The 1,066,053-nt window shown below is 36.9% G+C and overlaps 35 protein-coding genes, 12 long non-coding RNA genes and 1 pseudogene across 69 annotated transcripts; 21 read left to right on the top strand and 27 right to left on the bottom strand.

Moving 5' to 3' along the window:
* Positions 1-8,393: 8,393 nt before the first annotated feature.
* LOC135087232 (uncharacterized) lies at positions 8,394-10,062 on the top strand. The gene is made up of 3 exons (XR_010260719.1): positions 8,394-8,717; positions 9,176-9,345; positions 9,661-10,062. It is a non-coding gene; the product is annotated as an uncharacterized LOC135087232 (long non-coding RNA).
* Positions 10,063-39,482: 29,420 nt separating this feature from the next.
* On the bottom strand, positions 39,483-60,386 carry LOC135087226 (uncharacterized). The gene is made up of 7 exons (XM_063982064.1): positions 55,992-60,386; positions 55,757-55,916; positions 55,369-55,547; positions 54,866-55,057; positions 50,746-50,867; positions 41,947-42,088; positions 39,483-39,965 (listed from the first exon to the last, which is right to left on the bottom strand). Exons 1-7 carry the CDS (start codon positions 60,347-60,349, stop codon positions 39,782-39,784), a joined length of 5,337 nt encoding a protein of 1,778 aa, XP_063838134.1. The 5' UTR covers positions 60,350-60,386; the 3' UTR covers positions 39,483-39,781.
* Positions 60,387-64,830: 4,444 nt separating this feature from the next.
* Positions 64,831-67,635, bottom strand: LOC135086904 (lysophospholipase-like protein 1). Of its 2 annotated transcripts, XM_063981724.1 has the most exons (5): positions 67,315-67,635; positions 67,001-67,029; positions 66,763-66,931; positions 66,529-66,672; positions 64,831-66,399 (listed from the first exon to the last, which is right to left on the bottom strand). In XM_063981724.1, exons 1-5 carry the CDS (start codon positions 67,394-67,396, stop codon positions 66,203-66,205), a joined length of 621 nt encoding a protein of 206 aa, XP_063837794.1. In that variant the 5' UTR covers positions 67,397-67,635; the 3' UTR covers positions 64,831-66,202. The 2 variants fall into 2 exon arrangements, with proteins under 2 accessions (XP_063837794.1, XP_063837793.1); XM_063981723.1 differs by having other exon boundaries at positions 66,763-67,029; positions 67,315-67,634.
* Positions 67,636-72,566: 4,931 nt separating this feature from the next.
* Positions 72,567-73,742, top strand: LOC135087244 (uncharacterized). Its single transcript, XR_010260724.1, has 4 exons — positions 72,567-72,628; positions 72,993-73,095; positions 73,196-73,259; positions 73,413-73,742. It is a non-coding gene; the product is annotated as an uncharacterized LOC135087244 (long non-coding RNA).
* Positions 73,743-85,520: 11,778 nt separating this feature from the next.
* Positions 85,521-137,922, top strand: LOC135086944 (membrane-bound transcription factor site-1 protease). Its single transcript, XM_063981769.1, has 20 exons — positions 85,521-85,994; positions 88,489-88,668; positions 97,980-98,066; positions 100,711-100,804; positions 101,648-101,868; positions 102,484-102,624; positions 109,956-110,114; positions 111,127-111,214; positions 111,911-112,092; positions 112,965-113,129; positions 128,669-128,818; positions 130,994-131,076; positions 131,540-131,745; positions 132,345-132,543; positions 132,737-132,800; positions 132,923-133,063; positions 133,681-133,821; positions 134,464-134,644; positions 136,952-137,140; positions 137,885-137,922. The coding sequence occupies exons 1-20, from the start codon at positions 85,758-85,760 to the stop codon at positions 137,920-137,922; spliced, it is 2,946 nt and encodes a 981-aa protein (XP_063837839.1). The 5' UTR covers positions 85,521-85,757.
* Positions 137,923-138,255: 333 nt separating this feature from the next.
* Positions 138,256-149,694, top strand: LOC135086699 (uncharacterized). Its single transcript, XR_010260570.1, has 2 exons — positions 138,256-138,383; positions 141,221-149,694. It is a non-coding gene; the product is annotated as an uncharacterized LOC135086699 (long non-coding RNA).
* Positions 149,695-155,285: 5,591 nt separating this feature from the next.
* On the top strand, positions 155,286-185,405 carry LOC135086810 (acetyl-coenzyme A synthetase). The gene is made up of 10 exons (XM_063981602.1): positions 155,286-155,668; positions 162,325-162,520; positions 163,848-164,087; positions 164,413-164,528; positions 165,710-165,902; positions 171,889-172,022; positions 177,323-177,512; positions 179,684-179,873; positions 180,387-183,629; positions 184,725-185,405. The coding sequence occupies exons 1-9, from the start codon at positions 155,367-155,369 to the stop codon at positions 180,821-180,823; spliced, it is 1,998 nt and encodes a 665-aa protein (XP_063837672.1). The 5' UTR covers positions 155,286-155,366; the 3' UTR covers positions 180,824-183,629; positions 184,725-185,405.
* A 6,086-nt stretch (positions 185,406-191,491) lies between these two features.
* On the bottom strand, positions 191,492-217,832 carry LOC135087229 (chymotrypsin-1-like). Of its 3 annotated transcripts, XM_063982071.1 has the most exons (5): positions 217,722-217,832; positions 199,612-199,846; positions 196,190-196,424; positions 193,709-193,882; positions 191,492-191,656 (listed from the first exon to the last, which is right to left on the bottom strand). In XM_063982071.1, exons 1-5 carry the CDS (start codon positions 217,771-217,773, stop codon positions 191,507-191,509), a joined length of 846 nt encoding a protein of 281 aa, XP_063838141.1. In that variant the 5' UTR covers positions 217,774-217,832; the 3' UTR covers positions 191,492-191,506. The 3 variants fall into 3 exon arrangements, with proteins under 3 accessions (XP_063838141.1, XP_063838142.1, XP_063838143.1); XM_063982072.1 differs by lacking the exons at positions 199,612-199,846; positions 217,722-217,832 and adding an exon at positions 199,297-199,440; XM_063982073.1 differs by lacking the exons at positions 199,612-199,846; positions 217,722-217,832 and adding an exon at positions 199,112-199,256.
* A 25,964-nt stretch (positions 217,833-243,796) lies between these two features.
* On the bottom strand, positions 243,797-247,390 carry LOC135086541 (uncharacterized). Its single transcript, XR_010260519.1, has 3 exons — positions 246,599-247,390; positions 245,396-245,469; positions 243,797-244,050 (listed from the first exon to the last, which is right to left on the bottom strand). It is a non-coding gene; the product is annotated as an uncharacterized LOC135086541 (long non-coding RNA).
* A 3,611-nt stretch (positions 247,391-251,001) lies between these two features.
* Positions 251,002-255,867, bottom strand: LOC135087216 (uncharacterized). Its single transcript, XM_063982058.1, has 8 exons — positions 255,810-255,867; positions 255,232-255,346; positions 254,446-254,616; positions 253,465-253,762; positions 252,893-253,093; positions 251,839-252,004; positions 251,554-251,681; positions 251,002-251,345 (listed from the first exon to the last, which is right to left on the bottom strand). Exons 1-8 carry the CDS (start codon positions 255,828-255,830, stop codon positions 251,219-251,221), a joined length of 1,227 nt encoding a protein of 408 aa, XP_063838128.1. The 5' UTR covers positions 255,831-255,867; the 3' UTR covers positions 251,002-251,218.
* A 3,329-nt stretch (positions 255,868-259,196) lies between these two features.
* On the bottom strand, positions 259,197-264,437 carry LOC135086585 (uncharacterized). The gene is made up of 8 exons (XM_063981337.1): positions 264,363-264,437; positions 263,840-263,954; positions 263,154-263,324; positions 262,548-262,845; positions 261,899-262,099; positions 260,875-261,040; positions 260,508-260,632; positions 259,197-259,464 (listed from the first exon to the last, which is right to left on the bottom strand). The coding sequence occupies exons 1-8, from the start codon at positions 264,387-264,389 to the stop codon at positions 259,344-259,346; spliced, it is 1,224 nt and encodes a 407-aa protein (XP_063837407.1). The 5' UTR covers positions 264,390-264,437; the 3' UTR covers positions 259,197-259,343.
* A 1,780-nt stretch (positions 264,438-266,217) lies between these two features.
* LOC135086869 (surfeit locus protein 1) lies at positions 266,218-268,623 on the top strand. Of its 2 annotated transcripts, XM_063981696.1 has the most exons (6): positions 266,218-266,267; positions 266,375-266,588; positions 266,659-266,780; positions 266,872-267,069; positions 267,139-267,312; positions 267,538-268,623. In XM_063981696.1, exons 2-6 carry the CDS (start codon positions 266,415-266,417, stop codon positions 267,752-267,754), a joined length of 885 nt encoding a protein of 294 aa, XP_063837766.1. In that variant the 5' UTR covers positions 266,218-266,267; positions 266,375-266,414; the 3' UTR covers positions 267,755-268,623. The 2 variants fall into 2 exon arrangements, with proteins under 2 accessions (XP_063837766.1, XP_063837765.1); XM_063981695.1 differs by lacking the exon at positions 266,218-266,267 and having other exon boundaries at positions 266,278-266,588.
* On the bottom strand, positions 268,035-284,399 carry LOC135086844 (ankyrin repeat domain-containing protein 11). Of its 8 annotated transcripts, none has more exons than XM_063981652.1 (15): positions 284,308-284,399; positions 281,077-281,209; positions 280,845-280,985; positions 275,937-276,131; positions 275,381-275,579; positions 275,046-275,211; positions 274,703-274,913; positions 274,439-274,587; positions 273,629-273,775; positions 272,778-272,823; positions 272,524-272,684; positions 272,010-272,194; positions 271,587-271,695; positions 270,798-270,959; positions 268,035-270,504 (listed from the first exon to the last, which is right to left on the bottom strand). In XM_063981652.1, the coding sequence occupies exons 1-15, from the start codon at positions 284,347-284,349 to the stop codon at positions 270,331-270,333; spliced, it is 2,220 nt and encodes a 739-aa protein (XP_063837722.1). In that variant the 5' UTR covers positions 284,350-284,399; the 3' UTR covers positions 268,035-270,330. The 8 variants fall into 8 exon arrangements, with proteins under 8 accessions (XP_063837722.1, XP_063837724.1, XP_063837723.1 ...); XM_063981654.1 differs by having other exon boundaries at positions 272,524-272,672; XM_063981653.1 differs by having other exon boundaries at positions 274,709-274,913.
* LOC135086860 (prostaglandin E synthase 2) lies at positions 281,781-287,010 on the top strand. Its single transcript, XM_063981680.1, has 5 exons — positions 281,781-282,156; positions 284,069-284,278; positions 284,409-284,611; positions 285,140-285,352; positions 285,801-287,010. The coding sequence occupies exons 1-5, from the start codon at positions 281,881-281,883 to the stop codon at positions 286,057-286,059; spliced, it is 1,161 nt and encodes a 386-aa protein (XP_063837750.1). The 5' UTR covers positions 281,781-281,880; the 3' UTR covers positions 286,060-287,010.
* A 75-nt stretch (positions 287,011-287,085) lies between these two features.
* Positions 287,086-298,200, bottom strand: LOC135087083 (uncharacterized). The gene is made up of 6 exons (XM_063981926.1): positions 298,107-298,200; positions 297,109-297,239; positions 296,524-296,779; positions 289,052-289,236; positions 288,403-288,601; positions 287,086-287,811 (listed from the first exon to the last, which is right to left on the bottom strand). Exons 1-6 carry the CDS (start codon positions 298,198-298,200, stop codon positions 287,690-287,692), a joined length of 987 nt encoding a protein of 328 aa, XP_063837996.1. The 3' UTR covers positions 287,086-287,689.
* Positions 298,201-298,483: 283 nt separating this feature from the next.
* LOC135087081 (uncharacterized) lies at positions 298,484-302,281 on the bottom strand. The gene is made up of 2 exons (XM_063981925.1): positions 302,062-302,281; positions 298,484-298,662 (listed from the first exon to the last, which is right to left on the bottom strand). The coding sequence occupies exons 1-2, from the start codon at positions 302,195-302,197 to the stop codon at positions 298,484-298,486; spliced, it is 315 nt and encodes a 104-aa protein (XP_063837995.1). The 5' UTR covers positions 302,198-302,281.
* A 39,198-nt stretch (positions 302,282-341,479) lies between these two features.
* On the top strand, positions 341,480-373,041 carry LOC135086859 (putative odorant receptor 69a; annotated as a pseudogene).
* On the top strand, positions 353,623-776,544 carry LOC135086941 (uncharacterized). The gene is made up of 2 exons (XM_063981766.1): positions 353,623-355,966; positions 776,122-776,544. The coding sequence occupies exon 1, from the start codon at positions 353,623-353,625 to the stop codon at positions 355,699-355,701; it is 2,079 nt and encodes a 692-aa protein (XP_063837836.1). The 3' UTR covers positions 355,702-355,966; positions 776,122-776,544.
* On the bottom strand, positions 375,926-384,020 carry LOC135086909 (uncharacterized). Its single transcript, XR_010260641.1, has 2 exons — positions 383,945-384,020; positions 375,926-383,090 (listed from the first exon to the last, which is right to left on the bottom strand). It is a non-coding gene; the product is annotated as an uncharacterized LOC135086909 (long non-coding RNA).
* Positions 385,320-470,617, bottom strand: LOC135087079 (dendritic arbor reduction protein 1-like). The gene is made up of 7 exons (XM_063981923.1): positions 470,312-470,617; positions 465,802-465,873; positions 389,903-390,334; positions 388,592-388,705; positions 388,019-388,187; positions 386,566-386,625; positions 385,320-385,553 (listed from the first exon to the last, which is right to left on the bottom strand). Exons 1-7 carry the CDS (start codon positions 470,615-470,617, stop codon positions 385,363-385,365), a joined length of 1,344 nt encoding a protein of 447 aa, XP_063837993.1. The 3' UTR covers positions 385,320-385,362.
* LOC135086774 (multidrug resistance protein homolog 49-like) lies at positions 487,652-520,662 on the top strand. Its single transcript, XM_063981563.1, has 26 exons — positions 487,652-487,813; positions 489,583-489,622; positions 491,995-492,191; positions 493,002-493,146; positions 494,030-494,130; positions 494,692-494,863; positions 495,933-496,057; positions 497,051-497,246; positions 497,684-497,908; positions 498,049-498,235; positions 498,317-498,459; positions 499,418-499,626; positions 499,771-499,865; positions 499,946-500,122; positions 500,385-500,500; positions 500,587-500,727; positions 501,154-501,336; positions 502,167-502,370; positions 503,291-503,420; positions 507,605-507,800; positions 512,031-512,193; positions 512,686-512,880; positions 515,100-515,309; positions 517,540-517,686; positions 519,675-519,783; positions 520,033-520,662. The coding sequence occupies exons 1-26, from the start codon at positions 487,785-487,787 to the stop codon at positions 520,119-520,121; spliced, it is 3,924 nt and encodes a 1,307-aa protein (XP_063837633.1). The 5' UTR covers positions 487,652-487,784; the 3' UTR covers positions 520,122-520,662.
* LOC135087077 (uncharacterized) lies at positions 531,099-538,287 on the bottom strand. The gene is made up of 3 exons (XM_063981921.1): positions 538,282-538,287; positions 538,047-538,160; positions 531,099-533,021 (listed from the first exon to the last, which is right to left on the bottom strand). The coding sequence occupies exons 1-3, from the start codon at positions 538,285-538,287 to the stop codon at positions 531,099-531,101; spliced, it is 2,043 nt and encodes a 680-aa protein (XP_063837991.1).
* LOC135087076 (uncharacterized) lies at positions 552,947-564,829 on the bottom strand. The gene is made up of 6 exons (XM_063981920.1): positions 564,625-564,829; positions 558,214-558,272; positions 558,033-558,097; positions 554,497-554,605; positions 553,596-553,794; positions 552,947-553,141 (listed from the first exon to the last, which is right to left on the bottom strand). The coding sequence occupies exons 1-6, from the start codon at positions 564,811-564,813 to the stop codon at positions 552,947-552,949; spliced, it is 816 nt and encodes a 271-aa protein (XP_063837990.1). The 5' UTR covers positions 564,814-564,829.
* LOC135086749 (circadian locomoter output cycles protein kaput) lies at positions 579,803-609,174 on the bottom strand. Its single transcript, XM_063981532.1, has 14 exons — positions 608,538-609,174; positions 608,126-608,283; positions 607,623-607,771; positions 605,171-605,352; positions 604,909-605,026; positions 600,835-600,927; positions 600,027-600,087; positions 595,913-596,151; positions 595,289-595,436; positions 594,449-594,641; positions 592,611-592,790; positions 591,034-591,231; positions 587,978-588,094; positions 579,803-584,701 (listed from the first exon to the last, which is right to left on the bottom strand). The coding sequence occupies exons 2-14, from the start codon at positions 608,161-608,163 to the stop codon at positions 584,405-584,407; spliced, it is 2,013 nt and encodes a 670-aa protein (XP_063837602.1). The 5' UTR covers positions 608,164-608,283; positions 608,538-609,174; the 3' UTR covers positions 579,803-584,404.
* LOC135087075 (uncharacterized) lies at positions 623,948-687,491 on the top strand. The gene is made up of 17 exons (XM_063981919.1): positions 623,948-624,098; positions 634,984-635,061; positions 646,018-647,114; positions 647,202-647,318; positions 647,406-647,470; positions 659,801-659,919; positions 662,396-662,527; positions 671,325-671,582; positions 671,616-671,783; positions 671,817-671,984; positions 672,018-672,185; positions 672,219-672,386; positions 674,111-674,226; positions 676,553-676,682; positions 677,429-677,532; positions 678,177-678,447; positions 680,792-687,491. Exons 1-17 carry the CDS (start codon positions 624,045-624,047, stop codon positions 680,951-680,953), a joined length of 3,375 nt encoding a protein of 1,124 aa, XP_063837989.1. The 5' UTR covers positions 623,948-624,044; the 3' UTR covers positions 680,954-687,491.
* LOC135087237 (uncharacterized) lies at positions 687,727-700,418 on the bottom strand. Its single transcript, XM_063982080.1, has 8 exons — positions 700,371-700,418; positions 699,910-700,165; positions 690,531-690,638; positions 689,881-690,371; positions 689,524-689,626; positions 689,009-689,098; positions 688,429-688,584; positions 687,727-688,039 (listed from the first exon to the last, which is right to left on the bottom strand). Exons 1-8 carry the CDS (start codon positions 700,379-700,381, stop codon positions 687,986-687,988), a joined length of 1,269 nt encoding a protein of 422 aa, XP_063838150.1. The 5' UTR covers positions 700,382-700,418; the 3' UTR covers positions 687,727-687,985.
* On the bottom strand, positions 709,514-714,772 carry LOC135087121 (uncharacterized). Its single transcript, XM_063981959.1, has 8 exons — positions 714,759-714,772; positions 714,420-714,672; positions 713,841-713,948; positions 712,946-713,436; positions 711,881-711,981; positions 711,472-711,569; positions 711,225-711,380; positions 709,514-709,582 (listed from the first exon to the last, which is right to left on the bottom strand). Exons 1-8 carry the CDS (start codon positions 714,770-714,772, stop codon positions 709,529-709,531), a joined length of 1,275 nt encoding a protein of 424 aa, XP_063838029.1. The 3' UTR covers positions 709,514-709,528.
* LOC135087143 (uncharacterized) lies at positions 730,804-737,983 on the bottom strand. The gene is made up of 8 exons (XM_063981982.1): positions 737,970-737,983; positions 737,460-737,712; positions 736,792-736,899; positions 735,068-735,558; positions 732,375-732,477; positions 732,206-732,295; positions 731,921-732,076; positions 730,804-730,857 (listed from the first exon to the last, which is right to left on the bottom strand). Exons 1-8 carry the CDS (start codon positions 737,981-737,983, stop codon positions 730,804-730,806), a joined length of 1,269 nt encoding a protein of 422 aa, XP_063838052.1.
* Positions 750,051-755,921, bottom strand: LOC135087223 (uncharacterized). The gene is made up of 8 exons (XM_063982062.1): positions 755,908-755,921; positions 755,303-755,555; positions 754,205-754,312; positions 752,689-753,179; positions 751,595-751,695; positions 751,417-751,514; positions 750,486-750,641; positions 750,051-750,104 (listed from the first exon to the last, which is right to left on the bottom strand). The coding sequence occupies exons 1-8, from the start codon at positions 755,919-755,921 to the stop codon at positions 750,051-750,053; spliced, it is 1,275 nt and encodes a 424-aa protein (XP_063838132.1).
* On the top strand, positions 769,773-770,814 carry LOC135086545 (uncharacterized). The gene is made up of 2 exons (XR_010260521.1): positions 769,773-770,296; positions 770,387-770,814. It is a non-coding gene; the product is annotated as an uncharacterized LOC135086545 (long non-coding RNA).
* LOC135086544 (uncharacterized) lies at positions 771,316-772,474 on the bottom strand. Its single transcript, XR_010260520.1, has 2 exons — positions 772,034-772,474; positions 771,316-771,897 (listed from the first exon to the last, which is right to left on the bottom strand). It is a non-coding gene; the product is annotated as an uncharacterized LOC135086544 (long non-coding RNA).
* LOC135086597 (uncharacterized) lies at positions 772,754-773,673 on the top strand. The gene is made up of 2 exons (XR_010260537.1): positions 772,754-772,992; positions 773,511-773,673. It is a non-coding gene; the product is annotated as an uncharacterized LOC135086597 (long non-coding RNA).
* Positions 776,545-781,847: 5,303 nt separating the features above from the next.
* Positions 781,848-783,582, top strand: LOC135086798 (putative nuclease HARBI1). Of its 2 annotated transcripts, XM_063981591.1 has the most exons (5): positions 781,848-782,371; positions 782,442-782,723; positions 782,878-783,265; positions 783,346-783,479; positions 783,569-783,582. In XM_063981591.1, the coding sequence occupies exons 1-4, from the start codon at positions 782,117-782,119 to the stop codon at positions 783,474-783,476; spliced, it is 1,056 nt and encodes a 351-aa protein (XP_063837661.1). In that variant the 5' UTR covers positions 781,848-782,116; the 3' UTR covers positions 783,477-783,479; positions 783,569-783,582. The 2 variants fall into 2 exon arrangements, with proteins under 2 accessions (XP_063837661.1, XP_063837660.1); XM_063981590.1 differs by having other exon boundaries at positions 783,346-783,576.
* A 4,565-nt stretch (positions 783,583-788,147) lies between these two features.
* On the bottom strand, positions 788,148-789,923 carry LOC135086752 (putative nuclease HARBI1). 2 transcript variants are annotated; one of them, XR_010260592.1, is made up of 5 exons: positions 789,396-789,923; positions 789,044-789,325; positions 788,587-788,889; positions 788,288-788,421; positions 788,148-788,198 (listed from the first exon to the last, which is right to left on the bottom strand). XR_010260592.1 is itself a non-coding variant. In XM_063981535.1 (5 exons), exons 1-4 carry the CDS (start codon positions 789,648-789,650, stop codon positions 788,291-788,293), a joined length of 1,056 nt encoding a protein of 351 aa, XP_063837605.1. In that variant the 5' UTR covers positions 789,651-789,923; the 3' UTR covers positions 788,148-788,198; positions 788,288-788,290. The 2 variants fall into 2 exon arrangements, 1 of the variants encoding a protein (XP_063837605.1); XM_063981535.1 differs by having other exon boundaries at positions 788,502-788,889.
* Positions 789,924-794,588: 4,665 nt separating this feature from the next.
* Positions 794,589-798,315, bottom strand: LOC135086476 (uncharacterized). Its single transcript, XM_063981200.1, has 7 exons — positions 798,064-798,315; positions 797,860-797,967; positions 797,135-797,625; positions 795,574-795,674; positions 795,389-795,486; positions 795,043-795,198; positions 794,589-794,842 (listed from the first exon to the last, which is right to left on the bottom strand). Exons 1-7 carry the CDS (start codon positions 798,265-798,267, stop codon positions 794,789-794,791), a joined length of 1,212 nt encoding a protein of 403 aa, XP_063837270.1. The 5' UTR covers positions 798,268-798,315; the 3' UTR covers positions 794,589-794,788.
* Positions 798,316-802,494: 4,179 nt separating this feature from the next.
* On the bottom strand, positions 802,495-808,620 carry LOC135086475 (uncharacterized). Its single transcript, XM_063981199.1, has 8 exons — positions 808,543-808,620; positions 807,800-808,055; positions 806,740-806,847; positions 805,973-806,451; positions 805,799-805,901; positions 805,557-805,652; positions 803,583-803,738; positions 802,495-803,237 (listed from the first exon to the last, which is right to left on the bottom strand). Exons 1-8 carry the CDS (start codon positions 808,572-808,574, stop codon positions 803,178-803,180), a joined length of 1,290 nt encoding a protein of 429 aa, XP_063837269.1. The 5' UTR covers positions 808,575-808,620; the 3' UTR covers positions 802,495-803,177.
* Positions 808,621-810,708: 2,088 nt separating this feature from the next.
* LOC135087013 (uncharacterized) lies at positions 810,709-812,808 on the top strand. The gene is made up of 3 exons (XR_010260657.1): positions 810,709-810,867; positions 811,906-811,950; positions 812,571-812,808. It is a non-coding gene; the product is annotated as an uncharacterized LOC135087013 (long non-coding RNA).
* Positions 812,809-815,006: 2,198 nt separating this feature from the next.
* On the top strand, positions 815,007-894,250 carry LOC135086846 (peptide transporter family 1-like). Of its 2 annotated transcripts, none has more exons than XM_063981660.1 (13): positions 815,007-815,202; positions 875,702-875,780; positions 877,745-877,886; positions 878,031-878,117; positions 878,465-878,739; positions 879,028-879,110; positions 884,279-884,443; positions 886,874-886,999; positions 887,872-887,994; positions 888,095-888,429; positions 890,276-890,495; positions 892,307-892,543; positions 894,058-894,250. In XM_063981660.1, the coding sequence occupies exons 1-13, from the start codon at positions 815,137-815,139 to the stop codon at positions 894,214-894,216; spliced, it is 2,097 nt and encodes a 698-aa protein (XP_063837730.1). In that variant the 5' UTR covers positions 815,007-815,136; the 3' UTR covers positions 894,217-894,250. The 2 variants fall into 2 exon arrangements, with proteins under 2 accessions (XP_063837730.1, XP_063837731.1); XM_063981661.1 differs by lacking the exon at positions 815,007-815,202 and adding an exon at positions 834,505-834,657.
* On the bottom strand, positions 888,934-890,208 carry LOC135086851 (esterase SG1-like). The gene is made up of 2 exons (XM_063981671.1): positions 889,136-890,208; positions 888,934-889,059 (listed from the first exon to the last, which is right to left on the bottom strand). Exons 1-2 carry the CDS (start codon positions 890,156-890,158, stop codon positions 889,006-889,008), a joined length of 1,077 nt encoding a protein of 358 aa, XP_063837741.1. The 5' UTR covers positions 890,159-890,208; the 3' UTR covers positions 888,934-889,005.
* Positions 894,251-915,054: 20,804 nt separating the features above from the next.
* On the top strand, positions 915,055-925,099 carry LOC135087072 (pancreas transcription factor 1 subunit alpha). The gene is made up of 5 exons (XM_063981916.1): positions 915,055-915,238; positions 915,597-915,717; positions 923,256-923,376; positions 923,924-924,014; positions 924,424-925,099. The coding sequence occupies exons 1-5, from the start codon at positions 915,055-915,057 to the stop codon at positions 924,540-924,542; spliced, it is 636 nt and encodes a 211-aa protein (XP_063837986.1). The 3' UTR covers positions 924,543-925,099.
* Positions 925,100-930,457: 5,358 nt separating this feature from the next.
* On the bottom strand, positions 930,458-934,923 carry LOC135087116 (palmitoyltransferase ZDHHC16). Of its 2 annotated transcripts, none has more exons than XM_063981954.1 (6): positions 934,766-934,923; positions 934,132-934,203; positions 933,860-934,007; positions 933,074-933,265; positions 932,510-932,765; positions 930,458-932,267 (listed from the first exon to the last, which is right to left on the bottom strand). In XM_063981954.1, the coding sequence occupies exons 2-6, from the start codon at positions 934,182-934,184 to the stop codon at positions 931,768-931,770; spliced, it is 1,149 nt and encodes a 382-aa protein (XP_063838024.1). In that variant the 5' UTR covers positions 934,185-934,203; positions 934,766-934,923; the 3' UTR covers positions 930,458-931,767. The 2 variants fall into 2 exon arrangements, with proteins under 2 accessions (XP_063838024.1, XP_063838025.1); XM_063981955.1 differs by having other exon boundaries at positions 934,786-934,923.
* Positions 934,924-935,267: 344 nt separating this feature from the next.
* On the bottom strand, positions 935,268-935,980 carry LOC135087117 (uncharacterized). The gene is made up of 2 exons (XR_010260683.1): positions 935,788-935,980; positions 935,268-935,510 (listed from the first exon to the last, which is right to left on the bottom strand). It is a non-coding gene; the product is annotated as an uncharacterized LOC135087117 (long non-coding RNA).
* Positions 935,981-936,198: 218 nt separating this feature from the next.
* LOC135086886 (uncharacterized) lies at positions 936,199-938,906 on the top strand. Its single transcript, XR_010260624.1, has 4 exons — positions 936,199-936,512; positions 936,605-936,743; positions 937,618-937,676; positions 938,054-938,906. It is a non-coding gene; the product is annotated as an uncharacterized LOC135086886 (long non-coding RNA).
* A 7,007-nt stretch (positions 938,907-945,913) lies between these two features.
* LOC135087197 (uncharacterized) lies at positions 945,914-948,652 on the top strand. 5 transcript variants are annotated; one of them, XR_010260709.1, is made up of 4 exons: positions 945,914-946,885; positions 947,223-947,518; positions 947,615-947,732; positions 948,228-948,652. It is a non-coding gene; the product is annotated as an uncharacterized LOC135087197 (long non-coding RNA). The 5 variants fall into 5 exon arrangements; XR_010260707.1 differs by having other exon boundaries at positions 945,914-946,505; positions 947,223-947,732; XR_010260706.1 differs by having other exon boundaries at positions 945,914-946,556; positions 947,223-947,732.
* A 3,463-nt stretch (positions 948,653-952,115) lies between these two features.
* LOC135086608 (SPARC-related modular calcium-binding protein 1) lies at positions 952,116-979,389 on the top strand. 3 transcript variants are annotated; one of them, XM_063981359.1, is made up of 12 exons: positions 952,116-952,492; positions 959,566-959,746; positions 961,696-961,914; positions 969,428-969,481; positions 970,120-970,319; positions 971,231-971,357; positions 972,527-972,595; positions 973,621-973,736; positions 974,559-974,751; positions 977,605-977,692; positions 978,373-978,629; positions 979,015-979,389. In XM_063981359.1, the coding sequence occupies exons 1-12, from the start codon at positions 952,412-952,414 to the stop codon at positions 979,092-979,094; spliced, it is 1,665 nt and encodes a 554-aa protein (XP_063837429.1). In that variant the 5' UTR covers positions 952,116-952,411; the 3' UTR covers positions 979,095-979,389. The 3 variants fall into 3 exon arrangements, with proteins under 3 accessions (XP_063837429.1, XP_063837427.1, XP_063837430.1); XM_063981357.1 differs by having other exon boundaries at positions 972,494-972,595; XM_063981360.1 differs by lacking the exon at positions 972,527-972,595.
* A 792-nt stretch (positions 979,390-980,181) lies between these two features.
* LOC135086607 (uncharacterized) lies at positions 980,182-997,881 on the bottom strand. Of its 2 annotated transcripts, XM_063981355.1 has the most exons (9): positions 997,584-997,881; positions 997,099-997,293; positions 996,883-996,996; positions 994,722-994,871; positions 989,179-990,437; positions 987,813-988,989; positions 987,498-987,616; positions 981,742-982,132; positions 980,182-981,577 (listed from the first exon to the last, which is right to left on the bottom strand). In XM_063981355.1, the coding sequence occupies exons 1-9, from the start codon at positions 997,738-997,740 to the stop codon at positions 981,387-981,389; spliced, it is 3,753 nt and encodes a 1,250-aa protein (XP_063837425.1). In that variant the 5' UTR covers positions 997,741-997,881; the 3' UTR covers positions 980,182-981,386. The 2 variants fall into 2 exon arrangements, with proteins under 2 accessions (XP_063837425.1, XP_063837426.1); XM_063981356.1 differs by lacking the exon at positions 996,883-996,996.
* Positions 997,882-998,300: 419 nt separating this feature from the next.
* LOC135087070 (ubiquitin carboxyl-terminal hydrolase 38) lies at positions 998,301-1,043,972 on the top strand. The gene is made up of 14 exons (XM_063981914.1): positions 998,301-998,729; positions 1,007,590-1,007,744; positions 1,020,058-1,020,210; positions 1,025,635-1,025,858; positions 1,026,988-1,027,146; positions 1,027,651-1,027,821; positions 1,029,048-1,029,235; positions 1,029,354-1,029,372; positions 1,029,548-1,029,645; positions 1,034,245-1,034,424; positions 1,037,829-1,037,960; positions 1,038,479-1,038,546; positions 1,039,052-1,039,451; positions 1,040,393-1,043,972. Exons 2-14 carry the CDS (start codon positions 1,007,597-1,007,599, stop codon positions 1,040,802-1,040,804), a joined length of 2,352 nt encoding a protein of 783 aa, XP_063837984.1. The 5' UTR covers positions 998,301-998,729; positions 1,007,590-1,007,596; the 3' UTR covers positions 1,040,805-1,043,972.
* Positions 1,043,960-1,065,673, bottom strand: LOC135086874 (uncharacterized). The gene is made up of 5 exons (XM_063981700.1): positions 1,065,571-1,065,673; positions 1,060,887-1,061,121; positions 1,058,501-1,058,650; positions 1,053,190-1,053,321; positions 1,043,960-1,044,154 (listed from the first exon to the last, which is right to left on the bottom strand). Exons 2-5 carry the CDS (start codon positions 1,061,118-1,061,120, stop codon positions 1,044,071-1,044,073), a joined length of 600 nt encoding a protein of 199 aa, XP_063837770.1. The 5' UTR covers position 1,061,121; positions 1,065,571-1,065,673; the 3' UTR covers positions 1,043,960-1,044,070.
* Between the last annotated feature and the right edge of the window lie 380 nt (positions 1,065,674-1,066,053).

The raw sequence follows: 1,066,053 nt of genomic DNA, 5'->3' as shown, positions 1-1,066,053 counted from the left end.
GGCCATTGCATCTCCTCCAGATCCATTAACAGACAGAGCTAAGAAATAAATAAATAAATATTATTATAAGTAAACAAATAACTAAAATAATTCATCTTACTATCTTACTTCTTACTAGTCTTACTAATATTATAAATACGAAAGTTTGTGTGGATGTCTGGGTGTTTGTTACACTTTCACGCAAAAACTACTGAACAAATTTTGATGAAACTTTACAGTACAGTACAGCAGTACTAGGCAGTCTGTGTTCAACTATCACTCGGGTCGGACGTTCCTATCGCAAGACCTTTGGTTCACTCAGTTCCGATACGACTCTAGTGCTGTGTGTAATCATTTTCGTGAATACACTGAGTTTATTAATTTCTAAGAGTGGATTTCATTTTGACTGAGACCTACGCCATGAACCCTGAACCAGAAGACCCTGTCGCCAGCGACAGCGACGCTCATCCATCCCTGGCGTCGACCAGAATAACAATGTATGTATAGGCTATAATTTATGACGATCTGTGACAAACTAAATTTCAAGCGGGTGAAGCCGCGGGCAATACTACATATTTCATACTAGCTTTTTGCCCGCGACTTCTTCTGCGATGAAGTGGAAAATGGTTCTAATAGAATTAAAATATTCTAAGAAAATTAATTTTGTTAAATGATTATATTTTTGATATAAAATCTACAAATTATTATGTTTAAATATTTGAATACTTACAAAATTATGAGATCTTTCTAAAACAAAATTAAAACACTACACCTGCCGCAGATTTCTTTGTAAACAATGTTTTTTTGTTTTTCCTTCAGGTGCTAAAATCACCAGGCTATTGTGTGCGCATACTCTGGAGTATTCCACATACAACTGGTCGTCGGAGAAGCATAGATTTCCATTAAGTCTACTCCCGCTACCATAATATAGAACTCCGCTAAAACTCGTGAGGGCGCCAACACTTACCTACTTTTGTATCGAAAATTAGTATGAGCAGCTGTGCACGCGGTTGCCCGTTGCAGGCTCTATGCAACCACACTATTTTAAACCGTGGTCCATAAGCATGAGATGGGAAACTGCACTCTCTTGAATTCTCTTGAATTTGATGGTGTTAGGGGAATCCTAGGAATGAATACAGACTTTCCAATGGAATCTCCTCATCAATATTGCGAAATTGCGAGTTGCAATGCAATGTTACGTTTTCACTTGTTATTTTATTGTTATCTGACCTTGATTTTTCAAACACGTGTCAAAATTAAAAAAAAATTAAATCAAAAGTACTAAGGAATATTTCATTGATATCAACTTAGAAACAAGCACAGATTACAGAAACTAAAGGGAAATGTGACATGGGACAAATTGGAACATATTGCTTGTGAAAGCAATGATGACAGTAGCGACGTCATTATGTAAACAGTTTATATTGCTTGCATAGTATTAAAGATTATTCGAACGTTGAATACTGATACCGCAGTGGATAATGAGCACATAATTTGATTTCTTTGTGTGTGTGAATTTCTAATAATACACTGAGTTTCGAACTCAGCGCATTACCTACTTAGCATCTCTCTATATTTCTATGGAACCAAGTTATCTCCAAAATAACATTCCACACCTTTTTAACCTAGTCAGGTAATAATTTTAATAAAATACGAAGCACGTCATCTATCAATAGGATATATGTATATTTTAGAAGTTAATAAATTATGCATAAAATATAAACACTTAATAAGTTTAGTTAAATCGTAGAATTTCTGAAAAACAAGTACTAAAATCGTACTGAAAAAAAAAGTATTACTAATATGTTATCTAATTTATTTATTAAACGTCGAATTTTATCAAAGATTTTGGACTAAAGTTTTTGAAAATATTTTATAGCCTACATAGAAAAAAATTAGGATTCTAAATCGTGAAAGAATTTTTTTTCGGAGCCTATTGCCTCCAAACAAAAAAACAAACAATTAAATATTTCCTCTTTTATTAGTATAGATTTAACAACAAAGCTTCCCTCTCGAAACAAAACGCTTCTTTTTCTTCTTCACGAAACAAAACTCAAAGCGGATAAATAAATAAACAAATCTTTGGACAATTTCACAGCGCCATCTAGTCCAAAAGTAGGCAACCAATATGCTTGTGTTAAGGGTGCTAGCATAATGAATATACTTTTTTATAATTTATTTATTAAATTAAATACCATGGTACCTACATATTATACATAGTTACACCCAGATCCGTCAAAGAAATTAAAATTCATCATTTCAATTTCTGCTCGGCCGGCCGACTCGAAACAGCCTCTCGGCATAGTATCAAATGCATTTGGTCGCCGTACAAATCACCGCTTCACGACACGAACGCACGTAAACGTCACGGCGGGAAAAATGACACAGGTCCTACCTTGACGGGCGCTCGCGCCATACTAATCGATGTCGGCTTGCGTATTGTAATTTATACTGATATTCACATCAATATTTTGACAAAGTGGTTACTAATATTTAAACAATAACTGTAGAAATCAATTCTACAATGAATATTCTTTATTTTGGGATACTTTTATTGCAGTTATTGCTGTGTTTTTAAACCAAAAACCACGATCAAAATGTGACGTTAATCTTCAAATTTGCCAAATTATTTTTAGATTTTACTCAATAATGGTAATGAAATTCAAGAATCTATTTCATTAATGGACTACAAGAATATATGCCCGATGATTACTATATATTTTTAAGCTTATTATATGAGCATAAATAATAGATACAGGACTTTGAAAATGAGTCTGCGGCAATTTTTCCGTAAAATGGTTGTGGGAGATGGGGCACTGTGAATTAAGCAAAAGAGTTTTAGTAAATCCGTTTCATTAATGGTCAACACCAAGGATTGACCTATCTTTCGCAGTTATTAAATAATCTCTGGGTGTTGCTTAAGATAGTAATTCATGCTTCCAAAATCTTAGAAATTCGCACGAAAATGTAAAATGGCTCTTAATAATACGTTCTAGAATTTCATTAGAGAGGTAATAAACTAAACTTTAAATTAAGTTATGAAGCTTATAGAATACGTTAATAATTATTTTCACTTTTTGCCCCAGTCTCGAAATAATAGCGTTATTAAACAACTTAGGCAAGTATGCGTTAATACATTAAGTTGAATTTAAATCAATATACCTGGTAGTCAACTAATAACATACTTTATTACTTAACATAAATAAAATCTTAAGCGAGATTTTGAAAATCACGGCATGTCTGTTCACTAATACACTTTAGTAATCGTTCTACTCATTACTTGAGTCCTAAAAACTTAGTTGGTTTGGTAAAAAATGTAGTTTCTTAAACCTACAATGCATGGGAGAAGTTATGAAACATACAGCGCCATCTAGTCCGAAACTTAGAGACAAAACAAGAGTTGGGGCTTAAAAAAAATATAAGTCCCTGGGTACGTACGTAATATACAAAATAAAAAAAATGTGTAATGTGCAAAATAATGATGAACCCGCGACTTCTATTTTAGTGCATCTCAACCACTGCGTTAAACCGGTCAAAGTGAACGAGTCCAAAACTGTGTTAGGTATTCTGCTATGTTTGGGGTGTAAGTATTTTATTTACAACTAGCTTTTGCCCGCGGCTTCACCCACGTGAAATGTCGTTTGTCACAGATCGTCATAAATTATGTTATTCTGGGTTAGGTATAGGACAATAATAGGTACTGTAAAGTTTCATCAAAATCGTTTCAGTAGTTTTTGCGTGAAAGAGTAACAAACATCCAGACATCCAGACATCCAAACTTTCGCATTTATAATATTAGTAGGATAGTAGGATTAACGATGCACTAAACCGAGTGATTATTTTAATGGGATTTTTTTAAGTTATCCTTAAGTTTAGTTAGGTAGGTATTTTTATGTTTGGAGAAACATGATCAAAATTACTTAGATAGGTTTAAGAAATCAACACTCGACGTACTTGAAATACCTGCCTTGTTATGCATAAAAAAAGTGACACTAGCTATATCAAAATAGGAAAAAATCGAAATGGCGGATTTAAAAGGCGCCATAATATTGTCTTAATATTTTTTTCCCCAAACCTATCGAGTGGGGTATCAAAATAAAGGGCTTTTTAAGCAGTTTACAGAAATGTACGTCGTTTATTTATTTTGGATATTTGTATAAATAGATAATAGCTACAATAATTTACCTGATTGTCACTACCCCACCTTTTTAGGGTTCCGTAGTCCTGACAAGGAACTCTTATAGTTTCGATATGTCTGTCTGTCTGTCCGAGGATATGCCGAAAAAAAATTTTTTAAGGTAGCTCCCCTCCATGTAAAGTGGGGATGTTTATTTTTTTTCATCTTCTACCCCATTGAGTGGGGTATCGTTAGATAGGTATTTTAGGCTATTTTTCCATTTAGAGATCTGTTTGCAAATTAAAGTTTAAAGTGCCAATTTTTGTTCGAGTAGGGCGTCCCCCCCGCTCTAAAAACTAATCTGTTGGCTTGAAAAATCTGGAAAAATTCGTAATAATACTGCTTTTCATGAACTTGCAAGGAAAACTATAACGGTTAAGATACATCAGTTAGTTTAAGAGTAATAGTCATTTAACTCACATATTATATTTCTTAACTAGTAAAAATTCCTTAGAAGAAAATATTAAAAGTGACTTTAGATAAAGTAATTACTTGATTCTTGATATTATTGTGTTAACGAAGGACAACTACGGAATCCTACACTGCGCGTGGCACGACACGCACTTGGCCAATTTTTTTTAGATAAATTAGAACAGACAGCGTTTACACTGTAAACGACTGTAAACTTTACAGTATCAGTTCGTCAAATCACAAAGCTATGTATTAAACCATTCTACAGTCGAACTTTTAATAGTGTAAACTTAATGAAGCTCAGAAAGCCAAACCAGTTATGTTATGGCTATGGTGAGATCAATGGAAAATTTTACAAATAAGCTTGTTTACAAATAAGGCCGTCAGCGCAAAAGTGGCCTAAGCTTAAAATATTAAGTTTATTTTTATTTGTATAGAGAACAATGAAGAATGTTCACTAATTTTGTTTTTTAGCTTTCTGTATTCTCTGTTAAAAATAAAAAATACACGTGAAAGAATTATTTCGGTACGTCCATTAGTTTCCAAGATATTGAATTTTAAAGGTGCGGGCGGCGGCCCGGCCCACCATTTTATGCGCGTGACGTCATATTACAGTGACTGGCTCAAATTTGTATGGGTGGAATCTTGCAAGCTGAATTAAGACCCACTTCCGGACAACCGATTAAGCTGAAATTTCGCATACACATGTAATTTGGATGACCATGCAATATTATGATGACATGGAGCTGATCTGATGATGGAGCTGGAAGGTGGCCATAGGAACTCCATAATAAAACGACTTAAAACTTCATGAGTTTGAGCTCGTTCGTTTTGTATTGACGAGTACTAGTAATCAGGGTCTGATGATGGAGCTAGAAGGTACTTCGCAATAAAACGACACAATCGCATCAAGTTTGGGTTTGGTTCAATTTTAATTTCTGTGATGGGTCTGGGTGTTAATATGTATAATATGTATGTACATATTTACAAAAAAATGTATTTAAGTATGTTTAAATCCGTTGTCTAGTGAGCGGACACTGTGAATGTACGTCACGCGGGGTCACGTGACCGTCGGCGGGACTCGATATTTTAGCGAACTTTGAATGCCTATAAAATCATAACTTCTTGGTATTTTTGAATGAAATAAAAACAAATGTATTTGTGTATGTAAAAGCTTAACTGTAACAAAGGTTTCAAGTGATTTTGCATACCTGGTAACATTCTCAACAGTGTCTAGACAAACCTCAAGAGGATTTAAATCAAAGATGTAATCTACACTAATATTATAAAGAGGAAAACTTTGCTTGTTTGTTTGTTTGGTTGTAATGAATAGGCTCAAAAACTACTGGACCGTTTTTAAAAATTCTTTCACCATTATAAAGCTACATTATCCACGAGTAACATAGGCTAAATTTTATTTTGGAAAAAATAGGGTTCCGTAAAATATGTAGATAATGTAAAATATGTAGTCCACGCGCGCGAAGCCGCGGGCGGAAAGCTAGTGGCTAAATAATGTAATAATAAATAAAATAAAATTTAAAAAAAAATTGTATGGAGCCTAAACTCGGTTAGGCCACTTTTACACTGCTTCGTAGGCAAAAAAAAATGCGCGCAAAAGGAATGTTTACAACGCCATCTCTTAACTAAGGGTGAAACTAGGGATAGGCCGCTTTAGCATCAAAATTTATTAGGTTTTGAATAAATTGCAATAGATAACGAATATGAAAAATTGTGGGTTAGGCCACTTTGCGCTGACGGCCTCAAATATACGTAGATACTTAATTACAAATATGTTTTGGTCCTCTTAAATAAATGCAACGTAACTTAGTAGGTAGGTCCTATTAGTAATAATAACGTATTAACTAACGTATTTAAAATAGCTAGAAATGAAAATCACTTGCGACTCCATTAAATCATAACAGCCGATAGATACAAGTAAAATAACTTCTCTTGTTAAAGTAACTCCCAAAAAATAAAGGAATAAAAGCGTCTAAAAAGTCTAAAAAGTAAACCAGCTGGGCTGAGCATCTAATAGGGTGCGTGTAGATTCAACTAAACAATAGAATATCAGACTTTGTTGCCCAGTATAATTAACTTTCAATAGTCAAGTGTCACGATAATCTATTAAAACGACGGCGATTTTAAAACGTGACGTCCACAGAAATGTTGAATCATCTTGCAAAAGCTATAATGACGATAATGACGTAATAAACGTGGGAACAGCAAAACAACTTTGAATTGGGTAAAACGAACCCGTTACTTAATAGAGAAATTAAGGAATATCAGCCCTTCTTGGTGGTATAATGTTATACAACTTTGACTTTGGAAGAAACTTCGAAAGATCTCGTGAAAAGGCAATAAAGCCATCTAGCAACTGCCAAACGTTATAAACAGGTGGTTCAAGACAATGAGGATCATTTCGATTTTTAGCTGTGAATGCAGATTTATAGGGCTAAGAAATCCTTAATATACAGTCCACAAATTTTTGTTCTACGACAAAAATTGACGAAGTTATGGCCAAATTACTAAAAAAGTTCACTGATCGCCCGGCGCGGGAACGATGACGTCACTATATCCGATCCGAACGCTGCCGGCGTACTGCGTGGATAGAAAATATTTTTTTCTAGCCAAACTATCAGTTTTAGAGAAAAACTTGTAATGACATTTATTCATCAGAATAAAGTAAGCTATCATACTCTCATCATATCAGCTCATACGATTAAATGGAACGCGGAGACGCGATTGGGGTCTCCGCGGTGGTATATTTGGCGATTTATTAAAATAAAGTGTTCATAAGTGTTGTTAGAGTCATATCTTCTTCCAAGTAAAATATAAAAATGTATAAGAATTAATTTATTTAGCTCTAACAATAAGGTATAGTAGATAGCTGAGGCAGATACACTCTGCCTAGGCTACAAGACATTGCTATGAAGATCATTTCGATGTACCTACACGCAATACCTACCTGTTATTTAGTTTTTCTGAGTTAAACCTACGTACCTACCTATCTATGACACCACCCCCATGCCAGAAACTGGGTATGATTTGTATGAAAATATTTTCCATCCCAATAGTACGCCGGCTGCGCTCGATTCCGATATAGTGACGTCACGCAGCCCTGCGTAGGTACGTTGACTTTTAGCGGCAAAAACGGCCTGTGTTTATTACTTAATATCTTCGTAAGTAATGGTCCGATTTGGATAACTCAAAAAGATATATCTTTCTTATGTCTTAAAGATTAACGTAGATAGGTACTAGTTTTATTGAATTTTCTACAACAGTACTGATCCTCATTGGGGCCGTCCATAAATTACGTCATCGATTTTTTCAGATTTTAGACCCCCCCCCCCCCCCCTACAATCATCCTATCGTCATTTCTTAATGACCCCCCCCCCTTCTCCCAAAATTGACGTCATTACCAGTTTGACAAAATTTAATTTAATTTTCATACAAATCTGATTTTATAACATTTAAAAAATTAAAATGATGATATCAAATTTCTGACTTCACCATACCATTTATATGCATATGTTAACATGGGCTATAGTCGGCTCATATTCCCATTTACCTAACACCCTGTAGACAGGAGTTAGTTTGCCTGCGCCGACTGCTCATTAGAGGGCATTGGACACTGGTATGCTTATGGTATGTTTAGGAATTAGCACTGTCAGAGGGGTGGCTAAGCCTCAAATTGTATGGTAGGGCGACACCGCAGCCCCCGCGTGGCTTGCAATATTGATCCTGACGGTACCTGCGTACTGTGCACAAGGCTTCCTGTCTGGTGCGTATGAAGTATGAACGCTGCGTTTCGCCAGCGTACAGTCTGTCTATAAAGTCGTGACATGAATGTTCGAGGAACTAACATTATTCATGTGTCTGGCAACACCAAAGTTCACCAAACATATGTACATCAGCTGTCATCGAGAACAAGTTGTGGAACGATTTTCATTTTGTGGTTTTTATTGTTTGACTAATCTCCAGTAAATTATTACTCAGCTACGAAGAAAAGTATAAACAATGAGTAAAGTAAATTGGAGTGCCACGCGGAAAGTGATTTTTAAAGTTTTCCAGCAATGTTCCGCGGAGTACCAAGCTGGTCAAATTTTGTGGGATTTGGATGATGTTTAAGGGCGAACAGCATCTTTGACGGGTACGTAATCGTGTTACTGCTTGTTTATAATCTACCTAAAGTAACAAATTTACTGCATTTTGCGATTTGGTGACCAAAACAGGCATTGTTTACATAGGACATTTTTAGGTTAAATTTTCATTGTAAGTAGGATATATTGTAGTACGACCATTTCATTTGATACATCAATTCAGTCAAGTTTTCTACGAGTTTTGAATTTGAATTAATTGCTTCATATCTATATTACCCGTTCGCTTTGGCCATTGATAACTGTATGACATCACTTTCACATCAAGTTGTCTGTCTACAAAAACAATAATTTGTTGCAATATTTTTTTATGATTATGATTTAGCTCTAGATTATAATGTGAGTGCATGTGAAATGATATCTTGTTGGTAAATATTTAACAATAAATAATATTAGTTAGGTTTTGTAGTTATTCTTTCCATCCCTTTAAAATTTGAACTTTTTTTTTCAGGAAAATCAGAGAGTACGGTTAGGCGCATAGTTAATGAAGGTTTTCAGAATAATGGAAAATTTAGAATTCCTGGGAAACACAGGCAAGGCCAACCAAAGAAAGAAATGGATAATTTTAATATTTGTGCTCTGCGCCAAAAAATAAAATTTTTTTACACGGTACAAAAAGAGGTAGGTAAATAAATTTTTTCATCTTTTGCATGTTTTTTGTTTGATGTGAGCTATATTCATTCTTCATATATGGTAACCTATATAATATTAATATAGCCTATGTTAAGCAGTTTTTTTTAGATTGTAATGATGAAATATTTTTTCAAATCGGTCCAGTAGTTTCAAAGCCAATTACACCCTCCCCCTCCCTCTTATACCCCCTTAAACCCCCATCCAAACAAACCAACAATGAAATCTTTCTTCTTAATAATATTAGTATGGATGTATAATTTTATAAAATTTTCACTAACAAGAATCTATTTATTTTTCCACCAGGTCACAAAATGTTCGCAATCTCTAAACATCAAACAAAAGACATTTTCAAAGGAAAGCGTTACATCATAGTCCATGCTGGAAGCGAAAAGGGGTTTGTTTCAAACTGCCTCCTCATATTCACTGACAGAAATAATTTGGAAGACTACCATTCAGAAATGAATGCGCATAACTTTACGAAGTGGATTAAAGAAAAACTAATACCAAATCTTCATGAGCCTTCCATTATAGTTATGGACCTGTACCAAGACAATTGGTTATTTGCTTAGGCGATAATAGCAACAGTGAAGATGATGTGAGTGATGTCAGCGTTACTTATGAAGGTGGCAACGAAACTTTTCTTAACATCGAATATTTGGAATCCGATGATGAAAGTGATTAATAAATGTCCTTATTAAATATGTATGATGCGTTTTTTATTATGCTGATGCAATAAAAATGCTTGGTAAAACCTTTCATAAGCATAGGTACCTATTGTATTAAAACAGAAAAAAAAATCGTCGTCTAAATTGGTTAAGGGCTGATTTTTCAATCGTCGGATAACTTTTAACTGAAGAATAAGATTGGCACATTGACAGTTTTAGTATGGAAAATATGTCAAAATGACAAGTTTATTTATCAGTCAAAAGATATCTAAGGATAGAAAAATCTACTCTTAACTAAATTGCCCTAGTATCAAACTCATTTGGTCAAATTGTATAGGGTTGCTACATGAAGAAAAAAAGCGCCCTCATTTTATGTCACGACTTTATAGACAAACTGTATTTTAGGCGGTCAATCAAAATTAAAATCAAATCAAAATCAAAAATATCTTATTCAATATAGACCACTAGTGGCACTTACGTCAAAAACAGTAAAATAAAACGGGCCAAGTGCGTGTCGGACTTACGCACAAAGGGTTCCGTACCATTGATTTATGAAATTAAAATTATTATTTTTTAATTTAAGTTATTTGTAAGAAATATTACGCGGTAATAAGCGGTTTACGATTTACGAGGTATTAAAAAAAACTACTTACTAGATCTCGTTCAAAACAATTTTCGTTGGTAGTTTTTATAGTAATGTAGTCATCATATGTTTTTTTTAGATTTTTCATTTTCTTATTTTAGAAGTTAGAGGGGGGGGGGACCAACTTTTTTCCACTTTGGAAGCGTCTGTCACGCAAACTATTCGGTTTAGAAAAAAATAATATTAGAAACCTCGATATCATTTTTGAAGACCTATCCATAGACACCCCACACGTATGTGTTTGATGAAAAAAAATATTTTTGAGTTTCAGTTCTAAGTATGGGGAGCCCCCAATATTTATTATTATTTTTTTATTTTTGCATCAAAATCTTAATGCGGTTCACAGAATACATCTACTTACCAAGTTTCAACAGTATAGCTCTTATAGTTTCGGAAAAAAATGGCTGTGACATACGGACGGACAGACGGACGGACAGACAGACATGACGAATCTATGTATAAGGGTTCCGTTTTTTGCCATTTGGCTACGGAACCCTAAAAAGGAAAAGGTAGGTAGTAGGGCATGCAAACCGGTTAACCGGATAACCGAAAAACCGGATAACCGACACAATTTGGAACTCGGTTTTTGTCAGTTATAAATCCGGGTTTTTCGGTTTTTTCGGTTTTTCTTCTACGATTTTAGATAATTTAATAACTCATACAATAACACGCCTCTTTAGTCATATCAATAAAAACAATTATTGTAATGCAATGTGAATGAGTAGAGTATAGTCTATGGCTATGGTATTGAACTAAAGTACCATGTATCTTCTAGCTAAAGCTATAAGCGCGCGGGCGCAAAATGGAACGCGCTTTGTATTTGACCATTGCCGCCATTATTTTTGCTTTGCTAGTCTCTGTCAGTGTCAACTTACATATTATTTAAATAAGCATAACTATGACCAAATTTTCTTCTTCTTTTTTGATGATGTTGGCAATACACGTCGAGGTCGACTTGATTTGTGCCATTTTCCAGTATATAAGTGATACGAGTTACAAAATGAGATCAAGTAATGATATAATGAAGGATGATAGATGATACCCTTTCCCACCCTTTGAGTCTCAGTAAAGTTGTGGTGCTTTACTGAGACCTCATATGGACAACTTGAGAGAACCAGAAGAATCACGATGCACTGTTTTGCTTCACTTGCCCACACCCATGGACGTTCACGAACACTCAATGGTTAATAATCCACCATTATTACACATTAATAGTCGCCCACACACGAATTTGAGGAAATAAAACAAAACCGCTAACATGACGCTTCAGATTCCCGCCAAGAAGTCCTGAGCCTGACCAAAGGTTTTGCTTTGCTAATGAGCGAAGTATCCTATTGTTGATCTCTCAAATATAAAGTATTTGATTTTTAATTAAACTATTCAATTGATCTCACATGTTCACATGTTCATTATGTTCAGAACATGTAACTTCATCTTGTCAAACTAGAATATAAAAGAAATAAAATGATTTTTATTATAATTTGCAGCATTTTTATTTACTTACAAACAGTCGACCCGAAAAACCCGAAAAAACCGGTTTAGTTCGGTTTTTAAAAATAAAAACCGAAAAAACCGGTTTTTCCAAACCGCTCGGTTTTTGCATGCCCTAGAGGTAGCCCTTTACATGTCTCCTTATCTTTTGGGCCCTACCAACGCTTCGAGACAAACATACGGAAACGCCGGAACAAACTCAGTCACCACTATCTAGTTGCCAGTAAGTTTTGTATCAATGTCTGATTGAAGATTAATATGAGGTGCCACTTCCTACCTAGCCTACTCAACTCACCCCTGAAAGAACAAGAACGTACAGAAATCTTGCGACTATCCTACCTAAATATGTCCTAACATCTTCCTACCAAATTGTTTTAGTACGCGTAGTAGTGGAATTAATTACACCTAATTGAAACCAAATTTTGAAAAAGCGAACATATTATATTTTTTATGGCTTTAAGAACAAAACTTCAGGCTGACCTTTGCACAAAAATTAAGAAAATAATGTTGTTTGGAAACATGCTTTCGTTTCGTACTTACACTTTATTGCGAAAGCTTTAGTCACGGTGCAGTGCCCACGTGCTACGTCCTACGAAAACAAAAATTATGAAAGAAAATTACATTATTTTCCTTCTAAGTTTGGTAAAAGTTTCCATTCTCGATGTTTTCCAAGGTTTCCCTCCACGCGTTGTTTAACAGATGGCATTGAGAAATTTTATTTATAACATCTTTCACTATCCCACTCGTACCTCCATTTATTATTTAAGTCAGAAAATATTTCCAAAGGTAATTAATATCTGGGGGCACGGCAGTGCCCCCACCAAGTCGAGCAAAAAAGCGGCACGGCCGTACCATCCTTTTCTCGAAGCAATTCAGGCCATTTTCGACTGCCTGTAACTTCGTTGTGGATAAAACTAGAAGGCTGAATTTTCATTAGCTATGCAGGCATTGTAAAGACACGGTATATTTAAAATTTCATTCAATTTGAACCAGTAGTTTAAGAATTATAACGGGTCAAAGTTACTTAATTTTGTCACTCACTGACTCACTGACTGACTCACCGATCATCAAAACTCTAAGGCACTTCTAGCAGACCTAGAAGCTTCAAATTTGGAATATAAGTAGTGTTTGGTGTATGAATCAAGGAAAAACTAAAATATTTGGGGGCACGGTAGTGCAACCGCCAAGTCGAGTAAAATTTTTCAATTTCGGTCCAGTTTTCTAGATACATAACTGCTGTCTACAAAATACAAAAAGAAATGAGATTTGGGGGCACGGTAGTGCAACCGCCAAGTCGAGTAAAATTTTTCAATTTCGGTCCAGTTTTCTAGATACATAACTGCTGTCTACAAAATACAAAAAGAAATGAGATCCCATCAAAAACAATACTTGTCAAAAAAACCAAGTCTCGCAACTCAGTTGTTCTACGGTAAAAAGTTGTGAGATCCATGTAATACCAAGTCCAGGCCAGGAAATCTTTAACGTTTTACATAAATATATTGACTTGGCCATCGCATGAAAACACGTGTAAATTAAATTATTTAGTGCGATGGCCAAGTCAATAATTTATGTAAAACGTTAAAGATTTCCTGGCCTGGACTTGGTATTACATGGATCTCACAACTTTTTACCGTAGAACAACTGAGTTGCGAGACTTGGTTTTTTTGACAAGTATTGTTTTTGATGGGATTTTATTTACCAATCCTATTTTCGCCTGATAATGTAGGTATCTGGAGATGATGTTCTAAGAAAAAGTTAGTAAGGTAAAGCTAAAAATACGTTCATTAGTAAATACTTATTTGCTACTCTATTTTCGCTCAAATAGAGGATAATTTCCATTTTGTGTGATGTTTTCGTCGGAATTAGGAAAATCCTTAAAATGGTGATTACTCGTACCTACTTGTAATCATATTTAAGTTTACGAGACGATGGAAATGTTAAATGTTCCTCGAGTGTGATTCAAGTAAGTATATTACGAGCAGCGAGTTAGGCAGGCAGTTAAATAATGTGATGTGGAATTGACGTACAGCAACTTTGTAAACAAAGAACCTCCTCCTTTTTTGAAGTCGGTTAAAATAGCAGGTCTCGTCCCGGATATTTACAATCCACTTGCTCTACCCGTCATTAGCATAGGACACGTAATATTACCTTCGTGTGCCTTGCATTCACTGCAGTATGCAATTTCTTTTGTATCCCAAGGTAGAATTTACTTTCAGGGAAGATGTTGGTTCTTTTTAAAAGCACGTCATGAAGGCAGGTCATTGTAACCATTGTTAAACATAAAAGCTGCAATAAGTAGGTAGGGGGGCAACGCTGTGACCTTGTGGTTAGAAAGTATTCCAGATATGAAAGATATTAATTTTTAAACTGTAATTAAGCTACAACACAAAAGCATCGACGGTCGCTATCCAGCTGGTATGACAATCTGTGCTGTGTAAGTGGCAAAAACATTTTTTAAACAAAATTACTTATGAAGTTAATTCTCTCTTATGGTGAAATCAATATTCAATCAAAGGTAAGTTTCAAGTTCTCAATAAAAGTTTATTGAGGTAGGTCTTGTAAGTCTGCTCATGCACATGCCAAAACAAGTTTAACGACAATTAAAAGGGAATGACACAGCTTGCCACCTGTCGTTTTGGAACTGAGAAGATACAAAACATTAATTTAATGATAAAGAAATTACACCATTACCAGTTTAAGGAGAGAGAGAAATCTTTCATCTAGCTAGAGGTCATTATAGTACTTAATTAAAGTAAAATTATCACTCGATGTTTCTATTACACAAAATGCTTAGTTGATTGTAAGAGCATCAATTTAATATACTTAGGCGATTTATTCCTATCAGGGTGCATTTAAGTACCTGAATGGCGATTTCTTTTCCAACTAATCTCACGAGCTAGGTATGATCATTTAAATCCTGATTTTGGATTTTATATGGTCAAGATTTAGAAGATATTGAAGTTTGAATGAAGTTAACTAGTTCTGTTGAGTAATAAGATGATATAATAATTTATTTAAATCTTCATAAATAATGATTTCAGAACCACATTAAGAAACGAAAGCTCAAGCCTAGATTTATGTTTTTGGTTGGTTTTTCATTTTTTTTTTCATTTGAACCTCAAAAATAAATGGCCTGCCAGTCAGGTCTACTACGCCACAAAGTTCACATTAATAAAGAAATTATAAAATTCTTTTGTAAAATAGCATCTACGTCACAATCTAAGTATTACAACAACATCTTATGATGTTACATTACTGACCTGTGCCATCATTCTAACTGTGCTATTACATTCTTACTTACATCGGCACAAGTGCTTATTTATTAATTCCTAAGAAGGCAACAAACAAACTGATTACGAGACTATAAGAAATAATTATATAGGATTCACAGTCGACGGCACTAAGTTATTCCGTAGGATACGCGTTGACAGCTAAATAAGTAGTTACTTTTCACTCGTCTTCGGTGGAAATGCTACCATGACAAATTATAAAAGAAACAGAATCGTGTATTAACCATCATTAGCTGAAATGGCACTGGGACAGCTTGAAACTTGATTTGTTTCGAAATCTCATGGTTAAAATGGGTCAATCTGTAGATCTCGTAGCTAAGACTATAGTTGAAAGTTTTTTTTTATGAATGAATCAAAATTTTTAGAGTTAAGACAAGAATCTAAGAAATGACCCTAATGATCGATGCAATAAACGTACAGGGTAGGTACTCATTCCCGGGTGTGGCAAGCGAAATTGAGGAAATGTTTGAATGCAGTTTTCTTTCTTTTCAAAAATAAAAGAAAATTGTTTTGAGTAAAAATTTCTAAAGCTATAATTTATGTATTTTTATTTTCCTTTCAGGTGGCATTACAAAATTCCACCCTCTAGATTTATGTAGAGACACGTCAAGTTGCTAAACATTACCTACATTGAACATGTAAATGATATAGGTAAGTTAAAAGATGTTCCAAGTGTTATTAAAGATAAGTAAGTAAGGCAGAAAACAACTTTTATGGAAAAAATCTTATGTGGAGTTAATATGATTTACCGCAATGTCACTCAGTTTGCGTAGGTGATTCCAATATTTCCAATCCCAATGGAAAGACTCCATAATTAAAACGAAGTGAGTAAATAAATATAAGAAGCTTAACTACGAAATTAAGATTTTTTTCTTTTCTATGGATTCCAACTTTTCCATCTCGATGGAAAAACTCCTTAATTTAATGCAGGTAGGTTGAGAATATAAGGAGCTTAACTATGATATTGAAAAGAAATCTTCTACGGATTCATGATTCATTTTTTCTGTTATTGAATAGCTATTTCCATTAAATGCTTTTCACTTCGAACTAGAATCGACCTCCGAACATCAAAGAAAATTATCTTTTTATTTTCAATTTCATAAATAAATTAAATTTTGTTATGAGATCTATATTAGTGGAAATGTTTGTGTCATCAACTACGTGGGGAGAAAAAAAATTCCACATTACAAAATATCTCGTTCGAGCGATCTATTTTCTTACTTGAAAATTAACTTTAATTTAGGTAACCTAGTTATTTTTGATAAGAAGAATTTCTCGGTGGCCTGCTTTATCGGGACCGTAACCTAGGTAACGCGCTTCGTAGATATTCCTGTAGGGCAGCAAGGACTCTGGAGCGGGCTGGATCGATCGGGAACATCGGGCGCCCGCACCCCGCGCCCCTCCCCTCCTCCCTCATCCAGGGCTGCTGCTTCAGAGTACAGACAACGGCACGATAAACTAAACACTTGCATCTTGTGCATTTGCAATAGGTGCGATATTGCATTAAAGTGCAGCCTGATCTAAAGTCGACTGTACATCGAACCATTACAGTTACCTGGGTATTTCTTATGAAATCTCAAAATTTGAGATTTTATTTAAATTTCTTTTTTTTTACATAAACTTAGATATTTTTTGCAGAGATCAGAAAAGTTACTTTTAGAGATCTGTCCAGGGGTATTGGTCTTCCATATTTTTTTATATTACCTATAAAAAATGAGGTTTTAAAAAATTAATAAATGAGGGAATGATTAACGGAGTGAGGGAATGATTTATTATTATATTATAGTAAAAAACAACATGTACAAATGGCATATTGGCATGCTTTAAGCATTGACAAGTATTTCGGGTATTCACTAGTCTAAGTTTTTACTTGAACTTTCGCTTTTTTCTTTAAATATTTTAATCTTTCTTTTTCCCGCAGTTTTTTCAAAGATTCAGTATTATTTTTCATTTTTCTCGCCCCTTTCTATCGTACTCTTTCTTTTTTATTTATTTTTTTGCATCACTCAACTTCTTTTGTCGTGCTATTTTGCTTCCACATACATGCACCTCTTTTAAATTAAATACCATGAAATACAAGTTACATGAAATAAATAAGCCTAGGCGCAGACCATCGATTTTTCGTCGGCCGATAGTTTAGTCGGGCAGTTAATCAGTATGGGCATGTATGGAAGTTCGCACATTACGCCGATTTGATTTGGCCGACTAAATAGTTGAATACGATTCCCAACTGCCTTCCAACTAAAGTATCGTCCAACTATCGGTCGATAGCTTGATCAGACGGCGCTCCTCTACGCGCGCGCAGACTGGCCGATTTTTCGTCGTCCAACTCGGCCGATAGCTTCAGTTTGCTCCTCGTTTTTGGCGGGAAAGGTTATTATTACTAATTAATTGATTTAACTAGTTATTACTCTCGATTTCACTTTTTCATGATCATTTCCCTTTCATCATCATCATTTAAGCCACAGGACGTCCACTGCTGAACATAATCCAATGACTTCCACATCGCACGGTTGGTCCCGGCCTGCATCCAGTGCCTTCCTGCTACCTTTATCAGGTCGTCGGTCCACCTTATGGGTGGACGTCCCACGCTGCGTTTTCCGGTACGCGGCCTCCATTCCAGAACCTTGTTGCCTCATGCCGTCAGTTCTGCGTACTATGTGCCCTGCCCACTGCCACTTCAGCTTGCTAATCCGTCGGGCTATGTCAGCGACTTTAGTTCGTTTACGGATCTCCTCATTTCTGATTCGATCTCGTAAAGAAACACCGAGCATAGCCCTCTCCATAGTACGCTGTGCAACTTTGAGCTTCTGTATAGGGTCTACAGTGAGAGGCCACGTTTCCGAGTCATCACAGGATGAACACGGACAAAACGAAGCTTATGTCGAACGTCCATGTTGCGCTCGATTCTTGAGATTGTTGACAAGTATGTCTACCTCGGACAAACGATTCAGCTAGGTAGGTCCAATTTCGAGAAGAAGGAGGTCAATTTCATTTCATGATGTATAAATTTGAGATGATTTTTATTAAACTTTTATCTTTTATGTAACAATCTGAATTTCGAGCAGTTGAAGCCGCAGGCATGAGTTAATTTGGTATAGAAAAAATTATAATATTTCTGGGAAACATTCTACGCGACTGATCTCTTCAACAGCTCTCTATCGAATGAAGCAATCGGCCCGATTTTAAATCGGCGGTCTGCGCACCCACGCCCGATTCAACTGTTTAGTTGAATCAGTGTGAGCACTGAGAGCCCAACCCGACTAAACTATCGGCCGACTAAAAATCAACGGTGTCTAAACAATCTAAAAAACCGCAGATTACTGGATAAATCATTCCCTCACACGACCGTCATTCCCTCACTGCACTTAGAAGTGAGGGAATGACTGTGAGGGAATGACGAATTTTAACTTAAGCTACAAAAACACCGACACATAACCTCAATTTGCTTGTTACATTTTTAATATGTATTTTACTCCCAAAAACGCATAAAACCAACAAATTTTAATGATAAATATTAAAATGCTTAATACATTAATGTAACGTGAGGTAATGATCGTCATAAATTTAACTTTTAACAATTTTACGCAAAATATTTTTTTACACGAACTAACCTACTGTTGAGAAGAAATTGCCATCTTGAATCATTTGAGAGTGCATCCAGGTACTAAAAACTTAAAGTTGCGTTCCTAAATATCGTTTGACACATTCAGAAATCGAATATTCGTAATAGGATGAGGGAATGATTTTATTTGGCGGGACACATTTAAAATCGAATCATTGTTTTTATAAATTTGTTGTTGTAAGATGAAAGCTTTTATGGACAATAACAAACATCTTTCTTACATATTTGCATAATTTTATTATTAAAAATATTGATATATTTCAAGTTAATAGGCATTTTAGTAATAATTTTGGACTAAGGGACAAGGTGAGGGAATGATTTTCACGGTAATAAAGTAGCCATATCTTTTTTTTCTTTAGAGGTAATACGTTTTCTTTTTATGCAATAGTGGTATAGACAGCGTACATTCAAATAAAAAAAAGACTTATGTAATTTAATGCATGTGACTCGGCACTAATGGCTCGGGAATCAAATTTCGCAATTTGATGAGAAATACCCACCTACGTTAGTAATATTCTAATGGATTCAATCAATTCCCTGACATCCGAAGTGCTTTAGGTACTGTATCATCCAATTATGCTCGTAAAGTGCTAGTGATTTATGCGATGAAAGGTCCTTGTGAACATTTTACACATGTATTTACTAAACGACGTGTAGCCTACTTTTAAACTTGCGACTTGTAATGAGGATATACGAGTAAAACTATTAATCTTAAACGTTTTTTACGTCAATAGCGCTTACTGGAGAAGGAATAAAAATCTTCCTTGCAAAGCATCAGGTGGTGCTCTACAAAAGCATCAACCCTAAACTCGCCAGCGCGCCCCCCGAATTACGTAATGAGTTATGTCGTAAAATGACGTAAAGGACGTTGACCGAGGTTATCAGACAACTTTGAAAGTTTAGTCAACAGTCTGGATGTCAGACAGCGAAAGTTCGGTCACACTCGCTGCCACTAGGTTAGCGAATGCGAGGATTAGCGAATTGATATTTTCAGCTTTCAGAGTTTTTTGATGACTACTGAATATATGCATAGTGGAACATTTTAATGGCCTATTTGTCTACTCTACACCAATATTACGAGTATCAAGAGGAAAGATTTGATTATTAGTTTGTTTGCATTGAATAGGCTTTTAAACGACTGGACCGGTTTGAAAAATACTTTCACCATTAGAATCCTACATTATTTCTGATGAACATAGGGTTGATACGAAGTTCGCCGGGTCAGCTAGTATTACTCGTAGGTCAAGTAAAAAAACTGTTTGACTGGAAAGTCAACAACTTTAGTCACGTGTGATTTTGATACACTTTTTTGTCTCACAGCTGTGCGTAGCACTATTTTATACCAGACGTTCTATGAAGTATTAGAGAACGTGTCTATGCCTGCCTATGTTCAAACGTTTAAATAAAGATAGCACCTTATGTCTGGGTGATGAACATGAAGTTTGTAGGTACGTTATTTTGGTCACTCACGACTTGATTGACCAAAAGTTGTCTCGAAATCCAAGAAAATTAAATTTGTTTTATCTACTTCTTGTCACTAAGCCGATAAAGCCGTCCATCACTTGGTTTAAAGGATTTATCTTTAATTGCTTCACCACAAACACAAATTATTTATGTAATTGGAGGTTTATTTGTTAAAGCTTGCGACTTTACATTTGCAGATAATGACGAAACTTTTCCGAGATAATTAAAAGATTGCCTGTTGAAATGTTAAAATAAATTATTAATAAGTTACCTTAGTAAGTATTTAGATTTTTTTCGTTTATCTTTTACATTTTTGGGGGAAACCCCAATATTTGATGTAACACAAAAATAAAATGGAAGAGGTATAATGTATAATAGTTCCAAATATAGGGTAGAAGTGCCGGTTTTGGACATACATATTTGCATCGTTTTTGCCACTGTATTTTTTTACTAATAATAGTCATTGGTTCTGACGCAGAATTTGCACTATAATCTTTTCATACTAATATTATATTACAATCAAACTCTTCAGCCTTTACATTTGTATAGAAAATTGCGTGTTTTGCGAAGTGCACACTGCGTCAGATCCCATCGTTGGAGCGTCTGCCCATTCTTGTGTTTAAAATAACAACTTTCAGGACGAACAAAAACTGATTATCTTTAACGCAGCTATGTAGGTAGTCGTCCACTGACCAAACTAGCTAGACGGAGTGAACTTCCTAGAATCGGCGGGAGACAAACAACACTGCATAGCAAACTAACTAAACAGGAACGTTTTGTGACCAAACTGACAATAGATACTGTCCATAATGTTCTACGAAACACTAATACTAATGCAGCGGAACAAAGGATGGACTGACGCTGGCGAAGGACCTTTGTGTAAAAACATTAAGATCAAACTTTATGACGAAACACAACAAAATTTAGTTTAGTCTATAAACAACACATAAGTATTTATCGTTTTCGTTGCAGTCCGTAAATAGCCTCACGTTAATTTTATATCTCAATCAGATACCACTTAATTAAAGGTTAAGTAATTTTATAAATTATTTGATTCGATAAAATATAACTAGTAAAATTATGTGTGTTACCCGTGTGTTATCTAGAAAAGAAAATTACTTAGTTACCGACTTATTAGTCTTTAAACCATTAAATCATTAGTTTGTTGCAGCCAATAACGTGATATTATACAATCTTCTAGGTATACTTCCAAGTGTGCAAAACTGAAAAGTCTAACGATTTTTTCAGAGTCGGTTCCAATAGCGCTATGTAATAAAGCGTTCCGGGGAAGCCTTTTAATTAGCTTTGAAGCAGGAGGTCTCAATTAACGTAAAAAGAGACGCTTTTCTAAGGTATGGTAGAGTCGCGCAAAGGAATATTCTTTATAAGGTTGAAATAAATAATGGGCACAAAAAAAAGCTCACCAAAATAACGCAGAAATAAAATTACTACCTACCCTTTTTACGATTAATTTTTTCGATTGTTTTGTTATGAGAATGAACTTTGTACGACGCGCGACGTCCTGCTAGAAAGTATGACAAAAAACAGTAAAAAATATAACGTCGGACTCGATCACAAAATTCACAAATCAGCTTCCTAAACCGGTATCGCGGTATCCCAAAAAAATGCATGTTCCAAAGTTAATAATAGTTCAGCAGGTAAAAAGGGGACGCGGGAGATCACTGGTCTAGCTACTCACATTTCGTTTGGTTGTTGGCAACGTCGCTAATACCGGGCCAGGGGTGAGAAGTGGCAACGTCGCGTGCACCCCGGATTAGTAAAAAAAACCTTTTGTTGTTCATCAACCCATAGATGATTCTGCACGCTTAGATGCCAGTATTGCCAATGGTTGGTTTGCCGTCAGTCTAGAAGTAACGTTGTCTCGATATCTTGATTCTTTGTGTAGAGAGAGGTTACATGTTACATGAATTGTTTGTTGTCGTGAATCAAAAGCTATTGCAATAGATTTTAATGATTCTGTGTGCTAAACGTGTCAAAAACAGCTGTGAATAAAACACAAAGTGATATAATGAATTAATTCGTATACCACCTACAGGTCTTATAAGAAATTCTTTGGTCAGGAATTGTCTTATCGCTCTATAAAGTGCAAGATTTGCGCTGCTAAACTGCAGTATTTGCTTTGTTGAACATAGTATACCTAACATACCTAACTAAATTAGATTACCGCCCAGGCTCTCAGGAGTCAGGACAGGACACACAGATACAAGGTGCCAATTTAAATAAAATCAACCTGATTCAAACCTGGCATCCTTTGTGTTCAAGGCTGCATTTACGAGTATCATGCTACTGTGCATAGGGACAGTGGAATCTTGTGTTTCTCTGGAAATCAGAAAATCATTAAATATGTAGGCCAGAAATATGAAATACGTAATCAAACAGTTAATGCATTAATTATTGTGAATGCTACGGTATCTTGAAGATAATATCGAGGCGTGCGAGGAGAATGCGAAAACTTTCCGATAAGAAACAAACATTTTGATCAATGAAACTAATCAGAATCGAGACTTTGACTTTAAAAATTTCCCTAACCATCGATGTCCCCAAAGGACAATGTTCGTTCTCCATACATTGTTCGCCTAAAGAACCAACAATTTTGACATATTACTACCCGAAAGCGAAATAATACGATTCTGTGTGTAAGAACAACGATTCCTGATGGACACTTGCCATAAAATTAATGATTAAGAATATTAAATCACAGCGATTTTATAATATGTCGTTTATGACAACATGGCGTCTAATGTATTGTGTGAATGTATGAACACCGATTCGCGAAAAATGTTTTGTATTGTCGTCACGCCGAGTCGCAGCCAAATAGTATAAAATAATAGAACAAGTTTTACGGCATTCCACTTTTACAATATGCCCACATATTGCACGTAAATAAACATGAATCGTAGGTTGTTTCCACCCTTGTCATCTGACACATGAAATAAACTCCTATTGTATTATAGATATCGAAGCCGAATCGTATATAATAATAGAATGGGTTTTGGAGATCACTCGGGGTTCCACTTTTATAAAATACCTACATATTACATAAAAATACCACGAATCATGAGTTTTCTTTTCACCATTTACATCTGACACGAGATAACAAACTCCTATCTCCATGACTACCATCGTAGTCTATGCCAAAGACTACAATATTTTAAGCAAGAAGTTTCAAACCTTAGCGGCTACGGTAACCCCTGGGCCACATACATCATGATAACATTCGGTCGACACCGGAACGTAGTCTTGCGATTATGCAAAAAAGCATCGTATTCTAGTGCGGCTATATCACGTTCAACCGGGGTTTTAATTCGACTAAAGTCCTGACTAAAGACTGGAAGAAAATACGCCGCATTGTATGAGCACTTCGTGTTCGTTAAAGCGGCTTCAGATCTAGAGCCCACATAGTTTTCTTTCCAATAATATCCGCAAGTAGCGCTGCATGATCTTTACAACAAAAACGGCAATAGTTATTAAGGTGCCAAAATTATATGATTACTTTGGCACGGTATTATACACGTTCGAAGATTTGTCATTTTCATTCATTTCTTCATCATCATCATCATTTCAGCCACAGGACGTCCACTACTGAACATAGGCCTCCCCCAATGACTTCCACATCGCACGGTTGGTAGCGGCCTGCATCCAGCGCCTTCCCGCTACCTTTATCAGGTCGTCGGTCCACCTTGTGGTGGGTTGACATTGCAGAATATGACTTTTGATAGGTTCATCATAGAATTCGGCGGGGATATCCTCACGGAGGAAGTTCGTAAAAGGGCGGAACAAGATCTTATAATAATGCAAGGCCGAAGCTGTTACGCGCGTGCTCCTACGTGTAATCCGGCGAGTATGCAATAAATAGTAATGTCTGGTAAATAGTGGTAATACGTATCGTTCGTTCGTTCGTTTCAGCCGAAAAGACGTCCACTGCTGGACAAAGGCCTCCCCCAAGGATTTCCACGAAGACCGATCCTGCACCGCTCGCATACAGGCACCTCCCGCGACCTTCACCAGATCGTCGGTCCACCTAGTGGGAGGCCTGCCCACGCTACGTCTTTCGGCTCGTGGTCGCCACTCAAGAACTTTCCTGCCCCAGCGGCCATCAGCTCTACGAGCTATGTGCCCCGCCCCGTCTATGTCTGTATGCGCTACGATTACAGGGTATCATTTTGCATAGTCGCAAGACTTCACTCCGCTGCTGTCAAATCAATGTCGCATAATGTTATCGCAATGTGTGTGGCCCTTGGCCAAATCACAGAAGCCTATGCGAAGAAAGAGCACTTGAATGACAATAAAAATCAGGGTTACCATTTTATAAGATTTCCTCACTATTGAGGGTAACAAAGTAACATTAATAATCTAGCCATTAATTACATTTATTACCTATACGAGAAAGTAAAGCAACATGCGGTTTTATTTTAATTTGTAAAATATTAAACCCCTCATATTTGTAACAGTTTGTTCCAAGTTTAGTTTTACTGTTTTGTTAACAGTATTGCTGTTTCAGCTGTCACTGTGAAGCTTTGGGAAAATAAATAAATAGAAAAAATATTAACATAAATATTTATTTAAGTTTTTATGTTCATTATCATAATATGCCAATTTAAGTTACACTGTGTGACAGTCTTTGACACTAAACAATCTCTTCAGCTTAATAATACCTACCTACAGGGCGTTTTTATAGTTACTCTTGCTGATGAAACAAGAAGGGTTGATTCTACTACTGAAATACAACTACTTTTCTTACAGGACCAATATCAAATTCTCAAAAAAATTCACATCCTCGTGATGGTGATAATTTCTATGGAGAGGTTTTTTTTATATTCGGTCTCTTGGGATAAGTTATTCCATTTGAGCAGTAGAATTAATCCTTTTTATTCGATCACATATAAAAACAACACAAGTGTTTAGGAAAACTTCTTCTTTGGTATGGTATCACTACGGAGTTATAATGTCGGCAACTCTGTATCACTGACTTGTAACTTTCAAACAGCATGAATAATAAGGGCACCACATTGGTTTTCTTTCTGAAAAAAGGCTTTCAGTTTTAGTACTAACCCTTTAGCACTATTTCATTGAAATAAAAATACAATAAACGCACAGAAGACTGAAATTGAGTCAACTGACGTGACATTTATAATTTGTTGACATTATGACAGTTTGACAAGACTAGGGATTGAAAAAGTTTTAATTGAAAAAGTAAAATGACAATTTATTAAAACGATTCACATGGATATAATCGATTAAAAATATTTATAAAATGTTCTGATACTTGCCTGTAGCGATTATCCAATCCTGGTTTCTACTGAAAAACTACCTCGTGGCAAGATTTTAATAAAATAATAAAATCTTTATCTTCTCTTTCACAATCTATAAAAGTTCATTTGGTCTATTATTATACATGTGCTATGAATGAGGGTTTTCGCGATTGAAAAATCCGCGAGATGGCAATACGTAGACGCGAGGTCCAAATGCTGCATGATTGGTGGATATCTGTCAATGTCATGTCAAAAATAACCAATCATGCAGCATTTGGACCTCACGTCTACGTATTGCCATCTGGCGGATTTTTCAATCGCGAAAACCCTCATTGGCATAGATTATGAGAGACTGGCAACTATACTAGGTTGATATCAGGTGATCCGTCTGCTCATTTGCCTCCTGTCACATAAAAAAAAAATATATATGTTTCTCACACTTCAACTGGCATTGGATTCAACATCGGATTCTGACACTTTTACAGTTATGATACCATGAATATCAGTTTACGGTCCTAATTATTTTTATTTTATTTACGACCTTCGACCAGTTGGACACTTTAGATATCTTCTTGTAATAGTGTCAAACTGTCAATATCTTTTTAGCTTTTAACGCAAATCTAGTCTTCAAAGCAGTTTAATCGATTTATTTTATTTTCAAAATCGATATTTTATTGTCTATGATGGCCGCAGGAACATCACTATACATGGACTCCCAGCAATAAAGTACGGTAATGCCTCGTACAGATTTTATCGGCAAAAATTATGGAACTTGATAGGTTTTAGACCATGCCACGCACCAAAACGTCCGGAAGTTGTAATAGTATTATAGAATAAACGTTAAAAGACTTATTTATTTAATTTTTCAATGCTTAAGTGTCCATTAGAATGAAAGGGTGCTTAATGTATTAAAAAAAATAGAAAATAATTATGATGGGTTAATGTTTTTGGGCGGTTTTTTAGGCGGTTTCTGACAATGTCCTTTTCCGACAGGAGTTCTGACTAAAAAACTCTGTAACTCATATAAAATGGGTAGCAGAAAGTGCACCATTTGTACAATAAAACTGTAAATTTGAAAATTAAATAAGACAATACGTATTCCAACAAGAATCTAATCAATTGACCTGATGTTAACTGGGGCTTGTTCGGTTAGCTCATAAATGCCATTTGAATTGCATCATTCGATATGTAGGGTTAATATTGAGACTAACTATACCTACAGAACTTCTGGCTATCTACAGGGTGTCCCAAAATTAGAACGTCGCACAGACACCGGAGGTAGACGGGTCTTAGACGCATCGACCAAGCCTAATTATGTCCTCAAAAAGTTTCATGAGTTTGGGAAATTGGGATATGACCAATTTCAGTTATTTTTTAAAATGGGCATCATTACACTTGTTCGGTGCTTCTTAGGCCCATCTACCTCCGGTGTCAGTGTGACGTTCTAATATTGACCAGCAAAAGATTCCATTTTTTTTTTTCATTCCACCACATACGTTGGTAGGGATATGTGGAATAGGGGCTAATTCTTGAGACACTCTGTACACAAACAAACAAATACGAATGTAGCTTGACTGGGCTATTGTAATATTGATAAGGGCTGCCCTTAGCAAACTGCGGCGTAGCGTAGGTCGAGGGGCGAGACGACGATCGATAAACGCTGTCAACGTGAAATTGTGAACTCTGTCAGTTTATAATATAACGCGTTAGATTGTAAACTAACAGTGGGTTAGGTTAGGTTAGATTGTAATTTAACTACGCCAGATTATAATCTGACGGAATTCACAATTTTACGGTGACAACGCCTCTGCTCCGAGTCTGGGACTTGGTTCAGGGATTAATTTTGATAACGTATTTCGTGATGAAAAACTAGGAACATGTCAGGTGGCGGTTACCGAGAGGGAATTCGTGTCATTCGAGTGACATGACATGAGATGACACCTGAAAAATATTTTCAGGAGAATATCGTTGGGTTCTTGATATCTTTACACGTATAAATTGTAGTATTTTTAAAGAGTAGAGCTTTAGTAACATCTGAGATTATTTAATTACTTTCCAATTACCTAACCAAGACCTCGATTTTAAATACCGCTGAACGACTCATCTCAGGACCAGCGAAACCACCAAGTTTAAAATATTAATCAAGTAACTATTGAATTGTTTAACCCATAAAGGTGATTTGTTACCGTTTTAGTTAAAACTTTCTGTCAAAATTATTAAATGATGATTTTGGTGTTATGAAAGAACGCTTTAAATGTTTTCTTCTTTTGAGAATGGTCATCTTCTTTGCACATATTATTATCCAGATTAAATTCGTACACAATAGATATCGAACGCGTTTCCATAGTGACAGACAGTGCGGAGGCGTGAGGTGCAAAGAGTGCTCCTCACATGCTTTTAGACGAGTACAATAGGATCAGATATCACATTATCGGCACTATCGACAACACAAGACAAAGGTATACTTTGTTACCTTTCTTAGCTTCGGCTGAACTAAGTACAGTCTCAAAATTGAGGTCAACTTTATAAAAGAAAACAGAAAAAATTACGCACTGGTCTTAGAAAAAAGCTGGTATAATATTTTAAAATACCCACATAATCAAGCTTTCCTTTACAATAAGTTATCTCCCCATATTTCCTTTTTATAAATGGGTGGATGCAAATTGAAAGTTTTGGACTTGAACTGGAGAAACTAAATGGACGCTAACTGGCATATCGCTCCTACCAATAATACAGAAAGCCCTAAATAGTTTCAGGTATGTAATGCAATGAATCACATACGAATATGCACATAGTTTGCTACGTATGGTAAGCATGACATGTCAAGATCATAAAACAAAAGAAAGGGTCAACAAAATTGCCATGGTGGACTTTGAAGCGAAACGGACGTGCGACGCTGCGCGCGCAAGCGGGGTCAGCAAAATGCACGGCAAAAAATATTAATGATGTCACACAGTTACCTTTAAAGTATTTAAAACTAGCTTTTGCCCGCGGCTTCACCCCCGTGGAATTTAGTTTGTCACAGATCGACAAAAATTATAGCCTATAATATGTTATTCTGGGTTATAAAGAATAATACTGTAAAGTTTCATCAAAATCCGTTCAGTAGTTTTTGTGTGAAAGAGTAACAAACATCCATCCAGACATCCAGACATTCAAACTTTCGCATTTAGGTAAGTATAATATTAGTAGGAAGTAGGATAAAATTATCAGTAAAACAATTAAAGTTGAAAACCCGAATTATGTAGCTGTAGACATAGTAAAGACATTGATAGGTAAAGTCAGAGCGTGTAATATTACGCGAATCAGCTATGGGGTATTATCGTTGTATTAACGTAGGGTTTCTTGCGGTCCCCCTCTCGGACTAATAGTTCTAATAATGACATACCTAGCTAGAAAGAAACGTAATAAAATGAACTTTAAAAATACAACCTAACTACAAAAACATTTATTGAAAAAGTATTCTCATTTTAAATAAGCCCTAGTTACTTTCGATAAATCTCAATATTAGAAATAGCAGACTGCGTTGCATATTTTTAATTAGACAGCATCTATTTTGTCAATATATCGATTAATAGAAAAATCAATACACGGCATGATATTTTTATCTTCACCTTTATACAGGGTGTCCCAGAATGGGTGAATCACACTGCTAGGGTAGGTAGCTCTACTAATGTACTATCCCTAAAAAATATGGAAAAAAATTTTTGAGTTCGGAATTTTTTATTAAATAAAGTGCTCTAAACTCAAAACCTAGTCATTATTTTCAAAAGTTTGTTTACAGATAAACGTAGCCATCATGTACAATCAATATTAGTAAGAAAAAAAGTACAAATAAACGCCATACGCATCAATTATAGCCATACTTAGGCAAAGCCGATTTATTTTTAGTTTTTCAAAAAATTTTTTTTGTTTCCTTGTGTGCTTTATTTTTGTTTTCATATTTTTTAGGGATAGTACCTACATTAGTAGAGCTACATTCCCTAGCAGTTTGATTCACCCATTCTGGGACACCCTGTATAACTCAACAGGTTAAGGGGAAGCCCTCGTGTATTTTAACGAACGAATAATTGCCGATGGTATCTCTACAGAATCGGACCCATTGTCTACGTCATTTTCACGGCTATGGTTTGTGAGGTTTACGCATATTGATTGGTTAGTGTTCACGGTATATTTTTGGAAGAGAATATTCACCTGATCAGACTTCTGTTTGCAAATTTTTTGCTTAACTTTTAATACTTTGGTCAGTAACAAAATTTTATAAGAGAAGCTTAATGAACAAGACGGTTTGGTAACATGTACCTATCTCAAAATGGACAACTGCTTTTATTGAAATCAGTTTAACATAATTAAACCAAAGTTATATTTCAAGAAGTTCTGATATTACTTGATAAAAGCAAGCAGTTCTAGTTCTTATCGGCAAAAGCTTCTTATCAGAATCGACCTCCAGTCTTAGTTCCTTTAAAATTAAAGATTCGGTGAACGGAACTGCAATTTTGGGAAAGTAAAGGTTTTGATATTATGTTGTCCCTTTTTATGACTTCTAAGAAAGGTCTCTTTAAGATGCAAATAAAAATACCGTTATAAGTGTTGCATTCTCCTCAAAAACTATTAAAGTATTTGTATCTCTTTTTATTGCTGTATGAATTCGAAATAAATAAACTATAAAAAGATAATAATATTTAATTACTTATTATTAATTATAAATACGTGTAAATTTCAAAGTAGGTAGGTACTAGAATACCTTAGAATATCTACTACGAGTATCTCACGTATAAGACGTCAAGTAGGTACCTAAATGTTAAGTCTAAAAATACTTTAGAAAGTAATTAAAGCGCAGCTATGTGAGGTGACGTATTACCAAACTCTACAGTGGTCGTGTGAATGAATATGTAGCACAAAATGCTCTTTGTCTGCTACTCACGGGCCATGACGAGTTGAGACACAGTAAAGTTTTGATAGTAAGGTATCTTTTTTCCGCGCACTATAAATTAATGACCCATATAGTAGAAGCAGCATGCACAAGTGCAAACATTTCTTGCCATTGTCTGTCCCTATGTAAGTAACTAAGCATTTTTTTTTTAAATAAATATCTTTGGACAATCTCACACAGCGCCATCTAGCCCCAAAGTAAGCAATTAATATGCTTGTGTTATGGGTGCTAGATTAACGGATATACTACTTATATACTTTTTTTTTTAAATACATACATATTATACATAGTAACACCCAGACCCGTCATTCATCATTTCAATTTCTGCCCGGCCGGGAATCGAACCCGGGACCTCTCGGCATAGTAGTCCGTTCTGAACCACTACACCAAACGGCCGACAATTTTTAATAGATAGAATGATTCAAGGGAAGGTTTAATGTATACTTAGCACCCATGCCAAGCCGGGGCGGATTGCTAGTCAAGTATAAATAGTACAAAACTATATGAACTTTTGTTTGTAAATGCACGGTCGTTTTGTTGTTTAGAAAAGCTAAACGGTAAGATGTTGTATTGATGCTACTAATTATTTTTACTATGGCTGCGGTCGAACGTGGTCGACGACACAGCGACCGTGTGGCATCGTGACGTAATTTAACATAACGATAACGAACTTATACGACGAATTCCCACCGAAATCAGTAGAGCAAAACAATGCTTAAATTTTGTCAATGGCACAGGGCAGTACATTGGACTAGTTACAAAGTTGATTTCATTCTAATTAGATTTGTTTTTGACTCTCTAATAGGTCCGTCTCTAAATAATAGTTCTATGAATACTTCCACCGTATTTACGGATTCGGATCGTACATACCTAAATAAGTATGATCGGACGCAGTGCTAAACTCATTTAGTAACAAATGGTTAAAAATATTTATGTGGTTTAAGTAGGAAAAGGCAATTAAATAACATTTGTCGAAATAACTATTCTGTGGGTTAACAGTTTTTTTTAATGATATTAGCCTGTTATTATTTCGTTTAATCATTGTTAAAATATTATGTGTGGTTTACAAGAAGATATTGTTTATTTACAAAAACTACTGAAAAAGCGAACTATAATTCATTTGCATTGTGGCGAATACCATTCAGTCAAAAGAACCGCCATAAATAGTATTTTTTATTCTATGAATAAAATAAAGAGGTGATAACTTTAATTCACTCCATAATAATATTAGGGTTCTTTAATTATGTATGGACATAAAAGGTGTAATTTGACAAACATAATAACTCCCTCAAAGAGTAAGTTTAGTAAGAGTAAAAAACTATACAAATGTAGAGTACCTACCCAGCATAATATACGAGTACAATTTTTGGGTTTTGTACCAATATGATATGAGTATTATTGCATAGATTTTTTTCCGAGAAATTCAAGGAAACAAAAACTGTTCATTTTTGTAGGACTTTAACTATTGCAATTTAATGCAATTTATTTTTAAATTTACTTTCTTTTGTTTTGATCGTAACATGTCGGCCGTTTGGTGTAGTGGTTCAGAACGGACTACTATGGCCGAGAGGTCCCGAGTTCGATTCCCGGCCGGGCAGAAATTGAAATGACGAATTTTAATTTCTGTGACGGGTCTGGGTGTTACTATGCATATTATGTATGTATTTAAAAAGTATATAAGTAGTATATCCGTTAAGCTGGCACCCATAACACAAGCATTAAGTTGCTTACTTTGGGGCTAGCTGGCGCTGTATGAAATTGTCCAAAGATTTAATACTGTGATTCCCTTGACGTTTACAACATCGGTCAACATACATAAAATTAAAAATTTTGAAATACTTTCTTTAGAGTTACCTCGAAATGGATTCAGGATGGATGAATGCTGCAGAGTTTTTGGATTATTAGAGTATACTCTACTCATAAGGTAACCCCACAAAAATAAGTCTGCTGCTGGAATGAGATTACGGCTTCATGATGGCAATGAAATTTCATCCTTGCTTATTTGGTTTGTTGAGTTGAAAGGATGATTAATTTTTGAGAGCGCTGTACTGACATGCTGAAAAGCTTTTTGATTTCAAAGCTGCAAGATTCGCAAGGCTATGACAGGAGCACTTGGTTTCATCAAGATGGGGCTACGTGTCACACTTCAAATGAGAGCATTTAGATGGTAAGAGTCATGATGTTCCCACAAAAAATAATTTCAGGCAGGGGTGACAACTCCTGGCCACCAGGAAGTCCTGATCTCACTCCAGAAAACTCATTTTTGTGGTGTTACATTAAGAATAGAGTATACTCTAACTAATAATCTAACAACCATGCAGCAACTGAAGCTGAAACTCAGCAAAAAATTGAAAATAGGTTTCGAGGTAATTCTTACGAACGCATTTCAAAATTTTGATGTATGTTGATCAAATATTGAACAAGCGTCAAGGAAATCTCCTGGACGATGTAATTTAATAAAGGTAAATTAAAAAAAAAATCTTTGAATTGTAATAAATGAAGTTCTTTTTTTCCATGAATTTCAAAAGTGCATTACTTTCTGGGCCACCCTGTACATAAAAATGTGTATTTAGCTGTAAAGTGCACATTTTGGTAGAGCTATCGTCTACCTGCGAATTTGGAAGAAAAACAAGATAATAACATTACAAATTTATTTAAAGGGATGAATTTCTTAGCTATGTCAGCTTAGCTTTACAGGTTAACAAGTAATTTAATTTTCGACAGATAGGTAAAAAGTTTAGATTTCACTGAAAATTACTTATAGTGAACGTGATTATTGAATTTAATATTAAACATAAACTCAATGGAACCACACTGCGAGTGGCACGACTAGTGATGTACAAGACTCGAGGCTACTGAGTCCTTTTGTCGAGAGCTCAGAGTCGTTTGTCAGGGCTCGCCTCGTTTGTATGAAGCTCGACGACTCGGAAGTCTTTTTTAGAGTTCGAGCCTTTTTCGGGGCTCGCCTTATTTGTATTTTGTATGAAGCTTGGAGTCTCTCGCAGAGCTCGAGCCTTTTGAGAGCTCGAGCCTTTTTGTAGCTCGAGCCATTTCGAAAGCTAGAGCCTTTTTAAAAGCTCAAGCCTTTTTGAAAGCGTTATAAAGCGTTTTCTTTCTTTAAGTATTAAAATGAAAACACAATTATACAATAAACATAGGAATCAGCTTTATTTACAAACTAGCTGTGCCCGCGACTTCGTCCGCGTGGAATAATGACTTTGGGTAGGCACTTTTAATAATTTAGTCTAATTATTTTACAAATAGCTTTTGCCCGCGACTTTGTCCGCGGAGAAGTCGAAAACGTTCTCATTCGATTTTTAAATGTTTTTAACGTTATTATCTAAATGTTTGAATACTTATAAAATATAAAAATCTTAAAGGTTAAATTAATAAACATAAAAATAAAATTTTCTTATATTTTATGAATATGCAGCTCGGCCTTTGATCGGTGGTATTATCTTTTTACAACGAAATCGAAAACTACACCTACCGCAGTATTATTGGTAAACTTTTTTTTTATTTTCCTACAGGTGCTAGAATCACCAAGCTTCTAGCATGCCACTGGCCGTGGGAGAAGGAGCTTTTCCTCAAGACTACTCCCACTACCTCAAGGGCCTCCGCCAAAACTCTCGCGCGAAAATGAGTTTATGTATACAGCGCAAGCAGGTGCCCGCGGCTTGACCGTCATGCATTACTATGCATTGTTAGGCGAGCGCACGCAGCGGGCACCAACTCCGAGGTTAAGTGGAGGCCCCTAGAGTATGATAGTCTTTAACATGACATGATTGTAAAAAAAATGCACTAATGAGTAATTAATATCAACTTTGAAGCAAATCACCACTAAAATAACTTTCTACCCCTTTTTAACATAGTTAGGGGGTGCATTTCACTAAAATACGAAACACATCTTCCATTAATTCTGTTATAGAATGCTTATGCGAAATTTGAAGTAGATTGAATGAAGGAATCTCGTTATCCCATACAAACTTTGCCCCCCCTTTTTACCTCCTTAGGGGTAGAATTTTGGAAAATCCTTTCTTATCAGATGCTTACGTCTTACAAAGAATACACCGTCCAAGTTTCAGGTCTCTACGATCAGCGGTTTAGGCTGTGCATTGATCCATCAGTGGCGCGCGCAGTACTTGATCATTATTTTGCTGCGATGATATTTTAAAACTGCGATATCTTCTAAGATATTTATTGAAATCGAATGGTGTAAAGGCCAAGTATGTTTAAAATTAAATACTTGTGATGAATAACTTATTTATTTGGATAAGGATTAATATCATGTTTATGAAAAAACCTGCGCAAATAATGCATTAATTTAAAACAGATTTCTTTTGGCATAAAAAGGGTTACTATGAGCCAACCTTAAAAGATAGACATATGCTATCGCGGACTTTTTTTTAGAACTTTTAAAGGGGAACAATTCTGTCATACATGATTTTTGCGAAACTTTAACCGTTTACGCAGCGTCAGCTCTCAAAAGGAAAAAAATCACTGATTTGAAACATTCTTCATTGGTGCTCCGCTCCTATTGGTCTTAGCGTGATGATATATAGCCTAAAGCCTTCAGGAACTAACGGGCTATCCAACACAAAAAGAATTTTTCAAATCGGTCCAGTAGTTCCTGAGATTAGCGCGTTCAACCAAACAAACAAACAAACAAACAAACAAACTCTTCAGCTTTATAATATTAGTATAGATACAAGTCTTTTTTATTTAAATTATTTCTTGTAATTTTACTGTCTTTAAATTTAAATTATTAATTGTCATTTTTATGAATAAAGATATGAAGAAAAATTGGGTGCATTTTTTATATCATTTTTTCGGAAACTTATCGATACATCTATGTGAACCGTACGAAACATACCCAGCACTAGTCACATTCGTTTGACAGCTGTCATTATAATCAAGCTATATTGGATAGACATAGGTACAAGACTTCACTGTCTGTATGGCACTAGGCGTATCTCATGAACCGTGATAGCTACAGAGTTCTTCTTTTTGTCGTGTCAACACGACAACAAACCTACAGTGTCAGCCCAAAACTCTGCTACTGGCAAAACCAGTGTGCTGTAAATTCGCACCATTGAAGTCATTAGACAGAATAATAATAAGAGTGGCGTTGTCAGTAGCATTCATCAATTCTTCCAGTGTGCAGTTGCTAACATAAATTGAAATATGTATTGAAATATTTCTATTTTCTATTGCCTATAAAATATTAAAAACCGAATAAAATAGTTATTTAAGTGGGGCTCCCAATACAAAAAAAAAGTGCTATTTTTTGCAATTTTTTGCTCGAATCTCTAATTTCAGGAACAAACCATTTACAAGTTTGTATGGAACCCTCGTTGCGCGAGTTTCTAGCACTTAGCCTATGACTGTCATTAGTAGCTTTACTTTCAAAAATCTTATTGGCTTCTAATATGAACCTACTATCGGTCATGTAGAGCATAGTTTGGGACTTTCTTCCTTTTTAAGAATCCGTACTAAAAAGCAAATGATAAAAAAATCCTTTGAAGATCACTTTGTTCTCCGTCTGTTTGTCCGTCAATCAAGACCCTTTACCTCGAGAACGCGTGGAGAGCAACGAGTAACGTCAAAAATATACGGCCGTTTTATGCAGCAAAAAATTTAAGGTAATTTTGTAACACTCAAGGGAATCAAATTCATTCTTCCCATACTTAGACTTAAAATCATGACTGTCATTCGGCAAGAAGGAAGATCTAACAGCACAAATAAGGGAAAAATCGTTAATTTGTTGTTCCATCACAATAAAAAAAAAGTTTCTGCGATTACTATCTTACTCCGACAGACTCGCATTTAGCCGGTTTTTCTTATTGGATTGAGTGGTAATTTTTTTCTAGTTATTTTCTATACCTTTGCAATGTCTATTTTTAAAAGGGATGTCTATAATTTAAAGTTGAAAACTTTAACGCTCTAATCTACTGCAAAAAAGTGACAACGACATAGTATTAGTTGGGTCTTATGAGAGTCTGTTGCTCATATGATACTCGTGAAATAGGGATGATGACTGGGAATGAAATAGAAATTCTATTTAGTCCGTCAGACAGATAATAAAAAAATTTTGGACACATTTTTTATTTTTTTTCATAATCGAATTACAGTATTATATTGAGTTGTAATGTCGCGTAACGTCACTTTTGAGTAAAAAAATCTACTCAAGCGTGACGTAACGCGACATTTGAACTCGATGTAGCACTGTTATTATTTAATCATGAAAGAAAATAAAAAATAAGTCTAATATTTTCTAATTATCTGTCTAACGGACAACTAATTGAAATTTTGTCATCCAGCCTATTGACACAACTATAAAAACATCTCTCAGATGTATGAAAGACCTAACAATGTATGAGTATTGTGTAGTGCTTAGGTATGTAGGTGTGCATACCTAAAAGATAACAATAGTAGTGCTGTTACCAACATTTAGCCCACACACCAGAGATGTAGAGACACTATTAATTGTCTCATGTCTTTTTAAAATTTTTAGATTTTTACAGTATATACTTATTTATTAATTACGTTACGGGGGTAGGTACTTTTTTCTTATTAGAATCTAACTGGACTGTTTTAAATATTAGGTAGGTAGGATTTAAAAAAAACTACTAAAATTGTACCTACATGGGGCATTGGTAAAATAATTGGTAACACTTCTTATATCGTGTTAAGCTAACCTACGTTATTACGGGTTTATGGGGTAGGGTCATGTCGTAAAAATAATAAAATTTGTTAGTTAGGTTTAACAATGGCATTCCTGTTATTAGTTAGGTACGGTTTCGGTTATTATTACATTGTTCAGTTGCAATTAATACACATAAAATGCCTTTTAGCCGTAATTCTAAGCCGAGCCAATACAATGCTGTGCTTCCGTGGCGTAAGTGGTAAGTAACCCGAGAATGTTTTGTCGTGCTCTTGCAACGCGAGTCCTTGCACCGACTCACCATTTTACCATTTCCAATACGACATACAACATTTCTCGCTTTCCAATGCAGAGTATCATTTAACACATTCAAATAAGACTCGAACAAGACCGTCAATGGACGACTAGTTGAAAAAAGTGCGGTATCGATTAGCGGTTTTGGTGAGGGCGACCAAATTCCGTTCCACCGGTTAGCGTCCTCGTCTATAATTATAATTTGTGATGGTTTTTTACACCGTTCAAACTGGACGGTTCGCTGTCGACACTACGGTACAGTTAACACAGAAATTCGACGCAACGTAGGTATAAAACAACTGCGTAACACTTCGGTGCATTTTAGTTAGGTATTATGCTAATGTTTGGATAACAGAGGTCAACGAATACCGCATTGGGACGAAGACCTATCGTTATTGGTGAATAAAACATACGTTTCAACTGATCAGCTGCATGTTTAAATTTATTATATGCCTATTTATTTTAAATTATAAACCTCATTTGAAATTCAGATCAGGTAAAATTCTTCTGATTAAATCACATTTCCATAGGAGCTCACTATTTAATAAAACGTTACGTGTATGTGATAAGACAGGTTGTAGAGTTCAATGATTTAACATTGTTGACTCTACCAAGAATAGTAGGCAGGAATAACAACTACTTATCTACTAGGTACAATCAAAATATCATTGGTAACGAGTCGTTGACATAGGTCAGTTGTTCATATTAGCGGAATTGAACATCTGGTTCGTGTAATAAGAGTTATTTTGGTCATAATAAGGATATCGTGTGTTGCTACGTGTCTACGTGACTTGTAGAGGCATTGTGTGGATGGGAAGTCGCCGCGGTTAAGTGGGTGATAGCGCCGTTATCACCGCTCCGGCGACCCAGTCAGCTGTGCGACCGGCCACAATTGATACGAGCTTCGGTACACATTCATACAATGTCCCTTCGCATAAAAACAAAATAGCATACTCCTTTCGTTTGATAAAGGTCGACGCACACCACCGCATTATCACAATACACCAGTTCAATGACACGGCCCACGACGATACAGCTAGCGCCATCTATTATCTCATACAAGAACTAATAATTGTGTTAGCGACAACTACTCACGTGAAAAGTCCCTGTTGGCTTTACGTGACACGTTTCCCGTCCGTTCGAGTTGCACATGCACGCACAAATAACCACATTTGTTGACAAACAATCTGCGAACATGCAAATCGCGTCAACAACGCGGTTCTTGCAAGGGCCCGGGACGGACTGTCCGGGCGTCGGAGCGGTCCCTTTCGTTCTAGGGCCGCCGCCGCGCCCGCGCGCACATTGGCTGCGGCGCCGGCCAATCGCAGGCCCCGCCGCGCGCCATCGCCACTGGCTGAAAGCGTCACAGCGGAAAAAGCAGTGGGGAAAATACTGACGAATTCGCCCACGCTGCTAACACTTCTCCCGCCATTCGTTTCACACACAAATTGACGTGCGAGGCCACACCGCTCTATGTTAAGACACCAATCGGCTCCAACGATTAGTCAGCAGAAGATGAGATTGCAGACGTAAAACTGATGTGATTAGTCGAACGCACGACAGATACCCTTACAGCGCACGCAGCACTATTGTTGAAACATTTTTAAAAGTTTGTTAAGTCAATTATTCCTTCGGTAGCACTTTAGGAACCCACGACACTTGCGTAAATTAGTGTTTTTAAGCAACGTCTATCTATACCTCACCATAATTATCCACCATATTTCATCACACACCAGCTTATACTGAATAAAGAACCAGAAATATAACAAAACTGTGTATTTCCTCATTTAAAAATAAAAGTTGTACTAATTACTACACCAAAGGCCGCGTTATCATTTCGCTCCGAGTGACCACTGAATTGAAATAAATGTAAAAGGAAAACAGAACTCTATTACAACACAATATTAATTCTATTTTATAAATAAACCGTTCCATTGACGACGTGGAATGAATAATAAACGTGACGAACGCTATCCGATAGTTTTATACTAATTAAAGAGCGATCGCAGTAAAAAACCTTAATGTTTTTACTACGACGATTATTCAACACGTGCAAGATATGCATTAATTTACCTAATGACTCTACATATAAGGCAGAGTGTCGTCGGTGCGTGACGTGCCCTCTTCAGCTGCGCAAACGCATTTCATTTTCTTCCTCTCGGCCTTAGTGGCAGCCTCGCCGGCCGCGTAGTTCATTTCCCACCAGATGGCGCCGCCGAGCACGTTGCGGAAGTATGGGGGTACACTGCCTTCCCGGAGAAGATACCTTTGAGAAAGAGGGAACATCATTGACTGATCTAAAACACTTATAAATCCCTCACTTTAAGGTTTTGACAAGAGACTCTACTATTGTCACTGAGACACTGAAGCTTCATTCTACTTTTACGTCTATGGGTTTCTTTAGAAAAGAGATTAGGGATGTTTTTACAAGAACGCATTATCTCAAAGTATTTCATATTATGCATGTCTTGGTTCGAAACGAAAAGTTGTTGCATTCTCGACATTTGACCATGACTAAGTATTCACAAGTTATCGCGTCTAGCGGAGCTTTATCAATATTGATTTAGTAACACACAAAAAATCTATGAACACTCTATTCTGATACCACTGATAGATACGTCCAGAGTTCGAACTTCGAAGTAGTCCGGTACGTCTACGATTATTTAGATTTAGACTATTCTGCAGTAAGTATCAGTAACATTAAAAAGCCCGATTCGATCAAACTTTTATCCGAGAATAACTCCTGGTATAACTGGCACGTTGACAGTTTTAGTACTACCTTTGGGAAATATGTTAAAACTGACGATTTATTCTGAGATTAATATTTACTCTTGTTTGGTCGTATCCACCCTAAGTCGTCGTGGTAGATATCTTTGTAGTAGGTATGTGATTAGAGGAGGGATGCCGTCATTCGATCCGGAGGTCCTGGATTCGATTCCATATTGGGATTCCGGACGCACATGTTGAAAAATAACTTAGCAAGAAAAGTTAGGTAAGATTGAAAGAATAGTTATGTTCTTCGGAGAGAGGAGATATTTTTTTTACATTTACGATTACGCCTCTATGGCAGTTCATAACATTTTGATACTGAAGAAATCAATGAATGAAATTGAAAAGTGGAAAAACGAACGAATGTCACTATAAACTTATTAAAATATTATGGTCTGAGAATTTACATTATAGTTTACTTAAAGTGTATGACCCCCCTTACTTTAAATCTAATGCGCATGGCGCATGCGTTTAAAGCATGGCGTCCCGGTACATACAGATAGGTACCATGTTGCATCGGTCATTGTCCCCAGCTGCATCGATGTTTCCTATAAATACGTTGAGAGGACCCAGCATAACTACTACATACATAAATGTTTAAGGTATATTACATAGGTAGTAGTTTAAAAGCAGATTGTAGATCAAAGTATCACACCATTATGATGTTAGCCCTGACTCCTGAACTACGTTAGGTTTTCCATCGGATGTCAGATGGGATGTCGACGAAATAGAATTATCTCACACTGTTATCAGGTTTAGCAATTTGCGTCCATGCCAAAGACACATTTTGTAGAGTAACATGGTTTATTGTAACTTTGTTATTCACTATACCGACCACTTGTTGCTGTCACATCTACACGAATAAAAATATTAAAGAAAGTAATGCCCGTTTTCACCATCAATCCCTAATTTTTAAGTGACCCATATGAAAACAAAATTCCTGTTATTATGTGTTACCATAGGAGACACTTAAAAATCAGGAATTAATGGTGAAAACGGGCATAAGTCTCTTAAAAACAGAGTACTTAACTATCAGTTTTTTTAGCAATATTTTCATGTTACCAAAAAAAATGAAAGTGCATGTTGTCGTCGGCAAAGAGTCTTATGTTTGGTAGAGTCATCGAAGAGGACGGAACATCAAGCTAAGAACTGTGTGCGACAATTACTTAAAATACATAAATTGTTAAAGGTGCGAATTTTCAACAATCAAGGCTGAAGCACAGTAATATTGTATGTTATCTGTGCCTGAAGTGCTAGGGTTTACTAGAGAGTAAGTATGATGATCCTTAACTTCGAACTCCGCTTAGGTTCTTCTAATTAATTTCGTTGCGGCTCCAATGACAGTTTAACTTTCCGGGACAAACTTGGCCTTCATTGGTTGGCTTCATTTCTTGGGTCAAGAGCCGTCAAGCTGCAGATCCTGGCTTCACAGGAGTTGCAGCGGTGGGAATAGTCTGGACCACTAGGGTAGTACTCACTTGTAAAATTGTTCCTCCTTGAACTCCTCGGCCCGCCGACGCCAGTACCTCTTCAGGTTGGGGCTCATGTCTTCGGCGGCCTCCACTTCCTTGACCAAGCTCTCGCGTTCCTCTTCAAGAGCTCTTGTCTCGCCAGACGCTTCTAGAACAATTTACGTTATCGTGAAAAATTATCCAGTCAAAACTAAGGCCCGGTTTCCAATAAAGCGTAGCAGAGTGGAGAAGTGACTGGCGTCAAATTTTTCTATAGAATTTGACAGCGGCGGCGGCGCGGGTGCTTAACGGAGTTGTGCGGAGCGGAGAAGAGAAATGAAAATAATGATATTATTCAAAATATATGATTAGTTATTCAAAAACTTCTCCGCTCCCCTCTGCTCCGACTTGGTGGAAACCGGGCCTATGAAACAAACACCAAGCTGCGAAACCATGACAGAAAAAAAGATTATAATACATCTCTGCATTCTCTTCGCTACATCGTGTTATTGCTTAAATTCGGTATATTCAAATTGTGACGTTCTTCGACTTCTAAGCTGCTACATAAATCTTTAAATACTTAATTTTCGTGAAAATCAGTAAAAATTATGACATTGCAAAGTTCAGCCTTAAGTTCCCAAGTAGGTATTGTTCCGGGCAAAATAAATTGATGAAAAAGCAGCTTGTGGATTAAAGATTAAGACTGTATCTACAAAAAAAAAGTCAACAACAGGTAAGTACTTAAGGACAACTTCCGAAGATGCTCGCTCTACCAAATATCGCACATGCACGCACCGTCTTGTGAGTTTGCTAATAAAGTGAACTTCACACATATCAAACAAAACATCAAATTAAAATCATTATGTGATTAGAGAGAAGGGAACTAACTTTTTACTATTTAACTATACTTACGAGCAAAAGTATGGAATCAACCTCTTGTGTTTTGTTCCCAGCGATCTTAAAAACTCGATGATGTTCTATGTATCTATGGTATCAAGTTAAAGTTGATATAACCTTTAACCAGTACCTACCATTTTTATTTTAATCTTCATAGTCATTTAGTTCCAAAGATCACTCGAAACCTCAGATCATGGAATATGATCTGAGCTCGAAACTAATGGGGTGATTCCATACTTTTGCTCGCGAGTGTAGTAGGTATTTTTTTATTACGCTACGAACTTCATTGCATCGACTACGAGGTGCTACGAAGGTCAGGCAGGATGTCATTAAAAGATTAAGAGCCATTTCACAAAAATATTCCGCGCGAATTTAGGTAAAAGCTGTCAACGCAACGTCAAAAGAGTAAAAAGAACGCTGAAATGGACAAAAAAATCTTGAGCCGTGACCGTATTAAGACTTGATTTAAGTTATTAATTTTAAGGTAGAATGAGGTATTCAAACTTGATAAATTAATTTAAATTTTTAATAGAGTTTAATAAGTCTTTTATATTTCGATTCATAATGAAACACGAATAGGTATAATATGTAAAATATATATTAAGTACAAAATAAAGACAGTCACATAGTGAAAAAAAATCTGCCCCTTTACAGCTCCATCATCGGGCCCTGGATACGAAATATTCGTCAAGGCGAATCACACAAGCCCAAACTCCATAGGGTTCTATTGTTTTGTTACGGAGGTGGCCATTGCATCTCCTCCAGATCCATTATCAGACAGAGCTAAGAAATAAATAAATAAATATTATTATAAGTAAACAAATAACTAAAATAATTCATCTTACTATCTTACTTCTTACTAGTCTTACTAATATTATAAATACGAAAGTTTGTGTGGATGTCTGGATGTTTGTTACACTTTCACGCAAAAACTACTGAACAGATTTTGATGAAACTTTACAGTACAGTACAGCAGTACTAGGCAGTCTGTGTTCAACTATCAATCGGGTCGGAAGTTCCTATCGCAAGACCTTTGGTTCACTCAGTTCCGATACGACTCTAGTGCTGTGTGTAATTATTTTCGTGAATACACTGAATTTATTAATTTCTACGAGTGGATTTCATTTTGCCTGAGACCTACGCCATGAACCCTGAACCAGAAGACCCTGTCGCCAGCGACAGCGACGCTCATCCATCCCTGGCGTCGACCAGAATAACAATGTTAAGCTATAATTTATGACGATCTGTGACAAACTAAATTTCAAGCGGGTGAAGCCGCGGGCAATACTACATATTTCATACTAGCTTTTTGCCCGCGACTTCTTCTGCGATGAAGTGGAAAATGGTTCTAATAGATTTAAAATATTCTAAGAAAATTAATTTTGTTAAAATAAATGATTATATTTTTTGATATAAAATCTACAAATTATTATGTTTAAATATTTGAATACTTACAAAATTATGAGATCTTTCTAAAACAAAATTAAAACACTACACCTGCCGCAGATTTCTTTGTAAACAATGTTTTTTTGTTTTTCCTTCAGGTGCTAAAATCACCAGGCTATTGTGTGCGCATACTCTGGAGTATGCCACATACAACTGGTCGTCGGAGAAGCATAGATTTCCATTAAGTCTACTCCCGCTACCATGTGGAACTCCGCTTAAACTCGTGAGGGCGCCAACACTTGCTTTTTATCGAAAATTAGTATGAGCAGCTGCGCACGCGGTTGCCCCTTGCAGGCTCTATGCAACCACACTATTTTAAACCGTGGTCCCTAAGCATGAGATGGGAAACTGCACTCTCTTGAATTCTCTTGAATTTGATGGTGTTAGGGGAATCCTAGGAATGAATACAGACTTTCCAATGGGATCTCCTCATCAATATTGCGAAATTGCGAGTTGCAATGCAATGTTACGTTTTCACTTGTTATTTTATTGTAATCTGACCTTGATTTTTCAAACACGTGTCAAAATAAAAAAAAAAATTTAAATCAAAAGTACTAAGGAATATTTCATTGATATCAACTTAGAAACAAGCACAGATCACAGAAACTAAAGGGAAATGTGACAAGGGACAAATTGGAACATATTGCTTGTGAAAGCAATGATGACAGTAGCGACGTCATTATGTAAACAGTTTATATTGCTTGCATAGTACTAAAGATTATTCGAACGTTGAATACTGATACCGCAATGGATAATGAGCACATAATTTGATTTCTTTGTGTGTGTGAATTTCTAATACGACACTGAGTTTCGAACTCAGCGCATTACTTAGCATCTCTCTATATTTCTATGGAACCAAGTTATCTCCAAAATAACATTCCACACCTTTTTAACCTAATCAGGTAATAATTTTAATAAAATACGAAGCACGTCATCTATCAATAGGATATATGTATAATTGTATATTTTAGAAGTTAATAAATTATGCATAAAATATAAACACTATAGTCTATCCAATATAGCTTGATTAGAATGACGGCTGTCAAACGAATGTGACTAGTGATGGGTATGTTTCGTACGGTTCACATAGATGTATCGATAAGTTTTCGAAAAAATGATATAAAAAAATGCACCCAATTTTTCTTCATATCTTTATTCATAAAAATGACAATTATGATTTAAATTTAAAGACAGTAAAATTTAAAATTCATGTCAAGGGTGTACAACCTAAGTCGTAGTCATTATCATCAGTGTTCTTCAGTGGTTTTTTCCTCTCGCTAGAGGGCGGTGGGCATCTCTTCTAGAGCAACGGTGCTATGAATACCCAAAAAAATTACCGGTGATTGATTTCCGATGTTTGATTATTTAAGAATGAAATGTTTTTTGGTTTTTAATAGTGAACATTTAGAAAAACGTATAACTTGACTTAAATATGTTAAAAAATTAGTTAGAAAAAAAATTTGTTAAATATGTTAAAAAAATAGTTTTAATTTAATATGACATTTGTCGATATGTCCCAACACTAACATTTTTGTAACTCGAGATAACCTTGTAGAGACGTCGTTAATACTCTAGCTTGATTTTTATAACTTCGAATTACTACTTATTGGTGTAATTTAACGCTGCATTTACACGAAATTATCATTTTTATTGGAAGCACTGTCGTCGAAAATATTGTTTGTAGGTCAGACGTGAATTATTTCTTGTCCGCCAATATTTAGCTCTCATTGATCGCTACTACAAAGTTATGTCGTTACTTTTGATGGCAGCTGTCATTCTAATCAAGCTATATTGGATAGACTATAGAAGTTTAGTTAAATCGTAGAATTTCTGAAAAACAAGTACTAAAATCGTACTGAAAAAAAGTATTAATATGTTATCTAATTTATTTATTAAACGTCGAATTTTATCAAAGATTTTGTACCATAATATCGCACGTTCATAATCAAACCGTCACTATACAAAAAAGTCGATTTTTCAGGAAAAGCATTTGAAATACTCAAATTTTAAAACCTTTGCAAAGTGTGCAAAATGTTCTTAAATGTTTTGTTTTTTGTTGAATACCAGTAGTGGCTTGTTTGGCTTTTACGGGAATATAATTATCTTTCAAATTATCATAATGGTTTATTTAATATTTAATTTTTTCCCTAAAAATAGTGTCACTTTTCTACTAAAATTGAGACAGTGACAGTTTTCAATTAAAAACATGTTAATGTTGTATTATTAATTCCGGTAGAAATGTCACTATTTTCATATAAATTTGACGATGAAAGATTAAAAAATGATTATTATTAAATAAAACTAAGATAGAAAAATCAGTAATTTTAATGAACTTAAAACTTTATAATTTGGATTAAGTGGTACCTATGGTAACAGTAATAAATGTAAATTCTCGATCAGAAATAAATACGTTACACACATGAAATTACTATAAAATTACATAACATAAATCAACTTCTTAGAAAATAAGGTACTCTTTTGTTCAGGCAGCCTTTAAACAACAAGAACTTGATGACCTCGATGAACTTGACGAACTAGATAGTGATTTTTCATGGGAAAAGGGCTCAGAGAAGTAGGTTTAAATTCTGGATCATTATCCAGCGGCCATAACCTCTGCGAGCTATGTGCCCCGCCCACTGCCACTTGATTTTAGCGATTCTGCGGGCTATGTCGGTCACTTTGGTTCTCCTGTGGATCTCCTCATTTCTGATTCAATCACGTAGGGAAACTAACTGAGCATCGCACGCTCCATCACCTTTTGGGTGACCTCTCAGATCCATAAAATATCACTGGCAACACACACTGAGCCCCAATTACGGTAACTTTTAACGTCTACAATCCAGACGCGTTTCTGATTCTGCGATACGATTGGTCAAAACAGCTGACGTACGCTGTTGAACGACCAATCGTATCGCAGAATCGAGAAGCGTGTCTGGATTGTTGACGTTAAAAATTACCGTAATCGGGGCTCTGATCAAAGACTTTTGTCTTGAGGCACTACGATATTTCGGACGTAAGAATATCACTAAGCTTCCCGAACGCTGCCCAGCCGAGTTGGATTGACGATTGACCTTTTTCTCGAAGTTGGACCTACGTAACTGGACTGTTTGTCCCAGGTATACATAAATTGTCAACAAACTTTCGAATGTAGAGTCTCCAGATGAGTGGATACTACATGGACATTTGACATGTTTTTTGTCTTGTCCATATTCATTTTCAGGCCCACTTGTTAAAGAGGCTCTACTTAGGCCATCGAGCATTATGCCTAGATCTTACACAGTCTCAGCCATGATTACGACATCGTCAGCAAATCGAAGGTGGATGATGTACTCGTTGATATTTATGCTGAATCCACTCCAGTCCAGAAGCTTGAAAACATCTTCCAGTGCGGTGTTGAACAGTATCGGAGATATTATGACGTCTTCCTGTCTCACCCCTTGCTGCAACTGGATGAGTTTCGAGTCCTGATCCTGGAGACGAACCGACATTGTGGCGTTTTCGTACAAGCCTTTCAACACTTCGATGTATCTATAGTCAATTTGGCACCGTTGGAGAGACTGTAGCACTGCTCAGATCTCGATCGAATCCAAGGCATTTTCATTCCTTTATAGTTACTTTTGTGAAGCCTCAATGTAACCTTGTTGGTGATCGAATAAATAAATAAATAATCCACAAACGCTAGATAAAGTTGTAATTGATAATTTATTTGATTTTACTAGTGTTTGGATTGACTGGTGGCATTTTTGTTAGCTGTTAAAAAAATTATAACTACCTACTTAATCATTTAAAAATCTTTCTTGTTGTTTTACTATTACACAATTTGGATAAACACAATATTGTACGAAGTGATGGAACAATCTTCTTAAAAATGTAAGAGAAATATTGTCACTTTTTGTTTTAAGGCGTTTTTCGTATTACTTTATTGTGACTTATCTTAATGATTTGGAGTAAAAGCGTCTTTATGCTAAAATGACGTTTTTCAACACAGAGTCCACATAACTATCACGGCGTACCCGTCCAGTTCCCGTCACTACTAAAAACGTGTCACTGTTACTCACAACATATGCCGGTTTCCCCATTAAACTCCATAACGACACTAGTCATATCTGCCGAACTATTTGAGTTTTAAGCGTGGGATTTTTACAGCATGCACTTTTCGCGGAGCTCTGATAGATGGCGTTGTTAACTCAATTTCTCCCAATTTCGTATAGTGACGGTTTGATTATGAACGTGCGATATAGTTTTTGAAAATATTTTATAGCCTACATAGAAAAAAAATTAGGATTCTAAATCGTGAAAGAATTTTTTTTCGGAGCTATTGCCTCCAAACAAACAAACAAACAATCAAATCTTTCCTCTTTTATTACTATAGATTTAACAACAAAGCTTCCCTCTCGAAACAAAACGCTTCTTTTTTTCTTCATGAAACAAAACTCAAAGCGGATAAATAAATAAACAAATCTTTGAACAATTTCACAGCGCCATCTAGTCCAAAAGTAGGCAACCAATATGCTTGTGTTAAGGGTGCTAGCATAATGGATATACTTTTTTATAATTTATTTATTAAATTAAATACATGGTACCTACATATTATACATAGTTACACCCAGATCCGTCAAAGAAATTAAAATTCATCATTTCAATTTCTGCTCGGCCGGCCGACTCGAAACAGCCTCTCGGCATAGTATCAAATGTATTTGGTCGCCGTACAAATCACCGCTTTACGACACGAACGCACGTAAACGTCACGGCGGGAAAAATGACACAGGTCCTGCCTTGACGGGCGCTCGCGCCATACTAATCGATGTCGGCTTGCGCATTGTAATTTATACTGATATTCACATCAATATTTTGACAAAGTGGTTACTAATATTTAAACAATAACTGTAGAAATCAATTCTACAATGAATATTCTTTATTTTGGGATACTTTTATTGCAGTTATTGCTGTGTTTTTAAACCAAAAACCACGATCAAAATGTGACGTTAATCTTCAAATTTGCCAAATTATTTTTAGATTTTACTCAATAATGGTAATGAAATTTAAGAATCTATTTCATTAATGGACTACAAGAATATATGTCCGATGATTACTATATATTTTTAAGCTTATTATATGAGCATAAATAATAGATACAGGACTTTGAAAATGAGTCTGCGGCAATTTTTCCGTAAAATGGTTGTGGGAGATGGGGCACTGTGAATTAAGCAAAAGAATTTTAGTAAATCCGTTTCATTAATGGTCAACACCAAGGATTGACCTATCTTTCGCAGTTATTAAATAATCTCTGGGTGTTGCTTAAGATAGTAATTCATGCTTCCAAAATCTTAGAATTTCGCACGAAAATGTAAAATGGCTCTTAAAGCTATTTTAAACTCCAGCAAAAATACATTATTCTGTTTCCATTACGAACTTGGACTAGACTGACAAATCGAATCAGTCTCAAAATTGAATTCGCGGATTCACGTTAATAAATAATAGGACTCAGTATACGTGAGGTTAAACGTGACAGACGTGTGGATAAGCTGGTTAAAAGCTTTTTCATTCGTTTTTATATTAATCAAGTCAGATTCAGAGCAAAATAACAGAATAAGCATACCTATTATAATAATTGTTTTCTTTTTTTTAACGCACACGAAACAAGTAATAACGTTATGTAACTAGCCTATGTTTGCGCTTTAGAATAGAGCTCTCTTTTTGCTTTACCAATCTTATCCTTGACTATAACCGTGGCCTGATAATGTGATTCTCTTACTTGAAAACAGCATAAAGGCACTTGCCTGCTCGGCGACCGGACTTTAGTTATGGTTGTAGAGTTTAAAACACTTTTCTTTCAAATATTAACTAAATAATTTATTATGGTTTACGCAAAATACTTATTTTTCAAACTCTGTATTGATTTATTTTTGTTTTGTTGCAGTAGATTTCGTCTTATTTAATTTTCTCCTTCATTACAAACATATTATTATCGTTCAAAATCTCCTGGACCATATTAGGTATAGGTATTTTTCTGTACACTAGCAGTAGCATATAGGACAGTGTCGTGTTACTTACACTCATACATCATCATTTGTGCCACATGGCGTCCACTGCTGAACATACCTCCCCCAATGATTTCCATATCTCCCGGTTGGTAGCGGCCTGCATCCATCATTAATACCTACTCATTAACGGAGGGAATATCAAATCAAACCAAATAGTTTATTCAGTACATAGGCCCTTTCCAGGGCACATAGTAGATAACACACACAAATATAGCTTGCCCTACCACCACTTCGGGACAACATAAGTGGCGGTCACCTCAGTCACCAGTCACCTTTGTCAGCCTCTTTTTCGATCAAATACAGCAGTTCATAACTTACCTACATGAGAAAGTGGAGCGAGGCAGGTAGAGTCCACGCACTTTTGTCATTTAAAATCGTTTACTTTATTCGTATCTTTTTCATAAGGATTTTCTTAACCTGTCTGTAGTTTGAATGTTACCTTCTTCCAATTCGCCTTCCACCGACATCTCTGTAGAGACGGGCGAGGGCTTGGTGGTGATGTTGGCTTTGGCCCGACTCTGCACATCTTCGGCCAAACGCATTTTCAAATCTTCGTAGATCCTGTACCAATAAAGTTGCAGATTTGTTGAAGGTTTTCTTTTCAGAGGTTTTACGAAGAAACGCAAAGTTTATTAAACAACGCCATTCTCGTTAAGAGCGTTGTCACATTTTTCATGCAGAAATCGAGAATTTGGCAGATTTCGAAATGATTTTAGTCATATAATTTATTGTTATAGCTTCTTTTGGTTTATATCATCGTAATTATCATACGTTTTTACGGAATGTCTATTGACAAAATCTCGTTCAAATTGGATTTTTGCCTACGAAAACAGCGAATTTCGAAAGCCCGATTTCCAGGTAACTCGCGAAGGCACAACTTTGAACTAATATTACAACAAATTTATTTCTAAGTAAGAAGATAGAATGCATTCATTAGAATAAGCATACCCTGAAGAAGAAAGTGTATTGAGAAAATTTTGATGTTTAATTCATTAAAATGCATTTTTATCATGTCTAAGATAGTCAAAATTCGAGAAAATTACAGCAAGAAAACAGGTCACTTCTCATAATCTAAAAGTCATTTGGCAACATAAACTACTTTAAACTTAAGAAGAAACATAGTACTATTATTGTGTGAAAAAGAAAAAATATCTATCTTCAATCTTCAAATGAAAAATTAATTTGAAAATACTATAAAATAGGGTGCATCAAATGGCATAAATCAGTCGTGCTTTGGCACTCGTAGACGCCGGGTCTATGCCAGTTGACTGCCCACTGACGTATATGCGTCACGCGTGATTTTTTCGTAAATTGTAGTATGATTGAGTACTTTTGATCCGCAAGTATTTTTAATTTATTTGTTTAGGTAAATCGGACTTGTAATTTCTTTCTTTTCAAACTTTTTATTATTTTACTTACAGAATATGGGTAGAATAGACAAAAGATATTATTATGGTATCTGTTTGGTCAGGAAAAAATAAATGACTAATAAAAATTTTAACAGGGTGTCAAAACATTAGTCTATGCTATTGTGTTTCTACCAACATAAAATATACTCTTCCTTATTATTAAAGGTTGAATAGCGTCTGTATGGTCACACAATGCTTCGTCATGTTTTTCCGAAAGTTCAATTACTGACGACTGAATGAAAGAAATTGGTGCGTAACTATAATCATCTGATATTAAATATTTAGTAATAAAGGGGTAGGTCAGGTAAATGGCAAATCCACCAGCGGTCGCTCGATGACACTTAGACAAATAGTTTTATAAAACGTCAACTAAGTTGGTTAGGTATTTGTATTGTAGATACTTATACAAATGAACGTATAAAATGAGTTTATTTATAAAAGTATAGGTACAGGGTGGAAATGATAAGTGATTTCACTTGATTTTTAATTATACAAGATATCGAGAAACTGTTTACTGTTCCTGTAAGTGCTTCATGAGCTCTTTAAAACAATAACAATAAATAGGTCAAAGAATAAACTGGATCTATGCGAAAATTCAATGTTTCCGAATTTCATACTAAATGTATGCCGCCAGCCATACCTACCATAATTAGAAGTGTTAATTTTTTAAATTTAAATTTTTAATTGAGTAATATATAATAATCAAACAACAAACTCGTAAATTGCATTCTTATCTAAATTATTTACGGTAAACATGATTTTAGGTTTAACTTGCTACAATATCATCAAGAGATACTAATTAATAAATACCAAATAAACAGATAAAGGGGACGGCATTAAGGCACTCAGAATTCTCAGAAACCATTGATTTCGTGTTTGTTTGTAACTGTATTAAATGTATGAAAGCTGGAAATATAGGTTTTTTGAATAGATTCAGTTCGTTCTTAAACATAAGCCGTTTGCTAGGTCTCATGAAGCACTTTTTCAATAAGTAACCATTTGTTCGACATCTTGTATACCTATACCTACTATAAGAAATATTCGAGTGGGATCACTTATCGATTATTTTCGTCATCCTTATTTGTATTAAATTTAATTAAAATACACTAAGGCTGAGATGCACCACCTAACTTTGACCCTAACTGACAATAACCGGTGTTTTATGTTAGACAGATTTTTGACATTCAAAATTTTGATGTCAATGTTAAAGTAAGACGGTGCAACACGGCCTAACAAATGTATCGTAGACAGTACTTTTTATTTTCTTTATAAATCTTTCTTTTCTTTGTAAAGCTATCTACAAGCTTTTATTTTCTTTGACATCTAGAGTTGTAAAATCTTGCAACTTAAAATTTACTTACTTCCCGTTTTCCCATTGAGCTGAAATTTTGCATGCAAAATTTCGTTTCATTTCGCACTAAATAATTTAATTTACATGTGTTTTCATGCGATGGCCAAGTCAATATATTTATGTAAAACGTTAATGATTTCCTGGACTGGACTTGGTATTACATGGATCTCACAACTTTTTACCGTAGAACAACTGAGTAGTGAGACTTGGTTTTTTGACAAGTATTGTTTTTGATGGGTTTGTATTACAGAACGCATGTGTATCTAATGGGATAACTGTTTAAAAACACGATTAGATAAATTTTGCTCTATAGATAAAAATCTTAAAGTTACCTCTGATTTTTTAGCATTATACGACCGTGGTTTATAATAATAAATTCTATAAAATCACAATGATATCAGTATTTACCTCTTTGATTTCCTGACGGTTTACGGTTTAAGAACTTTATTTCTCAATAAGAATTAACAATAATTCACTTCCTGAGAAACATTTCAATTTAAATTATTTAAACATAATGAGTGTTTAAACTTGTTCCTGACTTGTTTAGATTTACAAAAACTAAATATTTATTATTAACTTTTAGATAATAATGTGAATGGCGCTTACGATGTTTAGTTACGAGCTCTTTGATTGACACAGATATTATAGATAACGTTTAAAAAATGGCACGCTCGTTTTCATACATTTCATTCTATTTATTTAATCTATCCATATTTATGTGCGGAAACGTCACAAAATTAGAATAAATTTTAATTTTTCCATCCCGCATCATAAAAACTAAAAAGTCAAAAGTAAAATTTAAATAGTAAATATTTTTTATAAACAAGCTTTTGATGCTGTAAAAAGAATAAAATAAAACATAAATTCTTTCTAACCCATCAACTTATTACTTTACTCAATTTAAAGATTAAAAACTTGTCGCGGGATTTACTAGTGTAAAAAATACATTAATTACGTAACTTGATTTTGCTAAAAGTCTGATCTGAGAAAAAATCAAATAGGTAAATTATACATTATTTCTTTATTATTATGTATGATACAACTACGGATTAAGATCGTTTAGTCGACGCAGCGTTGAAATTGTACAGATAAATGCAGTTTGCGCACTCACTACGCGACGTCAAGCAATAAAAACCTAAAAGTCGAACGCCAACTTTTTGCTACAACGCTCTTAATAAGTACCTACTATTAGTATTTAGAAGTTTTAAATTATAGTTTTAGTCTCTTTTTAGCTGTCTTCACTTGAGTGATTGAAAGTATTTATGTACCTAATTAAATACCTCGTATTACCATGTATTACTTCAGATTAAGTTCTTTATGACAAAGGCAATAATTGGCCAATGAAAATATTTATTCGAACGTAATTAACGAGGGGATGTCGAGCTGTTATTAGTGAGGGCGTTGCTATAGTACCACCCTTGAATTGGCCCGTAAGTCCGCACCAATAGGCTTTAACAATTTGTAAAAAAAGGCCTACATGTTTAAAATCCTAGTGGGAATAGGCAATTATTAACTTAATAACGCCAATCAGTCAATTAGCACTTATAAATGTACCTTTACCAATTTGGGAACACCTGTTGAAACCTGCAAGGCCTAAATGCTGTAGCTGTTGTGTAGGTACAGTCAGCGTCAAATAGTTCGTGATACCCAGTGGCCAAAAAGTTGACAACACAAAAGACGTGTTGGCTACTTTCGTTCGGTGTCAAGAACTATTTGATACTGACTGTATGCAGAATAGCAGGCTGTATTTTTTACTATGGAAAATCTCAACCTTATTAACTTTGAGCAAAAACCATCACCTGTGTCCTAAAGCTTGAATGATGTCGTCTGTGCACCTCTCCTCGTCCGATCTCGTATCCCTGATAGGCACGTGCAGTATTGTCTCGCTGTCGGACTCCATGACCCGGCGGTACCGCAATATGGCCGACAGCAGCTCTTTCGCGCCCTTCAACTTGGCCCTTTCACTTTCCTTCCACTGCTGCTCTAAAGTTCTGCTCGCGTAAATAAAGAAAATAAACATCTACCAGCAGGTGTCTCACATTGAGTACTTAGATAAGGTTTTGTTTAGCAATTCAAAATTGAATAAGTTATTAAAATTTAAATGGGTAAGACAACACGCAGTTAAAATTTTACTTTACCGTCAGATAATATGCAATAATTAAACTTTAGATTGAAAACAAAGTTCTAAAGCGTAATATTTTTCGATTAAGGGGGACATCAGGGTTTTCATTAACTTCTACTCTAAGCTTCTACTAATTTCTTAGCTAAGATGTGATTAATTAGCGAAGATTTGATACAAGACCTTAATAAAAACGCCTTTGGTAATCTAGGAGGCAAAACATTGCTCGGTTTCATTGGTTTCGGCTGAAACCTCTCATAGGGCCTCATCCAATGGTAGAAGCCTTTACCAGAGTCTTTCTTCAGGTCCTTGTAGGTGAGATACTTCGGTTTATCTGCCAGCTTCGAATCCATCAGCCATTTCTAGTCAGCGATAGAAGTGTGTTTTTAAATTAACGGTTTAATTAGTTTTTATACATTTTTTGAACCTATCTGCATAACCTCACTAGTGCAAAAATCACTACTTATGATTATAATAGTGGAAGAATGCAACCATCAGGCTGAGCTACATCAAATATCTACATAACATGCAATAACCTGCATCTACAAATACAATAGTAAATTATATCAACCTCAATCTCCGTCAGGTGGATAGGAGTAAGAATGGACAAAAGGTTGCGATGATCCCCAAATGTGTCGTACTGATTGATAGAGCACCAGGGCTGCCAGCGACAAGCTTTCTTGTGCTGCTCAAGTAACGCTCGATGTACGAGCTCTGAACATGATAACTCACTGAAACAACATCTTAGCGTAAGCCTAAATACTAAACTGCATCTTAAAAAATTTACTCTCTGTAGGCATACGTACCGTCGAAGAACAAAAAATCTAATTGTCTTTGCCAAGTACATCTCTCTACATTTACCATGGGCGACAAAAGAATTATCTGACTTGGCATCTAATGGCTTCTGCTCACTATCGTGACATTCTTCTGTATTTGTAACTTCTTCGCTGGTGTACACTTCAGTAGAACACGGTTCATCCATGATGGAAATGTGGCCCTCTTCATTTACAATAACTTTTTTACAAAACGAATCTTTCATTCTCAACCAATGCTGGTGCATTTTTGTTACACTGCTCATATCATCAGTTTTTACTTTAATGGTAGATGTGGTATTAGACCGGCATTCCGAACAAGCTTCGAAATTAACATGTAATGACTGGCCATCGAACTTAGCTGATGTTGCACTGTCAAGGTATATATCATAGTGATTTTCACTATCCATTACTACTTTACTTTTGTTTGGAGAATCTACAGATATTTTGTTATCCGCTTTATTTAATGTAATTGTAGTAAAATTGGCATGTTCTATAGTTAAAATTATTTGTACAGAGACGTAACCGTCAGTTCTTTCTTTTTCTTTGGTTTCTTCCTCTTCTTCTCCAATTTTTTTGGAAGCTGAACTAGCTACGCTGCTGTATGTGTAAGTTCCAATGTAACTTTTTTGAGACATTGACGCTTTAGATTTAAGAGTATCCGTCTCTACTGTATCAGAATCGAACAAATCAAAATATTCTTTTTCTTCGTCTGTCCATTCAGGGAAAACTTCCTCTTCTTCAATAAAATAGGTAGTAATAATTCTAGTATTGTTTGGAAAAGTCACTACATGAACACCATCTTTATTAAGCAAAGAATTTGTACCATCCATTCGTCTAGAAAAAACTTCTCCTAAACAATAGTCCGTGGCTGTTCTTATCAATAGCTTCTCAATTGGTGTTGGGATTTCATCTACCCATTTTTGCCTCAATCCATTTGTTTCAATAGTTTCAAATTCTTCTATGACTAATTCATATTCAGGCGGTTTTATTTCCGAACCGTCGTCGGCGATAGCATTTTTTGATGATTTAGAAGAAGCTTTGCTGGGCTTTTCCTTTTTATCTTTTTCTTTACCTTTTCCTTTTTTGCTTTTGTCAGAACTGGTTTCACTGTGCATATCTTCAGGTGGCTCTGTTTGGACAATCCTTTTTTCGCATTTGGTTATTTTAATAAAAGATCCATCTGGACGCAACACTTCTATAATACCAGATGGCCGAAACACTATTACCTCACCATTTAAACTTATACAACGCATTTCTTCGTCAAGGTGTGGCATTGGATCTATAAAATACTGTTTGATGTGTGATATATCGGGTGAATTGTCCAGATGAACACTTTCAGTTATTAATCCATTAGGCCAAGTAATGAAAAGAGAATGAAAATATTTTGACTCAAATATTTGAGGAATTCCATCACCATATCTTTCAGTAGATGGCTTATACATGCTTTCTTTTGGTTTTGAGTCTATGAAAGACATTGACATCATAGGTATTGGTACTTGGTATGTCTGCTTTTTAACATTAATCATAACTTGATCTTTGCTAGTTATTCTGAATGATTCGCAGATATCTAATATTTCGGGAGTAACATATTCACCCAAAGCTCTATGCAACCAAAACTCATTTATACCATTTCCAGGGACAACATTCAAAATGATGTATTCCAAATTCATTGGTATCGTTAACGAATATTTACTTATCACTTGTGTTCCATCTTTGGAGAAGAACGTCGAGTTTTGTCCAAAAACTTCAACTCTTCTATCGCCCAAATCATACCCAGAAAAAGGTTTAGCAGGTATTTCAATTGAAGCATTTGAATCAGTTCCCATTGCCATAAATGATTGCCTCAAATTCTTTGGTGTGGATGCCGCAGAGGATTTTGGTTTTCTACTGCTCTTAGAATCTACTTCGGTTGAGCTCGGTGACATTGTAGTTTTTTTAGAAGTAATTTTGGTTTCCGACGCTTCAACACTAGCTTCTTCCATAACTGCAAGTTCTTGAAATTTTAGAGAACCTTCCATCAGAAGTTCTAATTCCACTTCTGTATTTTCTACACACGATTTAATTGCAAAAGGATCAATAATTTCTTTGCATTCAGATTGTGATTTCAAGACAACATTTTCGTCATAAATTTTTTCTTCATTTTGAATCCAGTCATAATGCTCTTCAAGGACAAAGTCGAAAAAATCTTGCAAACACAATGGAGTAGGAATATGACACCTCCACTCTTCTCGGGCAATGCCGTCTTTGTCGTGACTATTAAAAAACATTAATATGAAACTGTCAGTAACTTCACAGTACTTGTAATCAACACAATTAAAGCTGTTAAATGCATCTCGCATAATTTGAAAGGCACTAACTCCAGAGAAATCTTCAAAATGTTCAAAATCATCAATCATGTGATTGATTGGCTGCTCATTTGAGATTTCGGCGGCAGATACCAGTTCGCTTATGTCAGGACAGTCAAAAAGAAATCTTATTCGACAAACTTCGGGGTCATCGCTGTAGGAAGCGCCTGATACATTTTCACTTTTTGTCATTGAGGGAAATGAAGGAGATGTTGAACTAGAACTCTTCATAAATGAGGGACATTTAGGTAGTGGTTCAGCTAAAACACTGCGTTTTAAATATACTTTTTTAAATTCTGATATTGTTGAAGATGGCAAGTGCTTTTTTTTAAGAGAACTTCTATTATTGTATAATTTTCGACAGGCTAATATGTGGATTAGTCTATTTAGCTCCGCTGTTTCCACGTCTTCTCGATCAAAACATGTAAGAAGTACATTAATGTGAAAATTTATTTTGGCCTCTATCTCGCCTTGGGGTCTGTTTTGATTCTGCCACAATTGGTTGATAGGCATTCCAAATAATGTTGTCCAAACTATATTATCTAAATTGATATTTCCCAGGTGAAAGGTGTTATACTTCGCTATATCTCCGTAATGTATTATTATAGGATCTTTATGATTTTCATATTCATCGCCATATGTGAGACGGTAAGCTTTTTTCTGAGATTCAGTTTTACATAATGTACTGAAAACATCTCTAACAAGGGTTTCCGCCTTTGCTATTTTACCATCCTCGTCACCACTTTTTCGAGGTTGGTTTATAGTCAAAGCAGTGGACAGTGACGTCCTGCTACTTTTTTCATCAATTTCATGACTTTTTTCAACGGTGTGAAGTACACTATCCAAAAGCGAATATATGGTAACGCATTCCAGAGGCAGATCTTGTATTTGTTGATAATAATACTTGATATATCGCTCGTCATTAAAGTCCATGGGGATATTGATAATTTCCATGTTTTCTAAATAATGCGTATGTTGTCGCGTTAAATCTTGAATATCGTACATTAGGTAACACAATTCGTCATAAATTTTATCCGGACTGCCAGATAAGCTCTCGGAATCCCAGTACGGTGGCGCGAAAACAACAAAAGCAGTGTTCTTAAAATCATCAGCTGAATCTCTGTGAATTCTCAGCTGCTGTAAATCATCCCAAAACTTTAAAGATTTCTCAGTTAAAATTTCTGTTTGGCTTTGTCCTCTTTTGCTGGGTCTCAGTAAGCTTGAAGGCACTCGAGTTGTAGATGAATCGATCCGTATTTGAACCACTGCCGTGAGCGGAATTCCAATTTTGACAAGTGCTCCAGGTAAGTAAGGTTCCACAAAGCCAGTTATAGCAACATAAAGATTAGGACCATCTGTAGGGAAATCATCAACGTAAACTTTGTCTCTCCATTCTTCTCCTCTAACGCGTAACTGCGTATTATATTTCTTTCCCTCGGATGGCTCTGGAGTTTGAGGTAATGGCTCTGGTTCGCCCTTTTTACCCTTAGCTTTTGGGGGCGGTTCGGGTTCTGGTGGATCTGGAGGCTTGACGCTGACAGTTCCTCTAACTTCTGCTCTATTAACCATGGTTGTAGATTCTCTTCGCATTCCTTCCTTAACTTCCAATCTTTGGCGTTTTATAAAAAGATATTCATCTTTCATTTTTAAAATGAGATGTTTAATTATCAGTGCTAGTATATCCGGGGGTATATCCTTTTTGTCTTTAAGAAATGCCTGGCCTTCTTCGAAGACGCGAAGATTGTCATCTTTTACTTTCTTCTCTCCACCCAACTGGTTAATCATGAAGGTCGTTTCAGTCTTGCAGATATTTTTTATTACAAATCTCTTCTCTTCAGCGGCAAAAGTTTCAAACTTGTTCAAATAAATGCGATCTTGGTCACTTCCAGCTGCTTCTATAAGAACCACCTTGACTTTCCAAGTCTCTTCATCTAGTGGAGCTTCTTCTATACAGGTACGCCAATAGTTTTCATCTACGACATCTTTACCCTTCTTGGGACCCATTTCCTTATTTTTAATAACTTTCTACAGTAAATTATTAATTCACTGTCACACACAATAAAAAAACAATGACGTGAATGTAAATGTGACAATCGTTTCGTTCACGACATTTGCAGTGTCATGAAATATAAAAAAAAAAAACATTTAAAGAGGTGAGAATCTACTGTTGTTTCCATTGTGTATCCAGAGCAAGAGCCTCAGCTAAGGCCCGGTTTCTACCACGGCGGAGCGGAGAAGTGTTTTAAATAACCAATCAGATTTTATTATTCAGGACACCAGGAAATATGATTGATTATTCAACACTACTCCGCTGCTCTCCGCCTTGGTGGAAACAGGGCCAAAAACTCACGAGGGCGCGCGACCGCACGCAGTTCTTTCGGGCACCCGCCCGAGTTTAGGTGGAGGCCCTCAAGTAATATTTCCTCATTTAAGAGGCATTATGATATTTAACAATATCACATATTTTCAAGCCAGTACTAGTCCAGTCAATGAATGCCTTAACGACGGTGTAGAGAGAAATCGGTGGAACACAATTTCTGACCTCGGGACTTTATTTAGCCTAGTTAGGTGGTGAACATAGCAAAAGTCCCCGCCCTTAGCCCTTGAGCCGGCGGGGAGAGGGGGGTTTAAAGGTACCACTTTTCGGTTTTTCGCTTAATCCTCGGAAACTATGCGTCCTAGTGACATGACTACTATGAACCAAAAAAAGCTTATTCAATTTGCTACAGGTGAGACCGTCAAGTTTTTCTATACATATCTTGTATAGTTTTTGCGGCATCTGTTCTAGAAGGTCTGTAAAATTGGAAATTTTATTTTTGTCTTACATGTTCTTTTCAGGAGAAAATCGACTAAATCAACATTGAGCAAACACTATAGACATGCGGGAGCATGTTAAGCCTAGTTCCAGGGAGGGGACTGCACCGTGCGTATATTTAGACGAACCAATTAGAGCCACTTTTGACTCCTCATCATTCAAAAACTACTGTGCATTAACACTTCAAATTTGGCTCATGTGTTGAGACTTGTAAGATAAACATCAGCTTGAAATTTCATAAATATACCTCAAACGGTTATTTAGGTATTGACGTTCAAAAATCGACATTTAGAACACTAACATCTATCTATAACATGTGAAATGTTAAAAGAAGAACGGTCACGCCCCATACAAAAAAAACCCAGACCCGACAGAAACGAGACATACCTCAGTTTTTTTGTCATGTCTTAATTAGTTAAATTATATATTTTTTATATTCGAAATCTATGTATAACACCAAAATATTACCCTTTGTTTTTGTTCAGGCGTTATACAAAAACTAATACAAAATGCCTATTTATCACCAAAATTGATAAATGTATGTACCTAAATGTCTATTACAGCTGCTATGGAATGTATCTAGGTGAGCTGGAGATGCAGCCGGATTATACAGGGTGGTTATACATTAGGGTGGAGCGAAAAAATTTTTTTCAGATATCTGTAATGTAATAGTCAAAATTTTGTGCCTTTAGGGCTTAAATGAAGTCATGCAAAATATTAATCAATTCGGTATAGAGTAACTGCCTCCGCATCGACACTGAATTTATAAAAAAAAGTTGGTTTTAGACCTCACTTAGGCGCCACATATCTGTGCAATATTTAAATAAAAACACTATTTTTTTATCACAAATCGTTTACTGATATGCTATATTTTCAATGTAAAATACACAAAAAAGCCAGGCTTTGGGTTTATAATTTTAATAAGGGCGTGAGAGAGCGCGAGAAGAGAATTTTTCTGGCCCTTTTCGCGACTCGCGTCTTTGTCAGATAGTCTACTGGAAAAGCTCTGGAAACATGTGAGAAACTGCCTATCTATAAATTTGAACAAATTGAAGGACAAATGTAATCAGAAATGGCCAATTATCTGAGTACTGATCAGCAGAACTTGCATAAAATTGCTTCGGCGGTAATTAGGCGTATTCTCACAAAATCTCGCAATAATTTCTCCTGGTGAATTGTAACATGCCCGTTAGATCACACGAGCGTACCGAATACTACGTTTGTATTGTAGAAACTTAAAATCCAATAGAAATGTTGATACCTCTGGCTACTATTGTGGTTAAAGTCTATGCTTCTTCCTGGTTTTTGATTAAGACAAAACCATCATGCAAAGATGGCACCCGTCATCTGTTTACAATTATTATGGCCTCGAGAGGCCTGCCAGATACCCTATGAAAGATTAAAGAACTAGTTACCCGGAGAAAAAGCTATTACGAGTATCCTGATAGCAGTCTTCTTACGCTGTCAGAGAGCTGGCAGCTCGTCGCATACTAAAGTCACACAGTACGAGTCACCCTTCAATACCTAGAATTTTTTAAGTACTAGTGATACACTTTAATGCTGTTTTATATATTTATTTAATTTACTTAACCAAACAGCCGCTTTTGAGATATTTATTTGACTAAGAAATTCAGCACATTGTCAAATCTGGTGGTGAGAGCAAACCTTTGTTTTAAGGCTTCTCTACCTCACTCAAGCTGTTGAGAGACCTGTGAAGATTACGATCAAAGATTCTATTTCTCACTGCATCCAGAAAGTCACTAATAAGGTGCAATAAAAGTCAAGTTGGAATCGCGAAACGTGATGCCTAAATTTTGATCAAAAAAGGATTTTCAAGCATAATAATTAAAGTAATTTATCTAATTCTTGTATACTGTATTTCTTGTTATATTACCTTAGTAAATATCTAATCTATAAATTATCTGTCATTTAATACCTTCTTACTAATAAATAGTGCGCAATATTTCACCTTAGAAGACTTTCAACTTTAAATAAAATTAAGTCACTGCGGAGGCAGAAGATATTCATTAAATGGGATAAAAAATTACAGTTATTTATACTTTCATATAAGGCACAAATCCCCCCCTATTAGAACTTCGAAACTAAAAAAAAATTTTTTCCCATACAACCGTGCTCCACCCTATTATACATATGGAACGATAAGTGATCTCACTCGATTATTTGTAAACTATACAAGATATCGAAAAACTAGTTACTGATTCTGAAAGTGCTTCACGAGCTCTTTCAAATGGTACCAATAATAGGTTACAGATTATGGAAGCTGGTAACATTGAATTTTTGGATTTTGTAACTTCTCGTTTCCACCCTGTATAATCCGGCTGTATCTCCAGGTCACCTAGATACATTCCATAGCAGCTGTAATAGACATTTAGGTACATACATTTACCAATTTTGGTGACAAATAGGCATTTTGTATTAGTTTTTGTATCACGCCTGAACAAAAAACAAAGGGTAATATTTTGGTGTTATACATAGATTTCGAATATAAAAAATATATAATTTAACTAATTAAGACATGACAAAAAATCTGAGGTATGTCTCGTTTCTGTCGGGTCTGGGTCACAGATGACCGTTCTTCTTTACTGGTTTTTTATTTGTTCCTTTGTATTTACATAACTACCTTTCTGGATACCAAATTTGAACCTTCGATGTCATCTGGAAGTGGTTAGAATTTGGTCTATAGGTCAAACATGTAGATTTTTGGACGCCAATACCTAAAGAACCGTTTGAGGGATATTTGTGAAATTTGAAAATGATGTATATCTTGCAAGTCTCAACACATGAGCCAAATTTGAAGTGTTAATGCACAGTAGTTTTTGAGTGATGAGGAGTTAAAAGTGGCTCAAAGTGGTTCATCTAAATATACGCACGGTGCAGTCCCCTCCCTGGAACTAGGCTTAACATGCTCCCGCATGTCTAGAATGATTGCTCAATGTTTATTTAGTCGATTTTCTCCTGATGGGAACATGTAAGACATAAATAAAATTTCCAATATTACAATTTATTGAAAAACTTGACTATCTCACCTGTAGCAAATTGAATATGATTTTTTTGGTTCAAAGTAGTCATGTCACTAGGACGCATAGTTTCCGAGGATTAAGCGAAAAACCGAAAAGTGGCACCTTTAAACCCCCCTCTCCCCGCCGGCTCAAGGGCTAAGGGTGGGGACTTTTACTATGTTCACCTCCTAACTAGTCTAAATAAAGTCCTGAAGTCAGAAATTGTGTTCTACGGTTTTCCATCTATAATGCTTTATTGACTGGACTAACCAATTATGGAAACTTGAGGTATATACCTAGTTTATCACAAGTCTATATATATAAAAATGAAACCCGTTTTCCGTTGTCACGACATAACATGAAAACGGCTTGACCGATTTGGCTGATTTTTTTTTGTAGTTTTCTAATACTCTGTACAAGGTTTTTACGGAAAAAAATATAAAGAAAATCTCTACGCTAAGGCGGTACGAAGTTCGCCGGGTCAGCTAGTTATTAATAAAACATCAAAATGCTCTCTGCATTTCGCTCATCGTAAGTCGGGCAAAACATGTCAACACCCATATAAAACACGTGGGTACAATGGCCAATATAATAATATCTAGTTAGTATTATTATTTTAAGTATTTTTACAATAAATGAAATTATACATATGTACAGAAATTGTTTATTCTTCAACATGCAATAAAATCAATCAATAACAAATACACAATTCAATATAATGTATATGTATAAAATAAATACATAAGTAGTTACAAACATTATTAGAATGAGAACAGTTTTTGATCATGATGAGTTTTTAAATTTAAAAATGACCTCACCAAGTTTTATTACATACAACTTAGACATCTAGCACAGCCAATGTCTGTAAAGATGACCCACGCTGAACTGTCCCACCAAACTCAATTGTTCAACTAGGTATATGGTTTCCAACATGGCAAAAATCGGAACCAGCGATCCGGTATTGACGGTGGCGCCCCGCTGTCAATGTCATGGATAGGACAGTTCAGTATTTTGGAACTACACTCGTCGTCAAATAAATCGCACCTCGCGCGACAAGCACTTTCAAACGTATGCATCCCCACTTCCCACCAATATTGGCACTATTTAAAAGCCTAGTTCTAAACTTGATTTCACTATGGGAAAGGTTTTTACCATAAAAATGTGTCTTTAGAAGGATCCAGAGTCACTTCTTGAAAAAATAGGTAGTTACGCTTGAGCCAACTTTTATGGGTATAAAACTGTTAAGTTGAGATTAATCGCTATCCATCTGTTAAAGAGGACACGTGAGATCATTATTTGGTTTTATAACCATAAAAAATGGTCTAATTGATCCCAGAGGTGAGCCCAAAGTGAGGTATTTTTTCAAGTCACATTTATGGTATATGTTAATCATTGATTAATAAATTGAATGTGTTTTTCTTTAACGATATTTATTGGGCTTTCAAATAACACCAATATTGTTGGGGCACCATGATTATGTCAGAAGAAAATCTTTAAAGTCCGCGTCGCGGAAGGTGCGATTTATTTGATGTTGAGTATATATTCATCAAATTATTAGACACAAGCACACACTAATAAAACACTTCAAATACAAGAACATAATATACATAAATATAAATGCACTCGCATAGCATTGCCAGAATCTTAATATGATAATCACAATAATAAAATCGTTTTTTTGTGTTGTACTTTCGCAAAAACGCTATTTCTCAGTTCTTTTATCATAAGATTCAGTTATCACTATACCATCTTATACCCACCCCTTTATAAACATTAAATTATTCATACTCCTTGAATTGTCATCAAATAATAAAAATAAGTAATACAAAAGTTGTATAAATAAATTTTTGACCTCAGAACATTTCCGACTGAAAAATAACAGTACTTATTTTAGGAACTATCAACACTACAAATTAATAACAATTAGGGTGGCACTTGGGAATCTGCTTTTTTTCTATTAACTAAGTACTCAGTACTCCTAGAGATAGCCCCTAAAGAAACATTTTATTTATAATTAGTTTATCATTGCTCAGGTAAATGTTTCTCAATAAATGATTTTATCAAATTCATGCCTCGCTTGTTGAGTGAATGTCCGAGTTTCTCCATAATGTGAAACTCTCCACTGACACCAAGTTCCTTAATATTATCGAAAGTTGCTTGGCCCCATTCTAAGTACACTAGATCATCACTATTTCCATGTATTTGTAGTAGAGGTGGCACTGAAATTATAAAAAAAAAACAAATTATTACTATCTTTGAAAGATTATTAAATAGAGCAAAAGAGAATAAATAAATTATTATTTCACATTAATTCGTCTAATGCTTTAATTTATTAAAATTTTACTTACAATTACCACCAGGAGATTTCTTCAGGTCTTCATAGACAATCGAGTTTTTATTAAGAAATGAGCTAAATACAAATACTCCTGCTAAATTACGATCCCATCGGTATCCAGTGTGGAATGATAATGTACCTCCCATTGAAAAGCCACCTAAAAAAATAAATGTTAAATATACAAATCAAGTAAAAAATGGTTGCTTTGATTCTAGTTATTGTTTTAATTTATTCAAATATTACTCACCAACTATAATTCTATTGCTAGGTATACCAGCTTCATTTTCTTTACGGATTAAATTTTTAACCTCCGTTTCTATACTTGCTATTGAGTTTAATTTTTCTGGTACATCTGGTGTTATGTACGCACGGTCAAACCAAACGTTGCTCATCTGGCCTCCCGCAGGCGTGTAGGGCTGCAAGGGAGCCGTAGGGTACAGCACATTTATATGAGGGAAGGAAAAATTCTTCACCATCAGTCTTACCCACTCCATTATATCACCACCTGATGAACCTGTAAGTTATTAATATTTATGTTAGGATACTATGGCCTAAATATGGTCAGCATGCATAGTTTATACCTTTATTCTACTTTAAGCCAAGTTTCAATAATTTTTTTTTTTTTCATCTTTACAAACATGCATAACATCCCATCTCTTTTTAAAACCTAGCCCATTAGATAAGGACAAGGCCCCTGATAAGACAAGGTCAGGACATCTTGCCTCTTTCTTAAGTAGTTTACATAACAGTTACTTTGTCTAAAAATAATAACCTTAAAAAATTATGATTAACAGCTTACCTGATCCATGGAAGAATATAACGGTTGCAGTATGTTTTACGCCGGTATGTTTAGTTAAATGTAAAGCTCCCAGTTTCGACATTGTAACTCACAACTGCTGCTCACAATACTTCTTGTCTTGATGGTAACCGGTTAGGTATGCTCGTATGCAGAAAGTATTGTACTCTCTTAGCCTGTTCTGTGATTTTAAGCTGACCAATACATCTAAAATTCTCGCCAAATAACTAAAAATCTCAGTTTCAATTTTTATTGAAACACACCACCCGTAATCACCACGAATCACGTTTCAAAGATTTGTTTTGCATTTTTTTTCTTTAATTTTAACGTCAAAAACAGACAATTTAATCTGTCACGTTTATAGGGCGGGCGTTTGGCGGATAATACCGCTAGCTAGCGCTATTAAGAACGCCGTCTTTTTAGCGGTAAATGCAGTCAAAAAAATGTATTTTATGGGAGAACTACGCGTTAAAGAACCGTTTTGAAAGTTTAGCAAAGGTGTCCTCACCGAAAACCTGCTAAAGTTTCGGCGGTTGGCATGGCGATCGCCATTTTGCTAACAATTTCTAACAAGCGCTATTTTAGGCCAAACGCAGCCAAAGACATCAATCTTTTTTTTTTAAATGGCAACCAAACCACTCTCGGAGGTTTATTTCTGCCAATGTCGAGTGAAAATTGACATTATAGTTCCAAAATACTGAACTTGCCTGACGAGCCCCCCTAGACAAAACGCACTTTTTGATCGAATCGAAAATCGAATCCGTCAAAACTCCATACAAAAAAGGGACTTTTCGACCACTTTTCGACTGGTTTGCGATTATAATTTGCACTTTGTCTAGACCCACAGGAACATAAAAACCCTGGCATAGAGGCGCGTCAATTGCATTTGATAGTGCAACACTGAGTACAGTCGTACCTGTGTTAAATTAATAGGCTAACTTTAGATTCAGGATTACGGGCTAATTTGATATTTTCATAAATTAACGAAAAAATATTATTATAGGTAACCTGATTTAAATAAATTAAATGAAACCATCAATCAATCGAGCTAGTAGAATTTATTTTATTCTTCATCAATAATCAAATTCAGAAATTGAATATTCAACTGCAATGTCTGCTCATGAACGCTTCAAACTCGGTACTTCTTTCCCAATCCCATAAAATTCAACACTTAGAAAGTGCCAAAAAAATTTAAAATAGGTAGTTGAAACAAACCACAGCTAATTTTCATAGTGGACTGTACTATACGATAAACATGTCAGTCCATAGAGAAAAGTAATACATAGGAAATAGAGAACCCTCTCTGTCAAATTTTTGAGCCTACTAATTGACAGCCTGGTGTTAAATTCCCTGTACTTAACCTACGTACGTAACGCTCACATACATACATAGTACACGCACACATACATACATAAAGTCCACGCACACATACACACAGTTCACGCACACATAGGCCCTCATAACCTTCAAAGAATTATTGTTTTTATGATGTACAATGTAGAATTTTTTCAAATCCATTATTTTGAAAATATTTATCTTTATGGTGTACGTATTGTATTATTTTCAAAACAATGGATTTGGAAAAATTCTACATTGCACATGGAAATGCAAATAAGTAAACAAAAACTTTTGAATTTAATAATTTTACTTTATTTATGAACACACATAATATTATACACCAAAAGCGTCTTTTCGCAAAGTTTTCAACAACACTAAAAAAGCATTTGCACATTGAGAAAACTCAGACAGATCACGTCTTGTGAACATAACAGAAAGTTTCTTCGCGATTCACGAAGGAACGAACAAAACTCCGATGAACCAGAACAGCAGCAGGTACGAAGGAATGAACTTGAATTTGACTCGACGACTCTTCAATACTTTAATAGGGCCACAGAAAACTTAAATGATGGCTAAGAAAACAAGAATGCATTTAACATAACAAAAACAACACCCAGGGTGTGGAAACTTCCATACAACGGTCATCGAAGTGAAACTTGCTTCCAAACAGCGACATCGGTGAATAAATTCAAATACTTTTTAACTACCCTAAAACGCTCTAGATGTCGCTGCTCCTGTTTCCTTCATATTTTCATTTTTTTCTTAATTAAAATATATTTGAGAATATTGTTAATTACAATGTGAAAACTTTTTTTAAATGAAATTAATTTGTTTTAATTTAAAACTGAACATTGACATTTTTGTTATAATTTACATAATAGAGTAGTAGAAATTACTATTTAACATATGGCAACTTTGTTTTTCCTCCAAAATGGCCGGTGTTGTTTTTGTTATGTTAAATGCATTCTTGTTTTCTTAGCCATCATTTAAGTTTTCTGTGGCCCTATTAAAGTATTGAAGAGTCGTCGAGTCAAATTCAAGTTCATTCCTTCGTACCTGCTGCTGTTCTGGTTCATCGGAGTTTTGTTCGTTCCTTCGTGAATCGCGAAGAAACTTTCTGTTATGTTCACAAGTGATCTGAGTTTTCTCAATGTGCAAATGCTTTTTAGTGTTGTTGAAAACTTTGCGAAAAGACGCTTTTGGTGTATAATATTATGTGTGTTCATAAATAAAGTAAAATTATTAAATTCAAAAGTTTTTGTTTACTTATTTTCATTTCCATGTGCAATGTAGAATTTTTCCAAATCCATTGTTTTGAAAATAATACAATACGTACACCATAAAGATAAATATTTTCAAAATAATGGATTTGAAAAAATTCTACATTGTACATCATAAAAACAATAATTCTTTGAAGGTTATGAGGGCCTATGTGTGCGTGAACGGTGTGTATGTGTGCGTGGACTTTATGTATGTATGTGTGCGTGTACTATGTATGTATGTGAGCGTTACGTACGTAGGTTAAGTACAGGGAATTTAACACCAGGCTGTCAATTAGTAGGCTCAAAAATTTGACAGAGAGGGTTCTCTATTTCCTATGTATTACTTTTCTCTATGACAACACCGGCCATTTTGGAGGAAAAACAAAGTTGCCATATGTTAAATAGTAATTTCTACTACTCTATTATGTAAATTATAACAAAAATGTCAATGTTCAGTTTTAAATTAAAACAAATTATAGCCCGACCAGGAACATAAAAACCCTCGCCATGTTGCGGAAAACTAATGGTACTAATTTCTTTTAATGGCAACAGTAACTGAAAACTTCATTGACATGTCACCTTGCATGTCAGTCTATTGCTGTCAAAGTGTAAACAAACTTTATTTTAAATGTGCGCAATTGATTTTGTGAATTAAATTGCTAAAATCTTTTTATAGTCGTGAAAGAAAAGTGGTTTGCATTGTGTCAAAGTATTTGTCGAAGAGAAATACTAAGGGTTCGGACAATATTTTCATTGAATAATGTTTCCGACAAAGGTTGTCAAATTGACTGACATGTTTATCGTATAGTACAGTCCACTATGAAAATTAGCTGCGGTTTGTTTCAACTACCTATTTTAAAAAAATTTGTCACTTTCTAAGTGTTGAATTTTATGGAATTGGGAAAGAAGTACCGAGTTTGAAGCGTTCATGAGCAGACATTGCAGTTGAATATTTAAGTTCTGAATTTGATTATTGATGAATAATAAAATAAATCCTACTAGCTCGATTGATGGTTTCATTTAATTTATTTAAACCAGGTTACCTATAATAATATTTTTTTCGTTAATTTATGAAAATATCAAATTAGCCCGTAATCCTGAATCCTGATACATAAAGTTAGCCTATTATTTAACACAGGTACGACTGTACTCAGTGTTGCACTATCAAATGCAATTGACGCGCCTTTATGCCAGGGTTTTTATGTTCCTGGTCAGGCTATAATTTCATTTAAAAAAAGTTTTCACATTGTAATTAACAATTGTTTAACCCTCCCGTAGTGAGAGGGTGGAATTCCCTCACCCTGAGCACTCCTAGCCGTTATCACTCCTACACTGACTAGGGGTACTACTAACTAGTGAATCAAACACCGTCTTGAGGTCAACTGAATTCAAATTTATTCTTTCCTCGGTTATAATAAAGGGCGGGCAAAAAATCTGGACACCGCGCGCTAATATTTTGCCTTAATCTAACAGGTGCCATCTATTGGCCAAATTACGTGAAATACCTGTAATCTAGCGCGCGGTGACATCTATCGGTAAACCACTAAACCTTAAACCGACGTCAACATAATCGCCCACCAAGGACAAATATGCAATTTGTCCTTCCTTATCTAACAAAACAAACAATGTAACTACCCGATAACTGCTAACTTAAAATCAAACTATTCAACTACCTTAGAGTACTTATTCTATCTTATTCCTATTTACATATCAGTCTCTATTGGAAGCAGACACAACTTAGATATTGGGCGCTTAATTGTCCCATTTTTTGTTTTAAGCGTTATTACCCTTACTAAATTGTCCTGTCCCGGATGGACAGCAAGAACTCTACCATATAGCCAGCGGCAGGGAGGTAATCCGTCCTCCTTCACCAACACGACATCGCCCACCTGTGGTTGAGGCTGCTGTGATGACCACCTGTACCGATTATAGAACTTTGTTAAGTACTCACGAGACCATACTTTCCAAAATCTTGCAGCATTCTCTGAGTTTACTGCCAACGCCTTAAAGAACTAACATTATGAGAGTTATAATTTTTATCAGGAGCCGTAACAATAGGCTCTCCCACAAGGAAATGACCAGGAGTCAACACAGAAACACCTTCAGCATCGCTTGAAATAACTGACAGCGGTCTTGAATTAATACAGGCATCTACTTGACCGTTGAACCATCTGCTATTCCCTACTAATTCTGCAGGTGATACTCCTCGCGATGCTGCATCCGCTGCATTTTCTTTCGAGCTGACGTTCACTACTCCACATAGTTCTAATCTCGGGATTGATACCTGCTTAACTAGTGCGACTCTTGTTTTAGCAGTTAACAGTGACACACGAATGTTACCCTCGGAGTCAATCACACGGACATAAACCACCGCCGCGTATGCCTCTTTGGAGGCATCACAGAAGTCATGCCATTCGACTACGCCATTAACCTCAGTGTGGACCCATCTTGGTATGTTATTTGACTCGAACAGTTTCAGCTCCTCCCGGTAAGTAAACCACTCATCCAATATATTTGTCGGTACAGCTTCATCCCATTCAATTCCTGCTAACCATAGCTTCTGAATTAGCAATTTTGACTTCATGATGCTGGGTCCTACCCAGCCCAATGGATCATAAAATCGTGAAATATCACTATTCATTTTCCTTTTAGTTACAGGTTGTTCCAGCGTCGGGAGTTTGACAGCGTAACGGAATGAATCTTCACTGCGGTCCCAGGTAAGTCCAACTATCTTCATTGTTTCATCTGACTTAATCTTTAATCCCTCTTGAACATCTTTCATCCGTGTTTCTCTTTTCATCTCTTCTATTAACTCATCACAGTTACTCGTCCATTTCATTAACTCGAATCCTCCTTTTTCTAGCAATTCATTCATTTCTTTAAATATTTGGAATCCTTCTTCTTTAGTTTGACATCCCGTCAATAGGTCATCCATGTAAAAATCTCTTAAGACTCTCTCCGCTGCCATAGGATAACTCCCACCCTCATCAATAGCCACTTGTTGCAATGTCTTGACAGCCAAATATGGCGCAGATGCAGTTCCAAACGTCACTCTTAGCATTCTATAGTGCTTTATCTCAGTTTCAGGGTCATCTCTCCAGAGTACCCGTTGATAATCCACATCTGATTCCGAGATCTTCACTTGCCGATACATTTTGGCTATGTCAGACGTGAGACAAACGGGGTACGTACGCCATCGCATCACCAAGTGCCGTAGCTCTGACTGTAAGGTAGGTCCCACTAGCAGGTTATCATTTAGAGATATATTATTCTTACCTTTACAGGAGGCATCGTACACTACCCGTACCTTCGTCGTTTCCCTGTCTTCTCGTATGACTGCGTGATGGGGTAAGTATATCGCCAATGGATTGTCAACTTGATCATCAGGTACAAGTTCCATGTGATTCAGTTCTATGTATTCTTGCATCACTTCAGAGTACTTCTCTCTCAAGGCTTCATTCTTCATGAATTTCCGTTCCAACGAAAGAAATCTCCTTTCAGATATCTCCCTGGAGTTGTCTACACAAGGAGGATCATTCTTCAAGGGAAGTCGAACTACATATCTCCCTTCCTCGTCTCTTGAAGTTGTCTTTGTGAATATCTCCTCACATCTTTTTTCTTCCTCTGTAAACATTTTCTCTCTTTTTATTTCAGGTTCCGCTTCCTGTTCCCAGAACTTCTTAAGGAGATCATTTTCATCGATCAGTGAATGCATTACTACTATACTCTTTGGCTTCTGCTGTGAATCCATAACCGTGCCCGAAATGATCCAGCCTAAAGCTGTAGATTGTGCAATCACTCCACCCTGGATACCTTTCCTTAATCCTTCTTGCAGAATCTGCCCGTACACATCTACACCTAATAAAATATCCACTTTGTTGGGCGTGTGGTACTTAGGGTCAGCCAAGGTAAGTCCCGTTAGATTCAAACCTTCCAGGTCACCAACCTTTTTCTCTGGAAGAAAAGCTGTGATCTTTCTTAACACGTACGCCTTGACCTTGAACTTGATTTCAGGATTGACCCGTGACTGCAAGTTGATGTTAACCGTCGAGTTGATGATGACCTTTTTATCTCCTCCCAGACCTAATACAACGTTTTTCGTCTTTGTCTTCTTTAAACCCAAACCTTGTATCGTCTCTTCGGTCACAAATGACGCCTGCGATCCTTGATCGAGCAAAGCGCGTACCGTTCTCCGTGTTCCGTTATTAGCCTCGATATTTACCACAGCTGTAGCTAATAGTACTTGTTTTCCCGTTTTATTCGCCGAAAAACACGAAGTAATATTTCCTTCTGCACCTCCTGCTTCTTCAGTAAACGTACAACTGACTACTGCCGAAGACCCTTGCTCCTTATCCTCACTGGCTTCTGAAATAAATTTCCCATTAGAATGAAGCAGTGAGTGGTGCTTCCTTTTGCAGATCTGACACCTTGTTTTGATACGACAATACTTAGCTGGGTGACTTCTACCTAAGCAATTGAAACAAATATTATTGTCCTGCACGAAATCTCTACGTCTGTCAACTGTTTCTTTCGCAAAACCCGGGCAAAATGCAAGTGTGTGTGCTTCCTTACATAAAACACAACTATGGTTATTTACATGGAGGGCTTTCAACTTATTTGAATTTTGAGTCACGTTTTTCCTAGGTGTGTTGGATCCAGAAACCAAAAATTCGATTGCGCGGTATCTATTTGTCAAAAACTCCTGAAACATTGAATATGTTGGTAGCTGATCCGCCGAACTATGACTATTCACGTAAAACTCCCAACTACGTTTGGTTTCTGTGTCCAATTTCTGACTCAAAATATGTACAACCATCACATCCCAGCTCCCCACGTTGACACCAATGTTCAGTAAAGTGGACATACAATCATTCGTGGTGTCAATCAGTTCTTTCAGTATGGGTGCGGACTCATTAACCATGGTTTTCTGATTGAAAAATCTAATCAACGTTTGTTGGCATATGTACTTCTTATTATTGTATCGCTCCTCCAGTAATTCCCAACATCTGTCATAGTTACATTCTGCGATCGAAATGTGCTTCACAAGCTGTTCCGCTTCGCCTTTGAGATAACTTTTTAAGTAATGGAACTTTTGAACCTTTGTTAAGTCATCATTATGATGCACCAATGAAGTAAACAAATCAAAAAATGTTGGCCATTCCGAATATTTGCCAGTAAATAATGGTATTACAATTTTGGGCAAATTAAGATGACTCGGTTTCGAAACAACTTGAGAAGCACCATCTTGGGAACAGCAGGGATTCAAGTGCGAAGTAAATTTCAGTAAACTGGTTTTTAACTCACATTTATACCAGGTATACATTTCTTCCATTTTATCATATAAATCATCTTTCACATAAGAGGAATCAGTTAATTCATCAGACCCTGCACCACGCATTAATTCCCGGTGGCCTGATGAGAATTCAGCCCATAACTGTTCCACCAACTCTATTATATTTTCTATGTATTCCTTTGAAATTTGATTTGCTGATAATTTATTGAAATTTACTTTATTTTTCTCAAGACGTTTATAAATGTCATACTGAAAGCGCATTACGTTTTCTATTTCAGTTTTGAATTCCCTGCGTTTCGCCATTTTACGAAATTTAAAAAACAATAAGCGATAAACAAAATAAATCTAAATTTAAAAATAAAGTCTTTAAAAAAGTAAATCGCTTGTCAAAATAAATTCGAAACGCACTGACACTTGACACTTGACACACACTGACAATCGGACGCTAGTACTTCCTCACTAGCATCCGGCTCGAAGGACCATGTTTAACCCTCCCGTAGTGAGAGGGTGGAATTCCCTCACCCTGAGCACTCCTAGCCGTTATCACTCCTACACTGACTAGGGGTACTACTAACTAGTGAATCAAACACCGTCTTGAGGTCAACTGAATTCAAATTTATTCTTTCCTCGGTTATAATAAAGGGCGGGCAAAAAATCTGGACACCGCGCGCTAATATTTTGCCTTAATCTAACAGGTGCCATCTATTAGATTGGCCAAATTACGTGAACTACCTGTCATCTAGCGCGCGGTGACATCTATCGGTAAACCACTAAACCTTAAACCGACGTCAACATAAATATTCTCAAATATATTTTAATTAAGAAAAAAATGAAAATATGAAGGAAACAGGAGCAGCGACATCTAGAGCGTTTTAGGGTAATTAAAAAGTATTTGAATTTATTCACCGATGTCGCTGTTTGGAAGCAAGTTTCACTTCGATGACCGTTGTATGGAAGTTTCCACACCCTGTGTCAGTCAATTTGACAACCTTTGTCGGAAACATTATTCAATGAAAATATTGTCCGAACCCTTTGTATTTCTCTTCGACAAATACTTTAACACATTGTGAACCACTTTTCTTTCACGACTATAAAAATATTTTAGCAATTTAATTCTTAAAACCAATTGCGCACATTTAAAATAAAGTTTTTTTACACTTTGACAGCAATAGACTGACATGCAAGGTGACATGTCAATGAAGTTTTCAGTTACTGTTGCCATTAAAAGAAATTAGTACCATTAGTTTTCCGCAACATGGCGAGGGTTTTTATGTTCCTGCGGGTCTAGTCAAAACGCACTTTAAAATCGCAAACCCATCGCAAACCAGTCGCAAACAAATAAACAAATCGCAAAAGAGGTCGATAACAAAAAAGGCTTAGTCAAACGGCAAAAAATCGAATCGCAAAGCCCTACCTATCGATAATCGAAAGACTGGATTGAAATTTCCCATACAAAGGCTTAGCCAACATGCATTTAAGACTCAATCAAAATCGAATCGAATCGCAACACCCGCCATTTTCATTGCGATTACTAAAACCCCGGTGATAAGCTTGGATTCGATCGAAAACCAATAGGGTGAGTTGCACCACCTAACTTTAAACGTAACTATGACGTTAACCGGTGTTTTTTGTATGGAGTTTGACAGATTTTAGACGTTTGTCAAAGTTAAACTAAGATGGTGCAACCCACCCTAAGGCTGTTTTGACAAGTCCGTATCGCGATCATGAAGCTACAGATAAAAATGGAGGCCACACTCCGAATACCTACTTGAAGCACAAACTAAGTATCACTATCTCGCTCTCTGTGGGCAGACTCGCTCTTTCTAAATAAACAAAAAATATAAAATTGCTCAAATTCAATGAAACCAATGTAAAATCTTTATTTCTTGACATAGTTATCATTAAAACTGATAAGTGTAATTACTGGTAAAACGTTTTAGGAAGAAATTACTGTAAAAAATGTGAAAAATGTTTACAATGATCCAATGTCGGAAATCACGAAATAAACACTTACGCGTGGAATCTTATGTCACTTCCAGGACACCACGTACTACCGCAACCACGCACTACAAAATTTTGCACCAATTCTTGTGATAAAACAATGATTATTTCCTGTAAACAATCTCAAACGAAATTAACTGCTTAATAAACAAAATAGTAAACAGCCGCCATGATGGGCCGGATTGGGCCGATGTTGCCACATGGTACCGATTACCCAGGAATTGGGATTGTAATTCCCTGATTCGCCAACACATTAAGCCTAAATGGCCGACAATTTTGTGATTTTTTATTTAACTAGGAAATCTTAGTTTCAAATATTAATTATTTATTTGTTTAACTTCTGATTTGGTTAGTGAATTGGCTATTTCGAAGAATTTACAAGGAGATTTAAATCAGAAGATAGAAATACTACAGTTCACACTAAAAAGAGAGGTAGGGCCGCAGAGAGCGAGATAGATATAAGTAGGTATTTGACTCAAGTTTTTGTTCCAACTCTGCCCTCCATTTTTATCTTTAGCTTCATGATCGCGATGTCGTTTTGACAGCTAGTTTGACAGCGAAGCATAGACGTAAACAGAGAGCAGAAAGAAGGAAGAAACTAATTTAAAAAAAAAAGCTAGAAAAAGTAAAAACAATCGCAAAGTCATAGACATTTTTTAACTTTTATTCGATTTTGAATGAACTTTTATATCGCCGCGTCGTTGGTGGTTCAATGTGCATTTTGGCTGCCATTTTCCGATCGAATCGAATTACTGCGGGTCTAGTCAAAATGCCATCGCAAACCAATAGGAAGTTTTCACTAATGTCAGTCGCCGCGTCACCAGTAATTCGATTCGATCGGAAAATGGCAGCCAAAATGCACATTGAACCACCAACGACGCGGCGACATAAAAGTTCATTCAAAATCGAATAAAAGTTAAAAAATGTCTATGACTTTGCGATTGTTTTTACTTTTTTTAGCTTTTTTTTTTTTAAATTAGTTTCTTCCTTTTTTCTGCTCTCTGTTTACGTCTATGCTTCGCTGTCAAATTAGCTGTCAAAACGACATCGCGATACGGATTTGTCAAAACAGCCTTAGGGTGGGTTGCACCATCTTAGTTTAACTTTGACAAACGTCTAAAATCTGTCAAACTCCATACAAAAAACACCGGTTAACGTCATAGTTACGGTCAAAGTTAGGTGGTGCAACTCACCCTATTGGTTTTCGATATAATCGAAGCTTATCACCGGGGTTTAAGTAATCGCAATGAAAATGGCGGGTGTTGCGATTCGATTCGATTTTGATTGAGTCTTAAATGCATGTTGGCTAAGCCTTTGTATGGGAAATTTCAATCCAGTCTTTCGATTATCGATAGGTAGGGCTTTGCGATTCGATTTTTTGCCGTTTGACTAAGCCTTTTTTGTTATCGACCTCTTTTGCGATTTGTTTGTTTGTTTGCGACTGGTTTGCGATGAGTTTGCGATTTTAAAGTGCGTTTTGACTAGACCCACTGGTGACGCGGCGACTGACATTAGTGAAAACTTCATATTGGTTTGCGATGGCATTTTGACTAGACCCACTGGTCAGGCTATACTGTCTGTCTACTCACGGACATTGCCCGCGGGCGGCGTGACCGGAGGGAGCGGCGAGCGTTCGGCGAACGAACGAGCAATGTTCGGTTCGCGAGCGAACATCGAAGAAGACGATCCTGACGCACTCTCTTCAACGACTTTGCACAAAACGGTCTCGATAATCTTGTAAATCTATACCGAATAGACAATTATTTTAATACAGTCCACTCTTTTCATTTATAACTTCCACTACACTCACTATCGAAGTAACACTGTCCTATCCATGACATTGTCAGTGGGGCGCCACCGTCAATGCCAGATCGCTGGTTCCGATTTTTGCCATATATAGATGACCCACGCTGAACTGTCCCACCAAACTCAATGACAGGGGGGCGCTACCATCGTTCAACTATATGGTTTCCAACATGGCAAAAATCGGAACCAGCGATCCGGTATTGACGGTGGCGCCCTACTGTCAATGTCATGCATAGGACAGTTCAGTATTTTGGAACTATACCATATAGTTGAACGATGGTAGCGCCCCCCTGTCATTGAGTTTGGTGGGACAGTTCAGCGTGGGTCATCTCTAGTTATCAATAGAACGTGGGTGTTAGTTCTATTGATTTTTCATGGATTCCGTGGAGTTAAGTATGCCCGTAAGCAGTGGGTCTAGTCAAAATGCCATCGCAAACCAATAGGAAGTTTTCACTAATGTCAGTCGCCGCGTCACCAGTAATTCGATTCGATCGGAAAATGGCAGCCAAAATGCACATTGAACCACCAACGACGCGGCGACATAAAAGTTCATTCAAAATCGAATAAAAGTTAAAAAATGTCTATGACTTTGCGATTGTTTTTACTTTTTTTAGCTTTTTTTTTTTAAATTAGTTTCTTCCTTCTTTCTGCTCTCTGTTTACGTCTATGCTTCGCTGTCAAATTAGCTGTCAAAACGACATCGCGATACGGATTTGTCAAAACAGCCTTAGGGTGGGTTGCACCATCTTAGTTTAACTTTGACAAACGTCTAAAATCTGTCAAACTCCATACAAAACCGGCCAAGTGCGAGTCGGACTCGCGCACCGAGGGTTCCGTACAAACCTGTAAGGTTTACAAAGTTCGTTCATTACGACAATCGAGTCATAACTGTTTTTTTTTTCACGGGTTAAAGGCAATTAGATCTAAGTATTTGATATGAATTTCAACTTGATAGCTCTACGCGTTCATGAGGAAAAAAGTAATAAGTTTATATTTATTAAAAAATATATCGATACCTCTGGGCTCAAAGGTCGTAAAGGACAAAGTACGACTTTTCAGGAGAAGCAAAAAACGTTTTTTTATTTTTTTATTTGACGATAACTTTTTTGTTTTTTGAGCTATTAAATTATGACTTATGAAGAAAGTGCTTAGAATTCACAGCATTTTCCGAAGAGGTATTGAAAAACTGGACTAGAGCTGTATTTACTGAGATAGATTTCCTTTACGCCCTCAAAATTTCAATAAAAAGACCTTTACGCCCCTCAAATATTCGTCCTAGGAAAGTTACTCAGGACGTAAGCCTATTTTTATTTCACAAAACTACAAAACTAAGGTAATAAATGACAATTTACATAGTTTTGTAGGTTTTCATGGGTCGTAACGGGACACCCAGGTAAGGTATTATGAAAGGGTAAATTGATGGTTTAGCTTAAATATTTAATATTTTATGGTATTTCGTATGTAATATTACCATTTCTTCACATATTTTTAATGAATTATGGTCTTTTAAGTGAAATAAAATTATTTTCCGTAGCTTCATAATTTAATGCACACAATTTATGAAACTATTTAAGTAGAAGTTTTGATATCTTCGAACTAGAAGAAACTATTTGCGATATAAAAGCTAATTTACAAAATAAATATTATGATGCTTTTAAATAAAACTTCATAAATGTCTACTTTATAGGAAAAACCGAAACCAATTTAATTTTATTTATTTATTTAATCATTATTATTGTTTCGAAAAACTACAAATAGCGGATTTAATTCCATAGGGCAGTCTGTCCACCAGTTGACCTTATGATAATGCAGATAGAATAGAATTATTAAGGACAAAGAAACGAAAACCAAACTATATTAATTATTTATTATATTATTTAACTAGCTTTCCGCCCGCAGCTTCGCGCGCGTGGGCCCCTGAACCCTATTTTTTTCCAAAATAAAATTTAGCCTTATGTTACTCGTGGATAATGTAGCTCTCGAATGGTGAAAGAATTTTTAAAAATGGTCCAGTAGTTTTTGAGCCTATTCATTACAACCAAACAAACAAACAAAGTTTTCCTCTTTATAATATTAGTGTAGATAAGAATTTAGAATAATTATTTTTCTAAATTCTAAATAAATTATTATTTTTCTAAATTCTAAGGAAATTTCAATCCAGTCTTTCGATTATCGATAGGTAGGGCTTTGCGATTCGATTTTTTGCCGTTTGACTAAGCCTTTTTTGTTATCGACCTCTTTTGCGATTTGTTTGTTTGTTTGCGACTGGTTTGCGATGGGTTTGCGATTTTAAAGTGCGTTTTGACTAGACCCACAGGTTTCAAGACGCCACCGGGTCCAAAGCGGGTTGTTCATAATACAACCCACTCGACACTCGATGCGCGCTCAAATTCGAAGTATTTCAATGTTTTTTTTTTATAATTTATCACTTCACTGCACTTTAGAACACAAAATAACACCAAATTTGTACACTAAAGTCGATTAAATAATAAATTGAAACCATTAAAACAGATCGACTATGCTTCCCGTTCAACTACCCTCCACGGAATCGACATCAATCATAATGAAGCGACTATCAAACGTATTTGTACATGTACTTTTGTACCATTAATGATGTGAATAAAAAAAGAATTTTAATCTATAACGTATAATATAGAGGAGTGTAAATTCACATAAGAATACTAAAAACAATGACTTGTTTGTGTACCATATAAAAAACAACGCAGCAATTTTGGTTTTTTCTTTTCTTCAAACCGAGGGCTACTTTTACTGCTACATGATTTGCTACTTTTGTCATCAAAAATGTCAGTATCTAGCAAAGCTATTGACTTGTTTAGTAAAATTGTTTCCTGTTCCTCATAACTTAAACGCTTAGGTTCAACAGGTGGTTCCCAAATAAATTTGTGTTGATTTTCTATATTATCTTTTAGACGTTGGTTATGAGTATCCAATATAGTTTCGATTCCACCGCCTACATTATATTGATTAGGAGGCGGATTATCATTCTTAGTTGGTGGAAATCGACAAGACTTAAATAGCGGACCATGAGGGACGGCAGGGTAACATTTTGGTTTTTCTAAGCAATAATAGCATGGGCCAGGAGTTTTCACTCTCCCAAGAACTGGCATCCAATCATACCAGGGCTCGAATCGACCTTCTGACGAAAAGAAAGGTGCAAAATACTGCAATCGCCGGGACCGATTTACTTTTATTCGCTGTTGTGGTAAATCAGCAGGGCTTGGCTCATTTAAAGCTTTTTCTAATGGTTTCATTCTGATTGTTTTTGATTTAAACTCCCATGTAGGAGATGGACATACCACTCTGTTTTCGTTTTCATCATCCTTTTTTTCGGGTTCATCTTCAGCGATGACTGCTTCTTCATCTTCTTCTATCACGGGGCTTTCTTTAAACCTTACAGATGAAGACCCAAAGGCAGCTGTAGGACAATGCATAAAATGACATGGAGTATAAACAGGGTTGTAAGTGGCAGGGCTTGGGCCCTCTTCACGCCTCGGCTTAAATCTTTGTGCTTTAATTCCAAAAAATGATGGTTCTGGTAATTTAGCATGACAAGGTACATTTGGTGGTTCTGGTAGCTCAAAAGCTCGCTTGACCCAATGATCTGCAGGCCCTGGACGTTGTTCTATAGTGGAAATGGTAAACCTTTTCGCTTTTGGGCCTAAATACTGCATTTCATTTCCTCGAGGTAACATAGGGCTATATGTAGCTGGTCCTGGGCGACCTTCGTTGAGGTCTCTTTGCTGAACCATTTCAATAAAACGGAGTTGTTTAGAATGTTGCCGTCTGTATGATCGGAACCTTTCAGCACAAATTTCAAAATCTGTCGGTTGCTTTACATAAAAATAGTCTGCTGGTCCCGGTCCGCTACCAAACGATTGAGTTGACCGCTTTGATGTCCGTTGACTCCATTTACATCCGTGATAAAAAGCAGTTGACTCGTGAACTGTAGCATCATAAAATGGAGGGCTTTCGTCATCCAATTCGTCTAACAATCTTTTTTGTGATCCATCAGAACGTATATCAAAACCATGATCTCTTTTGGATGGACTTGATAATCCTTCTCCTAAGATTGATTTAGGTGTAGGTCCTTTGAAAATACGTTTACGCACCTTTCCTTGGCATATTACTTCCGGTTCTTCTTCTTCTTCTCCTGTTGGACATTCACAAGAACTTTGAATTCCACATCGACAAAGTAGTGCTTCCAAATCTTCTTTACTAAATGCTTCATATGGAAACCGTGGACGATTGGATTTCAGCGATGTGATATTAGGTATTTTAGCAGGTATAACAGAATCGTAGATAGCATGAGTCCATATTTGACCACCAGGTTGTGTTTTTCGAGGAGTGCGAGAAAGAAATGGTACTTTATTAGCCCGTACCTTACGATCGTCTCCAGCTTGGTATGCTCCTGGTTCTAATAGTCTGTAAGATTTTTGTGGAGGGGGAAATCTGTCGTCAAGGTTGTAGGCCATTATTAGAAATTAAAGACTGATTTATTCATTTAGATACACAAATTCTTCTAAAAACCTTGTAAAATAAAATTTATAAAATTATGTCATTGATCTAACTAAGCGTCAATGGGTGACAACAACAAGACAAGACAGACATGCATGACTTCATACTTCATAATGACGAACAACGAGAATTAAGCAAGTAGGTAGTAGGTATGAACTTATTATATTACTTAGTTATAAAATTATAATAAATAGGATTAATATTATTTGGGTTTAGGACATGAGGAAGACAAAATAAATAACGAGTGTTGAGGTCTACAATACAACGAAACCGTTGATGGCCTCAACTTTCGTTGCGCGATCATTAAGAAAGAATAGTTTAAAGGCACTGGGTCTCTATCAGAAGGAACTCTAGGGGTGGAATCTCCATAGGCGTGGGTTAACGGGCAAGGAGATAATATCTTGGATGGTTGACAATCACTTTTCCTACAATTTAACGTTCCACCAAACTCAACACGCTTTCAAAGATAACCTCGCAGCCGCCTGCTCACACTTGACATGACACAACTCTTTGACAGTTATCTTTTTCTGCGCATCAGTCGGGTGTTACGTTTAGGAATCACAAACCTTCTGCTCTACAGATTTCTACAGATAACATAATATTAAGATTGGTACTATTAATCATCAATAATAATTTGCAGCATCTGTGTCCGGCGCCGACACGGCCAGCCTGACTATCGCACGGCCTCGTGCGCTTAGTCCAGGGTTTGTCCATCTGTAAACATTCAATTTCTCATTATCACAGCTCGTCCATTCCTGACTACAGAGCGTGCGAATATCAGATCGTAGAATCACAATAAATACAGCTGATCAGGGCGTGATGACCCTCGATCAGGAAACCAAACCATTACAGCTGGCCCGGGCGCGAAGCCCGACCAGGAAACCAAAACATTACAGCTGGCCCGGGCGTGAGGCCCCTTCGACCAGGAAACCGGGGTTTAGGTAACATGGCCCGACGCGCAAGGCTTACGCCAAGGCTCCTTCAACCATTTACCTCAAACCGCACCACTACTACTGCTGATCCAGGCATGCAGCCATGCGACCAGGAAACCAGGGTTTAGGTAACATGGCCCGACGCGCAAGGCTTAAGCCAAGGCTCCTTCAACCATTTACCTCAAACCGCACCACTACTACTGCTGATCCAGGCATGCAGCCATGCGACCAGGAAACCAACATTACATCAGCGTGGCCCGGGCGTAAACAGCCCCTTCAACCACGGCAACAGGGTGGCCCGGGCGCCCTTGGCCCGGCCCCCTCAACTCACTCACTCACAAAGGCCCTTCCAGTTTACGTCAATCACAATAATTTCCGTCAACCTGCACCAACTCTCAATGTCTGAGCCAGCATCCTCCATGTAAAACTTGATGAGTTGCGTAGCGTAGGTGTGCATGCTGAAAGATTTATCTCCTTTGAATAGTGCCCTTCGAATCCCACTTCTGATAAAGGCACTGGGTCTCTATCAGAAGGAACTCTAGGGGTGGAATCTCCATAGGCGTGGGTTAACGGGCAAGGAGATAATATCTTGGATAGTTGACAATCACTTTTCCTACAATTTAACGTTCCACCAAACTCAACACGCTTTCAAAGATAACCTCGCAGCCGCCTGCTCACACTTGACATGACACAACTCTTTGACAGTTATCTTTTTCTGCGCATCAGTCGGGTGTTACGTTTAGGAATCACAAACCTTCTGCTCTACAGATTTCTACAGATAACATAATATTAAGATTGGTACTATTAATCATCAATAATAATTTGCAGCATCTGTGTCCGGCGCCGCGGCGACAAGTTTTATTTTGTTTTTATTTTATATGGTGACCTTGCCCGCGGACTGGCTACACTGCTCTATTTGGTATTATCTACTCTCTGGCAGTCTGGCACGCTGACCTCCTTTATTGTTGGCAAAAATCCATACACCCAATCGTAACAAGAAGAAATTCGAAGAAAAAAATAAGAAAAATGTAAAGTGTCAAAAATTCGATTCGTTCGTTTCGTTTTTGCCGATTACAAATTAATAAAATTAATTAGATTTTCGTCTAAATATTCTAAAGTTCCATGTTTTTTGATTTTATTAAGGCTTTAGTACACATAAATTGAATACAATGTCCATAAACCACGTGCAGTTTGAAATGATAACATCATGTGAGCACAGTGCGTCCTAAATAATTTGTACGCGTCGACCATGTAATAAAAGTATTGCAGTTATTTAAAATGATGGGTATCACCCATGTCTATATTTTTGTGATCATCACAATTAGAGCTTTGTCTGTACATGGTGGTGAAAATATTGACGATGTTGATGCGTCGTGTAACGCCACGGAAGCCGCTCGAGTCGAATATGAATACAATACCGATGTAGTCAATAGTGAGCACATAATAACCTTCAAAGGTTATTTCTTCAGAGCAACCCGAAATAATTATGTTGCTGCGGCTTTGAAGAACGCTGGGGTAAGAATGCTTTATTCCTATTTCTCAACTGAATGGTAGGCAAAATCAAAAGTTAACAGGCCTTGTGTTCATATTATGTTAATGAAACACAGACATGATCCACAATCACAGTACATACTTCTGATCTTAAGTATGACGCTGCTGGGAGCTCTTGAGTTTTATGTTCCCATAGCTTATTGAATAGAGATTTCATCTTGCAACTACATTTATTGCAAAAAGCTATGCATTTAAATAAACACTATTTATAATATCTATTCCCTTAGTTGTAATTATCATAATTTTGGTGTTTCCTATTATTTGTTCCTTCAAAAATATTATAAGTTGTTGGCTGTGCATACAAAATATACATATTATAAAATATAACATAGTATGATGAGCAAAGCAGTAAAAATCACAAAGCAAGATATTAAGCCTTGCGAATACGATGTAAATTAGTATGATATGCTGAAAAGTTTATTTTGCGAGTGCCGAATGTATTTATTTTTAATTTATTTTGTAAACTGTTATCTGTGCTAAAGCAATTTTTTATTTTATTTTGATTTAATTTAATCTCTCTTCAATCAAACCATCCCATTATGTTCTCTTATTTCCTAACTTTTAAAATAGTGCACCATTTAATTACAAAATAAATGGAAGTTACGAAGAAATTAATGTATGAATGGAATGAGTTGTGCTTAAGTGGTGGGACCCCCCCCAAAGGGGCATATTTGCGGTTTTTCGCGTTATATCGCGTAAACGACTTCAGTATCGAAAACTGATCTTCATGACGGTTGAAGGGCATTTAATTCTGCATTGAATAATACCAAATTCATATTTTTATAAGTCAGTTAATAAGTCCTTTACGTGGTAAAACCGTAAAAAGTCCCCTTTCGGGGGGGGCCCACCACTTAAGCACAACTCCGCCGAAGTCGAAAACCTAGGATAGTCTTAATGGGCATCAATTGAATCCATTAAAACAATAAAATCTTTTGTAGGAATTATTTCTGATTTAAAATCTAATTCTACTGGAGATATCTTTTAATGAGGATCATTTCGATTTTTAGCTGTAAATGCAGATTTATAGGACTAAGAAATTCTTAATACACAGTCCAAACATTTTTGTTCTACGACAAATATTGACGAAGTTATGGCCAAATTACTAAAAAAGTTCACTGACCGCCCGGCGCGGGGACGATGACGTCACTATATCCGATCCGAACGCTGCCGGCGTACTGCGTGGATAGAAAATATTTTTTTCTAGCCAAACTATCAGTTTTAGAGAAAAACTTGTAATGACATTTATTCATCAGAATAAAGTAAGCTATCGATGGGTAATTTTTAAAAATAGAAATTGTGAAAAATAACGCAAAAAATCCATACGCTCATACGATTCAATAGAACGCAGAGACGCGATTGGGGTCTCCGCAGTGGTATATTTGGCGATTTATTCAAATAAAGTGTTCATAAGTGTTGTTAGAGTCATATCTTCTTCCAAGTAAAATATTAAAATGTATAAGTATTAATTTATTTACTTCTAACAATAAGGTATAGCTGAGGCAGATACACTCTGCCTAGGCTATAAGCAAGACATTGCTATGAAGATCATTTCGATGTACACGCAATACCTACCTGTTATTTAGTTTTTCTGAGTGAAACCTACATACCTACCTATCTATTCGCCGTTCCCATGGGTGGGCCAGCTGCTGCAGGAAAGGACAGCTGCTCCCTCCTCGAAATCTATTTAATCTTAGCCTAGAAGCTGGGTATGACTCCCCCGCCCCCCTCCTCTCCCCAGGTCATAAGCTGGGCATGACTTCTCCCTCGGCCAGAAGTTGGGTATGATTTACCCCCTCCCCCCAGGCCAGAAGCTGGGTAAGGCTTGCCCCTCCCCCCAGGCTATAAGCTGGGTATAACTTATCCCCCCCCCCCCCCCCCCCTCAGGCCAGAAACTGGGTATTAGCATCAGATTATGTATTATTATGTTCAATACAAACAATCATTAAGTTACACTCACCCCAACCGCGTCTCCGCATTGCATCGAATCCTATGAAAATGTGGTTTTTGGACATAGCGATACTTATTTTTCACAATTTTTATTTTCAAAAATTACTGGTCGATAGGTTACTTTATTTTGATGAATAAATGTTATTACAAGTTTTTCTCTAAAACTGATAGTTTAGCTGGAAAAAAATATTTTCCATCCCAATAGTACGCCGGCTGCGCTCGATTCGGATATAGTGACGTCACGCGGCCCTGCGTACGTTGACTTTTAGCGGCAAAAACGGCCTATGTTTATTACTTAATATCTTCGTAAGTAATGGCACAGAATAATAATAAGTACTACAATGGTCCGATTTGGATAATTCAAAAAGATATATCTTTCTTATGTCTTAAAGATTAACGTAGATACTAGTTTTATTGAATTTTCTACAACAGTACTGATCCTCATTGCAATGCTCTAGCTTGAGCAACAACTGGTTAACTTAATGAAAATAATTTTTGCTTTTGTTTGTAGGTTTCAAATTGGACAATAATTCAGCGTAACAATCCGGCTAAGGAGTTTCCTAGCGACTTCGACGTCATCGTCTTGGAAGATGAGAGGAGGCGCGCGCTAGACGCCTTGCGGGATCACCCGGCTGTGAAGAGAGTTACCGCTCAAAGGCAGGTCCAGCGGACCATCAAATATGTTCAGGAGGTAAGGCTGTTGGTGGAAATAATTGTCCTTGCTGCGCCTTATAATACAGCTAATGTAAATAATTACTTTCACTAAGTTAAAACTCAAATCAAATGATATTGGCATAGTCAAGTAGCTGGCGTACTAATGGTAAGTCAAATAATTTTGTAATATAAACACAAAATATATTTCAGTTTTATTGTGACTTCATGTCTGTTCTCTGTGTTTTAATTTTTAAGAATTTTTAAGATATATTTTACATTGTTGTGCCTGAGAATCTATTGCGACGTTGCGAGTGCTATTTTGTCTAGGTGGACTGATTGCAGCATTTTTTTAAGTTTGAATAAATTTAAATTCAATTTATTTAATACTCTGCTTGCACTGATTTGCTTCCATGTGAGGCGAGCAGTGGCCTAGCGCGAGGACTTTACAATAATAATACTAATATTAGTCGTCCCGGCGAACTTCGTACCGCCATTTTTATCTTGTATAAAACTGTGTCACCGTTTTAACCTTCCCTGTGCTACCCGCATTTTATTAAATAGGTACGCTAAAAAGTCTTTCCATTTTTATTTATTTATTTTAAACTTATATGCACATAAAACAGTTTACATAAGGCGGACTTAATGCCTTTCAGCATTTTCCTCCAGTCAACCTTAGGGCCAAACTAAAATAAAGTAGGCAGTATAAAATTGATATTAAGTTATTAACTTACATGAAATAAGATCACACAAATAACATATTAGGAATAGATACATACATAGATCCATACTTAATTGTTATACAGTGCACATATGGAAATAGTTGAAACTAGACCTATTTTTATCGACAAAAAAGAGGTCAAAAAATTTCTGAGTTTAAAAAAAAATATATAGATTTTTTTTCTTGCAATTACTTATTTTAAAGAAAACGTAATAAGTTTTAAAGTAAGAGGTATATAATATATCATGATAAAATAAAAACAGTAATTGTGCTAAATAACAGGCAATACTAAAAATACATAAAATACTCAAAAAATGGCAAAAAATAATAAAAAAAGGATAAATTTTGAGAAAAATCTGCATTTTAATTCGTGTTTTTTTTGTTATTTGATAAATTTCTCCAAATATTGCCCATAACATGTGGTTTTTATTACTTTGTGTTATTCTTTATCATATTACCTTTGTAAAACCAAAAATCTCATGTCTCTATCATATCCGTATCACAATGTTTGCAATAAATCTGAAAAAAATCAACCCGGAAAAGAGATAAAAAAAAAAAAATCCTACTAGGTTATGACATTATAAAAGGTTACAAAATTAATGATAACTTCTAAACTACCAAAAATCGTAGCACATGTATGGGGTGATTAGGGTAGCCCTACCTCTGGGCTTCGGCTTGACACTACTTTTTGGGACACCCTGAATAGAAACATTGACAAAGGTCACAATTAGTTTAATTATAGAATTCATTGAAATCATATCGGCCTAGGTTATAGAAAGAAAGAAAGAAACAAAACAAACGCTTTCTATTTTGAGAAGCTGATAATAAGCAGCTATTTATTATTACAGGACAGGATGTAGACATCCTGCAAAGCTTATTTGTTAAGAAAATCGAAGATTAAGCCTTATTCTTAGACTACCACGCGTTTTCGTTAGTAAATCATAACATTAAAATAAGTACATAACAACATCAAAGTAGTGTGGGTGGTTTGTCGTACTCTAAATGAAGAACGTCTATATTAAAGAAAAGTAACGCCAGGTAAATTAAATTGTATTTGTGATTCCACGAAAAACGTTTTCACTTGGATTTATATGAGATTTTTTTCAGTCTGGTAACTTTCTCACAATGAGAGCTATTTATAGTCTGTTAGTTTGGAAATACTATTATACGTTTCACATGTTTTGGTGGGATATGATTTAAGTATAATCGCCGTAAAATCATAAACAAGATTTGACCGATGGACAGTACCAGCGCGGCTGCCGAGCGTAGTTATACGCTCTCTATCTGTGTGGCAGTGTGGTTTTCTTGGAAGCTGGGCTAGAAGCGAGTGTTCGAATGCCACGGGAGACCATTTCACCGCTGGCTCTGGCGATCAGGCTAGGCTAGGCTAGATCAGGGGGAGACCCTTTAATCCCACACCAGTCTCGATCCCCACTCCGCTCAGTTCGCTCGCACCTTAATAGCAAATCTCTTTATCCCCTCAGCCCCCGTCATTCCTGTGCGGCATTGCACGCGCGACACACGTATTCCTATTTTCCCAGCAACTATGGACGAAAAGTTCATAGATTGCGTAAAAAAGACATCCTTGTCTTTGGAATACTAGAATAAATAAGTATAGGGACTTAGACCTTAAATCAGCAGCTTGGAAAGATGTTGCTGCAAAAACACAGATGAAGAATAGTAAGTTTTTAAACATTTTATTGCATGTTTATGTTTACTATGTACGATGTTGCGATAACCATTATTTTTCATTGCTTGTAACTTATAATATGTCAAGAGCTTATGGTTCTAATTATAATCGAAAATTTTGGGTTTTGCTTCAAGCATTCAGTTGCATAAATCATTATTATTATTCATATCTATGTAACACATGAACACAACAACCTCATAAAACCGTACTCGCTTTCACTGACATATTTCGGCGTGTTCGCTTGAACCAAGCGGTGTCTGTCGCGACTCGCTTACAAGCGCGTCAACGAGCGAGGTGAGGTGCGTACCTTGCGCGTTATACGCGCGTCGCGCCTATTTGCGCTTCCAAAAACGAGCTTAAACCTACGCGCGTACAAAACGCTAGTTCGTATCCGTTATAAATTCAATATGAAAAATGTGGAATAAACATTAAATGGATTAAAAGTCTATGTTATTTAAAATGTAAATTTTGAAAAAGTTTATTATTCATAGGCCAGTAAAATAAAATACAAGAATAGTTCAAATGGGTTTAATTCCTTCAAAAAGTACCTATTAGGCATTTTTGCGGTTATACGATTATATTTTGTAAAGGACTTACAGTAACGAAAATTTATCTTCATACAAAATACAAATACACAATATTTTATTCATAGACACAAGTCACTAATCACAAAGCTTTGGATCTGTTTGTGTGAAAAGCAAAACCTAATATGCTTGCTAGTTATAAAAATCTGGAACCACATTATCATTACTGATTACATAACTACTTTTAATTATCATATTATTTTTGATAGGTTATGCAGCATAACGCTATAATAAATGTTTTCTTTTTTACAGGTGCAGCAGCAAAAAATAAGTGGAAATACTTAAGAGATGTGTACCGCGAGACAATAAAAAAATTTTTCAAGAATAAAAACACAAACAGCGACCATATGAAGATATGGAAATATACCGATCAAATGAGTTTTTTGCTTCCACACATGAGTGTTTCATCACCTCCAGATTCCTCGCTAATTCAGGAGGATGCAGCTAATACAGAACCAGATAGGACACCACTATTAGAAATGGAAACCTTTGAAATAACTAATCCTACAGAGCCTCCATTATTAATGGAGAATAATCCAGAACTAACAACTGTACAGAGGGACGAGTTACTTACAGTAGTATTTACATCAAGTGATCCGTTGAAAGTTTTTATGGATTCAATGTACCTAAGCATGAGGAGAATGCCAGAGTATAGTCAAGGAGAAATTAAAAAAAAACTGTTAAACTGGGTAGTGAAAACTGAAGATGCTCTTCCCAGAGGGACGAAGGACATTCCTGTACAGAAGGACAAGTTACATACAGAAGTAATTAGAAGTGACCCTTTGAAAGTTTTTATGGATTCAATGTACCTAAGCATAAGGCGAATGCCAAAGTATAGTCAAGGAGAATTAAAAATAATGCTGTTAATTTGGGTACAGAATACTGAAGATTCTTTTTCCAGGAATAATTTATCGATTCCTGCAACGAACCAGACAGATTATTCTAATATACAGTTTGCTGAAATTCCTGGACCCGGCGGTACAGCCCATGTGCAGCAAATTGTATATGAAGATAAAAGTAATTCAGAGCTTTTGGAAATCGTTATAAGCGATGATAGTGATGATTAATAAGTTTAGTTATTGCTCTATTTTAATTTATTGTTGTTAATTTAAGGAAAACTTACATTCGCATTAAGGCAAATAATGATCTCTTGTAATAGCCCAATAATTTAGTTCAAATCAACCTGGTTACTTGGAAAGTATTCCAGGAGTTTTGAAAATTTGTGATTGTGTGTAGATTTCGATGTGTTCTTCCCGAATTTTAACTTTGTGACCGCGCGCGCACCGCCGTACTTATTGAAAAAATGCCGCCTTATAGAAAGTTTTTGATAATATGTCCCTTCCTATTTCTTTCTCGATAAAATTATTTATACAAAAATAAAGTAGATAAAAGTAGTAGATAAACTGTCACTTAGACATGTATTTTTTATCCCTCGGCATAACTAGACACCCGGCGTTTCCAGTCAAGTGCAAAGACAAAAGAACTGGCAACGTAGCCGCCGCGTGTAATATACAGAAACCATTACGAGCTACTTTTGACCCCCTCACAACTCAAAACCTATTTAATATTTACTTTAAAATTAATTTAATTTACCAGTTTGGCCATTCAACGCGGAAATGCAGCCAGTATTCTGGGCATCATGTCGCATTGTTTGCTCAGCGATTTAGGACATATTTTATTTGTAAATATTTAGTCTATGTACTAATTCATAAATATGTAATATATTGCAATGACAATAAGATTTTATGTAACAAAAAATACCCGTTTTACTAAAAAATAATAATACTGTATTGATTGTCTTTACTGTGACAAACACTTGTGAATATGTTCGATGCATTGTATTGTATACTGTAGCAGTGGTCGTACTGTCTTGTTTTGAGTGAGTTGGACACAAAAAGGCAAACCGATGATCGCGTTTGGTATTTATAAGTATTATGAATTAGAAATGTAATGTAATATGGAATGTAACGGAATGTAATGTAATGGTTCGGCCAAACAGCGATGGCGATCGGACTTAAATGCATTCATCGCCATCGCTGCACGCCGGCTGATCGCCTCGAAGATAAAAGTAATTCAGAGCTTTTGGAAATCGTTATAAACGATGATAGTGATGATTAATAAGTGTAGTTATTGCTCTAATTTAATTTATTGTTGTTAATTTAAGGAAAACTTACATTCGCGTTTAGGCAAATAATGATCTCTTGTAATAGTCCAATAATTTAGTTTAAATCAACCTGGTTACTTGGAAAGTATTCCAGGAGTTTTGAAAATTTGTGATTGTGTGTAGATTTCGATGTGTTCTTCCTGAATTTTAACTTGACTGTGTCTGGGCATCATGTCGCATTGTTTGCTCAGCGATTTAGGACATATTTTATTTGTAAATATTTAGTCTATGTACTAATTCATAAATATGTAATATATTACAATAACAATAAGATTTTATGTAATAATAAATACCCGTTTTACTAAAAAAAAAATAATACTGTATCGATTGTCTTTACAGTGACAAACACTTGTGAATATGTTCGATGCATTGTATTGTTATATTGTTGATATTCGATTTATTAATACTGTATTGATTTTCTTTACTGTGACAAACACTTGTGAATATGTTCGATGCATTGTATTGTTATGTTGTTGATATTCGATTTATTAATACTGTATTGATTGTCTTTACTGTGACAAACACTTGTGAATATGTTCGATGCATTGTATTGTTATATTGTTGATATTCGATTTATTAATACTGTATTGATTGTCTTTACTGTGACAAACACTTGTGAATATGTTCGATGCATTGTATTGTTATATTGTTGATATTCGATTTATTAATACTGTATTGATTGGCTTTACTGTAACAAACACTTGTGAATATGTTCGATGCATTGTATTGTATACTGTAGCAGTGGTCGTACTGTCTTGTTTTGAGTGAGTTGTGCCGGTTGTGCATATTGTGGTAGTTACTCTTGAAATGTTGGACACAAAAAGGCAAACCGATGATAGCGTTTGGTATTTATAAGTATTATGAGTTAGAAATGTAATGTAATATGGAATGTATTAATTAAGGTTCGGCCAAACAGCGATGGCGACCAGACTTAAATGCATTGATCGCCATCGTTGCACGCCGGCTGATCGCGTGTGATCGCGTTAGTTTGGCCGAACCTTTAATGTAATGCAATGATGTAATGTGTTAATGTCATGTAATGATGTATTGTATTAATAATGTATTAACGATCGAGCGGATTCCTCTCAACACAGGTATTTTTTACAAACTTAAAGAGAGCATTTCCCCAACAAATGTTATTTAATTTTTTGTATTTAAAATTTTTATAGTGAAATGTTTACGCTGTTGAAAAGCCAAAAAAAAAACTCGGAAAGCTTTCCAGGTAAAACAAATGACTGGACTACTAGTCATACCTTGTAATTTTAATTGAAATACATATATTAATCGCATCCAAATTTTAGTCTGTTTATTTTATAAAATACCTATCCCTTTTTCAGAAATGTCCTCGCTGGCATTGTAAATAACTGTTTCAATGTTTTTATAAATCACTCTGCTATACTTTAGAACACAAAATAACACCATTAAAACATTTTAGGTAGGTAGGACAAGCTATATTTGGGATGTATTATGAGCGCACTGGAAAGGGCCTAACTACTGATTAAATGATTCGATTTTCATGTAAGATCTTGTCAAGTCTAGGTAGGTACTAGTTAGGTATAAGCCCTATACTCTGATTTTTAATTCGACGGAATTTTGACATTTCAGAAGTGTTGCCAACATTGAAACATTCCCACTAAGAATGGAGAGCATTTCACAAATTAAAAAATAACCCTTTCTTGAATTTAAGGTTTCACTTGAAAAACTAAGGCTTAAAAATGTAGGTACTGATCGTTTCAAAATGGTTATTTGAATTTTTATTATCATATTTTTGAAGTTACAAAAAAATTGAGAAATTATTTTTCTATTACTGGACTCCCTGGCCAATAATCCATGGGTTACAAACCTTTTTTATGAAAAACCTTTTGTTAATAAAATCTTAGCTTCATAAAATAATCAATTTAACAAGATGCCAATTTTATAATCCAAGTTGATTATGATACGATAATGATGATTGATGATCAATAGATATTTTTGCTTATGATAATATGTTGTTTTACTGAGTTAAAAACACGTTTTTTTTTCTATTTAATGTCTAAAATGTACATAATAATTAGTGTACATTGAATTCACAAAACAAAATTTCATTTCATATTATTTATTAATAATTCAAAGCAAAAAAGGCTTATTACATCTGAATTGTCAAAAAATTACAGCTGTCAGAATTCCGTCGAATTAAAAATCGGACTATAGTTATAACTAAATTGGTTGCAAATGACTTGTCGAACATAAGGAATTCCCCCGTTCGCTCGTTATAAGTCATTCATATTTATGTAGCTATGACACTCACAACACAAATAATGTGGCTTTATATTGGTAAAACAATTTTTCAAAATCAGTTCGTAGTACCTAGTAGATCCGGAGATTAACCTTTTTTGTCGCGGAGAAAATGCTTTGCGCACTCAGTCGCCCAGGTACAGTCTGCGAGAGTGCATGCGCGTGCGTAGTTCTGTCGCACGCTCGAGTTGCAGTTTCTCATTTTTGTATCCTGACGTTGCAAAGAGTTCTTCAAACGGTTATGTAATTCGTCAAAAGTAGTTATAGACATTCTGAAGTACTTGAAAAACCTGTCTTCATGTGCTCGTAGATCTGGGAATAATGTATAGAATGCACCTAATGCTTCTCTTTTCATAGTAATTGGATGAACCCAATAATTTCTTGATATTTCTTTCCGGTGCAGATATTTTCGTCTTCGATATAAAAGCCACATTGCAATTATTTGTTCACGGTCCATCTTTGAAAGTATGAACGGGAACTCTTGTCGGCTCTCTAGCCGATACTGCCGCCATCAACCGGGACATGTGAAAGCTCATTTGACACCGGGTACCCGACGCCGGTTAGCCGGCAACCGGGACATGTGAAAAAGCCTTCACTGGTTGGGTTTTTTTTATTGGCGGTCAAGCTATAGATCCTGGCTACACAGGAGTTGCAGCGGTGGGAACGCAAGGTGGGAATAGTCCCGTGCCGCCTACAACCTCGCGAACTCACAAACTTGACTTTTTTATAATGTACGAGCATAAAATTCTCGTGTCACAGTCACAGTGTTTCTGACAAAACTCCTCCGAAACGGATTAACGAATTTTTATACATTTTTGTGTGTATATTCAGTAGGTATGATATAAAACGTAAACTATTTTTTATACCTCTAGGTGATGACAGTTTTTAGCGCGTACGACGTCACGGGCACATCATAGTATAGATTTCAGCTACATACCTACTTTAACTTTGTAAGGTCGTGACCGTCAGTGAGTCAGGGATGAAATCGATTATTATTCAGCTATGCGATTAATGTGCCGTCACGATACGGCTTTTATAAGTGCCGTCTTCTTGCTTGGTACACTCAATAATGCTATTTCATTATCTATCTTTCGTAGGTGATATTAATTACAAATTATGGACAAACCGTCCGTGCCGTGCGATCTATCCCGGAGCTCATTAGTGGGGGATTAAATTTAAAATTAGCAAGCATTAGATAATTCATGTACGAGAGATGAAAACAGAGAAGGGTATTACAGGATCAGCTTACAAGCACTAATTAGGAGCGCTTTACCCCGAAAATATAATTGTACCTAATAATGATTATTATAATTGTCGGTGTTAGACCAGTCAAGCTAAAAAACGGTAACCTTAGACTGAGAGTTATTACGCTGTAAACTTGCAAAAGCTTTTTTTGGCATTCTAAAAAAAATCTCAACAGTCTCATAAAATCTTGTGTTCGTGTCTTAAGAATTCAGGATGAAATATCACAAAAGCATCTTGCTCTCGCTGTCTGTCTGTTCTATTTGTTCTAGTCTTTCTGTCTAGTTTATCTAAGTATCAGTAGTTTATACTATTTACATCTATTATGAACATTGTAGAGATCACAACAAGCATAAATTATGATAAAAGTCGGGTACCCATTATGAAGTGATTTTACTTTCTATTCAATAGTACACCAAAGTTTGCAAGTAGGAAAAACGTATTATACCTTTACGTAGACACTTTTTAAGACCAATTTGTAAAAGCATACGCTCGTGCTGCTTTCAAGTTATTTATACTCTGGATAATGTCACCTTCCATTTTCTAAATAAATAGTACTCCCGTTGTTTAACGTTGGTAACCTCACTCTAAACTGGTGAGAAGGTAACCGTAATCGTTCCTATAGTTTACTTGTAGGTTTGTAAGGTTCCGTATGTAATATGACAACGAATTTCAGGACAAGTGTGGACCTGCCGGGTGCGTTTACACGGGCTGGAGGAACCACCGAGCGCGCGATCTCCATTCGCTACGACGACTTCGCGAGGTACGTGCCATTTATACTTGCCTTTTACGTCAATCCTAAAAAATGAGCTTTTTAAAAACTTTACAGGGTGACTGGAACTGAACCTTCCATAAATATAGACTAGGTATATGCGAATATGATGTGGCACGTTAAACACAGCAAACATTTTCGTCAAACGTTTGAGATAAAGTTGCTTCCTGCCAACTTTTATGCAAAGGTGTAGTTGCGCTCTATTCACGATCCAGCTTCGTTTGAACTGACAGTGTTAGAGTGAAACAGAAAAGATACTGCTTATTAAAACACAAATATTTGTTACTCTTTCCCTGATTAGGAATCGTGAAAGAATATTGAATCACCTACATTTCTCTATTGTTATAATTAAAAATGTCCTATAACAAAGGGATATAATTAATTTCTTGTTACACCCGTATTATCAGAAAAACGTAAACATTCTGATAACCTATTAACTTTCTTGCATCATGCACACATAATATCAAGAAATACCTACTAGTAGTCAGATTTAGTAAAAAGTTCGTGCGAGTTATTTATCATTATGCGAAACTTTTCCTCACATGTAGGTTAACTATGACGTGAGTTTCATTAGAAAATTGATCATATTTAGCTAACTTATTCAGGTAAATATTAATCGCTGGAAATGTTTTGCAACTAGCTAAATATGAGAGCCAATTCGGTATATTTTTTCCAAACATTCGTCGAAGTTCGAGAGGAAAAAGTTTCCCGAAAACACTTTGGATTCGGGAAAACTTATGGTCCTCTTTTTCTGACATAGGATTTCGATGGGTATATTAAAAATAAAGAACGTCTCTCAGGTCAGCTAGTTTTAAATAAACTGTGTATTGGTATCTTTTATTGCTAAATTGACCTGGCGAGTCTAACGAAGCCAGTAGTCCTTTGAATGCATAACAACCTAAGAACAGGCCGGCTACTACAGAAGTACGAATATATCCGAAGGTGACTTCTCATAAAGATACATCCGGTGAAACGACCCGTGGAAAGATACAGCGAACATTGTAACTATTATTATCACATCTTCTTTGTTGAATGTAGAAATACATAAAATATTTTGCAAGAATAAATAGGCATGATGTATTTTTTATTTTGGTGCATAAAGAATGACCTCTCAAATCTCCCCGGGACTTATTTGAAAATCGGAATGAAACATAAAAAGTACTCGTATTTAATGCATCGCGTTAGGACTTTTTTCGGCAGCTACTTTTAATGTTGCGGTTAAGTATCAAAACATTTTCTTTAGTTTATATTTAATTCTTACAAGGTATAATAAATATTTTTGTAACAAATAGGTAGGTAAGTAATAAGATAATGAATAAATTGGCGTCATTGCAAGTCAGCCAGCTAATCTGCAGAACTTGGTGAGCCAAATCAAACCAGAGTTCATTCATACCGGATAATGTGAGAGACGGCGGTAAAATAAGATTGACACGAGCAAAAGGGGAGGCACAGGACGACCAAGTTGACTCTAGCTGGGATCCGTCTTGAGGACATTACAATATTATTTTATCTTCAAATAAAATGGCTTATTGATCAATTACTATATTTTGGTCTATTCACATACTTTGTGTTATTTTTCCTTTAAGATCTATAAATTCATTGATATTTTTATTAGAATGTGATTGAAAATCTTGTCGATGACGTCGCGGCTGCGTGCTGTTAAGACAAATCTTTACGTAGCGTATGGTATCGTTCATGTCCCTTTAGTTTTTTTTATAGATTTTCCCCTGTAGTAGGAAGAACGCGCGTGCTACGAGCATGCTACGAGATTCTCGGCCAGGAAATATTTCATAGTACCATAATGCGAGTTTTATCGAATAAGTAGTTTTTTTTTGCTATTGAAAAATCTGTTACACGGGGCGTCTTTGAAATTAAAAAAAAATATCACCGATTTTAGAGTATTGCAGATCGACCGGTGTATATTTCTTTTTTTATCAGACCGTTACCATGGAAGCATGTGGATTCGTTACGAAAATTATTCTTTTGTACCGGCGAGACAACCTTGACGTCTCCCAGCTTACCCCATGCCTTGTGCCCTGCACCTTGTCGCTATACAGAACCCGTTAGCGGCGTGCATGAATAGTTTAACTGCGATAATATCGTTGTTATGTTCGTTTGACTGGAACCAGGATCAGGTCTAGACGTCTGATCAGAAGTAATCATTTAATCAATAAACGCTCCCGTATGTCGCGGGGGCAATCGCAGCCGTCGTGAATATGCCCTCCAACCCGTCTGCTTCGTATTTCATTGTGTTATGTACATTTCAAACATTCGTATTGAATAATCCTCTCGAGCGCGACATTTGGATGTTTTTCTCGACGTATCTTTGATGTTAACGAACAACATTGTATGCGTGATGTAGTTATCTTTTATGGATAATTATTAGTATGCGCGCATCTAATTAATGTTTTTCTTTTTGCGTAACAGAAAAAGAGGTTATTTGGGGAGAGAGCTTTCTAGAAAAAAAAAATCTTACTGTTTTTTTAGTAATATGCCTAAACCACCCCTTCTGTGGCACCAATTAGCGTGTCTGCATAAAATTAAGTAGTTTCCAGGCGGAGTCGTTAAAGACCCTGTCATCGCCTCTTTGCATTAATTAAAAAGTTGTGCAGTTGAATTTTTCCTTTGTATTTAGAACGGCTACACGTCTCGGAAGCTTCTGAGGACGGTGCCGCGTCAGATCACTTCAGTCCTCAAAGCCGATCTGCTCTGGTCCCTCGGCGTAACAGGTGAGTGAATTTTATATCGTTTCTTATTCTTCAATACTGGTCCTGAATTCGATGCTTCATGTGGTGGCAGAGGGCGGAAATTTTTAACCTATAAGTCATTGTAGACTTAAAGTCTCCAAGTCTGCATTCAGAAATCATCTTCCTTATTGGAAACTTTGAATTTGATAAGTCTTTATAAAGTTACCTTTTACCTACTTGAAAGATTAATACGAGTAAGTATACCTTATGAAGAGATTGCCAAATATTTATATTTAGAGACTCGAAAGTTATTATTTTATTCAATTTCAATAATATTATATGCTTCCGATCAAAGTACGTTATCTCCAACTGTATGTCGAATGATGTAATGTACTTTAACCGTTTGAGTACTTCATTAGCCTGTCCTGTTTGTAAAAAGCTCAATTTAATCACAAGCACTACAATTATGTACTACGATACAATGAAATAAAAGGGGTTACAAATGAAATATGTACATTAAATATCGACTATAGGTTTATGCTAAATCTGTTTATAACAGACGTGGGGGTGGCGGCGCATTCATTAACATCGAGGGGAAATACATCAAAGCCGTCCATTGCGAACGTTTAATACGTTTTCCATAATGCCCCTTCCGAGGGACAGTCGCAGACAGTATAGTTATTAGTGGGCAACAGTAATTCGGAAATCACTTTAGCGCGCATCGAGTCCCTTTATTTATTAACGGGAGGGGGATATTCGTTTGTTTGCCGTGTGCAGGCTCCGGCAGGGAGCTTCAGATCAGTCTGCAGCCGGCGGCCGGGCGAGGTAGTCGCGTCGCGCGGGCATAGGTTATTGATTGTATAGGGTTGTATGTATATGTCGTAGGGGAGGGAATTCGAGTGGCGGTGTTCGACACGGGGCTGGCCCGCCACCACCCGCACTTCGGGCGCGTGCGGGAGCGCACCGACTGGACCGGCGAGCGCACGCTCGACGACGCGCTCGGCCATGGCACCTTCGTCGCCGGGGTCATAGCCTCCAGGGCCGACTGTCTGGGGTTCGCTCCCGACGCGGACCTCCACATTTTCCGCGTTTTCACCGACAATCAGGTAATTTTCACAGTTTATTAATATTTTTATTTAACTGTAACTTCAATTTAATAGTTAGGAATATATTATTTTTTTTATAGATTTAATTTACACTAGATTAAATAGATAATATACACTTTTATAGTTGCTATTTGTAAATTATAGTTAAGTATAATTTTAAGTTTTTTATTTTTTATAATAGGACTCGTAATTTCTTTAATCTTGTATTGGCAGCCCTGGCATTCTTCAGATTTCTTTAAGTTAAAATTACTTCTCCTAAAATGTTTAGTATATTTTGTAAGGATTTGTCGTCGGCATACAAATTTATATTTCCTTTAAGTGTAATTCGGGCTGATTATTATTAATTTACACTTAGAATATTCTAAAGTATTGATATAGATTTAATGTTCATTTAGATAACTTTAAATTAGTACCTTAAATTATATGTGACGCACGCGGTTAGTTTCCACAAATAAAATTAAATAAGTGCCTATCAATTACTTGCGTCATTGCAACTTTTTAAGATTTCGCAAGGATGTTTTAGTACCAGTTCTTAAATTTTTACCTCTAAAATACAGGCCTTATTTAAAGATTGTTTTTTTTCTGCTTTTATTAACATTTCTGGTTTTTTGGCAGGTGTCGTACACCTCATGGTTCCTGGACGCTTTTAACTACGCCATCATGCGGAAGATCGACGTTCTCAACCTCAGCATCGGGGGGCCAGACTTCATGGACCACCCGTTCGTCGACAAGGTGTGGGAGCTGAGCGCTAACAAGGTAATTAACATTATTTTATTTATTTATTTAACAGCATTAATCGTTTCGACCAAATGCCGTCTACTGCTGAATAAAGGCTCGGAATTTCCACAACGGCCGATCCTGCGCTGCACGCATCTAGGGGTTTTCTTAACCAGATCATCAGTGCATCGAGTGGGAGACTATACATTTATTTAGTTAGTATTAGCAGACATTGGCGAGATTCCTGCATCGGCATCCGACGTTGAAGCTGAATGTAATACCACAGAATAATAATAAGTACTACGTACAGAAGTTTTTCTTCGCGAAGGTATTCAAAAAAATGTATGCTCAATGTCATCAACAATATGGTGTAATTTAGCTTGTCTTATGAGTCGAGCACCGTTTTGTTGACATACGTCAGTGATCGGTACTGTCTTGATGCCATAGGGCTGACTGCTACAAGAAGCTACTGTGTCGCCATCTAGCGCACCACACTTGCATTCACTGCTCTTCGCGGCAACGCGCAGCTACATGCGGCCGCCAGTTATATAGTGTAAGAGCTAGCACCTAAATATTTTATAACACACATAACTGTGACAATTTATTTCACGTGGGCGAAGCCAAAAAGCTAGTAAGAAATAAAAATTCAATTCAGTAGGTATTTCAAACCAAATTTTATTACATAAACAAACATTATACTAATTTCATTATGGGCCCTTAGTATGTGAAAACTGCATTTGACGATATTTCGCACTGTTTTCAATATTATGTATTACAGAACTTATGTGTGATGGGATGATATTTTCGAAAACACGATTAGAAAAAAATTTTCTCGAAAAAAAACATTTACCTCTGGATTTTTTTATAAAAGTTTAATATGACCGTGTTTTACAATAAAATTCCTATAAAATCACAAAGGTATCATGTTTGCCTCTTTGATTTCCTGGCTGTTTTAGATTTCAAAAACCTAAATATATTAATTTATTAACTTTCTGATAAAAATGTGAATGGCTCTTACGATGTCCCCCCTTAAATCAAAATGTCTTTATTTGGTCTATATGCCCATCATCACTACGTAATAATTATAAAAAAAAGTCGCTTTCCTGTCTGTCTGTCCCTATGTATGCTTAGATCTTTAAAACTATGCAACAGATTTTGATACGGTATTTAGGGTTCCGTAGCCAAATGGCAAAAACGGAACCCTTATAGATTCGTCATATAGTCTGTCTGTCCGTCCGTATGAAACAGCCATTTTTTTCCGAAACTATAAGAAAAATACTGATGAAACTTGGTATGTAGATGTATTCTGTGAACAGCATTAAGATTTTCACACAAATTATTATAGAAAAAAGCAATACATTTTGGTTTTCATTAAACCCATACGTGTGGGGTATCTATGGATAGGTCTTTAAAAATGATATTAAGGTTTCTAACATCATTTTATATGTATGTACATACATTGTACATCATGAAAACTTCCAACGAAAATTGGTTTGAACGAGATCTTGTAGGCAGATTTTTTAAAAATTTTTGAAAAAAATTTAAAGTTTCTACTTATTTCCTCATGTACGCGTAGAGGTATTAAATTGAAATTCATATTAAATACTCAGGTCTATAGTACCTTTAAGCTGTAACAAAATCAAAGTTATATACCAACTGGCTTGTACGGAACCCTAGCGAGTCCGACTCGCACTTGGCCGGTTTTTTTTAAAAAGAGTGATTCAAGAGGAAGGTATAATAAATAATACATTGTACATTGTGGAGCAGTGGCGGGTCACTAGTACTATGATAAATCTAACTTCATAAATTGATTCTTATAAAATCTCAAGAAATGCTCATATTTTTTTGCCCTATCAGTGCTTTGTGAGACAAACATATTTTGGCAAGTGCTGAGAAGAAACGAAATACTCAGTCACGACTACGCTTCTTTGTCACTTTGTTTACCCAAAATTATGCAAGCATCTATAATAAAAATTATAGATGCGTAATTTTTAGATATTTTTTTATTTCTTTTTTAGAATCTTTAAAACATCTGTTATTGAATTTTATTGTTGCGTATATGCGTAGCCTGGTAAACAATTTTAACAAATATTCTACCGGAAAACAAGAGCACGGAGTTTGTGGAGGTAAGGTTTTAAATAAATTATATATTTGTCTTCCTGGATTAAATTGAAGGAATTTTTCAAAGTTATGTAATATGCTTCTAAACTCCGTATATATTCTATAAATTCTCTGGGAGGCATTTTCAAACTGCCATAAAATGAAGTGTTTTTATTGAAGGCTTTTTGATGAGTAAACAAATTGGTTTCCCCCAACTCAGCAACGGATCCCAAAACTTTGTTTAGATTCATACACTTGTGTTTATTCATGCATTTAAACAGAAGGTAGCCAAAGACGTATGTTATTGCATTTTCCTCCGGTAAATCTAGTCTATAGTCTGTGTCTCCATCCAAAAGTGCAGCAGTACTGCTTAATGGAGTCACCACGCTTTTCTCACTCGTGTTTCTTAGTCTTATTATGTTTTCAGCTTTCAGAAGAATTTGGCAGAAATCAAGTTCACAATTAGCAACAGGGGAATTTTTCAACATGTTGCAAAAAAAGAGCTTGGAAAAAGCTCTTCGGAACTGGATGGATAGGTTCAGTGCAAGAGCCACCTTGCTGCCTAATTGACCCAAAAAAGTTTTCAAGAGCGTCTTGATTTAGTCTTCGAGTAAATAAATACTGAAATCCGTTTTCTTTGAGATCTTTGTACAACATTTTGATTGCCTGGATAGATATTTGAAAATTAACAAAAGATTTGATGCGTTTTGTGTTGTTCTTTCCTGTTTTTTTATTTGTGGCTGTAATAGTCGAAAACATATTTGTAGCATCAATTAAAACTTTTTTCTGTACGTCGGTTAATTTAAAGGCAGTTTTAAATTTGTTTTTATAACTTAGACTGCTGGAATTTAAAACATCAAAAAGATTACGTAACATTTATTTTTTGCATTCGGCTCTTGGTCTAACCCAAACGAAACACGAACAACTAATGAACTAACAATGAACAAAGTTGATAAATTAGTAATATGTAAATAATGAATTTGTTTTACGAGCTGTCCCGGCGTACTTCGTACCGCAAATTAATATAAAGTTGTTTAAGTGATTTATAAAATCGCAATATTAATTTTTGAAAGTAGGGTCATTGTGCTGGTTTTCTATCTAACTTCGGTTTTCGTCCATTTCACTGAGCTGCCATAAACACATGCGTAAAATTTGAATACAAAGTACCTATTGTATTCACAGAAGGCAGTAGCCATCCCGCGCTAGTTTTGTTGCAATCTATAATGCCTAAGCAACAGTTCTACCTAAATGAAAATGTAATTTAAAAAGTAGTGAGTTCCAAAAAATTACGTAAATGCGCGGCCATACACCGGTCACCGGTACATTGCAGAAATCATCGCGCTAGAAAAAAAACGTGCTGACAGGAAAAGTTTTTGGCACGTATGTCTAATTGATAGCATTATAAACACAATTTTATGTGTTTATTAAACTTCTTCATACAAAATTAAATCTTAGATGACTAAGGGTCATTTTTTTAAAGCATAGCTCAGGTCATATAGCAGGCAAATCAACTCGGAAAGGGATCAACAACGTATCGCCTTTTGTGACATGGAGGTAATAGTGGAGAGGAAATATAGATCTATACAAAAATTCGACAAATTAATGACAAACAGCTGTTTATCTCTTTCTAACTTACCCCTGGTGATGTATAAAAAAAAGAAATAGATAATGTTTGGTCAGTACTCATTCTGGCAACATTTTCATGTGACGTCACTAACTACCTGACTTGTGCCGAGTAGGTACCTACATACAAGATTTAAGAAAACAACATATTTATAGGCAATCAGCTGACAACTACACGCACACACACACACACACAAATACCTGTCAGCTGATTGCCTATATTGCGGCCATGTTGTTTTCTTAAATCGTGTATGTATTTATAATGCGTGTAAGTGTGTGCGTAATGTACCGAGTACGTTTATTTTAAAGTTACGCCAAGTCCATGAGACATTGATATACGTCAGTGTTTTGCGAGCTGTCATTGCCCTTCGCGCGCTGTCATCGGCGAGGCAAGGCGTTTACGTTACGGTGCGGATTGTGTGTGCGTTGCAGTATGGACTTTAGTTGACTGCCTTTATGAGCACTCGAACGACATAAAATAATATGATACATTTATGTAAGGGTATTTTAAGATCACAAAGTTGGCAACTCCGATAGTTGGACGAAAACCAGCGCAAAGACCCTATCCTGTTTGACACCTATAATAATTGACAATAGCTGGCTCGGCGAACTTCGGCAAACTAATGTGTGACGTGAAGTGCCAAATCGCGGAAAATGTCGGAAGAAATACATGAATTATCATGAATAATAATAACCACTTATTTACCTCTCAGTGTCTTCAGGCAACTTAATTGTATGTTTTTATTATTATTTAGGCAGTTAAATACTGCACAGTATTTTTTACACAGTATTTTTTTATTTTTTTCCATAATACAAGAGTACGCGTGCGTGTGTCAATGCTCGCTCGTATCTCGTATGTGACGCCTTGTCGAATCGCCTCCTGTAGGTGGGCTATCGTGCGTGTTTTGTTTTCGATGTGAACTCGCGGAGATGAACAGGCCTGGTAATACATCGTATTCATTGTATCAATTAGTAATTTAAGAAGCAATATTAATATTTAAACTGCAATAAATATATTAAATCTTTTATTAATTATTTTCTCTAAAATATCTTTTTAAATTAGTTAAAATGTTAAATTACAAGAAAACATAAGATTTCTTTTGAAATTAATACAAAATTGGTATTATGCATCGGTTTCATAGAATTTATTCAGTTGAATAATATTATAAAAAAATAAGATAAGACATTATTTTCTTGAGTAATTTTATGCATTTACGTCACTCTTGGTGCAGTTGCATTGTTTTTATTACCGATAACAAATTAAAACGGAGATAGTGAGCATTAACTTTAATTTATTAAAGATAATGCTTATGCATTTACACATTTTGAGACAGGGGCAGTAAAGTCTTGTAATGACGCTTCATTTTCATTTATATTTAAAACTTATTTTGAAAGGGCTTTGTAGAGCATTGTCAATTTAAATTAGCCAAATATTTCGTGTTAGAACATAGCAAATCAAGAAACCAAGACAGGCGGAGTAAACTAGAATCTCCAAAACTAAAGTTCACTTGAAATAATGTCTTTAGAATACGAAATCGAGTTTGACACTTCTGTTGTCTTAGAATTAGTTTAAGACAGCAGTGTCTGAAAGTCAAGCTCTGTGTTAGTTTCAGTTAGGCTCAGTTAGTGCTTTGCGAGTGAAACTTTGGTTATTTTAACGTTGTATTAACCCTTGCTCTTATTTATAACTTCACTCGAGGGGTACTGTCGCTAAGATCATTGTCCATATTAAAGTAGCTGGGATAACGAACCTATATTGGTAGACGTGATTTTTTTGTTTTAATAAAATGTCCACAACGAACCGTAAAAGATTGTTCGATTAAACGACAACATAAAGCTAATTATGCATTTAATCTAGTTGATATACCAATCTGTAACAAAAATGTGTATGCCAATGTGTCTGTCGTTCAACATTTTACATCTAGGTAGGTACGTAAGATGCCAAAGCAGAATTATGCATATGCATTGCCTAGCAGAATTATTCTGTTAGTGTATGCATGCACCCGAGCCATTGGTTTGAAATCCATAGCATGTGGTTACATTCGGGAACGCAGGCACGTAGGGAATGCCACGCAGCTGTGCGCGTTGTAAGACATAGCAAAGCGCTTTGTGCGAATATTGGGTTTACTACCGTCTATGTAAAGAATAGTTAAAGGTTAGAGCTAACTCCAAATTACAGCGTTAAAAACTATAGACATGCAGCAAGATATAAATTGACTTTTTTCTTTTATTTTCATCTACTACTTTAAGGGCTTTTAATTAATTTCTCTTTTGAACTTCGCTACGCGAATACAGTCTTTTAATTTAATAATGGCGATGTTATGCTCACGAATGTTATTCTTTATTTTATTTCAATAGGTTTTTTGTGTATTTGCGGTTTGATTGTTTTAAAAGACCAAATAACTGAAACTTGTGTTTTTTACTTTCTCCATGCTTATAAAATTTAAAAAATTGCACTGGGTGCTTGAAATTTAAAAAAAATATAACATTTGAAACCTCCTTTTACCGTGGCACCATTTATTCCGACATACATAAGGCACTAATAAAGTTGTGAGCCTTGACGACATATGTCTAGTAGTTAGACGACATTAAAATTTGATACTTACTTATCCATTATCGAATAAATAAATCGATAGGTCAAATTAATAAATAATCAATGGGTTAGTAAGTCATTATCGAATGCCAGTATAGAAAAAAATATTGAAAAGTTTAACATTTTTGACTATAACCTTATTCAAAAGTTTCTATCATTTGAACACGTTTTAATTGTAAATTATCTGGACCACAAAAACATGGAATTGACTTACGAAAATTTCCGCGCAAAGATTTATTATGACTTTCGATGTGGATAATAATCAATACGAAACTGAAGCGGTCAGCTAAATTTAACTTTTGGTGTTAGAGATCTATCCTTTATCATTGTAAAATGTTAGTTTAACAAGTATAATAATGTATGTTGTTGGCTCACCAGCGAACTTTGTGAAAGTCAAGAAAACATTGATATTATCAGAAAAATGGAAGAGAAACCTCGTCATGTGACATATCTTAGGATTGAGACAACCCTAGTAGTCCGAGAGGGCACCGTAAGAAACTCTACGTCATTTAATACTAGATAAGCTCCATGGCACACGTTCAGAAAAGTTGTGCTAAGCTTGGAAAAAATAATTATTAAATTCCGATTTGGCCGAAAGTACAACCGACACAGACCGCTCAAGTATTAGTAATGCACTGCGCTAATAAAATTGAACAGATCGGACGCTGTTTAGACAACGGAACACAAAACTTTGACTTACAACTTTGTTTTAAAAATAAATAAATAAAATAAATAAATATTTAATGAATCTTTAACACTCGACTTCTAGTCCCGATATCAGCCGACTCTGTTACTTACCTTTATCTGAACTGAAAGATGAGAAAATATCGTTAACTATTTGCAAGAAACTTAGATTAGCCTGTCCTATCTTAGTAGAATAAATGGTGCTTCGGTTATTTTGTCTAGAGCAGGGCTTACCAAACTGCGACGCCCTGGGGCTTTCCCAAAATGACTACTTCTACTAGGATTCTTTTTAGCAATCTGGGTATTACATATTCCTCCAAGAAACTTATCTACCCGGTATTGTCTCCTTTCAAGTTAAATTTCTTCGTAGGTGATAATCGTCTCTGCGATCGGTAACGACGGGCCTCTGTACGGGACGCTCAACAACCCGGCCGACCAGATGGACGTCATCGGCGTAGGAGGCATCGGCTTCGACGATCGCATTGCCAAGTTCTCCTCGAGGGGCATGACGACCTGGGAACTGCCTCACGTAAGTCTTCTTGAAATTTTTTGAAGGCAGTAGTAGGTACTTTTTATTATAGCGACATTATCTGCGAGAAGCATGAAGGAAGGCATAATTAGGTTCCAATGAAGTCTACGCTCCACCCAGCTCTTAAGCTCGAAATCTTTCAGCTCGAGCTGCAAAATCGTTTTGAATGCTTGGGAGATTGCGAATGTGTTGACGGAAATTGTCCAATCGAGCAGACTCGGCATAATATTAACTTCGTAAATATCAAAATTTGTTTATCGGCGGCGGCGGCGGCGGCGGCGGCGCGTCTATCTAATAATCACAAATCATGTTTCCACCGCCTTGGTTCCCAGCCCCAGGTCATATTCTTATTGGTTGCGAAGACGGTATTATTTTAAATCATTCAAAAGACACGAGAATCTGGAAGAGTCAGGCTCTCCGCGGATATTGTACTGTACACGTTGACAACCGATTATAATCATAATTATGCTACTGAATTATCCCGCCCACCAGAGAGCCTATTTATATTCCGCCCACAAAATTGGCGAAAGATTTACATTGATTCTACACGTGGTCTTATTCCTTCACAGTAGATACTGTTAAACCAACATGCTCTGCCCTGTAGGATCAGCAAAATATCCTAAGCCGTAAATATGAGTAGCACTAGCTAATAGGTAATTAAGTTGTCGGATCCACAACTTTCTTGCGAACGTCAAAGGCACAAAGTAAATGCTAGGCTACACGTATTAAGTTGTTAAGTAGGTAACTAAATTTTAAGTGATTGAATTGCATGAAAACATGTTGCAAGTTGCAACTTGCTACTAAATTCTGCGTTTACATGAAATAAATCACTTTTTTTTATGTGACAGGAGGCAAACGAGCATACGGATCACTTATGGTAACATAAAATTAAGTTAAAATTTAGTTACCTATTTACCAACTTAATACGTGTAAATCAGTGACTGCCTCTTCCAGTTAAGTCCTTGTTTGTCCTTGTCCATTGACGGAATATTAACCGGATATTGGCTCGCAGGGTTACGGGCGCATGAAGCCGGATATCGTGACCTACGGCAGCGGCGTGCGCGGCTCCAGTGTTACCGGTGGATGCAGGTCGTTAAGTGGTAAGTCGTTTAAGTTCCGTTTCATTACAGCAGTGGTTCTTAACCTTTAAGTCATGAGGGATCATTTTACCAAATTTCTGTCTTATCAGGGACCACCTCATAGTCGGTCAAAACCAGTTTGACTGCAAAAATCAGTTAAAAGTGGTTTTAACCAAGGTGTACAAGTGCACTTCGTGGACCACTTGAAATGTCTCCAGGGACCACCAGTGGTCCGCGGACCACCGATTAAGAACCACTGCATTACAGGTTGATTCTGTATACGTATAAGAATTTGATTCTAGCAAAAGATTATATTCTTCTCATGTCTCTGTCTGCAGTTGTTTCGCTGCCAATAAAAATATCACAATAGACATTGAGTAACACATTTTTAGATGGGGTTTCTAGTAATTCAATATTCTATCAGCTGGCTATTTTCCTTATTCGTTGTATTTGGATTTCTAGAAATTATCTACCTATCTACGTACAATAAATTTTATGTTTCTTTTTACCAAAACTTAAATCTTTAAAAGTTCTTTTTTAAAACGTCGTCCAAATAATGTGTACAAAAATGTTTTCTCTGAAAAATTAGTTTTGTTGAAATTATTTTGATAGTCCATAAACTTACTTACGAATTAAGATTAAGAAGTAGGTAGTAATTGACTATCGTGTCAATGCCCTTTAGACTGTGGCCGTGTTATAATATTAGGTCGTTTTTAGGGACGTCAGTAGCGTCGCCTGTAGTGGCCGGCGCCATAGCCCTCCTGGCGAGCGGGGTGCCTCGTCAGCACCTCACGCCGGCCGCAGTCAAGCAAGCGCTCTGCATCACCGCGCGCCGCCTGTCAGGCCCCAACATGTTCGAGCAGGGCCACGGCAAGCTGGACCTGATCAGCGCCTACCAGGTTGGTGGTGCTTTAGACTTCTAGTGCATTTGACAGGTACATAGTTCTCCTGGCGAGCGGGATGCCATCAGCATCAGCACCTCACGCCGGCCGCTGTGAATTCACACAGCTTCACCTGGCCCCAACATGTTTGAGCAAGGCAACGGCATGCTGGATTTGATCAACCCTGGTGGCACTAGTCTATTTATTGTGGATCTTTAATCATCATTTCAGCCACAGGACGTCAACTGCTGAACATAGGCCTCCCTCAATGACTTCCACATCGTACGGTTGATAGCGGCCTGCATCCAGCGCCTTTCTGCCCCTTACCAGGTCGTCGGTCCACATTGTGGATGGACGTTCCACGCTGCGTTTCCCGGTACGCGGCCTCCACTCCACAACCTTGCTGCCCCATTGGCCGTCAGTTCTGCGTACTATGAGCCCAGCCTAATGATGACATACGGCTCCGAAACGTGGCCTCTCACTATAGGCCTAATAAAGAGCTAACCCGGCTATGCTCGGTGTTTCTTTACGAGATCGAATCAGAAATGAGGAGATCTATAAACGAACTAAATCGGCTGACATAGCCCGATGGATTTGGATCTTTAATGCGAGTGAATAATTAAGGATGGTGTAGCAGAAGCGCCGGTTTTTATAGGTGGAGCATATGAGCATTGATATATTTCAAGACGAACCGTAACACAATCGCTCTAGGATTAGCTGTATTATAGCTGAGGAGAGAAAAGATCGATGGACAGTTAAATACAATACTGTTTATTTCACACTACACAAAACTGTCAAATGAATGAAATAAGAATTTGAATAGGCCCATTTAGGCGGTCTTTTCGATGTTGTATTATTTATCTCGCCAGCATACTGAGCTCTCGGGACAGTTCCTCAGGGAGTACGAGCCGCAAGCGAGCCTGAGTCCGCCATACATCGACTTGACGGAGTGCCAGTACATGTGGCCGTACTGCACGCAGCCTCTATACTTCAGCGCGCAGCCAACCATCGTCAACGTGACCGTCATCAACGGGCTGGGCGTCTCTGGACACGTGGTAAGTCACTTCCCTCAGTCTTTACAGATACAGCTCCCACAGAAATGATAGTGTATGGATGTGGCCGAACTGAACGCAATCGCTCTACTTTAGTGCACAGCCAAACTTCGTCAACGTGACCGTCAGCAACTGTCAAGGTGTCTCTGGACACGTGGTAAGACTGCTCTTTCCTCCGTCTTTATAGCTCGAGTGCAGACCAGCGCTGGTGAAAAAAATTATAGTACCTAATATGGCCGAACTACACTCAGTCATCACTAGTTACTGCCGTCAGTCTTTACAGCTTGTGCATGGAATAGTGCTAGCCGCAGATATAATAAATTAGAGTCTGACAGACATTTTTGTCTTATTTTTCTCATTAAAATTTGTCTAGCTTGTCTGTGGACTAATCCTGGCCACTAAGATGATGTTATTAGTGTTAGTACAATCAGATGAGGTATTTTTACCCGAATGCGCCAGAAAGATGATTTCCAATCTACAATACGTTCCACCATGTACCTATTTGATGTCTTCAACTGCATTTGTGAACACAAGTTGTTTGTTCTATCTTTTCAGTTCATTTATTAAGTAACAGTTTTTTAGTTCACACAGTCGAGTTTTTGTAGAATCGATTGGAAACAACGAATATAGTTGCACAAAGCATTAAAGTATACCTTTCAAAATGTCATCAATGTTGAATAGCTGTAAATAGCCATTTTTTTTTGCACCAGGTAGAAGTGGTGTCATGGAAAAAATTCACACAGTTGTCATGTAGTTTACGTCTCTATTATTTACGTACATTGCAGGTACGTAAATTAGCGGCATTACTTTAAATTATGTGTTTATACAACCCATTATGAATGTTTATTACAAATTCTGGACATATCCGATGGCCTCAAAGGCTTGGGGCGATTTCCAATTAGTACATCCACCTGACAATCACAGCAGTAATTAATATCGGTTATTGATATGCCGTAGACAGACAAAGCATAGCTATCATATCAAGTTAAGCCAAATCCGTTGGAGCTTCATCATCACGCTCGACCGAGCACAATCACTATCGATCGAACGTTAATCAATATTGCCATGTTACTGAATATGATGAATATACTAGAACATAATAGACACTAAGGTTTGAGACGTTTAATGGATGATAGATATTAATTCATAATTTACCTTAAATGCGTAAATTACTGAGCATATTCCAAATTGATTTATTAAAATAAGTTATTTGAAATTTAGTTTGAAGAAGCTTTCGGGTTGTTTGTTGTTTGTAATTTGATATTTATAAACCATTTAAATCTTCGACAAATAAAATACCTATATTTTTAATGTTCTTACGCGGCACGATACGAAAAAGTTGAGTAAACATATTTTATTACAAAATACAAATTTTATTACAAATTAAAAATACATAAGGTTTAAAAAAATAAAGAACAAAACAAAATTTATTTTGCGGTCTGAATACGAGTACATCCATTTAAATATGAATATTTAACATGAAAATATTCATGAATCTTAATGTAAAGTTTTAAATCGAAATCAAAATGAATGGCTGAAAATCATATTCTCGTAAACCAATTTTCGGACAGTCCACCATTCGTCACTTCATTACGCCGGCGGGTAGGGTTGCCAGGTGTCCGGCTCTTTTTACGGTTGTGTCCGACCAAATATTCTCTCGTCCGGCCTGTCCGGGGTTTGTTAGGCTTTAGATGTGGCTTCAGGGTAAGGGCTTATGTGCTAACTTTTCAAGACAATGGCTAACATAATTATAACATTACCTAATATTTCTTATCATCACGTGTTAGGAGAAACCAAAAAAAGCTGAATATCCGGCTATTAGGGTAAAATGTCCGACCAAATTAAGCACCGAGTCCGGCTTTTGTGTTTTAGATCTGGCAACCCTACCTACCCGCGGGTGGCGTCCAGCGCAATGCAATCAAACTCCCCTCGCTGAAAAAAGGCTTCAGTTTTGTACACTAGGACTAAGCCCCCAGTTTTCGATGCAAAAAGTATTTGCCTACGCGGAGGGTCTGATGGACCCCATGTTGAATAATTAGTCTGCAATGTTTGGGGTGGTTCGTTCGTTCGTTCGTTTCAGCCAAATGACGTCCACTGCTGGACAAAGGCCTCCTCCAAGGTTTTCCACAATGCACGGTTCTGCGCTGCGCTGCGGTTTGGGGTGGTGTGTTATGATAAATTATAACGTTATATTATAAGTAGCTTTTAGCATTGAGATTAAGTTAAGTACGAGTAATAATCGCTCTATCAACATTCCCTATGTGTGTGTACATAATATATATGTACATGTTTTCTGCACACTTTGCATGATACAAAAATGCCAACTTACGGAGTAAACTGTTTCCTAAACACGTAAATAGATCGCTTAGAGACAGGGGGCATCAGCTACTTATTCCAAAAATAAAATTGGCTAGTGCTAGAGGCTGCTTTAGATTTGCCGCTGCAAAAATTTGGAATGACCTGCCACCACCGGTTCGCGCCGCATTGGATCTTACGCTACCGACCTTCCTCAAAAGATGTCGCAACTGGCTGCTTCAAGAGCAATCTCTGGCACTGGCTAATTATAAGTTCATATAGCAATTTGTAATTTTAGTAAATCGTAATTTTAAGTATAAATTAATATTTATTTACTTATGTATATCTTGGCTATGGCAGAATAACAGGGTTTGTGGGTCTCCTGCAATCACTAGAGTCATAGACCTTTTTGTCTCTTATGATTTTTGTATCTGTGAAAAATTGTAAATGAAACCTGTTTTGAGACAAATAAATACTTTCTGTTCTATTCTATTCTATAAGTGATTGTTAGTATGTCCAGGCCTGTTCATCTCCGCGAGTTTACATCAAAAACAAAACACGCACGATTGCCCCCTACAAGAGTACTATTCGACAAGGCCTCACATACGAGCGAACATTGACTCACGCACGCGTATTCTTGTGTATGATGGAAAAAAATAAAGAAAATGGTGTACTAAATACTGTGCAGTATTTAACTGCCTAAATAATAATAAAAACACAAAATGTATTTTTTTAAGTTGCCTCAAGACACTGAGAGGTAAATAAGTAGTTAATATTATTCATGATAATTCATGCTAAATCATGTATTTCCTCCGCCATTTTCTGCAGATGGGCACCTCACGTCACATCATTTTACCGAAGTCAGCCCTATAGCTTCGGCGCAGTACCGATCACTGACGTTTGTCAACAAAACTTCTGACAAACTTGCTTGACTCTTGAGACAAGCTAAATTACACCATATTGTTAATGACATTGAGCATACATTTTTTTAAATACCTTCGCGAAGTAAAACTTCTGTACGTAGTACTTATTATTATTCTGTGGTATGTCATAGTACCATCATAAAGAAAGTAAAATTTAAAACGACTTAATTGCTATTATTCTATGAAGTCTTTCTTTTGCCTAACGTTGTTCTTTAATAATACATGATCAAAATAGAAGACTTAAAAAACTCATAAAACTCGTTTATTTTTGCAAATAGGCTTTTAAAAAGCACTTTTACACGTCCCAATATTACCCTACCGCTGCTTCGGGACAATAAATGGGCCAGTGCTGAAAAGAAGCAGCGCAAGAAACTCAGTCACTATTGTCAGCCTTAGCCTTACTTAGTAAATTAATATGTATACGCATTAATATTTCCAGATCGACTGCCTATGTTCTTATTTATATGCAATTATAATGGTCAAAGGCACCACTATCATTCGTTTCTGAAAAGTAGAAAGTTGAAACTATCAATTACAATCACAGACGACGAAACACGCGGTGATTTAGCCATGCGTGCGTTTTAATGACGTCCACTAAATTAGATAGCATACCTCGTAAATTAATATCGAAATGTCCACCCCAGGTCCTTTGATGTATTCTCCCCGATTTATTTGCGCTTCCTGTGTATGAAAGAGGATCAAAGGCTCGAATTGCAAACATTTGCGTGCATACACAGACAAGGTATTATTAGTCTGCACATGCGGACGTGGGGTGGCGACACCCGAACCTGTAACCATAGCTACATTTGATGTCCGTGGATGACCAGCCACCCCGTCGAAGTAAATGGAATACTGTCCCTATTCATTATTAAGCCGACTAATTGATGAATAAGCTTTACTCGTAGATGTCTGGATAGAGCTTACGGGGAATATCAGTACCTACGTACATTTATTCGATATATGTGTTATAGTCAAACCTCGAAGTTCCGGCACTCCTAGGTTTGACTAGTCAATCCTCAGGTCTGACTAGAAGTCTTAGTCAAAGCCCAAACATTTCGGCCTTTGACTAAAGAATGTTAGTCAAACCTAGGAGTAACTAATTTGGTTAGGCAAACGTCGAAACTCAATTTTATGAAATCGGGGTTTGACTAGTCAAACCTCAATATTAAGAATTAGAATGTCTTACTTTGTTAGATTAGGTGTAATAAAACGATTTTTACTTTTGCCTTTGTATTGGGGCGCCGCTTATCCTACTTTAATATTATAAATTCTAAAGTTTGGATTTCCGGATGTCTGGATGGATGTTTGTTACTCTTTCACGTAAAACGGACTACTGAACGGATTTTGATGAAACTTTACAGTATTATTTTTTATAACCCAGAATAACATATAGGCTATATGACGATCTGTGACAAACTAAATTTCACGCGGGTGAAGCCGCGGGCAAAAGCTAGTTTACTATAATATAACTGAAAGTATCTAAACTTATTTACTGCGGTTATTTATCAGTCATAGTCATTTATTCCATAAACAATAAAGTGTTTCAAGACCGATGTTGAAATTACTATTTTACGGTTTTGTACCTTGAAGGATAAAAGAGTCGCACGGAACCCTTCGTGAGCGAATCCGAAGGCACTTGGCCGGTTTTCTATAATTGCCGTCTACTTTTAACCGAGTCTGCCAGTCGTTTCTAGGATTGACTAGGCAAAGCCCGAAACAGATTATTTTAGTTTCGACGTTTGACTGAACAGTTTAGGCACTTCTAGGTTTGACTAAGTCAAAGGCCGAAATAAGAATTTACTTCGGGGTTTGCCTGAAAGCCTTGGTCAATCCTAGGATAAACCAGTCATTCCGCGGAGAGACTGCATATCGACCTTTGACTATGACATATGCACAATGCTTTTAGGGAGCCGATGCAAATGGAATTATTCTGAAACCTATAGGATTACTGAGGATACAGATAAACAAAGTAAAGTTTAAAATAAAGTTCATAAATGGTTACGTATTACATTATTAAAGTTATTTTCATGTTGCATATAAATAAGTAGTTTTGAAAGTTTACTTACTACGAGTGCTTACTACGAGAAAGTGTTTAAAGTTTCTTGGAAAGTCTTTTTATATCTTCAAATCCTGAAATCGATTTCCAGGTGGAGTGGTTAAGAGCGTTTACGCCGTTTGGCGCAAAAACAGTACTTTTTCAACTCGTTACAATCATTAACCAGTAATACTACAAATATGTTATAGGCATAAATAGTTAGGAAATTTCGTCGTCTAAATAGTTAATTGAGAAAATATTGCGATTAGTTTAGTATTTAAGAATTCTATCAAGATAAGTCCACACAGGTTTTGTAAATTTCCACTTTAGCGTCAGTTTACAAGCTGAAATTTTTATAAAAATACTGTGAAAACGATTTAACAAACATTTATATCCTATAGCATAGATCCTTGGGCAAATAGTCATCTGAGAAATTTTTTAGATTTAAGCATTTTACAATAAGAAATCACAAATTAAAAGAACGTGAAATACCCAAAAATCAAAGTGATTTTTTCACCAATATTCTTCCTTTATTCAACACAAAAATAGCTTAATATAATAGAAGAATATATTATCTAAAATATTTACTTTGAAATTTAAAATAATTCATTGTAATTTTTTTTCTATGAGTATTTGAAAAGTACTACACTCGCGAGCAAAAGTATGGAATCACTTACATGAAGTTGTTTCCACGCGATCTTGTGTACTAACCAATTTGTTAGAAACAAAAAAAGTAGCACCATTTTAAAGATTAAACTTTTTACTTTAAATTGATACCAAATTCATTTAAATCACACCGGTATTTAAAAAGATATCCCGGCTGAAGTGAAGAAGTAAGAAAAAAGACATGTACCAACTGTTTGATACGTCGCGAGTTGCGGCCTATTTACCCCCTATAAAAGCACGTGTTTTCGGATTTTTGCGTTCACACGTTGATCCATACACATCTCGGCTTCTTTTGACACTTTACCTGGGATTCTACACCTACAGAAGCAGCACAAATCGTTGCACTGTTGCAAGAAGGGCTCAGCCAGCGGGCTGTCTCACGTCAGCTCCACATAGGCCAGTCCTGGGTTTCGAAAGTTTTAAGACGCTTTTGGGAGACTGGTGGCTTTATCCCGAGACCAAGTTCTGAACAGCGCCGGTGCACATCGCAGAGGGATGACCGTTTTTTCATGTCAACCTCTCTATGAAATCGTCATTTGACTGGCATCGACGTCCAGCAAGAGCTCAGAAATGTTCGTAGGATAGCTGTTAGCGAGTGGACAGTTCGTCTAAGATATGAGCAATTAAATTTGACTCCAAAAAGGCCTGCCACAGGCTGGAAACTGACGGCAGGTCACCGACAAGCACGCTTTCAATCAGCTCGCACTCGGAACGCGAGTAATGGAGGCGAGTTTTGTTTTCCGATGAATGCAGACTGTTTTTGCAGTGCAGCAGTCGAAGAGGTCGGGTCTAAAGACGGCCTGGGGAGCGATTTGTGCAGTGCTGGTTCGCTAAAACATTGGCTTATGGGGGTGGCTTGCTCGACTTCCCATCGAGATGTGTACGAGCAAATTGAAAGCGTGCTTATCGGTGACCTGCCGTCAGTTTCAAGCCTGTGGCAGGCCTTTTTGGAGTCAAATTCTATTGTTTATATCTTAGACGAACTGTCCACTTGCTAACAGCTATCCTACGAATATTTCTGAGCTCTTGCTGGACGTCGATACCAGGCAAATGACGATTTCGTAGAGAAGTTGACATGAAAAAACGGTTTTCCCTCTGCGATGTGCACCGGCAATGTTCAGAACTTGGTCTCGGGATAAAGCCACCAGTCTCCCGAAAGCGTCTTAAAACTTTCGAAACCCAGGACTGGCTTATGTGGAGCTGACGTGCGACAGCCCGCTGGCTGAGCCCTTCTTGCAATAATGCAACGATTTGTGCTGCTTCTGAAGGTGTAGAATCCCAGGTAAAGTGTCAAAAGAAGCGGAGATGGGTATGGATCAACGTGTGAAAGCAAAAATCCGAAAACACTTGCTTTTATGGGGGGTAAATAGGCCGCAACTCGCGACGTATCAAACAGTTGATACATGTCTTTTTCCTTACTTCTTCACATCAACCGGGATATCTTTTTAAATACTGGTATGATTTAAATGAATTTGGTATCAATTTAAAGTTAAAAGTTTAATCTTTAAAATGGTGCTACTTTTTTTGTTACTAACAAATTGGTTAGTACACAAGATCGCGTGGAAACAACTTCATGTAAGTGATTCCATACTTTTGCTCGCAAGTGTATAAAACGCCGCGCACGAATCGTTCAAATTCAGTCCGCCTCGAGGCGTTCCAGAGTGAGGTCACGTCGCTCGGTGCTCTGCTGACATGTGTCACGCGTACGTTGATCTTTGACAGGTAGCTGGACTTTTATAGTGTATCCGCAAAATCTTGGTGGTAGATTTTGCGATCACGTGGTAATTAAAATATTTTATTGTTATTTTTCATTACAGTCTACTTTTACTACAAATTCTATTTCAGACGTAATGAAAAATAAAATTAAGTTATTTTTAGCGATGAAACGAAAACGAATGACGAAAATTTGGAACAGCGAGTTATGTATGTATACTAATATTATAAAGAGGAATAATACTAATAATTTAATTGCCATAAATAGGTGGTTACAGAATAGTTAATAGGAATGCTCTGCCAGCAGGGTCCCACCTAGTTGTAAGGGGAACATACACAACATATTACAGTCGGAAAATCTTTGCGGTAGGTACCTCGGATTGTAGTTAGTTGGACAGTGGTCATTTGACGGCCACTTGAATCGTCTCACCCCTAAGCTTTTGGCTACCGCCGGCGCACTAAGCCGGTTGATGCCTAATCTCGGAGGCCCGGCTGCACTGAGTCGCTGACTATACTTTTGCGTCGCGCGTTATATGGTCCTATATGGGGCTCGAGTATGGCACAGTGCTGTGTAGTCGTGGAGCATCCTACTGTTCAAAAAAGCGCAACGCATGATATCACTGAGGCACAGGCTGAGGTAATTCGTGGATACCGCATAGTATCCGCAGTCCGTCTATTCCCGGTTGTGGACACTGACTATGTCCCTACTGAGGATAAATGGGAAAAAAATTATTGTCATTAGTGGTGACGTATAACAATCCTACTAATATTATAAATGCGAAAGTTTGGATGTCTGGATGTTTGTTACTCTTTCACTCAAAAACTACTGAACGGATTTTGTTGAAACTTTACAGTATTATTGTTTATAAACCAGATTAACATAATTATAGGCTATAATTTATGACGATATGTGACAAATAAATTTCAATAAATAAATAAGACGTGTCTAAAAAGCGCAATCTATCGTCATTGGTTAAAATCTACAGCGCTGGACAAACTACTGTTTTTGACTTTCGTAAATATTCATGCGGGGGAAGCCGTGAAACGCCATCTATCAACATGATATCAAACAACAGATTTTACGAACTAAGGAGTAAAACGAGGTCCACGCGTACGAAGTCGCGGGCAGCCGCTAGTTCAAAATAAAATTAATAATATTTGTATTCATCTGGTCTTACTTGACTTTTACTTTACGTATGTCATGCACTATGACATTTGCGTCAATATTTGTGTACGTCCCCACTAGGCATAATTGGGATGTATTTTTCTAATTTGTCATAAGTTGTGAGAAAGCCTGTAGCTACAACTGGGAAAGTATGTGTCACCACAGGTGACAATCGATATTATTTATGCCATTTATCCTCAGTGGCGACAAAGCTAGTGTCGACAACCGAGAATAGACGCCAGTTGCGAGGTGACCATAGGTCCCTGTTGGAATGTGTAACAAAATGTAAACAGTAGCGCCACCTATTTGACCACTTGGGCTCAGTTCAATAATTAAAAAAAAAAAGTTAGTCGTTGTCCAGCCATATTGTGTTTCATTATAGGTTATGGGCCCAGCACGCTTCCACTGCGCAATAACAGTATAACAATAGCAAGAGATATTGTTGTGATTGAGGAGGGGATTGAACAGAAACAAGATGTGATACACTTTGACATTAGTGAGAACACTGATAACATTTTTCCAATGAAGGAAAAAAGAGAAGAATGTACCCAAGAAGTGGGGAACATGAGACACATAAGAAGACCAGAAGATCAGGAGCAGAAACATGTACTGAGTCCCAAGAGAGAAAGTTCAGTTACGGACGAAGAGGACTTTCAGGACTCCACAGATATGGTAGGGACTGAATTTGCAGAACCTGTTCGAGATTTCATGCTTCAGCCAGGGCTTCCCACCGAGTCCCCTGAGGCGGAGCCGGCTAAGCGTATCCGCAAGAAACCTGATCGGTACGGCTTCAGTAGTGTGTGTGTAAATCAAACCAGTGAAATAAGTGCAAGTGAAATATCGTTAAATGAAGCGCTGAATGGACCAGAAAGTGAACAGTGGAAATTAGCAATGCAACGTGAATTTCAATCATTCGAAGAAAATAATGCTTGGGAATTAGTTGATATTCCACCTAATGGCACTATTGTACAATGTAAATGGGTCTTTAAACGAAAATTTGATAATGATAATAAAATCAGGTACAGAGCCAGGTTAGTTGCTAAGGGCTTCACCCAAAGGCCAGGCATTGATTTTGATGAATGTTTTTCACCAGTTGTTAGACATTCCACTTTGAGATTGTTGTTCGCTTTAGCAGTTCAGCTTAATTTGGATATTTGTCATTTAGATGTTGACACTGCTTTTCTGAATGGTTTGATAAATGGAAATGTGTACATGATGAAACCACCAGGTTTTCAAGGTAGCGATAATGATGTAAATAAAGTTTTGCGATTGAAACGTGCCATCTATGGATTGAAACAGTCATCAAGGGCATGGTACCAACGAGTTGATGAATTGTTGCAATCCATGGGTTACAAAAAATCTAAACTAGAGCCATGTTTATTTACTAAAATTGATAAAAATGTAAAGACCATTATCGCATTATACGTTGATGATTTCTTTGTTTTTTCGAATAATGAAAAAGAAACTGTGTTATTAAAGGAAACTCTGTCATCAAAATTTAAAATCAAAGATTTGGGATGTATTAAAAATTGTTTAGGCATGAGAGTAGTTACAGATAAAGAGAATGGTACTATAACTTTAGACCAAGAAAGTTACATTGAAGAATTGCTGTTAAAATTCAATATTTCTGATTGTAAGTCTGCAGAGACACCAATTGAACCTAGACTAAATTTAACTAAAAGTGAGAAATGTGATAAAAGGTTACCTTATCAGAAACTAATTGGTTCACTTATGTATGTAGCTGTGCTCACGCGACCTGATATTGTTTTTTCTGTAAATTTCTTGAGCCAGTTTAATAATTGCTATAATGAGCAACATTGGGCCTATGCAAAAAGAGTTTTAAAATACTTGAAGAAAACTAAATCTTTCTGTTTAAAGTTTTCAGCTAATGGTAATAATCAGTTAGAAGCTTTTGTAGATGCAGATTGGGCCAGTAATGTAATTGATCGGAGATCCTATACTGGATACTTTTTTAGGCTGTCAAATTGTGCAGTTTCTTGGGAAACCAAAAAGCAAATCACTGTAGCACTGTCCAGTATGGAGGCCGAATATATGGGCATTTCGGAGAGTTGTAAAGAAGCTTTATACTTGCGAAATCTGTTGTTTGAATTAACTGATGAAACCTATCCAATTCCAATATTTAATGACAATCAGTCAGCCCATAAGTTGTCGGCCAATCCTATTTACCACAAACGATCAAAACACATAGATGTGAGGTATCATTTCTGTAGAGAAAAAGTTGCTGATGAAATTGTAAAAATTAAATACCTATCCACTTCAGAGATGCCCGCAGATCTGCTAACTAAGGGTTTATGTAAAATGAAACATTATAATTTTTTACAAATGTTTGGTTTATTTGATCGAAAATAATTTGTGTTTAGTTTATTGTAGCATCATGGAGATGTGTGATATGAAATGTTGTGATGGATAATAATGTGGTAGTTATAATGCATCTATTATTTTGTTAAGTGGGGATGTTGGAATGTGTAACAAAATGTAAACAGTAGCGCCACCTATTTGACCACTTGGGCTCAGTTCAATAATTAAAAAAAAAAAAAAGTTAGTCGTTGTCCAGCCATATTGTGTTTCATTATAGTCCCAAGGGGAAATGTACGTGTACGTGCACCACGAGAGGTGGAAACCAAAAGGTAGAGGCTTGAGGATCTAGGCCCTAGAGTGCTGAAGGGTACGCCTGGCCGTCAGCCAAATTTTACGTCGCACCATAGAGGCAGTTCTGCCTGTATTAGAGGAGTGGGTGCGACGGCATGATCGCCTCACACAAAGGGCGACCGGGCCATGGGTGCTTCGGGCCATTCCTCCACCGTATAGGCCGAGAGCCTGTAGATGGTTGTCAGTTAACACTGCAGTCTTGGCACGTGAGTCACCGCAGTAGACTGACACGCTCCAACAGTGCCCAGCCTAAGCGAACGAGCGGCGGTTGGAAATGACCTCTCCCTACCAATCGGGAAGAGGCGTGAGATAGATAGATAAATTGTTTATTTGTTGTAACACACTTTTTTTAATGCTTTTAACACACACATTATGTATAGTTGCTATTGAAATTAAATTCAATATCGAAATAAAGTTAGATAGTCAAGAAACACACTAGGTGACACCACTGGATTTTGTTACACAGGTTAGTAATAATTTGAACAGTTGCAACATAACAAAAGTGACAAAACAACATAAGATAAAGATGACTAGCGTTTCAAATAGTTCCCTGCGTTAGAGTGATGTGTGCCGCAGCGATGCAAAAAGCAAAGAGCTCAGTATAAACACTACCCTCAAAAGGGCAGAACACTGATTTTCGGCTTTTGCTAGAGAACGCATGAAGCGTACAGGTACGGAATGAACCCGCTCGCTTTCGGAAACAATATCTACATTAGTATAAAATATATGATGAGACAAATAATCTTATGGTATAGTGTGCTTACTTTCTGTGAAAGTGTTCTTTCACAGAAAGAAGCAGTGGAAAGGGGGAGCGAGAGGCCTCAGCCGACACTCCGGTTATCCGCCGCCGACACCCTGGGCGCAAGAGGACAGCTTATGGTCTCCAACTGTCCCTTCCTAACAGGCCTCGGTCGCTAGACATGGAGGTGTCTGGTGGCGGCTAAGGACGAATGCTACAGGCAACAGCCAATGGCGATATCCCGCGTTCCCTCATATCACTTATATGGATCATGGCAGAAACAGTCAGGTTTTTAGTGGGTGTAGGGGCTACCCACCTTCTGGTAGGAAGAACCCCACATAACCCACTAGCTGCCCCCGCAGCTGGTGAATGGTATGAAATGGGTATGAAATGTTATGCATTTTCCGGATAAAAAAAGAATAGTAAACAGGAAAAGTTTGTTTTGAATAGAACCGATTTGAAAAAATCTCTCACCATTAAAATTCAAATTTTTTTCTGCTGAACATAGGCTGTATAAAATATTCTCAAAATAGTAAAAAACCTTTGATAATTTACTATTTGATAAAGAATTTACGTATTTATTATTGATTAGGACTAATGTATACCATTATTTATAATTATGGAGTCGGTGTTGGAAGATTTGAAGATTTTATAGTTTCCTTGAGCTGTCACTTGACAGCCTGGCACACTTTTACGATGGTGGATCAAAGTATTTTGGTTTGACTATAGAGCGTGAGAACACGCACACAGTCATAATTATTTTAGTGTGAATAAAAATAGCATCGAAATTACCTAAACTTGACATGCCACGCTAGACGTAAACGCTCTTAATTAAGTTTAGTGTTAACTATGCAGTTACATTTTCAATCAAGCGGGTATTTCGATCGAAAATGTTTTGGTGCTCCGAAAGCACGTTAAGCCAGCTATCCTGACCAAGGCACGTAAGACGACTATGGCGGATCATAGTTTGTAATTAAACGTACACCTAAGTTTGAACATAAATATTGATTCTTTCATAAACTATCTTCAAATCCCAACTTATTTGAAATGTTTCGTCCGTATGCTTCCGTACGTGTGCTTGTTACTAAGTTTGACTTGTTTATAAGTCATCGTCTATTTGAACTTTCGAGCTCGAAGCTCTTAAAATGTCAAAGTTTATCATAAAGCTTACGGGATAAAGTTCTTAAAAAGTTTTAGAAGAAGAAACTGTACATAAGTTGAGTTGTACGCTACAGAAAACCAGATTGTTAGGAATTTATTTGAAAAATCCGAATGTAGCATTTATCCAATAGACTCAATCCGAGATGTCTATTGTAAACAGCGCTCCATTGTGTTTGCGGACTACATCTGAGTAATTGGTTATTCTTTTGCTTTTAGAAATTGAAAAGTTTTCAGAAATCAAATAACCAATACCCGCAGTGCGCTAGTAACAGAAATAAAAATAAACCTAACAGGAATGCGCTGTTTTTATTTTTATTTGTTGAAATAATACAGTTATGAAAAAAGCATAACGGTTTTTCGTCGTATTTGCATGGCTACCAATTTGCGTGCATTCCGTGTTACTAGAGAGGGGTCCGTCAATCAGGCTTACCAGGGGGAGGATAGCCCGGGGAGACCTAAACGGTTTTGCGTCCGCTATGAAATTAATCAGAATGGGGAGAGATTTGAAACTTATTATCGATCTATGTCCAGTGCGAAGCGCGACGCAAATGGGAAATAATGGTGGACACTCATTATGAGTTTAGATTTAAACTGAGATACGGGTTCATTATGTGCAATTTATTATGAAATATTGAATGGTAACAACATGCGTACTTTTTTAAATCACTACGAGGCTCTTATTCCTTTACTTCTAATACTACTAATCGAAAATAGTGGTAGATCTTTGTGAAGCCTGCAACTTAGTCAGCCAGGTTAAACACATAAAAATATTGTATACCAAATTTGAAAATTATAAATAATTTGAAAAAATGGAACTACCTAAGGTGGGAATTGAACCCACGACCTTCCGCTTAGTCTAATTCCAGTGTCTAAGTAGCTCAGTTGGAAAAGCAGTCGCCCGGCAAGCGAAAGGTCGTGGGTTCAATCCCGCCTTAGGCAGTTCGATTTTTTCAAGTTGTTTAAAATTTTCAAATTAGTTTGAGATGCAACTCTTAAAATTAAATAACTATTGTACCTATACCAGAATGTCTACAGTCATTTGTAGAACTTTTGATAAAAAGCTCCGAAACGTTTGAAAACAAAACTGCAGCTGTCCAAAATCAACAGTAGCTTCAGGCAGAGAGTGCAGCCATGCGACTCGCAATCCACACAAATTGGAAAATGAACAAAGTTCGTTTCGTTATGCAACTACGGTCGCATCCGATAACGAAAAAGATCCTTCAATCAAACTACCTATAGGTCTAGCGCTTAAATCAGTCAGTACCTGAGGCATGATAGCGGCACGGGAGGGGTGAAATTGGTATTATAACGTGACAGTATGACGCATACAAATCTGAAGTCTTGACCGTCACAAAGACGTTTGACCGTCACAAAAACGTTTTACCTTCCACAAAATCAAATCATGCCTGACTGCACTGACTGAGTTAGGCGCTAGACCTATTAGCATGATACTTTTTGTCCCGCGAAGTGGAATATGGATCGGTTACAATGGACGCTGAATATACATAGACATTGCAAATGTACCCGTATTGTCCTTTTGCAGTTTGATTGCGAATGTGGCTTGTTCAAATCCATTCTGTATTGTGTTTAGTTTTCCTAACTATTCGCTGTAGAGAACAAATGTAGTTATTGATACAGGGAAACAAGTAACATGAAATCAAGAACTATATTAGGATATTTTGTCGATTTTCTTTGTCTCAGACCATACCTAGGAAACTTAGCTGTTTGAGATCATCATCAACTCAGCCATAGGACGTCCACTGCTGAACATAGGCCTCCTCCAATGCTTTCCATGTTGCCCGGTTGGTAGCGGCCTACGGCCATATGTTTGAGATACTGACGGCTAAAGGCGGTAAAACGGTATTTAAAATTATTTTTTCATTAAGAATTCTATCAGGACTGCTACTACTATCGGCACAACCCAGCGTTTATCGAATAATGTGTAGATAAATACTTATTCGGGGAAAAAGCTGCTGCTGCACATAAACAATAATGTAGTAATTTGGTCGGGTCGGCTTTGTTGTTCAGCAAATACTGTTGAACCGACCAACCCTTACGTACGTGAAAATCAATATTTAAGCTAAAAACAAAAGCAATTTTCCCACTAATAATGTATGTATTTCACAATATCACTTGGTTGCATGATTGGTGATGTTTTGTTTATTGTCCCAACAGAAACACGTGAATTGGCATCCCCACTTGCCGAATGGGGTGTTGTTGGCGGTGTCGGTTCAACATAGCGAGTTCCTCTGGCCCTGGTCCGGCTGGCTTGCGCTAAGCTTCTCCGTGCTAGAGAAAGGCGCTGACTTTGATGGACTGGTCGAGGTAAGATTCCCACCTCTAGTTCGCTGCAATTTCTTTGTAGCCAAGATCTACAGCTTGACCGCCAACTAAAACCCAATCAGTGAAGGTCAAGTCAATACCTGAAGTCGAAGTCGAGTTAAGTTACCTGAAGAGAACTCCAGTTGTCTTTCAAGCCCCGCGAATCGAGACAATAAATAGATGATCAATTTACGCGATCTAATGCGACCGCTTGGGGTTTGATGCGTTATTTGACCGTAGATCGATCTAATTTTGCTTCCTGAAATATTCAGGCATTCTTTTCGACGCTGGACATGGATGCAAAATTGCAAACTTTGATGGACTCGTCGAAGTAAGATAAGTAAAGAAAATGTTCTTGTTCGACAGTAGAAAGATATAAATATATAGATATGAATTATTTTCGTAATAATAGAAAGATATGAATTATTTTCGGTGTTAGAGAAAGGCGCACACTTTGATGGACTGTTTGAGGTAAGAATTCAGAAAGACAATGCTTTTTTGGACCATATACAGATCGGATTTTGCAATGCATATTTAGGCATTATTTTCGGTGTTGGAGAAGGATGCAAACTTTTGTGGACTCGTCCAGGTAAGTATGTATCACAAAGTAACGCTCTTTGTACGACCATAGACAAATCTAATTTTGCAATGCTCTTTTCGGTGCTAAAAGAGTGCAGACTTTAATGGATTAGTTGAGGAAAGATTCGCATGGTCCATACTTTTAGTTCGACTATAGACAGTTCAATTTTATTGAGTATATTTCAGACATTGCAGCTTTCTTTGTTCACCTGTTTCTATTTCTGTGTTGCATTGTGTGTGTAGCTGTTAGGTAAATGAATATGATGTTTATTTAATATATTCCTGTCTCTTCTTGGAAATACATAATTTCTCATAATGATCTAAAATAAAGAATAAACTCATTTTGTACACGTTCCCTAATATAATTTGATAACCAATATACCAAACAAACATTCGTTTGATGTAAATTGCTGATAGTTAATTAAATTATGCTTCATTACCCAATGTCAACCAATAAATTGATGATGAGCGATGAGTATCATTAATAGATGCGAGTTCATTTAATTTTCCCTTTACGGTTTTGGATTGTACAAATAAATTTTCACTATAACAGTGTGTAAGCATGAATGTCACAAAGTAAGATGATAGCCTAATTAATTACATTCTCTTTGATTTGGTTTTCAAAATTGTATGAAGTGTATTTTGTCAAAAAACTTAACTTGTTTTTTGAAGTTAGTGTTTGCTTTCTCAGTCTATTTTGGTCGGCGAATGTCACTGAGTATTTAACAAGAATACATAATTTTCATGTAGGTACATTATACAGGGTTTAAGAGACAGTTTGGTAAGAGCCAAGAACTTCAATGTACGAGTATAGATGACTTGATGTTCCAGGACGATTACATATCTTTTTCTTCAGTCTGAGGACCATGACTGTTTCCGTTGTAAAAAAAATACTATAATTAGTGACGTCCTGTTTAGTGAATTTGGAGGTATTTTCATAGACTACATTCTGAAGAAAGAAAAAGGATGCAGGCCGCTACCAACCGGCCTTTGTGGAAATCATTGGGGGAGGCCTATGTCCAGCAGTGGATGTAATATGGCTGAAATGATAATGATGATGATTCTGAAGAACTGAACAAAACTGAAAAAAGGATAATTTTCTTCTGGTTTTCTATTTAGTCAAAGAGATTATCTACTGCTAAAGTTTTTTTTCGTCTGGAGCTACTAGCCCGGAGAGATCAATGGGTTATGTAAAGTTCTAGCTTATCCCTTTTACACCATGTATATTCATAAGTGTTTGCGACGCCAATGTTAATCGATATCGAGGGTTTTGAATATTTTATATTATCTCCCTTGACTTGTCTGATGTGGGCCTTAAAGCTTTGTCTAAGCTCTAATCGCTCAGTGTAACGCACTCATTTGAGATTTAGGTGAAGATATTTGAAGGTTAGGTGTCTTAATACAAAAAAGTTAAACGCGCGATGAACGCTTGTTTAAAATCCGATTTCCATTCTAAATCTCAATTTAAAGTAGAGACTAACGCGAGTATAACTTTTTGTAATGATGGGATGAATTCTTTACATTATTTTATGAATTAAGGTAAAGTAACATGTATGTAAATGGATTTTGTATTAAAATTGAATATTTTTTGGTTAACAGGGCCACATAAACGTGACTATAGAAAGCCATGGCGATCTCGGAGACAAGACAATGCGCAACCAGACCTTGATGCTGCCGATTCGGTAGGTCTTAACTGATTTTATTTTAACTTTAACTACGTAAACGATGTATAATCGTTTCGAATTGTTCTAAAGAATGTTTAATTTTTGACACAAAATGGCGGTACGGTAGATCGGTGACATGGCAGCAATCTACGACAACACCTGGGATTCGGAACTTTGTGGTTATTATATTGTGTGCCGAGGGGCGTTGCCAGTGTCGCAGCAATATGCCAAAACACAGAACACATTTCTCGTGTATGCTATGATGACAGCAGCGACGTCATAATGTAAATAGTTTACATTGCTTGCGTAGTACTAAAGATTATTCGAACGTTGAGTACTGAGACCGCAGTGGATAGTGATCACATTTTTTTTCTTTGTGTGCGTGAATTTCTTATGCGACACTGAGTTTCGAACTCAGCGCATTAGTTGGCATCTCTCTCCATCTGTATGGTATCAATACATGGAACGCTCTCGTAAACAGCGCTCGCGTGATCCCGGTCCCGGTGCGGTCGCGGCGTCTCCTCTGGGACCAGTTCCACAGCCTGCGCTACCCGGGCGGGTACTTCCCGCGGGACGATCTGCGCGCCAAGCACGACCCGCTGGACTGGCACGCGGACCACGTGCATACCAACTTCAGAGATATGTACCGCCGGCTGCGCGAGCACGGGTTCTACCTCGAAGTCATGGGTTAGTACGAGTTCTAATGCTATGAACAAAGGTTATAATGAGGGATGGATGTTTGTTACTCTTTCAAGGAAAAGTACTGAACCAATACACCAACTGTAGAGACATTTACCGATGGCTCTCGAGCACGGATTCTACTGTGAAGTCATGGGTTCGTAATGTTTGTGCCTTGCACAGTGACAAATGTGATGAGGGATGGATGATGAGTCTTTGACGCGAAAGTATAGGTACAATTTGAAACTTTAGGTAAAGTTTACTAAAATTATAAATGTGAATGTTTGTGAGAATCGATGGATTGACGAATGTTTGTTCACACAAAAACTAATAAAAAGACTGATGGAACCTTACAGTAATATTCTTTATAGACCAGAATAACACAAGGTATAGCTGTTTAAGTTTAATTTGCCCTCGGGACAAACATCGCCTTCATTTGTTGAGTTTTATTGATGGTCAAGTTGTAGATCTTGGCTACACAGGAGTCGTAGCGGTGGGAAAAGTTCAAATTACAATGATAAGTGCTAGTAATTCGGTCTTTCTGTGTCAAACGGTATTTCAATCGTGAAAAACAGAGTTCAAAAGCTTAAAAGTATTGTTTCAACCAGGATCTCCACTGACCTGCATCGACACCTCTCTCTACGGCGCACTACTGCTGGTGGATCCCGAAGACGAGTACTTCCCTGAAGAGATGGCTGCCCTCAAGAAAGCCGTGGACGCGGGCATGTCGCTCGTAGTCTTTGCCGACTGGTACAACGCGTCTCTGCTGCGGCACGTTAAGTTCTACGACGAGAACACACGGCAATGGTCAGTGATATGTAGAGATGTTCTTAGCATTCGAATACGGGTCTGCCGTAATCGTGTATAATGATCTGTAGTTGACCACTACCGAATAAAAAATATACGCAATTTGGCACAGAATAATTTTAAAATATACAATTTTCTCGCGAGAGTGGAGAAGTTGAGAGAACACATTTTTATATTATTATCTTTTCCCCAGGTGGATACCAGAGACAGGCGGTTCCAACGTGCCTGCCTTAAACGATCTTCTCAGCATGTATCAGGTAAAGTGGAATAAACTATTACTAATAGGACCAAAGAGCATATGATAATATAATGTTGTCGTCGACGATATAAAATTTAGCTTGTGCTGTCAATTGTCTCTAAGTCATTTGCAACTTCACAGGTGGCGCTAGGCGACCGGGTATTCGAAGGCTCCTTCAAACTGGGCGGCCATCCGATGTACTACGCGAGCGGGACACACATCCACAGCTTCCCCGAGCACGGGACTCTGATCACGGCACAGCTGAGCGACCAAGGGCACCAGGTAAAAACAAATGACAATAAAGTTCTGCGATCGTCTTGTGTTTTATTTACCCAAGTTTTGTGCTGATTAGGGTTGTAACTTTCAAATCCTAACTTCTAGTTTTAATTTATGCTTTACCCTACCTTTCATCTAATCCCAAACCCAGTCGTGGCTAAACGCAATCCGCGAAAGCAATAAAGAAGAAAAAAACTTTAGTTTGCCATTATCTTTGAAAAAATACATTACATTCCAGCGTGTTACAAGATGACATGTCTTTGAGTAATGTTTATGAATACTTTTGGAGTTAACAATTGAATTGCGACGGAATGGGACTTTCTTAAACATGAGGGGATTGAGGGGGGTGAGACATGGATCTTAATTTCTGATCTTTTATGAATAAAACTTGTCAAAAAAGAAAGAACGCCATGTATTTAGTGCAAATCACCACCCTGGTGGCAAGCTCGAAAGGGGCAGATGGAAATAAAGGAGCTTTAATAGATAAATGAATACAAATATCATCGGCACTATATCCCTTAGATTTTTCCACCTACATATCTTAATTTATTCGTATAGAATTTGGGTTGCGGCCTAGAAATTTTGCTATGCAGTTGTCGATAGTCGTTACATTTCTCTTGTAGATAATGACGGGTGAGAAGCCTAGTTCGGGCCCGGGCACGCCGCCGTCTGGCCCGACGGTCGACGTGCCTATATTAGGCCTGCTACAGACAGACGGCGAGACCCGCGACTACGCTAACGATACCATCGACAAGATACCAAGGGTTTGTATAATAGTTTACTTTTTACTAATTTTAATACTTTATAGGTTCTAAGAAAACAGGTAGAGCGATGCCTCAAAAATAGATTCATACTGGCTGTAGTGTGTCACTCTTTTCCACAGTATAATCACAGGATCAAAAAAGCTAACAGGCAACAGAATTTTAAAGTGTACAGTGCGTTGTCTACCTACAGGCAAAGATATCGCTTTCACAGTCTACTTTTTAGTGTTATGACCGGCGATTACCAAAAGAGATGGTTATATCGGGATAAAGTCTTCCCGTATCAGTATTACAACGTTGTCCATATTGGAATGCGCTGATTCTAGGGTCGCTTGTTAGTGCGATCCTCGTCTACCACTGGACTAAACACTGGCGATACCTCTACTACAACTAGCATATTTAGCTAAAAAGGTTAACAGGGATATTAGTTGTAACAAAATTGCGCCGTCCTGGAGGACACAAAAAACAATAAAAATAAAGAATGTTTTTTTACTGGGTATCCTTTCCTTAGGGCTCTTTATCTAACTTGAAAGAGCCCTTATTTCGGTCGTCTAGTCATGCCTAGTCGGAGACTCATATCTATAGGGCATTAACTTAATGTCATATAGCTCCCAGTTAAGTTTTATCGTGTCATCTTTTGTTTAGTCCGGTCGCCTGGTTGTGTACGGGGACTCTTCGTGCTTAGAGGGCGGCGCGGCGAGGCCGTGCCACTGGCTACTTCTGGCAGCACTGCAGTACGCTCTTGGGGGCCACCTGCCCTCCTCGCTCAAGGAGGCTGCCCTACCCGCGCAGGCTCGCGTGAAAGACGTCCATATCATACCTTCAGGTAAGCACCAGCTGTGACGTGCCACTGGCTACTTCTGGCAGCACTGCAGTACGCTTTGGGCGGCCATCTGCCCTCCTCGCTCAAGGAGGCCGCCCTTCCCGCGCAGGCTCGCGTTAAAGACGTCCATATCATACCTTCAGGTAAGCACCAGCTGTGACGTGCCACTAGCTACTTCTAGCTGCGCTGCAGTACGCTTTGGGCGGCCACCTGCCTTCTTCGCTCAAGGAGGCCGCTCTACCCGCGCAGGCTCGCGTGAAAGACGTCCATATCATACCTTCAGGTAAGCACCAGCTGTGACGTGCCACTGGCTACTTCTAGCAGCGCTGCAGTACGCTTTGGGTGGCCATCTGCCCTCCTCATTCAAGGAGGCTGCCCTACCCGCGCAGGCTCGCGTGAATGACGTCCATATCATACCCTCAGGTAAGCACCAGCTGTGACGTGCCACTAGCTACTTCTAGCAGCGCTGCAGTACGCTTTGGGCGGCCATCTGCCTTCCTCGCTAAAGGAGGCCGCCCTTCCCGCGCAGGCTCGCGTGAAAGACGTGCATATTATACTCTCAGGCACAGAATAAGTAATAGTACAGGTACAGAAGGATTACTCCGCAAGACGATTTAAATAAATGCGAGTCTTGCTGCGACGCGATACAGTGGAATTCAGCTCGCACAGCACTACGTACCTACAATTTTATTCACCTACAAGTTTTGTCTCTTTCTATGGCGTGCCTCTGAACTCTTCTTACGCTGTTAGGGTTGCTGTCTAGTGAAAAAATAATCAATCTACTTATATGTCATGAGGTACGTATGTATGTAAGTACGCATTCATTATGGAAAACCTTGGGAGAGGCCTTTGTCCAGCAGTGGACGTCATTTGGCTGAAACGAACGAACGCATTCTGAGCAGTAGTCATGGTAGGTTAGGTTCCTATACTATCCTAAGAATTATTGATTACCTACATGGCCAACATACCTTTCAGCATTTTTGGGAAGCGAAAAAAAAGATAAATCTTGCGGAGTAATCCTTCTGTACCTGTACTATTACTTATTCTGTGGTACTACAACGCACGCCAGCGTCCTGACGGGCGCGCGCGTTACACTCGACTGATATAATACCCGCCGGCGGGGCGCTTCGCTGTAGGTAATTATCGGATGTACCGCGCGGAGTGAGCCAGGCCTGTCTCAGGTAAGAACCAGCTGTGACGTGCCACTAGCTACTTATGGCAGCGCTGCAGTACGCTTTGGGTGGCCACCTGCCTTCCTCGCTCAAGGAGGCTGCCCTACCCGCGCAGGCCCGCGTTAAAGACGTGCACATCATACCTTCAGATGAGCACCAGCTGTGACGTGCCTATACCATCTTCTTTAAATGAGCGGACACTACAAATAACCAGCTTTAGGCTGCCAGTCCAAAGGAGCGGAGGAGAAAAGGAGCAAAGGTGGTAGTAAAGGTGAAAGTTGTTTAAAAAACAACCAATTACACATATTTTAAAGAAATTCCACCAATAGAATTGCATAAAATCTCCGTTGCGGGTAGGGACTTAGTTGTAAGCTAGTTTAAATATTCATACAAAACAGAAGTGAAGCAGAAAAACAAATGGATCGTCGCGTGCTCGCGGCCTAGCTCCGCTCCGGTGGAGAGGCAACTTAATTATTCATCTAGCGACCAAGTTTGAAGTTAGTGTCTGTTTTCGGGAAGCATAGCAGAGCTTTGGTACGCTATCTTTTCAACTTCATTATCTTGTACAGTGGGGATATTTTTTTCTTATCCTCAACGAGGAAGTTTTTGATTTATTTCACTTGATGGAAAGAAAGTGATGACGCCGAAGGTGGCGCCGGCTTCACCCGGAATCCTCAACCACAGAAGAACTGGTCGGGAAGGATGACATTGCTGAGTTTGATACGTCATGTCCTCTACGACATTTAATAGTTTTGTTAAGTAGGGATATATTAAGATCATAAAGTTAATATACCTTGCGGAATAGAGCAACAAAGGACTGGGTGAGCGAGATGCCACTAGCAGCAATACTGTGTGATAAAATGAGATGTAACTTTCAGATTTTACGTGAGTGAAATCGAATAATTTATGAGAAATGTGCTTCAGAAAGGTGGTGACTGGTTCAGTGATTCAAATTCAAATTGTTTATTACATTACATGAGACACGGTACATAGGATTACAAAACAGTGAAATAATCTTTAAAACTGACATCCAGTGACATCCTAAAATTAGTTTCGTTTGACAGCTCGTGGATGTTGCTCTATATCGAAGGAATAGTAACTTTATGGTTTAGATATGATACAAGTAATATCTGCGCAGAATTGCCGCAACGCGCCGAGGGCGGGCGCTTACACCTGTACTCCCGCGTGCTGGCGGCGGACGGGAGCGGCGCGCGCGCGGCGCCGGCGTGCGAGCGCGCGCCGCACGCGCCCGCGCAGCCGGTGCACGCGCCGCCCGCCGCGCGCACGCTCGCGCCCCACCACCCGCCCACCGACCCTAAGAGCATCGGTGAGTCACAGCTACCTTTTTTATTCATCACTAGCTTTCCGCCCGTGGCTGCGCCCGCGTGGAATTTTGTCTCTAACAGAAAAACTTTAACGGATGCGTCCCTGTTTCAAAAAACGAGATAAAACTATCCTATGTCCTTTCCCGGGACTCAAACTATCTCTATGCCAAATTTCATCAAAACCGGTTCACTGGTTTAGGCGTGAAAGTGAGACAGACAGACAGACAGAGTTACTTTCGCATTTATAATATTAGTATAGATTTCAGCCATAGAACATCCACTGCTGAACAATGATTTCCACAATGGCCGGTTGGTGGCGGCCTGCATCCAGCGCCTTCCTGCTACCTTTATGATGTCGTTGCTCTACCTTGTGGGTGGAAATCCTACGCTGCGCTTTCCGGTACGTGGCCTCCACTCCAGAACCTTACTGCTCCACCGGCCGTCAGTTCTGCGTACTATATTCCCTGCCCATTGCCACTTCAGCTTTTTATTCAGTTGGCACCATTTCTTCTTGATTACCTAATTATCTAGGTCTAATACCCCTCGTTTGTAATTTGTTTAATGTTTTTTAACGTCGGAAAAATTTTTGCGCATACTAACTGGCCGATGGGAACGACCAATAGGTTATGTAGAACTCACCCTGCCAGAAGAACGGGGCCTACCCACTCAAACCTGAAACGGTGGCCACCAGAGCCCAATGAAACGGAGCTGCGAGTTATTGTGCTAACTTGGAGATTCTTGCGCAGCTCAGTCCGAGCCACTCCTGTTTCGTGGCGACCCCTAATCCCCTCCATCAGTTGTTTTTTTATTTTTTATTAAGGTTTTCTCCTCATGGCCCTGGTAGAATAGGATGCTCGGCCCGCCGTAGCTGGTTACGGTCTGTTCTATGCCGCTGCTCAATCAGCCCTTCTACTAATGGACCCAAATGATAACCCCACAGCATTTTCCTTGGAAACACCCTTATCTTAAAGAGACGACTATGTAAATGATGTGATCTTTCTGTTTTGTACACTAGGTGCTCCAGAAATAGAAGGCACCGACCCCGCACCGCGCGCGTGGCGCGGAGCCGGCGCGGCGCCGTCGCGCTACTACCCCGGCGAGGAGCCGGTGACGACGCCGCCGTACCGGCGCGCACTGACTCTACTGCTCATCGCCGCCGCCGCTTACTGCATGGCCGCCTTGTGGAAGCGCTGCGGCCGCAAGCTGCGCCGGCGCCGTCTGCTCGCGCTGGCCACCTAGCATAAGGTGCGAGTACGCCGTCTGCTATTCGACTTTACTAAAGCCCGATTTACACTTTATTAAGTACAGTAGCGAGTTAAGAAATCAGTTTTTTTTTACTCACAACAAGGAAGCTCTTGGCCTGTATCTCACCTGATGGTAAGTGACGATCAGGCCGAAGGTGGAAGCGAGCTTCACCCGGAATCCTCAACCACAGAGGAACTGGCTATCTTACCTCTAACTGCCGGAACACAACAATGCTGTTAACATTGTTGTTATGGCGACAGACTTAGGTAAGATGGTGGTTGTGGTGTTGGTGGTAAGATGATTAAGTAATAAGTAGTAAGTTGTAAGTAGTGTACAAAAGTAGGCGAGTGAATACTATAAGTTGCTGCGGCCGCAGTCTACAAATGTATGGACTCTGTACTAAACTCGCTCGTCTACATGCCGGCCAGTTAAGTTGGCAAGGTGCGGTAGAAGCGAAAGAGGGGGCTACTTCGCACAAGACTTGCTGAAAAGTAGGATCGCGATCTATTCAATTTAACATAATCAACAACTTACTACTCAACTCGCGTTTGTCGTTCAAACGACATAAGCGACCTAACTCGTCGATGAAGCAAGTTAACTTGCTACTGTGCTTCATGAAGTGTAAATAAGGCCAAGATACAGGCCAAGAGCTTCCTCGTAGTGGATAAAAAAAAATGGTGTCCGCTCCAGACGTCACCCGCCTATGAATGCAAGGAAATGTACACCCATTGCGTCACCGCTCGTGTGTAAACGTCACACTGCGCACTACACTGCGCTGCTCATACTATTTTTCGATAAACACACGTGTGGGCGTCCGCGTAAGTTTTAGCGGACGACCTTTGATGTGCTCGAGGTTTCCTGCCGGACTGGAAATTTTCAGACTTTTTCACACTCTTAATATCTTCGCGTTGAAGTTTTCTGAGACATACCATTATAATGTGTAATGAGGATCAGTACTGTTGTAGAAAATTCAATAAAACTAGTATCTACGTTAATCTTTAAGACATAAGAAAGATATATCTTTTTGAATTATCCAAATCGGACCATTACTTACGAAGATATTAAGTAATAAACATAGGCCGTTTTTGCCGCTAAAAGTCAACGTACGCAGGGCCGCGTGACGTCATTATATCCGAATCGAGCGCAGCCGGCGTACTATTGGGATGGAAAATATTTTTTTCCAGTTAAACCATCAGTTTTAGAAAAAAACTTTTAATAACATTTATTCATCAAAATAAAGTAACCTATCGACCAATAATTTTAAAAAATAAAAATTGTGAAAATTAAGTGTCGCTATGTCCAAAAACCACATTTTCATAGGATTCGATGCAATGCGGAGACGCGGTTGGGGTGAGTGTAACTTAATGATTGTTTGTATTGAACATAATAATACATAATATGATGCTAATACCCAGTTTCTGGCCTGGGGGGGGGGATAAGTCATACCCAGCTTATAGCCTGGGGGGAGAGGCAAGCCTTACCCAGCTTCTGGCCTTGGTGGGAGGGGGGGAGAGGCAAGTCATGCCCAGTTTCTGGCCTGGGGGGGGGGGGGGGGGGGGGGTAAGTCATACCCAGCTTCTGGCCGAGGGGGAGTCATACCTAGCTTATGCTTATGGACTGGGGGAAGGGGCTAGCCTTACCCAGCTTCTGGCCTGGGGGAGGGGGGGGGGGGTCAAGTCATAACCAGTTTCTATGGGCTGGGGGGGGGCTAGCCTTACCCAGCTTCTGGCCTGGGGGGAGGGGGGGGGGGGTAAAGTCATACCCAGTTTCTGGCTTTTCTGGCATGGGGGGGGGAGTGTCATACCCAGCTTCTGGCCGAAGGGGAGTCATATCCAGCTTATGCTTATGGCCTGGGGGGAGGGGCAAGCCTTACCCAGCTTCTGGCCTGGGGGGAGAGGGAGGGGTCAAGTCATACCCAGTTTCGGGCCTGGGGGGGGGGGGGTGAATCATACCCAACTTCTGGCCGAGGGGGAAGTCATGCCCAGCTTATGACCTGGGGAGAGGAGGGGGGCGGGGGAGTCATACCCAGCTTCTAGGCTAAGATTAAATAGATTTCCAGGAGGGAGCAGCTGTCCTTTCCTGCAGCAGCTGGTCCGCCCATGGGAACGGCGAATAGATAGGTAGGTACGTAGGTTTAACTCAGAAAAACTAAATAACAGGTAGGTATTGCGTGTACATCGAAATGATCTGCATAGAAATGTCTTGTAGCCTAGGCAGAGTGTATCTGCCTCAGCTATACCTTATTGTTAGAAGTAAATAAATTAATACTTATACATTTTTATATTTTACTTGGAAGAAGATATGACTCTAACAACACTTATGAACACTTTATTTGAATAAATCGCCAAATATACCACCGCGGAGACCCCAATCGCGTCTCTGCGTTCCATTGAATCGTATGAGCGTATGGATTTTTTGCGTTATTTTTCACAATTTCTATTTTTAAAATTACCTATCGATAGCTTACTTTATTCTGATGAATATATGTCATTACAAGTTTTTCTCTCAAACTGATAGTTTGGCTAGAAAAAAATATTTTCTATCCACGCAGTACGCCGGCAGCGTTCGGATCGGATACAGTGACGTCAACGGTCCCGCGCCGGGCGGTCAGTGAACTTTTTTAGTAATTTGGCCATAACTTCGTCAATTTTTGTCGTAGAACAAAAATTTTTGGACTGTGTATTAAGGATTTCTTAGCCCTATAAATCTGCATTCACAGCTAAAAATCGAAATGATCCTCATTCTAATTACCTACGACTCACGCTGCATCTTTGAAGTTAAAATCATCTAAAATAAATCATGATAGATGCTTTACGGAAAATGAATGTGTTTTACAGGCTAAGCCGCACCGAACAAAGGAGCGGCAGAAGTTTGGAGGCAAAACTCGTCACAGCCCTCAGCGCGGGCCTGACCTGACAATGGAGTCGATCGACGAGTTCCTCGACTCGATCCAGGCCCTCGCTGACGTCAACCTCATGCGGCTTGCCGCTTACGTCGAGGAAAATCGCAATTTGTTACACTAGGCTGTACAAGGCAGTACCTACACCAGTGCGCGAGGTAAGGAAGCCGAAACTAGCGGATTCTTGATGACCTGACCTGACCGATACAAACCGGTCTCACATACAATGTAGTCTCCGTTTAATCCGCAGAAAAGACTCAATATTTCGTGTGTGTTATGTGTATGTCAATGATAAAAATGTGCAATTTAAGTAGTAGTGTCGTAATTAGATCTAGACATATCTTTATGAACACTTGTACGTGCAAATAAGCCATCAATCAGTAGGTTTGTTAGAGGAATATTGTACCTTTTAGTGATTTCTCCTATCGCGCGTCTTGTCAAAATTTTATACAAAATCTATTGTCTATGACATGAATTTAAACAAAAATGTATCGGCCTAAAGGCTTTTGGACCACTTTCTAAAATTGATTTAGTAGACGTAGATGTAAAATGGTACATTATAATGGAACTTAAAATTAATAAGTGACAAAATAGGTAAAAAAGTACATTTTAGAATATTTATAGATGTGAAATACATTCCACTTGTTTTTAAAACATACTGGCAATCGCACAATATTATTGCCGCCTTTTCATCGGCAGCTGCAATTCGGTTTGGTCTGAAATGGCCTAAAACATTTTATGAATATGATTTGCCTATAGATAGTGTTTATTGAAAACTGCGATTACGTTCCAAATACAGCGGCTGTATTAAAACAAACGATAAATTTACGCTTATTCAATAATTTACTTGATCCGCGCCAGTTGTTTTAAACAAATTAAATTGTTGGTGTATAGCATAGTGATAATTAAGATAACAATGTAACCATCAATAGACTTTTGATATTTATGTAGGAAGAGAGCCACTGACAGATAGATTTAAGCGGAAGAGAAAGAAACATAAAAGGAAAATTTTATCTATTCCATTAGATTTTAAACTACGGGTTTCATGCAATAGCAGCTATAGCTTTGTAAATTCGCTTTCAAATAGGTTTTTGACATCTTTGTTGTGACCGTTTAGAGTTGATATTATCGTAGTGATGATAGCATAAGGTAATTAGGTCATGTTTAGATAATGCGTTGAGATGCGTTTTCGCGCGATCAACGCCTTTCATCTATACATCTTTATATAGATCGCGCTATGAGTTGTTACGAAAAAAAAAACAAATCATATGAATTATTTTTACGGTAAGTTTACGGAAATTTTGATATTTGTGCCAATCTACTTAATACTTACTATTAATTAAGTTTATATTACATTTGCACCTAGTTTTAGAGCATTTGTTACTTTTAAATATGCTAGATTTCGAAAAGCTTATATTTGACCCCCTTGTAGCGCGATTTATATAAAATTTTGTGATTGTTCATATCATGTCGGCAACGTCTTTATAAGCATGTAATAGAAGAAAAAATATTTGGAATGTAACATCAATTCCATTTATTAATAACTTGTTGTCCACATACTTAAATTTATATTCCAAGAAGCTCACCAACAATAAGTATAATAATAATTAATCGAAATTATTATCTTTGGGTTATAAACAGACAAGTTAAAAACACAAAAGTAAAGTAAATACATAACTGCTTCCACTGGGCAAGTCAGCAGCGTTTTACCTCTACCATTCATAATTGCATAATTTTGTTCAGGTTTTAATCAAATCAAAAACGAGAGAAATGATTGATCTTAATTTTAGTCCTCTGTACGTGCCAACACGACAAGCTTGATCCAAACCTTTTCGGCCACGCAATATCAACTAGTAATTTAATCTTTTTTTACTGACTGAGTTTCTATTATACCATTGTTCTCCAATTACACTTACGCTGCGGGGTGATGTGAACATTCACTAATATCGCTAGTTTGGTAGGGATTTAGTATCAAGTAAGGAAGATATACAAGTAAGGCTCGCTGTACACCGCACCTTGACAATTTGCCGTGTGGGTTGTATTACAACAACTGAGGTCAAAATTCTGGACTCATCCGCCAAAGGTTCATTGATGATTTTGTTTTATTTTTAGTTCCTTTTTATTTTTTATTAGAATTTCGTCATCATGTACTAATGATTTTATTATAATGTGGAGAATTTATAGACTATGGAAGTGTTTTTTTATTTATTTTATTAGTATCGCTGGCCTCTCGGTGATCAGCGAGCCTTACAGCGACACATCACGATGTGTCACAACCAGTTAGCCACAGCCTAAATTGCGACGTAGATGTAATAATTCAAATGCAATAATAATTATTAATTAATAATCCATAAGATAATCGCCTAGCTCATTAATACTAGTTCGTAAAGCGTGTAAATTATTATTATTGTAGTTAGCAGCTTCTCAATGCTTTTAGTAGTTTATGTGGGGAGGTTGTGACGAAAATTGTTTTTTTTTTTTTAGTTTTTATCAAAAACATTAATGCATTAAAAAAGTTTTGCCTAATCTGTCAAAATGGTATTTAGCAGCCCTATTCCTGGTAATTCTCACATTTTTTTATTTTTAGAAAGAAAATGGGCACACGTTCCTAATTTTTTTGATTTAAAATTCAAATTCAAGTTATGCACCGATATTGCATTATTAAAGCACCCGTAAAAATATGTCGATTATTTAGATTTTCACTTGTAACCCCTCACATGTAAGCTTCGCTATACTTAAATATGTCTATTTATAAGTAAGTAATTATAAGATTGTAATGGGTATCTATGCTCATTACGCAGCAGAGCGTCACAAGCCATTTTTATCGAAGTTTCTTCATAAAATTATAATTTATTCAATGTTTATTAATTATCATTCGATGTGAAGTCTGAATTGGGTTATAATAAAGACAAATTCTATCAAAAATTCCAAAAAATCTTGTAATATCATTTATTTGGTATGCCTTTCGAGTAAACTTTGACACAAATTCCTTAAAATTTTAGTTATGTGATAAATAGATATTTTTTTGGCCTTTTCTGAAAGTTGTATTTGTTCCTTGTTGAAGCTGATTAGAACCGGTCACTCTTTGAATCGTGATGTCATGAAAAGGTAATAATAATCAGCCTTAACTGCTTTTCTTATGTTATGGCTTGTACATACGCCTGCACGGAAAAGCATGGCACAGAGCCACATCGCAGCAGTGCTTTATGATAAGAAACATAATATTCAATATCTTAAGAACACATCACAACCACAACATCAGTAGGTATCGTAACTAACCTAATGTGAACATCATGTAATTTAGAGACTTGTTTCCCTACAAAATCTATGGGAGAGTTTAGTTTTGACAGCTTCAAAAGGACATCAATGATTGGCTGTGTCGAATGCCCTATTTCTTCAAAACACTTTACAACGAACGTAATTTGAACATCAGTCTCTGTAACCAGTAACAGGAGACTAAGGGAGAAAATATGCAAATATCAGGCCTCTCCAATAAATTGAACGCTAAATGTTTCTTTGACATAAGTCACTCGCAGCGGGTGTGGCCCTGAGGGTCGGCTGACGGTCGGCTACGAGGTACCATGATTCCAGAAGTAGTTTGCGAGATCGCACACGGCATGCTAATTTATATCTTTCTAGGTTAGATGAATGCGCATGAAAATTACTGGCATTATGACTTAGTATCTGTAAATAACACATCATAATACTAAGAGTTTCGTACCCATTTATTTAACCTTCCAAAGGTATAGAGGACGCCCTGTTACAGGTCACCTAGTGCCTTTACTTAATATAATATCACGTAGTGCCGAATTATTATTTTTTGATTGGACTTGGATATTTTTTAAATTGATAAAGTCAAAAATTCACATCAAAGCTATCAAAATTAAATATTGTGATGACCTTCTTTCTACCTTTTGCGTTTTGTGGATTTTAAAATTCGAAATCTGTTTAAATGTAATCAGATTATAAAATTAAAAACCTTAAAGTTAATGATGTTGGTGATTTTCAATATTCAGTTATTATTCCAGTTCAATCATAACTTCTAGTAACTTGTTTTTTGTAGTCGGACAAGCATGGCGCCGATGCCACCCCCGCGGTGGACTTATCTTATGTAAAACAAAACATTTTTAAAGTTTCGAGTAAAGGTTTTGGTTTGGGCATGTTCATTTAACTTACAATATTGTATTGTATTCGTTTTAAGCGCCACTGTACATTAGGTCGCCACCACAAGTTGTAGTCCGCCACGTCTCGACCACTTGGACGCGCAGAGTTCAGCAATACATTATTACGTGAACAACTTGATCCAGTGAGCTTACATTGAGTTCACAATAAACGCACTCGCTAGTAATAATATGTGACAGATTGCACAGCGCCCCTAGCGGTTGCTTTCAAGAACTAAAATATGCCACAGATTTATTGCATTCGCTAACGTAAACGTAATTTAATGTAAGCTCATGGTATTTAATGTAAGCTCATGGTAAAGCTAACTACTGCTTGTGGTGGCCACCTTGACAAATGTCGGTGGCATTATAGTGATGAAAGTTATAAGTTATCCAGCGGCGGGTGACACCTTGAGGGTCGGTGGCAACCGATCACGAGGTTCCATGCATGCGGAGAACCGCGCGGCATGCTACTTTATAGAGTTTTTAAGGTTAGATGAATGCACATGAAATTACTGGTAATGAGCCGTACGCATATTTTATGCGCACTTGATATTAAAAAGTATTCATATAAAACGATGCCAAGTGTTTTTCGAAGTGATTCGTTTAACTGTTAAAACTTATAGAGGACGCCCTCTTAAGAGGTCACCGAGTGCCTGAAGAATCGAAGAAATCAGAAATGCAGCATTGTTTTGCTTCTTCCATAAATTGTATTTGCTATCTAGTTTGTTTGATAACGTGTAAATCAAAATTGACAAGTTTTGGAAAGTCATTTTAAGTTCCTGCTTTGATTTTACGTATTTATTTACTTAATAATCCAAAATGTGTAACCTATAAAGGCCATTGTACCTTATTTTCGGAATTATCTAAAAAATTAAATTAGTATTGGTTGCATCGTAATCAATATTTTTAAATTTTTTCATATTCATTTATGAGGTATCATCACGTTATCGTTTTCGTTGTTCTCGCTGCATTTAAATGTAAATAAAAATTACAGGATAATCACAAGCCACACTCACTACTAAGTTGGACGTACCTAGGTTCTTAACAGTGATTTTCATTAGAAAGTACCTTGTAATTCGTCAAAACCGGTTTGTCCTATTAAAAAATAAAAATAAAGTATCCCCCTTAAGTTTTTCATGTCATGCTAGACAAGTACTCCTTTGGATCATCACGCGAGTGAGGGCTGCATCATATGGCACAATACTTTGGGCCTAGACATTTCTCGTGGATGATTTATATACCACACCATGCCACACGACGCGTGTCCATTTCAAAATACTTCTCAAAAACTTAGCCCACGGTGTGGCCTGCGATTGTCGATTAGGATAATTCCTTGTGCATGCATGTCTTACGCTTCATTCTAGAATAATATTTCATCCACAGAAATAATTTACATATTTTTAATTAGATTTTGTGTGTCACGGTAGAATGATGCCGGGTGAGGGATCTATCTGTCCATTAAGGTGGCCTCTTCATAGTTTATAGCTTAGTTTTAAGAACGTCGTACGTAAATTAATCAAGTAATCTTTATGTCTATACGCATTTGTAGCGTTTCATGTTATCGTAATATAGTACTCGTGAGTGTATTTTGTTATTTACTACATACACCCCCAAATTTCATAACTTATTTACAATTATAAATTGTTTACGTACATTTTGAGCCATGATCAAGACTGGCACGGCCCATATTTTTGTATGAATGGGCCAAGTAATTACAATGTGAAACAGTAAAGTAATTAGTTCAAATTAAGTTTTTAAAGATAACGGCTTTAAGGGTAAATTGGATAAAAATGCGGATTTTAAGATGGTGCTCATATGATGGACTTCACGAAATTAGGGATTATAAATCTCGCAAAATTAGTTGAGGGTAGTTGGGAAAGTATTTATGTATGTATTTAATATACTCTCGACTTGATTTTTAAATATTTTGATTCGACCCTTTAAAAGTATGTACTAAATTAGGGGAAAAAATTACATACGTAGATACCGAATTATTTTGACGTCCAATCTATAAGGTACTAACTATGCAAATTTTTAGGTACTACACGTGAAAATATGTAGTTTGAATATTTTTTCGTTTTTCCAACATATTTAATTGGCGCTTCGCTCCTATTGGTCGTAGCGTGATGTTAAATATCATATTATTAACCTTCCTCGATAATAGATTTATCCAATACAAAAATAATTCTTCGATTTGGACCAGTAGTTCCCGAAATGCATGTAATCTACTTAAAAACTTTAGTATAGATTTACCTATTAATATGAGTAATGAAGGACTGAACGGTTTTGGGAAGGGCTTAAATGTAACACCATTAGGTATTATTGTTTATTTAATTTCGTATATAAATAAATACGTATTCTGGGATTAAGCTCAAACTGTAGCACTTTGTTAACTTTGCATTAACTAATTTTACAACTCCCAATTTTGTAGATCAACTGTCGATGTCGATCAGATTTTTGTAATTTAAATGACTCGATGAAATGAATCTGAAAACTGAACCAAAAAAGTACGCAATGCGTATAATGTAATATGACGATGATAGTAGGTGAGCACCTACAAATTAAAGTTTTGTATGTGAACGTTCTTTGTATGGTAGTATGTAGTAATTTATTCCCTAAATTATATGCATAATATGATAATCACTATAATCGTAGATTTGTAAGATGTACTTTTAATTGAATAATTTTATCCTCCGCTGCGGCATTAAACGGTAATAATTATAAAAATTATATAAGTACCTAGTATTATTTGAATCAATCCGTAGCGTCAAGCGTGAACTTTCATCCACCCCTAACGTAAACAAACACTGGATGTTTCCATTTCCCGATAACTTTCCAATAACACACTAAGGTCGTGTTAGAATGTTTGCGCACTACTGAAACTATCATGATATTATTATTATATTTATAGCGAGTGTACAGAATAATTTTGTAAAAACAAAAATACTGTCACTGCATATTGTTAAAATTAAATTATTATTAAAATTACTTCGTACATACTTGTGACACTTTCTTATAAAATGTTTCCTACCAAAAGTTATTGTACAGCAAGACGATAAATCGTGAAACCAAAACTAACCCCATTGGATTTGGCATAGACTAGCCTGATTGACGCTTGACACTACTGATAAAAATATTTACATAATAATTGTGTTATTTATTAATTGGACAGAGTTCAGCACTCTGTATAACTGTATCTACGTGTAGGTATCACATCTTATTTATAATAACAATTAGTAGGAAATAAGATAATTTAAAATAAGTATGCATTAAGAGCCAATATGTTTTCCGTTGCGTATTAATTTGGTTCTGCGATATAGTTATTTCATGTTGGAAACAAACACTTAAAAAAAAAATGATTATTAAATAATGCGAAGCCTAGCTATTAATTATGCTTCTTATTTATTCTTTGGTATGCTTTATTTTCCTTTTCCGAAAATCTTTTTATGGCGATATTTAAGTGATGGCTAAAGTTTGCACGATTATTGAAAAATACTTATGTATTTACAGTGCCATTTCTTGGAAAGGACAGAGTCCATAGAGTCGAGGCACTTTATGTTACTTTAAACAAAGTAAGGCTCAAATATAGGTTAAGATATAATGGTAAATCCAGTTCATGCTATGATTTTTACTTTATAATTTATTATTTTTTGTATGAGCGTCACTCGTTTCTAAATTTAAACTCGTACATACACAAACACACAAGTGCATTGCTCCATGTTTTCGGAATAAGTTAACTAAGCACAAGATAAAGTTACGACACACATGGCAAGCAGTGACGGTAACATATTTCATTATAACTCAACAAATTGTGAAACACATTACATTTTTAATTACGTATTATGATTTATTGTACAATAAAAACTTCTGACCCCTTTTCAAACTAAAATCAGTCTTTTATGGGTCATAATTTTTTATTTTGCGATTACCGCAAAGTTAGGTTCTCTTCCTTATTTATATTTGGTTAAGAAAGTTATTGAGTTAAGTTGTTAATTAACTGTAACCAGTAGCATACGATACCTAAAGATTGTTTACTCGTAATGCCAAAGAAAAAGTTAATGGTATGATTGAAATATTGATGTGAGAATTTATGTTAACGTGTAAATTAGTTTCGTTATTGTATTCGATCACCAGACTGTATCTTGAACTCGTGATTCTTGACTGTTATTGTGTTAATACCTAGCAACTTACATTTTTATGATTTTGTATTAAAAGATTTTGATAAAATAAATCATGTACGGATCGTAAACTTTGGTTTAATTTTCTATCTGCATGTTACACGAATGACATATTTTTGTTTAGCACCAAATTGTTTAGGTACGCACACTGGGGCAGGTAGTCGTCTCCAACCAAATATGGCGATAATAAAAAATGACTTCTAGATATCCTTTAACATTAGATAAGTATTAGGCCAGTAGAATTAAACACAAAAATTGATTAAATCGGAAATAATTCCTACAAAAGATTTTTTTGCTTTAATGGCTTCATTGGTTGCCCATTAAGACTCTCCTAAGTTTTCGACTTCGACGGAGTTGTGCTTAAGTGGTGGAGGCCCCCGAAAGGGGCGTTTTTTCGGTTTTCCGGTTATACCGCGTAAAGGACTTACCCTATCGAAAAGTGGTCTTCATGACGGTTAAAGGGCACTTAATCCTGCATTGAATAAGACCAAATTCATATGTTTTGGACAAACCGTTCTCGCGCTAAAGTTCGGCAAAGTAGAAAATATACGTATAATTAATGACCCTCTCCACGTAGAATGGCTTGTTACCCACATGCTTCCAAGCCTTGTAAAGGGTCGCCTTAACCAGTGTAAGCCTAACAAGGCTCACGAGTTTGATTCGCTTATCCTTGTTCGTCCCAGCCGTTCCTTAACTGCGGTTGCTGCACCTCTTCCTGGCACTCTCCTGAACGACTCTGTGTTACCTAATGTGGCTGCCCCTCTTCCTTGTACCCTCCTGTACGATTTCATTGCTTAGCCATATGCCTGGTCCAAGGTTCGACGCCACAAAATCTACTTCGTACGAGTGATAATAGTTTAAATACTATTTCCCGTGCTTGCAACATTTTTCTTTACTGCTTCGCCTCTATTAGTCGTAGAGTGATTGTATATGTTACGGTTAATGTGATAAATTGAAAATTATTAATAATAACCGGTTATTATGAATAATTACCGACAGTCGCGGTAAAAGTGATAAATTAATCACATTTAACAGTGATTATTTAATAATTCAACCTTAGTACTAACAAATTTCTTAAAAGAGAACAACATCTTGTGTACGTGCTCGTGTACAGCCAAACTTTTGAACGTTTTGATATCACATATTAATATAATTTGGCATAATGAGTTTGGAATGTTTCTTGCATAATATTACTTTTCCATGATGCCTATAACATAATGTTTTGATTTAAAGTGAAAAATAGGTTAAGGTGCGGCGGGGGTGGCCCTTGGGCCACCCCTAAGCCGCCTATTTAGTTTTATACACACATAAATGACCTCATATTAATCATATTAACCAAATCATGCGGTAATTATTCATAATAACCGGCGATTATTCATAATTTTCACATTTATCACTTTGACCGTAACATATATAAGGTGTTATTTTTTGTACTGATCATACTTTACCAACGCATCTAATAAAATCATACAAATACAACCCAAGTGTTTTTAAAAAAAAATTCAGGCTAGTTTTTGTTTTTACTTTTCCTAACAAAAAAAAGATATTATTTTTACAACCATCCTGTCTTCACTCACTGCCTCTCTCTCTTTCTTTACTCATTTCATTCATACGAGTACGAACAATGGCCGCGCGCATTCATTCAACGTTCACACACATAAAGGTTAGATTACACTAAACCTACGTTACCAAAAATTATCACTCGTGAGTATGTACGATGTTACGTCATGTTAATAGGTACTACGCGCTGGGAGAAACAAAATCTAGCTACATAAGTAGGTAAATAAGTGTATTTTCATTAGTGTAATAGCGGGGGACTTTTCCAACGAACCGAGGCGAATCATCCGCGTTAAACTAGAAATTTAAAATAGGATAGAAATTGGAATTCAATATCTACGGTTTCGTAATGCCTACGCAATTTATTTAGAGACGTAATAAAAAATTGATAGGTACATACCTATTACTACTTCGCTTCGCTTCAGTGGAAATGCACCCTAATATTGAATATGAATACCTAGGTGTTGTAAATAAAACTCACTGATCAATTTTCCTGGTTTTAATTCCTAAATTATGATTTGCCATCACACTTTAGATTCATTGATTTTACTTATTCACACATTTACCTATTTTGAATGTTGTTATTTAAAGTTCCTAGGTTATTATTACACTAATCACAATACATTTTGAACGTCAAGCCTTTGTTGAATGTTCACGTAAACATTGTCTTGCACTGTCTAATCTAGCCACGATCGAATTGAGGTAATGCTTTCGGGCTGCACACTTGCTTGCTGTTCACTAGACACCACGTCGGATGTTGTATTCACAATTCGCGCACTAACTTTTTTACGGAAAAAGTCCCTTTCGCGTAAACAAGAACTCATCTGTCCAAATCACACTGTAGGTATGTACCTAGGTAGACTTCCGCAATAACCATCGATAGAACTAGGTCGCGGTCGTGGCCCTCTGGCAACAACTCCTTGATAAGGCATTCCGTATTTTTACGCAAAAGCCGCCGTCTGCGGCGCTCGCATCTGGGTACCGCCAGCACTGTGCCGGTGATTGAAATTGAAATCCAGAACTTCGTCCTCGAAGCGCACGGAATCTCGTCAAGTCAGGATACGGCTGCGCTCCCTGAAGCGCTGCGCGGCTCCAAACAAGCAAGGTAGGTATGAAGGTTTTCGACTCGTCAATGTTTCTCGTCGGCCAGTTAGTGTGCCCGAAACATAATTTCACCTGCGTTTTGTTATTGATCAAGCGCGGCATTGTAATAAATCACACATACACTGCAATACGTTTGGGCGCATTGGACGGACTGGGACGATTATTTATGTTGTTGCGCTCCCGCATGCCGATCGGCGGCTCGGCGCGGGCTGTGGGCGCGGAGCGACTGGCAGCGATATCAATATGGCCGACTCACGCGGCGCGGCACGTGGCAGTGGTCGTTGCCCTCGGCCGGCTACTACGATAGTGCGTACAAACGAATACTCACCGCGCTCAAAGGATGATTTTTTTTTTATTTTTTTCGAAACATTCTTTGTCGTTTTACTCGAAAACTAGCCTGAATTTTTTTTTAAAAACACTTGGGTTGTATTTGTATGATTTTATTAGATGCGTTGGTAAAGTATGATCAGTACAAAAAATAACACCTTATATATCCTATAGCCTTCGTCAATGTATGAGCTATTCAACACAAAAATAATGATTTCAATCAAACTAGTAATTCTTAAGATTAGCGCGTTCAAACAAACAAACAAAAAACTCTTCAGCGTTTTAATATGAACTTGTTGTTGCTGATTTTTGGCGTCGAACCTTAGACCAGGCATACGGCTAGTCAACGTAGTCATGCAGGAGAATACAAGGAAGACGGGCAGCCACAGTAGGTAACACAGAGTCGTTCAGGTGAGTGCCAGGAAGAGGTGCAGCAACCGCAATTAAGGAACGGCTGGGACGAACAAGGATAGGCGCATCAAGCTCGTAAGCCTTGATAATGTTACACTGGTTGAGGTGGCCCTTTTCAAGACTTGGAAGCCTGTGGGTAACAAACCATTGGACGTGGAGAGGGTCATTAATTATACGTATATTTTCTACTTTGCCGAACTTTAGCGCGAGAACGGTTTGTCCAAAACATATGAATTTGGTCTTATTCAATGCAGGATTAAGTGCCCTTCAACCGTCATGAAGACCACTTTTTGATAGGGTAAGTCCTTTACGCGGTATAACCGGAAAACCGAAAAAAAGCCTCTTTCAGGGGCCCCCACCACTTAAGCACAACTCAGTCGAAGTCGAAAACTTAGGAGAGTCTTAATGGGCAACCAATGAAGCCATTAAAACAATAAAATCTTTTGTAGGAATTATTTCCGATTTAAAAGCTAATTCTACTGGACTATATCTTACTATGATGCTTCTGAACAATCCGTCGAAGTTCAATGAAAGGCTGACGTAATTTTTCACTGACGATTTCCGCAGTCGTTTTTGTAATAAGTTTCATTTTTACCCGTTTGCGCCTGAAGGAGGATTATGGTTTTTTTGTGTTGTATATTTTATGGAATGTAATACCCCGAGCACGAAAAACATCTTATACCTCAAACGACCGTAGCAGCGCGGATTTTATAAAAATAAACACGATTTTCATCAAATTTTCATACCATAACGAGAACGTTATTTATTCGTGCTCCGGGTACAGGTCTAGGTAGTGTTATCTAATTGAATCTTAAAAGTGAAATACTATACAGTGTGAGTCACGTTAAAGTGTACATATGAAAATAGATGAAAATAGACCTATTTTCATCGACAAAAAAGAGGTCAAAATTTTTTTGAGATTTTTTTTTAATTTTTTATAGAATTTTTTTTCTTCCAATTACTTATTGTAAAGAAAACGTAATAACTTTTAAACTAAGCGGTATATCCTGATAAAATAAAAACAGTAATAATGCTAAATAACAGGCAATACTAAAAAAATACATAAAATACACAAAAAAGGCCAACAAATAATAAAAAATGATAATTTTTGAAAAAAATCTGCTTAAAAAATCGTGTTTTTTTGGTTATTTGATAAATTTCTCTAAAAAATGCCCCTATAACTGGTAGTTTTTATTACTTTGTATTATTCTCTATCGTATTACCTTCGTAAAACCAAAAATCGCATGTCTCTATTCCTATCACAACGTTTGCAATGATCGTTTGAACTAAGCCTCTCCGGGCGCGCCATTCAACGCTTCGTTAACAACAAAACTGAAAATGGCTCTAGATTTGTAATTTTGATAAAGACAAGTTAGATTTCAAATAAAAACAAAAGATTTCGAAGTAAAATAAGCATTTTAGTTAAAATTAAAATTGTCTCTACCTGTAGCGGAGAATAATGTTGTGGCAGGCCTTTGTTCAAACGATCATAGCAAATGTTGTGATAGGGATAGAGACATGCGATTTTTGGTTTTACAAAGATAATACGATAGAAAATAATACAAAGTAATAAAAACCACCGGTTATAGGGGCATTTTTTGGAGAAATTTATCAAATTACCAAAAAAACACGAAGTTTTAAGCAGATTTTTTTCCAAAAGTATAATTTTTTATTATTTTTTGGCCTTTTTTGTGTATTTTATGTATTTTTCTAGTATCGCCTGTTATTTAGCATTATTACTGTTTTTATTTTATCAGGATATACCGCTTAGTTTAAAAATTATTACGTTTTCTTTACAATAAGTAATTGGAAGAAAAAAAATTCTATAAAAAATTAAAAAAAAATCTCATAAATTTTTTGACCTCTTTTTTGTCGATAAAATCAGGTCTAGTTTTATCTATTTTCATATGTACACTTTAACGTGACTCACACTGTATTAACAAGTACGTAGTTTATTTGACGGAGTGCGACAACGTTTTTTATTCGGGTTTAGGCATAGCCAACTGGACTATCTGTTTTATCTGTGCCGCTCCGTGCATGTGCCTCCTTATAATTGGAAACATTTCAGTATAGTTTTGAAGTTTTTTTTTAAATTAAGATAAATCTCTCGCACATGAGTCTGCGGCTGCGATAAGAGATCTTTTATCATTTTCCCATTCGCGCCGCGGCAGGCGCGCACGCGCGCTCCATGCGTGCGTCACCCCTCGGGCGCGCGCTGCACTGGCCGGCGCGCTCGGTCGGCGTTCACTCGCAGTCCGCTCCCATTCACTAGTCGCAGCGGGCGCTCCGCTTCGAAAGCACTCCTCCTCGGCTACCGTGCGGTCACGCACCGCACACCACCGCGATGGCGCGCGTCTACGAACCCTCCGACTATGTCATCGAAAAGTCCCGCGTTCCCTCCTACAAAAAATACAAAGACATGCACAACAAGTCACTCGAAGATCCCGAAGAGTTCTGGTCCGAAATAGCGAATGAGTTTCATTGGCAAAGCCCTCCCCAGCCCGGCAATTTTGTTTCGTACAACTTCGACATAAATAAGGGCAAGATTTTTGTGAAGTGGATGGAAGGAGCCGTCACCAACGTCTGCTTCAACCTGCTGGACCGCAACGTAAGGAACGGGCATGGGGAGAAAATCGCCTATTACTGGTAAGCTATTTTCTGTTGTCATTGCCCTTGTGGAATCAATAGTCAGCTGAGCGAGTGCAGCACGGAGACGGCGCGCGAACTTATTGATTTTTCTTCAGCATCACATATAACATTGGCACTGGTCGTCTATCTCAAACAAAAGCACAATAAGATTATGTAATTTTTGTTACATCTGCAGACGACTGACTGTGCTACATGCGCATTGCGAATTGTCTTGTCTGCGTTGGTACGAGTATGTCGGTGGAGCAGACACATGACTTATGTGAAATCATTAATATTAATAAAAAATACACATTTTTAAATTACTATGAATAACACTAGACCTGTTTTGACTTTAACTTCTATTAATTTTATTTCTACATATAACTGAACTTACATGTTTATTAAAATACTTTCTGTTGTCAATGATATAAATAAGGGCGTGTTCGGTAGGGTGTCCTGTCAATCACAGTACAAAAGGCGCGTTTACACTCGTAACTTAGCGCAATAAGGCCTAATTCAGTGTAAAATTAAGTTTTCGACTGAAGCAGACATGCAAGCCGTCTTCAGCCTGTACCTACTACATTTAATTGTATTCACGCGATCTTGATAAAACGGCGAGTGAATATTAAATGTTTAATTTTTAAATATTTTTTAAACCACTAGTATAGGTAGGTTCATATAAATATCAATTTGCTCGTGGTTTTATGTTTTAACGCACTTGTTAAAACATAAAGCGTATCGATTTTCTATATTTTATAGGAGTAAGTAATATGATGTTACTGTACGTATTTGGTATTGGTGTTATTACAAGTACACCGGCTTTTATTTACGATAAAATTACGACTAAGATTTTAATATCGCTTACCATTAAATTCAACTTTGAACTATAACATCTTTAGTCTTGATTCACATTAGTGAGTTAGGCCTAGGTATTAACCTATGCCTATATTCGGTAGGTACTTACTTAATATTTTACACATGCAAAACTCTAGGCCTGTTTCTTTGTTTTCACACCAGAACCGCTGAATGCCTTCATTTTGATAATCGTATTCTATGCGGGCGAAACTGCCAGCAAATATTTGTATTATGTTAGGAATTATTACTACCAAACCAATTCTAAGTTTACATAACCATTTTCTAAAATTCTCGATCTCGCAATCGAAACTGGGACCGCACTGCGTTCAAAGTAAACCACCGCGACACTGTGCAATCACTACATTAAAACAATGCTCACTTTCCTGTCTGTCTGTCGTATGCTTAGATCTTTAAAACTACGCAACGGATTTTGATGTGGTTTTAATAAATAGAGTGATTCAAGAGGAAGGTTTATAATAATATGTATAAAACATGCATGATTAACAAGAGAAAAGCCGAGAAATTCCTTTGCAACCGTGCGAAGCCGGGGCGGGCCGCTACTCTAATAATATTTATCTCGCGTTAAAAGATAGTTGTCGTGTCTTGTTAATTGGTTTATAAAAATGGTTCTAGGTTGTTACCTTCTCGTAAGTTTCGCGTGACTTATTTCATTATCTAGGAGATAAGTGGACAGCAGTTTTGTAGGAGCAGAAGGTAGCGCCTTTTAAACTGACTTACCAGCTGGAAAATTAAAATGTAGGTCCTTTACAGTACCTAATTAGTTATTGGCAGACCTAAGAGCGCTATGTCCGATCCGAATCCGTGAAATTAGGGTCCCACATTGTTGTAGAAATATTTGCATGGTAGTTTACGCACTAGGTCCGATTTTCGTCACCCGATTTCTCAGTAGTTTCTGGACGTAGTTCTTCAGTCTCCAGTAGTGCCCAGACTTACCCAGATTTTGATGAGGTTGCTATGACATATTTAGAGTGGAGCCGACATTAGTTATATTTTTGCGGAGCTTTTAATTTTAAGAAATAAATACTCACCCACTTAGGCTGAGTTTCACCACCTAACTTTGACCGTGACTTTGACGATTACCGGTGTTTTTTGTACATATAGAGTTTGACAGATTCTTGTTAAAGTTAAAGTAAGCTGGTGCAACTCAGCCTAAATGACTACTTTAGATTACTTATTCAAACTGTAGCAGCAGTCACTACTAAGTAGATAAGGTACACGTTTAGCAAAATTGCTTTCTAAAATTGTCATAGATCACCGTTGTTAAGCCTGAGGTCGAGTAATCAAGTAATGGTCAAGGTTGAATTAACTTACCATTATTGATTTAGCATTTAACATTCAATGTCAACATGGATTATTACGAGTGCTTATATTTTGTGGACGCATATTATCTTTCAAAGGAAAGCTACAATTACTTCCGCACTTACCTTTGATGTCCGTCCGTCTATTAATTTTTAATTACTCGTGATTAACATAAGTATTTTTATAACTCGTTTATCCATCTACAGGGTGTTAGGTAAATGGGTATATGAGCCGACACTAGTCCATGTTAACATGGTCATATAAATGGTACGGTGAAGTCAGAAAATTGATATCTTCATTTTAATTATTTTAATTTTCATACAAATCGGATTGTATAAAATTTATTTTGTATGAAAATTAAAAAAATTAAAATCATGATATCAAATTTCTGACTTCACCATACCATTTATATGCCTATGTTAACATGGGCTAGTGTCGGCTCATATACCCATTTACCTAACACCCTGTATACTTATAATAAATCTGTAGAGTGTTCAATTCTGTACATGAATTAGTGATCGATACTGATGCCAAAAATGCAATCAGTAAAATTTTTGTCTGTCTGTATGTTCCTTATAGAAACAAAAACTACTCGACGGATTTTAACGAAACTTGGTACAATTATTCTTTATACTCCTGGGCAGGTTATAGTACCTATACTTAGGAGCAGAGTAGTGAAGGGAAATTTTGGGAAAACGGGAGAAGTTACTCCATTTTTTAAGCTTCCGTCGCGTGTGCAGCCTTAATTAAGTAACAGGATTACAGTACATTCCAACCTGTAATTAGATATGTGTTGTGAAAGAAACTTAAACTTCATCTTTTTAAGCTGTCAATATTATATTACCCCTATAGATCTCGTACAGCTACTCGTTTATACGAAACTATGACGCCATCTGCTTGCAATTCAATTGACTAACGATTGAAAACTAATTGGCTTTTCCAGGATGATTATGAAGTTTTAATTCAGGTTTTTCTTTGGTGGAAGATGTAAATGGATTTATCATTGCCATGAAATAGGTACATATTATCTAATCTGATGCGTTTAATTTATCTTACATGCCTATCATAGCTGGGCACCGTTAATCAAATAGTTAACTTCGTTAATCGTTAAACCGTTAATAAAAAAATTAACTTCGTTAAACGTTAAAACGTTACATTTCGCAAGATTTAACGCAAGTTAACGTTAATCGTTAATCCGTTAACACATGATAATAAAACGAAAAAAATAATTGTATGCAAGGTTCAAATAATTTCGAAAGCTTGTATCGCGCATGGAATTTATTCCTCTTTGATGTTTGCGCTACCAGCTTTCGAAATTATTTGAACCTTGCATAAGGACAATCATTATTTTTTTCGTTTTAGTACAACTGCATTTCAGAATAAAAGCTTGTTTTAAAAAAGTTTAAAACACTTTTTAGTAGTATCTCAATCTCAGAGCCTTGGTTCAATTACAATACAATTTAGCACCAAAGTGCTCGAAAAGACAAATCCAGCAAACCCAAACTCGATAAGTTTCCCCCGTTTCGTTTAGGAATTCCTATGGGCACCTCCTGACTCCATCATCAGGACCCTGGACATCATCTAGTACTAAAGTGCTCGAAAAGACAAATCCAACGAACCCAAATTCGATGCGATGCCGCCGTTTCATTTAGGAGTTCCTATGGCCACTTCATGACTCCATCATCAGACCAGCTCAATGGTACCATAACATTGCATTGTCATCGTACTTACATAAGTATACCAAACAGCTCAATCGGTTCAGGAAAACTGGTCTTAAATTCAGTTGCAAGAGTTGTCCCACACATACAAACGAGTGTCGTTAGTGATCTGGTTACAAAAACTGTTGTTTTGGGTTCTGGAAGTTCTGGAAGCCCGAACGTGTCAGAACGCGTTTTTCTAGCGTTTTTCAGCGTGCCTGCTATATCTTTTTAGTATACAGGGTGGAATTTTGTAATGCCACCTGGAGGGAAAGTACTCTTAATACTGCAGATAGAAAATTTTACTGAAAGAAAACCTTCCTTTATTTTTGAAAAGAAAGAAAACTGCATTCATAGACTTTCGAATTTTTTTCGAAAATTCACTACCATACCATACAATTTTCTGTACATGATTAAAATAATTTAAGATTTTATTGATTTCCTTTCATTTGATTTATTAAGTTTGTTAGAGAGATTTCATCCTTATACTTGACCCTAACGATCGATGCAATAAAAATACAGGATGTAATTTTTAACTGATTTTAGTTGGTTCGATGTGGCAAGCAAATTTTTGGAAATCTTTGAATGCAGTTCTATTTCTTTTCAATAATAAAGGAATGTTTTCTTTGAGAAAATTTTTCTATCTACAATATTATGAGTACTTTCCCTCCAGGTGGCATTACAAAATTCCACCCTGTATAGTAGGTACTGGATTAACGATTAACGGACTTAGGATAATTTAACGGAAGTTAACGAGTCCGTTAACATTTTTTTAAGTTAACTTAAAAGTTAATCCGTTAATAGAAATGTTAACTTCGTTAATTAACGATTAACGGATTAACGAGTTAATGCCCAGCTATGATGCCTATCACTTGGTGACAACGCTTGGAGATAATGATGAGATAGGTATTCCCTCAATAATCAATGTTTGTAAAAGGAGATGTACTTAAACAAGATATCACGGCAATTAAACTAAAAATAATATCAACCACATATCACTGAGTTCATTATATGCATTTATAAACCTTGATAACTTTTATATTATAATCCTACGAGGAAAACACTTACAAAGGAAAATAAAATAACTGTATGAATACTAACTAGCGATTGCCCGCGACTTGGCCAACACAGCGAGACGTTAAGTGGCTCGAATGTTTTGCATCCCATTCCAATTTCTGAATGTGAGAAATGTTTGAATAATATTCTATGAATTTTATGACTTTTGCTGCTAAAACTATTGTGCAAGGTCCAAAGCATAGTTATAGGTATGGTACCTAGCGCTAATAGAGCCTAAACTTCGATCGAATTCATAAGCTATTACAGATAATATAGTATGCCCAAGTATTTATTGACTACCTACGCTATAACTTTTGCTAATGACGACTCTGATAAACAACTGTTAAAAGTAGAAATCAAGCACTGATAAACTTAATAATTATCTGAAACTATTTTCTTCACTCTACACACAAAATTATTTCAGGCTGTTTTATTATGTGAATTAAAATATTAAAGGAGACTGGACACATTGTTTTACTTGCATTACTGCCTACCTCAGATCATAGTTCTATGATCTGAGCTGCCTACCTACTTAATTTTGATTAATACGTAATAGTGTTATACCAAGATTTTTGCTAATTTGCATAACAATTGCAACGTAAATAAGTGTATCTCGTCTTTTATTTTGTTGCATAGCCTAACTAAGAGAAACTAGAGCATAAACCTAACCTACGTAATTAATGAGAAAAAAATAATTTCATTGCTCACGCACCACGAAATAATGTTTTATAACTCGTATTTCATTATTAAAAAAAAGAGCTTTAATTAGGCTAGTTAGACAGTGTGAGTCTTGATAAAGTGCACATATGAAAATAGGTGAAACTAGACCTATTTTTAGCGTAGGAAAAAATGACAAAAAGTATCTGAGATTTTTAAATGTTTTATAGATTTTTTTTCTTTCAATTACGTATTGTAAAGAAAACAATGGAGTAATAAAGAAAAATGTTGCAGAAACGGAAAATATTTTTCAAAGTATTTCCACGTGTACGAATAAATCGCGGGAACCGCTACTCGTTAGTATTCCTTCTTTCAAAGTTGTTCTTCGCTACGCGTAGTAATCGATAAGTGAAAGAAAAAGGAAAAATCGTAACGTTTCAATCATGTCATTACGCGCTAAATGTATTTAATTACTTTATTAATGACGATAAATGCCTCGTTTTCCGCAACAATTTTTATATTCTTTTTTGTGCAGTTTCACTGAAACAAAATTATGCGAGGTACATAACTGCGACACATTTAGGTACCTACTAAGTTATAAGATAACTTAGTGAAATATGACGAGCTATGTACCTTTGTTGCTTCAGCTCCTCCAAATAAATATTTTTTGTAAATACTTTCACGAAAGTCAACTTTTAATTGCACCACTTATTATAAGCTTAACTCTATTTATTCTTTACATTAACTCTATGAAGCTAATTGTAGGTATCAGTTGGATAGTTGACATTACTATGAGCCGCAGACGCGCCTCCTCCATAAATTTTCAACAATTTGAAGTTATGAATTGCTGAAAATATTTACCTATAGTGTCTATTACGGCAAGTGTAACTCGATTTAAGTACTCATTGATGAAAAGTGACTTTAAGACCTATTTTCTTTCATCGCCTATTCTACTATAATAGAGTTTTAGTAATTTAAAGTGCACAAATTAGCAATTTACAAAACTTTTGGTTTCAAGGCTAAAATAATGTGTTTTTAAGAGCTTAGAAACTATTATTAGCGTTACAACTACAAATATATTTTTTTCAGGGAAGGCAACCACCCGGATGACTACAGCCGGGTGACGTATCGGAAGCTGATGGACCAGGTGTGCCAGTTCGCCAACGCGCTGCGTGACTGCGGTATCTGCAAGGGCGACCGGGTGTCCATCTACATGCCTATGATCCTGGAGACCGTCGTCTGCATGCTCGCGTGTGCCAGGATTGGCGCCGTCCACTCTGTTGTGGTAAGTCCACTGCCTCACAAACTCAACCACTACCTGACAAAAAGCTGCGTGGGCGAGTCCCGACTTTATCTCCACGCCTACGATCATGGAGACCGCCGTCTGCATGCTGGCGTGTGCCAGAAATGGCACCAAGTTGCGGTAAACACAATTTTCATTTCGAATGGATTCGACCTCAAAGATACTGTGGGCTTGAGTCGCAACTCTATCTATATGATCCTGGAGACCGTCGCGTCGTCTGCATGCTCGCTTGTGCCAGAATTGGCGCCGTGCACTCCGTTGTGGTAAGTTCAAGTAGGTGCATGGGCTGTTAATGGGACTCTACACTACCGCTGTGGCTTGAACTAAGGTCGCATTTCTGTCATGATCCTAACATATGATTGCAAGATATGACTGAATAGAGGCGTAGAAGATTGGTAGGAAATTATCGGACCATCTGACAATTATTAACTGTTTTATGTCCTAATTATTAACAATCACATAAATTTTTCATCCTGGAATCCACTGATTTGTTATGGAAGGTCACCGATGTAAACACCAGAAGTTGAAGATCTTTTTATTTAATGTTTTGATGGATTTTGAAGTAAAGTAGGTAACTAAAACTTCGTAAACAGAGCAAGTTTACCGATAACTCCAAACTCCTTTGCAAAGTCTTTAAAACTAAGTTGTAAGTTCTGCTCGGGATTAAACTTTAGGAAGGAATTGCGCAAACACAGATTAAATGAACATTTTAAGTCGTAGAGTTTTACTCAACTACACAGACAAAGTACATGTAAGTAGACAGGTAGTCACATATTAAAATATTGCTTACTTAGGACCAGAAATTGTCTCTGGGGTGTAGTTGAAGGTAGGTAGATTGAGCTGCGTGTCGCAGTAGCGTGTCTATCTACATCACACATTATCGTACTTACTGTGATCTCTTCTTCGTACAATGCAGCGTAATTTTATGCGATTAGCGCTTAACTGGCTAACAAGTACCTACCTAGTGGTTATTTGTTATTGTAGAGGTAAGGTTAGATTATCTATATTTGAGATCAGAAAGACAATACTCTGGTCTTATCTGGGTTGTTCAGTCAGTTATGAGTACAAGTGGTGGGAGGTATAGGTACATCCCTACTATCTCAGTCTGAAGAAACCATCACCACCATACCATCTTTAGTCATTTTCAAAATGAAGCGGTTTTCAACATAGTAAAGCCTTATCATAGAGCCCCTTCTACAAATACGCAGAGTTTTCATGATTATGAAAAGGCTCTTTCTTAATTCTCAGTTCTTCAAAGGATACAGACGTGATTCGATGGACTTCAGGTTATAACCATCAAACACTACAGTTCGCAGGGTTCTCCTCGGACTCTCTCGCGGAAAGGATGGCAGACTGCAAGGCCAAGATGCTGATCACGGCCGACGGCGCGTGGCGCGGGGAGAAGCTGCTCGTCCTGAAGAACATCTGCGACGAAGCCCTGGAGAAGGCCAAGGCCAAGCACAAGCACACCGTCCCGCTGTGCGTCGTCGTCTCTCATCTGGCACGAGTGACGCCGTGTGGTGACCTCCCTGATGACATCAGGACATTGGTAAGTTTCTGGCATATTGACTTTAGAAAATTGCTCTTCAAACTAAATAGTTTATGAGTTTCTCTACGTAAGAAACTCTCAAAATTTACTTATCATTGGAGATTATCTTACACGCATTTTCCGGGTCTTGTTATTGTCATTCTTGTTATTTCATCTTATCCTCGATTTTGTATTGTAAATAATATATGCGTTTGTATTACGCGCTAACAGTAACACGATTGTAGTTACTCCGTCATTGATTATTAGAATATTAAAAAGTTCCTTCAACGTGTACTTAGTTTGCAAATGAGGTGTATTGGTATTTAAATCGGCATGTTCTTTGCAGTACAAGTGGGATGACGAGAAAGACGTCTGGTGGCATGATCTGGTGGAGGGACAGTCCACCATCTGTCCCCCTGAGTGGATGAACGCTGAAGACCCGCTTTTCATGCTTTACACCAGGTCAGTTCAAGAAATTACAACTTTGTACAACTAATTAAGCTGGGACGAGCGCGCTAGTCTATACCTAGGTAGGTAGGTAGGTACAGTACACACCCATGCCAACTAATTTTAGTTCTCACTACAGCACACCGCTCATTCATTCAGTGATCCCTTCGTTTCCGCGTGACTCAGGGCGGATGTAATTAGATTCGCAACTAATACGGCAGATATCTAGTAAGTTTATTGCAATATGAAAAATGTAATTTAAATTAACCTTGTTAATCCAGATTTACAAAACTACAACCTTAAACATAAAGAATCAACAGCGGTTAATAGTTATGTGTGATGATGTCATGTATGTTTATCCTATCGCTATCGTACATAACAAGTACCAACATAGCGTCGCATCAGTTTGACATCGTTTTATACCATCCGATAGATATAGAGAATCGGCTGGAAAATATGATATTAAATAGAAAATTTAAATGAAAAACAGGTAATATGAGTATCACATGTTTATTGATGTGGGGAATTTGCAGAGCTTTAAAGCAAGTTGCATAGCATTTTCAGGAAATTCTGGTTAGTTACCTTACTGGTGTTAGAACTATAGCAACAGTGCTTGATGTTAAGAGGAAATACAAAAGGTTCTACATGGCAAGGTTAGGTAGAACCCGTCATGGCTTACCTGTAGCACGTTTTCCGATTAGGATTCGAGCTAGGTTCGCGATAACTGTGACTGTGACAACAGTGCGTTGACTCGCGCAGTAGGTCAACTTGGCACTTCAAGGGCAATACCTATAAACAATGAGTGTTATTCTTAATCAGAGTTATAACCATCGGGTTCTACATTTGTACCACAATCACCATGACAGTGAACTGTACTTAGTCATTGTGTTTTTTCGGCTTCAGAAAAATACGCGCTAGTTTATCTTGAAATGTTTGTTGTTCTCAGTGGATTGTCGGGCGAGTCCAAAGGCATTGTTTTCAAGAATATAATACTCGCGTACCTGCTTATGTAGTCTCTATAGCCTCCAGAATACATACTCGCGTTATATTTATAGCCTCATTAGCCTCCCCAACCCGTCTGCCCTGCATGGGGAGTAGTATAGGCAAAATCCTCTATTTACATAAGGTAAATTGCAGTGGATGCAAACGACCTGATGACGTATCTATAATGATTTTGAAATGTTTATTGTCCCCAGTGGTTCGACGGGCAAGCCCAAAGGAGTTCTCCACACCACTGCAGGCTACCTGACGTACGCCACGGCCACCCTGAGATACGTCTTCGACTACCGGGAGAAGGACATCTACTGGTGCACTGCTGACGTGGGCTGGATCACCGGCCACACCTACGTGGTCTACGCGCCTCTAGCCAACGCTGCCACTTCTGTCATGGTAAGGTTTTGGATGACTATAGGTAGGCTACTTTTCTAAAAGAAAACTTTAGACCGTCAATTATTCAAAAATAGTCAAATAAAACAACTAATTACGAAGTTATGGTGCGTTGAAGTTCCGCGAGACGTCACAAAGTGCTACACTTTTAATAACCACGCCTTGTTTTTTTTTAACTTTACATCTTTCAATTTTCATTAGTTTGCAAAAGTGAAAAATACGTGTCGAGTAGGTACCTATTTTTCGATAAGTTAACTGACGGACTAATTCAAACTCTTTTTTACCCAGGAAACATCTTTATTGTGAGATTTCAACTGAAGAATGTTAAATGTTCTTCAGTTTGAGATAGCTCTGACGTTTTCTGAGGGTTGAAGGTTCAAGAACGTTCACATCCGCTATTATAAATTCAGATGAAAACACTAGAAGGCCGTAAAGCCAGGTCTATGGTAGGTACTTCGACGAAAACATAACAGAAAAAAGATTATGTAGCGTCGACTTGAGAATCAATCTCCTCTGTTTTTTCGTCGGTTAAAAAGAAAAGACAATATCATCATAGAGCTAATGATAGACCTTTAGTGTCCTATAAGTGTCCTTTATTTGTATTCTTTGCCGTTGGCATACCGAACTGAATATGATAAATAATTGATGTGGAAGAAAAATAGGGCTTTTTTTAGACATTATAGATATTAAATTCCGCAATATACGATACGATGGTTAAGCATACGAATAGATTTCCTGAAGAAAGTTTAAGTTAAACTTTCTCTTACTCTGTGGAGAGGAGGTTACCTACCCTCCCTCATGAGATTGATCCGAATTTAACCGACTTCGAAAATTTATGATTTTTAAAGACGACTAACAGATTTTATTCGATTTTTATAAAACACAATTTAGCATCCTCATAACATAACACAGTATCAATAACTACAAGTACTTAAAGTGTTAAATATATGTAGTAAGTGTACTTGTAACGTACTTACGTAGTAAAGTCCGAAGTCCGATTGCAAGCTAGCACACTCGGTCTTTGCATTTGAGGGACCGCAAATGAGTACCTGGATTTAAATAACTAAACAGTTTTTACGTAATTTATTTTCATTACCATTCCAATTAAACATTGACACTGATTGACAAAGATATTAATACAATTTCCGTAAAAATCTAACAAATACTTAGGTAAGGCATAGAATACCTAAGTAGTGTTTTAAAAGGTATTAGGAAACACAGCTGAGTATCTTTATATGACAAAAATAATGATGTAAAGAACTCTAAGAAATAAAACAAATATAAAAATTGTACTTTAAAATGATTTTGTAACACATTTTTGATGATTTCCAAGTACCTAATTTTCACTAATCTATCACTAAAACTTTGTATGAATTTAGACTGATTTTTTTGCACCTAAAAGTGGTTTTGACTAACGCCCTTGGTCAAAACTACTTTTGACTGGAAAATCAGTTAAAAGTGATATTAGACCAAGAGCATCAGTCAAAACCACTTTTAACTGATTTTTGCGGTTAAAAGTGATTTTGACCGACTTTGAGTTTTGACTGTAACATAAATATGGAGTTAAAATAGCAAAGCTTGTTATTGTATAATACCTACGTAGGTACTGGCTACTGTACACAAAAGCTATCCAATTCCAAACTAATTATAAATGGCCAGTTATTTTGGTCGCGCCAAGTAAATCGAAGCTAATTAATTTTCAAATGACGTCAGCTGATGCGTTTTGCGTAAAGCATGTCGTCACGGATACAATAGAACGTAATAATAGACTATTTGTTGACACCGTTCCCCGATAATTCGAAATCACAACTTTTTAAAAAGACACTTCATTCTGGTCATGAAACTTCAAATTAATTTTATATTACCAGCCCCCCTAGACAAAACGCACTTTTTGATCGAATCGAAAATCGAATCCGTCAAAACTCCATACAAAAAAGGGGCTTTTCGACCACTTTGCGACTGGTTTGCGATTATAATTTGCACTTTGTCTAGACCCACTGTAAGTTAAGATTTGGTTGCTTTGTAATTTAAAAAGGACTTTAACTGAGTTGAAAAAATAGTGACGTCACTTACGTTATCGTTTACGTCGTCGTTTTGACAGTTTTAAAAAGTACGTCAATTGATTGGTGGTGTCAACACGTCTATTGTTGCCCAGAATGCACTCATTGCGCTCCTGTCAATCAAGACATCAAAATAGGGGACATTATCCGGTACAGTCAACTTAAATATTGTAGTACGAAATTGTACTCTAAATTCTAAAATTGGTTCTCTTTAAGTACTTAAGTTGAAGTAAATATAGGATAGGAGGTACCTATTTTGTATTTGTCTGAAAGAGATCGCTTCATGGCGATAAAACCACCTAAATTTCGTCTTTTTTTGTGTATTTCTTTCTTTTCTTTACTGGTCTTGTGTGGTGCACAAAGTGTGTTCTCTACCTATCTATTTACCTATCTTAGGCTGGGTTGCACCATCTTACTTTAACTTTAAAAATCTGTCAAACTCCATACAAAAACCACCGGTTATCGATATAGTTACGGTCAAAGTTAGACACTGCTGGTCGAAGGTCTGGTTGCAAAAAGCCTTGACCTGACGACCACGAGATGGGTGGAGTCGATGCTCTCCAACAGGAGAGCTAAGGTATCTCTGCTTCAAACCACTATGGAAGTTACAACCACCAGAGGATGCCCGCAAGGGGGCGTGCTTTCGCCCCTTCTCTGGACTCTGGCGGTTGATACACTACTGTATAAAATGGCCGACCTCAACATTGACACTCAAGGGTACGCTGACGACCTTGTTGTCATAGTAAGGGGCTTCTGCCAAAGTACAATATCTTCCATAATGCAAAGAGCGCTAAACACCATAGGTGGGTGGTGCAAAAGAAACAGTTTATCAGTTAACGCTGATAAAACTGTCATTATTCCATTTACCAGGCGTAGACAGTTGAACAAACTAGTCAAACCCTCTCTAAATGGAAAAGAGATCGAGTTTTCCACGGAAGTCAAATATCTGGGCGTCACTATCGACCAGAAACTTACATGGAATACTCACCTTAATAACATCATACAAAAGGCAAAAATTGCCTTAGGCTCCTGTAGCCGCATGATGGGCAACAATTGGGGCTTGAATCCCCGATCTGTCTTATGGCTGTATACCACTATCGTGAGGCCGACTATATCGTACGCCTCTGTAGTGTGGTATCACAAAACCAGCCAAAAGACAGTAACAGATAAACTAGGTAGTCTGCAAAGGCTTGCCTGTCTCATGGCAACTGGGGCAATGTCAACCGCACCTGGGGCGGCCCTGAACGCACTACTGTGCCTAACGCCCCTAAGTATGCACATTGCTAAGGAGGCGGAGGCAAGTGCCTACAGGATAGACGCTCAGGGGGGCTTCCATTGCATATCCCAGAGAATGAGAACATTACTGGAGGCTATAAAGAGCACACCTACTCTTTGCATGACTTCTGACATCATGGTTCCAAGTTGTAGCTTCCAAAAGAACTACAAAGTGGAAATACCACACAGGGAGGACTGGCTGAACAAGCAAGTCACCTGTGAGAAGGGCAGCCTTATATGGTTTACTGATGGGTCAAAAATGGGCCCTAACGTAGGCTTTGGCGTGTATGGAGAGCAGCCGAAGCTTAGGCTATCTCAAAGCCTGGGCAAATTTGCCTCTATCTTTCAGGCAGAAGTCTACGCCATTATTGAATGTGCGGAAGCTAACCTGCGAAAAAATTATGCCAACCACATAATTTACATTAACTCAGACAGTCAGGCCGCGCTGCTGGCCTTAAACTCCAACTTAATCACCTCAAAGTTGGTAGAAAACTGCATGAGTCGACTAAATACTCTAGGAGAACGGAACAGAGTAACGCTGAGATGGGTTCCAGGTCATGCGGGAATCGAGGGCAATGAAAATGCCGACGAACTAGCCAGAGCGGGAGCGGAGGGAACACAATATGGTCCAGAACCCTTTTGTGGTGTTCCCAAAAGTCTCGCTCGAATGACCCTGGAGAACATCTATTTAAACAAATCCTTTATGGCATGGTCAGACACGCCAGGATTAACTCATTCCAAAGCTCTCATAAAAGCCTATGATCGAAAAAGCTCTAAGCAGATCATAGGACTGAGTAGGACCAAAATGCGCATCTTAGTTCAAGCCCTCACTGGACACTGCAGCTTAAACAAGCACTTGTCCACTATGGGACTGTCCGAAACAAGAACGTGCAGGATGTGCCAAGAGGCAGATGAAACGCCACTACACATTCTCACGGACTGCGGACCTCTGATGCGCAAGCGGAGCTTACACCTGGGCAAACACATCCTAAGCCCACAAGATGTAAAACATATCGCCCCCCAAAAGATACTGCACTTCCTAATGGATGCAGGACTCGGAGGCGAACTGTAAGGAAAACAGCGGCGATCACAATAGATCGATAACGGTCGCAGTGATACTAGGACTTTATTGAACTAGAATAGCCGCTCAACACAAATAAAAAAAAAAAAAAAGTTAGGTGGTGCAACTCAGCCTTAATGACGTTCTTGTCAACTTGACTGAATCTAATATCAAAATATTCTAAACGTGTTATACAAATAGGCGTAGTATTACAAAAAGCGAAGGTTATACAAAAGTTGAAAGTACAAGTCTATGTCGTCAAGCCAACCGGAAGTAGAGTCATTGTGACGGTTGTCTTACCGCGAAGGTTGCAAACCTTATTCGAATTCTGCGTGACACCTATTAGTGTCGGGTACACCTTAGATATGACACACCATACAGTTGTAGTATGCTCATAGCCGTGAAATCTATGAAGTAACTCTTAGGGCTATATTTCACCGGGACACCATGGCGGCGCAACCAGTCGCCGGCTACCAACAAAATGTATGCAGCTTTGCGCAACCAAACGGACACCAGGTGAGTAACTCTCTATAGAGCTGCATACATTTTGTTGGTAGCCGGCGACTGGTTGCGCCGCCATGGCGTCCCGGTGAAATATAGCCCTGTTAGCGGCGACTGGTTGCGCCGCCATGGTGTCCCGGTGAAATATAGCCCTTAGAGTAGGCGCACACCGTTGATTTTTCGTCGGCCGATAGTTTAGTCGGGCTGTTGATCAGTATGGGCATTTATTGGAGTGCGCACACTACGCGGATTCGATTTGGCCGATTCTTCATACAAATTAAAATCGGGCACAACTATCGGCCAACTAAAAATCAACGGTGTGCGCCTACTCTTAAAAGTAGGTATTAATATTCTATTGTACAAATACTATTATCACGTACGAATATACGTCAGTAAACAATCTTAACATACTACTGTCTTATAGGCGTATACTTACTATGTAAATTACCTAGTTACCTGCACCAGCAATCGTTGAACATATAAATTACTTAATTGAAGATGTTTAACCTTAATGTTTGAGTAGACCTAGTTATTTATTACGTTATCTTTATCTAGTAGCATTCAATTTATAAACCTTCGTATAAATAATGCTACTTATTTAAAATAATCCTTAATTAAATAAAATGAACGACAATGCTACTTTTCCAAATCAGAATAAAATTACCTAACTATTAATTTATTGTATTTGTGCAGAAATAAAAGAGATCTATCTTGTTGAATGCAAACTTATTCTTACACACAATGGCCCCGAATACTTTATGTTATGCCCCTGAGCCTATAATAGGTCAAAACAGCCCTGACTTGTTAATGCTCTTTCACCTTACATGAAAACTTACCTACTACAGTGACGTGTTCGGTATTGTTTCATTTCGAAGGCCCTTCTTCTACTCCGAAAATGTTTTCTACACCTGTTGGCCTAAGGTGCGCGCCATGGTAAACTTATTGGGGCATTTTATCGATATTTTCATGATAAGCCCATACATTTGTTGCCTAAAATCGATAAGATTCATGGCGCGCATCCTAGCTCGGCTGAACTTCATTTGAAAGAGTGACGTCACTAGCAACCACAGTAACGTGTTCGGTCTTGTTTCAGTTCGAAGGCACCCCGTTCTATCCAGAAAACGACCGGTACTGGGCCCTGGTGGATAAGTACAAGGTGTCGCAGTTCTACACCGCGCCCACTGCCATCCGGGCGCTGATCAAGTTCGGCGACGATCACGTCAAGAAGTGAGTTAATTACACTGTTCCCATTTTATTTTTATTTTTTATTTTTATTTATTGGTTTACCAACAATTGTACAATAATACATACAATATAACAAAAAAATCCGTTAATTCTGTGTTCTAAGAGTACAATATATAATAGTAGGTAAACACTGCATGCGTTTATATAAACCAAACCATTCAAAGAAAGTAAGTACTTAGTCTAAAAACTGAATTGCAAAGCAACGAGCAACCACAAGGCGGCTAGTGAGTGCCAAGATAGACAATAGTTAGCAAATTAATTAAGTTAGGTTATTTGGTTAATCTGACGACGGAATTTAGAAATATTTGTGCCAAACAAATTAACATCAGCGCTGAGATTATTATATGACTTACACAGTCTTGAAACAGGGGAGTTGGATCCTGATACAGTTTTACGGTAAGGAGGGCATAGCAGTTTCATATGGTACCTTGGGTATCTGTGAGGGATTTTAAGTTTAAATTTAGAAAGTAGATTAAGGCTATAAACCTTACAGTTTAAAATTCTGAACAAAAAAGTTAAATCATGGGTAGATCTACGTGCTTCTAGGGATTTTATTTTAAAGTGAGCAAGACGCTTTGTATAACTAGGAATCTTTTTTGTTATTTTTGCCGAGAAAGCCAGGTGGTTCAAAAATCTCTTGAACACGTTCAAGACGCAAGCTGTGAGTCGCATAGTGGGGTCGCCATACCACCGAGCAATATTCAAGGACACTACGCACTAGACAGTTGTACAAAGTAATTTTTGTTTTGGGCTTGTGAAACGACTTAGCGTTTCTTATAACAAAACCAAGAGCTTTAAAAGCTTTCTTAATGATGTTGTCAATATGTGGGATAAAAGTAAGTTTCTGATCTATGAGTACCCCAAGATCCCTAATAACATTAACTATGTCTAGAATAGAACCATTTATATGATAGTTATTGGCAACCGGGTTCAATTTACGCGTAAAAGTAATCTGGCAACATTTCTTCGTTATCTGGCATTCCTTAGAGCGTTCCTAGCTCCAACTCTAGTAAGAGTTTGGCTCTAGGCATACGATGTTTTGCGGCGCGCCGCACCGCGAAGATTTCGCCATATCGCGCGGCGATATTTGCGCGCAGATATTTTATAAGACGACGCAAAGACACCGCTTCGGCATCGCACCGCTCTGCCGCAACGCATGGTGTGCTTTGGCTCTTTATACCCAGGATTGGGTTGCGTGGCTTAGAACTATCATTTCTACCTCTGTAACTTTGGGGCCGTCCATATATTACGTCATTCTAAATTAGGGGGGGGGGGGGGGGTTGGTCTGCGGATGACGGTAAATGATTGATAGGGGGGGGGGGGAGTGTTTCGAAATTGACGTCATCTATACTTATAATAAATCTGTAGAGAGGTCAATTCTGTACATGAAATATATTTTCAAAATAACTATCAGGGGGTGATTAGTGATCGATACTGATGCCAAAAATGCAATCAGTAGAATTTTTGTCTGTCTGTCTGTCTGTCTGTCTGTCTGTCTGTCTGTCTGTCTGTCTGTCTGTCTGTCTGTCTGTATGTTCCTTATAGAAACAAAAACTACTCGACGGATTTTAACGAAACTTGGTACAATCATTCTTCATACTCCTGGGCAGGTTATAGGATACTTAGGAATTCCCACGGGAACGGGAGTTAGCGGGAAAATCCTTTTGTATGAAAAATCTAAACCGCTTAAGTTAGACGCTTGAAATTTGGCATGCAGGTACCTAAGTAAACTTAAAGCTTAGTTACAACAGGATATTGCAAAATTCCCACGGGAACGGGAGTTAGCGGGAAAAACATTTGCATGAAAAAATCTAAACCGCGTAGACAGATGAAGGGGGTAAAACGGGATCCACGCGTACGAAGTCGTGGGCGGCCGCTAGTTCTTAATATTTATAGTTTATTGTTCACGTACAAAAAGATTATTTCTAAAATGAAATTTCTTCCAGCACACCTAGTAAGTGAGACTGCAAATGTAAGAGGCGGCTAAGGCGCGTACAATACTAAAATAACTCATAATAAACATACATAATGCAACATAGATGTACACAAATACAGTAATAACTACAGATAAAATACTCTAACAATAATCTATACTTATAATAAATCTGTAGAGAGGTCAATTCTGTATATGAAATATATTTTCAAAATAACTATCAGGGGGTGATTTAGTAATCGATACTGATGCCAAAAATGCAATCAGTAAAATTTTTGTCTGTCTGTCTGTATGTTCCTTATAGAAACAAAAACTACTAGACGGATTTTAACGAAACTTGGTACAATTATTCTTCATACTCCTGGGCAGGTTACAGTATACTTAGGAATTCCCACGGGAACGGGAATTAGCGGGAAAATCCTTTTGTATGAAAAATCTAAACCGCTTAAGATAGACGCTTGAAATTTGGCATACAGGTACCTTAGTAAACTTGAAGCTTAGTTACAACAGGATATTGCAAAATTCCCACGGGAAAGGGAGTTAGCGGGAAAAAACATTTGTATGAAAAAATCTAAACCGCGTAAGATAGACGCTTGAAATTTGGCATGCAGGTACCTTAGTAAACTTAAAGCTTAGTTACAACAGGATATTGCAAAATTCCCACGGAAACGGGAGTTAGCGGGAAAAAACATTTGTATGAAAAAATCTAAACCGCGTAAGATAGACGCTTGAAATTTGGCATGCAGGTACCTTAGTAAACTTAAAGCTTAGTTACAACAGGATATGGTAAAATTCCCACGGGAACGGGAGTTAGCGGGAAAAAACATTTGTATGAAAAAATCTAAACCGCGTAAAATAGATGAAGGGGGTAAAACGGGATCCATGCGTACGAAGTCGCAGGCGGCCGCTAGTATTACATATAATACTAGCTGCCCGCCCCGGCTTCGCCCGTGGTACTTACCTACATGTATTATACATATAAACCTTCCTTAAGAATCACTCTATCTATTAAAAAAAAAAGGTGATTCTATAACCAAGTGTTTTAATTTTGTCAAACTGGTAATGACGTCAATTTTGGGAGAAGGGGGGGGGGGGGTCATTAAGAAATGACGATAGGATGATTGTAGGGGGGGGGGGGGTCTAAAATCTGAAAAAATCGATGACGTAATTTATGGACGGCCCCTTTTACGTACCCACAGAAAAGATAATAGGTAAGTCCAGGTTTGTAACTTGGTGACCACTGAAACAGTACGCTAAGGTAATGAGCAGTGCTCTAATAAATTCAAGACTGCTCACACCGTTCAAAGAAGTCAATTTACCTAATCACCTCTTACAAGATGAAATAGTAAGATCGTAAAACCACTCATTAAATTTCGTAGATGCGTTAGGTAATTATTCAACTAACTACGTGCAGGAGTTTACATGAATTCATATTTTTTCATTCAGAAACGCTTCATTGTTAAAAACTTTCAAAATTCAAAGATGTCATTACGTGTTTTAAAAACGGTTATACTTAACTGCATGTTACATGTTATTTTTACTTAACTCCGTCTTCTATTATTATAACTATAAAAGAAGACACAGTTTAATTAATTGTTTTAACAATTTCCTCTAGTTGCATATCAGAGATAACGCGCAGAGATAACGTTACTAAACTGATTATTCTTAGAATTGTATCTCAAAAGGATACATTTAGAATGATATGTCATAAGTAGGTACCTTCGCTTAATGCAATTTGTAGTTCGATGAATACACCGTTCTATGTATGACGTCAGGCATTGTTGAGTTGTGTGGAGTTAAAAGTTTTATGACGTCACCCAACGTCATAAAACTTTTAGCTCTACTCAACACTTAGCTTAAGCTACCTTCTGGTAAGCTTTAGAAGACTTTTTTTTCTTTATGGCTCTTATCCAGAAAATAACTACATTCTAGAAATACTACAGCTGTAAATTGCGTAATTTCAGTAAATATCCCATAACTAAATTGGATCCCTCTGGCTTTTGGCTGAATAAAATTTTGATTTTCCCATTTGTAAAACCATGTACTGAACGAAATATGGTTTGAACTAATTCCATTTCCAATACTGAGTGAAGCGTTTCATTGTAAATGTAAGATCTATACGATCTAATTGGTATGTGAAAACATGAATGAAATTTCAAATGTTCTGACTTCCAGGGCATCAGCGCTTTGTGTGGGCGCACCTTTTTGTTTGACCTCACAAGATCACCATCTTAGCGATAGGTTTTGTCAAAGTATCCATACTATCCATTCACAACATGTAGCTTGTAGGCCAGCAAACAAGGGCCGACCAAAATAGAACAATGTTGGTGCAAATCTGTTCAACCGGCAACCACATCCCTCCGCAGCAAAAATAGGTGACCACTTTGACCCTTATCGGAATAGTCATGAGGAAAATATCTACATTGTTGTTGTTATCTGCACTGGCGAACGGTGGGCACGAACGAAGTTACAACTGTTAACACTAAATAGAGCTATTCAAAAACATCTTGAAAATTGTGAAGAACTTTACCTTGTTTTGTAAATGTTTAGCCATAGCCATCCTTAAATGAAACATACACTCGGGTACGAATGTATAAAGACTTTTAAATACCTAAGTAGGTAGTAAGGTAGGTAGATATAGGTCTGAGATTTTCCGTTTGACGTCTCTGTATTTACCAGATTGTTATGACAGGTCGTAGGCTACCTTAGTAAGTAACATCTAAGCATACATTTTATCAGTAATACAGGGTGTATGGCGAAAGGTTAGACAAAGTTCGTGGGTGTATAGGTAAGGTCATTTTAAGAATACAAGTTCGCCCATTTGACTCCAAGTGGGCCACATTTTTTTATTGATATTTTTGTTTTCATTTAATTTTTTCCGAAATTTGACCTAAAAACTGCTTAAATTTTTTTTCTTGCGTGTTTTCAACCGCTTTTATTATTTGATATTAATATCGAAACTGTCTAGTCAAATAAAATAAATTTCAGATCCAGATAATGATTGGATAGCTTGTTACGAGCCGCCAAATTTAACAAAAGTACAAACCACGATAAAAATTCAACTTAGAATTCGATTTTAAAAAAAAATTAAATGTGATAATGGATTACCATGATCTTAAAAATATCTCTAGCTTCTCTTCTTTCCAATGATAGGTATCATATGTAATAAATTAGATGATATGTATTGAAATTCGTCAATAACTAACGATTTATTTTGAGATTAATATTTACTCTTGTTTGGTCGAATCCACCCTAAGAATCATAGTCCCTAGACCCGTCATAAGTCGCTTTTTCGTTTTTTTACTCGATTCTCTTCTTTACTCTAATTAGTGCCTTTTCCTTGTTATAGGCACAACCTGAAGACTCTGCGCGTCCTGGGCAGCGTAGGGGAGCCGATCAACCCTGAGGCCTGGCTGTGGTACTACAACCTGGTTGGCGGTGGCCGCTGCTCCATCGTGGACACCTTCTGGCAGACCGAAACCGGCGGCCACGTCATCACCAGCCTGCCCGGCGCTACCCCCATGAAACCTGGCGCTGCTGTAAGTCTCTGACATAATACTAGCACTGTAAGATTTTAAACTTTCGCGTTTCATTTCAATTAAAATAGTAAGACACGGGTCTTAACGCGACGTTTAGTCTGCTTGTGACCACGGCTGCAGCATAGTAGCCGAAACGTCAAGCCGTGTACATACATACATAATGTAACTCATTAATAAACGTCGCGTTAGGACCCGTGTCTTACTATTTAAATGAAATACCAGCACTGGTTCTCAATTCCTTCCTTTCAGGCGGTTTTACTAAGTTGTTTTAGCTGACATTATCAGGACTCAAAGCTTGTATTGAGTTGACATTTTGACAAGATTACGGAGGAACATGGTGAATGATAGGAAAAATGTCTTACCTAAGTAATACTGCTTTCTCGCCCTTCCCGCCTCTGTGTGCGCTGAATTTTCCTGTCGATTTGTTAGATGTATTTTCCGATATTTTTGTTTTTCTTGTAATAAAAATTCCGTCATTTTAACATTTTTTTCATGTAATCTACGAATACTGAACGCGATCACACTTTTAAAACTTAACCGTAAGACGGTTAGTAGGTACCTACACCTAGCTTGTTTGGCATTGTTTTATACTCTACAATGACGGATTTGCGTAAATATTTTAAACAACAGTCCTCCTTTGTATTTTACAACTCATGCCCAAAAACAAAAAAAATACACTTGTCTGTGTACCTTTATAGTAATAACAAATCACATCTTTACATAATACATATTATTTTTGTTTTATCCTTGACTCGGCGTCTACGTAAATACGAGTAAACCTTACTACTGACTGTTAATGTGAATTTCCTAAAAACAATGTTAGTAAGTTAAACGTGATCACTGACGTATTGAATTACGTAGAGTGGGACCACATAGTCCAGTCATTACGTACATTCAAAAAAGAAAATGAATTTGCGCTTCTAATTTTTTAATATGTTGTAGGGGATACCTAGAAAAGCTTAACTTGAGATTGTCGACCAAGCTTTCCTAGGAGCTTTCGCCGCCATGTTGAAAAAAGGGGTAAAATTTGTTTTTCGGCAATAACTCGGCTATCCGATGAGACTCGAAAATTTTTGTAGGACACTTTTTGTAGCTTTCTTTGTGCTCTACAATAACGCCCGAACCATTTTTAGCGTATCATGCATCGTTATCGAGATATCGATCGATAAAGTCAAAAATTTTGGACACAAATTATTTCGGAATAATTAACGTCAGATACGTACAACATAACTTCGAAGGAAAGGTTGCAATCATATTCGACGGTTATCCGACTGATATGACACTCGCTGTAACGAAAACTTCGGAAAGAGTACGACGTTCGAGAAAAAACCAATCGCCGGAGTTCACATTCGATGAGACAACTACTCCAAAAGTTAGCCAGGAGAAGTTTCTCACAAGGGATCAAAACAAGAACCAACTAATACAAATGCTTTGCCGTTACTTAAAAAAAAGTAATTAAAAAGTAATTAAAAGTAATTAAATTTGACTTTTTACTTTTTAATTAATTATTTAATTATTTCGGAATTTTTCATATTTATTAAGACCCAAAGAAAAAAAAAGAAAAAAACAAAAATTGTGTCCAAAATTTTTGACTTTATCGATCGATATCTCGATAACGATGCATGATACGCTAAAAATGGTTCGGGCTTTATTGAAGAGCACAAAGAAAGCTACAAAAAGTGTCCTACAAAAATTTTCGAATCTCATCGGATAGCCGAGTTATTGCCGAAAAACAAATTTTAAGCGTTTTCCAAGATGGCGGCGAAAGCTCCTAGGAAAGCTTGGTCGACAATCTCAAGTTAAGCTTTTCTAGGTATCCCCTACAACATATTAAAAAATTAGAAGCGCAAATTCATTTTCTTTTATTTGCCTTTTTTTCGGACGAAATGACTGGACTACACACTACTTAACACTATTCTTCCCGTAGATGTTGGAAAACGCATTAGAGAACAAAACAATTGAACATCAAGCCTTTAGTTAGGTACAACCTGTCTGATCATGATGTGTTTAAACTTAACCCAGAGACGCCATAAGAAAAATAATAAAAAATAGTCCAAATCCTCCAATTGCCATGCATCTGGGTCATGCTTTTTAAGTGGAAAATACACGACCTGATGATAATAATATGATGTTCCTTCCTATAGATCTTTCATAGATGCTATTCTTTCCAGGGTTTCCCGTTCTTCGGGGTGGAACCTGCTCTGCTGGACGAGAACGGCCAACTGATCGAGGGTCCCGGAGAGGGCTACCTGGTGTTCTCGCGGCCCTGGCCCGGCATCATGAGGACCCTGTTCGGAGACCACGACCGCTACGAGAAGGTGTACTTCTCCAAGTTCCCCGGCTATTACTGCACTGGTGATGGTAAGTGAAAGTGTTAGTGAATGTACCTACTTTATTTCATTTCAATTCGCTTTAATGAAAGAGAGAATACAACTTACCTACATATTTGCTAATTTCAACGGTAACTGGTTAAATGAGTACTGAAATCATGTCCTGTTGAATGTTGAATTTCTGAATAAAGTTTAGAAGTATTTATGCGGTTTTATTGCATGTAGGTACGACTCGTACACATAGGTACAATACACTTACAGTACGAGTACAAATACAAATATATTCTTAATATTATGAAACTTTTATCTGTTGACAAGAACAGCCGTTATCGTCCATGTAAGATTCACGTCTTACGTGGATAACGCATTCTTAAAGATCTTTAAATCAGATCAAGATAAAACAGTTCCTACCTACTGTTGCTCAAGTTAGTACAAGGTTATGAGCGAGACAAAATATAAATACATTGCTGTAGTAGTTACCGTTTACGATTATTATTCAAGGGCAGTGATAAAATTGCTGAACACTTATTCTTCTCCTTTGCAGGAGCTAGGCGTGATGAGGACGGCCTATTATGGGTGACAGGCCGCATTGACGACATGCTCAATGTCTCGGGTCATCTCATGTCCACCGCTGAAGTGGAGGGGGTCCTCACCGAAGAACCCAGGGTGTCTGAGGCAGCCGTCGTGTCCCGGCCCCACCCCGTCAAGGGAGAATCTCTATACTGCTTCATAAGCCTCAATGATGGCGCCAAATTTGACCCCGACCTCGTGAACTGCCTGAAAAAACTAGTCAGGCAGAGGATTGGCGCGTTCGCCGCTCCCGACGTGATACAGTACGCCCCGGGACTCCCGAAGACCAGGTCGGGTAAGATCATGCGTAGGATACTAAGGAAGGTGGCGCTGGGAGACCGGGACATCGGAGACACGTCGACCCTTGCTGACCCAGGAGTCGTCGAGGAGCTGTTCAAGAACCGACCTTAAATATGCTTGAAGCGCTTCAAGCAGATAGGGCACCTGATTTTACTAATTTTAGTTTAGTACTTTTATCTCGTTTTATGTACACATCCTTACTTAATTTGCATCTAAGCGTAACGGTTATTAAATCTGCTGAAATTGTCGACGCTATTTAGTCAGTTTTTTAGTTTTACTGCTGTATTGCATTAGGAACTCTTCTAGCCTGGGGACTTCTCGTATGCTAGAAGGTAGAGATATAATGTCCTGAACATTTAGTTTATGAGATAAGTAGTGTAAACATCTGAGTCAGCCTTATAAATAGTTTTCTGCTGTCAAATGTGCTAGCCAATTGCTTTCCAAAGCTCTACAATTTTCTTTCGACTGCCATCCGTCCGCACCCTGTCCAACTAAACTCTACGATTAAAACGACACCAAAACTACCCTTCTTTGCTGCCACGTCTACTACTTATGTCTACTAATATTACCATATAAATAACGTAATGTACCTACTCAGGATATTTTCCTGTAGTCGTCTTTAGTGTTTAGAGGATTGCATTACATTTTGTAGAAAATAAGCCAATATAGATGTCTATTAAAGTTTAGGTGTCTGTCTATATTAAAATAGAGTAATCATGAGCAATGTTTATGCAACTAATGATAATAATGACGATGAGTTGGAATATTGAATTCAATACGCACTGATGTTAGCGAGCTTGCACTGAATACGCACTATGTCGCATGTGTTCACGATTATGTAATACTTATACTTATATAAAATAACTTGAATTCAATATCACAATCTGTAAAAATATCCACTTCCTAAGTTAAATATTAACAATGAAGCTCCGAAAAAACGCAAGTAAAAAAACAAAGTTATTATTGTAAAATCTGGATGTAACATGAGTTGACATTTTAAATTGCCATCAGTGTGTGACTACTTTTGAGAGTCTCAAATTTATTATAAATTAATTGATATGATTCCATCATAATTATTAAGGTCTTAATACAAAAAAGTACCTGAGACTGTGTGAGAGTCGAAATTTACGTCAGAATATTTATTCGTGTATGAGGTATGAGATATGTAGCAGGTTTTGTTTTGTGATGTCTTGATTGTGGTCTAAATATTTGTTCACGTGATTAGAACATTCTGTAACTGTTCATTCCAAGTTTTTATGAGTCCTTTGAGTTAACTAACGAACATTTAAAAAAAATCACAACGACGTTCAAAACGAGACCTGAATAGCACGTTTAAGCAAGTGGAAGGCTGACGTCGAAATAATATCAAAAGTACGAAAAGAGAAACTAAAAAAAGTGCTAAAAAGGAAAAATATGACGAAGTTCAAATTAACGGATTGTTTTGTATTGTTCAAGCGAATTCACATCATAAGCGAATTTGAATTGCCTATCATCAAGCACACATCAAGACATGTACTTACTCGTACCTACATCACTTGACGTGCGTGTGTCGAGCTGTGCTACAAGCTGTGCGAATATTATTTCGATGACAGTCCTTGCTGCCATTTGTATGGTCTAGCCTGCCGAGTTCTTTCATTAGATACAAATAAATATAATAATTATTAACGAATTCAGTCAACCACGCCGGAGCCAAGGTAAGTCTAGTTTATTTATGTATTTTGAGTAACTAGTGCACCACCATTAAAAGCTATATGACCTAATATATTTTTGAATAATTTATTCATTAATATGTATTTTCATAATTTATTTTAGTTAAAAATCTGTAGCGTTTAACGCTGATCAGATTAGGAAGTAAACTCAAAAAATTAAAAATAATAATGTTATATTTATTTGTAAATAATGAGTAGTCTTCTAATCTGTGTGATCTATGTATTTTTGTTTATTTAAATAAATTAACTATAATATTGACGCTTATACCGAAGACGTCACCTATTTTTGTGTGAATTTTTGTTTAATTTTTTTTTTGTATATTTGTTAATATCTATAAAAAATCTATAATTTTTGCCCCAAGGTGGCATACACCGCACAATTATTTTTTTACTGTTAAAATTTTCACAAATTATGAAATAGTACAACTTAATATTGAGTTTGTGTTCCGAAAAAAGCTCAAACCAGGTCCAACCCTGGGGTGAGTTCAAATCATCGGTTTCGCAAAAATTTGACACCTAAGACATTTTTATAAAAATGGAAAATTATTTAAAAATTTAATGTTGTAAGGGTAAAATATAATCAGAGCACGTCTTTGTGATGCACAAATGTTATATAGCTAAAATATAACTTTATATGATGAATACCTATATCGTAGGTGTGTGAATGGCGTGTTTGATATTATTTGTATATAAAGTGATACAAATAATATCAAACATTGCTATTTCGAAATATTTATTCATAAAAAAATTGGAAACGCTGTTTAGGTACTAGCAAAATTGTGATATTTTTTGTTTTGAGTCTAGTTTGTTAGTTGGTTTAACCAATAAATGGTCCCGGTGTTGATGTATGTTAGCGTATCAATCACATACGACAACGGCCAGACTCAGTCAGTGGCAGACGGTCTGGAGAATGCTAAGTAGTAACACTATGAACTAGGTTCTTAGAGTAAACAAAATCATATTTAAATCTTCATCAAATAAATAAAAATAATAAGTATATACGTAGTGGGTCTACTTTATTTCCCGTTTCTTTGACAATTTTGATCGAGCTCAATCGAACAAACTCATAGTTTAACTTTTCTTCAACGAATTTTGACCTTACGAGGTACAATTGAATTTAGCCACACAAAACCTTAATAAAATTGTGTGCGATATTGTTATTTTTGGTAACTTAAGTAATCTAATTTTGATTCGAAACTGATAATTAGGTACGACTAGGGTTTCTGATTTCTCGACTTATTTTTTTTCTCGAGTTTCGAGAATTCTCGAGGCCAAAGTCTCGAGTTTTCTCGGGTCTCGAGTCTTTTAATGAAAACTGCTGAAATCGGTTGAAATTTAATAAAAAACGCAGGTTTTTTTAATCTCATATACCTACCTACTTTTAGAATATTAGAATTTAGTACCCTACCACTTATTTTGGTAAGGAAAGAAACAAAAAATAAAATCTTTCATAATTAATATTTACTAATAATCATAACAAAAGTCATAAAGTCGCGTGTTGTTTAAGGATAAATAACAATAAAAATCAGGAGCTACAATTGAATCACTTGTTTTCTAAAGAACACAAGTCCAAATAGCAAAATAACGATAAATAGTTTTTTTATGACCAAAAAAAACTTTTGAACAAATTAAATTTCTTACAGATAACGACTTGAATAAACTTTACGAGGAGGCGCGAGTACCTAACCTAACGTCTGTTAGGTAGGGTAACTGTCTAGTTAAAAAAAAAATCAATCTTTAAATCAGTCAGAGTTAAACATACATAATAAATATATATATTTATTTATTTTATTTATTTATTTATTATTCATTATTGAGCAATTACATATTTGATCCAAATAGCGTCCTAAATCCTCTTTAGGTTTGTCTAGACACTATTGTTCTCTATACAAATAAAAACAAACGTTTTAGTATAAGCATTCACAACACTTTCAGATATACAAAACATTATTTTAGCGAGTGCGCACTACGATGACGAAAGACTCGACGTTCGATCGCGATCGCAGACCAGATAATTATCATAGGTACTCGTTGGTGAACATGATTACTTAGTTTCGATTAAGATCATTACTTGCCAATCAAATCAGTTAAAAAAGGAAAGACTAGGCCGATCTAAAAGCAACGTTGACCTATTAAATAATTAAAAACTTACTTTTGTCTAAGAAAATAGGTTTTCAAGAATATTAAAGCTTTAAAATCGAAACTCGAGAATTCTCGAGCTCCGGTAATTTTTTTCTCGTCTCGAATGAAGCCAAATTTCTCGAGTTTTCTCGAGTTCGAGAAAGCTCGAGCAGAAACCCTAGGTACGACATACTTACCTATCTGTTGCTGCTCTGGCCGTGATATTTTTTCTTAATAAACTATTGATTTAACAATTGTCTAATGATTGCCCATTTCGTTTCTTTTTATTTTGGAATTCACTTAAATAGGCGTAGAATATACACGAACGTATCAAAAAGGAGATTTTAAACGAACCTACAACTTATTTTATGCGACCATTGCAGTTAAACAAAACTTTGTCGTAAAAGGGTTAAGTTACAGCCGTCATATTTAAGAACTGTGTACCTTTGAGAAGTCATAATTTTAATTTTATGTAGGAGAAGAAGCTTTCTTATCATTCCATAGAATACGTTCCTAGCCGTAACCAAAGCAAGTTCAGTTAATGAACACTTGAGTGTTGTGTTGATTAATGTTAATCTCATTAAATATTCATTGCCTAATTATGTAATGACACGTTGTAATAATATAGTGGAGTTACCTATCTAGATGATTACGTGGGTTATTATTTATTAGTGTTAGTGTGTGTGAAAAACCCTATTTGGAAAATCATAGGAATATAGTTCGTTCACTACTATGTGTTTTTCATGTTTAACGCTATGATATTGGCAGTAATAACGTAAATAGCGAGTAAGGGATATTATTGTGATTGTATGTCGAAACGAACATATCATTTAAAGTGATTAAATTATATGATTACTATCTAATTGGTTGTGAGTCATTGTTGTCCCTTGGCTAACATTATAAACCACACTTATTTATACACATTTTAATTACAATTCCACAATGTCTACCTACAATCACTGTTAAACAAAGGCAGGTTGTGAAAAAAAGCTAAATTCAAGCTAAAGTAATTTAATAAGAATCACCAAATACATCAATACTCAATACGTTTATTGCTATACATCGAGTCCTAATTAAAAAGTTCACATCATTCATTGAGGTTTTCCACTGTTATAAGTAGAGGGGTAGGTAAGTATATTTATCAATGGGATGGGGGGATAGGGATCACTACGTACCTACTAAATATTGACACGAGTTTAAGGCTCGTTGTCCTCAATTACTGGCGCGTCTGGGCCGTGCTAGTCACTGTCCTCACTTTCTACGTCACTGTCCATCAACAGACGGTCGCAGGGTCGGACTGGGCCGGAAGGGCCCGGGTGGCTGATCGCAATCCCGAGGCCCGAGACTAGATCATGGTGATGGGATACTATCGAAAAATACTGAGATACACAAATTGAGATAAACAAACTATAAAAGCCTCTATCCCTATCACAAAATTTGCAATGATCGTTTGAACTAGTAATTTTGATAAAGACAAGTTAGATTTTAAAATAAAAACAAGATTTCGAAGTAAAATAAGCATTTTAGTTAAAATTAAAATTGTCTTTACCTATAGCGGAGAATAATGTGGTGGCAGGCCTTTGTTCAAACGATCATTGCAAATGTTGTGATAGGGATAGAGACATGCAATTTTTGGTTTTACAAAGGTAATACGATAAAAAATAATACAAGGTAATAAAAACCACCTGTTATAGGGCCATTTTTGGAGAAATTTATCAAATAACCAAAAAACAAGAATTAGAAGCAGTTTTTTTTTTTTTTCAAAAAGTATCGTTTTTTATTATTTGTTGGCATTTTCTGAGTATTTTATGTATTTTTTTAGTATCGCGTTAATTAGCATTGTTACTGTTTTTATTTAATCAGGATATACCTCTTAGTTCAAAAGTTGTTACGTTTTCTTTACAATAAGTAATTGTAAGAAAAAAAATTTTGACCACTTTTTTGTCGATAAAAATTCAAAGGTCTAGTTTCAACTATTTTCAATACTCAATACTCAATAGTTTATTGCTTCCATAATGTTTACAAAAGGTGTTATTGGTAAGGTAAGATACTTTATCGTGACTCACACTGTATTGATTTATGAGGGTGCCTCATCGACAAAATGCTTTATTTTTCAGCCCTCTTTTGCCACATAATTTTAGTTTTTTAAATGTTCTTCACGTCAGATCCGTGGCTGTTTCTTCCAGGAATCAGCCGCGTATGCTTGGTGCCGTGTTAGCTAGATCCAGAAAACCGCGTAAATTGCGAATTTTACGCGTTTTTTCCGCGACCTTACCTCAGCAAAAAATCCCAGTCCTTCGAAATCATGACAAATTCCTGTAGGGTTTCTTGCTTTAGTTTATTTAATAAACGGCGGAATAAACACTATTATTATTAATTATAATAATAACCACTGTAATACATAAAAAAGCAAAATAAAACTCCCATCATTTTCCGGCAATTTTCCGAGTATTGCATTTATTAGAGAACGCAATTTTATTTTTGGGACAATAGAAGCTTGTCCCCCAACCGCCATCTTGAAAAAAGGGGTGAAAACACTTTTTTATGCGTCTTAAAAAAATTCGTTGTCATAATTTGTAGCAATTTTGCCTACAAATAAGTTTTGTTCAACAATTACGTCGAAACTAATAGACGTAGACTAAAAAATTTACATTCGTTTTGTAGAATAGCTCAAATACTAATAATACAATGCAAATAAAACATACCTTAACGACCTGGTTTTTCTTGTGTTGGGAAATAAATGTGAAAAAAATCATGTTTATTTGTAATTAAATCCATTCTTACACCCTTAAAATGTATGAAACCTGTATCTGTTTTCTACTTCTACTAATAGATAATTTTATTGGCTATCGCATGATATAAAATTTTTGCTTATTAATGTTAAACTACTCACGCTATCACTTGTTTTTGAAGGAAGAGGTGAAAACTTAAAATTAAAAACTTAAATCCTTGTAAATATGCGAGAAATGGGTCAAGCCCCAAATTTGAAGTATTTTCACCGATAAAATTGTCCATAGATTACGCCCTTAAAGTTTGATCACTACATGCCCGGACACACTGTATAAGCAAAAAGGATTTTTTATTTTTTGCTTATAATTTCTTTAATCTTTAATTTAGGGCAAAAAGTTATATTAACATTGTAGGCAAAGCAATTTTCTACAAATTATGACTGAACAATTTTTTTGTACGACGCATAGTTTCCGAGGCGTGCACGCGGGCAACCGCCAACCGTAGCACACGGGGGTAGCGCATTTTCTTACATAACTTTTCAATTCCTATCATTGGAGGTCCGAAAATATTGCTCATACAATTTGATACCATAATGATCATTCTTCATAAAAAATTTAAAACCTACATATTTAAAAACATAATCATTGATATTCATAATATCACTAATCATACACTTAGTTTTTACTAATATTTGTTTTCATATATTTTTCTATACTAATGATCGAAACTCATAATCATTCGAATAAATAACTATAATATTCATAAATGTGATGTATCCTAATATTTGTTTTCATAAATTTATTACTCATAAGTGTATTTTTCCATATTATTAAAAATCATGATGTCTATATTCGTATTAAATCGTATTTTAACATTAAATTAATTTGACATGGTCCAAAACAGGCAATACTTTGTGCCACAAAACTAACGTGACAGAAACGAATCGCTGCAAAACCGACTCCACGTAGTCTTGTCTGCCCTACCCCTAGAGTGTAATTTAAAAGCCGGAGGCGCGGAGGGAGGGCAGCCCTCGCCCGCTGTAACGAGGCTCAGGCGCCCGGGCGAGCTGGAGCGGCTGAGGCTGGTCGCCGAGGCGCCGAAGGCGCCGATGGCGATCCAAAAAGCCGAAGCTGCGGAAGCAAGCGTGGGTGCCTGAGCCTCGTTACGCAAGGGTGAAAGGGCTGCACATCCCGCAGCGCCGGAGACGAGGAGATACCAATGCATGCTGCATGCTTGCTTTCATGCTGCATGCTCTGCATGCTTATCTAGTCTATTAAATTATATATGATTTTTTTAAAGATACGAGTATGTCTGTTATAAAGTAAATTATTCTGAACAACAACATTATGAGTTGAAGTATGTTCTTAGTAACAACATTATTAATTAAAACAATATGATCAATGAATGTTATGAAGAAAAAAGATCTGAAAATAAAAATTATGTATTTTAAATGGTTCTTGGTAGTAACAGTATTGATAAAAAAATTATGATTACTAACTGTTATGAGCTCCGATGGTAGGAATAAAAATGTATGAATAAAATAACTATGAAAAATAAAATTATGAAGAGAGATTATTATGAACACAAATCGGTAGTAAGACAAAGAATAGCATTTAGAATTTTATGTGAGCCAATAATAGAACCGCACACGGGCCAGCGTCTTTCCAATCTATACATAGCCAGAACGCAAGGGTGTGAAACTAATCGAGTATAGTTTGGAATATACTTTTTTTACTAAGCTCCTCCAAACTATACACTGCCAGTACGCAAAAACCCGTGTATAGTTTGTAGTGACGTAGGTAAATGATCGTATTCCGTAATATACATAGCCAGTACGCATACGGACTGATCATGCGTGACGTAAAATGTTGGAATGAGTGCGCTATTACAATATGTGAGTATGTAGTTGTATTATTCGACATTTTGATTTATTGACCTCTCTTTCTATTACATGGTAATTAATATCCGCGTATCTTCTTTAAACACTGAATCATCTTTCGGCACGTGCCGTTATTTTGATAGAGGGTTTTTAGTTAAAAATGCCGAAAGGCATTAAGTCCGCCTTATGTACACTGTTTTATGTGCATACAAGTTTAAAATAAATATAAGTAGGTAGTAATAAAATAAAATAAATGTAAAAAATAAATGAACATAATAAATTTATTGTTTTATTAAAATTAGTAAAGGAAGCACGACAAATAGTGTGTTACACACACGTTTAAAAAATAATCTTCTCTTAACTCACTAGAAATAGACTACCTATCTTAAAAAATGTGATAAGCATGTAAATTTTTTTTACTTCTGCTTCGTTCGCTACGCTACTCAGCCAGGGATGTCCTAAAGTAGATCCCGTCAAATTATCGATAAAGTGATGTATTTTAATTATAATGGTGCAGTAGCAAAATGAGCGAAGATTAAGAATTCAGAATGTAACGACAGACTTAAAAGATAAATTTTCCTAGTTCAATTTTTGTGTCTTATAAATATATTCAAATCATTTCCTATTACGTTGAACTTTTTTATGTTAAGTTTTTTATTAATAGCTTTTATTTAACTTTAACTATTCGTTTGTACGTATAAATGTAAATTTTCAAAACTTGCAAACGATTTTTCGACCATACGTAGATCCAGACAATTAAATTGCAGTAATAATTTCAGGCCTATTATTTAACATAATTTTAAAGGAAATGGAAAACTCTTTTAGACAGAGCTCAATACTTATCTAAAATAGCAAACAAAATAGTATTTGTAAAATATCGATACTCCTTTTATAAAGTGTATTACCCCAACATTCATTCTATCGCCGAGATCATTGAATTATGAACCTTAAATCATTTGTAATAGATAATCAATTTAATCTATTAAATTTTTAGTGACATCTACTGTAGAGTAGCGGAATTATTACTTCGGAATTTGTAATTTGCCCAGTGATTTTCAACTATGGTCCTTATTACTTTGCATTAGATGTTGTATACACTGAATCATGTGTTTAGTGTCACCTAGTGATGAGTAGCAGTACAATAATGCAAGTAAAACGAGATTTTAGCTTTAAATCATATTGCCTTTTGATAAGGTTGGATTTCAATTGATTTGTGACATGCGCTCTTTCGAAAGGCCAGACCAGTGCAACGAATGACAGACAATAATCTAAGTGTTCTTCTCTGCTGTGGTTTCTGCATAATTAATTTTATAAAAAGTGGTAAATATAAGTGAAGCTCATCAATATGAGATGATGATTTTCAGGACTTAAGATAAAACATGAAAAATGATATACGTGCCTATAAAATTTGAGGGTTGCCCTCGATTTCCCTAGGACCCCATTATCAGACCCTGACTTGGTGACAATGGGACCACCTCAAGAGTATACCCTATCGAACAAAAAAAAATTTTTGAAAGTCGGTTCATAATTGACGGAGTTCTGCGGTAACGTAGGTACATACAGAAAAATCGAATTGAAAACCTTTTTTTTAAGTTGGTTAAAAACTACTTACAAGTGTTAAAAAAATTGTTTCATATTGATTCAGTAAAATAATAATGTGTTACATGAAATACATTTCACTTTAAATAGAATTCCATATTTTAGGTACTACATCAAAATCAAACTAAATTCATAATATTATTTATGTCAAGTGTAAGTAGTGTAGTATAGTTTGGATTGAAGCCGCAAGCATCCACAATGCGAACTATACACAGCCAGTACGCAAAATTCGTGTATAGTTTGTAGGAACAGATTTACAAAGGAGCACTCCAAAATATACACGAGCAGTTTCATATGGGTGCGTTCTGGCCATGTATAGAACGGAAAGACGCCACGGGCCACGCTGCGCGGGCCCCCTGCGCTACGGCACGGTAATATATGATATTATTACCGGGGCTACGGTTGCCGCATGCCCCGCAACCCAGGCCCTTGGGGGGCCCGCGCAGGCTGGGGCCCGGCTGGCAAATGCCACCCCGACTGTATGGCCAGTCCGACGCTGGGGTGATTTAGTTATTCAAGTTATTTCATAATAATAAATACTTAAGTAGTCAAGTTAATCGACAGTTTTTATTGTATTTCAACAACTAAGAGATTCCGATTGATGGAGATATAAGAACGTTAAGTTCAATTTACACTTAAATTATTAGGTTTAATTTATTAAGGACGTTCAATATATTGGTTATATTGTCCAATGACTGAAAGTGAACCTTCTTTTAAATAAAACTAAAGTTTGCACGATCATATCAAGTCATTTATTTAGGCAACGAAGTGGCGGGCGACCCAGTCTTGGAAGGCGCTGACTCGGACGAAGATATCGGGAGCGCCGCGGGCGCAGGGGATGCCCCACGACACGATTCCGATCTGGGTGCCGCGGTCCAGGCGGACTAGAGCGCTGCCGGAGTCACCCTGCAAGAAAAACATACATAAATAAACAATACTAGCTTCTTGGCCGTGTAGTTTCGGCAGCAGGGTAGAATCTATAGATTAACTTCCACTTACTTATCCCGTGGATATCGTTAAAGACGACTCTTTCTTTAGATGTCATAAAAGGAGACAAAGGAACGAATACTTATGAGAATATCAAATACTTATCAGGCTAGATTCATTATATCTTAGTCTTTTTTACAGCCAGCACGTCCCTCGATTAAAACTACATACACTCAGCGGCACGGAATTTGGCCCAAGCCTAAACACAAAGATTTAAGGCCAAATAGGTGTTGTATACCCAATTTTCGTGTGACATGTTAACAGAACATTTGTTTTTGTTAATTTAAGAGGCTAGATTAATAAAAAAAATGCGTCTGTTTAACTTTTTAGACTCTAGAAACTCATTTCGTTGTTGGAGCGTAAAGATTACGGGTAAGTTTAAATTCGATATTAAATGTTGTAAGGGTCTGGCGTTTTGTTTTTTGTTTTTAAATTAATCTTAGGATCGATGACCCGATTATCGTGCTTGCAATATCAAGAAATCGGGTTCTCACTAAGTTTGAGATACGCCAGCGTGTGCAAACAGCAAGCCCAGTGAATGTCAGTGAGCACACAATAAGAAGAAGGATGGAGGATCATAACTTGCATACTCGAAGACCAGCTCGAGGACCAGAACTTCTCCGATACCTTCGCGAAGTGCGACATACGTTTTCTAGAGAACATGCAAATTGGACGTTAGACTAATGGAGTAAAACTCTTTATGAAAACTGTCTGTTTAGGTAGTAATTCTTCTCCGCACCTTTTCTATACACTTCCACGGCCGTCTGGAGCTCTTAAGGTGACTCTGCAATCATCGATCCATAGAACTTTACTCCATTAGCCTTGCGTCCAATTTGCATGTTCTCTAGAAAACGTCAGTCGGACTTCGCGAAGGTATCGGAGAAGTTCTGGTCCTCGAGCTGGTCTTCGAGTATGCAGGTTATGATCCTCCATCCTTCTTCTTATTGTGTGCTCACTGACATTTACTGGGCTTGCTGTTTGTAAACGCTGGCGTATCTCAAACGTAGTGAGAACCCGATTTCTTGATATTGCAAGCACGATAATCGGGTCATCGCGTGCTGACATACACCTTAATTTCCCACTTCTTGGTCTTCTTGTGTAAATGGCGGTCTGGTCATGCCTTTTTAACGTGTATCTTAAGTTTGTACGCCATAAATTGAAAGTTTCAGCCATCTCCCGCTGCATACGCCCTTGACTTCTAAACAACACTATTTGAGCAACTTGAGCTGGAGTAATGGGCATTATTCTCAAATTATGGAAACGAGAATAACCCTGAGATTAATTTAAAAACAAAAAACAAAACGCCAAACCCTCACAATATTTAATATCAAATTTAAACTTACCCGTACTCTTTACGGTCCAACAACGAAATGCGTTTCTTGAGTCAAAAAAGTTAAACAGACGCATTTTTTTTATTAATCTAGACTCTTAAATTAACAAAAACAAATGTTCTGTTAACATGTCACACGAAACTTAGGTATACAATACCTATTTGGCCTCATATCTGGTTGTTTAGGCTTGGGCCAAATTCCGTGCCGCTGAGTGTATTAACAAAGTAAGTAAGTAGTGCATGATTATGCACCACTCATGGTCGCGCGGCATTAAGATTACCTTTATTTGAACTTATAGTTAATTTAGAGGGAGCTGCTTAGATACTTAGAAGAAGAAGTAAAGCCACTTGCAATCAACTGCTCAAAAGATACACCTTGACGGTGAAAGAATGAAAAATTTCTGCTGGCGTTTTTCATTCTTTCACCGTCAAGGTGTATCTTTTTGTGGTCATCTTTTGACTCAAGATTTGCTAGCGGATTCTAAAGTGAAATCTCTACGAAGTACCAGAGCATACTACATTAAAATAAGTCAGTCAAAAGACGTCCATGGCATGCTGCTCACATCCAGTCCACACAAGAGTACCTAAAGTAACCTGTAATAAGACCTTACAATGATGCTAGGTGGTGCATTCAAACTTACATTGCACATGCCGTGGTTCGGCGAGTGGATGATGCAGAGCTCGATGTGGGGCTCCACCGGTGGGGGGGAGCGGTCGAAGTCGACGGCGGCCTGGGCGACGTCGCGCACGCACTGATCGCCAGAGATGGTGGTCACGGTCAACTCGAGGAGCTGAGCGGAGATGGGACCGCCAGCCTGGAATAAGGGGAGGGTTTTGTTAGAGTACCTATTTCAATTCGTGATAATTTTTCCATCAGATGAAAAAGTTTTGCGAGTTCTAAGTGATCATCATTGATTGTCAGGTTAGGTGAGATGCTAGCCGTTGTTGTTAAACAGCTCTCTAGTGCTTGCAGCTCTTGTCAGGACTACGGAACCCTAAAAAGTATGGTAACGCGAAAATAAAAAATATTTTTGCTAATGAATTCCTGCAAGAGTTAATATGACTCATGCCATTGGTAATTATGTAGATAAGTAGCAAAGATTGTACCTGGGTCAATTTCCCAAACACATTTTTTGAGCGGCGTAGCTGAAAATCATATGTTTTTTATGACATAGAACTTTGATTTTTTTTTACACGAAAATATACAGAGGTTCCATTTTGAGGACAACATTATTAATGAGTATTTTCTTTTACAAATTCGACAAAAAATAATTGAACTAAGCGTTTCTAATTTTGGTGCAGTGTCCACATCCTTAATTTCTTACAATATGTATTTTTTTAGCTGAAGATCAAAACAGAACTTAGGGAAGAAGTATATTTTTGGATTATACAATCTATCTATTATCTAAGATTACCAAATTAAGCTAGTTTCCCAAATAACTGTGATTAAGTCACGTCCTTAAGTTTTGTCCGCGAAAAATTTATGATTTTGGTGTCAATAATGAAATAGCTCGTCAGTTTCTTTAAAGATCAAACAGGATTTAAACACTCCCATCATTCGTTAGGTTTAGTACCGCCCCCGCGAGCAGTGACGGCAGACGGGTGCAAGACCTCTGCGTCTTCCCGCCAAAAACGTAAATGTGTTGTTTTTTTTTAAACGGACAACAATTCTGCAATTTTGGTGTCTTTTTGTATAAGATTTCTAAGCTATTCTTTTTAGTTGAATTCCTCGTATAATGTAAAGGAACTGTTTCCATACCATGTGTTAAAATGTTATTGTTATATTTAAAACAGATTTCATATAATTTAGCTTTTTCAACGAGAATCTAATTTTGGTGAGTCAATTTTGGTGTTTTTGGTGGTGCACCAAAGCATTTTTAACCGACTTAACTCCGTCAATTGTGAACCGATTTTCAAAATTCTTTTTTTGTTCTATAGGGTACACTTATGTGGTGGTCCCATTGTCACCAAGTCAGGATCTGATGATGGGATCCTAGGGAAATCGAGAGTAAACCTCAAATTTTGTAGGAATGCAATACGTTTTCTAAAGTTATTCAAGTAGTCATCATCTAATGTTGATGAGGTGATGATGGAAGGTAAAACTCCTTAACGCTTAGGAGTTGGAGGATAATTCTTTAAATATTTTAGGTAGGTATGTACATACAGTTGTATTATTTCAGGTATTTAAGATGAGCTGATGATGAAAGGTCAAACAACATAAGTTAGGAGTTAGATGATACTCAATACTCATTTGTTGATACATACATTGACACATGATACATTGATACTTTTTAGTTGCCGATATTTAAAGTAGGGAGCCTGTATTTTGCTAGGAAGATTATTTACACTTGGATTGTGATTAAGACTATAATTTTCCATTACAAAATGGAAAATTATAGTCTTAATCACATTAAACATAGGTACTGTCCCTCTTCAGTGACAATAACAAGGACTAATCAACTAAAAAGCATGAAAAAAAATAATTTTAACAAAAAAATTAAAACCGACGCCAAAAATCACTTAAAAGTAGAAAATAAGTACGTCGTTATTTATTTATTAGGACAATATATCATGATTAATATTTTTGGAGTCGGTGCTGGTAAATTTAAAACCATTTCTTGAGCTTGGCACTAAGATATGACCGACTGACAGCATATTTTCTAATTTTGGTGCTTTAATATAAATTTTGGTGTTCTCTTAATTTTGGTGTAAGGAAAATCTAAAAAACTACTGGACAAAATTTAATGTCTTAATCATTTTAGAAACAGTATAAGTTTCCAATAAATTTGATCTATAATTAAAGAATAAAAATACACAAATAACAATTTCCACCAAAATTAGGCAAAAATATGCACTTGTTGAAATTCACCCACCTACTAGTCAATGATTCACGTGGACTTGGCTATGTTGGTGTTTTGTGATATTATGCGACGACCTAATAATTACCTACATTTTCAACAAATTTACACGACGTTACCAAATTATGGATGGCTAAGTCAGTTCTTCAAAATTCATATTTTTTGTATTCAAAACTTAAATTGAGTATTGATTAATTTAAGTATTAGCCAAAATGGAAGTCTGTTTTAAATATTTTAATTTAATACAAAATATGCTGAACTCACATTGATTCTGCCCCAACCAGCGGCTCTGGACTGGATTCCAGCACCGACGTAGTCATAAGACACAGTGATGGGCTGGACGAGGTTGTTGAACACCACAGGCGAGGAGGTGATCAGCAGTCCAATGTCGTTCTTGATGGTCTGGCTGACGTAGTGCTCGTGAGTCACGTTGCGGGCCAGGGCGTAGGCCACTCCACCCTGGTTCCAGTTGTTGGTGCCGACGGTCACGCGGAGGGAGCTGGAAAAACAATTTATATTGGTACATCTTTAAAAGCGAAAGGTCACTGACTGACTGACTCACTGACTCATCATGAAATCTCAGAAGCTACAAGTGCTAGGAGTCTCAAAGGACATTGTCAGAAACGGCCTCAGATTCCTGGGCACAGCTGTAAAGTATCAAAATTGATCTCTTACTTTTTGAATACATAAATATTAATTAGATTGTAATGGACACTTGAGGATTAGAAAATGAAATAATAAAAGTCTTTTATATGTATTCCATAATACTATGACGACATCCGGACATTTTAGGGCGTGGCCTGCTCCATATCCTATGAAGTTCCATAATTTGTGTCGATAAAATCTATGTAAAATCGGCACAAGGCAATGCCGTACTTCATTGTTAGGAATCCACGTAATAGTGATGTTGATTGCGGTCATCATAGACAATAAGATACCGATCTTGTAAATAAAATAAATCGTCCAAATTGCTACAGTATGACTAGATTTTAATTAAAAGTTAAAAATATATTGCACGATACTACAAGAAGCTATCTAATGTGTCCAACTGGTCTAAAAGGTCATGAATAAAATAAAAAGAATTGTGATCATAATACTGATATTGACAATGACATAAATATGGGATCATCTTTAATATATCTGTAACAGTTTCAAAATCCGATGAAAAATCCAATGCCGCTTAAAGTGAGAGAAATGTCTAAAGTTCTAATAGAATTGAAAGTTTTATTCACTCAAAATGCTTATAACAATAATTGGTAATACATTTCAAATATTAAGTACCTTTATAATGTATCGATAGAACCAAAATGATGTCCTCTCAGCTTGGAAAGGGAAAACCCAGGATTGGGGGAGCGCTCCAGGCAATTTTCAGAACATTTCATAGGTAGTAGTAAATAATATTTATTTTATTATTAAAATTGAATATTTTGATATTGATAAAATTGAATATACCTTTCGATTCAAATACCGAATATTTTTCAATCGATAAAAATTATCGAGAATTGTTAATAATATTCAATTAAAAGTTGTTCAATCCCTAGTCATGCATAGACTAAGACGGTAACCATGGAGATAGTTAGTTTGGTAAGTCACGTGTTAAATGTCAAGAGTGGAAAGTAAACATAGGATTCATGTTATTTATTTACGTGCAAAATGTAAGTAAGTAAATCATAAAAGTGGAACGCCGAGCTATTTCCAAAACCCGTCCAATATTATAATACAATTTGGCTGCGACAACTACAATACAGAACATCTCCCAAATCGATGTGCATACAATATTATAATACAATACTAGTAAGTAAGAGGTTATGATAACAATATTGCTATCAATAAGTTTATAGAATTGGTCCGCCAGGAATAATTGTTCTTACATAAAGATTTGTGTCATTTAGAACCTAGAAAGTATTTTTTCGGCACTGTTGATCTAACGGCGAACAATGTATGGAGAAAGAACATTGTCCTTTGCATGAGGGTTCCTTTTAGAACGTAGGTGCTCACTGAGAACGGATTTAACGAAATTAAAGGGGTGAAACGGGATCCACGCGTACTAAGTCGCGGGCGGCCGCTAGTTTTATCTAAAAGAGGGTTAAACAGGAGTGGAGTGGAGAGGGTGAAACCTGACTACACAGGAGTTGCAGCGGTGGGAACGAAAGGTGGGAATAGTACCGTTGTCAGTTACATAAAATATGGCAACCTCGCCATTTGCGCAAGAGTTGCAAATGCAATTGCTGTAAATTTAAGGAAAAGCTTAACTTAAACGTTGGTTTAGTGTTTTTATTATTTACTATATTGCAATGAGTAATATGATTAAAAAAATCATTACCTATTGATTTATATCTATAAAATAATGTGCGTTTAGGTAAGTTTTATTAGCCAGATATGGGCGCGATAACAAATACCTACCTATGTGTATTACAAAGATATAAAATATCACCAGGCCTGTTCAGTGTTCATCTCTGCGAGTTTACATCGAAAACAAAACACGCACGATGGCTCACCTACAGGATACTATTCGACAAGGCCAAGGCCTCACATACGAGCGAACATTGACTCACGCACGCGTATTCTTGTGTATGATGGAAGAAAATAAAGAAAATGGTGTACTAAATACTGTGCAGTATTTAACTGCCTAAATAATAATAAAAACACAGAATGTACTTTTTTAAGTTGCCTCAAGACACTGAGAGGTAAATAAGTAGTTAATATTATTCATGATAATTCATACTAAATCATGTATTTCCTCCGCCATTTTCCGCAGTTTGGCATCTCACGTCACATCATTTTACCGAAGTCAGCCCTATAGCTTCGGCGCAGTGCCGATCACTGACGTTTGTCAACAAAATGGTGCTTGACTTTTGAGACAGGTTACACCATATTGTTAATGACATTGAGCATATATTTTTTTAAATACCTTCGCGAAGTAAAACTTCTGTACGTAGTACTTATTATTATTCTGTGATATCACTATCAAAGAGCTTTCCCTTTCAGAAAAGTCGAAATAATAAGTAATACGTGTTTGTACATGCAATGAACCTTCTAACCTTCGAAAATGAGATCTGAGCTAAATTGTTGCATTATTTACTCATTTATTGCAGTTGATGCACCAAATAGTTTGTCAGGGAGAAAGAATGATCAACATAACGATAATAAATTTGGAGATGTTACGGCCGATATAATTTATCATACCTGCTCAGAGACCCGAAGCTGAAGACAGCAGCGATGCAGTGGGCAGCGGTCAGAACAGTGCCGGAAGAGATGAGAGAGCCACCGCAGACGAAGCTCCTGATCAGGACACCGTTGCTCATGGCCACCGTGTGAGGGTGAACAACGTTAAGAAAACAACAGAAGGCTGCTACGGCCCTAAAACGTACCTGCTCAGAGACCCGAAGCTGAAGACAGCAGCGATGCAGTGGGCAGCGGTCAGAACAGTGCGGGAGGAGATGAGAGAGCCACCGCAGCCGAAGCTCCTGATCAGGAGACCGTTGCTCATGGCCACCATGTGTGGGTTCAACGTTAATAAAACCCTAATAATTAATAAGTTAATAAGGCCCTAAAACTTACCTGCTCAGGGTTCCGAAGCTGAAGACAGCAGCGATACAGTGGGCAGCGGTGAGAACAGTGCGGGAATAGATGAGAGAGCCACCGTCGACGAAGCTCCTTATCAGGAGACCGTTGCTCAGACGTACCGGCTCAAGGATCCGAAGCTGAAGACAGCAGCGATGCAGTGGGCAGCGGTCAGAACAGTGCGGGAGGAGATGAGAGAGCCACCGCAGACTAAGTTTCTTATCAGGAGACCGTTGCTCATGACCACCATGTGAGGGTGGGCGCCGATGGCTGCCACCGTCCCGCCGACGATGCGGGAATCTGGGTTGGCATGCTCGAAGAACTGGGACAGGTCATCCGACGCGGGCTTGGGGATAGCTGGAATCATAATGATACTTTAAGATTGTATTTTACTTACTCTCCAGCTTCAACTTTCAATTAATGATTTTAGAAAGATGAGAGGAGTTACTGTAGGTATAGGTGTACCAGAATCTCATGGCAAACAAAAATATTGGAAAAGTGTGTTTTTCATATGGCCATTGTCTATGGCTTTATTGTCACCTGTCAAAGTAAATCAAGAGATCTGTCAGCCGCTGCAGAAATGTTGTAATCTCTTCATGCCTATTTGTTATTTTTGTGAAAAAGACGAAAAAACTCAAGCAAGTCATATTGTTTTCAAAGTGTATTGTAAAATAAGGCATAATTCAAAGTCAATCTTTGATTTTAATGCGCGTCGTTGAGTTGACAGTAAGTTGGAGTGAAATGTTTTGATACTTACCTACATTTAGTTTATTACCTAACTGCGTCAGAAGGAGGGTTATGTTTATTTTTATATTATTCTTACCTAATAGCTGCTTTATCGGGGTTTTCAGGTGTATTTCATGCATTGGTGCAGAGGAATGGTGAAAATGTTATGACCATGTAAAGAAAATTGAAAAAGATTTCATCAAGCAAGTTTGAGGAATTGAAATGCTGAAAAAGCTATTTATATTATATCAATACCTCTTTAACTTGATCATCTATTTGAAGAACAAGAAATGCAAGTGAAGTTCTTAGAATCGTTTTCTAGTTCTGAATGAAGTGATAAGTTATAAGTATGATACTTAATAAAATTATTTACAGTAATATACGGTTTAGTTATTTTTCAAGACATGTTCCTATGGTAAAAACCCGACGTATAACAATATTCTTCATACACATACCTAAAATGTATAGGTAGGCATTCGTACTTCATGTTCATTATAGTCATAAATAAAAATTAAACAGTATCAAGATCGTTTAATCCAATTTCCCCAGTATTGCACTCAACAAAGTTTATTTTCCCCATTTGCCATGAGATTCTGGTACACCTATATACGTACTCGTGTGCCCAGTTCCTCCGTTGGACCGCGAACCTTCAATTTATTTACAACTTCGCTGACCAGATCATATTGATTTTTGTTTTTGGATTAAGTTAGGTAGGTTTATCAGATGTTTATTTTAAGATAGTACAGTTTCTCGCATACCGGATTGATTATTAAATTACATGATGATTACCCAAGTAGCATTTGGGGTTCTACACTCGACGTCAAATAAATCGCACCTCTCGCGACAAGCATTTTCAAACGTATACATCCCCACTTCCCACCAATATTGGTACCATTTAAAAGCCTAGTTCTAACCTTCATTTCATTAATGGAAAGGTTTTTACCCCAAAAATGTGTCTTTAGAAGGATCCAGAGTCACTTCTTCAAAAAATAGGTAGTTACGCTAGAGCCAACTTTCGTGGCTATAAAACTGTTAAGTTGGGTTTAATTGCTATCCATCTGTTAAAGAGGACACGTGAGATCATTATTTGGTTTTATAACCATAAAAATTGGTCTAATTGATCCCATAGGTGGTCCCAAAGTGAGGTATTTTTTCAAGTCACATTTATGGTATATGTTAATCATTTATTAAGAAATTAAATGTGTTTTTCTTTAAGGATATTTATTGGGCTTTCAAATAACACCAATATTGTTGGGGCACCATGTATATGTCAGAAGAAAATCGTTAAAGTTCGCGTCGCGGAAGGTGCGGTTTATTTGATGTTGAGTATATATACAGGGTGACTTTTGTATCAGTATCCAATTTTTTTCCTGACATTAGGTATCGTTTATAGATGACATTTTTAATAAAAAATAGGTAGTTCAAATTTTAACATCAACTATTTTTTTCCTTACCAATTAATAACGTAGTGTGGTTACCGCGCTTAGCGCGTAAACATTTTGCGGGAGAGCGGGTCGAGCGGAGAGCAGAGCCCCGATTACGGTAATTTTTAACGTCAACAATCCAGACACGCTTCTCGATTCTGCGATACGATTGGTCGTTCAACAGCGTACGTCAGCTGTTTTGACCAATCGTATTGCAGAATCAGAAACGCGTCTGGATTGTAGACGTTAAAAGTTACCGTAATCGGGGCTCTGGCAACGTGTGGCAACGCTCGACCGGCCGGCCGGCCTGCGCGGCGCATCAAATCAATCAATCAGTCGCCCGCGCAACCCATAAATTACGAGACGCGCGTATCGCTGCGCGCGCCGATCGTTCCGTCGCGCGGTCAACGTAACGATGTAGGTACCTATTCGCAGCGCGAGTGTTATGAAATGATTCGGTGCTACATTTTAAGTGGAGAGAGTTTGAACCGGGCCCAGAGGAATACCTCGACTTCGTAACCAAGGACTAAACCCAACAGTGCCAAACCGGTGAACGATTTTAGCGGCAAACTGAAGCGAGATCCGCGAGCAAGTAGGTAAGTAGTACCTACACGAGACGCGAAGTGCGAAATGACACTGTATTTTTAAATAAACTCAAAGACAATGTACAAAAACGTGCAAGTCTGTCTGGAGAAAAATGGTATGCACTTTGGGCAATTATTAAAATACCTACTCATAATTTGTTAGTTTGTAGTTAGGTTAGGTAGGTTTGGTAAGCAATCTCAATTATTGCACATGAAAATAATGATGAACTTTTTAAATACCCCCGAATAGGTACACAAGAAAAGTAGTGTTACCGTTACACTCGGTGATTTTATTTTGTTTTTGATAGCGTAATTATTGTCATAGGTATTTAATTTTTCTACCATAAATTAGTAAGTCTGTTTAATTAAAACTAATTACCACTTTGAAATCTTTTGCATTTTGACGGTCCTAAGCCCGTGAAAGTATGAAGGGAAAATCGACAACTTATGAATCGTATCGCAATGAATGAAATGCGGCGCGGGCAGGCGCGTACGTGTGTGCGTGCGTAAGCGAGTGAGCCGTGACCACGGTGTAAGTGTTTTTTCAGACTGTTTCTGGGTGCTTTATTTTGACATTTTTGTACTGGACGATACAAAAATAAAAAATACGTGTTTTGTCTTTCGCTTCATAGATTATTATATTCAAATTTGGATACTGATACAAAAGTCACCCTGTATATGTCTAGTCGTTCACATGTACTCCACAAGCTGTGTATGTCAGCTGTATACGAGCTGTATAGCTTGCTATAACGCTTTTATAGAACCAGTTTGGGCACAAATTAGACAGCCTTAAGTTCACTATGGCTGTACATTAGCAGTATAATAGCAGTTTAAGTAGTAACATCGGAATTAAGGCTGACTTACGGCACTACGAGCCCCGATGCCAAATAGTTCGTCTAGTACGAAAAACAAGGAGAAAGATTTTTTCTTACTTAATTATTTTTGTCCAGTTACGTAAACATAAAAACTATTCTACCATCTCATGTTCGGAGACCCCAATCGCGTCTCCGCGTTCCATTGAATCGTATGAGCGTATGGATTTTTTGCGATATTTTTCACAAAATCTATTTTCTAAAATTACCTATCGATAGCTTACTTTATTCTGATGAATAAATGTCATTACAAGTTTTTCTCTAAAACTGAGTTTGGCTAGAAAAAAATATTTTCTATCCACGCAGTACGTCGGCAGCGCAGCGTTCGGATCGGATATAGTGACGTCATCGTTCAAGCGCCGGGCGGTCAGTGAACTTTTTTAGTAATTTGGCCATAACTTCGTAAATTTTTGTCGTAGAACAAAAATTTTTGGACTGTATATTAAGGATTTCTTAACCCTATAAATCTGCATTCACAGCTAAAAATCGAAATGATCCTCATTGGACTTCTGTGTGCTTACCAAGAGTTCACGTTAGGTGTGCTCGCTAGCGACTGCGTAAAAATATGACATTAAATGTATGACATATTGTGCAGCGCCCCTAGCGGCTACTTTCAAGAAATGAAATCTTCATAGATTTTTTTAACGTATTCGCTAGCGAGCACACCTAACGTAAACTCATGGTAAGCACACTGAACAGTGGCGTAGCATCATATGGAGTAAAGAGTCCAAATTTGAAGTCACAGACGGCGATGGAAGAAAAAAACGCCTATGATTAACATAGTCGGAACTGCAAAATCGCCAATTTTTATTTTATTACATAATTTGTGCGTAAATAATCAAAGCTATTATCAGGTGAAAGAAAAATTATGATTTTGTGCATAGTTTTTGAAATAACTACATTAAAAATGTCGGATATTGCCTAGATAGTCCGTTAACAATGCCTTAAAAAGTTGTTTCCGACGTATTTAGCGGTGCGCGGAGGCGGGTGAGCACGTGCGATCTCCCACTTCTGGCTATGTTAGCGGGATGAACGGACGTCGTGTTGTCATTTGTTTTTTAAGGCAGTTATGTTAAATATAAATAATTTTAAAAGTAATACCAACTTGCATTAGCATTTCCTAACAAGTAACTTAAAATTGTAGGATGTACCATATCCGACATTGTTAATCTTATTTTTGTAACACTTTATGTCAGTAGTACCACATACGACGTTGTTAAGCTTTTCTTTGAATGGGATAAATGTCGGAAGTACCAGATTCGACGTTATTGAATGTTTCTTAAATAATTTAAATGTCGGTAGCTCCACATCCGACATTATTATAACGTTCTACAAATGGGTTAAAATTTCGGTAGTACCTTGTTAGCCATTGTTAGTTGTTTTGTAAAATACTAAAAAGTCGCTAGTATCTTGTATGACGATGATTTACTGACTGTAATATAAAATAAGCATGTTTGTTATAAATAATTTTTGTTCGCACGCATGAATTTGCAAATGTCTTTTTATGCCTTCTTTTATTTATAAACTAGCTATACTTTTTTAATTCGGGCCATACATTATATAAATTACTTATAGTTTTATGTTGATTTATTAGAGGAGTATTTTTTTTGTTATTTTATTTGATAAAGATAGATTTAGTAAGTTTTAAGTTTATTACACATGTTTAAACGGTAAGGAGCCGAATTTCAATGATCATTTGATGATCAAAAATTATTTTTTGTTCTTTGATTTGAGTAATGCTGATTGAGTGAGTCAGTTTATTTAACTAATAATATTTAAGTTTTCTGTTTATTTTATGAACGGTAAGGAACCGCATTTAATTTTATTAGTGTTTCTAATAAACATTGATTATTATTTTGTTGTTTATTTTAGCCAAAATCCCATTCCCAACTATAAATCATTTCTTACCCCCGCTGTTAAAACTTTCCCCAGCGATGTTAAAACCAACCCCAAACCGGGGGTAAGATCTAACAAGTGACTTGTTTGGCAAAACTTGATTTTTCTCAGATATGGTATAATAATTAATTATATACATTTTGTTGTACTTTACGTAAAGCTCATTAAATTTGACATCACGTACCAAAAAACCATGTTTCTTGCTAAAGCAGTTTAGAAAATATTACGCTTAAATCAAAATTTGTTAGGACCAGCCCCAGTCTCCCCTAGTCTTCGAGTTAAGATTGTTTTAAAAGGCACTTTTTTGGTCACTGTGGCGCAAATAGTCAAGTTACATGCCTGATTTTTTTATTATTATTAGATGAATACTAGGCCTAGCTAATTTAGAAGTATTTACATCCATAACACGAATAAAAACTAATATCCTGTATGTTGTAAAAAAAAATCATAACCCGAAAACTATCAAAAGTCACGATGATTCGGGTAGCCCTAGTGATGCTCTACCTCTGGGCTTCGGCTTGACACTACTTTTTGGGACAACCTGTTTATAATTTCTATAGATTTTTAGTAACTTTTTCAGTAATTTTTACATACGACATACGTATACCTAATCATAAATAAATAATTAAACAAGGACGTAAGTGGCATTTTCGACAAGTAATCACCAATTTAGTTCAAGCAACAATGTCGGTTCTGGTAGATATGACAAATCAGCATTAGTATAACCAGGCCTGTTCATCTCCGCGAGTTTACATCGAAAACAAAACACGCACGATGGCCCACCTACAGGATACTATTCGACAAGGCCTCACATACGAGCGAACATTGACTCACGCACGCGTATTCTTGTGTATGATGGAAGAAAATAAATAAATTGGTGAACTAAATACTGTGCAGTATTTAACTGCCTGAATAATAATAAAAACACAGAATGTACTTTTTTAAGTTGCCTCAAGGCACAAGTAAAATAAGTAGTTAATATTATTCATGATAATTCATGCTAAATCATGTATTTCCTCCGCCATTTTCCGCAGTTTGGCACCTCACGTCACATCATTTTACCGAAGTCAGCCCTATAGCTTCGGCGCAGTGCCGATCACTGACGTTTGTCAACAAAATGGTGCTTAACTCTTGAGACAGGCTAAACACCATATTGTTAATGACATTGAGCATACATTTTTTTAAATACCTTCGCGAAGTAAAACTTCTGTACGTAGTACTTATTATTATTCTGTGGTATAACTGCGTTAAAAAGGTCACAAGTGACTTTTCTCATATTTAAACATTAAATACCGGGTACTCATAATATTGTCCTGAACATAAATAACTTTCATAGTAATACTCTAAACTTTCATAACCCTGCTTAGAATAAGTACAAAAATATGAGCAATTTAAACTTTGAAACGCTCTCCTGTAAAGTTGCTGTTTTTCACATACGACATTGTTAATAGTCATGGGCGAAAAGTGGTTCGAAATAAACAGGAAGCATTTCATACCGATTGCATTACGAAAAATTAAGTTTCCAGCGTCTCTTATAAGATGGGGCTGCATGTCTGCACAAGGTGTTGGTGGCATGCAATTTGTGGATGGTTCCATCAATGCAACAAGATACCAAACTATTTTGGAAGAAAGTCTATTGTCCTCCATTCCGTTACTCAAACATCAAGATTCTTTCATTTTTCAACAAAACGGTGCTTCCTGACATACTGTAATGTGTATCTTTAATTCTTTCAAATAAATTGACTGTTTATTTTTGCTATTTGCGAGTATTCTTTTGCAATTTTTCTTCTTATTCCACCGGTTCTCGCTCTTATTTTTCAAGATTTTTTATTCATTTTCACAAATTTTATATTGCAACCGACGTAAAAACACATCAGGGCTTGGGGAAAAGTGTAATAGAATATCACATTCACATTCATGTTCAGCTTACAGCAAATAAGAGTAGTACTTGTGGACAAATAAACTGCTATTGATGTTAATGGACAACACATTATAGTCCTTTTAACAGCCTACAGTGCACATGCGAACCATTTAAACACTTTTGTACAGATAGTAAAAAAAGGTTATTTTAATTATCACAAACAAGTCCTACTACAGCTACTAGCTGTATAACAGTCTAAAACAAGTAAACATAACAGCCTTTGGCTTTATAAATGACCACATGTGTTCTATTAATGCTAGCTCTATAACATCGTACAAGTAGACCGTTAAACAGCGGTTGCCGTATCTCTACCCTCCTATAATCAAACCTCTTAGTCAGACGGCTGACTAAAGGATAGTTGTTAGAGTATTATAACACCAACAATCGTATAAAAGTATAACTCTACACTCCTATAAGTCCCTCAGACAGGTATAGGTGTAATTAATTGCAATAATACATACATCACGCACGAGTGAACTGTACTAATGTTTTAAGTACACATTGGAACTAAATGTGTACTCTTAAATGGAGTAAAATGCTACTAAAAGTAGGTATAGGGATACGGGAATTGAATTAGAGTTCCTCTATAATAAACCTACAAGATTTTGCCACCTCAACGAAATTAAGTTGTGAGTCAGCATTATTTTATAAATTAAGGCCGAATGAAATATTGTTTCAAATAATATTAAACAATCAGATAAGATTTATCGGTATTCAATGGTAAAATACGCTTACGCTTTATTTTATAATCGCGATTCAGGACCTACTTAAGGCGATAGGTGAGGCAAAACTGCAAAATAGACCTCTCTTTGAATCCCTACTCCTCCTAAATGGATGATCCAAACAAGAAAAAAAAATATGTGTGAGATGTATAATATCTTAAACTAAAAAATTGTTATTCGTTTTTTTTGTTACAACTATTAGTTTTGACAGAAAAAATTCTTAACTTTCTTCTAATTTCACCAAAGAAATTTCCTACTACTCCTAAACGGCTGAAGCGATTTTAATGATTCTTTCACCAAATGATAGAAAATTTAATTATCTAAAAAATTGTTGTTCATTTTTTTTCAAAAATAATGTATTACGTGTCATACATTCAAAATACCCTGTAATTTCCACACGCGGGCCGCGCGAATGCGGGAGCTCAGTCTTTCACTAGCGTTCGCACGGGGAGGCTGTGTCGCACATCGGCACGCTCCGCTTCTTTGTTTTTCTATAAAGAATTTATAGCGCAGATGGTACACTCGGTACTCATAGTAGTTCGGCGGCTGAATGAAAGTGATCTAAGTACTTACTACGTCATTTTAAATATGTATAGGTATGTATTATAAAATGTTTGAGATAATTTAAATACATAGGTATACAAGATGCTGATTATCTATTTTTTCTAGATTTATTTGTCTGATTATCTATTTATTCTAGATTTATTATACATATACTTCGAGATATACATAGGTATTTTTTTTTATTATGTATTAGTAGGTAATAATAATAAAACAACGCACTTAGGTATAGGAAATCACAAGTATAGCCTGACCAGGAACATAAAAACCCTGGCATAGAGGCGCGTCAATTGCATTTGATAGTGCAACACTGAGTACAGTCGTACCTGTGTTAAATTAATGGGCTAACGTTATGTATCAGGATTCAGGATTACGGGCTAATTTGATATTTTAATAAATTAACAAAAAAAAATATTATTATAGGTAACCTGGTTTAAATAAATTAAATGAAACCATCAATCGAGCTAGTAGGATTTATTTTATTATTCATCAATAATCAAATTCAGAACTTGAATATTCAACTGCAATGTTTGCTCATGAACGCTTCAAACTCTGTACTTCTTTCCCAATTCCATAAAATTCAACACTTAGAAAGTGACAATTTTTTTTAAAATAGGTAGTTGAAACAAACCACAGTTAATTTTCATAGTGGACTGTACTATGCGATAAACATGTCAGTAAATTTGACAACCTTTGTCGGAAACATTATTCAATGAAAATTATTGTCCGAACCCTTAGTATTTCTCTTCGACAAATACTTTAACACATTGTGAACCACTTTTCTTTCACGACTATAAAAAGATTTTAGCAATTTAATTCACAAAATAAATTGCGCACATTTAAAATAAAGTTTGTTTACACTTTGACAGCAATAGACTGACATGCAAGGTGACACGCAATGAAATTTTCAGTTATAGTTCCAAAATACTGGACTGTCCTGTCGATGACATTGACAGTGGGGCGCCACTGTCAATACCGGATCGCTGGTTCAGATTTTTGCCATGTTGGAAACCATATAGTTGAACGATGGTAGCGCCCCCCTGTCATTGAGTTTGGCGGGACAGTTCAACGTGGGTCATCTATACTGTTGCCATTAAAAGAAATTAGTACCATTAGTTTTCCGCAACATGGCGAGGGTTTTTATGTTCCTGGTCGGGCTATACAGTTGCCGCGAATACTCGCTATTATTCGGTATTCGGCATTACTCGACATTTTTTTGATAAACTTTTAGTGAACAAAAAAACTAATGAGTTAAAAATAATCATATTTTTATTATTTTCCCTAATTACACAATATCAATTATTATTTGTAATATGTACCTTTGCCTATCATATTAATGAAATTAAATTAGTTAGGCTTTTTAATTAATATTTAAAATCCAACAGAGGCAGATTGTGGTGCTAAAAAACATTTTTTTCTGCGCGTTCGGGAGCAAGTCAGTTTCGTTTTTCCTCGTTGTAGTAGATATGTATAACATGAAACAGATTTGTTTTCTTTTCTCACAACCTTAGAAGAAATTAGAAATAATTTTAATGTTTTTATGTCGAATAGTAATGTCGAGTTATTCGACTATTCGCCAAAGTGAATGGCGATTAATCGGTATTCGACTATTCGCTATAACCACTATTCGCGGCAACTCTAATCACAAGACAACAAAAAATACCTACAAAGGATTATTTAAATTCTGTAATTAACAAAACCGTATTTTATTAATTTCTTGGAAACTATCACATCACTTTTGTGCATTTTGCGTTTCGATTGGTAATTAATCTACAGTACAGAGTACCCCGTTTGGTATATTGGTTTTGGTTGGTATGAGTTTTTTTTTATCTCATTGGTCTCCACAAAAAATCGGAATTTTTCCCAGGGAATTTTCGATTCATCCAGCTCAATCATCTCGTCGCGAATAAGGTTAGGTAAATTGATAGGTACCACCTATTTAGATCCCTGATAATAGTATTATGTATATAAGTAAAATTTTATTAAAAAAATAAAACCGACTCCAAAAAACCTACACTAAAATGTAGAAAAATAATTACTAATTACCTACTTATTTATTAGGACGAATTATTAATATTTATGTAGGTATACCATGATTGATACTTCTGGAGTCGGTGCCAAGATTATGAAACATGTAAAGTTTGCCTGCACCGACTCCAAAAGTATCAATCATGGTATACCTACATAAATATTAATAATTCGTCCTAATAAATAAGTAGGTAATTAGTAATTATTTTTCTACATTTTAGTGTAGGTTTTTTGGAGTCGGTTTTATTTTTTTTATAAAATTTTACTTATTTCTTGCTTTTTAGTTAACTAATTATTACCTTGATGTTACCACTGAAGGTAGGCAATACATTGAGACCATATTCTTCATGTCTAGTGTAAAATAATATTCCCTACAAAATACAGGTTACCATATAGGAAACCTAAAAAGACCTTAAACCGTCAGCCCACCTTAAAAACATGAAAGAATACAACTGTTGGTCTATTTGTACTTATAATATTTAAAGAATTATCCTACAACTCCTAAGCATTAAGGAGTTGTACCTACCATGACCAGATTTTCTTCAAATTCGCATGAAATCACCCTTTTGATAATACCTATTCAACAAAAAAATAATCGTTCAAATTGGTTCATAATCGGCGGAGATATTGCGTATAAAAAAGTTCATCCCCAATTTTCCACCCTTGGGGGTAAAATATTTTCTTCAAATTCGCATGAAACCACCCTTTTGATAATACCTATTCAACAAAAAAATAATCGTTCTAATTGATTTATAATCGGCGGAGATATTGCGTATAAAAAAGTTCATCCCCAATTTTCCACCCTTGGGGGTTGTTTTTTTTATTATTAAATTTAAATGGGACCACCCTTGAGGTATTACCTATACGCCGAAAAAAGATTTGTTCAAATCGGTTCATAATTGGCGGAGTTATCGCGTAACAAACATAGAAAAAAAAAAAAACATACGGGTCGAATTGAGAACCTCCTCCTTTTTTTGAAGTCGGTTGAAAATATACCTACAGGTGTTTGGTAGAACTTTAGACAAATTTCGTATGTAAGGTCATTTTGAATAAAGGTTCGCCCATTTGACCCCAAATGAGCTACTTTTTTTATTGATATTTTTATAAAAAAAAAATTCCGAAATTTGACCTAAAACTGCTTCTTTTTTTGTCGCGTTTTCAACCGATTTTTTTTATTTGGTATGAAGATCCAATATGTCTTTACTCTAATAAAAACATTTTATATCCAGATAATGATTGGATAGCTAATTACGAGCAGCCAAAGTTTAACAAAAGTATAAAACACGATAAAAAACTTAACTTGAAATTGATTAAAAAAATGAAATGTGTGTTAGTAGATTGTTTTTAAGATCATTAAAAACATCTAATTATCTCTTCTTTCCAACGATAATAACTATATCACTTGTAGTAATTAGATATTGGATTTCGACAAAAAATTAAAGTTTAGTGATGAAAATGTGAATCCCATCAAAAACAATACTTGTCAAAAAAACCAAGTCTCGCAACTCAGTTGTTCTACGGTAAAAAGTTGTGAGATCCATGTAATACCAAGTCCAGGCCAGGAAATCTTTAACGTTTTACATAAATTATTGACTTGGCCATCGCACTAAATAATTTAATTTACACGTGTTTTCATGCGATGGCCAAGTCAATATATTTATGTAAAACGTTAAAGATTTCCTGGCCTGGACTTGGTATTACATGGATCTCACAACTTTTTACCGTAGAACAACTGAGTTGCGAGACTTGGTTTTTTTGACAAGTATTGTTTTTGATGGGATCTCATTTCTTTTTGTATTTTGTAGACAGCAGTTATGGATCTAGAAAACTGGACCGAAATTGAAAAATTTTACTCGACTTGGCGGTTGCACTACCGTGCCCCCAAATATTTTAGTTTTTCCTTGATTCATACACCAAACACTACTTATATTCCAAATTTGAAGCTTCTAGGTCTGCTAGAAGTGCCTTATAATTTTGATGATCGGTGAGTCAGTCAGTGAGTCAGTGAGTGACAAAATTAAGTAACTTTGACCCGTTATAATTCTTAAACTACTGGTTCAAATTGAATGAAATTTTAAATATACCGTGTCTTTACAATGCCTGCATAGCTAATGAAAATTCAGCCTTCTAGTTTTATCCACAACGAAGTTACAGGCGGTCGAAAATGGCCTGAATTGCTTCGAGAAAAGGATGGTACCTACGGCCGTGCCGCTTTTTTGCTCGACTTGGTGAAATAATTGAAATAATACAAAAAATTATCCATCAAAAGTTTCTTCAAACATCTCCATCTTTTCTGATATACTGTTTTTCATAGCTTTTATATATGATTTATTTCAAAATCAAATCAAAAATAATAACCGCATAGAAAAAGAAGTCTGTTTTTGTATGTGGCTTGATTTTTCGGCTGCCTGTGCCTATGATGCAGCCGTGATTACAAGCAGACTGGCAGCTGGCGGAATTGTTCGTTCGGGTGGGCTTAAATATTTTAAACTACCCTCATATTGTCATAATGTTACATTGTAGTGGCGTTACCTCGACACACAGTGTTCGTATTCGTACTTGACATGTAACTCATATAAAAATGTCGCTCAATCCGTGTTTATCTATTTTACTTGAAATGGAACGCAAAAATCTAAAATCTTATTTTTCTCTCGATTTTACCAATAAATAATAACGGAGAAAGTAAAGTCTTAAATTGTATTCGATGATCAAAAATATTTTATTCAATGTTGACCGATATTTGACCAATATTTTGAATACCTGCACAGACAGACATTTACATTTAGGTAGGTACTCGTACACACACTTAAAAACTGTTTAGAAGCCCACTTAGACACACGAATATCGTCAGCCTAACTTTCAAACTGCTTAGGTATGTCCCTTTTTGCAAACTTTACAGGAGGAAACAACTGTTTATTTTTCATAGTTATGGTACTAATTAAAGTATAATAATGTTTAATTGAAATATAACCATTTATTTCAATTTTGTTTCAGTTTGAAAATATGCTGACGATAATTATTATTATTCTGTAGGAATGATTTATTTTCTTTTTTTAAATTCTGTTTTGAAACACAAAATAAGCATCGCAATTTTTTTCGATCTGCGTAAATTAAAATCGAGTTAACATTCCCGTAGGCAGTTATGTTAGAATTGGCAGCGCTTCGCATCTGTATTCTGACTGAGCGCACTTTGGTATCGGCATATCGGGCAGAAGCGCGGGCGCTCGGCGGGAGGCGCGTTGTCTCGCTCTAATGCTCAAGGTCGTTTGGCCATGTAATCGCCTTAAATTAATTCATTATCAAGCATCACGTGGACACGTGCCTCCTGATAATGATTAAGTACCTACTGAACTCAGATCATAGAAGGGAATAGATGTGAAACGGGGGCGTGGCGCGTATCTCCGCGATATGCCCAGAAACGAACATCGCCCGCGACGCCACACGGTGGTCCCGATTTAATAAAACATGGACATTGATGCTAGAAGCACGAAATTTTTTTTGATGGTTACTGCTATGATAACTAATAAGGCAAAAAAATATTACAATCCTACGACGTCTATTTCGTAGTAAAAAAAAAATATACATATTTTTTGTATGGAAGAAATTACGTTTATGTCAATTTTTCGAAATTCTTTAACGATGTCAAGATGCCGATCACACATGTTATAAAACAAGTGATTCTGAGTATTTCATGCGAAGATACTTGTCACTTATCTCTGCGTACTTTTGAGTTATCGAGGGTTGAAAAATCGATTTTTTTATATTAAATATTTCCACGAAAAATTGCCAAAATTACAATATGGTGTATAAGGGACACCTTTGATGACACACAACAACGACTCGCACTCGCGCGCGCTCGTATGCATCAGCTTTTAATAAAATAAAATAAAAAATTAAGGGAAATACTTAATACAACGTTGTATGTATAGGTCCGCTGGCCGTCAAAAAGTAGCTTATACGAGAGGTTGCCCAATTTACAATATGTCCATCATTGATAACTCACACAAATATCATCTCTCTCTGAAGGATAACAAGTTTTTTTTGTTTCCAGAAGCTTTTGATAGGATGGAAACTCATAAATACTCTCTGAAGTGAGAATGAATCTCAAATTGCGATATTGCCATTTTGACAAATTACATGATGTAACTAGCGCTAACGTTTATCTTCAGGTAGACACAGTTTTAAGTTAAAAGATTGTCTACTATTTCACACTGTTTTGCGTTTTGGAACAGTTCTTTGATTATAGGTAGTCGCTAATTTCGTTTTGTTACTCTTTCGGTTTAGCACATAATGCGTAAACTAATTCCTCCTCAGAATGATCTAAAAGTGTTAGAGAGCGCCTCTTCTTCTGCAGAAGAAGAATTTTGCATAAATCTTCAAAAGGTTTTTTATTTATACCAGAAGTCGATGGTTGCACATCTACTTCCGCAGTCTCATCAACTGGAGCGTCTTCCTCGGTGTTAACGTTGTCTATGCGTTGTGTTAACTCGGTAAAAGAACATTTTTTAAATCTATATTTTTACATTTCGGCCAGACCATTTCAGACTAAAATGACGAACGTATTGGCATTTAATTGTCTTCCGAAGATTTGAGTAATTATCAAATCATTAAGTCGTAATTTTACAAGAAATATATCAAAGAAGATATGGTCTGCTTCCAGTAGAGCCCAAAAGACATTTTTGCACCAGAATTCGCATTGGCTAGACTCTGAAATTGTCTGGCCGAATTGTAAAAATATAGATTTAAACAATGTTTTTTACAGAGTTAACACAACGCATAGACAACGTTAATACTGAGGAAGACGCTCCAGTTGATGAGACTGCGGAAGTAGATGTGCAACCATCGACTTTTAGTATAAATAAAAAACCTTTTGAAGATTTATGCAAAATTCTTCTTCTGCAGAAAAAGAGGCGCTCTTTAACACTTTTAGATCATTCTGAGGAGGAATTAGTTTACGCTTTATGTGCTAAACTGAAAGAGTCTAACAAAACGAAATTAGCGACTACCTATAATCAAAGAACTGTTCCAAAACGAAGAACAGTGTGAAATAGTAGACAATCTTTTAACTTAAAACTGTGTCTACTTGAAGATAAACGTTAGCGCTAGTTACATCATGTAATTTGTCAAAATGACAATATCGCAATTTGAGATTCATTCTCACTTCAGAGAGTATTTATGGGCTTCCATCCTATCAAGAGCTTCTGGAAACAAAAAAATTTTGTTATCCTTCAGAGAGAGAGGATATTTGTGTGAGTTATCAATGATGGACATATTGTAAATTGGGCAACCTCTCGTATAAGCTACTTTTTGACGGCCAGCGGACCTATACATACAACTTTGTATTTAGTATTTCCCTTAATTTTTTTTTATTTTAGTAAAAGTTGATGCATACGAGCGCGCGCGAGTGCGAGTCGTTGTTATGTGTCATCAAAAGTGTCCCTTATACACCATATTGTAATTTTGGCAATTTTTCGTGGAAATATTTAATATAAAAAAATCGATTTTTCAACCCTCGATAACTCAAAAGTACGCAGAGATAAGTGACAAGTATCTTCGCATGAAATACTCAGAATCACTTGTTTTATAACATGTGTGATCGGCATCTTGACATCGTTAAAGAATTTCGAAAAATTGACATAAACGTAATTTCTTCCATACAAAAAATATGTATATATTTTTTTTTACTACGAAATAGACGTCGTAGGATTGTAATATTTTTTTGCCTTATTAGTTATCATAGCAGTAACCATCAAAAAAATTTTCGTGCCTCTAGCATCAATGTCCATGTTTTATTAAATCGGGACCACTGTGCGCCAGGTTAGTCGCGATTCAGTCGTACTGAGGAAATGTTCTCCGATATTGTTGGATAATGCGTCGTAACGTGCAATAACATAAGTGAAACGAAGAACTACAGGAACAATGAAGTCATTTACCACATGTAAGTATTGCAAATCCATTGGTATTTTGCTTATAAATAAAAAAAACTAAACATTTTTACGAACGAATTCAGTGCCGTGACATTTACTGCGATATCGAAATTAGTGGTGATAAAAATTCAAACACGTTGTACATTGACGATTTAGTTAGCAACCACTTTATGTCATGCGTAACTACTGCGCAATGTATTTTATTTCTTCCGATATCCACTGACGCGTGAAAATACTCAGTACGGCCGCATGTGCCGGTCGTAACATAGTGCAGGGCTCGTGTTCTAATACGGTTTCCTATTATCGATAAATAGAAGTAAATTATTATTTTCTATTTTCTAATTTTGAATGAAAAAATCATGAGTTGCTTGCGATTTTTAAGTTTTTACAAAAACAATAACAATAGTAGAAGGGATTAGTAACTGTCAACTATGTAATTACTATAAGAGCTAGTTGAAAGCCTAATATAGGCATTATTTTTGATAAACATAGGCGGTACGAATTTCGCCATAATTAAAAAGTTAATGCGCGATAGTAGTTAATAATAATTACAGTGATCCTGTTATTATTATTAAAGTAAATAATAATATATTACCAATATTGTAAATACTAGTAAAAATCGCAAGTACCTACTTAACCAATGACTTTTCGTACAAACTTTGTCAGTCTATAACTTCTATACTCCATCGATAACGACATTGAGCTTTGGTTGGAGTAAATTAATATAAGGTAACTTCATTTAGTCCCAATAGTTTTTCGTCCATATAAAATGGAACTGACTCCTTTATGCAAAAATCGTTAAAGAACATAATAATAACGTATAATAATAAAAAGGTTTTCATACAAGCATTTTTTAAACCAATTTCGAGCCTTGCCCCCAGGATTTAAAGTATCGATATCTTATCGACTCCATTTTATCTTTCTTCTCTCTAATTGCTTTTTTCAAAGTGTGCGTCACGTCACGCGGCCATTGATTGGCCATAAGGCACGCCTTCTGGCCAATCACAGCACTTTTAAGCCGGTTGCACATGTTGTCGTAGACTCTCAGTCGCTTTGTTTTTACACAGTTGAATGTGTGTGTGGGAGCTGTGGTGGGGGAAATGTGGGGACACTGGTTCTCGTTGTAGTTACGCGCGACTTCATATCTATTCTCTTTCTATGATCTGAGCTACTGAATAATTTGTATTAATTGATAAATATTAAAGATAACTTGTTTGAACACAATTTCGTACTTATTTAAAAATTTGGCTTAGGCAAGTTCACAACAGACTATCATCCCAGATGTTTTTAAAAAGTGGGATTGCGATTTTTATAGTTATCTACAATGTTTTATTAATCAGTGAGAATGAGTTATCATAACTAGCATAAAAATTGAGACACTAATAATTCTACGAAATAAAATTAAAAAAAAACCTAAGTAAAAGACACTTAAGTAAGCCTTACCTATCGAGCACTAAAATAAACAGTTTAAAATACAGACATTAGCATTTCAAAATGTTAATCTAAGTTGCTGTTATTTTAAAAAATAATGGTGAAGGGGACTTAGTACTTTTATAAGCTAGAAAACTTACCTAGACATCCCACGAGCAGGGTGAAGAAAAGTATTCCGGTTTTTACTGCCATTTTGGAAGCCCGAGAAGGATTTGAACGTAAATAATTAATGCACAGATTTTTATAGACCGGCTAAAACTATCTACGAATTAATTGATAGGCCAGATTAAAATTACCCTAGATAACAAAATGACGACACTTAATTAGTTTAACCTCATAACAAAAACGTTTCTGAAGTTGATAAGGTGCATTATTAAAAACAAATAATAAGTACTTCTGGGGAATCTTTTGATCTCTCCAATCTAATCTCTGAATTAATCGCTGTCTGAGAATTAAAAAAACCAATACAACTTACCTAGGTACCTACTTATTTGCGTGCGCTCGTAGGGTAGATGCGCTAGTTTTCGCCCAATTATCGGAGTTGCCAACTTTGTGATGCGAAATGAACGGCGTTTACCCGTGGTCCCCCCAACATGTCCCCCTGGTGGGTCCACGGGTAATTTTTTTTACCCGTTGTCCCACCGATCTGAACAATTTTTGCCAGTGGGTCTACGGGTAATTTATTTTAACCATAGTCCCACCGCACAGTGGTAAACGTTGCATGTCACCTAGGTATAATTATAAAAAAATCTATAATTATTAATTAGAACTGGCCCCATAGCAGACATTTTCCTACATCTAAAGGCCTTTTGAAATATAAAATATATTGGTTATGGCTATTGGAGCGGGTACCACTTTCCATACATTTGTGCCCATCATCCTTTACTTTCAATTTTATTCCAAGAAGAAAATTTATTTTATTTTATTTTATTTCCAATTATTTTTTAATTAAAATTGATGTAAAAAAGAATAGACTTTCTATTTTATTTTATCGATTTTTTTCCAAGAATATGAGGTGACATGCAACGTTTACCACTGTGCGGTGGGACTATGGTTAAAATAAATTACCCGTAGACCCACTGGCAAAAACTGTTCAGAACGGTGGGACAACGGGTAAAAAAAATTACCCGTGGACCCACCAGGGGGACATGTTGGGGGGACCTAGAGGTGGGCGCCACGCCGGCGCGCCGCCGCCGCCGCGAATTTTTTCACGCCGCCGCCGCCGACGACCAGCTGTCGGCGCGCCGATACTGATACTGTACAAACTATTTGAAATTTATTCCTCTCCTATACTGTACTAATTTGTGTTTCAAACGCAGAAGAACTATTTTTTCATAAAGTTGAGCGGCTATTCTAGTTCAATAAAGTCCTAGTATCACTGCGACCGGTACCGATCTATTGTGATCGCCGCTATTTTTGTTACAGTTCGCCTCCGAGTCCTGCATCCATCAGGAATTGCAGTATCTTTTGGGGGGCGATATGTTTTACATCTTGTGGGCTTAGGATGTGTATGCCCAGGTGTAAGCTCCGCTTGCGCATCAAAAGGTCCGCAGTCCGTGAGAATGTGTAGTGGCGTTTCATCTGCCTCTTGGCACATCCTGCACGTACTTGATTCGGACAGTGTCATAGTGGACAAGTGCTTGTTTAAGCTGCTGTGTCCAGTGAAGGCTCGAACTAAGATGCGCATTTTGATCCTACTCAGTCCTATGATCTGCTTAAAGCATTTTCGGTCATAGGGTTTTATAAGAGCTTTGGAATGAGTTAATCCTAGCGTGTCTGACCATGCCTTAAAGGATTTGTTTAAATAGATGTTCTCCAGGGTCATACGAGCGAGACTTTTGGGAATGCCACAAAAGGGTTCTGGACCATATTGTGTTCCCTCCGCTCCCGCTCTGGCCAGTTCGTCGGCATTTTCATTGTCCACGATTCCCGCGTGACCTGGAACCCATCTTAGCGTTACTCTGTTACGTTTTCCTAGGGTATTCAGTCGACTCATGCAGTTTTCTACCAACTTTGAGGTGATTAAGTTAGAGTTTAAGGCCATCAGCGCGGCCTGACTGTCTGAGTTAATGTAAATTATGTGGTTGGCATAATTTTTTCGCAGGTAAGCTTCTGCACATTCAATAATGGCGTACATTTCTGAAAGATGTTGGCAAAAGACAATGCCGGAAATTGGCGTCTTTTTTTTTTCGCGCGGCCACCGACCAAACCATGTTTTTTGGATACAAAATAGTGTAATAAACCAAACTTACTATGACATGTATACCTCTAAACTCAGTCTGAACTGAGTTACGAGCATTAGAAGTTTGATGATTTACATACTAGATTTGCTTTTTGCGCGCAAGTTTTGTAAGAAATTGCAACAAAATAGTGACATTGTATGTGTAAACAAACAATACCATCCATTAAAGGCTCCAGACATCAGTGTGGAGTAGAATCAGCGCAATAAGAAAATATCGCAATATTTTGTTGCAATTTCTTACAAAACTTGCGCGCAAAAAGCAAATCTAGTATGTAAATCATCAAACTTCTAATGCTCGTAACTCAGTTCAGACTGAGTTTAGAAGTATACATGCCATAGTAAGTTTGGTTTATTACACTATTTTGTAATCAAAAAACAGAGCTTGGTCGATGGCCGCGCGAAAAAAAAAAGACGCCACCTTCCATACAAAATCTGGCATTGCCATTTACCCAGGCTTTGAGATAGCCTAAGCTTCGGCTGCTATCCATATACGGCAAAGCCTACGTTAGGGCCCATTTTTGACCCATCAGTAAACCATATACCTAACAGAAGAACTAACTATAATATTTATTCTTTAATCTATACTTATAATAAATCTGTAGAGAGGTCAATTCTGTACATGAAATATATTTTCAAAATAACTATCAGGGGGTGATTAGTGATCGATACTGATGCCAAAAATGCAATCAGTAAAATTTTTGTCTGTCTGTCTGTCTGTCTGTCTGTCTGTCTGTCTGTCTGTCTGTCTGTCTGTATGTTCCTTATAGAAACAAAAACTACTCGACGGATTTTAACGAAACTTGGTACAATTATTCTTCATACTCCTGGGCAGGTTATAGGATACTTAGGAATTCCCACGGGAACGGGCATTAGCGGGAAAATCCTTTTGTATGAAAAATCTAAACCGCTTAAGTTAGATGCTTGAAATTTGACAAGCAGGTACCTTAGTAAACTTAAAGCTTAGTTACAACAGGACATTGCAAAATTCTCACGGGAACGGGAGTTAGCGGGAAAAAACATTTGTATGAAAAAATCTAAACCGCGTAAGTTAGACGCTTAAAATTTGGCATGCAGGTAACTTAGTAAACTTAAAGCTTAGTTACAACAGGATATTGCAAAATTCCCACGGGAACTGGAATTAGCGGGAAATTCCTTTTGTATGACTGACTCACTGACATACCCACGCACAGCCTAAACGGCTAAACGTAGGCACTTGAAATTTATAAGGGACGTAGCTTAGGTACCGTAGAGGTGCACTAAGAAAGGATTTCCCGAAATTCCCACAGGAACAGGAATTACCTGGAAAATCCTTTTGTATGAAAAAATCTAAACCGCGTAAGATAGATGAAGGGGGTAAAACGGGATCCACGCGTACGAAGTCGCGGGCGGCCGCTAGTGCCATATAAATTGGTACACAAGGCGAACTTAATGCCATTGATATACTAATAATTGATTGAATAACTTAATACTAACTATATTAACAGTTAATCAAGTACATTATAACAGTTAATCAAGTACATTATTCAAGTTACTGCTTGGTCTAGTAAATAATTGATCGCGAGAGGCGCCTCTACACAACACAATGTGTTGCCTGTGCTGCCAAACCTTCCCATTGTGATTTGAGAGGGCTAATTTTGCATCTTTTCGTATGCTGCTTCTGGATATCTTTGTACTTGCTTGACTATCTGAGGAGTTGACCGTCATGTTTCTGCTTACCCTCCTCAAGTTCAAAGTAGAAGATTGATTCCTACTACGCTAATTGAGGACGAAAGACGCAGGAGGACAAAGTGACTGACATAGCCCACAGAATCGCTAAAATCAAGTGGCAGTGGGCGGGGCACATATCTCGTAGAGCTGATGGCCGCTGGGGCAGTAAAGTTTTTGAGTGGCGACCACGAGCCGGAAGACGTAGCGTGGGCAGGCCTCCCACTAGGTGGACCGACGATTTGGGGAAGGTCGCAGGAAGTGCCTGGATGCGAGCGGCGCAGGACGTCTTACGGCTGAAACGAAAGAACTAATGCTAAGAGAGATGGCTAAGCTAAAGAAATAGCCAAAATGGACCCTCGTAAAGCACTTGTATTTGATCTGATCACCATGAAGTCCATGGTCTTGACAATGACCACACTGAGTGAGAAGAACCTCGCAAGTCTCTTAACTTTGGAAATGATCTATAAGGCTGGCAAGTCGCCTAACGAATTCTCTTATCGCTCAATTAATCTGACATTTGTATTGTTAAAATTATGGAAAAGGATCATCCCATCAAAAACAATACTTGTCAAAAAAACCAAGTCTCGCAACTCAGTTGTTCTACGGTAAAAAGTTGTGAGATCCATGTAATACCAAGTCCAGGCCAGGAAATCTTTAACGTTTTACATAAATTATTGACTTGGCCATCGCACTAAATAATTTAATTTACACGTGTTTTCATGCGATGGCCAAGTCAATATATTTATGTAAAACGTTAAAGATTTCCTGGCCTGGACTTGGTATTACATGGATCTCACAACTTTTTACCGTAGAACAACTGAGTTGCGAGACTTGGTTTTTTTGACAAGTATTGTTTTTGATGGGATCTCATTTCTTTTTGTATTTTGTAGACAGCAGTTATGTATCTAGAAAACTGGACCGAAATTGAAAAATTTTACTCGACTTGGCGGTTGCACTACCGTGCCCCCAAATATTTTAGTTTTTCCTTGATTCATACACCAAACACTACTTATATTCCAAATTTGAAGCTTCTAGGTCTGCTAGAAGTGCCTTAGAATTTTGATGATCGGTGAGTCAGTGAGTCAGTGAGTGACAAAATTAAGTAACTTTGACCCGTTATAATTCTTAAACTACTGGTTCAAATTGAATGAAATTTTAAATATACCGTGTCTTTACAATACCTGCATAGCTAATGAAAATTCAGCCTTCTAGTTTTATCCACAACGAAGTTACAGGCGGTCGAAAATTGCCTGAATTGCTTCGAGAAAAGGATGGTACGGCCGTGCCGCTTTTTTGCTCGACTTGGTGGGGGCACTGCCGTGCCCCCAGATTCTTGCTCGTTTATTCCCTTGCCTAAGTATGACCCATGTAATATAGTATACCCGACCATAAATTTTGGCAGAAACCATACCAACCATAATCAGTACAATGTTTGGAAAAGAAAGAATCCTGTACGTCTGCTTTCGCTGCGGCTTCAACTGGGTTTATCATAAAGGACTACTCTATGAAATTAAAAAGTACCTTCTAGCACACTTCTACTACCTGCTGATGGATTCTTATATCAGTAACAGTTTTAAATCAAACTCGGTGACAAAATCTTCTCTCTTTAGTTGCACAGCTGGAGTACCCCAGGACTTTGTACTTGGTCCGATACTCTATATCTACTAGTAAAGTAGCCCAGACACCAGAAAGCTGCATGCAGCCTTCCTCAAATGTAACTGTGATCTTAAAGCGACTAGACTGTTGCAAAGTCAGCTGCTTGGCTGACCAAGTGGCGCATGTAATTAAGCCCCGAAGTCTCACCATAATATCACTTAAGACGTGAAACTTATCCTCCGGCCAATCTAGACCTCGACACATTGCTGCAATCAACCTGCATTAAAATCCTGGACCATAGGATGACATGGAAAGACCATAAATATAAATAAAACAGATCTGAATATAATATTCCACCGACAGTCAGCTAATCCAACATTAACTATGTGCCTCCAAAGAGCCCAAAAATACATGTTAAGGGTACTTTTATCGGTACATTGGTAGGCTCGCCTTTAGGGGATACACGAGAACCTGATCTCAGCCAAACCCGCTATCCAAATATCAAAGCATCTATGATCAAGAGAGCTAATTTACTAGGGTAAACCACTGCTTTAGTGGCTCAAACCCCAACCAACTGCAAATCACCTGATTAGTCTTGACGACAGATACTAAAAAAGCAGATTTAAAAAAAAACCTAATGAACAAAGGTCAAACAAGGTCACGCCGCCGACGCCGCCGCCGCCGAGGTCAAAAAGTCGGCGCGCCGCCGCCGGCCAATTTTATACCGGCGCCCACCTCTAGGGGGACCACGGGTAAACGCCGGAAATGAAATCTTAAAATACCCTTACTCATTTGTATCATAATTATGTCGATTTAGTCCTTATACAGCGTGTATCTGACGGCGTGTAAAAAAATTAACTGAAGTTCTGGCTAGAAGTCTAGATTACAAAAAAAAATGTTTTTTTGAATAAATTCATATGTGAATGAAATTATCATACCACTAACCAGTCCGCGAAAGGACCGAAAACCATTGTTACCCCAGCCGTAACTCGCACACTCACTGCGGGCGCGCGTCGCACAGTCGCGACAGCAGCATAAGGATGGGTAGCTTGGGGTCATTGGACAAAATTCTACGTGCTCACGGACCAGGCTTTACTTGGACCAAGTGTCAGTAGCTTCCTCTTCTTTTTGTGGGTTTTCCATAGAATACTATTTTTTTAAAACCGCCAGAAGAAGATGACCTAACTAACTACACGTAGCTTTATTATAACTCAAGATTAACTAAGTAATCAATCACAGTCAATTACTAAGATGAGCACAGATTTGTCAAGCCTTCGCCTGGAATCATCACATAGATTCTTGTGGGAGTATTGGTCTCAACGGGCTAACATAAATTGAGTTACATAAAATTAACGGTATCCAGTATTTTGGGATCTCCATAACTGTCGCTGTCGTTTTTAGCGTCTTACGATGGGTTAAGTTAGGTTTGGCCTCAGATCATAGAAGGGAATAGATGTGAAACGGGGGCGTGGCGTGGCGCGTGTCTCCGCGATATGCCCAGAAACGAACATCGGCCGCGTAGCTAGGTTAGTCGCGATTCAGTCGTACTAAGGAAATGTTCTCCGATATTTTGGATAATGCGTCGTTACGTGCAATAAAACAAGTGAAACGAAGAACTACAGGAACAATGGAGTCATTTACTACATGTAAGTATTGCAAATCCATTGGTATTTTGCTTATAAATAAAAAAAACTAAACATTTTTACGAACGAATTCAGTGCCGTAACAGTTACTGCGATATCGAAATCAGTGGTGATAAAAATTCTAACACACTTGTACATTGACGATTTAGTTAGCAACCACTTTATGTCATGCTCAACTACTGTGCAATGTATTTAATTTCTTCCGATATCCACTGTCGTGTGAAAATACACAGTACGGCCGCGGCCGCATGTGCCGGTCGTAACATAGTGCCGTGCTCGTATTCTAATGCGGTTTCCTATTATCGATAAATAGAAGTAAATTATAATTTTCTATTTTGTGATTTTAAATAAAAAATGATGTGTTACTTGCGATTATAAGATTTTACAAAAAAAATAATAACAGTAGAAGTAATTAGTAACTGTCAACTATGTAATTACTATAAGAGCTAGTTGAAAGCCTAATATAGGCATTATTTTTGATAAACATATGCGGTATGCAGATCGCCATAATTAAAAAGTAAATGCGTGATAGTAGTTAATAATAACGTACCTATAATAATAAAAAGGTTTTCATACATAAGCATTTTGTGAAACCAGTTTCGAGCCTTGCCCCTAGCGATTTAAAGTATCGATATCTTGTCGACTCCATTTTATCTTTGTTCTCTCACTAGCGTTTTCAAAGTGTGCGTCACGTCACGCGGCCATTGATTGGCCATAAGGCACGCCTTCTGACCAATCACAGCACTTTTAAGCCGGTTGCACATGTTGTCGTAGACTCTCAGTCGCTTTGTTTTTACACAGTTGAATGTTTGTGTGGGAGCTGTGGTGGGGGAAATGTGGGGACACTGGTTCTCGTTGTAGTTACGCGCGACTTCATATTATCTATTCTCTTTCTATGATCTGAGGGTTTGGCAATAAATTGGCAGTCTGGATAAATCTTCAAAATAGCTCACATTTGACTAGGTCAATGGAATTTTATGTGACTGCTAAAAACCCTTATACGCCACAAAATCATAGATTACGGACAAATAATAATAATAATATAGCCCAGGAACCAGTCCATCCATCCTTCATCCATAACCCTAGTCCATTCTCCAATAACTGCAATAGCTCCTGTGCACAGGCTGGGGATGGTCTCTGGCTACATCCCATGATATAGTCAGAGACTAGATCCAGCATGTGCACCACTTTCACATTTGTCGATTATTTTGCGCTTAAAACGGCCTCTACGTGTTGGATCTGTATCACGCAAGCCTTATAAAGGACCGGGCCACTTTTGACCCGTGAGCTCCAAAGCGTACAATGAGCTTATATACTTAATTATAATTATGGTGCAGAAAGCCGCTATGGCATGCAAACTACTTATAAACAGTCAATCTGGAAAGAATTGGGAAAGACCTATGTTCAAAATTGGACGTCTTATGGCTAAAATCGTGATTATCACAGCGGCTCGGGCTTAACCAAGTGTTTTTGGTCAATTTCAACTGTTGGCTTTTCCCTTTGATAGATCATAGTTTTATCGACTTGGGTCTGATTAGCCGATACTACTGAGTAATGGATTTATCAATAGATATCTAACTATGGAAAAACCAGAGTAATGAATTGAAAAATTAATTAAGTACATTTATCTAAAGCGTGTCTAATAAGTAGATTGTAAAATTATTTGTAATTGAAAAAAAGATGACTTGACACCTTGGCACTGATAATCACGAATTCACAAAACTACTAATACCTACCTACTAAATTACAAAAAAAAAAAAAATGTATAAGTAGGTACCACAGATGGATTAGAGTAGATACAGCAAGTTGCTCGTCAAAGCGTGCCATTCCGATATGTCCAAATGGACATACATGGTCGAGTGATGTTCACGTTGTTAATAATTGTAATCCGATTACACCGAAAATCGGAAATAGTTATCAGAGAAATAATGATAAAATCACAAAATTTTAACACCAATCCTTCACTAACCAAATGTCACATTATCAATAAGGTTTTGCATTATTTTATTAATAGCAATATTTTTAATTCCTTTAAAAAACATCAGTTTGATCAACCGCCCACAGAAAATCTTTTAAATTAAGTCTTTTAGAAATATCTTCAAAACTAGGTAGGTACCTGACTTAGCTTTATGAAACTAAACGTATTGGCAAAACTACGTATTTTTACATTAAAATTTATTAAAAATAAAAAGCTTGATTTAGTCTTTATTTTATGAAACTAGGTCAGGTACTAGGATATTTATGAGTATGAAATTAAGTATGAATTACTAGTAAGTAGTACCACAGAATAATAATAAGTACTACGTACAGAAGTTTTACTTTGCGAAGGTATTTAAAAAAATGTATTCTCAATGTCATTAACAATATGGTGTAATTTAGCCTGTCTCAAGAGTCAAGCATCATTTTGTTGACAAACGTCAGTGATCGGCACTGCGCCGAAGCTATAGGGCTGACTTCGGTAAAATGATGTGACGTGAGGTGCCAAACTGCGGAAAATTGCGGAGGAAATACATGATTTAGCATGAATTATCATGAATAATATTAACTACTTATTTACCTCTCAGTGTCTTCAGGCAACTTAAAAAAGTAAATTCTGTGTTTTTATTATTATTTAGGCAGTTAAATATTGCACAGTATTTAGTACACCATTTTCTTTATTTTCTTCCATCATACACAAGAATACGCGTGCGTGAGTCAATGTTCGCTCGGATGTGAGGCCTTGTCGAATAGTATCCTGTAGGTGGGCCATCGTGCGTGTTTTGTTTTCGATGTAAACTCGCGGAGATAAACAGACCTGGTAGTACTATTTAACATAATGGAATAACGAATAACGATCATTACTTTGATATACGCACAATAAAAATATTATTTGCAAATTAATAGGAAAATTAATAATATAGAATTTATTTTAATCCACAGTTAGACTAGCTATAAATAACGAAATATCAGTTTTATCGGAATTAATCAATTGTCGAATCGAGTCACACGATATATTTCGATGTACGATGATACGATTATTTTTACATTGCGGCAATCACTAAAATTCGCTAAAATGACACTAATGACGTTTAAAAAGTGGCACGCTCGTCTTCATACAAATTTTTTCACATGCTGCATCTATCCATATCTGTGGTAGGTACCACAGATATGGATTAGAGGTAGGTACTGTTTAAAAAAGTCACCTGTATGTAACCTAGATCCCTACCATTGTAAAAACTTATGAAAAATCGTGGTATCAATCAAAAATAATTTGATGCAATCTCTACTACAATGCACCAAATGCACTGCCCTTGTTATCATTGATATGAATTTCGTTTTATTATCGATATTGGCTTAAAATAAAACGACTATTCCATTCAGTTTAGCAGATCAGGTGTTTATTCATTTATTAACGGAGGTGCTGGTTGATCCAGGATTGGAAGGCGCTGACTCGGACGAACACGTCGGACGCTCCGAGGGCGCAAGGGAAGCCCCACGACACGATTCCGATCTGGGTGCCGCGGTCGATGCGGACCAAAGCACTACCGGAGTCACCCTGAAATGATGCATGAAAAATTAATTAGAGAATTGTAAAATACTACACCTACCGCTGGGTAAGTTAAGAAGAATCTTCCTCAATTACGAGAAAATAAATCTAGCTTCGGTCTGTAAGACGCATTAATAGGCCAGTAGAATTAAAATTAAACACAAAAATGGATTAAATCGGAAATAATTCCTACTAAAGATTTTAGTGCTTTATTGGCTTCATTAGTTGCCCATAAAGACTCTCCTAGGTTTTCGACTTCGACGGAGTTGTGCTTAAGTGGTGGGGGCCCCCGAAAGGGGCGCTTTTTCGGTTTTCCGCTTATACCGCGTAAAGGTCTTACCCTATCCAAAAGTGGTCTTCCTGACGGTTGAAGGTAGGGTTGTCAACTTTTTTTAGAAGAAATAAAGTATATCTGATTTTAAAGGAGGTAAATAAAGAGTACGGACTTACAAAAAAGAGTATCATTTATGTTGTATTTAAAAAGGTATTATTTTGTACTTTTTGCAGCACATAACAATTTATCATTGTTTTTAAAGGAATTTTATGAGTCCAAACATTCCAACTCTAAATTTATATATAAAGAGCTCATTTTTGATCAAATTCAATGAAGCTCTGTTTCTCTCTTCTCGCCACTTCACATTCATGACCGAAAATACTCTTTCAGTCAATGCGGAAGTGGCGGGAACAGCTATAAACAATCAAATTCTTTAGGACATTTTTTAAAAATAAATTGCCATTTTTCTGCAGTAGATTTTTGCATAAAAAAGGTTGTATGAAGCAATTAGAATCTTGAAACTTATTTTTTAGGCTTTCGATTAGACAGAAATAAAAATGCTATATGTATAAAGTTTCTAAGAAAATTACCCTAAAGGGAGTAATAAAATTAACGGATGAAAGTTTGTGTGGAAATTCGTCACTTTTGAAGCTAGAACGATGAAACTTTTTTTTTTCGATAGGGATACTCCCGATGTGATCCAACTGTCACCAAGTCAGGATCTGTGCCTCTACCATGAGTTGCCATCGAAAACTTGTATTCGTATACTACAGTCGATAGAGTTTAAACGTGGATCGATGAAGTTTGCATTAAAATCATACCATGAGTTAAATTACCGTATACTTTACTCGCTAGCGATAATTCGATGGTTTTGTGATGTCATGTTGGTGAGCATGTTAACCACAGCCCCCTTAGACAAAACGCAGTTTTTGATCGAATCGAAAATCGAATCCGTCAAATCTCCATACAAAAAAGGGGCTTTTCGACAACTTTTCGACTGGTTTGCGATTATAATTTGCACTTTGTCTAGACCCACAGATATGGATGTGATGTTAACGTATCCAACTTCACACTCTATGAATGGATGAATAAGAACGAATGCCGCTCCTTTCTAACTATATAGAAAAGATAGAGTAGGAAATAACGAAAATGTCAAAAATAACACTGCAAAATTTAAGTGTCCTAGAACAGTGCTTAAAGCTGAATTAACATGATGATATTAAATTTGTATTGTTTATTTCTTGTCATTGCGACTTTGACGCAGCTGTTGTCATGACAACAGACAACAAAACATGTTTTGTTGAAGAATTAATGATGAATAATTTTCCACAAAATGTTGGATTTTAACCAGGATAGGAAAAAATGAGAACCTACGCCTATCCGTTTAAACCGATTGTAGAATTTATGGAAAGGTAAGTTAAGTAAAAATAAACACACTATGTAGTGGAGGATACGATACGATACGATACGATAGTGCCGACCCAGCCAGCACCCATTGAAGTAATATTACTACGTATAGAACAGACATCGCGAACAAAATATGTACAGTGCGGGGTGCGGGGCGGGAATTTGACGGACAGCTGTCAGTCAAATCCATGACTATCAAGTTTCATAATTTATGGCGATAAAATCTGCACCAGAAAATGTCGTACTTCATTGATAGGATTGCACGAATAGTGACGTTCCTGCGGTCGCCTCATCATAGACATTGTGAAACGATTGTGAAAATAAACAAATCGGCTAAATTGTGTTAAATTTTCATGGTGCTCAATAGCAAAAAGGTTCAGCTACTTACATTATTTTCTTTTATTATATTGTGCGTTTCCTGTAATGTAATCTAAGCTCCCCTCCCTTAGACTAAAATTAGCCCTCCTAGACAAGTGACAAAACGTAGCAGTTGAAACATTCGAAATCACTTCGCTCTGCCGTTTTTTGGTGTTAGTTACTTCACTCTGTGATGCGATTTAAAAATTACAACTGGCGATTCCGAATTCACAACTGAGGGGACTGAGGCTAATCGTGTTACTTGTGCTACAAGTGCGTATGGGCTTCATACTGATGCTTAAGCCATTAATTATTTTTTTTCCCGATTAAAATCTAATGTAATCGATAATCGCCTTGAGAATCGTTAACTGGTATTTTCTAATTCGATAAAAAAATTACCCATCTCTAGTTTAAAACTGTCATCCAACAGCGCACGAAATATTATGAGTTATAGATAATGATACCATTTACAGAGGCGACACTTCGTTTACGTTTAGTTTCTGCCTATTGAATTGGATACTGTAAGGAAACATCGTCATCATCATTTTAGCTACTGGACGTCCACTGCTGAACAAAGGCCTCCTCTAATGATTTCCACATCGCCCAGTTGATAGTGGCCTGCACCCAGCGTCTTCCTGCTATCTTCAGTCAGTCCATCTTGAGATTTTAGAAAAATTCCCACTCGTCACGGTAGGAACAAAGCTAGGGATGACCCACGCCTTCACTCCAGAACCAATAAAATAACTGAAAGTCAGAAACTTTCAGTTATTTTATTGTCTCTATTGTTAACTGTCTCAGTGGTTGAGTACACGTATAATAGCTGTGAGGTAGAAGTTACGGGACTATTCCCACCTCTCCTTTTCACCGCTGCATCTCCTGTGTAGCTAGCACCTAGACTAGTTGATTTAAAGCCAAGGTATATCAGTTTTTAGGTAATGACTTAGTGCATCTAAAAATGTAAAACTTTCTAGTTTTTTGTAACATTGAAAAATCTAAAAAGAAGCATCATTTTTTTACCAAGTGTTTCTAAGAAATTTAAATGGAAGCTTTTGATGACAACGTATTGCTTACTTTTTCAGCTGTCGAACGAATCACTTTTATACTCATAGGTCCTGTACATCGGTAGATTTGGTAAATAAATGAATCCATCCGGACTCAGAAACTAAAAAAAATAAAATAGCTGTAATTTTTTAATACTGGATTTGTCGATTAAATTGATCATATTACTGCGCCCTAACGGACACTGGTGACCAGACACACTGTACAATTATTATAATTTTAGCCTATCTCGTGAGCTAGGTGTCAATAATTAGGGTGATTTGCTAACTAACCAGTCGCATACGAACAACAGCAGTGAGATTCAAACAAGTTTATTCCATGATGCCGCACGACTATTGTGTGAGCCCACCCGTAACCCAAGCTTATTTAGCTTAACACAAGGGGCTGGACGGGACTATTAGTAATTTGTGCAATACAAAATGCTTATAATCTTTAAAAAAATCTTTTTATTGCTGTATTTAACCTTCCTTTCGTATACTAATTTATGCGTCAGTGTCAAGTCTGCGATTTTTATTCTTTGAAATTTTCGTAAAATGGCTGCCGCCGCGGTGACGCCTTGTAATTAACAAATTAAAATTAAATTAGTGTTTTAAAGTGCATAAATGTACAACTTAATGGTAAAAAGTCATTCCTTGTTTTTTACTTAATATGTTTCTGGAGTTATTTGAACAGTATTTTCGTCTATAGGATGGCATATTTCAAAAAACAAAACTGCACTCAAGCGTGTTGTCACAGCAACCGCTGAGCACATACTAATTGAATTTCGGTCCGTGGACCTATTTACGTGCCAGAAACAGTCTAGTTGACATGTCTTCTCTAGTACGTAGTACATTATAACTCAATGCCAGCACCCCGATTACGGTAACTTTTAACGTCTACAATCCAGACGCGTTTCTGATTCTGCAATACGATTGGTCAAAACAGCTGACGTACGCTGTTGAACGACCAATCGTATCGCAGAATCGAGAAGCGTGTCTGGATTGTTGACGTTATAAGTTACCGTAATCGGGGCTCAGGACGAGGCCTGTCCCGGTCAAACCGGTATACCAGGGGGCACGATTTTAAGGAAGGACACGCTCTGGGATGGGAGAGGACGGCCGACTAGCCGCTGCGTCTTTTAAACCGCGACCGGTCGACCACAACCAAGTAGATATGCATCCTGAGCCTGGTCTAGGAACAGAGGCGGCGTTAAGCGTGGGCGATGTGGGCCACCGCCTACGGCCTCGCGGTACAAGGGGCCTCGCGACTCAAAAATGTTTAAAGCGAGAATAAAACAAAAATAAGCCGTAATGGGTGCGACTCTGGATGGGTGTGACTCTGCAAAGTATATTATTTGTTATGGATGTGATTCTGGTTTGGTGGCATCTTGCCTAATGGCAAATCTCAAAAACTTCCCGATTAATCGGGACTATACGATGTTTACAGTTGATTTTCCAGAATATCATAAATACGAAAAAAACGTTAATAATCAATTTTGTAGACATTCCAATTTTTCACAAAAAAGTTTCAATACATTTGTAATTTTTCATTTATAGGTGTACCAGAATCTCATGGCAAATGGGGAAAATAAACTTTGTTGAGTGCCATACTGGGGAAATTGGATTAAACGATCTTGATACTGTTATTTTTTTTATTTTTATAACTTGAGTATTAATGAACATGAAGTACGAATATACAAGGGGTGTTCAATAAGTAATGAGAATGGGATATTTATAGCCATCACAAAAATCTGAAAAAAAATGGGCAGGTAGCTTAATTCTTCACTAGAAACTGGTAATGGTCCACACAGCTTATGACCGCAGTCTGTGGAGGAACACTATCTGTGGTCGCGATCCTCATCAGTGAGGGAACGAGGAAGAAGAAGAAGATCCCATTTTCATTACTTTCTGAACACCCCTCGTAAATTTTAGGTACCTATGTGTATGAAGAATGTTGTTATACATCCTATTTCATAACATAGGAAAATGTATTACATATTTTAAACTTTCATGGTCACTAACATAATTATTATTACTGACGGGATTGCTACCATGTATCTTAGTTTTAAGTTTCCGATATTTCGGCACTGTTGCAAGTGCCATGGTCACGGACACGGAGGAACTGAAGAAACTTGCTGTGAGATGTTATGGGCAGACATATCGGTCTACCCTCTTTCGTAGTCTTTTAATACGATTGCCATTACCCGCAAGTTTCTTCAGTTACTCCGAGACCATGGCGCTTGCAACAGTGCCGAAATATCGGAAAGTCAAAACTAAGGTACAATCCCGTCAGTAATAATAATAGGAAAATGTCTTGAAAAATAAGTAAATCGTCTATTACTTTATGTAGGACTAATTTTATTATGTATCATACTTATAACTAATCACTTCTATCAGAACTAGGAAACGGTATCAGAACTAGATGATCATGATAAAGAGGTAGGTATTTATTATAAATTGCTCTTCAAGCATTTTTTCAATTATTTAATCTTTCTTGATGAAATCTTTTTGAATTTTATTTACATGGTCAAAACATTTTCACCATTCCTCTGCACCAATTTGTGAGGTACACCTGAAACCCCCGATAAAGCAGCTATTATGTAAGAATAATATAAAAAAACAACCCTCCTTCCAATCAACTAAATGTATCAAAACATTTCACTCCAACTTACTGTCAACTCAACGACGCGCTTTAAAATCAAAGATTGACTTTGAATTATGCCTTATTTTACAATACACATTGAAAACAATATGACTTGCTCGAGCTTTTACGACTTTTTCACAAAAATAACAAATAGGCATGAAGAGATTACAAAATTTTTGCAGCGGCTGACAGATTTCATAATTTTCTTTGACAGGTGACAATTAAACCATAGACAATTCGTCGGCTGATTGCAAGAAGTCATTAACTACAAAAAGTCATTAAGTGTCCACACTAGCATGGCGATATTGGCCGCGACTTATACTATATTATGCAAAGATCAGTAAATGGATATCTGCCGTACTTTGGAAGATTTATTTTTGTAAAACTTGATAAATCCAGTTTCGTCAATTTTTATAGCATTAAAGTAATTATTGTCCATTAATGATTTTGTGTCGTAACATAGTCGATACACACTCTGTTTTGACTAACTGCCAGAACTTAATAAAGATTTATAATGACTTTTTGCGTAAAAAACTTTGGAACCAAATTAGTGATAAAATCATTATATTGGCCAGTAGAATTAAACACAAAAATGAATTAAATCGGAAATAATTCCTACTAAAGATTTTAGTGCTTTAATGGCTTCATTAGTTGCCCATAAAGACTCTCCTAGGTTTTCGACTTCGACGTTGTTGTGCTTAAGGTAAGTGCCCCCTACTTCGGTATATTAAGGCTCTTACGACTTTAACATTTTATTTAAAAAGAACCAAGCATGATATCAGTATGAAAGCTTTTGTATGCTAAACTTTGGTCTTTTGACAGTAAGTTAATACATAATTTATAGTTATATAGTTTGAACTTTTTTTTATATTAATTGTTCTGCGGACCTCTTGTTTGGATCCTGTTTCGTGACAAAAATTTGCTCTGTTTCTAAGTTCGTGAACTCATGTCCCCTATTTCGGGATAAGGTTTTATGCATCCAGTTAGGATATTTTAATAATGATTAAGGGTTTAATAAATTTAAAAACGATAAAAAAAATGTAGAATAAAATAATTATGTGAAATTGACGATATTACTTACCTGAAATATTCATAAGAAATAATGTGTGTAGTATAATATTTTGATTTGTTCATTCTAACAATATGTGAAAATATTTATATAACCATTAGAAACATTCGTACCCATAAAATTGTGATTTGTTATTTATACAACCATTAGAAATGTGGGGGGGGACTTACCCCCCCCCCCCCCCCCCTTCGTAGCCATAAAATTTTGATTTGTTATTTGTAACCCACTCCCCCATTTCCCCATAATCCCACCCCTGGAGCTGTTTCAAGTGAGGGTAGCCGCCCCCCCCCCCCTGAAAATAACCCCAGATACGCCAATGACTCATAATAAAAAGTAAGTAAAACTAAAAAATATGTCGATTTTTTTAATGGTATGTGTCATAAAAGTACCTAACACCATACATTTATATATCACGAACTTGGAAAAAAGTAACAATAATACGGTTCCTTGTTTCGTTATACTGATTATTCCAAATTCCCCAAGTAAAATTCATGGATTATTGTCAAAATTTGTCAATTAACTATTATCTATCCCATATACAATACAAATAAACAAAGATAAATAAAACAAATCGAAATAAAACCAAAATTATGCTGGTACTACTTATGCTAATTTATCTTAAAATTGATCATATTTGTGAACTTCAAACTCGTGTCATATAAATTCTAGTGAACGAAACATATACCGAATTTAGGTCATGAGAAACTTAAATAAATGCATTATTTGATTCATAACTTACATTTAAATTATCATAAATAATTATTTAAAAACCAAGCATCAAAATGTTATCCATAATATCCTTGAATCGGTAGTGTCACGAAATAGGGGACACCCGAAAAATAATATGTACGCTATTTCGTGAGTCAATTAATCGCAATTTTAAAGGAATTCTACGTTTTCATATAACTTTTTTCTAAGCCAAATCAATTGTCAAGGAACACATGAAACCACTATTACAAGTTTTATTTAAATGGACGTTCCTTCGCCTTTTTATAGGCTTAAGAAGTTGGAGCGCTAACCTTACGGTGAGAACAACCTTTGCAAGCCGCACGGCTGTTTTTGGCTCTATGAGAGTTTGAAGCTTCGTATTGCTCTCATTTTTGGCGCCACAATGTTGGTACTTGGTTTTTTAGATAGCTTAAATAATAGAGTTTTTATAGTAATGAAGAATTTTTATAAATAATATTCCATTTGCTTATTATTTGAGTTAGAAAAAAAACTTACGAACTTACGTACTATCACGAACTAGTAGCCGTTTACCTTAAGTGGTGGGGGCCCCCGAAAGGGGCGTTTTTCGGTTTTCCGGTTATACCGCGTAAAGGACTTACCCTATCGAAAAGTGGTCTTCCTGACGGTCGAAGGGCATTTAATCCTGCATTAAATAAGACTAAATTCATATGTTTTGAACAAACCGTTCTCGTGCAAATGTTCGGCAAAGTAGAAAATATGTTTATAATTAATGACCCTCTCCACTCTCCACGTCCAATGGCTCGTTACCTGCAGGCTTCCAAGTCTTGAAAAGGAGCCAGTGTAACCCTATCAAGGCTTACGAACTGGATGCGCCTATCCTTGTTCATCCCAGCCGTTCCTTAACTGCGGTTGCTGCACCTCTTCCTGGCACTCACCTGAACGACTCTGTGTTACCTACTGTGGCTACCCCTCTTCCTTGTATCCTCCTGGACGACTACGTTGCCTAGCCGTATGCCTGGTCTAGGGTTCGATGCCAAAAATCAACAACTACAAGCATCATTAAAGCAATAAAATCTTTTGTAGTAATTATTTCCGATTTAACCCTACAGTGCACGATTTTTCCAAATTGAACAAAAAAAATAATATTACTTTTAAATGTTATCCATGTTTTGGGAAAAATAATAAAAAAAATCTATTTTCAATATTTTCGGAAATATTTTGAGTTTTTCAGTATGTACCAGATGTGTCCCAAAATGCATTAAGGGTGCCTAAAGTTATATGTATGGTCTGACATACTGTCAGTGACAATGAAATAAAACAGCAGGATTTATTATGATATATTTCAATTAAAAATTAAATTGATATTATAACAAAATGTTTTATGTATAATATAGTAAGTAACGACACCATAATATAATAGAAAATAGGAATTTAATGAGATCAGTAACCATGACGCAGTCTTTTTCCTCTTGAAGGAAATTTTACGGTTTAATCACTATTTAATTATAAAATTTACGTTATGAAATGACATAAGACAATTTTTACTATTATTTAGGCACAGTGTCACCTTACATTTTTCACGAACTATGAAACATTTCAGCCAAATGACGTCCAGTACTAGACAAAAGCCTTCTCCAAGAATTTCCTTAACGACTGATCCCGCGCTGCCCGTTTCCAGGTACTTCCTGTGACCTTCACCAGATCATCGGTCCACCTAGTGAGGGTCCTGCCCACACTACGTCTTCCAGACCATGGACTGAAACGATGAAAGACTACCCCTTACAACCTGGAAACGTACAACGTGTGCTCGTAGTTAACCATAACGGGTAGTTGTCGATGCCATCAGTCCTGCTGGCGACTTTGGGTGGCACGATAGCTTTTGGGTTTTTTTCATACTTTACTCCAGCATATCAGAAACGAATGACAATCATCAGAATCATCATCATTTCAGCCACAGGACGTCCACTATTGAACATAGGCCTCCCCCAATGATATCCACAACGCCCGGTTGGTAGCGGCCTGCATCCAGCGCTCTCTTTCTGCTACCTTTATGAGGTCGTCGGTCCACCTTGTGGGTAGACGTTCCACGTTACGTTTAGATGGCCTCCACTCCAGAACCTTGCTGACCCATCGGCTGTCAGTTCTGCATACTATGTGCCCTGCTCATTGCCACTTCAGCTTGCTAATCCGTCGGGCTATGTCAGCAGCTTTAGTTCATTTATTGATCTCTTCATTTCTGATTCGAAATATGCTCAATTTCTGTTTCTGTAACTCTTTTAGCGGGTCATCATCTGAAATTATTCAAGTAATATAATTACCCTTAATGCACAGTGACCCAAATCAGGCACATACAAATAACATCCAAAATATGCGTTGATAGTAACTGATATAAAAAAATACTTATTTACCAATAAACTAGAAACAATAACTTACCCCTTTTATATTTTTTCGAAAGAAAACATTGTAATTTTTACTTTTTTTCCCAAGAGTAAAACTTTACTAATAAGCTTTTTCACAAACTGACCGACTTTTTCGACTGCAAAACACTTTACTGAGTGCAGCGCTTCCGTGGCAACAAATGTGGACTATTTTGTTATGTGCTATAGTGTGTAGATACGGTACTTTCTAATAGATGGCATTAAATAGCATCGTGCTACGAAATATAGGCAATAATTTGGTATGTACCATATGTGTCCCACTATGCGCTGTAGGGTTAAAATCTAATTCTACTGGCCTAATAAGCAAGATTAGGATATGAATATTTGTGTATAGGTATTAGGTATGGTTTCAAATAACTATTCATCATAAACATTCAATCTAATCTTGCCAACAGAGACAGTGCAGTGTGGATGACATAGAAAATACAACACATGAGATGTTTTCTTCATGAACATATTCTACACGGTAGTGTCTGAGGGAGGATTATTTTGTGCTCGTGTATACCCTATTTTTATCTAGCAATTAGCATCGGTTAGGTAAGAATTCGTAGCTACAGATTTACAAAATTATTTATCATCTGTAGTTGCGAAAATTTTCATGAAGAAACATCTCGTGTGTTGTCTTTTCTATGTCATCCACACTGCACTGTTTCTGAATTTTTTGTTTAGAATGTGACCCACAGATGAGACAGGGATGATGTGACCCAGAAGATGACAGGTCATAATACATATTTCGTTATTATGATTGTTTAATATATTATTATAAACGTAATTTAACTTGATTTAACATGTATAACGGTAATCCGATAAAGTAAAAAGTAATTACTTCTTGGTTTGTTATACACTCGACGTCAAATAAATCGCACCTCCCGCGACAAGCATTTTCAAACGTATGCATCCCCACTTCCCACCAATATTGGTACCATTTAAAAGCCTAGTTCTAACCTTCATTTCATTAAAGGAAAGGTTTTTACCCCAAAAATGTGTCTTTAGAAGGATCCAGAGTCACTTCTTCAAAAAATAGGCAGTTACGCTAGAGCCAACTTTTATGGCTATAAAACTGTTAAGTTGGGTTTAATTGCTATCCATCTGTTAAAGAGGACACGTAAAACCATTATTTGGTTTTATAACCATAAAAATTGGTCTAATTGATCCCATAGGTGGGCCCAAAGTGAGGTATTTTTTCAAGTCACATTTATGGTATATGTTATTCATTTATTAAGAAATTAAATGTGTTTTTCTTTACGGATATTTATTGGGCTTTCAAATAACACCAATATTGTTGGGGCACCATGATTGTGTCAGAAGAAAATCGTTAAAGTTTGCGTCGCGGAAGGTGCGGTTTATTTGATGTTGAGTATAGTTGGCCGTCAGTCAAAAGACATTAACATCATATTTTGATTTTTTTAAAATACTGTGTACGTTATTTTGAAATGCCAGTAACTAAAAATTTTTACTATAGCCTGACCAGGAACATAAAAACCCTCGCCATGTTGCGGAAAACTAATGGTACTAATTTCTTTTAATGGCAACAGTAACTAAAAACTTCATTGACATGTCACCTTGCATGTCAGTCTATTGCTGTCAAAGTGTAAACAAACTTTATTTTAAATGTGCGCAATTGATTTTGTGAATGAAATTGCTAAAATATTTTTATAGTCGTGAAAGAAAAGTGGTTCACAATGTGTTAAAGTATTTGTCGAAGAGAAATACCAAGGGTTCGGACAATATTTTCATTGAAAATGTTTCCAATAAAGGTTGTCAAATTGACTGACATGTTTATCGTATAGTACAGTCCACTATGAAAATTAGCTGTGGTTTGTTTCAACTACCTATTTTAAAGTTTTTTGTCACTTTCTAAGTGTTGAATTTTATGGAATTGGGAAAGAAGTACCGAGTTTGAAGCGTTCATGAGCAGACATTGCAGTTGAATATTCAAGTTCTGAATTTGATTATTGATGAATAATAAAATAAATCCTACTAGTTCGATTGATGGTTTCATTTAATTTATTTAAACCAGGTTACCTATAATAATATTTTTTCGTTAATTTATGAAAATATCAAATTAGCCCGTAATCCTGAATCCTGAAACATAAAGTTAGCCTATTAATTTAACACAGGTACGACTGTACTCAGTGTTGCACTATCAAATGCAATTGAAGCGCCTCTATGCCAGGGTTTTTATGTTCCTGCCCCCCTAGACAAAACGCACTTTTTGATCGAATCGAAAATCGAATCCGTCAAATTCCATACAAAAAAGGGGCTTTTCGACCACTTTTCGACTGGTTTGCGATTATAATGGCACTTTGTCTAGACCCACTGGTCAGGCTATAAGACTTATTTTTATGTATAGGCATTTTTATTGCGGCGCTACCTATTATATATTTTTTTTAAATGGCTTTTTTCTCTCCAAACTTCATTAAGCTATTTCTCGAAATCATGTTTCTGCTAGTTAATGACTTCTTGCAATCAGCCGACGAATTGCCATATGAAAAACACGCTTTTCCAATATTTTTGTTTGCCATGAGATTCTGGTACACCTATAATACTTATTAATCTAATTTGTATTTTTATGAATAAAAACTTGGCAGTGTTAATTGTTTTGTTTGTTTTTATTATTTTATAAAATCCGCCTTCAGGTCGCCATAGAACAGGGCCTCGCGAAATCTGTCTTGCCCACATCAAATTTAGTTGTTGCCCCGCCACTGTCTAGGAAAATAGGTAAAGACGGGTTATCGTTGATAGGACTGAGCGTTGGTGCGATGAGTTGGGCGGTCCGGCCTTTGGTGTGACTGCTTGCTTATTCTTAATTTGTACAGCTGCTTGTCTAGCTTCATTGTTCCGTCGATGGCTGCGGTTCTGGGTTTGGGTCTTCTTCGCTGTCTGTTTCTTCAAGATCGAATATTTCTTGAGCTGCTTTTCTTATTTCTTTTTTATCTAGTGCTAATTGAATCCACTCGTTTCGCGTTCTTCGGTAGTATTTTAAGTCTTGCTTTAGTGTGTCCTTCCAGGTGTATATGGGTCTGCCAATCTTCAATCTTCCTGCTTTATATCGCATAGCGCTGTGAAGCACATGTGGTTCGGATCGTCGTAGAATGTGGCCGTAATAGCAAATCCTTAGGAACTTAATTCTCTTGGTTATTGTCTTGCCTTGCAGAAGTTGGCGCACTTTTCTGTTTTTAGGTGGATTTTTACTATAGCCCAACATTTCTTTCAGAATGACACGTTCATATTTCCTTAACATTGAGCGGTTTGCTTTGGTGATGGATGCGGCCTTTATACCATATGTCATTGTTGGTTCGATGATCATTTTGTATAGCAACCTGGTTGTTTCCCACTGCATTTTGGTTTTTTTAATGAAGGGAATAAGTGCTTTGGAGTTTCTTACCCCTTGCTTGCAGCGGGCCCTTATTGTGTCTTTCCTACTGTGTCCTGATGTTATCCAGATTCCCAGATATTTCATCTCTTTCACGGGTTGTATACTTGTTCCCTCCGCTATTCTAATGAACTGCGTGAGGTTTGGTGGGTTGATTGGGTCCCGGATGAGGATTTTTGTTTTTGTGTCGTTGATTTTGAGTCCCACTGTTAGTAGAAGATCTTTGAGACTCGTAAAAATTGTTTTCAGATGACTTAGTTTCGTCCCTAATATAATTAGGTCGTCGGCGAACGATAGGCAAATGGGAAGCTTAATATGCGAATCTTGATTTAGCCGGAGTATTTCTATTTCTTCTTGAAGGGTTTGAAGGACGTCATCTATTACTATAGTGAATAAACGGGGTGACAGTGGGCAGCCTTGCTTTACTCCTTTTCCTTTGGTGACGAACCTGGTTTGCTGCCCGTACCATTTGATGCATGTGGATTCATTCATGCAGGCTTTAATGATCCTATTGGTCAGGGTCTTATTGGTTCTGGACACCAGGATATCTTTAAGGGCATTTAGGTCTACATTGCCATGACGTAAGATTTTGTGCCCTCTCTCCATTTTTCATCAAGAATTCTTCGAAGTGTAAAGATGTCGACGGTCCCTACGTATAAAAACGTATCTGAAAACGGCCAATTTTACAGGAGAGCGGTTTGAAGGTTTAAACATGTGTAGGTCGCGTTCTATTTATCATACATTGATGAAATTTGGTATAATAGTTTTATATGAGGTATATTTTATAAAACATGAAGAATTATCAAAAAATAATCACAATAAGTGTATTATTTGTCATTTACTCACTTATACAACGGAAAGTTTCTAATTACAAATGACGTAAGTGGTACTTACTAACTTTTACGTCGGAGTAATATATTTGTTTAAATTATTAACTGCCACATAAGTAATTGTACACGGGAACAAAGTTCAGCTACTACTGACCGTAACTCTCACTCTAGGCCCATAGTCCTGCTCGACGAGGCATAACAGCATCCCGCCTCGTTTCCCAGATAGTTGCATTTTGGAGGCACTCAATACCTTAAGATTCTTCCATATCTAAGGGGTCTTTTGACTGAAGAATACTTGTAGAACCGGTAAATTTTCTTTGTCAATAGTGCCGGCCAGGTTTGACAGCATGGCATCGAGTCCAAAGATCCACATGGCTCTTTTTTGAGTTCGATCTTGTGGAACATTGAATACAACTGAGTACTAAATGGAACCCTTTTCAAGGGCATGGATATTTCAAGGTATCATCTGTCATGCAGATAGTTTCATCATTACAAGAATATCCTCATAAATAAATAAATAACTTTCAAAGCGAGGCGGCTTGCCTGGGCGCCACAGACGGCATTATGGTCGCCCTAGGCCAGGGACCACATATATTTAAAGGCATCCCTGACACCTTCACCTGACGCCCACACCATTGTCAAAACTAAGGCCCAGATCAAATATATAAGAGTTATCCTGTTAATCACCAGTGGCGCCAAGTAGTGAGCGCAAATACGGTGACCTTAACTGTATATAACCAGTGGCAGCTCGCACTTTTTCCAATCCGTCGCCGCGCGAATGGAAGACAGCTTGCTTTTTCGTGGCTGCTCTCCTTATTTGGAGGTCCGAAAACTCTATGTCGGAAGGCTATGGAGAAAGGCCGGGAGCTCTATACTGGTACCCTCAAAAGCATGATTCTGTCCCATCTAAGGCATCACCCTCATAGGGAAGGGTAACGCTGTCCATCTTCTAAGACCTTAATAGGCCCAGAAAGTCTACAGGGCTACATCGTCGGCTTTAACGCAGCGTGAAGAACGAGGTGAAAGCTCCGCCATAGGAGGACAGAGAGGCCGTTTGACGTGAGACTCGCTAGACTGTGCTGTAGTCTAATAATTGATAAACCACCTCGCCGTGGGCCGTGGCTAAGTTGGGTCGCCGAACCTTATTCGCACTCGTGCTGAAGTTTAAGGTTGCTCTAGCGATCGCACCATGACTGGGCACGGATCCTTCGAGCCCTACCTGTATTGCAGTGGCTAGGAGCATACGACACACCATATTTTTGCGGGATAGCATAGTCAAAGCTATGTGGACGGTAACAAAAGTTGGGTGGTAATGAAGCACCTCTATCTGACAATTAAAAAATACAACACCATTAAACAAAACAACAAAAATTAAAAACAACAATTATTATACAGGGTGGAAACGATAAGTGATCTCACTCCATTATTTCTTAACTATAAAAGATATCCAAAAACTGATTACTGATCCTGAAAGTGCTTTACGAGCTCTATCCAACGGTACCAAATACGGTCGCACAGCACCCACCGTGCGCGCTCTTGCCCTCAGAAAAACATGCGCCCGTTGCACACCATATAGAAAGCGAATGCTATCAGCAGGTAGCTCACTGAGAAAGTCACGAGCTCCACGATCTCACTGCAAAGAATAATCATTATGTTAGAAAATGACATTTTCCACGCCTACCTTGCACCAATAGATTAGGGACATAAATGTTAAGAGAACTATTTATTTTTTAACGGTACAATAGTGAACTTAGGTGTACAAAGAATAAAGGATGCTCTTAAATCGAATTATTTTGAATAGGGTGAAAACAAATAGTCAATACGATACAGTTATTAGATTTTTCCGGCAGTTGAGTAGGTACCTATACAGTGTGAGTCACGTTAAAGTGTACATATGAAAATAGATGAAACTACACCTATTTTTATCGACAAAAAAGAGGTCAAAAATTTTTGAGATTTTTTTAAATTTTTTTATAGAATTTTTTTTCTTCCAATTACTTATTGCAAAGAAAACGTAATAACTTTTAAACTAAGCGGTATATCCTGATAAAATAAAAACAGTAATAATGCTAAATAACAGGCAATACTAAAAAAATACATAAAATACACAAAAAAGGCTAACAAATAATAAAAAATGATACTTTTTGAAAAAAATCTGCTTAAAAATTCGTGTTTTTTTGGGTATTTGATAAATTTCTCAAAAAAATGCCCCTATAACTGGTGGTTTTTATTACTTTGTATTATTCTCTATCGTATTACCTTCGTAAAACCAAAAATCGCATGTCTCTATCCCTATCACAACGTTTGCAATGATCGTTTGAACTAAGCCTCTCCGGGCGCGCCATTCAACGCTTCGTTAACAACAAAACTGAAAATTGCTCTAGATTTGTAATTTTGATAAAGACAAGTTAGATTTCAAATAAAAACAAAAGATTTCGAAGTAAAATAAGCATTTTAGTTAAAATTTAAATTGTCTCTACCTGTAGCGGAGAATAATGTTGTGGCAGGCCTTTGTTCAAACGATCATAGCAAATGTTGTGATAGGGATAGAGACATGCGATTTTTGGTTTTACAAAGATAATACGATAGAGAACAATACAAAGTAATAAAAACCACCGGTTATAGGGGCATTTTTTGGAGAAATTTATCAAATAACCAAAAAAACACGAATTTTTAAGCAGATTTTTTTCAAAAAGTATCATTTTTTATTATTTGTTGGCCTTTTTTGTGTATTTTATGTATTTTTTTAGTTTCGCCTGTTATTTTGCATTATTACTGTTTTTATTTTGTCAGGATATACCGCTTAGTTTAAAAGTTATTACGTTTTCTTTACAATAAGTAATTGGAAGAAAAAAATTCTTTAAAATATTTTAAAAAAATCTCAAAAAATTTTTGACCTCTTTTTTGTCGATAAAAACAGGTCTAGTTTTATCTATTTTCATATGTACACTTTAACGTGACTCACACTGTATACTCACACGGGTATTATTTGGCCTAAGAAGAAATATAATCCACTGCACGGCCTGCATCTGTCGTCACTGCTCCTGAGGTTCTGCAAACATTGTTTTATTAAGTATTAAACAATTATAAAGATATAAAACATAATACGTCACTGGACAACGGACCTAAGGCGTGCCGGTGTGGGGTTCAACCCTCGCTTGCAATTAAGTCCGCGGTAGGGAGATGTAATGTACTCCACGATCAAATAAACGCACTACTTATTTATCTATGTACACAAAAAGTAAGTTCAGTTGTAGGTCATTCTCAAGTGCTCTAAATAACATTGCTGCAAATACTCGTAAAACTGAAAATTCACAAGTGGCCCAATCACGGGCGATTTTTTAAGCTAAAAATCCAAACACATACTTAGTTTGTGATTAGGATAAAATAATTTATTAGATTTTCGATATAAACTCCAAAGCAAACGGCGTAATAATTTAGTTAGAGGAATAGTACAATTCCTTCACATTAAAATCAGCTCTAGGTACCGCATTTAGCTTTACTTAGGTTCAGTGTGATTCAACGGACATAGAAAAATTTTACTTGTTTACTTGATTCGATTTCTATATTCACAGTATCATTACGAGTCACATTATTCACAGCTTTAGAAGATACTGTCTCAAAAGGTTCTGCGTATGTATTTCGAGTGCTTCAAAGGGTTGATTTACCATAGTAGAGATGAAAATAGACGACGTTTATTGATTTGTACAAGAAACGGAAAAAAACACCCGCCTGCGCATAAAGCGAATTATTTTAAGGTTGTGGCGCAATAACGCGATTTGGACTTTAGTGACTCTACATAACTTTATAATGATAAAAAATCATTCCATAAATTATACTTTCATGGGATTCTGTAAAGAATTCTTAAAACTCGCAGCATTGTTGGTGCTTGGTCGGGTGAAAAAAGATCATGTAATAATTGGGGCACCTACTTGGGGAACATGAAAAAAATCTAACTTGTCTAAAATAATCCTACGTACTTACGAGTATCATGTTGTCTATTTTACAATATAATTAGCCAAAAAATTTCGACGTCGACGACTAAGTAATGAAGCAGTGAGGCCGTTGGTCAGACTGAATTAATCCTAATTACCTACAGCGTCTCGTGAATCATAAAACTTTGGCTGAGACACCGTTAGAAAAAGTATTTTACCTATGTAAAAGCAATATAAAATATTTACATCGAGGTATTTTGCTAGCTGATCGTCGCCCATGACCTGAGCTGCTGAAGAATCTTCTTGAAGGACGTAGCAACTGGCCGTAGCGCTGAAGAGGTGAGAGCCTGGCCGTAGGGGTCTGCCTGCAGCCTGCACTTGCGCGAATTTGAAAAAATCAATATGTCTGGGCTGTGTAGATACTGCAGCGACGGTGCCGCCACCAACGTGCGCGATATCAAAACAATTAGTTTTTTTTTAATCACAGCATCAAGTAGGTAGTAATGGACAGGCGCTTAATATAAAATTCTACTATTAATTTGTGAATCGTATCGTATTGAAAATCGAATTGGTTTTATTAAAAAAGCTGTCACTTCTTTTAAAATTTAACTAATGAAAATATTAATAGTAGATATTATTTGACTCGAGACGAGGTACAAAAATAGTGTATTCATGTACTTAGTACGACGTAGATTTTTGATGCGTTGTTAAAATCGGTGTCCAACTCTTTTTAATACGAGTATTTTTGCTATTTCATATAAGTACTTAGTTTTATGATTTAACGAACAAAGTAGCACGCATAATGCGATAATTTTATCTTTCTGGGTAAAATGAATCTTCTTGGGCCAGTGAATTGAATTGAAGTGAAAAATGATAAACAATTTGAACTTTAGTTAAGGATAAAACGAACTAAAAGTTTGTTTTTGTTGTAACCAATAAATAAGTAAATGTAAGTTAAAACTAACTAAAAGTTTGTTTTTGTAGTAAAACGTAAGTTAAGGTTTAGGCCTAAGTATTAGACTGCTAAAAAAGCTCTACAAAAGTAAAGAAATTACAGATTAGGTTTAAATTAAATTTGCTTCGCGCTCGACTTGGCGGGGGCACTGCCGTGCCCCCAGATAAACAAACATTTTTCTTCATAAAAATCATCATAAATATAATATATATACAACGTGTCCCAAAATTCAAGGATAAGCCGGCTCCGCAGGATGGACATAGTCATGACTACTTTAGGAAAAATAAGAAAAAAAATCGATCTTAATTATTTTTTAAGTTACACAATAAATTATGAAATTCGTCGAAAATTGACACCCCTTATGATATTTTACATTACCACAACTACAATTTTTAAAATACTTCTGTTTTTTTGTTTGTATTGGCAACTTAAGTAGTGCTGCTGTCCACTTCAATTCTTAAAACCCCCAGAATCCTTGCAGTTTTTACACAAAAGTTAATCAAAATATGATATTTCCTTAAAATTTTGAACGATTTTTACTTTCACTCCACTTTGACTCGTCGTTTTGTAAAAAAACAGTATAAACACTACTGCGGCAAGTTTATTATAAAGTTGACGCAACTATCCAAGATTCCAAAATGGTATAATACTCTAAGAAAACTAGTCGCAAAAAAGATTATGCGTACCATTTTTACAAGCACTTCGCTTGTTAGTAGTATGGGATAAATCTTGCAACTAAATTTAAAACCAGTTCTCCTCAACCAATTGAGCTGAAATTTGGTATACTTATGTAAGTACGATGACAATGCAATATTATGGTATCATTGAGCTGGATGGAGTCTGGATGTGGCCATAGGATCTTCTAAATGAAACGGCGGAATTGCATCTAGTTTAGGTTCGTTAGATTTGTCTTTTCAAGCACTTAAGTGCTAGATGATGTCCAGGATCCTGATGATGAAGTCAAGAGGTGGCCAGGAGCTGGCCATAGGAACTCCTAAACGAAATAGTGGAAGCTTATCGAGTTTGGGTTCGTTGGGTTTGTCTTCTCGGGCACTTGGGCCATGAGATTGAGAAACAACTAAAAAGTTATAATCGCGCATGGAATTTATTCCTCTTTTTTTCTGTTTGCGCTACAAACTTTCGAAATTATTTGAACCTTGCATACAATTATTTTTATCGTTAAATTCTTTCGTAAAATCTCGCATTAATGCTTGTTTAAAAAAAAGTTTTTTTTTTATTATAACTTTATTTTACACTTTTTAGTTGTTTCTAAATCTCATAGTCCAAGTGCTCGGGAAGTCAAATCCAACGAACCCAAACTCGATAATCTTCCGCAATTTCGATTAGGAGTTCCTTTGGCCAGCTCCTGGCCACCTCTTGACTTCATCATCAGGACCCTGGACATTATCTAGCACTAAAGTGCTCGAAAAGATATCCAACGAACTCAAACTAGATGCGATTCCGCCGTTTCGTTTAGAAGTTCCTATGGCCACCTCCAGACTCCATCCAGCTCAATGATACCATAATATTGCAATGTCATCGTACTTACATAAGTAGGTATACCAAATTTCAGCTCAATTGGTTGAGGAGAACTGGTTTTAAATTTAATTGCAAGATTTATCCCATACTAACTAACAAGCGAAGTGCTTGTAAAAATGGTACGCATATCTTTTTTGCGACTAGTTTTCTTAGAGTATTATACCATTTTGGAATCTTGGATAGTTGCGGCAACTTTATAAAAAACTTGCCGCAGTAGTGTTCATACTGTTTTATTACAAAACGACGAGTCAAAGTGGAGTGAAAGTAAAAATCGTTCAAAATTTTAAGGAAATATAAAATTTTGATTAACTTTTGTGAAAAAACTGCAAGGTTTCTGAGGGTTTTAAGAATTGGAGAGGACAGCAGCATTACTTAAGTTGCCGATACAAACAAAAAAACAGAAGTATTTGAAAAATTGTGGTCGTCGTAATGTAAAATATCATAAGGGGTGTCAATTTTCGACGAATTTCATAATTTATTGTGTAACTTAAAAACTAATTGAGATAGATTTTTTTTCTTATTTTTCCTAAAGTAGTCATGACTATGTCCATCCTGCGGCGCCGGCTTATCCTTGAATTTTGGGACACGTTGTATATATATCAATCTAAAACATTATCTTATAAACCATTTGCTAGTGATGCAATGCCAGGATCAGCATAAATAAATAAAAAAGTGTACTTAACGGGCTACGAGGTCTTGTTGCTCGAAGATTTGTTGCACGATGTGCGTTTCGTTTATGTTCATTCACTCACTGTGTGCATTTACTTGCAACGAAATAATTAGGTCTCTGATTTTCGAATAATTTAGTATTCTGAAACGTAGGTAGGTATCTCGATGAAATATGATTTTGTGTTTATTGGGTTGTTATAATGTGTAAACAAAACGTCTATCTCCGTGATTTCAGCTCGGACGGATGATGCATTGGAGAGGGCACTGTTTTACCTAGCTTTATCATGATCTGTGGGGAAGCGCGGGGTAACTGCGTAGCAAATAAGTATTTTGAAATTTCACTCTCCACAGAGATTTTCAGCGTTATTTCAGGGTTTAGGGCATAATACAGGGTTACTGGTTGCATTCTCATTTGCAACATGATGAGATTTTACGTCATTTTGGGCTAACGTAAACTTCTTCTGTATTAATTTCAACTTTCGTGTTTTTTTTATTTTTTCTTTTTACTGATAACTTTTTTTTACATTTCAATGGTCGTTTATTAGGTTTCTTTTAATTGTTATAATTGTATGCGGTAATTTTACATTTGAGTTCAAAATGACCAATATTTCAAATCGCCCGCCAAAATAACTCGGTGAAAATGGGAAAACGTGTCACGTCATGCTAAAGGAGCTCCTTGTTAAGTAGTTGAAGTTCCTTAAATTGAAATAGCCCTTTGTAGGTAATTCCATGCTGCTGAATACTTATTGAGCCTATTGTTAGGGCTGATTAATTTAGGTTAAATTTGAAGTCATTAGGTAAATAGACATTATTTTCCTTGACCTCATTCTACGTGATATTAATGCCAACGTGGATTCTAAACAGTGTTTATTCACCATGGAATAATAATTTAACTTTTTAGACTAACATACAATCAAGAACAGCAAGTCTAGGATCAAGTCTAATAAAATCAATACACCTGAGTAGGTGTATCTAAAAATAGAAGTCGATGGATGAGACATGTTGGAAAATTATTTTCGTAATTTATCAGCTATTTAAGTGTAAAATATTGATCTTAATTGAATCCTACCATCTTTCATTTTAATTTTCAAAAGAAAATGGACACAACTTTCAAACAGAAAATTGTGTTGGAAATTGGAACGCATTTTACCTACGAATGTGTGTCATTCGTATAGTTCCAAAATACTGAACTGTCCTATCCATGACATTGACAGCGGGGCGCCACCGTCAATGCCGGATCGCTGGTTCCGATTTTTGCCATGTTGGAAACCATATAGTTGAACGATGGTAGCGCCCCCCTGTCATTGAGTTTGGTGGGACAGTTCAGCTTGGGTCATCTATAAGCACATTGGAAAATGGAAACTGACAGCTTGTTATGTCATGTAGGGATGAATATACGCTCATGATTATTGATTTTGTAGTGGGTCAAGCCTTTTAGCTCTTTATATTTTGCCTGTTTGATGAAAACAGAAAAGAAAAAGACCGATTAGATTACATATTATAATTTAATATTCTAACAACAACGGAGAGAGACTTTTATTTTATAGTTAACACTATCTTAGTATGAAACAAAATTACACATAGACTGGACTGTAAAATAATTTTCTATTGTAAACTTGCTCGTTGGTAAAACATGTTTATTTGTGATTATAGCAAGTTATCATGACACGAGTGAAGAGTATAATAAATAATGCTTGAGTGAATTACTTTGTCTTCTGTTTCTTCTTGGGGGTGACGGGGACAGCCGCGGGGCGCGAGTACATGCTGTAGAATATGCCGGTCGCCGCGATCAGGATGGTGGATATGACGACGATGTATTCCATTCGGTTCCTGTGAAATTGTGAAAATATTGGAATATAGGAGAAAGTCTAGAGAACTCGCCTTACACTATTTCAATTTTGTTACAATAGAAAAACAGCAAGTCACGGTCAAATAATGTGAAGAAAATATTTTCTTCAATAAGATGTGAAATTATCAATTTATTAGAGGTGTCAAAAAATGTTTTGACTCCATTACGGTCCGCAGCGTGGATACTCACGCGAAGGGTGTTCCGCAGATGGTGTACCAGCGGGCGCCGTCCTTGGGCCTCTTGTTCCCCACGCAGCTGAAGCCGAAGTACCCCTCGTCGTAGTTGTCGGGGCAGAAGTACTTTCGCTTCTCCAAAGTCTGATGAAATTGAAAATCATAATTTCAAGTTTTCTTCCAGCAATAGGCATTGAATCGGGGCGCGATATACCTTATGATTTTTTCCAATTTATTTCGACGATGAAGTCATCATCACAGAGAAAAAAAAGAAGTAACAAATATGGCCATCATTACTTACCTGTCCGAATGGTGTTACGAGCGATGTAACTTGGTCGCATGGTCCCACAGGCTCGTGGAATCCTGTTGAGATTTCTTTTTCGGGCCAGAAGAAAGTCACCATCAGCAAGTATACGAAGTAATGCGAAATAATTTGCATTATCAAAAGATAATCGATCCCGGACAGTCTGTAAAAAATCGTGTTTTAAAAAAAACACAAATCGGTAAAATAAAATAATGAAATTGGAGAAAATTTTAATACTCTTCTTTAGGATCATATATCCACTTTTCGAAGCTCCTGGACAGCATGTTTGAGATCTGCAGGGGGGTGTGGAGGATCTGAGGTGACGAGATGGACGGTGTCCGCAGCCACCGACTGTACCAATGCAAGGCTAGAGCGCACCTGCGCGAACTTGTAAAATCTATAATGTGACTGACAGCAGCGTGCGATAGCACTGCCGCGCCGTGAACAAATGTACTGTCGCGTTCAGATTCGCTCCTATCGATGTAAACAAACTTTTTAATTTGGCCATCACATTCATCTCTCCCGGCGACCGACAAAGGGCAAATCTGACAAGTCGTAATACAAACTAACGTGGAGTAGGCTTGGTATGTTTGGTGTTTATGTAAATCAAATGTGATTATGCATTTAAATACTTTTAGTTATATTCAATGACAATGTATGAAATGAATCTTTAGTCCGATGCCAAAAATGATGGAAACTCGATTAGGTACTAAAATCCATTTAGAATTTCAGGACATCAGTTTTTCATTATTGGTCGCACTATGAATCTGCGCCAATGACTGAAATACATTTAGGTATGAGAACTTAGAAGGTGAAGCTTATTTTGATTTTGACTGTACCTGTAAAATGTACACTCGGAAATAAAATAAAACTTTCACAAATAAACTTATTTTATGAAAGTTAATGAAATTTAAAAAAAACCTACCATGGTCTATCATGAGTTTCGCAATGAGGACAACATTTTCAGTTTTTAAGAATAACATGCAATTAAAATGATATTTAAATTCAAATCTCCAAAATGACCTACATGACCTTGCCGGCTTGACATTACCTCTCCTTAACCTTCTCCCTGTCACTCGCGAGGCCGTTGATGATGAAGACAGCATAGATGGAGAAGAGCAGGAACACCGTGACCTCCGTGTGAATCTTGAAGTGGTCGTGCAGCGGGTGGTAGATCGGCACGAACATGAGCACGCCGCCTGGCATGCCCAGGATTGTCGCGATCAGCAACGATTTCCATTCTGTCTTTGCTCTGAATATGGCAAGAGAGAAAAACACGTCTTTACTATAACTCCTTTGATTCCTTCCTTCTTTTCCTTCTAAAGGCCTTTTTCCCTTTATTTTCAGCAGCTAAAGGTTCCTACCTAGGTAGTATTTATTATCTCTCATATGCTCCTTAGCCCAAAGTGAATGCTTATCCAGCACTGGTGTAGTAGAAATAAATAAAAAGTTAGGCAAAGTCGTGCGAGGTTGTGTCTCGCGATCTAGACTTCAAGACGTTCAACGAAGTCCAACGTCATGTCATGATGTCATTACCGGCAGATGTTGTAGGAGAAATAGCCTCTATTAATCAACGAAGTTTCAGGATTATGGAAGAGTTTTTTAAATGTAGAGGTCACTTACCCTGCCGACTTCCACTTTTCGACCTTCGGGGCCAACCACCTCCTGGAGGCATCGAACAAGAAGTAGAAACTCGTTGTGAAAGTGGCGTGGAAGTAGTACGAGGTCCAGGGCACCCAGTAGTGGCGGTCGAAGATGTTGGGGTCGGTGTCGTGCCAGGTCCAGTGGACGAACTTCACGGCCGTGATGTCGTAGGGTATGTCGATGAGGACGGTGACCAGCCCCACGGCGAAAGGCTCAGCGTAACGAGGAAGGTTCAATCGCGACACTGAGTACGCCGCATTGTACATGAAAGCTGGGTCTGAAATGAAAAATTGGCAAGTAACGTCGTGAAAATAGTAGCTTTTCATTTATAGAGTAATAATTCTCCCAAAAGTCGCTGAAATAGCCCGACGGATTAACAAGTTGAAGTGGCAAAGGTACGCAGTATTAACGCTCGATAGACAGCAAGGTTCTGGAGTGAAGGGTCGTACCAGAAAGCCCAGCATAGGACGTCCACCCATAAAGTAGACCGACCTCATAATGGCAGCAGGAAGGCGCTGGATGCAGGCCGCAACCCGCTTAATATGGAAATCATCAATCACGACATCTTATGGCTAAAATGATGAATGCTCCTAAAACGTTCTTAAATCCGTTGGCCCATTTGCCTCCTGTCCCGTAAAAACAGAGTAAAATATACTAATACATCATTTTAGCACACATCACAAGATAAACGGGAAACCAAAGGAAACGAGGATTGTCGCGCGCCACCCTCCCCAACGCTAATTGCAATAATGATGGGACTTCACTCAGCATTAGCGCGTTAACAATAGGAAGGGTGGGGTTTAGAAGATGAGATTCGCGAACACAAATCAAAATAATATTAGACTGTGTGGCGTAACAGTCGAAAATGGTAATTGGGAGAAGTGACATAACGGTAATTAATTAATTAGTTTAAAATAAGTGTAGTTAATTATCGAGGTAAGATACTTTGTGGATACTTACACAAGAATACAATGTGAAGCGGCAATCTCCCACCAAGTAACATGACAGGGGTCTGTGAGTGCCAGAAGTTGTCGTACTCTGGCAAAACGATGTGCCAGAAGTTGTCGGCGTAGAGACCATGCAGCACTGTGCCGAGCCAGAAATATGGCCATCTGCCACCTTTCTTGAAGGCTGTTGGAAAAAACCTTGCGCTATCAAAAAATAAAATATAAAAAACGCTAACACATGATACGGGTATAGGCTACTTGTGTTTCTGCAAAAACAATAAACAATTGAGAGTTAAAATTCTCAATTTTCTCATTACTCAATGTTGCCCATACTACGAAAATCAAAACTATGGAGTCAGTGGCTACGAATTCACCATGTCGTAGAACGTAGCAGGGATTCCTGTAGCCGTAGGTACTTCGTAGCAGGCGTAGACAGGACGGCGAAGACCTCGACACCTAATCCGTTTGGTTTGGATTATTATAGAATCACGAGTCTCATCGACGCAACATAATAATTATTTAAGTATGTTGTAGCATGAGTTTGACGTTTCGGCTGGGTTGTTACTACAGCCGTGGTTACAAGCACTTCTAATAATATCGTATTGAGACTTGTGATAATTTATTTTAAAATGGGACGCAAATGCTTTTAAATATTACACTATTGACTCTTCCATCGATAGTGAGAACATCAGGCCTCCCCAAGGCTGGCTAACGTGTAGTGTGTAGGTCGAAACCTCCACTCGTCTCAGAGAGAGCGTCTTCAGTGGAGACTAGTCAAATGACCAGATGATGAACATACCGTGCACCAGGGTGATAAATCCAGCCAGCATGAACACCGTCTGTGAGATCAGGTAGGTGGGCTGTGCGGCCCACAGCTGTCTCACATCGTTGAAGCGGACGAACCACTGCCACCACTGTGCACGTAGAATGATTCATTTTAACATTCGAATTGTTTCTTTCATTAGGATAACGGCGGTGACGATGGAATTTATGACTTGATAATGCAATTGAATTGATTTGAATTTCGCATTATATTTCATCATATTATATTTTAAATAAATACTTAATTAATGTTGCGGGATTATAGACTGTGCTGTGGCAGCAGACCGCGATTTAGTTAGCGGGGCTGATTCCTCTTGGTTCATAACATTATTAACACTAAGTAACTAGTTGTTCTGCGTTTTAGCATGGCACAAAATAATAATACACAGAATCAATTGACTTAGCAACAGAATGATATTTTTATAAATCACAAGAATACCAAGTCCAACAATCATTAATTCGCTTAAGCAGATTAAAATAGAATCAATTCGCTGTAGATAAACAACAAAATGTTTATTCATTTAATTTTAAAGTTTAAAAGATAAGATAACTAACCGTTATCGAGTCTGTCGCCATGGCGAGTGTTGCGCGCGCGCCCGCCGCTTTGCAAATGGGTTGCAATTGGCCGAGTCCCGCTTGCTGGGTCTACCAACGTAGTGATGTTTCGGTAATGGTATTGATATCGACATTATTCTTTGTTACCAAGCATTGATTAAGTAGAATATTGAATTCGCATTATTTTACTTTTTTGTTTTTAAAACACAGTTTTGGAACTTTGTAAGATTTAGTCAATTTCGTCTTGGAAAACATTTTAAAATGTTAAATGTTTTTGTCATCATAAGTACTACATAAACCACTGATATGTGATAGTAGTCAGATGGTATAGCCTTAGATAAGCCTGGTGCCCTGCTTTTTGAAATTAATGACAAAAACTAGTGAATTTCCTACTTTTTAGATACAGAGAAACTCGATCTGTTCCATGAAATGGGTTATAGAGTTAATTAGCAACAAAAAGACTTTTTGTTAAAACTAGAAAATAAAAACAATATTGTTACTAAATTATACCTTTTAATTCTGAGTTTGCGTAAGTTTTGGGCAAGCGTTCTTTAAAAATGAGCACACATATTTTAGCTTTCGGAAAAGTAGGGTAAGTGCGCTAGTTTTCGTCCAATTAGCGGAGTTGCCAACTTTGTGATGCGAAATGAATATCTTAAAATACCCTTACTCATATGTATCATATGTCGTTTAAGTCCTTATATAGTCTACTTTACGTTAATATTATATGACAATAAGTAAATACCACGGGTTTTTTTATAAAAAATATTTAATGCAAAAGAGGCGATTTCACTAGTTTTCGTCCAAAAAAATCAGTTTTCGTCCTAGTGTACGCTAGTTTTCGACCACTGTGTAGAAAAAAGGGTGCAGTTGAATTATTAACTTAAAACCAACTCTACAATACAGTAACTATGGATTGTGGTATATCATTTGAAAGGTAATTTTGTTAGCTTTCAAATGATATCAAAAAGATTTAAATAAGTTTCTTACCTAAATTTAGGAAAATATTTCAATAGGTCGAAGGACAAATGGACGAAAACTAATCTACAGGAATAGCTAATTTTGGTTTTCGTCCACCCCAGTGCTTGCTCATGACGTCATGGACGAAAACACAACAACGTTTAAAGCTGTTTTTTGTTTTCGTCCACATCTTTTTAACGGTTTTTATGGGTTTATCACTCTTAAAAAGTGGACGTAAACTAAAATGTTTAATGTAATAGCAATAAAGATCATATTGGAAGAAAAAACATTGTATTTTGTAGGTCCATTGAAGTAAAATGATTATTAAAAATATTAACTAGGTGTCAGGGTTTCCGTCCACGTGGACGAAAACCAAAATCTTGCAAAATTGTTATGCTAGTATTAGTCCACTTAATTATCTAAGATTTCTATACAAAAACTTTAATAAACCCTTAAAATAGTGTTTATTATGCTAATAATTAGACATACGTGCCAAAAACATTACGTAAAGTAGCTAAAACAGTAATTAAACATACCATGAAAGTTCCCTACCGGCACGTTTTTTTTTTTCTAACTTGACGACGTTTTCCATTCACCTGTGTGCAGCAGCAACTTCCGTAGATTTTTTTGGAGTTATTACTTGTCAAATTACATTTTCATGCGGACAGAACTGTTACTTAGATATTATAGAATGTAACAAGTCCAAACTTTCACGGAAAGTTAGGTTTGTATTCAAATTTTCCGTATTTGTTTGTGGCAAGTCGGTCAAATGGACGAAAACAGGAGCTGGACGGAAAACCGGCGCAATTACCCTATCAATTCAATGTTTAGAATGGAGTAGCTTATTTACAATTAACTAAAAAATGGAAGAACCCTCACACTCACAACTCGTTAACCATCTAGTTAATTTGTGGACCCCTGGTTCACTGGACTTAATTTCAAACCTTCTACTAGTATAACCCCTTTCAATGAATAGGTGGATTTTACCTGTCACCCTGTAGATAATTATATTAATATAAAATAGATAGGTACCTAATGCTCGTTTTTACCATCAATCTCTAATTTTTAAGTGACCCCTATGAAAACAAAATTCCTGTTATGTATTAGGTACCATAGAAGTCACTTAACAATTACGGATTGATGGCGAAAACGGGCTAATTTGAAATATTTCGAATTTGAATTGACATTGTCAGGTAAATGTTTTCCCCAAAAAGCCTACTATCGATAAATGTACACGTAGCAATTAATAGGTCAGCACTACTTCAGTGTAATTTGTCATTTATTTACGTCTGAAGGACGCAACAAGGACTAAAAATTAAGTGAAGTAGAAGTTCCCCAGGAATCTTACCCAAACTGTCATCGCTCTGGGTTTTCGAAAAAAAAAGTCAAGGTTAAATTGATTTTCATCAGAGGGATATAGAAATCACCTACTTACCTACTTAATAATAATATGATTGTTTACTTTTTAAGTTAAGTAGGTATGAAAATAAGAATAAAAATTGGCCAAGTGCATGTCGTGCCACGCGCAGTGTAGGGTTCCGTAGTTATCCGTCGTTAACACAATATTTCTAACTAAAGTAACTTTTAATATTTTCTTCTAAGGATTTTTTATTAGTTAAGAAATTTTATAATGCATGAGTTAAATCACTATTAACTATCTTAACCGTTATAGTTTTCCTTGAAAGTTCATAAAAAGAAAGAAAGAAAGAAAGAAAAAAGCACTATTATTATGAATTTTCCCAGATTTTTCAAGCCAACAGTTTAGTTTTTAGAGGGGGGGGGGGACATCTCTCTAGTGCCAATAGTTTTCAAGCAAAACCTCGGACAGACAGACAGACAAACAGACATATCGAGACTATAAGGGTCTAAAAAGGAAGTTTTGCTGGAAACTATACTTTTTTGTATAAATTACTTACTTATCTTTACTTAAAAGTTATGTTTTTTTTTATCGAACCATCCTCAAATTAAAAAAGTGATAATTACACACTCTTAATGAGTAAAGAGGTATTATTTTTACATATCAAGGTGTAGATAAGTTTGATAAGATAATAAAACAGTAAAATTGTATTAATTACCTACCATTATCGGTTACGATTTTTTGTTAGTTAAAAGGAGGTTTTTAACTTGGTTTATTTTACTCGTACTACCTATGTATTATTATTCTGTGGTACTATGCACCTCTGGAAGAAGTGGAATTAAATATTTCAGTTGAGGCTGCGCACTGTAATACTGCGTAAGAAATGAGATACTATTCAATCAAACTCGCATTTAGATTTTATTTTGTACCTACGTCGTAATTTCGAAGTTTTCGAATTAAAGTAGGTTTTATTATTTAAAGGGAAATGTTTCTATATACCTAGGTACTTTGCTTACCCAAAAGGTGAAACTGTACTTACCTGAAGCCTTAGGACAAGAAAAAAGTAGCTATAATTTAAAAATGTTATATTTTACAAAGTTTAACAAAATTTCGAGCATGTAAGTAAAAATAAAATAAATTAACAACAAAAGACCTCCACAAATTCTTCTTGTATTCTTCTTTCGGAAATTGAAAACGATGTAAAACTAATGATGATTTTACTTCGTTTTCAACTTCTTCTGAGGCGCGGCGGGCGAGGTCTGCGCGTACATGGCGTAGAAGACTCCGGCGGCGACCACGAGGATTGAGCTCAGGAGGGTTATGTACTCGGGACGGTTTCTGAAACAAAACACACAAATTAAGTAACATAATTAGGTATGCGTATTTATAAAACGAAACTCATAATGAACTCGATATAGGGATGGGGTTTAAAGTCCGTTCTTTTTCAAGCAAGAAGCTTTGTTTTAAGTCTAAAAATAAAAATAGAAAAACAATCACTAGTTGACCCCAAGATGGTGGTGTTTGCTTTGAATTAAGATAACTAAAATAAAATAAAATGGTAGGTAAATAGAATAGAATAAGAATTTCAGCGTTCTTTCTATAAACCTGAAAGTATTTTCAGATTTTTCAGCTCCAAATATTACTTCATTTACAGTTTCAATCTATTAGACATTTCTTATCAAAACTAGTTGATTTTTATTAACCACTGGTGACCTTGGAACTCCGTGCAAATTGTGTAACAGTGGTACATACTTACTTAAGTTACGCATATTTACGCGATAGTAGACACCCGTGGAAATTCCATACATTGCGTGAACTAAAACCACGTTGCAACAAAAGTTATTTCGTTGTGGATAAAAAAAATCTAGTTTCAGTCGCTCAGTCTTAATAAGTCGATGGTGACCGGTTATTATGGAAAAATCATTGGGGGAAGCTTATGTTCAGCAGATGATGGTGATGGATGATGATGGGCCTTCAAGCCCCGTTGGCTAGTTTCTCGGCAATTACTTAGGCCCGGTTTCTGAATTGAGATTTTCAGCTTGAGCGTGCTCATCATGTAATCAAGGATGAATTTAGATGCCATATTGATTAGAAGACTGGGCCTTAAAGTCTTGATTCGTTTCGTTTCAGCCGAATGACATCCTCTGCTTAACAAAGGCCTCCCCAAGGATATCCACAAAGACCGGCCCTGCGCCGCCCGCATCCAGGCACCTCCCACGACCTTTACCAGATCGTCGGTCTACTTAGAAGGAGGCCTGCCCACACTACGTCTTCCGGCTCGTGGTCGCCACTCGAGAACTTTTCTGCCCCAGCTCTGCGAGCTACATGCCCCGCCCACTGCCACTTGATTAACGATTCTTGATTAGGTAGTGTGTACTTACTCGAAAGGTTTCCCGCACACGACGTACCAAGAGGCACCGAACTGAGGCTTCTGCCCCCCCACGCAGCTGAAGTCGAAGTAGCCCTCGTCGAAACTCTCGGCGCAGAAAAACTTGCGCTTGACCATCTGGAACGTATTGTTCATACAATATTTTTACTAATTTATTTTTTATACTGACCATGGCACCTGAAGCTAAGCAGTCCATAAACTTATTAAGCAGGTGTCATTTAAAAAAAAACTAAGTAGGTACGTCATATTGATGTTTTTATTCTTCTTATTATTTTAACAATAGAACAGACTTTAATAAACGCTTGTGCACTCAGAGCTTACATAGCAGCAGTTTTATCGATAGTCAATTTATAAATTACCTGTCCAAAAGGTGTTTTGACCACTGCAACTTCATTGCAAGGTCCCACCGGCTCGTGAAGTCCCAGAGACCACTCCCTCTCAGGGTTGAAGAACACAACGAACACCCAGTAGACGATGAAGTGAACTGCCAGTTGAAGGTTCAATACGTAGTCAATAGTGGTCAATCTGTAAAAGTAGATGATTAATTTAGACGTTTCGAAAACACCTAGACTTCATCTTACAACGAAGTGGCAACGACGTCGCACGACATATTATAGGTCATCATCATCATCATCATCATCATCATCATCATCATCATCTTAGCCATAGGACGTCCACTGCTGAACATAGGCCTCCCCCTATGCTTTCCATGTTACCCGGTTGGTAGCGGCCTGCGTCCAGCGCTTTCCTGCTACCCTTATGATGTCGTCGGTATTTAACCCGCTCGACATAGCACGACATAGGTAACCAGCTCGAATTTTAGAAATCTTCTCAAGTAGGAGGGTATTTTAATTTCCCCTTCACGGGAAGTAAAATAAGACATGAACCAATAACTATAAACTGTTTTACCTATTTGACTTTTGTTTGTACGGCATTGTGTAGTAATGTTTGCTCAGCTGGATTTAGATTTAGTTAAGGTTAGTTACTACGCCGACTAAACTAAGTAAACAATTTTAGTTTTAATTTGTGCCCGTCTCACACTCTTTAGTTTCTTAGATCTACAGCATTACACTTACCTACATTAGTACCTATAGTGGATAAGTTATTATAACTGTGTATCGAATGTGCTACATTGGCCCTCAACATTGTTCGGCGATGTAGGGAAGAATATAACTAACGGGACTATTCCCACCTCTCGTTCCCACCGCTACAACTCCTGTGTAGCCAGGATCTACAGCTTGACCGCCATAAAAACCCAATGAAGGTCAAGTTTGTCCCCGGGGAAAGTTAAACTGTCATTGGGCCCGCAACGAAATTAATCAGAAGAACATTCGACTTCGAAGAATATAGCTAGGGAATCTCTTTCTGTTTGTTATTACTGACCTCTCTTTGACCTTTTCTCTCTCGCTCAAAAGGCCGTTGATGACAAAGACAGCGAAGACCGAGAGGAGCACGAAGACTGCGACCTCCGCGTGAATGTTGTAGACGTAGCGCAGCGGCTGGAAGAGGGCCACGTAGGGCAGCAGGCCTCCTGGCATGCCCAGAAGCACTGACAGCAACAGAGCCTTCAATTCCGCCTTTTTGCTATAAATAAAAGTTAAGTAACTAGGTACTTAGTCGTGTACATATAAGATAGGTAATTTGTGTTTGCCAGCAGGAGGTTATTTGCAAACGGTTGAACTTAAAATATCACTGAAATCGTATAAAATGAACTTTTTTCTACCAGTATTAAGGACTTATTACTTAAGGTATATTAAGTAAGTATGTAAGTAGGTAAGTTTATGCGATGCGTGTCCTATTAATTAATCTCACACTTTTGTGTTTAAAAAACGTTGAAAATTAATTTATTACATTTAATACTTTACTGTAGTTTAGAATAGGGTGATTTTTCTAATTGAAAACATTTGCAACTGACATAAACTTACAAGATTAATCGCGCAAATAACCGCTCCCGTGACTTTATTAAATCCGCAATTCCACAACCGCCGCGGGCGCGGGTGAAAATCGCGCCTTGGTTGAAAAATGAACATACCCCGCGGACTCCCACTGCGCGGCCTTCGGTGCCAGCCACCTCCTGGTAGCAACGAAGAGGAAGAAGAAGCTGGCCGTGAATGTAGCGTAGAAGAAGTACGAGGTCCAGGGCACCCAGTAGTGGCGGTCGAAGATGCTGGGGTCGGTGTCGTGCCAGGTCCGGTGGACGAACTTCACCGCCACAAGGTCGTACGGCAGGTTGATGAGCATGGTCACCAGGCCCACGGCGAACGACTCCGCGTACCGAGGCAATCTCAATTTCGATACAGCGTAAGCAGCATTATACAGGAATGCGGGGTCTGAAATGGTTTTTATGCTTTTGAGTCGGTATTAAAACCATCATGGCGCGGCCAAACTGGTTTCATCATCATCATCATCATTTCAGCCACAGGACGTCTACTGCTGAACATAGACCTCCCCTAATGACTTCCACATCGCACGGTTGGTAGTAGCCTGCATCCAGCGCCTTCCTGCTACCTTTATCAGGTCGTCGGTCCACCTTGTGGGTGGACGTCTCACGCTGCGTTTTCCGGTACGTGGCCTCCACTCCAAACTGGTTTACTAACAATTAATTAACGTTTTACGAGCGATAGTAATAGTTACTTACATACAAATATGCTGTGGAGGGGGTGTCTTGATCCAAAGAACATGACAGGAGTTTGTGAGTGCCATAAGTTATCACTTTCAGGCGATATTGCGCGCCAGAAGTTGTCCGTGTATAGGCCGTGTAAAACCGTTCCCAGCCAGAAGTACGGCCATCTGCCCCCTTTCTTGACAGCTGTTGGACAAACGTAAAACATTCTTAGATAGGTACTCGTATTTTTCACACTGATATAATCTATACAAATTCCTAATTAAGTCTCTTACTAATTTTCCTAGATAATGAACAGCATTGGCGAACCTTATTTGATTTTTTCCAATTCTTAGGTGGATGGGATCATCGCGCGTAGTAAGTAAGTAGGCAAACGCCCGTAGCGCATACAGGATCCACGGTAACCGTAGCAAGAGCTACGTGCTACGATAGGATACATGCAGTATATATGATTGAGAAGGGCTGTGGGTCTAGACAAAGTGCAAATTATAATCGCAAACCAGTCGAAAAGTGGTCGTAAAGCCCCTTTTTTGTATGGAGTTTTGACGGATTCGATTTTCGATTCGATCAAAAAGTGCGTTTTCTCTAGGGGGCTGTTGTTACTCATAGGACGAAAATTAAAAAAAAATCAATAAAAATGATGATATTTAAATTAAAATACCTAAGTATTTTGTTAGTGATGGATATTTTTCAAGACATACCGTGCAGGAGAGTTATTAGCCCAGCGAACACGAACACCGCCTGGGAAATCAAATACGTGGGCTGAGCTGTCCACAGCTGCTTCACATCATTCACATGGACTAGCCACTGCCACCACTGTGAAAGATAATAAAGGGACACACTTGAATACACCACTTGTTCGAAAATGGCCAGCATATTAGTTGATTAATCCATAAATATTATCATCAATATGGCACCCTAACATTTATTATTTTGGTAACTCTTCTGTAATTAAATATTAGACTAGAATCTGATTAGGTATTAGAAATTGATGATTATTTCAAGCTCAAAAGTAAATTAAAACGTTCATAAAGTATTCGAACTAGGGTATTAACTTAAAATTTTTATTTCGCAGAGCATTTTTTACCTAGGCACCTAGGTACTTACTTGATAGGTATGTCTGAAAGATCAGTCTGAATTCGCATAGCAGAATAAAAAAATCACGTACTTAAGTAAGTATGCCTAAACTCTTTGAAATCAAATCTGTAAAGTTAGCTAACTGACCGTGATCGTGTTGGTCGCTGCCGCCATCTCGTGTGCTGCGCCTGCGCGTCTAAGGGAGAATGGATTTTAAATGAACCGCATCTTAGGCGGCCGCGGATCCGGAGTGTGAGGTTACAAGATATCGATATCGAAGTTAGTTTAAAGGCAAAAAACCAAAGGTCTACGTGGCTACGTGGTCGAATCAATCAGGCATGAGGAGATCGATAGGAGATTCAATCCAAGTAACCGATCATAGTCAGCAGAATTGCCAAACTTAAAAAAGAGGCAGTGGCACGGCAGTTTTCAAGTAGATCAAGGCTGAAAATTTTGTGAGTGGCGACCACGGATCTAACCACGGACCGGGAAATGAACGGAGTGGGTAGCTTTCCCTCTAGGTGGCCCGATGATCTGATGACTGAAGGTCGTTGAGCGGAACACCTCGTTATAGAAATCATTGAGGCCTTTGGAAGCCTTTGTAAAATATGTTTATTCATTAACTAAATAAGATTTTTAAATATGAGTAGGTACTTAGAGTAGGTAACCTTCTAGAATAGAAAAATTATTCACACCATTATCAATATTTATAAGTAATACTATAGGTAGTGAAATACTGGTAAAATGTTATTACCTATTCAAATGAATTTTCTTTTATCGATAAGTTAACATCTCTATCGATTTTCTTAGGTTGCGACGTGTCCCCACGCCGGTGCCAACGCAAACGCCACACGACAATAGCCGGCAGAACACCTGCATATCATGTGCGATTGGTAAACATAATAATGACTGTTTTATTTTCTAGCTACATTAAAAATATTAGGCTGACGAAAAGTCATTAATCTGATTTACTAGTTTAGCCTAGTCAGTATTGTGTAAAAACCATTTGCAGCTTCTAAAAACTTTTGCGCGCCACGCATCTCGTGAAAAGTAGAAAATTAAAGGGACCGAGTTACAAGGTCGTACTTAAAGCTTGAGATGAGATTCCAAGCATTGATTAAGAAAGATCCTGAGAAGGATTTTACCAAACTCCACCCCAAACGGGGGGTAAAACGGGATACACGCGTACAAAGTCGCGGGCGGCCACTAAGTAGTTAAATAAATAAATAAATAAATAAATCTTTGGACAATTTCACACAGCGCCAGCTAGCCCCAAAGTAAGCAACTTAATGCTTGTGTTATGGGTGCTAGCTTAACGGATATACTACTTATATACTTTTTTTTTAATACATAAATATTATACATAGTCACACCCAGACCCGTCACAGAAATTAAAATTCATCATTTCAATTTCTGCCCGGCCGGGAATCGAACCCGGGACCTCTCGGCATAGTAGTCCGTTCTGAACCACTACACCAAACGGCCGACAAGTTATTTATAAATATAATTATGTATTGGCAATTTTGCGCTCACATACTTAGGTACCTCTCCTTCCTTTTGGTCTTTGGGGTTAGAACCCATATTATCCTGTAGGGCAGGGGTTCCCTAACTTATTTGAGACGCGCCCCCTTTCGACCTGTCAAGATTATTATGGTCTTATCGAGCTTCGAGCAGTCTGGAATGCATTCTCTCAGCTTTCGCAGGTTTTTATACTTTAAAGGTCTTTGCGCCTCCCCTTGGGAGCGCGCCCCCTCTTTGGGAACCAATGCTGTAGGTAGGGTATTGCAAAGTCAACAATGCACTGGCCCATTAAATAAAAGCTGATTTTTGTACAATTATTTATAGTTCATTCAGTTTAAGCCCTCGAGATAGTCGAACCATCGATGATGGTCCATTTTTCCGGGTTATGCCACTTTAGTTTGGTTAGGCGGTAGACGATGGTAGACGATAAGTTGAGAGTATGAGATCCAAAGCCGTAAAACTAAAAATAAAAAAGTCATAACACCTTAACTGTCATTTGTGACAGTACTACAGTAGTTCCAGAATTTATAGGTTAGATCCTGAAATCTATATTTTTGTTTTCATTTTAGTGTGAGATTTATCTACATAATGAAATATTCAAATAATAAATAATCATGCTGAGTTATTTAACTTTACAGATATTACAGAAAAACCGGTCTATAACGTGGATAACGGAAAATGTCTTCGATACTCAGGACTTTACACAAACTATCTCGCATTAGTTTTATTTCGAATAACAAGAATCTAGTCGTAAATCCAATAAGAACAAACGCTAACATAGCAAACACTTTAAAATCGCAAAAAGCTAAGAACAAGAAAGAATCGGTGGAAGTTTTTAAATGGATTTTGTTGGTGGGTGGAATTTTGTGGTATAGTCATTTTTGTCATTAGCAATCCAGTTTTAATTCTGGTGATATTTCAGATGATTCCAGTTACATCATTCGGATTGGGATGTTGGCAAGTTTATCGCTTACAGTGGAAGGTAGAATTAATAGATCGCTTACAAGCAAAATCCAATGCCGCTCCCGTTGATTTACCAAACAAGTATGTTTTTGACTGTTTTGCAACATTAAAATTAGTATTTTAATATTAATAGGTACATATTTTTACTAATGTACTCATTTTTATTTTTTAGGTTTGAAGAACTAGAAAACATGGAGTATCTGCCTGTAAAAGTTCGGGGCAAATTCCTACATGACAAAGAAATAGCCATTGGTCCTAGATCTCTTATAGAAAATGAATCTGCGCTAAGTAGAGTGGGGTCTCTCGTTTCTGATCCTAAGAAAAATCAGGGCTGGCTGATTGTTACACCTTTTGAAGTGGCAGATTCTGGGTTAGTATAACATCCTTCTGAGTAGCCTGTGATTTAAATGTGGTGAATGATATCCACCTTGTATTTTAGGAAAGTGATTTTAGTAAACCGAGGATGGGTTCCACAGCAAATGCGACCAAAGGAGAAAAGGGAAGCATCCATGGTGGCAAAAGAAGTTGAACTTACTGGTGTTGTGAGGTTAACTGAAAAACGAGCACCGTTTATGCCTAAAAATAATCCAGAAAAAGGCTCTTGGTTTTGCAGGTATGCGATGCTGAAAAATGTTTAAAAAATATTAAACAGATTTTATGGGAAATCCAATGGCAACTTCTTTAACCAAACGGCAAAACTGCAGCAAATTAATTAGGTTGTCATAACATAGACTGCCATTAAAATTAATTATAGTCTGATTGCATTTTAAAATGTATTTTTTTCTTATCTTGATGTGGATTAATCATCTTTTCTCAAATAATTATTTAATAATTGCAGAGATTTAGAACAAATGAGTGAGCATATAGGCTGCGAACCTGTATGGTTGGATGTGAGAGGTATTCCTGACCCTCCTGAAGGCTGGCCCATACCGAATCAGACACGAATAACTTTGAGGAACGAACATTTCTCATACCTTGTCACATGGTATTCCTTATCGGCATTTACAGCAGTTATGTGGCATCGATTTTTCATTAGGAAACTGCCATTGCTATAATTACTAATTCCTATTATGAATGTACAGATGTATTTATTAACAAAATGATTTGTAGATTATTATTTTTAAGATAGTTTAATCACGAAATAGAAAATATTTAAGCAATAAGCCAAAAGTTGTTTTCATTTAGATAAAGCTTGTTCAAGCTGGTGCGAGGAGATAAATGTGATGTTCATCATACCTATCGATTCTATTGAACTAATACATGGGATTAGGATAGTCATTATTGTCAGTTAGTGTGGGTGGTTGGTGGACTTGATATTAATCAATAAAACAAATGTTTCCATATTAATTGAGATCTTTATTTTGGCTCTATAAAGAAATGATCACTTAGTACTAACTGAAGGTACAATATTCAAGTCAAGTAAAATTACATTACCTATGACTGTGGATTACTGCAGATTCTTTTCACGTCAAGATATTAGTACATTTATTACTTTGCATAAAAATGAAATAAACCAAGTTAACATCACAGAAATAGTCAATAGTCTGATGACAAACTGATTATCTTACAAAATAAAATACATAAATATAATTTACACAATACTTTCATAAATGCTCACTTAATTAGTACAAAAGAAAAAAAAGATTGCATTAAGTAACAAAATAGTAATAATTATTTCATTATAAGGAATCTGGAGTTTTCCTTTGAAATGTTAAATTTCAAAAGATGTGCAATGATAAGCATACCTACTTAACGTACACCAGTTACAAAATCATACTTTAAAAATATCTTGATTCAAATTAATATTTTGCACGGAAACAATAATTATTATTATTTACATAGTCTCGACTTATTTTTCAATGAAATACTTAATCTACGTGATGTGTATGTAGTGAAGTTCTCAATACAACTTAAAATAATATTATTAAGAAAAGTGTAATTAACAACAAAAAACAATACACAAAACATAATTCATAATAATTATGAAACGAATTAAACATTTGATTTTAACATTAATATTTACTTCAAAATAAATTTTCAAGGATTGTGAGTATACATCATTATTCCACACGAGTGAAATTACGACGTACACTGATGTTATTTAGGAAATGTAAAGAAATGGAAACATTAGTTGAAAATAGCAATTACAATTGAAAAAGACTACAATAAGCTTATACCATCAGCGCTCCGAGCAGACAAAGTACATAAACCCTGTCTGATTCCATCATAATGCTCGCTATCCTTATGTTTAAATCCCTGTTTTCTCATTATAGTCTACTTTAATTTTTATATAGAAAAGAGAAGAACCCAAAAACGATTAGGACTAGATGGATATCAGTAGTTTCATTATAATGCACATTTTACCCCACCGAAAGCTCAATGCTGAAATCAATGTACCCCATGGTGTGTTATAGACTGAAAAAATCGTAATGAAACAAAGATACTCATTTAGTCCCAATTGATTATGAGTTGGACCTTTTCGAAGATAAAATTTTATAAAATGTATATAGTTTACATCACATTTTAACCAATATTATTACAAAATAGAAAATAAATCAAGTCATTTTGAAATACTCCATGATAAAATGTCAATGTCAATAAATCGATAATAATTACATTTAGAAGAATGTCAACATCATAATTAAAATTAATTACAATAAGGGCCGATTTTTCAATCGTCAGATAACTTTTAACTGAAGAATAAACTTGTCATTTTGACATATTTTCCATACTGAAACTGTCCATGTGCCAAACTTATTCTTCAGTTAAAAGTTATCCGATGATTGAAAAATCAGCCCTAAGTATGAAAAAATATCTCAGGGTCAAATAAAGTTGTCCTTCATGATAGTCCAATAGTCGGACAGGACATATAACATTATTAATTACCAACTCATAATAATAAAAATAAAAAGAAACCATCTTTCGAGAATGAATGATTCTTGATTTTGAGATATTTGTCATCCTTATCTCCTGTGTTAAAAACAAATTAAACACTGCTTCTTCTCCACTGATTTTAACGTCAATAGGTTTTGTCCTCCACGAGTTGAATTGTGGACCAAATATGATATTACAATACCAATCTACTCCTACTGAATTCGTACCGTAACGAGTGCTGGACGCCAATTATTACTTTTTAACAACGCATGATGCGCATGTGTATCTTGGTAAAATCTTAAGGTGGAGGAAAAGACGATGGTAAAGAACATCGTATTTGAAGTGAGCGAATCATTCATTACCAAAAAAGGAGCGTGGGAGAAGGCTCGGCAACAGCCGAAAATTGAAAGATAATCCAATTTTGTAGCTCCGCTTGAGTGGCAAATCCAATCGATGTTATACATTTTTAAGATAACAAAATAAAATAAAATTCTAACATTACAGGACTGTTTAAAATCATTTTCTCTTCTACTACTTGAGTAAAATATTTTTAACTGACTATTACACAAAACATCCGATTGCGAATGGACGGCAAATAACGTGTCCATGTTTAGATAAACCAGAGGTTTACTGTAATAAAGCTGTCAGTTTAATATAATCGACCCTAGACGAGAAAAATGATTAAACAATCCTAATTATATGTTTTCACGATATACGTGAAAACTTTACATAAACTTAGGCAACATGTACATAAAATTCAAGCGGGCAAATCAAAATTCGACACATGAATTTGAGGCACATGCGTCGGGTCTATCTTGGGCGTTGTCTTGTAGTCGCATATGCCCAGTTCCTTGAGCTTCCACTCCCATCCCATCATCTGGACTGCGTGCAGAGTCTCTGCTTCCGTGTGCTGGCGTCGAAGCATGCCGACCTGTGGCCACCAAGCCAAGTTAGCATCTCTAGTAACAAGCCCAAGGACCGACCAGCTAATGAAAGGGATTCTCAGCAAATTGAACCACAATGAAACAGTAAGAAAGTCCAGTAAAATGAGAACCACACCAATAAACTTAAAGCATGAAAAGGGATCCTGTATTGTCTCTTGGATATTGACAGTTTTGGATTGCACAAATGGTAAGTTTAACTAAACCTAGCCCAGGAAAATACACAGTTGTGACTTTTGGTGTGAACTAATACACAAAACTGGTTAGCCGCTGTGGGTCTTACTTTAATCTTTTCCCACTTGTCGTCGACTTCCTGCAGCCAGGAGTTGATCTGTCTGCCGTTGCAGCGGGATCGTTGCGCGTTCCGTTTCTCCTCCTGCTCGGGGGCCAACACGTTGTACACCTCGTTGTCACGCAGCATTGTGCACACGGAGAAAGGAAGAGCCTGCAATGTAAAGCATTGTAGTTTAACGTCCAGTGTTGAATTTTTTTCTGTAGTATTGTATTACACACACTGCTCTTTTAAATTAGACATTTTGAGGAGGACGTACAACTGTTGGTAATCATCATTTATTCCAATGCAGTTATACAAATTTATAAATTATACCATTTTGCGGTTTGAAGTTTTGCAAGCGGACGACTAAACCTCTAATTTGATCACGATTCACGTATCATTAAAATATTTTTCTTTATTTATTTCGCGCCTGGTTAAACAATGCACGGATTAAAACAAAAAACAATCTTTTTACGTATTTATATTGTTCCGTGAAATTATCGTTTAAGATTTAATTATAGGTACAACTAATTTCAAAGAATAGATAAATGATGACCAGACAAACAAGTTCTAATGTTACGATATCTGTTATTGACCGTTTTCCCATTAGGGTATAGCTTCATATTTCTTTCTGATTTGCGTCGCTAGCCAAAAATGCTGATGAGGTTACAAGTGCAATCGGTTATGTAAGTAATGCATTTATTGCGCAATAACTATGAAAAATAAACATGTTTCATATTCGTAAAAAGGTACTACAGTTTTCCAAAATTTTAATATTATTTTATGGAGTAAACTTACTTGATTCGCAACGGCACGCTCGGCGCGCCCGTGCACCCTCAGAATCTCTTGTTCGACAGCCAGCACAAGTTTTTCTTTCTCCACCAGGTGTTGTATACGCAGTCGAGTTCTAAACAAACATTTACTGATTTAAAAACTCATAAAACTCATTTATTTTTGCAAATAGGCTTTTAAAAAGCACTTTTACACGCCCCAATATTAATCCTACCACTGCTTCGGGACAATAAATGGGCCAGTGCTGAGAAGAAGCAGCGCAAGAAACTCAGTCACTCAGTCACATTTACTAGCACAACATACATTATTATTCAATTTCATGAAAGGGCATTTGTTTGGTTAAATTCAGATATTTCAACCAATCACAATCACTATGACTGAGATTGAATCTAGTTTTGAACGTTATTTTGTAATATGGATAGGTTTTACCTTTCTTTTTCCTGGGTCGTAAATTCGTTGACCATCTGAGATGGGAGGTTGATTGGTATCTCGATCTGAGGCTCAGGATTCACATTGCTTTGGAGCGTGTAAGTGCAGCGATTCATCAGGTATTTGTTGAAATCCTTTGGCGGCTTCGGCTTCACAGGGAATAACCCCTTTTGACGCTTATCAATCTACAGGGAAATAAGAATATTATGCCATAATATATCGTCGTAAATCATTACACACCAACACAGAAAAACTTACAAGTTTTTTCGTGTTTCTGAAACATTAAGCAGAGTTAAATACATTTTATTCCACTATCACATGCATTACCTAGTCCCAATACAAAGTAAAGCTTGTACAGTAGCGACTAGGTAACATTGATTTATTTTGTGTTTAATTTGAACTGATGAAAACAGTGATGCATTTTTATCATAATCATCACCTTGCAGACACCAAACAGTCCATCAAGATGAGTGAATTAGTTTTTGGGCATTACTGAGTAAGAAAACAATTATACCTGTTTACGAATATGCAGATACATTTGATAAGGGTTCGAATGGGTTATGTTGTGACTAGCAGAGCTGCTCTCGGACGCGTCGTTCTTCGAATTGTCCCGCGAGTGGCTGTCCTTAGAGGCTTTGATCTTCCTCTTCCTCGGGTGTAGTTCTACCGATGTATCTGGGCACATATTGAACCAGTGAGCGTTGTAATGTGAATCATTGAGCTCGCGTAATCTCTCAAAAGTTAGGGTCTAAAATGACTAGAACGTACTTGACTCAGATCTCCCGCCGCCCGTCGAGTGGTCTGCATCCTGCCCCTAAAACAAATACATCTGATGTAAAATCTGCAAGATTGGATTTATGTTCAATATTATATTTTAAAGCAATCTTATAAAACTAATTTATATTAAATTCTAACCTTCGATCGTGCCTGTTGAGACAGACATGTAAAACAAAAAAAAAGACAAAATATGTTAATCATATTTTGCAACGGAATAGATAAAGTATCAAATTGAATACAAACTACTTTGTATACTAAATACTTCCTGGCACAATTAACCGTTCACCCCATTATACTTGTCTTGTTTATGTTTGTTACTTATAAATTAGTTTATTAGATACTGGGTCATGTGACGGTGAAGTGGATCGGTTTGAACGCAAGTCAAGGGTTTGTTATCCGCTTGGGACAAGTAAATGACGATTATCTTTGAAATGGCTTGTTTAGTAGGACAACGACCATACAAAAATCCGTTGTGTGATAACTATTTTGTATCACGACGATCTAACTTACGTTTTAGGTAGGTTTTTCGTTCTATTACGTATGTGTCTATCATGCTGTCTAAATAATTTTGATAACAAAAGGTTTTTTGTTAATATTCGCAATATTTTATGTAATGGTTCGTATGATGATATTTGCAACAAGTGTTTTCTAGCATTTAGTTATATATCATCACACCCAAATCATCACGTTTAAAAAGGGCTGTATAATTTAAAAAGTGATGATTAATTTGTACTAGTTGCATAAAACGCCAAACCTGTGTTGTAATCTGTTGCGGACGACTCCTGGCTCAACGCATTCCGGTTAATTGTGCCGGTGAAGGTTTTTAATTAAAAATCACTTACAGAGCCGGATGGTGTGGGACTTTTATTGGAATTCAAAGCCGAGTGACTCTGTCCCCCCCGGCCGTCAGAGCCCGTGTGCGGGGACGCTCTCTCCTTGTCCTTATCACCATCGTTTGTCCTATGCGAACGCAGTACCCTTTGTCCAGCCTTAAGAAAAAATATTTCGTTGAACAATATTCAATGTGCAAGGACAATCTCTCAACACAGGAAAATAAAAAGCTAAGACTCATATTCGCTTCAAAATAATCATAATAGACAGTGATGCTTTTTCGATCGAACATATACATTCAACATAATGACCAACAGATCATTCACATTTGAACAGCTAACCCGGTACAACAAGCCGTTGAACACAGATAACCAATGCATAACTACAACTAACGAATTACATTTAACGGAGGATAGGATTAGTATTTCAGTCAAAATAATAATGAATCAGCATGCTGAAATATATTTTATAATCATAAATCAGTTGTAAATGAAGACAGATAAGTGGCATAAAGCAGGGAAGTAAATGTCGGCTGCTTTTCTTTTCCGGCATTATGTGTACAAAATAAAGAAGAAACGTTACATAACATCAAACATCCAGTTTCACACAAGAGTGAATGTTATAGTGAAAATGATTGCTACTTGCTTGTCGTCGCGTTGGCTTGAAAAGATAAAATTTCACCGTCTTAATTTCCTTATAGAGCTCTGTATGTGATATACGCAAAAAATAAACGACTATTCCAGTAATGTAATAATTATGATAAACACTAACATATTGTTGCCTTTTAATGTGTACTTGTCATCTCGGTTCGCGTGACTTACCTTTCCGCCTTCGCCCGAGCGCTTTTCCTCGCAGATTCCATCGGAGCTGTCGGAGGTCTGGCCGGCGTCGGCGCTGGTGCAAGGGATGACGTAGGGCAGGGTGGACACGCTCCCGCGCCCCTTGCCGCCGCCGCGCTGGCCGGAACCCCCTGTGGTGGCAAGCCCCGTTAGAACACACACTTGAACACCAAACTACACATCCAGTTCACACCGAGCACGTCACGAGGAGGGGGTCCACAACACTGGGATTATTACTCAACATACCATCACCTTCTTGCTCATTCCTGTTTCCTGAGTTACTGGCCCCTCCCGGGATGACGATCTTGAGCGGCGGCACCTTGGGCGCGGCGGTCTCGCTCTTCGGCTCGTCCCCGTCGTCCGTGTTGTCTTTCCCGTGCGGCTTCGGGCTCGCCACGGGGCTCTTCCTGTCTTGCTTGCTCGACTGTCCCGAGCTCTTCGACCCAGAGGATTTACCCTTGAGAGTACAAACGCACATTTAATACACGGTTTTAAAAGTACATTCATAAAGGTAAGCGGACGCCGAAGACTTGATGGTGTCAGGACTGGTGTCCTCCTCCTCTCCATCGTCGCCTGTTAACTTTGTTACCTGATGAGTGCCCTGTGTGCTGACCTTGCCGCCGCCTTTGCCCTGGGATTGCAGACCTTTGGAGCTGGAGCTGCCCTTGCTCGAGCTTTGCGAAGAGCTGCCCTTGCCTAGCTGTGACACGCCGGTTTTGCTCGCCGGGCCCGGTGGTTTGGAGCCGGTGAGAACCCTGCGTAAGGAAGCATTCTTGGTTCTACTGAAATGTTTATAAAACCAAAATATTCTTCATGAAATAATCTAATGATTGAGATCATCTTGCCGTGCCTTGGAAGATAGTTACGTTGTGATAGTAAAAATATAATGTCATTTTGCAAGAATAATGTAGAAAATTAACTTACCGTCCAGGGCCGCCTCGAGCTACCGGAGCCGGCTTTGCCATGGGTTCCTTGTCGTCGTTTTCTTTCCTCTTCTTCCTCTTGGAGACCTCATCTTCCGCTGCTTCCGCCTCTTGACTCTCGTCGCCGTACGTTTTCTTAGAAGACCCACTGGACTCATCTTGAGTAGAGGACACAACTCCACTACTAAGTTGGGCTCCTCCTATTCATATAACAAGTAATAAGTACTAATTAGTAGAGATAAACAATTTTGAAAGAGCTAAATAGGGTAGGGTTAAGTCAATATAAGATGATGGAGATAATACAATAATTAAGTATGATCATTCATTAAACGCTACTGCGGTATAGAATAGCACAGAATCAAAACAGGCAATGCTGTTTTGATTTAAGTATGCTATTTTTTCTTTTGTTGTTTTATCTCACTAATTAATAGATTTATTTTCATCAGTAGAAAGGAAAATTTGAAAAAGATGTGAGGATATAATTACAAATCATACTTGCTCTAGCATGAATGAAAGTGTACAAAGTTTATAATTATGAAAACAGAAATAACACATACCCGAATTTTTACCATCTCTACTGTCAGCACTACTCTTGTCCTGTGAAGAATTCTCCTTACTATCGAAGTGTTCGCCCTGGGCTAGGCCGTCCATGTTGCTGCGTTTGCTTGAGCTGTCACTGTGTGAACTTGCATTGCCACCTTTCTTGCCACTGTCATCCCTTGATCGACTTGAATGTGATGATCTCGCGCTATCTGCATAATAATACATATTGTTCCACATTACATGCATCAAATGGCATATAAAATTTTCACTGTGGAATATAAAGCAATTTCTCAATGCCAAATCACATTAACCCCGATAGACTTCAAGATATGTGAATGCATTTAATGTTGTGATAATATATTATTTTATCTCCAATGTTTACAGAACTGGCTAGGTCATTGGACGATTTGAACAAATAAATCTCGGGTGCGAAGTAAAAAAACGCACTATCTTAGATTACTGGTTAATATAACTAATTTACGTTATCTAACATTTACAATGGCTGTTGTACAGAAAACCATAGGAAGTTAACTCATTGCACTATTCTAAAACAATACCGCTTACAAGAATTTTTTTTGTCTGTAAATAAAAGTAAGATTAATGAATGCTACTGACAACGCCACTCTTGTAGCGGAGTTTTGGGCTGACTGACACTGTATAGGTTTGTTGTCAACACTACAAGAAGAATTATCTGATGGTCACTTTTAAGTTACCTAGGTTATCATGCTATAATTTATTTACAAAAATGAGCTGTAAATCAAATTTAGGTTCATTTTATTCTCTAAGTCCAGCAACTAGAATGTTGATATTTATTTCAATAGTTTAAATAAACCCATTAGGTTGGATAGGCATAAATAGGCGTAAAAATGTTTTATGTCTTTATGTGTGTATTGCTGTTGTGACCTTAATAAAATTAAGCTTACACTTAGCATGGAACCAAATGTTATTGTTCATATCTAATTTGGGGTAGGTAATCTTATTGGTGGTCTTTTTAAATAAAAATAAAATATATTTTTTTATAGTATTATGTTGGATTAGGTTAGGTTAGGTTTTAGACTTTAAGTTCTAAATGAAAGAAAAGGCATGTAAGAGATTATATTTTGTGTCTATGAAATGCAATTGTTTGCACTGTTTTTAGTCATGTTTGTAACTCACAAAATGTTATATCAGCATACCTATTAGTCATAATTCCTAAGTTAACTAAGGGTGCACAATCAGTAGCATCAAGCTAATTGTTTAAATGTTTTATCTGCATTTCCTGCATCTGACTAAAAAATTAATACTGTGACATCACTTAACAAAGGAAGAGAAAGAAAGAAAAGAGAAGTACATCATAAATCTATCTATCTAATTTTAAGTTATTTTAGTATTATTGAAAAGGTACCAAGTGACAAATAAAAAAACCATTATGAGACAATGTTTGTACACTATAATATCAGTGATCTAAGATAACCGAGTTAATTATTTGTTCATTGGAAATCTAAATAGTTTATGTTTTCTAAATTTAGTAAGCTTTTCTCAGATAGATGAGTATTTATCAAAGAACTCCTGTTCGTTAGTAAACAATCATAAAAAAACATATGAGCTTAGTGTAAAGGAAAAGAAATTGTAAAGGAATTTTAAAAATTATCGCGTCTGCCGGGTCATATATCGCTTCATAAACAAAGTATTAGATCAGCGTGAATCATAGGCACCCTTGCACAAGCTAACAGGAATAAAATGTAGCAATAAATAACAATAGACTCCCTTTATTGTGCGAGGACGTCCTCCTTTGCATCTCACGACGTCCAACGCGTTTAGAAATTTTTACTGCCTCCACAAATATTTCCACAAAAACCGACGATAAATCGGTAGCCCGGACCGCCACGAAGTTAGGCGTTATGGGGCGGCCATCATTTGGCGACGGTGCAATACACGCCCAAGACGCCCCGTTTCATGTAAACGTCGGTGAGATCTACCACTCGAATAGTTAAACCACCACACTTTCTCTAAGAATTTAGGTAATAATACATTTTTAATTAAATTGATGATGATTTAAAAAATCAATAGGATTTTTGATTGTCGGACCCAAAATGTCAAGACGAACAGCGAAGCACTAGGGATGTTCGATGATCACAGATGTTAAGACAAACATCGAGAACTCAGGTTAATGAACTTTAAAAAATGGATTGTCTAGTAGTCTTATTCACGTAACAAAACTTCAACGACAACTAAACACTGAGTTGCGATCCTATCGAGTAATCGTTCTATCAAAATGACCCTTGTGAATAAGGATTTAGAACTGTTTTTCAATGGGACGACGTAACTAAACTTCAATGACAACAAATCGCTGAGTTGCGATCATATCGAGTAATCGTTCTATCAAAAATGACCCTTGCGAATACGGATTTAGAACTGTTTTTCAATGGGACGACTTTGAACGTCAGCGAGATCTTGACTGTCAAAATACGTGAATCAGGCCACTGGAAGTTAGTCCGATTTGTCTGTCTTTTATCAGTAATTTTAAAGAGTAACGTAAGAGTATGAATGTCGATGTTCAATCGATATTATTGTTATGAAGGTCATACCTTACTATACTAACGATGCTTAAACATGTTCTTATTTATTAACTATGTTTTGGTAAAAAGAATAAATAGGTACAGGAGTAGAATGCATGACACAAATGATACACGATAATTTATTTATTTAAGCAAGAACAATTAAAAAAGCATTTGACGTTATTTTTAAACGAATAAACATCGATAGTAACAAATATCGATACTTATTATAAACGTACATTGACATCCCTACAAGGAAGAAGACAGCAGCTTGACAACTGTTGCGTTGCGCGTGGTTTTTTTTGTTCTATGTTGTCTATGGTACCGACTACTGATGATTAAAGCACAGATTAGAGCGTGCATGACTGGAGCCGGCATGCGGCCATTGCCCCAAGTTCCAATCGCGATTGCGATTGTAGACACTGGAGCAAGTAATCACTCTTGTAGGGCACTCAATTTTTTCTGGTAGTAATGAAAAAAGATATTAATAAAATTACTAGGGTTCTCCATATAAGACACGTTTTTGGCCTTTTTTGTTAATTTACAGATTTACAAAAGAACCGAACTTCGTCTGCGAATCCAACTCGCATGTTACAAAATTCATAAAGCAAACAACCTATTCTCATACCATATTTCTACCTTCGCAATGCCGATGTCCGTTTTAAATAAAAATGCTGTCGCCAATGCACAAATCTCAATGAAAACCGTATAAAAATTACTCAAATTATGTTTGGAGACAAAAGAGATCAAATTTTAATGTTTAGTACCAAGCAACCCCATTCTTTAATTGATAGATGCCTAGTTTTACGTCCCATCGTAGCCCATCGTCAGTAAAAATCAATTGTTTATTGTTTTTTTTTTTACGTTGAGTTTTGAGTTTTGAGTTGCTCCGTTAATTCTGACGTCAACGCGGCACAATACCGCATGCGCTCTGCCCTCGCGAGATTGATTGACGCACTGCATCCGACCTGATTCCCAGAACACTCAACAAAATATGTAACTAATTTTTGTCCCAAGCTTTGCTTGCATGAATTTCGGTCTGACACAGAAATATTCTATCGTTCGCGTGTCCCCCTTTAAAAACAGGAATAAAAACTAGCTCGTTTTCCCTGGGTCTTAAACTATGTACAAAATTTCATCAAAATCAGTTCAGTAGCTTTTGTTTTTCTGTATAGTATAGTAGGTATAATAATGAGTATTGCATTGCATAGTGTTAGAGAGAGAAACAAACATCCATCATAAAGGATAGTACATTTATGTAGGATTCTACTGCTAGGTATTGCAAATTATTATTTCCCGGCTGCAGTGCGATGGCTCTGAAACGCGACTAGACTATGAGTAGGTACCTACTTTGTTGTATTTCTTTCTTACAAATAAAGAAATACGTACTTTTCTCAACAAATAGAAAAAATTAACATAGCTGATCTTGCAAAAAAATTGCCCACCTTATTGCCTTACTAAAATACAAGTTTACATGATTCTATTAGGTACATCTACGTACAAAATTTGTATATTATCAGAGATTGTGAATTTCTGAAACCAACATTTGAATGAATTCTGATTCTAATTTAAACAAAGCGTGTTTTTTATAAAGGAATACTACTTTCAAATTAAATTAAATACGTAAAAATATATTTTATTGACATGGTATTAGTTATATTTGAAAGGTATTGGTTTTATTAAAGATATGATTTCGGGCCTACGGGTGCCACGGTTGGCTAAAATGTAGCGTAACAATGATGTCCAATTTTCAACCACATTTTCGAGCAACTGGGGCCAGGGTACATTTAGCATATAATTTTCCCCGGCAGTAGTTACTTATTAATATCATGGGAAAATATACTATTTCTTCCCTATTCCAAGTATGGCATTATTAATTTTACGTTTTGGATCGTTTAAAAAGCTAAAATGATTTGTATTGATTATTATATGGCTGTATACATGTAGTTATACCAAAAAAAAATTATATTATAAAAAATTGTCCTTTCTCAACTTTTCTATAGCACTGTGACATCAGCTAATTTATAAAAGGTTATAATAAGAATTTACATAAATTTAAAATAAATAGATTCATGCAATTTCAATGTTGATTCAAAAGGCATCGTTGAATATTTATCAGTGTTATATTTTGAAGAAACTGTTTTAAGAGCTTTATCTTGTTATTTAAAACTTGATAATTATTACATATTATAAACAATATGTCTGCCTCTGTGTGATGTCACAAATATCACTCATAACCAGTGTGAGTGCGAGAGAAAATGTGTTACGCACTGATTTATTATTACACCAAATAAATGAATTATTTCTATGAAAGATAATACACAGGTTATAATGAGATAAAATACAATTCTTTTATATACAGGCATGCATAATCTACCAACTTACCTCCATGAGAGCGCCCATGATGTCCGTGTTTCTTACTGTGACCATGACTTCTTGATGAGTGATGTGATGACCCAGACCGCTCACTACGATGATGTTTGGAACGTTTCTTCACTGGAGGGGGGCTGGGCGGGACTGGAGCGGCTAAATTATAAAATAGCGAGAAGTGAGTACATACGTCGCCAGGAAATCAGATGCGTAGTAAGATGTTAATGATGACTGATGGATACGTAACCTGGTTGGGCTTCTCGGGATGATATCTGCATCACGAGTGCTAGCTGTTGTCTCTCGGACATAGGAGCTAGGACTTGGATACGGGATGAGTCCCGCGAACGAGACGTCGACATCCTCCGGGCATACCAACGAGCCTACACACAAAAACTTAACTGAACACCAAAATAAATGCAAAACATCAACACAACAAGTGTCTGCGACTATTAGGCGCCAATTGTTAGCGACAATCTGTAAAATAAATTTTACCTTATTGTTTCCCGGGTTAAAAAGGAATGGTTACAAGTTCAACACAGCGCACTTGTATTTAGTGATTTAATGACTGATAAATTATTGAGTGTTAATCATTTTCTGGTTTTTAATCCAGATTTTTTAAGAAATCAAGTGGGAAACTCACACAAAATTACCACAAACAGACAGTTGTTTTTTTAACTCTTTTAGGCTTTGACCTTGGCTGTCGTACATATCTATATGAGTCCAACAAGAATCATTGGGCTAGATTTTATGTAATTAAAATATGGTAAATTCTCTTCGTACCTTTTTATTTAATGTGTTATAATGTGGTTTGAGACATAGGTATTGGTTCTTTTTTACTTTTGTTTTACCGAATTGCTTTGTTTGATACCAAGCCGTACAAAAAAATTAAAAAGGTATGAGTACTGTCATCTGTCAATTCTGTCATCCATCTGCCAATGTCAAAATCATTGCAAAAACCTTGGCAAAAACACTTCGGTTTTCTTTCCTCGGATTTTCGATGCCCTCGAAGAAAAACCCTAAAGCTACTTACTACTATTAAATAACATTAATCATGTGGCGACCAACGTTTACGATATTAAGGAAGCTGGTAATTCCATCCTTGAAGGAAAATGTTATTATTTCAAAAATATTATATTCTACAAAAAGCCGACTGCCGAAGTCAACGATGAAGCTGACCTTAGTCAGTGCCAGTGTCGGTGTCCTTATCGGTGCTGGATACGGAGGTTATACTCATTATAAAATTAATGCAAAGAAGTCATTGTTGCCTGTAGAAACTGAGGAGTTTGCTTTTCTGAAACACGCACCGGAATACCACCCTCAGTACAAAGTAAGTACATAACCTGGTCAGAGGGTAACCTCTTATCTGATAAAATCACACATACCTAGTCTGTATTTATAAAACAATTATGTTTTTTATGTTTAATTTTATTTTATAAAAGTCTAAAAGCGAGTTTTAATTGATTTATTTGAAAATTTTAAATAGAATTTTAATGTACAACTTTTTGCTGAGTGATGCAGACCTATGCTGAAATCTATACTAAATTTATTTATAATATAATAATATAATATAATATTATTTTTGTTTGGTTGTATGCACTAATCTCAGGAACTACTACTGGTCAGATTGGAAAAAATATTTTTGTGTTGGATAGCCCATTTATCGAGGCAGGCTTTAGGCTATATAACATCAGTACAGTCAATAGGGGCAGAGCAGTAGAGAATAATGTTGCAAAAACGGCAAATATTATGCAAATTTATGATAGTAAATTTCTTGGTTTGGCCATTTCATGTACCTACACTTGCACTGCGAACTTAATGATATACCAACTGGAGTAAAAACTTTTGCCCAATACTTTTATAAAGCAAAATTGTTGTATTCTGATAAACTCTTTAACTTGTTGTTGGCTATTAATAATTTAATTTCTATTATCTTATTTTGCTCTTAAATCATAGGTTAAATAGGTACCTACATAGATTCCATCTTGTAATAAATTTTAAGCACTTGAGCCTGTCTATAAAAGAAAAACGTTTCATTTGTGCTGATGCGTTGATGAAGAGCTAATATGCGATTATTATAAATGCAAAGCAGAGACAGCGGACAGCGAACTTAGTACCTATTATTAATAATTATAACAAATGGTTTTATTTAAAAGTGTAAAATATTATGTCATGTCATGCATGAAACATAATTATGGAGGAAGTATTGTATTAAACAATAAAATATTGATCTACTATTTAAAAGTATTCGCATAAGCATTGTTGGTGGCTTTTTGCGAAGGATGCTTGCATCTATTGGATATCTATTCACAATTTGTGCATTGATGTTTCTTATAAGATAAATAAAACTAATATGAAAAAATAATATACCTCAAATTGATATAAGGCTAAGAGAGTCAGATAGGTTTAATAGGCCAGTAGATTTTAAATCGGAAATAATTCCTACAAAAGATTTTATTGCTTTAATGGCTTCATTGGTTGCCCATTAAGAGTCTCCTAGGTTTTCGACTTCGACAGAGTTGTGCTTAAGTGGCGGGGGCCCCCGAAAGGGGCGTTTTTTCGGTTTTTCGGTTATACCGAGTAAACGACTTACACTATCGTAAAGTGGTCATCATGACGGTTGAAGGGCACTTAATTCTGCACTGAATAAGACCAAATTCATATGTTTTGGACAAACCATTCTCGTGCTTATTTTCGACAAAGTAGATAATGTACGTATAATTAATAACCCTCTCTTCGTCCAATAGCTCGTCACCCGCAGGCTCCCAAGCCTTGTAAAGGGCCGCCTTAACCAGCGTATCCCTGTCAAGGCTCGCGAGTTGGATTCGGTTATCCTTGTTCGTCACAGCCAATCCTTAACTGCGGTTGCTGCACCTCTTCCTTGCACTCTCCTGAACGACTCTGTGTTATCTACTATGGCTGCCCCTCTTTCTTGTACCCTATGCCTGGTCCAAGGTTCGACGCCAAAAACCCCCACCATTTAAGCACAACTCTGTCGAAGTCGAAAACCTAGGGAGTCTTTATGGGCAACCAATGAAGCCATTAAATCAATAAAATCTTTTGTAGGAATTATTTCCAATTTAATTAATTTTTGTATTTAATTCTACTGGCCTATAAGTAATTTGTTTAAGAGTTGTTCAGCTAGTTAATATTTCAATTAAACAAAATCTACCCAATACACTTCTGAATTTAATGAACAACTTTGATAAACTGACCACAGCACATTTGTTTCTTGTTTTTAGATTATAAACGAGACAGATAACAGCAATCTCCATTTAATATTATTCCAATACCGCACATGTCCATTTTGCTGTAAAGTGCGTGCCTATTTAGACTCGAGGGGGATAAGTTATGAAATAGTTGAAGTCGATGCAGTTTTGCGGCAGGCCATCAAATGGTCAGGATACAAAAAAGTGCCAATAGTTCTTGCAAAAGTTGATGGCGGTTATCAGGTAATTATAATATTAATAATAGTACTTACTCTGAAGTATTCATCCTGTAAAGAATTGGCAGATTTCCCCATGACTTCAAATTTCTTATTCCTTTGTACTGATAGCACTAATATTCGCAATAATGTTTCAGCAACTGTTGGATAGTACTGCTATAATATCTGTGCTGGAGACCTATTTGCGGGACAAAGCGTCTCAGCTGCAAGAGATAATAAAGTTTTATCCTGCCACAAAGTATATGAATGACGATGGGAAAAGTACGACCGAGATTGCCAATAAATATTTCGTTATGCACAATGCGGTCGTCCCAGACGAACGAGAAAGAGCGATTGAGATGTAAGTATAGACTTTATGTCAAACGTTGACTAACAATAGAAATCTGTATGCAGAATAATTGAATAAATGTAAAATGACGTCACGGGAGTTAAACATTTGCATTAAGTGTTATCCGAAGCGAAGTTGGCTGCAAGTGTTCAGAATTGCAATATCAGAGAAGTGAATTACCCTTTATCATTGCCATATAAGTATGACCTTCATTGAATAGTGAACCCAATTATGCAATTTAAGTTCAACTTTAACGCTACATACATTATCAAACAGATCTTTAATGCTATACAATGAAGGAAACCGGCGCGATAAGTGGTCTTAAACAAATGATTCTGGGCTTTGATTAACTGGTCAGGTCTGCAGTGATTTAAAACTGTACAATATTTTATGGACACATTTATGCTGGTATAAATTTTTCCAACTGCACTTCCATATAACGAGGGTTTTATGGCGCAATGGCACGTTACTCTTGACCTAAATCCTTGGTTCGAGTCCTTGTCGGGACTCTGTTAACATCATGATTTCGAACATTTTCAGGGAGGAACGCGAATGGAGACAATGGGCAGATAAGGTTCTAGTGCACACCTTGTCTCCAAACGTGTACCGTACTGCTGGGGAGGCGCTGGAGACCTTCAAGTGGTTTGAGGAGGCCGGAGGGTGGAAGCAATCTTTCCCCAGCTGGGAGTGCGCGTTGATGGTCTACGGAGGGGCAGCTGCTATGTGGATCATAGCCAAACGGCTTAAGAAGAGGTACAATAATATAATTTTATATGTTCAATTTTCTTATATGGTCGATAAGGGACATGTTAACGTCGAGAGATGTTATCGTTATTAGGTCATTTTTCTCTTTACTGCGTGACCACATAACCGTCTTCAATATATCAGAGGCAAATGAAAGATTCGGCCACTCTACACTGCACTGGCCAGATACCTGACCCTGAGTAGGGAAGTTTATCGACCTGAATGATGTCGCATACAAAATACTACTTGAAAGGTTCACCTTTACGCCAAATTACACGTAATTGAAGCTGAAATATTATAGGTTACCAAAAAATACTTCAAGCCTCATATTCAGCTGATTTTTTGGCGTCCTACATACGCCTATTTCATGTGATGGTGATATTTAATTACTTTTGTCTATGAATTTTTAAAATCAGCTGTTCCATATTTTGTCAAAAATCATAATAATTATTTTCAGGCACAACATCAGTGACGCTCGGCAGTCGCTTTACAACGCGGCGAACGAATGGACAGCAGCCGTGAAGAAAAGGGGCCGATTCTTGGGCGGCGACCAACCGAATCTAGCCGACATCACAGTGTATGGAGTCCTAAGCAGCATCGAGGGTTGCCAGGCCTTCAAGGACCTACGGAACCACACCGATATCGGCAAGTGGTATGACGATATCAAGAACAGCATCGACAGGAAAATGGGAAAGGTGTTAGCTGTTCATGCGTAGAGTACATTGTCGCTTGACTTGTGTGTGAAGGTATGTCCTATTGCAGGGCTTCCCAAACTTATTTTTATGCTGACGTCCTTTTGAATTTGACACTTGTTGCGATGACCCCCTTCCCCTCCCGCTAAAAAGTACTTATCATTATTTTGTAGTTATTAAAGCCTCGTAACAAGTTCAAGTCATATCGATACAGTAAGATTGCCCCACAACAAACTGGGATAATGCTGTGACGCCCCTAGGGTGTCACGACGCGCTGTTTGGGAGGCCCTGTCCTATAGAGCTATGCAGGTTGCGAAGTAATATGGTTTTAATGATTTATTTAAGTAAGTGTGATTTGAGGTGGGAGTGGAACATTCAATTCTTGTTCTGTTGTCTATTAATAAAATCGACACCTTCCGGCATTCGAAATTAAATCGAGTGAGAAATTATCTGATTGAATGGTCTTATTCCACCTTAATGACACGTCACGTGCAACTTGCGTCCAAGTGTAAACATGTGTTGTAGTTGAAATTCATAATAATATTTTCTAATGTTACATTATAGCTTATTCATATTTTAGAGTTGAGTTTATTTAATAGCTAATTAATTATACAGATGCGACATAATAATTGTTATCATTAAAGTACACACTAAGTTACACTTCTAGCTCTAAATCTGAGATTAGTTCTGTTACGTAAATCTATCATTCTCATTTTATCTTAGAGCCAAAGCACACGGTGCGTTGCGGCGCCGAACCTCGAAAGATTTTGCCATATCGACAACGCGGCGCTGCACCGTTCGTGTGCCCGCCACAGATATTTTTATGTAAGATGACGCAGCGACACCGCTCCGGCGTCGCACGGTCGTAACGCCTCGTGTGCATTGGCTCTTAATTTTATTTAAAGGAGTCATATTAGAGTATTAAATGCAATTGTGATTTTATTGATTAGTTGTTAATACACGTTAACGTTTTAATTGTTGTTTTTTTCTGTACTTTTGCCTTCCCATATATCATAAAATAAAGCATTGCGAAATAATTATAAAAAAACATAACATGTTAAATAAAAATTTATTTACAATAATAATGCTGAAATAATCCCGTTCAAAAAGCAGACAAAAACAATTACTGGCTCTTTCATGGTCAAAGTCTTCTTTTCAAACATACCATTTAACCAAATACTTAATGCAAAGTTATTACAATATTGCAGTCTTAATGATAATTTAAATCTTATATTACACACATTTAGTTATCACGATAAAGGACGAAGCACACTTATCAACCCGGACACTAATCGTGACCAGAGTAAATACAAATTAGTAGGTCATCTTCATAGAAACCAATACACGTATGCGGCGCGCACGCACACACTGACAAAATTCGGCGCAACCAAGACTAGCTCCCCGCTAAATTTTGTCAGTGTGTGCGTACGCGCCGCATACGTGTTGGCGCGCTCACATACAAACCGCGCTCGGTGCGTTTCTTCTATGAAGATGACCTACTCATTTGTATTTACTCAGTCGTAACCGTATCAACTCGAGGCGTTCAGCAGTTCTTTGTATGAAACTCCGTACTGCAACGCACACCTATGTGCACAAGGCGATACGGTGTTGATCCCTTTCCGAGTTGAAAAGTGTGCTGTGACCTTTAGACTTTTTAACAAGCTATTTGTGTGTAAGCGAGAGAGAAGCCTCTGTTAGCTACGTCCGGAGGTGAGGTGGCTGTAGCTCCTTCGCTGGCGTCTGTCACCACGTAAAGGACGAACGGCTTGCTAGCACCTGGGGAAAAGAATTGTTTGATTCAATCCATATAAAATACTCCTACTTATTATTTCAGGGGACTATTTAGGTTACAAAATTCCTGTTATTTGTTACCATAGGGGTCACTTAAAAATTAGGAGTTGATGGTGAAAACGGGCATTAGTAAAAATGTAAAGTAGTTATTTATGACAAGAGCTCCGAATAGAGTTATCGGTCTTTTGGGGGCAAAAATGACCTGTCGTGGTAAGATAAAATATACTTGTGTTACTGTGGGTGTGTGTAGGTACTTGTTTTACGAGTGGATTGACCAAAATAGTCGGTTATTTTATAACCTAAGATATATTTGTCCAGGCTCCATTTTATTCGCCTCTTGGCACATTTTTCACAAATGTTAAAGTCTTTGTCACTCTTTAACGTAAACACAACTACAGATTTCGATGTATCTTTACAGTATTAATGTTTATACATCAGTAGGCCTAGAATGCGCGCCGTCATAAGCTTTTATCGCGCTATTTTTATCGATACGTGGTAAGCCCATACATTTGTCATCTAAAATCATCGATAAGATTTTACCGTAGTGCGTATCCTAGCTCGGCTGAAAATACTTACTGCTTACGGTGACGAAACCGATACCGCAGAACCGGTCGGTACCGACCGCGACTCCGGTGGCCACCACCGTGGGATTGGGTATCACCACGAAGTCTGTGGTGCACGCTCCGTCGTTGGACGCGCCCAGGGCCGTCCCTAGAACCGTCAGGTCAGCTCCCTCCACGTCACCGGACACCGTGAACGAAAACACGTCGTTGGTCTGGACAAATAATTAAAGTTACAAGAATTAGGCTAAGAACTCACGGCGCGATTTTTACCCGCGACCGCGCGGTTGTGGAATTGCGGTTTTATTTCAAAACTCACGGGAGCGGTTATTGCGCGGTTAATCTAAGAACTCACGCCGCGATTTTAAATCACTGGTACAAAATGGTCGCCCACCGATCAGGCGGTATTCGCGCGGGCGCTAACCGCCGAGCGGGACCCGATTACAACCGCGCCCGCTGCGGGCGAAAACCGCGTCGTAAGTTTGGCAATTAGTTTTTACTTAAGTATCTGCATTCTACAGAAGCTGCGGGCCCGCAACCGCCGGGGGCGCGAGTGAAAATCGCGCCATGAGTTCTTAGCCTTACGGTTTCGAACATTACGGGGACGGCACTTAAAAGTTTTAAGTGACGAATAATGTATCTTATGGTTTGACGGAAAGTCTTACCTGTGCATACTGTATAGCACAGAAGCCGGCCTCCATTCTAATACAAATCCCATAGTTGAGATTGACCATTTGCCTGGTGCCCGTGACCAGAGACGCGCTAAGCGCAGAATTGGCCGCGTCTCCGAAGTTAAAACTGTTTATTGTACCAGTAGTACCAGTGTAGTACTGCAGACAGCCGTTTGGAGCTGAAAAATACATAACAAAGCGAAAATAGAACTCATCAGTGTTGCCAGTTTTTTTTTTTCGCCAAGTCGGGACTTTGGTACTTTTTGAGTGAAAATAGCGGGATTCTTCCGTCAAAAGCGGGACATAGTAATAAAAAAACGTATACAATCAAAGGTTTTCAAATATTTATCTTTTTATTTGACTTAAAATCTGGGGGCACGGCAGTGCCCCCACCAAGTCGAGCAAAAAAGCAGCACGGCCGTACCATCCTTTTCTCGAAGCAATTCAGGCCATTTTCGACCGCCTGTAACTTCGTTGTGGATAAAACTAGAAGGCTGAATTTTCATTAGCTATGCAGGCATTGTAAAGACACGGTATATTTAAAATTTCATTCAATTTGAACCAGTAGTTTAAGAATTATAACGGGTCAAAGTTACTTAATTTTGTCACTCACTGACTGACTGACTGACTGACTCACCGATCATCAAAATTCTAAGGCACTTCTAGCAGACCTAGAAGCTTCAAATTTGGAATATAAGTAGTGTTTGGTGTATGAATCAAGGAAAAACTAAAATATTTGGGGGCACGGTAGTGCAATCGCCAAGTCGAGCAAAATTTTTCAATTTCGGTCCAGTTTTCTAGATACATAACTGCTGTCTACAAAATACAAAAAGAAATGAGATCCCATCAAAAACAATACTTGTCAAAAAAACCAAGTCTCTCAACTCAGTTGTTCTACGGTAAAAAGTTGTGAGATCCATGTAATACCTACCAAGTCCAGGCCAGGAAATCTTTAACGTTTTACATAAATATATTGACTTGGTCATCGCATGAAAACACGTGTAAATTAAATTATTTAGTGCGATGGCCAAGTCAATAATTTATGTAAAACGTTAAAGATTTCCTGGCCTGGACTTGGTATTACATGGATCTCACAACTTTTTACCGTAGAACAACTGAGTTGAGAGACTTGGTTTTTTTGACAAGTATTGTTTTTGATGGGATTACGTTTACGTGACAATAGATAGCAAAAGTAGCCATAGAAAATGTATTTTAACAAAAAAATAATATTTTAAATCAGATTTACTCTATCGTTAAATTCGTCTTTAGAATAAAAAAAGAAAAAATAAACCAAAATCGAAATAAAAAAAAAAATTCTTTAGAATAATATGGCGTTTCAAACAATAGTCTGGTGAAGTGAATGTCTCTCTCCGAAAAGCGGGACCGAGCCTGTCCCGCGCGGGACATATAAATTTTATTTTAAAATCGGGACGTCCCGCCAAAATCGGGACGTCTGGCAACGCTGGAACTCATTTACATACATTTTGTTTTATTTTTACATAGGGTAAACCAGAGAGTGATTGCCCACTGGTAGTGATTGCCCGCTTTAAGAATAATATTGTCAGGTGCTGACTTTGAATCACTGTAGTTAGATTTGAATTTACTGAGTAGAGGGCTCCGAGATCAATGTACAAGTAGATTTAAAATTTACAATAGGAAACACTAAAAAATACAGTTATGACGGATTTTGTCAAGACGGGTGAAAATGTTACTCAAACAGGTAAAGACTTTAACAATTTTACTAAGGAATTACTTGCTTAGAGGTTAAATTTTTTTTGCAAGTTATTTAATATTCAACTAATGGTGTATGGTCATGATGAAATTATAAGTGTTTTCTCCATTATCAATGAAAATAACTGATAAAATTTGATTTCTAACGGTCATTTTAACGGTGGGTAATCACTGCACGTAAATCTGTATATTTTTAGTTATTGCCCACCATCATTTCAGTTATTGCCATATGTTAATGTATAGTTATTGCCCAGGGCAATTATTATTAGAGTGTTGCCACCATGCAGTAGCAGTGTTTTTAAGTTGCTCATTGCTAGACTTGTTTTGCAATTTACAGGCATAAATATTGAAATGGCTTTTAATGTTTCATTTTCAGTATGCCAAAGACTCCAAAAGTTCAATATAGCATAGAAAATTTGCAAAAAGCGATCGAAGCTGTACAAGATGCATCCAACAATTTATCTGCAAGATAAATTGCTGAAAAATATGGTTTGGCTTGAAAAAAATGATAAAAGGACATTGTCAGAAACCGCCTAAAAACCGCCCAAAAACATTAACCCATCATAATTATTTTCTATTTTTTTTAATACATTAAGCACCCTTTCATTCTAATGGACACTTAAGCATTGAAAAATTAAATAAATAAGTCTTTTAACGTTTATTCTTATAATACTATTACAACTTCCGGACGTTTTGGTGCGTGGCATGGTCTAAAACCTATCAAGTTCCATAATTTTTGCCGATAAAATCTGTACGAGGCATTACCGTACTTTATTGCTGGGAGTCCATGTATAGTGATGTTCCTGCGGCCATCATAGACAATAAAATATAAAATAAATCGATTAAACTGCTTTGAAGACTAGATTTACGTTAAAAGCTAAAAAGATATTGACACTATTACAAGAAGCTATCTAAAGTGTCCAACTGGTCGAAGGTCGTAAATAAAATAAAAACAATTAGGACCATAAACTGATATTCATGGTATCATAACTGTAAAAGTGTCAGAATCCGATGTTGAATCCAATGCCAGTTGAAGTGAGAGAAACATAATTATATCAACCTAGTATAGTTGCCAGTCTCTCATAATCTATGCCAATGAGGGTTTTCGCGATTGAAAAATCCGCCAGATGGCAATACGTAGACGTGAGGTCCAAATGCTGCATGATTGGTTATTTTTGACATGACATTGACAGATATGTCAAAATCCACCAATCATGCAGCATTTGGACCTCGCGTCTACGTATTGCCATCTCGCGGATTTTTCAATCGCGAAAACCCTCATTCATAGCACATGTATAATAATAGACCAAATGAACTTTTATAGATTGTGAAAGAGAAGATAAAGATTTTATTATTTTATTAAAATCTTGCCACGAGGTAGTTTTTCAGTAGAAACCAGGATTGGATAATCGCTACAGGCAAGTATCAGAACATTTTATAAATATTTTTAATCGATTATATCCTTGTGAATCGTTTTAATAAATTGTCATTTTACTTTTTCAATTAAAACTTTTTCAATCCCTAGTCTTGTCAAACTGTCATAATGTCAACAAATTATAAATGTCACGTCAGTTGAATCAATTTCAGTCTTCTGTGCGTTTATTGTATTTTTATTTCAATGAAATAGTGCTAAAGGGTTAGTACTAAAAGTGAAAGCCTTTTTTCAGAAAGAAAATCAATGTGGTGCCCTTATTATTCATACTGTTTGAAAGTTACAAGTCAGTGATACAGAGTTGCCGCCATTATAACTCCGTAGTGATACCATACCAAAGAAGAAGTTTTCCTAAACACTTGTGTTATTTTTATATGTGATCAAATAAAAAGGATTAATTCTACTGCTCAAATGGAATAACTTATCCCAAGAGACCGAATATAAAAAAAAACCTCTCCATAGAAATTATCACCATCACGAGGATGTGAATTTTTTTGAGAATTTGATATTGGTCCTGTAAGAAAAGTAGTTGTATTTCAGTAGTAGAATCAACCCTTCTTGTTTCATCGAAAACGCCCTGTAGGTAGGTATTATTAAGCTGAAGAGTTTGTTTAGTGTCAAAGACTGTCACACAGTGTAACTTAAATTGGCATATTACGATAATGAACATATAAAATTAAATAAATATTTATGTTAATATTTTTTCTATTTATTTATTTTCCCAAAGCTTCACAGTGACAGCTGAAACAGCAATACTGTTGTAAAACTAAACTTAGAACAAACTGTTACAAATATTTTACAAATTAAAATAAAACCGCATGTTGCTTTACTTTCTCGTATAGGTAATAAATGTAATTAATGGCTAGATTATTAATGTTACTTTGTTACCCTCAAAAGTGAGGAGATCTTATAAAATGGTAACCCTGATTTTCATTGTCATTCAAGTGCTCTTTCTTCGCATAGGCTTCTGTGATTTGGCCAAGGGCCACACACATTGCGATAACATTATGCGACATTGATTTGACAGCAGCGGAGTGAAGTCTTGCGACTATGCAAAATGATACCCTGTAATCGTAGCGCATATAGACATAGACGGGGCGGGGCACATAGCTCGTAGAGCTGATGGCCGCTGGGGCAGGAAAGTTCTTGAGTGGCGACCACGAGCCGAAAGACGTAGCGTGGGCAGGCCTCCCACTAGGTGGACCGACGATCTGGTGAAGGTCGCGGGAGGTGCCTGTATGCGAGCGGTGCAGGATCGGTCTTCGTGGAAATCCTTGGGGGAGGCCTTTGTCCAGCAGTGGACGTCTTTTCGGCTGAAACGAACGAACGAACGATACGTATTACCACTATTTACCAGACATTACTATTTATTGCATACTCGCCGGATTACACGTAGGAGCATGCCCATTACAGCTTCGGCCTTGCATTATTATAGGATCTTGTTCCGCCCTTTTTCGAACTTCCTCCGTGAGGATATCCCCGCCGAATTCTATGATGAACCTATCAAAAGTCATATTCTGCAATGTCAACCCACCACAAGGTGGACCGACGACCTGATAAAGGTAGCGGGAAGGCGCTGGATGCAGGCCGCTACCAACCGTGCGATGTGGAAGTCATTGGGGGAGGCCTATGTTCAGTAGTGGACGTCCTGTGGCTGAAATGATGATGATGATGATGAAATGAATGAAAATGACAAATCTTCGAACGTGTATTACCGTGCCAAAGTAATCATATAATTTTGGCACCTTAATAACTATTGCCGTTTTTGTTGTAAAGATCAGCGCTACTTGCGGATATTATTGGAAAGAAAACTATGTGGGCTCTAGATCTGAAGCCGTTTTAACGAACACGAAGTGCTCATACAATGCGGCGTATTTTCTTCCAGTCTTTAGTCAGGACTTTAGTCGAATTAAAACCCCGGTTGAACGTGATATAGCCGCACTAGAATACGATGCTTTTTTGCATAATCGCAAGACTTCGTTCCAGTGTCGACCGAATGTTATCACGATGTATGTGGCCCAGGGGTTACCGTAGCCGCTAAGGTTTGAAACTTCTTGCTTAAAATATTGTAGTCTTTGGCATAGACTACGACGGTAGTCATGGAGATAGGAGTTTGTTATCTCGTGTCAGATGTAAATGGTGAAAAGAAAACTCATGATTCGTGTTATTTTTATGCAATATGTAGGTATTTTATAAAAGTGGAACCCCGAGTGATCTCCAAAACCCATTCTATTATTATATACGATTCGGCTTCGATATCTATAATACAATAGGAGTTTATTTCATGTGTCAGATGACAAGGGTGGAAACAACCTACGATTCATGTTGTTTATTTACGTGCAATATGTGGGCATATTATAAAAGTGGAATGCCGAGTTGTATTTCTAAAACTTGTTCTATTATTTTATACTATTTGGCTGCGACTCGGCGTGACGACAATACAAAACATTTTTCGCGAATCGGTGTTCATACATTCACACAATACATTAGACGCCATGTTGTCATAAACGACATATTATAAAATCGCTGTGATTTAATATTCTTAATCATTAATTTTATGGCAAGTGTCCATCAGGAATCATTGTTCTTACACACAGAATCGTATTATTTCGCTTTCGGGTAGTAATATGTCAAAATTGTTGGTTCTTAGGCGAACAATGTATGGAGAACGAACATTGTCCTTTAAACGCAAATACAAAAAATTACAATCCTACGTTAAATCTACTAGTGAAAATGTTAATTGTAAGGAAATAGATACAACTTTAGGGAAGAATAACCAACAGCTAATTGAACATTCTGAGCAACCACTTGAACTGATATCAAAGAAGATAAAAAAATAAATACATATAAAATTCAAATTTTTGCGTCATCTTTGTTTTGAAGTAGATGATTCTGTCTCTACCGATTCTGACTTATCAACATCAGCTCAAGAAATATTTGATAATATGTTAATAAGGCCAAACGCAATTTATTTTGAAATTTTGAAGACTGTATTACTAGAATTTAAGTTTAATGTTTTGTTTTATTTATTTAAAGCCTATTTTGTCATTTTAAAATTTATTATTTTGTTTTAAAATACTGGGCAATTACTGTGCTTTGATGTGGGCAATTAGTGTAAGTAATGGGCAATGACTGTACTTTTTGGAGGATTTTAAATTTATTTCAATATTTTCTAAGTTACGTAAGTTTTAACTAAAAATTGTTAATATTCTGTTTAACAGTTTATTGAGGTATAAGAAAAAAGTCATAAATGGTCGATAAATTAAAATACTTTCTTTAATTTTTAATCTCAATGTGTTTGCAATCTTAAGTGGGCAATAGCTATACGGTTTACCCTAATATCTGGCTACCGGTCAAATGAAGGTTGCATTCGCAATGTCGAGTTCTGACGGATAAAATGTTTTGTAAGCCTAGGCGCAGACCACCGACTTTTAGTTGGCCGATAGTTGGTCCCGATTTAAAATTTGTACGAAGAATCGGCTGATACCAAATCGGTGTAGTGTGCGCACTTTCATACATGCCCATACTGATAAACAGCCCGACCCAACTATCGGCCAACTAAAGTTCGGCGGTCTGCGCCTAGGCTTAAAAATGTCGTGTCAAGTCTCGATTGAGATAAAGCATAGGTTGTTAAATTAGAACATTTTTGTGATCATCGGTCGCTAAACATTTGAAATTTTTAGCCTAGGCGCAGACTACAGACATTTAGTCGGCCGATAGTTGGGCCCGATTCTAGTTTGTATGAAGAATTTAAACTTATCACTTTGCCTTCGACTTGACAAGAATCGCCATGTAAGTAAACATGTAATATCACTTTGTCTTGGAATCATACCTAATAATTTTATACCAAAAACTCCATTAATGCATTGGTCGATCGGACTTTCAAATTGCGGCAGTAAAATTTGCATAGGATCGATAATTTTCCCTAAGTAGACGTCGAGCACATTCATCAATCTTAGTCAGGTGTAACAATGTATTATGCCAATATCAATCGATGCATTATTCCGCATCTGTCAAGGACGCTGTGCCTCTGGTGAATTATGCAGCTGTACCACGTCTTGCAACACTTTGTAATATTCTTTGTGATTTTAAGTGCGAAAACCTGAGGGAAAATGTTTAGTTAATAGGTTGTTTAGGTTAAAGATTAATGTGAAAATCTTAACGCAATCGGAACAATCTGTAGGGTCACACGAGCGCAGGGTGGCATTTTCCCATTCTGCCATGTACCGTGATGTACCACGGCCGTGAATAGAAATGTCACAGAGCTCTCATTGATCTCGCTGTTTTCCAAAGATTTACTCACCAATTCCTGGGCAGTCGCACCCCAGTTGCGTGAGGCGTATGTTCCACCTCCTAGAGAACGTTGTGGATGATGTTGCGGTGACAGTTATGGTCAGGGCGTTGTTTCCGTTAAAGTCCACGTATATGGTCTGGCCGGTGTTGTCCCCGCATAGTGTTGGTACCACCGTGTTCCCACCAGTCACGGTGATGGAGTCGGTGGCACAGTTGCCGTCTCCATCTGGCTGGGCTAACACCATGTCCAAGAAATCGATACGGAGCTGTTGAGGAGATAGAATTTGTTTGAATTGTTTCTGATTTGTTTTGTGCGCTTATAATAGGCATACCTATGACAGGCGGTGAAAAGTGTTTCGATAGAAAAATCAAGCTCCATGGAGTTACGTTGGCCTTTGTCTAGCTGATGATAACGATACTCCAAGTTCTGGGCATTGTTACTGATTATATAAAACTTGTAGGCGACGCTAGTCAACGAAATGATTCAACTAACTAGAATTCTGACTTCCTATGAATGCTCAAAAGCCGTACAATTGTGGTGAACCCACTCTTAACACAAGCATACCTTGAGGTTAACGGAAAAATCGTGGCTTACCTGGCATATGTTGCTATTGCAGCGGTTGACTGTGATGGTGCAGGCGGCGCCGCCCGCGTACGCCGCTGGGTACCCCGGGCTCGTGAAGTACGTATTGTTCACGTTCGACGTGGAGCCGCACGTCCGAGACACTAGAGATTAAACTGGACATTTATACTTAAAATTATTAATTGAGTTGACTCGCAACCCATTTGAGGGCTATCGTATTTGATTTCACCAATTGGGAGCACTGTAGAGTAAGGTTCTGTAACTCGACAGTCACCATGGCACCGTTGGCACCCCACCGCTAAGTACGAGTGTAGGTATAAAAACGGTAGCCCTCGTTGACATAAGTTTTTGAGCGATCTCACCAGATCGTCGTATTTCCAAGACAGAATTAACCCTCTTGGAAATATGTACGATTACCTACATATCTTCCTGTCTGTCATTCTGCGGGCTATGTCGGATACTTTGATTTCGCTATTCATCATTATTTTTCTGACTGATCACGTAGCCTAGGAAAACTCCGAGCATAGCACGCTCTATGGTCTTTTGATGACTTATATTGGAGGAAGTTCGACTCACCAATGCAATGCAGCATCGGCCCCTCCTACTAGCGCAGGAGCCGGTGATGGTGCCGTTGAGGTTGTTGCACTCCGGCGCGCCAGGCACGTGCCGTTCATGGTATTCGTGCTGGAGTAGTAGGAACTAAACTAGTTCTGCTCCAACTCACCGATGCAGCATCGGCCCCTCCTACTAGCGCAGGAGCCGGTGATGGTGCCGTTGAGGTTGTTGCACTCCGGCGCGCCAGGCACGTGCCGTTCATGGTATTCGTGCTGGAGTAGTAGGAACTAAACTAGTTCTGCTCCAACTCACCGATGCAGCATCGGCCCCTCCTACTAGCGCAGGAGCTGGTGATGGTGCCGTTGAGGTTGTTGCACTCCGGCGCGCCAGACACGTGCCGTTCCTGGTATTAGTGCTGGAGTAGTAGGAACTAAACTAGTTCTGCTCCAACTCACCTATGCAGCATCGGCCCCTCCTACTAGCGCAGGAGCCGGTGATGGTGCCGTTGAGGTTGTTGCACTTCCGGCGCGCCAGACACGTGCCGTTCATGGTATTAGTGCTGGAGTAGTAGGAACTAAACTAGTTCTGCTCCAAGTCACGTATGCAGCATCGGCCCCTCCTACTAGCGCAGGAGCCGGTGATGGTGCCGTTAAGGTTGTTGCACTCCCGGCGCGCCAGGCACGTGCCGTTCATGGTTTAGTACTAGAGTCGTTCTAACCTAAGGACATCCTCTCATGTTTGTCTACGTGGGTAACCTTGAAGCTTATCATGAGGTCTTCTTCTTCTCATAAGAGACTTTCAGTACATTGGAGGCTTGGAGGAGTAGTTGGAATTAAACGTAGGGTTGTTTCAACTTACCGATGCAGCATCGGCCCCTCCTACTAGCGCAGGAGCCGGTGATGGTGCCGTTGAGGTTGTTGCACTCCCGGCGCGCCAGACACGTGCCGTTCATGGTATTCGTGCTGGAACAGTCCGTGTTGGCGAAACGGACGATGCTCACGAATGGGAACACTGAAAGTATAAGTGTAATGTAGGAACAAGGTGAAAATGGAATAAAGTTATTTTATAGGTTTACAACTTACAACCTTCAAAATAAAGTAATTTTAAAGGTTGTAACCCTATAAAATAAAGTTATCATGATAAAGTTATGATCACATGAAGATTTATAAATAACGTGCGAAAATCATACTGTATTTTTTCCGACACTTGCGTTGTCTTATGTGAACTTGGAAGTTCTTGTTTTATTTCCATATGGTAATATCACATGGTTATAACTCAATTTGTTCAAAGATTTATTTGTTTTAGCATAATATAGATATGTTTATAAGGTCGGTGTAATGAAACTCTGTCTAGCAGTTTGTATTTATTAACACTAGAAAGGCCGCCGTCCCATTTTTGTCCCACTCGCGAGTTTGATCGTCTCTAACTTTTTTATTTTTCAACGAAAGTCCATGAAACTTTTTGACTTTTACTGATTTATTGAATTTTATCAATTTTTAAAGTTTTTGATAATATAACATTAATATAATTTTTTTAATAATCGGTTTTACCTAGAAGCGCCACTGGGTCATTTTTGTCCCACCCTGGTATTTGCCACAATAATTCGACGAAGAGTCCTTGTTTCGAGGAGATACGAAAGTGGAGAGGTGAGGAGAGTTTAGGTGACTCGTGACAATGCAGAAATGTAAATATATTGTACTAGTTTTTGCCTGTGACTTCACCCGTGAGAAATTAAGTTTATCATAGAAAGACCTAATTTCTTGACACTTATCGTTGCTTTTTGACCAAATAACTAAATATTATTCTAAATTATAGCCTATATTACGTTGTTCTGAAGTATTTGCAATAAAACTGCAAAGTTTTATTAAGATCGGCTTAGTATTTTTTGCGTAAAAGAGTGAAAAAACATCCATCGATCTAATCATGAAACCATACTCACTTAGTTCAAGTTCCAGGCATATATCCACCCATTCATCCTTCCTATCCATTCATCAGTCCATCCATCCTTCAATTCATCAATATTTATTAACTTTTACATTTATAATATTAGTAGGAAGGTAGCTTCTAGACATAAGCCAGTTCATACATTGTATGATTTGATACATTTTTAAAATGTGTGACTTATAAAATTTTGAAAATTAAACGTACATACTTTTCATTGTAATTGGTAAAAAACTTCACTGTTTGTGTACAGATAACAGAAAAATAACCATACCTATAAAAATTCCTAAACACATAGTACACCAGAGAGACAAAAAACCATACAAAAAAACTTTGTGCAAAATGTGCACTATTATTTGTAAGATATTTATTTATCCTTTAAAAATAATAATGACTAGTTAAAGTAGTAATTTCATTATTTTAATACAGTATAACACCACGTAATATGTGACTATTTTTAAATGAAACCAAAAATATCTGACTTTTAATAATTCAAAATTAAAATTGAATACATTTATATTTAAAGAAATAAGTACATATTTATTTAACTACATAGATAAACCTTTGTTTAAGGATACTACAAATAGTTTTAACCATAATATTCATGCCTGAAACTTAAAAATGTTACAAAATACAATGCTGGGACAAAATTGACCCAGCGGCGCTTTTAGGGGGGTCGTAATCTTCGGCACTCCTAGTGTTAATATCAACTTTCTCTCTTCGACGTTGGCAGGAAAATGGTAGAATAACCATTATGATATTAGGTACTACGAATACCATATCATGATTCTACACAATTCCGTGGTGAAGCAAGCATTAATGTTTCCCATGGCCCCACATATTGAAATCGTTCACGTAGTCTACTTATAATGGAAAGTTAGGAGATTTGTTAGCGATACCAACTTTTACGGAGTAAACCCGTTTTGTCAACATAGGTACTAACACCTCTTTTATATTTATTAATATATATTGACAAACTTACCTATATTGTCATTAAAAATAATATTTAAAGTTAATAATTAATTCCAAAGGTTATTTTTCAAATTAAAATCCGGACAAAGTTAACGCGGAATATTATGAAAAATACGGGTAAGGTCGATATTAGGATGATTACACATTGCTTCTTATCTGAATACGTGAAGTTTCAATGAAGTCTTTATACCAATAATGCTTATTACAGTTTTCACGCACTCTACATACTTCAGACCAACAAAATTTTCGTATAGCATAAATTTTAAGAAGTATCTACTTAGTTCTGTACATAGATAATAATGGTATGGTAATGGATATAAAAGTACAGTACCACAGAATAATAATAAGTACTACAGTACCTGTATAAAGCCTATGCATTCCTACTTAACAAGACACACATATTTAAAAGCTCAACTGAAAAAAAAGGAATGGGCCCAATAACGGGTCCGTGGCCGAGTCCCCCAGTATTCGACGCACCCGTAGTTGAAGCCCCCGATTTAAATAAATTTAATATCATATGTAGGTACAGTCAACGAAAACCATGCATGTTTGACGCTATTTAAAATGATGTATTTAATTTTTTGTTAAAAATACTTAAAACTTTTATAATTAAAACTTTTATTTGTAGTTAGTTAAATGTAGAGAGAGTAGAGTTATTTTAAAGACTGATTGTTACAATTATTTTGATTAGGTCAAACGATTTACATGTTATTATAGGTAAATAAAACCTATGATAAAATATGATAGGTTAAAATAAAACCTATTATATTTTTAGGTATCATTGTGGTAAAATAATATTAAACATTTATTTGTACGATCAGTATAAATATTTATTCGTTTATAAATATTTTTGTGACTGACTGTACATTTGATTAAAAATTGCTTCTATCTGACCGGGGGCGTCGACCACGGGTGCGTCGAACACAGGGGGACTCGGCCACGGACCCCCAATAACATTCAACTGCGTGTTTTTTTATTTCTTGTAAAAAGATTTTCAGACCGCAGTTTCTTTGTAAGTTTTTAGATCGCACAGCAAGATTTTATTTTATACTTATTTGTTAGACATAGGTATAATAAAACTAGGTGTGTAGATAGCTAAAATAGGACGGTCTCGTGGTTATGATCCCCATGGAAAACAAAATAACTGTTTACATGAAACGACAACATTAAGCTTAACACGTACTTAGGTATCTAAATGATCGCCGCTACTGTTGATTTGAATCCTACTAATATTATAAATGCGAAAGTTTGTGTAGATGTCTGGATGTCTGGATGTTTGTTAGGTACTCTTTCACGCAAAAACTACTGAACGGATTTTGTTGAAACTTTACAGTATTATTGTTTATAACCCATATTAACATAGGCTATAATTTATGATGATCTGTGACAAACTAAATTTCACGCGGGTGAAGCGGCGTATAAAATAATTATATACTATTTACTAGGACAATAAACCAACATTGCCCACTACAGGCAATTTATCACAATAATACTCACATAATTTTCCTTCTCGTTCATTGTACTCCTCCAAATCGTCGTCTTCGTCGAATTTTGTTTCATAGTCTCCATGTATGGATATTGCGGCTACAGCCGCCAGAACCGCGGCTATCATCCAAACCAACTTGTACGCCATTTTGGAACTGCTGTCAACTATTGGCTTAGGTAAGTTTTAGACTCAAAAAGAAATCATCGCAAGCACAGTATAGCACGCTTAGTCCTAAAATGAGAGTGAACAAACCTATCACTTAAATATAAAGTAGGGAATAACGGGCCCTGTTTGTACTTATAGTTAGAGGGTTGCGACCGTTTTTGTTTAGCACTAGTTGACGAGACTCGCTAAATTCTTTAGTAGGTCATTTCGGTGTATGGTATGCAATGGATCATAAAATAAACACGATCGATAGGGTTTAGTGCGTGTCTTTGACCTTTAATAATCTCGTAAACGATAGGTCAGGAGTTGGTATATAATTCGTGAAAATATATGCATATAGGAAAATACAAACAATAAAAGAGAGGCGTTAGGAGGCCTACTTATGTCAACAGCGGATTAAGGAAGGCTGAAGTCCTACCATTTACTTGGTAGGACTTCAGCAGTGACTTGTAACACTCACTCCAAGTGAGTATTAATTAAAGAAGATAGCATGATGACACATCCTACATATTATTGGCAGGTAGTTGCTAATTGCTCAAAAGATAGGCCCCCTTAACTGATATTCATTGATCGTGGTGCATAATCTTTTCGTTTTAAACCTTTGTTTGTCACCTGTCATCCGCTTTGCAATGGAGGGAAGTCGAACCTTAATTTCGAACTCCTCCTATGTTCTTCTGATTAATTTCGTTGCGGGTTGATGACAGTTTAACTTTCCCCCGGGACAAACTTGACCTTCATTGGTTGGGTTTTATGGCGGTCAAGCTGTAGATCCTGGCTACACAGGAGTTGCAGTGGGAACGAGAGGGAGGCTTCCGGCGACTGGGACCGCAATTACTACTGTGGCAATTAACTGGAACCGCGGTCCCAGTCGCCGGATCCTTAAAAATTAAATAATATTCTTCCGGCAACTGGGACCACTCGTAAATGATGACCGAAATAAAAAAATGTACAGACACACTAAAAATTTTTTAGGTGAAATAATTGTAGAAAAATCCTTTTTAATTTAAAAACATCATTTATTAATATAAAATGTTTATTTAAAAAGGGCTACTTGACCTTTAAATCGATGAAGCTTTATACGCCATAGCTTGGTTATACTGATTTAATAAAAAAAACAGTCGTTTGATTTATAGTACTTATAGTAGATTTATAGTAGATTCTAAGGGGAAAAATAATAAGCATTAAAATATGTTGTACTACATACATGAAATTCAGTAAATAATAATTTACTGGTAGAAAATGTTTTAAAGTATTCAGTCCAATATTAGTATTTGTATTAAGAGCGTTGTAGCAAAAAGTTGGCGTTCGAATTTTAGGTTTTTATTGCTTGACGTCGCGTAGTGAGTGCGCAAACTGCATTTATCTGTACAATTTCAATGCTGCGTCGACTAAACGATCTTAATCCGTAGTTGTATCGTACCTAAGACAGTACATCATACATAATAATAAAGAAATAATGTATAACTAGCTGACCCGGCGAACTTTGTTCCGCCTTAATGGCAATAAATAAGCAGACTTTTTTTTTTAATTTCGAACGGGATAAAAAGTATCCTATGTCCTTCTCCTGGCTCTAAACTACCTCCCTGACAATTTTTAGCTAAATCGGTTTAGCCGTTCTTGAGTTATAAGTGGAGTAACTAACACGACTTTCTTTTATATATATAGATTTACCTATTTGATTTTTTCTCAGATTAGACTTTTAGCAAAATTAAGTTACGTAATTAATGTATTTTTTACACTAGTAAATCCCGCGACAAGTTTTTAATCTTTAAATTGAGTAAAGTAATAAGTTGATGGGTTTGAAAGAATTTATGTTTTATTTTATTCTTTTTACAGCATCAAATGCTTGTTTATGAAAAATATTTACTATTTAGATTTTACTTTTTAGTTTTTATGATGCGGGATGGAAAAATTAAAATTTATTCTGATTTTGTGACGTTTCCGCACATAAAATAATATGGATAGGTTTTAAATAAATAGAATGAAATGTATGAAAACGAGCGTGCCATTTTTTAAACGTTATCTATAATATCTGTGTCCATCAAAGAGCTCGTAACTAAATATCGTAAGCGCCATTCACATTATTATCTAAAAGTTAATAATAAATATTTAGTTTTTGCAAATCTAAACAAGTCAGGAAATCAAAGAGGTAAATACTGATATCATTGTGATTTTATAGAATTTATTATTATAAACCACGGTCGTATAATGCTAAAATTTATCTAATCGTGTTTTTAAACAGTTATCCCATTAGGTACACATGCGTTCTGTAATACAAACCCATCAAAAACAATACTTTGTCAAAAAACCAAGTCTCACTACTGAGTTGTTCTACGGTAAAAAGTTGTGAGATCCATGTAATACCAAATCCAGTCCAGGAAATCATTAACGTTTTACATAAATATATTGACTTGGCCATCGCATGAAAACACGTGTAAATTAAATTATTTAGTGCGAAAAGAAACGAAATTTTGCATGCCTGTGTAGACGTGCAAAATTTCAGCTCAATGGGAAAACGGGAAGTAAGTAAATTTTAAGTTGCAAGATTTTACAACTCCAGATGTCAAAGAAAATAAAAGCTTGTAGATAGCTTTACAAAGAAAAGAAAGATTTATGAAGAAAATAAAAAGTACTGTCTACGACACATTTGTTAGGCCGTGTTGCACCGTCTTACTCTAACATTGACATCAACATTTTGGATGTCAAAAATCTGTCTAACATAAAACACCGGTTATTGTCAGTTAGGGTCAAAGTTAGGTGGTGCATCTCAGCCTTAGTGTATTTTAACTAAATTTAATACAAATAAGGATGACGAAAATAAATCGATAAGTGATCTCACTTGAATATTTCTTATAGTAGGTATACAAGATGTCGAACAAATGGTTACTTACTGAAAAAGTGCTTCATGAGACCTAGCAAACGGCATCAATAATATGTTTAAGAACGAACTGAATCTATTCAAAAAACCTATATTTCCAGCTTTCATACATTTAATACAGTTACAAACAAACACGAAATCAATGGTTTCTGAGAATTCTGAGTGCCTTAATGCCGTCCCCTTTATGTTTATTTAGTATTTATTAATTAGTATCTCTTGATGATTTTGTAGCAAGTTAAACCTAAAATCATGTTTTCCGTAAATAATTTAAATAAGAATGCAATTTACGAGTTTGTTGTTTGATTATTATATATTACTCAATTAAAAATTTAAATTTAAAAAATTAACACTTCTAATATGGTAGGTATGGCTGGCGGCATACATTTAGTATGAAATTCGGAAACATTGAATTTTCGCATAGATCCAGTTTATTCTTTGACCTATTTATTGTTATTGTTTTAAAGAGCTCATGAAGCGCTTACAGGAACAGTAAACAGTTTCTCGATATCTTGTATAATTAAAAATCAAGTGAAATCACTTATCGTTTCCACCCTGTACCTATACTTTTAAAAATAAACTCATTTTATACGTTCATTTGTATAAATATCTACAATACAAATACCTAACCAACTTAGTTGACGTTTTATAAAACTATTTGTCTAAGTGTCATCGAGCGACCGCTGGTGGATTTGCCATTTACCTGACCTACCCCTTTATTACTAAACGTTTAATATCAGATGAATAGTTACGCACCAATTTCTTTCATTCAGTCGTCAGTAATTGAACTTTCGGAAAAACATGACAAAGCATTGTGTGACCATACAGACACTATTTAACTTTTATTAGTAAGGAAGAGTATATTTAATGTTGGTAGAAACACAATAGCATAGACTAATGTTTTGTGACACCCTGTTAAAATTTTTATTAGTCATTTATTTTTTCCTGACAAAACAGATACCATAATAATATCTTTTGTCTATTCTACCCATATTCTGTAAGTAAAATAATAAAAAGTTTGAAAAGAAAGAAATTACAAGTCCGAATTACCTAAACAAATAAATTAAAAATACTTGCGGATCAAAAGTACTCAATCATACTACAATTTACGAAAAAATCACGCGTGACGCATATACGTCAGTGGGCAGTCAACTGACATAGACCCGGCGTCTACGAGTGCAAAGCACGACTGATTTATGCCATTTGATGCACCCGATTTTATAGTATTTTCAAATTAATTTTTCATTTTTTTTTTTTTTTTTTTTTTTTTTTTTTATGGCTCGCGCGGTTTGCGCATTTGCCAATGTCAAGGTAGGGAAACGGATGTCAATAAAAAAGCGGAATTTCGGAATTTAGGGCTAGGATCAGTATAGGTAGGAACTGGTAGGAAGTGTTAATAGGAAATTAGGAAAACTAAACCTTTAAATTATTATTAGATAAATAAATAGAGATACATTTATAGAAGATTGAAGATAGATATTTTTTCTTTTTCACACAATAATAGTACTATGTTTCTTCTTAAGTATAAAGTAGTTTATGTTGCCAAATGACTTTTAGATTATGAGATGTGACCTGTTTTCTTGCAGTAATTTTCTCGAATTTTGACTATCTTAGACATGATAAAAATGCATTTTAATGAATTAAACATCAAAATTTTCTCAATACACTTTCTTCTTCAGGGTATGCTTATTCTAATGAATACATTCTATCTTCTTACTTAGAAATAAATTTGTTGTAATATTAGTTCAAAATTGTGCCTTCGCGAGTTACCTGGAAATCGGGCTTTCGAAATTCGCTGTTTTCGTAGGCAAAAATCCAATTTGAACGAGATTTTGTCAATAGACATTCCGTAAAAACGTATGATAATTACGATGATATAAGTCAAAAGAAGCTATAACAATAAATTATATGACTAAAATCATTTCGAAATCTGCCAAATTCTCGATTTCTGCATGAAAAATGTGACAACGCTCTTAAACAGTACTGTACCGTTATTCGAAGCCTTTATAATGAGAGAGAGGGGTGTGTAATGTATGATATAACTACATATCATATAATACTTAGAGGATATAACATCAAATTATATAAAATCATTTAATATAATAATTATTTACTATAATAAACGAATAATATAATTTTAAAACGAATAATTTTAAGACAAATAACTATTAACTGATATAAAATGGTTTGATATAATGAATATTTTCTATAAAACTTACAATGTATACTATTTAAAACAAATAACATTCAAATCATATAAAAATAAAATGTCGAACAATCAAATGAGATAAAATTCTTTTCCTATAAAACTTAAATCATATAACAATAATAATTGTATATAAAGTTCATTTGTTATAATAAGCATTGCATGCAGCAAGCAAGCAAACAAACAAGCAAGCTAGCAAACGAGCAAGCAAGCAAGCGAGCAAGCAAGCAGGCAAGCAAGCAAGCAAGCAGGCAAGCAAGCAAGCAGGCATGCAGGCATGCAGCATGCAAATTTGACTAAAAACTTGAGACTTCTGTCACGGCTCCGGCACTGCGGGGCTCTGGCGGTCCCTCGCGTGCTAATCGTCGCAGATGGCTTTCGCTCGACACCGCGTCTTCGGCTTGCTGGCCGGCTTCGCCGGCCAGCCTCAGCCGCGGCGCCTCGCTTCCAGCCACCTGCTCCTCAGCCCGCGGGCCGCCTCGCCCCTCCGTGCCTACGCGCTTCTAAATTACACTCTAGGGGTAGGGCAGACAAGACTACGTGGAGTCGGTTTTACAGCGATTCGTTTTTGTCACTAAAGTCATTTATAAGTCAAGCTAAAGAAGAACATACTAAAAGTTATATCCATCAGAAATTATATCAATTAAAGAGTATACCAAATAGTCGTTATAACAAATAATATTTATTACAAGTAATGGTTATGTGAAATATTATATTTATATTAAACAACATTAGGGGAACCTGTTGAACCTTGGACAGAGTTGTACCTAAAACAATTGTATATATTTTTTAAATTATGCGGTTTTATGAAAAGTTGTCTAGGGTATTACATACGTTATTTGTTAACATTAACGTGAAGTTAGCTAAGATTCGCCGACGCCGTGCAAGTACAAGAAAAAATGGTAATTTAATATTTTACACTGACGCAGTGAGATTTTGGAGGTTTACTTCATGTCAATTTATGAAAAATGTTGCATGTTTGACAAAACGGTTATAGTTAGAACATAATCTTTATATATCTAGCTACTGGACGATATGAGTTTCAGATCCTAAGCTCAAATGGAAGTGGGTTTATTATGCTTATTAAGTGAAGTAGTCGTAATGTTGTACCTTGACCACCCAACTAGCGATGTACCTTAGTCACTGATTTTCATTATGTTTTAATGAGAATTTTATTGTAATAAAAAAAACATATTATACTGTTATAGAAACAATGCCCCGAAGACCTCAAAATAGCAATTTAAAGTCTGTTTTTGATATATATTTTTTTAATTTCTGATGTTTTTTAAATTTACGTTTAATGTATCTTCATATGACTTTTTTTAACATTATTTTTGTTGATAAAGCGGTTTTAATGGATATTTTGCTAGAATTTATGTTAAATGATAAGAAATAAAAAAAACTAGATTGCAAGTTAAAGCCACTCCAGCGCGTATTTTGTCCTACACGACATAACATATCAACATTCAACAAAATTTTCTAGAAAAAATGTTGAATATTGTCATATTTTTGTTGATTGTGTAAGGCTAAACATGGACTGGAGAGCCGGCTTAAACTTAAGTGATTTGTTGCCAAAAAATTGTGAAAAATAATTAGTACAAAAAATATGGATGAGGATCTTTTTTTAAAAATACTTTTACTTAGATATTGTTGCTAATAACTGTAATAATTGGTATTTCAAATAATAATTTAACAGAAAATTAACAAATTGAAGCGAATATAAGCATTTATTTAAATTTAAATAGGTACAACGTACACGGTCCAAGGTACATCTGGTTTGTTGTACCTAGGACAGTTTTCCCTTTTTTTTTCTAGCAGCTAGTATGCCCAAATTTTTAAAATTATACACAATTAAGAATGAATTATGTAGTTAATTAAATGATCTTTAAATATAACTGCACTAGACAAGTTTAACTATCACCATTATTTTTCAAAAAATCAAAATTCGAAAAACTGGCCCAAGTACAACAGGTTCCCCTACATCAAATGAGTCTTAGATTAAGTAAGGTTTATATCAAATGTCTTTATGCGTTGTGATTGGTATCTGAAATGACATTATTAGAAATGATATATTATATGAAGTAAACATTATATGTTAAAAAATTATATCAAGTGTTATTATAACATACGTTTATTATACAATATGAACGTTATTGAAATGAATTTATATCATATAAACTTATATAAACTGTCACGCACCCGAGAGAGAGTAGTGTCTGTCTTTTCCTGTTTGAGTACTAGTTTTGACGTATAATCTGCCCACGTGACTTCCGCTCCGGTCCCCCACCGCATAAGCACTAGGCATGGAAATGATTGCTATTTTTCATTCATTTTCATTCTATGAAATGATGATTGTTTTTCATATGATTTCACATGCGAAATTTTACAGGCAATGATTTTTATTCGCAGTGTTTTAATGTAGCTCTTTCATATTATAATGTGCTACTTTTAATGAAGTAGGTATGAAGTATGATGAAGGATTGCTAATTAGCTAAAATATGAAATGTAACAATATATGTTTCATTTTATGTCGCACAACAAAAAACAAACAGTTTCACAGCACATCAATAACCGCGCGACTAATGAAAATCATTCATTTCATCTGCCTGCTATCTAATGAAATCATACGAATCATGACAAGGAAATCTAAACCTTACACCTTTGAGTTTAAAGTTCATATTTAAAATGCCCAGTTTCGTCCGTCATCACATCTCTTGTCCTTTTCTAACACGCATATGATCAAATCATTCCTTCTTACTCGCTCGGTCGCTTCGCAGAGCGGCGCTCACGGACTTCGCTCGAATGAATGAATGAAATTCATGTGATTCGTGATTTCGTTGACTGTGAAATTATAGCAGTCTATGTGAAGTAAAATAGCAGGTGTGATTAATGAAATTCATTTCATATGATTTTTCCCCTGCTATTCATGAAATGTTCCATGCCTAATAAGCACGCCTCAATTAACGACACTAGCGCCACCAACGGTAGCTCGAAACTAGGTTTCGATATTCTCGCCATTGGTGTTTTAGTTCCCGTTCGAGACGGTCGTAGAATTAGCTCCGCTAGTTCGAGACCCATCTCACAGGTACAATTCAGGTAAAATATTACCATCATAATGTAAGTACTTCTAAATAATTATGTACTGACTGAAAACTCATAAAAATTACTGTGATTACTTATTTCGCAGTGTAATTTATTTTTACAACGGTGTTACCGTTCGGAGGTAGATTGCATAAAATCTTACTCAGTGTAATTTTTAATAATTATCTTTCTTCTCTAGTAATACTTTTACCTAACGGTATTCCGTTAGACGTGTTTTAAAAGTAACATTCCTTTTTAGCAATGTTTGCTTCTAACGGTTTTTCGTTGGAAATGTTTTTAAAACTAACTTTTCTTCTTAGCAATGTTCGTACCTGACGGCGTGTTCCGTTAGATGTGTTTTAAAACTAACATTCCTTTTTAGCAACGTTTGTGCCCAGCGGTTTTTCGTTGGATGTGTTTAAAACTAACATTCCTTTTTAGCTGTGTTCATTCCTAACGGTATAACACTCCTTTTTAGCTGTGTTTGTTCCTAACGGTTTTCCGTTAGATGTCTTTATTTTCAAAAGAAAAGAGGAAATATTATGTCCACGTGCAGAAGAGGAGCAAGAGTTGGCGTAGAGATCAAATCAAAGGATGGTGTGGTGTAAGTGATAGTCGCAAGATGTGATTGCTTGCTACAATAAACTGTAAGTACCAACTTACCAATACCGTTTCAGACATACGAATTCCATCGGATTGTGTTGATTTATAAATCAACAAAATAAATAAACAGTAGACTACCGTTATCAATATGCATTCGGGGAAAGTATGAAAACTTTCACTAGGTTGGGTAGCGTACCGACGTACCTATTCTACCGCCATTATGGAAGTCTAACTAATGCATGGCTTATAACCTAAGAGTGAAGTGTGCAGTTTGTCCTATTAAGATACGGTACGTAGGTATAATAATACCTTTGTGGTTTTCTTAAACTATGATTTCAGAAAAACCATGCTGTTACCGTGTAGATAAACAGTGAGTCTGTGTAATAAACGGCGAAGGGAGAAGAGCGTCTATTCAGCCTGATACGCAGTTTATTTGATGCTAACGGCGTCTGGAAAGTTTTTCGGCAGCAACACGATCGCAACTCTGCTCCGCAGATCGATCTGAGATTTCGTCTTATGCTAAATACAGTGGAAAACCCAAACTGACTACTCGGCAAATTAGATGGCAGTGTAACCAATAATAAATAATCCCGTAGCGAGGGTAAGCTCTCTTGGAGCAAACAGGGAAAAACCAGGAGCCAGAACCTTTTCTCCCTCATCCCACCGGGATAGGAGAAAACTCAAACACTCAAGGAGTTTCATATTGAGCCAGGCAACGCCGCTCATTTTTATTCATGTCGAGAGGTCTTAGGGCATCGCTCTAAACCCTCTTGTTATCCCTCATCCCACCGGGATAGGAGAGTACCCAAAGAGAACCAGACTCAAATCATTACATTTCGAGCCGAGCAACCTCGCTCATTTTTATTTACGTCGAGAGGTCTTAGGGCATCGCTCTAAACCCTCTTGTTATCCCTCATCCCACTGGGATAGGAGATTACCCAAAGAGAACCAGTCTCAAATCATTACATTTCGAGCCGAGCAACCTCGCTCATTTTTATTTACATCGAAAGGTCTTAGAGCATCGCTCTAAGCCTTCATGTTATCCCTCATCCCACTGGGATAGGAGATTACCCAAAGAGAACCGGACTCAAATCATTACATTTCGAGCCGAGCAACCTCGCTCATTTTTATTTACGTCGAGAAGTCTTAGGGCATCGCTCTAAACCCTCATGTTATCCCTCATCCCACTGGGATAGGAGATTACCCAAAGATAATCGGACTCAAATCATAACATTTCGAGCCGAACAACCTCGCTCATTTGTATTTGCGGTTCAAAGACATGATGGTATCTTCCTAAATCCTCATAATTTTGAAGAGTTATAGAACCCAAACCAAAACGCCTTATTCCACGGCAAACGAAAATAAGTAAAGTTGCCGGGTAGACTTGAGGGCTTCGCCCCAAATCCGCATGACTATAAAAGGTTCTAAAATTCTATTTTGCACGGCAAAATTATAGTGATGCTGCCGGGAGGACATGAGGGCATCGCCCCAAATCCTCATAATTTTCAAGGGTTATGTAACCCTAATTAAAATGCTTTATACCATGACAAAAGTAAGCTATTTAAGAGCTGTCATGGGTAAAAGGTGGAGAAAAATAACTCGATTCGTGTCAGTTTGACTTATTTCATTACTACCGAGAGGATACGAGGGCATCGCCCTAAATCTTGGAGGATGTTAATTAATCGGGGCCGCAGCTATGCGCCTTGAATTTCTGGTACCGAACAGTTAACGCCTGGAGAAACATTAAATAAACTTAAGCCTTTATGCAGCCTCTGCATAGTAAAGGTATTGGCCTGATAGTCTTTTAAATAAGGCTTAAATTCATAGATGCTTGGCGGGTATCACAAAGTACTGAATACTAAAATAAGTATTTTTCTGCCTATACATACCTACCTATAGTACACCATCAGACTCTTGCAAATCTTCTGACGGCAATTGATTCGCACAGAAAGAGTCGCGACATTCGCGCCGTTACCTACTGGACGACTTCATTCTGGGGTAACTCAGGACCCATCCTTGCTTCGGGGTCAGATATAACCTAAGCCCCTATTGTAATAAAAGCACACAAGTCTGAATAATAACAAATAAGTCGGTCCTTACCTATATAAAATAAATAAACAAAATAATAACAGTCTTACAAACTAGTAACAGTAAAAGGTGAACTCCATAAATACAAAATGGCCTAACCGAGTCTCGGTTACCGAAGACATGCAGATCAAGTCACGTAACGTTACGAATCCTAAAGCATTGGCTCTTCTAATGTTATAACACTACAATTCATGATTTGCGTGAGGCAAAGTGCATTTTAAACGCCAACTTGAGGCGCTCATGGCACCCAAAACTAAATACTTATGATCCACAATAACCAAAAGTATAAAGCTTATCAGAACTTAAAACAAAGGCACACTGCATGGTAACGCATTTCGCAATTGAATTGCACTGTAGAACGAAAACAGTGGCTTTAGTAAACCGTACTTACTAAATATAATATAATATTAAACCGCGTAGGTTTACCTACTACAATATTGGTTATTTTCTCATTTACACAAGCCATTACATTCGTTGGGAAAAAAGATTGCATACTAAAAGCCACACAAGTCTTTAATCTCTTAACTGAACTTTCCGTGTGCCCTATTATAGTGTCAACGACTACGTCTAGTCTGCTTAATTTAAGTAAATAAATATAATTTATTGTTAATGTCATAATATGACAACATGTCATATTATTAATTCGACCTTTTGTGCACCTCTGTGGTACAATAAAAATTGTCGTACGAATATGAACGACTTTTACGAGGAATTAAGGGAATAAATCGAAACCTTCAGTCCAGTGGACATGGCGCACAATTTTTGTTGAAGATGCCAAAAAAAAACTACAAAAAATTAGAATGAATATTGTATTTTTACTTTTTTGATATCTTTAAAAATGACTGAAATATTCAAGCTCAAAGTGCGCTCTTCCGCTAGGAGCGATTTTCCGCGCGGATTTTGAAATTGTGACGTAGTAACATGAAAAGCTGCATGTAAGATATTATCTGTGTACAATGGTTAGAATGGTTAGTAGGGGAGCCGAAGCGGGGATTTCGGGACTTACTAAAGGGTGGCAGACTAACATAGTACAAGGAAATACTTTGTACCTGGTTGAGTACCTCTAAGTATGAATTTTTGATATAAAACGGCATTAGTTCTTATGCCTCTCACCCAAAAATTACCTCAATTAAGCCCAAATTTGAGACCGCAGCCAAACCTTGAGTGACGATGGAAACTAGCCTAGATGGAGGACACATTTCATGAAATTGAACTTCGGCTTCTTCATTGATAAAGACTTATCATTTACCATACCTTATCATTTTGTATTCCATTTTCAAGTCACTTTTTTTCGCTTACTGTTTAAACAAAACGTGGGATTTTTTAAAATCTCAGGTCTTTTGAACGCACATCTGAACGATGTCTGGTTTTAATTTCTTTAGCTACTCCGTGACCATACATGGTAAGGTACATGGTAGCTATCCCGTCAGTAATAATAATAGGAAAATGTCTTGAAAAATTAGTAAATCGTATATTACTTTATGTAACTAATTTTATTATGTATCATACTTATAACTAATCACTTCATTCAGAACTAGAAACGATTCCAAGGATTCCACTTTTCTTAAATAGATGATCAAGATAAAGAGGTATTTATTGTAAATTGCTCTTCCAGCATTTCAATTATTCTATCTTGCTTGATGAAAACTTTTTCAATTTCATTTACATGGTCATAACATTTTCAAAATTCCTCTGCACCAATTTGTGAGGTACACCTGAAACCCCCAATAAAGCAGCTATTATAAGAATAATATTTAAAAAACCCTCCTTCAGACACACTTTTCCAATATTTTTGTTTCCCATGAGATTCTGGTACACATATACCTATCATTTAATGAAAAGATAAACTAAAATTTTTCAGCACAACGAAAATCTGCTTTGACGCGTAGCCGCACCAATGCAACGTGAAAACTGCAGTTCGGACTTCTTTATGCGCCCACTACACATACAATAAAATTCGAACTATCGCACATTTTTCCTTTTTAATTCTAATTCAGTAAAAAATGTTTTTGAAACCTTCATTCAAAATTCAAAAGTTATTATCATATGACAGAACTTATGACCAGACTATGTACAGTCGCGGAATGAAAAGGTTCGTCACCTTAGTGTCGGTTTTCGCTTGTACTGTAAGAGTCAAACCTGCCAACATAACAGTGCAAGAAACAGTGCTGCTAACATTTAAATAAATAATTATGACGTTTGCTAACGAATAAGGTTTTGCTTGTTTATTTTTCTATCCCATCAGTGCAATGCAATGATGACATTGACCAATTGACAATAGTTTTTTTTATTTAATAGAAATAATAATGGCAGGTTGAACCAACAAGAAGGTTTTAGTTTATCAATCATAATAATCTTCTTGACAAGATAAATCGTCAAACAACTTTGATCTGAATAATTTTGAACTTTACTGACGAACAGTTAAAGATTATTTTCTCGAACTCGAGATTATTCTGTAACATAGTTTCAAAAGGTAATATGTGCTCGCGATTCGTTGAAGGAATCAATTTGAAAATTGACGAACCTTTTCATTCCGTGACTGTACATTGAATAAAATATTTTTCTTTTTATCATCAAGCTTAGCAGCCTAATAAGTTACTATGACACTCGAGTTAATCCACATTCAGCACCATAGCCTCCCCTTCTACAAGGCCCTCTACAAATGTCTAAATGTCACTTAACCCTTTTAGCACCAGTTATTTTGTTTTTGCGAAGATGTACCTACCCAAATTTTTATACCAATTAAATTATAGTCCAGTCGTTTTGACAAATGAACGTGGTTACCTGAAAAGTGTTCCGGGAATTTTGAAAATTGGTGATTAAAATAGATTTCGCTATGCTCTCTGCTAGTCTATTAGTTAAGTGTGATTGCCGCGCTCGTTGCGAAATTGGAAAAATGCTGCCTTAGAGAAGATTTTTGATAGTTACATTATTTCCTATTTCGTCGTTACAGCCAAATGTCGTCCACTGCTGGACAAAGGCGAGAGGCCTTTGGGTTTTCCATAAGTTTTTCATAATGAACAGTCCTGCTCTGCCCGCATTCAGGTTCTTCCCGCGACCTACCAAATCGTCGGTCCACTTAGTAGTAGGCCTGCCCACGCTACGTCTTCCAGCCCGTGGTCGCCACTCAAGAAATTTTCTGCCCCAATGGCCATCGTCTCTACGAGCTATGTGTCCCGCCCACTGCCACTTGATTTTAGCAATTCTGCGTGCTATGTCGGTCACTTTGGTTCTCCTGCTGATCTCCTCATTTCTTCACGCAGGGAAACCTCGAGCATAGCCCGTTCCATCACCCTTTTTGTGACCTTGAACCTTCTTATGAGGCCCATAGTAAGTGACCACGTTTCAGATCCTTAAACTTTCCTATTTATTTCACGACTAGCTTTTGCCTGCGGCTTCACCCGCGTGAAATTTAGTGTCACAGATCGGCATAAATTATATCCTATATGTTAATCTGGGTAACAAACAATAATATTGTACAGTTTCAACAAAATCCGTTGAGTAGGTACTTTTTGCGTGAAAGAGTAACAAACCTGAGACACAGGAATCTTCCTAGTTCAGGTATCAACCCACCAACATTCTTACTTTTTGTTTTTCCTGATTGTTTGTTATCATAATATTATTTGTTATGTTGGTGAGAAATAAAAATTACTTTACTTTAAACTTCCAGACCAGACATCCAGACATCCAAACTTTCGCATTTATAATATTAGTAGGATAAAATTAATTATGTAATGTAGAAACAAACAAGACAAAAAAAATGTATACCTACTTCAGCAACGCGATTTTTTTTATACTTCAGCATATTTAGGACACCCGGCAGCGTGTCCTGCCATGATCAAAGAAAAAAGAACTCGCAATTTAGCAGGTAGGGGAAAGTAGTACGAGTTGATCCCCTGGGGTAAGATGATCCTTTGCGATTGTGCTGAAACCACTAACGTCATTTAGTTTCTTTCACTGGTAAAACATAGCTCTGGACACCTCCCCGCCTCAGTCAAATCGTAATGGTGGCGTGAGCGATACATCGAATTTGACGAGAAAAAAGAAAAATTGTGTACTTTTGATCTAAAATAGGCATGACTTTGAGCTTATGTTACTTTTATTCAAACAATGTTAAATGTAATTACTGTTGTCGTTAGGCTTTCTATTATGTTTAATTTTAATATTTTGGCCATAAAAACATGGCCGCGTACTTGTAGATTATTTTAGCAAATATTTAACAAAAAGTGGGACTTGGGTCAAGATGATCCCTTCCTATATGTACGAGATGATCCCTGGGAATTAAAACAAAAAAGTCAATGGAGTAGGTAAAGGGAAGTGAAATAAAAGAAAGAGAACTTCATATAACTCACCTGAGTCTGAAGAAGATGATACTGAGTGGCTGTACTGAACAGAAAAGTTTTCAAGCGATACCAAGGGTGAAGGATGGATAAAATGTTATGCATGTGGAAAATGGGGCCATAAAGCATGTGCTGGGGTAGAGAGTGATGAAGCAGGTGAATTTATTTGTGATATATGCAACATAGCTCCAGCCAAAAAGTTTTTAAATTATTTAAACGCTTTTTAGCAAGTACTAAGAAAGATTAAGTTATTTTCGTAATTTAATTCGTAAATGTTTTACTTTTCTAACTTTTAACGATTTGTTGGCATAATTAGGTACTCCGAAAGGAATACTACCAAAAAAGAATAGATCATAGAATAGAATCATAGGGATCATCTTACCCCTACCTGGGGGATCATCTTACCCACAGGGGTGTACAAGATGATCACTTTGTAAGGTTTTGCAAAAAATGAAATATTTTAATGAAACCTCAATTAATTTCTGGTTTTGAGTATAAGGAAAGTTGGATAGATAAATATACTAGTAGTAATCGTCTTTATTTTTGGTTTACCTTGAAAAATATGTATTTTACAGCGATTCCCGCTTAAGGGGATCATCTCGTACTACTTTCCCCTACTTACATTTGACTGTTTCACAACTCTAAATCTATCTGGGGGCACGGCAGTGCCCCCACCATCTGGGGGCACGGCAGTGCCCCCACCAAGTCGAGCAAAAAAGCGGCACGGCCGTACCATCCTTTTCTCGAAGCAATTCAGGCCATTTTCGACCGCCTGTAACTTCGTTGTGGATAAAACTAGAAGGCTGAATTTTCATTAGCTATGCAGGCATTGTAAAGACACGGTATATTTAAAATTTCATTCAATTTGAACCAGTAGTTTAAGAATTATAACGGGTCAAAGTTACTTAATTTTGTCGCTCACTGACTGACTCACTGACTGACTCACCGATCATCAAAATTCTAAGGCACTTCTAGCAGACCTAGAAGCTTCAAATTTGGAATATAAGTAGTGTTTGGTGTATGAATCAAAGAAAAACTAAAATATTTGGGGGCACGGTAGTGCAACCGCCAAGTCGAGTAAAATTTTTCAATTTCGGTCCAGTTTTCTAGATACATAACTGCTGTCTACAAAATACAAAAAGAAATGAGATTTGGGGGCACGGTAGTGCAACCGCCAAGTCGAGTAAAATTTTTCACTTTCGGTCCAGTTTTCTAGATACATAACTGCTGTCTACAAAATACAAAAAGAAATGAGATCCCATCAAAAACAATACTTGTCAAAAAAACCAAGTCTCGCAACTCAGCTGTTCTACGGTAAAAAGTTGTGAGATCCATGTAATACCAAGTCCAGGCCAGGAAATCTTTAACGTTTTACATAAATATATTGACTTGGCCATCGCACTAAATAATTTAATTTACACGTGTTTTCATGCGATGGCCAAGTCAATATATTTATGTAAAACGTTAAAGATTTCCTGGCCTGGACTTGGTATTATGGCCTGGACATGGATCTCACAACTTTTTACCGTAGAACAGCTGAGTTGCGAGACTTGGTTTTTTTGACAAGTATTGTTTTTGATGGGATTTAACTTACATTACATGAAATGGCAATGCCAGATTTTGTATGGAAGGTGGCGTCTTTTTTTTTTCGCGCGGCCATCGACCAAATTTTGTTTTTTGATTACAAAATAGTGTAATAAACCAAACTTACTATGGCATGTATACCTCTAAACTCAGTCTGAACTGAGTTACGAGTCTTACGAGCATTAGAAGTTTGATGATTTTCATACTATATTTGCTTTTTGTGCGCAAGTTTTGTAAGAAATTGCAACAAAATATTGCGCTATTTTTTTATTGCGCTGATTCTGCTCCATACTGATGTCTGGAGCATATAATGGATGGTATTGTTTGTTTACACATACAATCTCACTATTTTGTTGCAATTTCTTACAAAACTTTGCGCGCAAAAAGCAAATCTAGTATGAAAATCATCAAACTTCTAATGCTCGTAACTCAGTTCAGACTGAGTTTAGAGGTATACATGTCATAGTAAGTTTGGTTTATTACACTATTTTGTAATCAAAAAACAAAGTTTGGTCGATGGCCGCGCGAAAAAAAAAAGACGCCAATTTCCGGCATTGTCTTTTATCACATTTATCAAAGCTTCTTAGCTTGTCTATGTCCCAAAAATTATAAAATGAAAAAAGTAGTTGTCAAAAACCTTTTTAAGGCGAATTTTTTTCAATAAGACGGGCGCGCGCGCGGCTATACACGAGGAAATTCCGGGCTATACTCGTTATTGAGCACAGAGACACAAACTTGGTTATTTTTCCAGAAATTTATATATTTTTTAAGTGCATAAATGTAAAAATGGCTTCATAGTGCACACAATTGGCAGTAGGTGGCATAATAATGGTTACTTTTTTAGCGCCTAGTTTGAAATGTAATTGAACGATGACAACTAACAACAGTTGTCAGTTAGGTAAAATTGTGTTTTAGTTGGAAAAAGACAAAAAGTGGAAATGGGTTAACGTGCGGGGGCTGCAAAATCATGTTGTGACGTCACGCGCGAATATTAGAAATTTTTGAAAATTTGAAAAAGTCCGTAAACTTCTCGAGGCTCTATCTTCGGTAATACTGGATGGATTGAGGTGAAATAAAAACTAGTGTAATGTGTGTGATCTAAACTTTAATTTAAGTCATAATTTAACTTAATATTACAACTTATGCGTGTTGTCCATTTCCAATTATCACTGTGACCTTAGGGTCACACAGAAATACATAAACATGGTTGGAATTAATTTTGGACAGTTGCGCCGCACTCTTAATAAGCTCTTTGCTTGGGGCCGAAAGTCCTTCACCTACCTACTTGGTACAATTTACAAAATTCGTATTAGATATTTGATGTGATTTCAATCCATCAATTATTATACTGCAACGAAGGTAGTCACCAGCAAATTGTTGTGGCACTAACAACTGTTCACGCAACAGCCTCGTGAAATATTCTAACACCTACCCGACTCGCTAGGTCAATAAAGTAATTTGTCTCTGCTGACTATTGTCACAAAAATTTGTACTTACCTACTGGCAACTTAGGTACTATGTACACTCCAATGAATCATGAGTGACATTGGCGATAATACTTTTTGTTACATTATACATCATTACATCAATATTTTTACATAAATATTATTACATTGTGCAAATGAGCGATCGTCCAATGGCATTCAGAGTGAGGAAAATAAATCATTCCAAATTAAATCCGATGCCCACCCTAAGGGCCTTGATGAAACCTGATAAAAGGTTTAGATCGGCTACGAAACTATCATTTATTTTGATTCTAGCTGTGCTTGCGACTTCATCTGCATAACTTTTCCCGCTTTCGCAACATTCTTATTGATGCTCCACTACTATTGGTGGTAGAATAATGTAATTATGATTTTATAGCATTCGTTGGTAAAAGGACTCCAACACAAAGATTATGTTTGTGTTGATGCAAACAAACTCTTCTTCCTTAACCTTATAACATTATTATCACAATGTAAGGTAATTGATACAAATAAGGCCTACGTTCTAATAAGGCCTATACATCAGAAAACACAGATAAATAAATCCAACCGGGATAATACTTCAAGGACACGTACTCATATGCCCTACAATCCGGTAGAGTGTGTTCGCGCCTTGCAGACGCGATGGAATTTTATAAATAAAACTCGGAAACTGCTTATTTCGTTGTATTCTTGAGACGTTACAATTTTGATGTTGTTCGATCGGAATCCAAAAGAGAAGTGATTTTATACAATGGTTCTCAATATAAAGTATTGACTGACAAAAGTTATGTGACATTTACATTAGAAGTAGATTTTGCTATTAGAATATGACGAGGCGCGAGTAGGGCCGCAACAGAGTGCAAGAGCGTCCCGATCCGGGTTAGGTATTATCTGGCCCACCGAAAATCTGGTCCGCGGACCAGTTAATAACTTTTTAAAATACTAGTCTTCATCTCGTCCGAAGCTCCGGGCCAGATAATACCTGTAAAATCACTAGGGTATAACTCGCCCAATCTATAGTGAGATTTAACAATCTGTTCTTAGTTAAAGGATTCGTGATAAATGGTTAGTTAAATAGCCAAATTCAAATTTCAAGCCCTTAAAATTTTAAACTAGGTAATGACTTAGTGCATCTAAAAAGTGGAAAAAAATGGTATGTTCACGGTCTATTTTTTATAACATCGAAAAATTTAAAACAAGCATGCTTTTTATGTTTCAAGTGTTTCATAAAGATTTCAATGAGAGTTTTTGATAGACTTTTTGATGTCAATTATTGCATATTCTTTTAGCTGTCGAACGAATTGACTTTACTTTTATGCTTATAACCAAAAAACTGCAATTTTTAAAAGTAGGCCCTACTCGAGCAAAAATTGGCACTTTAAACTTTAAACATTTGCAAACGGATCCCTAATAGGAAAAATAGTCTTAGAAACCCCTAAACCAAAAAGTTCTATCTAACGATACCCCACACGATGAGGTAGAAGATGAAAAAAAATCATCCCCACTACATGTAGGGGAGCTACACAAAAAAAAAATTATTTTTTTCAAAAAAAATTTTTTTTTCAAAATTTTATTTTATCTTTTTGTCGGCGTGATTAATATACACACCTCCACAAAATAACAGCTCTCTATTCTCAATAGTTTCCAAGCAAAACCTCGGACAGACCGACAGACATATCGAAACTATACTCAACATCAAATAAACCGCACCTTCCGCGACGCGAACTTTAAAGATTTTCTTCTGACACAATCACAGTGCCCCAACTATATTGGTGTTATTTGAAAGCCCAATAAATATCCTAAAAGAGAATAACATTTAATTTCTTAATAAATGATTAACATATACCATGACGGCCATTCTCAGATAAGCTAGTTTTTGCGTGTCCGGGCTGTTAAATCGTTAAAAATGACAAATTAGAGACATGCAAGTATTTTTATATGTTACTTTACAACCCTATCCAGTTCTGCATTAAATCATAGGCCTTTATTTTAAGTATTTGTGTCTTAATTAATTTCATGAACCTCTGTTCTCTAATTACCGTGACGCGTCCGCACACCGACTTAATGTTAAAAGTTGGCTGTAATTTTTATGTCGTAAAGATTTGATTTACTCCATTCAACATTTTAAAGAGTATAAAAGATTGTCTTATGCATAGCAAAATATCTATTCAATAGAACCATTTTGTAAATAATTAGAATTAAAAAACTGCTTGTCCGAGCGAAAATCCTAATTCCCGTGACGTTTTTTGTTTTTGGGCACACAAGCCTAAATAGTAATATTTGACACATCATTTACGTGCGCGGCGCGAGCCCTTAGTTAGTTCTATGACCTGTAAGCAAGTAGATGTCTATTGCGTTGGCGTACCGTCGATGAATTGCGTAAGAGTATAATTACCATATCTTTGGTTTTCAATTTTTCTATTTACCATGTCCTTATTTTTAAACTAGATTTTTGAAGGTAGATCCACGTTGTTGATTTAAATAGAATCAGTACTTTGGCCTCCATACGTTATAGTAAGACAGTATTTGCATACCCTGCAGATTTTGGAAATTTTGAAGAAAAACTATCGTTTTCTAATTTCCATGTACTAATTACCATATATTTATAATCACCGTTGTATGAAGTTATTACCTACAAATTGCACTCACGATTAAATAAGTAAGATTATAAATTACCTAGACTTTCGCATAACAACTTTACGGACTTTTCTTCCAATCTGACATGAAAATTTTGAAAAGCTTTCGTTAGAGTAACCTCGAAATAGATTCGATTTCATGACGAATGTTCAGCTTCAGTTGCTGCATGGTTGTTGGATTTTAGAGTATATTTTAACCCCTAAGGTAACCCCACAAAAAGAAGTTAGCTGGAGTGAAATTGGGGCTTCCTGATGGTCAGGAGATGTCACCCCTGCGTGAAACATGTCTCGTACCAGATATTTATTTTTACTATTAATATCATTGATATTAACATGTTAAATCATTAATTAATTCTAATATAATACCATTAAAATCTATCCATGTTAACTTTGCCCTAAGAAGATGAGATTGTCCAATAGTAACACTTACCTGGCGTGATCACATTAAGAACAAAAGGGAACAAATGAACAGACAATCGGCCTTTTCAAGACGAGAGTGTTTAGGCACTTTGTACCATCCTAGACTGCATCCTACCTGCTTTGTTATGCATGCATAGAAAAAAAACTTCGTGATATGCAATGGATACTGGGCAGAAGAAGCTTGGAGAACAAACTAAATACAAATGCATCCTAAGACCCATGTAGACATATTATTATGGCATCGACCGGTTTACAAAGTCCACTGAAGTGATACCAAACGTCAAAGAGGGTGTAGAAAATTCCTGTAAAGCTTACAAACAAAGACTAGACCGTCATGAAATCATAGCATCAATCTGAAAACTTATTGTAAAAGAATCGAGGTGACAAATCATGGGATATGCAGAGCTGGAACTGTCATTATTACAAATTCAATTTAATCTGATAATGGGTGATGGCTGATCACAGATAGATTAAAAAGAAGAAAAAACACTAATAATATCATTAATACATATTTCGATATAATGCATATCCGAAAAGTTAAATTTGTGAGACCTCCTGATCCATTATCTGTATCTATCGTTTATTACCACATATAAAGCAAAAAAATGATGATTCAGATTCTGATTCAGCTAAATGCTCTCATTTTAAATGTGACACATAGCCCCTTCTTGCTGAAACTAAGTGTTCCTGTTATAGCCTCGATTCTTGCAGTATACTGAAAATATCATGATACAATAAATAATAGAAATTAGTGTTTTTCTTTTTGCAAAGGGTTATTAAGAGTACCTACAGCCTTTTATATGACGCTATACAATATTTGTGTACAAATTTATCAATGCAAGATGTTGTTTTTTTGCTATTTTACATATATTTTCTAATTACCGTTAGATTAAGTATTAGCCTTATCTAATTACCGTGACCATAAAATTTTTGGGTCTCATTTACGCGAAAACCGCTTTGAATAATTTGACGCCTTTACGATTGTTGAATTCGTACTTTTCATGTGTTTTATATTTAAATGCGTTTAAGTCAATTAAGCCAAATTTCAAAAATAATATGGTAATTAGGCTGAGAACGCCTAATCGTGAGAATGACCGATAAATGTGACTTGAAAAAAGACCTCACTTTGGGCTCACCTCTGGGATCAATCAGACCATTTTTTTTATGCATAACAAGGCAGGTATTTGACCACAATCACAATTTTGTTATGGTTATAAAACCAAATAATGACCTCACATGTCCTTTTTATTAGATGGATAGCGATAGATCCCAACATAACAGTTTTTTAGCCATAAAAGTTGGCTCAAGCGTAACTACCTTTTTTTTTTTAAGTGACAGGATTATTTGATGTCGAGTGTATAAGGGTTCCTTGACAGGACTACGGAACCCTAAAACTGATGCCTGTTTTAAATTTTTCAATGGTATAAACAATAGACCGTGAAAGTACCTTTTTTTTCCACTTTTTAGATGCACTAAGTCATTATTAATTACCTAGTCTAAAATTTTAAGGGCTTGAAATTTGAATTTGGCTATTTAACTAACCATTTATCACGAATCCTTTAACTAAGAACAGATTGTTAAATCTCACTATAGATTGGGCGAGTTATACCCTAGTGATTTTACAGGTATTATCTGGCCCGGAGCTTCGGACGAGATGAAGACTAGTATTTTAAAAAGTTATTAACTGGTCCGCGGACCATATTTTCGGTGGGCCAGATAATACCTAACCCCCCGATCCACGATCCCAGCACCAATTGGCAAGCGTTCTTCTAAGGTGGTGGATGATTTCGTGCTCTCTTATAAAAATCTGGCAATTTCATCTTAAATTTTCGGTAAAATGACGCTGTTTTAGATTAAGCTTTTCTTACTAATCGTTTCTAAATATTTCTTACTAGCTAATAATTACCTTAATTTGCAATACTGGCTATAGATGAATTATTTATAAATTTTTAAAGACAACAAGAGCGAAATATCTAATAAGGCCTAGGCCTTATTTCAGCATGGTAGGCCATATTGGATGCTTATGTCAAACACCTGATTACGGGCAAATTCATTAAACTAAATGAGTCAAAGAGTAACGAAATATTTATTTAATAAGAATGTTACTAACAGCACAGAAAAAAAAGAAAACAGAGTCGAAAAAAATTACAAAACCTGTAAAAAAAGAAAAAAAAAAAATACAAAACCAATAAAAAATAAGAACAAAACAAGCCGTATGTATAATTCTTAAGGAAAGGAGAATAAAAGCTGGTATTATCATGCCTGTCTCGAAGACAATGTAGCAGATATGCAACCATAAAGGACTGCTTTTGGTGGTATCACAAAGATTGTGTAGGAGTTCGTAAAGATGATTCAGAAGCCTTTTTATGCCCTGGTTCTAACAAAAATTTAATCTCATTTTGTTTACAAAAATTCAAGACTAAATGATGTTCCTAAACTGATTTATTTAAAAGGTTTTATGTGTAGGCCTTATTCGAACACGGTGTTTTAATAAGCCCTATACAAAAAAAAAATGTTTGTTTTTGATATATTTTTTTTGATAATTTAAGTAAAGAATCATTCCTTTGTTACTATGAATATTTAATTTTATCTATAATTTATGTATTATTCTTAATAAGTGGAATTTAAGTTTATCTAGAGATATACAGTATATTTCTGTTTACTTGGTATGTAAAATTTTGATAACGCAAACAAATCGACTTGTTTAATGTTATAAGACCGCATTTTGTTAAATACAACCTCAATTTTAAGGTCTACAGGCATTTGAATCATATAGGCCTTATTCCGTGTAGGTGATTTATTAAAGCCAAAATCAGTGGTTTCGTAATTTGCTTATTTTGAATAGATTTAGTTAAAAATTGTGTTATTTTTTGTAATATTGCTAAAATTAAAGGATGGAAGAAGTTAATTAACCTTGTTTTTGTTGACTGGCGTTAATATTTATTGAAATATAAGCGTTTAAAGTTAGGTAGGCCTTATTTGTATCAAGTACCTTATTACAATTATTGTAATTGCAATAATACATAATTATTAAGATTGCTCTGAATTAAGCTAGTTGACTAACCGTCAATAAGCTGATCTAGCTGACAAGTTATCACTGTTAGCCCTAAAGATAATGGTCGCACAGTCCTACCACTGCACCGACGTTGGTAAACCGCAAAGTTTACTTACTTTGTATTAGGAAAGTCTTAATGATATATACATTTTATCAATTCCGACTCAAACTTCCCTATCCCTAGCGAACAGCGATAACGCGAAATACCTACTTAGGCAATACAAAAATATCGTACCTATACATAGCCGGCTAGCTCGTGTCACCTATTCATTACACCGTCCACCTAGGCTACGGTCCTGTAAAGGTTTACAAATATTAAAACCTGATCTGATACCTAAATGAGGGAGATCATCAAACGCATGCTATCGGCAAGCGACCTAAACTGTACCAGTGAATATTCTTATCCATACCTAATAATTATTCACTCCTACCGAAGCTTATTAAATTCATCCAATGGTCTGATACTGTGAGTGAAGGTGGACTTAGCTTTTGCGCCTTTTACATGACGTAAAGTAACCGATAGTTCATTATTACATAGTTAATAAACGATGCATTAAACGTGAATTTACGGAGATGCAGATGCAGGTTGCATTCTGTAAAATATTATAATGTACCTACACACAGTACATTACCACTCAGTAGACAGATAAGCGTGTCCACCTAAATATTCAACAATCATTTAGGTTCTAACTAATTCATAACATTTCTCACTGATCAATGTCTTATTCTTCAATTGATCACATTGGCGATTACACAGCGCCACCAGGAGATAATAGACACGTCTCTCATTATAAAGGCTTCGAATAACGGTACAGTACTGTTTAATAGCGACGTTTTACCTGAAAATAAAACGTTTATTAAACATACTTACCTTATTCGAAGCCTACTTTTTAAATCTACCTGGTGTCATAAAACACAATGGCGAGAATATCGAAACCTAGTTTCGAGCTACCGTTGGTGGCGCTAGTGTCGTTAATTGAGGCGTGCTTATACCTTGATTTTTTAGAATCCAGCAGAGATGTAAACAAACACTTTCATACACAATTACACCATAATCACTTACGTGTTCATAATATCATACACATTATTTAACAAGCCCATGAAACCAACTTTATTTTCACGTTTATACAAGTTTGAAATCAATCTTTGAAACAAATTATTTTAGCAAAATACGTGGACGATGAAAATTTGTGAGACTTGTCAAATTGACTTGACGTTTAAAATCATGTGTTATCTCCATATTGTCTATGACTTGTCTCTGACACATCAGTGCCGTAACCTGTGAGTCATAGACAATAATCTGTAAATTTAATCGATATTATTTTAAGTATTCACTTATTCCGATTACTGATTAATTTTAAATAAAAAATATACGATACTTTGTTTAGTTTTCCAGCGATAACTTCGACAATATTGGAGATAACGTAAATTTATTTTTCTACTTTTAGTGTTTACTTTTTCGGAGTCAGTTTAATTTTTAGTCGGTTTTATTGAAACGAAATTATTTTACTTTTTTATGCAATTATGCTTACGTATTGTTCCATTGTTTATTTTTAAGAAAATAAACAACTTCTTTCAATGAGGGTTTTCGCGATTGAAAAATCCACCAGATGGCAATACGTAGACGCGAGGTCCAAATGCTGCATGATTGGTTATTTTTGACATGACATTGACAGATATGTCAAAATCCACCAATCACGCAGCAAGCAACAGCAAGCAACAGAAGTTTAATAACTTTACGGATATCATTGATTGTTTTACTGTCCAGTGTGTTTTTTGATTACATCTGTGCATACAGTTTGTTTCCTGTTCTCGAAAATTTCATAATCAGTTCACATTCAATGTTGCGACTTTGTTGCATATTTTTAGTATTTTGACGATCACCCGGCGATGATACGCAAGTACTACAACATTTCACTTCGCGATTAACGAGAGGTTTTGTCGCATCACAAGTTCACAGACTAAAAATATTTTTATGTCAGTTGGCCATATTTGATGACATTTCTGCTGATTTCTAAAAAATTAGACTGTAGGCGGTGGGGGACCGGAGTGGAAGTCACGTGGGCAGATTATACGTCAAAACTAGTACTCAAACAGGAAAAGACAGACTCTCTCTCATTATAAAGGCTTCGAATAAGGTAAGTATGTTTAATAAACGTTTTATTTCCAGGTAAAACGTCGCTATTAATGTATGTAATATGTAAAAATGGCCTAGCTTAATCTACTTATTGCTAAGCGCATAGTATAAAATCATGTCTAGAACGAGTCAATGCTAATCCAAATAAATAATTTAGAATTTTTTTTCGTATGACTGTACCGATTTTGGCCTGAATAATATATTTTTCTAAGTTATCTATGAGTGGTCCCAGTTGCCGGAAGAAAAATATTTATTTTTTACGGATCCGGCGACTGGGACCGCAATTAACTGGGACCGCGGTCCCAGTTAATTGCGGAAGCCTCGATAATGTGCCCGATTTTATATTGTATGAAGAATCGGAAAAATCGAATCGGTGTAATGTGCGCATTTCCATACATGGCCATACTGATCAACTGCCCGACTAAACTATCGGCCGACAAAAATCATTGGTCTGCGCCTAGGCTTAGGGTGATTTTTTTTAACCCTTACTAAGGCAGAGGCTTTTTAAAGACCACATAATTAAAATGAATTTACTGAAAACCATCTAATTTTTGAGCTGAGAATAATATTATTTTATTACTAGAATTTACTTTTTTGACCTTTCATTTCGTATCTTCATTTTATTTTTCTGTTTATGATTTTGTAGTAAATAATGTTTCAAGGTCTCAACATAATTATGTGGTAAATATACAGAGTGGAAACGATAATTGATCTCATTCAATTATTTCTAAACTATACAAGATATCGAAACTGGTTACTGATCCTGAAAGTGCTTCACGAGCTCTTTCAAACGGTATCAATAAAAGGTTACAGAATTAACTGAATCTATCCGAAAATTCAATGTTTCAGCCTCCATACTAAATGTATGCCAGCCACACATTTAGAAGTGTTAATTTTTTTTAATTAAATAATAAACTCTTAAAATGAACTCGTAAATTGCATTCTTATTTAAAGTTATTCATGGAAAACATTGGTTTTAGGCTTTACTTGCTATTATATTATCAAGTCATGAGTGTCATGCATGACTGTGACTGTACTAAATGTATGTAAGCTGGAAACATTGAATTTTCGGATAGGTCCATTTTATTTGGTAACCTAGCTATGATTTGTACCGTTGAACGTCAGCTAAAGACTCATTAAATGTTGAGTATGCATTCTTTACGCTACTTTTAAGCGGCCCCGAGACGATCAATCGTGATTGTCAATTTTACGTGATTGACAATTGAAATTTGATCGTTTACAAAGGCATTGAAGCGATTGTCAATCGAATTTACGCGATTGAAGCCAATTGATGATAATTTTAATTGAAGCCCATTGACAGGTGCCATTGAGGCTGATATTGATCGTTTAGCCACGGTAATACTATCTATACAGTATTCCAACTCGGCCATATTTTTGAAATAAATGTCAACAGTCGCGCGGTACGTCACAGTATGACAACATGCGATAGGGCTGCCCACCTACAGTACCCAGTTTAATTACATCTGCCTACTTAGAATTTCTATCTAGTTTTGTGATTGTATTTTTTTATTTAGTTAGACAAACAAAATACTTTGTGAATGGAATAGGTTAAAAATGTGTGTTGTTTTGTGATTAGTAGATTTAATTTATTTAAAACTACTTAAATAATTTTGAAACTTTAATAATCATAATGATCTGTTACGTTAATTTCGGGCGAGCGAAGTCGTGGGCAAAAGCTGGTTTAATACAATATAATTTTCATTTCAAATCAAACTGACTGAAAATGACAATTTGACTAGTTTTTTTTAGTTTTTTTATATCTTTGGACAATTTCACACAGCGCCAGCTAGCCCCAAAGTAAGCAACTTAATGCTTGTGTTATGGGTGCTAGCTTAACGGATATACTACTTAGATACTTTTTTTTTAAATACATAAATATTATACATAGTATGATAGTAACACCCAGACCCGTCACAGAAATTAAAATTCATCATTTCAATTTCTGCCCGGCCGGGAATCGAACCCGGGACCTCTCGGCATAGTAGTCCGCTCTGAACCACTACACCAAACGGCCGACAGTTTTTGAACAATTTGACCGTAAATGACGGTCACTCAAATTCAATCAGTTTTGTCATTTTTAACACTTGGCCACCGACGTCCATTCGGCACATTCGCGACACCCCCGACTTTTGCATACCGAGCGCATACCGAGATTTGAATTTCGAAAGAAAGTTCTCGTTTCGTCTGTTTATAAACAGTGTAAAAACCGAACGCTTGTTTTTGGTATTTTTGCTAAGATGTATCAACAATACATTTTTTTAAGCCAGGACGTAAAACTCTCTCGTAATTGAAAATGGTTTTTACGCCTAAAGACATGGCGTTTTATGTCCAGATTCAACGTCGTAAGTCCACGTATTCAATATGGTAATTATCTGTTTCATTTATTTATTGCATCACATATCGATACCTCTGGGCTCAAAGGTCGTAAAGGACAAAGTACGACTTTTCAGGAGAAGCAAAAAACGATTTTTTATTTTTTTATTCGACAGTAACTTTTTTGTTTTTCGAGCTATTAAAATATGACCTAAGAAGAAAGTGCTTAGAATTCACAGCATTTTCCGAAGAGGTATTGAAAAATTGGACTAGAGCTGTATTTACTGAGATAGATTTCCTTTACGCCCTCAAAATTACATTAAAAAGACCTTTACGCCCCTCAAATATTCGTCCTAGGCAAGTTGCTCAGGACGTAAGTCTATTTTTATTTTACAAAACTACAAAACCAAGGTAATAAATGACAATTTACATAGTTTTATAGGTTTTCATAGGTCGTAAACGGAACATCCATGTAAAGTATTATGCAAGGAAAAATTAATAATTTAGCTTAAATATTTAAAGCTTTACGGTATTTGATATGTAATATACCATTTCTTCACATATTTAAATGAATTATGTTTGTTTTTATTGAAATTAAATGATTTTTCGTAGCTTCATAATTTAATGCACACAATTTTAGAAACTATTTAAGCAGAAGTTTTGATATCTTCGAACTGGAAGATACCATTTCCGATATAAGAGCGAATTTAGAAAATAAATATTATGACGCTTTTAAATAAATCTTCTTAAATGTCTACTTTTTACGAAAAGCCGAAACCAATTAATTCCATAGGGCAATCTGTGAACCAGTTGACCTTATGATAATGCAGATAGGATAGAATTATTAAGGACAAAGAAAACCAAACTAGTTATTCTAAATTCTAAATAGATTAAACATTATTATTCATAGTAGCTAGAAATTATGTTATTGAACTTGGTACAAAAGTAGGAAGGTTAAGTAAGTAAGATTACAAGTAGGAAGTTTTTCATTCCAGTAAAGCACATCCACTTACTTTACTCCTACATAATACCGTTTTTAAAAGCCAATTATTTTGTAGTATAAAAATATAACTTCGAAAAAAAGTGCATTCACGCTTTTTAGTAGATTGAAGTCTCAACTGACCCTATGTTTCCCATGTTGTGTAAATATTTTTCCTGCTAGTTATATTTTATTAGCTGATCCAAATAACTTTAGAAACTATACTTATTTATTATAATTATTACAGTCAAAACTCAAAAGTGGTTTTGACCGAGGGCGTTAGTCAAAATTACTAGGAAATCATTAAAAACAATTGTAAAATGTAGCATTTTTGTGATTTGTGCAATGTGCATACAAAATAATGACACCTTACGGCCGGTTCACACATGTCTCCGTTTTACTGTTCCGTTTTATGTTATTTTACTTGACGAAAAAAAAACGTACACGATAAAACGAAACAGTAAAACGGAGACATGCGTGAACCGGCCGTTGAGGTACTACAGTAAGGTGACTTTTTTTTATAATATTCTTAACAAATGTAACTTTTTCATTTTTTCAATTTTTATGATGACTATCCTATATTAATTAGGTAATACGTTATTTTATAGCATGTTTTCATTTTCTTAAATCATCTTTTAAATAAAATTATCTTTTTCCCTGACAAATACCTACTTTCTTCAAATATGAGAAATAATAAAAAGCAACATTACTTTACCCGATGTGGGTAGATGTCATCATTTTATATGTACAAATCACATAAATGTTACACTCTAAAATAGTTTTATTACATATTTTTGATGATTTTTTATTTCTTTCGTTTGTTCCAAGCGCACATACTTAAATACAATAAGAAACATCTAATAAATTTACCTTTTCAGTTATTTTAATATCCTCTCTTTGTAGATTTTTAAAATATTTTTGTTTAGATAATCTAAGGGCGTAAAGGACAAATTATTTAGACTTTGGTATGAAATGTAAGGTTATACGCCCAAAAATGTATGTTTACTTGTTCTTTACTACCATAGTATCTGTACTAAAAAATCAAATGTTATTTACATCCCAATTTTCACGATGAATTCTGTTTAGCTTATCAAAAATGATGGGTCGTAAAGGCACTTTTTTTGGGATTTTCGATAGCATAGCGGCCAGTAGTTGTATGAGAACCACTCCATCGACATCACTTGAGTACCTTCTGAATCTTAGATCTTTAGACCTCTTCATTCAGGAGGAAGCGCAAGCAGCCGCTTTAAGACTTAAAGGTAAGATCGGCATATAAAAGCAAAACAAGGAGACAGGACATTCCACGATCCTGCACAAAACCCTAATAAAAGAAATACCTCTCACCGAGGCACCCATCGACAGAATTCCCTGTGTTCACATCTTCGACTGAAGATATAATATCCAGCTTACAGCGGAAATACAAGATTGCTCTGGAATCAATGAAGTTAGGATATACACTGACGGCTCCAAAACCCAAAAAGGTACGAGAGCTGGTGTCTTCTCGAATTACCTAAATATACTAAGAATATCAACATCACTAGATAAACACAATACAATTTTCCAAGCAGAATGCAATCAGAGCAGCACAGCGGTTGCAACCATAGACATCCGAGGTCTGAATATAAAAATAATCTCCGATAGTGCAAGCAATACAAAGCAACTTAATATACTACATTATAATACTTATATTGGAATGCCATGACGCGCTCCTAAGTCATTGCAGACGCAAATGGCGTTACCCTGCGCTCCTGAAGTGGATCAAAGGGCACAGTAACTCCTTGAGCAACGACGCAGCAGATGAACTGGCCAGAAGGGGATCGTACACGATGGTATTTGGTCCGGCACAATTATAATGCCGATACCATAAGCACAGATCAATACCTGGCTGCACTCCAAAATAGAAAAATAACACCACACAGAATGGAAAGATTGTGAAAGATGCAGGCAAACAAAAGATGCAGATGTGGATATATCGAAAAAGTTCTCCCGCAGCCTCATAAGACTAAACAGGGACAATATCCGCAAGGTCCTAAGTGTAATAACAGGTATGTTAAACATACCTAACCTTTTTTTTTTTTTTTTTTTAAGGTGGTAAAAATGCATAAAACTGCATACCCGCCGCTGGGTCAGGCGACGGGTTATGTGGGGCTCTCCCCGCCAGAAGGGCGGGGCCTACCCACTAAAAATCCACCAGTCTCCATCTCTCTGTGTGGTGGGGATGACGGTGTAGCCAAGCCTTTCCCGCTTGCCCCTACCAACACAGTTTGTCCGCAAATGCAGACCCAACTCATGACCACTGCCTACTCTGTAGAGGTGAATGGGTGGTTTCACCTCTAGACCCGGAGACTATATTTACAGTATGTACAGTGTCATTATGTACATTAGGAACATATGTACAGACTGTACAGAAACTATTTACATACCATAATATATACAATTGAGGCCGGCGACCAGTAGGCCTAAGATGCGCGCCGTGATAACTTTTATCGACGTCAAAATGTATGGGCAAAATCGATAAATTGGCATGATAACCGCTTATCGCGACGCGCATCTTAGGCCTACAGGTGTAGAAAGCCTGTCCGCCGACGACCAACTAACCTACTCTTTATACAATTGAGGCCAGCGACCAGGTGTAGAATGCCTGTCCGCCGACGACCAACTATCCTACTCTATATACAAGTGAAGCCGGCGACCAGGTGTAGAAAGCCTGTCCGCCGGCGACCATCTAACCTACTCTATGACCAGAAACAATGACTAGCATCAAGGCTGGCGAGCAAAAGCCCGCCGCCTTCGACCGACTCTTCTTCGGCGTATGGGATCAGAGAAGGGATCATCCTCCCTGTCCCTTTCAGCCGCCTCCTTTTCGGCCATAACGGTCTCGCAGAATGACCGAACTGCGTCAAAGCCGGTGTCGCCGCCGACCATGGCCCTAACCAATGCCGGCAGCGTAATGTCCTGTCCAATCGCCGCACGGAGTGTTGTCCTGTGCGGCGCCCACGCATTGCACACTTCCACGGTGTGCTCTGCGGTGTCGTCACTGTTGCCACAATGGTGGCAGTCGGCCGATCTCTCACGACCGATCCTGTGCAGGTATCTACCGAAGCAGCCATGCCCGGTCAACACCTGCACCATCCGGTAAGTGAGAGATCGGCCGCGCCGCTCCATCCACTCTCGTACATAAGGCTGCAGTGCGTCGATCGTCCGGTGACCCGCGCTGGGCTCCGTCAGACAGACCGACCACTCGTCCACAATAGTGTTGCGGGCCTCCTCCCTCCAGTGCTCGACTTCCCGTGGTGCCGGCGGGTTACCGCTGCGCTTTGCGGCAGCAGTGTGGTGGTAAACCTCCGCCAGCACTTTGGCCTCGAGCTCCCAGGGAGGGGTACCAGCAAGCGCACAAGCTGCTTCTCTGCCGACAGTGCTATAGGCACGCACCATCCTTATCGCCATCACACGCTGCGGCCTCCGAAGTGCCGTCAGGTTTTCCCGTATGTGTAGGGAGTTTACCCACACAGGAGCGCCGTACAAGGCCATGGATCGGATGACCCCGGCAAAGAGGCGACGACACCCCATGTGCGGGCCTCCCAAATTCGGCATGATGCGAGATAGTGCCGCTGCCGTCCTCATGAGTTTTGGGGCGAGATATCTAAAGTGGGCCTTGAAGTTCCACCGGCTGTCGAGGACCAGTCCCAGGTACTTCATGGTCGAAACATACCTAACCTAACCTAACCTAACCTAACCTAACCTAACCTATACAATACAGCTGTTACAGACAGCCTACTGTGCAGAAGATGCATGGAGGCAGAAGAAAAACCGCAGCCCGTGCACAAGGAGTGCACCAGCGTAGCAGATCAATAGGCTCAAATTCTCGAATCACCAGGGTCGCTGCAGAAGGCCTGTAGCGACCTAGATAGGCTGCTGCTACCTGAGGGGATCTGGAGCGGTTGGAATAGGAAGATAAACTACAAATAGCGCACAATAGTCTAATCAATAGGCTAAGTGCAATATTCGATTGCCCTGCAAAACTAACTACGAAAGTCCTTATGAATGGATACTATGTATAAAGTAAATAATTATGTAAATGGCATGTGTTGCTGGACTTTATCTGCTTAGCTCGCAAGACTAAGTATAACATGTCTTGTTAATTCATGTCTCTATTGATTTAAGAAGATTCCCACCTTAGGCAGTTCGACTTTTTCAAGTTATTTATGATTTAAGAAGAGGCTGACAAGGGTTGCTAAATTTCTTGCGCTGCTTCTTCTCAGCACTGGCCCATTTATGTCCCAAAATAATTGTAGGTCAAGTCATACTAGGACGTGTTAAAGGGCTTTTTAAAAGCCTCTTTGTTGAAAACATATGCATTTTATGACTTTACTTTTATTTATCCTTCTGTAGCCAAAAGGCAATTAATATAGCTTAACATCACCATCTCTGGTCCAGGGTTTGATTCCTAATAGGGTAATTGTAGAAAACAAACTTTTCTCTGTCTCCTGTCTAATTAGTTGATGTGAAACCATTACAATTTCTGTTCTTTACTACACAAATGCTTCAGCTATACTTACTTTAAAATAGAAGATAATGTATGTGATTTAGGCCGATATCATTCATGGTATATGGTGTAATAATTAATAAAATAGTAGTTTGAGATCAGAATAAACATTTAAGGAGTAAATAATTAGAATTCAGTCTCAAATTCTAGCCTTATTCCTTTACAGTCGCCACTTATATCACTTTACACAAAATTATTAGGATACTTAGATCGCTATTATGTTAGTAAGATCAGTTTACACATTTTTTTTCTCACCACAAAATTGGTGTATATTGATATAAGTAACAATTTTTGGACTATTTACCCTAAATAACCTGAAATAATGATTCCTCATAGTGTATTACTTATGTTTGTTTTACAACTTTTTCTAAAATTGAAGAAACAAAAAATTATCAACAGAAATGGCGTAAAATGTATCACTTTACACTTGCTAGCGGGTGGTCAATTCAGTGTGGTGTAAAATGATTTATGTCCCATTACATCACTTTGCACGAATGTAAAGTTGTCGTGCATGGTGATATAAGTGGGTTTTTATTTAATTACGAAAAAACCACAAGCTATATTTCCCAAACTGGCACACTGCCTAATCATAATTATCTAACATTACCTTTCACCTTAAAAATATTTCACCCAGTTATCTCTAATAGCGACGAAGCAGGATTTTTTTTAACTTCAAATGCGATTTCCCAAAAATCACCATTTTCGACTTAGATCCCTTTTCACTGGGGGTACAGATATAGCATGTGGTTTTTTCGTAATAAAATAAAAACCCAGTTATATCACCATGCACGACAACTTTACATTCGTGTAAAGTGATGTAATGGGACATAAATCATTTTACACCACCACACGCTACCAAGTGTAAAGTGATACATTTTACGCCATTTCTGTTGATAATAAGTTTGGGAAAGACAGCTGCAGCAGCAAGCAGCGAATTCTGTACCCCCAGTGAAAACGGAGTTAAGTCGAAAATGGTGATTTTTGGGAAATCGCATTTGAAGTTAAAAAAAATCCTGCTTCGTCGCTATTAGAGATAACTTGGTGAAATATTTTTAGGTGAAAGGTAATGTTAGATATAATTAGGCAGTGTGCCAGTTTGGGAAATATAGCATGTAGTTTTTTCGTAATTAAATAAAAAACCAGTTATATCGCCATGCACGGCAACTTTACATTCGTGTAAAGTGATGTAATGGGACATAAATCATTTTACACCACACTGAATTGACCACCCGCTAACAAGTGTAAAGTGATACATTTTACGCCATTTCTGTTGATATTTTTTTGTTTCTTTAATTTTAGAAAAAGTTGTAAAACAAACATTAGTAATTACACTATGAGGAATCATTATTTCAGGTTATTTAGGGTAAATCGTCCAAAAATTTCTACTTATATCAATATACACCAATTTTGTGATGAGAAAAAAAATGTGTAAACTGATCTAACTAACATAATAGCGATCTAAGTATCCTAATAATTCTGTGTAAAGTGATATAAGTGGCGATTGTAAAGGAATAAGGCTAGAATTTTAGAGTGGATTCTAATTATTTACTCCTTAAATGTTTATTCTGATCTGAAACTACTATTTTATTAATTATTACACCATATACCATGAATGATATCGGCCTAAATTACATACATTATCTCCTATTTTAAAGTAAGTATTAGTTGAAGCAATTGGGTAATAAAGACCAGAAACAACAATGGTTTCACATCAACTAATTAGACAGGAGACAGAGAAAAGTTTGTTTTCTACAATTAACTTATTAGGAATCAAACTCTGGACCAGAGATGATGATGTCAGGCTATATTGATTGCTTTTTGGCTACAGAAGGATAATATAAAAGTAAAGTCATAAAATGCATTTGTTTTCAACAAAGAGGCTTTTAAAAAGCCCTTTAACACGTCCTAGTATCACTTGAACCCTACTTTTATTTTGGGACATAAATAGGTCAGTGCTGAAAAGAAGCAGCGCAAGATATTAAGCCACCCTTGTCAGCCTCTTCTTAAATCATAAATAACTTGAAAAAATCGAACTGCCTAAGACGGGAATCTTCTTAAATCAATAGAGACATGATTAACAAGACATGTTATACTTGCGAGCTAAGCAGACAAAGTCCAGCAACATATGCCATTTACATAATTATTTACTTTATACATAGTATCCATTCATAAGGACTTACGTAGTTAGTTTTGCAGGGCAATCGAATATTGCACTTAACCTTTTGATTAGACCATTGTGCGCTATTTGATCTTCCTATTCCAACCGCTCCAGATCCCCCCAGGTAGCAGCAGCCTATCTAGGTCTCTACAGGCCTTCTGCAGCGACCCTGGTGATTGGAGAATTTGAGCCTGTTGATCTGCTACGCTTCTGCACTCCTTGTGCACGTGCTGTGGTTTTTCTTCTGCCTCCATGCATCTTCTGCACAGCAGGCTGTCTGTACAGCTATACTGTGTAGGTGTTTGTTTAACATACCTGTTATTACACTTAGGACCTTGCGGATGTTGTCCCTGTTTAGTCTTATGAGTCTTTAACTTTTTCGATATAATATCCACAACTGCATCTTTTGTTTGCCTACATCTTTCACAATCTTTCCATTCTGTGTGGTGTTATTTTTCTATTTTGGAGCGCAGCCAGGTCTTGATCTGTGCTTATGGTATCGGCATTATAATTGTTCCGGACCAAATACCGTCGTGTACGATCCCCTTCTGGCCAGTTCATCTGCTGCGTCGTTGCCCAAGGAGTTACTGTGTCCTTTGATCCACTTCAGGAGTGCAGGGTAACGCCATTTGCATCTGCAATGACTTAGGAGCGCGTCATGGCATTCCAATATAAGTATTATAATGTAGTATATTAAGTTGCTTTGTATTGTTTGCACTATCTGAGATTATTTTTATATTCAGACCTCGGATGTCTATGGTTGCAACCGCCTGTGCTGCTCTGATTGAAATCTGCTTGGAAAATTGTATTGTGTTTATCTAGTGTTGTTGATATTCTTAGTATATTTAGGTAATTCGAGAAGACACCAGCTCCCGTACCTTTTTGGGTTTTGGAGCCGTCAGTGTAATATCCTAACTTCATTGATTCCAGAGCAATCTTGCGTTTCCGCTGTAAGCTGGATATTATATCTTCAGTCGAAGAGTTAACACAGGGAATTCTGCCGATAGGTGCCTCGGTGAGAGGTATTTCTTTTATTAGGGTTTTGTGCAGGATCGTGGAATGTCCTGTCTCCTTGTTTTGCTTCTATATGCCGTTCTTACCTTTAAGTCTTAGAGCGGCTGCTTGCGCTTCCTCCTGAATGATGAGGTCTAAAGATCTGAGATTTAGAAGGTACTCAAGTGATGTCGATGGAGTGGTTCTCATACAACTAGTGGCCGCTATGCTTACTAGGCGTTGCAGGCTTTGGAGTTTTGATCTTGCTGTTGATAGTTGTGTTCTGTGCCACCACACAAGTGATCTATAACAATATGTGTAAGAGGGCCATATAACCGACGTGTAGAGCCAGTGTTATCTTTGGGTTGAGACCTCATCTACTACCAATGAGTCTCTTGCACTGATGGAATGCTATACAGGCCATTTTTATTTTGTTCTCGACATGACTCGCCCAGTTCAATTTGTTGTCTAAGGTGATGAGTTTTGTTTATAAAGAGTTCTGGTAGTTGGAGCTCTTGTAAATTCTATAATGCACTTATTAAGTACTTTTATTGACAACGTTAGGCACTATGAATTCAATTATATGTTTTACTAGTAGATGTTAACCATTATTTATTAAAACTATTAACTAAAGTTCTTTGATTTATAAACTACGCATTATGTTTTCCTTTAATCTGACAATTGGGCTAAGTTATATCATTTTACACCAAATAATTAACCAAATCATTAGTTGCGATTTTCAAATGTTTTTGATCTCAGTAACTGATAACATTTTACACATGTACGAAACTTTTGTGGTTAATGGTATTAGTCTAATTGAATCATTATACACAAAATAAATAATCATTTGTCTTTTTCTTTTTGTGCTATAAATTAAGTTACATTCTTTTTCACCAACCAACAATACATAGTTTTTTTTGTGTATATTAATATGAGTCATCTTATATTGTTAATCACAAATTCAATCTAAACAACTTCAATCGTGTAAAAAGTAGTAACACGAGTCGTACCTCTTGACACAATAAAAAAGTGAAAGGAGCCTCCGGTACACTTTGTTAAAAGTAGACATGTATCAATATACACGAAAGAAAACTCAAAATTGGTTCACAAAGCCTTACTTGTATCATTTGGCACAAAATTATTTTCTTTTCTATACGTCGTAGAAACATACCGATTAGATACAAAAATAGCTAATTTTTCAGAGATTCACATTATGTTATAAAGTCAATTTTGATCTAAGTCGAGTTAGATCCCTTTTCACTGGGGGTACAGAATTCTCACGACATCCACGTGAAGAGATGGGGCAGCGCAAGTGTCGTTGCTAGGGTTGCCAGCAACAGAATTACGCGCGAGCGATAAGGATAGGACGCTGGGGGTCATTGGACGAAATTCTACGTGCTCGGCGACCGGGCTTTAGTGCGTTGGAAGTTTGTGAACGAGATTTCTATTGTCAGCATCAACTGGCATTTGGCGCAGACTGTACAGGTACCTAGGTAAACCTGAAGAAGTCTTGAGGAACTAACTATAGATTTTGCTTGTATTTTCGAAAACTCAGTTGGAAATATCATTAAGTTTTGTTTTAATCATAACCGCTGCTAATTTCTTCAGGAGCCATACTTAATTGCTTGCGCATACAATTACAACTTAATTGTATAATTATACTATGACCTTCGTAAAATTATGGTTAATAATTTATGGACTAAGTAATTTTCAATTATAAGCTTAATAGGTAACGATCACTTCATTGTGCGATCGGATTCTAACAAAATGGTTGTCTCTTTTAGGACCGAGCACATGGATGAACTGAGGGCCAAAATGATGGTGTGGACTGGAATCTACAAGTTACATACTAAAAATCGCCTTCTGGGTATATGCCACGACGTGTACAGAGTTCTAATGATATTATACATGTCGATAGGTATACACTGCCCAGCATTGCGTTTTCTTCTACATGGTAAGAAAATTTGATTTGGGAGGTTTATTAATCACAAACACTGAAACTAATAAATGTATTTAGTAATTACATAATTTTATTTATCGCCTTTTAGTCAACTTACCTTGATGTTACAACTGAACGTGGTCAGTACATTTGTAAAAAATGTTCTTACAAAATACAGGTTACTGCGTACTGCAACCTAAAAGTACTTAGACTTCAAAAAGTCGGTTAAAAAAACGGGATCATGTGAAATGGATTAACAAACCTTAAGGATTTAGACACAGTTCACAAATTATTTTTTCACAGTTTCAGAAATTATTACCTAAACTTAAACTCATTTTATTTTTGCAAGTAGGCTTTTAGAAAGGACTTTTACCTAAATTAGTAATTTCTGGAAAACCTTCAATTATTACCTATACATTCAGAATATTTTTGCAGAATGTTACACGTGGGGACGTAATTGACTGGCAAGTGGCCTTATTCTGTTTAACAATGTTAAACACGGTTGTAAAAATCATCACAATTTACATGCACCGTGAGAGTATAGATGAAATACATGATTTAATTAAAGGTGAGTGGTTTTCAATGGTAGTGGTTGACAGCGCAGCATAGGACGTCCACCCACAAGGTATACCGATCGACGACCTCATTTAAAGGTACCAGCAGAGTTAATATAAATGAGTAGGTCATCTTCATAGGAAACGCACGGGTGCGGTTTGTATGTGAGCGCGCCAACACGTATGCGGCGCGCACGCACACACTGACAAAATTTAGCGGGGATTAGCTAGCCAGGGGAGCGGGGAGCCAGTCGCGCCGAATTTTGTCAGTGTGTGCGTGCGCGTCGCATACGTATATTGGCGCGCTCACATACAAACCGCGCTCGGTGCGTTTCTATGAAGATGACCTACTCATTTGTATTTTTTACTCTGGTACCAGGAATGCACTGGATGCAGTCATACCAACCGGCCATTACGAAAATCATTGGGGGAAGCCTAGGGTAGAGGGTTCAGCAGTGGACGTCCTATGGCTGAAATGATGAGTGGTTCTCCATACTATTAGATATTGTAGTATGAAGTATTCTATTTGTAATTGCTTTTAAATGAAGTGTATTCCTAACTGAGATATTGTTAACAGTAAGAATAGTGTTTCACCATTGTAAATCTAATTCGCTACTTTTTATTCAAGTTACTAGAAATTATAATCTATCTATCTTCTATCTTCTTTATAAATAAAAATGAATTGATGTTCGTTAGTCTGATTACCTAAAACTCGAGAACGGCTGGGCCGATTGAGCTGATTTTGGTTTTAAAATGTTTGTCGTAGTCCAGGGTAGGTCTAAACGGTGAGCAAATACGCGCGCGATATTGTTTTTCTGTGACAGACAAAATTCCACGCGGGCGAAGCCGCGGGCGGAAAGCTAGTTAAAAATAAATTTTAATAACTTGCTTTAGTATGGTCGTCCATTTTTCATCATTATGGGTGCTTATTGCATTCGGTTATTTATTTATTATTATTTAAACTTCAGCACACAAACTAACAATGCACTGTGGCGGACTTAATGCTGGATGGCATTCTCTGCCAGTCAACCACGGGTCATGCAGAAAGAGTAAGGCGGTGCTTAAGGTGGCGGTTAAGGGTATTTACCAATGGTAATTACTCTTAACCTACTAAGTTTTAGCTTAATTATAATGATAGTTAAGTTTTTATTGGCGGTCAAGCTATCCTGGCTACACCGGAGTTGCAGTGGTGGGAACGAGAGGTGGGAAAAGTGCTTGTAATATTTTTATTCAACATTTAATTCCGTTCCTAGATCCTATGTTTGCTACAAAATGTAAGGAAGATGAAGATATCATCAAGAAAAATGAACATCACATTGGTTTGTGTATAAAAATCACGTACGTAGCGCTGATGGTATGCTTGTTTTTTTGGGTGGCTTCAGTTATTGTCACCAGAGTTGTGGATGACACTGCTATGCCCTCATCGTATTTTCCGTTTGCTACTAATCCGTGGCCACAGTAAGTTTCTTATATCGGACTAAATAGTACTTCGTGTTTTTGTTCTGTTTTTAACCAAATCATTCATATTAATAGGTACATAATCGCTACCATTCAGGAAACTGTGGGATCCTTCCTCTGGGTTGGATTCGGGCACTTCAGTATAGACTGCAGTGTAGCGTGCTACTACGCCCGCGCTGCAACTCAGCTGAGAATTATAAGATATCACTTGGAGCATTTGTTTGACAACGGTGGAGCTCAGCGTCATTTTCAATATAAAGATGTTCTAGACAGAAGCTTAGACGAGGAATTCGTTTACTATGTTCGGCGCTATCAAATTGTCAATCGGTAATAAAACATTTTTTATTTTATTGATTAATTTTAATTAACAATCCTCCATAATTTCATTAATCATGCAAGAACCTGCAATATCGAAATTTATTTAAAAACTGTCCTAACTATAACACATTTTCATGTTCACGTGGCTCGTTTCAGATTGGTTGTGAAAGTGAGTGACGCTTTCAAATGGGGTATAGCATTCCATTTATTTATTGTGACAACGTGCATCAGCTTGAATGTCTATAAAATGAGCAATGTAAGTAGTTATTTATTCGTTCTAGAAATGCATCTACGACTATATTCTTACAATGGATGGATTTTCAGTCTAAGCATTGAAATCCAATAAATCAAAAAATTTGCCAAGAACGTGTCGTGCCACGCGCAGTGTAGGATTCCGTAGTAGTCCGTCGTTAACAATATCAGAAGCAAGGAATAGGAATGTTTCCTGGGTATAAAAGCAAGAGTTATAATTAGTCCGTCAGTTAACTTATCAAAAAATACTCTATACGTATTTTTCACTTTTTCAAACTAATGAAAATTTAAAGAGATAAAGCGCGCTAATGTTCAAAAGAAGAGGCCCGTGACGTCAATGAGTGCTTAAAAGTGCAGCACTGTGACGTCGCGCGGAACTTCAACGCACCATAACTTTGTAATTATCTGTTTGATTGACAAATAAAAATATACGTGTCCAATATTTTTCGATTATAAACATGACGGACTAAAAATTTTTTTAAGGAAACTAGCCTATTATTTCATCTAGTCATTTTTAATATTTTCTTTCAAGTAATTTTAACTAGATATTAAATTTTCTAATACATGAGATAAACGACTATTACTCTAAAACTAACTAAGTTGTCCTGGAAAGTTCATAAAAAGCACTATTACTTATTGTGAATTTTTCCAGATTTCTCAAGCCGCCCTACTCGAACAAAAATTAGCACTTTAAACTTTCATGTTTTGCAAACGGATTCCTTGTCAGGACTACGGAACCCTAAAAAGCGACAATTTTTATATTTATCGAAACTAATTTTAAGCTTTCATTCGTAATACGGACTTATCATGATGATACTTAAACCCTACTTGTATTGGTTTCAGAAAGAATTCTTCTCCTTCGAAGTCTCTTTCATGTTTAGCGTGTTTTGTCTTTATCTGATACAAAATTATATGTACTGTTACTGCGGAGACTTAGTAAAAAGCGAGGTATGAGTATTTTAACATGCTTTATTTGTTTGGACTTAATCATCCCCTATTCCCCTAATTCTCATTTTCCCCATCAAGTCAGGCCAGCGGGAGTAGCGTAGACCAAATCCTCTATTTGTCGAACTATTTGCCGAACGGGACGATTCTCAAGCAATCGAAAAAAAGTTCATATTCGAAAAATAATTCGAATATCGTTCAGAGGGTAGCGTTAGGTTTTTGACTATTACACCGTTTACGCGTTTGTGCAATCTCAGAAGTTCACAATCGAAAAAGTTCGATCTAAAACCACTCGAACGATCCGTATGACACTTCAAGGTTATCCATATTACGCATACTACATATTTTATGCAGAATATTTTTGAAAAAATATTTGTATTTTATTAGCAATATAATTAAAAAAAAAATTAACGACTTGTCTTGATATACACCACTACTTTTTTATCACCGAAAAATTTTTAACAGGTTAAGTAGAAATGTGTGAAAATTATAAAGTAAAAAAAAAAATTTATATTTTTATAAAGATAATTTTTTAATTAAATTTTCTTTAGTCCCTATTTTACGCGTCACAGCTGGGCCACTCCGCTGCTCGTTCATTCAGTAGAGTAGTCGTACGCGCTCGCACATTGATCTGTCTGTCTCGCTCACGCCTCGACCACGCTTCCAGTGTTATTATTACTAACTTAGACCATTTTAATTAGTGATGGGCCAACTCGGGAAAAACAAAACTCGATTTAACCCGATTTAAAATCTACGTAACTCGGGTTGAACTCGAGTTACGTAACTCGAGTTAACTGGATGGACAAGTGAGTTTTTTACTTATTTTTACCAGTTTATTCGCTCAGATTCACATTAACATTTAAAAAAATATCATTTATAATGTATTGGGAGAATCATACTAAGTAAAGTAATAAAGAAAATTATTGTTTGAAATATAATATAATTTATTCATGGGTTTTTGGCTTGAATTTTAATTTAAAAAAATATTTATGTTTATTATCACTTGGCATTTTTCAAAAACAGAACATAAAACACGAAAATCTACAACAATAACCGGCAGTTTAAAGTTAACTTCAATTGACTTCAAATGAACATATAGATGACCCACGCTGAACTGTCTCGCCAAACGCAATGACAGGGGGGCGCTACCATCGTTCAACTATATGGTTTCCAACATGGCAAAAATCGGAACCAGCGATCCGGTATTGACGGTGGCGCCCCACTGTCAATGTCATGCATAGGACAGTTCAGTATTTTGGAACTATAGTCTCATCACTCAAATGATCGGCAATCTTCGGTCCATGTCGGTTCCATTCGGTTTACGATACGAACTCGAGTCAGAGAGAATTCAACTCGAGTGGGTTCGAGTTACGCCCAACTCGAGTTAACTCGAGTTACTTACTCGAGTTGACCATCACTAATTTTAATGCAACATTTCAAGTAATTTTGAGTTCTAATAAGTGTTTCATTACACTTACGTACTTCTTTACGTGGTATTCTGACTGTTAACACTAATTTGTAAGTTAATAATACAATGAAATACCTACCTACTGTGAATACGTTACGAATACACACCTATGTGTCGTTACGAGGCTACTACGACTTTAAAAGAAATATGTAATTCAAAGATCTGCCAAAACAGCGGCTTTCAGTGTTATCATCACAGAATAATAATAATGTATTACTTAGCTACCTATCTTAGGCCATTTTTATTGCAACATTTCAAGTAGGTAATTAGAATTGTAATTAAACGCAGGGCAAAGGACGAAAACAGTAATTTAGTAATTACGTAATACGTCACGTGTGGTATTTCTGTGAGTTTTTAACACTAGTTAATAATAATACCTACCTACTGTGTAACTCCAATTGAGATCGTGCGTCGTTCGTAGTTCGTGAATTTAAGATCCGCCCTCAGATCATAGAAGGGAAATTACCACTATTCGCCCTAATGGAGAAGTTTCCAATTTCTTATTTTCTGTTAATAAAGCTTGAAAATATAAATGAAACCAATAATAATTGTGAAAAAATCATGAAAATATATCTACAAATAAAGAAGTTACAGAGCCCCAAAGTTGCGCATAACAAATATGTCGCGCCATTTGATCGGTGACGTCACGTCACTCATTCGAAGTACAAACAGTGAATCACCCTTGGTCCAGTGCTATTGACAGATCCAAATTTTTGAAATCTAGTAGATTTTAATTTTTCAACTAGGTTCACACAATATTCTTTCTTAGTAAAATTATTTTGTAACCTTTTTTGACATAAACCTAGATCTGGCCATATACGCCATATACAAAAAGAAGAAGAATTTGACATAATATAGTGTCTAATTCTCGACAACGTGCCCGGGGTGGTAAGAATTGTGGTTGAAATTAGAACGAGTGGCGTGAATTCAACGCACCTCCTATGTTTGAGTTCCATGCGAAAATATGTAGGCAATTAAATAATTAATTTCTCAGCCATTTCTTGATGGATTTAAAAAAAAACTTAACCGTCTTTTTAGTTTTGGTCTATATTTTAATCCCATTCAGTGAAATAGTATGTTTTCAACATCATGAAACTTCTCCATTATTTATAGGGTTATAGGTATGACACGAAGATTAAGATGAAATAAATCAGTACCTACATACACTTAGAAATAAATTACGAAGATTTTGCTCTTAAGATTCAAGAAAAAGCTATGATTTTTCAAAGTACCAATTGTGATGTTATTCTAATTTTAGAGCGATCAGGTGTGCACGTCAATGTACTTCAGCGATTGGCCAGCGGTGTCGCCGCGGCTCCGGCGCATGATGCTGATAGCAATGACTCGCTGGGCGCGTCCGATCGAGCTTCAAGTGGCCACTGTACCCATCTCACTCACCACATTTGCAGCGGTATGATTAATAATTAAAAAAAAAACTAAAATAGTTGTTAATTTTTTTCTGGCGTTAAGAGTTGCCTCTCGATCCTGAACATTTTAAAATAACTTGAAAAGTCGAACTAGGTACCTAGGTAATGACAATCGAACTCACGACTTTGCTTGCCGGGCTACTACTAAAAAACACCGGCCAAGTGCGAGTCAGACTCGCGCACCGAGGGTTCCGTACAAATCTGTAGGTAAATAACTTTGATTTTGTTACAGCTTAAAGGTACTATAGACCTGTGTATTTGATATGAATTTCAATTTAATACCTTTACGTGTTCATGAGGAAAGGAGTAGTAACTTTATTTTTTTTTAAATGTATTAAAAAAACTGCTAACATCTTGTTCAAACCAATTTTCAATTAAAGTTTGTATTCATATATATTTTTTAGTTTATCATTCTCTTATTTTTACCACTTTGGAAGTGTCTCTTGAGCAAACTATTCAGTTAAGAAAAAAAAATATATTAGGAACCTAAATATCATTTTTGAAGACCTATCCCCACACGTATGGGTTTGAAGAAAAAAAAATTTTGAGTTTAAGTTCTTCTAAGTATGGGGACCCCCATAATTTATTGTTTTTTTCCTATTTTTGAAAATCTTAATGCGGTTCACAAAATAAAATAATGTAGTACTTACTACATGCCAAGTTTCACCAGTCTAGTTTCAGGGTTCCGTTTTTAGGGTTCCGTAGCCAAATGGCAAAAAACGGAACCCTTATAGATTCGTCATGTCTGTCTGTCTGTCTGTCCGTCAGTCCGTCTGTCCGTCCGTATGTCACAGCCATTTTTTTCCGAAACTATAAGAGCTATACTGTTGAAACTTGGTAAGTAGATGTATTCTGTGAACCGCATTAAGATTTTCATGCAAAAATAAAAAAAAAAAAAAAATATTGGGGGCTCCCCATCCTTAGAACTGAAACTCAAAAATTTTTTTTTCTTCAAACACATACGTGTGGGGTATCCATGGATAGGTCTTCAAAAATGATATCGAGGTTTCTAAAATACTTTTTTTTTAAACCGAATAGTTTGCTTGACAGACGCTTCCAAAGTGGAAAAAAGTTGGTCCCCCCCCTCTAACTTCTACGAAAATTGTTTTGAACGAGATCTAGTAAGTAGTTTTTTTTAATACCTCGTAAATCGTAAACCGCTTATTACCGCGTAATCTTTCATACAAATAACTTAAATAAAAAAAAAAATATTTTCATAAATCAATGGTACGGAACCTTGGACGAATAAACCACTGGACATGAAACCCTCTAAGAATCATATGGAAACACGTTCAACCAATTTTTGCGGGGGGAGAGGTATGACAATTATTATTGTCAAATAATGACATTTAGTGCTGGAAATAATCGTTAATTTTTTTGTCGATAAATTATGTAAATGAACGAGTGAATGAATGAACCTAATGAGATAAAATTAATCATGCGTTGGATATCTTTATGTACAAATTATTTAAATAATTAATGAATTGGATTGATTTAGACATAATATGCAACAAAGTCAAGTTAGTTACACCATATAAAACTAAAGAACGGCAGGACAGATTTTGAAATTGGGATATTGTGTTAGAAGTTCTATAAGCAGTACCATCCCTCTTATGTATTGATTGCCGCATTGCAAAGTTCTTGCAAACCAATTTTATTTTTGGTGAGTACCTACCTATGTCTTGGCTGGATGATGCTTACGAATACGGTAGTGAGTAAAAAACTTTAATATTTGTGTTGTGTATTATACAGGGTGTCCCAAAATTAGCACGTCACGCTGACACCAGAGGTAAATGAGCTTAAGACGCAAATAAAATTGGTCATAATATCTTAAAACTTATGAAAGTTTTCTATGGACATATTTTATGTTTCTATGTCAAAATAAATATGTAGGGTTGAGAGGGGGGGGGGGGGACCGTTGGTACATTTGACAATTGACATAGACAAGACAAACTATTTACGGTCCGAAACTATGCATAACAAGAAACTAAAACACTTTTGTATGCATATAAATAATTTAGAACTAATTGTCATTTAATAGTTATATTACAATAATGTCAGTTTCCCATGTTTACTTATTATGTATCATCAAATACATTTTGTTTTAAATCTTTATTTAACATTTTTCTATTTAACTAGTAAAAGTTATGTGATTAAATCGGACCATAAAACTCTGCTGTCAAAATTCGAGTTTCAAACTCATCAACAATCATTCCGATCAATCACAATAACACACTGACAAAAGAACTTCTTAGGCTAAACTCTATTCACTATAAAATCACGCAAACCCAAAAGTTTGACATAGTCACTAAATGTTAGCAGTACCTCCAAGCTGTACTTTTTCTCATAACTCCCTCTACCCACTTTCTTCTTATATTTAGATCCACTGGAAATGTAAAATTAATTTGAATTATATCAGTTTCGATAAGTTTATCGACAATTTTCAAGCCCTATACATACATCATAAAAAATAAATGCGAACGAATGAATGAAGCATATAATCCAACCAAATTAAATATGCCACATGTTTTAAGCATTTACCTGTACAAATGAGAACTTTTTAAAATTACGTAATTGTATTTTGTTTACATATCAAATTTTATTTATTTTACGAAAAAATAGCTACTTTATTAGGTTGAAAATGTAATTACGCGTGAGAAGAAACATTCTTTGAGTGATTGGTATAATTTTTACAAAAAAGTACGGCGCATTTACCCACTTTTCGTGATAATTTTACTCTTCGAGAGCTTGCGTCATACTGACAACCTGAAAACATTTACCATGGCAAATTAGCCTTGGCAAGTGCTAGCGGGGTAAAGACGAAAACGTCACTCGTTACGCGTCCAGTGGTTTATTCGTCCAAGTACGGAACCCTTTGTGCGTGAGTCCGTCACGCACTTGGCCGGTTTTATTTTCCATTGGCTACGGAACCCTAATAAGGTAGCCCTTTATTTTTATTTGAACAAACTTCTTGATAAGGCCAGCAGTAGAGTAACCAGTGTCTCGGTGACACTGGTTACTCTACTGCTGGCCTCATCAGCACCATGCTTCGTAAAAATCTTTTTTTAGTATAATCGACTGTCATTGCTGTTTACTGTTGCGATAAAAGCAGTGGCGGATTTACAAATTTGCCGCTAGTAGGCCATTCAATTTTTGCCGCCCCTACCTACTGACTTTTGAAATTCAATACGTTAGTTTAAGCCCGTTATTAGTATGATTGTGAACTTAATGATATTTTTGTCAGTTACTAGATTATTATTGCATCCCGCTATGTACTGAAGAGTTTAATGTTGACCTAAAAAAAAACAGCAGCATTGTACTAATCATAAGGTGGGGAAAGGCATGACTTAAAAATACCTACACTATAATATGAACACAGACAAAATAATGTGTGGTCAGTAAACATTGTTATTTGTTAAATATTTTTATTGCACTTAACAGTTTAAAAACAATACAAACAATTTCTATTAAAATATAACATGTTAACAATACAGTTAATGGTGACAGACAATGAGATTTTGGGAGGCTTTGGTGAGTCGGCGTCTCCCATGCCGGAATGAAACTCCGTATAGTATGACCGGTTAAATGAGACCTCGCCTGCGGAACGCGGGGGCACAGGGGCGGGACGAGAACGGGGACCGTGCGGGGTGCGGGCGGGGATGATATAAAAGAGATAAAATTTCACTAGATAGTTCTCAAGATATGTGACGTCACAGTGAAGTGGTTAACGGTAAACAGGTGGTGATAAATTTTGTAAAATAAATTATTTTCTAATAAAGAAAATAAATTATTTTTAATAAAGAAAATAAATTATTTTATAATAAAGAAAATAATTTATTTTATAAAATTTTAATGAAACAATTCATGTCGTATTTCATGTAAAATTTATTGTGTGCAAGATGTATCCAAATTATTAATCAATCACTTATGTCCATATTATCAATATCACTAGAACTTGATTCTTCACTTTCAAAGCAGCCATTGTAACACTTTTTTTTCTTGGCGAGATTGAATACTTACCGATTTCCACAAACAAACATTCCAACGGACCGTAAGGTCACATATTACAAAGTGTACAGTATTTCCTTTGTCACTTGATTGTGTCATTGTAAGTGATTCACTGAGTTTTGATTAACTTCTATTAAAATTAATTACATTGTTTTGGTACACAGAGCAATAAATAACCTCACTTTTTGAATGCTCATCTGTGTTTGAATGTCTCCGTTTGACAGATCAATGCGTTACGTTTCATTCTTTTAGTAAAAAAAAAGTGTATGACAAAATTAAATGTTCAATACTAAATTTTTATAACACTTAATATTCAGGCTCTTTAATTTAAATTCTAGCAATTTACAGTATTTTCCTCAATGTTTATATTAAAATAACATTGTAATGTATCTTAATCGATCATGGATTCGGAACGTTCTAGAAATTTGACATATTCTGAGTGAAACGAAACGCACAGGTGACGTTCAGAAACTTGCTTGTTTGTTATTTTTTTTCTTTCTAAAGTTTAATTATTTAATTAAATTTAAATGAGAGAAGCAGTATTGTGAGTTCCCATATCGAAATTATTCAATAAGAGGCTAGTTAACACAAGTGGCATTTATTGAAAGTAAAGAAAAAAAATTATACAAAACTGCTAGATATTGTGATTTGTTTGAGTGACAAGTTTTCGAACGAACATCGGAGTCACGGGTGATGACCGGCGCTTTTTGGAGTGTCGAAGTCTTTTGCTTGGTTGGGGTGATCGCGAACGGAAGTTCTGTTGTACGTGGTGTGATAGTGTCCCGAATTCCAAGAGGTCTGAACCGTGCCGTTCCCTGATAAACGGGCAGGGCACGCATCGCCATCCTCTACGTTAAAAGGGAATTTTAGAATAAATCCGAAAGCCCCGTGATTTTGCGGACTCACTGCCACGTGCTGAGTTCTGTTACTGAAGATTGTGTGTGGTTGAGCAGTGCTCGGTGGCGAGCCTCTGCGCTGTCTGCTGTTGCTGTTGATGTTGCTGATGTTGCCTCCATAGCAGGAGGTGTATGGTACCGGCCGTTTTGTACGGCACTGGCCATAAAGGTGTTTGGCACCGGCTGTCCCGCAGTGCCAGACGCTTGCTGCGCCCGACGGGTGCGGAGGGGGTTGAGCCGAGTGGTGGCGACTAGCGCGCTAGTAATCTTAAGTATTTTTAATCAGTACCAACCAAACGGCCCAACGACCCATCCCTTAATTTTTCTTTTTAAATATTTGTGTCTGTCTAACCCACAATTAAATTGTTGTCAATTTAAATATTTATTTTTTTATTTTGCTCCGGCAAATTTTCATATTTACATGGCGCCCGAACAGGGACGTTGTTGGGTCCGTGGAGGTTCTCCCTGGCACTGGTCTATTGCTCAGTGACGGATTGGTTGGTCATCTTAATTTTTTTGTTTTTGATGCTGTTGTGATAATGTGTTGAGTGTGATCATGCTGTGTTAGTGTTTAACTAAGATTAGTTAAAATATTGTACCTTATTTACTTTTTTTATGAGAGTTCATTTTGTAAAGTCAATATGAAGGAGGAACGCCCTATCCGTTTCAATCTTTTGAACAAGGACGAATTAATGTACGAAGTTGTGATCCGTGATGCTGTGCCTGAGCGAACTGTACAGTTGTTGCGTGCTCAAATTAAACGTTTGGCTCAAGATTTACCTAGCGATGAGGTGAGTGAGTTCGAGGGAGATGCGCTGGCTGAGTTGAGAACTATTTCCTCCAAAATAGACGAGCTTGAGGGGCTGTGTAACAGGAAACCCCTGTTGCTCAAACAGCTTTATCGCGTGCAGGCTTTAGGAAACCACATCTTCCATAGGTTGAGTCGTGTTGAGGCTGTGGATGGGGATAATAGGACTTTGAGGGAACAGTTGGAGGAGCGTCTCATCCCACTTTTAAAACGGATCGACCGTATGACGCACACCTTCGTTAGTAGTTATGATTTCCAACCTGCTGAGGAGGAAGTTTCTGAGGTCGCTGGTTTGGCTGCGAATGAGTCGTCAATGGTCAAACCGGTGAATTGTAATGCGTGTGTTCATTCTTTGAATTTGAGGTTTAACGGGAAAGACAGTGTGCAGAATTTTATTGTTAGGATTGAAGAATTATGTAATTCTCGTAATATTGCGAAAGAAAAATTATTCAACTCAGCAGTTGAATTATTTACTGATGAGGCTCTATTTTGGTACCGAGGTACTCGTGACCAACTAAATAGTTGGGAGGATTTAAAGGCGTCGTTGCTGGAAGAGTATTTGCCCTACGACTATGATCATCGTTTGTTGCAGGAGATTCGTTCGAGGACCCAAGGTCCCGACGAATCCATATGTAGTTATCTAAGCCTGATGCAAAATTATTTTTCGAGGTTGCGTAAACCTTTAGACGATGAAGAGAAGTTGAGCTTGGTCAAGTTCAACATTAGGCCATCTTACTCCATTCCTTTGGTCAATGTAGAAATAAAATCGTGTGCCGACTTGAAGAGGCATTGTAGGCAGTTGGAAGCGGCGAAACAGAGGGCAGAATCCTTCACCGAACCCCCGCGCGGTGTACAGAATGCTGTCGCCCCTGACCTGGCCTACAAAGGTAAGTCTGCTCGCCCGAGGTGCGAGGCAGTGGTTAAAAGTCCGAGCATGGAGAAGTTTTGCGTGCGTTGCCGTGTGAAGGACCACACGCTCCGCGATTGTAAGGCGCCTCATGTTATTATTTGCTATCGTTGTGGTGAAAAGGGCGTGACCGCTGTCAATTGTCCAAAGTGTGTACGCCGGAAGGACGTAAAAGTTTCTGGAGTCACAAAACGCGTGGCGACGGACCGTTGTTTTGATGTTACCCCTGTTGAAGAGTGGCGTGCTTGGTGTGATTTTGTGCGTGCATTTTCTAAAAATTGCAAAGCTAATGTTGCGACGGTCCGACCAGATGATTGTCAGGACGCGCGTCCTTATTTGAATGTTGAGATTGGTGGTGTTCCGTGTTCTGGATTGTTAGATTCTGGAGCGGAAGTTTCTATTGTTGGTGGTTCTGCTGTGAATTATTTTTCTCATCTGGGTGAGCTGTATAAGTCTGATACGGATGCTGTGGTAGCGGCGAATGGTTCTACTTCGTCTGCTATTGGTTACATGTTTTTACCTGTTGTGGTTGATGGCGTGTTAAAGGTCGTTAAGTTTTATGTTGTTCCTGGAGTTTCGTCGTCTTTGTTGTTTGGCATCAACTTCTGGAAAGCTTTTCAGATAGCGCCTGATGTTTTGCGACTTGTGAATCGGAGGGATTCGATGGTTGGGCATGCTGAGGCAGTCGTGTCTCGGAAGTTGACTAGTGATGCTTATAAGGATTTCAAACATCCGAATCAAACCACTCCTGGTTTGTTTGGAAAACCGAAGGTTCGTCGTAGACCCTTCCAGTGTGTCAGCGTTTGTTTTGTTAGTCCACTGCCCAGGTCTCGACGGAAGGTGTTTGACTTTAAAGTAGATAGGCAATTGAGGAAATCTCACTTGCGAGATGCTGATTGTTGTGATAGGCGTCTGAGAGACGTAGTGGTTGAAAAGGATGATGTGTTTTGGCGGAGTACGCATGTTCGTAGCGTAGCTCCGAGATTTAAAAATTATGTAGGGTAACTTGAAGTTTTGTTGAGGTGTTAGTTTTTTTTTTGTTGTGTATTGTGGTGATTCTGTTTCTGTAAGATAGGATGATGCTGGAGGGCCAGCGTGAATTTTTCTCGTTATACTCGTAAAATTCTGGTGGGTGAGGGGGTACTGTAACACTTTTTTTTCTTGGCGAGATTGAATACTTACCGATTTCCACAAACAAACATTCCAACGGACCGTAAGGTCACATATTACAAAGTGTACAGTATTTCCTTTGTCACTTGATTGTGTCATTGTAAGTGATTCACTGAGTTTTGATTAACTTCTATTAAAATTAATTACATTGTTTTGGTACACAGAGCAATAAATAACCTCACTTTTTGAATGTCTCCGTTTGACAGATCAATGCGTTACGTTTCATTCTTTTAGTAAAAAAAAAGTGTATGACAAAATTAAATGTTCAATACTAAATTTTTATAACACTTAATATTTAGGCTCTTTAATTTAAATTCTAGCAATTTACAGTATTTTCCTCAATGTTTATATTAAAATAACATTGTAATGTATCTTAATCGATCATGGATTCGGAACGTTCTAGAAATTTGACATATTCTGAGTGAAACGAAACGCACAGGTGACGTTCAGAAACTTGCTTGTTTGTTATTTTTTTTTCTTTCTAAAGTTTAATTATTTAATTAAATTTAAATGAGAGAAGCAGTATTGTGAGTTCCCATATCGAAATTATTCAATAAGAGGCTAGTTAACACAAGTGGCATTTATTGAAAGTAAAGAAAAAAAATTATACAAAACTGCTAGATATTGTGATTTGTTTGAGTGACAAGTTTTCGAACGAACATCGGAGTCACGGGTGATGACCGGCGCTTTTTGGAGTGTCGAAGTCTTTTGCTTGGTTGGGGTGATCGCGAACGGAAGTTCTGTTGTACGTGGTGTGATAGTGTCCCGAATTCCAAGAGGTCTGAACCGTGCCGTTCCCTGATAAACGGGCAGGGCACGCATCGCCATCCTCTACGTTAAAAGGGAATTTTAGAATAAATCCGAAAGCCCCGTGATTTTGCGGACTCACTGCCACGTGCTGAGTTCTGTTACTGAAGATTGTGTGTGGTTGAGCAGTGCTCGGTGGCGAGCCTCTGCGCTGTCTGCTGTTGCTGTTGATGTTGCTGATGTTGCCTCCATAGCAGGAGGTGTATGGTACCGGCCGTTTTGTACGGCACTGGCCATAAAGGTGTTTGGCACCGGCTGTCCCGCAGTGCCAGACGCTTGCTGCGCCCGACGGGTGCGGAGGGGGTTGAGCCGAGTGGTGGCGACTAGCGCGCTAGTAATCTTAAGTATTTTTAATCAGTACCAACCAAACGGCCCAACGACCCATCCCTTAATTTTTCTTTTTAAATATTTGTGTCTGTCTAACCCACAATTAAATTGTTGTCAATTTAAATATTTATTTTTTTATTTTGCTCCGGCAAATTTTCATATTTACACCATCATCCGAATTATCTGAATCATCGTGCACATTAATAATAAAATCAACAACGTCATCTAGAACTCCGTCGTGTTCGCAGTAGGTATTCATCCGCTACAATGCTCCCACTTTTCTACGGAATATTCAGCAAATAAATTTTCCAACATATTTTTTTCTGGTCCAAATTGGAGTCGATACTTTTTTCTGCTAGCTGTCTTTTTAAATTATATCACCTCAGACCAACTCAATTGGGTTCAGGTCTGGGTGGTAAGGAGGCAAACGCAACACTTCATGGCCCTTTGCTTTCAATAACTCATCAATTTTATATAATAATAATATGTCCTCTGTGTAATGGCTTTTAATTAATTTGGATAAATCATCCTTTTTTAATTTATCATCAAAAGGCACCTCATGTCGTCGTAGCCAATCTTGCATTTCTGGCTTGGTAGAGGCCATAGTCGGCTTTTTTTCTACACTAACCGAATGATAAGCTGCATTATCCATTACTATTACTGAATTTGGTGGAATATTAGGCATCAGCTTTTCATTTAGCCATTTACTGAAATTCACGAAATTAATTGTATCGTGATAATCACCTGTTTTACATTTGGATTTAAATATCACAAGTGCTCCATCTACAAATCCAGTGTAGCCACCACAATGTATGATGATTTACCAATATGAGACAATACTCCGTGTTCATCCTTTGATTGCCAACATTTTGAAACGTTATGAGACGCATTGACATAAGTTTCATCAAGATATAAAATATGTCTTCCTTCTCTACGATACTTTTTAACAGTATTTAGATATTTCCACCTCCATTTGACTGTTCAATAAGGAGTTTCCTTTCAGATCCGCATTTTTTAAATTTAAAACCTAGGTCATGTAATAATAATCTTAAATATTCTCTGCCGCAGTATAATACATTATCTTCTCTAAGGGTAGCAGGATTCAAGGATTTCAGAGTTGGTTTTTTTTTTAAATGTGTAATACTGAGTAACTTTTCTTCTTATCACGCCTTTTTTGAAATCATCTACTTCCACCCTTTTCCTGCGGCTTTGTTTCGATTTCTTCGGTGATTTAAATTTTTCGTTGTTTTTTAATAATTTTCCTTGTTGTACAATGGACATGGCGCACAATTTTTGTTAAGGATGCCAAAAAAAAGTACAAAAAATTAGAATGAATACTGTATTTTTACTTTTTTGATATCTTTAAAAATGACTGAAATATTCAAGCTCAAAGTGCGCTCTTCCGCTAGGAGCGATTTTCCGCGCGGATTTAGAAATTGTGACGTAGTAACATGAAAAGCTGCATGTAAGATATTATCTGTGTACAATGGTTAGAATGGTTAGTAGGGGAGCCGAAGCGGGGATTTCGGGACTTACTAAAGAGTGGCAGACTAACATACAAGGAAATACTTTGTACCTGGTTGATTACCTCTAAGTATGAATTTTTGATATAAAACGATGGAGGTCACATGAAATTGAACTTCTGCTTCTTCATTGATAAAGACTTATCATTTACCATACCTTATCATTTTGTATTCCATTTTCAAGTCACTTTTTTTTCTCTTACTGTTTAAACAAAACGTGGATGTTTTTTAAATCTCAGGTCTTTTGAACGCACATCTGAACGATGTCTGGTTTTAATTTCTTCAGTTACTCCGTGACCATGGCGCTTGCAACAGTGCCGAAATATTGGAAACTCAAAGCTAAGGTACATGGTAGCAATCCCGTCAGTAATATAATAGGGAAATGTCTTAAAAAATAAGTAAATTGTATATTACTTTATGTAACTAATTTTATTATTTATCATACTTATAACTAATCACTTCATTCAGAACTAGAAAATGATTCCAAGGATTCCACTTTTCTTCAATAGATGATCAAGATAAAGAGTTATTTATTATAAATCGCTCTTCGACCATTTCAATTATTCTATCTTACATCTTACTTAATGAAATCTTTTTCAATTTTATTTACATGGTCATAACATTTTCACCATTCCTCTGCACCAATTTGTGAGGTAGACCTGAAACCCTCGATAAAGCAGCTATTATAAGAATAATATTTAAAAAAACCCTCCTTCTGACGCAGTTAGGTAATAAACTAAATGTATCCAATTTCACTCCAACTTACTGTCAACTCAACGACGCGCTTTAAAATCAAAGATTGATTTTGAATTATGCCTTATTTTACAATACACATTGAAAACAATATGACTTGCTTGAGCTTTTTCGACTTTTTCACAAAAATAACAAATAGGCATGAAGAGATTACAAAATTTCTGCAGCGACTGAGAGTTCACTTGATTTACTTCGACAGGTGACAATAAATCCATAGACATTTGCCATATGAAAGACACACTTTTCCAATATTTTTGTTTGCCATGAGATTCTGGTACACCTATACCTATCATTTAATGAAAAGATAAACTAATTTTTTTCAGCACAACGAAAATCTGCTTTGGCGCGTAGCAATGCAACGTTGTCACTACAGTTCGGACTTCTTTATGCGTCCACTACACATAAAATAAAATTCGAACTATCGCACATTTTTTCTTTTTAATTCTAATTCAGTAAAAAATGTTTTTTAAACCTTCATTCAAAATTCAAAAGTTATCATATGACAGAACTTATGACCAGACTATGTACATTGAATAAAATATTTTTCTTTTTATCATCAAGCTTAGCAGTCTAATAAGTTACTATGACACTCGAGTTAATCCACATTCAGCACCATAGCCTCCCCTTCTACAAGGCCCTCTACAAATGTCAAAACGTCACTTAACCCTTTTAGCACCAGTTCTTTTGTTTTTGAGAAGATGTACCCAAATTTTTATATCAATTTAATTATAGTCCAGTCGTTTGGTACAAATTAACGTGGTTACCTGGAAAGTGTTCCGTGAGTTTTGAAAATTGGTGATTAAAATAGATTTCGCTATGCTCTCTGTTAGTCTGTTAGTTAAGTGTGATTGCCGCGCTCGTTGCGAAATTGGAAAAATGCTGCCTTAGAGAAGATTTTTGATAGTTACATTCTTTCCTATTTCGTCGTTCCAAATGACGTTCACTGCTGGACAAAGGCGAGAGGCCTTTGGGTTTTCCATAGGTTTTTCATAGGTTTTTCATAATGAACAGTCCTGCGCTGCCCGCATTCAGGTTCTTCCCGCGACCTTTACCAGATCGTCGGTCCACCTAGTAGGAGGCTTGCCCACGCTACGTCTTCCAGCCAATGGCCATCGTCTCTACGAGCTATGTGTCCCACCACCCACTGCCACTTGATTTTAGCAATTCTGCGTGCTATATCGGTCACTTTGGTTCTCCTGCGGATCTCCTCATTTCTGATTCGATCACGCAGGGAAACCCCGAGCATAGCCCGCTCCATTACCCTTTGGGTGACCTTGAGCCTTCTTATGAGGCCCATAGTAAGCGACCACGTTTCAGAACCTTAAACTTTCCTATTTATTTCACGACTAGCTTTTGCCTGCGGCTTCACCCGCGTGAAATTTAGTGTCACAGATCGGCATAAATTATAGCCTATATGTTAATCTGGGTTACAAACAATAATATTGTACAGTTTCAACAAAATCCGTTGAGTACTTTTTGCGTGAAAGAGTAACAAACCTGAGCAGGAATCTTCCTAGTTCAGGTATCAACCCACCAACATTCTTACTTTTTGTTTTTCCTGATTGTTTGTTATCATAATATTATCTGTTACGTTGGTGAGAAATAAACATTACTTTACTTTATTTTAAACTTCCAGACATCCAAACTTCTTCTTCTTCTTCTTTTATTTTGGCGAACTTTCGCATTTATAATAATAGTAGGATACAATTATGTAATCTAGAAACAAACAAGAAAAAAAATGTATACTTCAGCAACGTTATTGAGCACAGAGACACAAACTTGGTTATTTTTCCAGAAAATTTATATTTAAGTGCATAAATGTAAAAATGGCTTCATAGTGCACAAAATTGGCAATAGGTGGCATAATAATGGTTAGGTACTTTTATAGCGCCTAGTTTGAAATGTGATTGAACGATGACAACTAACAACAGTTGTCAGTTAGGTAAAATTTTATTTTAGTTGGAAAAAGACAAAAAGGTGGTAAATGGGTTAACGTGCGGTGGCTGCAAAATCATGTTGTGACGTCACGCGCGAATATTGGAAATTTTTGAAAATTTTAAAAAGTCCGTAAACTTCTCGAGGCTCTATCTTCGGTAATACTGGATGGATTGAGGTGAAATAAAAACTAGTGTAATGTGTGTGATCTAAACTTTAAATTAAGTCATAATGTAACTTAATATTACAACTTATGCGTGTTGTCCATTCTGGATACAGTCTTTTCCGATAGTCCAGTAACGTTTGCTACGGTTTTGTTTAATGGTATATCTTGTTGATATTCATCAGAATTTGGTTCCAGTTTTTTTTTTTCTAAAATATTCATAAACGTTAAAAGCTATTTGCTTGCACTGACTATTAATTTTATGTACGAAAATCTTTCGATTCATCTTAAAAATGTAATCTCATGTATAGCCCTCACAAAGCGTCCGTAACAAATAACACAAGCGATCGCTAGCCGCATCGCCAGCGAAATGAATTTTGACAAGAATGCGCCTGCCGCCCGCACCCCGTACGGTCCCCGTTTTCGTCACGCCCCTGTGTCCCCGCGTTCCGCAGGCGAGGACTCATTTAACCGGCCTACCTATAGACGTTTCGACAAAGAACAGCGTGTATTGACGCACTTTGCGTAGAATCAGGCGTGGATACAATGATAATAAAGTAGCACACACAATTAACACTACGTGAATTATATACATTTCACATTATTGAAAGAGTAATTATAATCGCGATGCGCGCGGTAAAAAGTTGAGGCCTCTCTCTGACAAGTCAAAAGTTTTGTAGTCAAACCACAGATTAAAAAGCACTTGTCTATGCCTAGAGTAAATGTGCGTTCGGAAATCACTTATTTCCGAACGCCACATCACCCCCCCACGGAGAAGGATAGTTAGGAGAAAAAGAAATAGTCATCCTGATCTTTAAATTTTACATGCCTTCCAGCACGCGTAGTGTAAGGCTGTTTAGATGGGATCGTGGCTTGAGCAGGAGCTGCTTGTGGAAGAGGTGTACCGATAGAAGGCTTAGTGTACTTGTGTTCCTTCGGGGGATTCATAATAATATCTTCAATTTCCCCAATAACACGTTGGTCAATGGATGCCAATACATGGCTAAAGAAGAACGGTCATCTGTGACCCAGGCCCGACAGAAACGAGACATACCTCATTTTTTTTGTCATGTCTTAATTAGTTAAATTATATATTTTTTATATTCGAAATCTATGTATAACACCAAAATATTAACCTTTGTTTTTGTTCAGGCCTTATACAAAAACTAATACAAAATGCCTATTTATCACCAAAATTGGTAAATGTATGTACCTAAATGTCTATTACAGCTGCTATGGAATGTATCTAGGTGACCTGGAGATATTACAGCCGGATTATACAGGGTGGAAACAAGAAGTTACAAAATCCAAAAATTCAATGTTACCACCTTCCATAATCTGTAACCTATTATTGGTACCATTTGAAAGAGCTCGTGAAGTACTTTCAGAATCAGTAATTAGTTTTTCGATATCTTGTATAGTTTAGAAATAATCGAGTGAGATCACTTATCGTTCCATATGTATAACCACCCTGTATAATCCGGCTGTATCTCCAGGTCACCTAGATACATTCCATAGCAGCTGTAATAGACATTTAGGTACATACATTTACCAATTTTGGTGATAAATAGGCATTTTGTATTAGTTTTTGTATAACGCCTGAACAAAAACAAAGGGTAATATTTTGGTGTTATACATAGATTTCGAATATAAAAAATATATAATTTAACTAATTAAGACATGACAAAAAAACTGAGGTATGTCTCGTTTCTGTCGGGTCTGGGTTTTTTTTGTATGGGGCGTGGCCGTTCTTCTTTGGTCATGTCTGTGGTTATATCAGCAAGATGAAATTGGGCTTCTGCTTGTGCAAACCAAATAGCTGGCCTGTCAATCCAGAAAGGTGGTAATTTCACAGACACTCAGCAAACTTGTTCTTTTTGCGATGCTGTAGAGGTTTCTGCTGTTTCTGTTTGTACCTGATGGAGTTGAGCTTTCAAGGTAGCATTTTGAGCTAAAAGCTCTTCTAATTTAACATGTAATTCTGCTTCAGCCATGGTCCCGGTTAGTAACACAAAAATCTAATGATAAGCGATGATGTTCAAAAAAGATAACAATTTAGATTTAAAATAAAAAGAAAATAATAATAATGCAAGTATGCCAAATATCCTTCTCCGCAGGTGTGCAGTAAGAAAAAATAATATTTGAAGTATGTTAATTAAACAAATTAAAAGTTGGATTGGCACATGCAAAAAAGAAAAAATATTCTTAATTATTTCTAGACCGTTAAAATGTTAACAATGTGGAATGGAACTTGCTTTTTATAGAAATTTTAGTTTATAAATGGTTATAGCAAGTTATATGGATAACATCACCAATTCAAAATCATAAGTAATGAAAATATATTTCAAAAGAAGGCAATAGCAAAATAAGAATAAGGAAAACACACATTAAAAGAGAAATAAAAAATTTGTAAACATGCAATTGAAAGGACAATGTTCGTTCTCCATACATTGTTCGCCTAAGAACCAACAATTTTGACATATTACTACCCGAAAGCGAAATAATACGATTCTGTGTGTAAGAACAATGATTCCTGATGGACACTTGCCATAAAATTAATGATTAAGAATATTAAATCACAGCGATTTTATAATATGTCGTTTATGACAACATGGCGTCTAATGTATTGTGTGAATGTATGAACACCGATTCGCGAAAAATGTTTTGTATTGTCGTCACGCCGAGTCGCAGCCAAATAGTATAAAATAATAGAACAAGTTTTAGAAATACAACTCGGCATTCCACTTTTATAATATGTCCACATATTGCACGTAAATAAACAACATGAATCGTAGGTTGTTTCCACCCTTGTCATCTGACACATGAAATAAACTCCTATTGTATTATAGATATCGAAGCCGAATCGTATATAATAATAGAATGGGTTTTGGAGATCACTCGGGGTTCCACTTTTATAAAATACCTACATATTGCATAAAAATAACACGAATCATGGGTTTCTTTTCACCATTTACATCTGACACGAGATAACAAACTCCTATCTCCATGACTACCGTCGTAGTCTATGCCAAAGACTACAATATTTTAAGCAAGAAGTTTCAAACCTTAGCGGCTACAGTAACCCCTGGGCCACATACATCGTGATAACATTCGGTCGACACCGGAACGAAGTTTTGCGATTATGCAAAAAAGCACCGTATTCTAGTGCGGCTATATCACGTTCAACCGGGGTTTTAATTCGACTAAAGTCCTGACTAAAGACTGGAAGAAAATACGCCGCATTGTATGAGCACTTCGTGTTCGTTAAAGCGGCTACAGATCTAGAGCCTACATAGTTTTCTTGCCAATAATATCCGCAAGTAGCGCTGCATGATCTTTACAACAAAAACAGCAATAGTTATTAAGGTGCCAACATTATATGATTACTTTGGCACGGTATTATACACGTTCGAAGATTTGTCATTTTCATTCATTTCATCATCATCATCATCATCATTTCAGCCACAGGACGTCCACTGCTGAACAAAGGCCTCCCCCAATGACTTCCACATCGCACGGTTGGTAGCGGCCTGCATCCAGCGCCTTCCCGCTACCTTTATCAGGTCGTCGGTCCACCTTGTGGGTGGACGTCCCACGCTGCGTTTTCATTCATTTATTATTTTCTTAAAGTGCCGGAAAAAAAATAGTTTCTAGCTGTCCCAGCAACTTCGACAATAAAAAGTTGTCTTGTCTTATCTTTAAAATCGTAATATTAATTTCTGAACGTATCCTGTTTGACACCTAATAATATTATTTGACATAGCTGGCTCGGCGAATTTCGGCAAATTAATTTTGACATTGCAGAATATGACTTTTGATAGGTTTATCATAGAATTCGGCGGGGATATCCTCACGGAGGAAGTTCGAAAAATGGCGGAACAAGATCTTATAATAATGCAAGGCCGAAGCTGTAACGCGCGTGCTCCTACGTGTAATCCGGCGAGTATACAATAAATACACTCAGCGGCATGGAATTTGGCCCAAGCCTAAACAACCAGATATGAGGTCAAATAGGTGTTGTATACCTAAGTTTCGTGTGACATGTTAACAGAACATTTGTTTTTGTTAGTTTAAGAGGCTAGATTAATAAAAAAATGCGTCTGTTTAACTTTTTTGACTCTAGAAACGCATTTCGTTGTTGGAGCGTAAAGAGTACGGGTAAGTTTAAATTCGATATTAAATGTTGTAAGGGTTTGGTGTTTTGTTTTTTGTTTTTAAATTAATCTTAGGATTATTCTTGTTTCCATAATTTGAGAATAATGTCCATTACTTCAGCTCAAGTTACTCAAATAGTGTTGCTTAGAAGTCAAGGGCGTATGCAGCGGGAGATGGCTGAAACTTTCAATTTATGGCTTAAAATACACGTTAAAAAGGCATGACCAGACCGCCTTTTACACAAGAAGACCAAGAAGTGGGGAATTAAGGTGTAAATCAGCGCGCGATGACCCGATTATCGTGCTTGCAATATCAAGAAATCGGGTTCTCACTACGTTTGAGATACGCCAGCGTTTACAAACAGCAAGCCCAGTGAATGTCAGTGAGCACACAATAAGAAGAAGGATGGAGGATCATAACCTGCATTCTCGAAGACCAGCTCGAGGACCATAACTTCTCCGATACCTCTGCGAAGTGCGACTTACGTTTTCCAGAGAACATCCAAATTGGACGCAAGGCTAATGGAGTAAAGTTCTATGGATCGATGATTGCAGAGTCACCTTAAGAGCTCCAGACGGCTGTGGAAGTGTATAGAGAAGGTGCGGAGAAGAGTTACTACGCAAACAGACAGTTTTCATAAAGATTTTACTACATTAGTCTAACGTACAATTTACATGTTCTCTAGAAAACGTAAGTCGCACTTCGCGAAGGTATTGGAGAAGTTCTGGTCCTCGAGATTTATCTTCGAGTATGCAGGTTATGATCCTCCATCCTTCTTTTTATTGTGTGCTCACTGACATTCACTGGGCTTGCTGTTTGTAAACGCTGGCGTATCTCAAACGTAGTCAGAACCCGATTTCTTGATATTGCAAGCACGATAATCGGGTCATCGCGCGCTGATTTAGCACCTTAATTCCCCACTTCTTGGTCTTCTTGTGTAAAAGGCGGTCTGGTCATGCCTTTTTAACGTGTATCTTAAGTTTGTACGCCATAAATTGAACGTTTCAGCCATCTCCCGCTGCATACGCCTTGACTTCTAAGCAACACTATTTGAGCAACTTGAGCTGAAGTAATGGACATTATTCTCAAATTATAGAGACGAGGATAACCCTAAGATTAATTTAAAAACCAAAAACAAAATGCCAAACCTTTACAACATTTAATATCGAATTTAAACTTACCCGTACTCTTTACGCTCCAACAACGAAATGCGTTTCTAGAGTCAAAAAAGTTAAACAGACGCATTTTTTTATTAATTTAGCCTCTTAAACTAACAAAAACAAATGTTCTGTTAACATGTCACACGAAACTTAGGTATACAACACCTATTTGGCCTCATATCTGGGTGTTTAGGTTTGGGCCAAATTCCGTGCCGCTGAGTGTAGTAATGTCTGGTAAATAGTGGTAATACGTATCGTTCGTTCGTTCGTTTCAGCCGAAAAGACGTCCACTGCTGGACAAAGGTCTCCCCCAAGGATTTCCACGAAGACCGATCCTGCACCGCTCGCATACAGGCACCTCCCGCGACCTTCACCAGATCGTCGGTCCACCTAGTGGGAGGCCTGCCCACGCTACGTCTTTCGGCTCGTGGTCGCCACTCAAGAACTTTCCTGCCCCAGCGGCCATCAGCTCTACGAGCTATGTGCCCCGCCCCGTCTATGTCTATATGCGCTACGATTACAGGGTATCATTTTGCATAGTCGCAAGACTTCACTCCGCTGCTGTCAAATCAATGTCGCATAATGTTATCGCAATGTGTGTGGCCCTTGGCCAAATCACAGAAGCCTATGCGAAGAAAGAGCACTTGAATGACAATGAAAATCAGGGTTACCATTTTGTAAGATCTCCTCACTATTGAGGGTAACAAAGTAACATTAATAATCTAGCCATTAATTACATTTATTACCTATACGAGAAAGTAAAGCAACATGCGGTTTTATTTTAATTTGTAAAATATTTGTAACAGTTTGTTCTAAGTTTAGTTTTACAACAGTATTGCTGTTTCAGCTGTCACTGTGAAGCTTTGGGAAAATAAATAAATAGAAAAAATATTAACATAAATATTTATTTAAGTTTTTATGTTCATTATCATAATATGCCAATTTAAGTTACACTGTGTGACAGTCTTTGACACTAAACAAACTCTTCAGCTTAATAATACCTACCTACAGGGCGTTTTTATAGTTACTCTTGCTGATGAAACAAGAAGGGTTGATTCTACTACTGAAATACAACTACTTTTCTTACAGGACCAATATCAAATTCTCAAAAAAAATCACATCCTCGTGATGGTGATAATTTCTATGGAGAGGTTTTTTTTTTATATTCGGTCTCTTGGGATAAGTTATTCCATTTGAGCAGTAGAATTAATCCTTTTTATTTGATCACATATAAAAATAACACAAGTTTTTAGGAAAACTTCTTCTTTGGTATGGTATCACCACGGAGTTATAATGGCGGCAACTCTGTATCACTGACTTGTAACTTTCAAACAGTATGAATAATAAGGGCACCACATTGGTTTTTTTTCTGAAAAAAGGCTTTCACTTTTAGTACTAACCCTTTAGCACTATTTCATTGAAATAAAAATACAATAAACGCACAGAAGACTGAAATTGAGTCAACTGACGTGACATTTATAATTTGTTGACTTTATGACAGTTTGACAAGACTAGGGATTGAAAAAGTTTTAATTGAAAAAGTAAAATGACAATTTATTAAAACGATTCACAAGGATATAATCGATTAAAAATATTTATAAAATGTTCTGATACTTGCCTGAAGCGATTATCCAATCCTGGTTTCTACTGAAAAACTACCTCGTGGCAAGATTTTAATAAAATAATAAAATCTTTATCTTCTCTTTTACAATCTATAAAAGTTCATTTGGTCTATTATTATACATGTGCTATGAATGAGGGTTTTCGCGATTGAAAAATCCGCGAGATGGCAATACGTAGACGCGAGGTCCAAATGCTGCATGATTAGTGGATTTTGACATATCTGTCAATGTCATGTCAAAAATAACCAATCATGCAGCATTTGGACCTCACGTCTACGTATTGCCATCTGGCGGATTTTTCAATCGCGAAAACCCTCATTGGAATAGATTATGAGAGACTGGCAACTATACTAGGTTGATATATGTTTCTCTCACTTCAACTGGCATTGGATTCAACATCGGATTCTGACACTTTTACAGTTATGATACCATGAATATCAGTTTATGGTCCTAATTATTTTTATTTTATTTACGACCTTCGACCAGTTGGACACTTTAGATAGCTTCTTGTAATAGTGTCAATATCTTTTTAGCTTTTAACGCAAATCTAGTCTTCAAAGCAGTTTAATCGATTTATTTTATTTTCAAAATCGATATTTTATTGTCTATGATGGCCGCAGGAACATCACTATACATACATGGACTCCCAGCAATAAAGTACGGTAATGCCTCATACAGATTTTATCGGCAAAAATTATGGAACTTGATAGGTTTTAGACCATGCCACGCACCAAAACGTCCGGAAGTTGTAATAGTATTATAGAATAAACGTTAAAAGACTTATTTATTTAATTTTTCAATGCTTAAGTGTCCATTAGAATGAAAGGGTGCTTAATGTATTAAAAAAATTAGAAAATAATTATGATGGGTTAATGTTTTTGGGCGGTTTTTTAGGCGATTTCTGACAATGTCCTTTGACACCGATTATAATAATTAGTTACTTTGTTGTTTGGGCTATCAAACATTAATTATCTGATTTCAAAAACAGATGGTTAACAATACCACAAATCCCAACTAATATTATAAATGCGAAAGTAACTCTGTCTGTCTGTCTGTCTGTCTGTCTGTCTGTTACGCTTTCCCGCTTAAACCTCGCAACCGATTTTGATGAAATTTGGCATAGAGATAGTTTGAGTCCCGGGAAAGAACATAGGATAGTTTTTATCCCGGTTTTTGAAACAGGGACGCGCGCGATAAAGTTTTTCTGTGACAGACAAAATTCCACGCGGGCGAAGCCGCGGGCGGAAAGCTAGTTACATATATTTTAATTATATTGTCTTAATAATATTGTCTTAATAAACCGCTAGAAAAAAATTTACTACTTAATTCACAGGTATTTGAATTGCAATTTGAAATAGTTGTTAATTAGGGTTAATACTAGAATTAATGCTAAATTAAATAGAGTTATTACTAAATGTTCAATAGTCCAGTTTGTATGTTATTGCAGCAGCTGCATTATGCACTAAGTTCACGAAATGTCAGATTTGGATTAAAAACAGTACTTGCGTGCGTTGCGATGCTTGGGATGTGGAGAGTAGACGGAGCAAGCAGTCCTCTAACAGTTAGTAGCGCCGAGTATGTTAGCAGGAGTTTAGCAGGGGTTAGCACGGCAAGGTTATGCACTTTGAACACTTAATCAACACCAACACCACAATAACACCACATGCACTGTACGCGAACGTAGTCTAGTTGGATTTGCAGTGAAGTTTTTAGTACAAGGACGCTATTTTGTTACGAAAGCCGAGACGACGCCATTTTGTGAATGACAAAATGTTGTGTAGGAAAAATCGATTCCAATAGTCTCGTTGCTGCTAGTGGATGCGCCTACGCCGATGGGTTTCAATCTTCTTCATTGACGCAGGTTATTTCATAGTCGGGGTCACCAATTTGGGAGGCTTTGGTGAGTCGGCGTCTCCCATGCCGGAATGAAACTCCGTAGACGTTTCGACAAAGAACAGCGTGTATTGACGCACTTTGCGTAGAATCAGGCGTGGATACAATGATAATAAAGTAGCACACACAATTAACACTACGTGAATTATATACATTTCACATTATTGAAAGAGTAATTATAATCGCGATGCGCGCGGTAAAAAGTTGAGGCAGTTAAGGAACGGCTGGGACGAACAAGTATAGGCGCATCAAGCTCGTAAGCCTTGATAGGGTTACACTGGTTGAGGCGCTCCTTTTCAAGACTTGGAAGCCTGCGGGTAACGAGCCATTGGACGTGGAGAGGGTCATTAATTATACACATATTTTCTTTTTTTTTTCCATATTCTATTGCAATCTGTCTTCTGGAGGACATTCAGCAATATTTCTGTTTATTATTTATCAGTGGAAATTGGGATGCATATCCTGTGACATGTCCTCATAATTAGAGCAAGTCTTGCGGTACTCTTTTTTTAAGTCTCCGGACACTCGGAGTTAAGTCATCCATAAGGTGGTGTGCCAATATGTTTGGGTGTAGCTGCAGTCTATCCTTATATGCCTTGGCTCTTGCTTTTATTTCTTCCTTCACTGTTTTGATCTCAAGGTCGTGGTGTAGTCTTTCATTAGTGACATACCATGGAGCGTACTATTTCATATTTTCTACTTTGCCGAACATTTGCACGAGAACGGTTTGTTCTAAACATATGAATTTGGTCTTATTTAATGCAAGATTTAATGCCCTTGAACCGTCAGGAAGACCACTTTTCGATAGGGTAAGTCCTTTACGCGGTATAACCGGAAAACCGAAAAAGCGCCCCTTTCGGGGGCCCCCACCACTTAAGCACAACTCCGTCGAAGTCAAAAACCTAGGAGAGTCTTTATGGGCAACTAATGAAGCCATCAAAGCACTAAAATCTTTAGTAGGAATTATTTCCGATTTAATTCATTTTTGTGTTTAATTCTACTGGCCTATTGGAATATTTTAAATTTCATGATCACATAAGTACCTAAGTATACAGTTGTCCCGTAAATCAACGTCAAGCTGGAACTGGGTGTTGAGGCAAGTTGTGCTGGTTTTATCAGAAAATATAAAAAAAAAAATCTATGTGGCATATTTTCAAAATAATAGGCATTTAAAAAAAATAAAAAAAATCTACTCCCGGTGATGGTCTTTTTACTCCTTTTGCCACAAATCTTCACTTTTTCCAAAAAATTTTTTTGTTTTGTAATCCTGAATAATGCTTCTCTAAATTGTGATCAAAGTTACAAAACCAGCTGCTCCAGCTTGGATGAAAAAAATACATTATTTCCAAAAAAAAAAAAATCAAAATAAAAATTTTGCCTAGTTTAAACTGTCTGTACTGATAAATTTTGTACTGCGCGAGTTTGGCAAGTAACGTCATAATTTGGCGCATTTAGTAAGGATTCCAAAATGGTATAACACGTCTTGGTAAATTATTGCTGCAATTTTCGACAATTTTTGTTTATTGTAAATAATCCCGTTTTTAACTTTATCTACCTTGGTTAAAAAATATTATTCTAATGTGCCCAAAATTCAAATTTCCAGCTTAAGTGAGGTGGAGAAGCCAAGATTTTACCAAGTGTTATATGTACTATTTTGGAATCCTTATAAAATGCGCTAAATTTTGACGTTACTTGCCAAATGCGCGTAGTACAATTTTGTTTATTATTGTATATGGATTGTGTATATTATACGTATAATTATATTATTTTTTTCTGTAAAAAAAACAATAGCTCAATTTGCCGCCCCTCTAAATCTGCCGCCCTAGGCACTGGCCTACTTGGCCTATTGGTAAATCCGCCACTGGATAAAAGACGTACCTACCTACCTATTTCTCCAAAATTTCGCCTGTCTTGCCTGTTACACTGGAATAATTACTGATTTTATATCAAAGAAATATCTACTAAGTCATGTTCTAACTTCATTAATAATAATTGCTAATAATATTGTTTTGTTCCAGATTTTACGTTTCTCATACACATTGTACACCATGATGAAAACTAGAACGATGTAGAAATTGAGATTCTTAATTAGTATTTGCACTATTAATTTTCCTGATCTATGTATAATGTAATCCATGTTTTACATTACCATGCATTTTAGGGGCCCTTAACATTTATACGTTAGTCCTCGGATTTCTCAAAAATTTCACCTGGCTTGTCTGTTACATTAGAATAGTTAAGATTTTATACAATGAAAGTACCTAAAGCCCGGTCTGCGAGCACGTAGAATTTTGTCCAAAGACCCCAAGCTATCCATCCTTATCGCTCGCGCATAATTATATTGCTGTCGCGACTGTGCGACGGGCGCCCGCAGTGCGACAGCAACATAAATACGCGCGAGCGATAAGGATGAGTAGCTTGGGGTCATTGGACAAAATTCTACGTGCTCACAGACCAGACTATACCTACTAAATCACACGAGTGTTACATATCTTGTTTCATTGTTAACTTTATCAACAATTTCTAATTCAAACATTTATTGCATAGAATAGGTATTTTACATAATATGAGGTCTTATAATATAATTTACATAGCTACATAATAATTATTTATTTATTTGCACTAGGACCTACCTAATCTTTGTGATCTATGAATAGGTATTTAAAATCAACCTTGTGTTTAAATTATTTAGGTATAAGTCTCTTACTGAATACTGAATTCCCTTTCTTGTCTCACTTGCCACATTTTGTATTAGTATTAGTAAAGTTTATCCTAATCACTTATTTCTAAATTTATATTCGCGCAAAAATAAATATTTCATAGTTATCTGCACCAAATCATGTCTTGTTTTATTTTAGTATCCTTGTAAGCAGGTGTATTTCGATTAAAAATAATGCAAAATGCAAGAACAATAAATACGATAAAGCTGTATAATTTTGAATCCGTATATATGTTACGGTCAAAGTGATAAATGTGAAAATTATGAATAATCGCCGGTTATTATGAATAATTACCGCATGATTTGGTAAATGTGATTAATATGAGGTCATTTATGTGTGTATAAAACTAAATAGGCGGCTTAGGGGTGGCCCGAGGGCCACCCCCGCCGCACCTTAACCTATTTTTCACCTTAAATCAAAACATTATGTTATAGGCATCATGGAAAAGTAATATTATGCAAGAAACATTCCAAACTCATTATGCCAACCTCATATATGGAGGCTTCCGGCGACTGGGACCGCAATTAACTGGGACCGCGGTCCCAGTCGCCGGATCCTTAAAAATTAAATAATATTCATCCGGCAACTGGGACCACTCGTAAATGATGACCGAAATAAAAAAATGTACAGTCACACTAAAAATTTTTTAGGTGAAATAATTGAAGAAAAATCCTTTTTAATTTAAAAACATAATTTATTAATATAAAATGTTTATTTAAAAAGGGCTACTTGACCTTTAAATCGATGAAGCTTTATACGCCATAGCTTGGTTATACTGATTTAATAAAAAAATCAGTCGTTTGATTTATAGTACTTATAGTAGATTTATAGTAGATTCTAAGGGGAAAAATAATAAGCATTAAAATATGTTGTACTACATACAGAAATTCAGTAAATAATAATTTACTGGTAGAAAATGTTTTAAAGTATTCAGTCCAATATTAGTATTTGTATTAATGTATGTAATATGTAAAAATGGCCTAGCTTAATCTACTTATTGCTAAGCGCATAGTATAAAATCATGTCTAGAACGAGTCAATGATAATCCAAATAAATAATTTAGAATTTTTTTTCGTATGACTGTACCGATTTTGGCCTGAATAATATATTTTTCTAAGTTATCTATGAGTGGTCCCAGTTGCCGGAAGAAAAATATTTATTTTTTACGGATCCGGCGACTGGGACCGCGGTCCCAGTTAATTGCGGTTCCAGTCGCCGGAAGCCTCACGAGAGGTGGGTAATATAGGGTAATTGTGCCGGTTTTCCGTCCAGCTCCTGTTTTCGTCCATTTGACCGACTTGCCACAAACAAATACGGAAAATTAGAATACAAACCTAACTTTCCGTGCAAGTTTGGACTTGTTACAATCTATAATATCTAAGTAACAGTTCTGCCTGCATGAAAATGTAATTTGACAAGTAATAACTCCAAAAAAATCTACGGAAGTTGCTGCTGCACACAGGTGAATGGAAAACGTCGTCAAGTTAGAAAAAAAACGTGCCGGTAGGGAACTTTCATGGTATGTTTAATTACTGTTTAGGCTACTTTACGTAATGTTTTTGGCACGTATGTCTAATTATTAGCATAATAAACACTATTTTAAGGGTTTATTAAAGTTTTTGTATAGAAATCTTAGATAATTAAGTGGACTAATACTAGCATAACAATTTTGCAAGATTTTGGTTTTCGTCCACGTGGACGGAAACCCTGACACCTTGTTAATATTTTTAATAATCATTTTACTTCAATGGACCTACAAAATACAATGTTTTTTCTTCCAATATGATCTTTATTGCTATTACTTTAAACATTTTAGTTTACGTCCCCTTTTTAACAGTGATAAACCCATAAAAACCGTTAAAAAGATGTGGACGAAAACAAAAAACAGCTATAAACGTTGTTGTGTTTTCGTCCATGACGTCATGTGCAAGCACTGGGGTGGACGAAAACCAAAATTAGCTATTCCTGTAGATTAGTTTTCGTCCATTTGTCCTTCGACCTATTGAAATATTTTCCTAAATTTAGGTAAGAAACTTATTTAAATCTTTTTGATATCATTTGAAAGCTAACAAAATTACCTTTCAAATGATATACCACAATCCATACTTACTGTATTGTAGAATTGGTTTTAAGTTATAATTCAACTGCACCCTTTTTTCTACACAGTGGTCGAAAACTAGCGTACACTAGGACGAAAACTGATTTTTTTGGACGAAAACTAGTGAAATCGCCTCTTTTGCATAAAATATTTTTTATAAAAAAAGCCGTGGTATTTACTTATTGTCATATAATATTAACGTAAAGTAGACTATATAAGGACTAAAATGACATATGATACATATGAGTAAGGGTATTTTAAGATATTCATTTCGCATCACAAAGTTGGCAACTCCGATAATTGGACGAAAACTAGCGCACTTACCCTACACCCACTCATTCATGCACCTAGATAGGGCATGGATAAATACTTGCTCAGTTTGCTCTACTATCTATCTGTTTACCTAACATTATTGTAAAAAGGAAAGATTTGGTTGTTTGTATTGAATGGAATAGGCTCCGAAACTACTGGACCGATTTGAAAAATTCTTAACCACATTAACTTTTATCATACCAACTTCCGTTCCGCTTAAACAGTTAATAAAAGGTAGAGTACCTCACCTGTGTAATAAAGTAAAATTGATTCCTTTAAGTTTGGCTTCTCAATGTGAATAAACCTCGCAATAGTCCGCTTTGTCATGTTTTTAGATCCACAGTGTGGGCTGCGGCCCTGAGGTCAGACTTTATGAGACGCTATAGAAGTCTGAAATGGCTCAATCGAACCGACAGGACGGTAATTCACCAGACAATTGCTTATTATAGCCAAAATGTCCAAAATGTCAGCATTTATAGCTATTTCCCACTTCGCCTGCTTTACCTGGAAATCGAACCCAAGACAAACTCCAATTGCTACACCACGATGTTTGTTATAGGTAGATAGGACACACATAAAAACACACATAAATAAATGTGACTATATTTAATTTGTTCTGAAATGTGAAAGTTGTAGTAAAACAGAATTTACAATACAAATAATATCGTTTACTTTACGACTGAGAGGTAAATCTTTAAGATCAGCTTGCACACGTGTGGAAATCATTAGAATACTACGTAGGTACAGTCAGCGTACAGGTACAGTTAGGTAATTCGTGACACTCAAAGTAGCCAAAAAGTTCGCAACACGTCTTTGTTACAATTGGAATAAGATTGCGTTGTTAACTTTTTGACCACTTTGTGTATCACCACGTATCACTAACTACTTACTTATTTGACGCTGACTGTACAACATTTTCTTTCAAACACAACAAAACTTTATTCAAGCATTTTTCGATTTGATAACGCACATTTATTCAACATTTTTGAAGATGTGACAATTTTAGATTCAGACACGGTGCTAGCTGCTTTTAAAGAGGTACCTAAACCTTAATTATGTAAAAATTTGCTTTTATGGCACAGTGCGTAGGCAGAAATAAAGGGAAAATCAATGGCACTAAACAGCGGGTAAGTATTCTTATTGTACGATTACACAAGTATTGATGACCTTCAAATGATATCAGCATAAACTCATACTAAGGCTAGATGACAAAATTTCAATTAATTTTCCGTAAGACAGATAATCTATACTTATAATAAATCTGTAGAGATGTCAATTCTGTACATGAAATATATTTTCAAAATAACTATCAGGGGATGATAAGTGATCGATACTGATGCCAAAAATGCGATCAGTAAAATTTTTGACTGTGTGTCTGTCTGTCTGTCCGTCTGTATGTTCCTTATAGAAACAAAAACTACTCGACGGATTTTAACGAAACTTGGTACAATTATTCTTCGTACTCCTGGGCAGGTTATAGTACACTTAGGAATTCCCACGGGAACGGGAATTAGCGGGAAAATCCTTTTGTATGAAAAATCTAAACGGCTTTAGTTAGACGCTTGAAATTTGGCATGCAGGTATCTTAGTAAACTTAAAGCTTAGTTACAACAGGATATTGCAAAATTCCCACGGGAATGGGAATTAGCGGGAAAATCCTTTTGTATGAAAAATCTAAACCGCTTAAGTTAGACGCTTGAAATTTGGTATGCAGGTATCTTAGTAAACTTAAAGCTTAGTTACAACACTTACAACAGGATATTGCAAAATTCCTACGGGAACGGTAGGTAATTAGCGGGAAAATCCTTTTGTATGAAAAATCTAAACCGCTTAAGTTAGACGCTTGAAATTTGGCATGCAGGTATCTTAGTAAACTTAAAGCTTAGTTACAACAGGATATTGCAAAATTCCCACGGGAACGGGAATTAGCGGGAAAATCCTTTTGTATGAAAAATCTAAACCGCTTAAGTTAGACGCTTGAAATTTGGTATGCAGGTATCTTAGTAAACTTAAAGCTTAGTTACAACAATTACAACAGGATATTGCAAAATTCCCACGGGAACGGTAGGTAATTAGCGGGAAAATCCTTTTGTATGAAAAATCTAAACCGCTTAATTTAGACGCTTGAAATTTTGGCATGCAGGTATCTTAGTACCTACCTAAACTAAAAGCTTAGTTACAACAGGATATTTCAAAATTCCCACGGGAAGGGGAGTTAACGGGAAAAAATTTTGTATGAAAAAATCTAAACCGCGTAAGATAGATGAAGGGGTTAAAACTGGATCCACGCGTACGAAGTCGCAGGCGGCCGCTAGTTAGAAAATATTACACTTATATTTTATTTTTTTCATAATTAAATAATAAGAGTGCTACATCAAGTTGAATTGGCGCGTTACGTGACGCTTGAATAGAATTTTTACTCAAAAGTGACGTCACGCGACATTTCAACTTAATATAATACTGTAATTATTAGATTATGAAAAAAAAATCAAAAATATGTGTTCAAAATGTTTTTATTATCTGTTTGACGGACTAAATAGAATTTCGATTTCATTACCCATAGCTTGTGGTTTTTAATTAATTTCTTAAGTTTATTTTGAAATTACTGCAAAATGAATTCATGCTGATATCGGCAAACTTATTACTGCATCCAATTTGTATGTTAAATACACCTATGCATACTTACTCTATTTTCATTTGATTTGTGTTTTACATGACATTGATTTACATAATAATATTTACATGACCGATCACTACATAGTAAGGTAAAAATATGTTCAGTTGTTATTTTCAGTATAACGTCGTTTTATATTAAACTCTATGTAGTGAAACCTCCCAGGTTTTGAAGCAATCACTCGCTGCAGTTGTCTGCCTTCCCAGCTTTATTACATTACGACTCTTTGTAAATGTTCGAAATATTGCTACATGAAGTCGAACTCTATACAGTCAAATTCAACTAAGGGCTGATTTACCATCGTATAAATAACTTTTAACTGAAGAATAAACTTGTCATTTTGACATATTTCCCATACTGAAACTGTCAATGTGCCAAACTTATTCTTCAGCCAATAAAGTTATCCCGCGATGGTAAAATCAGCCCTAAGTAAACCTTGACACATTTTAGATAGGTATGGATAGGTGCATTATTAATTTTATTACAAGTAGTTTTTGTAGCACTGGACAGTAGTTTAGAAACTGTAATATTGGTAAGGTAATGGTCAAATAAGTATTTGGCTTATTTTCATCTGAAAGTAGTGAGAGATGTCGAAGTAGTAAAAACAAGTGGTTAGTAAATCACACATCTGGCTACTCCTTCTGTTAGATACAATTAACATAAGTTCATGTGTTTCATCAAAATATATATTTCAACTTTTTACACTCAACTATACAAAAAATAGGTAATATAAAAAGAATTTAAAAACATGTCATTGGTAATAAATTATCTTGTGACTTAGTCAACATTCTTAACTAGACTTATAATTAACATTACTAGTGAAATAAAAACGTACTTAATTAATTATAATATTATTAATGAAAAAATAAGTTCAAGGAATAAGCAAGAATAGGAGATAGTGAGGTACTATACTTGGTTTTATACATAAAGACCACTTATGACTACTGTCTTCTCGTACACCTAAAATTAAATTGATTCAACTCTTTTTAACTACGAAATATGGCATCTACAGACACGTTTATGGCAAATAATCAGCTTTAACTCCATTATTAAACATTCACTTATTTCTAAGTCTGCGATAATTTTGTCTAATGAGACTGTTAGACTTAAAATATTTTATGTGCTCACTCATAACTTTTTCGTCCTAAAAATAAGCGCACCCAACAGTTATTCCAGTTACGTTAACATTTTATGTGACTGTAATAAATTATTAGTCTTAAATAAACTTTAGGGTTGTTATTTGGTCGGAAAAAGCCGGATATTATAGTTTCTATTGGCTGTTCCGCCAGAGTTGGTGACGTCTTGCTTACTACAAGTAAACATGAAAAATAATCTAGAGATTGAAGAACCAGACTCTTAATCCTCCATATTGATTAGCGTAGATTTATCCGGCTTTCCGATTTGAAGACGTGGCAACCCTAATACTGTGCAAAGCCAACCTGTGGACGTGTAGTTTTAGCACGAAAATAGAAATAACAAAACAGGCGAGCTCAAGCAAACTCATTTTGAGATTATTTGCTTTTACATTTGATTATACACTCGCTTCGGCGATTACTTCAAAGAACAATATAATATTTATAACTTTCTTAAACTGATAAAATACTACCAGAGTTGTATTTGTTCAGGTGCCATTCAGCTCTTGAAATGGTTTAGACTAGATGACGAATCCTATGACACTGTGAAACTAATTCATATTCTAAGTTAATTGTCATTCTGAGAATAATCTAGCACTCATATACCTTTTGGCTTAAATTCACATTCTCACAGATAATATAAAATTACAGAACTATATTTTTAGTAGGTAAAGTTTCACTATTAACTAAATGCAAGATAGAGTGGCAAGATTTTAACTACAATCATTTATCATAAATAGAACTACTGTCATAGTTGTATTTATTGGATGTAGTTAATTTTAAAATATACTTTTCCAATCCATTATGATTAGCACAACAAAATTATCAATTAATATGTAATCGCAAAGGATGAAATCATACATATTAAACAAGATATGATTTGAGGGTGCGCTAAGGCAATATTGGGCATATTTTTAAACGGTAGTGCTGCCACGATCCTAATATTTTGTTTATTTCTTTGTGTTAAACTTTATAAGATTGTATTAAAATACTCTTCTTTTTTAGTATAAAACTTAGTTATATTATTATAATTACATAATAGACTTTGGTTTTAAATTGATTTTATTTTAGTATACTTTTCAGGTACGTCCACAGGCTACGTCCTTTTCAGGGTACAGAACTATTTTTCCAGTTGTTGTTTCAGTTATTTATTTTAACAGTGTGGTGGCAGCACTTTCGAAGTAGAAATTTCTTACAGAAAATAATAAATTACAGAATTCAATGACAATAACTTTCACGTTAAGGTGAAGGAAAATACCCCGGGTTAGTATTTCGACTTGTTGATAATACTTGTTCTGTGATGGAGATTTTGAATAAGATCCAACCATAAAAGTTTATGAGCAAATAACATGCAGTGTTGATAGAATTTCTAATATTTTTACATTCGAGATATACCTACATATATGCCTAACTAGATATTTAAACTTTTCAGACTATTGCATAATTTTATTGAAATGTGTTAAATCCACAGCATTTTAAAATTTTATTATTTCAAAAATACTCGTATAGTATGCGTGGTAAATGAAATCTTTGTTCATATTTTCATCCTTCTTGAAATTTGGTAAAATTCGAATTTTTAGACATGACTTATCGATCTCAATAAAGTACACTTTTATCGTGGAGGTAACATCACACACATTGTATGTAACCTATACATTCCATTTGCCATATTACAGACTATTAGGTATATTATATCACCTCAAGATATAAATTTTTGGGGCATCACACGATTTCACGTTGCTCCTACAGAACTCTACGTCAATATAAGGACACTAAGTATAATTACTCAGGCATTTGCAAGGCACATGTGGGTCGACCAGCACGAGGCAGACTAACTTAAAGGCAACTAGTGACTATCAACATGGCATGCACTTACACGATAAGGGGATATGACTCTCCTACAATTAGACATGGGTCACTCGCAAAGTCTCTTAACTCAGTGAGTTATTGCGGCAAACTCAACAAAAAAAAATCTGTTTTCACTTATAAAATCACTTCATTTTTGACTCTACTGAGTAAGAGATGTTTAAAGAATTCACTGCGTTTTGCGGGAACTCTACATTTTGACATCTTTCTGAATGATCGCTTCTGCAAATTGCGCTAACATTTTAAAGAAGTTAGTCAACACTGAGTTAGCGCAATTGCGCTTCTTAGCGCAGTGTCACCCATGTCCTCTACAAGTGATACGATGATACGAGTATCTATGTTACAAAAAGCATGTAGACAGACTTGTTCCAAGGCACTGTATTACATGATTTCACTGGACGGAGGCAATAAGGATCCTTCAAATATTTTTACATTGTTAATAAGTAAAGTATTTCATAAGAATTAACAATATGTACTTACTAATTTACTTCTATGTTTGTACGTATAGGTAAGTAAGATTACTTAGTACATGACGAAACGTGAAGGATATATCAGGCAAAAGCTTGTTAGTGTAAGTAAATGGAATAGAAAAAATCTGTATTGAATCGAGACTAGAAAGTGTATTCAAAGCGTCCTCGTATATAACGACCAGCGATTGCTACTGAATTTGACAATATTTTCTAATCTGGTACTTATGTAGATTGGTAATAAGACAAGTTTTGTTTCAAGCTCTCTGGTGGTCGTTAGACCCGAAGACGCGCCTGTGTCTACGTTTATCAACTAACACCTATAGACTAACTGCATTACTCAATAATAATATTAAGATAACTATAATATCTTGGATATTCCTTGCTCTCTTATAAATTAACTTAATAAATTAACTAATCATATCTAATGAATACTTAGAGCTTATGTAACGGTTCCCTTAGTGACACCAATCGGTGAGCAATTTCTTTGTAAGAAAATAATGGTAAAAAGATGGATGTTTGTAAAGTATGCTCATAATGTATAATGGATTTGTTTTCTGAGGTCAAGGCAAATTTATTCGAATGTGAAACAAGGGCTGACGACTGCAGACAGCTTGTGAATTTAAAATACGACTGGGAGTTGTGTAGCCAAGGTATTTAGGGCACTGACTATCGCATTTTTATGCAGTACTTCCATTTCATGTGAGTAGGTAATATGTATTCCATAATATGGAGTGATATATCGATCGATTAGAGAGAGCTGTGTACGAGATTGTGTGACAATATTGTATTAGGCTGTCTAAATAAGTAAGATCGATCATTAAGTAGGTCATGCGAGATTTAACTTATCTCTAGAGAACATGCAACTGCATGCGATACCACGACAGATACATTGAGGCTATTCCGCACCGCAACCTAATCTGTATTTTTGGATTGATTTAGCTCTTTCACTTGTTTCGAGATGAGCGACAGACCCTGGATCTACGTTATTATTAGGTACGTACTAAGTAGGCCCAATGTTTTAAGAATGATGTTAAAAGCAGCTCTTTAGTAACTCTTTTGGGTTATTTTCGCGATATTCTTGCGCCTGACCTAAACCTTGACAAAATACACAATGCATAATGGCCACGAATAGTAGGTAGGTACACATTGTGAAAGCAATCTTCTATTGTGACACGTGACATTATCTGTAAACAACAATAAGAAAATGCACATTATGGTTAACTGACGGCGATAGGCTCTTTCGAAACGCAAGATTTACATTATGAGGAGCCTATATTTATAGCGATAGCTCGAAACTGAAGGTGTTCAATTACCCGCAGCTTTCAAAGCTGTGTGCCAAAAATTTTTGAGACTATAATAATGCACAAGTCCTTACAAATACTGAAATTGTTTTCATTGAAGGGATATCATTAACATCTTCTACTGCGCGGAAACGCAGTGCAGCATTGTTTATACAATTGCGACGCCTCTAAATAAGTTGTTGCGAAATATACAAGACAGGGAAGCGTTCTTGATGGCGGGAGGGGACGGCAGGCCTACAGCGCTCCGTACAGGGAGTCCATGAGGCTCGCGTCCAGGTCGCACTCCAGGAAGATGCTCTCACTGCATTCCTCCTGAAACAGGTCATTATAATTTGCTTAATTACTGTGCTAATTAATATACATTTTACTGAAAATGGAAAGGAGAACCTTGATGACCGCCTCATTAAAAGAATACTGATTCTACGATAGAGCGAGCTTATACAAAAAAGCCTAAGCTCGTGACTTGCTTGGGATTGTATGAGTTCGTTACACACAGACGTAAAATATTTAATGGAAAATGCCAAAAACTAATTGAGGATAATGCAGACAATATAAACCGGTTGAGTGACAAGAAGTAAAGTGCATTAATGATGTTTTCAGTTCGGCTGGAGTCTTAATCATAATTTAAGCTACAGTTTTTGAGTGTGATTTAAATGGTATTGGTGATCACCACTTAGGATTAAGCCTGATGCATATTGGATGCTTAAAGCTGTTGGATTTTACACAACATTCAGCCCCAAGTTTGTTGCCCTTTAAGCGCTATATCTTGCGCAGAATCAGTTGAAACTAATTGCTAAAATAAGTAGAGCAGGCACGAAACTTAGTGGTATGGAATTCGATGGGACCCTGATTCGATTCCCGATCTACTTAGTAATTTTATATGTATAAAGGAACCTTTTTTTAATAGGGACAGATTTATGGGAAACCAACCATAGCTCTACCATTTTTGTAATTTGGGGATAGTGTTTGTTTCCATTACTCTAGTAGAGTTGGTGGTGCCTCGTTAAAAGGCCGTTATCATGTAATTGTGCTTAATAGAGACGATCTTACAAGCATGATGTATTGTCCGATGTGTTGTCGACAGTACCTTGAATGAAATTTGAACGAAGACTGCTCCCTTGAGCTAGTGGTAGAAATCTGAAGGCTAAAGATACACAGTTACAAACCTGTGCGGAGTGGGACTCGGGCGGCTGCTCACCACCCCTCCTCGCGTGTCATTTGGACGCCTTGGGCAGGTGCCGCACTGCCGCTTCATATGCAGCGCGAGGTGGTCGGACAGTGCCAAGGATCGCTTGCAGACCGTGCACTTGAAGCGCTTTGTACCGTGAATTTGCGGTAGAAATATGAAGGCTAGAGATACAAAGTTACCTGTGCAGAGTGGGACTCGGGCGCTGCTCACCGCCCCTCCTCGCGTGTCATTTGGACGCCTTGGGCAGGTGCCGCTTCATATGCAACGCGAGATGGTCGGACCGCGCAAAGGATCGCAGACCGCGCACTTGAAGCGCTTTGTACCGTGAGTTTGCGGTAGAAATATGAAGGCCAGAGATACAAATTACAAAGTCACAAACCTGTGCGGAGTGGGACTCGGGCGGCTGCTCACCGCTCCTCCTCGTGTGTCATTTGGACGCCTTGGGCAGGTGCCCCTTCATTTGCAGCGCGAGGTGGTCGGACCACGCCAAGGATCGCAGACCGCGCACTTGAAGCGCTTTGTATCGTGTGCTTGCGGTAGAAATATGAAGGCTAGAGATACAAAGTTACCTGTGCAGAGTGGGACTCGGGCGGCTGCTCACCGCTCCTCCTCGCGTGTCATTTGGACGCCTTGGGCAGGTGCCCCTTCATTTGCAGCGCGAGGTGGTCGGACCACGCCAAGGATCGCAGACCGCGCACTTGAAGCGCTTTGTACCGTGAATTTGCGGTAGAAATATGAAGGCTAGAGATACAAAGTTACCTGTGCAGAGTGGGACTCGGGCGCTGCTCACCGCCCCTCCTCGCGTGTCATTTGGACGCCTTGGGCAGGTGCCGCTTAATATGCAACGCGAGATGGTCGGACCGCGCAAAGGATCGCAGACCGCGCACTTGAAGCGCTTTGTACCGTGAGTTTGCGGTAGAAATATGAAGGCCAGAGATACAAATTACAAAGTCACAAACCTGTGCGGAGTGGGACTCGGGCGGCTGCTCACCGCTCCTCCTCGCGTGTCATTTGGACGCCTTGGGCAGGTGCCCCTTCATTTGCAGCGCGAGGTGGTCGGACCACGCCAAGGATCGCAGACCGCGCACTTGAAGCGCTTTGTATCGTGTGCTTGCGGTAGAAATATGAAGGCTAGAGATACAAAGTCACAAACCTGTGCGGAGTGGGACTCGGGCGGCTGCTCACCGCCCCTCCTCGCGTGTCATTTGGACGCCTTGGGCAGGTGCCCCTTCATTTGCAGCGCGAGGTGGTCGGACCACGCCAAGGATCGCAGACCGCGCACTTGAAGCGCTTTGTATCGTGTGCTTGCGGTAGAAATATGAAGGCTAGAGATACAAAGTCACAAACCTGTGCGGAGTGGGACTCGGGCGGCTGCTCACCGCCCCTCCTCGCGTGTCATTTGGACGCCTTGGGCAGGTGCCGCTTCATATGCAGCGCGAGGTGGTCGGACCGCGCGAAAGACCGCTCGCAGACCGCACACTTGAAGGGTTTGGCTCCCGTGTGCTTGCGGTAATGGCGCGTCAGCTCGTCGGACCTCGCGAACCGCCATTCGCACTCCGGCCACTGGCAGGTGTACGGTTTCTCGCCTATCGAAACGTTGTGTTGTTAACGACATAGCAATAGAGATCATTTTGCACAATGCAGTTTCGATACAGCCGGACATGCTCGGCAAAGGCATTGAACCCAGTATGCATTCATTATTCGAAATTGTCATGGTTCGATAACAAAACATTCATTGTAACGTACTAATTAATATAGAGTACCGTAGATGTAGCGACCCGTTGATGCATAGTTGTCAATATCTAGACAATAGATACTTCGACGTTCGATAGCAAGTATGACACCCGGTGCTGGGGTGTTAGGTAGGTACTCCCTAATATCGTTTTAGTATTTTACATTTTCGCCCTCTCACTCATATCAAGAAGCTGGCATGAGTGCACCTAAAAATATGGAAACGGGGTTGCTATCCAATTGCTTCCGAATAATAATATTATTAACATGCGAATGTAGAGAATATTCATTGTGATGATTATTTTGTCATATCCATAGTTTATCGACTTAATGAAAGACTATATCGGTGATTTCCTCATGCAAATCATTCGGGAAAGATTCATTTCATACTGGTATAAACTGCACGCTGAGGTGAGTATTGCGCGAGCTTGCACTCTGCACTTTACCGGCATGTCCTAGGCCTTGCGCGCGCTACCTCTCACTATCATGTACTACTTGTTGTGATCATTGTAGGTACACTGACTCCGCCAACAAGTAGGTACTGTAATAAATCTAGTATCTTATGTTTGGTTAAAGTTTTTCTACACATTTTTCATTATTTATACATTAGCCTCATAAATAACTATAAATGTACACAGGGTAACTAATAGAATATATTCTGCATTCGTAGAATATATGCTAGCTAGTATCCCTCTAAACTTAACTAACACAACTTACAAAATATAAAACTTAAAATAAAAATTTCGCTAGTGGCAGTTAGTTCGGTTAATGGTTTTTATAAATAATTCGCTTTAGCCACTTAAAATAAAATATTATGTACTTAATAACGTTTAAACTAATGAAAACAAGATAATGGTTGATATTTACCTGTATGTATTCTTTGATGAGCTTTCAGATGCGAACTCTTTGTGTAGACTTTCGTACAACCTGTAGACAAATAATAATTTTAAGTTATAAAACACGCTGTATAAGTAAACATATCAAAAGTTCAAACAAATGCACAGTTAAGTTTCCAAGTACAGGGTATTATGGGTTTATACGCCGTACCATTATTACGGAATGCGAAATCTTAAATGATAGTACTTCAAGAATGATGTCATACTCTAACATCATTCAACCTTTGCTTTCCAGTTTTGTTTTGCTTTCATAAATAGTTTGATGCCCGTTTTCACCATCAATCCCAAATTTTTAAGTGATCCCTATGTAAACATAATTCCTGTTATTTCTTACCATAGGGGTTACTTAAAAATTAGGGATTGATGGGGAAAACGGGCATAAGAAACGTATTTTTATTGCGAGCAGAACTTTAAAAACAAATAAATGCAAAGTTACTGACCTACCTAATTTAATAGGACTATTTTTCTAAACCTAAAAAATCAGGCTTAAGTTTTGAATCCATGACTATTCGCTTGCCGGGCGACTGACCCAATGTGCTAAGGAGATGAATCTTCAATACAAATTCTCTACATTCTTGGGGTATTCTTCAATTAAAAGCCACATAGCTGTTTCAAGTTTCTCAGTTTACATTGACATGGCTCTAAAACTGAGTTGCACCATCTTACTTTAACTTTGACAAACGTCAAAAGTCTGTCAAACTCCATACAAAAAGCACCGGTTATCGTCATAGTTACCATTAAAGTTGGGTGGTGCAACTCAGCCTAAGTAAGGACCAGTAACAGTGGCGGTGTAACTTTGACCGACGGCTTAACGAGCTCTACAAAGCAGTCAACAGTCGTATTGGAAAATCGGGTTAGTTGCTTTTAATTACCCAACCAAACTGGGTACATACGTACTATCAGTTTCCTTATTATTTTCAGTTGGAACTGGGAAATAAGCCCAAAATTACACTGAGACTGATAAAAGCTTAATACATAACATGACACTAACACTGTTGCTATCAGCGAATTCAAACCAGAAACTTCAGCAGAGCATAGAGGTCCGGTACGAGAACTATTATTTTCAGGGTTTGCATTGTAGAGGTGTCAGTTAAAAAGTCTGTTGTATTTGATAGGTCGTAATCTCTACCACTTTAAGGCTGAGTTGCACCACCTGACTTTGACCGTGACTGTAACGATAACAGATTTTTGACGTTTGTCAAAGCTAAAGTAAAATGGTGCAACCCAGCCTAAATGTAGTTTTACCAGATCCGTAACTTATTGTACAGATCTCATTCTCATCCTGTCTACAAAGACCTTCTCCACTGCCAAGATCCAGGTGCTTCCCGTAATCATTGGGACGTGTAGAAGCGCTCTTCAAAAGCCTATGTGCAGAAAATAAATGACCGCCTTATTTTCATCAGATCTTTGTAATGTCAACTTACCGATAAAATCACAATGATGAACTCTCCGCTTCTCCAACTCCGGGTTGTTCCGCCGGTTGTACTTCATGGAGTGAGGCGACGCGAGCCGTGAGTGTGGTAACGGCGTGTGCACGTGCTGCGCCGGCGCCGGCTGCTGCTGCGGCATTTGCAGCGGCGGGGGTATTGCCTGCTGGACCAATAAGAACTATATTCGATTGCGCTTGTTTTGAAAGAAAAAGACAAGTGAAATTGGGGGTTTCCCTGCTAGCACTTTTAACCTGCAGGGTTTGGGGTGGTAGGTATAAGAAAGCAAACAAAACAAAATGAATCACCAGGGAATGCAGGGAAACTTTCTAACAAAACAATTTTAAAACCAATCTAGCTAAATGTCTAAGTAGCTATTATTCGTATGAATAAGTAATACGTCTGAGAAAAACTAGGACTGAGAGTGACGCGTGTGTGCGAGCACTTAATTAATTGCAACATACATAAAATATTATGTTCGGATTGCAACTAATTCAGTGACTTGCGGTAACTTACATGCCTTGGTTGTACGGGAAGAGAGATTAAATTGCTAGGTCTTTAGATACGCACCTGCGTGTGATGCTGCTGATGATGATGATGTTGAACCTGGTGCTGCGTGACGTGTGGTGCCCGCAGCAGCGGCGGCGGGTGGTACGGCGGCGGCGGCGTCCGGCGCGGCCCGCCCTGCAACCAATGCTGCTTTCACGAACCAGCGGGGCTACTCCGAAAAACGTTATCCAAAGCTTCGAATGTCCATCCCTCTCACGCAAAGTGAGACGCTAGCATGAGGTGAGAGATAGACCCGAAACTACGTAAACAGCGTTTCGTAGTAGCCCTGTAGTAACCACCCATTACCACGCCCCGACGTTCAATCTTCACCCAACGATAGACAGTACACCAAGAGAACATACTGTTCTTTTACTGTACTGCCTCTCGTCAGGCGAAGACCATGGCAATGGCGCCGATACTAACTCCAGCCTATTTATATGTCTCGTGATCCAGACGGTGGGGATTGAGTTCGGTGAAATTGCGATTTTATACTGACAATAAAATCCAGTGTCACCTCGCACGCTTATTCAAATCTATGCGCATGATCAGTTCACTTCACAAGCTACATTTGTACACGTCTTACGACAAGTCTAGTAGAAGCTATCATTTTGTGGTAGGTAATAAAATTTCAAGGCGCTGAAAAATAGATGCTCAATTGAATCAACAAACACAATCCATATGTTAAGGTATGTCTATTTATAAACGTTTAAATAAACTCGTATGTCTCTCTGGACCAAGAAAGATGTTAGTATACTTAGTCACTTTACAAGTCATCTTTGCAGTTTCAGTAGGTACTTAGAAAACTGTCCAAAATTTGGATATTTCAAGAATTTCCTTAGATATTATTATGCTGTAAAATTGTTGCAAATAGTGGCCGGTAATGATACATTAAATAAATCTATTTTAAGGGTGCTCCAAGTAAGGTATTTGTGGATAGAAATGAACATAAATACCAACCTTAAAGTTTTATAAGTTGCCTACAATAGTCTGTATAACTTACCTAAATAAACATTTTACAACATATTTATGCGGGACCTACTCACGTATTAACCCGTCCATCCGATTTGAATAACAATAAATCACACATTTTGCCTTTATTTGTCCCTCTGCAATCATTAAGCAAAACAACATAAAAAGTCGCAGTGCAGAAGATGGTACCATCCGTCGCAAGCTTTCGCACAGCATTTGAAATTCACGGATTAGAATCAAGATTCAGTGCAAATATTCATGCGAGGCTACGAAATTCACTATCCCAGATGCTTAATAAGTTTAATCGGCGGAAAGTGAAAGGCGTAGTCACGCAATGACAAAAGTATTTGCACGACTCTGTACCTGCATAGTGTTTCCTGGGCTGCCCTGGTCGGAGCCGGGCGGGGTCAGCGGGGACATGTAGCCGAGGCGCGAGGGGGGGTACTTGGCGAAGGAGGCGGGCGGCTGCTGCGGCGGCTGCGGCGGCGCCGGGTGCGCGTACGCCGGCGCGCACAGCCGCTCCGTCTTGATCTCCAGCGGGCTGAGCAGCGGCGTGGCGCACTCCTCCAGCAGCGCGTCGTCCGCCTCCAGCTTGACGTGCGTCGCGCCCAGCGGCGCCAGCATGTTCGCGTTCTCCGGGTCGATGTTCCTGATCGAGGACGCGATGTCCTCCCACAGCGCCGGCCGCAGGAACGCATCGTCGCGGGAAGAGGGGCCGCCATCGAACAGGTCCATGTGCGCCGGCGCGAGCGAGGCGCCCTCCTGCTTGCAGAGCAGCGACTCTAGCTCAGATGTCTGAAGCAAAGAAAACTTACGTCAGGCCACTCTAGAAGACTACATAATTCGATTGCCAGGCGCGCGTATTTCACGCACATTACAATTAATGGTGCAAAGCATGCGGTCATATCTAGGACAGGTATTTATTGCGGTAAACGGTTCGAGAGAAGTTTTAATAAATCATATTATAATTTACCCGGCCACCGTTTATTGGTTGAAAATTGCTGGGCATAAATAAGTGCTGTGTTTAACACCTTTGCTGCGGCAGTAACTTTCTAATACTTTCCATTCCTTCGGTACAAGGTCAGTAAACCTGGTATTAAAACTTACATTGTGGCGGCACAAGGCTTAAAGACCTTGTAATATTTAAGATATATTAATTTTATTTTTGGCTTCATGTTAATAGATATTGTGTTTTTTTTCTTTGAATATTAATAATAATGCATTTATTGACATACACCTGAAGGCGTTCGTGAATAACTTGTTTAGTATAAAAATTATAGCTATATTCAAAATACAAGGCTTATGCACCCTGTGCCGCACTGAAGTACGGAAGTCTGGTGGGTATTCTAGGGATGTGAAATACAAATATCGATAGTTTAAATTAAGTTTTAATAAAAATTTAAAAAAGTAACAAACAAAGATGTTTTAATAATTTAGTCTAAATATTTTACAAATAAGACATACGTGCATAAATACTTAAATAAGCTATATTTAAAGAAAACATATTATTTAATAACATTTAGTTACAATATTATTTAATAACATTTAGTTACAACTTCAAATGTTTGTCACGAAAAACATTATTTAAATTAGCAATAAATCGTGTAGCTCAGGTGATCCGTTTGCTCGTTTGCCTCCTATCACATAAAAAAAAAAAAAAAAGCTAATTAAATTATAATCAATTTGCAGTTTTGATTTTGTTTGTTTCTCTTGACGCCATGTCGACATGTGCGTTTCTTACGAATGTGAGGCAACACTGGCTGCACGAAGCTAGCGTGGGGTGCGGTACCAGGTGCGCAGGGTACAAGGTGCTTCGACCTGGTTTCGCATTGTGAAGACATTTTATTACTTCCGTGCGGTACCAGGTCTAAAAACCTGGTATTAAGGTAGGTACATCATTTGATTCTATTTTAAGAATACATCATAGATATATATTCATCACTTTCCTACACCGGACCCAATTGAAGTTATGCCTTTCGCACGACAAGGAAGACTATAATTTTCTTAGCCGCACGGTAAGCGAGACGTACACAAGGTCTATAGACCTGGTTTCGCACTCAACGTGTTAAGTAGCCATAAAGTCTGCTTGCTATTTACTAATTTTCTATCGCCATATGACCTAAAAGTTGGAAGGTGGACACCGTCTCGTTTGTCTAGGTGCTGGTGAGTAATATGATGGTTAAGTACCTACGCATTAAATCGAAGGTAACATTTATCGTGACTGGTATTCTATTTAAGATGTCTATGTCACTGCGTGAGTGAACTGAAGTTGTTCATTCAGAAATTACAGACAAAAAATCTGTTCGTCGATCTGGGCTGGGGCTGGGTGAGCAGGGTATTTAAAACCAATCAATCACGAGCGGAATACGAGGGATGCCATTAATCATGGTGCAGCCGAGATGAAGTTGACGATACAGTGTCACTTCCAATGATTCCCCGCGTCGCCTGCCTCAGCCCGGATTTGCATACAATGGGGCGGCCCACGCGGCGCGCGCCGGCGCAGGTGACGAGCCGAGGCTTTCTTGCTCGCTACATAATCCATTTAATATTATTGTAAGCCTAAAACTAGTTCAGATAGGGTCAAATAATAATGTGCACTCCACAGGGAACCTCACGATTGTGTACGCGCATGCATGCCTACGCGCAGGAGACGTCGACAATGTCAAGTGTTGAACAACTGCTAGCGCTCACTAACTTTACCCGTTTCAGCAATAAAGTAGCTTGATTGACATTTGTAAGAAATACAAGCAACACCCGGCGTATTTGAATTTGCATGAGTATATTAATTTATTATAAGCGCAGGTTGCTTCGTAAGTGTTACGAGTAGAAATTATGAAAGGCACTCGCTTCAAGAGCTGTTGCAGTTGCTTAAATTATCTTCAATTATAGCTTAAGCTTAGCTCTTGATCTGGTTTCTATGTTTTTGTGTTTTGGTTATTATATCTCTGTGTTTTACTACCTACTACTTGACATTATACTAGTGCAGTCATTATTGAGTAATTTTCATAATCTTACTCTTGATTATGATTATATTACCTACCTAATACATTTAAAATATATAACGTAACTATATAGGTATTTCCCGTACCGTTAGTGCCTCTTCCGTGATAAGAAAATGTATGTAAATAAGTACACTTATCGATAAGCTTGAGTTCATTGTTTTATCTTTATTTACATTAGTATTGTTGTTATATTAGTATTGTTTGTTCATAATGCAAAGGGGAGGGGCTTTATCTATATGTATTCACTTACAACTCATGTAGTACCTACTTTCGAGAGTTTAGGTATTTAGTAACATAAGACTTTTACAAGCTAACGATAAAATTACTTACAAACATACACGCTAATGAATTTTCAGGATCTTTCAGTGGTTTAATTTGAATAAGCTCTACAATATTGCGTAGTGAATTAATGTCTCAAATTAAATTTAGTTTGCCTCCAGCCTGGTCGATGATAACGTTTTACTACGCCATTTAGTTCTCGTCCCACCACTAGCGCCGTACAGCTTGCTTGATCGCTTGCGTGTCAGGCAAAGGGGTTCAAAGAGATTGTCTATGGTTGCCGTCCGCGCCGCACGCTGGCTGGGACCTCTTTGGAATAGAGTATTGGTGTCGCAACGCGCTGGACCGCGCAAATTCCTTCCATGACCTTTGCGGATCGAACGATTGCGCAGTGGCTCCTCTACGCGGCTAGACAGCTTGAGCAACCGCCCCACAGATTATGCCGTGTTACAGATAACCAACGCAATATTCTGCCACTGAACAATCGATACACACATCTACCCATCTGAACAAGAGAAAACCTAAGCTTCAATCAGCAAAATTGGTGTTTCTAGGTTTACGATTGCTTTGATATAAAACTACCTACTTAGAAGATTTGAATATTTTGATTATAAACATGGAAACGGAGAGCCCCTTTGTTATAGCGGAGATAAGTAGGCGTGTCATGATATGACTCATCATGGTATTAGTTGATTTTTTGCATTTTATGATACCTACAAACATACTTCCAATGTTTATTAGAATGGACAACACGCATAAGTTATAATATTAAGTTAAATTATGACTTAATTTAAAGTTTAGATCACACACATTACACTAGTTTTTATTTCACCTCAATCCATCCAGTATTACCGAAGATAGAGCCTCGAGAAGATTACGGACATTTTAAAATTTTCAAAAATTTCCAATATTCGCGCGTGACGTCACAACATGATTTTGCAGCCCCCGCACGTTAACCCATTTACCACTTTTTGTCTTTTTCCAACTAAAATAAAATTTTACCTAACTGACAACTGTTGTTAGTTGTCATCGTTCAATCACATTTCAAACTAGGCGCTAAAAAAGTAACCATTATTATGCCACCTATTGCCAATTTTGTGCACTATGAAGCCATTTTTACATTTATGCACTTAAATATAAATTTTCTGGAAAAATAACCAAGTTTGTGTCTCTGTGCTCAATAACGAGTAAATAGTCCAGTTATTTGTTAATTTTACTTGGAAAGTTTTCCGGAATTTTTGAAAATTGGTGAATAAATAGATTTCGATATGTTCTTTCCGAATTTTGTGACCGCGTTTATAGCCGCGCGCGCGCCCGCCTTATTGAAAAAAATCCGCCTTAAAAAGGTTTTTGACAACTACTTTTTTCATTTTATAATTTTTGGGACATAGACAAGCTAAGAAGCTTTGATAAATGTGATAAAGGACAATGACCAAAAATGTATGGAGTGTGGTCCAAATGTCCACCACTAACGAGACCTATGTAGTAAAATAGTCTACTAAATACTGATTCATTATAACCAAACCGCAGTCAAAAATATGCTGTCAGTAAAAAGTTATGGCTGAATGAAAAGTTTGTTTTTTACCTTTTCATCCGAAACATGTTCTTGATATCATTCTATCCATTGCACATTTTGGACTAATCTACGCATATTATGTCATGTCGCATGTGGCGCTTGACATTTGGACCACTTTTGGTCATTGTCCTTTCATGTAATGTAAGTTAAATAGATTTAGAGTTGTGAAACAGTCAAATTAATGTACCTGCTAAATTGCGAGTTCTTTTTTCTTTGATCATGGCAGGACACGCTGCCGGGTGTCCTAAGTATGCTGAAGTATAAAAAAATTCGCGTTGCTAAAGTATAAATTTTTTTTTGTCTTGTTTGTTTCTACATTACATAATTGTATCCTACTAATATTATAAATGCGAAAGTTTGGATGTCTGGAAGTTTAAAATAAAGTAAAGTAAAGCTTATTTTCTCACCAACATAACAGATAATATTATGATAACAAACAATCAGGAAAAACAAAAAGTAAGAATGTTGGTGGGTTGATACCTGAACTAGGAAGATTCCTGTGTCTCAGGTTTGTTACTCTTTCACGCAAAAAGTACTCAACGGATTTTGTTGAAACTGTATAATATTATTGTTTGTAACCCAGATTAACATATAGGCTATAATTTATGCCGATCTGTGACACTAAATTTCACGCGGGTGAAGCCGCAGGCAAAAGCTAGTCGTGAAATAAATAGGAAAGTTTAAGGTTCTGAAACGTGGTCGCTTACTATGGGCCTCATAAGAAGGCTCAAGGTCACCCAAAGGGTGATGGAGCGGGCTATGCTCGGGGTTTCCCTGCGTGATCGAATCAGAAATGAGGAGATCCGCAGGAGAACCAAAGTGACCGACATAGCACGCAGAATGGCTAAAATCAAGTGGCAGTGGGCGGGACACATAGCTCGTAGAGACGATGGCCATTGGGGCAGAAAATTTCTTGAGTGGCGACCACGGGCTGGAAGACGTAGCGTGGGCAGGCCTCCTACTAGGTGGACCGACGATCTGGTAAAGGTCGCGGGAAGAACCTGAATGCGGGCAGCGCAGGACTGTTCATTATGAAAAACCTATGGAAAACCCAAAGGCCTCTCGCCTTTGTCCAGCAGTGAACGTCATTTGGCTGTAACGACGAAATAGGAAAGAATGTAACTATCAAAAATTTCTCTAAGGCAGCATTTTTCCAATTTCACAACGAGCGCGGCAATCACACTTAACTAACAGAGAGCATAGCGAAATCTATTTTAATCACCAATTTTCAAAACTCCCGGAACACTTTCCAGGTAACCACGTTAATTTGTACCAAACGACTGGACTACAATTAAATTGATATAAAAATTTGGGTACATCTTCTCAAAAACAAAAGAACTGGTGCTAAAAGGGTTAACATTTGTAGAGGGCCTTGTAGAAGGGGAGGCTATGGTGCTGAATGTGGATTAACTCGAGTGTCATAGTAACTTATTAGACTGCTAAGCTTGATGATAAAAAGAAAAATATTTTATTCAATGTACATAGTCTGGTCATAAGTTCTGTCATATGATAATAACTTTTGAATTTTGAATGAAGGTTTCAAAAACATTTTTTACTGAATTAGAATTAAAAAGAAAAAATTTGCGATAGTTCGAATTTTATTGTATGTGTAGTGGACGCATAAAGAAGTCCGAACTGCAGTTGTCACGTTGCATTGCTACGCGCCAAAGCAGATTTTCGTTGTGCTGAAAAAGTTTAGTTTATCTTTTCATTAAATGATAGGTATAGGTGTACCAGAATCTCATGGCAAACAAAAATATTGGAAAAGTGTGTCTTTCATATGGCAAATGTCTATGGCTTTATTGTCACCTGTCAAAGTAAATCAAGTGAACTGTCAGTCGCTGCAGAAATTTTGTAATCTCTTCATGCCTATTTGTTATTTTTGTGAAAAAGTCGAAAAAGCTCAAGCAAGTCATATTGTTTTCAATGTGTATTGTAAAATAAGGCATAATTCAAAGTCAATCTTTGATTTTAAAGCGCGTCGTTGAGTTGACAGTAAGTTGGAGTGAAATTGGTTACATTTAGTTTATTACCTAACTGCGTCAGAAGGAGGGTTTTATTTAATATTATTCTTATAATAGCTGCTTTATCGGGGGTTTCAGGTGTACCTCACAAATTGGTGCAGAGGAATGGTGAAAATGTTATGACCATGTAAATAAAATTGAAAAAGATTTCATCAAGTAAGATGTAAGATAGAATAATTGAAATGGTGGAAGAGCAATTTATAATAAATACCTCTTTATCTTGATCATCTATTGAAGAAAAGTGGAATCCTTGGAATCGTTTTCTAGTTCTGAATGAAGTGATTAGTTATAAGTATGATACATAATAAAATTAGTTACATAAAGTAATATACGATTTACTTATTTTTCAAGACATTTTCTTATTATTATTACTGACGGGATTGCTACCATGTACCTTAGTTTTGAGTTTCCAATATTTCGGCACTGTTGCAAGCGCCATGGTCACGCAGTAACTGAAGAAATTAAAACCAGACATCGTTCAGATGTGCGTTCAAGAGACCTGAGATTTAAAAAAATCCCACGTTTTGTTTAAACAGTAAGCGAAAAAAAAGTGACTTGAAAATGGAATACAAAATGATAACACTGCGGAACAAAAAAAATAAAAAAATCTGCGGCATCTATTTTGTTAATGGATTTTGTAAATACTTGTATTAGACATAAATGGTGTGCATTTACTTTCTTTGGATTGACTCTGGTTCTTGAGATAAACGAGACACAAGAAATCAATGAAAAAAATTAAACGACCCTCCCTAAACTTATATTAATTTGATTATACCCACTAAGTTTTATTTTCTACTCATGTATTAGTGTAGTTGTAGTTACAACAATTTAGTAATCAGCTACTAGACCTTGAAATTAACAGTTTGTGTCTTTTAAATTAATTTTTAAAGAGCTTTTTTGTCTCAAAAATATGAGTTCATTATGAAAACCTTGCGTTTACAATCCCAACAGTTTTTGTTAATATTTGGCTTCTAAACTTACAAAAGCAAAGAAATAAGATCACGGAGGTAGTGATAAAAACCTACCAAGCATACTGTCTTATAAAACTTCCATAAAATAATAAATATTGGGGGTCCAATATCGTCTGCAAGACTCGTGAAGACTCTTTGCCATACTGGAGTCAAGCTGGACGTAAAGGACTTCAATTTGGAAAGCCAAAGATATGAACTGAGCTTTCTAATCACTAAAATGATCAAAAGTCAGCGAAATTAAAGTCCTTTACGTCCTGAAACGTCCATGTAGAGGTGGGCGCCACGCCGGCGCGCCGCCGCCGCCGCGAATTTTTTCACGCCGCCGCCGCCGACGACCAGCTGTCGGCGCGCCGATACTGATACTGTACCAACTATTTGCAATTTATTCCTCTCCTATACTGTACTAATTTGTGTTTCGAACGCAGAAGAACTATTTTTTATTGAGTTGAGCGGCTATTCTAGTTCAATAAAGTCCTAGTATCACTACGACCGGTACCGATCTATTGTGATCGCCGCTATTTTCCTTACAGTTCGTCTCTGAGTCCTGCATCCATTAGGAATTGCAGTATCTTTTGGGGGGCGATATGTTTTACATCTTGTGGGCTTAGGATGTGTTTGCCCAGGTGTAAGCTCCGCTTGCGCATCAAAGGTCCGCAGCCGTGAGAATGTGTGGTGGCGTTTCATCTGCCTCTTGGCACATCCTGCGCGTTCTTGATTCGGACAGTCCCATAGTGGACAGATGCTTGTTTAAGCTGCAGTGACCAGTGAGGGCTCGAACTAAGATGCGTATTTTGATCGGGTGTGTAATGTATGATATAACTACATATCATATAATACTTAGAGGATATAACATCAAATTATATAAAATCATTTAATATAATAATTATTTACTATAATAAACGAATAATATATTTTTAAAACGAATAATTTTAAGACAAATAACTATTAACTGATATAAAATGGTTTGATATAATGAATATTTTCTATAAAACTTACAATGTATACTATTTAAAACAAATAACATTCAAATCATATAAAAATAAAATGTCGAACAATCAAATGAGATAAAATTCTTTTCCTATAAAACTTAAATCATATAACAATAATAATTGTATATAAAGTTCATTTGTTATAATAAGCATTGCATGCAGCAAGCAAGCAAACAAACAAGCAAGCTAGCAAACGAGCAAGCAAGCAAGCAAGCGAGCAAGCAAGCAAGTAAGCAAGCGAGCAAGCAAGCAAGTAAGCAAGCGAGCAAGCAAGCAAGTTAGCAAGCATGCTGGCATGCAGGCAAGCAACCAGGCAAGCAAGCAGGCAAGCAATCAAGCAAGCAAGCAAGCAAGCAGGCAAGCAAGCAGGCAAGCAAGCAAGCAGGCATGCAGGCATGCAGCATGCAAATTTGACTAAAAACTTGAGACTTCTGTCACGGCTCCGACACTGCGGGGCTCTGGCGGTCCCTCGCGTGCTAATCGTCGCAGATGGCTTTCGCTCGACACCGCGTCTTCGGCTTGCTGGCCGGCTTCGCCGGCCAGCCTCAGCCGCGGCGCCTCGCTTCCAGCCACCTGCTCCTCAGCCCGCGGGCCGCCTCGCCCCTCCGTGCCTACGCGCTTCTAAATTACACTCTAGGGGTAGGGCAGACAAGACTACGTGGAGTCGGTTTTACGGCGATTCGTTTTTGTCACTAAAATCATTTATAAGTCAAGCTAAAGAAGAACATACTAAAAGTTATATCCATCAGAAATTATATCAATTTAAGAGTATATCAAATAGTCGTTATAACAAATAATATTTATTACAAGTAATGGTTATGTGAAATATTATTAATATTAAACAAAATTACATCAAATGAGTCTTAGATTAAGTAAGGTTTATATCAAATGTCTTTATGCGTTGTGATTGGTATCTGAAATGACATTATTAGAAATGATATATTATATGAAGTAAACATTATATGTTAAAAAATTATATCAAGTGTTATTATAACATACGTTTATTATACAATATGAACGTTATTGAAATGAATTTATATCATATAAACTTATATAAACTGTCACGCACCCATTTTGATCCTACTCAGTCCTATGATCTGCTTAGAGCATTTTCGGTCATAGGCTTTTATGAGAGCTTTGGAATGAGTTAATCCTGGCGAGTCTGACCATGCCTTAAAGGATTTGTTTAAATAGATGTTCTCCAGGGTCATTCAAGCGAGACTTTTGGGAATGCCACAAAAGGGTTCTGGACCATATTGTGTTCCCTCCGCTCGTCGCTTAATTCGTCGGCATTTTCATTGCCACGATTCCCGAGTGACCTGGAACCCATTTCAGCGTTACTCTGTTACGTTCTCCTAGGGTATTCAGTCGACTCATGCAGTTTTCTACCAACTTTGAGGTGATGAAGTTGGAGTTTAAGGCCATCAGCGCGGCCTGACTGTCTGAGTTAATGTAAATTATGTGGTTGGCATAATTTTTTCGCAACTTAATGCCGTTGATATACTAATAAATTGATTGAATAACTCAATACTAACTATACATTTATGACTATGACTATATTAACAGTTAATCAAGTACATTATTCAAGTTGCTGCTTGGTCTAGTAAATAATTGAACGCGAGAGGCGTCGGTCCCTCTTGCTGTCAAGAAAAAAATCCCCGCCTTCGTCTGGCAGACAACCCACACTATTGGACTATACTTTAAGCGAATCACACACACAGAGTTTGGCAAATATGTCTCGGAATGCAAATGGGAACCACAACCTCTGGAAGGCAACAAAGTACCTCCCTCAAAGTGTTCTCCGCTTATTAGGTCCGATAATACATGAGTGCGAACTGACAAGAAAAATCTCAAACCTTTGCTACATGACAAGCCGGTTTATTTAAACCAGTGGTTCTTAACCGGTGATCCGCGGACCACTGGTGGTCCCTGGAGGCATTCCAAGTGGTCCACGAAATGCACTTGCACACCTTGGTCATAACCACTTTTAACTGATTTTTGCAGTCAAACTGGTTTTGACCGATTATGAGGTGGTCCCTGACAAGACAGACATTTGGTAAAATGGTCCCTCATAACTTAAAGGTTAAGAACTACTGATTTAAACCCATTGACACGGATAATCCAAAAAATCCACAATTCAATAAAAAAATAAGATCAAGCATTGAACTTGATCCGAGACTTGCAGCTATGATGCCTGCCTTTGATTCATCCGACCGATTTCGGTCATGGTGACCACTTCGACTTAGCTGTCTTAGCGGCGCTGGTGCGCCCGAAGATGAATTACCTAGCCGATCTTCGCGGCAAACTCCTCGCACATTGAGAGTTTTACATCATCGCGTTTTGCGTCGAGTTCAGTTGTGCGCTGCTCCTTGAATTCGCGGACTCGCCTCTACACAACACAATCTCCCGCCATTCTAGGTGCTGTGCTGCCAAACCTTCCCATTTTGATTTGAGAGGGCCCATTTTGCATCTTTTCGTATGCTGCTTCTGGACATCTTTGTACTTGACTATCTGAGGAGTTGACCGCCACGTTTCCGCTTACCCTCCTCAAGTTCAAAGTGGAAGATTGATTCCTACTACGCTAATTGAGGACGAAAGACGCAGGAGGACAAAGTGACTGACGTAGCCCACAGAATCGCTAAAATCAAGTGGCAGTGGGCGGGGCACATATCTCGTAGAGCTGATGGCCGCTGGGGCAGTAAAGTTCTTGAGTGGCAACCACGAGCCGAAAGACGAAGCGTGGGCAGGCCTCCCACTAGGTGGACCGACGATTTGGGGAAAATCGCAGGAAGTGCCTGGATGCGAGCGGCGCAGGACGTCTTTCGGCTGAAACGAAAGAACTAACGCTAAGAGAGATGGCTAAACTAAATAAATAGCAAAAATGAACCCTCGTAAAGCACTTGCATTTGATCTGATCACCATGAAGTCCATGGTCTTGACAATGACCACACTGAGTGAGAACCTCGCAAGTCTCTTAACTTTGGAAATGATCCATAAGACTGGCAAGTCGCCTAACGAATTCTCTTATCGCTCAATTAATCTGACATTGTATTGTTAAAATTATGGAAAAGGATCATTCTTGCTCGTTTATTCCCTTGCCTAAGTATGACCCATGTAATATAGTATACCCGACCATAAATTTTGGCAGAAACCATACCAACCATAATAAGTAAAATGTTTGGAAAAGAAAGAATCCTGCACGTCTGCTTTCGCTGCGGCTTCAGCTGGGTTTATCATAAAGGACTACTCTATGAAATTAAAAAGTACCTTCTAGAACACTTCTGCTACCTGCAGGCTGATGGATTCTTATCTCAGTGACAGTTTAAAATCAAACTCGGTGACAAAATCTTCTCTTTTTAGCTGCAGAGCTGGAGTAACCCAGGACTCTGTACTTGGTCCGATACTCTATAACATCTACTAGTAAAGTAGCCCAGACACCAGAAAGCTGCGGCCTTCCTCAAGTGTAACTGTGATCTTAAAGTGACTACACTGTTGCAAAGTCAGCTGATTGGCTGACCAAGTGGCGCATGTAATTAAGCCTCGAAGTCTCATCATTTAAGACGTGAAACGTATCCTCCGGCCAATCTAGACCTCGACCCATTGCTGCAATCAACCTACATTAACATCTTGGACCGTAGGGTAACATAGAAAGACCATAAATATAAATAAAACAGAACTGAATATAATATTCCACCAACAGTCAGCTAATCTAACATTAACTATGTGCCTCCAAAGAGCTCAAAAATACATGTTAAGGGTACTTTTATCGGCACATTGGTACGCTCGCCTTTAGGAAATACACCAGAACCTGATCTCAGCCAAACCCGCTATCCAAATATCAACGTATCTATGATCAAGAGAGCTAATTTACTAGGATAAACCACTGCTCTAGTGGCTCAAACCCCAACCAACTGCAAATCACCTGATTAGTCTTGACGACAGATACTAAAAAAGCAGATTTAAAAAAAAATACCCAATGAACAAAGGTCAAACAAGGTCACGCCGCCGACGCCGCCGCCGCCGAGGTCAAAAAGTCGGCGCGCCGCCGCCGGCCAATTGTATATCGGCGCCCACCTCTAGTTTGAATACGGAAAAAATAAATTCGATTGACCGCAAATCCGGTTTCTTATTAAGACACTGTATTTGTAAACCACATAACACAAATTGAATCTGAAGCATGGCTAAGCTTTGTTTTAGTAATCAAACAATATTTGGGGAGTCATAGAGCACCAGACTTTTCAGAATTGGTTGTTTGAAAAATTTTACACATAAGGATCTAATTTGAGTATTAATTTTTTTTAACAATAGCCATTTGGACATGTTCTCCCATAATCTGGGTGATTACAGTAAGGAATAAGCAGAACGGTTCTACCAGAACATCAGGATAGTGGAAGAATGATATCCACGGTCAATGGGACCGCCAGATGATGGCTGATTACTGTTGCCATAATTATGGAATTTTCCTGACCAAAACCATAACATAAAAGCTTACAGAAAAAGCTTTTTGTAGTTTTTTTTTCTATTATTTGATGAAAAGCAAATATATTTTTAATTTTTATATCGTTCTTAAATAGGATCTTAGTGTAATTTTTTTTTATACATATTGGTATTTTTATTTTGGTTTTTTTTCATATAAATAGTTAATAGTATTTATCTCAAGATCTAGAGTCAATTTGACAAATCTAATATTTTTCTAGTATTCAGCACACTAGTCGCATACAGAATTGACTCTAAACTACCATGCCGCAAAATGACTGTTCCCCAGTGTAATGTATGGTAAATGATAAGTCTTTATCAATGAAGAAGCAGAAGTTCAATTTCATGTGTCCTCCATCTAGGCTAGTTTCCATCGTCACTCAAAGTTTGGCTGCGGTCTCAAATTTGGGCTTAATTGAGGTATTTTTTGGGTGAGAGGCATAAGAACTAATGCCGTTTTATATCGAAAATTCATACTTAAAGGTAATCAACCAGGTACAAAGTATTTCCTTGTATGTTAGTCTGCCACTCTTTAGTAAGTCCCGAAATCCCCGCTTCGGCTCCCCTACTAACCATTCTAACCATTGTACACAGATAATATCTCACATGCAGCTTTTCATGTTACTACGTCACATTTTCAAAATCCGCGCGGAAAATCGCTCCTAGCGGAAGAGCGCACTTTGAGCTTGAATATTTCAGTCATTTTTAAAGATATCAAAAAAGTAAAAATACAGTATTCATTCTACTTTTTTGTAGTATTTTTTGGCATCTTCAACAAAAATTGTGCGCCATGTCCATTTGAGAATCATGCTAGGCAAAGACACTAGCTCGTACATCCTTAAATGTCTATTCAAGTACTAAGAATAATATTATTTGGCACGAACTAGTCTCAGTGCTTTATTTGCTTCAGTTTAGCTCATTTACGAAGGCTGGTAAATCAGTCGGCTTACTGAGCTCACCAGACGGCTATTGTGAAATGATCGAACCTCCGGCACAGGTTTGAGAGCCGTGAAGAAAGACGCACTTACCTTAGATATAATCTCTGTTCTATATTGTTGCTTGCTGTTGCCTTGTAGTTATTATTTCAGCTGGCCCAATGCTGTGTAATCAGAGTGCACGAGGTCAGTCAATTATTTTATTTTATAACTAGTTATGTATGGACTGCCCATCAAGTTTAGCACTGGCACGCTATGTAGTGGTGATACGGTACGATTTTGCAACAAAATTTATAGTCTCGTATGCTGTTGAGCTTACTTATAAATCGAGACTCCGTTCGCTAGCAATTTCAATGTTTTGAGACAATAAAAAGCCATCTAGACTTCACTTAAAGAATTTCTTACCCTAATCTGCTATAAATGAATAGACAATAAATACAACAACATCATCACTCATCATTCCAACTACCAGCTCTATTCTTAAATATTTGATATTTGTGAAGCAAATTGTACAAAGTACAATACTTCATCGTTCCGGTCATTACACCTAATGATGGGCGATTTCATGAAAAATGCCCAATCATGAATTGCATCTGTGTACAATGTGACTGATACGAAAGCGACGTACATAATACAAAAAAAAGAACTAATCTGATTGGTGGTTTGTAGATAAAAGCATTACGCACCGCGCCGCGACGCCTGCTGGCCAATGACGAGCACTGAAAGTGAACACCTATTAGGTTTGATTAAACCTAGCACTTGATTGACTCATTGAGTAGGTATATACCTACGTATCTCGGTAATTCGATAGACGTGTGTCGATGTTTACTTTAAACCAGTGTTTTTCAACCTTTTTCATGACACGACCCCCCCCCCTAGCATGAAAAAATATTTCGCGACCCCCCGACCGCTCGCTTTTTTTTCATGCATTTTATAATGTTACAAATATATTGTAAAGACCGAATACTTCAATCCATACAACATTTACGCATCTTCATAATTAGATGTCTGATAAATCTATCTTTCAAACTTTACTGATTTTTTTAATGAGGTAGTTTTTACGACCTCTCGCGACCTCCCTATAGAGGCTTCGCGACCCCCCAGGGGGTCGCGACCCACAGGATGAAAAACACTGCTTTAAACTATTGGTAATGTAAAACATCCGGAGGTACGAGTATGTTCGGAAAAGTGATGGAAATACACAATTCAAGTTGTATTGCTAAATAATTTCTTTGAAGTTGTAACTAATTTAGTTTCTTAGGACTGTGTGCTACTCGTATAATTTCTGTATGTGTATCATAGAAAGTCTGGATTTACTCGTATTTACGCTAAAATTATAATAAACATAAACATTAGCTTTCAAACTAACGGACATGCTCTTCAATATTCATGCAACACTTAGCACAGCAAGTTTCTTAGCGATATGACTCTACTACATATATTATAGTTCAGGTTATGGTTGTTGTTCAAACAAGTACAGAAATAGCCATGATTAGGTCAGGATAAGAAAGGACATGCTTGACCATGGAACTGTAGCACAAAAACACACTTGCTGTGACCTATATGTTGTCTCTACGTCGCTCGTGCTAGGACTCTGTTATCGAACAGTAGGTAAACGTAAAGGTCAAACGGGGTCAGCTGTTTGTACAAATGTTTGTTCAAGCCTTCTTTGCCATTGGGACTGTGTGTTAATTAGCTATTAAGTGGGAGTTGTTCATGGTATGGAAGCTCATCACTTATAGTTCGAATAAATGCTGAGTTGGCTTTCGTTGAATGATGGCTTCGTTAAGTTCTTCTTTTACATTATTTTTCTTTACCATTACGGGTAAACTGTGGCTGGGACATTTACTGTACTGTAAATGGGTTCATTATTAAAACAACAAACGTACTCTTTAGAGTTACTCAGCAAGATATATGACCAATAGACTGTTACCTAAATGCTTTGCTTAGTTAGATATTAAAACTTGAGTGAAAATTCTGGGTCTGATGGACTAACATCGATGAATTATTCTTTAATAATTTCCTAATTTCCGGGGCGTCTGCGCCTTAATAACAACCCCCCACTAGACGCGACCTTTTCAATAATACATTCTCGTATGAAAAGAATTAAATGACTGTCCCATCCCGTTAAGGTATTGTTTGAACAACGTGTTGGCGCGTGCCGACGCTCTATTTCCATATTTCACCGCACGCCCACCGCGCTCATTCTTCGATGCGAGTACACTCGGGACCAAGGTAAGTGGAACAACCCTGAGTTTAAGTTTTTTCCGTGATCATTGACTTATTTGACTAATATTTACTGAAATAACGTATATATCTATGGCCTAAATTGATGATGGTCATAGTCTAATATGTTGACTTTTTCAGCATATTCAAATTCCTCAATAATTTCTAGCCATAAGGTCTATTGTTTTGTATCCTAGAGCTTCCTGTTATCTGAATAAGTTTTAAACGATTGTCATCCATCGTCTATTTCATTCATCATCGTCATTTTCTAAGTAACCTACCTATGAGCAGGTTACTTAGTTAGAAAATAATTGTTATCGTCTACTTAATTTTGTATTACTCAGTTAAATAATATAAAGATTTAAATGAGCTTACACGCTGTGATGTGGTTTCTTGCATGCTTTGAATAGCCTATTGACTCTTAATTTTTTACGTTTTAACGGAAATTATGAGATAAAACAGTTGGAGACACACACATGTTGAACAAAGATGATCAAGCGGGGAGGTCTCATTCATTGTCTCTGAGTGTAGGCGGTGTGTACTGTACAGGCAAAAAACATACACGCGCACCGTAACACCAAGCCGCAACGGCGATATTGTAAATAAAGCTGCGCACATAACGGTGGACTGTACTGTAATAGGCATAATTCACGATACTAAGATTATAATTAGTTGATTCGTAGTAACCTCTTCGATGTTTCGACTAAGTCATTCATGATACACTTCCTTGATAATTATGCGAGGGATATGAATGCGATGCGCCGAGTAATTTCTGTTTTCATTACCCGAGCAGCTCTTAATATAATTAAAAGAGAAGAAATACACTGATTATAGGGGGATAAAAGCTTTACATTTAAATACTAATTTATGCTTGAAGGGGGTGGTATACGTGATAATTACAAGTACACTTTTATAATTACTGGTTACTCATTTTCGTACATTTATTTCGCACGTATTTATACAGTAAATAAACAACTTTCAAAGTAACATCGAATCTTTCAGCACACAATAACCTTCTGGAATGGACTGAAATGTCACGTGGCGGTATTAAAACTTATGAGCATAATAAATAATAGCAATAACATTTATAGCGCAGGCCGAGACGCTGGGCGGGCGGCGAGGGCGGGCGGCTAGGCGGATCGATAGGGGCGGGCCGCCCACCAGAGAGGGGATGCCGACTCTTATAATGTAAAACCTTTATGCATGGCCGTCCTGGCTTGCGCTTTATGTTTTAGATATTAAAACAACATTTACATTAGATAATGTCTTTAATACTTTAATTAAAATTATTTCGACATGCTCTGCACGCGATTGTAGATAAGTTCTGCGAGTGTGTGCAATAAAGTAGTGCTGCGATATACTTGGCGATTGGGCTTTCATTAATTAATTTTATAAATACTAATCTGACAAACTTGACTGACTTCGAATTTCTTGATTGAATCTTGTATAACGTTCTTCGATTTTGGTTAAGTTTCGTATGTGACATAGCTAATAGATGGTTGGTACAATACACGACTCTATATTTCAAACAAACACGAGTTTAACGAATTGTATATCAAATGTTTTGTATAATAAGTAAACAATAGTCGCTTTGCGTCATACATTATTGGCCTAATAAAGGACAATGCCGGCATAAATGAGCCATGAACGTCCAATTCCCAATAACCAGTACAGCGGACTCCCACGGGCGCTAAATTGTGGAATAATAAAAAGACAGCGTAATTCGAGACGTGTTTGCGTTTCCCATAATTTTGGGTAAATGTTGTCCGAGGGGTGGCGGGGTGGCTACGCATACAAAAAACGAATTGAATAACTCGTTGTACGAACCAGTTTGAGGTAAAATTTTGATAATGCGAAAAAGGGTGGCAGAAAATCTATCAAGCCCACTATGGATTTAACTTCGGTTTCTTTTTGAGCTGAAAGCCTATTTTTATAGGCACTTCATAGAATAGTACGGTAGTATTATATTATCTGTGGTACGGTCAAGCTAAAAATCTCAATTCACAAACCGGGAGGAAGACAATAAATTAAGCTACAGTTAGTTAGTTACACTTTTCATATTTGCTTTCAAAGTGCAGCAGTAACTCTAACTTCAAAGCGAAACTGGCTATATTAATTAAACTTATCATAGGTACATTTTACCACGATTTAATATTCTAGAGATACCCAGAATGCTTGATTTTATTGTAATTAGCACGAATGTAAAACGTTTCTTCTACTGAGAGGACAGTTTTTACATTGGCTGCTGTTGACTGAAGTGGCGGTTTGCATAGTTTCTGTTTGCGTTATAACATTAGCCGGTGGACGCAGAGGCTTAGTTTGAGAATTGGTTATTCTGAGCACGTCCGCGTGATCAGCATAGTTAGACGCCTGCGATACTTGTGTGGCCTACTGGGCTATTTGTCCGTCTTAGCGGTGCAAGAGAAGGATTTTTCACTTACTGTAAAATTTAATTTCAGAATACGAACTTAACACGCAATTGTATATTGCTGATTGTAATAGAACATGTTTAACGCAAAAAAGTGTCATGATGAGTGTTCCCAAAGCGAACGCGTACGCACGCTAGCCGCCGCCGCATGCTACCGAATTCATTAGAATGCGAATCAACCTTGATTCTACGCAAAATAACTTAATTCCACACAGTTTACATGCTCGCCGCACTCAGGTTGAGTGAAAAGAAATGCATCGATTCCATGGATCGGGTGAGATTCCAGTAATAAGAGAAGTGTTTGGTTTTTCAATCTTCAAAGTAGTCTGACGTTACGTATTTGAAATCCAATTGACTGTGAATCGATGTTTAGTTGCTTGAGAATCAATGCTCACTCAATTAAGTTAGCGAATAGTGACGTAGTAAGCTCCTTTTGCTATAAAACTATACAGAAAAACATGATTGGTGCTGAAACTACCCTACAAAGATTGTTGCAGGTAAGAATTTTAGTTTGATGAATAGATGCGTCTACTTGTCTATCTCGCCAGCAATCAAAGTCAACAAGTAGGTACGTAGCGGACTTTCCAGATAGCAACGTGAAGATATCTCGACACATTAGTGCAACTTATTGTTGACATTAAGCCTTGTGGTTTTGTTTAAAAATATGCGGTGGGGCGTTAAATAATTACGATGTATCTTTTGAGATAATGTGATACCAACAGACGGTACCGTACATCTCGGATTCTTGCCTCATCAAGCTTTTGTAGTATTGTTCATTGAGCTTTAAGCTTCGTAACAATGCGCCAGTTTTATTGAGTCACTCCATGTCGACGATAATTGACCGTCCACAATTCGCGCTTTGCAAAAATCAAAAAGCTCCAACCTTTAATACTCGGTTTGCAGTTTCTCGTAAAGCTGTTAAAATGTTGTGTGGGGTGTTTTTCAAAGAAAACATAGTTACTTATTGTGAGTTGTTTCTTTAACGTAGCTTTTCTACAGATTGTAAGTACCTACCTATTGGTAGATGAATCGTACCATCAGCTTTATAAACAAATTCATCTGCCTCAAGTAACTAATATGCTTATTTTTTTAAATGTGTTGAGTACCTACATTCACTAAGTGGTTATGAAGAGAAAACACTTGAATCACTGACTACGTGACATGTCATTGTGTTGAGTAAGCGCTGTCTTTTGCCTTCTTTGCCCGTGGCTTCACACGGTGGAGTCATGGTTTTTTTACAATGTGTTACTTATACCTACTTATATTCAATCCCCAAAATTGGAAGACAGAATATTCTTTTCACATCTATTTACAAGAAACAGTAATTTCGGACATTCCAAGCGATTTTCTTTGCTCTGCCTTAGATTAAAAAGCCCAAATAGAATTAGTGCAACTAAAATTTAGTATCTCTAAAGTGAAATTCATCCACAAAGACGCAGAGCAATGATCGATTTGAGATGAAATTACAAAGCAACAATATAAGACGCTAAGAAATACAAGATCAACCAGTATAGTGAGTACAAGTAAATTGCGAAATCTAGTGTACCTACAACAAAGTACGTGCGAGCTGCATTTTAATGGGACAACGGTAACAGTGCTATAAACAAATCACCACATAAATATTCATGGGTCATCCCCTAGCGGGGAGCAATACGTATAGCTTTAATAATAAAAACATATTAGCGGCATCGCATGTCTGTGTTTCCGTGACCGGGCAGTTTTACACCTGGCCGAGTGGGGAGATAGCCGGGAGGGGGCATGGAGGGTTTATGGGGATAATGGGGTAAGGGGCCGTGGGGGGCAAAGGCACCGTTTGTCAGCGGTCAGCTATTAATGAATGCGGCCGTAATGTTTATTATACCCGCTGAGCAGTTTTTTGGTAATGTCTGTAATTCATCGTTTTATAAATTAATGTCATGACTATCTGTTATTGCGCGTATCGAGTGTAGATGATCTTTCGTAGATGTTTACCTAATTGATGACGTCACACGCGTGTCTTTTACAAGAAAACATTGATGCACATTAAACTTTGAAATGCTACAGTACTGGTTTTTGTGGCATGCTGGAAACTAAAGGGTCTTAAGTAAAAACATTATAAAATCTGATTGTAAACCTTGAATTTCAAGCACTTTCAATTATCTGCAAGTGTAATAAATAAAAACAAATAACTGAAAATTTTTAATATGTCGAAAAGATTCGAATCTTTGTAATCTTATAAGATGTACAAGTAACTCGTTACTGAAACTAAAAATAGTAGATAATTGGATCTAGCTTCTTATTTAAAGCCATCCCAAAATCATGACTGGCGAATACAAAAAAAATAATGACGATTGACATCATTAATTTGTACTTAGTAATCGTGATCACCATCCGGCGCCAAGGGGCCGGCGGTCACGTGCCGTCGTTTACACGTTTGACTCCGTTTTATTATAATAATGAAATTATTAGAAGCGGGGGCACGCGCCCCGGCCGGGGCCCTCTCACGGCCCCCATTAACTCATTACGGATGGCACCGGGCAGGGGCAACCTGGACTTTTTAATTTGATGGCTGCGGTCGAATATTTCCATGTTGCGGAAGGGTGTGATTTTTACAAGGTAAGCAAATAGATTTATTGCTCTTTGTTGGAACTGTTAGAGTCATTCCACGAACGATTTTAAAATTGACTGCACGTGAGCAACTGATTTAGTTTTGTTAACTTTTAATTTTATTGCAATGAGTCAGGTAATTTGGGCAGTTAGGTAATCTATAACATGTGTAGCTACCTTCATATTTTAATGAGATCTTGTCATTTAAATGAGTGCTGTGAATATATTATTTTTGCCAATCACATTATATGCCATTAACCTACCTAAAGTGCAGATGGTGAATGCAGTGAATGAAGATCAATTGATGCGAAGAAGATGCATCATCTAGACCCAAAATTTAGTGATGCGATGCAATTAAATATCTTCTTATCCCACCACTCGATACGAACTGGCCGTGGCCAGACCGTGTCTGAACGAAGCAATTATCTTTAGAACAATGTTTTAAATCCTTACATCGAAAGGGGTTTCATTAGGACAATCAATTAGCGTAAAGACGAGCACGGCAACAATCTGGCAAGAAGGGTGTCGGTGTTGGCTGCTAATTAGCTAATGGACAGACCCCCCGACCAGACCCCCCGACCAGACCCCCCGGCCCAGGCCCGCCAGTAATGGATTGTGACACGCTCGCGTCATTGGCTACATCTCGGATTTCGTCAGCATTTGCCGCATTTACAATTTTACAGTGGGTTTTTTAATAAAATTGAGGACGAACCTTCAAAAGGTACCAACACTACCAACTAAGTACTATGTCCGTTATTGAATGGAAAGTTAGTTTTATTAGTTGTTCATAAGTGGATTAACTATAAATATTATTTCAAGAAACATATCAATACTTAGATACTTTGGATACAAAAGGCAAGTTAAATGCATTCAAATGACCTGTGCAGTTACAATGGCGAATAGACGTGTAATTTTATGACTCGTACGTACTTCGATGAACTCGCGTTTCCTATTTGTCTCAAGAATGTTATAAACGAATTATATCGTTAAATTATAGGGAATGATTACCTCTTCTTGGCACTGGTCCAACACGCACGTTATTACTCGATTTACGACGAATTCAAAGGGAACTGACGGAAATCAATCTCACAGAGTGTCTCTATGGTTTAGTTTCTCTTTGACCGGACGGTGACATAAAAACACAGTGTAATGGGTTTCCAGGAAAATCATACCATCCAAATGAGATAGGGTTTAACGAGTACCAGATATTCGAATTCTAATTGAAGTTCCTTTTTTTTCATATAAATTGATAATAAATAAAAAAAAATGTATCCAAATTAGTACCTTTTCACGAGGAACCTTTAGTTTGTTTACTGTACTGTGAGAATTAAGACAGGGAAAAATCTGTGAACTTGATGCATTCGGTTAACAGTAGCGATTGAGTGACCCATTAGAACTAATAGATTTAATATTTTTAACGCAACCACAAAACTGCACAGAAGCCAACCATTAAACATAGTAGTAATCTTTACTACTTTTTTATACGATGGATACGTGGCGTTACTTAAAGATACGTGTTATCGAAAATAATTCCTCATAATAATCGAACGGACAGTTTTATAGTTGAGTGCAATAAAAAACGCATAACTTGTCCGCCACAAATTGAATGGACTCTATGAAGAGGTGAGAGGTGCTGGAGGAATTTACTCCTAGTGCACCTCAAGCTGAGGGAGTGACGATCGAATTTGGCTTGGCACCAGAGGGAACTATAAAGCAGTATGGGGTAGTGGGATTACGTATACTTATTTAGAAGTAGTAGCACTGTTATGATACGGCTGCAATAGTAGCGAGCAGGAAATGTCAGCTGCTAACTTGGACTGAAATACATTGTTATTGCAAAAGGCAGCTTTTAGAAATGAAATCTAATATCCTATGTAATTACTTTTTGATAGTTACTAATAAAGATGACCTCATAATTATTTCCTAATCGCGTGTAAATCAAAATGGTTGCGGTGAATGACTTGATTAAAAAAAAATTAAATGTTTTATTAAGCGACACAAAACAACATCAAGAAAATGAAAACAAAACTAAAACTAAAGAAAGTAGGTAATGTGCGTGTCACCGAAACGGTATCCACTCAGCATACCGAGGCGTCGTAAGGGACACAACGACACTGGTTTAGATGCGAAGGCGTCTTAAATCCGTCATTAATAATAATAGTTCATGCGTGAAAAAGTTTTGAAATACCCGTGTTTCAATGTATTAAATTGCAATAACACGCGATATTATTTTGGTTCTAGACTTCGCCACAAAAAGAACCACTGATTTCGAGCTTTTCCATAAAAATTTTGTAACAAGTTCCACGCTCTTTTGTAAATTAATTCAAATTCACCATCGAGATGCGTATCAAATGTTCGCTATGCCTACCGAAATAAATATTAATAAGCTCGCTTGACGTAATAGGATGAGTCACGCGAAAACCAACGATCATCGGTAGCTTTAAGCTCGCTCAAAAAGCCGTAAGCTCACGACATGCTAGAGACTATTGTCTTTTTTACAGTCTACATTTAAATTTATTAAGTAATCATATTTTAAATGTGATGTATGACTGTGCTTAAATGTTAATCGAACCGCAAACCTGTTTATGTAGAAACATATTTGTGGCGTGTATGTTTCAAAACTGTTTTCTAACGATATTGTAGCTCTGTGATAGAGTTTTCACTATAATCAAGGGTAAACAATTAAATGGTTCACCCAATTTAGGGAATAATTATCAGGGACTGCAAAATTGTAAAAATTATAGAATCAAAAGAAATTTGCTATCCTCCATTATTGGTGCGTTCCAAGATTTATGTAAAAGGCCTAGATTTAACTACCTATCACTACACTTACTTGTGGTTTTCACTAACACAAATCCATATTCGTTTTACGCGTAATGAGCAATGCGCGCGCATGAGTGTCAATGCCCCCGCCCGCCCTGCGCGCGGATTGGGCGGCGCGGAATGTAGGAAGAATAAATTACCCATATTATGTACCATGAGCCTCTGAGGATGCTAAAATGGCGGTCAATCTAGGACTTTCTTCTTTAGATATTTTTGTAACTAGTTTTCAGGAAAATAAGTACTATTTTCCAAGGGTATACTTAGTTTATCTCAGGATGACGGATTAAAATGAAATGTGAACTTTTTAAGTACCTACACAAGTTGTACTTTCTAAATATAAAGGACTTGAAAAGGGTTTATTTAGTTTGTTATAGCTTATAAGAAAGTTCATACAATTTTCTATCAAAGGACTTTTGGTTTAAATCTCTAACTTCTATAGTTTTGAAATAATTGAATTTAAAAGTGTAGTCTACTTTTGCAGATAGGTACTCGTATTTTTCCCTGTTCGATAACAAAATATTCTAAGTACAGTCCCTATTATTTTACGCCTAGATATCATTAAAGTGTTGTGCTACCTGTATAAGCGTTTGAATGAATCATGGGACAACCAGCGGCGACGAATGACAACTTAATGTGTACTCCGGAGCACGGAGTCATTTTTCTTATCGGGCAATCAAATTCCGTTCATCCACGCCTGCAAGTTTTATGGGAACTACCCTAAAGCAAACTGGTATTTCTGTAACACCTCGCGTTAACTGAAACCAATTTCATTTAGTTCTATTAGATAAAAGGTGGCAATTAATTTCGGTGGAAGTCAGAAGCTGTCTGTCGGTTGATAAATAACATGAGCTTTTGTCGTTTGTTAGTCGTATACCTCTAAATCAAAAAATCCTTGTAGCTTTTCACCTATTCGCATTTCACCGTGATAGCGTTATTTGTTGTAGCGTGTAATATCGGTAGTATATTTTGTTACTAGCATATATTTTTAACAGATTTTTACAACAGTAGCAAATTTTGATGTAGCATGTATTATCAATATTATCGACTACAGTGAAGACAGGCAGGAAAGTAACTCTACTATGAATTTTTTGGACAATTGTAATTAGCGATCAAAAGTTATACTACAAGAATAAAAATCTATTCAGAAATTTTGATATCGCGGCGAAATGCGAATAGGTGAAAAGCTACATAGATTTTTTGATTTCGAGGTATACGACTAACAAACGGCTTTTGTTACGGTTTTAGAGTCTAATATCACAAATCACTGGGTTATGCGAAACAATGCACCACCAAATGTCACTGATTTCATTTTGGGTTATCCCACAAAATATAATATTGTAAAATTGGCAGGAAAAATTTCGAATCGAATACAATACGACACAAAAAAGGTTATATGATTATGTTAACCATTCCACGTATAATATGGTTCGGCGCGTGGGGCTAGTTTTCCGAATTATACGGGTGTGTTTCCATCTTTCATACTTGCAGGCTGCTGTTCATTTAACTTGTAGGTACCTGCATAAGTCGCATTAATTTTAATTAAAATTCACGTAAAACAAAATTAAATCAACTGCAAATCTTTGTCCATGTAGGTACCTACATTTCGTCTAATGTATGCGTAGAGTGGCAAAGAGAAAAACGTAAGACAAAAAGCTATAGATAAACAGAAGGCAGTAGGTATGTATGAATGAGTACGCGGAGGAATGCGCCGCACGCGACACTCACACATGTGCAAGCCACGACACACTCGCGCGCCCAAACAAGTTATTTTGTACACAAACGTAGACGACGCGTCTGCATTCACCCACACATGCTTACGGTATAATCAATCACAAAATACGCTATGAATATTTTTTGATAAATATATTTTGGTATTAAAATAAGTAAGTATTAATAAGTTCTCAAATTTAAATAAATTAGGTGTTGATGTTTTTTTATATTTTACTTATAAAGGCATATGAATTATTTACTACATATTTTAATAATAAATTAATGATTAAAAACTTCTAGAAATACGAAGAAAAAAATAAAGCTTTATTTTCATTTATTTTATTGAGAAAACAGCGTATTTAAGCATACAATATAAACACACATTATTAAAGATTAATATTTACAATGATAGTATGACACCAAATCTAACAATTTTTTTTTTAAAAGACAGAAATTGTTATTACAGGAAGCCTATTGACGTTTGTGATAATACTAGGTACTTTCTACGTGTGATGTGAGGTTTTAATTAATATAGATAAGAATATCTCCTTTAAAAATAATATGGTAATAATCTTACAAATTATAACCACGATTGTACGCGTGCTCTTGAATGGCGTTGTCGAGACGCCAGATTACTATTTGCCCGTTACTTGTCTCAATGAATGGTGCCTCTCTCAATAATTACCAAAAAAGCCTTAAATATTGCGTCGGCACATGCCAATATGGCCCGCAGTGCTTTCGAAATAGAGTTTATATTTCATACGCACAATGCTACGAAAAAGGCAGATTTTATGTAGATTGAAAGATTATGATCCCATGTCAAGAGGAAGTGAGGTGCGCGAGAGTGTGCGAAGTGAGTTTTTCAAACAGCCAGCTCGGGAAACGAACCCGGGACGCCTACGCACTGCCGGAAATATCGTATAGATGTTATCACGTTTTTCAAGTAAGCAGACAGCGCACGATTCCGTCATTAGTACGAATTGTACGTTTTGCCTCACAAGAAAGGAAGTTTAGATTTGATAAGGTCGCACAGATCGTGAAAAGGTCTTTGACCTATCTGAATACAAATTAAGTGGCAGCTAGCTACTAAGCTCAGCCATTGTTGAGAAAAATTGAATTACTTGCCGTAATCGCGGCCGCTTGACGTTATAACGCACAACATACTTGACAATTTGCATGAATAATTCATGCCACAAGAATTTTATTAAAGTTTAAATTGAATTAGAATATTACCAGTACATGTACAATCGAATCAACTAATTTAAAATTAGGTTTCACTGTATTTACAAATATCAACTTGTTCTCGTTAAGTCTGATAAAGTGTTAATTAAATGCGTGCTCACTGCGAACCAAGCTAACTATGCTCGCCATCTAGCTTGTCAATCTCCGCTTCCCAAATAAGCATTTTCAGATAAAGATTTTTTAAATATTATGATCGTAGATAACAGTCCTCAAATGAGACAAAATATTTGAAACACCAAGTGGAAGACTATATTCGTACAACAAAATAAAAGCTCTACATAATTTTCTATTAGCATTCATAATTTTCAGTGTCAGTTTTGAAATTTCATCGTTTCAGATTACGCGTCTTTATAAAGGACTGCAGAGACCGTCTAAATACCAATAGGAACTGAAGGCGTCCACAAAAACTAAGCTTAGTTCTTAACAAGCGAAAGCCTTAACTCTTGTGTTCATAGTTTGAAAGGTTCTCAGTTTTCCAAGGTCAGGTCTCAAACAGATAATTTCAGAAACTACAAGGGCTAGGAGTCTCAAATTTTGCATGGGGGTTCCTTTTAGAACGTACGAGTATGTGCTCACTATATAAGACGGGATTTAGAAAAAATCTACTCCTAAGGGGGTAAAACGAGATCCACGCGTATGAAGTCGCAGGCGGCTGCTAGTTCTATATAAAAGCTTTTGAAATTCACATAAACAGTTGGTCCACTGCAGTACCAAACAAGATAGCTTACCCCAAACATAGACCAACAGTAGCGTCGAAACAATAAGTTGAGTGATGTTGGTAATACGCGGCGGCGTGACGGCGCGTGCGCTGCCTGTCAGTCAGTCTGTCTACCACGACCCACTGGGCTGATCGCTTAATCACGAGATCATTGTGATGTAATGGTTAATTATGCGCCACAATTATAAATTACAGATCCTTAATGAGCATTATGCTAATTATATGTAATATTTCAGCGCACGTACCTATAAATTATTTGAACAAAAAAAATTAACTTTACATTAAGCGACATGAATTTGATTCCTAGCTCAGAAAAGACAAGTTTGTTAATTTTATTCACTATTTTGTCCGTAAACTTACTCGGAATAGTCTCATAAACCTAAAATCGTATTGTTTGGAATGCACAAACTTAGAAATGTAGTTAAATGAACAGAAAGTGTTCAATTTGTGTCACGATAAAAGTCTACGTTTACGGACCCATCAAGAATAACTGGTTGTAAAATTTGTGCCTCATTTGTGTGGACGACTCACGGACAGAAAAACGGTCAAGCAAGCTCAACTGAGTCAGGTGGTTAATGAAATATTTATTTTGCATTTCCTTCTTTTATATGGTTGCTTTTCTTTTTTGAAAATCAATGCCAAATCAGGTAAATTTTACAGTTGTCACAACAGCACGTAACTAACATTATTAATTAAGTTTCATAGATAAGAACTAGACTTCTTAGTTGCTTGTTTAAAATTGCAGTATTATTCTACATTATTGTCTCTAATTTTTCTCATTAAGAGACAACTCTTAAGAAAATCTCGGGTGAAACACATAGAAGCACGTAAAAAAACCGTCGAACCAAAGCAAAAGACCCGGAAAGTTTTATGAATGGAGACGACCGGCCATCGCTAACGGAACATCTGCTATTGACACCCCATTAGCATGCGTACATAAATTACGCTCTAGACCTGTAAATTCGGAGGTATTGTGGATATTACGCATTATAATTTAAATTTATTGCGGGATATGTGCAGATATATGGTATAATAAATCAAATTATTTATTTGCACTTGTTTTCATCGGCGTTTATGAATGCGAAGGATAAGTAAAGCTGGTATCTACTTAGGTATTATTGACGATATAGCCAGTAAAATCATTCAGATATTTTAGGAGGAAATGGCCATTACCTCCTTCTCCTAGTTCCACAATTTCTTTTATAATGATTCTTTGTGGGTACTTACGTTTCTATTTTATTTGCAACTCAGTTGAGTTTTTAAATGTAGCTATCCTACCCTAGAACAGATAATAACTTAGTAGGTAAGTGTTTTTTTTTTCACAAAAACATAATTCTGTTTCTCACAACTATAGTGACAGTTGGAGGACCTTTCGATCTTTCATTGACCAAGATCATGCAAGTGGACCTTAACCTTATTTATCAGACATAAATGACAAGCACAAGTCAGAAATGTAGTAGGTATTAGAGGCTGCGGTGACATCATCACGAGGTAACGGTGGGCATTCTCGGCTGGGCTAGAAACAGAAGAACTTTTCGAATGCTGAGACACTTTTCAACCGCCATAATGGATTTCTAAAGTGGCCGTGATGGTCGCATCAAATATTTGGAAGGAGACATCAAATTGAGGAATTGTTTAGCATATGAATAATTAAAGATTGTAAAACGATTGATAAAAGTGTTCAGAGCTTTAATGCACTTTTTTAATTTGTTAGGAGAAGACGCCAGATTCCCCTGGAGAAAAGAAAAATATTGAGCCGCATCAAAAATAAGCACTTTCGGCCCTGAAAAAATACAACCTGAAAAACCTCTGTCCTTCTATTTTTCGCTGTAGTATTTTCAAAGTCACATCAAAGCTACTGGGGGTAACCTAGAAAACTTCCTACATTAAACAAGTGAATTACAAACGAAGACAAGTTCCGAATAAAACCTCTTAGATCAGTAAATATTCAAGTTGAGAGCAGCCGAGAGCACTCGAGTCTCTTTGAGTCGAGTGGAAAAGCGAACCGATTCTCACGACACTCAAGAACCCTGGGATCATTTTTGATTGAAAATCATTTGGAAGATCAAACAAGTAATGGCACAACAGCATTGGAGTGATTTTTTTGTTTTTCATGTACAATAAAAGCTACAGAAAGCGAAGTAACAATGGTACAAACATAGCTGGGCACCGTTAATCAAATAGTTAACTTCGTTAATCGTTAAACCGTTAATAAAAAAATTAACTTCGTTAAACGTTAAAACGTTACTTTTCATAAGATTTAACGCAAGTTAACGTTAATCGTTAATCCGTTAACACATGATAATAAAACAAAAAAAATAGTTGTATGCAAGGTTCAAACAATTTCGAAAGCTTGTATCGCGCATGGAATTTATTCCTCTTTTTCAGGGTTCCGTAGTCCTGACAAGGAACCCTTATAGTTTCGATATGTCTGTCTGTCTGCCCGAGGTTTTGCTTGGAAACTATTGGCACTAGGGAGCTGCTGTAATTTTGTAGAGATATGTATATTAATAACGCCGACAAAACGGTAGACCCCATCGTGTAGAATATCGTTGGATAGGTCTTTAAAAATGGCTTAGGGGTTCGTAAGACTTTTTTCCATTTAGGGATCTGTTTGCAAATTATTAAATTTTAAAGTGCTAATTTTTGTTCGAGTAGGGCGTCCCCCCCCCCCTCTCTAAAAACTAAACTGTTGGTTTAAAAAATCTGGAAAAATTCATGATAATACTGCTATTCATAAACTTTCAAGGAAAGCTATAGCGGTTAAGATACATCAATTAGTTTGAGAGTAATAGTCATTTAACTCATGTATTACAAAATTTCTTAACTAGTGAAAATTCCTTAAAAGAAAATATGAAATGTGACTGTATATGAAGTAATTGCTTGCTTCTGAAATATACTGTGGTAACGACGGACCACTACGGAACCCTACACTGCGCGTGGCACGACACGCTAATTATTATAATTTTATTTTACACTTTTTAGTAGTATCTCAATCTCAGAGCCTTGTTTCAATTACAATACAATTTAGCACCAAAGTGCTCGAAAAGACAAATTCAGCAAACCCAAACTCGATAAGTTTCCACCGTTTCGTTTAGGAATTCCTATGACCACCTCCTGACTCCATCATCAGGACCCTGGACATCATTCAGTACTAAAGTGCTCGAAAAGACAAATCCAACGAACCCAAATTCGATGCGATTCCGCCGTTTCATTTAGGAGTTCCTATGGCCACCTCATGACTCCATCATCAGACCAGCTCAATGGTACCATAACATTGCATTGTCATCGTACTTACAAAAGTATACCAAATTTCAGTTCAATCGGTTGGAGGAAAACAGGTCTTAAATTCAGTTACAAGAGTTGTCCCACACATACTAACAAGTGTCGTTAGTGATCTGGTGGTTACAAAAACTGTTATTTTGGGTTGTCTGTTGATGTGACCGTACATAATGACACTTTCTACTTATATTTATATATAGATTTATATTGGCACCGATGAGTCACCGTCGGAGGCTAATTTTGAATAATCCGCTGTATCAGCGAGGAGTGGATCTGCTGTTGGCATAACTGTCGGGTCGCTGGGAAACGCCGCCCACGCGCGAACGACCGGTGCGCGTACACGCGTGCGCGAAATACCAACTTTAGTTTTATACCGGTTACCGGTAGCACATCAGCCCCCTAGACCTAGCCCTCTAATAAATAAATAATGCTATCAGTGATCGCTACTTCGCTCTGCGTAGCGATTTCCAAATTACAACTGTCACATATAAAGTGTACTTTGCCTAAGGTAGCTTCGGAAGCGATGGAATCGGGGGTAGAAAAGATTTCATTATACATCACATTGTACGCATTTCGAAGTTAAAACTCACGTTATGTGTAACTTCGTTTAAGGGGGTAGATTCCGAAGCGAGTTCGAATCGGTGGTAGAAAAGATTTTAATATACATCACTGCGTTTACTTCGCCACGTTGCTAAGTTGGGGTAGTTAATATAGAGATGGCGGGCAATCGCCGGGAGGGCTGTGGTAGAGAAGGCTTTATCCGGAAACCCACAGTTTCCTCCCACTTATGGCGAGTGACGGAACACCGGGGTCTTTTTAGTGGGTATGCCTCGTCTTTCTGGCTTGGTGAGCCCCACATAACCTACCCTGTCCCGCAGGGTGAAGTATGCGATTCAACGCATTTTTTCCCCGTAAAAAAAGTTTAGAAATTGTTTTGCTGTTTTAGTTCCAAGGTGGAGTTGTACGATGTCACGATCACGAACTTCCCTTCATCCAGCATATACTCAGGTAGGCTGTATTATTAAATTATAGCCGCATAAGATGCTTTACTTGCCTATCAGCTATTGTAGTTTTTCGTGAAAGAGTAAAGAAATCTTATTTCAACAGTCTTTTACTCCAACCACAATCGTCCTATTAATTAGAAACCTATTGAATACGAAACAATGTGTTCTAATTTGTTTTGTCAGCGATTGTACATGACATCATCTGAGGTTTAAGCGCAAATTAAAATACTAGTTTCCTGTTTATATTACTTTTTATTTAGTGTTTATCTAATTTTTACTAAAGCATAATTTGACAATTGATTGGTACGAGCAGCAAGTAAATACCTACAACCTGTATTAAAACACATAAGTACCTACTATACTACTGGTAGGGCAAAAAAATGAGACATGTATAGGCTCCTTAAGAGCATTTGATTATTCTAAACAAATAAAGATAATTTTGATTTTGATTTATAAGTCCAGTTTTTATTTCGACCGAGTCTTATGTAAAATTTGTCCCTTCCTAACGGTCCTAAACAAAAAAATGTATCTATGCAAGTCGAAATAATTAAACTTATTGTAATTTGCATTGAATATTACGAGTTTCTAGGACATAGCTTCTTGAAAGCTATTAGTTATTAAATCATATCAACTACATCAATCACAAAATGAGATCAGCGTACCACGAACAACACGACATTTGTTTCAACGGATAGGTAGTAAGGCTGAGTTGCACCAACTTACTTTAACCGTAACTGTAACAATCCGGTGCTTTTTGAATGGAGTTTGATAGATTTTCGACGTTTGCTAAAGTTAAAGTATGTATGATGGTGCAACTCAGCCTAAGTACCTACGTCTTATTGATATTTACTCCTAAGGTCAGATTTCACAATCTCGCAGTTAAATTGAAATTGTTTAAGTCGTCGTAAATTGTTTGAAATGATTCTGCTGATCATTAAGATCGTATTAGAAATGATACTAAATTAATAATTAAAATATAAATTATATATTTGCCAATGGCGGATTAAGGCCTGTTTTCAGGCGAATTAAATTTCCTCCCACGTGCTAACACATGCCCTTTTTCAACACTCTATGGCTGAGTTGACACCTAACTCTAACAGTAACTATAACGAAAACCGGTGTGTTTTGTATGGAGTTTGACATATTTCTGACGTTTGTTAAAGTCAAAGTAAGATGGTGCAACCCAGCCTAAAACTCCTGTTCATAGATTTTTTTAATATATTAGTTATTTCAGAAATTCTGACCTAAAACCTACAAGTACAATTTATTAGTGGGTGGAAAGCCTCATTTTCACTTTCATACTCTTTTACAGGGAACTTCCCTGTAAGACACCACTATATTTAAACTCTATTACCTCTCAAACATTAACCTACAGTGTATATTGAAAGTAGACCGATGTGTTGAGCTACGCTATCTGGCTCAGCACCTGTTCGTCTGACACTAAATCTTCATTATTGTCGTTTTTTAACGTTTTACTGTTATGCGCGGCTCGGAACCAGCGGGCCATTCCGCAACGTAACGCCCGTGTTCTCGTCTCTACCTATACCTGTCTCTCTCACACAACAACAGATAATCACATGAGAGAGAGTGACAAATAGACCCGAAAATACGGAAATCGTGTTACCGTAGCCCCACAACATACACAGACGTTAATGGCGATCCGAAATGTTACAGCTTAAAGCATGGCCAAATCAAATGCAAACCAAAGAACAGCTGTAGGTATAGTCAGTCATCAACTTTTATGACTATTGCTCCAAAAATATACATATCTAGTTATTTATTCGGTGTTTGAGGCCAAATTGCGATTTCGTCGTAGTAACTTCGGATACGCATGAGGTTATGAATTATAGTCATTTTGAGACATCTGAATGTAATGGGATTTAGCGAAATTGTTCAATTTCAGTAAGTAACTACTTAAGATCATCACTGACTTATGTTTCGTGAGTAACCTAAGGTTTAATTACTAATCTAAGAAGTGCAGCAATGCAATTACGCTCGTAACGGAAAGTGTCGATGATCATACTTGAAGGCAATTCCATACGCAGCTTTAACCTTAGCACTATCTATATGAGCAGCTTCTTCGACTTGTAATTACTTCACAGAAATCATTTCAACAACTTAAATCCAAAAACCAATCAATAATCGCCTCTAAAAAGCAGCACTACTGTCCTTTTTCGCGTGCGGTTACATTTTATACTCAAACTGACCCCTGGTGCCACATTTAATCGTTAATCACAATCTCATTCCATCAAACGGGAAAATAAAGTTATACGCGAATGTAAAGTTTCCCTCGTGATTAGTTTTCTAGATATCGATTCCACAAAACATAGACTCGCTATCCATCTAACAGGTTGCATGGTAAGAAGACTGAGTTGGACGTCATTAAATGTGACCAAAAAGGATTTAGCCCAGTCTTAATAAGGAAGGCTTTAGTGGACAGCGGTAAAAGTACTGTAGTAGTGTTCAGTAGCGATGTATCATTGTGTTGTTGACGTGAGGCGAGTCGGGTACACATTTAACTGGGCCTTATGGCAACGTTACCGAGCGCGTGTACCTGCAGATTGTGTTTCCAAACCAGCGCCGGCGCAGCTTCACGTCTATTCTCCGATGCTTTCGTAATAAATGCCCGGGAAATACACCTACTTGCTATGCAGAGAATGCCGCCCAATCTGGTCAGAGGGTTGGATACAACTTCATCGGTATTCAGCAACTTACAATTCCATTTAAATTAGGGAAAGCTATTACAGAAACAGTTCATAACTCTACCACTTGAATTATTTGTCTATAAAGCAAGATTACATTAGATTTCAAAACGATTAAGGTTTATTAATTTGCGTAGATGGCTCTACTGTGACGGCGCCCGCGGCTTTACAAGAAGCCCTACGACACAACTTTCTACCCAACAGACATATTGGCTAAGTAACTAATTTAATTCGATTGGCAGTATGTTTTACACGGCACGAAAGGAGAGATTTTCACAAAACTATGCAGTTAGTAACATTGCTTGTTGTAACCCTTGTAAGTTGGGTTTAGTAGGAGGTAGGTATAACATGATATGACAAACAACATTATGCTTATTAAAATATGTTTCAGATTTCAAAATAATAAATTATTCAAATAGAAACTCCAGTTACATGTTTTGTAAAAGTATACACGCTGATTTGTATCTTTCAGAATTTATGAATGCACGAGTATAATATTATCTTAGAAACATTTCAAGAAAATCTGTTATTACAAAGTGGCTATTATGATTTGTTAAAAGAAAGACTTTTGAAAAATGATGTGCATTGTCATTATTGTTTTCGTTTTCCAGTTTGTGAAAATTTTAAAACGATATGTTATGTAGCACCTTCGAAGATAACCTTATCCAAATCCACTTGCCTTGTATCTGTTCCATCGAATCGCTGGTCCCGCGTCCCTCAGAGGCAGTGCACAGGTCAAGCGGCCATCAAATAAATAAATTACGTCCATTTGTACCACCAGTAGGGCTCGCTCACTGACCGGCCCGAGGCTCGCCCGCGGCTGCGCCCGCGCTACTTTCTACGCAGAGCCACAGACATGCAATCGATGTGCTCAGATAATTTAATTTCACTCACCACCCGGCAGATCAGCACACGCTACACACGTGGCCTCTCATTGTAATCGAACGTTCAAGCGATAACTTGATAAATGGCCGGTGGAAGGCCCCCAACACTTGAAGCGGGGCCTGTCTGGCGCACGGTTATTAAATACAGTTTTGCTTTTAATAAATATCATACGGCTCATTTTTAAACACCTTTTTGTAATTAATAAACTTCGTGGAGACGTTTTCAATATCCTCCAGCAACCAGTCTTTGGGTAGCATCGAAGATCTCGTTTCATTGATACCTTGTATGGCCTCAAATTGAAGAACTTAAAACATTTATGACGGTCTTAGAAAGGTTGGAATTTCATTCTTTTGGAATTTGAATTGTGTGTAAAACACAAATAAATATAAAACATAAAACACAAATTTAAATTTAGAATTAGCATCACGCGCGTACCTCTATCACCTCAATCTAAATCGGCTTAACCCTTCACTTTGAATGCATTTCGATTCTTTGCCATGAGCTTGACACATTGATGGTTGCGCTCCGTGTCTCGTCTTTCTAGGTCTCACACCCGGTGCGATGAATGAGTTCTTTCTCAAGGAGTTGTTTGGTGATTGAAAGCGTGTGTTTTGATCAATGACACGCCGAGTTTTAAGCTCATTTGTCATCGGTAAGATAATAGTCTTGCTGGCCGGACCGACAATGGGTCATATTTTCTTCTTGTTGTATAAGGCATAAAATGTTTATTGGATTATTTTATAGGATACCTATTGATGCAGGGGGTCAAAAAGGTTATATTTAGTCTAAAGCTAAGAGATGTAGGTGCTCGTAAGTTTTCATCTCTATTACTACCTACTATCAGACTTTTTGTACAGTAGGCAAAGCTTACGCGCATATCAGAACTATCGAATAAAGAATCGAATCGAATAACAGATCACAACAGAACAAATATTGCGAGGTCAAGGGGTCAGTTTCAACGGATTATTATAATTGAACAAGTTTGATGATATCCGATCGGTATCGATATTAAAATGATAGTATAATACCGAAGATTAAACAACGTAAGATAATTTAGAAGCTCGACCACCTATCATCGCTAATTGTATACAATATAGGCAATCAGCCGAGCGTCCGAACACGACCTCATAAACTAAACGTAACTTTTGTATCTGATTTTTTGTTGTGGTTTGAATAAATTTTGTACACAATTCGATAAGTTTTGAATGGCGATCGATTTGAATCGTCGGATTCACGATATGCAATAATCGTATGTCAATTGTTATGGCACATAAAAGGTGCATGGCTACCAGTGTTTAGCGAAGCCTATAAAATTCCTGGCTTTATTGACTGGCCACACTAACCACGAGCGGTTTGATGAAATCGCGTTGTAAACTTTTAATATAGTTCCATGCATAAGGAACTGGAGTTAAATGGCACCTATCTTACGTTTGCTTTATAAAGTTGGTCGAGTGGCTATAATGAACAGCGTGGAATGTGCGAGCAAAGGGTTAAGACATGTTTAAGTTCCTTGAGAGGTTTATTCGCACAGTCAAGTAGATATTGGTTCTAATTAAATTTAATTTTCTAAGTAGACTTTAAAATTAAATTAACAACGCAAATAAGATTTTCATGCACGTACCTAGTGTTAACGCAATTTTTTAAGCACTTTTGTACTAAATGCCTAACTGATAAAGGTATTCTCGATCGATGAGCTTCGACTTTTCTTTCCTGAAAAGATTAAAAGTGTAATTTTCAAATATATCTTTGTCGGGCTGGTTTACAATGTTAGAGAGAGCCAGTAGGCAGTACCTACATGATCTTTGAGTCTATTACTGCTGCTCTACTGTATACATATAACATAAAGTCCATATTTTTTAGTAGAGAAACGGGGGTCATGCCCCTTTTCACCGACAATCCCTAATTTTTAAGCGACTGATATGAAAACATAATGCCTGTTATGTGTTACCATAGGGGTTACTGAAAAAATAGGGATTGATGGTGAAAACGGCCATCAGAGTACCAGAATATAATCAAATTAAAATAATCAGATTGTTTACACACGTCTCTTTTGTATACGAATGCCTCATGAATGTTCAATGTTAAAAGATTGAATCATAATCGAGCAGGTAGTTAGAGGCAGAGCTATTACGCTAAGCTGCGCTGCATTAAGCCTGGTTTCCACAACCGGAGCGGAGCGGAGCAGAGCGGAGAAGTGTTTTGAATAATAAATAGATACCACATCTTCACTCCGCTACGCTTCGGTGAATATGGATCAAGCGGAGAAGAGAGAAGTGAAGAAGACGCGGTGTGGAGCGGTGCGGTGCGGAGCGGAGCGGTACGGAGCTGTGAGGAGTGGTGCAGTATTTTATAGACAGCAATAGACTGATGACGACAACTGAAAACTATGCGCAGCTCACACAGCTCCTCTCGTCTCGTCTCCTCTCCGCTCTTCTCCGCTTCACCGCACATCTCGTCTCGTCTCCGCTCCGCTCCGCCTTGGAGGAAACCGGGCCTTATATAGTGTTGAACTAGTGTTGAATGAGACCGAATGCTGAATAAATATTTAAATTGGCATAACAAGCGCGTACAACTGAACTATGATTCAGGATGCTGAACTAGTAGCATCGGCGAATAATAATGTTTCGATTAGAATAATAAATCAGCTAACAGTATTCGACTTGTTGCCGGATTATTATGTAAATGTAACAACCTGACAGGAATCTCATTTGCAGTATATTTTTCAGATTATTCACCGTTTGCGCTTAGTATTTTTGTTTACATTGTCCGACTTAGGTATGTATAACGAACTATTTAACGCTGACTGTACAACGAAATTTGGAGAAAACAATAATTAGAAAAAAGAATACGAAGGTGATATACGAATATGGTACACGATAGTTGTTGTTATTATTTACTTATTATTGTACCTTTTCACAGGAATACAATTCACACACAAGGCAATGTAGGTATAGGTATGTATGGACACATACACATTCATAAGTCATCATTAGGACTACGAGTATAAAAAAATCTAAGTATACTAATATTATAAATGCGAAAGTAACTCTGGCTGTCTGTCTGTCTCGCTTTCACGCCTAAACCACTGAACCGATTTTGATGTTTGGCATAGACATAGTTTGAGTCCCGGGAAAGGACATAGGATAGTTTTTATCCCGGTTTTTGAAACAGGGACGCCGCGATAAAGTTTTTCTGTGACAGACAAAAATCCACGCGGGCGAAGCGGCGGGAGGAAATCTAGTACTAAATAAATCAACAAATTGAATCTTCTACCATCGTAAAATAGGCATGAATGGAATAGTCATTTCAGGAAGTACCTAATTATTTCCGGCTGATCTGCAATTCGATATAATATTTAATGAATGGTTGTGAATATTATAAATATCATTACTATGCTTCATGTAATCGGAATACGCGATTTCTTAATCGCGAGCTGATAAACAGATAAAAGATACGTACCTTCTCATGCTCGTATCTACTGATAAATGGGTATTTGCAATATGCATACATCATAACTAAAATGTCACACATTGATATTTTCGACTTAAAAAATGCATAACTTATGCACAAACAAAACGGTTACGTTTTGCGTAACCAAAAACGTATTTCAAATAAATAAAGGCACGAAGTTGTTCTACCAAATTTTTTTTGTGCTACTAAAATAATGTCCAAGAAGTTTCAATTTTCTTCCGAACAGGCATAGGTTTTAAATATTCGTTCGTTTGTTCGAAAGACGTCCACTGCTGGACAAAGGCCTCCCCCAAGGATTTCCACAAAGGCAAAGGTTTTAAATATATTTTACCTTAACTTTCAGAAAGTAATAAATAACGAATATACTCAGGAAATAATTACTTCGATAAATTAAATACTCTGACTCTACGTTTATCGGCACAAATAAAACGCGTCGAGCTGCACTGCATTCATAGACTAAAAGTTATCATGAAAGTTACATGCAAATCCTGAAAATTATCGTTACACTTTATTAATTGAATGTGTAGAAAGATTGCGAAGTAAGTCACTGTGAATATTACAGGAAAATGCATAGGATGTAGAGTCGGAGGTATTAATACTAACGTTAACAAATGCAACTAAAATCTCCAGCCTTTCTACTGCTCATCGATGATGCTATATTGATTTTGTGTAATACCCATGGCTGGTTAGAGCACGTACCTATTTCCACGGAATGTCCAGTTTCAATTTCACTCAGTGCCCTAGCCTTGCAATGTGATCAGACGTTACTTTAGCAATTTGTGTCTGAGAGCGCTGACACGGCGCTGCTCGGTCTCTGCTGGTGTAGGTACAGTCGAGTTCATAAATACGATACATTGGCAGTGCCCAATGTTTCAAAATATTGTAGCGCAGTAGCACAGTCAATACTGCGCTACCACAACATGTTAATGAATGATTTTATTGATGTTTGAATTGTATTGAAATATGTGATCGTTGTGAATTTTGAAACATTGGCATTGCCAATATATTTATGAACTCGACTGTACACAAACCACACTTTCTCATGGACCTATAAACATTATCCCGCTCCCGTCTCACCTCGTCTTTGACATCTATTTACAACCCTATTCAGACGCAAACCACTTCTTACACGGCTCCATCTAAATTTTAATAAACCCAATCCCATCCAGACATGTAGATGGCTTGTGAAATTAAAGGCATTTTAATTAAACTGTAACTTACTGGTTGCAAAACCAACTAGTACATGCTTTTGCTTGGAGTTTTCTGCGTCATTTTAAAAGTTGCTCTGTGTGTTCTAAAGATTAAAGTTTTTTTAGTATTCAAACTTAGGAAAGCTTGATGACATAACCAAGCAGTGTATCGGTAACAGCACTAAGCGCTATATTTGTGACTCTACCTGTATCATTTGATGATTAAAATTAGATAAATTATATTTGCAACATAACAACCAATATTGTTCACTGTATTGTATAGGTACTAATATGACTGTTATTCACCATAATGTGTCGAACAAAACTGTCAATAATTCGACACGAGCGTAAGCAAACACGGTATAAATCAATTGTCTCGACCAGCTCGGTGGACTTCATATATTATTAGTACGAATTACTAAAAATTATCCGTTATTTCGGACCTTGTTGTAATTTCAAATATACATATAATCAATTTAATTTTAAATGCATAAGCTCTCACCAAATATGATAGAAAAAATTAAATTATTTACATATTGAGTATTAAAAATGGATGACACTTATTGGGCATTCGATAAACCACTTTTAAGTGACTTTATGTCGTGTTGCAGATGATTCGTTATTATCACTTGCTATGAAAATAATAAAAGGATGTCGGACAAGACGACAAGTCGTGCCAAACTGCCTTACAGGGCCTGAAAGTAATTGAAATAAAGCTAGTATATATTACCAATTGCTTAAGCGTGTCAATTTTAACGCTTCTTTTTTATTTTTAATAAATATTCAATTACCTACTACCCTAAAATAATGACTTAGCCTTTAAGTAAATTACACGTTCTAAGTTATCAACTACTGCGTGATGTAAACTGATAATATAAAATGGACTTACTATAAAAGGAACTACTTAAAAAGAAAAGAAAATTACTACACTTTCATTTGCATCTAACTAGTCAATACGCTCGCAGACTGAAACGCATGTATAAATTATGCCAGGATTCAGGTTATAAAATGTAAACGATAATTTTTAATAAAAATATACTTTGTCAATTTAACTTGTTATCTCTAAATGTAAATCCAGTTGTGCACACAGTTTATGGATCTGGGTATTCTAATATCATTGTAAACGCACATTGATAATAACAAACACAATGAAGTTGAAATACTGAATATCTGAGTTGAAATCGTGACTACCATTTTCGAGTTATTAAATCGAACCTTATTAAAAACCATTACGGTTTAATTTGGTGCGCGCATGTGTCGCTAGCATTTCACTATATCGGTAATGCTATCCTTCTCCAACGACGGAGGCGTGATTCGCTATTTCGAATGGAATGATGCAGCGCAACCACGTAACGTATAGCTGTCCCTGTTTAACATAGAGGCGACCTATGACCTAAAGACTCTATTGTGGTGAATGTGGTCAACTGGGTTTGTGAATCGATTAAATAAATCTTAGTAGCAGCAGAACCGAGGCTTACCGCGATAGATCGGTACCTAAGCGATAGCACGCGATATTTTATCCGATAGAGAAGCATAATTGGTCTTGCAAGCTTAAATAAAGGTGGCACAAACAAACGATGACCTATCTACCTAATAAGACATTCCAATACATAACTATTGGATCATTTACATATTCATGCCGTAAAGTGCTACACATATCCGAGTAGGTATAATCCATAATTATTCTAAACATTCTTTACGTAATGTTTATTTTCAATTAGGTACCTACTCAGAAGTATGATCATGTTGAATCTTAATTAGAGTTTAAACCAAGTAACGTAAGTACGTAACTACCTACTTACTCGTATATAGAGATTACCAATAAAATTATTTAATCCTACCTATTATCTCTAAATCTAAATCTTCTTGTGATGAAAGATCCCTAAGAGGTTATCGCTATCGGATCTAGTGGTTAGTCAAGTCACCTTTACATAATTTAAGAAACTATTATAGAATTTAAAGGACTGTAGATTATCTGGAAGATATAAATATAATTGAGACTTATTAGTAGCTGATAATTCTCATCTTAATAGAATCTCAATAAGACCAATGTTTTTTCTAAATAATGCGGTATTTCGTGTTATCTAATCACGTATATCCCCCGATAATTACCTAAGTACAGTTAACCTAATTCTAATGAACAAACAAACTTAAATATGAATCATAAATCACAACCAACCAATCGAATCACAAACTATGACATTCAAAAGTGTTAGGCTGAGTTGCACCACCTAACTTTAACCGTATAACGACAACCGGTGTTTTGATTGACAGATTTTTGACGTTTGTTATAGTTAAAGTAAGATGGTGCAACCCAGCCTTATTTGACTGTCTAAATTAAAAACTAGAACATAGCTTTGAAAGCTTCGGCTGTTTTTGTCTGACTCAGGATCTATATCAGTCAAAATCAATAGCAGGTCTCAGCCGACTGTTTGCCCAAGATACACTGAGTGATAACACACGACCACACTTATAAGGAAGTCTTGTTGGACGCCATTGTGATGCAAACATTTATTTTACTGTACTCGAATGTTTCAGCATAGACGAACTTGTCAAGGCAGAGCGATCAAATAATTTGGTTTAAGAATTGCGAACATTCAATCAGAAGCTTGCAACCAAAAACATTTTCAGGACAAGTTAAAGTAGATTATGAAGTTCAACAATCTTGTTTTCTTGTGTATACTTTATGTGTGCTATTTTATGATACGAGCCGTTGATACGTATGCCTGAAAAATTTTATGTAAAAAGTAGAAATGCTGAGAAAAAACATCAAGGTAGGTCAGCTCAGCTTTGGGGTCATCGAATAGCCAATATAAAACTAACCAATTGATGATATTAACATAATATTGACAGTGTCACATCGAGGATACTCGCCTCACACAATCTGATGATGTCATTTACGTATCGAGAATTTCAGGTAAAGCTATTTAAAGTGTTGAATAAAGTGTACGTGCTTATTCTGACGTTTTCAACGATACATCATTACCTACATATTTATTCAGCATTTACCCTAAGAAAATTAAGCTGAAAATCTTATCATTGCAATCATCGATAATTAGTCAGTTAATAATACTGAGTTTTGAGTCATCACCTTCGCTGTAGATATTTGTCTCTGGAAACAGTTGTGATGCGGACATTTGGCGCTATTTGCAGGAACTGCTCAATGCCTAATCATTTTTTTTTGCTAAATACTTATGTATTTACCTACATTAGTGTGTAAGTTAGGTACTTTAAAAGAAGATGAATAAGTAGAATTTTCTGTAGAGTCATATTAACACTAACTTCCTAAGTAACAAAGAATGTCGAGAAACTGACAATACGTTAACCAAAACAAGGTGCAAAAAGAATATTTCCTCATTATTTTTAAGCTTAAAAAGTTGTCATTAAAGTTTCTAAAGCTAAGTAAAGGGCTTCCACGAGCTACTGCCACTTTCCCCTACTGCGCCGTCTTTTTGCTCCAAGTTAAAAGTAGTCAAGAAAATATCGTTAACCAGGAACTTAGTCGAGTTATTTTTACCAACAAGAGCTATAAGTAGGTAATTGATTTATAAATACTTGTAAACATACTTATCAGCCCACAAAAAGGCACTCGGTAACGAAATTTAAAAATATAAACTAAGCGAATGTGGGTTAACTAGTAAACAAACAAAGGCGGGGCTCGCAAAATACTCAGTTTTTCTTTATCTCTACTTTGGTACGTTGCAGAAACATCGATAAGATATGTGACAGATAAAAAATACTTGTGCAAATAGTGGATGCATATTATTCACTGATATTGGTTTGGGACACTTGTCCGACCACTTCTGCATTTCCCCGTGGTTTACGAGGGAATAAATCACTGCGTGGCAAGCAATTTTAATAGTTAATTCGTCATGTTAGCGCATTGCGTCCGCGCAGCCGGCGCAGCCCGCCACAGATGATGCTGTCGATTTATGGCAGCACATTTATTGACATGAACGATTTGTTAATAGCTCTATATACTCTCGTTAAATCATGAAAACGTTATAAAGTTAAATACTAACAATGTGTTATTTTATTACATCAAAATTTCACTCTTGTATTCTACTAATTGTCAGCTAGATGAAATCTCTATTACAAATACTTACTACATTATGTGTTTCTGTTTTTTTTTTTCTCTAAAATGTACATTTTGTATTAAAATTTCTCTGCTGGTTTCTATAAATAAATAAATACTTATGTAAGAATAATGTATTAATGAAGCTTTTTGACTCTACAAATTCAGGAGTGATTAAATAATTAATTACGCAAGCTAGGGAAATTGAGTTATGAAAGCTCATCATAAAGTTTTAACAGTAAGAAATAATCTTGTTCTAACAACATTAAGCCGCGATTTACAGTCTAACTTAACAAGTTATTTATATTTATATCTAACGAAGCTTAATGTAAAATTTATTTCGTAATGCATATCCAATAAAGTCATTTCACTAGAAAATTATATCGTTACATTATAAAATAGGATAAGTGCGTTTCGTGTTATGATCGCACTCGACTAGTGTGAAACAAGAAAGCCTTGTGGAAACAGTACCTACGTACAAGTAGAACGGGTCCTAGCCGGCTATCTATCGGAACATATAAAGTGAAACTGCAGCGGCGGTTTATCAATTGCAATTTCATTATCTAGCAGACACCTGCCCGGCTCGGCACCTACTCTTGTACCTACTCGCCGTGTTGCTCGCTGCCGGCCACTCGCGTAAGTGTATTAACTGCGATCAAGGTGTTCTCTCGGCGATTGACATTAGAAAAATAACATTAAATGAACTTAAAAGAAACTCTTGCTCCAAAGAATACGCACAGACACACCATCTTATTTATGTTTATTATGTGGTAGGTATGTACACCTATAAAGTCCATGAATCATAAAGCACAAACTAACTTGCTGAAAATTGATTGCCCTATAAAGCAGGTCAAGGCTAATTAAAATTAACGGTATTCTTTATTTCTTTTCGTTCGTCGTCCTATGTTATGACTATTATTTTATGTCTTCTATTATTTCCCTATAACTGGCTGTTATTTGAAGTGACAATATTGTTTTCGAATTGCTTTGCAGAAATTCCCATGTCAGCCATAAACGCCATTGACATGACGCGTTGTCTCGATGGCTATGCCCCACGTTGAAGTGTGTGTTAACGGTAATCATTAAACAGCAAGAAAATGCCTTTGAAAAATGACAGCGAAGATAGCTGGGGCTCACGACGCAAGTACTTGATGGCGCTGATTTGTCAGATCATGGGATCGCCAGTGTTAATCGGAGTCGCCAACTCGGCAGTGAGAAACGGAGCCACTGGACAAATTATAGCATACGTTACGGCCACACTCTTATTAGGTATTCCACTTATGTACATGGAATTCATCGTCAGCCAGTTCACAGCCCGCGACTGCGTAGACACCTGGAAGATTCGCCCTTGCTTCTCTCATATCGGATACATACTCGTTTTTTGGCAAACAATCCATATCATCTATAACCACACGATCAGCTCATTTGTTTTGCACTACCTTTTAATTAGTTTTGAAAATCCTGTACCTTACTACACCTGTGGGCAATGGGCCAATAAAAGTTGCAATATTCTTTTAAAGAATCACACTGTTAATGAAGACTGTATTAAACTGAAACAACCAGCCGCATACTGCGAGATGCTTCATAATACCTTCCCAGAGTCACAGTACTGGAAGCTTAACATAATGGGAGATAACATTCATGGAACTTACCACGTCGCGTGGCGAGTGTCTCTGGCCTCAGGTTTGATCTGTGTGATAATGTATTTAAGCTGTTTTAAACGAAAACAATCAGTGAAGTTTGTACTTGAGGCTTTTGTGTTGACTCCTATCTTAGGTTACATTGTATTGCTGCTGGGAACGATGTCACAAAAAGGAATAGTGGTGAAATACGACAATGCACTGGATTCTGACTTCAGTTTGTTTTTTGAAGATTTTCGATTATCCAGATCGATGTTTCATGTTGTGTGTGCCCTTGGCATAGGGTCAGGGGCGACCTTCAACTTGGCGTCCAGCAGTTCCTTCAGAGCACCGTGCTACTCGAACACCGTGGTGGCCGTGGTGGTGAGTGCCGCAGTGGCCGCCCTCGTCATCTCCGTCACAGCCATGATGGCCTGTCCTTACGCCTACGAGCAAGGTATTGACCCTGAAATCATTTTGAAAGCACCTATTTCATTTTTATTTGAGAAAACACCAAGATTTGTATCTGTATTCCAGCATAGATACTTCTACCTTATAATGATCTTCACCTGTCTTACTATGCTGGGCATCGGCTCAAACTTGATATACATACTACAACTACTAGAAGTATTCGTGATAAGAAATCCAAGAGTAGCTAAATATCCAGGGCTAGCATGTTTTTTTGGAATTCTTGCGATCTACATCATTAGCCTTCCACTTTTTGGTTACATTGGAGTGGATGTGTTACTGGGACTGAGACGAGCTTCCAATTTTGTGGCAATTTTCATCGCTATTATAGAGACGATAGTATTTGTTATCTGGTATGGCTTGGAGAAGTTTTCAGAAGACGTCCACTTTATGCAAGGACTGCAACCTAACAAGTACATGAGACTGAGCTGGTTGGTGTCAAGTATTGTACTAACATACATATTCGTTAATGAATTACGTGTGGAATTGGCAATATTGGAAGATTCTATTGGGAATAAACTGAAACGATATATGATCATAACGTCGATTGGGTTGATTGTGGTTGTGTTTACATTGAAACTATTGATCGCTGCTTGTAAAAAACAATTCCATGAGGTTTTTAAATTGGATCCTGCATGGGGTCCAAGAAGCGAATTGCTGCAACGGAGCAGAGCCATGTTCAGTGCCCAAGCGATGACCAAGGAGTACTTGTACCGACAATACCACCTCCAGGCGGGCATATTAGCACGACAAAGGATTTCCAACTGCAGGACAGCGGAACGCGACGTTTGAAGCAATGGTCTACAGTTCCTCGAATACCTTATTGACTTAATTAGACCTACCTATCAATAACTTTTATAACTTACCTTCTCAACTTGATTGGCAGTTTTTGTTATGCCACGTGTGCTGTATAAGATGACTCATTGCATAATATGTATTATTGCCTATGGCTATTATATTAAACTTGTATCGGCTATTACGTAATACACTGAGATTTCTATGAGTCACCTCCAAAAATATTAAAATATATGTACCTACCAGTCTGTATTTATAAACTGTTGCCTTAATATTACATTAATTTATTCCTTAAACGAGTATTAGTGACTCATTGATATTGAACCAGTTTGAAGTAGAAAGAATGGTGAATAGAAGTGGTAGCGACTCATGGATGAATGAGGAGTAGCTATAAGGAGATAATATCACAACATTTAATGGGGTATAGCGGCTTTGGAAATTTTAAAGTTAGATGTGTGACAGGTACAGTCATCAAATTTATTACATTCTCGGAGGCTATAAAAAAGAAAGTGCCGCTTCAGTCCCCACCCACTCTGATGTCCGACTTTTGTGAAAGAAACATTATTTAAAAAAGTGGCGCGCCAAGCTGTCTGAGCGCGAGTGCCTGCCGCTTGGCTGGCGCGATGGCGGCCGCTCGTCGGTAATGAACTAATGTGCCAGTAATCATGGCATGCCTCTGTGGATCCATCTATAGTTATTATAACAACGGGAACCAGTTCTATTACTTGGACGTTGGCTTGCACAGACAAACGAAAATCAATTTTCACAACACGGGTGGCAGTTCAATCGTAGGGTAGTAATACCATACCACCCAATAGTAAACGTTTTATCTAAGCCGCGGTCAAAACAACTTAATGCAGTCAACAGAACCGATATTTAACTATGATGGAATGGAATTATTGCTCTATAAGGAAAGTCAGTAATCTTGATTCGAATGAATGATTTGATTAACTATAATCTTGATTTACATTTTCCGTACAAATGGAACGATCAACGGTTGTTTACGGTTTCGATTGCAGTTTTCCGTTTGTTTGTATCCTTTGTTCCTTAAAGTCTGAATGATTTTCCATTTTCTTGCAAGTTAATTGGTTGTATTCCATTTTCACTGTAGATTTTAGTGTTTACTCGCTTATTCCTCAGGCATCCCTTTGTATTAATAACTTATTAATATTATGATAAACAATACTCCGGAATAACTGTAATGACTTCCCATACTTGCATCAGAAGTAGTAACATACACATGGACGTTCCTACTCTTACAAACAACTTTACTGGTTGATTCAAAACATTCACTATCTCAATAGGTATTTATAAAAAAATAACAAGAGTATCCTATTAATAAATGTAATTTACTCCGATATGACAATCGATGTAGGTAACTTGTTTACGTAGTAGACTTGTAATATCTGTAGTAATGTAAAGCGTTAATCTTGGGCGTTTTTAATTGTTTCACTTACATCGGCGAAAAGCTTGTCAATTTTCAAGAAATAAAGTTTTTTATTACGGGAACACACCGACCCGATTCAGCTCAAATCTGTAAGTAATAAAGTGGACAGAGGACAAGCAAAGCAGTCGAAGCCTTAATCTACTAGCAGCTATCAATAGAGACAAAGGCTATAACTAGGGCGAGAGAGACGAAATAGTAATTTCAATTAAGTCATGCGACAGCACACACGCACAAGTGTCTGCGACGAGTGCAAATCCAGTTCGAGGCGCATTGCGTCATACAAATGAAACATTTAGAATGTTTGACCCGCGCGCGTCAAGCGTCAGGCGGCGCGGGCGCTGCGACGACGCGCGAATTCCAGCATTTCCAACCTTTGTCACGACGCGACACCTACCGTCGCACCACTCCAACGCCGCTCAACTCAAAAGCTGCACAACCACTTGTTTTTCACTTAATCTCGATGTTGTGAAACCTCAACATTTCGGTTTCGTTTGCGACCCAAAAAGCTAAAAGCTATCAATTTGCTTTTTATTTCATCTACTTTGTAGGTATACTGTTTACATAAAGAATTACATTGTGCCGATTGCCTAATCCGTTTCAGTTATACTGCAACTATGTAGAGTTTATCGGTGATATTCGCGCGCTGGCAAGTTTGAATTAGTTATAGTGGAATTAATAGTTATAATGTAGGCATCAGAAATACCATAATCCGTTGAATTTATGGCTTTGATTTCAAATGTTAATTCAGTAATGTTTTGTTGTCACCCGTTAAGAGCGGATTAATGAGTTAACGGGCTTTCGTAATCTGTAATTACCGAATACACTTGAGATTGGGAAGGTGTGAGCGCGGCTATCTCCTCGGCAACACCCACTCTTCGGCGGCCATTCCGCAATTGCACAATTGAGGTGGTTTGGGAAGCGTTTCCGTATCAGCTGAGTTACGGCCTCGTCTAAAAAGGCTGTTAGCTGAATGTGCTGCGATCACCTTTATCGGCCCGTTAACCTGCCGTGGAAGAATCAAGAGAAAGCACAGCGAGATAATCTGCACGTATAGGTTACTTACATTTAAAAACAAGTAATTGTCACTGTTTAAAAAACACATTATCGTAAGATCCAGAAAAAAGCTCTGCGTGGCGTAATATAGCTTGTTTGTACTTGATCACTATCTTTGTGACTCAAAGAAAAAAGAGGTTATACTTTTGTTACAACTTGACCTTTAAAGAATCTGGTTGTTTATTTTAAATATAACAGCGCATCAAGTTAATACGAGTTTAATTGGAATTGTTCAATTCGAGAATATTTCTGAGATGAAAAATATTGGTTAAGAAAAGTTTTAAGATTTCTAACGCATAGAAAACGGTCAAAAATTTTCATTTTCGGTACAAAAACAAAATTATCATATCAATCTGGTTGATTGAAGCCTGAAATATAAAATAAAATTAACTACCAAAACTAACCGTTAACACGGGACCAAGACTTATAGAAGTTGCGAATCCTATTATGTAGATTGTCTTTAATATGGTGATGGATCACATTTTTACAGTGAACTGGTCCTGAATCGAATGTACCTACTACTACTATTTCTATTTATTTATATTAACCGGCAGACAGTGGTGACTGAGTTTGTTGCGGCGCTTCTTCTCAGCACTTGCCAAATGTTGGTCTCGAAGCGCTGGTAGGGTAAAAAGATTATGAGACATGTAGAGGCTCCTTAAGAGCAAAATGACGATTTGTAAGAACTATTTATTAGTCTAAACAAATAAAGAAATTTTAACTTTGACTTTGACTTACAAATCGGCAAAATAGAGCACAACATTTTTTCCAAGCAAATACTAAAGCTTGACATTACTTACCGATAGTAAAGTTTACATCGGTAAGTGATATACCTATACCTACCAGAATTTATCAAATGTAAAATGGCGTTTTAACGTCAACAAAGCAATATTTGATGTTCCATAACTTGATGGATTGCTCTTCTGAAAAACTTTGGATCAACATGTTGATTTCTTTACTACGAGTATCACTATTTTTGGTCTAAGGTTCCCCGTTATCAGACGCTATAATTTAAAGGACTCTACACACCAAGCCCGGCGGTTTTGTGTCGGCGGCTTATTATAACTTCAAAGAATCATGTCGACGACATGTATTTTCTATTATACTTGTCAAAAATCGACGACTCGTGTCGGCGAGTCAGCGGGTTTGGTGTGTAGACTTCATTACACACTGGCGTAAAATGCAATGAATGAGTATTCCAGTGACTTGGCCCACTTTTAGCTTGGTCCACGGGCCAAGTCGCTGGTTTGGAATTTTGAAATAGTTTTTCCCACCTTCAATGATTTATTAATAAATTAAACACCTGGGCCCAGGCCAAATGGGCCCAGTCACTGGAAGAAAAACTATTTAAAAATTTAAACCAGCGTCTTGGCCTGTGGACCAAGGTAAAAGTGGGCCAAGTCACTGGAAGACTCCATTGAATAGGTGTAGGTAATTATTTTTGTTTGGTAACTCCATTCTGCGTCTCAATCTATTTATAGTTTGTACCGACTACGACCCTAACCACCTTAGGTAAGCTTGGTAGTGAGCTTTCATACAATCTGGTGCCACTTAGTAAAGTTGATCGACTTTGTATTGAAGAATGGCAAATATTTTAACACGATTTTAGCTGGATGCTTGTCAAAGCTGTTTAGTGATACCGTTTTAGAAGCTTAGTCATGAACGCAAGCATTTAACTTATTAGGATTTATAACATACATTCGGCTCTACTAAGGAAAGTATTGGAGAAATTACGCTTATGAAAACAATAAATTAAAAGAAACGGTTTAAATTATGATTGAGCTAAACATTTATGTAAAAGTGAGTATAAACTTGTAAACAGAACAACGAGCCGCTCTATAAAATGTTCTAGTGTTCACCCTTTCACGAACCAAGTTTCGTTCATTTTACCTGTATTGTACCATTCGTAAGAACGTTACATTACATAGAAATGCTCGAGAAGTGCTCTAGTCTATACTCACCTTTACGATCACACAGGATTATTTCGAAAAAATAACCATAACAAATGAATAAAACGAAAATTTTAAATTAAGATTGACATAAATAATGCTAATACTGGACCTCGAGCTATAAGCGAACCCAATTTTGAAGTCACGGCTGTCTCTACCAAGCATTTAACAACTATGCTGATGTTAATGTGCGCTGTAATTACTTTGATTAATTAATTTGGTCTGAGCGAATTGGGTCGATACTAAATAATACGAGTAAGATACTGATAACCAGAAGTGATTGTGGTTGTGTTTGTAAACATGAGACTAATCTCGTTATATAAACTTTAATTTGGAAGCACTGTTGAACCGTGTTATGGATTTATTTCTATTATATTATTACTGTTAAGTATACCACATAAAGTAGCAGGAAGGCGCTGGATGGAAGCCGCTAGTGCCGCTACCAACCGGGCAACATGGAAAACGAAATACATTCTACCTACCTGAAACTTAAAGTTTCCCATCTATTGAAGATATAGGAGGTTTGATATTGAGATTTAAAGCTTATAATATGATGCATGCATACTAACGCAGTAGTTTCTGTCTAGGGGCCCAATTAAGAAAATCTTGTTTTGTACAGCGATATTATATTCGAATTTTCGGACATCCTTAACCACAACACAAACTTAAAAAAATACCGTAACCAAATGTAGAATACAAATTTCAAGACTCAATTCGACCGATAAGTGGTTTAAACGTGTCAATAAGAGATAACAAGAAGGCAAATAATAGAGTAAAGGCACAGAGTCGATGACACTAGTTGGTGCGGCGCACACTGGGGCAGGAGACAACAGTTCGTACCCATAAATAAACTGTAGGTTTTGGAACATGTTTGATGCTGTTAATATGTTCAGTTAAATTTGTTTATTAATATAATTAATATTTATTCATAAAGTTATATTTAATTTTTTAAATCAAAATAGGTTCAAAATTAAAAAAAAACACCTATTTTAAAAATTAAAAAAACAAACACTTAAAATTGATATACTTAAAGAAATTTGACTTTAAACATATTATGCAAAAAATCACTAATAAAATTAGGATCGAATATTTGTTGAACTTTGACATGGTGTACAAGCGAAAACAGTTTGTTGCGAAGCATCTAACTGATATCTACGAGTACCTTTGTTAGTATGGTACTTGTTCATTATAAGAGATTATCTTGAAATCACATTGAGTTTTTTGAATTATGGGCATGTTTAGAGGCTGTCTGCCCCAGTGTGCGACATGCGCGGGCGCGTCCTGCCAGCCGTGTCAAACGGTTAATTGTTGTGAATGACACGGGACCAATAAGACATGCAGTCAATTTGCAATTGGACCATGCCCGAGGCTTTACATACGTATTTAATGTATCACCTTAAAATTGAGCTCCGTCAGTTTTAAATAATACAAAAACTTTTTCAAAAGATCAAGCCTATAAAAATAGGCTGTAACAAATATCCTGTTGACTTGGTCGTTTATTAGAATTGGCACGTTCTTCCTAATTATTAGATTAGAATGTATATTATTGTCAAAAAGGGTAATAAACGCAACTATTCTAACCTTGTAGCTTACTTATGGTTTTCAAACAATCTACTACACTCTTTATTGAAACAATCGACGGGACAAATGTACGAGTACATTTTGAAATGTAAGTTGACTCGTACCTACCTAGTTAGGATTTTCTTTTAACTCTACAACCATTAATCAATAGCTATGTACTATGTAGGTATCTAGGTGTCAAACTAGCTAGATCATAAATCCATCTAAGATTGGAGAGCGTCAAGCGAGTTGAAATGACGTAGACTCTAGTCAAATAAGTAAATCGAGTTGTCTTTAAATTGACAGAGCATTTAATAAGGCTTTAAAGTTTACGTAGTTTGTTCAGAGCCTTAAATTTAGTTGTACCTACGTCTGTGTAACGTAAAAAGTAGGTTTTTTAAAAAAAAAAATTCTATTACGTGTATTTTTAAATGAATTTTACTGTGATTACGAAGCAAAACATCTAATTCTTATCCCTATTTTATTGATCAATAATAACGTATCACATGATTACAAATAGCAAAGAGTTTTCAACTCTACTTACGATCAGTTTTAAAATTAATCCAGCATTACGGTCAGTGACAAAAACCCTACATAATAATGTTAGTAACTGAACAAAACTGCTGTTATCTATGGTCATGCGAGCTTAAACTGTACTCAAGCAACGTGTATCTTGCGCTGACCAAGTTTGGAAACCATAGATATCGGCAGGAAGTGGACGTTTAGCACCAGAGACAAACACGAAACCTGTGGAGCCCACTATTTTAATCATTGTCAGTCTAATGAGTAAAGTGTTCTATGTGGCAGGATTATCCAACTGGCAGCTGAGTATGTAATAAGCTGTGTGTGATAGATTTTTATTAATAAATAAAATATTCCTTTATTCATAATCAGGTATTTACATTTCTATATATAGAATAGAATAGAAAGTATTTATTTGTCTCAAAACAGGTAAATATATTGCGATCGAGGAATTCTTTCAAGTAAATAAATAGGTTGTGGTAGAATATCCCCGCTCTCCATATTAATTTAACATCAATTGACAATTAAATAGTATTTAATTATGCATAAAGTCACAAGTAAACAGTTAATGAAGTTTAATAGGCAGAACTAAAGTACGGCCAACGAAAAGCGATACCAAATGTAAACAAACCCAATGTCATTGTCATTTGGAATACTAGGGGTGGGTTGCACCACCTATCTTCAACGGTAACTATGACGATAACCGGTGCTTTTTGTATGGAATTTGACAGATTTTTGACGTTTGTCAAAGTTAAAGTAAGATGGTGGTGCAACCCAGCTTAAGGGTTTGACTTTGACATATTTTGGCGGGAGAACGAGACATTACGACAAATACACAAGATGGGAAAAGACAGAATAGATTGTCAATTCGAAAGTCGAATCGACCTTTTGTATCGCTTCTCGTTGGCCGTACTTTATGTACCTATATCCTATTCTATTCTTGTTCTCGCGATCATCACTTTCCATCAGGTGATGCAGGCCAAGAGCTTCCTGGTTGTTAATAAAAAGAGCTGCATTAACTCTATAGATCTCTTTATTTGTCTCTCAACATTGAAATCTAATTTAGTATCCCAGGAATTCAAGAGTCTCTGATAATTCGTAGATCGTAATACATTACAGAACACGTGGCATCCCGGACTAATTCATAATATGTAGCATTTCGCAGCATTGTAAGTGTAACCTCAATTACGCATGTGCGCTAAGAGCCAGCGCAAGCGCAGGCGCACAAATGGATCCCTCGTGCTTAGGGTTGCCTCCGTCCAGATTTGTGCTAGTTTAAAAGGCGACAACAGGGGCGTAGCTACTAAGGGACTAGGCGGGGCAGTGCCCCCAAGCTCAGGGGGCCCCCGAATCCTTACCAGAAAATCTGAAATGAACAGAAATTTTGAAAATTTCTCCCATTTTCAAAATAAATAGAGAGAAATTCTTTCTGTGGGTTGGCAGTGTTGTCAATTTAACGGATAGCGATATGTGCGTTTTATCGTGAAGAGAAGAGAACGGTTAAAAAATAATGCTGTATCAGGAGTCATTAAGTCACTCAGTCATTCACCTTTGAGTTATATTATTTAGATGACAGACTTTACTCGCCCCTAGCGGTTAATATCAAGGCATAAAATCTTCATAGATTTTGACGCACTCGTTAGCGATGATATTTAATGTAAGACTCACGGCAAAAAGCTACAGATCTATTCTACTATCAATACGGGGTTATTACCACATATTGATAGTAGCGCCCTCTTGTCCATGTCATACCTGGGACACTTCAGTGTTGGACAACTATAAAGCTACTTGTTTTTTGCCGGCCGTTTGGTGTAGTGGTTCAGAACGGACTACTTTCAAGAGCTGGTCCCGGATTCGATTCACTGGGTGTTACTATGTACGAGTATATGTATTTAAAAAGTATATAAGTAGTATATCCGTTAAACTAGCACCCATAACACAAGCATATAAGTTGCTTACTTTGGGGCTAGCTGGCGCTGTGTGAAATTGTCCAAGCATTATTACTTGTTGCCTTTCAGAGGTGGCAACCCTACTCGTGCGCGACTCGCCCGCAGCGTCGCCGGCGGGCTAGAAAGCGCGCCGACGGCCCTTTGACGACTGCCATGCTGACTGATGAATAATGTCCAAATTATGCAAGCTAAACTAATTTATTTTAGCCAATTAACCTACCTACAGGCGGTAACGTGATACGCGCGAGACACAATCGGAAGGGATCAACACTATTCACAGATATCCTAAAAGATGATTAGGATATCACAGGAAATTAATTTCTTACTGGAATCAAATGAAATAAAAGTTCATCAGGTCAAGATTTAGTACTTACGAAAGAAAAATGCACTTAACAAACTTAGGTAGCCCTTGTCTAAATTGCTAATCCGTACCTATGTGGAACCACAAGGATTACCCATAATTTAGGGGAAGCTTCCAAATGACGTCACTCTACACTTCTACAGCGTACAACTCCACTGGGCATTAGAGGTGGGCTAGGCGATTGACAGCTACTAGTACAGTAATTTGTCAAGCTAGTCCCAAATGACCAATCCTTTCACTAAAACTAATACAAAATTAAATGCCCTAAAATTCTATGTAGCCACAAAGCAAATACATAGTTTAAAATCTAGTTCGTAAGTTAAGGAAAATGTATTCAGTGAAACGCTTTTTACAATTTTATGTGACAAAGCTTTAATAATTCAGAGCAAACTTATCAGAATTGCAAAAGCTATCGCCTTCGCGAATGCTCACTTAACAAGTAATGTTAATTAATTTAACTGTGAAATAAAATCAATCGCTAAACAGTTGCATGAAAAATAACCTGGCGTACGCCAAGAAATAGAATCCAGTTGTAGATAACCATTATAGACCAATTAAATACATTCATCGAGAGGCAATAAACTACATGAGACATTTAGCATGAAATAAAAACTAAAATATAGTTTACTTTGCTACGAGTACTTGTATTCGAATAATTGTGTATATGTACTTAATAATTCAATAATAAAGTATATCAGCGACTATGAGATGAGAACTAAAATAAATTATATTATGACAGCATCATTCGTTACAACATGATCTATAGAATTAATGAATATAATCAATATAACGGAATATAATGTAGAGTCGATTTTATGTTTTAACATTATGAGCTCAATTAAAAACATATGGGCATTATGCTTAATTGATCTCATAAGATTTATGCGTTGCAAGATTATTTTCTCGTAGATATTTGATAGACGAAGCAGTTTTTGAGAGGCAAATCTAATAAATGTATTTTCTAATTATGGGAGTAGCTTAACGTAAAATATTTTTTTTGCATTATTTATTATTTTACGCATATTTTAAGTTATTGTTTTGTTTTATGTGCATTTCAATTTTGTCTCATCAAATAGGTTATTGTACTAATTTTTATTGCATTCTTTATTACCTTCTGAATACGTTATAATTTGTATTGAGGTCGCGCTTATTAGGTCGGTTGTATCAACTCAGTTTTTTGTTACCAAACATGTTTTAGGCGGCTGGCGTGGAGCATCCAACGCTGCCAGACTTTTCGGCACCGCTCATTATACGATCTTATTTTGTTTAGTGTTATTAAATTTTCAGTCTGTTTAAAATATTTTTTAATACATTTTATTTTGTTCAGAAATTGTAATTGGAAGATTTTTTCCAGTAATTCTTTTTGGCACCAATTAGTGTTGTAATGAGAACTACCTATTAAATTAATAACTGTGAAGTATTAATTTGACACACATTAACCCTTCATGCGCCAGTGAAAATAAAACTGAGAATTCGCCAAAAAAGCGCGGCATGCCAACGGTTCGCGAAGTAACGAAGAGCTTTCCATTGAATGGAAAAATGCACCTCAGAGCCGGTTTGCTCATACCCTTCCGGATTCCCAACCTGTACTCTAGGTCAGCTGTGCTGTCCCGCTCACTCGCCACAGGTGGGACAGAGATTGAAAGATCGATTCGGGGTCGCGTCGCCCTAACCTAGATTGTCGCGGTAGTCTTTGTAGAGTAATAGACTCCTTAGTTTATAAATAGGTGCATCATTTTTTTAAATTACAATTTAATAGGAAGGACCTCCGAGGCTATTTTCCTGTACTGATAACAGACACTGGTTTCAAAATGTCAAAGAAACAATTGAATTAATTTTAATCGGGTGTTTCTTTTTTAATAAATATATAACACTAGTAAATATACAACTTGTTTAATTACCTCTCAAAATAACAATAAACTAATCGTTACAACAGCGAGTATATTTTGACAAAAAACAGTCAGTCAAAAGCTTTTCTAACTAATAATCAAGAGCTCATACATTTGAAACTACGCCTCCTCGTTAGAACACGGATCGAGTTAAGTTATGAATACTTTTATGTAGGTACTTTGCTCGTAAGGTTTTACTTTAATAGGTCATTAAAGTGTTTAAGTTGACTTATGGGCAGACTGATCACTGAACGCGTTCCATTGAGTAAAAAGTTTCGTTTCGAAATGCTTCGGCAAAAAGATGCTTGGCCTATTTTGTGTGAAGTTCAGTATTTTAAAACAAAAAAAGAATTTGTAAACTCGTAATTATTTAAAAGGTGTAGTTATGCAAAAGTCTAATGTATAAGAGTCGGAATTGAAATGTCAACACGCCATGGTCATTCGCAGCACGCATGTAGTCACCGTCTTCAAATTTTTATAGACAATATTCACCGATATTGATAAAATCCGCGAACGGGTAGATATCGTGGACAAACAACGCTAGCTAGTATGCTTAGCATTAAGTATGTCAGAGACTTATCGGAACATATCAATAAGTAAACTGAACTAAGCCCCGGTTACTTAGAATATTTGTGGCCGAACGTTGTAACTTGTAATGTAAGGCGCTCGCGTGTTGCCGTTTGATTCATTTAAGAAATACCCGTTCGAGACTTATTTTGGGCAAATACCAGTAGATTAGGTACTGGAAATAGATCGCAGAAGAATTCGATCAGTGTCAATGCAGTTACTACACACCAAATACGAATTATTTCTGCGTGGTTCAATACAGTTTACACCTCACACTAACTTAATCCACATTTTTCTTAAATTATTGAAGACGGTTTTAATGAACATAGAGCCCTATTAGCACTTTCCAGGCTGTATTTAGCTCCGATAAATATAGCGTAACTTTCATTGTAAATAATCCATTTCATATTATTAACTATTTAACACGCAATATTTATTAATGGCAATTTTACGTACCAACTCAGCGTGACATGAAAACCGTCAGGGAAGAACGTTTTGAAGTAGGTACAATATTGGTGACATCTACCTGATGCAGATGGACTGAAGACCTTACGACTATGTAGAGATAAAATTCAAAGTCTGCACATGATAAATATGTGCACAATAAATGAAATTGCTTATACTAAGAGCTTCTCATAAAATGTCTTCTTCAAACGTATTTTACGATAAAACATGGTAACTGTTTTATCGGCGCATAGGTAATCCTGAGATACTCTGATATAGATATCACACGTTTATCCATTGCACTTTCTATTTATAAATATTCAGGTGTAAATAACTTTTATGTCCTTCTTAAAGGCGTATATGAAGTTGCTTTAGAAACGGTGCAGTAGGAATTTCGTTTTCTAAAACTGTTTAAAGTGTACAGTCGAGCACATCAGGGTATACATTTTTGTTGCAAAATAGGAGCTATTAAAACCACACAAGATGCTACAAGGTTTAGCTCTATGCGCAAACGTCGCGTGAAACTAGGTAATGACGAGTGAGTCACATGTCTTTACATTCTAAGTTGTGAGCAAATGATTAGGTTACATATACCTGGCAAGTACATGTATTCATCGCAGGGACCTTTAAAAGTGATTAATTTTTACTCCAAGAACACCAATAAATTAAACTGTCTGTTTGCTGTTATAAAACTGCAGTTTTCTACTAAATGTACATGCAATACCTTTACTTATGTTTATGTGGCATGATCAAAACATTTTTCTGTCTATATTATAAGAGATACTCGTATGATCGAAAGTAGCTGTTGAACCATTCATGATACATATTATTGTAGATACAGATTGGTCAGATTCAGGTAGAACCAAAGGATGCCATAGGCAGAATTAAGTCTGATAGAAATAGTTTCTATTACCTACTTAAAAATACGCACTTTCTTATCACCATCGTTTAATGTGCAATCTGGAAATCATAGTTACGCTCTACACCAAATTAAAGATAACATCAATTTATTCAAATCTATTAACTGTTAATCTCCCCAGTAAGTAAACTGGTCGAGAATGCTTTAGTGCATTAAGTTCGCCTTATTACAAATGTATTTGGCAAGTTTTAAATAAATAAGTAGGTGGATTCCCGAATTACCTTTGCACCAACTAAAACGGTTTATTTTTTACGTCCAGCTGTGAAAATTATGATGCTGAACGATTAGAAGCCTATTGGAGAATTTCAGTAACACACTTTTTGCTACGTCATGAAATAAAAATCTAAATTACATCGACCGAAACGTAATGATTTTGATAGTCGAACCATCATCACCAACATTATAGAATCACTAAAAAGTATCGGTAGCAAATGGGACATGTAAACGCACACAGACGTCTCACATAATGGCATAATCGATCACTTATTGAGCCGATCATTGTGCAGGCCAGGTGGACCGTGAATCCTGTCGTGGCCGTGGTGGACCCTCGCATGAACCTCATTTGTGCTTACGCAACAGTAAGCGCAGCGGAGTGTGGCGGCTCATTGCTGAGCTGATCGGACGGATTCGCTTCGTTCTGGATAGAGCCGAATGCTCGAGATCATAGACGTAGGTGAAGAGACCAAGATGAGACCGCAGATAGTAAAAGATACCTAGATAGTATTGTGTTAGGAAGGGGCGAAATTACGAATAACTAGTAAAATGAAAGTTTTTGTAAAATTTTTCTTCACTGTTCCGCCCCTATTGACCCCTTATAAGGACATTTCAGCAAGTTTCTCTATCGGGAATTCTCAACTATTGACCCATTAAGGAGTGAAGAAAATGGAACATTTAGCTTTTTTATTTTTGCCTAGTTTTGCATAGATAAATAATTAAGGCTGAGTTGCACCACCTAACTTTGACCGTAACTATAACGATAACCGGCGTATTTTGTATGGAGTTTGACAGATTTTTGACATTAGTTTTAAAGTCAAAGTAAGATGGTGCAACCCAGCCTTAGTGTACCTAATGAGCCCTGTAGTTTTCAGGCAAAGAAAAGACCTACTGCTAGCGACTTTTTACAAATCGTTCATTTAAAAAAAACATAATCATCGCACCCTCAAAAAGCTCGTACTTTCTAGATTTAAAGTTTAGGTAAAACATTAAGTTTATTACTGACTGACAAAATCAGTGCGCCGCGGTGCGTTGCCGCCGCGCGCTGCGTACGCGCACAAAATCATCGATTAACTAAACTAGGAAACAGAACAATAGCCGATGTCACAGTGCGCGCAGCTCTAATGGTGCGTTTAATATTATTTTACACGTCTCAGTGTACGGACAGCAAGTATTATTTACAAAATTATATTCATATTTATTACTCATGTTTTAAATAATACACAACATAAAAGGTCTCTTCTTTTTCTGTCAGTTCATAACTATCACTTATGAAAGCACGCAAGTTTAGAAGAAAACTTTTTTAATATTATACTATAAGGTTACCTATTAGTATTGAAAGCAACACAAGAGAACTTTTATGAAAGAACAAGGCTGGTATTTGACCGCAATCGTGCAGTCTAGGATGGTACATACCTGCCCTGTATGTGCATATTCACTCTCGCCTATGTGGTATTCGGTAACATCCTGCTCCTATTCGTCCTGGAGTTATAGTAAGACCTAGCTGACAGGTCCTTAAAAAGCTCCATTTCATTATTATAATATAACAAATAGATATGGAGTGCGGCCGCACTAAGCCTGGTGCTGTTATCAAATTGCAGATAAAATCATAGGATTTCTTCACTGTAGATATCGGCAATGCGCATAGGAACCTACTACCACCACGACGTCTCAAAACTATATATTTTGTGGTCAACGCGTACCTATTTCTAAGTAGGCACAAACCTACGCGTAGGTACTATCTTCGGCCTTCACTTGGATATAAACATTGCAGTTAAATTAAAAATAGCAATACATAACAAAAACGTCAACAAAAGCATAAAACAAGCTATTTATTTGAATATTGACTGACCTAGGACCTACTTCTAATTAATTGTCGTGATTATAACTTGGTGCGAAAAAAATATGAGTCACCACAATCACCTTATTATCAATTCATAATTTTCCACGGCATAAACTGCGACGTTCTTTCTTAGTTTGTTGGATGTATTTGTGTATCTATCAACACAATATCTATGTAGTAAACGTAGTATGTAGTAAAGTAGCATCGCATTGACTTTTCGATACAAGTAGGTAGTATAAGTACTAGCTGCGAACTTCTTACTCTAATGTTCATCAGAAATAATGGTAAAAGAATTTTTCAAATCAGTCCAGTAGTTTTGGAGCCTATTCAATAGGTACAAACAAACGAACAAACAATCAAATCTTTCCGCTCTATAATGTTAGTGCAGATGTAGATAATAGGTGGTTCAGTGTAGAATTGTGTGACTAATACCGAAAAAAATCGTCTGTTTTAAATTAAAATCGACTTAAGAGCTTATCTGCTTAATAAAATCCGTTTACATAAAGTACGAGTAGTACCTACATAAAATCTTGATAATCATTTCAGTCCCGAAAACTTACATCAACTTGAAATTGAGTGATAAATTCATTGATAATTTCCAAATATAAAAAAGTGTTTTTCCAAGATTTTTTTTCGTACGGTATTTTTAATTCGAGTCTGCATCGCTACACACATGAGTGGACTCGGCCTAATAATGAAAAAATGTGACTTCCTTTGTTGTTGTACGTCCCATAGAGTAGTTGTGTGTGTATGTAAATTAGATACTAATGTGAAAAATGCAATTACGTACTCGTAGATACCGACCAGTGCACTCACTGCGACTGTCTCTACGTAGAATAATTTTACATCGATTGACTTAAGTTTTTCTTAAAGGTCCTAAGTATTTCCTTTCTATCTTTCCTTTTAATCACAGTTTCTATCGGTTTAAAGAAGAAAAAAATTTGCAAAAATATGTATTTTCGTGTCTGTAACTTGTGAAAATCTGGGCTTAACTTTCTTCTCACACGTCTCTATGTCGACAAGGGTTAGGCGATGAAAGGTATATCTTAATTCGTAACCTAATTCAAATGTAAAAAAGTAACAAAGTAACAGAAATAGGTACTTTATCATTTTTAATATTAGTTTACAGTCACAGAGAGACTCGAGCACTCATCCCAAATGTTCCCCATGGAATACTGTGCGGTGGTGATTACATAGTAAAAGTAACATATCCTTCACAATTACTGCAGAATATACTTACTCGTACTAACAGACTTTTTGGTTTAAAATTTTCTCTACGCGCGGGCTTAAATGTTTTTACTTTCGTGTACCTACGTAAACTTAACAAAGTACTATATTTTATTATATATTTCTGTTTAATTTAGTTGTTTTGAATGTGTGTCATACGATAGACACTTTAAGTGTAAACGTGTTCATTCATCAAAATAAACAAACTTTTATCTGAAAGCAAACGTTCTAATCGAGGATATATGCCATACATTTTACTCGTCAAGGAAGAGCTTTTAATTCTATTAGCAGAAATTATATTTAAATAAATGAATACATTTTCACAGCCACTAACTACCGATTATAATAATTACAACGTTGTTAATCACTATACTCTGATTTTTAATTCGACGGAATTTTGACATTTCAGAAGTGTTGTCAACATTGAAACATTCCCATTATGAATGGAGAGCATTTTCACAAATTAAAAAATAATCCTTTCTTGAATTTAAGGTTTCACTTGAAAAACTAAGGCTTAAAAATGTACTGATCATTTCAAAATGGTTATTTGAATTTTTATTATCATATTTTAGAAGTTACAAAAAATATTGGGAAATTATTTTTCTATTACTGGACTCCCTGGCCAATAATCCATGGGTTATAAACCTTTTTTATGAAAATCCTTTTGTTAATAAAATCTTAGGTTCATAAAATAACCAATTTAACAAGATGCCAATTTTATAATCCAAGTTTATTATGACGACGATAATGATGATTGATGATCAATACATATTTTCGTTAATGATATAATATGTTGTTTTACTGTGTTAAAAACACGTTTTTTTCTATTTAAACTCTAAAATGTACATAATAATTAGTGTACATTGAATTGACATAACAAACAATAGTTCATTCTTGTAAGTTGTACTTACATTTCATATTATTTATTAATAATTCAAAGCAAAAAAGGCTTATTACATCTGAATTGTCAAAAAATGACAGCTGTCAGAATTCCGTCGAATTAAAAATCGGACTTTAGGTAGATGACCCACGCTGAACTGTCCCGCCAAACTCAATGACAGGGGGGCGCTACCATCGTTCAACTATATGGTTTCCAACATGGCAAACATCGGAACCAGCGATCCGGTATTGATGGTGGCGCCCCACTGTCAATGTCATTGATAGGACAGTTCAGTATTTTGGAACTATACCTACTTATTTGATCAGTCAATCATATGAGAAGTGACAGTTCTAACGTCAAATCTTGATTTAGTTAGAACTGCCTCGAGACGTCGCAAATTGATTTTGCGAAAATGGGGGCGTAAAATATACGATTTATCTCTCGTTTAGAATACTACAAAAGTTTATTTTCCTAGGAAATTTGTAAATGCTGTTCTTGTTATTTTCCGGTGACAGATACATCTAGATATGTCCACACTCAGCATACGCACACAATACGCGTGTGGTGCATACTCACACATTAGACCACTTGTTATTGTCGTTCTTTTGTAAGAACTCCACAAGGTTAAACAAATAAACAGATTAATCTTGTTCCTGCCGTGTGTTGTGACTAAAGGACCCAGGGTTACCCAGTGAGCGGGTAACCCAGCCGGCTGTAAGAGTTCGGTTGAGGTAGAGGCGACGTCACATCAAGCTGGACACTGTCTTATGGTGGTTGTAACAGAAGCCATTTTGCAATAAAAATGTATGTATAGTATGATGCGCTGTCGCAGTATAGTCACCGAGTATACGTTTCTGTTGCAAAATTGCATGTAACATCTATAAAAGGGGCGACATCGTAGACAACATATCGTAGGAACATTTATGAATTTTCAGCATTATCAGATGAATGATGCGCTAAAGAAATTTTTGAAGTCAGAATAAAAATAGGTACCTAGTGTAAAATGAGATACAATTTTTATGCGTCAAATAGGGTCATTTCGCCTGTTCGCGTCCATTTAGTGCAGTTGGCAAGTTTGACGGCGATAATACAAATGCCCCAGCACTCATTTCTATGACAAATTTGTGTAATGTATTCATTATATATTCTATTTTAAGATTAACTTTCAGTTGTATTAGAAACATCTTGCGTTTTCTTTTTAAATAGATAAACTTCAGAATTAGGCGTTATACCCAGTTTGCGTCCACAAAATCCAAATTGCGTCCACCCGTGGACCATTTAGCGTCCAGCAGCTTAGAAAAGGAATATAGGGGTGATATATTCAAGAATTAATAAAGAAAGATTGTATTTGAACATTTCTTTATTTATCAATAAACTTAATTATTAAAAATCAACATTATCATCATTTAAAACTCACTTTAAAAAATAAAAATAATTCTTCTCAACATTGGTTTAAGTAAAAAATTCTTTATTTCTGGCCAAACATTTTTCAATCAATTTTTGACCTGGACGATCATCTTTGAAATTATTTTTAAACTCTCCGTCTCGAATTATTTTTTGAACAGTATCCAACAATTCTTGCTTTTTACTGGAAATCCACATTTAGAAATGTTAAGAAGCCATTCAACTACTTTTGTATTATTGTTCCATTTTCTTCCCTAAACTTTGAATTTTTGACGAATTTCAATATCTAATTACTACATGACGTGACATTTCATTGGAAAGAAGACAAGCTAGAGATGTTTTTAAGATCATTGGCAATCCACTATCACCTTTAATTTTTTTAAAATCGAATTCCAAGTTGAAATTTTTATCGTGGTTTGTACCTTTGTTAAACTTTCGCGGCTCGTAACTAGCTATCCAATCATTATCTGGATCTGAAATTGAATTTATTTGACTAAAGACATATTCGATATTAATATCAAATAACAGAAGCGGTTAAAAACACGCGAGAAAAAAAAATTAGGCAGTTTTTAGGTCAAATTTTGGAAAAAATTAAACAAGCACAAAAATATCAATTAAAATAAAAGTAGCTCACTTAGGGTCAGATGGGCGAACTTGTATTCTTAAAATGACCTTACCTATACACATTAATATTAAACAGTATGTTTTAAATTTTTTTTATAAGCAAGTATTTAACGAAAACAGTGGACGCAATTTGGTTTATTATTATAGAGGATAGGTATAGTTTGCGTCCATTGTGGACGCAAAGTGGAAGTTTTGTAAAATCGATGTAGTAATTCGCGTCCACCTTATTTTATTCGTTAAATATAAAAAACATTACCAAATTCATAATAAACATTATACCTTTTTTCATCATTAAACTGTAGAAATAGCTATCTATCCTAAAATTCACATAAAACAATATAAAACTTACCATCAAACACGCCGCTGCACACTAATTTTTATCTAAATATGCAGCGCGTGTGAGCTTCCTTGTTGAACAGCCGAGACTAACTATTTTTCTAAACAGGAATGGTTGGACGCACAGGACTTTTGTATATGAGTGCGTGCCTCTTATACATTGACGTATTAGCGGTAATGACTTTTCGTTTGATTGGTGTGTTAGTTGACTTGTTTTCGAGGATTTTTAAAAGGAGATCGGCAAAATGGACGCGAATTGGGCTATGGACGCGAACAGGCGAAATGACCCTATAGCTAGCTAGCTTTTGCCCGCGGCTTCACCCGCGTGAATTTTTGTTTGTCACAGATCATCATAAATGATAGCCTATAGATATGTTATTAGTTATTAGTAACATATATCCAGACATCGAAACTTTCGCATTTATAATATTAGTAGGATAACAACAATAGAAATCTTGGACGGTTAAAGCCTTTGTTATTGTTTTTTTTTTTGTAAACAGCAATTTTACGATTTCGATAGCGGTAGAAGAACTTGGTTCGCGTGATAACACCTAGCTCATGGAAAGATTTCTAACAGCTGAATTACATTGTGAACCCTATTCTTTGATTGCAAGGGTGCAATATTAATTGGTCAGTATTAACACCGTGTTTAATTACAATTCAAATGAACGATAGCGTGCGTTATCAATTTTTTGCGAGACTATTTCATGCGCAGAAGTATGTCTAAATTGTTCTAATCGTAGACTAGCTTAGCTATTGTACATAATTACCTAGTGTGCTTAATACTTGATATAAACTGATAAAATAGGGTTAAAATACAGTTTAGTAGGTCAAATGAGATAAACAAGTTTAGTATTCCCGTGTCCATTAAGTATTAATGCCAGCCAAACATTTGTAGTTCTTGATCATTGATGTTTTTAGTTGACTACCTACAGCTTAGAGCTTCTACAAGGTATTTGTGTACATATTTATGATGCACTGTACTCTCTATTTACAAGAATATTTAAAGGTGATAAAAACCTTCAATATTTTGACATTAATACTGGTAAGTGAGATTAATTTTAAGTTAATTACATAAATAGCCGTAATAATGTATCAAAATACACTTAATTAGTGATATAAATGTGTAAATATCGTGTACAAGTGTTTGCAAAACTGGACTTTGTGTAAACACATAGTTATAAGGAGATAAAATCGGCGACCAAATTGACAGCTACGACACCGTACAAAATTTAACCGGAGCCACCGTTAAAACCAGGGGAGTACTGTTTTCAAAAATACTGTTTACTTATAGGCGTAAATAGTTAAAATATTAATTTAACATTTCAAAATAATTAGTGTTGCAATCTGTTGGAGGTTATGTTTTTGTGGTTTTCAATCAATTAACATTGCTTTGTCACTTTCTTTATGGGAAGTAAATTGCAATCAAACAGTACAACAAAACACTCCACAAACCTCACGAAAGTGAGATTCTTCACAATTCATTACTATTCGGCTCTGTTGTGCCTCTCTTTACTTGACAATAAGTGGAAGTAAAGTTGAAGATAACAACACCTTGGCCGCAGACAAACTTACTCAACACACTCAACAATATATACCTTTTGACACCTCACACATCTTTTGTTTGTTTGATTGTGTAAATTGTTAATAGTAAAATGTAGTTATAATCCTTGTTGAAAACTAAAAATATTACCCGCAGAAAAAAAAAGAGTAAAGTATTCAATATTGCTTATTTGAATAATAATAATTATAAAAAGGATTTCATGAGAGTTAAATTATGTGGAATTAGATTAGAAATAAAGTTTAAAAATTCAAATAATAACTTATAACTCATACCCCCTATTTTGCATAAATATCCGCTATACACTTCCTTTGGATAATTTCAGACAAAAACCACATTCAACATGCTCACACGCAGAGCAGCGGCACAAGCCATTGAGCTGAAACTTAGGCGGGCACTCGAGGAACTGAAACAGAGTCAAGAAAGCTGTAACCAACTCATTAGGGAAAGAGAGGAGAGCGAGGAGGAAATTACTCATACAATAAGAAAGAATACAGAACTAAAACAAGAATTGGCAGAACTGCATGTCCGTCTCCAGGAGGTAACCGAGCACCGTGATGAACTACTGCATACAATCAGTACCTTCGACCAGTGCAGCAATATCTTTGAGCAGACCTTGATGCGCAACAATGAGTTAGAAGCTGAACTGAGGGACGCCAATAAGACCATACTGCACTTCGAAGAGGAACGAAAGCAGCAGGAGTTCACACACACTCTGAACTTATACGAAGAGCTAATTGGGAGTCCTGGTGGACGTGCAGTGCTACCAGACTTAAATGTATCTTGCGACACTAAATCATTTGAGAACGTTAGTCGGCCATTGACTTTTTCTAGTAGAAATAAATTAAAAAAGTATGTTAAAATTAATAGGTTTATTTCTAAAACAAAAAAATTAATAAAAGGGCAAGAACAGTTTCACAAAAGTATTCTGTTAAGGAAAAAGAATCTAGATTTGGTTGACAGTCTAGAAATTTACCACAGTAAACTAGTAGAGAGTAGGTCCACTCATAACTTGGACGTTGAAAGGTTGCAGGCTGAAATCACAAACTTGCATGACTCGCTTGCATCCATAACAGCTAAATATAATTCAGCCAGGGAACAAATTAACGAACATATCCTGGCAGCAAACAATCTCTTAGATCTAGGCAATCCTACTACGGATTTTAAATCTCTGCCAAACATAACAATGCAAAGTCAGCAACAAACTGATGGCGGCTTGCGGCCTTCAATGTCTTCAAAAACGGGACTGTTGAATGTACATAAATCAAGCAATGTAGTGTTGTTCTCAGATAGGCTAGGAGTTGGTTATGGCCCCATATTAAATAAAAAATTAGATTGTAAAATAATAAATAACTGTATGCCAGACGCATCTTATTGTCAATTAATGAATGGCATAAAAAATAGTAAACAATTACACAGTAATTCTATTTTAATTATAATGTTAGGAAACAGTCAGAATATAAATAGGAAAAATATTCTACATAATTTTTCCATGCTGGCCAGCCTTAATATTCATAAAATAATTATGTGTGCCCTGCCATACTGTAAAAATGGCTCCTCTGAAACTAATGAAAGTATTCACTTACTGAATACTTTATTATTTAATTTGACTGTTCGTCATAGCGACAAATTTGTCTATTTTGACACTAATAAATTTATTAATAATAAGTTCATAATGACAGGCAGCTCTTTACACCTGCCTCAAAGCATAAAATTAAAACTTGCTACATTGTTAGCTTATAATATTAACTGTGTTATTAACACAAAACAAGTAAATTCCACTTTTGATATTATTAGTAGAAATACTAATACTAATATTTCTGTGACGACCTCTGATTTAAACTGAGAGGGACGACAACAGACAGGTCTATTAAAGGATTTAATATTGTTCATCAAAATTTACAAGGCCTGGCTGGCAAAGAATTAGAACTAGAATTGTTTTTAAAAAAATACGATGTTCATGTATTATGTTTAACCGAACATTGGCTTAAAAATTATGAATTGATGTTTCATATAGGAAATTATAAAGTTTGTAGTTCGTTCACCAGGGAGTCTGCTATTAGAGGGGGGTCACTCATATTATTAAATAATCAATTTAAATACAAGGAAAGAAAAGACATTGTCTCACTCTCAGTCGAACGAACTATAGAACTTGCGTGTGCAGAGCTAGAGCAGTATATAATTGTAAGTGTGTACAAGCCCCCATCTGCAAATTACCAATTATTCGAATCCACTATGGAGGAGGTCTTAAAAAAGGTATTTAAATCAAATAAGAGAGTAGTTGTATGTGGAGATTTTAATATAGATTTATTAGATAATACTCAATATAAAATAAGATTCTTAAACCTTTTTAAATCTTTTAATTTATCACATCTTTTCAATGAGCCTACTAGAATCACTCCAACATCAGCTACTTGCTTAGATAACATTTTTTGTAACTGTGATATTCAAAGTAAATCAATAATTAATTGCCTTAGTTCAGATCATAGTGGACAATTGGCCACATTTGAACACCATCATGTCCCTAGTACAGTGGATGTTGTTTGTAGGCCAATAACAACTAACCGAATTGACAAATTTAAGAAAAATATTTGTGATGGTATTGATAAACTTATATTAGATGACAATAATGTCGATCAAATTTATGAGGATCTATTCAGTGTTGTGAGTGAGGAATTCAAAACCACATTCCCACAGAAAAAGATCCGAATAAATTCTGTTAAATGTAAATTTGATGACTGGGCTACAACTGGCATTCACAAGAGTAGAAATAAAATGTATGAATTATATAGTCTTAAAGCCGATACGCAAGATCTGAGTGTTATAGAATATGTTAAAAATTACTCAAAAATATTTAAAAAGGTTTGTTTGGCTGCTAAATCAAATCATCTTCGAAACATGATTTTAAATTCTAATAATAAAGCTAAGGCTACGTGGAACATAATAAATAAACAAACATGTAAAAATAAATCGAAGGATAACACTTTTTCACTGAAAATCGGAAACGAAATTATAAATTCCGATACAGAAGTTGCAACCACATTTGAGACATTCTTCTCCAATATTGCGTCTGAAACAACTAAAGAACTGAATTCATCACCAGTTCTTGCAGAGTCTCTTTTAAAATCTAATGTCACCGAGTGCCAGTGTCTGCTCCAGTTCAGGCATATAGATTGTAATACAATAATTAAAACCTTTAGAGAATTAAATATGAAAAAAACTGAGGACCTTTGGGGAATCTCCGTCAGTATAATTGGAACAATTATTGACACCATAGCTCCTCACCTTGCATTCATTTTTAATACATGTATTGATCAAGGTTGCTTTCCTAGCTTAATGAAGTTAAGTAAAATAATTCCATTGTTCAAGGCTGGTGACAAATGTGACCCCTCTAATTTTCGACCGATTTCTATTCTACCAGTACTTAGCAAAATTTTCGAGAAAATTATTTTCCACCAACTTCTATCTCACTTCATTTTTAACAAATTATTACACAATAAGCAATTTGGTTTTACGAAAGGTAGAAGTACTACTGACGCTGGGGTAGCACTATTGAAACACGTCTTTGATGCTTGGGAGAGTAAAAAGGACGCTGTTGGTATTTTCTGTGATCTTTCAAAAGCGTTTGATTGTGTAGACCACCAAACCTTACTAAACAAATTGCGACATTATGGTGTTTCGAATAAGTCACTTGATCTGCTGAACTCGTATCTCACAGGCAGAAAACAAAAAGTTTGTATTAACGGAACTGAGTCTTCTGGAGCACCTCTTACTATGGGTGTGCCGCAGGGATCAATATTGGGACCTTTGCTATTTCTTATTTACATTAATGACCTTCCTTACTTTGTAAAAGATCTGTGTGATATTGTGTTATTTGCTGATGACACATCTCTCATTTTCAAAGTTGATAGAGGTAAAGTAAATTTTGACGATATTAATAACACACTCTCACAGGTTCTACATTGGTTCACTGTTAACAACTTATTGTTAAATGCAAACAAAACTAAGTGCATTAAATTTACCTTACCTAATGTGAGTCAGGTTTCCACGCAATTAATGGTGAAGAATGAACCATTAAATAGCATAAATTCCACAACATTCCTGGGAATCACTTTAGATGCTAAACTTCAATGGGGTCCTCATATTGAAACTTTGTCAAAAAGGCTCAGTTCGGCTGCTTTTGCAGTGAGAAAGATAAGGCAATTAACTGACATTGAAACGGCAAGGCTAGTATATTTTAGCTATTTTCATAGTATAATGTCATACGGCATATTGTTGTGGGGCTCAGCCGCGGACATTGAAACTGTGTTTGTTCTGCAGAAGAGAGCAGTGCGGGCCATTTATAACCTTGGACCCCGATTTTCCTTGAAAGATTTTTTTAAGGAAATAAACATACTGACAGTAGCTTCACAGTTCATTTATGAAAACCTTTTATATGTCCGCAAAAATATAGAGCAATTCACGAAAAAGAGCGATTTGCATAACTTTAATACAAGAAACAAAAATAAACTTGCCGTTCCAAATTTCAGATTGCATAAGATTGGTAATTCATTTATGGGAAAATGTATTAAATTCTTTAATAAATTACCACAAACTGTTGTAGAACTACCCATTCATAAATTCAAAGCACATATTAAAAGTACCTTAATGAAAAAGGGCTACTATAAAGTCGATGATTATTTAAAAGATAAAAATGTTTGGGATACGTTACTGCCTAGCTCGCATAAATATTTATAACTTTGTACATTTTAAAGCATGTAAACCTTTGAAAAAGAGGCTGACAATAGTGACTGAGTTTCTTGCGCTGCTTCTTCTCAGCACTGGCCCATTTATTGTCCTGAAGCAGTGGTAGGGTTAATACTGGGACGTGTAAAAGTGCTTTTTTTAAGCCTATTTACAGAAATAAATGAGTTTTAATGAGTTTTAATGAGTTTTTTAGTGGAAATTAAACACTAACTCTTTTGTTTAACTAACTTTTTTGTTTCAATCAAAAAACATTTCAGTTTTTAAACAACTTAGTCAAAAATACACAATATCACATTACCTAATACAAAGCAATATGAATATTGGGCTACAAATCACCACTTTAACATATTTTTCTCCATGGTATATACCAAATGGTTCCCATACCATGCCATGGTGTGTGAACCGCAACAATGGCTGCCACATAGCCGATGTGGCGTGTAAATGCCGCGCAATATTAGTAATATCCTAGTTATAAGTACTTAACCCTTAAGCTGATTTTGGTAATTGTTCTTAGACGCCCCCAGACTACAGATTTTTAGTCGGCCGATAGTTGAGTGGTGTTGTTGATCAATATGAACTAGCTATAATAATACGAGTATGTAGTCCAGTCAAATGAATGCTTTAACGACGGTGTAGAGGGAAATGCGTGGCACACAATTTCTGACATTGGGACTTTATTTAGACTAGTTAGTTATGCCTCGAAAACTATACAAGATATAGAAACACTTGACTATCTCACCTGTAGCAAAGATAAGCTTTTTTTGGTTCATAGTAATCATGTTACTAGGACGCATAGTTTCCGAGAATTAAGCGAAAAACCGAAAAATGGTGCCTTCAAACCCCCCTCTCCCCACTGTACCGGCTCAAAGGCTAAGGGCGGGGACTTTTGACATGTTCACCTCGTAACTAGTCTTAATAAAGTCCCGAAGTCAGAAATTGTATTCCACGCAATTCCCTCTATAATGCTTTATTGACTGGAAATGGAAATGCGCACATTTTGAAAATTGACGCCGACAAAACTATCGGCTGACTAAAAATCTGTAGACTGCGGAGCATCATAGTGACCACTTTTTTTCAAACTTTATAGCCCTGCGTCATTGTCCAAAAACAATGAAAAATTTGAACTTGCATGTCCGATTAAGGGTTAAATGCGTAATGCGTGTGTCTCCATGCATTAAATAATTGTAAAACAGATCGTATGCATGATTGCATCGATGCAACTGAGCTGTGAATGAGAATGTCGTTGGTTTTGCTTTTATTGGTCGACCGAGTAATTTAAATACAACATTTATTAATACCCAGTCATTCAATACTTAAAGGCTCTTTTTCATTATAAAATTATGCTCTCTGCGTCAACACTTAATTTTTAATAGGAAAGTTTATAAATAGGTACATACTTATTTCCTTATTTACCCAACATGGCCTTGTGGAATAAAAATTATTACATTTATCTAACAGGTACTATCTACTCATGATGAAATAGTTTTAATTAGAGTAATATTTTTTTAACACTTTTCCTTCAAAAAGCCTAGAAATAGATAATTTTAAAACACAACCATTACTACATTTTCAGCCGATACTCACGCCCCTATTCACAAACGATGCTTGCTTAAGTGAAGCAGCAAATCGAACGCACAGCGTTAAATAGAGCTCTGTGATTGGTTCGTTTGTCACCCTGTGCGTCCACGCGCACTGTGAGACCTCATAGTAACGTTTGTGAATACGGGCGTCAATGTCGTGCATAGAAAGAGCCGCCTACTCAAAACCAGCGGTTGCAGGATCGGATCCCGCCGCGGGCGAACTATTACATCTATCGCTATCATGTTGAGTGTTCAAATAGTATATTATTCAATCATTTACAAACAGCACTTGAGTTAAATGACCACCTGTCTGATGGACTGACGACCTGTTACTGGATAGTCTGTTCTAGTCGAAAAGACGACGATATAATAATAGCGTAATAAAGTTTACAAAAGTAAGTGAGTCAGTCACAGAAATAATTTAGACTGTGAAACCGAGAATAAATAAACAATTACAAGTTCAATTATTATTATAATAGATGTTACACTAACAGCTATGGACCGACGCGTATACTCGTACGTGACAATGTCAAAGTCGTCTTCTGAATACCAAGTAGCTGCTCTACCAATAAAAAGTATGTTAAAATGAAGGCTTTATTGATTACTAGCTGACCCGGCGAACTTTGTTCCGCCTTAATGGCAATAAATAAGCAGACTTTTTTTAATTTCGAACGGGATAAAAAGTATCCTATGTCCTTCTCCTGGCTCTAAACTACCTCCCTGACAATTTTCAGCTAAATCGGTTCAGCCGTTCTTGAGTTATAAGTGGAGTAACTAACACGACTTTCTTTTATATATATAGATGTACATCTGTATAAGGTCTATAATAGCTCAAATACGGTTTGACACTGTATTATTAATCTGCAAAGATGGTACTTCCATGGTGTTTCGATTCCGTGCGTGTAGCTGTCAGTTACACGCATGTGTTGAATTCAAGCCACTTTAGCGTTTTCAATAAAGGTAATAACCAATTTTATAGACTTGTGTACCGTTGTATATGCTCGGTTTACTATTATTTGAGCTCCGATACTTGATTTAAAATTATGCATCCATAATACGTTTGTGATTTTCATATCTTCTAGCTATGGTTTGTGTATTGTTGCGAGTGCTGTTGTTCATTCGGATGGTGGCCTTTACAATATCGTTTATTTGCCATCAATGTCAGTAATACGTAATTTACCCTCTCGTTTAGTTTCAGATGAAACTGTAGGCAGTTGGCCTGGTGATATTTATGGGTTGTAACGAAGCTAAGCTATATCCCGGGTGTAAATTATCTCTGACTTATTTGATATCTAATTAGAGAGTTTGACTGTTTGTCCGAGCGATTGAGACACGGCAAGAGTTATTATGGACATTACAGATCATTAAAGCCTCGTTTGTTTTTAGTTATATTGTATGGTCATAAGATTTAGAGAACTTATTTTATGAATGCATCATTTGTTTGTTTCTATAAATGCAGGTCAATATAGCGATAGATTTTACGAAAAATACACAAAGTTCGTTGGAACATACCCATTTTCCATATAAAATCTTTCAGTAATAACTGGCGTAAAAGGTATTTTTACCAGCTTTTTTAACAGTTAAAAATTATCACATGTGTTTAAGTTAGCTGTCACATTTATACCTTAATTAAGTAGGTGTACCATCCTAGTAGACTAATAAACATATAACTTCTTTATCATAGAAGTTATTTTCCATTAGTTTTCACTAACCTGCATCTGAAACCACGAGTCGAACAGCCCGGCGCCGTGCGGAGCGCCCCAGCGGCCGCCGCCCGGGACTATCTGCAAGCAAAAGTACGAGATAAGCTTCAACTACACCAACGCGTGCAGATCGCGATGGCGATCTGCGTTGGTGTGCATGTGGTTGAAGCTTTTCATCTGTTTAACACTGATTTTGGATTTTGCAACAAAACACTTTTATAAAGTTACATCTGTAACCAAATTACTATGGGGAGACCAAGGACAGTTGTAACAGAGGTGAGCTGTAACAAATCCGATTTCTTTGCTCCTATGACAGTTAGTGAGCTGATAATTTGACGCAAACTGTGAAGTGTCGAAATAGCAATGAATTCGCGAAGTTGCTAACTCGTTAAAATGGTCCAGAGAAATTGACTTTGTAACAACTCACCTCTGTTACAACTCTCCTCAAACTCCCCTAAAAATGGGAAACTTATAGATCTAACATAGAAATCTGTTGCAAGAAGCAAACTTACAGATGCAAGATGGAAATCTGCTGCACGCGGTAATTTTAGAACTCTAGAAGTGTTTTCAGAATCCTTCTACAGGCGGTAAATATACAGGTGTAAGATGGAAACCTAGTCTTTAGGTGGAAAACTTAAAGGTGTGAGCTGGAGATCTGCTGCAGGTGATAAACTTACAGGTGTACTAAGCTGAAAATCTGCAGCAGGCAATAAATTATCAGGTATAAGATGAAAGTAGGTGCCAAAACTTTCAGTTCTAGAGTACAGCAGTTCACAATTTAGTATTCTTGAACCATTCTCTATGTAGACAACAGGATTGGGTTAGTTTCTAAATGTGTGTAAGTGATTCGCTTCTATTTAGGTAGGTACATTCATTACTGAAACCTGAGTATAAAATGTACCTAAGCGCACATCTTTCCGTAAGATGGGATTGAAGTTACCAACATATTCAATAGTTTAGAAGTCTTAGCGCAGAACAATATTGACTGCGCTAACTGACTATAGTGACAGTAGGTTACCCAGCCTATCCATTTTCTGCAACTGCACAAGCAGCCATCATTCAAATCAATAGAAATCAATGTGACACCGAAATTACCTATTTTTGCACTTTTATAATAAATCTTGTAGAGTGGGAAACCTGTTGTTAGACTTATTTTGTGTCCATAACTTTTTGAAGCACGGAACATCAGCATGTATAAAACAGTTACTTCAATTAAAATCAAGTAATGGATTAACAAAACTATTAACGATTTTCCCTCAGCTTAACTTTGAACAGTTTCCTAGATATAAAAGATTTCATCATGTCTCAAATTCATTGCTATAAAGCATAACTATATCAATACTGTAAGCAAAAAATACTAACTAACCTGAGAATTAAATTAAATAATAGCGCAATTTCTGCGTCCAGCCTGTAGAAACATGAGCTTTAAAAAGCTTGTAAAACGAAACCTAAACAGAAGTTATAGCTATTACCTTTAAGTACAATAATCGTAATACTGGTACTGCCTTATTGGCTGCTTAATGTAAGCTCCTGTTTATGGAGTTATTAGGCGATTTTCTCGTGAACCAAAGTGATCAATAGTACAAACCAATACGTCCATTATCTAAATCTCAGCAATTTTGTAAAACAAATGCCAACGTTTATCGGTAGACTTGGATTATTGCTGATTGCGTTCATTTGTTTTGCTCTGCAAGGGAGATCGATAGTTATGTTGTTGTTCTTAAGACCGAATATTATTAATCATAATTGCCATCTTCATTATAAAGAAACGAGATTAAAACACTAGTTTATCAAAAAACCGAGAGAGGTCAAAGCAAATGTCATTTATTTGAGGAGATTATTTTTTAATATAACACAAGATTGATTCACTACCTACATCAATAAAATCGCGTTAAGAATACACATCACCATATTTAAATTCGTTCAATGCGTCATTTGCGTATATAAATACAATTTATAAACTATAAAATAATGTTTTTCTCGTGTAAAACGTGATCATTGTAAGAGTAATATTTTCCAGCAGCTTCATTAATAAGTTGAAAGGCCCACTGTATACCTACTCTAGAACACTAAAGGTTTCTTTTTAAAACTAAATTACAGTAGTACGTAATTATTATGTTAACCATGAATATGCGCGTAATTAAACACAATGAATACACTATTTTTATTATTATTCATTAAGCCATTAAGAATGTATAATTTAAACTTTAAAAAATATATAATACTCGTATTAATATTAATAATATGTAGGTATATAAGTTACATTTCACCTTATAACGAGTCACAACAAACCAATCCATTGTATTTTGAAGATGCTATATCGATGTCGGAAAAAGTGGAATATTGGGACATTTTTGCATACTAGCATTTGTTAATATAACAAAAAGACTCAAACTCAATTAACATCCACTTGTATGGTAATAAATTAGCGGTTGATTCGAAAACCTTAAAGTTAATATGCTAATAAAGTATTCGGAGACGTTTAATGCCTCTCATATTGTGGACGAACTATCATAACTGTAGTTGTCGATGGTTTTGACTATAACATTGTTTTGTTCATTTGACTATTAGTCGGCCATTAAACTACTTCATTAAAACCGCTTATGTATAAAATACATAATGCTAAGTATACTTTCAGTATTGTATAGGATAGTATAAGTATTAGAGTATACTATGAAAGAGAAATTTACCTGAAAGTTTACCGGAGGTAACCAAAGAAACTAACTTTTCGGTTTCAATATTAGGTACTTTAGTAATAATTCATTGCATTAGTTGATCTTACCGCAATATTCTCGATTTCCAATTTATTTCTTAAAGTTAAACTTTATTTTCAAGTATTTTTTAAGTTGCCAATGACTCTTCATATTTTTTTACAATAGAGCTTTCTTTGTGTCTCTATTTTTATGCCACGTTTTAAGTTTAAGTACCATGTATCAATTAACCAATTATTTAAAAAAATAACTGATGTGTAACTGACCATCAGAGTCCAACAGTGACTTCCCTGAGGCTGAGTTGCACCACCTAACTTTGACTGAACTGTAAAGGTAACCGGTGTTTAATGTATGGAGTTTGACAGATTTCTGACGATTGTCAAAGTTAAAGTAAGATGGTGCAACCCAGCCTAAGTAATTCTTATTTTTAAAAGTTGAATGAACTGGAACAAATAATTGCATTGTTATCTAATGCAGTGATCACTTATTAGGTAATAAATAAATTACACACAGAACTGAATAACATTACAAACGCAGTATTGGCTAAATATTACTGTTTGTAATATGTAATACGCAATACTTATTATTAAAAATATTTAATACCTAGTTATAATTTTAGCACGCAATTACTTATGTATGAAACATAAATAAAAACTACGGAACCCTAATGAAGTGTTAACTAACTAGTAAACTTATCAATATTAAGAAACTTACATGGTATTTGAAAGTAGAATATAAATGGTTTTATTTAGCACAATTCTCTAACTATTTTTTGTTACCGCCGTATCAAATGGTAGCCTATGATGTTGGATTATTTTTAATCATCATCCGTAATGTTATGATTATTATAAAATTATAATCATTCCTTTAATTACAAGCTTTTTATTTCAATTATAAACTGGTATATTTGATAATAATGACAAGGAACCGCGCAGTAAAATAATATTATAAAAAAAGTTAAATAAAGAAGTATACTTATCATCATAATGATAAGTTACTAATACAATATTTTAAAGTTATTAAACTAATTATTAGTTGCAATTGTTTTTACTATTGAAAAATTAAAGTGTAACTTCACTCCCAGGCCGCTCCCGTCGGTCAGAGCGTTGATGTCTTTTCTACGCGGGACAAGTGCATGTTCAATTTATTAATTATTATTTAGTATCATTATAAGTTATTATTTATTCTCGATTAACTGTAAATATACTCGATTATTGAATCAATGATAACAAATTAGCATACAACAATAAAATCAATGATCGAATTTTTTGCAGAGCAATAATAAAGTTCAGTCGGACTTTGTATTCCTTTTCGAAGATCTGATTTTATAATTTATTGATTGTTATTTCACAACAAATTTGGCAAACACAACAAAAAGTAAAACGAAATGTATTTAATTGGAAACTTTATTATCAATTATGTTTAATTATTATAATTCAGTGCACAATGTACACTTTCGTATTATTGTTTTTATTATACGTGTGTTTGATGTCTTAATATTCTTATTGGATTGTAATTTTAACTAAATTATATTCGTGTTTTCCTGATACGCCGTGGAAATTCACGGGAGAAAAACCTGCAGCAGTTTGCGGGTCCGAGGGCTAAACGAAAAACGCACCTAAACTTCATACCGCTAATTAAATACGCACGTTGATTGAATTCATTTCGATGTCATCCTGAAGATTGCGAAACCGTTCGATTTTTGCACCGTTACAATTTTCCTTTGGTTTTTCACGTTCGAATATCCCAAATATGTTCATGTCACGTTTCACTTTGGGGGGGTAAGGGGTGTGTCACAGCACAGGTACCTGGTCGCCCACTAGGTCCTCGGCTCGGCGAGCACAGCAGGTCTCCATTCCCGGCGAGGCCGGGGCGCGGGCGCTGGCACTGTCGGAGCGCGGGCTCGTGGCGTGTGGCGTCGTGTCGCGTGTCGCGCGTCGTGTCGCGTGTCGCGTGTCCCGCGCACGCCTGCGCGCAGCCAATGCGCGGAGCTGACTGCGTGATAGCGCGCAGCCCGCGACCTCCTTGCCGGGGTTGCAACGAAAGTGATTAGGCTCTTGCGCGACCGATAGCGAGGGCTGGTATCCGTTACTTACTACATTACGGCGCGACATCTGACCGCTGACAATTACGACTGATTGGATTGTCTGCCCACTCTGATAACGGAAACTGGGACGCGGTACGCAATATCTGTGAAAAATCTTATCTGCACATCATATGATTATTCATGTGAACTTGTGTAATTTTTCACGATATTTTATTATGAGTAATCGATGATATTGTTTGTCATCTAACCACAAAAATACATAATGCACAATAGGTAGGTACCTAACTGTTCGTATAAATGTAATCACGGAAATAAATGGAAACGAACCTTGAATATTTACTTAAATAAAAGTACTTATTATAATAGTAATAGCTACCCTTGCTTTGTTGCTCCTATTTAATGTGGGATTATCGCGTTTCAGTATAAATAAGATGGTGATTTTCAGAAATTTTCATTCGCAAATAGGCACTTACATTTAATGTTTTTAATCAAACAAGCTTTATTGAAACCATTGTCAGTATATTTTTCAAAACTTTCCTGATAACGATCTAAAGACCAGCTATAATACGTTCCACGTACTCGTAGATCTATTGTTTAATATCTAAAGCGCTTTCCAGTCTGAACTATCAGTGCTTATCAGTTTGGCTCGCTTGGAACAGGTCCCGCCTTGTGGTACTATTACGTCTGATGCTGGAATCGCTCGAAACCATAGTTAGCCATGTAATAAGTTTAATCTAGCGAAAGCTCTTTGACGTAACAGTTAAATAACATCGGATAACAAACAAGAAATATTGAAAAGTCTGAATTTCTGTCTGTTTGAAAAGTCTGAATGAAAACTGTGTAGCTATGCTAATTTCATGCGCAATTATACGATTATTTCGACCGGATTTGACTGAAGTATGCAACTTATTTTTATTCATGTTGAATGCAATTTCTTTTTATTTGAATGCAACTCCATTCATTTTGGCCATTGTCAAAGGTATTATGGAAATCTAAAGGTATTTTTAAAAGAAAATGTTGGTTCAAGGAAATACAATCACTTTTTTAACACTTCAAGACCAACTTTAACACTTAAGGACTCGCTAATGGGTCTAACGGACCCAGTCCTTCAATTTTTGTGTAATAACTTTTAAGTTTTGACATTTGCGATGTTGTCGCTCTTAGTACCTTTCTACGACATTGTAGCACGGATAATAGCGGTCGTACTCGACAAATAGCCCACTGCATGTGAGTGCTACAGACGAAAAAGGTGTTTTTGAGTCCGCTGGACCCGGTAAATAAAGTGATTTTTTTTAAAGTTCTATACTAATTTCTCATTAATTGTTAATTAGTATAAGTAGGCAACTCATAGTACTTTACGAAAATATACAAGCCATTTTTTTAAATAATTAATTACAGAAATTTTCAAAAATAACCTTAATTTTACCAAAAAAACTTCAATTACTTAAATAAGTTGTTATTTTAGAAAAAGGCAATAAAAATTACTATTTGGTTTACTACTGTCTTTGTTTATATCGTATTTTACTTCTAATAAAGTAGTTTTCACTTTTATTAACTGTCTTTGAAAAATACATAGGATTTTATATACTGGGTCCAGCGCACCCGGTAGCGAGTATGGATGTTACAAATGAATTTGCGAGTCCTTAAGTGTTAAATAAATCCTTTACTCTTAACAATTTATTCTCTTGTTTACAAAAACCATCAATGTTATTGTAGCTTTTTGCTGATTATAATAAATAAAAAAATACTCCTGCAAATCTGACAAAGTGTTGAAAATAAAACACCAATTGAGAACAGCTTCTCCAGCCAGGCCGATTTTTGTTGCAATTGTATATTTAAGGTTCCTGTAAAAGAAAATGGTCTTTAAAAGAATTTGAATTTAAAAAAAATATTGAAATTAAAAAAAGTGGTTTTACTGTTATTCTAAAACTATGAAAACAAGAAAGTCGTGTGCGCTTTCAACGTGCTTTCGGTTTTAACTCGACCGATGCCCTGATCGCAGCTCTCTGTGCGGAACAGATGAACAGGCGAGCGAGACCTGCACCGTCTGCGTCTGGCGAGCCTACTTTCACTGATCGGCTGTAGTTTTTCGCCGCGCACGCGCAGGGCGCGGCTAGATGCGTGTACGCACGCACGCGCGACTTTGCTATATTTACGGTTGTATTATGAAACCAAGCTCAAAGCTTTTTTCAAATACAATAGATTCAAGCTAAAATTAAAATTCGACCAATCAAAGCATGGTTTGAAAAGAGTATTACGAAACCAAGCTCAAAGCCCTTTTGAAATTCAATAGATTCAAGCTATAATTAATTTCGCCCAATTAAAGTACTTATTTATGGTAATTGTATATTAAAAGAGTTTTAAGCCTGGTTTCATAATACAGAGACCTGACTGAAAGCTTGAATTAAAATAGATAATTTGAACCTTGTTTTCGTGATAAGAGCCTGAAAGGAAATTAACTTACTTGTTCAACATTTGGAATATGTAAGTACCTTTAATTAAGTCAAAATACTATGAAATAAAGGTGTCGTTCTTTCGGTTAGTCGTTTATAAGTACATAATATTAAATGTTTATTTTTCGATGCTTAGTTGTTTTATTTTATTGACATTACCTCTTACTCACGACTTCTCAAGGGTAGATTTTAAGATAAATGGAATTATTTACATTTTAAACTTGACTTGTTGCACTTTATATCTAGTACAACTATTACTACTCTAAGTAGTCTAGTATAACTATTTATTTTAATCTATGTACAGTCACGGAATGAAAAGGTTCGTCAGTTTTCAAATTGATTCCTTCAACGAATCGCGAGCACATATTACCTTTTGAAACTATGTTACAGAATAATCTCGAGTTAGAGAAAATAATCTTTAACTGTTCGTCAGTAAAGTTCAAAATTATTCAGATCAAAGTTGTTTGACGATTTAACTTGTCAAGAAGATTATTATGATTGATAAACTAAACCTTCTTGTTGGTTCAACCTGCCATTATCTATTAAATAAAAAAAAACTACATTTTGTAGCATTGCACTGATGGGATAGAAAAATAAACAAGCAAAACCTTATTCGTTAGCAAACGTCATATTTATTTAAATGTTAGCAGCACTGTTTCTTGCACGGTTATGTTGGCAGGTTTGACTCTTACAGTACCTAGTGCAAGCGAAAACCGACAATAAGGTGACGAACCTTTTCATTCCGCGACTGTACTTTCTGCAGTTAACGTCTACTTTGTTTATTATACAGTACACAACCATACAGTATAAGACACAGTTACAATGATCGACGCCTATAAATACATTCTAGCAATGTCTACGCAAATTGTTTTAGAGAGCCAGTGTTTAAAATAAGTAGGAACAAATTGACAAATGTTACCTCTTTAATTCTAGCCGGACCTAAGTAATTATCTGACATTACTATACAAATATAGACTTAAATCATTATAAAAAGAGTTGAGACTTGTACCTCATGCCTCATGACCCAAAAGTTAGACAAAGGGTAGTAGCTATCTTATAAAGTAAGGAATTGAATGATAGATTAAAATACCTTTCTACGATTAACATTTTCTAATAGAACATGGAAAACTCTGTATAATCGAGTGAATATACCTAACAGCTCCTAGGTAAATTAACTCACTCGTTGTCACACTTGGGAAACACGAACCTCACAATTGGCGCAGGCGCTTTGATGAATAACACTCATTTTCTTATCTTCAGATTAGAGATTTTGTACAAACACCATTGGATTACGCAAATAAAAATAAAACCAAGAATGGTTTTAGAATGTGTAATAATAACTTGAAGGTTATCCAGATTGTAGATCTTAGGGCTCATACACACTGGCGACGTGTCTGAGCACGCGCTTTTTAGGGTTCCTTAGTCCTGACAAGGAACCCTTATAGTTTTTTATAAGTAACGTATGTAGAATTACAGTCTATTGAATATTATAGAAAAAGCCACCGTAAAAATTAGGCTTACTTTAAAAGCAACTTGCGAATAAGTAAACAACTAATTCTTACTTCTTTAATTAACAGTAATTATGAAAACTTTGGAGAAAATTCATGGAATAGAGACCGAGTAAATATAGTTCTTTCTGGAAATGTTGGCAATTTAGTCACTAACGAACCGCAACACGCGAGCGGAGCCACGGGCAAAGGCTAATTGTATAATACCTCAGTAAACAATTCAATGTTACTATTCATTTAGTACATTTATAGGCTCAGATGGCTTTATTGATTATTTGGTGGTTATATAGGTATTAACTAGCTGTGCCCGCGACTTCATACGCGTGAAAACCCGTTTTCGCAACATTTTTCATTATTGCTCTGCTCCTATTGATCGTAGCGTGATGTTGTATAGCCTATAGCCTTCCTCGATAAATGGGCTATCTAACACAAAAAAATTTTTTCAAATCGGACCAGTGGTTCCGGAGATTAGCGCGTTCAAGTAAACAAACAAACTCTTCAGCTTTATAATATTAAGTATAGATAGTTAAAAGCCTTTGGAAATCGTATCTATGTCACCGGAAAATAATAAGACTCGTAAGTTGATCAATTTTCTAGGTAGTTGATCAACTCTCGGAAAATAATAAACGGCATTTGAAATGTACTATTTAACGTATGTATTTTAGTAAGTTGATTAATTTACGGCGTCTTGCCGTTAAATCATCCGACAAAGGCAAGCTGCACGTTGATTGGTTAAAAGACTCACGTGCTTTTATACCGCTCCCCGCCACCCGGCCGCCGCCATTACCGGTTTAAACGTAAACAAATCTATCTATTTTCTTTATTTAAAGTAGTAAAATTAGCAATTGTTTTTTTGTGTGGTAATAATTTTCATTATAACGCGTCTAGTCCAGTCAATAAAGCATTATAGATGGAAAACTGTAGAACACAATTTCTGACCTCGGGACTTTATTTAGCCTAGTTAGGAGGTGAACATAGCAAAAGTCCCCGCTCTTAGCCCTTGAGCCGGCGGGGAGAGGGGGGTTTAAAGGTACCACTTTTCGGTTTTTCGCTTAATCCTCGGAAACTATGCGTCCTAGTGACATGACTACTATGAACCAAATAAAGCTTATTCAATTTGCTACAGGCGAGACCATCAAGTTTTTCTATATCTTGTATAGTTTTTGCGGCATCTGCTCTCGAAGGTCTGTAAAATTGGAAATTTTATTTTTGTCTTATGTGTTTCTATCAGGAGAAAATCGACTAAATCAACATTGAGCAAACACTATAGACATGCGGGAGCATGTTAAGCCTAGTTCCAGGGAGGGGACTGCACCGTGCGTATATTTAGACGAACCAATTGTAGCCACTTTTGACTCCTCATCATTCAAAAACTACTGTGCATTAACACTTCAAATTTGGCTCATATGTTGAGACTTGCAAGATATACATCAGCTTCAAATTTCATAAATATGCCTTAAACGGTTCTTTAGGTATTGACGTCCAAAAATCTACATGTCTGACCTATAGACCAAATTCTAACCACTTCCAGATGACCTCGAAGGTTCAAATTTTGCATCCAGAAAGGTAGTTATGTAAATACAAAGGAACAAATAAAAAACCAGTAAATTTTAACATTTCACAGGTGATAGATAGATTTTAGTGTCCTAAATGTCGATTTTTGAACGTCAATACCTAAATAACCGTTTGAGGTATATTTATGAAATTTGAAGCTGATGTATATCTTGCAAGTCTCAATACATGAGCCAAATTTGAAGTGTTAATGCACAGTACTTTTTGAATGATGAGGAGTTAAAAGTGGCTACAATTGGTTCGTCTAAATATACGCACTGTGCAGTCCCCTCCCTGGAACTAGGCTTAACATGCTCCCGCATGTCTATAGTGTTTGCTCAATGTTGATTTAGTTGATTTTCTCCTGATAGGAACATATAAGACAAAAATAAAATTTCCAATTTTACAGACCTTCGAGAGCAGATGCCGCAAAAACTATACAAGATATAGAAAAACTTGACGGTCTCGCCTGTAGCAAATTGAATAAGCTTTATTTGGTTCCTAGTAGTCATGTCACTAGGACGCATAGTTTCCGAGGATTAAGCGAAAAACCGAAAAGTGGTACCTTTAAACCCCCCTCCCCCCGCCGGCTCAAGGGCTAAGGGCGGGGACTTTTGCTATGTTCAACTCCTAACTAGGCTAAATAAAGTCCCGAGGTCAGAAATTGTGTTCCACGGATTTCTATCTACACCGTCGTTAAGGCGTTCATTGACTGGACTAGTCATTTTATTTATGATGAGTGAAATGCAGTCTGTAGTAGTAGAAATAAACAAACTTACTTATTATTAATATAACTTACAATAATAAAACTCTAAGCTCCAATATTTTTTTTAAACATTTTTCATTTATTTAACTATATAGCATAGACGAACTTTAATATCCCTATCTCTAAAATGTAAATATTAAAACAATATAATCTAAGTGTTTGTAACTCAATGAATAAACACTTGCTAAATGCTTATAATTAATGCTGTCGACCAATCAGAGAAAAGTGTATTAAGTGACGGATAATAGTGTACCGTCAAATAGTACTCTGGGCAACGATTGGCCCATTTGTGGATGATTTTACTTGTAGCAATATAGTTAATTATTAAATTACGGCTAGGTACCGTAAGTTGACCAATTAGCTAAAATTCGATGCGTTAAATAGTACATTTCAACTGCCGTTTGTTATTTTCCGAGAGTTGATCAACTTCCTAGAGAATTGATCAACTTACGAGTCTTGTTATTTTCCGGTGACATCTAAATCAAGATAGACGTTTCATTTAAATAAATGTTCATGTGTCAGTTTAGCTATTTGATCAATTAAAACCTGAAAAAGTTCCATTGCTCAGTCTACTTGTGAATATAACACCTAACTAAAGTAAAACGCATTTTATCCATTTACCTACCAGTGTAAATGTAACGTGTCTAAACAAGGGTATAATAAACATATAATACCTGCTTAGTGCTCAAGATTAAAAAAATATTAAAACGAGAAATTGTAATTAGTTCAAAACTAATAAAAAGATTTAAGAAACTCAGAAGACTCAAATCATCCATTATGTAAATATAGGACAGTTTTAACCTACATAATAAAATGTATATTGTATATTCTGAATATAGAATAAAAAGAAAAGAAACAGCAACATTGTCAGTGGCTTTAAGGGGCAAATTGTGACGCCACGTTTTAATAAATCAGAGAATTGATTCGACCTAGCTGGACCATTACGATATAGGAATCAAGTCTACATAATGAATCGCTTGTATTTTATGTGCAGTTTTGCCTTTATTCTATTTTCTACATATCTAGTTCATAGATGACTCTTTAATGTTATTCTGGAATATTTGTCAACAAGTAGGTTTTTATTACCAAGTGTTTTAATGCATTATAAACCTACAAACGGTACAGTAAGCCCACATTTACAAGAAAATTTATATTACGTTGAAATAATTTTCACTCCACGAATCCAACAAATGATAAAATAAAACAACAACAGAATATTTATTTATTGCAAGGAAATATCTAAAACTCAATATCTAATAAACAACTTGTTCTACTACTCATAATAAAGTCAGTTTTTTGTTCGAAACTGATTCTTTAAGAATCGTTCGCATTTGTACCGTGGAATTTACTCGTAGAGTACAATAAAATACCTTATCATAGCAAATATTGCATGAACATTGCGCGTTATGTGTCAATTTATATTACATACAACGGTAGTACAATGAAACCAAGATGCAAAACGATCGAGGAAGCTAGCATTTTATATTTGGCACTAGCTGACCCGGCGAACTCTGTTCCGCCTTAGAGGCAATAAATAAGCAAATCTTTCCTTATTTGCTCACCGTTTAGACCTACCCTGGACTACGAAAAACATTTTAACACCAAAATCAGCTCAATCGGCCCAGCCGTTCTCGAGTTTTAATCAGACTAACGAACATCAATTCATTTTTATTTATACAGTGTGTCCGGGCTTGTAGTGATCAAACTTTAAGGGCGTTATCTATGGACAATTTTATCGATGAAAATACTTCAAATGTGGGGCCTGACCCATTTTTCGAAAAGTTACAAGGATTTAAGTTTTTAATTTTTAGTTTTCACCTCTTCCTTCAAAAACAAGTGATAGCGAGGGTAGCTTAACACTAATAAGCAAACATTTTATATCATGCGATAGCCAATAAAATTATCTATTAGCAGAAGTAGAAAACAGATACAAGTATCATACATTTTAAGGGAGTACGAATGGATTTAATTAGAAAAAAACATGACTTTTTTCACTTCTTTTTCAGTTATTTTCCAACACAAGAAAAACCAGGTCGTTAAGGTATATTTTATTTGCATTGTATTATTAGTATTTGAGCTATTCTACAAAACGAATGTAAATTTATTAGTCTACGTCTATTAGTTTCGACGTAATTGTTGAACAAAGATACCCCTTCCCAGCAGTTTCCATAGTAATCGGAATAGGTTGTGTGATTCTTTCAGGCAGTGCATTTTCGCATGTCGCGTGCGCTATCAAGCTACGTATGTTACCATTTAGATACTCGTAGAAGGTACAGGTGAATCGAATATAGGGCACTCGGCTCCGTCCTTGAAGGTCACTAACTGACTGTTTTACTTGATTAATTAAGTCATGCGAGCGAGATTACACACAACGACACTTTAATGGAGTTAATAGATACAATAACAACAGGATAATATTTATCAAGACAATAATTTTCATTTTATAGACCCCAACAATACCTTAGACTTCACAGTGATATTTTGTAACGACTTAGGTCTTTAACCTCTATCTATAATAATATTTAATACTAGCTTTCCGCCCGCGGCTTCGCACTCGTGGAATTTTTCGACTTATGACACTCGGCAATAATGTGGCTTTCTATTAGTGAAAGAATTTTTAAAATCGGTTCAGTAGATCCCGAGATTACCCCTTACAATTTAATAAATATACAAACACACAAACTTTACCTCTTTATAATATTTAAATAGTACAGATATACATATATCTATATTGGGGAAGGCCTATGTTCATTGTTCAGCAGTGGAAGTCCTATGGCTGAGATGATGATGTTGATGATACGTCTCTATCCTTGCAGGTGATCTGCTGCTATCATGTTACTTCTCCTGGAGATAGATCCTCGTGCAATGTTGGTCCCTAATTTATAAAGTGAAAATAAGTTACTCTTGAGCGTTTTACCATTACCCGTATAGCCTATCCAAAACCGCAATAATAGTTTTCTTTGATTTTCAGTTTTTCACCCAAAGATGTATAGCACCATATTTTTTTTTTAATACCCAGTATTCTGATGCGCATGGTACACATAACAACGTATCCTGTGGGATATAAAAATGGCGATAAAAGCAGCTTCTTTACAGCTTGGTTTCACACACTTCAGTCAGTTATCTTTTGGTAAACACAGAGGTAAATACTATCTGCATCCCTATTGCTATTATTATGTGTACATGACTATTACAAGACCGCAGTACTAATAATGATAAGGTTTTACCATCAACACATTGCCTGCTATAAACTAAGGTGTTAGCTAAAAATGGCAAATCACTCTAATTGGAATTATTGTAGGAAGTACTTAGCTAATTACGAGTTAGAAATGTGTTTTCAGTTTTTTTTTTCAGGATTAATAGCTGAGCCGTCTTTATTCAATTTTTCATCTTGGTCACTATTATTCTGTTAGATCATAATGATCGAGGTCATATTCATTTCTGTTATTTGTATATCAAAGAGTCCAATTAACAAATTAATGCGAGTAAAGAAATAGGGTGACGGCACCAGTAATGGACATGGCACCAATTATGGACATTTTTTTCGTTGATCGAATTTATTAAGCAACTGTCGCAACATTTTGAACTGGCAACACTAAAATCACAATCAATAGATGTTTGGGCTATCATTTTGACATACGTCACCAAAATCGGCCACTTTGTTTTAAGATAGCTGCAAAGTGAAATCTCGTTGCGCGCGGTGGTCATGAAAATCCGTTTTTACTATTGAAATCGTTAAGGAAGTGAGTACATATTTGTGCTTGGTGCTATCTTGTGTTGTGTTATAATGAGATTTGATGTTATTTTTACTAAATAATAATAAATAGCAAGTAAATTGAGCTAAGTTAAAAATGTCTTATCACAGCCATAAGTTTTTTCTGGGGTTTGTTCATTACTGGATTCGATGTTTTATGAAATTCAGTAATGGACAAGTGTCCATGCTTAAGTTTTTAATTGATTTTTTAGTTTATTGTATTAAATTATTTAATTTGATGGACTAAACATTTGGGTTGAGTTGATTTTGTAATTGCTCTTTATTTTCCAATGTTGGACGATGTCCATAACTGGGTATTTTTAGTTGTCCATAATTGGGTTCATTGTTTTATCTTAGATGGCACCAAAACAAAATTACACCCCCAAACAAATGGGGAGAGCATTGGATGCTGTAAGGATGGGGGAAAAGATAAGCACGGCTGCCCTCCGGTTTGATGTTCCTCGAATAACCTGGGTTACCTCCGCCATATCGAATAACAAATGATCGAAAGTAAAAATATCAAACACGTTTCATCGAAAACTCAAAACATCGAACGATTAAAATATAGAATTTACAAAATGATCGAAATAATCAAAAGATCTAAGGGTTAAACTATCGAAAATCGATCTTATTGTAATGTATAGTTTAATAGGAAGATGGAGGTAAGGGTTCCTTGTTGTCTATGGTACCCTAGAAATAAAAAAAAAAGTTTTATTTATATTCATCTTATTTATGACATTTAGTTTAAACTTCTTTACTGATTTTCGATATTTAAATCATTCGATATTTTGAACATTTGATCATTTGTAAATTCGATATTTTGATCGTTTAAAGTCGAGAGATGACGGGATGACGTTACCGAAGAAGGCATTCGCAAATGGTTCGATGAAATAACGAGATACATAGAAGTTATAGGTTTAAAAGATGTTTTAGATGAACCCAGCCGGATATTTAATACCGACGGAAGCGCATTTTGTCACTAGATGGTTGATTGAAAGTCTGATACTTGAAAATCGAAGACTGATATGTTGAAATTTCAAATAGCAGTAATAAAAGTTGATTTGTGACATCATTTGTTTCATTCATGTGTTCAATACAAAAGTGTCCATTAATGGATGTTCATAATTGGGTCCATGTCCATGACTGGGTGTCCATTACTGAATTTTTGATGTCCATCAATGGTGATTTCGTAAATTTCAATTCATAAATTTTTTATTAATTATCTATTAAACATACAGGATTTTTGGTTTTGTTTAAATGTTCCTCATGTATTTAAGTGCCGAAAAAAAAATCACCACTTTTGTATCGTCAAAAAACATCCCCTTTTTAAACGAAATTCGAATTTAGTGCGCTTAACATGTCCATGATTGGTTCCGTCACAAAGATGCATCGATTATACAAATTTAGAAAAGCTACCATTTCTACAGTCAACATTATAGGCATAGGTACAAGTAAAGTGTTTCCATCACTTTGATTGAAGCTTATTCCGTGTCCATGATGAGTCAATTGAGAGAGGCGTGAGTTTGTCTCCGCTCAATTGATTGTAAATTAATAGAGGACCTTACTGTGTCAATGTGATATCCATAGAGCGTGTGTCCTCGGCAAATCACAGCAATGATTTGCAATAAATTGTAATTGCTCCCACAAAAATACATCGCCACGTAGCAACAAATCTTTATTTATTTATTTACTAGCGGCCGCCTGCGACTTCGTACGCGTGGATCCCGTTTTACCCCCTTCATCTATCTTACGCGGTTTAGATTTTTTCATACAAATGTTTTTTCCCGCTAATTACCGTTCCCGTGGGAATTCCTAAGTATACTATAACCTGCCCAGGAGTATGAAGAATAATTGTACCAAGTTTCGTTAAAATCCATCGAGTAGTTTTTGTTTCTATGAGGAACAGACAGACAGACAAAAATTTTACTGATTGCATTTTTAGCATCAGTATAGACCACTAATCACCCCCTGATAGTTATTTTGAAAATATATTTAATGTACAGAATTGACCAGTCTACAGATTTATTATAAGTAGGATAGATTATTGGTTTTATCTACAATTTATTATTAAGCTTATCTCTGGTCATTACTCGTACCTACATCAGTACGTTAAATAACTAACTACTAATTTTGCTTTTCATAGTGGTATTACGAGTAACGAAAGTAAACGGATTCGCCCATTTAAATTTCAGTCTGCATTAGCCTTTGCTACATGGATTTGAGGATACCACAATAAGGAAGCTAAGGTGGAATTGCTGGGTGCTGTGCTCGGGGACCAAGGTCCAGTTGTAAACCATTACGGTTTTTTTATACAGTGTGTCCGTCCGGGCATGTAGTGATCAAACTTTAAGGGCGTGATCTATGAACATTTTTAACGACGAAAATCAAATGTGTGGCTTGACCCACCTATTGCCAAATTACAAGGATTTAAGTTTTTAATTTTTAGCATCCATCCACCTATTCCTTCTAAAACAAGCGACAGCATGGGCACCTTGACACTAATAAGCAAATATTTTATATCATACGACAGCTGACAAAATCTATTAGTCGAAGTAGAAAACAGACACAAGCCCCACACAATCGTGAATTTTTTAACTTCTTTTTCAGTTATTTTATAATACGAGAAAAATCAAGGTCGAAGTACCTATGTTTTATTCGCAATGTACTTATTACTAGGTTTAGTATTTCTTCTTGCGATGGCTGTGAAATAATGAGTTCTTCTATCTTGAAAGCTAGATCCTCATTGTTGTTTATGAATGTTACGTAAAATATTTAGGCATATAGGTAATACAAGTTTACAATCGATATTGAAACCAAGTAGGTACGCATTTCAAAGCAGGCTCTTGATACTCGATGTGCATTGTTTTTTTTATGTGACAGGAGGAAAACGAGCAGACGGATCACCTGATGGTAAGTGATTACCGTCGCACATAGACATCCGCAGTCCGAGGGGCCAATCTTATTGGAAAAATATTCAAAATACAAGTATATTATTTTATTTTTATTTTTCTTTATTAAGGAAACAAACAGCATGACAACATTATGTGTTGTGGATTAATTAGGCTTGAAACGCAACAATTGAGCTTTTTGGTAACCAATTTTTTTTAAGTATAGGTACAACTTTGGACTTGATGTAGGCATGAGGCGTAAGTTATTGCATCAGAAGTGGTTTAACAGGAAAACACGTGAAAAATCATATTTTTGGAAACAACTCTACCTAAATTGAGTTTTTTCTTAGTCATAACAATTATGTTTTGTTTAAAAATAAATCAACACAATATCATTGTTGTTTTATTAATTTAAACGTAGTATCTCTGACTTGTTATAATTTATTGCTCCGAGTGAGTATTGTCTTATCTCTAAAACTAAAAGTAATTGAAATGTACCTATGTAACATATGTTATTGCGATTTGATACGATCCCTCGGCCGGAATACACAGCACTGTTATAATAATTAGCGTTTAGTATGTACAAACAGTCGATATCTTTGTCAATATTTATTCGCAATTATAAAGCAGAGATATGTCTGGTCTGTTCCTTATCGGTGCTATTAGATAGATATTACTTGAATCTGCTCACTGATGATGTTATTTTTTGTATTAATTTAATACCAATAAGCGAACTCTTCCATGGACAAGTAGAATTGATCTTTCTTGGGGTTCCCAGATAAAACACAAAAAGTTTAAAAACTATTTTGTTGCAAATGGATTCCCGTTTGCTACGGGGTCATTCCCACCTGTCGTTCCCACCACTGCAACTCCTGTGTAGCCAGGAACTATAGTTTTCTTGTTTGCTAAGCCAATTGTGAGAAACAACAAGACTGTCGGAAAAGAATTGATTTTATTTATCGATGTGACTCCGTACTTCACACGTCACACCGTCGGTCCTATTGAGCCATGGTCGCTTGTTGACACCAGAGTGGTGACCTATGTGACATTGTAACAGTCCCTACTAATGAAAGAAGAAATAGACCAATAGAACTTTATAGATTGTTCTAAGCCCGTATGGCTAGCCTACCATCTTACCTGAGTCTATCGCAGCATTTTTTTTCCGGCAGTTAAAGGTCAGTTAGTCAGTTCCTCTGTGGTTGAGGATTCCGAGTGAAGCTTGCTTTCCTTGGGTCTGATCATCACTTTCCATCAAGATCAAGATGAGATATAGGCAAAGAACTTCCTCGTAGTGGAAAAAAATTGAACTCATATTGCGCTGATGTTGCGCTGGGTTACGTTACGACCAGTTACGACATAACCCACACACACATGTAAATCTTCTGTAAAAGATAAGCATGTTATTTTTTCATAATAGATAATGTTTACAGATCATAGATATTACTTTTCTACAAAATTCCCAAAGCTTTCAGGAGGCATTTTTCACCTGACTTCAGCTATAATGTAAGGGAGAGTCCGGTAATTTGGACCAGTTTTTTTCAATCCCATTTTACACACAGTTTTCTTTTGTTTTTGCTAATGTTCATGGTATATAATTAAAGATACATTATTCAACTTACTATTTCATAGGTATTAATTAACACAATTGTTGTATATTTAGCACAAATCAACAAAATACGAGTTCAGAGCTCCGGTCCAATTTAGCCAACCGGTTCGATAATTTGTACCACAGGGTTACTAAATTGGATTTCAATAAATTTCAAGCCTATAAAAAAACTATGGCAAAATATTATACGATACATTCTTAACAAATTAGGTAACGAAAAGGAACAGTAGTTAATAACAAAGACAATCGATATTGTTTTGTTATCACGATTTTGAGTAAAAGTTTTGTAATTCCAATTATCGTAACGCACACTTGTGCCTAATCTACTTTGCCAGTCTTATGCTTTCATTTCTTGTTAGTCAAACATAACTACGCTATTATAACTTCAAAATATGATTTACTAAAAAAAATTTCAAAATCCTTTGGTAAAGTTCCATACAACTTGATGTGGTACAATTTAGCCGACTAGGTGATAGTGCTTTTAAAAAATCGGTAAAAAATATAGCTTATTAATACCGAAAAGTGTTTCAAATAATTGTAATCCACACTAATTTACGCTTCTAAATAATATATTAGAAACACCCTGTGATTAAATTTAACAAAATTACAAACTAAACATGCATTGTCAAAAGTTACTTGAAAACAATGAAAAAATACTTTTCAAAATAAAACACACGTGTTCGTTGTCACGGCAAAAACCACATGGCCGATATTAATTGAATTTAGTTGTGTATCGCTGAGTGTTGCAATTACAGACATTCAATAAATACTTTACGAAATATGAGGGTGGTACAATTTACCCGGCGGTACAATATACCGAACTCTCCCCTACATACAGTATCAACTACTTTTTCCTTGTTTAAATATAAATTTATAATGTGCCATAAACATTTCCAGTCTAACAATGATGACACATCAAGTTTGTAAAGTCTTTAATAAATAACCAATTAAGGTTTCCCTAAATATGAAACTTTATAACGGTAAAAACCCTCCTTGTGTATTTTTGTAACTAGGCATTAAAGGAAGAGGATAATGCAACCTTATCGTGGAAAACAGGATTAAAAAATCAGATTGTTAAGGATAAATCGCACATTATTATTAAGACTCAATGTTAGTAAGAAATTGTACATTTCCAAAATAAGATTTTAAAATATAGTCCTCCATGTACTCTGTAAGATAAATCTATTAGAAAGCTATTATTTTAAAGATATATTTAAAAATAAATAATTTCCTATAGCAACGTGCGTGAAGTTTATTTTTTATAGAATAACTAACCACAAGAAAACAAAAGACAACTGAAAATATTTAGTTACATTAAAAACCAACATGACATAGCAAAAATCTATTAAAAGTTCTGTCCACGACACCAATGATTAGAAACAAATACCTAATTCATTCTCGTAATATTCAGGCCAAAGTGTAAGTGAATAAAATGACACCCAAATGGAAATGTTTTGCCAAGTCAGTTGTAACATTATAGACTAAGAGCTGGTGAACGCCAGACCTACGTCATTTTATAAAAACTGAAAGTTTGTCAGCGTATGCTCCCAATATAGGTTAGTATGTTGGTTTTGACAGTTCCAACTCCTTGCCAGACAATCTTTTGAGGGTAGCCAAAGCCAATATGATCCAAACTTCATGATTCACCAACTTTGTAATGATTCAAATCTATATTGGAAGCATACGCTTCACCAGCTCTTAGTCTATTAGTGATTGTTTTAAAGGTGCAAGCTGCAATAAGGGGTCGCATACTAACACGGAGCTTCCACGATAAAGTAACATTAGTATTAGTAGTCAATCAAGATTGTTTCGTACAAATACCTAGGTACCTAGGTATGACTATGTTATGACATAAAGATTAAGTTTTCAGTTTTATTTATCAACTTACGATCAGTTACTAGCAGCTGTATTAATTTTAGACTCAGCTAAAATACACTTTTCAAAGAAAACTTACAATTTAACGATTGTCTTCAGTTTCCATTATCAAGAAATTGACGTTAAAGGTCCCAATAGATATAAGCACTTACATACATTGGGAATTTGGAATAATGTTTAAGAAAATATGTTGACTACGTCATTCCTTGGATACTATGTCCTTTCCATTCTATTTCAATTACATGATTAGTTTTCGGTGTAGACATTTAGATAACAACTGAATGCAAGCATGGAAAATAGGTATAAGTACATAGGTACTCTAGTATATTGGTAATTGTACCGTGTGTCCTCACTATATTTTATCAATATTGTTAAACTTATGGCTGCCGCGACACAAGCACAACTTAGTGCAGCAGCCGCTAGAAGAATAGACTGTTTGCAAGCCTCTTTGTTGGCAAATAAAATATTTTTTGCTTTTACTATGATGCAAGTCAATTTAAAATCAATGCTTATAGATTTTTCCCCATTCAATATTCATGTCCATGACCAACCTAGGAAAATTTTCAGTCGTGAAGTTTTTCTAGGTTCTTCGCGGTTCTTAAACCGCGCTATCTTCAGTCTTTAATTTGAGTTAACTTCGGCTGAGATCTGCTAATATAAGAGCATTTGCCGCGATACAGCCGTTTAGTCTGAGGCGGGTGGTGGCGGTTGAAGCGCTTTCTGTAAGTGCCGCTGAAGTCCGCTGTAAACCAGTTGCGCGTGCGCCGCAGTTCAGTGCGCACCTCCCGCGGGAGACATCATAGGAAACTTCTCGAATTGTATGGGTCAACAAAATGGGAACTAAGAAAAAAGAAAAAACACCGTAAGTAGCTTTAATCATTCATGAATGTCCAAAATACTGTGGTTAACTAGCTCAGCGAGATATTAACGTATTGTGCAATACAAATTGAATTTCATAATAATTTTGAAACTGGAGTTTAGCTAAATAAAGCATTAACTTGCTGTGGAGCGACGTTGTTTAACAAATCAGATTTGATTCAGATAACGTGTACATAAATTATTGCTCTATGAAAAGTCTGTTATTTAGTCATACATATAAAAATGTTTTAAAGAGAATTTATAGTAGGTACAATGATTTTCAAATTAAGTTTGGTAAATCAACCTCATTTTTTGTTGTTGTATTTTTTAATCAAAGCTCACATCGTTCCATCGATGCAGTATTAATGTTTGTACAGGAGATTCATTTTACGATACTTACTTACTTAATTATACTGAAAATTATAATTTTGAGAAAATATTATGTTTACAAGTTTTTTAAACTATCAATTTTATTTTTTTAAGTCCCAATTTAATATTATTATGTTCTTTTGAAAATGCATGGCGATTGTGCGAAAATAGTAAATACCTACTAAAGAAGCTGAAATGAGTGTTATGAAATACAGTGTGAGTCACGTTAAAGTGTACATATGAAAATAGATGAAACTAGACCTATTTTTATCGACAAAAAAGAGGTCAAAATTTTTTTGAGATTTTTTTTAATTTTTTTATAGAATTTTTTTTCTTGCAATTACTTATTGTAAAGAAAACGTAATAACTTTTAAACTAAGCGGTATATCCTGATAAAATAAAAACAGTAATAATGCTAAATAATAGGCAATATTAAAAAAATACATAAAATACACAAAAAAGGCCAACAAATAATAAAAAATGATACTTTTTGAAAAAAATTTGCTTAAAAATTCGTGTTTTTTTGGTTATTTGATAAATTTCTCCAAAAAATGCCCCTATAACCGGTGGTTTTTTTTTACTTTGTATTATTCTCTATCGTATTACCTTCGTAAAACCAAAAATCGCATGTCTCTATCCCTATCACAACGTTTGAATGAGGCGTCAAACCTTAGACCAGGCATACGGCTAGGCAACGTAGTCGTGCAGGAGGATACAAGGAAGAGGGGCAGCCACAGTAGGTAACACAGAGTCGTTCAGGTGAGTGCCAGGAAGAGGTGCAGCAACCGCAGTTAAGGAACGGCTGGGACGAACAAGGATCGGCGAATCCAGCTCGTATGCCTTGATAGGGTTACACTGGTTGAGGCGCTCCTTTTCAAGACTTGGAAGCCTGCGGGTAACGAGCCATTGGACGTGGAGAGGGTCATTAGTTATACACATATTTTCTACTTTGCCGAACATTTGCACGAGAACGGTTTGTTCAAAACATATGAATTTGGTCTTATTTAATGCAGAATTAAATGCCCTTCAACCATTAGGAAGACCACTTTTCGATAGGGTAAGTCCTTTACGCGGTATAACTGGAAAACCGAAAAAGCGCCCCTTTCGGGGGCCCCCACCACTTAAGCACAACTCCGTCGAAGTCGAAAACTTAGGAGAGTCTTAATGGGCAACCAATGAAGCCATTAAAGCAATAAAATCTTTTGTAGGAATTATTTCCGATTTAAAAGCTAATTCTACTGGACTAACTGAAAGGGCAATTTAATAGGTTCAAAAAATATATGATTAATTTCATTTATTATATTTGATATTCATTTCATTTATCATATTACAAAAAAATATTTGATTACTCTTATTATACCATAAACATATCTTTATTAATTGTAACCGTTGATTTGTTTACAGGCCGCCGAGAGACGACATTAGAATCTCATTCATTCAAATAGTAAGTAAGAAAATTGATCTTTTATAAGTTATATCCTATCATATAAGATTAGTTGTACCATATAATTAACCCTTAAATAGTGTTTGTAGCGAAAATCTTACTAATATTATAAATGCGAAAGTTTGGATGTCTGGATCTGTGGATGTCTGGATCTGTGGATGTCTGGATGTTTGTTACTCTTTCACGCAAAAACTACTGAACGGATTTTGATGAAACTTTATAGCTATAATTTGTGACAAACAAAATTTCACGCGGGTGAAGCCGCGGGCAAAAGCTAGTAGTTTATTTTTATGTTATTTTAATCGGATGAAAACAAATAATAAGGTAAATATGTTAATTATCCCGATGGCTTGCTGGAAACAGAGTATCTTTCTAGTTTGATTTAAAATTGCGCATTATTTTCCATAGTGTTGCATTGCAATGTCTCCCGCGATGACGTCATCAGGGTTGTAACCACACGTATTTTTAAAAAGTGCTCTAATTCTTCTTTGAGAATTAAAAAATTGCCATTGAGATTTAGAGATATTTAGAGGAAGACAACGGTGTTAAAAATAATTTATTCAATTATGACACATTAGGCCTAGAACAGACGGTGAAACGCAACTGCAACGAAACTGCAACTGCTAGTTACTTTTGAGTTGCATCTAAGTTTCTGCCATAGCGTCCGTCTAGAGACCACACATGACGCGACCAGTTTGAAACTTTCAGTTTCAGTTTCATTCATCAGAATCATCAGAAAGTTGCAGTTTCGTTGCAGTTGCGTTTCACCGTCTGTTCTGGGCCTTAGTGAATTGTTTTTGTACGGAACTGTCCACCGCTAACAATGGAACTCGTAATAATTCTTCTAGATAATCTAGATCTTTCTTTTTCCTTATTCAGAGACATCGTTGTTATGTCAGAAGGGAGGGCTAACTTCAATGACCGATAATCAAAACATATAGAACGTAATAATAAGTTCGATTATAAATCGTGACAAACGTGGTCACGATCATAGTAAGTAAGTACCTAATAAGTAGTTAGTGTTACTATCACTACAAGACGTTACTAGTTGTTTATGTTTTAAAAATAGATAGAATTACTGTTAAGAGCTCTGTCAATGCTGTAATCTGTAAAGTTAAGATTAAAACTATTTAAGGAAAGTAGACCGGAATAGAAAATTTTCATTCATGGCGTAAGTATAGTAAAACTCTAGTAATATCGGAAATAGGCCTTCGAATAATGATACGCTCTGAGTCTGTGCGTGAACAATGAATTGCCTGCTTAAACCATGAAGCTAATATACCTACCTATAATATATTTATGGTTCAAAACGACCTTAGACACGATATTCAGTTAGCGTTTCAAAACCAATAAATACAGGATGTTAAGTAAATGGGGTTATGGAATAGGCACAATACAGCTAAGAGCGCTGTCAATAATGTACCCACCCAGACTTTAGGCAAATTTTTATTTTTGTGTAATTAGTCAAATTCTAGTCAAAAATAGACCTGAGAATAATGCTCTGACACTGTGCGTGAACAATGAATTATTATTGTCTGTTTAAACCGACCTTCAAGACGAATTCAGTTAGCGTTTCAAAAAACAAATAAGTACTTAGACTGAGGCTAATTTTCCAAAGAATTCAAACAAGGCCCTTATAGTCTTCCTTTCTGTACGAAATCATAATTGGATTGACTAATTTAAAGTATGGTAGGTACTTAAGATAATATAAGAGTTTGATAAATAAATGCATCGTTTCTATCATTTAATCTCGTTTAACTACGATGTTAAAAGTCCATTGACTTTTGTAGTCTGTCTGATAAGGCTTCATGTTACCGTTAATTGAAAATAAAACATTATTTGAACACTGACACTGACGTAACGTACACCGAACCTAAGGCATCCTAAAACCTAATCCTCCATTTGCTGGTAAATTAGAGAGGCCTTTCTCCTGCAGTGGAGGCTAAGGTCCATGTTATAATGCACTCTACACACCAAACCAACCCGCTGACGTAAGTCGTCGACTTATAACTTGTTATCAAAAGTAATAGAAAATACAAGTCATAAAGCTGTCTGAGCCCTTATTAAAACAACGCTCAAAACTCGATGCAATCTCAGTCATAGATGCCCTGAAGCCCTTAAATGTTTGGTTAAAATCAAAAGCCTGAATCTTGGCACATCTACCTGATATTTTTCAAGCTTTGTTTTATCATACGGACCAAAAGCCTTGATGATGATGATCAACCGTATACGGGACCATTCCCACCTCTAGTTCCCACCGCTGCAACTCCTGTGTAGCCAGGATCTACAGCTTGACCGCCAATAAAAACCCGACCAGTGAAGGTCAAGTTTGTCCCGGGGGAAAGTTAATGAGTCGTGTAAATACTTTTCAGTTTCGGTACGCGACATGCCTGGAGATCACGGCGACCATCTTCGGAGTCTTCGTGGGTCTGCTGAGCGGGGGTGGCGTAGTGTACAACCTGGTGCAGTTTGGGGAGCTCAGCACAGCCTTCGTGGAGCGAACGACGTACACGCACAAGCTCAGCAGCTCTATGCCCCTCTCTGCTCTGTTCGGTGGAGGACAGAGACTGTAAGTATTTTTAGGCTGGGTTGCACCATCTTACTATCTTTGACAAACGTCAAAAATCTGTCAAACTCCATACAAAAAACACCGGTTATCGTTATAGTTACGGTCAAAGTTAGCCTAAAAGCCCAAAACAGATAATTTTTATCACTTTTTTCATAGACAGTGAATAAATAAAATATAAATACACACCAATTCATCTTTTTATTATGCCAGTTTTAGATAAGAGGCAAGGAAAAAATACGAGTACCTACTAGCTACGTGTGTGAGACAAGTTGTTTAACTAATGACAGTGCAGCTAAATCTTCAGTAGCATTTTTCCGAAAGTGTTTTATCACTGAATTCATAACTGATTACTTTCTACTTACTATCAAAATTCTAATCCAAATTAGGTCTATATAGGATTTTTTAAATTGGATGAAGAACAATAAAACAATGGCAAGTATTGCAAAAAGACTAGGTACGTAGGTACATACTAGTATAATTTGTTATTTAATCACAAGAATAATCTAGTTATTGTTATGTTTTGATAAAAATTCGCTTACATGACTAGTATGTAAATAAAAACACACTACAATACCAGGCTCTACAATTGATTCTGATAAATGAGAAAGGGCAGTGCTCCTGCAGTGGAGACTAAAATACCTGATGATGAATGATTGACTTTGACCGGCATTCAGTTCTGACTTCAGTATTTGAGAAAAGGTGGAGGTCTTTGTGGAAAACCTTGGGGGAGGCCTTTGTCCAGCAGTGAACGTCTTTCAGCTAAAACGAACGAACGATTTGAGAAAAATATTTCATTGTTTCTTTTAACAGGGTGAACGCAACTCATGAGCAAAACATGGACGCGTTGGTAGCTGATGGAAAAGCCATGGCAGCTGGCATGTTCCTAAGTATCGCCATATCCCTGCTGTTCTGCGTTGTATCAACCGCCCTCGTGAGCTGGAGCGCACTAAGACAGGTATTGATGCCATTTCTATCTAAAAATGGTTTCGCTTTACGTGAAGTCATCGTGAAGTATTAAGTTCTCTTTGGTTGAGGATTGATTATACGGCGCAACAACTTTCCTACAGGAACAATACCTACCTAAATTCTAAAAATCAATGGACGTCCCCATATTAATTGGCTGATTAGTAACTGACACAGGTACTGATGATGATAATTTGTCTGGAAAGGTTAATTTGAGATTAGAACAGCTGATCTTGAGGAAAATTGTTACGTTTAGAATCATTCCTTCCTGGAGACCTACTTAGACATAACTTTTGACTTACCTATTTAGTAGGTACAGTAAATGAACGAGACATGTTACCTTATTGCTGATTTTAGGCCATCATATTACCATTTAAAAATAAGTCCTAACTTGTTAAATCGCCTAAGTAGTTAATCAACAAACATAACAAATACTCCAAGGAGTAAGTACCTAAAGCGTTTTTGATCCTTTTGGTAATTTATTTCGTCTGATGATGACTGTCAGAATGATAACTAATAATTAGGCATGGATTATACCTACCTATAATTTCCATAAAAAAGCTTAACCGAAGTTAGGTTACATCGTTTGCTATCTGAAAGATACGATAAACACACTAACATTAATGTTGATACATTTCACTGAAGCAAGCAGTAATTGTCTCAATTGAAGACCTTGTTCTTTATTGACTCGATCTGCTGCACGCTTTAATAAAAACATTTTGTGTAATTTATTTTAATGCACATCAGTTGACTTTGATTCTTGAGATTTGAGTTCTTATATTGAAGTATGCTGATTCATTGTTATTACGACATATCAAAATTTGATCTCGAATAAGGAAAGGATGTTTACGGAACTTTTTTTTGTTCTTTTTTAGATAACAAGGATACGAACTCTGTTTCTGACGGCTGTGCTCCGACAAGACATGGAGTGGTTCGACACGGATTCAGAATTTAACTTAGCTTCCAAAATGTCAGAGTAAGTAGAGCGGTACCTGTAAACCTATTTCATAAGGGCTTACTTTACCACTTTCTGATTAAATCTCTGATAGCCTATTAGGGTTTTATGATACTGCCTATATTCATTTTGCAGGTCGTACCTGTGGTCGTACTTGCACATGCACATAATTGACAGATTTCCTCACTGATAAAATTAACAACCGTTAACTAACAGTTAGATAGCGTTTATCATTTATGATGACTATCTACAACTGTATAAGGTTATACATATTTACATGTTTTTCATATGAAAACTCAACCCTTTTTGAACCGAAACTGAAACTGAAACCGCAATATCTACTATATAAAAATAAGTCGGGTTTTCCTCCCTGACGCTATAACTCCAGAACGCACGAACCGATTTCCACGGTTTTGCATTCGTTGGAAAGGTCTCGGGCTCCGTGAGGTTTATAGCAAAGAAAATTCGGGAAAAGGGGGTAAAACAGGATCCACGCGTACGAAGTCGCGGGCGGCCGCTATAATTTATAAAAGCTTGAAGAAAAATCACCGTTTCATGACTAAATAAATATAATATTTTCAGAAATATGATGAAGCTGAAAGAAGGGATGGGAGAAAAGCTTTCAGTGGTCGCAAACTTGGTGGGGACGTTCATCATCTGTCTGTGCACAGCCTTTCCTCTAGGCTGGGAGCTCACGCTGGCCTGCGTGTCTGTGGTTCCCTTCTCCATCATCACGTCAGTCATCCTATCCAATGTAAGTACAGCATGAAAACCACAGATCACAGAAACTAAAGGGAGATGTGACTAGGGGGCGGGGCCGGTGTCCGAGCAATATGCCCAAAAACAAAACACATTGCTCGTGACAGTAATGATGACAGCAGCGACGTCATAATGTAAATAGTTTACATTGCTTGCGTAGTACTAAAGATTATTCGAACGTTGAGTACTGATACCGCAATGGATAATGAGCACATATTTTGATTACTTTGTGTGTGTGAATTTCTAATGCGACACTGAGTTTCGAACTCAGCGCATTAGTAAGTTGGCATCTCTCTATATCTCTATAACCATAGGCCAAAGGCCTAAGATAGGACTGAATATGGATAGCATCTAGCGTACATTCACATTGCTGAAGTCAGTGACATACTGCTTTTTCAATAAAGCTACTAAAGTTTTAGTGGACTTTTAAAATACACTCGACATCAAATAAATCGCACCTCCCGCGACAAGCATTTTCAAACGTATGCATCCCCACTTCCCACCAATATTGGTACCATTTAAAAGCCTAGTTCTAACCTTCATTTCATTAAAGGAAAGGTTTTTACCCCAAAAATGTGTCTTTAGAAGGATCCAGAGTCACTTCTTCAAGAAATAGGTAGTTACGCTAGAGCCAACTTTTATGGCTGTAAAACTGTTAAGTTGGGTTTAATTGCTATCCATCTGTTAAAGAGGACACGTGAAATCATTATTTGGTTTTATAACCATAAAAATTGGTCTAATTGATCCCATAGGTGGGCCCAAAGTGAGGTATTTTTTCCAGTCACATTTATGGTATATGTTAATCATTTATTAAGAAATTAAATGTGTTTTTCTTTAAGGATATTTATTGGGCTTTCAAATAACACCAATATTGTTGGGGCACCATGATTGTGTCAGAAGAAAATCGTTAAAGTTCGCGTCGCGGAAGGTGCGGTTTATTTGATGTTGAGTATATTACTCAAAATTAACTTTTTTTTAAAGTCGTCACAAATTAATCTTCTTTATCAAGGTCACACCCGAAAAAATCATTTTACTTAAGATTTACGAATAATATCTTATTGCAGTACCAAACCAGTTCCTCGATAGTTGAAATGGAATCATACAGTCAAGCTGGCAAACAAGCAGAAGAAGTTTTGAAATCCGTGAGGACAATTATCGCTTTTGGAGGGGAAAACAAAGAAATCGAAAGGTAACTTAATAAACGAACGAACACATTTATTTATATTTATTACGAAACCACATAACATTTGATTTAAAACAAATATTTTCCTTATACTAAGTAATTAGGCCAAAAAGAAGTTATCAACAACAACCAATTTTGCTTAACACTATTTAAAAATTAAAATAGTTGAAGTATGAGTTCAGCTCATCAGTAAAAAAAAGGTCAAGCGTGAGTTGGACTCGCACACGAGAAGCTGTTGTCTCTACTACGGTAAAATTGAATCTCCTACTGCCAAAAAAACACTTTTTCCTAGCTGTGCCCGCGATTTCGTACGCGTGAAAACAGTTCGAATAATATTTCCCGAATTTGCAACATTTTTCTTTACTGCTCCGCCCCTATTGGCTGCAGGGTGATGTTTATAACATCACCCTGCAGCTGCAGCTTTGATGTTTATAACATTCAAATCGGACCAGTAGTTCCTAAGATTAGCGTGTTCAAACAAACAAACTCTTCAGCTTTATTATTAGTATAGATTGTACGCTGTTTTTGCAGCAATCGAAATACTTATTATATGTATATTCTGTGAAATATCAAGTCATAAATAAAGGTCTTGAACTATTCTTTCCAAAAAAAAACGTGTTAGAAGAAATCTCAGCACGCGACTTTTAAAACAAAGCTGTTCGCTTTACGCCTATAGTTTTTAATTTAAAGACAAAAGCAAACACTATTCTATTACCGACTAGGTAGTACCTAGTTAAAATTATAACATTATTTATGCGACAGTCAACATGTGCGCGTCTAATGGTTATGCTAATTTCGTTCAATGGTAAATTTAAATTACGCTTACATGGAATATTTGCCCGTGTCTAGGAGTTGTTATTGTTAGAAATATTTATTTATTTAGAACTTACATGCACATAACACTGTAGGTACATAAGGCGGACTTAATGCCGGTCTGAACCCTACATCTAAGCTCTGGCACGCATTTTCTTTAACACTCTGTATTTATTCCAATTATAGGTACCAACGTTTACTGGAGCCAGCCGAAAGGTATGGCCGCAAACGGGGCCTCTACACCGGACTGGGGAATGGATTCAACTGGGTCCTTACATTCTCTCTAAATGCCATTGGCCTGGCCTACGGCACCAGGCTAGTGCTACAGGACATGGACAAACCAAGCGACGAAAGAAAATACGCTGTCGGTGTGATTTTCAGTGTAAGTGTATTTGTATCCCACTAATATTATAAATCCGAAAGTTTGTATGGATGTCTGGATGTCAACATGTTTACGTTACTCTTTCACGCAAAAACTACTGAACGGATTTTGATGAAACTTTACATTATTATTGTTTATAACCCAGAATAATTATGACGATCTGTGACAAGCTAAATTTCACGCGGGTGAAGCCGAGGGCAAATATTATGAGGGTGGTAAGAGACTGGTTGGCAGAGAACTCGGATCAATGTCCCGAACTCCGAAAATTAAAAAATAGGGGATACATTTTCCGGGAACAAATGGTTTTACATCTAGGTAAGAGGTACTTATTATTATTCTGTGGTAAGAGCCTGAAGTGACTGGAATTTTTTACAACTGTTTCCACTATATTTTATGGCTTTTTGGTTTTCTGACTTCAATGGTGTATACCTTCACAGATATTGTTCAGCGTTTACATGGCCACTCAGTCCATCACATTCTGCGTGCCTCATGTGGAAGTGTTCGCGGCTGCCAGAGGCGCTGCAGCTAGTATTTTCCAATTGCTGGACAGAGACCCAAAGATTGACAGCATGGCGAAAACAGGCGTCTCGCCACGTAGGGTGATCGGAGAGATCAAATTGGAAGATGTACACTTCTGCTACCCCTCCCGACCTGATACTAAGGTAGTAAAACATTCCTTGACTACATATGAAGTGATATGAAAGCACGCGTCAACTCAAAGTACTCGTAGTTTTTTTCTATTACGGCTCTTTCAAGGGTGCTGAAGTAAAACGGCTTATTCATGAAACTCGAAAACTTCCAGGTTCTGAAAGGTCTTTCACTCCACATCAAACCAGGGGAATGCGTGGCATTGGTTGGATCATCAGGATGTGGAAAGTCTACTGTTCTGCAATTACTGCAACGACTGTACGACCCTATAACAGGGTCCGTAAAACTCGATGGAAAAGATGTAAAAAATCTTAATTTGGGTTGGCTACGATCTTCATTAGGTAATACCGTACAATAACCTAAGAACAATCTGATGTATTTGTAGAAGAATAGACACTAATTTACTAAACGTAATCTTACAGGCGTCGTAGGACAGGAACCAGTTTTGTTCAAAGGCAGTATTCATGACAATATTTCCATTGCTTGCCCAGAAGCAACGAGAGATGAAATCATAAGAGTGGCAGATATGGCTTATGCCCACGACTTCATCGTAAATCTACCAAATGTAAGTACTGATACTTAGATAATACATAGTTTGTGGAAGGCTACACAAGTTATGCTTAGTGCAGAAGCCGCTAGTCATAAAATACTCTGTACATTGAATCCCATCAAAAACAATACTTGTCAAAAAAACCAAGTCTCGCAACTCAGTTGTTCTACGGTAAAAAGTTGTGAGATCCATGTAATACCAAGTCCAGGCCAGGAAATCTTTAACGTTTTACATAAATTATTGACTTGGCCATCGCACTAAATAATAATTTAATTTACACGTGTTTTCATGCGATGGCCAAGTCAATATATTTATGTAAAACGTTAAAGATTTCCTGGCCTGGACTTGGTATTACATGGATCTCACAACTTTTTACCGTAGAACAACTGAGTTGCGAGACTTGGTTTTTTTGACAAGTATTGTTTTTGATGGGATCTCATTTCTTTTTGTATTTTGTAGACAGCAGTTATGTATCTAGAAAACTGGACCGAAATTGAAAAATTTTACTCGACTTGGCGGTTGCACTACCGTGCCCCCAAATATTTTAGTTTTTCCTTGATTCATACACCAAACACTACTTATATTCCAAATTTGAAACTTCTAGGTCTGCTAGAAGTGCCTTAGAATTTTGATGATCGGTGAGTCAGTCAGTGAGTCAGTCAGTGAGTGACAAAATTAAGTAACTTTGACCCGTTATAATTCTTAAACTACTGGTTCAAATTGAATGAAATTTTAAATATACCGTGTCTTTACAATGCCTGCATAGCTAATGAAAATTCAGCCTTCTAGTTTTATCCACAACGAAGTTACAGGCGGTCGAAAATGGCCTGAATTGCTTCGAGAAAAGGATGGTACGGCCGTGCCACTGTTTTGCTCGACTTGGTGGGGGCACTGCCGTGCCCCCAGATAATGGCAATAAACATTTATATTATTATAATTAAGAAATTAAAATAGCAATAACTTGGTCTTTTAGGGTTATGATACTGTAATCGGTGAAAGAGGCGCTTCATTATCTGGCGGTCAGAAGCAGCGAATTGCAATTGCGAGGTCTCTATTGTTGGAACCAGCAGTGTTGCTTTTAGATGAAGCTACCTCTGCACTGGATCCTCACTCCGAGAAGCAAGTTCAGGCAGCTCTTGACAGAGCGAGTGCAGGACGCACCACTCTTACCGTTTCTCACAGGTTGGATTCAGCTTTTTTACGATTTTTATTTAGGTATCAACAGTTGTGTATTCGACCGGAACCACAATTGATTGGTGATACCTCGGTGATACCTGTGTAAATTCTAATAAGCTTATTCAGTAACTAAATATATGCTATTTTTAGGCTATCTACAATTGTAAATGCCGACCGAATTGTTTGTATGGATCAAGGTCAAATAGTAGAACAAGGTACTCACGAAGAGTTAATGAAACACAAAGGTAAAATGCTCGTGAAAATAACATTACACATTCTAATTAGCTTATATTTACAAGAGTAATTATTGATATTTGTTTTTTAGGGTTCTATCATAAATTAGTGACCACCGGAAAAGAAAATTTGGAGCCAGACGTAATTGAAACATTGCCAGAAGAAACTATAGATGAAGAAGGAGGTGAGGACGTGAACCTAACACCCCGAGTTGACGTGAAAAGACGGTCCAACAGGAAAATTTACAGACATCATTCGACAAAGAGAGGCAGGTATCTCAATTACACGTGTCGTGTAGAAAATATCTTAGACTTAATTAGGTTTAAAAGGAACTTAAGTAGGCTTAAAAAATGCTGTAAAATTTAAATTCATCTAGAATATTTTAATAATATTGTTGGTGGGTGTATGACGATTTCCTATTCATTTTACCTTGAAGTTACGTAAGTACCTAACAATTTAGGTTACCAAAACACTGCCTTCATCCATTTAATCAAAAAATAAAGCTACAATATTTCTATTAATTGATTCAGATTCTCACGATTGGATGACGCCCCGTGGGTCCATCAGCTCTGTGATGTCGACAGGCTTACAGAACTTCGTATACAATGCTGATCTCGAATCTGATGATGACTCTGAAAAGGAAGAGGTAAAAATAATAATATCCATTTCCATACTATTCCAAAAAATTCTAACTTAAAATAAATCTAAAATAAAAAAAATTGTTTTACGTAGGAATCGAAACCAATAAGCGACTGGCAACTGCTCAAACTGAACGCACCTGAGTGGCCACTGATTGTGGTTGGCTCCATAGCTGCTTTCCTTCAAGGCACTTGCTTCCCTGTGTTCGCTTGGCTCTTCGGTTATTCCAGTGGGGTAAGATAAAAAAAAATCTCTCTTATTCTATAATCTTAAGTCTTCATGTCACAAATCTTGTTCTTGTTAACTGATATGTGAAGGTCTGATATGACCACATAGGATCACAAAGTTTTCACACTCGTCACAGTTCGTAGAGCTGATGGCCGCTGGGGCAGGAAAGTTCTTGAGTGTTGACCACAAGCCGGAAGACGTAGCGTGGGCAGGCCTCCCACTAGGTGGACCGATGATCTGGTAAAGGTCGTGGGAGGTGCCTGGATGCGGTGCAGGACCGAACTTTGTGGAAATCCTTGGGGAGGCCTTTGTCCTGCAGTGGACGTCTTTCTGCTGAAACGAACGAACAATGAAAACGTTTTATATCTTTTCTTTGAAAGCATTATACTAGCTACACTTATATTAAATCTAGCATAATTTTAAACTCCCCAGATCTTCGTGCTACCTGATCGCTCTCAAATCACTTACCTGGCTGACTTGTACTCGGGGATGTTCATTGTGGTGGCAGCCATCGCCGGCTGCACCATGTGTCTGCAGAGCACCACCTTCACCAACGCAGGCCTGAAGATGACCTCGCGGCTGAGGCAGCAGTACTTTGCTGCGTTGCTGAGACAAGTAAGTACCTACAAATGAAGCAACAGACTACTTCAGCAATAAATGTTTTTGTTAATGCACAAGCCAGGTATTTGACCGCATTTGCACCTGGTGTTATGTGAGATGCAGTCCAGGATGGTACTTTATCTGCCCTTTAAGTGCCTAATTCACTGCCCGGATTATAGTTTGTTTGATGTTTTTTAATTAGGTACAACTGAGTATTATTTTTTACAATATTATTGTACTTAAGACCTCTTCCACCATCTCCCAATAAATTCCAATTAATTACTTCCTGATTACCACTACTTAGCAAGTAAAATAAAAAGTACTTTAGCGTTGGCATCATGGGAATCTCGACACTGATAAGCAAATATTTGGTATCATTCCATAGCTAACAAAGTAGAAGTAGCAAACAGAAACAAAGTCCAAGCATTTTATGAGAGTACGGATGGATTTGAGTAAAAAATCGTGACTTTTTTTCACGTCTTTTTCAGTTATTTTAAAATATCATAAAAACCAGGTCGTAAAAGTATGTTTTATGTGCATTGTATTTATTATTTGAGCTATTCTACAAAAAGATGGGAAAATATTAAATATTTAAATAAAGACAATCCATTTGTTCAGTTCTCATACTTTACTAAATTTTAAGAGGACAGCCTATCGATGATAAAAAATAAATTAGGCCAAATCTCGAATATAAAGTTTCATCGATAAAATTATCCATTGATCACACCCTTAATCACTACTTCCCCGAACACACTGTACCTATTACCGCATCCGGTGACTATTACACCTACATAATATTCTATGGTCAAACCTTCTTTTTAGCGTCTTAAATTTCCCTTTTTCAGGAAATAGGCTTCTACGATAAACAAAGCAATACAGTGGGCGCTCTGTGCGCTCGCTTGAGTGGGGAGACGGCCGAGGTGCAGGGAGCCACAGGGCTGAGGGTCGGGCTCATCCTGCAGGGCACCAGCTCCGTGGTGGTCGGCTTCATCATGGCCATCTGCTACGACTGGAAGCTGACCCTCGTGGGCACCGCGTTCTTGCCTCTTGTAAGTTCTAATTCACTCGCTGAGAAAGAAAGAAAATTCAGTTATTTGGCACATTAAAAAAAGCAAATTACAAAAGTTAAGAGTATTTTATAAATTAACTAGCGACCCGCCCCGGCTTTGCATGGGTGCTAAGTATAAAAACACGTACTCAATAATTATATTCGTTAAAAAAGCCGTAGCAACTAACTAAAGTGCACATAATTTACTTAGTTTTGAAATACATATAAGGCGTAAAATACGGTTCATCTTAACCGACTGAAAAGAAATGGTTGATGCTTCTGATATCACGTGTGATTATTACGTACGAGTATTACTAGACATTTATTTCATTGTGCCTGTCTGATAAATGATACAAATAAACAAACACGACAATGATCTATGCAATCTAAGTATTTAAATAACGATTATACGAGTATTAAATGACATCAAATAAAACTTTAAGGGCACATTTAAAGCAAAACATTCTAGAAGGATATCAGATAGCTAGAGTACCTCCTACAGATTATGGAAAGGCTGTAAATGCCTTATCTAAAAGGCAGGGATTATGATAATATGCGGCAAGTTTACTGCTTCATCTGTTAGTTAAACCACATGACACGCATCAAAACTACCTAGTAATGATCAAGCATGTTTTGCAATAAGATGTTATTGTGATTCTTAATGGTGTGATCGAGGCATGCCCATGCTCCGGTCCGTGATGAATGACGTTAATTTTTGTTTTTCTAAGGATTTGGCTAATAATTACGTTGTGGAAGGATTTCGTTTCCTAAACGATTCGAACGATCCACGATTTGTGGGACGTTTCAATTTGGACTCAATATTAGATCGTAACAATTAGAAGATATTTAACAAATATTAAACTGCTCCACTCTTAAAGGTTTTCACTCATTCATAAATTAACCAAAAGCTAATTTTATCAGATGGTGGGCAGCATTTGGCTAGAGGGGATCGTTTCGCAGAAATCACAAACCAATGAGCGCGAGGCGATGGAGACCGCGACCTCGGTCGCCACCGAAGCCGTCGTCAGCATAAGAACAGTTCAGAGCTTAGGTGAGTTACGGGTAGATAATGATGTAACATGTAAATCGTTAGGTACTAAAAAGGCCGTTCACCCCTCCTTGTACTAAGCTAGATATGCCTGTGTTACGAGTCAGTTCACCACAATAGTCGAACCTTCAATATTCTTATAGGGTGACTTTGTAAACAGTATCCAATTGTTTTAATAAGCTCTATAGAACAATACAACTTTATCTTCATTATTTTTAATCTTGGTATTTTTCGCAAAAAAAATATAAAATCCAATGGACAACACGCATAAGTTGTAATATTAAGTTAAATTATGACTTAATTTAAAGTTTAGATCACACACATTACACTAGTTTTTATTTCACCTCAATCCATCCAGTATTACCGAAGATAGAGCCTCGAGAAGTTTACGGACTTTTTAAAATTTTCAAAAATTTCCAATATTCGCGCGTGACGTCACAACATGATTTTGCAGCCCCCGCACGTTAACCCATTTACCACTTTTTGTCTTTTTCCAATTAAAATAAAATTTTACCTAACTGACAACTGTTGTTAGTTGTCATCGTTCAATCACATTTCAAACTAGGCGCTATAAAAGTAACCATTATTATGCCACCTATTGCCAATTTTGTGCACTATGAAGCCATTTTTACATTTATGCACTTAAATATAAATTTTCTGGAAAAATAACCAAGTTTGTGTCTCTGTGCTCAATAACGAGTAAATAGTCCAGTTATTTGTTAATTTTACTTGGAAAGTTTTCCGGAATTTTTGAAAATTGGTGAATAAATAGAATTCGCTATGTTCTTTCCGAATTTTGTGACCTCGTTTATAGCCGCGCCCGCGCCCGCCTTATTGAAAAAAATCCGCCTAAAAAAAGGTTTTTGACAACTACTTTTTTCATTTTATAATTTTTGGGACATAGACAAGCTAAGAAGCTTTGATAAATGTGATAAATTTCATGTAATGTAAGTTAAATAGATTTAGAGTTGTGAAACAGTCAAAATAATGTACCTGCTAAATTGCGAGTTCTTTTTTCTTTGATCATGGCAGGACACGCTGCCGGGTGTCCTAAATATGCTGAAGTATAAAAAAATTCGCGTTGCTGAAGTATAAATTTTTTTTGTCTTGTTTGTTTCTACGTTACATAATTGTATCCTACTATTATTATAAATGCGAAAGTTTGGATGTCTGGAAGTTTAAAATAAAGTAAAGTAATGTTTATTTCTCACCAACATAACAGATAATATTATGATAACAAACAATCAGGAAAAACAAAAAGTAAGAATGTTGGTGGGTTGATACCTGAACTAGGAAGATTCCTGTGTCTCAGGTTTGTTACTCTTTCACGCAAAAAGTACTCAACGGATTTTGTTGAAACTGTACAATATTATTGTTTGTAACCCAGATTAACATAATTATAGGCTATAATTTATGCCGATCTGTGACACTAAATTTCACGCGGGTGAAGCCGCAGGCAAAAGCTAGTCGTGAAATAAATAGGAAAGTTTAAGGATCTGAAACGTGGTCGCTTACTATGGGCCTCATAAGAAGGCTCAAGGTCACCCAAAGAGTGATGGAGCGGGCTATGCTCGGAGTTTCCCTGCGTGATCGAATCAGAAATGAGGAGATCCGCAGGAGAACCAAAGTGACCGACATAGCACGCAGAATTGCTAAAATCAAGTGGAAGTGGGCGGGACACATAGCTCGTAGAGACGATGGCCATTGGGGCAGAAAATTTCTTGAGTGGCGACCACGGGCTGGAAGACGTAGCGTGGGCAGGCCTCCTACTAGGTGGACCGACGATCTGGTAAAGGTCGCGGGAAGAACCTGAATGCGGGCAGCGTAGGACTGTTCATTATGAAAAACCTATGGAAAACCCAAAGGCCTCTCGCCTTTGTCCAGCAGTGAACGTCATTTGGAACGACGAAATAGGAAAGAATGTAACTATCAAAAATCTTCTCTAAGGCAGCATTTTTCCAATTTCGCAACGAGCGCGGCAATCACACTTAACTAACAGACTAACAGAGAGCATAGCGAAATCTATTTTAATCACCAATTTTCAAAACTCACGGAACACTTTCCAGGTAACCATGTTAATTTGTACCAAACGACTGGACTATAATTAAATTGATATAAAAATTTGGGTACATCTTCTCAAAAACAAAAGCACTGGTGCTAAAAGGGTTAAGTGACGTTTTGACATTTGTAGATGGCCTTGTAGAAGGGGAGGCTATAGTGCTGAATGTGGATTAACTCGAGTGTCATAGTAACTTATTAGACTGCTAAGCTTGATGATAAAAAGAAAAATATTTTATTCAATGTACATAGTCTGGTCATAAGTTCTGTCATATGATAATAACTTTTGAATTTTGAATGAAGGTTTCAAAAACATTTTTTACTGAATTAGAATTAAAAAGAAAAAATGTGCGATAGTTCGAATTTTATTTTATATGTAGTGGACGCATAAAGAAGTCCGAACTGTAGTTGTCACGTTGCATTGCTACGCGCCAAAGCAGATTTTCGTTGTGCTGAAAAAATTTAGTTTATCTTTTCATTAAATGATAGGTATAGGTGTACCAGAATCTCATGGCAAACAAAAATATTGGAAAAGTGTGTCTTTCATATGGCAAATGTCTATGGCTTTATTGTCACCTGTCAACGTAAATCAAGTGAACTGTCAGTCGCTGCAGAAATTTTGTAATCTCTTCATGCCTATTCGTTATTTTTGTGAAAAAGTCGAAAAAGCTCAAGCAAGTCATATTGTTTTCAATGTGTATTGTAAAATAAGGCATAATTCATAGTCAATCTTTGATTTTAAAGCGCGTCGTTGAGTTGACAGTAAGTTGGAGTGAAATTGGATACATTTAGTTTATTACCTAACTGTGTCAGAAGGAGGGTTTTTTTAAATATTATTCTTATAATAGCTGCTTTATCGGGGGTTTCAGGTGTACCTCACAAATTGGTGCAGAGGAATGGTGAAAATGTTATGACCATGTAAATAAAATTGAAAAAGATTTCATCAAGTAAGATGTAAGATAGAATACCTAATTGAAATGGTGGAAGAGCAATTTATAGTAAATAACTCTTTATCTTGATCATCTATTGAAGAAAAGTGGAATCCTTGGAATCGTTTTCTAGTTCTGAATGAAGTGATTAGTTATAAGTATGATACATAATAAAATTAGTTACATAAAGTAATATACGATTTACTTATTTTTCAAGACATTTTCCTATTATATTACTGACGGGATTGCTACCATGTACCTTAGTTTTGAGTTTCCAATATTTCGGCACTGTTGCAAGCGCCATGGTCACGGAGTAACTGAAGAAATTAAAACCAGACATCGTTCAGATATGCGTTCAAAAGACCTGAGATTTAAAAAAAACCCACGTTTTGTTTAAACAGTAAGCGAAAAAAAAGTGACTTGAAAATGGAATACAAAATGATAAGGTATGGTAAATGATAAGTCTTTATCAATGAAGAAGCAGAAGTTCAATTTCATGTGACCTCAATCTAGGCTAGTTTCCATCGTCACTCAAAGTTTGGCTGCGGTCTCAAATTTGGGCTTAATTGAGGTATTTTTTGGGTGAGAGGCATAAGAACTAATGCCGTTTTATAACAACAATTCATACTTAGAGGTAATCAATCAACCAGGTACAAAGTATTTCCTTGTATGTTAGTCTGCCACTCTTTAGTAAGTCCCGAAATCCCCGCTTCGGCTCCCCTACTAACCATTCTAACCATTGTACACAGATAATATCTTACATGCAGCTTTTCATGTTACTACGTCACATTTTCTAAATCCGCGCGGAAAATCGCTCCTAGCGGAAGAGCGCACTTTGAGCTTGAATATTTCAGTCATTTTTAAAGATATCAAAAAAGTAAAAATACAGTATTCATTCTAATTTTTTGTAGTTTTTTTTGGCATCTTCAACAAAAATTGTGCGCCATGTCCATTCATGGTGCCCATATCTTAAGTTTTAAAGGATACTGATAAGCTTTGCATTTCATTGTATGTACGTATTTTTCTATGAACGAAGTAAATTATCCACGTACCTAAGTCAATTTTAAAACCGCGCGCAGCTGATAAGATTAATTGACTAGATTTTAACTGAAAATTTTGACACTGATTGTAAATTCACCCTGTATGCTGGTAGGCTACTTATCCCAAGGTGTGTTCATATGTAAACTACGTCTGTTCCAGGCATAGAAACCAGGTTCCTGGAGAAATTCAAGGAAGCACTGGTGGAGTCCTGCCGCGCCGTCACCGAGAAGACTCGTTGGCGCGGACTGGTTCTAGGCCTCGGCGTCTATGTCCCATTCCTCTCGTACTGCAGTGCGACTGTATACGGTACCTACCTGGTCGCGAGGGAAGGATTGGACTACAAGATTGTGCTTCTGTAAGTACATCCATCTCACCTAGATTTAGGATTATGTACTACCAACTCTGACTCTAACTAGAGGAAATAATTTGGAGGCTGTTAGAATAATAATTACGATTATTAATACTTATACAACAGTCTAAAGTAAATAAAACATTTGGTATAAAAACCAAAAAAGCAAAAGCATTTGGAGTTGGGAATGTTTTTCGGAGACGCCGGGTATCGATCCCGGGACCTCTCGCATGAGGGCGAGTGCTCTTCCATCTGAGCTACGTCACCTGTAGGCAACGCAGCGAAATTGGGAATATGTTGCGGAAAATTCCTTTGTAAAACGTAAATTTTCCGAGGAAATGAAATAAAAAGTTAGTGACTTACGGCCGAATACTGAAACACTACTCAAATCTGTCACTCAGCTGACGGGCTCCTAAATTTAAGTATCCTTCAATTTTAAATGGTATTCTCAAACGCTACTCAACGGATTTGAAGCCGTGATCAGCTAAGCAGCTCTCAAATGTTTACATAATGGCAACATTTACCAAAAAAAGTATGTTTTCATTTACACAAATGATAACTTTACGTCTTTTATCCATTACACGCAGCATCGTTTGGTTATGTATTGTCTTTTATGGAAATATACTCAATCAACTTAACATAGAACAGTTTATTTTTAGTTTCTATTATATATAGGTAAATCTCGTTTTATCATATAAAAATAATAATGCTTGCATTTTTATTTAATTAAAAAAATAATTTTAAATATGATACTTTTTATTGTTGAAATCTATTAAGTGGCGATCGTGGACCGAAACGTAACCACAATTGACATTTATCATTGTTGACTGACAGAGCATCAAATTGACAAATCAACAACTCTTGGAAATGCTGCTATGCGATGTCCCCTTAATCCTCAGAAATAGGCATGTTTATGTAAAGCGATTTCATAGCAGCTATTTTGGTTGTTACTTCGTGCACTATACGATGCACAGTTGGCTGTTAGATGTGGAAGATATCACCTAGTACACGTTCATAACTTCCCGTTGCGTAGAACAGTAGGGTTATAATAAGTATTTGGTCCACTGGTTGTATGGCATTTGGTGAGGGGTTTCAAAGAGCTTCCAAATTATGAATCCAGAAACAACACCGTTTCTTTAGAGACGCGGAACCTCGCTCGGAATTGCATGTCATTATAATAATATTTTTCAATAGCGTTCAGCCTTATTGCGTTCCTGCGATTAGATCTAGGTATTTCCTCGAGGCTCGAAAGAAATGATAACGATGACACACATTATTTACCACTATTTAGGTCGTTTTAGGTATAACAATAGGATTTAAGATACCGCGCAAGCACTCTCAAATTTAACAGCTGCTTAAGACGATTTGACAGTTGTTTGAGTAATGCTTAGCGTTGAATGGCGTTTCAGTATGCGAAAATTCATTTAAGTGGCGTTTGAGTGCAACTTAATTTGAGAGGTGCTTAAAAATTGAGAACTGCTCAGATATTGTTTTGAGTATGCGAAATGTAAGTTTAGGAGCTGCTTAACTATTTGAGAAGCCGTCAAATATTTAAATGGCGTTTCAGTATTCGGCCGTTATTTAGTGAAAAGGTTTCGGGCAATATCCTGGATCTTGAGTGATGAGCACATAGAAATTCCACTTATTTAGTACTAGCTTTAGCCCGGGGCTTCACCCGAATGAAATTAAGTTTGTCACAGATCGTCATAAATTATAAATATTATGTTATTCTGAGTTATAAATATGTAAAGTTTCATCAAAATCCGTTCAGTTTTTGCGTGAAAGAGTAACAAAAATCTAGATTTACCTTAACCTTATAGTTTTCTTTGAAAGTTCATAAAAACCATTATTATGAATTTTTCCAGATTTTTCAAGCCATCAGAAACATTCGGTATAAAAACCAAAAAAGCAAAAGCATTTGGAGTTGGGAATGTTTTTGGAGACGCCGGGTATCGATCCCGGGACCTCTCGCATGAGGGCGAGTGCTCTTCCATCTGAGCTACGTCTCCTGTAGGCAACGCAGCGAAATCCCAACTAATATTATAAATGCGAAAGTAACTCTGTCTGTCTGTCTGTCTGTTACGCTTTCCCGCTTAAACCTCGCAACCGATTTTGATGAAATTTGGCATAGAGATAGTTTGAGTCCCGGGAAAGAACATAGGATAGTTTTTATCCCGGTTTTTGAAACAGGGACGCGCGCGATAAAGTTTTTCTGTGACAGACAAAATTCCACGCGGGCGAAGCCGCGGGCGGAAAGCTAGTTGGGAATATGTTTCGTAAAATTCCTTTGTAAAATGTAAATTTTCCGAGCAAATGAAATAAAAAGTTAGTGATTACGGCCGAATACTGAAACACTACTCAAATCTTTCACTCAGCTGACAGGCTCCTAAATTTAAGTATCCTTCAATTTTAAATGGTAGTCTCAAACGCTACTCATCGGATTTGATTTGAAGCCGTGATCAGCTAAGCAGCTCTCAAATGTTTACATAATGGCAACATTTACCAAAAAAAGTATGTTTTCATTTACACAAATGATGACTTTACGTTTTTTATCCATTACACGCAGCATCGTTTGGTTATGTATTGTCTTTTATGGAAATATACTCAATCAACTTAACATAGAACAGTTTATTTTTAGTTTCTATTATACATAAATCTCGTTTTATTATATAAATAAAAAAGTTAATGCTTGCATTTTTATTTAATTAAAAAAATAATTTTAAAGGTGATACTTTTTATTGTTGAAATCTATTAAGTGGCGATCGTGGACCGAAACGTAACCACAATTGACATTTATCATTGTTGATAGAGCATCAAATTGACAAATCAACAAACTCTTGGAAATGCTGCTATAGCTTAAACCCATTTGCGATGTCCCCATATTCCTCAGAAATAGGCATGTTTATGTAAAGCGATATCATAGCAGCTATTTTGGTTGTTACTTTGTGCACTATACGATGCACTGTGCACAGTTGGCTGTTCGATGTGGAAGATAATCACCTAGTACACGTTCATAACTTCCCGTTGCGTAGAACCGTAGGGTTATAATAAGTATTTGGTCCACTGGTTGTATGGCGTTTGGTGAGGGGTTTCAAAGAGCTTCCAAATTATGAATCCAGAAACAACACCCCGTTTCTTTGGAGACGCGGAACCTCGCTCGGAATTGCATGTCATTATAATAATATTTTTCAATAGCGTTCAGCCTTATTGCGTTCCTGCGATTAGATCTAGGTATTTTCTCGAGGCTCGAAAGAAATGATAACGATGACACATACATTATTTACCACTATTTAGGTCGATTTAGGTATAAGAATAGGATTTAAGATACCGCGCAAGCACTCTCAAATTTAACGGCTGCTCAAGACGATTTGACAGTTGTTTGAGTAATGCTTAGCGTTGAATGGCGTTTCAGTATACGAAAATTCATTTAAGTTGCGTTTGAGTGCAACTTAATTTGAGAGGTGCTTAAAAATTGAGAACTGCTCAGATATTGTTTTGAGTATGCGAAATGTAAGTTTAGGAGCTGCTTAACTATTTGAGAAGCTGTCAAATATTTAAATGGCGTTTCAGTATTCAGCCGTAAGTTAGTGAAAAGGTTTTGGGCAATATCCTGGATCTTGTGTGATGAGCCCATAGAAGTTCCATTTAAGTAGTTAACTTTACAAATAATTCAGTTTGTCACAGATCGTCATAAATTTTAATATGCAGGGTGATTTTGTTATCTGCATCCTAAATTTTTAAATAAGCTCTATAGAACAATTTAACAATCAAACTTTTATCTCAATTACATATTTTTATTCGCGGTATTTTTCGCGAAAAATATTATTGAAAATCTACACACGACTTTCGAATTTACTTACCTATTACAGAATCAGAGCTTCAGCGCATTTTTTTTATCTAAGCTAAATTACGATATACCTTTAAAGCCAAAAAGCCACGATATACGAACGGTAAAGGGGTCGAACTGGCCAATTCGTGATCCGGGGGACGCGGGCTCGGTCCCCGCCGCCGCTCGACTATTGTGGTGAGCTCTCTCGTGACACAAGCATGTTTAGCTTAGTACGAGGGGCTAACGGGAGTATTAGTAATTTGTGCAATAACAAATTACTTAGGTACAACTTTTTTAAAATAAAAAAAAAAAACGTTAAAATAAGACCGAACAGAAAACGATGCAATACTTACTAATAGTTCAAGTTTAATAGCTAATTGCTTATCGTCCCCTGTGTTGGCTTCTAGGGTAAACGAAGCCCTGATGTACGGCGCCTACATGCTGGGCCAGTCGCTGGTATACGCGCCCAGCTTCAACTCGGCCAAGGCCTGCGGAGCCAGGATCGTCGCCATCATCAACCGACAGCCTAAAGTCAGGACGGAAGACGGCGTCAAAGACAGGCGTGACTGGGTATGGAATAGTTTTTGGTTCGTTCGTTTCAGCCAAATGACGTTCACTGCTGGACAAAGGCCTCCCCCATGGTTTTCCACAGTGAACGGTCCTACGCTGCCCGCATCCAGGCTCTTCCCGCGACCTTTACCATTACCTTTACCATTCTTGGTACATGAGAAATTTTTTGAACTGTCCATTGACTGACTCTGAACAGTATGAAGCCACGATAGCCGAACGGTGAAGCGGTCGGACTGGCTGACTAGTAATCCGAGTAACGTGGGTTCGAATCCCGGCACCGCTCTACTATTTTGTGGTGAGCCCACCCGTGATACAAGTATATTTAGATTAGTACGAGGGGCTAACGGGACTATTAGTAATTTTGTAATAACAATTTACTAATAATCATTTAAAAAAAAGTAGACCAAATTATCAGCAATAGCTAGATGATTATTTAATTTTGACAAATTATCATCTAATAAAGGTCTGATTCATGTTGCTATTATTTCACAGGCAGCCACTGGTAGTTTCAGCCTGAAGGATGTGGAGTTCAGCTACCCTACGCGGCCTAACCAGCAGATCCTGAAGGGAATGGACCTGAAGGTGGAGGCTGGCAAGACAGTCGCGCTGGTCGGCTCGTCGGGCTGCGGGAAATCCACCGTGCTGCAACTCATACAGAGGTTCTACGATCCTGACACTGGAAGTATTGTAAGTATTTTTTAAATTAGCTCCGAGTCTGATCAAATTCCAAATGCATCCAAAATTGGATTCCCAATATGTGTAAGCATAGCCTTATGCTGGATTTCTATTAATCCTAATCCAAATCCGTCCGTCAGCTATCTAATTTCAATTGCGGTCAAAATATCTGCGGTTTTCGATGTTTTTACATTTTCATGTTGTTACCCACTCAGTCTATGACGGAATCGCGTAAATAAACTATTTGAATAAATGGCACGTGGGTTGAGGAAATGAAAAGTGGAAAGCGTTTTAGTGTAAACGCATCGAAAATTGTGAATATTTATTCTAAAACTGAATTCAATTTGACATTAATTGTAATCCGGATTTGAACAAGGATTGAATATGGGAAACGGGTTATAATAATATAATCAATAATGAAATCTAAAGTCGAAATAGATTGTATTCGAATCATAAAAACTTTTGAAATATGACCACTGAAAAAAAACACGATGTTTGTCAGTGTTATTTGTCAATCAATGAAAACAGTACGAGGAGAATTTAATGTTTACCTTTAAAGGAAATTATCATCACAATTTTTGATAAATCCATACAAATTAAATCAAGAAGAATGGGTCAAATCCTTGGGACATGGCGAACGACTGGAGTCGGTTTAAAAATGAACGACAAACCGACTTTCGACACCAAAGTTGGATTCACGTCTAAGAGGCAGCAGCGCACCATGGTCGCTTGCGAAGAGGATCTGATCTCAGCTAAAGTACCTCCAAAGTATCGGGACTACTGCGCCCATTTGTTAATGAACTACCTAGTTTGCCGATACAAGAACATGCCCTTTCTCTACCGGTGTAATCACGAGAAACATGTGTACCTGAACTGCGAACACGACGACTACGTCATCAGAATGAAAGAGTTCGAAAGAGAGAGGAGGTTACGAGAGAGGGAACAGAGGCTAAAAGAAAACGCTGGCAAATAAAACTTGAAGCATTTTAAGTTATCAAATTGACTCAAGTAGCACTTAGGGTAGTGTTTTACCACGGCCCATAGGAACATCATGAATTTACATTATGGAATATTTTAAAAAGTAAAGATTTTTGACAAAACTTTCTTTTTTTAATTTCAAACTCATTTTTCAGATTGCGATAACTAGTAAAGTACTTAAAGGGTAGGTACTTCTTACTTAATGCAGATATAAGTAGTTTCATGTGGAACTAGCTACTTACATGGAATATAGCGATTTGTGTACTCGGGGTGCTTTCATCATAAGCGTACATTTTAAGGAAATAAAGTAGGTAGGTGTTAGTCCTAGAAACTAGATTTTAGTAACAATCGTCTGTAAAGATACTAAGTACTCACAATACTGAGGTAACAAGTGAACGAATACAAACAAAATTATTATTTTTTAAAAAGGATTAATTAAAAAAGAAGAAAGAATTACTTAATTAAAAAAGGGCCCCCGCTGAAAATCAGTTTCAAGACAAGCCCTGGCGGTCTTGATGTACGCTGAGCAGGTGCCTTTTTGTTAGAGGGGCACAAGCAGTTCATTGTCCACTTGTTATTTCTCTCTGTTTGAATCTATGTCTTGCTTGCTTGTATACCTTTCTTGCAAATAAAAAGTTTTCTATTCTATTCTATTCTATTCTATTCTATTCTAAATTACAAAGTATGTCTACCTACTAGATTAGTTTGTTATGTTATACACGAATTCATGCATATTAAGTAAGACTGAAAAACAGAAAAAAAAAACAAATTCATTAATTGCTTAACTTGAGATAGTAGGTATCTATACCTACTCTGTTCCGACATACTCGTTCGTACCTACCTAATCGCTATCATTCTACTTTTCAATTCATCATCATCATTTTAAGTAGGCATCGAAACATTTAGTAAGTACCTACCATTCTGCTGAATAAACCCTTTTCACCGCTGAAACTTTAACCGTAACTTTAACGTTAACCGGTGTTTTTGGTCAACCGAGTGGGACATTTGCATAATAAGGCAGGGTTGCCCCATCTTACTATCTATAACTTTAACTTTAACAAACGTCAAAAATCTGTCAGACTTCTTACAAAAACACCGGTTATCGTTATTGTTACGGTTAAAGTTAGCTGGTGCAACTCAGCCTTACTTTTCTTTAGTTTTGTTAGATCCGTGCTGCCGTCCCATTTGCGGTGATCAGGACTTCTATTCAATTTTCAAAAGCTTTATATTTATAAACCGTTTGTCCGCTTCAGGAGTTGGACGGCGTAGACACCCGTAGTTCGCTGACGCTGCCGCGGCTCCGGCGTCAACTGGGGGTGGTTCAGCAGGAACCGGTGTTGTTCGACCGCACGCTGGCCGAGAACATCGCCTATGGGGACAACAACCGCAAGATCACGATGCACGAAATCGTGGCCGCGGCAAAGGCAGCCAATATACACAGCTTCATCGTTTCCTTGCCTAAGGTACAGGAGGGTTACTCCGGAAAACGTTATCCGAACTTTCGAATGTTGCCATTTTGCCATCTATCTCACGCAAAGCCAGATGCGAGCGTGAGCGACGCTGACAGAGGGCTGAGTGTGAGTTTACATCAAACGTTCTTGAAAGTTTCCGCTAGGGGTGGAAATTAAATGTAGGCTGTACGATCCGTCATACATTTAATGTAATTTTTTTACGCGCTCACTAGTGACGACGTTTCATGTAAACTCACACTCAGCCCTCTGATAGACCCAAATCTACATTTAAACAGCGTTTTGAAGTTAAGCTTCAACCACACCGCCATCAGATCGCCATCGCGGCGGCGCGATCAAAGGCCAATGACAATTCGCGCGGCCCATGACAGTTCATGCGACCTGTCATTTCCCTATGATCGCGCCGTGATCGCGCCCACAGATGAGAGAGTATCGCGCCGGCGGCGATGGCGATCCACGCATTGGTGTGGTTGAAGCTATAATGGTATGTTTGTGTGAATTTATCGTAAAAAGTCTTAATTCCGTTCAAATACAATTATGTTATTGTATGTACACCTACTGAAATATCGGTGTCATGTATCGCTGTTGTCCAATCTCATGATTCTAATGTGCCAAGAGTTATATCTTCAGTTTGGCTGAGCTCCAAAACTATTAGTGGAAGATTTGAAAGACCTTTCGAAAGACATTACAAAGTAACAACCGAATAGTGGCGCAGGTTCTAACAATATTGAAACTTACATACTTACTTATACAGGGTGTTAGGTAAAAGGGTATATGAGCCGACACTAGCCCATGTTAACATAGTCATATAAATGGTATGGTGAAGTCAGAAAATTGATATCTTCATTTTTATTATTTTAATTTTCATACAAATCGGATTTTATAAAAAACTAGCTGACCCGGCGAACTTTGTTCCGCCTTAATGGCAATAAATAAGCAGACTTTTTTTTATTTCGAACGGGATAAAAAGTATCCTATGGCCTTCTCCTGGCTCTAAACTACCTCCCTGACAATTTTCAGCTAAATCGGTTCTGCCGTTCTTGAGTTATAAGTGGAGTAACTAACACGACTTTCTTTTATATATACAGGGTGGAAACGATAAGTGATCTCACTCGATTATTTCTAAACTATACAAGATATCAAAAAACTAGTTACTGATCCTGAAAGTGCTTCATGAGTTCTATCAAAAGGTACCAATAATAGAATAAAGAATAAACTGAATCTAGCCGAAAATTCAATGTTTCCGGCTTCCATACATTTGGTACAGCCTCATAATATTAAAAACTACAAAAGATATCGTAAAACTGGTTATTGATCCTAAAAGTGCTTCACGAGCTCTACCCAATAGTATTAATATTAAGTTCTAGAATAAACTGGATCTATCTAAAAAATAATTTTTTCCATCTTCCATACATTTAGTACTATCACAGATATGGCACTCATCTCTTGATAATATTATAGCAAATTTTATAGCAAATAAAGCCTAAAACTAATGTTTCACATAAATAATTTTAAATAAGAATGCAATTTACGAGTTTATTTTAAGTTTAAAAAAAATACACTTCTAATATTGAGTGGTTGGCATACATTTAGTATGGAAGCTGGAAACATTCAATTTTCGGATAGTTCCCGTTTATTCTGTAACCTGTTATTGGTACCATTTGAAAGAGCTCGTAATGCACTTTCAGGATCAGTAACCAGTTTTTCGATATCTGGTATAGTTTAGAAATAATCGAGTGAGATCACTTATCGTTTCCACCCTGTATAGATATTTTGTATGAAAATAAAAAAAAATGATGATATCAAATTTCTGACTTCACCATACCGTAAGCGACATCTTTGCATGCTTTCAAAAATACCAACCAACTTAGGTCCATAATAATGTAATATGTTAAGAAGTTAAAAAAGTCATGTTTTTTTCTAATTAAATCCATTCTTACTCCCTTAAATTGTATGAAAGTTGTGTCTGCTTTCTACTTCTACTAATAGGATAGAAAATGTTATTGGCTATCGCATGATATAAAATATTTGCTTATTAGTGTTAACCCACGCATCCACTTGTTTTTGAAGGAAGAGGTGAAAACTAAAAATTAAAAACTTAAATCCTTGTAATTTTCTTACTTATTTGCAAATTTCGTCGATAAAATTGTCCATAGATTACGCCCTTAACGTTTGATCACTACATGCCCGGACACACTGTATATTTAGATGAATTTGAATGTAGGGTTACGACACGAACTTGGGCGCGAGCGGCGCCCAGCTGTCGGGCGGTCAGAAGCAGCGCGTGTGCATCGCCCGCGCGCTCATCCGCTCGCCGCGCCTGCTGCTGCTCGACGAGGCCACCTCTGCGCTCGATGCTAGCAGCGAAAGGGTAAGGACTAAAGCCTGGTCCGTGAGCACGTAGAATTTTGTCCAATGACCCCTAGCTACCCATCCTTATCGCTCGCGCGTAATTATGTTGCTATCGCGCTCGCACACTTACTGCGGGTGCCAGTCGCACAGTCGCGACAGCAATATAATTACGCGCAAGCGATAAGTTAGGGGTCATTGGACCAAATTCCACGTGCTCACGGACCGGGCTTTACATACTCAGGCGGGGGGGTCGGGGAGGAGGTATCATGTCATGTCAGGAACCAGGCCCCCCTGGAAAATTACCCTAGATACGCCAATGTACACTACTACACAGTACATAATCGCGAGGAAAAGAAAAAAACATTTATTTGGTTGGAACATAAAATTAAAATTACAGTTTGATTATAACATAGAGATCTAGAGAGATGCCGACTAATGCGCTGAGTTCTAAACCCAGTGTCGCTTTAGAAATTAACACACACAAAGTAATCAAAATAAAAACAATACGTCGCGAAGAATGTGAGTCATGCACACATTGCATTCAGTGCGGCTATTCGTTCGCATACCTACCAAGTTGCAAGTAATGTAATGCAGCACCACTACATACGCACGCAGTGACGTTTAGTGCAAGTAACGATAGTTTGAATGTGCTCATTATCCACTGCGGTATCAGTACTCAACGTTTGAATAATCTGTAGTACTTCGCAATGTAAACTGTAACGTCGCTGCTGTCATCATTGCTGTCGCGAGTAGGGTTTCTGCTCGAGCTTTCTCGAACTCGAGAAAACTCGAGAAATTTGGCTTCATTCGAGACGAGAAAAAAATGACCGGAGCTCGAGAATTCTCGAGTTTCGATTTTGAAGCTTTAATATTCTTGAAAGCCTATTTTCTTAGACAAAAGTAAGTTTTTAATTATTTAATATGTTAACGTTTCTTTTAGACTGGCCTAGTCTTTCCTTTTTTAACTGATTTGATTTGCAAGTAATAATCTCAATCGAAACTAAGTAATAATGTTCACCAACGAGTATGCTATATTTATTATGTATGTTTAACTCTGACTGATTTAAAGACTGAAAAATTTGATAACTTTCTGTTAGGTTAGGTACTCGTGCCTTCTCGTAAAGTTCATTCAAGTCGTTATTTAAAAAAAAAAAAATTTATCACAAAGATTTTTTGTTTATAAAAAAAACTATTTATCGTAATTTTGCTATTTGGACTTGTGTTCTTTGGAAAACAAGTGATTCAATTGTAGCTCCAGAATTTTATTGTTATTTATCCTTAAAGTACACGCAACTTTCTGACTTTTGTTATGATTATTAGTTAATATTAATTATGAAAGAAGATTTTATTTTTCGTTTCATTCCTTGCCAAAATAAGTGGTACTAAATTCTAATATTGATTGTTGTGCAATAAAAGTAGGTAAATAATTCGATTAAAAAACCTGTGTTTTTATTAAATTTCAACCGATTTCGACAGTTTTCATTAAAAGACTCGAGACCCGAGAAAACTCGAGACTTTGGCCTCGAGAATTCCCGAAACTCGAGAAAGAAAATAGGTCGAGAAATCAGAAACCCTAGTCGTGAGCGATGTGTTCGGTTTTTGGGCGAATTGCGGCGGCACTGGCCCCGCCCCCTTTTCACATCTCCTTTTAGTTTCTATGATCTGTGGATTATAGGATATACTTATTACCTATACTTATTCCAGTAAATAAAGACGACTTTAATAGTTAAAAGTGAAATATCAAAAGTCCCCCTTAGCCCTTGAGAAGGCGGGGGGAGAGGGAGGTTTGAAGGTTCCATTTTTCGGTTTTTCGCTTACTTAATTCTCGCAAGCTATGCGTCGTGGAGACATGATCAAATCCCGTCAAAGTATTTACCGACGTAAAAAAAGGTTAATAGTCGGCGGGAGAAAGGAACACCATAACATAAATCTGAAGGCGCTCGACTGCGCGACCAAGGATTAAGTAGGTGGGTGTGTATTTAATAAGAAATGATTAATTTGTTACAGGCGGTAACCGAAGCTCTAGAGAAAGCGGCCAAAGGGCGTACTTGTATAACGATAGCACATCGCCTCTCCACAGTCAAGGGCGCAGACCTCATTTGCGTGGTAGATAAAGGTAAGCTGACACTTATCTATAGGTAATGGATGAGTTGCACCATCTTACTTTGACAAACATCAAAAATGTGTCAAACTTTATACAAAAATAACGTTATAATTACGGTCAAAGTTTGGTGGTGCAACTTAGCCTTAATTAACTTGCACTTGAAATTTTTGTTACCTACTTAACAAGTTAATACATGTAAATCAGCCTTAACAGATAGGAAACTTTAGTTAGGTACTTACCTACTTATTGTTTCTTTACCAGGGAAAATCGTCGAGCGCGGCACTCATACGGAGCTGGTGGCGGCTAAAGGAATGTACTGGCGCATGTGTAGAGGACAAAACGTCGCTTGAGTTCATATCAAAGATGAGCATGAAATCTGTTATTAGGAGGTATTCCGAAGCTCACCCATTTTAAGGCGCACCTAATAAAGTTTACAAATATTTTAAACTTTACGTTTACTAGGATGAATAAAAAGTATCACTGCAACTTATGGTTGCGCTTCGAGGAATACTTACCTCGTTGTTAGATCTTGCATGATATTACCAATACCACTTCCCTGTACTTACCCGCGTACTTAAACAGAGAAGAGTTTTTTGATATCTCGAATAATAATCTCAATACATAATGAATATTCATTACTTAGGTTATTATTTCGGTAATCCATAATACATATAAAAATGAATCGCAAAATGTGTTGGTAAGCGCATAACTCAACAACGTTTAGACCAATGGAAAAGTTTCGTGATGTTGAAAACATTATAACTATTTCACTGAATGGGATTAAAATATAGACCAAAACTAAAAAGACGGTGAAGGTTTTTTTCAAATCCATCAAGAAATAGCAGATAAATTAATTATTTAAATTACCTACATATTTTCACGTGGAACTCAAACATAAGGTAAGTGCCCCCTACTTCGGTATATTAAGGCTCTTACGACTTTAACATTTTATTTAAAAATAACCAAGCATGATATCAGTATGAAAACTTTTTTATGCTAAACTTTGGTCTTTTGACAGTAAGTTAATACATAATTTATAGTTATATACTTTGAACTTTTTTTTATATTAATTGTTCTGTGGACCTCTTGTTTGGATCCTGTTTCGTGACAAAATTTTGCTCTGTTTCTAAGTTCGTGAACTCATGTCCCCTATTTCGGGATAAGGTTTTATGCATCCAGTTTGGATATTTTAATAATGATTAAGGGTTTAATAAATTTAAAATTATTATTATGTGAAATTGACGATATTACTTACCTGAAATATTCATAAGAAATAATGTGAGTCTAGCTAGGTACGTACGTACTACGTACGTACTAGTAGGAACGTACCTACGTACCTATAATATTTTGATTTGTTAATTCTAACAATATGTGAAAATATTTATATAACCATTAGAAATGTAGGGGGGGGGGGGAACTTACCCCCCCCCCCTTCGTACCCATAAAATTTTGATTTGTTATTTCTAGCGATATGTGAAAATATTTATTTAACCATTAGAAATGTGGGGGGCCATACCCCCCCGCCCCCTCTTCGTACCCATAAAATTTTGATTTGGTTATTTGTAACGATAAGTATGTGAAAATATTTACACAAGCCATTAGATGCCAGGGGTGGGATTATGGGGAGGAAGGGGGGACTAACCCCCTCCCCCCCTTCTCCCCATATTCCCACCCCTGAAGCTGTTTGAGCTTGAGGGTAGCCCCCCCCCCCCCCCCTGAAAATAACCCCAGATACGCCAATGACTCATAATAAAAAGTAAGTAATTAATTAATTTCTTAGGTAGGTAAGTATTAAAAACTAAAAAATATGTCGATTTCTTTGATGGTATGTGTCATAAAAGTACCTAACACCATACATTTATATATCACGAACTTGGAAAAAAGTAACAATAATACGGTTCCTTGTTTCGTGATACTGATTATTCCAAATTCTCCAAGTAAAATTCATGGATTATTGTCAAAATGTGTCAGTTAACTATTATCTATCCCATATACAATACAAATAAACAAAGATAAATAAAATAAATCGAAATAAAACCAAAATTATGCTGGTACAGTGATGCCATATCTACCAACTTTTTGGTAGATCTACCACTTTTCACTTCAGTCTACCTATCTACCACCCTAGACCTAAAATCTACCTATTTTTTAAATTTACACATATCACCACAATGTCGCGTCTATAACCCGACAATAAGGCTATCGTTTTAGCGCTCACCAGTTGGCGCCACTGTAGAGTAAGGTCCTGTCAATCGCCAGGGGTGCCAACTGTTAAGTATAAAAACGATAGCCCTCATTAGCCACCCTGTTCTCTTCTTACTACTTAGTCTGTGGCCCAAACGTGTGAAGCCAAGTTTATAAAAAAATCTGTGGTAATTATTTATTTCTCTCTCATCTGTGATGATCTGTGTGTCGTTTGGATTTGGATTGTGTGTGTGTGTGTGTGTGTGTGTTAAGCTTGCTATGTTGCGAAATATTCAAAATTATGGGAGAAAGATAAGGAATTTGCAGGTTGGCTTCAAGAAAGTAATAAGGGTGAAGGATATTTTTATTGTAAATCATGTAGGTGTGATCTAAAGTGTGCCGGTGGAAGATTTATTTTAAATAAACATGCAAATACTTTCTATTCCATGGTTTTATGAATCTTAATTTTTTTTCTAAGTTGAGGTGGTAGATCTACCAATTTTGCATTTTACATTCTACCAACTTCTACCAACAATTGGCACATAATCTACCAATTTTCGAAAATTCGGGTTGGCAACACTGCTGGTACTACTTATGCTAATTTATCTTAAAATTGGTCATTTAAGTGAACTTCAGACTCGTGTCATACAAATTCTAGTGAACGAAACATATACCGAATTTAGGTCATGAGAAACTTAAATAAATGCATTATTGGTTTCATAACTTACATTTAAATTATCATAAATAATTATTTAAAAACCAAGCATCAAAATGTTATCCATAATATCCTTGAATCGGTAGTATCACGAAATAGGGGACACCCGAAAAATAATATGTACGCTATTTCGTGAGTCAATTAATCGCAATTTTAAAGGAATTCTACGTTTTCATATAACTTTTTTCTAAGCCAAATCAATTGTCAAGGAACACATGAAACCACTATTACAAGTTTTATTTAAATGGACGTTCCTTCGCCTTTTTATAAGCTTAAGAAGTTGGAGCGCTAACCTAACGGTGAGAGCAACCTTTGCAAGCCGCACGGATGTTTTTGGCTCTCTGAGAGTTTGAAGCTTCGTATTGCTCTCATTTTTGGCGCCACAATGTTGGTACTTGGTTTTTTAGATAGCTTAAATAATAGAGATTTTGTAGTAATGAATAGTTTTTATGAATAATATTCCATTTGCTTATTATTTGAGCTAGAAAAAAAACTTACGAACTTACGTACTATCACGAACTAGTAGCCGTTTACCTTAGGTGGTGCGCCACCTATTCAAGTTTCAACCACAATGCTTACCACTCCTGGCGCATTGCCGAGAATGACACTTTATGTCAAAGTCTTCTTCTTCTTTTTGTAGGTATATGGCCAGGTCTGGCATATGTTAAAGAAAGGTTACAAAATTTTACTAAGATATAATCTTGAGAGTAACACTGGCTAAAAATTAAAAAATATTAAATTAAAAAAAATGAATCTGTCAACAGCACTGGACCAGTGGTGAATCACTGTTTGTACAGTCACGGAATGAAAAGGTTCGTCAGTTTTCAAATTGATTCCTTCAACGAATCGCGAGCACATATCGATACCTCTGGGCTCAAAGGTCGTAAAGGACAAAGTACGACTTTTCAGGAGAAGCAAAAAACGTTTTTTTATTTTTTTATTCGACGATAACTTTTTTGTTTTTTGAGCTATTAAATTATGACTAATGAAGAAAGTGCTTAGAATTCACAGCATTTTCCGAAGATGTATTGAAAAACTGGACTAGAACTGTATTTACTGAGATAGATTTCCTTTACGCCCTCAAAATTACAATAAAAAGACCTTTACGCCCCTCAAATATTCGTCCTAGGCAAGTTACTCAGGACGTAAGTCTATTTTTATTTCACAAAACTACAAAACTAAGGTAATAAATGACAATTTACATAGTTTTGTAGGTTTTCATGGGTCGTAACGGGACATCCAGGTAAGGTATTATGAAAGGGTAAATTGATGATTTAGCTTAAATATTTAATATTTTATGGTATTTCATATGTAATATACCATTTCTTCACATATTTTTAATGAATTATGGTCTTTTAAATGAAATAAAATGAATTTCCGGAGCTTCATAATATAATGCACACAATTTATGAAACTATTTAAGTAGAAGTTTTGATATCTTCGAACTAGTTCGAACTAGAAGAAACTATTTCCGATATAAAAGCTAATTTAGAAAAAAAAATATTATGATGCTTTTAAATAAAACTTCAAAAATGTCTACTTTATAGGAAAAACCGAAACCAATTTAATTTTATTTATTTATTTAATCATTATTATTGTTTCGAAAAACTACAAATAGCGGATTTCAATCCATAGGGCAGTCTGTCCACCAGTTGACCTTATGATAATGCAGATAGAATAGAATTATTTAGGACAAACGAAAACCAAACTATATTAATTATTTATTATATTATTTAATAAGAATTTAGAATAATTATTATTCTAAATTCTAAATAAATTAAACATTATTAATTCATAGTAGCTTAAAATTATGTCATTGTACTTGGTATTAAAGTAGAAAAGTTAGGTAAGTAAGATTACAAGTAGGAAGATTTTCATCCCAGTAAAGTACATCCACTTTCTTTACTCCTACATAATACCGTTTTTAAAAGCCAATTATTTTTAATATAAAAATATAACTTCGAAAAAACTGCATTCACGCTTTTTAGTAGATTAACATATATTTTCCCATGTTGTGTAAATATTTTTCCTACTAGTTATTATTTATTAGCTGATCCAAATAACTTTAGAAACTATACTAATTTATTATAATTGTAACAGTCAAAACTCAAAAGTGGTTTTGATTAAGAGCGTTAGTCAAAATTACTAGGAAATCATTAAAAATAATTGTAAAGTGTAGTATTTGTGTGATTTGTGCATACAAAATAATGACACCTAAGGTACTACAGTAAGGTGACTTTTTTTTTCATAATATTTTTAACAAATCTAGCTATTTCATTTTTTCAATTTTTATGATGACTATCCTAACTTAATTAGGTAATACGTTATTTTATAGCATGTTTTTATTTTCTTAAATCATCTTTTACTAATTATCTTATACCTGACAAATACCTAGTTTCTTCAAATATGAGAAATAATAAAAAGCAACATTACTTTACCCGATGTGGGTAGATGTCATCATTTTATATGTACAAATCACATAAATGTTACACTCTAAAATAGTTTTATTATATATTTTTGATGATTTTTTAGGTTCTTTCATTTGTTCCAAACGCACATACTTAAATACTATAAGAAACGTCTATAAAATTTACCTTCACAGTTATTTTAATATCCTCACTGTGTAGATTTTTAAAATATTTGTTTAGATAATCTAAGGGCGTAAAGGACAAATTATTTAGACTTGGGTATGAAAATGTAAGGTTGTATAGGACAATAGATATACTACATGTACATTATACGCCCAAAAATTTGTGTTTACTTGTTTTTTACTACCATGGTAACTGTACTAAAAAATCAAATGGTATTTACATCCCAATTTTCACGATGAATTCTGTTTAGCTTATCAAATATGATGGGTCGTAAAGGCACTTTTTTTGGGAATTTCGACAAACTAAATATACAGATCGATAGAGAATTAAATTCTGAGTAAAAGTGTATAAATAACTCATTTTCGGTATTTTGTCCTTTACGACCTTTGAGCCCAGAGGTATCGATATTACCTTTTGAAACTATGTTACAGAATAATCTCGAGTTAGAGAAAATAATCTTTAACTGTTCGTCAGTAAAGTTCAAAATTATTCAGATCAAAGTTGTTTGACGATTTAACTTGTCAAGAAGATTATTATGATTGATAAACTAAACCTTCTTGTTGGTTCAACCTGCCATTATCTATTAAATAAAAAAAAACTACATTTTGTAGCATTGCACTGATGGGATAGAAAAATAAACAAGCAAAACCTTATTCGTTAGCAAACGTCATATTTATTTAAATGTTAGCAGCACTGTTTCTTGCACGGTTATGTTGGCAGGTTTGACTCTCACAGTACCTAGTGCAAGCGAAAACCGACACTAAGGTGATGAACCTTTTCATTCCGAGACTGTACTTACATCGAACGAGTGCCGTGACGTCACCGGCTGTGCCGGCTCTGTAACTTCTTTATTTGTAGAGATAATATTTTCATGATTCTTCTATATTATTATTAGATTTTCAAGTTTTATTAAAAAAAAATGATACTTCTCCACTTTACCAATTCTTTTTTTAAATGTTCGGTGAAGTCCAAGGATGGTTCTTACGGCGAGAAGAATTCGAATAATTTCCGGGAAAACCCCGGGCGAAGCCGCGGGCGGAAATTTATAATAAAATACCACAAAGAGAACAAGAGATAGGTACACCAAAACTGGTGGACCCGTTATTTTAATCATTAGTAATTTTAAGTCTGAGTTTTGTTTTGATGCTGGTTCTACCTAAAGATCGCGTGGAAAGTCATTAATCAGAGAGATGTCAATGACAATGCGTTCTCTCACTTCTTTTAACGATATAAGAGAAGCTAAATGTATAAAAGAACAAACGGTAAAAGAGCTGTACTGGAGACCAATGACTAAACCCCAGGCAGGCACGATCAGTATTATCATGAAAATATGTTCGATTTTTTATTTTAGGTACGGTGCCATATCCTAGGTCGTAGTATTCTATGTTCATGGTTTTTAACAACTAACGCCGGACTCTGCCGGTGGACCTCGTCATCGCTACTAAATCGTATTGTAAACCCTTGCCATATTATAGATAGTAAGGCCAAAATATAACCAAAAATATCCCCAGTTCAGCTTAGTTTTTAACATAAGTAGGACTACATTAAGACTTTAGTACGCGTATAATTCAGTCCTAGTTCCTCAAGCAGTAATGAAAATGTAGCGTAGCAGTTGTGTACGACGTATAAGTTTGCGTTCTAAACTTTATCTTATTATTATAATTTATGTAAGCTAATTGTTAATAAGGTTTAAAACAACTGTATATTATTAAAGTAGGTAAAGTAAATAAATAAATAGTTGTTATTTGTGGATTAGTACCATTTTATTTATTCGTCACAAAAATGCATGTTTCTTTCCAATACCACCCTGTCCATCCACATAATATAAATAGACAATAATAAGGCTGGGTTGCACCATCTTACTTTAACTTTGATAAACGTCAAAAGTATGTCAATTATTAATTAGAATTGATTAGCAACGTTAACAGTCAGAAAATGTTGTAAAATAATCAATTAGAGTCGATTAGAAATAGCATTCCATCTCTTTCTCACATTATTTGTCATCTCGCTTGCACATCAATTACTCTTCCACACACTTCTGGAATATTCGAGAGAAAAAGAAACAGGACGGCAACATCGGACCTCTCGCTTCGAACCTATGGTCCAGAACATGAGAGACAGAGACAGGAATATCGGGAGACAAAGGGATGGATAATATGGATATAGCCCGGGACCTTAACCCATTTAGACCGATAATTATTTTTCTAAATAAAAATGGATTTTTCAGTAAAAACTTACAAAAGGAAGCCTAAAAACCATGAAAAAAATATTTAAAAAAATAATCCATAAATAGGGGGCCGTGGGGAGCCCGTACCATATAGGGTACAGTAGGTCTATAAGCATGCAAACCATAGTCGTTGTTCAAAGAAGATTTTTATTTATTTTTGTATGATATAAAATAAAAATAAAATCACATAATCACTAGTATCACACTTGGCATATCTTGTAAGACGTTTTCTGTGATACTAACCACATTTGGTTCTTTTTTCCTACCTTCTCCGAAGTTAGTGAGGATAGCTAAAGAAGACTTGGCTTCTTCTGATTTGTTACGTTTAGTGCTATCCATAATAGCATTTAGCAACACGACGATGGAAATTTAGCAAATCCATCGAAGAAAACTCTGAGGGTTATTATTTACATTGACACTATCTTTATCGCCTAAATTTTCGTCAGTCTGATCATCATTAGTGGTCATCTGACAAGAAAGCAGTAGAAAAATACCAAGATTGCTTTGTTTGCTGAAATTATCAATTTTTTCACGAGTTGTGGCACTATACTGAAGTATCAATAGCCTAAAACAAATAAAAATAATGAAAATTAAATTTTATTTTTTCGCATGATTTGCTCATGCATAGACCTACTGTACCTTATAGGGTACACCTATTTTAGACTGGAATAAACCGTATAAAAATAATCATAATAATATTTTTTTTGTAGTCATGATATCTATTGTACCTACTCTATTTTTAAAATAAAATTGATAAATAACATAATTTACCATGAATAATAAGAAATTATACCTTCTTAATTACATTGTAAATATTTTTTTGGTTTTCTGTCGAGGAATTTCATAAATATTTCCGAAACCACTTGTTAAAACATATTTTTAAATATTTTTATGTAAAATAATCACTTTAAGCTTACTGTCTCAATCATTTTTACAAGTTAACAACAATTTGGTACTTCGAAATATTTTCAAAAAGATACCGTACCACATAGGGTACGGTAGGGCTAAATGGGTTAAAAATACGGAGCGAGGCGCTCCGGGAGACAAGTTTAAGTCAAGTTAAAGTTTAAGTTAAGTTAAAGTTGAGTTAAGTTTGAGTTTAAGTTGAGTTAAAGTTTAGTTCAGAGTTTAGTTCAGAGTTTAGTTCAGAGTTTAGTTCAGAGTTTGGTTCAGAGTTTAGTTCAGAGTTTAGTTCAGAGTTTAGTTCAGAGTTTGGTTCAGAGTTTAGTTCAGAGTTTAGTTCAGAGTTTAGTTCAGAGTTTAGTTCAGAGTTTAGTTCAGAGTTTAGTTCAGAGTTTAGTTCAGAGTTTAGTTCAGAGTTTAGTTCAGAGTTTAGTTCAGAGTTTAGTTCAGAGCTTAGTTCAGAGCTTAGTTCAGAGTTTAGTTCAGAGAACAAGTGCTCCAAGCAACAAGTGATCTGAAGAAGCAAGAACTGAGAAAAGGAAACGAATAATAAACGCGAGAACTCTCAGCAAGTGAAATAGCGGTTTTATTCCTGCAAGTAGCACCTACTACGCCTGACATAGTAAGGGCAAGCTCTCAACGGCAGTCATCATCGTCTAGTCAGTGCTCTCGAACACACATAAACGCATACAGTCCACTGCAGTCCACCACAGTAATAGTTAAGTACTGTTAAAGTTAGGTGCTGCAACTCAGCCTAAGATACAAAGTATCCTACACTAAGTATTAAGTATAACAATGATTAGTTACTAATTAATTTATACTGAGCATATTAAGAAAATCAGGTGCTGTGAAACAATATGCTCAGTTTTACACTTACTTAAAACTAGTAAAACACAGAGTAGGGGAAAGTAGTACGAGATGATCCCCTTAAGCGGGAATCGCTGTAAAATACATATTTTTCAAGGTAAACCAAAAATAAAGACGATTACTACTAGTTTAGTTATCTATCCAACTTTCCTTATACTCAAAACCAGAAATTAATCGAGGTTTCATTAAAATATTTCATTTTTTGCAAAACTTTACAAAGTGATCATCTTGTACACCCCTGTGGGTAAGATGATCCCCCTGGCAGGGGTAAGATGATCCCTATGATTCTATTCTATGATCTATTCTTTTCTGGTTGTATTCCTTTCGGAGTACCTAATTATGCGAACAAATCGTTAAAAAGTTAGAAAAGTAAAACATTTACGAATTAAATTACGAAAATAACTTAATCTTTCTTAGTACCTGCTAAAAAGCGTTTAAATAATTTAAAAACTTTTTGGCTGGAGCTGTGTTGCATATATCACAAATAAATTCACCTGCTTTATCACCCTCTACCCCAGCACATGCTTTATGGCCCCATTTTCCACATGCATAACATTTTATCCATCCTTCACCCTTGGTATCGCTTGAAAACTTTTCTGTTCAGTACAGCCACTCAGTATCATCTTCTTCAGACTCGGGTGAGTTATATGAAGTTCTCTTTCTTTTATTTCACTTTCCTTTACCTACTCCATTCACTTTTTTGTTTTAATTCCCAGGGATCATCTCGTACATATAGGAAGGGATCATCTTGACCCAAGTCCCACTTTTTGTTAAATATTTGCTAAAATAATCTACAAGTACGCGGCCATGTTTTTATGGCCAAAATATTAAAAGTAAACATAATAGAAAGTCTAACGACAACAGTAATTACATTTAACATTGTTTGAATAAAAGTAACATAAGCTCAAAGTCATGCCTATTTTAGATCAAAAGTACACAATTTTTCTTTTTTCTCGTCAAATTCGATGTATCGCTCACGCCACCATACCGATTTGACTGAGGCGGGGAGGTGTCCAGAGCTATGTTTTACCAGTTAAAGAAACTAAATGACGTTAGTGGTTTCAGCACAATCGCAAAGAATCATCTTACCCCAGGGGATCAACTCGTACTACTTTCCCCTAATAGAATAAGAAAAAACAGATCAAAAAATTGCCAAAAGGCTTACAGACATTACCAAAAGACTTGGCCAAAACTTCATAGAAACAAAACCCAGAAACACAAGCAAAGAAATGTGTAACAATGAGTTTACTATAGTAAACCCATTACGTTTTAACCCTTAAATTGGCACTCATTGAACCCTTGCTTCAAAACTGGTCAAATTTTGGATTTAGATAGTTTTGATACATTAAGATAAACATTTTTACTTTTTGAAAAAATTTCAATTAGTATAGAAGTTATGACATACGGGCTATGTATAGATACATTCCATAGCAGCTGTAATAGACATACATTTACGAATTTTGGTGGTAAATAGGCATTTTGTATTAGTTTTTGTATAACGCCTGAACAAAAACAAAGGGTAATATTTTGGTGTTATAGCTACATAGATTTCGAATATAAAAAATATATAATTTAACTAATTGAGACATGACAAAAAAACTGAGGTATGTCTCGTTTCTGTCGGGTCTGGGTTTTTTTTGTATGGGGCGTGACCGTTCTTCTTTTACAATGTGACAACCAGAGAGTACCTAAACAAATCGAATGAAGTCAGTTACATTAATAGTTCAAGTGCCTATGTATGTGTTAGACCGTGAATATTTCAATCCACCCTCGTATCTTTTGCCCGCAACGGCAACGGGAACAGAAAGGGAAGGGAAAGAAAAGAACGGGAAAGAACCCTTTAGAAGGGCGCGGGCGGCGGGCGTTCGCCGGCGGGTTGGTACTCCGGTGCCTCCACGTTCAGCGTGGACGCCGGCATCGCGACATTCGGCATGAACGCCGGCGGCGCTAAGTTGGGCGTGGATGTCGGTGGCGCCAAATTCAGCGTGGACGCCGTTGGTAACGCCGACGTCTGGCCCGTGGGCATCGCGCGCGATATCGCATTCGACATGTACCAGCGCGCTGCGCTGACATTGACCATTCCCAACAGCTGGAAAATCTCACAATCCACCATCGGCAGCAACACGCTGGCGCCGAGCCCTACGCTAGCGCCGTACGTTGGCGGCGGGGACCGGGCCGGAACCTCGTCAGACGGGTTCAAGCTCGGGAGAGTCGGACGAGTTACAGAGTCCAACGAGAAACTGCACGAGGTGGGCTCTGGCAGGCTGCCGGACAAGCGCATCGACCGATTGAGACCGGGCGGCTGGTAGCGCGGAACGGCGCTTGGAGGCGCAAGCGGTTCGGTGCGGGGCACACGCGGGGCATCACAACGTGGATTAGGGGCGTTGTACGGGGTGCGCAGGGCCTCGCGGAACGGAGGCGGGCTCAGAGAAGTTGAACGAGCTTCGGACGCCGGCGGTTCGCCATACGAGGTGGACTCTGGCGGGCTAGAGGACGAGTGCATCGACAGATTGGGATCGAGCGGCCAGTGGCGTGAAACGGCGCCTTGAGACGCAAGCAGTTCGGCGCGCGGCGTACGCGGAACATCGGAACGTGGGGTAGGGGCGTTGCACGCAGCGCGCAAGGCCTCGCGGAACGGAGGCGGGCTCGGGGGAGGCGGACGAGCTTCAGACGCCGACGAGTCGCTGGACGAGGCGGACTCTGGCGGGCTGCCGGACGAGCGCATCAATTGATTGAGACCGGGCGGCCGGTAGCGCGGAACGGCGCCTTGAGATGCAAGCAGTTCGGCGCGTGGCACACGCGGGGCATCACAACGTGGGTTAGGGGCGTTGTACTGAGCGCGCAGGGCCTCGCGGAACGGAGGCGGGCTCGGGGGAATCGGACGAGCTTCGGACGCCGGCGGTCTGCCGCACGAAGTGGACTCTGGAGGGCTGGAGGACGAGCGCATCGACAGATTGGGATCGAGCGGCCGGTGGCGCGGAACGGCGCCTTGAGACGCAAGCAGATCGGCGCGTGGCGCACGCGAAGCATCGCAACGCGTTCTAGGGGCGTTCCGCGGATCGCCCTGGGACACTCGGGGCGTGTTGAAACGTGTGCTAGGAGCGTTGCGTGGAGAGCGTAAGGCCACGCGGGGCACTAGCGGGACGTCACAAAGCTGGCTAGGGGCATTGCGTGATTCGCGCGGGCTCATCGGGCGCCCACGCGGAGAATCGCAGGGCGCCCACGGATCTACACTGAGGCCGTCACAATGCGGGCTAGTGGCGTTGTACGGTTCGAGAGAGCCCTTCCGGCGATAACGCGGTGGATGTAAGATTGGGGGTCGAGGGCTAGAGGCGCTGCGCACATTACGCGGGACCAACGGGCGCATACGTGGAGGAGCGGAGGGCGCGCGCGGGCTAGGAGCGTTGTACGGATCGCGCGGTGGATCGAAAGGAGCGCGCTGGTCTAGGCGGGGGTCGCAGCAACGCGGGCAAGGCCCGTTGCGTGGGTCGCGGGGGCCTATCGGGCGCGCACGTGGATGATCGCAAAGCGCCCGGGAGGCGCTCGAGGTTTCCGGCTGCTCGTCGGGCGACGGCGAGCTCTCGTTGCTCGTTGCTGCCTCAGGGCGCTCGTGCAGCGGCCGGCAGGCGGGCACGTGGCGGCGGTAGTCCTCCACGTAGTCGAGCATGATGCCGTCGCGCAGGCAGGTTTGGATTTCGCAGACGTTGGGAGTGGCGCCGGACTCGAGCGCGGCGAACTGCGGGAAGAGGTACAAGTCCGATCTCTGCAACAACGACGACTTCTGCAATGACCGCTGTCAGGGCGACGGGGAAGAGGTCCAATGTCGCAGACCTTAACATGCATGCTCGAGTTACGAGTCCAGACTTTTTATTTATTTTCATGGAAAACAAACAGCATAAATGTAACAAATAATAGATGAGACAGTTTAGTTTCCATTTAGTGGTAGGTATATGTGTTACGGTCAAAGTGATAAATATGAAAATTATGAATAATCACCGGTTATTATGAATAATTACCGCATGAGTTGGTAAATGTGATTAATATAAGATCATTTATGTGTGTATAAAACTAAATAGGCGGCTTAGGGGTGGCCCAAGGGCCACCCCCGCCGCACCTTAACCTATTTTTCACTTTAAATCAAATCAATGTGTTATAGGCATTATGGCAAAGTAATGTTATGCAAAAAACATTCCAAACTCATTTTGCCAAATAATATTAATATATGATATCAAAACGTTCAAAATGTGAGGCTGTACATGAGCGCTGTACACGAGCCGGTGTTTTCTTTTATGGTATTTGTTAGTATTAAGGTTACATTATGAAATAATCACTGATAAATGTGATTAATTTATCACTTTTACCAAGCCTGTCGGTAATTATTTATAATAACCGGCGATTATTCATAATTTTCAATTTATCACATTAAGAGCCATTTCACAAAAATATTCCGCGCGAATTTAGGTAAAAGCTGTCAACGCAACGTCAAAAGAGTAAAAAGAACGCTGAAATGGACAAAAAAATCTTGAGCCGTGACCGTATTAAGACTTGATTTAAGTTATTAATTTTAAGGTAGAATGAGGTATTCAAACTTGATAAATTAATTTAACTTTTTAATAGAGTTTATTATGTCTTTATATTTCGATTCATAATGAAACACGAATAGGCACAAGCCCAAACTCCATAGGGTTCTATTGTTTTGTTACGGAGGTGGCCATTGCATCTCCTCCAGATCCATTATCAGATAGAGCTAAGAAATAAATAAATAAATATTATTATAAGTAAACAAATAACTAAAATAATTCATCTTACTATCTTACTTCTTACTAGTCTTACTAATATTATAAATACGAAAGTTTGTGTGGATGTCTGGATGTTTGTTACACTTTCACGCAAAAACTACTGAACAGATTTTGATGAAACTTTACAGTACAGTACAGCAGTACTAGGCAGTCTGTGTTCAACTATCACTCGGGTCGGACGTTCCTATCGCAAGAACTTTGGTTCACTCAGTTCCGATACGACTCTAGTGCTGTGTGTGATTTTCGTGAATACAATGAGTTTATTAATTTCTACGAGTGGATTTCATTTTGCCTGAGACCTACGCCATGAACCCTGAACCAGAAGACCCTGTCGCCAGCTACAGCGACGCTCATCCATCCCTGGCGTCGACCAGAATAACAATGATAGGCTATAATTTATGACGATCTGTGACAAACTAAATTTCAAGCGGGTGAAGCCGCGGGCAATACTACATATTTCATACTAGCTTTTTGCCCGCGACTTCTTCTGCGATGAAGTGGAAAATGGTTCTAATAGAATTAAAATATTCTAAGAAAATTAATTTTGTTAAATGATTATATTTTTTGATATAAAATCTACAAACTATTATGTTTAAATATTTGAATACTTACAAAATTATGAGATCTTTCTAAAACAAAATTAAAACACTACACCTGCCGCAGATTTCTTTTTTGTTTTTCTTTCAGGTGCTAAAATCACCAGGCTATTGTGTGCGCATACTCTGGAGTATTCCACATACAACTGGTCGTCGGAGAAGCATAGATTTCCATTAAGTCTACTCCCGCTACCTTATGGCACTCCGCTAAAACTCGTGAGGGCAGAGGGCGCCAACACTTGCTTTTGTATCGAAAATTAGTATGAGCAGCTGCGCACGCGGTTGCCCGTTGCAGGCTCTATGCAAGCACACTATTTTAAACCGTGGTCCCTAAGCATGAGATGGGAAACTGCACTCTCTTGAATTCTCTTGAATTTGATGGTGTTAGGGGAATCCTAGGAATGAATACATACTTTCCAATGGAATCTCCTCATCAATATTGCGAAATTGCGAGTTGCAATGCAATGTTACGTTTTCACTTGTTATTTTATTGTAATCTGACCTTGATTTTTCAAACACGTGTCAAAATAAAAAAAAAATTAAATCAAAAGTACTAAGGAATATTTCATTGATATCAACTTAGAAACAAGCACAGATCACAGAAACTAAAGGGAAATGTGACAAGGGACAAATTGGAACATATTGCTTGTGAAAGCAATGATGACAGTAGCGACGTCATTATGTAAACAGTTTATATTGCTTGAATAGTACTAAAGATTATTCGGACGTTGAATACTGATACTGCAGTGGATAATGAGCACATAATTTGATTTCTTTGTGTGTGTGAATTTCTAATACGACACTGAGTTTCGAACTCAGCGCATTACTTAGCATCTCTCTATATTTCTATGGAACCAAGTTATCTCCAAAATAACATTCCACACCTTTTTAACCTAGTCAGGTAATAATTTTAATAAAATACGAAGCACGTCATCTATCAATAGGATATTATGTATATTTTAGAAGTTAATAAATTATGCATAAAATATAAACACTTTAGAAGTTTAGTTAAATCGTAGAATTTCTGAAAAACAAGTACTAAAACCGTACCGAAAATAAAAGTATTAATAATATGTTATCTAATTTATTTATTAAACGTCGAATTTTATCAAAGATTTTGGACTAAAGTTTTTGAAAATATTTTATAGCCTACATAGAAAAAAATTAGGATTCTAAATCGTGAAAGAATTTTTTTTTCGGAGCCTATTGCCTCCAAACAAACAATTAAATCTTTCCTCTTTTATTAGTATAGATTTAACAACAAAGCTTCCCTCTCGAAACAAAACGCTTCTTTTTCTTCTTCACGAAACAAAACTCAAAGCGGATAAATAAATAAACAAATCTTTGGACAATTTTACAGCGCCATCTAGTCCAAAAGTAGGCAACCAATATGCTTGTGTTAAGGGTGCTAGCATAATGGATATACTTTTTTATAATTTATTTATTAAATTAAATACATGGTACCTACATATTATACATAGTTACACCCAGATCCGTCAAAGAAATTAAAATTCATCATTTCAATTTCTGCTCGACCGGCCGACTCGAAACAGCCTCTCGGCATAGTATCAAATGTATTTGGTCGCCGTACAAATCACCGCTTCACGACACGAACGCACGTAAACGTCACGGCGGGAAAAATGACACAGGTCCTGCCTTGACGGGCGCTCGCGCCATACTAATCGATGTCGGCTTGCGCATTGTAATTTATACTGATATTCACATCAATATTTTGACAAAGTGGTTACTAATATTTAAACAATAACTGTAGAAATCAATTCTACAATGAATATTCTTTATTTTGGGAACTTTTATTGCAGTTATTGCTGTGTTTTTAAACCAAAAACCACGATCAAAATGTGACGTTAATCTTCAAATTTGCCAAATTATTTATAGATTTTACTCAATAATGGTAATGAAATTCAAGAATCTATTTCATTAATGGACTACAAGAATATATGTCCGATGATTACTATATATTTTTAAGCTTATTATACGAGCATAAATAATAGATACAGGACTTTGAAAATGAGTCTGCGGCAATTTTTTCGTAAAATGGTTGTGGGAGATGGGGCACTGTGAATTAAGCAAAAGAGTTTTAGTAAATCCGTTTCATTAATGGTCAACGCCAAGGATTGACCTATCTTTCGCAGTTATTAAATAATCTCTGGGTGTTGCTTAAGATAGTAATTCATGCTTCCAAAATCTTATAAATTCGCACGAAAATGTAAAATGGCTCTTAACCGTAACATATGCATCAATGTGGAATCTGAGATAATTTCTCCTGATATTTGCACAAATCGGCACGTGTAACTTGATTCAATTTCAAATTCAAATTTTTTATTTGCATACTAAGTGTACATGGTCTTATCACTAATACCAGGCCCCCTACTAGACAAAACGCACTTTTTGATCGAATCGAAAATCGAATCCGTCAAAACTCCATACAAAAAAGGGGCTTTTCGACCACTTTGCGACTGGTTTGCGATTATAATTTACACTTTGTCTAGCTAGACCCCTAATACATGTGTGCTTAATACTTAGCTACCTAGTTAAGGCATTGCAATGGTTTGATAGGAGGGCTATTTTTTGGATTATAATAAGCGACAGAAGCTCACTGCAGTCTATTTTACCATTAATTAGGTATGTAGGAAGGTAAGATCGGCGACCTCTCTTCGCAGTTTTAATGGAAGTAAGTAAATGATGATGTTAGTCAGCTTCCCAGTGCTTTTAGTTTTAAAATATGAAACATTTTCTGATTTTTTTTTCAATTTTTGTAAGGATTTTTATAGGAAAATTATTTTTCTGAAAATCTTGACCTTTTTCATATTGTGAGACCAAACTACGTCAAAAATCAAAGTAATAAAGAATTCTTTGACGACATTACTTAGCATTCTCCCGGTAAAAAATGGAAGCCTGTATCTGTTTTTGCTTAATATTCTGCTATCTTGGTATGGCTTTAGTAGGTAGGTACCTATTTTCTGTATTGTTTTAACTTTTTTCATATTATTATATCGGACTGTTATACAGCATGCTAAATAAATAATTTGTTTTGGATTGTATTTTGATATACTATTTGTGAAAACTATGTAAGGCATTTTAGTTTGTTTTCCATAAAATAAATAAATAGATAAATAAATAAATAAATAAATAAATAAATAAATAAATAAATAAATAAATACATAAATTAATAAATAAATAAATAAATAAATAAATAAATAAATAAATAAATAAATAAATAAATAAATAAATAAATAAATACATAAATAAATAAATAAATAAATAAATAAATAAATAAATAAATAAATTAATTAATTAATTAATTAATAAATTAATTAATTAATAAATAAAATAAATGAATATCAGTGAGGTTCATATGGGGGATACACTGACCTGCGTCGCGGCGTCGGGGCGACTGTCGGCGTGCCCGACGCTTAACAACTGCTTGCTGATGCACACGTCCTCGTCCGCAGACGTGTCCATCAATAACACGTCCAGGATGGCCTCCTGGAATAAACAATTTATGCACAAATCAAATCAAGAATCACAAATCAGATCATAGAAGGGAAGTATCCACGCATCACTGAAGCTCCGTGAACAGAGTACCCACCTATGATGAGGTACCCACTAACATGTGTGAATTGAATCACTGACGCTACATTGAAACCACAGATAATATAATACTAGTACAGATGCATCATCCCTTAGTCGAAATGTGGCCGACCTAAGTCTTGAAACTGCTCGGGCCCGTTTGGTTTCCTAGTGGTGATAACAGATCGCGCTAGTGTGCCGCAGCGGACTTGACCGTCCCGCGGTTTGCGACCCGCTAATGCTTTCTATTCTAGCAACTTGAGCGGAGTATTTATTTGGCGTGCTATGTCAAAAGATGGCGCTAAAGCCAATAAGTTTACTGCTTTGTTTATGCAGACATGTAACTAAGCAAAAAACAGATTAGAGACGCTATTGAAAATTTCGTCACGGTTTAATAATGTCCAAGTAGCACAATGATCACAGCCGACGCTCAATATCCAGCACCGTGGGTTCGTATCCCGCTACAAATTATCATCATAAAACTAATTTGTTTTATTTTATTAGGTATTGGCTCCGTGCACGATTACAGCGCCAACTAGCGTCCACAACTTTGTGGGTTCTGTCACATTGACATTTAGGTCGTTTATTTGTGAAAAAATATCGAAATGAAAAAATAACAAATACCTATTTTCAACTAATAAATTGTTGTGATACCACGATTTGGGTGGAAAAAAGGTTTTGAAATCATTTTGGTCATTCAAATCAAATGAGGTAAGTCCAAAAAGTGTGTTTAATTTTGATTGTGTCAGGGTTTGTTTACTTCATTTATAGTTGTAGTTTTACAGTAAAACAAAAAGAAAAAGCTACTTTAACGGTTTCATTATATAACAGTAAATATATTTAAATGTTTCTGTATCGCTAGTAATAAATTAAATATCGTTTTCAGATCGAAATGAGTATCGTTTTGAAGACCGGGTTTGTGAGAGTTACAATATCAAATTCCAACCACAAACCGTATTTAAAGGAAAGTTGTTGGTATTGGCTGGACAAGTCCGAGATGTAGAAGAATTAAGAACAAAACAAGGGCAGAGTTCAATAATTCACGCTCTCATCATAAGGCAAACATCTGTGCACAACAACTACTGTGACTCATTTTTGTACTACCACGTTGTATAGTTTAGTTATTTCCAAATTGTAAACGGCTATTAAAACAGCCCTATCGAAATACAGTCCACTCTTTTATTTAAGTTCCCAGTAGGACCCTTTTCATGCGATTAATTAATGATATTAAAATGTATTATGTAGAATCGCTTTGCCATTGACAGATACATCTGATGACAGAGCTTACATTATTTCTACTTTTGACCACCATGAGCGCTGCGATAGATTATGTCCCCCCCACCTAGTACTTCGCACCCAGCGAATATAAAACAGGACAATATCGAAACATGCAGTAATAAAGGTATCAATAAAAAACTTATTTTTTCCATAAAAATATTCAGAAATAATTATTATGTAAAAAAAACATAACCCTCCTTCTGGAGCAGTCAAGTAAATATCAAATGAACTGTTCGTAAAAAATACAAAATCTAGTTTTAGTTTTTCGTACTCGTATCGTAGTTTATTCAAAAATATGCCTACATTTTAATCGACTTGCACATACAGGTTTAAAATTTAGGATTGTCTGTGATTTAGGTTTAGGTTTTTTGTTGCATTCGTTTGCGCGTCACTCGCGATAATAATAGCACCTACCTATTTATTTACGAGTAATAATACCGTGCTGGCACAAAATATACCTAGGTGGCAAAATATTATTTACTTATTTAATTATTATTTTACTGATGTTTTATTCCTTCTCTCTCTCTCTATTTATCGTCGCCGAACACGTAGAATTTCGTCCAATGACACCATGCTACCCATCCTTATCACTCGCGCGTAATTGTATTGCTGTCGCGCTCGCTCACTCACTGTGACGGCCCGTCCTCGTCGTACGGGCTCGGCGACCGGACTATAGCATCATTTTCGATTCACTTACACGTGCTGCGTTAATGGCTGGCATGCATACCTACTAAGTATATTGACGTTACTGGGATCGGGAGTAGCCCCAATGGATGGGTATCTGCTGATCGGCCTTTTCATTTGGCGCGCGACACTGGTCTTTTTAAATAAGTAGGTAGATAAGATTAATAATTCATAAATTAATCGTGTGCGTTACATCAGCGACATGGTGACGCTGGTCGGGATGTGCTTATGTGGAGGTGTTGGTGCCTTGTATCCTGTAAATGTGTCGAGAGTCTACCATTTGTACCCGGTAAAGTTGCGGAGTACTTAATTGGTGAAAATGGGATTCCGCTGCGGTGATGCTTGAAAACGTTACTGCAGCAGCGACATGATTATTGCCTATTAGCCTTGGCCAGATTTAAGGTGTTTCAATAGGTGGCTTGTATTTGTGCCTTTCCATGGTCAAGCAGCGACGTTTGAGCCCCCCGTGGTTTTGAAAGGTTGCGGGTGCCGCTGCGGTAACGTTTTGGGGATTTCCATTTCTTCGAACGACTTTATTTATTTATTTACTTATTTAAGGCTCACAAAACAAGTTACAGTCATATTTAGGCACAGATAATAATCCATAGATTAATCTAAACCGCAACTCTTAACTCTTACTTAACATGATGTCGTGTGCACAGAATTAATTGAAAATTATGAAATAAAGAGGGTAAATAGTATTAGTTTAACTCATTTTATGCTTAGTATTTAATGTTATTAAGTGATATTAAAGTTTACAAAGGACAACTTGACTTTATATTCAGGATATCTCTCCTGAATTTGTATAACTTAGAACAGAATATAACCAAAGAAGAGTGTTCAGTGACAGTGTCATTAAAAGTCTGCACATTCTGGTTATAGGGTTGTAAAAAGAGGTATTGTTTTTATAGATTTGGAGCGAAAATATTTTTTTGGTAGGGTATCGGGATTTGTAGCGAGTGTTAAAATTAAGAAGGGAAAGAAGATTAGGTGAATCAAGTTCAGAATGCAAAATCTTATGCAGACAGACAAGTTCAAGACATTCACGTCTGGAGGCCAGAGACGTCATTTTGAAGCGGTCTTGCCCTGTATGACTTATATTCGCGACCCAAACCCAATCTGAAGCAAATAATATTCAGAAAATTTCTTTGGTCTCCCTCAATTCGGTCTGAGTGTACCTAAATTGTAGAATGGCGACCAGATGACAGAACCATAATCTAAGATGCTTCTGATCAGTGAGTAGTATAGGCATATAAGGGTAGATTGGTTCTTGAAGACCCTTGTAAAACGTGTGACAATATGGTCGTAATGACAACTAAATGAAAGACCATCGTCAAAGTACACCCCCAGGTCTCCGACGATGACACTTGAATGAAACTTGATGGACAGATGCGATTTTTTGTTGGTAGGTGGCATGTGATTGGTGCCAATGGCTGCCATAGTAATTATTCCAAAAAAAAATAACGCATGGCATATGAATTAGATGAGTTACTGTGAAAATCGATAGTTTATTTTTAAGAAAGAAAGAAAGAAAGAAAGAAAGAAAAAATATTTTTTCATTGCTTTTATAGGTAGAAATAATAAATAAATAAATAAAAAGTTTTTATTTCGAACAACTCATAAGTTCATAGTGTGGTTAGTAAACACACCTTAAATGCTAATGTTAGTAATCTTTATCAAGTGATTATTATTTTCCAATATACGTAATATCAATATTATAATTAAATCAAATCAAATTAAAAACAAAAAAAAAAAAAAAAAAAAAAAATATTAAAATCAATAAATTAAATAAATTAAATCAATAAATCAAATTAAAAATCAAACTAAATTAAATTAAATCAATTAAAATATTAAAAATCAAAAATCAAACTAAATTCAATCAATTAAAACCAAATAAATAAAAGTAAATAAATAAATAAATTCAATTCAAATCAATCAAATTCATTCAATTCATTCATTAACAGTCAATAATAGTTATGTTAAATCACCCTAAGCACCAGACACTTCCAGATAGGTGATGTATACCTATTGGCTAAGGTCATGAGAATGCTGTTGCTACTGGCACGCAATCTGTTTATCAAGGATGCTGTCTTTTTGCGGATTATAGCCTGGAAGCCATCAACATTGTGACAAGCAAACATCCCTGACGCACTACAAAAGCGCGGCAGCCCCAGCAGCATTCTGAAGACGTTATTATATTGGATGCGCAAGGTATCCAGAGACTTTTTGGTATGATTGACCCAAAGACTTCCCGTGTAAAAGATCTGACAATATGCTTTGAAAAGTGTGATCTTTACTTCATCGGTACAACGGGAGAATCTGCGAATCAGCATATTTCCTCTAACAGCCAGAGCTCTGCGCTCTCTCTCAATGTCTACATCGTCCTTGAGGTCGTCGGTGAGGAGGTGTCCCAGGTATTTGAATTTAGTGACGCGTTTTATGTTCAGGCCGTTAAGGGTAATTGTAGGTGGATCGTCACGAGACCCACCGACGGCCCCAAAGACCATGTATTCCGTCTTTTTGACATTGTATAATAGGCCATGTGCAGCCGCGTAGCCCTCACAAACTCTCAACATTTTTGCAATGGAACTACCAGTCGGGCCGAGCAGCACCATATCATCTGCGTAACTGATATTGTTTATACTAACTCCATCAATCCGACATCCTACCCTCATGCTGCTCAGCTCGACTATGAGGTCATTTACATACAAATTGAAAAGCTTTGGTGACGTCAAGCCACCCTGCCTTACTCCACACTCCAGTCTGTATGCATCCGAGCATACATTTGCCCACTTAACCACATTTGTTTGATTAGCATACCAATACTGAAATATATTCAGGATTTCTTCCGGTAAATGCCTGTCTCTCAACTTATTCCAAAGCGTGTCATACGATACGAGGTCAAAGGCCTTGGACAGATCAAGAAAACAGGCATGCACCGGAGTTCTACGATCCGTATAATACTTGACAGTATGCTTGAGTCCCGCAATTGCACACTCGGTTGATAGTCCGGGCCGAAAACCGAACTGCGCGTCATGTAGGCTAAGATGATTGTTTAGGCAGGAGTCAAGCAAACTGTCAAATATCTTGGCAATAGTTGTAGCCAGCGAAATAGGACGGTAGTTTCCTCTGTCGGAGATGTCGCCGGTCTTGTTCTTCACTATTGGCACAACAGTGGTTTTCATTAAATCGTGCGGTAGATATGAATGACTCACGCACAGAGTGAAAAACATCGACAACACCCTCGGCAAATGAAACCCCGCATACCTAAGATGCTCGATACTGAGCCCGTCATGCCCCGGCGACTTACCCCCGCCCATACGCTTCACCGCCGATCTCACCTGAGCAGCGGTGAAGCACGTGAGCGACCGCTCCCCGCGACGGCACCCGGGCCCAGCACCAGGCAGCCCAGGAGGGCCAAGTGGAGACTTCACACTGAAGTGCTCTCGAAACATATTAGCTATCTCCAATGCATCTGTTTTCCCTGCAACGCTCACCGGGAGGCCGGCTTTGAGGTCATGCTTCCCGGTTTCCTTCCAGAATTTCTTAAAGTTATTGGAGGATCTGTGTTGTGCGAGAATGTCCATCTTTATTTGTTCTTGGTTATTCTGGCACCACTTTAGACGACTTTTAAAAATCTTTCTGGATTTGTGCATCTCTTCATATATGAGACCAGAAGATGGACGGTTACTCTGAGCCCATATTTTAAACCTTAATCTGGCCTCACGGTGAGCGCTGCGGACATGATAGTTCCAGCCACATAAGTTTTTCTTTTTATGGTTACCGACACTACAAGCACTTTTAGTTTCTGAGGCTGCACTGCCTAGAATACATACTATTTCATAATACATATTATCTAGTATGAGCTTGTGCTCTGCTAAATTACAATGCCCGTGACTGCACTCCACGAATTCCGGGGGAAAATCAATGTCTCGTAAACGTTCATTACATAGGTTACGGTAAGCTTTAATTTGAACCTCTTTCCTCTCACCCCAAAGTACTGAATTACACAGTCTATTATGCAATACGGACTTAGGCCTTATAACCGTTAAGTTACACTTTACATGCAAAGGTAGGTGGTCAGACACATAGAATTCTTCACCAATAGTAACATCCAAAATAGTTTGATAAGCCGATACTGATACAACACAGTGGTCTAGCCAGCGTCGAGATCCATGCGCCTCACTGGTGAAAGTGTAGGCATCGGATTGCAATCCTAAGTTCACCACATCTGCCATTATCCAAGATTGGTCAAAACAAAAGTTAACAAGTTCATTATAAAATAGCTCATTTGGATGTGCATTAAAGTCTCCTAAGGCATACATACATTCTATATTATCCCCCTCCATGACTGCACTTATCTCACTAAGCACCTCTGTAAATAGTGGCAGATTTTCGTGTGAGTCAGTAGGCATGTAGACCGAAAAAATAATTATGAAGCGGTCTCCACTGCGCACCCTAATGGCAGCCAGTCGGTTACTATTACATTCGAGTATTGTAACTTCTTGAAAGATACCCTTCCTCCATAGGATGGCCACTCCCCCATAAGGTCTTCCTCTTAATAACCCAGCTGCGGTATCAACTGCAGAGTTCCCGGTAAACTCAAAGTCATTACTAATACTTCCTAAAAACGGTATATCATGGGGAAGTAGCCACGTCTCCTGGAGTGCTACTACGTCCGAGTTCATACAAATGTCACGAACATTGTCAATCGATCGTTTAACAGATTTACAGTTAAAACTAGTCAATCTGCACATACAATTATTGTAATTGGGGTCAGTAGACTTGTTAGGGCTCAACAACATTCAAATATTATTTATTAACTTTTCTTATCAGTCTTTTTGTACATAAAATGAACAAAACGCCTAAACGTGATGCCGTTTGGCCAAAAGTTATCATCTAAAAACAAATGTAATTTACTTTCAGACACGTAAAGTTTATAAGCGTTATACTTTCTAACTTTCGTCATGTTTATCATTTTTAAGTAGACAATTTCATTGGTTTTTTCCTTAATGTAAGTAACTATGTCATCTACACTCGTTTCCTTACAAACGTTTGAAATTAAAAGAGGAACTTTCACATCTGCAGCTCGAAATTTGCTTGGCTTGGTTGGTTGGGCACAAATGTCGCTGCTTGACCATGGAAAGGCACAAATATAAGCTACTTATTGAAAAAATTTAATCTGGCTAAGGCTAATGGGTAAAAATCATGTGGCTGCAGTAACGTTTTCAAGCATTACTGCAACGGAATCTTATTTTCTTCAATTACTCCGAAATCTTATTGGGCAAAAATGCTAGATTCTCGGCACATTTACAGGATTTAAGGCTCTACCTTTTCCATGACATAAGCACATCTTGATCAGCGTCACCATATCGTCGCTTGCCTCTCTAACTGACGTAACTGACATTTTGCAAAATTTTCAGGCGATTAGATAGGAGATCGATTCGTCTTGCGAAATTAATTAAGATGGTGTAGATAACTCAGTTTCGAAAAAAATGTCAGATACGTCACTTAGAGAGGCAAGCGACGATATCTCTGAGGTAACGCACACGAATGAATCTGCATTTTGATTTTAAATAAGTGAAATACAACTTGATGCAGACTGACATGTATTTGGGAGAGAACTTGCTTAAGGATAATTACCTACTGTCTACCGTAACATTCGCTGCCTGCCGCTCGCGCACCCTGCTTCTACTTTCAATGACGCCAATCCAATGGGCCGCGCGGTCGCGTCTCGGCGTGGCCAGCTAGTAGGTAGGTAAATTATGATGCGTCGCCGCAGAGTAGCATAGCGTAGCCGGCTATGGAGCGTGCGAGTGAGACAGCAATGCTCTCACTTTGTTTATGTTTTGGCCGAATTTAATAATTAACAATGGAATTAAACAGGGGATTAACAATGGGTTCACTTTAATAGGTACTAGGTTAAGATTTTTTTTATTTGCTATACATATCTTAAAATAAATTAAATGAGTAAAAAAAACATTAACTGCACCTCTGCACCGCACTTACCTACTAACAGCTCTCTGCATGGCTGAAAGGTTAACTGGCGGATAATGCTCTTAACATTATGAACAAAAGGTGGACCTTAAACATTATTATGGGCAATACAGTTTATAACCGACTACACCAGAAAAAGGGTTATGTTTTTCAAGTGTATGTAGGTCTTTAGATTAAGATTCGTCTTAATTATTATTGTGAGTGACACTGGGTAGGTTATCATAATTGGAAGGAAAACAATCGAACTTTTTATAGCCACGATAGCCGAACGGTGAAGGGGTCGGAGTGGCCGACTCGAGATGCGGGGAACGCGGGTTCGAATCCCACCGCCGCTCGACTATTGTGGTGAGCCCACTCGTAACACAAGCTCATTTAGTTTAACACGAGGGGCTAATGGGACTATTAGTAATATTTGGAATACAAATTGCTAATAATCTTAAAAAAAAATCAAAATTGTCGATTTTAGGCGCCACAATGTTAGACAAATTATAGCCAAACTTTTGGAATGCTAATTTGTGTTTCTTTCATTTTTATTTGAATGTAGATGTTTTTTTTTTTGCATTTTACAAGAAATATGACAATTAATAAAAATAATAATTTGTTGCAAAACCAAACCTATTTTAGTATTTTTATAAGTGACGAAATAAAACAGCAGCGATGAGCGCCATCTATTACATCATTTGTAACTAAATGCTACTTCTACAGCGCTGCAAAAACGATTGTTTAAGACTTCAGTTTTTACTAAAGATAAAATTTTATTATATGAAGAAATATTGTTTATTTGAATCATTCACTGTGTTTAAATGAACAAATTAATGTGTAAAACATTTTTTCATTACAGTTTACTGAGCATTAGTGACTTTTTACAAACGTCTTCAGAAATTCGATACTTATGTCGCCATCTAGTGAGATTGATTTGGAATGATTCAAGATTTATAGGCATCGGGTTCCCGTGATTGAAACACTGATACCACAGTATATATATGAGCTAAAGCAGTACGGAAACTTAGCCCTTTCGGCGAGTTAAATACCTACACTTCAACTGAGTGTTAGGGTTGGCACTCCTAATCCTTATAAAATTAATAAGGTTCTTACTTACTTATTTATTAAAACGTTTATTTAGGTTTTTTAATTATCAAATACCTAATGAAATAAATTAATTGACTAAGTAGTTAACAAAAAAATAAAACGTTAATTAGGTTCTATAATGATCGAATACCAATGATATTATAGAACTATAGATATGTTACGTTCATAGAAATTACGATTTTAATCCGTGCCGAGCTATTCCAAATTGCACACATTGACAAATGTAACTGATAAGTGAAACAAAAGATACGAAATAGCACGCAAATGAAAGAGATAGCTATAGTTTTAACGATTCTGCACTAACTAATCTATGTCCGCAGCGCACGCATCCTTATCGCTCTAACGTCAAAATAAGATCGCTTTCTCTTTCTTACTTGAACATGGCGCATGGCGTCTTGATTGTTTGCATAAATAATTGAAAATATAAATACTAAATAATTTTGCATAATCACATGTGGTAAGAGATCCCTTGTATTTTGTTTACTTTAGAGTCATAATTGGTACACTTTCGAAACACACACGATGGCATTTTTTATTTATTTTGGTAAGAACACAGGAACTTACGGTGTGGTACGCACGCGATTGCGCACGACGCAGGCCACACGAAGACTAAACACAAGACGTCCCAATTGGGACGTATTTGAGTATTCACAGCGCGAGCGCTTATAACATATCTGCTTTTGTTTTTATATAATATCATTGTCGAATACATAATCGAATAAATTGATTAAGTACTATTAGAGGCCGGTAGAACATTCTATTCTCATAAATAAAATACCGGATACTTACTTTCACATACCTATTGCCCCATTTTAAATACAGTTCATCACTTAGTACCTACAAAAGTGCGCGGAGCAAATTACTTTATCAAATAGAACACATAAATTGTTAAAAAGCGTAATTACGTAATTTAAAAAGAACTATTACAAAATCAGATGTAAGGACTTTATTTAAAAAGTAATATTTAATCATTTTTACAATTCAGAATTATCACGAAGTTTAAAAAATGAAAGTTCTGGTTTTGAAGATGCCGAGTTCAAGCAGCCGTATACTACGCAATACACTCGTGGCATGTTTTTAAAAATACAGCGGACAGCGCATGCAATAAAATTATTATTAAAAACACAACGCGCGCGACACTCGCGACGGATGGACTGCGAGGTTCGCTTAGAGCTCGTGTAAAGCGTGCGTCTGTGTGCGTGAGTCTGATTTCGAGCGTTTGTATGAAGCTTCCATACTGTTTAATTTATCTACTGTGCTGATACTAAACTGAGCGAACACATTGAAGGAACTGTGGCTTCACTGCACTGTTTATGAGTGAATCGACCATTATGGCTTTAGTTAGTGCACCGCGACAAAGCTAGCGCCGGCGCTGTGTTTGATATTATGACGCTATCCACATTCTGCCAACACGATTCGAATCGGCCCTATAGCGCGACGTCAGGCTAAAGCTCTAGCATGTGCTAAGTAGACGTTCTATTTGGCGAAGTCGCTAGCGGAGCGATCAAGTTTTGAAAATTATCGTTACGAGTTAAGCGAGGTCATTGACCTCATTGAGGGGGGGGGGCTCACCTCTCTATACCCGGCGGGCGCCTTACGAGACCCGTGGCGCCGGCGCACCAGTGTTCAGTGCGTTAGCGGACGACCCGAGGGGAATCTCTATTCCCCTTGAAGCGAGCAGTAACCTGAGATGGAGCCGCGGGCGAATGTCCAATAGGACAATAACTCGCGGCTTCGTTTCAATGGCCCCGGAGGACACCGTCGGGGTTTTAGGTAGTGGGTAGGTCCCGCCCTCCCAGCGGGGAGAATCCCACATAACCCACTGACTGACTGTCCCCATCAGCCAGTAGGCATGCGCAAAGGATTAAAGGAAGGAAAAAAAGGCACCTTATGGCACTGCAGCAACCTGTATCTGTCATGACCGAGCTTTTTGGTTTAAATGAGCATTTTCTAACGGGTATTAAATTTTGTAGTTAATAAGTACCTAGATAATTTAAGTTTAGGTTTGGTTAGGTACCTTGCAGGTCGCCCACCGTGGCTACGCCCATGGGCATGCGCATAGCATTTCCTGACGCAAAAAAAGCGGACTCACGTCTCTGTCGACGGCGATGACTTGGGCGACGAAGCGCTTGTCGTACGCGAGGCGATGGAAGTACGCGGAGGTGGCGTGCGACCAGCACAGGCTGCCGCCGGCCGGACGCACGCCGGCCAGGCGCGCGCGCACCGCCTGCGCTGGCAGCGCTGCGAATTCGCGCCGCAGCGGCTTGAGGTCGTCCACCGACACGCTCATCACGTTACCGTAGTCTATGAGCCGCACCTGAACATAGATTTAAGGGGCTTATTCCACTATTCCCCGTTGATAATCCCCGTTAACGAGGATTAGTGAACTTTTTGTTCACTATTCCCCGTTAATGCCAATTGGAGCTTATAATGGGGAATAACGAACTAAAAAGTTCATTAATCCCCGTTATATTAGGATTTTATTTTTAAAGTAATGGGGATTAATGAACTTTTTGGTTAGCCTACTGAAGGAAGCCACGTAAAGTAGGTAGTATAAATAGGTATTTTTCTTCAACTTACTAAAGTTAGTTCGTTTTAAATTTTTTTCGAAGTCAATTTTTTTACTGAATTGTGATCAAAATAAGCTACATAATCAACTCCCTAAATATGGCGAGGATTGAAATCAACACCCTGTATATGGGTCCATGCCCATCCAGAATTGTCTAGTGCCGCACCCAGGATGTTGGGCTACCGATTCAATGATGATAGTTGATAGTACTTAACCTACTGACCATGAGTCGGCTATCAGACATGTCAAGTCACCTAAAAATAAGAAAGTAAGAAAGAAAGAAAGAAACATTTATTACGATGAACATCACTTATACATCATGACAGAGAACGTATACAGAAATAAAAAAATAACTTTTTTAAAAACAAGCTTTATCCTGAAATGCAGTTTTACTAAAACGAAAAAAATAATTGTATGCTAGGTTCAAAGAATTTCGAAAGCTTGTATCGCGCATGGAATTTATTCCTCTTTTTTTCTGTTTGCGCTACAAGCTTTCGAAATTCTTTGAACCTAGCATACAATTATTTTTTTCGTTTTAGTAAAACTGCATTTCAGGATAAAGCTTGTTTTTAAAAAAGTTATTTTTTTATTATAATTTTATTTTACACTTTATAGTTGTATCTAAATCTCTGGGCCCTGGTCATCATTTAGCACGAAAGTGCTCGGGAAGTCGAATCCAACGAACCAAAACTCTATAAGTTTCCGCCGTTTCGTTTAGGAGTTCCTATGGCCACCTCCTGACTCCATCATCAGACCAGCTCAATGGTACCATAACATTGCATTGTCATCTAAGTTACATAAGTATACCAAATTTCAGCTCAATCGGTTGAAGAGAAGTGGTCTTAAATTCAGTTGCAAGATTTGTCCCACACATACTAACAAGTGAAGTCAATATAAAGCTTGTAAAAAAGACAGAAATAGCACATAAATATTACAAGGAATTTAAAAGTGAACTGAGCAGTGCTATCCTGTCGCAACAGTGCAATGGGACTCCACTCAGCATATGCCGTGGCCCACGGTGGGGAAGGCCATGACGCTGGTTTTCAGTGGGCCCCTGAAAATAACTCTAGATACACGCCAATGATACAAGGCGGCTCACCTTGACGGTGTCGCTATCCAGCACGCGCACGATGACCGAGCGATGCCAGTAGCCCTCGAACACGCTGCTGCAGTAGTGGCCCACGCACACGGCTCCCACCGCTAGCACGCGTCCTTTGCCCTGGCCAAACCTGTAGTAATCCCTGCGGACACCGACAGAAATCGATTATACATCTTCTATCTTCATAAGTATATCTATAAAAGCGAAAGGTCACTGACTCACTCACTCATCACGAAATCTCAGAAACTACAAGTGCTAGGAGTCTGAAATTTTGCATAGGGGTTCCTTTTAGAACGTAGGTGCTCACTAAGACGGGATTTTGCAAAATCCAACCCCTAAAGGGGTAAAACGGGAACCACGCGTACGAAGTCGCGGGCGGCCGCTAGTAGTTCATAAACATACGCCCCGATAGTTTCGTCGGCTTCCAATTTGTATGAAGACTATATCAAAATGTGCGCACTTCCATACATGTTCATTAACAGTCGGACCAAACTATCGGTCGACAAAAAGTCAGTATACTCTGCGGGGGGGCTTAGTCCAGTCCACGGACCGTACTGCGTAGCTAGTAGCTACTATTAGACGCGTATTCTTCATTGTACTCTTGTTGTAAAGCACCTACAGAAATACTGCATTCTTTAATACGGTTTACAAATTATTTAACTTATACGTTTTAAAAATGAAGTAGGTGGATCTTTTTGTATAAACATTATCAAAAATACCAAAAAAATCCAGGCGGTACAGCCAGTAGTGCAAGGGTGAGTACACCTCGCCCCTCGCCTGCAGCATGGCGCCGGCGGCCAGTGTACTCACGTCATGTCATCCATCATCTCGCTCAGGGCCTCCTGGAACCGCTCGCCCAGGCGTTGCAGCCAGAAGTGCGAGGGTGAGTACACCTCGCTCCCTCGTCGCCTGCAGCATGGCGCCGGCGGCCAGTGTACTCACGTCATGTCATCCATCATCTCGCTCAGGGCCTCCTGGAACTGCTCGCCCAGGCGTTGCAGCCAGAAGTGCGAGGGTGAGTACACCTCGCTCCCCGCCGCCTGCAGCATGGCGCCGGCCGCCAGTGTACTCACGTCATGTCATCCATCATCTCGCTCAGGGCCTCCTGGAACCGCTCGCCCAGGCGTTGCAGCCAGAAGCGCGAGGGTGAGTACACCTCGCTCCCCGCCGCCTGCAGCATGGCGCCGGCCGCCAGTGTACTCACGTCATGTCATCCATCATCTCGCTCAGGGCCTCCTGGAACCGCTCGCCCAGGCGTTGCAGCCAGAAGTGCGAGGGTGAGTACACCTCGCCCCCCGCCGCCTGCAGCATGGCGCCGGCGGCCAGTGTACTCACGTCATGTCATCCATCATCTCGCTCAGGGCCTCCTGGAACTGCTCGCCCAGGCGTTGCAGCCAGAAGTGCGAGGGAGAGTACACCTCGCCCCTCGTCGCCTGCAGCATGGCGCCGGCCGCCAATGTACTCACGTCATGTCATCCATCATCTCGCTCAGGGCCTCCTGGAACTGCTCACCCAGGCGTTGCAGCCAGAAGCGCGAGGGTGAGTACACCTCGCCCCTCGTCGCCTGCAGCATGGCGCCGGCGGCCAGTGTACTCACGTCATGTCATCCATCATCTCGCTCAGGGCCTCCTGGAACCGCTCGCCCAGGCGTTGCAGCCAGAAGCGCGAGGGTGAGTACACCTCGCCCCCCGCCGCCTGCAGCATGGCGCCGGCGGCCAGTGTACTCACGTCATGTCATCCATCATCTCGCTCAGGGCCTCCTGGAACTGCTCGCCCAGGCGTTGCAGCCAGAAGTGCGAGGGAGAGTACACCTCGCCCCTCGTCGCCTGCAGCATGGCGCCGGCGGCCAGTGTACTCACGTCATGTCATCCATCATCTCGCTCAGGGCCTCCTGGAACCGCTCGCCCAGGCGTTGCAGCCAGAAGTGCGAGGGAGAGTACACCTCGCCTCTCGTCACCTGCAGCATGGCGCCGGCGGCCAGTGTACTCACGTCATGTCATCCATCATCTCGCTCAGGGCCTCCTGGAACTGCTCGCCCAGGCGTTGCAGCCAGAAGTGCGAGGGTGAGTACACCTCGCCCACCACCACTCGCACCGAGGCGCCGCTGGCCAGCGAGTCCAGCGGCTCCGAAGGGATGACCTCCGTCATCCCCATGCAATCCTCCGGAAACACGCTTCGATCCTGCGCCACGGACACGTACATCTTTTAAGTCCTAAATAGGCATTCCATATGTTTATTATGGCATTTCAAAGACCTCTTTATTATAGACACATTAGTAAATAAATATTACTTCGCTTCGCTTATTACTCCCCGAGATATCACTCTTTGAAAATCACATTATTGGGCCTTTTCCAAAAACGCTTCGTACGAAACGTCACGAGTGCTTTATTATTTTGGACGAATTAACGATAAAAAATTCAACTTAGAATTCGATTTAAAAAAAATTAAAGGTATAATGGATTGCCAATGATCTTAAAAACATCTCTAGCTTCTCTTCTTCCCAATGATATATCACACGTAGTAGTTAGATTACATTATGTGAGACGCAGGCCAGCTTCTTCGTTGTGGATAAAAAAACATACTCTTGGTTAGTACTTATAAAATGGATTGTCGATACAGCAACTGTTGGACTTACATAGGGGATACCGGGCAGCGCGTCGTCGGGGTCGAATGGGGGGGTCGGAGGCCTGGCGCACTCCACGCTGAGCAAGCGTCGCACTTTCAGCCGCCAGCGTTTTGCGCGAAATTCATGATGCCAGTCAAGCTCTAACGCCAGGGCCTCGATGTCCGGGTATCCGAAACGTTTGAAGTCCAGCTCTTGCCGGTACCGTTGTCTGCAGAAGCGGCAGAACGATCAGAACCATCGTTACCAGATGCAGTTACACTATGCGCGAAATTGATCGAATCAGATAGTGTAATTCAGTTCGTTTCGCCGGGAGTCGCCAATACTGTGCCAATACTTAATATTCGCGTTTCGGTTCGATCAATTCCACGCATAGTGTAAATCCGCCACTACGCAACAGTGCTGCAGTGCCACTGCACTGGAAATGTGTGGCCTTGATAAATATAATATTATATATAGTCGAGTTATTGTAAGTCCACGTAATTAATTTGATTTTAAATAACATCTATTATGTTATAGTGCATAACTTGTGTTCGCACTAATCAATTTATTTGATTAAAATAATCACGAATAAAATAATTATTTAAATGGCTTTATATTTAAATCAATCATAGGATAAAGTTAAAATACTCATATATCATAATCATGATTAAGTAATTGTGTTTTACCCTTTCCCCGCTGAAACTTCTGGTACAAAGTCTTCCGACCTCCCCCGTAGGATATCAGTGCACCACCCCTACCGTTCCAGAGCCCTCTCTAACCAGCCCCACCCTCCAAAACACCCTCCTTGAAACTTCTGGCCCGAAGCGTCCTGCACCTCCCCAACCCGCAAAACCCCCTATAGTTTTGCAACCCCCGTCCAATCGCCTGCCCCCCTCCTGAAACTTAGGGAAAGTAGTCCCCTGAAACGTACCTGTATAATACCATCAAATCAGAGCACCAGACACCTTCAGGGTGTAGTTCATCCACAAGATCTCTTAATTTTGTCTTTAATTCGTCTAATACTGCTCTGTCCATTGAAGCTAAAAATAATGTATTAACATGAATAGGTAATAAACGAACGAAATAAGTAAATAGGTAGTGTCTAAATGTGTTTGTAGAAGGATCCAGAGTCACTTTTTCAAAAAATAGGTAGTTACGCTTGAGCCAAATTTTATGGCTATAAAACTGTTAAATTGGGATTAATTGTTATCCATCTGTTAAAAAGGACACGTATTATCATTATTTCGTTTTATAACCACAAAAATTGGTTTAATTGTTCCCAGAGGTGAGCCCCAAGTGAGGCCTTTTTTCAAGTCACATTTATGGTACCTGTTAAGTGTTTATAAAAAAAATAAATGTATTTTTCTTTAAGTTTATTTATTGGGCTTTCAAATAACACCAATATTGTTGGGGCACAATGATTGTGTCAGAAGAAAATCTTTAAAGTTCGCGTCGCGGGAGGTGTGGTTTATTTGATGTTGAGTATATTTCAAAAGCAAACAATTACTTCATCTAAAGTCACTTTAATATTTTCTTTTAAGGGATTTTTGTTAATTTAAGAAATTTTATAATACATGAGTTAAATGACTACTGACTACTAACTGATGTATCTAATCTAAACGGTTATAGTTTTCCTTGAAAGTTCATGAAAAGCAGTATTATTGTGAATTTTTCAAGATTTTTCAAGCCAACAGTTTAGATTTTAGAGGACGCCCTACTCGAACAAAAATTGGCACTTTTATAATTTGCAAACAGATCCCTATGGAAAAATAGTCTTAGAAACCCCTAAGCCATTTTAAAAACCTATCCAACAATATCCCACACGATGGGGTAGAAGATGAAAAAAAAAATTAATTTTCAAAATTTTATTTTACCGTTTTATCAGCGTGATTAATATAAGTACATACCTCCACAAAATTACAGCTCTCTAGTGCCAACATTTTCCAAGCAAAACCTCGGACAGACAGACAGACATCGAAACTATAAGGGTTCCTTGTCAGGACTACGGAACCCGAAAAAGGGTAATTATTACTAATGATAAGTCATGCCTCAAATGTTTTGTCCTTAAGACACGGAAACTAATCTTTAATTTTATAACTAAGATACGAGGAAATGAGAAGACTTCTTAAAATGCCCGTTTTCACCATCAATCCCTAATTTTTAAGTGACCCTGAAACCTAAATGAAAACAAAATTCCTGTTAAGTGTTACCATAGTGGTCACTTAAAAATTGATGGTGAAATGGGGCATAAGTCATTTTTTTTAAATGCCACCTGAATAAGAAAGAGCAATTATAATTCTCTACGGAACAAAAAATACACCTATTATTATTTAAAGTTATATTAATTTGATCTAAGTTTTATTATCTACAGGGTGGAAACGATAAGTGATCTCACTCGATTATTTCTAAACTATGCAAGATATCCAAAAACTAGTTGCTGATCCTGAAAGTGCTTCATGAGCTCTATCAAACGGTACAATAATAGGTTAAAGAATAAAATGAATCTTTCCGAAAATTCAATGTTTCCGGCTTCCATACATTTGGTACAACCTCATAATATTAAAAACTACAAAAGATATCGTAAAAGTGGTTACTAATCCTAAAAGTGCTTCAGGAGCTCTATCCAATGGTATCAATATTAAGTTACAGAATAAACTGAATCTATCTAAAAATCTCTTGATAATATTATAGCAAATTTTATAGCAAGTGAAGCCTAAAACTAATGTTTTCCATAAATAATTTTAAATAAGAATGCAATTTACGAGTTCATTTAAAGTTTTAAAAAAATTACACTTCTAATATTGAGTGGTTGGCATACATTTAGTATGGTAGCTGGAAACCTTGAATTTTCGGATAGATCTCGTTTATTCTGTAACCTTTTATTAGTACCGTTTGAAAGAGCTCGTGAAGCACTTTCAGGATCAGTAACCATTTTTTCGATATCTTGTATAGTTTTGAAATAATCGAGTGAGATCACTTATCGTTTCCACCCTGTATACACGTACTTATTTCGACAACAATTTACTAATCAGTTCAGCATATGCATCGGACCAGGGATGTTAAGGATATCCGTAACCGTAACCGAAACTTTCGGATATCCGAAATAAAAAAATATCCCTAACCGTAACCGATTCAAAAGTTTCGGATAGTTTCGGATGTAGTTTTTTTGTATAGCATTATAAATATGTAAAGGCATAACAGCCTGATTTACCTTGGCTTTATAATGCCATCTAGTATCAATTTTTATTTTTTTATTACGTTTTATTCGATGTAAAGTGTGCGGCCATGAATGAACCGTGTTGGACAACGATTGCAAATTGCATTCCGGATATCCGAAATAAAAAAAATATCCGTAACCGTAACCGAAACCGATATAATATTATACATATATCCGTAACCGTATCCTTAACCGAAACTACATATCCATAACCTCCCTATCGGACATAGGTCCGGCGATATTTACAGCAAACAAAGCATATCCGTTTTTTGATGGTCCGTCTCGTCCAGTGAAAAAACGGATGTCTGCAAACCAGGGATGTTATGGATATCCGTAACCGTAACCAAAACTTTCGGATATCCGAAATAAAAAAATATCCGAAACCGTAACCGTAACCAATTAAAAAGTTTTGGATAGTTTCGGATGTAAGCAAGCAGTTTAAATTGTTTTTGTATTGCATAACAGCCTGATTTCCCTTTATAATGCCATCTAGTACTCGTATATAACTTTTAAATACTTTTTATTCGATGTAAAGTGTGCGGCCATGAATGAACCGTGTTGGACAACTATTGCAAATTGCATTTTAAAGCACAGATATCCGTAACCGTAACCGAAACTTTCACATATCCGAAATAAAAAAATATCCGTACCTAACCGTAACCGAATTGGCCACACTCTCCGAAGGGACCCCGATCACATCCCTAAGCAGGCTCTGGATTGGAATCCCCAAGGAAAACGCAAACGTGGTCGACCCAGGCAAACTTGGCGGCGCTCTGTAGCGGACGAGGCGAAGAAGATCGGTAAGACCTGGAGCGAGATCAAGCGAGAAGCTAAAGACCGAACGAGATGGAGGACTGTTGTGGACGCCCTCTGCCCCATCTAGGGGACATAATATATAGGACCATAAGTCAAGTAAGTCAACCGTAACCGAAACCGGTATAATATTATTCCTATATCCGTAACCGTATCCATAACCGAAACTACATTTATCCATAACATCCCTTGCAAGTCGCCATCGCCAACAAGTGACGTGCATGCGTTACATATTTAACTGATTGTCGATAAAATAAAATCGACTGAAGATTAGAAAACAACATTTTAGAGCATTATTTTCTTACTGATTCTGTAAATATGGCAAGAATGCAACGTAACATCGTGTATATATTCATTGTCATAATTAAAATAATTGCAAGAACAATTTGATAAAAATTAAATTTATTTGAATAAGGATTAATAAAAAATATACTTACCATTTTCTTCTGCACTGTCACTTACTGATTGGTGGTGATCTGGTATACTACGTCTTTGCTCTTTGCTAAAAAGTTATCGTGTTATTTATAAGTGATACTATACACAATTAGTAAATGCGTGCAAACATGAGGTGCGATGGTATTAGGCAATAATAAGAATAATTATAAAAATTACACTTACAATCTTACATTTGTTGTCAATTTTAATGTTATTACTGGATTATCCTCTGGCCCGTGAAACTGAAAATAGTTTTTATTATACATACTTAAAATATTATTTAATAACAACCTAAGATATCTTATTAAAATCCTAGTTCAATTTTATACTTTTACCAAAATACAAATCACTCAATGGCATAATATAAGTCTGTAATCTATAGGTACATTTAACCGGGAAGGAAAAAGGAATAGAGGTAGACAGACAAAAAGATGGGAATTGGGAGGATGACGAGATGTGAGGATGACATTCGTGATATAAGACCAACCGCCACAACAAACGGAGAAGCATGAAGATATTTTGAGGAGCTGGCTCATGTCCAAGGACAAACTGAAGATTAAATTAATATATTTGGTAAATATTACGCAATAATACGCAAGAAAGCTTCTCTGTCTATTTCCGTTTTTGCTCTCGCTCTCATCAATGGTGATTTGCGATAGAACTAGACGACATGACCGGCAATGAGCAATTAACACTGTTACCGATAGTACAGTCGAGTTCATCAATAATAATATATTGGCAGTGCCAATGTTTAAAAATATTTTTTGCCTTTTCACAATGGTATAATATTTCAATACTAACTCAAACAGTAATAAAATGCTGCGGTAGCGCAGTATTGACTACGCTACTGTGCTACAATATTTGAAAACATTAGGCACTGCCAATATATTTATGATCTCGACTGTACTGTACCTACTTCACTTTGCGTACCTTCGCCTCGGCGGTCGGACAAAGTGTTATACGGTAAGTTTGAAAACACTTTTAAAAATAAAAGATTTATTGATTTGAACACTGATTAACTTGTTTACAAATGTTTGGATTTAGACTTAGAATCTAAATTTAGAACAGAATTATGATGTGACTTGTGTCGATGTAGAATTATAACTAACTGTATCACAAGACGTCCTGAGACTTTATTTAAACAATACATTAAGTATTAATAGTAAACATAATTAGCAAGTTATACCAGGCCTGTTCATCTCCGCGAGTTTACATCGAAAACAAAACACGCACGATGGCCCACCTACAGGATACTATTCGACAAGGCCTCACATACGAGCGAACATTGACTCACGCACGCGTATTCTTGTGTATGATGGAAGAAAATAAAGAAAATGGTGTACTAAATACTGTGCAGTATTTAACTGCCTAAATAATAATAAAAACACAAAATGTACTTTTTTAAGTTGCCTCAAGACACTGAGAGGTAAATAAGTAGTTAATATTATTCATGATAATTCATGCTAAATCATGTATTTCCTCCGCCATTTTCCGCAGTTTGGCACCTCACGTCACATCATTTTACCGAAGTCAGCCCTATAGCTTCGGCGCAGTGCCGATCACTGACGTTTGTCAACAAAATGGTGCTTGACTCTTGAGACAGGCTAAATTACACCATATTGTTAATGACATTGAGCATACATTTTTTTAAATATCTTCGCGAAGTAAAACTTCTGTACGTAGTACCAGGCCTGTTCATCTCCGCGAGTTCACATCGAAAACAAAACACGCACGATGAGGCGATTCGACAAGGCGTCACATACGAGATACGAGCGAGCATTGACACACGCACGCGTACTCTTGTATTATGGAAAAAAATAAAAAAATACTGTGTAAAAAATACTGTGCAGTATTTAACTGCCTAAATAATAATAAAAACACACAATGTACTTTTTTTAAGTTGCCTGAAGACACTGAGAGGTAAATAAGTGGTTATTGTTATTCATGATAATTCATACAAATTCATGTATTTCTTCCGACATTTTCCGCGATTTGGCACTTCACGTCACACATTAGTTTGCCGAAGTTCACCGAGCCAGCTATTGTCAATTATTATAGGTGTCAAACAGGATAGGGTCTTTGCGCTGGTTTTCGTCCAACTATCGGAGTTACCAACTTTGTGATCTTAAAATACCCTTACATAAATGTATCATATTATTTTATGTCGTTCGAGTGCTCATAAAGGCAGTCAACTAAAGTCCATACTGCAACGCACACACAATCCGCACCGTAACGTAAACGCCTTGCCTCGCCGATGACAGCGCGCGAAGGGCAATGACAGCTCGCAAAACACTGACGTATATCAATGTCTCATGGACTTGGCGTAACTTTAAAATAAACGTACTCGGTAGGTACATTACGCACACACTTACACGCATTATAAATACATACACGATTTAAGAAAACAACATGGCCGCAATATAGGCAATCAGCTGACAGGTATTTGTGTGTGTGTGTGTGTGCGTGTAGTTGTCAGCTGATTGCCTATAAATATGTTGTTTTCTTAAATCTTGTATGTAGGTACCTACTCGGCACATGTCAGGTAGTTAGTGACGTCACATGAAAATGTTGCCAGAATGAGTACTGACCAAACATTTTCTATTTCTTTTTTTTATACATCACCAGGGGTAAGTTAGAAAGAGATAAACAGCTGTTTGTCATTAATTTGTCGAATTTTTGTATAGATCTATATTTCCTCTCCACTATTACCTCCATGTCACAAAAGGCGATACGTTGTTGATCCCTTTCCGAGTTGATTTGCCTGCTATATGACCTGAGCTATGCTTTAAAAAAATGACCCTTAGTCATCTAAGATTTAATTTTGTATGAAGAAGTTTAATAAACACTTAAAATTGTGTTTATAATGCTATCAATTAGACATACGTGCCAAAAACTTTTCCTGTCAGCACGTTTTTTTTCTAGCGCGATGATTTCTGCAATGTACCGGTGACCGGTGTATGGCCGCGCATTTAAGTAATTTTTTGGAACTCACTACTTTTTAAATTACATTTTCATTTAGGTAGAACTGTTGCTTAGGCATTATAGATTGCAACAAAACTAGCGCGGGATGGCTACTGCCTTGTGTGAATACAATACTTTGTATTCAAATTTTACGCATGTGTTTATGGCAGCTCAGTGAAATGGACGAAAACCGAAGTTAGATAGAAAACCAGCACAATGACCCTACTTTCAAAAATTAATATTGCGATTTTATAAATCACTTAAACAACTTTATATTAATTTGCGGTACGAAGTACGCCGGGACAGCTCGTAAAACAAATTCATTATTTACATATTACTAATTTATCAACTTTGTTCATTGTTAGTTCATTAGTTGTTCGTGTTTCGTATGGGTTAGACCAAGAGCCGAATGCAAAAAATAAATGTTACTTAATTATATTAATCCTACAAAAAACGGACGGACGTGTGCAAGTCTAATAGCCAGTTTGAAAATGCCTCCCAGAGAATTTATATAATATATACGGAGTTTAGAAGCAAGTTTTACACATAACTTTGAAAAATTCCTTCAATTTAATCCAGGAAGACAAATATATAATTTATTTAAAACCTTACCTCCACAAACTCCGTGCTCTTGTTTTCCGGTAGAATATTTGTTAAAATTGTTTACCAGGCTACGCATATACGCAACAATAAAATACAATAACAGATGTTTTAAAGATTCTAAAAAAGAAATAAAAAAATATCTAAAAATTAGGCATCTATAATTTTTATTATAGATGCTTGCATAATTTTGGGTAAACAAAGTGACAAAGAAGCGTAGTCGTGACTGAGTATTTCGTTTCTTCTCAGCACTTGCCAAAATATGTTTGTCTCACAAAGCACTGATAGGGCAAAAAAATAATGAGACATTTTAAAGGCTCCTTATGAGCATTTTTTGAGATTTTATAAGAATCAATTTATGAAGTTAGATTTATCATAGTACTAGTGACCCGCCACTGCTCCACAATGTAGTACAATGTATTATTTATTATACCTTCCTCTTGAATCACTCTATTTAAAAAAAACCGGCCAAGTGCGAGTCGGACTCGCTAGGGTTCCGTACAAGCCAGTTGGTATATAACTTTGATTTTGTTACAGCTTAAAGGTACTATAGACCTGAGTATTTAATATGAATTTCAATTTAATACCTATACGCGTACATGAGGAAATAAGTAGCAACTTTAAATTTTTTTCAAATATATTTTAAAAAATCTGCTTACAAGATCTCGTTCAAACCAATTTTCGTTGGAAGTTTTCATGATGTACAATGTATGTACATATATATAAAATGATGTTAGAAACCTTAATATCATTTTTAAAGACCTATCCATAGATACCCCACACGTATGGGTTTAATGAAAACCAAAATGTATTGCTTTTTTCTATATTAATTTGTGTGAAAATCTTAATGCTGTTCACAGAATACATCTACATACCAAGTTTCATCAGTATTTTTCTTATAGTTTCGGAAAAAAAATGGCTGTTTCATACGGACGGACAGACAGACTATATGACGAATCTATAAGGGTTCCGTTTTTGCCATTTGGCTACGGAACCCTAAATACCGTATCAAAATCTGTTGCATAGTTTTAAAGATCTAAGCATACATAGGGACAGACAGACAGGAAAGCGACTTTTTTTTATAATTATTACGTAGTGATGATGGGCATATAGACCAAATAAAGACATTTTGATTTAAGGGGGGGACATCATAAGAGCCATTCATATTTTTATCAGAAAGTTAATAAATTAATATTTAAGTTTTTGAAATCTAAAACAGCCAGGAAATCAAAGAGGCAAAAATGATACCTTTGTGATTTTATAGGAATTTTATTGTAAAACACGGTCATATTAAACTTTTATAAAAAAATCCAGAGGTAAATGTTTTTTTTTCGAGAAAAATTTTTTCTAATCGTGTTTTCGAAAATATCATCCCATCACACATACGTTCTGTAATACATAATATTGAAAACAGTGCGAAATATCGTCAATTGCAGTTTTCACATACTAAGGGCCCATAATGAAATTAGTATAATGTTTGTTTATGTAATAAAATTTGGTTTGAAATACCTACTGAATTCAATTTTTATTTCTTACTAGCTTTTTGGCTTCGCCCACGTGAAATAAATTGTCACAGTTATGTGTGTTATAAAATATTTAGGTGCTAGCTCCTACACTATATAACTGGCGGCCGCATGTAGCTGCGCGTTGCCGCGAAGAGCAGTGAATGCAAGTGTGGTGCGCTAGATGGCGACACAGTAGCTTCTTGTAGCAGTCAGCCCTATGGCATCAAGACAGTACCGATCACTGACGTATGTCAACAAAACGGTGCTCGACTCTTAAGACAAGCTAAATTACACCATATTGTTGATGACATTGAGCATACATTTTTTTGAATACCTTCGCGAAGAAAAACTTCTGTACGTAGTACCACAGAATAATAATAAGTACTACGTACAGAAGTTTTACTTCGCGAAGGTAATTAAAAAAATGTATGCTCAATGTCATTAACAATATGGTGTAATTTAGCCTGTCTCAAGAGTCAAGCACCATTTTGTTGACAAACGTCAGTGATCGGCACTGCGCCGAAGCTATAGGGCTGACTTCGGTAAAATGATGTGACGTGAGGTGCCAAACTGCGGAAAATGGCGGAGGAAATTCAAGATTTAGCATGAATTATCATGAATAATATTAACTACTTATTTACCTCTCAGTGTCTTGAGGCAACTTAAAAAAGTACATTCTGTGTTTTTATTATTATTTAGGCAGTTAAATACTGCACAGTATTTAGTACGCCATTTTCTTTATTTTCTTCCATCATACACAAGAATACGCGTGCGTGAGTCAATGTTCGCTCGTATGTGAGGCCTTGTCGAATAGTATCCTGTAGGTGGGCCATCGTGCGTGTTTTGTTTTCGATGTAAACTCGCGGAGATGAACAGGCCTGGTAGTACTTATTATTATTCTGTGGTAGTACTTATTATTATTCTGTGGTTATACAAACTATACATTAAGAATTTATGATACACAAGTTATAGAAGATAATTATAGGTGTACTAGCTTTCCGCCGGACTACATTATATAGCTTATAAACCTCACGGAGCCCGAGACCTTACCAACGAATGCAAAACCGTGGAAATCGGTTCGTGCGTTCTGGAGTTATAGCGTCAGGAAGGGAAACCCAACTTATTTTTATATAGTAGATTGGATATGATATAACTAATGGTTAGAGGATCGTCCTCAAGATATTAAAGAACGGTTCTTTGAAAGCTTTTTATGAATTTGGAAACACATGCAATAACAGTTTTTTTGGATACGAGTACTTTTTGGGATAAAATTCGTTCCGCCTAGAGGCAATAAATGAGCAGATTGATGGGCAGGACACATTGCACGGATGAACCTTGCAGGGCCAGAAAAACCTTAAGATGAGTGGAGACCTCCCAGTGACAACCACAGCAGAGGAAGACCCCTAAAATATGAACAGATGTCAACGGGAAGCAGGCTAGGATTATGTGGATGCAAGTGGTGTAGAACAGAAGTCTATGTTCGAAAACGAACCCAAAAGTTGATATGATAGATTGAAATGTATCTTACCTCAAAGCAATCATTGAACATTTCTCTCAGGAACAAGACGGGGTCGTTGTATCCATGCTTGGCGAGCGGCAGCCGCTTGCCCGTCATGGCGTGGTAGCAGCGCAGCAGTGACCTCGCGTCGTGCTGCGTCTGCCTCAACTCCATCTCCACCAGCGATCGCAACATAGCCTTCAATTCGGTAATATCCATCGTGTGTTAGCTTCTATTTGCTAGCTAAAACAAGGAAATATTTAACGTTTAAAGTTACGCCACAGAATAATAATAAGTACTACGGTTACGTACGCGTATAGTTATTGATGTACCTATACAGGGTCATCTAAGCAATAATGTGCTGAAACATCCCAAAGTCGATGCAATTCCGCCGTTTCGTTTAGGAGTTCCTATGGCCACCTTCCAGTCCCATCATCAGACCAGTTATATTATACTTATTGTACCTACATATTATCATATTATCATTTATTCTAATTAATATTTGTCAAGTTTCATGATTCATGATGATGAGATTCCATTATTATGTATGTGTACAGGGAAAAAGACTTCCAATAAAACCTTGCATATATACTACCAATACTTGTTTTATTTGTCTTTCTTGGACAGTGCCAATCCATGTATGGAAGTTGGACCAAGTGCTGCCCAGAATGAAAATATAGTGCATTTTGTTCCTCAGGCCAATACTAATTTGTAAACCGGAGCGCACTGAAATCTATCCCTGGAGTTAAGAGAAAAAAAGAGTTTTGTTTTGAATTATTTACATACAAAATATCATGGATGTATACCTACTACGCATAAGATTTCGCGATTTTGTCATTAAATAACACTCGCTATGTTGAACTTAACCATACTGCATCCGTACACCTTACTTTAGTACGACTTCGACATTATTTATAAGCGATCAAGCGCTATTTTATTAGTTTAGTTAGTTGACCGAAATTAATTATTTACAAAATGGAGCAAGAAGTTTTAGCATACAATAACTTCAATAATCGATTGTAATACACCAATAAATTGATTTTTCGCAAGGATAGAGAACTAAAACTTCTTGCTTCATTTTGGAAATAATGATTTCTGTCAACTAACCAAACTATTGCAACAGCGTTAGATCTCTTATAAAGAATGTCTAAGTCGCACTAAAGTAAGGTGTACGGATGCAGTATGGTTAAGTTTAACATAGCGAGTGTTATTTAATGCCAAAGTCACGAAATCTTATGCGTAGTACGTATATATCGATGATATTTTGTATGTAAATAATTTAAAACAAAACTCTTTTTTTCTCTTAACTCCATTGATATATTTCAGTGCGCTTCGGTTTACACATTAGTATTGGCCTGAGGAACAAAATGCACTATGGGTTGATTCTGGGCAGCACTTGGTCCAGACCCTGGCACTATCCTTTAACAATACAATAAATTGTGCAGTGGTACATGACCAAGATGGAGAGTGAGTCTCTGGGCTGAAACGGATGCTGCCGCTGTCAATCCGAGATCTATTATACAGATAGAGCTGTATCCAGAGTCCAACACAATTACGCAGTTAGTTAAATACACAGGAATGCCTATGGTCACCTTCCAGTACCATCATCAGACCAAATCGCTGGTACCATAATATTGTATTGTCATCTAATCTGATCTACAATAATTGTAAGAATTAGAAGTGCGTGCGTGTAATTCAGGTTCTTAGATTCCATTACATAGTTACATACAGGTCGACCTAATAAAAGCGTTTTAAAGGCAGGTAAACTCAACAACATTCTTGGGAGTTACATTAGATTCTAAACAGTATATAAGTAGTAGGATCTGTTAAGCTAGCACCCATAACACAAGCATATTTGTTGCTTATTTTGTGGCTAGATAGCGCTGTATGAAATTGCCCAAAGATTATTTATTTTTGTTATTATTTTAGCCAAACATAAGGCGTCCATAGCACATACTGCTGAGCATAGGCCTCCAATGATTTCGAGATTAACAGATTGCCAGGGCCACAACCTCTATAAGCTCACTCTTCGCCTTGTGGGTGGACGTCTCAACAACGATAGCTTGGATAAGTGATACTGCTGGGTCGAGTCATCTAAAATACATCTGAGTGTCATAAGATGAAAGTCTACATCCAGTGTGTGTTACCAGTTACGTACATATTGTACTGAAAAGTGGCCTCTGATTATAGGCTTACGAACCTCAAAGTTGACTATGCTTAGTGTTTTTTATGCAATCAAATCTGAAATGAGAAGATCCGTAAACGATCTAAAGTTGCATGGAGGCATAGTCCAATGTATTAGTTAGCAAGCTGAAGTGATAATGGGCAGTACACATAGTATACACAAGTAATGGCCGATGGGATAGCAAGCTCAGTGTAGAATGTCCACTCACAACGGTGGACCGACGACCTCATAAAGGTGACCTTAAGGCAGGAAGGCGCTGGATGCGGGCCGCTACCAGCCGGTCATTATTAAACGTTGATATCTTGAAAACTACTTTACAAAAACGAGTCCCTCATCCAAATATAATTGGGTGTACCTATTTTCATATGAGTCTATGTTACAGACCTAAAATTGAAATTGATTTTTGTCCATATGAATCAGCCGAAGAATGCAATTTCGAAGAAGTGCCCACCTACAATATCACTATTTTGTTGCAATTTCTTACAAAACTTGCTCGCAAAAGACTAAGTTTCATATAAATCTAGATGTAAAATCATCAAACTTCTAACGCTCGTAACTCGGTTCAGACTGAGTTTAGGGTAACATATCATGTCATAATAAGTTTCGTTTATTATACTATTTTGTAATATAAAAAAGAAGGGTTGGTCGATGGCCGCGCGAAAAAAAAATGTGCCACCTTCCATACAAAATCTGGCATTGCCATTTTGCCTAGGATCGATATAATAATATTGGGCGTTTTCCTCGCGACAAACAAAGAATTTTGCTCGTCCGAGTCTCGAAATGTCAAAATTTCCTTGTAAGTAAATTTTCTACTTATACCTACCTATGTTGGTATATCTTTACTCCCTAGATACAACCAACTTCGATGTAATCAAAAGGATTGTGCGTTGCCATTTGTCGAGTAAAAGACTGTTTTTGAGCTCTATTGAAAATAAATTAGGAAAACACAAGTTAAACTTAAGTTTATTACCGAAATAGTGTATTCAAATTACGGAAGATGATTTCAAAATATTTCGTCACGCCCGCCTCGAATTACGTATTGTCTAATAGTACCTGTAGAAAAATGCGTACCAACGCGATATTTATAGGACCTCATCCCTAGTAAAACTTGACGTCATGCGCAGAGATTAGTGTTTCAGTCAAAATGGCCGATTGTAGTATTGTAATATTTTAATGATTGAAAATCTAATTAATCTAAATGTTTAAAAATATATATTATATTAATTTTCCCCAAAAGTCGTTAAATCGTCGATTTTTTGATACTGTCGTCACGCCTAACATTTCGAGCTACTTTTGACCCCTTCACAATTTATTCAAAACCTATTTAGCCTACATGCATGAAATTCGGCACATTTGTTAAACCATCTTTACTTACTTGTCCAGAATCCAAAATTTCATAAATGTAGCTCAAGCAGTTATTGATATTACCTATTGACGCTACAAATTTATCCAATTTTGGGTTCTGGACAAGTATAGGTAGAATTTTATGCATGGGCGTAGCCACGGTGGCAAGTGCCCCTCCCTGGCCAGAGCCAGGTACCTACTTACTAACTACAAAATTAATTTAATATCCGTAAGAAAGTTCACACTAAACAAAAAAATGCGAATTTAAAACAAAAAGCTCGGTCATGACAGATACAGGTTGCTATAGGTGCCTCCACTGGCCCTACCACACGGACAGTGGCTCTGCCACTCTAGCGGAGACGACAACAGCTCCATCAGCGAAAACTAGTCGTGCCAAAGTGCGTTCCGGCCCACAGTAGTTTGATTTTTAAAAAAGGTGGACTTGCTTGGCCGCGCGAGCCCGCAAAAAGTATTTATGTAGTAATGTTAGGCACCATAGGTACTTACGACTACATAAGGTTTGATCGCTACAGTTTGCAACAGTAGCCAGAAAAAAAATAAAAAAGATTTTTCTCCATACAAATTTTCTTGTCATATTTTTTTTAAGCATGAAAGGCTCGTTTTATCGAAAAATGCATAATGACAAATGTTGATCAGCATTCAAAATGCTATCCAAAACAATTTTTGTTTCGGTGAAATTATGACTTTCGATCGTATGTCCACCTATTTTTAAAATCAAACTACTGTGCGGCCCCAAGACGGCGCCTGCCTGCACAGTCCCCTGCTGCTGAGCCCTCCTCAGCGGCCATGGCTCCTGCCTCAAATCTGCCACCTACATCAAAGTGCCGCGCTCGAAAAACACAGGGCAATGCTTCATTTGCCTCCGCGCCTATCCAAATAGCTCCCGCCCTTGCCACCGCCGCCAGCGTCCATGGATGCTGGTCAGAGGTGGCAAAACGTGGGAAAAAGAAAAAGCACAGCGACAAAGCCCCATCGGCTAAAACTCAACAGAAGACTGGCTTTGGTCGCGTGAGGGAAATGTCCACCACCAAGGGGTCAAAAGTAGCTCGAAATGGTTTGTATAATTCTACACACAACTGCTAAAAATTACCTTATGAGTTCTTTTTTCTTTGATCGTGGCAGAACACGCTGCCGGGTGCCTAGATGCTGAAGAATAAAAATTAACGCGTCGCTTAATCTTCCATATGGTGGTAAAGAAATTAGTTTTTGTGGCAACCATACAGAGTCGCAAAGTTGAAATTCCTAAAGAACATCAAAACCTATAAAAATACCAATTTTCAAAACTCTATTAACGTAAATTTATACCAAATGACTGGACTATTAAGAAAAAACATGATAAACGATATACGTGCCTATATTTGAGAGTTGCCCTCGATTTCCCTAGGATCCCATTATCAGACCCTGACTTGGTGACAATGGGACCACCTCGAGAGTATACCCTATCGAACAAAAAAATATTTGGAAATCGGAGTTCTACGCGTAACATACCTAATACATACAAAAAAATTAAAAACACTCGAATAGAAAAGGAATAAGCGTGCTGATTTAAGTTTTCTACAAATTAAAACATGTCTCAATAAACATTTCAGCAGGACTACTTACATTTTCAGAATATCAGGTATTTTGTTGTTGCTGAGTCCGTGAGATTGTTCCAAGTGATTTATTGATTTTTCTCCGGTCGCGCCCAGAGACGCGCCGCCGCGCCTGTCGGCACCGGCACAGATCAGTAAAGCCGGGTACTCATTTTTAGCGAGCTGTAATATAAAAGTTACCATTGCATCCTCTGTAACCAAAAAACATAGTATGTATGTGGTTTGCCTAATAACGTAGGTACACACTATGTTTTTTGGTTACAATGCATACAACGGTTACGGTTACAGCTCACTATTGAGTATCTGGCTTAATAATAGGGATAGGGCTACTGAAGTAGTGTAGGGTAGGGTGCGCAATACGATAATCGGTTTTTTACCGGTCTTAATCGGTCCATTTGTAAAAACGATAATTATGGAAAAAAATATCGATAATTACTGCAATTCTATAAAACAAAAATTTCAACAGATACAGTAACTACGTTATTTTGCTTAAAAGGTCTCAAAGAACAATCGGGCATTATGTATGAGCTTTGTCCCCAGAACTGTAGCACTTTTAAACCTACCTACCTTTTATGATAGTAAGTACGTCATGCTAATACTATAATTTTATTATTATCAAGTCTGTTAAGTCTCAGAAAAAAGTTATGACAAAAAATTAAAAATCATATTAAACCTCAAAAAATACACATTAAATCACTTTTACCAACTTAAAATGGTATCACGACAGCTTGATCCCGGGACAAATCGACTCCTGCGACAACCCGACCCCTGTGACAACTCGATTTTTTCAACACTCAACACTTTTGACTTACTTCAAACGGTATCACGACTGCTGGACCCTACGACAGTTCGACCCCGATGACAACTGAACCCCTGCGACAACTCGATTAAATTAATTTTAACCTACTTCAAACGATGCTCGACCCTACGAAAACTCGACCCCTGCGACAAGACTACCATGCACTGTGACAATTTGACTCCAAAATATTCAACTATGATACTTATTGCAAACCATTTATCTATCTATTACTTATAATAAATCTGTAGAGAGGTCAATAATTCTGTACATGAAATATATTTTCAAAATAACTATCAGGGGGTGATTAGTGATCGATACTGATGCCAAAAATGCAATCAGTAAAATTTTTGTCCGTCTGTCTGTCTGTATGTTCCTTATAGAAACAAAAACTACTCGACGGATTTTAACGAAACTTGGTACAATTATTCTTCATACTCCTGGGCAGGTTATAGTATACTTAGGAATTCCCACGGGAACGGGAATTAGCGGGAAAATCCTTTTGTATGAAAAATCTAAACCGCTTAAGTTAGACGCTTGAAATTTGGCATGCAGGTACCTTAGTAAACTTAAAGCTTAGTTACAACAGGATATTGCAAAATTCCCACGGGAACGGGAGTTAGCGGGAAAAAACATTTGTATGAAAAAATCTAAACCGCGTAAGATAGATGAAGGGGGTAAAACGGGATCCACGCGTACGAAGTCGCGGGCGGCCGCTAGTCTCCAATAAATCCTCAGAGTAGTCGCAGGGGTTGACGTGTCGCAGTGGTCGAGTTGTCACAGGGGTCGAGTTGTAGTAGAGGCCGACTTGTCGCAGGGGTCGAGTTGTCCGGGTCGAGTTTTCTTAACGCTCGAGCAGTCGTGATACCGTTTAAAGTAGGTCAAAAGTAATTTAATCGAGTTGTCGCAGGGTTCGAGTTGTCGTATGGTTGAGCTGTCGTAGGGTCCAGCAGTCGTGAAACCATTTGAAGTGTTGTGTTGAAATAATTATTTTAACTTAACTACACTCGACATCAAATAAATCGCACCTTCCGCGACAAGCACTTTCAAACGTATGCATCCCCACTTCCCACCAATATTGGCACCATTAAATTTTAAATGCCAAATAAAAACCGGCCAAGTGCGTGTCGGACTCACGCACAAAGGGTTCCGTACCATTGATTTATGTTTTTTTTTTAAGTTATTTGTATGAAAGATTACGCGGTAATAAGCGATTTACGATTTACGAGGTATTAAAAAAAACTACTTACTAGATCTCGTTCAAAACAATTTTCGTTGGTAGTTTTTATAGCAATGTATGTACATCATATAAAAGTAGTTTTAAAGATAGTTTAAGTTGGTGAAAATAAATAAATAAATAAATAAAAATATTATGTTTTTTTAGATTTTTCAATTTCTTATTTTAGAAGTTAGAGGGGGGGGGGGGGGACCAACTTTTTTCCACTTTGGAAGCGTCTGTCACGCAAACTATTCGGTTTAGAAAAAAAGTATTTTAGAAACCTCGATATCATTTTTGAAGACCTATCCATAGATACCCAGTGTTTCCACATTGAGGGGAAATTCCCCTTTTGAGGGGAAATTAGGGTCAAGAGGGGAAAGAAAAGGGGAAAGACTATAAAAGGGGAAATTGCGGGAAATCGTAGATAAATCCTTTCGGAAGTAATGAGGGTTTTCGCGTATGATAAATGATGGCTCTAGCTGCTACGATTGGTGAATTTTGACAGTATCTATCAATGCTATGCCAAAAATATCCAATCATGCAGCACTCGGACGGACCTCACAAGTCACGCCTGCGTATTGCCATCTAGCGGATTTTTCATACACGAAATCTTTTATTATTTATGGACTCTACCGTAAACTATAAATTTTAGGTGTGGCGTGTGGTGCAGTGTTGCCAGAAGGTTACTTTTGTAACCTTTTAGGTTACTTTTGAACTGCTGTGGTTACTTTTAGGTTACACTAATGAAAAGGTTACTTTTAGGTGATTTTTCAGAAATTGTAGAATTGTTACGGTTAATGTGATAAATTGAAAATTATTAATAATAACCGGTTATTATGAATAATTACCGACAGTCGCGGTAAAAGTGATAAATTAAACACATTTAACAGTGATTATTTAATAATTCAACCTTAGTACTAACAAATTTCATAAAAGAGAACAACATCTTGTGTATGTGCTCGTGTATAGCCAAAGTTTTGAACGTTTTGATATCATATATTAATATAATTTGGCATAATGCGTTTGGAATGTTTCTTGCATAATATTACTTTTCCATGATGCCTATAACATAATGTTTTGATTAAAAATAAAAAATAGGTTAAGGTGCGGCTGGGGTGGCCCTTGGGCCACCCCTAAGCCGCCTATTTAGTTTTATACAAACATAAATAACCTCATATTAATCACATTTACCAAATAATGCGGTAATTATTCATAATAACCGGCGATTATTCATAATTTTCACATTTATCACTTTGACCGTAACAGAATTAACTTTACAGGTTATTCAGTAAAAAATATTAATAGTGACAATTTAAAAATTATGTCATAAAGTGCATTTAAACTTGAATTTAATTTATTATTTTTTAAAAAAAATGAGTTTTAGCGAATGTTTTTCGATAAAACGCAAATCCATGAAACGTTTTTATACGACTGGTCACTTTTCAAATTTAGATGATCAATTGTATTCATTTTCCATCCATGAACAACCTTACACAATCATCGCTCCGCACCCCCCCCCCCCCCCCCCCGTATGAAGGTTACTTTTGATTCAAAAAGGTTACTTTTTTTTATATTTCTGGTAATTTCTGATTAGACCCGACTGGCAACACTGGTGTGGTGTCAAAACTACAGCAAAATAATTTTTGAGGGGAAAAAAGTCCGTAGAAGGGGAAATCTGAATTGCCGTGTGGGGAAAGGAAATCGTTCTAGTGGAAACACTGTAGATACCCCACACGTATGTTTGACGAAAAAAAAATTTTTGATTTTCAGTTCTAAGTATGGGGAGCCCCCAATATTTATTATTATTATTTTTGCATCAAAATCTTAATGCGGTTCACAGAATACATCTACTTACCAAGTTTCAACAGTATAGCTCTTATAGTTTCGGAAAAAAATGGCTGTGACATACGGACGGACAGACAGACGGACGGACGGACAGACAGACATGACGAATCTATAAGGGTTCCGTTTTTTGCCATTTGGCTACGGAACCCTAAAAATGTGTCTTCAGAAGGACCCAGAGTCACTTCTTAAAAAATAGTTAGTTACGCTTGAGCCAACTTTTATGGCTATAAAACTGTTAAATTGGGATTAATCGCTATCCATCTGTTCAAGAGGACACGTGAGATCATTATTTGGTTTTATAACCATAAAAATTGGTCTAATTGGTCCCTGAAGTGAGCCCCAAGTGAGGTCTTTTTCCAAGTCACATATTTTATGGTATATCATATACCATAAAATACATATACCGTATATGTTAATCGTTTATTAAGTTTACCTTGCATACAATTATTTATTCCGTTTTAGTAGGTAACTAGGTACAACTGCATTTTAGAATAAACGATATTTTTTATTATAATTATTTGATCTACTAGATATAAAAATAATACTGTGTTATGTAAGCTGAGTAGGTAGGTAGAGTATAAAAGAACTGTTATTAAAATCAAGTAAATAAATAGTCCATAGCTGTGGTACCATCGTTTTATTTACTCATCATTCCATTAAAAGTCACAAGATTGCATTAACATTTCTACTCACAATATCACTTCTAATTTATCGAATTCGGCTACCCTGTCCATCCACACAAGATAAATACTATTAATTACTAGGTGCTAATTTGTTTATACTGAGCATATTGATATATCAATAATTATGTGATAATTTTCCGAAGAAAATCAGATGATGATATTCCTCCAATGAAACAATATGCTCAGTTTCAGAGGGTATCATATTACACTTAATTAAAATCTAGTCAAAAAATTTACACTAGGCATTTTTCATCAGTAAATGATACTTATATATCAAAAATAAAGCATAGATAAAGTTATTCGTCTAAGGGCTGATTTTTCAATCGTCAGATATCTTTTAACTATAGAATAAACTTGTCATTTTGACATAATTCCCATACTAAAACTGTCAATGTGCCAAAGTTATTCTTCAGTTTAAAGTTATCCGACGATTGAAAAACCGGCCCTTAATAATATCAATGGTAACCTATTTAGAATTTTTAATTATAAAAATATAAGTATGCAAGTGATATCTTTTCAATTTACTGTTGATCTAAGGGTGCCTTCAGACGTGTATCAATGAGCCGCGCGGCTGGTGTCGTATTAAGGTGGACGCGCACCTGTCCGCGCCGCAGTCATCGCATTTTCTCATGGCCTCGCGCACTTGCCCGCATCGTACGCGCCGCACTCTCCATAGGTACGCGCACGCGCCGCAGTCACGGTATTTTCTCATACCGCCGCCCGCATCGAACGCGCCGAATTTCATGACGTCATCCGCACCCAGCTTGTGGAATCAGTAGATATACCTACAGCATTTTAGGAAAATGCGGCGCGTTCGGTGCGGATAGGTGCGCGATGATCTATACTATTCCATATAAATATTTATAAAGTGCGACGTCAGCGTCGCGTGCGGCGCGGACTGGTGCGCGTTCACCTTTAACTTTACGATGAGTTCTTCTGACGAAGTATTTAATTAATTTATGTAAATTAAATACGTTACCTGCGCAATATCATTGATTTTAAAAACTAAACTATATTGACAGCAGTGTCAGCAGTGCTGCGGTCGCGCGACACATTTACTAACTTAAAGGCATCCTTACTATCACTATCTCGCACACCATGGGCAGCTATTTGATAGCATACTCTGCGCGCAAGTACCAATCATTCCCACAGACATCCTACATAGTTATGGCAAGTAAACAACAATACATCAGTTACCATGTGATGACCAATTTTCAACGCCATAAAATGTTTTAAGAATAAAATTTACATAAATAGTATACAAATACTGTCACGTCATCACTTATAATTTGACGTTAGAAAAATCAGCCCTAAGCCTAGGCGCAGACCACCGACTTTTAGTTGGCCGATAGTTAAGTCGGGCTGTTAATCAGTATGGAGATGTATGAAAGTACGCACATTGAATCGGCCGATTCTTCATACAAATTAGAATCGGGTCCAACTATCGGCCGACTAAGAGTCTGTAGTCAGCGCCTAGGCTTAGTGTGACAAAGTAGCGGCATACTGCCAAACATAATTAAATCCTATAATTGTATACATCAGTATAATTATTAAAAATCATTTTAACTTTTCACGAAGAATGCTTAGTGTTATCTAAATCTATATTATAATGTTATGAATATGGCAATGTGAGTTGAGAAAATTTAAATTATTTTATGTGACTTATCTCTATTATCATATTTGTCGCACCTGTGCAGCTAACAGCGGCGACAAACACTACTCAGAGCAAAATACTTCTATCTACTAGATAGGCTTTCCTGAACTGTGCAGACAATTTATTGGTCATTGAGTTCGTTATCTAAACACATTAAGTGGAGAAACTGACTGACTGACATATCAACGCACAGCATAAACGGCTAAACGTAGGCACTTGAAATTTGGAAGGGACGTAGCTTAGGTACCGTAGAGGTGCACTGAGAAAGGAATTCCCGAATTTCCCACGGGAACGGGAATTATCGGGAAAATCCTTTTGTATGAAAAATCTAAACCGCTTAAGTTAGACGCTTGAAATTTGGCATGCAGGTACCTTAGTAAACTTAAAGCTTAGTTACAGCAGGATATTGCAAAATTCCCACGGGAACGGGAGTTAGCGAGAAAAAACATTTGTATGAAAAAATCTAAACCGCGTAAGACAGATGAAGGGGGTAAAACGGGATCCACGCGTACGAAGTCGCGGGCGGCCGCTAGTTATCACTAACTGCTTTAGTCTACAACGAGCGAGCGTAAAGAGATTTGCTGCGATTGTGCTGCGGGCCTCGTGAAGGTGCATTCTACAAACTAACACCAATAAAACAAGATCAGAATTTACGGGCGCATTTTCTTAACATGTTTATCAAAATTAGAAGGAAGGTGAAAAGAAAGTGAATGTATAACAGTATTGTGCCACAATTTTTATTCTGAAAAGCTTGTCTAGTAGCATACACAAATCGTTGCTCGGAGCAGTGGATCGTTCTTTGAACCCACTAGGGCTGCCTAAGAATGGAGCATTCTTTTTGAAATAATTATCCAGTCTTCCACTATCCTCAATATAATAGTTTATAAAACAAAGAATTCCCCGCTCGGCAGTAAACGTGAATTTATAGCCTGCTTTATTTTGAAAGGTTTTAAAAAAAAAGTTCAGAAACATACTTTCGAAAATGTTAAGTCAGGTATTTACAAAAATCAAGGTAACAAACCAGCTAAGTAACGCTAGCACAGCCACTAGCAAGATATCGCCATAAAATGAATAAAGGTTTTGGTAAACAAAAGAAGGTCATAAAGTTAAAAATAATTATGTACTACTTACTCGTTAAACTAAAAGCTAAAAAGATTTGTAGTATTAAATTATCTTAACTTTAACGGTAATATGAAATCATGTGCAATTATAGCCAATTGAAACAGAGGCAATAACAAATTGGTACCAGTAAAATACAATAATACAGGGTGGAAATGATAAGTGATCTCATTCGATTATTTCTAAACTATACAAGATATCGAAAAACTGGTTACTGATCCTGAAAGTGCTTCACAAGCTCTATCCAACGGTACCAATAATAGGTTACAGAATTAACTGGATCTATCCGAAAATTCAATGTTTTCAGCCTCCATACTAAATGTATGCCAGGGAAACAATATTAGAAGTATTAAGTTTTTTTATTAAATAATAAACACTTAAAATGAACTCGTAAATCGCATTCTTATTTAAAATCATTCTTGGAAAACATTGGTTTTAGATTTTACTTGCTATAATATTATCAAGACATGAGTGCTAATGACTGTGGCTGTACTAAAGTATGGAAGCTGGAAACATTGAATTTTCGGATGGATCCAGTTTATTTTGTAACCTATTATTGGTACTGTTGGATAGAGCTCGTGAAATACTTTGAGGATCAGTAACCAGCTTTTGAACATCTTGAATAGTTTTTAATATTATGTGGTTTTACTATATGTATGGAAGCTGGAAACATTAAATTTTCGATTAGATACAGTTTATTCTGTAACCTATTATTGGTACCATTTCAAAGAGCTTATGAAGCACTTTCAGAATCAGTAATCAGTTATTCAAAATCTTGTATAGTTTAGAAATAATCGAGTGAGATCACTTAACGTTTCCACCCTGTATATTGAAATAACATGATAAACGATCTCAATTTATTTAACTCTTAAATCAATACGTAATAATAAATCAATATAACATTCTAAATAAAATTTTGAAAAACCATAAAATTAATGTCAAAATAATTAATATTTTGCTAATAATTGTGTACTTATACTTTATAAAAATCTAACAAAAACACAAATAACAAAACAACATGGTAAAAATATGAGAAAACTAACAACTGGAAGAAAAATAATTTAGATTTAGTAATGTGGTGAACATTATATTAATAAAATAGGCGTGACGAAAGTTTTGAAATCCTCTTCCGTAATGTAGACATTTACTATTTACGAAAAATCTATATTTCGGTAATAAACTTTAGTTTAGGGCAATTTTTCTAATATTTTTTCAATAGTGCGCAAAAACAGCTCCCAAGCGTCATGGCGTCGGTTTTGACATTATTAATAAACATTAGAGATGAGCCGGATTAAGTAAAAACAATACCTAATCCACCTACTCTAAATATTTTAAAATACCTAATCCAAATACCTTTTCCGAATATTTATGCATTATCGCCGATTAGATAAGTATGACGATACGATATTTTAGTTAGATTTAGATATGAATTCTTTAACACGAAAATTAGTAACGGAAATTTCTATCTCTCTGCAAAAACTTACATGAAATTTCAAATCTAGCATTAGTTAATCAATCTTAATAATTAACTTTTAAAAAAAATAAAACCGACTTCAAATGCGTGAACACAAAAAAAAACTAAAAATTAAAAATATTGCGTATAAAAAAGTTCATCCCCAATTTTCCACCCTTGGGGGTGAAATATTTTCTTCAAATTCGCATGAAACCACCCTTTTGATAATACCTATTCAACAAAAAAATAATCGTTCAAATTGATTTATAATCGGCGGAGATATTGCGTATAGAAAAGTTCATCCCCAATTTTCCACCCTTGGGGGTTGTTTTTTCTATTATTAAATTTAAATGAGACCACCCTTGAGGTATTACCTATACGCCGAAAAAAGATTTGTTCAAATCGGTTCATAATTGGCGGAGTTATCGCGTAACAAACATAGAAAAAAAAAAAAAAAAACATACGGGTCGAATTGAGAATGTTACTAGGTATGCAAAATCACTTGAAACCTATGTTACAGTTAGGCTTTTACATTTACAAATACATTATTTTTTATTTCATTCAAAAATACCCAGTAGTTATGATTTTATAGGCATTCAAAGTTCGCTTAAATATTGAGTCCCGCCGACGGTCACGTGACCCCGCGTGACGTACATTCACAGTGTCCGCTCACTAGAAAACGGATATAAACATACTTAAATTCATTTTTTTTTGTAAATACAAACTTATTATACATATTTACACCCAGACCCATCACAGAAATTAAAATTGAACCAAACCCAAACTTGATGCGATTGTGTCCTTTTATTGCGAATTACCTTCCAGCTCCATCATTAGACCCTGATTACTATATAGAATTAAAGTACTCGTCAATACAAAACGAACGAACCCAAACTCGATGGATTTAAGTCGTTTCATTATAGAGTTCCTATGGCCACCTTCCAGCTCCATCATCAGATCAGCTCCATGTCATCATAATATTGCATGGTCATCCAAATCACATGTGTTTGCGAAATTTCAGCTTAATCGGTTGGCTGGAAGTGGGTCTTAATTCAGCTTGCAAGATTCCACCCATACAAATATGGGCCAGTCACTGTAATATGACGTCACGCGCATAAAATGGCGGGCCGGCGCCTCCCGCACTTTTAAAATTCAATATCTTGGAAACTAATTGACGTATCGAAATAATTTTTTCACGTGTATTTTTTATTTTTAACAGAGAATACAGAAAGCTAAAAAACAAAATTAGTGAACATTCTTCATTGAGAACCTCCTCCTTTTTTGAAGTCGGTTGAAAAGTAGAGTATTTGTAATGTGATTCAAAACAATGACAGTATCGACAGCGGAGTGTCAATTAAAATCGACTTTCAGTAAAAATGGCCGATTGCAGCATTTTAATGTTTTATTTTATTGAAAATCTAATTAATCTTAATCTATAATATAAAAATGAATCGCAAAATGTGTTGGTAAGCCCATAACTCAACAACGCCTGGACCAATTTTACCAATTTTTTTTAAATGTTCTTTGAAATCCAAGGATAGTTTTACGGCGAGAAAAATTGAATAATTTCCGGGAAAACCCCGGGCGAAGCCGCGGGCGGAAAGCTAATATTTTCAATAAAACTGAACTAGTCTTTCAATTTTATTTTTTTTATGTAAATCCCTAAGTCATTAAATCGACGATTTTTTATACTGTCGTCACGCCTATTCATATGAAAATAATTTCTTACGAACACTGGCATATTAAGAAGTCAACGCAAGTTCGTTAATATTTATTAAAAGAAAACAAATAATACGCAAAACGGCTAAATATTCGCTAAGAACCGATTTATGTATTTATTTAAATCGTTATTATTATTATGTATACTTTTTCAAACTGCAACTGCCACCAAAGTTGCTGACCACGGGGTATCTTTACATAATGTTAATTAAATGACTACTAAAAAGAGGTTACGTTGATGAATGTAAACAGTTTTAGGTGATCTCGATTGTATGGAGATTAGGATAAAATATACACCTGTATTTAAAGTAGAATTAACTGCTTGCGTTGTCTATCCAATATACTTATGTGCGTAAAACATTTGGGTTTTTAATAGCGAGATCAAATTTATGTTATAATAATGAAAATTATACAATTAAAATATGTCCAAAAAATCGATGGCACTTAAATAATTCGAATCTACAGAGTGAAAACGATAAGTGATCTCACTCGATTATTTCTAAACTATACACGATACCGAAAAACTGGTTACTGATCCTGAAAGTGCTTCAAGAGCTCTTTCAAATGGTACCAATAGTAGGTTACAGAATAAACCGGATCTATCTGAAAATTCAATGTTTCCAGCTTCCATACTAAATGTATGCCAACCACATAATATTAGAAGTGTATTTTTTATTATTAAATAATAAACTCTTATAAACTTGTTAATTGCATTCTCATTTAAAATTATTTATGGAAAACATTGGTTTTAGTTAGTACTAAATGTATGGAAGAAGGAAACATTACATTTTTGGATAGATCCAGTTTATTCTATAACATATTATTGGTACCATTGGATAGAGCTTGTGAAGCACTTTTAAAATCAGTAACCAGTTTTACGATATCATGAGTAGTTTGTAATATTATACGGCTTTACCAAATGTATGGATGCTGGAAACATTGAATTTTCAGATAGATCCAGTTTAATATTATGTAACCTATTATTGATACTTTTTGAAAGATCGCGTGAAGCACTTTCAGGATCAATAACCAGTTTTCGATATCTTGTATACTTTAGAAATAATCGAGTGAGATCACTTATCGTTTCCACCCAGTATACGTAAATGTAATTAAACGACTCGCGTGGCACCGAGACAAAGATGGCTCATGACCAGTACCTATAGACATTTAGGCTTATAAATTAAACTAAGACATATTTATAATAAAACGGCAAAGATAAAAAAGAGGAACAAACCGCATCACTGTTTGCAGGTGTAATAGAATACATTCTCAATATTGCTAGACAGGAGTCTTTCGTCATCCCATGGCCATACAACTACAAGACTACTCTCGAATATTATAGTTCCGATTCGAGCATGATCCGACCAATCCGAGCGTCGTCATTATAGTTTGCGCACGCACTCACAACTATCCAATAGCAACGCTGCTCGGATTGGTCGGATCAAACTCCCCGCATCCCTCGACACCGCGCATCTTCGTGGATGAAACGAACTATACCTGATCATCTTATCCAAATTTGACACCGTATTTGGCACAAATTTACTTAGCCAAGTAGCGTCTTAGCACGTAAATAAATATTTTCCTTTCGTTATTCAGCTACATTAGTTTGCCTATTTACTATGCTGACCCTAAATAGTGATGCTGCCTGTACACGTAAAATGTATTTAAAACATTCACATTCAGCAGTCAACCGTAAAGTTACGAAATTACACAGCCTTAAATAAAAAGTAGCCATTGCTCATTCCAACTTAATAAATATCTGTTCTACATGATTTATGATTAAATACTCAGTGTAATGGATAGATTGGGAAACACTCAAACAGTGAACTCAGATCACTACCAAAGTGAGAAAATCTACATTTTCCGCGGCACACACTATTGGTTTAAGTATGTTCTACAATCACTGCAAGTCTTTGTCAACCTGTCCCTTACACCTTGTATGTACAGCCAGCGTCAAATAGTCCGTGACACTCAGTGGCCAAAAAGTTGACAACCCAATCTTATTCCAATTATAACAAAGACGTGTTGCTAACTTTTTGGCTACTTTTGTGTCACTAACTATTTGACGTCGACTGTACGTAGTCACCAATAAGAGGACTGCTTAAATACTTCTATATTACATTTATTCTTAAAAACATTTATAATTACAAGATTAAATACGAAAGCTTCAAAACATTTAAATGTGCTTGGATTACTTATAATATCCAAATTCACAACATCAGTGCTTTGGTTTTCAAAGAATTATTTTAATTATCATTAATAAATGGATAATATTACCCGTTTATCACTAATATAAATGAAAGGGTAATTACTGTAGTCATATCATGAAGGCGCATTACAAGCAAGGATAGTATGTGTTAGCGCTAATCATATTAAACTACCATTAACCACTGCACTACTTGTACTAGTAGATGGAGAAGTTTCCAATTTTTTTCTATTCATAAAACTTGAAAATATAAGTAAAACCAAAAATAATTGTGAAGGAATCTTTACAAGTTACAGGGCCCCAAAGTTGCGCATAACAAATATTTCGCGCCATTTGATCGGTGACGTCACGGCACTCATTTGGAGTACAAACAGTGAATCACCCCTGGTCCAGTGCTGTTACAGATGCATTTTTTTTAAATCTAGGAGTTTTTAATTTTTCAGCCAGGGTCACTCAAGATTCTTTATTAGTAAAATTTTGTAACCTTTTTTTGACATATCCCGGACCTGGCCATATACAAAAAGAAGAAGAAGACTTTGACATTATAGTGTCATTCTCGACAATGCGCCAGGGTGGTAAGCATTGTGGTTGAAACTAGAACGGGTGGCGTGAATCCACGGCACCACGGTAATTTAAATAATACATTTTTCAGTAATTTCTTGATGGATTTAAAAAAAACTTCACCGTCTTTTTAGTTTTGGTCTATATTTTAATCTCATTCAGTGAAATATAATGTTTTTTAACATCAAACTTCTCCATTGCCACTGCGACCAGAATCGTTAGCTGAGCGCTGGACGAACGCATGCGGTTCCCATAGTAATGCAACGGTTAATAGTAGTTCGTTACGTGACAACTTTAACAAAATGGATCCAGCAACATTTTTGATGTTGAGAATAACACTTTTTTTCTATTTTTAAACATTAATGTGCGGGCTCATAAATTCGCTATATTGGCATTAATTAACTACAGTCAGCTTCATTTGTTTTCCTAATGGTAGACCCCCGATTCCCTTCGCTAAGAAAAGAGATACGATTGAGATACAAAGATTATGTTATCTTGCAATATTTCACTTTGAATTAAAAACTCGACGTTGTTGGTATCAAATAGTATCAATACTTCGAGCAATAAGGGTGCGCGTAAGCTGCGGTATGTAAAAAAACAAGGCTTACCTGTGCAATTGCCGCAAGTATGATGTGGCCAAAAATCGAATACTACACTCGACATCAAATAAATCGCACCTCCCGCGACAAGCACTTTCAAAAGTATGCATCCCGACTTCCCACCAATATTGGCACCATTTAAAAGCCTAGTTCTAAACTTCATTTCATTAAAGAAAAGGTTTTTACCTCAAAAATGTGTCTTTAGAAGGATCCAGAGTCACTTCTTCAAAAAATAGGTAGTTACGCTTGAGCCAATTTTTATGGCAATAAAACTGTTAATTTGGGATTAATCCATCCAAAGAGGACACGTGGGATCATTATTTGGTTTTATAACCATAAAAATTGGTCTAATTGATCCCAGAGGTGAGCCCAAAGTGAGGTTTTTTTTCAAGTCACATTTATGGTATATGTTAATCATTTATTAAGAAATTAAATGTGTTTTTCTTTAAGGATATTTATTGGGCTTTCAAATAACACCAATATTGTTGGGGCACCATGATTGTGTCAGAAGAAAATCTTTAAAGTTCGCGTCGCGGAAGGTGCGATTTATTTGATGTTGAGTGTACTTCAAGTCCTATAGGAAGAAAAGAGAAAAATAATCATGTAATATTGTAGATGAGCCGTATCGAAACTGATAGTTTCATTATATTTTTTTTATTTAAAACTTCATTGCGTTGTTTATGGTCCAAAAACGATGAAAAATTTCAACTCGCATAACAAGCTTAAGCTCAGCTTAATAAAGGTCAGGAAACAAGTGTAAGATGTACATAAAATGCAACTTTAACAAATTGCCTGTGTAATAACAGTCGGAGCTTTACTGTTGCATGTGAGGGTGACGCCCACCGCTGTGCGGCGGGAGCTGCTGGTGTTGCATCTGTTGTTGCTGCATCTGCTGCTGCTGCTGCTGCTGCTGCTGCTGCTGCTGTTGCTGCTGCTGCTGCTGCTGCTGTTGCTGCTGCTGATGCTGCTGCTGCTGTTGCTGCTGCTGCTGCGGCTGCTGCTGCTGCAGCTGCTGCGGGAACTCCAGCGCGAGGGCCTGGTTCGTCTCGTACGCCATTTGTGCTGGGAGACGCTGCTGCATTTCTTCCGAGCTGACGTATGCTTGTGGCACCTAGAAGCGTTAAAATCGATGACAAGGAGGCTTACACAAATAAATACATTTGGAGTAGGCATGCTGAAGTGTAGATCCACCACACTCATTTATTTCCAATGAGGGTTTTCGCGATTGAAAAATCCGCCAGATGGCAATACGTAGACGCGAGGTCCAAGTGCTGCATGATTGGTTATTTTTGACATGACATTGACAGATATGTCAAAATCCACCAATCATGCAGCATTTAGACCTCGCGTCTACGTATTGCCATCTGGCGGATTTTTCCATCGCGAAAACCCTCATTAGAACGTAATTATTTACGTAATTATGTACGTAATAATTTCATTTACGGTTTACTATGTGTGTACATCATTATTATGATTATTTTTTCATACAAAATCACACCTGTTACAACAGCATAATAATGACAGTTTATCATAAATGACGAATATTTCCAATAGAGTGTGGCCTTTATGTCGTGGGTATTAAGGTTTACAATTGTTTGTTCTTACGTTTATGGGCTATATTTCACCGGGACACCATGGCGGCGCAACAAGTCGCCGGCTACCAACAAAATGTATACAGCTCTATACACCGTGTTACTTTGCATTCTTGCCATATTCACAGAGATAAAAGTAGGGAACAATACCTATTATTTAAGATAAACAAGAGACTCCCATAAAGTACACTAAGATTTTAGTAAATTTGGTTTTTCAGTACAAATCGGAATAAACCAATTTTGTCTCGCACGTTCTACAGGTGCAAGTGGAATAAACCTAGTGGGCGTGGCCTAGTTCTTAATAATCTGTTGATTTATGGCTCTGGGTACCAGCCTTTTTATCCAGTCATAATAATTATTTTAAAATACTCTTCAGTTGATTTCAGATTTCCCTTTCTACTTTACGGGCTTATGACCGTCAAAAATACGTAATAATTATTAGGGTTTTAATTAATTTATAACATTGTACCCTATTTTTACAAATTAATAAATTAAGTATGAAATGAAATCACCTTATTCACAAATAATTATTTATTAAAAAGTTCCTACTTACAAAGTTTACATACTGCGAAGCAAGTGTTCAAAGTGGCCTCCGTTCTGATCATCTGATCAAGGCACAGTCTAGCACTGCGAAGCGTAGGTTTTTCGCTTTAGTTTTCGCAACACATAAACGTTTTGTCTCACAGTTTCACTAAAACAATCCTTTCGTGTAACGCGTTTAACACTGTTTATCTCTTCTGCGCATACCAGTCGTTTCAAGTCACTCCAAAAATCCATTGGTGTCAGGTCCGAGGATCGTGGTGGCCAAGCTACTGGACCCCTCGTCCAATCCACTGTTCACCAAACGTTATTATTCGCGCACTTGACGTCCTTATTGTGGGGGAGCACCATCCTGCTGGTAGTAGAGCATTTGGTGTAACGCTAAGGGTACGTCATCAAGCATTTCGTCTAAGACGTCTTGCAGACACTCCAAGCACCATTTTGATTAAATTATTCGTTGTTTGAATACGCTTCAGAAATTTATGTATTATTTATAACGTGATTTGTGATTGATGAATTTCTCAGTTTTTTACAAGTGTCAAAAAGACATTTTAAAGACAATAGATTGCAATAGATATTTAAAAATACAATAAAAAGTAAAAAAGTCTCCATCGCCATCGCCAACAAGTGATGTGCATGAGTTACGATAATTAGTGGTGTTTAACAGATTGTCGATAAAATAAAATAATCAAGATTAAAAAAAAATTTCGGGCATAATTTTTTTACGGATTTGTGTTCAGTATCAGTAATATAGTAACCTCTGTAAATATGGCAAGAATGCAAAGTAACACCCTGTAGAGTTATTCACCTGGTGTCCGTTTGGTTGCGCAAAGCTGCATACATTTTGTTGGTAGCCGGTGACTGGTTGCGCCGCCATGGTGTCCCGGTGAAATATAGCCCTAAGCGGCTGCAGTATCCCCAGCCTGGCCAGCAGCAGCTGTTCCTTGACCTGGCGCAGCTCCTGGTGCCTCACGATCGTAGTTGAGGCCTTTATGTCGCGGATGTTAAGGTTTACAATTGTTAGTGCTTACGTTTATAAGCGGCTGCAGTATCCCCAGCCTGGCCAGCAGCAGCTGTTCCTTGACCTGGCGCAGCTCCTGGTGCCTCACGATCGTAGTTGAGGCCTTTATGTCGCGGATGTTAAGGTTTACAATTGTTTGTGCTTACGTTTATAAGCGGCTGCAGTATCCCCAGCCTGGCCAGCAGCAGCTGTTCCTTGACCTGGCGCAGCTCCTGGTGCCTCACGATCGTAGTTGAGGCCTTTATGTCGCGGATGTTAAGGTTTACAATTGTTTGTGCTTACGTTTATAAGCGGCTGCAGTATCCCCAGCCTGGCCAGCAGCAGCTGTTCCTTGACCTGGCGCAGCTCCTGGTGCCTCACGATCGTAGTTGAGGCCTTTATGTCGCGGGTGTTAAGGTTTACAATTGTTTGTGCTTACGTTTATAAGCGGCTGCAGTATCCCCAGCCTGGCCAGCAGCAGCTGTTCCTTGACCTGGCGCAGCTCCTGGTGCCTCACGATCGTAGTTGAGGCCTTTATGTCGCGGATGTTAAGGTTTACAATTGTTTGTGCTTACGTTTATAAGCGGCTGCAGTATCCCCAGCCTGGCCAGCAGCAGCTGTTCCTTGACCTGGCGCAGCTCCTGGTGCCTCACGATCGTAGTTGAGGCCTTTATGTCGCGGATGTTAAGGTTTACAATTGTTTGTGCTTACGTTTATAAGCGGCTGCAGTATCCCCAGCCTGGCCAGCAGCAGCTGTTCCTTGACCTGGCGCAGCTCCTGGTGCCTCACGATCGTAGTTGAGGCCTTTATGTCGCGGATGTTAAGGTTTACAATTGTTTGTGCTTACGTTTATAAGCGGCTGCAGTATCCCCAGCCTGGCCAGCAGCAGCTGTTCCTTGACCTGGCGCAGCTCCTGGTGCCTCACGATCGTAGTTGAGGCCTTTATGTCGCGGATGTTAAGGTTTACAATTGTTTGTGCTTACGTTTATAAGCGGCTGCAGTATCCCCAGCCTGGCCAGCAGCAGCTGTTCCTTGACCTGGCGCAGCTCCTGGTGCCTCACGATCGTAGTTGAGGCCTTTATGTCGCGGATGTTAAGGTTTACAATTGTTTGTGCTTACGTTTATAAGCGGCTGCAGTATCCCCAGCCTGGCCAGCAGCAGCTGTTCCTTGACCTGGCGCAGCTCCTGGTGCCTCACGATCGTAGTTGAGGCCTTTATGTCGCGGATGTTAAGGTTTACAATTGTTTGTGCTTACGTTTATAAGCGGCTGCAGTATCCCCAGCCTGGCCAGCAGCAGCTGTTCCTTGACCTGGCGCAGCTCCTCCTGCTGCCTCACGATCATCTGCTGCAGCTCCTCGTGCTTGCGTTGCAACTGCTCCTGCCACGGCCACTAGCTCGCATCAAATAGCAATGGCAAAACAGTTACGATCGCGTTATGAACAATCATACCACGCAATATTGTCTTTACCTATAAAATTGCAGATTTTTTCCATTTTATAGTTATTCTATTTTTCATGTTTTCTATAGCATTCAGACCTTTCGGTACCAAAAGCAAAAAGATGTTTGTATGGAAAAATTAATTTCGTTGATAATTTATCTTATCAAAACTGCAATTTCGTAGGTAAACTCGCCTCTCATATCAATCACAATTCGCCCAATAGCAATAAATTAATTTATATCTGTTACAGTCAAAGCTCATAATCGGTCAAAACCACTTTTGACTGAAAAAATTAGTTAAAAGCGAAATTGACCAAGGGCATCGGTCAAATCCACTTTTGACTGCAAAAACAAGTCAAATGAGTTTTGACTGTAACATCTATAGAATACAACTAATAATTAAATTTTGGCTGGCTTAGGCCTGATTCGACCAAACTTGTATCCGAGAATAACTCCTGGTATAACTGGCACATTGACAGTTTCAGTATGGGAAATATGTCAAAACTGACGATTTATTCTGAGATTACTATTTAGTCGATACCACCCTTAATTGACAGACATAAACAGGGAATATGCATTCTATATTCTACAATATTATTATGTTTTTCATTATTTGCATATTCCCTGTTGACACAAGCTGAAAGTGTAAATTCATAAATATTTATCTGGGGATTGCATAAATCAAACAAAATGCTTTGATCTTAGACAATTTTCTTACTATAGGTCGCTCAACGCAAGTTGAGGCGAACACGTACTCACACTGATGTAATATTTGAATACAGAACACAAATAGCACATTATGCCACAGCCTTCAAGTCCAAATATCGAGTTTAAATAAATAAATAAATAAATCTTTGGACAATTTCACACAGCGCCAGCTAGCCCCAAAGTAAGCAACTTAATGCTTGTGTTATGGGTGCTAGCTTAACGGATATACTACTTATATACTTTTTTTTTTTAATACATAAATATTATACATAGTCACACCCAGACCCGTCACATAAATTAAAATTCATCATTTCAATTTCTGCCCGGCCCTGAATCGAACCCGGGACCTCTCGGCATAGTAGTCCGTTCTGAACCACTACACCAAACGGCCGACAAGTTTAAATGATCCACGCTGAACTGTCCCACCAAACTGAATGACAGGGGGGCGCTACCATCGTTCAACTATACAGGGTGGCCAAAACAGTGAGGTCTAAAAGAAAAAATTAGATTCCTTACATCAAGGTGTACCTAAATCACCCCCATGTATATTATACGATTGTGCTTAGTTTAGGAGATAGAGTTAATTTTGTGATATTTTAAAATTGTATGACCTAGTAGGCTTTAAACATTTTTATCTTTTTTTTGGGTTGACTTTTTTCAGATTTCTTTTTTTCGACAGATTTGTTATGAATTGCAGATGTTTGAAAAAAATAATAACCTTCCTATCTTTGATTCAAGATACAAAAGTTTTGCTAGAAACATTAAAATTATGCTTTTATCAGAACACTATCAAATTTTCAACTTAAAAGTTTAAGTAAAAAAAAGAACTTCCATAGGTCCAAAACCATTTTAAAAACTGCGCCGTTTCCTGAACTTTCATAATAATACAAAAAAACATGTACTTAATAGGCCACTATTTCCTGTAATCGGTCCACTAAAGTGGTAAGTCGGAGATTCCGTTACATGTTTTTGACTTTCTTAGAGTGAATTAATATTGGGAATCCTCTAAGTTTACATTGCGTAGAACAGATTTAAAGCAGTAACTGGACAGAACATGTTTTTATTCTCAACGAGGAAGCTCTTGCCCTTCATCACACCTGGTGAAAACTGATGATTAGGCTGAAGGTGGAAGGGACTACTAAACTACTAAGGAACTATGGCTTCCTACCTCCTACCTACCTCAAAAAATAGAATTCTGAGAAAAGTCACCCCAAAAAAAGATAAAAATGTTTAAAGCCTACTAGGTCACAAAATTTGAAAATATCACAAAATTAACTCTATCTCCTAAACTATGCACAATCGTATTACATACATGGGGGTGATTTAGGTACACCTTGATGTAAGGAATCTAAATTTTTCTTTTAGACCTCACTGTTTTGGCCACCCTGTATGGTTTCCAACATGGCAAAAATCGGAACCAGCGATCCGGTATTGACGGTGGCGCCACGCTGTCAATGTCATGGATAGGACAGTTCAGTATATTGGAACTATACACTTGCTACCTCGAAATAAACCACTTGTCAGACCGACTCCGCAAGACGTCAGCGCAGTCAGCGGCGTATACAGATACAAATCTTTACTTGTGTTGATAGCCTCAACTATCGTTGCGCGACCAATAACTAAGTTTGAGATTGATTGATAAAACGGCGTCATTTTGAAAAAAAAACTGAACTGCTAGTCTAGTTTATCAAAAGTCTTGTAAAATGCGTAAACTACATAATCTAACAGACAACTTCATCACAGTAGCATGAAACTAAAAATTGGCAACATAGGGCTGATTTTTCAATCGTCCGATAACTTTTAACTGAAGAATAAACTTAACATTTTGACATATTTCCCATACTGAAACTGTCAATATGCCAAAATTCCTTAATTAAAAGTCCGTAATTAATTAAAAATCAGGTGAGCCCCAAGTGTGGCTTTTTTCAAGTCACATTTATGGTGCTTGTTAATTGTTTATATAAAAATTAAATGTGTTTTTCTTTAAGTTTATTAATTGGGCTTTTAAATAACACCAATATTAGTGGGGCACCATGATTGTGTGAGAAAAAAATCTTCAAAGTTATTGTCACGGGAGGTGCTATTTAGTTGATGCCGAGCGAGTGTATGTCAAAATCACCTCTCCCGTGCCGACTGCTGTTATAGCTTTCAGGTAGCGATTCTCACCTGCATCTGCGCCTGATCCTGCGACACGATGACCGGCAGCGGCGGCAACGGCAGCGGCATAACGCCGGGCACGCCCACCGCTCCGGCCACGCCCACCGCGCTGGCCACGCCCACGTATGGCGACGGATCGAGGTACTGCGCGCCTATGCCGTGCTGCGGCACCAGGGTCGGCTCCACCACCTGCAACACCATCTGTGGCTGTTAGGGCCAAGGACAAAGGTTAGATTATTGCGGCCTCATTTGAATATGATATTTTATCAGCCTCATTTGAATATGATATTTTATCAGGTGTAGCGCGCGTGCGTGGTGCGCGCCCACGACGCGCCCGCCTGTATATTAGGTCAACTCACCTCGCGCTGGACCTCACGCTGGTTGTTCAGCTGCGAGGAGCGCGACTCGCCGGACAGCGAGGCGGTGTCGGAGCCGCCGGCGGTGTAGCGCACGCTCACTTATCGTTTCCACCCTGTATATTTAGCTCAACTAACCTCGCGCTGGACCTCACGCTGGTTGTTCAGCTGCGAGGAGCGCGACTCGCCGGACAGCGAGGCGGTGTCGGAGCCGCCGGTGGTGTAGCGCACGCTCACTTATCGTTTCCACCCTGTATATTTAGCTCCACTCACCTCGCGCTGGACCTCACGCTGGTTGTTCCGCTGCGAGGAGCGCGACTCGCCGGACAGCGAGGCGGTGTCGGAGCCGCCGGTGGTGTAGCGCACGCTCACTTATCGTTTCCACCCTGTATATTTAGCTCCACTCACCTCGCGCTGGACCTCACGCTGGTTGTTCCGCTGCGAGGAGCGCGACTCGCCGGACAGCGAGGCGGTGTCGGAGCCGCCGGTGGTGTAGCGCACGCTCACTTATCGTTTCCACCCTGTATATTTAGCTCAACTCACCTCACGCTGGACCTCACGCTGGTTGTTCAGCTGCGAGGAGCGCGACTCGCCGGACAGCGAGGCGGTGTCGGAGCCGCCGGTGGTGTAGCGCACGCTCACTTATCGTTTCCACCCTGTATATTTAGCTCCACTCACCTCGCGCTGGACCTCACGCTGGTTGTTCCGCTGCGAGGAGCGCGACTCGCCGGACAGCGAGGCGGTGTCGGAGCCGCCGGTGGTGTAGCGCACGCTCACTTATCGTTTCCACCCTGTATATTTAGCTCAACTCACCTCACGCTGGACCTCACGCTGGTTGTTCAGCTGCGAGGAGCGCGACTCGCCGGACAGCGAGGCGGTGTCGGAGCCGCCGGTGGTGTAGCGCACGCTCACTTATCGTTTCCACCCTGTATATTTAGCTCCACTCACCTCGCGCTGGACCTCACGCTGGTTGTTCCGCTGCGAGGAGCGCGACTCGCCGGACAGCGAGGCGGTGTCGGAGCCGCCGGTGGTGTAGCGCACGCTCACTTATCGTTTCCACCCTGTATATTTAGCTCCACTCACCTCGCGCTGGACCTCACGCTGGTTGTTCCGCTGCGAGGAGCGCGACTCGCCGGACAGCGAGGCGGTGTCGGAGCCGCCGGTGGTGTAGCGCACGCTCACTTATCGTTTCCACCCTGTATATTTAGCTCAACTAACCTCGCGCTGGACCTCACGCTGGTTGTTCCGCTGCGAGGAGCGCGACTCGCCGGACAGCGAGGCGGTGTCGGAGCCGCCGGTGGTGTAGCGCGCGTGCGTGGTGCGCGCCCACGACGCGCCCGCCGTGGCCGTGGTGCACGTGGCTACGGTGCCCGACGTGCTGCCCGCCGAGGCCGACTTCACTGAGGCGGGCTGGAAACAAAATTCATTATGGGTTACATAATAATATCTATTGCATTAGAAGAGAAAACAGTGCGTGGACTAGCAGCCTAGCTCGCACTTATCATGTGTCATGTAAGTTATAAATTACTGTATTTGGTTGAGAGGCTGACAAAAGAAGACTGATGCTCGTTTTCACTATCAATCCCTAATTTTAAAGTGACCCTTATGGTAACACAACAGGAAGTTGTCTCCACCCTCGTTCATGTAGGGCGGCGACATGGCGGCCGCGGCGGGCGGGTGCCTCCATCATGACGTCACGCTGCCAGTGTCACCTGTGTGATCAAACCCCGCACTGACCTGCGACAAGGGCTGGTAGGACGTGTTGGGGAAGTTGTCCCCGCCCTCGTTCATGTAGGGCGGCGACATGGCGGCCGCGGCCTCCTCGGCGGGGCCTCCATCATGACGTCACGCTGCCAGTGTCACCTGTGTGATCAAACCTCGCACTGACCTGCGACAAGGGCTGGTAGGACGTGTTGGGGAAGTTGTCCCCGCCCTCGTTCATGTAGGGCGGCGACATGGCGGCCGCGGCCTCCTCGGCGGGCGCCTCTATCATGACGTCACGCTGCCAGTGTCACCTGTGTGATCAAACCCCGCACTGACCTGCGACAAGGGCTGGTAGGACGTGTTGGGGAAGTTGTCCCCGCCCTCGTTCATGTAGGGCGGCGACATGGCGGCCGCGGCGGGCGGGTGCCTCCATCATGACGTCACGCTGCCAGTGTCACCTGTGTGATCAAACCCCGCACTGACCTGCGACAAGGGCTGGTAGGACGTGTTGGGGAAGTTGTCCCCGCCCTCGTTCATGTAGGGCGGCGACATGGCGGCCGCGGCGGGCGGGTGCCTCCATCATGACGTCACGCTGCCAGTGTCACCTGTGTGATCAAACCCCGCACTGACCTGCGACAAGGGCTGGTAGGACGTGTTGGGGAAGTTGTCCCCGCCCTCGTTCATGTAGGGCGGCGACATGGCGGCCGCGGCCTCCTCGGCGGGCGCCTCCATCATGACGTCACGCTGCCAGTGTCACCTGTGTGATCAAACCCCGCACTGACCTGCGACAAGGGCTGGTAGGACGTGTTGGGGAAGTTGTCCCCGCCCTCGTTCATGTAGGGCGGCGACATGGCGGCCGCGGCGGGCGGGCGCCTCCATCATGACGTCACGCTGCCAGTGTCACCTGTGTGATCAAACCCCGCACTGACCTGCGACAAGGGCTGGTAGGACGTGTTGGGGAAGTTGTCCCCGCCCTCGTTCATGTAGGGCGGCGACATGGCGGCCGCGGCGGGCGGGCGCCTCCATCATGACGTCACGCTGCCAGTGTCACCTGTGTGATCAAACCCCGCACTGACCTGCGACAAGGGCTGGTAGGACGTGTTGGGGAAGTTGTCCCCGCCCTCGTTCATGTAGGGCGGCGACATGGCGGCCGCGGCGGGCGGGTGCCTCCATCATGACGTCACGCTGCCAGTGTCACCTGTGTGATCAAACCCCGCACTGACCTGCGACAAGGGCTGGTAGGACGTGTTGGGGAAGTTGTCCCCGCCCTCGTTCATGTAGGGCGGCGACATGGCGGCCGCGGCGGGCGGGTGCCTCTATCATGACGTCACGCTGCCAGTGTCACCTGTGTGATCAAACCCCGCACTGACCTGCGACAAGGGCTGGTAGGACGTGTTGGGGAAGTTGTCCCCGCCCTCGTTCATGTAGGGCGGCGACATGGCGGCCGCGGCCTCCTCGGCGGGCGCCTCTATCATGACGCCGCGGTTCATCTCCGCCTCGCTTACGGTGTCCGCCTCGGCGCCTTCCTGCTTCATGCTCTTAGCTATGTCTGTGCAGCTACAAATAAAAGAGCTGATTAGTAAACACTCTGGCGATAAGTAAGGTTTCTTCTTACACACTGGAAAAAGCTCCTTTTTGTAAAAGTTAGTTAGTTTGTAAGAATATTTAATTGTAATACCAATACATTGGATATAAAATTGTTTTTATTACGGAAAAACAGCTATACGATATGAATGAATGAATAGGTAAAGAAATTTTTGGCTAACACATTTTTTTTAATTTAAAATTTATAGTAAATCATCGTGTTCAACTTTACAAGCTTTAATGGCTTCAAGGATGCCTGACGAAATACGAGCAATGACTAAAGCAAATTTTCATTTAAAGAAAACAACAAGCATGTTTCAGCTCTTTCCAAATAGTCAAAAGTTTTTTGCTGACATTGTTTACTTTCCTTTTGTTGTGTTTTGAACTTACGACGAATTTAGCAATGAAACGAAATGTAAAAACGTGAGTTTACTCAGAGAGCGAGAGCGAGACTGAGTACTGATTTTTCAATCGTCGGATAACTTTTATTAACTGAAGAATAAGTTTGGCACATTGACAGTTCCAGTATGGGAAATATGTCAAAATGACAAGGTTATTCTTCAGTTAAAAGATCTGACTATTGAAAAATCAGCCCATAGTAAGCAATGAGAGGTACTTACCTAACTACGCGGTGGGTACACACGACGAACTCAGGCTTAGAGTTCCACTGGTGGTAGGTGATGTAGAAACGCGTCTGCAGCCAAATCCACTGCTGGCCTTTGGTCAGGAATCGATAGTAGCACGATGTCAGCTCTCCTTTTTGCATCACTGTAGAAGATAGTTATTATGATTTTTAGTTTCAAAACGGTATTTTTTAAGACGTCCCAAAATATCTTTAACCCCTAAAGATACTAAATGACTGATTGCCAAATGTGTATTAGTGCTATAAAGAAGAAACTCCGTCATTTTTCTACTTCTGCTGTAACAAACCTCACTGAATATTTTAAACTAAGTTGGATTTTTACTATAAAATTATCACTGTCACGGGATTTTATAAAAATAAATAAAATGTTATATTTAGGCTGGGTTGCACCATCATACTTTAACTTTGACAAACGCCAAAAATATGTCAAACTCCATACAAAAAGCTCACGGCAATACTTATTAGTTTATTTTGGTATATTATATTTTAGTAATAAGTAAGTTACGTATCTTTAACCCCTAAAAATGAAATGCTAAAGCGCCATTTGGCCACATGGTAACATTTTTTCCTTTCCACTGACGATATATTCTATGAAACTTACACGCCTCATGACACGTTACGACTTTCTCCAAGTCGTCGAAGTGGTAGTAGTCATAACCAGAAGTTCCGAGTACTTCGAAGGGGAGGTATCCTATGATGGGGGGTGCGCGGTGGTCGAGAAAAAGAAATTTCCACTCGAGGCTGTGGCGGGAGGTGAACTCGCTGCGATTCGAGTCCACCAGCGACACGTCACGGATCAGTTGCGGCGTGTTGAGGCGTCCTGTGCACACGAATAGCAACCTATGGACAAAACATATGCTCTCTTTTAATTTTCCGTCTGTTTGAAGCTTCATCATCATCAGCCGCGCTAGGATGCGCGTCGAGATAAAATCCTATCGATGATTTTATGGGCTTATCGTATAAAATCGATAAAAGATTATCGCGGTGCGCATCCTAGGCTTACATGGTCATTGGATCTCCACTGCAGGAGCAAGTCTCTCTCTCTAATTTACCAGACGCAAAGGGAGGTAGAGGAGGGAGGGATTTGACCTACATTCCCCAACCTGGTCTTTGGGGAGGCCGGATCCGACATCCACAGATAAAATGGGGGTGGTATTCTGCTCTACCGGAACCATTCTTATCCGTTCCGTATCAACCCGTGGTCTGTCAGGTCAACGAATTTTTGCTTAAGGCTGAAGATTTGGGGTTTATGCCGATTCATATCCTCTTTTGTACATCATTCTAACTGTATTAATATACACCTGAATTGTGCCGTTTTAATTTTGTATTGCTTTTAATCTTAAGTCAGTTTTGTGTGAGTATTCTGCGATTTCGTATAATAATTGAAATCCGACCGTTTCACATGTAATATGGAGTATTTTCATGAGCATAGCTCGATACGGCACTAGTTTGACGTATTATTTTATCTTATTTGTCAGACAATCATTATACAAATATTCAATCTGCATGTCCCACTTAAGAATCGCATCCAGGACCTCTGACCCTCGTCTGTCTGTCGAGACACTAGTCAACACCGTGGTGCAAATTTATAAGTTTGCGTCGCATAATATTCAATGGAGCTTGTTAGCTACATTTTATCGGTCAAGTGCCAGTTAAACTCGCTTGCAGAGGACTCCGTACATTTCCGTTGCATCAAACGATTCTAACAGGCAGGTTATAATACTTATGTTTTTATATAATAGAGCTCATTATCCTTCAAAACAATCCTCGCGGAGATTATGATAGTAACTACAGGTAATAGAATTCATTTTACTTCAATGTTTCATTTGTTACTTTCAATAAAAGAAAACATTACTTATTACAGAGGCAAAGCAGCTTTTGCTTGCGTGGATTTTGGTGTCATAGAATAATTTAGGACTCTTATTTTAAATTAAAATTTGATTCAAATGAAAACGTGTTGAATGCTGAATTTTGATATTTGGTGTACTACTGATTGAGTCTCTTATTGAATGTAGTACAGTAGATTCATATTTAAATGTAGTTTCTTAATACGGACCAAGTCACGCGCTTTAGTCAGTTAATCAAAAGCTTAATATGCTTGAAACTGAATCGAATTTAGTTTCGTTTTGTAATACGCAAACTTAATGCAAACTTCATTTTAAGCAAAAAAACATCCACATCGTGAAATGTGGAAGTAATGGGTATGTCCGCTAACATTTTTTTGCAAATTCAAATGAAGGTTCTACCTCCAAACTTAGTAATAATTTTAGTTTCAATGGCTTCACACGAAATGGAGAAGTTTTGTGATGCTGAAAACATTGTATTTCACTGAATGGGATTCAAATATAGACCAAAACTAAAAAGGCGGTGAAGATTTTTTTTTAATCCATCAAGATATGGCTGAGAAATTAATTATTTAAATTACCTACATATTTTCGCGTGGAACTCAAACATAGGCGTAGTGACGTTACGCCACCCGTTCAAGTTTCAACCACAATGCTTTTTTTCCGTTTGCAATCATAATAATCCTCCAACTAAGCAAAATATACTAATAACAGATAAATACATTAATATGGATATGCACCCAAGTTAATTGCCACTTTAAACTTAAATATTTTGAAAACAGATCCCTAAGGCCCAGAACACACGGTGAAACGCAATTGCAACGAAACTGCAACTTCTAGTTACTTTTAAGTTGCATCTAAGTTTCTGCCATAGATTCCGTTGAGAGACCACACATGACGCGACCATTTCAAACTGGTTTCAAACTGTTTATACATCTAATCTAGGGTTTCCAGGAAGCCCCTAAATCATTTTTAAAGACCTATCCAACGATACCCCACACGATGGGATAGAAAACCATCCCCATTTTACATGTAGGGAAGCTGCTTCCCTAAAAAAATTTTTTTTTTTAATTTTCTACCACTTTATCGGCGTGATCAATATACCTACATACCTTCACAAAATTACAGCTCTCTAGTGCCAATAGTTTCCAAGCAAAACCTCGGACAGACAGACAGACGGACATGACGAAACTATAAGGGTTCCTTATTGTCAAGACTACGGAACCCCAAAAAGTATACGGTTCGTAAAAGAGTTTGTATAGAACTAGCGTCGCGTAGGTTTCATTTCAATAGGTAATTTTTTTCTAGGAATCTAGAAACTAGGAATAAACAGAGGTCAACAAAAAACGAATTTTTGTGAAGGTGGATTTGGAGCTGACATTCCAAAAATCAACTTTTATAAATCAAAACCATATTTACCTATTTGTAAGTCCCATTAAATGCTGTTGAAACATTGTTAAACGAATAAAATAAAATAAATAAATAAAATGTATTATAAATGCGAAAGTTTGGATGTCTGGATGTCTGAATGTCTGGATGTGTGTTACTCTTTCACGCAAAAACTACTGAACGGATTTTGTTGAAACTTTACAGTATTATTGTTTATAACCCAGATTAACATATAGGCTATAATTTATGACGATATGATACAAATAAATTACAACAAATAAATAAGACGTGTCTAAAAAGCGCCATCTATCGTCATTGGTTAAAATCTACGGCACTAGACAAACTACTGTTTTTGACGTTCATAATATTAATGCGGGGGAAGCCGTGAAACGTCATCTATCATCAACATGATATCAAACAAGAGGTTTTACGAACTAAGGGGTAAAACGAGGTCCACGCGTACGAAGTCGCGGGCGGCCGCTAGTATTACATAATGCAGACTTTATTTATAACCTGGCCGAATAAAAAGGAATAGTTTCATAAATACATACATTATGTTGCTTTAAACAGCTAAGAAAAAAGTACTACTAAACGTAAACTACAATAAAAAACTGCATTTTCAATGCCAAACGTGATGTTATGAATTAATTTCTTAGTCAAATTTTGTGGTTGTTGTATTTTTAGCATCTATGGAGGTCAGGCTTGGAGTTAGTGGGGGAAACTAAGGAACCCTCACGTTCGTGTGTCATATTACTAAATTCTAGCGCCAACCGCCAAGATTGTCAAACGGTTACCGCGTAATACAGAGTCAATTCTTTATTAAAAATAAAAATCTACAACATTATACATAAAAATAAGTAGGTGATAAAAATTGGTGATTGGACAAAATCAGACAAATTACTTCCCTTTTAATTACTAATTTGTCTACGAAATCCATTGAAAAATATTATGGGTTGTTACAACTCTATTTCTGCACAGAGGTGGTTGCAATAATGAAGTGCCCCGTCCCCTACTGATACACGTTGCCCTATGTAGCCTATTTGTAAATATTTACCTACACTTCAGCCAACCACCGCGGAGCCTTTATTATGATTATGATTAGACGTGTGCGTCACAGACCACGGGAACGGTAACTGCCGGACGCTCAGACACTGGGCGGTCTTGTTAACAGCGACACAGCGCGCTTGTGCGAATAAAAATATGTATACCGGTACTGTAATTATTTTACTTTGAAAAAACTTTGGAGAGAAGCTTTGTTAAGTAGTAGGCATCCTTATGGCTGAGAGATTATACTGATGATTTTTCTATAATTGTCTAATTTATTTTGATATACGATGGAGATGTAAGAATAATGTTCTCTGTCAGTAATTTTATATAAAAATATTTTACTAAAATCGTACGTAGATAGGTGAAGCATGCTAATCATAACTTTCCACCAAAAAAAGTTAACTTCTAAAGTTAAATCATAATACATTTATTTACCTTGACTCATGGTCTGGTTGAAAGTTCATTTCATCGTTTTCCATCAGTTCCATGTTTGTTCCTGTGAATAAAATAATATTGTTTTGAATATTATTATTTTACAGAAAAGTTAGTATGTTTTGTCGCACACACTTGAAAGTAAATAGACAAAACATTCAAATGAATTTGAGTTGAAGTGCTATATTTATATATTTAGATTCAAATTTGAATACCAAAATTCCCGTAAATAAATCGGACCAGCAAACAGCACGTTCAACTCAGGCGGTAAATGCGTACTAAATAAATTTGCTTCAACTGGAATTTCGTAATGAGGTAAAAAGTCTACCAAAAGTCTAGCTTAAGGCATTTAGCTAGAAAGTCTGAGAAAGGGTGAGTGAAAGAAGAGTTCGGCTGTAGTTTTTAGGGCTTCGCAGCCCACGTAGAATTGTTGCGTACGGCAGCGCTAGATGTGACGAAATGTTGGTACCTAAACTTTCGACATAACTAAATTGAAGCTCGACAAAATACTGAAAATTGGTGTTTACTATGTATTTTTACATAGAAAATATCAAGGATAGTAGAAACAGATATTATGTTCATGCAAACAAATGTTTGCATTTGCAGTGGTCGAGCTGGTCTTGTGGTGGTAAAGTTCTCAGCTAAAGCTCCGAATCAACCATCAACATTTGATAAGGGCGAAGAGGGACTCATTTAGAAAAAAACGTAATCTCGGCTATTAAAAAATACTAGAAATGACCTCAACTTGTAACAAAACTAAACACGTAAAAAACGACAAAAAAAAATAGTAAATTATAAGCAGAATACTCACGGAAGTGACCATTGAATTGCACCAATTCGTACATGGTGTCATCTCTAAAGTCCAGGCTGCCTCTCCGCAAATGGCACTGGAACCTAATTTCATCTGCAAAGAAACGCAAAGCTTTCTGTACAGCATCTTTTCTCAACAAATAAACAAAATGTAAATAAAACATTCCGAGAAATCTGTAAAATTACACACCCCACAGTATTAAGTTTGTAAAAGTTCGCCCAGGTTTTGCTGTGTAGTTTGAGTTTTATAAAGCTTCTTTTTTTTCGAAGTACTTCACGTGGTTGACGCAAAATAAGCAACGACCAGTGGAAAAATTTCGCAAGAAGTTAAAGCCATAAGTTGTTTGAAACTGATAATAATAGAAAAACTTTGCACATTGCAGCAATTCGCAACTGTTCTGGAAAACGTGGTGGACTTTTTAGAACGGAGGTATGAACCGTTGCGTCGTCGTCGTAGCAACAAGAAATCATACTTGAAAGACTGGGTACTTCCAGACGGCGACTGTGAACGATTATATTAATTCTTCACGGATACGAGACTGTCGTTTACACAAACACCATCTCCATTGGATTTTGAAATTACGTTAAAAGATAATTTAAAGTTAAATTATAAGGTTGTTCGTGTGAATTTCATTCGCTAAAATCGTTTCGAATCGCAGCCCCCTCGGTGGCATCTTCGCACGACATACGAGACAGCCTAAATAATTAACAAATACAAGTATTAAATTACCACTTGATTCAAATCTATACTAATATTATAAAGCTAAAGAGTTTGTTTGTTTACTTGAACGCGCTAATGTCCGGAACTACTGGTCCGATTTGAAAAATTCTTTCAGTGTTAGATAGCCCATTTATCGAGGAAGGCTATAGGCTATACAACATCACGCTACGATCAATATAGTCCAGTCAAATTAGACATGAACCCTGCAATAATTCGCATACAGCTGAAAATTGGTACGAATGTTCGGAGCACCATTATGAATTAACTGTGAAAAGTCCCCATCGATCCGACGTGTGCTAAAAAAAAAATTCAAGGTCAAACTTAAAAAATACGGGTTTTTGAGATTTTCAGCCAAACGGTAAGTTTTATCACAAAAATATGTATGACAAGGTTTAAGACCATACAATTATCTATCAAAATTGTCTATACACTTTCTCCTAAGAGTCAGCGTTTCTGAGATTCGATGATCCGAAGAGTCAAAAAAGTGTTTTCTTCATAACGGTCTTACACATAAATCCAATGTGATATCGCCTCGTGCCACGACTCAGCATTGTATCATGATGTGTTGTCGACGTCGAATATAAAATAATCAACCTCAATGTCGTCTGTCATCTTTAATTATCGAAAAATGGGTGCAACTTTGACGAAGGACTGCACCGTAAGTTTCTAAGATACGAAGTTTTCGTGTCTATTATGTTTAAGAGCTCTTATATGCATACGTCACTACTCTACTTGTAACTCTATGGTCACTCTTTTAGCCCGACCAAGTTAGACAGTCCAGGTTATAATAATTCACATAGAGCTGAAAATTTGTGTGAATGTTAAGAACACCATCCTAAATGAAATGTCAAAAGTCCCCGACGATCCGTCATTAAAAAAAAGTTTTCAAAGTCCCAAGTTTTTTGCATTTTTTGGCCAAGTAGTAAATTTATCATAAAAATAGATAAGAAAAAATAGTAGATCATAAAATTATCTATTAAAATTGTCTTTACCCCTTTTTCCTAAGAGTCACCGATTATGAGGTAGAACGATTCAAAAAGTTAGTTTTGATGTTCTCGTTATATGCACATGTTTCCACAACACCTATGAGGGTTATTTGGCGTATTTTTTTTTACCAGGTTTCCCCAGTAGGCCTTTTTTAAGATGTATTTGTTATCCTGTTCAATTCAAAACTATTTTAATAGAGTTGAAGTTGTGGACTTTTGGAGTAGTTAACAGAATGCGAATTCTCTAACTTTTTGCATCGTTACCACATAAACGGTGACTCTTAGGAAAAAGGGGCAAAGACAATTTTAATAGATAATTTTATGATCTACTACTATTTCTTATCATTTCTTATGATAAGTTTACTGTTTGGCGGAAAAGTGCAAAAAACTTGGACTTCGTGAATTTTTTTTTCAAATGACGGATCGCTGGGGACTTTTGACATTTCATTAAGGATGGTGTTCTCAACAATCACACAAATTTTCAGCTCTATGCGAATTATTATAACCTGGATTTTCTGACTTGACCGGGCTAAAAGAGTGACCATAGAGTTACAAGTAGAGTAGTGACGTGTGCATATAAGAGCTCTTAAACATAATAGACACGAAAACTTCGTATCTTAGAAACTCACGGTGCAGTCCTTCGTCTAAGTTGCAAACATTTTTCGACAATTAAAGATGACAAATGACATTGATGTTAATCATTTTATATTCGACGTCGACAACACATCATGATACAATGCTGAGTCGTGGCACGAGGCGATATCACATTGGATTTATGTGTAAGACCGTTATGAAGAAAACACTTTTTTGACTCTTCGGATCATCGAATCTCAGAAACGCTGACTCTTAGGAGAAAGTGTATAGACAATTTTGATAGATAATTGTATGGTCTTAAACCTTGTCATACATATTTTTGTGATAAAACTTACCGTTTGGCTGAAAATCTCAAAAACCCGTATTTTTTAAGTTTGACCTTGAATTTTTTTTTTAGCACACGTCGGATCGATGGGGACTTTTCACAGTTAATTCATAATGGTGCTCCGAACATTCGTACCAATTTTCAGCTGTATGCGAATTATTGCAGGGTTCATGTCTAATTTGACTGGACTAATAGGAGCAGAGCAACAATGAAGCGTACGAAGTCGCGGGCACAGCTAGTTCCATAAATTTAATTCTTACAGCTTTTACTTACTTCATATTGGAACCTAACAAATACGGCCTTTTATGCTGGTAGAACATCCTTCTGCCCTACAATCCTAGTTTTAATAGGAAGAGGTAGAGCTACAACGAATATTATATCAATCCTGAGGCTGCGTTTACAGATGGTGTTAGGTGGCGCGGAGTGGTACATATTTTCATGCGTTTCACTCGCCAAAGTGGCGCTCATAAAAATTACGCAGCTACGCGAAAAACCTGCTACGCTTCGCCCGGATTTATACTTTAGTCCCTTAGCCATTCAAAGTATTCATCGAATATCTAGTGTCCCAAAGATACAAATTCTTTGATAAGCTGAAACCACGCAAAGCAAGCTATGTTTGTTCATCGTAAACAGTAATTACCTGCTCAGCAAAACAATACTGGTTAATGAACAGGGGCACAGAATTTGCAGTGTATCAAAATGAGAAATTCGATGCAGCCGTAACATGACGCAAGCTCCGTTATCTACACTTAATTATAGCGTATGCAATCAGAATCACATAGTGTGAGAACTAAGAATATTCCACAACTTACTTACTAGCGCATAGCATAACATTTAAATATATCGACCAATTTTGAGAGTTACTTTATTATCAACTTTTTAATAGTTGTAGCGTTTTGTTTGGTTTTTGTAATCAGTAACATACTAAGCTTTTTGCCTCATTCAGGTTTATATCATCAGTTTCAAGGTGTTACCTTTCAGAAACTGTAATTTTGGTTTTTCATAGGTTTTTTCAATGCAATATATTGGGCTCTTTTACCATAATATACAATTTATTCGGCTATAAGTTACGTCGCATGAGGTGAATATTACTTCGCAAAATGCAGGTTTTTATCATTCGCTGAGCAGTGAGCATAAGCATCCATAAATGTAGGCCAAAGTTCTATATTTAAGTAACAGACCGATAAATAATTTACAATGGAGCTTGCTTTTACAAAGAAAGGGAGGAACATAACATGTTACATAATAATACATAATATGCACAGGCTCGTACTATGTTATCTATCATAACTATTCAAGAGCTGTTGTAAAGACAGTTCAGAGCAGAACACAGCTTATTGTAGGTACTCTATAGCACAGCTGTAATTTCTTGCTTGATTGCTTCTTTTTTTTTTTGTATAAATAAATAATCAAATTCGTAATTATGACAAAACTTTTATTTAATCTTACCTTTCGGTCCAGGGTGCAAGGGGTCTATGGCGGCGCCTGGATTCTGAAGGAGGTTGTATAGACCCGCTCTGTCTTCTTCATACGCCAAATCAAATATACTTTTATTTACAAGGTCAGACTGTAACAAAAAAGAACAAGTTGGTGGAATCAACTTAAGTTAAAAATCACAAACAATCATAATATCTTGAACTAGGATACACACAAATAGTGATGGGAATAACATTTTCATTGTAATAAATTCATAATGAGTATGCATAGTTACCGGATTATGACCAAGCAAAGAAGTGATGCTTTCTGATGCGTAGTAAATACATCCTGACGCCGAGAACACCATCATGAATCCTTCAAGTGCCTCCAGGATCAAGTAAGTAAACTCCTCGTTGGACAGAAATGCTGGTTTCCAGTCCTCCTGGACGTCATGTGCTCGTGACCTTACAGTGATTTCTGAAATAATTAAATATTAGCATCCTTTGAACAGTATAAATTTATAAATCCTCCATTTATTAACTAAAAGATCGTATCTTAATTAAATGTTTTCGTAGCGATTAGAGTGGCTCCTCAAACTAAACTTTAAATAAAACAACTTGAAAAAAGCAAGCGAAAGGTCGTGGGTTCGATTCCCGCCCCTAATGTTATGAAAGCAGTGACGTCTTATTTATTTTGGAGTAGGTAATTCCAAATAAGCACAAATGATCGGAATCTCTGTCAAATACAGGGTGTTAGGTAAATGGGTATATGAGCCGACACTAGCCCATGTTAACATGGTTATACAGTGTGTCCGGGCATGTAGTGATCAAACTTTAAGGGCGTAATTTATAGACAATTTTATCGATGAAAATACTTCAAATTTGGGTCTTGACCCATTTCTCGCAAAATTACAAGGATTTAAGATTTTAATTTTTAGTTTTCACCTCTTCCTTCAAAAACAAGTGAAAACGTGGGTAACTTAACATTAATAAGCAAATATTTTATATCATGCGATAGCCAATAAAATTATCTACTAGTAGAAGTAGAAAACAGACACAAGTTTCATACATTTTAAGGGAGTAATAATGGATTTAATTAGAAAAAAACATGACATTTTTCACTTCATTTTCAGTTATTTTCCAACACAAGAAAAACCAGGTCGTTAAGGTATGTTTTATTTGCATTGTATTATTAGTATTTGAGCCATTCTGCAAAACGAATGTAAATTTATTAGTCTACGTCTATTAGTTTCGACGTAATTGTTGAACAAAGATACCCATTCTCAGCGGTTTCCATAGTAATCGGAATAGGTTGTGTGATTCTTTCAGGCAGTGCATTTTCGCATGTCGCGTGCGCTATGGAAACCGCTGGGAAGGGGCATCTTTGTTCAACAATTACGTCGAAACTAATAGACGTAGACTAATAAATTTACATTCGTTTTGTAGAATAGCTCAAATACTAATAATACAATGCAAATAAAACATACCTTAACGACCTGGTTTTTCTTGTGTTGGGAAATAACTGAAAAAGATGTGAAAAAAATCATGTTTATTTCTAATTAAATCCATTCTTACACCTTTAAAATGTATGAAAGTTGTATCTGTTTTCTACTTCTACTAATAGATAATTTTATTGGCTATCGCATGATATAAAATTTTTGCTTATTAATGTTAAGCTACCCACGCTATCACTTGTTTTTGAAGGAAGAGGTGAAAACTAAAAATTAAAAACTTAAATCCTTGTAAATATGCAAGAAATGGGTCAAGCCCCAAATTTAAAATATTTTCACCGATAAAATTGTCCATTGATCACGCCCTTAAAGTTTGATCACTACATGCCCGGACACACTGTATAAATGGTATGGTGAAGTCAGAAAATTAATATCTTCATTTCAATTATTTTATTTTTCATACAAATCGGATTTTATAAAATTTATTTTGTATGAAAATTTAAAAAAATAAAATGATGATATCAAATTTCCGACTTCACCATACCATTTATATGCCCATGTTAACATGGGCTAGTGTCGGCTCATATACCCATTTACCTAACACCCTGTATATTGGTATCCCTGAATAAATCACGATAAATTTCTATCACAACATTATTCTTGATATTATCTTTTTTAATCTCTTCTTTCTAACCCATATTCAAAGGGTTGAACACAATATCAAGTCAAATTCATTTGACAATTAATTCAAACATTATCAGTATGAAATATTCTTAATATTATGAATTTGTATGCCTATAGTTGCCTGGTTTGTTGTCTTGTATGCCTATGTACTTAGGACAAACGATTCAATTAGGTACGCCCCACTTCGAGGAAGAGGTCAATCGACGAATCTGGGTTGCATGTTCTAGAAATGATTTAATAAATTTGCATCCATAACACCCAACACATCACACACATGTCTATAACTAGTAGGTGTTACATGTAATATGAAGCGGAAAAAACATATTATGGTCTAACTGCGAACTTGTCAGCTCAACATGACACCGAGGTTATGATTGGTGCTTTAGCGTGATATCAAAAGAGCTATAAAGAGATCTTTAATAAAATATTAAAAGTAGAAGATCAAGGCCAAGCTTTAAAGAGTGGGACTGATTAGTTTTTGTCAGAAAAAATATGGTATGGCTGTTTATCGGTATGGACATGTATAGAAGTGCTCATGTAATACTGATTTGGAATACCAATAGGTACTACAAAATTAGAAAAGGTTATTAAGAGTGAAAATTAAATTACTTACCATTATGATTTTTCAGGAATGATATGGTAGATTTTAAGACAGTGGACTTGTCCATCTTCCTATTGTTTGTGGACACCATTGTGCTGAGCTCGTTGACCAGCATGTTGAACTGATCGCGTCTCTTCTTCTCGCTAAGATTTCTAGTCCTCCTGTATAATATGATTTAGTATTGGGCGATCGTTTTCTTAAACATAATTTTTATACTAAATATAAAGCGAATTTATAAATGAGGCTAGTGAATCCTTTACCGAGCATGAAAGTAATTCATAAGTTTTGTATTTAAAAAGTAAATTATTTACTTAAAAATATATTTTTTCACTTAATGAACACACCCATAAAGTGTTTATTTTTTTAGTTATTTTTAAGTATGGTATTATTAATGATGGATCATCATCAAACCTTACCTAATACTCTAATTTTCATATGAATTTGGATACTACTAGGCAATAAAGAATAAAATGATGTCAGCAAATACTTGCAGAGTCAATATCAACTACACTTACCTTTTGGAGTCATCTTTATCGTCGCCATCCTCGTCCATGATGTTGGAAATCCTTGGAGCTTGCTTAGCCCGAGAATGCAATCACATCAGCGCTCAAACACATCGTAGACCAAACACGGACGATTGAGACAACCGGTTGAGAGTGAATCCGTTTTCCAACTAGAAACAAAACCTTTGCTCACTCTCCAATTGAAAAAAAAAAAAAAAAAAAAATCTCATTCGGATAACGTTTGGAACTATCTTACAGTGCTTTATTAACTAGTATTATTGAAGATTATAGACCGTCAACCATTGATTGCGAGATTATATTGCATTTGAGTACTACTGAAACGAGACGATGCGATGCGCAAGATCGTCGCGCCATACTTCAACAATGTGCAATCCTGGTAAAATTCCACACATGCATAAATTACCTTTCAATTTCTTCTAGTGCCACGCACTTAAGTCGCGTAAATTGCAGTTCTCACAAATATTCCACCAGTAAAATAAAATTAGTGGCAACTCACAAATTCATTACATTGAAGCAAATTGTGTACTCCGCAAAACATAGATTTCATTGAGACCACAAACAAGACATTTGTCCAATTTTTGACTTTTGATCTAGAGATGCAACAAGCCGTGAAATTAATCGAATTAAGATCGTACTAGCATCGTTTTACTATCGGATCACGATGAAAGCGATCAGAAAGTGCCACCCGTCTAGAGGTTGGGGTCAGGGTGCGGAAACTTCCATACAACGGTCATCGAAGTGAAACTTGCTTCCAAACAGCGACATCGGTGAATAAATTCAAATACTTTTTAACTACCCTAAAACGCTCTAGATGTCGCTGCTCCTGTTTCCTTCATATTTTCATTTTTTTCTTAATTAAAATATATTTGAGAATATTGTTAATTACAATGTGAAAACTTTTTTTAAATGAAATTAATTTGTTTTAATTTAAAACTGAACGGTGACATTTTTTGTTATAATTTACATAATAGAGTAGTAGAAATTACTATTTAACATATGGCAACTTTGTTTTTCCTCCAAAATGGCCGGTGTTGTTTTTGTTATGTTATATGCATTTTTGTTTTCTTAGCCATCATTTCCATAGTAATCGGAATAGGTTGTGTGATTCTTTCAGGCAGTGCATTTTCGCATGTCGCGTGCGCTATGGAAACCGCTGGGAAGGGGCATCTTTGTTCAACAATTACGTCGAAACTAATAGACGTAGACTAATAAATTTACATTCGTTTTGTAGAATAGCTCAAATACTAATAATACAATGCAAATAAAACATACCTTAACGACCTGGTTTTTCTTGTGTTGGGAAATAACTGAAAAAGATGTGAAAAAAATCATGTTTATTTCTAATTAAATCCATTCTTACACCTTTAAAATGTATGAAAGTTGTATCTGTTTTCTACTTCTACTAATAGATAATTTTATTGGCTATCGCATGATATAAAATTTTTGCTTATTAATGTTAAGCTACCCACGCTATCACTTGTTTTTGAAGGAAGAGGTGAAAACTAAAAATTAAAAACTTAAATCCTTGTAAATATGCAAGAAATGGGTCAAGCCCCAAATTTAAAATATTTTCACCGATAAAATTGTCCATTGATCACGCCCTTAAAGTTTGATCACTACATGCCCGGACACACTGTATAAATGGTATGGTGAAGTCAGAAAATTAATATCTTCATTTCAATTATTTTATTTTTCATACAAATCGGATTTTATAAAATTTATTTTGTATGAAAATTTAAAAAAATAAAATGATGATATCAAATTTCCGACTTCACCATACCATTTATATGCCCATGTTAACATGGGCTAGTGTCGGCTCATATACCCATTTACCTAACACCCTGTATATTGGTATCCCTGAATAAATCACGATAAATTTCTATCACAACATTATTCTTGATATTATCTTTTTTAATCTCTTCTTTCTAACCCATATTCAAAGGGTTGAACACAATATCAAGTCAAATTCATTTGACAATTAATTCAAACATTATCAGTATGAAATATTCTTAATATTATGAATTTGTATGCCTATAGTTGCCTGGTTTGTTGTCTTGTATGCCTATGTACTTAGGACAAACGATTCAATTAGGTACGCCCCACTTCGAGGAAGAGGTCAATCGACGAATCTGGGTTGCATGTTCTAGAAATGATTTAATAAATTTGCATCCATAACACCCAACACATCACACACATGTCTATAACTAGTAGGTGTTACATGTAATATGAAGCGGAAAAAACATATTATGGTCTAACTGCGAACTTGTCAGCTCAACATGACACCGAGGTTATGATTGGTGCTTTAGCGTGATATCAAAAGAGCTATAAAGAGATCTTTAATAAAATATTAAAAGTAGAAGATCAAGGCCAAGCTTTAAAGAGTGGGACTGATTAGTTTTTGTCAGAAAAAATATGGTATGGCTGTTTATCGGTATGGACATGTATAGAAGTGCTCATGTAATACTGATTTGGAATACCAATAGGTACTACAAAATTAGAAAAGGTTATTAAGAGTGAAAATTAAATTACTTACCATTATGATTTTTCAGGAATGATATGGTAGATTTTAAGACAGTGGACTTGTCCATCTTCCTATTGTTTGTGGACACCATTGTGCTGAGCTCGTTGACCAGCATGTTGAACTGATCGCGTCTCTTCTTCTCGCTAAGATTTCTAGTCCTCCTGTATAATATGATTTAGTATTGGGCGATCGTTTTCTTAAACATAATTTTTATACTAAATATAAAGCGAATTTATAAATGAGGCTAGTGAATCCTTTACCGAGCATGAAAGTAATTCATAAGTTTTGTATTTAAAAAGTAAATTATTTACTTAAAAATATATTTTTTCACTTAATGAACACACCCATAAAGTGTTTATTTTTTTAGTTATTTTTAAGTATGGTATTATTAATGATGGATCATCATCAAACCTTACCTAATACTCTAATTTTCATATGAATTTGGATACTACTAGGCAATAAAGAATAAAATGATGTCAGCAAATACTTGCAGAGTCAATATCAACTACACTTACCTTTTGGAGTCATCTTTATCGTCGCCATCCTCGTCCATGATGTTGGAAATCCTTGGAGCTTGCTTAGCCCGAGAATGCAATCACATCAGCGCTCAAACACATCGTAGACCAAACACGGACGATTGAGACAACCGGTTGAGAGTGAATCCGTTTTCCAACTAGAAACAAAACCTTTGCTCACTCTCCAATTGAAAAAAAAAAAAAAACAAAAAATCTCATTCGGATAACGTTTGGAACTATCTTACAGTGCTTTATTAACTAGTATTATTGAAGATTATAGACCGTCAACCATTGATTGCGAGATTATATTGCATTTGAGTACTACTGAAACGAGACGATGCGATGCGCAAGATCGTCGCGCCATACTTCAACAATGTGCAATCCTGGTAAAATTCCACACATGCATAAATTACCTTTCAATTTCTTCTAGTGCCACGCACTTAAGTCGCGTAAATTGCAGTTCTCACAAATATTCCACCAGTAAAATAAAATTAGTGGCAACTCACAAATTCATTACATTGAAGCAAATTGTGTACTCCGCAAAACATAGATTTCATTGAGACCACAAACAAGACATTTGTCCAATTTTTGACTTTTGATCTAGAGATGCAACAAGCCGTGAAATTAATCGAATTAAGATCGTACTAGCATCGTTTTACTATCGGATCACGATGAAAGCGATCAGAAAGTGCCACCCGTCTAGAGGTTGGGGTCAGGGTGCGGAAACTTCCATACAACGGTCATCGAAGTGAAACTTGCTTCCAAACAGCGACATCGGTGAATAAATTCAAATACTTTTTAACTACCCTAAAACGCTCTAGATGTCGCTGCTCCTGTTTCCTTCATATTTTCATTTTTTTCTTAATTAAAATATATTTGAGAATATTGTTAATTACAATGTGAAAACTTTTTTTAAATGAAATTAATTTGTTTTAATTTAAAACTGAACGGTGACATTTTTTGTTATAATTTACATAATAGAGTAGTAGAAATTACTATTTAACATATGGCAACTTTGTTTTTCCTCCAAAATGGCCGGTGTTGTTTTTGTTATGTTATATGCATTTTTGTTTTCTTAGCCATCATTTAAGTGTTCTGTGGCCCTATTAAAGTATTGAAGAGTCGTCGAGTCAAATTCAAGTTCATTCCTTCGTACCTGCTGCTGTTCTGGTTCATCGGAGTTTTGTTCGTTCCTTCGTGAATCGCGAAGAAACTTTCTGTTATGTTCACAAGTGATCTGAGTTTTCTCAATGTGCAAATGCTTTTTTAGTGTTATTGAAAACTTTGCGAAAAGACGCTTTTGGTGTATAATAAGTATTATGTGTGTTCATAAATAAAGTAAAATTATTTAATTTCAAAAGTTTTTGTTTACTTATTTGCATTTCCATGTGCAATGTAGAATTTTTCCAAATCCATTGTTTTGAAAATAATACAATACGTACACCATAAAGATAAATATTTTCAAAATAATGGATTTGAAAAAATTCTACATTGTACATCATAAAAACAATAATTCTTTGAAGGTTATGAGGGCCTATGTGTGCGTGAACTGTGTGTATGTGTGCGTGGACTTTATGTATGTATGTGTGCGTGTACTATGTATGTATGTGAGCGTTACGTACGTAGGTTAAGTACAGGGAATTTAACACCAGGCTGTCAATTTGTAGGTTCAAAAATTTGACAGAGAGGGCTCTCTATTTCCTATGTATTACTTTTCTCTATGGTTGGGGTGGCAACATTGAATGTTACCACCACAGAATAATAATAAGTTCTACGTATAAGCACAGAATAATAATAGATACTATAGGTCTACCAGAATTTCATGGCAAACAAAAATATTGGAAAAGTGTGTTTTTCATATGGCAATTGTCTATGGTTTAATTGTCACCTGTCAAAGTAAATTATGAAATCTGTCAGCCGCTGCAAAAATTTTGTAATCTCTTCTTGACTATTTTCCTCAAGTATTAAATATATAAGTAAATATTGTTCTGTGTATAACATTAAATTTTAACTTCCCCTTTCCCAATAACTTTGTTTGTGATGTACGTGTACGTTTGCAATGTGTTGTTTTGTTTTAGGTGGCGAGTTTTATGTTAAAGACTCTAAACAATTAAGTTCTCGAGATACCCACATATTAAATACCGGCCAATAATCAAAAGTCACGTGTATCTCTCTAACTACTTGACATTGGCAGAATCACTGCGTGGCGCCCTGGGCGCTTCAGCGGGACAGTCCATCCCAAAAAAAAAAAAAAAAAAAAAAATTTGTTATTTTTGCGAAAAATTCGAAAAAACTCAAGCAAGTCTTATTGTTTTCAATGTGAATTGTAAAATAAGGCATAATTCAAAGTCAATCTTTGATTCTAAAGCGCGTCGTCGAGTTGGCAGTAAGTTGGACTGAAATGTTTTGATACATTTAGTTTATTACCCAACTGCGTCAGAAGGAGGGTTATGTTTTTTTATATTATTCTTACTTAATAGCTGCTTTATCGGGGTTTTCAGGTATCTCACAAATTGGTGCAGAGGAATGGTCAAAATGTTATGACCATGTAAAGAAAATTGAAAAAGATTTCATCAAGCAAGATTGAATAATGGAGAAGTATACATTTTTTTTCTTTTAAATAAACTTAAAATAAATATAAGTAAAACTAATAATAATTGTGAAAGAATCATGAAAATATCTCTACAAATAAAGAAGTTGCGCAAACAGGGCCCTAAAGTTGCGCATAACTATTCACACCATTTTGATCGGTGTATTCACGACAGTCATTCGTTGTACAAACAGTAAATCACCCCTGATCCAGTGCTGTTGACAGATCCTTTTTTTTTTAATCTAGCAGTTTTTAATTTTTCAGCTAGGGTCACTCAAGATTCTTTCTCAGTAAAATTTTGTAACCTTTTTTTTAAATATCCCAGACCTGGCCATATACAAGAAGAACGGCACCGCCTATGTTTGTAATTTAAATAATTAATTTCTCAACATTTCTTGATCGATTTAAAAAAAAACTTCACCGTCTTTTTAGTTTTGGTATATATTTTAATCCCATTCAGAGAAATATAATGTTTTTATTTTAACATCAGGAAACTTCTCCATTGAAATGCTGGAAGAGCAATTTATTTACAATACCTACCTCTTTATCTTGATCATCTATTGAAGAACAAGAAATGCAAGTGGAGTTCTTAGAATCGTTTTCTAGTTCTGAATGAAGTGATAAGATAAAAGTATGATGCATAATAAAATTAGTTACAAAGTAATATACGATTTATTTAATTTTCAAGACATTTTCCTATGTTAAAAACCCGATGTATAACAACATTCTTCATAATACCTACCTAAAATGTATATTCGTACTTTATGTTCATTAATATTAGTCATAAAAGTAAAAAATTTAACAGTATCAAGATCGTTTATTCCAATTTCCCCAGTATTGCTCTCAACAAAGTTTATTTTCCCTATTTGCCATGAGATTCTGGTACACCTATACGTACAGAAGTTTTACTTCGCGAAGGTATTTAAAAAAATGTATGCTCAATGTCATTAACAATATGGTGTAATTTAGCCTGTCTCAAGAGTCAAGCACCATTTTGTTGACAAACGTCAGTGATCGGCACTGCGCCGAAGCTATAGATGACCCACGCTGAACTGTCCCACCAAACTCAATGACAGGGGGGCGCTACCATCGTTCAACTATATGGTTTCTAACATGGCAAAAATCGGAACCAGCGATCCGGTATAGACGGTGGCGCCCCGCTGTCAATGTCATGGATAGGACAGTTCAGTATTTTGGAACTATATAGGGCTGACTTCGGTAAAATGATGTGACGTGAGGTGCCAAACTGCGGAAAATGGCGGAGGAAATACATGATTTAGCATGAATTATCATGAATAATATTAACTACTTACTTAGTCGGGTCATAAGTTCTGTCACATGTTTATAGTGAAATAATTGATACTATATTTGTTTTTACGGTAATCATTTATATACCAATAGTCATTTATATACCAATAGAAAGGTACTAAAACAAAGATTTTATGCTTATAAAAATTATTTCAAATTTTCCTCGCAATGATGAATACAATGGTTCAAACTGCGCGGTCAGTGGTCTCTAGAAACACGAGCGAGTTTCGTATCAATATCGGCGGCTGGTTTAATACAGGATGCCTTGAGGGACTCCCAATCAGTATGAGGTATAGAGCAGGCCTTCCTATCCAAATGTTGCCATATTTTGTAATCCAACGGATTAGAGTCTGGACTGGATGAAGGCCAGACTTCGTGCCGGCTGAGGTCAATTTTACGCCCTACGAGCGGGTTTTGCGCGCTTTTCGCTTATGAGCTGGCTCAAAATCCTGCTGGAACTCCCAGTGTCTGTTATTGAGCATGATATGTGAAAAAGGTTCCATAAGCTTTGTGAGAACTGAATTTTGATACAGAATGGCATTCGTTTTTATGCCTTTCATGCAAAAAATACTTCAAAAAAGCCCAAATTTGAGACATGTTACCAAACAGTGAGTGACGATAAAAGCTGGCCTAGCTGGACAGCCGAAATTAAGCTGGTGCATCTTCATTGATGTATGCATCCAACTTACCATTTTGTTTTTTTGTAACTCTCCTCCATGGTAAAAAAAAACATTCGAAAAATTTTTTTCAATGTACTTTTTTCCCGCGTACCGCTTAAGCAAAACGTGGGATTTTTTCAATCTCAGGTCTTTTAAACGCGCATCCAAGTGATTTTTGATTTTTATTCAAAAAGTTTGAAGCCTTGAGTTTTCATAAATACCAATTTCACCCTGGTTGTGCTTAAGCCTACCTCCAGGGCAGGCAAAGTCTGCTAACGCTTGGGATTTTTTTGAGTTCGCGCCTTTGCAGCTTTTAACGCTGCTGGACTCCTAACCGTGCAAGGACAATTACTTTTGTTTTGTGTCTTCTACACTTAAGACTTTATTATATCGTTTGATGAAACGATAAACTTAAAATTGATATTTAATTAAATTTTTTCAGCACATCGAAAATCTGCTTTGGTGCGTAACCGCACCAATGCAGCGTGACAACTGCTGTTTGGTCTTCTTTATGCGTCCACTACATATTTAAAAACAAATAAAATTCAAAACAGTGCACATTTTTAATTTCGTTAAATATTCTAAATTCTAATTCAATAAATATTTTTGAGACCCTCATTCAAAATTCAAAAGTTATGATCATGTGACAGAACTTATGACCAGACTAGGTATTTACCTCTCAGTGTCTTCAGGCAACTTAAAAAAGTACATTCTGTGTTTTTATTATTATTTAGGCAGTTAAATACTGCACAGTATTTATTACATCATTTTCTCGTAAGATGTTTTTATTTTATAAAAGACAAAAAAGGCATGAGACTCAAGTTGATTTGAGGGAAAATAATAAGTTACGTTTTGTCTTGCTTTTGTTTAAATATTAGTTTGATAGTTCATTCGAAAATACAATTTAGGTTCTCTATATCTGTGAGGTTCACTCTACCCCATTCTCCTATTCTGTGCAAAATGTCATAGTGAATAGCTGTCATAAAATAGGACTACTTGCGCCATTTTAAAATACAATAATGTAGGCGCATAACGTGTCTATTTATATGATAATATGTCATTGCATTTTCTTTATTTTTGTTTTCAGTTTAGGTCATCCTTAAATAGCTTTAGATCTTACAAATGAAGACCACACGGGAAAAACAAAGAATGTCAAAAAACTACAATTAAGAGAAAAACAGTTTTTAAAGGTAGTTTGAAAATCTATAGTTCTTTCATTTTAGACTCTTTTATGTGAGATATTGAAACAACTTATTACTGTGTTAACATATGCTTTGCCTGTACTTCTAAAACTCGATTTGTTAAAATAAGTTTTAAGTTATGGTCCATAATATAACCGTTTCTTGCCATGGACAAACAAACACAAATTGAACTATTACAGTTGACTAACGCCCGATTCCCATATTCAATCCTTGTCCAAATCCGGATTACAACTGTCAAATTGAATTCAGTTTTAGATTATATTTCCAAAATTTTCGATGCATTTACACTTTAATATTGTTTAAATAGTCTTATAAACAATATAAAAATGTAAAAACATCGAAAACCGCAGTTATTTTGGCCAAAAACATATTAAAATTTGACAGTTGACAATCCAAATCCGTATAATTTGGATTAGGATTGAATAATAGAAATCCACCGTAAGACAATTTTACCCAATTCTGATTTTTGTAATATAATGTTTCCCTAAAAAGCTAACAGATGGCATTAAAAAGTAAGTTTCCAGAAAAGATGACATTCATTGTTTTTCCCGTGTGGTCTTCAAAAACTTCAAATATTCCTTCGGAAGCTAAGACAAGAAGGATACAATTTATGGAATAAAACTTTATGCTTTATCCTGAGGCTTTAATTAAAAAAAAAAAAAGTGAGGTGGTAAATCACACTACGATACGATTCTATTACGATTATTGTGAACTTGATAACATCGACTTGCATGCAACTTGCACTGAAATCAAGACTTTCAACAATAAATATTTTTGGTGAAATTGATGAAAATCTGTGAAAATAATGAGTCAAATGTTAAAATTAAACGTTTGACTACGAAATGTTGATGTAATTTGATATTTTCATAAATTAACGGAAAAATATTATTATGTAGGTAAATTAAATGAAACCATCAATCGAGCTAGTAGGATTTATTTTATTATTCATCAATAATCAAATTCAGAACTTGAATATTCAACTGCAATGTCTGCCACAGATTAGAGAGTATGTGATGTCTGCTCATGAACGCTTCAAACTCGGTACTTCTTTCCCAATTTCATAAAATTCAACACTTAGAAAGTGACAAAAAACTTTAAAAATAGGTTAGTTGAAACCATAGAGTTGGTTAATAACTCTATGGTTGAAACAAACCCCAGCTAATTTTCATAGTGGACTGTACTATACGATAAACATGTCAGTCAGGGTGTGGAAACTTCCATACAACGGTCATCGAAGTGAAACTTGCTTCCAAACAGCGACATCGGTGAATAAATTCAAATACTTTTTAACTACCCTAAAACGCTCTAGATGTCGCTGCTCCTGTTTCCTTCATATTTTCATTTTTTTCTTAATTAAAATATATTTGAGAATATTGTTAATTACAATGTGAAAACTTTTTTTAAATGAAATTAATTTGTTTTAATTTAAAACTGAACATTGACATTTTTGTTATAATTTACATAATAGAGTAGTAGAAATTACTATTTAACATATGGCAACTTTGTTTTTCCTCCAAAATGGCCGGTGTTGTTTTTGTTATGTTAAATGCATTCTTGTTTTCTTAGCCATCATTTAAGTTTTCTGTGGCCCTATTAAAGTATTGAAGAGTCGTCGAGTCAAATTCAAGTTCATTCCTTCGTACCTGCTGCTGTTCTGGTTCATCGGAGTTTTGTTCGTTCCTTCGTGAATCGCGAAGAAACTTTCTGTTATGTTCACAAGTGATCTGAGTTTTCTCAATGTGCAAATGCTTTTTAGTGTTGTTGAAAACTTTGTGAAAAGACGCTTTTGGTGTATAATATTATGTGTGTTCATAAATAAAGTAAAATTATTAAATTCAAAAGTTTTTGTTTACTTATTTGCATTTCCATGTGCAATGTAGAATTTTTCCAAATCCATTGTTTTGAAAATAATACAATACGTACACCATAAAGATAAATATTTTCCAAATAATGGATTTGAAAAAAATCTACATTGTACATCATAAAAACAATAATTCTTTGAAGGTTATGAGGGCCTATGTGTGCGTGAACTGTGTGTATGTGTGCGTGGACTTTATGTATGTATGTGTGCGTGTACTATGTATGTATGTGAGCGTTACGTACGTAGGTTAAGTACAGGGAATTTAACACCAGGCTGTCAATTAGTAGGTTCAAAAATTTGACAGAGAGGGTTCTCTATTTCCTATGTATTACTTTTCTCTACCTGAATGTCTCCAACTTCCTCATTGGCCCTAGAGCAATTCCAAGTATACCATCAATAAAAGCCTAATTAGAGTCATCAAACCTCTCAGTCATTCAATTAGAGCCATTAGAACTTCATAACTATGAGTTGTTTTCTGTGTGTAAGCTGAGGACACGTGTCCCCAGCTGACACATCTGTATCTTCGTAAATATTTATGCTACGATAATGTATTATACCTCAAAAATTACAGTCGAATCCAAATAGTAGGCTTTCCACTTTTCAAGACTTTAGCTCAAATACTGTTAAAACCACGATCAAAAAACTATGTGCGAGCTGGAGTACCGTGTCTCCAGCTTACACATCTGTATCTTTGTAAATATTTAAGCTACATCAATGTTTTATATCTCATAAATTAAAGTCGAATAAAAAAACCCGACTTCAAATCTTTCAAAGCTTTATCTCGAACCGTTTTCGAACTACGAACCGATATGTATGTGTAAGCTGGTGACACGTAACACACGGTGGATTATTAAAACCGTATAAGTTAGAGTTGCGTTTTAAAGATCAAATAATTCGTTATAATTAAAGTACACACGAGACATAATTTCAAATCTCTAGGCCTCTTAGTTTCAGAATTAAAAGCCAAAAACTATTTTCCCGCCAAATAATTCAAATAATGTGGGTCGACTGCGACGTTGCCGTTCCGTGCGTCCACTAGAGCAGTCGAATTTGAACCTAAAAACTAGTAGCGTTTGAATCATTTTTATTTGTAGTTTAAATCATTTAATTTCGATTATAAGAATTTTAGACTAGGAGCCGGCTGATTTGTGTATTGAGTACCTAATAACCTATATTTTATAAATAAATAATAATAAATAATGGTTGAGTCCCGGGAAAGGACGTAGGATAGATTTTATCCCGGTTTTTGAAATATGATAAAGATTTTCATCATCATCATAAATCATCTGAAAATTATAAATAACTTGAAAAAATCGAGTATTCGGGTAGCCCTAGTGATACTCTACCTCTGGGCTTCGGCTTGACAGTACTTTTTGGGAAACCTTGTATATGTCGTTATAGGTGTACCAGAATCTCATGGCAAACAAAAATATTGGAAAAGTGTGTTTTTCATATGGCAATTGTCTATGGTTTAATTGTCACCTGTCAAAGAAAATTATGAAATCTGTCAGCCACTGCAAAATTTTTGTAATCTCTTCTTGACTATTTGTTAATTTTGTGAAAAAGTCGAAAAAGTTCAAGCAAGGCATATTGTTTTCAATGTGAATTGTAAAATAAGGCATAATTCAAAGTCGATCTTTGATTCTAAAGCGCGTCGTCAAGTTGACAGTAAGTTGGACTGAAATGTTTTGATACATTTAGTTTATTACCCAACTGTGTCAGAAGGAGGGTTGTGTTTTTTTATATTATTCTTACTTAATAGCTGCTTTATCGGGGTTTTCAGGTATATCTCACAAATTGGTGCAGATGTTATGACCATGTAAAGAAAATTGAAAAAGATTTCATAAAGCAAGATTGAATAATGGAGAAGTTTCCAATTTTTTTCTTTGAAATAAACTTGAAGTAAATATAAGTAGAACTAATAATAATTGTGAAATAATCATGAAAATATCTCTACAAATAAATAAGTTACAGGGCCCTAAAGTTGCGCATAACTATTCACGCCATTTTGATCGGTGTATTCACACAGTCATTCGGAGTACTACTGTTTGTACTCCGAATAACTGTGTGAATACACCGATCAAAATGGCACCCCTGATCCAGCCAGTTCATTTTTTTTAAATCTAGCAGTTTTTAATTTTTCAGCTAGGGTCACTCAAGATTCTTTCTTAGTAAAATTTTGTAACCTTTTTCTTAAATAACCCAGACCTGGCCATATACAAAAAGAACGGCACCGCCTATGTTTCAGTTCCACGCGAAAATATGTAGGTAATTTAAATAATTAATTTCTCAGACATTTCTTTTCTCACAGACGATTTATTTAATTTCCAAGACATTTTCCAATGTTAAAAACCTGATGTATAACAACATTCTTCATACACATACCTACCTAAAATGTATATTCGTACTTCATGTTCATTAATATTAGTCATAAAAGTAAAAAATTAAACAGTATCAAGATTGTTTATTCCAATTTCCCCAGTATTGCTCTCAACAAAGTTTATTTTCCCTATTTGCCATGAGATTCTGGTACACCTATATGTTCGCTTATTCTTGTGGTTAATTTTTTTTATTTGATTCTTCAACAGAAGAAGAAGAATTCAATGAGGGTTTTCGCGATTGGAAAATCCGCCAGATGGCAATACGTAGACGCGAGGTCCAAATGCTGCATGATTGGTTATTTTTGACATGACATTGACAGATAATAATATGTCAAAATCCACCAATAACGCAGCATTTGGACCTCGCGTCTACTTATTGCCATCTGGCGGATTTTTCAATCGCGAAAACCCTCATTGTCAACTGTGTTTGTCATAGAGCAAAATCTGTTTGTAACCATAGAGCAAAATATAGTTGTTGCCCATTTTTGCCACTTGACGTAGCAGAATCGTGGGACTTCACGGTATTTAAATAAAAATTAAAGTGGTTGCGTTTAGAAACGCCACAAATATTTGAGCCTTTGGAAACAAGTTCGTTACTTTACTTGTATATTAAAATATAATTTTGTTTTACCTAGCTTTTTCTTATTAATAAAATATAGGTTATTAGGTACTCAATACACAAATCAGCCGGCTCCTAGTCTAAAATTCTTATAATCGAAATTAAATGATTTAAACTACAAATAAAAATGATTCAAACGCTACTAGTTTTTAGGTTCAAATTCGACTGCTCTAGTGGACGCACGGAACGGCAACGTCGCAGTCGACCCACATTATTTGAATTATTTGGCGGGAAAATAGTTTTTGGCTTTTAATTCTGAAACTAAGAGGCCTAGAGATTTGAAATTATGTCTCGTGTGTACTTTAATTATAACGAATTATTTGATCTTTAAAACGCAACTCTAACTTATACGGTTTTAATAATCCACCGTGTGTTACGTGTCACCAGCTTACACATACATATCGGTTCGTAGTTCGAAAACGGTTCGAGATAAAGCTTTGAAAGATTTGAAGTCGGGTTTTTTTATTCGACTTTAATTTATGAGATATAAAACATTGATGTAGCTTAAATATTTACAAAGATACAGATGTGTAAGCTGGAGACACGGTACTCCAGCTCGCACATAGTTTTTTGATCGTGGTTTTAACAGTATTTGAGCTAAAGTCTTGAAAAGTGGAAAGCCTACTATTTGGATTCGACTGTAATTTTTGAGGTATAATACATTATCGTAGCATAAATATTTACGAAGATACAGATGTGTCAGCTGGGGACACGTGTCCTCAGCTTACACACAGAAAACAACTCATAGTTATGAAGTTCTAATGGCTCTAATTGAATGACTGAGAGGTTTGATGACTCTAATTAGGCTTTTATTGATGGTATACTTGGAATTGCTCTAGGGCCAATGAGGAAGTTGGAGACATTCAGGTCTTTTCTCTATGATGTCAGTCAATTTGACAACCTTTGTCGGAAACATTATTCAATGAAAATATTGTCCGGACCCTTGGTATTTCTCTTCGACAAATACTTTAACACATTGTGAACCACTTTTCTTTCACGACTATAAAAAGATTTTAGCAATTTAATTCACAAAATTAATTGCGCACTTATAAAATAAAGTTTGTTTACGCTTACGCTTTGACAGCAATAGACTGACATGCAAGGTGACATGTCAATGAAGTTTTCAGTTACTGTTGCCATTAAAAGAATTTAGTACCATTTGTTTTCCGCAACATGGCTAGGGTTTTTATGTTCCTGGTCGGGCTATATTAATATTAGCGCCTCTCTAAATAATATTCACGTTTATGTTGGGCGGAACGCACTGACCATGAAGCTAAAGATAAAAATGGAGGCTACACTTGGAACAAAAACTTGAGTCAAATACCTACTTATCTCTATCTCGCTCTCTGTGGGCCGACCTCTCTTTTTAGTGTGGACTATAGTATTGCTATCTCCTTATTTAAATATCCTAGTAAATTCTTCGAAATAGCCAATTCACTAGCCAAATCAAGTTAAACAAATAATTAAATATTTGAACTACGATTACCTAGTTAAATTAAAAATCACATAATTGTCGGCCGTTTAGTCTTAATGTGTTGGCGAATCAGGGAATTACAATCCCAATTCCTGAGGAATCGGTACCATGTGGCAACATCGGCCCAATCCGGCCCATCATGGCGGTTATTTACTATTTTGTTTACTATGCAGTTAATTTCGTTTGAGATTTTTTACAGAACCTAATCATTGTTTTATCACAAGAAATCGTGCAAAATTTTGTGGTGCGTGGTTGCGGTAGTACGTGGTGTTCCGGAAGTGACTTAAGATTCCACGCGTAAGTGTTTATTTCGTGATTTCTTCCTAAAAGGTTTTACCAGTATTTACACTTTATTTAATGATACCACAATGATACCTATGTCAAGAAATAAAGATTTTACATTGAGTTTCATTGTCTTTGAGCAAATTTATATTTTTTTTTATTTAGAAAGAGAGAGTCTGCCCACAGAAAGCGAGATAGTGATACATAGGTTGTGCTTCAAGTAGGTATTCGAAGTGTGGCCTCCATTTTATCCATCTTTAGCTTCATGGCACTGACATAAGTTAAGCTTTAATTAGTCTGTGGTCATAATAATATGTCATCTTTAGGAATAGACAACAGTCAAACGAAAAGAAGTCTTTGACTGCCTGTCTATGACTTTTTAGTATGCGATTTTGCTTACTTCGTGGTGGTTGTGTCAAAATTGTTTTTGAGACGTTCGTCCAAAAGTTAAGTGAACTATCCTCAAATTCAGCTTTCTAAGGCGAAGACAAAAAGATCATGTGGCCGCGAGTAGGCGGGCATGTCGGCCCGCCAACCCCCATAACTCCAGAGGTAATTAACCACTTAACTTATTACTTGTTTTCAATGTCTTTACCAGCAAAGCCGGCGACTTCGTTTGTTATGTGTTTACTCAAGATGATTTTCGCCAATCATATCTGGCATTACGTAATGGTGTGATGGAGGGACTCTGTTGTACTTATCAATGGGTGTCTATCCTTGCCACGCGGTTATTACGTAAGGAAATTATGTAAGGGTGTAATGCACAGGGATGAGTAGATGGGCGGGTTTCGTAGACGGGAGCCTGAGGAGCGCGCAAGTTCGCGCCCGACACGCTGCTGCCGTAAACATCGCGTGGTGTAAACAGACCGGCGTCTGCCGCGATATCATGATCATTACCCAAATAACAAAGACCTTTGTTCATATTCAATTTTGCTGTTGCATAATTATTACATAATTTAATTGCTTTTATGTATCACTTACAAATTCTTGTCTATTAAATGATGGAGCTGAGTTCAGTCATGGCTTGTAATCAATACAATTTGTCACAGTTACAGTCGGTTGAGCCAGGATTGGCATACATTACTTTAGATTTAGACACTACATAACAACCTTTACATAATATGCTAATGTATCAAAGCAGTTGAAATTACCTAACCTTGAACTAGCTAACATTATGTAATGCAATCATAAATTAATTTGAGTTATGCTTTATTTATGAGCATATTATTTGACCATTTACATTAATTATTAATAAAAATTGTAATTATAGTATTTATTATAATAACATTATTTAATAAATAGATAATTCCAAAACCAATATATGGTTCTTTAAAACTTACTAAGTTTCAGGCCTTTTTGAGTAATTTAAGGAAGGCTGGTGATAAAAGTAAAACACTTTGTGGCCTATGCATAATTAGCATAATTTCAAGGTTCTTGATATTGTGAGATAAGGTGGTACCTATTAAAGAATAAAGTTAACTTTTTCCACCTGGTGGTATTACAAGTGGCAGTACTCCTAATCTCATACAAACTAATTATTAATACATGTTTAAGGGCCTCCATACACTAGATGTGATTGCAGTGCGTCTAGCAATTTAGTTGCGATTATGTGCCCACTAAATACTAAATACCTATCTTTACTTAACACACTCTTGATATTTAAACAGTATTATGGTGTGATTAAGTTACAATAAGGCTCTTTGCACACTGTATTTTATTCGAGCGCGTCTGCAGCGAATATACGCGGCTGCTGACGTGATAAAGTCTTGTTACACATACACTATTGAGCATCGATATAAACGCGATACACTCATCAGGGGTCATCCATAAAGTACGTCACACGTTAAGAGGGGGGGAGGGGGTCGACAAAGTGTGACATGGTGAGACAAGGGGTGGGAGGGGTCCTAAGTTTCGTGACATCACATTTCAAAATCTAATATATCTAGAGGTACTAATCGCGTAATCTATCTATATAAATAAAAATGAATTGATGTTCGTTAGTCTGATTAAAACTCGAGAACGGCTGGGCCGATTGAGCTGATTTTGGTTTTAAAATGTTTGTCGTAGTCCAGGGTAGGTCTAAACGGTGAGCAAATACGCGCGCGATATTGTTTTTCTGTGACAGACAAAATTCCACGCGGGCGAAGCCGCGGGCGGAAAGCTAGTTTGAAATATAAATTAAACTAAAAAATACCCCCACCACTTAAGCACAACTCCGTCGAAGTCGAAAACCTACGAGAGTCTTAATGGGCAACCAATGAAGAAAACATGTGACGTCACACTAATGTGAAATGTGTCTCAGAAATGTGACCACCTGTGACAAGGACGGGGGAGGGGTAAAAAAATCATGGAATTCGTGTGACGTACTTTATGGATGGCCCCTCATGACTCAAGTTTTAAAATATTTGATTAATCATCTGTTTCAGTTCATAATCGCCGTAAGGTAGCATCCCTATCGGTTTTCTACAGGCTACACTTCGGAGAATGTGCGAAAGAATTACATGAATTAATTCCACCAGCCCCCTTCCATCATCGGGGAACCAGACGCAGGTTAGCGTACCATCCCTATATTGTTGACATTCCACCAGCTCGCACTAAGCGTTTCGATGACTCTTTTATAATGCGAACAGCTAGGGACTGGAATTCGTTGCCTGCTGCTGTCTTTCCCGAAAACTATAATCCGGGCCTTTTCAAGGCGAGAGTGAATAGGCACTTACAGGGCAGATATGTACCATCCTAGACCGCATCCCACTTAACATCAGGTGCGATTGTGGTCAAATACCTGCCTTGTTATGCATAAAAAAATAAAAAAAATAAAAATAATCACTCTCCAATCACAAATCGCATACAACCGTTTTATTACTTCTAAGAATATTAACGCAGATAAACATACATCAGTATCTTACGCGCTTATGCTGCGAATCAAATGCACTAGAGCATTGGTTCCCAAACTTATTTGAGACGCGCCCCCTTTCAGTTCAACAATACAAAAAATTCCGCGCCCCCTCCTGTCAAGATTATTTATTGAATTATTGGTCGTAACACTCGTATCGAGCAGTCTGGAATGCATTCTCTCAGCGGTCGCAGGTTTTTTACAAAACCTACAGCATCGATACCATTTTATACTGTAACTAGCTGTGCTCGCGACTTCGTCCGCGTGGAATAATGACTTTGGGTAGGCACTTTTAATAATTTAGTCTAATTATTTTACAAATAGCTTTTGCCCGCGACTTCGTCCGTGGAGAAGTCGAAAACGTTCTCATACGATTATTTTTAAATGTTTTAACGTTATTATCTAAATGTTTGAATACTTTTAAAATATAAAAATCAGGTTAAATAAACATGAAAATATTTTTTTCTTATATTTTATGAATATGCAGCTCGGCCTTTGATCCGGTGAAAGTTACTCGGTGGTATTATTTTTTTACAACGAAATCGAAAACACCTACCGCAGTATTATTGGTAAACTTTTTTTTATATTTTCCTACGGGTGCTAGAATCACCAAGCTTCCAGCATGCCACTGGCCGTGGGAGAAGGAGCTTTTCCTCAAGACTACTCCCACTACCTCAAGAGCCTCCGCCAAAACTCTCGCGCGAAAATGAGTTTATGTATACAGCGCAAGCAGGTGCCCGCGGCATGACTTTCATGCATTACTATGCATTGTTGGGCGAGCGCACGCAGCGGGCACCCACTCCGAGGTTAAGTGGAGGCCCCTAGAGTATGGTAGTCGTTAACATGACGTCATGATTGTAAAAAAAAGCACTAATGAGTAATTAATATCAACTTTGAAGCAAATCACCACTAAAATAACTTTCTACCCCTTTTTAACATAGTTAGGGGGTGCATTTCACTAAAATACGAAACACGTCTTCCATTAATTCTGTTATAGAATGCTTATGCAAAATTTTAAGTAGATTGGACGAAGGAATCTCGTTATTTCATACAAACTTTGCCCCTCCTTTTTACCTCCTTAGGGGTAGAATTTTGGAAAATCCTTTCTTATCAGATGCTTACGTCATACAAAGAACACACCGTCCAAGTTTCAGGTCTTTACGATCAGCGGTTTAGGCTGTGCCTCAGATCATAGAAAGAGAATAGATATGAAGTCGCGCGTAACTACAACGAGAACCAGTGTCCCCACATTTCCCCCACCACAGCTCCCACACACACATTCAACTGTGTAAAAACAAAGCGACTGAGAGTCTACGACAACATGTGCAACCGGCTTAAACGTGCTGTGATTGGCCAGAAGGCATGCCTTATGGCCAATCAATGGCCGCGTGACGTGACGCACACTAAGAAAACGCTAGTGAGAGAACAAAGATAAAATGGAGTCGACAAGATATCGATACTTTAAATCGCTAGGGGCAAGGCACGAAACTGATTTCACAAAATGCTTATGTATGAAAACCTTTTTATTATTATACGTTATTATTAACTACTATCACGCATTTACTTTTTAATTATGGCGATCTGCGTACCGCATATGTTTATCAAAAATAATGCCTATATTAGGCTTTCAACTAGCTCTTATAGTAATTACATAGTTGACAGTTACTAATTACTTCTACTGTTATTTTTTTTTGTAAAATCTTTTATAATCGCATGTAACACATCATTTTTTTATTTAAAATTACAAAATAGAAAATTATAATTTACTTCTATTTATCGATAATAGGAAACCGCATTAGAACACGAGCACGGCACTATGTTACGACCGGCACATGCGGCCGTACTGTGTATTTTCACACGACAGTGGATATCGGAAGAAATTAAATACATTGCGCAGTAGTTGAGCATGACATAAAGTGGTTGCTAACTAAATCGTCAATGTACAAGTGTGTTAGAATTTTTATCACCACTGATTTCGATATCGCAGTAACTGTTACGGCACTGAATTCGTTCGTAAAAATGTTTAGTTTTTTTTATTTATTAGCAAAATACCAATAGATTTGCAATACTTACATGTAGTAAATGACTCCATTGTTCCTGTAGTTCTTCGTTTCACTTGTTTTATTGCACGTAACGACGCATTATCCAAAATATCGAATCGCGACTAACCTAGCTACGCGGCCGATGTTCGTTTCTGGGCATATCGCGGAGACACGCGCCACGCCCCCGTTTCACATCTATTCCCTTCTATGATCTGAGGGCTGTGCATTGATCCATCACATCAGTAGCGCGCGTAGTACTTGATCATTATTTTGCTGCGATGTGATTTTAAAACTGCGATATCTCCTAAGATATTTATTGAAATCGAATGGTGTAAAGGGCAAGAATGTTTAAAATTAAATACTTGTGGTGAATAATTTATTTATTTGGATAAGGATTATTATCATGTTTATAAAAACACCTTCTCAAATAATGCATTATTTTAAAACAGATTTTTTTTGCATAAAAATGGTTATTATGAGCCAACCTTAAAAGATAGACATATGCTACCGCGGACTTTTTTAAAGAACTTTTAAAGGGGAACAATCCTGTCATACATGATTTTTGCGAAACTTTAACCGTTTACGCAGCGTCAGCTCTCAAAAGGAAAAAATTCACTGATTTGAAATATTCTTGATTGGTGCTCCGCTCCTATTGGTCTTAGCGTGATGATAAATAGCCTAAAGCCTTCAGGAACTAACGGGCTATCCAACACAAAAAGAATTTTTCAAATCGGTCCAGTAGTTCCTGAGATTAGCGCGTTCAACCAAACAAACAAACAAACAAACTCTTCAGCTTTATAATATTAGTATAGATAGCTTTCCGCCCGCGGCTTCGCCCGCGTGGAATTTTTCGGTTTTTTATAAAACCTATGACAGTCAGCAACAATGTGGCTTTCTATTGGTGAAATAATTTTTAAAATCGGTTCAGTAGATCCCGAGATTACCCCTTACAATTTAAGAAATATACAAACACACAAACTTTACCTCTTTATAATATTAGTATAGATAAAGAACGAATTTATTCATAAAATCGCTCGGACTACACATATTTTGCTGTCGCGAGTTTGTATCGCTCTAAAAAATAGTAGTTTGTAAGCGGCCTAAAAGCTTCGAGCTTATAGGTAGTGGATTAGTAGCTTTTTAGCTTAGGAGTATCTAAATTGAAATTAAACTTAGGTAGGTTAAAGTTTCACCAGCAAATCTAGATTTCGCGCGTAACAGTAGTTAGCGTAGTTCGATGCGGAGTATTCAAGTATAAAAAAAAACCGCACACGAATCAGTTTGCATGTGCATAAAATGTACCCATATAATACTGACTAAAGACTGTATCCATATACCTACCTATTTCCTGTCAATTTATCTGCTTATTGCATTTGTTTGATTACGATTACAATATGACACTGCAAAGACAGCAAAATCGCAAAACCGTTCAATACCGATAATGTTTTGAAATTACTCAATTCAAATTACGCTTGTGGAAAAATAGACACGTATGGCCTATTCCTGAGGCTGTATATTTTTTTATTCATGTCCAATTTGTGGTAAATTACCACATTGTTAAATAAAACAAACTAAATATACGCCCTTTAAAGAATGTTCTGCGTGATTTTAAGAATGTTGCTTCTGTACTACATACGGTTCACTAAGCCTGACGAGGTGGTGTTTTTTACACGGTCTTACGCAACAAAAGGTCCTAAATCTGGACTGGTAGGCACGATCTTCAAGCATCCCGTCTGCTAAGAACTTTAGTCCAGCTCGCCAACGATTCTCTTCTTTCCAACATTCGTTTGGTTTTATTTTACCTCTCTATAAAGATTATGCGCTTATTTTACTTTTAGAGAAGTTTGTTTGTTGTCTTTGACTCGACAATGTAACATTTGTGAATCGTGGTGACAGATCGAATTTCGTGTCGCTACGTCTTTTTGTACTAACACAGTGCCTAAGAGTAGGCGCACACCGTTGATTTTTCGTCGGCCGATAGTTTAGTCGGGCAGTTGATCAGTATGGGCATGTAAGTATGGGAGTGCGCACACTACGCCGATTCGATTTGGTCGATTCTTCATACAATTTGAAATCGGGCACAACTATCGGCCAACTAAAAATCAACGGTGTGCGCCTACTCTAAATAGACATGATACTGGTACATTCAGCGTCAAATATTTCGTGATGACACCCAAAGTCTACCTACCTAGCCAAAAAGTTCACAACACAACTTTGTTACTGTCTGTACAGCTCTCTTCATTAAGTAGTTAACTCATATTTTTTTCTGCTTTTCCTAAACGAAGAACTACGGAGAGTTCGCGTACAAAAATGATGATGTGATGAGCACTTACATTAAACATGTTATATAGGTACGTGTAATGTATTTTTGTTATTTAGTCGCCGTAGAACAAGATCTTAGTTTGATTTTTCTGTACTAATTCTCAATCGATCAATCTCTCAAGGGCATTGCTAAGACGAGTTATTTTAAGATATAAGTACCCTATCAATTTGGGCACGTAAACAAATTGAAATTAAAATCCCCTCAATGGTATTACCCTTCATAGTAATTGGGAAATAAAGCCAAACTTTTCAAATAGAAATGAATCACCATGGAAAGATACTGCGACATTTAAATTGTAATTTGATTGGAATAGAACCATCCCTACGCAATTGTGTAGGCTGTTTACTGCGACCACGATTAAAGAAACCTTAGATTACCTGTCTGAATTACTCAATGACTCAATATTAATATAAAATTCCATTGGATCTGCGCATTGCCAAAAAACAATTTAAATGGAATTGGAATTCGTGCACTTTTATGTGATCTTCTACAGTTTAATTTTCATTTGACATATAATTATTTTATAAATATCAGTTTAAGTAAACATGTTTGCATCCCGAAGTCTACTCCACAATAGAATAGAAATAATTTATTGACACAGAATAAAATTATAAAAGTAAAATATTAATTAACTTTGCCTTACATAAGTAATTCAATGATCGACATTGACATTGTATCGTATTATTGCAATCATCTACTACTTTACGGTTCAAGTGTAAAGTTTCCCAGTATACTCGTACATATCACCTTAAAATATGGAATCTTATAACGCACCTTAACCGTCAACCCGTTAAAAACTAACCGTTATTATCCGTTAAAAATCGATTTGATTATCGAAATCCCCACTGAGCTCGTGTTTTCGTTCACGTCACAATACTGTACGAGTTTTTTAAATAGTTAAGTTGCACTCGCGGTGCAATAGTTTGATTACGGTAACCAAGCAAATGTAAGTAGGTGGTACACAGTGCAAGCGAGGCATGAGCCACAGAGTCAGTATGCCAGTAGGTCGCGTTATATAACCCGACCGCTTACTTCGTTTTGCGTAAGAGCCGTTGTAGGCAATAGCACGGCAACAAGATGATTTATGTGTTCTACTAAGTCTTATGGTACATTTCGCACCAATGGTGACAATATTTTGATGTTAATGTATCACACACACGTCACGTTACCATGATGGTTTCGTCAACTCATATTTGATGACCTAGACATTGGGATGGTTAACCGAAATTTTAAAACACCAGTACTATTTTACACCATTTGACAAAAAATTATGCCAATACTTAAATTATCTAAAGCAATACTTTCACATTACATTTCTACTCACACGCGGACGACCGACGTGTCATTTTCCTGAGTTTCTCACGCACGATCCTACCGTGACTCTGCGGTTGATTCTGATCTGCCTTTATCAGCGAGGAATGTGAAATTAGCCGACTGAAATGTTGTTAATAATAGCAGTAATTAATAAGTAATGTTAAATACGATCTGGCCGAATTGGATCCAAGACTAAAAGAGCCTTATTGAGGTAGCCATAAGTTACATTGAAACTTGTTCTAAATACATAAAGCAAAGTATCCATTGATACATGCCTCATACTAGAATATTCAGGAGATAATTTTGGATTATTTTGCAGCAATTATCTTGTAATATTTAGTTTAAGATTTGAAACATAACGCACGTGTAATTGAGTTTCAGCTTCGCGGTCGCGGTAGTGTGTTTCGGCGTAACCTTAAATAAAAACTGGTTTAATCTGAGAGAGCCATCTTACCATTTTGTTCTCCACCGTGTGGCCTGCCGGGGAATCCAACCTGGGTGGCATATTATCAAAGCATTAGATCCCCATTCACATACGCATTAGCATAAGTCGTATGGGAATTCGTAAACGGTTGATTCCATTTCGTATGCCAATTGCAGTTCTAATGCTTCTAACAGAAGTACAAGAAACCATGAATTTCTCAAACGAAAATGCTTTATGCGCATATAAAGCCGGGTCCAGGAGGGTGTAACGTGTAATGGAATGTATCGTGTAATGTAATGGAAAAAGTATACGCAGCACATTACATGTAATACTCGTAGTGCCGTCTATACGTAGAATTCTTGTTACATTACCGTAAACATACATTACACATTACACCCGTCTGGACCCGGCTTAAAAGGTCAACTGACTGAACGCTTGAAGTATTATTTTTTGTCTACCTAGTTCCTAGACCTACTTTCATCCCTGAAACTTTTCCAAACTATTGTAACTCCGCTTAGCCACTAGATAAGTCATTAGGACAGGCGATAATTTAATTTCAGTACTTGTGACTACTGTGACTAGTCTCTAAAGTTACGTTTCGCTACGTTAATTGTACTCCGAATGTTTGATTTAACTAAAGGACTTCAATGTCTGTGTCTATTAGCCTAGGCGCAGGCCACCGACTTTTAATTGGCCGATAGTTGGGTCGTGCTGTTAATCAGTATGGACATGTATGAAAGTGCGCACATTACACCGATTCGGTATCGGCCGATTCTTCATACAAATTAGAATCGGGCCCAACTATCGGCCACTAACAGTTGATGGTCTGCGCCTAGGCTTACATGAATTTACACATTAGGCGACTATACATATCTAAATTCGTAAGAAGCCAAGATAATACGTGAATGAGGGTTTTCGCGTATGAAAGATCCGCTAGATGGCGGGACGTGGATGTGGGGTCTGACTGCTGCGTAATTGGTGGATTTTGACATATCTGTCAATGTCATGTCAAAAATAACCAATCATGCAGCATTTGGACCTCGCGTCTACGTATTGCCATCTGGCGGATTTTTCATACCCGAAAACCCTCATTCCTACTAATTCCTAAGCTTTATTCTTTATTGGTATCTGTCAATATCTGAGTTGGCATACATTATTTCATATAGCAGAACGTGTTAATGTGCTCAGAGTCAAGGAGGTCGTGCCAAACTGTTGCCAACTGACTCTATGATCTGAGGACTCGGCTGATTTGGTTTTATCGTAGAAGTAAACGTGTCAATGTACTCGACATTATTGTAATAGGTACACATGTACAACAATAAAGCAATTAATAGTTTCTAAACTACGAGTTATTTGTAAGTAATCTTACATTGATCACGTGGACGTTTTCTTTATTTGCGACACACGCACGACTTCTGAAACTAGTAGCTGAGTATAATTATTTTATATGTTATAATATGTATTGGTAGGTATATTTATTTCTTCTTAGTAGCCAAAATATGGATTTTGTTAAAAAAAAAACCCTCAGTGAATTTCGGCTTGGTAATTTATCGGTTTATTTTAAATCGGATTATTTTAAAATTTAAGTTAAATTATAAAATAATCATACAATTTGAAAACAAAAACCGCTAAAGGTTAAGCCGATAGCATAGCGCGCGCAATATTCTTTAGTAATCCCATATCCCAGTAAGATTTGTTTTCATTCTTGTTGTACTTTTGTTAGTAAAATAAGATCACTGCTAACTCCATAATCTACGAAAGTTTTAATATTTTCCATGACTTTTCTCTCTACTTATCTTCTGCAATTACTTATTAAGGAGCACTGAGCAGTATCATTTGGAATACACCCTTTATCTGCCCTTGGCAACCGTTTTGAAGAGCCACTGTACTCGGTAACAGAAACCAAGCAGCTGTCGAACCGGACATATATTATCTGAAAGTTAGTCATTGTAAATTATATGCACAGAGTCCATCCAAAGTAATGTCACACTCGATTAAACTCTAGTCGCAAATCTCACGAGAAAACACAACGTCGTGTTAGTTGTAACATTTATAACTCAGAAACGGCTGGACGGATTTTGATGAAATGAGGTATAGAGGTAGCTGATACGCTAAATTAACATATTATAAGCTTTTTTATCCGACTACCAAAATTAGGAGGCTACTAAAGGTACCTACTCCTTTAGCCTGCTTATTTGGGTTATCTTTGAGATGGTGCTCCATCCATATGATAACATTCAATGAAATTCATTAGCCATATTAAACTATAGTCTGTTAGACGGTACGAAGCTCGCCGGATAGCTAGTATAAAAATAAACTATTATAATAATAATCGCTCTGTAGTTCACTGATTTAGTCGCAAACTCAGTTGGAATCTGTTCCAAGCTAAACAAAGTCGTAAATATTTCAATTGAAATTGAAAAAATATTTGTCTTGAACAGGTAGACCGATTTGAACTGATGCCATGGCGGTCGCCCCCTCCGGCTGATCAAATCAGAGCGGCGAATGCACTAACACATGTAAGTTACATTTCCATCATTATTTTAGCTATCATCATCATGACCTTTTTATACATATTAGGCTTAGATTAATAAAGCCTAGATAGATAGTCGGTGCACGAAAAGTTTTATTTTTTTATGACGGGAACACCACTTAGACTAGACGCAGACCATCGATTTTTAGTTGACCGATAGTTGGGCACGATTCTAATTTGTATGAAGAATCGGCTGATAACAAATCTGTGTAGTGTGCGCACTTTCATACATCTCCATACTGATTAATAGCCCGACCTAACCTAACTATTGGCCAACTAAAAGTTGGTGGTCTGCGCCTAGGCTTAGGACGAGTTATTTTTGAGGAATTATTTTTAGTGAAAATTTTCATCATCATCATCATCTCAGCCATAGGACGTCCACTGCTGAACATAGGCCTCCCCTTAGTGAAAATTTTAAAGTAACAAAAAAAAATATGGACGTATCTATTGTATTTTGTATTAAAGGAATATACTTACTAATAAATATTGATGGAAAAATTGGCAATTTCATACTTCAACCCCTATTATATCACTGATCCCACTCACAAGATCACTCAACAAATAAATCCTGTTCAATCATAAAATATTCAGAGCCAATTTAATTTAGTGAAGACTTAATAATGCCTCGTGGAAAGGTTTTCTCATCGAGAATATTAAATTTTAAAGCGAATAATAACGAATTGCTAAAATTCTGTAAACAACTTGTTTTTATTTATAATCACGGACCGAATTTATTTATTGATTATTGACGATCGTAAACTAAAAAGAAGTAAATGTACCTCGCTTTGGTTTTTTAGTATAACATGAACAATTAAATTGCTTGATGGAAATGTATTAAATAGGGGTCAAACGAAGACGAATCGGAAACAATATTGCTCATGCAATGATCAAGTGTGATCGGATTGCATCTTATTGCACCACTTAACGTACTCATTATTGTTAAGAATGTAAGTAGGTACTTAGCCTAGACGCAGACCACCGACTTTTAGTTGGCCGATAGTTAGGCCTGATTCTAATTTGTATGAAGAATCGGCTTATACCAAATCGGTGCGCTATTTCATACATGTCCATATTGTCCACACTAATTAACAGCCCGACCCAACTATCGGCCAACTAAAAGTCTGTGGTGTGTGCTTAGGCATATAAGGTATTAAGAAGACGTCATGTAACACACATAAACGATTAAGATATTGGATATTCGCATAAGCTTCTCACAGTCGGTCAACGGAATTTAAACAGGTTCTGTCTGTATAATACCTGGATCGCTGCATTTCTTTTGGGGTGTCATGAGAATGACGTTTTGTTGCGTATGTGTCCGCTATTGTTGGTGCAATAAAGCGACTCGTCTACTCGACGCCAGCTACGTTTAGCAGCGCAATGACCGTAAAACACGACTGCACTTTGAGGTCAAAACTCAAAATAGTGTAACGAAACAAGACGACTTTGGTATTAAAAGATTAAAACGTAATAAAGGTGTCTTTTTTTTAAAGTATAATGCGATCGTCTTGCTAAAATCGAATTATTATTAAAAAAACACTTTTCTTTAAATACGATTCATCTTATTAACTTAATTTCGCGTAAATCGAATATATGTTTGTTACTCTTTCACGCAAAAACTACTGAACGGATTTTGATGGAACTTAACAGTAGGTGTTATTGTTTATACATCAGAATGACATATAGGCTTATTTACGACCTGTGACAAGCTCAATTTTACGCGGGCGAAGCCGTGGGTAAAGCCAGTATTTGACAATTAAGAAAAGAAAATACTTCTGTAGGTCCTGAGGAAAAAGTCAAGTTGATAACCTTCGTAAGTGAGATATTAAAAGCTCGACCTTTCTCAACCGTTCATAATTATATTACTGCTATTAAAAGAAACCAATGTAATAACCAAATAATAAATCGAAGACAAACGTATTTTATTCGAGTCTGTTATTCAGATTCGGTGTACATTTTTGAGGAAGGTATTCTTTTTTCTTTTGTTTCCAAGATTGCCAAAGATTATTGGCATAAACTATTAAAATCATTCAGAGATTGTCGCAGCCGCAGCAATATTAGATGTCAAACGTAAGTACTGCACAAACAAAATGAATACCACAACATTTCAGCGATAATACCTGTGACAGCTTAGCTTAGTGTTTTTTGTTCTAAAAATTACATCATAACTTAATTAGGTAGTAAGTAGAGACTTTCCTAATATGTAACACCTTACTAATAATACTAAGATTACCTTTAAGTGGTAATCAGTGGTATCAAGTAAGGCCAAGTTCGTTAATCGTTTCATATTCAGGACCAGTAGCACTAGTTTCTGATAGTTATCTGACATTTATCTAACAAAATTAAATAAATGTGATATTGCAAGTGTTTTTACACGCCTATTCAAAACTTAAGAAACCGAAAGTTGTTTATTTGAGGGATAACTTCCATGACGTTATCAGACACCTTATATTTAAGTAATGTTCTTCCATTGTACCTATAGGTTAAGTCACAATATGAAGTCAAATTAACCGCCATAGGGAATAGTAAGAGGCCCTTAGAATCATTACTTGAAAAGCGCAATTTCTACTCGAGCAAATAGGGTATTCAGCAAAGGGGTTCGGAACTTACAGAAGTATTTATTAGACTGCAATCCTGTCCACTGCAGCGACTATTTACCCGACTGCGCCAGAAGAAGGGTTATTTACTAAATTGTTTGACAAACTCCATCGTGGCGAAGCGAGCCGAGTGGCGCTTGACTTCCTCCTGTCCTTTTCGAACCATTATAATGACATTGCGCAGTGCATTCCGGTGTTTGAAGGTTTCTTGAAAAAGTTCCTTTATTGGCTCACAGAACTGGTCGTAGGTATATTGTCTGCTTTGCAGAGGTTTTTGTTTATTCTTGGGTAGCGTAGCGTAGCGTACCTTTGAGTAAATAGTAAAATGATTATTTCTTAGAATGTAATTGGTACTTTATTGATCAAATAAATATTACTACCTCGTGTAAGCGATATAATAGTGTAGAAGAGATTTAATTCCGAAAATCTGATTATTATGTTACAATATGCAGATTGCATTGTTTTTCTACTCTAGTACCTACTTGCACACGTAACTACCTACTCGAGATTTGGAAATGTAATCTACAAATGTTCAGCTTGAATGGAGGGTATAATTTATGTGTTAATTTTTAACGTTCCATGGTAATTGCAGACGTGTTGATTATGCAGCTATGATAACACTTAAGCCATGTATTCATTAGGCAACAGTTGTTGATAAACACTGTTTATAAACTGTTCATAAACAATGTTTCATAATGTTTCCTCATCTGCTCTGTAAACAGTTTATAAACAGTCCATAAACATAGGTGATGAAACATTGTTTATGATACATGTTGCCGTGCTCCCCGTTATGAGTGGAGAGCAAGTGTGGACAGCCAAGTTTCAGAAACCTGTGTTTATGGTAAACTTGTTTCACACTAGTCATAAACAGTTTATCAACAAATGTTGCCTAATGAATACATGGCTTAAGTTGCATAACACGCAGTAAGAAAGTCAATGTTATCCTAGTGCTATTTACGGAGTTGCATTCGAATCATGATGTACATTATGGAGGGTAGAATTATTCAAATCCGCAAATCTGATTATTATGTAAAGTGATTAGTATGTAGAATATAAGTCTGTCTGTTCGTAAGTGTCAGTTAAACTACGTTAAATTACGATGGAGCCACAGTAGCAACAGGTTAAAAAAAGCGCCAATGGCTATCTCGTTTTCTCTTGTTTACAAAATCATTTTTGACTACGTAAATATTAGATGAATAGAATATTAGATTTTTATACTTATTGGATTGTCAATAATAGCACAGAATAATAATAAGTACTACGTACAGAAGTTTTTCTTCGCGAAGGTATTCAAAAAAATGTATGCTCAATGTCATCAACAATATGGTGTAATTTAGCTTGTCTTAAGAGTCGAGCACCGTTTTGTTGACATACGTCAGTGATCGGTACTGTCTTGATGCCATAGGGCTGACTGCTACAAGAAGCTACTGTGTCGCCATCTAGCGCACCACACTTGCATTCACTGCTCTTCGCGGCAACGCGCAGCTACATGCGGCCGCCAGTTATATAGTGTAAGAGCTAGCACCTAAATATTTTATAACACACATAACTATGACAATTTATTTCACGTGGGCGAAGCCAAAAAGCTAGTAAGAAATAAAAATTCAATTCAGTAGGTATTTCAAACCAAATTTTATTACATAAACAAACATTATACTAATTTCATTATGGGCCCTTAGTATGTGAAAACTGCAATTGACGATATTTCGCACTGTTTTCAATATTATGTATTACAGAACGTATGTGTGATTGGATGATATTTTCGAAAACACGATTAGAAAAAATTTTTCTCGAAAAAAAACATTTACCTCTGGATTTTTATAAAAGTTTAAAATGACCGTGTTTTACAATAAATAAAATTCCTATAAAATCACAAAGGTATCATGTTTGCCTCTTTGATTTCCTGGCTGTTTTAGATTTCAAAAACCTAAATATATTAATTTATTAACTTTCTGATAAAAATGTGAATGGCTCTTACGATGTCCCCCCCTTAAATCAAAATGTCTTTATTTGGTCTATATGCCCATCATCACTACGTAATAATTATAAAAAAAAGTCGCTTTCCTGTCTGTCTGTCCCTATGTATGCTTAGATCTTTAAAACTATGCAACAGATTTTGATACGGTATTTAGGGTATTTATTTTTTGCATTCGGCTCTTGGTCTAACCCAAACGAAACACGAACAACTTTAAAAAAAAAAAAAAATGAACTAACAATGAACAAAGTTGATAAATTAGTAATAATATGTAAATAATGAATTTGTTTTACGAGCTGTCCCGGCGTACTTCGTACCGCAAATTAATATAAAGTTGTTTAAGTGATTTATAAAATCGCAATATTAATTTTTGAAAGTAGGGTCATTGTGCTGGTTTTCTATCTAACTTCGGTTTTCGTCCATTTCACTGAGCTGCCATAAACACATGCGTAAAATTTGAATACAAAGTATTGTATTCACAGAAGGCAGTAGCCATCCCGCGCTAGTTTTGTTGCAATCTATAATGCCTAAGCAACAGTTCTACCTAAATAAAAATGTAATTTAAAAAGTAGTGACTTCCAAAAAATTACGTAAATGCGCGGCCATACACCGGTCACCGGTACATTGCAGAAATCATCGCGCTAGAAAAAAAACGTGCTGTCAGGAAAAGTTTTTGGCACATGTCTAATTGATAGCATTATAAACACAATTTTAAGTGTTTATTAAACTTCTTCATACAAAATTAAATCTTAGATGACTAAGGGTCATTTCTTTAAAGCATAGCTCAGGTCATATAGCAGGCAAATCAACTCGGAAAGGGATCAACAACGTATCGCCTTTTGTGACATGGAGGTAATAGTGGAGAGGAAATATAGATCTATACAAAAATTCGACAAATTAATGACAAACAGCTGTTTATCTCTTTCTAACTTACCCCTGGTGATGTATAAAAAAAAGAAATAGATAATGTTTGGTCAGTACTCATTCTGGCAACATTTTCATGTGACGTCACTAACTACCTGACTTGTGCCGAGTAGGTACCTACATACAAGATTTAAGAAAACAACATATTTATAGGCAATCAGCTGACAACTACACGCACACACACACACACAAATACCTGTCAGCTGATTGCCTATATTGCGGCCATGTTGTTTTCTTAAATCGTGTATGTATTTATAATGCGTGTAAGTGTGTGCGTAATGTACCGAGTACGTTTATTTTAAAGTTACGCCAAGTCCATGAGACATTCTTTCATCTGTCATTGCCCTTCGCGCGCTGTCATCGGCGAGGCAAGGCGTTTACGTTACGGTGCGGATTGTGTGTGCGTTGCAGTATGGACTTTAGTTGACTGCCTTTATGAGCACTCGAACGACATAAAATAATATGATACATTTATGTAAGGGTATTTTAAGATCACAAAGTTGGCAACTCCGATAGTTGGACGAAAACCAGCGCAAAGACCCTATCCTGTTTGACACCTATAATAATTGACAATAGCTGGCTCGGCGAACTTCGGCAAACTAATGTGTGACGTGAAGTGCCAAATCGCGGAAAATGTCGGAAGAAATACATGAATTTGCATGAATTATCATGAATAATAATAACCACTTATTTACCTCTCAGTGTCTTCAGGCAACTTAAAAAAAGTACATTGTGTGTTTTTATTATTATTTAGGCAGTTAAATACTGCACAGTATTTTTTACACGGTATTTTTTTATTTTTTTCCATAATACAAGAGTACGCGTGCGTGTGTCAATGCTCGCTCGTATCTCGTATGTGATGACGCCTTGTCGAATCGCCTCCTGTAGGTGGGCTATCGTGCGTGTTTTGTTTTCGATGTGAACTCGCGGAGATGAACAGGCCTGATAATAGGTAGTGTACTCAAGTCACTAAAATCATCAAACTTTCAGCGTACCTACATACTTTAAGCAGGCACCCGGCAACAACAACACAATATATCGTTTGCCTACTCTAGCGCCATTTTGGACACATTGAACACTTTTTCAACTTTACCTCCATATCAGATGGATATTCTTGCCTCCATATATCGTAATAGTATCCACCGTCATGGCGAATGTGCGCATCGTGAATCGCGGAAATTATCTAATGCCCTGTGAATTTGGCATTGTTTGGTTTCATGTGATTCACGAATACACATTGTGATCTATTAGAGCTTGTGCACGTGGTGCTAAGTGAGTTCACTAACCGAACTTCTATCATCTTTGGGTAGGTAAGTGGAAATATAAAAGGGTGAACGGCCATTACTCCATGTGAATCATTTTCAATTTAATTACACCTACGATAAGTGCAGAAATTTTGTACACATGAGTAAATAACTTTTCACAGCTACAGATTTCATTACATTGAAGTTTATTGTAAACCAGTGGTTGCGGATTAGACTCCTACAAGGGTAAAATTTTTGTCTGATGATCCAATCGTTTATGTGTTATCATATCAATATCAAATACATATTTAACGCCGACTTGTCACCGAATAATATTTTTTTGTTTAAAAGTTTTTTTTTTGCTTTGTGCAATGTGCATAATGATTATGCATTTCATCCTGAGTCTTGAAGTTACTTGGCCCACGGGCCAAGTTGCTGGATTGCATTTTCAAATATTTTTTTCTTCCATAGTAGGTACTTAACTGGGCCCACTATAAGATTCTAGAGTAGATTTTAGTTGATTTGGTGTTTAATTAACCCTTAATTGGTCGCGTGGGGTGTCATGCACCCCAGAGCAGGTTTCCAGCCTCACAACTTTTTAAAATTTGAATTTAGCGCGCTGGCCTTCTAGGTAGCTTCGTAAACACGTAAAACGTACACGATTCAGTTGCGAGCGGCGCTCTGTTGTGGACGGTTGGGCTCGTAGAGCGTGTTTGGGGTGCACGACACCCCAGGTGACTGTTTGTGTGGTCTAAATTTCGAGGTAGTGGATGATGTTAATTTCATTATTTCTGTTTTAAAACATTGTAGTAGAGAAAAGAAATCCCGAAATTATTTATTTTTACAATAAAACGAAAGGGGGAGTTGATACAAACGACCATAATGTGCGCCAGTAATAATGTAGGAGGACGCACCAAAAGATGGCTGATGGTGATATTTTTTCATCTTTTCAATATCACAGGTATCAATATTCCTATGTGATATACAAATCTAAAATTGACTCTAATATATCCCGAAGGGTATTTTTAAAGGGACTAGCTGTTGATTTTGTCAAACCTCACCAAATATCAAGAGCCAGCATACCCACACTACCACGACCGCTGCAAAAACGACTAAAAACACAACATGGAATTCAGGACCAAGAATCATTTCTGAAGCAGGCCGATCGCAATCATACAACAGTCTAAAGGTGTCATGTATGTCCAAGAAGTAAGGACAGGAAGACTAAATGTTCGAAATGCCAAAAACATGTGTGCAATGACCATATGAATATAGTCTGTCAAAACTATGATGATTAAAACTAGGATTAGTAAAAAAATATTTTTCATATTAAAAAAAAAGGTTAATTTTGTTAAAAATACGTTCAAAAGTTGATTAATATGTAAGTTCAAATGTCCTAATTAATAAAAGTCTGATTTTGCATGTATTTCGTATTTTATTTAATATCCTAATTCTGGGGTGCCAAACACCCCACGCGACCGCTTATGCAACTTTTTAGGCGCGCCCAATTGAGGGTTAATTAATAAAACATTGAAATTTGTAAATATTTTTTCTTCCAGAAAAAATATTTAAAAATTCAATTTAGCGACTTGGCCCGTGGGCTAAGCTAAAAGTGGGCCAAGTCACTGGAAGACTTCATCTTATAGCCCTTTTGTAGCAAAGGCATTGTAAATTACACTAAATAGTAGATAACATCGCTCAATTTCATTGAATAAAAAATGTAAAATGTAATATTAAACAAAGGCAAACGGAGCCCAGTAGGACGCAGACAAGGCTTTTATCCTTTGAGCACTTCAAGGTGTCTCGCCGCCTATTAGAGGTCGTCAAACGTCTCCCATTTAGTCCCAATAAGCGAACAAACGTAGGCTCAGCGCGACCTTAGGCTGTCTGTAAGCGTAAAGTTTCCCGACCTAGATGGTAGATGTAGTCTAGTTTAATTGTTCGTCTGTATCGGTAACGGTGAGCCTGAGGCCTGAGCCGGCGGCCGGCGCAGTGCAGCATCGCTCGTAGCGAGGATCGGTCGCGCGCCGGCTGCTCTCGGACCGGTCGCCGCGATCACTAGGCCAAGTTCACATCGTGCCCCTTGCTGACTGACACCACAGTTCACTGTCTGCACAGTGCACACTGACCCTTCGTCTTCTAATGTAAGCATCATCCCGACAGTCTTTAAATTTCCAACCACGTTTCGCACACAAACAAATTTTTGTCGGTCTCGCTCTACATATAAACCGATGTTACTTGTTTTAAATGTTAAATACAATAACATAAAATACAACTACATGTAAGCATTCGTTCAATACAAATTCGCGTCGATTCGTACCTACCTGTCTGGCATGAAAGAGATAACTAGCCACTAGATGTGGCGTCTATATCGCTCCCGCTTCGATTCAGCGGATGCATCGATGCAAAATTCCCAGGGCTTAACGAGATCCCGGACAACTACCGCACCCTGCATTTAATTGACTCGCTTGTGTCGGCGGCATCGGTGCTCGAGCTTCGCTTTGATTAACTGCAGTGATTACTTAAATACCTCAGTGATTTGTGAATTAAACTATTGTTTCGAAATGTGATGCAAATTAACGGCTTATTGTTTCGTAAGTTCAGAACTTCGGATTTGGATTGATTTCATTTCAAAAGTGAAGGTAGTGCCGAAATGATATGTTATTTTTAATGGCGTTGGTGTAACCTTGACCTGATTAGGTAATGTATTATTGGAGTTTTTATTGTGATTATCCTCTTATTTTTGTTTTTGTTAAACGCCCGTAATCGGTTTATTTGGGGAAAAAGTCTATTTCAAATTAGGATCTAAACACTCAGTCATTATACATTACACATAGTCATTCTAATCTATGACTACTTTCATCTTTTTGTTATTTCTTTGTTTCGCTGTCGTAATTATTAGCTCGTATTATTTAAAATGTTTCATTGGTAATAATAATTAATGCTTTTTTATTGATTTTTCGAAAGCGGTACATAGCTACGTTCATATACATGCGTGCGTCGCGGGGACATGCAATTGTGAGGCTGGGGTAGCGCTATACGTCGGCCGGGTTGTTTGTCTGGCTGGCTGGAGGTAGGGCAAAGCCCTCTGCTCTTGTGTTGTGCTATCTTGTTATGCTTGTGTTATCCACGAGCCAAACCAACAGATAAGAAGTTTATTTGACAACGGTCAAAGTCACGCTATCGCGCTCGTGGGTGAGGTCACGTTTTCAACCGACTTCAAAAAAGGAGGAGGTTCTCAATTCGACCCGTATGTTTTTTTTTTTTTTTTTTTTCTATGTTTGTTACGCGATAACTCCGCCAATTATGAACCGATTTGAACAAATCTTTTTTCGGCGTATAGGTAATACCTCAAGGGTGGTCCCATTTAAATTTAATAATAGAAAAAACAACCCCCGAGGGTGGAAAATTGGGGATGAACTTTTTTATACGCAATATCTCCGCCGATTATAAATCAATTTGAACGATATTTTTTTTGTTGAATAGGTATTATCAAAAGGGTGGTTTCATGCGAATTTGAAGAAAATATTTCACCCCCAAGGATGGAAAATTGGGGATGAACTTTTTTATACGCAATATTTTTAATTTTTAGTTTTTTTTTGTGTTCACGCATTTGAAGTCGGTTTTATTTTTTAAAAAAGTTAATTATATATAATACTATTTAATATAATTAGCTACTTTTACATAATACATAGATATGATTCAAATCTCGACATTCTATCAATATTATAATGTTTTGAGTGTATGTTTGTAAATTATTAATCCGTCATGCACACATCAGATCACAATTTGGTAGACAAAGATCATAGTTTTATAACGGCATATATTTGACGGCCGTTTGGTGTAGGTTCGATCATCGCACGTAGTAAATATTTTTCCATACTGTTTAATACGTGCTATGTAGGTATTTCCAAAAAAAGTAATTAGGTATGTTTATATCCGTTATTGTCTGGTACCCATAGTACAAGCCTTGCTTTGCTTAGTTTGTATAATGTCCAAGAATATTTTTATAATTAATAATAAATGATAATAGGTTAGGTAGTAATATTTTTCAACATCTTGGCCTTTGTTTCCACGGGGCTCGCGTTAAGGCGTTTAGTGACAATTATTTAAAGAGCTGCGGGTCAATTTCTAGTTGAACATTATTTTTTTCTGATGAGTTTTCTCACAGCCATACTTAAAGATGGTTTGTCCTTTGTTCACAGGTATCGGCGACGCGGACCGCCGCACAGTCCGCTAGTCCGCCGTATCTGGCCACGTCTTGTGTCTTAACTAGTTACATCTTCACACTGTCTCCACCATTCCCCTGTCCCCTTCAGATGCGAATGGACTCCTTCAGTTCGCCGAGGCGGACATTTCAGAGAATGTATCGAAGAATACAACACCCGTACAGGCTACTTAGCCTAAGCGAGCGTATGCACATTTACCGACCTATCCTGCCTTCCCTGCAAGAGGAGGAGTCGACCGAACAAAGGCCCACTGTGGTACTCCAGGAGCAAAGGCAATCGCGAACATCAAAGCGCCGCACTCGCTCTATTTCGTCATACAATCCAGGCACTGAGCAGCCGGCAGATATTGGACAATCGACACAGATGCATTCTCCCAGTTTGCCCCGCTCTGCATCGAACCAATGGCTGAGGCAGAGCCAGTGGCCGCAGCCAGACGAGCCGGAAATAATAATCACATCGGACGTCCAACTGCAGACTGATGACGAACAGACCGGCTTCGTATCGAGCGGTCTATTATCAGCGACCCTGCCGCCTGGCCCACCTTATCAAGAACTGCCCATAGAATATGAACCGCCATCAGTCCAAACAGTGAATGAGGCGACGCCAATGTCCTCCGAAGACAACAATGTGTCTGCTGAACTCACTACGGATTACTTAGAGATTGAAGTTATTGAAAATGAGTCTTACGTGAGCTATAACGCCTACGAGGTTCCTGTTACTGAAGTTTATTATCAGCCCACACAAATGGAAACCAATGGAATGGAACTGGTAGCCCAACAATCGGATGTAGTAGAAAGTTCCACTTCAAATGGAGATGCAACGGGTAGCGTTGAAACTGCTCAAAATAGGTCATTGAAGGATTTGTCACCTGTGGTTTCGTTCGAGCTGTACACTCGCAAGACCATGCCAGTTCTGCCGGCGGCGACGCCCGCAGCCAAACAGGTCGCGAACAAGATGATCAAGCACGCTCGCAACAATAAAACTTTAGACGAGAAATTGTTGCATTGCCTCAACTGCGACCTTTTCCCTATTCTACCTGTTACGGGGTATTGCGGTCATACTCGCTGCACGAGGTACGTAATCATATTAACGGGTCACCTACGATATTAATAATAGCTATTTTAAGCAATATGTATTTCATATCTTGCTATGTATTGCAGATGCATTGAGGAGAACGGCGACTGTCCTTGCGGGGCTGAAGCTCCTACAGAACTTCATGTGAATACTGTTGTTCAGTATTTGCTTGGAAAAATGCTGCCAAATGAAAATTATGTTAGGTAAGGATCTGACCATGAACCCGTTTTTATATCTGTTAGATAATGAATTGGCAGCGTTTAACATTTTCTTTCTTTTTTTTGTGATAGGCGTAACGGCAGTCATGAGCGACCTGCAGATGTGTTGGAAGCCTCCTCAGCAGCAGTTAAAAAAAGTAAGTCCATAAATTTGTTAAGATGTCAAATTTCTTCTTGCGTTTTATGTCAAAGTGCGAACAGCTTTGTCATTTGTTGTCGTTCTTATTTTGGTTATTCAGGAAATAGCGATGTTTTGTTTACTCAATTTGATCAACACGTTGTTTCTGCCTTGATCAAATGGAATCCGAAATCATTATAATTCATGTAATTTATGCTTAAATATTATACTTTTTTGTTTTGCGTGTGTGTTTTCATGCTTTATTTTTAATATTTATACGTTTACCTGTTTTCTTGATATTATATTGCACTTCTCATTGTTTATCGATATTTTGCAACATTTCAAGGTGGCCTGTGTAATGACACCGTTCATTAATTACATCATAACGCTCTCGTAATCTTGTCATTGTTAGGTCATTTCAATTAATGCTGTAGCGATGTCGTTTCTTGTTGTTTTTTATGTTTTTATACGTTATCAATTGTGCATGTCTCCTCATAAACAGTATTTATATACCTATGAAAGTTTATTTATAATTTTGTACTTAAAAATAAAGACATGTTAATTCGATAGATACATGAGAGTCACGTACAATTTTCATTATCTATAGAATGATTGATGAATCTGATGTGATGTGTACAATTGAAAATATTTTTATTTGACAGTAACTATAAAAGCCATTATGCGTCATCTAGATAACATTTATTTATATTGCATTGCGAGTTTCATTTTTTGTCATTTATTTCTACCTTGCTTTTTTGTTGAATTGGAGATGGAAACTAAGTAGCCTTACGCAGAACTCACAAAAAGACGACAACTTAAAATAGGGGAGAAAATGTTGCATATTTTTCAAAGAAAAACTGGTATTTTAGAGAAATACTATTTCTTTGCAGGCTCCATCGCGCTTTTCCATTAACTTTTAAAGTTGTTTACTGTGCATTTCTTAGATTTTGATTCCAAGAACTAAAACCAAGGAACACTAAAAATAGTAAAGAAGTTTTCATAAATAATAACTATGTTTTAAATGGCTTCTTCGCTTTGTAGAATGTTTTTCATTCACTTCGAAAACCACAACTAAAAATAGAGGAGAAAATATTGCTTATTTTTTTTAAAGAAAAACTAGTTGTTTTTAAGAACAGTACTATTTCTTTGCTGGCTTCATCGAGTTTTTCTACTAACCTAAAGTTTTCCAGTGTCTTTCTTAGATTTCGATCCCAAGAAGAACTAAGCTAAGCAATACAATTAAAATAGTAAAGAAGTTTTTTAGTCGCCTCTGTTTTTAAATAACTAAGCTATTTTTTAGATGGCGTCTTCGCTTCGTAGAATGTTTTTCATTCACTTAGATATTTTCTGTGTAAAGCATTTTTTAGACTTCGATCCTTCGCAGGATTCTAACTGGACAGCATAATTAAAATGGCGAACATTCCTTGTTCTTAACAAAACCGTTTTTTATAAAAAGCAACAAGTTGTATGTTTGTGAAACGTTTTCATTCCACTTCGAAGGTTCTATAAAAGCATTTTTAGGTACATATTGCCCTTTATCTAAGAGGTCGTTTAATGTACACTACATTTGTTCTACCAGTCAAGATGACTCACGACAAAATATAATATTTTTTTTATTCGAAATCGTACGCAGCTCGTTAACCAATCCAAGTGATGCGTCGTAACGCGGAGTTTACGAAGTTTGAGGTTACGTTACCGTTAGATACAATATTTATTACGACTATCTTGTTCATTATTTGACTTATCCAGATCGGGCTGAGCGAATTAAATAATTATGCTATAAAATACATAATAGCGAGTCGCGTCGCAGCCTCGTGGGCGTAAGTGTAATCGCGCATCGACAAGGCTATTATGTAAATCGGCCATTTGTTTGTTACATTGCGGTTATATAAGCACATTGTCGGTGCAGCTGAGAGCGCTGGGTCGCAGGTTACGTTACCGGCGGGATATAGGTCGAAATACAACAAATACGAAACCTAATAAATTAAACCTAAGATTTAAAATATTATTGGATGTTATGTCAATCTATTTCGCTTACGAACGCGATTGCGTACGGTCATATAAACTAGTAATCATATAAGGTTCAGCGTGTGATCGCGAAAATGTCCTTTGATGCTCCTTTTCTATACATGTGTCGTTGAATGAGCACATCTGTCTTCGCAAATAGGGCAAGAATTGTATAACGAAAACCTGAATTACGACCATACGAGTACAGCAAATTCATGACCCTTCAAATACTTATTTGTATTGGAGTAGGTATTTGTATCTGCTAAATGCAGATCTGGACATATTTGCACAGCCGCCTCTGTGTATAGCGGCCAATCAACTATCAGGTTACTAACTTCTAGACTGACGGGATTCCATGCACAACCTCCCCTTTGTAATAGCTACGTTAATAACCCTAGGGTATGTCAGGCGTTGAACTTCCAGGCAGAGACAATTCCATCGATGATTATAGCGAGAATAGCTCTGTATGTCAGTGTGTTTGTTACGTATTCGCGTCTAGACCGATATAACAGTTATGATGCGGTTTTAACGTAAAATAAAAGGGTGTGGATTGGAATAATGGGATATCACTTAGTATGTAAGGTCTAACAAGAATATAAAGAAATATAACTTCTATCGTATCGTAGGCTTTAGTTACACTAAAATCAAAGCGGGCAAAGCCGTTGCTAGCTTTTAAAGCTAGTTATAATAACTCGACCTCTAAACACTAATTTCCATATAAACCGTGCTTCTGAGCTTACCGGCTCCCTCCCGCTGTGCTATGCCGGTCGTCCTGTACAAACAGAGTGTACGTAGACTTCAGCCAGACGAGCCGGCCGATACACGTAGTACTCTGTATAGTACAAGCCCATTGATTAGCCGGGGGATAACGGCGGGCTGCCCGGTGTAAATAAAAGGGGAAATCCCCGAACCTGATCGGATTACACATGCCCGACACCAAAAAACGAGTAGTTGTTTGTGTCGATAATTACGTTAACGTTTTAACGTTGTTTGCAACCCGATACCGTACACTTTTGTAGGCTTACAAATTGTTTATAAAATCAACAGTTAAAACTTTTTGCGAAAGTTTCCCAGACTCCCCAAGTAATTCTGAAACTGTTACTGAAGTTTTATAAGACTACTAGCTTTTCGCTCGCGGCTTCGCCCGGGGTTTACGCGGAAATTATTCGAATTCTCGCCGTAAAAACCATCCTTGGGCTTCAACGAACATTAAAAAAAAAAGAAAAAATAAAATTGGCTCAGGCGTTGTTGAGTTATGCGCTTACCAACACATTTTGCGATTAATTTTAATATTATAGATTATGAGTTATGCAGGTTACGACTTTTTATAACCTTCTACTTACAGACTCATCAAACAAGCTATTATACTTATCTGTAATGTTATTATGAAGAGGTGAACATCCAATAAATGTAATAGTTTTAGTACCTACTGCTCCGATTATAAAAATGTGAATCCATGCGTTGATAGAATAAAGTTACGTACTCGTACAAATACTGTTGCAAAAACTGTACAAATACAAACGCTGTTGCCAAATACAGTTCTATTTACTCCGGAACATTCGCTCTCTATATGCCTGTTCAAATTCGGACTATTTCATGCTACAATATGTCATTTAGATGATTATTCAGTTAAATGACGCATTTGCTTACATAAAAGTTTAGAAATAAACACGTAACATTTGTTTCTAAATGTCTACAATTTGGTACTTTTCTGCTAAATCACCTTTTATGTGTAAAATAGAGGTTTTAATTAAGCTGTGGTAACTGGTTATTGATTCCAAGTTCATGCATACGCGGCGGCGTTGTGTACTTGCGTCCCAGTCTAGTGTTCTTGAACTCTCCGGCTGAACTGAGGGGATGTTACCCGGGCGTCCTTTCGCTGCTCCGAGGGTGTAACGCCCTTATCTTAGCTACGAGTAAATAATACCTATCAATCAAATGAGCCACGATTACTGCTCGGCAATTATGCTCGAACCACTTGTGGGATATCGGGCTTCAGATTTATTCTTACGTAACGGTATTATAGCGGATACATCTATGTGTATATCAAGCTAAACAGTGTGGCCTTTACCTTGTCGTAATAGGCACATTTTGCAACAAACGTACCTATATAGACTGATATGCTTTGCACAAATGTTTAATGCCATTCGAAATCCACATCGGCGCTATAACAGTTGGCAGATTGTGCTATTAGCGATAATAATGTATGCAAACAAAGATATTATAAATACATAAACATAACTAGTCTTTTTATTTATATTAATGACATAATTATAATAGGTAAAAGGTTTCCATTGAAATCAAAACGGACGTTACAGCATCTGTTCTGTTTTCCTTTATATAATCGTCGCAGATTTTCCCTCACTAAGGACAATAAGGCTGACCTTCTAGCTAGAAACATGTAACTAAAGTGTTTATTACAGTTCACTGAACCCGCTATTTTTAGTCTTAGCTACTATACAGTAAATGTCACAAACTTATCAACCGAAAGATAAAATCGTCTTCATAAAAATTGTTTATCATTAACATTGTTATTATTGTAATCAGTTGCAGAGCCACACGTGCACCTAAATTTTTTATAGTGCCACGTGCCAATTCTGAGACTGTGAAATCTGTGTGCACTCATAAGTGATCGAAAAGCAAAATCTGTGCCAAATCAGTACAATTTCCTTTTCGAAAGCCTTGAAAAGTCTGCAAATGTCTGCAGCGTCCCATTTTCTACTGCGCCACTGAATATTAGGGATTCGTGATGTTATATGTATTTTATAGTATGAAACAAAGTCGATCCGTTTGGTTGTAGGTACCTACGCCAAAGAGTTTTAAAGTATTTAACGGGTTTTAATTTAAATTTCAAGAGCAAGGTTTAAATTCTTTTAGTCGTGCGTATCCTGGGCGGGTTGCTAGACCGTAATGATGTAACAATGCAAATATAATCATTATACAGTATTATTACAAACGTATGTTTATAGCTATATTTTGTGAACTTGAAATCATTTGACCAACCGGTTCTCTACTTATTATGTTAAAATAAAATTATTATTTGAGTTCTGTCACTTGTGATTAATGCTAATGTAAATATTATTCAACTTATGTAATAACATCAAATCGTCTCATAGAGTAATACAGTTCCACTTTTGTACCTAATTATTTCCAGTTTCGATACGTTCTTTGCAGCGTTAAATTACCCCGCAGTTTTTCTCCGACGAGAACTTATTCGTATTTTAAAACGAAAATACCCTTCTTCGTAATCTTCTTAAAGTCGTCTTAAGCGCTAATCAATTTACCCCTTCAATAATATATAACCTCTTCTTATCCTAGAAAAATAAGCAAAGTAAATATTTTTATCTGCCAGATATTCTCTATTAACGAGGCCGTTGCCTTGCAAAGCCTGCTAAAGGTCAGGCTACACGGAATGCGTGTTTGTAACTATCATTTTATGACTCTATTCAGTCTGCTAATAACCGACATTTCCGATTTCCCAACCGTCTTTGTATGTAATGTATTACCTTTGTCTCGGTTTTACAATGAACGCCGTTAACCACATTCCGGCAATTTCATTGCGCGGCTGCACCGGCTGGTAACTTTATTTAACTTAATATAAATATAATCATAAAATTAAAATTTTCGAGTCACAAATTATTGTGACAAAACTCCTCCGAAACGGCTTGACCGATTCTTATGAAATTGTGTGTGTATAAGTATTCAGTAGGTCTGACAATAAAACGTGACATCCCTATTTCGCACGTATTTTTCACATCCCTAGGTGAAAAGAGATTTTCACGCGTACGAAGTCCCGGGCCCGGGCGCAGCTAATAAATTATATCTTTTTCAACAATATGAGTATAAATCGTCATGATCTCAATGTAATGAATGCAACATAGATACCTAAATACTTGTGCTATGGAGTGTAGATCTCGCGCCCTTTCTGAGTGTTTCACCAGAAGTAGTTCTATTCCCGGTACTGAAATTACGAAATCCGTGAATGACGTCTTAGTACTCGAAGCGATTCACCTTGCTGCATTGTTTTCTGTTTGGAAAACACAAACCTAAATGGGGAATTTTGAGCCGTTTACGAAATTAAATTATGTAATCGTCTGTAAAATAACAGTTAAACCCAGAAACAATAGTCGGTCTATTTTTTTCTCGAAGGGTATTTCTTTGTGGTGGTCATGAATGGCTTAGGTCGTTGTCAGTCGTCGATACGAACTTGAATAATAGCGTGACACGCTGCGCAAGTCACAAGCGATTAGCGGAATATGCAGAATTAAATAATTATGATTATTTTAGGCTTAAATTATTATAAATAAACCTTAAATACTCTGCCTTTATTTTTGACATTTGTGCAGGTGCCAAAAATTATACAAACAAAACTGTAATGACGTTTTAATGAATATTTTAAAGAAATGATAAAAGAATTTAATTGAAGTGGCAATTCTGAATTAACCACTTAAGGCCGGGTAGCAGAGAAAATGGCGAAAATGAGGTTTTCATTTTTCATTTTTGAGGTACTAAACAGTAAAATTAAAGGCTAAGGTTTTTTTTGGGCATAGTTGAGGATATTTTCTAGGGCTATTAACGGATGGAAACACGATTTGATGAAGTTGACTCGATAGAATAAATTCCCAAAGTTACCTCTATTCGTTTTCTATTTATGGTTTTATTTTTAAAATAAGCGATTTGAGATTCTGAATCTTTTACTAAACTAAAGTTCAGAAATAACTTGAGGGCTTTTAACGGATGAAATTTTTATATTGCGTCTTATTTAGTTACTATGTTAAAAAATGTGGAAAAAATCGCCCATGACGGCTTGGACAATCTCAATCAGTCGCGCGGTGGCGCTTACGGAGGACGGACGCGTGTCAGTTTTTTGGCCGTGACAGTTCGCGATTTGTCAATATTTTTGACAATGATGACTTTGATGAGTCACAGTATAATAATATCAGTGTTACTGGAGAAAGCTAAAATTTTTGACAATTAAGAATTATGAATTTTGTCTACCTATTGAAATTTAAATCGTTGGCATCCTTTAAACTAAGACTCTACTCATGATACATAGTACATTCCTCAAATATGAGACAAAACCAATGAGTTAAAATTACATTTTAATAGTACCTACATACAATCGTCTTACACTCTTTAGAAGAGCAAACTGACACAAATAAATAATAAAAAATTAGGTCAGTGGGTCAAATATAGGGGCAGCTGCACGTCACTGAAAGACGATTCTGTTCACTCGGCATCTGGGCTGGAGAACATGAATCCTTGCTTACAGATGCAGATGTAAATAGAGTTATAACTGGACAAATTTTACATGAAATGTTTAACAGAAATCAGTTAAAAGACACATACATGGAATACCAATAAGGTTGCAAAGGGAAAGCTACCTATTATAAACTAGCGGCCGCCCGCGACTTCGTTCGCGTGGACCTCGTTTTACCCCCGTTAGATATGACGTTTTACCTCGTTTTACCCATGTTGATAGATGACGTTTCACGGCTTCCTCCGAATGAATATTTACGAACGTCATACCGTAGTTTGTCCAGTGCTGTAGATTTTAACCAATGACGATAGATGGCGCTTTTTAGACACGTCTTTATTGAAATTTATTTGCCACATATCGTCACAATGTTAATCTGGGTTATAAACAATAATACTGTAAAGTTTCAACAAAATCCGTTCAATAGTTTTTTCGTGAAAGAGTAACAAACATCCAGACATCATGACATCCAGACATCCAAACTTTCGCCTTTATAATATTAGTAGGATATTTCACAATCCAAACTGATATTTACAATTTAGCATTTACTTACAGTAGATATTAGTTTGGATTGTGAAATATTTAAAATAAAAAAGGGTTTTAAATTAACTATCTATATCTAATATTATAAAGAGGTAAAGTTTGTGTGTTTGTATATTTGTTAAATTGTAAGGGGTAATCTCGGGATATACTGAACCGATTTTAAAAAATCTTTCACCAATAGAAAGCCACATTATATCTGAGTGTAATATGTTATATAAAAACCGAAAAATTCCACGCGGGCGAAGCGGCGGGCGGAAAGCTAGTTTATTTATAATTATGTAAGAGCATAATTATTAAAGTCGAAGTCAAACATTCTTTATTTGTGTGGACCTATATTAACGAGAGATGTAATCTCTCGTTAAAGCGGCGTCAAATATTTCAAGAAAAAAATTAAAAACTATTATAAAGCTAAATTTTGCTCTCATGGAGCCTTTACCTACTCTGACAAATGAAGACTTAGAGAAGAAACTAATAATAAAACTATTTAACTGTCCTGCAATGAAAAGCTTGAACGGGTACAACACCTCAAGTTATTTCAGTACTTGATTGCATTAAAAGACTCCGAATATAAAATCGCTTAGGTATCTAAAGTCAAACGATTCTGAAATGTCAAGTGGCATAAAGTTGGGACTAATGAATAGAATAGAATGTATTTATTGCTTTTTCTGTGTACAGTTTGCAGTTGTTAAGGCAAACCCATTAAGATAGTAGCGCCCTCCTGTCAATGACATACCTGGAACGATAGAGTATTGGACAACTAATGCTTTGTCCTAAATGACTGACGGATATCGTAGAGACCTGAAAGTTGGAAGGTGTGTTCTTTGTATGACGTAGGCATCTCATAAGAAAAGATTTTCCGAAATGGGGTCATGAAATGAAGAGGGTGAAAAAAGGGGGCAAAGTTTGTATGGGACAAAGTGATTCCTTGGTTCAATCTACTTAAAATTTAGCTTACCAATTCCTTAATATAATTCATGAAAGACGTGTGGAACGGGTAGAAAGTAATTTTGGCAGTCATTTTCTTCGAAGTTGATATCAATACTACTAAGTGCCTTTGGTTTAATTACTTTTTATTTTTACAAGTGTTTGAAAACTCCATGTCAGATTGTGTTCTATGTCAAGTGAAATCTCAAATTGAAATGTCTCAATCTCAATGAGCAGACTGTATTTATTTCTAGAATTCCCCTAATACCGTCAAATTACCCTTTCGAATTCAAGACAGTGCAGTTTCCCATCAGTCTGCTTCGTAATGACTATAAACAAAGCTCAAAGTCACACTCTAGGGACCTCTGCTTAAACTCCCATGAGTGCACAGAGGTACGCAGGTAACCGCGTGTGATGCTCATAGTAATTTTCGATACAGAACCCCGTACATACGTCATACATATTATAGAAAGAAAACACCCAGACCAATACAAACAAATGTGTTTCTGCAATTTTAGTATGATATTTTTATTTATTAATAAACAAAGAGACTGAACAAAATTGATGCGTGTACTGATTAATGTTATTAACCACATGTAAAGCTTCGTGAATTCAACAACTATAATTTATTATCCAAGCTCTAAATAATCGCTACTAAGGAATAACTTATCATAAAATGTTTTTCCAATCGGTCAAGCTCCCAAAGGCCTACCGATAGGTCGGGTGACGTAATCTTGAAATTCTTTAAGCCGGCGCAGAACTTCCAGAAGGTCGGGCGACGCCACGGCCACTTTGAACCTTATTTACTTCTGCAGTTATATTTTATATTTATTTGATTCTAGAATATTATTATATTCCCAAAAAGTCTGAAAGGTGTTTTAATTTGTATCACTTAGATATGATTTGTATTAGAAAGTGTTGCGAGTGTGACGCTTGAAGGGAAGGAAGTCAATGTAACCTGACCAACTGCGTATTTCTATACTGTGTAGCTGGAAATTGTGGCGGGAGCTCTTTGGCGCGCTGTCTTCGGCGAAGAATTGCGCGCGCAGATTTTGACAGCGCGAAATACCTACTTTAGCAGAAATACCAAGCCTTAATTAGTGAATCGAAACAAATATTTGGAAAGACAGCAAGTTATACATTTTGGCGATAATAATAACTAAACTAAAGTACCTAATTAAGGCAATAATCATTATCATTATTATCATCAATACGATCTAATTACTAGTTTTATATAAGTAAGTGTTTGCCTTAAAACCTAAGTTATCTCATCCCTCCGCTGATCACTTGCGACGGCGTGTTACATAACATAACGCAGACTCTGACTCCGTTCTGGGTTATGTAACGCCGTATTATGTAGCAGTGTACAAATGTCACAGTCTTTGCGATTTATAAAGGCAAATATTTCGGCGAATAATGACCATATACATTACTTATAATAACCCTTAAGACGATGTAACTTGTTTAAGATATAATACTGTCACACGTTTACATAACATTACTACTAGCTAATGATGGAAACACGTCATTGGGTATTTCTGTAAAATGATATACCTTATCGTACATACTCATTCGTACAGTTGCAATGGTAACAATATGAACAATTCTATTGATCAATTAATGTCTACATTTATAATAATTTTTATAATATCTTCCGCTAACTATGGAATTTATATTAGCATTCCAATAATTAAAAGTATCCTGCTTGGAAGTATTCTTTTACTAGGGCACAGTATTTTAATGTAGTAATGTAAAATAACGACACATAAAATTGTTTGTTATTATACATTTAACAATCCCAACGCGGCTCCCAGCCCGCATCGGAGCCAAGGCCGCTGCGGCGCCGTGGAAAGCGGTCGCCGCGAGAGCCGGCGCGAAACGGCGCCACGCCATCCATGCGTTTTGCAACAGAACAGAATGAAGAATGTTCACTAATTTTGTTTTTTAGCTTTCTGTATTCTCTGTTAAAAATAAAAAATACACGTGAAAGAATTATTTCGATACGTCAATTAGTTTCCAAGATATTGAATTTTAAAAGTGCGGGCGGCGGCCGGCCCGCCATTTTATGCGCGTGACGTCATATTACAACGACTGGCTCATATTTGTATGGGTGGAATCTTGCAAACTGAATTAAGACCCACTTCCAGGCAACCGATTAAGCTGAAATTTCGCAAACACATGTGATTTGGATGACCATGCAATATTATGATGACATGGAGCTGATCTGATGATGGAGCTGGAAGGTGGCCATAGGAACTCTATAATAAAACGACTTAAATGCATCGAGTTTGGGCTCGTTCGTTTTGTATTGATGAGTATTTTAATTCTATATAGTAATCGGGGTCTAATGATGGAGCTGGAAGGTAATTCGCAATAAAACGACACAATCGCATCAAGTTTGGGTTTGGTTCAATTTTAATTTCTGTGATGGGTCTGGGTGTTAATATGTATAATAAGTTTGTATTTACAAAAAAAAAATATTTAAGTATGTTTATATCCGTTTTCTAGTGAGCGGACGCTGTGAATGTACGTCACACGGGGTCACGTGACCGTCGGCGGGACTCAATATTTAAGCGAACTTTGAATGCCTATAAAATCATAACTACTGGGTATTTTTGAATGAAATAAAAACTAATGTATTTGTAAATGTAAAAGCTTAACTGTAACATAGGTTTCAAGTGATTTTGCATACCTAGTAACATTCTCAATTGCCCATCTGTCAAAACACAACTAAGTTGCCATCCATAGTGAATAATAAAATAATAGCAGATCGGACATGTGTACCAACTGTTAAGTATAAAAACGATAGCCCTCATTGACTGGTCCAATCCAGTCCGATCTCCTTCGTAATCAGCAAAAAAAAAAAAAAACACGAGAACGACGTATTTTGTTGGAGGGAGTAATTTTGTCGTTGATACTGAATGGCTAAGTCAATGAACGACAAGGCAAGTTGCCAGGCCAAGACCAAAATAACAGGAACGTTTGCAGGGTTAATAGCCGAAACCGTTGTAATTACAAACAAAAAGTTTCTTATCCGACGTAGATGACGAAAGAAATACGAGGACACACGGAAAGCGGGAGCTGACAGGTACGCGGGTCAACTGATATCTCTATAACAGCAACTTGTCTAAGTCACGTATCTCTTTAGGAGTATAAAAGTGAGAGGTCACTATCATTAATAACAATACTTAACCTTGTAAAGTTAAATTCGTCAAGTAGATAGTTTCGGAGATGTCAACTAACTCGTCGCGTCGCGCACATTATTATTCAATAAAGTTGATCTATTTTTTGTAAATAGGCTTTCAACCACTCCCTCGGGATAATATTAATATAGGCTAGTGTTGAGAAGAAGTAGCCCAAGAAATCTGTTATTGTTGTCAGATCTTCATATTTTTGCTTTGCTATGGATTTTAATTAAAAAAATAATAATAATGTATTGTGGTCTAGGTAATAAAATACTTTTATTTTTAAAATGTATAAAAGCAATTTAAACATGAAGTGGAAGGAAATGCTTATAGTAATAACTTAGCAAATTGTGTCTGCTCCATTTTTGCAAATGCAGCGACATATATTTTCTGTCAACAGCTGTGTCAAAAAACATGTTTGTTTGTCTGACAGGGCCATCGGTAGGCGGCACGGTGCGCCCGCGCCGCTCTCGCGGAAACCGCAGTGCGCCGATGCGTGTGCGATCCAACGCTCCGTGTGACGTCAACGCCAGGATGCCGATGTCGCCACAGGTAGACACTAAAGTTATTTAATTTTGTGTCTTTTTGAAGAGTCCCAGCAGACTACAAACTTTTTATCGGCTGATAAGTCTGGTCGGCTTCCAATTTCTATTAGGAATCGGCCGATACCAAATCTGTAATGTGTACTCTTTCATTAATATAAAATCCCGACAAAACCATCGGCCGACTAAAAGTTTGTCGTCTGCGGAGTTTTAGGCTTTTAAAAAGCTTTTACACGTCCAATTTAAACCCTACCCCTGCTTCAGGACAATAATGTGGGTCACGGCCATGACATGACATTATAATGACACTTTCCGCTGCTACAGATACCCAATCAAAGATTTTTTCCCAAGGATTCTGCCACAAATTACTGGTCTGTTAGAAATTAATTGGGTAGTTGATATCAATTACTGGTTTGTTAGTAGGAGGTAGAAGTAATTGAAAGTGGATACCAATAACAAATAATTCCAAGACAACTTCTATAATAAACTCATAACTAGCGCTGCGCTGTAAACTGAGTTAGTTTTCATTTGGATGTAAAATTCTCTTTAAAATCGATAATTGTGAGGCAATTAATTGAGTTCGCAATCTGATGATGATGATGACAATTGACTAGGGCGGCGTCTACTACCCTTTTTACATCAGGTAGTTTATTTTATTTAGTGTCCGTTTAGTTCGATTTCGACAGTCGTCTTTCTGATCATTCAATATGGACCAAAAGTGCCCGACAAAACGTGGCTTATAAACATGCGTAATCTCTTCCACTTCCTTGTTGATTGTTCCAACCACGTGTTTTGACGAATTTGGCAATTAATGAAGTTAACTTCTAATTTCTGTTCTGCTCGTATTTACGGGCAAAGGTCCTCAGTTAAAAATAAAATAATCACGTTTTGCTGTTACTTTCAACGTAAGCTGATTATTTCGTTCGTTCTCAGACTCGCTTAATATTGCTTCATTTTAGGCTGTGCTAACATTATTTTCGGTACATTTTCCTCGTCAAAAACTTTACAGTACGAAATTTTTCGAAATTCTACAAATCCAGTAGGAAGCCAAACATCATTCAATGATTGACTCGTGAGTAGGAACCGTCTCACGTGTTTGTTTTTGAAAACAACTTGCAAGTTGAGTAATGGTTGAAACGAAACGTGTGTTTTGTCGTTGCGTTATCGAAATAGAAACAAAGTTTGGGAAATATTGCCGTTGGCGCAGAAAAAAAGCACATGTTTTCCTCAGGGCTGTACGAAATTAGAAGACCCGTATTATGAAACGTACCTCAAAACTCGATTTAAATTGATTGAATCAATAGTAAGACCAATTGCAGCGTCTGCTTATACCAAGCACACTTGAATCTATTCTTCAGTGTACATTTGTTCATACTTGAGTGTCATTTTAATCTGTCGTAGCGTAGCTTAAACTTCACACCTGGTGGATGCATTTGGCTGCTGTCCATTAAGGTGCAAGTAGTGACACACCTACTTTATTTTTGGGACTGTTGATAAAATGTTGAAAAATGTCAAGTACGTCTATTATGTTTGACTCACTCAGTGATTCCGTTGTTTCTAGTGTAAAATATTTTACCTTTGAGTCGTAGCAATGTTTTGGGCAAACTAAAATGAAATATTGCATGCTTGCACGAACAGTCATATTTACTTATATTGACGTATTCCTACGGATCACAAGGAAAAATTAGAGGATATTAATTATTATCTTTATCAGAAAACACGAATAATCGTTTTATTACCTATCTATGAATATTAGGTAAAATGCAATTTTGCTCTCTTTGCTGGTATACTTGAGAAGGCCGAATGAATGAAAAATTTAATTGAATGACGTCAATCGAAAACGAAACTACGCTCATCCAACGTTATCATTTTGTAATTTGAATAAAAATAAATTTTATAAAATCCGATTTGTATGAAAATTAAAATAATTAAAATGAAGATATCAATTTTCTGACTTCACCATACCATTTATATGACCATGTTAACATGGGCTAGTGTCGGCTCATATACCCATTTACCTAACACCCTGTATAAATGAATAACCAAAATATAGATAATATGTGATTCAGGAAAACTACTAGAATAAAAATATTTTACGAGAAAAGGTTGCATCATAAATTAGTAACTTAGCTGAATACTACATACCTACTACTCGCTAGTAGTCTAGTTTACACTTAAATTACTACAGAATTGTTCAATTTCCAATGAAATGGTGCCCTAGTATGAATGAACTGGGTCAGGGGTTGCGCAAACGTAGCCTCTCTGTTACCGACACGGCACACCATCCTAGGAAATGTGGAAGTGCATTGTGGAAGCAACTGGACACAAAAGTCTGTATATGCGGAGCCTCTTAAAATTGCAACTGAAATGAGATGGGATGAACTTCGAGCTTGCAATTTTTTTTGCTCCTATAGCTTAGCTAAGGGTTAACTGGGATATTACTAATTTGTGCACTGAAAATTATAGTCTATATAAACAACGTTTAGGTGCAGTTTGAGTACGCGCGCCGACTGCTGTTGGTGGGCCGCTACCGCGACGCGGCGCCGCATCTGGCTCGCGTCGCGGCCTCCTGCGAGTCGCTCGCGGTCGCGCGGAACGTCCGCATGTTATTGTCCCAGGTTAGTATCTAAATAATATATATGTTACGGTCAAAGTGATAAATGTGAAAATTATGAATAATCGCCGGTTATTATGAATAATTACTACATGATTTGGTAAATGTGATTAATATGAGGTCATTTATGTGTGTATAAAACTAAATAGGCGGCTTAGGGGTGGCCCAAGGGCCACCCCCGCCGCACCTTAACCTATTTTTCACTTTAAATCAAAACATTATGTTATAGGCATCATGGAAAAGTAATATTATGCAAGAAACATTCCAAACTCATAATGCCAAATTATATTAATATATGATATCAAAACGTTCAAAAGTTTGGCTGTACACGAGCACGTACACAAGATGTTGTTCTCTTTTATGAAATTTGTTAGTACTAAGGTTGAATTATTAAATAATCACTGTTACATGTAGAGATGTGCCGCTGAGAAAGTTCTCGTTCCCGGCAATATTCCCAGTGAGAATATTCTCGAGAACCGAGAACGCTCCCGGGAATATTCTCAGTGTTCTCGACAGGATACATTTAGTTTAATTTTAATTTTGTCTTTTATATGTGATATTATTTGTGATGTTTCGATGTTTTATTAACTGGGCGTTAAGACTAGTCGTTATAAACAAGGCATGAAACTTGTGAGTGAGATATTGCTGTCTTGCTCACTCTTTTCGTGGCGAGCGCGTACCGCGGCTTTAGGACTCGGCTACGGTATTTGAACATCAGTGTGCCTCTGAGTTTAAGGCCCTTGCCACCCTTGCGGATTGCAAGCGGATTCAAAGCGGATTCAAAGTGGATTTAAAGTGGAGTGGCGACGCGACGGAGAAGCCACGTGAAAATATCGTAAAGCTTCCCAAAGGCTGCCCAGCCGAGCTGGATTCGATGATTGACCTTTTTTTCGAAGTTGGACCTACCTAACTGGACTGTAACTGTTTGTCCCAGGTATATTGTCAACAACCTCGAGTGTAGTCTCCAACTTTTAGAGGAGTGGGTGCAACACGGTCTTTAGACATCATTTTTAAATCTTGTCCATGTTCATTTTGAGACCCACTTGTTGAGAGACTCTATTGAGGCCATCGAGCATTGTGCCTAGATCTTCCACGATCTCAGCCATACTACGATATCGTCTGCTGTCTGGGTGATGTACTCGCCGTTGATATTTATGTTGAATCCGCTCCAGCCCAGAAGCTTGAAAACATCTTCCAGGGCGGTGGTGATGACGTCTCCCTGTCTCACCCCTCGCTGTAACTGGATAGGTTTCGGGTCGTGATCTTAAAACGGACTGTCACTGTGGCGTGTTTGTACAAGCCTTTCAACACTTTAATGTATCAATTAAGTTAATTTGGCACAGTTGAAGAGACTGAAGCACTGCCCATGTTTCAAACGAATCGAAGGCTTTCTCATAGTTCACAAACGCAAAGTGGCTGATTATACTCCTTGATCTTCCGTATAATCTGCCGTTGCGTATATTATTATGGTATATGGTACTAAAGCCTTTTCGGAAACCGGCTTGTTCAGGGGGCTGAAAGTCGTCGAGCCTGCTAGCGTGACAATTCGTAATGACTATCGAAAACAGCTTGTAGACATGGCTCAGAAGCGAAATGGGTCTATAATTCTTCAACAAGGTTTTGTCACCTTTTTTGAAGAGGAGTATTACCATTCTTCTAAGTGTCGGATCAATCTAGCTAGCACGTATTTTCTATAAAAATGTGTCAAATGATCCGTCAGACAGGCTATCCACAACTTATCCAGAAGTGGCGAAACAGGCCCTTACTAAGCGATTGTGAAATATGCCCCTAATGTCAAATAAGAATAGTTTAAAAAAACTAAAAACACGCTTTTAATTACTAACAGCACTAAAAAGCCAAAAATCATCAGGACCCTGGACATCATCTAGCATTAAAGTGCTCGAAAAGACAAATCCAACGAACCCAATCTCGATGAGTTTCCGCCGTTTCGTTTAGGAGTTCCTATGGCTACCTCCTGACTCCATCATTAGGACCCTGGACATTATCTAGCACTTAAAGATCTCAAAAAGACATCCAATGAACCCAAACTCGATGTGATACCGCCGTTTCGTTTAGGAGTTCTTTTGGCCACCTTCCAGTCCCATCATCAGACCAGCTGGTACCACAATATTGTATTGCCATTTCTAATCTACATATAATTGCCAAGTTTCATGATGATACAAGACTTAGAAGTGCGTGTAATTCCGATTCTAAGATTCCATTACATAGTTAGTTACATACACGACGACCTAATAAGAGCGTGTTAAAAACGAAAAAATGGACAGTTACATTATTTAATTACGTGTAAAAATAAATTTCTGTCATCTTACATATCATTAAAACGACATTTCACGACGAAAAAAATAAAATATAATAAAGGTGCAGTTGCCAAGAATATTGCCGAGAAAGTTCCCGAGAATATTCTCGGGAACACTGAGAATATAGCCTTTCACTGCAAATAGAGTATTGTTTAATATACACTTATCTGTTGACTTAATTTAATACTATTTTACTTAAGAAAGTTTATTTATTTCCATTAGATAAACATGATTCTCAACCTTTCTCACTTAGGAGAACGCTCCCGGGAACGCTCCCGAGAATATTCTCAGCTGAGAGAGCGTTCTCGGGAACGGCACATCAATAGTTACATGTGATTAATTTATCACTTTTACCGCGACTGTCGGTAATTATTCATAATAACCGGTTATTATTAATAATTTTCAATTTATCACATTAACCGTAACATATACATATAACTCAAAAAAGGTGACTGACTGACAGACATAGTGATCTATCAACGCACAGCCCAAACCACTGGACGGATCGGGCTGAAATTTGGCATGCAGGTAGATGTTATGACGTAGGCATCCGCTAAGAAAGGATATTACGAAACTCCTGCCCTAAGGGGGTAAAACGGGATCCACGCGTACGAAGTCGTGGGCGGCCGCTAGTCTAGTATAAATATTTAATTTACAGTCTATAACACATCTGACTACATATTTTTCTTCCAAGCGTAAATTTTTGAAGAAAATTGGAAGTACGGAAAAATGCATTTCAGGACCTATTTAACTGCCAATACTGGCTTCCTGAAAAATAATTCAGTTACGATATTTTGAGATATTATAAAATGCACGTTTTTAATAACATGATGTGTTTAACTCAATATTGCAATTTTGTTAGATACGCCTTTTCGTGATTCGACATCGAAATGTATAAGATGCCACAGTGTTACGCTTCGCATGCTCTCATCTGTACTAATTGAAGCGCAATGTGGAATCGCGCTAATGTATTCAATCGAAAGAATGGACGATATGCGAGAGACTTTGGTAGGTGCGGGTGACACACACACTGTCTTGTAAGACAAAGTTACGTAAGAACAAGTAAAGATATAGGTAATTACAACACTTAGTTATTACTTTAAAACCACCTTTACATTTTAATTTAAGTATCTACTATTCAGTTTACAATTAATTTTAATGTATCCTTTGTTTTTTGCATCTAACTAGTCCTAAAATATACATCACCACTGTTGAAAAACACAGTTACAATTTATACCTCTATATCCGCACTTGCATTTTCCATGAATGGGCCTAACTTAAGAGCCGCAATACAGATTTGGAACACTGCATGCGATAGTATGATACCCTTCTCACCTCAAAGGGCAAAAGTCTGTTTGCCCGATCATTTGATTATACAACAAAATATCGACGTCGTTACATTCGTAACTAGGATTAACATTATTATCTACACTAATATTATAAAGAGGAAAACTTTGTTTGTTTGTTTGTTTGTTTGTTTAGTTGTAATGGATAGGCTCAAAAACTACTGGACCGATTTTAAAAATTCTTTCACCATTCGAAAGCTACATAGCTCACGAGTAACATAGGCTAAATTTTATTTTGGAAACAATAGGGTCCCGTAAAATATTTGGGATTTTCATAAGACGGGAAAAGCGCCATCTATCGTCATTGCTTAAAATCTTCTTGCGCCTGACAAAAAAATTTGAGGTACGTAAATATTCATGAAGGCAAAGCTGTCAAACGCCATCTATCGACATCATTAGTAAATTAGTAACTAAATATTACATGTACTATGAATAGCGCTGTTCGTAAATAATATTGAAAATTTAACAAATAAAGATATTTTATATAATTGAACCATTCACTGTATGTACCTATTTGAATCATTCACTGTGTTTAAACGAGCAAGTTAAAGTGTTAATTAGTGACTTTTTACAAACTTCCTTGCAAATTCTTACTATGTGCCGCCATTTACCGAGATGAATATTAGGGTACGGTTCAGCGGCGGACAAATGGGATGGGCGCGTGGGCGATTGTAGTTAAATAGGATAAGAATTACTTCGTTTTTATTTTCTGTATGTAATTTGTTAATTTTTTAGTAGGGTCTTTATTTTAATTACTTAGGTTGGTAGGTACTTACTTATTTGATTTTAATGATAATTACTACAGGTACGTATAATTTTAGTAGAAAGAAAGGTAATTGAATGACTAAGTGACTCACTCACTCATCACGAAGTCTCAGAAACTACAAGTCTCAAAAGAGTTCTCATAGGGGTTAATGGTCTATACCACCTGGCTTTGACCACCAAGATGATCAAAGTGGACTCCAGTTATATTATTTTTTTAGTGTTCTTTGATCACCTATAAATAAATCATACCTCTGAATTGTCACATACATGTCCAATTGGTTTATTGCGGTTTTTAGAAAATATCAAAAATGTTACAAATCAAAATATGTAGTACAACAATTGGACATGTGACTATTCAGAGGAGGTGTATTTTTGTTTGTAGATGATCAAAGGACACTAAAATAATAATTTAACTAGAGTCCACTTGGCTCACCTAGGACATCGTATCCGTGGGTGATCAAAGGCACAGAATAAATTCAAAGGACACTAAATTGTCGCTGTAAGTCCACTTTGATCACGTGGCTGATCAAAGCCAGGTGATCAAAGTGGAATACACCTCCTTTTAGAACGTAGGTAGTCACTAAGACGAAATTTTGCAAAATTCAACCCTTATGGGAGTTAAAAAGGGGGTTGGAAGTCTGTATTGCAGTCCTCGGTTTTTAAAGTAAGAGACTTGAAAGTTAAAATGTATGCTCACTATGATCTCTAGATATTGTGGAGGTGTACATATACTGTTCGGTACACTGTGGTACTGTGTACACATCGGTTTGCCGACGATATTGTGGTCATAGCAGAATCGTTGGAAGATCTTGGAACAATGCTCGACGACCTTAATCGATTTTCCCAACAGGTAGGCCTGAGGATGAACATGGAAAAAACGAAGCTTATGTCGAATGTTCATGTTGCGCCCTACCCAGTTTCAGTTGGGAGCTCAATTCTCGAGATTGTCGACAAGTAGGTATGTCTACCTCGGACAAACGATCCAGCTAGGTAGGTCCAATTTCGAGAAGGAGGTCAATCGTCGAATCCAACTCGGCTTGGCAGCGTTCGGGAAACTACGCAACATCTTTTCGTCCAAAATACCTCAATGCCTGAAGACTAGAGTGTAAACCAATGTGTGTTACCAGTGATAACTTACCTATGGCTCGGAAACGTGGCCTCTCACTATAGGCCTTATACAGAAGCTCAGTTGCACAGCGTGCTATGGAGAGGGCTATGCTTGGTGTTTCTTTGCTAGATCGAATCAGAAATGAGGAGATCCGTAAACGAACCAAAGTCGCTGACATAGCCCAACGGATTAGCAAGCTGAAGTGGCAATGGGCAGGGCACATAGTACGCAGAACTGATGGCCGATGGTACAGAATGGTTCTGGAATGGAGGCCGCGTACCGGAAAACGTAGCGTGGGACTTCCACCTACAAGGTGGACCGACGACATCGTAAAGGTAGCAGGGAAGCGCTGGACGCAGGCCGCTTCCAATCGATCAACATGGAAAGCATTGGGGGAGGCCTATGTTCAGCAGTGGACGTCCTATGGCTGAAATGGTGGTGGTGGTGGTGGTACATATACTGAAAATGTATCATTAGAAATCAACCACGGGGGCTAAGGAGATAAAAGGAGGGTTGGAAGTTTATATTATGAAAGTCCTATGTGTTTAAAGTAAGAGAGTTGAAATTTAATATGTATGCGCTATAGATGCTAAGAGCGGATTTTACGAAACTCCACCCCTAATGGAGTAAAACGAGGTCCACGCGTACGAAGTCGCGGGCGGCCGCTAGTCAATCATAAAGTTTATATACTTACCTATGGAATAGAGCAACGAAGGACTGAACGAGCGAGATGTCACTACAGCAGCAACACTGTGTGATAAAAAGAGATGCGACGTAACAGAACCGTTTTTGCAACTATTTGACAGTTCGTTAGTACTTATTTGGCATACTAAAAATTTTAACTCTGAATTTTTTTCAGATTTTACGTGAGTGAAATGGTGGATGTCTAAGTGAAAAGTGCTTTAGAAACGTGATTGATTTAATGTACAAAACAGTGAAATAATCCTGACACTAACACACAAATGACATCCAATGATATCCATTGTCGCTTTATTCCGAAGGAATATTAACTTTATGGTATCAATATAATTTACCCTTGTATAGTAACAGGAACAGGTCAATCTACATTTGAACAATTTTGTTCCGACTTCTATTAGAATCGAAAATGTTCGAATACCTCATGACGCGAATCGATTTACTAGCTAGAGTTTCATCAAAAGGCTTCCCTTTTCCACTAGCTATTGTGGCTTAGGCAAGACTCGTAGGTTCTAGCTGGCGCAATCACAATGACATAATGGCAAGTCTTTGTGGCGCTTATTTCTACATATTATAAAGGCGTAGTAACTAAATTTGGACCCTTTCATTGAAAAGTGGGCGCTCAGATATTTTGTTAGGTATTGAATTATTTTATAAATAGTTACCAGTGCGGTAATGTTACTTTGTATTATTTGTATAAACGTTTATTAACGATTCCTTCAATTAAATAAATAAATACGTAATTTAAAGTAAATTAAAACATGCTATTGACAATAACAGCTGAGTCAGATGTAAGTTCCGTTGTTTAATTATATAATATTACTTAATATGCTACTGATCTAATTCGGGATATTTCAAACTAATAATGTATGTTATACAATAACATTTTCTTTGGAACTAGGCTTACTATCTAAAATAATGTTTTATTTTGATATTCGCACTTTCCATTATTCCAACCACCTTCTCATTTCACGAGCTAGTTTCTCGCTAAAGTAATCTAATAAAACTTTAACTTTTACATAACAATCGTACAAATTTTTTCCATTACTAAACATGTTTAAAGATTAAGATATCAAGTTCCTAATAAGGTGTTGTTAGAGGTCGAAGGGAACAGCTGCGTTCGATTTATCTAACAGGGATTATGTAGTAAACAACCCTGAACATAAATTAGGAATTAGGACCACCTGCACCTAAGTATATAGCGTGTTACGTGGAGTTAATCACCCTCGACGTGCATGTCTCGTGACATTGACGGAAGACCATTTCAATGCCATGAAAAGTTACGTAAAGTTCACGTAAGCCTTTCGTTACGACGCTGTTACACCGCTCCGAGTAATGTACATTACATTCATTATGTGCGTTTAAAATAAGATGTTAGTAATGACTATTTATTGCTCATTTGCTCCTTCTCTCGGCTATAAAGGTCAATCACCACATTAGCACAGGCTGCGATGCGATGACCTCGCGCCGTCCCCTTTGGGAGGCTATTGTCTCTGAAAATATTAATATTGATATCATATTATTTACCCATGACGTCGGAAACGACACGCGAGCTAACGTCCTCCGCGATCCGAGGCTGTGTAACAGACGCATTATTACTTGAATTTCCGATTCAGGCAGTAAATAGTGGCGATATGACATTTAAATTTAATGCAGAAGGAAAATTATTATTTTGTAACAGTCTGCATATTCGATAAATCCTATTTTAGGTAGGTATGCATGGACCGTATATTATGTCACCGGTGATTGCAATAAGTAGCGGTTGATAATGTTTATACGAGTATGTCTCGTGTATCAAAGCACACTAACCGTCTGAATATTCGAACGCGATCCTTAAGTAAATGCATCAACACTTTTGTACGAATCATGAGACGATATTGGAGATCTTCAACCACGTAATATTGGATAAGATCTTAATTATTTTTATCAACTCAAACGGTGCTAGTTCGAAATACGAGTAACGCTAGTTTAATCACCGTCCAATGGATTATTGGTATGAATCGACTCCAAATACAAGCATAATAATATTAAGCTAACTCAGAGGCGTTAACGGGAAGACTAATGATATCTCAAGTTGGTTTTAGTAGGACGTCTGGTTATAACTAGGGATGTTATGGATACGGTTACGGATATTGGAATAATGTTATACCGGTTTCGGTTACGGTTACGGATGTTTTTTTTATTTCGGATATCCAAAGGTTTCGGTTACGTTACGGTTACGGATATATGTGCTATAGAATGCAAATTGCAATAGTTGTCCAACACAGTTCATGCCTTACGAATATAATGGGTACAGAAGAGATTTTTTTGGCATCTGTCACCTGTCACCTTCTTTTGATCTCGCAAAAAGCTTTTATCTTATGGAAAAAAAACTCATGTTACTTCAAAATGCAATTATTAAATCAGCGTAGGGGGGATTTCCTTAACTCTGCCTACATCCGAAACTATCCGAAACTTTGAATCGGTTATGGTTACGGTTACGGATTTTTTTATTTCGGATATCCGAAAGTTTCGCTTACGGTTACGGATATCCATAATATTTCTGGTTATAACATAACATCTGCACAGGTGATCGTCCTGCTGGCTGACGGCAGCGACCCGCGCCGCATCGCCCGCGACTTGCTCCGCTCGGTCCGCCTGCAAGGAGCCAGTAGCTGGCTCAAGCCAAGTGACCTGGAGTGCGTGCTGTGCTACCACACGTACACCAAGCCCATCACCACGCCCTGCGGCCACACCTACTGCCGGACCTGCATCGAGCGCGCCCTGGACTATAGGAAGGCGTGCGCGCTCTGCATGCGACCGCTGGAGGACTTCGATGTGACGCAGGTAGGCTTGTTCGTTGTTTACAAGTGTATCTAGCTCAAGCCCAGTGACCTGGAGTGCGTGCTGTGCTACCACAGGTACACCAAGCCCATCACCACGCCCTGCGGCCACACCTACTGCCGGACCTGCATCGAGCGCGCCCTGGACTATAGGAAGGCATGCGCGCTCTGCATGCGACCGCTGGAGGACTTCGATGTGACGCAGGTAGGCTTGTTCGTTGTTTACAAGTGTATCTAGCTCAAGCCCAGTGACCTGGAGTGCGTGCTGTGCTACCACAGGTACACCAAGCCCATCACCACGCCCTGCGGCCACACCTACTGCCGGACCTGCATCGAGCGCGCCCTGGACTATAGGAAGGCATGCGCGCTCTGCATGCGACCGCTGGAGGACTTCGATGTGACGCAGGTAGGCTTGTTCGTTGTTTACAAGTGTATCTAGCTCAAGCCCAGTGACCTGGAGTGCGTGCTGTGCTACCACAGGTACACCAAGCCCATCACCACGCCCTGCGGCCACACCTACTGCCGGACCTGCATCGAGCGCGCCCTGGACTATAGGAAGGCATGCGCGCTCTGCATGCGACCGCTGGAGGACTTCGATGTGACGCAGGTAGGCTTGTTCGTTGTTTACAAGTGTATCTAGCTCAAGCCCAGTGACCTGGAGTGCGTGCTGTGCTACCACAGGTACACCAAGCCCATCACCACGCCCTGCGGCCACACCTACTGCCGGACCTGCATCGAGCGCGCCCTGGACTATAGGAAGGCATGCGCGCTCTGCATGCGACCGCTGGAGGACTTCGATGTGACGCAGGTAGGCTTGTTCATTGTTTACAAGTGAATCTAGCTCAAGCCCAGTGACCTGGAGTGCGTGCTGTGCTACCACACTAAGGCCCAGAACACACGGTGAAACGCAATTGCAACGAAACTGCAACTTCTAGTTACTTTTGAGTTGCATCTAAGTTTCTGCCATAGATTCCGTTGAGAGACCACACATGACGCGACCATTTCAAACCGGTTTCAAACTGGAGTTGCAGTTTCGTTGCAATTGCGTTTCACCGTGTGTTCTGGGCCCTACACTAACACCCGTATTCACAAAGGATACTTACTTAAGTGACTTTAAATCCATATGAACAAAAACACGGCAATATCGAAAAATTACTTGTTGTTTTCAAACTTAATAAAGATTTGTGTAATGTAATGAAACATGTTATTTACACAATTTTATTTAATGCTCTAATAAAATATTAGGTTGGCTAATTTCGGGTTCACAATTAGGTTAAAAAGTTGTTAGTCTACAGCATTTTGTAAAAAATAAATAAGAATAATTGTTGTTTTTTACTTAAATAAATAATTGAAATTAACTTAACTTAGCTTTCTTTTTGGTTTTGACGAATTGGTTCCGTAGGTGAACTGCTATTGTTACAATTACTTATAAATATATCATTAAGATTTATTTTACCGCGAAAGATGATTTGAATGTGCCTTTTAAAAGACAACTGTTGTGTACAAACTACTAGGTTTAGTAAAAAGATCCCTTTCTAAGTAATGTGGATAAGTAGGACTCTAGGAACTCAAACTCAAAAAAGTGTTCAAGATGTTCGTTTAGTCTTAATGAAACCTTAAAAGCGATATTTTGTGCTGTTTCTAGATGATTACACTATAGTGTGTCGAAAGCCAGTTGGGCAGTGCCGCTGTAACCTCGCTGGTGTCGAAACGTTTCAATTATGTAGTCGGTCACTTGTCGGCATATGCCGCTCCGAACGCTTTACTTCATCTAACTTCGAATGAGGCCGCTTGCATGATTTTTTATCTCGATTGTATTAATAAAATCACATCAATATAATAACATAATCGAAATAAAATACGCAAGAGTTAGCGATGGCGTTAAAGCTAACGTTATTGATCTGCTTTCTGCCTACGTGTTACATAGACTATTTTTAGAAATAGCTTAATTAGTATATAATTAATTATATTTTAAAAAGACTCCTTGGAATTTGTTACTGATTTCTTATTATTACTTACGTAAGAAAAGATATGTCTTTTACTCATCTTTGCTGTAAAATACGAATTGAAATTGCTCTTACTGAATAAATAAGGCGTAAATAAACCTGTCCTATATAAAAGGTAAAATTGTAGTGCTTTAAATAAAACTTTTGTATGGGTAATTGGGTACTCAACAGAAATCTCTATTAGTATAGAGAGGTCTTTTTCAATTTAAATTTTTTAATAAAAATCTTCGTGAAATGTGATATTTGAGTTACGGTGTTGTTTCTAAATAAAAAGTTTATACAGGGTCTTCATTTTAATTTTCATACAAATCGGATTTTGTAAAATTTATTTTGTATGAAAATTTAAAAAAATAAAATGATATCAAATTTCTGACCATTTATATGCCCATGTTAACATGGGCTAGTGTCGGCTCATATACCCATTTACCTAACACCCTGTATATTTGAGAATCGCCCTCTTGTGGATTGCGTGCTGTATAAGTTCTGCATCTAGCACCAGTGTTGAACTAAAGGGTTTCTCTTACAGGCTTGCGAGAACGTGTTCGTTGGGGCTGCGCTCGAGTCGATCGACGCGTCGAGCCCGCCGCAGCCGCCGGAACCAGACGTCATCCCGATCTTTGTCTGCACCGTCGCGTACCCATCGTAAGTTGTTCTTCCTTTCTTCTCACACTATAAATTTTTGAGGCTTTTATCCACTCATGGACAAAAGCATTGCCTCCTATTTGATATCAGCCGACGTCTACTGCTACTGACGTCTAAATTTAGTTTGTCACAGATCGTCATAAATTATAGCCTATTATGTTATTTTGGGTTATAAACAATAATACTGTAAAGTTTCATCAAAATCCGTTCAGTAGTTTTTGTGTGAAAGAGTAACAAACATCCCGACATCCAAACTTTCGCATTTATAATATTAGTAGGATTAAATACCGAATCACTTCAGAATGACTGCACGTTTTTGGCCAATGCTTTTTTAGATGCGATTGTAATTTTCTCGGCTAGGTTTGTGTTAATAAATTATAAAAATAGCAAAGTTTTTGTTTATGAAAAACCGAGAGACTGATTGAGACAGAATACTTACGAGCTCAGGCAGTTTTGGACTTGGAGTGTCTGTCTAGCTAGGATCTAGGAAGCTTTAAGGAATACAACCAAGCAATAGCGCTCCGTCCATCGCAACGCGCCCGTGTGACTTCGCCCTGTCTTTCATCTTGCATGGGTCATTGAAATGCCCCGAGCTTGAACTTTACCCCTCCACGCGCCATTGAAAATCTTCATGGCACTGAACTTTGGCTTTTTGCCAGTGACCAACTTTGTGCGAATGGACAGGTGTACGTGAAAAAAGAAGTATTTCTTTTATCGATAGATAGCGGCCCGCTCCGGGTTCGCACGGGTGCAATAGAATTTCTCGGCTTTTCTCTTCTATAAGAAACATGATTTATACATAGGTAATATAAACCTTCCCCTTGAATCACTCTATCTATTTAAAAAAACCGCATCAAAATCCGTTGCGTAGTTTTAACGATATCAGCATACATAGGGACAGACAAACAAGAGAGCGACTTTGTTTTATACTATGTAGTGATTAAAGAAAGGCCCTGGCAGCGGAAATTCTTTTTATGTTAAAATTAGACGTGTATTAATAACCTTTGAAGCAATTTATATAATACGTCATAGCCTTTTAAAATACTGTAGTTAGAAGGTTTTACAGTATTACAGAAGCGGTTGAATAACCACGATAACAGTGAACGAACGTCCTTGAAATTTATTTTCTCCACTAAAGTTATGTAACACATTTCTTTTATCTAAAAACATGCAATCGACATCGTAAAAAGTTACACTTATATAAATTTGTGACCGTGTGCAATATTTATAGTTATTTCGTCTAAGTAGATTATTAAATGGTAGTAAATAAATAGAATTGTTATTATTTATAATATTATTTGTCATTTTCTCAAGTTTGATTAATTTCAAAGTATAAATCTGACCAAGTTTTAGTTTGTTCAACATACGTAAACTCGTCTAAGTTTACACTGGTTTTATTTTTGTTTATCCAATGACTATTTAATAAATATTGAAATAAAAACGTTTACCGTTTACTTAGATGACAAGAACCCTTAGACGCATAACAGGTGTTTAAAAATGGCAAGCAAACGGAGAAGACTACGTAATACAAAGTTTTATTTTCCAGTTACGCGTATTGACGTAACGGTTATATTTTGTTGTGTTGTTTGTAAGGGCTCGGGAAACTTGCCGGTCCCCGCTCTTTTCAGAAACGACACAATGGCCGCCATCTAATGCTTTTACGGTGGTTTTTCTTTTAGTTTCTAGTCAGTGGTTTCATGAAATATATTTTAGAATGAGACGACATTGTTAGTTTACAAAGAAGGCATTTTAAAATTATTCGATTTTAAAAATATTACATGTGAACTTAGGTGCATTTTCTTATTCGGGAACTATTCACAATAAAAGCGACGATTATTTTATAATGAAAAGTTAGCTCAGTTGTTTTGCTGTATTCGGATTTCATTCGGTCGTCAGTTCGCTTTGAAAAACAAAACCTACGATTGACGTCAAAATCTCTTTGTATAGACAGCGTTCTGACAGTTCATGAAAAGTAAACAATTGACTAGCGTTGTCCTTTCCCCTTGATGATTTGATTACATTTACAAAATTTCCCGTTTTTTTCATTATGGCTTCGTGTTGCACACTTAGCCAGTATCAAGTAAAATTTATATTTCAAGCCATAAAAACATTGAAGTTTAGGGTAGCGCAACGAAAGTTGAGGCCATCACAAACAAAGATTTGTATCTGCAAACATGACGCTTCATTTTCCCGCCAAGAACTTCATTGGTCGGGTTTTTATTGGCGATTAAGCTTTGCTAGATCCTGGCTTCATAGGAGTTGCAGAAATAGTCATTTCTTGCTAAGAAGATGTCGACAGTGAAACATGTTCGTGTCTTGTTTGTAGGATCCCGTGCCCACTGTTCATCTTCGACCCGCGCTACTGGCTTATGATCCGCCGCGTGCTTGAGTCCAGCTCGCGCAAGTTCGGCATGGTAGCCTACGAGCGCGACCGCAACTACTCAGACTATGGCACGGTACGTAACACGTCTCATCATCATCATCATTTCAACATCAGGACGACCACTGCTGAACACAGGCCTCCCCCAATTTTCAGACTTCCACGACCGGTTATGCGCTGCCCACAGAATTGGTCAACTCAAGTGGCAGTGGGTGGGGCACATAACTTGTAGACCTGGTGGCCGTTGGGGCAGAAATGTTCACTAGTAACGACCATTGAACGGTTCCCGAGAACCGTATTGAACGGTCCAGTTAACGCGCGCTGCGAAATCAGCAGAAATGCAATTAAATAGGGTAAAGATAAAGTGGTAATTTCAGCAGCAGTTGATAAATAGATTGGTACTTGCATCAATAGCTTTTACTCGTACGTGCTGTTTTCAATAACATGGCATGACGCTAAAGAAACAGTACATTTTCTACATTTCAGACATGTAGTTAGTAAAGGCACGAAGCGCATATCCACACATTCGTCCAACCTCGCGAGGAACCCTGTCTCAGAGTGCGCGCACTAGACAACATGGTCTCGATTGACAGCTGTCGTCGCAATGTCCACTCTCACAAATCATAAAAAAGTTCAAATTCTAAGCAGGAGTAACGTTTGATCCTCGCTCCACACATTCGTGCAATCTCGTGAGGAATCCAGTCTCTCGGAGTCCGAGCACTAGACAACATGGTCTCAATTGGCAGCTGTCGTCGCAATGTGCACTCTCACATATCACAACAAAGTTCAAATTTCAAGCATAACGTTTGATCCTTTCTTCAGGTGCTGGAGGTCTGCGACTGCGTGCACCTTGAGGACGGCAGATCGTTCCTGTCCACCATCGGCGTGTCCCGCTTCAAGCTTATCGAGCGTGACGTCAGGGACGGGTATGTGCGGGACGGGACGGTTTAGGGCCTCATTCACCATCTCTGAGTAAAGTCTCAAGTAGGCTACTCGTTGCTCAAAGTTACGAGTAGCAACAAAACCATGACACTCTTTGGACGCGATGGCGTCTTGAAACCTGTTTACGGGCATACTAAACTCCACGGAATCCAGGAAAAATCAATATATGAAAAATCAATAAATCAATAGATAATAATAATTTTTAATTCAACATTGGCAGAAATAAACCTCCCAGAGAGGTTTGGTTGCCATTAAACAAAAAAAAAAAACATGACCCTGACAAGACGTTGACGCAATAGTTTACTCGGAAATCGTGAAAGAAGTCCTTACATCTGTATTCCGAAATAATGAAGCTTGGAACTGCATTCAAGAATATATTCGAGCCTCTGATTGGTATAAACGACTTGAGTTTGAAATCAATACGCGACTAAGAAGCTGCTACGCCCCTGTAAACAGTAGACCTAAGGGTGTGTATTGAAACCTGACTTCAATAATTATAGTCATTTATTTATTATTGTTAATACATATCTTAATTTAATTCTCAGTAACATAAACTGTGAACAGTCACAACATAACAACATAAAAAGTAGTAAGCAGGTAGAAATAACTCATCGTGTTTCATTTTCAGGTGCGACGTAGCCCGCATCCAGCCTCTGACCGATGTCATCCCGACAGAGGGCGTTTTGATCCTGAACCTACGGATGCTGAGCTCCCAGATCTTGTACAAGGCTCTGATGTGGCTCAACAACATGAACAAGACGGTCCGGACGGAGATCGAGAACGCTTTCGGACAGATCCCACGCGCGGACCACGAGCAAGACGAGTGGTGGGACAGCCCGGACGGCCCCGCCTGGCTGTGGTGGCTCATCGCCATCTTACCTCTTAGATCTGAAATCAAGGTAACTATTTGCTGTTTTTGATTGTTTGTCGCCATTTTGCCCAATTAATTTTATTCGCCCTCTTTGAGGTCACATCGCCATCTTACCTCTTAGATCTGTTATTAAGGTAACTATTTTCTGTTTTTGATGGCTTTTCGCCATTTTGCCCCATTAACTATTCGCCCTCTTTGAGGTCGCATCGCCATTAACTTACCTCTTAGACCTGAAATCAAGGTAACTATTTTCTGTTTTTGATGGTTTATCGCCATTTTGCCCCATTAATTATTCGCCCTCTTTGAGGTCACATCGCCATCTTACTTCTTAGACCTGAAATCAAGGCAACTATTTCCCCCTTTTTGGTGCCTCATTTACTCCTTACCTCTTCAAATTAGCTGTTTTTCCTTTTTGATGGTTCATCACCATCTTGCCTCTTAGATAGAAATCAAAGTAACTATCTAACCAGTACCAGGCCTGTTCATCTCCGCGAGTTTACATCGAAAACAAAACACGCACGATGGCCCACCTACAGGATACTATTCAACAAGGCCTCACATACGAGCGAACATTGACTCACGCACGCGTATTCTTGTGTATGATGGAAGAAAATAAAGAAAATGGTGTACTAAATACTGTGCAGTATTTAACTGCCTAAATAATAATAAAAAAACAGAATGTACTTTTTTAAGTTGCCTCAAGACACTGAGAGGTAAATAAGTAGTTAATATTATTCATGATAATTCATGCTAAATCATGTATTTCCTCCGCCATTTTCCGCAGTTTGGCACCTCACGTTTATTTTCACAATCATTTTACCGAAGTCAGCCCTATAGCTTCGGCGCAGTGCCGATCACTGACGTTTGTCAACAAAATGGTGCTTGACTCTTGAGACAGGCTAAATTACACCATATTGTTAATGACATTGAGCATACATTTTTTTAAATACCTTCGCGAAGTAAAACTTCTGTACGTAGTACTTATTATTATTCTGTGCCAGTACCCATTTACTTTACATTTTCAAAGACGCCCACTGCCAGACACAGGTCTCTCCCAAAGGATTTATTTAACGCAACCTCTGTTGTTGTAACTCACTTGTTTTTTACGGTTAGCTGTATTTATTACGATTTATGAATGTAATAATGTTACATCATTGTACATTATCTACAACTTGATCATAAGTGATCGTTTTCTTAGTAGCGGTCGTCCCAACCATTGTGCGATGTCCGACCCAACTGCACTTGGATTTCATTCACGTGCAATTCAACCTAAATCCCACGTAACGTTATACTGCTGAGTACAAAACAATGAGTTTATTGTGTTTATGTTGAAAACTTCTATGTTGAACTCGAATATTAAATTAGTTTTATTTATATTTGATCATTGTTCGAATTGAAATGAGAGTAATAGTGGTAATAGTAGAAAGAAATAAATACAGGGTGGAAACGTTAAGTGATCTCACTCGATTATTTCTAAACTATACAAGATATTAAAAAACTGGTTACTGCTCATGAAAGTGCTTCATGAGCTCTTAAAACGGTACCAATAATAGGTTACAGAATAAACTGGATCTATCTGAAAATTCAATGATTCCAGCTTCCATACTAAATGTATGCCAGACACACTAATCAGAAGTGTATTTTTTTAAATTTAATAATTAACTCTTAAAACAAACTCGGAAATTGTATTGTTATTTAAAATTATTCATGGAAAACATTGGTTTTAGGCTTTACTTGCTATAATATTGTCAAGAGATGAGTGTCATGTCTGTGGTAGTACTAAATGTATGGAAGAAGGAAACATTGAATTTTTGGATAGATCCAGTTTATTCTGTAACCTATTATTGATGCCATTGGATAGACCTTGTGAAGCACTTTTATAATCAGTAATCAGTTTTATCATATCATCTGTAGTTTTTAAAATAATGTGACTTTACCAAATGTATGGAAGCTGGAAACATTGAATTTTCGGATAAATCCAGTTTATTCTGTAACCTATTATTAATACCGTTTGATAGAGCTCATGAAGCACTTTCAGGATCAGTAACTAGTTTGTTGATATCTTGTATAGTTTAGAAATAATCGAGTGAGATCACTTATCGTTTCCACCCTGTATAACCAAACATACAAATTCGCTGCTGTACGGATATGTTGGTTGGTTTGAAAGTTTACTTTATTGAAATTTATATGCTTTGGCCAATTAGGTACTCTTTGTCATTGGTGTAATAATATTTTTTTTTTCGTCTCGGGTATAGATTCTGTAACACATTGGATGCTACGGCTCCTCGAGCAATAGATATTTTTATTTTGTATAGTTTCTCAGCAGTCAAAACTTGGTAACATCCATTAACGAAACACACCGTCCTTTCCAGGTACTGATTCTCTCTACAAAAAGCCTGCTGAAGCGTATGATGGCGGTGTCACGCACACTGGAGGCCATAGACCAGGTGGCCATAACCACGACCTCTACCTCCGAGTGCGAGATCCGCAGCGCCCTGACCAACGCCGACGAGTGGCTGGAAAGGGGCTCCTGACTACAGATGCACCTCGCTGACATCGGTAGGATGCCAGACTAAACCTACCAACGTGTGGCAGTCAATTATTTCATTTTTTTTGTAATGAGCTGGGTTAAATTGACATTACAAATTAACTTTGCGTTTGCTGACACAATTTACAAAGGTACTTTTGTGATGATTGCTGCAAGGTTAGTTACACTTTGTAATTTTTTTTGCGCTCGCTGGTTAGGTGATCCTACAAGTCGACACTTTCGTGGATATTTGTCGCCACAATTTACAAATGTAATTTTGTGACTATGATAGTAGGCTAGGATTTGTCATTTTTTTGTTAAAATTTTTTGTGCCCGCTGGTTTGGTGATCCCACAAGTCTACACTTTCGTGGACGTTTGTTGCCACAATTTACAAAAGTAATTTTGTGACTATGATAGCTACAAGGCTACACTTTGACATTTTTGTTATATTTTTTTGCTCTCGCTGGTTCGGTGATTCTATAAATCTACACTCGTGGACGTTTGTTACAATTTGCTAAATTATTATTTTTTGACTACGATTGCTACAAGACTTTAGTAGGTATTTTGATTTCATAATTTGGCTAAATAGGAAGGAATATCAAGCCAAAGTTATTTGTTCTCATTCGTCTACAATTGGAAGCTTGGTCGTTTCATGCATTTAATGTCATGTTGCAAATATGTATGTATATGCGACGTGATTATGTCCGTGAGCGTGTTAAATATTATCAAGTGGCACACGCACACAAATATGTATTTCATATTCTTACTCTAAATGTGAGTGTGAGAGACATACTTACTATAATTGTAATTCTAATATACACTTTACATTGCAATTGCAAAAACTTGCGAAATGGTTTTGGAATTTGTATAAATGTCGAACTTGGAAGTGATGCTGTCATTGCGAGTGGACGTCGCTTTTCTTAGTGAATAAAATGTGTTAACAAACATACCTACATAATAAATACATTATTATCAAATATGTATTCCGTGGAGAAAAGTATTCCCGTAAGCCGTTTTTATAAGCGATTAAATAAATTAAAAGTATCAAAACAGGTCCACCATGCTTTTCGAACAACTACATAACACTCCTCCACGGAATTCATGCAATCTTTTGATCACGACGAATCGCAAATATTCACATAATTAACCAATTTAATATTTCAAATTAATTATAAAAAGTAGGATAAATAAGTTTGAGATATTTCCGTAATCATATATTAAACCGCAATGAAGTCGTCACATACTATGAAATACTTTCTGTATTGGTACATATGTTTTGTATTTATTCAAAACATATTACAAGAGTAAATAGAAAATATACGACATTGTAAAAACGCTCATCTTAAGTAGTTTTGGAATACTGTGGCCAATATCAGGCAACGTATTAACTCGAATATAAATCATAGTACAATGTAAATAAATACCTACTTTGTGATTTGTAATGATCGACGGTGGGCGTCATTGGTCGCTGGACCAACGTGGAATGGCTACACAATATTGGGTCAACTCTTGGTACAGATATTCGGAAGAGATACGAGATCTCAAGTAACAGCAGTGGTTTCTGATTGACACACAGAACCCTATTTGCAATCCATTATGGTCAAATATCCTGTAATTACTTTTCCTTCATCAGGAACCCTTACTATGATTGTATTTTCTCCATATTGTGTATTGGAATAAGTAAGACATTCCACAACCCTTGCACTGTATGCGCCTTCTATGCTAAATCTTGACTGTGTTGATCTAATAACTGCAGGGTCTCCTTTGTGATTGTTAGTGGTGTTTCAAAAATGCACTTTCATGTCTTGATAATTTTGTATTGAACAGTTCTAGTGACTCTTAGTATGCTAGTTTCGTGTAGATCGCTTACCAATTCCCAATGCCTATGGGATATTAGATACGATTCGTATCAAGATACGAATTTAATTGATGGGAACATGTATATGAAAATTTATTAAGGATAATGTTAAGTAATACTTATACATGTAATGATAAATCTTTACAAAACTACGTACCGGCTTTATTCGCCAAAATTAAGTCTTCTATTTGGTAATTAGGTGTAAACGTGAATTCAAACAATATTATACAAAGTTCCTTTTTCCATTTTTAATAATGTCTTTTACCAAAGTAGTATCTGGAATAAGTAAGTTATAAGCGATGGTATAAAAGTAAGATCAGTATTCTGGAAAGGCGATGCGACGAAGACCGCTGAGGTTCGTTTGTTGAGCCTATGGCGGCCATGCATACAGACAATAGTTTAAAAAATATTAAGTCGATTTCGAGCTCTGATTGCGAACCAAAGACAATATAAACTTTTTCTGGACCTTAATGATAATGACGTAACTCGTCTACAGTTTACCCTGTGTTTGAAGTCAGATTTACGCGATATCTTTAATTATTAAGTCGATGTGGTGTGATTGTAACTAAAAAAAAAAATAAAGAAAAAAAGACAATTTTACTTGTTGACCGAATTGTTGTTGCGGTTGTTATTCGTCTTATGCAGGATTTACATTGATCGGCGCGAGTCGGCGCGCATCGCAGCGTCCGTACGGCCAAAAATGCGGTTAAAAGCGCGAGTATCCTCTGGCATCAGCCAAGTATAGTGTCACATCGCTGTCAGTCTAGTTGAATAACTCCTACTGTGTGGACGTGTTATAATTTTATTATAAAATGGTGGAATGGGATGTTGTTTTGTTAGCAATCGCTTGGGAAAAAGATAAAAATAACCAAAATAAAATAAACAGGAAGATAAAAATTTGGGTGGATGACTTACGGTAGCCGCCGACCAGAGTCGACGGCGGCCGAGCGACGAATACGCTCGGAGTCGACCGGCTTCCGACGCAAGCTCGCGCATCCGTCCGGATTGAAATGTATAGTCTAACTGATACAGTTCAGTTGTGAGCCGGCTTCTTCTTTGCGCTCCGACGCGCTCCGACGTGCGCCGGTCAATGGGAATCGTCCCTTAGATTGTAGTAGTCTGATGTTGTAGCACGGAATTTAGTAAAATGGTTCAATCTTCCAAATCCAAGTTACTTCATTGAAATTGTAAAATCGTATTCCACTCTAGCCCTATAAATGTATTTTGACTCACGGGGTTTCTGAGTGTTTAAACTCCTAGTTGTTACACATAGCACAGAATAATAATAAGTACTACACATAGTAATAAATTTCATGACATTTACAATATATAGGGTGTCCCGTAATTCAACGTCAAGTCGGAACTGGGTGTTGAGGCAAGTTGTGCTGGTTATCAGAAAAATATAAAAAAAAATCTATGTGGCACATTTTCAAAATAATAAGCATTAAAAAAAATTAAAAAAATCTACTCCCGGTGACGGTATTTTTACTCCTTTTGCCACGAATCTTCACTTTTTCCAAAAAAAAATTTTTGTTATGTAACCCTGAATAATGCTTCTCTAAATTGTTATCAAAATTATAAGACCAGCTTGGTTGAAAAAAATACATTATTTCCAAAAAAAAAATTCAGGACCGGGATTTTATTTTATATTTTTCTGATAACCAACATAACTTGCCTCAACACCCAGTTCCGGCTTGACATTGAATTACAGGACACCCTGTACATATAGTTCTGTATACCTTTACAAGTTGAATGTTAAATCGCGTGATATCTTGAAAATACGTTACCGCTTGTTGGTAAACAAAATCTATACGGGATCTTTATTATTCCTACCTTCGATTAGGTTAGGCTTTATTATTACTACCTTCCTAGACTTTTGGACTTTAATTATTTCGCAATTTAAACGTGGATTAGACTTATCATAATGATACAATTTTTTGGGAATTCGTGCAATATTTGTGGACTTTCAGCACTAGAATTCGTAGTTTCAAGGAATCGAACGATTTCTGCTATTTTCGATTCTTGCTGTGTAATGAAAAATGCTTTTCCGATGTTCCATTTTGTTATAAACTTTGTCAGTTTATGAAATAGATTTCTTTATGCATAGTTTTGAAGTGAAGAAAATTTTTTCTAATTACAAAGAGTGTATCTACGTCTTCACCTATACCTTAGTTCTTTAGAAATTTCCCAAAATGTAAACAAATATGGCCAACTGACATTGACGAATTTTTAGTCTATGTCAGTTGATCTACTAGTGATGCGACAAAATCTCTCGTTAATCGCAATTCTGTAAATGTCATTTACGGACTGCAATAGACGATTATTAGATTTTTAAAGATCGTTTGTATAATTATAAAGATCAATCCCTCTTCTGATTGATGTTGTGATCAGTAATGTGATCGTCAAAATAGGATCTTCTTAATCAAAGAAAATTTAATTTTCCCTTTTTTATTTGTTTAGGAAATATAATTTAAATTATACTGTGGGTCTAGACAAAGTGCACAATAAAATCGTAAACCAGTCGAAAAGTGGTCGAGATGCCTTTTTTATGTGACACTCGTCTGTATAATAAAGCTGAATTCAAAGACTTCTTCGCAAAGTGTGTTGTTGCATTCAATGAAGAAAAAATACATTGTTGAATATAACCTCGTTTATATTTTGTTTTAAATTAATATTATCAAAGTAATTGGTAATTGAAATAATTGAATACTGGAAATAAAATCGATAAAATTTACAGATTATTATCTATGAATATTGTCTATGACTTACAGATTTTCCAGAGATAGGACCTAAATTTCAACGTCAAATGTCGATTTGACATTTTAACATGAAGCACAAATTTTCACCATCCAAATATTTTGTTAAAATATTTTGTTTTCAATGTTAGATTTCATATTTGTTTCATCATGAGAAAAAAGTTGGATTCATGAGCTTGTGAAATAATGTGTATAATATTAAGAAAACGTGAGTATTATAGTGTAATTGTGTGCACAAGTGTTTGTTTACATCGATGGAAATTTCTAAAGAATTAAGGTTACAGAGTACACTGTACACTCATAATATCGTCGTATTACTTTTCACTCTTTGTGTAAATCTCCAAAGTTATGTTACCATTATTTCGTAAGCGAATTAAAATCGTTATATTTGGATGTTATTTTATGACAGTTTGTATTTTTCTTTTCCAAATTTTGTTATGAAGTTTAGAAGTGTTTAGAAGAAAAATTACGAATGGTAATTACTGATTGTTTGGTTATTAGCTGCTCGTTGATGTTGCATTTAATGTTTTAGTTAAAGATATTGGTATATTGTGTATTAAATAGATTTCATACATTTCGTAAGGTTAGAGTGGCACATCGTGTTGATGAATCGTTTTTGCACATGTTTAGTTTTATGTGCTTGAAATGGCGACTGCGTGTCGGCCGTGGTGTCGGCTTTGTCCCACGTAGTCTTATTTAGGGACAGACCGCTATTGGGTCTGCGTGTGTGTTGTAGGGAATAAGGTCTAGGTTAAATAAAATTACATACGTTTATCTAAATGTAACGCCATGATAATAAGTGTTGGATATTTTGTATGTACGTGTTTTTCAACTTTTTCACTATAGTATATGTGATCTCGAGAACAACAAACATTCAATACCATAATTATATGCCACAGCCACAGTCATCTATTATACACTTAATGTTAAAATAAGTTAGTTTAATTTATCCTAGTGAGAACCGATACATTCAATGTTCGTTATAATTAGTAAATTATTTGATTTCGACACTATAGTTAAATATAATAAGTACTTAATGATACGTTTACTGAATAGAATACTTCAGTCATATCAAACGACATACTCGTTCAGCGTAGAGATGTTTGGCAGGAGGCGTGATTGTTTATACCCTAGCTTAATTCTGTTATGGTACCTTAGTTGTTCTGAGCTGGTTCTGCCTGATGGTATTGGTATAAATCATTCCGTAAGAGAGCACAAGCACATACTTTATTATATTATGATCTCATTAAGCGTCGGATCGTTTTTGGATAATCTCATTTCAATGTTTAGACATAAGGTTTTGTAACTGAAAAAGTGTGTCCAAGTTTCACTTAGCGGAAAATAGATTGTAATTTAATGTATTAAATAAAAGAAGTTCAACAAAGCTGATGTACTCGCTGTGATCGAATAATCTATATTACATTGAAGCTTGGACGCATTCTGCATATTTGCAAACTAGGCTAATGATCTAGGTTTAAGTTTTCTATCTACTTACTAAGTAAACTTTGAAAATGTTAATGCCGATACTCATTACGTACATGTATTAGGTCAATATATCTTGGTGTTGTAACTACTGCAGCCCCCTCCAAGCACGATTCCTCTGGTATGATGTTACCCATCCATACACCTAGTTGAAACATTACACAGTTCTTGTTATCATTTAATTACATCCAAAACAAATATGTGATCGAATTTTCCAGAGAGTTTACATTCTTTATACTTGATTCGTTTGTAACTTAAATGTGATTTTTCTCTCCTAGTTGGTAACGAGTGTCATTGTATTAATATGATTAAGCCCATTATATTTGGTGTTAAAAAGTTTATTTAGTTAAAAGGCAAAATTGTCCTCGCCACTTACTAGTTTGGTTTATTTACAACCTTTTTTTTTGTTATCCTTCTTTTTTCTATAATAAAAGTTATAAAACATAAATCATTCCTTTTACTTACGATCCTAATTAATCTCCAAATATTTTTAATGTTAAATTTGTCAATACATAATTACATGTATTTCATTTATCAACCGACTTCAAAAAAGGAGGAGGTTCTTAATTCGACCCGTATGTTTTTTTTTGGTATCTACTCGTATAGTTTAACACTTCTTTGAGTTCGTTTCAAAGAAATGACTCAAAAGTTTATTGGTTCAAAAGTAAATGAAAGTAATTTTATTATCCGTGAATAGTTTATTTTATTAACAGTATAAGGTAAATGCAGTTAGTTCATTGTGCAAGTCTTTTGATTTTCTACGTTTGATACTTTCATTTTTAATTACAATTAGACAATTTAATTACACTTGGTGATTAAACATAACATGCAATAAGTAGTGAGTGAACTTATAAATATAACATGGTGCGTAGTGCCTATAGCGTGTTGAATAATTTATTGTAGTATATATTTTTTATAATATTTACTGGATAACTCAAAAAATTAATCATTCATTGTTTGTAGGAATGCATAGTACGAAAACGTGGTCTTCAAAATCTGTAACAAAAGATTATGTCAAAATCACTATTTTTTGGTGAGTTAGTTAGCGACCCTGTGGCAGCCAATCCGGTTAATGAACACTTGGCTGCCTGTGGCGCGGATTTAGTTCCAACGGGACACAATTTCAACGGGACACATTTTCAATCAGACACATTCCCACGTGGACACAGTTGCAAACTGACACAATACAGTCAGTCGAATAAATGAAAGCGGGGCTCCCATACTTACACCGTCATGTGTTCGATTGGCTGCCGCAGCCAGGCTGCCTAGTGCGCGGGACGCCATAAGTTTCTTTTTGAAACAATCGGGCCAAATTAACTCAAAAACAAAATAGTTTTTTTTTTGTTGCTATAAAGTTTTTTCTGTGTTTCTTTCTTCGTTCTTACCCCCATCATAGTATTAACTCCGACCGCAGCCAGACCCAACGCTTTGATGCTGATTTTGTCCTGCATCTTGTGCAGCATGATATGAGCGGTGCGCCGGTTGCTGGTGTTCATGCACTCCCATGGCACGAAGTAAGCTGAATCCTTTAGCTTCTCCGTCTGAGGAGAGAATTTACATACAAAGAACAAAGTTTTTTTTTTCATTTAAGTAGTCCAAAATCCTCAGAAATATAGATCAAATCTGTGTAGGATAAACTTGTTTTTAACTTTGGATCGCAACTAAGCATGTGTGATGCTACTTATAAGGTAGAATCTGGAACAAAACGCTGCTATTCTGTGAAAGCCATGGTTAAAAAGACATCTAAAGAAAGATTATTAATATTAGATATCATACCAACGCGATCAGCCTGCGTGCGCGTAGGTGATGGCGATGGTGGTCAATAGAACATGTAAGTCTGATCGCCATCGCCATCGCCATTATGCACGCCGGCTGCACGCGTCGCTTTGGCTGAACCTTTTAATTGAACTGTAGACACATGCGGAGATAGGCGGTATTTGACAAAAAATACTTATTTGTACTTACCTCAGCACCTAACATCTCAAACATAACTGATATTTGAATAAGTTGACCAAACACTACAGTCGTCAGAGGCCCATAACGAATTATTTGGTTCTGAAATATTTGAATGCTTAATGTATTGCAGTTCAGTCAACGTTTAAAGTTGCCTGAATAATCGTAAGTCTGATGAACAATACAATGTGGAAACGATAAGTGATCTCACTCGATTATTTCTAAACTATACAAGATATCAAAAAACTAGTTACTGATCCTAAAAGTGCCTCACAAGCTCTATCCAACGGTATCAATATTAAGTTACAGAATAAACTGGATCTGAAAATTCAATGTTTCCACCTTCCATACCCAGTAACCAGTTTTTCGATATCTTGTAGGTAGATATAGTTTAGAAATAATCGAGTGAGATCACATTAACGTTTCCAACCTGTATATTGAAAAAAGAAATATAAGTAAAATATTAAAATTTATGTCTGTAATCATTGTCGAAAGATAAGTATTTTTTAATATTGTCATAAACTTACTCCCGCTGAACATTCCAGCAATAGCAAGCAACATCCGACCATGTGGAACATGTAGTTAAAGGCTAAAATAGGGCCGAAAACAATTGAAATTTCATCTGTGAATCTGAAAAATAAAAACATCAATAATACCTACTTTTACTCTTTTTAAACATAATAATTTATGCCGTTAGATTGTTGTGCCTAAAATTTTTTTTTCTTTAATTTAGGTTTCTGGTTTCATGAAAGCAGCCTGAAGCAGCTATTGATTCCTTAACGATTTAGCTGACAGACGGACAATTGATTTATTCCTATGGGTTTCTTTTTTATTTAAGGTAGGACCCCTAAATAAAATATAGCCAAGTCGTCATCATACCATACCGAATGATAATTTTGTGATGTTCTATGCACTCCGCCAGCCGCACGCGTACTTCTTCGTTCTCCTTCGCGTCAAACATTTCGACGATGCAGTTTTCTTTGTTTTTGTATCTGGGCAGATCCCCAATATTCAGGACCACTTTGTTCTTAGGCGACGGGAAGTTCTCAAGGTTGTGCCTCAGAATGTACACGTGGCCGATAAGTTGAAAAATCATCAAGAATAGAACCAAATCTAATCCGCACAACATAATCCCACAGTTGTATGAAAGATAGAAATTATACAACGTCGTTGTAGGGAAGTAATTCAAAGGCTTGAACCCAGGATAGCTGTAATATAACGCGAACTCCATAGTGTAATTTTCGGTTTTGCTAATTAACACGTTTTTGGCATTGTTATACATCGGAGCGAAATTGAACATCAACATAGCCAAATACATGACGACAACAATGAACTTTGTGTAAATATACGATGCTTTGTCGACCATTTTGTTCATCTGTAACAAAAATAAATAATGGCGGTTTTAATTTATCCGCGGGATTTTTTATCGTTCCAAAACCTCATTCAGTTATTTAGTCTCATCAAAATCGATTTAGTCATTAGTAGAACACAGACTTGTAATTTTATAATATTAGGAATATAAAGTATGGCCAACCTCTTCGTAATATGGACCTTTATGTGCAAAATGCATTAGATGAATTTCCCGCCCTAATTTGGTGACTAATGCAGCATAGACCTTTAAATTCGGGACGACACTTCTCATCTGTAAGAAAATACAATATTCATAACCATTATCAGCAAGTAGCAGGCACCGTAGAATGGGGTTACTTTGTTTCACGGGATGACTGATCGAAACTTCCATTTTGTATAAAATCACGAATTGCGTAAAACGAAACGCAATTTGGTAGTTCTTTTTTTTAGATTAGCAACACTGAAGAACTGTCAATTCCTTTTTTGAGAACACGCGGGAAATTCGCCTTTAATTTTAATTAAAAAAGGTTAATAGAATGTTAATCTCTATTTATAGCTAAATAATTGTGTTGCAAAACTTCATGTGTACTTATTTATGTGATAATAAAATGAAATTTCTAGATAATAATATGCTCCATCATGTGGCCTATGATCGATTAACCCATACAGTGCTTAATGTTTTTCTAACTTCAAAGATAATGGAATGACTTGAGTTTGTTTGATGCGGGGTGTCATTGATAGGGTATATGGTGTGAGATTGATCAAAAATGATCCATTTATCCCCAGAGACTATACTCCTCTTTAAATGGTAATATCCACTGGTAGTCGAAGGTTTCAAATTTTTGGAATATAAATAAAGAATTCAAATTGGTTCGCGATGATATATCTGAAATTAGGACATGTGAAATAATTAATCTACCAGCCAAACCCAAAGCCTTTTGCAATTCTAGATAGTAACGTTGAATTGGACACATTCAACGTTACTATTTTTTTTATATTGATATTGCAGAACTTGTATGACAAGTGAATTTCTATGACTTTTCTTATTGTTTTGTTGCATAAATTTAATATTGTTGATTTTTTTTAAGACAAATTATTTTTATAATTATTTTTTAGATTTTATTTTGTGAAGTTTAATTATTTCTAAGTTCTTTTCGTTCGTAAAATCAATAAATAATACTGATTGAATGCTAAAATTTTAATACCAACATTTTAGTAACGAAATACAGTTAATTATTTGATGACTTTTACTAGATCAAAGTTACCCCTTAGGACAAAAATGTCAATAACTATTTATCCCGTTGGCAGATTTTGATTTTTTAAAATTTATTGGTATTATAATTGAGGTTACTTTCTATTTACGCAATAAAATCTGGGGATATCAAAGTAACCCCATTCTTCTTTTAGCTTTGATCACATACTTTTTATTTTTTTTCTCAAAATTGAGCCATATTTTTTTATTACACGAATCGAGAGTGCTATAAAAACCGATTATTAGACTTTTTTTGTATTTTTTTACACCCACAAATTTAAAAGATATGGACCTTCAAAGTTTAAAATTGGTCAAAGTAACCCCATTTCTACGGCAATTATTTGACAACCTTCAGCTTTTTAATTCAAGAAAACCGAGTAATCTTGATGATGGGACTTCCACTATGGTTTCCACTTGCACCGGTGCCGCGGTGTGCGTCTTTCATCAGTTCTGCTACAAATTATGATCGTCCCTCTGCTACTTTAAGTAGGTAGCTTAATTTTGTCCCCCTACTTCTTGACATTATTTAGAATTACGAATTATCCCATTTCAGCATACCTATTATACTCGTACTCGTATAACTAGCGGCCGCCCGCGACTTTGTACGCGTGGACCCCCTTAGGGGTTGAATTTTGTAAAATCCCATCTTAGTGAGCCCCTACGTTGTAAAAGGAAGCCCCATGCAAAATTTGAGACTCCTTGCACTTGTAGTTTCTGACATTTCGTGATGAGTGAGTCAGTCAGTCAGTCAATCAGTGACCTTTCGCTTTTTTGATAACTACGAGCAGGCCTCCGTCACTCGCCTATGCCGGCCGAGATAATTACCTACAGCGCGCGACAACTTCAAGTTGCATATCAGTCAGGGCGTATTTCTATACACGCTCGGTCGATCATCGTCACAATCAAGGTTTATTGTTCCAACAGCACTGATATCCTTCTTTAATGGAAAATCGTAATATTTAGGAATAATTAACTGTAGTAATTTAAATAATTAAAAAAAACTTACACTTTTTAAATAATTTTGAAATTCTTATGACAAAAAACTGTAGCAAAAAAATTATTTTAGCTAATATAAACATTAACTTTACTTCACCGTGTCTACATATTTTCCGACACTACACCTTTTAAAACTGTTTGTCCAATTTCGAATTATCGCAACACTGAAGTTTATTAATAGGTACTTTAGAGATGGTACAATTATACAAACACCACTAGATTAATGTTTACCAATCGTAAATACAATAAATGCTTCTTAAAATGAAGTTTTTATTTATTTTACTTTTCTTATAACTACAACCCTGACGCTTGAGCTGTGAGATAGATCAATTCTGAACACAAAAAAATTGCGCTCTTGTGAGCGTAGAGTAGTACGAGTAAGGTGCGATTTCGAATGCACCATGTGCGTTGGATATTTTGCATTATTATTTTACCGTTAAAATGTCGGCATCTGATCCTACACAAAGGAGTGGCCGGGTAGCAGAGAAAATGGCGAAAATGAGGTTTTCATTTTTCATTTTTGAGGTACTAAACAGTAAAATTAAAGGCTAAGATTTTTATTGGGCATAGTTGAGGATATTTTCTAGGGCTATTAACGGATGGAAACACGATTTGATGAAGTTGACTCGATAGAATAAATTCCCAAAGTTACCTCTATTCGTTTTCTATTTATGGTTTTATTTTTAAAATAAGCGATTTGAGATTCTAAATCTTTTACTAAACTAAAGTTCAGAAATAACTTGAGGGCTTTTAACGGATGAAATTTTTATATTGCGTCTTATTTAGTTACTATGTTAAAAAATGTGGAAAAAATCGTCCATGACGGCTTGGACAATCTCAATCAGTCGCGCGGTGGCGCTTACGGAGGACGGACGCGTGTCAGTTTTTCGGCCGTGACAGTTCGCGATTTGTCAATATTTTTGACAATGATGACTTTGATGAGTCACAGTATAATAATATAGATGACCCACGCTGAACTGTCCCACCAAACTCAATGACAGGGGGGCGCTACCATCGTTGAACTATATGGTTTTCAACATGCAAAAATCGGAACCAGCGATCTGGTATTGACGGTGGCGCCCCGCTGTCAATGTCATCGATAGGACAGTCCAGTATTTTGGAACTATATCAGTGTTACTGGAGAAAGCTTAAATTTTTGATAATTAAGAATTATCAATTTTGTCTACCTATTGAAATTTAAATCGTTCGCATCCTTTTAAACGAAGACTCTACTCATGATACATAGTACATTCCTCAAATATGAGACAAAACCAATGAGTTAAAATTACATTTTAATAGTACCTACATACAATCGTCTTACACTCTTTAGAAGAGCACACTGACACAAATAAATAATAAAAAATACTGTCTAAGGTCTGTAGCTAAAGGTCTAAGCTGTAAGATAGAAGAATCTTCTAGCCAAAAAGATGGCAGATGCAGCAGATGTCAACGGATTTAAAACTGGAGTTCATATGACTCCTTCTAGACTTGAGTCTCTAGAGCGTCCCTTCCTCCACCATGCGTAAGAATGTTTCAAAAATACTGTCTAAGGTCTGTAGCTAAAGGTCAAAGCTGCAAGATAGAAGAATCTTCTAGCCAAAAAGATGGCAGATGCAGCAGATGTCAACGGATTTGAAACTGGAGTTCATAGTGACTACTTGTAGACTTGAGTGTCTAGAGCGTCCCTTCCTCCACCATGCGTAAGAATTTTCACAAAAATACTGTCTAAGGTCTGTAGCTAAAGTTCTAAGCTGCAAGATAGAAGAATCTTCTAGCCAAAAAGATGGCAGATGCAGCAGATGTCAACGGATTTAAAACTTGAAGTTCATGTGACTCCTTCTAGACTTGAGTCTCTAGAGCGTCCCTTCCTCCACCATGCGTAAATGTTTTCCAAAAATACTGTCTGAGGTCTGTAATAAAAGTCTAAACTGCAAGATAGAAGAATCTTTTAGCCAAAAACATGGCAGATGCAGCATAATATCAACAGATTGCCTTGCAATGTCATCCTCTCATTGTTATCTGTAATGTAAGTTATTTTTAAAATGTATTTAAAAAATAAAATGTTCGTTTTATTATTTCAATAATCTGACCTCTCAACTCAACTACACTACACAAACACCTTTGTTCGCAACTGTACTGACGAAACCTCGATATTATACCGTTCACTTAAGATGGCAAGCCTTATGTATGGAACGGTTCGCTTTTTTGTAACCTTTATAATTTGGTCGGCTTATAGAAGAATTCCTGATATTTTTTTGCAGTTCGATAACTTTCTTATAATAAGTAAGTCGTAATATAAAGCTGAAATTAACAGGATAGCTTATTTAAGGAACATTTTAATTTGTCCATTGTATGCCATGTTCCCTTGTTATAAGGGAATCGCGTATTCGGCCACGAAAGTAAGACTGTTAAAATAAATTAGATTTCTTGAAATCTCTCTTTTGCGCAAAGCCACATCATTTATATTTACTGTGGTTATAAAGGTGTACCAAGGGTACATGCTACACCTTTTTATTCGATTGTAAGAGTACTGGTTTACTCACAAATCCGTTTTATCTGATTTTCTGAAATCTTTTAATTACACTGGTGTTTATCATTCAAATCAATGACTAATGTTTGAACTAATTTGGACATATCAAGGTCTATCATTGGTATTTTTTTCAAACTTCTGCGTTGAGCCATTTACGAGATCTGGGACATCACAAAACATCAAAATTCTAAATAACTTGAGAACCGGAATACGAACAAATTTTGCTATTCGTGGACAAATTACTACGCAACAAGAGCTATCTATCCATGTATTTGGTTCCGGGATAGAACGACTTTCAAAAAAAAATTTTACCAGGGTAATGATTGAAACGTTACCCCAGCAAAATCTGTGTTTTCCTAATAACTTTAAAACTATAATTTGAACGAATTTTGCTATTAGTGGACAAATTTCTGCTCACGATGGACTAATTATCTGCTATACTCTCGACTCTCTAAAGCACAACATTTATAAAAATTTTGCTGCGGTAATGCACTCCAGGTAACCGTGTGTGATGCTCATTGCTCATAGTGATTTTCGATACAGAGCCCCGTACATACGTTATACATAAATTATGGAAAGAAAACACCCAGACCAATACAAACAAATATGTATGCAATTTTAGTATGATATTTTTATTTATTAATAAACAAAAAGACTGAACAAAATTTATGCGTGTACTGATTAATGTAATTAACTACATGAAAAGCTTTGTGAATTGCAACAACTATAATTTATTATCCAAGCTCTAAATAATCGCTACTACGAGTAACTGATCATAAAATGTTTTTCCAATCGCTCAAGTTCCCGAGGATCTACCGGAGGTCGGGTGACGCAATCTTGAAATTATTTTAGCCGGTGCGGAACTTCCGGAATGTCGGGTGACGCCACGCCTCTTTGAACCGTGTTTACTTTGGCAGTTATATTCTATATTTATTCGATTCTAAAATATATTCCCAAAAATTTTGAAAGTTGTTTTAATTTGTATCACTTGGATATGATTTGTATTAGAAAGTGCTGTGAGTGTGACGCTTGAACGGAAGGAAGTCAACCTAACCTAACCAACTGCGTATTTCTAAACTGCGTATTTCTATACTGTGTAGCCGTTAGAGCTCTTTAGCGCGCTGTCTTCGGCGAAGTATTGCGCGCGCAGATTTTGACAGCGCGAAATACCTACTTTAGCAGAAATACCAAGCCTTAAGGCCGGGTAGCAGAGAAAATGGCGAAAATGAGGTTTTCATTTTTCATTTTTGAGGTACTAAACAGTAAAATTAAAGGCTAAGATTTTTATTGGGCATAGTTGAGGATATTTTCTAGGGCTATTAACGGATGGAAACACTATTTGATGAAGTTGACTCGATAGAATATATTCCCAAAGTTACCTCTATTCGTTTTCTATTTATGGTTTTATTTTTAAAATAAGCGATTTGAGATTCTAAATCTTTTACTAAACTAAAGTTCAGAAATAACTTGAGGGCTTTTAACGGATGAAATTTTTATATTGCGTCTTATTTAGTTACTATGTTAAAAAATGTGGAAAAAATCGTCCATGACGGCTTGGACAATCTCAATCAGTCGCGCGGTGGCGCTTACGGAGGACGGACGTGTGTCAGTTTTTTGGCCGTGACAGTTCGCGATTTGTCAATATTTTTGACAATGATGACTTTGATGAGTCACAGTATAATAATATCAGTGTTACTGGAGAAAGCTTAAATTTTTGATAATTAAGAATTATCAATTTTGTCTACCTATTGAAATTTAAATCGTTCGCATCCTTTTAAACGAAGACTCTACTCATGATACATAGTACATTCCTCAAATATGAGACAAAACCAATGAGTTAAAATTACATTTTAATAGTACCTACATACAATCGTCTTACACTCTTTAGAAGAGCACACTGACACAAATAAATAATAAAAAATACTGTCTAAGGTCTGTAGCTAAAGGTCTAAGCTGTAAGATAGAAGAATCTTCTAGCCAAAAAGATGGCAGATGCAGCAGATGTTAACGGATTTAAAACTGGAGTTCATATGACTCCTTGTAGACTTGAGTCTCTAGAGCGTCCCTTCCTCCACCATGCGTAAGAATGTTTCAAAAATACTGTCTAAGGTATGTAGCTAAAGGTCTAAGCTGCAAGATGGAAGAATTTTCTACCCAAAAAGATGGCAGATGCAGCAGATGTCAACGGATTTAAAACTGGAGTTCATATGACTCCTTGTAGACTTGAGTGTCTAGAGAGTCCCTTCCTCCACCATGCGTAAGAATTTTCAAAAAAATACTGTCTAAGGTCTGTAGCTAAAGGTCTACGCTGCAAGATGGAAGAATCTTCTACCCAAAAAGATGGCAGATGCAGCAGATGTCAACGGATTTAAAACTGGAGTTGATGTGACTCCTTGTAGACTTAAGTGTCTAGAGCGTCCCTTCCTCCACCATGCGTAAGAATTTTCACAAAAATACTGTCTAAGGTCTGTAGCTAAAGGTCTAAGCCGTAAGATAGAAGAATCTTATAGCCTAATACATGGCAGATGCAGCAGATATCAACGGATTTAAAACTGGAGTTCATGTGTATCCTTGTAGTTTTGAGTCTCTAGAGCAGTGGTTCTTAACCTTTAAGTCATGAGGGACCATTTTACCAAATTTCTGTCTTGTCAGGAACCACCTCATAATCGGTCAAAACCAGTTTGACTGCAAAAATCAGTTAAAAGTGGTTTTGACCAAGGTGTGCAAGTGCACATCGTGGACCACTTGGAATGCCTCCAGGGACCACCAGTGGTCCGCGGACCACCGGTTAAGAACCACTGCTCTAGAGCGTCCCTTCCTCCACCATGCGTGAGAATGTTTCAAAAATACTGTCTAAGGTCTGTAGCTAAAGGTCTAAGCTGCAAGATAAAAGAATCTTCTAGCCAATAACTTTAAAACTATAATTTGAACGAATTTTGCTATTAGTGGACAAATTTCTGCTCACGATGGACTAATTATCTGATATACTCTCGACTCTCTAAAGCACAACATTTATAAAAATTTTGCTGCGGTAATGCACTCCAGGTAACAGTGTGTGATGCTCATTGCTCATAGTGATTTTCGATACAGAGCCCCGTACATACGTTATACATAAATTATGGAAAGAAAACACCCAGACCAATACAAACAAATATGTATGCAATTTTAGTATGATATTTTTATTTATTAATAAACAAAAAGACTGAACAAAATTGATGCGTGTACTGATTAATGTAATTAACTACATGCAAAGCTTTGTGAATTGCAACAACTATAATTTATTATCCAAGCTCTAAATAATCGCTACTACGAGTAACTGATCATAAAATGTTTTTCCAATCGCTCAAGCTCCCGAGGATCTACCGATAGGTCGGGTGACGTAATCTTGAAATTCTTTTAGCCGGCGCGGAACTTCCGGAAGGTCGGGTGACGCCACGCCTCTTTGAACCGTGTTTACTTTGGCAGTTATATTCTATATTTATTCGATTCTAAAATATATTCCTAAAATTTTTGAAAGTTGTTTTAATTTGTATCACTTGGATATGATTTGTATTAGAAAGTGCTGTGAGTGTGACGCTTGAACGGAAGGAAGTCAACCTAACCTAACCAACTGCGTATTTCTAAACTGCGTATTTCTATACTGTGTAGCCGCGAGAGCTCTTTGGCGCGCTGTCTTCGGCGAAGTATTGCGCGCGCAGATTTTGACAGCGCGAAATACCTACTTTAGCAGAAATACCAAGCCTTAAGTAGGTATGTATTCTGTGCTACGAGTATGTACCTACCTAATTACATGCGTTTATCTAATTAACTCGCCGTGCCTGCAATTTTATGTACGTGAGAATCCCTTTCCTGAACAGTTAGTTACAGTACAGCAACAACAGAGTTAAGTACGGCACGGTATTCAGCTCTATAATAATGAGCGGCTGAGCCGGCTACTAGTTCAGACCACCTTCTTTTGTGTTCTGTGACCATTACACGCTAAGAGAGTGTAGGTATCTACCCTAAGTAAGAGTTATATTTAATTCCATAGAAATAAAATTGGTAAAATGTAAAACGTAAATTTCACAAAAGTAACTAAGCTTACTTACTTAATAATACCACATACATGGACCACATAATACTCAATACTAAATATTTTATTGCATCCATTATGTAGGTACTTAAAATTAGATCATTATGGGCCCTGGCCCCTGTAGGGCACGGCAATTAGGAAAGAGGAGGACCACTCTAGATTAGCCGAAAAACTAGTTAGAAGTTAAAGCCTAAATTTATAATTTAAATAGGCTCATTTAAAGCGTTAGTGTTTGGAGATTAAGTTCTTTAAGTTTTTTTACGAATGTTGATTTTTGTAAAACAACGCCCATCTCAGGGAGGGTAGGGAGTACCTACACGTGAAAGTAATTACAAGAAAAATACAAATAATTTTTTTGTTTATTACTTTATTAGTAAAAAACTTTGTTCAAACATCACCTAAAGGCGCTTGGTACCGCCCGCCGCCCGCACAACCCCCGCGTACCCCGCTACACCACCGAGTGCATGCGGCCGCCGCCCCGGGAGAGCGGGACGACTGACTGATAGCTCGTCCTCGTAATAATACCTAACATAACATTTTCCTAATTTCATGGAATTTTCCTAATTTCATGGAATTTTCCGTGACAATTTAAAATATATTTTTTTGGCATGCATCAGTGTTGTTTAAACTACCACACATGAGATGAGCGTTGTTTTACAAAACCACATCCTGTATAATGACATATCATTAAATAATATAATTATATTACTTACAGCTGTCACCATGGCCAAGAACGTTGATAGAATCATGTGCCCCATGTCGAGGAAACTCATTCTATGGAAATTGTCGGAAAGGTAATGTAGCCCCCCAAAAACTATGAGCATAGTGTGGTAAGGTAAAGTTTGTCTGTGAACCCGAAAGACTAACGGCTGGAGCTTGTCGCTGAATATATTTGACGGCCATATTCCTGATGCCCCCAAAAAATTTTTTACTGTTTTTATGTAGTTCAGAGTCGATGGGTTTTGGTCACTGAAAAAAGTGCAATTTGTGATCATAAAAGTTGTGTATTATTTATTTAGTTTTCCACATTTTAGTGCACCTTTTGGAGTCGGTTCTGTTAAAATTATTTTCACAAAACAAATAAATTATAGTTAGTAAGTAAATAAATATGATGATGATAACTACGAGTAAATATGTATACTTAGTTATCTTTTGACAAAAAATCTTTACTTACACGGCGGACATAATTTTAACTAAATAAAAAGACAATAATATAACTGAATTTCACCCATCGCAAGGCTATGAATGACTTAGTATTTTGATGTCGAACACATAAACATTTAAAAATATTTTATATAATTATCATATTTAATGCAATAATAATTAGTAATAAATAGCACAGTAAATAGATTAAAAGCAGTCTCGCTAAAACAAATGAAGGTAATATTATCGTGAAGAGTGCTTTCTTGATTCTTTGCATACTTATACCTTTCTTGACTTACAGGTGGGTACTGCAGGATGCAATTGCAAATACCTCATCATCATCATCATCGTTATCTCAGCCATAGGACGTCCACTGCTGAACATAGCCCCCCCCCCCCCCCCTCAGCAGATACCTAGTCTAGTAAAATTGTCGTCTGAAAGGGGTGGTACCTTGTGTTACTAGCATCACTTCATAAACCATATCACTTTGTCGGACCTAAGTACCTATAATTCACGTACTTAGGGTGGATCCAACCAAATAAGAGTAAATATTAATCCAGAATAAATCGTCAGTTTTGACATATTTCCCATACTGAAACTCAATGTGCCAGTGGAGATAATCTCGGATTAAAGTTTGGTCTAATCGGGCCTTAAACGTCTTGAGAAAGATCTAGAATACTCTAGATGTAGAGTCTAGATAATTTATGGAAATTAACTTAGAAGGTCCTTCTTTAGATTAAGTAAGTAGGTGGTCAAACTTTGCAAACCTACTGTATTATGTGTGCAGTACCGAGAGACCTCTAAATCTGGACAGGTGACATGTTGATAAGCGTTTAAGAAGCTATACTTAATGTATCATTATAATCACCGGTGCATTTTTTTTTTCAATGAAATAATTACCCTAAAATAGCATAGGTATTATTTAGAATACTTAAGCATGAGGGAAAATTTGCAGGTGCATTATGCCTATTTCGCAATATTGTTGGTTGCTTGTTACTCTTTCACGAAAAACTACTTAACGAGTTTTGATGAAACTTTACAGTATAAGAATAATATAGGGCACAAAACAGTCTTTAATTAATAAACATTCTTACAATTAATTTTATTTTCTAAGGAGGAGGTTTTAAAGGGCACTTTTATACGCAGTTACTGTATATTAAGAACGAGTATTACTTTATTTTTTAAAGATTATTAGCAATTTGTATTGCACAAATTACTAATAATAATAAGTTTCTTTAGCCCCTCGTGGTAAGTTAGATAAGCTTGTGTTACGAATGGGCTCACCACAATAGTCGAGCGGCGCACAGTAGTTTGATTATAAAAATAGGTGGACATACGATCGAAAGTCATAATTTCACCGAAACAAAAATTGTTTTGGATAGCATTTTGAATGCTGATCAACATTTGTCATTATACATTTTTCGATAAAACGAGCCTTTCATGCTTAAAAAAAATATGACAAGAAAATTTGTATGGAGAAAAATCATTTTTATTTTTTTTCTGGCTACTGTTGCAAACTGTAGCGGTCAAACCTTATGTAGTCGTAAGTACCTATGGTGCCGAATATTACTACATAAATATTTTTTGCGGGCACGCGCGGCGAAGCGAGTAATGGACATGCAAAATTTTAAATATTTTTATTTATAGATTATTGATTTTAATGCACTTAAAGTAATTATTAATAGAAAAATATACTTAGTCTAACTCACTACAGCCCCCTATTACCTCATTTCACGCCAAAACCTTTTAAACTAGAACCTACGTTTGTAGGTACTAGGTAGCCTAAGTCGATCATTGACAATAAAATATTCACTACTGGTCTACTGGTTATGGTGTAAGGTAGATTAGGTAGATATCTACCCTATACCTAGCTATATACCTACTTCTTGGCACTTATAATACCGACAGACATGATTAAATAAGTCTTCAAGCAAGAACCCTTGACTTCAATGGTTATCAAAGATTTTTTTATTTTCTAGAGTAATCCAGAATAGATCCCTTAAATCATTTTGACTGACATAATCGATTACAGTAGGTAGTGGGTTCAGTAAGAGTTTCAACCCATATAGTAAACAATAAATTTTTATGGCTCTTTATTCAAGTTAGTCGAATAATTCCATCATAAATGGGAATATCCGTAACCCTCCTCCACACATTATTCATCATCCATCATCATTTCAACCTTAGGACGTCCACTGCTGAACATATGCCTCCCCCAATGATTTCCACAATGGCCGCTTGGTGGTGGCCTGCATCTAGGGCCTTCCTGCTACTTTTATGATGTCGTCGGTCCACTTTGTGGGTGGACGTCCTACGCTGCGCTTTCCGGTACGTGGCCTCCAGAACCTTGCTGCCCTCGGCCATTACTTCTGCGTATTATGCCACTTTAGCTTACTAATCCGTTGGGCTATGTCAGCGACTTTAGTTCGTTTATGGATCTCCTCCTCATTTCTGATTCGATCTCGTAAATAAACATCGAACAACCTCTCCATAGCACGTTGTGCAATTTTGAGCTTATTTATAAGGCCTATATTGAGAGGTCACGTTTCCGAGCCGTATTGCAGATCCATTATGTTCACATCTACCTATAGTTTTATATGCCAACTAACGTACACAAAAACTGCTGATACATGATGCAGATAATGTGATAACATTTTGGTGTACTGCATAACTGCCTATTGGATTCTTTCGGAAAAAGTAAGTAGGTATGTGAGTGACTTTGATTATTTTGAACACTCTGTTCAAGATAAGTGAATTAGGCTAAAATATCTTTTTTGGTTGTTTTTCGAACGAAGATAATAATTGAAGACATGAATGGAAGAAGGTGATTAATGTCGGATTTCAGATTTTTCTCAGTTTGATGATTGGATAAAGGTGTTATATTTCAAACCTTATGTTTGAAAAGAAGGTGACCTACTTGATGAAGGTGTTATGTACGTTATCTTTTTAAAAAGATAAAGGGAAAGGAACTCACACCTCTTTAAAGAAGCCAAAAAAAAGAATATTTTTGCGAAAGTACAAGACTATTCAACAGAAGAACTGGAAATTATTACAGTTCTATCAAAATTGAAACTATCTCGCTACCTACTGTAATCGATTATGTCAGTCAAAATGATTTAAGGATCTATTCAGGACTACTCTAGAAAGTAAAAAAATCTTTCATAACCATTGAAGTCAAGGGTTCTTGCTTGAAGACTTATTTAATCATGTCTGTCGGTATTATAAGTGCCAATAAGTAGGTATATAGCTAGGTAAAGGGTAGATATCTACCTAATCTACCTTACACAATAACCAGTAGACCAGCAGTGAATATTTTATTGTCAATGATCGAGTTAGGCTACCTAGTACCTACAAACGTAGGTTCTAGTGTGAAAGGTTTTGGCGTGAAATGAGGTAATAGGGGGCTGTAGTAAGTTACACTAAGTATATTTTTCTATTAATAATTACTTTAAGTGCATTAAAATCAATAATCTATAAATAAAAATATTTAAAATTTTGCATGTCCATATTGTCCATTACTCGCTTCGCCGCGCGTGCCCGCAAAAAGTATTTATGTAGTAATATTCGGCACCATAGGTACTTACGACTACATAAGGTTTGACCGCTACAGTTTGCAACAGTAGCCAGAAAAAAAATAAAAATGATTTTTCTCCATACAAATTTTCTTGTCATATTTTTTTTAAGCATGAAAGGCTCGTTTTATCGAAAAATGTATAATGACAAATGTTGATCAGCATTCAAAATGCTATCCAAAACAATTTTTGTTTCGGTGAAATTATGACTTTCGATCGTATGTCCACCTATTTTTAAAATCAAACTACTGTGCGGCGGTAGGATTCGAACCCGCGTTCCTCGGATTTCGACTAGTCGGCCAGTCCGACCACTTCACCGTTGCGCTATCGTGGCTATAATAATAATACCAGGCCTGTTCATCTCCGCGAGTTTACATCGAAAACAAAACACGCACGATGGCCCACCTACAGGATACTATTCGACAAGGCCTCACATACGAGCGAACATTGACTCACGCACGCGTATTCTTGTGTATGATGGAAGAAAATAAAGAAAATGGTGTAGTAAATACTGTGCAATATTTAACTGCCTAAATAATGATAAAAACACAGAATGTACTTTTTTAAGTTGCCTCAAGACACTGAGAGGTAAATAAGTAGTTAATATTATTCATGATAATTCATGCTAAATCATGTATTTCCTCCGCCATTTTCCGCAGTTTGGCACCTCACGTCACATCATTTTACCGAAGTCAGCCCTATAGCTTCGGCGCAGTGCCGATCACTGACGTTTGTCAACAAAATGGTGCTTGACTCTTGAGACAGGCTAAATTACACCATATTGTTAATGACATTGAGCATACATTTTTTTAAATACCTTCGCGAAGTAAAACTTCTGTACGTAGTACATATTATTATTCTGTGATAATACTTACAACGTTTACGCCTTAAAATACTTTTTTAAATTAAAATTCAAGTGTGCGGCCTTGTTTAAACGCATGTTGGGTGGTAAAATAACATTTAATTATGTGTCATCGTGTCATGCAGAAAATTATAGCATATTGGCCTCCAGTGAATAAATAATAATAGCCTTTTGGAACTTAGGTTAATGCAATCTTTTTCTAAAATCCTACGAGTAACAGTTCCGTAGATTTTCATTGCACCTCATGATATAAGGTTTATTTTTAATAAACGTAGGTACAAATTAAATACAAGATTACCCAGGAAATATCTCTCTCTATACCTAGTACCGTACCAGTAGGTTATTTATCGTTAGTAACTTTCCCTATCCTAACGTTTAACGTATCCCTAGCTTAAAGTTTTCCTTGAAAGTTCATGAAAAGCAGTATAATCCAGATTTTTTAAGAAAACAGTTTATTTTTTAGAAAGGACGCCCTACCTATACCCTATCAATGACACCCCGCATCAAACAAATTCAAGTCATTGCATTATCTTTGAAGTTAGAATAACAATAAGCACTGTATATGAGTTAATCGATCATAGGCCACATGATGGAGTTTATCTAGCATTTTACTATCACGTAAATAAGTACAAGTTTTGCAAAAAAATAGAGAATAACAATATATTAATTACCTTTTTTAATTAAAATTATTGGCGAATTTCCCGCGAGTTCTCAAAAAGAATTTAACAATTCTTCCGTGTTGCTAATCTATAAAAAAAAACTACCAAATTGCGTTTAGTTTTACGCAATTCGTGATTCATTTTATACGAAATGGAAGTTTCGATCAAAGTCATCCCGTGAAACAAAGTAACCCCGGTTTACGTACCTACTTACGATAAAGCTTTAGCAAAACCAACGAGAGCAGATTGGTCGCCCGTCCTAAATCGATCTTATAGTTCCAAAATACCTACTGAACTGTCCTATCCTCAGATCATAGAAAGAGAATAGATATGAAGTCGCGCGTAACTACAACGAGAACCAGTGTCCCCACATTTCCCCCACCACAGCTCCCACACACACATTCAACTGTGTAAAAACAAAGCGACTGAGAGTCTACGACAACATGTGCAACCGGCTTAAAAGTGCTGTGATTGGCCAGAAGGCATGCCTCATGGCCAATCAATGGCCGCGTGACGTGACGCACACATTGAAAACGCCAGTGAGAGAACAAAGATAAAATGGAGTTGACAAGATATCGATACTTTAAATCGCTAGGGGCAAGGATCGAAACTGATTTCACAAAATGCTTATGTATGAAAACCTTTTTATTATTATACGTTATTATTAACTACTATCACGCATTTACTTTTTAATTATGGCGATCTGCGTACCGCATAATGTTTATCAAAAATAATGCCTATATTAGGCTTTCAACTAGCTCTTATAGTAATTACATAGTTGACAGTTACTAATTACTTCTACTGTTATTATTTTTTTTGGAAAATCTTATAATCGCAAGTAACACATCATTTTTTTATTTAAAATTACAAAATAGAAAATTATAATTTACTTCTATTTATCGATAATAGCAAACCGCATTAGAACACGAGCACGGCACTATGTTACGACCGGCACATGCGGCCGTACTGTGTATTTTCACACGAAAGTGGATATCGGAAGAAATTAAATACATTGCGCAGTAGTTGAGCATGACATAAAGTGGTTGCTAACTAAATCGTCAATGTACAAGTGTGTTAGAATTTTTATCACCACTGATTTCGATATCGCAGTAACTGTTACGGCACTGAATTCGTTCGTAAAAATGTTTAGTTTTTTTTATTTATAAGCAAAATACCAATGGATTTGCAATACTTACATGTAGTAAATGACTCCATTGTTCCTGTAGTTCTGCGTTTCACTTGTTTTATTGCACGTAACGACGCATTATCCAAAATATCGGAGAACATTTCCTTAGTACGACTGAATCGCGACTAACCTAGCTACGCGGCTGATGTTCGTTTCTGGGCATATCGCGGAGACACGCGCCACGCCCCCGTTTCACATCTATTCCCTTCTATGATCTGAGGTCCTATCCATGACATTGACAGTGGGGCGCCACCGTAAATACCGGATCGCTGGTTCCGATTTTTGTTGGAAACCATTTAGTTGAACGATGGTAGCGCCATTGAGTCATTGTCATTGAGTTTGGTGGGACAGTTCAGTCACGGTAATAATATCATACAGTATTGCAACTTCTGAACTTCATATAAACCGACGAAACGCGACTTTCCTTCGAATTTCAAATCTCTGGACGCGGTCGAGATCCAAAAGTCAGGGGTGTCGCGAATGTGCCGAACGGACGTCGATGGCCTAGTGTTGAAAATGACTAAGGTGATGGAATTTGACTTACCGTCAATTACGGTCAAATTTGTCAAAAACTAATCATTAACTGTCAAAAATGGTCATTTTCAGTCAGTTTGAATTGAAATGAAAATTATATTGTATAAAACCAGCTTTTGTTTGTAAAATGTAACTCTTAATACTATGGAAGAAAGACAATAACAGATATCCACGTATAATTATGTAGTTATGTTTAGTACGTTATTATAGTAATAGTTTGCAAACAAATACACGAGAAGGAAGTAGTATGTAGTTGAGTGGTTGACACTATTATCCAACAATTCCTAAAACCTCTTTAAAACAATTCGATATTACTAATAATTGAGTTGGCTTTCAATTTGTCAACGATAAACGAACTATTTAAATACAAATAAATACCTTACTTACCTCCCGGAATCAACTGGTAGTTTAAAAAACGAAAGTTTAGTTTTTAATGTTGAGTGTAAGCAACCGTCTACTTAACAAATGTTATAATACCCCTTTTTTGTTGTTCACTCATTTTCGCACAAACAAAATAATTTTACAAACGCGTGAGCAGTGTCACTCAAGCGAACGCAGTCGCGCCTCGCAGCGTCTTTCCGTTCTATACATAGCCAAAACGCAAGGGTGTGAAACTAATCGAGTATAGTTTGGAGATGACTTTTTTTACTAAGCTCCTCCAAACTATACACGACCAGTACGCATATGCTGCGTACTGCTCGCGTATACTTTGTAGTGACTTATGTCAATTATCTTACTCCAAAATATACATCGCCAGTACGCATACGGACTAATCATGTATGTATTGTAATAAGTGCGTGATTACAATTTATACGCGAGTAGTTGCATGCTAGTCATTTTGTCTTATTGACCTCTCTTTCTATTACATATTAATTCATATCTGCGTGTCTACTTTAAACATTGAATCATCTTTCGACACGTATTCTGCCATAGAAAAGATATTTGTTTTGGGGCTGATATTTAATTTTCACTAATTCTCGAATAACTCTTAAATTAAGAATTATGTAGGTATGGAAATATTATTATGTCAAAATGATTTTGTTCTTGAGATAAAAGTTAATAAATAAAATAAATAATAAATAAATATCCTTAGACATTTTACACTGCGCTTCTAGTCCCAAACTAAGCAAAGCTTGTACATAATACTAAGTATTAAACATACTTAAATACTTTTTTTTTTGTAAATACATACTTACTATACATAGAAAACACCCAGTCCAATACAAACAAATATGTTCATGCACACAAATGTTTGTACTGTGCGGGAATCGAACCCGCTCCCTCCGGAATAGTAGTCCGTTTCGAACCACTACACCAAACGGCCGATAATACAAACCTAGCATTTAAAGTCTCGCATAATGTATTAATAATGCACGTTGAACTTTCTTATCTCACTCTCTCTCATTTTAAATGAATTTATGATTACACTAATAATTGTTATTTAATTTGAAATCTACCTAATCAATTTAATTTCAAAAACCACTTACAATAGTGTTAAAAATCTAGATTTGTTATAGATTCAGTAAAATAATAATATTTTATGTAATAATATCGAATAAATGTAATTTTAAATATAATTCCATATTTTACTAAATCAATATCAACTAAACACACTCTAGTCAAGTGTAAGTGGTGTAGTAGAAACTAATCGAGTATAGTTTGGATATGACTTCTTTTACTAAGCTCTTCCAAACTATACACGATTAGTACGCAAAATTCGTGTATAGTTTGGAGTCACAGATTTACAAACGGGCACTACAAAATATACACGAGCAGTTTCCTATGGGTGCGTTCTGGCCATGTATAGAACGGAAAGACGCCGCCTCGCATTCGTCCAAGACAGTCTTGATAACGCGTACGTGAGCGGTGTCTATGTGTGCGTGGCTCGAGCGCGCTTAGTATGAAGTTTACCTTCTGTTATATTTTGTGCCGTGACGTTCTGTGTGGCTGTTCAGGAAAGATCGATTTCCGTTTGACTCGAGCTTAGGGTAAAATTTGTATGGGGATAGTTCACTTTGTGATACCTACTTACCGGCACCAAATTTCAGAAAGCAAATCCAAGCAGGAATCGAACCTGGGAACTACTGCGATGGACGAGTCAACGCGATAATGCCCGGTGTATCCAAGTTATTGAAATAGAGTAAAACTCAGTGTCAGATTTTTATGTAATTTTTTAAGTTAACATTATTACAATCATAGGATAAAATAAACATTATTTTAGTTGTTAGTACTTACAAAACAATAGTGATTATGAGTACAACAATAAAATAGGTGACTGAAAATGTTATTATTAGAATGTGTGTGTGTGTGTGTGGTGTGTACTGTATGTCTAATAAATAAGTTATAAAAGGTGTCTTTGATTTTTGCTCCTTTTTTCTAATCTCCCATTGTTAGCAAAAATGCATAATATGAAAATGTTGTCTTCAGAATCTGAAACAATACTCAAAAAATAAATATCTAGCTAAATTTATTTTTTCATTGAATGGAATCACTTACCTAGGTGGCAGGTCTGTAGACTAAATATAGCCTCTTTATACTTTTGACGATTTTCAAGTACTAATTTAATTAGTCTAAACAAATAAAGATAATTTTGATTTAGATTTTTTTAATATACAGGGTGTTACTTTGCATTCTTACCATATTTACAGAGGTTACTATATTACTGATACTGAACACAAATCCGCAAAAAAATAATGACAAAAATTTTTTTTTTAATCTTGAGTATTTTATTTTATCGACAATCTGTTAAACACACCACTAATTATAAAAACTGAGAAATCCATCAATCACAAATCACGTTATAAATAATACAAAAATCTCTGAAGTGTATTCAAACAACGAACAATTTAATCAAAATGGTGCTTGGAGTGTCTGCAAAACGTCTTAGACGAAATGCTTGATGAATGCTTGTAGGTACCCTTAGCGTTACACCAAATGCTCTACTACACAATAAGGAACGTCAAGTGCGCGAATAATACGTTTGGTGACATTTGGTGAACAGTGGATTGGACGAGGGGTCCAGTAGCTTGGCCACCACGATCCTCGGACCTGACACCAATGGATTTTTGGAGTGACTTGAAACGACTGGTATGCGCAGAAGAGATAAACAGTGTAAACGCGTTACATGAAAGGAATGTTTTAGTGAAACTGTGAGACAAAACGTTTACCTATGTGTTGCGAAAACTAAAGCGAAAAACCTACGCTTCGCCGTGCTAGACTGTGCCTTCATCAGATGATCAGAACGGAGGACACTTTGAACACTTGCTTCGCAGTACGTAAACTTTGTAAGTAGGAACTTATAAATAAATAATTAATTGTGAGTAAGGTGATTCCATTTCATACCTACCTACTTAATTTATTAATTTGTAAAAATAGGGTACAATGTTATAAATTAATTAAAACCCTAATAATTATTACGTATTTTTGACGGTCCTAAGCCCGTAAAGTAGAAAGGAAAATCTGAAATCAACTGAAGAGTATTTTAAAATAATTATTATGACTGGATAAACAGGCTGGTACCCAGAGCCATAAAACAACAGATTATTAAGAACTAGGCCACGCCCACTAGGTTTATTCCACTTGCACCTGTAGAACGTGCGAGACAAGATTGGTTTATTCCAATTTGTACTGAAAAACCAAATTTACTAAAATCTTAGTGTTCTTTCTTTATGGGAGTCTCTTGTTTATCTTAAATAATAGGTATTGTTCCCTACTTTTATCTCTGTGAATATGGCAAGAATGCAAAGTAACACGGTGTATTTACTTATCTATCTATCTATATATCTATATATATATATAAAAATGAAACCCGTTTTCCGTTGTCACGACATAACATGAAAACGGCTTGACCGATTTGGCTGATTTTTTTTTTGTAGTTTTCTAATACTCTGTACAAGGTTTTTACGGAAAAAAATATAAAGAAAATCTCTACGCTAAGGCGGTACGAAGTTCGCCGGGTCAGCTAGTAATTAATAAATCCGTCCGCCGGTTGCTGGTGTCAATGCACTCCCACGGCAGAAAGTAAGCTGAATCTGTCTCGCTATATCTACATTGAAGGACTCGTATTCCTTACCCCGGTCATGGTGCTGACGCCGACGGCCGCCAGCCCCAGCGCCTTGAGGCTGATCTTGTACTGCATCTTGTGCAGCATGATGCACGCCGTCCGCCGGTTGCTGGTGTCCATGCACTCCCACGGCAGGAAGTAAGCTGAATCTGGCAACTTTTCAGTCTGTATAGGACAATAGAGGTTTAAACATCAAGTTAGGTAACTGTAAAAGTCAAATATTCTTACTCAATTGTATTTTAAATATCTGACTAACCTCTGAACCCAACATCTCAAAAATAACTGACATTTGAATCAGTTGGAAGTATATAAGTATAGTCAGGGATCCATAACGAATCATCTCACTGTAGCCACCTGCAAACATGCATTATGCAAATCATTAATTGTTTTAAACCTAATGAGAGTATTTTTGAGGTAAAACATAGCTGTTTGGGTACCGTTAGTTTGGTCTTCGCATCATATTGGATATAGGCCTTCCTCAAGGATTTCCACAACAATCCGTCTTGCCTATGTTTATGTGTGTTACTTATATATCATCAACCTATAGCAATCCCACGGCATTACTGAGCCAGGCCTCTCCTAATACGCGCTATTTTACCTCAAAAGTTTAATTAATAGACGAGTATGTTTTGTTAATTAAGTAGTTAATAAATTATTACAATTACCTTTCGAACATTCCAGTAGTAACAAGCTACAGCAAATCAGATGAAATAAATAATTAAAGGCTAAAATGGGCCCGAACAATGCCGAAAGATCATCTGTAAATCTAAAGCACAAACCAACGCGTGTAGATCACCATCGCCGGCGCGAACAAAGGCCAATGAAAGGTCGCGCGACCCATGACAGTTCATGCGACCTGTCATCGGCATTTGATCGCGCCGTGATCGCGCCGGCGATGGCGATCTGCACGCGTTGGTGTGGTTGAAGCATAATTATTTTCCACCTTCTAAATCACCGGTACGAACTGTCAAGCAAGAGGAAAACATGGAAACTGTGAAGATAGGTCGATAACTCAATTTCCGTATTTTAAAATTCATCTGAGGGAGCTAGAGGGATGGGTAGATCCGGAAATGCGGTGTATCTTAAGGTAGCCTTTCAAACTAAGCGTCACAGACGCAGCGTCTATAACTTTGGTCTAAAAGGTAGCCTCTCGAAGCGAGTTAGTGACGCGGCGTTAGTGTCACAAGACCAAAGTTAATAGACGCTGCGTTTGTGACGCTTAGTTTGAAAGGCCTTAAGTTGTATATTTACACTAGCGGCCGCCCGGGACTTCGTACGCGTGGATCCCGTTTTACCCACTTAAGGGTTGAATTTTTCAAAATCTCGTCTTAGTGAGCACCTACGTTCTAAAAGGAACCCCTATGCAAAATTTGAGACTCCTAGCACTTGTAATTTCTGAGATTTCGTGATGAGTGAGTCAGTCAATCAGTGACCTTTCGCTTTTATAGACATAACTAGCGGCCGCCCGCGACTTCGTACGCGTGGATCCCGTTTTATCCCCTTTAAATTTTTCCTGAATTTTCTTTACTATAAACCTCACGGAGCCCGAGACCTTTCCAACGAATGCAAAACCGTGGAAATCGGTTCGTGCGTTCTGGAGTTATAGCGTCAGGGAGGAAAACCCGACTTATTTTTATATAGTAGATATAGCTAAAAGATTAGATGAATGTGACTTCATTTTAGTGTGAAATGTCTTAAAGATAGTATTCAAACACATAACAACAACATACCCAATTATTAGTTTATGATGTTCAATGCATTCTGCCAATTTTAAACGCACTTCTTTGTTTTCTTCTGCGTCAAACATTTCGGATGTGATGCTCTCGTTTATTTTGTATTTTGAAATATCCCCTAGTTTGAAAACCACTTTATTTTTTGGCCACGGAAAGTTCTCAAGGTTGTATCTCAGGATGTACACATGCCCGATTATTTGGAAAATTATTATAAACAATATTAGATCTAGTCCAGACACCATCATAGCGCAATTGTACGACAGATAGACATTGTATATTGAAGTAGTTGTGAAGTAATCGGTCGGGTTAAATCCAGGATACTGGTAATTTAAGGAAAATTCCAAAGTGTAGTTCTCAGTTTCAAAAATAAAAACGTTTGTAATGTTATTAACCAATGGTGCAAAGTTAAACATAATTATTGCCATAAATATTAATACAACTGAAAATTTAGTGTAATAAGAAGAAAATCTGTCAATAGTGTCGTTCATCTGAAAAAAAAAGAACAAACTTAATTTTGTGATTGACTCTTTGCAGGTGTTATATTGCAATTATTACTCGTAAACTTCAAAAGTAACTTGTTTGGCGAATTGTATAATAATTGCCCTAAACTACAAATACCTAGTCAAGTAGGTTTATGTAAGGTCTCTTTTAAGTAGGCTCTTCAGCACTTCCGAGCATTTATTAACGTCCGTATGTATGAGTAGGTCGGGTAAAAGAAACCCCTTTGTCGTGTTCTAATATACAAGAAATACCTACGATTTAAATTATAAATAAACAACTTGAAAAAATCGGACTGCGCAAGGCGGGAATCGAACCCACGACCTTTCTACATGACCTTAAATACCATTTAGGTAATAACTGCGATCTAGGCAGGTAAAATTTTTGGACCTACCTTTCTGTAATATGCTCCTTTATTTTTAAAATGTAACAAATGCATCTCATTTATAAATCTTAGCAGCAACTTATGATAGTTCTGCAATTGTGGTAGTATACTTCGGACCTGTAAACGTAATATTTTTAACACACAGGTCGTCGTGTAGGTACCTATAAACTAACTATGTAATGGAATCTAAGAATCTGAATTACACGCACTTCTAATTCTTGTATCATCAAGAAACTTGGCACAAATGTAAGTACATTAAATGACAATACAATATTATTATGGTGCCATCGAGCTAGTCTGATGATGGATGGAGTTTGGATTCATTGGATTTGTCTTTTCGAGCACTTTAGTGCTAGATGATGTCTAGGGTCCTGATGATGGAGACGGGAGGTGTCCATAGGAACTCCTAAACGAAACGGCGGAAACTCATCGAGTTTGTTATTGGCCTTTTAGTGCAGTAATTAAAAGGGTGTTTTTAGTTTTTTAAAACTATTAATTTATTTAGGTTAGCTCTCCACACCTAAATAACCAATATAGGCAGGTATTATATCAACCATTCTCTATCTGAGAACAAAGATAGGTACTCACCGCTGTTAGTATTCCTAAAAGCGTTGTTATAACCATATGTCCCAAATCGAGAAAACCTAACTCATCCATGTGGGTCCATATGTAGTAAAGCTCCCCGACGACAATGAGGCTCGTGTGGTACGGCAGAGTCGCCCTGTGATATATCACGAGCACCGAAAGCTTCTCTCCGAATATTTCCGCCGGCCATGCGCCCGGGGCGACCATAAAGGTCCTTATCATTTTGAAATAATCCAATGCTATTGGGGACTTCTCTCTGCAAAATGTTAGTCGTATGAGTCATGAGATGTACAACATTGTGGCGAATTGACTGAATACACTGGCGTTTCCTGCAAATGGTACCTTCTAAATAACATTTTTAGGAAGTAAAACTCAGAAATACGTTCAACAAAGAAGTTTATAAATACAGTGATGGTTGAATACAAAGCTTTGAATGACGTGCGTCTTTGAAAACTTTTTTATGAACATACGAAATTAAAATCAATGAAAGCAGATTCAGTAGACTCCTGCGTGTCTTTTTTGTGAAGAAGACGTTATATTGCAGTAGCTACGGAATATCGTGGTGGTACATCTCCTGTAGCATTATGCTTGTAAGTTAAACTTTTAACCTCATTGATAATTTGCTGGTCTTATAAACCAAACAGCACAAGCAGGCCCACTGCGTTGTGTTATGTAGTTAGACCATCGCACTCGTGTCCAATTAACGCAGTAATATTCTGTATTAAATTCCCCTGTCAATGCTATCCTTGTACGTTCTGAATGTAATCACTCGTTAGAACTGACATAGGTATTATTATGAGAATATTGTACATGCAAAATGGAATTAATATCAAGTATGTACCTACACTACTACTTACTCGTAAGTATGTGGTCATTACGCATTTAAACCAACTTCAAAATGCGTCTTTTGACCTCAGGAAGTAAGTAGGTAAAGGTAGGTAAGGTAGTAAGTTGCAAAATGTAAAATTTCGTTAATTAATAATCTTTGTGTAAATGAAACATGGCCAAACAATAATTTGGTAAATAGGCCAGTAGAATAAAATATGAAAATTAATCAAATCGGAAATAAGTCCTACAAAAGGTTTTGTTTTAATAGCTTCATTTGTTGCCCATTAACACGTTGAGTGCGAAACCAGGTCTATCGACCTTGTGTACGTCTCGCTTACCGTGCGGCTAAGAAAATTATAGTCTTCCTTGTCGTGCGAAAGGCATAACTTCAATTGGGTCCGGTGTAGGAAAGTGATGAATATATATCTATGATGTATTCTTAAAATAGAATCCAATGATGTACCTACCTTAATACCAGGTTTTTAGACCTGGTACCGCACGGAAGTAATAAAATGTCTTCACAATGCGAAACCAGGTCGAAGCACCTTGTACCCTGCGCACCTGGTACCGCACCCCACGCTAGTTTCGTGCAGCCAGTGTTGCCTCGCATTCGTAAGAAACGCACATGTCGACATGGCGACAAGAGAAACAAACAAAATCAAAACTGCAAATTGATTATAATTTAATTTGCTACACGATTTATTGCTAATTTAAATAATGTTTTTCGTGACAAACATTTAAGTACATTTAAGTTGTAACTAAATGTTATTAAATAATATGTTTTCTTTAAATATAGCTTATTTAAGTATTTATGCACGTATGTCTTATTTGTAAAATATTTAGACTAAATTATTATAACATCTTTGTTTCTTACTTTTTTAAATTTTTATTAAAACTTAATTTAAACTATCGATATTTGTATTTCACATCCCTAGAATACCCACCAGACTTCCCTACTTCAGTGCGGCACAGGGTGCATAAGCCTTGTATTTTGAATATAGCTATAATTTTTATACTAAACAAGTTATTCACGAACGCCTTCAGGTGTATGTCAATAAATGCATTATTATTAATATTCAAAGAAAAAAAACACAATATCTATTAACATGAAGCAAAAAATAAAATTAATATATCTTAAATATTACAAGGTCTTTAAGCCTTGTGCCGCCACAATGTAAGTTTTAATACCAGGTTTAATGACCTTGTACCGAAGGAATGGAAAGTATTAGAAATTTACTGCCGCAGCAAAGGTGTTAAGAATATCCTAGGTTTTCGAATTCGCCGGAGTTGTGCTTAAGTGGTGGGGCCCCCGAAAGGGCATTTTTGCGATTTTACGGTTATACCGTATAAAGGACGTATCGACTGTAACGCTTCGTTACACTATTCTTAAAAATTAAAATCGAAATTATTAAAAAAATTTGTTAAAAAAAAAAGAAATAATATACAATTAAATCAGAAAAATACTAACATTTAATAAATTATAATATTTATAGAAAGAACTGTTTTTGTAAGCAAACTGCGCGATACCATTGTTATTATATCTTTGGAGCGAACGAACGAACGCCGAATGATTCAAGGCGCGGCGAATGCTCGCAGCGATCGCGAATCCATGACTGTGTCTCGCGAAACATCCGTACGCAGACACGTACCACTTTAACTGCAGATTTTTTAAATATAAGGTTTACGAACTCGTGAAGTTTTTACACCTCAGAATCTAATTAAGTCTGTGTGCGTCACCCCGATAACGGGGATCCAGTACCGGATTTCGATTGCTGCTCCCGGCTCACTCTCCATAATCAGGCTTACGGCGGAGGTGATTGCTGCATTTTTGTCATCGGACTACCCTACGATATCACAACTTCGTGACCCCAACTTCGTGTCATCGCTTCTCCACGGATAAAAGGGCAGTGGTTTTGATTGAGCTTAAGACTGGTGATTCTTCGCGTTGCAATTGTTTATCCACTCCCTGAAGAGTCGTAATTAAACCTTTTTGTTAAATTTAAAATTACTTTTTCATTTCTATAATTTTTATACCTCCCATCTAAAATGGTACGGTACATTGGCGCCCAATAACGAGTATAATTGCAACCGAAGTGTCACTTGTTTTTTTTAGCAATTAATGGTTTTTTCTGGTGTTGGCTTAAACCTAGTATAAGACTGATTATGCTATTAATATGTGTTATCTATGTGTGGTTTTTTATATGAAACGTCAAATTATTTAAAAAAAAAACAATAATGTATATTGTAAGTGGTTCAGAACCTCTTTAATTAAATATTAAAACCACACATTGTATGACAAGTACTTTCACCGAATTAGTACCTTGCTTAAAAATCATTAGTATTTAGAGTAGTTAGATATTACTAGCATTATATAATTTTGCAACACATACCCTTCTTATTTAAGGAAGATGTCGTACCCAATTAAATGGGTGAATATCCCAAGCACGTTTTTTACGCGGCGGAGCTGAGAATCGATGGAAGAAATGTAACTAGAGCGATGATTTTTTTTCTGTATATAGTTTAAACAGCGTTTTACACGATAGCAAAGTCTTCAGGACAATAGGTAGTTATTTTATGTACTAAAAAAATTTTCAAAGACCCAAAATCTAATAGCGGTGGCGTGTCCTAACTCTATTTCTACTCATAAATTGTGTTATTCCTTCTTTCTCGGGGATTCTAGTAATTTAAGAATAGTATAGCCATAAAATACATTAAATAAGACTTCCAAATGATATGAAAGAAATGTGATATTTCATAATTTAAGTGTTTTAAATAGCCTTTCAAAACTGTCCCACGAAAAAAAGCAATTACAGTGGCTCAATTTCGACACTCTCTTACATCTCCAAAGAAGCTTTGAGAGACGTAGAGTTCTTCTTCCCTGCATCACACAGCTGTGTCCTCCTGATCGGGCTATAAAGATTTGCGACTTGTGGTATTGTTTTTCCAGCAGACCCGTAAATATTTGTATCAGCGGCATAGGAATACAAAATTTTTCAATTTCGCTGACAAGTGTATGAGTGAAAGCTACTTACTTAGATGCTAAACGATTCTTTAACATGATTAAAGTTTGGTGTTTTGTTGTATCTGCATACAGAAATTATTGATCAGAATTATAGTTTTCTTTATAATTTGAATTTTGTTACAGTTTTTTAATTCCGGTGGCGCAATTTCGGTGGCTCCGGTGGCGAATCTATTGCCAGGATTGGTCTTATTGGCTCTGGAGCATTGTACCTAGGTCTACTAAGGTCTCAGTCATAACTACAATATCGTCAGTTAATCGAAGTTGTGTGATGTACTCGCCGTATCTTGATACTGAGCTCGGTCTAGCTCAGAAGCTTGAAAACCTCTAAGTGGGAGGTAGTGAAGACTTTAAGAGATTATGGTGTCTCCAACTATGAACCCTCGCAGCAATCAGATAAGTTTCGAGTTGTGATCTTGGGGGAGGGCTGATATGATGAAGTTTTCATACAATTACTTCAGAAGTTGCATGTTCGTTCTTTCGTTTCAGCCAAATGACGTCCACTGCTGGACAAAGGCCTCCCCCAAGGTTTTCCATAATGAACGATCCTGCGCTGCCCGCATCCATGCTCTTCCCGCGACCTTTACCAGATCGTCGGTCTACCTAGTAGGAGGCCTGCCCACGCTACGTCTTCCAGCCCGTGGTCGCCACTCGAGAACTTTCCTGCCCTAACGGCCATCGTCTCTACGAGCTGTGTACCCCGCCCACTGGCACTTGATTTTAGCAATTCTGCGAGCTATGTCGGTTACTTTGGTTCTCCTGCGGATCTCCTCATTTCTGATTCGATCACGCAGGGAAACTCCGAGCATAGCCCGCTCCATCGCCCTTTGGGTGACCGTGAGCCTTCTTATGAGGCCCATAGTAAGCGACCACTGATTTCATAAGCTCAGTTGTGATTTCATTATCTCCTGGTTCATACCTTGTTGTTTTTAATAGGGCATTCTAATCTCGCTCAAGCTTAAGTCTAGGATATCTTCGCTAAAGTGTCGGGATAATCTCGATCGTCAGCCTAATTACTAGTAGTGCTTCTTAATCTCTCCTAGCAGCTTAGGCATTTACCAAAACGGTTCTGCTATCCTCATTATTCATGTTGGTATATTCAATTTGGTCCTCGCAAATACAAACTTTCGATTTATTACAAAAAATCGTCTCTATAATACACTTTGTATCAGCGTGAGGACTTGGATAGCTATTTATACATCGATACTAAGCAGAATCTTAAAAACAGATGAGAATAGTTCTGAAACAGCTAAAATTTCCCTAGTCTCGTAGGTTACAATCTATTCTGCCACTCGAGCTGAAAATTCGTGGGTATTTTGGAGCTGAATTGGCACTGGTCGTGGCTTAGACTTCATCAGTCGACATCTTTTGAGCATCTTTTATTCGGCATTCTTCTATTTCTGTGATCACTTCTTCTTCTTCCTCGGTCCCTCACTGATGAGGATCGCGACCGCAGATAATGTTCCTCCATAGACTGCGGTCATAAGCTGTGTGGTGATCGGAGAATGCACATGTGATTAAATTGCCTGTTCGTCTAAAAATGATTACTACATTTTGATTTTTGCAGTACTATTAGGGTGCAGCTCAGTACGCTTTTACAGTTCTGGCATGTTTTGCTAGGCCTTCAATCTCCATGAGGCTGGCTGGATTTAGTCCTCCGTTTCTTAATTGTACTACTTTCATTTAACTCACAAATATGTAATGTGTTAGTTCAGTAGCTGGTATAGATCTAGAAATATCTTCATACTTAATCTCCAGTTCACATGGTCTTTAGCGAATATTAGTTGCGTAATTCTGAGTGTAGGACCTATCCTATGGTATCATACCTATATGATACCATCATGAAAACTTGGCTAGCCTAGACCAACATTTTTACTTATGGAAGATAAACCTAACACCAACCTGAGGCAGTTGGTCGCCCTCCCGGGACTAGAGTTGGTTTCTGGGTTTGAGGGTCATGTTATGATGTCTTTGTGATGAGTCTAGAATAACGGGGCTGTTGGCGGCTAGAGCCAGAAAGTTTTGGATTTGTTCTCTATGGAGGGATTTTGCCGTTATCACCATGCTTAGCAGGCTGGTTGGTAGTTCCAGTATGGTAGTATAATACCTGGAAAGATGTTGCAGTCCACCCTCCAGTATTTCGATTGCTTAGTCGGCTCTTGAGACTCACATGGGAAGATCTGATGCTTGTTTAGGGTCACAACACAGGCCTGAATATTGTTTTTAATTATAAACATCTTTACTGGATAATAATACTTACTTGATTACAAATAAATAAGTAATTTGAGACAATCATCCATAACAATCCGAATTCCGCTGTATAAATAAATTTCGGTGGATTGGTTCTTAATTTCGGTGGCTCAAATACAATTTCGGTGGCTCTTGAGAATTTCAAATTAACATATCTCGAGAAGTATTAATGACATTTTGATCTCTACCATATCATTGAATAATACAAGTTATTTACTATTATTTCTGCCACAAAAAAGTTTTGGAAAGTGGAAATTAAAATTCGCCACCGGAATTAGGCAAAAATCGAGTTTGTTGATATTCACCCAAATTCCTTTCTTTACAAAAGACTGAATTAGAGTATGAGGTGGAACTTCGAGGTGGTTCATCTGGCTCAGTTCAAGAGTTACGCAAACAAATTGTAAAGTTTTCCCAACTAAATTCATCGGAGGACATATCTGAATCATATTTAGAACCAAGTGATGATCTGAAACAAGTTAAGGAATCGCTGCTAAAAGCACATAACCTCTTGCTTAACTTAAAATTTAAATTTGAAAAAAATTTGTTTACTAGAACTGAAGCCTTACTAAATCATCTTTATCATCGTATAAACAGGATAAACAATACAACCGAAGTAGCTGATATTTACAAGGTTTGCGTAACTAATTTTAATTCTTATTACAAAGAACTAAATACTTTGAGACCTGCTTCCAGTTCACAAACTAAAGCTACCACCACATCGTGCTCTGACACTGTTGCAGAACAAACTACAATTTCTGTTTCTTGCGGTGAACGTAGCTTATCAGCCGATATCGGAAAACTTAAATATTCAGGCAACAGTTGCGTTCATTCGTTCATACTAAAGGTTGAGGAATTTGTCCAGTCTCGTGGTATATCGTTTGAGAAGATACTCTCGTTGGCTTATGAAATTTTTACAGGTGACGCTCTACACTGGTATCGTTACAATAAAGATAAAGTGAATTCATGGCAAGATCTTTGTATTCTACTCAAACAGGATTTTAGCGCAAGTGATTATGATTACAGACTCGCTGCAGAAATAAGATCCCGTACTCAAGGTGAACAAGAAAATATCACGATATACATATCAATCATGCATGGACTATTTTCAAGACTCAGCAAACCTTTTTCGGAAGAGGAAAAGTTAGAAATTCTTCTCCATAATATTCGTCCTTGCTATGCTAGTACGTTAGCTGCTACACCAAATATTAGGAGCATAGACTCCCTGGTGTCAGCCTGCCGTAACTATGAACATGTCTTAGCTAGATTCTCTCACTTTCATGAGCCACCTAGAGTTTCTACTACCACATTAGCTCCCGAGTTTGCTTACAAGAATAAATTCTATGTAAATAGTAATTACAAAAGTGAATTTAAGGGTGAATTTAAAAATAAAACAGAGAACAATAAACAAAACACAAATCAAAAAGAGTTCAAACAAAATAAAAGTGAGTTTGTTAACGCTGTTGATAGATCTTCCTCTGAATACATATTCTGTCCCAGATGTAAAACTAATGACCACTCTCTAAAGAATTGTAAAGAAGAGCGAAAAATCTTTTGTTTTAAGTGTGGAGAGAAGGACTATCGCACCCCCGAATGCCCTAAATGTAATCCCGTCGATAATCAAAAAAACTAAACGACGTGGATTGCATGGACAGTGTTTCTAGACACACTTACTCTAACAAAAATTTCAACCCTGGGGACTGGAATCGGTGGTTGAATTTTGTATCTTCGTTTTCTACTTACAACGCGGTCTCGTCAATCCACGTAAATAATGCAAAAAATATGTCCCGACCCTATGTTTCTGTTACAATTAGTAACAATTCTGTTATTGGACTACTTGACACTGGGTCCTCTACCACTATATTGGGTAATGGTGCCCATGTATTCTTTTTAAAATCAGGTTTTAAGCTACACGAATCTGATACCTTTCAGTTTATTGCAGCTGGTGGCGAAAAATTGAACTCAATAGGAACTCTATACCTCCCAATTACCTTTTATGAGCAAACACACATACTGAAAATATATGTGGTTCCGAACTTAAAACACCAACTTATATTGGGTATGGACTTTTGGAGGACGTTTGGTCTTTTTCCTAAACACCTCGACAGTATAGTATACTACAAGGACTCAGACGGTATCTTCACTACTGAACTTCAGTCTGAACCTGAAAACCTATGTTCGTACGTTCACCTCACACCGGAACAAAAATCTACAGCTGACTATATGACATCACTTTTCCGCGAGATATCATATGAAGAGCGTGGCTTAGGCCGTACTACTTTAATAACACATCCAATTGACACTGGGGATGCAACCCCCATTCGCCAGCGCTATTACAGGATGTCACCAGAAAAACAACGCATTTTGGTCGAACAACTTGACGAAATGCTTAAAGATGACGTCGTAGAACCATGCGAGAGTCCGTGGTCATCCCCAGTTCTATTAACTCCGAAGAAAAATGGAGAAATGCGGTTTTGCCTCGACAGTAGGAAATTAAATGCTATAACTAAAAAAGATGCATATAGCCTACCCTATATTGCAGAAATTCTTGACAACCTACGCGACGCAAAATATTTATCTAGCTTAGACCTCTCAAAATCTTTTTGGCAGATTCTGATTCGAGAGGAAGACAGACAAAAGACGGCTTTTTATATTCCTTCACGCGGTACCTATCAATTCAAATCCATGGCTTTTGGTCTCACTAACGCTCCAGCCACCCAACAAAGATTAGTAGACAAACTATTCTACGGGCCAGAATTTGAGCATAGGGTATTCGTATTTATCGATGACGTCATTGTTGTATCTAATAGTTTTGAACAACACATATCTCTCTTAACTCGTGTTTTTGAAAAGCTTAAGATGGCTAACCTCACAATAAACCTTCGAAAAAGCCATTTTTTTAGAAATCAACTTAAATACTTGGGCTACATTGTCGACTCTAATGGCTTGCAGGCGGATCCTGATAAAGTCGAGTCGATAGTTAACTATCCTACTCCCACAAACCGCAAAGAAGTTAGGCGTTTCTTAGGTACTGCTTCCTGGTACAGAAGGTTTATTCCGAATTTCAGTACCTTGGCAAGCCCGTTGAATAAACTCACGACACAAGGCAAAAACGCCCCTCCTTTTATTTGGTCTACAGAAGCCGACCTGGCTTTTAACAAGTTAAAAAAATGTTTGTCAACTACACCAATTCTTTCTTGCCCAGACTATACAAAATCTTTTGAAGTGCATACTGATGCGAGTGATTACGGAATTGGAGCAGTTCTCACTCAAACTCTGGATGGGAAGGAAAGGGTAATTGCTTACATGAGTAAGTCCCTTTCACAACCCGAACGAAATTATAGTGCAACAGAACGCGAAGCATTAGCCGTACTCACTGCAATCGAACATTGGCGTTGCTATTTGGAAAATGGTCTTAAATTCACAGTTTACACAGACCATTCTTCCCTTAAGTGGTTCCTCAACCTTAATAACCCAACTGGAAGATTAGCTCGATGGGGAGTACGACTATCAGCCTATAATTTCGATATAAAACACCGGAAAGGGACAGAGAATCTAGTTCCAGATAGTCTGTCACGCGCAGTTCCGATTACAACTATTGACACAGTATGCGACACCAATAAAACAAGTGATCCCTGGTTTTTGAATATATTAAATGGTTGTAAGACATCACCAACATCATTTTTAAATTATCAAGTTAAAAATGGAAAATTATTTCGATTTTTTAAGTCGCTTAATCCACTCACTCGAGAGTTCGAGTGGAAAGAAGTTGTTCCGTTAGAAGATAGAAATACCATAATAGCTAAAAACCATTCTGAACCTACCTCTGGCCATTTTGGCATTTATAAAACACACAAACGTCTTAGCTTACGATATTTTTGGCCTAATATGCATCAAGATGTTGTAAGTTTCGTGTCTAATTGTGATACTTGTCTCGCTCACAAACACCCTAATCACTCCACACTGGGTACAATGGGTAGACCCAAGGACTGTAATCGACCTTTTCAAATGTTGAGCATAGACTTGGTAAGTCCCTTACCCGTGTCTAGGAAGCAAAACACATTTTTGTTAGTGATTAACTGTTGCTTCTCTAAATATTGCCTGTTATTCCCCATCCGTCGTGCGACATCCGAAATTATCGCAAAAATAATCGAGGAACATGTTTTTCTTATTCACGGAATACCTAGTACCATTCTGATGGACAACGGGCGACAGTTTGTGAGCGTTACAATGAAAAAACTATTTGAAACCTACAATATCCCAAATGTTTTTTATACTCCTCTATATACCCCACAAATAAATACCGTAGAACGCTACAATAAAACCATCATAACAGCAATATCTACTTTTATTGATGCAGATCATAGGGTTTGGGACACTAACATTCCAAAAATTCAATTTGCTCTTAATTCGGCTGTTAACGAAGTGACTGGATTCACACCATCGTTTTTAGTTTTTGGTCGTGAACTTGTAAGTTGTGGTTCCCACTATGTTGACGCAGACTTGGAGAACCATATAGTTTTCACGCCACGTGATAGCTATGCGGAAAACATAGGAGTGCTGCAAAAACTATTCGATAAAGTGCAGCTCTCACTAATTAAGGCACATTCTCGAAATAGCACTACTTACGATCTTCGCCGCAAAAATGTAGAATTTAATGTTGGTGACATTGTTTGGAAAAGAACGTTTTATCAAAGCGATAAAGACAATAAATTTTCAAAAAAACTAGCTCCTAAATTTATTAAATGTCGTATAATAGCAAAGAAATCGAAATTAGTCTATGATCTTCAAGATATGACAGGTCACAATATAGGGACTTGGCACGTTAAAGATTTTAAGCTAACCTAGTAGTTAACTGGATTTTCTAAGAAAAATCCTAACCTAAAAAGGGGGGTATGTAACGCTTCGTTACACTATTCTTAAAAATTAAAATCGAAATTATTAAAAAAATTTGTTAAAAAAAAAAGAAATAATATACAATTAAATCAGAAAAATACTAACATTTAATAAATTATAATATTTATAGAAAGAACTGTTTTTGTAAGCAAACTGCGCGATACCATTGTTATTATATCTTTGGAGCGAACGAACGAACGCCGAATGATTCAAGGCGCGGCGAATGCTCGCAGCGATCGCGAATCCATGACTGTGTCTCGCGAAAAATCCGTACGCAGACACGTACCACTTTAACTGCAGATTTTTTAAATATAAGGTTTACGAACTCGTGAAGTTTTTACACCTCAGAATCTAATTAAGTCTGTGTGCGTCACCCCGATAACGGGGATCCAGTACCGGATTTCGATTGCTGCTCCCGGCTCACTCTCCATAATCAGGCTTACGGCGGAGGTGATTGCTGCATTTTTGTCATCGGACTACCCTACGATATCACAACTTCGTGACCCCAACTTCGTGTCATCGCTTCTCCACGGATAAAAGGGCAGTGGTTTTGATTGAGCTTAAGACTGGTGATTCTTCGCGTTGCAATTGTTTATCCACTCCCTGAAGAGTCGTAATTAAACCTTTTTGTTAAATTTAAAATTACTTTTTCATTTCTATAATTTTTATACCTCCCATCTAAAATGGTACGGTACACGACATCTGATCTTAATGACTGTGGAAGGGCATTTAATCCTTCCTTGCATCCTGCACGACTCCCTTTTCAAGGCTTGAGAGCCTGTGGGTAACGACGAGCCATTGGACGTATACGTATAGGTACGTATATTTTCTACTTACTAACCACGAGAACGGTTTGGCCAAAACATAAACTGCAACTGCTAGTTACTTTTGAGTTGCATCTAAGTTTCTGCCATAGCGTCCACACATGACGCGACCAGTTTGAAACTTTCAGTTTCAGTTTCATTCATAAGAATCATCAGAAAGTTGCAGTTTCGTTGCAGTTTCGTTTCACTGTCTGTTCTGGGCCTAAGTCAAAAATGTCACTTTCGGGGGCGCACAACTCCGCCGAAGTTGAAAACCTAGGATAGTCTTAATGGGCAACATAGGTATGAAGCTATTAAACTAATAAAAATAATAATTGTAGGAGTTATTTCCGATTTCAAATCTAATTCTACTGGCCTGGCCTAAAATAATAATAAAACGAGTTTTGCTAATTAAAACTTTCCAATAAGTTGTTTTGACAAATATTTTTTTGCCACATGAAAATTTGCGATGTGATATTTTTGGAAAAATTTCGGCCAAATCTCGAGGGAAGCATCTAAGTATTCTAGATGCAGGCGGGTTGTGGTGGAAACCGTGGAAATCCCTGGGGTGCTACTGATTTATTTATTTTATTGGGCTATCAACATTCATATTAGAGGTGGGCGCCACGCCGGCGCGCCGCCGCCGCCGCGAATTTTTTCACGCCGCCGCCGCCGACGACCAGCTGTCGGCGCGCCGATACTGATACTGTACCAACTATTTGGAATTTATTCCTCTCCTATACTGTACTAATTTGTGTTTCGAACGCAGAAGAACTATTTTTTTTTATTGAGTTGAGCGGCTATTTTAGTTCATTAAAGTCCTAGTATTACTACGACCGGTACAGATCTATTGTGATCGCCGCTATTTTCCTTACAGTTCGTCTCTGAGTCCTGCATCCATTAGGAATTGCAGTATCTTTTGGGGGGCGATATGTTTTACATCTTGTGGGCTCCGCTTGCGCATCAAAGGTCCGCAGCCGTGAGAATGTGTGGTGGCGTTTCATCTGCCTCTTGGCACATCCTGCGCGTTCTTGATTCGGACAGTCCCATAGTGGACAAGTGCTTGTTTAAGCTGCAGTGTCCAGTGAGGGCTCGAACTAAGTTGCGCATTTTAATCCTACTCAGTCCTATGATCTGCTTAGAGCATTTTCGGTCATAGGCTTTTATGAGAGCTTTAGAATGAGTTAATCCTGGCGTGTCTGACCATGCCTTAAAGGATTTGTTTAAATAGATGTTCTCCAGGGTCATTCAAGCGAGACTTTTGGGAATGCCACAAAAGGGTTCTGGACCATATTGTGTTCCCTCCGCTCGTCGCTTAGTTCGTCGGCATTTTCATTGCCACGATTCCCGCGTGACCTGGAACCCATTTCAGCGTTACTCTGTTACGTTCTCCTAGGGTATTCAGTCGACTCATGCAGTTTTCTACCAACTTTGAGGCGATTAAGTTGGAGTTTAAGGCCATCAGCGCGGCCTGACTGTCTGAGTTAATGTAAATTATATGGTTAGCATAATTTTTTGCAACTTAATGCCGTTGATATACTAATAAATTGATTGAATAACTCAGTCTTTCCCAAAGTGGGCGATAACGCCCCCTTGTGGGCGCTGCAGGCTTAAAGGGGGGCGGTAAGAGGCCCAGAAAAAAAATCGGGACGTTGTGTAGAGGCTTGGGAGGCGTCATCTACTAGGAGGACTCTTAGACATCGACTGAGCTCGACTCTTGACTACAAAAATGGGGGGCGCTAAAAAATAATTTATTCTCAAAGTGGGCAGTAGACTGAATAAGTTTGGGAACCACTGGAATAACTCAATACTAACTATATTAACAGTTAATCAAGTACCTACATTATTCAAGTTGCTGCTTGGTCTAGTAAATAATAGAACGCGAGAGGCGTCGGTTCCTCTTGCTGTCAAGAAAAAAATCCCCGCCTTCGTCTGGCAGACAACCCGCACTATTGGACTACGAGTATACTTTAAGCGAATCACACACACAGAGTTTGGGAAATATGTCTCGGAATGCAAATGGGAACCACAACCTCTGGAAGGCAACAAAGTACCTCCCTCAAAGTGTTCTCCGATAATACATGAGTGCGAACTGACAAGAAAAATCTTAAACCTTTGCTACATGACAAGCCGGTTTATTTAAACCCATTGACACGGATAATCCAAAAAATCCACAATTCAATCAAAAAAATAAGATCAAGCATTGAACTTGATCTGAGACTTGCAGCTATGATGCCTGCCTTTGATTCATTCGACCAATTCCGGTCATGGTGACCACTTCGACTTAGCTGTCTTAGCGGCGCTGGTGCGCCCGAAGATGACTTACCTAGCCGATCTTCGCGGCAAACTCCTCGCACATTGAGAGTTTAAATCATCGCGTTTTGCGTCGAGTTCAGTTGTGCGCTGCTCCTTGAATTCGCGGACTCGCCTCTACACAACACAATCTCCCGCCATTCTAGGTGCTGTGCTGCCAAACCTTCCCATTGTGATTTGAGAGGGCCCATTTTGCATCTTTTCGTATGCTGCTTCTGGACATCTTTGTACTTGACTATCTGAGGAGTTGACCGCCACGTTTCCGCTTACCCTCCTCAAGTTCAAAGTAGAAGATTGATTCCTACTACGCTAATTGAGGACGAAAGACGCAGGAGGACAAAGTGACTGACGTAGACCACAGAATCGCTAAAATCAAGTGGCAGTGGGCGGGGCACATATCTCGTAGAGCTGATGGCCGCTGGGGCAGTAAAGTTCTTGAGTGGCAACCACGAGCCGAAAGACGTAGCGTGGGCAGGCCTCCCACTAGGTGGACCGACGATTTGGGGAAGGTCGCAGGAAGTGCCTGGATGCGAGCGGCGCAGGACGTCTTTCGGCTGAAACGAAAGAACTAACGCTAAGAGAGATGGCTAAACTAAAGAAATAGCAAAAATGAGCCCTCGTAAAGCACTTGTATTTGATCTGATCACCATGAAGTCCATGGTCTTGACAATGACCACACTGAGTGAGAACCTCGCAAGTCTCTTAACTTTGGAAATGATCCATAAGACTGGCAAGTCGCCTAACGAATTCTCTTATCGCTCAATTAATCTGACATTTGTATTGTTAAAATTATGGAAAAGGATCATTCTTGCTCGTTTATTCCCTTGCCTAAGTATGACCCATGTAATATAGTATACCCGACCATAAATTTTGGCAGAAACCATACCAACCATAATCAGTACAATGTTTGGAAAAGAAAGAATCCTGTACGTCTGCTTTCGCTGCGGCTTCAGCTGGGTTTATCATAAAGGACTACTCTATGAAATTAAAAAGTACCTTCTAGCACACTTCTACTACCTGCTGATGGATTCTTATCTCAGTGACAACAGACAGTTTAAAATCAAACTCGGTGACAAAATCTTCTTTTTAGCTGCAGAGCTGGAGTACCCCAGGACTCTGTACTTGGTCAGACACTCTATAACATCTACTAGTAAAGTAGCTCAGACACCAGAAAGCTGCGGCCTTCCTCAAATGTAACTGTGATCTTAAAGTGACTAGACTGTTGCAAAGTCAGCTGATTGGCTGACCAAGTGGCGCATGTAATTAAGCCTCGAAGTCTCACCATATTATCATTTAAGACGTGAAACGTATCCTCCGGCCAATCTAGACCCATTGCTGCAATCAACCTACATTAACATCCTGGACCGTAGGATAACATAGAAAGACCATAAATATAAATAAAACAGAACTGAATATAATATTCCACAAACAGCTAATCTAACATTAACTATGTGCCTCCAAAGAGCTCAAAAAGACATGTTAAGAGTACTTTTATCGGCACATTGGTACGCTCGCCTTTAGGAAATACACGAGAACCTGATCTCAGCTAAACCCGCTATCCAAATATCAAAGTATATATGATCAAGAGAGCTAACTTACTAGGATAAACCACTGCTCTAGTGGCTCAAACCCCAACCAACTGCAAATCACCTGATTAGACTTGACGACAGATACTAAAAAAGCAGATTTAAAAAAAATACTCAATGAACAAAGGTCAAACAAGGTCACGGCGCCGACGCCGCCGCCGCCGAGGTCAAAAAGTCGGCGCGCCGCCGCCGGCCAATTGTATATCGGCGCCCACCTCTAATTCATATCAACATAATACAATATCAACCCGTATTCACAAACGATGCTTGCTTAAGTGAAGCAGCAAATCGAACGCACAGCGTTGAATAGAGCTCTGTGATTGGTTCATGTGTCACCCTGTGCATCCACGCGCACTGTGAGACCTCATGGTAATGTTTGTGAATACGGGCGTTAAATCCTTTTTAATGAAACGAATCACACCTTCTGGGATAAAATCTCTTTCTTAGCTAGACCTACGAGTTATGTAAGTAAAAGGCCACTGTTTAGAATACGTGTTTAATAAGAATAAAAACTGTGTTACGATTCAGATCGACAAAATTTTATTCCTTGCTAAGCAATTAGTAAAGCTACAAAAAATCTGTAAGCATGATTAGCAGGATTAGAAGTAAAAACATAGTTGGTTGAAATATTTTCGGTGTGTGTGAGTGTGTATATCCCGCAGCTTTTAAGTGTCGTTGATCTTCAAAAGCTATTTCTAATCTCCCATTGTTTGCAGAAAAGCGTAGTATGAAAATGTTGTCTTCAATATCTGAAACAAAACAATACAATATGTATTAAGTACGTGCTTATAAAAAAAGTAAAAAAGTATTTATTACTAAGCAGGAAAGCTTGTATCGCAGCGGCCAATACGAATGACATCGGTCTTAATAGGATGGACATGTTTAATGTAGTTAGTTAGTTTCTATAAAATTGCTATTTCCTATAAAATAGAGTTAATTAAGATAATTGTAAAGCCGACTGAAGAAAGTAATATTTTACGGTGATATTTCAACATTATCAACTCTAACATTATTTTAGTCGTTTTTTTTATGATTCCGAAATCTTTTGGGGTTTGTAATTACGGCGTTATCACAAATTATCAGTGTACTGTCTTCTTTTCTTTATGACAATGCGTCGTAGAGGTGAAACATTCTCACCAATAATAGTACAAATACGTACCTAAACCAAACAGACAAACCGCTAGGCCCTGTAATTTTTTTGGAAAAAGAACTAAGACTGATTTAATTGTAAATCATAATAATCACCATCTAGATCAAATAAACAATTAACGGACTATCTAGCTGGTTTTTTGCTCCGCTAGGAACTTTACCCCGGTCATGGTGCTTGTACTGCATCTTGTGCAGCATGATGCACGCCGTGCGCCGGTTGCTGGTGTCCATGCACTCCCACGGCAGGAAGTAAGCTGAATCTGTCTCGCTATATCTACATAGAAGTACGCGTATTCCTTACCCCGGTCATGGTGCTGACGCCGACGGCCGCCAGCCCCAGCGCCTTGAGGCTGATCTTGTACTGCATCTTGTGCAGCATGATGCACGCCGTCCGCCGGTTGCTGGTGTCCATGCACTCCCACGGCAGGAAGTAAGCTGAATCTGTCTCGCTATATCTACATAGAAGTACGCGTATTCCTTACCCCGGTCATGGTGCTGACGCCGACGGCCGCCAGCCCCAGCGCCTTGAGGCTGATCTTGTACTGCATCTTGTGCAGCATGATGCACGCCGTCCGCCGGTTGCTGGTGTCCATGCACTCCCACGGCAGGAAGTAAGCTGAATCTGTCTCGCTATATCTACATAGAAGTACGCGTATTCCTTACCCCGGTCATGGTGCTGACGCCGACGGCCGCCAGCCCCAGCGCCTTGAGGCTGATCTTGTACTGCATCTTGTGCAGCATGATGCACGCCGTCCGCCGGTTGCTGGTGTCCATGCACTCCCACGGCAGGAAGTAAGCTGAATCTGGCAACTTTTCAGTCTGCATGTTGAACAATATTTATAAAAAAATCACGTTAAGTTTGAGTTAAATTTCAAGGATAATACTCGCAGTAAGTACCTACTTCCTCATTGTATTTTAATACCTACTAAAATATAAATTATTACTGACCTCTGAACCCAACATCTCAAAAATGACTGACATTTGAATCAGTTGGCCGTATATCACTACAGTCAAAGGTCCATAACGAATCCAAGCACCCTGCAAATCAAACGCCCATCAAAAGGTTTGTTTATATTTATATTTATACGAATATCAACTAAGCTAAAATAGTACATACACCTTCTGAACATTCCAGCAGTAACAAGCTACAACAAACTAGATGAAAAAAGTAGTTAATGGCTAAGATGGGCCCGAACAACTCCGAAAGTTCATCTGTAAAACTTTAAAGCAGTTGAAATTAATTAATATTTTCCACCTTTAGCACGTCTTAAGTTCGTGAAAATAATGATTGGTGCAAGTAGCAGCAGGCCTCCGTCACTCGCCTATGCCGGCCGTGATAATTACCTATAGTTAGGGAGGCGAGGTAGCTAAATGGCGTAATTCAACGGCGCCGTCGAGACCTATCAAAATCGAAAGATAAAATAATTTGGAAAAGAAAAGCTCGTATGACAAAAACCATTTTAGCGGTGGGATTGGCGTGTACGGTTTTTCAAAAATGTTAAAAAAAACAGTTACTTGGGCATTCTCGAGCGCGTCAGACATTCATACTACGTATGCCCCGAGTGCCTCTGATAACAACGGTATACTAATCTGCCGGTTTGCGTGGTGGGGGTAGGCATATAAAGTAGTCAAAAATGAAAAAAAAAAAATTTATTCGAGCGCGTCAGATTTTCGGAAGGGGTGTTAAGTATGCCCCAAGGAAGCTCCCTTTAAAAAAACTGACGATTTCGGCGTGACGATAAGTTACGATGAATTTTTGAAAATGCAAAAAAATAAGTTTTTTTGAAATACTCGAGCGCGTCAGATTTTCATAGGGGAGGTTTATCTCGGTATTCTGAAAGCATATTTTTTTAATCTGACAAAAATGTTGGTGGGTTCTCTTAATCTGACAGAAAAAGGTTTTTTGGTTTCTTTTTTTTCCTTTCTTTGGACAAAAATGTAAAGAGACCTTTTTTGTGTAAAATAAAATTACCTTTTTTGTTTATTTTTGTAAAATGTATCGTTCGCGACTTATATGCCGTAACGCGTTCTTAGGAAGACGAAATGGCTTCTCCACACTTCCGGTCATGCGGAAACCGGCAGATTTTGTATTTTTAGTAAGTTTTAGATTATATTCTTCAAAATAAAAAATATAAAATCGCGCTCGAGAATGCCGGATTAACGTTTTTTTTTTACAAGTTCGTGACCCTATAATTCGGCGGCGTCAAGGACTTATCGTCAGATTAGTTAAATTTAGTCTTTAAACACTAAAATCAACCCCCAATATCTTAATCTGACGCGCTCGAGTATTTCAGACTATCCATTTTTTTTACTAATCTGATCGTCTATCCTAGGCGCGCGTCACTACATATAGAGCTAAATACTTTACAAGGTTGTTCTATTAGGTCTAAGGTATCTCTCATATCTTAAACTGCCACGCTCGAGTATTGCCGAAAATTCCCCTATTCGCCTCCCTAACTACTACAGCGCGCGACAACTTCAAGTTGCAAATCAGTCAGGGCCGCCACGCGCCTGTGTGTAGGCACACACGCGTACCTATACATGCTCGCGCTCGGTCGATCATCGTCGCAATCAAGGTTTATTGTTCCAACAGCACTGTTATTCGTCTTTATATTAAATCGTAATATTTAAAAATAATAATTAACTGTAATTTAAAAATAGTAATTGAATTAATTAAAAATAACTGCATTTTTTAAATAAATTTGAAATACTTATGACAAATAGCTGTAGCCAAAACATTATTTTAGTTAATAAAACATTAACTTCACCGTGTCTATTTTCCGACACTATACCTTTTAAAACTGTTTGTCCAATTTCGAATAATCGCACGCAACACTGAAGTTTATTAATAGTTACTTTGGAGATGGTACGAAATACAAACACCACTAGATTAACGTTTACCAATCGTAAATACAATAAATGCTTCTTAAAATTAAGTTTTTATTTATTTTACTTTGCTTAAACAATCCTGACGCTTGAGCTGTGACGTAGATCAATTCTGATCACAAAAAAATTGCGCTCTTGTGAACGTAGTAGTAAGGTGCGATTTCGAATGCACCGGGTTCGTTGGAAATTTTGCATTATTATTATTACCGTTAAAATGTCGGCATCTGATCCTGAACAATTTCTGTTGCTACTATTATGTATTCTGTGGTAGCGGCTGGGACGCGACGACGGAGGCATGCGAGCAGCGATCCTCCGTCATTGCTCCAATAGCGGCCCGACGGAGCTCGGTGACCATAGAGACCCCTTGCAGAGTCGCGGTATACTCTGAATGAAGCATTTCTTCCGCGATAAAATAAAATGTTATTCTCGTAATCTCGCTATTTTGCTGACGGTTCTTAGAATTAAAATTAACAATATTTTGGGTTATTTTTAAAGAACAAAACAGAATTTTATAATTACAATTCCATTGTTTTTTGGACATTTCAAAGCGTTTGGTAACCCCAGCGTCAGTAACAATAAGAATTAACAAAAGACATAGGTACTCGTAGGTACCCGCTTCTTACTGGTGGATTATTATACATAATTATGTGTTCGTGATCATGCATGATGGTAGGCAAATTAAACGAAACAGTGCAACATTACTTTTCAAGTTCTCTCAAAAAGTCCGCGTCAGGTTTCAGTAAAGTGCCACCACACCTTTACTGAAACTTAAGGGAAAAGGGGGGGATACCTACATCACTTAATTATGATTGACTGAATGCTTCTTGTTGTAATTACTTGAAATATAATTTACTTGACACTGGTTAAATATTCAAACCGCACGGAGCCATAATCTAAACAACACAAAAAATACAAATAACATACCCAATTATTAGTTTATGATGTTCAATGCATTCTGCCAATTTTAAACGCACTTCTTTGTTTTCCTCTGCATCAAACATTTCTGATGAGATGTCCTCGTTTCCTTTGTATTTTAAAATTTCCTCTAATTTGAAAACTACTTTAATTTTCGGCGACGGAAAGTTTTCAAGGTTGTATCTCAGAATGTACACGTGTCCGATTATTTGGAAAATTATCAGAAACAGTATTAAATCGATCCCGGATACCATAATGCCGCAGTTGTACGATAGATATACATTATAAATGGTAGTACTTGTGAAGTAATCGAGTGGGTCAAAACCGGGATATTTGTAATATAAAGCAAATTCTAGAGTATAGTTTTCAGTCTTGTAAATAAGAACGTTTGTAACGTTATTAAACAACGGGACAATGTTAAAATTTATCATTGCAGTAGCAACTACTATTGCTGCAAAAATTGTGTAATAATAGGAAATTTTGTCAACAGTTTCATTTATCTGAAAAAAGAAATGCGAAATTATTATGATTTACGAGTACCAAATCATGACGTACCAACATTAATAAATCCTTTGTTTAAAATCTTCTACTAAGCAGTAGTCAGTAGCTAAACTCTTTTTGTCACTTTTTGTTCTAGCCATGAACAATCCATTGGATTTCATTTACTGGAAATCTTCATTTTTGTAGTTTTTTATGATAAAATATTCAAAATAAGCTGACCTATTTATTTCTTCCCTTTGTCATAGAAGTCATAATGCAGTTAGTACATGTACAAGTACATAGTGTTACAGTCTGTCTGTTAAAATTAATCGGGTGTTCAGCAGGGCTAGGACAAAGAATTTTAAAGAATAAATTTGATCCAAAAATGGGTGTTACCTGTCTTGCGTTTATGGTGCACTAGCGGCCGCCCGAGACTTCGTACGCGTGGATCCCGTTTTACCCCCTTCATCTATCTTACGCGGTTTAGATTTTTTCATACAAATGTTTTTTCCCGCTAACTCCCTTTCCCGTGGGAATTTTGCAATATCCTGTTGTAACTAAGCCTTAAGTTTACTAAGGTACTAAGAGATTTAGATTTTTCATACAAAGGATTTTCCCGCTAATTCCCGTTCCCATAGGAATTTCGGGAATTCCTTGTTGTAACTAAGCTTTAAGTTTCCTAAGGTACCTACATACCAAATTTCAAGCGTCTCAACTTAAGCGGTTTAGATTTTTCATACAAAAGGATTTTCCCGCTAATTCCCGTTCCCGTGGGAATTTCGAAAATTCCTTGTTGTAACTAAGCTTTAAGTTTACTAAGGTACCTACATACCAAATTTCAAGCGTCTAACTTAAGCGGTTTAGATTTTTCATACATAATGATTTTCCCGCTAATTCCTGTTCCCGTGGGAATTCCCAAGTATACTATAACCTGCCCAGGAGTATGAAGAATAATTGTACCAAGTTTCGTTAAAATCTGTCGAGTAGTTTTTGTTTCTATAAGGAACATACAGACGGACAGACAGACAGACAGACAAAAATTTTACTGATTGCATTTTTGGCATCAGTATCGATCACTAATCATCCTCTGATAGTTATTTTGAAAATATATTTCATGTACAGAATTGACCTCTCTACAGATTTATTATAAGTAATATAGATTTTGCATTTTCTGTCAGTGTATGAAACTGGCAATAGAGTGACTTTGTGGCAAATTGACAATACGCATTAAATAACTTGTATCTTGTATATACCTGTTTGTAATAAGGTCCTTTATTTTTGAAATGCATCAAATGCATAACCTTTACGAATTTTGTAAGCAACAAATGATATTTCCGTAACTGTGGTAGGATACTTCTGATCTGTGAACAAGTCGTATTACTCGTATTTGTGCTTATCTTCATCTCATCCCATCTTCAGCTTACTAGAACTTTGGAAATAAATATTGGTTGCTAAGTTTTTATGATATTTAGTAACAATGTATTTTTATTATTAGAAGTGGTTTCATTACAATAGTTCAGCGGATGACGGCAATCGGTAGTCCGATACTGGCAGCACTGGTGGGTATATTTATCGGCTAGTCCATTATAATTTTAATTTTGAATTTGTTTTTTGGAGAAGGGACGTCATAATAATTATCGAACATTACCTACAGCTACGTACATTACATGTGTAGTACCTATTATAAATAATCAAATGGTTATCCGATCGAAAGCGAAATCGATTGGAGGCTAAAGGTAATCGATGTTACAGTTTTATAAAGATAAAGATTAAACTGATTGAAATAGAAATGTAGTGTAATTAGATACAACGTCTCTGCATCTCATTTAACAACATAAAGTATAAAATAATCCGATGCATTTAGAGAGGCCTATCACGTAATACCAGTGAGTGTCCGTCTGCCTGGGTAAAAGATACTTACAGCTATTAGTACTCCTAAAAACGTGAATATAATCATGTGTCCCATATTAAGAAAGTCTAACTCCTCCTTGTGAATATACAGGTAATAGAGTTCACCAATAACGACGACGCTCGTGTGGTACGGCATCAACGCTCTGTGAACTCTTACGAGCAGTGATAGCTTCTCTCCAAATACATCCGCCGGCCATGCGCCCGGGGCCACCATGAAGATTCTTATGATTTTGAAATAATTCAGTGCTAAAGGGTCTCCTTCCCTGAAAAAACTTAATTCGTATGAGTCGCGTGTGTTAAAATATTTGAAGATGATGTTCATTTTACCTTTTCAATTTTACAAATAATTTATTTTGTTGAACTGAATTTGGGTTATTGTTAATTTGCCTCAAATTATACTCGTCACAGGAAAATATACGAGTAAAGTCACACTTCATTGATTACTCATTTATTTTATGTAATGACGAAGTGTGACAAAACCACTGAAAACATTGGCGGACGCTTTCTACAAAAAAATTACCTTTTGAATAACATTTCCGGAAAGTAGCAACTAGAAAAGAAGTTTAAAAATCGTCCAGTGCTATGAACACCAAGCTTTGAATGACGTGCTTCTGTGTAATTAAGCAATATTGTCAATATCGTTCTTAATCAAAATTAATTATGATCATAATATTAACGATAAAAACTGGTTCAGTAACTCACTCCTTCACAACATAATCTTGATCAAAACATTTTAAAATTCAATCTAATGACCCACTGCGTATTATTAAGATAATTCATTATTCTGAATTAAATTTTCCTGATAATGCTATCCGTATCTTAATACAACTAACTAACATATTTATTACAAATGCCTATGTAACTGTCTGTCTGCCTTGTTACCAATGTAAATGGTATGAGGATAAGTAGGTACCTAGTTCATTTGGGAATAACAAAGGATAGTTTTTATTTATCATTCTGTTAATAGTCGGTTGTCAGTGTGGGTTTTAACTTTTACAGCGACCTTTCGTTAGTCATTACTTTAGTTAACTTTAAGACGTGTCTTCAGCAGAACTGCAGCCGGGTGGTAGTACTTTAAACAGAAATTTGTATGGGAAATCGATGATTTCACATTTTGGCCGTATGAAAAGTCATTAGGTACCTATTAGCTACTATGCTTTGGTATTAATAAATAGTTTTTCTGATTAATATTTTTTATGACAGATGACACGCGAATGAGTATAAAAAATGTAATAACTTTTTATATTATGAGAAAATCGCACGTGTACAATCGCAAATTAAATTCGTATCAAATTAAATGTGTTATTACCAAGGTAATAAGTCTGCATTTGACCTTGGGAACTCAGTACTACTTATGGTAGACAAGGGTATTTTCTATGGTTTCTATAATGGTGCACCAGTTTTCTTTGACAGACCTTTAGTCTAGTCATTTGGTAGTTTTACCTGGAATGTTTTCCGGGAGTAATGAAAATTGGTATTTATATATTTTTCCGATTTTTCAACTTTGCGACCTCGTATCTTAAAGCAAAATACACTTTAAACGTACATAAAATAATCAATCTTAGATTACAAAATAGGCTTTTAAACATTAAACTCAAATTCCAATAAGTAGTACGGTCTTAAAATTTTTAAAATAAATTGCGTTTGGCTTTTTTACCTATATCAAACTAGCTTTTGCCCGCGGCTTCACCCGCGTGAAATTTAGTGTCACAGATCGGCATAAATTATAGCCTTATATATGTTAATCTGGGTTACAAAAAATAATACTGTAAAGTTTCAACAAAATCCGTTCAGTAGTTTTTGCGTGAAAGAGTAACAAACATCCCGACATCCAGACATCCAGACATCCAGACATCCAGACATCCAGACATCCAGACATCCAGACATCCAGACATCCAGACATCCAGACATCCAGACATCCAGACATCCAGACATCCAGACATCCAGACATCCAGACATCCAGACATCCAGACATCCAGACATCCAGACATCCAGACATCCAGACATCCAGACATCCAGACATCCAGACATCCAGACATCCAGACATCCAGACATCCAGACATCCAGACATCCAGACATCCAGACATCCAGACATCCAGACATCCAGACATCCAGACATCCAGACATCCAGACATCCCGACATCCAGACATCCAGACATCCAAACTTTCGCATTTATAATATTAGTAGGATAGTAGGACTAGTAGGATAGAATGTTTCTTGAGCTGATGTTGATGAGTCAGATTCGCCAGAGACAGAATCATCTAGGTACTTCAAAATAAAGATGACACAAAAATGTGAATTTTATATGTAAATTTTGTATGTATTTCCTTTTTTATCTTCTTTGAAATCGGTTCAAGTGGTTGCTCAGAATGTTCAATTAGTTGTTGGTTCTTCTTCCCTAAAGATGTATCTATTTTCTTACAGTTAACATTTTCACTAGTAGATTTACACCCGTATTCACAAACATTACTTTGAGGCCTCATAGTACGCACAGGGTCCCAAAAACCTATTCATAGACGATACTTCAGTGGTGACAAGCACTATGCGTCCCTTAGAATGAACACAAAGATAAGGTAGCCAGGGACCTGTATTACGCAACGCATAGTGTCTATTTACGTCAAAATTTTTAGGTTATTCTCGTTTTTGAGGTTTGTTTGCTTTATTTATGGTTGTATTCGATTAATATCATCTTACAATGGATTACAGTAGTGAAGAGTAATTTGATAATTTTATCAATGAGCAAAGTAGAATAAGTAGGTACCAGAAAAGTGATAGGTACGGGATTCCCAAAATTCCTTTGATTATTGCAATTCAGACGAATTTAGTTTAGGTTTTCCAAAGATGGGGTACTGTTCATACTTTTACCACTGATAAAAGAAGACCTGAGGAAATTAACTGTGAGAGGCCTTCCAGTGCCACCTATGTATCAGTTGCAAGTGGCAAATAAAACATAAAATTATTTATGAAGTTTTATTTTCATCAATCTTTAATGTCTAATTTAATTTTATGTATTTGTAAATCATGAATCTTTTTTTCATGTTCTAATAAATTATTTTCTCTTGCTATCAAATTTTTTTCTCTTTGTAACCCCAACTCGTGCATAGCTTGGTCTTTTTGTATATTCAATGTGGTGCATTTGATTCTTGTTTCTGTCTTAATCTTCATTCTTGCTACTACTAATCTTAATTTCTTGCTACCTGAAATTAAAGCAAATTATGAATTTAATTTCTTTGAGTAGGTATACTTTGCTTAGTTATTCCTCATATAATCTACCTACCTACTATATTTTAAAAACATTACTTACTAGTGGGTGTTGGGAACGTTTGATTGATTCCTGAGAGAGTTCTTTCTTTCTTTGGGTCTTTAAATTATTCCAGCAGCTTTTCAGTTGATGTGTGAGCCTTTGTGAAACATAAAATATGGTTGAGAATTGTAAGCCACTGTTAGATTTTCCCAGGCCTGCTTCTTCAACTCGATATTTTAGAGAGGATTAAGTAATATGCTTGTCTTCAATAATAGGCCGTCCTCTTATTATAGCTACAATCTCAAGCTACAAGCTCAATTTTGTCGGCCGTTTGGTGTAGTGGTTCGAAACGGACTACTATTCCGGAGGTAGCGGGTTCGATTCCCGCACAGTACAAACATTTGTGTGCATGAACATATTTGTTTGTATTGGACTGGGTGTTTTCTATGTATAATAAGTATGTATTTACAAAAAAAAAAGTATTTAAGTATGTTTATATCCGTTGTCTAGTACCCATAGTACAAGCTATGCTTAGTTTGGAACTAGAAGCGCAGTGTAAAATGTCTAAGGATATTTATTTATAAAAAAAAAAAAAAATATTTATTATAAAAAAAAATTATAATCAGCTCTCTTTCGGAAGAAGAAAACGGCAGCTTTTTTGATCTGAAAAATAATGATTGAAACATGATTTTCACTATTTTTATTACTGCTCAAGTTAGTGTTTTATTATTGAATGAAAATAAACAATGAAATCGAAGTATTCATACTGATACCTGATACTCCTGATAGTTGTAGTTTAATTCATATTTTGTTAAATTCACAAATCCACAAAATGTTATTACATAAAAACCGTTGACCGTTTGAATGACAGGAATATCAGTTAGCGGAGTGAACTGCGTAACATAAACGAACCAATCACAGAGCTTTATTCAACACTGTGATTTCGCCTAGTCAAGGGTCGTCTAAAAGTAGGTGCAGTGCGCACACCGTTGATTTTTCGTCGGCCGATAGTTTAGTCGGGCAGTTGATCAGTATGGGCATGTATGGGAGTGCGCACACTACGCCGATTCGATTTGGCCGATTCTTCATACAAATTAAAATCGGGCACAACTATCGGCCAACTAAAAATCAACGGTGTGCGCCTACTCTAAGTATTGTTTATGAATGAGGGTTTTCGCGAATGAAAAATCCGCCAGATGGCAATACGTAGACGCGAGGTCCAAATGCTGCATGATTGGTTATTTTTTGACATGACATTGACAGATATGTCAAAATCCACCAATCACGCAGCAGTCAGACCCCAAATCCACGTCCCGCCATCTAGCGGATCTTTCATTCGCGAAAACCCTCCTTGCCTTATGGAACGCATTGAAAAATGTCTTATTTCGCAAAGGGTTGCTGCTTCACATACCTATGTAAGTATCGTTTGTGAATAAGGGTGTAATTTTTTTGTATTTGCATTTGAATTTTTATCATTTTTTTTCAAGCCAAACCATATTTTTCAGCAATTGGTCTTATAGAATAAATTTTTGGATACATCTTGTAACAGCTTCGATCGCTTTTTGCAAAGGAGAATGCCCAAGTGACTATGGGAGTTGGTATTATCGCTATCAAATTCATTGTAGTTACATTAATCGAATAAAGCTTAATTTATAGTATGCATAGTGGACTATTTGGCACAGTTATTTTTTTTTTATAAAACTCCGGACTTTGACGTAATTTTGGTTTAAGTGAAATGAATGGTGTCCATTGGCGTAGCTACAGGTTTTACCTTAGAATACTTGTTTTATATTAATTGTGGATAGTTACCCTACCTAGAAAAAAACCCTAGCTACGCCAAAGCCTACGTTACTTGATTAGGATCAGATATAAACACAAAATAATCTTGCGTGCATACCAATGTTATTTATACCATTTTGCAAGGGGATAATAATTTTTATATACTTTAGATTGATATTTTTAGTTCATTTTATTAATGATGTCATAATAGATATGAATGAATCGATTTAAATCAAATAGATCTATCTTTGCTATCACTATATTTTTAACATTGGCAACACCGACTTTTTCGCCACTACCTCCCGGTACGGAAATAAACAAATACTGTAGTAGGTTCTTCAATGAAAGACTCAGTGCTTCAGTATAATATCCGTTTACTTCAGAGTTTCTGAGTAGGTACAGCACAATGAGTGACAAGACAACCACTAAGTAGTAGTACGCGGTGTCGCGGCGCGGAGATGCAAGGTCCGGAATATCCAATAGATGGATGATCCCGTACGCCAGCACTAGTCGGCGAGAATAAACGTTCCGATGCCTAGTAACGCTACAAGGTCCAACAAATCCAGAGATGGATGCTACTGTACGCTTCAAGCTCCTATGCAATGGAAGACGCACCGGCATACGGACAATCTTGCCCTGACTACTTAAGGACGGGAAAAAATCAAATGATATCGCGAGCTAACTACGAACGGCACTGTTCTCATCATCTATTGATAACCGTGCGAACTACGGCTACGTAGTGTCGTTGCTCGGTGACAGGTGTTGCTGATTGCAGCTCGTTGTTACAATACTTTTTATTAAAATCGGATTTTATTCCGGAGGTTTTACAATTTCTTACTACTTTCGCAAATCATTACAAATGAAGAAAGGAATTTACGGTGTGGTACCCTCAATGTACAATTAGATTTCGAGCGATACCACTTTTGGGCATTCTCCTTTTCTTTGCTATATTGAACTTTTGGTGTCTTTGGACTACTGAAAACGAAAAATTTATAGCCATTTCAATATTTATGCCTGTAAATTGCAACACCAAGTCTAGCAATGAGGAATTTAAAAGCACTGTTGTGGTGATCCGGCTCGAAGGACCAGGAAAATGTGGTGATCTGCAGTGGACTGTATGCGTTTGTGTGTGTTCGAGAGCGCTGACCGGACGATGATGACTGCCGTTGAGAGCTTGCCCTTACTATGTCAGGCGTAGTAGGTGCTACTTGCAGGAATAAAACCACTATTTCACTTGCTGAGACTTCTCGCGTTTATTATTCGCTTCCTTTTCTCAGTTCTTGCTTCTTCAGATCACTTGTTGCTTGCTCAACTTTAACTTAAACTTGTCTCCCGGAGCGCCTCGCTCCGTATTTATAGGGCCCCGGGCTATATCCATCCCTTTCTCTCCCGATATTCCTGTCTCTGTCTCTCATGTTCTGGACCATAGTTCTGGAATGTTCGAAGCGAGAGGTCCGATGTTGCCGTCCCGTTTCTTTTTCTCTCGAATATTCCAGAAGTGTGTGGAAGAGTAATTGATGTGCAAGCGAGATGACAGATAATGTGAGAAAGAGATGGAATGTTATTTATCTCTAATCGACTCTAATTGATTATTTTACAACATTATCTGACTATTAATGTTGCTAATCGATTCTAATTAATAAGTTAGCGTATTTCCTTGGTCGACGTCGCTAACAATCTCCCCCGCAGTGCGAAGCACTCCCTCTTCCGGATGCGACGTCTTGGCAGGAACCAGGACTACCACTCGTCGCGTCGGTCGCCGTAGCACTCCTCCGGGTGTTCGCACGTCGAGGACTCGTTCTCTTCTGTCTGGACCAGGGTATACCCGCTGTACTTTCTCTCGTGGCCAAGAGTTTCTTGGTGGCGTTGCGTCGAATCTCAGGGCGACGTCGCCGACTTGAGGGTCTTCTGTCTCCCGACCGGCTATCTTCCTTGGCATCAAAGTTGGCAGGTACTCTTTTAGCCATCTTTGCCAGAAGCGCTGCGTTGTCCTCCAGTTTGCCTTCCCGATGAGGTAGCAGTTGAGTCCAATCGGAGAATCTCTTCGGGTCCGGAGTGACTTCTGGTGTTACCTTCAATGTGGCAACAACTTGAGAATTCTTCTCCTCTCCGGTGTATTCATCCTTCATCTCGAAGCGATCTTTCTTCAAAGTCTTCAACGCTGGATCTTTTTCCAACTTCCTCTTGATGAGACGCTGATGTGCCTGATGCCCTCTGCTGGTCTTCTTCAGGACACTGCGAGCCCGTTTGTCGGCGTCGTTGCATGGCCGACGTGGTTCCACTCCGATGTCCTCTTTCTCGAAGTGTTGGTGAACCAAGGCTTCCGTTCCATCTTCTACTAGTCTGCTGTGGTGCACTAACTTCACTGGATCACTTCCTCCAGTGTTGGATCCATGCAGAACCCATCCAAGGCTGGTCAAAGAGGCAACTGGTTCGGAGGCCTTCCCTCTGCGTAGTCTCCGTGTGACTATCAGCCCCCAATTGTCTTGCCCAATCAGAAGTCTAGGTACTTCTTTGTCGTAGACCAGCTTCTTCTTAATTTTCTTCAGGTGTTTCCAGTTCTGAAGCATTCCTTCTTCGACACCTTGCTTGGTCAGCTTCAAGTTGTCGATAGTTCTCGCTTCCATGTTGAGTTTATTTCTACAATGGACCCCCTTGATCTTCATGTTGATCTTCTGGGACTTGCTCTTCACCATTCCGTTCCCCCCGACCATCTCGATGGTGATGGCTTCCGGCTTCCCTTGCGCCCCAATCTTCTTCGCCACTGATGAGTCCAGCAGCGTGACGGTGGACCCTTCGTCCAGGAGCGCGAGCACTTTTGCTGTCCCTTTGGGCCCGTAGAGGTTTACCGGCGTCATTTTGAGGTAGGTCCTTCTGCAGCTCGTGGCGTGCACCGACGACACAACTCCTTTGACGGGTTTCTCTTGAGTCTTCGTTGCTGCAGACTTCTCCGAGTGAAGACTGATGTGATGCCACCTCGTGCACTTCTTGCACGGCTGTGCCCGGCATGTGTTTCTAGCATGCTTGAAGCGCAGGCATTTGAAGCACATTCTTGCCTTCTTCGCCATTTCCCATTTTTCGTCTACACTGGATTCCCTGTACCTCTTGCACTCGTACAGCCAGTGATCTTCTCGGCATTCTGGGCACTTCTTCACGTCGGTCTTCTGATCTTCGTAGTATCCCTCCGCTTGTGGGACGTGGTGGATCGGCCTCTTGAACGTGTTCCTCTTCTGATCCCAGGACACTTCCGGGGGAGCGTAGTCGCTGTTCATATCTGCTTCAACTTCCATGAAGTCGTACATGAGTTCGAGCGCTGGTTTTCCCTCTGCCCGGCGCTCACGTTGGTAAATGAGCCACCGAGACTTCATGGTCGGCGGCATCTTCTCTATAAGACACTCCACGGCCCCTGGTGCGCACAAATATTCTGTCTTGCCGAGTGCCCTGATGGTGGCCACGGCATTGCGGACTCGGCTGGCAAACATGCAGATCTCCCCCGATGACTCGTTGACCCTTGGCAGCCTTTCCATCTTCTTCAACTCCGCCAGGGCTATCGCTCCAGGTCTGCCGAACCGGACCTCCAGGCTCTTCATCAGCTCTTCCGGATCCTCGGCGGTGAACAGGAGGCTCTTGACTGCCTCCCTCGCGTGCCCCTGGAGACACCTTCGAAGTCGCGCCAAATTCTGTGCCGGCGTGAAGGAGCGCGCGGTGTCTTCATACGACCTTCTGAACGCGAGCCATTCTTCACATGCGCCATTGAAACTTGGGAGGTCGACCAGTTGTCTCGTGAGGCCACCCTCTGCCCTCTGTGACAGCTTGGTGATGGCCATGGCCAATTCTTGAATATCGGTCCTCCCTTCCGAAGTTAGTGGCTGCGGCGGCGGCGTCGGCGGCAACACTTGCGGCGGCAACGGCGGCAACACTTGCGGCGGCGACGGCGACGACGGCAGCGGTAGAACTTGCGGCGGCGGCGGTAGAACTTGCGGCGGCGGCGGCAGCGGCGCAGCGGTCGGCGGCGGCGGTAGCGGCTGTGGTTTCGGCGGTACCCTCTCGGCGATGATGCTCGAGTGTTTCGACCAATCTTCAATCTGCATTTGCCTGTACTGCACTTCTTCTGGATCCTCTTCCATGTCGGAATCCAATTGGGCCAACTCCAATTCCGCTTTGGCAACTTCCAGTTCCTGGCGGGCCACTCTTAATTTGGCCTCTATTTCTGCCCTTCTTCTTGACGAGCGGACGGAGCGCGTGTCTTGATTCACTCGTGACAGTCGCGGCGTTTGTTCATGTACTTGCGGCGTGGGTGGCGCGTACTGTCCTTCAACAGTCGGCACGGTGGTCACCGTAGTCGCGGGAGTCGCGGCGGCGGCAGAGGCGGCGGCAACATTGGCCGCGGTGGGCGTGGAGGCGGCGGCGGCGGCGGCGGCGGCGGCGGCACGTCTCTTCTCTGCTTCCGCGATACGGGCCCTCAGTGCTTCGTGTGGCTTCGTGACGTCGGCGGTTATCTCCTCTGTGTAGGAGCGCGGTGCTGGTTCCCCTCTTCCCAAATGCACGCCGGGCTCTCCCATAACCCGGGTGCTAACAGCCGGCGCGGCGTGGTCCCTGGCGATGCGCGGTGAGGACGCGCCCCCGGCGGGATACGGGGTCAGCGTTGATGAAGTATCCGTGGTTTCCGTCGGAGTACTTCCTCCATGAACCGGCGGCGACGTAATTCTCCCTGCGGCGGCGGCGTTAGCCGCGGCGGCGGCACCTCGTAGCTTCTCCGACCTGGTGACAGGCATCTTCGCTATTCCCGTAATCCGGCTCGAAGGACCAGGAAAATGTGGTGATCCGGCTCGAAGGACCAGGAAAATGTGGTGATCCGGCTCGAAGGACCAGGAAAATGTGGTGATCTGCAGTGGACTGTATGCGTTTGTGTGTGTTCGAGAGCGCTGACCGGACGATGATGACTGCCGTTGAGAGCTTGCCCTTACTATGTCAGGCGTAGTAGGTGCTACTTGCAGGAATAAAACCACTATTTCACTTGCTGAGACTTCTCGCGTTTATTATTCGCTTCCTTTTCTCAGTTCTTGCTTCTTCAGATCACTTGTTGCTTGCTCAACTTTAACTTAAACTTGTCTCCCGGAGCGCCTCGCTCCGTATTTATAGGGCCCCGGGCTATATCCATCCCTTTCTCTCCCGATATTCCTGTCTCTGTCTCTCATGTTCTGGACCATAGTTCTGGAATGTTCGAAGCGAGAGGTCCGATGTTGCCGTCCCGTTTCTTTTTCTCTCGAATATTCCAGAAGTGTGTGGAAGAGTAATTGATGTGCAAGCGAGATGACAGATAATGTGAGAAAGAGATGGAATGTTATTTATCTCTAATCGACTCTAATTGATTATTTTACAACATTATCTGACTATTAATGTTGCTAATCGATTCTAATTAATAAGTTAGCGTATTTCCTTGGTCGACGTCGCTAACAACTGTTACAGCATGGTGACAACTAGGGTTTCTGCTCGAGCTTTCTCGAACTCGAGAAAACTCGAGAAATTTGGCTTCATTCGAGACGAGAAAAAAATTACCGGAGCTCGAGAATTCTCGAGTTCCGATTTTGAAGCTTTAATATTCTTGAAAGCCTATTTTCTTAGACAAAAGTAAGTTTTTTATTATTTAATAGGTCAACGTTGCTTTTAGACTGGCATAGTCTTTCATTTTTTAACTGATTTGATTTGCAAGTAATGATCTCAATCGAAACTAAGTAATAATGTTCACCAACGAGTATGCTATATTTATTATGTATGTTTAATCTGACTGATTTAAAGACTGAAAAATTTGTTAACTAGACAGTTACCTTACCTAACAGACGTTAGGTTAGGTACTCGTGCCTCCTCGTAAAGTTTATTCAAGTCGTTATCTGTAAGAAATTTAAAAAATAATTAAAAAGTTTTTTTGTTCATAAAAAATACTATTTATTTATTTATTTAAGGACAGCTAATAAGACATACACAATTAACTGGAAAAAACATTGAAAACAGTACGTGTTTATAGTGTAGCCTTAATTAAAAGCTGCCACGACATGTGCATAGATTGCGTGGAAGCGTAGTATCGACTAAAGTTTAAAAAAAATGAAAATTTATTTATTTATTTATCGTAATTTTGCTATTTGGACTTGTGTTCTTTAGAAAACAAGTGATTCAATTGTAGCTCCAGATTTTTATTGTTATTTATCCTTAAAGTACACGCGACTTTATGACTTTTGTTATGATTATTATTAAATAATTATTATGAAAGAAGATTTTATTTTTTGTTTATTTCCTTACCAAAATAAGTGGTACTAAATTCTAATATTGATTGTTGTGCATAAAAGTAGGTATATTAGATTAAAAAAACCTGTGTTTTTATTAAATTTCAACCGATTTCAGCAGTTTTTATTAAAAGACTCGAGACCCGAGAAAACTCGAGACTTTGGCCTCGAGAATTCTCGAAACTCGAGAAAAAAAATAGGTCGAGAAATCAGAAACCCTAGTGACAACACTCTAATAATAATTGCCCTGGGCAATAACTATAGACATTAAAAACATTTATGGCAATAACTGAAATGATGGTGGGCAATAACTAAAAATATGCAGATTTACGTGCAGTGATTACCCACCGTTAAAATGACCGTTAGAAATCAAATTTTATCAGATAATAATATTTTCATTGCTAATGAAGAAAACACTTTTAATTTCATCATGACTATACACCATTAGTTGAATATTAAATAACTTGCAAAAAAAAAACCTTTAAGAATGTAATTCTTTAACAAAATTGTTAAATTCTTTACCTGTTTGAGAAACACGTTCACCCGTCTTAACAAAATCCGAAAATACTGTCTTTTTTAGTGTTGCTTATTGTAAATTTTCAATCTACAGTACATTACATGGTTCGATGGTAATAAAAATACATTTTTTATTATTTATTATTTATTATTGATCTTGGAGCCATCTACTTAGTATATTCAAATCTAACTAGAGTGATTTAAAGTCAGCACCTGACAATATTATTCTTAAAGTGGGCAATCACTACCAGTGGGCAATTTTTCTCTCGCTCTCATCAAATGGTGATTCTTTGCGATAGAACGAGATGACGTGACCGGAAATGGCTAGCTGTAACTGTGGCCGATAGTACTCTACTCGTTGATGTTATGGTGCGTCCACACTGGGCGCACCATTAAGTACTTTCCAGGTATACTGAGTGAGGATAGTTAGTTAATTTACAGAAATGGCTCATGAAATTATACCTGAGGTGAAGCAGCCGTCATCTTAGATAGTTTTACTTAATAGGTGCTAAGTTGGCAAAATATATGTATAGGCTATCTACCTAATACATAGTAAGGTGCCTAAAGTAAAAGACAATTATTTAGAATACGTGTATATAATTTAATTGAAAGAGTTGTTACAATTCAGATGGAACTGAGAATTTTTTTCATTATCCACTTATTTATTGCTAGTTATCATTGTTTATTCTGAGAAGCCACAAATATAATAGATAGAAACATGAAAATTACAAGACAAAATCTTTTTTTAAGCAAATTAAATTAAAGACGAGTTCGATTTTGCTAATCTCCCATTGTTTGCAGAAATGCGTAGTATGAAAATGTTGTCTTCAATATCTGAAACAATAATACCAAAAATAATTAACATTTTCCGTGAAATACAGTAAGACAATCGTAGAAACAACTTAGTATTTGAAAGGTGCGCTTCGTAAACTAATTTAGGTGCACCGCATTAGGTGCGCTTGAAAATGGGTGCACTTTAAAGAGTAGGTAACTCTGTCCCGGCATATCTACATTGAAGGACTCGTATTCCTTACCCCGGTCATGGTGCTGACGCCGACGGCCGCCAGCCCCAGCGCCTTGAGGCTGATCTTGTACTGCATCTTGTGCAGCATGATGCACGCCGTCCGCCGGTTGCTGGTGTCCATGCACTCCCACGGCAGGAAGTAAGCTGAATCTGTCTCGCTATATCTACATAGAAGTACGCGTATTCCTTACCCCGGTCATGGTGCTGACGCCGACGGCCGCCAGCCCCAGCGCCTTGAGGCTGATCTTGTACTGCATCTTGTGCAGCATGATGCACGCCGTCCGCCGGTTGCTGGTGTCCATGCACTCCCACGGCAGGAAGTAAGCTGAATCTGGCAACTTTTCAGTCTGCAATCAATATTTATAATGTACTTAGTTATAAAGTAATGTGTTAATATATAGGGTGTCCCAAAAAGTAGTGTCAATTCGAAGCCCAGAGATAGAGATTCACTAGGGCTACCCGAATCACCATTACTTTGATTGTTTTCGAGTTATGATTTTTTAAAAACATCCTGTATGATGTGTTAACTTTTTTAGTTTTATGGATGTAAATACTTTTAAATCAGCTAGGCCTAGTATTCATCTAATAATAATAAAAAAATTAGGCATATACCTTAACTATTCGCGCCACCAAAAAAGGGCCTAAGCACAGAAATTTAAAACAATCATATCTCGAAAACTATCAAAAATCGCGGAACATACATGGGGGTGGTTCGGGTAGCCCTAGTCATGCTCTACCTTTTGGGCTTCGGCTTGACACTACTTTTTGGGACATTCTGTATAATCTTTTGTGCCGGCTCCTACGTTCCTACGCCACTCATCCATCGTGTGGATCTAGTACAGCGGTTCCCGAATGGTGGTCCGCGGAACCCTGGGGTTCCGTGGAAAGGCCGCAAGGGTTCCGTAAAAAATATTATCCCACGTTTCGTGACCGACGTTGTTCGCTCGCACCGACTTGTTTACGCACAAGGGAGGGGCAGGGCGTGCGGGCGGGCGGAGTAGTACGGGGGTTCCGCTAGGAAAAGTATAATCAATTAGGGTTCCTTGGAAAAAAAAAATTGGGAAACCCTGATCTAGTAGATAGATATTATTGGCACCAACGTTGGAGAAATATCGTACTAACCTCTGAACCTAACATCTCAAAAATGACTGACATTTGAATCAGTTGACCGTATATGAGTAAAGTCAGTGGCCCATAACGTAACATTGCACCATATCCACCTGCAATTCAAACACGCATTTTTGTAATTAAATGTTAATCCCTTAACGTTAACTATGTTAGTGAGTATAAAAATATGTACCTTCTGAACATTCCAGTAGTAACAAGCTACAGCCAACAAGATGAAACAAATAGGTACAGGCTAAAATGGGCCCGAACAATGCCGAAAGTTCATCCGTAAATCTAAAGCAGATTCTCAATTATTTTCTATCTACCACCAATCTTAATCACCGCTTTAAACTAGGTATATTATGTAGCCATACATTAATGTGATTAAATAGTGCACGAATTTATGAATTTTTTAATTTCTGTGACGGGTCTGGGTGTGACTATGTATAATATTTATGTATTTAAAAAAAAAAGTATATAAGTAGTATATCCGTTAAGCTAGCACCCATAACACAAGCATTAAGTTGCTTACTTTGGGGCTAGCTGGCGCTGTGTGAAATTGTCCAAAGATTTATTAATCCTTATTATTAATCCTTAATTTAACAAGTCTCAACACAGTACCATATTTCATATTACCGTGCGCCTTTATATATAGATGGTATTACAAAGTTATTTAGGTAAGTAGTTAAATATTTATAAAACTGGACCAAAATTGAAAAATTTTGGTAGACTTAGCGGTTGCACTACCGTGCCCCAAAATATTTTAGTTTTTCCTTGATTCATACACCAAACACTACTTTATTCCAAATTTGAAGCTTCTAGGTCTGCTAGAAGTGCCTTAGAATTTTGATGATCGGTGAGTCAGTCAGTCAGTCAGTGAGTGACAAAATTAAGAAACTTTGACCCATTATAATTCTTAAACTACTTATTTAAATTGAATGAAATTTGAAATATACCGTGTCTTTACAATGCCTGCACGGTTACTGAAAATTCAGTCTTCTAGTTTTATCCACAACGAAGTTACAGGGGGTCGAAAATGGCCTGAATTGCTTCGAGAAAAGGATGGTACGGCCGTGCCGCCTTTTTGCTCGACTTGGCGATATTCTTTTATAATTTGTCGCTACTGGGACTACCTTTGCAAATATACCTAAAAATAATCAAAACATTCCCTTTGCGCTCAAGATCTGTGCCGGGGACTTTATCTCAGGCGACATTCGTTGTGGTGTGAATTCATTTCGGTGTGAATCCCCTTATGGGTTATTCCAAACATTAATAACAACAACATACCCAATTATTTCTTTATGATGTTCAATGCATTCTGCCAATTTAAAATGCACTTCTTTGTTTTCTTCTGCGTCAAACATTTCGGATGTGATGCTCTCGTTCATTTTGTATTTTAAAATATCCCCTAGTTTGAAAACCACTTTATTTTTTGGCCACCGAAAGTTCTCAAGGTTGTATCTCAGGATGTACACGTGCCCGATTATTTGGAAAATTATTAAAAACAATATTAGATCTAGTCCAAACACCATAATAGCGCAATTGTACGACAGATAGACATTGTATATCGATGTAGTCGTGAAGTAATCGCTCGGGTCAATTCCGGGATATTGGTAATATAAAGAAAATTCCAAAGTGTAGTTTTCAGTTTTAAAAATAAATACGTTTGCAACATTATTACATAATGGTATAAAGTTAAACATCGAGCAAGAAAAAAAAATTATTACTAACGAAAATTTTGTATAATAAGAACTAACTTTGTCGACAGTATCGTTCATCTGGAAAAAACATAATTATGTGATTAATTATATGGATGATTTTACATTAATTACTTAGATAATTATCGTTAAATACTGCAACTTCTTGTAAGCTACTGATCAATTAAAATAATCGGAATCAACTTCAAGAAAAATACATATTTTATAAATTCATATTCAATGCAAGTTTTATTCTGTTCAAAGCACTTTTTTTTTATGTGACAGGAGGCAAACGAGCAGACGGATCACCTGATGGTAAGTGATTACCGTCGCCCATAGATACCCGCAGATCCAGGGGCGTTACAGGTGCGTTGCCGGCCTTTAAGGTGAAGAACTGAAGATACGCTCTCCTCTTGAAAGCTTGCAGGTCGTATCCGTCCGGAAACACCGCAGACGACAGTCCATTCCACAGTTTGGTTGTACGGGGCAGGAAGTTTCTAGAGAAACGTACTACCAACCATCTAAGTGATGGGGGTGGAAGTGCTGTCGGGTAGATCGGTGGCGAAAAGTGGCGGCAAGAATAAGTCCGGATAATTCTTCGGAGCACTCCCCGTGATACATGCGATATAAGATGTACAGTGAGGATACATCTCTACGCAGCGCCAAGGGGTCAAGCCGATCCGAAATGTCCTGGCAGTCAACGATTCGAGCTGCTCTCCGTTCAATGCGGGCTAGAGGGAGAAGCTTGTACTGGGGCGCACCTGCCCAAAGGTGAGAACAGTATTCCATATGAGGCCAAACCTGCGCCTTGTAAAGTTGCAGACGATGGGCTGGAGTGAAATACCGTCTCGATCTATTGAGCACACCAAGCTTCTTCGAGGCTAATTTAGCCTTAACCACGGAACTGGACTTCGCTCGATATGTCGACACCAAGGATTCCGATATTGGCTGAGGCAGTTAGGGGAGTGCTCTCGAAACAGCGGGATACGACAAACGGCAACTTTTTGGCGGTGAACGCGCAAACTTTTGTCTTTGTAGGGTTAAATTGGACCAAATTGCGATCACTCTTGATTTGTTCCGATTCCGATAAGTACCCAATTATTTACCTGATTGTAATACGGTCCTTTATTTGTGGAATGCATCAAATGCATCAAATTTATAAATTTTAGCAGCAACTTATGATAGCTCTGCAATTGTGGTACTACACTTCGGACCTGTAAACGTAATAGGTTGGCTTTCCACACATAAACCAATATTAGGTAATATAAGGTCACCTCCAAAAGACAAACGAGATTTAAGGGACAAATAAAACATCTTAAATTAATTCGTTTTAGATAATACAACCATATTTTTAGAATGCTAGTTTTCGAGATTTTTTGATGTTATGTCGAGTGAACCCGAAGTGCTCAGTGCGGTCCGGACTTCCGGAGGCATGGCATTGATCGTGCCAGACAGTGCATCCGTGTACAAGGACGTCACGTATGTAAATAATGTGAAAATGACAGAGAGGGCCGATAAACCAAAAAAAAAATATTGCATTTAGTTTGTTAGGGAAATTAAAAACAGAAATTTAGCCATTTGTTTTAGTTTTAATGCTGCAATTTTACTAATATAATTAGATGCCCTATTAAAATTTCTTCTGTCTTTTGGAGGTGACCTTATTATACAGTTTGTCCGGGCATGTAGTGATCAAACTTTAAGGGCGTAATCTATGGACAATTTTATCGATGAAAATACTTCAAATTTGGCCCATTTCTCGAAAAATTACATGGCTTTAAATTTTTAATTTTTAGGTTTCACCTCTTTCTTCAAAAACAAGTGAAAGTGTGGGAGCTTAACATTAGCAAATATTTTATATCAATGCCATAATGAAATCCATTCTTACTCCCATAAAATGTATGAAACTTGTGTCTGTTTTCTACTTCTACTAATAGATAATTTTATTGGCTATCGCATAATATAAAATATAAATTTGCTTATTAATGTTAAGCTACCCACGCTTTCACTTGTTTTTGAAGGAAGAGGTGAAAACTAAAAATGAAAAACTTAAATCCTTGTAATTTTGCGATAAATGGGAATGGCCCCAAATTTGAAGTATTTTTATCGATAAAATTGTCCCTAGATTTCGCCCTTAAAGTTTGATCACTACATGCCCGGACACATTGTATATCAACCATTCTCTATCCGAGAACAAAGACACTCACCGCTGTTAGTGTTCCTAAAAGCGCTGTTATAATCATATGTCCCAAATCGAGAAAACTTAACTCATCCATGTGCATCCATATGTAGTAAAATTTTCCGACGACAATGAGGCTCGTGTGGTACGGCAGAGTCGCCCTGTGAAATATCACGAGCACCGAGAGCTTCTCTCCGAATATTTCCGCCGGCCATGCGCCTGGGGCGACCATAAAGGTTCTTACACTTTTAAAGTACTTCAGTGCTAACGGACTTTTTGTTCTGCAAAAATTTGCTGTGTAAAGGTTTTTAATATTTATTATACTTACTACTAACTACGCAGAATCAAAGTCGATTAACAAAAGACACAACAAATAGGTAGGTGAGGTGATTTCATTTCTTTTTCAAACTAAATTCCTCCACTGCTAGACAAAGATCCTTCCCAGGAGTAACCACGCCCACGGTCCTACGATAGCTGCATTCAGGCGCTTCCCGCATCCTTCCCGTTGGTCCACCAGGGGGAAGATCTGCCTAAATGTCTTCCTAGCTCGTAGACCGGGTGGCCGTTCAGGTATAAACGATTAGATGTACATACGAGTAGAAATACTTGACCAATGTGTACTGCAATACATACCTTGTGAATAACATTGCAAAGAATTGCCTACAGGGATTCAACAAAGAAATTTAAAAATTCCATAAACTACCACAACAACTGAATAAAGAGCTATGAATGGCGTGCTTGTTTGTCAATTTTAATTAAGTCAGTTGTATTATCTTTATTGCAGTTCATGGAATTGATGAATAACGATTCAGTAGATTTTTGCAAAATAATTATAACGTAAAAATATTAAGCACAATGAAAAAGCAGGAAAAAACCCGCTGAACATGTTTCGTTCGTTCGTACTTTTATGTCAAACTAGCGGCCGCCCGCACTTCGTACCTACGCGTGGATCCCGTTTTACCCCGGTGTTTAAATTTTTTCATACAAATGTTTTTTCCCGCTAACTCCCGTTCCCGTGGGAATTTTGCAATATCCTGTTGTAACTAAGCTTTAAGTTTACTAAGATACCTGCATGTCAAATTTCAAGCGTCTAACTTAAGCGGTTTAGATTTTTCATACAAAAGGATTTTCCCGCTAGTAATTCCAGTTCCCGTGGGAATTCCTAAGTATACTATAACCTGTCCAGGAGTATGAAAAAATATTGTACCAAGTTTCGTTAAAATCCGTCGAGTAGTTTTTGTTTCTATAAGAACATAGGTACAGACAGACAAAAATTTTACTGATTGCATTTTTGGCATCAGTATCGATCACTCATCACCCCCTGATAGTTATTTTGAAATTATATTTCATGTACAGAATTGACCTCTCTACAGATTTATTATAAGTACTAGCTGACCCGGCGAACTTTGTCCCGCCTTAATGGCAATAAATAAGCAGACTTTTTTTTAATTTCGAACGGGATAAAAAGTATCCTATGTCCTTCTCCTGGCTCTAAACTACCTCCCTGACAATTTTCAGCTAAATCGGTTCAGCCGTTCTTGAGTTATAAGTGGTGTAACTAACACGACTTTCTTTTATATATTACTAGCTGACCCGGCGAACTTTGTTCCGCCTTAATGGCAATAAATAAGCAGACTTTTTTTTTTATTTCGAACGGGATAAAAAGTATCCTATGTCCTTCTCCTGGCTCTAAACTACCTCCCTGACAATTTTCAGCTAAATCGGTTCAGCCGTTCTTGAGTTATAAGTGGAGTAACTAACACGACTTTCTTTTATATATATAGATATAGATATAGATAGATAGATGACGTCCAGCAGTGACTGGACAAAGGCCTAGGGTCTCCCCCAAGGATTTCCACAACGACTGATGCCGCGCTGCCCGCATCCTGGTTCTTCCCTTCAAGCCTTCACCAGATCGTCGGTCCACCTAGTGGGGGGCCTATACCCACGTCTTCCGGCCCGTGGTAAGTTTTTACGGCAAAATAACTGAACAAGAAATTTAGGGACAAGTCACACGCTTGCTCTCTAAAGGATTGTACAAGCAAACCCACTGTTCATCATTTTAATGCGGATATAACCCGCACGAGTAGGTAATATTCTCAATTTAATAATAACTGTCCTGTCAAATCATAAATGTAATCATTTTAATAGAATCATCGTATTATGAGAAAATTGCACGTGCAAATTAAATTCACAGCAAGTTGTGTTGTTATTAACGGTTGGATATTTTCACGTACAGTCAACAGCGAATCAGATACACATTAATTAATTGTTGCAAAGTAGCACCTATGATGACGATTGCATAAGATACCGTAGTGGTTACTGGTTGTGTTGTTTTGATAACTTTTCTTTGATGTGCATTGTGGTGGACAGCCGCTCGGACGGGCAAAAATAACAAAATCCTTTGGTGAAATAAAGGTATATTTTTGCTTAAAAATGTCCAGACGACTATCTAAATATATATAACTCAAAGGTGACTGACTGACTGACATAGTGATCTATCGACGCACAGCCCAAACCACTGGACGGATCGGGCTGAAAGGACAATGTTCGTTCTCCATACATTGTTCGCCTAAGAACCAACAATTTTGACATATTACTACCCGAAAGCGAAATAATACGATTCTGTGTGTAAGAACAATGATTCCTGATGGACACTTGCCATAAAATTAATGATTAAGAATATTAAATCACAGCGATTTTATAATATGTCATTTATGACAACATGGCGTCTAATGTATTGTGTGAATGTATGAACACCGATTCGCGAAAAATGTTTTGTATTGTCGTCACGCCGAGTCGCAGCCAAATACCTAGTATAAAATAATAGAACAAGTTTTAGAAATACAACTCGGCATTCCACTTTTATAATATGCCCACATATTGCACGTAAATAAACAACATGAATCGTAGGTTGTTTTCACCCTTGTCATCTGACACATGAAATAAACTCCTATTGTATTATAGATATCGAAGCCGAATCGTATTAATAGAATGGGTTTTGGAGATCACTCGGGGTTCCACTTTTATAAAATACCTACATATTGCATAAAAATAACACGAATCATGGGTTTTCTTTTCACCATTTACATCTGACACGAGATAACAAACTCCTATCTCCATGACTACCGTCGTAGTCTATGCCAAAGACTACAATATTTTAAGCAAGAAGTTTCAAACCTTAGCGGCTACAGTAACCCCTGGGCCACATACATCGTGATAACATTCGGTCGACACCGGAACGAAGTCTTGCGATTATGCAAAAAAGCACCGTATTCTAGTGCGGCTATATCACGTTCAACTGGGGTTTTAATTCGACTAAAGTCCTGACTAAAGACTGGAAGAAAATACGCCGCATTGGATGAGCACTTCGTGTTCGTTAAAGCGGCTTCAGATCTAGAGCCTACATAGTTTTCTTTCTAATAATATCCGCAAGTAGCGCTGCATGATTTTTACAACAAAAACGGCAATAGTTATTAAGGTGCCAAAATTATATGATTACTTTGGCATGGTATTATCCACGTTCGAAGATTTGTCATTTTCATTAATTTCATCATCATCGTCATCATTTCAGCCACAGGACGTCCACTGCTGAACATAGGCCTCCCCCAATGACTTCCACATCGCACGGTTGGTAGCGGCCTGCATCCAGCGCCTTCCCGCTACCTTTATCAGGTCGTCGGTCCACCTTGTGGGTGGACGTCCCACGCTGCGTTTTCATTCATTTATTATTTTCTTAAAGTGCCGGAAAAAAATAGTTTCTAGCTGTCCCAGCAACTTCGTCAATAAAAAGTTGTCCGTCTTATCTTTAAAATCGTAATATTAATTTCTGAACGTATCCTGTTTGACACCTAATAATATTATTTGACATAGCTGGCTCGGCGAATTTCGGCAAATTAATTTTGACATTGCAGAATATGACTTTTGATAGGTTCATCATAGAATTCGGCGTGGATATCCTCACGGAGGAAGTTCGAAAAATGGCGGAACAAGATCTTATAATAATGCAAGGCCGAAGCTGTAACGCGCGTGCTCCTACGTGTAATCCGGCGAGTATACAATAAATAGTAATGTCCGGTAAATAGTGGTAATACGTATCGTTCGTTCGTTCGTTTCAGCCGAAAAGACGTCCACTGCTGGACAAAGGCCTCCCCCAAGGATTTCCACGAAGACCGATCCTGCACCGCTCGCATACAGGCACCTCCCGCGACCTTCACCAGATCGTCGGTCCACCTAGTGGGAGGCCTGCCCACGCTACGTCTTTCGGCTCGTGGTCGCCACTCAAGAACTTTCCTGCCCCAGCGGCCATCAGCTCTACGAGCTATGTGCCCCGCCCCGTCTATGTCTATATGCGCTACGATTACAGGGTATCATTTTGCATAGTCGCAAGACTTCACTCCGCTGCTGTCAAATCAATGTCGCATAATGTTATCGCAATGTGTGTGGCCCTTGGCCAAATCACAGAAGCCTATGCGAAGAAAGAGCACTTGAATGACAATGAAAATCAGGGTTACCATTTTATAAGATCTCCTCACTATTGAGGGTAACAAAGTAACATTAATAATCTAGCCATTAATTACATTTATTACCTATACGAGAAAGTAAAGCAACATGCGGTTTTATTTTAATTTGTAAAATATTTGTAATAGTTTGTTCTAAGTTTAGTTTTACAACAGTATTGCTGTTTCAGCTGTCACTGTGAAGCTTTGGGAAAATAAATAAATAGAAAAAATATTAACAAATATTTAAGTTTTTATGTTCATTATCATAATATAATGCCAATTTAAGTTACACTGTGTGACAGTCTTTGACACTAAACAAACTCTTCAGCTTAATAATACCTACCTACAGGGCGTTTTTATAGTTACTCTTGCTGATGAAACAAGAAGGGTTGATTCTACTACTGAAATACAACTACTTTTCTTTCAGGACCAATATCAAATTCTCAAAAAAATTCACATCCTCGTGATGGTGATAATTTCTATGGAGAGGTTTTTTTTTATATTCGGTCTCTTGGGACAAGTTATTCCATTTGAGCAGTAGAATTAATCCTTTTTATTTGGTCACATATAAAAATAACACAAGTGTTTAGGAAAACTTCTTCTTTGGTATGGTATCACCACGTAGTTATAATGGCGGCAACTCTGTATCACTGACTTGTAACTTTCAAACAGTATGAATAATAAGGGCACCACATTGGTTTTCTTTCTGAAAAAAGGCTTTCACTTTTAGTACTAACTCTTTAGCACTATTTCATTGAAATAAAAATACAATAAACGCACAGAAGACTGAAATTGAGTCAACTGACGTGACATTTATAATTTGTTGACATTATGACAGTTTGACAAGACTAGGGATTGAAAAAGTTTTAATTGAAAAAGTAAAATGACAATTTATTAAAACGATTCACAAGGATATAATCGATTAAAAATATTTATAAAATGTTCTGATACTTGCCTGTAGCGATTATCCAATCCTGGTTTCTACTGAAAAACTACCTCGTTGCAAGATTTTAATAAAATCTTTATCTTCTCTTTCACAATCTATAAAAGTTCATTTGGTCTATTATTATACATGTGCTATGAATGAGGGTTTTCGCGATTGAAAAATCCGCGAGATTTTTCAATCGCGAAAATGCTGCATGATTGGTGGATTTTGACATATCTGTCAATGTCATGTCAAAAATAACCAATCATGCAGCATTTAGACCTCACGTCTACGTATTGCCATCTGGCGGATTTTTCAATCGCGAAAACCCTCATTGGCATAGATTATGAGAGACTGGCAACTATACTAGGTTGATATATTATGTTTCTCTCACTTCAACTGGCATTGGATTCAACATCGGATTCTGACACTTTTACAGTTATGATACCATGAATATCAGTTTATGGTCCTAATTATTTTTATTTTATTTACGACCTTCGACCAGTTGGACACTTTAAATAGCTTCTTGTAATAGTGTCAATATCTTTTTAGCTTTTAACGCAAATCTAGTCTTCAAAGCAGTGTAATCGATTTATTTTATTTTCAAAATCGATATTTTATTGTCTATGATGGCCGCAGGAACATCACTATACCATGGACTCCCAGCAATAAAGTACGGTAATGCCTCGTACAGATTTTATCGGCAAAAATTATGGAACTTGATAGGTTTTAGACCATGCCACGCACCAAAACGTCCGGAAGTTGTAATAGTATTATAGAATAAACGTTAAAAGACTTATTTATTTAATTTTTCAATGCTTAAGTGTCCATTAGAATGAAAGGGTGCTTAATGTATTAAAAAAATTAGAAAATAATTATGATGGGTTAATGTTTTTGGGCGGTTTTTAGGCGATTTCTGACAATGTCCTTTGGCATGCAGGTAGATGTTATGACATAGGCATCCGCTAAGAAAGGATTTTACGAAACTCCACCCCTAAGGACGTAAAACGGGATCCACGCGTACGAAGTCGCGGGCGGCCGCTAGTTTAAATATAAACAAAGAATATATATGTCGCAGTAAGATAGATAAAGCCGTAATATAGTTATATCCCTAGGGATATAATTATATACCGTAACATAGTAATACGAAAGCGATTCATTACTATCTCACTAGGAATATAGTTATAAAACGGTACAAGTTTAGTGATATACTTATATTACTAGATTAGTAAGTTTAGTGAAATAGCTAGTGAAGTCATAAAATTGGAACATCAGTTGGTATCCTGAAAGATTGGTTACCCAGAAATGTAATACAGCAGCTTTCAAACATTACTTTGAATGAACCTACACCAAATGAAAACTTGTCACTGAGAGAAATATGCCAAAAATTGTCGCGCTTTGGTGGCCAAGGTATGTTCCTGTAAAAATCGAATATACAGGGTGTTTGGCGGAAGGTTAGACAATCTTCGTGGGTGTATAGGTAAGGTCATTTTAAGAATACAAGTTCGCCCATTTGACTCTAAGTGAGCTACTTTTTTGAATATGTTTTTAGTCAAATAAAATAAACTTGAGATCCAGATAATGATTAAATCTAGTTACGAGCCGTCAAAGTTTAACAAAAGTACAAACCACGATAAAAAATTCAACTTAGATTTCGATTTAAAAAAAAATTGATGGTGATAATGGACTACCAATGAGTTTAAAAACATCTCTAGCTTCTCTTCTTTCCAATGATATAGGTACCACACGTGGTAGTTAGATATTGAAATTCGTCAAAAAATCAAAGTTTAGGGAAGAAAATGGAATAATAATACAAAAAATATCCATACAAAGTGTCTTGAAACATCGTTAAATTTTCTGTTATACTCCTTTTCATAACTATTTTTGTGTGTTTTGTTTCAAAATCAAATTAAAAATAATTACTCGTTATGAAGAAATTTAAAAAAAAAAGTCCATAATCTACTTTGTATGGATAATTTTTGTATTATTATTCCAGTTTCTTTCCTAAACTTAGATTTTCTCACTTAAAGTCAAATGGTCGAACTTGCATTCTTAAAATGACCTTACACCTATACACCCACGAAAATTGTCTATCCTTCCGCCAAACACCCTGTACAGGTTCTACTAAAAGATGTGTATGTAAGAAGCATTCAGTGCTATCTAATTCTAGATGTCATGATTCCTCTTCTTGTCTGAACAAAAATTAAAAAATACTTTCAAAGAAACCAAGATCTCAACTTAGTTGATAAGAAATAAAGATATCTCAAAACTGTTGATTAGCTTTAAAATATTGTTAATGTTTGATTAGATGTAATTGTATTGCTAATGTTTAAATTCCAAAAAATATGATCGTTTTAATTATAAGTAATTGAAATTATTTTAATACGTGTTAATGTTACAAAGTATTGTAACTAACTGCAGGATACATAAAGTTGATTTTTTAATAAAGATAAAACCAATATAATATTGTTTTATATGGTAGATTTCTATTTCACTAAGCCTAATCAAGTAAAACTTTTATAACACTGAACTTAATCTAGTAATATAATTATATACAGGGTGACTGGAACTGAACCCGCCATAGCTAATACGCATATTAGAGGAGGTCATTTGCTAATTATTGAACCTTACTTTCTATGACTAAAGTTTTATAGTTTAGGAGATATGTCAATTTTTATACTTTTTTCAGATTTTTCCGAAATTTGACCTAAAAACTGCTTCAATTTTTTTTCTCGCTTGATTTAAACAGTTTTTTTTATTGGATATTAATATCGAATATGTCTTTATTCAAATAAAATAAATTTCTGATCCAGATAATGATTGAATAGCTAGTTACGAGCCGCCAAAGTCTAACAAAAGTACAAACCACGAAAAAAATTCTACTTCGAATTCGATTGAAACAAAAATTAGTGGTGATAATGGATTGCCAATAATCTTAAAAATATCTCTAGTTTCTCTTCTTTCTAATGATATATCACACGTTGTAATTAGATATTAAAATTTGACAAAAATTCAAAGTTTATGGAAGAAAATGGAGTAATAATACAAAAATTATTGAATACAAAGTTGATTTTGAATTTTTTTAAACTCTTCTTCATAACGTGATTTAAAAAAACACACAAAAGTAGTTATGAAAAGGAGTATAGCAGAAAATATGAGATGTTTGAAGAAACTGTACGGATAATTTTCGTATTATTACTCCATTTTCTTCCATAAACTTTGAATTTGTAATAAATTTCAATATCTAATTACTACGTGTGATATATCATTGGAAAGAAGAGATGGTAGAGATATTTTTAAGATCATTGGCAATCCATTATCACCATTCGTTTTTTTTTTAAATCGAATTCGAACTTGAATTTTTATTGTGGTTTGTACTTTTGTTGAACTTTGGCGGCTCGTAGCTAGTTATTGAATCATTATCTAGATCTGAAATCTTATTTGACTAAAGGTTTATTCGATATTAGTATCAAATTAAAAAATCGGTTAAAATCATGCGAGAAAAAAAAATTAAGCAGTTTTTAGGTCAAATTTGGGAAAAATCTGAAAAAAGTATAAAATTGACATATCTCAAACTATAAAACTTTAGTCATAGAAAGTAGGGTTCAATAATTAGCAAATGACCACCTCTATACGCGTATTAGCTATGGCGGGTTCAGTTCCAGTCACCCTGTATAAATAATAATAAAATAATAATAATAAATGTCTTTATTGCAAGAAAAAAGTGTTACAATTTTGAGTGAGTCTTCTGTCTTCCAAAATAGGCAGGCCTGTAGTATGGACGACAGTGTCCTCCCCTATTAGGTACAAACAGTTTAACAATAGGTTGATTCAATTTACATTCATACGTAGTATGTAAAGAAGTTTAATTTAAAAATATAATAAAAAAAAATAAGAATGTGTGTATTGTGAGTAGTGTGTGGTGTATGTAGTAACTATGTGGTGTGTGTGGTGTGTGATGTGTGTAGTATGTTGAGTGTGTAGTGAGTGATGTGTATAATGTGTGGTGTGTGTAAGAACTACATGCGATTATAGTCAACCATTAGTGCTTCAACAGCCTCATAATCAAAGTACTGCAGCCAATCTTTAATGACCTTTTTTATTTCGTGGTTACTATAATTTCTTAGATTTGTGTGAATGTTGATTTTATTGTATAAACGTGCAGCCATGTATTCATACTGTCTACGTGCATATTTGCTTTTAACAATCGGGACCGGGAAACGATCTCTTCTCCTTCTGTCAGTAGGCTGTTGATTGACGGCGGAGAGGCGATGATACCTTCGAATACTCTCGTAAATAAAGAGCTTTCTCACTGATAAGACTTTCATTCTCCTGTAGAGGTCTTCTGTAGGATGCCTGTATGAGAGATACATTGCCACTTTTAGTACTGAACGCTGTGCTCGTTCCGCTCGAATCAGATGTGTCTTAGCTGCACCACCCCATGCACATATGCAGTACCTTACTACACTTTCACACAAGGCCTGATAGATTTGTTTAAGGAGTTCCATGTCAGCAATTCCCCGTAAGTTTTTGATGATATATATAAGTTTTCTAGTTCGCTGTTCCATAGTTTTAATGTGCTCCAGCCAGTTTAGTTTATCATCGATAATAACACCTAAGTACCTTATACTATTTACTTTAGTCAGCTTAGAGCAGACGCACTCAAAAGCCATTTCTTCATTGCAGGGACGAACATGGATTTTAAGTTCGTGATTCTTTTCAGGTTGGCCAGCGGATGTTTTACTGAAACATAGGTATTTAGTTTTAGCAATATTGAGTGAGAGTATGCTATTTTCAAGCCATGCAGTGACCTTATTGAGGCCCTTCTCAGCTGACACAGTAGTTGAATGCCAGTCAGGACCATGGAACAAAAGTACAGTGTCATCTGCAAACACATACATGGTGCCATCTTCTAGGTCAATTTCGCCAAGGCTATTTATATAAACCAAGAATAGTGTTGGTCCCAGCGTACTTCCTTGGGGCACCCCATAAGAATAGGTAGAAAATTCACTGAGGTATTTTCCAATTCGAACACATTGCGCTCTGTCAGTAAGGTAGCTTTGGAACCATTTGAGCGTTATGCCCCTTACACCCACGTTCTCGAGTCTTGATAACAGAATTGGAATTGACACCGTATCAAATGCTTTCTGAAGATCCAAGAAAATACCGATACATTTTTCATCTTTATCTGTAAATGAAGTTATCGACATGGTCAAGTTTAGGACAGCATCTTCAGTTGATCTTCTTTCACGAAATCCAAACTGATTATCAACTAAAATGTTATGCTTTTCTAAGAAAAGGACAAATCTCTTGTTCATTACCTTTTCTAATATTTTACTGAGAGTTGAAAGGAGTGAAACTGGTCTATAATTAGATGTTAGCTCTTTTTCCACCTGCTTTGTAAATTGGACAAACTATCGCTTTCTTAAACAATGTGGGGAATACTCCTTGTTCCAGGCTTAGATTACAGAGATGTGCTATAGGAGAGGCTAGGTATTTGTTGAGATATTTTAGGATTTTTATTGATATGCCGTCCCAGCCCGGCGAGCTATCCTGTTTGAGTCCTAAGATGATTTCTCTTATCTCAATATAATCTGTAGGAGCAGTGCTAAATGAATTGGATGGTGATTTTGCCGTTTTCGCATTTTTAGCTAAGTCCATATCCGTCATCCCAATGCGGTTTAGAGTCTCACTTGCTAAGCTATGTCCTATGGATGTGAAATATTTGTTTACTTTATTTAATGCTGAAACAGGGTCTTTTTCTATAGTCAGCAATTCTTCGGAATGACTTTTGACACTACTAAAGTTTCCCACATCCTTCACAATGTTCCAAATCTGCTTAGGATTGTCTTTATGTTTGAGTAATTGACTAAACATGGATAATTAACTAAACATGGACCGTTTTATAACTATATTCCTAGTGAGATAGTAATGAATCGCTTTCTTATAACTATGTTACGGTATATAATTATATCCCTAGGGATATAACTATATTACGGCTTTATCTATCTTACTGCGACATAAATTATATACAGGGTGGAATTTTGTAATGCCACCTGGAGGGAAAGTACCTACTCTTAATACTGTAGATAGAAAATTTAACTCAAAGGAAACATTCCTTAATTTAGGAATAGAAATAGAAATAGATTAAGAGTACTTTCCCTCCAGGTGGCATTACAAAATTTCACCCTGTATGTTGTTTCACTCTCAGACTAACGAACTATTGAGCTTGCATGTGCAGAGCTAGAGCAGCCTATTATATGTACAAGCCCCCACCTGCAAATTACCAATTATTCGAATACACTATGGAGGATGTCATGAAAAATGTATTTAAATCAAATAAAAGAGTAGGTAGTTATATGTGGAGATTATAATAAAGATTTATTAGATAACTAGCGGCCACCCGCGACTTCGTACGCGTGGATCCCGTTTTACCCCCTTCATCTATCTTACGCGGTTTAGATTTTTTCGTTGATAACAACTAACCGAATTGAATGAAAAATATTAGGGATGGTACACAATTCACTTGTGGCGACATCTACGATACACCACTACAAACGTGTACCAACAGATGGCGCTGTTACGACTTCACTATGGCACACTCCGCCGCTCATACAAACCTGCATCGCGGTGACGGAGTTTTCTACCCTGCCAAGTATACATATTATACAGGGTGTTAGGTAAATGGGTATATGAGCCGACACTAGCCCATGTTAACATGGTCATATAAATGGTGTACGGGCGGGAGGCAGTGGTTGTAAGGCACCGCTCCCGTGCCCGGGATATGCAGTCAGGAAGGGAACTAACTCCCTAGTGAGCCTAAAGTCCCTATTCCCTAAGACACTAAGTCCCTAGAGCCCTAGCCCTGCCTAACAATAGATACTTAGACATAATAAGGGTTTGATAGGAAGGAAGCTGCTCCCAGGTCGCCCAGGGCAGCAGCGTTAGGACGGCAGGTAGGCGGCGGGGACCCGCTGCCAGCCCGGCAGACTCACCGGACTGATCATAGCGACGGCTAAGGGTGTCTTGGCCGCAGCGGGGGGAAATGAGACACAACGACGGACGGTTGATATCTGTTTATTGTTGTAATTCTATTGGTATTTATACATGATTTATTTACTGTACACATTTATAAGTATTTGCTAGTGTGCCGTCGGTGTAGGAGTGCCGACGGTGCACGTTGAGGGTTCATGGGTCGCCCGGCGGTCGATGCTGACGGTGCAGCAGGATGTACGATCGTGCTCGTACAAATGGTATGGTGAAGTCAGAAATTTTATATCATCATTTTAATTTTTTTAATTTTCATACAAAATAAATTTTATAAAATCCGATGTGTATGAAAATTAAAATAATTAAAATGAAGATATCAACTTTCTGACTTCACTATACCATTTATATGACCATGTTAACATGGGCTAGTGTCGGCTCATATACCCATTTATCTAATACCCTGTATAGGAAAACCAAGATGGTAGAAATTGGACCTTGGTCCCCGAGCACAACACCCGCTCGGAAGGAAGCACTAAACACCTTAGCTTCCTTATTGTGGTTGAGCATCATATCCCACACACTTAGGCCTCAGCCTCGAACTTAGCGGGCAGCGGGGCGGCGGCGGCGGCGGCGCGGGAGCGGGGCGGGCAACGCAGACCCGTTCTCGAAACCAGCGGGCAGCTCGCGCGGCGCTTTAGAGGCGAAGTGTTGTGTTCGGGGTTGTGTTGTCGAGATATTTGTTTTTATTCGCGAACGAAATGTCTGAACAACGGCGACAATTTTATTTCGATTCAAATTTATTCCTTACACTCGATTTATTGTGGGCAAAAGAAGGAGTGGGCTGCCCGCTCGTTGCCCGCTCCCTCGCCGCTGCCCGCTCGTTGCCCGCTCCGGCGCCGCTGCCGCGCCGCTGTTTTCGAGAACCGGTCTATTTGATTTTACGCATAAGATCCTGCCGCTCCCGCCCCGCCGCCGCTCCCGCGCCGCTGCCCGCTAAGTTCGAGGCTGAGGCCTTAGGTATAATATAAATGACAGTAATGTTGATCAAATGAGGATCTATTCAGTGTAGTGAGTGATGAATTAAAAACCACATTTCCACAGAAAAAGATCCGAATAAATTCTGTAAAATGTAAATTTGACGACTGAGCTACAACCGGCATTCACAAGAGTAGAAATAATGTAATAGTCTTAAAGCCGATACGCAAGATTTTAATGTTATAGAATACGTTAAAAATTACTCAAAAATATTTAAAAAGGTTTGTGTGGCTGCTAAATCGACATGATTTTAAATCTATACTAATATTATAAAGCTGAAGAGTTTGTTTGTTTGTTTGTTTGGAACAAACAGGATTCAGGAACTACTGGACCGATTTGGAAAATTCTTTTTGTGTTGGATAGCCCGTTAATCCCTGAAGGCTTATTAGGCTATAAACCACTACATTTTTTATCACAGAAAATTTTTTAACAGATTATGTAGAAATGTGTGCGGCGAATTCAACCTTTATGAAGATCTGTCAACGAAAAAATTTCAGGAGTAGTTTAGAGAGTCAAGAGAAACCTTCATCTCAATTCATGATTTGATTAGTAGAAATAGGGATATCTACCTCTCGATGTGATCCCGCTGTCACCAAGTCAGGGTCTGATGTTCGGATCCTAGGGAAATCGCGGCAAACCCTCAAATTTTATGGGCATGTATTACCTACGTTTTTCCTATTTTTTTTCTTAAATTATTCAAGCATCTGAAATTCATCATTTCATGTTGAGCTGATGATGGGAGGTAAAACTCCATAACGTTTACGAGTTGGAGGATAATTCTTTAAATATTACAGGTACGGATGGAGCGACATTTGTATCCTTTCAGTGCCTTTCAGGTTATTAAGGTTGGCTGATGATGGAAGGCTGACATTTTAGGTTGCCAATTTACAAACTTGTAACTTACTAACCAGTGGGTCTAGACAAAGTGCCATTATAATCGCAAACCAGTCGAAAAGTGGTCGAAAAGCCCCTTTTTTGTATGGAATTTGACGGATTCGATTTTCGATTCGATCAAAAAGTGCGTTTTGTCTAGGGGGGCTGTAATAGGCTAGTTGCCACTATTTTTATTATTTGATAAAACGGTTCATTACGATTATATTACACCATAAAAAAAATATGAATTTTTTTTGAAGTACCTATCCTAATATATTTTAAATTTTAAATTATATTTTATCTATACAGCCATAAACGCCGTCCGCCATGATGGTCTATTAATTATCTGTGCCGTGACGTCACTATTCTTGTAAACAATACGCGTGAATAACATAACCTTTTTATCGGAATTTAAAACCATGGCTTCGAAAGGATTACATGATAAATATAGTAATTACCACTATTGTATCGTGCGGGAATGTCACAATACATCAATAAAGAACCCAGAGAACTTGTGGATTAAAGTACCCAGTGATGAGAATAATATGCGGAACTCCTGGTTACAACTAGCTAAAAGAGATCCCGTACCGTAACTCTGTCCAGTTGAACTGCAGTGTATTTCTGTGAAGATCACTCTAATGTACGTACAATAAACTAACAGCAGATTATTTTTTCAATTTTCACTTTAAACGTTCAGGTGAGGTTATAAAATATACTAAGTCAGTCAATTTTAATTGCATGTTGATCATCATTTAAATGATTTATTCATGTAATTTGTTCGTTTCAGAATTGCCTAAGGAGGATGCTGTACCATTCTTCTGTTGAGGATAAGATTTGTGACAAAATAATGCAAGCAGAACAATGTAATCCTCACTTCAGAGATAAGGCAGTGCAAGCTGAGCCAGAACATGCATCATGCCAAGTAGTTTCAAATTATGATCACAAGGTCACTCAAGTATCAATAATGAAACACTATAGAAGTAAGAAGGTGCAATTTAGTGCAACTCTGAAAGATGTCATATCTTCACCAATAAAGTCTACGTCCCACCAATCAACTACAACATCTCCCAAGAAATCTACATTTAGAAGTAAATTGTCAACAAGATTAGTTTTTTCAAGTGAGGAAAAATATGACAGTGATTATCATACACACCTTCTTCAGGATAGCAAATTTACAAGACTCTCATTCAATAAATTAAATGATACATACATAAAGTATTTTATTTTTATATCAGTCTATTGTACAAAATAGCTTTGTTTTATGGGTTATACTCGTATATTCATAAATTATTAAAGGGGTAAGTATTCAAAAATTAGTCTCCCCACTACATTGTAAGAGGAACTGCTGTGCAAAATTTCAAGTTTCTTACCCTTTTATACATAAGGCAAGAGGTTATGTTTGATAGCATTGATATTATGTCAGTCAGTCAGGTAGCTTCTTCTTTTATACTACTGGTTTTCCCATGATTTAAGTTTATTCATCTTATACTCTCTCAGTTTATTCAGATACAAACATCTTTCTTTATAATAATTTACACTATTAGGTAAACATTAGATATGGAAACAGATTGATAGAAAAGAAAAAAAAATTGTTAATATCTTACTATTCAGAGCTTAGGCAATGTGAATTAAATGTGTTTTTGAACAGAACAAGTTAATGAGTATTTTTGTCTTAATACTAGACTTACAAATAGGTAAAAATAATAAAGCTAATACTAAGAGTTAAATGATTTATTATTGAGTTACACTTTCAAATAGTTTAGGACAAATCGGCTTTTGGCCTCGTTTCATTGCAGCCATCAACACAGACCTTGCACCAAAAATCTTTGCAACCAAAGAACCATCATGCGTTCTGCACCGACTAACTTTTTACCTCTTCATAATCTCCAACATGCTTGATAAACTGACATGATTTAATTTTTCGGTTTTTGCATTCAATTACAAATTCCTCCATAACACTGGTATCTGGTTCCGGAACCTGATGTTTTGTGCTGCCGACTTTTGAATGATTGGATTTTTTTCAGTAGCATTCTACTGATGTGCAAGATGTCTCTTCACTGCGACGATGCAACTACATTAAAAATGCAACAGCATGTTTGCAGCCCCCTGCTGCAGCTGGACAATCTTGACAAACAACATAATCTCTTCTTCTTCATCAATGACTGCTGAAACTGATACTGCTTAGAGTGCACCTTATGTTCAGGACACATTTTACATTTCACAGTGTAGATTTTACTTTCCCTTTTAAGTTGAACATAACCAATTGCATCATCACCATAATATGATTCTCCTGCAGACCTGAAAAATAATATAATAGTTTAGCAATAAGTAGTTGGTCAGAGGTTAGAATACACTTATTAGTACTTATTTCCTTATTTTCAGTTAATGATGTGGTCTAAATTAAAAAAAAAGGTTGTAAATGAACTGTACTTACTTAGTTAACTTAACATTCCTTAGCTTAGCTGAGCAGAAATCAGGATTTAAAGCAAACAATTTTGCAACCATCAATGTGTCGATTTTGAGCAGATTTGTGCTTTCTGCTTTCACAAACTCAGGATCCATGATTATTTTCAATAAATGCGAACTGTACAATATTTTTATGTGAAAACAAGGCGTTTATATGAATGACCACGAATAACCTGAAACTAGAGTTTGACGTTTTGTTGTTTACAATATTGGTGACGTAGAAACATGGCGGACGGTGTTTTCAGTCAAGAGAAAAAAAAGTAAAAAATTAACGGGTTTCAGTTGAATTTTTACAGCAATCCCTTATTTATATTTATTGAAGTTTATATATTTCGGACCCTTGTACAGAATAATATTTGAATTAAAAGTTATTATGATAAATGGTGACATGAGGCAACTAGCCTATTTGTAGGGAAGATGTTTTTTACACCTAACATGGGAAAAATATTGCGTGGCGCAGCACGGTGTAGGTGGGGAAATTCATATGCCTGAGTGTTCTTACTCTAAACTTCTAAAGGTTCGACCAAAGCAACGCGCCCACGCCATTGCTCTTTTGACAGGGCGCGGTACAGAGCACCACTCGCGGCGTTCATCGTCCGCGCATAGCCCGACCACAGAATAAATAATAGTAGTACCACAGAATAATAATAAGTACTATACCTAAATTCTTTAGAAATTTCCTTAGATGTAAACCTCAGAATACGGAACAAACCAGAAACCGTCAACGGGCGTAAATGTGTATTCATATAAAGTACTCCAAATCGCACTACTTTGACTTTAGAGCAATCAGTCAATGGCCGGCGCGCGCATTGTTTACATATCCGTCAGATTGACACTTTATAATTAAATTATGCCGTCTTGTGCCGTTCCAACATGTAAGAATGCTACTGGAATTACGAAGAAAGTGCATGGGATCATGTTTTATCCGTAAGTAGCACATTTCCAATTCATTTTAATTAAATAATAATTTTCAAAAAAAATCACGGTTGTATTTTGTAAGTGTTGCCACAGGTCAACGGAATATTTTACCCTACTTTTTTATATTGAATTACATTTGTCTACTTATAAAAAATTCACGCGTTAATTTTGTTAGCGTTACCACAGAATAATGGAATATTTTCCCCATCCTTTTTGTTTTAATTAGTTTTTAGTGTAATTTCATCCATGACATGACAACCTGATTAATTAAATTATAAGTGCCACTTGTGGTCTAAACTGAATAAATATTTTTGATTTTGATTTGATTTCAATATATTGAATTAATTTATAATATTACTCCCTAATAATGAGGAGATAATAAATTACTATCGTGAATTTCATACTTTCCCATTTATTCAAAAGTAAGGCATTGGTATCAACAGATCAGCAGCAGCAATATTTGTATATTTAATAATAATTTTAAGTAATTAATTATTGCTTACATACTTACTCTGATTTTTTTTCAGGATACACAGCCAGAGTTGCCTCGCAATCAAATTTAAGTATTGGTGATGTTTTTGATTTGGATTCTGTTTTTGACTCCAAGAAAAGTTAAACTAAAAGCACTACTGCGCCGTAAACAAATGTTTTGTTGTCGATATGTTTACATAATAAAGAACCTTAAGTTTCTTTTTTGTTTTACTTGGCATTCTAAAATTTATATTCGACTTTTGTAATTGACTTTTAAATAACATATTATACCTACATAAAATATAGTACATATATTACACTATTTAATAGAAATAAATAATCATCTTACACTTAGTTACTTCGGAGTAAAAATTAAATTCATAGGTAGGTAGGTACTATCTATGCCTATGGCCAGTCATGTCGTCTCGTTCTATCGCAAAGAATCACCATTTGATAAGAGCGAGAGCAAAAACGGAAATGGATAGTTAACACTGGCCGTGTGTACTTATTTCACTTACTTATTTTTTACTTGTTTAACATCTCTTTAAAAAATTACATAATTTTACCCCAAAAATGGGGGTGTCACACGGCGCTAGTAACACTAAAGGGGGTAGAGGGGCGCGGGAGGGGAAGTATTTTGGACACAAGTTGCCGCGTAGAAATGTTATCGAACACTCCTTCTGGTTTGTTCTGTATTCTGAGATGTAAACAAACACTTGTGCACACAATTACACCATAATCACTTACGTGTTCATAATATCATACACATTATTTCACAAGCCCATGAAACCAACTTTATTCTCACGATTATACAAGTTTGAAATCAATCTTTGAAACAAATTATTTTAGCAAAATATGTGGACGATGAAAATTTGTGAGACTTGTCAAATTGACTTGAAGTTTAAAATTATGTGTAATCTCCATGTTGTCTCTGACACATCAGTGTTGTAACCTGTAAGTCATAGACAATAATCGGTAAATTTAATCGATTTTATTTCAATTATTCAATCATTTTTATTACTGATTGCATTTAAATTGATTTAAATAGGGTCTTAATCAACAATGTATTTTTCTTCATTAAATGTACTACTAATTATTTAATGCACTGCTTTATAAAGCATTATAAATTCTTTCTATAGGTACGTAAATACTACAATAATTTCAATTCGCGATTAACGAGAGGTTTTGTCGCCTCACTAGGGCACAGATTAAAAATGTTTTAATGTCAGTTGGCCATATTTGTTTATATTTAGGGAAATTTCTAAAGAATCCGACTTTACGTACAGAAGTTTTACTTCGCGAAGGTATTTAAAAAAATGTATGCTCAATGTCATTAACAATATGGTGTAATTTAGCCTGTCTCAAGAGTCAAGCACCATTTTGTTGACAAACGTCAGTGATCGGCACTGCGCCGAAGCTATAGGGCTGACTTCGGTAAAATGATGTGACGTGAGGTGCCAAACTGCGGAAAATGGCGGAGGAAATACATGATTTAGCATGAATTATCATGAATAATATTAACTACTTATTTATCTCTCAGTGTCTTGAGGCAACTTAAAAAAGTAAATTCTGTGTTTTTATTATTATTTAGGCAGTTAAATACTGCACAGTATTTACACCATTTTCTTTATTATCTTCCATCATACATAAGAATACGCGTGCGTGAGTCAATGTTCGCTCGTATGTGAGGGCTTGTCGAATAGTATCCTGTAGGTGGGCCATCGTGCGTGTTTTGTTTTCGATGTAAACTCGCGGAGATGAACAGTGGGTCTAGACAAAGTGCAAATTATAATCGCAAACCAGTCGAAAAGTGGTCGAAAAGCCCCTTTTTTGTATGGAGTTTTGACGGATTCGATTTTCGATTCGATCAAAAAGTGCGTTTTGTCTAGGGGGGCAGGCCTGGTAGTACCTACAGATGGATTACTCCGCAAGACGATTTAAACAAATGCGAGTCTTGCTACCACGCGATACAGTGTAATTCAGCTCGCACAGCCCTACGTACCTACAATTTTATTCACCTACAAGTTTTGTCTCTTTTTATCGCGTGTCTCTGAACTCTTTTTACGCTGTTAGGGTTGCTATGTTGTCTAGTGAAATTACGAGGGAACACATGAACATACATACATACATAGCCTGTCAAAATCATAACCCTCCTTTTGCTTTGCCGTAGTCGGGTAAAAATAGAATTAATCTACTTAGGTATTTGTAATGAGGTACGTAATACGTATGTAGGTAAGTATTATTGTTATTTTACCTTTGTAAAAAATAAAATTTTAAATATACCTACCTAACCTACTTAGGATAAAAAATACTTATTTTAATACAATGTCTTCATTCATACCTATTTTAACATTAGACAAATAAATTAAACATACCTACTATCACAGAAGAAAGAATGACATCATACCTACCTACTTACTACGTAAACACGAAACGGCTTCATCCTAGAACGAGAGGCGTCACCCGAAAATCATGTTTGTATTTGGCTTTGCGTTGCGCAAACTTACTCTAATGTTACTCGCTGTACTTTGGCAACAATTTATTTTTTCCTGAATATTGTTGGGGTACCTATTTATGGTAAAAGAACTAGCTTAAAAAAGAGCTAGTCGTAATTTGGTGTCCCGATGTTACGCTTCCGTTTCATTTACTTACAGGGAAAGGTAATAGGTATAGCCTGACCAGGAACATAAAAACCCTCGCCATGTTGCGGAAAACTAATGGTACTAATTTCTTTTAATGGCAACAGTAACTGAAAACTTCATTGACATGTCACCTTGCATGTCAGTCTATTGCTGTCAAAGTGTAAACAAACTTTATTTTAAATGGGCGCAATTATTCTGTGAATTAAATTGCTAAAATCTTTTTATAGTCGTGAAAGAAAAGTGGTTCACAATGTGTTAAAGTATTTGTCGAAGAGAAATACTAAGGGTTCGGACAATATTTTCATTGAATAATTTTTCCGACAAGGGTGTCAAATTGACTGACATGTTTATCGTATAGTACAGTCCACTATGAAAATTAGCTGTTGTTTGTTTCAACTACCTATTTTAAAGTTTTTTGTCACTTTCTAAGTGTTGAATTTTATGGAATTGGGAAAGAAATACCGAGTTTTAAGCTTTCATGAACAGACATTGCAGTTGAATATTCAAGTTCTGAATTTGATTATTGATGAATAATAAAATAAATCCTACTAGCTCGATTGATGTTTTCATTTAATTTATTTAAACCAGGTTACCTATAATAATATTTTTTCGTTAATTTATCAAAATATCAAATTAGCCCGTAATCCTGAATCCTGATACATAAAGTTAGCCTATTAATTTAACACAGGTACGACTGTACTCAGTGTTGCACTATCAAATGCAATTGACGCGCCTCTATGCCAGGGTTTTTATGTTCCTGGTCAGGCTATAATATTCTAATAACGATAAAATTCTTAAAACGTCAGAAATTGTATTCAAAAGAAATTATTTATTAAAGGCAAAACATCATGTCCCGACGCACGGTGGATCGAGCCCATACAAGGTGTTGGACATGGTGCTTTAAATGCAACTACTTAAAACAAGATTGATTTGCATATAAATTGAAAGATGAGACTTCATTCTATCAAATATCACTAATATCAAGTCATGATCTACTATCATAGTTATGTGGTGCGACCGTAAAGTGAACAAAGTCAAAATCATGGATTTTCTGACTTCTGTTTGTATTGTCAATTTATCCAATTTCGTTCACTGGTTTTATGTTATTACTTATTAATGTATTAGCTTATACCTTTATCTTAATCTGTGTGTTAAAATGAGTGCCTAAAAAACTTCTAGCTTGGCTATTTTGACGTATTTTTAAAAGGTATTTTTTTAAATGAAAACTGCGTGTTTTAGTTGACATCTTGGGCGATCTTTAACAAACCATGAATGAGAGATGATAGATGACAACGTGGGCGATATTATTACTCAGTTTTTAGACCCTTATTCATCCATATTTTCGAGAAAATCACAAAAAACTAAATAAAAGCGCCTCATTTTTCCGCATAGCAAAATTAACTTAGGTAAAATTCGTTACACTAAAATAATGTCAGGTAAACCAAAGATGTTTATTTTGGCTTATGAGTTGTTTATCGTGTGCAATTCAGTAAAAATACTCATTAAAATGAAAAACCTCAAGTCAAATAGAGATTTGTATGCATTATTAAAAACCACGATGAAAGATCGCGCTAGTTCTTTAGCTAGGATACTAGAGCTGTTTTCGCATACACTCTCTTCAGATAAACAGAGGTAAGTACTAACGTAGTTAATACTTTATGAACATAAAGAAATACTATAAAACAGATATAGTAAAAAAATCATATTGTCATCATCTCAAAAGATTGTCGTTGAATTTAGTACATACCATACATACATTTTGTATGTATTTTTTTCTTAATTTATGATTGTGTTAGGTAGGTACTGAGTTACACATTTTATTTATCAGATAACTATAAAAAAAAAACAATAATTTCATTGACACTGTTTGTCGCAAGAAGAAGTAGTGTCATTATAATGAGAACCAGTTTTTAGCTACAAACGTAGATTGGCTTAGGCAATCTGTTGATTGAAGTCAGTTTTGTAGTCCGCTAAGTCCCTATAAAATTGCATTAGTATGTATCTAACAGCTAACAGAATATAAAATCAAGCTCGACAAAATCGAACAAAGTGATTGTGTGCAATGAAAAATCAGGCGTTTGCAAAAACATTTCTTTCATAATTTTAACACTTATTGAGAATAAATTTAGAGTATTGTTAGATTATGTATCTAACAGTTAACAGAATATGAAATCAAGCTCGACAAAATCGAACAAAGTGATTGTGTGCAATGAAAAATCAGGCGTTTACAAAAATATTTCTTTAATAATTTTAACACTTAATGAGAATAAATTTAGAGTATTGTTAGACTATGTTACTCTTTAAATATGGGAACAGACCAAAATGAGTGAGTATTTGCTTTTAATTGAACAATAAATACAAGTTTTTCATCACTATATTTTAAGAATTTTTTTCACTTATATTAATTGCCATCTAATAAGTAAAATTTATCACATTAGAAAGATAAACTTGTCAACCTTACACTGTAAAAATTTGAAGTTACTACGTTGACGCAATCTCATTTTATTTTAAAAACACTGAGTAAGGAAGCGATGTCCAACGCTTTGTATGGGCTCGATCCAGTGTGCGACGGTTGCGCGCGTGACACTCGACTGATATAATACCCGCCGGCGGCGGGGCGCTTCGCTGTAGGTAAATAACGGATGTACCGCGCGGAGTGAGCCAGGCCTGGCCCGACACCAGAGGCGGCGTAAGGCGTAGGCGACGTGGGCCACCGCCTACGGCCTCGCGGTACAAGGGGCCTCGCGCATCAAAAATTTGAAAAAATGTATACAAGGTGGAGATGACAATATCACAATACGAACATTGACTATTAAATATAAATTCTTGATAGCTAAACAATGTAGTTAAAAATAAAAATATATTTTTTTCCAAACAAATTCAGCCATAATCAGACACAAAATTAAGCAACAACACGGTTTTAAGTGACGAACATTATTCTTTGGCGCAATATTCCTTTAAAAATAATCACTGAATCAAGAAATCAGAAACTGTCAATGTATAGACCTTTGACCCTTTTTTTTATTATTTCATTATATATAAATCCGTCTTCAGGTCGCCACAGAACAAGGCCTCGCGAAATCTGTCTTGCCCACATCAAATTTAGGTCTTGCCCCGCCTCTGCCCGACACAACACCATGTATTTATATTAAGGCTTGGTATTTCTGCTAAAGTAGGTATTTCGCGCTGTCAAAATCTGCGCGCGCAATACTTCGCCGAAGACAGCGCGCCAAAGAGCTCTCGCGGCTACACAGTATAGAAATACGCAGTTGGTTAGGTTAGGTTGACTTCCTTCCGTTCAAGCGTCACACTCACAGCACTTTCTAATACAAATCATATCCAAGTGATACAAATTAAAACAACTTTCAAAATTTTTGGGAATATATTTTAGAATCGAATAAATATAGAATATAACTGCCTAATTAAACACGGTTCAAAGAGGCGTGGCGTCACCCGACCTTCCGGAAATTCCGCGCCGGCTAAAAGAATTTCAAGATTACGTCACCCGACCTATCGGTAGATCCTCGGGAGCTTGAGCGATTGGAAAAACATTTTATGATCAGTTATGTTACTCGTAGTAGCGATTATTTAGAGCTTGGATAACAAATTATAGTTGTTGCAATTCACAAAGCTTTGCATGTGGTTAATTACATTAATCAGTAGGTACACGCATAAATTTTGTTCAGTCTTTTTGTTTATTAATAAAAATATCATACTAAAATTGCATACATATTTGTTTGTATTGGTCTGGGTGTTTTCTTTCCATAATTTATGTATGACGTATGTACGGGGCTCTGTATCGAAAATCACTATGAGCAATAAGCATCACACACGGTTACCTGGAGTGCATTACCGCAGCAAAAAGCTTGCCATCTTAAATGAACGGTATAATATCGAGGTTTCGTCAGTACAGTTGCGAACAAAGGTGTTTGTGTAGTGTAGTTAAGTTGAGAGGTCAGATTATTGAAATAATAAAACGAACATTTTATTTTTTAAATACATTTTAAAAATAATTTACATTACAGATAACAATGAGAGGATGACATTGCAAGGTGGTGCCAGTCCAGTCTTAAATCCGTTGATATATGCTGCATCTGCCATGTTTTTGGCTAAAAGATTCTTCTATCTTGCAGTTTAGACTTTTATTACAGACCTCAGACAGTATTTTTGGAAAACTTTTACGCATGGTGGAGGAAGGGACGCTCTAGAGACTCAAGTCTAGAAGGAGTCACATGAACTCCAAGTTTTAAATCCGTTGACATCTGCTGCATCTGCCATCTTTTTGGCTAGAAGATTCTTCTATCTTGCAGCTTAGACCTTTAGCTACAGATCTTAGACAGTATTTTTGAAACATTCTTACGCATGGTGGAGGAAGGGACGCTCTAGAGCAGTGGTTCTTAACCGGTGGTCCGCGGACCACTGGTGGTCCCTGGAGGTATTCCAAGTGGTCCACGATGTGCACTTGCACACCTTGGTCAAAACCACTTTTAACTGATTTTTGCAGTCAAACTGGTTTTGACCGATTATGAGGTGGTCCCTGACAAGACAGAAATTTCGTAAAATGGTCCCTCATGACTTAAAGGTTAAGAACCACTGCTCTAGAGACTCAAAACTACAAGGATACACATGAACTCCAGTTTTAAATCCGTTGATATCTGCTGCATCTGCCATGTTTTTGGCTATAAGATTCTTCTATCTTACGGCTTAGACCTTTAGCTACAGACCTTAGACAGTATTTTTGCGAAAATTCTTACGCATGGTGGAGGAAGGGACGCTCTAGACACTCAAGTCTACAAGGAGTCACATCAACTCCAGTTTTAAATCCGTTGACATCTGCTGCATCTGCCATCTTTTTGGTTAGAAGATTCTTCCATCTTGCAGCGTAGACCTTTAGCTACAGACCTTAGACAGTATTTTTGTGAAAATTCTTACGCATGGTGGAGGGAGGGACGCTCTAGACACTCAAGTCTACAAGGAGCCACATGAACTCCAGTTTTAAATCCGTTGACATCTGCTGCATCTGCCATCTTTTTGGCTAGAAGATTCTTCTATCTTGCAGCTTAGACCTTTAGCTACAGACCTTAGACAGTATTTTTGTGAAAATTCTTACGCATGGTGGAGGAAGGGACGCTCTAGAGACTCAAGTCTACAAGGAGTCATATGAACTCCAGTTTTAAATCCGTTGACATCTGCTGCATCTGCCATCTTTTTGGCTAGAAGATTCTTCTAACTTACAGCTTATACCTTTAGCTACAGACTTAGACAGTATTTTTTATTATTTATTTGTGTCAGTGTGCTCTTCTAAAGAGTGTAAGACGATTGTATGTAGGTACTATTAAAATGTAATTTTAATTCATTGGTTTTGTCTCATATTTGAGGAATGTACTATGTATCATGAGTAGAGTCTTCGTTTAAAAGGATGCGAACGATTTAAATTTCAATAGGTAGACAAAATTGATAATTTTTAATTCTCAAAAATTTAAGCTTTCTCCAGTAACACTGATATTATTATACTGTGACTCATCAAAGTCATCATTGTCAAAAATATTGACAAATCGCGAACTGTCACGGCCAAAAAACTGACACGCGTCCGTCCTCCGTAAGCGCCACCGCGCGACTGATTGAGATTGTCCAAGCCGTCATGGACGATTTTTTCCACATTTTTTAACATAGTAACTAAATAAGACGCAATATAAAAATTTCATCCGTTAAAAGCCCTCGAGTTATTTCTGAACTTTAGTTTAGTAAAAGATTTACGGTCTTATTCATAATCATTTTTCACATTTTATCAAATGCTTATTAGAGGTTTATAAAACGTTTGATAAAAATTGTTATTCATAATCGTCATTTAGCGCTAAAATCCTCTTATAACTGTGTGATAAGTTATCGAGAGCTCGGGCCTTGTTTAAAGCTCTAATAAACCTATTTTAACCTAACTTTTATAAATGTCATTTCATATGAATGTCACTTCGTTGGTTTATTTATTCAAAATATCCTTGCTGTGATCCTTGCTTGTGAAAATGAATGCTATAAATGCAATTGTGCATTTAGCCAATAATGCCGACCCAGCGCGACGTAGAAAGCTCTACCGCCAACGAAGCAACCCATTCGATTTGCGGGACCTAAATTTTAAAATAAAATATAGGTTCAATAAGGACACAGTGCGCACCATCATAGATTTGGTGGAAGATGATCTGGTTCAGAGCGCTAGAGGTGGTGGCACGTGTCCTGAACTGCAAGTTTTAGTGGCCATAAGATGTTGGGGACGTCGTGAGGTAAGCACAAAAAAGTGTTTTATTTTATCCCTTTGTCGTGGCTGCTATAATTATTTTCATACATTTTCAGGTACAAGATGATGCTGGTGACCTCCATGGCCTAAGTCAGCCGACAGTGAGCCGGATATGCGCCAGAGTCGCGCATGCAATCGCGAATAAGGCAAATTCCTTCATCAAAATGCCTATCACTATAGGAGAGCAGGAAAGAATTAGTGCCAAATTTAGAGCAATTAAAAATTTTCCTGGGGTGATAGGAGCCATAGATTGCACCCACATTAAAATTAAAAAAACCGGAGGTGACATGGCCCAGTACTATATTAATAGAAAAGGCTATTATTCCCTGAATGTTCAGGTAAAATATATTTTGATTTTATACAGTTTACAACAGAGAAAGATTTGTTTTAATAATGTCTATAATTTTTACTTTGTATGATCTAAATTTTAGCAACATTCAACACTATATTATTGGATGGATTACCTACAGGATACTGTTTTTTTTATTTTAGGTTGTCTGTGATGCTGACCTCAAAATAATGGATATAGTGGCTAGATGGCGAGGCAGTACACATGACAGTCGAATTTTTATGGAGAGCAATATAAAACAACGATTTGAGGATAGGCAGTTTAGAGGACGCCTTATTGGCGATTCGGGCTACCCTCTTCTGCCATATCTATTTACACCTATTTTAAGGCCTAGTCGTCCAGAAGAAGAAGCATACAATAATGCTCACATCTCAACTAGGAACACTGTTGAAAGGTGTTTTGGGGTGTGGAAGCAGCGGTTCCAATGCCTACTCCATGGCTTACCAGTAAGCCTCCAAAATGGAAAAGCTGTGATCATAGCATTGGCTGTATTACATAATATAGCCATTGATATGAATGACACATTGTTAGGTAAATGTTATCAATTTGACTGTACATAAGGAATACAAATCTTTATGACAAAATGTTGACAAATTCATAATATTTTTCAGAACAACATATGGAGCAGGTCCCTGTAACTCCGCAACTTTCGACGGAGAACAGTGTTCACGACAACCGACCTTCATTGTTGAGGCGTAGGTCGCAGTTGATACTACAAAATTTTATAAATCAACATTTTTGAATGGTACTAAAATACATTTTGATAAATTCCAACGATTTACTTTTATGTAATGTCATTTGAGTTCATGAAAATGTTGTATTTTAATTTTTCAGATACTGTTCCTGGCATCTTAATGAAAATAAAAAGAATATTTGATTGAAAAATACCTGTATTTCAATTTTCAGTCCAATTTGTTACTATCACAAAAACAAAACCTGTAGTTCTCTTTAAAAAAGCAATTATTCTGCAAAAATTCAAAACAAATTACTTTATATCACTAATTTAAGTACAATTAGTTTCAACAAACTTACTTATTAAAAATCACAGTTCAATTCTTTAAAACAAAGAAATTGCTTAAGTATAAACGTTTCTATTCGGAGGTTATCAACCTTCTACATTTAAAACAAAATAACCATAATTTACACTATTATTATAAAGGCGAATGTTTGTGACTAGGCATATGTGTATTTACTTTATATCACTAATTTAAGTACAATTATTAAACTTACTTACTAAAAATCACAGTTCAATTCTTATAAACAAATAAATTGCTAAAACAGATAGATTATATAGTCTCGAATAACATATAGGCTTCTTTTTATCCTGGAAAAATGCACAGATCCTGTAGGTTACAGAAATAGTAGTCTACGCAGGCGGAGTCGTGGGCAACAGCTAGTTAATAGTAATCTCAAACTCTTATTAAGTTATGACTAGTAAACATATTCATAGCCGTCTAAATATATTGCAGAAACACAATCAAAATGCGGATTGGAACTGCATAAAATACAAATTAAAAACAAACAGAAGTAAGGGAGGAACTAACTTATTATTTAGAATCTGTTAGTACTTGAAAAACTTTAACATCAAAAGACTTATTATTCTTTATTAATGTGAGTGTAATATTTAAGTTTTTCCTGTAATAATTGATGCTCAAGATCCAAGTTTCTCCCTTTCTTCCGTTCGTTTTCCATTTGAACTTCATGCAGTTCAATCCGGCATTTTGATTCTGTTTCTGCAATTTCGGAAATCCTAACTTTGCTTAAATCAATTAAGCCTTCTTTGTTTAACAGTTTCCTTTTTTTTTTGATTGCTGGTGCTTTAAAATTAGGTTTTGCTTTATTTTCTTTTGCCTCTACTTTTTTATTTTCTTTATCTTCCAATATGCCTCTAGTAGTACAAGCATGTGTATCTTCTATTTCTTCATCAAGTACCACCAATTCATATTGGATTTCTTCATTATTTATCAATTCCTGATCTTGCGTATTTTGAGTTGATTCCTCCTCTTGAATGTTAATTAATTCACTTTTATTTGAGTCCGAGTCAAATCTGTTAACATCGACTACAAATTCATTGGGCAACCAAGATGCTATATCATCAGCCCTATCGTCAGGCACTGATAATGGTGGACCACCGCCAGTTTTAATTTGAGCCTGCCTAGCAATGGTCTTGTCTTTCTTCGCACTGATTTTTATGAGGCTCCATTGCGATTTTAACTGGGTAATGGAGCGGTTCATACCAGCGCACATTGAATTAAACCTGAAAAAGAAATGACAGGATTTTGAATTACAGGTAAAGGCAAAATTTTATATTGAAGGCAGAAATCAAAAGATTTACCAACGTTGTTTGTAAATCAGCCCAAGCCGCAACCTTCCGTTTATTCGTGTTAGTGTCTGTATTTTTATTTTCGATTGCATTTACTCTTTCTTTCACCAACTCTTTCAGCAAATACTGAAAAGCAAACACTAGGCGTCAAACATAAATAAAACCATGCTACAAAAATTAGTAGGCACTTTATCAGGCTAAAAATAAGTACTACCTTATCTTCCTCCAACCAGTTTTCTGATCGTTGCCTTTTAGGCGGTCTGTTCTCCTTCGTCATGGACATAATTAGTATCCGATGTAACTAGCCGGGTCGTCGTAAGAGCTTATTGCAGAGTACAGGGTAAGAGGTACAGAATCCAGAACATACAATCCCAAGTTTTATAAAAGTTTGATAAAACTTGGGAGTTGATCGAAAAAACCGAAAACTTTATTAAATTTTCGTGCCAAATGTCAATGTCAGTAAGTAAAACGTCACAGCTGCCAATTTTTTGTTTTTTTTTTCTGCGATTTGTCTATGATTTTACATGGTCCATCAAGTTAAATCACCAAAAAAGCTGTTTTCGTTCATTCTTTTTGTATAGTCTGTGGAAAGAAAATATTAAACTCTGTTTTAGCTATCAAAGGTTTATAAACGATTATGAATAACGTTTTTTATCAGAGGTTTATAAGAGTGTTTTAAGCCTATCAAACGTTTTAGCTAATGTAGGTTTTAAACCTATATTAGCATTTTATTATGAATAAGACCGTTAGAATCTCAAATCGCTTATTTTAAAAATAAAACCATAAATAGAAAACGAATAGAGGTAACTTTGGGAATTTATTCTATCGAGTCAACTTCATCAAATCGTGTTTCCATCCGTTAATAGCCCTAGAAAATATCCTCAACTATGCCCAATAAAAATCTTACGGTCTTATTCATAATAAAATGCTAATATAGGTTTAAAACCTACATTAGCTAAAACGTTTGATAGGCTTAAAACACTCTTATAAACCTCTGATAAAAAACGTTATTCATAATCGTTTACAAACCTTTGATAGCTAAAACAGAGTTTAATATTTTCTTTCCACAGACTATACAAAAAGAATGAACGAAAACAGCTTTTTTGGTGATTTAACTTGATGGACCATGTAAAATCATAGACAAATCGCAGAAAAAAAAAACAAAAAATTGGCAGCTGTGACGTTTTACTTACTGACATTGACATTTGGCACGAAAATTTAATAAAGTTTTCGGTTTTTTCGATCAACTCCCAAGTTTTATCAAACTTTTATAAAACTTGGGATTGTATGTTCTGGATTCTGTACCTCTTACCCTGTACTCTGCAATAAGCTCTTACGACGACCCGGCTAGTTACATCGGATACTAATTATGTCCATGACGAAGGAGAACAGACCGCCTAAAAGGCAACGATCAGAAAACTGGTTGGAGGAAGATAAGGTAGTACTTATTTTTAGCCTGATAAAGTGCCTACTAATTTTTGTAGCATGGTTTTATTTATGTTTGACGCCTAGTGTTTGCTTTTCAGTATTTGCTGAAAGAGTTGGTGAAAGAAAGAGTAAATGCAATCGAAAATAAAAATACAGACACTAACACGAATAAACGGAAGGTTGCGGCTTGGGCTGATTTACAAACAACGTTGGTAAATCTTTTGATTTCTGCCTTCAATATAAAATTTTGCCTTTACCTGTAATTCAAAATCCTGTCATTTCTTTTTCAGGTTTAATTCAATGTGCGCTGGTATGAACCGCTCCATTACCCAGTTAAAATCGCAATGGAGCCTCATAAAAATCAGTGCGAAGAAAGACAAGACCATTGCTAGGCAGGCTCAAATTAAAACTGGCGGTGGTCCACCATTATCAGTGCCTGACGATAGGGCTGATGATATAGCATCTTGGTTGCCCAATGAATTTGTAGTCGATGTTAACAGATTTGACTCGGACTCAAATAAAAGTGAATTAATTAACATTCAAGAGGAGGAATCAACTCAAAATACGCAAGATCAGGAATTGATAAATAATGAAGAAATCCAATATGAATTGGTGGTACTTGATGAAGAAATAGAAGATACACATGCTTGTACTACTAGAGGCATATTGGAAGATAAAGAAAATAAAAAAGTAGAGGCAAAAGAAAATAAAGCAAAACCTAATTTTAAAGCACCAGCAATCAAAAAAAAAAGGAAACTGTTAAACAAAGAAGGCTTAATTGATTTAAGCAAAGTTAGGATTTCCGAAATTGCAGAAACAGAATCAAAATGCCGGATTGAACTGCATGAAGTTCAAATGGAAAACGAACGGAAGAAAGGGAGAAACTTGGATCTTGAGCATCAATTATTACAGGAAAAACTTAAATATTACACTCACATTAATAAAGAATAATAAGTCTTTTGATGTTAAAGTTTTTCAAGTACTAACAGATTCTAAATAATAAGTTAGTTCCTCCCTTACTTCTGTTTGTTTTTAATTTGTATTTTATGCAGTTCCAATCCGCATTTTGATTGTGTTTCTGCAATATATTTAGACGGCTATGAATATGTTTACTAGTCATAACTTAATAAGAGTTTGAGATTACTATTAACTAGCTGTTGCCCACGACTCCGCCTGCGTAGACTACTATTTCTGTAACCTACAGGATCTGTGCATTTTTCCAGGATAAAAAGAAGCCTATATGTTATTCGAGACTATATAATCTATCTGTTTTAGCAATTTATTTGTTTATAAGAATTGAACTGTGATTTTTAGTAAGTAAGTTTAATAATTGTACTTAAATTAGTGATATAAAGTAAATACACATATGCCTAGTCACAAACATTCGCCTTTATAATAATAGTGTAAATTATGGTTATTTTGTTTTAAATGTAGAAGGTTGATAACCTCCGAATAGAAACGTTTATACTTAAGCAATTTCTTTGTTTTAAAGAATTGAACTGTGATTTTTAATAAGTAAGTTTGTTGAAACTAATTGTACTTAAATTAGTGATATAAAGTAATTTGTTTTGAATTTTTGCAGAATAATTGCTTTTTTAAAGAGAACTACAGGTTTTGTTTTTGTGATAGTAACAAATTGGACTGAAAATTGAAATACAGGTATTTTTCAATCAAATATTCTTTTTATTTTCATTAAGATGCCAGGAACAGTATCTGAAAAATTAAAATACAACATTTTCATGAACTCAAATGACATTACATAAAAGTAAATCGTTGGAATTTATCAAAATGTATTTTAGTACCATTCAAAAATGTTGATTTATAAAATTTTGTAGTATCAACTGCGACCTACGCCTCAACAATGAAGGTCGGTTGTCGTGAACACTGTTCTCCGTCGAAAGTTGCGGAGTTACAGGGACCTGCTCCATATGTTGTTCTGAAAAATATTATGAATTTGTCAACATTTTGTCATAAAGATTTGTATTCCTTATGTACAGTCAAATTGATAACATTTACCTAACAATGTGTCATTCATATCAATGGCTATATTATGTAATACAGCCAATGCTATGATCACAGCTTTTCCATTTTGGAGGCTTACTGGTAAGCCATGGAGTAGGCATTGGAACCGCTGCTTCCACACCCCAAAACACCTTTCAACAGTGTTCCTAGTTGAGATGTGAGCATTATTGTATGCTTCTTCTTCTGGACGACTAGGCCTTAAAATAGGTGTAAATAGATATGGCAGAAGAGGGTAGCCCGAATCGCCAATAAGGCGTCCTCTAAACTGCCTATCCTCAAATCGTTGTTTTATATTGCTCTCCATAAAAATTCGACTGTCATGTGTACTGCCTCGCCATCTAGCCACTATATCCATTATTTTGAGGTCAGCATCACAGACAACCTAAAATAAAAAAAACAGTATCCTGTAGGTAATCCATCCAATAATATAGTGTTGAATGTTGCTAAAATTTAGATCATACAAAGTAAAAATTATAGACATTATTAAAACAAATCTTTCTCTGTTGTAAACTGTATAAAATCAAAATATATTTTACCTGAACATTCAGGGAATAATAGCCTTTTCTATTAATATAGTACTGGGCCATGTCACCTCCGGTTTTTTTAATTTTAATGTGGGTGCAATCTATGGCTCCTATCACCCCAGGAAAATTTTTAATTGCTCTAAATTTGGCACTAATTCTTTCCTGCTCTCCTATAGTGATAGGCATTTTGATGAAGGAATTTGCCTTATTCGCGATTGCATGCGCGACTCTGGCGCATATCCGGCTCACTGTCGGCTGACTTAGGCCATGGAGGTCACCAGCATCATCTTGTACCTGAAAATGTATGAAAATAATTATAGCAGCCACGACAAAGGGATAAAATAAAACACTTTTTTGTGCTTACCTCACGACGTCCCCAACATCTTATGGCCACTAAAACTTGCAGTTCAGGACACGTGCCACCACCTCTAGCGCTCTGAACCAGATCATCTTCCACCAAATCTATGATGGTGCGCACTGTGTCCTTATTGAACCTATATTTTATTTTAAAATTTAGGTCCCGCAAATCGAATGGGTTGCTTCGTTGGCGGTAGAGCTTTCTACGTCGCGCTGGGTCGGCATTATTGGCTAAATGCACAATTGCATTTATAGCATTCATTTTCACAAGCAAGGATCACAGCAAGGATATTTTGAATAAATAAACCAACGAAGTGACATTCATATGAAATGACATTTATAAAAGTTAGGTTAAAATAGGTTTATTAGAGCTTTAAACAAGGCCCGAGCTCTCGATAACTTATCACACAGATAAAAGAGGATTTTAGCGCTAAATGACGATTATGAATAACAATTTTTATCAAACGTTTTATAAACCTCTAATAAGCATTTGATAAAATGTGAAAAATGATTATGAATAAGACCGTTAGCCTTTAATTTTACTGTTTAGTACCTCAAAAATGAAAAATGAAAACCTCATTTTCGCCATTTTCTCTGCTACCCGGCCTTAAGATGCGTATATTTCGTATCTTAAGATAACATATTATGACCCGAAATTATTTGCAATATCGCTCAGTATCTTAAGATGCTTAAGATAAAATATATAATATTAAGTTCGTCGTGTGTGATGGTTCATAGGATTTCTATGGTGAACGATATTCTAAAATATGCTCTAAGATAATATATATTTTATATTATCTTCGCCGTGTGTGACGCGCTTAAAAAGGCCTACTATAAAGTCGATGATTATTTAAAAGATATTAAATATTTGGGATGCTTATAAATATTTATAACTACATATGTAGGTAAACTAAAAGTCTGTCTGAATGAGTTTCTTGCGCTGCTTCTTCTCAGCACTGCAGCACTGGCGCCCATTTATTGTCCTGAAGCAGTGGTAGGGTTAATACTGGGATGAGTTTTATGTGCGGAGCCAGTGGCGGTTGAAAGGACCAGGAAATGCCGGAGTTGGCTCCAGCTTCTGCCATGGACTTCAATATTATTATGTTGGAAGCGCTGACGAAAGCTGTCCCATCTGAAAACTTTGATGGAGTGCCGCGTCGTGCAATAAAACGTCTCAACGCCATGAGCGAAACCATAATAATAAGTTTTAATAAGTAGTTGTTATTTTCATTTTTATTACAACTTAATAGTTGTTACTTTCATTTTTATTTAACCTTCAAGATTTTTGTATTTTATACGTTCACAAACATTTAGTAAATAACGTTAAAGAACCATTTAAAACTACTATGAGAACGTTTTCGACTTCTACGTGTACGAAGTCGCGGGTAAAAGCTAGTGCTAGGTAATATAAAAATGTAATAACTTTGATATTATGAGAAAATAGCACGTGTACGCAAATAAAATTCATATCAAATTAAATGTTTTATTACCAACTCGCGAACAATAATTCTGCAATTTGACCTTGGAAACTCAGTACTACATAAGGTAGATAAAGGTATTTTGTATGGTTTCTATCGGTTTCTATAATATGGAGCACCAGTTTTCTTTGACAGACCTTTTACTACATAGTCCAGTTAATAAAGAACTCAATTTCTAACTTCGGGACTTTATTTATAGTCCGATTTTTAATTCGGCGGAATTCTGACAGCTGTCATTTTTTGACAATTCAGATGTAATAAGCCTTTTTTGCTTTGAATTATTAATAGGTAAATAATATGAAATGAAATTATATCAATTACAACTTACAAGAATTTTATTAATAACACTATTGTTTGTTTTGTGAATTCAATGTAGGAGAGGGGGGCAGCTTTGGACAGGGGCAGCTTAGAACAAATGATTTTAAAAATCACTGGTTTAGGCTACAATGGTATAAATCATAATTTATATTGCCAGCACTGATGCGCATAGCCGTCACATCTCATTTTTAATATCTAACTGTAGGTTAACCGGCAAAAGTGGTTTTTTGTTTTTGACTGGCAATTTCGCACTTTTTTATTTTGGTTCTAAGGATTTTGTGGACGTAGTTTTATAAAATAGTGAGTGGTTTGTTTACTATATGGAAGTTTAAATAGTTTCAATGAAGATTTGATAAGAAATTGCGATATAAAAGTATGTTCCGTTATTAAATTTATGTTTTTTTCTGGAAATATACCCATGGGGCAGCTTTGAACGAAATGGTTGGGGCACCTTTGAACTTTATAAATTTTCTTCTTTAAGTGGTATTATGAAACCTTAAGTTTTCTAATACTTCGTAGAAGGTTTTTACATAAAAAATAAGCAGATTGCTTTACTGTGACAGATAAAATTTCAAGCTGGGTGAAGTCCGGGCAAAAGCTAGTTTTAGTAGTTGATTGATATTTTTTCAATTATGCAGTTTTGTCTTTGATGTGTCATTAAACAGAAAGTTTATTAGTATTTAGTTAATTGATATATCTTATATTAACTTTTTTTTAAATAATATCTTTAAGTTTTGTGTTACTTTGTACAGAGTGATGTAAAATAAAATAAACATGTTAAATTGATCCCAAATGACACTGATCATTTAAAATTTTGTTTATTAATTATTTTAAAAATACACATTCATAAATATTCAGTTTTATTTCATTGAAAAAAATACTAATTCAAAACTGCCCCAGGCGTGTTCAAGGCTGCCCCGACTACGGGGCAGTTTTGAACGTTTACAGGTCTGTGCAAAAATCTAAATATCTTAATAAGCGTTCATGAATAATTAAGAAAAACATCATTATTTTGTTGTGTGAAAACCATGACCTCTATCTAGGAAGAAAAAATTAATGAAATCGTTCAAATTTGGAAGATATTTAATAAAGTATGAAAATTGTTCAAAGCTGCCCCCCTCTCCCCTACACTAATTATTATGTACAGACGACGGCACGTCAAGGTAACCACTGCGGGTTCTTGTGCAGTAGTAATAGGGGCGAATTTATGTGCTGTCGTGTGTACATTTTAGAATTAAATAGAAAAAAACGTGTTTTTAACACAGTAAAACAACAATTATTATCATAAACGAAAATATGTATTAATCATCAATCATCATTATCGTCATCATAATCAACTTGGATTATAAAATTGGCATCTTGTTAAATTGGCTATTTTATGAAGCGAAGATTTTATTAACAAAAGGATCTTCATAAAAAAAGTTTGTAACCTATGGATTATTTGCCAGGGAGTCCAGTAATAGAAAAATAATGTCCCTATTTTTTTTGTAACTTCAAAAATATGGTAATTAAAACTCAAATAACCATTTATAAATGATCAGTACATTTTTAAGTCTTAGTTTTTCAATTGCAACCGTAAATTCAAGAAAGGATATTTTTTTAATTAGTGAAAATGCTCTCCATTCTTATGGGAATGTTTCAATGTTGGCAACACTTCTGCAATGTCAAAATTCCGTGGAATTGAAAATCAGAGTATATGTTACGGTCAAAATGATAAATGTGAAAATTATGAATAATCGCCGGTTATTATGAATAATTACCGCATGATTTGGTTAATGTGATTAATATGAGGTCATTTATGTGTGTATAAAACTAAATAGGCACCTTAACCTATTTTTCACTTTAAATCAAAACATTATGTTATAGGCATCATGGAAAAGTAATATTATGCAAGAAACATTCCAAACTCATTATGCCAAATTATATTAATATATGATATCAAAACGTTCAAAAGTTTGGCTGTACACGAGCACGTACACAAGATGTTGTTCTCTTTTAAGAAATTTGTTAGTACTAAGGTTGAATTATTAAATAATCACTGTTAAATGTGATTAATTTATCACTTTTACCGCGACTGTCGGTAATTATTTATAATAACCGGTTATTATTAATAATTTTCAATTTATCACATTAACCGTAACATATAGACTAGTTAGGAGGTGAACATATCAAAAGTCCCCGCCCTTAGCCCTTGAGCTCGCGGGGAGAGGGGGGTTTAAAAGTACCATTTTTCGGATTTTCGCTTAATCCTCGGAAACTATGCGTCCTAGTGATATGACTACTATGAAACACAAAAAGCTTATTAAATTTGCTACAGGTGAGATACTCAAGTTTTTCTATGCCTAGTATAGTTTTAGAGGCATCTGCTCCAGAAGTCTGTAATATAATAAATATTATTAATATAATATTTCCATCATGAGGAAATCGACTAAATCAACATTGAGCAAACATTCTAGACATGCGGGAGCATGTTAAGCCTAGTTCCAGGGAGAGGACTACACCGTGCGTAGGTACTATATTTAGACGAACCACTTGGAGCCACTTTTGACCCCTCACTACTCAAAAATTACTGTGCATTAACATTTCAAAGGCTCATATAAACAACAGTTTTAAATTTCATAAATATTCCTCAAACTGTACCTTCAAACTCCCCTCTTCCCACCGGCTCAAAGGCTAAGGGGCGGGGACTTTTGTCGTCATATTCACCAGCTCTAACTAGTCTAAATAAAGTCCCGAAGTCAGAAATTGTGTTCCACGCATTTCTCTCTACACCGTCGTTAAAGTATTCATTGACTGGACTTACAGGAGCCACTCGTGTTATGTTTTTATTGGTGGTCAGCTTTAGGTCATGGCGTTGGCTGTGGCAGTATGAACTGGGGGTGGGATATCCCCGTAAATCATTTATAAATATTAAATATTTGAGTATCGAATGCGAGACAAAGGTCGTCCCCATGATCTAATGCACCACGGGCCCATTAGGTCGTCGTAAATTTTCATTCATTCATAATATGAGTTTTACTTGAATAGGTGCAATTTACCCGAGATAAACATAGGTACTATCGGCCACACTTCGCTCACATCAAATGGTGATTCTTTGCAATAGAACGAGATGACAATACATGACCGGAAATGGGTAGCTGGATGACCGATAGTACCTACTAGTACTCTACTCATTGATGTTACTCGTACTGTCCAGTATACTGACTGAGTTATTTATTATTTATTTTATGAGGATAGTTAGTTAATTTACAGATTACGGCTCATGAAATTATACTACCTGAGGTGACGCAATCTTCATCTTAGATAGTAACAGTTGTACTTAATAAGTGTTAAGTTGGCAAAATAAATGTAATAGGTTGTCTAATACCTAATACATAGTAAGTGCCTAAAGTAAAAGGCAATTATTTAGAATACGTGTATGTAATTTAATTGAAAGAGTTGTTACAATTCAGATGGAACTAAGTAATATTTTCATTATCCACTTATTTATTGCTAGTTATCATTGTTTATTCTGAGAAGCCACAAATATAATAGATAGAAACATGACAATTACAAGACAAAATCTTTTTTTAAGCAAATTAAATAAAAGTCGAGTTCGATTTTGCTAATCTCCCATTGTTTGCAGAAATGCGTAGTATGAAAATGTTGTCTTCAATATCTGAAACAATAATACCAAAAATAATTAACATTTTCCGTGAAATACAGTAAGACAATCGTAGAAACAACTTAGTATTTGAAAGGTGCGCTTCGTAAACTAATTTAGGTGCACCGCATTAGGTGCGCTTGAAAATGGGTGCACTTTAAAGAGTAGATAACTCTGTCCCGGCATATCTACATTGAAGGACTCGTATTCCTTACCCCGGTCATGGTGCTGACGCCGACGGCCGCCAGCCCCAGCGCCTTGAGGCTGATCTTGTACTGCATCTTGTGCAGCATGATGCACGCCGTCCGCCGGTTGCTGGTGTCCATGCACTCCCACGGCAGGAAGTAAGCTGAATCTGGCAACTTTTCAGTCTGCAATCATTATTTATAATATATGTATAATATAGTTATGAAGTACTGGGTTAATACGTATACGAGTAATTATATTATTTTGTGCCGGCTCCTACGTTCCTACGCCACTCATCCAACGTGTGGATCTAGTAGATAGGTATTATTGACACCAACGTTGGGGAAATTGTATTTTTTTAAATATCTTACTAACCTCTGAACCCAACAACTCAAAAATAACTGACATTTGAATCAGTTGACCGTATATGAGTACAGTCATAGGCCCATAACGTAACATTGCACTATATCCACCTGCAATCAAACACGCATTGTTGTGATGAAAATGTTAATCCCTTGGCGTTTACTATGTTAGTGAGCTTAATATACGCGTAAAAGTACCTTCCGAACATTCCAGTAGTAACAAACTACAGCAAACCAGATGAAACAAATAATTACAGGCTAAAATGGGCCCGAACAATGCCGAAACTTCATCTGTAAATCTAAAGCAAATCAATTATTTTGTATCTACCACCAATCTAAATCACCGCTTTGAATTTGGTATAAGTGTCATAGTCGAAGGTCGATATGCAGTCCCTTCGCGGAATGACTGGTTTATCCTAGGTTTGACCAAGGCCTTCAGGCAAACCCCGAAGTGAATTCTAATTTCGGCCTTTGACTAAGTCAAACCTAGAAGTGCCTAAACTGTTCAGTCAAACGTCGAAACTAAAATAATCTGTATCGGGCTTTGCCTAGTCAATCCTAGAAACGACAGGCAGACTCGGTCAGAAGTAAACAGCAAATAGAAAACCGGCCAAGTGCGAGTCGGATTCGCTCACGAAGGGTTCCGTGCGATTCTGTTCTTGTATGGGATTGGGAGCCCCCCTCAAATATTTTTTTTTATTTTAATTTTATTATTTAATTTTAAAGTAGATAATATGCAACTAAATAAGTAAATATTATGTGAATATTTCAAGAGTTCACCTGTTTACGTTATAATATCGAGCAGAAAACTGCAAAAAGTCACGTTTGCTGTATAATAACCCCCTTAAATATTTAAGTATTTTATTGAATTATTTATTTTGAAAGTGAATAAAAAACTAAATCTTTTGAGAATGATTTATGAGATACGAAGCAGGTGACAGACAACATTTAGCGAAGTCATAGTAATAGGGTCCCGTTTCAACTCTTTATCCTTTAAGGTATCAGAACCCTAAAAATTAGTAATTTCAAGATCGGTCTAGAAACACTGACAAACAACCGCAGTAAATAATTTTAGTTACTCGCACCTTCATCTAAAGAACCGACCGTAATGCCTATGCAATAAATTCGAGATCAGAATGAAGTATAGTTTAGTTTAAAGTCTTAATTGAGGTTTGACTAGTCAAACCCCGATTTCATTAAATTGAGTTTCGACGTTTGCCTGACCAAATTAGTTACTCCTAGGTTTGACTAACATTCTTTAGTCAAAGGCCGAAATGTTTGGGCTTTGACTAAGATTTCTAGTCAGACCTGAGGATTGACTAGTCAAACCTAGGAGTGCCGGAACTTCGAGGTTTGACTATAACATATGTAGAATTGTATGTGAATTTAATAAGTCTCAACACAGTACCATATTTCATTTATACTGATACGTATTACCAGAGATATTATAGAGTTGCACTTGTGTTTGAAATTCAAAGTCAGGTATTCGGATCTTGAGCGCTCGGTCAATGAGTTGCGATTGCTTTGAGAATCGTTAATTTAAAATGTAAACTCTCTTGTAATTAGTCGCTCTGGGTCTACCTTTGTCGTACCTGTTTGCAAATAATATACATAAACATCATCAAACATTCCGAGCATTCCCTCTGCGCTCAAGATCTGTGCCGTGGACTTTATCTCAGGCGACATTCGTTGTGGTGTGAATTCATTTCGGTGTGAATCCCCTTATGGGTTATTCCAAACATTAATAACAACAACATACCCAATTATTTCTTTATGATGTTCAATGCATTCTGCCAATTTAAAACGCACTTCTTTGTTTTCTTCTGCGTCAAACATTTCGGATGTGATGCTCTCGTTTATTTTGTATTTTAAAATATCCCCTAATTTGAAAACCACTTTATTTTTAGGCCACTGAAAGTTCTCAAGGTTGTATCTCAGGATGTACACGTGCCCGATTATTTGAAAAATTATTAAAAACAATATTAGATCTAGCCCAGACACCATCATAGCGCAATTGTACGACAGATAGAAATTGTATATCGAAGTAGTCGTGAAGTAATCGGTCGGATCAATTCCGGGATATTGGTAATATAAAGAAAATTCCAAAGTGTAGTTTTCAGTTTTAAAAATAAAAACGTTTGCAACGTTATTACAGAATGGTGCAAAGTTAAACATTGAGCACGAAAGAAATATTAATCCTAACGAAAATTTTGTATAATATGAACAAACTTTGTCGACAGTATCGTTCATCTGGAAAAAGAACAAACATAATTATGTGATTGACTATATGGATTTAATTACTTAGTTAGATCGGTTAGTATCGGTAAACATCGCAACTTCTTGTAAGCTACTGATCAATTATAATATCAGATTCAACTTCAAGAATTACGTAAATTCATATTCAATGCAAGTTATATTCTGTTCAAAGTATTCTTGGTACCTATGTTCCGATTCCGATAAGTAGGTACCTAGCTAATTATTCACCTGATTGTAATATGGTCCTTTATTTGTGGAATGCATCAAATGCATCACATTTATAAATTTTAGCAGCAACTTATGATAGTTCTGCAATTGTGGTAGTATACTACGGACCTGTGAACGTAATATTTTTAAGTTGGCTCTCCACACACATAAACCAATATAAGTATTAATAAAAACCATTCTCTATCCGAGAATAAAGACACTTACCGCTGTTAGTATTCCTAAAAGGGTTGTTATAATCATATGTCCCAAATCGAGAAAACTTAACTCATGCATGTGCATCCATATGTAGTAAAGCTCCCCGAAGACAATGAGACTCGTGTGGTACGGCAGAGTCACCCTATGCACTATCGCGACCACCGAAATCTTCTCTCCGAATATTTCCGCCGGCCATACGCCCGGAGCGACCATAACGGTTCTAATACTTTTAAAGTATTTCAGTGCTAACGGACTTTTTGCCCTGAAAAAACTTGCCGTGTTAAGGTTTTTAATATTTATTATACTACCTACTCACTACGCAGAATCAAAGTCGTTTAATAAAAGACAAAACAAATAGGTAAGTTGATTTCATTTCTTTTTCAAACTAAAGTCCTCCACTGCTAGACAAAGATCCTTCCCAGGAGTAACCACGGTCCTACGCTAACTGCATTCAGGCGCTTCCCGCATTCTTCCCGTTGGTCCACCAAGGGGAAGACCTGCTTATGTCTTCCTAGCTCGTAGACCGGGTGGCCGTTCAGGTAATAAACGATTAGATGTACATATAAATACTTCACCAATGTTTTCTGCAATACATACCTTCTGAATAACATTGCAAAGAATTGCCTACAGGGACTCAACAAAGAAATTGAAAAATTTCATAAACTACCACAACAACTGAATAAAGAACTATGAATGGCGTGCTTGTTTGTCAATTTTAATTAAGTCAGTTGTATTATCTTCATTGCAGTTAATGGAATTGATGAAGAACGATTCAGTAGATTTTTGCAAAATAATTATAACGTAAAAATATTAATCACAATGAAAAAGCAGGAAAAAACCCGCTGAACGTGTTTCGTTCGTTCGTACTTTTTTGTCAAATGACGTCCAGCAGTGACTGGACAAAGGCCTCGGGCCTCCCCCAAGGATTTCCACAACGACCGATGCCGCGCTGCCCGCATCCTGGTTCTTCCAGCCTTCACTAGATCGTCAGTCCACCTAGTGGGGGGCCTATACCCACGTCTTCCGGCCCGTGGTCGCCACTCGAGAACTTTTCAGCCCCAATGACCATCATCTCTACGAGCTATGTGCCCCGACCACTGCCACTTGATTTTAGCAATTGAACATTGTATTAAGTAACAATTTAATGATTCAGTATCACATTCGCTTTTTGGCCAGATTTCACCTACTTAGACATTCAGTGAGGACCTCAGATCATAGAAGGGAATAGATGTGAAACGGGGGCGTGGCGCGTGTCTCCGCGATATGCCCAGAAACGAACATCACCCGCGACGCCAGGTTAGTCGCGATTCAGTCGTACTGAGGAAATGTTCTCCGATATTGTTGGATAATGCGTCGTAACGTGCAATAACATAAGTGAAACGAAGAACTACAGGAACAATAAAGTCATTTACCACATGTAAGTATTGCAAATCCATTGGTATTTTGCTTATAAATAAAAAAAAACTAAACATTTTTACGAACGAATTCAGTGCCGTGACATTTACTGCGATATCGAAATTAGTGGTGATAAAAATTCAAACACGTTGTACATTGACGATTTAGTTAGCAACCACTTTATGTCATGCGTAACTACTGCGCAATGTATTTTATTTCTTCCGATATCCACTGACGCGTGAAAATACACAGTACGGCCGCATGTGCCGGTCGTAACATAGTGCAGGGCTCGTGTTCGAATACGGTTTCCTATTATCGATAAATAGAAGTAAATTATTATTTTCTATTTTCTAATTTTGAATGAAAAAATCATGAGTTGCTTGCGATTTTTAAGTTTTTACAAAAACAATAACAATAGTAGAAGGGATTAGTAACTGTCAACTATGTAATTACTATAAGAGCTAGTTGAAAGCCTAATATAGGTCCTTATTTTTGATAAACATAGGCGGTACGAATTTCGCCATAATTAAAAAGTTAATGCGCGATAGTAGTTAATAATAATTACAGTGATCCTGTTATTATTATTAAAGTAAATAATAATATATTACCAATATTGTAAATACTGGTAAAAATCGCAAGTACCTACTTAACCCATGACTTTTCATACAAACTTTGTCAGTCTATAACTTCTATACTCCATCGATAACGACATTGAGCTTTGGTTGGGGTAAATTAATATAAAAGGTAACTTCATTTAGTCCCAATAATTGATTCTGAGTTTTTCGTCCATACAAAATGGAACTGACTCCTTTATGCAAAAATCGTTAAAGAACATAATAATAACGTATAATAATAAAAAGGATTTCATACAAGTATTTTTTAAACCAATTTCGAGCCTTGCCCCCAGGATTTAAAGTATCGATATCTTATCGACTCCATTTTATCTTTCTTCTCTCTAATTGCTTTTTTCAAAGTGTGCGTCACGTCACGCTGCCATTGATTGGCCATAAGGCACGCCTTCTGGCCAATCACAGCACTTTTAAGCCGGTTGCACATGTTGTCGTAGACTCTCAGTCGCTTTGTTTTTACACAGTTGAATGTGTGTGTGGGAGCTGTGGTGGGGGAAATGTGGGGACACTGGTTCTCGTTGTAGTTACGCGCGACTTCATATCTATTCTCTTTCTATGATCTGAGGTGAGGACTCTCCTTGACGGGAAAATAACTGAACTAGGAACTTTAGGGATAAGTCGCACGCTTGCTCTAAGGATTGTATGTACAAGCAAACCCACTGTTCATCATTTTAATGCGGATATAACCCGGACAAGTAGGTAATATTCTCAATTTAATAATAATTGTCTTGTCAAATCATAAATGTAATCATTCCGATAGAATCATCGTATTATGAGAAAATTGCACGTGCAAATTAAATTCACAGCAAGTTGTGTTGTTATTAACGGTTGGATATTTTCACGTACAGTCAACAGCGAATCAGATACACATTAATTAATTGTTGCAAAGTAGCACCTATGACGATTGCATAAGATACCGTAGTGGTTGTGTTGTTTTGATAACTTTTCATTGATGTACAATTTTCATAACGTTTCGTTGTGATTGAATTAAGCCCGTGTTTGACCTCAATCTCATCGGATGTTAAAATTATTGCTATATCATTTGTCATTCACTAAGTAAAATCGACATTTTAGGCATATTTAGGCGTTAGAAGCTCCTCTTGAAGGCTGTGCCTAACAAAAAAAAAATGCTTAAAATAATAAGTTAAGGCCATTCTAATTAAATACTAATTACGTATTCACACTAACAACGCCATCTGCTGGCAAAGGTGCAAACAGATAATATACTTTTTTTATTCTGTCCAACTTTCTAGATTAGTCCAGTCAATAAAGCATTATAAAGGGAAATGCGTGAAACACAATTTCTGACTTCGTGACTTTATTTAGACTAGTTAGGAGGTGAACATATTAACAAAAGTCTTATCTCGCAAGTCTCAATACATGAGCCTTTGAAGTGTGCACTGCAGTTTTTGAGTGATGAGGGGTCAAAAGTGGCTCCAAGTGGTTCGTCTAAATATACGCACGATGCAGTACCTTCCCTGGAACTGGGCTTAACATGCACCCGCATATCTAGAATGTTTGCTCAATGTTGATTTAGTCGATTTCCTAATGATGGGAACATGTTAGAGGGTGTCCGATGTGCGTCCGGGTGGGGTTTCATTTGTAGTCCGGGTTTTTAAAAATTTCGTTCTTACGCCGAAGCCGGTCGACGCGACTAAGCTAAAAAAACCTGTCACATGTATAGACATGTGACAGGTTTTTTGCTCTGGACTCTAAAATCCGTGGTTTTCACGCGTCCTGTCCTGGTTGCCAAATTTTAGAGATGGTATCCCTCGCAACTCATAATTATGTTGAGAATCACTGGTTTAATCAATACTTTGCCTTAGTGCCTGTTCTTTGCGCATGTCTGCTCAGTGGAGACCCCGAAATGCGGCATTTAGAAGCAACTTCATCGAAAATTGATTGATAATTTTTATTTTTTTTCTATTAATTAATTGTTAGAAAGTTAGAAGGTTATTCTAAGGTCTATTGTTATAACGTATTTCAATAAGCATTCGTGATAGTATTAAATCCAGTCAACAACATTTTTTGAATAAAATTTTCACTAAACAATAATTGGGCTGTTACAAGGTTAATAAATAAAACAGATTTTAATGTCTAGGTACGTGCTTATATTTATTTATTATTTAAATATTAAAATGAATAGCTTTAATAGAATCATGTGCAAGTATTGTGTTAGCACCTACCTACATGAAGAAAAAATACAATATTCTATTTTCTTGTAATATTCTATCTATCTCTAATTTTAATTCCGTGCTTCTAACGGTGAGTTCACAATGCTAAATTGAACCGTTTGAGCCATCCTGGAAGAGTAAAATTATATATTTATGCAAATGAGATGACTGAGTCCCGCTGTCTCCAGAAAACGGTCGTAGAATATTCCTAGGTACTTTTTGCGCAGAACACACGCTATTACCACAGCTACGACCTACGATTGGCTACGGCTACGAATGGCTACGAACTACTACGATCGAGCAAACCAGCTACGACTGCTGCGGGAAAATTTTCTTGCCACTAGGCAAGATTTTTCCGTATGAAACGATCGTTATTAGTGTTTTTCAGGAATCTTTCAAGACTCATCTTTTGTAGTTAGTTCTTGCTGCGATCTGCGATTTCGAAAACGAGTTATATCTTGCCTATTTTTCCTTCTTTAATGCCTCGCTGCTTTTTTTTTGTATATTTTATTGGTAGATAGGTTACATTAGACTAATTTAGTCGAGTTCATAGTCGTAATACCGTAGGAACATAATATCATACGACCAACTTAAACGTAAAACGTTACGTAACGTAAAAAAAAACGTAGTACCGTACCATAAGCTAAGTAATAATATAATTTCAGCTCTTTCAAAGTTTAAAGACATTGATATTAATAGGTTGATACCTGTACAGTAAGATAATTTTACTAAAAATGATTGCTTGTTGCTAGTAAACTAAGAAACTAACGGAAAGTGTTTTATTAATACAAAATAAAATGCCAACAAACTTTCTGATGCTTCTCTAATAATTACCTATGTCAGACGTTAGTTATTATGTGTAGTGATTATTTAAAAGTGACTGGCTTTTACTACTCGTAGAATTAATAATAATTATTAATTAAGTTTAATCATCAGTAGCAAATGTCCGCAGCATAACAAAGTATGACAGCGACGTTTTTATTATCTGAAAAAAAAAAGGAAAAAAGTAATTTAGTGTCTTTAGTTTAAACCTATCTTGAAAATCGAGGCTTAAAAAGTTGGATTAAGAAAGTAAGTACACAAAAATAACTTGGATATTTTTGTATTTGTATGGATTATTATAATGAAACGATTAATTTACAAACGATGCTTGCTTAAGTGAAGCACTGTGAGACCTCATAGTAATGTTTGTGAATACGGGCGCAAGTACTTAGCTAAGTTAATTTTTGATGCGTAGTTACACTTTAAATCCCGTGGTCATCAATCCACAAAGTTTTTGGATTAAACACAATTTCTAAGTTAAATGCTGCCCTTTTGGGGTAATCCTTACAGCAATCATGGTCCTCGAGCCGATGTCCACCATGTTCAGCGCCCTAGTGTTCAGCGAGACCTGAGACTGTCTCAGCATGATGTGGACTGTCCTCCGATGGCGGACCTCCATGTATTCCCATGGCAAGTCGTACACAGCGTTCATCAGGCTTTCAGTCTGAAATTCAAAGGTTGCTTTGACTTGTGGACACCTTCTTACACCCATGGTTCTTTATACCTTGGGCTTGGTTGGGAGGATTAACAGGCATAGCTGGGCACCGTTAACCAAATAGTTAACTTCGTTAATCGTTGAACCGTTAATAAAAAAATTAACTTCGTTAAACGTTAAAACGTTACATTTAGCAAGATTTAACGCAAGTTAACGTTAATCGTTAATCCGTTAACACATTATAATAAAACGAAAAAAATAATTGTACATGCAAATAATTTCGAAAGCTTATATCGTTCATATTGCAATTTGTTCTATGTCAAAAATGACAAGTTTACAGGAGAGTAAAAAAAGCGTACGGGAAAAAAATCTTTTAAGACAACAAAATGTTTTTTAACTAATGTTTCCTAAGCAGTTTGTTCTTTTTTATAAATATAAAAGTCTCCTTAAATAATTTATATTTTGTTAGAGTTTTTTTTTGAATTTTTTGTCATTGAACAAATTGCAATATGAACGACGATATCGCGCATGGAATTTATTCCTCTTTTTAGCCAGACAGTTTTGACAGTTCCAACTCCTTGCCAGACAGTTTTTTTAGGATAGCTCCCAAAGCCACGATGACCCAAACTTCATAATCCACTAACATTCTAACCTACTATATTGGGAGCATACGCAGACAAACTTTCAGCTTTTATAAAATGACGTTGGTCTGGCGTTCACCAGCCCTTAGTCTATAGTATCTCAATCTCAGAGCCTTGGTTTAATTACAATACAATTTAGCTCCAATGTGCTCGAAAAGACAAATCCAACAAACCCAAACTCGATAAGTTTCCACCATTTCGTTTAGGAATTCCTATGGCCACCTCCTGACTCCATCATCAGGACCCTGGACATCATCTAGTACTAAAGTGCTCAAAAAGACAAATCTAACGAACCCAAATTCGATGCGATTCCGCCGTTTCATTTAGGAGTTCCTATGGCCACCTCCTGACTCCATCATCAGACCAGCTCAATGGTACCACAACATTGCATTTTCATCGTACTTAAGGTAAGTACACCAAATTGCAGCTCCATCGGTTGAGGAGAACTGGTCTTAAATTCGGTTGCAAGATTTGTCCCCACACATACTTACTAACAAGTGAAGTCAATATAAAGCTTGTAAATAAATAAAAAAAAGATTTTTTTATATCGTTTCTTTCTGGTTACAAAAACTATTGTTTTAGGTTCTGGAAGCCCGAACGTACTAGTCAGAACGCGTTTGTCTAGTGTTTTTCAGCGTGCCTGCTGTTGCTTTTTGGTAAATAGTAGGTATTTGATTAACGATTAACGGACTTAGGATCATTTAACGGAAGTTAACGAGTCCGTTAACAATTTTTAATGTTAACTTAAAAGTTAATCCGTTAAGAGAAATGTTAACTTCGTTAATTAACGGATTAACGAGTTAATGCCCAGCTATGTTAACATGACCCATGAGCTAATCCCTTCCAGCAGTGAGTGGTCCAGCAAATCTTTAAACTACTGGCCACACCATGACCACCTTACCCATTGTTTTGCTTTCCTCACGACATAGTACAAACCGAATTAGAAGAGAGCAGGTACTCGAGACTTTTTCTCCCTTGCCTCTTAAAGTATAGCACTTCGCGCCCTACAAACCTTTTTAGTGTCAATCCGTACTCACAGTGATAGGGATAGTTTAAAAGGGAATCTAGACACGCAGTCGCGTGTCAAGCCAAGTTCAAGTACCAATATTAGCATGAGTAACAGAAAAAAAATATTGGATTTATTTCTTCAGCTTTGTTAGTTACATTATAATACCAAAATACTCACCATTGATCCTAGCAGTTCGAAGACTAAGGACACTTGGATTAGTAGTTGAAATATGATTGCAGTCAGGGGTCCATAGCGGATCAAAGCGCTTAGTTCCTAAAACATTAAAGTGTAACGTTAATCAGTAAAGTAGGTAGGTACATATGTTATAAGTAGTGTAAAATCATTTTTTCAGAGCTATAAGGGACTACTGGCAATATTTTTAAACTGAGATTTAGCTTAGGTGAATAAAAGGTGATTACCAGCGTAGAACATTCCAGTAGCAGAATACAACCGCAGACCTGATGATAGCACAGGTACACGAACAACGATAGTCCAAATGTATCGGAAATCCTTGCAATGAAACTAAAACGTATCACACATAAAACTTACTATCATTAAAACAAATAATACCAAAGAAAATCGGCTATTCTTACTCTATAATTAGATTATGATGTTGAACCAGCTTCTTCAATCGTTCGTAAATTTGCTTCGATTCTTCTTCTGTATAATCATTTTGTTCTTCATTTCTAATGGCTCCAATCGGACGAGGAAAGGTTTCCAGGTTGTGAATAAGAATTTTTAGATGTCCCCAAATGTGAAACACCAGATGATACAGGAACAGATCGAATGTGCAGAAGTTAATGGAGCAAACGAGGGAAATGTACCAGTTGAAGGCGACGATGATGGCGTAACCTATGGGGTGGGTGGTGTCGTTGAAAGGCCATAGGTAGTACACCGCATGTTCCATGGTAGCGTTACTTACCCCACTAAACGCACCAGTTTCGCGGTTAAATTTCCCATTGATGTAGTTACTATACATAGGTATAAGGTTGAACATTAAAATGCCCAATGTCATGAAGGCGTGAATGAAAAATGTAAGAAAGTAACACAATTTGTGAATTTTTGTGTGCATCTGTAAAAAAAATGTTGAAAAATGACACTATTTGTTAAAAATTAACAAATGTTGTAGTATTGTTTACAATACTGAACAGCCTCTTACTGTACCTATCTAGCGAGTAAGATTAGATAAATGTCAATTAGATAAGATTAAATTAAATTACTTAGGCATGACTGACTGTTGAACTACTAAAATGACAAAGCATTAACCTTTTACCCTGTGAAATAGAGCAAAAGCTTAAGTAGCTTATATTAAAAAAAAAATCTGGACGATTTTTAATTTATATAATACAAGAATATTAACCTCCATAGCGTACTCGGAATCGTTCCTTACATTGAATAAATGTATTTTCCTCACGTATAAACTGAAGATCTCTTGATAGGCTTCTGTACAATGAGTTATGATTCGAGACTGAAATAGTTTATAAAACTTTAGATGGAATATAAAACTTGTAAAAACATGTGTGAGCGTCAAACCCGCGACTTCTGCCACCACATTAATTTGGTAGTTGATGGTACATTTGTGGACAGTATGTTTTGGCATTTCATAATTAAATAGAATTACTTCAGAACAACGCTTGCAAATTATGAAAAAAAAAATGTATTTTAAAAAACATGGTTCATTGGTGGTTTCATCATGGTTTTCCATACAAACGTCCATATTACGGTCGACGTAATTTTCGTAATTTTCATTCCTCAGATGAATGATATTAATGTGGCAGAGCTCAACAAGATGGTGTTACCATCTAACCAGCACGCGACACATTCAATTTATTGCGGGAAACATCCGATGAGCGCATAATTTCACGTGATGGATTTTTTAATTTGCAATGGATTATTTTCTCTGGGGATATGTGAAGTCCACTACTGCGCAGATAAACTACGGAATTCAATGCCAACATTCGTCGCGATATTGTCGATGTATGGCCCTAGTTGTCCGAAAAAGAAATTGAAAATTGTACATCTCGATTACGGTACATTTGAGCCAACCGTGGCACCCTTAGGCCCGAAATCATTTTGAGACATAAATGCCATACAAACATCTTTTAAACAAGACCACCACATGAATAAAATATATTTTTACATATTTTATTTCATTTTGAAGTTGTATACCTCTAAAAAACACACTATATTACATAAATAATATTGCGTAACTAGCGGCCCTACTGTTTTACCCCCTTAGGGGTAGAATTTTGCAAAGTCTCGTCTTAGTGAGCACCCACGTTCTAAAAGGAACCCCCATGCAAAATTTTGAGACCCTTGCACTTGTAGTTTCTGAGATTTTGTGTGATGAGTGAGTGAGTGAGTCACTCAGTCAGTCAGTGACCTTTCGCTTTTATAGATATATATATGTAGATACTCACCATAGACACAAGGGACATGAGCACGGTAATATAACTATGGCCTAACTCGAAAAAGCTTAGTTTGTCCATGTTTTCACGCAGGTATAGGATCCCTGCTACTTGGCAAACCACGTTTAAAACCAGCTGTATGTATTTTACCACTACATCTGACGTAGTCTGTACATCGCCAATGAATTTGGATGGCCATGCGCCCACCACTCGGAAAGCTGAACGTATTATCACCATGTATTTTATTTCCAGAACTCTTGTCACGCCTCTGGAAGAAACAGAAATTAATGATGTACCAAAAACCAAAAAGGACCAACTTTATGTTCTAGAAAGTCTTATAGAACATTGTCATAATTAAGTAAATAGATTTGATAATAAAACGCGAAAATGAAATATAAACAAGTAAAAAGTTGGAAAATAATTAATTATCGATAATTGCACGAGAACATCCAAAGAGAAAACTATTGAGAATCAACACAAACAACAAAAACAAACAAAAACTTTGTAACCAGGTCGCATGGTCGCGACGCGTCCTATTTACTCTCCCAATATTTTGGTGTTTAGATATTGTTTTGACTGATTTATCTCAAGTTTTATGTACATTTCGTTGTGTTAAATTGACAATACATCAATATGCGGCTCTACACTCTCGTATTTTTTTTTTCAATAAAAAAATGTACAAAAATAGTACTTAGTTGTCAAAAAGGTAAGTTATTTGTTTTAGGTAAATTTTTTGAGGGATTGTATTTCCTTACATAAGATCACTTCCATCAGTGATGAACATCATTGTAGACAGGAGACGATAAGTAAATTGTAGAGCCAACTGTAATAAGTGGTATATTCTTTGCGCTAAAAAGGAATGGGTGGATTAACACTTTATGTAGTGCTGAAATTCTTGGCATTAGATGTTGGTATTAACCCTACTGTGCCAATCTTCAAAAAAATTGACTCTTGGTAGGTATTTTATTTAATCAAGGGCAGTTTTGGATTAACTATTTTGTGTATTTCATCAACTGGGAAATGCAATGGAAATTAAGCGAAGCCTTTCCCGATATGTTCCACCTATACGCAGACCGTCTAGTATGAGTGCAGACTGGAGTCTGCGTATAGGTGGAAGATGTATCTTGAAAAACGCTATCCTTTATTTTAGTTACAGAGCGGCGACTGTTTGATGCCCAGCACTGGGCTCCTCCAGTCATTCTGCCCACTCATCTAAGCGATCCTGCACACGACGCCGCTACCGCGCCGCGCCTTTGCACTGTTCATACGCACCGAGTAAAACCGCCGCCGCGCCGCCACCGCGCCAACAAAGAACAATTTCGCGGCGCAACAACCAAAAATGTGATTTAATATTTTTTACTATTTTAGTCCACAATTAAGAATATAGTCCCAGTTACTTAAAATTATTATGACTATTATTGTGATCATATAAATAAATAAATTTCTTATGTATGGTAGTAGAGCTTGGTTATACTAAAGGGTTAAGGCGACACATAATTACAAGGAAAGCTATGACGAAAGACAGGTAAAAGGTTAAGTGAGTTTTCCCTGTAATTATCATCGAATGTCTCTTTTCAGTTTGGAAGGTGCACAGGTGCATATAACACTTCTTTTAACATGTCAAGTAATCAAAGAACTGTTAGCTAGATGACGAGAGTTATAATTAGAGGCAGTAATAGGTAGTACTTTTATTTATTTATTTCTTTATTTGAATGCTCTACCTACAGCTTTGTTTACAATTTACATGTTACAGAAGAATGTAATCTAAATATACAGGGTGTTAGGTAAATGGGTATATGAGTCGACACTAGCCCATGTTAACATGGGCATATAAATGGTATGGTGAAGTCAGAAAATTGATATCTTCATTTAAATTATTTTAATTTTCATACAAATCGGATTTTATGAAATTTATATTGCTCAAGCTGAAGTGGCAGTGGGCAGGGCACATAGTACGCAGAACTGACGGCCGATGGGGCAGCAAAGTTCTAGAATAGAGGCCGCGTACCGGAATGCGCAGCGTGGGTTTTCCACCCACAAGGTGGACCGACGACCTGATAAAGGTAGCAGGAAGGCGCTGGATGCAGGCCGCTACCAACCGTGCGATGTTTAAGTCATTGGGGGAGGCCTATGTTCAGCAGTGGACGTCCTATGGCTGAAATGATGATGATGTTGATGAAGTAAATTATAACATGCAACTTAAGTGCTACAATTTTAATAACTTAACACGAGTAAATCATAATTAATTTGTATCACTTGGATATGATTTGTATTAGAAAGTGCTGTGAGTGTGACGCTTGAACGGAAGGAAGTCAACCTAACCTAACCAACTGCGTATTTCTATACTGTGTAGCCGCGAGAGCTCTTTGGCGCGCTGTCTTCGGCGAAGTATTGCGCGCGCAGATTTTGACAGCGCGAAATACCTACTTTAGCAGAAATACCAAGCCTTAAAGGTGCGGAATTTAATGCAGTCTCATGAAAAATTAAAAAGCAAACTGGAGTGTAACGAACTCTATAACTAGCTATTCGTAGATGAATTTACTAGTTGTAATTTGGGTTAATGTGCTATCATTTATCTTGTGATTCGGTCCCTAACTTCATTTACAATGCGGTATAAGGTTTCAAGAAACTATCTGTTAAGCATGTTGAACTTTTTAATTGGTTGTAGACTTTCCTACACACTTAGCTAGTGAACGCCAGACCTACGCTATTTTTTATAAAGCTGAAAGGTTGTCAGCGCATGCTCCCAACATAGGTAAGAAAGAACGTTGGTGGTGCATCATGAAGTTTGGATCATCGTGGCTTTGGCAGCTATCCTAAAATGATTGACTGGCAAGGAGTTGGAACCTAAATCTGTAATCGAATCCAATTATTGTAACTTATGTTGCAACCGTTTTATCGCCATGAACCTTTGAATTCGAATATATTGCATTTTTACTGACCATAAACGTACAAGTAGCGCTTTCACATTTTACTTGTCGTAAAGTCTACTTCACCGGTACGCGAAAATGAAACTAAATAATGCTTTACCTTTCTACTTCTTGGCCATATTTATTTATGTCATCTGCTTCGCCAATGCCGTAAGTTTATTTTATCTTAAACCACTCAAAGTCATAAGGGAGAGTCCGCTAATTTGGACCAGTTTTTTTCAATCCCACTTTATACATAGTTTTCTTTTGTTTTTGCTAATGTCCATGGTATATAATAAAAGATACATTATTCAACTTACTATTTCATAAGTATTGATTAACATGATTGTTGTATATTTAGCACAAATCAACAAAGTGCGAGTTCAGAGCTTCGGTCCAATTTAGCCAACCGGTTCGATAATTTGTACCACAGGGTTACTAAATTGGATTTCAATAAATTTCAAGCTTATAAAAAAAACTATGGCAAAATATTATACGATACATTCTTAACAAATTAGGAAACGAAAAGGAACAGTAGTTAATAACATAGACAATCGATATTGTTTTACACGTTATCACGATTTTGAGTACAAGTTTTGTAATTCCAATTATCGTAACGCACACTTGTACCTAATCTACTTTGCCAGTCTTTTGCTTTCATTTATTGTTAGTCAAACATAACTACGCTATCATAACTTCAAAATATGATTTACTAAAAAAAAATTCAAAATCCTTTGGTAAAGTTCCATACAACTTGATGTGGTACAATTTAGCCGACTAGGTGATAGTGCTTTTAAAAAATCTGTAAAAAATATAGCTTATAAATACCGAAAAAAATTTCAAATAATTGTAATCCACACTAATTTACGCTTCTAAATAATATATTAGAAACACCCTGTGATTAAATTTAACAAAATTACAAACTAAACATGTATTGTCAAAAGTTACGTGAAAACAATGAAAAAATACTTTTCAAAATAAAACACACGTGTTTGTTGTCACTGCAAAAACCACATGGCCGATATTAATTGATTTTAGTTGTGTATCGCTGAGTGTTGCAATTACAGACATTCAATAAATACTTTACGAAATATGAGGGTGGTACAATTTACCCGGCGGTACAATATACCGAACTCTCCCCTACTTAGTTTGGTATTTAATAAGGGCTTAGGAATTTAAGTTAGGATTAATTAATTTTGTTAATTTTAGGCACCATGCCGGAAAGCCAATCAACCACACCAATCGCTAAGAACGGTAGACTCAGCCCATAATAATATTTTAAAAGATTTAAAAGCTTTTCATACCATTTTTAAGGATACCATAAAGAAATTTAAGGCTGCATTTAAAGCTAGACATTGAAATATGTCTAAGTATTCATTCCATCAGACAGTCTGTAGCAGTACTTACTCCTAAAATTCTAGAAATACTCGTATAAAGTTAAGATAACGTGGTTGACACCTTATTGAAAAAATGTCGGGTTATATAGTACCATCAGATAGTGGAAAGAGTCATAAAAGTAGGACCTACCAAATACAAAGATATTTGTAGAAACGATTTAAAAGATGAGAACAATGGCAGTGGCATAAGAAAACATGTATGCCGTAACCTGTAACAGATTTATCCCATCAGATTTTCTTTTTCAGTGCACTGTGTGCGCGGCGCAGCGTCCTAAGAATAAGGACTCTCAATTTGTAAAAGTATACGTGCCTAGGAGAAAGTTCATACATCGGCTGGCAAACAGCACATCTCCATACTAAATTTAATTGGCCTCAGATAAATACTTTGTTTAAACGCGATACAAAATTTATATAAAATACTAAAAATTACTTGATTTCTTTGGAAAACACATAATAATTAAAGGATTGATCTGGCAGGCACAAGAGAACCTCCGAAAAAGCGACACATCAGTTGGAAGCTTTACGACTTTGGCACCAGAGATTCAAAAGATTTTAGACCAACTAAAAGACCACAAAATTTTAAAAGAGAAATTGAAGTACAAAGAGCTCCTAGAAAAGTTGAAAGAAGTGTTTCATACCACTTCGACCACCGTGTGTGCTAGATGCAGAGGAAAATAAAGTATTACTCATCTAACTAATAATTCTGCATGCATAAAGATGGAAGATGGAGATACCTACTTGAAAAATTTTAACACCTACTGATGTAAACCCATTTTCGCAAAATAAATGATTTGATTTGATTTGATTTAACTACCTACACTACTTTCTTTATTTGGATATACGTTTAATGCTTTAATAAACGTACCATGTATGTGTATGCAAATCTATAGGGTGAGGTAGGTAAGGGGTACCGGGAGAAGGGCATTATGGGCGATTAGTCTATACAACCTTATTTGTCTTGTCGCCCGTATTTTGTTTTTCAGCTTTCAGAAAAGTATCAATTTAATGTTTAGAGTGGAGTAGTAAGTTTATTCGCAATTAATATTTTATGGTAACAAGTCAGACATTTCTACAATATCGAATAACTTAGTAACCATCCAGTTTTGACCCCTGGTTCACTGGACTTAATTTGTTGCTAATGACCTCTAGTATAATCCCATTCAAGAAGTAGGTCGAGTTTCCCTGTCACCCTGTATATCCGTATAAAGCCTTGCGGCGAGCCGCTAGTAAAAAAATATTTTTGTTGTCTGTGCTTTTATTTATTTCATTTTTCTTGCTCAAAAAGGTTAAATATATTTTTTCTAGATGAAAAACTTTTAAGTTTTTATGAAAATACTCGAATCCGTCAGTCATTCGCCTATTCTCTTTGCTATTCTCTATTCAGTCATCCGAAATCTTGACTGTCAATGTGCGGTGCAAAAAAAAATCAAAATTTCTCGTAAAAAATCGCAGTGAATCCAAATTAGCAAAATGTATTCGAACGACTTTCGCCCTTTTTATATACTGGTCAGAAAGGAGGAGGAGAAAGGCGACAAGTTTGCTCGGATGAACATGGAGCTGAAGCACCGCACAGTGTGTGAGCCCATCAACCCATTCATTCGGAAGACTGTGTTCACTCAGACCTACCCCACTCGCCTCATCCCCGCTGCTCCCAGGAAGGCTTGCTGTTACTACTGCTCTTAACCTTGCTGCGAATGATTACAATGCAAAGTCGTTCTTTAGAGTCTATGAGGAAACGAAAGAAGGCAATCATCAATCTAGTTTGCATCGTATGGGCTAGATGCCTTGGAAACGTCCTTGGGACATCTATCAGGCTGATATGCTGCCACAAAATGCCCACAAATGTCTACTTGTTCACGTTGCAAACATACCGTCATCTATCCAATTATTTATCCATAGAATTGACGAATCTGTCCCACACAGAAGTTGCTGAGAAAAGTAAAAAGATTTTGGAGATTCCTGACGAGTTGCCTCTTTGATAATAATAAATTTGGATTCATTTTGTTTTCATTGACTTTGTTTTATTTGTAACTAATCTTAGTCTCCTTTCGATTTTGTTTGATGCCTGGATGCCTGATTAATGTTTTTTCATCATGTCATCATGAACTTTCGTATTTCTGTAACTCTTTCTTATCAAGTAGTAACTAAGGTCGTTTAGGCCGTCATCTTAAACGAGGACACTTATCGATACAAGATCTTACAAGATCAGTGAACTATTGAGAATTTATCTGACAAGATGAATTCTTCGTATTAATATTTGTACTAGAGTTGTACTAAACTTGTTGCCTGCTGAAAGATGTCTATCTGCCAAGACGTCATCTCTCACTGTATCTCGTACTGTAAATAAAAAAATGAGTAAGTATAAAGTTGCTGTTCCACCAAAATTGTTTATTAGATTCACGAATATTTAGGATTGTTTCATTTTAATTGAACAGCCCAGCTTACTTGTGGTTGGAAAGGATGGAAGAGCATGGTGAGCTGAATATTGTACACTTACCTATATTAACTCGTCCGTTGCACATGTTCACGCTAGATGACTGATTAGAGAGGTCATAAGTACGGAATCGTAGTATGTGTTCGTGTATACTACAATATCACTGACACATGCATTAATTATGAAGTTTCCATAACTGTAGTAGCCATGAAAAGACACTAGCTGCGTAGATTAATTGATTTTGCTTCGCGGAATAATGACGTCACCTAATAATTCAGACGATTGAAATCACTCATTGTCCTGCTTTTATAGATCTTGCTATATTTACTCTGTTTTCAATGTTTGCTTTGTGCGGATGTGTGGCGACTTCCTTATAAGTTAATTAAAACAATATTGCATAATAATGTAAAGAGTTATCTAGAAATTCCAGAATCTACATTAAAACACTTCAGATTTGTTTGCAATAGGATCTAGAGGTTACTACGCCCGCTTGCTACTTATGCTCCATTATCAGAGTTATCGCGTTATCACGAACGCTGCAGTTCTTAACCTACAAAGAACACAACCGATTTTTAATTGCTCTTTAAATGTTAAAACAATAACAGTGCAATGGACCAAATTGAATTGAGAGAGATTGAAAACACCGACCTCTTGGAAAGACCGAGTAAAACCAATGTGAGTATTTATAGTAATTTAGAGTATTATTTAAAATAGTTTTTGGGATCTTTCTAATTTTAATTGCAGTTTTTTTAAGGGTCACATGACTTTCTTTTGATGTTTATGTGATAACGGTTTATCAATGAAAATATGAATCCTGTGATTTTTATTGGACAATATTGATAATGTTATCTTATGATAGTTAACACGTATACTTCGTTACGTCAAAACCTGTGGTATTACAACATTACAACCTATATCGAGTAGAAGTAAGGTTATTGTAGTTGTAGTTTAGTCATTAACATACGTTTTCCCAATTCCCGTGCTGAATGGGGCTATTAAGTTTTAATAGGAGTTAGTTTGTACTAGAACGCTGTTTATAGCTTTCTCATGGTTATTAAATAGAATGATAACAAGTTATTGACTTGTATACCTACTTGACATCTCGTGTGAACAATAGGCAGGTATGACGTCGACTGATGACGATGATGCAATGTTACTTACTTGCTGCCTACCTCAGTTACAATTATTTTTTATTTTGCGTAGGTACTAAATACTGATTAGGTGATTACCTATTTAATAGTATATTATTTATGTGAACACTCATTTCGCATCAAATTGCAAAAGTTGCCACTATAAGTGGGTTACAAAATGTATATTTACCAACGACAGCACATAAAGACATCCTATTTAGTTCGTTATAAGTGCGATATTACAGCAAAATATACCTAATACTGGCGGTCTTAATTCTGTATAATTAGAAAGAAATCTTATTAGACTCAGTGTAACCACTAGGTGACAAATAGGTTACTTGATGCAACTCTATTCACGTGATCACTTCTATTCGTGTTTCCTCCCAGAAAATTTTATGATTCACTTGCATTTTTTATTCGCGAGTAAGTATAATTGCCGTGGAAGGAAATACACTGGAAAAATATCAGTTATGAGCGTCATTTCAGAAAAAGAGTGATGCTAAGGCATAAAGGTGTTTGGTAAGCCATTTACTCATAGTATATTACATAGCAACAGCTGTTCTGTATAAGTACACATACTTAGTAATATTTGAAGGATAATACTTAGCATCATAAACTAAGTATTCTGTGATAGCATAACAAAGGGCACTTAAAGAAAAAGCACCTACCTACGCACAATCGTCCAATTTAAGTATAAGTAGTTACTCGTAGTATCAAATCATTTTGTAAATGTCTGAAGCACATTACCTACATACAACATTGATTAGACATAATATTGCGGTTAGAAAATACCTGGTGAATGGCATTTTTTATAACACACTAGCTGACCCGGCGAACTTTGTTCCGCCTTAATGGCAATAAATAAGCAGACTTTTTTTTAAATTTCGAACGGGATAAAAAGTATCCTATGTCCTTCTCCTGGCTCTAAACTACCTCCCTGACAATTTTCAGCTAAATCGGTTCAGCCGTTCTTGAGTTATAAGTGGAGTAACTAACACGACTTTCTTTTATATATACATATAGATTGGCCGTACCAATCATTAGTGAGTCGCGTACGAATTGATGAGTACGAAAAAACATAATTTGCTACACACAGAAAAAGTAGGTATGATATCAAATGAATCTACCCGATACCAACCTTAAATAGAACAAAAAATTTGTCGATCAAATAATAACTGTACTTAATATCGCATTGCTGGAATTTCTGGATAATATGTTACAACATAAATTAACGGCCTAAAGACCTTTTTACGCCAAAACTCGCGCGGGCGCACGCACGCATTCCTGCCCGTATCAAACAATACTATGTAACTATGAGCAGGGTTCTGGTACACTTGCGCGGAAGACACTAGCGCGTAAGACATTTATTTGCCCTAAAGTGTCCATGCGTGCAGTGCAAATGGCTTTTCGCGCAAATGTCTTACGCGCAAATGTCCCGATACGTATGAGCAGCGCAGTGTGGCACGGACACGTGCGACGGATTTTCCTCGAGCGCGCATTTGCTTGCAATAATACGCGGGCGCAGGCGTTCACCCTCGCATTAGGTATAGCGTAAGCCTTAAAGGCAGATTTTTCAGTCGATGAATGACAATCACAACTTATAAAATTTTCAATCCAATTCAATTTTTCCCTTAAAATCTATCAATAAATCTTTTAATAAATTTTTTCTCGTATTTTTACACCCTGCCGTATCTATTAACATTTTCTAGCTTGGGACCTACTTTAGCAAATTCTGTCAATGCCATTCGTGAACTACGCTTATTATGCTCTAAAAGGTAAACTTCAATGACATCACTGTTCACAAATTGCATCTGTACCTATACAAAAACAGAGATTGGAGTAGGATCACTATTTTGCATCAAGGTAAACACGGTTGCATTTCATGTCGTCGTAATAAATGCTGTTTTATATTAAAAATGTTTTGAATAATGTGCAGTTGACTGTCTAGTCTGTGGTTGTGGATTGAAACATTCACATAGCTCGCCTCGTGTTTATTTTTTTCAAAGAAGAGATACCTAGTTACAAAATGAAACATTGATTCTCCTCTCGATTTTTTTGTATAGCGCTGCAAAAGGCACCCACTGAAAATCAGTGTCTTGGCAGTCACACTGTCAAGATATTACTGAGTGGGTGACCTTTTTTGGCAACTTAGTTATTATTTTTTTGTGTAGGTGGTGTAGGTAGGTCTATGTTGCCTGAATTTGTTGTTGCCAAAATAAAGTTATTTTCTTTCTTTCTTTCTTTCTTTCGATTTAGTGAAGTCATTGCTGCACCTGTTATTTACTGGCTGCAATTTTGGAACTTCAAAAACTACACAGAACAACATTCTTAATGAAAACAGTGTTTTTCGTAATGTATCAGTAAAGTTACAAAACTGCTAGCTCACACTTTCTCCCACTTAACTATGTATTTGCTTAAGCGAAAGAAATACTCGTGAACAACACTATCTAGAGTTTTCACTTAATACTTAGTTAGGTACAGTCGCGGAATGAAAAGGTTCGTCACCTTAGTGTCGGTTTTCGCTTGCACTAGGTACTGTAAGAGTCAAACCTACCAACATAACCGTGCAAGAAACATTGCTGCTAACATTTAAATAAATATGACGTTTGCTAACGAATAAGGTTTTGCTTGTTTATTTTTCTATCCCATCAGTGCAATGTTACATAATGTAGTTTTTTTATTTAATAGATAATGGCAGGTTGAACCAACAAGAAGGTTTTAGTTTATCAATCATAATAATCTTCTTGACAAGTTAAATCGTCAAACAACTTTTATCTGAATAATTTTGAACTTTACTGACGAACATTTAAAGATTATTTTCTCTAACTCGAGATTATTCTGTAACTTAGTTTCAAAAGGTAACACGTGCTCGCGATTCGTTGAAGGAATCAATTTGAAAACTGACGAACCTTTTCATTCTGTGACTGTACATTCTTTTGCGTACAGTTTGTGTACTTAAAAGGGAGTGGACATGCCTACTGAATAGTATTTGTATTGTGGTGGAAGGTAATATGATAATATAATAGTCAAGTAACCGAGATCTAAACCGGTTTGAGATACATATATACAGGGTGAAAAACTATTATGATTTATTTAAAAAAAAAACTGTTTTTTATTTATTTACACCCCGGCTTTGCACTGTACTAAGTATACGTAAACCTTTCTCCTTAATCACTCTATCTATTGAAAAAACACATCAAAATCCAATGCGTAGTTTTAAAGATCTAAGCTTATCTATATGTATGCTGTATACCTAAAACAAAGTCGTTTTCGTCGTCCCCATAGGGACAGACTACGGAAAACGACTTTGTTTTATATATTTTATGTAGTGATTTAACACTGATTAGAGGAAATTTAAATTTACAAATTTTAGTGTTGTGACCTACAGTAATATTATACCTAAATCCCAATTCGGGCAAATCTAAAATTATTTAACTAATGACCTGAAAACTTAGGTCAGCCAACCGCAACAAAAACATCACGTTGTACAATTGGAAAGTGAAAAAATAATTAATACAAAATAAAATAGCTTTCTTTTCCGGGAAAAAGTCAATGTATGTCATAAAGAACTGTGTGTATTTGGTAAACCTGAAGATTAACACCCTGTATGAATGAACCTATAATGAATATTAACTTAGGTCACAGATGACATAATATACTTAGGTTATCTTATGTTGTTTTAAATACTTATTATGGTATTTCCAGTTCGTCAGTCAAATTTCGAGAAGTAATGTAATGTGTCATTAGGTCATTACGATTTAATAAATAAATGAGTAACCTTTCATTGTATGTGTAGACTTATCTGGCATACGTATTCACTTGATCGCCAAATTATTTGCTGATCCCCTGGTATTTAATTTGAACTTGAAATAAAAAAACGTATTAAATTATATTAAGCAACTGCGCCTGAATTAACTGCATTTTCTTTTGATTTTCTTCCATTTCTAAGGCTGCACCATCTTATCATTAACCGTAACTACAATTTTAACCTGTGTTTTTATATAGAGTTTGACAAACATACGTTTACAGCAGGGTTAATTTGACTGGACAAATTAGAATCCCAAATCTGTTTAGCGCAAAGGTGAACTGGCAGAGAATGCCCGATGGCATAAGTTCGCCTTATCCACCAATTATACAAAAAAATAAGAATCCCCAAAACATTTAGCAAGCGGATGCAGTTGCATCATTGCTGATACTTATTATGGGGTAGGCTGCATTCCGCCTTTCATTTATACGAGTAGCTTGCATAATCTTATAATAGTGATTGTTGAGTATCGCGTGTATAAATTCTTTCTTACCATCGTTCGTAAATATACCAAACTCGTACGTACTTATTAATACTCAAATTACTATTAATTACTTAGCTTAACCAACGATGGAACTAAGGAATCAATTAAGTATGTACCAGTACTTAGCCGTTTAATTAACCTGAGACTTATCAAACAGTATACCTAGTTATTTGATATGTGATGATGTGATCTCTGGGTGTCATCTCTAATAGCTGCAAATTCACACAGGAATAGATATGATGTGAATCGAACAATCTTGTCATACCGTTTAGTCTGACTATTGTTAAAAAATTGATGTAGGTGGAGCCGTCTGCAACAGTAAAGTGCTTGTCATCCAAGACTAAAAACTATTTAGGGTTATCACTTCTCCTTCTTTTATTTTTGGCATTGAATTTGTTTATGTTTACTAGGTAGTCAAGTTTGTGCGGCGAGCAGACTTTATAAAAAAACTACAACTTTAAACTTTCAATGATTTTTAATGAAGTTATAAAGTACAAAATTACAACTAAGTGTTCAGCGATTGAACGGTACTAGCCTAACTAACCTAAGGTGCTTCGAAGTGGGAAGCCTAAAATCTAATGTGCTTCGAAGTTGGAAGCCTAGAATCTAATGTGTCCATACCATCATCACGGGCTCCTTATATAGGGCTGATTATCGGTCCGGTGGCGTGAGGCGTCTACCGGGAACTGCAGGATGTTGATTTCAATTATTCCGACTCAGCATCAGCAGTTTAGGTTGTTATTGTAATATGATATGCTTAATATGCTTATTTCGTTATCTTAATGCTTATTTAGGTACTTGGATAATGCGTGATGGCATGTTGGAGGACATAACTCCTCCCTCCTTAAGTTCGAAATCATCCGATTGCTTAATTGGAATCGGAGGGTTTCGATTACATAAATTTGGGTACATTTTCTTTATCTTATAAAATATAACTATACTTATAACTAACACAATTATAACATACAAAATTACCGTGCCAACACTAACACTTTTTATGTTTATCACTGCATCACTTAACACTTGTTTTTCGGGAGATTTCAGCGCGTACGCCAAAAGCTGCAAGTTGTCCAAGTTGATGTCGTCCAGGTTTACGGGTTTTACTTCATCTGCGTTAACAGGGCCTTGTGCTACTTCAGGTAAGTTTATCTTTGCTGTTTTATGGTATTTGAAGCCTCTCGCTCCAGAGTGGCGTCGTCTGAGAGTTACCTTTTGTATTTGGAGATCGCATACTCCGTCCATTCCAATCAGGTAAGTGCCACGAAGTTGTTTTCTCGTGATTTCCCCCTTGCAAGTTTCCTTCAGGGTTACCGGATTTCTGGAATACACAATCCACCAGTTTTCATAAAAAGATCTGATGTACAAGTTATTGATTTCCACGGCTATAGGTTTGCACATGGAAGTGTTAGTTTCCGATTTCATTAAACTTGAAGTGCATAAGTCCTGTTCTTGTGTAGTAGTATCCACATTTCTGCATAGATGAAGGTTTTCGTCGATCTCCTGGCATGGTGAGGGGAGCGACCAAGTTTTCGCCTCTTGTACCAGGATAAAAGGGGATTTAGGTGCAAGGATGGTGGTGATATTATTTTTATTAAGGATGGGTAAAGGAATTATTCTATAGTAATTGTATATGTCGGGTGTAACCAAGGGAATGCTCATAATAAACGTTATCTGTCTTTCTTTAAAATATGCTTTTAACTCTATGGTCTGTTCAATTTTAACTAAATTCGCTAATTTAGCTGGGAATACTAACTTATTAGTTATTTCGATCTGTTTTAATACATTTAACAATTCCTTATTATCGATTATTGATTGATGTAACACCTTAAGTCTACTAAAAGCTATAGCGGTTTCAATATCGTCCAAATGTGTAAAGATCGTTTGAAAGTTATGAATAAATAAATGAAATACTTGAATGATCTTGTTTTCTAATTTTTCTACGTTACTTTGATTTATCTGTTTTTTAATTATTAATAGCTCTTTATTGATTTGGGCGAAATTGTGTCGAGTAGCATTGGTATTATTGGCTATAATACCCGCCATTTCGGATAAGATCGTTACTTTATTTGCAATAGCGTCTTGATTCGTTTTTAATTCTTTAATCATGGTATCGTATCAAGTTTGTCGAGTTGAAGGGCCCGGGCGCGGATTGTCAGGATCATTATCAGGATGAGGCACCTGCGGAGGACGCCTTATGTCTTTAATTGGAACTTTAGTGGGTCTATTTTTTGATATTACAGGGACTGTGTTTCTAACTATTTCACCTGAGACTTGTGCTTTTTGATAACGGGGTTTATCCTTACTTCGTCTTTCATTCACGCCTTTTATAAACACTGTATCACCCATTTGGATGTCGAATTCAGTTTCACCGCCGCGTTTGTTCCTAATGCTTTCTTTAGTTTCAATAATTTTATCGGTTAAATATTTGTATAAATGTTTCGTTTTTCTTACGTGTTCCTTTACTAGCTGTTGCGTATATTGCTGATTAAAATCTACGTTAAACGGGCTTGAAGAGTCCGTGTGTCCAAAAGTTACTTCAAAAGGCGTTAAACCTGTCGTTGAGTGAATCGTTTGATTGTATGCCAATATTGCATACGTCATTACGGCTGCTGCGTCTGTGAATTTTTGTTCGAATTTAGCGAGTCTGTAAATCTCGATTAGTGTTGAGTGGAATCTTTCAACGATTCCCATTGAGTTGGGGTTATGTGGAGTACCTATGTGTAATTCCACTTTATTAAATGTTAACATTTCTTTTAAAAGGGCGTTATTGAATTCTGAGCCAGGGTCGCAATTGATTTTTGTCGGAACTCCATAAAATGAGAAATACCTTAGCAATGCTCTAACTACTTCCGGTGTAGATCTATTAGGTATTTCCATGGCCTGTCCTAGCTTACTAAACGCGTCTACGATTGTAAGATAGTATTTGCCTTCTATACTAAACAGATCCATAAAAATTTCCTGAAATGGTTTTGTTTGAGTTTGCGTTAACTGTAGTTCGGGCTTAAAAGGTTTTCTATTATATTTCATTTGTTTACAAGTTTCGCATGCATTTATGATGCTGGAAACAGTTTCTTCCATTTTACTCCAAAAGTAAGTGCGTTTAAGACGCATTATTGTTTCTCGTATTCCACGATGACATGTTGTTCCGGTGTGATAGGTTAGTACTATAGCGCGTTGTTCTTGTTCGTCTGTTATATGAATGATACGCTCTGTGCATTCAAAGAAATGTACAGTATCTTTTTTAAATTATGCTATTATTGTTTCTACAAATAGTTTACGATGATTAGGGTCAGTGAAGTGGATAAAATGTTTTACTTTAGGTCGGGTATATCGTTTTAAGAAGTCTTTAATTAGATCAGGGCGATTTAATGGTAAATTGATTTCTAAAATGCGTTGTTTTGAGTTAGAAACATTGACTACTTCTAACTTGTCTAATCCCCAAGAATCTACTATAATTTGATTAGGTTTTGTGTCTATTGCTTCATTTAATATGGGTATACCTATGGTATCTATGTCTTTAGCGGAGTGTGCTGTTGCGGAATGTGAACTACTTTCTGGTGCTGATATTGTGCTACTATTTGATGGTGATCTAATAGCTCCGTAATCGTCTTTTTCTACGCGTTTTTGGGAATTAATTGAATTACTGGAATCTGATGAAATTGTCACTATACTTGATGGTTTATCATTGTCTATATTTACTTGCATTGACATATTATCATCATTGGTGAGTGCGTTTAATTTAATTCGGGATAACGCGTCAGCGTTGCTGTTTTGTTTACCATTTTTATATATGATGTCATAATCAAATTCCGCTAAACGTAACTTCCATCTGGTGAGTTTACTGTTGGGTTCCTTTATTGAATTTAACCATGCTAGTGGTCTGTGATCGGTGTAGATTGTAAACTTCCTACCATACAAATACGGTCTGAAATGCTTTGCTGCCCAAATTATGGCTAATAATTCTTTTTCGATGGTACTGTATCGCGTCTCGGCTTCGTTCAGTGTACGACTTGCGTAGGCGACCGGTTTATCGCTGCCTACAGTTCCTTGTGATAATACGGCTCCGATAGCGAAGTTAGAGGCGTCTGTTGTTAGAACAAACGGTTTCTCGAAATCGGGATATTGTAACAATGGTGCGTTTGTTAAAAGTTCTTTACATGTTTCGAAAGCGGATTTGTATTTGTCATCAATTATTATTTTATTACGTTTTTTTAGACAACTGGTAAGTGGCTGTGTTATTTTGGCGAAGTCTTTTATAAACTTCCTATAGTAACCTATAAGACCTAAGAAACTTTTGATTTCTGTTGTAGTTGTGGGAATAGGGAAATCTAAGATGGCTTTAATTTTGTCATTGTTCGGTTTAAGACCTTCCTTAGTGATTGTGTGTCCTAAGTACAAGACTTCCTTGCGTAAAAATTCAGATTTATCTAATTGGATTTTAAGGTTGGTTTCTCTTAAGCGATCAAATATCTTTCTTAAGCTCTGAATGTGTTCCTGTAAGCTATTACTGTAAACTATGATGTCATCAAGGTAGACTAAACAGTGCATTCCTTGTAACCCACGCAGTACGTTATCCATTGCGCGTTGGAACGTCGCCGGCGCGGTTTTTAAACCGAACGGCATGCGCAGAAATTCGTAGTGACCCGCTTGGGTGCTGAATGCTGTTTTCTGTCTGTCATCCTTATCTATCTCGATTTGATGGTACCCACTTGCTAAATCCAAGGTGGTAAAGTAAATTGATTTTCCTAGTTTATCAAAAAGATCCGCGATGTTGGGTAATGGGTATTTATCGTCGATTGTGATTTCATTTAAACGTCTGTAATCAATGACCATCCTAAATTTTCTTTCACCTGATGCATCCATTTTTTTTGGAACTAGATGCACTGGAGCATTCCACGGGGAATGTGATTCCTGAATTACATTATCTAATAAAAGTTTTTCCACTTGTTTGTTAATTTCGTCTGTCTGGACTTGAGGTAACCTATATGGTCTTACGTAAATAGGATCCTCATTTTTTGTACGGATTTGGTGTTTTACATTGTTCGAGAAGCTCAAAGGTATTTTTTCACAATAAAAGATATCACGGTATTCATAGCAAAGATTCCTAATAACCTTTCTTTCCTCATCATTCATATGTTCTAACCTGAGTTTTTCCAGATTCTGCTGTAACACTTCGTCGATCTCATAACCTTGTGGTGCGTCACTGATATTATTAACTGGTATTTCACTGACACTATATGGTTCTACTGCGAATGGTTTAGATATAGTTATCGTTATATAGTTATCCGAACTATTTTGGATCACGGTATACGCGTAACCTCGTTGACAGCTCACGAGAGCACTGGGCATACGGACGCCTTGTCCGAAGTTAGTATAATTAATTATTGCGTCACCCTCTGACACAGTGGTGGGGATTTTAACACGTGACTCGGATCGCGGTGCTATAGTTACTTCATATGGTGGGCTATATATTATTCGCAACTGTGTGTTATGAGTTTTTAGTATTTGTTTGTCCATGTCTATGGTAGCGCCCAACTGTTTTAACAAGTCGCTACCTATCAAGCCATCGAAACGATTGTCTACGTTATACACGTAAAACTTATGACTTCCTGTGGTTGCAAATGATTTTAATAATGGAATTGGAATATGGATTACTTCATTATGGCTACTACGCGCGTGCGTGCTAATGACTTCAAATGGCTCTACATATTTATAGGCGTTGAAATACTCGTTAGCCTTTTTCGGGCTTATGAACGATCGTGTACTTCCCGTATCTATCATAAACTTTGCTTTAATTTCAGGTATTAACACGTGTGGCAATCTTAACATTCCGTCATAATAATTTAGATTTATCACTTCCGATTTATATCCGGTGAGGCTTCTATTTGAAAATTTTCGTCATTATGAGTTTCCGGTTCTACTATTTGCTCTGATTTATACTGAGGTACGTCCTCGTACTGACCGTCGTAGTAATAATAGTACTGGTCCTCGGGACTCTCGGGCTCGGGCTCGTAAAAGAGTGTTTCCGGGGTTTCAGGGTTATTTATTAAGTTATGATGGATTGGAGCTGCTGAACGCATTGAAACATCAGTGTCCAACTTGTATGAGGGACGCTGCGCCAAAGGTGGGTTGCTTAATCCGAATTTAAATTGGTTATTTTGTTGTGGGAATTGATTGAATCGATTCATTGGAACCGAATATGGATTAGGTCTGTAGTGATTGTTATTATTGCTAGGCATTCTATAAATAGGTCTAGGATTTTGATTAGGCTGGAATCTGAAATTTTGTGGATTCTGGTTTGAGAAAACAAACTTGGGTTGATTGGACATATTATTAGGATTCTGTGGCATATTATATCTGAAGTTTTGTCCATTTGGGTTGCAAGAAAGGATTTTTTCCTGGCGGCTTGGTGACTGGAATTGAACCGCCACCGGTGCAGACGGAGAAGATAGTGAATTGTCTGCACGTGAAAAAGAGGTTGTCCGGCTTGCAGAAATTTATATAAGTTACCGTTCCTTGTGTGAAATTAGAAAATGTAAATAAAACAGCTCCCTCTCAATTGACACAATTTATTTTTATCTCGTATACTCGTATATAGTTAACAATTACGATATTATAATAACTACTGTAATAGTCAGTGCCAATCTCAAGGGATTCAGGGTCGTTAATTAGGTTCGGTTTGGTGAATATTATTGCCACTACAAATTTCTTAAAACTCAGCCTAAATATTAAAAGACTCTACTAGTTAAGATAACTGCGCGATGTCAGGTCGGAAAGACTCCTACTTGAAGGATGGAAAAGTGGGTACCTTGGAAGCCATGCGGTTATAAGCCGTTACCCTGAACGTTCCTCTCTTCTTCCGGGGTCCAACGGGTCTCGCACACTTTTAGGTTACAAGCAGCGTCCTCCACGGCCTCAAGCTCTTGCATCTCTTCGACAGGTAAGCGTTCAAACTCTTGCAGAGACAGAGGTTTGATGACAAGGAGGAAATGCGAAGAGATCAGCAGTTTAGAAAGGAGAAATATTTCATACGAAACGAAGAGGAATTAAAATATATGAAATATCATCAAAATATTATGTTTAAATTATAAAATCTTGTAAAATCTGAAATCCCGCATCTGAAACGAAAAATACGAGTGTCAGCTCACATGTGGAACGTGGCATTAGGTTATGAAACAACCCGCAATGGGAAACAAAAATACTTACGAAAACTGTTCGCTAATTTAAGCTTCACTCACAGTCTTCAGCATCCCAATACCCTCATCCGAACAGGATTTAGGGAATCTCTGAAAGAAACGATCACCATGAGATACCACGCACTGGAATACGAAAATTATCAATCACGAAAAAATAAATAAATTCTCCGACGGGAACTTACCTCATGTGTGTTTATTTTAAAAATATATTAAGAAATTATCGTGGATGCATTCTGCATCACACGACTTGAAAAACACGGGGGATTACATTCCCGAAAATAATAAAATTGCGGTTGCGCAAGATCGACCAAAATTCCAAAGTGATTTGACAGCTCAACTGACAGCAGCGAGTCATAAAGATGTCGCGAGACGTTCCGTTTCGCCGTTTAAAAAAGCAAACACTAACAAAAACCATGATGAAAACAATTCCCAGAACACCGAAAATATTCCATTAAAAAACAGAATAATCAAAATAAAAACATAGGAAATGTTTCAATAAAATATATTTGAATTGACTGAGCAAAAAGCGCCATCTATTGCAAATTAATTCCAAACCACGCCAATAGATGTCGCTAGTGGTATCCTAAATCCAAATATCGAGTAAGAAACTAAATTTGTGAAAAACAGCAAAACTGCAACGCTACAATACCCTCCCCCCTAGACATTCGCACGGAGAAAGAATCTGAGCTGCCCTCAGCGAACTACAAACTGAAAAAGAAAAAAAAAATGTGTCTAAACGCAGAAAGACCTCAAACAGAAAACGTTCCAGCAGAAAATTCAACTGAAAAAAAAAATCTAGAAAACAAACAACGAGTTGTAGGGTATGCTGACATAACAGGAACAAAACAAACTGACTTTTCACTAAGCAAAACAAACCAGATGAAAACCAACTACCAGGACTGATGTTCTTCAAACCTAAAACAATCTCTGCTGTCCGAGCATAAATAAAACCCAACACTAACATACAATCATCTTTCATACCTCTCTTTCATACCTGTAAGCATCAGTTTCAAATTACACTGCTTGCCACCTGCATTCAAAATCCCCATAGAGTCCCAACTGTGAACCAGTGGTACTCGAAATCCCCAGTAACGTTGTAAGGCTATTTCGGCCATTACTAACATATTTTCTGGAATAGCCATCCAGTGGGCCCTAGGGAAAGTGTATATTTCAACACATGTCATCCCTAGAAAAAATGTCTGGGTTAAAAACCACAGAACAAAAATGTCGCTGGCCACAATATAAATTGGACGTCATCGCAACAAAACACAAAACACAGGGAATAGTGCATAAAAGCACATGATGTCATCCCTGGAAAAGACAAAACAAACGAGGCATGTATATAGGAGATACATAGCACTCACACAAAACAGAACAAAAACACAGAGATAATATCTCTGGAAAAAAAATCTGAACTTTAAGTTACAGATAAAGCACCGAGGCTAGTAAGTATGTAGCAGTTACCCGACAACTTGATTGTGTCCAAAAAAAAATTTTTTGCTATAATTGAATCCGTTAATAAAATACCAACAGGAAAACATTACACAATACGAGTGTGTAAAAAAACTAAATCTAAAAACTAAACTCAAGTTAGTTACCAAAGCAAAGTACCTACCTACCCAGAAATAAAAAATCCTAAGGCCTAAGACTGAGAACCTTGGTATAACTATAATTAAAAAAAACTTCCTTAAAGAAGGTAGCCTAATAAAATTATTTTTGAAAAAAAAAAAACTAAGTGGCAAAAATATTTTCCAAAAGTTAAATGAAAAATTATTATCATTAATTATTTAAACTACAAAAAAAGTTATACAAGAAGAAAGGCACTTAACTAAAAATTAATAACTTTCAACCGTTATCAAAACCATAATAATAAACAATTAAGTTATTCCCGTATAAAAATTAACAAGTTAGCAAGTGTACCCACAAACAACTCACTAGCCAGTAATAACATTATGTACCAAACCTATAATACACTGCAGTATAATGCCTAAATAACTATTAGGAATATCTGCCTTAAGTTATCAAAATTATAGCCAAATTAAATTAATTAATTCCAAATAAAAGTTATAATATTATGCTAACATTATGTAATGCAAACTAATGTGTACTAGGTAACATAAAATAAAAGTTATATGTCCATGGTGACACAAAAGCAATTTGTTACCTAAGTACATAACATAAACAATATTAAAGTTATCAGTTAGCTTTAATTAAACAAAAAATCCGGGTAGGTACTTTAAAAATACATTATGTACTTACTTATTATGAGTACAAATTAATAAACACTAAAATTAAACTAAAACTGTGTTTGTCTTGTATGAAAAAACAAAATAATTAAAGTAAGTAACTAAAGGTTATAAGCTATAAGGCCCAAAAGCAGTGTAGGTATAAAATAAATATAACCTAACAAAAAAAATGTTACTTACTTGTCCCAACATAATATAAAAAATAAGAGTTGCAGCTCACATGTGGAACGTGGCATTAGGTTATGAAACAACCCGCAATGGGAAACAAAAATACTTACGAAAACTGTTCGCTAATTTAAGCTTCACTCACAGTCTTCAGCATCCCAATACCCTCATCCGAACAGGATTTAGGGAATCTCTGAAAGAAACGATCACCATGAGATACCACGCACTGGAATACGAAAATTATCAATCACGAAAAAATAAATAAATTCTCCGACGGGAACTTACCTCATGTGTGTTTATTTTAAAAATATATTAAGAAATTATCGTGGATGCATTCTGCATCACACGACTTGAAAAACACGGGGGATTACATCCCCGAAAATAATAAAATTGCGGTTGCGCAAGATCGACCAAAATTCCAAAGTGATTTGACAGCTCAACTGACAGCAGCGAGTCATAAAGATGTCGCGAGACGTTCCGTTTCGCCGTTTAAAAAAGCAAACACTAACAAAAACCATGATGAAAACAATTCCCAGAACACCGAAAATATTCCATTAAAAAACAGAATAATCAAAATAAAAACATAGGAAATGTTTCAATAAAATATATTTGAATTGACTGAGCAAAAAGCGCCATCTATTGCAAATTAATTCCAAACCACGCCAATAGATGTCGCTAGTGGTATCCTAAATCCAAATATCGAGTAAGAAACTAAATTTGTGAAAAACAGCAAAACTGCAACGCTACAGGGTTAAACCTATTGAGGGCACTTCTTCGAAATCGCATTCTTCGGCTGATTCATATGGACAAATTTCAAATTCAATTTTAGGTTTGTAACATAGACTCGTATGAAAATAGGTACACCCAATAACATATATTTGGATAAGGGACTCGTTTTTGTAATGTAGTTTTCAAGATATCGACGTTCAAATATTTTGTGCCCATATGAATCAGAATTTGTTACATATTAATCAAAAATAGAAACAAAATTTATGATATTTATGTACAATTGGCTCTAAATTAAGAAAATAATCATATTATAACAAAAACAATGATCTGTTGTTATGAACAAATGCAACGATTCCACAATAATTCGTGAAAAAACATTTTTTTTAAACTTTAGTATACATCCATAATATTTTGTCATCATCATAATCATTTCAACTGAACATAAGCCTCTCCCAATGATTTCCATAATGACCGGTTAGTAGCGGCCTGCATCCTGCGCCTTCCTGTGGGAGGACGTTCTACACTGAGCTTTCCGGCACGTAGCTTCCACTCCAGAAACGTGATGGGATAGCATCATTTCTGTATACTATGTGTCCTGCCCATTATCACTTCAGCTTGCTAAAACATCGGACTATGCCATCATGCGACTTTAGATCGTTTACGGATCTCCTCATTACAGATTCCATTGCATAAAAAAACAAGCATAGTCCACTCCAGTGTACACTATGCAACTTTGTGGTTCGTAAACCTACAGTGAGAGGCCGCTTTTCAGTACAATTTGTCATCACTGATACACTGGATGTAGACTTTCATCTTATGGCACTAAGGTATTTTAGATGACTCTACCGAGCTGTATCACTTATCCAAGCTATTGTTGTTAAGACGTCCACCTACAAGGTGAAGAAGGTGAGATGAGCTTATAGAGGTTGTAGCAATGGCAATCAGTTAATCTCGAAATCATTGGAGGCCTATGCTCAGCAGTATATTATTATGTGCTATGGACGCCATAAGTGTAGCTGAAATAATAATAAAAATAAATAAATCGTTGGGCAATTTCATACAGCGCCATTTAGCTACAAAATAAGCAACAAATATGCTTGTGTTATGGTTGCTAGCTTAACGGATATACTACTTATTTACTGTTTAAACACAAATTATTCTTAACATAAAAATGATAATGTTTTTTTATTCATAACAAGACCGCAATCGCACCTGGTCTTAAGTGAGATGCAGTCTGGGATGTCATTCTTAGTTAAAAAACCCTTTTTTGGTGCTTGAAAGACCAAAAACTAATTTATTTTATGATTCATATAGGGCCCTGACCATATGAATCACGCACAGATAAATCAGTTTTTTGCCTAAAATCGAGCAAAACTTGTCATACATACAGACTACAGTGTTGTCACTTTTCTATCCCAACTAATATTATAAATGCGAAAGTAACTCTGTCTGTCTGTCTGTCTGTCTGTCTGTCTGTCTGTCTGTCTGTCTGTCTGTCTGTTACGCTTTCCCGCTTAAACCTCGCAACCGATTTTGATGAAATTTGGCATAGAGATAGTTTGAGTCCCGGGAAAGAACATAGGATAGTTTTTATCCCGGTTTTTGAAACAGGGACGCGCGCGATAAAGTTTTTCTGTGACAGACAAAATTCCACGCGGGCGAAGCCGCGGGCGGAAAGCTAGTATGATTATATAACCCAAAAGCATCACAAGAAAGACAGATTAGATTTTTAATGCAATAATGTAATTTTATAAAGTAGGCATTGTAATCAGCATGCCACCTGAACCAAGCACAGATGAATCAAGTATTTGCCTTCGTCACACCGGGTTCTAAGCCAACCAGCTCCACGTCTGCCTTCTAGCTCATCCGTTGCTAGATGGGCTTGCCTCCACGCCAGAAACCAGGCTCTCATGATTAAAACCGGACCAGTTATGGTCAAGAACAGCTCACGCCATATGAATCAGTATTTTATGCCGGACACTGCTTATTTATTTTTTTACGAACAAACTAACTTAATTAAAATTATGACACATTTTTTTTGTAGAAGGACAACTCATTAGCTTTCGAAATAATTTTAATTTATATTGATATATCAAAAGGAAAATGCTACATCAACCATTTTGTTCCGGAAAATGGTTAACGGACACACCATATGAATCAGAGAATCACACTTCAAATATTTTTATTTTGTACAAAGACAGCAATTATGTCAAAAATGTAATTTGCGCCAGATAGGGCTATAGCTAAGCTATACGAAAAAAAATATTGCATGCCATTTTGTTAGTTGGTTACAGAACTATACCCAAAGACATCGAAAATTTTGCCTCCGAAGAAATACCCTTGAAAGGTGTGAAGTTTTGTTTGAATGGAATATTATTATTGAAAGGTATGCCAAACTTAAATGCTTGAGTTGGCGATACGAAATTCGGTTTAAATGCCGGTTGAGATTGGGTAAAACTGGGTTTACTAGGAGTAGGTGTGACTCCTTTGTTCTTATTTTTCATATTATACTGAAATTGGAAGTTTTCCTCCTCAGTCACAATGCTTAGGGCTTGTTCTAATGTGGTACAACCTCTAAGTCTAATTACTCTAATCATGTCTTCAGTTAGATTGAATAGAAAGACATTTAACGCGGTATTATCGTATATAATTACTTTAGCTGCTTTAATGCCTTCGTCCTCAATCATGTTGACTTTGGACATCAGTGTGCTCTTAACATTCTGAATACGATGACATAACTCGCTATACGACTCTCCATGTTTGATTTTAATTTGTTCTAGTTCGATCGCTATGCAAGCTTCCGATCTGGGGTCTCCAAAATGCTGGGTTAACACTTGTTTTAATGCTATCCATGTATTAATATCTTCGCGCTCGCTTAACAATGCCGCTGCGCGTCCTACTAATCTACTAGTTATCGCATGAAATACATAACTGTTTTGTGTTACATTTTCATCAGGGCCTCTATATATATTTATAACATATTTACATTTCCTTAGGAATAAATTCAATGTTTGACCGTCGCCTTCAAACGTCGGTATTAAATTTAACATTTCACTAGGTATAACATTTATACGTTCCATTTTAATTAATTAACAATTTTCTGATAAAATAAACAATTTCAAAATATTTCTTTCCTATTACTAAGCGCTGGCGTAATCCTTGAAGTGGAAGGAACTACGAGCAGTAACGTTTATTATGATTTGGGATAAAGAACGTTACAAAAATTTGGGAAGAATGGTACAAAAACGGTAGCGAAGAGGTTTACTCACTTGCCGCTCACCCCCATATCTTCTCGGTGTGCCGCTGCTGCTGCTGGTGCTGCTGCTGCTGCTGGTGCTGCTGCTGGTGTTGGTGCCGCTTGACTTATTTGTTTGGTTCGTGGATCCCGCCGTTGTAGACTTGATAGCCTAACCGCGATTGCTCAAGACCGATATAATCGTTATACTTTGATTATCGCGACGCGAGATCCTACCGGCTGCGCCAGTCAAGTTTGTGCGGCGAGCAGACTTTATAAAAAAACTACAACTTTAAACTTTCAATGATTTTTAATGAAGTTATAAAGTACAAAATTACAACTAAGTGTTCAGCGATTGAACGGTACTAGCCTAACTAACCTAAGGTGCTTCGAAGTGGGAAGCCTAAAATCTAATGTGCTTCGAAGTTGGAAGCCTAGAATCTAATGTGTCCATACCATCATCACGGGCTCCTTATATATATAGGGCTGATTATCGGTCCGGTGGCGTGAGGCGTCTACCGGGAACTGCAGGATGTTGATTTCAATTATTCCGACTCAGCATCAGCAGTTTAGGTTGTTATTGTAATATGATATGCTTAATATGCTTATTTCGTTATCTTAATGCTTATTTAGGTACTTGGATAATGCGTGATGGCATGTTGGAGGACATAACTAGGTATACTCTATTATCACAACATTTCATCCGACTACAGAATAGAAACTAGCAAATTGGAATAAATTGCAGCAACAGACTATAATGATTGCTAAAATGTCCTCGTTAGCCCAAAAATCGAAGCGTATTTGGACGCACATGGTCAGTAACGAAATCGTACAGACGACAGCACGATGCATTTTTGTTGCAAATCCGCTCCTATTACACGTACTTAAGATGCTTGCTATAACTTGACGTGCCAGCCGAAACTATTGGCACCGCAAGAGTGGTGGATAGTCCGTCAGCTCGGGAAGATCCGCTGTCAGTCGGTACAAGCGCGCGCGCAGGCCGCACGCTCATCCGCGCGGCACTTTCAAATATTATGCTCTCGTAATTCACAACAGTGGAAAAACTTGATCAAACAATTTTATTAAAAACATATGTGATATAGACTCTGAAAATACAAAATGGAAGACAAAGGAGCGACGGTTAGTATAATTATTTATTTTATAATTTCGAGGACCTACCTTTCATAAATTTTGTAAATAATCTAGCCCTTCTCTGCGACTTTTATGAGCGACTTTGTTTTTATGTTTACTTTTAAATTTTCTGACTATTTTGGGCGATTTAGTTCCTATTCATAAAAAGAATGATAGTTCACACGTAAAATTAAATTAAAAGAATTTGTTTTTTTGCATTACATATTACGTAGTTTATTGCTAAATGGTAAGTAGATGACAATTAAGAAAACTGCTAATCAATTTATTTATTTAAAGAAATATACTACATATTTTAAAATATAAGTAATGTCCTATAATTGATGGGTATGTAAAATTATATTTACTAGTTATCTGTTATGTATGCGTTACAGTGTTTTTATGGTTGCTTTGTTACAAGCGTGTAGGTTTAATAAAGAACAATGATATCATTATTAGTAACTGTAAAGGAATACCTACATGAGTTCTACCAATCACACTTACTCCTAAAATAGGTACCTATTTAAGTAATTATTTCTTGCGCTGGCCCATTTATTGTCCTGAAGCAGTGGTAGGGTTAATACTGGGACGTGTAAAAGTGCTTCTTACTTGCAAATATAAATAAGTTTTTTTACTCAAGTAAATATGTAATTACTGAGAAAATGATTACGGATTTCTACAGTATTAGTAAAGCTGTGATGTGGGTTTCGTTATTGAGTATTGTTGTTTATGATATCATCATCATCATCATTAAGCCATTGAGTCTCCACTCCACATGCAGGAGCAATTCGATTTTTTTGAATTCTAACAATTTCAAGGGTTTTTTCTGGTATTTGTTGGTAATCAATCGGATCTCCGTTTCATAGGCGTTTTTTCATAGTTTTTATCAGTTTGAGTTGAAGTGTTGCAACTCAGATGACAATCCAGATAGGGCTTGACACCACCAATCAATTGATATTACTGTGTAGCTGTCAAAAGGCGATAGATATTGTGTAGATTATGGAAACTTGTAACCCTTTCGTTAATTATAATCGGATCTCAATTAGTTCTCGGTTTTAAAATCTTTGTTAATTGCTAATTAAGTATAGTAATTAGGTTCTCAGGGCTGAAATTAAATGCTTTTAGATAATTATTGTTTTGATGGTGTCGACCACCCAGTTACTTTGTCTTTTAGAGCTGTTCTGATGATCAAGCTGGCTGGTGGCTTACTTAGTAAAAGATAATTGAAAAAATATTATATTTACAGTCCACTTAATTGGCGTGTTAAATGCAACCGGTACTAAATTTCTAGTTATTTGTGAACATGCAACATGTTATTATATCAAATCACAATTAGTGGCCCGAATGCAGAGGAATGGCTCCCGACTTTCGCTGGTAATGATTACTACACAACTCTCCGTTCAAATTTGATGTACAATTGTTAAATATGATGTATTCCACACGTGCTTGTAAAGGAATGTAAATCGAATGCAATTTAATACTGCATTGTAACAAACATCATTTGTTTCGCTAGGAAAATATTAATTAATTGTAGTTAGCACAACTCGTAGATCTCCAGCGTCTAATGATTTTCAATCGTGAAACGTACTTGTGGACGCGGTGAAGCTGTTAATTATTTCTTAGAAACGTTTAACAGCAATATCTTTAAGAGGATTATGGTCTTCGGCGCAGCTCTCTCGTCTTTGTACCTATCAGCAGTGTACGATGCACATCAAGATATGAAATTGACATCATACGTAGTTGTAATTGGTGGTGGTATTATGCAACAAGAATGTAAAGTCTGACGTACAATCGACTACACAATTGATGCGTCCGGTGTAGTGCAGTCAAGTCCATCTTTTGTTGTAATAAAATGAACAAATCGCAACCTCTTCAGCAACTCTGAATGTATTTTTCTTATCGAAACAAAATGGTGAATTCATTTGTAACGGTAAACGAATCACATGGTCCAACGATTGCTATACAATATTACAATTCACCGAAAACAGTAATATAACAATACAATCCACAATTGTTAGTCAAAAGTGAATACATGCATATTAAGTAACGAAAACACAACCTGAAAAACATAAAGAAACAATAAATAAATATTGTAACTTATTTTTGCTAACGAGTATGTTACCGAATGCAAATCGTTTATCATTATTAATTACATAAACACTTGTCAATCATAGCTGTAATAAATAATATCATTTACTGTCACATACAATAACGTCAGAAATAAATACAATAACTAATAAAAAGTTACGTAAATGTTTATCTGGACACCTCTCTCAGAAGTAGAGATTATTTGGGATCTCCATACTTATCTGACATTCGGCAGGTTTTCTGGGTAGATACCATAATCTGTAATATCAATTTTCGTAACAAAAATGTCCAAAGTCCAATTTAAATCTCATCTCATGATGTCAAACAATATTATTATAAAAATGTCCCCACTTTACATGTAATTGTAAGGGAGCCCTAAATTTTTTTTTTCTAAATATTATTCTACCACTTTTTCGGCGAGCAAAACCTCAGATGGACAGACAGACAGACGGACATGACGAAACTATAAGGGTTCCTTGTCAGTACTACGGAACCCTAAAAAAAGAGTGGGTCCCTGCTAATTGGTATTTTTATAGGTCTGCAAGAAGCTCTTTCTTGCTTAAAAGCTAAGATTATTTTCTGAATTAATTCGATAATACGAGAATACAATAAACAATTTTTTTTAAACTAAGGCAAACTTAACTCTAAACTACTAATACTAATATAATGAATAGGTTTCTTTAGTTTTGATTAATGATCTAAACATTACTGATAAACAAACACTAATGTTGTTTTTGTATTTTTAAACGAGTGTTAAAAAATAGAAAGTATTCTCTAATGAATTTACTTTAATGAATCATTTTTTTCGTTAAAACTTTAAACAAAACAAACAAAACAATAAACTGATAATGTTTCGTAATCCCCGTACTAATATTAGTTAAATGTGAAAGTAATTATGTCTGTCTGTTACCTTTTCACGCTTAAACCTGACGACTAAATATATTTAGATGAAGGTTAGTAAAAAGGTATACCTACATAGGATATGTAGGGATATCTGTCTGTCCCAGAAAAACTATAACGTAACGGTTCTCATTTTATCCTTATATTCAGATGAGTGAAGCTGCGGGAAAAACCTAGTATGAATTATTAAACACTAGCAGCCGCCCACGACTTCCTATGCGTGGATCCCGTTTTACCCCCTTAGGGGTTGAATCTTGCAAAATCCCGTCTTAGTGAGCACCTACGTTCTAAAAGGAATCCCCATGTAAAGTTTGAGACTCCTAGCACTTGTAATTTCTGAGATTTCATGATGAGTGAGTCAGTCAGTGACCTTTCGCTTTTATAAATTTAAGAGTAGGTATATAGATTTGGTGAAATTAAATTCAGTCAGATAACATCTAATATCGTGAGTGTAGCTGTAGTGTGGGTGTCCTTTCGGTCGACCGCAAACCATAACCGCAAACTGCAAATCATACTTATCTACCGAAATCGGATGGACACGTTAGGCGTAGAAGATGATACAGCATTAAGCTTTATTACATACTAGCTGACCCGGCGAACTTTGTTCCGCCTTAATGGCAATAAATAAGCAGACTTTTTTTTAAATTTCGAACGGGATAAAAAGTATCCTATGTCCTTCTCCTGGCTCTAAACTACCTCCCTGACAATTTTCAGCTAAATCGGTTCAGCCGTTCTTGAGTTATAAGTGGTGTAACTAACACGACTTTCTTTTATATATATAAAGTATAATAGTGTGGTAATAGATGCTACCTAATCTCTACAAAGTCGCTTTCTGCTGTCTGTCCCTATGTATGCTTAGATCTTTAGAACTACGCAACAGATTTTTAAGCGGGGTTTTTTCAATAGATAGAGTGACCCGCGGGACGTCGGGGCGGGTCGCTAGTTTGCAAATAAAGTGTTATCGCCCGAAGTGTCGAATAACATTTGGGCATTTAAAAATAGGTTTAGATGAGATCAGTAGTAGCGATCAAGTTCTAGATCTCAAAAGTAGATTTAACCCATACCTACACAGATTAAAGCCTGTGGTGGTGTAAAATATCTCAATATAATCAGTGTACTCGAGATTAAAAACGTTTACTCGTAGGTAGTACCTACTTAGGCTGAAGTACCTACAGGCGAAAAATCACGAAAATGCGGTTGAAGCATGTAATAAAAGTCGCAATAACTCGTTTTTGACCAATTGGCTTTTTGTATAAACTTTGGAATGTGGTATACCCGAAGTAAGGTGACTTCCGAAAATTTAAAGTGAATTATGGACTTATGTTACACTGCTAGTGCTACGTGTGGCCTGCTTGCAAACCGTAGACAGTCATAATTCCAAATCTACGAGAGAGCCAATCACTAATTCTCAGACATTGATAAAATTCGATTCTTTTCGTGCTATTTTATAATTGCTATAATATGACCGAAGTGAACGCGAGAGGCATGTTTGTAGCGATATTAAGACTACCCTACATTTTATATTTTATTTGTCTGGTTAGAAGACTTGATTTTTAAGATAACTGCCTTATGCCTTATTATTTTTAATATCACGTCGCGGAGAATTAATTATCGACTGAAACAACTGATTGACTCATAATTTATTTCAACCAGCTGAAAATAAGTCAACGGCCTCCGCCAGCGAGTAAAAGACAGATTGTTTGCTATCTCTAATGATGCCGAGCATATATTTCAATATAAAATAATATTTAATAAGTACAGTCTACAGAAAATAAAACTACTTTATACCTACACTAGCTTTCCGCCCGCGGCTACACCCGCGTGGAATTTCGTTTGTTAAATTTTCCTGAATTTATTTTGCTATAAACCTCACGGAGCCCGAGACCTTTCCAACGAATGCAAAACCGTGGAAATCGGTTCGTGCGTTCTGGAGTTATAGCGTCAGGAAGGAAAACCCGACTTATTTTTAGATAAGTACTCGTAGTAGATTTTAGATGCAAAGGCGCAACTATCCCAACTGCTTTATGAAGGCTCGCAGTTTCACCTTGATGCGCTGTCGTCCGTACATGATATTATTTGCAATTATTATTTAAAATAACAAGACACATAAATACCTACTTCCATTTCAAAGTAAGTAATTGACTAAAACTAGAACTTTATTTTTTCAATTAATAATAACTTAATGAACATTGTTCTGTAATATGACAAGTAAAATAGAATGCATTTGAGTAAGCCTGCAGTTTTATTTATTTAGATGTCCAAAGTAAAGGACAATGTTCGTTCTCCATACATTGTTCGCCTAAGAACCAACAATTTTGACATATTACTACCCGAAAGCGAAATAATACGATTCTGTGTGTAAGAACAATGATTCCTGATGGACACTTGCCATAAAATTAATGATTAAGAATATTAAATCACAGCGATTTTATAATATGTCGTTTATGACAACATGGCGTCTAATGTATTGTGTGAATGTATGAACACCGATTCGCGAAAAATGTTTTGTATTGTCGTCACGCCGAGTCGCAGCCAAATAGTATAAAATAATAGAACAAGTTTTAGAAATACAACTCGGCATTCCACTTTTATAATATGCCCACATATTGCACGTAAATAAACAACATGAATCGTAGGTTGTTTCCACCCTTGTCATCTGACACATGAAATAAACTCCTATTGTATTATAGATATCGAAGCCGAATCGTATATAATAATAGAATGGGTTTTGGAGATCACTCGGGGTTCCACTTTTATAAAATACCTACATATTGCATAAAAATAACACGAATCATGAGTTTTCTTTTCACCATTTACATCTGACACGAGATAACATACTCCTATAGATGACCCACGCTGAACTGTCCCGCCAAACTCAATGACAGGGTGGCGCTACCATCGTTCAACTATATGGTTTCCAACATGGTAAAAATCGGAACTAGCGATTCGGTATTGACGGTGGCGCCCCACTGTCAATGTCATGCACAGGACAGTTCAGTATTTTGGAACTATATCTCCATGACTACCGTCGTAGTCTATGCCAAAGACTACAATATTTTAAGCAAGAAGTTTCAAACCTTAGCGGCTACGGTAACCCCTGGGCCACATACATCATGATAACATTCGGTCGACACCGGAACGAAGTCTTGCGATTATGCAAAAAAGCATATTCTAGTGCGGCTATATCACGTTCAACCGGGGTTTTAATTCGACTAATGTCCTGACTAAAGACTGGAAGAAAATACGCCGCATTGTATGAGCACTTCGTGTTCGTTAAAGCGGCTTCAGATCTAGAGCCCACATAGTTTTCTTTCCAATAATATCCGCAAGTAGCGCTGCATGATCTTTACAACAAAAACGGCAATAATAATAATAATAATAATAATGTCCAGTTTTGACCCAAAACGACTATACTCACCGACACAATCAAATCGCATACTATGTCCATCAAAAACTTGCTATTAAATATAAATTACTGCCCCCTAAAGTAGAACCATATTATCAATATACACCTAAAGCCGTCCTAGAGAGCCCCAGTCACAAATTATATTTTGACCGCGCCATATTAACCGATAAAACAATATACTGTAACAGACCAGACATCACCATAGTAGACAAAAATAACAAAATTGCTTACCTAGTAGATATAGCCGTCCCTAACACACACAATTTGAAAAAATCCATATCAGAAAAAATCCACAAATATTCAGAATTAAAAGAAGAAATACAAAGGATCTGGAATTTACAAAAAGTATATATTGTGCCTCTGGTGCTCTCTAGTACCGGGGTAATACCAAAACACTTGCATCACAGCATACAACTACTAGAACTCCCAGAACACACTTATATTACCATGCAAAAAGCAGCTATCTTAAATACATGCCGAATAGTACGCCGCTTCCTTCAGGATGACTCTACAATTACACCAGATTTAGCAGAAACAACAAATTAATAAAATCATTCACTTGGCAACGCCCGTAAATGATTTAAAAAAAATACCAGCCCCGAGCTGAGATATGAAAATTTAGAAAAATAATAATAATAGTTATTAAGGTGCCAAAATTATAAAATATGATTACTTTGGCACGGTATTATACACGTTCGAAGATTTGTCATTTTCATTCATTTCATCATCATCATCATCATTTCAGGCACAGGACGTCCACTACTGAACATAGGCCTCCCCCAATGACTTCCACATCGCACGGTTGGTAGCGGCCTGCATCCAGCGCCTTCCCGCTACCTTTATCAGGTCGTCGGTCCACCTTGTGGTGGGTTGATATTGCAGAATATGACTTTTGATAGGTTCATCATAGAATTCGGCGGGGATATCCTCACGGAGGAAGTTCGTAAAAGGGCGGAACAAGATCTTATAATAATGCAAGGCCGAAGCTGTAACGCGCGTGCTCCTACGTGTAATCCGGCGAGTATGCAATAAATAGTAATGTCTGGTAAATAGTGGTAATACGTATCGTTCGTTCGTTCGTTTCAGCCGAAAAGACGTCCACTGCTGGACAAAGGCCTCCCCCAAGGATTTCCACGAAGACCGATCCTGCACCGCTCGCATACAGGCACCTCCCGCGACCTTCACCAGATCGTCGGTCCACCTAGTGGGAGGCCTGCCCACGCTACGTCTTTCGGCTTCGTGGTCGCCACTCAAGAACTTTCCTGCCCCAGCGGCCATCAGCTCTACGAGCTATGTGCCCCGCCCCGTCTATGTCTATATGCGCTACGATTACAGGGTATCATTTTTCATAGTCGCAAGACTTCACTCCGCTGCTGTCAAATCAATGTCGCATAATATTATCGCAATGTGTGTGGCCCTTGGCCAAATCACAGAAGCCTATGCGAAGAAAGAGCACTTGAATGACAATGAAAGGGTTACCATTTTATAAGATCTCCTCACTATTGAGGGTAACAAAGTAACATTAATAATCTAGCCATTAATTACATTTATTACCTATACGAGAAAGTAAAGCAACATGCGGTTTTATTTTAATTTGTAAAATATTTGTAACAGTTTGTTCCAAGTTTAGTTTTCGGCGTTTACCCGTGGTCCCCCCCACATGTCCCCCTGGTGGGTCCACGGGTAATTTTTTTTACCCGTTGTCCCACCGTTCTGAACAGTTTTTGCCAGTGGGTCTACGGGTAATTTATTTTAACCATAGTCCCACCGCACAGTGGTAAACGTTGCATGTCACCTCATATTCTTTATGTTTTATTTGCATTGTATTATTAGAATTTGAGCTATTCTACAAAACGAATGTAAATTTATTAGTCTACGTTTATTAGTTTCGTCGACGTAATTGTTGAACAAAGATACCCCTTCCCAGCGGTTTCCATAGTAACCAAATTAAACATACCTTAACGACCTGGTTTTTCTTGTGTTGGAAAATAACTTAAAAAGAAGTATAAAAGTATATTTTCATCGATAAAATTGTAGAATAGATTATGCCCTTAAAGTTTGATCACTACAAGCCCGGACACATTGTATAAGTGGACATGTCTGGCATGAAATATCAAACGCCGAGTATGAGTGACTTTAACCCACATTGTGTGATGTGAAGATATAAAAAATGTTCTTGCAATTATTAATTTCGATGTATCCTTTATTCTCAAATAAATATGTATGAACTTAAGAATAAGTCTTATAAATCTATGGTTAATTAATAATTATAGATTTTTTTATAATTATACCTAGATGACATGCAACGTTTACCACTGTGCGGTGGGACCATGGTTAAAATAAATTACCCGTAGACCCACTGGCAAAAACTGTTCAAAACGGTGGGACAACGGGTAAAAAAAATTTCCCGTGGACCCACCAGGGGGACATGTTGGGGGGACCACGGGTAAACGCCGTTAGTTTTACAACAGTATTGCTGTTTCAGCTGTCACTGTGAAGCTTTGGGAAAATAAATAAATAGAAAAAATATTAACATAAATATTTATTAAAGTTTTTATGTTCATTATCATAATATGCCAATTTAAGTTACACTGTGTGAGAGTCTTTGACACTAAACAAACTCTTCAGCTTAATAATACCTACCTACAGGGCGTTTTTATAGTTACTCTTGCTGATGAAACAAGAAGGGTTGATTCTACTACTGAAATACAACTACTTTTCTTACAGGACCAATATCAAATTCTCAAAAAAATTCACATCCTCGTGATGGTGATAATTTCTATGGAGAGGTTTTTTTTATATTCGGTCTCTTGGGATAAGTTATTCCATTTGAGCAGTAGAATTAATATAAAAATAACACAAGTGTTTAGGAAAACTTCTTCTTTGGTATGGTATCACTACGGAGTTATAATGTCGGCAACTCTGTATCACTGACTTGTAACTTTCAAACAGTATGAATAATAAGGGCACCACATTGGTTTTCTTTCTGAAAAAAGGCTTTCACTTTTAGTACTAACCCTTTAGCACTATTAATAAAAATACAATAAACGCACAGAAGACTGAAATTGAGTCAACTGACGTGACATTTATAATTTGTTGACATTATGACAGTTTGACAAGACTAGGGATTGAAAAAGTTTTAATTGAAAAAGTAAAATGACAATTTATTAAACGATTCACAAGGATATAATCGATTAAAAATATTTATAAAATGTTCTGATACTTGCCTGTAGCGATTATCCAATCCTGGTTTCTACTGAAAAACTACCTCGTGGCAAGATTTTAATAAAATAATAAAATCTTTATCTTCTCTTTCACAATCTATAAAAGTTCATTTGGTCTATTATTATACATGTGCTATGAATGAAGGTTTTCGCGATTGAAAAATCCGCGAGATGGCAATACGTAGACGCGAGGTCCAAATGCTGCATGATTGGTGGATATCTGTCAATGTCATGTCAAAAATAACCAATCATGCAGCATTTGGACCTCACGTCTACGTATTGCCATCTGGCGGATTTTTCAATCGCGAAAACCCTCATTGGCATAGATTATGAGAGACTGGCAACTATACTAGGTTGATATATGTTTCTCACACTTCAACTGGCATTGGATTCAACATCGGATTCTGACACTTTTACAGTTATGATACCATGAATATCAGTTTATGGTCCGAATTATTTTTATTTTATTTACGACCTTCGACCAGTTGGACACTTTAGATAGCTTCTTGTAATAGTGTCAATATCTTTTTAGCTTTTAACGCAAATCTAGTCTTCAAAGCAGTTTAATCGATTTATTTTATTTTCAAAATCGATATTTTATTGTCTATGATGGCCGCAGGAACATCACTATACATGGACTCCCAGCAATAAAGTACGGTAATGCCTCGTACAGATTTTATCGGCAAAAATTATGGAACTTGATAGGTTTTAGACCATGCCACGCACCAAAACGTCCGGAAGTTGTAATAGTATTATAGAATAAACGTTAAAAGACTTATTTATTTAATTTTTCAATGCTTAAGTGTCCATTAGAATGAAAGGGTGCTTAATGTATTAAAAAAAATAGAAAATAATTATGATGGGTTAATGTTTTTGGGCGGTTTTTAGGCGGTTTCTGACAATGTCCTTTAACTTATTTTACTTCGGAATATCTGGCATAGTTGTATATTCATCATTTATTTATAGATTTAATTGACGTCAATTTCTTTCTACTTATTTATGATTTTCTTAATTACTCGTATTAACTACTTTGTTTGTATACTCTTACCTACTTCTGTCAGTGTTGTTTTACTGAATGTTAATACGAGTAGATTTAGCTATCATTGCGTAAGTATTAAGTATCACGAAAATAGTAAGTATATGTAATACATACATGCTCTTTAACTATTATCAAAAAGTACATATAGTAATGTACTCGTATATTCCTACTAGCGGCCGCCCGCGACTTCGTACGCGTGGATCCCGTTTTACCCGGAGTTCCGTAAAATCCTTTCTTAGCGGATGCTCAATTCGGGATCTCATCTACTAGTCCAGTCAATAAAGCATTATAGATGGAAATCCGTGGAACACAATTTCTGACTTCGGGACTTTATTTAGACTAGTTAGGAGGTGAACATAGCAAAAGTCCCCGCCCTTAGCCCTTGAGCCGGCGGGGTGAGGGTTTAAAGGTACCACTTTTCGGTTTTTCGCTTAATCCTCGGAAACTATGCGTCCTAGTGCCATGACTACTATGAACCAAAAAAAGCTTATTCAATTTGCTACAGGTGAGACAGTCAAGTTTTTCTATATCTTTTATAGTTTTCACGGCATCTGCTCTAGAAGGTCTGCATAATATTGGAAGTTTTATTTTTGTCTTACATGTTCCCATCAGGAGAAAATCGACTAAACCAAACAAACAAACATTAAGCAAACATTTTAGACATGCGGGAGCATGTTAAGCCTAGTTCCAGGGAGGGGACTGCACCGTGCGTATATTAAGACGACACAATTGGAGCCACTTTTGACTCCTCATCACTCAAAAACTACTGTGCATTAACACTTCAAATTTGGCTCATGTGTTGAGACTTGCAAGATAAAAATCAGCTTCAAATTTCATAAATATACCTCAAACGGTTCTTTAGGTATTGACGTCCAAAAATCTACGTATCTGACCTATAGACCAAATTCTAACAACTTCCAGATGACCTTGAAGGTTCAAATTTGGCATCCAGATAGGTAGATGTGTAAATACAAAGGAACAAATAAAAAACCAGTAAAGGACAATGACCAAAAATGTATGGAGTGTGGTCCAAATGTCCACCACTAACGAGACCTATTTTGTAAAATAGTCTACTAAATACTGATTCATTATAACCAAACCGCAATCAAAAATATGCTGTCAGTAAAAAGTTATGACTAATTGAAAAGTCATGTTTTTTACCTTTTCATCTGAAAAATGTTCTTGATATCATTATATCCATCGCACATTTTGGATTAATCTATGCATGTTATGTCATGTCGCTTAGTGTGCCGTGTTAGATTCTCGCTAAAAGAAAAAAAAAACTCAGAAGTAAGACAACAATATTGGAATTATGGTCGGGTGATCGCTGCTACGCCCGTATTAGTTGTAGGGTGATGTTATATAACCTAAAACCATCCATGATAAATGGGCTATCCATAACAAAAAGAATTTTTCAAATCGGACCAGTAGTTCCTGAGATTAGCGCGTTAACTACTACAATTTTTCATACAGTCATAACTTTTTACTGACAGCTTATTTTTTTTTCGTCCCATACTGAAAGTTAATCTCTATTTAATAGACTATAAACCAATATAGGTCTCATTAGTGGTGGACATTTGGACCACTTTTGGTCATTGTCCTTTTAACATTTCACAGGTGATAGATAGGTTTTAGTGTTCTAAATGTCGATTTTTGAACGTCAATACCTAAATAACCGTTTGAGGTATATTTATGAAATTTGAAGCTGATGTTTATCTTGCAAGTCTCAAGACATGAGCTAAATTTGAAGTGTTAATGCACAGTAGTTTTTGAGTGATGAGGAGTCAAAAGTGGCTCCAATTGGGTCGTCTAAATATACACACGGTGCAATCCCCTCCCTGGAACTAGGCTTAACATGCTCCCGCATGTCTAAAATGTTGGCTTAATGTTGATTTAGTCGATTGTCTTCCGATGGGAACATGGAAGACAAAAATAAAATTTCCAATATTACAAACCTTCTAGAGCAGATGCCGTGAAAACTATAAAAGATATAGAAAAACATGACCGTCTCACCTGTAGCAAATTAAATAAGCTTTTTTTGGTTCATAGTAGTCATGTCACTAGGACGCATAGTTTCTGAGGATTAAGCGAAAAACCGAAAAGTAGTACCTTTAAACCCCTCTCTCCCCGCCGGCTCAAGGGCTAAGGGCGGGGACTTTTGCTATGTTCACCTCCTAATTAGTCTAAAAAAAGTCCCGAGGTCAGAAATTGTGTTCCACGGATTTCTCTCTACACCGTCGTTAAAGCATTCATTGACTGGACTATACTTGAAATAACTTGTCTACGTTTACTTAGCGAATGTACTTTTTTTACTAATTTAATATTTGAAAAATAAAATCAATACAAACCCTTAATTCAATATAATAATACTAGTATAACTTGTAATATTGCGAAGCGAATTGCTTATTTATCTATGAAGTGTGTTCAAAGCGAATGATTAAGTAGGTATATTTAGTTTTTTTCAATTTTGTGTTGGCCTACCTATTATGTATTTATGAATAAAATATAAAATACTCAATTGACGTTGAAATAGCTTAGTAGGTAATACTGGTTTGTTAGCCACTCTACCTGTACCGAAAAACGGCGGTAGTTCCTATATTATAACAGTTATGAATATAACTAAAATAAAGCACAACTAGTCGACAAGATTGCATCATCTGACTTTTTGTTGGAAAGTGAATGTGACAATGAACTCTCTCTTGAGACCGAATTTTACTTAACCGTACTTTACCCGGCTCTACATAAAGATAAAACTAAGTATTTTATTTCATCTTACGTAATTTGATTGTGATGAAGCATAACTTTTTACAAATTAAACGTGACTTAAAATTGAGTAAAAAAGGTTCGACGTTTTTGCATGTTGTACCGTTAACTGCTTGTGAGACGATGTAGGTAATTTACTGACATACGGTCGTGATTCCTTAATGATTATAAAGGCCGGCGAATTTTAATAATGGTTAAAAGGTAAAATACAAAAATCAAGAACCTTGCAACGTTACTGGAGCAGATATTTTGGCAATTGGAAAAACTTTGGCTCTTTTTGCAATGGCTATACTTAGCTTTTTATCTCCTCGAAATATCGGCTTAAGGCTATTGGTATTGATTATTGCCACGATTGTCCTTAATCCATTCTTATCGTTCATGGTCAATTAGTATTTCCAAAACAAAAACATCGGTAATAAAAACTGGAACACTGCGACAAGTCGATGAAATTTTTATGGAGCTCGCCTCCGCGCGGTGTGCGGCAGCGTGTGACAGCCAGCGCCCACACTACATCGGTTACAAATCATTGCTCAGTAATTGGCTAATCTAATCTCCTTGCAAGACGAGCCATTCGGGTGTCATGTAAAAAGCAATATATGTGTAGTTTGGGATAAGTTGGTGCTTATTTTGTTTAATTATCAAAATAACGACTTCCTCAGCGAACCGATGAGCTCGAATACCGATATAATTGGCAACAGATGTGCTGCATCACACGAAAGTATTCATGAATTCAGTTGTTATGCATGTCCAATAGTGGACAGCGCATAATTCGTCGCCACCAGAGCGCGGCGGCCGTCATCAAAAGTCCGTAATAGGTAGAAATCATTTTATTCGGTGCTATTCAGTGGTTACAACAGATGAGGTCCGCTGGGATCACAGTCTCACAGTGACAGCAATCACGCTCGAATACACATTGACAGTTGTAAGGCGCGTACGCAAAAGTGCCAATTATCATCAAAACAATTAACTAGCATGATTCGTAATAAATATCCAAGGCGAAACCTGATTGTATGTTAGATTTCATTCAAGCTTGCTGTGCACCCGTTCAAGTTTATCTATCAACGCTAATTTAATTTTCAAACTACCCATGACAGCCGCTTTGTCTAGATCCCGCAAGGTGTACACACATAAGTATTACCTACACAACTGTTATGTCTGGCCTTGCTGTCTACAGTTTAAATACTAGGATTATCCGTAAGCTATTTTTTGCTGTTATCATTAAGTATTTGTTAAATTCCGTGATAAGAGCGACTCGAGTCATCTTCAAGTGTTTTGGAATACATCATGCATGGTTGAGTGCATGCGATACGTTGTATCCCACTTCAAAGGTTTAATCCCCTTATCTTTAATTCGTTGCTTGGTAAATATTTCACTTGTTATTAAACTTTATACTGGATTGCAAAATAAATATGCCCTTGCGAACAATACGCCTCTAATCGCTGGTTCAACTGAAAAGTAAATTAATAACATATAGCTGGAAATATTACAATCGAAGATTTAACACTTTCCCTGCGCCAAGTGTTTAGACGATTTTCCTTCCGCGCGCACAAACGTCCGCCGAGACAGGCCGATACACACTTTTACAGCAGCTTGCCATTGTGCGTTTCAACTAGTGTTTTCCTCTTTACATCATCGTGGAAACTCAACATACATACTCCATTCTTTGAGGAAATACTTATTTGATTTGTAATAAATAGTTATGACGTTAATAAGACAGTATTACATTTTTCTTCTAATCGTTTTCTGTTTGAAATGTTGTCCTCATGCTGACGATAAAGGGCAAATCCCGACGCTTAGAAGATTCTAAGCGTCGGGTCCCAGATGGGAGTCCCACTTCTACTTTGAATTGGCGTGCACGTGCATAATTTAGATTTTTGCTCTACTTATTATACTTACTCAACCAATTTCAAGAAGATTGCCAATCAAAACCAATTCCATATTAATCAATAAACATACCTAATAGTTATTAATATGGCTATAGTAGCATTTTCTTCCGGTAGCCATAAAACTCCAGATTTAAACATTCTTATAATATTATGCTATAGGTACGTAGGTAGATACTTACTCAATCGAGTCAGAATACTACGGCTAACTGACGTTTGATTGCAATAACGTCAGTTGGTCCAAAGCCGACGCTATGTACAATTATGTTAATAGGAGCTGTCCATGACAATTTCCGTACCAAAGCTATGTTGTTGTTAATGACAGGCAGATTTGACAGAATATCGACAGTTTCATACGATAACAGGCACCTAGCCCATAGAAGTCGAGTTATTGGCGCATATAATGAAAATCGATCGAATGCCCAATACGGCCAAATGTTCTCGTATGTAGGTATACTCGTAAGCAGTGAACGTGTTAATAAAATAGATTGAGGGACTTCCATTTACTGGATTCAAAATATTCGATGCTCTCTACATTTTGGTATGCTTACTTAATAAATAGTTACTTGTCTATTAGCAATATTCTGAAAGATAATTCTAGGGATCTAATAAAAATACCTAGATAAAATATTTTTAGTGTAGTTCGATATCTCTTGATGATCATAAATAAAACCTAGTGTGGAAATTATTTTGATTATATTCATGTATGTTAGTGAAAATTGCCTGAGGCCGCATTGCAAAGTTTTAAATGGGAATTATTCTGGCCTGTCTTTGTGTCCAAATACTAAATAAATACCTACCTAGTACCTACACATTCTGTTTTCCCTGAAATTAATTATTCCATAATTGGCTGCCGTAATTTTGGAAATATACGTAACAAAATATAACATTTGTTTTTCATTTATGTTACAAAAACATTATTATAATAACAACTACATAGTTTTAAAAGATTAACATTAAGCAGGTGGAGATGAATAGATGAATATAATATACCAAAATAGAATAAATGACTGCATATCGGACAGTGACAAACCGACGGACATGTGCATTCAGATGACTTATATTTATATTTTGTTTTTACTTATTAACAAACAATGCGATTCCTAAATTCATAGGTTTTTTCTCTGAATCTGAAGTAACCTACTTGCGTCATATCTTTACTTTGCGAAATATTCTTTCCGCTCTTAAATGCGAAAGTGATTCTGTATGTTTGTTGGGTTTCTATTTGACTACACTATGTTTTGTACGCATAATATCTGAGCTGTCGCCTGGCAAACACAGACGTGTTTAGATAAATTTTGATTTAGAGATTTAGATGATTTGAAACTGTTTATCTTGGCTGGGATTTATAATATTCGATAAGGTTTAAATTTTGAAATCAATATGGACACTACCTACCTCTAGCGAGTTTGGAGTGACAACTGTTTGGGGAAGTAGCGCCTGTTGACATCACACATCACACACTATTTCGCTGTTTTAACACATACACCTAGAATCCACAAGAGAATACAAAACATGTTATATTTTAATTAATAACATACAGAATTAACTAACTGTGCCCCGCTGCATTACCTGCGGTAAAACGTAGCCTGTGTTAATTCAGGGTGTCAGTTAACTCCATACAACATTTTATTAAAATCGCTCCAGCCGTTTAGACGTGAAGAAGTAACAAACATACACACTCACAAACTTTCGCCTTTATAATATTAGTGTGATAACATTATCAATTAAATGTCAGTAACCGAAAATATTGTCTGAATTCTCTAAATGCAGCGAGGATAAATTATGACTACGAGTCTATCTTACCTGCCTACTTGCCAGTCACCTTCAGTCGCGTTTCGCAGGGTCTCCTTGACACACTCGGTGTCGCCTAAATCGAAAAACTGTTACAAGTCGTTGTTGTTAATTATCTAAATTAGTTTAGACAATCTTCGAATGTAAACATCTAGAATTTTTTAGCTATAAACATGTCTATTCTGTATATGTCTATATTTAGCTATAAACAGATTTCTTAGAGGAGACACCGTACTTTTTTCAATAGGTCACATTAATTTTGAAATAGTAAAATTCCAATTCACTTGCGATATCGTGCTTTTTATGCAAATACCTATAAAGTTTGTGCAGTAGTGTACGAATTCGAATTTTAATGCTTTAAAATTAAGCCTTCAATTGAAACACAAAGCCTCTTTCGGTCATTGACATTTAACCTTTTATGTACAAATGCCTTTCGCCATTGATTATAAACACGTAAATCTATTATGTAGCGGGACAAGTAGGGTAGGCAGTATGGTTTATGACCTTAGCCTCGGTCCTCATTAGTCTTCTTGCGACATGAAATAAAAACAGCCCAAAAAAGATCATTTGGCGATCTGATGATTTTTTGTTTTGTTTCTCAGACCCGTTTGATCTTAATTCTATTTGCTAGGTAATTTAATTAGTTATGTATTTAAATTGAATATTATGCTGGAATATGGCTGCATTATAATATTTAGCTTGATGTACCGCTAAACAGTAAGGCATATTAAATGTAGTAGGTACATAAGGCAATTTTGAAACTAAAAACGCATAGTCAGTAGGTACATTTAAATAATAACGACTGAAGCCTAAACCAGGATAACTCTAGGGTTATCGTAGAACATAGACCTTAGATATCCAAGACCCTTTTCGACAACGTTTTAAAAAGGTAAAAACGCAAGCAAAATAGGTAGGTACTAACTTATAGTGCTTGACTCACTCTAGAATGACATAAAACAGATGTTTTTGCACCTTACACTGTTCTTGAACCTTACTGGTATCAGTAATGGATTTTACATGAAAAATAATATTATGTGGTACTGTTAAATTAATTTGAACGCCTGTACATTGCACTCGTAAACAAAAGAGCGTCTGGTAAATTATCATAATATTATATTATTTATTTATCACGGCCTTATTTCAATAGTTTAAATTTTCTTTCATGCACTATGTAAAAAGAGGTTTAGTTAAAAAGTGGCAATTATTTATTTATTTCTTTGTAATAGGTAAGTATACAAACAGTTTACAATTTAGGTTTAGAAGTATTTTTGTAGATAAGTGTGTAAAAAAAGTGTCTAAAAATGAAGAGCCAAATATATGAATAGAAATTAGTATAGGTACACCTAATAAAGTGTAATTGCAGAGAAGCAAACCAATAAAAGTTTTTTTATTATCATATTATAACATAAGATCACAGGGATTTATTGGCTTATGTTTAATAGTCTTAAAATCCCAAGCATTGTCTTTAGTTTTACTCTAAGCTATTTTAGTATGTAGGACATCATGATATCATTGTTTGCACTGTGCATATTTTATTTCTTTTTCAAGACCACTCTAGTGCACGTTGGCAACGACTTGAGCTGTAAGAACATGCTCAACGCACTGCAAATTTTAAATGATCATTTATGTACTTAAAATGCTAGTAATCACTTTAGTAAATGTATGATCATGAAGTTCATACTTATACAGTGTGAGTCACGTTAAAGTGTACATATGAAAATAGATGAAACTAGACCTATTTTTATCGACAAAAAAGAGGTCAAAAAAATTTTGAGATTTTTTTTTAATTTTTTTTAGAATTTTTTTTCTTCCAATTACTTATTGTAAAGAAAACGTAATAACTTTTAAACTAAGCGGTATATCCTGATAAAATAAAAACAGTAATAATGCTAAATAACAGGCAATACTAAAACAATACATAAAATACACAAAAAATGCCAACAAATAATAAAAAATGATACTTTTTGAAAAAAATCTGCTTAAAAATTCGTATTTATTTGGTTATTTGATAAATTTCTCCAAAAAATGCCCCTATAACAGATGGTTTTAATTACTTTTTATTATTCTCTATCGTATTACTTTTGTAAAACTAAAAATCGCATGTCTCTATCCCTATCACAACATTTGCTATGATCGTTTGAACAAAGGCCTGCCACCACATTTTTCTCCGCTACAGGTAGAGACAATTTTAATTTTAACTCAAATGCTTATTTTACTTCGAAATCTTTTGTTTTTATTTAAAATCTAACTTGTCTTTATCAAAATTACAAATCTAGAGTCACTTTCAGTTTCGTTGTTAACGAAGCGTTGAATGGCGCGCCCGGAGAGGCTTAGTTCAAACGATCATTGCAAACGTTGTGATAGAGATAGAGACATGCGATTTTTGGTTTTACAAAAGTAATACGATAGAGAATAATAAAATGTAATAAAAACCACCTGTTATAGGGGCATTTTTTGGAGAAATTTATCAAATAACCAAAAAAATACGAATTTTTAAGCAGTTTTTTTTCAAAAAGTATCATTTTTTATTATTTGTTGGCATTTTCTAAGTATTTCATGTATTTTTTTAGTATCGCCTGTTATTTAGCATTATTACTGTTTTTATTTTATCAGGATTTACCGCTTAGTTTAAAAGTTATTACGTTTTCTTTACAATAAGTAATTAGAAGAAAAAAAATTCTTTAAAAAATTAAAAAAAAATCTCAAAAATTTTTTGACCTCTTTTTTATCGATAAAAATAGGTCTAGTTTCATATATTTTCATATGTACACTTTAACGTGACTCACACTGTATACATAGCTGGGCATTAACTCGTTAATCCGTTAATCGTTAATTAACGAAGTTAACATTTCTATTAACGGATTAACTTTTAAGTTAACTTTAAAAAATGTTAACGGACTCGTTAACTTCCGTTAAATTATCCTAAGTTCGTTAATCGTTAATCCAGTACCTACTATTTACCGAAAACACGCTGAAAAACGCGTTCTGACAAGTACATTCGGGCTTTCAGAACTTCCAGAACCCAAAACAACAGTTTTTCTAACCAGATCACTAACGACACTTGTTACCAAGTATGTGTGGGACAACTCTTGCAACTGAATTTAAGACCAGTTTTCCTACAACCGATTGAGCTGAAATTTGGTATACTTATGTAAGTACGATGACAATGCAATGTTATGGTACCATCATTGAGCTGGTCTGATGATGGAGTCATGAGGTGGCCATTGGAATTCCTAAATGAAATGGCGGCATTGCATCGAATTTGGGTTCGTTGGATTTGTCTTTTCGAACACTTTAGTACTAGATGATGTCCAGGGTCCTGATGATGGAGTCAGGAGGTGGCCATAGGAATTCCTAAACGAAACGGTGTGGAAACTTATCGAGTTTGGGTTTGCTGGATTTCTTTTCGAGCACTTTGGTGCTAAATTGTATTGTAATTGAACCAAGGCTCTGAGATTGAGATACTACTAAAAAGTGTAAAATAAAATTTATAATAATTAGCGTGTCGTGCCACGCGCAGTGTAGGGTTCCGTAGTGGTCCGTCGTTACCACAGTATATTTCAGAAGCAAGCAATTACTTCATCTACAGTCACTTTTCATATTTTCTTCTAAGGAATTTTCACTAGTTAAGAAATTTAGTAATACATGAGTTAAATGACTATTACTCTCAAACTAATTGATGTATCTTAACCGCTATAGTTTTCCTTGAAAGTTCATGAATAGCAGTATTATCAAGAATTTTTCCAGATTTTTCAAGCCAACAGTTTAGTTTTTAGAGAGGGGGGGGGGGGGGGACGCCCTACTTGAACAAAAATTGGCACTTTAAACTTTAATAATTTGCAAACAGATCCCTAAATGGAAAAAAGTCTGAGGAACCCCTAAGCCATTTTTAAAGACCTATCTAACGATACCCCACACGATGGGGTCGAAGATGAAAAATAAATTCATCCCCACTACATGAAGGGGAGCTACCCTAAAAAATATTTTTTTCCAAATTTTATTCTACCGTTTTGTCGGCGTGATTAATATACATATCTCAACAAAATTACAGCTCCTTAGTGCCAATAGTTTCCAAGCAAAACCTCGGGCAGATAGACAGACAGACAGACATATCGAAACTATAAGGGTTCCTTGTCAGGACTACGGAACCCTGAAAAAGAGGAATAAATTCCATGCGCGATACAAGCTTTCGAAATTATTTGAACCTTGCATACAATTATTTTTTTCGTTTTATTATCATGACGTGTTAACGGATTAACGATTAACGTTAACTTGCGTTAAATCTTGTGAAATGTAACGTTTTAACGTTTAACGAAGTTAATTTTTTTATTAACGGTTTAACGATTAACGAAGTTAACTATTTGATTAACGGTGCCCAGCTATGCTTATATACTCATACATATTATACTTATACGAGTAACATTCGATTCAATTATCATAGAAATGTTATTTATGTATTTTAAATACATACAGGAGGTGGGCGCCGATATACAATTGGCCGGCGGCGGCGCGCCGACTTTTTGACTTCGGCGGCGGCGGCGTCGGCGGCGTGACCTTGTTTGACCTTTATTCATTAGGTTTTTTTTTTAAATCTGCTTTTTAGTATCTGTCGTCAAGACTAATCAGGTAATTTGCAGTTGGTTGAGGTTTGACACGGTAGAGTCACTGAAGCAGTGTTTTACCCTAGTAAATCAGCTCTCTTGATCATAGATACTTTGATATTTGAATAGCGGGCTTGGCTGAGATCAGGACTCAGGTTCTCGTGTATTTCCTAAAGGCGATCGTACCAATGTGCCGATAAAAGTACCCTTAACATGTATTTTTGAGCTCTTTGGAGGCACATAGTTAATGTTGGATTAGCTGACTGTCGGTCGAATATTATGTTCAAATCTGTTTTATTTATATTTATGGTCTTTCCATGTCATCCTACGGTCCAGGTTTTTAATGCAGGTTGATTGCAGTAATGTGTCGAGGACTAGATTGGGCGGAGGATAAATTTCCCGTCTTAAATGATAATATGGTGAGATTTCGGGGCTTGCTTACATGCATGCGCCACTTGGTCAGCCAAGCATTAGTAGCATTTAGCTGACTTTGCAACAGTCTAGTCGCTTTAAGAACACAGTTACATTTGAGGAAGGCTGCAGCTTTCTGGTGTCTGGGCTACTTTACCATTAAATGTTATAGAGTACCGGACCAAGTATAGACTCCTGGGGTACTCCAGCTCTGCAGCTAAAAAGAGAAGATGTTGTCAAGCAGTTTGATTTAAAACTGTCTGTCACTGAGATAAGACTCCATCAGCAGCTAGTAGAAGTGTGCTGGAAGGTACTTTTTAAATTTCATAGAGTAGTCCTTTATGCTAAACCCAGCTGAAGCCGCAGCGAAAGCAGCCGTACAGGATTCTTTCTTTTCCAAACATTGTACTGATTATGGTTGGTATGGTTTCTGATAAAATTTATGGTCGGGTATATAAATAATATACTATTTACATGGGGTCATACTTAGGCAAGGGAATAAACGAGCAAGAATGATCCTTTTCCATAATTTTAACAATACAAATATCAGATTAATTGAGCGATAGGAGGAGAATTCGTTAGGCGACTTGCCAGTCTTATGGATCATTTCAAGACCATGGAGTTCATGTTGATCAGATCAAATACTTTACGAGGGTCTATTTTGGCTATTTCTTTAGCTTAGCCATCTCTCTTAGCGTTCGTTCGTTTTAGCTGAAAGACGTCCACTGATGGACAAAGGCCTCCCCCAAGGATTTCCACAAAGATCGGTCCACCTAGTGGGAGGCCTGCCCACACTACGTCTTCTAGCTCGTAGTCGCCACTCAAGAACTTTCCTGCCCCAGCGGCTATCAGCTCTACGAGCTATGTGCCCCGCCTACTGCCACTTGATTTTAGCGATTCTGCGGGCTATGACAGTCATTTAGTTCTCCTGCGTCTTTCGTACTATCTTAGCGTAATAAGAATTTATCTTCTACTTTGAATTTGAGGAGGGTAAGCGGAATTCAGGTACAAAGATGACCAGAAGCAGCATTTTTTTTTATGTGACAGGAGGCAAACGAGCAGATGGATCACCTGATGGTAAGTGAAAAAATAAGCATATGAAAAAATGCAAAATGGTCCCTCTCAAATCACAATAGGAAGGTTTGGCAGCACAGCGCCTGGAATGGCGGAAGTTTGTAAAGAGGCGAGTCCGCGAGTTTCGAGGAGCAGCGCACAACTGAACTCGACGCGAGACGCGATGATGTAAATCCCGGCCATCTGCCGTCATTCACTATAATTATGTTGGCGGGGTGCTCAGATACTCTCAATGTGCGAGGAGTTTGCCGCGAAGATCGGCTATGTAAGCCATCTTCGGGTGCACCAGCGCCGCCAAGACAGCTAAGTTGAAGTGGTCGCCATGGCCGAAATCGGTCCGATGAATCATCATCATCAGTAGGAATCAAAGGCAGGCATAGCTGCAAGTTTCGGATCAAGTCCAATGCTTGAACTTATTTTTTGGATTGAATTGTGGATTTTTTGGATTATCCGTGTCAATGGGTTTAAACAAACCGGCTTGTCTTGTAGCAAAGGTCAAGCAAAGAGATTTTTCTTGTCAGTTCGTACTCATGTATTACCGGACCGAATAGACGGAGAACACTTTGAGGGTGGTACTTTGTTGCCTTAGATAGGTTGTGGTTCCCATCCGCATTCCGAGACATATTTGCCAATCTCTGTGTGAGTGATTCACTTAAAGTATAGTCCAACAGTGTGGGTTGTCTGCCTGATGACGACGGCGATTTTTTTCTTGACAGCAAGAGGGACCGGCGCCTCTCGTAATCAATTATTTAGTTAGACCAAGCAGCAACTTGAAACAAACAGGAGGCAAACGAGCAGACGGATCACCTGATGGTAAGTGATTACCGTCGCCGCGTCGCCCATAGACACCCGCAGTCCCAGGGGCGTTACAGGTGCGTTGCCGTAATACAGTTAGAATTAAGTTATTCAATCAATTTATTAGTATATTCTCGGCATTATGTTCACATTGTGCGTTCTTCTGCGTTCGAAACACAAATCCAGAAAGTAGAATAGGAGAGGAATAAATTGCAAATAGTTGGTACAGTATCAGTATCGGCGCGCCGACTGCTGGTCGTCGGCGGCGGCGGCGTGGAAAAATTCGCGGCGGCGGCGGCGCGCCGGCGTGGCGCCCACCTCTAATACAGGGTGACCGACGTGACCGTCCTTATAAGTTTTTGTTTAGCAGTTTTTGCATGAAACAATGACAGTTACGAAGATTTAACAATTAATATTACTTATTTAGAGTTATCTTTGTAAAAGTAGGCCAAAATCAATTTTTTTAGGATACTATTTGAAAATTTTTGGTTACACTCTTTAAGTAGGAATATCCTGGAAATGGTTAAATAAAGACGGTAGGTCTCATAATGATATCTGTCAGAATAACCCTAGACTACCTTCCCTTAACGGCTCCGCCACTAATTACCAGTCACCCTGTATAAATAACTATATTACAATAATTAATCTAGCATGATACTCGTACATTAAGGCTTGGTATTTCTGCTAAAGTAGGTATTTCGCGCTGTCAAAATCTGCGCGCGCAATACTTCGCCGAAGACAGCGCGCCAAAGAGCTCTCGCGGCTACACAGTATAGAAATACGCAGTTTAGAAATACGCAGTTGGTTAGGTTAGGTTGACTTCCTTCCGTTCAAGCGTCACACTCACAGCACTTTCTAATACAAATCATATCCAAGTCATACAAATTAAAACAACTTTCAAAATTTTTGGGAATACGTATATTTTAGAATCGAATAAATATAGAATATAACTGCCAAAGTAAACACGGTTCAAAGAGGCGTGGCGTCACCCGACCTTCCGGAAGTTCCGCGCCGGCTAAAAGAATTTCAAGATTACGTCACCCGACCTATCGGTAGATCCTCGGGAGCTTGAGCGATTGGAAAAACATTTTATGATCAGTTACTCGTAGTAGCGATTATTTAGAGCTTGGATAATAAATTATAGTTGTTGCAATTCACAAAGCTTTGCATGTGGTTAATTACATTAATCAGTACACGCATCAATTTTGTTCAGTCTTTTTGTTTATTAATAAATAAAAATATCATACTAAAATTGCATACATATTTGTTTGTTCAGTCTTTTTGTTTAATAATAAATAAAAATATCATACTAAAATTGCATACATATTTGTTTGTATTGGTCTGGGTGTTTTCTTTCCATAATTTATGTATAACGTATGTACGGGGCTCTGTATCGAAAATCACTATGAGCAATAAGCATCACACACGGTTACCTGGAGTGCATTACCGCAGCAAAAAGCTTGCCATCTTAAATGAACGGTATAATATCGAGGTTTCGTCAGTACAGTTGCGAACAAAGGTGTTTGTGTAGTGTAGTTGAGTTGAGAGGTCAGATTATTGAAATAATAAAACGAACATTTTATTTTTTAAATACATTTTAAAAACAATTTACATTACAGATAACAATGAGAGATGACATTGCAAGGTGGTGCCAGTCCAGTCTTAAATCCGTTGATATATGCTGCATCTGCCATGTTTTTGGCTAAAAGATTCTTCTATCTTGCAGTTTAGACTTTTATTACAGACCTCAGACAGTATTTTTGGAAAACTTTTACGCATGGTGGAGGAAGGGACGCTCTAGAGACTCAAGTCTAGAAGGAGTCACATGAACTCCAAGTTTTAAATCCGTTGACATCTGCTGCATCTGCCATCTTTTTGGCTAGAAGATTCTTCTATCTTGCAGCTTAGACCTTTAGCTACAGACCTTAGACAGTATTTTTGAAACATTCTTACGCATGGTGGAGGAAGGGACGCTCTAGAGACTCAAGTATACAAGGAGTCATAATGAACTCCAGTTTTAAATCCGTTGACATCTGCTGCATCTGCCATCTTTTTGGTTAGAAGATTCTTCCATCTTGCAGCGTAGACCTTTAGCTACAGACCTTAGACAGTATTTTTGTGAAAATTCTTACGCATGGTGGAGGAAGGGACGCTCTAGACACTCAAGTCTACAAGGAGTCACATGAACTCCAGTTTTAAATTCGTTGACATCTGCTGCATCTGCCATCGTTTTGGCTAGAAGATTCTTCTAACTTGCAGCTTAGACCCTTAGCTACAGACCTTAGACAGTATTTTTGTGAAAATTCTTACGCATGGTGGAGGAAGGGACGCTCTAGAGACTCAAGTCTAAAAGGAGTCATATGAACTCCAGTTTTAAATCCGTTGACATCTGCTGCATCTGCCATCTTTTTGGCTAGAAGATTCTTCTATCTTACAGCTTAGACCTTTAGCTACAGACCTTAGACAGTATTTTTTATTAAACAGTACTGTACCGTTATTCGAAGCCTTTATAATGAGAGTAGTGTCTGTCTTTTCCTGTTTGAGTACTAGTTTTGACGTATAATCTGCCCACGTGACTTCCGCTCCGATCCCCCACCGCCTAAGCACGCCTCAATTAGCGACACTAGCGCCACCAACGGTAGCTCGAAACTAGGTTTCGATATTCTCGCCTTTGGTGTTTTAGTTCCCGTTCGAGACGGTCGTAGAATTAGCTCCGCTAGTTCGCGACTCATCTCACAGGTACTAGTCGTGACGTGATTCAGGTAAAATATTACCATCATAATGTAAGTACTTCTAAATTATTATGTACTGGCTGAAAACTTATAAAAATTACTGTGATTACTTATTTCGCAGTGTAATTTATTTTTACAACGGTGTTACCGTTCGGAGGTAGATTGCATTCAATCTAACTCAGTGTAATTTTAAATAATTATCTTTCTTCTCTAGTAATACTTGTACCTAACGGTATTCCGTTAGACGTGTTTTAAAAGTAACATTACTTTTTAGCAATGTTTGTTTCTAACGGTTTTTCGTTAGATATGTTTTAAGCTAACTTTTCTTCTTAGCAATGTTCGTACCTGACGGCGTGTTCCGTTAGATGTGTTTTAAAACTAACATTCCTTTTTAGCAATGTTTGTGCCTAACGGTTTTCGTTAGATGTGTTTTAAAACTAATATTCCTTTTTAGCAATGTTCATTCCTAACGGTATAACACTCCTTTTTAGCTGTGTTTGTTCCTAAGGGTTTTCCGTTAGATGTCTTTATTTTCAAAAGGAAAGAGGAAATATTATGTCCACGTGCAGAAGAGGAGCAAGAGTTGGCGTAGAGGTCAAATCAAAGGATGGTGTGGTGTAATGTGATAGTCGCAAGATGTGATTGCTTGCTACAATAAGCTGTAAGTACCAACTTACCAATACCATTTCAGACATACGAATTCCATCGGACGGATTGTGTTGATTTATAAATCAACAAAATAAATAAACGGTAAACTACCTTTATCAATATGCATCCGGGGAAAGTATGAAAACTTCCACTAGGTAGGGTAGCGTACCGACGTACCTATTCTACCGCCATTATGGAAGTCTAACGCATGGCTTATAACCCAAGAGTGAAGTGTGCAGTTTGTCCTATTAGGATACGGTACGTAGGTATAATAATACCTTTGTGGTTTTCTTAAACTATGATTTCAGGAAAACGCTATGCTGTTACTGTGTGTAGATAAGCAGTGAGTCTGTGTAATAAACGGTGAAGGATGAACATCGTCTATTCAGCCTGATACGCAGTTTATTTGATGCTAGCGGCGTCTGGAAAATTTTTCGGCAGCAATACGATCGCAACTCTGCTCCGCAGATCGATCTGAGATTTCGCCTTATGCTAAATACCTACAGTGGAAAACTCAAACTGGCTACTCGGCAAGCTAGATGGCAGTGTAACCAAAACGCAGCAGCATAATCCTGTAGCGAGGGTAAGTTCTCTTGGAGCAAACAGGGAAAAACCAGGAGCCAGAACCTTTTCTCCCTCATCCCACCGGGATAGGAGAAAACTCAAACACTCAAGGAGTCTCATATTGAGCCAGGCAACGCCGCTCATTTTTATTTACGTCGAGAGGTCTTAGTAAGGCATTGGTCCAAACCCTCTTGTTATCCCTCATCCCACTGGGATAGGAGATTACCCAAAGAGAATCGGACTCAAATCATTACATTTCGAGCCGAGCAACCTCGCTCATTTTTATTTACGTCGAGAGGTTTTAGGGCATCGCTCTAAACTCTCATGTTATCCCTCATCCCACTGGGATAGGAGATTACCCAAAGAGAACCGGACTCAAATCATTACATTTCGAGCCGAGCAACCTCGCTCATTTTTATTTACGTCGAGAGGTTTTAGGGCATCGCTCTAAACTCTCATGTTATCCCTCATCCCACTGGGATAGGAGATTACCCAAAGAGAACCGGACTCAAATCACTACATTTCGAGCCGAGCAACCTCGCTCATTTTTATTTACGTCGAGAGATCTTAGGGCATCGCTCTAAACTCTCATGTTATCCCTCATCCCTCTGGGATAGGAGATTACCCAAGGAGAATCGGACTCAAATCATTACATTTCGAGCCAAGCAACCTCGCTCGTTTGTATTTGCGGTTCAAAGACATGAGGGCATCGTCCTAAATCCTCATAATTTTTGAAGAGTTATAGAACCCAAACGCCTTATTCCACGGCAAACGAAAATAAGTAAAGTTGCCGAGTAGACATGAGGGCTTCGCCCTAAATCCGCATAACTATAAAAGGGTCTGAAATTCTATTTAGCACGGCAAAATTAAAGTAATGTTGCCGGGAGGACATAAGGGCATCGCCCCAAATCCTCATAATTTTCAAGTGTTATGGAACCCTAATTAAAATACTTTATTTCATGACAAAAGTAAGCTATTTAAGACCTGCCATGGGTAAAAGGTGGAGACAGAGATCATGAGATTAGATTACGCAAAAATTACTCGATTCGTGTCAGTTTGGCTTATTTCATTACTGCCGAGATGATACAAGGGCATCGCCCTAAACCTTCAGAATTTTGAAGGATGTTAATTAATCGGGGCCGCAGCTATGCGCCCTGAATTTTTGGTACCGAACAGTTAACGCCTGGAGAAATTAAATAAACTTAAGCCTTTATGCAGCCTCTGCATAGTAAAGTTACAACTATTGACCTGATAGTCTTTTAAATAAGGTATACATTCATAGACGCTTGGCGGGTACCACAAAGTACTGAATACTAAAATAAGTATTTGTCTGCTATACATACCTATAGTACACCGACAGACTCATGCAAATGTTCTGACGGCAATTGATTCGCACAGAAAGAGTCGCGACATTCGCGCCCTTACCTATTGGACGACTTCATTCTGGGGTAACTCAGGGCCCATCCTTGCTTCGGGGTCAGATATAACCCATGCCCCTATTGTAATAAAAGCACACAAGTCTGGATAATAAACACAATGAAGTCGGTCCTTACCTATATAAAATAAATAAACAAAATAATAACAGTCTTACAAACTAGTAACAGTAAAAGGTGAACTCCATAAATACAAAATGGCCTAACCGAGTCTCGGTTACCAAAAACATACAGATCAAGTCACGTAACGTTACAAATCCTAAAGCATTGGCTCTTCTCATGTTATAACACTACAATTCATGATTTGCGTGAGGCAAAGAGCATTTTAACCGCCAACTTGAGGCGCTCATGGCACCCAATACCAAATACTTATGATCCACAATAACCAAAAGTATAAAGCTTATCTGAGCTTAAAACAAATTGGGCACGCTGCATGGTAACGCATTTCGCAATTTAATTTCACTGTACAACGAAAACAGTGACTTTAGTAAACCGTACTTACTAAATATACCTATATTAAACCGCGTAGGTTTACATACTACAATTTGTTATTTTCTCATTTATACAAGCCATTACATTCGTTGGAGAAAAGATTGCATACCAAAAGTCACACAAGTCTTCAGTCTCTTAACTGAACTTTCCGTGTGCCCTATTATAGTGTCAATGACTACGTCTCGTCTACTTAATTTAAGTAAATAAATATAATTTATTATTAATGTCATATGACACCATGTCATATTGTTAATTCGACCTTTTGTGCACCTCTGTGGTTCAATAAAAATTGTCATATGAATATGAACGACTTTTACGAGGAGTTAAAGGGAATAAATCAAAACCTTCAGTCCAAGAAAGTAATTTAACTCTGATTTTTCCAATTATCACTGTGACCTTAGGGTCACACAGAAGTACATAAACATGGTTGGAATTAATTTTGGATAATGTGCCGCACTCTTAAGCTCTTTGCTTGGGGCCGAAAGTCCTTCGCCTACCTTCATAGTACAATTTACAAAATTCGTATTTGATGTGATTTAAATCCATCAATTATTATACTGTAACGAAGGTAGTCACAAGCAAAATGTTGTGGCACACACAACTGTTTACGAGTTAACTTGTTTTAAGTACAACAGCCTCGTGAAATATTCTAATACCTACCCGACTCGCTAGGTCAATAAAGTAATTTGTCTCTGCTGACTATTGTCACAAAAATTAGTACTTACCTACCTACTGGCAACTTAGGTATGTACGTACACTTCAATGAATCATGAGTGACATTGGCGATGATATAAAACTTAGTGTTACACAAACATCATTACATAAATATTTTTACATCGTGCAAATGAGCGATCGTCCAACGGCATTCAGGGTGATGAAAATAAATCATTCGAAATTAAATCCGATGCCCACCCTAAGGGCCTTGATGAAACCTGATAAGGTTTAGATCGGCTACGAAACTATCATTTAATTCTAGCTGTGCTTGCGACTTCGTTTGCATAACTTTTCCCGCTTTCGCAACATTTTTATTGATGCTCCGCTACTATTGGTGGTAGAATGATGTTATTATGATTTTATACATAGAATTCGTGGTTAAAGGACTCCAACACAAAGATAGTTTTTGTGTTGATGCAAACAAACTCTTGTTCAGCCCTATAACATTATTATCATAATTGTAATTACAATAATACATAATTTCATATTAAGATTGCTCTGAATTAAGCTGGTTGACTAACCGTCAATAAGCTGATCTAGCTGACAAGTTATCACTGTTAGCCCTAAAGATAATGGTCGCACAGTCTTACCACAGCACCGACGTTTGTAAACCGCAAAGTTTACTAAGTTTGTACTAGGGTATTATTATAAATTTTATCAATTCCGACTCAAACTTCGCTATCCCTAGCGAACAGCGATAACGCGGAATACTCAGGCAATACAAAAGTATCGTACCTATACATAGCCGGCTAGCTATTGTCACCTATTCATTACACCGTCCACCTAGGCTACGGTCCTGTAAAGGTTTATAAATATTAAAATCTGAGCTGATACCTAAATGTGGGAAATGTTGGAGATCATCAAACGCCCGCTATCGGCAAGCGACCTTAACTGTACCAGTGAATATTCTTATCCATACCTAATAATTATTCACTCCTACCGAAGCTTATTAAATTCATCCAACGGTCTGATACTGTGAGTGAGGGTGGACGTAGCTTTTGCGCCTTTTACATGACGTAAAGTAACCGATAGTTCATTATTACATAGTTGTTAATAAACGATGCATTAGACGTGAATTTACGGAGATGCAGATGCAGGTTGCGTTCTGTAAAATATTATAATGTACCTACACACAGTACATTACCACTCAGTAGACAGATAAGCTAAAGTTCTAACTAATTCATAACATTTCTCACTGATCAATGTCTTATTCTTCAATTGATCACATTGGCGATTACACAGCGCCACCAGGAGATAATAGACACGTCTCTCATTATAAAGGCTTCGAATAACGGTACAGTACTGTTTAATAGCGACGTTTTACCTGAAAATAAAACGTTTATTAAACATACTTACCTTATTCGAAGCCTACTTTTTAAATCTACCTGGTGTCATAAAACACAATGGCGAGAATATCGAAACCTAGTTTCGAGCTACCGTTGGTGGCGCTAGTGTCGCTAATTGAGGCGTGCTTAGGCGGTGGGGGATCGGAGCGGAAGTCACGTGGGCAGATTATACGTCAAAACTAGTACTCAAACAGGAAAAGACAGACACTACTCTCATTATAAAGGCTTCGAATAAGGTAAGTATGTTTAATAAACGTTTTATTTTCAGGTAAAACGTCGCTATTATTTATTTGTGTCAGTGTGCTCTTCTAAAGAGTGTAAGACGATTGTATGTAGGTACTATTAAAATGTAATTTTAACTCATTGGTTTTGTCTCATATTTGAGGAATGTACTATGTATCATGAGTAGAGTCTTCGTTTAAAAGGATGCGAACGATTTAAATTTCAATAGGTAGACAAAATTGATAATTTTTAATTATCAAAAATTTAAGCTTTCTCCAGTAACACTGATATTATTATACTGTGACTCATCAAAGTCATCATTGAAAAAAATATTGACAAATCGCGAACTGTCACGGCCAAAAAACTGACACGCGTCCGTCCTCCGTAAGCGCCACCGCGCGACTGATTGAGATTGTCCAAGCCGTCATGGACGATTTTTTCCACATTTTTTAACATAGTAACTAAATAAGACGCAATATAAAAATTTCATCCGTTAAAAGCCCTCAAGTTATTTCTGAACTTTAGTTTAGTATAAGATTTAGAATCTCAAATCGCTTATTTTAAAAATAAAACCATAAATAGAAAACGAATAGAGGTAACTTTGGGAATTTATTCTATCGAGTCAACTTCATCAAATCGTGTTTCCATCCGTTAATAGCCCTAGAAAATATCCTCAACTATGCCCAATAAAAATCTTAGCCTTTAATTTTACTGTTTAGTACCTCAAAAATGAAAAATGAAAACCTCATTTTCGCCATTTTCTCTGCTACCCGGCCTTAATGTTACGGATTAGTAGTAGTAAGTACTGAGTAGTAAAGCTAATTTGCATTTTACTCGAGTATGGTTGTAGCCAGATAACTACCATGGTTTCATTAATTCTAATAGTGAGCACAAAGACCTCTTTAACATTGAATAACGCTCGTTATATTCATCGTGAATCACGCGATTGGCAGTCAGTTAAGAGAATAAATACTTAAGTACTTACTGCGACGTACAACAAAATGTAAGATAAACAAATACTGTCTTAAGTTTTCCCTAACGAGTGGTGACCTTCACAAGTGGCAGAAGGGCCAACACACATTATATCGGCGGAACTGCCAGAGCACGTTGGATTAGTTTTAAACATGTTACATTAGACTCAAAGTGGTTTCGTGACCACCAAAAGCAATTTTTACAAAGTACAGGTTTATCCAAATGAATGAAAAATATTAACCGCAGTCACTATTGGTCTTAAGTTTAGGGTATCTTCTACGTTAGAATTCAAACGGTATTGATCGCGCAACGTCTTTACTAACAAACTACTAGTAGCACCTTCAATACTTATAATAATAAAATAAAAACATAATAATTGTAAGGTCAGTTTCTATAGAATAAAAAGAATGTACCTATTTCTTACATTATATTAGAATAGGACTTAACCAAAAGTAACCACGTTTAAACATAAGTAAACCTAGAGCACTCTAGTCATCTTAGTAAAGCATTTCCTAGAAGGAACATGTAGTTAGCAGATGTGAAGAATTAGAAAATGACAGATTTTAGGAGATGATCTTGAGCGTGTTTTGGCCCTTAGCAGTCTTCCGCCTTCTCTCTCAAATTCCGCGTCAAGTACGTCTACGAGCAAAAACATTTTACGTAAAATTTTGGGATTGTGGACACTTCCCTGTGCAGTCGCAGACCACCAATTTTTATTAGATTTAGAATGTATGAAGGCGCTAAGCACCAAACTTTTGTGAGGTAGCGTTAACAGGACAACATAGCACCGCTATATCACCATGAACAATATGTTTCGCTTGGTTTTCACGGTCGATAACAACCGTAGAGTGCAATGCGTATGCGATTAGCATTCCACTTTCATTCTGACGTAACAAATTGTCTCATTGAAACGCACGGTGCATTGCCGTGTACGCTCAGTCAAGGCCCCATTCCACTTCCTAATCTTTCTGTTAACTGTATTTTTAATTGCTTTACCTATTTTGGTGTTTAACTTGGGTTTAAATATAAAGGAAGAAGGCAAGATATTTTTATTTGATTCGTGACTGGAAAGTTAGGTACCCGTCATTTCCGATTAGTGATATATTTTTATTCGATTAATGCTTAAAATAACTAATATTTTTTTAATATACATTTATAAAAGTGCATAATTTATGCTCTGCTTTCTTTTAAGCAAATATACTCCTTGCCTGACAAGCAGTAAGCAATTCATTAAATACATTTCATGAAATACATGTATGAAATCACAGTCCCATCACTTTCTTTCTTAGTCGGGCACTCTTGTCAGAGTGGTTGTGGTTGCGCTGACGAGGCACACGGTGGCGTGTTCGATGTCATCTCCGAGGGTAGCTCTCGTGGCTATGTGCTTCCATTTCTGAAGTTTGAAGGTTAGAGGCGTCGCGAGTACACTGGACCATGGTGGACTCAGTAGCCTTTGTAATGGCGTCTATCCAGCGGGTTGGCGATCAACCGCGTGCTCTCTTTCCTTCCACCTGGCTCTGAACTACCAGTCTCTCCATCGAGTTCTCATTTCTAGTAACGTGAACAATGAACACTGCAACTGCTCTAAATCCAGGATATATAGCTTAATTGAAACCTAACCAGGGTAAGTTGAGTGGTGAGGTAGTCCCAGGAGATAGCTAACTGTCCAGGAACCTGCAACATATTTTATTAAATGAAAATGTTAGGCTTAGCAACTGTACTTAATGTTAACCAAATCTGAAACAAACAAATCTTTTCCGCATTTGAAGAAGTTCTTCGTATTGAGAGGAGGTGTCCAATTCCTTCTGGAGAACGTCCAACTTTGCCTCTCTCCTTCCGACCTTACGCAAGTAGATATCGAATACAAATCTCCGACAATCACTGCACCTGCGTCATTCGACAATTTATTCAACAAAACCCAAACCAGTGTTATAAATATATTATTCCCTTTAAATTGTAAAACCTGTCGTTCGCACAAACAACGCCATTTTACTTGCATTGCGGAATTCATTTATGCAGCAAAGTTTTTTATTTGACCATTTTCATCCGCAAACGCTTATTATTTGTCAAAAGCGACTGTATTGGTAAAGTTTTTGTTTTTATTAACATGTTTTTTATGAATTGTAATGATTTATAAGAACAAGTTTGTAAGTAAAATGGTGTTATTGAATACGTGCGACACGTGCGTACACTACCTACCTATGTTAATATTGCGTCTCTTCAATGTTTTTTCGGCAGCATTACTTACCTACATCAAGTACCTACCTATAGGTGTCATTTTGTATTCAGGGGACTAAAATTCAGCAAGACTGTGTGTGTCTCTGCATGATAATTTATCCTAATTAGAAAAGCAGTCTATGCCGTGCGACATTATAAAAGTTTGCATCAATTGTGATTTCTTTATGAGTTCCGCAATTTTATCTTCATAATGGATTGCGTGATACCCATCTCTGTAACCTACCGATCAATTTGCCGTCGGTGCCGCGGTGGTCCGTCTAAAATCATCAAGCTGCCAAACCAAATGACTGTAATTGCTCCGCGGCTGGGACAAAGATTGCGATCCGGTTATTACCAGTTTACCCACCAGACGAACGCACGGGTTATGAGGAATTTTGGACATGACTGGGCCGAACCGAATTTAAGTCCATAATTGGGACTGGGCCAGTTAACCCGCATTGACCCCTTTTGCTGTCTCGGCCGCAGTTCAGTAATAGTAAAAGCCGTTAGTTACCAAATAATTGTAGACGCGATTTGAATAGGCATTAGTCATTAGGAAAACCATGGAGATGGAATCTTAGTATTTATCACATTAGTATTGACACAACCTTATTGAAATATTAAAACCTACGATCTACTTGTGAACTGTCAATAAAAACTAATGTCGCAAATATTTGCAAATTCTTCATTAAAAATAAGATAAAACATCACATCAAAATTAGTAGGTAGTTTTGACATTAATTGTATGTAATACAGTACTAATATTACTCGTACTTTCAGAACCAATTTATCCTCCAGAAGTCGATAAGTACGCCAATATTTTAATACCCTTATTTATTATTACCAATTAGGGAAAGAGTATAGACCTTGTCATATACATTATTAAGGTAAAAGCTATAAACTCGTATAGGAAGAAATGCACCCAAATATTTTATCGTTTGGGGTCAAAAACGTGTTATTTTGGGGTCAAAAACCTCATTTCGGTAATTTTTAACTCCATTTATGGAATTCTGTCGTCAAGTCGTTCTTAAAAAATATTCGTTGAGGACTTTTATGACCCTCTAACGGGAGTCTTCATTTAGGCTGAGTTGCACCACCTTATTTTAACCGAATAACACTAACCGGTGCTTTTTGTATGGAGTTTGACAGATTTTTGACGTTTGTCGAAGTTAAAGTAAGATGGTGCAACTCAGCCTTAGTCATTTTGCATGACAAATAAATGAAAACTTTTAATTGTCCTGTCCGAAACCAAGCAGGATTTATAAACTAATAGTAAAGGTGAGTATAGACTAGAGCATTTACCTACTTGTAACAGAACAACGAGCCGCTCTATGAAATGTCTAGTGTTTCACCCTGTCACTAACCAAACATAATACAAAATACCTGTACTGTACCATCCGCAAGAACGTTACATTACATAGAAATGTTCTAGTCTGTACTCACCTTTAGTCGTACATTTTACCTGTGTTGTACCATTCGCAAAAACGTTACAATACTCGTACATAGAAATGTTCTAGTCTATACTCACCTTTAGGCCCAGAACTGACGGTGAAACGCAACTGCAACGAACTGCAACTGCTAGTTTCTACCATAGCGTCCGTTGAGAGACCACACATGATGCGACCAGTTTGAAACTTTCAGTTTCAGTTTCATTCATCCGAATCATCACAAAGTTGCAGTTTCGTTGCAGTTGCGCTTCACCGTCTGTTCTGGGCCTTAGTCTTACATTTTACCAGTGTTGTACCATTCACAAGAACGTTATATCTATGTATACTCACCTCTGATCAAATCAGAATCTCATTTTAATTCGATCGTAAATATGGAGGTTATTGTATTTGCTGAGCGAATGTAATGTGAAGTAATGTTCACTAATTAAATAAAAGGCAATTATGTAAAGACAGGTTATTGGAAGTTAATTACTTCACTATTTTGTTAAAAATGTATACCTAGTACACTTAAGAAACTGTACGAGTATGAAATAATTGGGTAGTAAATTAATGTCGGTTGTTTTTATTAACTGTTTTTAATTAGACACTGTATCGATAGAACAATGTCCCATGGATTTTGAATTTCTCACTTTTATTATTATCTAAGACAGAAGATATCTGTACCCCCAGTGAAAAGGGATCTAACTCGACTTAAATCAAAATTGACTTTATAACATAATGTGAATCTCTGAGAAATTAGCTATTTTTGTATCTAATCGGTATGTTTCTACGACGTATAGAAAAGAAAATAATTTTGTGCCAAATGATACAAGTAAGGCTTTCTTTCGTGTATATTGATACATGCCTACTTTTAACAAAGTGTACCGGAGGCTTCTTTCACTTTTTTATTGTGTCAAGAGGTATGACTCGTGTTACTACTTTTTACACGATTGAAGTTGTTCAGATTGAATTTGTGATTAACAATATAAGATGACGTGGAAAATGTTATAAGTTACTTAGATCAAAAACATTTGAAAATCGCAACTAATAATTTGGTTAATTATTTGGTGTAAAATGATACAACTTAGCCCAAACGTCAGATTAAAGGAAAAATAATGTCGTAGTTTATAAATCAAAGAACTTTAGTTAATAGTTTTAATAAATAATGGTGAACATCTACTAGTAAAACATAATTGAATTCATAGTGCCTAACGTTGTCAATAAAAGTACTTAATAAGTGCATTATCGAATTTACAATAGCTCCAACTACCAGAAATCTTTATAAACACAACTCATCACCTTTGACAACAAATTGAACTGGGCGAGTCATGTCGAGAACAAAATAAAAATGGCCTGTATAGCATTCCATCAATGCAAGAGACTCATTGGTAGTAGATGAGGTCTCAACCCAAAGTTAACACTTTGGCTCTACACGTCGGTTATATGGCCCTCTTACACATAATATTATTATGGATCACTTGTGTGGTGGCACAGAACACAACTATCCACAGCAAGATCACAACTCCAAAGCCTGCAACGCCTAGTAAGCATAGCGGGCACTAGTTGTATGAGAACCACTCCATCGACATCACTTGAGTACCTTCTGAATCTTAGATCTTTAGACCTCTTCATTCAGGAGGAAGCGCAAGCAGCCGCTCTAAGACTTAAAGGTAAGAACGGCATATAGAAGCAAAACAAGGAGACAGGACATTCCACGATACTGCACAAAACCCTAATAAAAGAAATACCTCTCACCGAGGCACTCATCGACAGAATTCCCTGTGTTCACATCTTCGACTGGAGATATAATATCCAGCTTACAGCAGAAACGCAAGATTGCTCTGGAATCAATGAAGTTAGGATATACACTGACGGCTCCAAAACCCAAAAAGGTACGGGAGCTGGTGTCTTCTCGAATTACCTAAATATACTAAGAATATCAACATCACTAGATAAACACAATACAATTTTCCAAGCAGAATACAATCAGAGCAGCACAGGCGGTTGCAACCATAGACATCCGAGGTCTGAATATAAAAATAATCTCAGATAGTGCAAGCAATACAAAGCAACTTAATATACTATCTATAATGTAGTACTATACTTATATTGGAATGCCATGACGCGCTTTTAAGTCATTGCAGACGCAAATGGCGTTACCCTGCACTCCTGAAGTGGATCAAAGGGCACAGTAACTCCTTGAGCAACGACGCAGCAGATGAACTGGCCAGAAGGGGATCGTACACGACAGTATTTGGTCCGAAACAATTATAATGCCGATAACATAAGCACAGATCAAGACCTGGCTGCACTCCAAAATAGAAAAATAACACCACACAGAATGGAAAGATTGTGAAAGATGTAGGCAAACAAAAGATGCAGATTGTGGATATATCGAAAAAGTTCTCCCGCAGCCTCATAAGACTAAACAGGGACAACATCCGCAAGGTCCTAAGTGTAATAACAGGTATGTTAACAAACACCTACACAATATAGCTGTTACAGACAGCCTACTGTGCAGAAGATGCATGGAGGCAGAAGAAAAACCGCAGCACGTGCATAAGGAGTGCACAAGCGTAGCAGATCAACAGGCTCAAATTCTCCATCACCAGGGTTGCTGCAGAAGGCCTGTAGCGACCTATATAGGCTGCTGCTACCTGGCCCCCCAGATCTAGAGCGGTTGGAATAAGAAGATAAACTACAAATAGCGTACAATGGTCTAATCAAGAGGCTAAGTGCAATATTCGATTGCCCTGCAAAACTAACTACGAAAGTCCTTATGAATGGATACTATGTATAAAGTAAATAATTATGTAAATGGCATGTGTTGCTGGACTTTATCTGCTTAGCTCGCAAGTATAACATGTATTGTTAATTCATGTCTCTATTGATTTAAGAAGATTCCCGCCGTAGGCAGTTTGATTTTTTCAAGTTATTTATGATTTAAGAAGAGGTTGACAAGGGTGGCTAAATTTCTTGCGCTGCTTCTTCTCAGCACTGGCCCATTTATGTCCCAAAATAATTGTAGGGTTCAAGTCATACTAGGACGTGTTAAAGGGCTTTTTAAAAGCCTCTTTGTAGAAAACAAATGCATTTTATGACTTAACTTTTATTTATCCTTCTGTAGCCAAAAGGCAATCAATATAGCTTGACATCACCATCTCTGGTCCAGGGTTTGATTCCTAATAGGGTAATTGTGGAAAACAAACTTTTCTCTGTCTCCTGTCTAATTAGTTGATGTGAAACCATTGTTGTTTCTGGTCTTTACTACACAATTGCTTCAGCTATACTTACTTTAAAATAGGAGATAATGTATGTGATTTAGGCCGATATCATTCATGGTATATGGTGTAATAATTAATAAAATAGTAGTTTCAGATCAGAATAAACATTTAAGGAGTAAATAATTAGAATTCAGTCTCAAATTCTAGCCTTATTCCTTTACAGTCGCCACTTATATCACTTTACACAAAATTATTAGGATACTTAGATCGCTATTATGTTAGTTAGATCAGTTTACACTTTTTTTTTCTCACCACAAAAATGGTGTATATTGATATAAGTAAAAATTTTTGGACTATTTAATTTTACCCTTAATAACCTGAAATAATGATTCCTAATAGTGTAATTACTTATGTTTGTTTTACAACTTTTTCTAAAATTGAAGAAACAAAAAATTATCAACAGAAATGGCGTAAAATGTATCACTTTACACTTGTTAGCGGGTGGTCAATTCAGTGTGGTGTAAAATGATTTATGTCCCATTACATCACTTTACACGAATGTAAAGTTGTCGTGCATGGTGATATAAGTGGGTTTTTATTTAATTACGAAAAAACCACATGCTATATTTCCCAAACTGGCATACTACCTAATCATATCTAACATTACCTTTCACCTAAAAAATATTTCACCCAGTTATCTCTAATAGCGACGAAGCAGGATTTTTTTTAACTTCAAATGCGATTTCCCAAAAATCACCATTTTCGACTTAGATCCCTTTTCACTGGGGGTACAGATATTTAACTTATTTTTATTATAAAGCGGTTATTAAATTGCAGTTAGCATTATCATTTTACCAAAATATCGTATCAATGAATCAGTGAAATCTCCTAGGCTTGTGTAAGACTTATTTTTTAGCTACTTGTATTATAATATAAGCTATATGTTTTCCTAATAAAGAAAATAAAGATAAAATAAATCAATATGTAATTAATAAGAAATGAATAGACGATTAAAATAAGTAAATAATACGAGTAAAATGTAGGTGATGCTTATTTTTTTTAATCAATTTATATTTCCTCTTTTCAGAAACTACGCTACCCGCGATCAGTTGCGTTTATAGTCACAAATGAGTTCTGCGAAAGGTTTTCATACTATGGAATGCGAAGTAAGTCTTTAATAAATCTATAATTAGTACAATCAATATTGAGATATAGATAACCTACACTGAAGTGAACTGTCCCACCAAACTCATTGACAGGGGGCCGCCACCATCGTTCAACTACATAGTTTCGAACATGGCAAAAATCGGAACCAGCGATCCGGTATTGACGGTGGCGCCCCTCTGTCAATGTTACGCGTGGGACAGTTCAATGTATTGGGTCTATACGAGTAGATACAAAAGCCCAACGGTGAAGACCTTCACCGTTGGGCTTTTGTATCTACTCGTATCATTCCGACACCTGTGTCGGAATGACCTACTCGTAATCCGACGAGCGCGGGTTTGAACCCCGCTGCCACTGGACTTTTGTGGCGAAACCACACTTAACACAAGCTTGGTAACTAAATGGTTACCACGAGGGGTTTAGGAGACTATTATGTAATATTGTTATAAAAATACTTATATGATGAAATCATTTATCATCAGAACTTCTATAAGTTAAGGAAAAAGGTATAATTATGATGACATTCTTCAAATATTTTACTGTCAGGTGTAACGACAACTGATATTATGTAAATACATAGTTATTTAATCACTAGTGTAAGACACTATACAACTAGTTTATTTATGTATCAGGTAACTGTATCTGTCCTCCTCGTGGCGTACATTATTGTTTTACACCTACTTAATAATGTGCTAAGAATAATTTTATTATAAGTGATCATTACGGGTGCATAATACATTCTAAGTTATTATGATCCACCATATTACGTAAAACAATCACTTCAAACTAGAAAAAGTCCCACTTCAGGACAATAATGAATCAGTTTTCTGAATCAACATCACAACAAATCATTGTTCAATTTCATTTGTAACTACAACTACAAATAGCTAAACAAAAGGCAATAAATAACCTGACATAACAAGACAAATGAACAATCACTATCGACTCTAACACCAAGAAATAAGAGGTTGCTTTTGCAATAAGTCCTAGTACTTCATGTTGTCACGCATTTTCTGACCCACTTTAACGAATAGGTTTTTAGTTATCAGTGAATGAATTTGTGTCGCGATTTCGCCATCGATACCTAATAACCACTTCTACTTCAATGCCATATAATAGATCAATAGAATTATCTTTTTATAAGAAACCCCAAAAGAATCTTTGTTCTGAAGTTGGCCCTAAATTCACACTTGGGAGTCTTGGGACCAGTTTTTTCATCCGTATTATTTTAACTTGAGGCAAGGTTCAAATTGGTTAACTACAGAAGGACTAGTTTTTGCCTTTAGTGTGTCTATTCAGGTGATCGAATGCGGAACCTGTAATTGAATGATTCAAACTGACCAATTTACCTACCTGTAGGTTTGACCAACCACGCTGATGAAAATTATCAAATGCTCTCATTAGTCGATTTTATGTAACATAATTATGAGCAATTTCACTTTCTTCTAGCTTTATGAAGATAATTATCGAGTTAGTTAAACAACTACGAGTACTAACTATATCCGCCGCGATAAAACTTACCTAATCAATGTTTAAACGTCTCAGGACTTAAGCAACTAAAACTTTCTTGACAAAGGACCAAGTTTACTTAAAGTGTAGTTAACTCGCGAGTGCTTTTCAATTTACAAAGTCGATCCGTCATACTTTTGTAGTTTCATCTTATTCAAAGCAAATACATCATAATAATATGTAATGTAACAATATGATAGGAGGAGACAAGAGATGTGTTTGGAATAATCGTCTAATAATTTCATAATTTTCACATCTTCTCTCCTCTCAGCTTCGATGAAAATGGATCGGAGTGTAGAGCAGCCTAATTTCTCCTTAGTTGTGGAGTCGCTTTGGTGGAAATTTTTCACATGGACAGTTCGGTTCCAAGTTACTATTCGGCTTTACCTTATTTGTCAGAAAAAAATGCCAGTTTCTTGTGTCGTGGACTATACGTATACATATTATTGATTTCTAGCAATCCTATCTCTGTACCTGCGAGACAAGCTGGGCTTCACGGCGAATGGCGCCACAGTCATCTACCACACGTTCACCATGTTCGCCTACTTCTTCCCCCTCATCGGGGCCATGATCGCCGATGGATGGTTGGGACGATTCAGGTACATACGTACTTATTTGTTCTTCTAACAGGATACATACATAGATAATGACAATGGATCTATTCCTTCTTGTAAAGACAGACAGTAGGTAGTTATTTTTTTAAATTTTTGGTAATCGAGTTTAATTGTATTGTATAATTTCAGAACGATCCTGTACCTCTCCTTGGTGTACGCGGCGGGCAGCGTGCTGATCTCTCTTGCGGCCATGCCTCCGGTCAGCTTACCTCAAATGTGCGTAATAACACGCTTTTGTTACTGAGTTTATTTTGTATGCTAACCTAAAGTTAAATCTTCCAAGATGAGATCAGAATTCATGTTGTTATAAAGCTGGTCCTAAGAGTTAGAAGAGAGCTACTAGTACTTAATATACTTTAATACGTACTGATGTAAGGCCTTAACTTTCACTTAAGGGACTATCCCACCCCTCGTTCTCACCGCTGCAAATCCTGTGTAGCCACGATCTACAGCTTGACTTTCAATAAAAAACTAAGCAATGAAGGTCAAGTTCGTTAATCGTTCGTCAATCAATCAGAAGAACATAGGAGGAGTTCAAAGTCTACTTTCCCGTGTCATTTCAGGGAGTTCACAATGTTGGCGCTGCTGCTCATCGCCTTCGGGACAGGAGGCATCAAGCCCTGCGTGTCTGCATTCGGCGGGGACCAGTTCAAGCTGCCCGAACAGGCCAAGTACTTGGGCTACTTCTTCTCGCTGTTCTACTTCGCGATCAACGCTGGCAGCCTCATATCCACCTTCATCACTCCGATCTTCAGGGCAGACGTCCACTGCTTTGGGGAAAGTGATTGCTTTTCACTCGCGTTCGGTGTCCCGGGAATTTTGATGATTATATCAATTCGTAAGTATTATCACATTTCGACGTTGTAGATCTTTCAGCTATAGGTTTTTGTACTTATGTATCGAAGACAAAATACTTAGGTACTGTCAACCTTTACCGATAAAATCGTTTTATTTCCAATGTAATAGTTGCTCACTCGTGTAATAATAAAGTGCAGGTAGATAAGATATGAAGTGCCACATTAAGGCTAAATATTCAAGCTCAAGTTATCGACTTCTAATGACTGTTTCTAATTAATCCATACAATTCGCCGATCACAACAAAACCTCAACAAGAAGTTTTTTACAGTGTTCTTCTTGGCTGGCAAACGGCTCTACATTATCAAGAGTCCAGCTGGAAATGTTTTGGGAAGAGTTTCGTCTTGCATTGGAGTAAGTATTTTTAATAAGTACAAATCATCGTGTTTAATGAAATCCCGATTACAATATTTGAATCGATAACAGCTTTAATTAATATCATAATAAAAATATTATTGTACTCGTATAGTTTCACTACATCTGTGCCCAACATCATACCTGTGCCTCTTGAAATTGTTACATAACAGATCTAATTGTTTCGATAAATACGGATACAATCGTTACTGTCTTGTATACTCGTATGTATAGGCGATAGTACCAAGCTTAACATCGGGTATAGAATCATATGTAGGTACTTAATAGTTACACAAAATAGCACACAAACACAAAGTAATAAAGAGTTTTGCTACAAAATTGTGTAGTCTGATCTGATGTGCTGTCGACAGCACATAGCGTGTGCATGTGGCGAAGCGATAGCGATCTCAAATCGAATTTTACATCACAAGAGGCACTGAGCTGAGACGCTATCTTGTCCAATTACTACAACGTTTTTATTGTGGTAAGAGTGGTAAGAAACAGCCCTGAGTTCGTCTAAAATGCTCATGTTACCAAAACCGACTTCAGTTTTGCGATTACGAGTATACCTATTTACTATCAAATTATCTTCTGTCTTCAAGTTGCAATGATAACAAATATATGTCCGAGAGCACAATCATTTCACTAAGACACGAAAATTGTATTTGCGGTTCAAATATTACACTCATAACTTGTTTCACACAAAGCGTCTTTTTTAACTGAGAATCACGTTCCATCAAAGTTAGAACGTGACCCAACTTCCACCAACAAGTTATTAATTTATACTGTGTTAAACAGTCCTTTTGATATCGTAGTAGGTAGGTACTTTCCATTCATATTTTTGAACTAGGTCAAATTCCGACGATTGTGATACGAGATTTTTTATTCACATCGAAGAAGCTCTTAGCCTGCAACTGACCATGGAAAGTGATGATCAGGTCGAAGGTGGAAGCGAGCATCATTCGGTATCCTCAAGATAGACAGAGGATATTTATATTTTTGTTTATTTTGTGTCAAATAAATATTTTTCTATTCTATTCTATTCTAACTGGTTATCTTAATACGAACTGCCGGAACACAACAATGCTGTTTTTGTTTTGTTTAGTTGGTTATCAGACATTTAGCATGTCCTGGGCCTAGAGAGGTCAGACCGCATCTTACTTATCTGTAATGTCTTAGGGCAAAATGATTTTAGGTCGAGTCAACTAATCAAACAATATCAATTTATTGTTCTATTGTCTCTATTTGTAAGAGGAGGTCATTAAGAAAAGGACAATGTTCGTTCTCCATACATTGTTCGCCTAAGAACCAACAATTTTGACATATTACTACCCGAAAGCGAAATAATACGATTCTGTGTGTAAGAACAATGATTCCTGATGGACACTTGCCATAAAATTAATGATTAAGAATATTAAATCAAAGCGATTTTATAATATGTCGTTTATGACAACATGGCGTCTAATGTATTGTGTGAATGTATGAACACCGATTCGCGAAAAATGTTTTGTATTGTCGTCACGCCGAGTCGCAGCCAAATAGTATAAAATAATAGAACAAGTTTTAGAAATACAACTCGGCATTCCACTTTTATAATATGCCCACATATTGCACGTAAATAAACAACATGAATCGTAGGTTGTTTCCACCCTTGTCATCTGACACATGAAATAAACTCCTATTGTATTATAGATATCGAAGCCGAATCGTATATAATAATAGAATGGGTTTTGGAGATCACTCGGGGTTCCACTTTTATAAAATACCTACATATTGCATAAAAATAACACGAATCATGAGTTTTCTTTTCACCATTTACATCTGACACGAGATAACAAACTCCTATCTCCATGACTACCGTCGTAGTCTATGCCAAAGACTACAATATTTTAAGCAAGAAGTTTCAAACCTTAGCGGCTACGGTAACCCCTGGGCCACATACATCATGATAACATTCGGTCGACACCGGAACGAAGTCTTGCGATTATGCAAAAAAGCATCGTATTCTAGTGCGGCTATATCACGTTCAACCGGGGTTTTAATTCGACTAAAGTCCTGACTAAAGACTGGAAGAAAATACGCCGCATTGTACGAGTATGAGCACTTCGTGTTCGTTAAAGCGGCTTCAGATCTAGAGCCCACATAGTTTTCTTTCCAATAATATCCGCAAGTAGCGCTGCATGATCTTTACAACAAAAACGGCAATAGTTATTAAGGTGCCAAAATTATATGATTACTTTGGCACGGTATTATACACGTTCGAAGATTTGTCATTTTCATTCATTTCATCATCATCATCATCATCATTTCAGCCACAGGACGTCCACTACTGAACATAGGCCTCCCCCAATGACTTCCACATCGCACGGTTGGTAGCAGCCTGCATCCAGCGCCTTCCCGCTACCTTTATCAGGTCGTCGGTCCACCTTGTGGTGGGTTGACATTGCAGAATATGACTTTTGATAGGTTCATCATAGAATTCGGCGGGGATATCCTCACGGAGGAAGTTCGTAAAAGGGCGGAACAAGATCTTATAATAATGCAAGGCCGAAGCTGTAACGCGCGTGCTCCTACGTGTAATCCGGCGAGTATGCAATAAATAGTAATGTCTGGTAAATAGTGGTAATACGTATCGTTCGTTCGTTCGTTTCAGCCGAAAAGACGTCCACTGCTGGACAAAGGCCTTCCCCAAGGATTTTCACGAAGACCGATCCTGCACCGCTCGCATACAGGCACCTCCCGCGACCTTCACCAGATCGTCGGTCCACCTAGTGGGAGGCCTGCCCACGCTACGTCTTTCGGCTCGTGGTCGCCACTCAAGAACTTTCCTGCCCCAGCGGCCATCAGCTCTACGAGCTATGTGCCCCGCCCCGTCTATGTCTATATGCGCTACGATTACAGGGTATCATTTTGCATAGTCGCAAGACTTCACTCCGCTGCTGTCAAATCAATGTCGCATAATGTTATCGCAATGTGTGTGGCCCTTGGCCAAATCACAGAAGCCTATGCGAAGAAAGAGCACTTGAATGACAATGAAAATCAGGGTTACCATTTTATAAGATCTCCTCACTATTGAGGGTAACAAAGTAACATTAATAATCTAGCCATTAATTACATTTATTACCTATACGAGAAAGTAAAGCAACATGCGGTTTTATTTTAATTTGTAAAATATTTGTAACAGTTTGTTCCAAATTTAGTTTTACAACAGTATTGCTGTTTCAGCTGTCACTGTGAAGCTTTGGGAAAATAAATAAATAGAAAAAATATTAACATAAATATTTATTTAAGTTTTTATGTTCATTATCATAATATGCCAATTTAAGTTACACTGTGTGACAGTCTTTGACACTAAACAAACTCTTCAGCTTAATAATACCTACCTACAGGGCGTTTTTATAGTTACTCTTGCTGATGAAACAAGAAGGGTTGATTCTACTACTGAAATACAACTACTTTTCTTACAGGACCAATATCAAATTCTCAAAAAAATTCACATCCTCGTGATGGTGATAATTTCTATGGAGAGGTTTTTTTCTTATATTCGGTCTCTTGGGATAAGTTATTCCATTTGAGCAGTAGAATTAATCCTTTTTATTTGATCACTGTATAAAAATAACACAAGTGTTTAGGAAAACTTCTTCTTTGGTATGGTATCACTACGGAGTTATAATGTCGGCAACTCTGTATCACTGACTTGTAACTTTCAAACAGTATGAATAATAAGGGCACCACATTGGTTTTCTTTCTGAAAAAAGGCTTTCACTTTTAGTACTAACCCTTTAGCACTATTTCATTGAAATAAAAATACAATAAACGCACAGAAGACTGAAATTGAGTCAACTGACGTGACATTTATAATTTGTTGACATTATGACAGTTTGACAAGACTAGGGATTGAAAAAGTTAAAATTGAAAAAGTAAAATGACAATTTATTAAAACGATTCACAAGGATATAATCGATTAAAAATATTTATAAAATGTTCTGATACTTGCCTGGAGCGATTATCCAATCGTGGTTTCTACTGAAAAACTACCTCGTGGCAAGATTTTAATAAAATAATAAAATCTTTATCTTCTCTTTCACAATCTATAAAAGTTCATTTGGTCTATTATTATACATGTGCTATGAATGAGGGTTTTCGCTATTGAAAAATCCGCGAGATGGCAATACGTAGACGCGAGGTCCAAATGCTGCATGATTGGTGGATATCTGTCAATGTCATGTCAAAAATAACCAATCATGCAGCATTTGGACCTCACGTCTACGTATTGCCATCTGGCGGATTTTTCAATCGCGAAAACCCTCATTGGCATAGATTATGAGAGACTGGCAACTATACTAGGTTGATATATGTTTCTCACACTTCAACTGGCATTGGATTCAACATCGGATTCTGACACTTTTACAGTTATGATACCATGAATATCAGTTTATGGTCCTAATTATTTTTATTTTATTTACGACCTTCGACCAGTTGGACACTTTAGATAGCTTCTTGTAATAGTGTCAATATCTTTTTAGCTTTTAACGCAAATCTAGTCTTCAAAGCAGTTTAATCGATTTATTTTATTTTCAAAATCGATATTTTATTGTCTATGATGGCCGCAGGAACATCACTATACATGGACTCCCAGCAATAAAGTACGGTAATGCCTCGTACAGATTTTATCGGCAAAAATTATGGAACTTGATAGGTTTTAGACCATGCCACGCACCAAAACGTCCGGAAGTTGTAATAGTATTATAGAATAAACGTTGAAAGACTTATTAATTTAATTTTTCAATGCTTAAGTGTCCATTAGAATGAAAGGGTGCTTAATGTATTAAAAAAAATAGAAAATAATTATGATGGGTTAATGTTTTTGGGCGGTTTTTTAGGCGGTTTCTGACAATGTCCTTTCAATTAAAGAATCAATCCCATGACATGTTACACGTGCGTGATGATATTAATTAAAAATATGAGCAAATTCCAACGAGGCATTGCCTTTAATTTGACTTACCTACTTGACAATGTCCTACCTATGTCCCCTATGTAGATGGGGGGTAGATGGCGTCCACAACAGTCCTCCATCGCGTTGGGTCGTTAAATTAGTTGACCCGTTCGAAATATAATACATAAGGTTGCTTACTGTTTCCAGTGTCTCATATAATTAATAATTCCAGCATGCCATGGTGAAGTCGTGCAAGAGCAAAGAGAAGAGAGAACACTGGCTGGACCACGCCGACGACAAGTACGACAAGTCCCTGATTGATGACGTCAAGTCTCTACTGCGTGTCTTGGTGCTTTACATTCCCTTGCCAGTTTTCTGGGCCCTTTTTGACCAGCAAGTGAGTATTGTGACGTATCTTCAAACAAAATTATAATACCTTGGAAAGTAAGCAACTTTCCCTTTATGAGATGGCGTGACGTAACTTTGTGGTGTACTAAAAGAACGGTACATTATGTACACGCTGTACTGCAGGCTGTATAAAATTAGAAATAATTTTGAAGTTTTCAAGGAATGCTTTTGGGTACTTTGATATAAGAAAGTAGAGTCAAAATCGTGAAATTAATTATGATGCACCGTACAAAATCATTAGAGGAGTTTGTTGTTGCGTTGGTGTTGTTTACTGTACCTTCTTTCTTATGTTCCGTAACAAATTACGTAAATACATATAGGCCAGTAGAATTAGATTTTAAATCGGAAATAATTCCTACAAAAGATTTTATTGCTTTAGTGGCTTCATTGGTTGCCCATTAAGACTCTCCTAGGTTTTCGGTTTTCCGGTTATACCGCGTAAAGGACTTACCCTATCGAAAAGTGGTCTTCCTGACGGTTGAAGGGCATTTAATCCTGCATTAAATAAGACCAAATTCATATGTTTCGGACAAACCGTTCTCGTGCAAATGTTCGGCAAAGTAGAAAATATGTGTATAATTAATGACCCTGTCCACGTCCAATAGCTCGTCACCCGTAGGCTCCCAAGCCTTGTAAAGGGTCGCCTTAACCAGCGTATCCCTGTCAAGGCTCACGAGTTGGATTTGCTTATCCTTGTTGGTCCCAGCCGTTCCTTAACTGCGGTTGCTGCACCTCTTCCTGGCACTCTCTAGGACGACTCTGTGTTACCTAATGTGGCTGCCCCTCATATGCCTGGTCCAAGGTTCGACGCCACAAAATCAACTTAGTACGCGTGAAAATAGTTTAAATACTATTTTCCGTGCTTGCAACATTTTTCTTTACTGCTTCGCCTCTATTAGTCGTAGAGTGATTGTATATATCCTATAGCCAGCGTTGCCAGACGTCCCGATTTTGGCGGGACGTCCCGATTTTTAAATCAAATTTAAATGTCCCGCGCGGGACAGGCTCGGTCCCGCTTTTCGGAGAGAGACACTTACTTCACCAAACTATTGTTTGAAAATCCATATTATTCTAAAGAATAAAACATTTTTAATTTTATTCTTTTTTTATTCTAAAGACGAATTTAACGATAGAGTAAATCTGATTTAAAATATTATTTTTTTGTTAAAATACATTTTCTATGGCTACTTTTGCTATACAGGGTGGCCAAAACAGAGGTCTAAAAGAAAAATTTAGATTCCTTACATCAAGGTGTACCTAAATCACCCCCATGTATGTAATACGATTGTGCATAGTTTAGGAGATAGAGTTAATTTTGTGATATTTTCAAATTTTGTGACCTAGTAGGCTTTAAACATTTTTATCTTTTTTTGGGGTGACTTTTCTCAGAATTCTTTTTTTCGACAGATTTGTTATTAATTGCCGATGTTTGAAAAAAATAATCACCTTCCTATCTTTGATTCAAGATACAAAAGTTTTGCTAGAAACATTAAAATTATGCTTTTATCAGAACACTATCAAATTTTCAACTTAAAAGTTTAAGTAAAAAAAAGAACTTCCATAGGTCCAAAACCATTTTAAAAACTGTGCCGTTTCCTGAACATTCATAATAATACAAAAAAACATGTACTTAATATGAACTTATATGCGTTTTAATATGAACTTGTTGTTGTTGATTTTTGGCGTCGAACCTTAGACCAGGCATACAGCTAGGCAACGTAGTCGTGCAGGAGGATACCAGGAAGAGGGGCAGCCACAGTAGGTAACACAGAGTCGTTCAGGTGAGTGCCAGGAAGAGGTGCAGCAACCGCAGTTAAGGAATGGCTGGGACGAACAAGGATAGGCGCATCCAGCTTGTAAGCCTTGATAGGGTTACACTGGTTAAGGCGACCCTTTACAAGGCTTGGGAGCCTACGGGTGACGAGCTATTGGACGTGGAGAGGGTCATTAATTATACACATATTTTCTACTTTGCCGAACATTTGCACGAGAACGGTTTGTCCAAAACATATGAATTTGGTCTTATTTAATGCAGGATTAAATGCCCTTTACCGTCAGGAAGACCACTTTTCGATAGGGTAAGTCCTTTACGCGGTATAACCGGAAAACCGAAAAAGCGCCCCTTTCGGGGGCCCCCACCACTTAAGCACAACTCCGTCGAAGTCGAAAACCTAGGAGAGTATTAATGGGCAACCAATGAAGCCATTAAAGCAACAAAATCTTTTGTAGGAATTATTTCCGATTTAATTCATTTTTGTGTTTAATTCTACTGGACTAATAACCCCTTAATGCTTAGAGTAGACAGTAAAGTCTTATTTTACTTAACTACCTTTGGTATCTTGATTTTATAGATTGTCTGTTGGTATCATAATAATATGTAGGTAATAAAAAAGTTAATAATTTCTTCTTATCTTGCCAGGGTTCAAGATGGACGTTCCAAGCCGCCAGGATGCGCCAGGACATCGGCAGCTGGACGCTGAAGCCCGACCAGATGCAAGTCTTGAACCCGCTGCTCATCTTAGTGTTCATACCTATATTCGAAGTGGTAAGTGCACAATAGCTCGTTGCTATAAACAAAACGGCCATAAATCCAAATTGTCCAAAATCACTAAACTTTTAATAGTGGTTTTTGGGATATCTTTACGAAAAAGTTGAAATAAACAAGAGGTAGAAAATTAAAATACGCATCTAACGATTAACCCAAAAACAAAGTAGGAGAGAGAGGATATGAATGAAAAACATAAAATCAAATTCTCATTTTCAACGCGCTGATCTCCTGTATAAAACTTAATTTTGATTTGTGCCTTTTGTAATCGTAGTGGAAATCCTTTTTAAGCATCGGACGTCTTTTGGTTGGAACGAAGTATAGACGACAGCACATCAGTCTACCGATTTTTGTAGCAAATTCGCTCATATTACAGCTGCATAACACCCCACAGCGTTTACCTTGACGTGCCGTCGTCTGTACCTGCACTAAAGCAGTGTATGAAGCATCTCAGACGATGCATTTTGTTGTAAAGTGTAGGAAGTTCTAAGACTTAGTTTGCATGTAGGTATGTGTGTACTATGTCTAAAGGAAACTCAAGAACTTGTAACTAAGTATTACTTACGTACCTACCTCATTACCTACTTTCAGCTTGACTCGGGTTTATAGGCCAAGGCTGAATCTTACAGACAATCTAAAGGAGTCAGAAATTACAAACTACAAAAGCTCTTTAACTTAAAAAACCTGTAATTTGTAGCTCTCTGTGTAGCATAATAATTTGAGAGCCATAGCTACAAAAATGATTTGAAAACAAAATCAAATCAAAAATCTTTATTGTAATTATTTTATCTTAATGTAATTTACAATTACTTAAGTAACAAGTTTTTTCTAAGTTTTTAAACGTAGAAAATAAGGTGATTTTTTAATTTCAGGCAATCTACCCATTCTTAACTTGGTGCAGGCTCGTGAGGAAACCTCTGCATAAAATGATTTGGGGCGGAATCCTCGCTGCCGCTGCTTTTGTCATTTCCGGGATCGTTGAGATCAAACTTTTGGTAAATACCACCGTTATTTTCCTTCTGAAAGCTCTGTGTTGATTCTTACTAAAAATTGACTCGTAAGCAACCCATTAATTCTCGAAAATGTTCATTCCAGCCAAGCTATGGTACGCCAGTATCGGCCGGTTTGGCACAACTGAGGGTGTACAATGGTTATAACTGTGATTTCGTGCTCGACTTGCCCAGTTTTAACCAAACCAATGTCACCATTGGACCTCTATCTGCTTACGAAAAACTCGACATTGGAGCTGACAAGTTTTTGGACCTGCCCTATGATATACAAGGCCAGCCTGGCACCGAATGCGCTAACTTATATCTCAGCGGCCAATTTCACCTGAAAGAAGAAACAGCTAATTCCTTCTTCATTAAGCGAGGAGGAATCAATAACTTCACTGACAACAACGATAAAGCTTTAGATGGTGTTAGTGTCAGGTAAGACACATTAAAGTTCTTCATGTGGCTCTTTTGAACAGTGAATTTTGGAGTAGAACGATGTGTAAATATTATTCCAAAATGCAAACGTGTCCTTTTCTGTTTTGGTGTCAACCAGTTTTGTAACATTTCCAAAAAGCAAGATATAACTTTGTTCATGTGTTATAGGTTTCCACACTGTATGTCCTGGCTGGGGATTAGGCGTAGGTTTGCCAGTCTTTACGAAATTCGCCCACAACTCTGTGATATATTTAATGAATATTCTGTCGCGATTTTCTGTTTCGTTGTGTATTTTTACGTAATTTTCCCAAAATGGTTCACATTTCAAAATGTAGCACAATTCGTCGCCATTTGAGGCTCCTTTGACATTGACCTTAGCTCCAGTCATAGATGTGGCTCTGGCTGCATTAAAAGCTCCAACATAGTTAAACTTATATACAAAAGTTTCTGTTTTAGAAATTTTCAGATGCTCTTGTATAAATTTCAATACAGGATATTTCTTTAAATCTGTTGTATATTGTAGAAAATCATCAATGGACTTTTCATTAATACTATTATTGAAGTAATGGCTTTTTATTATACTGGCAACTCGGTTGTAAGTATCAGACGTGAAATTAAACACGCATCCATCTGAGAAAGGGATCATGAATTTAAAAAAGGATGAAAAATAGTTCAAATAATGTGAATTATGTAAAAACGGTATTACTTCCGATATACTTTCACGGCTATTGAACCCAACTAAAATTGGCTTGTTTATTCGTCTCTTAACACTTTTAAAAAATTCTTCTGGCCTTATCGTTAGCAAAGAGTTATTTGATTGTTTTTCAATAATGGGAGTAAAAGGCACAATGGGTTTTTGGAAATTAACAATTTCTTTACTGCTGTATATTTTTTGTGAAGCAGAGATTATGTCTTTACTGGAAGCGTTTCTCAAGTCTTGAATGCCCATTTTTCTAATGTTGCTTTTAAATGTCTCCCTTTCCGTTTGGTAATCACTTTGAAATATCGAAGGAGAAAATATTGACCCACTCTGCAATATCATCTTTGAAAACATATTTCTGTGTTTTGTCATTAGCAGTAACGACAAGAACGTCGCTCCCGAGTCGCTTCCCATTAATGTAATTTTATTTTTATCTCCCCCAAAATGCTTAATATTTTTTCTTATCCATTTCAACGCCATTACTATATCTTTTAATCCCATATTAACATCCGGTTCACTCTCATCAACCTTTAAGAATCCAAACACTCCTATTCTGTGGGTGACAGTTATAAAAACGATGTCTTGCTCTATCAAAAAGTCGGCTCCGTATATGTGGCTTATACTAGATGTAAATGCATATCCATGAACATACACCAATACAGCTTTAAGTGGCTGTGTACTTGAATCTCTTGGCAACATAGGTGTATAAATATTCAAATGAAGACAATCTTCATATCCGTACAATCCATGTTTATGTACAATATGTGATTGAGCACAGGCTCCGTGATATTCAACAGTTGCATCAAATGGATGCTTCCATTTTCTGGGAGGCTTAGGATCCTTGAACCTCAGTTTCCCCACAGGGGGCTTGGCGTAAGGAACCCCGTAGAAAACATAATAAGAACGCCCATCAAAAACTGTCTCCGATCTTTTACCGATTATTTTGCCCTGTTTTAATTTCACTTGAAACGTTTGGGAAATCACTTGCGTCACAAACAAAAAAATAATACAATAACTCTTTAAAAGCATCACTCATTTTTAACAAGACTAGCATGCAAATGCAGAATACTTTCAACGAAATAATGAAGTGAATTCATATGTAACTTGTTTTTCTAAAACGTAATTGAAATTTGTTTTCATTTCCAGATTTTTATCAAACCTGAACAGCGTAACGCAGATAAACTTAATCGACTTGCAGAAGAATAGAACAAAATTAAATATAACGAGCAGTAATAGCACGCAGATATCCATTGAAAAGGGAACTTATGATGTTGTTTTTAACAGCCAAATAGTAATAAAAGCCTTCAAATTCCTTGACGGTGCCGTGTACACTATTAACGTTTATGAAGACAGTAATGGGTCATATGTAAGTATCTCAATAATATATATATACTAGTTAATACATAAATATAATTAAACCCTGGGATGCACCAGGGGACATAACGTGCACCGCAAATCTATGCCTACCGCTCAACGCCATTCTCATTACATTTTCCAACGCATTTAGATATTGCTGCCTAACATGTTGAGAACACTTGCCGCATCATAACTATCACTATTCAGATAGTCGTGATTCACGTGGACATGCATGATTTCATGTGACTTTAATTTTCCCAAAAGATTAACGCTTATATAAACTGAAAATATTAAGCAGAATCGTCATCATAAATCCTTATTTATGCTGCCTTCAGCACAAAGTATTACGCAACACAATAGCATCGTTTCCAGGCATATGCAACAAACATAGTGAGTCTCGACTTTCCTAAATCGCTGTCGGTATTTTTCACGGTATTTTATCATTTGATCGAATAACGTTCGGTCTAATTTCACCACGCCTAACTAAATGGCCGATATAATTATTTGGTCGAGTAGCGTTTGTTATTAATCTCTTTCCAATTGGAATCCGATATAGGATTATTATTTTTAGTTTAGTAATTTTCCCGGATTAGTATCGAAATTCTTCAGTTATATTACGTTAAACGTATTACAATATTTCTATTAACACAGTGAAAAGTCACGAGTACAATCACCGAATTTTATTGTGAAACGACATCCGCAGTAATATGTGGATGTCGTTTCACAATAAAATTCCGTTCCATTTGCGGTTTTCGAATGGCAAATGGAGATGAGTTTTGAATATCCACTCATTTTTAATCTAACATTCATTCAATAGTATTGACTGTGGCATTTAATCTTATCTCGTAAAACTTATTGGTACACGTAACCAAATTCAAGTATGCACAAAATACAGTATTGTAACTTCATATAAACGGATGAAACGCGAGCTTTCCTTCGAAATTCAAATCTCGGTATGCGCTCGACATGCAAAAGTCGGGGCTGTCGCGAATGTGCAATCGGACGATGTGTTGTTTTTTAAACAGTAAGCGCTCTTTTTTTATAAACATAATTACAAGTAATTTTTTATACAGGGTGTTAGATAAATAGGTTTATAAGCCGACACTAGATCATGTTAACATACCTATGCATATAAATGGTATGGTGAAGTTTAGTCAGTGATATCATTTTTTTTTTTTTAATTTTCAAACAATATAAAATTTATAAAATCAGATTTGTATGAAAATTAAAATGATTAAAATAATGATATCAATTTTCTGACTTCATCATACCATTTATATACCATGGGCTAGTGTCGGCTTATAAACCCATTTACCTAAACACCCTGTATAATAATCAAGCATTTTGTACGCCTAAGTCGAGACGCATTCATTTAACGGTCGTAAATTTATAAGATTTGTTACTAAATCTTAACACAAATATATTATTTTAATTAAATCTACTAATCACAAAACAACATGCATTTTTATCCTATTTCATTCACAAAGTATTTTGTTTGTCAAAATAAAATGAAAATTACAATCACAAAATACATTCACAATACTAGATAAAAATTCAAAGTAGGCAGATGTAATGAAAATAGGTCTGCAAGGCAGGCAGCCCTATCGCATCTTGTCATACGGTGACGTTCCGCGCGGCTGTTGACATTTATTTCAAAAATATGACCGAGTTGGAATACTGTATAAATATTATTACCGTGACAAAATGCACATAATTCAAGTACGAATATATATACAAGTACATCAAAATGTGCTGACTGAACTGACAACGCATCTTTTACATATTTTTCCACGCACCAATTAAAAACCCTTATCTCCTCAGGACGCCAACGCCGTCATGATAACACCAGAGAACTCAGTCCACATCCTGTGGCTGGTGCCACAGTACGTGGTGATGACCATGGGCGAGGTGATGTTCTCGGTCACGGGCCTGGAGTTCTCCTTCACGCAGGCGCCTGCCAGCATGAAGTCGGTGCTGCAGTCTGTGTGGCTGCTCACCGTGGCCTTCGGGAACCTCATAGTGGTGCTGATTGTCGAAGGAAACTTTTTGGACGCGCAGGTAATTATTTAAATATTCGACCAATGGACGGACGACATATTATCAAGTTGGCATTGTTGTAATTAGAGATGTTATGGATAATAATATGTAGTTTCGGTTATGGATACGGTTACGGATATAGGAATAATATTATACCGGTTACGGGTTTCGGTTTCGGTTACGGATATCTTATATTTAGAATGCAATTTGCAATAGTTGTCCAACACGGTTTATTCATGGCCGCACCAGTGTGCGTACAGTGTATGTACAGTTACATCGAATAAAAAGTAATAAAAAAATAAAAATTGATACTAGATGGCATTATAAAGGCAAATCAGGCTGTTTTGCCTTTACATACAGGGTGTTAGGTAAATGGGTATATGAGCCGACACTAGCCCATGTTAATATGGGCATATAAATGGTATGGTGAAGTCAGAAATTTGATATCAACATTTTATTTTTTAAAATTTTCATACAAAATAAATTTTATAAAATCCGATTTGTAATATTTTCATACAAAATAAATTTTATAAAATCCGATTTGTATGAAAAATAAAATAATTAAAATGAAGATATCAATTTTCTGACTTCACCATACCATTTATTAATATAAACACCATATATTTTATACAGGGTGTTAGGTAAATGGGTATATGAGCCGACACTAGCCCATGTTAACATGGGCATATAAATGGTATGGTGAAGTCAGAAATTTGATATCATCATTTTAATTTTTTTAATTTTGATACAAAATAAATTTTATAAAATCCGATTTGTATGAAAATTAAAATAATTAAAATGAAGATATCAATTTTCTGACTTTACCATACCATTTATATGCCCATGTTAACATGGGCTAGTGTCGGCTCATATACCCATTTACCTAACACCCTGTATAAACATGTTAACATGGGCTAGTGTCGGCTCATATACCCATTTACCTAACACCCTGTATAATGCTATACAAAAAACAATTTAAAATGCCTACATCCGAAACTATCCAAAACTTTTGAATCGGTTACGGTTTCAACATTATTTTATTTCGGATATCCGAAAGTTTCGGTTACGGTTAGGTACGGATATCCATAACATCCCTGGTTGTAATATTAAGTGCTATTTTTCATCAAAAACTGTTTTTTTTTGTGCTGGTCGACTCTACATTATTGATGAACATCTTCATTCCTTTTGCGTCTGTAAAAATACATGTCTGTTTTATTCCATAATTTTGTAATAATTGACAGATTGTATTATAAAAGCATTGTAAACCATGTATTAATAAATTACTTAAAAATAATATAATAGTAAAACCTAATTATAATTAGTAGTAATTTCCGAAAATTATTGATAAATGTGTGTTATCAAATGTTATTTCACCACAATCATCATTATTCATTGAACAAACACCTCGTTTTCAATAGTTATTAAAAGAATATGCTTCTATTTGCAATGTTCACTTTTTTCCATTTGTAGGTATGTATAATTAGATTGTGTGCATTTCTTTCGAATCATTTAGTATGATCACCCCTTTGTTTCAGTGGAAGGAATTCTTCCTATTCGCCGGCCTGATGTTGATTGACATGTTCATATTCACCGCCATGGCCTTCCGATACAAGTACGTCAAGCTGCAGTCCAGCACCGAAGCCCTACCTCAAGTCGAAGAGATCAAAATGCCAGAGAAACCTAGCCAAGATTAGATGCCTATTTTAATTAAATAATTTACTAATAGTTTCAATTGTTTAATTTTTTTTTCATATTGACACACTAGTCTTTTAGTAAAAAAAAGTGTTTAATTGTATTATTTTCAAAAGCGCCCATCTATTTAATTACTACACTACGACAACGAGTACAGTACATGAATTGATGTGTTTTTAGAAAAAAGTAAATCATTCCTAGACGTATAGATGATTGCCATACGATGCCCTACCTGGGGTAGCTAGTAGTAAGAAGAAATACTGATAACAAAAATGCTGAAACGCCATCTACAAAATCGAAGGTTAAACTATCTACGAGTATGTACTTATTTTACGCCCGTATTCACAAACATTACTCACAGTGCGCGTGGACACACAGGGTGACACACGAACCAATAGAGCTGTATTCAACGCTGTGCGTTCGATTTCCTGCTTCACTTAAGCAAGCATCGTTTGTGAATACGGGTGTTGGTGTGTAGAGAAGCACACAGAAAGTAACATTACGATAAATAAAGCCAACTTCAATCCAAAAGATCAAAATTCATCAAGTTATACTCTACAAAAGAGTACCTACAGATACACTTTTCTCAAAGAGATTTGAAAGTGTGCTGCTGACAGCTCTATCGATTTCCTTTCACGAAGTCTCGCAAACGGTGTGTCAAAGCTGTATCTTAGAAGGTACTATGTTTAGTCGCTATTTTAGGGGCATATCTATTTGATTTGAACTGGGTAAAATAGGGAAAAGTCCCGTTTTAGTACGTTACTCAAATACAATTATTTACCTAAATTGTAATTAATTATCTTGTCCTCTTCATTCTATTTTATTGATGTAATGGCTACATACATACTCGTGCTCGTATGAAAATCGTATAAACAAAACTTATTAAGGTTAAAGTAACTTAAAAGCCTAAGCATTGATAAGCTAGAAACTAAAAATAAACGACTCTATCAAAATATACTTTGGTTGTGGGCGTACCCACCAGCGGGTCCAGCATAGGTGTTTCTATAGAAGTTACTACATTATCAAGTCAAAAACAAGGTTGAATTTTCCTTAAAGAGGCTTTAAATGAGCTCCCGACTTTTCCCATTTTCTCCCGCTGCACTCACAGTCGTCGGAAAACAGAATTGAACTTCAGAAAAGCTTTGTTCTTTGTTCCTATTTGTGGACTACTTTGTGCACAGACTAAAAATAGCGAGAAACTACACAGATTTAGAATGGGGATTAAATTCGCTTTTCATTTTACTACGGCCGTATACTGACCTAACGTAAGCATTCAGTGTTTATGTATACTTTACAAAACTGTGCTTTTGTTTGATTAAAATGAAACGTAAACATTGGTGATAAACGTAATTGAAATGTGTTTATAGTGAGAAATTTGTAACAATTAGTATCCTAGGCTAAGAGAATTATCTACATACATGCATACCTAAATTTAAATAAGTTAAAAGCTAATCATTAATAATATCAATTAAGTAGGATATTTTAATTAAAAAATCCAGTTTCTTCAAAATAATCTTATTAGACCAAAATACAAGACAAGAGATTCTCCGTTGTGGATAAAAAACTGAACCTACTTTCAGAAGGGAGACCCTGCTTATTATACCTAAAGTAATTATATTTTTTTCTAAACCTTTTGTCAATATCGTGATCTACGCTGTTGGTATCCATTTTACAGTAATTTCTTGTGTATTTAATTTGTCATTGTCTGTTGTATTATACCGACTTGGAATTTCCCATCCAACTTAACATATTTTATTCTGGCAGATTTGGAAATGTGTGTCCTGTCCCCCGCCCGAGTCCCCGCGGCTCTATCGATCTGCTCAAAGTGGAACTTTAGCTGTGTCTCACTCGGCCTCGAAGGCCGACTTGGTTGAGAAATTCTTGGTCTTTACAGGCTACATACACTAGGTACTATAGAATTGAATGAAGACAAAATAATTGTTTCGAGATATGCTTGTTCTCTTCAAGGAGACTTACACTTGATAGTTATACAGGGTGTTAGGTAAATGGGTATATGAGCCGACACTAGCCCATGTTAACATGGGCATATAAATGGTATGGTTAAGTCAGAAAATTGATATCTTCATTTTAATTATTTTAATTTTCATACAAATCGGTTTTTATAAAATTTATTTTGTGTGAAAATTAAAAAAATATAAAATTATGATATCAAATTTCTGACTTCACCATACCATTTATATGCCCATGTTAACATGGGCTAGTGTCGGCTCATATACCCATTTACCTAACACCCTGTATAACTATCCTACTAATTCTTACTAATATTGGATGTTTGTTACTCTTTCACGCAAAAACTACTAAACGGATTTTGATGAAACTTTACTGTATTATTGTTTATAATCCAGAATATAGGCTATAATTTATGACGATCTGTGACAAACTAAATTTCACGCGGGTGAAACCGCGGGCAAAAGCTAGTAATGGAATAAAGATAAGGCTAGCCTACTAATTTTGTAGAGTTCTGAGACTAGACAGTTTCTAATCAAAGTAAGGGCGCGTCATTACAATTTCCTGAAAAAATTCATGTGCACACAAAATTTAAATTACTTGTAGGTACCTACTTGTATTTATTTGTAAATTATAATGAGAGATGAAACAGTGTGCGGGCACAAAATATAACAGAAGGTAAACTCCATACTAAGCGCGCTCGAGCCACGCACACATAGACACCGCTCACGTACGCGTTATTAAGACTGTCTTGGACGAATGCGAGGCGCGACTGCGTTCGCTTAAGTGACGCTGCTCACGCGTTCCTAAAATTATTTTGTTTGTGCGAAAATTAGTGAACAACAAAAAAGGGGTATTATAATATTTGTTAAGTAGACGGTTGCTTACACTCAACATTAAAAACTAAATTTTCGTTTTTGAACCTAACGGTTGATTGCGGAAGGTAAGTAAGGTATTTATTTGTATTTCAATAGTTCGTTTAACGTTGACAAATTGAAAGCCAACTCAATTATTAGGAATATCGAATTGTTTTAGAGAGGTTTTAGGAATTATTGGATAATAGTGTCAACCACTCGACTAAATGCACTTCCTTCTCGTGTATTTGTTTGCAAACTATTACTATAATAACGTACTAAATATAACTGTATAAGTATACGTGGATATCTGTTATTGTCTTTCTTCCATAGTATTAAGAGTAACATTTTTCTATCATAACGAAATAAACGCAACACATGACAAGACAACCCTAGCGCGACGGCCGAGCGTGCGAGCGAGAGAGGTATGCAAAGCGAGGTACATACATGAGTTTACCTTCTGTTATATTTTGTGGTGCGGGGGACGCATAATTATAAACGGGTAAAATTGATAATTAAATTGCTTAAATAAAATATTTTTAAACTGGTTCAATCTATCTAGTCTAGATTAACTTTTATCTCATTTAAATTGTTATTATTTCAAAACCGCATTCATGGTTGATATAACGTGTTATTCAAAGGAATAATTAATAACTATGACTATGACCAAAAAAAAACTGGTAAGGTAACTCATATGACCTTCATGTAATGTAGGTTTTTACACAAATTGTAAACATAAAAAGTACTCACATAGAAAAAAAACGCAACTCATGCTAAAAACGGCAAAAAACAAAACACACACACATCACCGCAGTTCAAATATTGACCGATTCAATACAAATCACAGTAAAGAGTGGCTCTTACATCAATCTGTTTAGTTAAATGGCGTGAACACATTAGACAATTGGTTTCGGGTAATTTGTGTGTAGTTCCCATAGTCGCAGGCGCAGCCGGGCGGTGCGGCGCGGTTAACCCTCCATGTTGCCGAATGGGGTCGAAATGGCGGCGGTTGTCAAACTTTTGACGACATTTTTTCTAACGACAAGCATAAGCCGGCCTACTGCAATAAATGCTATCAAGTAGTATGGAATTATTTTTTTAAATGGGTAGCCGGTATACCGGTTTACTAAAAAAATTTAGGCCTACATAACTGCGATTTTGTATTGCTAATAATAGTAATGTAACTATTATGAATATGACACTACCTAGTCAATTTGATCAACTAATAACTACCTACGTTTTCGTTGTGTTCCAATTGGTTTATTGATGGAGCAGAAGCAACGCGTTTCTTTCTTCTCTACTCTACTTACCTGAACGTTTATACAGGGTGGAAACGTTAAGTGATCTCACTCGATTATTTCTAAACTATACAAGATATTGAAAAACTGGTTACTGATCCTGAAAGTGCTTCATGAGCTCTTTCAAACGGTACCAATAATAGGTTACAGAATAAACTGGATCTATCTGAAAATTCAATGTTTCCAGCTTCCATACTAAATGTATGCCAGACACACAATATTGGAAGTGTGTTTTTTTTATTGAATAATAAACTCTTAAAATAAACTCGTAAATTGTATTCTTCTTTAAAATTATTCATGGAAAACATTAGTTTTAGGCTTTACTTGCTATAATATTGTCAAGAGATGAGTGTCATGACTGTGGTAGTACTAAATGTATGGAAGACGGGAACATTGAATTTTTTGATAGATCCCGTTTATTCTGTAACCTAATATTGATACCATTGGATAGAGCTTGTAAAGCACTTTTAGAATCAGTAATTAGTTTTACGATATCATGTGTAGTTTTTAAAATAATGTGACTTTACCAAATGTATGGAAGCTGGAAACATTGAATTTTCGGATAGAACCAGTTTATTCAGAAACCTATTATTAATACCATTTGATAGAGCTCATGAAGCACTTTCAGGATCAGTAACTAGTTTTTTGATATCTTGTATAGTTTAGAAATAATCGAGTGAGATCACTTATCGTTTCCACCCTGTATATAGTTTTAAGTTCATAACTTTATAAAAATCCTTTAAAATAGTTAGGTATCTAACATGTAAATATTGTATTTTTTTTTGTATATACACTTGCGAGCAAAAGTATGGAATCACTTACATGAAGTTGTTTCCACGCGATCTTGTGTACTAACGAATTTGTTAGTAACAAAAAAAGTGGCACCATTTTAAAGATTAAACTTTTACCTTTAAAGTGATACCAAATTTATTTAAATCACATCAGTATTTAAAAAGATATCCCGGTTAATGTGAAGAAGTAAGGAAAAAGACATGTATCAACTCTTTGATACGGCGCGAGTTGCGGCCCATTTACCCCCTATAAAAGCACGTGTTTTCGGATTTTGCTTTCACACGTTGATCCTTACACATCTCCGCTTCTTTTGACACTTTACCTGGGATTCTACACCTTCAGAAGCAGCACAAATCGTTGCCTATTGCAAGAAGAGCTCAGCCAGCGGGCTGTCGCACGTCAGCTCCACATAAGCCAGTCCTGGGTTTCGAAAGTTTTAAGACGCTTTCGGGAGACTGGTGACTTTATCCCGAGACCAAGTTCTGAACAGCGCCGGTGCACATCGCAGAGGGATGACCGTTTTTTCATGTCAACCTCTCTATAAAATCGTCATTTGACTGGTATCGACGTCCAGCAAGAGCTCAGAAATGTTTGTAGGATAGCTGTTAGCAAGTGGACAGTTCGTCTAAGATATAAGCAATAGAATTTGACTCCAAAAAGGCCTGCCACGGGCTCGAAACTGACGGCAGGTCACCGATAAGCACGCTTTCAATTTGCTCGTACACATCTCGATGGGAAGTCGAGCAAGCCACCCCTATAAGCCACTGTTTCAGCGAACCAGCACTGCACAAATCTCTCCCCAGGCCGCCTATAGACCCGACCTCTTCGACTGCTGCACTGCAAACACAGTCTGCATTCATCAGAGAACAAAACTCGCCTCCATTACTCGCCTTCCCATCAAAATAAGTGCGAGCTAATTGAAAGCGTGCTTATCGGTGACCTGCCGTCAGTTTCGAGCCTGTGGCAGACCTTTTTGGAGTCAAATTCTATTGCTCATTATCTTAGACGAACTGTCCACTCGCTAACAGCTATCCTACGAACATTTCTGAGCTCTTGCTGGACGTCGATATCAGTCAAATAACGATTTCATAGAGAGTTTGACATGAAAAAACGGTCATCCCTCTGCGATGTGCACCGGCGCTGTTCAGAACTTGGTCTCGGGATAAAGCCACCAGTCTCCTGAAAGCGTCTTAAAACTTTAGAAACCCAAGACTGGCTTATGTGGAGCTGACGTGCGACAGCCCGCTGGCTGAGCCCTTCTTGCAATAGTGCAACGATTTGTGCTGCTTCTAAAGGTGTAGAATCCCAGGTAAAGTGTCAAAAGAAGCGGAGATGTGTAAGGATCAACGTGTGAAAGCAAAAATCCGAAAACACTTGCTTTTATAGGGGGTAAATAGGCCGCAACTCGCGACGTATCAAACAGTTGATACATGTCTTTTTCCTTACTTCTTTACATCAGCCGGGATATCTTTTTAAATACTGGTGTGATTTAAATGAATTTGGTATCAATTTAAAGTTAAAAGTGTAATCTTTAAAATGGTGCCACTTTTTTTGTTACTAACAAATTCGTTAGTTCACAAGATCGCGTGGAAACAACTTCACGTAAGTGATTCCATACTTTTGCTCGCAAGTGTAGTATAGTTTTTAAGTTTGTAAATTACCTGTACAAATTTAGTTTGTTGTTCTGAATAAATGATAATACGGAGATCCGGCTAATCCTCTGTCAGGACTGAGTGATCTAACATTAGTACATATTTAATTTTGTGAGTTTTGAAATGTTTGATATAAAAATAATACCAATACAACACCAAAAACATTTGAGAACCGCACGCGTGCAAGTGAAGTGCTGTGCCTGCGGACGACTTGTTAATAATTGCGTATAATAAATGCTTAAACACAACAAACAGACAGACAAATACGGGTGGGGGTCGCTCAGGGGATGATTTAGTTTCCACTCTATTGAGCCCTGAACGTACTGTATGTAGGTACTTCAAACAATCGCCGTAGTACATCTTTTTATAGTCTAGATAGGCAGAGATCAAATATCTTGTGATAATAATATGGTCTTTTGTGTTTTTTGAAATTAGGGCTATGATTGTGATGGGATTAGTCTGTTAACTATAGCCGGTAGATTTGCCTACATAGGAAATAAACGATGAGCAACATATAATTTTATTTCATTAGTTCATGAAAAAAGTATGGCTGATATTCGTATGTTAATTTGGTCTTTTCGAGTGCGATTGTAGTGCTGTCCATAATATTTTTTTATTTGATAAATATTCATTGTGATAATTTTTAAATACCTACTCAAACTACTCACTCATGTTACTTATGATTCAGTTTCAGGTTCAAAGGATTTACCTATAATCTGTACCAAAGATCTTTTAAATAAAAGTGCGTTAAAAACTCAAACAGATCAATTCGTTCCCGTTCAAAATAAACAACTTCCAAAGTTAATAGTTTCCAATTTCACCAATTTGACCTAAACGCCGAACAAGATTGCAGGGCTACGACATTCACAATAACAGCGATTAACCAGTGTGACGGATTAATTAAGTGCAGTCAGAAAAACATTCTTGCAAGGGGCGTCACGCGCAGCGCACTTTTGACGACGCGTGCGCGCGTGCACCGCACGCGGCCTTTACAAAGAACTGAACCCCCGACCCCGCACTCGAAGGATAATCTCCACCAAGCGTACGCAGACAAATAAATAAATTAACCAAAGCCAACTGCGGTTAAAAACCAACTAAAATTTAAATTAAGTCGCATGCGAAAAACAAACTCGATCGGACAAATTGAGCCAATATTTTTTAGTTGTATGAATAAATTATGCGGTAAGCCAATCGAGAGGTTTAGTAATGTGAATTTTTAACCGACTCCGTATATTGTTAATTTAATTATATTTTATGCAGTCACATCATATCGTTAGGTGTTAAGTAGGTATGACTACAGGTCGCGTTATCAATACGAAATAATAAATATCATTCTGTGTTACAATGGTGTTCAACAGAAATTCATTTATTTATTTATTTATAATAATACATATATTTCCAGCTATAAGGCATGAATAAGACAGGTAATTAATTGGTTTTGCCACGATACATTTTCATAATAACTACGAGAGTTTTTCGCATTAAGTAATTAAGCACATGAAATTGAAACTGTAAAGGGAACAAAAGGGAGATATTATGAAAGTGGTTCCAGGAAATAATTTGAAATTTCAGGCCATCATGGCTGCCGCTGCTGGCAGTGTGACTGACGGAGCGGGTGAAAAATACGAGCAATAAAAGTGGTCTGAACCGAGCCAGGGTATGATTTCCGAGGGCTCCGTCGATTTAAATTGCTTTTATAAAAACATGTTTTACAAATAAAAATACATAATTCTTTCTTAAGAGATTATAGAGAGAGAGAGAGAGATAATCTAGATATTTTTTATATTAGATAATATCAGTCTGTTATGGATATTATGTTGTAGGGTAAACTGCCAGTCATTGGACACTTAAGAAAGTTATTGGACAGTTATTTACTAAATTAAAAATAGCATTTCTATTTCAACAACTGAGAGATTCCGACTAATGGAAATAAAAGGGCGTTTTTTGAAGGAATGTTCATTGTATTTGAAGGAATATTCATTTTAAGAAAATTCAAGGGTTGTTTTGTCCAATGACTGGCAACGTCCATTGACTGTCGGTTTACCCTACCTACTTATACGGTAGACAATTTTTGTGTCTAGGTAGTGAGTGACTTGGTATGTATGATTAAGTTTAACGGGTGCAATTTAGTAATGCTTCTTAGAAATTAAAAAAATCACGATACTATGAAGGTATGAAGATTCCTTATTTGACTACAGGACTTTGTACTTGTACGAATATGCTCGCGCAGATATTTCTTGAAATGAATATCAATAAAAATCAATCATCATTGCAGCCATAATATTTTAGCGACATTCTCGTGGCCATTTTCTGTCCACATTTCCCGTGACATTTCTGTCATTGAATGCGCCAACTTTCACGAAGCGTGTTTCATTTTCCAGCGCGTTCGGTGCAGACTTGCGATCTCACGCGTAAACCCATTGAGCACCGCGAGGGGCGTGTCGCGTCGCGCGGCCGCCGCGTGTCGTGTCGCGCCGCTTGCCCGCGCCAAATCAATTACAGGGTCGCGGCGGGCTGCACTTCCGAACGGGAATTAGCGCCAAATTATAGCGAACGAAATTACTTGTTTATAGAGGGTGACTAGCTAATTTATAGACATGACAAATTCGAGTTCGCGAATACTTAATAGCAGGCGTAGGGTCTGTTCACACGGTCGCTGTTGACAACATGAACTAGCCATGACAAAATGATAATGTCAAAGCACATTAAAATTTGTTAATCGCCTTTGAACTTCGTTTCCATTGAAATTGTTTACATAGGCTTTTCAATCTCTCTTACTTAGCACCACAAGTGCAAGAAGAGTCTTGTATTTTCCTGAAACTAAGCGCTATTTTCATGATCTCTCATTTATGTCTACATAACGGGTACGATATTGTACAATTTCAAGATTTTAATTTGTTAAAATGTACTCATCCATTTAATTATGAAATACTTAGTGGTGTAATAATCAGAAAAGAAACAAGGAAACACCGATGTTTTTCAGTAGTTCATCAAAAGTATTTTACCCAATTACCTACAACTGAACATAACATATAAAACTTAAATATCTGTGAAATCTAGATTTTTGCTAAAATGTAGCATCCTGAATATAGCCGAAACAAACTGAAGTAGGTGCTTAAAGCAGCTGCTAAAAGACAAAAGCTCTTATCACCATAACTTTTCCAACCCAGATGTAACAAAGGATCCGAGCGCAGAAAATAATTAACTAACAAAGAGTAATTTTGGGGTATACAAACCTAAAACAAGCATGATAGGGCCAGAGTGAATAGGTATCTACTAGTGAACTGTATAACCTCATGAAAAGAAAATTTGAAAAGTGCGAGTCGGACCTGTAAACGGAACCCTTCAAGAGGGTTCCGTTTACCTAACGTCTTACACAATTGAACTACCTACCTAGGTATCTATTGAAACACTAATTACTTGGGAAAAAAACAAACAAGCAACAACGCGTTTGTATGTTATTTCATCTATTTTTTATTTTCAGAATTTATATTGTTGTTTCAGTCTGCAATTTATGTGACATCCTACTCGTAAGTCAGGAAAGGCATATTGACGTGGTCTCGTTGGCATTAAAGGATTTCGAATCCATCCGTACCAGTTCATATCATTTGTACAGTTCATACTAAGTATTTCTTAAGTGACTCCTATGGTAACACATAACAGGCATTTTGTTTACATAGGGGTCACTTAAAAATTAGGGATTGATGGTGAAAACGGGCAATGGGCATAAGGCTGAGTTGCACCACCTAACTTTAACGGTAACTATGACGATTACCGGTGCATTAAATATGTAGTTTGACAGATTTTTGACTCTTGTCAAAATTAAAGTATGATGGTGCAACCCAGCCTAAGTATTTCCACCTCTATTTCCCACCGCTGCAACTCCTGTCTAACCAGGATCTATAGTTTGACCACCAATAAAACATTTGTACAGAATGTAGTCAGTCCAGACTGGACTAGACTGCATTACACTTTTAACAAAACGAGATTCTTAGGTGAGCGTTTGCACTCACGAGAAGCTTTAAATCCTTCTATTCAAAACGAAGCAGTCGATGAAAACACTTTGTAACAGCATCAAATCGTTTACCATGTAACAGTTTGAAAGTGTTTAAATAACGAGCAGTCCAGACGATGGCCGCTTAGACGGGTTGTTATGGCGCTGTCAGCCGCAGGTCTTCACGCGCCAATGGACGAATAATTTTCCCCTCGCTGGGCAACGCGGGTAGCCGGTGGATAAAGCTGTAACTGAAAACGTTACTTTTTTAAATCGCGATAACATCTTAAAGCAGACTGCAATGAATATGTTAACTGGAAAAAGGAGCTTGGGAAATCATTAAATTAGTGTAGCGTCAAGATTTTTGAAGCGATTTTTGTTGGAAGAACTTGTAGTCTATAGAATCACTTCATGTTTAATGCATCATCATCATCATTTCAGCCACAGGACGTCCACTGCTGAACATAGGCCTCCCCCAATGACTTCCACATCGCACGGTTGGTAGCGGCCTGCATCCAGCGCCTTCCTGCTACCTTTATCAGGTCGTCGGTCCACCTTGTGGGTGGACGTCTCACGCAGCGTTTTCCGGTACGCGGCCTCCATTCCAGAACCTTGCTGCCCCATCGGCCGTCAGTTCTGCGTACTATGTGCCCTGCCCACTGCCACTTCAGCTTGCTATGTCAGCGACATTAGTTCGTTTACGGATCTCCTCATTTCTGATTCGACCTCGTAAAGAAACACCGAGCATAAGCCCTCTCCATAGCACGCTGTGCAACTTTGAGCTCCTGTATAAGGCCTATAGTGAGAGGCCACGTTTCCGAGACATAAGTAATCACAGGTAACACACATTGGTTGTAGACTTTCGTCTTCATGCACTGAGGTATTTTGGACGAAAAGATGTTGCGTAGTTTCCCGAATGCTGCCCAGCCGAGTTGGACTCGACAATTGACCTCGTTCTCAAAATTGGACCTACCTAGTTGAATCGTTTGTCCGAGGCTTAGTTTAATACATAATAACTTGTTAATTAAATTGTATTTTCCGTTGAAATACGAATAAACCGGTAAAATTTATCGTTAACAGACTTATTTCTATTCTTCTTTCATTCTATTCCTGAAAACTTTATTAAATAAATGTTATCTATAGTTTGAAATAGATAAAGTTCGGATTGCATTTAAATCACAATTACTTATATTCCTTCCAAGTTTACTGTGAGCCTCTTTAACTAAACTAGCAAGGCTCCAAACCTATGTTTACATAGGTACCTACAGAAATGCCATGCTATATTACATACATTAGGTTACAACGGTGACCAACTGACCATAAATCAATCGAAGTAGCATCTTGGTATTGCGGCTGACATGATGCACTAGTTGTTTGGAATTAGAACCAGGCCTGTTCATCTCCGCGAGTTTACATCGAAAACAAAACACGCACGATTGCCCCCTACAAGAGTACTATTCGACAAGGCCTCACATACGAGCGAACATTGACTCACGCACGCGTATTCTTGTGTATGATGGAAAAAAATAAAGAAAATGGTGTACTAAATACTGTGCAGTATTTAACTGCCTAAATAATAATAAAAACACAGAATGTACTTTTTTAAGTTGCCTGAAGACACTGAGAGGTAAATAAGTAGTTAATATTATTCATGATAATTCATGCTAAATCATGTATTTCCTCCGCCATTTTCTGCAGATTGGCACCTCACGTCACATCATTTTACCGAAGTCAGCCCTATAGCTTCGGCGCAGTACCGATCACTGACGTTTGTCAACAAAACTTCTGACAAACTTGCTTGACTCTTGAGACAAGCTAAATTACACCATATTGTTAATGACATTGAGCATACATTTTTTTAAATACCTTCGCGAATTAAAACTTCTGTACGTAGTACTTATTATTATTCTGTGTTAGAACTAAGAATTGAGAATGTTACTAGGTATGCAAAATCACTTGAAACCTATGTTACAGTTAAGCTTTTACATTTACAAATACATTAGTTTTTATTTCATTCAAAAATACCCAGTTGTTATGATTTTATAGGCATTCAAAGTTCGCTTAAATATTGAGTCCCGCCGACGGTCACGTGACCCCGTGTGACGTACATTCACAGCGTCCGCTCACTAGAAAACGGATATAAACATACATACTTAAATATTTTTTTTTTGTAAATACAAACTTATTATACATATTAACACCCAGACCCATCTCAGAAATTAAAATTGAACCAAACCCAAACTTGATGCGATTGTGTCGTTTTATTGCGAATTACCTTCCAGCTCCATCATTAGACCCCGATTACTACATAGAATTAAAATACTCATCAATACAAAACGAACGAGCCCAAACTCGATGCATTTAAGTCGTTTTATTATAGAGTTCCTATGGCCACCTTCCAGCTCCATCATCAGATCAGCTCCATGTCATCATAATATTGCATGGTCATCCAAATCACATGTGTTTGCGAAATTTCAGCTTAATCGGTTGCCTGGAAGTGGGTCTTAATGCAGCTTGCAAGATTCCACCCATACAAATATGAGCCAGTCGTTGTAATATGACGTCACGCGCATAAAATGGCGGGCCGGCCGCCGCCCGCACTTTTAAAATTCAATATCTTGGAAACTAATTGACGTATCGAAATAATTCTTTCACGTGTATTTTTTATTTTTAACAGAGAATACAGAAAGCTAAAAAACAAAATTAGTGAACATTCTTCATTAAGACACCTAACTGATTTCTATATTTATAGAAGGAAAGGTTAACTTTCTCCTGGGAACTGTCTAAAATAACCAGTGAAAATGTTATTGCCTGAGCAAGCTGGCTTTTTCTATGTAATTAGGTACATGGTGGTAAGCCTGTTTGAATAGAAATAAGAGACAGAGATACATGTAGGAATTGAAATTCAGGTTGTATTTCTTCAGCTTTATTTGTATTTACTCCAGGATAAAAACCACAAAGAATAGGAAAGTCTTATCCGTCTTAATACTAATCGTCTTCTGTTTGAAATAGATCTGTGTCCAAACTCATTACACCGGAAACATTTAACCCCTCTTTCCTTGTGAAAACATTGAGCCGACATATGGTTGCTTCCTCCACAGTTAAAACATCTTGGTCTTGTCGTCTTATTGTAGTTAACCGGTGCCGTCGTGCTGCTACTGGAGGGTCTACGTCGTTCATCCACCATTTTCGCCTTTACTGTCTCGTATACTTTCAGTTTCTCTTTCAGCTCACCGTATGTAGTTGCACCGTACAGCATGATTTTATTGGTTTCTACGTCAACAATGCCGTCTATGATATATTTTATTGCGACGTAGTCGGGCATTTTCCCGCGCCTTCCCAACTCCTTCATGACAAGTAGGTAATCAGTTCAGCTCTCACTATTTGCCTTCTTTCTCGCACTCATCATTTCGTGGACTGTCTTTACGTCTAACGAATCCGGGAACTCTTTGAGTAAACCAGTTTTCAACTCGTCCCACGACCTGAATGGCTTCTCCGACCGCAACCAGAGTGCCGCTGTTCCAATGAGGGATCTGCGTCCCACAATGAGTTGGTGTAATGGTGACCAACCAAAGATCTCAGCGTTCTCCTCCACCTCTTGGACCCATCTTGATGCGGTGACAGTTTGGTCTCGACCACTAAATTTTGGGATCAGCTCCTCGGCATAGGCAAAAGTAGTAGGTATGCGCTGCTCCAGGGTCTTGCTCGGGCCAGCATCTTCCGCATCTTCGAAATCATGCTTACTAGCTCGTCGTCTCATGATTGATAAAAGTACGTCTCACGTCTCAATCCGTCGTAATCGTCGTGAATCGTCGTGTTTCCTTTTCTTGGGCTATCCCGGACGAGCCCCCAAGCTGTAGGAATTGAAATTCAGGTTGTATTTCTTCAGCTTTATTTGTATTTACTCCAGGATAGAAACCACAAAGAATAGGAAAGTCTTATCCGTCTTAATACTAATCGTCTTCTGTTTGAAATCCCGTCGTTCTTACTTCCTCACTCATTCGTTCCGTTTCACACTCCCACATACATATTAAGTAAACTATGTTTAATAATCTTTAAAAACTAGAAGATAACTTCTAAAGCTAGAGAGAGAGAAAGAAATGCAGATAGGCTTGTCAATATCATCATGTTACCTACCTATAATATTAAAATCTTTATACCTAGCCATTAATTGGCGAAACAGTTAAAGATTATACCATACTTTGATGGTCGTTAAAACAATATTAGGGAAAAATCCATTTTCACAGTTTTCCCCGAGACTCGTCAAGCCCCGCCCACTTTTCTCTCTGTCCCCACGAGGCGCCTCCCATTCCACAGGGGTTGGCTCGCACACAGGCGCAAGACCCATCATGATTCTCACCCCAAATCGAACTTTATTCTGAGCTTATTATAGCTCAAATTATTGGTCAATGTGACAGTTTGTGACCGTAACAGAAGCCCCTGGCAGAGACAAAATGGCCACCCTTAGTGGTATAAAAATACTTTACAAGTTGCCTCGTGGCTCAGTTGAGTTGCAATAATCAGTGATCGTGACAATCCGCAGTGCCAACTAGTGTTAGTCAAGTTTAATTAAGATGTCAGGGGCCAGAACCCAGCTGGCAGACTCATCTACCTCTCCGCCTCTCACGTAAGTTGTATTGATATTATTCATTAGTTTAAGAAAAACAACAAAGCAATTAATCCTCCAGTAACTATCAACACTTATTTTGTATGGTGTTTCTAAGTTTTTAATTTGCCTGAAGCCTGAAGACTTCAAGCGTCGAATTTCTAATTTGAATATTACAGTACTTATTATTATTCTGTGATATTACTTACAATAGGCGTAAGCTCAAATAAATTGAGATATTATAATACGAAGTTCTCTAGGCTTCTTATTTATCGGTTCTTCCCAATTTTGAACAAAATTAGAAAATAGTCAAGTGCAAAAACGACGGCAAACTTTATGCAGCCTCGGAAGGCAAAGCTTAAACTGTGTAAAATTATAGGAACCAAATGTAGTGGCTGTCTAGACTGTTGAGTAGGTACATAGATACTTTGGCTGTGCGTAGAAACATCCATATATTTATATATATAATTTTTATGGTAGGGTTATAGTTTCTTCTCTTGCTTGGCGAATACATACTTCTAAATCGATCGGTTGCAAAATCAAACAATCGTATGATATTATACATTTTAGGATTAATTGCTTTGTCTATTTATTGATTTAAGTAATTGCATATTTTTTTATCCACAACGAGGAAGCTCTTTATTAATAAATAAATATGTAATTAATTAATAAATAAGTATTTAATTAATTAAATGTTAATTAATTACTTATTAATTATTAAAGTAGGTACCTACGTAGGTCGATAATCCAATCACTGCCGTCACAAACTGAAATTAAAGAAAGCTTCCTATTTAAAAACGAAGTGTTAAAATAACACTGAATTCAGTCGTTATAATCTTTTATTCTATCGCTTAAATAAAATACAGTGTGTGATTTATCAAACAATAAATTCCTAAAAATATGAGGTAACAATTAATTATCTCACTTTTAACGATAAACTCGCTGTAGTTTTTCCCGTGATTACAAGCATTTTCCGAGAATTTCCCGACGTGTAACATCATCCGTGATTACACCGTGCTTTATCGATACGGGTTTTTACTCTTATTCTACTCGTATCTACGGAACAGATTATTTTTCATCCTGCATTTTCCATTTACCGATACAATAAAAGTATGCGATTGCCTAGTTAATTACTTTGATATAGTAAAACTGTTTATTGGTTCACTTTTTAAAACAACTTTCGTAAAATGTAGTAAAGTTTATTACCGGTTTCTATGTTTTTGTTAGAGAAAAAGTTTTTAGCTTACAACGTTTGTTGCAATGAGGCTTAGGGCGCTTTCAGTTTAGATGTTTCGTGCCGGTAAATTGTTATAGTCCAGTCATTTAAGCTTAAATTAGGTAAGAATCTCGGAATTAGAGATACCCAGCTGTAAGTCTGTAAATACTTGTATATTGACACCCTAAAAGTTGTCTCAAAACCTACATATGGTAGGGTGTAAGCAACTATTAAATTTTAAGGTCAAAGGTCACAAAAATCGGTTTTTTGCGCTTTTTTTGGAAATATCTCATTTCCTATGGGTTTTTTGCTATTTGTATTTATTATCAATATTGTAGAATACTAAATTCTCTACAAATTTTGTTTAAAAAATTTTTTTATACGGTGAACCGTTTTCGAGATAGAGGGCGGAGAGCGCGCGGACACTGCATCACTTCAGGTCAACTTAAGCGGTTTAGGTTTTTCATACAAAAGGATTTTCCCGCTAATTCCCGTGGGAATTTCGGTAATTACTTGTTGTAAATAAGCTTTAAGTTTACTAAGGTACCTACATGCCAAATTTCAAGCGTCTAACTTCCGTTAAGCGTTTAGATTTTTCATATAAAAGGATTTTCCCGCTAATTCCTGTTCCCGTGGGAATTCCTAAGTAAACTATAACCTGCCCAGGTGTATGAAGAATAATTGTACCAAGTTTCGTTAAAATCCGTCGAGTAGTTTTTGTTTCTATAAGGAACATACAGACGGACAGACAGACAGACAAAAATTTTACTGATTGCATTTTTGGCATCAGTATCGATCACTAATCACCCCCTGATAGTTATTTTGAAAATATATTTCATGTATAGAATTCTGTCCGTCTGTATGTTCCTTATAGAAACAAAAACTACTCGACGGATTTTAACGAAACTTGGTACAATTATTCTTCATACACCTGGGCAGGTTATAGTTTACTTAGGAATTCCCACGGGAACAGGAATTAGCGGGAAAATCCTTTTGTATGAAAAATCTAAACGCTTAACGGAAGTTAGACGCTTGAAATTTGGCATGTAGGTACCTTAGTAAACTCAAAGCTTAGTTACAACAAGGAATTCCCGAAATTCCCACAGGAATTAGCGGGAAAATCCTTTTGTATGAAAAATCTAAACCGCTTAAGTAGACCTGAAGTGATGCAGTGACCGCGCGCTCTCCGCCCTCTATCTCGAAAACGGTTCACCGTATAAAAAAAGTTTTTAAACAAAATTTGTAGAGAATTTAGTATTCTACAATATTGATAATAAATACAAATAGCAAAAAACCCACAGGAAATGAGATATTTCTAAAAAAAGCGCAAAAAACCGAGTTTTGTGACCGTTGACCTTGAAATTTAATAGTTGCTTACACCCTACCATATGTAGGTTTTGAGACAACTTTTAGGGTGTCAATATACACGTATTTACAGACTTACAGCTGGGTATCTCGAATTCCGAGGTGAACTTACTATAATGACTGGACTATTATGACAACTGCGTCGGAATAAAATTGACAATTTCTGTGCGGTCTTGCAAACGCATGGTATTTTTTTTAATGGCAACCAAACCTCTCTGGGAGGTTTATTTCTGCCAATGTCGAGTGAAAAATAATTGACATAGTTATCAATAGAAAGTGGGTGTTTCAGTTCTATTGATTTTTTATGGATTCCGTGGAGTTAAGTATGCCCGTAAGAAGGTTTCGAGACGCCACCGGGTCCAAAGCGGGTTGTTTATACGACAACCCACTCGACACTCGATGCGCGCTCAAATTCGAAGTATTTCAATGTTTTTTATAATTTATCACTTCACTGCACTTTAGAACACAAAATAACACCAAAGGACATTGTCAGAAACCGCCTTAGATTCCTGGGCACAGCAGTAAAGTATCAAAATTAATCTCTTACTTTTTGAATACTTAAATATTAATTAGATTGTAACGGACACTTGAGGATTAGAAAATGAAATAATAAAAGTCTTTTATATGTATTCCATAATACTATGACGACATCCGGACATTTTAGGGCGTGGCCTGCTCCATATCCTATGAAGTTCCATAATTTGTGTCGATAAAATCTATGTAAAATCGGCACAAGGCAATGCCGTACTTCATTGTTAGGAATCCATGTAATAGTGATGTTGACTGCGGTCATCATAGACAATAAGATACCGATCTTGTAAATAAAATAAATCGTCCATATTGCTACAGTATGACTAGATTTTAATTAAAAGTTAAAAATATATTGCACGATACTACAAGAAGCTATCTAATGTGTCCAACTGGTCGAAGGTTATGAATAAAATAAAAAGAATTGTGATCATAACACTGATATAGACAATGACAACAATATGGGATCATCTTTAATATATCTGTAACAGTTTCAAAATCCGATGAAAAATCCAATGCCGCTTAAAGTGAGAGAAATGTCTAAAGTTCTAATAGAATTGAAAGTTTTATTCGCTCAAAATGCTTATAACAATAATTGGTAATACATTTCAAATATTAAGTACCTTTATAATGTATCGATAGAACCAAAATGATGTCCTCTCAGCTTGGAAAGGGAAAACCCAGGATTGGGGGAGCGCTCCAGGCAATGTTCAGAACATTTCATAGGTAGTAGTAAATAATATTTATTTTATTATTAAAATTGAATATTTTGATATTGATAAAATTGAATATATCTTTCGATTCAAATACCGAATATTTTTCAATCGATAATAATTATCGAGAATTGTTAATAATATTCAATTAAAAGTAGTTCAATCCCTAGTCATGCATAGACTAAGACGGTAACCATGGAGATAGTTAGTTTGGTAAGTCACGTGTTAAATGTCAAGAGTGGAAAGTAAACATAGGATTCATGTTATTTATTTACGTGCAAAATGTAAGTAATAAATCATAAAAGTGGAACGCCGAGCTATTTCCAAAACCCGTCCAATATTATAATTACAATTTGGCTGCGACAACTACAATACAGAACATCTCCCAAATCGATGTGCATAAAATAATATAATACAATACTAGTAAGTAAGAGGTTATGATAACAATATTGCTATCAATAAGTTTATAGAATTGGTCCGCCAGGTATAATTGTTCTTACATAAAGATTTGTGTCATTTAGAACCTAGAAAGTATTTTTTCGGCACTGTTGATCTAACGGCGAACAATGTATGGAGAACGAACATTGTCCTTTGTACACAAAAGTCCATTAAATAATAAATTAAACGCATGGTAAGTAAGCGCGCGGCAAACGTCCGACACGAAACGTCTATTGAACGCGCCCTTAGCTACGCTACGTCGGACTCGAAATGAAACTTATTTTGGAATTTTCCGGTGTAACTAAACCGCATGAGTAAAGTTTCTTTATTCATTTTACGACCAAAATGTAGGATTGGATTTTTAAAGTCGGTCACTAGACTACTAAGTTTCGGAGCGTATTCAATACAAACAAATAATCAAATCTTTTCTTTTTATAAATTAGTGCAGAAAACTTATTACTTAGGTAATCATCTGTTCTTTTTTAACAAAGAAATCTTAGAATTACGCAAATGTCATAAGCAAAACAAAAGATAAATCAATTATGGTAGCAGCCTCAGAAATAAAACTATACGTGTGCTCCTATTTAATTGAAAAGTACTTACCTACTCATAGAAAATCAGAACAAGTTATAGGTAAAGGTAATAGTAGGCCGAGATATCAAACTTAACTGAATAATCCCACTGTAAGATCCCCTTTGTAGTCCACATATTTAATTGAGCCGCGCCGCCGTAATCTCCGTGTAAATGACTTCACATTGGACTATTCGTCCATCTTTGGACGATGCATGACGTCAATTTATTAGCCACGGCGCGTTAGCGATGGGAGGCTAAATCGACCTGCATCAAGCTCAAACAATTTTCAATTTCGCCTCTATGACTTTGCCAGTCAATGTGAACGAGTCTTCTATCGTGTGACCCGTAACAAGTGACGGACTTTATGCGCAGCTTTAGGGGCGTTTAAAAATATTTTCACGGACAGATTGCTTTGCCTGCGATTTTTATCGACATTGATAAAAGTCAACAATATCTGGCAAATATGAGACCACACGGGGATTTTTGCAGCATGGTGCTCTATCTAAGCTAATAGAAGAATACTTTCTGTATCTATTGGTCCTTGAATGAACGTGGTTAAATGTTTGTTTGAAATAGCCCCGTGCACACTTTAACAACGGAATGTTAAAATATCTATAAGCGAGTCGGGAAATCCGGGAAATCGGATAGAGGTTTAATTCTCAGTGAAATCGGTTCAAAATTACATAACATGCAAATCGGTGAACATGTTGCATATAAAACCGTGTGGACCACAGAACCTCCTTCTTTTTTCAAATCTGTTAAAAATTAAAATTGTACATTAAAACTGTGTTCATAGTCTTTCTTCCCGGATTAATTGTGCGGTATGACCGAAGGGCGTTTGATATGTACAGCGAATGCCGTCGCGTGGACTACCCGGGGCTGAAGTTCTCGTACGGGGACGGCTCGGATGACGAGGGTGCTTCGCTGGCGGCCGAGCTGCCGTCGTGCGTGTACGCAGCCGCCCGGGGAAGACTGCAGCTGCCTCTGGCGGCGTACGTGCATCAACACAGCCGGCAGTTGCATACAGGTACGTGATGGTAGATACATTTTAAATTTAAATATCTTAGATCTTACGGCGGCGACTCGGCGGTTTTTATTGACTCCATAATCAAGCGCGTCGTGGGACATCCAATCACCACTGGATAGATGACCTTAAAAAGGGTGCATAAAAACGCTGGATGCAAGCCGCTTCTAACCGGCCAATCTGGAAATAATTGGGGGAGGCCGATTTAATGATGACGATGATGTAAAGAAGATTACAAAAACTGCGACGTCTCAAAATGAAAGTGTGCACCGAGCCGAGTAGGTAAAAAGCTAGATTATAAAATAAGAAGTAAGTAGCAGCATATTAAAGCTGCTTTACTAAAGTGGTGGTGTACCAACAGAAGCGCTGCTGGAAGCGAACGCCGAGCCGGAGTACCAGTGCGGGGGCTCCCCGTACCGCGTGCAGCGAGCCGCGGCCAACGTGCGTGAGCGCCGCCGCATGCTGAGGTCCGGCCCCAATGGGTACCCTTCATTTGCACACGCTATTGTAGCACTGCTTTATATAGATTTTCACGGCGACTGTTATCACAGCCAGAAACCCTCGGAGCCGTTCAGCACGATGCGGTGCGGATCCGGCGCGCGACGCCTAAATGGTACGCTGAACCTCGTATCAAGGCCGGTGTGCGTATAGTATCAGAGCTAACGTGCCATGTGATATTAAATTTTTTTTTATAACGGTACCGCATCCTGTAGAACGGTTCTGAATGGGTACATTTGCTTACGTTGTCCACTGTCCACGCGCAACTAAATAGCACTGCCTAGCTTTTTTTAGAAAATGATAATAAAATCCAGCAGTATTATACCTTGCGTACCTAGGTATCGCCCGCCTCATTTCGGTCTGGTAGGTAGATAAAGACATTAACGCGCACGTATCCTCCTGTACTCGTAAAAAACAGGGTTACCATCATTTGTTTATCCTTCGGTCGTAATCTCTCTGCCGAAACTCATCAAAATCCGTTCAGTAGTTCTTGCGTGAAGGAGTAAGAAACATCTATCTTCTTTTTCTATCTTCTTTTTTCTATATACAGTGTGTCCGGGCATGTAGTGATCAAACTTTAAGGGAGAAATCTAGGGACAATTTTATCGATAAAAATACTTCAAAGGGGCTTGACCCATTTATCGCAAAATTACAAGGATTTAAGTTTTTAATTTTTAGTTTTCACCTCTTCCTTCAAAAACAAGTGAAAGCGTGGGTAGCTTAACATTAATAAGCAAATATTTTATATCATGCGATAGTCAATAATATTATCTTTTAGTAGAAGTAGAAAACAGACACAAGTTTCATACATTTTATGGGAATAAGAATGGATTTAATTAGAAAAATACATGTTTTTTTTCACTTCTTTTTCAGTTATTTTCCAACACAAGAAAAACCAGGTCGTTAAAGTATGTTTTTTTTGCATTTTATTATTAGTATTTGAGCTATTCTACAAAACGAATGTAAATTTATTAGTCTACGTCTATTAGTTTCGACGTAATTGTTGAACAAAGATACCCCTTCTCAGCCGGTTCCATAGCACGTCGGAATAGGTTGTGTGATTCTTTCAGGCAGTGCATTTTCGCATGTTAGCAGCGCTATGGAACCGGCTGAGAAGAGGTATCTTTGTTCAACAATTACGTCGAAACTAATAGACGTAGACTAATAAATTTACATTCGTTTTGTAGAATAGCTCAAATACTAATAATAAAATGCAAAAAAAACATACTTTAACGACCTGGTTTTTCTTGTGTTGGAAAATAACTGAAAAAGAAGTGAAAAAAATCATGTATTTTTCTAATTAAATCCATTCTTACTCCCATAAAATGTATGAAACTTGTGTCTGTTTTCTACTTCTACTAAAAGATAATTTTATTGGCTATCGCATGATATAAAATATTTGCTCATTAATGTTAAGCTACCCACGCTTTCACTTGTTTTTGAAGGAAGAGGTGAAAACTAAAAATTAAAAACTTAAATCCTTGTAATTTTGCGATTAATGGGTCAAGCCCCAAATTTGAAGTATTTTTATCGATAAAATTGTCCCTAGATTTCGCCCTTAAAGTTTGATCACTACATGCCCGAACACACTGTATAAAAGGAGAAACTGACTGACTGACTGACAGATCGACGCACAGCCTAAACGGCTAAACGTAGGCACTTGAAATTTGGCAAGGACGTAGCTTAGGTACCGTAGAGGTGCACTAAGAAAGGAATTCCCGAAATTCCCACGGGAACGGGAATAAGCTTAAAAATCCTTTTGTATGAAAAATCTAAACCGCTTAAGTTAGACGCTTGAAATTTGGCATGCAGGTACCTTAGTAAACTTAAAGCTTAGTCACAACAGGATATTGCAAAATTCCCACGGAAACGGTAGTGAGCGGGAAAAAACATTTGTATGAAAAAATCTAAAAAACGTAAGATAGACGCTTGAAATTTAGCATGCAGGTACCTTAGTAAACTTAAAGCTTAGTGAAATTCTCACGCGAACGGGAAATAGCGGGAAAATCCTTTTGTGTGAAAATCTAAACCGCTTAAGTTAGACGCTTGAAATTTGGCATGCAGGTACCTTAGTAAACTTAAAGCTTAGTTACAACAGGATATAGCAAAATTCCCACGGGAACGGGAGTGAGCGGGAAAAAACATTTGTATGAAAAAATCTACACTACGTAAGATAGACGATTGAAATTTAGCATGCAGGTACCTTAGTAAACTTAAAGCTTAGTGAAATTCCCACGGGAACGGGAATTAGCGGGAAAATCCTTTTGTATGAAAAATATGAACCGCTTAAGTTAGACGCTTGAAATTTGGCATGCAGGTACCTTAGTATTTGGCATGCAGGTACCTTAGTAAACTTAAAGCTTAGTTACAACAGGATATTGCAAAATTCCCACGGGATCGGGAGTTAGCGGGAAAAAACATTTGTATGAAAAAATCTAAACCGCGTAAGATAGATGAAGGGGGTAAAACGAGATCCGCGTACGAAGTCGCGGGCGGCCGCTAGTCCATCTATACAGGGTGTCCCGTAATGTAACGTCAAGCCGGAACTGGGTGTTGAGGCAAGTTGTGCTGGTTATCAGAAAAATATAAAAAAAAATCTATGTGGCATATTTTAAAAATAATAGGCATTTAAAAAAAACCAAAAAATTCTACTCCAGGTGACGGTCCTTTTGCTCGTGTTGCCACAAATCTTCACTTTTTCCAAATTTTTTTTTTGTTATGTAACCCTGAATAATGCTTCTCTAAATTGTTATCAAAATTACGAAACCAGCTGCTCCAGCTTGGATGAAAAAAATACATTAATCCCAAAAAAAATTTCAAAATAAAAATTTAAACTGACTGTACTGAAAAAAAAATGTACTACGCGAGTGTGGCAAGTGATGTCATAATTTGGCGCATTTAGTAAGGATTCCAAAATGGTATAACACTTGGTAAATTTTTGCTGTAATTGTCGACAATTTTTGTTTTTTTGGAAATAGTCCCGTTTTTAACTTTATCTACCTTGGTTAAAAATTATTATTCTAATGTGCCCAAAATTCAAGTTTCTGTGACTGACTACCGTACAGTCAGTCACAGAAACTTTTGTCACCATGACAGTAATTAGTAGTTGACATACTGTGACAAAAGTCACCCGTGCGCGCGCGCCTTTACTACCTGCTCTGCCTGCACTTGTACTTGGTAACAGGGATAATAAGGATAATAAGGATATGAAGTTTCGGTTATGGATACGGTTACGGATATTAGAATAATATTATACCGGTTTCGGTTACGGTCACGGATATGAAATCATTTCAGATTATCCGAAAGTCTCGGATAATTTCGGTTACGGAATTAGGTACCTATTGGAATTTCAAAAATGTAGGTATAATACAAATAGCAAGATGTTGCGTGAGCGTGACCCACATAGCTACTTTATGTACCAACTAAGACGACACCTATGTATGATACAGGTAAAACAGGCTGGCATATTAGATGGTGCCAGCGAATGCCAGACAAATTGGTAACAAATATTAAGATTTAAGGTACAATTCCAAGACGGGCCGCAGACCGCAAACTGCAAAAGTATGAAATCGGCAGCGCGGCATTGCAGCTGCGGCGTGTATACTGCAGATTTCATAGAGTTTTGCAGTTTGGCCTTTATCCGAAACTATCCGTAACTTTTGAATCAGTTTCGGTTACGGTTATGGTCATTTTTTTATTTCGGATATCCGATAGTTTCGGTTACGGTTACGGATATCCATAACATCCCTGCTTGGTAAGATGGCCCTCTCCGTCCCGCTCATACCTTTTAAAATGGCTTCTCCACCTCACTTAAGCCAGAAACTTGAATTTTGGGCACATTAGAATAATATTTTTAACCAAGGTAGATAAAGTTAAAAACGGGATTATTTCCAATAAACAAAAATTGTCGACAATTACAGCACAAATTTACCAAGTGTTATACCATTTTGGAATCCTTACTAAATGCGCCAAATTATGACGTCACTTGCCACACTCACGTAGTACAATTTTTTTTCAGTACAGTCAGTTTAAACTAGGCAAAATTTTTATTTTGATATTTTTTTTGGGAATAATGTATTTTTTTCATCCAAGTTGGAGCAGCTGGTTTTGTAATTTTGATAACAATTTAGAGAAGCATTATTCAGGGTTACATAACAAAAAAAAAATTTGGAAAAAGTGAAGATTTGTGGCAACACGAGTAAAAGGACCGTCACCTGGAGTAGAATTTTTTGATTTTTTTTAAATGCCTATTATTTTTAAAATATGCCACATAGATTTTTTTTTATATTTTTCTGATAACCAGCACAACTTGCCTCAACACCCAGTTCCGGCTTGACGTTACATTACGGGACACCCTGTATATGCTCAAAACTTTTCACAGTTCATAACGAGCATAAAAGTATTCCACAAGAAGATATTAATTTGACGGTCGTAATAACGCAATGCAGATTCTTCTCTGTTTCTTTGCGAAATTGTCGGATTTTATTATCATGATTTTATGTGTTGTTTTTGTGAATATACTACGCTTATCATCCAGTACTGATTACTGATGCAAAAAATACTATCCTCAGGTTGTTACATACACATTACACTTGCATAAAAATCCTACCCCCGCTGGTTTTACTCCCTTCCTCCTTTTACCTCAAAAAACCCACTACGTAGGTAGAGAAATGTTAAATCTGTAAATTCACCCACGGCTTTTTAGTGATGTTAAAGTAAGTAATGCTCAAAACTCTCTCGAACTTTGAAAATTTAGGTTAAACTTTCTGTTAGGAAAATTTGCTTCGCTACATTTGTGGCCAGTTTTACCGGTACCTAGGCAGATACATGATAAAGTTTCAGTTAGTCTTAGACACAGGTTTACCGCCATCTAAGAAATGAAAATTGGTAATATTCAATTGAGTGTCTTTTTCCCATAGACGTCTCAATGTTAGCCGTTTTTTTGTATTTATCTGAGATAACTTTCTTACAGGCGATCAAAAATTTTTTCAGCTGCCAGCCACAGGTTGCCCTTTAATAAGCTGTTATTGGCAAACAATAGACACAGATTGCAGTTATAGATCTATACTACTTAGTACCTAGCTCTTGGTATCAATTACTAATCACGAGGTGTTGCATCGAAGTAATTAGAAATTATCGTTTATGATAGCGCTAAATAATTGGCCGCTAACTACCTACATGTTCGGTTCTTTAATGGTGCTATAGTAATATACGATGGCAATTACAGAGCTTGTGTTTCTCTTGCGATGACGGTAGACTTTTTGCGATGTCTTTTACATTTAAAAGCACATAAGTAAGTTTAACGTCGTTAAACTTCTTTAACGTGAATGTCAGTTTATTTTTAAATCTGCGTTAATTTTCGAAAGCTCTACAACTGAACCTTCACGTTTGCCACCTACTTAATTAACAACGCACCAAATGTGGGTGCTGCTGAAACTTATACAACAGAATTATCTACCTAACGTCTTCACACATCCCTTACTTACTTACCTACCTACATTTTCTTGAGCTAAACTTTGTTGCCTGTGCACCACGAGTCCCGGTTGCCGCCAAGTTTTGTTTAGGAGTTTCAATACCCCTCTCACACATCCCTTCCTTACATGTGCGTTTTGGTCCGACTTTTGCCCTATGTTCGTTCGTTCGTTCGTTTCAGCTAAATGACGTCCACAGCTGGACAAAGGCCTCCTCAAGGTTTTCCACAATGAACGGTCCTGCGCTGCCCGCATCCAGGCTCTTCCCGCGGCTTTTTTTGCCCTAAACTTGACGGTTTTATCGTCGCGGATCTTCCGCGAAGAAAGTTTTTGTGTAAATGGGAGCGACACTTGTATGTATTGGTGGAAGATTCACGTAAGGATTCTTGTCAAGCGTGGCAAAGGCCTTTAGCCAGCCTATGGGCGACGTCACACGGACTGCACCAAACAACCGCACGCAGTCGCTATATTCAACTGCATGTAGTTGTCTGCTGACTTTGTCAAAGAGACAAGGTTCAAAATATAAATACTATCATGAACTTTGTATGGGAGGTCCAAATATTTGTCATATTTCGACGCACTTTTTTTAAACAAGTTGTTTAGTATCACAGTTTGAAGCTCTTAAGTCCTGCAAAATATTGCTCATAGTTGTTTTTACACCATGTATAAGTAAAAATTAAAAGTTGTTATACAATTTTTAGTTGTAAACTAACCAATTAGTCCAGTCAATGAATGCTTTAACGACGGTGTAGAGAGAAATCCTTGGAACACAATTTCTGACCTCGGGACTTTATTTAGACTAGTTAGGAGGTGAACATAGTAAAAGTCCCCGCCCTTAGCCCTTGAGCCGGAGGGGAGAGGGGGGTTTAAAGGTACCACTTTTCGGTTTTTCGCTTAATCCTCGGAAACTATGCGTCCTAGTGACATGGCTACTATGAACCAAAAAAAGCTTATTCAATTTGCTACAGGTGAGACACTCAAGTTTTTCTATATCTTGTATGGTTTTCGCGGCATCTGCTCTAGAAGGTCTGTAATATTGGAAATTTTAATTTTGTTTTACATGTTCCCATCAGGAGAAAATCGACTAAATCAACATTAAGCAAACATTATAGACATGCGGGAGCATGTTAAGCCTAGTTCCAGGGAGGGGACTGCATCGTGCGTATTAGACGAACTAATTGGAGCCACTTTTGACTCCTCATCACTCAAAAAGCACTGTGCATTAACACTTCAAATTAGGCTCATGTGTTGAGACTTGCAAGATAAACATCAGCTTCAAATTTCATAAATATACCTCAAACGGTTATTTAGCCCTTGAGCCGACGGGGACTTTTGCTATGTTCACCTCCTAACTAGTCTAAATAAAGTCCCGAAGTCAAAAATTGTGTTCCACGGATTTCCATCTATAATGCTTTATTGACTGGACTAAATTGCATTTTTTTCCTTATTACCTATTCTTTTCTGCAAAATTTGGTATCATTGATTCGCATACGCATTAAGCCCAATCATCATTGCGCTTTATTTTGTTACTATATTCTTGAGTTTTATAGTTCCAAATGCTGACTTTACCTTTTATTAAAGAAATGAAGAAGTCGGTGTCGAAATCCATTTTTCAAACGCAACTGACGCGCGTTCGGCTCCAAGACTAATTGCAGACTAACTGCATGCGAATGGCGCTGGACAGCATGCGGTGACACTACACAACTATAGCGACCGCGCGAAGTTGAAGGCACGACTGCATACAGTTGACATTGACTTCACTCAACTGTAGCCAACCGCGTGCAGTTGATATCATGATTGCACGAAGTCGAACGTCCAACTGCATGCAGTTAAATATACCGACCGCGCGCAGTAGCTGCGATGCAGTTCGTGTGATGTCCCCCTATACCTCAGCTTTGGGCAAGCTCCACCCATCAAACATATTATTTCTTATCGTGCAGATTATCTGTCCTGTGGACCACACTAGTCACAGTTGCCAAGACAACCACCATCCCTTTATGACCTTTTGTCTGTGAGATAAACTATAACGTGTGCGTGCGTTCCGACTTTAGCAGTATAAACTCGGCGTTCGATGAGCTGCGGGTGCACGTGCCAACGTTCCCCTACGAGAAGCGGCTCAGCAAGATCGACACGCTGCGTCTAGCCATCGCCTACATCGCCCTGCTCAGGGAGGTGAGTGTCATTTACTTAGAATAGGGTCTCCTATAAACACTATACGCGAAGTCGTCCGACGCTAGTGTCACAAGTTCTTATCGCGTCTAAACGCCGACGTTAACGTCTGAAGGAACGCGGCCTACGGCGTCTCTAGGAGACCTCATTACCAGAGATGTGCTAGGAAGGTGAGTGGAACAAGGGATACATAGCAAAGTTGTTAAATGGTGCGTAGGTGAGCGGTGCGAGGATGGTGTATCGGGCGAGAGAACGGGGTGAGGTAGGTACGTGCCATAGCCCACATTCTTCTCTTGTTTTGTATGCCGTTTCCAGTAGAGCTCTGCTGACCGGGGCAAGGTAATGAATGAGGTTCTTTAGAGACTCACCTTCGGTACGCATTCTCGCGCCTCTGTGGTCGACACGCAGCCTTAGTCTCCACTCTTACGACCTTCTCCAATTTACCAGAAGAAAATGGATGGGTTTTAGCATAATTCTCCCTTGCTTGGTTGCATCTTGCAGACTGTAAACATGTCTAAATTGCTAAATTAAAAGTGTATTTTGCTTGTAGGTGTTAGACGCGGACTACGACCCACTGACGTATGTGGAAAAATGCCTCCGTGGGGAGATAAAAGCTGACCGTGCGCACTGGAATACTAGTGGTAACTGCCTTTTTAATTAGACCTGTATTTTAAATTATAAAAAAATACATACAGCCGAACATAGAACAGGAGGATCTTTTTTTTAAGTCGGTTAAAAATACTAGTCATTGACATTTAATAAAATGTTCCCACGTGGAAAACTTTCCCTCCATGTAGCCCTTATAAACACACGGGCTACTATCTCATTTTCTTTCAAAAGTAGAGAGGGGTAAATCTTAATCAAGTAACTGTATCTCCTTTTTCATTCCCGGGTAAGTCATCAGAACTGGCCAACAACATGAACATGGAAAAAGATAATGTTCTATCAACCATATCGATAAGGGACAAATTGTATTCTAATCGTCTCTTTATACTTATTTAAGGTGATTGAACTTAAGTTCGTAGTAGCATATTTTTTAACTATTCCCAGATCTGACAGCTCGCTTGTCCTGGATCAACTGGGAGAACCTGGGGGTGAACCCGCAACGCCGCAGCGTGCTCACGTCTCTCGCACTGAGTTCAGACAACCTGCAGTTTGCGCACAACTAGGCGCAACACGCCTACACTCGACCACTCAGACCTCAGCGTAACGTAGTTTAAGAAGGAATATTTTTTCACAGTACGCCATATACCGACATTACACAGCGAATAGTTAGACTTCCATAGATCGTAAGTATTTATATGCCTACGAGATTAAACTACTTAGTGTTTTATAGTGCTTTAGAGCTCATATACACAATAGGAGTGTTATCATAATTGTTTTTAAAGGATTATGGCTCTGGTGATAGCTGTATTAATTCATAAATAGAATCGACATACAAGTAGAATCTACACAATAATTAAAAAGCCTGGAGATCCTGGAATGTGTCTAGTTAATCCTATATGCTGGATGCCTGTCACTTCCAACTGGTCAGGAGAAAGGACCATGTTCATCAGTGAACGTCCCATCATGGCTGAAATGATAATGGTGACGAGGTAATCATTGAATTTATGCTTGAGTGAGGCCGCGAGGTACATTGAATTATGCTAGAGTACGAGCTGCGTTTGGGCATCAGATTTTTGACAATCAAAAACATTGGACGGGTGTGGATGAGCCATTTGTTAAGTAGTAGGTAATGCTCGTGCAGAAAACTGCCATAGTGTTTGAATACTTACAATTTTTAAATTTAAAATGTATCTGAGTAGTTTGCAAATGTATCTGAGTTTAGGTATATGATTACTCATATTAACTAAGAATAAACGAAATTAACTAAGAGTACAAGGTGCTAGAAAGAGTACAGAAATGCGAAATCCATATCAATCGACATCTATCACCTTAACCCTTCTTTCACCTTAACACGAATAGTTTATTACATTTAGTTACTTAATGCACAGAGAACGGCACATCAAGGTAAACTGAGGCACATCATACAGTTGTAATACTGGTAATACGAACGATTTCTGAACATAATTTATGTAGTAGTACAACCTGATAGAGTTAACTACGCACCTCGCAGCCGTGACGTCACATCGATAGTGAGGTGCGCAGTTAGCTCGATCGGGTTGTATACTCTGATGTGCTGCCGACTGTGCTTACATAGTATAGACGAGTATACCAAGAAACTTTATTTTATGCCAAACCGCCTCTTTATTTAAAGCTATTTTTCATGTCTCATTTGGTCATGTCATAAGACTTTTGAAGCTAGTCAAATCATGATCTCATTACAAATTAAGAAATAGTTGATAAGAAAATATGTAGTCATTTAATTGTAATTCTTAATATAATTTATTCATAAGATATTCATATTATTCATGCCTAAACGTCATATCCTGGAAGCTGTATACCAAATGTTTACTTAGCTTTGGTAATTAATATATTGGTAAAATTATATTCTTAAGATACATAAATATCTAGCAGTTTTTTCGCATTACATAACACCAATAATATTGATAAATCTTACATTTTATAGTCATTCCTGAAAGATATGCAATATCAAGATCACCCATACATAGTGCCAAAAGGTGAGACAAGTGCAAGTGCACCTAACAATTGTATAATGCAACTACTTATAGGTACGTTAGAAGGTTTTTTATTTAATATGATTTTTCTTCCGACTGTAATTGAATTAATTTTAAACAATAGGTCTTTTTCTTTTAACACACCGAAGGGGGGCCCAGTTGGCGGAAGAAAAAAAATTTTATAAGTCTATATCTGTAGACGCACTTGTGACTTGTCCATTAGTTGCTTACCCATTACAAAGAGAGACAAATAGAATTCTTAGTGTGAGCTAGTTGTTGTTTTAAATATTATTAAGTATTTTTTATTAAGTAGGTATTTATTGTAATTATTTAACATGTTGTGGAAGTAATTTGAATCAATTAAACAGAAGTAAGAAGCTGCCGATAACAGTCTTGTCAAAATGGTGCAATATAGTTTGTAAGTTTAGTACGAGTTTAGGACTTTAACTGCAATGAAAGTACTAATAACCAGAATAATAAAGTAACCGTAGCGATTGAGTACTATAAAATATTTTCATCGATTGTTTACTTACATATCGTAGGATACAGAATCAACTGCCGTTAAATATTTTGGTATGGTGCAATGAATAAATTATTATCAACAACGATATTATTGTTTCATTTTGTTCAGTGTGTGTAAATTTTTAGTTACCTGCCCTCACACCACATGCACATCAATTTATTCTCTTGTTGTAGGGGCTTTATCTAGCAAGTTATTCGCGTGTCGGACTACAGTACCTCTAGCATGAACAACTTTCGACTTCGAATCGTTTGCGTATTCGATAAAATTCGATACTCAATCTTCGAATTAAACGATAACGTGACAATTTTGATTCTCAAAATAAGTTTCGTGCAACCACATCTCATACTAAGTTCACTTTACGACACGTTCACAAGGGCGCTGTTGTAGTTTTCTTACTAAATCTTTTGATGGCGATTCGAGTACGCAAACGATTTGAACTCGAAAGTTTTTCGTGCTAGCCGTACAGATGGTTGGGAACCGCATCTCGCTAGGTATTCGGTAATATTTAGCCTAGGCGCAGACCACCGACTTTTAGTTGGCCGATAGTTGGGCCCAATTTTAATTTGTACTTATGAATAATCGGTCGATACCAAATCGGTGTAGGTACCTAATGTGCGCACTTCCATGCATGCCTATACTGACTAACTGCCCGACTAAACTATCGGCTGGTGGTCTGCGCCTAGGCTTAAGGTAAACAATAATGAACATAACTTGAAAAATCATACGACGATATTACAATACAATGTCGGAGACTTAAAACACGGTCCTCTCCTCAACCAGATGGCGACTCACCGCGCCAGCGCCACCTGTCGGAGATGAAAATTAAAACACGGTCATCAACAAGATGGCGGCACGCCAGCTAGCGTCATCTGTCGGAGACGAAAGTCAAAACAGTCATCAAGATGGCGGCACGCCAGCGCCACCTAGCGGCGCTATACAGAATCTACGAGGCGAGAAAACGGAGCGCGGGAACTTCGAACTCAATGGGATATTATTTTTTTCTACCCGGGAAGAACGTCCAAGAAACTATCGCGCGGGCAAAAGCAAGTCTAATCCTATAAAGTTAACGTAAGTAATTTACTTATAATAATCTAGGTTGTTTCCTGCTGCATTATAAACTCTAATTATTGAAACTGAGTCATTGAACAAAAATGTTTAATGTGTAACCCTAATTCCCTACCTTTGCCGTCTTTAGCAATCAATAGAAACACCGTCTTACGTACACACGGCACGGCCACACTGTAAACTATCCATTTCCGTTTTTGCTCTCGTTCTAATCAAATGGTGATTCTTTGCGATAGAACGAGATGACATGACTGGCAATGGGCAGTTAACACTGTTGCCGATTAGTACCTAAATGGATGCAATAAATAGGCAATTAATATACTGGAAAAATAAATTACAGACGTAAATATTCTTAAAAGTTTTATTTCATCTAATAAAAACAAAGTTCCAAGAAATAACATTGAATGTACTTAATATACAAATTATTCTTATAATAGCTTAATATTTATCAGTAAATTGACTAGTAGACTCCTACGAGCTCGAAGGACGATTAGACCTCACTAATTTGTAAGTATTTATCGTTGATAAAATAGTAATAAGTAATTGCATTTTAACTATGATTAATTTATGCATGAAAAATATTTTAGTCAATACCTACATCAAACATAATGTAGGTGATTTACTTACTTAAATAAATAAACAAAACAACATTATGTCAATATTAACTTACCTACATACTTATTCCAATGAGGATCAGTACTGTTGTAGAAAATTCAATAAAACTAGTATCTACGTTAATCTGTAAGACATAAGAAAGATATATCTTTTTGAATTATCCAAATCGGACCATTACTTACGAAGATATTAAGTAATAAACATAGGCCGTTTTTGCCGCTAAAAGTCAACGTACGCAAGGCCGCGTGACTTCATTATATCCGAATCGAGCGCAGCCGGCGTACTAATGGGATGGAAAATATTTTTTTCCGGCTAAACTATCAGCTTTAGAAAAAAACTTTTAATAACATTTATTCTTCAAAATAAAGTAACCTATCGACCAGTAATTTTTAAAATTAAAAATTGTGAAAAATAAGTATTGCTATGTCCAAAAACCACATTTTCATAGGATTCGATGCAATGCGGAGACGCGGTTGGGGTGAGTGTAACTTAATGATTGTTTGTATTGAACATAATAATACATAATATGATGCTAATACCCAGTTTCTGGCCTGGGGGGGGGGGATAAGTCATACCCAGCTTATAGCCTGGGGGGAGGGGCAAGCCTTACCCAGCTTCTGGCCTTGGTGGAAGGGGGGAGAGGCAAGTCATACCCAGTTTCTGGCCTGGGGGGGGGGGGGGGGTAAGTAATACCCAGCTTCCGGCCGAGGGGGAGTCATACCTAGCTTATGCTTATAGACTGGGGGAAGGGGCTAGCCTTACCCAGCTTCTGGCTTGGGGAGAGGGGGGGGGGGGAGGGGTCAAGTCATAACCAGTTTCTAGGGCTGGGGGGAGGGGCTAGCCTTACCCAGCTTATGGCCTGGGGGGGGGGGGGGTCAAGTCATACCCAGTTTCTGGCATTTCTGGCATGGGGGGGGGGGGGTGTCATACCCAGCTTCTGGCCGAAGGGGAGTCATATCCAGCTTATGCTTATGGCCTGGGGGTAGGGGCAAGCCTTACCTAGCTTCTGGCCTGGGGGGAGGGGGAGGGGTCAAGTCATACCCATTTTCGGGCCGGGGGGGGAGGGGGGTGGGTAAATCATCAAATACCGGATACCGGATATCCGGCCAGCTGCTAGGCCTGATAGCCGGATATCCGGCGGCCGGATAGTTGGCCCATTGTCTCGTTGCATGTCGTGACGAGTTTAGCGCCGCACAGGTGTTTCGAACGCGATCAGTGGGTCTATTAGTAGACTAGACTAGTCACTTTTCGAAAATCGAATTCATCCGAATAGAATGTCAGATTTTGCCACTTGTCTAGGGGGCAGATTAATTCGGGCGATTTTGGTTGCCATCGTGAGTGTGTGATTGAATAGCGAAAATTTATTTGGCAATATTTTGACATTACCAGATATTTACCATTTATGTATTATTTATTATAACGTCATTAGAGATAATAGCCCAGAAAAAGAAATTAGTTTTTTGAAAGGCCTTAATATGGCTTTTTTGTAACTTTTTGGACTTTAAATAAAAGCCGTCATTATTATAAGCCATTTTATTGATATTTATTTACCCCAAAGATTTAATGTATTTCATTTTATTAATAGGAAATTGTCGTAGTTTTTTAATATCCGGTATCCGGCCGGATAGTGAGTTACTATCCGGTATCCGGCCGGATAGTAAATTTAGGCAGGATATCCGGCCTACCGGATAGTTACCGGATATCCGTTTCATCTCTAGTATTAAGTGTACATCGAAATGATTTTCATAGCAATGTCTTATTGTTAGAAGTAAATAAATTAATACTTATACATTTTTATATTTTACTTGGAAGAAGATATGACTCTAACAACACTTATGTACACTTTATTTGAATAAATCGCCAAATATACCACCGCGGAGACCCCAATCGCGTCTCTGCGTGCCATTGAATCGTATGAGCGTATGGATTTTTTGCGTTATTTTTCACAATTTCCATTTTTAAAAATTACCTATCGATAGCTTACTTTATTCTGATGAATAAATGTTATTACAAGTTTTTCTCTAAAACTGATAATTTGGCTAGAAAAAAATATTTTCTATCCACGCAGTACGCCGGCAGCGTTCGAATCGGATATAATGACGTCATCGTCCCCGCGCCGGGCGGTCAGTGAACTTTTTTAGTAATTTGGCCATAACTTCGTCAATTTTTGTCGTAGAACAAAAATTTTTGCACTGTGTATTAAGGATTTCTTAGCCCTATAAATCTGCATTCACAGCTAAAAATCGAAATGATCCTCATTTAAACAATTTTCATTTTCGATTAGTACGAGTATTACTAAGGTTAAATTAACGTAAAATAAACACCGATAAAAGGAATGGACATAGTAAATGCGTATATATGAAAATAATCTAATATCAAAATAGTAATTAATTAACGGCATTAATGGTAGTGAAAGAGACCTCTTTCTAATTTTTTATGAGCCAATTTTCTAACTCAGACTGACTTAACAAATCAATACTTATACAAATATAATATTCTAGTTATTTTAAAGTTGGTTTTATGAGACGTGTTTTGAGTTTAGTATTCTTTAAATAGATATTATCAAGATGATCTATTTAACAAACCAACACAGTAAATGATAGAATCATTACAATAATGTATGAAATGAGAGTATTTTTGGTGAATTACCTATTTATTCGTCAAGCAGGTACCAGTAGTCTTGATCGTAATATCAACGTTCAAATTCAAATTTATTAAAAGGAATACTGAATGGATACTATGATTGAATGAAAAATTCATGATCTCACTCAATTTGATATTTTTAATTTAATTATATTGTCATACACTACTTTTTTATTATGTTTTTCTTCAGTATATTTTTTGTTGATTTTTTTAAACATGAGCCATGTCACGATAGCCGCTCATAAGTTCACATCCTGTCACAACCAACACGAGAGGAAGAATTTAGAGCGAGTTTAATCAGTCAGACGAAAGAGTGTTTTCGCGATTGAAAAATCCGCTTTTCGCGATTTAAAAATCCGCCAGATGGCAATACGTAGACGCGAGGTCCAAATGCTGCGTGATTGGTGGATTTTGACATATCTGTCAATGTCATGTCAAAAATAACCCTCATTAACGATCTCATCGCGAAAACCCTCATTAACGATCATTGTTTGACAAGGACAACCTTCGCATTCGTTCATTCAATAATACTTTTCGCGTAAGCCGTCGGCTGAAGGTTTTTTTTTATTAAATATAATGTAACACACACATCACAAACATTATGAATCATGAAGATCAAAACTATCAAGTAAGAACAAGCTAATTAGGTCTGAATGCTATGGACATACAGTATATAATATTTTGTCACCTGCCTCACAGTATACATACACCCAGCCTTAAGACCCCATAAAAGGGATGTCTATTTACACATTAAATAAGTATGTATAATGTACAGTTAATTCGCGACAGCTTATGTTAAATAAATATACATAAAAATACACATTGCTTAATAACATACCTACAATCCACTAACATTTACATCAGCTATCTGCATCACTTGAAACTATGACATGGATAATATTTCTTGTACATTAACTATCCAACTAAATTCTAAGGCCAATCTTCATAGACATTGTGAACTGTGTGCCAAATTAATCCATTCCCAGTGGGTTGATGTGCCGATGGCAATAACACATGTCTCACAAACGTTCTGCCTTGCGTCAAACCAAGGAAAAGTCTCCAGTTTTTCCCTCTTCCAAAATGAAATGGATTCTTGAAAGAGCTTTGAGTCTTCCTCAACGTTGCATTTATTTGAGCTTCTACGCTTGTTTCGCCTCTACTTATGTTCCTTCCATGTACTATTACCAATGCTCCAAGTGCAAAGAACACTGACACACAGGTCACTGCCATGAAAATCACACCCTTTCTCTTCCATGGGTGGGCACAAATACGCTGTGCCTCAGTTATAGGTGGCACAGGTAAGTCATGCTCTCTAGGAAAGTTTATGGAATCATATTCAACAATGGTCTTAATAGGGATGAGTACTCCACTTTTGTTTATTTTGACCGGATGTCCAATCAGTTCTGGGTCATTGTTGGGAATGATGCCACCTGAAAATAGAAAAAAAGCATCATAAGTGGCAATCATTTATAAGAAACTAGCTGTGCCCGTGACTTCGTACGCGTGGAAATCAAATCGGAATTTTCCCATGTTTTCTCACTGTTTAAACCTTCAACAATCATTTCAAAACCAAAATCAGCTAAATCGGTTCAGCCATTCTCGAGTTTTAGCGAGACTAACAAACAGCAATTCATTTTTATTGAGTGAAATTGTTGTTTCAAAATTATATTACCTGTATCGTTGAGCCAGAGAACTTGATAGCCAAGGTCGAGCCCAGCAATTATAACGAACGTAACCCCAATCACCATATACACCATGTATAGATAGAAATATCTTGCGTTAAAATATCCGACACAGTTGTTGAGCCAGGGGCAATGGTGGTCCATGCCCAGAATGCAACGATCACACACAGAACAGTGGTGAGTCCTTGGTGGTTTTGGAGATATACATTTCTTGCAAATGCTGGACGCTTTTAAGACCTTTGGACCCTGAAAATTACATTCATATAAGTAGTTTCGAAAACCAAACGCTGAGCAATGAAGAGCTGGTAACACTGTTTGACAAAATTATGCAATTGGAGATGTAAAAGTTGCTAATTACTGGTAACTGTCTATTTAAGACCTGTCAAACCCAGAGTTGTAGTATTCTAAGATAGATAAATTCCTATCAGTCTTTCAGAAACTTCAGCAAGGTAATAGATAAATTTATAGATAAATTATATAGATAAATTCCTATCAGTCTTTCAGAAACTTCAGCAAGGTAAAGTATAAAAATAAATTGTAAAGTAAATAAGTACCTTTGGTGGATATCCCGGTGGCGTTGTAACTCCCATGTAATAGTGGAACAAGATATTAAGAAGTAACCAGTTTCCGAATACTACAAGAAATGCTGAGGTATACGGGTCCCGCTCCCACCAGTACGGCAGGCCAACCCAGTACGCTATTAAAACTACAGCTGCTGTTAAAAAAGTCACCAAGATGACGAATACCTGAAATGTTTAGGTAATTCTGTATTAAATATCAAATACTTCTTAACACTTTCCCAGACAGTAACCCAGACACAATAGAAGTTAAATTGTTATGACTGCTATATTTGTCGGCCGTTTGGTGTAGTGGTTCAGAACGGACTACTATGCCGAGAGGTCCCAGGTTCGATTCCTGGCCGGACAGAAATTGAAATGATGAATTTTAATTTCTGTGACGGGTCTGGGTGTGACTATGTATAATATTTATGTATTTTAAAAAAAAAGTATATAAGTAGTATATCCGTTAAGCTAGCACCCATAACACAAGCATTAAGTTGCTTACTTTGGGGCTAGCTGGCGCTGTGTGAAATTGTCCAAAGATTTATTATTATTATATTTATAGTAGTTCACTGTCCAGGAAAGTGTTAAAGACGCAATAAAGAACAATGTTAAACAAAAAACAATATTTTAAAAGATAAACAACTCAGTGGATTAACCAATCACAAGTGTTACAAAATAATATGCCTATGTATCACTATAGTATTCATTTAAAATGATTTATTGTTTCAATAAGGGCCTGTACAGTTTAATTTTAAATATTTCAATTCAAATCATTACCTTCCCTAAAGTAGCTGCAAAGTTGTCCACGAACCAGAAGATGGGTTCTAACAAGCAATCCACTACATAACTATGACCCATGTGCTCATTATAAGTGAGGGACCTTGCCGTCAATATTGCCTGTGTGAATTTCCACACTATATACCCCCTGTAAGAGAAAAAATTTAAATAAGAACAATTATTGACATAATATTATAAATAAACTGAGTACATCATAGCATCTTTTTACTACACATTTTATTTGAGTACAAACATGAGCAAGATTTACTTACTTTATTTCCCAGCAAATCCGTCGCCATTGGAATCTCCATTGTATGACCGGCATTTTAATGTTTTTTATTAACCTGAAAAGAAGTGTTAATTTTTTTTAATCTTACAAGTACCTACTTACTTCTCTGTTTACAAGTGGTGTACATTTGTAGGTGAGGTAAATGAACTTTAGTTCTAATTTATTATGCAAACCAGCCGGCTTAGGCTTACTTCAAAAACATTACTACACGAAAGGGTGTAAGAAGGACTCTGTAAGTAAAACCAAGAGCCCTAACTCAGGAATACATAGAAATATTGACCTAAAATCAATAAATTTAAAATATTGTTGAAGATGACGCTGATGGCTATTTGGGGCCTCATCTAACTGGTTTTTCTATTCAGCATTTAGTTATGTTTCAGAAATGTAACAAAATCAATACTCTTGTAAAACATTGTCTTTAAAATATGAGAATCATGACGTGAATTTGCTGTGTATAGTTAAAATACTTTTACATACGGATATTATTACCATTGGGCATTTAATTAATAATCTACAGGAGCTAGGTTAAGAAAAATTATAGTATTAATTGTATACTTATTATAGATTATTCTAAGATTGTATACTAGGAACTTCTTACTGATTTATGAGGTACTTACGCTTACAAGGAAATGCTTACCTAACAATTAAACGGGTTTGAACTAATAAACTATACTATCACATGATTACACCGCATAATAATTAATTGGTAGTAAAGTAAATTCACAAAATAAAACGATAACCGATGCCGCCATCAACCAACAACAAGGCAGGCAGGCAAAACCGTAGATAGAGAATAGAGGTAGATGGGTCATTAGCGTACACCTGAGTGAGATAGCAATATATGTACATACCATATCTATAGCTACAACAATAGACTTAGTATTGGCTACGTTAAAAATTACCCTGATTTTAGGGGTAAATAGGTAAGCTGCGGGTGAAACTGAGGCGCAAAATCTAGTAAGTATTACTATAAAGGTGAAGTGAAAGTTTGTGTGTATGTATGTTTACCTTTTTACGCTTAAACAACTGGATGGACTTGATTGATGGCGTGTGCGTGCAAGCTTTTTTCTATATTTAAGAGGTTAAACTGAGTTTTTGAGGATTTAAATAAAAAACCACTTTAATATAATACTTTAATCAGTATCACTGACCCTTAAACAAAATTAATTTGTTTTAAAAATTCCTGACGATATCAGACTTTTCTGAAAGCTTTTTAGCTGCATGATGTATTCGAACTTTCAGATACTTTAGCATCTGGATTCAAAATGTCTGGAACATATTCGAGAATGTTGACTTGGATGCCAATGTACTCGGCCCGTACACTCCGTCCATTTATTTCTTAAACTTGGTTCATTCGGGAATCTAAAAACAAAAATACATGAGGGAATATTGACTAGGCCTGCTGGTATCCCCAGCGGCTTATAACCCGACTAATGACAGATTACATGTATTATCATAATGAATCTTCTGGCACATGATGACTTTCACTCCAGTCGGTTAATACCCAATTTATAGGTTTAGAATAATCAAATTTTTAACATAATTACGAGAAAACTTACATTTCGGTAACATCAAACAATCGTTTTCTTAATGTTTATTACCTTCAGTTACCATATAATAGCGAAAAAATGCTACTTACCGATGAAAGGTTATGTTTGGTTCTTTTCGTTCACTACGGCTTTTACAACCAATTATACAACAATTCACCATTACTGCAAACGAAATCACACAAAATACTGTGTAGAACAATGTTCTGATTGTTTTATTTGACATGAAATCACTATAAATTGATGAAAAACATCAAAACACCACGCAATTGTCTGCCACCAAAGCAAATGCACGGGGTGGAAACGCCATAGTGTTTGACAGATGGTTAGTCAAATGTCATTTCTAGGGGCATCCACAGGCATCCACGTAATCTCAGCGAACATAGCCTGTAGGATTAGGCCAATTAAAAAAAAAGAGCATCCGTTATGTCAACTGTCATTTTAATGACATTGACAGGACAGTATCCACTCATTCATTCGCTGAATTCGCTCGCTCATTCATTCAATCAATCAATCATTCACTCAATTCTTATCGAAATTCCGAGTTGAAAAAATCTTGATTCCGAAATATTTGGAAATAAATGCAAACAAAATAGCAATTTTCATTGCTCATAATGGTCATTTTATACATTTCACATTATCACCAAATGCATCGTGACCAGTTGCTCGTCCACCAAGTCCAGGGTTTTTTCCCTGGCACGTGATGAAGCATTGCAGGCTCTAAGGATGCAGTACACAGATGAGACAGATGCAGTACTTCCTGCCTGCAAATCCTTTATCAGGATCTATGACAAAGGAGCAACTTCGTCAAAGAAAGGCAAGTGATTTTAGGTTATTAAACAACCTTCCAAATTGCTATAAAGTTTGCTGCAATTTCTTTAGGACTGAACTGACTGATTTTTGTTTCAGGTCTGCCAATCACATTTTGAGGATAAATAAATCCAAAACAATCTATTGGTTATGATGAATGGATGTCCTATTTTTTATTCATCCATGAAGATAATAACATCTCGGCGACCATCCAAGCTGTTGCTGATCAGGTCATCCAGTAAGTTAAAGTATATACCTAGATTCAACCATAAAGTGTTTTGCAAGTACTAATTTAATTAGTCTATACGAATAAAGATATTTTAATTTTTTAATTTGACTAAAAAAGTAAACAATGTTCTTAATAAGCATTACTTTTATTTGAAGATCAATCTACTTAGTCAATAAAACTAAAATAGAAAGAGATATTTTACTACATATCAGTAAAACAAATTATCCTTATTCTATTTGTTTGGATTAGGCACCCTACATAAATTATTTTATTAACACAGTAACTTACCACTAAAAATTGAAACATTAATTTTAACATTTAAGATTTAAATACAGAATGTTGCAATAGATGATTGTTAATTTTTTTTTCTTTCTAGCTGCTAATAGAGATAACTTCAATTCAATGTTGTTGCTAGATAATGCTGTGTTCAACTTAGTTGTAAATATACCTAAGTACTTTTAAATTGAAATTCACCTACAATATTCTTCGAACATAATTTATAATTTCAATATGTAGGTAATTTAAACAGATTTTTTGTGATAGTAATTTTTCTTTTGTAATGTTTTGTAAGCAGTATTTATTAGGTATGATGAACATTTAATTTTGTTCTGCAAAGAAAACTTTCTAAAAGTCTAAAGTTATTTAAATTATATTGTTTTGTTTGATAATTAATTGTACATTAAGTTTTACAGGATTTTTCCAATATACTTTATATTTAGTAAAGGTTGCAGTATTCTATCTTACAAAACTATCTTTTTAAATTAATTTTAGATAGTTATACCACAGGTTATACCATCATACTTAATTAATTTTATAGGTTTATTTTATGCTAATTTTTTAATTATGTAATAAATTTTAATTATGGTTTATTAAAATATTTCAGAAACTCCTGCCATCTACATCAGAGCCACATTATGGATAATATTATTGCTGCGTCCTAAGGTATCATAATAATGTATTTAATTTATTAAATTTCAAATCTAATTACATAAAAGGAGAAACTGACTGACTGACATATCAACGCACAGCCTAAACGTCTAAACGTAGGCACTTGAAATTTGGAAGGGACGTAGCTTAGGTACCGTAGAGGTGCACTAAGAAAGGAATTCTCGAAATTCCCACGGGAACGGGAATTAGCGGGAAAAAACGGGATCCACGCGTACGAAGTAGCGGGCGGCCGCTAGTATTCTTCTACAATTATTAATATTAAGTATTTCAGTTTCATTTTGATGCTTTTTTCAAAGTAGATAATTAATTTTAAGAAAGCGTTTATAATATGATTAATACATGTATTATACTATTGTTATTAATTATTTCAGGTTCAGCTTGCAAATAAACTCATCAAGCAGAAGCGGTACTGTCTTGGATGGAGTCATGAATCGCGCATTTCAAGACCAACGGCGTGGAATAGAGTGGGGTATAATCGGAGTCTTAGAAGACTTAGATTATGCCGATGACCTCTGTTTGCTGAGCCACACGCATCGCGATATGCAGTCCAAACTTGATGACCTACATCGAGAAGCGGGTATCACAGGGCTCAAAATTAACTGCCGGAAGACCCAAGAGATGCGATCTGGTGTGAGAAATTGCACGCCATTACGGATTGGTGCAGAGGATGTGGCACGAGTCCACAATTTCACCTACCTCGGGAGCGTCGTGTCAGAAACTGGAGGTACCGAAGAGGACATCACTTCGCGCATTGCCAAGGCCAGAGTTACCTTCGCACGACTTCGCCCCATATGGCAGTCACGGAAATTGACCCGAAGGGTCAAGATCAAAATATTCGGGTCCAACGTTAAATCCGTTCTGCTCTATGGGTGTGAAACGTGGAAGGTCACCAAGGTTATCTCGCACCAGCTGCAGGTCTTCATCAACCGCTGCCTTCGCCGAATTCTCGGCATATACTGGCCCGAGAAAATCTCCAACGTCGAGCTATTGGAACGCTGCCACGAAATTCCGATCGACCAGCAGATCAAGCGCCGCAAGTGGAACTGGATTGGCCACACTCCGAAGGGACCCCGATCACATCCCTAAGCAGGCTCTGGATTGGAATCCCCAAGGAAAACGCAAACGTGGTCGACCCAGGCAAACTTGGCGGCGCACTGTAGCGGACGAGGCGAAGAAGATCGGCAAAACCTGGAGCGAGATCAAGCGAGAAGCTCAAGACCGAACGAGATAAGAATAAGAATAAGAATAAGAAAAACTTTATTTGACACAAAAGAAAACAAAAACAGAACAAAGGGACTTAAAACTATACACGCATAATATTTTGTGCCAAAAAGGCGCCCGCTCAGCATTAATCGAGCCACGCGTGCATGCACGCGTGCCCCGACGCTGGTTTTCAGCGGGTGCCTCTCCAACCAACATTTTAAATACAAAAAACAAAACATTAAACAAGACATTGACATTGACAAGAGGGCGCCACTATCTCACCGACTGAGGACTGAGATGGAGACCGAGATGGAGGACTGTTGTAGTAAAGTAGTTGACTGTTGCAGTGAAGTAAGTCAAGAGGCGGTACATACAAACAAAAGGTGGACTCTTTGTTTTTTTTTTAAAACGGAGCCCGAAAGCGTATGAGCTATTGCGCCACATATTTATTTTGCCTAGTCAACGATCAAGAAAATGAAGGTATCGAGTGAAAAAACTGCCCCAATCATACAGCACCAAATTTGGTAGGTTTGACAAACGTTCAATAATATCATTTAAATACAGTGTGAGTCACGTTAAAGTGTACATATGAAAATAGATGAAACTAGACCTATTTTTATCGACAAAAAAGAGGTCAAAAATTTTTTCAGTTTTTTTTTTAAATTTTTATAGAATTTTTTTTCTTCCAATTACTTATTGTAAAGAAAACGTAATAACTTTTAAACTAAGCGGTATATCCTGATAAAATAAAAACAGTAATAATGCTAAATAACAGGCGATACTAAAAAAAATACATAAAATACTCAAAAAATGCCAACAAATAATAAAAAATGATACTTTTGGAAAAAAATCTGCTTTTAAATTCGTGTTTTTTTGGTTATTTGATAAATTTCTCCAAAAAATGCCCCTATAACAGGTGGTTTTTATTACTTTTTATTATTCTCTATCGTATTATCTTTGTAAAACCAAAAATCGCATGTCTCTATCCCTATCACAACATTTGCTATGATCGTTTGAACAAAGGCCTGCCACAACATTATTCTCCGCTACAGGTAGAGACAATTTTAATTTTAACTAAAATGATTATTTTACTTCGAAATCTTTTGTTTTTATTTGAAATCTAACTTGTCTTTATCAAAATTACAAATCTAGAGCCATTTTCAGTTTCGTTGTTAACGAAGCGTTGAATGGCGCGCCCGGAGAGGCTTAGTTCAAACGATCATTGCAAACGTTGTGATAGGGATAGAGACATGCGATTTCTGGTTGTACGAAGGTAATGCGATAGAGAATAATACAAAGTAATAAAAACCACCGGTTATAGGGGCATTTTTTGGAGAAATTTATCAAATTACCAAAAAAACACGAATTTAAAAGCAGATTTTTTTCAAAAAGTGTCATTTTTTATTATTTGTTGGCATTTTTTATGTATTTTATGTATTTTTTTAGTATCGCCTGTTATTTAGCATTATTACTGTTTTTATTTTATCAGGATATACCGCTTAGTTTGAAAGTTATTACGTTTTCTTTACAATAAGTAATTGGAAGAAAAAAAATTCTATAAAAGATTAAAAAAAAATCTCAAAATTTTTTTTACCTCTTTTTTGTCGATAAAAATAGGTCTAGTTTCATCTATTTTCATATGTACACTTTAACGTGACTCACACTGTATAAATTATGTACAGTCGAGTTCATAAATATAAGCACAGTGCCAATTTTAAAAAATATTGTAAGTGTTTTAACGATCATACAAATCTAAAACAAATTCAGACAAATGTAATCATAAGCTGTTCATAAATATGTTGCGGTAACGCAGTATTGACTACGCTACTGCGCTATAATCTGTTGAAAATGCGCGTGTGCATATTTTATACCTTAAGTTGTAAAGGCTATAAGGTTTATTTTCGTGCGCCATAATGACTGTGATTTCATGGATAAGTTCACGCATGCTGGTTTTGATAATAATAAATTATGAAATAAATAAAAAAATCTGCTCTTTACGTTAATCGATTAAGTTACTAATAATTCTGAGTGAGTCTAATGATAAAAAAATGGCAACACCTAAAAGAATCACCCAGTATGTAGTAGTATTATCCTTAATAATATTGTAAATGTTACACCAAATTTAATCTGGTTTAATATGAATGGAATAAGCGTCGACAGACATCACGTGCACACAGTGGATACAAGTCGCCAATTTGAGTTCTTTTTCTATTATTATAAACAGCTTCTTCAGTCTGTTATGATTTGTAATTAGAATCATAATAATGTAATTCATATTGTTTCAGATTCCGGCCCAGTGTATAGTTTTTTCAACTAAAGTTTTTTGTTATTTTTGCCTCAAGAATGTACTTATTGTGAATTTCTTTGTTAATGGCTGTATAGTTTTACTTGAGTCAAAGAAAATCGTAGTTGTTGTATAAACAAATAATTTATAAATCTATTAGGGTAAATTTTATTGTCGTCTTTTTTTTTCTTAGAAACTTGCAGTACATTATTCACTTTTTGGAAACTGATAATTACTTGTTAATACCATAATTTATTATGGAAAATTGTACTGTTAAGTAGGTCTTTTGTAGTTTTACGCAAGTTAAAGAAAATCGTAGTATATTTTTTTCTACACAAATTTTACTTAGGTATAAGGGGACATATGATTGTTTGTTTGTTTATATTGAACAGGCTCCGAAACTAAGTACTGGACCAATTTGAAAAATTATTTCACAATTAGAATCCTTCATTTTCCCTAATGAAGATACGCTAAAACTGGATTTTTACTGGCGGTACGAAGTTCGCCGGGTCAGCTAGTTTCTTATAAACATGCAAATACGGTAAATATGATTCATTTTGTTAATGGCTGTCTAGTGTTACGCAATTACAGGTAATCATCATTTTTATTGTAAACAGCGTTTATATTTTATAAATTAATTAGGTACCATTTATATTTTATAAATAGCTTTTGCCCGCGGCTTCACCCGCATGAAATTTAGTGCCACAGATTGGCATAAATTATACCCTGTGGGCGTCATTTGGCTGAAACGAACGAACGAACGATACCCTATTATGTTAATCTGGGTTACAAATAATAATACTGTAAATTTTCAACCAAATCCGTTCAGTAGTTTTTGCGTGAAAGAGTAACAAACATCCACACAAACTTTGACCTTTATAATATTAGTAGGATTTATAGTCTGCGACAATAGAAATGTTCGCTCGCTTGAAATTTTGTAAACAATTATTGCAAAAAGTTAATAATTATATTATTCTGTTCTGTTGGCTTCAATGGTGGGTACCTATTTATTACAAAAAGTTAAACTCTAGGTAAAATTGACATTTAGTATGGAATTGTAATTTTAAACCAGTGTTCATCCCATTCATAGAGGAGGTTTAATTCTCTAAGGTTCATCCCGGGCTTAATTTTTATTGTAATAATGGGTTTTATGACTAAAATTGACTCAAACAGAGATAAATTAACTAAGAATCTTTAACATTTACTTACTTGGCAATTAAAGATAGATTTACTCAAATCCTACTTCCTACTAATATTACAAATGCGAAAGTTTGTATGGATGTCTGGAATCTGGACGTTAACATGTTTGTTACTCTTTCACGCAAAAACTACTGAACGGATTTTGATGAAACTTTGCAGTATTATACTTTAAAACCCAAAATAACTAACATACATGGTGGAATTTTGTAATGCCACTCGGAGGTAAAGTACTCTTAATACTGTAGATACAAAATTGTAGTCAAAGAAAACATTTCTTTATTTTTTAAAAGAAATAGAACTGCATTCAAAGATTTCCAAAACTTAGCTTGCCACACCCGGGAATCGAACCAACTAAAATCTGCGAAAAAACTACACCCTTTATTTTATTGTACCGATCGTTAAAGTTAAGTATAAGGTGAAATCTTAAATTATTGTAATTATTTACGGAAAATTGTATGGTATGGTGGTGAATTTTCGCAAAATTTTTCGAAAATCTTTGAATGCTCTTTACAAAAATAAAGGAATGTTTCATTTGAGATATTTTTTTCTATCTACAGTATTAAGAGTACTTTCCCTCCAGGTGGCATTACAAAATTCCACCCTGTATAGGCTATAATTTATGACGATATTTGACAAACTAAATTATACGCGTGTGAAGCCGCGGGCAACAGCTAGTTACTAAATATTATGTTCATAAATAGTTCAGTCTCAATGTTATTGATGAAAATAAAGCCCAACCAGACTTTATTTTCTATTGGCGCGGTAGGTTTTCTTTTATTTTTCTTAAAAACCCGCAGTTGATGATTCTGTGAATTAATGGCTGTATAGTTTTACTTACTAATAGTATTTCATAGTTTCCTAAGTTTATGGTGCTTACTTATAATTATCGAGTTAAGCGGATGATTTTTTATTCCATTATTATTTTGTAATTTTCCTTACGGAATAAGAAATCATCCGGTTGGTATTTATCTTCGGACGTGTAGATAATTCTAAGATGTACTTCATGTTCAGACTCAAGTGCTCAAAAGATAGGACCACCTTTGTAATTTTGTCGATAGTTGTATGCATTTGTTTTTAAGTTGTATTTTTATGAAATAAATTTTTTAATATAACTTTTTTTATGGTTTTTTATTTCTATAAATAATTTGAAATAATAATGTATCCGTACCGTTATTGGTGCGGTAACGTTACCCGTTATAAAATATATTAAAGCGGTACTGCAACGTCGCTAAGGCAGTCGTTATTAAAAAGTTATGATCTTTTTTTTTTTTAGCGCTACCCAATGGAAGTCCATAGATGCCGGAACTTTTACTATGAACGGACCAATCATAGGGCCGTTTCCTATCTGTCCCTGTCTCATCTGTGAGCAAATGGTGGCAAACATAAAAAACCGATACGCAAGCGGAGACAGAAAAAAATGTTTTGTCCTGCTCTCCCATATTTATCTGACATATAAGCTTTCTCACTCTAATTTTTTTTTTTAATTAGTAGCTTATCTATACTCTATCCTCTATCTACGGGCAAAACAACGATAAATGTCAGATCTGTCAAAATGACGTTTTTAGTTTTCTCAAAATAGTTTTTTTTTTTTTTTTTTTTTTTTTTTTTTTTTTTTTTTTTTTTTTAATGGCAATCCGCGCAGTATGCGCCGTGCCAGAGTCGAGTAAAACGGGGAAACGGGGAGATTAAAATATTTTCGGCAACGGATTTAAATTTAGGAAATTAGGATCAGGAGAGGACATAGGATATAGGTAACTACTACTAGTACTAAATACATAACGACTAAAATATTAAATACAAGAACAACAGGTTTATATCTTAATACTATTGAAATTTAAGTATGAAATAATACATTTATATACATTTATACAGTTTAAGTATAGTAGACATACTATAGAGGTTGGGAACGGAATATGGAGAGAGATTAATGAGTTCAGGAGGACATTTCGGTTACTGTAACGAGGACAAGTGAAGAGAATATGATTGAGATCCTCGACCTCTATCCCACACTCACACATTTCGTCATTAATAATGCGTAGTTTATATAGATGAGCACGTGTGCAAGTATGTCCTAAACGCATTCTTGTAATGATGGATGTTTCCATCTTGTTAAATTTAGTTTTGAAGAACCATGGCTTCAACGGAATTGTTGGTTGAATTTTAAAAAATGTTCTCCCTTTAGTTACACTACTATCCTCCCATTCTTCTTGCCATTTCTGTATATATTGTAGTTTAGGTAACGTCACTAAGTCGTGAGAATAATTCAGATAGGGGAACAAGTCTCCACAATGCACTGCCTCATTTGCTAGCCGATCAGATATTTCATTTCCCCTGATGTTTCTGTGACTGGGAATCCAAGCAAAATGTACAGTAAGTCCTTTCAAAAAACAATCATAAAGAGCACTTCTAATTTGGTATATTATTGGAAATTGTGTTTTAGTTTTAAATGGGAACCTTTCTAGAGCTTGTAAGGCACTTTTTGAGTCTGTAAAGACAACAGATTTTTTTAGTTTTGTTATTGTAATATATTCCACGGCTTTAAATAGTCCAAAACATTCTCCAGTGAATATGGTGGATTCAGGAGGTAATTTAATTTTTTGAACAATGTTGTACTGTGAATGATAAACTCCAACGCCAGTGCAGGTATCAACAGAATGTTTGGAGCCATCGGTGTAAATATGGTGGAAATCATTGAATTCTGAATCAACAATTAAGTTGAAATAATAAACTGCATTTCTGTCTGATTTTTCAATAGGGAGATAGTGTATAATTGGCGGAGTTAGAAGAGACTCTAGACTACAGTTAAATAATGGAAGATAATTAGAACGATGAGTTGGAGAACTCAATGAAGAGAATTTCCGGAAACTAATAATTAAACAAGGTAATGTTTTATTTGCCCAATAACTTGAATTCGGTATCATATCGGATAGAGTTTGAAGTTTAGCTACAAGTGGATGGTTATCAAATTGTATTATGCGGAATAAAAATTTATCTGAGAGTAATTGGCGTCTCAACCTTAATGGTGAGTCGCAACACTCTACTTGGAGTGCGTTTATGGGACTGGATTTCATTGCGCCTGTAACTATTCTTAAAGCCTTTGACTGTATTTTATCTAGATTTTTGAAACTTGTAATACTTCCGGGCTCTAATAAAAACATTCCGTAATCTAATACTGATCTGATAAGGGCGTTGTATACAAGTTTTAATGAGAAGGGATGAGCACCCCACCATACACCAGCCAAACACCTTAGTAAATTTAAAAGACGTTCACATTTACCTACAACATATTCACAATGTGAGCTGCCAGTGAGTTTTGAGTCAAGAACTAAACCTAAAAATTTATGTCTTTAATGGAATAGTAATGTTATTGTAATATACTTGGATTGGTGGCGGAGCTCGTTTTCTAGTAAAAATAACAGCAGCACTTTTGGAAGCAGATATTTCCAACCCATTTTTTTCCATCCATATTTTTAGAAGATCTAGAGTGGCCGTAATAGAGCTGCAGGCGTCTTCAACAGATTTATTATCGGTATAAATTAATAGGTCATCCGCATATTGCAGAATTTTAATATTATCATATAAGCTAGAATCTAAATCATATGTATAAACATTATATAATAGTGGGCTGAGAACAGAGCCTTGCGGCAGGCCTTTCCAAACTGATCGTGTATCTATCATATCAGAACCAGTTAGAGAGATATTACGGCCATATAAAGCATTTAGGATGAAATTTGTAAATTTCCAAGAAACCTGAAGGGCTAAAAGTTTCTGTTTTAAAACGTCTATAAGTACATTATCATATGCGGCGGAAATATCCAAAAAAGTTGCAAGTACAGATTCATTATTAGTGAATGCTAGTCGGATGTCAGAAATAAAAATACTGATGCTATCCAATGTGCATTTTCCTTTCCTAAAACCGTACTGACTATCCGATATTAAGCCTTTACTTTCAAAATGCCACTCTAAACGATTTTTAATAAGATGTTCTATTAGTTTTAATAGGATGGATGATAAGGCTATAGGGCGATATGAAGAAGCGTCAGATAGGGGTTTATTCGGTTTACACACTGGCAACACTACTTGTGTTTTCCATTCTGACGGGAGAGTTCCTGTGTTTACAAATGAATTGATGAGCTGTAAATAATAACCTAAAATGTTGTCACTGAGATGAGTAAAGAAAGAATATGGTATTCCGTCGGCCCCAGGGGCGGAATCTTTAGTATTAGACACAACTCCCTTTAATTCATAAAGGGAAAAGTCTGAATCCAATGCCATGTTACTTACTGTGTGTGAGGAAGCCTCATCGCTGACTATGTTGTGTGGTACCCAAGGGGGAGCTAATTTGGTTAAAAAGTCATGAGCTAATGTTTCTGGTATTGATGGACTAGAAATATCACTAAACACAGATTTAAATCTTCTAATACTACGCCAAACTATAGATGAAGGAGTGTTGGGGGATATAGAAAGACAGAAGTTTTTCCAACTCTCAGATTTCTTTTTTTTCAATAATTTAGAGGTTCTTTATTTACAGACATAACTAAATCAAAATTCTCTGAAGTCATATTATATTTATATTGTTTTTCAATCTCTTTTCTGCGTTTAATTGCTTCTGTACATTCTGAATCCCACCAAGGGGGTGAAGGAATTTTGTTAGATAAATTTCCCTTTAGAGGGAAAACTTCATTTGCTGCTTCGATCAGAATATTTGTAAGAGCATTGGCACAATCTAGTTGGTTATCAGATGATATATTTGGGAGTGAAGATATTTTACTTTCTACACAATTTTTAAAAGTTAGCCAAGTGTCACTAGTACTGTCTGGTAACCTGTGTTTTAATTGAGATGTATGTTTCAGTGCTTTAGGTTTATTATATGGAAAGGAAATTAAAATAGGGAAATGGTCACTTCCATATGAGGACGGCAGGGTGCGCCAGGTTAAGGAAGAGGCCAAACTTGGTGTACAAATGGAGAGGTCAACTGCACTAACATTTTGATTTGGTGCTGTGAGGCGTGTGGGAGAGCCAGTATTTAAAGTACAGAGGTTATTACTGTCAATTATATCAAGAAGTGCTTCACCATAATTGTTTGACACTGTACTACCCCATGTCTGATGGTGAGAGTTGAAATCCCCTAATAATAAAAATGGTCTTGGTAAGGAAGAGATGATCTGATCAATTTCATTAATAATAGACAAAGAGGGATGTGGAATATATACAGAGGCTATACATATATTACATACACTTACAGCTAAAATAGAAAAATCTTCACTATGTACAGGCAAATTTACAGGAGAGAATGGGACGGAGTTCCTGATGAAAATAGCCACTCCACCATATCCATCAGGTCTGTCTTCTCTAAGGCAATGGTAATTTTTAAATTTACAAATATTATTTGGTTTAAGCCAGGTCTCTGCCAAGGCGACAACTACAGGCTCAAACTTATTGAGTAAGTGTATAAACTCACTCTTCTTACTTATCAAACTACGACAGTTCCACTGGAGAAACTTTACTTGGGCCATTTTGAATAAATTTCACTAAAACATCTAAAAAAGAGGCAGCGTTGGACGGTGAACTACTATTAGGTTGTGTTAATAAATTAATTAAAGTTAAAAGTAAATTTGTTACTTCTCTAAAACTAGGATTTATCTGCTCAGTAGGAGTGTTATCAAATGCACAGCCATTATTTGGAGATGGAATTGTATATTCATTGATGAGTGCCTGATGGGCTCGTTTGTCATATCCCTGAGTGGGAGGTGGAGGTGTACGTGGTTTTAGAAAAACAGTTTTTTTGTGGGAATTGGATGTAGGAATGTTATTACTTGCAATAGTGGGATGTATAATTTCTTTAATGTTTTTTGCAGGGCTGGCAGAAACAACATCCGCAAAGGATTTGGAGGCAGGTGGATGTAGCTTTGAGGCTTCCGCGTATGAAACACAATTATGGGCCATATAATGTTTTATTTGCTTCTGGCGAGACAGCTCTGGACAAGCTTTGCTGGTGGCTAAATGGGAACCGGAACATAAGCAGCAAAAAGCGTTATCTTCCTCCACCATACAGGAGTCACCAGTGTGATCATGACCACACTTGTAACAGCGTGGTTTCGACCGACACTGTACCTTTGTGTGGCCAAAGCGGCAACAGTTGTAACACTGTATGGTAGGGAAGATATATAGTTCCACCGGAAGTGCATTATAGCAAATAAAAATACGCTTCGGCAAGACCTGGCCGTCGAAAGTGATCACAGCAGATTGTGACGGTTTCCATACTGGTGTACCATTAATAAAGGTTTTATAATTAAGTCGTCTTACTTTAATAATTTCCCCACATCCTATAGGAATGTTAATATTGGATATGATCTCCTCTGGAGACCATTCTGCTGGTATTCCCCTCACTAATCCCATCCTAGTAACATTAAAAGTTGGGATAAATGCTTTCAGATTGTTTTTCAATAGGCTGTCATGGTTTAGGAATGAATTAGCTGCTGTGAAATCAGAGAAGGCCATCGCTATTTTATTTCGTCCTATCTGTTTAACACTACCATTTATGATGTTTTGAAATCCATTCTTTTTTAAAAACTTGCCAAAGGAGACTGAGTGCATTGTGGAGCCATCATCTGGGGAAGTCTGAATTCTTTGAACATGTATGGTATAAGGGGAGGCATCAGTACTATTATATAGTTTTCTACCAAAATCTGGGGTTGAAGAAAGTTGTGAGTCGGTAATTGTTGAGGCAGAAGGCTGGGAGTTAGTTTGCGTAATATTTTTAATTTTATTATGTTTTTTTGCTGCCGGACTTGGGGGGGATTCCGAAATGGTAGGTGTAGGGGGCAGATCGCAGGCACAATCATTTTCCTTTACTTCTTGTCCAATATGTTTCCTTTTACGTTTGTTACAATTTTTACATTTGTGAACTCTGCAGCGTTTTCTAGCTGTAGTTGCAGGAGAACCATCCGTGTCCATAGCTGACTCATTGGAAATAGCCACCATTGGGCCTAAAAGGGGAGCAAAAGTATTCGCATCTACAGGGATAGTCACAAAGTGGCCCGCCGGGGGAGCCTCCCCCGGGTCAGGCGGCTCGTTCATCTGGACGACTAAATAGTTTTAAAGACTTACCAATATACAGCAATTATACACTAACTACACAATATATAAATAATCAAGTAAATATAAACACTAATTACACCTCTTCTGATCACTACAACAGATAAATTTTAATTTTAAAGCTAAGAGAAACAAAAACGCGCCCGACCAGTTTAACGTTTCCCGCGCTCAGTCCTCAAAATAGTTCTGGCATTGCCATTGCACCGTTAAAGAAAAAAAAAACTTGTTAAAAAAGTTTATGAAAAGAATAATTTCCGGCATTTCCGGCGAGAAAGCTGAAAACTGAAATAAAAGCACTCAAAATGGAAACATTGAATAAAATGAAATAGTTCCAGTTTATTTTGTAACTTATTATTAGTACCGTTTGAAAGAGCTCGTGAAACACTTTCAGGATCAGTAATCAGTTTTTCTATATCTTGTATAGTTTGAAAATAATAGAGTGAGATCACTTATCGTTTCCATCCTGTATACAGTAGGCCACAGTTCCAGTTATTTCTGATTTTTCTCTCGCTCTCAGCAAAATAATGGTGATAAAACGAGACGGATGACCGGAAAGGGGTAGCTGAAGAAACTGTGGCCGATAGTGATAGTAAGGCCTCCTTAGTATAGGTAAGTTATCAAATTAGGTATAATTCGAAAGGTCATGTCCTTACTCGCACTATAAAAATAATACAACAAGTTTATCATAGCTTTATTACTGAAGCTCTGCCACGTGGTAAGGTATGCATGTGGTGAATTGATGAAAATTTTGCATAGTATTATTAGGCGGTTTCAGGCAGGTTTTTAAGCATTCCTTACGGGTTTCAAAATTATTTTGATTGCCACCACAACCAGAGTAAAGTCGACGCTTGCATGTTCTGTAAATTACGAAATAAATTGTTATCTAGTCCGGATGTTTTATGTTTTCTTTTGCTTATTGTTGTTTTTCTTTTCTATAAATAAGTTATGTTTAAGATGCGTTAATTTAACGCTCTAAATTTGTAAGAACATAGTTACCTACTTACATTCTTAAGAAATACTTACTTGGCAAATCTATCCCAATACCAGCGGTTATAATGACCAAAACAATTGCCAAAGTCGAACGACAGCGAACAGAAGTATGGTATTCGACCTAAAAGAAATAAATGCTCATGTAAATTAGAGTAGGCTTAATCTTGAAAATTAGGTAACTTGTTGCTGCTTAATCTAACCTGTTTGTGCAGTAGTATTAAGATGGCAATAGTCCAAACAATCCTCTTTACTTTCGAATCTATTCCCATTTCCCTGACAGCCCCCCCAAAAGAACTGGTAGCATTTTCTTTGTTTCACATCGAAATACCACTGGAGAATGTCCGCGCGACAAGGCCCGGTGTCAGGTCTGAGGAAACAGGACTTGTGTTTTGCTGCAATTCAAGATAATTCAGAATCTATGAGAAAATAAGATTAGGCTCAATCTATTTTTAAACTCTACTCTAATTACTCTGATCATCAATTTTCGTGCTTTTGCACGAAGAGGATGATGTTTAAAACGACATTCAACCAGGTGCTTCCTAAACTGGGAGGGGTGCTTCTGCTGGTGCAGGTCCTAATTCCTTTTACTCATTGCTTAAGCGTAGAGCAAACCTAATGAGTGTAAACGGGAGGTTTTATGTAGTGGGTGGTAATCGGCTGAGGAATCTCACATAGCCAGCTTAAATGCCCCCTTTGTAGCAGGTAGGTATGTATTCACATTTACTCTGCATAAAAAGGACAATCTGACTAAACAGATCATTTTGATTCAATCACTGTAAATAGCTAATACTTAGTTTAGTGGAAAAAGTATACAAGTTACCTCGAAGAGTTTCATCTAATTGCATACATATTGTTTTAGTGTATGGGTCTGGCGTTTCAGTTGTTCTGTGTTTTCCATAGTATTTGTGTTTTTTTCTCTTTTTTCTGCAGTCAGATAGGCATATCAACAATATCAACGCTACCAACAGTATTCTACAGTTTACACCAAGCTTAAATCTCCACCATACTTGCATGGCCGCGGAAAACCCTCATACTACGTATTTTATTTGAAATACATTTTATAGTGATCGTGCCATAAAATGGAAATTTTATCGCTTAGAATAAATAGATTTACTGATATAAAATCAACCACCAATCTTACAAATCGCATTCAAACAAATAATGATATTTTTTTATTTAAAGGGTCTACGATTTGGGATGCCTTTGCTTCATTAACTTTTATAAAAATGACATTTCAAACCGCCAAAATTTGATTTTACCAACGACTTCTAACGTAAAAATAAAAAAGTTATGCAAAAACTTTTTGCCAAGTAAGTAAATCAACTGAATTGCAGTTTCTAATGAGAAACTTGTGCAATCCAAATAAAATTATCGATAATTACTTTGAATTGTAATTACAATGTTAGTAAAAAAATCCAGTTCATAACGAAGTTGCTTAAACTAAGTAATTATGTAACTACAAGAAATCTCGTAAAATACAAATTCTTTTTATGAGACAATTTAACTAATACGTCAATATAAAAGTTATAACTCGATAATCTACTGATTGTTGATTTAAAATGGCCAACACCGGTTTCGTCACTAATGGCACGTCATTATTCGTCGAGTAGCGAACGAAACGAATGCTAAGCGGTGGGCGGGGTGCGAGACGCGCGTGCGCTTTTTGCTCGTGGCTCAGCGGCCGGCGCAGGCACCGCACCGGGATCGATCCTTATTGTATTTTATTCTGTTCTTTGCGCTCGCTCTCGGCGATCGTCTCTCCGACACAACACTCATTTTTTCAAACGAGCCCGTTACATCTCCGTTTTTAAGCTATGCCAATATGATAACTCTACACCATAGCCCTCCGGCGAAGTTTTTTGATGTTTTGTTTTGTTCTGTGAACGTGTGTTTGAATAAATAGTTTTATTTACATAATTTATTGAATAATAAGTTACGGAAACCGGCAAACATTATGCATATCAATTATTTTGTGATTTTTATTTTTCTTTTCAATTTTATTTATCTTGCAAATGGAGCTGCGCCCGATTTAAAGGTAATAAGTTTTATTTTTATGCATGCAGTTATTGCTTTATAATTTGATATAAAAAGTCCCAATTTATTTTATGGGTTTGTGATTATTTCCAGCATTAAACAATAAACTAATTTCGTATCTACGTCATAATGATACTCAAGGGGTTAAAAACAATAAACATAAGTCTAACTACCTGTACCTGTCTAATGGTTGGAAGGCAATAAATATTTTTTTTTTATTTATACATAATCAATTGTGTTTCATTTTTATTTTTTTATCAAAATATTTTTTATCTAAGCAATTACAAACAAAAATTAGTTGATTATGATTATGTTGTAGAAAGTTACTTACATAATAATGTCTTTTTTTTAATGCACCGAGTTTACCCAGTTTGACTAATTTTAAATCTGAAGCATGTAGGTACTTAAGTACTCGCAGTTACGCAGTGTTACGGAGAACATACCTAATTAAAATTCAAATAAAAAAATAAAAATCCGATATATTTTATTTTATTACTGATTTATAAAAAAGGCTTTGTCCAGAAGGACAACTAGTAGAAACTTAAGCTATTTATTTTTCTACTTCTTTTTCTTCTATACGTTATCTCCTTCAGTTCCTAGTCGAGGAGGAATTTAGCAATAAGTATACCTTCCCCGATCTAAATCTAGCGTTAAGATAAGAGCTAGATTTTTTGAAGAAGTAAGTACCAACTTACATTTTGAAAAAAAGTTTACTCCTAACTATTTTAATGGTCCTACTTTTGGCTGCGCGAATTTGTACACTCTAGGCTACTATACCTATTATTTTGTATTAATTACAATTAATGACGAATTACTTACCTACACAATACTTAAGGTGGCTTGTAACTTACCTACTACCACTAACTGAATATTATACTCGTACATGAAAAGCACTAATGTAACAAAATATCAATGAAATATCATCATTGATCCAAACAGGTTTGCTCCCGCTAAAATCATACTTATCGATAATATCGTGATATTTAACCAACTAACCAAGAGGTAGTACCTACTTACTTAAAGTTTGCAATAAATTGAAAACATACAAATTCCTGAATCTTCCCTACATCACCGCCTTTCCAATTTTATCTCGAAGACCGTCCTCTCCCTAACTTATCAGGAAAAAATCGCTTCTTAGGAATAAGTCTGCCTAAATTGTAACATTTCAATTTGGTATTTCTGTAGAGTACCTATCTACTTATCTACTATCAACCTAATCTACATAGTACCAACAAGCGAAATCTCGTTTACATACCTACTGCCCAGTGCCCGTGCCCATCCCATGATACTTGTCTTTAAAACCGAACTCCGGCAATTTCAGCCTGAGATTTTTTTTCCTTTTCTATTCTGCTACTTGTCAATCTGTTTCCGTGAAACATCCAATCATCTGTCTGATTCCAATCCGGTTCTTGAGGCGTTCAGTAAGAGACTAGTCCAGTGAGTCATCTCTTCTTTCACTGCGTATCTTTTCGCTACGTTTTAAATGCCATGTCTCTTCAGTCTAGAAAAGTGGAGACTGCCAGTTTCAGCCGGAGATTAAAAAAAAAACATATGTCATATTATTGAATTTATGCCAACCATGCGGCCATGGACGAAAAAGACCAACATCTACCCGTAGGTAATGCATGTGGCAGCGTCCCCAACAAATCTCTGGAAATGCTGGAAAATGGCAACAACATTGTAGTGCATTGGGGCCTAAATTGCCACACATCGGAAAGGTAATAATAAATAATATGCCTTGTTCAAGTACTTACTTAAAACATTTGGCTACATACTGGTCATTTAAAAAACTGGTCTGGATATAGGAGGATAAAGGCAAATTTGAATATTTGGTCTTTGGTATTTGGCCCTGGGTGATCAAAGTGAACTCCAGTTAAATTATTATTTTAGTGTCCTTTGATCACCTACATACAAATCACAACTCCTCTGAATAGTCACATGTCCAATTGTTATACTTACAAAGGACAATGTTCGTTCTCCATACATTGTTCGCCTAAGAACCAACAATTTTGACATATTACTACCCGAAAGCGAAATAATACGATTCTGTGTGTAAGAACAATGATTCCTGATGGACACTTGCCATAAAATTAATGATTAAGAATATGAAATCACAGCGATTTTATAATATGTCGTTTATGACAACATGGCGTCTAATGTATTGTGTGAATGTATGAATACCGATTCGCGAAAAATGTTTTGTATTGTCGTCACGCCGAGTCGCAGCCAAATAGTATAAAATAATAGAACAAGTTTTAGAAATACAACTCGGCATTCCACTTTTATAATATGCCCACATATTGCACGTAAATAAACAACATGAATCGTAGGTTGTTTCCACCCTTGTCATCTGACACATGAAATAAACTCCTATTGTATTATAGATATCGAAGCCGAATCGTATATAATAATAGAATGGGTTTTGGAGATCACTCGGGGTTCCACTTTTATAAAATACCTACATATTGCATAAAAATAACACGAATCATGAGTTTTCTTTTCACCATTTACATCTGACACGAGATAACAAACTCCTATCTCCATGACTACCGTCGTAGTCTATGCCAAAGACTACAATATTTTAAGCAAGAAGTTTCAAACCTTAGCGGCTACGGTAACCCCTGGGCCACATACATCGTGATAACATTCGGTTGACACTGGAACGAAGTCTTGCGATTATGCAAAAAAGCATCGTTTTCTAGTGCGGCTATATCACGTTCAACCGGGGTTTTAATTCGACTAAAGTCCTGACTAAAGACTGGAAGAAAATACGCCGCATTGTATGAGCACTTCGTGTTCGTTAAAGCGGCTTCAGATCTAGAGCCCACATAGTTTTCTTTCCAATAATATCCGCAAGTAGCGCTGCATGATCTTTACAACAAAAACGGCAATAGTTATTAAGGTGCCAAAATTATATGATTACTTTGGCACGGTATTATACACGTTCGAAGATTTGTCATTTTCATTCATTTCATCATCATCATCATCATTTCAGCCACAGGACGTCCACTACTGAACATAGGCCTCCCCCAATGACTTCCACATCGCACGGTTGGTAGCGGCCTGCATCCAGCGCCTTCCCGCTACCTTTATCAGGTCGTCGGTCCACCTTGTGGTGGGTTGACATTGCAGAAAATGACTTTTGATAGGTTCATCATAGAAATCGGCGGGGATATCCTCACGGAGGAAGTTCGTAAAAGGGCGGAACAAGATCTTATAATAATGCAAGGCCGAAGCTGTAACGCGCGTGCTCCTACGTGTAATCCGGCGAGTATGCAATAAATAGTAATGTCTGGTAAATAGTGGTAATACGTATCGTTCGTTCGTTTCAGCCGAAAAGACGTCCACTGCTGGACAAAGGCCTCCCCCAAGGATTTCCACGAAGACCGATCCTGCACCGCTCGCATACAGGCACCTCCCGCGACCTTCACCAGATCGTCGGTCCACCTAGTGGGAGGCCTGCCCACGCTACGTCTTTCGGCTCGTGGTCGCCACTCAAGAACTTTCCTGCCCCAGCGGCCATCAGCTCTACGAGCTATGTGCCCCGCCCCGTCTATGTCTATATGCGCTACGATTACAGGGTATCATTTTGCATAGTCGCAAGACTTCACTCCGCTGCTGTCAAATCAATGTCGCATAATGTTATCGCAATGTGTGTGGCCCTTGGCCAAAACACAGAAGCCTATGCGAAGAAAGAGCACTTGAATGACAATGAAAATCAGGGTTACCATTTTATAAGATCTCCTCACTATTGAGGGTAACAAAGTAACATTAATAATCTAGCCATTAATTACATTTATTACCTATACGAGAAAGTAAAGCAACATGCGGTTTTATTTTAATTTGTAAAATATTTGTAACAGTTTGTTCCAAGTTTAGATTTACAACAGTATTGCTGTTTCAGCTGTCACTGTGAAGCTTTGGGAAAATAAATAAATACAAAAAATATTAACATAAATATTTATTTAAGTTTTTATGTTCATTATCATAATATGCCAATTTAAGTTACACTGTGTGACAGTCTTTGACACTAAACAAACTCTTCAGCTTAATAATACCTACCTACAGGGCGTTTTTATAGTTACTCTTGCTGATGAAACAAGAAGGGTTGATTCTACTACTGAAATACAACTACTTTTCTTACAGGACCAATATCAAATTCTCAAAAAAATTCACATCCTCGTGATGGTGATAATTTCTATGGAGAGGTTTTTTTTTTTATATTCGGTCTCTTGGGATAAGTTATTCCATTTGAGCAGTAGAATTAATCCTTTTTATTTGATCACATATAAAAATAACACAAGTGTGTGTGTTTAGGAAAACTTCTTCTTTGGTATGGTATCACTACGGAGTTATAATGTCGGCAACTCTGTATCACTGACTTGTAACTTTCAAACAGTATGAGTAATAAGGGCACCACATTGGTTTTCTTTCTGAAAAAAGGCTTTCACTTTTAGTACTAACCCTTTAGCACTATTTCATTGAAATAAAAATACAATAAACGCACAGAAGACTGAAATTGAGTCAACTGACGTGACATTTATAATTTGTTGACATTATGACAGTTTGACAAGACTAGGGATTGAAAAAGTTTTAATTGAAAAAGTAAAATGACAATTTATTAAAACGATTCACAAGGATATAATCGATTAAAAATATTTATAAAATGTTCTGATACTTGCCTGTAGCGATTATCCAATCCTGGTTTCTACTGAAAAACTACTTCGTGGCAAGATTTTAATAAAATAATAAAATCTTTATCTTCTCTTTCACAATCTATAAAAGTTCATTTGGTCTATTATTAATGTGCTATGAATGAGGGTTTTCGCGATTGAAAAATCCGCGAGATGGCAAAACGTAGACGCGAGGTCCAAATGCTGCATGATTGGTGGATATCTGTCAATGTCATGTCAAAAATAACCAATCATGCAGCATTTGGACCTCACGTCTACGTATTGCCATCTGGCGGATTTTTCAATCGCGAAAACCCTCATTGGCATAGATTATGAGAGACTGGCAACTATACTAGGTTGATGTATGTTTCTCACACTTCAACTGGCATTGGATTCAACATCGGATTCTGACACTTTTACAGTTATGATACCATGAATATCAGTTTATGGTCCTAATTATTTTTATTTTATTTACGACCTTCGACCAGTTGGACACTTTAGATAGCTTCTTGTAATAGTGTCAATATCTTTTTAGCTTTTAACGCAAATCTAGTCTTCAAAGCAGTTTAATCGATTTATTTTATTTTCAAAATCGATATTTTATTGTCTATGATGGCCGCAGGAACATCACTATACATGGACTCCCAGCAATAAAGTACGGTAATGCCTCGTACAGATTTTATCGGCAAAAATTATGGAACTTGATAGGTTTTAGACCATGCCACGCACCAAAACGTCCGGAAGTTGTAATAGTATTATAGAATAAACGTTAAAAGACTTATTTATTTAATTTTTCAATGCTTAAGTGTCCATTAGAACGAAAGGGTGCTTAATGTATTAAAAAAAATAGAAAATAATTATGATGGGTTAATGTTTTTGGGCGGTTTTTTAGGCGGTTTCTGACAATGTCCCATTTTTGATTTTTTCTAAAAACCGCAACAAACAATTAATTGGACATGTATGTGACTATTCAGAGGTATAATTTATTTATAGGTGATCAAAGGACACTAAAATAATAATTTAACTGAAGTCCACTTTGATCACCCAGATCGTATCCGTGGGTGATCAAAGAACACTAAATTGTCGCTGGAAGTCCACTTTGATCACCTGGGTCATCAAAGCCAGGTGATCAAAGTGGAATAGACCGAATATTTTAATATCGTTCTACAGTATTTCATTGGCAATGCAAGCGGAACTTTAAGTATACTAACATTATCAAAGACTTGGTATTATCTATTTGATTTATTGATCAAACAACTTCGGGTTAGTCATTTGGTGCTTATCCTCTGATGTCTGATACAACAATTTACCATTCCAATATTGATCTAACCTTCAAATATTGTGAATAATTTTTCTTCGCTTTTATTTTGATTTTATGCCTGCCACTCTCAAGTGATTATCGCGTTTTCCAGAGGATATGAAGATTTATCATACCAATCATGCATAAGTATAGGTACGATGCTTTAATTATAAAATAATTTCTCATATAGAAATATTCATTTCACTAAGAGAAAACTTGCATCTAACGACAGGCAATGCATAGGCTCTCGATCGGCTACGAATTGAATTTAAATGCATTACTCGTATTAAAATACAATCGAGCTCGTTTATAAGGGAAAATAATCATAAGCAAAGGATTTAAAGTCTCCTCAAGTGCATAAAACGCCTTTTGAATAGTTCAAGGTATCTGGATAAAAGCTATTTTGCAATTTCTGTCATTTACATAGCTTCGACACTAAACCACCTGACTTTATTAAACACCGTTAAGCTTCAAAATCATTAATTATTTTCAATAAAACCTAGCGCTAGTTTAATTACCTAGAATTCTAGATGAATACATTTAAACACATGGACACCATAAAAAACCACTCCGCTCATGCCGCATGACTTGGCCGCATCTGTTTGTAATTAAGACAAATCAAAGGACTAAAATGCAGATTTATGGATTTGCTTTTAAAAGAGTGATACTTGATAGAGTCAAAAGATTTTGCTACTTTTTGACGTGATTGAGAATCGAATTGATGTTCATTTCGAAGGCCTGCTGTGGTTAGACTTAAGACTACTGATTAAAATGCTGATAAAATGGCACTACTTAGGTATTCTTCTGCCACTTCTTCTCAATGGCAGGGCATAATAATATGATGTCCCGAAAACCTCTTCCTTCCTAGGTTGCCCTACCTCCTGGTAGGGCAATCTATTTTTGGAACTTGACTAAAGTGCCATAGAGGCCTGGGCTGCGATGCGAGCCGCGATGAGCTTTTATCGATTTTACGCGATAAGTCAATTTGTCATCTAAAATCATTGATACGATTTTGTCACGGCGCGCATCCTAGCTCGGCTGAAAAGGGCCTACATACAAAGGTTTTTTTTACATTTTAATTGAAAATGTTGTGTTGAACAGGCCACCTCACAAAACAATGGGACGTGCTACATCCGCGTGTCGACCTGCGAAGCCAATGTGGCCAGCAACAAGAGGCCGGTCTGCGGGACTGACGGCAGGACGTACGCCTCGCGGTGTGCGCTGCTGAAGGTGCAGTGCGCAGGCGAACCCGTGACGATCGCGCACAAAGGGGCTTGTGTTGGTAAGTGCTATACAGGCTGTTGATATCAATCCTCACCATATTTATTTAGGTAATCTAAAGACTTATTATATAAACGCATTTTCCACAAAAAAAATGGAATGAAAGTGGAATTTTTAGCAAATTTTTCTGTGGCTCGCAATATTGCAATACGTTTACACTGCGGCACCATAGAGCTACGCGTATCTCTTGCATATCACGTCGGATAGCCTACTGAAGGAAGCCACGTAAAGTAGTTAATGTAAATAGGTATTTTTCTTTGACTAACTAAAGTTAAAGTTCGTTTTAAATTTTTTTACTGATTTGTGATCAGAATAAGCTATACTTAATTAACTCCCTAAATATGGCGAGGATTGAAATCAACACCCTGCCTGTATACTGTATTATTGGATACGGATCGTATTTGCTATGAAAATGGTTGACTAGCGAATAAGAAGAATGATAGCCAGTCCCTCTGTGGTTGAGGATTCCGGGTAAAGTTCACTTCCCTTAGGCCTTATCATCACTTTCCATCGGGTGATACAGGTCAGGAGCTTCCCCGTTGTGGATAAAAAAAAAGAACAACAAAGGGGGTCTTACAATTAGTGTTTTATAATTAGGAAAGCTCGTGCACATCGGATTTAAAAAAGGCCTGCATCCAGGAATTGTGGTCTTTTCTTTGATCGACAAAATTACCTAATTGACTATCATTATGATATAATTTTAAAATGTGTACAGTTGCAATTACACATAATAATAATAAGGAATTCTCGTAGGTAACTATAACAAACTTATTAAACTGTTGACATGTTCTAATTGGTTTCAACGGAAAACACCACTGAACTGTCATCTTAGATATTATCGTAAAGTACAGCGAAGATATCTCGACATAAGGAAATGTAGCGATGACTTACACAATGAAATACTGTTCCAGAAGACTGGTGTTAATAATGAAACACATCTTTGTCCATGCGTAGCCTTGTGATCGGCGAATCCACATGTCTGCAGCTACTTTGCCCTTAGTAACAAGTGCGAGTTATTTACGAGATAGATCTATCTGATTGGCCATTCTTTGATTTCCATTCATTGACGTTTTATTGAGTCTATTGCCCTATGCAGCCAAGCCGGCAACTAGGTACGTACATTTATACTTACTCTACCCCTTTCTTCCATTTTATTTATAGGAACTAAGCCTAAAGCACTTTTCACGATTAAATTATGCGAATTATAAGCATTCCATTTATCTCCCATAACAAGAATAATAGCTTCTTCCGACATTCTAAAGGGCCTACTACCTAATCTTCGCTCATATCTATTCGTGCTGCTACGCAAAAACAACTCTGGTGGTCCGTTATTATGAGTGATATAAATGACTCCGTGACTAATTTTATAAATGCAGTCGACAAAACTAGCTTTGTATCATAAATACTTGTGACACTGATGAATGATTTATGGCCTTCTGGTCAATTGACGTGCATGATTGCGCCGCTCTCAACGCCTGGATGGGTTGGCTCTGGCTTCCCTGTATAATGAAACAAAATAAAAACTATTAAAAAGTACTCATTAAAATTAAGCTCCTCTAATTATATTTGATACAAGTCGACGATTAATTTCGTAGCGGATCCAACGACAGTTCAAATTTGCCCGAGAGACTTTAACTTTACTGATTGGATTTTTTGTGGTTAACGCTATGGGTCCTGGCTACAGCGATATAAAAAGACTGGCCCTCCCCTTTTCTCTCTTTAAACTAATACTTTTTGACGAGCTGGTAAAAAGCCTTGGGGGGATTTCCACAAGACCGGCCCAACGCAGCCCGCATCCAGGCGTTTCCTGTACCCTAATCAGGTCATTGATCTACCGAACTTTTAGTTACATTTGCTTCCGATTCTCAACATTGACAACGAATGGAAGAACTCTTAGTTACATTCGCTTCTGACAACATTGACAAGTAACTTGGAACTCTTCGTCACCAGAAGGCCCATCCTCGTGTGTCTTCGCGTTGCGTTACGCGTTGAACGCGCCAGCCGACCGGCGGGCACCCTTCGTGCCCAGGTGCCGGGCTGACGGAACCTACGCGGCTGTGCAGTGCGCCCCTGCCGGCGCTGCAGCCGGCTGCTGGTGCGTCTCCCCTGATGGGAAACCCCTTCCGTACACCGTCGTCAGGAATGGACGGCCGGACTGCACTAGAACTGGTAAGAAAACACACTTGTCTACTTTCAGTTTATGACGCCAGAGGTAAATATCTGCTACGTATCCATGAATGGTCAGTAACTTGAGAATGTGTCAAGGTATCTTGTGTGGATGTTCCAAGAAGTATAACTGAAACTGAATGAGAAAAGACAGAGCAGTCAACAATAAAGCTCGTATCCATCTCTGTGCTGGATTCCTGCTGGAGTGGTTAATTCCAACTACGAGTAGTAGCGTAGATAATATTTATCTACTTACTCTAAATTGCCTTTTGCATTTGACTTGCTATTCACATAAAAGGGTGGGCAAATAATGATGATGATGTCCTGCTGATTCTAGAATGTTTTCTGGTTTGCACGTTAGCTTAATGTTCCTGCTTAGTTCAACGCTTCACACTTATGGGAATGATACGAACACAAACAGCATCCCGAAACCTATTAATTCAGAATGTTCAAATATACTTTATTCCCTGAAGTTTACATGCTTGTTTACAATTTAGGTCAGTTTATTTACAAACAGAATCGTTGCATTGACACGAATATTTTGTATTGATGTTTTGCTTGCTATAAGCTGCGACTTCTACGCAAGGGCGAACAATAGCTGTACCTACTTCTTGTGTCAGAATAAAGCGTACATCATCCTAAAGGAAGATTTTAGAATACAAATACAATAAAAACAGCCATTAATGAGTCATGATGCGCAATACTTTATTATAATGTTTTTAAAAAGCGGGTGCTTCATCTTTCGCACCCGGATTCGAACATCTGCTTTACCTAACTCGAGGTGTAAATAACTGAAAATACTTTAGACTTCGTTTGTAAACAGTGGTACCAGATGAAATCTGATGTTTACGTTTATCCTAGAGGCGGCCAATGAGCATCATTACTCAGAGCAGAAGTACTTACATAGATATATATTTGAGTACCTCGTACATGCTAGCGAAATTTTACGATGCAACGTCTTCATCTAGCCAAAAGTACCTACTCGTTTCTCGTGCCTTAAAATACTGTGAACATTTAAAAAGGTCTAGAAGATTCCTATTGACTTGAAGACCCAAAGATTTAAGAAATCATTTTTGGCCTATCTAAAAAGTTACGATTAGAGAATAACTTTTACTATCTCTCCAACTCTACAGTTTGAAAGTCCATAAAACGCAGTTAAAGAATACTGAGGAAAACCCGGGGCAAAGTTAAACTGTCATTGGACCTTCAATGTGATTAATCTTACACTGATATAAAGCCACATGGCTCCCGAGTGAGTCATAATGTTAGACAAGTAGATAGTAAATCATTTGCTTTGTATAGGTACTCGTAAGATAGAGCAATAGGTTATTTATAATGTTATGGTCCTAGGATTTCAGATAAATCACTACGTTTTACGAATACACACTTGTTTTTTTTATTAAAAACAAGAATTTCGAAAAATAGGCAACGGGTACAAATAAAAGTTTCTCTACCACATTCGATATATTACTGGAAACCAGACTTTTACACTTTTGGGGCTTGCGCGAAAAATGTTTACTAAAATTGTTTACGCAAATCATCAGAAGCAGAGCTTTTGGTGAGAGAGAGTGTGTGTGTAAAGTACTAACTCTCGTTTGTCTTCAACGAGTAGTCCTAAAGTAATTAATTTACATACTTACATTCAATTAACAATACTGTAGTACTATCTGGTTTGGCAATATGTATGTACTTCGGCGAATCATCTTAGCCCATGACTAATGGACAAACCTGTCGCACATAATAAGGAAAATTATCCTGATCATTAATTGAGTAATTAAATTAAAAAAAATAGACAATAATTCAAGACAAAAAAATGCACACCACAGTCTGCAAGCTAACGGTAAAAAAATATCGAAAGTAACAAATTTTCAGATAGAAGAAATATCGGTTTCAGGATACTTGTTTGGCCCAGCCAGCTGCTTAAATAGTACTTATAACAGAAAGGGAACTATGAGTTTGTTTAGCTATCACCGTATTTTTCCTCCTTTTCCTCTGCTAGCTCTTACTCGTATGTTTCCTATATTGGCCTCTTAGATTGACTTCCATGGGCTTATTAAGGTGGAATAAGTTCACCTGGTGATATCCCGCATCGCTAGTGCACGTCACCACTAGGAACTAGGAACGGGGTCCAAATCTGTTCCCGTATGCGCAATGCATGTAAACAAGAGGGTCAGGGGCCCGCGGAGGCGGAAGGCGGCAATCTAACCTGTTTACTAGACAGGTGCCTATTATCGAATCAGACGACATTGATGCCAGCATGCTCCAATAGCTTTGGTCCCGAATGTCCTGGTCTAGAGTAACAGGGAATATTGAAGCGAAAACAAACAGGTGTGATTTATAAAGAGTAAACGATTGTTTTCAGATTAAAAGAAAAAGATTAAATTGAAAAGTAGAGTTTCATTATTCAGGTTTAGTAAGATATTTGCACTTGACAGACTTAGTAAGATGCCATCAATTTAATCTCCCTTCTGCAGAGTTCCTTTGAAATTATTTATGTTTCAGTAACATTATCGCCTGAAATTGTGATTTTCACAGTGTAAATAAGTAGGTACAGCTCTTCAATAAAGCAAGATGCAATATCGTAGTGTAGTGTAACGACAGTCTTACCTGTCTAACGATACGACCACCATCGTAAGTTTTGGTAACAAAGACCTTATCAGCAATTCTACGGCTTTCCTCGCGGCCATAATGTGGGTCAATGCAGCCATTTGTACAGTGGATGTTTCCACTTGGTAACAATACTATGCCTGTTGCACTGCATCGGTTCCGTTACCGCCATTGTTCTGGGGCGCGGACCAGGTCACCCTGCAGACGAAGGGTCGACCTACGCAGGGCGTTGCCCTGGCCTAATCATGTGCTTCCTCAAAACCACGCTACTTCATCTCCACTAACACTCCATTTATTTGGGTTATCGTTCATCAGATCAATTGGAACTTTTAACTTCCACAATTTCAGACTCATCAACATTAAACACCCAGACCGCTTTAATGTAAGTATTTTTGCGCAAGTGTTTACTATAGTTTTTCTTTGCAGTAAGTAGCACTGCGAGTTAAACATCGTCATGATGAATCATCGTGTTCTTAAAACTCTATCTAAATAAAGTCTAGACGCAGGAAATTCTCGCCTGATTAATACTGCAAAAATTTCGATAGACTTGTTCGAATTTTTCGATCGTAGCATGAATCAGTTCGAAATAGGGTGTTTGCTTAGTAAGGACGAGGTTTTGTTTATAAAAATAAACCCAGGTAGGCTGACTGAAAGTCATTGAGTTTTTTGGTCTTGACCCTGCATTTAAATATGTCAAACGAAGTTAATTAAAAATGATTTATGTTAAGTGCAACATGAGTATTTTGATTTGAATCTTAGGTAAATAGGGCCTATTATTTTAAACCTAAATGTGCATAAATTATATTTTTAATTATCATTATTATGACCTGCGGTTGCGAATGCAAATATCGCACGCATCGACTTCACATTGCACCGGTAGAGATTAGAATGTCGCTCTATATTACAAGCCTTTAATTAGTTTCTGGTTCTACTGTCTGTCTGCTGGTAATCAAATCTTGCATTTGAACCGGAGCTCGTATGTAACTTGAACGACAACGCAATAAGTATCTTGGTGACAAAGTGGTCGTTTAAAAGAGTCCAAAGGTAAAACATGCTTTAAAAAGCCACAATAATCTTAACTTGACTTAAAACTTAACTTGTTTAACTTTGATAAAGTCGTTTTTTGTGTTTGCAAAAGCATAACAAATGAAATCACAAATTGACATCGAACCAAGAATAGCCTAACCATATTCACTTAGCATTCCAGTTGGGTGCCCACATCGTCCGTCGCATTAGTAATGTACCTACAAATGTAGGTAGGTACCGTAACTGGGAATATGAAATGGCGCCATTGAACTAACCTTCTTGGAATAAGCTAGTTACTTTTTAATATTGACTTTATAGGCAGCCATGCACCTGATCCTTGCATTGTATGGCGATTGTTTCAACTCTCCAATGACTCAGATTCAATAGAGTTTGAGTAACTTCCATTAACGATGTTTGTTGGGTCGGATTACGCAAAAGGATATTGAATAAATGGGCCAATTATATCCTAAAGGTAAATCTAAGAAAACTATTTTTTTTAGAAAATCTGAAATACTTTGACTATTCGAGTTTTTGAAGCATTTACATTATCAGCAGTGAATTAACAAGCTTTGCAACGACCAAGAGGAAGCTTTTAAAAATTTATCTTACATACAGAAAATTAAGCTGCCTTATCACAGGTCTATCTCCCTCCATGTAGAGCTACGGTATAAATTAGAAAAGGCTTATTATAACTTTAATTATGCTTGCACTTAACTAGCATAAATCCATTTGGTTAACATATTAAAATCAACAGACGGTAATTGAAAATCGTGTACGGCTCTCGGATATCAATAGTTAATTCATCTTGTGACACAGCCAGCTGACGCACGCACATTGCGTACCAACTTGATGGGCCAGCCCTTCATAGGCTGTGCAAAAATGCTCAGACGCAGGTTTTTTGGACAAATCATATGGTTGGTAGCCTCAGAAATTTAATGCAAAGGACTCTCAAACAAGAGCTGCCGTACACGCGACCCAGTTTCACCTGTATTCAGGACAGAACTGCCAAGCAAATAAGGCCGAAATCCCCAGAGCATATGAGGATAATAACCGGCAAGTAGCTTCACACATGACTTCCCGTATTTTCCTATGTTGCGTCATGGGCCTGTATGCACACAGCCTTAGGTACTCCGGCGCCTGCGACCAATCAAGCATTTATGGCCACTCGTGGTGACCCGCTTGCATGGAATCTGCTACACTCTCTTTAATTACATTTTGACGTCTTGGCATGGTATAACTAGGGACTAATTGGACTTCCCATTTATAGACTGGACTACATAAATCTTTCAATGATATGATAATATATTAAACGAAAAATCGAACTAGGTCTCGTATTGCGTAGGCACAACTACGTGTAAGTTACCCATGTTGTGGCTTGGGGCGATCAAACACATGAAAGTCGAAAGCTATTACGACAATATTTTGTATGATCGTGTTGTTTTGCCAATGGGAATCGCATCGAGCGATTTCAATAGTGTCGGAAATAATCTATTATGTTGACGTTCATAAAATATGGATAGAGTCAGTGAATCCGAATGCTATATTCACACTTTGTCAGCCGTGGAATACGATACGAAACGAGACGATCCTTTGGGTGCGTATGAGACGGTTTCTAAGAACCAGCGGTGCGTCTCAGACTGCTCGACGCCGGAACACAATGGGCCCGTGTTTTTTTGTTTCTGTTAAAAGCAAAGAGAACCCGTCTCAGCCATCGGGTGATAGAAAAAACGTTCCAGACATCATCCGAGCGCTTTGTTGGCCGATCTTCCCGCGCCTTTGAAGTTTTATATTTAGCCCGTATACCTGTGCTACGGCTTTAATGAAGTCGTTAAAAAAGAGTTAAAAGAACGAGCAGCATTTGTAATCGCCTGTTTATTAGCGTTGTTACAGTTAACTTGCTGATCGCAAATTAGCCGGACAAAACAACGTGTCTTGTAGATCTACTCAGCTCTACCACTGCTTACATGAATACAGAGAAGGATTAAGTTATTCAAAATGTTTATTGGAACTAGTGTATCAGACTCATATTCCTCGAAGAGATTACGGAAAGATAAGACGCGTGATATTAATGTGGTATTTTATTTAACCACTGGATATACTTCAGTAAATAATACGGTTGGTTTCTCCTGGTTCGTTTACTCCTATGAACTTTTTACCTATCATTTTCAATTAGTAAACCAAGGTTTGAGAAGTTCTTAATTGGTTATAGAAGTGCAAAAGTGTTATAATTGCAAATCACACTGCCCATTAAGGTTTCTTTAACGCGGACCATCCTGGGCAATTTCTCTTGAAAGTTCGTTCACGCTTTTAGTGCGTATCATCATAGTGAGACAGGTAACACCCTCGACAGGCGCCAAAGCGTCTGGGTACGAGTGACCAAACGTTAATCGTTTTAAAGCAAACCGAAACGAATCTTCATCTCGCCATAAAACGTTGTGTGCGTACTTAACGGCTTATTTCATTTTAAACTGGAAACTTTATTGTAATAATAATAAATATGACGGCGATATTTTTAACCTTTAATCGACTCCAGATGACTTTTTAACTGCATTCGATTAAATATTTTATTGGACAAATTAAGTGGTAATTAATGGGCATTACATTAATGGCATTAGTGATTTTATTATGCGATGTGTTTTTTTTGTTGTGGGTGACCTTGGTCGTAGTTAGGTGTTCTGTGGTGGGTTTTATCTACTGCATCGGCTAAATGGTTAGTACTAAATCGCTGCGGATACCTAGGTAGACCGCGTCGCGATCGTTACCGGTTTTTGTATCGGCTAATGGTGCTGTGTGCATCACTTTTGGACCGGTTGGGCAGACGGACGCCCGCACCCCCCGCGCCCTGCAGGACAAGAGCCATAGCGTAGCTAGTGACAGTAGTCGAAAACCCTAAAATGTAGAGCTCTAACCTAAAACACTACAATGGATGGACTTGCTAAATTCGTGAAAAAATAATTTCCTTCGGTTTGTTACTAATTCGCATTCAGTACCTATAGCTCAAAGGCTCGTAACGTAAAGATAGGTAAAGTAAACACAGATTTGTGACATAATTTTATAAAAGGTTAAAATATGCCACATCAAACTCAAGTTAACTAATCCTATCATCTACTTAGATACTTCTGCTTTCTGAGAGATCATATAGCTTGAACATTAAAACCTGCATTCACAAAGAACTGCACTATATCACCATCTGATCTTAAATACTCTGTGACGGCATTCTGTGAAAATAAATCTCAACCGACACGCACACTACCTCGCGTCGAACATAATTTACGAAGACACCCGTGATATGCATCCAATACGAAGGTAATGAGCGTGTTAACTCCCTAATTAGAAGCCTGCACTCAAGCTCAACACTAATTACTCTAATAAATAGCCATTTAACAATAACTGTTAATACACTATTTATTCTGAATAACGCTGTTAAAACGTCGAGTGGGTGTTTTATGTGATAATTTGTATAGATGATGGATGGAGTGGACCAGTCCCCCTACGGTTTGCATAAGCTATGTAAAGGCTTATCAAACAATGAACACTCATTTGCGTTATTTGTTAAGTGTGAGTGTTAATATTTGCTGCGCGTTTTACTGCACAAATTGAATTAAGTAATAGCAAGTTAAGAACTTAAGAGCTACGTGGCTAAACAATAGGGTATATTTTTTACTCGTACATTTAATATTTTTAATTCATGTAGAGCTCTTAGATATTGGTAGATTAAGTAACACCATCTGTTATAGCTCGCTTATTAAGTTAACTGGAATTCCCAAACATGAAAGAGCATGTTGATAAAATCAGACGCGGCTCCGATTCTGCATCTGAGCCACTGAGCTCTTTGTTTACTTATCAGTAAATCAAAACTTATAATGTGATTTTAAATTTGCAGGTAAATCCCACACAAGACGGCGTTCCTCGGTACGAGGTCAACGGAATAAAAGAAGTGAGTAACCATAACCGTCCTTTTAGTTAATAAAACTTAGAACGCGGAACAGATACCTCGGTCACCTGATACCTCGAGTTTATTGTGTCTGTAAAATAGCGAGACATGTCGCGGGACGTTAAGAGACTGTTACGTTACGATCCATTACGGAGCTCCGAGTCGGCCATAAACGGTGTTCTGTCCGATTGTTCGCTGATAAAATCGGCACAAAGATACTCGAGATTCGTGCCGTACTAGCTATCTATCGATCATGAAAGTTAGCCAACTTTCGCCGCGTCGATCCCGGAAACGCGAATGTTTGCTATCCATATTGAATGTCCCCGTCCTTAGAGCGTGTTTCGAACAGGCGGCTAACCTCGTTTTGTTACTATGATGCAGATCGGTAATCCTGTTTCGAGCATCAATCAAATAGATTAGACAGGCAAACAGCGTGGTGTGCTAAATTATACTAGGCTTTTAATGTCCTGAACCGAATAATTCTAGCAATTAAACCAGGTTAGAAACTGAAGGAACTCTATCCACAATCTATCGTTAGAAATATTTTTGCTTGGCAAATCACCTTCTACTTAGATACCCTCCACTTTGTAGTATAAGGAGCCACTTAGGAATGAATTCTACATTCTACATATCACACGCAGGTTGTACCAGAACTGATCGCGCCTTGTTCAACGGGAACCTGATAAAGATCTTCAGCGGGGAGTACGAGCGGGCGAGGCCTGGCACCACCGGATCCGAACCGAGGGAAGTCGCCGACTGGAAGTTCCGAGAGCTAGACCGGGACAAGAGTGATGCCCTGCAGAAGTCCGAGTATAGAGGCCTGAGGCGTCTCATCAAAAAGGTTGGTTCTTAATCCTTAGAAGAAATGCACTCTTCTACGAAATGTTCGGGAAAGATGTGGCTGATTGAAAAAAGGTGCATTCAATTCCTTCGATATCTTTTTCACGTCCACTCAGGTCACTACATCCCTATTTATACATAACACATTGACTTTAGAAACTTAACATAGCCAACATTATAGACAACGGTGCTGCTTATATCCCTTTGTCTAACTTGAGCTATCTACGACTACGGCTAAAAAGTGAAACGACCGTCTAAAAATAGATTTTACTTAGCGCCTTCGTCTCACACGTTTCAGCGGAATCTTATAATAGATGCAAAGAATAGATGCGTATTTCTGTAAAGATCAAACACTACGCTCTCGCGCCATAATGTTGAGTCGAAAGATGAGGATTCGGTTCTATTCGTTCATCCACAGCTGAAATACAATCCTCTAAGTATATTCGAGTATTCTTCTCCAGCTGTTGGAGAAGTATAAGCACACAGATGGCTCATCACTTCACGTCAATTCACTTATAAAGTCATCAATTGGTCCGCACTGCGGCAAATGCAACCCTTTTCAACCTAGAGAAAAATATTTTTCATTGCTTTTGAAAGTTATGTTATTTCAGTAAAGTTCAAAGTGGTGGCATCAATTCTGCCACTACCATGGCAGCACCAAAAATGAATTTTTGCAGAAACTATTCAGCCAATTTATTTTAATCGTGACTAACCAACCTAGTGGTAGGGTTAATACTGGGACGTGTAAAAGTGCTTTTTTAAAGTCTATTTACAGAAATAAATGAGTTTTATGAGTTTTAACCATAACCGGTGTTTTTGTATGGAGTTTTAAAGACTTTTGACGTTTGTTAAAGTTAAAGTAAGATGGTGCAACCCAGCCTTAAGTGTGTTTCATAGTAGTGACCTCACCAGGTAGTGAAGCCGAAGCGCTGCGCCCGCGCTTGGGCGCGCGGCTGCGACGGCGACGGCGACGGGGAGATCGCGCACGAGGAGTGGGTCGCTTGCTTGTTGGCTACCCCCGAGCCGCCTGCACCGGACTGTGAGTACCTTGATAATCCGATGCTAACCTGCAAGCAACGCACACCTAACTCATAACATAACTTTCGTTTTTAACTATCGATTTGATCTAATGTACAACTTTGGACTGCTGCAAGAGAAACCTTGAATGATGACACACGTTGCACACATCACTATTTGTCCTAATAATATTATTGTGGTCACCTCATCATAATACTAGCGGATTAGACGGCTATTTTAAAATACTTAACCACCAACTCTACCAAAGATAAGCTCTGGGCTTTGTAAAGTCGGTCACAAAAACATACTTTAGAATGCTATTCGAATAAAAATAAATTATACCTACTCGTGCTAGGATACCTACCTACACAGATAACTTTTAGTACTTCTATTATTCGATCTACAGAGGGTATAGAGATATAAATATAGAGTCAAACAATTGCTTGAGATTATTATCTTCCGCGACGGTAACCGTACAATGCGATGTTGTGCGAGTGACCTAAAAGATGCATTAATCGAACGGCGAACATGCGCCTATGCACAATGAACACTGAAAGTAGGATATTATGTACATACCTACCTACCTAATGTCATGCACAAAACTTGGTGTACCTACATAATCAACAAGAACAATAGCCAAGTAAGTACAATCTATCTTGTGACTGACTGACTTTTATCCATCAAAGTTTGGACTTGAAAGTCAAACGCCCATGGATAGTATCTAATTAATAGTTTCTTTGTCTCTAGAAAAGGACTATGTAAGTACGATAGTGTCTTCCGCGACAAATGAAACGTCTACCCAAGGAGCCCGTGATCTGATAATAAACAAAATGATAGACGAATCTTGTGAGCATGCTTTTAGCACGGCGCTGAAGACAAGATGGGAAGATTTATTTAAAAATGTTTATTCTCTGAATACGTGTTCCACTTAACGAAGGCGGAACACAGACGCTAATACGTTTAGTAAGTTGTCAAACTCGAAATAGAATTCCGAGATCAATAACATAGCTAAATTAAATAGGTACAGATAATATCTGGTATAACGGTTAGGCACATTTCACTTTCGTCTTGGCTTGTCGTGTGAGCACTACGTTGATGTTTAATTTGCATGCTAATATAAAATGCTAAAGTGTGTGCAAACATAATAATAATATATAGTCTCTCTCCGTTTCTTCATGTCGTTGAACGCAGACGAGGACAGCGGTCCCGAAGCGGAGCCCGACTATAACGAGGAAGAACCGCCGCCAGACCCCAGCGCAGGTGACTTTCTATTCTTCATTCGACTATTATTGGGCCTATATATTATTATTAACTAATACCAAAAACGTGCATTTTGATACTCACTAACACTTTAATATCCTCTGTCTCCTAAATTTTCTAACAGCGCACTCATCGAGACAGAAAAGAGTGGACACGTTATTATCATTTCTCTATTGAATGCGAGGTTGCGAGGTTTCAGTTTTATGAACTAATTTATGTTTGCTATTAAATCCACATCATTGCTGATTGGTTGAGAACTGGACGCGTTTTTAGAGGGTAATCTAATTAGGAATGTGAACGCAACTTTTAATACCTACCAACATGTTCCATATTTTTAGGTAGAGTCAATAAAATAGACTTGTTATAGAAATCTATTTTTACAAGGCTATTGCTCTCATGGACAAAATTACCTATTCATATTCATAAGTAGAACATCCTGTAGAACTGCGTCCGGCGTTCAATCGGTCACCCTGTATAGCCACTAATCAGCTCGCTGCAAAAATAACCTCATATTATGTCAAGAAACTGCTTCACAAGCACATTAATGCAGGCTGACGTTTTATTTTATAGGCTAATGAACGGCAAATTCCTTGAATTTCTATTCAAGTCAATATTCATGATGCCGTACCTATATGGAGTTGATTTTAATTATCATCTCATCTGTCAGTAGGTACGTCCTGGAACCAGCTGGTCTTAGTCTTTTTTCAAGGCCGTTGAAATCCGATGGAGACTGGATCCATTGTAACGCCACTTGCCATCTAATGCTACTTGTAGATAGAGATAGCGCTCTTTGGCTCTACCTTCGGGTCGATACTGCTCAGAGTGCATACAAAATTGGTTTATGCACATGAATGTAACTGTAACATACCTAATACTTCCTATAAATCTACTACGAGTAGGTAGTAGTCCGAGACATTCGGTTACACCTAACCTTTTCTGCCTCAAATTAATAATTTAATTCCTGTTGGTGGAGGGAATAAGGTCATAACCATCATCGTGGTGTTAATAATTTCTTTTTATCACAGTGTTGCCAGGCATCATGAGGAACTCTTTCGCCCCGGACGGACCTGACGCGGAGGCGAGGCGCGAAGACGAAGTCAACGACTGCATCACCGACCGCCAGGCTGTTTTGGATGAACAGGTGCCAATAAACGATGCTAGTATATCTTGGAATGGCATGTGGTAAAGGCGATCTAAATTGTCAGCTTTTGCTCATTCAAACCTAAGTTTGATTAACTGATTTTCAACTAAATATGAAAGTACTAACCGTAATGTAACTGTTTGTGGAAGTACCCACCTTGGTGCGGACGCTACAAATTAGCTAACTTTGCCTACCTCTTTCTCTTCTGAAACTGGGTGCCTGTTTGTGGTTCCCTACTACCATCAGGCACCCAGTCAGTCAACATAACAAAAAATGATGTTTAAAGTAGAGCACGAGCGTGTGCAAGTGACCAAACCTATACCTACCGATTTCAAGTTAAGTAGGTACAGGATTTTATGGAGAAGTTGGTTAATACTTTTTATGGATGGTGCGAATGAGAATATTTGTAAAGGACTGACATAAACCTAACCCAGCAACACTACAATGTAACTACTAGGTACTACCTACCTATGTACTTCTAGTGGCTGATGCGTGATTTGATGTTATGCTATGCTATCCCCTCTTCCATTTATTTGCAGGTGGTTTTAGTGTCTTGTGTTTATGTCCTTTGACTAAGCGAATGTTTACTGTTGCCTAGCGATTGTATTTATGTAATAGCACTTTAATGGTTCACACTTAACTTGTTTGTTGGGACGTAACAAAATACAACAAAATAAACGTTTATATCCTTAAGAAGGAAATGAGTGTGCTGAAAGATTTAATTACGTGTAGAGCAAATCTTTTGTTGTGTAATGATGTGTATTGCCTTATTTATAACAGTAACTAAATGTTAATATTGACGAAGGTATTCTTGACCACCAGAAAGCGGGCGGAGCGGTTCTCTACGTGCCGGAATGTACTGGTGACGGCCGGTACGCCCGTGCCCAGTGCTACCGGTCCACTGGCTACTGCTGGTGCGTCCACCAGGACACTGGGAAGCCGATCCCGGGGTCTTCGGTGAAGGACCGCAGGCCGGACTGCGATGCCACACCGCAACACGTCAGCCCCATGAGAGGTGAGCTTTAGTAGAAGAAAAGTAAGGATGTTCAGATGGTCGAGCGTAAAGAGATTCTAAATACACTCAACATCAAATAAGCCGCACCTTCCGCGACGCGAACTTTAAAGATTTTCTTCTGACACAGTCATGGTGCCCCAACAATATTGGTGTTATTTGAAAGCCCAATAAATATCCTTACAGAAAAACACATTTAATTTTTTAATAAATGATTAACATATACCATAATGTGACTTGAAAACAGACCTCACTTTGGGCTCACCTCTGGGATCAATTAGACCAATTTTTATGGTTATAAAACCAAATAATGATCTCACGTGTCCTCTTTTACAGATGGATAACGATTAAGCCCAACTTAACAGTTTTATAGCCATAAAAGTTGGCTCAAGCGTAACTACCTATTTTTTGAAGAAGTGGCTCTGGATCCTCCTACAGACACATTTTTGGGGTAAAAACCTTTCCTTTTATGAAATGAAGATTAGACCTAGGCTTTTAAATGGTGCCAATATTGTTGGGAAGTGGGGATGCATAAGTTTGAGAAGTGCTTGTTGCGGGAGGTGCGATTTATTTGATGCCGAGTGTAGTTACATAGGGACGGAATAATAAGTAGTCTGTTCAGGCGCCTAAGAATATACGCGCAGCCATCTGCTTCTGCACTTAGCCATAGATTTAATGCATCGCTTACCTTCCTTGTTGTGTGCATAAGTAAGTTCTCCAACCATTCTATCCATGAGTCAGGATAGAATAACCGTCACCGTATTCTATGTACACTTAACCATCAGTAAAACCAGAGTGTGAAACCCAACCAAATGCTAAATTAGTCTCTCTACTTAGCTGTCATTACACACGCAACAAAATAAATCAAACAAAGGAGAAGGTGTAGCTCGAAGCTGAGGATAGAATATGAGCATATTTTTTCACTGCCGCTGAAACAGCAGTAAGTTTCCCAGTAAACAAGCAACAAGTGACAAAACTATGTCTGTGGAACCGTGGGTAGTGTAAGAATCGATGAGTGGGTCAAACAACAGTGTCAGATGTCACAGTGTCAGATTTTGCATACCTGTTGCGCATTCTTGTCCGTTCAGCTACCAGGCTCTCATAAACACCGAGGACTGTGTTTGACATTTACTCCGTTTATGATGAACTTTAAGGCTTTGTAATAGGGGTTGAAATATTGGTGCTCCCGAAAGTTATGGATCAATAACGCGAATGAAGGGGTTCCTATGCCCCTGACCAATCAGAAACGACAAGGGCGGGGACAAGTGACAAACAAGTGACTAACAGGTGGTTGACACGTGGTTTGGGCATAAATGCGCATGTGTCAACGCCGGGGGTAGTGGCAAAAGCCTAAAAAAGTACCAGGGCCGCATGAAATGTGAGGAGTTATTTTGCTTGGTGATTCTGTCAGCACCCTCTATCTGATGATTTGATAACTTCGTTGTCAGCAAAGCAATTGCACGAAGGTTCGCTATTTATTGTTTCGCTTTAGGTTAAAATTGACGAATAATCGGAAGGTTTTAGTACGTTCATGGGGCGCTTCGGTAGCTGTCAGCCGGCAGTACAGTCAAGATAAATACTTGTTACACTTATTAGTACCATGTAGCTTAGATAAGTAAGGGTGGATTCGACCAAACAAGAGTAAATATTAATCTCAGAATAAATCGTCAGTTTTGACATATTTTCTATACTGAAACTGTCAATGTGCCATGGCAGTTATACGAGGAGTTATTCTCGGAAAAAAGATTGGTCGAATCGGGCCTAAGTCACATTTTGTAAATAGATAGATTAGGTATTTTATTTGCAGTCAGAAACTAAGTAAGAAAGCTTCTAAATTATTTGTTTCGAAGGTGTTCTGTCTTTCTAGAGGACATAAAATAGTAGGTAACAAGGTTAGTAAAAATTCGCATTTTATGTATGAGAATTGAGATTTGACGACAGTCAAGAAAACTTCGAACTCCTCCTATGTTCTTCTGATTGAATTTCGTTGCGGGTCCCATTTCAGCTTAACTTTCCCCCGCAAGTTTAACTTTTACTGGTTGGGTTTTTATTGGCGGCCAAGCTGTAGATCCTGGCTACACTGGAGTTGCATTGATCGATCCGTTAATCGTTATTTTCACCCGGAAAATATTTTTCATTTTGTTATTTTTTCATTGAGAATATTGTATTATTCGATGCTTACTGTACTTTTGACACAAGGCTCCCACTGCCCCTTACCATCGCCTACGTAATCAATTCATCCGAACTTTTGACCAATCAGCAACCACCTTTAAAAGGTAGTCGCTTGGTCTAACCACCAATGGGCATGTGCATCCGTCATAGGTGGTGGAAAATGCCTACAAAAGTACCAGGACCACATGAGACTTGAGGAGTCATTTAGTAATTTTGAGCTTTAGAGCCATGCCATCTAGCTAACGACTTGTTAACTGCGATGTTAACGTAACACCAATTTGCTTTAAATAACAATGCAAGAGCATGCTATTTCAAAAGCATTGCTTTTTAAGCATCCATAAAAACAAAAAATTGACTTAGTCAAGTTGGATTTCAGGTATTTTTTAATTAAAAATAAAAGCTGTTCTAAAGAAATTACAATTGTAGGCTCCGATCGATATTTTGAACAACAAAATACAGAAACGAAGTACTACTATTTATAAAAGTTTGAATTATTTCTTCATTGATTAGTTTTTTAAACTCTTAATTTTGAACTTGTTGAGTGTTGTTGTAAAATAGACGTTTACGGCATTTGTTTTAATCAAAAGATCTGACTAAAATATTATATACCTACCTACCTACATCATGATAGGCATACACTCTGAAGTAATTTTATTATAAGTGATAATATTTAATATTTTTCAGGATGTCCTGAAAAGACGAAGTTTCTACGCGACCTGCGGAGTTTTTTCACTACCAAGATGACAGCTTCTACCAACGGAACAGGCCCAGGGTGAGAACATGCTTAATAGGGATGTTTCCTGGGTCAAAAAGCAAGAGTTTTAATTAGTCCGTCAGTTAACTTATCAAAAAATACTCTACACGTATTTTTCACTTTTTCAAAGTAATGAAAATTTAAAGAGAAAAAGCGCGCCAAAGTTCATAAGAAGAGGCCCGTGACGTCAATGCTTGCATAAAAGTGCCGCACGTTGTGACGTCGTGCGGAACTTCAACGCACCATAACGATGTAATTATTTGTTAGATTGACAAATAAAAATATATGTGTCCAATATTTTTTGATATTAAACATGACGGACTAAAAACATTTTTTTAGGAAACTAGCCTATTATGACACTCATCATATTAGTGATTGTGATTTATGTGGGACAAGCCAAGCAAAAATCTATTAAATAGTTAGTGATACAGATGCGAAGGAATGATTTGTGTACCCTGCTGTTTCCAAGGCATAGTGGAACCCATTTTAACATTTTGTTTAAAAAATCTACCCATACTGTGGCAATTGCCAATTTGGTCTAAATTATTGATATCGCTAACTCACCTCGTTAAAAATAAAAACAAGATCCTCTGTAGTTGTACTTGCCGCTTCTATCTCCGATCTGATCCGTCATTCCATCAGATGCAACCCAACTTCTCCATTCTTGGTAAAAACTGACTCCTTAATATCATCCTCAGGGAAATGGTGAAATGGGGTGCCTCAATCGAAGAGCAGGCTGCAACATGGACCTTCGTGATGCTAGACAAGGACAAAAACAAGGCTCTGGAGAGGCGGGAGTGGAAAGCCTTCCACCAGCTCATATCCAACGTGGACCAGTTGAGGCGCTGCGGCCGCAAGCTGCCACGATACTGCGACGTGAACCACGACACCAAGATCAGCATCACAGAGTGGATGGCTTGTTTGGAGGTCACGCAGGCTGCACAGGGGCACACGAGTAAGTAGTTTTCATTCGTCATGGCTTTGTGCGGTATAATGATTTATCCAGCGATTTGAAAAGGGTAAACATCACCAATCAATTAACTTTGGACAGCGCAAAACGCAGTTTTAGTAGACATTTGTATGGCAATGCAAACTTATGACGTCACTCATTTGGCAACTAGGAATTAAATTGATTCTTGAAAATTAATAAGTGGTGTCAACTACCCAATTTTATTATTGATTTTGATATGATGATGATTGATAATTAACAGATTTCGGTATTACTGAATCGATACCAGTCAATGAGGAAATTTAAAATGTGTCAATAAAGTAAACTCACTTTTCGACCTTATTGATATTATGTATATTATTATCTAACTTGTATTGTGTATTTTTTAAAGCTGAAGCGACGAAGCCGCCAACCAATCCAAGAAGGAAAGGCCCCAACCCGCTAGAATCAATCCTAAAGGCTGACGATTAACCAGTGCATCTAGACAGTATAACACTCGTAATAGATATTGATTCGATTGATGAAAATCGAATGTTACATTGTCTACAGGCACAGTTCTCTACCAAAATGACTTGAACAAAAACTTAATATACGTGCCAGTGTTAGTGTTTACGAATGGTAGTGAATGTGTATATTAAAAGATTGTGTGACACTTAATGATTTATCATCAACATACTGATGTTTTATTGAGTATCTATAAGATTCTCGCATTTCTCGGAGAAGTATTGGCTTAGTATTTGCTAATCGACCATCCGGGCTTACTAGTCTTAGGCCCTTTTCACACGTCCCGGTTGCCGGCTAACCGGCGCCGGGTATCCGGTGGTGAAGTGTATGGGCATGGTACGTAGCTTTCACATGTTCCGGCGTAATTAATCCGGCATGCCCATACACTTCACCACCGGGTACCCGGCGCCGGATAGCCGGCAACCGGGACATGTGAAAAGGGCCTTACGCTGTATCTCATTTATAACTTTAGGGCAACTTCTTATTTCTGTGTTTTAATTTTGGCATAGAATTCTTTAAATATTACTATGATAAAAATATTTACCTGAAATGTTTGTTTAATGTTCTATTTTACATTAAAATAAAATTATCTGTAATACTTTACCATTTGTTCGACAACAAATTCATGATCGGTCCTAAACCGTGATTGTTCTTGAATATAATGTATATTTTATGTGATTTGAATAGTGTATTCTTGAGGACATATTTCTGCTCTCTTTAATCAACAATTTTTTTGATTTTTATGACCTGTACAAGAGTAACATTCGCTGTGTAAGCCAATCATTGTACGTTAGATCAAATAAATGGTTTTGCAAAAGCTAGTGACACGTTAATAATGTATGTTTTGCATTTATATGTGGTTCCTTAAACATCCAGTAATTTCGCATATTTCAGATCGGTAAGATTTCTAATATCACGTGAAGTATATGCAATTTCGTATTGGCTTAATCCAATCTTGTACCGGGTTTTGTGTATTCTATTGTCTTACGTTGTTCTTTCGTTTGTAAGTTGAAAACGCAAGTATTATCCTGCCGTGTAAATAAGTGAAAATCAATTACTTGAGGTATAGCTTAAAACTTTTATTCATATATTTATATAAAAATAGTTAAAAGGTAGTACCTATTGGGATGCTAAAGTAATTATAATTTATCGGTCGAAGTATAAACGTATCATTTGAATGTTAGGCGTATTTTTAACTGTATTTTATATTGTATAATGTTAAATATATTATGTAGTTTCTACATAGCTGACGCGAATGTATTGTAATGTTTTATTCATACAGTCAAGCTGACATCAACCAACGTCATATTTGTTACAAATTGTGTTATGTTGATGTCCAAACGTTTATTAAAATATCGAAAATGAATCGCTGAATCGCAAATAGAATATTCAAAGGGGAATACGAGAATACATCTGTATTATAATGTGTTAATCTTGAATTTTTATATTTTAAAGGAATAAAAATTGTCTATAAAAATAATGATCTCTTTGGTGGTAAATTGAAAATGGTAGATAATTATGTAGTTTTGTGTTCCCCTTGTGTATATTCTAAGATAACAATATATTGGACTACATCAAGTAACCAAACCAAATATGGCCAAGATAAACATGTAATAGTATGCAAGGATTATCTAAATATAACATTTCTTAATACGGCCCTGATTTCATGTGTGACCTAATAAATTTAGAATGAAATAAAAACATACATTTTGCGTGCTAGCAAGCTGTATTAAAAAGTATTTATAATTTAGGTAGTCAGTGTGAAATTATAAGGACTATGTGATATTTTTTCAATATTATTTTAAATAAATAATTTAACTTTAAAAAGTGTTTGTTTTTACACTGACCGACAATTTTAAATAGAAACGACACTTGTAAATGCAATTAAATAAGCTCTTACTACTTAAACTAACTACGAGTTCAACAGTCGTGAATAGCAAGTTTCAGACGTGATGGCACGAATGGAAGATATACACAATATTTTCATCTCTTTAAGAGAGAGAGAGAGAGAGAAGAAAATTATATTCTGTCCCGCTTAATCTGTGTTCTCCAATAGTAGTACAGTTTACAAAACATGCAAATTTTCGTATCAACAAACTTTAACCAATTCAAAATCAATATTCGTGCCATTCGCCTGAAACAAACTACGCAAATGCAACCAACATACCGACCAACGATTAAATATATACTGCAATCGCACAGCAATTTCTAATGCTTCGCCAATGTAAACTTAACAACACATTGTATATTTCACTAGAACTATTTGTTTAACAGGACTGTCCTTTTGTATTCGTCTACAGTTTCGGTGAGAATTTTCTGGAAGATGCACTCGAAGATTTGATTTTTGACTAAAGCTTCGTCCGTGTGGAGAGCCGTCCACTCGGGCTCGCAGCGGCGCCACTCGGCGAACAGAATGTCGTCGATGTGGTCCGACCGGCGGGCGCCAACACCTGGAAATCAAATAAAATCAAATCAAATACACTCGACATCAAATAAATCGCACCACCCGGACCCGCGACAAGCACTTTCAAACGTATGCATCCCCACTTCATTTAATAAAATAAATTAAAATAAAACTCGGACACCAAGGTATAATTAATATTAAAAAACTCACCAGACACTATTGTAGGAGCGACGCCCGTTAGAATTTCTAATAGATGCGAGGATGTTTTCTTTATCACTTTTTCCGTGTCCTCCGGTGGTTTTTGCGGTAACAAGTTACACGAATCCCATGGCTTGTCGCTCTTTTCTTGCGTTTGCCTCTCTATGGTTTCCAGACAAAAGTCTCTGACAAAACTGTCGAATGCATCGGTGGGATCATGGTCTCCAGTGTGAGGTTCTTTTATGTATCTTTGTATCTTTTCTTCGGTGGTTTCGTCGGCTACATACATCCGAGGTAGTTTGGACACTCGAGCTTCGGCCGGCGGGGTGTAAGGAGGCGGTGGTTTGTCCGGGATCTCTCTGACAACTAGCAGTTGACATTGCTGCTGCTCCAACGCCTTTATCTGGAAGATAAAGTTAATTATTAAATAATAAATGGGAAATTTAAATCTATACTAATTTTTGTTTGCTTGAACGCGCTAATGTCAGGAACTGTTGGTCCGATTTGAAAAAATAGTTTTGTGTTGGATAGCCCATTTATCGAGGAAGGCTTTAGTCTATAATATAACATCACCCTACAGCCAATAGGGGCGGAGCAGTAAAGAAAAATGACCCAAAAACGGGAAAATATTCAAACTATTTTCAAGCGTATGAAGTAGCGGGCACAGCTAGTTGAATATACAAGTAGATTGAAACTAAATATCAAAGGACATTGTCAGAAACCGCCTAAAAACCGCCCAAAAACATTAACCCATCATAATTATTTTCTATTTTTTTTAATACATTAAGCACCCTTTCATTCTAATGGACACTTAAGCATTGAAAAATTAAATAAATAAGTCTTTTAACGTTTATTCTATAATACTATTACAACTTCCGGACGTTTTGGTGCGTGGCATGGTCTAAAACCTATCAAGTTCCATAATTTTTGCCGATAAAATCTGTACGAGGCATTACCGTACTTTATTGCTGGGAGTCCATGTATAGTGATGTTCCTGCGGCCATCATAGACAATAAAATATCGATTTTGAAAATAAAATAAATCGATTAAACTGCTTTGAAGACTAGATTTGCGTTAAAAGCTAAAAAGATATTGACACTATTACAAGAAGCTATCTAAAGTGTCCAACTGGTCGAAGGTCGTAAATAAAATAAAAATAATTAGGACCATAAACTGATATTCATGGTATCATAACTGTAAAAGTGTCAGAATCCGATGTTGAATCCAATGCCAGTTGAAGTGTGAGAAACATATATCAACCTAGTATAGTTGCCAGTCTCTCATAATCTATGCCAATGAGGGTTTTCGCGATTGAAAAATCCGCCAGATGGCAATACGTAGACGTGAGGTCCAAATGCTGCATGATTGGTTATTTTTGACATGACATTGACAGATATGTCAAAATCCACCAATCATGCACCATTTGGACCTCGCGTCTACGTATTGCCATCTCGCGGATTTTTCAATGGCGAAAACCCTCATTCATAGCACATGTATAATAGACCAAATGAACTTTTATAGATTGTGAAAGAGAAGATAAAGATTTTATTATTTTATTAAAATCTTGCCACGAGGTAGTTTTTCAGTAGAAACCAGGATTGGATAATCGCTACAGGCAAGTATCAGAACAATTTATAAATATTTTTAATCGATTATATTCTTGTGAATCGTTTTAATAAATTATCATTTTACTTTTTCAATTAAAACTTTTTCAATCCCTAGTCTTGTCAAACTGTCATAATGTCAACAAATTATAAATGTCACGTCAGTTGACTCAATTTCAGTCTTCTGTGCGTTTATTGTATTTTTATTTCAATGAAATAGTGCTAAAGGGTTAGTACTAAAAGTGAAAGCCTTTTTTCAGAAAGAAAACCAATGTGGTGCCCTTATTATTCATACTGTTTGAAAGTTACAAGTCAGTGATACAGAGTTGCCGACATTATAACTCCGTAGTGATACCATACCAAAGAAGAAGTTTTCCTAAACACTTGTGTTATTTTTATATGTGATCAAATAAAAAGGATTAATTCTACTGCTCAAATGGAATAACTTATCCCAAGAGACCGAATATAAAAAAAAACCTCTCCATAGAAATTATCACCATCACGAGGATGTGAATTTTTTTGAGAATTTGATATTGGTCCTGTAAGAAAAGTAGTTGTATTTCAGTAGTAGAATCAACCCTTCTTGTTTCATCAGCAAGAGTAACTATAAAAACGCCCTGTAGGTAGGTATTATTAAGCTGAAGAGTTTGTTTAGTGTCAAAGACTGTCACACAGTGTAACTTAAATTGGCATTATATTATGATAATGAACATAAAAACTTAAATAAATATTTATGTTAATATTTTTTCTATTTATTTATTTTCCCAAAGCTTCACAGTGACAGCTGAAACAGCAATACTGTTGTAAAACTAAACTTGGAACAAACTGTTACAAATATTTTACAAATTAAAATAAAACCGCATGTTGCTTTACTTTCTCGTATAGGTAATAAATGTAATTAATGGCTAGATTATTAATGTTACTTAGTTACCCTCAATAGTGAGGAGATCTTATAAAATGGTAACCCTGATTTTCATTGTCATTCAAGTGCTCTTTCTTCGCATAGGCTTCTGTGATTTGGCCAAGGGCCACACACATTGCGATAACCTTAGATTAATAAAACCTAGATAGATAGTCAGTGCACGAAAGGTGAGGCAGATTTTAGGGAGCCAGAATGGCTTACCCGTAAACGTCACTTGAACTGTCAAAGTGAAAAATAGGTAAACACGTCCGACAAATTTTAATTAATTATGACGGTTTGTGCAGTGAATGGGTGTCTGAATACTTCAGATAAAAGAAAGAAAGTGACCAGTGTTACATTTCACAAGTAAGTACTACAATTCGAAGCGTATTTTACTTGAATTTGGTTTTCAAAAATTAAATACGGCAATGATACCAGTAACAAGAAAATAAATTTCCCAATTGTTCGCCGTAAAAATACACTTCCTTTTTTATAAACTGTTTATTATGTTGTTGTTTATTAGATCCTGTTTATAAGGTCCTTACCTATGAAATTATTTTTCTTTTTTTTCTTCAATATTCATTAGTACCTAAAAAATTTCCTTCATATAATTTTCAAAACAAAATTTGAATCTGTAGTTCCTTAAAAAATCGCAAAAATTTTAGTATGAAAAAAAACATTTTTCGTGGAATTCTCCATACAAAACGCTAATTTCAAGCTTTACAACATAATTTTTAAACTGAAGTTTTAGTTTTGTTATTTACTGTGAATTTAATAAATAAGTTAGTACATGATACGTTTTGTTGTTGTAAATAATTTAAAACTTATTAAAAATCTCCCTACTTTCGGGTAAATTGCCTTCATTGTCCACACTCCCCAAAAAAGATGACACTAATGACATAAGATTTTTGCCTCACTCTTGACGAAGCGTTTGTATGAAGACTATCCATCTAGGTTTTATTAATCTAAGGCGATAACATTATGCGACATTGATTTGACAGCAGCGGAGTGAAGTCTTGCGACTATGCAAAATGATACCCTGTAATCGTAGCGCATATAGACATAGACGGGGCGGGGCACATAGCTCGTAGAGCTGATGGCCGCTGGGGCAGGAAAGTTCTTGAGTGGCGACCACGAGCCGAAAGACGTAGCGTGGGCAGGCCTCCCACTAGGTGGACCGACGATCTGGTGAAGGTCGCGGGAGGTGCCTGTATGCGAGCGGTGCAGGATCGGTCTTTGTGGAAATCCTTGGGGGAGGCCTTTGTCCAGCAGTGGACGTCTTTTCGGCTGAAACGAACGAACGAACGATACGTATTACCACTATTTACCAGACATTACTATTTATTGTATACTCGCCGGATTACACGTAGGAGCACGCGCGTTACAGCTTCGGCCTTGCATTATTATAAGATCTTGTTCCGCCCTTTTACGAACTTCCTCCGTGAGGATACCCCTGCCGAATTCTATGATGAACCTATCAAAAGTCATATTCTGCAATGTCAACCCACCACAAGGTGGACCGACGACCTGATAAAGGTAGCGGAAAGGCGCTGGATGCAGGCCGCTACCAACCGTGCGATGTGGAAGTCATTGGGGAGGCCTATGTTCAGTAGTGGACGTCCTGTGGCTGAAATGATGATGATGATGATGAAATGAATGAAAATGACAAATCTTCGAACGTGTATAATACCGTGCCAAAGTAATCATATAATTTTGGCACCTTAAATACTATTGCCGTTTTTGTTGTAAAGATCATGCAGCGCTACTTGCGGATATTATTGGAAAGAAAACTATGTGGGCTCTAGATCTGAAGCCGCTTTAACGAACACGAAATGCTCATACAATGCGGCGTATTTTCTTCCAGTCTTTAGTCAGGACTTTAGTCGAATTAAAACCCCGGTTGAACGTGATATAGCCGCACTAGAATACGATGCTTTTTTGCATAATCGCAAGACTTCGTTCCGGTGTCGACCGAATGTTATCATGATGTATGTGGCCCAGGGGTTACCGTAGCCGCTAAGGTTTGAAACTTCTTGCTTAAAATATTGTAGTCTTTGGCATAGACTACGACGGTAGACATGGAGATAGGAGTTTGTTATCTCGTGTCAGATGTAAATGGTGAAAAGAAAACTCATGATTCGTGTTATTTTTATGCAGTAGGTATTTTATAAAAGTGGAACCCCGAGTGATCTCCAAAACCCATTCTATTATTATATACGATTCGGATTCGATATCTATAATACAATAGGAGTTTATTTCATGTGTCAGATGACAAGGGTGGAAACAACCTACGATTCATGTTGTTTATTTACGTGCAATATGTGGGCATATTATAAAAGTGGAATGCCGAGTTGTATTTCTAAAACTTGTTCTATTATTTTATACTATTTGGCTGCGACTCGGCGTGACGACAATACAAAACATTTTTCGCGAATCGGTGTTCATACATTCACACAATACATTAGACGCCATGTTGTCATAAACGACATATTATAAAATCGCTGTGATTTAATATTCTTAATCATTAATTTTATGGCAAGTGTCCATCAGGAATCATTGTTCTTACACACAGAATCGTATTATTTCGCTTTCGGGTAGTAATATGTCAAAATTGTTGGTTCTTAGGCGAACAATGTATGGAGAACGAACATTGTCCTTTATTTATTTATTTATTTATTTATTTACAACAACAACAACACTACACTGTCATCACAGGACATCCCACTGCGACAGCGAAGACAACACATCAACAATCAACATACACAAGGTAAAATACCTACACAACTAGTAACCACTTACATACAAACCTACACATAACATATAACAAATAATGATGCCTTTGTAAATTCACTCAGTACAAGAAAAAATTTCTATTTTATCCGAAATTAGATTGAATTTTAACGGATTATATCTCAAACCTACCATGTAGGTCTTGCTCAGACGATTGTTGTCACAGTAATAAAGATTTTCGAAATCAAGTAGCAGATACGCAAAATAGGGATGGGGGCCGGGACCCTGTTAGGGCTATAACTTGATTGAGATTATAATGTACAGGATGTGGACCACTTAAGGGAAGGGTTATAATAAAGTTCGCAACAAATTAGTTTAGTCTGCATCGACCAGGGTCAGAAGAGGGTTACTGAGATACTAAACAATAAAAATAATAATACCACAAAAGCTATTCTTTTGGTGTATGTGAATATCTATTCTTACTGTCTGCAAATAACTATGAATATAAGAAAATAATAATATAATGATTATACCTCTCTTTCTATAGCCAGTTGTTGACGTCGCAACTCCTCTGCTTCGTTGAGCGGTGACGTCATAGACGAAAGGGACGTCCCACTTTGACTGGGGGACGGGCTGCTGATGCTGGAGCAATCTGAAATTATTCGATACATTCGTTACAAGAACATATTATACAGAATCGTGATTTTTAACTATGTATTTACTTTAAGGTGATTAATGTATAAACAAAACTAACGTGTCTGGATAGTAAATGTTTTCAACTGTATTAACACTGCCCAAAACACCAGGCTAGATTATTTATAGTTGCAAGTTATTTAGTGTATGTTTACCTGAGTTGGTGTTGGATGATTTGGGGATCGCCCACAAGGTGGTCTGGGGTTCAGGTCCCGGCTCGGCGGACCCCGCGGGCACCGGTAAAGGCCCCTGCCCTACAGGCGACGAAGGCTCCTTCAAAGCCTCAGTCTCCACTGAAGTGTCACAAACACACTCCCGATTCAAGTCGTCCACATTATCTAACACCACAGTGTCCGTACTATCACTAGTCATCGTAGACGCACTCTGGAAACTTCTGCTCTCAAACTGCACGGGGTTTACCGCTTGAACTAACGAATCCTTGACTTCATAAATCACGGATTCACGAACGTGCGATTCAACGGGAGACTTCTCCTCCTCGATGAGACCTTTGTAATACTGATCCATCTCCTCGACGAGACTGCGAGCCGTGGACGGCGTACTCGTTTCTAAATCAGGATTTTTGATTTGATTCATGAACCTATCTAACACGTCTCCTTCGTTCATATTTTGATTTGAATTTACCGAATTGACTATATTTCGCAATGCTTCTTCATTGACTTCGTACTGTTTACCGCTACTGAAGATTTGAGGCATTGAAAGGTTATGGAATAGAATATTGAGATATCCCCCGTCGACTACGACGAAGTTTTCAGCTGCCGTGTCTGTTGCTTGGTCGACCTTTAAGCTCTCTATCTCACTTTCACCAGTCTGTATACACTTCTCGGCACTGCGAACAGCGGCGACCGTGGGCGGCACTTCCATCAGAGGTATTGCCGACTTTGGGCGGGAAGTTGAACTCTCTTCACAGCCGCTGCTGGATAGATCGAAACACTTGAGCGGAGCAGTATTACGATCAATTGAGTTGCGTTTCAATTTTTTCTTGCTCAAAAGTATTTGTTCAACATCAACACTATTCTTCAACTTTAGTTCTATATTTTTCTTCGTTTTCAGAAGCACAACTTTCCGCTTCTCTGACTGTGTGAGGAGAGCTTTTCTCATACGTTGCATTTCCCCGCATTCATGCTGTAGCTTCAGAAGCGCGCCGCGTTGTTTCTTCTTCAATGTAGATATATCAGTGTTTTCCTGTTTCTTCTTATTCTCTAACCACAGTATTTGCGACTTAGTGAAGTCTTTAAGAGCATCTTCTCGCATTTTAAGCACGAACAGAAGATTCTTTGCTCGTCTTTGTTCATCACGAATGAGCAAATTGAGCTGAAAGCAAAATTAATTTAAAACCACTGTTATATTCCCGACACGCAAATATAAAGTACCTAATAATGACCAACTTTTGAAGGTCATCCATTAAGAAAGTTACAGCTAATGTGATGGAGGACAATTAATTAATGATGCAAATAAGTGATCGCTTTCTAAGTGTTTACGAATGAAAAGAATAACACTCACCAGACAAAGACTCTTCGAAGCCATTGTTTCCGTATCATCAACAATCGCGCCATTTTCGAGTTTTGACAAGAAACAACCATATTCTGAATTCTTCACATCGAAATCAGTGTTATTTACCCAACTCTTAACTTTATTCTCTGTGAAACACTTATCGGCGAGCGAGCAGCTTTCTAAATACTGCAGGGACTCAAAAAAGGAATCTATAAAGTTGAGCTCCCTTTCAAACTGCTCACAAATGTAGTCACTTTGTAATAGGTCATTATTAACTCTTATTGTGCTGATAATGTCCGACGGTTTCACTAATTTATTGCTATTGAAGACGTAGGAACAATTAAGCGACTTTAGTTCATTCAAGCAATTAGTACACTTCGTGTTGGATTTGTCCTCCTGTTCGTATGAGTCACGAAGCTGCTTTTTCTTTATTTCTTTCTCATAAATGGAAACTACATTTACAGGATAACTTAGTGGACTAGGAGATTGATTAGACGTTTCATTACTACTACCCACCACATGGAAGTTTATCTTTTGCTTTGTGGTGCACGTGACAGTCGCGTGCCCGATGATGTACGAAGTGCTATTGAAGAACTTGGATTCATCATTACTACATTCATTGCTTTGTAGGCTGGAGTCCAACGAAGGGATTTTGAGATTTGGTAATGATTTACTATTAAACTTTACTGACTCTTCTTTGGATTCATTTTTATCCTTTGTTAATGTTACATTTGGTATATCAAGACTATCAAATGCTTCTCTTAATAGATCAGTCTGTACGTTTGCGTTTTCTAAGCTCTTTGAGAGTGTTTCACACGCATCGGACTGTGTTACTTTATCAAAAGTAATCGGTCTAGGGTCCGTCCCTATATTAACATCCTTTGAGTATATTTCCTTTTCTACAAAAGTACCAAAATCTTTTTTGTTGTTTAAATCAATCACAGGCAGTACTAATGTTTGATGTGATTCACTGTCTTTGATATTATCTCTTTGATAATTTTCATCTAGTGGTACATGTATTATAGTCACAGGTTTATTTTTGCTTTTTATTTCTCTAAGAAAAGTTGTTGCACTGTTTTTATTGGACTGTGTTGATGTCTTGCTATATCTTGGACGTTCTATTGATTTCTTATTTTGAGTATTTCCTTTCAAAGAATCGTATAGTTTAGTTTTGATCACTGATAACTCTTTTTCACTTTCACTTGGGGTTATTGAGTTTTTCAGACTAACTTTAGATGCGGCGATGGTGCTTTTAGTCCGGATGGTATCTAAAATTTAAAAAAACGTTGTATTGTATTAACACATCTGTTTGTATACCTATTACAAATAAATAAATAAACACATTAAACGAAGGTAAAGGATCTTAAACGTTAACATAGAACTAACAAACTAATACATTTTGGTAAACGAAACCGCGCACTTTCACTGATGGCCTTTACTCGTTTTATAAAGGGGTTCCGTACAATCGAGCGGGAGCGCTAAAAGTGGTTAACCCTCCCTTCTTGCCGTTACGTCGCGTACTGTAGGACACCGGATCACGGGTGCAAATTACGTCACGTACTGTAGGACACCGGGTCACGGGTGTAAATAAAGGATCAAATGAAGGATCCAGCAACAAGTGTTAATACGCGGCGGGATACAACGAACAAATTAAAGTACTCGCGCATTTGTCGTCATCCCACGCGTCGAATATTGATTTCTATTCTCAGTCGCGATGTTCAACCCCTTCGCGCTGTTTTGATATGAGAGATAGAATCTGGACTCTGAGAGGTCAAAGATTATATCCCGCACAACGACGTCCAACACCATGATTTTTATTTATAAGATTTATTGCATTGATTGAGATCGACGTGATACGGATAATCTGTACAAATAAACTGGTAGAGATTGTATGTATTTATGATTATTTTCGTAACAACAAGATTTTTTTATGAATTTCTCAATTATAAAATTTGGTTTTTAATAATTAATAAGTATCATAAAAATATTGCTGAACATAAGTCTATATTTTTTAAATTAACGTTACGATTTTACTTTAAGACGACCTAGTTACACTTTATGAAAGATTCACACAACACGTCCTTCCGTGATACAATAAAACATTTTTATAACATATCAAGTCAACCGAACCCCTGAAAAAATGCTTGCTTGTACGGAACCTTAAAATAGTTTCAGCGATTCACTGGGAAAGCTTCCCGTCCGTTTAGAGAACTGCTTTGAACAGCGTTCCCTACCCGAGCCATGGCGAGACAGGCGGCACTTTCCGTTTTGTTATTAATTATGGACAAGTAATTGGCCCGTTACGTTTGTTACAGAAGCCTGATTGACAATCTGAAGTACTCTACTGAATAAGTTATCAATGTGTTCAGCCCATACACACACGCACTTCGTAGACAGCAGAAATAATTTCTTTATTTCTTACATCACAAATCGATACTATTTTATTCTTTTTTATCTTATTAATAAAATGCTGAAGAGTTTTTTTGTTTGTTTGTTTCCTTGAATACGCTAATCTCAGGAACTACTGGTCCGATTTGAAATAATATTATGGTGTCGGATAGTCCATTTATCGAGGAAAGCTTTAAGGTTATAAAACATCACCCTACAGCCATTAGAAAAATGTTGCAAAACCCGGAAGTATTATGGAAACTTTCACGCGTACCAAGTCGCGGGCACAGCTTACGGGAACTAAATTATCTAAACAAATACAATAATTTCTGGAGAGGGTGGGTAGAGAAAATTTATTAACAAGTAGGTAGGTAGGTAGAAAAAAAAAATCACTGCACAAATTGTTATTTTCGAAGTTCGGTCGTAACATTATGAATTTTGATTATTATTAAATCAAATCGTTGTTATTATTACTCTATTACCAATATTATGTAAATAAATTCAATTAATTAATTTAAATTTTAATACAAATTATTGTTTTAGTGATAAATGTGTATGCATGTGTTGATAAATATAGTCAATTTCTACAACTTCAAAACTTTTTCGCTGCCTGGCCTGATTGTTAACCACGAAAAATACATATACTCATCACTGTTTTCAATCTGGAATCGGATTTCTAACCTTTAAAACTTATACTACTAGAGAATGGAGAAGTTTCCTGATGTTGAAAACATTATATTTCTCTGAATGGGATTAAAATATAGACCAAAACTAAAAAGACGGTGAAGTTTCTTTTGAAATCCATCAAGAAATGGCTGAGAAATTAATTATTTAAATTACCTACATATTTTTGCGTGGAACTCAAACATAGGCGGTGCCGTGACGTCACGCCACCCGTTCTAGTTTCAAAAACAATGCTTACCACCCCTGGCGCGTTGTCGAGAATGACACTATTATGTCAAAGTCTTCTTATTCTTTTTGTATATGGCCAGGTCTGGGATATTTTTAAAAAAGGTTACAAAATTTTACTAGAGTTTGTACTCCGAATGACTGCCGTGACTTCACCGATCAAATGGCGCGAAATATTTGATATGCGCAGCTTTAGGACCCTGTAACTTCTTTATACAGGGTGTCCCAAAAACAATGGATAACCCTGTAACCATCGATAGGCCTCTCCATGGTCTCCCTAACGTCCAATTTTGACCCCAGTAAAAATATCACCGTTTTCAAGATTTTTAAGTTTTTGTGCATTTTTAGAAAATTGCCACCTGCGATTACTTTTTCTCATGCCATTTCTACAAATGAGGATACTTTTCAATCTAGTTTTTTTCCTTATCACAAGGGATAGTTGGGCTATCAAAAGAAAAGATTAAAGTTCAACAAACTAGTTTAAAAGTATGAAAATTTTAACAAATTGCAGAGAAGAAGGAAAAATTAATTCATTGTCTTGCACTTTTGATCAGCCATCGTGTAAAAAAAATGTAGGGAGACCATCGTGCCCATTATCTTAAAAACTTCCTTGGTTAATTGAGATTCTAAAAAGGTATCACAAGCCTATGTATTCTGTATTATTTTTATCTTATGGCTACTTGAATAGCAACTAGTATGAAAACTGCAAAAATGAGTTTTTCTCGTAATAGTTAAACTAGGACTGCATAGTGGCATTAAATACAAATGGATAATTTTTAGCGTAGGAATTTAAATAAAGCAACATTTTATCGTCATCATCATCATCATTTCAGCCATAGGACGTCCACTGCTGAACATAGGCCTGTATCCAGCACCTTCCTGCTTACCTTTATGAGGTCGTCGGTCCACTTTGTAGGTGGACGTCCTACGATGCGCTTTCCGGTACGTAGCCTCCACTTGAACCCTGTTGCCCCATTGGCCATCCGTTCTGCGTTTTTGTGATTACTTAATTTTTGTTTTACACCTTATAAATGTCCCTATAGACAGATACCCGTGATGACACACGGCTCGGAAACGTGGATTTTTTGCACAGCGTGCTATGGAAGGGGCTATGCTCGGGTTTCTTTACGAAACCGTATCAGAAATTAGGAGACCTGTAAACGAACTAAAGTCGCTGACATAGCCCGACGGATCAGCAAGCTGAAGTGGCAAAGGGCAAGGCACAGTAGTTCGCAGAACTGAGGCAGCAGGGTTCAAGTGGAGGCTACGTACCGGAGAGCGCATCGTAGGACGTCCACCTACAAAGTGGACCGACGACCTCATAAAGATAAGCAGGAAGGTGCTGTATGCAGGCCGCTACCAAGCGGTCATTATGAAAATCATTAGGGTACAGGCCTATGTTCAGCAGTGGACGTCCTATGGCTGAAATGATGATGATGATGACGATAAAATGTTGCTTTATTTAAATTCCTACGCTAAAAATTATCCATTTGTATTTAATGCTACTATGCAGTCCTAGTTTAACTATTACGAGAAAAACTCATTTTTGCAGTTTTCATACTAGTTGCTATTCAAGTAGCCATAAGATAAAAATAATACAGAATACATAGGCTTGTGATACCTTTTTAGAATCTCAATTAACCAAGGAAGTTTTTAAGATAATGGGCACGATGGTCTCCCTACATTTTTTTTACACGATGGCTGATCAAAAGTGCAAGACAATGAATTAATTTTTCCTTCTCTTCTGCAATTTCTTAAAATTTTCATACTTTCAAACTAGTCTGTTGAACTTTAATCTTTTCTTTTGATAGCCCAACTATCCCTTGTGATAAGAAAAAAAACTAGATTGAAAAGTATCCTCATTTGTAGAAATGGCATGAGAAAAAGTAATCGCAGGTGGCAATTTTCTAAAAATGCACAAAAACTTAAAAATCTTGAAAACGGTGATATTTTTACTGGGGTCAAAAATGGACGTTAGGGAGATCATGGCGAGGCCTATCGATGGTTACAGGGTTATCCATTGTTTTTGGGACACCCTGTATATAGAGATATTTACCTACATGATTCTTTCACAAATTAGTTTTACTTATATTTTCAAGTTTTTTTAAAAGAAAAAAAAATGGAAACTTCTCCATTGAACTATTTTGCTGTACCTGTAACATTTTTCTGTGAAATAAGATATTTAATAGCTCTATTGTTATATTATGTTTAGTACTGTAGTTTAAGTTACTGAATAAAACTAAGTGACTTCTTACCTCGTTCCTTCATGCTCCGGACCTTCGTGTTGTCTGGCGAAGACTGGCTCAAGTTGGAATATTTACTTTTGAAGTTAGGTTTAGGTGCACTAACATCTTTTCTATTAATCAAATTAGGGGATTTGGCACTTGGTTTAGTTTCTCTTGAATCTAAAAATAAAGTAAAATCTAATGATATTAATATAAAAATTGCGAACAATGTTATTGTGAAATGTTATTTCGCAACTGCAATAACGATAATACAAAAATATGCCATGACCAGTAAGGCAATTCATTTTTTAAAGTCAATGCTTTTATGCATTATTTACGCCCTTCCCAGGGCGCTTATACACGTCCTAAATATAGTTTGCCCTACCACCACTTCAGGACAACATAATATGGGTTCAATTCAAATTCATTCTAGTGTTAAGTCTTGTAAATGTTCATTACAATTTAGAGGATTTACACCCTATCATGGTTTCCTAACGCTACATCATACACAAGTTTTTTAGTATAATTTATAGCTTCTTGCTCACATTATTATACACAATTCGCTTAGTTAGCAATATACAGCTCAGCACAAACAGAAAAAGATATTTCGCCAAAGTACAGTGCAAACAAAAGCAAGCAAAACAAAAAAAATCAATAGTATGTACGTACATGAGGAAAAATAAATAAGCTGATTACACAGGAACCTATTATTATAAGACAAAGATGCTATTACTACTAAATACTTGTTTGGCAATTTTTTGTGCATAGATTTTAAGATTTATTCTGAGAGATGGATAAACCCTGCATCTTGTAGTTTTCTATGCATACCCTGTAGCTGTAAAATAACTACACACAGCAATTTTTACAGCAGACATAACACTAGAGTGCTCGCGCGGGTGACATATGTCACCCAGGGTGTAAAATTTGTAAATATTTTTTCAAGGTATCGAGCTACAGTACTGCCTTCTCAGGTATTCCTCGAGCATGTATTGCCGCACATGATAGTAGTAACGCCATCTTGCTAGACGCATCAATGTGAGTGCAGAAAACATTTAAAGTGTATGGGTGACGCATGTCCCCCGCGCGAGCACTCGGGGAATTGTTTGATCCCTTATCATCGCGGTTTAAAATCAAGTTTACTTTCATGTAAGTTCAAAGTTATACTTTTTAACCATTTTTTAAACTTTTACAATAATTATATTGCTTTATAAGCATAAACTGATGCAAGAAAGTAGTTGTTTTAGATTGTAAGTAATGAAGTAATAATACACCTAGGGCTATAAAATTAAAAACCAGGATTCTTCTGGGGTTGCGAGAACACCAACTAGCACAAAACTTGCCAGTACTGTGGCAAAGGACGATGTGTTTTTTGCACAAGAGCAAGAAATCGAAGCACCCGTAAGCAAATGTAACAAGTGGAATAGGCGTTTTTGTCCAGATCATCAAATCAAATCGTGCCCGAGTTGTGATCAAGATATCACAGAATAAGATCAATATATTGATTAACTTTCTAATTAGGTGATATTTTTGCCAAAATAATGGGTCCAAGGACTATTTAAACGACTTTGGTCTCGTCGACTCTAAAATATTTGGAAAATATTGAAGTATTTATTTTGGTGTATAATATGAGTTCATGAAAGAATTACTCACTTTTTTTAAATTATTTAGTAAGAAATATTGTTTATGCTTAATATTATAAATTGTTTTACTTGTATTAAATAAGATTAGAAAAAATAAACCCATATCATAATGGGTGACATATGTGACCCGCGCGAGCACTCTAGTGTTAATGTATATCAGGTTATCTATGTAACATTCAATAAAAGTAAATACAAAAACATGTTTAGCACATTAGGTGTTGGCTAAAATATATTAAAAAGTATGGACCGGAATCCAATGTAGAAGGAATATTAATGAAAAAAAATACAATTTTACTAGCGGTATGCAGCCCTGATTAGCCTACTCACATCAACATGCATTTGCTAATTGAGATTTTAATATACATAATTCTAAATCAACTCTCTAACTAGAGTATCTAATTGATAGTAATAAACAACAATTTTTCATTACTGAGCATATTTAGCTGTAATTTTGTTTGTCTTTCAATGAAAGCCTTGCTGGTTGCTGACATGACAACATAAACAAAAGAATAATGAGGGAATAAAGAAATGTTACTGGGTTGGATACTAACATTTGGAAGAATTTGTTAGTCTGGAAGTGGTTCTCTGAGAAAATTGTTTTTCATTCTTCAATTCTGCTTCAACAGCTTTGTTTGAAGTTTTACTACATCTTTTTACATCTTTAGCTGAAAGGAAATAGGCATAGTTTATGAAAATATGTTTAATGTTATAAGTGAATCTTGAGCAGAGCCTCAGGGATGAAAAACCTATATTTAAATAAAACTTACAAAATTTAGGATGAAGATCACTTTCATCATCTTCAGCAATGGTTACTATTTTTCTTCTGGTAACAGAAGACATGGTCTTTAAGGGTGCTATCAAGTCAGGCTTTAGGGAACGACTAGTAATAACTTCGGGATCGTCAAGAGTGATGATGCGTCGTAGACGAGGCTGCAATGTGTAACTTTTCTCGGGCCATGATACTGGAATTAATGAATTAAACATATAAATTAATATGCAAAACGTCTGAATCTATAGCTAAAATAAAAGGTACTGTAAGCAGACACTAGATTGATATAAGGGTTCTTATGTTATGGTGTAAACATAATGAAAATGGCAAAATTTTACACATTCTCTTAGATGGCCTAATCATTAGTTTAATGCTATTGGTATTAAGTCAACCATTGAGCTTGAAACCTAAATAAAATAGGCCAAATTACACAGAAGTTACTTGAAATAAATTATTGTAGCAAAACAACAATGCCAACTTTACCTCTTGAATCAAAGTCAAAATCTGGAAGTTTTGTATATTTAATGACTGTATTCTTATGCTTAAAAGGGCTAGAGTAGGATGAATTTTCAATTTTGACAAAAAATCCATAAACTTCGTTTATATCAGCATCCACTCTTGGTGATGCCGAAGCATCCATTATTTACACCATGCACTAAAAAATTTCATGTAAACCGGAAGCCTTGCATATTATTCAGTATTTTTTACTTGAATGAAATATTATGCTTGAACACAATATGGTGTTATTTTTGGAAACTATTTTTACATTTTTGTTGGTAGATTTCATGGACCTTTTGATATTTTTTGTTGTCAGTTTTTTTTCATAATGCCATAGACTCAATGTTTAGTTTTTTGTTTCGCTAGGATGCAAATGGATTGTTTATGCCCTGCCCACTAGTGATGTATAAATTGTATAATCGAAATAGTTTTGGATTCACTGTCCTGTATTTTAATTTATTTTTCCATAAATACTATTAATAATTATTATTATCCTTAAAATTTTATTTTGTCTAACACTTAAATAATTTTAAATTTGATACGCAGTATATTTACATGGTCATGGTTAGTTACGGTCGGGCCGTAATTATGTCATCTCCCTAAAGCAGTCTTGCTCGAAGTGGTCATAGAGAATTTAGTGGTTATTATTTAGACTCTTTGGTCTACGTAAACTCTATACCATAAACTAAGGAGACCATAGACTCTAGAAATTAGTTGTGCGATTTCAATGGAAGACCTTTGTTGAATAAAATCAATCTTTTGTTTCAATCAAACGCGAGTTACAGTCTAAACAGTGAATATTTAATCATAAAAGACTTTCTCGTCCTTGTTTGAACACGTTTTCTAGTTTGAGCTTGTTTTAAGATCCAGCTCGCTCGTTGTGTGTGAATAATCTGACCCGATCTTCCGCAGTCGCAGTAGTTAACTTTGTTGACGAAATGAAATGTCTTTTTAATCAGTCGCGATTGTGAAGAATTGTTCTTAATTTTATTCCTCAGTGAAAAGTGACAATGCAAACATATCGATTCAAAAGATAGAGGTGCAGGACAATGTATATTTTTATTATTGAGCAACTCGTGTGAATTTGTGTGTGGTGGTATTTCTCCAAACGGATTGCATTAAATCTAAAAAGTAAGTATTTCTTTATCTCATCTCGCTTCAGGTTAATCATATAGATCTTGGGAAGCCATTTTAGTTGTGTAAGTACGTATTTATATTGATGGAAACAGACAGATGGATGGGGTAGTTCGCAACGCGCAGTGTGGGTGAAATTGCGCATGATAAGTTGGGATGCACTAGTGTTTACAGATTGATCACAGGGGGTGCAAGTCCCGTCAGTGCATAGCCGGCGTTCGAGGTGAACACACCTGTCTCACTTGCAACTTTTCTGTGTAGATTGTGTTAATATTGGTCCAGAGATTTAGTGGGTTTGCTATTTGATAAGTGAACGAATAATAAGTGAAATGAATTAAACATTTGGTAAAATACAGTTGAAAACTTTTTATGTTAGTTAACAAGAGTTATTCAAGACTTGTTTAAAAGTTTTTAATTTTTTTACATATCGTCCCTTAGCTAACAACACCGCGTAAGTCATTTTTAGCAACTTTTCAGGAGACGAAAAAAACTGTTTATTTTAAAAAATCGGTGGATTTTTCCTATTGTTACTTATTAAATACTTTATTTAGCGGTTAGGAAATAATTATTTATACTTAATTTGACGATTTACTTTATTTTAACCTATATTTTATGACTTGAGCGGTGTTGACTGATATTTTTGTAGAGTTAGGCGGTGTTGTTTGCCGAAATGTAAAGGAATAAGGTATTTTATAGATGATTTACAAAGCAAAATTTTATTAAGAATTATTAAAAAAATAATTAAACAATCATTATAACCTATGTATCTTTAACCTAAATCTTAAGAATCACAGTGTGTAGTAGGGAATGCAGAATCGGTTCTGGTTTGAGGAACCGGGTTTTTCGGGTCTGGTGGTCATAAGAACCGGGAGACCCGGTTTTTTCGGTTCTTTCGGTTCCAAAAAAACAATATTTTGATTATGTTTTTTTTGTTGAAATAACACTTCTTTGAATAGACTAGGAATAATCAACAAACATGATTTACAATATTTTTCTATTTTTACTAAATTCTACTCCCAAAAATAAAAAAAAAGTAAAATAATTAGTTTTCAATTGAGGTACCACAATCGAGTCTTTTTCATCCAACTTATCGATATATTTGACTAAGTATTTATATATTGACTGTCAGATACAAAGCAAATAAAGGAGAAGGAGTGTTGCCAACTCTCACACAAAAATATCATCATCATCATCATTTAATTTTAAACCATAGGATAGGACGTCCACTGCTGAACATAAACCTCCCCCAATGCTTTCCATGTTGCCCGGTTGGTAGCGGCCTGCGTCCAGCGCTTCCCTGCTACCTTTATGATGTCGTCGGTCCACCTTGTGGGTGGACGTTCCACGCTGCGTTTTCCGGTACGCGGCCTCTATTCCAGGACCTTCCTGCCCCATCGGCCGTCAGTTCTGCGTCCGCGTCGGGCTATGTCCGCTGAATCCGCTGACATAGAAATGAGGAGATCCGTAAATGAACTAAAGTCGCTACTTTAGTTCATTTACGGATCTCCTCATTTCTGATTCGATCTCATAAAGAAACACCGAGCATAGCCCTCTCCATAGCACGCTGTGCAACTTTGAGCTTCTGTATAATGCCTATAGTGAGAGGCCACGTTTCCGAGCCATAAGTCATCACTGGTAACACACATTGGTTGTAGACTTTCGTCCTCAGGCACTGAGGTATTTTGGATGAAAAGATGTTGCGTAGTTTCCCGAACGCTGCCTAGCCCAGTTGGATTCGACGATTGACTCCCTTTTCGAAATTGGACCTACCTAGCTGGATCGTCAACAATCTCGAGGATTGAGCTCCCAACCTAAACTGGGTAGGGCGCAACATGGACATTGGACATAAGCTTTGTTTTGTCCATATTCATCCTCAGGCCTACCTGTTAGGAAACTCGATTAAGGTCTTTGAGCATTGTGCCAAGATCTTACAACGATTCTGCCATGACCACAATCAGTATCGTGGGCAAACCGAAGGTGAGTGATGTACTCGCCATTAATGTTTATGCCGAATCCTTTCCATTCAAGGAGTTTGAAAGCGTCTTCCAATGCAGTGGTGAACAGTTTAGGAGATAGGTATAACATCTCCCTGCCTAATGCCTCACTGCAGAGGAATCGTCCTCGTGCTCTGCTCCTGTACTCGGACCGACATGGTGGCGTTTTTGTACAAGCACTTCAGCACCTCGATATACCGATAGTCAATACGGCACCGCTGAAGAGACTGTAAGCACTGCCCAAGACCCGAACGAATCGAAGACCTTCTCATAGTCTACGAACGCCAAGCATAGTGGCTAGTTATACTCGTCAATCTTCTGTATAACCTGTCGCAGCGTAAGCGCAAACAAAAATATGCCAGTGATTTAAAAAAATTGTAAGAAAAATGCTTAAAATATTTACATATCTCATAAAAAAAAACAAAATACAAAACCAATAAGTAGGTAATCTTTATTATAGCCTGACCAGGAACATAAAAACCCTCGCCATGTTGCGGAAAACTAATGGTACTAATTTCTTTTAATGGCAACAGTAACTGAAAACTTCATTGACATGTCACCTTGCATGTCAGTCTATTGCTGTCAAAGTGTAAACAAAGTTTATTTTAAATGTGCGCAATCGGTTTTATGAATTAAATTGCTAAAATATTTTTATAGTCGTGAAAGAAAAGTGGTTCACAATGTGTTAAAGTATTTGTCGAAGATAAATACTAAGGGTTTGGACAATATTTTCATTGAATAATGTTTCCGACAAAGGTTGTCAAATTGACTGACATGTTTATCGTATAGTACAGTCCAATAAGAAAATTAGCTGTGGTTTGTTTCAACTACCTATTTTAAAATTTTTTGTCACTTTCTAAGTGTTGAATTTTATGGGATTGGGGAAGAAGTACCGAGTTTGAAGCGTTCATGAGCAGACATTGCAGTTGAATATTCAAGTTCTGAATTTGATTATTGATGAATAATAAAATAAATTCTACTAGCTCGATTGATGGTTTCATTTAATTTATTTAAATCAGGTTACCTATAATAATATTCTTTTGTTAATTTATGAAAATATCAAATTAGCAAGTAATCCTGAATCCTGATACATAAAGTTAGCCTATTAATATAACACAGGTACGACTGTACTCAGTGTTGCACTATCAAATGCAATTGACGCGCCTCTATGCCAGGGTTTTTATGTTCCTGGTCAGGCTTATAGTAGCTAATCTGATATCTTTAGGTTCTCTATACGTTCGCAATGTTCTTGTTACGACTCATGCCTAATACCTATAACAGATTTTTAGATAAATATGCAAAACCCGAAAGTACCGAAAGAACCGGGTTTTGAATTTTTAAAACCCGGTTCTTAAGCTGTCGAAAAAACCCGGGTTTTCCCGGTTCTTTCGGTTCCGGGATTACCCGGGTACAAACCCTAGTGTGTAGATCAAATATTGTGATGAGGGACCTTCAACCCGAAGCTGGGCAAACGAAACGACAATGAGCTGGAAGTGGGGCAATTTGGGTACGGAGAGAGGAACGCACGTGGCTAACTACTGGCTGGCTTTATGGAGAGGGATGATAAACTCCTTCTTCGGAAAGCCAAAACAGCGAAAGTAGATTTCGCTGCATCCCAATGACGCTATGAAATATGAGATCAACTTCATCTTGTCGACGTAGAAGCATGTTACCTGTGTGGTCAATTTGGTCAAAACAGGAAGCAATCACCAAATTGTAAGAGGCACATCAAATATAAGTCCGAATCTCGATAGATGTCGACTGATAAAGTCTACACTCCGCCCAGCGTCCATCCAACCCCGAAAGCTCAACTCGAGTTGCAAAATCGTTCCCAACAGTGGCGTAGCGTGGCTTTTCGCCGCCCGGGGCCGTCCGGAAATCCGCCGCCCTTTATTTTAATTATAAATATTTTAAAGTTTAAATATTATATTGAATGGACTTCAGGTACAGTATATTCACCTTATTTGTTGAAAGTCAAAATAAACTACCACGCACTGCTTCAGAAGGAAAATACATTAAAGAGAAGCAATTGCTTGAAACCCACAGGAAGTTTGATTTTCTTAAATAGCTCAGCTTGATTATGTAACACTAGGTGTATAACAATAAACAATAATAACAAGTATTAAAGTATTTATTTGTCAATTGAGAGTAAATATTATCTTAAATTATACAGTGTGAGTCACGTTAAAGTGTACATATGAAAATAGATGAAACTAGACCTATTTTTATCGACAAAAAAGCGGTCAAAAAATTTTTGAGATTTTTTTTTACATTTTTATAGATTTTTTTTTCTTCCAATTACTTATTGTAAAGAAATCGTAATAACTTTTAAACTAAGCGGTATATCCTGATAAAATAAAAACAGTAATAATGCTAAATAACAGGCAATACTAAAACAATACAAAAAATACACAAAAATGCCAACAAATATTATATTTGGTTATTTGATAAATTTCTCCAAAAAATGCCCCTATAACAGATGGTTTTTATTACTTTTTATTATTCTCTATCGTATTACTTTTGTAAAACTAAAAAATCACATGTCTCTATCCCTATCACAACATTTGCTATGATCGTTTGAACAAAGGCCTGCCACCACATTTTTCTCCGCTACAGGTAGAGACAATTTTAATTTTAACTCAAATGCTTATTTTACTTCGAAATCTTTTGTTTTTATTTAAAATCTAACTTGTCTTTATCAAAATTACAAATCTAGAGTCACTTTCAGTTCCGTTGTTAACGAAGCGTTGAATGGCGCGCCCGGAGAGGCTTAGTTCAAACGATCATTGCAAACGTTGTGATAGGGATAGAGACATGCAATTTTTGGTTTTACAAAAGTAATACGATAGAGAATAATAAAAAGTAATAAAAACTACCTGTTATAGGGGCATTTTTTGGAGAAATTTATCAAATAACCAAAAAAATACGAATTTTTAAGCAGATTTTTTTCAAAAAGTATCATTTTTTATTATTTGTTGGCATTTTCTAGGTATTTCATGTATTTTTTTAGTATTTCCTGTTATTTAGCATTATTACTGTTTTTATTTTATCAGGATATACCGCTTAGTTTAAAAGTTATTACGTTTTCTTTACAATAAGTAATTGGAAGAAAAAAAAATCTATAAACATTTTTTGACCTCTTTTTTATCGATAAAAATAGGTCTAGTTTCACATATTTTCATATGTACACTTTAACGTGACTCACACTGTATAGTGCTCATTGAACTTAGAAGGAATACTTAACATAATAATATGTGCTTAATATTATTAAGGGTTGTCCCCTAGCTAACCAGCGCCACCATATTTTTTCTTGATTACTTTTGTTATAGACCGAAATTAAAAAAGTGGTTTGAAAAATGTATAATATGTATCGAAGCTATTTTTAAAAATAATTTGTTTGAATTCATTAGATATTTGCAGCAAGTTACAGATTTAATTACTGCTAAAAGTTACCATTTTAGCTAATTTTGAATTTCGAACTTGCAGAATATAATAAATACACGGTTTTAAAAGTAGCTTAGATATGGCTTTAACTATTTACAAACCACTTTTTTATTTCGGTTTGTAACAAGAGAAATCACGAAAGATTATCTGTGGCGCAAGTTTTAGAGGGGTAAGTAAGCTCCTTAAATATTTTTGTTACTATTACTTAAAAAAATAGATTATAAATGTACTCTTCGTGCTTTTTTCAAAGCAAAATCTCTTACACATTCGTCGATATCAAATTGTATCTCATTTTCAATTGCCAGTATAGCTAGATTTGTTAGTCTCAACGTAGACATAGTCGACCTTTTTTTTTCTTGTTCATGCAATGTTTTTTTCTTATCCGCCGCCCCCTTTAATATGCCGCCCGGGGCCATGGCCCCCCCCTGCCCCCCCCCAAGCTACGCCACTGGTTCCCAATGCCAGGACATTGCAAAAATGTGGAAGAGTACAATAGCAGGTTCTTGGGAATTGACCAAATGACTGGGTCTAAGGTTTTTAAAACCCGTCGTTTAAGAGAAACAAAAAAGATCTCTGATCTCATCGACAACCTTATAGAAGAGAGACGAAACATGGATCTGCAGTCATCTGAAGATGCTACTCAGTATCGGCGTCTTAACAGATAGATCTCTAAGTCTTTTGACTCGCGACCTACGCATATAGGTACTCGTAATACAGACGATTGAGCATAACAAGGGCTCTAAGGTGTTCGTAAGAGATCAGTCTGTCTGTTGGCCAAAGCCAACTGACCAAGCTGAAGACCGAGAATAGCGTCGGGGCCTGAGATATTGAAAGAGGTTGAGAAGTTCTACGGACAATTATACACGACTGTGTTCACACCTGTTACAAATCTAGCCGAAGACCCAAGAGCTAGATTGACCCGACACAATACTTAAGATATCCCGAACGCCAGTCTACACGAGCTTGGAATAGCTCTGGAACAGCTGATAAACAACAAGGCCCCGGGTGATGATAGAATTACGGGTCAGTTTTTGAACGGCAAAGCAGGTGAAATGTCGATGCCAAAGGCTCTTTGGAAGCTGTTCTATTCCGTCATCCTCGAGGGAATAACTCCTACGGCACGGCACAGATGTGTGGTGATACTCTTCTTTAAAAAACGGCGATAAAAAAGGTTTGAAGGGTTATAGTAATAAGGATAATAAGGAAGGGTAATAAGGCTTCAACAAGGGTTGAAGAATTATAGACCCATCTAACTTCTGAACCATGTCTACAAGCTGTTTTCGAGTAAATTTCGAAACGTCTAGCTCGCCGACTCGACGCCTTCCAGCCTCCTGATCAAGCTGGTTTCCAGGCTGGCTGACAGGCTTTAGTGTCTTAGATCACATACATACGCTGCGGCAGATTATACAGAAGACCGAGGAGTATAATCAGCCACTTTGCCTGGCGTTTGTGGATTATGAGAAAGCCTTCGATTGGATTGAAACCTGGGCAGTTTTTTACGCCGTTTATGTCCTGCTTCTTGTAATGAAGAATGTTCACTAATTTTGTTTTTTAGCTTTCTGTATTCTCTGTTAAAAATAAAAAATACACGTGAAAGAATTATTTCGATACGTCAATTAGTTTCCAAGATATTGAATTTTAAAAGTGCGGGCGGCGGCCGGCCCGCCATTTTATGCGCGTGACGTCATATTACAACGACTGGCTCATATTTGTATGGGTGGAATCTTGCAAACTGAATTAAGACCCACTTCCAGGCAACCGATTAAGCTGAAATTTCGCAAACACATGTGATTTGGATGACCATGCAATATTATGATGACATGGAGCTGATCTGATGATGGAGCTGGAAGGTGGCCATAGGAACTCTATAATAAAACGACTTAAATGCATCGAGTTTGGGCTCGTTCGTATTGTATTGATGAGTATTTTAATTCTATATAGTAATCGGGGTCTAATGATGGAGCTGGAAGGTAATTCGCAATAAAACGACACAATCGCATCAAGTTTGGGTTTGGTTAAATTTTAATTTCTGTGATGGGTCTGGGTGTTAATATGTATAATAAGTTTGTATTTACAAAAAAAAAATATTTAAGTATGTTTATATCCGTTTTCTAGTGAGCGGACGCTGTGAATGTACGTCACACGGGGTCACGTGACCGTCGGCGGGACTCAATATTTAAGCGAACTTTGAATGCCTATAAAATCATAACTACTGGGTATTTTTGAATGAAATAAAAACTAATGTATTTGTAAATGTAAAAGCTTAACTGTAACATAGGTTTCAAGTGATTTTGCATACCTAGTAACATTCTCAATTGTGCACATAAAAATTCATCACCTGAACTCGGAATACTTCAAGAATCAATTCCTTCTCCATCAATAGTGGATTTCACTTGTATAGCTTCCTAAAAGAATTAAAATACAGTTTGAAACACCGCCTAAGTTTGAAAAAAAATTTGTAAACACCGCTTAAGTAAATGAAGATATTTTCTATTATGATTTCCTTATATATTAATACGCGTAAATCATTAAAAAATACATTATTATATAGCTTACCTCTTAATCTTCTATTAAAACTTCTTTCATAGACCTTTTCGCGATAAAACTCACTTAAAAATATAAAAATTACGGAGCGCGAAGGAACTTTACGAGAAATGTATGGCAGACTAACGACTTGAGCGGTGTTGCGAGGCAAAACGACTTGCGCGGTGTCACTAAAATTCAAATTACGGCTTCTTATTGGCTGAAATCTATAACATGTGACCAATGGTTAGACGCGCGATGAGCAGATCTATCCAATGGCATTAAAATGTCAAAACCGCCAAAAATCGACTTAAGCGGTGTTGTTAGCTAAGGGACGATATCCTATTCAATTTTTTTTATTTAATTATTATTTACAATATTATGTTCGTTTTGTGAATTAGTGCTTATTTGTTTTGATCCTGTTTATTTTTTGGTCTTATAAAATAACAGGTTTTGTTTCTGCCCACATCAGTTTTAGTTGTAAAACTGTGTTTTACTAGAATCACGTTTCACTCAGAATGGTACCTGTCCCTTAGAGAGATAATTAGCAAAATGAGTTATGTGCTTCGACTGAGACCGCGGAAGAATAGGCCGATTGTTGTTCTGGATAATCCTCAGAATAATACTCTGAATAACAATTACTCAGATAAAAATCTGAATAACAACAAGCCAAAAAATAATCCAAAAAAGAAAAAGACAAATAATAATCTGAAAAAGAACAAGAAAAATAATAATCTGAAAAAGACCAAGAAAAATAATAAAAAAGAGCCAAGGTATGCAAAAGACAAGTGTTAGATAAAATTATGATCCAAATTAAATTCATGTACAAGGCTATTTGAGATGACAATATTCTGATTTCTTTATTTGTCAATTATTTAAATTTAATTTTGTTTTAGAACCAAGATGGCGGTAAAGAAGCACGAGCTGGTGCATGACAACCGCAATCAGCTGGACCTGACTGCGCTGGTGCAGTACATCCAAATGCAACCAAATTACTTGCCGCCACCCAGTGACCTCATCAAGAATTGCCAAGACATCGTGAAATGCCTTGGTAAGTAGTTTTATATTATATCATTAATGCAATATAGGGGGGCGCCTGGATGCGAATGGTGCTGGACCGGTCTTTGTGGAAATGCTTGGGGGATGCCTTTGTCCAGCGGCGTTTACCTGTGGTCCCCCCAACATGTCCCCCTGGTGGGTCCACGGGTAATTTTTTTTACCCGTTGTCCCACCATTCTGAACAGTTTTTGCCAGTGGGTCTACGGGTAATTTATTTTAACCATAGTCCCACCGCACAGTGGTAAACGTTGCATGTCACAAAAATCGATAAAATAAAATAGAAAGTCTATTCTTTTTACATCAAGTTTAATTAAAAAATAATTGGAAATAAAATAAAATAAATTTTCTTCTTGGAATAAAATTGAAAGTAAAGGATGATGGGCACAAATGTATGGAAAGTGGTACCCGCTCCAATAGCCATAACCAATATACAGGGTGTTTGGCGCATCGTGTGCCAAAATGATTTGGCGGATAGAATGGGTCATTTCCTATATTTTCAGCACCCATAACACGTTCCATGCCAGGCGGCTACTTTTATATTAATTTTTTTAGTAATTTCACCAAAATACTCAAATCGCATCATTTAATTTCGATTTAAAAAAAAACTACTAGGCGCAGCCCTAAAGTAAATATTTTGTTTTGACGTGCATTAATGTAGGGTTGCATCAAATCTAAATTTACTGGAAAATATCATCTACTTTTTTTTTAATTCAGCTTTGAAGTTTTCCGAAAAGTTAAAAATGGACTGAACATTTAAGTTTACATAGGTATATTTTTTTTTTTAAAAGAGATAGCGATCTTCGGATTTTATCAAAACTTCTCTAGTCTATCCTCATTTAAACGGTATACTAATCTTGTTTAAATAATAACAACAACTTCACAAATTCCTTAAATTAGTGCATTGACTCTACTCGGACTGATTTGCGAAATTTGTGTTTATAACCCCTTTTTGTGTGAATAGCACGTTGAACACCTAACAGGTAAAAATTATTTATCTTATGCAATGTAAAAACCTTTTCCCAATCGTTTTTCAATGTGGATTTCTTGAAATTAAAGACGAAATTAATTATTTTGATCGTTTATTAATTATCACAAATTTTGTTCAAAATGGCCTCGACAACGTATACACTCACGACATCTTCTTCTAATTTCGACTGTTGTTGTATGCAGCCACATTTCTCTTTTTATTACTACAAAGGCGTTTTCTACTCGTGGATTGGAAGACATGGCCCTATACAGTGGCCTGCACGTTCCCCAGACCTAACTCCGTTCGATTTTTACGTCTGGGGACAAGCTAAAGAACTGGTGTACGTAACGCATTCAAACAATAGAAAAACTACAACGAATAGAAAACGCCTTTGTAGTAGTAAAAAGAGAAATGTGGCTGCATACGACAACAGTCGAAATTAGAAGATGTCTTGAGTGTATACGTTGCCGAGGCGGACATTTTGAACAAAATTTGTAATAATTAATAAACGATCAAAATAATTAATTTCGTCTTTAATTTCAAGAAATCCACATTGAAAAACGATTGGGAAAAGGTTTTTACATTGCATAAGATAAATAATTTTTACCTGTTAGGTGTTCAACGTGCTATTCACACAAAAAGGGGCTATAAACACAAATTTCGCAAATCAGTCCGAGTAGAGTCAATGCACTAATTTAAGGAATTTGTGAAGTTGTTGTTATTATTTAAACAAGATTAGTATACCGTTTGAATGAGGATAGACTAGAGAAGTTTTGATAAAATCCGAAGATCGCTATCTCTTTTAAAAAAAAATTTATACCTATATAAACTTAAATGTTCAGTCCATTTTTAACTTTTCGGAAAACTCCAAAGCTGAATTAAAAAAAAAGTAGATGATATTTGCCAGTAAATTTAGATTTGATGCAACCCTACATTAATGCACGTCAAAACAAAATATTTACTTTAGAGCTGCGCCTAGTAGTTTTTTTTTAAATCGAAATTAAATGATGCGATTTGGGTATTTTGGTGAAATTACTAAAAACATTAATTTAAAAGTAGCCGCCTGGCATGGAACGTGTTATGGGGGCTGAAAATATAGGAAATGACCCATTCTATCCGCCAAATCATTTTGGCACACGATGCGCCAAACACCCTGTATATTTCAAAAGGCCTTTAGATGTAGGAAAATGTCTGCTATGGGGCCAGTTCTAATTCACGTTTTGAAAGCAGTAATACCACTAAGTATTATAATGAAAGTATCACACAATCATCCATGTATACGAGTATGTAGTTATGTACTATGACGACAATCTATTAATATAACTAAAAGAAGCCTTGAAAAGGAAAGGATTATACCTACGATGAACTACCCAAGCTATTAGCCCTTTATTCGCTTTCATCATCATCATCATCATGATCATTTTAGCCATAAGACGTCCATAGATTATGCCCTTAAAGTTTGATCACTACAAGCCCGGACACATTGTATAAGTGGACTGATGTCTGGCATGAAATATCAAACGCCGATTATGAGTGACTTTAACCCACATTGTGTGATGTGAAGATATAAAAAATGTTCTTGCAATTATTAATTTCGATGTATCCTTTATTCTCAAATAAATATGTATGAACTTAAGAATAAGTCTTATAAATCTATGGTTAATTAATAATTATAGATTTTTTTATAATTATACCTAGGTGACATGCAACGTTTACCACTGTGCTGTGGGACTATGGTTAAAATAAATTACCCGTAGACCCACTGGCAAAAACTGTTCAGAACGGTGGGACAACGGGTAAAAAAAATTACCCGTGGACCCACCAGGGGGACATGTTGGGGGGACCACGGGTAAACGCCGTTGTCCAGCAGTGGACGTCTTTTGGCTAAAACAAACGAACAATGCAATATCTATATAAATAAAAATGAATTTATTGATGTTCGTTAGTCTGATTAAAACTTGAGAACGGATGGGCCGATTGAGCTGATTTTGGGTTTAAAATGTTTGTCGTAGTCCAGGGTAGGTCTAAACGGTGAGCAAATACGCGCGCGATATTGTTTTTCTGTGACAGACAAAATTCCACGCGGGCGAAGCCGCGGGCGGAAAGCTAGTAGGTAATATAGGTTGCTACAACTGAAAATATCAAGAAAGGAGCAACTAGAATCTCAAAAATGGTTTTTCAGTTTAAATCTAGGCTGTTATTATTATTCCTTACTTATCGTGAAATTGGGGTATTGTATGGAGAATTTGCGTTAGGGAACACACAACTTTTATAAACTTTTCGGGGTTCTTATTTTAGACTGAATCTCCTGCGCTTTAATACCGGGAATTCTCCGCTATAACCTGCTTGCATTTTATAACAAGTAGGTATCTAATGAGCGCCACCGCACATATCGCCACTTGTAGATAGCAACTTACCCTTCAAGTCGTCATGAAAATTCTATTAAAGTAATTCAGCTATATTGTTATACCAATTTTGTCGAGTTAAAAGAAAACTTCCAATATTTTCGGCAATTTCGTTGATTTATTGATTGATCGTGATGCCATTATCTTTCAGTTACTGACATACCTAATTACTTAAAGCATTTTCAACTATTAATTTACGTTCCTTTGAAGTTCTTAACTCAAGGTGGATTAATTAGGTATTAAAATAATAAGGATGATAGAGTAGGTACTTCATCATCATCATCATCATTTCAGCCACTGGATGTCCACTGCTGAACATAGGCCTCCCCTAATGCTTTCCACGTTGATCGATTGGTAGCGGACTGCGTCCAGCGCTTCCCTTCTACCTTTACGATGTCGTCGGTCCACCTTGTAGGTGGACGTCTCACGCTGCGTTTTCCGGTACGCGGCCTCCATTCCAGAACCTTGCTGCCCCATTGGCCGGCAGTTCTGCGTACTATGTGCCCTGCCCATTGCCACTTCAGTAGTTCAGTAGTTCAGAGTAGGTACTTAGTGGGAAATATACCACTCAGGATATTGACGGTTTCGTAAAAATATGTGATGGCTCAGCAGCCGGTTACAATCAAGGTTATTTTTCACTTTAAATGCAAAATGCTATAAATAAATATTATGATATCTTTGCATTATTGAATGTCACGTAATATTCAGAATCAATTGCATTTTTTTTAACTTATAAAATTACTCGTTAACAAAGTAATTTATTAATCTAAATACTGAATCAATTCATTAAAAATAATTTACAAGGGTAAGGGGGTACCTTTGAAGTCGCAGTACAGCTTGGTATTTAAACTTAATAAAAACTTGTAATGACTGCGAGTGATATAGTAGGCCCGTATTAAAAAATACCTTTCACAGAATTCGTGAAATTCGATCAAATATCCAGCAACTGAATTCAGTTATTTCAATAAATGATTTGAAAGATCGGTCCAAATATCAAGATTCAAACGATAATAGGCTTGAATCTATGCTTGAGTATAAGTTTGCGCCTCTCGCGTGTATAAACTTCTCTCTTTCAACATCAGGTTTTAACAAAATGGCTTTGCTATTCGCGGCCTTCACCTTGGCCAGATTTGGCTAACAGACTTCCTCCCTTCCCTCCGAATATTTTTCAGCCCTTGTTACGCAAATCACCCCTTTAACCCTCGCACAACAGACAACACACGCTAGGTACAACATGATAAAAATTTTCATGGCTTTCGATCTTATGATAAGTGAACCAGGTCCAATTTAGGGTGGCAAAGGCAATATATTCGCCAAAGCCCTTTGAGTTAATACGCATAACATTGGAGTAGGTCGCTAGTAGATTGCAGATATGTCTGTTGAAAATGCCGATATTAAGCATTTTCAGAGGAATTCAGAACTGAGTTTTGTCTTTCGTCCATTAAGTTATTGGTGAGGTTAAAAATATTTTGATTTACTTTTGAACGAAGCGTTTTGAAGCCCTCAACCCAGCTCTTTGGACAGATTCCCTTTCGTTGTAGCAATAGTGTATTTTGTCTTTGAAGTAATATCCATGAAAGCACGTCCGAGGGTTGTTTTGTCTAAGACTAAGACTAAGTAGACTGCCTACTTCAACTTATTAAACCTGAGCCATACTACATATTTTATACATTTGAAAATAAAGTGAGCTAAATGAAATTTCTGCATAAAACTAATGAGTTTGCCGTGTTCTCTTATTAATATTCTCCGTGTAATGACACGGAAAATATTTTATAAGCACAACATCGGCAAATAAAAACGTAGACGGCAAACAAACTTCCAGAAAGCTAACTGTCGCGACGAGACATGTTTTCCGTGTTTGCTCTGTGAAAAAAAGGATTTTTAATTTTCAAAGTTGAGACTGAACTCGAACATTAATTAAAATTAATTTGTACATGTATCTTGTGTAGTTACTAAAGTTTATCTCAATTAGACAAATTGAAATAGCAGCGAAATTATCTGCCTTCGATCATGGCTGTATTTGTACACATATTGACACATCCATGCAAATAACATCGGAAACTAGTTGACTGGTCATCTAAACTCTGATTTTTAATTCGACGGAATTTTGACATTTCAGAAGTGTTGCCAACATTGAAACATTCCCACTAAGGATGGAGAGCATTTTCACAAATTAAAAAATAATCCTTTCTTGAATTTAAGGTTTCACTTAAAAAACTAAGGCTTAAAAATGTACTGATCATTCCAAAATGGTTATTTGAATTTTTATTATCATATTTTAGAAGTTACAAAAACAATTGGGAAATCAATTTTCTATTACTGGACTCCCTGGCCAATAATCCATGGGTTACAAACCTTTTTTATGAAAATCCTTTTGTTAATAAAATCTTAGCTTCATAAAATAACCAATTTAACAAGATGCCAATTTTATAATCCAAGTTGATTATGATGACGATAATGATGATTGATGATCAATACATATTTTCGTTTATGTTAATATGTTGTTTTACTGTGTTAAAAACACGTTTTTTTCTATTTAATCTCTAAAATGTACATAATAATTAGTGTACATTTAATTCACGAAACAAACAATAGTTCATTCTTGTAAGTTGTAGTTGATGAAATTTCATTTCATATTATTTATTAATAATTCAAAGCAAAAAAGGCTTATTACATCTGAATTGTCAAAAAATGACAGCTGTCAGAATTCCGTCGAATTAAAAATCGGACTATATATCCTTATTGGTTGTATGTATGCTATCGCGAAATGAGTTGGGGGACATCACCCTAAATTTCAAAGGGGTGCACTGGTCAATACGAATCCATACACGCGTCGAGTACGTTCTTAATTAGTCGTGCGTACTTAATACAGTTCTTTAAGCAACTTAAGTTACGGTTGATTTTGCATTGATAGTACGTGTGATACATACAGGGTGTCCCAAAAACAATGGATAACCCTGTAACCATCGATAGGCCTCGCCATGGTCTCCCTAACGTCTAATTTTGACCCCAGTAAAAATATCACCGTTTTCAAGATTTTTAAGTTTTTGTGCATTTTTAGAAAATTGTTACCTGCGATTACTTTTTCTCATGCCATTTCTACAAATGAGGATACTTTTCAATCTAGTTTTTTTCCTTATCACAAGGGATAGTTGGGCTATCAAAAGAAAAGATTAAAGTTCAACAAACTAGTTTAAAAGTATGAAAATTTTAAGAAATTGCAGAGAAGAAGGAAAAATTAATTCATTGTCTTGCACGTTTGATCAGCCATCGTGTAAAAAAAATGTAGGAAGACCATCGTGCCCATTACCTTAAAAACTTCCTTGGTTAATTGAGATTCTAAAAAGGTATCACAAGCCTATGTATTCTGTATTATTTTTATCTTATGGCTACTTGAATAGCAACTAGTATGAAAACTGCAAAAATGAGTTTTTCTCGTAATAGTTAACCTCGTAAGCCCGGATGTGCCTCAAAAGGAACTGAAACTTGTAGTCAGTAACGCCGAGACATTTTCGGAGGTGATTTCGAAGTATCGCCGGATGTGCCTTCAGAGGAACTAAGACTTTAGCGATAAATTTAAGTTCGAAAATTCGCGCCTATCGAAAAAAAAGAGTGATAGTCTATGGCTTAAAGTATTCAAAATCAGGTATCCGAACTTATTTATATAAAAAAAACAAAATGTCACTGTCAAATTATCATTTTTCTTTGACAAGGTGGTTCGTCCGAGAAGACCTGCCCCCCTAGACAAAACGCACTTTTTGATCGAATCGAAAATCGAATCCGTCAAAACTCCATACAAAAAAGGGGCTTTTCGACCACTTTTCGACTGGTTTGCGATTATAATTTGCACTTTGTCTAGACCCAATGATGTACGATTAATTTTTTTTCTTCACGTAAACGTAGTTTAATTGCAAAACTGACCAGTATAATTTAAGTTAAAATACTGCTAAACAAGCAAAAAAATTATTTTTCCCAATTTGAAGTAGTTTTGTAAGATTTTATTTCGTTTGAAAATAAAAGTTCTTTGCAAGGAACATTCGGTCTTGATGGTGAAAGTTTTATTTTTGTATATTTTTTCTATTGAGATGGGATTGAGTATTGGACTTTTAAAATTATGATATGATTGAGAAAATTTACCATAAGAACGTTCTGATTTTTAGTTTAGTAAATATTATAATTAACATGAATATTCACTTTACTTCTTGTACATTTTAACCTATCATTAGTGTATGTTATAAAACCGATAGTACTTTTAAAAGTACTAATTATGAAACATTAAATAAAATTAAAACCGTTGTTCCTTTTCAGTTACATTTATTAATATCGTTATTGTATCTTTATGTAGTATTAATTTATTAAGAAGGTTACATTTATGTTTTACTTTAATTAAAGTATAAAATACAATTTATTTACTTTTCCTTTTTAAAGTCTGTAATACCGAATGTTCTTTTAAGAGAAAACATTTTTTTATTATTTTTCACCTAAAATAAGCTCTATGCACTATTATACAGGGTGTTAGGTAAATGGGTATATGAGCCGATACTAGCCCATGTTAACATGGGCATATAAATGGTATGGTGAAGTCAGAAAGGACAATGTTCTTTCTCCATACATTGTTCGCCGTTAGATCAACAGTGCCGAAAAAATACTTTCTAGGTTCTAAATGACACAAATCTTTATGTAAGAACAATTATTCCTGGCGGACCAATTCTATAAACTTATTGATAGCAATATTGTTATCATAACCTCTTACTTACTAGTATTGTATTATAATATTGTATGCACATCGATTTGGGAGATGTTCTGTATTGTAGTTGTCGCAGCCAAATTGTATTATAATATTGGACGGGTTTTGGAAATAGCTCGGCGTTCCACTTTTATGATTTACTTACTTACATTTTGCACGTAAATAAATAACATGAATCCTATGTTTACTTTCCACTCTTGACATTTAACACGTGACTTACCAAACTAACTATCTCCATGGTTACCGTCTTAGTCTATGCATGACTAGGGATTGAACAACTTTTAATTGAAAATTATTAACAATTCTCGATAATTTTTATCGATTGAAAAATATTCGGTATTTGAATCGAAAAGTATATTCAATTTTATCAATATCAAAATATTCAATTTTAATAATAAAATAAATATTATTTACTACCACCTATGAAATGTTCTGAAAATTGCCTGGAGCGCTCCCCCAATCCTGGGTTTTCCCTTTCCAAGCTGAGAGGACATCATTTTGGTTCTATCGATACATTATACAGGTACTTAATATTTGAAATGTATTACCAATTATTGTTATAAGCATTTTGAGTGAATAAAACTTTCAATTCTATTAGAACTTTAGACATTTCTCTCACTTTAAGCGGCATTGGATTTTTCATCGGATTTTGAAACTGTTACAGATATATTAAAGACTAGCTTTCCGCCCGCGGCTTCGCCCGCGTGGAATTTTGTCTGTCACAGAAAAACTTTATCGCGCGCGTCCCTGTTTCAAAAACCGGGATAAAAACTATCCTATGTTCTTTCCCGGGACTCAAACTATCTCTATGCCAAATTTCATCAAAATCGGTTGCGAGGTTTAAGCGGGAAAGCGTAACAGACAGACAGACAGACAGAGTTACTTTCGCATTTATAATATTAGTTGGGATGATCCCATATTTATGTCATTGTCAATATCAGTATTATGATCACAATTCTTTTTATTTTATTCATGACCTTTTAGACAAGTTGGACACATTAGATAGCTTCTTGTAGTATCGTGCAATATATTTTTAACTTTTAATTAAAATCTAGTCGTACTGTAGCAATTTGGACGATTTATTTTATTTACAAGATCGGTATCTTATTGTCTATGATGACCGCAATCAACATCACTATTACGTGGATTCCTAACAATGAAGTACGGCATTGCCTTGTGCCGATTTTACATAGATTTTATCGACACAAATTATGGAACTTCATAGGATATGGAGCAGGCCACGCCCTAAAATGTCCGGATGTCGTCATAGTATTATGGAATACATATAAAAGACTTTTATTATTTCATTTTCTAATCCTCAAGTGTCCATTACAATCTAATTAATATTTATGTATTCAAAAAGTAAGAGATCAATTTTGATACTTTACTGCTGTGCCCAGGAATCTGAGGCCGTTTCTGACAATGTCCTTTGATAACATCATTTTGGTTTTTTTAATTTTCATACAAAATAAATTTGATAAAATCCGATTTGTATGAAAATTAAAATAATTTAAATGATGATATCAATTTTCTGACTTTACCATACTATTTATATGCACATGTTAACATGGGCTAGTGTCGGCTCATATACCCATTTACCAAACACCCTGTATAGGGCCCCTGAAAATATGAATGCAAAAGAAAATCTCTAACATAGAAATTTTTTTACTCGAAGTGCTCGGCGTTTACTACTTCAAATTATTCGTTCTTCTGAAAGCACATTCGGCGATACTTAGAAGTCGACACAATTTACTCTTCGGTCTTACGAGGTTAAACTAGGACTGCATAGTGGCATTAAATACAAATGGATAATTTTTAGCGTAGGAATTTTAATAAAGCAACGTTTTATCATCATCATCATCATCATTTCAGCCATAGGACGTCCACTGCTGAACATAGGCCTGTACCCCAATGATTTTCATAATGACCGCTTGGTAGCGGCCTGCATCCAGCACCTTCCTGCTTACCGTTATGAGGTCGTCGGTCCACTTTGTAGGTGGACGTCCTACGATGCGCTTTCCGGTACGTAGCCTCCACTTGAACCCAGTGTTGGCACTAATCAATTAATTTTTTAATCAATTAATTAATTTGATTAATTTTAATCATGATTAAATTAATCCTGATTAAAATAATCATGATTAAAAAAGTAATCATAATCATGATTAATTTGTTAATCATTAATCAATAATCATTAATTTGATTAACTTGATTAACTTCTTAAATGTTCTATCGAAAACAATCTTAAAACATTGAATTCTAATATTAGATGTTTGGTTTTAGGCTACAATTGCTACAATTCTATGACAGGTCATACCTAGATAAATATAAGGTAACCTAGACTGCCCCCCGCCCCCTTCCCTCGCTGAAACTTCCGGTGCAGTCTTCCGACCTCCCGTAGGAGGATATCAGTCCACTTCCCCTACCGTTCCAGCACTTACTTGCAACCCCACACTCCCACCACCTGCCCCCCACCCCTAGCCTCCCCTGAAACTTCTGGTACGAAGTCTCCTGCACCTCCCCAACACGCAAAACCTCCTAGCTTAGCAACCCCACCCTTCTATTGAATTGCCCACGCGTGGGCCTCCCCCCGAAACTTCTGGTACGAAGTCTCCTGCACCTCCCCAACACGCAAAACCTCCTAGTTTAGCAACCCCACCCTTCTATTGAATTGCCGACGCGTGGGCTTCTCCCCGAAACTTCTGGTACGAAGTCTCCTGCACCTCCCCAACACGCAAAACTTCCTAGCTTAGCAACCCCACCCTTCTATTGAATTGCCCACGCGTGGGCCTCCCCCCGAAACTTCTGTTACGAACTCTCCTGCACCTCCCCAACACGCAAAACCTCCTAGTTTAGCAACCCCACCCTTCTATTGAATTGCCCACGCGTGGGCTTCTCCCCGAAACTTCTGGTACGAAGTCTCCTGCACCTCCCCAACACGCAAAACTTCCTAGCTTAGCAACCCCATCCTTCTATTGAATTGCCCACGCGTGGCCCTCCCCCCCAAACTTCTGGTACGAACTCTCCTGCACCTCCCCAACACGCAAAACCTCCTAGTTTAGCAACCCCACCCTTCTATTGAATTGCCCACGCGTGGGCTTCTCCCCGAAACTTCTGGTACGAAGTCTCCTGCACCTCCCCAACACACAAAACGTCCTAGTTTAGCAACCCCACCTTTCCGTTGAATTGCCCACGCTTGCGCCTACCTTGGGAGGGGGGGGGACTTCTACCCTATCGTCAGCCAGCCCGCTTAACTTCTATCCTGACCCAATTTTGCTGGAGGATACCGGAAGAATAGAAGGAATTGTGAGAAACAAAACTAGTGCGATAAGTGTTTTGAGTAGTGAAAATTGACGCAGTTTTTTGGGAAAACGACAGTACAACTTCAGATCCCCCCTTTGCTAGATATTTTATAAGTCGCGGGTACCTTTTCATACACTCCCAACCCTTTTCTTATGAAAATAGTAGATAGTTAATCAAATAATCAAATTAACGATTAATGATTATGATTAATTAATCTTAATCAAAATTTTTGATTAATGATTAACTAATCATAATCAAAAAAATTTGATTATGATTTTAATCATTAATTTTTAATCATTAATCAGATTAACTTTTTGCCAACACTGCTTGAACCCTGCTGCCTCAGTTCTGCAAACTACTGTGCCCTGCCCATTGGCCTGTTTTGGACCATTTCAAATTAATTTCATGTTAAAATACGATTTAATACTAATATAGACATCATGATTTTCAATAATATGGATAAATACACTTATGAGTAATAAATTTATGAAAACAAATATTAGGATACATCACATTTATGAATATTATAGTTATTTATTCGAATGATTATGAGTTTCGATCATTAGTATAGAAAAATATATGAAAACAAATATTAGTAAAAACGAAGTGTATGATTAGTGATATTATGAATATCAATGATTATGTTTTTAAATATGTAGGTTTTAAATTTTTTATGAAGAATGATCATTATGGTATCAAATTGTATGAGAAATATTTTCGGACCTCCAATGATAGGAATTGAAAAGTTATGTAAGAAAATGCGCTACCGTACTATATTAATATAGGTACTATTCATGATGAAAAGGGCGACCGGTGTCGCTCAAAACTGACCGGTGCGCTGTCCAAAAGGTATTTTGGCAGATTTTGCATTATTTATTTGTTTCAGCCCGCGTCCGCGGCAGTGAGGAGCAGTTGTGGGAGCACCTGCAGTGTGTGGAGGAATACCTCCTTCGCGTCGTGAACTCCGTTCACAGCACCATCCGCCATGACATCATCACTGCTGTCCTCGCCAAGTTTTACTCGTTCATCTCTGATCCGCGTAAGTACCTTTTCAGCTGAAGAGTACCTCATGAAAAAATATTTGCCCTGTTCTAGGTATATTTTTTTGGTTGATACCTACTTATAATTATTTATTTTAAAACTTTATTGCACTCAAAACAAGACGAAGTTAATACCATACGTCATCCTCATCCAGTCACTTTATATAGTATACCAAAATAATCTTTGTACATTTTAAAATATTAAACAGTGCAAGTAAAACTGAACTGACAATAATATTAAATATTATTAGTAAGAAAGGTTGGAAAAATAACGAGTCGCGGCCGCAAAGTCGACGAGAGAAAAACGCAAAAGGGGCAGATTTTTTAGCAAGGGACAATTTTGAGACGCTCCTATTTCAGTTATTTTTAGATGATTTTTATCCGCAGAATAATAACTTTACATCATGTTCGTCGTCTAATACTAGAAATAGTATCGGCGTGTTCATTGTTTCAGTACCAAGACCAAACTCGGATAAAATCCTAACTAGCACAGAATCCACATGTCTATCGCTCGAACATTTTCTCTTGTGGTTGCTGCCTAATATCAGAATAGGTATTCCTGCCGTCGCTCCCGCCACACTGAGCTAAAATCAATAATTCGGTGCAGATTGGACCCCATATTTCGTGTTTGTATTTTCTAATTGGCTGTTTGATAATAAAAATAATATGTATAAACTAGTGACAGCCTTTTTAGCATTTGGGTTAGTTATTTGTATTTCGACGATCTTTTTTCCTGTGACGTCGTTGTTACTATGATGTTCAAGTCAATGAAATACGTTGTACAAAATGACGTTACGGCTATGTACAATTGTACACGCATTTTGTTTTATATTTCGACAGCCATTTTAGCATTTGGTTTAGGTTTTTGTATTTCGACGCTCAACTCGCGAACTTTTTTCATGTGACGTTGTTATTGCTATGACTAGGGCATGCATTATTCGTTCGATATTGGTATTCGAATATTTCGAATACTAAAATTTATGGTATTCGAATACTTCGAATAAAACGAATTTTTCGAATACTGCTATTTTCATGTAAATTAAAAGAAACACTTTTTTGTCTATAATCAATCATTTTAATAAGGATCAATTTGCTTAATACTATCATCTAACTTCATTAACTACTTAAAAAAAAAGGCTGCTATCGAAGGTATTCGAAAAAATACTGTTCAAACGAATGAAGCCCCACATCGGTGATCTGATACCTGAACATCAATTTGGTTTCCGGGAAAGACACTCCACAACTGAACAGGTCCACAGAACCATAAACATCGTCCCTGAAGAACTAGAAAAGAAACGATACTGCTCAGCTGCGTTCTTGGACATAAGTCAAGCCTTCGATAAGGTCTGGCATAAAGGGCTCTTGTACAAACTTAAACAGAACCTCTCATGTCCGTTCTACGAAATACTTAGGTCGTATTTGAAAGACATATGCTTTGAAGTCACATCTGGAGACTCTGGTTCTGCCCTATGCAACATAACGTCCGGTATAGCCCAGGGTAGTGTCTTGGGGCCCGTGCTATACCTATTGTTTACCGCTGACCTGCCAACAACTGCAAATACATTCACAGGAACCTTTGCTGACGACAATGTAACAATGGCAACACATGACGATCCAGTGACGGCCTCACTCTCACTCAAATCTGTGCATGTTTCTGTAACCTTCACTCTCAGAAGAAACTCCTGCCCACCTGTTAAACTTAATGGTATCCAAATACCTCAGGCTGAGCCGCTGAGGACGTTAGGTATCTGGGCTTGCACTTGGACTGCAGGCTAACCTGGAGAAAGCATATAATATGGACAAAGAGGAAGCAACTAGATGCCAAACTAAAAAACATGATGTGGCTTGTCGGAGTCCAGTCACAGCTGAACACCAGTAGTAAAATGATGGTCTACAAAACTATCCTTAAACCTATATGGACCTACGGGATACAGCTGTGGGGAACAGCTGCCAACTCCAATCTCGACATAATCGAGCACTTAGACAAAAGCCGTACGTTTGATTGTCCAAATGCCGTGGTATATCAGCAACAGGCTCATCTATTAGGACTTGCCATTGCCCACAGTCAGTGAGGAAATAAAGAGCCATACACTTCGCTACAAGGATAAACTTTCAAATCATCCAAACTCATCAGTCCAACAGCTCATGACCATTGAAGGCTTCCTATTCAGCAGACTGCAAAGAGCTTGTGTCAGGCAGGAGTATCCTTAGTAGATTTTAGGACAGTTGAGAAACCGGATGCCCACTGAGGGCAACTGAGTCACTGGACTCCTGCTGATTTACTACAAACAAAAAATCTCAGTACCACAGGAGATAACTACACCATAACACTAGCACCATTGGAAACCATATGTCTGGCACTTTAACCTTTTTCGCGAATATTGGTTGGCACTTGAAGGGATATCTGCGATTGCGCGCACTTGTCCATAATCTAACCTTACCGCTAACTTCTTGCCTGCAGTTTTAATAGTTTTAAGTTTTATTAATAAGTTTGCGGTCAGATATTTTTACAATTTTTTAATAGAAAGGCGTATTCGTATTGTTCGAAAAGACCGAATAATTACATAGATGCTATTCGAATAATAAATGTGGCGAATATCCGAATAATATGGATATCCGGATATCCGAATTGCATGCCCTAGCTATGACGTACATGCTAGTTAAACACGTTGCTTAAAATGACGTTTGGGCTATGGACATGCATTTAAAAAATATTTCAACAAGAATTTCATTAGTGAATTGTATAAACACACCATTAAAAATGTTATAATAATTATTAGAATCTACTCAAGTAAAAAATATAGTTTACAGCAAACAATAAAATATCATTAATAGGTAGGTAGACAGACACTGGAATTGGCTCGTGTGCCCGACTAGTAGTGTAGGTTTTTTACCCCTGCCAGAATGATCTTGAAGGAATATGTTAAATCGAAGTAACCTTGTATTAAAATGAGGTGCAGGTAGACCAATTGCAAATATCTTCTTGCGTCATAAGCACCTATCCCAAACTCTTCAAGATGCTTGGAATCATGTTGTTTGTCGTTTGTAGATGCAAATTTATCGTACCCGATTGCACTGAATTTAAATTAAGGCACTCATTTTTATATTCCATCGGTTGTGACAGTTTTTTTATCGATTCAACGAGGAAAAATAAATATTGTATACACTTTGCGTCAACGATTTGCAAGACGTTAAAAGCTTTGTCAAATATGAAAAACAAGAGAGATGGCAGCACTTTATTACCTATTCAAGCCTTGGAAACTTAACTGGCAAATAAATTTTCTTTTAAAAGTAGGTGAAAAATCATTTTTAAGCAAACTACGCAAATTGTTGCAATGCGGTCTAAAGTAAGTAAAACAAGCTGCCATTTTGTAGGCTTCTCAGTAAACTTCTTTGAAAAGTGAAGCACAATGAATGAGTTCGCCAAAAATTTTCTTTTTGACATTTACGCAAAAGGTCTATTTACTTACCTATTGAGTGTGATCCTAAAAAAATATTAGAAAAGTCCTTGTTTATTATTAAATAAAATAGCCTGAAATGCTATTTCATAACTAAGAAAATACCTTTGAAGACGTCTCTAAATAAAGTACGTTTCTCGTCACTCCAACATAATTTTAAAATATGTAGGTACGTAGAATCAGAATAAAAGCAGAATATTAAGCGAAAAAGTAAAAAGTTGCCCTAAATGTCTTTTTTACTGATATAAGAGACGATACAATTTTATTTTGAAGCAAAAGGCTAGACTCGGGAAGGGTCCAATAGTCAATAGATCCAGCAAAATTGTAGACACAATGCTCTTCAAGATTCGTCAAGTGTGAATAAAATATTTCGCATTTGCCGGAAGCTGAGAGTTTAGTCGAGTGGTGTTCACGACCGGTATGCCGACGGGCTCGATATTGCGACCTGTATCTCTAGGGGTCTATAGTGAAATAAGAAATTCTTATACATGTCTATCTAAATATCATATTTAGTAGTAGATACAGGCCATCGATTTTGTTTTTAGCGTGAAAAGTACAAATTTTATTAACAGGCTTAATTAGTGGATATACCTCTAGTATATCCACTAATTAAGCCTTACAATGTCATGTTAACGAGCAATAATAATTCATAGACTACTATGATATTCAGACAGTAAATAATATGGAACCATGTAGTACTCATGAGCCGACGCGCTCTTCGTTGGTTTCCATTGTTCTGTAACTGAAAGGTACGTCTAGGTACCTTTAACGACACGAAACGTCTTCATAAGTATGAGCTTACTTTATGCGATAAATTAAAAAAATACTTTATTCAACCTTTTTGTAAGATACTTAGGTTCTCATTTGTCATGGCAAATCATCCTGTATACGCAGTCTACTCGACGACTCTCTTGAATATTAGATTATGGACTGTCTAGTGCCATAAGGTCCATTATTACGGAGTCCATCTTTCCTGCAGAAATGACGTCCGTGCAATACTGACTATTGGTCACTGCCGAATTAATTTGAATAAATTGATTTATTATTTAACGGGTGCCCCTCAAATATATTTATGAACACATCGTGTATGTTCACAATAAATTTGAATACATGCGTCTACTCATCAATTCAAGAGGCAATGAAATAAACTTGCCGCACCTAACTTCAGCCTACAAAGTTATCAAATTCAATCTTTGAGAACAACATTAATATTATTACATAAACCCAACGCGAAATCCTTTTCAAAAAGGATACTACAGAATAAATAAGTATTTAATAACAACAGGGCAATATTATTCTTTTATAAGCTGCCTAGCTCGCAGTTATTACATTATTTTGCAAATTGTTTTTCCCGTTATAAGCTGACAAAGGTGACTTAGTTTCATGCGCCGTTCTCATATGTTATGCATATCAATCGATAGGTTCTGCTGAAGTATTGGCAGGAAAAGCTAATTTTTGGGACGTGCATAAGTAGATAGCCGAACGAAAACATACGAAATAAAGAATATTTTTGAACATTATCATAAAATGTTATCCGCTTTGTTTGGCATGGTTTATTTTAAATATAACCTGACTAAAAATATTTGAATGTAGGTGGTAGGTATGTGAAAAATCAAATCAATAAACTAGACAGACGGACATTGAATCACATTACATGAAACGCAACTTTTATACGATTTGCAATTTGACAAATAATTTAATAGTTATCGTACATAAAATTTTTAATTTATTCCGATTTTAACACGTACCGCACTCACAGCTTTTATCCCAATATGAAAGAGCAATTATTATTGCTTTTAGTATTTTACCATTCCATTTATAACAGTTTACAAACATCTGTGCAATGAAGTTTTAAAACAAATAAAATCGGAATATTCTGTAGCATTACTAAGCTCATCTGAAGCGCAACGAACACGTTCAATGGGATAAACTATCGGTTTGGTAAACAGCTTAATCCTTTAACAGAGTCGGACGCCTGTCCGTCCATGTCCGTGGTGCTGGTCGTGCTGGATAGCTCGGACTCCGATGCCACCCTGGCGGCCGCTCGCTGGTTGGTCCAGCAGGTGGACAATGGGCCCGCGGTAGCTGGTCTCCGCGCCTCCCTGTCTTGCCTGTACCGCTGGATGTACGAGTGGCACGGCACCCCCGCCCTCGGGGATTGGGTCCATGCCTACATCAAGGCTCTCGAGGTAAGTACACGTTATGAACCGCCCCAGTAAGCTCTGACAACTATCTAGATATAACTTGATACATATCGCCTCCAACGAAGACAGACCTGTCTCGATTTCTTCAGTCACTTATTGCCTGTTCTTGTCCTGAAGTAATCACTTTTTAAATTACATACTTTAAAATTATATTTTTAGAAACTAACTTTGAAATTAATTCAATTTAGTTTGTGTATTACCGTAACTTAGCTAGTTCATTTGGCAAAAAAAAAATATTTTTCACATGAATTTTATTTTTTATTTTTATTGTTAGAAAAACAAACAGCAATCTATACAGGGTGGAAACGATAAGTGATCTCATTCGATTATTTCTAAACTATACAAGATATCGAAAAACTGATTACTAATCCTGAAAGTGCTTCACGAGCTCTTTCAAACGATATCAGTAATAGGTTACAGAATTAACTGGATCCATCCGAAAATTCAATATTTTTAGCCTCCATACTAAACGTATGCCACAATGCCAGCCACACAATATTGAAAGTGCTATTTTTTTTATTTTAAATAATAAACACTTAAAATTAACTCGTAAATTCCATTCTTATTTAAAATTATTCATGGAAAACATTGGTTTTAGGCTTTACTTGCTAAAATATTATCAAGAAATGAGTGCCATGACTGTGGCAGTACTAAATGTATGGAAGCTGGTAACATTGAATTTTTGGATAGATCCAGTTTATTTTATAACTTATTATTGGTACCGTTGGATAGAACTCGAGGAGCACTTTCAGGATCAGTAACCAGTTTTTGAATATCTTGTATAGTTTTTAATATAATGTGGTTTTACTAAATGTATGCAGGCTGGAAACATTGAATTTTCAGATAGATCCAGTTTATTTTGTAACATATTATTGGAACCATTGGATAGAGCTCGTGAAGCACTTTAAGGATCAGTAACCAATTTTTGGATATCTCGTATAGTTTAGAAATAATCGAGTGAGATCACTTATCGTTTCCACCCTGTATAATACACATACGCCCGTATTCACAAACGATGCTTGCTTAAGTGAAGTACGAGTTCCACTAGAGTAGTTAATTTTTCAAGTGTATAAAATCATGTTCCGGCCATATTACAATTTTACACCGTTTTTAGGAGAACGAACGTTTCGATATCCTTATCGAAGTGTCGGTAGACAATATGAGCCGGCTGTTTTTGGCCCTGGATGCCCCGATCGGCCTTCGTCAATCTGTCGCCGACGTCATCTTCCATGTCATGGCGGCGCTGCTGGAGTCCACCGATGCGCTGGATAGAGTAAGTAATGGACCTGTAATACTTTATAATTATCAATTGTCTAAAATTTTAAAACCCCGACGCAAAAAGTTAGTTATGTTGTTATTACCTATGTCTGTTGCATCGTAGATCCTAAACGAATTGTTCTTTAATGAAGTTTCATTTTTGTTCATTAGCTGGTTTTCTAGCGGTCTTAAGTATCAGCTGTAAGTCTGAATAATGAAGGGTATGACTTTTGAGCGGTACCTTGATGCGTCAAATTAGCGCTATTTTAACGAGCCAACTTTATTTTTGGGTTTTTAAATTTTGTTTTTTTTTAGTGCGATCATTATTACATAGGTAGTTCGTTTCCAATAGATCGCGCCGCATTTACGCCGTTTGCTATTGAATCAGTATTATACGGTACTTTTCGGTATTGCAGCGCTATTTCAACGAGCTAATCTTATTTTTGACTCAAAATATTAGTTTTTATTTTGCGTTGGGGGTTTTTTTTTGGGCGGCCATTACTATGTGTTCGTTTCCTAGATCGCGCCACACGTAGGCCGCGTGCTGGTGAACCTCGCCGCCGACAGCGGCCAATGGAGCCGCCAGCTCTTGCAAAACGTTGTCGATATCATCTCGGCCATGATCCAGCGCTTGCAAGAAGGGTTGAAACCTGAAGGCCTGGATGCGTTCAAGGAGAAATATTCTGGTGTGGTAAGTGTGTTTAATAAATTGAAACTTTTGGAAAAAAAATCTTACCAAAAGCATGATTTGCTGTGTTATTGATTCCCCATTCTCATTCATTCTTGTGTCCCATTCATCCATTATCAGGTACAGCATTAATTTCTGTATTAAATTATTATAATGTTACGCTAAAGTGATGTTCGTTCGGTTCAGTCAAATGACTTCTACTACTAGCTAGACAAAGGCTAGAATTTAAAATTAAAACAATGAATTTTCACGACAAAAAGTAGAGTAGGTACAAGTTATGTTTTTCTCCTTCCATGGTCTAACCGAATCTGTTTCTCTAACGTAATTTATAAAAATTTGGTAGGACTGAGTGGTATTTTTAATATTAGCGAAAATTTAATCCCAATCCATTCGTCATTTCGTTTAAAATTATTAAAAGTCTCTTTGATGCGTCAGGCGAACTAAAAAAATCCTGGCTCAATTCGAAAAGTAGGGCATAAAGGATTATTTCCTGCATATATGGGCAGATCAATGTAGGTACTGCTAGTTAGCGTCCCGGGCTCGTCAGCTCCGTCCGGCGGTACCAGGCTAGACTCACGCGGCTGCGCGGGCTTAGTGCACACTGCTATAAGTACGTACCTATTTAAATATCAACTGTACTTTGTATGATGTAATATGATATTAATTACTACAAATTATAATTAGTCAAATATCGCGCACTTCATTATTACATTTTGCTAATAACACACGACCAGTTGCATATAAAATCAGTCAACTGTTTAGCGGCCGGTGATATATTTCGTTATGTTTCGGTACATTATCTGACCGTTAATGAGATTCAAGCGCAGTTCGTTGCGTTGACGTCACGACGATTTATCGGTTCGCGATTTTCTGATTTTCCTGGGGTGTTTACGGAGAAAATTGACGAACACGTAGAGCAACATGTTGCCGGATGGCGCGCACTTTGTAGGCGAATTTACGTATAAAGAAAAAGCTTTAACTATTGCTTTTCGGGTTTATTTAATATCGCTTAATCGTGATTCGTTTAATCATTCATAAATAGAGGTCGGATAACTTATTCGCGACTTAGGTGGTTCATTTACTTGCCAGCGGTTCCCTGAATTTTTCAATTACTTCGCAAAATTGTAATACCTGCTGAATTTCAGCCGTAGACTTTTATAAAATTCCAGTTTAGGTCCAACGATTATTATTTTCGTTAGCTCCGTGTTGTCACCGTTCATTTGTTGTAGATACTATGCCTTGAGCGTCACATGGCATCGTGTGGCAACCGTTACCTGCAAGTATACCCGTGGCGCGCGCGCAACGTGTGCCTGACCTCCATGAAGTCCCACGTTCCGATCCGCAAGGTCGGCCTGCTGAACCTGGGCAACACCTGCTACATGAACAGCGTGATGCAAGCGCTCCTGGTCACCAGGCAGTGAGTACTTTAGATGTAACTTCTCCCTAGTCCTTCTAGCGACCTGATGCTGAGCCGATCCGCAAGGTCGGCCTGCTGAGCCTGGGCAACACCTGCTACATGAACAGCGTGATGCAAGCGCTTCTGGTCACCAGGCAGTGAGTACTTTAGATGTAACTTCTCCTAGTCTTTCTAGCGACTTACTGCTGAGCCGATCCGCAAGGTTGGCCTGCTGAGCCTGGGCAACACCTGATACATGAACAGCGTGATGCAAGCGCTACTGGTCACCAGGCAGCGAGTACTTTAGATGTAACTTCTCCCTAGTCCTTCTAGCGACCTGCAACTGTGCCGATCCGTAAGGTTGGCCTGCTGAACCTGGGCAACACCTGCTACATGAACAGCGTGATGCAAGCGCTCCTGGTCACCAGGCAGTGAGTACTTTAGATGTAACTTCTCTCAAGTCCTTCTAGTGCCTTGCTGTTGCTTCTGATGCGGGAGACATTGCCTCTGTCAGCGGCCGTACTTTCTTCTTTTGTTTTAAACCCTTCCTGTCGACATGCTGCAGCTTGTCTGATGCGGGATCCATCGGCTGCAGGCATACTTATGTAACTTCTTTTTAAACCCTTTTAGCGACTCGCTTCTGCTTGCCACTGCGTTGCGGGAGCTATCTATCGCCTCTGTCAGCGAGCGTACTTTTTGGTATCTACTTTTGTTTTAATCCTTTTTTAGCGACCTGCAGCTAGCTTGCCGCTACTATGCGGGAACAATCGACTCTATCAACAGGCGTACTTTTTGGTGTAAATTTTGTTTTAAGTCCTTTTAGCTACTCGCTGTAGCTGTGATGCTGAATTCTCAAACCAGCTTCGAGCTTCAACAGGTTTGTTTATTTTATATTTATTTTTATTGTGTACTTTTTTTAGGTTTTGAAATAGGTTTAGTTGATCGATATTTTACCTTTTCAATCATTGTGCTGACACTGAAATGATCTACCGACCTTCCAGAAAAAATGCGTATTACAAAAATTAGCTGTGACGCGTTTACAATCGAGCACCGTGAAACCTTATAAATTACAGAAGTTTCTTTTGAAATTTTGTTTCTAGTTATCTGGGTCCTTATTAAATAAAGAGTTTGGGTCTTTTGATATGCTTACAGAAATGTATTCTCAAAAAAGACAACTCACTTGTGAACAGCATTTAACTTAAAAAATACTTACGTGCTTATCTACTTACCATACACAAAACACAATTTGTAGCAAACTGTATTATCTGTTTTGTTTTTTCTTTTATGGTGGTTTTATTTTATACATCCTTAACAATTCGAATAGAACTAGAACCCCTGAATATATGCGACGATCTCGTTTGACTTCTGAAAATGAGTGGCGCATTTCATAAAGTTTAACACAGCAGCCCCCAGACACAAAACGTAGCTCGGAGCCCGGCCAATGTTTGCCTCCACCCAGCTTTGAGGCACAAACGCACTAAATTAATTGGGGCCCTCCTGCAGAGGCAGAGAAGGCCGTTTGTATGATGACTAGAAATGTACATTTCCGTGAAATATTTTAGATAGATAAACATTTTCTTAGAGACTTATTGATTGATTGATTTGAATCTGATGAGGAGTTACTTTTTTTTTACTTATAATTATTTACAAGACCTGATTTTTTAGGCATTCCATTAGGAAAACATGATGGATAGAGTTTCTATAATAAGCGTATTCTAAAGGAAGCCACGCGGCTCATGAGCCGCGTGGAACTTTATATACAATTTCTATTGTATCTCTCTAGTATCCGGCAATCAAAGACTTATTTTGTACCTCTTATTTTCTCTGTATAACGAATGTGGTAAGTCTGAACACGGAAGCTTTGTAACCTCACATTTCACACATACTCGTACCTTGCCGGATCAAGCTCATCGATAAAGCTATGTATCGGAGCTTCCGGCCTGGAAATTGGTTGTGGCTCACTGGCATCCCTGTGACTTTGCAAACAAACTTTAAAAAACCTTCAAGGCACACCCTCATTTTCAACTCGACACGTTCGCGTTTATGCTCAGAATGCCAACTTCTCAAAATGCCAACCGCTCGCAAAATGACAACTTCTCAGAATGCCAACTTCTCGAAATGCCAACTTCGCGAAATGCCAACTTCTCAAAATGCCAACTTCGCGAAATGCCAACTTCTCAAAATGACAACTTCTCATAATGACAACTTACAATTATAATGAATGCAGGAGCAGTGAATGCTACCACAAATAATAAAAATAATTAAAAAGTCCATATATTTACAATATCTCAATATATTTATTTGTTACTATACAATCAATCAATACACTAGGGTCGTATCGCATCAATCTCTCATCTCAAATGTCGATTGAATGACATACTTGTTACAATCATTGTCAAAATCAGATAAACAAAAACCGGGTACGGTCTGTAACAGGCTAACAGCAAAACAATTATTTTACTATATAAATTAACACATTACAAGGGCGATATAGTTTTGACAAGTATAACTTGTGCATTTTTTACAACTACCCTCATAATGTAACATTATTTTCGCCATGCACTAATTTATGATTTAAATTGTACTGTAACCTTACCTTATCTGGTTTTTGTTTATCCGATTTTGACAATGATTGTAACAATTATATAGGTGTATGTCATTCAATCGACATTTGAGATGAGAGATTGATGCGAAACGACCCTAGTGTATTGATTGATTGTATAGTAACAAATAAATATATTGAGATATTGTAAATATATGGACTTTTTAATTATTTTTATTATTTGTGGTAGCATTCACTGCTCCTGCATTCATTATAATTGTAAGTTGTCATTATGAGAAGTTGTCATTTTGAGAAGTTGGCATTTCGCGAAGTTGGCATTTTGAGAAGTTGGCATTTCGCGAAGTTGGCATTTCGAGAAGTTGGCATTCTGAGAAGTTGTCATTTTGCGAGCGGTTGGCATTTTGAGAAGTTGGCATTCTGAGCATAAACGGTTCAAAGGAAAACTTGTTTTAAAAAACTTTGTTAACCTGCCGTACCACAGCTCGCTTTTAGTTTAAATTTTTTATATTTTAAATTAATTTTGCTAGTTAGTTTGTAAAATATTCAATCAATACGTGCGCCGTTAATTTTGTACTCGTGTGGGTTCAGAAAGGGGTTGCGGAAAATGTGGGATGATTGAAAACAAAGTAGCGGCCGGTACATTTATGCCCATAATGCATACAGGGGGCCGCGAATGCTGGTGTGTCGTCCGATGAAGCGGGGAGAGAAAATTGCTCGGATTTTTTATTTTGCGCGAAGTTATTTGTAGTTTCATTTCATATTTTATAAGTTCCCAGTTTCCTTTGTTTTTGTATATTTTAACTCTACCATATCGAGTTCACTACTTTTTTAACGCTGGCATTCTAAGACACGAAATCACAGACCAAATACAACAATATGGAGATTTAGATACCTGTTCTTTACTAAAGAATAGAAATGTTGTCTCGAACGTCACTCCCACCCGGTATAACGAAATAAACGTACAAAGGGAAACGGGAAGTGCAAATAAAATGCATTTTAAAGCATACGAAACGGAAAACGCCTTTGGATTTCAGCTGAAATTCGAAATAATATGGGTATTGCAGAGAAACATAATAATCCTCTTTGGTGTAAGCAGGTCTTAAGGGCTTAGTGGAGTTATGAACTAAAAAGTTTGTTTTATGCCTTTGTGCTAATAGTTTACGGAATAGATTTCTTGGTAAAATGCAGAAGCTTTAGTTCTCCCTGCGCTCTTATTGGCTATTCAATCTAACCAAAGTAATAGAGCTAAATGAAGGAATCCCTTTGTAAGACTATTACGTTACAATTAGTGAGCTTTAATGTCCTGAAGCATTCGAACCTCAGCTCAGCTTAAATACTAATCAGTTGCAGGTCTTTAGTTCTATATTAAATGGAAGCAGGAAAAAAATTCTCAATTATTAATTAATCTTACTCTGTAATTATTTTGAATTTCGGAAGACTTCGCTCGTATTGTATTCCAGTCGGCAACTTACTCGGACTAAAGTAGCTAATAGCTCCATTAGAGGATCATATGGCTTGTCGGAAATTAGTTAAATGGTAAGCTGGGAGCCGGGCCTATAACAATCTGATAGTGGACGTATAAATCGATACTGCACCGGGCAGCTCCCCGCCCCAGCAAAAACAGGCTCACCCCAGCCGGCTCGTACTTAACAGAAAATAATAATTTAACTCAATATCCCCGTGAAAACATTTTAGCACAATACAGGTCGCGCGGAGTTTCGCGATGAACGCTTCATTTTTGCATTTAATTTCGTTTTCGCTGCAATCCATTGGTTGTCACAACATTTAGTCACTCTTTTGTCATTGCAAATTGAATTACAAAATGATTTTACAGGTTTGTTACTTTTGACATAACCTTTATAATGCTATGCATCTTTTTAAAAGTGACAGCAGGTTTAATTTAAAATGCTTGCGCGAGTGAAAATAAATATTATAAAAAAGCGAAGGTTTTCACACTAATAAAATTACTCAGTTTACTCAAGAGATAGAAATTATGTATTATTTAAAGCTGAGCCTAAACTATGTATAATCTACACAAGGTGACAAGGACCAATGCAAATGTTCAAGTTCAAAATTTTTGTTGCGCTTCTTTTTTGTTATCATAATTCAGATTTTCTTTTTTGTTACCTTTATTTGCAGCTGTGCTTTTCTTTAGTGGCGAATGTATGTTTTTTTTTTCTCTTTCTCCTATTTTATTTTATGTCCCCTGTGTATTGTTAGATCGATATGCTTTAAATATATGCAGTTTGCTAATCTGAGATAAGTGCTTCCATTGAAGTTCCTCGGACACGTTTCTGTTGGGACGTCGAGCGAAATCCGTCTTTGCAGCGATGCGAATAAAATTAAGATGGTGCTGCGATAGAGATAGGTCGCAGTTCGAGTGCGGTGCGATTGTAATCTCTCGATTGCTAAAACTTGATTTGGGGTTATTATCGGATGTCCGAATACTTTTGAGTTTTCTTTTCAGATTCAGCACTCACGTTGTGCTGAAGATGACCGGCGTACCTTACTGGTCGAAGATGGGGATGTTGTTTGCGAAGATGATGCATTCCGTCGCCAACAAGATCAACCCAGATGAGTTCTTCAAGGTGGTCAAGCCCCCATTCTTCACCAGGAACCATCAGCATGACAGCTCCGAGTTCCTCGGGTAAGTAAACTAGAAGCTTCACAGCATATTTTATTCCCTTTAAACACCTGGAATTTAATTATTCCTTTGCAACGTCCTGCCAGGTGCAGCGTAAAAGGCTTGCTGTTATTTCTCTTGAACTTTTTATTTAGTTGTTTATTAAGGAAGGTGAAGTGGTTATGTAATTGCGTTTTATTTAAAAAATAACGGGGAAACGATGTAGTTTATGCAATTTTATATTAAGGAGAAAATTACTTAATATTTCTTTGACTAATTCAAAGAGTAATTTTATGTTAATTTTTGAATTTAACAAAGTTGTAAAGTAAGATGAAACCGTGTTATTGTTTTGGAAAGCAAATGTTGTCAAAAGCATAACATTTTCATGGCAAAATTACGTTTTCGGGTACTAAATTGGTGATAATAAGTACGACTAGATTCTGTTATCCAATTTTGCATATACTTGTGTTGTATTCGGGCTTTTGTTCTCAACCGCGTCCTGTTAGCAGCATCGATCAGAGCCGATGGCTACGCCGGTAAAAGCTCATAATGAACGCTTCCAGTGCACACACGTCCACCGCTACAACGCCTTATTGCGCGTTAATGTTATTCATGTTTGCCCAGTCGGCGGCGCTTGATCGTACTTTGTCCATGCTTTACAGTTCATCTGATAAACATTCACTTTAAAATTTTGCGGGCTTCGTTAGACTTTATTAGAGAATAGAAATTAGGTTTATTTCAGCTTTTGTTATTTGTACCGACTTTTCGAAATTGTCTCTAAGCTATTTCAGGTTCCATTTAGTTCTTCAGAAATGTTCAGTGAATTTAGATAGATATGTTTATAAATAGCATAGAACTCGGCATCGGCTTTTAGCGGGATGACCTAAGTGAACTACATTTTAACGTTAAAATGTTATATTGACAACGCTAGAACCAACTTTGTGATACTCGGAACTGACTGAAACCCATTAGGGCCGAACGTGAGTGCGAACGTAATACCAACTAGTGTCACCAGCTTTTTAGTAACACATTTTATAAAATGTTTCGAAATTTTTCGTTACTTCCACTCATTTTGCTTTTTGAGCATTCATGCACAGGTTTGACGCTCAAAGCACGGCCCGGACGGATTCCTCGCGCATTCATAGCTTTTCTGAAATAAAAAGTGATTGTTTGTAAATATGTTTGCAAAGGATTACTGGAATACACTAGTCAAATTTCGAAATATTTTCTTGAATTCAAAACTGCATTCGAATTTAAAAACTCCTTTTTGTTTTATAACGGGTTCACAGAGGGACTTTAGGGCTGTTTTTTGAATCGCTAAGTTACGTTTATCTACCTTGGGAAAATTAAAGCCATGTATTCATTAGGCAACATTTGTTGATAAACTGTTTATGACTAGTGTGAAACAAGTTTACCAACAATTTTTTTAAAATTTTAACCCGTAGCACACAGAATGTCAGTATTTCTACAGTTTTATATAAAAATACAAAAATTGCATTATCTGTGTCGCCCTGCGGAAATGGAAAAGGCAATTAATTTGTCTAACTAGCTTCCTTCGGTCCGCCACGCCACCTGGAGTCATAACTAAATTACCTCTGAGTTTTTATTTTGTTTTCTCGTAATAACTTTAATATCGTTACGAAGAAATTCAATGAAAATGTGCAACAATATAACGATAGAAGTAACAGAAGTTGCACTAATCGGTGCACTTAATTGATTGAGATTCAGGAACAACAGGGATTCTCTTTTCCTGATTATTTATTTATTTATCTTTGTTTTTCTAACGTATGAATTGCCATTTTGTATTGTAAAAAAAAAATCTATTTTCAGTGCAAAGATAAAAGCTTTTATTAAGCCTGCTCCTTAAAAGTCGCTGAAAATTCAAAATAAAATGATCTAGAATTAGATGTATAAAAAATTCACAGTGTCATATAGGCCACGAATTTAAATATAAAAAAAAATACTTTTGAATACAATATTCTCTATTTATTGGCCTACTAGTTTCTTTGTTTTTATTTCCAAGACATTGCCGCAAAGAAAAATAGTTTCGTTATTGATTGCCAAGGGAAATACAACATAAGTTACCTTATTTTAAACACTCTTTGAACTTCCATGAATATTTTAGAGGAAATTATATTAACAATTACTCGTGTATACCAAGAAGGCACCATAATGTATTGGCACTAACATTGTTGTATTCTCTTATTGGAAAAGGTTCTTATCACGTTTTCCAAGGATGTTAGTGGTGGGTCTGATCATTATCGACGCCACACTTTGTAACAGTGATACGTTTGTGCTAGCTTATTCGAGAAAGTGTCGTGTTATGTCAGGAGTGCTTCGCCTATTTAATATGACAGAATAGGCTGTGATATTAGCATACAACACAAACACATTAATATTCATAGTTTGCAAATAAGCAAAGATATATTATCAAGACAACTTTTGATGACAGCAAAATAATGACGCGAAAACAAATAAGGTAATTTTATTTCTCGTTGTTTTATGGCGTGGGTTTGTGGCAGACTGACCTTAAATAAAAGCCGCTATAGACATTTTAATAGACTTGTGTATGTGCCCTTCATGACTTATCTATGCATCGTGTTATCAAACTAGGAACTAACACGAAACTTATTTCCCCTGCCCGTCCTAAAAATTAAATTCTCAATAATACAAACACGTACAAAGTAAGCTATTCCTGGAATCGGAGTCACTAAGAAAAGCCAACCAAGATAATTCCGAGGTGCATCGCTATCTCAAAGTCAGACCTGAAAGCCAAAGGAAAATTAAAGCTTAGTATTCGCGCTTTGTAAATGCATATCCAACAATCCAATTATGCTCAGACTCCCACTTTAGAAAAAAGGTAAAAATGTAGTCTGCCTAATCCGCCCGCTGCATGATGCTGTCGGAAACTAATACTTTGCTAACAAGGAGATAAAGAAATATGGCAAATGTTAACGATATTTATTAAAGGCTTTTTTTGAGTCTGGTAATTTGATCTGAAGCTTAAATCCTGGAAAAATGTTTTACAATAAAGTATTTTTAGATCGCTGTTCACGCGAAAATGAGTCTTATACAGTTTGGTTAGGTTAGGCATGTGATAGTCTGATAGGAAAGAATTTTCCGTACATTGGAGGGCACGTTCAGTCGTTCTGTAATGTTTGCTACAAGGGTTATCAGACCACACACGATACAAGAAACTTTATGTACTACCTTGACTAAAATAAGATAATAATTTTGTGTTTTTCCGTTCAAATTCATGATAAGTATAGCCTGTAAAGTATTCTATTATTCTTTTGTATTAAATATCGATTCCAAGATCTCTAACGAACAATCGATTAGATATTTTCACTATCGATAAACACTATTCCATCCCTAGCCCTGTCAAAAGTGTCAGTGTCAAAGTTTAACGTCGATTGTTTTCGCGATAGATATCTGTTTGAGCTGCTGCGCTCGTACGAGCACTGCTCGGACGTCAACTTCGACTACTCTCGCCCCGCGGTTCTGGCCGGGTCCAGCCGAATGCGCGCGATTGCTCACGCGCAAGCTGCCCAGTCTTCCAGGTAAGCATTATCCAGTTTAATGAAGCTACTACGATTTTCCATTCAATAATCGAGCCGTTCCATGAAGAACGTGACAACCTCTAGTTGCCACACTCTTACAAGAGTTCAACCTCTCAGAGGTTAGCGTACCATCCCTACATTGTCGACATTCCACCAGCTCGCACTAAGCGTTTAGATAACTCTTTTATAATGCGAACAGCTAGGGACTGGAACTCGCTGCCTGCTGCTGTCTTTCCTGAACACTATAAACCGGACCTTTTCAAGGCGAGGGTGAATAGGCACTTACAGGGCAGATAGTACCATCCTAGACTGCATCTCACTTAACACTAGGTGCGATTGCGGTCTAATACCTGCCTTGTTATGCATAAAAAGGCTCTTTTTCATCAAACTTAAAAACTCTCAAGCAATGGTTTTCTTTTTCTTTTTTTTTTTTCAAAATAGTAAAATTTTTATATTCCTTTCTCCGGACTTATGACTTACAAGATTTTCTTCCTGTAAAACAGCCGTTTAACTTGCAGTGATGATCATGGCGACGCCAACGCCAATAGGCGATCCGCATCGCCGCGCCCGGGGAGCAGCGCCGCCGGTAAGTTCCTAGTTCCTCTAAAACCAAACAAAGTCTGCAATGAACTACTAGATAAGCACTATTTCAGCTTTACAGATTCGGGTTCAGACAAAGTTTTCGTTATAACTGTATCATGTTACATAAATACTACTTTGCTTTAACTAGTCTTGTTTATTAAGCGATTCGGAAATCACTGCGATGTTGCGAGACTTTAGTTTAATACGGGATTAGGTATACCCTTTAGCACTGCTAGTATTAGGTATATATTCTGTGCCTCTAGCTCCGTCCCCACCGCTACAAAACTTCGTAGCGAGGATCTATAGCTTGACCGCCAATACAAAGTGAACTAATGAATGAACTTTATTTACGCCCGTATTCACAAACTATGCTTGTATAAATGAAGCAGCAAATCGAACGCACAGGTGTGATTGGTTCGTGTGTCACCTTGTGCGTCCCCGCGCATTGTGAGACCTCATAGTAATGTTTGTGAATACGGGCGTTAGTTTGATAGCGAACCTCTTTACAGGATCAAGCTCCAACAAAAGATCTCAAAGCGACGAGGTCCTGGTGCCTCCGAAGAAGCGCTGCTACCGCGTGCGTAGCGATCCCGAGCCTTTCTTGCGTCGCGACTCTTTCGTCGATGGCATGTTCGGAGGCGTGCTTCTGACGCGTGTCGAATGCACTGAATGCCACTCGTCGTCTCTTTCGCGCGACGTGTTCCGCGATCTCCAACTCGCGTTCCCCGACAAGCCAGAAGGGTGGCAGCACAGCGTGCAGAACCTTCTCGATTTCTACTGCTCCAAGGAGCGGCTCACCGGCGAGAACCGGTACATGTGCCGCGACTGCGGCGGCCTCCGCGACGCCGAGAGGAGCGTGCTGATTGAAACCACGCCCAAATATCTGATTCTCGTCCTGAAGAACTTCAAGTAAGTAACTTTTTACTTTCACTGATTCTTTTTACTATTTTCCTTTTCGGTAACAGACACATTTCATGATACACCTACGACAAATTATTATTCTGCAACGCCAACGCATCGTTTCATGTTTTGACCGCCTACACTCGATACAGAAAAGTCTTCACTTATTTCAGATAAAAATAGAAGCTCTCAATGTGTCTTTCAATATCCTTAATAATTTTTTCATTTTCTACAGATCAGATTTTCCATTTTTAATGTAACTTCATTTATATTCTGGATACAATATTAAATTACTTTTATGAAAGAGTTTATTCACAGAATAAGGGTACAGTGGGATAAGCTCATCAATTTGACTTTATAGTAGTTTCCTTTTGTCCAGTGCCTAGACGATACGCAAATAGGTAGATCGTATTTCGCCGCATACGCTGCAACGAGTTGAAGCGATTTTCTTGTCGTCACTCGATTTAAATCGGACACACATCTGTGTGTCAAGAGAATTGCTCGTAATGGACACTGAGGGTCCCCCGGCGTCCTGTGACTGCTATAATTTATCTATCGGCGCGATAACGCCTGCCCGCGCGGCCACGTGCTTGCCCCTGCAGCTTGCATTCGCACCAACACTATAACCACCCAAGGCACTCGAGTAAATCAGTTGATTGCAGCGGTGCAATCTTCGAATTATTGCTCATTGGAGTCATCTGCTGAACGACCTTTGTTTACACTTTGATCCAGTCCATTGCGTCTGAACTCTTAATTTGATTAAAAATCTGTTCTTACTGTCATCCTAATTCCCTACACCGAAACTTACACTGCATATCCACGACTGGGGCTATAATCGCTGGCACTCTTCACCCTATCGAGATTTGAAGCTGCAGCCAGCTGGTCCAACGCAAGCTCAGTCGCCAGTCCAGATGTTTCAGGATTATGTCCTAAACCAGGTCCTCCCACAGGTTCGACGCGAAGCTGCAGGTGCAGACCAAGCTGATGCACACGATGTTCCACAACCACACGGTGGCGCTGCCGACCGTGCGCACGCAGGCCGACCACGCCGGGTACGTGCTCTACGCCGCCGTCATCCACGCCGGCACCACGCTCGACTCCGGCCACTACTACACCCTCGCTAAAGACAAGGAGCAGTGGCATCTGTACAACGATGACGTCGTCTCGCACTCCGAGGAGAGAGAGCTGAGCAACTCCAACCGCTCCAAGACCCCCTACATCCTGTTCTACCGCCGCAACGACGTCGAGGAAGGCACCGCCCCCTCCATGGAGGAACTCCCCCCCAAGTACCAGGAGGCCGTCATGTCATACAACAAGTCCTACGTCGAGACGATCCGCAAGGTGCGCCTGGGGCGCCAATGACAATTAAGGTCCGACCGATTCCTAGACTTCACGGTTTTGGACTACGTCAAGCCCGAGATGGAATAAGTCGAACCCGTTCTTATTTCAAAAAGTGACACGCACGTCAACGTATTTATCAATGATATTATTGTCGTATTTATAATCGAGAGCGAAGCTACTGATCCGGAATGATTTCATGAGTGAAGGTTTAAGAAGCTGGTTAGAATATTATATCTCATTGATGTTTTAGATTATAATCAATAGGCAGTGTACCTTCGTTTAAAATATGTAATACTTCTTTTTCGATGTTTCGATGGTTGTCATATTTTATGGAGACTTAAATATTTTAAGCCATTTAACACATTGATATTTAGCACTGAAATGTGTCGTAGCTAGTTGTTCTAAGATTGAAGTATTTAACAAGTATATCCATATAGTAGAGAATAAATGTTTACTTCGATGTATTAATAATAATACCTTATAATAATCAATTATATTTAAACATTCGTGTCACTTTTTGAATAAAAATCGTCTTATACGTGGTACCTTTGATATAAATGTTTTTAACATCATATGAATTTTCTTTATAATATTATGAACTATTTTGACTCGCAATTGAGTTAAATATAGTTAACTTATCTCAGTGAGTGGCAATATGATTATATTTACTTGTTGATTTTTACCTAATTTAGCGAGGTCCCATACCCTGGCGTTATGAGATCTTGTACTTTAATTAAGTTTATGCAATTTAATTATTATTATTTTATTTCAAAAAACCTTATTTCTTTTTTGCAGAAATGGATTGTAAATATATAGGTATGTATACTTTATATTGTGACAAACCCTTAAAGTAAACTTATTTAATAAATATACTTTATATCTATGCGGCAACAATAATGAATACGTACATTAAAAACTACAACATATTCCCTAAATCATGAATATAAAACCTCAAAATGATATATTGTACGATGTATGGAATGGGATTCGATTTACTTTTATCCCTCATATTATTCCTACGTCTATTACGTGAGCCATAGTAGATCTATCTAAACTGTGTTACTTGATGTCTTCTCTAACAACTGATGTGACCTTCCAGGTGTCAAAGCCAGAAATATATCCCAGATAATCTAAATATTCCGATTTTATAGAGGTAATCACTTATTTATAAAAAAAAGCCTATCACACGCAGTAGTAAAATAACGTTCTCTGACTGTCCTTTTTTATGTAAATATAAATGACCGTTGCTCCTCGAGTTTAAATTTTCCTTGTTTTAGGGCTGATTTTTCAATCGTCGGATAAACTAACTGAAGATAATGAAATAATTATGTCAAAATGACAAGCTTATTTTTCAGTTAACTGACGATTGAAAAATCAGCCCTTATTCATATATTTTTCCACATTAGATAATATAAATTGCGACCTCGTGGAAAGTCATCCAAAACTTCGAACTTTTCTCGACTGTTTCAAAGAAAAGTACGCATGGGTCGACAGTTACAATGCCGTAATAAATATTTTTGTTTATACAGATTTTAATTTTAAACAAATATAGAGTTCTTTATTATTATTATACTTTGTTCATTTTGTGTAAATAAACTGAGATCTCGTAGAGATCTTTTCACTGTAATTAATTAGTGCATCGGTTGTTATTTCTGTGCCACACGAAAGTTGTCCGTCGAGACGAGGGCGAGCCTTTTGTACTGCTCAGTAGTCAGTCCGCCGGATACTTTTATGTGCACGCAGAAATGCAAAAAAAGTGCTAAACAGATTACCTAACACCCTGTATAGCGATAAAGTGTACATTTTATTATTATTTAGAAATAAGACTGCAACATTCAACTGCGGGTGGTTTCTACCTTTTTGAAATTTCATATTAATAGTAACTTACACATCAAATAATAAAATTCTCCCTTGATATTTTTATATTTAAATGATACATTATGTAAGATCTTCCATGTCGTTTAGGCGTTTAGGATCGGGCAATCTCCTTAATTATTTTTATTATTAATATACATACATACTTCGTATATTTTCCGCCCGCGTTGTGATTTTTCCATGTAAAATTGTTGATGAATTCAAGGTTTAGATTACGGGATTCTGTAGGTAACCGCATGCAACCACCGATAGTAAGACATTTTATCTTTTGATTACCTTAAAACTATTTTTATTTAATTTTATAGTAAAAAATCCGCTGTCGTGATCTTAGTTCTATTCTTTCCTACTTTCACACCTGACTTATATCTTTAATCAATTTGAGTACCGTTAATTAATTTTATTTTATAAAAATTTTAACATAACCCTGTTTTCGATCAAATGAAATTAATCTGGTCAAGAGTCCATTCTTGCCATTATTTGACTAAACTTCATGCTAAAATATACCAAAGTGTAGTTTAAATAAACCAATTTTTAATTAAAATGTGAAATGGCTCTCACATTGTTTTAAAATTTACCCAGACTGTGCTACAGGCTGCGACAAAACCTACTCAACAACTCGACGCGCGTTCTATTGTTTAGTTCGCGTAACAACTAGAATTAGCCAACGCGTGTTTTAATTAAGACCAAATCTTTAAGTGGCTGAAATATGCTTCTAGATCCAGTTAGCGTATCATTATAATACAAACAGACGATAATGAAATTTGAAGTTATTAAAGGTTTTTATTATTATGACCAATTTAGAGTGAACAAATATAGGTATTCGGGATTACCTTTGCAGGAGGCTGATTAGTTGCTTACAGGCACAGAACTTAGCGCGCTGTCTATGGCTTGTCGTATCTTCCCAAAGTGATTTATTTTAAAAGACTTAATTTCACTCTCTCGTAATCTTATTGCCCATGGAATTGCCCAGCTTCAAATCTGTTATGTTAAACACCAAACAGATTTTGAAATCTTCTCATAATTTCATATTAATTGTAATGATATGAATGAAATATATTTACTATGTTTATATGTACGTTATACAATTGTTTCGCGTTATGTCTTTTGTGTAAATATTCTAAACTCTAAAGCATTTAATGTTAAGATCTAGGTATTCAGTCATGTTAACATTAGAATAAGTAGGAATATCTCACTCGGGGCCTATTTCCTGCCCCTTTACTGACATATTGTAACACTTTCATTTATAAATTAGATGATCAGAGATTGTAAATCGGTTTTTGGTTTAATAAAAGAAATAAAGATTTGAAAATCAAAGTCTTGTTTTTTATTTTGGCATTTCTGGTTAGGTTATATGAATACACACCGCTATATCCAACTTAAAGCTAACTTAACATTTACACTTAGATACACTATTATAAGCCAATAAGTCTTCCTCCAAAGTTATTTAATTTTTCGGATGCAGCTCTGGCGATCTTTCTGATGATGGATTGCGGAACCTGAGCGAAAAAACACAATTAACTTAAGCCGCTAACACCAGTTCAGTTGTATTACTATGCCTACATAACACACACAGCACCTAGTTAGCAATAAAAAACCGACAACCCTATGCGGGCTGAAATAAAAGTAATAAAAAGAGGGTCTAAGCACTTATACAGGGTGTCCCAAAAACAATGGATAACCCTGTAACCATCGAAAGGCCTCGCCATGGTCTCCCTAACGTTCAATTTAGACCCCAGTAAAAATATCACCGTTTTCAAGATTTTTAAATCTAGTTTTTTTTCCTTATCACAAGGGATAGTAGGGCTATTAAAAGAAAAGATTAAAGTTCAACAAACTAGTTTAAAAGTATGAAAATTTTAAGAAATTGCAGAGAAGGAAAAATTAATTCTTTGTCATGCACTTTTGATCAGCCATCGTGTAAAAAAAATGTAAGAAGACCATCGGGCCCATTACCTTAAAAGCTTCCTTGGTTAATTTAATTGAGATTCTAAAAAGGTATCACAAGCCTATGTATTCTGTATTATTTTTATCTTATGGCTACTTAAATAGCAACTACCTACATAGTATGAACACTGCAAAAAAGAGTTTAAATTAAATTAAATTAAAGATTAAATTAATCCCTTTTTAAGTGATCCCTATGGTAACAAATAACAGGTATTTTGTTATCATAGGGGCTACCTAAAAATTAGGGATTGATAGTGAAAACGGGCACAAGACTACTTAAACATAGGTAGGTACACTTATTAGGTAGAACTTTCTAAAAAAATTGTTTAAGTTCAAGAAATAATAATAGACAATAGCTAGTTGGATAATAGTAATCTAGATTAGAGACAAATAAAAGAGAGCAATATTTAAACTTCATGAAAAGCTCTGCATTACAACTCGAAAAAAAATGTAATTTCTCAATGACATCAGCAAACTGCAGAATAGTCAGTTTATTGTATTTAACCCCAGTCAGGGCAAAGGAGGGGCTGGGTTTGGTAACCATAGCACCCTCCACCCCGTTCTAACACCCGAAATATTTTTCTACACTCGACATCAAATAAATCGCACCTCCCGCGACAAGCATTTTCAAACGTATGCATCCCCACTTCCCACCAATATTGGCATCATTTAAAAGCCTAGTTCTAAACTTCATTTCATTAAAGGAAATTTTTTTTCCCCAAAAATGTGTCAAATTCAAATTCAAATTCAAATTCTTTATTGCTCCAATGTTGGTATATAAAAGTTCTTACATAGGACATAGACCCAAAACATGGACCCTGCTAGGGTATTGCAACATGAGATTAAATCTAATAAGTATTATAATTTAAATAATAATATTAGAGATCTGTATAATTACAACTTATTTCAATTACAACATTACAATTTTATAACAACATTATTAAATATAAAATAATATATCGAATTACCCATCACTATCATTGAATTTATCACTTAGAAATTCTTGCAAATTATAATTATATTTAATTTGTTCAATCAGCGAATTGAGATGTTTAATAGGTTACTGTACTTAGATAATACGAAATATGAATATGCTTACATTTTAGACTCAAATAGACACCTAAAATATACTTCTGATATGTTCACTGGATCACAGGGCATCTTAAAGAATCACTGTTACAAAACTATTTTTACTGATCTGAATGTATTGATAGCTAAAATTTCCAAATATAATATGCTAGACAATTATATATATCTTGACAACCGAAACAAGAGTCCATCCACAGAGGGAGAAAAAAGGGTTGAGAATTTTTTTCGAGACTAACGGACATTCCTTTCTTAAATTGCTACATCAGAACATTGCGGGATTTTTCTCAAAGCGGGATATATTAGAAGTAGCTTTAACAGAGTTGAATGAAACAGGCAAAAAACCTGACATTATGTGCTTCTCTGAAACTTTTGTGAGGGTTGGCAGTGAAAGCTGTTTAAACCTAACTGGTTATAACATTGCATCGGCGTATTGTAGGAAAAGTGGTAAAAATAGAGGAGGTGTATGTATAATGATTAGAAAGGGACTTAAGTTTAATGAGATAACTGATATCAAACAAATATCACAAGATAAAACCTTTGAGTGTTGTGGTATTAAACTTTTAGGATACAATATTTATATTATTTGTTTATATAGAACCCCAGATTCAAACGTAAATTCTTTTTTGGTATGCTTAGATGACATTTTACATAAATATATTAAAAATCCTAGGACCAAGATAATACTAGCCGGAGATTTAAATATCGATACTTGTAAATTATCAAATAGTACTAAATATCTTATCGACATAGTTAAAAATTATAATTTGACATTACACATAACTGAACCAACCAGGCTAAAATCCTGTATTGACCACTTAATTAGCAATATTGACGACGCCTCTGCTGAATTACATCATTTGTATCTATCTGACCATAATACATCACAAATGTTGCATATACCAGTACAATATAAGCACGAAAAACCAGTCCTATGTTATATAAATATGAGAGACTATAGTTTTGAAAATTTAAATAAATTTAGAGATCACTTGAAATGTCTATCATTCTCTGATATTGTAAATATGACTGATATGGATAAAGCAATGCTATCATTTCATGGCATTCTGAAAACCATGTATGATTTAAGTTTTCCAATGAAAAAAGTTAAATTAATCTGCAAATATAAAAAACCATCTTGGATAACCAAAGGACTAAGAAAAAGTTGCCAAACTAAAAGAAAATTAAGATATGAATACTATAAATCTAAATCAACAAACAAAAAGCAACAATATAGAATCTATTCAAAACTGCTTCGTAAATGCTTTAGTCTGTCTCAAAAAATATACAATCAGAAGCTAATAAATAAAGCTAAAAACAAATGTAAAATAACATGGAAAATTATTAAAAATGAAACTAACCAATTATCAAATGACATTATAATTGACAATATAACAATAAATAACAAAACAATTAAAAATCCAATTCGAATAGCCGATGAGTTTAACAATTACTTAATAAAATTAACAAATGAAAAGAAGACACTTAAAAACACAAATAAAATTCGTTTAAATAATAGTATATTCCTGGAACCATACACAGTTAGCGAAATAAAAACTATAATCAAATCTCTTAGTAATACAAATGCAACTGGTTATGATGGAATCTCTACAAAAGTAATTAAACATTGCAACGATGAACTTGCTATGCCACTCACTCATCTGATAAATTTATCTTTTGAGACTGGTTGCTTTCCTGAATTGTTAAAATTGTCGATTGTTAGGCCTATTTATAAAAAAGGAGAAAAATCATTGCTAGAAAACTATCGTCCTATAACACTAGTGCCGGTTTTGTCAAAAATCTTTGAGAAGGCCATGAAAGTCAGATTGCTTAGCTATATCTCCAAATTTGGCATACTAAAGAATGAGCAATTTGGATTCCAGGCAAATAGGTCTACAACTCTTGCCATGTTTCATCTGTTGCGTGAAATAAACAGGAATATAAATGCTGGAATACCCACAACAACGGTATTTTTTGATATGACACGAGCTTTTGATTTTGTTTCCCACGACCTACTGCTTCTTAAATTGGAAAACATGGGAGTGCGGGGATTGGCTCGAAGTTGGTTAGAATCTTACTTGCGGAATAGAAAGCAGGCAGTTGAAATCACTAGCTTAGATAAAAATAACATTGTAATAAATAATAGATCACAGTTTTTAGAGAATGCATGCGGTGTTCCGCAAGGTAGTGTTTTGGGACCTCTACTTTTTATACTTTACATAAACGACCTTCCTGACGTAACAAATCATAGATGTACACTTTTTGCAGATGATGTTTCGGTAGTAATCCCGTCCACAAAAAAGTCTGAGGAACATGAAACTGACATAAATGGTACAATTGACAAAATAATAACATGGCTAAATGATAACAATTTAACAGTAAATTTAAACAAAACTAATTTTATACAATTTGGGACAAATAGACAGACTAAACAAAAACTTAATATACATTATAATGATATAGACATTCAAGAAGCAGATAGTACTAAATTTTTGGGCGTTATCATAGATGATAACTGTGGCTGGAAGCAACAAATAGGAGCATTACGGGATAAATTAAACCGTTATGTATTTGTTCTGAGAAGACTGCGCTACACATCTACCTTGAATGCTTGTCTTGCAGCATATCATGGATATGTCGGCTCAATTCTGAGGTATGGACTTTTGGTTTGGGGAAATTCTACTGACATGAATTTATTATTTAAAGCGCAAAAAAAATGCGTAAGGGCAATTTGTGGTATGTCCCCTCGTCAATCCTGTGAGCCTGTCTTTAGAAAGCTACAAATATTGCCCCTACCTTGTCTGTACATCCTTGAGGTAGCTTTGTTTGTGAGAAATAATATTAATTTATTCAAAAAGCGAAAAGATGTTGTAAACTTCAATGTTAGAGATCCTAGTCATCTAGTATATGATAGCTTACCTAAACTTAAACATTATCTTGATCAGTGTGATGCCATGTGTGTTAAGATATACAATTGTATCCCGAACCATATCAAAAACCTACCAAATGCAAGATTCAAAAGGTCGCTTATAATATGGCTAAGTGACATGAATTTTTATAGGGTAAAGGACTTTCTTAATATGAGACATTGTAATAAGAAATTTTGACTAATTATTTTTGACATCATATTATTTTAATTGGAAATTGTATTTTTTTTGACATTAATAATTAATCTTCATCATTAACATTATTATTAAATTGTAAATATTTGCATGCCATTTATAGTAAGGTAAAACATGAGCACAGTTATTATTATTATCTATCCACATAATATATGTATATCACCATGTTTTAAGCAAATAAAAAAAAAAAAAAAAAAAAAAAAAAAATAACATTTATTAATTAGGAAGATTTTTAGATTTTTATTAAAAAGCGTGAAGGATTCTAAATTTTTCAATTTATTAGGTAGGTGGTTGTATATTTTTATAAGCATGCTATGGGGACCAGATGAAAACAATTTTAACTTTGAGAAGGGTACTTTAAGCTTGTTCAAATTTCTATTGTTTCTTTTAGTTCCTTTTTCCGGTGAATACAAGTTAGCATGCTTTTTGACAAATTTACAGGACTCGAGGATATAAATAGACGTAAGGGTTAGTATTTGAAGCCTGACAAAATGTGGTCTACAGGATTCCATCTGGTCTATATTGGTTAAAATTCTAATGCATTTCTTTTGCAGTATAAAAACTCTTTCTACTTCGCAGGAATTTCCCCATATAATTACACCGTACGACAGTCTCGAGTGCGCGTATGCGTAGTATGCTGTCAATGCAGTCTTAAGATCGGTGACTCTCTTTAGGTGTTGGAGTGCATATACAAAAGAGGACATTTTGTTCGACAGCCTTTGGATATGCTGCTTCCAATTCAAATGGGTATCCAAGTCTATTCCTAACAGGGTGGCAGAGTTCACGGTTTCCAATTTTGTGTTTTTGTACTGATATGATATTTGTAATGCAGTTTTTTGGTAGGGTTTAAATTGAATAATTTTAGTTTTATTTAAGTTAAGTTGCAAATTATGCACTTCAAGCCAGTTTACAATTTTGTCCAATGTCGAGTTTAGTTTAACTTCCAGTTCAGTTATGTTAGAGCAAGGCATTAAAACAGAAACGTCATCAGCAAAAATTACACAGTGGTCGTCTAATATATTTGGGAGATTATTTATATATATCAAAAACAACAAACATCCCAAGACGCTACCTTGTGGGATAGAGCCAGTGATAGGGACTATGTCTGATCTAGTGTGTGTGATTTTCCCTGTTTCGTAGTTTGTATTTTCAATCTCTACGTATTGGTAGCGATCTTTAAGATAAGATCTGAACCAGTTGTGAGTCATTCCTCTTATGCCTGTTTGGTATAGTTTATCCAAAAGAATTTCATAGTTAACCCTATCGTAGGCTTTACTCATGTCGAGTAGGAGGCCCACTGCATATTTTCTGCTATTTATTTCATCCAAGACATTCCTAACGTATTTGTAGATAGCCAAAGTCGTGGAGCGGTTTTTTCTGAAACCGTGTTGGTTTTCGTGAAGGACATTAAATTTTTCATAAAAGGTGTATAAACGCTTTACCATAGCGGTTTCAAATATCTTAGCTGAAGTCGGTAACAATGCTATAGGTCTGTAATTATTTATATCTTTGGAGTCCCCTTTTTTGTAGATTGGCTTAATTATGGATATCTTCAGGGCATCCGGAAAAATACCCTCTGAGAAGGACTGGTTTATTAACATGGTGTATGGGGTTGTTAATAGATGAGCACAGGTTTTTATTAAGGTGGGAGGTATTTCATCTATGCCAAAGGACGTTTTATTTTTTAGGTTACGTAATATAGTGTATATTTCGTTAGGATTAGTTTGGCTCAAGAAGAATGTGTTTTCTATAGTGTTAACTGAAAGTGGACTTATTTTAGTATTTAATTTCTTCTGTGAGCTGCCAATATCAGCAAAAAAAGAATTGAATGTATTAGCTAGCTTGGTGGGGTCACAAACTAAGTCTTCGTTTTTGGCTTTGAGTTGTATATTTTTATTTTTTCGTGGATTTTTATTTGTTTCAATATTTATTATTTTCCACATGCACTTGATTTTATTTTGAGAATTTTCGAATTGACGCTTATTACAGATTTTCTTTGACGTGTTAACGGCCCTTTTTAATGTTTTGCAGTATTTTTTAAAGTAATTTTTCAAATTATTGCTTTTGGATTTGGCTATCAATATCCTTAAGAATCTTTTAAAACGGCATGAAGTTTTTAATCCAGTTGTTAGGTATTTTACTTTAGAGTTACAATTAATTTTGTACAGTTTACAGGGTATGCATTTATCTAAAAATTTTTTCATAATTTTGTCAAATTTATTATAGTTTTCGTTTATGTTTTGGATACAGTTAAGTGAATTTTCCCAATGGATTTTTTCAAGCTCGTGTTTAATTTATTTGAATTTGGTTTTATAACCATAAAATTTGGTCTAATTTTATTGATCCCAGAGGTGAGTCCAAAGTGAGGTCTTTTTTCAAGTCACATTTATGGTAGGTAGGATATGTTAATCATTTAATAAGAAATTAAATGTGTTTTTCTTTAAGGATATTAAAATTTATTTGGCTTTCAAATAACACCAATATTGTTGGGACACCATGATTGTGTCAGAAGAAAATGTTTAAAGTTCGCGTCGCGGAAGGTGCGGTTTATTTGATGTTGAGTATATTAATTTCCTCTGAAAAACAATAGTACAACTGAAGAAAAAATTTAATTTCTTCGGAACTCGTCCGCAGATAATCTAGGCCTAAGCCTAGGCGCAGACCACCGACTTTTAGTTGGGCCCGATACTAATTTGTATGAAGAATCGGCCGATACCAAATCGGTGCGCACTCTCATAGGGGAAAGTAGTACGAGTTGATCCCCTGGGGTAAGATGATCTTTCGCGATTGTGCTGAAACCACTAACGTCATTACAATGTTAAATGTAATTACTGTTGTCGTTAGGCTTTCTATTAAGTATGTTTAATTTTAATATTTTGGCCATAAAAACGTAGCCGCGTACTTGTAGATTGTTTTAGCAAATATTTAACAAAAAGTGGGACTTGGGTCAAGATGATCCCTTCCTAAATGTACGAGATGATCCCTGGGAATTAAAACAAAAAAGTTAATGGAGTAGGTAAAGGGAAGTGAAATAAAAGAAAGAGAACTTCATATAACTCACCTGAGTCTGAAGGAGATGATACTGAGTGGCTGTACTGAACAGAAAAGTTTTCAAGCGATACCAAGGGTGAAGGATGGATAAAATGTTATGCATGTGGAAAATGGGGCCATAAAGCATGTGCTGGGGTAGAGGGTGATGAAGCAGGTGAATTTATTTGTGATATATTCAACACAGCTCCAGCCAAAAAGCGTTTCAATTATTTAAACGCTTTTTAGCAGGTACTAAGAAAGAATCAGTTATTTTCGTTATTTAATTCGTAAATGTTTTTCTTTTCTAACTTTTTAACGATTTGTTCGCATAATTAGGTACTCCGAAAGGAATATAACCAGAAAAGAATAGATCATAGAACAGAATCATAGGGATCATCTTACCCCTACCTGGGGGATCATCTTACCCACAGGGGTGTACAAGATGATCACTTTGTAAGGTTTTGCAAAAAATGAAATATTTTAATGAAACCTCAATTAATTTCAGGTTTTGAGTTTAAGGAAAGTTGGATAGATAAATATACTAGTAGTAATCGTCTTTTTTTTTGGTTTACCTTGAAAAATATGTATTTTACAGCGATTCCCGCTTAATCCCCTTAAGCGGGAATCGCTGTAAAATACATATTTTTCATCTCGTACTACTTTCCCCTACTTAAGTACGTGTCCAATTCCATACTGATTAACAACCCGACCAAACTATCGGCCAACTAAAAGTCGGTGGTCTGCCCCTAGACTAATTACGTTACCATTTCTTTACTTCCTTTTTCTTATCAAACTTTTATTTTTGTATTTTCATTCGGGAATTTTTAGAAGCCGTGCAACAGTTGTACCTACTAGGGATGTTATGGATATGTAGTTTCGGTTATGGATACGGTTACGGATATAGGATTAATATTATACCGGTTTCGGTTACGGTTACGGATATCTGCTTTAGAATGCAATTTGCAATAGTTGTCCAACACGATTAATTCATGGCCGCACACTTTACATCAAATAAAAAGTAATAAAAAAATAAAAATTTATAGGTACTAGATGGCATTATAAAGGTAAATCAGGCTGTTATGCCTTTACATTAATGCTATACAAAAAACAATTTAAACTGCCTACATCCGAAACTATCCGAAACTTTTGAATCGGTTACGGTTTCGGATATTTTTTTATTTCGGATATCCGAAAGTTTCGGTTACGGTTACGGATATCCATAACATCCCTGGTACCTACGTACCTAGTTATACTGACTTAGCCATCGCAGGGGGTAAAAGTAATCAAGCAGATCTTATAAAAAATAAAAGGACACCAGCAGACAGCCTTTTAAAGCTTGATTAACCCACCTCTATAGCTGAATTGATAAAGTTGGAGATATTTTCTGCCCCGCCAACTACAGCTCGACCAGCGTTGTAAAATTTGTCGCCGTGGTTGCCGTATTTTTCTTCCTCCTTTATGGTATCCACGATGGGCTTCGGCTGAAAATAAAAATACTTAGTTGAAATAGAGCCACGATTTTGAATGCTGCCACGTGAATTGAGTAAATAATGTAGACTAAGTACGTACTATTACTTCAATGGCCACGTGAAGGTATTTTTGAAGAAGCCAGTAAAAACCATTGTAAAAACCGATACAATGAGAAATTTTGTGTTGTTTTTTATTCAAAATCGTGCGTCCGAAATGACGCAAAGAGGAAACAAGACTATTTATAACTGATCAAGTAAATTAAAAGTACATAGTTAACGGGTGGATTCGACCAAACAAGAGTAATTAATCTCAGAATAAATCGTCAGTTTCGACTTACTTAATTCCCATACTAATTGTCAAAGAGTCAATACCAGGAGTTATTCTCGGATAAAAGTTTGGTCAGTTTGGTCGAATCGGGCCTAAGTAAAGTACCTATGTCTCTGTTAACATATTTTCCAATGACTGATTTCTAACTTCATTATAAGATATTACTATATTAATGCAAGTGGTAAGTAATGCAGTTTCATAAAATTCAGCCTTCGGCCAGGTCAGCACTATAGCACTGACTTGCGCTAGACCCTAAAAACAAACTGCCCCGGGGTGTTTCATTCTCTTATTAAAAAAACTCCAGGTTGTTTCGAGCTAGGCGGATAGAAGTTGTCCTATTCCACTAAATAAGTAGCATTGGAGTCTAATTGCGCCCTAAATTATTTTATTTATTTATTTATTTTAAAAAGATTTGAGTCCTAATTTACAGTCATCCGGAATTTATAGTCATCCGTTTTTGCTGCAGTAACGTTTTGAATATGAAATGTTTTATTCAGCGACACTCGCCCGTATTCACAAACGATGCTTACTTAAGTGAAGGAGTAAATCGAAAGCACAGCGTTGAATAGAGCTCTGTGATTGTTTCGTATGTCACCCTGTGCGTTCATGCGCACTGTGAGACCTCATAGTCTATGAATATTCTACAGGTTAGTTGAACCATCAGTCAAGTGGATAGTAATCAGTCCCTGATTACAGTGCTTCAGTGTTTAGGACTCAATTATTCCTTACACCTCATCCCCTAGTTTAGATAGATAAACCCTAGCTAGGGTTGGCACGCTGTATCATTTTCGATACGATCGGGTCATACCGATATAATGAACCGGGTATTTTACTCGTGTTTTTGTGAAAAATAGTGAGAGGGGGGAGATTATTTCAAGACTAAGAACCTGTTATAAGGTCCCTATAATAGATAGGTATAAGTAGTTTTACTAGCTCAAAAACGAATCCCTGTAAAGAAATCATAACCGGTGTAGCTATACATGTTAATCATTTGATGTAAGTCAGCGTCAAATAGTACGTGACACTCAAAGTAACGGGACTATTCCCACCTCTCGTTCCCACCACTGCAACTCCTGTGTAGCCAGGATCTACAGCTTGGCCGCCATCACAAAAACCCAACCAACGAAGGTCAAGTTTGTCCCGGGGGAAAGTTAAACTGTCATTGGACCCGCAACGAAATTAATCAGAAGAACATAGGAGGAGTTCGAAACACTTAAAGTAGACAAGTTCGTAACACGTCTTTGTTATAATTGGAATAAAGGTTGTATTATCGACTTTTGGCCACTTTGGGTGTCACGAACTGCCTACTTGACGCTGACTGTACCTAGTCAGTCAGTTTTCGATATTCCAGATAGCATTATTAATAAACGGCCGATCGTTTGTGAATTCTATATTTTGAGCGTTCGATGTAATTATTTATTAACTAGTCGATTACCTACATGACTCTCATTAATCGGGGTCGGCATTCGGTCTGTGCATGTAACGTATCATAAACCTACACTAAGTATAGTACGTTTTTGTTTTAAAATCTCGTTTTAATACAATGTTATACCTTACTGAAAATGTTAAAAAAAGCGCCTTTAGTTTAGTTAAAAAAGCCTACTTGCAAAAAATAAAATTTAAAGAGATTTTTGAGAGGAGTTGCCTGGACGCGAGCGGCGCAGGACCGGTCTTTGTGAAAATCCTGGGGGGAGGCCTTTGTCCAGCAGTGCACGTCTTTCGCCTGAAACGAACGAACGAACTAATGAGATTTTTAATTACTATTGAACCGTTCGGTATTATCCATTGATGCTGATTTACCACAACACTACGCCTCGGACATCATTACACGCGTCAGAGACACGCATACGGATAATGCCAGTCATATACCTAGGTATAGGTTGGTATAGGATGTGTACCTATTGTGTATGTAGACCGCGGTTAAGGTGCTGACATGAGCTGTTTGAGCCAAACGTTAATTGGTAGAGAATGCCTTTTGAATTTAAACTGTTTAGTTTTTGAAGATACATTTAAAAGAACCTACTAGCGCCACTTATTTATTTTACTACTAGCTTTCCGTCCGCGGCTTCGTCCGCGTGGAATTTTGTCTGTCACAGAAAAACTCTATCGCGCGCGTCCCTATTTAAAAAACCGGAATAAAAACTATCTTAAGTCCTTTCTCGGGACTCAAACTATCTCTATGCCAAATTTCATCAAAATCGGTTTAGTGGTTTAGGCGTGAAAGCAAGACAGACGGACAGACAGAGTTACTTTCGCATTTATAATATTAGTATAGATTGCACTTAAGTAGGTACCTACTTAGTTACGAAATTCTTTTCTGTATCATAAATCCTTTACTGGCAAAAAGTTAGCGCAATAAAATAGAAAATGCGCTATGTGGCGATTCAAAGTCCCTTTGTAAGTATTTACCGTGTAACACAAATATTGTGTTATCAACTTGGAAATCAGAGCGGAAGGGAAAATCTCAAAGCTGGAATTATAAAGAAAGTGTGTTTAGTTAGTAGCTTTAACTTAGTTTTAGAAGCAATATAACTTTACTGGACAATAATAAGTTTAAAAAATCTTCGTCTAATACGGACTGCTTATCTGTGACGCAGAAACAGATTTAAGTAAGTAGGTAGGAGTAGGACCTCTTTAATCTCAAAGGACTAGTAATTAAATTAATATTACTATCATTGATTATGGGAAAGTTCACATTATTACCACAGATTAATTGTATCAATAGTTTGCCAGTACTGCACTAAACGGTACAGCTACACTCCGTAGGTAGATGTAATCTTCGTAGGTAAATTGAATTGGGTAGGTACGCAACGCACTAAGAGCATGATTTTAGGTATACCATAGTCTTATTAGAGATCCATAGCAAGATATTAGTTAAATTGGATGTCGTCTGGGAAGAAAACTTTATTTTTCCTAAGTACGACATTTAATAAAAACATTTTTATACCTACTTAGGTACCTATGAAAACCTAAAGTTATTGCATAAAGTTAACACACCTACCTACTTTACTTAGGGTAATTGCGCCGGTTTTCCGTCCAGCTCCTGTTTTCGTCCATTTGACCGACTTGCCACAAACAAATACGGAAAATTAGAATACAAACCTAACTTTCCGTGCAAGTTTGGATTTGTTACAAGCTATAATATCTAAGTAACAGTTCTGCCTGCATGAAAATGTAATATGACAAGTAATAACTCCAAAAAAATCTACGGAAGTTGCTGCTGCACACAGGTGAATGGAAAACGTCGTCAAGTTAGAAAAAAAACGTGCTGGTAGGGAACTTTCATGGTATGTTTAAAATTACTGTTTTAGCTACTTTACGTAATGTTTTTGGCACGTATGTCTAATTATTATTAGCATAATAAACACTATTTTAAGGGTTTATTAAAGTTTATGTATAGAAATCTTAGATAATTAAGTGGACTAATACTAGCATAACAATTTTGCAAGATTTTGGTTTTCGTCCACGTGGACGGAAACCCTGACACCTAGTTAATATTTTTAATAATCAGTTTACTTCAATGGACCTACAAAATACAATGTTTTTTCTTCCAATATGATCTTTATTGCTATTACATTAAACATTTTAGTTTACGTCCACTTTTTAACAGTGATAAACCCATAAAAACCGTTAAAAAGATGTGGACGAAAACAAAAAACAGCTTTAAACGTTGTTGTGTTTTCGTCCATGACGTCATGAGCAAGCACTGGGGTGGACGAAAACCAAAATTAGCTATTCCTGTAGATTAGTTTTCGTCCATTTGTCCTTCGACCTATTGCAATATTTTCCTAAATTTAGGTAAGAAACTTATTTAAATCTTTTTGATATCATTTGAAAGCTAACAAAATTACCTTTCAAATGATATACCACAATCCATAGTTACTGTATTGTAGAATTGGTTTTAAGTTAATAATTCAACTGCACCCTTTTTTCTACACAGTGGTCGTAAACTAGCGTACACTAGGACGAAAACTGATTTTTTTGGACGAAAACTAGTGAAATCGCCTCTTTTGCATAAAATATTTTTTATAAAAAAATCCGTGGTATTTACTTATTGTCATATAATATTAACGTAAAGTAGACTATATAAGGACTGAAATGACATATGATACATATGAGTAAGGGTATTTTAAGATATTCATTTCGCATCACAAAGTTGGCAACTCCGATAATTGGACGAAAACTAGCGCACTTACCCTACCTTTTTGGTTATACTTATCTGTTTTATTGAATCCGTTAGAAGTTAGAACCATTCTATCGAAATATGGCCGACACAGAGGCGTAAAATAGTGGCTAATATGTTGGCGCGACGGTTAATTTAAATTGATGTTATTAATTTATCGGATGTTTAAATAACCGTAGTACTTATATCGAGTGCACTCGATAGAGTGCTTAAGGGCTATTAATTTTACTATGCCCTGAATATTTTATACTTTACTTGGTATCGTTAGTTCATCTACGTAGAAAGTACTCAACTTAATCGACTTTATATTGTGTGGGGATCCACACAATTAAGTATTTTTCTTAATAAAGACCTATCCTCATAAATAACTTCGAAATAAAACAAATCGATCGGAAGACAAGAAGTTTCTGGGTCTTTGGTGAAAATAGAGTACAACGCATAAGTGTCGAAAACAAAAAAATAACTACAGTATTTCCTACTGCTTAGTATTCATAATAATAATAAAATAAATATCATTGGACATTTTTACACTGCGTCTCTAGTCCCAAACTAAGCAAAGCTTGTACTACGGGTACTAGACAACATTATGTGGCGTTAATCAATAAACACCTCTAATACTTGTCGGTTTATTTAGAGAACATTTCAGCAGAAACAAATGAACCGCTCTGGGCTATACTCACTTGAAAGACTCCCGCAACGACTTGGTGAAGATTGTCCTTGATGGAAAGCTTCTTACTGCCAAGACCCTCGGTCTCCAGCAGGGCCCCCTCAATCGTGGTCACCGGCGCGGCAAACCAGCCGTCTCTGGCTTGCTCGTTCACAGTCCCTGGCTATGGAAAATAGCATGCTTTAGGATTAGAGTACTTATTATTGTTCTGTGATGTTAGATTCAAAAGTGCAGCTTTATCTAGCTAAAAGCAAAATATTGAAAGAAAAGAAAGAAAGAAAGAAAGACACATTTATTACAATGGACATCACACAAATACAGGCAATTACATAGACATGACAGTGGCACATAATAATGGAAGAAGAAAAAATAAAAACAAGAGTAAACTGAGCAGTGCCACCCATCCACCAACAAGATGCCCACTGCAACGGGACCCCACTCAGCATATGCCGTGGCCCACGGTGACGAAGGCCACGGCGCTGGTTTTCAGTGTGCCCCATGCCGAGTGAGGGTCACGGACCATTGGTAAAATAAATAAAATACTAAGCTGCATAAAATTGTCTAGATAAACATACATAAATAGTAATATTAGTGCACAGATAAATACAAAAAGCGGTAAATCGGTAAGGATGATAAGACTACGTTTGTTAAGAATACTAATGAAAAGAATACTAATAAAAAGATAAAACTGTTTGTATAGGTGTGTGTGTAGTAATGGTAAAGTAATATTGTGTTAATGTGTAATATTCGTAAAGAGTGTCTCGACGCCCGCAAAACCGGTTTGTGCAATCGAATGATTGATTGCGCGCGATTATTGTAAATATTGTTTCTTTTAAAACAATTATCCCGCTTGTATTTGTTTAAAGTTAACATTTACTTATATGGCCTGTGGTCCGCAGAGGCATCGGCCTAAAATTTAAAATGTTTAAACCCAAACAGCAAGAAACCCCGCCCCGACGCTCCTTGGACGACCTTTTAAACCAGGATAATTCCAGGGAAATCCGGACGAATGGAAAACCTACACGGACTCAACGCACACATTGTGCGATTGTACGGGGACTTTCAGTCCTCTGTGTACATTATTCGATACTGTTTACTAATATAATTGACGGACTAAAAAGTACTACCTCCTGATTCTCTCGTATGTGTACGCCTTAACGGAATGATTGACAGAATGTTTCTATTGTTAGGTTAAAAGTTCACATGATTTTACACAAGAAATCACTGGAAGTCCTTGACCTCGAATAAGTAGGTAATAATCGTTTGTGTCTTACCTTACCTATCCTATTTCTAATTTTAAATTCTCCATTTTACACCAAAACATGCTAAGTAATCTTATTTGGAAACCGCGGGCCGCGATTAGTAAAAACTAATAATTATTTAAGTAGAGTTGTTGTCAAACACAAGCTTTGGTCTGCTCAATGTTACAATGTATGCAAGTAGGTATTTAACTATCTTCAGTTACGAACACCTACAGTTTATTAAATGTGGAGAGTCCTTGACCTCTCTTTTGGCAGTTTAATAGATAGTAGGTAATTAATCAGTAAAGACCTGTACCTCTAGTAGGAAAAACTTTCGAGTTCGTTTCGTTGCGTATTCAAAGTGTCATCGAAAAATTTTGTATGAAAAATTAAACAGCGCCCCCTAGGGCGGCTATAATATAGGGGGCGCTGTTTAATTTTTCATACAAAATTTTTCGATGACACTTTGAATACGCAACGAAACGAACTCGAAAGTTTTTCCTACTAGAGGTACTGTACAATACACGTCGTGAGATACCTACTAACGGATGAACTTAAATAAAATAAATAATTTTAGGGATGAAAAATTCACAGAGTGTTATGGGACCGTGCAACAACCGTGGTGTAGACTGTAGACGAGCGACGTGAGTCGCTCCTAAAATTTGGCAACTGTTTGCAAAGTCACCCTGTATTTAAATTGTCGTTGTCTATTGAAGCGAACTAGATAGCGTGTGGGATGCAATGGTATGTCAAGTTGTTAGTTATTTGCGTAGCCTCTCGGAAAATTTGGGGCAGGTGGCATACCTATATAGAACGTCCTTCAGACATCCTACGAATATATGTAGGTAGGTACAGCAAAGTCACTGAGTATCTTCAGTGTCAAACCAAATTAGGATCTTATTCACTGATTATAGGTTTTTATATTGCTTAGCCAATGAAACAGGGATAATGCGTATGTTGTATTGAAATGTGATAAAGTCGATATTAGGCTTTTACCTACTTGTTGAAAGTTAACTTACCTTTGTAGGAGTATCGTGTTTTGTGTTATCTATTCTGTGATCCTATATTAGGAGAGGAAACCTTTTCATACTTGGCCAAACGTTACAGAGTCAAGCCACGTGTAATTTTTCAAAAGTTAGTAGGTACTTTCTTACTCACCGGAACCTCAGGTTTTAGTGCTCCAGTAGCCTGCTTATTTCCAAAGAGTTCCAGACTATACTGGGCTTTTCCTTGGTAGCCCCCATAATTTTCCGGCTGTAAAGGTTCCGCTAGCTGATACGATTGTTCTCCCGGCTGGTCGTAGACTGGCAGGTCTACCCGTATCGGTTCATCTGTCGGCGCAGACAGCACGCCTGCAGCCAGAAGGAGGATGACTAGAGCTGAGATAGCCATTCTGGAAAGCATTGAAGACAAAAGTTATACATACATAACATATGTATAGTAACGGCCGAAAGTAGTATTCTAATCTATATATTTCACTAATTCAGAGATTGAAATTATAAGGCCTATGATACTGGAGATTTAAAGATATGACCGCTTATGGCGTAGTGGTTACAGTAGGTACCGAACTGTTAGACTGATCTCTACGCCATTTTTAATGCTAATTAATTCGCTACGCTACTACGCTAATTCAAATTAACTATTTCGGACGAACTGAAAGTTACGTTACAAAGATGCTTCAAGATAAGAGTTTTAGTTTGCTTCTGATTTCATTCAATTAAGTCACCTTCAATCCTAAAAAATCGATGAATCAGAATCTAAGAGTAGACATTTGAGTGCATCGATCTTATAGCCTGACCAGTGGGTCTAGACAAAGTGCAAATTATAATCGCAAACCAGTCGCAAAGTGGTCGAAAAGCCCCTTTTTTGTATGGAGTTTTGACGGATTCGATTTTCGATTCGATCAAAAAGTGCGTTTTGTCTAGGGGGGCTGGAACATAAAAACCCTGGCATAGAGGCGCGTCAATTGTATTTGATAGTGCAACACTGAGTACAGTCGTACCTGTGTTAAATTAATAGGCTAACTTTATGTATCAGGATTCAGAATTACGGGCTAATTTGATATTTTCATAAATTAACGAAAAAATATTATTATAGGTAACCTGGTTTAAATAAATTAAATGAAACCATCAATCGAGCTAGTAGGATTTATTTTATTATTCATCAATAATAAAATTCAGAACTTGAATATTCAACTGCAATGTCTGCTAAGAACGCTTCAAACTCGGTACTTCTTTCCCAATTCCATAAAATTCAACACTTAAAAAGTGACAAAAAACTTTAAAATAGGTAGTTGAAACAAACCACAGCTAATTTTCATAGTTGACTGTACTATACGATAAACATGTCAGTCAATTTGACAACCTTTGTCGGAAACATTATTCAATGAAAATATTGTCCGAACCCTTAGTATTTCTCTTCGACAAATACTTTAACACATTGTGAACCACTTTTCTTTCACGACTATAAAAAGATTTTAGCAATTTATTCACAAAATCAATTGCGCACATTTAAAATAAAGTTTGTTTACACTATGACAGCAATAAACTGACATGCAAGGTGACATTATAATGAAGTTTTCAGTTACTGTTGCCATTAAAAGAAATTAGTACCATTAGTTTTCCGCAACATGGCGAGGGTTTTTATGTTCCTGGTCAGGCTATAAAATAGTTGTTTTCCAAGACCTCTAGATTAATAATTCTGTAGTCAAGTTCTGTAGGAATGTTCTGGCCTGGGTTACTATTCAGCAAAAGCTCTCCTGCGGTTTCGCTTGCGTGGATAATATTAAGTAATTGTATACTTGTGTATAACTTTTCAGCGAGTACCTAACTGCTTAGTACAAGTACCTACTGCTACTTGCTGCTACTATTATTTTGAGTATTTATGAGTTACATCTCAAACAATTTTTTTCATAACTTGAAAGGGTCGCTGATATGAACGAGAAAAGATCGAATTGCCTAAGGTGAGAATCGAACCCATGACCCTTCATGACTCCCTGCACCTTAGACAATTCTATTTTTTAAGTTATATCAGTCCTTAATACTCGTACTCGTAGGTATAAGAAACCATTGACTAGAGTACTAGGTATTTAACAACTATTTATCACAAACATGTCACGAAGTGAAATGATTTATTATTCTCTTTGCCTGACACGCGTCATTCATCTCGATTTAGACGTCATGTGAGGTTTACAATTTGTTACAGAAATTACCAATTTTATCAAAGAAATACCACGCAATTTGCAAAATGGACATGCCAGAAGTGAGAAGGTGTTTCGGAATATTCCCTCCAAAGCACGGAACTTATCTAATTTCGCTGTTCGGGCTGGCATCGGGTGGCGTGGGTATTGCTGGTATAATACTGTACGGTATCGCCGAAGAAACTATATTAGTCCACTTTATGAAGAAGGACCAGCTCAACGAGGATATAAAGAAAGTGGTTTTGTTGACAATTGGGCTGACGTCTCTTATGTTGCTGGTGGCAAATGCGATGTTGTTTATCGGAGTGAGCTCGAAGTCTGCCGGCGCGGTATCTGCAGGAGTTATAACTATATTCATACTGTGCATCTTGCTGATCATAGCTGCAATTGCTGCGCCTATGTCTTGCTTTTTCATCGATTCTACATGCCTCGTGAAGAAGGTGTCGTCGATCGTTATAACAATATTTATCGTAGGTCTAACGCTGTTTCTGGAGTTGTGGCTTTACTTCATGGCGGTCGCGTGGAATCATGAGCAGGAATTAGGATGATTTGTGATGTTTTTTAACTTTATTTTTTTAGTATTTTTTACAATAAATCCAAGCCTCGTATTCACTTGAGATCAAGACGTCTTTTGACTAAAGTAATTACCACTTCCAATAATAATGAAGCAAACTATATTTATGGTTATATAGGCATGGCGTTATACTCTGAATCCCTAGGGATCGATAGACTATGCGAGGTCACCTGTAACCACCTAGAGCAGTCCGTAGGCTACAGTTAATTCAATTGTAGCAACATCGCTGCTCAATACAAGTGTACCTACGTAACTACGAGTAATGAGTACATATCTAATATGTCGTGGAGAGTTCGCTTGGTGAACTATCAAGATGGTATAACGTCAGACGTTGTAAGACATCAGCTTCTTGAGTGTTGAATGGCAGGTATTGCGGAGCATTTATCCCTAGTGAATATAAAGCTTTATCAACCATTCTAAAATCGATTACTATTTCTTTTGTAGATTATAAATTAATTTATTTTTGGTTTACCTCGTCTGCTAACGGGCCGATTTGTGGTTATTTTGAGTGGGCAGGTATTTCATTAACTATCGCTAAATTTTGCAAACCGCATGACCAAAACAAAACCCTTGAACCGATAAGTATATAGTATTCGACCCACCGATTCAAATAATCAAATAATTTTGATTAACTGAAACCGTTAATGTTACCGCTATTGGATATAATTTATTTAAAGGAATACCGAAATTTATGCAGGGTGTTTGGCGGAAGGTTAGACAAACTTCGTGGGTGTCTATGGTAATTATTGTTTTTATTTAATTTTTCCAACATTTGACCTAAAAACTGCTTCTAATTAAAAACTAAAAAAAAATTATTAGTTTTTAGGTATTTAAGAAAAAATCAAATAAAAATATACCTATCTATCAAAAAAAGTAGCTCACTTAGGTTCAAATGGGCGAACTAGTATTCTTAAAATGACCTTACTTATACACCCACGAAGTTTGTCTAACCTTCCGCCAAACACCCGCACACGCTCATCACGAAATCTCAGAAACTACAAGTCTCAAAGTTTGCATGGGGGTTCCATTTAGAGCGAAGGTTCTTACTAAGGCGGGATTTTGCAAAATTCAATCCCTAAGGTGGTAAAACGGGATCCACGCGTACGAAGTCGCGGGCGGCCACTAGTATTTGTTATAAAGATGATTAAGAGTAGGCGCACACCGTTGATTTTTCGTCGGCCGATAGTTTAGTCGGGCAGTTGATCAGTATGGGCATGAGTATGGTAGCACAGTACGCCGATTCGATTTGGCCGATTCTTCATACAATTTACTAGATACTATCGGCCAACTAAAAATCAACGGTGTGCGCCTACTCTAATTATTTTATAAGGATACAGGGATATTGAGTTCCTCGAACACTCCAGCAATATTGTTAAAGCTCTTTTCACTGATTTCACTGGATTTTTCGGCGAAATTGGGAATTTTGATTAAAATCTCTACATGCCACGCACTTAGACACTTGCAATACTTTTCCAATAATTAACTTATGAAAGCCCATCATTTGTTAAAATTAAATAATAAATCACCAAGTAGCGATACGATACTTCCAATTTATCAAGATGCCTTGATTCATGATGAAGAAAATAGTTGCTTGGGAAAGCGATTGAGGCACTTTGTGAAAATTATAATTAAATGGTAAAAATGGCCTGTCAACTTTAAAAAGGAAATAAAATATGCAATATAGGGAACTATAGTGCATGTTTTATTTCCTTAGCCATCACACAGGAAATATTTAAAAAGTTGCAGCGAGCGCGAGTGCAAAATTTTTACTCAAATTGATTTGATGGTTGAAATGGTAGCAGTACTGGGCTTACATAAAGACAATTTTATACACTTACTTTAAACAATTTAATAAGTATTTATTTTGCAAAAAGTAACCCTGTTGTTTTGTGCGCAATCTCAACAGCTCTATCTCTATATTATCAACCGTTTTACTTTAAGAAATATCTTAGCCGTTACGTTTAACACTTTTTTAACGCTATTAGTACACCGATAACTTATAAAAAAATTGGCATTACGCATAATAATTTAATTAAAGTAAACAAATTCGCAAATGCAAAGGTACTCACTGTGGGTCGAGCGGCGTGCGGTTGGGTGCTATGGCGCACGCGACTATACGCGCGCGCCGAACGGATACTTTCACGAGTTACGTCATAGAGCCTTGGCAGTTACCGCATGTGTCTGTGGACAACTTCTTCAAAATCCACTGTTGCCCAACATACGACATGCGCGTCTGTGTGTTGCGACTCATTTCGCATATCGATTTGGTTTAACAATTTTTGTTCTTTGAACATTTGACACAAGTCGTTGACGCCTTTTTCTTGGCTAGACAAACAGCCATGATATGTAGGACTTTTTCCTTCCCATCTACCCCCTTCGAGCTTGCCACCTTAGTAGTGGTTGACAAAAATAGAAGAGGTGGCGTTTACCACCACGGTGGTCAATGGCACCTATTTAGCTTCATCTGCCCCCTACGTACGTATATTTATATAGAACAGGGGTTTATTTTATTATTTAGGGTTTTCCTTTCTTTCTTCAGGTATCTAGTACAT

Source organism: Ostrinia nubilalis, chromosome Z, assembly GCF_963855985.1.
Source record: "Ostrinia nubilalis chromosome Z, ilOstNubi1.1, whole genome shotgun sequence".
In the NCBI taxonomy this organism is placed as follows: domain Eukaryota; kingdom Metazoa; phylum Arthropoda; class Insecta; order Lepidoptera; family Crambidae; genus Ostrinia; species Ostrinia nubilalis.
Note: the sequence above shows the minus strand (reverse complement) of the source record. Positions and strands in the feature narration are given on the sequence as shown.

What these genes read in the sequence shown, in the direction of transcription:
- LOC135087226 (XM_063982064.1), bottom strand. Translation starts at nt 60,349, where the DNA reads ATGGGTCCCAAGAAGGGTAAAGATGTCGTAGATGAAAACTATTGGCGT. An exon ending in AGATTTTTTGTTCTTCGACG is followed by an intron (nt 55,917 to 55,991) that starts GTACGTATGCCT and finishes ATGTTGTTTCAG; the next exon opens with TGAGTTATCATGTTCAGAGC. An exon ending in CCAAAGGCGTTTTTATTAAG is followed by an intron (nt 55,058 to 55,368) that starts GTCTTGTATCAA and finishes TTACGCGAGCAG; the next exon opens with AACTTTAGAGCAGCAGTGGA.
- LOC135086904 (XM_063981723.1), bottom strand. Translation starts at nt 67,396, where the DNA reads ATGTCGAAACTGGGAGCTTTACATTTAACTAAACATACCGGCGTAAAA. An exon ending in TAGCAATAGAATTATAGTTG is followed by an intron (nt 66,673 to 66,762) that starts GTGAGTAATATT and finishes TTATTTTTTTAG; the next exon opens with GTGGCTTTTCAATGGGAGGT. An exon ending in GAAATCTCCTGGTGGTAATT is followed by an intron (nt 66,400 to 66,528) that starts GTAAGTAAAATT and finishes TTATAATTTCAG; the next exon opens with TGCCACCTCTACTACAAATA.
- LOC135086944 (XM_063981769.1), top strand. Translation starts at nt 85,758, where the DNA reads ATGATGGGTATCACCCATGTCTATATTTTTGTGATCATCACAATTAGA. An exon ending in CGACCTGGGAACTGCCTCAC is followed by an intron (nt 110,115 to 111,126) that starts GTAAGTCTTCTT and finishes ATTGGCTCGCAG; the next exon opens with GGTTACGGGCGCATGAAGCC. An exon ending in ACCTGATCAGCGCCTACCAG is followed by an intron (nt 112,093 to 112,964) that starts GTTGGTGGTGCT and finishes CTCTCGGGACAG; the next exon opens with TTCCTCAGGGAGTACGAGCC.
- LOC135086810 (XM_063981602.1), top strand. Translation starts at nt 155,367, where the DNA reads ATGGCGCGCGTCTACGAACCCTCCGACTATGTCATCGAAAAGTCCCGC. An exon ending in GCGCCGTCCACTCTGTTGTG is followed by an intron (nt 162,521 to 163,847) that starts GTAAGTCCACTG and finishes CAAACACTACAG; the next exon opens with TTCGCAGGGTTCTCCTCGGA. An exon ending in CTTTTCATGCTTTACACCAG is followed by an intron (nt 164,529 to 165,709) that starts GTCAGTTCAAGA and finishes TATTGTCCCCAG; the next exon opens with TGGTTCGACGGGCAAGCCCA.
- LOC135087229 (XM_063982071.1), bottom strand. Translation starts at nt 217,773, where the DNA reads ATGGCAGTAAAAACCGGAATACTTTTCTTCACCCTGCTCGTGGGATGT. An exon ending in AGCTTCGGATCCTTGAGCCG is followed by an intron (nt 196,425 to 199,611) that starts GTACGTCTGAGC and finishes TTGTTTTTCCAG; the next exon opens with CTCCCTCCGCGTGACCGTCG. An exon ending in CTGGTTGGGGCAGAATCAAT is followed by an intron (nt 193,883 to 196,189) that starts GTGAGTTCAGCA and finishes CCCTTATTCCAG; the next exon opens with GCTGGCGGTCCCATCTCCGC.
- LOC135087216 (XM_063982058.1), bottom strand. Translation starts at nt 255,830, where the DNA reads ATGGCGACAGACTCGATAACG. An exon ending in GAAAAGTGGAAGTCGGCAGG is followed by an intron (nt 253,094 to 253,464) that starts GTAAGTGACCTC and finishes TGCCATATTCAG; the next exon opens with AGCAAAGACAGAATGGAAAT. An exon ending in TCGTAACACCATTCGGACAG is followed by an intron (nt 251,682 to 251,838) that starts GTAAGTAATGAT and finishes CAATTTCATCAG; the next exon opens with ACTTTGGAGAAGCGAAAGTA.
- LOC135086585 (XM_063981337.1), bottom strand. Translation starts at nt 264,389, where the DNA reads ATGGCGGCAGCGACCAACACGATCACG. An exon ending in GCTAATAACTCTCCTGCACG is followed by an intron (nt 263,325 to 263,839) that starts GTATGTCTTGAA and finishes TTTGTCCAACAG; the next exon opens with CTGTCAAGAAAGGGGGCAGA. An exon ending in GTGTGCGGGAAACCTTTCGA is followed by an intron (nt 259,465 to 260,507) that starts GTAAGTACACAC and finishes GTTTTGTTTCAG; the next exon opens with AAACCGTCCCGAGTACATAA.
- LOC135086869 (XM_063981696.1), top strand. Translation starts at nt 266,415, where the DNA reads ATGTCTTCGATACTCAGGACTTTACACAAACTATCTCGCATTAGTTTT. An exon ending in CCCGTTGATTTACCAAACAA is followed by an intron (nt 266,781 to 266,871) that starts GTATGTTTTTGA and finishes TTTATTTTTTAG; the next exon opens with GTTTGAAGAACTAGAAAACA. An exon ending in AAAGGCTCTTGGTTTTGCAG is followed by an intron (nt 267,313 to 267,537) that starts GTATGCGATGCT and finishes TAATAATTGCAG; the next exon opens with AGATTTAGAACAAATGAGTG.
- LOC135086860 (XM_063981680.1), top strand. Translation starts at nt 281,881, where the DNA reads ATGTGGCGACCAACGTTTACGATATTAAGGAAGCTGGTAATTCCATCC. An exon ending in CGAGAAAGAGCGATTGAGAT is followed by an intron (nt 284,612 to 285,139) that starts GTAAGTATAGAC and finishes GAACATTTTCAG; the next exon opens with GGAGGAACGCGAATGGAGAC. An exon ending in GCCAAACGGCTTAAGAAGAG is followed by an intron (nt 285,353 to 285,800) that starts GTACAATAATAT and finishes AATTATTTTCAG; the next exon opens with GCACAACATCAGTGACGCTC.
- LOC135086844 (XM_063981652.1), bottom strand. Translation starts at nt 284,349, where the DNA reads ATGGGGAAATCTGCCAATTCTTTACAGGATGAATACTTCAGA. An exon ending in ACGACCCAGGAAAAAGAAAG is followed by an intron (nt 271,696 to 272,009) that starts GTAAAACCTATC and finishes ATGTTTGTTTAG; the next exon opens with AACTCGACTGCGTATACAAC. An exon ending in ACAAGTGGGAAAAGATTAAA is followed by an intron (nt 270,505 to 270,797) that starts GTAAGACCCACA and finishes TGGTGGCCACAG; the next exon opens with GTCGGCATGCTTCGACGCCA.
- LOC135087083 (XM_063981926.1), bottom strand. Translation starts at nt 298,200, where the DNA reads ATGAACGGCACGTGTCTGGCGCGCCGGAAGTGCAACAACCTCAACGGC. An exon ending in GCAATAGCAACATATGCCAG is followed by an intron (nt 296,780 to 297,108) that starts GTAAGCCACGAT and finishes TCTCCTCAACAG; the next exon opens with CTCCGTATCGATTTCTTGGA. An exon ending in GTGCTATACAGTATGCACAG is followed by an intron (nt 288,602 to 289,051) that starts GTAAGACTTTCC and finishes TTATTTGTCCAG; the next exon opens with ACCAACGACGTGTTTTCGTT.
- LOC135087081 (XM_063981925.1), bottom strand. Translation starts at nt 302,197, where the DNA reads ATGGCGTACAAGTTGGTTTGGATGATAGCCGCGGTTCTGGCGGCTGTA. An exon ending in TGAACGAGAAGGAAAATTAT is followed by an intron (nt 298,663 to 302,061) that starts GTGAGTATTATT and finishes TTATACTTTCAG; the next exon opens with TGTTCCCATTCGTGAGCATC.
- LOC135086941 (XM_063981766.1), top strand. Translation starts at nt 353,623, where the DNA reads ATGAAGGAGGAACGCCCTATCCGTTTCAATCTTTTGAACAAGGACGAA.
- LOC135087079 (XM_063981923.1), bottom strand. Translation starts at nt 470,617, where the DNA reads ATGTCGCGCCGTAATGTAGTAAGTAACGGATACCAGCCCTCGCTATCG. An exon ending in ACTCGTGGTTTCAGATGCAG is followed by an intron (nt 390,335 to 465,801) that starts GTTAGTGAAAAC and finishes TCTTTGCTTCAG; the next exon opens with ACATCTGAGCTAGAGTCGCT. An exon ending in ATCAGCAGCATCACACGCAG is followed by an intron (nt 388,188 to 388,591) that starts GTGCGTATCTAA and finishes TTATTGGTCCAG; the next exon opens with CAGGCAATACCCCCGCCGCT.
- LOC135086774 (XM_063981563.1), top strand. Translation starts at nt 487,785, where the DNA reads ATGGGAACTAAGAAAAAAGAAAAAACACC. An exon ending in TTGGCTACGATCTTCATTAG is followed by an intron (nt 498,236 to 498,316) that starts GTAATACCGTAC and finishes GTAATCTTACAG; the next exon opens with GCGTCGTAGGACAGGAACCA. An exon ending in ACATCATTCGACAAAGAGAG is followed by an intron (nt 500,123 to 500,384) that starts GCAGGTATCTCA and finishes TAATTGATTCAG; the next exon opens with ATTCTCACGATTGGATGACG.
- LOC135087077 (XM_063981921.1), bottom strand. An exon ending in GCCCCGACGCCGCGACGCAG is followed by an intron (nt 533,022 to 538,046) that starts GTCAGTGTATCC and finishes TCGTTGTTGCAG; the next exon opens with AGATCGGACTTGTACCTCTT.
- LOC135087076 (XM_063981920.1), bottom strand. Translation starts at nt 564,813, where the DNA reads ATGGATATTACCGAATTGAAGGCTATGTTGCGATCGCTGGTGGAGATG. An exon ending in TGTTCAATGATTGCTTTGAG is followed by an intron (nt 558,273 to 564,624) that starts GTAAGATACATT and finishes AACTATTTTCAG; the next exon opens with TTTCACGGGCCAGAGGATAA. An exon ending in CGCTGCCCGGTATCCCCTAT is followed by an intron (nt 553,142 to 553,595) that starts GTAAGTCCAACA and finishes TCCGTGGCGCAG; the next exon opens with GATCGAAGCGTGTTTCCGGA.
- LOC135086749 (XM_063981532.1), bottom strand. Translation starts at nt 608,163, where the DNA reads ATGGACGAGGATGGCGACGATAAAGATGACTCCAAAAG. An exon ending in CAACCAGACCATGAGTCAAG is followed by an intron (nt 596,152 to 600,026) that starts GTAAATAAATGT and finishes TTTTGTCCATAG; the next exon opens with GTTGCTATTCGTGTGCACAG. An exon ending in AGCCCTTGTCGCAGGTCAGT is followed by an intron (nt 592,791 to 594,448) that starts GCGGGGTTTGAT and finishes TTTTGTTTCCAG; the next exon opens with CCCGCCTCAGTGAAGTCGGC.
- LOC135087075 (XM_063981919.1), top strand. Translation starts at nt 624,045, where the DNA reads ATGTGGCCGCGAGTAGGCGGGCATGTCGGCCCGCCAACCCCCATAACT. An exon ending in AGGACTTCGATGTGACGCAG is followed by an intron (nt 672,387 to 674,110) that starts GTAGGCTTGTTC and finishes TTTCTCTTACAG; the next exon opens with GCTTGCGAGAACGTGTTCGT. An exon ending in GAGCGTGACGTCAGGGACGG is followed by an intron (nt 677,533 to 678,176) that starts GTATGTGCGGGA and finishes TTTCATTTTCAG; the next exon opens with GTGCGACGTAGCCCGCATCC.
- LOC135087237 (XM_063982080.1), bottom strand. An exon ending in TCTTGGCCATGGTGACAGCT is followed by an intron (nt 690,639 to 699,909) that starts GTAAGTAATATA and finishes ATTTTCTTACAG; the next exon opens with ATGAGAAGTGTCGTCCCGAA. An exon ending in TTGAGATGTTAGGTGCTGAG is followed by an intron (nt 688,585 to 689,008) that starts GTAAGTACAAAT and finishes TTCTCTCCTCAG; the next exon opens with ACGGAGAAGCTAAAGGATTC.
- LOC135087121 (XM_063981959.1), bottom strand. An exon ending in TTTTAGGAATACTAACAGCG is followed by an intron (nt 713,949 to 714,419) that starts GTGAGTACCTAT and finishes TTACGTTTACAG; the next exon opens with GTCCGAAGTATACTACCACA. An exon ending in ACTACTGGAATGTTCGAAAG is followed by an intron (nt 711,570 to 711,880) that starts GTAATTGTAATA and finishes GCATGTTTGCAG; the next exon opens with GTGGCTACAGTGAGATGATT.
- LOC135087143 (XM_063981982.1), bottom strand. An exon ending in CATCATAAACTAATAATTGG is followed by an intron (nt 732,478 to 735,067) that starts GTATGTTATTTG and finishes ACTGCTTTAAAG; the next exon opens with TTTTACAGATGAACTTTCGG. An exon ending in TGCTGGAATGTTCAGAAGGT is followed by an intron (nt 732,296 to 732,374) that starts GTATGTACTATT and finishes TTTGATTTGCAG; the next exon opens with GGTGCTTGGATTCGTTATGG.
- LOC135087223 (XM_063982062.1), bottom strand. An exon ending in TTTTAGGAACACTAACAGCG is followed by an intron (nt 754,313 to 755,302) that starts GTGAGTGTCTTT and finishes TTACGTTTACAG; the next exon opens with GTCCGAAGTGTAGTACCACA. An exon ending in AAGGACCGTATTACAATCAG is followed by an intron (nt 753,180 to 754,204) that starts GTAAATAATTGG and finishes TGTTTTTTCCAG; the next exon opens with ATGAACGATACTGTCGACAA.
- LOC135086798 (XM_063981591.1), top strand. Translation starts at nt 782,117, where the DNA reads ATGAATGCTATAAATGCAATTGTGCATTTAGCCAATAATGCCGACCCA. An exon ending in GATGTTGGGGACGTCGTGAG is followed by an intron (nt 782,372 to 782,441) that starts GTAAGCACAAAA and finishes ATACATTTTCAG; the next exon opens with GTACAAGATGATGCTGGTGA. An exon ending in ATTATTCCCTGAATGTTCAG is followed by an intron (nt 782,724 to 782,877) that starts GTAAAATATATT and finishes TTTTTATTTTAG; the next exon opens with GTTGTCTGTGATGCTGACCT.
- LOC135086752 (XM_063981535.1), bottom strand. Translation starts at nt 789,650, where the DNA reads ATGAATGCTATAAATGCAATTGTGCATTTAGCCAATAATGCCGACCCA. An exon ending in GATGTTGGGGACGTCGTGAG is followed by an intron (nt 789,326 to 789,395) that starts GTAAGCACAAAA and finishes ATACATTTTCAG; the next exon opens with GTACAAGATGATGCTGGTGA. An exon ending in TATGAATGACACATTGTTAG is followed by an intron (nt 788,422 to 788,501) that starts GTAAATGTTATC and finishes AATATTTTTCAG; the next exon opens with AACAACATATGGAGCAGGTC.
- LOC135086476 (XM_063981200.1), bottom strand. Translation starts at nt 798,267, where the DNA reads ATGGTCGCTCCGGGCGTATGGCCGGCGGAAATATTCGGAGAGAAGATT. An exon ending in TTTTAGGAATACTAACAGCG is followed by an intron (nt 797,968 to 798,063) that starts GTAAGTGTCTTT and finishes TTACGTTCACAG; the next exon opens with GTCCGTAGTATACTACCACA. An exon ending in CATCATAAAGAAATAATTGG is followed by an intron (nt 795,675 to 797,134) that starts GTATGTTGTTGT and finishes GATTTGCTTTAG; the next exon opens with ATTTACAGATGAAGTTTCGG.
- LOC135086475 (XM_063981199.1), bottom strand. Translation starts at nt 808,574, where the DNA reads ATGATGTTCATCACTGATGGAAGTGATCTTAT. An exon ending in ACTGATGGAAGTGATCTTAT is followed by an intron (nt 808,056 to 808,542) that starts GTAAGGAAATAC and finishes TGTTTCTTCCAG; the next exon opens with AGGCGTGACAAGAGTTCTGG. An exon ending in CATCATAATCTAATTATAGA is followed by an intron (nt 805,902 to 805,972) that starts GTAAGAATAGCC and finishes GATACGTTTTAG; the next exon opens with TTTCATTGCAAGGATTTCCG.
- LOC135086846 (XM_063981660.1), top strand. Translation starts at nt 815,137, where the DNA reads ATGGACCAAATTGAATTGAGAGAGATTGAAAACACCGACCTCTTGGAA. An exon ending in AAAGACCGAGTAAAACCAAT is followed by an intron (nt 815,203 to 875,701) that starts GTGAGTATTTAT and finishes TCCTCTTTTCAG; the next exon opens with AAACTACGCTACCCGCGATC. An exon ending in TTTGATGATTATATCAATTC is followed by an intron (nt 878,740 to 879,027) that starts GTAAGTATTATC and finishes AGTTTTTTACAG; the next exon opens with TGTTCTTCTTGGCTGGCAAA.
- LOC135086851 (XM_063981671.1), bottom strand. Translation starts at nt 890,158, where the DNA reads ATGCTTTTAAAGAGTTATTGTATTATTTTTTTGTTTGTGACGCAAGTG. An exon ending in GCCGTGAAAGTATATCGGAA is followed by an intron (nt 889,060 to 889,135) that starts GTAATACCGTTT and finishes TCCCTTTCTCAG; the next exon opens with ATGGATGCGTGTTTAATTTC.
- LOC135087072 (XM_063981916.1), top strand. Translation starts at nt 915,055, where the DNA reads ATGTACAGCGAATGCCGTCGCGTGGACTACCCGGGGCTGAAGTTCTCG. An exon ending in CTGAGGTCCGGCCCCAATGG is followed by an intron (nt 915,718 to 923,255) that starts GTACCCTTCATT and finishes TTCCGACTTTAG; the next exon opens with CAGTATAAACTCGGCGTTCG. An exon ending in TGCGCACTGGAATACTAGTG is followed by an intron (nt 924,015 to 924,423) that starts GTAACTGCCTTT and finishes AACTATTCCCAG; the next exon opens with ATCTGACAGCTCGCTTGTCC.
- LOC135087116 (XM_063981954.1), bottom strand. Translation starts at nt 934,184, where the DNA reads ATGCCGGTCATACAATGGAGATTCCAATGGCGACGGATTTGCTGGGAA. An exon ending in CACCGGGATATCCACCAAAG is followed by an intron (nt 932,766 to 933,073) that starts GTACTTATTTAC and finishes TGTAATTTTCAG; the next exon opens with GGTCCAAAGGTCTTAAAAGC. An exon ending in TCTCTGGCTCAACGATACAG is followed by an intron (nt 932,268 to 932,509) that starts GTAATATAATTT and finishes TTCTATTTTCAG; the next exon opens with GTGGCATCATTCCCAACAAT.
- LOC135086608 (XM_063981357.1), top strand. Translation starts at nt 952,412, where the DNA reads ATGCATATCAATTATTTTGTGATTTTTATTTTTCTTTTCAATTTTATT. An exon ending in GCACAAAGGGGCTTGTGTTG is followed by an intron (nt 959,747 to 961,695) that starts GTAAGTGCTATA and finishes CTTCGTCACCAG; the next exon opens with AAGGCCCATCCTCGTGTGTC. An exon ending in AGGTCAACGGAATAAAAGAA is followed by an intron (nt 969,482 to 970,119) that starts GTGAGTAACCAT and finishes TATCACACGCAG; the next exon opens with GTTGTACCAGAACTGATCGC.
- LOC135086607 (XM_063981355.1), bottom strand. Translation starts at nt 997,740, where the DNA reads ATGGATGCTTCGGCATCACCAAGAGTGGATGCTGATATAAACGAAGTT. An exon ending in TGATCTTCATCCTAAATTTT is followed by an intron (nt 996,997 to 997,098) that starts GTAAGTTTTATT and finishes ATTTCCTTTCAG; the next exon opens with CTAAAGATGTAAAAAGATGT. An exon ending in CTTCGAAGAGTCTTTGTCTG is followed by an intron (nt 988,990 to 989,178) that starts GTGAGTGTTATT and finishes TTTTGCTTTCAG; the next exon opens with CTCAATTTGCTCATTCGTGA.
- LOC135087070 (XM_063981914.1), top strand. Translation starts at nt 1,007,597, where the DNA reads ATGGCGGTAAAGAAGCACGAGCTGGTGCATGACAACCGCAATCAGCTG. An exon ending in CTCGTTCATCTCTGATCCGC is followed by an intron (nt 1,020,211 to 1,025,634) that starts GTAAGTACCTTT and finishes ATCCTTTAACAG; the next exon opens with AGTCGGACGCCTGTCCGTCC. An exon ending in GCGCTCCTGGTCACCAGGCA is followed by an intron (nt 1,029,646 to 1,034,244) that starts GTGAGTACTTTA and finishes TTTTCTTTTCAG; the next exon opens with ATTCAGCACTCACGTTGTGC.
- LOC135086874 (XM_063981700.1), bottom strand. Translation starts at nt 1,061,120, where the DNA reads ATGGCTATCTCAGCTCTAGTCATCCTCCTTCTGGCTGCAGGCGTGCTG. An exon ending in CACTAAAACCTGAGGTTCCG is followed by an intron (nt 1,058,651 to 1,060,886) that starts GTGAGTAAGAAA and finishes TATTTTCCATAG; the next exon opens with CCAGGGACTGTGAACGAGCA. An exon ending in TCGTTGCGGGAGTCTTTCAA is followed by an intron (nt 1,053,322 to 1,058,500) that starts GTGAGTATAGCC and finishes TTTTATTTTCAG; the next exon opens with CCGAAGCCCATCGTGGATAC.